Below are 1153433 nucleotides of genomic sequence, written 5' to 3' on the forward strand. Positions count from 1 at the left end.
CTAAAACAAAACAAATATAAGGCCTCAAATATAAACCTCTACTTTACACTAGTGCTCATGGATTCAACTATCTTGTCTATGTTGAGGATTCTTATACACTTATCCAGCCTTAAGCTTTATCTTGAGCTCCAGTCTGCCATCATCAGATTTCTAGGACATCTTGAATTGGATATCCTATACTCATGTCAAACTCAATATAACAAAAACAGAACTCATTATCTTTTCCTCTAAATAATCCATCATGTCTTAACTTCCCTAAAGCTGCTGAGAGCATCATCTTCCTAACTACTTAGGCTTGCAACCTTGGTGTTATCTTTAGGTTTTCTCTTGCAACTTCATCCCATTTGATCCAATTTGTTGCCAAATCTTGATGTTTATACTTTTGTAACATCTCTTATCTATAATCCTTTTTCTCTACTCACACAGCTGCTACCCTAGTGCAGGATGTGATTACTTCATCTCTGGGCTATTGAAATATCTTTTTGTTTGATCTTTTTGCCTTCATTTTTTTTTCATTCCAATTCATTCCTTATCAGCCGCTAAAATGATCTTTCTAAAGTGGAGGTTTGACCAAATCACCTCAAAAAACTCCACTGGCTTCTGGAAAACTTCAAGCTCTAATATATAAAACCCTCTGTTTGATTTGTAAAGCCTCTTCCTCTCTCTCCCTCACCCCCAACCTGGCTTCTTTCTACCTTTCTAGTCTTCTTACATTTTACTTCTGTCCATATACTTTATGATTTAGTGACAATGGGCTTCTTGCTGTTCTTAGAAATCCTCCACTTCTTTGCACAGTACCTTTTCACTTTCTGTAGGTGGCCCTTCTTATTCCTCTCTCCTGCTCATTATACCTTCCCTCTGTTGAAATTTGTTCTTTATATATCTTGTTTGTATGTAGTTATTTTTATATTATCTCTCCATTAAACTGTGAATTCCTTCCTTGAGGTCAGGAACTTAGTTTCCTTTCTTTGTATTCCCACTATTTACATTTAAGAAAAACTTGTTGACTGAATGATTTCAACCAGAAATGTATTTACCAAATTTCAGAGCTTCAACATTAAACTTTAAAAATCTTGCATGCAGTCAGTCAAGATGGGACCCATATATCAAGTGAAAGCAGTCTGAATCAAGTGAAGCAATATAAAACTATATGTCAACTAGAAGAAGTGTAATAAAAAATTGGAATTTAACATATTGAAAAGTAAAAGAAATTACTTTTCACCCCAAAAATAACACAAGGGGCAAAGTTTATGTCTGCATCAATTGAAAATAATGTTTAGGCAGAAAGAAGGAATTGAAATCTTTTCTACTAAAGAAATCAAGAAAAAGCAAGCCTTTTGATATGTAAATCATCAAAGGAAACTTAAGAAGGAAAAGCAAGTCTATATAGGATGAAAAGATCAAGAAGATAAAGTAATGTTTACATGCTAGAAGCAGGACATTAGGCTAGATACTTTTACTTTATTTTTTACCACTTACATTTTAAAAACTAGTTTTCTTGATATCCTTTGTTTTTATGACTGTCACCTATCACTCTCCTCTCCTAACTCCCAATTTGATTCCCCAGTAGTAGTCTTCCTTGGGAACAAAGAGAAAGTTTATTTTAATGATGGCAGTAATGGCACCTGTAATTGATGGGCCTGACAACATTTCACAACCATGGACTCTTCCGCTGCAGTGAAAGGAAAATAATATACATGGCTTCATCTCTTCTCTGGAGCCAGGCTGGTATAGTATAGTTTAGTATGTATATATATACTAGTTTAGTTTATGACTAACATAGTATAGTTTATGAATCTAGTATTGTCTGATGGGCCCTGATGGGATAAAAACTATCCACTTATGGCAAATGCCATAGGGAATAAAGCTTATCATTTCAATGCTATCACATGAGCAAAATCTTTTCACTGATTTAGTTCAACAGCTTCTCCACAATTTATAAATCTTGCCAAGGAGAATACTAAAAGATTGGATAATTTGCCCAGAACCATATAATTCACTGTGTCTCAGAGCTCTCAATCTAGCTCCTCTTTATGCATAAATTCTACAAAGGTCATCAAATAAAAATACAATAGAAGAGTGAAAGAGTTGACAGAAATTTATGTTAAAAGAAATCTTGTTACCACTAGACACAAATATGTGTGTGTATATACATATATATACATACATATATACATATTTTGTAATGCACATACATACAGGCAAGTGAAAACAGTCTGAATAGTAGAAAACTAAATGTCACCTAAAAGAAATGTAATAAAAAGTTGCAATCTAATATACTGAAAAGTAAAGGAAATTACTTTGTACCCTCAAAATAACACATGCTGCATTGATTTAGCAAAGAATGACCTGGAAAGGTTATTCTAAAAGTTGGTAAAAAGGTCATTACCTGCTTCACTTGTATATATATATATATATATATATATATATATATGCAATCAATTCTTTCTTGGGGGAGAGAAGAAAAAAATGTGCATGATAATTTTATTATATATTTAAAATTAATAATAAGTTGTATATGATAGATTTGCAGTTTCATGTGCAATCATCTTTTTTTATTATACTATGTAATAGACATCCATAAATTTAAAAGATAATAAAGAAAAAGGGGAAAAAGAAATCTTGTTTAAGGTCTCATCCTGGTCAGTGTAGCAAACTCAGGAAAGGAAAGATAAAAGTATTTCATTAGGACACTAAGGCAGTAAGCAGTTGGGTTAGACTAGTGTGGATTTCAAACCATACTGTCTTTAATAGACTGTAGTAGATAACATCTATATAAGGGTAAAAAGTATGTTTATTGGTTCATATGACATGGGGGAGAGGGATTTTATGTCACTTTAACTCTCCCCCAGTGATGATGCACAAGGATATTTTGAGACTGTTGTATAAAGCAGACCAGTTGCTCATGTATCCAAAGTTTAAAGGAAGGATTTAAACATGGAGATCATTCAGACTGACTGCATAAGCATCTGATTTTTGGTGCTAACTATGCTCACAATACGATGGATTTATATTATTCCTCTGTCTTCAACTGCATCATCTTCATCTCTGCTGCTTATAATTTGAGAGTTGGTTTGGGAAACAGTTCTTTATAGGAAGAGAGGAACTGAATTCAAGGATTGAAGGTCAATCATAGCAGGCTTTTTATGGGAGTGTTATATCCAGGTTGTCTGTTTGGCAACTTTGATGGCACAGGACCTGGAAAGGTCATTACAAGAATTAGTAGAGAGGTCATTACCTTCTTCAACGGCCTAATTGCTTCCTTCAAGGCTTCTGAGAATATAAGGAACTCTGTAGCCATATAACTAGCTAGTTCATTGGTGAATTCTTCCAGTGATGGACTCCTACTGTCCCCAACAAAGCACATACCAGGTTTCTTTGTTTTTATATTGATATTTGGAGAATACCCTGAATCCTATCTTTTATCAAGGTCCTAGTGACAGTGCTAAGCTCATATCCCAATTAGTGGTGTGGGTAGGGCAAACTATATCTTTAAAGGGGAGGCTTGATGCCTCTTTTCATAAAGATAGAGTAGGAGGAAAATAGTATCTTCCTCACAGCCTCTCTGGGAAGAGGAGGCAAGCAGTAAGTCCTCAATATATTGAATTAATGCATGAATAGTCAGAGATTCACAGTAACCTAAGTCCAAGTGTATGACTGGCCCTTCCAAATAAGGCAGAGGTATACTCTGAGTCCAGGTCTATCAGGATACAAAAAAAAGGAGTAGTTCACAAGTAAATAACAGGATGTCCTTTCATATTGTGAGGAATGTTGGTGATAATAAGAACCGGATTTGGGTTCTCAGGGAGACAAAATTATTGATAGCCTTTTGATTCTGGATAAAATAGTATATGAGTAAACCTTCATCATCACCTTATTTTTCTTTTCTGGAAGTACAGGAGCATTGAAAGGTGATTAGCTTGGCACTATTACCCCAAGATGGGCTTAAGCTTGAATGAGTTTTTGAGTAGGTTCAAGTCTCTAAATTGATGTTATATTGTTGTACACAAGGGGGCAGTTTGTCTTTAGTCTGTATTCACACTTGTTTGGCTGACTTCATGAACCTCATATCTGTGGTCTTCCATCCCTACAAATTGGTGACTAATTTTATAACATGGGAGGTAAATCAGATGCTTAAGGGTCCTATCAATATATTAGGTTTCTTTAAAATCACCTGATAAGCCAAATCTTTGTATTCTAACTTAATCCCTCCCAGATCACAGTAAATAAGGGATTCAAATTCTTTTGAGTTAGGAGTTAGGAATTAACAAAAAAGGAATAAAAGCATATTAAATGTCCAATAGGTACTTTATATGAGAGTTGGTAAAGCATCTATCTAACTTTCTCCATAGACACCTATTACTCTTTCAGTTTTTAGCACTGAGTAACCTTGAGAAGGGACCTAAATGATAAGAGAGTTGCCTGTGGTCCACCAAAAACAAAAGGTGTCCTATTAATAGTACTCTTAAGTAAGGCTCCTTAATCATACCTGCATCTTCTTCAGTCTTCCCAAGAAATACCTAATACCCAACTATTCCCCATTCTTCAGTCATTGTGAATATTCACTGCCAGTATCCAAAATGAAATATATTCTGTTTGATGTCTGTGGTGATTGTTGGCATCAGGTCAGGGTGGTGGTCCATGTAGTATTTGGTTATTCATGCCTCACTTTGGATAACCTAGAGGATGTTACCCTCTGATGAAGGCTTTGTCCAGTTCAGCTTCCTGCAATTCCCCTTAAAATGCCCTTCTGTTTTACAGTAAAAATATTCCCTGCCCCACCTTTCTAAATCTCCCATTCTGGTCTTTTGTCCCTCTATCTTTGTCTTTCCACATTGTCTCTTTAATGATAGCTGCTAAAATCCTCATTTCCTTAACCTTACTTTCCTTCTTTTTCTTATGTTGATGCTCCTTTACTGACTTATTCCACAAGAATTCTCCCCAGTATCCTTTTTTGTTATTAATTTAATGACTTTAATATGATACAATTCCTCTAAGTTTACTAATGTTTTCTTACTCTTGCCAGTTTATGAAAGTGATCATGAATGTCTGCTGCCAATAGATTATCATAAATTGAAACAATTGTTTTTGAATCATGCTCATTTTCTCGATCTAGCTTAGCAAATTTCTGGACAACAATGCATAAACAAATATAGAAAACATCAGGATGTTCAACTACATTTTGCGGAATGTCATGCAATTTCTCAATTTATTGGTTATTGTGCTGCTTGCTTTAGAGCAGCATAAGTGTTGATATGCTACCATCTCCTTTTCATTCTTGCATCTTGGATGCCATGTCTTTGTACACAAATGAGAGAACCAATTTGTTACTTAAGACCTATTTCTCTTATTTCTTACTGAATTTGGGGAGTTTAAATCTATGAGTACTTCATGGCTAACTGAGTCTTGAAAGAGTCTACTCTCAGATAAAGGTCCAAGTGCCAACTGGGGAGAAGAGTACACTACCCAGTTACCCAAGTGAGCAAAGGGTTTTGCCATGGTTGCCAAACTGCTAAAAGAAATTTTGGTTTGGGCCTCATCCTAGTTAATGAGGCAAACTTAGAAAAAGAAAAGTAAAAGCTTTTTGTTATTCATACAAGGCAGTAAGCGGTTGTATATGACTGACTGGGATTCTAAACTGTGCCTACCTTTTATAGACAGCAATAAACAACTTCTATATAAAGACAAAAGCATTCTGAGTAGAGGGCGGAACCAAGATGGCAGAGAGCAGACACCACTCTCTGTGACCTCCTCTGACCTCTCAAACCAACAGCAGATTTAGCCTCTAAACTGGTTTTGGAGTCAAACAACCTACAAATATTTGGAGTACAACACATTTCTAGGAGAAGTTACCTTGGAAGAACTTCAAAACAGGTCTGTTTTAAATGGGCAGGGGGATGATCTACTGAGCCCAGACCATAGCACAGGGAGACCAGAGCAAGAAGCTGGGGCCGGAAGTCAGAGTGCTTGCCTTCATGCACCTGGGAATCTTCTGTGAGGCTCTTAGACCACTCTGATCTGATTACAAGCAGGTGGTTTGGCAGATTTGCCTTATGTAAAAGGCAAATTGTAAACCATTGAGCCCTGGAAGAATGCTGGATCTAGGTGCCATTACCCAGCACTGGAAATCAATCAGCAGAACTGCCCCAGGGCAAATTAAAGCAGCTGTCACTTGTTTGGAGTGAACAGACCTCAAGCCTTAAAAAAATGAATACAAAACATAACAAAACCAAAAAAGAACTCTCACTATGGACAGCTTTTATGGAGAGAGAGAACAGACTGAGGTTCCTAAAGGCAAAGCAACTCCAGATGAAGCCCCAAAGAGAAACATGAGCTGGTCCCCATTTTACAAGGCTTACTTTGAAGATTGCATAAAAGAATCTTAAAAGACAGTTAGGAGAAAAATGAAGAAATGAAATCATTGCAATAAGCAATGGAAAAAGCATATAATGTCCTACAAAAAAGCATATAATGGCCTTGAAAAAGACACCAATTCAGTGAAAAACAATATTTGTGAAATGGAAAAAGAATGCAAAGAACAAAAAAATGCAATTGGCCAATTGCAAATGGAACTATAAAAGGTAACTGAAGAAGATAATACACTAAAAATTAGAATTGAACAAATGGAAGTGAATGACTCAATAAGACTTCAAGAATCAGTCAAACAAAAACCAAAAAAAAAAAAAAAATGAAAAAATAGAAGAAAATGTGAAATATCTCCTAGGAAAAACAACTGACCTGAAAATAGATCTAGGAGAGACAATCTAAAGATTATTGGACTTCCTGAAAGCCATGATGAAAAAAAATAACCTAGACATTATCTTACAGGAAATCATAAAATAAAACTGCCCTGATATTTTAGAATCAGAAGGTAAAAAATAGCCATTGAAAGAATTCACCAATCATCTCCTGAAAGAGACCCCAAAATTAAATCCCCAAGGAATATCATGGCTAAGTTTCAGAATTGCACCAAGGAAAAAATATTGCAAACAGCCAGAAAAAAAAAAACAATTTAAATATTGAAGAGCCACAATTAGAATTACCCAGGATTATCCACTTTAAAGGATGGAAGGGCCTGGAATCTGATATTCCAAAAGGCAAAGGAACTTAGGTTACAGCCAAGAATAACCTATCCAGCTAAAATGAGCATTATCTTTCAAGGAAGAAGATGGACATTCAATGATATAGGTGAATTTCACCTATTTCTAATGAAAAGAACAGAACTGGACAAAAATTTTGATTTCCAAACACAGAATAGTTTCTTGGGAGTTTGATTGGTATAGCACTAAATAAATAGATTAGTGTAGGTAGTATTGTCATCTCTATTATATTCACTCAACCTATCTAAGAGCACTTGATATTTTTCCAATTGTTTAGACGTGACTTTGTTTGTGTGGAAAGTGTTTTGTAGTTTTGCTCATATAGTTCCTGACTTTCCCTTGGCAGATAGATTCCCAAATATTTTATACAATTGAGAGTTATTTTAAATTGAATTTCTCTTTGTATCTCTTGCTGTTGGATTTTGTTAGTGATGTATAAAAATGCTGAGAATTTATGTGGATTTATTTTGTATATTGCAACTTTGCTAAATTTGTGGATTATTTCTAATAGTTTTTAGTTGATTCTCTAAGTATACCATAATATCATCTGCAAAGAGTGTTAGTTGCCTCATTATCTACTCTAATTCCTTTCATTTCTTTTTCTTCTCTTATTGCCAAAGCAAGAATTTCTAATACAATGCTGAATGGTAATGGTGATAGTGGGCAACCTTGTTTCACCCCTGATCTAACTGGGAATGGTTCTAGTTTATCCCCATTACATATGATGCTTGGTGATGGTTTTAAATATATGCTACTGACTATTTTAAGGAAAAGTGCATTTATTCCTGTACTCTGTAGTATTTTTAATAGGAATGGACGTGCTATACCAATCAAACTCCCAAGAAACTATTTTACTGACCTAGAAAAAATAACAACAAAATTCATCTGGAACAACAAAAGGTCAAGAATTTCATGGAAATTAATGAAAAATAAAAGCAAATGAATGTAGCCTAGCTGTACCAGATCTAAAACTATATTATAAAACAGCAGTCATCAAAACCATTTGGTACTGGCTGAAAAATAGAGTAATTGATGAGTTAGGTTTCCAGGACAAAATAGTCAATGACTATAGTAATCTAGTGTTTAACAAACACAAAGACCCCAGATTTTGGGATAAGAATTCACTATTTGACAAAAACTGCTGGGAAAATTGGAAACTAGTATGGCAGAAACTAGGCATTTACCCACATCTAACACCATATTCTAAGAAAAGGTCAAAATGGATTCATGATCTAGACAAAAAGAATGATATTTAACCAAAATCAGAAAAACATAAGATAGTTTACCTCTTAGCTCTGTGGAGGTGGAGAGAATTTGTGACCAAAGAAGAATTAGAAATAATTATTGATCACAAATTAGATCATTTGATTATATTAAGTTAAAAAGCTTTTGTACAAACAAAACTAATGCAGACAAGATTAGAGAGGAAACAATTAAACTGGGGAAACATTTTCACAAAGATTCCGATAAAGGCCTCATTTCAAAAATATATAGAGAATTGACTCAAATTTATAAGAATTTAAGTCATTCTCCAATTGATAAATGATCAAAGGATATGAACAGACAATTTTTAGATGAAGAAATTGAAAATATTTCTAGTCATATGAAAAGGTGCTCCAAATCACTATTGATCAGGTAAATGCAAATTAAGACAACTCTGAGATACCACTATATACCTTTCAGATTGGCTAAGATGACAGGAAAAAATAATGACAAATGTTGGAGGGGATGTGGGAAAACTGGGACACTGATACATCGTTGGTGGAATTGTGAATGGATCCAACCATTCTGGAGAACAATTTGGAACTATGCTCAAAGAGTTATCAGTTATCTGGGTTTATATCTCAGAGATCTTAAAGGGAAAAAAGAGACCCACATGTGCAAAAATATTTGTGGCAGCCTTTTTTGTAGTGGCTAGAAACTGGAAACTGAATGGATGCCCATCAATTGGAGAATGGATGAATAAATTATGGTATATGAATGCTATGGAATATTATTGTTCTGCAAGAAATGACCAGTAGAATGATTCTAGAGAGGCCTGGAGAGACTTACATGAACTGATGCTAAGTGAAATGAGCAGAACCAGGGGATCATTGTATACGGCAACAACAAGACTATATGATGATTAATTCTGATGAACATGGTTCTCTTCAACAATGAGATGATTCAAACCAGTTCCAATTGTTCAGTGATGAAGAGAGCCATTTTACACCCAGAGAAAGAACTGAGGGAACTGAGTATGGACCACAATATAACATTTTCACTCTTTCTGTTGTCTGCTTGCATTGTTTTCTTTCTCAGTTTTTTTTTTCCTTTTTTGTGAAGACCAAGTCAGCACCCTGAATACTTAGAATCAGCTGGAGTCAGGATAAGCAAAAGTCCTTGGTCTTTATTCTTGGTCAAAGTGAGAGGAATGGACATAGGAATCTCCATATTTCTCCTCTTTGTCTCCCGGCCAGAAGTCACTCTGGCTTGTCTTATTCCACCTTCTACTCCCTCCTCCAATTCTCTGTATACATCAATTATTGAGCCAGCACAGAACAGTGGGAAGAGCCATTTTCCAAGCATATGCTAATAGAGTATTGTCCAATCAGTAGTTAGCCTTGTGTTCTGTTGTCCGACCTCAGTGTATGAACTCAAGAGTTTCAGCCCTTTACATTTTTGACCTGATTTTTCTTGTGCAGCAAGACAACTGTATAAATATGTATGTGTATATATATATATGTATTGTATTTAACATATTTAATATGTATTGGACTATCTGCCATCTAGGGGACGTGGTGGTGGAAAGGAGGGAAAATTTGTAACAGAAAGTTTTGCAAGTGTCGATGTAGAATAATTACCCATGCATATGTTTTGTAAATAAAAAGCTTTAATAAAATTAAAAAAATTAAAAAATACAATAAAAAAATTAAAAAATATAGTACCCATATCATGAGAAGAGGTTTTTTTTTTTCCAGTTTAGTTTCTCTTCCCTGCCATGCTCCCTACTCCCTATATTTAATTGCAGATGTACAAAGATATTTCCAGACATACACAGAGTTTAAGCAAGATTTTAAATATGGGAATCACTCAGACTAAGTCTCCACAATTGGTTGATTGTATAGTATAAAAATTAAATCAGTGTTCTATAGAGCATCTAAGATTAAACCCATTAAATTAACAACAACAACAAAAGAATATTGGGGAGGATTATAGTAGAGTTAGTAAATTTCAAACTCTCCAGATTTCCCCCACAAACAGAACAAATTTGTACTTCAGGGTGAAAAGAAGGATATGATTCAGAACTGGGGTGCTCTTAAATAAAAGCTCCAGGCCAGAGATTAACTCACATGAAGGGCAAACACCTCCAGATTAACTCCCACAGAGGCACCAAGTGTGGACCCCAGGGGCTAGCTGGGTTTGGCTGGAGTCTTAGCAGGAACCATAGAAACGTTCACCTCCTGGACTGTGTTGGGGGGTGGTGATGTTGTCTGCAGTCTGAGTCCTGGAAGACTGAAGAAACCTCAGCTGATTAGGAACTGCCAGGCCTACTTCAGAAACACAGACATGGTTGAGAAAGAACCTGGTGAATACAAAGGCAGTATGGCAGGGATGCTGTTGGCTTCAGGTGCTTGTAAGAGGATGGAGCTCTTGGTTTGGGATCCCAGGTCAGAAAGGAGAGCTGAAATGAAGGCAGAAACTTCATTCCTTCCACCCCACAATTAGAGGTGCTTATGGAACTATCTTCTCCTATTTAAAAAAATGAATTGACAAAGACTCCAATCATAGTAACTTACTATGGAAACAGGGGAGTTCATCTTCAGAGGCAGATATTGAAGTAAAAAGAGCTTCTACCCCAAAGAGTAAGGTGAAATGGCTCCTTGCTCAGAGAGAATTTATAGAAAAACTCAAAAAAAATTAAAAATCAAATGAGAGACATTGAATAGACTATCAAATATTGCAAGACCATCTAGAAAAAATTAAAAAATAGTAATAATGTTATGCAAATGAAGTGCAGAAAAAGAATAGACACAAAGGCATTAGAGGGAGGAGGAAGAGTCATAGTTCTGAAAATCTGCTCACCTTGGGAATGGGTTAAATAGGCAACACTACATAACAACAAATACACATCATCTAGGTTATAGCACTTTCTAAAACCTATAAGGAAATAGGGGATGAGGAAAGGTGGAGAGGCAAGAAAAGGTTGGAGGAAAAAGATAACGGTGGATCCATGGGCAAGGGGAGTTAAGTAAATAGCAAGGCAAATTAAGGAGTTATATAACAGAAGAGTTAGCAGGCAGAGGAAAAATAGAGATAACTCAAATTTAAAGATTCATTTAAGAGAGAAGTATACATTATATGTCAATCATACTAATGTTATTTGGGATGCATGCTTGCAAATGGGTGGATGCATGTGTGCATATATGTCTGAATATATGTAGATATATATGAATGTTGCTCTATGTATATGTGCATATAGATGTTTTGCATGTGTGAGGAGGCCTGTGGGTGCGAATGTGTATGTATATGTATATATGTGTGTTTATCTATCTATCTAACATATATCTGTGCTTAACTATAGTCTGCTTGGGAGAGTTGTTGGGGAGAGTATCAGATGAAAGGGAAAAAAATAAAGTTAAAAATGTAAGCAGAGACAAAAGAATAATCTACAAGGAAACAAAAAAAAAGATAGACACTCATGAATATAATTTTTTCTCTTGAACTAGTAATTTATTGTTATATATTTTGAATAATCCTCCCTGGTGTTCTGTAGGGCCTTTGACAATGTTATCTTCTATTCTGTATTGTTTTCCTTTTATGTTTTTCTTTTGTTTTATTATTCTGGTTTTTAATAAAATAAATTAAAACAACAGAAAAAAGAAAACAAATGTAATCTAAAATCAAAAAAAAGGAAAAAAAGAAAACATCAAAATCAATTCATTGATTATTTGTGAGTATGGACATTGTTACTTTGATTTATAAATTTAGTCTTTGTTTTAATATAAACAAATTTTGGGGCAAGAGATATTCCTCCTCCCTCTTCGCCCCACCACTATCCAACAGATCAGACAAAAAAAGAAAAGAAAATTATTCTGCTCAAATATGACTGTAAACCTAAAAAGAAGAAATTTTTTTGCCAATTTTCTCATGGAAACTCTCCCCCTTTACTTCCAGTTTTATTGGGAGCTATTTTCTCTCTCAGATCTTATAGCTTTTTCTTTAAAAAATTAGAGATGGAGAGTTGTAGGAAGGTAGATCTTGTATTTCTGAATATACCTTTTGCATTTCTCTTTGAATTTTCAAGTTGTTAGCATTAAATTGAAGATTATTTGGGCTTCTCTATCACTGAAATAATTGTGTCCTTCACTCATTTAAAAAAATAATATAAATAAAGATCATTAGGTCATTTGTTCTTTTTTTCCTCTCTGCAGTTTCTCAACTCTCTGTGTTTCTGTCTCTGTTTCTCTCTCTGTATGTGTGTATGTATGTGTCTTTAAAACTCTTTAAAGTGCTTTTAATTCCTCAGGAGAAGAGCAGGAATTCCTATAGTTCCATAATGGAACTGGGAAATAATTTGGATATATGAAAGAATACTAAATTATAGAGTTTCATAGCATCCCATCCAGGCTGCACTCCTGACTCTCTAGACTTTCTCTACCATACAAATTATAGAAATCTCTTCATCCAGGAAATTCACATCACCCTTGGATTTCTCATACTGCCTCTCAGGATCTCCATTTTAAGGAAGATGTTTAGGCCAGTCATTCTTTATTTCTCTCCAGTCTCACTTATGACTCTCAACATTTTCTATACCATGCCCCATAATGGGCATAGCCTTTTTACTCCTTCCCTTCCTTTATTCCCTTTTCTCTACTCTCCCATCTTCTTTCCATCTCTCCCCATCTTCAACTAAACAAAGTTGAGGGTAACTGATCCCAAGCATATAAAGACTTCCCCCTAGCAGAACGGGCAATGAGAACAAAATGATCTTGAAGGTAACTGAAGCAGGCACTATGTAGTGCTTAAAAATTGGTCAGATATCAAAGATACCAGGGTCATCCACTGTATCCTGGGGTATTACCATCATCTTGACTTTTGTTTTACTATTGGACTTTAATGACTGAGGAAGAGAGAGTGAAACAGATGATTTTATGCAACTCTTACTTAATTTGAATTCATGTGCAAGTCAAAATATTACCTGTGATATTATAGATTCTCTTCAAAAATAAAGAATAAACAACAATAACAAGGTGTTGTCTTCCTCCATTGAGATTTATTACTCTGTAATGTTACTTGGTAAGATGTGTGAGTGTCACGGAAATGTTTATAAGGTTTACCTATAAATGTAATTTTCGGGTCATTGGGAATAGAAAATTATGGAATCTTGTCTATCTCTCTATAGCAGAGATTTTGATTTTGATTCCTGCCTAGAGGGACCCAAAGAAAGGGCCATGATGCTATCTTCTCTGTTCTCTTTCGAGAAGGTTTTGGATTAGCATTATATCATTTGTTCTCTTAAATTTTTCTGGGGCACAATTTTTAAGTCACTTTTTTTGTCTCTACTTTTTAAAAGGTATTTAACTTATACTCTCAAACTTGACACTTTCCTACAAGTTGCTAGTTACACGAAAGCATCACAAATAGTGAAAAGTAAAGGAACCCATTTATCCAAGGAGTTAAAAAATAGCAAGAGAAATATATAATCAATTAATAAATATTCATTAAGCTCTCAGCCCACCATTGATGAAGGGATTGGATAGATTGATTAGAAAGACATTATAGAGGTCCCTTTACTGGTACTGGGTGAAGGATTCTATAGCATTGCCCATATATGGATCTTAGTCATAGTCGTGGGTCATAGTTCCAGGATAAGGAAAAGCATTAGTGTACTATATATGTAGAGAAATGGGACCCTGCTCACAATGCTAGAGTAGAAAAGAAAAAAAAAATTCTGGTCACTCACAGACCAGAATACAGAGTAGAAGAGTAGTAAAGACACCTCCTTAGATCATACCACTTTAGAAGAATTAAAAACTAACAGACTCTCCAGAACTGCTCTGAAGCTATGCCCCAAATTGTGAAGTTTGGAACAGAGTTCCTTTCAGCAGGACCCAATTTTAATATTAACTTCAAAGTCAAGAAATGGATTGAGGAAATGAGCAAGTAACAAATAAATAACTGATTGTAGAAAGATACTGTGTTGACAAGGGGAAATTAAAACATAAACTCAAAAGAAGACAACAAAGTCAGAACTCCTATATTCAAAACTTCAAAGAAAAATATAAATTGGTTCCAGAGTTTGGAAGAGCTCAAAAAGAATTTTAAAAATCAAATAAGAGAGGTATAGGAAAAATTGGGAAGAGAGATGACTGATGTAAAAAAATCATGAAAATATTTTTACCATATTTAACATATATTGGATTACATGCCATCTAGAGAAGGGGGTGGGAGGAAGGGCAGGAAAAACTGGAATACAAGGTTTTTCAAGGGTCAATGTTAGAAAATTATCTTTGCATATGTTTTTAAAATAAAAACTTCAATAAAAAAGAAAAAAAATATTTAAAAATTATGTAAACAAAGAAACAAAAAAATCCTCGGAAATGAAAAGGACCTACATGTATATTTTAGTAAATAAAATAGAAAAAGAAAAAAGAAGCAAACATAGGACTCCTTGGGTTTTTCTATAGATTAAGAGGGTGGTACAAATATACTGCTCAATATGGGGTGAGGGGAGGAAAGAAAATAATACCTCATGGCCATATACATACACACACACATATATATATGTACGTATTTATATGTATATGTCCACACATACAAACACATTATATACCACATATATATACAAATGGACACATGCACATACACATATATCACAGATATGTAGGTAGATGGGTGGATTATTTATAAAAATTAGGATAATGTATTGAAGGGAGATGGAAAAAGAAACTTTAACCAAATTTAAATTACATATGCATACACACACACACACACACACACACACACACCACACACACATAAGTGGCATAGATAGGCAGATGAGCAGAACAATTTTTACAAAAATTAGAATAATGTATGTCTATGTTTTTACTTGCTAACAACTACTAAAGCTACTAAGCTAACAACTTGCTAGAGAGAGAGAGAGAGAGAGAGAGAGAGAGAGAGAGAGAACAAAGCAGAAACCAGGAACAGCCTTAAGTCTTTTCATGCAATTTAATTAAGAGATTGGCCAGTGAGGAATATTTAGCGTATTCTAGAACCAAGAGTGTGGGAGAATCTTCTATCTCAAAGACAGACCTTCCATCTTTCTTTTTTCTTTTTTTTGGGGGGTGTGTGTGGCTTCTTTTTATTTTTTATTTATTTTTATTTATTAAGGCTTTTTATTTACAAAACATATGCATGGGTAATTTTTCAACAGTGACCCTTGCAAAGCTCCAAATTATCCCTTCCTTCCCCCCATCTCCTCCCCTAGATGGCAGATAGTCCAAAACATGTTAAATATGTTAAAATATGTTAAATCCAATATATGTATACATATTTATACAGTTATCTTGCTGCACAAGAAAAATCGGGTCAAAAAGGAAAAAAAAAGAGAAAGAAAACAAAATACAAGCAAACAACAGAGAGTGAAAATGCTATGTTGTGGTCCCCACTCAGTTCCCACAGTCCTCTCTCTGAGTGTATTTGGTTCTTTTCATCACTGAACAATTGGAACTGGTTTGAATCATCTCATTATTGAAGAGAGCCACATCCATCAGAATTGATCATCATATAGTCTTGTTGCCATATATGATGATCCCCTGGTTCTGCTCATTTCATTTTGTATCAGTTCATGTAAGTCTCTCCAGGCCTCTCTCTGCTGATCATTTCTTACAGAACAATAATATTCCATAGCATTCATATACCATAATTTATTCAGCAATTCTCCAATAAATGGGCATCCATTCACTTTCCAGTTTCCAGCCATTACAAAAAGGTTTGCCACAAACATTTTTGCACATGTGGGTCCCTTTCCTTCCTTTAAGATCTCTTTGGGATATAAACCCAGTAGAAATACTGCTGGGTCAAAGGTTTGATAATTTCATGAGCATAGTTCCAAATTGCTCTCCAGAATGGTTGGATCTGTTCCAATTCCACCAACAATGTATCAGTGTCCCAGTTTTCCCCACATCCCCTCCAACATTTGTCTTTATCTTTTCCTATCATCTTAACCAATCTGGGAGGTGTGTAATGGTATCTCAGAGTTGTCTTAATTTGCATTTCTCTGATCAATAGTGATTTGGATCACTTTTTCATATGACTAGAAATAGTTTCAATTTCTTTATCTAAACATTGTCTGTTCATATCCTTTGACCATTTATCAATTGGAGAATGCTTGAATTCTCATAAATTTGAGTTAATTCTCTATTTATTTTAGGATCTTTAACAGAACTTTTGTAAAAATGTTTTCCTAGTTTATTGCTTCCTTTCTAATTTTGTCTGCATTAGTTTTGTTCATACAAAACCTTTTTAACTTATAATCAAAAATGATCTATTTTGTGATCAATAATTATCTCTAATTCTTCTTTGGTCACAAACTTCTTCCTCTTCCACAGATCTGAGAGGTAAACTATCCTATATTCTTCTAATTTGTTTATATATGTCTAGATCATGAACCCATTTTGACCTTATCTTGGTATATGGTGTTAGGTGTGGGTCAATGTCTAGTTTCTGCCATACTAGTTTCTAATTTTCCCAGCAGTTTTTGTCAAAAAGTGAATTCTTATCCCAAAAGCTGGGGTCTTTGGGTTTATCAAACACTAGATTACTATTGTCATTGACTATTTTGTGTGAACCTGATCTATTCCATGATCAATTGCTCTATTTCTTAGCCAGTACCAAATGGTTTTGATGACTGGTGTTTTATAAAATAGTTTTAGATGTAGTACAGCTAGGCCACCTTCATTTGCTTTTATTTTTCATTGATTCCCATGAAATTCTTGACCTTTTGTTGTTCCAGATGAATTTTGTTGTTATTTTTTCTAAGTCACTAAAATAGTTTCTTGGTTGTTTGATTGATATAGCACTAAATAAATAGATTAGTATAAGTAGTATTGTCATCTTTATTATATTCACTCAACCTGTCCAAGAACACTTAATATTTTTCCAATTGTTTAGGTGTGAATTTATTTGTGTGGAAAGTGTTTTGTAGTTTTGCTCATGTAGTTCCTGACTTTCCCTTGGAAGATATATTCCCAAATATTTTATACTATCAACAGTTATTAAATGGAATTTTTCTTTGTATCTCTTGATGTTGGATTTTGTTAGTGATGTATAAAAATGCTGAGGATTTATGTGGATTTATTTTCTGTCCTACAACTTTGCTAAAGTTGTGGATTATTTCTAATAGTTTTTAGTTGATTCTCTGGGATTCTTTAAGTATACCATTATATTATCTTCAGAGAGTGATAATTTGGTTTCCTCATTACCTACTTTAATTCCTTCAAACTCTTTTTCAACTCATTGCCAAAGCTAGCATTTCTAACACAATATTGAATAGTAATGATGATAATGGGCAACTTTGTTTCACTCCTGATTTTAGTGGGAATGGTTCCAGTTTATTCCCATTACATATGATGCTTGCTGATGGTTTTAAATAGATACTACTGACTATTTTAAGGAAAAGACCATTTATTCCTATACTTTTTAGTGTTTTTAATAGGAATGGATGTTGGATATTATCAAATGCTTTTTCTGCATCTATTAAGATAATAATATAGTTTTTGTTAATTTGGTTATTGATATAGTCAATTATGCTAATAATTTTCCTAATATTGAACCAACCCTGAATTCCTGGTATAAATCCTACTTGGTCATGGTGTATTATCCTAGGATGATTTTCTGTAATCTCTTTGCTAATATTTTATTTAAAATTCATTAGGAAGATTGATCTATAATTTTCTTTCTCTGTTTTCATCCTATCTGGTTTAGGTATCAGTACCATGTCTGTGTCATAAATGGAATTTGGTAGGATTCCTTCATTCCCTATTTTTTCAAATAGTTCATATAGTATTGGAGTTAATGTTCTTTAAATGTTTATTAGAATTCACATGTAAATCCATCTGGTCCTGGGGATTTTTTTCTTAGGGAGTGGATTAATAGCTTGTTCTATTTCTTTTTCTAAAATGGGACTATTTAAGTAATTTATTTCTTCTTCTGTTAATCTGGGAAATCTATATTTTTGTAAGTATTTCTCCATATCAGTTAGGTTATTAAATTTATTGGCATAAAGTTGGGCAAAATAACTCTTAGTCATTGCTCTAACTTCCTCTTCATTCCTTTTCATTTTTGAGACTAACAATTTGATTTTCCTTTTTCATTTTTCTACAAATTAACTCAAGGTTTATTTATTTTGTTTTTTTTTTCAAAAAAACAACTTTTAGTTTTATTATTAATTAAATATATTTTTTTTACTTTCAATTTTATTGATCTCTCCTTTTACTTTTAGAATTTCAGGTTTGATATTTGATTGGGGATCTTAAGTTGTTCTTTTTTCTAGCTTTTTTAGTTGCATTCCCAATTCATTGATCCTCTCTTTCTCTATTTTATGCAAGTTAATATCTAGAGATATAAAATTTCCCTTTATTACCACTTTGACTGCGTCCCACAAATTTTGGTATGTGGTTTCATAATTGTCATTCTCTACGATGAAAATATTGATTGTGTCTATGATTTGTTGTTTCACCCATTCATCCTTTGGGTTGAGATTATTTAATTTTCAATTACTTTTTGGCCTATTTTCCTCTGGCCTTTTATTGACTGTAATTTTTATTGCATTGTGATCTGAAAAATATGCATTAACTATTTCTGCCTTTCTGCATTTGTTTTTGAGGTCTTTATGTCCTAATATAAGGCCAATTTTTTGTGTAGGTTCCATGAACTGCCAAGAAGAAAATGTACTCCTTTTTTGTCTACATTCAATTTTCTACAAAGATCTATCATACCTAACTTTTCTAATATTTTATTTACCTCTTTAACTTCTTTCTTATTTATTTTGTGGTTTGATTTATCTAGTTCTGAGAGAGCAAGATTGAGATCTCCTACTATTATAATTTTGCTATCTATTTCTTCTTGCAGCTCTCTTAACTTCTCCTTTAGGAATTTCTATGCTATACCACTTGGTGCATATGTTTAGTATTGATATTGCTTTATTATCAGTGGTATCAAGATATAGTTTCCTTCCTTATCTCTTTTAATTAGATCAATTTTTACTTTTGCTTGATTTGAAATCACGATGACTACACCTGCTTTTTTTCCCCTTCACTTGAAACAAAATAGATTTTGCTCCAGCCTTTTACCTTCACTCTGTATGTATCACCCTGCTTCAAATGTGTTTCCTGTAAATAGCATATTGTAGGATTCTGGCTTTTAATCCAGCCTGCTATCCACATACATTATGGGAGAGTTCACCCCATTCACATTTACAGTTAAAATTACTAATTCTATATTTCCTGTCATCTTATTAACCCCAAATTATACTTTTCTCTTTCCTTTTTCCCTTTCCTTCTTCCTCAGCATTTTACTTATGAGCACTTCTTGCCTCAAGCAGCCCTTCCCTTTTAGAGTCCCTCCCCCTTACTTATACCTTTCCCCTACTATTTCTTTTTTCCCTTCTATTTAAGCTTACTCCTTCCCTTTTCCCCTCTCCCCTCCCACTTTTCTATATGGTGAAACCAAATATATCCAATTTTCTCTCTGAGCCAAATCTGATGAGAACAAGATTCACACAATGTTCATCCCCTTCCCTTATTTCCCTCAGTTATAATATATTTTCTTTGCCTCTTCCTGGGATATAATATCCCTCATTTTACCTCTACTTTTCCCTTTTTCTGGTACAATACCCTTTCCGTCTCTAGCTTCTTTTTTATAACAGTAAAATCAAATTAAACATACACTCTTTATGTATACCCATAACAGAAATACAGTTCTCAAAAGTTCTTTTCTTTTTTACTTTTTTATGCTTCTCTTGGGTTCTATATTTGGAAGTCAAATTTTTTGTTTTGCTCTCGTCTTTTCATCAGAAATAAATGGAATTCACTTGTTTCATTGAATGTCCATCTTCTTTCTTAAAAGAAAATGCTCATTTCAGTGGGGTAATTTATTCTTCGCTGCATTCCAAGTTCCTTTCCCTTTCGAGATATCAGGTTCTAGGGCCTTTATTCCTTTAAAATGGATGCTGCTAGGTTCGGGGTAATCCTAATTGTGGCTCCTTGGTATCTGGCTGCTTGTAATATTTTTTCCCTGATCTGATAATTCTGAAATTTAGCCACAATATTCCTTGGGGTTTTAATTTTGGGGTCTCTTTCAGGAGGTGATTGGTGAATTCTTTCAATGGCTATTTTACCTTCTGATTCTATGACATCCAGGCAGTTCTCTTTGATGATTTCCTGAAAATTAGTGTCTAGGCTCTTTTTTTCATCATGGTTTTCAGGAAGTTCAATAATCCTTAGATTGTCTCTTCTAGATCTATTTTCCATTGCTTCCTCACAATTCTAGCATGCTAGTTCTAATGTCATTTGTCTATTCAGGTGTATCTGTACTACATGGAATCACTTTTCTTTTAACTTTTTGCTGGTTTTTTCACTATTTAGCCATCTCTTCCATTCTCAAACCAGAAAAACCAGTTTTTCCCAATTAGGTATTTTACATTTTTTCTGTAGTTTTTCTTTCTTTTTCTTTTCTTTTTTTTGTTTTGCTCTACTGATTCTTGATGTCTCAAGTTATTCATTTCCATTTATTTAGTTCTGAATTTTAGTGAATTATTTTCTTGATTTACTTTTTTAAAACTTCTTTTTGTGTTTGTCCAATTGAATTTTTAAATGAGTTGTTTTGTTCTATGGAATTTTTTCCATTTCATTAATTCTGTTTTTAAGGAGTTATTTTTTTTTTCTATTTCACAAATTCTGATTTCTGGCAGTTTTTTTCTTTTTTCTATTTTTGTCAAATCTATCTTTTAATAAGTTATATGCTTTTTCCATTTCACTAAGTCTATTTTGTGTTGTCTTTTCCAAACCTTCTTGCAAAGTTTTTATTTCCTTTTCCCATTTTTCTTCTAGTTCTCTTTTAAGATCCTTTTTAATTTCTTCTAGGAGAGCCTTGTTTAATGAGGATCAATGTATACCACCTTTTGGGGCTTCATCTAGAGACTATCTGCTTTTTGTCTCCTTAGGGTTTGAAATCTGTTCTTCTCTCTCACCATAAAAACTGTCTATGGTCAGAGTTCTTTTTGCTTTTTTATTCATTTTTTTAAAAAGTTGAGATCTGCTTTTAGGGCAAGGGAGGTTGTCCAAACTCCCTCTACAAGTGGCTGTGGCTGTTTACCGATTTCCCATGCTGGGTGGGTGTGGCCAGATCTCATGAGATTCTGGCGTTTTGGGGTTCACTATTTACCTTTTTTGTTTGTGTTGGATGTTTTATAACTTCTCTGATTATTTACTGGCTTGCAGTCAGGGCAGAGTGGCCAACACTGTAGATTCCTCCCTGAAGATTCTCCACTATGTAAAGTCTGGACAATCCCAGGTATACAATACCTGTGTTGGACTCTGTGCTTGACCTGCTTGTGCTTATCCTGTCTCCATCCCTACCTGATTGAAACAGACATTTTCTGCCAATCTTCACAATTATCTTCTGCTGGTAATTTGTTAAACTCCCAACGTTCATGGATTCTGCTAGTCCAGAGATAATTCAGAGGCTGGATTTGCTAATTACCCTGAGAGTTGTGGGAGAAGGTCAGAAAGAAACATGTGTCCTTTCTACCATCTTGGCTCCGCCCCCAGCTTCTTGGCTTCTTGAAAAGAACTTCATTTTTCAATCATTCCAATAATCAGTAAGCTTTTCTTTAAGTTCAACTTTAATTTGCTGTTTGTATTCTCCACAATTTCTCAAATCATTGCTTCCTTTGGATAATAAGAATAAGTCTTATAATTCTTTCACATGAATGCTATCAAAATCCTAGAAAACAGCATATATTCTTTCTTCTTCAGGCTAAAATTTCCTTGATTATTCTATTGATTCCATATATGATGAACTTGAAACTCTTCTTCATCCTAGTTACAATTCACTGTATACATTCCAGCTGATTAATCTTTTTAAAATGCAGCCCTCACAATATAATACTGAAGAATGGGTCTGACAAGAGCAAATTATTGCAATTTTATAGTTCTTGTCCCATGATTTCCCCTAATTCATCTCAGAATACAGAGATCACATTAGAATTTTTTCTGTCATATAAAATTATTAACTCATATTTAGTTTACAAGATTTACTTCAGATAAAATGTTCTCCAGCTATGTCTCCTTTATCTCATATTTGAGAAGTGGGTTCACTCCATTAAGAGAATTCTTCCTTTTTTCCATCCCTTGGTCCTTGATAGAGGACAAAAATAGGGCTGAGTTCTATTGGTTATTATACTGACAGCAATGTGAAACAGCTTTATCAGCTTCATATTATAGTAAGAAAAGGGGTATGATAGATCTGCCACCCATTGTAAGATTATAAGTATATATATATATATATATATATATATATAATTATTCTGATAATGTGATTATCGCATATAATATAAATAATTCCTGACTTGGGGCTCACAACTCTTATTTGGTCATGTGGACCCCTACTCACTCTCTGAACTGGCTCACTCACTCTTACCTTCTCTCATACTGATGGGCCTGATTTCTTAGAGATAGATCTTCATCATGTGAATACATTTAAATTATCTTAGAGTTCTAGAGACACCCATTTTGAAGGGAAATACACTCCCTCTAATCACCTTTTAGCTCCTGAACTCCTAGTCATTCATAATAATATCACTTTTAGATTTTAATTATGATTTACTCACTAAAAGGTAAAAGAAATGATAACATCACAAGTACTCAAAAACAAGCATTTCGAATAATAAAGTACATCACAACTCACATGTAAATCTGAGTCATATTTTCTCACCCATGTACTTAGAATTTGTTGGGGAAAATAGGAACATACTTTAAGAAATTGGCAGGGAAATTTATGGAAGAAAACCCTGGTGCTCAGGATAATTTTGCTTCCTCACAATTCTAGCATGCTAGTTCTAATGTCATTTGTCTATTCAGGTGTATCTGTACTACATGGAATCACTTTTCTTTTAACTCTTTGCTGGTTTTTTCACTATTTAGCCATCTCTTCCATTCTCAAACCAGTATAGTATTTACAAATTATAATCATTTTATGATCTTTTAATTCACAATCAACATTAAATGACATTTAGAAAGTGTTAGCTTTTAATTTAGTTCTATTTAAGTCAGAGAATTACAAATCTTATCAAACTCGGCAGTACAGACCAGCTTTTCATTCACTTTGATGCTGCAGTGTTCAATTAGATCAGAGCTAACAGCAAAGAATCTCATGTTGACATCCTGCCAAGGCTATTTCTTATAGAAAAATATATTTCTTATAGGAAATATAGAGTTTCCTAGGTAGTTTCTTATACAGAAAAGCAGTAGTGACCATTGATTTTCCTCTTCTGCTTTTCTTAAAACAGAGAGAAAGCATAGGACTAACAGGTAATTTTGAGAGGCTTTACTGTTCTTAAACTCTAGAGGGCATTGAAGAGCAATATTTGGAAATACAATCCTTGTTTGCTATTGAGCTTTTCTCCTAACAATCTGGAATTATGTTGCTAAAGCCTTCTGCTTGTTGACTGCTCCCTCTACACCATTTTTCCTGTTTCTTGCTATTACTTCAATCATAATTTGCTTCAGCCAAAGTCTCTTATTTTCTGTATCTTTCAGGGCTTAAATCTGAGCTATTTAGTAATTGATGACTCATCATTCACTTAAAAGGAAACAACATACCAAATTTCCCCTATAAAATCACAGTCTTTTTAAACAGCATACATCAGCCTCTAAATAGTTACAATTTCTATGTCTCTCTTTGCCTTTCTCTGTCTGTCTCTCTCTCTGTTTCTCTCTCTCTCTCTCTCTCTCTCTCTTTCTCTCTCTCTCTCTCTCTCTCTCTCTCTCTCTCTGTCTCTCTGTTTCAATCTTTGTCACTGTTCTTTAACCCTCTTATATCTTGAAATAGTTATAAATAAATTGAAGCAACATAATCCCCAGCAGCTGTAAATACTCAATAGTGTTCCCTCTGATTTTGTGTTCTTAAAAACTCTTTCTTCATACTTACATTGCTTAGTTTTTAATAGATTAAAAGTTCTTCTATCCCCTTTAAACCATCAAACCGCTTATACATAGACAATGCAAGAGGGGAGATAGATGATAGATACAAATTTTAAAAGTATATATTTTTCTAGTTTACCATTAAATATTTAAGGCTTAATACACTTTTTCCTTTTTTTTTTTCAATTAACAAGCATTTGTTTTTTCTTCTTACCATTTCCTTTCCTCCAACAGAAAAACAAACTGTACATATCCAAGCAAAATAAATTCTTTGCTTTGGTTGTATAGTATTATATAGTACGGTATTTCTCTTGTCTTAGAGCTATCAGTTTTCCTTTTGGAGATTTTTTTTTTCTTCTCCTTTTTCACGGTTTTACCAAAAGGGAAATGGTTTAATTATATTAAGATCAATTACAGGTTCAAAATCTTTACATCAAAATTGTATGATGTTACTCTTATTTAATTCATGTTACTTGATAAAAAACAATTGTAGTTAAAATAATTTTAGCATTTATAGCTGCAAATGCAATATTCAAGAAAACAATTCAATGTTAAATTTTAGCATCCTCTGAGCAACTATATTATTTTCAAAATAATCACTACTTAACTTATAGCTGTGCTCCATATTCTTATTCTTCTAATTCTTATTGATGACATTTAACTCAGTATCTTGTAGTACTCCCTTGGGGTTAGAATGTCATTTTCATAACTTGCTCACAATCCTCTTAGAAGCAGCAAAAAATCTTGACTTCTTTGATTGTGCTTTGAAAACGTTATTACTAAGGTTAGTTCTTTGACTTCTGATGTTAAGCCCCTCTGATTGTCATGATCCAATTACCTTCAGCAAGATCTGTTTGAGTTGAAGGGGCATTTTTTTTGTCTTTGGTAACCCCCTAACTATGTGGTATTTAGCCACTTCTGACCTTTCCCCTGGTGTTGGTATAGCTCTATTTTCCTGACCAGAATTATTCCAGTTTCTTGATCAGTGATATGTGTAACCATACTGATATCTTGCACAATATTGGATCTTTCAGTTGTTGTTTCAGAAACTTTTCAGCCATGTCCTACTTTTCATGACCCTATTTGGTATTTTCTTGGCAAAGATGCTGGAGTGGTTTGCCATTTCCTTCCACAACTCACTATACAGATGAGGAAACTGAGGCTAAGTTAAGTGACTTTCCCAGGATCATACTATTAGTATGTATCTGGGGCCTGATTTGAACTCAGGAACATAAGTCTTCCTGACTGCAGGCCCAGAGTTTTATCCAATCTAAATAATTGTACTCTATGGGATATGGGGATGTGGCTTTCAGGGATTCAGACACTTTCTCTGGCCAGTCTAAAGGAAAAAGTAACAGTCCTTTCTGCAAAAATTGGTTACACAAAAGACAATTATAGATAACTAGTCACCATCTTTATCAAAGAAAACAGAATTCAGAGAAGTAATCTGATTAGAGTAGTTAAATGACTATACATGAGTAATTGAGCTCTTTAGGAGTAAGAACAATCTTCTAGAAAGAGTATACCTGTAGCAGCTCTAGACTGGCAGGTACTGAAAATCAAGGGACATCTTGAGAGCCAACTTCTCAACATAACTGTGGCTTTGGGGAAATTTCCTATTTGTTATTCAAAAGTTTATACTTGCCTCATACCTCTGTCTCAGACTCTGTCTCCAATCCCAGCAGGCTTTCTCAAACCCAAGAAGTCTTTTTTCCCACTTACCCAGATATACAGTGTTGCCAGCTCATAAGTCTGTCACCTTCTCAGAATTCATGTCTCCCATATATACACAACATTTAGTTGGCATAAGACTCCCTCATAACATTACTGCAGTCTTGGGTGGAAATGTGGTTTCATGTCTCTCTGTAAAAGCTCATTTATCTTAATTGGTTAATTAACATTTAGGAAAACTCAAATAATTAAATAGATAGTAGAATGCGTTCCTTGGTTATCAATGATATTGAAGAGATTTGAACTGGCATTGGTGATTAAAATAGGGGAAATATATTGGAATCAGGGCTTGAGGTAAAAACAGCAGAAAAATATCCCAATCTTCTCAAAAGCCCCTAAACTTGTAGAGAGGAGAGAGAAAGAAGTTCTCTAGATAACAAACTTAACAGAGTGAGTTTGACTTGGGATAACAACTGCTCATTGGCAAACCCCCCTTTTAGTAATGAATCATTGTTATATTTTGGTTTCAATTCAACCTATTCATATTAAATAACCTTTAAGTATCTTTCTTTAGTCTTTTTGTTAATTTTCAATCAATATTTTGGCATCAATGTTGATACTGCAATTATCTCTTACTTTTATCTATCTGGATGGGGTTTTTCAAATCTGGATGGGAACAACAAGAAATCTAGATGAGACCTAAAATAAGTCAGAGATTATAGTCAATTCAATATGTTCATAGTGAATAACTTTTAAATACGTTGCTTTAGCCTCTTTGTTAATTTTTCAATCAATATTTTAGCATCAATATTCATACTGCAATTATTTCTTTCTTTTATCTTTCTGGATTGGGTCTTTTCAAATCTGGATGGGAAAAACAAGAAGCCTGGATGGGATCTACAAGTCAGAGATTATGGTCTCTAGATTCTGCCAAATTACACATTCTCTAGTTTAAGTGGAGTTCATTCCTGTACCATCCCATAATCATGGATGGGAATACTCTACAATTCTGAATGGAGGAGAGTCCCATTTAGACAGCTGCAGATGAAAATTGAAGGATAACAAAGTGAAACAAATATTTATATCCATGATATTTTCTCATTAATAATGATAGTAGAACCACCACATTTAGGTTTTCAACTCAGCACCCAAAGAACTATAAATACAAATGGTGATCACATTTATATTGCAATGGAGAAGAATGACAGGACATGGTGAAGTAGAGGTGACACAATTTCAAAGGATGTTGAGAACTGATTTTCAAGATATTTAAAAAGTGTTTTCAAAGGGATGGAAATGATTATTCGATAAATTGGTTGGTGGTTGTTTTTTATTTTTGAAGAAGACCAACATGACATCACTATGTTAGAGTTGAGTTACAGTGTGACTGTGATTGATCAAACCAATATGAGTTTGGAACACTTTGCCACAGATTGGACACAAATAGTGAACATTTGGGATAGCTTCTAATTTTGTGCATTTCATGTTTTCTTTGAGCAAATTCAATTCTATTTTGCACTGAAAAGGGCATCATGCTGGGTTGTCCTGTGCTGGTGTCTTCCATGTCATATAGTCAATTCTAAAGTTATTAAGAGATACCTTGAGAGTGTCCTTATACTGCTTTTATTCTTATTATATTTGTGAGCACTTGCCCTGTGTGAGTTCTCCATAAAATAGTTTTTTGGCAAGTATACATTTGGCATTCAAACAATGTGGCCAGCCGTTGTGCTTTCTTCAGTAGAGTTGGAATGCTTGACAGTTTAGTTCAAGAAAGAACTCATTGTCTAGTACCTGATCCTGCCAGGTGATCTTCAGAATCTTCCTAAGATAATTCAAATGGAAGTAATTCAGTATCCTAGCATGGCACTTGGTAGACTGTCCAAGTTTCGTATGGAATCAAAGTCACATAATATAAATTAGGTGACAGAAAATTCTTCAACTTGAAAATGGTACAAGCCAAAACTAAAGTAGAGGGAGAATTGGTGCTTGATTTTTTTGTTTGCAGATAATTGCAGCCTTCAAAGCAGAGATGCAACAAAGTGTGGATCAGTTCTCTGCTGTTTGTGCTAATTTTGGCCTGACATCCTTCATCAGCCTGACATCCTTCATCAGCCAGTACCACATCATCAATATGTAGAATCAGCAGTCACAGTAAATGGTGACGTTTTGAATGCTTACCTTGGCGGTATACTATCCAGGGATGTTTACATTTGTGATGAGATTGACTTACATATTGCCAAAACTATCTCAGTGTTTGGAAGGCTCCAAAGGAAAGAAGAGGAGAGGAAAGGTATTAAACTGTCTACCAACCTGAAGGTGTACAGAGCTGTTGTTCTGATCTAATTGTTGTTGCATTGGATAGATGGATAAATGACTGAGAAGTGTAGAGAATATAAGATCTTGCTAGGTCTAAAACTTTAAAAAATCATTTGGATTAAACAAAATTCAACCTGTTCTTAGCACCCTCCCATAATGGGCTGAAATTAAATGAGTTTTTTGTTGTTTTTTTTTCTTCAGATGAGGCTATTGTCATAATGTTCAATGATCTACTGAGTATAATAATAAGTAGGGGGATAAAACATGAGTCCATTTGCTTATCTGATCGACTTATCAATGCCTTGGGAAATGTTCTGTGCAGAGTTCTAACAATAAAAAAAAGGATTCAATATCAATGGTGAGCTTCTCAAAATTCTTTTATTCAAGCATAATATTATACTAATTGCATAGATTTTGAAATGCTTGAAAACATACTGTCAAATGAAAAACAGAATCTATAGTATTTATTTTCTTTCCCCCTAGTTATTAAAATTTTATTTCCATTTTCATATATAAGAAGGGAAATAACTGCAAAGAAGGAGTAAGTTCCCCAAAAAGAGCTCAGGTTCAGTTCATAGTAAATAGCACCTCACATCTTTTCTTCCTCCTTCTCTTACTGCCCTGTTCTTTTTATTTGACTTTCCTCTTGAGTTCCATTCCTAAACTCAGGACTATATATTGACTATAATCCCCAGGATACATCATCCAAAATGATCAGCTGATCCTGAAGTCAGGAATTTGGGAAAGATAAATAAGTGTAGGCAGCCAGCAAGGAGGAAAAAAAGGGGTCATGGATCTTCATTCTTCCCTCAAAAGAGAGAATGTGTATACATATATGTATCCACATATATGCATATGTACATACACATATATACACATCTTCCTTTCTCCTCCTGCTGGTTTCCTCCCCTGAAGAATTACTGATTTGACTTTCCCTGCCCTTTCTCTTCTGCTCTTGCCCCTCAGTATACATCTCTACCAAAGAAGAGAGAATCACATACAATGGGCTTTGGAGCTCAGGGTATAAATGAATAAATATTAAAGCATTTATTGAGCAATTATGTGCCAGGTATTGTCTTAAGGGTGAGGAATGCAAATACAAGCAAGATAGTCTCTGCCTCCAGTGCTTACAATTCAACAAAAGAAGGCAACACACAGAGGGGAGTAATGGAAGGATGGGGGGTGAGGTGGCTTGGTGTGAACTGAAGGAAGTGGACAAGATAAAAACAAAAGTTCATTTATCAAAGTCCAGGGACCTTGGGGAAGAGTCCAAGTGATTCCAGTAGAAGGTCATTGAGGAGGATGTCTGATGTGAAGGCAAAATGGTCTGAAAATGATTGGGAAATTACATGAAGGCTTGGTCCTTGGCAAGAGAAATTGAAAGTTCACTCATCAGAACCCAGGAACTCAGGGCAGAGTCTAGTCTGAAGTTAATCTCAATAGATACTTATTATAGATACATAGATGGATAGACAGATAATAAATAAATAGAGAGAAAACATCTAGCAGACTATAGGGGAATATAGATGGATAGATAGATAATAAATAAATAGAGAGAAAACATCTAGCAGACTATAGGGGAATAAGGAACTTGACTTATAGCTGAATAGGATTGGTGGATATTTTTGATGATCCCCAGATCCTGCTGCCACACAACTCATCTCTTCAATGCCAAAATTATTCAAGTGATGTATGTCTGCAAATCATAGAACAAATAATCTCAAAAGCAAAATTATAATGACCAAAGATCAATGAAAAGATGTCTGAAGAATGTAAGTAGACTATAGTATATTGCCACCAAAGGCTTTTATATTACAAATGTAATATAAAACATCATCAAAGATATATATATATATATATATATATATATATATATATAAATGTATATATACATATAAAAGTTGGTTAGCTGCTCATGTAGTAAGAGTGAGAAGTACCAAATGTAACACCTGAGTATTATATCAATAGCCCCAGAATAGTCAAAGAACAAGATAAATGTTTAAGTTATTTGGGTGATTTCTATAGTGGACTTATAGAACAAATAAGTAGCTCCAGACAGGTACTATTAGCCATTGTTATCTACTGATAAGATCATGCAACCTCTAACTTTTTTAAGTGATAAAATTGATCATTTAAACCATGAATTTTGCAAAGGAGAGAGTATAAAGAAGTATAAAGAGTATAAAGAGAACAAATAAACTATGGGAGAAAAAGGAATAATCAAAGGAGATATAAAAAAGGAGATATAAATTTATGTTAACGTCTCCATGGAAATTAGACATTACCTCTATTATCTATCAACTAGTATCACTGAGGAACTGAGTCTTTCAAGATTGTTTTTGTGATATTACAGGGTTAAACAGAAGTAAAAGGAATATTAAGAGTAAGGACATTATATACAAAAGACAATTGTCAAAATTCGTGCATGTTAGTTTAGAAAGGGTAGTGGATAACCAAGCCTGATCTTATCTTCAATATCATTAATTCATCAAATGGAAGAGTACCAAAGTTCTGGTACTATGGAGATGGAATGTATGATAAGTAAATTTCAGTGATGGAGGAAAAGAAAAGAATGATATAGCATCATGGTAAAACTGAACCACAGGTGTGTGTTGGTAAATGATTTTTAACAAAAGGCTTTCTAGAAAAAATATATGAAAGACACACTTTTAAGTCTAATCTGCATTATTATATTTTTTCTCTATCACTTTCTTAAGCCTAGATAAATAACAAATCAATAAATCAAACCCTGATCTGTAGTACTGGCCAATTTCTGAGGTATAAATGCTTACACTGAAAATTTATTAACTAGATTTTTTTGAGCTGACTACAACACACCCCTACTTTGAACTAGTGAGGTTGAGAACCAGGGAAAATCAAATTTGGGCAGAGCACATCAAGAAAGAGACATTGCCAAGTGGCAGCAAGTAAGGCCGAGAGGAAAAGTGGCTATGGCTGATTTTATGGATGAAATGTGACTCTTCACATGTATGCTAGAACCAATTGAATTTACTGAGTTTTAGCATCTGTTTTCAATCTGAATTGTTTCAGGGATGGCCTTGGTGATTTGATTATAGGGGTCCCACAGGCTCTTAATAAATTAGTGATTTTTCTTGTTTTACTGCTAATTCTCAATTTGTAGAGTCTGTGTTTGTACTAATGGTGTCACCCATTTTTTGAGGAGTAAGAATGGGGTATTACCTTAAAAGATGCCTTAAAAGCACTTACAACAGAGGGAATACATAGGAAGAAGAAAAGGTAAAATTCAAATCAGTCAACTGTGCTCTTTATTAAGTGCTTGGTAAAAGGTTTAGTTGGAGAAAAGATTTAAACTACTACATTAACTGAAATGAGGTTTGCGGGCAATTTGTGGATACCATTTATCTATGCCATCCATCTTCTTCATCATTGAAGATAATTGAGCATCACCATTATTTTCGTCACTAGTCTTGCCAGTTTCTGAAGAGTAAAATCACACAAAACTCAATCAGGTGAAAAATAAAGTAGAAGTATGAGAAAATTGGTATTCTTATAAAGTACCTACTTTGACAGCAAAGTTACTGGCAAAAAATCAAGCTCACCCCCAGGTTTTTCCCTCCTGAAAATACAAAGCTACAAAACCTATAAAACTATGATGAAATAATAGAATGCCATATAAAGCATAATGTATTATACCTTAGTGCTACTTACCTTTTCTGTAATTCTGTAAACATATACAATTCCCTATAAAAATATAATGTGCCCAAATGAACAGCATTTCTTGCTCTCTAGAATTTATAGATCTAAGGGACAAATGTCTTTGGGCCAATCTTAGTGGCCTAAGCCATAATAAATTAAAATGTAGGGCATGTATTTGGCAAGGAAATAAAAAAGGAGGAAGCTTTAAAGAATAGTTGAGTTTCATTAGATATTTTTTCTGTTAGAATAGGCCTAGCTAATATTTATTGGCAAGCAGTTAATAGCCATGAAAGACAAAATAAAAGAAGCACAGAAAAGGATGAGGGCAAAAGAAAAGAAGGGCATGTTGCAATAAAACTTTCAGCTGAGAGAAACAAACATGAAGGACACAGAGAATGATGTCTTCACACTTTCCTTGATATGTGGTGATCCACAAAGTTCAACTCTGATACTTTATCATGGTGCAGAGGTAACCCTGACTTTTTGAAAGCTACGCCAGTAGGATACAAGTTTGGACAGATTCCACCATGCTGGAAAGATGCTGAGAACAATCCTTATAAGACCATGTTCTGATTTCTGAAGACCAAGTCAACTAATGATGGAGAGACTCCTTACGAGAAGGCTGACCTTTGATGACAATACGTTTGGTTATTCATAACGAGGAATACAAAGACAAAGCGATGTTCCTTTATCCTTTGTGACCTTCTTAGGCTCCCAAAATGACAGTTATAGAAAAATGATAGCGGGTAGTAATTACATTTTTAAAAACATTTATAAAACATGAATTTAGCTATTTATATTTAAATGTGAAATTCTTGTCCATGACTAAGTGTATATAACATTGAAGGAACATAAAAAACTCCACATTCTCACTATAACTGAAACTAGAAGATAAAACTAAGTGGAAGGAATGCTCACGGCTTCTCTTTGAAGGTGCAAAGGTACATTTTATTTTACCATAACTGTAGCTAATGATATTTATTTTAGAGAAATAAGGAAGTAGAGAAATTCTACAAAGAACTTGGCAAATATCCCCAAATTAAACCAGCATAGTTTTATACTCAATGGCTTCTATGCAAATGTGGGAATAATGACTATATAATCTCTATCAGTTTATTCCCCAAAGTATATATCTTTCATTTGTCTTTCCATTGAGTTTAGTCCTGCATCACTAACTGCCTACAAACTGGACATTTAAAACTGGATGTCCCTGAGCCATCTCAAATTTTGCATGTTCAAAACATTTTTTACCAAACTCATCCCTTTTTCAAATTTTCTCATTTTTTGTAAAGTCACCACCATTCATCCAGTGTCTTAGATTTGCAACCTTGATATTATTCTGGACTCACTCTCATCCCAAATAACAAATTAATTATTAAATCTTCCTATTTTTATCTTTATGGCATCTCTTAATTTGATCTCTTTTTTACATTCACACAGTTACCACTTTGGCTCAGGCTCTCATCTCTTTTTGGCCTAAATTATAATAGCTTCCTAATTGGTCTCCTTACCTCAAATTCCTCTCTACTCCAGACTATCCTGTTTATTGCTGCTAATGTGATTTTCCTTAAGTGTAGATCTAAACCTAAGACTCTTTTCCAACATCAGTGACTTCCTATTGTCTTTAAAATAAAAAATAAACCTCTATATTTAACTTTAGGGCCTTTTACAACTTGTTCTAATATATACTTCCAGGATTTTTATACTTTTCTCTTCCTTCCATAGTCTGTGATCCAATCAAACCATCCTTCTCTCTGTTCCTCAGACATATCATTTCCTTACTTACAGTTGTCCCTCTTCATTGTCTGTAATTTACTCCCTATACACTACTTCTTTAAATAATCCCTTTTTTATTTCAAGATAAAGTATAAGCACAACTTTCTTTATGAAGTCTTTGTTCAACTCTACAAATACTAATGCCTTCCTTACCTATCTCATACTTATTTGTGTTTGTCCTCTTTGTGTTTTTATTTTCTTTATATGTTCCTGTATTTGTATTATCCAGAACCTAGCATGGTGTTTGGCTGTAGTAAGCTTTTTAATAAATGTTTACTAGGTAATAGAGTAATATGACAAAGTGCTTTGGGAAAAATGGAGCAAGAATAGCAATGAGAAAGACCAAAATAGATGATATATATATATATATATATATATATATATCTCACATATATATATGTGAGACATATATATATATATATATATATATGTCTCACATATTTGCAAATAGGGAATACTGTCTTTGAGAAATGAATTGGGAGACACTTGACATGACAAACACATAACTAACACATACAGTAAAATAACACATAAAAATGAAATTGTTTTGGACAGGGAATGATACCTTCTCAATGTGTGAATCCCACTTAGTTGCTCTTATAGGACATAAATATTTTGTACACAATTAGATAAGTATGTTGGTAGACAAAGATAAAAACTATGCAAAACTAGAACAAAGAATTAAAATGAGAAAAATACTACAATTAAAACTTCTCCAACATGATATTTTTAAAGAGTTATTGATCAAGAAGAATAGGAAATGCATGGAGGATCATTTATTAATACTGAATTTAACATTTTCATTCAGAAGTTTGATTAGTTAAATTAATTTACATTGCAAGGAAACTAAAAAAGCCTGGAAATTGCCTTCTATACACACTTGATCTCCTTGCCAAATCTGGAAATATGCCCCAAAGGGAAACACTAGTTTAAATATAACTCATTTATAAAACATTACAGAGAATGATAATGGAAGATCATGTATAATAACACCTAAAAATTGAAAGAAGTGTAGAGAGGAAAAACAAATTTAAGAAAGCTTGAAAAGAAACTCAACTGAAACACAAATCAAAACAACTCTGAGATACCATATCACACCCATCAGATTAGCTAACATGTCAGAATGGAAAATAACAAAAGCTCAAAGGAATCTAAGAATTGTGGAGAATAATTTGGAACCATGCCCAAAAGGTTATAAAACTGTGGATACGGTTTGACCTAGCAATACAATTACTATGTCTATATACCAAAGAAATAAAAGAAAAGCAAAAAGGATCTATTTCTACAAAAATATTTATAGCAGCTCTTTTGGTGGTGGCCAAATATTGGAAGTTGAGGGGATGTTCATAAATCAGGGAATGACTGAACAAATTGTGATATATAGTTATGATGGAATATTATTTATTGTATGGATGGTGAACTATAAGAAATGATAAAAGAAATTACTTCAAAAAAGCTTGGGAAGTGTTATATGAACTCATGTAAAATGAAGTGATCAGAACCAGTAGAACCAGAAGAACCTTGTAGACAGGAAGAACAATATTGTATGGATGATCAGCTGTAAAAAACTTAGCTATTCTAATAAATGTAATAATCCAATGATGAAAAAATCCTTCTATCTCTAGAGAAAGAATTAATAAATTCTGAGTGCAGATTGATATCTACTTTTTAAAATTTTATTTTTCTTGTTTGTATGAGTGTGTTTTCTTTTGTAACATGGCTAATGTGAAATGATATTTTTCATGACTTCACATACATTATCATTATCATATTTCTTGCCTTCTAAAGAGATAGGTATAGGAGGTAGGCAGAGAATTTTGAACTTAAATTTTAAAACAATGAATGACATAATCTTAAAAATATAAGTGGGGAAATTAATGGAATAAATAAAACTAAATTAAATGTAAAGAAACTCAACAAAACAAAGTTATCCCAAGGGCATATAAGGATAAAACTGGAAAGAGGATCTATCAAATAGAAAAAAAAATATAAAAAATATTTTCAGAATTTATATAAAATTCTTTTTAAAAAGATCAATTATAGGTAAAGTTATCACATTTGAAAATTAACAGTTCTAGATAAGCTGTCTGAGTCTGAGAAAAAAGAAATGACACGGAAGAAAACAAAAGCTGGAAAAGCAGCTGCACTAGACCAAAAAGGAGATCTATGCTGGCAAAAACAACATTTTTAGAGAGTGATCTTTGAGCTATATGAAATAAGTGAAAATATCAAAGACCTGCAAAAGAATCCCAAACTTTATTATTCCCCAAACTAAGACCATCAGTAACTACTGACTTATTGCGTACTTTCTCATTTCTGAAATTTTCATGCAAATATTGTACACAAATAAGGAAGACATTTTTGATTAGCATATTAGAATGGAACAGTCAGTTTTTACCTATGATAATAAAAAGTGAAATGCATCTCTATAATCATGCAATTGGATTGAAAGCTCTAGAGAATACAAAATTCTATTTGCTTACTTTTTGTTGAATATGCGAAAAAACCCATATTTAATTCAATAGAACAAAACATCAACACAGGGCACTGATCTATGACGGTTAAAAATCCTACAAGATTCCTTAAAAGATGTAGTAACAAAAAATATTTTGTTTTATGATCATCTGATTATGAATATCAAGGAAAAGTTAAAAAAGGAATATACTTCTTTAAGTTATTTTCAAACTTCCTAGAAGATGTCTAATACAGAGTCTGAATGAAAAAAACATTCTCTTACTATGAAATTTTTCAGATGCTCTGATTTGTAGATATTATGCCAGTTGCATCAGGCCACGGAGTGTTGTAAGTGATCTATAATTATGCAAAAGCACTTAGTTTGATTGTCCATATGGGAAAATCCAAATGTATGAAGAATGTCTACAGTCCAGATTGATATACGGTTGAATGTACAGCCTATTATTCATGTTTATACTCCTTGTGTAAAGGAGAGTAAACAGGGAAAATTCACATTTTCTTTCCCTTGACCTAAATCTTCTTCCTGAAAAAAGAAACATCAATATTTTATCTGTAAAAGTATTTAGCTTCAAGTTGTGGAATAACATGCTTTCTGAAGTATATAAAATAAAATTCAGCCAGAGAGCAATGGAGAAGTTCATGGGAGCAAAATCAGTCTATGGAACATTACAAAAAAGGAATTATATAGTGGTTGTAGTAAAGAGTATCCAAAATGCATTGGATAAACGTATGTTATTGTTGTTATTTCAGTCATGTCCAACTTAGTGACCCCATTTTAGAATTTTCTTAGCAAATATATAGCAAAAATTATGAAGTGGTTTGCCATTTCTTTCCCTAGCTCATTTTCCAGAAGAAGAACTAAGGCAAACAGAGTTAAGTGACATAGCAAGGGACACATAGCTAGTAAGTATAAGCTAATAAGGCTGGATTTGAACTCATGAAAATGAATCTTTCTGATTCTAATTCCAGTGCTCTATGCACAGAGCCACTTAGTTGCCTGGATAAATGTATAGTTGGAAATAACATCAGATGATTCATAATAGTGAAAAAGTGATAGACAGCCCATGTTTTTCATGCAATGTGAAGAGAAATTGGGAAGTGCCCTTTCACATTTAATCAACTTCCTATTGTGGACTTCTGTGATGATATTTGCATATAATGGGAATAAAAGAATTATAACTTGCAGTATAAGAAAAAATACCTGTAATAATGACATCCTGTACAAGTTCCTTAGTATTTTTGAAGGATTAGAAGTGATTATGCTTTCACTTTTTGAGTTAGGCATTCATAGCCTTGCACGTTAACAATTCCTGCTGCTTGTTGGTGGAGTTGTGAACGAATCCAACCATTTTGGAGAGTAGTTTGGAACTATGCTCAAAAAGTTATCAAACTGTGCATACCCTTTGATCCAGCAGTGTTACTTCTGGGCTTATATCCCAAAGAGATTATAAAGAAGGGAAAGGGACCTGTATGTGCAAGAATGTTTGTGGCAGCCCTTTTTGTAGTGGCTAGAAACTGGAAACTGAATGGATGTCCATCAGTTGGAGAATGGCTGAATAAATTGTGGTATATGAATATTATGGAATATTACTGTTCTGTAAGAAATGACCAACAGGATGATTTCAGAAAGGCCTGGAGAGACTTACACGAACTGATGCTGAGTGAAACGAACAGGACCAGGAGATCATTATATACTTCAACAACAATATTATATGATGACCAGTTCTGATGGATCTGGCCATCTTCAGCAACGAGATCAACCAAATCATTTCCAATGGAGCAGTAATGAACTGAACCAGCTACGCCCAGAGAAAGAACTCTGGGAGATGACTAAAAACCACTACATTGAATTCCCAATCCCTATATTTATGCCCACCTGATATTTCAAAGTCTGTCACAAGCTAATTGTACAATATTTCAAAGTCTGATTCTTTTTGTACAGCAAAATAACGTTTTGGTCATGTATACTTATTGTATATCTAATTTATATTTTAATGTATTTAACATCTACTAGTCATCCTGCCATCTAGGGGAGGGAGTGGGGGGGGTAAGAGGTGAAAAATTGGAACAAGAAGTTTGGCAATTGTTAATGCTGTAAAGTTACCCATGCATATAACCTGTAAATAAAAGGCTATTAAATAAAAAAAAAATAGAAAAAAAAATAAATTCGCTCTCCCAGAGTCATCAAAGTCCAGTGCAAGATAAAAGTCAAGATGAGTGGCGATGTTCCAGGATGCAGTGGATAACCTTGGTATCTTCAATGTCTGATATACATAATAAAATGTGGCATATAGCATTTTTCTTTTTAGAATACAATCAATGAGTAAATAGTACTTAATGACAAGTAGACAATGTATAACAATAAGCAATAAACACCTGCCATTTTTCTAGGAAAAAAAAAAACAATTCCTGCTGCTTTTTTCCCATTCAATACCCTCAAAATATGATTGATCTTTCCATGTGTGTACATTTGTGGGCTCAAGAAGAACTGAAAACAGGAATATTTTACCTGGGGCAAAACAGTCACCAGAAGCAACAGTACAAAGGATATGTACAAAGGATAGAAGTAAAGGGAGAGCCAGTAGGTTAGATGATTTTCTAATTGCAAGGGGCCTCCATGTTGTCTCCCAGAAGCTCTCTTTCTCTCTTTTGCATTTTTTCTGTATAATTCCTCTTTTGTAATGCTTTATAATTTGTTTAAGCCCACCATGACCTTCATTCTTCTCTGAAAGTCATACTAAATTCTTCAGAAATGTTACTAGTATTCTTTAGTTTATTAGTCAGATTTCATCCCCTTATTATGTGTATTCCTCAGATTTCCATCCTAAACCTTCTCTGTTTTACTAATCTCCTTAGTTCATGAGCTTAAATACCTTTTTATGCAGATGACTCATAGACAATACTCATATGCAGTTGCTTTTTTTCTCCTTTGAGCCTCAGGTCTGTGTCACAAATTGCTTATTGTATATCCCTGAGATCTTAAACTCCATATCAGATGCTAAAAAAAGAAATCCACTATTTTCCCCTCCAAACCTACCTATATTCCAAACTTCCTTATTTCTGTCAAAAGTACTACCATCCTTTCAATTTCCTAGGTTGTATTCTAGACATTATTCTGGACTTTATACTCTCCTTCATCCCACTTGCATCCCATTTGCAAAATATTTACATTTCTACTTCGACAAATTATATCAGTCCCCTTTTCTCAAGTTAAGTCCTTATCACCTTTTGTCTAGGATTATTGCAATAGCCTTTTAATTGATTTCCTTTTCTCAAGTTGCTTACCACTCCATATTACCATCAAAGTCAATTCCCTTCTTCAACCATCTTCTATGACTTACTAGTGTTTATAAGATAAAATATATTACTCTGTTTAGCTTTTAAGACTTAAGGAAACTTGGCCCCAACCTACTTTCTCTTCATATTGGATATTACTCCTCCTTTCTTACTCTATAGACAAACCAGCCATATTGGTTATATTGGTTCCTTGTACACAGTACTCTCCTTCCTATCTTTATATCTTTTCAATGTCTATCCACATACTTGGAATTCATTCCCTATGAAAATCTGCTTCATAAATTCCCTCTTTTACTTTAAGATAGAATTTAAGAGCTATTTTCTATTTCAAGTCTTCTTAAACTTTTCTCCACTCACGATCACTTTTTAAGCAAGAAATTTTTATGCCATCCTGGGTATATAGGTATATAAAGTAGTCATACAAATCAAACATTTAATAAATTACAATTTTGCAATTCCCATATTCAATTATGCAACCACATATGGGGTCATGGCTCACAATTTAAGAACTTTTGTTCCATATGAAGCATTTCCTCATCCCCTTCTCAGATTATGCTATATTTAACTACTTTGTATATATATATATTCATTCTGTATATGTTTCCATATATATATATATATATATATGGAATATATATACATAAATATATATAATATATAACTAATATATACACATATATATGTATACATTATGTTATATAATATAATATATACATAAATACATATGTATACATATACACACATATTTGTGTATTCATATATATATATATATATATATATATATATATATACACACACACACACACACACACACATGGATATAGACATAAATCTCTGTGTGTATGTGCGTGTCTATCTCTGTCTGTCTCTGTCTTTGTCTCTTTGTTCTGATCTCTCCATTAAAATGTAAGCTCCTACCTAGTGAGTAAGCACTTGTATCTTGGTATCTGTATTTTCACTTTCTGTTCCTCCTTTTGTCTGCTTCATTTCCATACCCACTATCTTGTCTCTTTAAGGATGACTCTGTTCTGAGGTCTAATTAAATAACCATAATAATAATAATAATAGATAAATGTGATTTATTAATTGCAAGGCAATTCATGGAAATAACAATTGGAAAAATTATCCTGGACACCTATACCCTTAGTCAACAATAATTCATTAAATACTTATTATGTGCCAAGTTCTGGGAATACAAATATGTGTAGAAAGAAAGACAATTTCTGCTCTCACAGAGCTTATTTTTTAAGGGGTAGGGAGACTTTACATAGAAAGGAAATGTAAAACAGGAGAAGAAAAAAATTGGCTTGGGAACATGACACACCAGAGTAAAGGGAGGGATGAAATCTCTTCTTTTCTTACTTTGTGCTTGTGTCATTCAGGTAAGGTTTACAGTGCATGGGGAGGATAGGAAAGTAGTATAGTGGGGAGAACAGAGTCTCAATCCTAGATTATAGGGATAGGGATAGGGATCCCTAGGATAGGGAAGAGCGATCGCAGGTAATCCTAGCTCTTGGGGAATTAGTGGTACTTTGTTTTTAATGATATGTGTACATATATGATATAGTTATGAGGATTAACCTGGATGCAGTACCAGAGGAAACCATCAACATTGACACTATGTAAAACTGATGATGAAAAGAGAAAAATTATAAAAATGTAGATTTTGTTGCACTAAAGCAATGCTAATTACAGTCATTTATATGAACTATTTACCCTTAAAAGATTGTCATAAACCACAGTGGTTATAATGCTTCACTGTCAGATTATCTTTCCTATAAATTTTATTTTAATATAATACTGAAATTTGCTCATTTTGCTGCTAATATAACCAGATCATTTTCTAGCAACTTGCAATTATTATAACACTGGCCTAGATGACTATGATAGTCTCTATTAAAGAAAAGATTAACCTCTGTATTATATCCTAGTGAAGACTAATAGCTGTCTCCCTTAAAGCTCATGTTTTATGTCCTTATAATTCAAAGTGTCAGCATCATCCCCTCAGAGTTTCTGAAGGTGTCCTACCAAATTCTGTTGTTTGGTCTAGACTGCAATTCATGCATTTGGCTCTTATTCATATCCCTCATTCAGCCAGGCTGGAAGAGTTGAATAGTAATACCAGCTGGCAGTAGGCTGGAGTCTATATCAGCATATTGATGTTACTACATCAGCATATTGATTTTAGTTACACCCAAATAATGTTCTGTTTCACTCAACTGCCTCATATAGACATTAAGCAAGGGTGGTGACAAAAGAGAGCCGACAGTTATTGTCCTTTACATAGCCCATTGGGCAAAAATGCTACGTAATGAATCAATGTATTATCAATCAATGTCTTTAAGTCCATAAGACCTCACTACCAATAATAAATACAAAGGAATACATGAATGATCATTGAGACCAGAATAGCTTTGATTAGAAACTCACTCAAAACCTATATTTATGTTGATTAAGGCATTTAGAGAAAGTTGGAATTGTTTGTCAGTGACTTTTTTTTTCCTAAAATGGAAATTTCAAGAATGATAACTGAGCCAATCAAGCCTAATTTAAATATCCACTAGCATGTTTCACCATTCTAGCATTCTTCAAAGTTTTAGTTTCTAAACTATAGAGGCAAGAAAGGCATTTAATATCTTTTAGGACCAAGAAGAAATTCCTAGAGTGTATTCATTTGGCCAGGTTATCTAATCTTTCACTTTTCTTAGTAGCTAATAGTGGGAGAAGAGTGATGGCTACTGGGATGTCAGCATGTAATAGGACTTGGAGAAATAGTGTAGGTTTAAAGCATTGGATCTAAAAGATTAGGTATTAGGTTTAGATAGGAGACCAGCAACAGTCAGTTAGCAAACATTTCTTTTTATTTATTTCTTTTTAATTATTATTTATTATGGCTTTTTATTTACAAGTAATATGCATGGGTAATTTTACAGCATTGACAATTGCAAAACCTTTTGTTCCAGTTTTTCCCCTCCTTCTCCCCATCCCCTCCCCCAGATGGCAGGTTGACCAATACATGTTAAATATGTTAAAGTATAAATTAAATACAATATTAGTATACATGTCCAAACAGTTATTTTGCTGTTCAAAAAGAATTGGACTTTGAAATAGTGTACCATTAGCCTGTGAAGGAAATCAAAAGTGCAGGTGGACAAAGGTAGAGGGATTGAAAATTCTATCTAGTGGTTCATAGTCATCTCCCAGAGTTCTTTCACTGGGTGTAGCTGGTTCAATTCATTACTGCTCTATTGGAGCTGATTTGGTTCATCTCATTGCTGAAGAGGGCCACATCCATCAGAACTGATCATCATATAGTATTGTTGTTGAGGTATATAATGATCTCCTGGTCCTGCTTGTTTCACTCAGCATCAGTTCATGTAAGTCTCTCCAGGCCTTTCTGAATCATCCTGTTGGTCATTTCTTACCGAACAATAATATTCCATAATATTCATACACCACAATTTATTCAGCCATTCTCCAATTGATGGGCATCCACTCAGTTTCCAGTTTCTGGCCACTATAAAGAGGGCTGCCACAAACATTCTTGCACATACAGGTCCCTTTCCCTTCTTTAAAATCTCTTTGGGATAGAATCCCAGTAGTAACACTGCTGGATCAAAGGGTATGCACAGTTTGATGACTTTTTGAGTATAGTTCCAAATTTAGCAAACATTTCTTAAGGATCTACTAGACATTTATGGAGCACCTGTTATCTATGAGGAACCATGCTATATCATGGGATACAAAAAGAGGCAAAAAATATTTCTTGCCCTCAAAGAGTTCAAAATCTAATGAAGAGACAAGTAAATACACATGTGCAAGCAAGCTACATACAGGAAATAACAGGAGGAAGGCATTTGAATTAACATGAGCTGGGAAAGGCTTCTTATAGAAGATAGGATTTCAGTTGGGATTTAAAGGAAGACAGAAAAGGCAGTAGGTGGAAATGAAGAAGAAAAGAATTGCAGGGAATGGCCAAAGAAAATGCTTGGAACTGAGAAATAGAATGTCTTTTTTCATGAAACACTAAGACCAATATCACTGTATAAAATAATATGTGATATGGATTAAAATGTAAGAAGATTGGAAAAGTAGAAAGGAGTTAGGTTATTAAGGCCTTTGAACATCAGAGGATTTTGTATTCGACATCAGAGGTAAAAGGTAGTCATTGGAGTTTATTGAGTAGGAAAGTGACATGGTTGGACCTGTACTTTAGGGAAATCTTTTTAGTAGCTGAATGGAAAATGGATTAGAGTGAAAAGAGAGGTTACAGACGAACCCAGCAGAAGTCTACGGAAATAGTCTAGGTCATGAGTATTAAGGGTTTGGTACAGAGTACCATACAAAGAGAAAAGGGTGAATATGAGAGATGTACACAGATAAAATTGATAGTCCTTGGTAAAATATTGGATAGGGGTTAGAGGAAAAAAGCCAAATTTAAATAAAGAAGGAATCTCAGTGGATGTTATTGCAATGATGGGGTGATGAAGATAGGAATCTTGAGAATAGCATTCAATAAAAAAAATACTGGACCACAGTACTCAATGGACTAATAGCCAAAATTATCATGGCAAGAGAAATCTACTTGTCCTTTCCATTACTTACTCCTTTGAGGCAACTTGGTGAAATACTGGATAGAATATTCTATTTAGAGTTAGAAGGACTTGAGTTTAAATCCTACCTGACACACTTACTAGCTGTATAACTCTGAAAAAATCATTTAACCTCTGTATATTTCATTTTCTTGATCTGCAAAGTTAGAGGAAATTGGAATAAATGACCTCTGAGATGCATATGTATATGTATGTTTTGTATATATGTATATGTCTGTTACCTTGGAAAAATTACATACCTTTATGGGCCCCAATTTCCTTATCTTTAATCTGAGGATATTGGAGTAAATGAGTTCTAAGATCTTCTTCACTTCTAAAATTAAGAAAATCTACATTTCTAGAAATTTGTTCTCAATTACAAATCCAATCTATAAACCTTATACTCGTGCTAAAAATGCAAATAATGGATAGTGATTTTGCACCATGATTAAAATATGGTCTAGATTTTCCAAAACTTGTATAGGATTTTAGTTCTTCATTTCTTTGAGGCACTTTAATATCAAGAAAAAAAAGGTTTCTAACAATTAGAGCCATTCAATAATATAATTATCTGGATTGTAGGTAATGAGTTCCCTCTGACTGGGAGGAGAGATAGGTCTTCAAGAAAAGTCTTGATTACAATTCATTAGGGATTTCTCTTTTGGAATAAATTGGACTAGATTACCACTGAGGTATAGTCCAACTCTGGGCTTCTAGGAACTGGACTTTTGATTTTTACTTCAATAGATAGATGGATAGCTACTTAGATTATTGATTAAACATGTTCCCTAATATGTTCTAAATATGTTCTAGGCACTCTGCTAAGCTATTGGTGATATGTATCAAAGCAAATAAGAAAATCTCTAGCCTCAAGGAGCTTCCATTTTCATGGGAGAAGATAACAGGCAGGCAGGCAGGCAGCAAATAAGCATTTACTAAGTCCTTACAACATGCCAGACATAATGGGTAAAGGAAAGTGGGAAGGCTGGATAAGAGCAGCAGTTATTAATTCTTGGATTTTGCTTGGATTTCTTGTTCTTTTGTTTCCTGAGCCCATTTTGGTAAGACCATTTCTGCTGTACAACTCTAGTTTTGCTCCAGTTAAATGTTTTAAACATTAAGCCATCTTAATCCAGTGAAGATTTCCAGGGAGTGGGAGAGAAGTGATGACCACAGGAATAAGCCTTGGGTCAAATGTTGCCACAAAAATCACAAAAGGTTTAGGTTTACTTGGGAGATTTTTCATTCTTCTGTATCATAGACACTACCCCAAACAGCTGGAAGAATCACTGCCTGATGCTACCACTTGTAATTGTGTACTCCATAACGTTGACTTCTGGCTTTTGATAATTGCATATTTGTATTACAAAAAAACTATATATATTGTATAATTGATGGACTTTCCCAGTCCTGGCAAAAGCTTGATAACCAGTTCCCCTGCTATATCATTATTTCAAGTATTTCTTTTTTTTTCTCAAAATTATTTTGTTTTTTTTTCCAAATACATGGAAAATAGTTTTTAGCATTACTTTTTCTAAGACTTTGTCTTCCAAATTTCTTCTCTCTCCCTCCTCCCTTATTTGACCGCCCCCCCCCCCAAGACAGCAGGCAATCTGATGTTATGGATATACAATGCTTTTAAACATATTTCCATATTTGTCATGTTGTGCAAGAAAAATCATGCTAAAAGGGAAAAAGCAAACAAACCAAAAACATTCAGTCTCTATAATTCTCTCTCTGGATGCAGATGGCATTTTCCTTCACAGATCTATTGGAATTGTCTCGGATCACTGCACTGCTGAGAAGAGCTAAGTCTATCATTGTTGATCATCACATAATCTTGCTGTTACTGTGTACAGTGTTCTGGTTTGGCTTATTTTACTCAGCACTTCATGTAAATCTTTCCAGGCTTTTATGAAATCAGCCTGTTCATCATTTCATATAGAACAATAATTATACTATAACTTATTCAGCCATTCCTCAATTGACAGGTATCCACTCAATTTCTAATTCCTTATCACTACAAAAAAGGGCTGCTACCAATACTTTTGCACATGTGGGTCCTTTTCCCTTTTTTATGATCTCTTTGGGATACAGACCCAATAGTGGCTCTGCTAAATCAAAAGGTATGCAGCATTTTATAGCCCTTTAGGCATAGTTCCAAGTTGCTCTCCAGAAAGGTTGGATCATTTCACAATTCCATCAACAATGCATTAGGGTCCTAGTTTTCCCATATCCTTTCCAACATATATCATCTTTTCCTGTCATCTTAGCCAATCTGATAGATAGATACGAAGTGGTACCTCAGAGTTGTCTTAATTTGCATTTTTCTAACCAATAGTGATTTATAGCATTTTTTTTGACATGACTAGAAATGGTTTTAATTTCTTCATCTGAAAATTGTCTGCTCATATCCTTTGATGACTTATCAATTGGGGGGATGACTTGTATTCTTATAAATTTGATTCAATTCTGTATATATTTTAGAAATGAGGCTTTTATCAGAAACACTGGCTGCAAAAATTGTTCCTCAGCTTTCTGCTTTGGAAGCATTTCTTGAAGGATTGGTAGATAGTGGACAAAGAGTAATAAAGAAAAAAATGTGCAAATTAAATTGATTGTACTATCATTGTAAGTATAAATCTAGATTCTTATGAAAAATAGCCCCATGGTCTTCACATCTATAGTCCCATGCAGTCATTGTATGCTATTACAGTGTTTAGCAGTGTGTTCTGGATTGTTGTCCACTAAAGATTGTTGTTGAGCCTAAGGATATATATGATTAGATGGAACAAAACACAGTAATGGCTGGAAGCGATAGTATTTTCTACAGAAAATTTTTTTTCTGTAGATCTGGAGTTATTCCATGGTTCCTCCAGAAGCTTTTCTGATGGTTTCTTTGCTACCCATTCTAGCAGAAAGGATTCTAGTAGTTCCTATTTTTATTTAACTAAATGTATTGTGTTCTATGTCTCTTCTGTGGGCTTCAGTTTACACATATGTAAAAAAAGAGGGTAGAGAACCTCAAAGATCCCTTTGAGATCTAAAAATTGTATCTGTGAAGCCCCCTGCTGATCCTATGAAGGAGGATGTCTCATTATAAAGGCATTTCATCCATGCCTGCTATTAAAAGGTTTGTAAAGTATTTATATTTACATATATAGATCAGTGAGTCCACATACTTTGTTTTACCAATGAGGAAATGGAGTCTCAGAAAATTAAAATGATTTCAGTCAATCAATCAATCAATCATTTATTGAATACTTACTATGGTCTAGGCACTGTATTACTTCCTAAGGATATAAAAAGAGGCAATACATAGTTCTGCCCTCAGGGACTTGTAAAGTAATAGAAATAACAAGAGTTATTGGAACAGAGTTGAAATTTGAACCTAAGTCTTCTAATTCCAAACACAGCCCTTTTTCCCCTCCTATCAGACTCCTCCTTGTGATCCAAGATATTATTTATTTATCTATTCATTATGTATTTATTTGTTTGTTTATTATTATTATGCTATTTGTATCATTCTTATTTCAATAAGATGGTTCTATTCCTAGCTCTCTGTAGATGGCTCTCTCATGCCACATATAGATAGAAGTTAACTACTCAAATATATACTTTCACCAAATAATAATACTACTTTCAGTTCACTGATAACCATATGAAATTTCAGTTCCTGGATGAAAAATTGCCATAGAATTAAGGGAAGATGATGGGCTCCTTTAGTTATGATAATTAGTTTAAACAAAAAATCAGATCAAGATATAATTCTATTATGATCAGGAACCTGTGAATATAAAATATGGTAAAACAAAAAACTTTACTACTAATAAAAAACAAAACAATATTAATTGATATTTTATTTATCTTTGTAAAGTATGATAAATTAGATTTTTAATAATAAAATGTTAAAGTGATCAATGAAAGAATCCTTTATGAATTAAATAATTCCTTTTATTTATATGTTGGAGGTATATTGCAGCATATTATTCTCATGATTTTAAATAGAATTTTAAAGTTACCTTCATTTATCCACTCGAAAGCCACACAATTATTTATATCAAATTTAACTACTATGAATGTATAATAATTACTTTTCAGTAATGAAAATTAGCATTTTATGCTTTTTACCATTTATCTGAATATGTAAAATTTTCAACTATGGTGATTTACATGGGGTCATAATTATAATCCATTGAGGAGGCTGCTTTAAAATCAATGGAAAAAATAAAAGGCATCCATGAATGAGTGTGAATCAAAAGCTGCAGCCACAAGCTATTACACAAATAATTAAAATGGATTTATTGCTTCTTGTTTTGATTTTCCCCTTCCTGTTATTAAATCATTAGAAGGGTCCCTTGAGTTCAGTTATAATTATATACATACACATTATGATATTTCACACACACATAAGTACACACATTTAAGATTTATAAAACTAGGCCAAAACAATATTATGGATACAAAAGTAAATGTTCTAAATTCTGGAAATTAAAATTATAGTTTCCAGAGAAACATGAACACAAAGATTTTTATATATTATCATATCTGCTCTTATCACAATTTACCTCTCCAGAAGAGTAGAATTGTGATAATTATGTGATCTGTACTTTTATATTTCATGGTTCACATGCTCAAGTGATCAAATATTTAATTTAAGAAAAATATCCTTATCTTATTTGTTTATAATCTATTGTTAGATAAGCTTAACAATGTTTTTATGAATTATTTGGTTCTGGAATCATGAGTTTTACAACAAAGGGTAGCATGACAGTTCAGAAAACAACAGAGAGGTGAATGTTAAACTGTGTAATAAAGCTATGCCTGCTTTCCATTAAGAGAGGCTGCTCTAAGAGGTTGATGGATCAGGTGAGTACTTTTGAGAAGACTCTAGAAATATATATAATCTGGTTCAGCATCTTCCCCTACAGTTTTTCAAGGAAACAGGTAGTCTTCACACTTCATTGAAAGTGCTAATACATTACATCATTTATATGGAGTCCTTGGCTGAAATCTAACCCAAATAATATAGGTACCCAAATTTATCTGCAAAGTGATTCTGCTTTCTTATTAAGATTCAGAAGGTTCCCCTTGTCCCAAGCTAGTTCATATACCCAAATTTTGCCTAGTATTCCTGAACCATCGAGTAGATTCTAGTAGGGAGATAATATGAAAGGGGTATATTCAAGAGAATATTACTTCATAAGTCACAAAAAGGAACAATAGATAGAAGTTGTAGAGTGGAAGATTTTAGTCCAAAGAAAATGACTCATTCTATAGTTCTCTTAATCCTCCTCCTTTCTCTTTTCTACAGAAGATTATCTCTATTATCATCCCTTTTCTCTTTCTAATCTTCAAACTTTATTTACTGGTTGTTTCCAATCTGCCTATAAATACTCCTATCACCCCCATTCTTAAAAAACAAACAAACAATAAAACACTTACTACTAGTTTAGATCCTACAATTCTCACAAGCTATCATCCTGTATCTTTCCCATTCATCTTACACGTGAAAAATTTATCTGTACTCATTGTCTTCCCTTTCTTTCCTCTTACTCCTTTCTCAGAGTTTTTCTAATTTGGCTTCTATTTCATCACATAAGTGTAACTACTTTCTCCAAAGTTACTAATTAACTCTTAATTACCCTAATTGTCTCCTCATCTTAAATCCCTCCCTTTTACAATTTATTTTCCCCACAGCCCCCAAAGTTATTTTCCTAAAGCAGAAGTCTGATTTCACTTTCTTAGTTATTATACTCCAGTGGCTTCTTATTACCTCTAGTGAATTACTCTGAGCAAACAAATTTTGGCATAATTTTCCATAAGCCACTGACAGTATCAAAGATCTTGGTCAGATCTACAAATGTTGTATACAGACCTGGCATTTCTCCTGGAGTTGTTCAACAGCAAATACCCTTCTGGAGTCACCTTGGCTCTCTGGTAGATGACTTTGTTCTAGGTGTGGGATCAGTCTATGATGGAGGACTCTGACAAGAATTTTGCCAACAATAACTCCCATCCCGCACCAGCGATGATTGTCACAGGAAACTCTATTCCTTTGACTTTAATAGAAAATGGATTTAATCTGGAAATTTCAATCAGCTTTTGAATAAACAATGGATTTCTCATCTTGTAAAATCTCAGCTGGAATGGAATCAGTACCACATGCTTTGCCACATGAAAATAGCCCAATGGCATTCAAAACCTCTTCTTTAGTTGGAACTTCACCTAGGAAGTGACTGATTTCAATCTTAGGTAAATAGTCAAAGACTTCAGCATTAATTGATGATAGTCTTTTGAGAATACTATGGATTCCTTAAAATAATCAGTAGCATCTATTTAAAACCATCAGTAAGCATCATATGTAATGGGGACAAACTGCAACCATTCCCAGTAAGATCAGGAGTGAAACAAGGTTGCCCACTATCACCGTTACTACTTAATATTGTATTAGAAATGCTAGCTTTGGCAATAAGAGTTGAGAAAGAGATTAAAGGAATAAGGATAGGCAATGAGGAAACCAAATTATCACTCTTTGCTGATGATATGATGGTATACTTAGAAGACCCCAGAGATTCTACTAAAAAGTTATTAGAGAATACTATGGAAATATAGTACATCAATTTCATGATGGCATGCTTGCCTGGGTTCTGGATAATGAACAATGATCTCAAACTTTCTCAGTCACCAATTGAGTAAAACAAAACTGTGTGCTTGCTCCCATGCTTTTCAGCATGTTTTCAGTCACATTGTCAAATGCCTTCAATGAGAACAAACATGGCATCAAAGTCAGCTCTGCACTAATGATAAATTCTTCAATCTGCAAAGGCTACAAGCCAAAACTAAAGTGAAAGGAATGTTGGGGCATGACTTTTTTTTTGCAGATGATTATGCATTCAATGCAGCTCCCAAAGCTGAGATGCAACAAAGTATGCTAATTTTGGCCTAATATCAAGAAAACAGGTCCTCCACCAGCCAGCACTACACCATCCAAGTGTGGAACTATCAATTACAGCAAATATGGAAGTTTTGAATTCTGTGGATAAGTTCATTTACCTTGGCAATATAATCTTCAGGGACATACATATTGATAATGAGGTTGACACACATATTACCAGAGCTAATCTTGGGAGGCTCTGAAGAAAAGGCAATAGACTGAATATAGAACTGAATGTCTCCAGAGCTGTTGTGATCACTTCATTGTTGTATGCCTGTGAAACCTGGACAGTATACAAGCTTCCATGTCAGAAAACTGAATTGCTTCCATTTGAATTGTCTTAGACAGAAGATTGATCATTTGGCAGGATGAGAAACCAATCACTGAGGTTCTTTCTTGAGAACTGCCAAGCATGCAAATTCTACTGCATTGGGCTGGCCACAATGTTAGAATGCTATTTTATGGAAAAAGAAACTCATACAAGGCAAATGCTCACAAAATAGTCAGAAAAAATAAGGAGGACACTCTCAAGGTCTCTCTTAAGAACTTTAGAATTGATTGTATGACATAGGAAATACTAGCACATGATTGCCCAGCATAGTATGCCCTTATCAGAGAAGATGCTGTGCTCTATGAACAAAATAGAATTAAATTAGCTCAGAAGAAATGCAAGATGCTCAAAATTAGACCACTCCAAACGTTCATAGGGACTATTTGTGTCTTATGTGTGGCAGAATATTCTGAGTTCATATTGGTCTGATCAGCCCCAGTTGGACATACTAATTTGACTCTAACATAGTGAGTTTAGACCAACTGAACCCTGAGGTTCTCTAGACTCTGAGAATCTATGATTTTCTAATCTCAAAAGGTAGCGACATAATAGAAAATAGACAGAGGAATATACCTCTGGAGCTAGAAGACGCTTCAAAGGCCAACTGATTCAACACTCTCTTTTTACAGTTGAGGAAATTGAGGTCCAAGGAGGTAAATGCTTGTTCAAGTTCTCATTAGTAGTAAGGTGCAGAAGTGAGTTTCAAATATATGTTTTTGACTCTCTAGCCAATAGTGTGATCTTTCCTGTATAAGGATACAAAGTGAGCATATTTTTTTTTTTTCTGGAAAGACTAGAGCAAACGCTATTGAATTCTTTGACTATTGCTTAGTATCTCTCTGATCATTTTTAAAGCACCTGGAGGAATGTGACCATCAACTGCATTTCCAAGTAAGAGAATACTTACACTTTGAGCCATGCCTCAAAATACTAACATCCCCATAATAGGTCCTATTCTTATCACTAGTCACAAGAATGAATACCCAAAGTTAAATAGTTTTAAAAAGAATTTTTATGAGAAGCAGAAAGAGGAATAATTTCTTGTACAATTTCTGCAAGATTTATATTGTATAGAATTCAGACAAGGGTATAAGGATAATTTCCTGATTGGCCTTATTTATGGAATAAGTAGTCTTCAGAGAAAGGCAGTTTGAGATGTGTAACCAAATTTGGGCAACCTAAAACACAAGCTTTGAGAGGAACCCAAAATACAAACTTTGGGCCTAAAACAAGAACAGAATGGGATCTAATTATTGGCTTCCTTGGAACTTCTCTAAAGTCAGCCCAACTTTTACCATAAGCTTTTGTGCAAGATAATTTTCTAGCCACATAAAACTGGGTTCAAATTCTACTAACAAATGATAAATATTAAAGTATTTTTTATAACTCTCTAATGTTCTACTGTTTGCTCTCTCACAGGTAAAATGCTATTATGCAAAGTTTTCCAATTTTTTTCATAAGTAGTGTCTTACAAGTATGAGTAAGATAAAGAATATGTTTGCCAATAATAGGTGTTTTTTAATTTTAATTTTTCATCATAACAATTGAAAAAAAGATAAGAGTAGCTAAATGATTTTCTGCTAAAAAATTTAAAAAAGCTTCTTGACACAAGGCTTCCAAAGCCCCAGATGGTACAGTAATACATATGGTCACCAATAATTTTTCTCCCTCAGAAGAAATCTTTATTATGAATAAAACATTTTATGTATAGTAGAATAAAAAACACCACAGGGAGATGCCATTTTCAAATTTAGGAAGAATTTTAATATTATAGTAAATGTAATATTGGAACTAATATTGTATTAAAGGATCTGATGTAACAATTGGCACTAAAATAATTTCAGGAATTTCTTATTCAGGTGCAATTGAGAATTTTTTCACTTAAAACTCATTTTTTAAAGTTAGCAGATTTCTTTTGATGGAATTACAGGAACCTAATATTATAATCTTTTATGGTCTGCCAAAATGGACTAGTGTCTGAAAAGGAGTCCATAGATTATAATACTTTGAATGTATTCACAATATATACTTAAATACATGAAAGACCTATTATTTTATTTGCATACATACCTCTTCACTCATTCAGTTTGTAACTCAAAAATAATTTAGTATATCATCTTGGGTAGTCATAATGGCTAAAAATAAGTCAACTTGGTTATACACATTTTAAATCACAGATATAACAATGTTACCCTTCCTGCTACTTCCTTTACTTCCATAAGGTCTGTATAGTATTTTCCCTCTTTATCTTCCCAATCTTACTAAACAATACCCTTCCATATTCTTTACAATCCATCTATATTGGTGTACTTATTGTTTCTTGGTCCTGGCACTGATGCTCTCTTTTGCATTGATTGTTCCTCTAGTTTAGTGTTCTTTCTCATAATATCCTACTTTTGGCTTTCCTAGATTCCTTCAGGACTCAACTCAGATCTTACTTTCTTCAGGAAGCCTTTTCAAATCCTTCCTCCCCTAGATATCTATCCCTTCCCCATTGATTATCTTCCATTTGTAGGGTATACACTTTGTATATATTAATAGTTATTTGCATGTTGTCTCTTCCATTAAAATGTGAGCTCTTTGAGAAGAGAGACTATATATTTGCTTTTCTTTGCATTCCTTGCAGTTATCACACTTTCAGTTACATATTATGATCAAAATCAATTCTTATTGACTGACCAACCAGTCAAGATACTATCAAAATTGTCAAGAGATTTGTGTGTCCTATTCTAACTTAATGGTAAAAAAAAAAATAAGTTGCTATAACAACCATTGTCTAGGGCTGCTGAAAACTTCAACAAATGCAAAAATGTCTCTTACCTATAGGCTATGATAGACTTGGTGAGCCAGGAACAGTCTTTGCTCCTTCCTTCTTTGGAACTTCCTTCTTGGGAAACTTAAGTGCTATCATCTCACCTCTCTTTACTTGTGCCATAGGTCTGAATGACAAAGCCCCAGAAGAAAAGAATGTGATTAAATGAAAAATGCACTAAAGGAGCAGAGAAACGCCTACATTAACTGGAGTGGCTTACAGTCATGTGATTTATAGATATGTCTGTTTTACACGTATTTAATTTTATGCAAATTAAACTGTAGTAACCTACATGTTGCCTGCTTAAATTCTTTCACATTACAGAATAAGAGAAAAAAAGAGAGAGAGAATTATTCCTCTAAGATGGGTGCTGACACAAGGTAATTGAAGAAGTCACTACTTTAATATTTAAGTATCCATCCATTAAATACAAACAAGGGAAATCACAACTTGTAGGAGAGGAAAAGCTATTTTCAGCCATAGGAGGAAGAAGACAAGAATTTGTTAAATAACCTACAAAATGCTAGGCATTATCTTAAGTACTTTACAATTATTGTCTCCTTTGCTCTTCACTATAGTCTTGTGAAGTAGTCACTACTATTACTAATTAAGGAAATATGCCCTTGGTCACACAGTTAGGAAGTGACAGAGACTACATTTGAATTCAGATTTTTTTCTGATTCCAGATCCAATATTCTATCCACTGTACCACCTAGCTACCACTAGAGCAGGTAAGAGGCAAGGCAATTAGCTGCCATCAAAAAGAATAGCTTAGTTTCTAGTTTTCGCTGTGCCCAGAAGGAGTATTCAATTTGGAACTATTCCTAAAAGGCTCCAAGACTATACCTTTTGATCCAGCAATAGCACTACTAAGTCTGTGTCCCAAAGAGATTTCACTGCCCCAGAAAAGGGAAAAAACCTATATATAAAATATTTATAATTTTATTGTGGTGGCAAAGAATTGGAAATTGAGAAGATGTCTGTCATTTGGGGAATGATTGAACAAGTTGGGGTATATGATACTGCTAGAATACTTTTATTATAAAAGAAATGATGATCAGGATTGTTTCATAAACACTTGGGAGATCTGTATGAACTAATGCACAGTGAAATGAGCAGAGCTGGGAGATCATTATACACAGTAAGCAATATTATAACAATGACTTTGAAAGATTTAGCTATTCTAGTAAGTTTAACAAACCAAGATAGTTCCAAAGAACCCATGACAAAAAATGCTACCCACCTTGAAAGAGAACTGATGAAGTTCTGAGTGCCAAATAAGTTATAATTTTTTGGCTTTGTTTTTCTTGTTTTTTTTTTTTTTCAACATTGCTCACGTGAAAGTGTTTTGAATGATTTGGCATGTGTAATTGATATATGGGTTGCCTTCTCAATGATTGGGGGAAATAATAGATGAGAATTTGGACCTCAAAAAATCTTTAATTGTTAAAAATAAGGAAATAATTATTTTAAAAATATACCAACTAGAGATCATGATATTTAAATAAAATATGAGGTTTGTTTTTAAAGCAATGTTTTTGGTGCATTGCCAATTTATTTCCTCTAGAGAACACTCAAAATAAAAAATGAATACTACCAGTTTTAAAATTTTCAGGCTGTGCCATAGGTTTTTTAAAAAAGCATCATAGGTTTAGAGTTGGAAGGAAAACCAATTTCACTAATTTAACTCCTTTATTGTACAGATGAGCAAATTTTAGCCCAGGGTGTAACCAGCAATAAGTTACCCAAGGTCAAACAGCTAATAAGTATAAGGAGCAGAATTTGAACCCATATTTTGGGACTCCTACACTACACTGCTTTCCAAAATTCAGAAGACCAAAGTGGCTGATGAGAGTCTGTGTATCTAAATGAGGTATTAAAGTAACTGTATCAGTTAGGGATAGTAATATCTATGATATTATGCATAAAGATACTATAAAGTATATACTATACTATACTATAAAGTATACTATATATAATATTTACATAGTATATTATATACTTTATGTTTGTACTACAAAGTATAAAGATATTATAAAGATACTATGATCTATGTTAGTCTAATGGGACTGATTTGGGGTTAGGTTTGTGACCATTTTCATCCTAATTTTAACTGAAGCTATATAGTGGTATAGAACATGTATACCTTGCTTATAGTTAGGACTGACCTATAAATAACCAAACACATTAGGGTGTGCTTAGTCATATCACCTGCTTCTAGGAGAACTAGATATCTTCCATAAGTGGTGGAATATTTCGTTGGATAGCTAGCAGGTAGAATTTTAAGAGTTTGGAGTATACCACTATTAGGGTAGACTGGCTCTCATCCAAGTGAAAAATCTGCTTTTTAAGGTGGGGTAAGTCAGAAGATGAGTGTGAGTTCAAATCTGGTCTTAGATACTTCTGAGCTGTGTCATTCTGCAAAAATCACCTTATCTTGTTTACTTACTTTCTTCATCTGTAAAATGAGCTGGAGAAGAAAATGGTAAACCAAGAAAACCCTAATGATGTCATGGAGAGTTGAACATGACTAAAATGACTAATCAGCAACATAGTGGTCTAGCTGAACATGTTAGGTTTTTATTCAGTCTCCAGAAGTGTGAATCAGTAAAAGCTGTAGTCTTGAACCAAATAGTCTTTTACATTAAAAAAAAAGCATCACAGTATTCACATCTTTTAAAAAACTGGTTCACATCTGTTGTTTTATCAAGGTAGCTTGGTTTGGGGGAGTAAATAACCTCTACCATGGCAACTGTTGTCTAAAAATGTTGCCTGGGACCTTGAGAGGTTAAGTTTCTTGATTAGATTTACACACCATGATGTCTTTTGTGTTTGAGTCATAGGAAAAAGGGGAAGGAATAAGCATTTATAGAGAGCCTATTTCATGCCCAATATTGTTCTAAGCAGTTTATTTTATTTTACAAATGTTATTTTATTTGAGTTAAGCATTCTTTAATGGAGTCTCTCAAATGAAGTTATAATTGAAATTATATGACAAATTATATATTTTAAAATTTTATTTATTTTTAATACACATTACTTTACAAATCATGTTGGAGGGAAAAATCAGGGAAGGGAAAAATCAATATTACAAATTATATTACAGCTAGTGTGTAACATTATATCAGCTATATCAAGAGCTTTTATGCTCAAGGCAGGGTTGACATCAGGCGTGGCTCTGGGCCCCAGATCATTACCTTTTACCTTTATCCATCTAGACATCCATCAAGGGCACCCTTCTATCTCTCTGCTGCCATTCTCTCCACCTGGACCAATCTATTATGCATTGGGCCTCTATGATGGATTTCCAGAATCTATGCTCTCAATTCTTCAGGATAATAATATACTCATTTTTAAAATCTTTCTTTGGTGCATTTCCCTTTTCCTCAGCCCTCCCCCCATACCCTACTACTCTACCTGCCCAGGTTCAATTATCTTTATTAGTGATAAAGTATAAACTAGTCCACTTAATCTAAACTCCACTATCTTTACTTTCACTTTCCATCCAAATGTCCATCCAGGTCATTTTGTCATCTCTCTGTTATCATGCCATGCCATCTAACTTTTCATATTTTGCTTTGGTTACAGTAATCAAATCAATAACAAATTTGCTTTGTAAAAAGTGCAGTCCTTCCTTGTAGATCAATTTACTATTTGTATGGTTTCCTGGACCAAAATCTCTCCTCTGCCACTATGATCCTATCTGTATTGTCTCTTCCTTTTAGAATATAGCTCTCTGGCTTCACAGATGATTTTTCTTTGAATTTGCATCTCTAGAGCTTAGCACCATATCTGGAATGTAGTAAATACTTTATAAATGCCTTTTCCTTTATTCTCAGGTCATGAATTGCTTTGGAAATGGCTTTTTATTTGCACCAGAAGCTCGGGCCCATGAGTATGAGTATGTTAAGTCATGAAACAGTGACTTTCTGTTGAAAGAACATTTCACAGGTAACAAAGGACTGGAACAGCCAGGATCACTGGACTACTACATAGTTTATGACCATCTTCTAAATTTCTACCCATCTCAAAAGATACTTAAAGACCTAGTTCAAATACCACTTCATGAAGACATTTTTGATTGTATTCCTCTTCTCAAACCTAATAAACAAATGTTTCCTACCTTGAGTCATGAGATTTTGTACAATTCCTATGCATTTACAAAGTTTGGTTTTATACACGCCTATAATGGAAGCTCTCAGAAAAGAGATTATTTATTTATGTACCTTTGTGTTTACTTAGTATACTTATCTAACAGTAAATATTTAATTAGTATTTGTTTAGCTTAAAATTGAAGAAAATGATGAAAGTGTTCTGTTTTTTTTTTTTTTTTTGGTAACTATAATTTGAATTCTAGGGTTTATTAGCAGGTACATAGTACTTCCCCAAGTCCTATATATAACTATTCACCAAAACCTTATAGAGTGAGAAGAGTATTTAGTAAACTAAAAAAAAATGTGAGCTATGGTTATAGATGCTTTTTGGGCAGTTTTTCATTCTGCTCCAAAGGGAGGCTGAAGAAAGACATTTTGGAGATTCTACAAGTGTGTTTATCATCACTTATAACTGACACTTATAAAACATAGTGATTTAACATAGTTGTGGCTAATGGTTATAATTCTAAGAAGATACTTGTTCTGAAAGAAAGTATGTTTTGCCTTAGTTGAATTTCATCCAACAGTTTGATTACAGATCCTCTTTACTTCTGGTTTTGAGATAGCTATGAATATAACTGTAGTGGCAAGAAAACGTAGAAGTGGATATCATAATTTGTTTAATGATAATTTCCTTTCTTTCTTCAATAGTATTTAATGTTACAAATACATAAAATGATAGTTTTTAACATTCAATTTTGTAAAGCTTTGTACTCCAAAATTTTCTCTATTCTTCCCTTATCTCCCTCCTCCCCAAGACATCAAACAACCTGATATAGATTAAATACGTATTATCCTTTTAAATATACTTTTATCTTTGTCATGTGGTGCAAGAAAAATCAGACCACAAGGAAAAAACCCAATAGAAACAAGCAAAAAGGTGAAATACTGTAATGAGCTGAGGCTTGAGTTGATGCACTGAGGTCCCAAGTACGGGAGGCTAAATAGTAATTGGACTATATTCTATTAATATACATGCTTGGATAAAGAATGGCCCCTCCCACTCTCTGTGCAAGTCCTGATGTGGTGTATAGGAAATGACGATTTTGGTGGGTGGAGGCAGAGAGACAGGAAGAGAGGCTGGGAGAGATTGGGCCTTGGTTCTATGCTCGTAGCAGCTGGTCGTGTGGCTGCTGGTCTAGCTAGCTTCTTGACTCAGCTGCACACATTGCTATTGCCCATTCTCTTCCACCTCTGATCTTTCTTCACTGAGAATAAAGATTGACGATTTTCCCTAACCTGAATTCCTGACTCCGGCTGATTTTAAAATACTCTGTCTTCACAAAATACTATGCTTCCATCCATGTTCAGTTTCTATAGTTCTCTTCCTGGATGTGACAGGCATTTTCCATCCAAATCTATTGGAATTGCCTTCTTGAATCGCCACATTGTTGAGAAGAACCAAATCCATCACAGTTGATCTTTACATAATCTTCTTATAATTGTGTACAATGTTCTTCTGGTTCTGCTCACTTCACTCAACATCAGTCCATGTAAGTCTTTCCAGGCTATTCTGAAATTAGTTTGCTCATTAGTTTTCCATTACCTTAATATAGCATAACTTATTTAGCCATTCCCCAACTGATGGGTATCCACTCATTTTCCACTTTCTTAAATGGTTTCCTTTTGCATATACAAGTAACACCTTTAATCTTCTTAATATGCTTGTCTCACCCCCTTCCAATGAATATTATGCTTTATATAGTGGATTCTTTTATGATAATTTTGATGATGTTCAATCATAATAAAGCTTGCACTAAGATTGTATTAACTCTAATGTCATACAAACAACCTTTTTAAGACTCACAAGGACAATGCAATCCAAAGGTCACAATAACCATTTAAATTTAAAGTGTCTTTAAATCATTTTAAAAAATAGATGTAAGAATTATTTTATTAAGCCAATAAACAAAAAAAAAAACAACTTTTATTTAACCAACCAATTCACCTAAAAGTTTGCTTTTGCATTCCACCATTTTCTTCAACTTTTTGTCCTTGTTATCCTAAAACTATATTCATTCTTGGCTTGGAGGAAATGATGCTAACAAAATGTACTGTAATTGTTTAGAAGTGATTTTCTCCAGAGAGCTGGGAAGCTTGAGTAGTTTAGTTTCCTATTACTTTCTGCCCCCTGGGTTTTACATTAGTTCTGCACTTACTTTCTTGTCTTATGTATTTGTGGGAGTAAAAGATTAGGAAGGAGAGGCTCCAGGGGATTGTTTTTGGCAGTAGCAGGGTGTCCTTAACTACCTTCTTCTTGTGTGCACCTGATGCTGTTGTTATTAACAGACTGTGGGAATCGATGACTATAATATCTCTTTGCTTAATAGATGTGTCCAGGAAGATGCAATAACATTTATCTGCAGGTGTACCTTATAATCTTAATCTAAGAAAAATAATTTTCCAGAGTTGTTGACAGCTGTTGGACTTGGGTTATATTTTTATTGCTTTTAGTCATGAATATTCAAAACAGTTCTTCTTGACTATGCTACCCATGGGAGGAATCAACAAGAAGCCATGTATGTGGTAAAAAGTAATGAACTGCAAAGACCATTGTAAGTAGAGTGGTAGGAATGAAGGAGTATTCACCTGAGAACATAAAGAAAAGGAATGATGACAATAGAGGTTTTTTTGTTCAGAGAGGTAAAAATGATACCTATGTTGTAACTGGAATATAAATGGAAAATGAATTGATAAGTAGAAATTCTTAGTGTCTTCCAGATCAGCTACAGAATTCTATGTTGTTTTGATGATTAAGAAATAACTAGGGATGGAGTAATATTTTATGAAATATAATAGGATAATGGGACTTGGAACTGAGAAAAAGGAACTTAGAGATAATTTAGGCTAATTATTTTAGACAACAAATAATTAGATTAAAGAGAGATTAAAGTCATTGATTAAAATCATAAAATCAGGAAGTAGTGGTTATAGTATTTGAACGCAGGTTTTTTGAGAACTACTCCAGAGCTCTTTGTATCACAAGAAAGGAAAATATGAAGGGAGAAAAATTTAGGATCATTTAATATATTGTAAATATTCCCCCAAACTAAAGTCTGAAATGCTACATTTACTCTGCCTTGTACTTTTCTACTTTTTTAACTCTGCATTTGTGCCAGTTTGTTGACTTAGAATTCTGCTCCTACATATCAATCTATTGAAATCTGTTGTATCCTTCAAAGTCAAGTTCAGATGCCACATCTCCTAATAAGACTTCTCTGAGCTCCCCAAACAGAAATGATCTCTTTCCTCCTCTCAATTTTGTATCTCTTATGGTACTTATCATAGTTGGAATTGTAATGAGGTATATTTTGCGGATGACAGATTGAAATGGCTGAGGGTATCTTCTATACCCTTAACGATAGAGGAATATGTTCTTTCTATCTCATATGTGAATTTGGTGTGGCTCCCTGAACTTTCTTACTTTGGGATTTAACTACATAGGAATGGATAGACTCCTTTTTTGGATGTATTGTCAGTGGAAACTCTGAAGACCTCCTATTTCAAACTGATAGTAATACAGACCAATATTTTCAGTAATGATAAGTAATCAGGGCTCATAGAGCATACTTTCTTATTTGCTAATTTGTTAGGAATGACTCTTCAAAAATTTATAGTATAAAGTTTTTGTAAAATTTAAAGCTTTTGGAGTGAGTCAATTGAGGTTCCCATATGGTTTTACTACTTACTATTTCTTTGACTTTTTGGAATTTAACCTTTTGGGGCATTTGTTTTCTTTTTTCTTTTTTTACTTTAAATACATGCATTGAATTAGATATTATCCAAGGTCTTTTCATACTCTATATTTTTTACAATGATCATATACATCAGCATAAGAATTATATTTGTTATCAGTGAATATTTGTGTGCAGGGTAGCTCTGCCAGCAGTTTGGGGGGCAGGTGCTGGTAATTATATCCCTAGGGGGGCTAATTACAGGTAGGTGTTTTTTTAAAAAGGCTGTGTCAGAAGTTTGTTGCTGCTGTTAAACCAGCTGCTTTGTTTCTGAACATGCCAGAGAATTTGTAGCATCATTGAGGTATATTTTTCTGAATAGCAGGTTGAAATGATGAGGACTGATCTATTTTTTGTACCTTCAGTGGTAATGGGCCCTATCTATTTTTCTAACTCCTATGTAATTTTTGCATGGTTGCTTGAGGTTTCTTACTTTAAGAATCAACTATATGGGGACCAGAGGAAGAATTTTTTGGTATCTATTGTTCCAGAGGAAAATGTTCATGTGTCTGTGTGTCACTGGGGTTGTGGGAATAAGCTACCAATTTGAATAAAGACTATTAAATCATTGTGAAAATTTACCTTTAAGGAAATTTTATCTTTGTTGCTATTAATTAGTTTGTACCTAACTACATCATCTAGTGTCCTGGGATTAAAAATTAGACGAGACCTTAGAGATTGTTTAGTAATTCCACTCACTTATTTTATATATGTGTAGCTGAGGTCCTGAAAACTAAGTGACTTTCCTGAGATACACAATTTAGGAATTGCAGAGTAGTAGCCAGGAAAAGAACAAAAGCTTTGGTTGTAGTCTTCTATAAAACCTACTGGTTGCTAATAATCGCTCATATTAATTCCAGTCAGTATGCTAGGGATTTCTTCACAGTGGTTAGAAGGGTGGTAACTGAGAACTCTTTGTAGTACTATTTTAAAAATAAGGCCTAGATTTATTAAGAATTTGGCCTTTTACTATTTGGTAGTCGGCTTTTAATTGTCAAGTGATAGCTAAGATCTGGAAAAATTAAGTGATTTTCCTGGAATTACACATTTTAGAAGTTGCAGAGCAGTGACAAGGAAGAGAACAAACAGTTTAGTAGTAAGGTTATTTTTAAAATTAGGGCCTAGATTTTTGAAGAATCTGTTCTTTCCTTGTCCAATTTTGAGCCTCTGTGATTATTTAAATGTTTGGAATTGAGTATGTCCTACTCCTTGTCAGGATTGTTGACACTGGACAACGGTGGATATGCACTGCCTTTATATACCTAGGATTCCTTCATGGGGCCTTTCTGGTTTATGTATAGGATTTTAGGGGGAAAAAAGACAGACTAATAGAAACAATTACAAAGAAGAGGTAAGTTTTATAGAAGGTTTAACCAAAGCCTTTATTCTCTTCCTGGCAACTGCTGTGTAACTTCTAAATTATATAATTCTTGGTTCTTTGTAGGCTAAGCCTTACTAGGTGAAGGTCAATCTAGGGTCTAGGGAATCAATCCTTTGGCTCCTGAGTTATACATTCTTCAATTGTGCCAAAAAGCAAAAAAAAACCTAATATCTAATATGTATATGCATGTATGTGTGTATAATATTATGTGTTATTATTATATAACAATCCTTTTTATATAGCTATCCTTTTTCTGGTGGCAAAGAACTGAAAACTAAGTCACTATCCATCAGTTAAGGAATCAATTATGGTACACATATGTAATGGAATATTACTATTTCATAAGGAAGGATAAAAGTTATCATTTCAGAGAAACCTGGGAAGACTTGTATGAGCTGATTGATACAGAGGGAAATGAACAGAAAGACAATATTATAAAAACAAATATCTATGAAAGACTTAAGAACTTTGATTAATAACTAATCACAATTGCAGAGGATGGATTATAAAGATTATACCTATCTTCTGGTAGAATAATAATGGAACTTAAGATGCAAATTGAGACATATTTTTGAACAAAGCCAAAGTGGGAATTTCTATTGTTTGACTATGAAAATTTATTATGGGAGTTTTGTTTTCCTTTTTCATTGTTTTCCAATGGGGAGAGGAGAAAAATTAGGAAAATACATTTTTATTAATTAAAAAAATAAATTTAATACAAAACAAACAATTCTCAAAATCCTGAGATTTTACCTTCACTGTTCAGTAGAGGAAAGGAAACAAGGAAGAACAATTAGCTGTTATAGAGATGGTGAAAAGATACACTTTGATATCTTAAATATCATAAATAGAAACATAAACAAGAATAAATAATAAATGTCATAAAATAATTAGGGTAGAGAATAAATAAATATTTTCTTTTCACAAACCTCTTATAATTTTTTAGACTTAAGAATTTCTGAATATTTCCAGAAATTCTGCATCCATCTCCAATATGTTACTTTTTCTCTGATTTCCATGATTATAGTGGGCTAGGAAGAGAGAGTTAGTATATTTGATCTACATAGACACTTCTAAATGCTTCTTTTGAAGCACATATATGTATATAAACATACTCACATAGAAACACATATAGAAATTTGTCTGGTTTTGGAATCAGAGATTTGGTTCAAATTCCACTTCCGAGTGTGATAATAAGAAAGTTAATTAACCTCTTAGTATCTTATTTTCTGTATCTATAGAGTATGGATGGTAATATTTGCATACTTACATCATAGAGTTATTTTGAGGATACCGCCCTACAAACTTTAAGTTGTTAATACTATTAATGCTGTTTGTTTACTTGTGTTATGGAGGGAAGAATTTACAATTATAAATTATTCAGTAATGAGTAAATGTATGACTCTCAGGGTTATTATTCAAGTTAGTTTGCATATTTCTCTTGAAAAATTATGGCATACCCAAGCTAATTCCTGGGATTTGATTTGCATCTGTGCCTTTTTTTTTTTTTTTTCTCTAAGGGGCAGAGGGCTTACAAAGAAGGATTTGGGGTTATTGAAAAATCCTTTAGATGCTTGAATTTGAGCATTGTTGGAAGAATGTTGACCCTTTCAAATGATATTGCAGCTTGGTAAAATGTCCAAATTCTATATTGTTCCTCCTTCGAAAACCCCAGTGCATTAAAATTTTCTATCTCAGGAAGGTAGGGAATCATGATTTAAGAAAAGGGGAAGAATTAGGGTTGGAAATAACAGAGTGTAAGATAGTTTTTAAAGTTTACAATTTTGGGTAAATAACATTCTTTGATAATAAAATTTCATGGATCAGTAAAATTTCTCTTTTGACTGGTATTTGGAAAGTATTTCTCTACACTACCATATCCTAAAAGGGCTCTTTTATCATTATGAAAGCTGACCTTCAAAGAATATGAACAGACAATTTTCAGATGAAGAAATAAAAACTATTTCTAATCATATGAGAAGGTGCTCTAACTATTGATCAGAGAAATGCAAATTAAGACAGCTCTGAAATACCACTATACACCTCCCAGATTGGCTAAGATGACAGGAAAAGATAATGGTGAATCTTGGAGCGGATGTGGGAAAACTGGGGCACTGATACATTGTTGGTGGAATTGTGAATAGATCCAACCATTTTGGAGAGTTATTTGGAACTATGCTCAAAAAGCTATTAAACCTTTGACCTAGCAGTATTTCTACTGGATTTATATCCCAAAAAGATCTTTAAGGAAGGAAAGGGACCCACATGTGCAAAAATGTTTGTGGCAGCCCTTTTTGTAGTGGCTAGAAACTGGAAACTGAGTGGATTCCTATCAGTTGGAGAATGGCTGAATAAGTTATGGTATATGAATGCTATAAAAACAAACAGCTATGAAAGTCTTAAGAACTTTGATCAATTGCAGGGATTATAAAGATTATAACCAGCTTCTGATAGAATAATAATGGAACTTAGGATGCAAATTGAGACATATATATTTTTGAACAAAGCCATATTATTGTTCTATAAGAAATGATCAGGAGGCTGATTTCTGAGAGACCTGGAGAGATTTACATGAACTGATGGTAAGTGAAATGAGTAGGAGCAGCAGATCATTGTAAACAGCAACATTAACATTATGACGATCAATTCTAATGAATGTGAATCCAACAATGAGATGATTGATGCCAGTTCCAATGACCTTGTGATGAAGAGAGCCATCTACACCCAGAGAGAGGATAGTGGGAACTGAGGGTAGATCACAACATAGCATTTTCACTCTTTTTGTTTTCACTTGCATTTTGCTTTCTTACTCATTTATTTTCTTTTTTTGATCTGATTTCTCTTGTGCAGCAAGAGAATTGTATAAATATGTTTATACATCTTGCATTTAACATATATTTAAACATGTTTAACATATCTCGAATTGCTTGCCATATAGGGGAGGAGGGTTGGGGGTACGAACAGAGAATTTGAAACACAAGGCTATTCAAGGGCCAACGTTGTCAAATTATCTGTGCATATGTTTTGAAAATAAAAATAAAACTTTATTTAAAAAAAGAAAGAGAGCTGACCTGAAGCAAAGGATATTTGTGGACTTGTGTTTGACCTTAGTGTTCAACATACTGAATATATAATGTCATATGAACAATAAGCAAAGGAGAAAATTCAGGACAGACATTGAAAGTGGCATCAATATCTTCATGAAAAAGAAAACAAAGTGAGATCAGATACCAAGATGAAGTATGATAACAGCAGAGAAGACAGAATATGAGCTTGATTCTATATGAAGTCAAATAGATTGCTGATATATACAAAAATAATATGGATAGTCAGGAGAAGGAATCATAGAGGAGAGACCAAATGATAAGAAGTGCTTATACAAAATACATGACCTTGTAGATCTTCCTCTTAATGGAGAGGTTCTAATTCATTTTGAAGAGAACTGGACTTGAGAGTTATGGGAAGAAATTTCATATTCCATCTAGTCCAGGTGGCTTAACTTAGGATCCCTAAAGTTCTTTTAAAAACTATAATTATTTCAATAAATTTACCTTCTTTTGTATCCCATGTATTTTATGCATTTTAAAATATTCTGAGAAAGTATGCATGGACTCCATCCAATTACCAAAATCCATGACACAAAAAGTTAAGAATTTTTCTGACTGATTCAGTGAAATGCCTTCATTTTATAGATGAGGAATGGTTAAATGACTTGTTTGAGGTCAGAGGTTGTAAGGGGCAGAGATGGAATTTGAACTATAAAATTTTATAATGTTGCAGCACAGGCTAGATAGGAGTGCACACTTTTTTGGTTCTTATATCCATTTCTTTAGTATAGCTAGAGAATAGAAATATGGTATTATGAATGGAAAACTAGTCTTGGAATCAAAAACATTTAGTTTCAAGTCATCCTTCTGATATATCACCTGAATGACCTTGACCAATGAATTTAATTCTCTTAGTGCCACAAGTAATTCTCTAAGACTCTAAATTGCAGAGAAGATGCTGATTTTTCATTGGCAGATGGAGTTTCCTTACCTAGAAGCTGGAGCTGCAATGAAATCACAGATCTGGTTTAAAAAAATCCATTTTCACAGTTCAGCTCTTGAGGACTTTGATCTAGTTCTTTAAAAAACAAACAAAAAACCAACCCTTTTTCATCAAAGAGCTATGCAACCACCCAAAAGGTTCAGCAAAGATTTGATTTTATGTTGCCCTCTAGAGGTTCCAAGAGAGAGTGGCTCAGAGTTTTCTAAGCATTTTAGGAAATAAAAAAGTTGCAATAATAAACAATCAGATCTAGAAGGACCCATCTACAGACTAATACAGAGATAGAAGTTACCTTAAGGATAGGTCATTTAGTCCAACCCTTTCATTTTACAAATGTGGAAACTGAGGCCTATGATGTAAGTTTGAGTTACTTGCCAAAGATGACTTGGGCAGTAAATAATAAAAACATATTTTAAACCAAGATTCTCTGACTAAATCCATCACTTTCCCTCATCCATCATGCTTTTCTTCCAGTCTTTCTAGATTATGTAAAAGAATGCTGATGGATGGATAAAGGTCTCCCAGTAATTTTCCAACAGGTGACCTGATGGAATTGAATTGAGATGAAAGAATGGATGAAAATTTTGGGAGAAGGTTATATTTCAGGTCATTATTTCCCTGTGGAAGGTGTGGCAAGGAAATGAGATTTATAGGCAAAAATATATGCCAAACTTTAACTGCTTTTGTATTTATACACTAGTATAAATTTGGTACTTCATTTGGTAAAACTGGTAAAATTGAAGACACTGGAGTTGTTGATTTTGTAGTTATTACCATACTTTAAGACTTACACTTCAGATGTGACTAAGGGCTGTGACATGACAGGTATATTTTTGCTGAAAATAAAAAGATTGTCCTTCATGTCTGACTCTTCCTGACCCCGTTTGGATTTTCTTGGCAAAAATATTGGAGTGAGATGTCATTTCCTTCTCTGGCTTGTTTTATAGATGAAGAAAACTGAGGCAAGATTTAGGTCACACAGCTAGTAAATGTCAGGTCAGATTTGAAATCAGGAAGATCAGTTTTCCTGACTTCAAGTCAGATACTCACTATGTCACCTAACTTCCCCAGGAGAGGTACTAGAAGTAGCTAATATAATACAAAGTTAGTCTTTCTCTTTGGTCTTAGTGTCCTTCTCAGCACTTTTGAACTTCATTGCCACCAAGATATAGTTGCGTTCCAATGTCTTCTTCAAGCAGTGACTCCAACAACTATAGATCTCTTTCTCTATTCAGATTTTCAAAACTTCAATATTTTCACATCATTCCATGAGATGCTTGCTTTTAGATTGGAAGAGATTGAATAAACCTACATGAAGTTATTAATTATTAATACAGTTTCATATATTCTTTTAAGCAGTATTCACATGTTAATAGGATATGATTATTTCAGAACCCAAAGGAATTAATATCTAATGGTGGAATTTCAAACATTAATGACAGGCAGTTGGTGAAATAATTTGTAAAAAAGACTGTTTTGCATTCCTCAAGTTATAATTTAAATTATGTCTATTTTATGGAAATAGAAACTTTTTTTTTCTTTTGGGAAAATCCTTTTGTATAGATAAAAAGAGAGGAAAAGATTTACCTTTTTTTTAAGATGAAAGAGAAAAACTAGTGATCGCTTTCTCCTTAATGAAAAAAATCTAGCAAAATCTCTTTCTCTATAAATGCAGCACGTGTCACTGCGTAAAGCAAAGTTGGATAGCTAGTATCCTTTCTCTCTCTAGGGAAAAGAGTGAAATTCTCCCACATCACGCTTATTTTCACAAGCTGCAGCTAACTCAATGTGATGACTTTTCTATTGGTCCCTGCCTCTCCTGTTACTTCATCGTTCTGTTCCTCTTTGCCTCTCTCTCTCTCTCTCTCTCTCTGTTTCTGTCTCGTTTGGTCTGTCTCTAGAGATAAAAGGAAGAATTTTTAGCTTCTAGGTATATCCAAACAATCAAACTGATCTACTTAATCTACTAATTTAATCAAAGACTTATTTAGGCCAGGAATTGGAAGAAAACCCTAGATTCTGTTATTTTATAATTACACTTTTGGAAGTTTTATAGAATTATTCATAAAATGTAATGATAGCTCATCTATTATCCACTTGCTTTTTAGTTGGAAACTAAGCATTTCAGTTAGTTCTGATTATACATATAGTTATTCTGTGTAACACCCAAAGCAGATCTATTACTGTTTGTACTTTCTGAAGACAAAGATGTGTGGGCAGAAAAATTGAGAGTGATCTTATCTTTTGTTTAAAGAAAGTCATATAATATAATGTTGTTTTGGGGGAAAGAAGTTTATAAAAGAAAATAGAGAATTTTGTATTTAAATCTCCATCCTTTCAGATGGAAATAATAGGAAAGAGAAAATGAAATATTAAATGAAATTTACACCTACCTGGATTTTTGTCTCCCAGGGAAAGAGTCCGTAAGCACTTTAACCTCTGTCCTGTCTGCTTCTGGTGGAAGAAGATACTTGTTGTGTCTTGCTAGAGCCTGGGAATGTTTTAACCCCATTCTTCACCTATTCTTCCCACCTGTCTTTGTATTTCTCTCTCAGACTCCAGTTCAAAACCTTCTCAGGGTAGAATAATCTTGTTCTCTTATCCAAGACTATTTATAATTCTCTCTCTCTCATATATTGGGAAGATGAAACTACCTGTTTTTGACACTAGCCTATATCCTACAGGTTTCTTAGCTCTTCGATCGTCGTTCCCTGAATAGGCTTTCAACAATACTTAAGAAAGTCTGGGTAGGACTGGGGGGGTCAAATACCTCAGTGCACCTAAATCCTCCATTCCACTAACTCTTTTGTAAGGGATAGCTATTTTGTATTTTATTTTGTTAATTATTAAAGACATATTTCCTTTTTCTCCAACCTCCCTCCCATAGACTCCACAGATAAGAAAGAAATCAAAGCAAAATTCTTTTATTTTCACTTAACAGCATTTTATTTTTTCCAGTTATACATAAAGATATTTAGTTTTGCAAGATTTTGAGTTCCAATTTTTTCTCTCTCCCTCTCTTACCCTCTCCCTCCACAAGACAGCAAATAATCTGATTCAGGCAAAATCTCTTAAAATATACAAAGTCAAGAAAAATGAATTTTTGCATTGACCATGTCTAAATCTATCTGCCTGTCTGTCTATCTATCATCTACAACCAATATGTATCATCTGTCAGGAGGTATGTAGCAAGTTTCATTATGTATCCTCTGGAATTATGGTTGGTCAATGTAAAGATCACAGTTAAGTCTTTGAAACTTATTTTTCTTTAAAATATTGTTCTCTTGGATCTGATTGCTTACCTTTATAAATTCTTTGAATGGATGGGGAAAATATCTTTACTGCTTTGGCTGTACTTCCTTCCTTGGTTTGAATCTTAAAAACTTGAGGGAGAGGAAGGTGAGAAATTATATTGTCACTCTCTCAGATAAAACCTTTAAATCAACTGGACACTTCAGTTCAATTTGACAAACATTTATTAGCTATTTACTGTATATCAGAATACTATGCTAAACATTGCAAACCAGAGAATTTGGATTAGATGTAGTCTCTGTTCTCATGGAACCTACAGTCTGAAAGAACAAAAATAAATAACACGTGAAAGAGATATGTTACATGGTCTTAGGGTTGTAACTTAAACTTTCCTATTACTGTAATTCTACTATTGCCCCAGATTCTAGCTACATCTTGTCTTGGGCCCTATCCAGTGAAACTTTTCTCCTTTTTAAATCCAAGTATTAACAAATCCCTTTAATCTCATATCACAATAAATGTAAAATAGTTTAATTAGGATACAAGGGAGTAAGTACAAAGAAAATTAGTGTAACATAACCATCGGTGGATCCAGACAAACAGCAACAATAATGGAGGAGATAAAATCAGGAAAGGGAAATGGCTTGACTATCTTCTTACAATCCCGTCTGTTCCCTCACTTTTAAATTAATTAACAATTATATTCATTTACCTTTTTTGGGAGTGACTTTTTCCATCTTCTACTATAAACCAATATAAGCTATATCAGTATTAGAAATCTATGAGTAAAGGTACTCAGGACAATATCACTCAGAGAGTCTGAGGTTCCTTCTTATACACACATAGATAAATCATGCAAAATAACGTCACACTTTATTACTTCCACAGTTACTAAATATCTATAGTTTATAGAATAAGGCAGTCTAGAAGAAATACAAAGCTCAGATAAGATACTTTTCTTCCTCTCATGGAACTCATGTTCTAGTAGTGGCATAAAATGCAAACACAATATTTTATATATATGTACATACATAGACATAATATTATATATATATATATATATATATTTACCTTAGTATTTGAGGCTTAAGCAAGAGAAAGGTCACTACTGACTGGTAGATTGTGGAAAGTGGTATTTTGTGGAGCTTTAAAGGATAAATAAAAATTCAATAGCTTGTGTTTCATCATAGGGCTCTCCTGGTACTGCTGACTCCAGGATGAACTACTCTAGATGGCAAGATTGATTTTGACCATGCCTTAACTGACATGTCATTGCACGGTGAGGAAAGAGCAAATTCATACTCTTTCCCTCTTTCCTCTGGAATGGAATTGCTTTCTATCCCAACCTTGGCAATTACCCTCATTACCAACTCATGTCAAGTACTTCAGTTACATATATAAAGATAGTTGAGGAGAGTTGTCTGAGATGACTAGAAAAGTAAAATGTGGAATTCCTTATTATAAACAATAAGTTTAATTACTAGGGAACAGTATACTGAGATGGAATTTACCAGTTAGCAAATATTGTTTATTGCTTTTAGTTTTGGCATCTGCCAAGGAAAAAATATTTAATCCATATTCCTAATGACAATTTATTTTCTCTTCAGATTAAACATCACAGATTTTTTCTATTGATCTTTAAAAGATCACAGATCTATAGATACAGGAGACTTCAGAGGTCATTTTATAGATGAGGAAACTGAAGCCCAGAAATATGAAATGATTTGCTTGGGATCACATGAGTAGTAAGTGGCAGAAGGGATATTTGAATCTATTTACTTTGGCTCCAGAGGACACTTCACAGGAGTACCTCATAGTTTCCTCTTTGTAAGTAATAGTTTTGAATCCCCTCCCTACCATCATCCTCTAGACCTCAGTTTCTTAAACTGTAGTTTATGACCCCATATGGGGTCTTGTAATGGAATGTGGGAGTCATGAAATTATGATCTATTATTGATAAATGTTTGATTTGTTTGCCTATTTTATATATTTATACATATATCTGGGGTCACATAAAAATTTCTTGAATAAAAAGGGGAAAAGGTTAAAAAGCCCTGCTCTAGATATATTTTAGCATGCTGTAATATGTGATGTTCAGAACAAAACACAATTGTCAAGATGCCATCTGATCAAGATAGAGTAAAATTAATATCTCTTTTATCCAGGATAGTAAGCTTCTGTGAATGCAGCTGAAGATGATATTGGCATTTTTTGGCTGCCACATTGCAGCCATAGCAATATTATAGTCATTAAAATATTTTTGGTCTCTTTTTTATAAATACATTTTATTGATATTTATAGTTTTTATATTTTAAAATTACATTGTTCCAAATCTGTCTAATGATGTTATCCTACAACCCATATTTCTTTATCTTTTGTTGAAATATATTACAAAAGATTTTTGTGAAATTCTTGTAGAAATCCAGGTTTACTTTGTCCATGGCAGGTCCCTAAGCTTAATCTAGCAAGATTTGTTTTAAGTGAACCTGTGCTGGGATTTAGTGATAACTGCTTTTCTAAGCACTCATAAGCCATCCATTTCATATGTACTAGAATAAATTAGGGCACCTGGGTGGCACAGTGGATAGTGTGTAAGGCTTAGAATCAGGACGATTCATCTTTCTGAGTTCAAATTTGGCCTCAGACACTTAATAACTGTGTGATCTTAAGCAATTGTTCGCCTCAGTTCTTCATTTGTAAAATAAACTGGAGAAGGAAATGGCAAACCACTCTAATGTTTTTTTTTTTTGTTTGTTTCTTTGTCTTTGTCAAGAAAATTCCAATGGGGCCTGAAGAGTTGGACATGATTGAAAAGACTGAACAATAAGAACAAGTCAAAGTTAACTTCAAGGGCTTATAGTTTGAAGAATTCACATTTTTCCTTTTCTGAAAAATCTGTAGGATATTTGCAATTCTTAGGTAACTGCCAATGCCCAAGGCAGCCGTTTCATCACTTCCTACCAGTTTGTACTGCTGGACATTATTAATATTTCAGCATCCTGAAACTCTCACCTGCTTAAAATCCTTCTCCCTTTGATTGGAGAAAGTGGCGGATAGACAGTGAAGGACTTCTCCTAGATCATCCATTTAAGGAGGGGGCTCTGGGAAACTATCTCTTCATTTCCCACTAGTTGAACTCTACTGGGCTTCCATATGCCCACCTTGTACCAGGTAGCATCCACTGCTTTTTAGCTTCTTTTAAGTGGTCTTCCCCCATTAAACTTTTGAGCTTTGTAAGGGCAGCAGCTATCTTTTGTCTTTTTTTATCCTCAGTGCTTAGCACAATACCCAGTGAACAATAGGCATGCAATAAATGTTTATTATAAATAGTTTATCTGTTTCTCTGCTGTAGGTGAGCAGGACTTTTAAAGAAGGGCATTTAAAACTTTTTCTGCTTGCAATTCTTGCCCAAGAAATTTCTATGTAACCCTGGGCATTTGGTAGATAAAATAGGTATACAAATCAAACATTTACTGATAATAAATCATGATTTTGCAACCACCACATTATAAGACCCCAAATGAGATCACAAATCACAGTAGAAGAAGCTGGGTTCTAAAGAAATTCAGTTTCTACACATTTTCCACCTCCTACTTTCTTATTTTCTTCTTACCTTTCAGTTTTGTTTCACGATAAGAACCATTCCAAATATTTGTTACCTTCATCCAACAACTTAAGGGAAATAGAAGTAAGAAGTATGATAAGATGAAGCAACTCCTATCATCTGGCCTCAATCTTGTCAGTAAAAGAGGAGACTAAGTCATTTTCAGTCTCTGTCTCTGTCTCTCTGAATCTGTGTGTGTGTGTGTGTATCTCCCTCTCTCCGTTTGTCTGTCTGTCTTTCTTCCTCCCCTCTTTCTCTCTCAACTAGCGATATAAGAAGAGAGGAAAAGCTTTAAAATAGTTGTTGTGATGGATGAGATGTGATTTAATAAGAGAAAAGTAGATATATTATAAATGTATAGTACATTAAATCATTTCAATCTAACAATGCTCAGGGGGCCAGCAGTAATATTGGAGAAAATAGAAGTTGAAGTTACAGAAGTTGAAAATTAGCAGGTTTGTGAGGTGTCAGGCCAGTTCCAATAGTCTTATGATGGAGAGAGCCTCTGCATCCAGAGAGAGAACTGTGGGGACTGAGTGTGAATCACAACATAGTATTTTCACTTTTCATTTTATTTTCTTTCTAATTTTTTCCTTTTTTGATTTGATTATTCTTGTGTAGCATAATTGTGGAAATAGGTATAAAAGAACTGCATATGTTTAACATATATTGGGTTACTTGCCATCTAGGGGAAGGGTTGGGGGGAAGGGAGGGAGAAAAAAAATTTGGAACACAAGATTTTCCAAGGGTGAATATTGGAAACTCTACATATGTTTTGAAAAAAAAAAACTTTAAAAATTTAGCATGTTTGTTTAAAAACTTTAGCATGTTCTAAGCATGCTTAGAAATTTTGGATAGGTGGGCTTGAAGACTCTTAGATACTATCTAGTGAATCATTAAAATTTCAGACCATAAAATCAAGGCTAGGTATGGAGAAAAGGGAGGTTAGACTAGACTAGACTGATAAGCTAAAATAACAGGAAGGGTTTGAAGATCTGGAGGTCAGAATAAGGTTGAATAAAAGATTTAACATAAAGTCGAAAATGTGGGTAGATGGAATATTTTGGCTGAAGAAGATTTAATTTGGATTTTGGATTTTGGAAATGGCATAGATTCATGTGGTTGTAAATTGTAGTTTTAGCAATACCAATGTGTATCTGGCAAAAGTTGAAGAAGGAAGTCACCTAAGATGAGAAGGTTGAGGAATTGTGTGATCAGGGTATTAAATGTATTTTCTATGTTAATATTGAGATATTTAATGATGTGACAGAGAACAAAATTGTCAGGAAGACTGTGAGTCATGTATTAATGTCATTAAAAACATTAAGAGAATCACCTTAGTATTGTGGGATGATGATCCATTGAGGATGTGGAGAATGATAGATCTTGGGCAATTTATATATTGGGCATATTCGCTCTATATAATAAAATCTATTGTGGATAGAGCAAATTGTTGAAATATGCCTTAATGTGGAATTAAATATAAAAATAAAAATGAATAACCTCTCTATAACAATAGTTGTTGAAAATAATGTGATAGAACTTAGTACAATTTCAGAGCCAGAAGGGATCTTAAAATTTATACATAATTCATTCACTTAAGAGATAAGGAAACTGAGATCCAAATGGAGAATTGACTTGTCCACAGTCACATAGCTAATTATTGACTGAATTGGGAGTAAGACTCAAATAGTTTAAGGCATAATAATTATCCATGATTCAATCAGTGTGGTCCATTGACTTACTAGAAGGTACAAGTTCCTTCATTGGGAATGATGTTTATATAATTCAATACCTAGTGGTGCAGAAGCTAAAAAATGTGGGAGAAATTCCAGTGAAAGAAGAGATGAGATAACAAAGGAAAATTTTCCAACTGTGTGACTTTGTTAAGGTCGATTAATTTCTCTGGGTCTTAATTTCTTCATGTGTAAAAATGAGGTTGGCCTAGATAACTTGTAAAGTCTCTTTTAAGCTTTAAATTCTGAGCTTCTAAAAATGTGATATTCTATGAAAAAATGAAAGCAGAAACATAGAAAGGGAAAAACACAGAGGTGGCAGACAGCAAAAGTGGCATACAATAGAAACAAGATAGAAAGAATGTTGGAAATTAGATGTGGCAGTGAGCAGAGTAACAATGATTTTTTTTTAAATTATAGCTTTTTATTTACAAGTTATATGCATGAGTAATTTTACAGCATTGACAATTGTCAAACCTTTTGTTCCAATTTTTCCCCTCCTTCTCCCATCCCCTCCCCCTGATGGCAGGTTGACCAATACATGTTAAATATGTTAAAGTATAAATTAAATACAATATAAGTATACATGTCCTAACAGTTATTTTGCTGTACAAAAAGAATCGGACTTTGAAATAGTGTACAATTAGCCTGTGAAGGATATCAAAGATGCAGGTGGACAAAAATAGAGGGATTGGGAATTCTATATAATGGTTCTTAGTAATCTCCCAGAGTTCTTTCCCTGGGTGTAGCTGGTTTAATTCATTACTGCTCTATTGGAACTGATTTGGTTCATCTCATTGCTGGAGACCATTAGAACTGATCATCATATAGTATTTAACAATGATTTTAAATAGTAATTAAATATAAATATATATTTTATATAATACATATAATGCATATAAATATAAATAAAGTCATTAAAAAGAGACTATTAAAAAGGATGAGTCAAAATAAGGAGAGAATAGTTCTATAATGTAGGCACAAATAATTTTACACATTCTAGTACTTAAAGACAGTAACATCAGGCTATGCTAAAGGCACATGAGCATCTGTGCAACTGATGTTTTGCAAAATGGCAAGTTAATTTCTCTTGATTTCAGTAATCTCAGAAGGCATCTTTGTATTAAATACATTCATAATTATGGCATTTAGTCATTAAAACATTCTCTTCTCACTTTTACCTTGCAAAATCTAAGCTTCCTTTATGATTCAGTTCAAATGTCCCCCATACAGAAAGTCTTTTCTGATCACCTTACTTGCTAATGCTCTTTCTCAGAAATTATTTTGTATATTTTTCCTGTGGATATGAAAATTTTCCCCAAATAGAATGTAAGTTCTTTGAGATGAGAGTTTTGTCAAATAGACAGATAGTTTTATTTTTGTCTTTGTATCCATGGCATAGTTATTGTCATATAGTATGTGCATAGTAAGTGTTGAACAAATTGATGAATTCATACATGGAGAAATGTTAACTTATATTTCTTATATTGTATTAATTGAGGTGGAGGAATTTATCTGGCGTTTTAAAAGATAATCAATTAAAATGTTAATATTTAATCATTAATTTGAAAAATTCCCTAATATGGAAATGTGAGTTGCTTTAAAAAATGTATGTGTGTGTGTGTGTGTTTACAAGTGTATTTGTGGAGGGATGGAGGTACAGGTAAGAGGCGTGATTTAGTATGTTTAAGTAATTCCCAAATTAAAAAGTGAAAATCTGGGTTACAAAAAGTTTTTTTTTTAAATGACTTGTCCAGGGTCACCTATGTATCAGAAATAGGATGTATTCCTGATTCCAAGGTCAACTATCTGTCATTTATGTCACACTTTCTTTCAAGTGAAAAATTACTATATTCAAAAGCAGAAAATATGAGGAAGAGAGAATAGCAGTTAAATTGTTGTCGTTTCATTTAAACCATAAACAAATAAACCTTGAAAGCTGGCTCCTCAGTGGGTGATGTGCTTATTTTGGATTAGTAACCATCATGAGGCACATGATTCAGGTTTTTTTCTCACTCTACCATTTTGTGCTTTTAGCACATAGAATGACTCACAACAAAGTCATAGCAAGACAGATGTTTCAATTTTCTTTTTTCAGGGAAATGAGATGTTTTTGCATTTGCTACAGTGGGACAGCACCTTAGAGTTACACGCTTAAATGATGTAACATTGCCTTATAAAATCACAAGTGCTACACTTTAAGTAACAATAGTTGGAAAGAATTAGCGATTAAATGTTTAAGAGCAATTCACTGGAGAAGGAGTTCTATAGTCAGCTATGTTTGTTAGATGGGGAAGAATGACAAAACAACTGTTCCAAAAACACTTTTTGTGTAAAAAAATATTGAATTTGGGCATCTTGACTATAATCAGAATTAACTGGATAAACAAGGTTGAAGTTCACAACATAATGCCTTACAAATGGTTCTATGCTTCATTAGCTCTATGATCTTATTGCTTTGGGTTCTACTTCCAAAAGTATGGGTTACAATTATACCATTGTCCTCCATTCCATTTCATTCTGTGCAACTCTTCTCCATGTCCTCCTGTAAGTCCCTCCCAGGAGGTCCACCTATTGGACCGTGATTGGGGTCTTTCTTTGGTTTTCTTGATATTATATGTTATAAATGGACTGCTGACTATTTTTTGCTTCTACCACACATTACAAGTAACTATTTCAAGAGAATGAATAAAATATATAAACTATACTTTAGCTGGAATGCCAGGGTTTGAACACAGTTTGATTAGACAGGTGTTATCAGAAATAATTTCTTAGAATATGCTATCAAGAGAAAAGTAGTATAACTAGTGAAGCATCTCATAGGGGTCACAATATGTAGTAAACTCTTCTGTGATAAAGAAGTGTTTACTGGCTCAGAATGTTATATCTGAAAGGAAATACTTGTATTCATGTATATATGTGTGAGTATATATATAATATATATATACACACACACACACATATAGAGCTTTGAATATATTGTATATATGTGTCTACATGTGTATGTATGGGGACATATGTGTGTGTATATATATATGCATGTGTATATATATAAACATATATACACATATATGTAATGACCTTGAAGAGAAATTGATTCCAAGAAATAACTAGTTATTATGGTTTTATAAAGAAAAAAATCTATTCAAAATCATCTAATATCATTCTTTGTCAAGAAGTGAAGACTAGATATATAATAGCTTAAATTTATCAAGACATTTATTTCAGACTTACATTATACACTCATCAATAAAGTGAGAAAATGTTCCTTATTCAGCTTCATATATAGGGGAAAGGTTATGATAAAAAAGTTTAGCAATGGTTCACAATTAATACTAAAGCATAAAATATAAATTAAATATAAATTTCCAGAATGATGAAAAATTGTTAGATGTGATGATATGCAACTTTATGTAGAAACAATTCTGAATATTTTAAAGGCTATTAAACTATCTATGTCTTCAAAGTGCTAGTAAAGTTTTACCCTAATGAAGGAAAATAATGTATGGTCTATGGGGGTGGAGAACATTGGATTTGGAGATAGAGGACTCTGATTAAAAATCTTTGTTCTACCTCACTATTAATATGACCTTGGATAAGTCATTTAAATTCCATGAGTCTCAGCATCCTTAAAATTAGAGGTTTTAAATAGATGACCTGTGAGGTCCTTCTCTTCTAAATCTGTGACTTTCAAGTATATGAAAATATCACTTAGGATCATGTTTTGGTTCAAGAGTTTATGATTATAAATAAGAAAATAACTTTCAAAAACCTGTTATCACTTATGTAGTTAATGTCTGAAGTGAGAGAAGAACAATTAATTGATTAATATATTATACTTAAATTTTACCATCTATTTCTAAGGCCAATATTCTGTCTAATTAATGTCTTTTGACTTAACAGAGCTATTAGAAAATGAAAATATATTTGCTGAACTTGCTTCTCTGATATTAGACATAAGGACTATTTGAACCCACTTATAAAATGAAATATATTTTCATTTACTATTTAATTAAATCCAATTGAATTTAATTAAATCCATTTGAAAAAGATTTGTAATCAAAAGACCAAGATCTAAGTTAACTTGATATTTACTACCTAAATGAGCTTAGAAAAGTTACTCAATAAACCTAAGTTTCTTCATCTGAAAAATGAAGATAATAATATTTGTGCTATCTAGCTCATAGGTGAAACTTAAATGAAATGTCTATGAAATACTGTTATTAAGTATAAAGTACCATATAAATATAAATTATATTTTATTATTTGTTTGTTTAGTACATGTAAAATTAAATTTCTGCACCATTTCATTGTTTATGTACATTATTTGTTCAGAAATCTGTCCATCAAGAGATGGAGTAACTTTATTGTTTATTCATTTAAATGCATATTATTCTGGACAATAACTATTCTTTATCTACTTGGTTTTTGGGAGTGCACAACTTTTTTGAGTTGTTGATCTCATTATGCTATGCAATGATGTAGGGTTTGATACAATTATCATAATATTAGGCACAAAGGGGAATATCTCTACAAGACTATCTTCTATAGGAAATCCTTGTTTGATTTGGACTCTATATTGGTCAGCCAAATGTAGACTTTTGGCAAGCATATACTTGCCTATTTTATGTTTCATTTGAAGTCAGAAAACTGCCAAACAAGGCTATCTGTGTTACAATATTTTTCAAGGAATATATAAAATAAATTAATATATATTAAATGAATATATAAATAAAATAATTAATTACATATGCATGAGACATTTTTGCTGAGAAATGAATCCTTCAAGGAGATATTCTATTAAAATAAAAGGTATCACTATTAAGTCAAAAGCTTTATTGTAGTCAGTATACAATAAGGAAAATAGATTCTCAAGTTGGTTTACTTTTAGTGATTTTTTGATCCTAATATTCTCCCATTAACAAAAATCCATCATTTTTAATATTGGTTTTCATCTAGAAATATCATAGAGTAACAAATTATGGAATATGACAGTCTCTGCTTAAATAAATTTGAAAATGGCCCAAAGATCAATGGAAAGTTAACATGGTGGGCATGAGAACTCTGCAATATATCACTAATAAACAACTATGAGAAAGAATTGGTATAAAATATAGGATCAAGGAGATGAATGACTGGAAAATGAGGAAGGTCACTCATGTAGAGTGAAGATACCAGAAGGATACCTACACATTTCACTGGTATCCATTCAATAAAAATACAGAAAAAGAGGTTTCTAGTATGATCTGTAGATTTCTTCCCAAACCCCATGATTTATTGAGGACATGTTGGGAAGGATGAGAAGGCATGGATGGGTTATGATCTTCACAATAGAGATAATGGTCATAGTAACTATATGCTTACGCATAAAAAAAAAAAAAACTACTGCAATAAACAGAAGCCCTGAGATTTGACTTCCTAATCCTCTGTTTAATAAAAGGGTGCAGTACCTATTATCTATTACCCCCCAGATACCCTGCATTTGGATCATCATTTATTTTTTCCCCCAGGAAACTCATCATTGGGGAATCTCATACTGCAAGATAGAATCTGTCTGGTATTCACATCCCATCGGTATTCTCTATGTCTATGAATATACCCTCTGCCCGGAGGGCAGGACCATGAGTTCCAGGGCTATTAATTAGGAAAGGGGCTCAGAACAATTTTCTGTCATCAGCTACCCTGGTTTAGGGCTCTTTAGATTTCTCCAACATATCTTCATCCACACAGGGCATTTAAGTCCCTTCACCTCCTCCCACTTTTCAATTTCCTTTTCTGCGAGGTCTTCCCTCATTAGATTGTGAGTTGCTAGAGGACAGGGCCAGTCTTTTTTTTTTTTTTTTTTCTTTAACTTGTATCTACAGCTCTTAGCACAGTGCTTGGAATATAATAAATGTTTATTAACCGACTAGAAGTAATGAAGGATATGTAAAGCTTTATGGTAGGTGATGAGAGAAGATTCAAAAACAATTAATTATATGTGATTCTGGACCATCATCATAAGCTGCTATATCAGTTCTGGTAGATATACTCCTAAAACAATTTAAATAATTATTAAAATGTACTATTTACCTAGGTGGAGAAGTACAGATAGTAGGCTGTAGAGTCGCATCTATTAGAAAGTGTAGGATGTCAACATCCACTCAGTTCTTGCATACTGTTCTTTCTGTATATTGCCTTTTGAGTATTCATAATCATTTTTGGCAGTCCACCTTCTTTACCCTGCCCCCTCCCCCCATTACGTAGAGTGTGGATGGTTTTTGGCAGGGTTGCTTAGACTGGGGGCTGATTTTTTTTATAAATAGAAAATAAACTCTGCAGTGGAGTTAGAGTAGTAGGAGGTTTTCTATTTTCAACGTTGTTAGTGCTGTTAATGACTTGACAGATTTAACTTTCACTTTCAGTTAAAGGTACATTTCTGTTTTTCATCTCTATATTTGTGTCCATGCAATTGTAGAGTGACCAAGACCTTTCCCTTTAATTTGATCAGTTTGTTTATATATCTATCTTTCTGGACATTTACTTTATAGCACAAAAGCTGTTTATCCTACAAGAGAAGTTGAAATGAAGATTCCCATTTCAATTTGATTAAATAGAGACTGTTCTAGCTAAAAGTTTGAATCTTGGTGGACAACAATTTGCCTGACAGAGTTAGAACTAAGTGGAAGAAATAAAGATCAAGCAATGAAATAGAAGATACAACAGAAAGGAATAAGGGAAGATGAAGCAGGAAAAGGAATAATTGTAGTACATTTTATTAAAGCTTAAAAATAAAATGAACAAATTGTTTCACAAATAGTGTTAGGCTTATTGCTAGACTGGCAAAGGAAGTAGAGGAAAACATTGAAAATATTATTTTTATTATTTTAATAATTTATGTAGGACTCACAGTAGCAGGAGCTGCAATCTGTTAGTCAGAAGCATTTGCCAGCTGGTGTCATCGTGGAGCAACCATTGTAGGATACAGACACACATGGTTTTCCTTTCTACCTGGACAAGATTCAATTTTAGAAGGTTTATATTGCTTACCTTGGAATTTGGTCTTGCAAATGAGGGAATTTGTTTATTACAATGACATTAGAACTCTGATCAGAGTTCAGAAGTCATTATACAGCTGTGAGAGTAAGACCACAACTATGAATGATTGTTTTATAGATATAAATAGAGAGGAAAAAATAACAAATCACTTGTGCAATTGCTTGAACTAAACATGGAATTTCTTTAATTTTATCCTTTATTTTGAGTGTCCAGATTTGCTCTAGCCTGGTATAATCCCACTGGATATTTATACTGATGAAAGCCATGCAAAATGCAGACAAAGCATTATTTTAATTTGCCAATGCTTTAATATTTTCATAAGCAATATTGCTGTTATATCTGACCTAATGAAGTTTTGTTCCCAAACACCTATTCCACAATTCTTATCTAATACTAAGTATAGATTACATTTGCCTTTTGAAATATGAATTAATATTAGTTAGCTAGTATTGCTATTAATAATAATACTAATATTAGTACTAATATTATTAGTAAGTAGTTATAGTATTAATAGATTATTATTAGTGTTACTATTAGTATTAACTAGTATTAATCCCAAGGAATTTGTGTCTTGGGTTAATGGTAACTTTATTTACAATTGCCTCCTTATATTTGTTAGTCTGTTGGCTGAGCCATCAAGGCAAAAGGGTATTCTTTTAAAGTTTGACTGCTGCTTCCCTGTCCCTTCTTTCTTTTGATTCAAATAGCAGCAGGAGTTGAAAGATCAGTAAGTAACGGGCTCTGCTCCTCTTTGCTAAGTGAATAATTGAATTTTTTAGAACAAGAGGTCAAATTTGTTTTAAGTTATTAACAGTGGAGGAAGACCACACACAAAAGTTAACAGTACAGTGGTGTGGGACAGTAATATTTGCATTATAGGCTTAGCTCTACACCTACCTCAATATGTGTCTCATACAAAGCATCAGATTTCTTTGTATTTGTTTCCTTAGCTCTGCAATGTGACTTTTAAGGAGGGAGCTAGTGTGATAGTGTGAAAAACACCAGTTTAGGAATCAAAATACTTGAGTTGGATATGCCATCAATCACCTTATGAACTATGGAAAGTCTGTTACATTAAGAGGACTCTTTCAATTCTTAGATTTTGTGATTCTCCCAATACTAGGCCTTTCTACATATCAAGTCAATTGTGAGAAGACAATCAATGGATCTAGAAAAGCTTTGTGCTCTGTATAGTATTACTAAAATCAAAGACAACATTAGAAACACAATTTCCCCATTCTGAAATTTGCATTTTTCTATGCTAAATGGGTTTCTAAGGCCTTAATTATCTTTTTTTTTTTTTTTTTTTTTTACCTTCTCTGGTACAAAATGATAAATTTTTTCAATCAAATGATAGAGAGATTTGTTACATTTTTATCTGAGGGAAGCAAAGACATGGTTAACAATTAGGAAATGCTAATGTGTTTCATTGAGTTTTTGTTACATCAGTTTCTTGCTGTGGAGAATATTGCAATGTGATTAACAGGATTTTATAGATAAATGAGAAAAAATATGGAAGAAAATGAGCTATTTGGAGCTAATTCATCTCTCCATACCTTTGCTACTAATATTGGCTCTGACTCTTGGGTAGTTTTATCATTGTCCATATAGTTGAAGATACAGGAAAGACAATGGAGCAATAATAGAGCTTTTAAGTAACAGGTCACACCCAACAAGGAAAAAAATAAGCTTAATTTTAATCAAAGCTTACTTTAGGCTTACTCTGAAAGAGGAAGCAGCCATAGCACTTACTAATTGATCTTGAGTCTTGAACCTTCCCCTCTGGTTCCTGGAAACCAGTGCTTTGATCCACATTCAGGGGCTTCAAGAGTAAGCCCAGGTACTGGTAACAGGAGGAAGAGCTTCAGTTCCTGGTCCCTCACAATGTCCCACCGGCCCTACCCTCTACTGTATCCAGCACCACCATTATTATTTTTAAAAATAGGGGAAAGACTAAGGGTATGGGGGATATACACCAATCCAGGGACATGAGAGTATTATAAATCCAGTTTCTGCTGTGGGAGTTCCTGGATCTTAAAGAAGTCAAGCTAGCTTCTTGTGATGATGAGAGGTTGCATTTGAATACTAGGATGAATGAAAGGGAGTATATGAAAAAGGAGATGATAGAGCCATAACTCTCATTGCTCACTGCTGTAAAAACTATTCTCTATTTAGACTTCAAGGTCAGGATAATGTATAAATGTAGAAGACTAGGGACTCTAATGATAGTGTATTTTGTCCAATTTTGATGATATGTAAGACAGTAAATGCTTAATTCCACAAGCATTAGTTAATTGTGTGCTTTGAACAATAAATCTCTTGTGCCAAGCTCAGGAGAGAAACAAGACATGGTTCCCAGACACATCCTATAATACAAATGAGGATATTTGTAAGAATATGTTAAAAAAAAACCCAAACCTTGAATATTAGCTCCTGAAATTACCTCATTCTTCAAATGAGTAAACTAAGAATGTAAGTCAATTGACTTGTCCAAAGTGACTAAGTCTAGTAAATGGTAGCGCTCCGAGGGGAACCAGGTCTCCCTGATTCTAAATGCAGTACTTTTCCCATTGCATCCTGTCTCTCTGAACAGCGATTTGATTAAAAAAAATTAATGAAGTCAGAGCTTAATTGAAAATAAATTAAATATTTACTCAACTCTTTTCTAAAATTAAAAAAAAACAGTACTTCAACAATATCTTAGTAAAACAGTTTTAATGCTAAAATATTTTTAAAACTAGAATATAAGTTTCTTGAAGACAAGAATGATGTTTTGTATGATAATTAACCCTCAAAGCACAGTACATTTGCATATATATAGTACATAGGAAAAAAGGTGCTTGAATAAATATTAAGGCCAAGTGAATTAAATGACCAAGGATACCCCTTTCTTTTCCAAAGCTTCTAAGATACTGGGTTGTAGTTTGTGGAAAACATTAAAATTTTAACATCAAAGTCAGATTTTCTTTGTGGGCAGATAGCCAAACTCCGGAGATGAAAAGAAAAAAAAAAATAATGTCTTGTAAGTTTCCATTGCGGAGAAGAAGCCAGCCACCACCTGGCCTGAAAGTGAGTGCACTATCTCCTCCACTGGGAGTCTATTGCAAACAAGTCTTGGCTAGTGGGCAGGTGTCCGATTCTACAAATAAAACTGGTCAGGTTTGTGTCTGTGCTCACACCAGAGAAGCTGCGTATTTAAGACATCTTAAATGAATGTTTCTAACACTTGCATAAGGTTCCCACCTAGTTCATCTCCTTAATCTCCAAACCCCCTTTTTTGGAGTCCAGTGGACAGAATTCTCTTTTCCGCTTACTTCCTACCCTCCCGAAACGACTAAAATCCAGCAGACTTGGACTCCTCCCCTGGAAACTCCTCCAGGGCTGAGGAATGGCTTGGCGCATGCTCTGTACCTTGGGCAGGTTTTTGCTGCGGGTAGGTCTCCTTGTCACACCGGCTGGTGGGTAGCAGTGGTGCCAGCCTTTCGCGAGCGCGCGCGCGCGCTTGTGCGTCTGGCTGACAGACCTGAAGCAGCAGTGGGACTTCTCCGAAGAGGCGGTACACTGACTCGCCTGAGGCTCCTTTCTCTCTCGCTCTCTCTCTCTCTCTCCAGCAAGGGCTCATCTGCAAACTTGCAGCGGGGGCTGGCAGCTGAAAGCCAGTCAGCACGCAGTTCGGGGCTCTCCTTGCCCCAAGGCTCCCCAGAGTGGGAGGGTGCCTGGATAGAGCAGGGGCTAGGGCGGGTGGGGCATTGTGAGGGGCCAGGGGCCGAAGCTCCTCCTCCTGTTCTTGGTACCCGAGCTTGCTCTTGAAGAAGATGAAGCCCCTGGGTGTGGGTCGAAGCACTGATTTCCAGCAACCAGAGGGGAAGGTTCAAGACCCAAGATCAGCTAGTAAGTGCTTAAGAGCCCGAGGCAGGCTGAGTCCCTGAGGCGCATTTCTGGTTTGAGAGACGCTGGATAGCTCTTTCCTTCTTTGGCTAGGGGCAGGACTAACGGTCTTGGGGGTCCAAGGGGAGAGTAGAGAGACAGTCCCTTTTGAGCTCTGGAACAGTCTTCGCGTAGCCGCCGCCCCTCAGTGCCGGGAACAGGCACCTCATCTTCATCGTTCTCCTCCTCTTCCTCCTCTTTCTCCTCCGCAGAAGCGGTGGGCTAGGGGACCCAGGTTAGCTTCTCCACTTCCCTTTAGTCCCGCGGGAGCCAGCAGCAGCGAGTCACCAGAGCGCCCGAGTGCAGCCAGCCAGCCAGCCGCCTTTGCGGGGGGTCCCGCCTGCCTGGCCACAGGGGGATGGAGGTGCGGCGGGCTCCGAGCTGCAGCCCGGAGTCCAAACTTCAGCGCGGGCTTTCAGTGGAGCAGCTGCCGCCGCCCCCCCTACCGCCGCTGCTTCGCCTTCTGGCCTGAGAGCAGGACCATGGATGAAAGATTCAACAAGTGGCTGCTCACGCCGGTGCTCACGCTCCTATTCCTGATCATCATGTACCAGTACGTGTCCCCCACCTGCACCAACTCCTGTACCAACTTCGGGGACAAGTTCCGCTCTGGGGAGTCCGGACAGGTTGCAGCTGCCCCAGCAGGTCCCCGAGAGGACCAGCAGCAGCCACCACCCCCGGACCAGCAAGCCGAGATTTCCGGGGCACCAGCGGCACAGCTCTCCGGGCCAGTTCAGGAGGCGGAGGAGGAATTCGAAGAGTTGGAAGAGGAGGAAGAAGAGCAAGATCGAGAGTCCCCGGACAATGGCTCTCTCCCCAAATTTGTGCCCCGCTTCAACTTCTCGGTGAAGGACCTGACCCGTTTCGTGGATTTCAACATCAAAGGCCGGGACGTGATCGTCTTCTTGCACATCCAGAAGACTGGGGGCACGACCTTCGGGCGGCATCTGGTGAAGAATATCCGGCTGGAGCAGCCCTGTAGCTGCAAGCCTGGCCAGAAAAAATGCACCTGCCACCGACCCGGCAAAAAAGAGACGTGGCTTTTCTCGCGCTTCTCCACAGGCTGGAGCTGTGGGCTGCACGCAGACTGGACAGAGCTCACCAACTGTGTGCCGGCCATCATGGAGAAGAAGGACTGCCCTCGAAACCACAGCCGCACCAGGTACGGTCACTCTTTTTCGGACACTTTCCTCTTCTCCACGCAATGATTTTTCACCTTTCCACCCTTGTCTGAGTTCTTGGACATAGGGCAGTTTTACTCCAGCACGTGTGTTGGACCAAAGTATTTCCTTACTCTTGGGATTGGGGGTAGTTGAAGGAGGGGAAAAGGAACCTCTTGGTGATTCCCTGGTCTTAAGCTCATCCTCCCCCTCCCCTTTCTCATATTCAAAGACGTTTAGAAAAACTGGGGTATATATGTATTATGTTTTGCTTGTGGACTTCGTGGTTCAAAGGTGAAGGGTTAGCTCTAGGAGACTTGTGCATAATCTTCCAAGTCTGTCAAGAAAGCAAATAAGAAGTAAAAAAGATTGTATATGTGGAAAATGTAGAGTGGTCCAACTGCTGCTCAGATATGTTAATAGCCTGTATGCTGGATGTCCCAGGTGGAAAAAAAAAGACAGAAAACACTTCTACTATAAGTGGCTCTCAGCCATTGTGGCACAAGATGGTATTCTTTCAGAAGAGGAATTCAAGCTCTTGCTTTTCCCTGACAGACTGAGGGTTGAGCTAGTCCAAGCTATTTGGCATCTAGTGTTTTGGACTCATGATGCTGCTCTTAGCAAGAATCTTTGCATTTGTTTATGCATGTCTTTTGAACAAATATTTATTGAGTACCTACTCTGTGCCTGACACTGGGCTAGGGTGATTACTGGGACATGGATGAGTGACACTGTCCTTTTCTTCTTGTGTATAAGTGATTAATTTTCTTTTAAACATACTGTTGGGAATTAGGAAACTTTTACATTTGAATAGCCAATGAAAATGCTTATTCTATTGCCATTCTTTGAGAAGGGCATGGGCAAAGATTTTTGGGTGGATACTTTTCCTGCATACTACAATTTTGATACTGTTCTCAATCCTATTCCTTCTCTTAAAAAAAATGAAGTATTATTTCAAACTGTTTTAACAGTACTATTTCTGAAAATTTTGTGGTCAAGAACAACAAATTAAAAGGCTCAATCTTAATTTGTTTAAACCTGATGGTTTTCCCCTCCCCTCCACCCCATTTGACACTTGCAGAAAACCTTCAGTAGCTGGCTGGAAGCTACCCAGATTTAGGAATTCAGCACCACTGGAGCATCTAATTCTACCTCATTCCTCTGAGAATGAACATAATTTCATTATGGGAATTTTACCGTGGCAGTTTTTCAAGGACCTTTGTTTCTCCCATTTAAAAATAGTCCTTTGTCAGAATAAGAAATGGCTTGAAATTTAAAATGAAGGTCACAGGATACTGGCTACTTCTTGCTTAGTGCATTTGTTAAATCTTTTCCACAAAGATTTGTGGTTGTGTATGGCATTAGACTATCACGTTCATACTTTCAAACTTTGATTCTCAATAAATTACTACTTCAGAACATGATAAATATTAATACTCTATTTTTCAAGTCAGTGTTACACTTTTTTGAGGAGTTCCTTGCCACTTATCTTCCTTTGGCCTTTACCCTTTTAATATAGCATTCTGATCTTTTCAGAATTAATTTTGTGTTAAACCAAAAATTTTATTTATCTCCCTCTTTTAAACAGTGCATTATAGCATAGTACTCAAGCACCTTCATAGGGACATAGTTTTGTATCTGGAAAAGGCCTTTGACATCATCCATTTTAACTGCCTCATTTTGAAGAGCAAAAAACAGCTGTGTTTATATTAGTGACATAACTAAGGGCACATCAATAATATGTAGAACAGCAGGCATTCAAATACAGGTCCTATTCTCTTTCTATTGCACAATGCTAGGACAAGAAGAAATTTCCAACAGACATGGGAATTTTTACTAAAGTGTGAAATGATGCCCAGTGCTAGAAGTAGTAAATGCCATATAGATAACTGCATTCTCTACAAATAGCACAGTCTTCTTTCTACACAAACCCTCCATTTCTTTCTGTATTTTGGCTGAGATTTTCACATATGTAACAAAATTTTCCCAGCACATGCTTTCTATTGAGCATTCAGAGTATTTTTTGTACCAATTATTCACAATGAATATATATATATATATATATATATATATATATATATATATATATATATTCTTGAATTACAGGTCATTAGGCACTGATCACTTTATTCTATCTTTCCCTTTGTTTTTTGATCTTTATAGTGTTATTTTCTGTCCCACTTTTTATGGTGCCTTGGGATATTCCCATTTCTCTCTTACTTAGGTACCAAGGGAAAGAATTGTTCTGTTTTATTTGGGAAGCACTGAATTAAGGGACTAGGGGAGAATGGGTGATGAGGTGATAGCAGTAGTTGAAAATTGTGACTAGCCGTGGTAGTATAATTATAATTATTTACCAGCCTTTAAAGTATCTATATGTAGTTTTCTATGATCTACTGGATTACCCTCAATAATGGAGGATGCCTAATCATCTACAATAGAAAATGATAGATAATCTGTTTTTGTATGGGGAACAAGATAATTGCTTTTACTTGAGGAACTCTTAGGGCTAGCCAAAGTCAAATTATAAATTGGATGAAGTTAATTTTCAGATCTGTCCTTTCTGTATCTCCTTCTTTTCCCCATCTAAGAATATCCCATCTTTATCTGATTATTCCCCCATTTTACCTCTTTATTTGAAAGGATCTGGTGACTAAGCTTTCACACTAAGCTTTAAGTGACTGATAGTTCCTTGTTATTCCTCCTAAGCATACATGGCCTTTTTGCAGACTTTAAAATGTTAAATGTGGAATTTAAGATATGATTCAGGGAGTTCTTTGATAAGGTGGGGGAGGGCAAGAGTCCTTTCCCAATGCCTCTGGAAGTCTACTATATAGAAGATTGTCTATTGTGGTAAAGCCAGTCTTAATGAACAGTCAGGATAGTAGTGAGAATAGCTGAGAAGAATAGTAATTACTTCTGTAAAATGAAGATAATAATATTTGCCCTTACTTTAAGTTCAGGAAAGCCTGTCCTATACCTTAAACTCCACATATATGTGAGCTAAAAATATCTGGAGGGGCAGATAATAGGGAGTATAGTTGGGATTAATAAAGATAATCCTGCAAAGTATCCTGGGAAATTCTGTATTACTGGGTCCCTAGTAATAGCTACTGATAATACTGAATATCAATACCTGGAGTGGGGGAAAAATGTCATCTTGGTGTTCATAAATGGGACTAATGTTCCAGTTTTTTTTCTGATCTACTATGCTGATAATCAACTGGATAGAAGTGATGGGGAAAATCAGCTGTTGAATGGGATAGAGGGGGTGAATGAAGCTCAAGTACTGCTTGGTCTCAGCTGCATATAGTCTTTATGTAGATTAATTAGTGTGGAGGTAGCTACAAGTAGTTCTATACTACTTTTCTTAATCAAATTACTGTTGTTTTTCTACTTGCAATATTTTTAGTCTTTTATCAGATTACTGTTGATTTCTGCCCATCATCTTTTTTTTTTCTACTTTTACTTCTGGTATCCTTTGTTAAATAGTAAACTTCTTGAGGTCAAGGACTGTTTCTGACTTTCTTCAGATTAGGGTTTGGCATATATTCCATGCCTAATAGATAATTGCTGACTTGACTTGGTTGGAGTATCTCTCACTTTGAATATTTTCAATGTGTTACTACATTGCATTTTTGATCTTTGTCTGTATAAGGGTACTTTAGTTAGTTCTTTTCTTTTACTTCTCACATTTGGCATTTTGGGGACTTTCTTTGATTTATGTGTGAAACCATCTATATTATGCTGCCCTTTGTCGATTCATTTTTTTACTTGTTTCCCCTTATTTCTTTTCTAAATATATGGGTCCTCGGTTCTCTTTTTAAAAAATTGCATGTTTGTATTCATTTATTAGTAATGCTACAAAGACTTTTTTCTTCCTTTCCTCTTTTGTTGATTATTCTTTGCTATATTTTCTCCACTTCTGTTTTTCTTTTTACACATGGTTTTAAATTAAGTTTGCAACTCAGTTTTGCTCTATAGATGGGACTTAAGTGAAGGGATGGTTATCATTTATCCCTTGGGCTATTTTTCTACAATGTCTCACTGTTAACCTTTTATTTTGAAAATATGCATGGTGATCTCTTTTGTAGAACAGAGACGATAATAAACTGAAATAGAAAGTTTCTTTCTTTTGAAGATATAATAACATTTATTTGTTCATTTTAATTCCTTACTTTTGTCTTGTTTCAATGATTGTAGAATTTTTGAAACAGATCTTATAGATCATCTTATCCAAAAAGTTCCTTTTAGAAATAAAGAAACTGAGGTCTAGGAGGTTGTCACTTACTCAGGGTTTTACAGCTGGTATATAGCAGAGTTGAACCTTTTTAAAAATAGTAATAGATATAGACAACTTTAAAGATTTACCTATGTCATCTAATTCAAACCATGTAGTAAGTTATTGAAGCTGGTATTTTCAGTAATACCTAATCTATATCTATATTTACATGCAGATAATAACTGTATTATATATTGCTATATGATATATAGTACATACTGATAAATATCAATATATAATACTAATACCTGTCTTTATATATATATAATTTATCTATAAATATGTGTATCTAATAAAATTTACAGTGCCTGCCTCAGTGAGTTCCTATATGATTCTGTAAATATAAATCTGTATTTATATATTTTACAAACTTTAGTGTACTCTGTGTCAGTAATAAAGATAAGAACTTGCAATCATTCGAGCCAAATAGCTAATCATAGAGGCAGATTTTATTATATGCTGAAATAAATATATATGCATATGTATACACACTTATGTGTTTGTGTGTATCTCTAGCTCTATATCTATGTATCTATCCCGCCTTAGTAAGTTGCTTTATGTCTCTTGGAGTCTTTTGATTTTTTGATTTTTATGTCTTATGGAATCTTTTGATTTTAAAGCAAGGTGTTCATTCCTTTATTTGTTATAATACTTCCTATTTCAGCTTTAATTTCTTTTTCCCTACTATGGAAAATACAGTAGATGGCTGGAAGAATCATTCAGGTTTGCCAGGACATAAAATTGTTAGGTCATTTTGTCTCTAGAGGCAGAATCAATAGAGGGAAAATTAAGCCATGATTTCATAGGATCAGGATTCCATCATAGTTATTATGAGTTTTGCATATGAGGTACTTAATAAATGTTTGTTGAATTGAATAACTTCAATTCAATTACAGTCTTGAGAACTAATTAGTTCCTGGGGAAAAATCAGTCAATCAATATATTTCGCATAAACAGCATTTTCCAAGGTGTTTTTTGGATTCCTTCAATGTGAGTAAGGATTCTCTGTTCATATTTCAAAATTAGCAATTTTTAGTATGAATTTGAAAAGGAGTAGAAAAAGCATGGTAGATATTTCAATGAGTCTTGGGATGATCTTTTAGGGAAAGTAGTATCATCACTCTATGGCTGATGTTTCCTGTTGCTGACCCTTGTATTATCTTACTTTATGGACTTGTTTGTTACTCTTTCAACAATTTTATGAGTATGCTGGACAAGGTATTGTTATTACCATCTTATAGTTAAGGCAAATGAGGCTCCAAAAGGTTAAATGACTTCGCTAAGGTTGCAAAGTCAGTAAATGACTGTGCCATATTTTCAGATTTCTTGGCCAAGGTTCTATCCATTGTAGTCTCCTGACATGGGGTCATAGTAATGATGGGCTTGAAAAAAATCTTCAGAACTTTAATTTATCTTTCTGCCTTTAGATCTGCCTAACTTTTCTAGATAGATGAGTATCTTTTCCCACTTTGAAAACATTGTAAGAGTGGAAAATTTATGTGTTTGCTTTCTAAGGATTGGGATAATGCTTTCTGTTGTGATCCACTGATACAGTGTTAGGGGCTTTTGTGATTATATAGTAAATGTTAATGAATGAGTATTCTTCTGAAAGGTAATTTTTCACTTTGAGGAGTTCTGATTTAGAAAATTATTTATTCAAAGCACAATTCCAGATCAAATTCTAACTGGTCCTTAGGGTAGAGTTTCTCTTAACTCTGGGTCAGCTCTTTAGGAAAGGTAGCCTTCCTGAGAATGCTTGGATAAAGAAGGATTCAGGTTACTACTCCTCAGAAAGACTTCTTTCCCTTTGTTAAAGAGATTGCTTTTCTACAGGGAAAAGCAATTTTCAAGCTGTTACGACATTCTTATCCAAGCTTCTGGGTTTCATAAATCTTTGAATTTAGGAACAAGAAGCTAAGAACAAATCATGACAGACTAATCCCCTTTCCTTGCCTGGTTTTATAGGCTGATAGATCAGGGAATGTTGTCATGTGTTCTAATTGTTATACCTTTTAGACATAGATTTGATAAGCATGCATTCAATTTTTATCCAAGTTATTCATAAAATTAACACTTTTTGCATTGTTCTTTAGCTCTAGATTTGTCTAGCTTTTATTATCCAACAAGGTATTTTACAAAGTCTTCCAAGAAATCCTTATAGATAAGATAAAGACATATAGCCTGAGTAATACTTAGATGAAGTCATACTTTCTTAAACAACAGTTTCAAACTAATATTAATTAATAGGTTAAATAACATAAATGAATGTCTCTAGTAATATCCAGGGCTTTTTACTTAGCAATGATTTTATTAATGACGGGTGAAGACACTTGTTCAGTCATTCCACAAGGCTTTTTTAAAAGAACTATTCATGCTAAGGACTGTGCTAGGTTCCAGGTATAAAAAGACAAAATGAAGCTTTCAGGTACCTTATGTTCCTGAGAGGAAGGCAGGGGAGAAAGGAACATGTATACAAAGATTGTATGTAAAATAAAAACAAAATAGAAAATCTATAAGGAAGCAAAGAAAAGCTGGGTAGCTTTGAAAACAATATGAAGTATTTATTATATAAGTTTTCTTGAAATGGAAGTTTAGTGATTTATATTGAATCTTCTCTTTATGAAATACAGGATTACTATGGTCATTTCCTACTGTGTATTGGGTATCTAATCTATTTCATTGATCCACCATTCTATTTTTTAGCCAGTACCAGATTATTTTGATAATAATATAGTTTGAAATCTGGTACTTCTAGACTACCTTCTTTCACATTTGTTTTCATTGTTTCACTGGATATCCTTGACCTTTTTTTCTTCTAGTAGAATTTTGTCATTATTTTACTAGTTCAACAAAATAATTTTTGGTAATTCGATTGGTATGGCACTAAATACATTAACTTAGGGATAATTATAATGTTTATTATGTTGACTCAGCCTTTTCTTGAGCAATTAATATTTCTCCAGTTGTTTATCTGTGTCTTAATTTGTATAAAAAGTATGTTGTAATTGTGTTCATATTTCTGAGTTTGTCTTGGCAAGCAAGTATTTTATATTGACGAGTTATTTTAAATAGAATTTCTCTTTCTAATTCTTCCTGGTTGAACTTTATTGTTTCATATATATATGTGTGTGTGTGTGTGTGTGTGTGTGTGTGTGTGTGTGTATGTGTGTGTGTGTTAATGATTTATGTTGGTTTATTTATATCATATAATTTGTTAAAGTCATTTCAATAATAAGTTTTTTAGTTGATTCTCTAGGATTCTCTAAGTATGCCATCATATCACCTGCAAAGAATGGTAATTTTGTTTCCTCTTTGCCTATTCTAATTCTTTCAGTTTCTTTTTCTCATATTATTGTTATAGCTAGTATTTCTAATATAATGTTGCAAAGCTTCTTCAAATGTGGATTGTGAACTCAAATGGGGTTGAATATGGGAGAATGGAATTGTGGTTTATTATCAGCAAATCATTGATTTACACATCTATTTTATTTACTTATACATCCAGGTTTACATAATAATTTCTTGGGCAAAAAGGGGTTGTGAGTGGAAAATATTTAAGAGGCCCTGAAATCTTGAATAGTAGTGGTAATAATGGTTGTCAGTCCTTCATCCCTGATTTTATTTTGAAGATTTCTGGCTTATTTCCATTCCAGAAAATATTTGCTGATTTAAAAAAATTAAAAAACACTAATCATTTTAAGGAAATTATTTCTATGCTTTCTAGAATTTTAAATAGAAATGGGTATTTTATTTTTTCATAATATTTTTCTGTATCTTTTGAGATAATTATATTATTTTTATTCTTTTTGTTACCAATATGGTGTTATACTAATAGTTTTTCTAATATTGTACTAGTGTTATATTTTTGGTTACAAATCACACCTAGCCATAATATATGATTTATGTAATATACTGCTGTAATCTTCTTCCTGGTATTTTATTTAATTTTTTGTATCAATATTTATTAGAGAAATTGGTCTATAATTTTCTTTATTTTGCTCTTCTTGGTTTAGGTATCAACATCCCATTTATGTTCTAAAAGGAATTTGGTAGAACTCTTCCAAATCCTAGTGGATTTTTGTTTCTCTTTTTACTATTTGGTCTATTCTTTTTTTAAAAAATATATTATTTTCTTCAATATTTGAAGAGTGCCTCAATTACCAAGCTTTTGGCTTTCTTTTCACAATTTTCTTCTATCATTTTCACCTCCCCCAATTTTACTTTATATCTCTTATTTGATTTTCAAGCTCATTTTTGAGCTTTTTTAGGAATGGATGTTGGACTTTTGTTCAATTCATATTTTTCTTTGAGACTTTGCTTGCAGATGTTTTCACTTTGATGTTTTCTTCTGTTTGTATTTTGATCTTCCCTGTTACCACAGTAGCTTTTAATATCAAGTTTCCTTTTTTGCTGTTTGCTTATTTGTTCAATTTATTTATTTATTTATTTATTTATTTATTTTTTGCTTTGAACTTTATCTTAAAGTTGGGCTCTGTTAGCTTCAGGTTTTTCATGCTACTGTTTTCAGAACTACTTCTGAGGGTCTATACATTTTCACTGCTTTCAAAGTAGTATGATCCAAGAAGAAATATGGTCACTACTCTTCTGGTTTGTATTCTCATCTTTACTTAGAAAAGGATCTTGCTCTTCTTCAGCTACAAGTGCTATTGTTCTTCTTGGACCTGGAACCATTATGACCACATTTTTTGCAACTTTGTGAGTGACCACAATCACTGTTCTCCAATATAGAGCCATGATAAGAACCTTTACTCCTCTGTATCATTTTTTTTTGTTCCTAAATCTGTGACCAGGACCTCTATGCCCCTGTTTTCCTGTAGCTGCAAATGCTACTACTTCTTTTCAAGCTGGACTTATAACCCAGAACTAGATATAGGCAATACAATGTCAACAAAAAAATCTCCTCAATTTTTTTCTGACTAATTTTCCAACCCTCTTACTGTCATTGGGCTGAGAGCTCTGAAAACTTCCTCCACCACCTATTGATCTTGCTACCGCATGTCTCATTTTGGGCTAGACCCAACCCTAATGTCACAGAGCTCTTCCTCCTGTCTCTTAAATTATTTTGGATTACAAAAATGTCTCATCTTCACCTTTTGTTGGTATGCTATTTAAGGTATTAATTTTAAATTGTTTGGAGGGGAATGCTGGGAGAGTTCAGCTGAGTTGCATCTTGGCTCCCCTTTATTTGATTTTAGACTCTGACTCTGCAATATCTGTGGCTATAGCCATGTGATTATTTGTGCCTTGTGTTTGGCTATAAATGCCCAAATTTTCAAGTTTCCTAGCATGGGCATTTAATGTCAACAATAATACATTATTTAGCTTCTTATACTTTTCCACTAAATGAAACTTAATTGAAATATCAGGAGAAATGATTTAAATGTTAATTATTAATTAAAAATCTGAAGAAAGGCAGAATACTAAGCAAGATTTTTCTAGCACTGAATGCTCTGTTGCTAACAGAAGGATTATCATACAGAAGCGTTATGTAACATTGCTTATCTAAACCTTAAGTCTATGTTACCTTCACTTTCAATGTACAATGCTTCTGGTTGTTAAAATGATCCAGATCATTAACTTCTGGAAATTTTCTTATGAAAATTAATTGATTGCATTTGTCTTCCTTCTGGCTTTGAACTGTGCATTGCCAACTTTCTTTTGTCAGTCAGTCAATCAGCTAATATTAATTGAGCATTTTCCATTTGCCCAAACATGATGCTAAGTACTGAGAATACAAAGAAAAAGCCAAAGACTATTCCTACTCTCAATAAGGAAGACAACTGGAAAAAAACTATATACAAACAAGTTATATGTAAGAGAAATTGGAGATAATCAACAGAGGGAACACATTAGTATTAAGACTGTTAAGATGAACAAGAATGAGGAAGAAATCAAACAACAGACTATTCAAATCATCTAGTCTTGAGGTAATGAAGATCTTATCCTGCACCAACGAGGTAGCACATTGTATATGGTGCCTGCCCTGATATCAAAAAAAAATCTGAGTTTAAATTTTGTGCTTACTAGCTATGAGATCATGAGCAATTAATATAAACTCCTTGAACAGAGAAGGCATTTTATTTTATATTGCATATAGTGTGTGCTTAGTGCATACTTATTGAATGATTGAATGAATTAATGAATGAGACCAGTTAATAAGATATCACTGGAAGCTAGTTTTCAAAGACAGTGAGATACCATGCTAATTTGCTCCTATAATTTGTTATGAATAAACTAGGTTTTTTGATTCATTTTTTCAAAGTGAGGAACAGAAAATATGCTAAAAAGTTCATCATATATTTTTTTTTTCTTCAGCTTTAAAAGTGGGTTGGAGAATAAATTTTTAAAGTTTTAAATACCAAGTTCAGAAGTTTGTATTTTTTCATAAAAATATAGGAAGTTACAAAAGATTTTTAGAGGATAGTGATGTGATCAGAGATGAGCTTTAGGAAGATTATGTTGTCAACTATTCAGAGGATGAATTAGAGAGAAGAGAAGTAAGCATGTTAAGCTCTTTTTGGATTTCAATTTTATTATCTAACATATTAGATATTCCTCCTAGCTTCATGTCATCTATAAGCTTCATAAGCATTCTGTTTATAACTTTATGTGAGTCATTGATTAAAATTGTCAAACAGAATCGGGCCAAGCTCAGTGCATTCCATTAGAGATCTTCCTCTAGGTTAGGAATTCCTACACTAGAATCCATTGGTTTCATGAATAGGGGGTCTGTAAAATTGGATGGGAAAATAATTATATTTTTACTTTTAGTCACTTTTAACTGAAATTTAGAATTTTTTGTAAGTATGTATTTAAAGATTATTCTGTAAAACAATACATGGGCCCTATTCTGTGATAAAAGAGCTCCATGACATAAAACCATTTATGAACCCTTGCTTTAGATTAATACAATCTATTGATCACCTGCATTTGGGTTCATTTGTTTAATCAGCACTAAATTGGTGTCCTTTTTATTTTATCAACAGAAAAATTGTGAGAGACTTTGTCAAATGGTTTACTAAAAACCAGATACACTATGTCTATGACATTCCCTAATCTAATTTAATAGTGACACTGTTACAAAAGAAATGATATTAGCTTGACATGACTTGTTCTTATTGCACCTATGCTGGTTTTTAGTGAATTCTGCTTCGTTTTCTACATTTCTACATTCTATCTCTTTATTACTACCATCTATATTTATCTCCAGAAGTCTAAGTTAAGCTTACAGTTCAAATAATCCATTTCATTCTAAACAAAGTTTTTTTATTACAAAGAAGATGAGAAAGTTTCTATAGAAAAGTAAGTCAATCAATAAGACTAAACCTCCTATTTTGAAATAAAATTACAAATGCTCAGGTTGATAGAAGTCTGGTTTGATAAAGGTTTTCTACATAAAAACTATCATATTAACAAAGACTACTTTAAATACATGATTCCTTCTAGTGATTTCTCATAATAGTAGATTTCCTTTTCCTTTATGTATCCATGCTATTACCCCATATTGCTTTTTAATAACTTAAATATTTTATATTAATAAAATTGCACAAGACGTTTTTCTTTCCTTCTCTCAAAAAACAGTTGGAGAAATAATGTGACAGTTTAGGACAATTTAGGAACAGGCATCAGTGTAAGTGGGTGGTAGTTGAAGTAAAACTTTGGCTAGTTATTAGGTTAATTGATATGGGTGAGAACATGGATTTCAGGTACTGAAACTTAAAAATGGAGGACAAAGCTCAAGACAGGCAGGAGTCACAGAGTTGACAAAGAGAGTTCAGAACCCTGGATAGCTCCTTGTGAGAAAAATTGTTCATTATTAGAGAAACAGGTTTAAGCAGTTCTGCCCTTACACTGGAAATCCCTCTTTGTTATATTAATGCTGGAATTAGATCCTATGAGACTAGAAGTATAGATTCATGTTATTAAGATTTTGATCCCTGTACTCACATACTTTAAATGTCTCAAAACTGAAATCCCTTAACTAACCACCAATTGGCCTAACTCTACTCCAGTCTTTAGTTCTAACCCCATCTCTATGAAGGGGAAATAATCTGCTTTGGTACTGATTCCATTTTGATCTTGAAACTTGGTTCTAAGTATTTGGGCTTGTACGTCATTCTTTATGACTAAGTCCTCCCTTTACTACTTTGCTCTGTATCTTATTCTATATATTTCTGCCTGACTCAGCTCCTCTCAAATTATAGTCCAACCTTGCTTATAATAATTTATTCACTGAATGGATCTTGCCCTTCACCCCAGGTTTTTTTGTTAGGTCTATTGCTGTTGCCTGATCTCCCAAGGCTGACTACTGACAGATCCATCTCTATTTATCCTCACCATGACTCTACTTACCTGCTAGAATTTCTCCTGCTATCAATTAATCTGTACCTTTCTAACTTCAATTATGAGCCTGTTTAGACACACTCAGATTCTCCTGATATTTGACAAATTTGTTCACACTTATCCATGGCTAGGACATTCCTGTCTTATTCTTATTAAAATATCTATGTAGTTTGTAGGTTCTGGGCATTCTCATCTGGTCCTATCACATTGTCACCTAACATTCAACAATGAAATAGTCTTGCCAAGGTATAAATTTGTTGGATATCCATATTTTCATGGATTTCAGTAGATTGTTAATTTGAAATGATTCTTTTCTTCCTTTGAATGTTTTTTCCTCTAGAAAAACTCCCTCTTTCAGTGAAAGGAACTTAGACTTTCCCTTACTATGTTTTTCACTTAAGATATCCTATGTTATTTGTCTTCTCCACAAATAGAGAAGACAAATACTTTGAGTGTATATTTCTTAATATGTTCTTCTCTTCATAGGTCCTTTAGTTTTGGGAAGATGTAAATGAAATCAGTTTATATTATCCATTTTGAAGTTTACCATGTATTCCCATGAAGTTTTTATATTATCCCGTGTAGAGTAAATAATAATGAAATTAATATTAAGTCAGAAGGAATCACTAAATAATCATTATTTTATATTCAAATATGCTTAAAATATCCATAGAAAAATTTGGGCCCTTTTAGAAAAGATGATAAAAATTGCAGAACTGCAGGGTTTAGCAAAGTAATAGTTCAATACTAGTTTCATATTGATAAAAGAGGATGAGGGGATTGATTAATTACTAAGATAAAACTTTATTTAGATGGGGAGGGGGTGAGACAGAAACGAAATATTTTTCTACATATTTCATGTATTTGACATATAAAAGAATGTTTTAATAGATATAATGTGCTCATAAATTAAAATAGGCTTTTTCCTAAGGTTAGCAAACTATCTGCCTTTCATGAGAAAAGCTATTTTTTAGGATAAATTGAGCCCAAGAAAAAAGAAGTCATGCTATCTTTCTGTAGTTCCAATTTATGGAGATAGCAAGCTATAAGTAAATTTACAGGAGGGTCTAAATAATCTCATGTTTCTTACACTTATTAAATTTTCTGGTATAAGTTGCTACTTACTTTGCACTTTACAATGGCTGTTTAATGACTTAAGTCATATTGATAAAGGTAATGAAATAAATTATTTATTTTTTGAAGGGACAACCTTTCAGAAGTGGGCACCAAGTTGTTTTCCATCATTTTTTCTTCTGGGACATATATGTCAGGTTGTGGAGTATCTAAGATGATCTGTGTGAATATTACTACTATTATAGTTTCCACCACTCTATAAAACCAGAAGTTGGCTTAAAATTTTAAGATTTGCAGAGTACTCTACATATATGATATGATTTTGTTTTCATATAAATTTTATGAAGTAGGTACTGTAGATATCATTACCTATATTCCATATATAAGAAAACTAATGCTTAAATAATTAAGTACATTACTTGTGGTCAAAGTGAGAAAGGCAAGAAATAGGATTCTAAGGAATTTCATGATTATAATTACATTTTAGCATTATTGCAGCTTAATCCTTTTCATAGATGGTTAAAAATTTCAAGTCTCCCCTTTCAAAAATATCCCAATTAGAAACTCATTGGAATGAACAACTTTCTATTTTAAAATGAACATAACTACATCTCAATTAAGCCTAAGCATTATTCATTCCTTGTTGAAAATGACTTCAGGTACTTAGCTTTCCTCTTAAATTGTTGCTAAAATAAACCAAAACTGAGGAATAGAAAATTTATTAGGAATTGGGAGAGATGGTGTAGTGAGTTGTGGGTATTCTGGGAAATGTATATGAAATTTTCTGAAAAAATTGTATCTTTGACACATTTAAAAGTTTATTATCCATTGATATTTTCTAACACTTTTAAAACTCTGGACAATCAACAAAATAAATTAAACCAATTTGTAGCTTTACTGATTTCTGAGGTATTAATGCCCCAAATGAAAATTTCACAATTGGCCATTGTGAACTGGCATCAACTAGTTCCAGCACACCACTACTTGGCAAATTGGATGGGTGGATAGAAGGATAATTTAGAGGTTTTACTCAACTTCTGGGGAAGGAATTTCTAGTCAAAATATTATTGTGGTATATGTGTGTGTGTGTGTGTGTGTGTGTGTGTAGAAAATCAGTGCACATAATGAGGAACAGGATAAGACTATAGAAGGGGATTAATAAAAAACTGAAGAGAATACAATTTTGGTTTTAACTTGAACCAAAACACAAATGTTTTGCCTTTGGACCATGTGCACTAGGTTGTTAGTACCTGATTTAGTGGTATAATAGAATATACCTGCATCTATATCATAAGTAGTTGTTGTCTAGAGTTTTAAAATTATTTCTCTCATAGAATTTATCTGACATTCTGCATTACTTTGTATGAAAGAAAAATGATAAATATGTTTGGAAAAAGAAAATCTATGAATTTAGCCATCCACTTTTCATTCCACTTCTGAAGATTTTCAAATTAGGATTATGCAGACATAAATTCAAGGTTATGTTTCACAAGAATTGTCTTAATGAAAAAGCAGCTCTTAATAATTTATATCATAAAATTAGTGCTTGATAAATGCTGATTGAATAAGTATTTTTGATTCTTCCTTTCATCCATTATTTTACAATTTTAAAATTGAAATTAATTGTTACAAAGTTGAGAATGTAACAACACAGTTAAAATTTAGAAATTGAATATCTAACAATGAAGCTAAGTGTAAGCATATGCATAGTTGTAGTTTTCTATTTTAAGCCTGTAAGCAGTCTGAGTATATGAAAAAATAGTCTAGCATGAAAAAAGTAGACTCAACTTGGAGTTAGAAGATTTTAGTTAAAATCTTGTCTGATACTAGCTTCATGACATGAAAGTCATTTGCTTTCTTTGAGTTTTAGGTGATCCTCTAAGACTTTAACTAGAGAGTGGCCTTAGTATAAAAAAAAATTATCACAGGTTCTTGGCATTTTGTCCTTATTCTAAACATGTCTTGTTATGCTTTTTAAAGAAACCATATGTAGTGTATTACTTTCAAAACTGCATGTTGGGCCTTATACATTGAATTTTATTTTAGTAGCATAGTTTTTTAAATTTGAAGACACAATTGTGGCAAAACCTCTCTACTGTGAAAGCTAAGGCTGGTACACCACTTGAACTCAGGTGTTTTGAGTTGCAATAGAACTAAAGCTGATTAGTCATTCCACTAAGTCCAGGATCAATATGGTGAGACTCCAATATGGTGAGTATGGGGCCCCAGGCAACCTAAGTGGCTGTCACCTGGCCCCAGTTAGAAGTAGAACATGTAACTATAGTAGTATTAGCACCTTGAATGACTGCTATATTTCTAGCTAGAGAAATTTGGGAAAACTCAGTCTCATGTATATGTGAGTGTGTATAATATAGGTATATCTATATATTTAACTTCTAAATATATACATTCAACAACATATGTTCTTGGAAGTGATCTATATGCAAATAAGAAAACTGATTTTCATTTGTCAGGCATGGGTAGACCAATATCCTACTCCTTCCCTCCATATGAGTTAGCCTGGTTTTTCCTTAAAAAGTATTGAAACATTCTTTCAGAATTGGTTGGCTCAGGGCACTAAGAGCTCAAATTGTTCACATGCTTTTTCATTGCATCAATACAAGGCAAATACAAGGAGTTCAAGAGGGTTTTTGAGTTTTGACTGGTGAATCCATAGTAGGAGCTTCACTCAACTGAATCAACGCAAGGTAGACTTAGTACCTTTCCTTGTTTAATATCCTTTTCTTGCTGTGACTAAGGAAATTCCTTTTGTTAACTGTTGAATGCCTTAGGAGTATCTTGTTTTGTTCCAGAATCAAAACTAAACTACTCAGAGACTGTTCTGAGTTGGTCCCAATCCAGAACAAAAGTATTAATCAAAGGAGAAGACGTTTCTTGGTATAAGAAGTTAGTCTGTAAATGGTAATGGGGAGTAAGAAGTATTCTGATCCCTCTGCTAGCAGAAGAGATTAAGGAGCTGGAATGGAGTTTTAAGGAGTATTGGCAAATACAATGCTATGTATTCATAGACATAACACATTTTGCAAACTTTTAAGTGCCATATAAAAATCAGGTATCATTATTATTAACTATATGATACTATAATTTTACCTCCATTCAGGCACATTGTTATGCTATTTCTGGTGGTAAAGAAACTTCATTCACTGTTCTTTTCAGTTCAAACATTTTAAGTGAAATAGAATGGAACCAATGACAACTCTACAGTGTACAAAATTAAGTTGTTAAATGTCCCATACATATATATATATATATACACATACACATAAATGGAGAGATGTGTGTGTATAGTTTATATGTGTGTGTACACACACATACACATACCAAAAGCCACCATAGTAAAGTATACCTGGAAGCAGCCTCAGAACTTGGAACATGTCTATGTTCCTGAGTTCATAGTTAGGAGTTCATAAACTCCTAAATTACTTTATTTGATCACAATGTTATATCATTTCATATTTTTATTTTTTATTCCATATTTTTCTATGCCTTAGAACCCCAGACTCTGTTCTTTGTCTGTACTGTGACTTTTATTTTTTTCACTCTCTAAATTTTTTCTAGGTGCTCTTACGTTGACTGTATAATTTGTTCATTTCCATATTTCAACCCCTTGGCTAATCAACCCAATACCACTCTTTTGAATTTTTTAACCTCTTATCTTATTGCCAATTATGCCTTGCTAAATACCATCATCTGTGATATCCACGCCTCTTGCTTAAAGGAGCTTGAGGAAATCATAATAACATTCTAATTGAATGCACTACAAATATATATATTTAATAATCTCAATTAGACCCACCTCTGCCTCAAGGTAATCACTTTCCTATTTTACTCTTTACAATGACCATTCTGTACCTTCTCGTCTTTCTTCAATTCCCTCATAGAACCTTCTCATACTCTCTCATCTGAGTAATGTCTTTCATACATTACAGAAAAATTGAGGCCATTCTTCAAAAGTTTCCATTTCTTTCTACTCCCTTGAATCATATAGTTTAGGCATCTTCCTTTATGTCCTGTTTTACTCCAGCATCATATGAAGAGGTACCACTTCTCTTTGCCATGGCCAGCCATGTGATATGTATACTTGATCCCTTCCCATCCTCTTCAGCAGATTTCTCTCACTACAAATCTATTCTTTCTTCATCTTCAATCTTTTCCTATTTAATGATTCATTTTCTTCTGCCTATATTTTGATGTCTATGACTTCCCTATACTTAAAAAAATCTCACTTAATATCCTTACTAGGTAATAACGCTATATCTTTCTCCCCTTCTCTGTTAAACATCTTGAGAAAACTCTCTTACATAGGTATCTCCACTTCTTTCACTTTCTTGTAAACTCTTCTTTGATGCATGATTGAATTAAAACTGCTCTCTCAAAAGTTACCAATGATCCCTTAACTGTCAAATCATTTTCCTTTTTGACAATGATTCAAAATTTGTCAGTAGTGATTATCTTTTTCTCTTCTATACTTTCTCCTTTCTGTATATTTTCTATACTTTCTCCTTTTTGTATTTTTATGATACTCTTCTCTCTTCCTTTATGTCTGATCACTTTTTCCTCCATCTTCTTTTTTAATTATTTAATTTTTAAATTCATGACATAAAATTAACTCTGTCTTCCAATACTCTCTCTTGGGCCCTTTTTTCATTGCTATTTAAGTTATTTCACTCAGTTACCTTATCAGTTCCTATGGCTTCAATTTCCATTTCCCTGCTCAAGATTTTTATGTCCATATATCCAGGCCTAGTTGCCCTCTTGATTTACAATTCCATATTACTAAAATATTTTTGGACAATCTGAATATACCATAAGTATGTCAACAAATTCCTTATCTTTCCCTCATAAACCCTCTCCTCTTCTAAATTTCCCTATTACTAACTAAAAAACCACCATTTCTTCTCCTCTCCTCCCTTCCCCCTCAAAGTTTACAATCTCACTGTCATCTTCATCTCCTTATTCCCAGTCACTCCATATATCTAATCCCTCAACAAATCGGTTGCTTCTACTATTGCAACATTTCTTGCATATGATCCTTTCTTTCCATCCTATTTTAGGTAATATCTCTTTCTTGTGATGTAGCAATAGCTTTGTAATTGTCTCCCCTACCTCAAGTCCCTCTCAGTGCTAATCTTACCTCTACTCAACTATCAAAGTGATTTTTAAAAAACCAGTCATCCCTCTATTCAACAAACTACAATGCCTCCTATTATTTCAAGAGTCAAATACAGAGTATTCTTTTTTGGCATTTAAACCTAATCCCTCCTCCCTTACCAGAATTCTTATATTTTACTCTTTTCTACCTACTTTATAATCCAGACTGGCATTTGCTGTTCTTTGCAGATGATGATCCATTTCTGGACTTTGTGTCTGTATTGGCTGCCCTTGATGCTTGGAATGCTCTCCCCCCAGAACTCTACCTTTTTATATCCTAGGCTTCCTTCAAGTGTCAGTCCAAATATTACCTTTTACAGGAAGCCTTTTTTGTCATTTTTTCCACCCAACTATAATTACCTTCCCCTTTGAGATTACTTTCCATCCATCCTTTCTATATTTTGTATGTGCCTACTCATTTAAATATTATCTCCTCTTTTATAATGTAAAAAGACAGAGATTATTTTGCTTTCCTTTTATATTCCATGAACTTAGTCTGGCAATTGGTTAGAACTTAACAAATTCTTGTTGATTGACTTACTGGTCAGATATAAGGTTGTGAGTACAAGTAATTAAGATTTGATTTGATCATTTATGATGTTCCTGCTTCAGCAGTTACTTGTGTTACTGTGAAGGTAGTCTAGTAAATTTGACTGGCTGACTGTGACATGTATTGGCTCTAGGAGAATTACTTTCTTATTTTAGCTTATAAGATAGGTATCAGGTAAAAGTTTTCTTTTCACTACATTATTTTGTCATTTTACTTGAAAAGGTAAATTTCATTAAATTTCATCTCAGAATGAAGAAGCTAATATAAATGAGATGAACTAAATGTATTATCTCATACATGTTTATTATTAATTTTACTGTGAGCTGTTATGCATCATTCACTCTTTTCACCCTCAGAAGCAAACCTGAAACACAACCACAGATAAATTTCTGTGTTTTGAAAGCTTGCTTGCCAAGTTCCTTATATGTGCTATAAAGAATAATTAATGTAATGAAAAATCAATACAGTGTATAAATTATTTAGGCTTTACTATCATTGTAATTTTCTCTTCTACACCTATCGATTGACAACAATTCATTTGTTAATTTCTTTCTAATAAGATATTCATTGTATTAGGTCTGGTAGTAGTGCTGGTCCTGCACTTTCACAAGCAAGTCATGAATTACTAATGACATATAGAACAAGTTAACTTACTTGTGAGTGTTGTGAAATTGGAAAACAGACTGTGAAGCTATTTGAAAGTCTGTCTTACAAATGTATTTAGACTATACATCTAAATAACTGCAAATAGTCAAACTAGTATAATCTTATGGTATGTTAATGTGTTCTTATTTATATTTTTGATACATATTTTCACATATTATTTTCTGAGTCTTTTTTCTTCCTAACTGAATTCTGTGTTTCCTCAATTTTGTATGTACCAAGAAAACTGTTATTTATATAGTAGACACTCAATAAATGTTCGTAATTATTGATAACTGTGAATCCTTGGGGAAGTCCTAGTGGAGAAAAGAAGAAAGCTGAGAGCATTTTGGAAACTCCAGATATGAAGAGAGTATAAATACAAATGGAGTGGAGAGAAATTCAAAGGACAACACTGAGAATCATCTTGGTATGAAATAGGCAATGGAAGAAATTCAGATTTTGGAGTTACAGTTAATTTACAATTCAGCATGTATAGGGATATGAGTTTCCAAAATTGAGGTAACCATAGAATGAGCTGAAGAATAGCCTATATTCACTCTTAGAATAGTAAATGGTTCTTTTTGTCATCTCTTATAATATTTCAGGAAAGGTTTATTCAAATGCATTGCTCTCTCTCTTAGACGATGAGCCCTTTGCTGGCTGGAGATCTGGCAGCAGATCATTCTTCTGAAGGTCTCTTAATTGCTTCACCCTTTGAGGGAGTTTTCCCCAAATCAATATCTTCCATTTTGTATTCATGACTTTGTCTTTATCACTGTAAAAGATATCAATTCTAACTACAGGATAATAATTCCTATAATTGAATTGAACATGTAGGCACTCTTTATTTGGGCTGATTTAAGGGCTGATTTAAGATGGGATAATATATAGAGTCAATCATAAAGTACTTGGTTTTACTTTTAACTACAAATCTAGCAAAAAGTTACTTCTGCCCAAAAAGTTAAAAAGCTTCTAGGGTCGTGTTTGCATTTCAGTGAAAGATTCTGATGCAGAATAATTTGAAGACTATGAGCTAACCATTTTTATAAGCATTTAAACAAAGATTGAAAGAAAATAATTTCTTGTGTTTACAAAGTATTTTTGAGCTTGCGAAACTAAGAGATTTGGAAGCTGTTAAACACAACAATATAGCTCAAAAACCAATATTGACCTACATGAATCCTAACTAAATGATTTTTGTTGGGGGACTTAAACAGGTTGACAGTGAAATGATATTTTCTCTCCATTTAAAAAATTTCCTATTTATAGTGAGGTTTTCCCCCCACTGACCAGCATAGTTAGATAGGAAACTACTTCAAAGTCAGAAAGTCATATTTTGTACATATTATTTTGTTTACAGTGTGCAAGATGAATTAATGTAAGGGGAAAAGTTCTGGAGAGTGAAACCTAGTACTATGTGCTTCTTGTAAACTCCTTGAGGGCAGGGACTATCTTTTGCCTCTAATTGTATCACCATTGCTTAGCACAGTACCTAGAACTTTTGTTGTTGTTGAGTCTTTTCAGTCATGGCCCACTCTTTGTGACTACGGTTGGGATTTTCTTGGCAAACATACTGGAATGGTTTGCTATTTCCTTCTTCAGCATGAGGAAATTGAAGCAGACTGCAAGTGACTTGTCTAGAATCAGGCAGCTAGTAGGTGAGTAAAGTTAGATTTAAACTCAGAAAGATGAGTCTTTCTGACTCCAGTTCTGATATCCACTGTGGAAGTTGGCAGATAATGGGCACTTTATTGATTGATTGCTGTGGCAGTAAATGAGGTGTAGGACCATGCCTGTGAAAGTAGAGCAAGGAATGAAATTAAAAGGTGTCATGATGGAAGTCTCAAGAGTACTTCATTACTTTTTGAATATAGTTTTGAAAGACCTTTGATACATATACATCAGAAAGAATAGGAACAGGCTCAGAAGATTTAAAGGATTCTACAATTGTTGACTTTGGGGAGCTCATATTAGATGCTTTACAACTTGCAAACACTATTTAATTAGATACAATCCTTTGAAATGAGTGCCATTATTATCATCCCCATTTTACAGATGAGGAGACTGAGGCTCAGTTTCAATTCATCACCAGTGACACAAACATACAATAAAGAGTAACAGACAGAGGGAAAACTATCTATGAATGACAAGATGGTGTTCTGCTTATTACAATCTCAAGTCTTTCTTCCTCTGTCAAGGGTGATTATCTGACTAATTGCTAATCTAGGCTGGAGGTTTGATCTCTTTTTATCTGTTACCTATAGGCAGCCTCAGAATGGGATAGAGAATGTTACACTGTTAGAGCTATGCACAATTGCTACTCCTTTCTTGTCTCTGTATTTCACTGTTTTGTCTCCTTGATTATAATGAGAGACTAAACAAAATAATTAAGTATGGGAAATCTGGGAAATGTTTTCATTGATATTATTGAGCAAATTAGAGTAGTAAAATTCATTTAGAGATAGGTAGGTAGAAAAATGTCTGAAATTTAACATATCAAAAACTGAACTTGTGGACATATTTAAAATAAAATTAGAAATTTAAGCCAATGGCATAGATTTGAAAGTCATTTGAATTGCAAGGACTAGTTTGGAAGAATATTATAGTTTAGTTGAGAATTTTCTTTTACTTTTAAAATATGCTACATTGATTCCTTAGTCCATTTCTATTCCTATTCCCACAACACCACTACTATGGCTATTAAAACAATGATTTACAGAGTTCTTTAGGTTTGAAAATCCCTTTTCAAATATTATCTCATTTTATACTTTTGACTTCTGCTAGGTAGGTGATGTTACTCTTATGAGTAATATTTTTGCATATGAAGGAACTTAGGCAAATAGAGGTAAAATAGCTTGCCTGGGGTCTGGGCAAATGTCTGAGGCCATGTATCGTTGAATAAGATACTTATGTCCCAGGTTTAGAATATGAGTTTTATAGGGACAATGGTTTTTGATAGGATAAAAATTCTTTAACAAGTATTGTATAGGATTTCTGATCTTGCTGGCTGAATTATATCCTAGTGTCAGAAGAATAATTGGAGTTGTCTTTCTAATTTTTAAGGTGTAAGACTTTTCTTCCATCACCTTGTCCATGAAATGCTGAACTATAAATCCATTTGGACTGGTTATACTAGAACATTAAAAGTCTCTACAGAAAAGTCACAGCAAAATTTCCAGACAAGGTGAATTAGATTTAAATTGGTTCAACCTCTTTGTGGACAGCATTATTTTTTCATTATCTGTAATTAGCATTCTTTTAACACTAGGGGTTTGTGAAAGTTTTGGTGTTAATTGCAAAGCACAGTGTACCTTCACCTTTTCTAATTCTGAGTATATCTCCCTTGCCATATTTCACATTTCCCTTGCTGTCAACTCTCATAGGCATCCAATTACCTAGTCCTTTCCTTGGTCCACAAAGATGTCCTGGATTACTCTTTCCATCATAATTTTCCTTATAGCTTTCTCTCCCTTGCAGATGTCCTATACTTTTTATTTTAATCCCATGCTTTTTTCTACTACAAATCACTTTGTTTCTCATTCTCCTTACTATATCGATTCTTCCAAATTTTAAACTTCACTTTCCTCTTATGTTTTTTCTATTTCTTAAGGAATAGTGCATGATGGAAACAGAACCACAGTATGGTGAAAAGAGCTAGGAGTCAAAATTACAGAGTTATAGTTTTAGCTCTGTTTCTAAGAAAGTCTGGGATCCTGATCAATTAAATAAATTCTCTGGGTCTTAATTTCCTTATGTGTTGAAGAAATTCACAAGGGGTAGTCTAGGGCACTTATAAGGGTCCTTATAACTTTAAAATTCTGATACCAAGGAAGACATCTCTGCCATTTGCTCTGGTTCAAAAAATCATTCCTTTCCTTTTTCATGAGAATGGCTAACCCTCTCTCCTGCTAGCAAGCATTGCCAAAATTTTGTTATCTTTGATTTTCTTTGAAACTCTCTTCTACCTTTAGCTCTCTCTCTCCTAAATCTCTAACAAAAGGGAAAAGGAAATATAATTCTAAAAACTCCTGAGTGTTAAAGTCAAGGTTAATCAGTCCATATAAGTAGGTTCTCACCTACTTATTTTACTTTTGGTTAGTAAGGAAACCATATTAAAGTAACTAATAACTTTTCTTCATGCCTCTGTGTCTTGAAAGGATGGCCTAGAAATCAACAAATTTCCCTTAGGCAGTAGAGAGTCATGACTTAGGCCTGGCTCCCAGAATCTTTTAATTATTGCTGTGGACAATTGTGGACAACCAGACTTCTGATTTAACTAGGATTTCTTCCTGAACTCTTGTTTGAGCAAGGTACACTGAGATTATAATTTTTTTTGTCTGTAGGTGTGTCTATGTGATAACTATATGAACCAGTTAACTTACTTGCTAATAAGGCCTGGGTTGCAGATTCACTTTTAGAAGAGACAAGTTATCTTTACTTCTCTAGAAAAAAAAATCTCTTTTCTAACACCTCAGAATGTGCCTGCCATGTGGCCAACTTCCTTAAAAATGAGGGTCATTGATGACCAGAACCTAAGTGATAAGAGTGAGTGATAATTGGTCAAGGCAATCTGACACCTACTACCAGAGAAATAATTTTAGGGTCTAAAGTAGCATCTTATTTAAAGGACAACACTTGATAATGGTGATTTAGTGACTGTAGGGTAGACCAAAAGGACCTTAGAGTATCTCATGAGAAGTGGCCTGGACAAGATTGACCAGATTTACCTTGCTGTGTCTAGCATTTTATGGTTCCAGAAATAAGTCTTATTGTGAAATTTAAGGTCTGGCTAGCCCAGCATAGGTCATAATATCTTACTTAGAGGTAATTCATTAATTAAAAATATTTGTTGGGTTTGGAAAAAGTTAGTTTTTCAGTGACCTCACTTATAGACTTATATAATTTAAAGCTTGAAGTATTCTTAAAGATCAATTAGTTTTCCTTTCAATTTACAAATGAAGGAACTGATGTCCAGAGAAGAGCAGATAGCAAGTGAAAGATATGGAACTTGAGTTTGCTTTTTTTAAATGATCAATCCAGTGCTACAAATATAGACAGCACCACATCTCCCAGGAAGAAGCAAGAAAAAGCCTTTGATCAGAAAGCAAAAATACAAATATTTTTGACATGATATTTTGTAATCAGTTATTCTGCCTATTAAAATGCTTGATGTGTTTATTTATGTCTTTTTTATTATTATTATTTTTATAAAGCTTTTTATTTTCAAAACACATTCATAGTTTTCAACATTCACTCTTGCAAAATCTTTTGTTCCAATGTTTTTCTCCCTCCTTTCCTTCTACTTTCTCTCCTAAATATCAAGTAATCTATGTTAAACATGTATAGTTCTTTTATATTTTCGTGCAGTTATCATGCTACACAAGAAAAATCAGATCAAAAAGAAAAAAAAAACAAGAAAAAAGCAAAATGCAAGCAAACAACAATTAAAAAATGAAAACATTATGTTGTGGTCCACACTCAGTCCCCACAGTCCTCGCTCTGAGTGCAGATGGCTCTCTTCATCAAAAGACTATTGGAACTGGCCTGAATCATGCCATTGTTGAAAAGACCCTCTTCCATCAGAATTGATCATCGTATAATGCACGATGTGTTCTTATTGGCGGGAGTTTATCAAAACAAAGTTTCGCTAGTGTGAAAACTGGAAAATGTAAAAATAGAAGGGTAATTTTCCTGCTGTTCAGTGTTGCTTTGAGAATCTAGTGAGATCATGAATATAAAGATTTATATAAAGTGCTACATAAATATTAGATAATATAATTATTATTCTTAGAAAAGATAGAAGAACAAGAAAAATGTATGTGTCAAGTACAGAATGTGGCAAATAGGTACAGGGATGAGTGATAGTCTAATAGTGGCAATAAGTAACAACAGAGAAAGTAGTTGGTCACAAAATGTAGAGAAAATAAAATAATAATAATAGCTTTGCAGTTTAAGGGTAGTTCATCTCTTTGTAACTGACTAATCATCTCTGATGGCCAAATTTTGCTACACTCAAGGTTTACCACTCTAGTAAAATGATATTTTTCTGATAAAAAGGTACTTCAATGAAAAGTAAATTCTATCACTATATTATAGTCATCAATAAAATGTGAAACTTTGTCCAATGAACTTTCTTTAAAGAAGGTAGAAGCATGGAAATACATTTAAAAATTCTATAAGAAATGGTTTAAAATTTCAACATTTAAGGGATTGCTATTTAACTAAATGAAAAATTCATTTGTGGAATAATCTATTTCCTTATATCACTGGATAAATAAAATATTGCTATGGTTGAATGTCTGGACAAATCTGGGTGATAGATGAAAAGCAACCTCTCTAGCTGAATGAAGCCAGGTAATGTGAACAAATGGAAAACTCAGAAAATGGAGAGGTAAGAATGGATTACTATGCAAAAAGGTCAGAGTACATGAGAAAAAACAATTTATATTTGTGAATATTGTCTTTAAATGATCATTGATTCAGGTGATAAAACAGATAAGTTTATCCTAGATATGAAAAGGCTGAGTAATAAATTAATCTTCAAATTGTATATTTGGTTCATTTCATTCATTTGTAAATAGGCAACCTGAGCTATTTGATTTTTTTCAATGATGTCCAAAATTGGAGAATGTTGGAATCTGACATCCTAATTTATATTTTGGTAGACAAAACCTAGAGATATTACATTGCCAATAGTTATTTGGCTCTAGAATTGCTATTGTGTTGAGGTGGCTAAAAATAGATAGTTACTATAATTAAGTCAAATTATAGTCTATTTTGTGATGAGTGGTTCTATCAAGGTATATAACTTCCAAAGGGTAACTGATACCAAAGATTCTTGTGTGTGTGTGTGTGTGTGTGTGTGTGTGTGTGTGTGTGTGTGTGTGTTTTACAGGGCACAGCCAGATAAAATTATTAAATTTTAGAGTTTAAAGGAACTTTAGAAATTATCTATTCCAAGCCCTACCTTTTACAGGTGAAGAAACTAATGCCTGGAGAAGTTGCTGAACTCTGCATACTAATAAGTAATCTAGATACTGTGGGATTATTATGTGATATGACAAAACTTGTTATCAGTTAGGGAAGGTAAGCTAAGTAAAGTAAGTGATAATGTCAAATTCATGTTTGATGTATTACTCTATAAAATGTAGTCTCAAGTATAAAAGAAAGAAAAAAAAAGAAAAGGAGGAAGGTAAGCAGGAAGGGAGGCATGGAGGAAGAGATGGAAGAAGAAAAGGAAAAAACAAAGAATAAGACTTGGATAGTGTGACAATGAAGAGATTGGGCTTTGGAGTCAGAAGATCTGAGTTCCTTTCTGCTGCTTATCTTAGGTAAAATGTTTCTGTGCTTCCTTCCTTCCTTCCTTCTTTTCTTCCTTCTTTCATCCCTCCTTCCCTTCCCTTTTCTTCCTTTTGTTCCTCTCTCCTTCCTTCCTTCCTTCCTTCCTTCCTTCCTTCGTTCCTTCCTTCCTTCCTTCCTTCCTTCCTTCCTTCCTTCCTTCCTTCCTTCCATCCATCCATCCTAAATGATTTGCTCAAGGCCACACAAGTGATAAGAGTCTAATAAGTTTAACCCAGGTTCTCCTGACTTCAGGACTGGTGCTCTATCTACTTAGCTGCCCATCATGTTTTCTTTCATGGCCTCAGTCTTTCATGGCCTCAGTTTCTTTATCTGCAAAATTAGCGGAGTTGGGCTAGGTGACTTTTGAAGTTCTTTTTCAGTTCTAGTTCTGTGGTCCCATAAATTATCTGAGAACAATTATATGAAACTAGGGTTAGGACTTAATCAGTAGAGAAGGCAGAAAGAGTAAAAATGTGATTGTGTATTCTGCATATTTTTCTATTATTCTATCTTATATTTATTTTTAATAGAAATCTTTCCAAAGTATACTACACAGTTTCCTACCCTTTTAATTATATTATTTTCTCAATGATTCTGCACCTAATGTTTTAAGGGCCTGTGATTTTATTAGTATCAACATGATAGCATCATTGGTTTAGTGTTGGAAGGGACTAGACTACAATCTATTTAATCTTGGTGCTCCCTCTAGTGGTGCACATCGCAGCTCTTGTATGACTTAATTTTGAAGAGTTGTTCTCAATGAAAAATTATATCTAATTTTCCTGGAACCAATCTGATTGTAAACCTTTCCAAACAGGGCTAAGACATAAATTCCTTTACTAGGATTTTGCATCATCGTTACATCCTCTGGTGCATATAGCTTCTTAATATAAGCTCTCTGGACCAAAGATCATCTTCATGATACAATGAGATATTGGAATAATATATGAATAAAATGACATCATGATAAGCATCTGCTATTGGCATATGTTGAATATGTAGCAATAGATACATATGAAGATAGTATATAACACAGGAAAAATGTACTATACTACCAGGAATCCATTATCTTGAGTCTCTGACTGACAAAGCTTTTCTTTTAGTTACTTGCTTTTTTATGAGGATAGAGCAAAGAATGAAAAATGATGGGTTGTTGCTTTTCCCTCTAAGGGTCCATTGTATGTTTCTTGTGTATACTCATTTATGTACATTTTTTCATAATAGGGTATAAGCTTCTTGAAGGCTGGGGTGTTTTTGCCCTGTTACAAAAAGAACTTAACAAATGCTTGTTGATTATACAACTAAGCAGAGTGATGTAATTTCCTTTTAGGAAAAATAATTAATGAATCAAAGGATTAAATAGCTTTGTTGTTAGCAATTTTCTTATATTCAACAAATATATCTTAGTCTCATTTGATTTTAACTTTTCATCACTATTTAATACATTATGTGTAATTTCTACTTGATAGGTGATGGACCACCAGCATCTTTTTGTCAATCTGCTTTCTACTCTTTGTCTTGTCTGAATTATTGTTAATGTAATATGAAGTATAGGTCAATCAATCAATAAAGACTGATTAAGCATTTGTTATGTGCTAGACATTGTGCTGAGTGCTGGAGATATAAAAACAAAGTCAAATAATCCTTATTTTCAACATTTTAAGGGAGTTACTTAAAAGTCTTGTATGCAGTTTAGTGCAGGGAAAGAACAGTGACTCTGGAATCAGAAAATTTGGGGTAAAATCCCACTTCTGACACTTATTACCTCTATGACTTTAAGTATGCCACTTAACCCTTCCTGGATCCATTTCCTTATATATAAAATAAGAAAGCTGGAGCAGATAAAAAAAAAAAAGCTGAGGTCTCGTTCAGCTTTATACTTATGCTTCTTACAATTATTGTCAGATAAAGGTGACACTTCAGCTGAAAATATTCGAGATCACAAGTTTCTCTAAACTCTTTAATATTTTTCCTTGAACAGAATCCCAGGTATTGGCAGCATTAAAATTGAATCTTTTATCTTAAAAAAGATTGAAAGTCTTATATATTGCTTCTCCCGGCAAATCAGGTTTCTCATTAAATTTTTTTGTAATAATAATTCCTGTTATGAATAACCTTGCACCAAAGGTAACATCAGTTAGGTAACATTGGGGGTGGAAGATGGTAAAAATATTCTCAGATATGAACTATGCTTGCACAGGGTAAAATTCACATTTGTCTAGCAATAGAGTAGTTTAGAAATCTTCAGGTAAACCATTGGTTCTGAAGTAATCTTTCACTGAAAATGAGAGAATTAAATCAGGCAGCTTCTATTTTGTGTTGCTTACAGAAAATAGGCAGTAACTTGTGCATTGTAAACAACAGGTGTGACACCTTTGGAAACTTTGGAATGATGAAATTCCACATTTACCAGAGGTTTTGATTTTTATGGAGCCTGCAGCATTAGCACATGCAAGAGTAGGTAACTTATCCTTATTATGCGAAAAAGAAAATCCTTGAGATTTGATTTACTGGCATTTATTGGAGTTGGTAAAGATTGCCAAAACAGACCAACTTCATCAACATTCTGAAGTTGTTAATGGTATGGATTGTATTCATAAATAAGTGTTGTAGAAAAAAAAAACAAGACATTGATTTTGAAACATCAAAGGCTTCTTCTCAAGGTCCACATGGATCAGTCAACTGTTGAAAATTATTATCAGAGGGCACCCAAAACAACTCCATAAGACATTCATTTCGGAGATCTGGGAAAATATTTAGGCTGAAAACTTAAGGAAAGATATATGTGATTGCTGCCCTAAAGGATTTGAAGGATTATCATATGAAAGAAGAGTTGAATTTTACTTTTTTGGCCTCAAAGAACATAAATAATAAGTGGTTTATAGGATCTTGTTTCAGAGCTACCCCTATCCCCCATTTTATAGATTAGGAAACTGAAGCTTAGTGAGATTTAATGTTGTCCATGGTACCAAAGGTTGTAATTAGCAGATCTAGTATTTGAAATCATGTTTTCTAACTCTAAATCTGGTTTCTTTCTGCTGTACCACATTGAGTTAAAATAAGAGAGACAACAGATGCATGTGTTTCTGGGTTCACGCATACCTAAGAGACTTACTTTGGAGAGAGGATATTCTTCATTGCTCTACCAAGTGGGTAGGAATAGCTTATTTTCATTAATTGCATAGCTGAAACAGGTTGCATCTTTAAAACTACCAGACTGGGAAAGTGTTACTCTCTTTCAAGTTACATCGCAGGGAGTGAAGATCCTGCTTCTCTACACCATAGATATCATGGATTGAGTTGGGAGATTATGTTACCCTCCTTATTTTGCCCTCTGTTTTGTGCCTAGCATTTTATTCTCTTTTTATCAATTTCAGGAGCAATTGATGGGAGTATCTACCACACTTGGACTCAATACTCCCTTCTGTACTCTGCAAAAAAGTAATCTTTATGAACTGCAAATCTGACTGTATCATTCTCCCACTTATTCAATGAACTTCACTGACTCCCTATTACACCAAGAGCAAATATTAAATCCTCTTTTTTTATTCAAAGCCTTTCATAGGTTGACCCTTCTCAACTTTTTCAGTTTTTCCCCCTTTATGACCCCTTACATGCTCTACTGTGCACTAACATTGATTTGCTTACTGTTCTTGGCACAAAAATGACATTTCTGTAGAGTGCATTTTGATTAGGTAGGAATTCCTCATTCCTCTTCATGTATACTTTCTGCTTTTCTTCAAATCTCAGCTATATTTCTGCTTTCTGTAAGTACACTTTCTTTATCATTCTTAATTCTAATGTCTTCTCTCTGAGATACCTTCCAATTTACCTTGTATTTATCTGCTATGTTTATAATTGTTTCCATGTTGTCTTCACATTAAAATGTACTATCCTTGAAAGCAGGAACTATTTTTTCCCTTTCATTGAGTTCTAGTACAGTGCACAGTATTTGATATATAGTAAGCACTTAATAAATGCTTGCTATTTTTATGGAGGTGGTGGTGACTTTGACAGAAATGAGGGAGCTTAGGAGAGAGAGGTTTTAGGGAAAAATATAATGAGTTCAGTTTTAGACATGTAGAGTTTAATAAGCCTAGATTTCTATTATCCCAGCTTTCTAAATACTGCTGCCAAAATGCTGGTGCAATTAACTTATTCTTTCCCTTCACTTTTCTTGCAATTTTAGTAAAGATACATTTCTAACATTTTATGAAGTGTAGCATTTTGAGACTTCTCATGTCTTTTAGTCTCATAGTGTCTCAATAAATAGTACTTTTTCCCCATAGAAATATAGTTGTGAAATAATTGATCTTCTAGTATGTCACAGCCCTCCTGAACTTGTCAGTAAGTCAGGTAGCATTTATTAAGTATCTATTATGTGCCAGGCATGATGCTAAGCAATGGAGATTAAAAACAAAAGTCAACTTCCTCCCCCAAAAAACTCCAAACAAAAAAAACTAGTTCTTCTAATGGGAGAGACAATGTGCGAGCAACTATGTACAAAAAAGCCATATATGTGATAAATTGGAGTTAATATCAAAGGGAAGGTGCTAAGATTAAGAAGGTTCATTTTGCTTCCTACTGCCTCTATTTCATAATCTGTAGAATATGACAGCTAGTCTTAATGATTTTATAGATTATATTTAAATCCTAATTTATGTGATTCAGTTCTCCCTATTAACTTGCTTTTCACCACTGAACTTTTTGCTTTGCTTGAAGGTGGTTCCTTTTTAATTTCTAGGTGGTATTTTCTCTCTCTTCTTACATTTCATTCTTTCAACATTTGGCTTAGCCTATGGGAGAAGACAGTGCTGTCTCTCTTCTGCCTTGCCATCTCTTTTCTGAAAACAGCATGTAGACTTTCTTTTATGTGATTTTATGAATTTTCTACTCAATCCTATAGGAGTGAATAGAAGGCTTAAAATTACAAAGTTTCCAAAGTCCTTTATAAATTTACCAAAGATTCCCTACAATTCTGAATCTTAAATTCTTGTCACTTAGTGGACCTATGATCTTGCTTTTATATTACTGTTTGGGAACAAGATATTTCTTGTTTCCTTGTTTTGACCTCTGGCCCTCAAGTATGTATCCTTGCAGTCTATCAGATTAATCTTGTGTGTGTAGAGAGTAGGAATACAATTATTTTGCAGCATCTTGATGGACCAATCCCACAATCATGTGGCTTAACAATATGAAGTTCTCAAAACTTGGTGACCTTGGATAAGAGCCCCAACAGTTATGTCTAAAAGAACTTCTTTCATAATTATAAAATTATTTGGTCTCTTCACCATTGCCTCCTTCCTTTGAACAGAGAATGTTTTCTTATTCTGATAATAAGTTCTGCCAATTGTGCACCAAACATTCCCTTTTCTACCTTGATTCACCCCTTCCTCTTTTCTACTTTCTTTTCTGTGAAATATTTTACTTATCTATTTGTAAGGTGTCATGAAATGCTGCTGATTGGCTCTCTTCTCTTATTAGGCCTGAAAGGTTGTTAAAAAAAATCTTTACCCCAGGAACCGAGGTATGCTAACAAATCTCTTTGCTTTCAGTTTGGTCTGTTATCTTTGACTCACAGTCAACGGACCTCTGCTGGTTGGTATACTTTTCCTAAAATATTGTGAGACTTCTCTGACTCATGTCTATGTAAGGTTTTTGATTATATCTGTATTCATAAAAAGTAGATTCATTTTGCAAAGTGATAGAGGCTTCAGCCCTTCTAAAATTTGTTTCTGTAAATCTAAGTTTTCAGTCAGTCATCAAGTATTTATTAAGCACTTCTTACATGCCAAGCCTGTGCTGTGCAATGTTGATGCAAAGAAAGGCAAAAGATAATCCCCATACCTGAGGAACTCACAATCTAATGTAGAAGACAACATAAAAACACTTATGTATAAAAAAACATAGAACACATTTGAAGATAATCAACAGAGGGGGAGAAACTAGGATTAAGGGGCAGCTAGGTGGTACAGTGTATAGACTGCTGACCTTGGAATCAGAAGGACCTGAATTCAAATACAGCTTCAGACACTTCAGACTAGTTATGTGACCGTGGGCAAGTCACTTAACCCTAATTGCCTTGCAAAAATAATGAGAAGGAATGGGGATTAGAAAAGGCTTTTTGTCAAATTTTTTAGGATGGGAGATCTTGATGTTAACAAGCATACTCCTTTATATGCATTTCTAAGACTTTCTGAGTCTCTGGCTAGTGAGAAAGTAATAATTATTTCTTTTAACTTTGAACCTCTGTTTATGGACTTGGCAGGGAGCTTTTTCATTGATTTCTGATAATATAATTGGATGAGTACAGATATTTAGTTAGGCAGGTCCTATTATTATCCACATTTTACAACTGAAAAAACTGAGGGCTAGAGTAGTTAAATTACTTTACCAGAGTTCCTCCCAGAACTCTTCTTTTAAGAAGGGCCCTTCCAGGCCAGTCATCTCTTTAGTTCCTACCCTGCTGCATTCCTTTGTACATCTCATCATTTCTCCATCCCAAGTACCTTTCCTCCTTGTTAGATTGTAAACTTCTTGAGAACAGAAGCTGTTTCTCTTTTTCATATTTCTATATCTAGTGTTTAGCATGCTTCCTGGTAAATAATAGGTGTTTAATAAATGTTTGGTGACTGACTGATGGTTATTCTTTTTTCCTGGATATTTCTTAGATTTTTAATAGCTTTTTATTTTTCCATATAAGTGCAAAAATAGTTTTCAACATTCACCTTTGCAAAATCTTGTATTCCAAATTTTCCTTCTTTCCTTTCCATCTCCCCCTTCTTTTAGACGCAGGCAATTTGATATAGATTAAACATGTGCAATTCTTCTAAACATATTGCCATCATGCTGTGGAAGAAAAATAAGATCAAAAAGGGAAAATCATGAGAAAGAAAAAAAATAAGCAAACAATACAACAACAAAAAATGCAGCTACTATGCCTTGATCCACATTCAGTCCCCATAGTTCTCTCTCTGGATGTGATATCTCTTTCCATCACAAGTCTATTGAAATTGTCTTGTATTACTTCACTGTTGAAAAGAGCCAAGTGCAACTGATAACTATTCTTGACTTTATTGGTGAAATATCCTTTTTTTATACATAAAAGATATCTCTGTCCCTTACTTACTGAAGTTACTATGTCCCCAAGATGATTTAGTCTAGGCCTCCATGATAATATTCCTTTGAACCTGACCATATGTTAAAAGTTCCTTCAGATCTTTTGTTCTTAGACCTAAGCAACTTTCCATTTAAAACTATGTGCTTTGCTTCAAACCCATTCCCCAATTCCACTCTAATTACTATTTCTGGGTTCATTTGTCACCTGATTTCTAGGTGACAGTCTTAAAGATGGCAAAAACAAATTTGGTGTATATAAGTAATAGTGAACTTCCATAGAGAAAATATCAGGCACTATACAGGATGGAACTTTTTTCATTATGTTTTTCCTTTGCCACCTGAAATTATATCTTTAGTGAGTTTAATTGTAATTAAAATATATAATCAAAATATATAATATATGCTAATTTTTTTAAAAAAGTGATCAAACTATTCCAAAACTATTTGAGACTCTAAGTTCTATCTGTCTGCTTACTTATGTAACTTCTATCTTAATAACTTTGGTGATTCTTACATTCCTACATAATTTTGGTTGCTTATCCTGTTGCAACTTAACTCAAGATTATCAATAATGAAAGTCACAAATCAAAAGAAAGAATACATAAAAATGGATTACAATAAAAAAGACCTAACATCATAACTCTATATTTCTGATAAAATGCATTCCATAATTTGACAGATGTAAGAGGCTAAAAAATGTTATTGAATAAATTAAGAATGAGTTACTCTTTCCTATTGTAAAAAATGAATAAAGAACTTTTCCCCCTGTAGTACTGGATATATGGTACAGTGAATATGAAGTTTGTCTTAGCATCAGGAAAATCTAGGTTCAAATTCTATTGGTGATATACAATGGTTCTGAGATTCTGGGCTAATTAGTTACCTTTGCAATGCTTTAGGCAACTTAAGTTACATCTGAGTTGTCACTCTGTTGGTAGAAAATTTCCTCATTAGTAGTTTTTTTTACCAGTGAAATAAGAGGTACAGATGAAACAAAAACTCATTAAATAACCAAAATCCAAATTGTTTTTAAAATAAATTTTATTTGGCTTATTTTAAGAAGTCGAGGGTTTTTTTTTGGACAGAATCTAAAATTTTATTTATTATTATTTATTTTATTTTATACTCTCAGTTTGGTACTTATTCTGTAACCTAGAGTCTTCTAGATTTGTCCAGAGCATCAAGAAATGAAATGACTTTCTTCATAGTCAGTATGTATCCTATGTGGAATTTAAACCTGTCCAAATTCCAAGGACCATAATGCCTCTAATTTAACAAGTAAAGGATAAAAAGTACAACAGTTCAAATAAGACCTTTTCATAGCACATATTTCTTGTGGATTTTATGTTGTATTATCCAATTTTCATTTTTGATAGTTTATTCCATAGAACAATGAATAATGATATGGATAATATTCCATCAAACAGTGAATAACAATAGCTAGCATATCTTTGGGCTCTAATGTTTGAAAGCACTTTATATAGATTATCTTATTTGGTCCTCACAATTCTGAGAAGAAACTCCATTTTGCATTTGATGAAACTAAGGCCTAGAGAGTGTCTTGCCCAAGGTCATACAGCTATTCAGTATCTGAGGCAGCATTTGAACTCTTTTTTTCTTACACTAAGACCAACACTGTCACTATATCATCTAGCTTCCTATATATCTTATAGAGGAAGTTATAGTGGATAAAGCCTGGATGAAATTCCTGATATAGTGAAAATAAATAAATTCAGTTAAGTAATTCTGGAACCAGACCTGTAACTCCCTAAAAATGGAAGTGTGTGGACTTAGGGCAAACAACTCCCAATTTGGAATGGACATTATTCCAAATAGTAAGATTAAAAAAAAAAAAAAAAAAAACTAATGACAATTTGCAACTCCTGGAAAGTTGGCAGGCATTGTATCCTTAGCACCTAGGACAGCGGCAGGGAATGTAGTTCTCAATACATTTATATTCAGTTGGATTGAATTCCCAGAACCATTTCTGTCTCTGCTAGTTCTATGTATTACATGACTGGACTCATCCATCAAGATTCTCTCATTTTGCCCTAGAGCCACAACTAGTAAGGCTTCTTAATGCAACTGGAAAGGGAATTCACCTGTCTGAGGAGGAGAGAAGTATAGAGGAAGGAAGAAGGGAAGAAACATATGACATCTGGTATTTTCTGATTCTAATTATTTCTGCTAAGTAGATGCTTTGCTTAGTTGTTTCTATGCTACTGAAGAAATGTTATCTATATCATTCCCCATCCCTGGGACAAATTCAGATTCCTTTGAACTTGCTTTTATCAATGTACCTGGGATAGCTCATATGCCCTTGCTAGAGCTTATTGTTACATTTTCGTTGTACTTATTTACACCTCTGAAATCAGAAAATGCTGAAAATCAGAGCTTAATTTATAATTTTGGGTTATTTAGACTTTAAAAAGTTATGAAGAGAATATTAACATGCAAAATAAATTTAAATATGTTACATATTTTATCTTCTAGAGAGCCATTTATTAAATGCATACCATTATACCACTGCCTTTATCTGTTTTTGATTAATATTGTAAGCTGACCATTATGAACTTATTGAAAGAAAATTTTATTGGACATCATCGAATAGACTACTAAAAATTTAAAATCTTTCATTGGATCTACTTTTATTCTTTTATGGGAAGTTGTATAATTTTGGAAAAAGACAGTGGACTAGACCTAAAAATTTCAGGTAGATGATACAGACATAGTAAAGCAAAATGATGACATTAAGTATTTGAGTCGCATTTCTGTTTAAGAGTTATTTTGTTCTTTTTAATAAGTTTTACTATTTTCCCCAGAAAAAGTGTGCACCTGCATTTACCCCTACATTTAAAAATCAAGAGCAACAACTACTGGGCTTATACCCCAAAGAGATACTAAAGAAGGGAAAGGGACCTGTATATGCCAAAATGTTTGTGGCAGCCCTGTTTGTAGTGGCTAGAAACTGGAAAATGAATGGATGCCCATCAGTTGGAGAATAGTTGGGTAAATTGTGGTATGTGAATGTTATGGAATATTATTGTTCTGTAAGAAATGACCAGCAGGATGAATACAGAGAGGCATGGAGACACTTACATGAACTGATGCTAAGTGAAATGAGCAGAACCAGGAGATCATTATATACGTCAGCAACAATACTGTATGAGGATGTATTCTGATGGAAGTGGATTTCTTCGACAAAGAGAAGATCTAACTCAGTTTCAATTGATCAATGATGGACAGAAGCAGCTACACCCAAAGAAAGAACACTAGGAAATGAATGTAAATTGCTTGCATTTTTGTTTTTCTTCCTGGGTTATTTTTACCTTCTGAATCCAATTCTTCCTGTTCAACAAGAGAACTGTTCTGTTCTGCACACATATAGTGTATCTAGGATATACTGTGACATATTTAACATGTATAAGACTTCTTGCCATCTAAGGGAGGGGGTGGAGGGAGAGAGGGGAAAAGTCGGAACAGAAGTGAGTGCAAGGGATAATGTTGTAAAAAATTACCCAGACATGGGTTCTGTCAATAAAAAGTTATAATTATGAAAAAAAAATCAAGAGCAACAATATCCTTTTTTAGTGATTTTTTTATTATAGATTTTTTATTTACAAGTTATATGCATGGGTAATTTTACAGCATTGACAATTGCCAAACCTTTTGTTCCAATTTTTTCTCTCCTCCCCTTCACCCCCTCCCCCAGATGGCAGGTTGACCAATACATGTTAAATTTGTTAAAGTAATTAAAAAAAAGAATATAAATCAAATTATTTCAGAGGACTTTATAGTGGTTTTTAAAAATTATTTAGTTTCTGCTTACACCCCTCACTTCTTCCAGATTTTCTCTGATACAAATATTATTTTATGTAAAACTCTTCAAGCTTAACTTGACATCTTTTAAAATAATCCATTACCATAAGATGATGTAGCCTGCAAACTCTTTCCACTTTTTAAAATATGACTATGTGGCTGAACATTGATCCTATTGATGGAAAGAAATGCATGAACATCTCACCTTTACATAATAATTAAATTAATAATCAGCATTAAATAAAATAATGAATTCTCAAATTCACTGGGCTTCCATAAGCTTTTTACTGATCAAAACAAAAAGTTAAAGTAAAAATAGTGATACTCACGTGTTTCTTAACCACTTTATATTTATGCAAATGATCCCATGGTTGTTTCTAAATACAAAAGATTCATGTCTAACTGTAAAATACTTGTCTACTGAGTCTAATGTAAGTAATTAGAGGGATGAATCTCTAAGTCATTTAAGCTGACGTGATTTCTTAAAATAATACTTAATGTGATTTAGGTGCTTGAGATGATTTCTTCATCCTTAAAATGATAACTTAGTGAAAATGAATACAGATTGGATCTCTTTTCCCTCCATCTTTCCTTCCCACTCTCCTCCTCCTCCTCTTTCTCTTTCTTCTTTTCTCTCTCTCTGTCTCTCTCTGTATCTGTTTCTCTGTCTCAGTCTCTCTCTCTCTCTGTCTCAGTCTCTCCCTCTCTCTTTCTCTTTCTCAGTCTCTCCCTCTCTCTTTCTCTCTCTCAGTCTCTCCCTCCCTCTCTCTCTCTCTCTCTCTCTCTCTCTCTCTCTCTCTCTCTGTCTTTTTTGCTGTCTCTCTGTTTCTCTCTCTCTCTTCCTTACCCCCTCACTCCAAAGAAACTAATTTATCTAAATTTATAGCAAACAAATCAGGGAAAATATACTTAGGAAAACATTTGTGTGTGTGTGTGTGTGTGTGTGTGTGTGTGTGTGTGTGTGTGTAAGAGAGACAGAGACAGAGAGAGCACATACAAGAATGTTCCATATCTCATAGCAGGTGAAATCCCTCAAATCTAGTGCAGCAATCTGGATATCAGAACATGGTGAAGATTGCTAGCTTCCCTGATGTCAGCTTCTTCCTGAACTGGGGTTGTCATCATCCATTTTCTCTCTCAAAGCTGAAGGAAAATCCATGTGAGGCAGACTTGCAGATTCAATAGCATTAAGAAGAAATTTGAAGAAAGTTCCCTCCTATCCATAATTGCTATTCAATAGAATACATGGCTTCTAGTCCAAGTGTAGAAATAAGCAAGTTTTTAATAATCCTGGTAGTTACCCCATGCTAACTACTAACTCTGGTATAAGAGTGGAGGAAACAGAGAAATAGACCTATTAACACCAATCATTAGAATGAATTATGATATGCAGGTAAATCTGAAGATATATTTACATATTTCTAGGTGACAATACTTTAGATCACCTATGGGAAATGTCCCTGGAATAAAATTACACATGCTTACTGCTATACATATGAAATACTATATGTTTGAGTATGCTTATTTGTTTTGCTATTATGTTTATTTTATGATGTTTTAAGTGTTATATTCATGTTACAGAAATGTCTGTTTGTTCTTTATTTTATGAATAAACAATTGTTGGTAGCTAAGTTGGATTTTACATATAGACCTATTGAGAGTGTTGTTCTAGCCATATAATTTTGCTATGCTAGTCATGCTTACTGCTTTTGTTTGATTGCTATATAATATGGATATGCATGTACTTTTGAAATATTCATGTTTTATGTCCTGCATGTAGTTAGGCATGTTGTCACTGCAGCATTTTCCTAGGTAATGCTCTGTAGAGTATCATGTCTATTGCATGTACTATTATGCGGATTGATTTTCTTTGTTGAGGACATACTGCTTTTCTTTATCATGATAGAGAGAAACCCTTTATTAGTTGGATGCTAAAAACAGTTTATTCAATTATTTAAGAAATGACTGTTGAGTTTGTAGGTTATCCAGGTTCTTTGCTTTTCTTCTTGGAAAAATCATTTGTTCCTAGTAGCTCAGCTTCCTCATTACCTTTTAAGGAAGATCCTAGTCATTTTTTCCCTCCCTCTCTCTCATTCACTCTTTTTTCCCCATTTCTTTTGACATATTTCCACTTTCAACTAACCTTCACTCTTAGACTCTCCTTTCTGGATTGATGACTCCTGTCTTCGGGCCACCACTTTAGGAAGGACCTACTGCTTCACCTCAGTGAAGAAACAACTCCATCTACCAATGTAGGTCAACAATTATTCTGCAACTGAACAGTTTTAACATCTCAAAAACTAAGAATAACTGATTTACTCAGAGTCACATAGTAAGAATGTGTTAGATTTGAACTCAAGTCTTTCTGACTTTAACATCTACTCATTATCTACCATGTTAATTTGCTTCCCATGATTCCATTGTAAATGTTAAGCATATCAGGACATGTAGCTAGCTTCTATTTGTTTTGTGGATTATTTGGTGACTAGGAAATTTGCCTCTGCCTATTGTCAAAATAACTAGTGAATGAATGCAAGCATGCATGAATTGCTCAACATTTATTAAATACCTACAATATTTCAGATAACTTACTAGGCACAGGGGATAGGAATAAAAACATTATATTGAAGATAACTAAAACAGGAAGGAATCAGGGACAAACTTGAGAGGAAGAGTTTTTATTTCTGTATTCTAAAACAAAGATGGATGACTTTTTTTTCCTTATTTTTTTACCAATAGTATTTCATTGTTTTCCAAATACATGTGAACATAGTTTTCAGAATTCAGTTTTAGAAACCTTTGTGTTTCAAAGTTTTTTCTCCCCCTCCCTTACCTCCCCTTCCCCAAGGCAGCAAGCAATCCAATATAGGTCAAATATATTTTTAATATATTTTATATATATTTCCATATTTGTCATGTTGTCCAAGAAAAATCAGACCAAAGAGGGGAAAAAAACTTATGAGAAAGAAAAAACCAAATAAACAAACAAAAAAGGTGAAAATTGGTACTACTTCAATCCACACTGAGTCTCCATAGTGGTCTCTCACAATATGAATGTTATTTTCCATCCAACGTCTACTGGAACTTCCTTGAATGAGTGACTTACTTCTTTATGAAGTATTGATATGAAGTATTATTAGCATAATGCTTGGCACATAATAAACCCTTGATAAATGCTTGTTGACTGATTGATTGCTTTGCAGTTTTACAATTATTTTCCTATAAGATAAAGAGATAAGGATGTTACAAATAAAATATTTTGTAGGAAAATAATGAACAAAATATCTTTTCTGATAAATTAACCATGGGTTTTACTACTTGTTATTTATTATTTAGATGAAAAATCCCAAAATTAGGTTTAAAGTAATAAATAAGCAAAACAGATTTTTTTTTAACCTAAAACAAGGAAAATCTTTTTGAGATCTTGTGAGTTTAATTCAACAAGTATTAGTTGTGTGTTATCTATATGGAAAGATCTTTGCTAGATAGTACAAAACTATATTTTAGGCTTCTGTTTTTACCTTGATCTAGACCCATGTGTGTTGGAATCCTTATAAAGTGTTGTCATTAGAGTTGATAGAGATAATAATTATCTAATTTAGCATGGTTCAGTATGATTGATCTGATCCTATGAGGAGATATTAGGGGCCAGAACTTGAAACAAGGTACTTAGTAGAATTGATAGAAACAATGCTTGTGTTCACACCTTTAGAGAGCTCATATAAGCAAGAAGTACTCTGGGAGGAAACCCATAATCCCACTCTCGGATCCCACAATCCCACTCTCAGAGAAGGAGCACAAATAGAGCTTCAGTGAGCCAGTCAAGTTAGTTCAGAGAGAAACCCTCTCTCGGAGGTGCAGCCAGATTCATTCACTTCATCTCACACCACCGTGGTGGCTGGGCTCCTGCACTTCCCCCACTGAGACCAAGACTGGTCTGAAAGGCTCTCCAGAAAGCTGCCCAGCCCCAGGCAAGGAGACAAGAGATTCATTCCATCTTCCACCTTTGTGCTGGCTGGAGGCTGAAGGAAACAGAGGCAGAAGCAAAGGACAAAGCTGCAAAAGCTCTTAGAACCAAGTTGAGAGAGAGAGGCCTCTAAGAAAGCTACCGGCGCTCAAGGAAGGAGAAAATAAATGTTTGCATTTTTATCATTTGGCTGCATTTGAGGCGATTATTACTTTTAACTGAAACTAAGGCTGCCTCCAGAAAACCTCCCCAAGAAACCTGCTCTCCCAGAGAGAACCATCATATATAAAGAAAAGAAGAGAACACCACACACGTGACTATATTTTTATGTAGTGCCTACTAACATAAAGTGGGTGCTCAAATGTTTGATGATTGATTGTTGGGTATATAGTTATATAAATATGGAGAAGGATCTTTTATTGAAAATTCAGTACACCCAAATTTAATGGAATACCTAATTATCTGCCTTTTATCTTATTCTTAAATGCAAAAAAACCCTTTGGAGGGATGGGGGAAATAATGACTTCTGCTTTTATTTGTGTGGGGTATTCCTTACTAGAAAAATCACTTTACCAATACAGTTTGGCAACTGTTATGCAACTTCTAATTTGAGAATTTTGGGGGAGGGAATACTAAGAAGCTGAGTAATTTGCTCAGGGTCATACAGTCAGAAGTGGGACTGAGACTAGGTCTTTCTGTATCTGAGGATCCCTTTCTTTCCCTTATGTCACATTGACTGCTAGAAAAACAACTGAGTCAGAAAAGTAGGCAGGACAGTGTAGTCCCATAAAGTCCTAGTTTTAGAACTGGAAGCATGTTAAGAAGTAATCTCTTTCAACTCTCATACTTTATTTTACAAGTAAGGAAACTTTCCAGAGAGGTTTTTACACAATTAGTGAACAGTGGTGGTTTTTGAACCCAGGTACTGTGAACTCAAAGGAAGTGTCTTTTTCCTTTGTACATAAAAAATACAATTTGCATTCTTTATGACTATCCCTCTCCCTATTTATTGACTTTAAATGCTATTTGTAAAATCCCATTCCTCTTTCAAGACCTAGCTCAAATGACTTGCATAAACTGATATTAAGTGAAATGAGCAGAACCAGGAGATCATTATATACTTCAACAATGATACTGTATGAAGATGTATTCTGATGGAAGTGGATTTCTTTGACAAAGAGACCTAACTCAGTTTCCATTAATTAATGATGGACAGAAGCAGCTACACCCAAAGAAAGAACACTGGAAATGAATGTAAACTATTTGCATTTTTGTTTTTCTTCCTGGGTTATTTTTACCTTCTGAATCCAATTCACGCTGTGCAACAAGAGAACTGTTTGGTTCTGCACACATATATTGTATCTAGGATATACTGCGACATATTTAACATATATAGGACTGCTTGCCATCTAGGGGAGAGGGTGGAGGGAGAGAGGGGAAAAATCAGAACAGAAGTGAGTGCAAGGGATAATGTTATAAAAAAATTACCCTGGCATGGGTTCTGTCAATAAAAAGTTATTATAATAAAAAAGACCTAGCTCAAATGCCATTTTGCCCATGAAGACATCTCTATTTCTAAAATATGGAAAAAATTTGCATTCTATTTAAAGTGAACTTCTTACTATGTCATATGGAAAATTCTGGATAGAGTAAAGTGATCCAGGCTTATGAGAAGTAATTTTGAATCACACAAATATATATAGCTTCATAAAGTTTATTAGTAAGAAACTATGCCCTTTTATTGCTTAAAAAGTGAAAATTTAAAAAAGATTAAAATAGACAATATCCCATAAAGTGTGATTAATTTAAATTAATAATAATTTCCAGAATTGATATTTCTGCTTTAGTCATTATAGTAACTATGGTTCATTAGAAATCCTGGCTTTTCAGTAATGACCAACTGATCATTATGGCGGTAGCTTGAAGGTGAGTGCAAAGAATTCTTGAGATACAGCTAGTACAAAAAACAAATACTACTTTACTAGTGACCTAACTCCCCACCCTCCCAATACACATAGGAATCATAAAATATTAGAACTAGAAAGTAGCAAAGATCATCTGATATAATACAAGTCTAAAATATGATTACTTAGTCAGGTAAAGTAATGTCATTCACCTAACATTCTTAAGCTGTACTTTAGCAAACTTATTATGGAAATTAGCAACATATATGTTCATTAGTGAATATTAAATATTTGGGTACCCCTTCACTCTTGTTTAGTCTAGAAACTCCACTAATATAATAAGAAATCATAAAGGGATTGAACTATCAGCAATCATCAGCTTAAGTGACTATACATACACATTATTACAGAAAAGCTGATGAATTTAGATGACAAAAGAGTTGAATAAAAAAGTGAAGGTGACCAAGTAGAAATGCCAATTGGATATGAAATGGTATGTTCATGTTTGGAGGAAGGGTAGAGTTGACACTTTCTTTTGTAATTCAGCTATTTTTCTGGCTTTTGCACTACAAATGGTAGTCATTTATCTTTAATGAGCATCTAAGTTAATTAAGAAAGCTTATTGAAAGAATAGAATGCTTTGGTCAAACATCAAAAAAAGTCAAAAGAGCCAATTGAAGAAAATGAATTGTAGAAAAGTCAACTTCAATAAAGCTTAAGGAAATAAGAGAGAAAAGAGTAAGTGCAAAAGAATCAAAATGAACTAGATGATGCTTCTAAGTAACAACATTGCTAAAGTAGAACAAAGAGTGAAATAATAGGGTCAAACCAAGCAGCTGAAGCAGTCTGCAAAAAAAGATTTGAAATGCCCCAAAATAGGTATAAAAATATAAATCAGGAATAAGGCATACAATGACATGTGTGGAAGAAGAAAAATGAAAAGAATCAGAGTGAAAAGGAAAAAAGTAGCTTGAAGTTGAGAGTAAAGGATTCTTTAGATATAGCAAGTACAAAAGACAAAATAGTTTCCTTGATTAAATGAAAAAACAAGAAAAAAATGTTGTTTGCAGATAAACTCTTAAGCTTTAATGCTGCTAGGTGGTGTAATAAAGAGAGTATAGTACTTGGAATCAGAAAGACTAGATAATTATTATCTGTAATCCTGGACTAATCCCTGGCCCTCAATTTTCTCATCTGTGAAATGGGGATTAATAATAGTATCTGCTTCTCAAGATTGTGACATAATACACATAAAATGCTTGGCAAATTTTAAAATCCTATGTAAATGTTATTATTGTTGGGTTTTTTTTTTTTTTTTTTTGCTATTACTGTATTTTTAACCATTTTTTATTTCATCAGAACGAGAACTCCAACCATGAAGGTTTTAAACTCTATGCTTATTCACACTGAGTCTTGTCTACATTTCCCCATAAATCTTTTGTAAAAACAAACCTGAGCCCTTCACAATCTATTTCCCAGATTCCTTTATAGTATGCTACAATCTACATCCCTTTGCATCTCTCCAGTCGAAAGAAGCAAGCCTTCTTGTTATTGCATCTCACAGATATCCATGATTTCCTCCTTGCCTCTGCCTCTTAGAATCCCTGTTTTACTTCAAAGCTCAGCTCAAATTTGACCTTCAGGAGACCTTTTCTGATTCTTCCAATTACTAGGATCTTCCCCTAAATAATTGTGAATATACTTATATAACATGGAGCATTGTGGTTGTTGCTTTGGAGGGCACAGTTGGCAGACTAGTACTTCTCACAGCCATCTCTCCTATCCCCCTTTTATCCCAAGAGATCTCATTAGGCACTTTTTGTTACAACATTTATTTGGCTTTGGTTCCCCTAGGGAAAAATAATAACCCCTCAGGTTCTTGCGAACCCCTCTTTTGTCATTTTATGTAGGTTTTATAAGATAAAAAAAGTGGGAGTACAATCACAATAGCTGAAAAGCCCCAGTTAAAAAAATTCCTAATATTAGAGAGAGGTTTGACTAGCTGACCTAAATTAAAATTATCTTTATTTCTCACTAACCTTTGACTTCTTTGTGTTTAAAACAAAATTCAGAATATAAGAAATGTTTCAGTAAAAGAAGGCAGAGTCTATTACTGGACAAGCCTAGGGAGAGAAGTAAAGGAAAAGCAGACTTTAAAAACCATAAAGCAAAACTTCTTTCAGTCCTTAAAGAAGTGGATACAACTGGCAATCTCAGTTCAAGTCTGCTCCAAGATGTTTGTAGGAGGTCAATGTCCTTCTAGGGGCTCTTCCTTTTTTGTTATAGCAAACTCTCCTCCATTTGATTTCTCCCTTTGCCTATTGCTCCTTTGCCACTGATTTTTTTCTGGATTATTAAATCCCATGCAGAAATAAAGATACTATCCCTCAGTGCTGCTACTCTTGAGGTTCTTACTCTTTCCTCTACATCTCTGCTTTTCAGACTATGTCCCTTTAAGAACTCCTGGGCATAATTTCAGATTGCCTTTTGAATAAAAAAGCATGATAGTACATTTTGTTTAGCCATTCCCAAATAGGAATGTACTCCCTTGGTTTTCCATTTTTTAGTTACTATGCAGTTTATACACACATATATGTGCATTTAAACATACATACATATGTTTGTATGCGTGTGTGTATATATCTATATCTATATATATCTATATCTATATCTATATATATCTATAAAATCAGCTATATCTCCTTTTCTCCTTTTTTTCCCCCAGGGGTATAAGCCCTAATCAAAGGTTATGCATTTTGGTATCTTTCTGGGATTAGTTCCAAATTGTCTTGCTTTCTGAAATGTCTGTATCAATTCATAGTTCCATTGCCAGTGCACGAGTGTGTTCTGGTTTTCCCACAGCTCCTCTGGCATTTTTCATTTTCTTCTTTTCTGATGTATTTGTCAGTCTGATTGGTGTAAAGATAGAACTTCAAATTTGCTTTAATTTTCACTTATCTAATTAGAGATTTCATTTTAAAATTTGGTTATTGATACCTGGGATTTCTTCCTTTGAAAAATACCTATTAATATTTCTTGACTATCTCCTGGAGAATGGTTTTTAGTTTTGTAAATCTGAATTAGTTGTTTATACATATTTTGGTTATGAGGCTTTTTTTAATCGGAGAAACTAACTGCAAAATCCGTTCCCTATTTATCTGTTTCCCTTACAGTTTTAACTACATTAGATTTATTTGTGCATAGAATCTTGGATTCTTTCTTGCTCTTTTCATTTGCTTATGATGTGAATTTTTACATATAGATCACACATCCATCTGGAGTTTGTTTTGATAGATGATATGAGGTAGTATTGTATATTGAATTACTCCCAGAGTGCTGTTCATTTTTTTCTAGAAATTTTGCTAAATAGTAAATCCTTCTCTCCAGTAACTGAGTTATTTAAGTTTATTGAGCATTAAGCTGCTATGTTTGCTTCTGTAGGTTATATTCCTAATCTATTCCACTGAATATCCTTTCTAATTTTTAACTAATATTAAATAATTTTTATGATACTGTTTTATAATTTAGTTTTGAGATCTAGTAGTGGTAGTCCCCTTTTTGCCTCTTTTTTCATTATTATCTTATTATTATTCTTGATCTTCCTTCATATGAATTTTGTTATTCTTTTCTCAGCTCACAATATATTCCTTTGGTAGTATCATTAGTATAGTTCTCAAAATTAAATTAATTTCAGTAGGATTGTAATTTTTATTAGTTTGACTTGATTGCCCCATGAGTAATTATTGTTTCTTTAAGTATTTAGATCTATTTTTATTTCTGCAAAGAGTGTTTTATCATTGGATTCAAATAAGTATTTCCTATATACATCTTGGTATATACTCCTGGATTTTTATATTTGTGGTTGTTGAAATTATTTTGAAATTTCTCTTTCTACCTCTTGTTTTATGGGAACATATAAAAATCCTAATGATTGAGGTGGATTTATTTTTATCATACAACTTTGCTGAATTTATTATGTTTAAATTAACTTTAGTTGACTCTTTGGGCCTTTATAATTTAATCATCTATCATTTGTCCAGAGTAAATTTTTTATTTATTCTTTGCCTATCCTTGTTGCCTCAATTCCCTCTTTCTTTACTGATTTAGAGATTGCTATATAGAAGCCCAGATGTTCTCTCTTTTTGAAAGACTTTCATATGTCTCTGCCATCCCTTCAAACTGTTCCCCTATATTCTTATCATTTTACTGTCAGATTGCAAGAAAAAGCTGTCAAGCCTCCTTGATCCTTCTTCACTTCTCATTAATCCCTTTTCTGTCTGGCATAAAAATTATTTTTTTATTATAAAGTCAACAAACATTAACACACAAGAGCATTTCAATATATAAAGAAAAAAGAAAAAGGGATATGTTTGTAAATGTGTACAATTTATTTCGATAAATTCATCTTTAATTTAACTTAGTACTAAAAAAGTGTGATTTGTTAACTTGTTTCCTTTTCTGGATTCCCTTCTATTTTTCTCTGAGAAGTTTTTCTTTTATTAATGCTCTTTTCTTCTTCTCTCCCCACACTTATCATTATGACTGCCTTACCTACTTCTCCCCTTTCTAAATGAGTCCTTACATTGGTGCAAATAAGTATAGGAAAACAAAACAAATCAATCCATTCCCTGTGAGATTATCATGATTATAAATTTCTGTTTTTTTAGTTGAATTGTTTCTTTTTCACAAAACTCTTCACTACTGTGGAAGGAAACTCCAAATGTGTCAATTCCACTATTGCTACAAAGGAGAGTAGTTTAATACATGAATATTCACAAACCTATTTCTTTTGTTGTCCCTCCATTTCAAACTATGAAAGCTCATGGAATAATATGGCTCAGTTGAATTTTGCATCAGACTATATGGAACTTTTCTTAACTGATTATTGTAAGCTGATGCTGTTTATAATTATTTGTGTACCTGCCTTATTGCCTTATTGTGAGAAAAAGCCAATATTTTATTTTATCTTTGTATTTTCTAACAGTGGCTAGGTGATTAATATGCCATCATCCTCCCCCATAAAATATAAAAAATGAAAAAAATACCTTCTTTCTGAAAAATTGTTGGCCCTACGTTGCCATGGCTTTGTGCTTAGCAAGAATATTTAGTGTTTTCTGGCCAAGGTCATTTCTAAACCTAGCTATTTCAGACACTTATTTGTGGTGACTATTTTAGATCAGTCAAACTTTTCTAGGAAGGGTTAACAATAAGAATAAAAATATTCAGTTTTTTCTATTTTCCTTTTTTCAGCATTGTCAATATATTTAAAGGAGTTAGGTTAGAGTTATTGTAATTAGTTACATTTTCTTATCTTTTCAATAATTTGGGGTTTACATAGAATTTTATTCCAACCAGCTGATGATCAGACTGAAGGGAAAAAATTGATGGAGAAGTTCAGAATTTAGTCAATTTCATGAGATTTCTCAGGGGTTATAGGAAAATATCAGAGAAGCAAAAAATGAGTTATCTATAGCACTAGTTGTTTTATATATATATGCATATATTACATATATGTTATGTGCACACATATATCTCTCTTTCTCTCTCTATGTATGTGTGTGTGTGTGTGTGTGTGTGTATGTGTGTGTGGGGGGGTTGTGGTACTTAGTACCTTCTGACTCTGGGAAATTCCTGGTTTTTGAATTGGAAAGGGTCACAAAAGTAAAAAAAAATTCATTAAGACATTATTATTATTAGCTAATTTTTATATATGACTATTTTCTGAGTCACACAGCTAGCATGTTTCTGAGGTGGTATTTGTAGCTATTTCTTTTTTTTTATAATAATAGATTTTTATTTTTCAAAAGACATGTAAAGATAATTTTTAACATTCACCCCTGAAAAATCCTATGGTCCAAATTTTTCTCCTTCCTCCCCTACCCGCCTCATCTGGACAGCAAGTAATCCAATATAGGTTAAACATATGCTATTCTTCTAAACATATTTCCACATTTATCATTCTGCACATAAAATCAGACCAAAAGAGAAAAAATGAGAAAAAAACAAGCAAGCAAACAACAACAGTAATAGAAATGGTGAATATACTATGTGGGACCCACATTCAGTCCCCATAGACCTTTCTCTGGATGCAGATGGTTCTCTCCATCACAAGTTTATTGGAATTAGCCTAAATCACCTCATTGTTGAAAAGAGCCAAGTCCATCACAGGTTATGATCACATAATTTTGTTGTTACTATGTATAATATTCTCTTGGTTTTATAATATTCTCCTGGTTTTACTCACTTCACTTAGCAATCAGTTCATGTAAATTTCTCCAGGCCTCTCTGAAATCAGTCTGCTGATCATTTCTTATAGAACAATAATATTCCATAACATTCATATATCATAACTTATTCAGCCATTCTCCAAGTGATGGGTATCCACTGAGTTTCCAGTTTCTTGGCACTACAAAAAGGGCTGCCACAAACATTTTTGCACATGTGGGTCCTTTTCCTTTTTTTATGATTTTTTTGGGATATAGACCCAGTTGAGAAACTGCTGGATCAAAGGGTATGCACAATTTGATAGTCTTTTAGGCATAGTTCCAAATTGCTTTCCAGAATGGTTGTATCAGTTCAGAACTCCACCAAGAATGTATTAATATCCCAGTTTTCTCACATTTATAGCTATTTCAATATCAGTTTTCTTTGCACAGAGGAAAAAAACAACAACTGTGTAAACAAAATATATACAAGTAGTTAAAATCTTCCTGCTATTACTTATAAGTTGTGTGATTCTGGGCATATCAGTTCACCTAATTAACCTGTAAGTCATAGATATGTTAGAGTGCATAAGTAGAGAAAGTTCCCATATTAGAAAATCAAGAGTTCCTTATGCTGATGAAATTACCAATCCTTCACATATTCACTCACATATTTTTATATGTGAGAATAAGCATTGTGACATAGTAGATATAGTCCTGGATTTGGAGTTAGGAAGACTTGGATCTAAAAACTGCTTCTGATGATTATTAGTTGTGTAACCCTGAGGAAGTCATATAATTTTTTCCAGCTTCAATTTCTTAATGTGTAAAATGGGGTTAATAATATCTTCTTCATAGGTTTGTTATGAGGATCAAATGAGGTGAGTTATATAAAGAAGTTTGTAATAATTAAGGAGTTATTTAAATATCAATGATGATGATAATGGTAAAAATAATAATGTGTGAGATATATGTCATGTTTAACTAATCTTATAAAAATATTTTAATTGTTAGAGTATTAAATCTGTTAACTTAGGTAGTATTCTGTTGGCATGATATTACCATCAACAGTGATTGCCTCTTCAGTTGTCTGTGTTCTGTAATTGCTATAAAACATGTTTTAAAGTTATATTTTTGTAAGTTATGATTTTATTTTGGTTCTTTAATATTTTAATGTGGTTGGTACTTTGGTATTTTAATTAAAATATTTAATAAAAATATTTAAAATTTTTCATGGCTATTTTGAATGGACTTTTTTTTTCAAGTAATATGCAGTCTTAAAATTTTGGTTAGCTTATTTTATATTTTGCTACTTTACTGAAACTATTGTCTTTGATTAATTTTTTCATTATATTGAATGGTTGAACTTATGTAAAGAAACCTTGTTTTCTCTTTATCTGGGCTTATGACCTCAATTTCTTTTTTTTGTCAAGTACATATCCTTTTCGTTATCCCTGTTTTTGTTGGGGAAAATTCTGCTGTTTTTTTCAATTACGTTAGTTCTTGGTTGTAGACATATACTTTTTTTTTTTTTTTTTCAAATTTCAATCATATTCTTTCTTTCTTTTTATTTAATAGCCTTTTATTTACAGGTTATATGCATGGGTAACTTTACAGCGTTCACAATTGCCAAACCTCTTGTTCCAATTTTTCACCTCTTACCACCCACCCCCTCCCCTAGATGGCAGGATGACCAGTAGATGTTAAATACATTAAAATATAAATTAGATACACAATAAGTATACATGACCAAAACATTTTGCTGTATAAAAAGAATCAGACTCTGAAATATTGTACAATTAGCTTGTGAAGGAAATCAAAAATGCAGGTGGGCATAAATATAGGGATTGGGAATTCAATGTAATGATTTTTATAGACATATACTTTCAGAAAGGGCTTTTTATTGCTATGTATGTTAGTTATGTTTTTTAACATCAGTACTGTATTTTTTGATGGGTGAAACACTTTCCTCTAGCCCAAATGTCAGTTAACTTCCATTGGTAATATATATTTGCTTAACTTAGAATATTAATGAAGGCAATTAAAACTTAATAATAAATAACTTAATAAGTAATAAAAAACTTAATAATAAATAAATAATGAACGACTTTATAAATAATAAAAAACTGAATAAATAAAACTGAATGATCTATTCATAGGATTGGATTCTTAATTAGTACTGGGATAAACTATTTGTGTACTTTGGACACATTTTAGAAATTATTCATTTTGTTGATTACTATGTAGCAAGGACTTTGAGCCCTCATTGATAATGTTTATGATATAACTTAGAATAAAATAAATTACTCAATTTTCTGATATTAAAATAAGCGTTTTGGGAAAAAGTAATATATTTACAAAAATTGTTTAAATTTTCTAACCACTAAAGGAGATAATCTAGCAATATGGCAAAAATGAGATAAAATTGAAATACCTGAGGGCTACATTGCTATTACTGAGATAGTGAAAGAACCAAAGGAACATTTCTAATAGTCTTAGTGCATATCCTGTGAAAAATTTAAGGAAAGATATAGGTAAAAACAGCAAAAGATGAGATTTGACGAATTTGCAATTTGCAGTGGTGAATAAGCATAAGCTATACCAACAAAATCATTATCCATTCAGGTAACATTAAGAAGTGTCATTCTTTACATCCCTTTATGTATTGGAACTCAGAAAGATGTCTATATTGCCTTTCTTTGACCAATTTTATTATCTAGTGAAATTTGCTACAAGGATTACCCTATTAATTTTTGTAGGAATAAAAAAAAATAAATAGTGGTGCAGTGAATAGAATGCATTTTTGGAGTCAGGAAGAGTCACTTTCTGTGATCCTAGGCAAGTCACTTCAATCTATTTATCTTAGTTTCATTCTCTGTCAAATGAACTGGAGAAGAAAATGGCAAACCACTCTAGTACTTTGCCAAGAAAATCCCATATGAGGTCAGGAAGCGCTAGATATGATTGAAAACTGACTAAACAACAAAATTCTTTAGGAGTTATAGCAGAGATTATATCTAATTCATCTAGGGATAGGAGACACTAGTTGGTCATTAATTTTCTTGAGTAGAATGCTTCATTTAACAACTGAGTCAAAGTTACAGCTTTCTCCCTCTTTCTCCTTACTATGGTGAGAATGATATTACCTTTAAATGAGCTAAATGGTTTGGTTAACTCCCAAAGTGCATTTATTATCCATAATATGGAATCATCCATTTGCATAAATTAGAGCATATTATATTTTATTTAATACTCTAGGATATATTTAAATTTCTTTTTTGCAAAAATACAGAAACTATATTTATGACTTGTTAGATGCTTTAAATATATTCAGATGTTATTTCTTTACTTTGAATTTTGGAAATTTTCTTTCAAAATTTACTTTTAATCAAGACTGAATCTATTTTACATTTTAAATAGTTCTTGAAAGGTTTGCTACCAATATTCAGGACTTGGAACATCCAGAATTAGATAATACAACACTGATAACTTGGGACTAAATGCAATTGTAAAAAAATATTTAAAGCTTATAATGACAAAATAACTAGTTTTATTTATATTTCATTAAATTGCTATGCAAGACATTAGAAATAAAGCATTTCAATATATGAAATTATGTCAATTGTATTAAAAAGGAGAATATACTAATAACATCACTCTTGAATGCCTGAACTTTGAGTTCAACTATGACCTATGGCCCTTATTAGCCATATGACCCTGGGGAAGTTATCTTACTTTTCTCATCTGTAAAATGAGCTGGAAAAGGAAATGGCAAAACACTCCACTGTCTTTGCTAAGAAAATGCCAAATGAGGTCATGAAGATTTGAACACTATTCAATAATAATTTAAATCATAATTGATAAATATAGTTATTAAAAAATCTCTTAAAGCCCTGAGACTGCCTCTTGAATTGCACCAAAAATCAATGGTTAAGCAGCAATGATTATTTTATTCATAGGATAACCTAATTGAAGGTTGGCCAAAAATGTTAATTTGGAAAACAGTATACTGTGAAGTAACTTCCCATGACTTATCATGCAAAAATAATTATAAAATTTTTCATAGGTATTATCATAGTTACAGGGGTTTTTAATTTTGAAAAAATAATTGATGAGAGGACATTGTTTCACAAATATTAATGAGAAGACAAAAAACAATTCAGGAAGAAACATTGAGTAGATTCAAACATATTTCAAAATGTATGAGAAAATTATCTCTTTTCTAAAAGATAGATTGGTGTCTATTTTATATCTATGTTCATCCCTCATTCAGAATTTTTCCCTAACATCCAATTGTAACTTATTGAACTGGAAGGAGCTATTATAGCCTACACTTAACAAAATGTCTGACACATAGGTGCTTAATAAATGTTTATTGATTGATACTGATTGACCTTTCAGCTTACTGTTCACTGACTCCAAAAATGACACTTGAAATAAAGTCACTCAAAAATCTTTAGAGTTTCAGGGGGGTAAATATGTTATAAGTTGTATTTTGTTCTTCTGCCCCACCACTTTACTTTAAAAGTGAAGGTTTGCTTTTGTTAGTAGGCAACTGATGAATTTTGGCAAGTCAGTCCATTCCCAGAAGGAAGAGGAGGGACATGTAGAAATAAATAGCTAGAATTATGGATAAGTTCATAAAGATAATTTCTGAATACCAAAGGAAATTTATCAATTTCTACATTTGTCCTTGTTTATCTTAGTATTATTGCAATAATTAAAGTTTCCTGGAGGATGTTTTTCATATATGGTTCTTTTGTGTAGCTCATATTCCCAGTACACCACTTGTAAAGCAGTCTATGATTACAATACCCTCCCCTCCTTTTTTGATACAATATTACATTGCTGACTAATAAATTCAAAGTTCCTTCTTTTCTGTTATCACTATAAATACTCAAATTTCCATATCTCAAAGTTCTCCAGAAAAGATGTCCCAGATGCTCCAGAGGAAGACAATGGTTTTTCTATCATTTTTTTTCCCACAGCACTTTATGCCTCTCTTTTGTCTTGATCACAATTCTCTTATGTTATAGTAATTAAGAAACGTGTTTTTCTATGCCCCCCTTTCCTGTTAGATTGTAAACTTCTTGAGAGGATAATCTTGGATTTTGTAGGTATTTAATAAATACTTATTGAAATGAAGAGTGTTTAGAATAACATCACTTCCCCCCCAAAAAAAACAGTTTGAAATGCAGTAAAGTTGATACAGGCTACTTCTGTTGACATAAATGTTTGGCACAATTAGTTAGGAAAATTCTAAATCTATGATTCTGTTTGTATCTCAGAGAGTCAAATAGTGCATTTTTCATGGGGACTGTAGCATTGCTTAGTATTTTGCATTGAATATCAATGGCCTACTTTCCCTGAAAACTCTGCCCACAGTGTTTGGCACATTGTAAGCACTTAATAAATGTTTGTTGATTGATTGATCATAGAAATGACCTTGACCTACTTTGTTTGGTATAGTTTGGATAAGAATTAATATAGAGGTTTGAGGATTTTAAAAGTTACAATTAATTTTTAAATATTAAATATTTGACACTACTATATATAAATTATATAAAAATTTTAGTACAAAATTATATATAAAAATATAGAGTGGAAAGAGATATCAATGCATCACTTATTCTGGATTCATGATTGTAGCCAGAATGATGCCCAAACCCTTTCAGACAAATGATTCTTTGTCTTACTCTAAAATTTTTTCTTAGTCATCATTGCTAAGTACAGAATTTATTCATTTTAATTTTTCCTATTTTGTTGGGATGTTTTCTTCTCTCCCCCAAAGGGCAAGATAAGTGTGAATATAATATAGATTTTGATTATCAATAATTCCTATTCATAGTGCAAATACATATTGATATTTTTTTGGTCTGATTCTTAGTCCATTGGCAAGAAGCATTGTCATTCATTCTATATTCTTGATTTTGAGGAAAGTATATAAAACCTTAGTCACTCTCAGGTATTTATCTTTTCACTCTAAAAAAAAATTTAGAATTTACTTGAGGGATTTTTATTTATAACTTACTTATTAGCTTTGCTATATTTGATTCCATTTCTACAAATTTTAGGAAAAGGTACAATGCAAAATATAAAAATAGAAATGTAGCAAAGGGAAATTGAAAGCTATATATGATCATACTGGATCTTATTCAAATATGATAACAACATAAGAAAGAAACTAGGGCTGTTGGTAGGGGGGTTGAAGGAAATCTTATGATCGTAAGTTATAGTTTTGATATTTTTATGATATTTATATCTATTTATTATATTATATAATATATGACATATAATTCATATATTATATGTTAATATATAATAGACATTTATATCTATTAAATAGATGCATTATATGTACAATAATAGCTATAATACACACTATATATACTATATATATATATATACACACAAATACATACGATAGCTGTTTTGCTAAGAGTGTGATTACAAAAAAACTGTAAAAAGTATGAGTTTGAGAAATCGTGAAGACAATGTGGAGTGGGACAGAATACAGAATTAATTAAAATCATGTACTGCTTGTGGTTTTTCAATTCCTTTAAAAACAGGACATTTCAACAAGAACTCCCCTTGTTAGCCTAGACATTTTGATGCTGTGATTAATAATCAGTACTGTGAAACACTTTGTTTACATATTTGTTTCATTATGGAATCTATTTTTAATTATATGTATTGAATTAAAAAGGAATCCTGCAGACTATTTAAAGGTCAATTTTGTTCTCTCTGTTGTGGAAAGGTTTTTCTTTTCAATTTGATGTCAAAAGAGAGTTCAAGTAGCTGCTGCCCTCCTGATAAGGAATATCCTCCTGCAGACTTCATATTGTGAAGGAAAATCTGCAGAGTTGTAACTGGTATACAAGTTTTGTTTTTTCATAGCATCCTAATGGAAAGAACACTATATTGGAAGTAAAAATACAATTTTTTTTGTTATCAAACTGTGCATACCCTTTGATCCAGCAGTGTTTCTACTGGTTTTATACCCCAAAGAGATACTAAAGAAGGGAAAGGGACCTGTATGTGTCAAAATGTTTGTGGCAGCCCTCTTTGTAGTGGCTGGAAACTGGAAAATGAATGGATGCCCATCAGTTAGAGAATGGTTGGGTAAATTGCGGTATATGAATGTTATGGAATATTATTGTTCTGTAAGAAATGACCAGCAGGATGATTACAGAGAGGATTGGCGAGACTTACATGAACTGATGCTGAGTGAAATGAGCAGAACCAGGAGATCATTATATATCTCAACAACGATAATGTATGAGGATGTATTCTGATGGAAGTGGATTTCTTTGACAAAGAGAAGATCTAATTCAGTTTCAATTGATCAAGGATGGACAGAAGCAGCTACACCCAAAGAAAGAACACTAGGAAATGAATATAAATTGCTTGCATTTTTGTTTTTTCTTCCCGGGTTATTTATACCTTCTAAATCCAATTCTCCCTGAGCAACAAAAGAACTGTTTGGTTCTGCACACATATATTGTATCTAAGATCTACTGTAACCTATTTAACATGTATAGGATTGCTTGCCATCTGGGAGAGGGGGTGGAGGGAGGGAGGGGAAAAGTTGGAACAGAAGTGAGTGCAAGGGATAATGTTGTAAAAAATTACCCTGGCATGGGTTCTGTCAATAAAAAATTATTAATAAAAAAAATAGAATTTTTTTTCCTATGGCTGTCATTGATTTGCAGTGTGACTTTTGTTATTGTTCATTTGTTTTCCACTTGTGTCTGTCTATTCTTCACCATGTTTAGGGTTTTTGTGGCAAAGATACTGGAGTTCTTTGCTATTTCCTTCTCCAAATTCATTTTACAGATGAGGCAAACAGAGTTAAGGGACTTGCCCATAGTCACATAGCTAGTAAATGTCTGAGGCCAAATTTGAATTCAGGAAGTTGAGTCTTCCTGACACTATGCCTGTCACTCTATCCATTGTGCCACCCTTGTTTTCTGTATATACAAAAGAACAAAAAAAGAGAGAGAGACTTTTACCTGAAATCAGAAATTTCTATCTCATTAATTCTTATTTGTTAGGAAAAAACATAATAAAATGCACATGTGATATTCAAAATGCCCCTGATTGTACTTCCTTTTAAACTTTTTTCTATTCTCTCCCGTGTATTAAAAAAATGTTTCAATGGACTTCTTTTTTGGCATCACTTTGCCAAACCTCAACTCTTCTTAGCCCTCCCTCCAATTAAACACGAGAGAAAGGGGAAAACAGCAAGAAAAACAAAACCTTGTAATAAATAACCATGGTGAAAAAACCCAATCCACACAGTGACCAAGTAAGAAAATGTACATCTCTTTCTGTACTTTGAGTGCTTGATCTCTCTATCAGGAGGCTGGATAAGATGTTTTGTCTCTTTTGAAGACAAGATTGGTCATTGCATTGATCAAAGGTCTCAAGTCTTTTAAATTTCACAACCCTTATATAAATTGTACTATTGATTCTGCTCATTTTTCTCTATATCATTTCATACTACCAAATTTACTGAAATTGACTTCCGATATTAGCTCCAATTTATCCTATATTTTTCTCATATGTATATAGTTGTTTGTTTGTTTGTTTTTGCTTTGCTTCCTTTATTAAAATATGAGCTTCTTGAACATAGGGGCTCTTTTTGTCTTTCTGTGTGTTCTTGGCAGATAATAAACATTTAATAAATGCTTGTTGACTGACTGAAGACATTAATGTTCTGAAGAAACACTTCTTTTTTTCCTTATTGAATGTTATCATTATATAATTATATCATCATCATCATCATCATCATCATCATCATCATCATAATCCTCATCATCCAATTCCTTCCAGTTGTTTAAATTATCTTCTTTCTGGGATTTATTTACTTTTTTCATTGTTTGTATTTCAATGTTCTAATTCGTTTGTGATCTTTTTATCAGAAATATTTGAAAGTCCTATAGTAGAAAGGTCCACTTTCCCACCTCCACCCCAATGTGATTATAGTTAACTTTTCAGGGCAAATTATTCTTGGTTGTAAGCCTTTATCTTTTGGTTTTGGAATATCTGATTCCAAAATCTCTTCCTATTTAAGGTAGAAGCTACTGGGTTTGTGGTTTCCTTAGTATGGTTCCCTGATAATTGAATCACTTACTTTGGCATTCTTGAAGTACTTTTTCTTTTATGTGGGAACTGTGGATTTTTCCTGTGACATTCCTAGAATTTTTCCTTTGGTGTTTCATTAAGGAGAAGATAGTGGATTATTTCTATCATAATTTCTTCTTCTGATTCGAATGGACATAGATAGCATCAACTTATGATTTTTAGAATATAATATCAAGACTTTGTTTTTGTTATAGTACTTAGGTTATTAATGATTATTAGTATCTCCTTGATTTCTTTTCTCCCAGATTATTTGTTTTTAATTACCTTACAATTTCTTTTATTTTTTCAATCTTTTGCTTTTTTTTTCTGATATTTCTTGTTATTTCAAGAAATTTGTCTTCTGATTGGTCTAGTTTAGAAATCTGTTAACTGAGTAATGTTTACCACTTTCATTTTTGAATTACTTATTTGTCTTCAACTTTTCCCTCTCTTTCCCCCCACTTTTAAGATCTTTTGCTTTGTTTCCCCTGCTATTCATATGTTAATTGTGAAAAAATCCATCTTCCTTTTTTTTTTGGGGGGGGTGTCTCTAGATCGTCAGTAGTTTTTAGGCTAGTAGGTTGCTTTGCTTCTTTCGCTAGCTTTATTTCTTTTTTTTTTTTTTATTTTATTTATTTTTTTTTTATTTAATAGCCTTTAATTTACAGGATATATACATGGGTAACTTTACAGCATTAACAATTGCCAAACCTCTTGTTCCAATTTTTCACCTCTTACCCCCCCCTCCCCTAAATGGCAGGATGACCAGTAGATGTTAAATATATTAAAATATAACTTAGATACACAATAAGTATACATGACCAAAACATTATTTTGCTGTACAAAAAGAATCAGACTCTGAATTATTGTACAATTAGCTTGTGAAGGAAATCAAAGATGCAGGTGTGCATAAATATAGGGACTGGGAATTCAATGTAATGGTTTTTAGTCATCTCCCAGAGTTCTTTTTCTGGGTATAGCTAGTTCAGTTCATTACTGCTCCATTAGAAATGATTTGGTTGATCTCGTTGCTGAGGATGGCCTGATCCATCAGAACTGGTCATCATCTAGTATTGTTGTTGAAGTATATAATGATCTCCTGGTCCTGCTCATTTCACTCAGCATCAGTTCGTGTAAGTCTCTCCAGGCCTTTCTGAAATCATCCTGTTGGTCATTTCTTACAGAACAGTAATATTCCATAATTTTCATATACCACAATTTATTCAGCCATTCTCCAACTGATGGACATCCATTCAGTTTCCAGTTTCTAGCCACTACAAAAAGGGCTGCCACAAACATTCGTGCACATACAGGTCCCTTTCCCTTCTTTATAATCTCTTTGGGATATAATCCCAGTAGTAACACTGCTGGATCAAAGGGTATGCACAGTTTGATAACTTTTTGAGCATAGTTCCAAACTACTCTCCAAAATGGTTGGATTCGTTCACAACTCCACCAACAATGCATCAATGTCCCAGTTTTCCCGCATCCCCTCCAACAATCATCATTATTTTTTCCTGTCATCTTAGCCAATCTGACAGGTGTGTAGTGGTATCTTAGAGTTGTCTTAATTTGCATTTCTCTGATTAATAATGACTTGGAGCATCTTTTCATATGACTAGAAATAGTTTCAATTTCTTCATCTGAGAATTGTCTGTTCATATCCTTTGACCATTTTTCAATTGGAGAATGGCTTGATTTTTTATAAATTAGAGTTAATTCTCTATATATTTTGGAAATGAGGCCTTTATCAGAACCTTTGACTGTAAAAATATTTTCCCAGTTTATTGCTTCCCTTCTAATCTTGTCTGCATTAGTTTTGTTTGTACAAAAACTTTTCAGTTTGGTATAATCGAAATTTTCTATTTTGTGATCAGTAATGATCTCTAGTTCTGCTTTGGTCATAAAGACCTTCCCCTTCCACAGGTCTGAGAGGTAAACTATCCTATGTTCCTCTAATTTATTAATAATTTCATTCTTTATGCCTAGGTCATGAACCCATTTTGACCTTATCTTGGTGTACGGCGTTAAGTATGGATCAATGCCTAGTTTCTGCCATATTAGTTTCCAATTTTCCCAGCAATTTTTATCAAACAGTAAGTTCTTATCCCAAAAGCTGGGATCTTTGGGTTTGTCAAAGACTAGGTTGCTATATTTGTTGACTGTTTTATCCCTTGAACCTAATCTATTCCACTGATCAACTAATCTATTCCTTAGCCAATACCAAATAGTTTTGGTAACTGCTGCTCTATAATATAATTTTAGATCTGGTACAGCTAAGCCACCATCATTTGATTTTTTTTTCATTAATTCCCTTGAAATTCTTGACCTTTTGTTTTTCCATATGAACTTTGTTGTTATTTTTTCTAGGTCATTAAAATAGTTTTTTGGGAGTCTGATTGGTATAGCGCTAAATAAATAGATTAGTTGGTAATATTGTCATCTTTATTATATTTGCTCGCCCTATCCAAGAGCATTTAATATTTTTCCAATTGGTTAGATCAGACTTAATTTGTGTGAAAAGTGGTCTGTAATTTTGGCTAGCTTTATTTCTTTACGTGGGCTTTGTGTCAAGTTTAGACTCTCAATTTTTCCTCCTCCTCTGCCTTCCTCCCACCCTCTTGCTTTTGTTGAGGATAATCATCTCTGCTTGTTGCGTTCTTAGGTCGCCTTAGTTACAGTACTGATGTCCAGCACTAAAGGACTTAGGCTTTTGAGGTTCTGAGTGCTAGATCTTAAGGATCTTTTATAGAATTCCTATATTGAATTGGAAAGAACTTAGAACTACTTAATGTGTCCTGGGCTGGGCTCTATGATGCTGCTCTAATTGTTGACGTTCCCTGGAGCTTCCAAACTCCTCAATCTGGACTTTCTAGGGATGGACTTGACTCTTACTGCCTATGGAAACAGATCTTGTTTACCGCTTGTTTACCTGTTTTGCTTTCCTTTTCAAAATTTTTGATGCCTCGATTCCCTAGGGTGTAAAAATCAGTTTACATAATTTTCATTGGCTTTCTGGCTCCTTATTCACTTATTTTAAGATTTTCCTGGAGTATGTATGTGGGATCTAAGAGATCTGCCTTCCTTAATGGTTCAGGAAACCATTAAGGCTGAGAGCTGAGGATAATACTGTATTTCCCTGCACAGGGAAATTCTGGGAACAAATGAGTTAATAGATACTAAAATCTTCCAATGCTTTGGAGATTCTACGTAACTATTTTTTATTATTAACTAACACATGTTGTTAGCATATATTGTTTGTTACTCTTTATGAACTTTCTCTTTGAATTGCCTCTGACAACACAGAGATCTTAGTGACCAAATATGAATTAAAGATTAGTATAACAGGGATTATATTGTTGGATCTTTTTATTTTATAGAGGAGGAAAAAAGTCCAAGGAAGTGAGATGCTTAATGTCACATGTAATAATAATAAAAATTGTTATTTCCACCTAGCATCTAAAGTTTGAAAAGAACGTTATGCTTGTGAGATAGATTGTCTAGTTATCATTCATTCCATTTTATTGATTAGGAGATAGAAATTTAGAGAGGTTAAAAGACACAGCCACTGCATTTTCAAGATAGGTTTCAGAGCTTTTGGAATGAAGTCTAGCACTATTTCTAGCATGTCATATTTCCTCATGTCCCTCAGGTAATAAGTAGTAGAGTCTCAAAGATTGTGATCTTTTACTTAAAATACAATTGAAGATTAACTAAAAGGTTTCATATAACTCTTCAAACAGAAATTTTCCTTAATTATATAAACATACCTTATACCTCCTTCCTTTTTTCCTTTTTTTTTTTTTTTTTTTTTTTTTTACAGGGGATGGATATCTAGATAATGCAGAAAAGGGAATATATTTGGAAAGGAAGGTTTTATAAAAGCAAAAGCTATTGATAATGTTTTTTTTAAATTGGGGAATGATTTTCAAAACTAAACATAAGTATGATGTCAATATTTAAAAAGCTATTTTTTAAAAAAAAAACTAATAATTGTTGTATTAAATGTTTTAGCTGTGTTTAACCTACCTTGACTGAGGTCGAAAATATCCTGTCCAGATTAAAAAGTAAGACTGCTGAATCATCTATCCACCAAGAACTGCTAATTAGAATCAGCTGTGGCAAGTCTTATTTGGTGCCAGACTTCCACTATAGAGGGCTTGCTGCAGAGGGAGAACTAGTAGAGAAGGTTGCTTCAGGCACTTCCAGAGGACAGTTGTTCCAGAAAAAAAACCGAGTGGATTTTGTCTATCCTGGGAACCAGGCCATTGTGGCTCTAAGTAACACAGGCAGTGACAAAGTAGTATGAAGATAATAATTGAAAAAGGGACAGAGACAGAGAGCCCAAAGCATAGTTATCACAACTAGTAATAAAGTGTGAATTTGGGGTACTTAGAAGGTTCTGAACTATCCCTCCTCATTTAATTTCCATTGTTTGCTTTATCCATGCTGAATAAATTAACTACTTACTGTTGTTATTTTAAAAGAAAATACAGCTTTATCCAACTATATACTTAAATAAAAACATACCTTTTCCAAAAAATATTTACTACTTTTCAGTCCTAAAATTGGGCATGGTTAAATTGCTAGATTGAGTCAAACAATAGCATCAACAATTACCTGGTGACAGACAAAAAATAGATGTGCAAACCTAACCTTAAGAACAAAATATAAGGCCCATATAAGGGCATTAGGATCTCAAATAAGGATAGAAATATCATGTTCACAATTCTAGAAAATATGAAAATTTACAGGGTTGTTTGATTGAAGTTATTGTGAGATGGTGAAGATATGGAAGTACAGTGTTTTTATTTTCCTTCCTTTTTTTGGTTTTATAACTCATTATTATGTATGCATTGATACCAGGTGTGATATGTACAATATTATTGATTCTTCTTTCTTTCTTTTCCGCTTTCCTCCCTTCCTTCTTCCTTCCCCCCCTCCCTCCTCTCTCCCTTCCCCCTTTTCCCTTCTTTTCTCCTTTTCCCCTTCATTTCCTCCCTCTTTTCTTTCCTCCCTCCTTTCTTTCCTCCCTTCCTCTCTTTCTCCCTCCCTCCCTCCCTTCCTTCCTACCTTCCTTCCTTCCTTCCTTCCTTCCTTCCTTCCTTCCTTCCTTCATTGGTTCTTTTAAATTTTCTATTCTTTTTGACTTTTATTTTTTAAATTCTTTTTGAATCTATAGTGATTTCCTAAGTGTGGTTTTGTTCAGGTTAGTTCTACAGCCATAAATAGATTGTCAAGTGAAGGCCTGCTCATATCTTGCCAATTCCCTGATTTCAAGCACATTTCACTTTTTGAGAAAGAAGTTAAGGACTTATAAGGGACAATGGAAAGTAATGTAGTTCCTCTCTCTGATCCTTTAAGAAAATGTCCTAATATGGCCTTTACCTTGCAACCTGGGAGGATCTTGTTCTCAAATAGCTATTGAATTGTAAGATTTAATGATATAAAGAACAACTTTACTTCTATACCAAACCAATCATGGTATAATAAGACCTTTATAGCTCTGCTTTACCTACTAGTAAGATATTTAATCACTTTATCAAATTACTTAAAATATGCTTCTCAGTAGCATCATTACTCATTGTTTAGTCATTTATATTTACTAACCAGTTCTACAAAAGTTCAGTGAGTTTGCCCTCAAATTTCTGAAGGTTAGCAGGTTGGATTGCATTGAAGAAATTACTCTTTTCCCCTGTAGAAACAAAGACTGGTCATTTTAATAGTAATGCTACACAAGGGATGGTATATGATTGTAAGTCATGGAATTCCACAATGATTTAATATTAAAACATGAATATCACTGAAAAGGCAGTTTTCATAATGCATAAGTAGCCTGCAATACATAATAACGAAAGAACTACTATATAATAAAAGATATCATCAAAGAACTATATAATAAAAATGAAGAAACATTAATTATATGACAAAAGTGAGGGGATAACTGATGGACAATTCATCTCCTATACTGGCATGATGTCAACAGATGGAGAGGACCCTAAACATCCTGTTTAACTTAATGGAGGTCATTGCCATGAATTATATATTTTCCATCTACGTTGCTAGAATATTCATATCAATGATATCACAGATTCACTAGATTACTTGATGAACAATCTGATGATGGAATTAATTTTATATTGCATATCTGTACCATCTGTTTCAATGCTGAATTTGTAGGATTTCTTAAATAATATTCTATAAGGTCAGCATACTTTTATAATTCATAATGAAGCTCTCTTGATTGAAGCAAATTTGACATAAATAATTGTCCCAGATGAGTTCCCAACCAGTGAAATTATGTTGCTATGTGTCACATGGTAAATTCTTCTAAGCAGAAGTTTTGAATCTGCCAACACAGGTAATTTCTTATTCAACAGTACAGCTGCAAGGAAAGGTTCATTTGATATGAGAGTTTAAAAATATTACCTGTGAGTTCTTAAATATGTATAAAAATGGAAAAACATTTTATGGCTTGGTGGCACTCTAAGAAATATGACTCAAGTTGTGGAAAATATGGTTCTAAATATTCAGTGAAGCCATGGTGCTTTGCTGGAGTTTCTTCTGATATTCTAGCGTTGCTATTGTGGAGTGATTTTTTTCCCCATGATATTTGGGAGAGTTCCCTTCAAAAAACTTTAGGATTTCTTTTTAGTCATATTTTATGAATCCATAAAATACATATTAATACAGAGCCTTTCTTTATATCTCTAATAGACATAACAAAATTAGTTCAAACATAGTGGTAAATAATTTCCATAAAGCAACAGATAGGATTTTCCAGAGGATTAAGTATAACTTTGCTACAATACAAATGTATCTAATTCCATGAAATACTTGTTTTTTGTATGAATCTGGTGATGTATCTCCTCTCCTTAATAGTCTTCATTATTTTACCTGACTACTAAATAAATTTCAATTCCTTGCCTAATATTTGAAGTTCTATATAATCTGAATCTCTCCATCCCTATTTTATATTTCATCTTCCATCAAAATCTACATTATCAAACATACCTTCTACTTTCCCACCTCTGTATCTTTACTAATGCTATTCCCCTTTCTTGAATGCCCTCTTCTCTCTTTATTCACTTGATAAGTTCCCACCCATTTTTAAAAACTGAATGCAAATGTCATCCCAAGTCAGTGACATCCTTTCCCCCAGACTTCTATAACAATTTGATTAGCACTTCTAGTAAATTTGTTCTTTATATTGTGCGTTATTGTTATTTTTTGTTTATGTTGGGAAGGCAGCTAGTGACTGAATGGCTGGAGAGTTTATTAGAGCATGCCTGGATATAGTAGACAATTGAGAAGAACACCAAACAAGGAATACACATTCATTAAGTTTGTACCATGTGCCAGGCAACGTCCTTTGGGTGTACAAAGAAAGACAAAAACGAACCAATCAAACAAAATAACAACCCCTACTTTCAAGGACCCCACAGCCTGATGGGGAAGACAACATATAAGCCACTAAGTAGAAACAAAATATATACAGGATAAAATGGCGATAATTTTAGGGAATGGACTAAGATTAAGGGGATTAGTAAAGGCTTCATTTGGCTGAAAGGTATTATTTTGCTGAGATTTGTAAGAAGTCAGGGAAAGTAGAGAAGGGGAGACAGAGATGGCAGGAGGGAAAGTTCCAGTCATGAGTTATAGTTAGTGAATATTCCCAGAATAAAGAAATAGTGTCTTACTAGAGGAATAGGAATTACAGTGTCACTGGCTAAAAGAATATGTTGGAGAGGAAGCGAGAAATTGGAGTGAGATGTAAACAGATGGGACAGATAAGAAGGATTCAAATTTTTGAAGGGCTTTTGAATGTTAAATGGGGGTTTATTATTAGTACTGTAATTAATAGACAGCCACTGAAGTTTATAGAATGGGTTTAATGGGAGTGGGGATAATATTATCAGGCCATGTTTTAGGAAGATCATTTGACAGGTGAGTAGAGGGTAGATTGAAGTCATGGAGAGACTTGAGGCAGGAAAAATAAATAGAAGTCTAATAGTTTAGGCATGAAATGATAGAGCCTGCCTCAGTATGGTGACAGTGTCAGAGGAGAGAAGGGAATATGGACAAACAATATTATAAGGATGGAAACTGCAGGACTTGGTGATTAATTGGATATGGGGAGAAGAGAGAGAGCTAATATATCAATTTTTCCTCTTTTAGACTTTGTTAGATGCTATAACAGGCAATTTTTGTATACAGCGAACTATATGAGTTCTAATTGAAGTGAAAACTTATTAATGCAGTGTTAAATGAAGCACATTATATAAAGGATTTTAAGTGTGACTAGTTTTAACTAATTTTTCAGGAATGTTATTGAACTCATGATGTCTAAAGCATTATTATACTTTCAACTGAAACTCTGAGTATATACATTTAATAGCATTACCACTCCCCATCAGTTTTGTATTAATTTTGTAATCCTAGCCATGAATCCTAAGCTTTTAAAATATTTCTATATTTTTACTTTTATAAAGTAATTTTTATAAAGTAAAGTGAGGGATAAATTTTTGAAATACATACAATTTAGTTTTATTATATATGCCTTTCCTGAGATATTTCTTTCTTGAATCTTTCCAACTTACTGTTTGACCTCTCCTTTGTAATGAATCTGTCAACAACCATGTGGGCCCTGTTTGTTTTTGCCAGCTGCTCCCCTTTCAGTTTTTGAACCATAATCAAATCAATTTTGTCATTGCTCCAGGAAAGGGTATGGCAATCTATTCCCCTAGGACTTTGCTCACTATCCCTGTAACTTTCCAAAATAAGTAATGAAGATTCACATGCTTCTTGATTGGTCAATCAGTGTCAAGAAGGGAGAATCTCAGGAAAATAATCATGGTGGAAGCAATGCCTGGGACTTGAAAAAAGTAAAGTAACTTCATTTAGGGGGAAACCATTTCAGGCATTGAATATAAAGGCAGCAAAATGCAGGATGAGATCTGAGAACAACAAATTGTTTAGTTGAGTGAAATGTCTAGTGTTTTGAAGGGAAGGGGGAAATAAAGGTGGGAAGGTAAATTGGAATTGATTGTAAAAGGCTGAGGCATTTGTTCTTGATTCAGTAAGTACTTAATATCAATGAATTAGATTCTCCAGACCAGTCATTTTATCTTTTACCTGCCAGGACTCTTTCTTTCTTAATATTCCACTTTCCTTTAAATTAGAGACAAGGTAGAGCAGCAGAAAAAGGACTGGATCAGCAATCAGATTTTGTTCAAATCCCTATTCTCCTCCCTAATGCTTTTATACTTAGGCAATTCTTCATGCCATTGTTTTTTATGTGTGGAATGAACAAATTGAACCAGATGGTATCAATGACCTCTTCTAGCTTTAAACTTATGGTCCTATGATTTTTTTTCTCCATTTAGCCTTGTTTTTCTCTCACTCAAAGAAAGTGATATAATCAGAACACTGGACCCCCACAAGATGAATTAAGACTATTCTTCTCAGTATAGAATAGTTTCTTTAATTTATATTTGAAGGAAAATCAGACTTATAGAATCTCAGTTTGGGGAAGGATTTGGGGGCCATTTAGATCTCTGTATCTGAAAACACTCCCAACCAATAATCATCCCATTTTTGCCTGAAGAGGCAATGAGGGAGAAGCCATTACTTTTGGAGGAAGCTCAGTCCACATTGGGATAAAAATAGTTATGATTGTTAAGAATTTTTTTTACATGGAGATTAAATTTGTCTCTTTTCAACTTCTATCTGTTGTTTCTTTAAAGTAGAAAGAAATTCATTGACTCTAGAAATAGATAACCTGCGTTCAAAGCCCACCTCTACTACTTACAGCCCTTTGACCTTGAGTTAGTCACTTAATCCCCCTACCTTTAATTGACTCAGTCTCAAAATGAGGGGGTTGGACTAGATGGCCATTCTAGTTTTCGATTAGTGGACCTATGATGTTACGTATGGGAAGCCAGATATCTTGCCCCTACTGAATCTTTTCTTTTCCAAGACAAACATTTCCATTATTCTGATAAGCAAGTTTTTATTGCCCATAAAAACTTTCAGATTTGATAAATTCTGTAATATTTTAAATATTACAAATAAAGCTAACAAATACATTTACATATATTCTGTATAAATGTAAAAAGGAAGGTTTTGATGATATTTGAATTATTATAAGCAGTGACTTGTCTTCAGATTAAGTCCCTATTAGCCCCTCATAATTCTTGTATCTTTTCATGGGACATTTTTTTGCTCAGCTATGTCCTTCTTAAGCTATGATTCTTAGAAATGAGTAGTATTCTAGATGTAGTCTGAGCAGAGAAGAGTATAGAGGGATTCTTTTCCTCTAAGCCATGAAAGCTTTGTTACTCTTCTTGTATCTTTACCTCTGAACATCGGATACTTTTCTTCCAGCCAGCAGAGTTTTTATCTTCTATCTACCTCCTTCATTACAATCCTGAGTTCTGTACTTATTGAGAAGGACACTGGTCTATTTTTAAATTAGCTTTCTGAGGCTTTTAAGTGCAGTGTGTGTGCCATCTTCCCTCACAGCCTGAGGATCTCCCCTGTGATATGTCTGGCCTAAATCAAATAGAGCAGGAAGAGAGCAGACCTCTTCCAGAACAGATTGAAGCATTATCTGCCAGGCCATTGGGTCATTTACTGAGCTGCAATATTTTCCATATACACAATGTTTTGAGAAAGGCTTTATTGGACAATTTTTATTTTGTCCATAGTTTTACTAATGCTACATTAATCATCCTGAATCTTTTAAGTACCCAAGTGTTTCATGAATAGGTAATTAATTAAAATGTCACTTTAAGTGTCAGGGAATACATATAAGAAATCGTTAAAATTTCATAAAAACTTCTTAGGTTCTATTTATAAATCTATGCATATATAAATTCACTTGATATGTACATAAAATATTTAATATATTATTTTAATATATTTAATATTAATTTATGCATCAATATGTTTTATGATTAACTTTTTTATAGATATGGGCTTAATTTGATAAGTACAAGTCAGTGTTTATAATTATTCTATCATTAAAACCTTACCTTTTTCCATTTCAAGATTGTCTTACTAAATTTCACAAGTCAAAAGTTTTTATTGGCAATTAAATTTTATGTGCTATAGATTCTTGTTTGGAATGAAGAAAAATTTTGGCCCACAAGTATTGCAAAGAATTCCCATTTTGAAATTTTTTGGGGGGCACAAAAAAGTCCATGATGGATTTAAGTGTTCTCTTTAGCATAAAGGAAAGAACATCAACCATAAAGGGGGTAACGGTGGAACAATGGACATTGCATACAGTTCTTTGACTCTTTCAAATCATCTTTGCTCTGAACATGTAGAAGCACTTCCATAGCCTCCACTTCTTCCTCACAGATATATGTTTTTGAGCTATCATCCCTATTCTAAAATGTTTTCTTGTTAAAAAGAAAATACAATTGGTTAGAGCACTGGAATTGAAGCCAAGAGACTTGGATTTGAGTCCTTCTCTAAGACTTATTCTGTGACATGAACATCTCTTTGAATTTCAGCTACTTAATATTTAAAATATGGATAATACTATTTGTATTACTTATTTCCTAGAACTTTTGTGTGGAGCATACATGGTGATTTTTAACTTACAATAGGAATGAGTGTTTTAAAAAATTTACTTCACTAGTTTTTAGTATATTTCTCTTCACATAGATAATAATGGTAACTCCTTCCCCACCCATAATTTAACCTCTCTCAGAACAACTAGAGGAAAGAAAAGGGAAGCAAATATTTATTACATGCTTTTTAAGTGCCCATCATAATGCTAAGTATTTTACAAATCTTATCTTACGTGATCTTCACAACAGTCTTGGGGATAGGTACTATTGTCATACTTACTTAATTGAAAAAAAAAGTGAAGGGTTCAAATACATAGTGAGATATGAAGCTAGATTTGAACTTAGATCTTCTTGATTCTAAGACAGCTTTTCTTTTTTTTATCTTTAACCTTATTGGGATGTATAACTAGTAATGAATGGGAGGTCTAGGTGGAAGAGTATGGCATACTTTACTTACTTTATTTCTCTTCACGTTCATTCAAGTTACTTTCAGATTGACTGGACTATATAGTAGCTATCAGGAATATATTAGCATGTGCACACATGCACAAGGTACTGTCTCTATTCACTGCTCTATTCACTGGGCCATTGAGCTGCCTCTAAACTGGCAAGAAAACTCCCTCCATTAATGCAAATCAACAACTCATCTGCAGATTATAGTTTTAGAGAATTATTTAGGCATTGAGTGACTAACTCATGGATCAGAAATAAGGTTGACTTAAACCAAGGTCTATTGACTCCATGACCTGTTTTCAATCCATTATGTAACACTGTCTCTCACAATAGCCCAGCAGGTCTGAAAACTAATTATTCAACAAAAACTCAGGGAGTGTATACTAAACATTAATTAAGAATTAAATTAAAAATAAAAAACATTTTTATATATGTGCAGGGATCTTTCAATTTAAAGTATTACTGGAGAAAAGTTGTTTGGGTTAGGATTTTAGGAGTTGTTTGGGTAAAATCACAGGGTGGAAAAGAACCTTAAGAAAGTTTATAATACATCACTCTGTCTCCATGTTCTAATATGAGTGCTTTTGAGGCTATGGGAACAATTGATTTGATTTGGTCCCACTAATGCTAAGCATTTAGGACTCCTGACAATACAGTATTGAAGAGAGGGGTAAATAGAGTAAGGAAGATGCTTATCTTCTGCTCTGATCAACTTTATTTTATGAACATTTTAAAAAGACAACTTTTATACTGGTCATGTTACTGAGTTTATTTATTTAGCTTTATGTCTTATTTATGTGCATTTTGCCTTAGGTTTAGCTTAAGGCTTTAATTGTTTAGTTATATATTCCTGTTGCTAGTGGAAGAATTAGCTTCACATACTGTTGCTTCAAATAATGTTCATTTCTGATGTTAAAATATACACTGACATAGTGCTTTGCAATTTTAAAAATGTAGTCACATCTCTTTTGTGAATATAGTCAATATTACTAAATGGTCGGTAATTAAAGGAATTAAAGGGAAAACAAAGGGACAGATTTTTAAGCTAGTCAACATCTTGATATCATTAAAAACTATCAATATTTGTTTATATGTTTAGAATATCAGTTCAATAGACATTAAATTTATTAAACATTAACTTATTTATTCATTTGCAGTTTATAGGTGTCATCTACATTTCCCAGAATATTACATTCCCTGCCCAAGTAACCCATATATCAACCAAGTACAATAATATATACAATGTTCCATATCAATAGTGTCTTCTTTTCTGAAAAGGAGGGAGGGTAGCACATTCTTATAACTCTGCTTTAGAGATGAAGCTTACTCATTATAAGTATGTAACATTCAGTTTCTATTTTTGTTGTTTCCATTTATATTATTGTAGGTTGCATACATATTATTTTTCTAATTTTTCTTTTTTGCATCAATTCATATGTGTCTTCCCCTAGTTCTCTTCATTTTTCATATTTATTTCTTGGAGCATAGTAGTAATTCATATCATTAATATATTACAGTTTGGTCATTCTCCAATTGAAGTGTATCTACTTTGGTTTCAGTTCTTTATATTGCATTTGCATTACAATAAATACTTTGGTGCATAAGACAGCTTTTCTTTTTTTTATCTTTAACCTTATTGGGATGTATAACTAGTAATGGTTGGGAGGTCTAGGTGGAAGAGTATGGCATACTTTAGTTACTTTATTTCTCTTCACATTCGTTCAAGTTACTTTCAGATTGACTGGACTATATGGTAGCCATCAAGAATATATTAGCATGTGCACACTTGCACAAAGTACTGTCTTCAAAACTGGGAAAGGTACAAAATTTAACAAGACACAGTTCTTGTCTTTATGGACTTTCCAGTATAGTAAAAGTTTGCCATTATAGAGTAAGGGTTGTGTATAATATTAGGTTTTGTAGGCATCAGAAATGGATTAAACAAAGTATTATGTTTGAAGGGGACCAGGAAATGCTTCCAAGAGGAGCCCTTGAGTTGGAATTAATCAGATCAAGAAGATGAGAATTTCATACACAAGAAATAAGACGAGTGAAGAAACAAAAGTAAGAGGCAACACTAGATTTTTAAAGAATATAAAATAATTCACTTTATCTTGACCATAGTATGCTAAGAAATGATGCTGAAAAGTAATGTGTTTATCTAATATTCTGCTTCCATTATGGATTACTGGAATCAGATTTAGCATAAAGGAAACATATTTATCTAATACATAGTATTAGATAATTAGACCATAGTAATTATGAGTAATGAATTTGTGGTGCACTAAAAGCTCAAGTCCTGATTTCCTTTGGGAAATAGGATCTTTTTTTTTTTCAAGATTTCATATGTCTCTTTCTTATTATATCCATTATACCTGTGATTTTTATTTTATTCTCCTTAAATGTTAAGCATTGGTAACTTTTATTTCTGTTGTTGCTTTCTATCATAATATCACTGGCATAAAATGGTAGCCTTGGATGATAAGGTCTTTCCTTAATGTTGCTTTTGTGTATCGTGATTCAGGTCATTCTCTGGTTATACTGACTTGGTCTTTTCTGATTTAACATTCCTATAGTTTTCTTAGAGACTCACATTGTTGTTTGATAAATCGTATTGTACTGGCATACTCTTTCCTGTAGCCCCTATATCATTGAGATGATAATGCTTATAATGAAAAAAATTCTAAAAATATAACTAGTGAGATTGTTGCAAGAACTATGTATTTAACATCCTAGGAGTCTGAGCCAGCTCTGAATAATGAAAAAAGACCCCAGAATTGAATGCGAATATTAACTCCTTGGCTACCATATTCATACAGATTGTGTAGAATTTCAAATACTAGGCATAGGAATTTGAACATTAATTGGTAGGCTGTTGGAAGCCCCTTAGATGATCGTTCAATTTTTTAAGGTATTTTATTCTTTGAGAGCAATGATCCAATCAGTGTATTAAATTCAAGTTGTAAGGAGAAAGAACTCTTTGAAAATGTATTTAAAAGTGTCAGAATACTTAAAAATGGTGAGATAACCAATGAAAAACAACAATAATAATTCACATTTATGTAGTACTTTAAAGTTTACAAGGCACTTTTTTCATAAGCACCCTTTGAGGCAGGTAATGCAAGTATAACTTTTTCTATTTTATTGAATCATAAGTTGAGGTTGAATAACTTGCTTATGGTCCCAAAGCTAGCAAGTGTTGGAGATAGGATTTCTATTTAGAATTTCTGACTCCAATGCTCTTTCAGAGCGACAAAGGCCTTATTTAGATTGTTAGGAAATTTCAGTGTTTTTTTAAATATAGTGGAAATAACAATAATATTTAGACACAGATATATAGGAAAACTATTAGGAAAGCAAAATTGGAATGGAGAAATGCTCTCATTTTCAATAACTCTAGAGAATTAAATGGTTAATTGGAATGGTTGGCAGTGAGGGAGGACCTTGAAACATTTGGCACTCAAGAAACTTGATGGAAGAGTACTATTATGAATATGTATGGATAGAGTAGGACTAAAATTACAAAAATAGGTTACATATAAATTATTTGTCTATGTTAATGTCACTAAAGGGGAAATCTTAAAAAATGTTTGGAAGTTATAAGCTGGGGCTAGATAAAAGTAATGAAAGCTGTCATTTGATCGCTTGAATTGGGAAGAGATGTAAAAGATTTTTTAAATAGATAAGACAAATGAATTTAGATTAAACCATTTTAGAATTCAGAAAAAAAAAGAAACATTTTAGTTCTAAAGTCAAGGACAGGAACTGATATGAATACAAGAATGCATATGTTAAGTAGACAGCCATGAAATAGTGAATACTGTAGCAGTTCATTCTTATTGCTGAAGAGAGGTGTCTTTCTCATTCCCTAAACCACTCCATAATCCATCACTGCTATTCAATTTTAGAAAAGGGAGCTATTATCAAATAGCAATATTAGGGTAGAAAAATGAAAGTTAAAATATCTTAGATTTTTTAGAGACTTGTGTTTTAAAAATTTTCCCTTCCTCCACAGCTTCCCCCCTCTCCCCTAGACAAGTAATCTAGTATCAAACATGTGTAATTCTTATAAACATTTCCACATTTATCATATTGCACAAGAAAAATCAGATCAAAAGAGAAAAAAATGGGAAAGAAAAAATAAGCAAATAAATACCAACAGCAAAACAGATGAAACTACTATATTGTGATCCACCTTCAGTCCCCATCCACACTCCTCTTTCTGTATGCAGATAGCTCTCTACATCACAAGTCTATTGGAATTGGCCTGAATCACCTAATTATTGTAAAGAGCCAAGTCCAACACAGTCGATCATCACATAATCTTGTGACTGTATACAATGTTCTCTTGGTTCTGCTCACTTCACTTAGCATCAGTTCATGTAAGCCTCTGCAAGCTTTTCTAAAATTAGGCTTCATTTTCTAGGTAGTGGAAAGCCATAGCAGATTCTTGAGAAAGAGAATGAAATGATCACATAATTCATTAGAAATATTTTTAGAGTTTAGTAATAGTGTAAAAATGTATTTCAGAGAGAATAAGTCTGAAAATAAGAAAACTGATTAGGAGGATATTACCATTGTTTAGGTAAGAAGATGGTGACATGAACTAGTGAATGAATTCCATATAGTAGGAATGAAAAGGAGAAAGGTAGCACCCCCAATAATCTAACATGTTCCTATTATATTCTGCAGAAGCCCTGTAGGGACTTGGAACCCCCCAGAATGTCAGTTCATTTGGGGACTTCTATGTAAGCATTTCTGTTCCCATCATATTTGCACTATTCAAACAATGCAAAGAAAGAGAGAATGAGCAAAATTCAGGATTTTTTATACTTCCATTTTGTAGCTTTTATTCCTTGATACCAACAGTGAGAACCTCATGGGCAATCCTCCTCTCTTTAAGAGTCAGATTGTTCAGGAACTATCCTCTTCTTTGTCTAGAAATATAGATTTCATATCTCTTAAATTTTATGTTTCTAAAGAGACAACTCTCAGAACTACCCAGAAAGCTAGAGTTTGGTCACTTACATTGTACGGGATACAGAGGCAAGAGGCAATCTCTCCTGTCCCTCCACCCCCCAAAAGTATGCTTCTTAAGAAATGTTTTTTTTTTCTGGGTAGAAAACCAGATCCCCACTTGAATTTTGAGTTATTCATAAAGTGACTCCTGGTACTATTGCTGCCCCTAAAAGATTCCTTTTTCTGATTAGATGGCTAAATTTTAGGACTCTTGATTTTGTGATTTCTTGCAAAATAGGCATCGTCCAGTAAGGCATAATTCCTTAGTCAGTTTGATAAGTTTACCATTGTGCTTCTGTAGAAACTCTTAACATTCCACCATTGCCACATACAGCTGTTTCTCCATCTGGGAAAGCCCATTTAAAAAATTTCTTGTGAAAAATAATGGTACAAGTATCCAGGAACTCCTCTTGAGCCACATGGATGAGCATATGTCTATTCTGATGCAGGCAAACATAAATGACTCTTGGGTGGGTGGCTATTCATGGATCTTTCAGGATTGAACTCTCAGTATCTCTCAGGTAGAAGAGTGTAAAGGAAAAGACAGAAAGGATTCTGAGTCCACAATAAGACTACTTTTATAATCCAGTGCAATGGGTTTTATCCCTAAAAACTATGTTGATTAATTGTTCTTGAGAATATCTTCAATCATTGAAGTTAATCCTCTTGCTAATATATACATATATAGAGGGGAGAGAGAGAGAGAGAGAGAGAGAGAGAGAGAGAGAGAGAGAGAGAGAGAGAGACTTATAAGCAGCACATCAAGTTGATGAGGAAATTTCCTATACAAAAGCTCACCTTTGGACAAGATCTTTAATTTTTTACCATAGTACTCCTTTAAGCAATGCCCTACAGTGATAATAATCACTTATACAAAATTCAAACTACTCAACCTGACAATCAAGGATCTCCATAAATGAGAGTGAAGATAACTTCTGTCTTATTTTACACAATACTCTTTTAGTTACTTTATCCTCTATCTGCACTAGAGTACTCAGTGTTCCAAGTGTTCTATGTAATTTCCCATTTCTTATCTTTGCTTAAGCTGGTTATACCCCCATGAGCTCCGAGCTCTGTGATTAAAAATCACAACTCCTCTCTCAAAGCTAAGTCTTGGATCCTAGAAATCTGTTCTCAAATGTCAACAGTGCAAGTCTATTCTTTAATGCCATCTGCATTAACTTCTCCCTTTTTGCTTCCCCATAAAACTATCAGTTGAGAATTATTATGTTCAGTCAGTCTCAAGTCCCTCTTAGAATAGAATCTTTACTAAGTTGGTACAATAAGAAATTGGAACAAAATGTTCTCCTGAAAGTCTATGGCACTCTCCTACCAGTTGAATACAAAGAAGAGAAAGGAGACTCAAGCTTAGAAAACACATGTAGCAAAGGGATTCTCCTTGTTGGAAGAAGTTTCTCTTAGGTATATTGAAGGTTTTTTGCTAGGCTCCTTTTATGGAACCATGAATCTATTTGTACATTTGTACATTCTATTTGTTTAATTCAGGAATGCAATTATGACATCATTGGGAAAATGAGAATCTTCTGAAATTTCAAAGTTCCTTCTTTGGTCAAAGATAGGAGGGGGTAAGGAAGGAGAAATATGTTAATGTTGGAGCCTGGCCTTCTCTTTTCTCTCACAAGTAATTTCTTAGGTTTATTTGATCTCTGCTCCAACCTTTCAAATGAATCTACTTCTAACTAGCTTTTAAATTTATAGAAAACAGCATGGGCATAGCAAAGTTTCTTCAGTATATCCAAATGTATTTCTTGTGCATTCTGCGTCTAATTTTGAGTTTTAGCACTATATGTAAAGCATATTATTTTATGTAGTTAAGGTATCAAGGCTAAAATGGGATGTGGTGATTTTAGCCCCATTGGTACATTTTATAAAAAGTCCCCTTCTTACATATAACCATCCTAACCTTACTGGCTCAGCTCAAATAACGATTTTATCATGAAGTCTACTCTCAATTTACTACATCTAGTAGTGATATCTCCTTTGTCTGATTTTTTTTAACACATTGTATTTCTAGATTATATTCTTATTTTTATTATATTTATTCATATATACTTTGTCTCCATAATAGGGCTGTAAGCTTTTTGAAGCCAGGACTGTATTTTATTTGTTTTCATGTCTGCCCATTTAGAAACAGCAGATTCTTAAAAATTGGAAAAGCATTTGTGCGCTTCAGGCAAGATTTAAAAACCAAGTCCCCTAGCATTTAAAGTTGTATGTCCTATGTGTTACTATTTACTATATTCTTTCTTCTAATCTTTAGTCTTAGACAAATGACTTCACAAAATAAATACCTTTAGACTTTGGCAAGCATAATTGTATTGCATTGAACTATGTGATTTAAAAAAATGATATTAAAAATGTTCTCCATTGTGTGCTTACCTGGTTGTGGCAAGCCAGGCAGTCACAGCTCTGATGCAACTTTTACTATTTGTTCCTGGCCTTTCATTTGAAAAATGCAAATTTAGGCTTGATGTCAAGAAAAGCTTTCTAAGAAGTGGAGTTTTAAATTCATCAAGTAGATTTTGCTGATTTAGGATCCAAGGAAGGATGCTTCTTCCTTGGGATCACTAGTGCTTCAGGGAATTTCTTTTCAAATATCAATTGGACTAGTCGGCCATTGAGTTTCATTCTGAGTCTAAAATTTTGTGATCTTGTGAATGAATACGTTTGTGACTCTATTAGTATGGTTTTATGGATGAGTTAATTTACCATGAAATTTTGATTTAAAAAAAATCCAACTTCTTGGTTTTAATGTCCTATTACTATGTATACTTGGTTTTTGGTGAACAGTAATTAATTGTATTTAAGTAACTAAATTTTACTTTACAATAGTGGAACTTTTTATAGTTTGTCCCTTATTTTTCAGTTTAAGTTACCAATTGTGGTTAAGTTTAGACAATTTATCTTCAACTATATGTAATACTAAGCTTAAAAAAATTAGACTGATTTTTAAGTCCAGTATACATTTATGGTACACTGCAAAATTGTTGTGATTTTAATTGTGATAAATTTTGAAGATGTATTTCCAGAAAAACTTTCAGTTGGTTTTTGACTTTGTGCTCATTTGCAATTTTTACTATGAGTCACTTAGATTTAGAGATTTCTACAATAGATCTGTGTTCTTAAGATGTCAGCTATTATTATTATACTTAGTGATAAGTAGAAATCTTTGCATGTACACACACACACACACACACACACACACACAGAGTTCTTTGGAAAATGAGTGTTTCTTCTGCTCTCCTGCTTTGAATTTCATTCTAATCTCTTCTTTCTTGGATTTCACATTATTTCACATTGTGCAGTAATCATACTGTTTGTGAACATGTCCTAACATCTACTGGTAGATTAGAAAGTTATTGATGCCAAGGTCTGCATTTTATTTACTTTTTGCATTTCCTTCAGGACTTAACATTTAGTAATGGAAGTGCCTTACAGTTAATATTCTCAAATGTTTGAATGAAGGGATATTTCAAGCTCACAACACAAAAACATTTTGAAATATCATTTTCATTCACTTTCCTTTTATATCCAGCCCAATGGCATCATAGATTGATCATTTCATACACCTCTTACTGGATGTTATAACATTCCATTTATTGTTTTATAATGGCAATAGGTGATACAAACTAAATAGCTGCAGAAATCAATAACAGCTTTCTACATTGTAGTTATCCTCTGACAAGTTTTGAAAACATAAAAAAACCCCCACCAAAATAGCTCTACATAAGGTTGTATGGAAAAAAATTGATACATGAAAACCATAAATCTAGATGTAGCTCCATTTAATTATCCCTCATATTTGTGTGGGAGATTGTTGCAAATTGTTCAATTCAATAAATATGTATTAAACATTTGCTATGTATGTGGTGGATGCTGGAGCTAAAAATGTAATAATTATTCCTGCCCTCAAGAAGGTTATATTTAATTATAATGGATATTCAATATACAATTGAATTTGCAGACCATTAATAGAATCCATATTTTTATCAGTGTAGTTAGTATCCCCACTATTATTATTATTATAATTCAACCGTGTTTTCTTATTCTGTTTGATTCTTGAATCTTAAATCTTCTAAAAATGTCATAAGAGCTTATATTTAGAAATGGAAGGGATATTGGAGATTATTACATTTAACTCATTTTACAGATGAAGGGAGTAAAACCTGGAAAGATATGAGGAATTTCCCAAAAACACAATAGAGTTAGGTTAATTCACTGTATACTTCCTCCTGATTCTTTTAATATTTTATTGATACCAACTTATCATTTGGCTATTTATTATATAGCATGATTGACTTATCTTCTTTTTCCACTACACCTGTCATTGATATTGTCTCTATGTAAATAATTGGTAATAAACAACAGCCTACCTCCACCCATCATTGACCATTCTTCTATTGACCTTTATGTCTCTTGAAATTTTGATTCTTCTGAGATCATGATGTAATAGATTCACAGCCATATAACATTTTGGGGAGAATGTTAGCAATAAAAAAACATGACTTTATGATCGTGAGTATACTGTTTGAAATTAAAATGGTATGGTATTTACTAAATGTAATCATGACTGATTTTCTTCATATGTATATGTGTGTATGTGTATGCTTATAAAAATCAGTATAAAATGATTACAAGACAACAGTAGAAAAAAAAGGTAAAGTTACATAATTGACATCTTAACTATATGGTTAGAATGGCAGGAATTCAAGAGAGCTTCTGAGAAAAGCAAAATTTTATAATTTTTTTAAGAACAGGGACCAGATCTCTTAGTACTTCTTTTGTCTTTAATAGGACTAGAGTATTAGAAGTAAGGCTGTTGACAGATTAAAAATTAATTTACCCATAGAATCTGTCTTTCAAAGAAAGGAGAGATCAAATACATTTGTGCTTGGCACTTACATAGTTACAGACATTCAGATGTACTCATATTGGGGGTATTTTGTCAAACTGGAAATTGCTTCCGTGTTTTTTTATTCTGGTGTTACATCAAAAATCTTACAGAATAATATATTCTTTTAAACTTTTGCTTCACTCTCCTTTCCCAGGAGAATGGTCTGATTTTTGACCTTTACAAAGGACTTCCTGGAAAGATCAGATAGTTGAAAATTTTATATCTTATAAGTGGGTGGAGCAGGAAAGGAGAGATTTAATTCAACACAGAACTTCATGTCTACCCTTGCTGTCCCTTGGAGCAATCTTACACTTAGAAGCCAATTCTATTGATTATAAATATTACTTGAAGCTAGATCAGGTCTTTGCTCAACTGAGAGTGGTTTTTGTTTCTCTCCCAGTTCAGAAGAAACCCATCTTTGGTTTGGATCTCTGAATATTCTTTGTTTGGAAGCATTTATCTCATGAAACCTGCTTATTCATTACAGGAGACATATCATTATTTCTATTTGGTAACATTATCTTAATTACTTCTCTTTGTATATAGCTTAAGAGTTTTCAGTCCCTTTCATGAATATTGTGTCATTTGATTTTCACAATGTCCTTGTAGGGTAGAGAGGAGAAGCCAGTTATCTCTCTTTTACAGAAGAAACAAATGAGACTTGGAAAGATTAAGTGACTCCCTTAAGACCATATACCATTACTTTACCTTCATTTGTTGGTTGTTGAACCACTAAGATACCACTAAGGTTTTCTGAATCCTACTCTAGTGATTTTTTCAATTAACACATACATATACAACTATATAAAATTATATAATATTTGTTGTTCTTTACTTAAGCAACAAGTATTTATTTGACAGAGGCAATTAAATAGCTCAGTGCATAGAGTTCTGGGCTTAGAGTCAGGAATTCAAATCTAGCCTTACATACTTAGTAAGCTGTGTGATCCTGTGAAAGTTAATAAACTTCTGTTTGCCTTAATCCCCTGGAGAAGGCAATGGTAAGCCATTCCAGTATCTTTGCTAAGAAAATCCCATGGATGATATTAGTGTGCGATGGTTCACAGGGGCACAAAGAACTGAACACAACTGTACAACAATAAAAATATTTATTTAACAGTAGTTATTTTCCAGGCACTGTTCTAGTCATTGGGGAGGCAAAGACAAAGGCAAAACAGTTTTTCCCCTTCAGGAACTTATAACTAATGAAGAAAACAATATATACATCTGTAGATACAGACTAAACCCATATAGAACAGATCAAAGGTAGGTATTATTGGTGTGGAAGATAATACAATTTTGAGGAAAATGTATAGGGAGAGTGGCCCAGTGTAACTGAGCTGAACCTTGAAGGAAATCAGAGATTCTAAGAAGCAGAAGGGAAGAAAAAGAGAATTCCTGTCATGGAGAATAAATATTCTGAGTTAGTATGGTTTTATTGTATTTATGACCTGATAAATGCTAAAATTACAATAAACTCAGAAGTTGTCAGTATCTAGTGAGACACAGCAATCAATCCCAGCAGTTGCTAAAAATGTGGTGAGCTGTTACATCTTACTGATATAACAATAATTATTTTATTTCTAAAATAATTTTGCTTCTTTGATCAAGAAACTCTTTTTTATGTTGATCAAGATCTAATACAGAGTTAAATTTTTCAGGGAAAATTTGAATTAAATACTTGCAGGACATATTTTTACATTTGGGAAATAGGATCCTCATGAAGAGTATTGCTTTTTCTTATAGTTGACAATTCCTTTTTAAAACAGTAAGATTACTGTTTAATTTTATATAACCCCATAATTAATTTAAAGGGAGAATTAATGTCCTAGTGTGAACAATAGGATTTACAGCTAGTAGGAACCTTTCAAACAATTTAGTTTAATACTCTGTAGTAGTGGAAGGGAAAACTAAAGCCCAAGTTGGTAAAAATAATTTGCTCGAGATTCTATAGATATTAAGTGGTAAAGTTCTTATCTGAACCCAGGTTCTCTGATTACAAATTCAGTACCCATGCCATTCTATCATCACCCCATCTTTTGGAAGGTGAAAAAATTTTCCTTTTCCCACCATCACTTCCAGTATATTTAAGAAATAAGTCTAAATTTTCATATTCATATTCTTATAGTATCAATAGTACTTAGACACTATTGAAAGCAGAAAAAAAAGAACAACTCTAAAAAATAAAAAGGAGCTGCATCAATTTTTCTAGGGATTTATATAACATTACTACAAACTTATTTTTATTTTTATTACTAAGAAAAAAACCTATTTCCTCCTTAAGTATTTGTGTAGTTTATCTTTGTATATATTTGCACACGTATGCATCTGTGTCTATGTTGATATACATATACATGTACATGTCTCTATGCATACATATACATAATCTTTTGAAAAAAAAGTTACAAAACTTCAAGATTAGAATATAAATTCCTTAAGTAGAAGTCCAGTCTTACAGTCATGGCTATCTAATTTTTGTCTTCATATCCTAGTACTTTTTCTGGTACCTTGAACATAGTAGAAAATTAATGCTATTTGAATTAAATTATGTTGCTTATTGAATTTGGATATAGATGATTTAAAATTTATGAAGACCACATAACACTCCTTGGCAATTAACTTCACCCACTTTTTCCTATTGTTTTTACTAAACATATTCTCTATGATAGCCTTCTAGTTTATGCATTAAGATATTAGTCATTACTAATAATAGATTTTGTCATGTGGTTTTAATTAGTCAAAGAAAATTGTTGGCAATTTTTATTTTTATTTTTTTTGGTGAGGCAATTGGGGTTAAGTGACTTGCCCAGGTTCACACAGCTAGGAAGTGTTAAGTGTCTGAGCCAGAATTTGAACTCAGGTCCTCCTGACTTCAGGACTGGTGCTCTATCCCTGTGCCACCTAGCTGCCTCCTGGGCAATTCTTGAATATTTATCTGAGTGTGTTTTGTTTAGGTACTAACTATTCTCTATGGACAGATCTCTGAAGCATACCAGTCAGTAGAGACATCCAATTATATTGCCATTTGTCTTGATGAAAGTTTTATTCTAGGCAGGGATATTGAGGAGGCTTAGTTTGGTGATTGTGTCCTACCAATAAAGTTTGATCCTCTTTGAGGCAGATGTGGATAATGTATAATACCTAATATATTTACCATGTAATAGTTTAAAAACAAACCATAAAAAAGTCCAAGTTAAAAGACTCTAAGAAATAAAGAAGAAACTTTAACAAGGCTAAAAGAAAGGAGAACAACTTTTTTCCTCATGAATATTTTAAAAATATTTTTGATTCATTTTATTTTATTTATTAATTCTATTTTGATAACTTTTATTTTTACACAATATCAGTAGTCATTCTTCCATAGTCTTTCTCCTCATTCACACCTCCTGTCCTCTCCCAAATTGAATCTTCCTTTGTAATGAAAACAAAAAGTTTGATAAATGAACAATTTAGTGATTATGATTAATAGGCTCAATAACATTCTGCACATCAAGAAGAGGGGAATCTGATGTCAAAGATGAAAACTGATTATTTTTAATTGGGCTTCTTTTGCATATTTTGAGTACATTATTATAGTCTTTCTATGATTTTTCAGCATTCTTTAGATTTGCCATTTTTATTGTGGGATAGATAATAAATTTCAAGCAGTAAGAGACATCAGAGACCATCTAGTGAAACATATTTTATAAATGAGGGAACTGAGGTATAAGGAGATTAAATGTTTTGGCCATGATAATATTGGTAGAAAGTGGCAGAAGTACTCCAGAGAAAGCATTATTTTAGTTATGCTTCGTTGTTCTTTTATGGGTACCTATTTTGTTTCCAATTTTTGCTACGAATTGTGACCAATTCTTTACTATTTTTAAACTGTTTTCTTTTTTGTATTTTTGAATGTTACTTTTAAAAAATTAAGGTGGAAAATTATTTTATGTAGAAAAAAGTTTGTTTAGAATAAAATATTGTTATAGCATCATCTGTTCCATTAAATCGCAAACTCCTTGAGGGCAGGTACTACCTTTTGCCTCTTTTTATATTCCCAGTGCTTCACACAATAACTGTCACATGATAGGTGCTTAATAAATACTTATTCATTGATTAATTTCACATATGTAATGAAGGCCCCATCTCTCTGCTAATAAAATCTTCCTCCATAAATGTCTACAACCTGGAGCCTCAATAAAGAGTAACTAAAAAAGCACTTCTGGCAATGTGGGGACTACTCTGGGTATTTTTGTAAAGGTCTTGTACACTTAGAATGAGTAATAAAAATGGAATTGCTTCAAAAAGTGCTGCTCCTTTGAGAAAAGGAGAGCAGGAAAGATAAAGATGGCTTAAGGAGCAAAGGTTATATGCTCCCATCTTCTTCAGTTCAAAGACTGAGAAGGGTAAAGCTCTAGAGATTTCATTAGAATTTGCCCTTCCGGGCCTCACATCCTGACCCAAATCTTGGAAGAGAGAACATATCTGATTCTAGGCAATGGCTGGACTATTTTTTAACCTTTCTTTTATACCCTTTCTTCTGCTGAATCTTATGTTACACATACACAAGTTAAACTTTGACTTTTTATTATTATTCACTCTGTGATTCTGTGAATGAGTGCTGGAAGTTTGATAATACAATACCGGGAAAAGTCTAGTTACTTTCAGAGGGGATTCTTCTCTCTGTGTGGATATAAAATACCTCAGGACCTTAGAGATAGATCTAGAGTTTTTGAAAATACAAATAAATTGTACATAGCAGGACCACAATTTTCTGCTATTTTAAGGAATTAAAGAATATGGAAATTCTTTATGGGATGTTCTGGTTTTCTAACTAGTATCTCTATTTTCCCTCTTCTGCTCAAAGATTTGAATTACTTATTAAGTTCTCAAACAATTCTCTGAATCAGTTTCTTTCCCTTTTTCCCTCCTCTCCAACCCAAGGCAATTCCTTGCTCCTTGTAACATTCTTTATATTCTTTATTTGCCTTTATTCTATGTTGAGCAATGGACCATTGTCAGTTTATGTGTTTCGTTTTTTGATTTCAAAGTTGACACTGCTGTTCTTGGCATCTTCCAAGAAGATGGGGGGATATATATTAAAAGACCAATATGTGATTAGGAATCCTTTTCATACAGGATATACTATATAGAACTTCCTGTGGCAGGTGCTATAAGTCAGACCAACACAAGCTGGAGTTTAGGTGATTTAGATGATGAAGAGAATATAAGGCCATTGAGTTTACCTTTCCTTCTCCACATCTTCCATTTTCCCAAAGCCCAGAGGGATTAAGTAACTGAAGTTACCCAGGTCAGTTGTCAGAATTAGGATTTAAACCCAGATTACTTGGGCCTGTGTGGACATCGTCATATAAGTGTAGGGATGGGTAGATTAAAGAAGTCCATAATTTACTTAAAAAGTTCTCTATTTATCTCATGTGGTTACTGGATATGGGCCTTTGTTTTAAGGCAACAGATGACATACAGTGAACTTCTAGTAACTGGGAACTAAAAATCAGCCATCCCTTCTCATATTGGTATTAGTGTACAATGGAGTCTATCATATAGTACTTTGATTCCCAAATAACCAAACTTCATGAGGATCTGTTCCTGATGAAGCAGGAGTTGATATTGTTCTGTCACCTACCTATGAGGAGCTCTCAAAATACAACAATGAAGTAAGGGAGAAATACTTCCTCCCCTTCCTTTCCCATCTTCTACTCTTCCCCTTATTCTCCTGGCCCTTTGGAAGAAATTTTAAGAGAAGAGGCAAAAGAAAGAAAGAAAGAAAGGAAGGAAGGAGGATGGAAGGATAGAAAGAAGGAAGGCAGGAAGGAGGGAAAGACGGAAGGAAGGAAGGGTGTAAGAAAGGAAGGAGGGAAGGAAAAAAAAGCACTTATCAAGAACATGAGATTGAAACTGTTTTCAAATGACAAATCCTAATTATCAACAGTATATGGAAAAATGTTTTAAATCCCTAGTAATTATAGAAATAAAAATTAGAGCAATTCTAAGGTTCTATCCTATGACCATCAGATTCTAGAGAAGTAAATTTTGGACTCAGGGGATAATTTGAACAAATATAACTAGATGGAAAATGAAAGACAGTTTGGGTGGGGGGGAACTCCAAACATGAGTAAACTGAACCTTTGTGGACATTTTCAAAGTTCTTTAGCACAAAGATATGGCATGGAATTTCTATCCCTTATGAAGTGTTAAAATCAAGTTTTATACCTTATCATTGCTATAGTAAAGAATTTAGATTTAAGGGCCAGTGCATATTTGAATGAAGGTCTGAATGACTCAGCTGTTCTCACTGAAAATTTGATGTCTTTTCAATCCTTCTTAAAGCTGCTCATTGTGATGTCTAAAAAATCTTAATCTTAGATAATATAATATAGTACATTGGTAAGACCAATTGATTTTAGAGTCAGAGGACCTATGCGTGTGTGTGTGTGTGTTTGTGTGTGTGTGTGTATGTATATATATACATACATATATATATATATATATATATATATATATATATATATATATATATATACAGAGAGAGAGAGAGAGAGAGAGAGAGAGAGAGAGAGAGCACCTAATACTAAACAGCTTTTACAAATATTAATTTATTTGATAATCACAACAACTAGGAGTTATTATTATCCCGATTTTGCAGTTGAGGAAATTTTAACAGAGGTTAAGTGAATTGGTCAGAGTCACACAATATGTGCCTAAGACCAAATTTGAATTTGAGTCTCCCTGACTCTAGATCCAGCACTTTCTCCCTTGTGCCACTTAGCTACCTCTTAACTTCCCTGGGCTTCAAGTCCTTATTTATAAAATGCGAGAGTTGAGATAAATAAATTTTGAGGTCTTTTCCTTATCTAAATCTTTAATCCATTCTGATTTCTAAAGATTCATTAGAGGTTTTGTTTTTTTTTTTTTTTTCCTTTACTTAGCCTTAGAATTCATGTGTTCCCCTTGGAATTCATGCTAATAATGTATTTAGTAGTTATTTGGGAGTGCAACTTTCTAATCTCTGAATAAAACATCTATCTCTTATAAAAATAGAATATTGGAAAGGCCTGGACGTGGACTACTCATAGGTCAGGGTTGCTCTTATAGTGCCTAGATTTTTCCATTTAAAATGCTAAAACTTAAAAAAAAATGAACTTAAAAAAATACATTAGTAGACTCAGTGGTGTCAAACTAGAAGGAACATGTTTCCCGTAAACTTCCCTATTTAGTAACACCCTACCTCTTCCTGAAAATAATAATGAATAATACAAGAAAATCTTTAATGCTGTCTTTGGGCTTTTGCTTGATAAAAGGAACCACTGTTTAGCTTCAAAGCTTTAAAAAAAAATTCTTACAGGGATATTTTATCCTTTCCAATGCATCTTTTCTATTCACTGCCTACCCACAATCCCAATGGCATGCTCAATCCATCTTCATAGTACTACATATTTTCAAGTGTGTGTATAAATTCTGTCAGGGAGGAATATAGCTTCATAGTGGGTAGCTGCCAGCAGAACTGTACAGGGAGTTCTCCTGCTCGATGGAAAAATTGATCAAGGGTGACAATTGTTTATGCACTACATGCACAGAGATTTTAAAGTTCAATTTGTGTTTATTGCATTCTTTTTGCCATAGTCTTCATCAGCAGGTGCTACATTATTGAACATCTTTTTCAGGGCTCTTTTTCAAGGAATGTAGCTTATTCCATCCCTATAAATTGACATACTTCCATAGTCTTCTAGACAGCTGTGTTTTTATACCAGTCCTTGGTCCAGTTTTAATCTAATTATTTTCAAATTTTGAGTCCAAGATCAAGAAGATACATCCTTGGAATGAATTCTAGAGTTTTTAATATAATTAGCCAAATGATGTATTTTTTGTTGTAGATTGAACATTAATGAGCTTTTCTTATCATTGTTCATGGAATCACAGATTTAAATCTCAGTGATCATATTTTTTTTTCCTCTAAATATCCCTTAAGCACAACTCCACCTTTTTATTCTCATTGCTAGTATCCTGCTTTAGGTTTTCATTGATTTTTGTCCAGAATAAATGGTCATTTTCTTTCTGGATTCTCCATTATTCATACCACACTGATTCTAGAGTATTCTTATGAATGTATTCAATTCAATTAAACAAATGCTTTGGGTCTACTATGTATGAAGAGCTGTGCTAAGCCCCAGAAATACAAAGATAGATTTTAAAGGAATTTTTAAATGAATGGGAGAAAAACATGCACAAAATTAAACATGAAATAATGAGTGACATAAATGTAAAAGAGTAGCATGGTTTCAGCAGAGAACCCATAGGGGTTCAGGTAACCTTCATGTAAGAGGTTGCACCTGGGTTGAACAAAATTAAGAATTTCAGTAGAGAGGTTAGGTGATGTTGGAGGGTGAATACCTTCCAGGTTTGGAGGATAAGATGAGCAATGACACAGAGATAGGAAAAGTCAGGGAGGTGAGGTGAGTGAAGGCACAGAGATGAGAAAAGATAGGGTAAAAAGTGAAGGTGGAAAGAGGTGACATGAAAAGAATAATCCAATTTGACTAGAACATAGTAATGGAGAAGAGGATGAGATAAAGAAAGATAACTTTGATTCAGATTATAGCAAGTTGCCCAAAAAGAAACTGGGAAGATGTCTGAGGAAAAGTATCTTCGGAATTCTTGAGGGAGTGAAATGAAGGATACATTGGAATGAGAAGATTAGAGGAAACCCAATTTGGACATTGCTATGGTAGTCTGGGAAACAAAGATGGGCATAAAATTGGGTAGTTTTGTGGAAGTATAAAGGAGATGGATGCAGTAAATGTTATGGAAATATAATTGACAGATCTATTTTACTGTGTCAAATGAGGGAGAAGGAAGATCATTGAGTTTACAGATAAGAATAATTGAGAACTGCAATGATTACAAAAATTAGAGGGAAGGGAGAAAGTTTGGGGGGGAAATGGGTACATCTTTGGAAGTGTTGAGCTTTGAGGTATCAGTAGGGACATCCTGGTAAAAATGTAGAATTTCTTCATCTTATTAATTTCTTTGGTATAAAATGTTCAATTGTTCTTTCTTTCTTACTGAATAAAGTATAAAGTTTAATATTTTAAATACTTCATAATCCAACTCCAGTGTACCTTTGCTATCTTATCTCATCTCCTACTTCTCCCTTTCATGAACCCTTTAGTACAGTTGAATTTGACTACTTATCTTATATTTCATCCCATTTCAGATATTTGTATCTATTCTTTTTTCATTTACTTCAATCTTGGCTGAAGAGGTGATTTTTTTTTTTTTTTTGCCAATGGCACCCTTTATATCTGTCTATCTGTCTTTGATCTCACCTCTTCCTGTTCTCTCTAACAAGATTGCTTCTATTGTCATCTCCACTCTCATCTTTAATCTCTTTCCATCTACTTCTTCCTCTCCTACTGCCCACAAAACAAAACAAAATCCATATCTAAGCCTACAATCACTGCTAACCATCACCCTATGTCCCTCCCCTGCCCCAAATAAATTCCTTGAGAAAGTTTTCTGCACTTGATGCATCTGCTTTCTATCTGCTCACTCTCTGATCCTTTGTAATCTGGCTTCCTTTGTATCTTTTAATTTAAACTGCTCTCTCCAAAGTTGTCATGATTCTTACTTGTCAGATACAATCTCCTTTTCTCAAGTATGTATGCTTCAAACTTGTTCATCACCATTTTGCTCCTGGATACTCTCTCTTCTCTGAACTTTCACAAAATAGTTCTCTTCTAGCTATCCTATCTATACTACTTCTTCTCCATCTTCTTTGCTGATTCTTCAGCTATGTCATGTCTTCTAAAGTGTGTGCCAACCTATGGTTTTTTCTTGAGTGTTGAGATATGTCTTCAACACTATGAATTTAAATCTGTTTAGAATTATTGGTTCTATCATAAGCATAAAGCTTTGATAAGCTTTATATAAGCTTTATATATATAAGAGAAATCATCCAGGATAGCTAATACTTCTCAGCTATTTTTATAGTAGAAGTGAGTAATTTATATTTTTCTTTTCTAAATATCAGAATGGAACCAGCAATAACACTGACCATTTACATTTTTCTTATGTAATATTAAACCAAGAGACAACAGGACATCCTCAATTAGAGAGCTGATCTGTGAAGCAGGAAGATTGAATTCAAGACTTACTTCTTTGTGAGCTTGGAAAAGTCATTTAACTTCTACTATTAGAGACTTTAAGTTGCAGAAAAGATGCTGACCTAATTTGGTAATAGGAATTTTCTCCTCCAGGAGTTTTCTGTATGAATGGATAAAATGATACAAATGAAATCACAAGTTCAGACTTTTTAATGATGAACTATTATTTCTATTACAAATTTATGGTAGTATGATTGTACATACCTATAATCTCTGTTATCAATGTAGTGCTTTAGTTAAAGGAAATGGAACATTTATGAAAGCTTTTATGGTAGTTACGTATTCCTCATTAACTTCTCAAACAGTCATCTTGCTTTTGAACTCTTAAGTGATTATAAACTCATTGGATAAGAACTCACAGTGGGCTACATTTTGTAACGAAGTGACTATTCAACTTAGAATTAATATTAATAACTAAGTATCTGCTACAAAGGAATGAGAACCATTAAACATCTATTGATTTCTTTTGTTCTAATTTCTGCTTTGCTTTGCTTCTATGTACATTATTTCATTTTGATTTTCAAAAGCTAGTCTATAATTTGTTCCAGGGCAACATTGAGGAGCTTACAAATTGTAATATACTTTACTTTTTAATTAGCACTGAAAGCTAGAGGCAGAAAACATCAGGGAACAACTGATTTAAAATCTTATTAGCTTATTGGCTACAAAGCAGCATGGGGACTTCCCCCCCCCCCCTTCCAGCCAATAGTGTGTTCAAAGGCTATGCAGGAAAACTTAGATTCTAGTTTGATGGGCTTACTTTGGAGATATAACTATTAGGACAGAGAGAAGGAAAACAAAGTTTAACTTTATTCAAAAGAATTAAGTTAAACTCAAAACAGTTACTAGCCTCAGGGCAAAGCTTTCCCTTGGCTACTAGGAGGAAGGATAAAAATTCCTTAAACATGACACTGGCAGTCAAATACATTTCCAAATGTCTGCATATGGCTACTTTAATAACTATAGGTCATATTCACTTCCCTTTTGTTTCCCCTATGGGAAGGAGTGTTGAGGCAAAGTTTTTGGATATATTTATCTCAAATTGCTATCCTGTGACCCACTATTTCGGAAAAATCTATGAATATAAAGGGCAGAAATTCTGAAAAAGTATATTTAAGGCTCAGTATGATTGATTTAATCCTATAACAAGATATTAACTCAGTGGAATTAAGATAATGATTCTCTAGTTTACATGTACTTAGCATAGTTCTATAAGTAGACACCTATTCTACAAGATTGACACCTATAATAATGTACTTACAATAAGGTATATAAGAGCCAACAAGGTCTGGAAGAGAGACATTCCATCTCCCCCCATCGAGGTGGCTCTCTTGCCTCCTGCATTCCTCCACCAAGACCAAGGCCCATCTGAAGGGCCTCCAGAAAGCTAGCCCGGCCCCAGGCGAAGGAGACAGACTATGAAGGAGATAATAAAGCTTTGGACTTTATTCTTGACTATTCTTGTGGTGATTATTCTGATAAAACTAAGGCCCATTCGGAGGACCTCCAGAAAGCCAACCAGAATTCCTTAAACATGACATTGGCAACTATAGGTCATATTCACTTGCCTCTTGTTTCTCCCATGGGAAGAAGTACTGAAGCAAGGTTTTTGGATATATCTATCTCAAATTGCTATCCTATGACCCAGCATTTTGGAAACAGCTATGAGAAGAATATTTATTTGTCTTATTCATTATGGAAGCAAAAACTGGGCTTAAGCATAGTCTACATATTTTATTTTAATTTACTGTGCATGTGACATTTACAATAGACATTTGCAGCTTGTGTGTTGTTAACCTTCCACTGATCTTTCCCCACTTCATGGACTTCAAACTTTCATTCTTAGCTCTCTTGAGTCAATTTTTTCATTTTATTTTTTGCTTCACTGTCACTTATACACAATCCCAACATGAAAAGGTCGAGGCTAGAAACTTTATTTGAGCATTTTTACGTATTTTTCAAGTAAATGTAACAATAATTCTTAACTTTTTTATTTTGAGTTCAAAATTTCCAAATTTTCTCCCCCTTTCTGCTTCTACCCCATTCTTAAGAAGGCAAACAATTTGATATAGAGTATACATGTACACTCATGAAAACCATGTTGTGAAAGAAAACACGGACCAAAAAACAAAGGAAAAAAGTATGTTTTAACCTTTATTCAGACTTCATCAGTTCTTTTTTTCTGGAGATGGATAGTATGTATTATCCTAAGTCCTTCAGAATTGTGTTAGATCATTGTATTGCTGAGAATAGCTAAGTCATTCACAGTTGATCATTATACAATATTGCTGTTACTGTATATAGTTTTTTTCTGGTTCTGCTCACTTCACATTGCATTATATAATGTAAATTCACATGAGTTTTCCTAGTTTGCTTATCATTTCTTATAGTCTAATAATATTCTATCATAATCAAATATCACAGCTTGTTGAGCTATTCCCCAGTTGATGAACAAAGCTGGAAACTTCTTATTGATATATATATTCATTAGTGGCATGTGGTACCTTGCCTAATGATTAAATGCTGAATGATAGGCTGCAAATATTAGTACTCTTATCTTCTAATGTTTTGGACTGGCTATACTTTTACATTACTTTTGAAATTGAAGTATATTTAAGCACACTTGTTTTATTTTGATCAGATTTCAAATGAAAGATCATAATTACATGGAAAAAGTTTGCTGTCATTTATTATGTAAAACTTTAACTATTAGAGACTGTATTTCTAAAATTTCTGATGGAAAGGATAACTTTGACTTATACTGGCTAGAAATGTGGGCAAATGATTTAGCTTTTTAGTGTCTAAGGTAAGTCTTTAAGTTTATAGTCTCAATCCTATTTCTATAATTTCTGAGTATTCCCCTTCATGTTCCCCCGTCTTCCCAAAACAGATACTTCTTTGTTACAAAGAAAAATAGTTAAGCACAAACAACTGATAAAAGTGACCACTTCTGATGCAATGACATTCTGTGCATGTGATTGCCTACTGCTCAACCAGGAAGGGAGAATTATATTTCATATATGTTCCCCTATCATTTTGGTCTTTCGGTGTCATTTTCATTTATAGTATTAAAGTCATTAAGTTTGTTGTTCTGGTTCTGATAACTATTATTTCATACAAATCATCAAAAATTTTACTAAGTTCTTTACACTCATTATTTCTCACTCTGCAATAGAATTTTGTTGCATTTACACATGATAGTGTGCTCAGCTAATCCTCAAATTAATGTACATTCACTTTGTTATTTATTATTTGCTATTATTATTATATTATATTATAATTTTATCAAGTTATTTGCTATTACAAAATGTGTGGCTAAGAATGTTTTTGTATAAATTGGCCTTTTGCATTTCTTTTTAAGCTTTTTGGGACATATATCTAGTAGTAGGGTAGCTGGATAAAAGGGTGTGTCCAATTTATTTATCTTTCTCACATACTTTATAAGAAACTATATATTTTTCACATTAAATGAATTAGATTCTTTGTAATATTTTTGGTTTAGTGTTTCATTTTCTTGTGAACAACCTCATGAAGTCTAGCAAATAACAAATTTTAAAAATTAATAGAGAAAATAAAAAGTCAATCTTTTTTATGGATAGTTATGTTTCTTTGGTAATATTCATGTAATGCTACATTAAATTTTAATTTCCCTGTAGAGCTGAATCCCTTCCAACTCTAAAATTCTGTGAATCTTTGAACCGTATCAAGTGTTTGTCTTACTACTATGTAAAAGGTTATAGGTTTCCAGGTCAAGATGGAAAGTTATTAATAGTCAGGAGCTGTTTGAAAGTACCAAACATAATGTAGTCTGAGTGTCCCTTTAAAAAAAAAGTGTTTGATAAGGTCCTTAGTGTAATCTTGATAAATAGAAAACAATAGTCCTTTAAAATTTTTCTCACAGTTTTCCATATACACTAATTTTTCCATATCTTTAAAGATCTAGATTGGAGCTTTAATCTCATTGGCTGTTTGTTATCTAGCATGAAGTACTAAGAAATTAGGTGACTTTGTCCATATGACATAGCTACTATGTATTAGAGAGAGATAGTCAACCCAAATTCTCCTGAATCCAAGGCCAATCCTTTCTATTGCACTATTTCACTTGGAAAATGAGTAATTTGTGCCAAATAACAGATCAAAGAAATTACAACATTTTTGTTAAGAGCTAGAATATTATAAACTCAAAATGTGTAATAAAAAGGTGATAGTTTTGTACACAGAAACTGACACCAATATAGTTCTGTTTTGAAATAACCTAAGATTAACATCTTTATATTATTGAGAAATATGATATTTTGCAGTGGTTATAAAAATTCTTTCATTTCCACAAATCCTCCTCTTAATATCTTCAGAATATAAATTATCTGTCACCAAAGAAAGCTTTTTGTAATGATTCTCTATTTTAAAAATCTGCTTTTTAATCTCTACATGCAGCATGGAATGGAGTGGGAGAGAAGGTGTAATTAAAGTGTTGTTCTATTATTTGGATGACTCTAACAATAGTTTAAAATTTGGTGTGAAAAGTGTTTAAACTGGGAGGTGGAGCCAAGATGGCAGAGAGGACACATGCTTCATTCTCAGTTCCCTTTCTACCCTCACTACTGACTACCAAATTCAGTCTCTTAAATAGTGCTTGACTGGTAGAATCCACAAATATTGGGAATACAACAAATAACCAGCAGAAGATAATCTGGAAGATCACCAGAAAAGGTCTGTCTTGATCGGAGGGGAGGAGGCCAGAGCAGTCGGGGGGGGGGGGGCAGAACATGGAAGCTAGCACACACTCAGCTGACCAGGAGTGGGGGTGGTCTCCATGGGTGGAGAATTTGCAGGGAGGACTTTACCACAGGTTGGCTGCTCTGCTTTGGTGGCAAAGCAGTAGATCAGCGGAGAAGTTATACAGATGCAACGGGTAGAGTATACCCCAAGACGCCAGAGTTTCACAGGACCTGCCCACACCCACCCAGCACTGGAAGTGACTCAGCGCAATCACAACACAGTCACAGGATCACAGCACAGCTGCACCCCATAGGGTGGCCACTCATCCCAGGCAGCTGCTCTTCCTCAACCTTCGTAGTCTGTTCCAAGGGCAGCCACTGTCTGTCTGTTCCTGTTCTGTAGAGGAAGCTGGGAACCTCCTTGCCCTGAAGGCAGACCCCAAGGGTTTTTAAAAAAATGAGTAAAAAAGCAAAGTGAGCTCTAACTATAGATAGCTTCTGTACTGAAAGAGAACAGATTTCCCACCCTGAGGAGATTAATAGCAGACAGTCTCCAGACAAAAACCCCCAAAGGAGGATGTAACCTGGTCCCCATCATACAAGGCTCTCCTAGAAGAATTTTTTTTTTTTAAATCTTAAAGGAGAGCTAGAAGAAAAATAGGGAAAGGAAAGAGAAGTTCTGCAAGAGAGTATGGAAAAGGAATATAACTCATTAAAAGAAAGATTTGAAAAAGAAAAAAAAAACTCCCTGAAATGTGAAATAGAAAAAATAAAGAACTCCCAGGAAAACAGAATTTGTGAATTGGAAAAGATAAAGAACTCCCAGGAAAGTAGGATTTGTGAATTGGAAAAAGAAAATAACTTATTAAAAAAAATTGTGAAATGGAAAAAAATTCCATAGAGCAAAACAACTCATTTAAAAACTCAATTGGACATATACAAAAAGAAGTAAAAAAAGTAAATGAAGAAAATAACTCATTAAAAATCAGAACTGAACAAATGGAAATGAACAAATTCGTTGAGACATCAAGAATCAGTCAAGCAAAACCAAAGAAATGAAAAAATAGGAAAAAATGTTAAATATCTACTTGGAAAAACAATAGACGTGGAAAATAGATCTAGGAGAGATAATCTAAGGATTATTGTGATCCCTGAAAACCATGATAAAAAAAAAAGCCTAGACACTATTTTTCAGGAAATCATCAAAGAGAACTGCCCAGATGTAATAGAATAAGAAGGTTAAATAGGCATTGAAAGAATTCATAAAACATCTTCTGAAAGAGACCCCAAAATAAAAACTACAAGGAATATTGTGGCTAAATTTCAGAACTATCAGACTAAGTAAAAATATTACAGGCAGCCAGAAAAAAAAAATTCAAATACCAGGGAACCACAATAATGATCACCCAGGATCTAGCAGATACCACATTAAAAGATGGAAGGGCCTGGAATTTGATATTTCAAAAGGCAAAAGAACTTGGAATGCAGCCAAGAATAAACTACCCAGTTAAGCTGAGCATTTTCTTCCAGGAAAGAAGATGGAGATTCAATGAAATAGGTGAATTTCATTTATTTCTAATGAAAAAAACCAGAACTAAACAAAAAATTTGATCTCCAAATATAGGACTCAAGAGAAGCATAAAAAAGCATAAAAAAGAACTCTTGAGAACTGTATTTCTGTTACAGGCATACATAAAGAGCATATGTGTAATTTAATTTTATTGCTATAATATAAAAAAGGGGGAAATTAGAAGTGGAAAGGGGATTGTATCGCAAAAATGGAAAAGTGGAGGTAAAAAGAGGGAAATTACATCTCACGAAGAGGTAAAGGAAACCTGTCATATCTGAGGAAATTAAGGGAGGGGGAGGAATATTGTGTGAATCTTACTCTCATCAGATTTGGCTTAAAGACAAAATATTAGAGATATTTGGTTTACAGAGAAACTTCTCTCACCTCATTTAAAAGTGGGAGAGGAAAAGGGAAAAGAAAAAGAGTAGGCTAAATAGAAGGAAATACAGAAATAATAAGGGAAAGGTATCAGAAAGGGGGAGGGACTTAAAGGGGGTAGGAGGGATTCTAAAGAGGGAGAGCTGTGAGAGTCAAGTGGCACCCATAAGTTTAATACTGGGGAGGGGGTTAAGGGAAAAAAGAAAGAGAAAAGTATAATCTGGGGATAATAAGATGGGAGGAAATATAGAATTAATAGTTTTAACTATAAATGTGAATGGGATGAACTCTCTCCTATAGCGGAGGTGGATAGCAGACTGGATCAAAAGCCAGAATCCTATATTATGTTACTTATAGGAAACACATTTAAAGCAGGGTGATACATACAGAGTAAAGGTAAAAGGCTGGAGCAGAATCTATTATGCTTCAGGTGAAGTTAAAAAAAAGCAGGGGTAGCCATCCTTATCTCAGATCAATGGAAATTGAATGGATGCCCATCAATTGGAGAATGGCTGAATAAGTTGTTGTATATGAATGTTATGGAATATTATTGTTCTGTAAGAAATGACCAACAGGATGATTTGAGAAAGGTCTGGAGAGACTTACATGAATTGATGCTGAGTGAAATGAGCAGAACCAGGAGATCATTATACATTTCAATAATACTATATGATGATCAATTCTGATGGACATGGCTCTCTTCAACAATGAGATGAACCAAATCAGTTCCAATTGTTCAGTAATGAAGAGAACCAGCTACACCCAGCGAAGAACTAAGGGAAATGAGTGTGGACCACAACATAGCATTTCCAATCCTTCTCTTTTTGTCCGCTTGCATTTTTGTTTTCCTTCTCAGGTTATTTTTACTTTATTTCTAAATCCAATTTTTCTTGTGCAGCAAAATAACTGTATGGATATGTATACATATATTGTGTTTAACATATACTTTAACATATTTAACATGTGTTGGCTTGCCATATAGGGGAGGGTGGGAAGGAGGGGAAAAGTTGGAACAGAAGGTTTTGTAAGGGTCAATGCTGAAAAATTACCCATGTATATATCTGGTAAATAAAAAGCTATAATAATAAAAAAAAAAAGAAAAAAGCTTTTAGAACTTCTAACTACCAACCCCTTTGCATTTTTCCTTCCTTTTATCTAGGTACTTTCACTCCAAAGTTAGCCAAAGATGAACTTAGCATAAAATATTCTCATTAGTTATATATAATATCTATTTCTGAGATTGTCTATATTCCTATATAGGAATTCCTATATAGGAGCTATATTCCTATATAGGATGTAATAGGATTTTACTAGCTCACTCAGTGTCATTAGTATTAAGCAAGATTTAACCACCTTGTCTTTCTATATACATAAATACACCTTTTCTCCTTTAAGGAGACCAGTCTGGTGGCCCTTCCCTGTACATAGATGGCCCTCTCCTGCTTTCAAAATACCATATGTGTTTCTACTTCTCATACTGAAATCTTTGTGGGAGACTGTTCAATAATCTTTTTATTCCTCATTAGGGGCCAGACACCTTGCTGAAATGATTAAATTTCCCTGCAGTTGGCTTTTCACATGGATACATGAGGGCTTTTCAGAGATCCTTAGACTCTTCTGAGAATTTGAGTTGGGACAGAGGCGTACAACAAACCAGTAACTGCTGTTAGTCTGTGATGCTTTTAGAAATGGAAAAATACATCTATTCTAGCTTCCTCTATACTCCTATTCAGATCTAAGTTGACATTGAAAGGAACCAGGACAATTCTTTTTTCAGTAAGTCCCTCTTGGGACTTCCAGAATAGCTAGGATCTCAGAACTGATTCAACTGTCTCAAAAACTATCAGCACAGATCACTATTATCAGGACAGATAAGAATAACCACACATTAATTTCCTCTATAGCAATAGGCTTCCAAATCCTGTCATTTTCCTGTCTCCAGGAAAGTGTTTCTTGATGCTAGCCTTTATTATGGATAGGAAAGTACCCAGTTCCAATTGTGCTGTTTTAAGAACTTTTATTTTAAAATTTTTCTTCTTTAAGACTAATGTCACCGAGTGAGCCAGGAAAATCCTATTACTTTCTATATGGGAATATAACTCTGCCTCCCTTTGCATAGATGCCACATTTATAGACCTTCTTAAAAATAAATACTGTATCTAATGACCCTGAAGGAGTTGATTGAATTCTTCTAAGATTTTTTTCCAGCTTTAAATCTATGATCCTAGAATTATTTTCATGTACTAAATGTGAAAGATGGTGAAATCTTAATCTATTTCTCTGAATTTGGTAAAGTGGAAGAATGTCTAAAAAGTCATTTTGGTCAGGTGTCTTGTAGAAAAGTTGGAGAATATCATGTATAGTGAATTTAATTTTGCAAATTTTTTAAAAGAAAATAATCTCTGTTTATGTCTGTATCTATATCTAGCTATAACAAAAATTTTCCTTAACACTAATTAAAAAAATTTAAATTTCCAAATTTTCTTCTTTCCTTCCCCCACTTATTGAAGACAAATGATATATCCTATATTTGAAATCATGTAAAATGTATTTCCATATTGGCCATGTTACAAAAATATTTTAAAAGTATTCTTAAATCTCCACCTAGAGTTTTTCTGTGGGTGTCTCTGTCTCTTTGACTCTCTGTCTCTCTGTCTCTCTCTGTGTGTTTCTGTCTGTTTGAATGTCTGTCTGTCTGTCTGTCTCTCTCTTTCTCTCTCTGTCTGTCTCTTGTCTCTCTCTCTCTCTCTCTCCCTGTCTGTCTGTCTCTCTATTAATAGCATTTTTCATCATGAATGATTTGGAATTTTTTGAATCATTGTCTTGATCAGTATAGCTAAGTCTTTTACTGTTGATCATTGTGACTTTTTTCTATTTCTACATACAGTGTTCTCCTGGTTCTACCTTTATTTTGCATCAGTTCACATAAGTCTTTCCAGTTTTTTTCTGAAAAGATTCTGCTCATCAGTCCTTTAGCATAATAATATTCCATTACATTATACAACAAAACTTGTTTAGCCATTCCCCAACTGATGGGCATCCCCTCAATTTATAATTCTCTGTCAATACTAAAGAAGATAATCTTAAATTTTTACAAGTTCAGGTATTTCCCTCTGTAGCATATTTTTTACTGATGCGTGTGGAAAAGCAAATGATGTATAGTAGGCCCTCAATAAAATTTTTTTTGAAAGAAATGAGGCTCAAAGTACCTGATGATTATTTACAAGAATATTTACATCTAGAATATGCCCTAGAAGCAAGTGTACAGGGACCTATGTCTGTGGATACATCAGATGTAATAGTTTAGAAGAAGAATCAATCAATGAGCACAAAATTATTAAATGCTTAATCTATGTTCAGAAATTGGTAAAAAAAAAAAAGTAGTTGATAACAAAAGTTAACCTACTTAAATGAAAATTGTCTTTTTATTTCATTATTCTTCAACAGCATATTATGATAGTTGCATTAAAACCAAAGAACAGAATTATATGCTGCCTAAATTTCTTTAATAGTATTGAGAGTGTTAAAGATGCTTAAATTTACTTATTTAATACAAAACTTTATTTTGATCACTTTGTTAGCAGTTTCCTTCTTCCTAAATTTGTTTTTTCTTGTAGCAAAACAAAACAAAAAAGTTCTTTTAACATGAAATGAGAATACTCTGACAAGCATATAGAACTGGCTAGAGAGCAGACTTTAGAAATAAGAAAGACCTGGGTTCAAGTCCTGCTTTTAATATATGCTAGCTAGTGATTATGTATAAGTCGCTTAACCTCTCAATGACCAGGTCAAGTTCTAAATCATAAATCAGAGAGGAGTTAGTTGATAAACTGCACTGGTGGATGGAGTTAAACTTAGCGTTCCTTACATTGATGAAATAACAAATCTAGATTATAAGAGAAAAGAAATGGTTGATATATGTATTTTTTCCCCTAAAAATTTATCAATAACTTTTATTTTTATAATGTTAATTTCTGGATATATTCCTCTCTTCTACCTCCTTGATAGCTGTCATTTATCATAAAAGACTCACTCAATTATCAGAGATAGGGGAAAAGGCTATTTAGTAACACCTCAGATTGTATCTGCAAATTTTGCAACCAGTCTCCTATCTGTATAAAAAATGGAGAGAGTTTCTCATTTCTTATTTGAGAGTAAGCTTAATCTTTATAACACTTCCATTTATGTAACGTTCTATTTGTGTATCTTGTTCCATTTATGTATCATCCTATAGACTGTTTTCCTGATTCTGTTCACTTTGTAGCATTCATTTCTACAAGTATTCCTTGTTTCTCTAAATTCCATCTTTCTCATTAGGATCATATGATCCACAGGGTGGGAGATTTAGAGTTAGAAAGTCCTTTGATTTAACTTCTTATTTAATAGATGAGGAAATTAATGCTCAGTGAAATTAGGTGATATCTAAAATCAATCAGATAGTAAATGGGGAAGCATGTTTCAAATCCATGTCCTATAATTCCTAAAATATCACCTTGTCCATTGTAACAAATTTCATCAGATTTTTTCTTTTCTTTTCAGCCTGAAACACAGAGGTATTTTTCAGGTTGTATTTTTAAGATGACCATAAATTTTATATCTAATGGCACAAAATTTACTTTTAAAATTCGTAGTGAAGTAATATACTGAGCCTTTAGTATCATATTTTCAGACATGCTTAAAGTCTTGTAGATGTGAATTCTCATATACAATAACAATATTTAATAGCTAGCATTTACATGGCACTTTAAAGCAAAGTACTTTAGATATATTATCTATTTTGATCTTCTCAACTTCCTCATGAGGTTGGTGCTTTTATTATCCCCATTTTAGATGAAGAAACTGAGGCTGAGAGAGGTTAAATGACTCCTCCAAGGTAATAGTAAATATTTGGGGCAAGATTTGAACTTAGGTCTTCCAAATCCAGAATTCTGTACCACTGTGCCGCCTATGAAGGAGGTAAATGACAAGTAGAAAGGTGAGATACACAAAGTTAGGTAGTTTTTATAAAGTTTTAAAATTACTAAGACCATATAACTTGGATTTCTAGCCTTACATATAAATCATATGATTTCCTGAATAATAAGAGTTCTGGTGGTTATTGAAGCATAATTTTATTTTATGTGAATTTTTGTTTGTCTGATACAGTTTTGCCAAAAAGATGAACATGACAATTTCTCTGGGATCACATTTTTAAAATGAAATTTGTTGTATACAGTTTGACATTATATGACTATGTCATTTAATTGGATTAATCTCTTCAAGTAAATGTGTGTTTCTTATTGGAAAGCACCACGTACTCACATGTTGTCACTCTTTTCATTGTTGGGCATATATTTGGTGTTTAAGAAAGACATGATTGTGTGAAATCCTGTGGATTTCAAATATCTAATTTCTGCCGGGTTGGTTTGTAAAATACTTTGTAAATTGTGAAGTGTTTACAGATATAAAGTATTATCAAGCCTGTTCTTCCATCTTCTCCCTTCAACCTTGCTTGGTTGTCAAATTTTTAAGGGAAAAAATTGGATACTTAGAAAATTTTTAGCCAGATAAAACTCATCAATGATGAAGAATTCTATTCCTTGCAAGGTGAACATATGTGTTCAAATAGTAGTGTTTTCATTTTTCCATTCCTCTGAATAGTAAGTGGCTAAGATTAACTATTGGAAAGCTATTTTCTTCCTTTAGAAACTAAAGAGAAAAGAAAATCCAGTAGCTAAATTTATGAACTTGCACCACTATGCTATGATGCTATGATAGGAAAATATTGATTTTCTGTGCTGACAGAGTAGTTGATAACTTATTTTTGGTTTGACTTAATGTATAAATTGTGAGGTAGGTCAAAGGATTTTTATATCATTTTGTGCCAACTTATTTTGAAGCTTACAAATTTAACTATTGAGATTTTCAGAAAAAATGACTAATTTTACCCCAATGGAGTTTCATTAAGGAAGCTACATATGTAGTCTCTCCTGTTTGTGTGTGTGTGTGTGTGTGTGTGTGTGTGTGTAATTTATATATAAATTTATATATATATTATTTACATATATATATATATATATATATATTTATATACACACACATATGCACACGCATATATTCCTCATTATACAACCCAGGAGATGAGGGTATGAAATAGGGGCCATGTCTTGTGTGTACATTCTCCTCAGCACCTTGCATATGTTTAGGGACTTTTGGTGAGGCAGGGCAGCAAATTATTAATGCAAATTAGGACCTACACTGTAATTTATGGTTTTAGAGGATTGTCTGGATTAATTAGGAGGCTAAGTGACTTTCTCAGGGTCTCACTAGCAATTGAGTTTGTTGAATGCATCAGGCTTAGGATGACACAGTATTATCGATGGAAGTAATGCTTTGTTATGCTCAGGCCAAATGATAGTATTTTTGATCTGTGTCATCTCTTCTTTATTTCCAAAAAGGCCAAGGTCTCCCCACTGCATCCATGGCCTTTCAAGTTATGCTGGTTTATATCTGTCCACTGGACTCAGATGATGCCAGAGGGGAAAGTGAGGCAGGTGACCTTGCACAGTCCTTCCTCACTTAAATTCAATTCACTTGTATGTCATGGCATCACCTCCCTGATGTCAGGGTCCCCTGCTAGAATGAAGCATAAATAACAGCAATTTTTTCATTACCTGCACCATATTTACAAAAATTAAACATCAATTCATATATTGCCTCCCATTCCTGATACTTTACCATTTCATATACCTTTAACAGCCCTTTCTCTTTCAATCAGAATTTTCTGCTAGCTTATTCTGTCTAATATTGAGGTAAGGGCAAATGTATAAATATATTTTTCTATCTTTATGACAACTGAATAGTCATGCTCCGGAAAAAAATGTGCTTTTGTTTGTCTTGTAGGTATTCAATTATCTTGTAGTTGTCATATATAAGCTATTTCTGTGTGAAAACAGGAACTATATTTTTTTAAATATGGCACTCAACACACTGAATGAGAAGTAATTATCTTGGCTGTTAATGGTTCATTTGGTTCTTAAAATAAATAACATGTAGAAACAATTGATTATTCCATTACATTAACTTCTGAATGTGCGCTTGAACCAATATCAAGAGCGTACCCAACCAATCAAATAAGAAATGTTAAAGAGGTTGTTCTCTTCATTATTTGTTCTTTGCCAGTAATAACCTTCTTTTCCTTTTGTAATGTTTTAATATTTTCTTCTCTTCTATATACTTCTATATACTTAAGCAGTATTTAAAAGCTTTATCTGAATATTGAAATTTTGCTTACAAACCTTTAAAAAGATTTTTAGGTACTGTGGGACTCAGTAATTACAAAAAATCATGGCTTCAGAACTAGAGATCTATTAGAAAGCACCATATACTGATACATCACTGTTCATTGCTGGGCATATATTTGGTATTTAAGACAGACATGATTGTATGAAAAATTCCCTGGGAGGAATTTTGATATAGCAATATTTATGATTAGGTTAAAATAGCCCTTGGGTCCAGTTCCTTCATTTTGCAATTAAGAAAGTGAGACCCTCTAAGTGTAGGTGGCTTGTTCATGATCATACAGATATATTTAAGTGTTTAAAAGCAGGGATTTAAGCCCAAGCATTCTACCTCCAAATTTAGCACTTTTTCCATGTTTCTTCCCCATCTTCATTAGCTAGGTTCATTTCAGTTTCTTTTTGCTTTTGTAAACTTGGTCTTCTCTGTGATCATGAACTGTTGTGACTAAAATTATCATCATCTGGTAGCCATCCCACTAGTGATGAGCCTCTTCAGACTTAAGTACTGTAGTCTTATGCTGACAAATACCTTGTTGTAATGTTTGGGCTAGCTTTCTGGAGGATCTCGGGACCAGTCTTGATCTTAGTGGAGGAGTGCAAGAGGTAGGAGAGCCATCAGGAGGGTGGTCAAAAATGGAATGTCTCATTTCCAGTCCTTCTCAACCCTTAAATACCTTGGTATCTTTACATCATTACAGCATACTGAATATGTGTGAACTAGAGAACCATTACATCACCATGCGAAGTACTAACTATGTGTATACTAAAGAACGATTATCTCATCAATTCCACTAAGTTAACACCATGTTGTAAGTATCTTTGTTTCAAGTATACTTCTCCAGAGTTTCGGCCCTCTACACCTTGTCACTTAAATCCCTGTCAGATTCTATTGAATGTTAGAATCAGTTCTGCTAGTGAAGCTTCCAAGAATTAAGGAGTACTTATATTATGGGCTGAATCTTTGGAGTAGGATGCATCTCAATAAGACATGAACAATTAAATTCAAAGTTAGTAGTTGAGCAAAAAAAAAAAATTCGCTTTTGAAACCTTATGTTAAGGGGAAAAATTGAGGAGCTAACATCAAGTGTTATTCTGTCATCTATATTATATACGTGGATAGTCAGATAATTTAATTACCAAGTCAGTCAAGAAGAATTTATTAACTACTTAACCATGTGCTTGGCATTGTACACATACAAACAGAAAGAAGAGTCCCTATTCTTTTTTTAATAGTATTTTATTTTTACAATATTTATTTATTGAAAAATATTCATTTGTATAAGACTTTGCATTCCAATTTTTTTCTCCCTCTGTCCTTTATATCTCCCTCACCCCAAGATAGCAAGCAATCTGATATGGGTTAAACATATGCAATCCTTTACAAAATATTTCCATATTTGTCATGTTGCACAAGAAAAATCAGACCAAAAGGGGGGAAAACACTAGAAAGAAAAAGCAAGCAAGCAAACAAGCAAGCAAAAAAGTGGAAACAGTATTCTTTGATCCACATTCAGTCTCCATAGTTCTTTCTCTGAATGTCAATGGCATTTTCCATTCTAAGTCATTGGAACTGTTTTGGATCAATGCATTGCTGAGAGGAGCCAAGTCCATCACAGTTGATTATCAGATAATCTTGCATAATTGTGTACCTGATTCTCCTGGATCTGGAGAGTCCTTATTTTAAAAGAACTTATATTCTAATGGGGGAACATAACAAACAAACAAAAAACTTAAAAAACATCTCTGGGCAGGAGATGGGATGATGAGAGTAGGATGAAAGTTCCTGTCAGGGGAACAAGGTTGACAAAATATTGTGGAGACTCAGAAGACTTCTTCTGGAGAGGAATGAATTTATGATTATCTTAGACCTCTTCCTTAAAATGAAGAGGAACTGGCCAGAGGGAAAGACTACAGGGGTAAACAATACTTCTAATGTTAAAGTATAGATGGGGTGGAGTGAGCTTCCAAGGTGAAGAGGTTTCTATGGCACAACAGAGGAAGTTTTTTGGAGGTGAGATAGGAAGACCTTAGCGTCCACAAAGTCTTACACATCATGCATGTAAGTAGACCCAGGCTCTGTCAGGGGGCACAGAAAGAGCACTGCAAATTCGAATAGAAAGATACGAGTTGCAATATATTTTTGTATATTCTTTTTTAAGATATTTTAAATATGAAAGTACCTAATTATTGACAATTAATTGCTGTGGGAATAAAAGTTTGATTTTCTTGAGCTGAACAGACTTCATGGTATTTTTTTTTCCTTATGCCCAATTATTTAAGACCATTTAGCAATAATGTAGACAGCCAAGAATTTCCTAGTGAAATTTCTGTGCTTTTTATGACTAGCAGTCCTTAAATGAATCCTTTTTTCCTCCTCTGAGACCATTGAATAAATTAGAAACTCCCTAATGATTTTAGTTTTTCTGACTTTGTTACTTTGTAAGAAAATAAAGCTTTTTGGGGGTGAAGGCTGTGAAGCAAGGAGGGGGTACAATCTTAGCTGCCATTTATCTTATATTTAGAATCACCTTTCCCCTCTCCTTCTATATCCTGAATAGCTTTAATTATAAATGGTGGTAATTCTTTTAGCCTTCAGCATAAACATCTAATCTGAGTCAGCCATGCTTTGATCTAGGTTCTCATTGACACAGAACTCTTAAAGGACACTTGTAAGCTCTATTAACCTTTTGATCCTTAAAACTCATATACCCTCTCCACAACATACATTATTCCTATGGAAATTGTTTTAATTAATTTTATCTATAAGAAACTTTATTCCAAGGTAACTCTTACTATTCATAGCTTTATAAGTTTAACTTTTTAAAAAAATTCTGGGCTACTATATATTTCTGTACTATCTAGCCAAACCAGATGCTGTGAATATTCTTGTGGTTACCTCATTAGTTTCCTGAATTTGATTTTGTGGTTATTGGAATTAATGTTGTCTGGAGGTGCCATGGTCTTTTCATGAATTATGCCTAAGGGTAAAAGGAAAAAATTGAGGAATCGTCGTTCAGCCACCAAAACCTTGGCTTCCCACTACAAATATAATGGTAAAGTTAGATTCAAAACAAAACAAAACTTTTTTTTTTTTTTTTAACAAAGCCACATTATAAAATAAGAAGAACACGCAGAAGTGCAATTGTAATACACTTGTAAACAATTGGCTTATTTTACTTGAATTTTGATGATTTCATTAAAGGAAAAATATATTTTGGAGGTTTTGTTTTATCTTTCAGATGGCTAAACCATTTTAGACAAAAAGAAATTGTCAGTCTCTAGTGGTTTTTAGCAGCTGGACTTACTATTTCATTAGTATGGAAAATGCTGTTGTAGATATTACCTCCACCCATTATAGATTCCCAATTCCCTCTATAACTTAGTGTCTTAGAAAATTGTTTGGGGTCACTGAGGATTTACATGACATATTCAAAGCCACACAACTAGTATGTGTCATAAGTAGGACTTGAACCCAGTTTTTGCTTATGTGAAGGATGTTTTTTAACCATTAGACTATTGCCACAGAGAAGTTTTAGTACTATTTTGTTCTTTGCTACTCTGTGATTTTATAAATTAATACACACAATATTTGCATATTAGTCAATTATTTTGATATGAAAATCTTATTTTTTCTATGTGAGATGTAATTTTAAAAAATTTTAAGAAGTGCCAGCATTTATTTGATTATTAAGAAGATGACTATAATAAAGTTCCTTGGTTGACTTCATAAGAATCATTGGTATTGGTAGACTTACAAACACTAGGGGGCACTACCTATGTAGAAAGAAAGGGTTTTTCTCAAGACTGGGGTGTAATTTAGACCAAAAAATGAGGAGCAGCAGAAAAAAAAAATCTTTTTGTGCTTTTAAAATATTTTTTCTCTCTTTGTATCTACCATCTCATAGCTATGTTATGCATAGATATGATGAGTACTCTTTTTCACAGAACTATTATTTGGAGTGAGGGAGGGAAAAAGAAGGATTTTCTCCCCAATATTATGGTAAATTTTCCTAAATTGGTAGTATGTCTTTTTTTCCTATGTTTTAAAATTTTATTTAGGAACTTCTAAACCAGAGTTTTATAAGACACTTGTAAAATAACAATTTCCATTAACTAATCTGTGTTTAGACTGCATATGAGTATGAGATAAATTAGTTTATATACTCAAAATTAAAGGAAAAATTTGATTTTCATCATGAATATAAATTCCTTCCCCCAACTGAGCTTTTATATAGTATTATTTTTAATTTTATAAGTGGTTTTAATGACTGAACTATAAACTGCATCAAATTGAAGCTTATAATGACTCAAACCTATGAATAGCAAATAGTGACAGTATAATTGGGCAAAATCAAAATTATTTTCCTGGGCAGCAAAATTCAAGAAATAATATTCCAAATCAAATTCCTTATTTAATACATCACAAGGCATTTGAAATGTGCAATAAATGTGATTTTCTTCCCAGTTACTTTATAATGTACACAGGAGGAAAATTGATTTCTTTTCCTAACGAGGCATAACCCATGTAACAGAGAGAGCAAATAAAGGCTTTGAAATGGACTTCTAATAATGTCCAAGCCTCATAAGATGCAACAGATGTTGGCAGTTGAAAGGTAACCAGCAGCATCTCTCATGGCATTGCACTATGTCCATTTTCTCTGTGCCAGAGATTAATACTACAGGAAATTAAAGAGCAAAGTCCAGAGAATATCAGAGGCAAAATAAATAGAACTAGGTCAGTACCAAGGCAAGAAGTTAATAAGATCAATAAAGGCTAACATGAGTACCTAGCTTTCCTTGATGAAAACTGTCCACTGAAATTATACTTGCTAATTGGCTTTGTAGAAAACCTATTTGCCTTGCCTAGCTTTTTGAGAATTTCTCTTTCTGGTGTTGCTGCTTAAATAGGAGCACATTATTCAGGCTTAACAGCTAGTAATTGCGCTGATGGCTGTAACTGTTCCTGAATCAGCAGCAGGATAATCAAAATGAATTTATTTACAAAGATTTACTATGTGTGTTAGTGAAGTTTTAGTTGAATAATTATGCGGTTTAAAACTTGGGGCCCCGATGCTATCAATATTTTAGTTTCCCTTCTTTTCCCTCTCAGAGCATTATTTTCTTCATTTATCTAAAACACGCTTCAGCTCACACAATTTAATGATAGAATTCTTCTTGGTTTTTAGCAAAATGACCTTTTTACAGCTAGTGAATAAATATTTTGGTGTTGCTGTAGGGTTTTCTAGGGAGATAGCACAATAAAAGTTGTCTCCTAAGAAGGCTTTTTGATATTGCTGATTATTATAAGTATTTTTTTAAAGAAATTAATATGAATGGATAAATTATGACAAAGGTTTTTGTTTTCTCCAGGACCCATGTCATCTCTAATGATGTAAGTAATCTGCTCTGTTATAACATAGGTGTCTATATGTGAAATGGAATACTATCCATCATGAAAACAGAAACTACCATATTTATTATGTTCTTTATTAAGATAATACAATAGAAGTTTAATAAATAAATACTTGTTGAGGGGTTTCCATTCCACTAAGGGTAGGTGGGAGGTTAATAAATTGTTCTGTGTGACAAGGATTGTAATACATTCTATTAGAATATAAGGCAGAGGCTGTATTATTTTTATCTTATAATTCTAATGTTTCCCATAGAAGCTACTTAATACATGCTTATTTAATTAAAGGGAAAAGTGAAGGAAGTACATATGAGAAGTACTGATATAAATTTGTAGCATTACTTGTGGATTCATTCTGTAGCTTTTGTCCCATCACTGAACTGGTATAAGGACATCCTTTGCATGTATGATAGCTATCTCTATTCATAGCTAACAATACTTTTTCTTCTCTCAGGAAAAGAATGGCTAACAATCATCACAACTTCCTCAGCCTTCCAATAGAACTGCATAGTATAATAAGGTCCTAGGGCTGGTTGGAGTAGGGGAAAGCAAAGGTACACAGCAAGTACCCCAACTTGTCTATAGCACTTAAAACTTCAACTTTGTTAATGTTGTCAATGGAATGGTCTTTTATATATGTAAAACCTTTAAAAATATCACATTTATGCTGTGTCATGATATAATACAATAACATGAGTAAAAATTTAATTCTTTGAAATAGACATGAAAAATTCTGGTTTTTAGTTTATTACATAATATCTATACATAATATTTTGGTTTATATGCTCATATTACTATGATTTTTAAAAATTTATTGTAATAGTTGCTATCATAAAACCCAAATTCCAGGCTTATAACTGACTTTTTATTATAAACCACGTGCCATGAAAATTACTGGAAAATAGAAACCAGTTCAGTACTTGATTTGAACTAGAAATTGAATCAATCTCTTACTTTTCCTCCCTTCTCATTTTGAAAATATAAATCATCTTATTGAATGTGTGCAGTAATGTTTTAAGATCAATGATATCAAATCTGAGCTCAACATTAGAGCCACATATATTTCTTTTTTTTTTTTTTAATTTAATAGCCTTTTATTTACAGGATATATGCATGGGTAACTTTACAGCATTAACAACTGCCAAACCTCTTGTTCCAATTTTTCACCTCTTGCTCCCCCACCCCCTTCCCTAGATGGAGCCACATATATTTCTTTCCTATACATCTTTTGACTATAATTTCTTATTAAAATATTATATTACTTGCAGGCATGAGGCACCTTTTTTCCTTCCAAGGGTCATTTGGATATTTATAGCATCATTTATGGGCCATACTAAATTATCAGCTTGTAGAACCCAAGGAGTGGGAATTAGAAGTAACAAGTTAGTTGTACCTAACTTTCAGCTCATCAGCACTTGAGATGGCCTTAGTCAATGACTTTTTGGACCTTTTACGTTCTTTGGTCTGGATGTTCCTCAACCTTGCTTTTGAATCAGTTGAGCATATCTTCTAGTGCATAGTATTTATAGTGTAGTATTGTAGTCATATTACTGATCAACAGGAGTTTTCAAATCTCATTAAAGATTTCTGAATTCTTACTAGTAAAATTTCTAAGTGGCTTAGCAATTTATGGCAATTAAAAAAAAACTTTAAAAAACACTTTTCAAAGCTTTGTAATTTAGGTACAAGAGAGGTTCACCTATTTTAAAGATAAGGAAACTGAATTAAATGACTAAATGATCTGTCAAAGTTTCACATCTAATGACAGGGTCAGATCTTGTATGCAGTGCTCTTAACTACCTACTAAGGATTCTTTCTGGAGTAAAATTTACTTCCCATAAAATCTAGCACTTTTTAAAAAACTGTACTGTCCTGGACTCTCTTACTGAAAATTTTAGTTTATCCTTTTTAAACATCTCAGATAGGCATTTATTCCTTTTAAAAAATGGAACATACTGGCATTGTCACCAGGAATACATTAAATTTTGTCCAAATTATAATTGAATTATTCTGAAGTTGAATGCATGGTTTATGCACAGCAATATATTACGTTGTAACTAGGCAATTGAAGAAATCATTAACAACAAAATTTATTTTCTGTATGTATTATAAGTATGTTGGGGGTCCCAGATGTGACTTTTGATCATTCATATCCTTTGTAAACAGGAATTTAATTGATAATAAATAAAGGTATCTATAGGGTGAAATTATTTGTGTAGTCAGTGTGTTTCAAACCTTGTCCTATCTAAATACATGATATAGGCTAACTGCTTTGTGCTTAGAATTCCTGTTGCTGTAGCAATTTGAATGTGCCCTGATGAGTCCAGTGTGTTTTTTTTCTATTAAATTATATTCAGTGTGAGGCTTTGCACAAAAAGGTGCTTAATTGTTGTATGCTTCAGAAATGAATGGCATTCTCCTTTGTGTAGAAAAGCACAGAAAGAGTTTATATAAATAACAAAGTTCTTCTGTTTCTCCCTTTTCTTATTCACCCTATTTCTTAGCTATACATTTTAGTTTTATAATTTTTATTACTTGGTTAATATGATCTCATAGCTATCACTAAGAATTAGGGGAATGCAATTTATGACTGAAGCACAACAAAGGGAAGGATACACCTTTATGGAAAGAAACATATTAATTAAAAGAAATAGTGGAGCAGCATGTACATACAGATTAAAATCATATTCAATACATACTAAGAGGGGAGGCAAACTAGAAAGCACTTGAGGGTAAAAGAAGGAAAACATAGAAACAGTGTCATAGTAGAATTATACTGCAGACCACTCAGTCAGTCAGAAGAAGTAGATGATGATGTCAGATCAAAAACAATACCAAGTAAGTGCTAAAATTGGAATATTTTAAATTTAATTGGTAGCTGATAATTTCAGTATTCATGGAGGTAAAAAAACCAAACCAACAAACAAAAAAAAACATTGGTTCTTCTGGAAATGATTTTGAAGATATGTGAACTACTTGGATGAATTCAAATGAAAGCATTGTCTCTTCCTCCTGATGTTCCTCCTTAGAGTTCATAATATTTAAAGATTCAAGTTCTGAGAAAATTTTGAATTGATGTGCCTTTACCAGGGTGTCTCCAGTCCATGGAAGACTCTCTTCATCTTTCTCTAGTACATACCCTAGTTTCTTTCAAAGCTAAGCTCAACCTCCCTATTTTAAAGGAAGCTTAACCTGACTTTTTAAAGCTTTGTGGTCACCCAAGTTAAAAATAGGAAGAAATGTTATTACTACTGTTAGGAAGGAGGGAAGAAAAAATAATGATAAAAGATGCAGGTTGGAATGATAGTCTGAATTTAACAAGATGAAATAACATAGATAGGTAAATAATTCTTGTCAAAAATGTACAAGATTAGCGTAGGAGGGAAATATCTGGATAACAGTTCTATGAAAAAATCCTGAAGATTTCAGTGGACTTTTAGTTCTGTATGAATTAATAGTATGACGTGGAAAGAAAAAGGAGGAGGAGAAACAATGTGACCTAGGAATATTGACTAAAGTGGCAGCTAGAATAATGAAGATAATAATCCCACTATATTGTACCCTGTGCTACTAATTAATCCACTAATAATGGTGATAACAATAAGTAGCAACTCCAACTGTCAAATGATATGAACAGAAAATTTTCAGATGAAAAAATTGAAACTATGTTTAGTCATATGAAAAGGTGCTCTAAATCACTATTGATCAGAGAAAGGCAAATTAAGAAAACTGAGATACTACTACATACTTCTCGAATTGGCCAAGATGACAGGAAAAGATAATGATGAATGCTGAAGGGGATGTGGGAAAACTGGGATGCTGATACATTGTTAGTGGACCTGTGAATGGATCCACCCATTCTGGGGAGCACTTTGAAACTATGCTCAAAAAGTTATCAAACTGTGCATACCCTTTGACCCAGCAGTGTTTTTACTGGGCTTATACCCCAAAGAGATTTTTAAAGGAGGGAAAGGGACTCATATGTGCAAAAATGTTTGTGGTAGCCCTTTTAGTAGTGGCAAGGGGCTGGAAACTGAGCCCATCAATTGGAGAATGCTATGGAATATTATTGTTCTGTAAGAAAAGACCAGCAGGATGATTTCAGAAAGGCCTGGAGAGACTTACATAGATTGTTGCTAAGTGAAGTGGTTGCTACAGAACCAAGAGATCATTGTACACAGCAACATCAATATTTTACAACGATCAGTTCTGAGGGACGTGGCTCTCTTCAACAATGAAATGATTCAAACCAGTTCCAATTGTTCAGTGATGAAGAGAACCATCTACACCAAGAGAGAGGATTGTAGGAATTGAATATTGTTCACAACATACCATTTTCATTCGTTTTGTTGTTCTTTGCTTGCATGTTATTTTGCTTCTTTTTTTTTTTCAGGTTTGATTTGATTTTTCTTGTGCAGCAATAATTGTATAAATATGTATGCATACATTATATTTAACATATTTCTACCATGTTTAACATATATTGGACTACTTGCCATCTAGGGGAGGGCATGGGGTGTTGTGCCACAGTTCTCTTTTAATGTCCTGACCCAGTTTCCCTAATTGTCCTAGTTAGTTACTCTGCTTCAGATTATAATCATTCCCTCTTAATGTTTGATAGGATAACCATTTTAGTCATCATTAGTATATCAGGAGCCTCTCCAGTACCTCCCTCCATTATGTTATCCTAGATGCCTGCCTCCATTATGTCATCCTCATCCTATGTTCCTTCCCCCATTAGGTCATCCCCATCCAGGTACCTCCCCCATTATGTCATTATTCTTGTTACCCTATAAAAGAATTTTGTATCCCACAGTCAGGGCTGGATTCTTTGAGAAGATAGTTTCATTCAGCCCTGGAACCAAACCATGGATCCATTTGGTTCCAGTAAATCTCTCCATTTAATAAACTATTAAATTGTTCTCTCATTTCTGTTTTGCTCAGTTTCTCCGGCATTACAGGATGAAGCGAGGGAAAATTGGAACACAAGGTTTTGCAAGAGCTAATGTTGAAGAATTGTCTACACATATATTTTGAAAAAATAAAAAGCTTTAATTAAAAGAAAAACAAAAACAATAGGTAGCAATTACATACTGAGTACTATTTACTAGGCCTGAGGCTAAGCACTTTGCAAACATCTTGATCTTTACTACAACCTTGTGAGAGAAGGGCTATTATTCTCATTTTACAAATGGAGAATGTGAGGCAAATAGAATTTAAATGACTTGCCCAAAATCACACAGCTAAATAGATGTCTAAAATTGAATTTGAATTCCAATTACCCAGCTATCTGTCCTGATACTCTTTTCAACTAGCTACTTATTAGTAAATATTCTTATTAGCTAACTAAACTTTATCTTAGTTACTGACATTTTGTTGATCTGTTTAGAAGAACAAGTACTGATGCATTACTTTTTTCTATAGATGTACATTATCTTATATATCAGATATGGTGAATAAAAATTAGGTTATTCTTTTATGCTCTTTAAGTATTTATACTTAAGCATTTTATCATGCTTTCCTTTAACCCTAAAGGTATGTTTACTATAATTTCTTTAGATAACTACTTAACTGCATTTTTTTTTCCCTGCTTAAAATAGTTTCTCAATAGCAAGTATGGGGATCCATCAGAACAATAGTAATCAATTTGATCTGGTCCTATAAAACAGATGTCATTTTGATAAATGGTCCTAATTAAGCTGAGATTTCAGGTAGAAAGTCTATTGAGTTAATGTGTTGGCACCTATCTGGCTCATAGTCAGATAAATACAGATTGTAAATAAAGTAAATGCAGAACATTATTAACTTAGTAAAGGCACCCACTTTTGGATTCATCACAATTTGATCAAAGAATCTGAAAAACTGTTGCTTTTAGCTTTTATTTATTCACTGTGGTATTAAAAAAAAAAAAAAAAAAAAAAGCTTTGGACATTTCAATCCCTTCAGGTCATTTTTTTACTAATCCTTATCCTGCAGTGAAAGATGTGCTTAAAGATGATTAATTAGATAAGAGGCCACATAGTTTTTAGCACATGATTCATATTCTCTCTGCACAACATGGCTTTAAATTGTTGTGAACAAAAATCTTTTATGTCGTCTTTCATTAATTTCAGAATAGGTTGTCTAGTTAAGGAAGAGCTGGGGTTGTTTCCCTTATGATTTCTTTCTTTATACAAAGTACATCTGGTATAAATGTTCACTGGATGACCTTGGCTTCACAAAAGACAAAATGAATTAATGACTGGGCTCTTCAGAACTCATTTGGGACCCTCTAAGGACTGGGGGTCTTTAGAAGTGAAACTGACTTTTAGCTCTATCTTTCGTGGGTCAATATTCATTTTTATATCCTGGGAGTCCTTCAAACAGATGTGTAGGAGAAAGATGGATTTTTTCCTTCTTAGCTTCTTCCCAAGAGTCCAAATCTACCTATATAGCAGAGTTCAATTTAAAAAGAAGTTCTTAATGGGGACCAGGGGAAGCTGCTGTGTCTTGAGAAGGTTTAGGAGGTAAGGAGTTGCAGACTCTCTGCAGCATTCACAAAGACCATGATTTAAAAGGAAAGTGACAGATAAATATAGACAAAAACATCCTATGTCATTATCTCTAATAACACATACCTGGCAAGTTTCAAGGAACTAGAGAGACTTCCTGTCTTGCTGAGATTGCTATTTCAATCAAGAAGTGGAATGGGGGAGAGGAAAAGGGTTTAGGGTCATGTTTTCCTGAAGAACCCAGGGAGTCATTTTTGGTTCTTGCTGTCTTAAATGCATTTTGCTGTGTGAGTAACAGTACCAGACATGGCACATGGTGTGACATGAATAGCAGGTATTTTGGAATCATCCTAGAAAAATAATTTCTATGTCTACTAATTTCTATGGGATTTTGGAGGGATATTTATTATACAAAGTTTGAAGTAGAAATGAAAGATGACATCATCTAGTCCTTTCCTTTCTTCCCATTTAAAAACCAGGAAACTCCAGCTTACAGAGGTTGTGATTTTCTAAAGATTATTATATAATAGCAAGCTGGTGGTAAAGCTGTTATTACAACATAGGTTTCTTGGGTCTGAACATGGGTACTTTTTTCACTATGACATCATTTCGAGAATCATGATAAATTTAATTAAGCTGTTCCAGATTTTTATACAATCTCATTAATCAATTGCTAATATTTATTGAGAACCCACTAAGTGTCAGCATGGTATAAAATATGGTGGGAGATACATATGAAAAAGAGGACATTGTTCCTGTCCTGAAGATATTTGGAATCTGATTGGAAAATCAAGTCAGAAATATTTTTAATTTTTAAAGTGTGTCATAAACTATGTGAGAACCTTGATGGTGAAATGAATGAAATGAGTTGAGTGAAATGAGTTCATCAGAACTGTTTTTAGGTACAGGAAGAGAGAGTGAGAATGAATGGCAACATAAATTTGAACCTAGTATTGAATTTTTTTTTTTTTGTTATTTTTTTCCCTGGAACTACAATTTGACCAAAGTTCAATAAAAATAATATATGGAATTTGCCTCTAGGCCATTGGTACCAAAACCAAATAGAAAGGGTTCTAGGTGAACTACACACTGACATAAAAAAACCCCACAAATTAACATTATCAACATTGTGTTGTATTTTGATTATTTTATTAAACGTTTCCTAATTATATTTTAATTTTATTTGGGCAGCACTGAGAGTTTTGCTCATGGGCTTCTGGCTTCAAGTTTGACATATCTGCTCTATTCTATATAGTCTCAAAGTGCCCTATATTCTAATTTTGTTTTGCCTGCATCACTGTTAAATTAATAGGGCACATCACTGTTGGTCAATGCTATAGATTATTCATGACAAATAAGAAAGTCTTTACATTTTCATTACATATCTTTTTATTGCACATAGTAAATGTTGTTTTTATCAAATAAAGTCACATGGTTAATTAGCTGGCTAATAAATCTCTTATAAATTTTGAAAACCACCATTTATTTATTCATTCCATGGCATTTTAATATTTTATTTTTTCTAGTGACATGTAAAGATCATTTTAAACATTTATTTTTGAAAGATTTTTAGTTTCAAATTTTTCTCCCTCCCTCCTTTCTAGCTCCCTTCTTCAAGATAGCAAGCAATTTAATGTAGGGTAGATATGTGCAATCATGGAAGCATTTCTACATTAGTCATGTTGGGGAAGAAGAAATAGAACAAAAGAGAAAAGCCATAAAAAGAGGAGTGAAAATAATATATTTCCATCTGCATTCAGACTCGATAATTCTTTCTCTGGATGTGGACAGCATTTTCCATCAAAGGTCTTTTGAAATTTTATTGGATTATTGTATTGCTGAGACAAGCTAAGTCAATTATAGTTGATTATTACAAAGAGTGGGTGTTACTATATACTATAGGTTCTGCTCACTTCATTCAGCATCAATTCATGTAAGTCTTTTTCAGGTTTTTCTGAAAGCTACCTGCTCATTTCTTATAGCACAATATTTTTCTGTTTCATTAATATGCCATCATTTGTTCAGCCATTCCCCAATTGATGGACATTCATTCAGGTTCCAATATTTTGCTACCACAAAAAGAGCTGCTTAAATAGTTTTGCACAAGCTGGTATTTTCTCTTTTTAATGATCTCTTTATGATATAGACCTAGTAGTAGTATCACTGGATTAAAAGATATGTACAGATTGCCCTTTGGGCATGTTTCAAATTGCTTTCCAGAATGATTGGATCAGTTCACCAACAATACATTAGTCTCCCAATTTTGCTACAACTTCTCCAATATTTGCCATGTTCCTTTTCTGTCATATTAGTTAATCTGATAGGTGTAATATGGTACCTCAGAGTTGTTTTAATTTACATTTCTCTACTCAGTAGTAATTTAGAGCATTTTTATAGGTCTATAGATAGCTTTAATTTCTTCATCTGAAAACTGCCAGTTCATATCCATTGAACATTTATCAATTGGGGAATAAATTTTATCCTCATAAATTTGACTCAGTTCTTTATAAGGTTGAGAACTGAGGCCTTTATCAGAAACAATTGCTATGAATATTGTTTCCCATCTTTTTGTTCTTTCCTTCTTATCCTGTATTGGTTTTATTTGTTCCAAAACTTTTTTAATTTAATGTAATCAAAATTATCTATTTTGCATTCCACAATGTTCACTATCTCGTTTGGTTATAAATTCTTCCCACCTCTATAGATCTGACAGGTAAATTATTCGTCACTCTCTTAATTTGCTTTTGGTATTCACACTTTATGTTGACATCATGTACTTATTTTTACCTTATCTTGGTAGAAAATGTGAGCTGTTGTTCTGTGCCTAGTTGATTCTATACTCCTTCCCAGTTTTCCCAGAATTTTTTGTTAAATAGTGAGTTCTTATTCCAAATGCTCAAGACACATGAAAGTCAACTTACACCAACATCTCTGAATAAGTATAGTTCTTCAAACTGCATTATTAGAAATGCAATTCTTAGAAGTTACAGCTATCACCTTCCCATGTAGGGATATAAACAGTTTAACCTCATTAAATATCATAGTTTGTTTTGTTTTGTTTCTTCTTTTCTATTTACTTTTTTATACTGCTCTTGACCACTTGATGATCAAAATTTTTGGTTAACTCTGGTCTTTTCATTAGGACATTTAAAAAATTCCTATTTTATTGAATGTCCAGCTCTTCCCTTGAAAGATAATGCTCAGTATTGCCGGTTGTAATCCAAACTCCTTTGCCTTTTGGAATATCATATCCTATCTCTGATCCTTTAATTTAGAAATTTCAAGACCAGGTAATCCTGACAATGGCTTCTTGATATTCGAATTGTTTCTTTTTAGCTATTTGTAATATTTTCTCCTTGACCTGAAAATTCTGGAATTTGATTATAATATTCCTTGGAGCTTCCATTTTGGTATCTCTTTTAAATGATGATTGGCAAATTCTTTCAATGATGACTACTTTTTCTTCTGTTTCTAGGATATCAGGGTAGTTTTCTTTGATACTTTCATGAAAGATACTCTCCAGGCCTTTTTAAAAATATCATAGCTTTCAGATAATTTGATAATTATTAAATTAAATTATATCTCCTGGATCTATTCCCTATGTCAGTTGTTTTTCTAATGAAGTATTTTACATTTTCATTCTTTTTTTTTAATTTTGTTTGATTCTTGATGACTTATAGAATCATTTTTGAGTGTCAAATACTAAAGTCAAGAGCAGTATAAAAAGGTAAACAGAAAAGGAGAAACAAAACAAATCAAAAACTCTGGTATTCAATGAAGTTAAACTGTTTATATCCCTACATGGGAAGATGATAGTTGTAACTTCTAAGAATTGTATTTCTAATAATGCAATTTTAAGAACTATACTTAGACAGAGGATGTTGGTATAAGATATACAGTGGATTGAATGCTGGATTTAGCAGCCCTGAGTTTGAATCTTTCCTTTTATTCTATATGTGACCTTGGGCAGGTGACAACTTTTCTTTACTCATTTTTATCATTTGTAAAATAGGGATAATAATATCACCTACCTCACAAATTTGTTGTGAGGATCAAATGAGACAGATACATGTAAAGTGCTTTGCAAATCTTAACACTCTTGATAAATGCTAGCTACGGTTTTTGTTAATGATAAGGATGATGATAATGACGATGATGATAATGACAGTGATAACAATCTTCAGTGCTACCATTCCCACCTTTAGTAACCAGGACCTTTAGTTATTTCAAGAGTCTATTTCCTTCTCAGGAGAAGTATGTGTATCAAAGAGAATAGCAGGATTTCTGTTGGGTTGTAAATACCTTTACCTTTAGACTTACATGACATACAAAAAAATTTTAGTGCATAAATGACAAATTCACCTTCAAAAGAAATCTCAAAATAACGGAGTTGGAAGGGAATAGAAAGGCCATCTAATTCAATCTGTACATGAACAAACATTCTCCTCCTAAAATTCTTGACAAGTGATTGTCCAATCAAGCTCTATTTGAAGACCTTTTGTGAGAGATATCTTACTACTTCTCAAGGGAGTCTTTTCTATTTTAGAGATATCCTAGAGCTACAGGTAATTTTTCCTTACATTGAGACTAAATTTGCTTCTTGGAAATTTCCACATCATTCCAGCCCTTTGGGATGAAATATAAGTTTTCTCTCTCTTTATGGGTATCTATATCTTCTATGTGTCAACCTTTCAAATACTTGAAAATAGCTACCATGCCCCCACAATTTTTTTTCTCCAGGTTAAACATCCTTACTTCTTTCAACTGGTTCTCATATGGCATATGGTTTCTATTCTTGACAGTTGGGTCACCTTTCTCTGAATGGTTTCCAATTTGTCTGTCCTTCCTAAATTGCATCTAACAAAATTTTCTTTTGGATCAACTCCATGTTTTACAGTACAGGTTGGTAATTTCTTTTGGGATAAAGGATAATTCATATATATCCTAAGTATTTGAATATGGCTGTAGTACTCTAATATCTGTTGTTTTTATCATCTCTGTAGGTTCTTTACTATATCAGAGTAGCACCTTAAACTTTTTTTTCTACATGGAATCTTAATCTTCCCATTAGTGAGGTTTGGCAATCTTAGGGCTTAAAAGAGAAATAAAATATGCTTTAATATAGTTATGATTTTAATGTTGACCTTCCTTTCCCCAATGTAGATTATAAATCATTTATTTTTTCTCATCATGTATAATTCTTGCTTGTGTCTTTCTCTAGATCTTCTATAGAGGATCTATCCAACAGGCTAGAGACCTAGTTCATTCAATAATTTGTGTTTATTAGTGTAGCATAGGCTATCTCTTAACTTCATTTTTGCTGTCTGATTAGCCCACCACTTTTTCCAGAAGTACATTTCTTGTATATCACTGTTCATGTTTCCAATGTAGTGCTGCCTTTTTAAACTCATCATTCACCTTTCCATTTCTTGTTATATCCCTTACAATTGTGATTTGTCACTGATGTTTCACAATCTAGAGATTGGAGAGAATGAGCTTTTGAAGCAAAGGGATCATTGGAAGCACTCCAGTTGTAACAATATTGGTCATTCACTCTTTCTCCCCTCCTCCCAGTTAATTTGACAGATTAATTGAAAGCAGGAGTCAAAAATATGATTGTTGGACTTGTAAACCTTGAATTCTTTTGGTATTTTAAAGAGCTTGAAGCACCTGGGTAATAAAATACAGTTTATACAGCGTCAGGTAAATCAATCTGAAATGGAAAGAAATGCAATGATAATGAAGGATAAAAAGAGACTCAACCAATCAAAGCAAAGTCTGTTTTAAGACTTGGGGGAAAATACAGAAGAAAATTGGGAAAATAATGAGGCAGATAATGAAATGAGGAATAAAAAGAGATGAAATAACAATTTATGTTTATATGGTATCTTTCATCAAAATATTAAACTTGACATTGGAAGAAAAAGAGTAACCTCACGATACTATCATAGGGGAAAAAGAAGGGAATCTGGAAGTTTAGGAAGTTCTTATGACTAGAGTGAAGGCTGTAATGGGATGTTGAAATTATGAAAGATACAGAACTTGATACAGAGAACTTTGGGGATTTTGAGTAGAGGTCTAGCATGGTCAAAATGACAAGCATGAAGAAAGTAATTTTCAATTCAGGGTGTTTGGCAAACTGAGGCAAAGAGAAATGGAGAAAAGTATGCAATAGAAAGTATTATCTGCTGCATTAGATCCTGGTGTATAGAGTTCTAGTAGTTAAACATTATGATTAATTAATTAAGACTATATTTGCAAAAGAAGGTATCTTGGACCAGAAAATGTTCATAAGTGTTGGAGTTGCTGGAGAAACCTTTTGGCAGAGCTAGTCATATCCTGAAATAGACCTGAGTTTTTCTGTTTAGGGATTTAGGGGGCTCTAGGGCCAGTATGGTCAATATGAAATAGGAGAATGATTTAAGGAGGAACAGTTGGGTAGCCCATGTGTTTGTATCTATTTAATGATGAGAGACTAGAGGAAGATTCGTCCCCTCCTCCCCACCAGTATTCTGGATGGGAAATCTGAGTAGAATTTATGGAAGGAAAAGAACATGAATTCCACAGGATTAGAAAGTATGGATAATTTGCTACCTGTACCATTGGAGAGCATATATATACCATGAAGGTCAAAGAGGCTTTGAAGAATTGAGTTATGTTAGTGCCTCAGTATTTAATCAGTGAATTTGGTAGTATTATGGAAGAGAAAGTAGATGGAGAAATTAATGAATAAAATAATTCAGATGGCTGGAAATGAGATCCTAGGTGAAAGATAAAGGCAAAAATGGGGGAAAGTTAAAATGATAACAAGGTATAGGGCCTGAAAATGGCAATAATGATGGTGCCTTTGAAATAGAGGCAAAGAGATTTTCCTGGAAAATCTGAGAAGCAATGTGGTGGATTCAGGAAAATATCAACAGGTTACATGGAAGGCAGCTAATTAATGAGACTTGAGCAAAGTGGTACAGTAAATAAGGTCATAGACCTGGAGTTAGTTGAGCTGAAAGGAGTTCAAATCAATTCTCAAATACTAGTTATATGAGTTTGGACAAATCACTTAACCTCTCTCTGCCTCAGCTTCCCCATCTATAAAACAGGAATAATGACATCTACCTCACAGTATTGTTGTGAGGATTGTTGATGTTTGTCCTTCATTCTTAAAAAGGAAGACCAAGACTTCAGGGAGGTGATGCCATGACATGCAAGTGAATTGGATTGAAGTGAGGGAGGACTGGGCAAAGTCACCAGCCTCATTTTCTCTCTTCTAGAGCCATCTGGGTCTAATGGCAAGATATAGATCAGGAATACTGGAGATAGCCTTGAATACAGTGGGAGACTCTGGTCTTTTTAAACTAAGGTTTTAATAGGTCACTTTTTGACTGAGATAATGCTCATTCAGTGATTAAGTTTAGGTAAGGAGGCAGGAAAGGCCCCTTTTACCTACTCAAAAAAGAGGAAAGTCCCCAGGATTTTTGGCCAAAATAGAAACACTGGCGATTTGCATTCATACCCAAACAAATAAAGACCAATTATAGTTTGGCCTGGGGTTTCTAGCCAATATCTGTGAGCCAGAATGATTTGGGTTTAAGGGTTGGTCTTTAAACAAATTTAAGAGCTAAGTCCTAAGATATCTTGGGAGATTTCAGAGATTAAAAAAAAAAGGATAAAATAAGTTAATATTTGTAAAGCACTTTTAGAAATCTTAAAGCATTATATAAAGGCCAATTATTATTAGCTAATAGAGAAGCCCTGTGATTGAATAAAATACTCACCTTATGTCATATATAGAGAAGATGAACCAACTGAGGGTAGACTCCAGGAAGAATAAAGTCAGTAGAACACTTTTCATCCTTCATGGATTAAAAGGCAAGGTGTCGTAGTGTAGTTTTGATTGCAAATGGATATTGTTAGTAGATTCTTTGGGTTATTTTCATATGCCTCAGATTTGGAGTTTGTTTTTTTTTGTGGTGGATTATTTTCATTTATCAACTTACAAAAATGTCAGCAATCATTTGAAGGTAATTGGTTAAACATTTTTCTATAAAAGATGACATAAAAAGAAGCAGTTGTTATTGATGGTTAAATAAAGCTCATTTTGTAAGAAAATATAGCATAATTCTATTCCTAGGAATCAGTTGTTTTTCTGTTTGCACTGTTGTTTGGTTTTTTAAAAGCCAATTATGCATTTTGCTTGTCTGTTACTATGAACATTGAACATGAAGATAAAAATAATGAACACTATTATTATTTGGTTTCCATCAAACAGGGAAAGCAGATGTATATATGAGAACTGCTCAGAAATTAATGACTACTCTTTTATATCTCTAATAAACCATTAATACTTATGTAAAAAATTCCTAGTGAAATTATTGAATTTCTGACCCTTCCCCCCTTGTGATTCTCTGATTTCATCAATGCATGAATCATATTGATGAAAACAGAACATTGTCTACAATATCATATAAACTCTTGAGGTTAGGGACTATTATCATCATGATTACCATCTTTTATTGTTTGATTTTAATATGCCTAGAACATGGCAAAGTAACTTGCATATAGGGACATAATAAATGTCAATTGAATTGAATTGTTGAATTCAGTCAGTTTCTCAGAGGATACCAAAAGTCAAGTATTTTTTTTTTTCATTGTGGGTTTTTTTTTGACACTTTTTTTCTATTTAATTAAAACTCTTCTAAACTGATCATTGATATAGTAATAGTTTTTAATCAGTGCAAGCATAGAGGACTACAACTGTTATCTACATAGTGAAAAAATAATATTATTGTGTAACTTAACTGCACATGGGAAGATTCAATTGTTTGTTGAACTTAATTGCCCACATGTTAATATTTTATTTACAAATAAAACAAAGGGATCAATCTTGATTTTTCATGTTTTTCATCATTTGTTTTTGAAAAGGACCAATGACATCACAAGGATGATATCTTGATTTGAGCATGAATTGGATTTAAGTGAGCCTAATGGCAGGACAAAAGCAAAGACAACTGACTAAGGTTAGTGGATGATCTTGATGTCATCTGTGTCTGACCAAATCCTAAGTACTTCTGTGCCTGCTTCAGTTGCCTTTGTGGCCACTGGAACAAATTACTCTTACCTGCCCCTTCTAGCAGGGGAAGTCTTCACATACCTGGGGTTGACATTTTTCTAACCCACTGATGGGTTTGAGGCTTGTTGGTTAACCTCAATCTGGTTTAGCCAAGATGATTTTCCTGGGTGAGGTCATTGCACATGACACAGCTTCTTGCAGCTTTAGGTGAGAATTGGATGGTGGTGAGCAGGAAAGAAAAAGGAGCAACCCTGAAAAGAGTTCACATCTCTCACAGCAGAGATGCTAGTCTTCTTGAATGCTGCATATATACCAATTTATCAATATTTACTGATCAAACAAAAATTTGGGTACTAAAATGAGATAAAGCCATCTTCTATCTGTGCTGCTTTACCTTCCTAGTCTTAGAGGCAGAGCATGGTAAAGTGAATAGAACTTTGGATTTGAGAGTTTGGAAGATCTGGTTCAAATCCCACTTTAGATAGATACTAAACTATGTGACTCTAGCACATGTAATTTAATTTCTCAGATCCTTAGTTACCTTTTCTGTAAAATGATAATGTTGAAGAGGGAACCCCAAAACTGAAAATCCTTAAAGGAGAAAACCTCCTTCAACTCTGCCTCAGCAAGGGGGTTCCACCCCAAGCACGGTTTCATCTTTGTTATCTGGGTAGGGTCAGCTTAGTCCTGAAACCCACAGAGGAGGCAACCTCCGTCCACGAGTCCCCTTCAGCTTGTAGCCAAAGCCCCCTATTATAAAAGAGCCAAACTAAAACCCTCTCTTTGCAGAGGTTCCAAATATTCCAGTCATACCATGCTGGGCATTCCAAGGAGCTTCTGCCCACTGGAATACTGTTTCCAGTGCCCTCTTCTCTTTACCCTCACTTATTTCCTTAACTAGACTTTAACCTTATTTCCAATCCCCATAATAAATCTCTTTTATCAGTCTAGGTTTTCAGGTCTGTAAATTCCTTTACAGAGAACTGTACCACCAGAAAGGGAATCCTCAGAACTCCCTACTTTGTGCACCACTAGACCCTAACTCCCTGATCACCAGAAACCCTAATTTCATTTGGGTACCCCAAATCTAAACCTCCTCATTATGGTTCCCTGACTGGGAACCTTGAAACCTAGACATAATTTGGCGACCGAACGGAACCCCAAAACACCTCTGCCTCTAAAAACCCTTCCTTGAGCAGAGGCTTGGCTTGGGGAAACTCCCTCTCTACAACCCCTCTAGAAATTAGAGACAAAGGACCTTCTTTTGCATCTCAAGGCATTTCTAATCTTTTTTTTTTTCCTCTCACCAGAAAGCCCTATTCTCAGGCAGACACTCCAAGACATGAGAGGAAGTGTCTCTTTTAATACCGCCTTCTCCCCTTCCTCTCCCCCAGACCAAGTAGACACATGGCTGTTTTGGGGATCCCTCTTGGGGGTCCCAGGCCAGCATTTTCTTTGACCTGTTTTGGGGAAATAACCGGAGAAACTTAAGAGGAGCCAAGTTTGAGCCCTTCTCCCACTCGTTAAATACAATGGAGTCTCTAATGGTCAGGCTGTAGCCACAAGGACAAAGGTCACTGAATTGGGGTGAGCTTGGAGATATGTCTCTACCTATAGCTCCTACTCCCTGGACAGGGGTGAGTGGTCTCTCCTTTTCAGGTCTTGCTCTCCCAGTAAGATTTGGGGACTTAGATGAGCTACGCAGCCCTCAAAACTGAAAACCCTTAAAGGAGAAAACCTCCTTCAGTATTAGAGTTATTATCTTCTCAGGTTCTTTCTAGATCCTACTTTCCCCAATGTATTTCCCCCAATTCTTTCAGAATGTACTCAGTTTGATCTATTTACTGCTGACATGGTTGAATTTATTTCTGTGCCTTCCCACTTCCTGGATATTTCTTCCTTCTCTTTAATTACTCTTATCTTCTCCATTCTGTGAGGCAAAACTAAAATACTTCCCTTTTCATGGATTTTCTTGTCTTTCAATGACTTCTCAGAAATCATATAAAATTTCATCGCAAAATTTAGCATTTGATTATTAATTATTTACCAATTATTCCATGCCTGTTTGAGTATATTTAAGAATGTATACTTTCTGAAATCAAATATTGTAGATTTTGTGATGCGCCTGTATCCTCCATAACTTATAATTGCTCAGAATTCACTTTTTAATGATAATGCAGCATTTAATTTTAAAATTATATTTAATATTTAATTTAATATTATAAATATTATATTATAAACACAACAGAGAAATGAGCCTATAATCTGTAATAATATTAGTAGCTATAAGGAAAAACTTTGGATAAAGGGTAGGTTAGAGTGGGAAATAATTGAAACTCTGAACTAATAAAGAATATTTTTTGTCCATGAGCAATCTTGGACATGTATGTTGGTTCAGCATTATCTATTAAGGTGCTTCCACCAAGAGCATTTGTAGTCAAGAATGTATCAATCAATAAACATTTATTAAACGTACTATGTACAAGGCATTGTGCTAAGTGCTAGGAGTACCAAAAATGACAAAAGATAGTCCCTGCACCAAGGACCTCATCTTTCTTGTTGAGGGGTGTGTACATACTACAATGTTAAGAACTTTATTAAAAAAAAATAGTCTAAATTGTCTAGAGCAAGTTTGTCAACCTGATTAATACTGTAACATTCTTCATTTTCCTATGGCCACAAAATAGTATTGCAAATTTTAATTCTGTGCCTTTTTTAGTCAACATTTTAGAAATCTATTCCTTGCCCTCTGTTTGTTGAAAAACAAATGAATCTTCATTGCTCTCCTTTGGTGACTATCTCCTTTCCCCATCTCAGGAGTTGCTTTGATAGCATTTCCATCTCTGTTTTTGCAGCCTTCATTTCTTATTTAAAATAGTGGCTATTATAAGAATGGAAACTTAGCATCTCAAGGAAGTCATAATTTCATATAGAACCAAGGATGTAAAATGCATCCTTTGCTCCCTGGCCCTAGAGAGTGGTGGTTTTGAAATGGATAGAGCATTTCAAAATGCTTTTGATTATATAGAACCAGGGCTATAACTAGAAATTATTTTTCCTAAAGCAAATTCAGTTGGCCTGGGGTGGGGTGGGGGTGGGTTGTGGTTCAGTAGAGGGATAGTCTGACTGTAGATGTGCAGTTGTGCAGGAAGAAAAGGCAGCCAGTCCCGCATGGAGTCTGATGTTCATCTCCTCAGAAATAAGAAGAAAAGCAGGACTCAGAAGGAATGCTGAAATGGGTAGCTTAGGGATAACTGTGCTATATAGTGGTATGACTGGATACCCTATTCTCTACATTTTTGAACAGTTAGACAACATTCTATAGATTGAGTTTTCCCAAAATGAGTGAGAAGCTATATGAATCCAAGAAGCTTTGGGATGGAACTGAAATTGTGTAAATTCAGAAACTGGAACCCGCAGACAATAGTTGAGAGTAAATAAAAGTTAAAGAGTAGAATAAGAAAGAGTAGAAGTTAAAACAGGAGATAGTTTAAAAAGTACATAAGTTTTGAAGTCAAAAGTAGCAAGTTTGAATCCAAGTTTTGGTTCTTCATAAATCATCTCATTTCTATCTATGTAAATTGAGGAGTCTGGCCTAGATGTCAGGTCCTTTCCAGCTCTAAATCCTATCTGTAATTCTAAGTGAATTAAGGCCTGAGAGTAATGTCTGAAAGCAAAATGAGATAGTCTTTGTCTCCGTTTTATTCTGGATCCTTTTCAGCTTCCTCAGGTTGAAAATTGCTGACATAGTTGTTCTAAAGAGTGCTTTAGAAATTAATCTTTTAGTGGGCTAACCTCCTATTCTCTTTCCCTTCCCTAATCATTATCTCCTTTAGAAGAGTCTTTGTGCTCAGGGTAAGCAGCCTGAATAAGAAAGGACAAACCCTAAAAAAAATCTTTATTTATCCAAATCAAACAGAAGAGAATGAAGCAAAGAACAGAACAAAACAAAAAGCTACCTTGAGTGAGGTCCAGAAAACAGGAAAAAAACAAACAAACAACACAATTATTTATTAGTTAGGCAGAGTTCTGTGTTCTCTTAGGTCATGCTCACCCAATAAGATGTTGATATAATTGAATGAGACCAGATGAAGTTTTCTCCAAATATCTATGAGATAGAGTAGGTCAAACCTTAGGCCTAAGTCACGTGAGGTCCCAGAGGTCTGCAGAGCAGAAAGATCAGATCTGGGACCCAGGTTACAGGAAGTCACGTGATCCCCCATTCTAGAGTTCTACAGAGCAGGAAGATCAGGTCTGGGACCCAGGTTACAGGAAGTCATGTGAATCCCCATTCTAGAGTTCTACAGAGCAGGAAGATCAGGTGTGGGACCCAGGTTATAGGAAGTCACGTGATCCCCATTCTAGAGTTCTACAGAGCAGGAAGATCAGGTCTGGGACCCAGGTTACAGGAAGTCACGTGATCCCTATTCCCAGAGTTCAGGAAGATCAGGTGTGGGACCCAGGTTATAGGAAGTCACGTGATCCCCATTCTAGAGTTCTACAGAGCAGGAAGATCAGGTCTGGGACCAGGTTACAGGAAGTCACGTGATCCCCATTCTAGAGTTCTACAGAGCAGGAAGATCAGGTCTGGGATCCAGGCTACAGGAAGTCACGTGATCCCCATTCTAGAGTTCTACAGAGCAGGAAGATCAGGTCTGGGACCCAGGTTACAAGAAGTCACTTGATCCCTATTCCCAGAGTTCAGGAAGATCAGGTGTGGGACCCAGGTTATAGGAAGTCACGTGATCCCCATTCTAGAGTTCTACAGAGCAGGAAGATCAGGTCTGGGACCCAGGTTACAGGAAGTCATGTGATCCCTATTCCCAGAGTTCAGGAAGATCAGGTCTGGGACCCAGGTTACAGGAAGTCACGTGATCCCCATTCTAGAGTTCTACAGAGCAGGAAGATTAGGTCTGGGACCCAGGTTACAGGAAGTCACGTGATCCCCATTCTAGAGTTCTACGGAGCAGGAAGATCAGGTCTGGGACCCAGGTTACAGGAAGTCATGTGATCCCCATTCTAGAGTTCTACAGAGCAGGAAGATTAGGTCTGGGACCCAGGTTACAGGAAGTCACGTGATCCCCATTCTAGAGTTCTCACGACAGGAAGATCAGGTCTGGGACCCAGGTTACAATTCTAGAGTTCTACGAGCAGGAAGATCAGGTCTGGGACCCAGGTTACAGGAAGTCATGTGATCCCCATTCTAGAGTTCTCAGAGCAGGAAGATCAGGGTCTGGGACCCAGGTTACAGGAAGTCACGTGATCCCCATTCTAGAGTTCTAGAGCAGGAAGATCAGGTCTGGGACCCAGGTTACAGGAAGTCATGTGATCCCCATTCTAGAGTTCTACAGAGCAGGAAGATCAGGTCTGGGACCCAGGTTACAGGAAGTCACGTGATCCCCATTCTAGAGTTCTACAGAGCAGGAAGATCAGGTCTGGGACCCAGGCTACAGGAAGTCACGTGATCCCCATTCTAGAGTTCTACAGAGCAGGAAGATCAGGTCTGGGACCCAGGTTACAGGAAGTCACGTGATCCCCATTCTAGAGTTCTACAGAGCAGGAAGATCAGGTCTGGGACCCAGGTTACAGGAAGTCACGTGATCCCTATTCCCAGAGTTCAGGAAGATCAGGTCTGGGACCCAGGTTACAGGAAGTCATGTGATCCCTATTCCCAGAGTTCAGGAAGATCAGGTGTGGGACCCAGGTTACAGGAAGTCACGTGATCCCCATTCTAGAGTTCTACAGAGCAGGAAGGATAGTAGGATCTGAGAGATCTCCAGGTTCAGGAAGTCACGATCCCCATTCTAGAGTTCTACAGAGCAGGAAGAAGGTCTGGGACCCAGGTTACAGGAAGTCACGTGATCCCCATTCTAGAGTTCTACAGAGCAGGAAGATCAGGTCTGGAACCCAGGTTACAGGAAGTCATGTGATCCCCCATTCTAGAGTTCTACAGAGCAGGAAGATCAGGTCTGGGACCCAGGTTACAGGAAGTCATGTGAATCCCCATTCTAGAGTTCTACAGAGCAGGAAGATCAGGTCTGGGACCCAGGTTACAGGAAGTCACGTGATCCCCCATTCTAGAGTTCTACAGAGCAGGAAGATCAGGTCTGGGACCCAGGTTACAGGAAGTCACGTGATCCCTATTCCCAGAGTTCAGGAAGATCAGGTGTGGGACCCAGGTTATAGGAAGTCACGTGATCCCCATTCTAGAGTTCTACAAAGCAGGAAGATCAGATCTGGGACCAGGTTACAGGAAGTCACGTGATCCCCCATTCTAGAGTTCTACAGAGCAGGAAAGATCAGGTCTGGGACCCAGGCTACAGGAAGTCACGTGATCCCCATTCTAGAGTTCTACATAGCAGGAAGATCAGTTCTGGGACCCAGATTACAGGAAGTCATGTGATCCCTATTCCCAGAGTTCAGGAAGATCGGGTCTGGGACCCAGGTTACAAGAAGTCACTTGATCCCTATTCCCAGAGTTCAGGAAGATCAGGTGTGGGACCCAGGTTATAGGAAGTCACGTGATCCCCATTCTAGAGTTCTCAGAGCAGGAAGATCAGTCTGGGACCAGGTTCAGGAAGTCACTGATCCCCATTCTAGAGTTCTACAGAGCAGGAAGATCAGGTCTGGGGACCCAGGCTACAGGAATCACGTGATCCCCATTCTAGAGTCCCAGAGCAGGAAGATCAGGTCTGGGACCCAGGTTACAAAGAAGTCACTTGATCCCTATTCCAGAGTTCAGGAAGATCAGGTGGGACCCAGGTTATAGGAAGTCACGTGATCCCCATTCTAGAGTCTCAGAGCAGGAAGATCAGGTCTGGGACCCAGGTTCAGGAAGTCACGTGATCCCATTCCCCAGAGTTCAGGAAGATCAGGTGTGGACCCAGGTATAGGAAGTCACGTGATCCCCATTCTAGAGTTCTACAGAGCAGGAAGATCAGGTCTGGGACCAGGTTACAGGAAGTCACGTGATCCCCATTCTAGAGTTCTACAGGAGGAAGACGGTCTGGGACCCAGGTTCAGGAAGTCACGGATCCCTATTCCCAGAGTTCAGGAAGATAGGTGGGGACCCAGGTTACAAAGAAGTCACTTGATCCCTATTCCCAGAGTTCAGGAAGATCAGGTGTGGGACCCAGGTTATAGGAAGTCACGTGATCCCCATTCTAGAGTTCTACAGAGCAGGAAGATCAGGTCTGGGACCCAGGTTACAAGAAGTCACTTGATCCCTATTCCCAGAGTTCAGGAAGATCAGGTGGGGACCCAGGTTAAGGAAGTCACGTGATCCCCATTCTAGAGTTCTACAGAGCAGGAAGATCAGGTCTGGGACCAGGTTACAGGAAGTCACGTGGATCCCTATTCCAGAGTTCAGGAAGATCAGGTGTGGGACCCAGGTTTAAGGAAGTCACGTGATCCCCATTCTAGAGTTCTACAGAGCAGGAAGATCAGGTCTGGGACCAGGTTACGGAAGTCACGTGATCCCCATTCTAGAGTTCACAGAGCAGGAAGATAGGTCTGGGACCAGGTTACAGGAAGTCACGTGGATCCCCATTCCCAGATTTCAGGAAGATCAGGTCTGGGACCCAGGTTACAGAAGTCACTGATCCCCATTCTAGAGTTCTCAAGAGCAGGGAAGATCAGGTCTGGGACCCAGGCTACAGGAAGTCACGTGATCCCCATTCTAGAGTTCTACAGAGCAGGAAGATCAGGTCTGGGACCCAGGTTACAGGAAGTCATGTGATCCCTATTCCCAGAGTTCAGGAAGATCAGGTCTGGGACCCAGGTTATAGGAAGTCACGTGATCCCCATTCTAGAGTTCTATGGAGCAGGAAGATCAGGTCTGGGACCCAGGTTACAGGAAGTCACGTGATCCCCATTCTAGAGTTCTACAGAGCAGGAAGATCAGGTCTGGGACCAGGTTACAGGAAGTCACGTGATCCCCATTCTAGAGTTCTACAGAGCAGGAAGATCAGGTCTGGGACCCAGGTTACAAGAAGTCACTTGATCCCTATTCCCAGAGTTCAGGAAGATCAGGTGTGGGACCCAGGTTATAGGAAGTCACGTGATCCCCATTCTAGAGTTCTACAGAGCAGGAAGATCAGGTCTGGGACCCAGGTTATAGGAAGTCATGTGATCCCTATTCCCAGAGTTCAGGAAGATCAGGTGTGGGACCCAGGTTATAGGAAGTCACGTGATCCCCATTCTAGAGTTCTACAGAGCAGGAAGATCAGGTCTGGGACCCAGGTTATAGGAAGTCATGTGATCCCTATTCCCAGAGTTCAGGAAGATCAGGTCTGGGACCCAGGTTACAGGAAGTCACGTGATCCCCATTCTAGAGTTCTACAGAGCAGGAAGATTAGGTCTGGGACCCAGGTTACAGGAAGTCACGTGATCCCCATTCTAGAGTTCTACAGAGCAGGAAGATCAGGTATGGGACCCAGGTTACAGGAAGTCATGTGAATCCCCATTCTAGAGTTCTACAGAGCAGGAAGATCAGGTCTGGGACCCAGGTTACAGGAAGTCACGTGATCCCCATTCTAGAGTTCTACAGAGCAGGAAGATCAGGTCTGGGACCCAGGTTACAGGAAGTCACGTGATCCCTATTCCCAGAGTTCAGGAAGATCAGGTCTGGGACCCAGGTTACAGGAAGTCACGTGATCCCCATTCTAGAGTTCTACAGAGCAGGAAGATCAGGTCTGGGACCCAGGTTACAGGAAGTCACGTGATCCCTATTCCCAGAGTTCAGGAAGATCAGGTCTGGGACCCAGGTTACAAGAAGTCACTTGATCCCTATTCCCAGAGTTCAGGAAGATCAGGTCTGGGACCCAGGTTATAGGAAGTCACGTGATTCCCATTCCCAGAGTTCTACAGAGCAGGAAGATCAGGTCTGGGACCCAGGTTACAGGAAGTCACGTGGTCTCTAGGCCTAGAGGTCTCTAAAGGTCAGACCCTAAGTCAGCTACAGGAAGTCATGTGACTCACAGGAAGCAGGCAACACTGGTGACCATTGGTCAATGATGATTACTTCCTTTTAGTCTATCCAATGAAAAGACTTGGATCTTTTGCTATTTAACCAGATTTATTGCTTCCTACTTGTTAGGTCAGGCCCATGTTGGGTGTGTTTGGACCTCTTCCTGCAGGGATTAAATCAATGCTTTTTCTTTGTACCTGAAGATGTCTCTGAGTGTTCATTTGGGGAAGGGGGTCTGGCACCCGTCCCACACATAATGAATCCAATAGGCCAAGTAGCTTTGTGAGATTAGGATGCTTTTTTAAGCTATGAAGAGAGGGAGGCCAGCAAGGCAATCACTTTGTTCTAATGATTTGAAAACTAAAAGTAGCCTTATCACCCCAAAGCTAGTTTTTTTTTTTTTAAACAAAGAAACTAATAGAAATATTGTTGACTTCAAATCTCCCCCAAGAAAAGGCTGAGTTTTATCAGTAGAATTGACTTATATGTTTAGAGATCAGAAGAGTCAACCAATTTATTTCCTAGAAATATAATTGAATTGCCAGAAGTTTAAAGGAAATACTGGTAATCAATATGAGGATTAGATATTGCTTATTATGCTTCTTATCTGTTTCTGCGTTATTTAAATAAAATTTAAATTTTTTTGAATAAATTCTATGCAAGTAAAAAAAAAAAAAAAAAAAAGAGGGAAAAACAAGCTAGTCCTATAACTTTGCCAGGACAGATAAAAGCTGGAATTCGAAATCACTGGTATTCTTTGCAAGAGATGAGTTCTGTAACTTGTTGATGTGGCCTCTCTATAATGTGAGCCAAATATGACATTCTGTACTTGTATATTATTGTTCAATTATCAGCTTTTGCTTAAGGAGAATAAATATTTCCCTTTTCCTTTCCCTTTAGTTGTTTGAGGTTGTTGTTTAGTTTTGTCTGACTTTTCCATGATCTCATGCACCATAGTATTCATGGGGTTATCTTGTAAAAGATATTGGAGTGATTTGCTGTTTCTTTCTGTAGTGGATTAATAGAAAGAGTGTTAGGTAATTTGTCCAAGAGTCACACAGCTAGTAAGTGTCTGAGGTCATACATGAACTCAGGACTTCTAAATTGAGGCCTAGAATTCTATTTACTGAGCTATGTAGTTGTCTCTAACTAAATCAAGTTAGAATGTATAATCACCATATGCTGCTTCTGTTAATATGCAATAATATTCAATGGGATTCACTTGCTTGAGCCTTGAAAGTCACAGCATGTTCTGAGCATTAATTTTAATCTTTATCAGCAGCATTGAAATTTCATTTCATAACCCACTTAGTTGAATATGATCAAGAACTGTGGCACTAATTTTGTCTTTTATTGCTAGATCATCCCATATAATCTAAATCATTATTCTATTACTGATTTGGAATTAGGGCATAACAGGCAGAAATCATGAAGTAATTTGGTTATTTTACTTAAAGTTGATTAGGTATTAGTTAGGTCCAGATATGAACTCCTATAACTTTAGCAAGATTGAGAAAACTAAGATTTGTCCCAGACAAAAAAAAGAACAAAACTGATCTAAGTTCTTTGGAAAATACCCCAAACCTAGGGAAACTGATAATATTTGATTCAATAAGAGAAGGCAAAAGGGAAATCTAAGTATTGTTTTTAGAGCCATGAAAATATTTTGTGGTGACTCTTTTCCTTCCTTTGAAGACAAGGGAATCCTAGAATAGAATGATTTAGAATCAAATAAATCTGGGTTGGAGAGGATCTAAGAGTTTCTTGAGTCTGATTCCTACGTAAAGCAGGAATACCTTATATTATGTGTCCAACAAAGGGTCATAAGAGCATAAATAAATCAAGAATTAGAAAGAATCTGAGATTTCCTTATTCAGAATCTGTTTAAAAATCTCCATACCTCGGGAACTAACTTACTACCTAATGAGGCTACCCATTTCATTATGGTAGAGTTTTAATTATTAGAAAGCATTTCTTTATACTGAGACAAAAGTTGCATCTTTTGCACAGTGCTCCTAGTCCCGCCCTTTTCTACCAAGTAGTACAAAGGTAATCTTTTTTTCTATGAGACAGGTCGTAAAAGTTCAGATTTTTATCTGATCTCCTGCATCTTCTCTTTCTTAGGCTTTAAATATTCCTAATTCCTTTCTTCAATTTTCATATGGCTTTATCTGTAGTCCTCAACCATCTGATTACCATGTTCTCTCTTATAGTTTCTATTATTTTGTTTCTACAATACTGAGTAAAAAATTAAGATGTAGTTTGACCAGGAGAGAAGAGAGTGGAAAATTATCTCCTTTGTTTTGAACAATATTCCTTTCAATGAAACATTAGACTACTTTGTATTTTTAAGCTGTTGTGTTATTATACTTGAGTCATATTGAACAGTTCATTAATACACCAGATGTCTTGATATGAAGTAGTTGTGCCTCTGCTATCTTGTACTTTGTATAACTCTCATATAGTTAGTAACTATTAGAATAATAATAATAATATTAAATAATTATAATCAGATAACTATAAATATTTACCCTTATTAAATTACAATATTGATTCCATTAGTCCAGCTTGTCAAAATATTTTTGGATTCTGTCTGTGGAACTCAATTTATAATCTCTCACTTTCGGATCATTTCAAATTTTGATAAGCAAGGCATCTAATTCTTTAATCTAAAGATGATTTCTAAAAATTTGATGTTTATCTATTTCCTTATCTTATTATTTATCTTTGTGTAGGTTGCCCCAACAGTCTCAATGCATTTCTAAGAAACATTTTCTTAAAAATGTACTGAGATAAAGGACTTCTGGGAGCCAAGATGGTAGAGTAAGCAGTAATTCACTATTACTGACTCATATTCACCTCTAAACAAACATGAAATTGCACCCCCAAACATAAACTGGAATAGCAGAAGTAGCAAGAGAAAGGAGGTAAAACAATCTTTTAGCTCCCCAAATTTGGAAGATCAGCAGGAAAGATCTGTCTTAGGTAACAGGGAAGCACAACTCAGGACAGTAAGCTTCCTACCAAGTCAGTAGCAAGCCGTACCTTAGCAAAAACAGAGGGGATCCTGAGCCCCAATGTAGTGCAGCAGGCAAATGTAAACACTGCTACACCCACATGCCTCAATATAGCCAGGAGAACAGGCAGACAGTTCTGAGAATTGCCACATGTTTTAGTACAGCCTTCAGCAAATAGGTAGTCTCCTGTAGTCAGACTGTCATAAGCCTCTGAGAAATGCAGAAATCCCTACTCATCTCAGCATGCACCAGTTTAGTCCCAGCTAAGTTGCCAGACCCCTGTAGCCTCCAGCAGTGATAGCCCCCATCCCAACCCAAGGTCCTCAGTGGATTTCAGGTCATTATTGATGTAGCAGCAGGTAAACAGCCAGGATGTGCAGTCCCTAGCACAAGAAGCCTGTGACAGTGCCCCATCCATGCCAGAAGAAGAGCTCAAATTTAAAAGAAAGGAAAAAGCTCACAAAAGATGAGGAAATGAACCAACAACAATAATAATAATAATAATAAAAAGAATCTGACCATAGAAAACTATTATCATGACAGGGAAAATCAAGACAAATTTAGAAGATGACAGCAATGTCAAAAAACCTAAGGGCAAAGCCCCAAAGAAAAATAAGAAGTGGTCTCAAGCTCAAAAAGAACCCATAAATAGCTCAAAAGGGAGCTTTTCATATAAGAAAGGTAGAAGAAAAATTGGGGAAAAAAATGAGAGTGATACAAGAAAACTATGAAAAAAGAGTCAATAGCTTGGAAAAAAAAGAAAACAGCTTAAAAAGTAGAATTGGCCAAATTGGAAAAGGAAGTAGAAAAGTTAATTAAGGAAAACAACTCCTAAAAGTTAGAACTGAGCAAGTGGAAGCTAATGATTCTATGAAACACTAATAACCAATTATACAAATTCAAAAGAGTGAAAAAAAGGAGAAAATGAAAAATAATCTCATGAGAAAAACAACTTATCCAGGAGAGACTGTCAGAATAATTGGACTATGTGAAAGCCATAATGAAAATGAAGACCTGGATAGTGTCTTTCAAGAAATTATCAAGGAAAACTTCCTTGAAATCTGGAACCAGAAGGCAAAACAGGCATTAAAAGAATCCATGATCATCTCAGGAAAGATATTCTCCTTCCCCCCCCCCCCCAAATAAAAATCTCGTAGAAATGTTATTGCCAAATTTCAGAACTATCAGATCAAAGAAAAACATACTGCAAGTAGCCAGAAAGAAACAATTGAAATAGCCACAGTCAAGACTTAGCTGCTGTAGTAATAAAGGACCAGAGGTCATAGAACATAATATTCTGGAAGGCAAAGAAGCAAGGACTAAAACAAAAATCACCTTCCTGATGAAATTAAGCATAATATTTCAAAGGGAAAAATGACTATTTAATGAAATAACAGAATTTCAAGCTTTATTAATGAGAAGACCAGAATTGAACAAAAAATCTGATCTCCAATATCATTATGCAAGATATGTATAAACAAGTAAAAAGGGAAAAGAGAACATAAGGAATTAAATAGAACTGAATTGTTTATGTCCTTACATAGGAAGATGATGCATGTAATTAAAATTTTTTTTATTTTCATATGCACAGATAATTTTTCAACATTGACCCTTGCAAAGCTTTGTGTTTCAGTTTTCCCTCCCTTCCCCCACATCCTCCTCTAGATGGCAAGCAATACAATATATGTTATACATGTTAAAATATATGTTAAATCCAATATGTGTAAACATATTTATACACTTCTCTTGCTGCACAAGAAAAATCAGATCAAAAAGGAAAGAAAAAGAGTAAGAAAATAAAACGCAAGTGAAGGACATCAAATAAAGTGAGAACGTCATATTGTGATCCACCCTCAGTCCCCACAGTCCTCTTTCTGGGTGTTGATGGCTCTCTTCCTCAAAAGATCACTGGAGGTGGCATCAATCATCTCATTATTGGAAAGAGTCACCTTCATCAGAATTGATCATCATATAATGCTTTGTACAATGATTTCCTGCTCATTTCACTTCAGATCAGTTCATATAAGTCTCTCCAGGTCTTTCTAAAATCATCCTCCTGATCATTTCTTATAGAACAGTAATATTCCATGACATTCATCTGCCATTCTTCAACCAATGGGCATCTACTTAATTTTCAGTTTCTTGCCACTACAAAGAGGGCTGCCACAAATATTTTGTCACATACAGGTCCCTTTCCCTCCTTAAAGATCTCTTTGGGATATAAGCCCAGTAGTAACACTGCTGGACCAAAGGGTATGCACAGTTTGATAACTTTTTGAGCATAGTTCCAAACTGCTCTCCAGAATGGTTGGATCCGTTCACAATTTCACCAGCAATGTGTCCGTTTCCCAGTTTTCCCACATCCCCTCCAACATTCGTCATTATCTTTTCCTGTCATCCTAGTCAATTAAGACAGCTCTGAGATACTACTACACACCTCTCAGATTTTCTAAGATACATGTAATTCTTAAAAATTGTATCATCGTAAGTCCTGCTTTGAACGAATATGCATAGACCAAAGGTATATAGATATATGGTGAATTTGAGGGAATCACATGAAAAATAAGGTATGAGAAAGAAGAGTTAACTGGGTGCAGAAGGAATGAAATAAATTGTTTCATAGGAAGAGGCATGAAAATGGAGGGAAAGAGGGGAGTGTGGACAATGAGTATCTCTTGAACCTTAATTTCATCAGTATTGGCTTAAACAGGGAATAATATTCACAAACAGTTGAATATAGAAATAGATCTTACCCACTAGGAAAGTCAGAGAGAAGGAGATTAAGTAAAGCAAAGGTGCTAACAGAAAAGAGGGCAGAATGAGGGAAGCAAAACCCTGTTAAGGAGGGAAAGGTTGAAAGGAGAGAGAAGACAAAGAGGACAGAAAAAAAGATGGAGGGAAATACACAGTTAGTAATCATAACCATGAATGTGAATGGAATGAACTCTGCCATATAATGGAAGCACATAGCAGAATGGATCAAAAATCAGAATCCTCATTTCTCAAATATATTGAGAACCGAGTCAAATTCATAAGAATACAAGGCACTCTTCATTGATAAATTGTCAAAAGATATGAATAGGCAGTTTTCAGATGAAGAAATTAAAGCTATCTAAAGGCAGATGAAGTAGTCCTAATCATCTTTGATTAGCAGAATGCAAATTAAAACAACTCTGAGGTACCACATTCCACCTATCAGATTAATTAATATTATAAAAAAATAAAATTGATAAATTTTGGATAGGATTGGGAAAATTGGGACATTAATGCATTGTTGTGGAGTTGTGAACTGGTACAACCATTCTGTAGAGCAATTTGGAACTGTGTCCAAAAGACAGTTAAACTATTGTATCCCTTTTGATTCAGCAACATTATTACTCAGTCTGGATCCCAAAGAGATCATAAAAAAAGGAAATTATTTATAGCAAAATATTTGTAGCAGCTCTTTTTGTAGTAGAAAAATATTGGAAATTGAGGGAATGTCCATCTTTTGTGGAATAGCTGAACAAGCTGTGGTGTATGTAATGAAATACTATTGTGCAATAAAAATGGTGAGCAGGCAGGTTTTAGGGGAACAAAACAACATGGAAAGACTTGTACGAGTTGCTGCAAAGTGAAATGAGCAAAGCCGGAAAACATTTTACATAGTATCAGCAACATTGTGTGACGATCAACTATGAATGGATTAGTCTTCTTGGCAACACAATGCTCCAAGACAAGTACAAAGGACTCTGGAAGGAAAATGCTATTCATATTCAGATAAAGAACTGATGGACTCTGAATGCAGATTGAAGCATAATGTTTTCACTTGTTTTTAAATTTGTTTCCTTTTGATCTGTTTCTTCTTTCACAAGTGTGACTAATGTGGAAATATGTTTTACATAATAGAACATGTATAACCCATATTAAATTGCCTTTCATTTTTGGAAGATGGGAGGTGAGAGAGGGAGGGAAAATTTTTGGAACTCAAAACTCGTAAACAAACAATGAATGCTAAAATATCTTGATATCTAATTGAGAAAAAATAATATTAAAAACAAGAAAAAAATGTACTGAGACCCTTGGAATACAAATACATATGTGTAGGTATCTATAGATATAGAAATATGTTTCATAAGCTATCGAGGGTTCTTCAAGAGCAAGGAATTTTAGCTTAAACTTAATTACCCTCCTTAGCATCTGATGTGTTACCTTTTAATAATAGATACTTAATAATTATCTTTTGATTAATTGATATTTTCCTAGCCAAAAGTCTTTCGAATAATTAGTGGCAGAGTTATAGTTCAGATATACAGAAAAAATGCAGCAGTAGCATCAGAGATCATTAACAAAGCAATAGGCTATCATTTGTGCAGTCATTTCATTTCCAGATGTCTTTATATAAGATTGTCAGCCCCAAATTATTTGTGGTTGGAACTAATCAATTTTGGATATAATTCAGGAGGAAGGTGGAATATTTCAGAAATGGATTCTCTTGTCCTTCAGTTGAATTTAGATTATAGTTCCATTCCTTATAGACTACATTCCTTGTGGTCACTAGGGGTGTGGAGTTTTGCCAAATGGAACTGGGATGTTTCTGGCTGTCACTGTTCCATTTTTAACAGGTGCCCTAGGGAATGGAACTAAAGCCCTGAACCAAATCTTCAGCTGTAGCAGCAACAGAATTCCTGGGAATCTCTTCTTCTTTAATATCTTCTGTCTCATTTCCCAGTTCTAAAAGAAACCTCACACCTCATACTTCTTGTGTGACTCTACTTAAACAGCAAGGATTACGGTCATATTCCTTGTTGTAGAGCAGCTAGTCTTTAAGGACCTAAAAATCACTGATGATTTATTTGCAGTATTCTATTATCTGTCTTAATACTCTTATCTAGTGTTGACTATTCCCTTTTTAATTTTTTATCTGAAAGTTGCTGGGCTTAATTAGATAATTTCACATAGAAGATGGATTATTTTAATTGGCTCTGAAATGAGCAACTGGGACTAAGAGATGGAAGTTACAGGGAGCTAATTTCATGACTGTTGATTAGAGCTATTAGAGGCATTTAGGTGGCATAGTGGATAGAACATTTGGCCTGGAGTAAAGATAGATCCGAGTTCAGATCTGGCCTCAAGCACTTACTAGTTATGTCTGTCTGCCTCATATTCCTCAACTATAATATGGGGATAATAATAGCACCTCTTTCCTAAGGTTGTTGTGAGGATCAAATGAGATAATATTTGTAAACTGCTTAGCACAAGTATCCAGTACATATATAAATGCTTACTAAATATTTCTTCCGTCCCTTTTTCTTTCCTTCCCTCCTTTCTTCTCTTTCTCTCCCTCTCTCCCTCCCTTCCTTCCTTCATTCCTTCAGACAGAATGACTTTTTAATCATTGGAACAGAGCCTATATGGCTACTTATTGGAAATATTATAGAAGTATATAATTTTGTAGGGGGATTTGGATTAAATAATTTATGAGACTCCTAACTAAGAGGATATGATTTTAGCCTTAAACTTGCAATATTTACTATTTTAAAGAGAAACCAATGATGAAACATTACAATAATGGTGGATACAATTATAGCAATGGGATAATGAAAACTGTTATCAGTTATCAATCTGGCTCTTACAAGTGTCAGAAATAAGAGCCTAGAGAATGAATGAATGAATGATGATGATTTGACAAAATTACACATGAGAACTCAAATCCAGGTATCACAGTGGGGGACACAGAATCAGGCAGATTCAAGCTTTCTAGTAGCAAGAGAATTTTTTTTATTTTATATCTTTTATTTATTTTTTATTTTATTGTATTTTATAGTACTATTGAGTACTGGTGCTACCTCTAAATTGTTGAGGGGTGATTTTTAAATTTATAATGTATTCAGCCTTCTTTCTTCTTTTCTTTTTGTTATCTTCCAGAGGAAGTTATCTAGGACATGGTGTGACTCATCTATGGGGAATTTATAGAAAGACATGAACAAAAATAACATAATTATAATAAGGTATGAATTGGTATATCACTTAGCATAGTGCCTGGCAATTAGTAAGCACTTAGTAAGTGCTCTGTCTCAGTTTTTGTCTGTCTCCGTTTTTCTTTCCCTCTCTATTATAATCTGGTCCAGTGGAATGAGCAACTACACTAATGAAATAGAGTCCATTGACGTATTTGAAAACAATACCACCTCCCCGCCAGTTCATCAATGGCTTTTAATTGCATCTAATTTGAAAATCAGTCTAGACTAAAGAGAATAAATATATCTCATCAGCCTATTTTGCTTCCTGTTTGACAGTTTTAATATTAGGTATGTGTGCAAAGTTTAAAGTTCAGGATCTTCTTTTTAATTGCCTTAAAAAAATCAGTGGATCTAATTTCTTTGGGTTATTTTAGGCTTATCATGTATATACTTAAGTCTGTTTTTGGTAAAATATTATTTTCCTATTAGAATTATCCTTAGGCCAATAAAATCCTGTCCCAGATATATCAATATTCTAGGACAGCTTTTGGAGAAATTTCACCAATCCCATATTGAGTTCTACAAATATATAAAAATCTTTACAATCTGGGAATCTTATTACACTTAAAAAAGCAAATGGGATTTTTACTACTACATCTACATTTTCTTTGACATCCTTGACTGAATCGTTTAAGCATCTTCTTGTTAAAGTTCCCGCTTGAATGGTCTTATCTTTTAAAGATGTTTTTCACAGTTTAAATTATCTTCTTCCATTTTAGGTTGTTGTCCTCTCATTTTAATTCTGGTTACAAGAGATGAGTTTTTAGGATTCATATTAAAAGCTAAGCAGGATTTGTAGACAGAGAAAATCTTATTTTAAGATGTATTATGATTTGATGAGAGATTATTCAGTTTAACAAATCCATTGATTTCAAACAGCTTGTGAATTATAACGTGACTCCTCTTCAGGTTTAATGGGAAATCTTCAATAACTCCTAATTATTTTTATTATTTTTATTTTTTTACATTAAAAAATTAGTTCACCCTTTTCCCCCCTCGAAAAGGCTAGCATTTTAATATAGATTATACATATGCAGTCAGAGCTAAACAACCAGAGAAATATTAATTGCTTATGAATAGAGTATCAGCTTGAAATTAAAGACTCATCTTCCTGAATTCAAATCTGGCCTCAGATGCTTACTAGTGTGACCCCGGACAAGTTACTAAACACTGTTTACCTCAGTTTTCTCATTTGTAAAATAAGTTGAAGAAGGGAATGGCAAATCATTTTAATGTCTTTGACAAGAAAATCTAATATGAGTCATGAAGATTCAGATACAACTGAAAACTGACTGGAAAACAACAGCAACATATGAGCGATTGATATTTCTCCAATTGTTTAGATTTGACTTTATTTGTGTGAGGTGCCAATTAATTTTAATGAAACAATAAGAAATTAATAAAAGCATTTTTCTAGCCTGGACACTCTTCTTTGGAATACCTAGATTACTCTGTAGGCAAGTCTTTACAACACAAATTTCTTTCAGTATAATCTGCTATTTATGACATGGTGTTTCTTGTATTTTGTTGGCAAAATTTGGATAAAACTATTGATGTTTCACTATTTTATTTTCATACAACTTATTGTTCAACTTTTAATTGGTCTTAATGTGATGGAAAATTATGTGACTAAGATGGGACAGCTTCCAAAGAGTCTAAGAGGAAGACTGACCATGGACAGAATGGTTAGCTCAAAGTTCATTCTGTTATTCATGCTTCATCAGCAGCAACACCTAACAGAAAGTCTAACCAGTTAAGCTGGTTATTGAGTTTTTACTTTTTGATCTTGAGAGTATTAAATGGTTAGTGCTCTGTTCATTTTCCACTTGAGGTGCTTTCACAGAGAACAGAACAAATTTGGAGGGAAATGAATCTAATAAAAATTCAAGTCTGCAACTTAATATTTGAAGATTTTTTTTGTTCTTTTCATTATTAAATAAACATTTATTTGTAGCAGTCCTCTATTCTGCAAGTCGTCAGAACATTCACACATAATAGAAGATGGTTACTCTAAAAATCTAAATTAACTTAGTAGGAAATATATAAGGCATCTAATATTTAATGTAAGGTCATTATAATGAAATTAGTGGAGGGAGACAGAATGGTTTGGGGAAATGGGGTTGGAGGACTTGAACATGAACATTAGACTTTCTATTTACCAGTTGTGGCTTTGGGCAAATCACTTTCCATTTTTAGGCCTGTTTCCTCATTTTTATAATGAGAGAGTTGAATTATATAATTACTGAAATTTGACCCAGCTCTCAATCCCATAAGTCTATGCCAGATACTTCATAGAAAATTTTTGTATTACTAAAAAAATATTAGTACATTTGGACATATCTATCAAAATTCTCACCCAAGATGTAAAAGCATACAGGTTCTGGTAACATACATGATATATTTAGATATTTCCCCTTTGCATCTGAATTACATATATTTGTTCTTGGAGCAATCTCTAGGATCCTTTCCCCTTTTTTATAGAGAGCTGATGGAAGCAGACTGTATTTATTTACATCATCTAAACTAAATGTCTAGGAAGAAGATAATAAATAGAAGGATACATAGAAAGTAAAAACTTCCCAAACTTTACAAACTTCAAATAATTCAGTGGAAGGGGTTAATAAGGAAGAGGTACCCTGCTCAAACACTGAGGGAGGGAAGAGGTAAATAAGATGACTTAAAAATGAATTGAATCAGAGTAGAAATCAAAGCGAGACAAATTTATGCATGCACACACACACACACACACACACAGACACGCACACACACGATACCCTTTGGATTGAAGTTGAAATGTATAGGACCCATGTTTTTCCTCACCCCCCATAAAGTTTAAAGAGGTATGTAAGGAAAGGATCTGTAGAATTATCATTTGAAATAACAGCATATTTTCTCCATGGACCAGCTGCTCAAGAGCCTGTTGGAGGAAAGTTAAGAAGTAGAAAAAGAAAGAGAAAACTAAAAGAATATGATAGCAATAATAAGAAGGACTCAAAATACCTTCTGGGAACAGAAAAGAATGATATTAAAGTGGTAGAAACTAACCAAAGTAGAGCTGCCAGCAAAAGAACACTGGCAGACAGCACTTACATGGAGGAGTAAATACTACCCTTTTCCCACTTTTGTGGACCTCTACCTAGGGCAGAACTGTAAACCAGACAGTTCAAATAACTCTCTGGGAGGGGGAATGGGTGAAGAAACTCTTGCAATTTATTGGGCTTGGTTGCAAGTGCTTTGTGCTTTTTACTGTATAAATAATGCTGCTCTATGTTTTAAGAGCTTTAGAGACTGAATGCATGTAAGGGGATCTATTGGCTACTCTTGGGAGTGCCAGATACTGTTACCTCCAGGTTTCTCATTAATGGGGCTGATGAGAGAAAGTATGATAAATTTCCAAAATATTTTTTACATCAAAAAGGAGTTTTGATACATTATATAACATTTAGAAAAATATTTAAAAATTGCCACCTTTATAGTTGCCTGAAAGGAGAAGGAGGAATTTTTACTTGTTAAAGAAACAGGAAGGTTGAGTACACAAAGTAAACTAGTTGACAGAGCTCGAACCATTATAACCTCTATTCAGTTCCTATTTCCTTTTTAAAAAAATTCATAGAAACTGTGAAGATGAACTCTGGAAGGGGTGGCAGATTTTTCAGTCTTGTAAAGTAACTAAAATCTCGGAGGGTTATTTTTTAAACCTGCAAGTACAAAACTTGATTTTCAAGGCTTTTTAATTACTTCTAAGGGTGAAATGTTGACATTGCAAAATAATGAAGTTTGAAAATATTTTTAAAACATGTTCTAATTAAACAGTAATGAATTGGGATTGACATTTCCTACCACTTACTGGGTGGCACAATAAATGTTTTGGGCTTAAAGTTATTGATGGGGGAACCCTGAAACTGTCCTGACTTTGGGGTAAACACTTGAGAAACTCTCCTTGAACTCTGAGAGATTCCTGTCTCAGGGAATCGAGATAAAGTGGTTTTATTCTGTTATCTTGGTGGGACTAGTTTCATCCTCTATTGAGTTGAGTCCAGGACCCATTCTTACTTAGCTCAAACTTACATGGTCTCATTTAGCTGGAGATCTAGATTTCTATCCTATTGAGCTGAAAAATGGTTCATAAGACCACTCCCAGGAAATGCTCTCATTCAACGGGAAATCTAGGTCTGGGGTTAGTAATCTCATTCAATTGAAACTTCAGTCTCAAATCTCTTTTAAAATAGCAACTTTGGGGCTCATTTCTTTGTAGAGGCTCAAAGAAGGAACATGTCAGGCCAAGGGACCTCTCTTTGGCATAGTTGCCTGTAAGGACCTTCTGACTGCTGAGAAGACATTCTCTTCTCAGCGTTAACCCCTTTTTATTTTTCTGCCAGGATTTCTCTGCTTCCCTTGTTTATCTCTCTGCCAGAATTCTTCAGCTAGACCTTTATTTCTCTGTTGGGACCTTGCTACTGAGGAAATCAGTGCAAAAGGAAGTCAGTGCAAAAGGTGCCTTCTCAGGACCAATAAACTTCTTTTTCCCAGTCTAACCGTTCAGGTTCATAAATTCTTTTACAAAGGACCTGCACCAACCAGAAGGGGTTCCCACAACTCTCTTCCCTGTGCCAAACTTCATCATTTGGTTCCCTGACCAGGAACCCTGAAATTCTAGATGAGGTAAAAAACATTTTTTTGTTGTCTATTCTATAGCTAGAAACTCAAACACCTGGGAAGGTTTGAATTGTTGGAGCCCCAGGCTAGAGCAGAATTCTCTCAGGGACGCTTAAAATGGGACTTCCTGCACTGTCTGACAATTCTCCCTTACTTGGGGAGCATTTTGTCATCTCTGTATCTAGAGATGTCTAGAGATGGATGAGGAGCTATAGAATCGGGGAATCTAAGGGTTTTTTCCTGGCAAAAATGAGACAAAACACCCTTGCTTCTAAAAGTCCTTCCTTAAGCAGAGACAACTTAAGATGCTGAAATTTCCTGATCAGGAATCAAACTCTCTCCATCCAACCCCTCTAGTGACAAAAGAGCCTTCCTTTGCATCTCCATGCACTCCTAAATCCCTTTCAGAACAGAACTTTATCTTTTTAACTATCTCTCTCACCTGAACTCTGGGACTCTCAGCTCTTTTTCATCTCATCAGGGCAACTTCTGCCTCCTGGGAATAACACTCAGAGTAGAGATGCCTCTTTCAATGCAAATCCCTTCCATACTGAGGCTGGGAACCCCAGAGGTTCTTGCTGAAGGTGTCATGGAAACTGTCTGAGGAGACTCCCCAATCCCTGTCCTGAGTTCAAGCAGGAGGAGCACTGGAGGGATTGCCTTTCCATCACGATAGCCCACCACCTGGTAGCTGCTTGGTATAGGGGTTGCCCTCCTCCCAATGCCCTGCCCTCCTCCCAATGCCCTGCCCTCCTCCAGGAGTTTGGGGTTTGGTCAAATTCCCCCTCACTCCACCAGGACAGCCCAACACTTGGTGGCTGATAAGATGGGAGGGGCTTCTCCTTCACTTTCACTCTGACCCTCTGGTCTCTCCTACTCCTCCCCCCATAGAGTGAGATAGCAGAGGAGGCTCAGGACCTGTCTTGAGACTTCTCCTCTGCCTTGACAGCTTGGTGATTTTATAGTGAGATTGACGACCCAAGTCTCTCTTCTCAGACATCCAGAGATATTTTTTAAACATGAACTTTTAATTACACATTTAGGAAACCTTGAGAAGTTTATGGGCAGTTTTATCTTGATTTGCAGCCCTGACAGGCAGGGCCACGACCATCCTCCAGACCCTGCCTCACAGTAGATGTGCATTTTGCTAGGTTAGCCATCCTGCTTTAGAGCAGTGGTTGCTTTTATTTGAATAAGCTTCAAAATTAACCTTGGGACAGCCATTAAACCCTTCCCTCCCAGTTCAGAGCATTTTATTTTTATTTTATTTAATAGCCTTTTATTTACAGGTTATATGTATGGGTAACTTTACAGCATTAACAATTGCCAAACCTCCTGTTCCAATTTTTCACCTCTTACCTCCCACCCCCTCCCCCAGATGGCAGGATGACCAGTAGATGTTCAATATATTAAAATATAAATTAGATACACAATAAGTATACATGACCAAACCGTTATTTTGCTGTACAAAAAGAATCAGACTCTGAAATATTGTACAATTAGCTTGTGAAGGAAATCAAAAATGCAGGTGGGCATAAATATAGGGATTGGGAATTCAATGTAATGGTTGTTAGTCATCTCCCAGAGTTCTTTATCTGGGCGTAGCTGGTTCAGTTCATTACTGCTCCATTGGAAATGATTTGGTTGATCTCGTTGCTGAGGATGGCCAGGTCCATCAGAACTGGTCATCATATAGTATTGTTGTTGAAGTATATAATGATCTCCTGGTCCTGCTCATTTCACTCAGCATCAGTTCGTGTAAGTCTCTCCAGGCCTTTCTGAAATCATCCTGTTGGTCATTTCTTACAGAACAGTAATATTCCATAATATTCATATACCACAATTTATTCAGCCATTCTCCAACTGATGGGCATCCACTCAGTTTCCAGTTTCTAGCCACTACAAAGAGGGCTGCCACAAACATTCGTGCACATACAGGTCCCTTTCCCTTCTTTTATGATCTCTTTGGGATATAAGCCCAGTAGTAACACTGCTGGATCAAAGGGTATGCACAGTTTGATAACTTTTTGAGCATAGTTCCAAATTGCTCTCCAGAATGGTTGGATTCGTTCACAACTCTGCCAACAATGCATCAATGTCCCAGTTTTCCCACATCTCCTCCAACAATCATCATTATTTTTTCCTGTCATCTTAGCCAATCTGGCTAAGTATCTTAGAGTTGTCTTAATTTGCATTTCAGTTCAGAGCATTTTAAAAGCCAAAGGACATCAGTGGCTTGGTGGGAGGCCTACTAGGTATCAGGGTCTCCTACCTGAGCTGACTCTCTGGGACCATCACACCGTTAATCCCACAACCCTGACTCTACCTAACCAGGAGAAATTAGCTTTCCTGAAAATAGGAAAGGCTGATTATTCTCAATTATACCCTCGTCTCCAGGCTACTTGAAACTTTTACTAAGGATAAGAACTTTTTTTTTGCTCCTTGCATTTCTCTCCTACCTTCCTTGATTGGCATTCTATGCCCCTGCCAGCAATTAACTCCCTAATTACTTTCAGCTAGGGAGCTCTGTGGGCAGTGAGGGCTTATTCAGCATTATTGGGTGGGCTATCAGCATTCTTAAAGGCAGTCCACAGAAGGGACCTGATGCATTTTTTTTTTGTAAAAGGCTCCATTCCCAAACATCGTTGTCTCAACCCTGGATGACACCCCACTTTTAATCTGCTCCCGAGATCTGTTTTTCTCTAGGTGTCAAGCTTTGAATTTTCAACTGCCTTTCAGCCTGGAGAACATGGGATGACTGACTGGGACACACAACACCCCTTAGATGTCTTGCTACTGTTTTCAAATCTCACACCTCCCTTCCTGGCATGACTCCCCAATGAATTTAGGGACAGCTCTATGACCCTTGCCAACTTGAAGCAGTTAAAGAAATCTAGGATCTTTGCCCCTTTACCCCAAATGAATTTGGGTGGTGACTGTTTGAGGGGGGGAAATGATGGGAGGAAACCTGAAACTGTCCTGACTTTGGGGTAAACACATGAGAAACTCTTCTTGAAGAGGAGAAACTCTTCCTTGAACTCTCCTGGGAGAGGTCTGCCTCAGTGAATCATGTAAAGTGGTTTCATTCTGTTATTTTTGTGGGAATACTTGAGTCCAGGACCACTCCTACTTAGCTCAAACTAAAGTAGCCTCATTTAGCTAGATTTCTATGGACTCCTACTGAGCTGAAGATTGGCTCAGGTCCACTCCCAGTAAATGGCCCCATTCTATTGGAAATCTAGGTCTGGGGGCAGTAACCCCATTCAATTGAAACTTCAGTCTCAAATCTCTTTTAAAAGAGCAACTTTGGCAATCCTTTCTTTGTAGAGGACCTAAAAGCAGGAACATGCTAGGCCAAGGGACCTCTCCTTGGCATAATTGTCTATAAGGACCCTCTGCCCACTGAGTAGACACTTTCTTCTTAGCATTAACTCATTTTTGTATCTCTGTCAGGATTCCTCTGCTAGACCTTTACTTCTCTGTTGGGACCTTGCCATTAAGGAAGTCAGCCTCCTAGCAAAAGCTGACTTCTCAGTGCCAATAAACTTCTTTTTGCCAGTCTAAAATTTTGGGTTCGTAGATTCTTTTATGAAGGACCTGCACCGATCAGGAGTTCCCACAATTCTTTGCCCTGCGCCAGACCTCATCATTTGGTTCCCTTACCAGAAATTGAGGGGATCCAAACCTCATCATTATAAGACTCCTTTCCCTGAGTTTGAACCTCACCTCACACACTTACAAACTGTTTGCCCTTGGCCACATCACTTAACTGTTTGCCTTAGTTTCCTTAAGTATAAAATGGAAATAATAACAGCACCTTCTTCAAAGGGTTGTTTTGAGGATCAAGTGAGATAATATTTGTAAAGCACTTAGCACAGTACCTGACACATAGTAGGCACTTGACAAATGCTTATTTTCCTTTTTGTCCCTTTCTTTTGCAAATGAGTCTGAAGATATAAATTTGCTTTACTCATATTTCCGCTTTGGCAGATTTTTTAAAGTGTGTGTTTACTCTCCCCAACAGATAATGAGCACAGTGAGAGCAGGATCCAAGTTACATGTGGATTGTTAAGTGTTTTATTACTCATTATTCATGCAGTTCCTTTAATACATCACTGTCTGTGATATTGTTTCTTTGGCTTTCTTGTTAGGTAAATGGTTGTGTTTAAAAATCTAAACGTATTCTTAATGTGAATAATTGGTTCTATAAATAAAAATGCATCAGTGAAAGGCTCAAAAATAATGAGATAGAGATTGTAATCACCCTCACAAAATTATCCTTAATATAATAAGAGAATTTCAGTTTGATCATGTAGTATGGTTCTTCTCTGAAAGCCCAATGATGTAAGGGTGGGGTGATCAAATCAGACCAAAAGTGAATAGTGAAATCCATACACCCAGGTGAGAAACAAGAGTGGATGCTCCTACATTGAGAGAGTAGAGTATCCCATATCCCCAATATAATTTGAATGTATTTAAATCTCATCCTATATGGTATACAATCACCCAATAAATCTCAGAGACCTCTCAAGGTGTAAAGAGAAAGTTTATTCATTTCTCATGAGAAGTGGCCAGTCACTCTCATCATTTGAGGGGTGAAAGTAAGACACGAAGCACAGACAGCAGAGGCAACATTAACTCTATCCTCCACTTCCATTGCTGACTCATCCTCATTGACTTAGAATGTGACCTTACATTCTTGGAGAGAAAACTACAATGAATTGGGAAATAACACATAAATTCAAATTTAAACAAAGACATGTCTTTTATTGACCCTGAGATATGCTTTCAATGCATGGGCTAGGTAGATTAGAGGTGAGACAGTCTGCTCTACACCCTCTCAGAATTGCTTCATTCACCCATATCCTGGGAATTATTTGCCAATGAGGAAAGGCGGGGGAAAATAGGAACCTGATCCCATAGGTTGGTTAATTTATAGTTTCCTTTTGAAATAATATCAAATTTTCCATTCAATCCTTTTGTCTTGGAATCTTTAAAGGCTTATTTCAAATTGGGTAATGCCTTCTTAGAACATTTTTTCCCCAGTTGATAGTGTTCTTTCCTCGTTTCCAAATTAATTATATTTATATCTGTGTATATTTTGTGTTACTCCCCCTTAGCCCCAGTACCATCCCCTGGTAAAATTCAGGCTCCTGTAAGAAACTATCATGATTTTTGTCTTTGAATTTTGAAGACCTTTCACATTATAGGTATTTAAGATTAGCTGAGTTAGTGGAAAGCAGCAAGGATCCCAATTTTTCAGGCACATCCTGAATGAATCAGGGAGGGACTTAATGAAGGGAACAGAGATGGTTAGCAAATTCTGGCCCTAAAAAGCACATTCCCTGGACAATTCATTAACCAAATGTTGATGTTCATTATTTTTGTTCAGTTGTTTTCAGTTGTGTCCCATTTGGTGTTTTCTTGGCAAAGATACTAAGTGGTTTGCCATTTCCTTCTCCAGCTCATTTTATGAAACAGGAGTGAATGACTTGCTCAAGTCACACCACTACTATGTGTCTTGACACCACATTTAAACTCAAGAAGATGAGTCTTTCTGATTCCAAGTCTGGCCCTTTATCCATTGTGCCATCTAGAGGCTCTCTGACATCTTTTACTAATTACTGATTTTGGTGGCTACTACTCTGAATTCTATTCCTATCTTTGCCTGACTTTGGATTTGGCTCAAAGGTGATACAATCCATGTCATTGAATAATGAAAAAGATTGTCATACAGAAATGGGATCAGATTATTTCTATGTGGTCATTGGTCTCAGATAAGAGAATATGGATTAATGAGTAGAAGGCTTGATGTAAGGAAAACCTTCCTGAGAATTAAAACTATGGAAGAGAAGAATAAAAATCTGCTTCAGAAAATAGTATGTTCTATTTCACTGGAAACCTTCAAGCAAAGGGACTATCATTTGTCATGTGCATTATGATTGGGATTCTTTTTTCAAGCAATGACTGGAATTGATGTAGTTTTTTCTACCTCTGAAACTATGCTTCTGTTTTCCCTGTGAATTCTGACTTGATCTCATTATTCCTTCCAAAAAGTTCCCCCTCTCAGATCCTATTGATTGTCCTTAACTAAAATCAAGCATGGACTCCCTTTTATCCCTACCAATACAAGCAACATTTATCAAGGCTGCTAGGTACCCCCTGTATGCTCAATGAACATGTCATGGAGGTTTCATAAGACTCAGTCCCAAATCTGGAACTTCTGAATTCCCCACAAAGGGTATAAGTTTGTAAATCTGTTTTATGATCAGTCTGTGTATCCATATCTACTCTCTTTGAAATTCATGAGGAAAGATTTACATTTGCAAGTTATAAATGTGGTTCCAGTGTTTGAAAGAGATTGTTATGTTAATAACAAAATGGAGAGTATTGTTGCTTTCTAATTAAATTAGGTTGGCAAATTGTTAAACTACTTTAGATTTGTTCCAACAAAGTAATTTTCTATTCAAAATGTTTTCAGAGACAACTTAGTGGAGATTCAGTCAGGGAAACTAAGGAATAATTTTTTTCTTTGAATAGTAAAAAGTGGTGTTGGTTTAGGAGGCAAGAAAAAATAGTCATGGAGGAAACAGTTTTTATAATTTAGGCTACCAGAAATTTCATAGGATTGTTGACTTACAGCAGAAAGGAACCTGAGATATCATCTAGTATGACCCACTCTTTAAAATAAGGAAACGGAAACTTAGAGAGGTTGTCACTTGCCCAAAGTCACACAATAAATGGTAGAGATAGGATCTGAATTCAGGTTCTCTAACTCCATATCCAATACTGTCTTTTCATACAAAGTAGGTACTAAGTAGGTAAATTTCCAGCAAGTAGTTCACTTATTTTTCAGTCCTTTTTGACTCTGTGACCCCATTTGAGGTTTTTTTGGCAAAGTGGTTTGCCATATCCTTCTCCAATGAGGAAACTGAGGCAAACAGGATTTAATGACTTGCCCAGGGTCACACAGCTAGAAAGTGTCAGAAAAGAAGTCTTTCTGATTTCAAGCTGAGCATTCTATCTCCACTGTGTTATCTTTGTTTTGTTTCTATTTTTATTCATTCATTAGTTTGTTTATTCATTAGTTCATTTATTTATTTTTGCCATCCATTGTACCACCTGAACAGCCATAACTTTCCACTCTACTTTCTGTCCCATGAATACCATGCATGTAGTTTCTCTGTTGAGTTGATGCTTACATTGCTAAGTTAAACTGTTTCATGTGTTTCCTCAAGTTAGTTAATTCATTGAAAGACTTTTGTTACAGAAGTTGCTGGTTATTAGTGGTATGACCCTGGATATATCATTTACCTGTTTACCTTAGTTTCCTGTACTCTAAAATGGGAATAATAATGGCACCATTGTAGGATTGTTGTGAGGATCAAATGAAATAATAACATTTGTAAAAACTCTTTGCACAAAATGTGTGGTACATAGCAAGAGCTTAATAAATGTTTATTCCTTTCTCTACTTCTAAACTATTATTCTACTTATCTAATTGATCAATAGCACCTGTACTTTTTATATATCCTTTCCAGTTATAGACTTAGCTGATGTAATTCTGAAATGTTTAGTTTTTGCTCTCTAGGCTCTTTCTGAATTAATTCTAGATAATCTGAATCTCTTCTATAAATGGTTAGTAATCAGATTCTCCTCTTCTATCTGTAATCTTTATCAACAATCAAATATATTATAGTCCCAGAGTTATGGTACCCATTGTTCCAGTTTACTACAGCTTATCAAATTCAAAATTCAGTAGTAATTTTTTTTTTCTCAGAACTCTTGGCTAAATTTAGGATGCTGAGCAGAATTACTTCATTAACAAAACAATGTGCTATTGTTTGTCCTTCTTTTATAGAAGATTAGTGACATCATGGGGCATAAATTCAAGTGAGGCAGAATTGTGCAAATTATCATTTTCACTTTCTGTTCCAGAATCATTAAGGTTCATTGGCAAGACAAAAATTAAGCACAACATAGATTAATTCAGCTTAGCAATGTAAGCAGATGGTGCAATAGATGGCCCAGGATATAGTGGATAATCTTGGCATCTTTAGTGTCTGACCACGCTCTAAGATCTCCATAGTGCCTGCTTCCACCACCTTCATGGTTATCAGAATAAATTGTTCTTATCCATCCCTTCAACTAGGGTAAAGTCTTCACATGTTTGGAGTAGACAGTAACCCACTGAATGGTTTGAGACCTTTCAGTTATCCTCAACCTGGTTTATCCTGTCAGTTGAGATGATTTTCAGAGTATGCTTGCTGATTCTTGGAGCTATTAGTGTAAATTGTGTGAAGCATGAGATGCAAAAAGTGGAAGAGCAACTCTGAAAAGCACTGAGGGATCAGCAAATTCATGGAGATGGTAGATAATGATTAGTAAGTTACTTTGGTTGGAGTGTGGAATTTATGAATGGTTCTAATTTGAATAAAATTGGAATAGCAGATTGGAGCCAGATTATGGAGGCCCTTAAATATTAGGCTTCATACTACAGTCAAGACAAAGCTTTTCAGTAAAGGAGTAATAGTCAGCTGTATGTCTTAGGAAAACTTTGGTTAGTAACTATTGGCTTTTGGCTAGATGGAGAACAATCATTTTCCATCTAGACCATTATAGGATTATTTGAGTACTAATTCAAGTACTAATTCAAATTTTCAAGTAGTTCTTTTGAGGACTCAACCAACAGATAGTAGAAATTGGCAACTCTGACATAAAGGTTTGCATACCTATTGCATCTTATCCAGATGGAAGACTAATATATGTAATATAAGAATGAGTGAGATCTTAATGCTGACATAGGAAAGAATAACCATCTACTTTTTTTCATTTGACTTCTTGTTTTTAAACAGTAGATATGATGAAATAGCATATGTAAAGTAAATGTTTCTTAAATTTTCCTCTGCCTATGATTCCAGGTTTTTTATATTTTCTGAATAATCTTTTTTTGGCTATGACCTTTAGTTGGTAGCCACAAGGTATCTTATAAAAAGCACTTGACTAGGGGGCCAAGTATTCTAGTTATTCAACTAATCACTTAAGTGACAAGAGAATTTCTGGATCTTTTTTGCCCTTTCATATGCCAAAGAAAAGAATTAAACTACATAATGTTTTATATATATATATATATATATATATATATATATATATACATAAGCAATTATAATTAAGCTATATAATAATGTTATGTGTAACATGATAAAATAATTTAAAACTATAATATTAATAACTAATATTATGTAGCACTTTAAAATTTGAAGAGAGTTTTACATATGTTTTCTCCTTTGAGCTTCAAAATCACTCCGAGGCAGGTGCTTTTATCATCTTTATTTTATAAGGAAACTTCAACTTAGAGAGACTTAATGTCTTGCTCAGGGTCACAGAGTTATTAAATGTCTTGAGTAGTATTTGTATTCAAGCTTTCTAGACCCCTATCTAACTAGTTGCCTTCCCATATTCTAGTATCTCATCTTTTTAGTTAGAGGTGGAATGTTATGATTCTTGCAGAGAATTTTTTTTTTAAATAGCAAGTTATTTTTGAAGAGAAAAGACTGTAGATGTTATGCAGAAAAAAACATGTTTTGCATATAAAATCAAACTTCTATCTGACTGCATTTTATAAAACTGTATTTTAAATGTCAGACTATATTATGTTAGCATAAGTTTGGGGAACAAGTCAGAGGGCATACAATAAGCCAGGATATAAGGTTTTCCTTAGGGCTTTGTCATTTGATACTAACAAATTTTGGGTTCTAGACATAATTATTCTTGACAAATGAGTTTCTTTTTGATTTTTAAAGATCTTCTGGGAAGTAAATTTTAGAAATCTCTTTAGATAGACAGGCTCAGTATAACAATTAAAACGGAGTCCCTCAGGTTTTAATTTAAGACTTTTTTCTTTTAAGTCTCTTCTCAGTGGAAATGGAGAAAACCTGGTGAGCATACTTGAATAACTTGTTATTCAAGCCTTTATTCTATCAGCTCATGTTCAAAAAGCAGTCATTGTCTTCCTTTAAGTTTTTGAATGTGACATTTAAAACATATCAGTGCAAGATTATGAAAAATTGAATCTTTATTTTTTAAACAGCGAAATTTAGGGGTCAAATGTCGATTTGAAGCCCAAATTTGATAAAGTTGGTATCCAGCCAAGGAGAATAGGAAGCAGGAGTAGTTAAGCAAGTCAGCTATTTGAAACAAATAATAAGTGCTCTTCCTTAGCCATAGATGGAGTTAATATGCCATCTTAGCATAAAAGATAGCTCTGCTAGAACAGTAGTAAGCAGGTCACATTTTTGTCCTGGTATTAATGTTTGTCAATATCCAGTTTGTTCCCATGTCCTAACACTGAGTCGATTTGGTTGCCTCTTTGACTATTATCTTACTTGGTCATCTTCTTTTACTTCTTTGTTTCTGTTAAATCCGTGTGTTTTCTCCTATTTTTTCTGTCTTCTCCTACTCTAGATGACCAGTCTAAGGGGAGTCAGTTGCTGTCTCCTGTCAGTACTGTAATTTACTTTGGTTTAATTCTCTCCAGAGAAGGCCTTCCAGGGGTCCTGGGATAAGTAAAGCTCTGTGTATTGTAAATTTGTGAATTTTGTACCAAGAAAGAAAGCAAAGGGGAGTAAGTTATTTTCCATTGAGTCACTTTGGGGAAGGAACTCTGATCTTTCTTTCATATTTCCCACACCCATAAGTTGTCCATCTGCTGTATTTGCATGTGAGGGTGAGGGTCTGACATTCAGGATTTATCACAAAATGATAAAGCTTTGAATATGTTTCTGATTGGCCTAGAACAGTGGTTCTCAAACTTTTGTTCTCAGTATCTTCATGTTATTAAAAAATTATCGAGGATCTGTTCAAAGAGTTTTTGTTCACATGGCTTATATTTATAGCTATTTACTATATTAGAAATAAAAAAATAATTTTGAATTTGTAGACCCTCTGAAAGGGTTTCAGAGACCCCAACAATTCTTTGGACTACACTTTGAGGACCACTGGCTTAGAACATCCCATTTGGAATGACCTAGCAGCATAAATGGTATCTTAATTAAAATACCAAATAACATTTTATATCATTCTCTCAGGCTTTTAAAACACTTTGCATATATTATTTCATTTGATCCTCATAATCACATTCTAAGAAGCTATTATTTTTACAGATGTGCAGACTGAGGTATAGAGAGATTAAGCACAGTGTTTGAGGCAAAATTTGAATTCAGGTCTTCCTGATTTCAAGCCTAGTGCTCTATGCACTGTGTCACCTAGTGACTGCTATCATCTGTGTCAACTATGTTACTTTTCCAGGTTCTCATTTCTGTTCCTGTTCTGTCCAGTTCATCTTTTTTATATTGTGGTTTGTTCTTTCTCAGAGTTCTCTTTTGTATTATGTATAAATAAGCCCTTCTTCCTAACCCAAGTAGACACAACATATCAAGAAATCATCTTGGCCAGGAGATGTTATTTTATGGAGGGACATGTGGAACTTATGCTGCTGAGAGAATGGGGGGAGGGTGAATTGAGCTGGCAGACCAAGGTTCAGTGTTTAATAAATCAGGCACATCAAGAGGGGCAAGCAGGGTATAGGTTCCAGATGGGTACCCAAGGTACCTTTCCTCAGCACAAATCCTGAACAGCAGGTCCCCATGATCATTATAGTCACATTATAATCACAATACTGCACTGGTTTGGATGTCAGTAGACCAGTATATTTGCCAAAAAAAAAAAAAAAAAAAAAAAAAAATAAATTCATGAGTAGTTTAACATGACTGAAAAATGATTGAAGAACAAGACAAGGTCTACAGTGATGTCCTGAGAGTCAGAGAGACACACTAAGTGATTTTTTAAGACTAATTTAAAAAAAAAACATGAAGTTTTATGGTTTACAAAGTGTTTTATTTACAACCTGGAAGTAAAGTAAGGAATACTCATATCATTTTATTCAATTGGCAAATGAAAAAAGTGAGATTCAGAGAGGTTGTGATTCATTGAGAGTCACACAGCTAGTAGGTACAAGAGTTGAAACTTAAACCCAGACCTACTTATTCCAAAATTATTATGAGTTGTAGATTGTATCAAAGGGAGTAAAATTACCAAAAAGAAAAATTCTAACTTTGTTTGAGCCACTGATAATTATTTAAATTTATCATAGAACCATAAGGTTGCAAGAGATATCCGTTTATCTTGCCTTTGTCTCTCTGATGACTTGCATAACCCCAAAAGAAAAATTTGAGACAAAGGAATATCCCTATTATAAAATATCTCTAGGAAGGATAAAATGACTAGGTAAAGGGATAACATTTTATAAATGAGAATGGAGACTGGATCTCTGGTTTCAATGATATAAGAAACTCTTTACTAATGTAGATTGGGTATTCATTTTAGTCTTCTAGAACATTAAGAAATGAAGTGGCTTGCCCAGGATCAAATAGTCACTACATAAGAGACAGAATATGAATATGAATCCTTACTGGATTCTATTATGTCTACCTAAATCTTTATAAACAGAATTTGGTCATTTACACTTCAACCTTGAATCAACTTTGAAGTGGGTTAATATTATTTTCCAATTTCATATGATTGAAATGGTAAGGGATAAGATTTTTGTAAATTTCTTTTCAATCAGAAAAGAACTGTTAACATTAAAGCACATGGAAGACAGTATGGTATAGTAAAAAATATCTTTAGATTTAGAGTCAAAAGATTTTAAATTAGGATTTAGAATTTAAATGAGTTTAGGATTAAAATGAATTTAGGATCAAACTGAGCTTGAATTTGGACTGTCGTTTTCTACTTGTATATCTTGGACAAGTAACTTCTTTGGATCTCCATTTCTTCATCTGAAACCTCATCTCTGAGGTTCTTTTTAGCCCTAAATTCTATTATCTATAGAATATGATGACTATTATTTTTTCAGTCTTCTCATAGTATACTGATGTTTTCCTCTTCTATAATGTATCCTAAAGTGACCATCATCCCTGAATTTTGATACAAATGCCTTTATATTTTCAAACCAAATATCTGATAGATTGAACTTTGTTGGTGCATTAAACCGCATCATCTCCTACTGGTGAATATACTTAGGCTACTATTCCAATTTACATTTCTTTAGCTTCTACCTTCTGAATGACTATGCATTAAATTCTTACTGCACCTTCTGTCCCAAACACATTATTTTTGTTTCATGTAATGGAATTTGGGTTATGAATTTTCTATGAGGTTTCATAGGTTTGCAGAATATATGTCCATCAAGTACAGCCTATGAAGAAAAGGAAGTAGGTGATGTGGTCAAGATAAATATTAATAGATTTCAAAGCAAAATATTTACTTTAGAGATATTATTAAATGAACCTTGACTTCTACTGCAAATATAGTTTAAGTTCTGTTACAACTTATGAAAAGGCTAGATTCCAAAGGGTCATTTGTAAGTCAGTTGTTTGGAACTCATAAGGCACTTTCAATTTTCCTATAAAAATGTTATAAATTTAACATTCAGCAACTATTTATTATTCTTGAATAAATAGTAGTTACTGTCTTATGAAAGCTCAAAAAAGCTAATTTAACCCATAGCATAGCTGAGTCTTACTAGTACTACTAAAAATGATTGCCATTGATTATGTTATAACTCCTGGAGGTCAGAGACTATTTTGATTTCTTTTTTTTTTCTATCTCCAAACATCTAATGATGTACAGACATGTAGTAGAAACTTAATAAATGTTTGTTGAGGATTGAATGGAATTTTGGAAATGACTCCTAATTCTCCTGAATAGCACACTTTTTTATATAAAATAAAAAATTTTAAATAAATGCACTTCCTTCCTTCCTTCCTTCCTTCCTTCCTTCCTTCCTTCCTTCCTTCCTTCCTTCCTTCCTTCCTTCCTTCCTTCCTTCCTTCCTTCCTTCCTTCCTTCCTTCCTTCCCTCCTTCCCTCCTTCCCCCTTAATTTCAGTTTTCTGCAGGAAAAAAGTCTCCTATAATTGTTTTTTAGCCAATCATTTGGTTTTGTGCTGGACTGTTTATATTTTCACTTTTCTCATGTTGTCTCCTTATGACTGCAAAACATATTTTTGAAACAAATTTATAATTGAAATTAAGGGTCAAGTCAGCAGACATGAAACAGAACAAAACTCAACTGACCAGTATTGAAACAAGAGTCTTGACCTATCCAATATCTTTGTCTAATGAGCAAAGATGACATCCCATCCAAAATGACCTTAAACTTCCATTATCTGAAATTAGCAGGATTTGTTCTTGGTGTTTGTGTGTTGCATGCGAGTAATTTCATTTCACGAGCAACATGAAAATTGCACTAGTTTTTTTTTTTTGTTTTGTTTTGTTTTTTTGAGGTGTTAAGATGCAGTCTATGGTGATTATTATAGACTCTAGAATCCAAGGAAGTCCATTTTGTTCTGATAAATAAAACACAATACTTCAATAGTCTATTAATATAAACTTGAAAGTATACTAGATAGAGAACTATTAGGAAACTCAAAACCTACAAAATCTACTAAAACTCTGGAGGTACCAGTGATTAAAGACTGTGCTATCCTTAAAGCAAGTACTTTAATTAGCCATTGAACAGACTTCAGGGTCAACATGACAACAGGTTTCTTTCTTTCTGTGTTTGATTTAGTAGAAGCAGTTAATGATTTTGTTTTTATTATCTTTACCCCCTGCTTCAGAATTATTTACTTAGCACATGGAAGGCAACAGAAATTTGTTATTATAAAATCAATTTCATGCCTGACTGGACTATCTCTTCCACCTTTGTCATTATTCTTTGAGCTTTGGGTGTTATCTAGGGCTCATTTATGTTTAGAAAACTAGATGGCAATGGACCTTTCCCATAATTATTTGGGGAATTTGGGCCATATAGGAACAAACACTGAATTTTCAGAATTACTTTTTCAAAAACTTTCCATGTATTATCTTTTTTCTTCTACTGAAATTTTTGTTCATTATAATTCTATGAGTAAATCCACCCATGCATGATTCTCTGTTTAATATATAAGAATGAAGTATAAATCAAAAATCTTTATTAAAATGAGTAAAAACTTTAATGTTTATAAGTTAAGCATTCTGTCTTGAAACCTTTGTTTACTCAAATTAAGTTTTATTCTATTTTTAACCTTTATGTACGACTGTGATAGGTGACAATCAATAACTTTAATAAAATATCAATAGCTTCAAAATGAACTATTCTAAATGCCAGAGTGATATTTTTATGCAATTCTGAATTGTTATCTAAAACAGAGGACAACTGTCTTCCCCTTTTCTGTTACTTCTAAATATGACCGCAACAAAGAAATATTTCGGTTTATCAGAACTTCTTACTTTCTTCTCTCTTCCCCCTTCTTTAGCTCCCTCTCCTCCTAGTCTTTTTCCTCCTTTCCCTCCTTCTCCTCTTCCTCCTCCTCCTCCTCCTCTTCTTCCTTTTCCTCTTCCTTCTCCTTTCTCATTCTTCTCCTCCTCTCATTTTTCTTCTTCAGGGAGTAATTCCCACTCATAATCTAAATTCTCATTATTTAAATGTATATGGTGACCCAAGCTAAAAGGATGGTGAAAAGTCATAATTCATGAGCCTATCAAAGAAAGTAATTTTAGAACCAGGGCAATGTTATATTTCTGGCAATTATGGTCGCTATAGCATTCATTTGGTGGATTGTGGTTTCGTTTAAGATAGTAGAAGCCATAAATGGGTTGACTTTCTCCAAGCATAGATAATTGATGCCTAAGAAAGAAAATACACACTTTGAGTTGGATATATTTGTTATAGAAATACTTAATTAAAATAATGTAATTCAATGATTTATACTACATTGGAGGTGAGTAAATAGCAACACAATTTGTAGCAAGATTGAAAATAAAAAGAAATATTCAGGCTTGGTTTGTTGCCCTCTTACTCCAAATGTGTTTGTAATTTGTAACTACTTAACTTAATGCAGGTTTAGTATGTTTCTAACTTAATTCTAATTCACTGCTTTCACTTGGAATCCAGAACCTAGGTGCTTTAGCCTAATTATACCCATTAGAACCCTGGTTGTCCTGAGTATTTTGTTTTGGTAATCAGAGCATAAGGGATCCCTTTCTTTTCTTTCCTTCCTATGGCTTCAGCTAAAGCTACAAAGTTACAAAGATTTACATTGTTAGAAAATAAACTAACATAACTGCCCTCTGTTTATAGCAAACACATTTGATTTAGGCGGACAATCTGGTGGTATGTGATCAAGGTTGAGTCTTTGCAGACATAATTGGCTGCTGCTGCTGCTGCTGCAGCTGCTGTGGTGGTAGTGGTGGTGTGAATGTCTGTATGTATCATTTTACTTCTAGAGATCCTACAGAATATACATGCATGAGAAAGGAGGAACAGGAGGAAAATTCATAAACATCAATTCCAGGAATAAAGAGAAGTTGTCAACAGGAGGATCACTCTCAAGAAGAACCAAGAGAAGAGGCAGCATGGTTTAATAGACATCTAGCTGATCTGGATTCTAGTCTTACATTTAACACATGCTGGCTGTGCAACCTAAGGTGAGGTATTTAACCTCATACCCAAGACAACTCTCTAAGATATAACTTTAAGATGAATTGCAAATCTCCATTGGTGAAGAGAGTTTCCTTTTTGGGAGTTCCTTACACTGATGAAACACAGGTCTAGTTCCCTTATCCCTTACAACAACATAGTAATGGAAATACAAGTGAAAGCAATTAAGAAACACCAACTTTTTTTTTTTTTTTAAGGTTTCATTTATTTATTTATTTTTACAAAATAGTATTCCAATTAATTTAGATATCAAAGATAACAAAGTTCTTAGTTAATTTGTTTACTCCTTATTTGAAAAAAATAACAACAACAACAACTGCTTTCCTATTTCATGTAGTTTTTAATCAGATAACTTGAAAAATTTTCCAAGACACATTTGCTTATGGAAAGAAGGGGACAATAGAGACTGTGAAATTATATCTTGTTCTATTTTGGGGCAGGTGAAGCATGGCAGCAGGAAAATAAAGAAGACAAGGTAAGCATATGAAGGAAAAGAAAGGGGTGAAAAACAAACCAGGTCAGGAGTGGCAGCATGCCCATTTTCCCATATCCATTAAGCAAAATCTCTTTGCCCATTGAATATCAAGTGACTTGTGCTACCATAGCAACTATCATCTTTCTCTTCCTCATTACCCTTTCCTTTCTAATGAGCTCATAGAATGTGATTACTCTGTATCTACTATGTGAAAACACAGGTCATTTGTCAAGACCGTTGTCAGTTCCTTCCTTTTTTTTTTTTTTTCTGAAAACTTTTGTCTTTGGCTATCATTTGCTTCTCTCCTGCTATCCCAGAGGAAGAGGTGATTCCCTCTGTTGTCTTGCTCTTACCTTCTCTAATTGCACTCCTCTTCCTTTCTATCATTTCTAATTCTTTATTCCAACTCCTACCTTTCTTACTTAGCTTAGCTCTTCAATCTCTCCTTCCCCATAAAAAATAAGTGGAGATATGTCAAAAAAAATTTTCCTATCATTTTGGTAGGAAAAGGATAACCATTTTAGTTAAAGAGTTAGACCAGATGATTTTAAGGTACATTGTGATTCTTTGATTTGATTCCTACCAGAGCCATGGTAATCAACATAACCAGCTACTTGTGGTTCAACATGCATTGAGAGACTTTTTGAAATTACTTCTTATAAGTATACCTAAATACCCAAATTTTACTCTTTGTGGTTAGCATTCATTTTTTTGAAAAAGGAGTTCCAAATTTATCCCTCTCTCCTACCCTTCCCCCCCCTTGAAAGAGCAAGCAATTTAATATCAATTATACATGTGAAGCCATGCAAAACATTTTCACATTAGCCATGTTGCAAAATAAATCACAGACAAAACAAAACAAGAAATTGAAGGTTTTTTTTTTTCAAAAAGTAAGCTTCAGTCTGAATTCAGAATTCATTAGTTCTTTCTCTGGAGGTTGATATCATTTTTAAAATCATGTATTCTTTGGAATTATCTTAGTTTATTGTCTTGATCAGAGTAGCCAAGTCTTTCAAAGTTGACCATTGCTATAATATTGTTATTACTGTGCACAATATTCTCTTGTTTCTATTAATTTCACTTAGCATGAGTTCATACATGTCTTCCCAGGTTTTTCTGAAATCATTCTGGTTGTCACTTCTTATATAGCACAATAGTATTTCATCACAATCATATCCCACAACTAGTTCTAATCATTCTCCAATTGATGGTTATGCCCATGAATTCTAATTCTTTGACACCACAAAAAGAACTGCTAGAAATATTTTTCTACAAATAGGTTCTTACCCCTTTTCTTTGGGATGCCAGACCTAGTAGTATATTTGTTGAGTAAAAAGTTATGCATAGTTTTATAGCTCTGGGGCATATTTCCAAATTGTTCTCAAGTAGATGGACAAATTCCCACTTTTCCCTCATCTCCTCCAATATTTCTTATTTCCCTTTTCTATCTTGTTAGCCAATCTGATAAGTATGAAGCAGAATCTCAAAGTTGTTTCCTTAATCAGTAATGATTTAGAGCATTTTTAATGTGATTATTGATAGCTTTGATTTTTGCTTCTGAAAATAGCCTTTGAATGTTTATTAGTTGGGGAATGGCTCTCTCTCCTTTTTTCATTTTTATAAATTTAGCTTAATTCCCCATATTTTTGAAAAAATAAGCCTTTGCCAGAGAAATCTGATTTAATTCCCATTCCAGTTTACTACTTTCCTTCTAACATTGTATTAGTTATTTATGCAAAAAAATTCATTTCATGTAACCAAAATTATTAATTTTGCTTCCTATGATTCTCTCTATTTATTTTTTGGTCATAAGCTATTTCCTTATCTATGATTCTGGGAGATACATTTTCCCATGTTCCCTTAATTTACTTATGAAATCACTCTTTATGACTAAATCATTTATCTATTTTAATAATATATAATATTGATTTTCAGAAATTTTTGCCAAATGATTAAGTTCTTATCTCAAATCTTTGGGTTTATCAAACACTAAATTACTATGGTCAATTACTAATACATATTGTATACCTAATCTTTTCCACTGATCCATCACTCTTTTTGTTAGCCAGTACTACATTGTTTTTTTTTTTTAATTAATTAATTTATTTATTTTGCTTTTTTTTTTTTTATTTAATAGCCTTTTATTTACAGGTTATATGCATGGATAACTTTACAGCGCTAACAATTGCCAAACCTCTTGTTCCGATTTTTCACCTCTTACCCCCCACCCCCTCCCCTAGATGGCAGGATGACCAGTAGATGTTAAATACATTAAAATATAAATTAGATACACAATAAGTATACATGACCAAAACATTATTTTGCTGTATAAAAAGAAACAGACTCTGAAATATTGTACAATTAGCTTGTGAAGGAAATCAAAAATGCAGGTGGGCATAAATATAGGGATTGGGAATTCAATGTAATGGTTTTTAGTTATCTCCCAAAGTTCTTTCTCTGGGCATAGTTGGTTCAGTTCATTACTGCTCCATTGGAAATGATTTGGTTGATCTCGTTGCTGAGGATGGCCAGGTCCATCAGAACTGGTCATCATGTAGTATTGTTGTTGAAGTATATAATGATCTCCTGGTCCTGCTCATTTCACTCAGCATCAGTTCGGGTAAGTCTCTCCAGGCCTTTCTGAAATCATCCTGTTGGTCATTTCTTACAGAACAGTAATATTCCATAATATTCATATACCACAATTTATTCAGCCATTCTCCAATTGATGGACATCCATTCAGTTTCACTACATTGTTTTGATAATTATTGTTTTGTAACATAATTGGAAATCTAGAATTGCTGTCTTCTTCCTTCACATTTTTTTTAAAAAATTCTCTTAATATTCCAAATGAATATTATAATTTTTTCCTAGATCTATAAAATAGTTCTTTGGTAGTTTAATTGGTATGGAACTGAATAAATAGTTAACTTGGGTAGAATTGTCATTATTATATCTTCTAGGACTACCCATGAGCAATTAACACATTTCCAGTTATCTATATATGTTTTTATTTGTAGGAAAATTGTTTTGAATTTTGTTCCTATAGTATCTGAGTTTATTTTGGCAAGTAGATTTCCAAGTATTATATATTGTCTGCTGTTATTTAAAATGAAATTTCTCTTTTTATATCTTCATACTGGAGTTTGTTGGTAATCTATAATAGCATTGATGATGTATGTGGCTTTATTTTATATACAAATGCATATACATATATATTTGAATTTCTAATAAAATAGGAACTGAGCAGAAACCATTTTGCTATCATTGTATCCTAAATATTGTTAATTGGAGATAAATGGTTTTTTCCCCTTTTCGGATCCAGTCTCTGAGATTTGTAAATGTGATGAGCCATATGGAGACTTCAAGAACCCTAAAAGGATGAACTAATTGTGATAGACATGTACTACTCATTTATATAGGAAATGTTTTAAAAACATTTTTATTATTCTTTGGAAAGCCATCCTAAAAATTTTGTACCTGGTGTTTTTCTAGGGTCTGAGATGTTCAGTTTTCCTGTGAAAAGTAATACTGTTTGCAGTATATCAGAAATGTAAGATGAACCAAATCACCAACACCCTTAATTTCCTCTTGATAAGAATCTAATGTTGAACCCCTCATGGCATTTTATTGTGTTTTGTTTATGTAGTCAAAAAAGAAAAACAAAAGCAAAAACCTAACAACTGCAAATCTCAACTTGTTTCTTTTTTTTGAATCTTCTTATCCTTTCCTCACATAACTGTATCCTGTAGGTTTTTCAAGAGGGAACAAAAGGAAGGTGATCATAATGAGAGTTTTGTCATGGTAATTTTCTCACCTAAGTCTTCTCAGTGCTGAGGACCAGGATCTCTTAAAGGACTGAGCAAAATGATAGGCACAGTGAGAGTGATTGATGTTGAATGCCAAAAGACAAGTGCTAATTTAAAGTTTTTATAGTATTCTTTTAAAAAAAATATATCAAGAGGAAACAGATCTCAAATTAGAAGACTAACAACTAGAGCAGTCTTGAGCCTTACAATTTTAATTGGCTCTTGCAAGAAAGAAGAATCAATTGTTTCTTTTAAAGTCTCACATCAACTCTTTAATTTTGATCCAGTGTTGTAATTAATCAGCTGTGAATAAAAATGAGTCAGAAGTCATTTTAACTTTTATTTTTGGAAACTGCTTAGAGGATATAAGTAGCAGGTTAGCTGAGCATTGGACTAAGATTCTCAGGTCCTTTCTATATCCAAAGTTCTGATTCTATGTTCTGTATGTTGGGAGAGTAAAGGAAAAGAGAATATATAGTATCTTGCTTCCTTTCTGTCAATATGTTCATGGAGGCAATAGATGTTTCCCAAGGAATCCTACCTGCACTTAGAGGAAGCCTACTTCTAGGGGAGGATCAGTCTGTATGGCATTAGTTATTTTTCTTTGTTTTCCTTTTTCTCTCATTGACTGATGGCAATTCTCTTTTCGAACATATTCTTCATGGCCATAAAGATTCCCATGCAAGGTGTAGTAACTTAGGGACTACAAATTTAACAAAATTCTACTGATATATATATTATGCACCTGTTAGGTATAAAACACTGAAATAGGAAACTATTGTTTATTGCTGCTGTTTCAGTTCATTCCATGCTCATTGTTTCCTAAGAAGGAAATGAAGTATGAGTAAACTTGTTTTCTTCACATGTCCCCATCCCAAAATGAAATATTTACAATCATTCTGTTCATTGTAATATTTTGCGAACTCCTGGGTTTCAACCACAGATTCACTACATAAAATCTGTTTGTGTTTTGAACAAGTCATTTAATGGAACTAGGTTTCAGTTTCCTTATTTGTAAAGTGAAGGGTTGGAAGAGATTTCTAAGGTCCATTCTAGATCCAAATATATATAAGTACATAATAGGTAGATTATAGTCAATCATTAATTTCAGCATATTGTTAATGAGGTTTTCATAGCTTTTTATTTATAAATTATATGTATGGGTAATTTTACAGCATTGACAATTGCCAAACCTTTTGTTCCAATTTTTCCCCTCCTTCCCCCCACCCCCTCCTCTCGATGGGCAGGATGGCTAGTAGATGTTAAATATATTAAAGTATAAATTAGATACACAATAGGTATACATGACCAAACCATGTTAATGAGGTTTTGCTAATTGCTAAGATCATAAGCAATGATGCTATTATGCGTGAATTCATACTGTATATTTTGCAAATTTTCAATATATTAACTGATTTTCTAAGAAAAAATGTGGAAAAATACATAAAAACCAGTAGCTATAGAGATAAGCAGGAGGATAAGTCATGGGGATTCTTATGGTCATTGGCCTTTAGCACAATTTCTATTACTATTCTTTAACCATCTAATATCCATTGGTCTTACATTGACTTTAAAATATATTCATGTCATAACTTTAGATTAAAATCTTCACAATACTGTAACATATTGTGCTCATATTATTTATACTATGCCACATTTATCCTCTAACATATTCTAACACTATGATTCTATGATCTTATATAATGTCTTAGATGATTCTGGCAGTAGTGAAAGCATTTGTAAACCTTATCAATTTTCTTGTGAGTTTCAGTAAATCTCCCTTTCAGTATTTTTTGAAAAATCATTTATTGAAGTATTATTTCAGAGAGACATACCTTTATATGACTCATTCAGTAAGTATTTAATGAGCTCTAATATGTCTATAGTGTTGTGCTAAGGAACTTTGGGGAATACAAAGATTATGCATGAATATTGCCTTCAAGGAACTTGTGATATCGTTTTTAAGAAGATTAGGGGAAGAGAAGAAGGGACATCTCAGACTGAGAGGACAGTTTGAACAAAGACACAAAGCACAGGAATTGAGAATGACTATGATCTGCAACCATACAGTATTCCAGGTGGTCTTAAATACAGAATACTGTTGACTTAAACTGGTGGAAGAAATATTCATACCACTGGAATCATAGTGCTATCAAAATACCGAAATATATAGTTTCAAGAATTAGGTAGCATCCTATCCACTTACTGTTTTGAGAATTTGTGGTAATTCTCAACTAGCAGTTTAAAATCCTGTATAAGAAAATTTATCCTAGCATTTACATTTTGCTACCTATTGCAATAATTTGACTAGAAAAAGGCATTTTATTTGGTAGTGATGATGGTAGTCTGGAAAGCTTGGAAATATATAACCTAAATTTAAATACAGCATGCACAAAGATTCTGGATTATTATACTATGTAAACAAAAGTTATGGTCTTTATAATTAGATATAGTATGCTTATTATTATAATGTGCAAGAATTTAAATGACAATTCTCAGGTGCTTCAATAATAATTAGGCCAAATTTGCAACAGGAAAAAATATTTCTATTAGACTAGACATATCTTCTAAATATAATTTCAGTCTTGTTATTTTCTGATTTAAATATTTGTTGTCATTAAAGACAGGATGTTTAACATTACTTATTCTTGCTATCCATTTCATTTCAGATACAGGTTTTCATTAATCTTGTCCAGTTTGGAGGTGGTCTTCCATTGACCACTTAAATGACGTAAAAGTTTCAAATGACTTAGCCAGCTCATAGACAGTCAGTTTTCCTGACCAATATTAGTTAATCTAACAGAACTAAAACCAACACATAGTCACTGGGGTTTTCTGTAGGTGGGAAATTTCTAAGGTTCACAAATTCAACATATACATTACTTTAGCAGAGTAGAAGGAATGAACTGTGAGCTCCAAAACTGGCCCAACGGTGAGGAAGAGGAGATTAGATTTCTCGGAGTTCATAAGAAGATTGACTTTAGTTTGCTCAGCTTCTCACTCTTTTCCATCCATTCCATTAAGAAATCTCTAACTGATTCATGCTCTCCCCCTTTGAGCATTTCTCTATTATGTCTTTATTTGTGGGGAAACCATTCTCTCTTCCATCTTTGGTCTACAGGAAATAACACTCCTCTAGTCCTTGACTCTCAGTTCTCTTTTTGTTAGACTTGATGATATTTCTCTGATTGAATAGAAATAATGTTTCTTCCCATAACCCATGAGGTTGACTTTTTGAATTCTAAAGTCTCTCCCAACTTTAGGATTTTATCCCTAAACTTTTATAGCATATATGTGTGCTATATTCACACATGTGAGAATTATTTGGGATAATCAGTCATTTTGATATAATTTCATCTTGTGACATGCAAGGCCATGCATGTGTTCTTTTACTAACACTAAACTAACTCAGAACATTTGACCTTGACCTGATTAAAGCAGATTGAGCTGGTATGACAACTCTTTAATTACTTTTCTATTACTTGACTATTGCATTTTGTGACACATACACAATTCATTGCTCTCTTTGGTTGTCAATTCTGTGTTTTTTAAGAGTGGGTATGACTCCAAAATCAATCTTCTTATGGACTCTGAGAAATCTAATCTCCTCTTCCTCACTGTTGGGCCAGTTTTGGAGCTCACAGTTCATTCCTTCTACTCTGCTAAAGTAATGTATATGTTGAATTTGTGAACCTTAGAAATGTACAAAATTTTTAACTCTTAAAGAGCATAATTCAGTGATTATTAAAGATATTAAAGATATGATGCAAGAGGTTGTGTGGCAAGCGTCAAACATTTCAGCAATCATTCAGGTTCACAATGCTAAAGGATTAGTAACACTGAAGCACAAAGCAAAATTTGTAGAAAGTGAAAAATACAAAGAATTGTCAAACTTTTGCTGGAGACCAATTAAAATAATACTCATAAAACCTATAAAGATTTTCAAAAGAATCAGACATTTATAAGACTTGTTATTGATTAATTTCTTGTGTGACATGAAATAGAATAGCAAGATATCAGTGAAAATAAAGAATAATAACCATTTCAATGAAGAAAAGATCCTAGTTATGGACAAAGCAATAGGAAGATTAGAATGCTGCAGATTAAACAAAAACATGTTTACCAGTGAAATTCCATTTTCAATCATGATGATGTCAAAACCATTTTCCACAAAAGTCCTCTAAGATTGAGTCTTCTTCAGATTGTAAACATATCCACCAAGTATAGCATTTGTTTATTTCCCCCACAAATAGTAGGCTTTGAGGCTTTGTCCCCAAAGAAAGAATGATTAATTCTAATGCATATATTGACATACTGAATGAAATTCCCATATGAAGACATAATACTGCAATAGGACCTTGGATGTCACAAAAGGTTAAGAAATTTATCTATGAGATAGAGCTATTACATGTCTTAATAGGCTTAATTTAAATATAATTAAAATCTTATAGCCTATAAAAAAAAGAATAGACTTGGAAAAAATTAGTCATTAATCAAAGGTATGCTTAACATTCAGTGTTATTAAAAATGTCTTTTCAAAATGAAAAATATAGAGTATGTATCAGAATCTTTTGAACTCACACCATTAGATTTTGTGAAACAAGTGATTGCAACAAAATTTTGCATATGCAGTTTTTTAAAAAAAAAAGATGTAAAATGATGTAAAATTCATTCTATGCTAATAAAGGTAATTATTTTACTTTGTTCCAGTTAATTTATATAGCACTGTAAATAATTCCACTTTCCACTCAGCTGAATTTGTCTGAATTACTTTGATATTGCTTTTATATTATGAATTACAAAGTTGATTTTAGAGTAATTTTGTGCTCAATGAACCAGATGCCAAAATCTTCAGTTATATTTCTGTTTTGTTACCTCATTGGTTCATCTAATCCATTGCTATTCTTTCTTCATTAAACTCTGTTGACTATTACTGCATTTTTCTCTTTACCTTAGATAACTTGTCTTTTAGGATAATTATATCTCAGATCTAGAGTTAAAAGGGACCATAAAGGTCATCTAGTTTAATCTTTTTATTTTGGTGTTTGAGGAAAATGAGGCTCAGAAAACTAAAATGTTCAAAGTCCTATAAAATAACAGATTTTAAGTTAGAATGGTCATTCAGTGGCTCAATGTTCAACCTTCTTCATATGTGTCATGCTGAATTAGTTTGCTTAAATAAAAATTTTACTATCTGATACTTATTTTTCTTAGGGATAGCTTCTCTCTATTTCTTATAGCCTACAAAATACCTACCACTTTAGACTGAAAAATGCTACAGATTTTTAATTACACATTTTATGTTTAGCTTCAGAATAAAGGCCAGAGAAATGTAACCTAGTTAATAAATACCCTAGATAATAATGATTTAATCTTTTACATATAAGTACTTTTTATTTTAACTTTTTTGATGAAAATCTTTCTAAAATAAAATAAAGATATTGCTTCCATCAGCAGAGAGATCCTTTCAGTGTATAATCTTGATTAGTTGCTACAGCCAAAGATAAATTAATCATTTTGTGATTTATTCTTAATCATTTTCTGCTGTTAGCTTGGATGTTCCTTAGAAGGAAGACTTATACTATATTGGCTGATGCATGTTCAAAACCTTGAAAGATTGGTATAAAATCCTACAGAACTTGTTATCCATTTTTATGGCTTTTGAGAACCCAGATTTAAGTCCATGGCATCATTTAGCATTGAAGGGGTTGCTTGTTTTAGTGTGTTTGGATCATTCTTTGGAGTAGAGATATCAAGCATGTGACCTATGGCTACATGTGGTCTGAAATCTTCTTTAAGTGCTGTCAAATCAAATTAAAATGTAATTGTGAAATATTTAACAGAATAAATAAAAATCCAATAAAGCACAATAATATTACATTTTAAATCTAAGTCAATATGTAGCTCATAGGGATCCTTATTATAAATTATTGGCCCCCATTTCTGTTTGACTTGGATGTTGCTGCTTAAGAGTATCAGTATATTGTGCAGCTGTAGCTGTAGATATGGGTATAGATTTAGACCTTGTGGAAAAAAAGCATTGAATAGGCACTGATCCCAGTGGTAGTCCTGGAGATTGTTTGCTCTTTCTTGTAAGGGTAATATAAAGCATGACCTCCTGGTCAGGTTAACATAGCTGTATTTCCACAAAATGAATTCATGAATCAAAGGAGGAATCAAACTTTCTCCAAAGCGATTGTTTTTCTTACTCTGGAAATCTTTTCCATAACTGCTTTTGTTGTTCTTTGGCTTGTCAGCATCATTCAAAACATGATAAATGACTTCTGAAAGAGGAAGACAGTGGATCACAGGCTGATACTTGTCAGCCTGAACCTGATCTATCTTACTTGCACTGTTTGTTCACAAGGTGTGAAGGAGGAATATCCCTCATCATTTCAAGAATTTGTGCTAGAGGGTTTGGGGGAGGGCTTACTGCAAAGTCTATACATTCTTTATTATCAGAACAAGGTGATGACACTTTTACTGACATGACAGCAGGTCACAATTTTCTCAAACATCTTTTTCATGCTTGAATTTTTTGAATAGAACTCTCAGCCCAGGTAGAATTAACAATTTTATCTTTAATAGCATGGTGAAATTGAAAATATTATAATTGTCCCTGAGTGATGGATCAACTTTCTCATGACATCTTTTCTGGGGAAAATAATTCATATTCATTGTAACACTATGGTCCACACATTAAATATAGATAATATTTAAGGGTTAGAAAATGAAGGGGGAATTTCTGGGCAAATTAGACACTTGTCTAGCAACCAAATATATAACTAAATATACTGTATTTCAGTGAAGGTGAAAAAGATAATAGAAGAAATCAGGAAAAAAATTGTTATCCAAGTTAACTTGTGTTTTAGAAGCAAAAGATAAATGTGTGATATCTTTGGATGATGTGGGATGATGAAACTTTCCAATCTCCAAAGATTTTATTTAATTAAATCTTGTAGCATTAGCACATACAAGAACAGGCAACTTGTCTTTCTGATGTTTGTTCCTGAGGGAAACTTGACTCACTGGTAAGTTTCTCCAAACTAAACTAATAGATTGTACTGAAGAGTGAGTTCACTGAAAAAAAACACACACACACACACAATTTTTCTGCAAATGGGATTAAACTGTGTTAGAAGATTTATCTAGTATTTTAATGTTGTGACAGAAATTGTCCAAGTATCTGTTGATGGGTACTGCTGCCAATCATAACCACCAATGATCCAGAGATATGATAAAAACTGGTTTATTATGTCTAGAACATAGACTTATTGTATCCAAAAATCAATAGTGCTGAGCAACAGTTTCAGCAACCTTATGTAGGTTTTAGTTATATAGGGAGGATGGGCTCAAGAGAATTTCACAGAAAGAAGAAGTGGTTAGGTAATAATTTAAACATGAAAGAACATGGCTAAAGAGAAAAAATTGTTTAAGTTAAAGCAGGACATTGGTCAGTAAACCTGGTGATATAAATGGAATTTGCAGTATCAGGATTTGAATGCAAATCTTTCTTTAAGCCCAGAATTCTACCTACTATGCTATGTTGCTATGATGGTTAGTAGGTCAAAGCAGAAACTTTGAGTGACAGTCATTTTAACTATTATAAATACCCAAATTAATTACAAAAAACATATCAAATAAGATGCTATCTGCATTCAGAGAAATAATATATAGATGTGCACAATGATTTTATATATATATGTGTGTGTGTATTTATGTACATACGTACAACATATAGATATTTATATATTTGTATCTAATGTTAGCTATCTCTAGAACAGTGGGAAGGGAAGAAAACGTAAATTCATTTTATTTTTAAAAATTTTAATATTATTTTCCCCCAAATACATGCAAAGTTAATTTTCAGCATTCACCCTTGCAAAACCTTGTATTCCAAAATTTTTTCCTTCCTTTCCCCCTCTCCCCTCCTTAGATGTCAAGAAATCCAATATATGTTAAACATGTATAATTCTTCTATATATATTTCCACAATTATAATGTTGCACAAGGAAAATCAGATCAAAAAGGGAAAAAATGAGAAAGAAAACAAAATGCAAGTTAACGACAAAAAGGTGAAAATATAATGCTGTGATCCACATTCAATCATAAGGCCACTAGGACTGGCTTGAATTTGTGCAATTCTTCTAAAGCATATTTCCATATTCATCATGCTGTGCAAGAAAAATCTTATCAAAAGAGAAAAAAGAGGAAGAAAAGGAAAAAAATGCAAAAAACAACAACAAAAAGATGAAAAAATTATGATTTGATGTTAAGGACCATGTCTAAGTGAAGGGTCAGGTCAATTCTTCGAGAGCCTCCACAGCTGTGGATCATAACATCTGAAGGAGTTGCAAAGCATCCTTTACTGACACAGGTATTGCTTGTGGACTGGGAATGAAATAAATTGGAGACAGAGGGAAAAGGAGAGAAGTCAGAGGTCAGACAACACAACTGTCTCTCAATCTCCTTGTATCATCCTCCTCCTCCTCTCACATGAAGAGATCCATTCTACAGGTCTGAATTAGACCTCCAGCAGCTGCTGGCAGGTGGCTTCCATATCACAACACTTTGATCCATATTCAGTTTCCATAGTTCTCTCTCTGGATAGGGTATTACAACTTTATAAGACTGGAAATGATTGATCTTACAAGCAACATTACAACTTTTTATTTCTCCCTTCATTTCTTCCCTCCCCACTTTCAAAAGAATGGGAACACATTGGCAATTCTACCCATTCATTGACCAACATTGTACTCTGACAACATCTGAAGGCCTGCCAGAACAAGTTTATCTTTAACTCAAGAATAGTTTTGCAAAGATGATATTTTGCCAGGAGAGGAGGAGGACTAATTTCTCCCATCTGATGGTGACAATGGTGGAGAAGTGAGAGCAGCTAGGTGGTGGAGTGGATAGAGCACCAGCCCTGAAGTCAGGAGGACCTGAGTTCAAATCTGTCCTCAGATATTTAACACTTCCTAACTGTGTGACCCTGGGCAAGTCACCTAACCCCAATTGCCTCAGAAAATATAAACAACAGCAACAACACAAACAACTGGAAGAAATGTTTTTCCCAAGAAAGAAATGATTATTTTTCAACCATACCTTAGTCTTTGATACTTGCATTTAAAAAGCATGTTCTACAGAGTTTTCCTATTCTGTGTTGTCTTAGTTTCTGTCTATTTTTTTTTCATTCCATGTCTATTAACTCCTAACATGTTTAACCTCAATGCAATTATCAGGCATTACAATGTAGATTGAGTTATTATTTCAACACAAATAATTATAGGGCAGAGAAAAGAAATGCAGGAAATCTAGGATGTGCTCTGTGTGGCATGTAAACTTGAGAGCTACATTTCTTATTTAGATTGCTTTAAAATACAAAGATGTATGTACAAAAAGTGATTACAAAAGATTACTTAATGGTAATAGAATTTAGTGTATTCTGAGTGAAGATTAAGGAAACTTTTAATTATTTCTTTTGGAAGGAACAAAATCAGTTGAAGTGATCAGCCAATAATCAATATGCATTTATTAAATAGATACTATAATATTTTACATCTATCAGATTGACTAAAATGATTGAAAGGGAAGGAGACAAATATTGGAGGGGATGTGGAAAAATTGGGATACTAATACACTGTTGATGGAACTGTGAACTAACTGATCCAACCATTTTGGAGCTCAATCTGAAATAACACCCAAAGAATTATTAAACTGCCTATACACAACCTTTGACTCAGAAATACCACTACTAGGTCTATTTTTCTACTTAAGGAAAAAGAAAAAGAACCTAAATGTTCTAAAATATTTGTAAGAGATTTCTTTGTAGTGGCAAAGAACTGGAAATTGCAGGGGTACCTGTAAATTGGGGAATGGCTGAACAAGTTGTATATGATTGTGATAGAATATTATTGCACAATAAGAAATGAGCTTTATGATCTTAGGAAAACATGGATTGACTTGCATGAAATAATAAAAAGCAAAATGAGCAGAACAAAGTATAGTAAGTATGTATTATTTAAATACTAAATAAATAAATAAATATAGTAAAAGTAATATTATTTTAAGAACAACTTAGAGTAACTATCATTTTTACTATTAAAAACATCTAAATTAACTACATAGGGCCTATGAAGGAAGATGTTATCTCTCTTTAGAAAAAGTACTGATAAATAGAAGTTAAGTATAGAATGATTTTACGTGTACTCAACATATATATGTTTAAATACACACACATATATATATATATATATGGGTATATATACATGTATGTACACACACACACACACACACATATATATATATATATTTGTATGTAATGGTAGCCATCTCTAGGGTTAGGGAGACATAAAGAAAAAAGTTACATAATAACCTTGTATATTAACAAGGAATAGAAAGTTGAAAATAATTGATTTACAGTTTCATGTGCAATCATCTTCTTTTCCTATCCTTCTATGTTATGGAAATGATTATTTTATTTCTTAAGTTCAAAATAAAGAAATAATAATAAAGCATATACTATGTTCTCAATGCTAGGAATTTGAAGAAAGATAAAGAAAAGTCTCTGCTCTTGAAGAACTCAAAAGTCCAGTAAGGGAAACAACATGATGATCATGATAACAACTAACACATAGAATTGTAAAGTTGCAAAGTTCTTTTGTTTTTGTTTTGTTTTGTTTTGTTTTTTTTTGCTGAGGCAATTAGGGTTAAGTGGCTTGCCCAGGGTCCCACAGCTCGGAAGTGTTAAGTGTTTGAGATCACATTTGAATTCAGGTCCTCCTGACTTCAGGGCTGGTGCTGTATCCACTGTACCACCTAGCTGCCCTTGCAAAGTCTTTTTTTTTTAAAGAAGTTTTTATTGATTTTTTTTTTTTACATCACCATACCTTACCGTGGTGTTGCTCCCCTTTCTCCTCTCAGAAACCATCCAAAGGGAAAAGATAGTACTTTTAAAGAAACTAAAAACAAAGAGGAAAAAAATCAGGATGACTGAGTACTGCAGCAAAAAAGTTTGGAAATGTGTTGTACTATATATATATATATATATTTATATATATACCATGCATCTCTTAACACTGTAAAAGTGGGATAGGTGCGTCTTCTCTCTCTTCTATTGAATTATGATTATTCTTTTTGCAATTTGTAATTTTTTGCAAATTTTTGCAATTTGCAATTCTAATTGCAAGATTATCCATTAATATTGGTGGTTCTTTCTGTTTACATTGTTGTAGTTTCTATGTATTCTGTTCAGTTTTCTTGACTGTTTATTCAATTCTACATTATTTCATATAACTCTTACCTTGCTTCTCTGTATTGCTGCACTTTGATGTTATGCTAATGATATTGTGATGAATGCAAAAGCCTATTCATGTTATCTTATTTGAGATTATATATCTATATCTGTCTACTTATAGATATACATATATTTAAATGCAAACAATTATGTTCAAGCAAGATATATAAAAAGTTAAATCAGAGATTATCAGCAAATAGAAGATATTAATATTAAGGGGTAATTGGGGAAAATCTTAGTGGGGAATATGAAGCTGAATATGAAGGAAGCCCAGAGAGGCCAGGAGATTGAGGTGAGGAGTAGGGAAAGACATTCATTCACGGAGGACAGTATAAGAAAATATCCAGATTTGGGAGAGAGTTGTGAAAAACAGCAAGAAGACCTGTGTTACTGGATTGCAGAGTCATTTTACTGGTGGGATGGAGTAAGAGATAAGTAGACCAGAAATATAGAGGTTATGAAGAGCTTTTGAATGCCATACTGAGGTTTTCTATTTGATCCCAGAGGTGATAGAGAAATAATCTGGAAAGTTATATAAAATGAGGGAGAGTAAACTAGATTCAATTCAATTCAATGAACATTTATTAAGTATCTACCCATATGTCAGGCACTGTGCCAAGTGCTGAGGATACAAATAAGAAAAGATAGATAGTCTTTGTCCTTGAGGAACCTACAGTCTAATGGAGAAAGACCAAATATAAAAGGAAGTTGAGAAGCAAGAGGAAGGAAGGACACCAGTGAGTACTCATTATGAGGCATCTTGGTTGAAATCTAGTAGAACTGGAAAGTGGGTTGAGTTGGAAGTCCCAATTCCTATCTTCTATAAAGAAAAGGGATATGGTTGGGAGGAGTTAAATGCTCCATCCTTCCCGCCCTCTAATCCGAGAGAAAAAGCTGGGGAAAGTGGGAAGTAGCCAACTGAGTTGGCTGAATGGTGTTGAGATCAGACATTGTCAGATCATTCTGGGAGGAGAATCTTCTAGGCACTTGAAATCTAACAGAGCTACAGCTGGAAAATGAATAATGGCAGAGTTGATTTGATTATGATTGATGATTTCAGAGCTGAAGGGGAGGGAAATACTAGAAAGTGCTTACAAACTTACATGGGCCATGAGACAGTGATAGTGAAGGAGTTAGTTGCAAGAGAAAGTGATATCCAGACAAATATGTCATAATATTTATATTTTATTTAGATATCTTTTAAAATGAACGAATGAAGTTTAATGATTGGTTCTCAGTCATATAAAAACAATCCAGTAATAAGGCTTATCTTGACTTAAAATAGAATAAGGTAAATCCTCAAAGGTTCCCTTGTTTGGAGGTCTTTAAAAATATGATAGGTTCTTTTTGGTCAGTAGTGAAGAAGGTATTATTACCTTACCCAAAGTGAGACATATATAGGCAGCTAAGTTTCATAGTATATAGAATGTTGAAGTAGAAGTCTGTCTTCAGACATTTACTAGTTGTGTGGCCCTGGGCAAATCACTTAACTACTCTGAAGTTCGGTTTCCTTATTTTTTAAATGGAGATCATAACCTTCATAGATTTATTATGAGAATCAAATGAGAGAGATAAGATTCTTTGCAAACTTTAAAGCATGTAAATGCTAGCTCTATAAGCTAGCACTCTTAAGATTTAAAATAATACAAATATTAAATTAAAAAGCAAAACAAAAATAAAAGCAGTACTGAGTGGGGGACCAAAGACCTTGGTTACAAGATCCTAGTTTTAAAATTCTAATTGCCAATAATTAGTTGTTTGAACTAGAATAATTCATTTACTCTATCTGCACTTATATTTCCTACATATATATAAAATATGGGGATGACTTAGATGTTTAAGGGTACAATTTTACTTCTAAAATTATATTTTTTTCTAGATGTATGATATTAGATTTAGGGAATGAATTTACTTTTCAAATTACCTCAGTCCTTTTGATAAACTTATTCTTCGAGTCTGTCCTAATTACCTTAAACACTTTACCAGCCAAACATGGGAATTATATTAGTTCTCATTTGCAGTCTTACTGTATCCAGTACATGCTGGAGAACTATACATTTCTTATTAATATTTTAGCTAAATCTGAGTTGTTATGTATGAGGAAAAAAGAAATGATTCAGAAAATAGACTGTCACAGGTTTGCAACCACATATTTTTATGAGAGCATTATTTGTGTCACATTTTCCAAACAACTTAGCCATTATACTTTTTAGGATAGTTATTGTACAAATACAGGATTCTATGTTTGCTGAAATGTACTATTTTCTTTGAAACTCAAATAGTAGACTTTGGTATCTATTTATAAAGTTGCTTTGAGGTTGGACTTCAGAGCATGGAATGGTATAATCTAAATTTTTATATAAGGAACACATATGTATTTGGAATATTAAAATGAACTGTCTGAACAGGTAATGAATTCTCCTTTCATTGAGGTCTTTGAACAAATATTAGATCATCACTTGCTGGTATGTTGTAGGGGGGATTCTCAGTAAGATATGGCTTGGTCTAGTTGGTTCTTTATGTCCCTTCCAAGTCTGACATTTTGTGAATCTGTGATACCTTGTTGTTGAGTTTCAGCTTATATTTACCCAGGTGACATTGACTCCAAATGTTTCTGCCAATGGAAACTAAATCATAAAATAACAGCCCTACATTTCTTTGCATATCTCTTCCTTGTTCTATTCCAAGCACATGCTGCCCTACATTTGCCAGTTCAATGATCACTAGAAGTTCTGGATAATCTATCCTTATGGAATAAAGCAAAGAATATCCAACCAATTCAACCAACACATTTATTAATTTATTTATACTTCATTTTTCTCAGGTAATAAAAGATTCTTTACTACTGATTCAAATGATTCTTCTTGCTCAGCAAATCTCTCAAAGGCAGCTACATAAGTTTCATTTTTTCTATATTATGATATTAAGATGCATGTAGTATTGCATATTTGCTAACCCTTCTAGTTTTCTTCCTAATTGAACCGGTTTGAGACTCTTCTCCCTCCTCTCATCACATTTTCATTGAAATATTTCAGAATTGTGATAGGAGATTAAAATATTCAGGTCAACTTGTCTGCCTGGCTTCATAAGTGGCAGCTGCCACAGTGCCTAGAAGTCTGATTGTTACCCACTTCAGATTGCTGCAAAGAAGGGCCTGGAGCTTGGCTGGTTGAAGTTATTTTGAACTCCAGTGCTTGGGTCTTTATGACCATATTTTCTGATGTATGACAGCATGAGAGGAGACATACTGTGTCAGGAGCATTTTAAAAATCCATTACCAAAATACGTTTTTATTCAACAAGGAGAGAAAATGCTCATTTCTCGGAAAAGCCACAGTGGGTAGTTTTTAATCCCTGGGCAGGTGGACACAAGGAAAACAGTAGAAAATAATAGGAAATTTTGTGATGAGAAAAAACAGTTCTCTATTTAACTGTTTCTAATTGAATTGTAGAGCTTCTTATCTTATGTCAGGGTATGATAAGTGTTACTTGTTTTTTCCCCCAGCTTTCTCTCTATCCTCGTGCCTTCAGCCTCCCTTCATTACTACTCCCTTTTTTACTACTCTCAAATTGTGGGCTCTTTTTCTGTCCATGGGACTAGATAATCTATGTCATTTTATGGAGTTGGCAAGGTTGAAAAGGATAATGAAATTGAGGCTTTTCATATTTGCTTTCCTGGAGAGAATACAAATTGTTGCCAATTAATAGATGGTACATCATGCTAATACAAATAGCTTGTTAATTGAGTTTGGTCATAGTTACCTACAAGTATTAATTGATATTAAAATCTTTTTTTATTCAGGTTGTCTTTAAATCTCAAATTTATGAGAGAATTCCGGAGGAGTGGTGGGAACTGTGATTCCTTTTAAAAATTAATAATGAATGGTTCAGTTTCCTATTGTAAAAAGAAAGCTTGTTACAAAGGAATGAGCCTTTTCTTTGGAGTCATGGGACCTGGGTTTAAAATCTGCATCTGCCTTTTGCCACCTGTGTGATTCTATGCAAGTTACTTAATATCCTGGACTCTTAGTTTTACCATCTACAAAATATAAGCCCCCAAGAGCCTTCTTCCTCTAGATATTTGATTCTGTGAATTATTTGGACTGAATTCAATCTAGCCTCCTTGAGAACATTGTATAGATCTGCATTCTTTCTTTGCTGTAGAGTTTATGGCAAAGCTTACAGGGAGAAGGGGAGCCAAAAAGGGGCTGCTTAAAAATAACAAAAAAGTGGGGAAAGGGATGCTTCTGTTACCAATCAGATTCCTGTAGAAAGAGCATATCAATCATTTTCTCCAAGGAAACTATGATTTTTAAGGAAAATCTAATTTCTCATCTTTATTGTTAGGTTAGAATATACCCTTTTGTAAGTTTCCAACTTCATGAAATATTGGCTCATGTAAGACCCTGATAGTACTGTGCCAACATTGAAAAAAACAAACAAATTTTGTGTACTTCTTCAGTCGAAAGATCGAGGACTCTGATATGTAGATGATTTATCCCTCTGCTTTGAAGCAAATAGATATGAAGGAGAAAGCTGACATCTCATCAAAAACTCTTAAAGATATACTCTTTAGGAATAATTGTGTATCTAAAGAGTCTAAGGGATGCTTGTCAGTTAGTGCAGTTTATTCCACATCTAAATTCATAAACCTTTAAAAGTGACATTAGATTCTCTTTTCAGTTTTATAGTAGCTGGTATGTCCAACCTCTGAAGAAATGGAAAGTATAACAGTATATTAATGTGTTAAATAATGTAGTCATATAGTAGAAAATGGTCCAGCTGGTTGAGGGAATTGGATTCCTCTCTTCTCTTTCCTGCCCTATCTAAGGGGCTAATGCTAGTTTTCAGAGAAAGAAAGCTGGAAACTTTTGAGAAATTCTTCTAGGCAAAAACTGCAACTAAGCCATTATGAATGTTCTTGTACTCTTCAAAATTTATAATAATATATGTAAAATACTTTTCAAATCTTAAAAGTTCAAAGTTACATATAACTTCAAGCTTATTATTAACTATTATTAATATAGATTCTCTTAGCAAATTATTCCAAATTTTATAATACTTGTAATATCAAAAATTCTTTCTAATGTTTAACAAAAATTCAACATAATATAACTTTATAGAACCTGCCCCTTATCACTATTCTATAATTCAAAAGATGAAATATCAAGGAAAATTTTGCTCTAAGAATTATAAATCATAACATTAGAATGGCTGGATAAGAATGTATTCATAACTGGTAAGAATAGTGAAGAGATATTGACAAAGCAAAAATAACAAAATCATCATCACAGACATACCATTAACTTAAGCAAAATATAGCACATCAAAAACAAACAAAAAACAAAAAAAAAACACTTCCAATATTTATAGATTTTGGGAACAAGGTAGAACAAATTAAGGTTAATTCATTTTCAGAGTTCCCCTTGTGTTATGTTAATGTTAATGCTATTTAAGAAGAGTGGCTCAGAGTTAATGTCCTAAAAAGCAACTTCATGAAGATGGAGATGGTGAAGAAATGATACTTTAGATCCTCTAGGTCACCCAGGTGGATTGTGATTCATGACAGAAGGGTCAGTTTTAAAATTTTTTATTTTTTAATAAACTGGGGACTTTACAAGGTTAAGAAGCACCTTTTAAAATATCAAAAGTCTCTTCTTGATACTCTTTGGTTAAAATCTCCTGATAGTCATCAGGACCGTCATTTGTGGTATCATCTGAAAGAATTCAGGAGTCAGACCATCTTCAAATCAAGTAAAGGCATTTAGTGAGATTTTCACATTCAGTGGGTGGGTTCCCTGAACGAGTTAGCAGTCTAGCTATATATCCCATAGATGTCACAAGATATGTAAGTTTTGAGGTTACAGGAGGAGTTTGTTAACATGGGAAGGTCTAAAGCTTTGATGGAACTGTGCTTTCAGTTACCCAGAATGAGTACAGAAAAGCCCATGGGGTGAGGTGGAGTGGGGGACTATTAAAGTATGGTAAGGATATTAAAACTAGTATAAGTTCACTAAAAGACAGCAAAGCAAAGAAAACATAAAGGCATTACAGTGGGGAAAGTCTCTTTTGTGGTTTTCAGTCCAATATCTTGCTCTTTATCATGTTGGTGCTACTTTCTTATTGATTGGCTTTTGTATGTAATTCAATTTGTATGATTAGAGAGCATGTTGACCTACTAATTTTGCTTACAGAAGTTCCAGTTAGGGGCAACAGTTAGAATTCCATTAATATGAGCAGTAATTTTTATTAAATAGAAATCTAGCTTAGGAGTCAGGAAAATTTGAATTTAAGGCTTCCTTCTGATAAATAATGTCCTTGGAATCCTGGGCAATTCTCTTGGATTTTAAGTTGCAGATAAAAGGGGTTGGTAGAAGAAGTTTCCTCAATTGGATATTCCCTATTTTATTGAAATTATAGGTCTTATGTCTGTCTCTGTTCTAACAACAATTACAGCAATGATTATAATAACAATGAAAATAATAATAGTAATGTATTTATATAACTTCATAGTTCATAAAGTACATGAGTTTATGTAGAAAATCATTTTTGAATTTGCAAAGCTTTGCAAAATTTTAAGCAGCACACAATTGCAGCCATTATTTTTAATTAGCTAATTATTTTAATGGTTGTTTATTATTTAATAATTTATTGTTAGATAATTATTTTAATGAATATTAACAAGTGAAAATTTATTAAGTATTTACTAGTACCGGACATTGTGCTAAGCAGAGGGAATTTAAAGAATCAAAAACTTTATACCTACCCTCTAAGGAGTTTATGGTCTAAAAGGTGAGATAACCTGTTATAACTTTTTACACTTAAGATATATACAATGTTATTGGAAGGTAATTTCAGATGGAAGTCATTAGCAGTGTATGTAGTGGGGCAGAGAAAGGCCTTCTGCAGAAGGTAAAATTTAAGTTGAGTCTTAAAGGAAGCTGGAAACCCAGAGAGCTGGGTAAGGATGGAGAGTGTTGCAGGTGTGGGAGAATAGTTAGTGAAAAGCCACAGGTCAATGTAACTGTTTTGTGGATTATGTGAAGGGACAAATTATATTAAAACTGGAAAATTAGGAAAGAACCAGATTTTGTGGTTCACTTACTCATTTCCACAATCTGAACAAAGGAGCAACCTTTGTTGCTCCAGTAAATTGCAGATTTCATCCATTACAGCATTAAATAACAGGGGATTTTATATTTTATCCTGAAGGTAGTAGGAGTCTCTGAAATTTACCACTACATGGTTGGACTCAGACTTTTAGGCAAATCATTTCAACAGGTGAATGGAAGGTGAATTTGAAGGGGTCAAAATTTGAAACAGACCAAGTAGGAGGCTATGAAAGTAATCAGAATATGACATATTAGACGAAATATTAGGGTCTTGGCTATGTAATTGGAAGGAAAGGAGTATATATGAGAGATGATATAAAGAAAGAAATTATAAGATATAAAAATAGACTAGGTAGGGGGGTTGATTGGAAGGGGAAAGTTGAAGCTTTTATTAAGGTTGCAGGCCTTTTTGATTGGGAGGATAGTGGTACCAGGAACATTAAAAGAAAAGGAGGGAAGAAGAAAGGATTTGGAAGGAAGGATAATGAGTTATATGATTTAGCCAAAATGACCTTCTTTCCTTTCTTTGCATGACACTATCTTTGTGTCTTTGCAGTGGCCATCAGTCTTGCTTAGAATATATTCTTTATTTCTATCTCAAAAAGTCACTCTCTTGTAACAGCTACATTGTGTGGTGATCAATTATGAATAACTTAGCTCTTCTCAGCAATACAATGATCCAAGACAATTATAATGGACTCATGATGGAAAATGCTATCTGCATCCAGATAAAGAACTGATGAATTTTAAATTTAGATGGAAGTATACTCTTTTCACTTTATTGCTTCTTTTCCTGTGCTTTTTTCTTTTGGTTTGCTTCTTTTTTTCACAACTGAAACTAATATGGAAATATGTTTTGCATGATTGCATATATATAACCTATATCAAATTGCTTACCATTTTAGGAAGAGGGGAAGGGAAGGAGTGAGTAAAATTTGGAATTCAAAATTCTGTAAAAATGAATGCTAAAATTGTCTTTATATATAATTGGAAAAAAATAAAATACTATTTTTAAAAAACCTTCTCTTTTTAAAAGATAATGCTCAGACATCATCTTCTGTGGGAAGCTTTTCATGATCCCCCAGTTGCTACTGCTATTCCCCTCAGACTACTTTGAATTTAACTTCTGTGATTCTGTCTCTGTCTCTTTCTTTCTATTTCTCTCTCTCTTTTTTTCTTTGTGGGTATGAGCAAACTTTATATTTATATTATGTATATAATATATTATAAACCTTATATTTATGTTGCATACATTTTATATATGTTTTGTCTTCTCATTAGAATATAAGCTGTAAGGAGATAGTTTCATTCTTTGTAGTTTTATCATTAGCATCTACAATAGTGCTAGGCACAGAATACATGGCTAAATAAAGATTTGTTGGATTTATTTCTCATCATTCTCACCACTTTAGCTCAAACATGGCTGGTAATTTCATAGGATCATAATAGTAGATCTGGAAGGGTCCTTAGAAACTTTCTTGTCCAATTCTCTCATTTTATAGATTTGGAAATAGCCTGAAGAAAGTTAGGTGCCTCAGCCTCCTTTTTCTTTATATCTCTCAAGAACCTTTTAAATTTATTTACTTTGATAAAATGTCCAGAACATGTACGAAAAATGTTTGTAGCAGCTCTTTTTGTAATGGAGAGGAATTGAAAATTGAATGGATGTTCCTCAGTTGGGGAATGTTTGAATAAATTATGGTATATGGATGTAATGTAATATTTCCAGAAGAGCCTGGAAAGACTTACATGTGCTAATGCAAAGTAAAGTAATCAGGACTAAGAGAATATTGTACATAGTAATTATAAAATTATATGATAAACAACTGTGATGTACTTGGCTCTTTTCAATAATGAGGTGATTCAAAGCATTTTCAATAGATTTGTGATAAAAAATGTTGTCCACATCCAGAGAGAGAACTATAGAGACTGAAAGTGGATCAAAGGACAGAATTTTAACCTTTCTTTTTTTTGCCTTTTTTCTTTCTCCTGTTTTTTTCCCTTTTGACCTGATTTTTCTTGTGCAGCATGATGAATATGGAAATATGTTTAGAAGAATTTTACATGGTTAGCCTATATCAGATTGCTTGCTGTCTTGGGGAGAAGAGGGAGGAAGAGAGAGATATTCCAAATTTTTGCCAAGGTGAATGTTGAAAACTGTATTTGCATGTAATTGGAAAAAATAAAATAATATTACAATTTTTTTAAAGAAAAAAAAATAATGAGCCTGGAACAGCATGGACAAATTGGGCTTTGCTCCTTGACATGAAGAGGCACTTTCTTCCCAGGGTGCATGTTTCCTCTCAAACAAACCAAACTACCATGTGGAATAATCATTTCCGGGAATCCTTACCTACCACCATAAGAAATCATTGTTTGGTGCCCCTATTTGGGATTTAGCTTCCCCATCATCCCCAACGGGGATGCAGGGATCATCCCTCTACTTTCCTGATACAAATTGTCTTCTGTTCCCATCCTTCACCTTTCCCCCTTTCCCCCCCCTAAAAAAAATTCTGGATTGCTGTCTAATATTCAATTGTATTTGCCTTAGAAACTATAATTATTTTTATAACTCTTTCCTAAAATGTTAATAAATCTTATTTGATTTTTTTTGTGCCTAAAGATCCATCATCAGTCTGCCTGTTAAAGCTTTGTCTTTACCACTGATTTAAGGTTTAGAAGGTTAAGATTTAAGGTTAAAAAAAAGAGAGGAAATGAGAAATGCATTTCTGATTACTATTTTACCTTTTGATTAATTAAATTACTTAGTTAATTACTTAAATATTTCTTATGTTTCAAACAGATAGAATGTCTGTGTTTGAAATCATCCTTGTCCTTAAGAAACTCCCTTATTTCCTCTTTACTCCATTCTCTCTCACTCTGAATCTCTGTCTCTCCCTCTTTTTCTCTTCACATCTTGTGGATTTAACAATCATCTCTAGGCAAATCAATTATTCAATAAATAAGCATTTGTTATCTCAATACTAATTGTTACTTTAATAATAACTTAATCATAGATTAAGGAAGTGTGACAATACTGAAGATACTCCTGCAGATAAAAATCAAAATTTATTGAATCATAGTTTAAGAATTATTGTGGTGAAAACAGTAAAAACTTGTGGACAACCAGAGGAGCATCTCTCAACTTTTCTAGACTGGTTCTTTGATGAATACATACAGGTCATTATCATCCTAATGTATGAAATGATTTTTGCTGGCATGTGTGTATATGTGTTTGAGGGAATAGTAAACTCAAAGCCTGGAGACCTATGTTTGAAACTTGTCTCAGACGTTTATTGGCCATGTGACTTTGAAAAGGTCACTTCTCCTGTCTAGACTTTACTTACCTCATTTTATAAAAGGTTCCTTCTACCTTTCAGTCCAGTGATTCTGCTAGGACAAATCATTTACAATCTACTGGCAAAAGCTTCGAGAATATAGGGTGGTCCCAATGCCATGATAAGATCTCATTGTAAGACTTTATTGGAAATTTCCTTTTATTAATTCTTTAAAACCTTTCAAAGAACTATTTGTTTGCTTTAGAGACAGGAGAATAAGGGGTAAGAAAATAGAGAAGCAACAAATGGTGTCAGTGAAACAAGTAAGTCAGCTCCTTCTGGAAAGTCTTCCCTAAAAAAGCTGATGCCAGGGCAAATATTTATCTCTAGTTTCTGTTTCCAAAGGATCACTGGAAGAAGGGGGGATATTTGATGACACTTCACCTGAGGTGAGATGTGTTTGTGGTATCTTAGGTTAGAATTTAGAAAAAAAATTCCTTAAGAAATATTGTTGGACATTGGAATTTGGTTTTATATTAATATTAACAAAGTTTTATTTTAGGTAAAATTTACATAGGACTTTGAGGACTGATTTTGTTATTTAATATTTATTCCATTATTTCCATGCAAATATATATTCTGTCTTCCAATAGCTTACTTAAAAATGGAATTTTAGAAGACATTTTCACTTCTTGGAATTACTTGCATAAAGAGAAAAACTCACAAAACAGATTCATCATTCCCAAATGATTACAAAAGGATGAAGTCCCATACAAAAGGTTCCCTTTATATATTCAGTTCCACAGATGCATAAAAAGCATTTGTTTGTGAATCATTAATTGGGATAAAATCTTATTAATTTATTCCACAGTAAATCAGAACTTGTAATTATCTACCTGAGTTGGACCAAAGTTCAACTTTGTTCTGTTTGTCTATATAAAGAGTCAGCTAGCCCAGTTAACAATACATAATACTGTGTATAAAATTGTCAGAAGACTTTAATTTTTTTGAAAGACCAAGCAGCTTTGAAGTTGTAAAAACTTTATAATATAAATTAATATTTCAAATAAGAATAAGTTTCATCCATTTCTTAAATCAATATAATATCTATTTGGAGACATTTTATGTAGTTAAGTTTATACACACACATAAGAATGTATATATACATACCTATATTTAAAAACTATATTTATTTTCAAATGTATTATAATTTAAAATGAATTCTTATTTTCCTTTCCTTCCTTCCTTCCTTCCTTCCTTCCTTCCTTCCTTCCTTCCTTCCTTCCTTCCTTCCTTCCTTCCTTCCTTCCTTCCTTCCTTCCTTCCTTCTTTCCTTCCTTCCTTCCTTCCAAGTTTTTTTGCACAAAATAAATACATGGAAATGTTTTACATGCTTCTAAATGTATAATCTATATTAGACTGCTTGCTACCTCAAGATGTGGGGACAGGAAGGAGGGAGGCTTAGAATTTAGAATTCAAAGCTTAAAAAGTATCCCAATAAATGTGTATAATTTTTTAAATATAATTGGGGAAAATATAATATTATTCTAAAAGATTTTATTGTTTACCTATAAAACTAGGATATCAAAACTGCAGAATAAAATTTTGTATCTCCTTACTTTTAAACTTGTAATCTAAAATAAAGTTCTTAACTTAATATATGCTCTTAAGTGTTCAACCTCTGAAAAGCTAATGAAATTTATACTTTTTTTCATATTCCCTATTGTAGAAATGTTACTTTAATGTCAATTATGATATTTAATTTTAATCAAACTCTTTATTTTTAATATTTTACACACCACTAGGAAAGTAGGACATAGCCTTGAAACTATTGAACAAGAAGGCAATGTTAATTGCATTTTAGAAGAAAGTGATCTGAGGAGAACAAAATCTTTTCCAATACAATGCCTGGAATTACCATATTACTCAAGAGTTTTAACCATTAGTGATAACTGGGTCATTGGTAGTAGTTGCTGCCTATACTTCGTGGGAGCAAAATTGTACCTTGCAACTTGCCTACCTCCCAGAAATTTAATTATCCTACCCTTTCCTGTTCTTAGAGGGCCCTCTCAACAAGTTTTTGTTGAATAGGGCAAATCAGCAGGGTTAGGGTAGATATAGCTTTTTGTGCTTTGAGGAAAATTAATTTTTCCCTAAACAAATCTTCTATTATTTCCTTAAGCAAGACTCTTAAGTTTGTTTTGCAACAAAAGGGGGCTTTTAAAAACTATTTTAAGTTAGTCTCAAAAAAAAAAAAAAACTTTAACCCAAGAAGCAGGAATTTTACAGAAACCAATGTGAAGGAATAAGAGTTTCTCATGTCTCATGGAAGATTTGCCATTTATACTTTTGCTTGGTGTCCTAGCTGAAAGCTGGTGTTAGCACTATTCTCATCAAAGGAAAGATCACCAGGGAGCTGCTCAAAGCTCTAATCCAAATAACCCTCTTTCCCAAACTCCCCTCTGAATGCCAAGTTCTTGTACTGGAAAAAAGCACAGCTGTGTTTCTCTTTTCCAATCAGTAGCAAACTCATGGCTGCTACTTTATGGTCTATGGAAAATGGCTTAATCAGGTGGACATGAAGTTGGCACCTAACTAAAGTGGAGGGCTACCTCAAGGATTCACACCAAATGGGAGGTTAGATTGGAGAGTAGAACTTCTAATATCCCAAATCCGAGGGACTATTCTAGCTTCCAAGAATTAAGTACTTTTGAATCAAGTAAAATCTATTAAGGTCTCCAACAGGTAGAATGGAGGTCAGTTTCACTGATGGAGTGGATCTAGCTACCATTAGCCTTCCATATTATTTCCCATCAAGATCTGAGTGCCAGTTTTTTCCTTTTTTCATCTATTAATTAAAACATATAATGGAATCAAAAGAGTACAGAAACAGGAAAAACTCCCATAAAAATATTAAATTTGTTATCAGCCACAATGTTCTTATTCTTAAATTTTCACGGAAAGGTAAAAATTTCTATACATTTCTAAAAGTAGACCCATCCACTCACTCTGGATGACTGCTGACAATGACTCTTTTGCAATAGAAGCTAGGGAATTCTTCATCTTAATTATTGTGGGAATGAGGTACACATTTGGTCATATAGTATTCTAGCTTCCTCTTTATTTGTTGCTCCTTGTTCCTACTAACCATCAAATTTTTGGCTTTTTCATTACAGTGCATTGTGCATTGAAGCAGGTGGTCCTGGAATTTTATCAGTTTACTACTTCCAAGGGCCTATACCTGGGCCAAGGCTATATGGCAGTACCCAGTGTTAATGAACCTGCTTCATGGCAGTTTGGGTACCCTAAACAGCATTATATTGAAAATTTTTCTTTGTTTCTTTTTTATAGCCATGAATCTTTTTTAGATTAGCTTTGAAAAATGTTCTTGAAATTTTTTTGCTTTCAGTATTTTGTTGACGCAGGGCATATCACCAATATAATGGTAATTGGATCTTTAAAATTATTTTATATGTGTTTTAATAAATATTAAGTTTGGCTGTTATGTGCCATCAATTTTTGAGTATGTTGGTAAGACGATCTGCTTTGTGGTCTATTAGAGGTAAACCACAATTTCTTGTTTTGCTTCCTTAAAAATTTTATCAGCATTATTACTCTCTCTGTTTACTCTGAAGTCAACCTATAGTCTAACCAAAATTTTGAGCAAAAATTTTTTAAAACAAAAGTGTAATTATTTCCTGTTGCCTGAACAAACTGAAAATTATAAATAAATAATAAACAATAAATCTTTAAAAAGAAGTGCAGATGAGGAAAACTGATTCCAAAGGTTGACCAGAATTATGATTATTATTCCAAAGATAAGGGACAAGGTCAGGACCCCCCTCCCCTTCCTCCCCGGCTCTGGGTGTGAGCAGACTAAAAGTGGCAGATATTTGGGGAGTTAGAGGAAAAACAGTAAAGACTCAAGTCCTTATGTGTTTGTTGATGTCAGTTGTGGCAGAGAAATGAGGCTTTGTTATTAGTCTAAGAAGTAATGGTGTCCATTTCCAGCATGGATTGGGTTCTGAGATTAATTTCTGTATAATGGAGAGATGGAAAATACCCGTGCATAAAGAATATTTTTCTAAAAAGAAATGATTTATTTGGATTTATATTGATCATGATGTTTTTGATAAAAGTGTTAATAAATCTGTCAGGTAATTCTTTAAAAAAACTTTTTGATGCAGTAATATGAAAAAATGACAGGCTCCTTTCTTGGTGAAACATTTTTAAAAATAACTCAGAAATTATTACTAGGTGAGCTATAGAGTACATTTTAAAGCAATGATTTATTTTGATGCTTTTGCAAATTGATTTTTCAAATACACCTGACAGCAATGATAATTTGCTTAATTACTATAATTAATTGAAGCAAGTGACCTTCTTCTAATTTAAAAATTAATTGTAAATATTAGGTATTATTTTTTGCCACTGTAGTGGAAGAAAAATAGCTGCCACACAATAGACATTTAAACTCCAACTATTTTATTTAGTTATAACAAAAAAATCCTCATCTTTTTAGATATTTTTATTCTTTAACAATTATACATAATTACTTCAAGACAAATACATGTTTTGAATTCTCAGCTATTTTAAAATTTATTTTATTTTTTATTTTAACATTTTATTTTCAGTTCTGAATTCTCTCCTATATTACTGAGGAGGCAAGAGAAACAAAACTTCTAACAAATTTGTTGTCAAGTATAATAAATTCCTTCATTAGACATGCTACAAATAAGATTTTGAAAAAAGAAATCAAACTAGACTTTTTCCTTTATGTCACTATGAAAGATTTAAAATATTAATTATTTAGCTTAAGACTGAATTATTTTAAGCTCAAGACACTGTTGTCTTTTCTTCTTCCCTATATTGCTGTAAAATAAATGTTATAGAAATAATTATGAAAATGGAAACAGTATCCAATTATTTCACTAAGTTTCCTATCTCTCTGAAATCTCCTTAGTGTTTTTGGTAGATGTTCATTTATGTCACATATATTAACTATGGGTATACCCAATTCTGTCTTGAGCCATCTTTTTCTTCAGTCTGTACCCTCTCACTCCCTGTCATTTTATGACCTCATCAATTCCCATGGCTTCAGTTATCAAGTCAATCCAGGTGATTCCCATATTTACATATTTAGCTCTTAGTTTAAAAAAGCTAAGATATTCCACCGCATTTGTGGTCATCTCCAATCATCCTGACTTATGTCTTGGCACTGGACTCAGATGGCTCTAGAGAAGAGAATGGCAATTTTGCTTAGCCTTGCCTGATCTAAATCCAATTCACTTGCAAGTCAAGACATCACCTATTGAGAATGAAGGCTAAAAACTGGAAACTGAATGGATGTCCATCAGTTGGAGAATGGCTGAATAAATTGTGGTATATGAATATTATGGAATATTACTGTTCTGTAAGAAATGACCAACAGGATAATTTCAGAAAGGCCTAGAGAGACTTACACGAACTGATGCTGAGTGAAATGAGCAGGACCAGGAGATCATTATATACTTCAACAACAATACTATATGATGACCAGTTCTGATGGACCAGGCCATCCTCAGCAATGAGATCAACCAAATCATTTCCAATGGAGCAGTAATGAACTGAACCAGCTACGCCCAGAGAAAGAACTCTGGGAGATGACTAAAAACCATTACATTGAATTCCCAATCCCTATATTTATGCCCACCTCCATTTTTGATTTCCTTCACAAGCTAATTGTACAATATTTCAGAATCTGATTCTTTTTGTACAGCAAAATAACGTTTTGGTCATGTATACTTATTGTGTATCTAATTTATATTTTAATATATTTAACATCTACTGGTCATCCTGCTGCCATCTAGGGGAGGGGGTGGGGGGGTAAGAGGTAAAAAATTGGAACAAGAGGTTTGGCAATTGTTAATGCTGTAAAGTTACTCATGCATATATCCTGTAAATAAAAGGCTATTAAATAAAAAAAAAAGAGAATGAAGGCTGAACAACAAACTATGAGTAATAGTAGCTGGTCCATTGGGGGACCCAACTTGTCAATTTAGTTAGGCAATACTGCTGCTTTCTTCTTTCCTTCCTTCTTCCTTTCCTTCCTTCCTCCCTTCTTTCCTCCCTCCCTTCCTCCCTCCTTCCCTCCCTCCCTTCCTTCCTTCCTTCCTTCCTTCCTTCCTCCCTTCCTTCCTTCCTTTCTCCTTTCCTTCCTTCCTTCCTTCCTTCCCTTTCCTTCCACCCACATGGGGAATATACACTTACATGTGTGTTCTCTGTCCAAAGGATTATAAATTTTGATTTCTTAAACCTCACAAGATATCTTGGAGTTTGGGGGCTAGCTTTTTTTCCTTTCTTCCCTACTTATATACTCTATCATTAAAAAAATAATCTAGGACAATTAACACTTTTGTCCTATGTGGTGTCATTTATGTTTTCTTGAAACAGATCTCTGAAAAGACAGATTCAAATGGACTTACTTGATTATGCCTTTAACTCAGATCAGTCTGACTCTCACTGAATTGACCAATAACAGATCCCAGCCCAACTCTCAGCTGGTCATTGTTTGGGTCTTGTTGGCTCAGAATGAGTGTAAATAGCAATTGTTTCTGTTCTGACCAGAAATCCAGATAGTCTTCCCAGATGGATTTTTTTTTTTGAGTAGGCAAATTAGGCCATCATTTGCCTATATTTTGCCTACCCTAAATTATTGAATGAATGTTGTTTCAGACAAACTGAAACCTGGAAAAGATCTTAAAATGCTTTAAGGTCTTCCATTGCATTTGGGATCATCTCCAGTCATCCTGACCTATAACTTTCTATTGGACTTAGATGACTTTGGAGGAGATACTGAGGCTGATAACTTTGCAGAACACTGCCTTATTTAAATATGATTCACTCGCAATATAAGACATCACCCTCTTGATGTCATGGACAACAACAATAAACAAGAACAATAATATCTAGTCCTAATAGGGGTCTTTAATTATCCAGGTCTCTGATGGAATATTATTTCTGATAAAAACACAGTAGCTTAAAATTTTTTCATTTTGTGTAATGATGATATGGGAGAAGGGACAAAAGGACTTTCCTTTCTTACCTGATTTTGACCAACAAGGAGGAACTGATTTACTGAAATAGAAATCATGTCAACTTCAAAAGGAAAGGACTAATTGACAATATTTATGTTAGAGAAGAAGACAGCCTGATAGGTACACTAGATTTTAGGAGAGTAGATTGCAAACCATTCAGCAAAAGATAGATGATGAAAATTGTACAATGATAGTTAATCCAAGAAGGAGTAGAAAGCTCTTACAATACAAGTTTTGAAGACCAAAGAGAAACTATCACAATGAGGAAGGAAAGAGGCACTGCCTGAAAATATATAGATATGGAAGTTCAGAGAATTCAACAAATAAATTAGATTTTAAAAGAACATGTACAGAACATGGAGGTCAGGGAAAGTAGTGGAAATTGTATACAAAAGAATTAACATATGTGCTAAGCTCAAAATGGATTTAAGTTTTTAAGGAATGGTAAGGACAAAATAAAAATATTTTTCAAATAGTAATGGGTAAAAGAGGATATAAAAAGATATGACTGTTCTTTCTTGTAAGTTATCGAACAAATGTACTAAAAGATATGGAAAAATTAGAACTCCTGAACTTTTAATTTTCTTTTGTTTTCAGTAGCATAAATAATGACCTTTGGACTGATTAAGATGAAAATAGTTAATAGGAAATCAAAGTCTTAGATTAATATGAAAGAAATTGAACACTTAGCTGCTTTCAATGCTTTCAAATCACCAAACCTATATAAACAATATCACAAGATACTCAGGACAATGGTCAATGCTATTTTTGAGTCACTGTCAATCTTTGAAAGTTCATGGGGAAAGGGAGAGGTGCTGCAAAACTGGAAAAGGGCAAGTAGCCCAATTAAAAAATAGTTAAAAGGTTTAAAAAATGTGAAAAATAGACCATAGAACTTGAGTTTAATTTTTTTGGGAAAAGCATATTTGGATTATTGAAAGTATCATTTATAAGAATTTAGAATGGCTGCTGACGGTTAGAATTTATCTGGGCTCATCAAGGAAAGATATGCAAGACTAACTTAATTTCATTTTTTGAAAAATGTTAATATTAGAATGATAGAACAGGGAAATGCTCTATACAGCACATCGCGGATTCTCCATAACATTTGAGTTATTCAAATTCTATCATTTGGACAACATGAAAAACATGATCTCTATTATAATTATATATTAAAAATTGGTTGAATGATCTGACATAGAGTAAGAATTAAAAGTCAATGTCAATATAAGGTGTCTAATAGACTGATTTGGGACTTTTTTCCTGGTGGCTATTGTAGTGGTATGGAGAGAGAAGTTTTTTAGATTTAGTGACAATTTGGAGATTGGGCAAGGTTTCAAAATCTCTTAATAGATCTTAATTTGCTTTTGGGACGCTTTAATAATTTGTGTGATATTTAGGTTAGTGTAATTAATTTATTTGTGATTTCATTTTCAAAAATGGCTAAAACCATGAGAGGTTAACTAGCTTATTTCTTCATTTCTGGGCAGTACTTTGATTATTTCATAGTTATTTATCTTAATGGTAAATATCATTTGAGAAAAGTGATTTCATAGCCACTTCTTTTTAACTTATTCTAGTATTATCAGCTCATTGTCATCATATTTCCTGTTGAAATACAAGGCTATTTATGTTTTTTTATATTTAAGAGATTAATTCAAAAGAATGATATAGTGTAGTAGGACACTACCATCTTCTGCGTTACCTATGCTTAAAACATTGATAGGAAGAGAAGTGAGGTAAGGAGATTAATTAGAAATTATATTATTGATTATTGAAATGAAAATTAAAACAATTTTGAGGTGTCATTTTATGCCTAGAAGATTGTCTAAAATGATTGAAAGGGAAAGTGACAAATGTTGGAGGGTGTGTGGAAAAACCTGGAAACTAATTCATTGTTGGTAGGGTGAACTGATCCAGCAGTTTTGAGAGCAATCTGGAATTATGCCCAAAGAGTGATTAAATGCTTATACCCTTTGACCTAACAATACAACTACTAAATCTATTTCCAAAGTTGATTAGGGAATGAGGAAATAAACCTACGTGTTCTAAAATATTTATAGCAGCTCTGTTTGTGGTGACAAAGAACAAGAAATTACAAGACTGCCCATTAATTGGGCAATATTATGGTATATAATTCAAAGGGGATACTACTGTCTCATAAGAAATGATGAGCTCAATGATTTTAGAAATACATGAAATGACTTGAAATAATGAATGCAAAATGAGCAGAACCAAGAGAACATTGTGTATGAAGTATAATAGTAATATTGTTTTCAGAACAACTTTGAGTGAATAAGTCATTTTGACTATTATAGATATACAAATTAACTGTAAAGAATCCACAAAGGAAGATGGTATCTGCATCCAAAAAAAAAAAGGAATTGATAAGAAGTATGTATAGAATGATTGTGTATATCTACATATGTGTGTGTGTGTGTGTGTGTATGTGTGTATTTGTGTATAATGGTAGCCATCTATGAGGTGGGATTGGAGTAGGAAGGAAGAAAAAAGGATGGGGAGGAAATTTACATGATAGCTTTCTGTATTTAAAAGAAATAACAAGGGGCAATTAGTTGGTCTAGTGGATAGAGCAGCAGCCCTGAAGTCAGGAGGACCTGAGTTCAAATGTGACTTCATATTGTTCTGGCTGTGTAACCCTGGGCAAGTCACTTAATCCCAATTGCCTCAACAACTAAAAAAAAATGAATAAATAAAATAAATAGCAAGTTGTATATCTCAAATTTATGATTTTATATGTAATGATCCTTTTTATTGTATTGTGTTATGGAGATGTTTATTTAATTACATAAACTTTAAAAGTTAAAAATAAATAAAATGGGTGAGAAATAATGAGAGTTTGACCTATAAAGTGGTACCTATATGAGTAGAGAAAAGACAACATATGCAAGTGATATTGTAAAGGCAGAAATTATAAGATTTGAAATATATGTAGGTGACTTTTGAAGATGGCACTGTCCTACCCATACTGTATTATAATTTTTAATTGGTTACAGTTATGCTCCAGTAGAATCTGATGGAATAGTAAAAGAAAGAATACAAATTATATTTATAGCAAAAAGGTGTGGAAAACATAAGTTGTTATTTGGGAGTAGTGTTATATATATGTATGTTCACATATACACATTTGTGGATTTTAAAATTAAATACCTAAAATTTATAGTTCATAATACCATGGCATTAGAAAAAACTCAACAACCCCAAGATGAAACAAAGAAAAGCACCCCTAATCTTTTAATGCAATACTTGTTGTTAAGATAAAGATTCAAAATGCTTTTGTTTTATTTTTATAATATTCTGATTTTGTGAGCTGTAAATTTTAGTTAATAAAAATTCAAAGAATTTTTATTTTTTTGTGACTCTGGAACAAGTTTGTTTTTTAAACTGTCCCATAGAAATGAGGCACGTAATTGAAACACTGACAGATTCTTAATGGCATTGCTATAAAAGTATAATTTAGATATTTCTTTTGTTTCAATGGTATGCCTGGAATATCAATTATTTTTAAACTTCCCAGCATGAAACAAAAAAAGATTTTTAATAATCAGCTATTTTGCTACAAAGAATGCAGTTAGAATCTAGTCTTTATTAACAGTCACAAAATGGTTATCAATAAATAGTCTTTACTCTCCATCTGTTTAACCAGATGTTCATAACTAGTTATGTGTACATTTCGTTAGATCACACACAAGGTACAAGCCCTTGTATTTAAATCTTACTAATTTGAAAAATGTGAATATCTTAAGGTTTTGTATTTTCTTCTTGATAAGCTTTTCATCAAAATAAAGAGAATATTAATATTTATTCTACTTTATATTGTTTTTAAAGGAAAATTATACTTACTTCATTAAATACTGACATTACTTAATGCTTCAATTCTCCAAATTTATACTAGAGAATGATTTTTTTCTCTTTTTAAAGTGACGTGATTTAGAAATGATTGCTGAAGAAAAGCTATCTAGTGTTAAACAATAGACTGAGCTGCACATCTTTAGGTTTTAAGGCTAGCGGTTGTCTCCATGGAATAATCCTTGCCTTCTTGCAGATGTTGTGTTCTTCTTAAAAAAATAGTGCTGATGCTGATACAGATGTTCCGGCTTTGACTGAGCCTTTGATTAACCTTTATGAAGTAGCTGCCTACAGAAATCTCTATTAGTCTGTTCCCGTGTGGCTTATTAAAAGCCTGTCAGGTTTTATTGAACATTTTGTTTATACTTTTTTTTTTGCTCTGTAGAGAGTTTTGTGAAAAACAGACAACATGAGCATTCACTAACTATATTGTCTAGTTGGGTATGTGATTCCAGCTGCTGATATTAGTTTGAAATAGTAAATGCTTTGTGGTTTGGTTAGTTGATTAATAATACAGAATGAATCTAGTTATAAAAACAAGTGCTATTTTATGTAAACAAATTGTCAATACAATAGATTGAATTCATTCATTTGAGACTTGTTAATAGAATTCTTAACTTCTGGCCTCAGGATTGGTTTTCTTCTGTAAACTAACTGTTCTTCTGCAGGTTTTAAATACCTGGCTTTCTAGTGGATCTAATCTCCATGAACTGTGATACCATTTATATTACATTGTATTTTAGGACATTTCACTATTGGTTATGTAGCCTTTTTGTCATTTTCAGTTTAAATTGAGAAAGCCTGCTTTTTCCATGAGTAATGAACATTTACCTTTCTGTGTATCTCATTTAACGTCATAATTATTGGATTTTTTATTTCATTTTGTGACTAATAAACATTCTTTTACAAGTGATCATTGAAATCTTGCTAAATAAAGTAGAGTTTGAGATTAGCTATTCCATTTTTTATATAAATCTGATTTTTAGGAAAAATTCTTCATGTTGAGCTTTTTGGCAATTTCCATGTGATTCTATTCTGTAGTTTATTATAATGCTTGAAAGTGAAAGAGGAAGGAATTTCCATAGTGCAGAATAGCCTTGAGAATGAGAACAGTGGGAAGGTAGAAGTGAAGCAGGAGACTTCCTGACTGATAATTGTGGAAGTCTGTGTACCAATTCTAGGAAGGGTGGATGGCCCAGTGGTGGGAGTCAGGAACACTCATTTTCCTGAGTTCCAGTCTGGCTTCAACACTTACTTGCTGTGTGAATGGGCAAGTCATTTCATTCTGTTTGCTTCAGTTTGCTCATGTGAAGTGAGCTGGAGAAGGAAATGGCAAACCATTCTAGTATCTTTGCCAAGAAAAACCCAAATGGGGTCACAAAGTGTTGGAAGTGACTGGGAAAATAACAATACACTTACCTACTAATTGAAATGACATTTGCACCTTAAAAAACATCTTTAAATGTAGCTTTAGGCTGATGATTGAAACAAATAGGGTCATACACACACATACTCACACACATAGTCTCCTAATTTCTTTCTAAGTACTATCTTTTTCTTGTGATGAGCTGCTGATGACTACTAGTAGCTTACACCTGTAACAATCAGCTAGCTTCATCTACCAGAGCTCTCATTACTTTTCAAATTTTGTTATCTGCAATATGGGTTAAAGACCCATATTCTCAGTGTTCAAAATAGTGATGGAGCTGTCTAACCTCAGCTAATTCTAGTACTCCCTTTTTCCCTTTTTCTGAACTCCAGCCACAATCCCTAGGACCTGTACAGGCTCCCAAACCATTAGATTGCATATTGATCACACTCATTTTCTTCTTTTAGTAAAGTAACTACTATTTCCATTACAACTCATATAGGGAGGCTTTGTTCTGCCACCTTGGAAATGTTTTCTATTTGTGCTATTACTGGATGCTTCATAGTTAGATAAATAAAACATTATTTTACATTTCTTTGTCTAATTAATCGACCAAATCTCTTTGCAAGATCAAATGCTTGGTTACTATCATCTATTTGAAGAAAATCTATAAGAAAATTCCAATTTGGGTACCTTATCCAACACTTATGACTAAATGCCTGGAAATGATTATTTTATTGTTTTGTACAGCTAAAGGTAAATAGTAAAACTCAACAGATACCTGATTGAATTAAAATTTTGGTAAAATAATACAGAGGGAGGGAATAGGGAGAGAACTAGATAGAGATTAACTTTCATTAATTCTTTTAAATATTTTATTGATGATTTTTGCATCAATCCTATTACTACTTCACTAAACCCCCTATCTTCCCCCCGTCTATTATTTTACCCAGTTTGTTATATCTTTTTTTAAAAAAATTAAAAAGGAAAGAAAAAGCAGTTCATCAAAACCAATCAACATATTGACCATATCTAACAGAATGTGCAACAATCGACACTCATTGATCTTCACTTCTGCAGGGAAGAGAGAAAAACACATTTTTCTCAATTTTTTCTCTGGTATCATGGCAGATAGTTATAATTATACAGTATTCATTCACTTTCATTTCACTGTCCATATTGTTGTAGTTATTTGTGTACATTGTTCTCCTATTTCTGCTTACTTTGTTGTAGCAGTTCATTTATGTTTTCTGAATTTGTCATTTTCCCCTGCAGCACAATAATATCCCATCATATTCATATACTATGATTTGTTTAACCTTTTCCCAATCAATAGGTACCTGCTTTGTTTCCAATTCTTTGCTTCCACAGAAAATGCTTCTGAGAATAGTTTGGTGGGACTTTCTTTAACTTCCTTGAAGATAGTTATTCTTTCAATTATAAAGAAATGCAGTCACAAAGAAATTAGGTAGGATAGATATATAAACTGAATCACTAAACCTTGTATCTGTTGTAAGGGATAAGGAATAGGAACAGCAGCAGAAAAAGAGAAGATGATAAAAAAATAAGAAATAAAACAAGCATTTATTGAGCACATACTGTATACCTCATATTGTGTTAATGCTGTGCTTTACAAATATTATCCCAGTTGATCCTCAACCCTGGGGTTGCTATTAGTTAACAATATGTGGGATAATATTAATATCTTCATTTTACAATTGAGGAAGCTGAGATAAAATAATAAGTGACCTGCCCATTGTCACACAGCTGGTAAGTGTCTGAAGCTGGATTTTAATTCAGGTCTTCCTAATTCATGGCACAATGTTCTAACTATTATATCGCCTAGTTCCCTTTAATTGCCTTTATAATTAAGAATAAATGGTGACCTTCTCTAATGTAGAACATGGGAAGGAGATTTAAATTTAAAAAAAATTAATTTTAAAAAATGTGTCTAGGGCATTTCTCCCAAAAACATTATGTAGTAAGTTTTCCCTCTGGATTTAATGGAAAAGAGTACTAGTGCAAATATCAAGAATACCAGCTTTGTCCATTTTATAGAGGGTTCTCTTAGGCTTACCACTACAAACCTTTTCTGTGTATGTTCTCTGATTCCTGAGACATCCCTAATAGCTTGCTTCCTAAATCAAGATAAAGCAGTGTCCGAGTAGTTCTCTAGAAATTGCAAAAAAACATTATAACTGAACTCCATTTCAGCTTTATAGATATTAGTAGACCTGTCACAAAATAAAAGGTTACCTCGTTTGACCCTGATGTCTTCTGCCTGTTTTAAGGGTGAGAAGTGAAAGCTCAGCAGAAGAGAAGCTGAGGATCTGATTTTTTTTGTCCCTTGTTGCTCCCTGCACTGAAAATACCTGAGGTTACACGAAAGAGATTTTATATTACAATAAAGAAAATATGGATTGCTTGAACCTTTTGGAAATAAAGGAGGGATAGAAAATTTTTCCCAAAATCTGAGAACAGCGGAAAAGAATATCTATTGAAACTTAAATTCTCCAAATGGACACAGAGTTTTAGATGTGCCTTGTATTTTTACCAGTGTTTTAGGAATGATTTAAGGTTTTACCTTGGGAAAGCTAGAAGGTCAGGGATTAGAGTTAGTCTAATAGTATTTGATATTTTGAGAAGAATTTCTCACAGTGGTGGTGATGGTGGTGATGATAGGGTGTGTATGTGTATTTGTGTGTGTATGTATGTACGTATGTATATACTGATGCATGCATGTATGTGCAAAAGGCATATTCCAGGATAATGAAACTTCCTCTACAAATAAAGTTGACTCTGTGCATGTGTTTAATGTGCATTCTCAGTGTATATCTATATACAAATATTCATAGAGATAAACATTATAGATGCATACATATACATAAACATTTGTAAATCTCTACATTTAGAGTTTGTGCAGTCCAGAGTTAAATAATTCTAAACAGTTATTAAGTGATAGTCATAGGTAAAGAAATAAAATTTCCAGAAATTTTAAATCATGGAAAAGGAAAACCAAAGGCATGCACATGCATATGTATATGAAAAAGGATGATTCCAAGATAAAAAAGTACATATTGGCTCTCTGTGTGTGTGTTTGTGTATAAGGAGACATACTGGGGTGAAATTCAGTGTTTGTCACACTGTCTTGCATGTAGTATATACTTTGATGTTTACCTAATTGAAGTGGAATTTAACCCACTAAATCATTATTTTATAATGCTTTTTGTTAGCATAGGCTGAGTAGATATGAATGGTTGTGATTATACTGATGAAGGGTGAGTGAGATTATGGATTTATTGTCATTTATAGAATAAAAATAATTTTGTTTAGGAAAACACATTTAATTACAAATTACTCTTATATATTTGCTTAATTTGTCAGAGAGGAGCTATAAATTTCTCAACTTTGATGACTCCAATTTTTTGCAAGCTTATACCATTAAGTACATCTCTACCTTCAGGGAGCTTATATTCTAATGGGGAAAACAACATGAAAATAACAAAACATATAAAATATCTACAATGCAAATGGAAGATGCTTTTAAAGGAGAGGCATGCTCTTTGTATTTCCTTATTCATTTATCCAAAGCATCTGCAATTCTATGTATTTCTTTTATATGCTACTTAATTGAAAATTTGTGGCGATGATATGCAAATATTGTATGAGTCTATTATCTTATTTGAATAGCAATAAAATTTAGTTTAGGAAATATCTACTAGTGCATTTAAACTAAGAGTTTGCTGATGATACTAATGTACAATTAAATAAATAATATCACAAATGTAGCCTCTACTAGATTGTAGCCTCCACTACAATATTAAGTAAATAATATTAAGTAAAATGACCAAGGCATCGAGATAATAACTGATCATTGATTGCTTTCTACATTTGACTATTACATAGTGTATATCATGTTACATATATATATATATATATATACATACATACACACACATATGCATATGCATACATCCACACACATTTCTACCAATTTATCTGTAAGCTATTTAAAATATTTGGCATAATGGATAGAATGCAGGGCCCGGAGTCAAGAAGACTCATCTTCCTGAGTTTTAATCTAGGTTCAGACACTTATTAGTTGTCTGGTCCTGGACTAGACATTTAATCCCTTTGCTCAGTTTCTCATCTGAGAATAAGACTCCAAAATGAGTTAGAGCAGGAATAGCAAACCACGCCAGAGTCTTTGCCAAGAAAACCCCAAATGAGGTAATGAAAAGTCAGAAATGATTGAACAACTATAAAATTCAAAATACAATGAAACCATTAATTATATACTATCAGAGGAAATTTAATATTTTCAAGATATCACCTTATTTCCATAAGATGCTATCTTGTTTTCCCCCAGTTCCATTTTCCCTCTTTTCATTTAACTTCCAGATGTCCCACTAAGTGATTATTTGGGGGCATGATTAGCTTGCAACTTTTCATTTTCTGTTTCAAAGCATCATAAATATATATGCTATTATATAATGATAAAGTAAAAAAAAAAAACAACCAAATAAATAAATGAAATTCTGTTCATAAAAGTAAATAGTTTCTAATGGTGGGAAAATGCCAAACCCATGTTAAAAAAAAAAGTTTTAATGAAACAGAACATAAGCCTAGCACTTTTGTGGGTGATTGGAAAGATTAGCCTTTGTATTCAGTCCATCAGTCAGTAAGCATTCATTCAGCATATATCACTGTGCTAAAGGTGAAAGATCCACTTATCCTATCCTTGGTGTAAATACATTTATACCTAAATTCTCATGTGGAAATGATTTTAAAAGTTTTCCAGGTGAATATTCTAAGGAGACATTTTTAAAAACTTTTTATTGACAGAACATATGCCTGGATAATTTTTTTTAACAACATTATCCCTTGCACTCACTTCTGTTCTGACTTTCCCCTTCCCTCCCTCCATCTCCTCCCCTAGATGGCAAGCAGTCTTATACATGTTAAATATGTTACAGTATATGCTAGATACAATATATGTGTACAGAACCGAATAGTTCTCTTGTTCCATAGGAATAATTGGATTCAGAAGGTAAAAATAACCTGGGAAGAAAAACAAAAATGCAAACAGTTTACACTCATTTTCCAGTGTTCCTTCTCTGGGTGTAGCTGATTCTGTCCATCATTGATCAATTGGAGCTGAGTTAGATCTTCTCTTTGTCAAAGATATCCACTTCCATCAGAATACATCCTGGAGACATTTATTTACTGTTAAATAAATTGACCTTAATTTTCAGAGACATATTTACTTGCAAATATATTTTACTACTGTTTTGCACACATGAGGTTGAAAGTTATTGATAATATGCAAAAATTACTAAGAGTCATTTATCAAGAATTGATTTTGCATCTAGTATATGCCAGACACTGTGCTAAATTACAGTGATTCAAAGTCAAAAATGAAACAGTATTTACCCTCAAGGAGTTATATTCTTTCAAGAGAAACATGATGGTACGTATAATACCATTGATAAAGGTCACTGGGCAGGAAGGTTCAGTTGGCTTGCCAGTACTCCCAGGCTTTTTTAATCGCTAGAGATTTAACAGCTATTAGAATAATTAGCACCTTCCTTCCCTTACCCTCACCCCCCATTAGCGTATAAATAATCTAAAAGCTCCTTAAATCCACATGGTCAATTCCTGTTTTTCTTTAAGGTGGTTTTTGTTGTTTTTTTTTTAATCATGTAGAAAGTTGAGAGTGCAATTAAAGGCTTGTGGTGTTTAAAAAAAATTGGAGAAACATAATTTCTGGATAATTAGTCATTTTATTAATAATGCTAGCAATGTTATTAATAAAAGAGGTCAGTAACACTTTTGAATGCCAAAGACCTTCATGGTGGGTTCATCACTTTTGTGCCCTTGGAAAAGGGGTGTTCCAGATGATGGCAGTCAATAGTAATTGGTTTACAATTAATGAGCAAATGAATATTACAGTGAGGGGATGTACCTATTCTAATGAATTTTTAATGTCATTTACTTCAAAATTACCCCCAACCTTAGGCAATTAAAAAAAAATTATCCTCACCCAAACCTTAATAGAATACAATGGATTTTAGTTCCTTGTAAGGTTGTGTGTAGTTTTACCAAGACTGAAGAGTTAATTCAGTGTCCTTTAAGAGAATGACTTTGAAATAAGGACTATTGAAAAAGGGTAAACTCTGGATCTCCCCAAATCATTTGTTAATCATTTCTTTCATTTTCACAAGCTCAAAGGAGTATAATTATGGCTCAAAGTCTCTTCCCTCCTCCAATTAAAATGCTTCTGAGATTTGTCTTTCTTTCCTAATTTAAATTTATCTTTTTCTCTTGTTAATCCTGTGGCATCTTTATGTTTGAGAAAAAAATCAGAATAGAGGAAATGTTCAGGTAAGAGAAGCAAACAGAGTGTGTTATTACATTACTGGACAGGCATGGGGAGGGTCAGTTAGGGAAAGAGTAGATTTTTTTTTTCTTTACAGTAGGTATGTATAAGTGGCAACTTCAGCTTGAGTCTTTTGTTCTGAAATGCCTGTGGGAAGCAGTGACCCTCCTTGATCTCTTTTTTCTCTGCGATAGTTCTGCTCTTCTTTCAATTTCTCCTTTAGATTATCTTTTTTATGTTGTCCCTGTGCCACCAATTCCTTCAAGTTCAAATCATTTAGTCTTAGGCAGACTTAGGGAGGCTGATTCTCAATGCTACTATTGCTCCTTGGTTTTTGAGGATCTCATTCTTTCTTGTAAGTCTTTCTGTCATAGACTATGTATACTTCTTCAACAATGTCTGGACATGACTCAAGACAGATATTTGAGATAATTACAAATCATTTTCAGAGCTGAGAAAGAGAACATGTTCCCCAGAAACACAAATCTCAGAATTCTTAAATGCTTATAATTCCCAAATAGAAAAATATAGAATAGATTTGATATAAGAACAAGGTAGGTTATTTTATTTTGTTTATCAACCTTCTTAACCATTTATCAATCTACTTAATTTTTAATTTATTGGTTTATGTATACATTTTCATATGTGCATATATATAATGTATGTGTACATATGTATGTATTTGCACTAATTATTAATGAGATAATAAAAGGCTTCCTTTAGATCATGTATGAGCTGAGCCTTGAAGGAAGCCAAGGATTCTCAGAGACAATGTATATTTCAACCATGGACGGCAACTTGTTTAAGCCACAAAGATAGGAAGGGAATTCATGTGTGAGGAGCAAAAAGTAGTCCAGGTTGGCCAGATTGAAAAAAAAAAGTATATTGAAAGAAAGTAAAGCTGGAAAGCTAAGCTGGAGCCAGGTTGTAAAGTTTCAAATGCCAAACAGAGGAGTTTGAATTTGATAAGAACAGGGAGCTCCTATATTTTTAAGGAAGAGTGATAATTCTTTTAAAAAAATAGGCTTCCTAAGATGTAGAAGCAACATGGTTCAATCCCACCTATGATGGGTATTAAATGTGGGCAAATCATTTAACTTCCAAGTACTTTAGGCAAATCTTTAAGACTGTATGTTAAAATTGTATCTTCTTGTGATCCCCCAACTATATCCCTCCCCTGCTTTCTAATCAGTATTATAAGTTTTTAAATTGGCAGTATAAAGTGACAACAGGAAGATGGCAAAGAAGAACCCAAAAATCATGTATACATCATCTCAAAGATCAAAGGAATATAATTTACCAGTTATATCGTAAGTTAATCAAGAATCATATCCTGCCAATATGTTGAACTAGTGTGGATCAGCACTTTGAAAATCAACAGACACACAAGTAAACTGCTGTCTGCCTCAGTTTCCTCAACTATTCAGCAATGTCATTAAGAATGACAATTGAGAAAAGATCATCAGATTTGAGCCAAAATCATTAAGAACTCTGGAGAAAGCAGTCAGTTTAATAAAGAGGTCAGAAGCCAGATTAAAAAAAATATTAAAAATTGATTTAGAAGAGGCAGCTTTTTTCTAGAAACTTGACTGAAAAAGAGACATAAGATCAGAACTTGAGGGGAGAGTAGGATCTAGTGAAAAATCTTTTTTGAAAGGAAGAGACATAAAGGAAGTCTTCAAACTAAAAGTTAGTTTACTTGACTTTGTTTTCTAGCAAAGCTCTAAGTTTATTATAAGAGGGATGATATGCAAGAATTCAGAAAGAAAAGTAGTGATCATTCATATTAAGAATCAGCTCTTTTCAATAATATGGCAAACCTGATAAATAATCAGACACAATGCCATCTTTTGGAACACTTATAGTGTAGTACAACTGGTTTCCAAAATCTACTCTTCAAGAATATTATTGAAGAGAAGGATGGGATAGCAGTTTGTATCATAAAGGCTTTTTTGCATGTATTTTAGTGAAATCCAGATTCAACATAAATCAAATGTGTAACTTACTCTCTCTTTGCTTTAAACTAATGTGAATTTAGGTAACATTTAGAGATATATAGTTTTCAGAATGAAGGATGTAATAGTCTTTTATACTTTGTCCTGATCTGTCCACATTTAGAATATTATGTTCAATTCAAGTCACTTTAGAGGACATTCATAAGCTAGATAGAGTACATTCAAAGGAGGAGAGGAGGGATGAGAGAACTATAAGTTATGACATTTTAGGATCAATTGGAGGAACTGGGAGTGCTTAATCTGACAAAAAGACTAGAAGGAAATTATTAGATGGAAATAATTGCTTATTAAAATATTTGGAAGTCACTTTTGTGTAATAAGGATCAGACATTCAAAATAGCCTCAGGGGAAAAAATAAAAACCAAACAAATCTCCCTCCCCCAAAACAACAACAACAACTGCTCAACCAAACAAAACATCCTTGCAGTGGTTTGTAGACCTTTCAGTTTCAAATTTAGATTCAATATAAGGAAAACTTTTCAACAATCTAAACTATCCAAAAGTGGAATGGGCTTACTCAAGTGGTATTGAATAACAATGTGTGATTTCTTAACTAGAAATCCCCCCAAAAAAATTTGACCAGGAGAACTCTAATCTCTCCTCTGACCTTCAGTCTACCTTTTCCAACAACTTCTTAAACATCTCAAACTCGATGTCTTGAAAATATATCAAACTCAACACATCCAAGATTGAGCTTATGATTCTCCTTCCTCCAAAATGCTTTTCTTTTTGTAACCACCTTATTACTGTTCAGAGTACCTCTATCCTCACAGTGATCTAGGCTCACAATTTAGGTGTCATCTTTGACTCCTCAACTCTAATCCATTGCCACAGTCTTTGGAAAATGCCCCTGATACTACCATCACTCTGGTGTAGACTCCCATCATCTCCCCCTTGGTTCTGCAAAAGTCTGCTGTTTAATCTGTCTCTTCATTCCAATCCACCTTCTTCATATTCCACTTAGCCCCTAAAGTCATTGCCCTAAAGCTCAGGACTCCCTCCCCATCTCCCCTTTTGGCAAACTTCAGTAGTTCTTTTATTACCTCCAGGATCAAATACAAATTCTGCTGTTTGACATTCAACACTTTCCTTATCCTACTCCTCTCTTCAATGTTTCCATTGCACTTTATAGCATCTCCCATATTATTCAGACTAGTGATTTTAGTCTCCTTGCTCTTTTTCAAACAAGATAATCCATCTCCTCTCTCTGGGCATTTTCAGTGGGTATCCCTCATTCCTAGAATGTTCTCCTTTATTGACTGTTTATTCTTGGTTTTCTTTGAGTCCTAGCTAAAATCCCCTTCTTCAACAAGCCTTACTTCTAATGCCTTCCTTTTGTTGATTATTTCCAGTTTATCTTATCCATAATTATTTGTATGTTTTCTCCCCTTTGGACTGTCACTTAAAAGCAAGGCCTGTTTTGAATCTTTTTTTTTTTTTTTTTTTTTTTGGCTCTCTGGCACTGAGCACAGTGCCTGGAAAATATTTGTTTTTTAATAAATATTTAGTGATTAATTGAAAAAATATGAATTCAGATCTGGTCTCAGATATGGACTAGATCTTTGTCTCTGAGCAAATGACTTAACCTTTGTCTCTACTTCAGTTTCCCCATCTATAAAATGGGAATAATAATAACACTTACCTTCTAGGACATTTGTGAGGATCAAACTAGAGGATATTTAAATTGCTTTGAAAACCTTAGAGTACTATTAAATATAATTATTGTTGTTGTTACTCAAGCTCCCCCCTGAATGGAGTTCATCAGATGAAATCTAGATGGAATATTTGTCAAGAATATAATAGCGGTGATTCCTATTCAGATGTAAATTAGACTAGATGACTTTTGGGGTCCCCCTCCACTCTGAAATTCTGTGGTTCAGGGACAGTTAGAAAAATTCAATCAAAGGAATGAAACTTAAAATGGGCCTTGAAGAAAAATTTTTTTGGATTAAAAAAAAAAAGGCAGTCCTCCTTTGGTTTTGTACATTACAAGATATCTAATAGTAGATTAGCCACTAGGGGAATAATTTTACTCAGGTAAGGAGTGGGTTAGGAAACTAATTTCTCAGCCCACTTAACATGTACCCTTATGTGACATACTCAGCATACACCAAAGTCAGCACACAGCCTTGTATATCTCCTACCACCCTTCTCCAGGGCTGTAAATCAATTTCTTATCTTTGAATGTAGAAGAAAAGCAAAATGGATCTCAGAAAACTAATTTTCAATTCATAATATGGGCATCAGGCCTACCTGTAGTCAAATACTGAAATGTGCTTGACCTTGCAAAGGTGTGGAGGAGTATAATTGCTATTAAGCAAGAAGTCTTTCCTCCTGCTGAATACATCAACTGTAGAGGAGAAAATCACTGACTCATATCATACTACACCCAGCGTCTGCAGAAAGGATTTAGATTAATTATTCTAGGGTGGTTCAACTATATCTCTAAGATCTTGACAAGTGGTATTGTTGGCTATGACCTAAGCCATTGCAGAGTGAAAAAGACAAACCATCATTTCCAGGGAAAGAAAAAAGTACATGTATACTTAATAGTTATTAAATATAAATGTTTTGCTACTGCAATATATGAAATACATGAAAATAATCAGAGAAGTTTGTATCTATTATTTTAACTAAACAAATTTTTTTTTGGATTTAGAAGTTGAGGAAATTTTCTACTATAGACATGCTTTTTCTATATGATATTAATTCTAGGTACTGTTTCAGTGATTTAAAAATGAAATATATAAATGACAGACAATAGAAATCATAGCTATTTAGGATATGTGTTTAGAAAGTCATAAAAATAGAAAATCTTTCTGTGGAATATAATTTTATTATAGTTCTCATGCATTTAGTTCCCTTGCCACTTTTAAACAGAATCTCACTGTTCCTTATTCTCTATGAAAACATTACACTTATTTCCTCTAGTTTATAAGATAATTTCCTCTAGTTTATAAAAGACAGTTTGTTGATCATATGTTTGTATAATTTATCTTTCCTGAGATGTCCAATATCTCTCCTCATAATGAGTAACAAGCTTGCCAAGCTTACAAGTTTAGACTAGTCAGATAAAGACCCAAGAAAGATGTGACCTTCTCAAAGTCACATTAAATGTCAGTGGTAAAAGGAAAAATAGAAGTCAAGGATTTTATTATGCTTGCCTTCTGATCTGTTAGGAGACCAAAATCTGACTTTCCCTTGTTAGTAAATCAGGTGTGGACATTGTTTTGGCAGGGAACCACACTGCGGACTGGCACATTGCCCGAGCTGTGATGTGCATTCTTTGGATTGTGTTTGTTTATCTTTATTATTATTATTAATAGCTTGTTAAGCACATTTTTGTGAATGCTACTCTGCAACATAAAGTTTATTCTTGGATGAAGATATCCCTTCTGTAGATACTACATGAGATAATTGAAATGGTATGGCATCTGACCTTAAGAAGATTATAGTATGATGTGCATTCTTCTCATTGGGTTTGTTTATCCTTATTATTATTATTATTATTAATAGCTTGTTAAGCACATTTTTGTGAATATTATTCTGCAACATAAAGTTTATTCTTAGATGAAGCTTTCCCTTCTGCAGATATATGAAATAATGGAAATGGTATGCCATCTGCCCTTAAGAAGATTATAGCATACTGTGTTCAATAGAGCTACAGAACCACCATGAACTAAAAAAATGTATAATGTAGTTCTCTTTTTTTGGCAAATGGGGGGAGATTTTAAATGTAATTAGTTACTGTTTGATCCTAAATATTTTATCCATTTAAAATGTTATTTTTGAAGGGTTCTATGATACAATAAAGCTTAAGAGATCCAGTATTGTAAGATAAAAATGTTTATATTAGGAATACAAGAAAAAGGGCAGGCAAGGTTGCATAGTAGATTGAGTGCTGGGACTGGAGTCAGGAATATGTCAGTTCAAATCTGGCTTCAGACATTTGCTAGTTGTGTGACTCCGAGTAAGTCACTTAATGCTGTTTGCCTCAGTTTCCTCATCTGTAAAATGAACAGAAGAAGGAAATGGCAAACTGCTCCAGTATAAAGTATCCAGGATCCAGTTGCTAAGAGAATTCCAAATGGGGTCACAGAGTCAGACATGATTGAAATAATTTAATAATAAAAAAATACAAAAAAAAAAAGACTCAGGAAACTTCAAGTTTAAATGCTTCAGGTTTTTTCATGAGCTCTACTTTAGCTGCAATTTAACTAATCATAGACTAGGGAAATGCCACAGTTATGAGGAGAGGGAAGAGGAAGGATGATGCTTGGCTACACTGAACCACATGGATAGCCTTCAATGGAGTATGCTGGCAGTTTCCAAGTTGCCAGTTGGTCCCTTCCACCCTAAATGATGAGTAAATTGCAAGTCACATCCAGTTTGTTAGTTGTATTTCAATTATGATGATTTTAGTTGAAAGCTAAATTAGGGCATAATTTTACTCAAAAGGCAGCAGGAACAGATGCTGCTTTTCTGGCTTTTGGATGTTTATTTTACTGCTTCAAACAAACCTCCTAGGCCCTGACTTTCCAGTATGTTTGCAGCACAGTATGGAAAGATAGACATGGGTACTTTACTAAAGTACATAGAATAAGATATTGGTCATTGTTGAGTTTCACATTCTAGCAATGATATTGAAGGATAAAACTTGAAACATCTGTAGACATACATGAAATAAAAATAATAGGTTTATTTGTGAACCTCTTCTTAGTCCCTTTGTTTTTTGATTGTTGTTCTACATTAGTTCAGAAGTCTACATACAGCAATAACATTAAATTGCCAATAGCAGAAAATATTATTAGATAAGCTTATTGAGACATTTTTTGGTATATGTTCAGATCAGGTTGTTAAGAATCTGATAAACAGCTTTTCAATCAGATTCAGATGATGTCAGAGCATCTTCAAGACATCAGAAAAATTGTTAATACTGAAACTCTCTTAATCACTGAAAAAACCTGGCCTTTACTCAGAAATTGTCTTCTTTTGCTTTTTTAAAGATAACTGATATGATTTTCTGGTTTTGGCTTCTGATGAGGTTTTCTGATAAAGACCTTATTGGTGGTAGGATTTTCAGAAACTATTAACTCAGCTGCTTTCTCTTTGAGCTCTAGTTGCAAGGAGAGTGTGGTTAAAAAAAAAAAAAAAGAATTGTACAGACAAAATACTGACTGGCTTGGACTCTGGTAACTTCATTAGGAATCAGTTTATTTTTGTCCTGAAAAATGTTCCCTGAGTGTATCTTCAGTACTCTGATCTTCCACATACTACCTTTTCCACAATCTCCTGTCTCAGATTTTCCCCTCCCTCACATTTTGGTACCTACAATTGTTGATTTCCCATTCATTACCTAAAATGTATTAAATGTTTTTCTTGACCTTAAACTGAACTTTCAGAGGAAAAAAAATAAGACTGTAGCACTCTGTATCATCTTTTACCCCAAGTTTTCATTGAAATTGTTATGAATTAAAACTTGTTGCAAACATAAAAAAAAATAAACAATAGCAGGAGAATGTATTTCTTCTTTCTAACACACCTCCTATTTAAATGATTTAAATAGGCTAATAGAAGTGTGAAATGTGTTTTTTTTTCCTAACAAAAATGCTTTTGGAAGACCTGAATTTGAATCCTGAGTTTGTAATATAGTAATTAGGTGACCTTGATCACTTCATTTTCCCCTTGAGTCATATTGTCAAGTGGGAATAAATACACTATGTTAATATAGATAATATTTGCCTATCTGCATCTTTATCAATCTCACTGAATTATGCTTTATTGCTAGCCAACACTCTTTTTGTGAAGAAAAGAGAGTAATGAGAGATATTCACAAGAACTTAAACCCTGAAGATAATTAAACACATAGATTATGAGAAGAGGTTAGAAAAGTTTCTTCCCTAGAGTTCCTAAAGAAAATAGTCTCAGTAATTATATTTTTGGGCAGTCATGCTTTCTGACATCTTAAATGAGTTCACAATCATGATCAAACATATCTTTCCCATTTGCACCTTAATTTTGGTGAATTGTAATGAGATTCTCAATATTGGAGAAGATCATAGAGATCATTTGTATCACCTGAAACATGAAAACTGCATAGAGAATCTTTGACAAACGGTCAGTCTTTCACTGAAAGCATCTAATGATAGTGGTTTCACTTCTTCAGTTTACTCATTTAAATCATGATTGATTCTTCATAACACCATTTGGAGTTTTATTGGGAAAGATATTGGAATAAGTTGCCATTTCCTTTTTCTGCTCACATTACAGATGAGCAAACTGACATAAAAGGGACAAATAACTTGTCTACTGTGGTCACATAGCTAATGTTTAAGTCCAGATTTGAGTTTAGGAATATGAATCTTGCTAACTCCAGGTCCTGCAGTCTCGCTATTGTGCAATCTAGCTGCCCTGCATCCTTAATAGATTAGACTTTTTTTTGGTGAACATCATTTTAGGAAGTTTTTTCTCATGTTGAACTGAAATCTGCAAACTTGTAAATTCCCTCTATTGTCCTTATTGTGGAACAAATATAATTTTAAGAATCAAGGTATTCTGAATGTGTGAGATACTGTGTTTTTCTATGCTACTGAATTTTTACCATACTTTGTTGACAACTCTTTTTAATTTCTTTATAAGTGAACATAGTTTCTGCTTCTAATTCATCTATGAGTTTCTATTTTATTTTTTGACCAGGAAGCATTTCCCTTTAATTGCTTGTTTGTTCACTGCTAAAATTATAGCCTATATTGACACACTCTTGATGGAGACAAATGATTGCTATCTTCCATTTTGCATATCTTTTTCTAGAGTATTAACTTTAGGATTGGAGTCAGATTGTGAATATAATTGTTTTAGGCCATACTTTTGTTTTGCATATGAGTATCACAAAAATGTCACACTATACATAAATAATAATCGCACAGATTTTTCTTTAGAAATAAAACATAATGTGTGTCAATTACAAAATAGTAACTCTGGGAAGTTTGGCCATTGGGGAACTTTATCTGGAAACTTACAGATATTTTTAGAGGGCATAAATGATGATTTAACTCAATCATGAACATTGATTTTTAAAACTTTTAATGGTATTCTGGATCCTTTTAAACATGTAAGCTTAATTGCTAGGAAAAATGTGGTTTTAAAAGTTAAAATATATTTCTACTTTTGTATTCAATATACATATAAAGTAATTAAGGAAGATATGTAAGTGTAAATAACTTGCCAAATTTTGGAAATATTTAATCAAATTTGAAAGTGATTGTCAGAAAAATGAGATCTTGGTTGAGGTAATTATATAGAATTTCAAATATGATTAACCTTTATATTACTGGGTTAAAATGTAGACTTCCAATTGGACAGCATACAGCATACAAAATATATCAAAGGAATAATATAATAATACTAAACTTCTAATTACAAGATTGGATGGTTTTGAGTATATTGGATTATAATTATATATGATAAAATATTTATTTTTTTCCTATTGTATTTCAGCTACTTCTTCAAAAGTACTGGAGGAATAAAATAAAATGAAGAAATATAATAGATTTGAGATGAAAGGGTAATTTTTTCATCAAATAAAGGAGAGGTTCTTGTATTAATTTAAATTTAAGTTAGTATTTGTTTCTCTGGAGAAAAAATGGTTTTCATTCCAAGGTAACAGATGGAAGTCAGGGTCTCAGAGCATCCCACAAATGTTATCTTTACTTAGTAATATGCATATGTTTTGAGGGATATCCATGGAAATTTCCTTTGTGCTGCAATGCTATCATTGTGAAAGGCTATATAGACCTTCCATTGTGAACTAAAGGGATGACATGGACAAGCATATAGAGTGTGATCTCTTTTCATTAGAGGGCATATTCATATCAATGAGTTGTAGATTCTTGGGAATATTTGTGTATTGAGTACTCAAGGCTTTGCATATGTTAAGAAGCAATGTCTGAGATGGAGAGTCTGAAATTTCATAATCAAGAAACTGTAGGTTTGAATCATTCCTCACACTTTCTGGTTGGGTGATCATGGGAAAATCATTTAACCCCTCAGAGACTTTATTCCATGTATGTAAAATGAGGAAAATGATACATGCACTACCTATTGCACAGTGTTATTGTAAAGAAAAGCACTTCAAAAACCTTAAGGCATTATGCAAATGTGAATCATTATTATGATTTGTGATAATACCGCACTGAAATTACTATGGACTTTTAACCACTGTATTTCCATGGGAAAATGTGTTCATAGTTCAAATTGAGGTCTCAGACACAAATAATAACATATCTTATATTTTAAGTTTTACAAAGGTTTTCCAAAGTAATAAGGTTGTGAGATAGTTAATGGAATTGCTATTATTCCAATTTTATAAGAAACAGAGTTCAGAGAGGTTAAATTATTTTCCTGTAGTCACCCAGTTATAAAATATTGGTCACAGCTTGAAAATAAATCTGATACTCCTGAATTTAAGTCCAGTGCTCACATTTCTTCCTAATGGGATTGGGAACTCTCCCATTACTTCACCTACCTGTCAAGCTGTATGAGCAACACATGCCTTTTTCTTCAACCACTAGTAATGATTTCTATAATTCAGAGACAAGGGTTCTAGAAAATTTAAGCAAAAGTTTTCTGTCAGAATAATATTCCCATACCCATTTCCACTCCCATGAACCCTGGGCATATCCTTATCCTGACAAGTTTATAAAAATAATTCTGTTCTTCTTTTGATGGCTCTTGAGTTTCTTGTCCACTATTAACCACCTACTGATTCTGACCAGTATTTGTCTCATTTTTGGCATACCAAGGAAAAGATCAGTCTCTTGAAGAACAGTCAAGAAGTTCTTCTTGGTGTTCCTGAAGCAGGCATACAAATCCTATTTTAAATATTGGATAAGAACTATTATTTCTAGATAACTGTATGCATCCTTTGCAGTTCTTATTCAGTCTTTTTAGTCATGTATGACTTTTCATGACTCCATTGGGGGTTTTCTTGGCAAAGATAGTGGAGTGGTTTGCCATGTTATTCTCCAAATCATTTTATAGATGAAGAACTATGACAAGCAAGGTCAAGTGACTTGTACAACATCACCCCACTAGTGAGAATGTAAAGCCAGATGAGGGGTCCTGACTCCAGACCCAATGCTCTATCCACTGTACCACACAACTGCCCTCTTATTCATGTGCAAGATACCAACCATGGGCAACGAATGTGATTCCCAAAGCTAATGTGTTACCCACAGCCTTTACAAATAGTGGACAAATTAATTGTCTAATTATTCATGATTCTTCAAAGATTTTGAAAATTTATGGCTCTATATTTTTATTGTGCTAATTGCTGGCAAGTATTTTGCTATGATTCTTTCAAGGTTCACATTGTGTATGATCCTGCTTAAAAGTCCTTATTCTCCAACATTTGAGAATGTTTCTTGCCCACCTTATATGCAGTACAGGTCTCCCCCTTTGCCCCTCCAGTCCTTCCCCACCCTTACCACTCAAGGACTGTTCCATTCAATTTTATCATTTGGGATATGCTTGGGGAAGGCTCTTAAAACCAAATAAATGACTGCTGCTCCAATTTGAGATGTAAAAGCACCATTTGTCTTGTATATAGATCATTTAATGTTTTTCAAAAGTATAGATCTTACCATGTTACTTTCCCCATTCCTCCCTCCTCCCTTCAGCTCAGCAATCTCCAGTGGCTCTCTGTAACCTGCAGGATCAATTATAAACTCCTGTATCTGGCATTTAAAGCTCTTCACATCCTGGCTCCTTTCTACTTTTACAATCTTCTTACACATTAATACTCTTTACACATTTTATGGTCAAGTCATACTGGCTTATTTGCTTCTCTACACTGAATTCAATATCTTCCATATTTAAGTCTTTTTTTCAATCAAGATTTATTAAGTGTCTAGTATGTGTCAGTAACTATGTTCATACTCTCAAGGAGTCCACCAAATGATAGCTAATATTTACATAGTATCTACTGTGTATCAGGCTCTGTGTTAAGCATTTTACAAATATCCCATTTGATCCTGGGAACAACTCTGGGAACAGATGCTTTTATTTTTCTATTTTAGTGAGGAAACTGAGGCAAATAGTTTGTGACTTGCTAAATATCTTGTATTTAAATAATATCAAATGTCAAATATATTTAAATATCAAAGGATGGTTTAGAACTCATATCTTCCTGTCTCCAGGCCCTGTGTCTTATTTGTGCCACCTAGGTACCCTAGCATGCTAGAGAGGAATCAGAAATGACTGGCCTGGATACAGTCCTTAAATGGAGTTCTGGGAACTATCTGTAGAAAACTAATTGAGTATGAATGGTGAGAGAGTGGAAAAAGTCAATATGATCATGATTTTAGGAATTTGGATAATTGTGAGAACAATCCTTTTACAAAATAGAAATAAAGGAAATTAAAAGTGATGAGGGGCAAGTTTTGGGGAAAATATGAATTCTGCCTGGGAAATGTTGAATGTGAGGTGACAAAAGAACATATAAATAGAGAAGTCTAGAAATCTATTAAAGTTTTAGGATCAAAATTTAGAAGAGAGATTAGGACTAGTAATCGAAACTTGAGAGTTATTTGTATAAATATGATAATTAGATCTATAGAAGTGGGTGAAAACACCAAAAATATAGAACAAGGAGAAAAAAGGGGTCAGGATAGAGCCATGGAAAATACCCATGCTTATGGAATGGGAGAAGGATATTGATATAGCAAAAGAAACTCTGAAAAAGTTCAGATAAGAAGAGGACAATGAAAAAAGAGTATTTTAGAAGTCATTGAAGACAAATATATAGAAGGAAGGGGTGGTCAATAAAGTCAAAAGTTATAGAAAGGTAAAGGAGGACGAGGGTTGAAATAAAGGCTATTGGACTTGAAAGAATTGGAAATCATTTTAAAATAGATTGAGAAAAGAGTGGGTGATAAATTTAGGCCATGACTAAGAAAACTCTTTTTAGGAGTTTGACACAGAAGGGAAACTAGATAAAGGACAAAAACTTAAGGAGAAAGAAGGGTAAAGTAAAGGGGTTTTTTTAGGATATGGGAAATCTGAGCCTGTTTTTAGGTAGTCAGGATAGGTAGACATTGAAGAACAGAGAGATAGAATGATCTGTAGGGCAAAATCCTGGAGTAGATGAGAGGGAATGAATTTGAGAGTATAATAAATATGTTAGCTTTGGTGAGAGAAAGTGTCTCTTCCTTTGAGCCTAGAACAAAAGAAGAATGTATGGATAAAAATGAATACATGTTTTGAGTTGTCAAAAAAGAGCAAAAGATTGACCACATGCATAGCTTCCCTTTTTCTAAATAAAAGTGAAAACGAGCATTTATAGAGAGAAAAAGAGGTGGGGATGAACCTGAAACAAAAGAATGGAAATAGATGCTTTTGAAAAAAAGATGTTGAAATATATAAATTTCTGTTACTGAATTAGGAACATGTAAATCTTAGAAATAGCTTGGGAATGTGTGAAGCAGGTAGTAACCATGATTCATAGTTAAGAATTGGCAAGGTATGAGTGATAGAAAGGGCAGGAGGATAATAAAGTGAAGGATTGGGGACAATGCCTTGTTAAATAAGTTAACTATTGGTCAAAATTGTAAATGAAGGAGTAAGGAACTAGAGCATATGTGATTGACTAATGGGGGCTCCACTGTGTTCTGCAACAGTTTTTTGAATTGATGGAAAGCTGAGAAAGTGCTGATTTCAGGGGTGATAAGGAGCACAAGGAGAATGCCCTTGCCCTGTTGGGTCTTAGGCTGTAGAGTAACAGTGGTTATGTCAGTACTGGGTTAGTGAAACTGAGAGAGAGAGAAGAGTTAATTATGTCTGTAAAACCAAAATTTAAAAGTCCTACTGATGACTTTCCAAAATAACAGATGAAAAGGAATTCATCTGCATATTAGTGGGAAACCAAATGATTCACTTGTTTACTTGTTAATGTCATTCCATTAATAGTATTTTTGGTTGGATGTTTCAAAGAATAGCTTTTACTTAACAAGGCAGAATCCAGACAAAGCAATAATCTGTCTTTACTCAACCCAGACATAATATGTTAATTTTGATTTAATTTAATTTTCTTCTGCTCATGGCACTGAAAATTTCAAATGGTTCATTTGGTGCTTAATTATCAGCTAAGAATGTCACCCTATCTAGAGAGAAGTCCTGCTGTGTCAAGTGTTAACTCATCTATCTGGGTATATTTCTGCTTTTTTCACTTTTGTTGGACTTGAGACATAGAAGAGAGAACGTTTCCATTTTTGTCTATTACTTAAGAATAACTAGCACCTTTCAAAAAGGGCTTCAGGCTGAAGAAACTTTTTCAAAAACCTTTTATCTTGTGTAAGATTTAAAAACCTAAAGCCTTAATTTTTTTTTTTTTACTTTTAACTTAAAAGTTCTTGCTTGTGATTTTATAGAGCTAAGGTAGAGTATTGGCCTACAGTGGGGAAATGGAAGACACAACAGATGTCATCAGATATGCACTTTGAACTGATTGAAGGCAATTTCTCATACTTGTTTTTTCTTTTTTGTGTGCTACCTTGGTTTTATAACCATTTTCCTTTGCCTCAGAGATCAATCTACCTTATTATTTCTCACTCCTCACTTGCTAACCTATTTTCCTTTGTACTCTTATTTATTTCATTTGTTGATTGATTGGTTTATTTCTCCTCCTCTTACCTTTTTTTTCTCTATGCCATCTTTTCCCTTTTCCCTCCTTAGGAAACCATACACCTGAATTTTCAAAGACAATTATGATCATATACACACAATATCCTATGTACACACAATAATACATGTACACACATTTATAATATACCCATGAAGTATATATGTATTCACATACACATATGCATACATATATATGTGTGTGAATATACACATCTTTTATTCAAGTTTTATAAAAGCCCTATTCTTTATTATCCCACTTCTTAAATTATGGTACATGACCCCATGTGTGGAGTCTAGTAACTGAATGTGGGGTCACAAAATTATGACTTTTTTTTTTTTTTAGTAAATGTTTGATTTGTATACCTATTTTATATGCCTATATAGCCTTGTAAAAATTTATTGGATGAAAAGAGGCCATGAGAGGAAAAAGTTTAAGAAGCCCTGCTAGATAGTTTAGTTGGATTTTTGGTTCAGAAAATATAGTTTTTCCCATGTCTTTCTTCCTCTTTTTGTTAGTCTCCTTTTTTTCCTTTGTATTTATATATTTATATAAATAAATAATTACTTATTTATTTATATAAATATATATCTTTATATAAACAAACATTTATTTATATGCTTATATAAATAAATATATTTTAATATATAATATAACAAAATAAATATAAATAAAATAAAACTTATATCCTTACTTAAACAGAAAAAATTATGTTATTAGCCCTGTAAAGACTTATATATGCCACTACTATCTTTTAATTTCTCCATTAATTGCCATAAAAAATAAAAACAATACTAAATACAAGCACATTGAAACTGGATTCTGTAATATGGTTGTGAATAAACAGCATGAATCCTAGAGAATACCGTTAGCAGAACTATAAGCTCATATATAATTTCCTGTTATGTTATTTCCTTAGGTTCAATTTTGTGTTTTAGAAAAGTAATCACTCTTAAACAGATTTACTCTTATTATGGATCATAATTAAATATATCAATATGAAGAATCCAGCCCCTATTAGGTGACAACTTAATAGTTTATCTTTTTCTTCAATTGCATTGATAGTATGGTAGTTTCTATGTAAACAGTTGCTGATTATGGAATGTTTTTCAATTATCTGAAATAGCAGGAGACATTCACATTTTTCAAAGAAATTACTTTGAAGATTTATTTTGATGAAAAAATAAATAAAGGACAATCTCATCCCACTTTGGTGATGTTATAACAGGGAAATTTATATTAAGATAATATGGCATAGTGGATAGAGAATTAGTTTTGTCAATCTGAAAGCTCTGGGTTCTGATTTTGCCTCTGACACATCTTGGTTGTATAATCATGAGCAAATCATTTAACCTCTAAATACCAGAAGAGAATTCTCTTAAGATAATAAGTTATAGATGAATTATTACTGTGTCCTGGTGTAGGAAATTTCCTTGCCTGTACCCTTGAAATTAAACCCTTGAAATACCCTCCTTTACTCCCAAATAAATCAAAGATGAGATATTTGGAATGCACATAGAAGGGTTAGGAGAATGAACGAAGTATTTTTTTTTAAGATAAAATGTTTGGAAGGAGATAGCATATCCTGAGGAGAATTCTTGAAAAGATAGTGGTATTGTTATAGATTTTATAGGATATCATTTTCTTTTTTTTTCAGTTTTAGGCTTTTATTTTTTTTAATAGCAGTTTTTGGTTGTTATTGTTGAGGCAATTGGGGTTAAGTGACTTGCCCAGGGTCACACAGCTAGGAAGTGTTAAGTGTCTGAAACCAGATTTGAACTCAGGTCCCCCTGACTTCAGAGATTGTGCTCTATCCACTATAGCGCCTATCTGCCCCTCAATAGCATTTTATTTTTCCAAATACATGTGAAGATAGTTTTCAATATTCACCTTGTATTCCAAATTTTTCTCCCTCTCTTCCCATCTCTCCTCTCTCCAAGGCAGCAAGTAATCTGATATAGGTTAAACAGGTGCAAATGTTCTAAACACATTTCATCATACTGTGCGAAAGAAAAATCAGACCAAAAGGGAAAAAATGAGAAAGGGAAAAAACCCCAAGCAAACAAAAACATTTGCAACAAAAAAGGTGAAAATGTTATGTTTTGATACATATTCAGTCTTCATAGTTGGATGTGAATGATACTTTCCATCACAAATCTACTGGAATTGCCTTGAATCATCTCATTGTTGAAAAGATCCAAGGCCATCACAGTTGATCATCATAAAATCTTGTTACCGTATATAGTATTCTCTTGGTTCTGCTCTCTTCACTTAATGAGAAACACAATTACTTAGGATTTAAAATTCTGCTTCTAGCAACTTACTTTATGGGAGAGATTCCGTTTTATATCATTGTTTTATTTTTCTACCAAGTCAAATAACTTTTTCTAATGTACTGTTTGTTGATAGATTCATATAAAAACGATTGTGTAAAGCAAAGGGGCAAATTTGGAGTCATGGGTTCTAGTAATCACTTTTGTTTGCAAAGTGTCTTAACATAATTTTCTTTATATATAATATTAATGAATAAATTAAGCTTACAAATGCCTCAACAACAGACATATAAGCCTGTGATCTGATTGAACAGATTTGAAATTTTAAAATTAGTTTTGCCCTTGTGAGTGCTGTTATGAAACATATAATGGCATATGATTATGACTGTTGTCATACAGAGGAAACTCTTCAACAGTGAACTAGAGAATTAGCATCCCAGCCCTGTCCTAGGAAAGGTCAAAAATTACTTTCTTCTCTTTTGGCTTTCAATGCTATCTTGTGCCTCTATGCCCTGAACAGAAAGACAAAAGAACAGGCTTAACCACAAGTGGGTTTTTTTTCCTATTCAATAATATTATATTTTTCAATTTTGTGTGAAGATGGTTTTAAACATTCCTTTTTGTAAGATTTTAAGTTCCAGGTTTTTTTCTATTTCCCTCTTTTCCCTCCCTCATTCCCAATACAGCAATGTGATATGGGTTATACTTATACATATTTCCATATCAGTCATATTGAACTGTTTTAATAAAATAAAGACACTTGTAATGAGTACTGATAGTATCCAACTGAGGAACCACAGGAAGGAACACTAGATCCTTCTTGGCTGTTTACACACACTCACACACATACGTACACTCAGAAATATGTATATGTATATATACATACATATCCTTTTGCTTGTGTTGTTACTCTTACTTTAGGAACAAATTATACTATATTTATTTACTTCAGTAGATGAGTAAAAAAAACTAAAAATTCTTTTTTTTAATAGCCTTTTATTTACAGGTTATATGCATGGGTAACTTTACAGCATTAACAATTGGCAAACCTCTTGTTCCAATTTTTCACCTCTTACCCCCCACCCCCTCCCCCAGATGGCAGGATGACCAGTAGATAAAACTAAAAATTCTTGAAGTCCATGTAGACAAGAGCCATTCTTACTCTGTAGAAGACATGTTAGCATTCAAAATGAGGATAATACATACTGTCTAACTCATAGGGGTGAAAGAAAAATACTTTTCAAGTGGTCAGGTATTATATAAATGAGTTATTATCTCTTATGTTCATTTCATATAAATTTTATATATCATTTTATCATTATAGCATTTATCTCTTTTATTCATTTAAGTGTATGCACATATATCTAATACCCAATAATGTTCACATTATTACATAGCATTTTATGTAGTATATAGTTAATGATATTATATGACCAATGATATATTTTATAGATGACTTTCCCCCAAAGCCTTGAGGCTATTTCTTGAGGCATTTTTATTTGGCCAGTGAAATCTGCATTTTTTCCTGAAAGTATTGACTTTTACAGCTCTAACTGAACCCAAACCAGTAATGATGGGTAAGGTATAGACATCTATCCAGTGTTTGGCACTTAATAAGCATTTAATATATACTTGTTGACTTGCTTATATCAAATTTAATTAGAGTTATTTATTTATTCATTTATTTGTTTTTGCTGAGGCAAATGGGGTTAAGTGACTTGCCCAGGGTCACACAGCTAGGAAGTGTTAAGTGTCTGAGACCAGATTTGAATTCAGGTCCTCCTGACTTCAGGGTTGGTGCTCTATCCACTGTACCACTTAGCTATTCTTTAATTAGAGTTAATTTATATAGATTATATTTTTATATACAATTCCCCATTTTGATGGTATGCTCTTTTCTTTTTACTTTATAATAATTTTCAGATAGAAGGATCTGTAGCATAGTAGAAAGATGATTGGGCTTGGAGTCATGAAACTTGGCTTTAAATTCTAGTTCTTCTTTGCTTATCATTTATGTGATACTAAGCACATCATTTCAGTCATTTCTTTGAGCTTCAGTTTTCTTGTTTGTAAAATGGGTATAATAATGCATGTACAACCACTTTTGCAGAATGGCTGTAAACAAAAGGTTTTGAAAGCTTAAACTATGATATTTTAGTGAACTATAATTTTTATTATATCTTTTGGATTATGCAACCTTCATTCTGTTCAGTTCAATTTCAAAAACAGAGGGGGAAAAATTCAACAAAATAAATACAGCTGCAAAAGTGTTCCTAGAGTCTAAAATCTCTCTTATGTAGTACAGTTATTAATGTCAAGGCCTTGTTATATTAAGCAAAGCCTAGCAAGAAAATGTTCAGTAAAAAGCAAATATTTTAGTGTCCTAAAATGTTTACTGGAGTCCTCATAGCTAGTGCTATAAATCAATAATATATTTATTACAAAGAAAACTATATAACATCACTCAAGAGAATATCTGAAACAAAGATAAAACCCTCTCTTCTACAGCAGAACTAAAATAAGGTTTTTATCATCTAAGCCTCTTCAAAACAATTTCCCAAAATACTCTCTATTGAGTTCCGGATGTGAAGCCTCCAAATGCGAAGCCAATCAGATGTAATTTAAGATTCCTTGATAAAGTTAGCAACCTTGATTGTGTCTTCCACAATGAACAGCAAACTCTGTAACAACCTTCAATTGCATATTTGAATTAGTATTGGAGTATACCCATTATCTCAAGTCAATTTTTCTTCTTTCTTTTTTTACTTCCTATCTTTATAATCCTTGTAATTGTCTAAGATACTAAGAGGTTTTGTTTTATCAATGGTCACGTATTCTAGGGAAGTATTTGAATGAACTGAATTTTTCCTAATTCCAAGGTTAACCCTGCTATATCATCCATACTACTTCTGATGACAAATGCTAGAACTTGAAAATAGACTGGTCTGAACATAGTAATTTTCAAGAAGAAATACAACTCCACTTCACATAGTGCATCTCCTGGACACAGTGATCTCAGGTTCAAGCTAGATACTCTGTAGGGGCAGGGGTTCTCAAACTATGGCCTGTGGCCAAATGCAGCAGCTGAGGACATTTATCCCCCTCACCCAGGACTATGAAGTTTTTTTTATTTAAAGGCCCACAAAACAAAGTTTTTGTTTTTACTATAGTCCGGCCCTCTAACAGTCTGAGAGACAGTGAACTGGCCCCCTTTTTTTCTCACATGCTGACTTTTTATTCAACTCCATTTCTATTATAGATTTAAAAATTGAGACAAGAGGTGGTAAAATACAGCTAGAGAAACTATAACAAAAGAGTTATATTTTGTTTCATTTCACAATACAATTCTCTGTGTATGTGTCTGTCTGTTTCTCTGTCTTTCTGTCTCTCTCCCTTTCTGTTTCTCTTTTTCTCTGTCTCTGTGTATGTCTTATTTAAAAAGTTTGAGGACCCCTGCGTAGGCAATATCCACTGGAAACCATAGCTTATATGTTTGTACTATATGACATGTCTCTACTTTTGCTAATCAGATCAAGGATGTAATTAGCTCAAAGTAGATAATAAAGTAGAATAGAAGTAAAAAGTAGACTTAAATATTTCCTCAATAACTTAGGGAGTATTCTCCTACACCAAGAGCACACATGTAAGGAATAGATCTGGTGAGAGCACACATTTAGGGAATATATATTCTCAGTGGACATGTGTGGAAAGGTGGAAAGGTCCCACATTGTAGGGCAGCAAATGTCTTCTGGTGATGGTCACGTACTGAGACCACCAAGTCTCTTCCATGATTATTTTATATGGTGTGTAGTATACACTGGACAAATAATTTCTGCTTGATATGTAGATGTGATGTACCATCTTTTCCAGATTTTATACTAATAATCTCACATGGCCACTATCTGATAATATTTTACTTATTCTCTTGTTGCTTCTGGGCAGTTCCAAGCACAGCTTCGCTCTGCATTTTGGGTTGTGAAGTTTCTCCCTAATTTCATCTGCTCTCTGTAACTGAAGTCCTGGATCTCTTTGTTTAAATCTGTTTTTCCCCTAAAATTGTGTGTCTGTGTGTATGTGTGTGTGTGTATGTGGAAGAAAGAGACAAAGACAGAGACAGAGAAAGATAGAGATAGAGAGAGAAAGAGGGAGAGAGACAGAGAGACACACATACAGAAAGAGACAGAAAAACAGAGAGAGAAAGAGACAAAGACAGAGACAGAGAAAGATAGAGATAGAGAGAGAAAGAGGGAGAGAGACAGAGAGACACACATACAGAAAGAGACAGAAAAACAGAGAGAGAAAGAGACAGAGATAGAGATAGACAAAGAGAGAGAAACAGAGACAGGCAGAGAGAGAGAAACAGAGAAAGAGGGAGAGAGATGGAGAAAGAGAGACACACAGTGACACACAGAGAGAAAAAGAAAGGGAAAAAACAAAAGAAGGAGACAGAGAAAGAGAAAAACAGATTTAGAGAGAAAGACAGAGATACAGACAGACAGACACAGAGAGAGAAAAAGAGAGACAGAAAGACAGAGAAACAGACAGAGACACATACACAGAGAATTGTATTGTGAAATGAAACAAAATATAACTCTTTTGTTATAGTTTCTCTAGCTATATTTTACCACCTCTTGTCTCCATTTTTAAATCTGTAATAGAAATGGAGTTGAATAAAAAGTCAGCATGTGAGAAAAAAAGCATTTGAATTTGGAGAAAGATATAATTTTGTAAAATCTGACCTTCACTTTCCATATTATATTAAATATTTTAACAACAAACAATAGCATTCAAATAGTAAGGAATGTTTGGTCGTGGTTTTACTTAAGGTATCATTATTTAAATGCCAAGGAATCTTCAGATCATATTGAAAGGGCTCAAATTTCCATTTCACTCGGGAAAGAAACAAACATACAAAACTCTCAGCAGCTTTGAATCTTGGCTCTGCCATTGAGTACCTGTATAACCTATGGCAAGTCACTTTGTCTCTGTTTCCTGATTTTTAAAAATAAAATATTTCACTTCCTGTCTCACAGTGTTGTGACAAACTATGTTGTAAACTGCTAAAATGTTATATAAATATGAGTTAATATTATAAAATGTCAGCTATTTCCATAACCTGAATTTTTATAAATTCAGTAATGTTTGCTTTGAAAACTACCCTGTTTATGTTTGTCAAAGCTTTGTTTAATAATCTGTCACTGTGATGTGTCACATTGGCAAATTCTGACATCATTTTGCAGTAAAGAACAGAAGGAAATCTGTTCAAGTAGATTTATCATTTAGTTGTGAGATATGTTGTAAGAACTATAAGATGATGTGGTCACTTATTCTGAGCACATATGTTTGTCTTGTGTCCTATAGAAAATAACAAACATTCTTGTTAATCACAATGAAGGGAGAAATTGACACTTGGAGACAGTAGGTAATAATGAAGCATTTTTCTTTACATAGGTGCCATTTTGGCTTTTCTAATGAAATTGAAAATCCTCTGAGGTTCTTTAATACCACCTAGTGTATTCCAATTGTACAAATTGGACCACCATTATAATCTAACATTATTAAGAATCAGTTTATCAGTTATGATATCTCTTTCATTTTGTTGGGTCTCAGAAATACTCCCAGTTGCCTCTTCACAATCCTATTCCATTTGAAGGTTATTTTTAGACACAAGGTTTTCAGAATTTGCACAAAAAATTTCTTAAAAGCTTATATGGGATTACTATCAAAAGTATAGATTTGATTTTCCATTATTTGAAATCTAGTCCCCTACCCATCATGAAAGATTCTTCCATCTTAAAATCTCTCTCTCTCTCTCTCTCTCTCTCTCTCTCTCTCTCTCTCTCTCTCTCTCTCTCTCTTTCTCTCTCTGTCTCTCAGATTTAAATGATTAAATTTAAGTGATTACATTTTAAATTAATCTGTAATATGGGTAAAATGAATAAGAAAAAATGAAAAATAATAGTATTAATAAGGAAATCACTATATATTAGAGCAACCTCTTAAGATTTTCTTGATTTGATCTTCCTGAGCCTAATGAGCTAACTTCAGTGGAAAAAAAGAAATGAGTAGACAGAACCGGTTATTTTCACTTTAAAAACAAGTTTACTATATCAGCCAAAGATTCTGAACAAATAAAAAAATTTATATATGGGATAAGAAGGGAAAAAGTTCAATTGGAAAAGAATAAACTTGGAATCATGCTTCTCATATAAGGATTTAATTTTCAAGATACATGGACTGTTAATAGAAATATATCATAAAAAGCCATTCTTCAGTAAATAGTCAAAGGTTATGATGAATATTTCTCAAAAGAATTACAAACTATTATCATCCAAATGAGAGAATATTATGAATCACTAATAATCAGAACTATATAAATCAAAATAACTCCAAGATTTCACTCTACTCCTGACAAATTGGCAAGATGGCAAAAACTGAGAATTCTCAGTGTTAGAAGGATTAGGGAAAGATGAATATTCTGGGGTAGAAATGTGACTTAGTACAACTAATTAGGAATGCAATTCAGAATTAAGCAAATGAAATGTTCACATATTATATCCTTAAATACTAACATATTATATCCTTTGACTCAAAGATTCATATGCCTCAAGGAGGTCATTTGTTTTAAACATATCTATAGCAGCACTTTTTTGTAGTAATAAATAGTTGGAAACAATATAGATGTCCCATCAGTTTTGGAATGGCTAAACAAATTGTGGTATGTAGATTTAATGGAGTGTTTTTTGCTTTAAGAATAAATGAATATGTTGAATATAGAAAACAAGAAAAAGGGATAATAATAATATTAATAACAGTAATGATATCTGCTGATAATTATATGTATGCTCTCCCACATACCTGAAATAGACTTTGCCCTACCTCCTTTTCCAACTGTTGAAGTTGAATTCTAAACCAGATTCCTCCTACTCCTTAGTCTTTCCTGAACTCCTGAATGAAAGTAATCTCTTTGTCTTTAAACTTTTCATGACATTTTCTCTAGATTTCTTCCTTGTTCTTATCACATCTCTCTTTATATCCAAAATAGCTATGTCATTTTCTTTTCCTTCAGCCTCCCCATGTGATTATAAACTTTTTTTTACCAAAGGAAATATCATGTGTGTACACACACACACACACACACACATATATATATATATATATATATATATATATATATATATATCTTTATAGTAGATTTTAATGAACCTTAATTAGTTTTTAGTTGAATTGCTTTGCAAAGTTTCCAAAGAGCTATGTCGTAGTATATGACAAAATATGTGAGGTAATATACCTCATTTGATTGTCACAACAACCTTTTGAATTAAATAGGAGTGAAAACACCAACTGCCTTAAAATGAAGGAAGAGAATGAAAAATCATTTAAAAAATAATCACAAAACTCACAAAAAGTATCTCAAATACTTAAAAGTATCACAAAAACAATCTTGGGTTATTCATCTGGGGCAAATAGTATTTATGTACCTCAGTAATCCCTCAGTAGCCACTCTTTTAGAGGATAGTTTATATCCACAATGATGACCTGGGATCAAGCATTATTAAACATATTCTAAGATTGTATGAACTTGTGGAATGCTTTAAGAAGATTTATATCATAATTGGTCAAGATTTTAAAGGTTTCAGAACTTAATGGTAAAGTTAAATAAATGAAGTTTTACTAATACCTTTGTAACAGTTTCTTTTCTTCTTTAAGTCTCTGAAATATTATTTAAGAAATCTTTTTTTTTTAAATATTGGGCAAAGATAAGAAATCTCTTTGTTTTTGTGCCATCATTTAATTATTATTCCTTCCTGGTGACATTCTGTCACAATAGATAAGACAAAAGCATAAAAATATATTTTTAAATTATGTTAAGTTTTAAAAATAATATCTTAGAAAAAGACCCCTAATTTTAAGGTACTCTGTTTAGGAAAGTGTGTGTCTAAATAAACATTACGTGCTTCAACAGGCTTTGTTTTCTTTCTTTTTTTTTTTTTTTTACTGGGTGTCCCCAACAATTAAAAAGAGATATTGCATATAATTTTGGACCTCTATTTTAACACTTTGATAACTCAAAAGACCCATGAGTTCATTGCAGATTTTCAGGGAAGGTTCCTAAAATACTTTAAAAGAAATATTTAATAAAGGATAGAAGAGATACTTAAATCCTTAAGTCAATAACTGCTTGCTCTTATCTCAGAGATAAGAATAACTTTAATGGTCTGCAAGGGGAGTTAAGCTAGATAATCTCTAGTCTTTTTGAGCTACAAAATCATATGATTATTCATGAATAATATTAATTTTAATCTATTTATGTTATTTTAAAAAATGTAGTATATTTGATGTAGAATGAATGCCCATTATCTGGCAAAAAATATTTTTTGGATCCTTTTAAATACTTATTTTTACATAGGTCATGTTTCTTATTGATTATCTCAAGGGAATATTCCATTTCCCCTTTCCTGGCTATGCTTGAGGTATTGGACAGGGCATTATCCTTTTTTTCAATTCAGATCTATTCCAAAGTTTGAAGGAGAATTATGATAGATGAACTGGCAAAAGTTTTGGGGAAGAAATAGCTATCAAAAATAAAATTTTGAATTCTTTTGGGTTTGAGGAGCAGGAATTAATGCTTTTGCTTGAGGCACATTCCTACTATGCCTGACCTTGATACATATACCATGTTAGACTTAGCAGTCTCCATATCATACAGGACCTAGAGCACCTTGTAGATTCTGGGAGTGACATCACCTAAAATGACAAATTTTGGGCACAAAAGTCAAAGAATTTTGGACTTTGCAGACTAGGAAGGATCTTGAGGATCATCTAATCTAGCTGCCCATTTGACAAAGAATATTACAATTCAAAAACAATAATAAATGTCTTGTTCAAGGTCACATAAGTAGTAAAAGGGTAAATCTTAGACTAGAACATAGGTCTTTCAGTGTTCTTTTTTCTGTATCATTTCTAATTCTCATGTGTAGGCTTGGCATGTGACTTTGGGAAGAACAGCAGATCATTGTAAGCTGATGATAGCCTACTCTACCTTAGAACTTTTAAATGGCTCTGCTCTCTATAGATTTTTGCTACTGAACTTGAATTGATATCAAAGCTAAACAACCCCAGTATTCTAAAAGGTTGAGAGTTTATTTTGCACTTAACAAATGTTACAAGATAAAGCATTTTCATAAGATTCCTGAGCTTAAACTTGTTCACTGGTTGCCATTTAAGACATATAGTATATATTACTTTATTTACAGCTGGTAAAATTGTATAGATGTTCAAAAAAGATGTATAGATGTATAGATGAATCTTATGATTTTCATTATGGCTATGTGAATGCAAAATTTCATTTCATGAAGTAAAAAAAAATTTAAATCAGGTTTTGAATTTTTGTAAGGTTCATTTTCCATTTAGAGTTGAAAGACATTTGTTTATATGACATACATAATTTAGACAAAGCCTATTTTCTAGAACTCATTGCAATATAGATTGAATGAAAATCAAGAATTATAATATTTTGTATGATTTTACCTGTATCCATCATGTAAAATAGACAAATATGGGAATACCTGAACAATAAAATTTCATATAACCCTTTACAGTGCAGCAGTGATTATAAAAAAGCATCAGTATGAAATGAAATCCAAATGAATGGACAAATAGATGCCTTCTCTTGCACAGCAAACACATTTTTTCATAATTTTATACAATGCATTTTTTGTTCCTTATCTTACTACTGTAATATGTGAAGAATTCTTCTCTCTGTTTTTTTCTAATGGTTTGAATTGAAAGTTCATATACACTATTCCTTGTGTCTCCTTTCTTAAAAACAAGCAAGATTAAATTCATTTCTGCTTCGCACTTCAGTTTTTTTTACTCTACCTCCCTCTTTCCCCCCAATTCTCTTGATTGTGTATTCCTTTTAAATATACTAGTGGATAGTAAATTTAATGAGGGACTAAAGAGATATGAATTCAAATATGACTTCAGATACTTAACAGTGTGTCACCTAAATTCTGTATTCCTCATTTTAAAATTTTTGTATTGATGTGTTTTGTTTTTATATTATATGCATTAATAAATCATCCCACTCTGGGAGAGGTCTTATAACAAAGACAATATAAGCAACACTAACAATAGTGACCTTATCTGAAATTTCATGAGACTTTCCCCATCTGAAACAACTCTCAACCTCTTTATTTTAAAATTTTTAGTTAACAGAAATCTACTTTCTCTGTTACCCTTTATCCCATTGGGAAAAAAAAATCCTTGTAACAAATAGACATAGTTAATCAAGATCTCATTTTACTTATGATATATAGAAATATATCTCATTATACTTCTCATATATATCATAATGGGGTATGTCTCATGTATGTTTATATATATATATATGTATATATATATATATATATGATATATGCACATAATATCTGTCTATAAAATCTATGCCTAAATCTGTTTGAAGGTGAATAAATAGTTTATTTCATTATATGTCCTTTAGAATCATAGCTGGCGATTTTATTAGTCATTATTTTGATGGCTTTCAAAATTATTTGTTTTTGCATTGTTATTATTTTATTTTTTTAATACTTTTCTCATTTCATTTATCATCACTTTACAAAACTCTTCAAAATTGTGGGTTTTTATAATATTAGTGCCACTATAAATTTCTCTGGTTCTGCTTTCCCTATATCAGTACATATAATTCAGTATCATTATCTCTAAAATATAGATATAATAACACTTTAAAGTTCTTTGCAAGACTTAAAGGTTTATATAAGTGGTATTATTATGGGTGCAGTTTTGGAATAATAAAATATTTTTCTTAGTTCATGAAACATTTTCCTACCATCTACAGATCCCTGAGCTAGGTTCTGGGAGAAACACAAAGCATAGCTCAAATATGGTGCCTTTCCTCATGAAAATGACATTTATTGTGAAAATAAGAAATATATCCAGATATTATAAAACATTATCAGTGGATTAGATCCCTGCAATGCTGCATATTTACATAGAAGCCCCCAAATTAACCTTATTTGTGTTGCATTTTTATTATTTCATCAAATATTTCTCAAATGCATTTTAATCTGGGCCCAAACACATTTTTGTGTTTTTGACATCCCTGAATTAAAGGGAAAGCTCAATTGTGGTCAAAGGAGAAGAATGGGAAATGGTACTGGTGAATGTGACACTTGAATCTAGTTTTGCTGTGATGGAATACCACTGTTCTTTCGAAATGGTAAGTTCAGTGATTTTAGAAAAAACATAGAAAGTCTTGCATAAAATAATTAAGAGCAATATGAGCAGAACTGAGAGAACACTGAATACAGTAACAATAATATTGTTTTTAAAATGACATTAAGTGTCATTTTAATTTTAAATATCTAAATTAACTATAAAGGACATATAAAGAAGGTTGCTATCTGAATCCAGAAAAAAACCTGATTAATAGAAATTCATATAGAATAATTATATATATATACATACATACTTTTACATATACACATACATACAAACACACATAGATATCTCTTTGTGTCTAATCATAGCCATTTACAGGCTGAGGGAAGGAAGAAAAAAAGAAACTTACATGATAACGTTATCATATATTTAAAAGGAATAGCAAGTTCTACATAATAGATTTGCAGTTTCATGTGCAGTAATATTTTATTATACTATTTTATGGAAATGCCAGTTTTATTTTATAAAGTAAAAATAAAATAAAAAAGAATCTAGTTTTATAGAATGGGAAGAAGTTTGAGTCAAAGAAGCCAAATTTTAGGGACAGAGAGGACATTGTGAAAAAAAGAAATATAAACAGAAGAGAACCAGATGTGTCCAAAGACATTTAACAAATTGTACATTTTAATTGGGGAGTACTGCATAAGAAGAAGAATAAGGGAAGAAATCATGGTGGTGTCAGATTGGGAGATGCCTTAATTACATGAAAAGGGTTATAATTTTCCTTGGTAGATAGATGGGAGCCATTGAAGAGATATATATATATTTTTTACAATGTATATGCATAAAAATAGGAATATGACAGATATATAGAGGTTGGATTATAGGGGAAAACAGATCAAATCAGAAAAGCTTGGTTAGAGTTTATTGCAGTTGTCCAGGTTAGAATAAGAGACACTATACTAAGAGCATTGCAATGGGATAAATTAAGAGGGGCTAGATTTCAGTATCGTTTTGTAGTTGGACTTGGGACTGATTGAATATGTACGGTAAGAGGGGTATAAGAGTGAAATATAGCATAGAGGTTACAAATATTAGAGGTAAGTTTATGGAGAAATCAGATATAAATAATAGGTCAATAGATGGAGCAGTTTTCATCAAAAAAGTTGTAAACACAATTTTGACTATATTGAGCTTGAGATGCTAGTGAAGGTATCCTGTAGGGAACTAGAGATGAAAATCTGGAGCTCATAAGATAGTTCAGGGCTAGAAATACAAAATTGTCCACAGACTTCATAAAGGGAGTAAATGAAGATATGAGAGTGATAGTGCCAAGAGAAAAAGCACAAAGAAAAAGAGGACAAAGACAGAACATGGAGAAACAAAAAGTGAATTTGGATGAGGCATACATAAGGGTGCTCTCTGTGAATTTTGAAATTTTAAATTGAGAACATTTGATCACTTTTTCCTATTTCATTTCCTTGATTTGGCATCCATGCCCCCTATAGGTAAGTGAGTTATTGATATCACAGTTTGCAGTAGGGAAGAGAAAAGGAGAAAATGCACATATAAGATGTATCTCGGAGTGAAATTTATTAAAGGATATTCTGCTCAGCAGACCATAGCCTCAGAAAGCCTGGGGAAGGGAAAGATGCTGGGTAGTATGATGCATAAATTCTCAAATTAGATTTCTAGCTTTCCCTTCTTTTTTTTTGCAGAAAAATCCCATTTTTGATAAATATTAGGGATTCTCCCTTGGTTTTCAAGGGTTCTGTGAAAGGGATTAGCATTGAAGCAAAGTTAATTTAAGTGACCTCTGAGGTCTCTTCTAGATCCAAATTTGTAATCCAATGACCTCCACTTCTAGTTCAATAGTTTGGCATTTCTGAGCATTGTAATTGTTTGAAAAGAAGAAAGGAGGGACAAAGGGAAGTTGGAAGAGCATTTGTCACATCCCAGGGTTGACATTGCTTGTACTTACAGAAGCAGTAATTTCTTCCTAGCACTGGCTGAACTCAGCCCACAGACTTAAGGTATATTTGATATTACTTTTGTTTTTATAATAGCTTTTTATTTTTCAAAACACATGCAAAGATAGTTTCAACATTCAATTTTCCCTCCTTCCCCCTACTAAACAGTAAGTACTCCAATATAGATTAAACATGTGCAATTCTTCTAAATATGACTCCACATTTGTCATACTGAGCAAGAAAAATCTGATCAAAAGGGGAAAAAAACATGAGAAAGAAAAAGGCCCAACCAAACAAAATAACAACAATAAAAAGGTGAAAGTACTTTTCTGTGATCCACATTCAATTTCCATAGTGTTCTCTTTGGATGTGGATTGCACCTTCCATCATAAGTCTATTGGACTTGCTTTGAATCACCTTATATTTAAAAAGAGCCAAGTCTTCCATCACAGTTGATCATCACATAATCTTGTTGTTATATATAATGTTGTTTTGGTTCTACTCACTTCACTTATCAGTTTGTGTAAATCTTTCTAGTCTTTTCTGAAAGTAGTCTGCTCATTTCTTATAGAATAAACTAAGAATTTTGTTTCATCACTTAGATTTACTAACAAAATATGAGAGAATGTATAAGGTAGATATTTGGCAACTAATACAACTCATACAACTCATTAGTTCTATAGAATTATATAAACTGTGAATACAAAGATATAAATCAGATTTTCAATAATTTTAATAACAAAAGTTAAATTTCAATTTTGCTTTTTTAAGTTTTAACCAGCGGAACATGAACTCTATGCCTAAATGTAGCTTGTCAGAGTTATACAATACTGATAAAAATCTGTTATTCAAGAGAATCTCTTAAAGTGATTATCAGACAACCATGTAACCTGAGTAGCAAATATAAAGATGCAGGAAATTTTATTAAAATAAAAAAAAACTTATAACAAAATTTATTTGACACATTTAATGCTAAAAACAATTATTGTGCTACATGATAATTAGGCATAAATTTTAGTAAGTTTACATAAATTTGTGTGGTCAATGTTGCTTTTATATAGCCAACTGTTTTTAAAATCTTTTTTTTTGTAAAGTAAATCCAATCAAAATCACTGTGAACACTTTTTCCTGATTCAATGTACTATCATTGTCATTATAGATATACAAATTCTGATATTCTTATTAAAAGTCAGAGTTTTGGATTTTATTTTACTCATTTTTTATTTCATTGTATAATATGGTATAAACTATTGACCTTTTGCATTTCTACTACAATCCTACTACAATCTCTACTGAAAATCAGTTGGTAGCAATAAACTAATAAACATTTATAAATCCCTGCTATGGTGGCAGGTTGTTTACTCCTTAGAACTAATAGTAAAAAAGTGGACATAGGGGACATTTTGTTCAAAGCACTTAATGAAAAAAGCTGGCTTCTAAATTAAAAGATAGTGCTCATCCACACCAGTTTTCTGCATGGTGAAGGAGAAAGCAGACTCCTTCAAATACTTGATAGCTTTTGCTTTTGTTAATAGCTCTCGGGTAGATACCATGTGAGCTCAATCTAGTGTTTCACTCTATTTCCATGTTATGAAATGTCCATTCAGTCTATCTGTGGAAGACCTAAAATAAAAGAAGATTCAGAAAAGTATATTTTTAAAAATCTATGCTTCTCCTAGTCATACCTGTCCATTGCTTAGCAGTTCAGTATTGATGAGTGAAGAGATGAGGCTGTCAGACACATCTCCAGGTTGATTTTATAGTACCTCATTGCACTTTTAAAAGGATGCAAAAATGGTAAAGACCATTTTGTTTCTTCCCACTCAGAGAGAAGTTAGATATAAAATTCAGTTTTATATAATATCTGCCCTATTGATGATAGGAACAGTTTTGAAGGAACATTGAAAACCTTCCACATTCTAGATTTTATCAGTGCTTTCAGTCTTATTTTGCATTGGATTCAACCAACCCTTTCTGCCTTATTTTGCATTTTAATTAGAGTGGCCTTCTAGTTGTTCTTTGTATATGATAATCCATCTGTTGTGGATCTGAAATAAACTTTTTCCTCAACTTTGCCTTGTAGAATTTTTAGCTTCCTCCAAAGAACACATAGTTGGCCAACTCTCAAATCAGGATTTTTGAGATCCATCTAATTGCTATAATTCTCCTCAAAATTTTGTATTGTGTACATCTTTATGTACACAGACACACAGACACACCCACCCACACATACCACATAAAGTGTGTTTCAAAAAATAAATAAGGACAAAGACTTGTAGATTACCCCAAAGTCTTATCCCTTTATATTATAATCATTAAAATATAACATAACAATTAAAAATAATTGATAGATGAAGGATGTAAATAAAGAACAAAATACATTTTATTTCACAAATAGGAAATTTATGCTATGCTCAGTCAGATAGTTGACTCATCTGAATTAAGACCAGAGTATGGTTTAAGAAAGAATAAGATATGGAAATATGTTTAAAATTATTATACACGTATAACCTATATCATATTGCTTGTTGTCTTGAGGAAGGAGGAGATAACAGAGGGAGAGAAAAAATAATTGACACTCAAAATTTTACAAAAATGAAAATTGAAAATTATCTTTACATATAATCGGAAAAATAAAATACTATTGAAATTTTTAAAAACAAAGAATTAGAAATAAAAAATAGACTACAATTAGAACAATTGGAAACTGAATTATTTAAACAAATAAAGACAAAAATTACAAATGAATTAGAAATGGACAATAGAATTACATCAACACCAATTATAACAATTTCATATAGAAGCTTAACCAATGTATGTTAATTGCCATAACAAAGAAATCAGAAGAGTTGAGACAGTGCCCTAGCAAATATCAGAATCACTTGCCAAACAGAGAATGTCTGCCAAATGCAGCACTAATTTAGAATATAAACTCATTTCTAAAATCTTAAGAAGAAGAATGATAGACAGTTATGAACAGTAGCATCTCATATAGCCGTAAGAAACAGTGGGGGGCAAAATAATTTAAAGTCAGCATGACAAGATATCCAACTAAGCAAAGTCATGCTAAAGATGAAAATGTAAGAAATACAAATAGAAGAACAATAGGAAAAAATTATGAAAACCATTTAGACGAACTATTTCCCATATCATGGAGATTGGAACCACCTTATTAGACTCTAACATCAGAGTCACCAAGTTCTTACAGAGAAGGCAGAGATAACATTACAGAGAACAAACATAGGAGAAGCATCCAGGTTGAGATAAATATAGAAAGAACAGATACATACTGAGGAAAATATAATTGTGAGAGAACTGAGGGAATGAGATACAAATATCTGTAACAAAGAAAGACACACAAAAATCTCAGATGGTGTCAATACAAAAAAAGAAAGATAACCAAGAAAGTATCAGAAATTAATGACTCATGGGCATGTAATTCCATCGAAACAATATCTTTTTGATAATTGTCTATCGGCAAATCAAAGAGATTGTCAATAAAAGTAATAATAGGGAATAAACAGGATTTTAGAAATAATCATCAGTAATGGGCTTAATCTCTACCATCTCTCAAACAACTGAAACTTGTAGGTGATATAATATTTCATAATTTGTAATATTTATTGATTATGGAAGGAACATTTTTAATGAGTGGATTAAAATGCCACTTTACTAGGACTTTTATAACATGATACCTTCCATCTAAACATTAAGATCATTCAGGATTCATTGGAAGATGTAATAATAGAAATATTTTATTTTATTATCTTTTGATGATAAACATCATTTGTTATATAAAACAAGTATGCTCACCAACGGTAGTCATCACTTGTGATGGAGTAGATCCAGAACAGAGATCAGACTGAAAAGAATTCTCTACTGATGCTGTGATTATCCAGATACTCTTTTTGTGCATGATATTATATTGGTTATATCCATCAGTGATCCTCTGGGAAGACATCATTAATCATTCAAGGATCTGGACAGTAGACATTTAAATGAAGAATGTCTGATACCTATTTTGACATGAATTTGGATGGATACACAAAGGAGCTTGTCCATGAGTATGTCTACCTGGGGTAGAATGTAAATGGATGGGGAACTAGGAGCAGTTTTTAAAAAAGGAGAAAGAGAGTAAAATGGATTGTTTTAGGGACATCTCAGGGCTCTTTTGTTGACCCTGAGTTTCTGATGAAAACCAAGTACTATCTTTTTGACACCAATACCAATTTTTTTGTTGTTCAACAAAAATACCGATTTTTGTTGAATACCACAACCTACAAAGAATTAAAGATGAATATCACATAAGAGGGCAATGGGCTGATGCATGATGTGTGGATGTGTGTGTGTGTGTGTGTGTGTGTGAGAGAGAGAGAGAGAGAGAGAGAATAAGAAAGTGAGAATGAGAAAGAGAGAGAGAGAATAAGAAAGAATGAGAAAGAGAGAGAGAGACAGAGAGAGACAGAGAGAGAGAGAGAGAAGGAAGGAAGGAGGGAAGGAGGGAAGGGGACACACAGAGACATTCACAGAGAGACACAGAGATAGAAACAGTGAGAGTGTGGACACTCCAATATATCACCAAAAAAGAATTTTAAAGAACAAGAGTAAAGTATGTCATCAAAGAATTATTTGGCAAGATGAGTACATCAGTTGTTCCCTTGTCAATAGCAAGTAGAGTGCTTTAACTCTATCTTTAACACTATGGCTAGACACTTAATGGTGATTTTTTGGAATTCATGGACAACAAACATTCAAAATAAACAAGTATGAAGGATTTGGAATGTGCGGTATTTTAGAGATTTTAAAACAGATAAGATCAAAGGTCTATTTGAATATTTTAGCAACATATAAATCAATAAAATTCTATTTATTTAGTTCTATATATATGCACATATATATTCAATTTTATGGTGTTATAATTTTATGACTTGTCAATTCATCTGTTTACCACATTGTTTTCCAATCTCATGTATTATGAACTTAACAATAAATACAAACATCACAATATATGTAGAGAAAACTCTCACCAAAAGTATTGGGATATGAGATTTTAAACTTCTGCTATGGACATTTTCTTTTCTTTTCTTTTTTAAGTGTATATTAAATGTATCAAGTCAGTAACAAAATTGTTTGCATATGTTTTTGAACTTTTGGTTTCTTCTGTATTTACATTTTTCTTTTATTTCTTTTCTTATGCCCTTCTTATTGCCCTTTCCTGCCTTCCTTTTTCTTTCTTTTTCTCTCCTCTCTGTCTGTTATTCTTTCTCTTTCTCCTTCTCCTGACAACCTTCCTTGATATTGTATTTTCCTATTTCTGTACCCCATGCCCTAACCATTCACACATTTGGATTCCAAACTAAGCTTAATCCAAATAATCTTCAAATGTCTACATATGATTTGGCCCTTGGTCTATATGTGGAGGGCATATTGAATCTATCCCCCTCTGCTTAAGTTTGAAGCTTATGTTTTTGACATTCAGGAGAATAATCCTCAATCATGCAGATATTTTGAAAACTTATCTATAGAAGACACTGTTTGCATAGAAATATATAAGGCTAAAAATGAAGAAAGTTTTGGAATGAAGTATATTTATTAAAATTATAATTTTATTAGGCAATTAAATAATTGCTATCTTAATATGCCCTATGAATAATGACCAACCAAAGCTTCTTATAATTCCATATCAGTATAATATTGTTAAAACACTTCATTATGAGGTTGAACTTCTTTTTCTGACATCTTCCCTATTCACCTCTCCCTGAGTCCAATATATTAAAGGACAAGCCCTTTTAGACTTCTGTTGTATTATTTTCACATATTTATTATTCAATAATATATTCAATAGTTAGAAAAGCAATTTTGGGGAGGTAAATCTGTGTACATAAAACAAATTCTTAACAGAGCAAGCTTTTGCTTCTTTTTACCAAGTTGGTTTCTATAAGCTTGATTGAAATGTTACTGATTTTCCCCAATATAATCCTTGGGATATTCAAATCTCGATTTACCTGATATGTTGTTATTGACATTTAAAAGGAGTGCTATGTCTGACTATCATAACTTTTAAATTGAAGCTATCTTATTTTTCATGATGTTCATTTAAATCTTTTCTTCCATCTAGTTCAGGTTTTTAGCCCTTTTAATCATGTTTCGTGCTCAGAGATTTTAGGATTATATGGAAGAAAATGGAAGTAGTGACAGTCCAGCTCCTTGCCTCCAGGCAGTTAAAAAAAACAATTTAATATCCAGGAATAGATATTCCATCATGTCCCCTGGTAACCTGTTTTACTGCTTAATCAGTAGTAGAATCAAAAAGATTCTTATATTTATATGGAGAGAAGGAAGATACTTCCTAAACTTTTTCATTATTTTTAATTCTAGTTAATAATTTGCTCTATTAATTATTTCCCTTTTATCTTTTATGTGGCTTATTCATACATATTTGTTTGCTTGTGGTCTCCTGTTAGATTGTCAGCAATTTGAATACAGAAACTGACTTTTTCTTTTTCTTTTTTTCTTTTTTTGTATCTCCAGTGATTACCTTATACTTAGATGTTTAATAAGTGTTCATTGAATATAATTTACCATTTTGCTATAACACTCTACATGATTTTTCTCTTTGGTGTGGAAGATATGTTTATTTTGCAATTATTTATGTTTTCTACATACTACCTAAACTCTTTGACTATTGTTATTGTTCAGTTGTATCAGTTATGTCTGTCTCTTTCCCCATTTGGTGTCTTCTTAGCACAAATACTTGAAGTGTTTTGCTATTTCCTTCTCCAGTTCATTTTATAGATGAAGAAACAGAGGCAAACAGGATTAAGTGATTTATATGACATCACACAGCTAGTGTCTGAGGCTGGATTTGAATCCAGGCTATCCAATGCTCCCCCTAACTTCCTTTTCTTTCTTTTACTACAGTTTAAGCCTATTTTTTCTTTATATTCCTTCCTCCCCTTTTGTAGAAATAGAGGACATTTTGGTATGGCTCTGCAATAGTAGCGAATAGGATAGGATTAAAAATATATTCATGTACATACTATGCCTAAAAGAAAAAGAACCTAAGTGTTCAGGTGAGATGTCATCATTTTGTCACATTTAAGTATCATTAAAGTATCTACTGTATCCAATGTAACAGGTAACTGGTAACAGTAACAGGTTCTGCTGGAAAAAAAATGTGATAATACAGATTAGAGTTAAGTACTGGAGTGGAGGTCAGGAATATAGTGATGAAGACAAAATCAGAACTAGGAAGTTAAGTCTGTGCTCTTTGGTGCCACGTGCAATAACAATTATAGTACAGGTTAGAATGTGATAAATGTCTCCCCTCCCCAAAAAAGAGAAATAAGCAAAATACTATTATGCATTTAGAGAAGGGAGAGTTCATTTTCAACTGGGAGGGTAGGGTGAAATCAATTGTATATAATTATATAGTCATCCTGATCCATATGTAGCCATTGATCCCAGGTAGCTCTGGAGCAGAGTGAGATAGGTGACTTTACAGAACTCTAGTTCATTTAAATCCAATTCATTGCAAGTCAAAATATCACCTTCCTTATGTCATTGGTGAAAACAAATGGACACATTACAGCAACAGGGATGGAGTCAAGGAAAACTTCATGGAAAAGGAAGCAACTGAGTCAAGTTTTAGTGGAATGGACAAACTTCAATAGAAGGAAATGGAAATTCATACACTCTACTCATGGCTCAATGGCAAAAGAGACAGGGAAGGGCAGATTTTTATTTCCCTTCAGACTAAGCCTTTCAGGTGCAAAATGAAAATCTTTCTCCTCTTTTCAGGTCAAATTCTATCTTCTATTTTTGAGATCTATTTTTTAGATCTATGATGGAGTGTTTTACTAATTATCCCCTTCTTAGGAGACAGGAACTAAGGAGGATCAAAATGCAGTAAATGTGAAAAATGTTCTTATGACTTTATCCAAACACATGCTATAACCTAAAAAGCATTGCCCTAAAATGGGGCTAGTGGTGGTGGTAGTGTCAGAATATCTGCCTCTGCTATTCACTAGCTCTAAGAACTTTTTTTTTTTAAATCACTCTGTCTCTTTACCTCAGTCTTCTTATTCATGAAATGATTGACTAAGTGATCTCTAGATTTCCATTCAGGGCACAGATTCTATGTTCTATTCTTCCTGGCATCTTAAGATCTATTTAATTTGGTGTATAATAGAACAAATAAATACAAGATTAGCTTCCCTCCCATCAAATTAGCATACTGGGGGGCAGCTAGGTGGAGTAATGGATAGAGCACCAGCCCTGAAATCAGAAGGACCTGAGATCAAATCTGGCCTCAGAAACTTAACACTTCCTAGCTGTGTGACCCTGGGCAAGTCACTTAACCCCAGTTGCCTCAGCAAAAAAAAAAATAGTATATTGCATGTAGGTAATTGATTTTATATTTTAGCATCATAATGTACATCTTATATGTACCATATAGATATTTTCATTTGATCTACCACCCAAATTATATTGAACATTTCTGTTGGATTTTGCTCCTACACTTATGTGTTCATCAAATTGATTTTTTTATGATGTCCATTCAACAAATGTTTTTGGGTATTTTAAGATTTTATTGTGTTTAGCTTAGAAATTTGAGCCAATGTGGGTGGCAGGTGTTCTATTCTACTTCCCAATTATATATCTGTAGCTTTATAACATATTTCAGCATTAGAGCAGAAGTCTAGACATATATATATATATATATATATATATATATATATATATATATGGCATACCTCATGCCTTTCAGCTTAATAGAAAATTTAGCTCAGGCATTTATTTTTATATTGCAGATCCAATAAATTGGGTACATAAAATGTTCTGTATACTTCAACATGCCATATAAATGTCTACTCTGATTATTTTCATACATATAAGGGATATGGACTATAGTTGCAATTTCACTTGTAAAGAAAATTCTTGGATAAGGATACTCATTCTACTGATGCATGTAGGTATCTACTTTTCCTTTCCAGGTAATTAAATGGCATAGTAGATAAAAGCTCTTGGTCTGTAATCAGGAATTCAAATTCTGGTTTAGACACTTACTAGCTGTGTGACCCTAGGTGAAACAATCTCAATCTGCCTCAATTTTCTAAAATGTAAATGATAATAAGAGCATCTGCTTTCAGTGTTGTTATGAGGATCAAATGGGATAGTCTTTGGAAAGTACTTAGTACAGTACCAGGCACTAATAAATACTTATTTCCCTTTTCTTTGATTTAGGATCTTTTTTTTCCTTTCTTTTCTTTCTTTCTTTCTTTCTTTCTTTCTTTCTTTCTTTCTTTCTTTCTTTCTTTCTTTCTTTCTTTCTTTCTTTCTCTCTTTCTTTCTCTCTCTCTCTTTCTTTCTTTTTTGTTTTGCAAGGAATTCGGGTTAATTGACTTGCATAGGGTCACACAACTAGTAAGTGTCAAGTATCTATTCCACCATCTAGCTACCCCAACTTAGAGTATTAAAAGGGTGTTCAGAGGCCTTGAGACTTAAGTGATTTAGTTGAAGTAACACAGTCACAGATGTGTCAGAGATGGAATAGGAACTTAGGTCTTGACTCTCAGCCTAGCTCTCTATCTAGCAGGTTTGCTGCTTTTCATTATTTTTGTAATAAAAATATACCATGGAGATGAGGTTATGTGGTAAATGTTTAATACTCAGTTCTCAGAAAGAGTAATGGGAATACAACCAATTTACACATAGCACAGTTTTAAATTTAACCCACATTATAACCATTTCCCCTCTCATTTTTAAAAGTCTAAAAATTAACAAATAATAAATAAACCCCTGATTTAATGTGTTTATCAATTTCTGAATTTAAAAAAAACCCTCAAATTGAAAATCTCTCAGTTGGCTTTTGGAAGTTAGTTTGACCTGGATCCAGCACATCCCTGGAATTAGGAGAAATTATATTTAATAAGAGAGATGGCCTGGCCTAGTGCATGGAGAACGAGCCTTGGAATGAGAAATACTTAGCTTTCTCTGACACATGATAACTATGTGGTCCTGGGCACATCCTTTGACTTCTTAGTGCCCCAGGAAATTCTGAGAGACTTTAAAATGCAGAAGAGTTTCTAATGTACAATGGCAGAGAGATTTTCCTCCTGAGAGTTCCCATCCCCAATAGGTATACATATTCTTCTGTACTGATTTTTAAAATATTACTCATTTTGAAACTTACATTCAACTACCTTTGGAAGATGAGTAATCATCTTTAAAAGAAAAAAAATAGTATTGCAATGATAATTTAAGATATTTTCTCTGGTTTTATTTACATATTTAGTTTCTCATGTGTTTCTTTTTCATAATAATCTGTTCTCCTTTCATAACAAGCTGGGCAATGTGATAACAATGGTCACAGAACCATATGGAACACAGACGGATCATCACAACCTAGATTCCCACGAAGTAGTTGTTGGGACTCAAATGGTAAAAGCAGATGGAATTACAAACTGTGTATGATAATTTTCTAGGGAATAAAAAAAAAGGCCAGGAGACTATAAAGAAACATGTCTCCAAATGACCAAACTAATCTACTTTATTTCTGCCATAGAAGGATGTGTAAATTCATGACAGCAGTTTTTACATTTTATGGTGTGGAATCTTAAAATTACCTCTGGATTATTAACTACCTAGTGATAATTTATTGCGTGGAAGCTGATATTCTCTAAAAACTGTTTCTCTGGTAAACAGATGAAGGAATGAAACCCACTGTATTATCTTCTGTGTCAAGTAGTCATAAATAACAAAGTAATTCAGTCTTGAGATAACTCTGTCTCTTCAGTGACATTTTCACTGAAGTCAGTTTGTAGGTTTCGTAAATCTGAGTACAATATTATCTTTGTAAAATTTGTCTTGCTTGAAAATAGTTCCACTCTTGAAGGTGAAAATATTTCTCCTTCCAAGGGGAGTTTTGCTTGCTTTGTATCATAAAATTCTTTCTCTAGATTTGGTGGTGGTGATTGCTTTGGTTTTTCTTTTATGTATTTATATTTAAATTGATTTTTTACATGTTGAATTATTTCCCTTTTAAAATGAGCACCAAAAAAAAATAGGGGAACCCAATGGTAAGGGAAAAAAATACATGTATTTTCTTGGCTTCCAGGATAGGAGTAGACCTGGTTATGTCATTTCCCTGCCCAAAATTCCCAATTATCTCTATTGTCACTCTATTGTCTATTGCAAAATTCCTATTTTTTGCTTAGCTTTCCTAGTTCTTCACTATTCTGATGCTACCTTTTCTTTATAGTCTTATATCATTATTTTTCTCCATGTACTTTGTACTCAAAACAAACTAGGCTACTCTCTGACTCCCATATAAACTCTATATACTTCCTTATTTCCATGTCTATCATCATCTGTATTCTTTTTATCACCTAATGAATTCCTATTTATCCTTTAAATACTAACTCAAATGTTACCTCTTCTATGAAGCCTTTACAAATAAGACTTAATAGTAACAAAGGCTCCCTTCATATAACCTTTATTATACTTATGTATTTATTGTATTAATGTTTTTATTATAAGCCTTTATTATAAGCCTTGAGAAGGCCCAAACTATATCGCTTGTCTAAATCTTTAATTTTCTCTAGCATCAAAAACAGTGTTCTTCCTTAAATACTTAGACACTTGTTGAATTGAGGTTAAATTGAAAGAGATCAAGTGAGATGTTAGTATTACCATACAAATATTGAGTCTTGTATTATTATCATATTCTATGAACCTTCATTAGAAAATATCTGCAGCATGATTCTTAACAAGAGAAATGAAAGTAGGTGACAAGGATAGTGGATCAATCTTTCTAGCAATCCTGAGAAATATATTAAAAACAAATATGAAGATGCCTATTCATAGAAAGGTAAGTACCTGACTTAGTAGGGATGGACTAACTTACTCTCATAGATATATGGTTTCAGAGATAAGAAAAGGCAGTAGAAGATAAAATGAAAGACTTTCTTTTATTTTCTTCTTTTTTGTTAAAGATTTCCAAGAGTTCTGAGAAAAGGAAATCTCAGGAGGAAGCCTATTTGACTGCAATTTGTAATCCATTTACTTTATTCCATTTATGAGAATATGTTGTCTTTTACAGAGCTCTTGTTCAATTTCTTTAGCAGTATTGGGAATATTTAGAAACTTTGGGGAAAAAAGGCAGAAAGTCATCCAACATGTCTTCACTAAGTGGAAAACATTATTGAAAAATCCTTGCTTCATTGTTTTGATTTTCCACAATGCTGAAGTCAGATGAATTGTGGTGAATTTCATTCTTAATTTTCCATGTGCTTTTTTACCTTACATTTCTGTATCTTAGTGAGTCTGTGATTTCCTTAAGATAGCTACTCTTTCCAGTAGTACAGATAACAACTTTTTAATTCTTTTCAGTTCTTGTCCACGTATTATAATTCATCCTTTATAGGGAATTCACAAATATGATGAAGAAATTTGTTCATTTATTTTATATTTACGTGAATACTGATATAATATGTAGGCTTGTCATTTCATTGTTTCAGTTTTGTCTATATTTATGTGACCACATTTAGGATTTCTTTGGTATTGATACTTGAAGTGATTTGCCATTTCTTTCTCTGGCTCATGAGGAAACTGAACTAAATAGTGTTAAGTGATTTGCCCAGAGTTACCCAGCTACTAAATGTCTGCGGCAAAAAGAACTCAGCTTTTCCTGACTCCAGACCCAGCACTCTATACACTGCACCACCTATCTGCCTTTCTCTATAGGCTATTCTTCTCTAATATTTCATCTGTGATACATCCTTAGCCCTTCTTTCTAGTGTCAACAACACTAATCATGCATTTCTTGGGTAATATCTTTTTATGTCACTTCTTGCTCACAAATTGTTATTGGTAAGTTGGTAATATAGCAGGATTGAAGCCTGCTACATGGCTCTCTATTTTTCTTTGGAGGTTCTGTGATTCTGAATTTTTGACGCTTGGGAGAATCATTGAAAAACCTGTGCAGTTTTTTCAAGTATAAGCATGTTTTGCTTTTATTAAACATCATATCATAAAAAATAGATCACATATTATGCTAGGCAATGAATCTTCAAGAAACAAGGGATAGAGGACATTACAAAAGATAAAGAAGATAACTTTGTATGAAACCGAAACAATTATGTACAAAAAATTAATATATCTAGGATAAGAAGGGAGGCAGGTAAATAGGGAAAAAAAATCTTTCTATCAAGTGATCAGATAAAAATTATCCAAGATTTTTATGCCACTAAGAAAAAAATATATAGCTAAAAGGCTTTCCTAAATACATAAGATAGGTTACATAAATCAATAGATAAGTGTCCAAAGGATATGAACAAAGAATTCTCAAAGGGATTTCAGATTATTGACAACTACATGACAGAATATCCTACATCACTAGTAATAAGAAAAATGCAATTCAAAACAATCCTGAGATTTGAACTTTCACCTAGCAATTTGGCAAAGATGTTTGAGTGTTGGAAGTGATTGGAAGTGTTGGAAGGATTGTGATAAAATAGGAATATTAATAAATTTTTGGTGAAGCTATGAATCAGTACAGCCATTTTGAAAATCAGTTTGGAATTATGAAAATAAAGTGACTAAAATGTTCAAAGCCTTTGACGAGAGATTCTATGTGGCTTATTTCCCAAGGACTCTTTAAGCAAAATCTACATATACCAAAAATATTTAAAAGTAGAACTTTTTTGTGTTAGCAAAGAATTGGGGAAAATGGAAGATACAAATTCATTGGGAATAAATAAATAAGTCATGGTAAATGAGTGTGAAGGGATATTACTGTGCTGCAAGAAAAATGAATGTATCAAATACAGAAAAAAATGCAAAAATATAATCTGAAGCTGAATGAAGTGAGCAAAGTAAGAAAGTAATAAACAAAATCATTATAATAATAACTGCAAAACAAAACAAAATCATTATAATAATAACTGCAAAACAATCAAAAGTGAATGCTGCAGTATTAAAAACAACATTTCTACCCCACCCGTTTTCAGAGGTAAGATGCTTATGTATATAGGTTATACTTTCTAGTTTCCAGATTTTTTGTTGTATTTTTTTTTGGCGATTTTTCCTTTTTTCCTTTTTTATTTCTTTACAAATGTTGTTATGTGGAATGGGTCTATGAGATGGGGTTGGAAAAGTTATTGGGAGAAATTCTGGTAATGTAAAAAAAAATCTCTAGATTTATATCAGTATAAAATATTCTTTTCTAAATAGGGTTATCGTATTGCAAAATAGGATCTAACCGATTATGATGATAATAAATGGAACTAAATACCTATATAAAGGAACTGTATAATGAAATTTTATTGTTGAATCACTATCAGTGATTTTTAAGAAGTTTTGTGAAATGGGAGAAATTGCATAGGATTTAAGAAAAAGTCTCCATCACCTCCAAAAGGTAAAAGAGAAGTTGGAAAACTATAGGATAGTGGCTTTCATTTTCAACCTTGTAAAAGTTCTATGACATTATATTTTTCATTTTGATACTTGTAGAATAGGAAGAGCTCACCCAATCAACATTATTTCATCAATAAAAGGTCAGGTGAGATTAGCATATCTCCTTCCTTCCTTTTTCTCTCCCTGCCTTTATCCTTTTATCCCCTTTTCCCTTTTTTTCCTTTCTTTTTTTCCCTTCTTTTTTTTCCTTTCCTTCCTTTACCTTCCTTCTCTCCTTTCTTTTCTTCTTTCCTCTCTCTCTTCCTCCCTTTCTTTCTCCCTTCTTTCTTTATTTCAAAGAGTTACTAGATTAACATAATATTACATAAGTGTTCTTTACCTAGATATTAGAATATATGGTATATTCATTAAATTTAAAGATGTTGTAAAGATGAAAAGCATATGTAATAATCTATTTTACAATCAGGATTCAAAAATATCTTGATTATCTTGTATTTTGGTCTAGTTAAAATAAGAACGTATTTAATAAGAATAAATATAAAGTCCTACTTGGGTTCTAAAAAAATCAAACCCATATCTACAAAATGAATAACATCTGCCTAAAAGAAGTTTAGTTAAAAATGACGTAGGAGTTTTAATACATTTATGAGTTCCATATGCGTGAATATAATAATATGGCATCCCAGAAAGCTAATTTGGCCCTATTCTAAATTGAGAGTGACATAATTCCCAGTACTAGCCTGATAATAGTCCCATTGTACTTTGCTCTGGTCAGGCCCCACCTGGATAACTATGCTTAGAGTAGGACAGCACACTTTAGAAGCATTTTTATATTTTCTGAAAGTCTGAATATATTCCAAACTACTATGTTATTTTTATCCTATTTTTGATTTTTTGTTTTTCTTCTGTAATTTTTCTTTTTATTCTTCTTTCACAATATGAATAATATGTAAATATGTTTAACATGATTGTACATGTATAACTTATATCAGACTGCTTCCTGTCTTTCCTCCTAAGAAAGGAAAAAGAGAGGGAAAAAATCGGAACTTAAAATCTTATAAAAATTGACAACAATTTTTACATGTAATTGGAAAAAATAAAATAATATTAAGTGGGGAAAAATATATTTCCTGAGAGTCTTCAAGAGTGGCAACCAGATGGTGAAGAGCCTCAGGTTCCTTCTTTCAAAAGTTGAAAAAAACAAGAATGTTTGGAATGGAAAAGTGAAGATTTTGCATGTATATTAAAGCTTTCCTTGTGTATGTGATATGCCATGACATGGAAGAAGTAATTAATTTGACCTAATTATACACAGAGGATAGAATGAAGAGTAATATATCAAAGTTACAAAGAGGCAAATTTGGGCTTAATTTCAGGAAAATCTTACAAATAATTAGAATTACTCCCAAATTGAATTAATTCCAGAGATAATAGGATCCTCCTCAGTGCAGTTTTTCCAGTGCACTTTCCAGGTATGTTGGAGAAATTATCCTTTTTAAAAAAATACTATTTTATTTCCCCCAATTACATGTTAAAACAAAATGTTAGTCATTTTGTATAAGAAGATTCAAAAAAGGAAAGAAGGAAGAAAGATAGATTACATTCTTCAATCTATATTCAGACAGATTGAGTTCTTTCTCTGGAAGTGAATAGCATGCTTCATCATGAATCCTTTGGGATTGTCTCAGATTATTGTATGCTGAGAATAGTAGTCATTCACAATTATTCACGACACAATATTCCTTTTACTGTGTACAACATTGTCTTGCTTCTGCTTACTTAATTTTGCCTCAATTCATATAAATCTTTCCAGGTTATTCTGAATCTTCCTGGAGAATGTATTCTTATTCAGTTATAAGTTTAAAAAGATTATATATGAAGTCCTTTCCAGATTTATAATTTTGTAATTTTGTGAAATGACCAAATCAAAGAACTAGATCTGTTAAATACAGCTGTGAAAATATGTTTCTTGCCTGAGAGGAGTTAGAAATTGAGTAAAACAAGGACAAAAAGGGAAGCAATTAGGTACCTAAAAATATAGTATTAGGATTAAATAAATTAGAAAAAAATATAGAGCTGGCCTGAAAAAAATACTCTGGAAGTTTTCATATAGTGATATGTATTAGTCAATTGCCTGTAGGGACAAAGAAACAAGATTAGTTTGTGTGAATGTACATTGATTTGACAAGGAGTCAGATACATTAATTTTATGGGATGATATGACTGTAGTCTTTTAAACAAAACAGTGCAAAAAGTATCTAAAAAAGAAATCATTTGTTTTATCTAGATTTGTTATTGTTCATTTTTCAGTTGTGTCTGACTCTTTGTGATCCCATTTGTTTTTTTTTTTAATAAGGGGGTTTGCATTTTCTTCTCCAGATCATTTTAAAAATGAAGAAATTGAGGGGCAAGGCAACACAGTGTGTGAGGTCATATTTGAACCCAGTGCTCTATCCATTATGCCACAAAGCTGCCATCTATTTGGGTGCCTTGTTCATACATCATACAACATGCCTAAAGTCCCATTCTTTTCAAAGCTAGATTTTCTAGCTGATGATACTTTGGAATTTTTGAAATACTTTGAATATTTTGGAACAGCTTTTCTGATCCAATTTCTCCTCATTTTTGACAGTATCATCATTTATCACAAAATTCCAAATTTAATTTTTAGAGTCCCATTGATTCATTTCTTTTTGCCCTGGTCCTACATAGTCCTATTAATTCTTTCTTTTGGATACCACCCTCCCTTTCCCTGCTGTTAACCACCAAGTTTCAGACTGTCAGAAGCTGGCAAGAGATTTCTTTGCTTTTTTGGCTGGGGATGGAGTCATTTGGGAGTCATTTAACCTGCAGTGCTAGTTAAAGCTGTGGGATTGAATAAGATTGCCAAGAAGGATAAGGGAAGGAAGGAAAGGAGAAAAGAACAGAAGGGAGAAGGGGAAGGAAGCACTCTCACTTGCCTTTAGGCAAAAAAAGGAGCCAAGGAAACAGAAAAAAAAAGCATTGGGAAGGAAAGGAACTAGTACTGAATAAAACCCCTAAAACCAAAGGGTGAAAGAGCATCCAGAAGGAGGAAAGAAAGTTAACATCATCCAATGATTCAGGGGGAGTTGAGGAGAATGAGGGCTGAAAGGGGGTCATTGGATTGATAATTTCAGGGGATTTAGGGTTAGAGGGAGATGCAAGATAGGGTGGGAGGAGTTGATGAGAGTGGACAAAGCAACTGAGGCAATAGGTATAGCTGACATATTAAAAGAGATTTCTCAAGAAGAGAGAAGATGGAACAATAACTACAATACAATAGATTGAATCAAGAGAAAGTTATTTTTTTGAGGAGAGACCTGAACATTCAGATCTATAACTAAAATCCCATTATCTTTGAGAGACCTTTCCAAATTTTCCTTTATGCTAATGCTTTTCCAATATTAATTATCTCCTGCTTATCCTGTGTATAGCTTGTTTTTATTGGGTTCCAAACTAGATTGAGCTCCTTGACTTCAGAGACTATTCTTTTTTTTTGTCTTTCTTTGTATCCCTAGAATTTAGCATTCCTTGGTACATAGTAGGAACACAACAAATATTTATTGACAGATGATAAGGAGCCAAAAGAAAGAGAGCAGCTGATGATATATGAAATATGTGATAATTGATGGAGCAAAGACTTGGAAGAGACCTGGAGCACTGCAATCAAGAATACAGGGGGATTTAGCAAGAAGTAGATTTATCTACTACTTTGTGATCCCAAGAACAGAGGAGAGATAGGTTAAAAATGCTTTAAGATGTGACCAGTACAGTTTGTGGTTGAAAATATAATAAGGTCATGTGATCATAGTCTTACAGGATTCATTAATATGAGTCATTATATCTCTGAAGATAATGGCAGATTATAGAATAGAAAAGAAGGATATGATATGGGTGCAATAATCATTGAGAAATTTGGGATTATGATTTGGCAGTGAGTAAAATGACAGCAACACAGAACAAGAACAAAGACAAGAGAGTATCATGGACTGTATAAACATCTTAGCGAGACTCAAGATCTTTCACCAGCATGAAAATTCTTTTAAAGTATCATGACTTTGGCTCATACTAATTTTTTTTCTTCTCAGGTCTCATATACATTTCAGTTTGTATCATAAATCTACTATTTTGTAGTATTTTCATTTATTATTTTCAGTAATTTTATTTATGACATCCTGTCTCCCTAATGAAAAAATCAAATAATGTATTTTTTCTCTGTGAGGTATAGTGGCTAATTGCTTAACATCACTGAATTTTAATTTTCTTAACTGTTAAAAAAAAAAGGTTGGATTAGATAGCTTCTGAGATCTCTTCCAATTTTCAATCTATTACTCTATGACCTAACATAATACTGAGCAAATAGTACTTTAAATGGTTGTATATTATTATTGTTATTATAGATATAAGTGACAATTGTATAAAATATTGATGTCTTTTGCCTTTGTATGGGTACGATATAATCAGAATTTCAGTGATGTATAGATTCTCATAAATATCAACATATCAAAGTGTATATTTTCATTTTATAATGTGAATATACTTAGAATTTTACAATATTGAATCAATACTTATAATGACATAGGTCAATTTAACTACATTTTTTTCTAAGACCCCCAAGTTGAGCTGATGTTTCTTCCTAAAGTCAACCATTCTACTGTTATTAATAAAGCACTACCTAATTATTCAGTTTACTTACCTATTTTTACATCTTATTTAATTAACTAATAGAGAATTCTGATGTATTTTTTAAAATTAAGTACAACTTTGTAGAGTTCTCTTTTAAATGTCTTCTCAAATGCTTTAAATTACTATTGATTAGAGAAATGCAAATACATTGCACTATACATCTCTCAGATTGACTAAGATGGCATGAAAAGATAATGACTAATGTTGGAGGGGATGCGGGAAAACTGGGACACTGATACATTGTTGGTGGAATTGTGAATACATCCAGACATTCTGGAGAGCAATTTGGAATTATGCCCAAAAAGTTATCAAACTCTGCATACCCTTTGATGCAGCAGTTTTTCTACTGGGCTTATATCCCAAAGAGATCATTAAAAAGGGCAAAGGATCAAGATGTGCAAAAATGTTTGTAGAAGCCTTTTTGCAGTTCCAGAGGAACTACAAACTGAGTGGATGCCCATCATTTGGGGAGTGACTGAATAAATTATGATATATGAATGTTATGGAATATTAAAAAATACTTTAAGATTCTTATTATTGTTCTATAAGAAATGATCAGCAGAATAATTTCAGAGAGGCCTGGAGAGACTTACATGAACTGATGCTGAGTGAAATAAGCAGAATTAAGAGATCATGGTACATGGCCACAGCAAGATTATACAATGATTAATTTTGATGGACATGGCTCTCTTCAACAGTGTGGAGATTCAGGCCTTTTCCAATGGTCTTGTGATGGAGAGAGCCATCTGCACCCAGAGAGAGGTCTGTGGGAACTGAGGTGGGTTACAACATAGTTTTTTCACTTTTTTTGTTATTTTTGTTTTCTTTCTCATTTTTTTCTCTTTTTGATCTGATTTTTCTTGTGCAGCATGGTATTTGTGGAAATATGTATAGTAAAATTGCACATGTTTAACATATATTAGGTTGTTTGATGTCTAGGGGAGGGAGAAAAAATTTTGGAATACAAGGTTTTGTAAGGGTAAATGTTGAAAGCTATGCATATATTGAAAAGAAAAAGCTTAAAAATAAATTTCTCTCTCTCTTTCTCTCTCTTTGTCTCTATGTCTCTTTCTGTCTGTTTCTCTCTGTCTTTTTCTGTCTCTCTCCTCTGTCCTCTGTCTTTGTCTCTGTCTCTCTCTGTGTGTGTCTTTCTCTGGTTAAAACAGCCTCCTTTTCATGTCTGTTCAGTGATGCACATTTGATGTAACTTCAGTCTGAGGGTTTTAGGGAAAGATACCTTAGTAGGAGAATTATATGAACTTGTCAGTGATAAAACAGGCACTTACATTTGGAAGTTTTCAAATTCTCCCTCATCGTTTCTGACAATAAAAAAAATCTATGTGGGTATTTCATATGTCAAACACAAATCCTAACAAGAAAGTGATGTAGAATTACGGGAAGTTTATTTTGAAATTGCAGCAATATCATCTTTTTGTCAATCTTTTCTAAAAGGGCATTTATATTTAGTAAATACATTCTTTAGGAACAATGTCTTATAAGGAAGTACTAATTGACTGTTTATGTTTATGAGGCAATTAACTAATATACTTCAACTGAATTGTCCATGTATCACATTACATATTTTATATGATTCAAACTAGACTGTATCTAAAGACCCAGTACTCACGGTAAAAAGGATGAAACTACCCCAAAATTTAAAAGACAGGAAAGAAAAAAAGTCAATACATTAAAAATGTAATCAAATCACTCGTAACAAAAATTCATATACTCCTTGTACCAGCTATAAGATTGCTATGACATTGCTGAAAAGGTCTTATAAAACTTAGTTGGGCTAGTTAAATTGTTAAATTTTTAATGGACAAGTCAGGTGGATATAAATTATATATTCCTAGTTTATGTAAATGGCTACTAATATCATCTCCAAAAATGTTTAAGTAAGTGTTTTTTTTTTTTTTTTTTCTTGAAGGACAGGATATTATAGTGGATGGGAACTGGCTTTGAAGCCAGGAAGGCCTAGGAAGACTTTCTATTGGCCTGTTACCTGGGGAAATCACTTAATCTCTTAGTGCTTGAGGCCCCTCTCTAAGATTATATAGAGTGTTTCAAAAGTTTTAGTATTTCCAGCTTTAGTAGTTTAAAGGTATTGGACTATATTAGTAGAGGAATAATTTTCTATGGGAATGAAATCAGAGATCCAAACTAGCTTTCCTTTAAAAAAAAAAAAAAAAAAAAAAAAAAGAAAACAATATGCATTGGAGTACAGCCAATTTCTTTTGACTCCTCTCTTCCCTTGGTGAGCATATTAAACCCTTCATATACATTTTTTTCCTCCCAGAAAAAATAGCTCTTAGTATAGTAGTGTAAGCATGTTTTATGAACATAAAATAACAGCAATTAGGGATCTCTCATGTGAAAATAATGGTTGTAACTCTTTTTCGGACATAGTAATTGTTGGTTTATTTTTATGCTTAGTTCAATTATGATATTTTAAAGCAACAAATTTACTTCATAATTACAATTCACTTATATTAAAAAAGATTCACATTCTGCGGTAGCCATTTCTATACTTCTGGCTTTTTCCCATCTCTTTGTGGAACATTTGTTGACACTTTTCTCTTAAAGGTAGATCATCATTCATTTATTCCTTAGTCCTTATACTTATCATATAAAGTATGGGTGTTAGTGCCTTTCTAGAGTTCCTGAAGGTGTTTGATGTGTGATCTACTATCTTCATTTTTTTTTCTTGGCTAAAATATTTAAAAATTAAAATACATGCACATACATACACAAACACAACTTAATTAGCATATTGATTAAAAGTAGTATATAGTAATCTAAAAAGTGACATGGTCAAATACTTTAAAGATAAATTATAAGGCTATGAGTATCAATATAGACTCAAATGTTTCAAGGAAATGATAGTTATTTATAAAGGGATCTTCTGTTTCATAAAGTAAATTACTTGATATTATTTAAACATGCATAGTACAATGTCTGGCATATAATGGCCACTATATCAATCAATGCTTATTCTATTCCTTTCCTTTTTCCTTCCCTACTTCCTTGAGGATGTTGCTCTAATGACCTTTCCATCACTCTCATGATTAGGGTCTTTCTCTTTCCAATTATACCTTTCTACCTGTCTACCAAAATGCCTGGATTTTTTATAACCTAAAAAAGGTCCTTTTCTCGAACTTTACACTATTTATTTGTCTTTAATTATTTAATTAGATGACATATTTTGTCATATCATTTTCTTTTCCTTACGTGTTTTCAAAATATTTATTTGCTTGAATTACATTATATTTTTATTTTCATTCTCAACTAACAAACACAAAATACAGATAAATATTTGAATATACATAGTCTTATAGAGAAATAAAGAAGTTTCTACTTGAAACAGCAAGTCTCTATTATATACCCATTGTTTTCTTTTTAAGTATATAATAAAATCAACATATAATTTTTCAAAGATATATTGCTTGTCTAGCCTTTCTGGCCTTCCTTCTATCTTTTTCTCTTCATTCAAAAAGGATGCTTTTTCTCTGCTTTCCTCTCTCCCTCCTTCCCTCTCCCTTCTTTAGGCTCTCATTTTCTCCTTCCCTCTTTTCCCCTCCTTCCCTTCTTTCTTCTCTCCCTCTTCCTCCCTCCTTCCTTTCTTCTTTCATTTGTTCTTTCTTTCCTTGGGTTTCAAGGATTATTACAAGTGTTTTGTTTTTCTTTTTAAATTCAATGATAAGAAATTAATGCATATTAGCTGAAAAATGAAAGAAAATGAGTAACAACAGCAACAAAAACCAAAACTCTCTCTCTTTATGTTTTTTGATCATTTACTTATTTGGGAATGCCTCTTGTTCTTGTAATGTGAATCAATTCTTTATCTATCTTGCATGTGAGACTTTTAACTATCAATTTGATATACATACTTTCTCAGTTATCTGTTTTCCTTCTAATTTTAACTGTATTTGTTTTGCTTGTACAAAACTCCTTAATTTCATATGACTGTATAGATCCAAAAGATAATTTCTTCCTTTCTCTGTTAATTTGTTTATGATGTTATAATATATGATTGTCAGCTATCATTTTGTGGCTTATAATGGTATACTGTGTAAGATGTTAGATTTACTTTATTTCTGCCAGATGACTTTCTAGTTTTTACCCTGTAGTTTTTGTTGAATAGTGAGTACTTATTCCAGTACCTGTGATCTTGGAGTTTATCAAACACAAGTCACTGAGTTCATTTGTTTCTCTTTTTTCTAACTAATGTGTTCCACTGTTTGAAATCTATTTTTAAACCATTAATAAATTGTTTTGATGATTACTGTTTTGTAGTGATTTGAGACATGGAATGAAATATGTTTTGTTATGGTTTTTTATTATTTTTGCCAATTTGCTGGATATGAAAACTTTGAGAAAATGCCCTAAGGTACAGCTTCCTATTGTAACTTAGTTGTATTGATTTTGCTTGTACAAAAGCTTTCAAATTTCATATAATCAAAATTATTGATTTTAACTTGTATGATCACTTCTATCCTTTGGTTAAGATTCCCTTCTACTTCTCTGCCTTCTTCATAGTTATAAAAAGCACCATTGATCCAACTGGTTGAAAAAGTTTTCTATCTCATTGGTTCCATTTCCTCAACACCAGCACTTTTCTTAGCTGATCTAATCTAAAAGGAATAATTGCTTTTTTCAAAGGTCTTTAATTACTTTTTGATCAGAAAAACCAATGTATTCCTTTTCCCCTATCCCCCTGACACCCATCCTAATATTTATAGAACTCTCAGCAATATTTTATACTGCTAAACCCCTTCCTCCTATTTTCTGGATAGTCTTTCCTCCATTGGCTTTAAATATACAACAAAACTGAATTCAGATGCCATATCTTATGTAGACTGTCCCAGTTTAAGGAAAGGTGAATTTGAAGTGGAAGTTGTAGAGCAGTGGTTTTCAAAGTATGGTCTGCAGGGGTCCTCAAATTAAGGCCCGCCGGCTAGATGCGGCAGCTGAGGACGATTATCCCCCTCACCCAGGGCTATGAAGTTTATTTAAAGGCTCACAAAACAAAGTTTTTGTTTTTACTACAGTCTGGCCCTCCAACAGTCTGAGGGACAGTGAACTGGCCCCCATTTAAAAAGTTTGAGGATCCCTGGCAGAGAATCCTGGGGATCTCTGAAGCCCTTTTAGAGGGTCTACAAATTCAAAAATAGTTTTTATTTCCAATATGGTAAATGTCTATAAATATAACCCAGATAAACAAAAATGCTTTGGAGAGATGCTCAATAATTTTTAGTAGGATAAAAATACTGAAAACAAAAGTTTGAGAACCACTGTAGAGGAATAAATTTGTGGATGTTATTCCCAACACCATAATTGCTGATTCCCCATTAGTGAGTATCCCATTAACAATCAAGCAACTAGCTCTTAGTGAAGGCATTTATTCAAATGGCACAGTAAGAATAGTTATAAATATTTCTTTAACCTGGGTCATTCATATAGATGTCTATGTGAAGAATGAGATCAAACTTAGAGTCTAGGACTAGCAAGGCACATGAAAATGATGCTTTTGTGGCAAAGAAAACTTACAACTTCTACAGTGGGACATGGAACTCCTTTCTTTCTTTATAGAGTTCTCATGCATGAATCCTGGGATGCAGCATCTCTGCTGAATGGATTGATCACTTGTGTTCTTAGGGTCTGTTTATCCTTGATGATCTCTTCTCTGATGGTCTCAAAACTGATTTTTCCCTTAGAAGTTCTGTCTCTGTCTCTATCTAGAAAGTTTGCATATGCTCCCTCAATAGTTCCTCCAATGCTCTTGAATTGAAAATCTCAAACTGTTGGAAACATTGTCTTCCATTATCCTGATAGACTTCATGGCTATTGTTAAAAGAAAGTGTAAGAAATCATATCCTTACCCACACCCCTTCTCAGAGGTTTCTTCTATAAAGCTTCCCTGAACTCTGCTATTCTTGAATTGCTTAAAAATATTCAGTGTTTAGTGATTTAAATCACTAGGAGTGTGATTAATTTGCTTGTTCACCCAGTTATGTTGTTTACTTCTTGACTCAGAAAAGCATTTACACTTCATAGAAGTATCTCATTATTAACTCATTAAAGCTTCAAAATTTGCTACTATATTCCATGACTAGGTCAACTGAACCGAACTAGGTGACCCATATACTCCTTTCCTTATATGTGTAATTTTGTATTATAATTTATAATAAGTGCTTCTTAGCTTCCCAGTTTCCACTTAATTGTAAGGTCCATGAAAGTAAAAGTATTTTCTTTCCTAAAATTTGTATTTCTGGAAATATTTCATATAATTCTTTAAATTATAATTGCATTGAATTGAATTAATAACTTTTCTTTAATAATAAGAAATATGAGAGTGTGGTACAAAAGATTTGAGTTCAAATTCTGTCTTTTATGTGACAATCTTAAGCAACTTAAGTCACTTAATCTCCTTGGTATTCTCACCTGTGAAATAAAGGGTTGGACTAAATGGCTTCCAAGTTCCTTTCCAGATTCATCTCCCTTTTGATGCTATGCCAAAATTATTTATGTAGCACTTGAAGATTAATATCTACAAGATATTATTTTAAGCCATTTCCAATTAATGGGAAGAAATTGAAAAGTTTCACTTTGAAGAAAAAAACTAACAAGAGGAGTCCAAGACAATGGAAGGAAAATTCATTTGTTTAACGGTATAAATTTGGGATATCTTTTTTAAAAGAAGAGAAATGTTTGCTAGACTGTCTAGCTTAACTGAGGCTCATTACGCATGATGCTCTTCATTCTTGCATTTCCCATAATATTTTTAAAAAGACCTTTCTAATATTTTAGTCACAAAATATTATGTGTTACACTGAAATTTAATTTTTTGATAAGATTGTTGACAAGAAGAAAATATCTCTTTGGATATTATAATAACAATTATTTTTTTTCTCTTAATGAAATAAAGAGAAGGAAAGAAATAAATCATTATTTGAACTTTGGCAAGCTATCAGCACTTCTCCAAATGGTATAGTCAGTAGTTTGATTTGTGGCATCTTTTTACTTCATTGAGCAATGCAATTATATCTAATGAAGTCGTGAGGAAAGTAGGAAAAAGAGAAAAAGAAAGGGTGAAAGGAAGGGAGGGAAGAAGAAAGAAATGTAGGAAGGAGAAAAGAGAAAGAAAGAGAAGAAGGAGAGGAAGAATGAGGGAAATAAGTAGAAAATAAGGAACAAGAGATGAAAAGAGAGAAAGAAGACAGAATCTAAGCAATGAAGGAAGGCAGGAAGAAAGGAAGCAAAGAAGGAAGTGAGGGAAGAACAAAGAAAAGAAGAAATTAAGATGAAGAAGGAAATATTTATTAAGCATCTACCATGTGCTAGGCATTGTGCTAAGCATTTAAAAATAATATCCCATTTGATTCTCATTACAATATGGGAAGAAGATCCTATTATTATTATTACCATTTTGCAGTTGAGAAAACCGAGGCAAACAGAAGTGACTTGCCAAAGGTAGCAGTTAGGAAGTGCCTGAAGCCAGATTTGCACTAAGATCTTCTGACTCTAAGCCCCAATGCTCTATTCATTTTTCCATCAGCTATCTAAAAGTAGATTGATTAATTCTATAAAATTTTGGAGATGCCTTTGTAACTTGCAACAACAAATTATTATTGGAGTATCAAATAATGAACATTTAGGGACAATAATAAGAATCTGAAATATTATGTACAATGTGTACAAATACAGGCCTTGAGGGTCAAAAAGATTTGATTTCAAATCTTCCCCCAGGCACGAAAAATCATTTAGTTTCTCTCTGTCATTCAGTTTCCTCTCTTTCAAATGAGTATTATAATGGCACTTTTCTCATGGGGTAGTTGTGAGCATCAAATAAGAGCCTTAAATTAATAAATTAAAACGAATGCTAGTTATTACTATTGTATCAATGAATTTTTTCCCCTATTTAAACCTAGGCCTTCCGACTTTAGAGCCAGGGCTTGATCCAATGATACCAAGCTGTTTCCCATGCTATGGTCCACTATTTATATTAGAGTTTGTTTCACTTTGAAGAAAGAGGAAGGGAGTATGTACTTTATGGTTTTATTCTTGGTTCTGATCAGGCACCAGCTTCTTCTTCCAACCAGAACTGTTCTTCTATCTTCCTTCTCACTTTTCTAAACTGATAGGTTCCATTTTCACTTTTCAGTTTTAAGCCAACACAGTTTCACTGAATGCCCCCAAAGCTTGCTAAATTGTCTATAGGTGATAAGGTGCATATCGGCTGAAAATACGGTTTTCTTTTTTTATGTAAAAGTGAATCATAATCCTCATTGTGCAGCAAAGGAATAAAGGCATGAATATAGCTTTAGCCAATAATCTTTGAAATAAAGAGCTTAAAGTATGATCCTATTACAAGGATTTGCACTGCCTTATGGTACACTGTCTAGTGCTTTTATAATGGAATATCAAAAGAATGCTGCAAATTCAAACTCATTTTCTACACAAAGATAAGACTTTTTAAAAAGTCCCAATGAGAGAACTCAGGATTGCAATAACAAGTGCTTTAATTGTCTAGACTTATGTTCAGTATCATCTAAACTATAGTTATTTTTTTCCAAGTCAAAAGAAAAATTTTAGGATGCTTCAGGTGAATAAAGCATTATGGTAAATAACCTTAAGTACTCCCATAATTGCTGCCTCTCCTTATTTGCAGCATAGTATCTATTCTGTTGGGTATTCATTTACCATTCTTCATCTATTCATGATATGTATTCTTTTCAAAAGTAAATTTTTTTGGGTAAAGCATTTTTCCTCTTTGAAAGATTTCTGTTTACTCCTGAGGGTAATTTTTAGGTTTTGTTCCTTTTCTCCAATTAAGAGAAAATGAATGATGAATTATTATTTGGAGAGAACATTTGTTTTGAAACTTTAAAAAATACAAAAAATAAAGTTGTTTCTCAGTGTTTTATATCATCCTTATGTAAGGAGTTCCTTGTCCAGATTCCTATTTTATAGATCAAAGGAGACATGAAGAAATAAGTTAAGCAACTACTTTTAGAATACATGGCAGCTCAATAATAGAGTTAAATTCTCTTGTTAGTTTTGGTTTTCTCTGATTTGGAGCCCTTAAATCAGTTCCTAAAATGTCTGTTTTAAACTCATAAAAATGGTATATACTTTTTTTCCCCAAGTTTTCATACACTCAACTTCCTTTCTTTTTCTCCCTATTTAATCTATAAGTTTCAACAATTAAAACTACCACCACAGCAAATATAGAAACCATCCTATTAGTGATATTTGCCAAAATACACATACACACACACACACACACACACACACACACACACACACACACACCTCTATCTACCTACTTAGTGCTAGTGATTTGGGTCCTCAACCTTTACAATACATCTGTATAGTATGTCAAAGGTAGGGTGCTTTAGTGTAAAAAGCACAGGATTTAGAGACAGAAAAATCTCAGTTCAGATCCTGACTCTCTTCTATGTAATATTGGTAAAGTGAGTAACCTCTGTGTTGTTCAGTAGTAAAATGAACAGATCATGCTAAATGTCTCCTAAAATGCCTTTCAACTCCAAACTCCATTCTTATCTATTTTTTTATTATTTTAACTTATATTTACTCTCTCTCATTTAGGTTTAGATCCATAAAAGCAAGAATTATGATTTTATGATTCATTGGCGTCTGTTCACAGTCCTTACATGAACGTTCAATAACTTGTGAATATCTGACTGGTATTCCCTGGAGACTGAAGGTAGTTATTTTAATCAATGAATTGCTTATGAAAATTCAAAACCAGTGAGATTTTTAAGTTGAAGAGAAATAAAACCACTAAAGAGAAGACTTGATAAATATATTCCTTCCCTGAGAAATGACTGGAGTTTTGAATTAATTATTTAGCAGAGTATGACTATTTGAATAGAAAGTACATCATTACTCTTCTCTCCTCCCTTCCTCCTATTATTATTATTATTATTATTATTATATCAGACCTGTAATTTGGACTGGTATAGGGAATTCCTGATGAGAAAATTCCTTCTTTCACTTCAGACTGGCACTTGATCTACAATTTTTTTATTTTTAGAGAGCTGCCTTTGGCATTGAAAATTTGTGACATTTTAGGGGCATATAGTATGTATCAGAGGCAGGACATGAACCTGGGTTTTCCTGACTCAGAGATTGTTCTATTAATTATGCAAGGCTATCTCTTGATTTCATTGCAGTTTTGACTAAATATTTCTGAGATCTTATTTCTCTTTTGATTCAATAATTCGTTTGGATTTTCCTTTGCTGATCTTATTAATCTTTTATATTATATCTGAAGGTTTTATCCTAGTTTAAACATTTACTAAATCCAAGATCAGCCCATTTGTCTTACCTGTCATCTAAAGAATAGGGATCATAGGACCCTAACAGAAAAGCACCTGAAAGATTAGCCTCCTCATTTAGCAGAATAGGAAAGTGTATGTATGTATGTATGTTGTGACTTATGTAAGTTGTGACTTAAGGTCACACAGGAAATAAAAGACAAAATTGTATTTGATCATTTAAACTTTTTCCTCAACCAGGCTATGCATATTAGCTGCCCCTAACCCAATTAAAGATTTTGTGGCCATAGAAGAATTTGACTCTTTCCTCCAAAAACCATACAAGGAAGAATTTTTCCTGATTTTGAAGTTTTGAGAGGCAGAACAATAGAGTTACATCATCATAATTCTCACTGAATTTTTACATTAAAAGGACCCCTGAAGCAGTCTCAGATAACAACCTGAAGGATGAATACTCTTTTTGATTTTGAGTTTTCTATAAAAGATCCTATACTCTTCTATGTATAATCATTTGAAATAATTCACATCTACAAGGGTAGGTAGGAAGTTCTTTCTTATTGAGATCTTTAATATTTCGATATTGATTATCCATAGATAGTATTATGGGAACATTAAAAGGAACTGATTAATTTTTCAACCTAATTTTATACATTATTAAAGAAATATCAGAGTTAAATTTTAGGTTTGATTTGTGATTTTTAAATAACAAGTATGGTCTCTGAAATAGGCTTTTTCCTGTTAATTTTAACTTAAATGAAATGTAACATGTGGAAGAAATTTCAGTGATGGAATGTATTATGGGAAATTAGGACTCTATATTTTCTTTGATTGTGAGATCTATAGTTAACTACTATTTATATTGTTTAGGCTTAGATTTTAAGAGAATCATGACTCTCACATGCCCATGTGCTGAGTCTCTCTAAGGATTCTAACAATTGACCTCAACAAAGTCCTTACCATTGGACTAGACTGCTATTAATTCTGGAGGTGTTTTGTGTCTGAGAGTATATTGATTAGCTATACTGGCCCTTCCAGGCTTCTATGACTATAAATAACGAGGTTACTTTCTTGGTCATTGACAATAGAATGGCAAAAGTTACTTTGGTAACTATGTATTGGAGGGAAGTGGTAATTAAGCCCAAGCTCTGCTCTTTGATTCAATTGTGTATTACAGTCAAAGTAATCTTATTGAAATTCTCCTTTTATCATGGCATTATCCTTAATTTTTTTATTGACTATTACCTATAATATATAAATTCAGTCTGTCATTTGAGGACTCCCACAATCAACACTCCCAAGCTATTCAATCCTCAACTCCAACCTCCCCATTACAAACACAAGTTAATGTCTTCAATGCAAATTTCTGCTTTGGAGTCTGTTTACACTATGCTCTCTCTCAAAAGATCTTTCAACCCCTTTTTCTCAAAGCTCTAATTCAAATCCACTGTCCGTGAATTCTTAAGGTGGACCATTCTAGCCCTATATTGCTGGTGTCAGTATTTAGTACCTATTAAGGGTTATGTTAAAATTTTTATCCTGTTTATAGACATCTAAATAAATGAGTGGATAGACAGCTGATACCAGAATCAGGATAGATCTGAATTCAAATTCAACATCAGGCACTTAAAATCTGTATGTCCATAGGCAAACTTTGTCTCAGTTTCCTCATATCTAAAATGGAAATAATAATGGATTGTTGTAAGTGGAAGATCAGATATTTCTAAAATATTTTGTAAACTTTAAAGAATTATATAAATGCTATTTATTATTATTTCTTATTAGAGACTTAAAAACTAAGGGCTTGTCACATTCCAGTTTTCATTGACCATAACATTTAGCACAAAGCACAAAGATTAATAGGTGGCTATAGGAGCATTAATTGTGAAGCCTTTAATACTAATGACATAATAATTCACATTTATATAGCAAGTAATTTATAAAGAATTTTCCTTATATTAAGCCTCATTTGCATAGAAGGAAAATGATTTTTGGAGAGGCTAAGTGATTTGACTTAGCTAAAATGAGCAGTGGGCAGTTAGGTGGTACAGTAGATAGAATACCAGGCCTGGAGTCAGGAAAACTCATCTTCTGGAGTTTTGATTTCATCTCAGATACTTCCTAACTGTGTGATTTTGGGCATGTCACTTAACCCTGTTTACCTCAGTACTCTCATCTATAAAATGAGTTATAGAAATGGCAAACCACTTCAGTGACCTTGCCAAGAAAACTCCAAATGAGGTCACAAGGAGTCAGACACAAAATGACTAAATAATTATATATATATATATATATATATATATATATATATGTGTGTGTGTGTGTATTTATATATTTATAAATATTATATTATAAATATTATAAATAAATATAAATTTATATATTTATAAATATATATTTACAAGAAATATATATATATATATATATATATATATATATATATATATATATGTATATCAAATGCTAAGGAACACCTGAATCCAGATCTAATTGTCTGTCTATTATACCACGCTGTCTCTCTAAGAGTTAACAATAGAGGCAAAAAGGGAAAGGAATAAAAATAGGAAGAGAAGCCACAGAGAAGAGTTATTACAAAGTAAGATCTTGCAGAGTGCCACATGAAGGGAGAAAGGTTGTAGTTGTACAATATTAGAGGCATCTAGGTGATTCAATGGATAGAGGGTGGGATCCAGAGTAAGGAAATATGCCTTCAGATACAGACTGGCTTTGTGATCCTCAATACTTTCTATCTTACCTTCTATCTGACTCAGGTTCCTCGATTGTAAAAATGGGAAAGAAAAGGTATTGATTGAATTAAATGGATCTGATCAGTTTTTGGTCCTAGTGTTAAGGAGGGAAACCAGTTCTAATTCCTTCATGAAAGTCTCCTCAGTGCTAACAGTTGTTGGATTGGTGTTCTAATTGCTAAGACAGATGAGATGGGACAAATGGGGACAATGAATATACTATGTCCTATACTGTTCTCCTTCCAACCCTATTTTAGGCCAGAATAGGTCATTCCCAGTTTCCTTGGAGGAGATTATTGAGCTGTGCTTAGAGTCAGTGAGATTGAAGACTGAGTTTATTTGGAAAAATTAGAGAATTTTTGCTCATTTAACTGTTCATGAAGAGTTATAAGAAAGAATATGTGTGTCTTGGCCATGTTTCTGAAACTATGTAATTGAAAACATAACTTGGGCTCTTGTTCTAAAACCAGACTAAGTCATTTCTTCTTCCCCTCCAGAGGAGATTGATAAGGTTGTCTTTAAGGGCTCTGATAGCTCTATGAATCTATTACCTCATTTGATTACACTTCAAGTCAAGTTCAGTGAATTCAATTGAATCTTCTTTTGGGATCCTGAGCAAGATATTTTCCTCTCAGGGTAATCAATTTCTTCTTTTAAAAAGTAAAGTTAAAGGAGCAGTTAGGAGTTATAGTAGATAGGACACCTTCCAGAGTTAGGAGGACCTGAATTCAAATGTGACTTCATACACTTACTAGTTATGTGACCCTGGGCAAATCACAGCCCCCCCTCCCCCAAACCAGAATAAAACAAAACAAAAGAAGCTAGATAAAAAGTTAAGTTAAATTAAAAAACAAGTTTATAGATAATCCCTAAAGATTTTTCCTGTTCTAATATTCTGTCATGAAATGTTGAGACTTTTTGATAAGGATGGCTTCAATTCCTTATTAGCCTCCTCTCCCAAAACATTTACTTACTGCATCAATTTGGTTTTCTTCTTGGGGAGGATTAATCACTCCAGGATCAACCAACCTTGTGGTATCCTGAATTCTTTACCATAGGGTTATTGTCTCAACCTTTCTCTCTCCCCACCAGGACATGTCCAGCTCTTCCTTGTAGTTTACTCCATACATGATTTATGGCATTTATCCCTTGTCCAAAAATCTAATTTTGATTCTGCCAAGATGTTTAAAGTATTAGAACTTACCAAAAGCTATAAAAAGGCAAAGCAAGAATAACTCTAGTTGGACTGAAAGTGGAATGATTTAATTATGAAACTGGGTAGTATAAAGAGTTAAAAACAATTTAATTATTTTATTATTAAATATGGATTTTGGACAAAATCTAGCATAATTAAAATGTCAGTCAAATGAAAGGGAGTATGGGGTGAGAAGGAGGACATAGTCTCTTTTTGTCAAAAGTGTGGTACTTCAAAACATATTCCCCATTTTGTGAATGTTTGTCTTGTTATACTTTCTGAAATGAACAGACTTACATTTTCCCTATTGAACTTGATTCTATTTTTGGCCAGTCTTTCGATTTATAGAGGTCACTTTGAATCCTTATCTTGTCCTCTAAGTAATTCTGGTTTTGTGTCATAGCAGACTTAATAAGGATACTCTCCATTTCATCATCCAAGTCATTGACCAAAATGTCAAATTCTACTGGGATCTGAAACATCCTGTTTTAAATACCACTTGCTAGACAGAGATCTTTCACAAGGCTATTCTTGATGTCCTTCTAAACTAGGAATCAACAAAGTTTGTATGATATAATCATCTATAATAACATCCTCCAAACTAGGAATTCTTGAGTTCCATGAACTTAATTTTTTGACAGCATTCATGTATGTGTGTGTGTGTGTGTGTGTGTGTGTTTGTGTGTGCCCATTAGGCATTTAAAATCTTCATTTTTAAGAGGGGTCCATAGTATTCAGTAGACTTGAAAAGGGATTCAGGACACACAAAAAAGTAAATAAACTTTGCCCTTGTCTATTTCTGTCCACTATGCCTCTTTCCATTATTTTTTGTGCTGCTTATAATTTTTCTGATATTTCTGAAGTTTTGGTACTCTGTAATTCATAACCATATGGTATCACATAAAGAATATTGGAGTAACAAAGTGGGCTACTATGTCAGCAAGCAATTTGGAATCTCTGAAAGATTTGAATAGTTACCCAAATCAGAACTAGCTAAATCTTCTTTTGCTTGAAATTCTGTAATTTTTTTCTTTAACATAGTTCTGACTAACTTTAATGATTGTGTAAGACATAGGTGGATGGAAAAAATGTTAGGACTTATACATAATAGATGAACAATATATTCTTTTTTATTATTACAAAAGATCCTTTGTATCTTCTTTATGTCATTTGGGCTTTGTAGCAACCTTCTGTAATAGTGAATGTAACTTTTATTTTACTCATTGGATTATTGGAGAAATTTAGGCTCAAAATATTATTTGCTTTGCTTCTGATCACATATCTAAAAAGTAGAAAAGTCAAGACTTTAACCCAGGTGTACTCTCTCTAGATCTGTTCCTCTTTCTATTTATTAAAAACAAAGTGAAACAAAAAAATTAGTAAAAACATACAAACAAACTTCCCTTCCCAAATAACTTTTACTCATGGACATTTTCCCCCATGACTGTCACACTGTCTATTACTCAAGAGTTGCCTTAAATAGATCACACACTTGCTTCTGTAAAAGGCATAGAGTGTTCCTAGTTTTTTTTTTCCCCCTCTGGAGACAACTAGAACAAATTTAATCTCTCACAGGACAGACATTTAAAACATTAAATAAAATTATAAACCTCCTCCCCCCCATCTTTTTTGTGCTAAACACCTACATGAAAAACATAGTATAATGAGTGGAGTAGTCCAAATATATCATCAAATTTGTTTAATTTTGTTTATTGGTTTGCTGACTTTATCTATAAATGCCTTTGGGGTGGTTTTGTTTAATGAGAATGTGTGGCTTGATGCCTATAGGCTCCTTCTTCTCAAGTGACATGTTATTTTAGTAATTAATTTTTCTCTTAGTCTTCAAATTAGTATTTTCTTTGTTTCCCACGTTTTTCTAAGGAAACTATCTCTAGATACTTTCAGGGGTCTTTTGGCCTCTTTGTTGCAGCAACTGCATTGTACTTGTGAGAGTACTTGTGTACTTCCCAGAAGCCTTCTTCTGGGAAAAGATAAGAGAAAAGAAACATTTTGATTCTCCTCCAGTTTTATTTGAATAGTTTTATTTGGAGCCATTATAATTGTCATCTTATCATAATTCCTTATACTGATTTTTATAAAGTATTTAATTTGATCTTTGCTCCAACCTATCAATAATAATACTGCTTCCAGATTCACAAACAGTTTTTAGCTGGTTCTGAAATATTTTTAAAGTTTGTAATCATTGTCCCTTGCCAGTTAAAATATAGCCTATTTCATTTATAAAATTTTTTTCTTTCTTTTTTAAAAATGTATTTATTTTTAATACACATTACTTTATGAATCAGGTTGGGAGAGAAAAATCAGAGCAAAAGATAAAAACCATGGAAGAAGGGGAAAAAACACCATAAAAAAGGAGTGAACATAGTATGTATTGATTTACATTCAATCTCCATAGTTCTTTTTCTGGATGTAGATGGCATTTTCTATCCAAAGTCTATTGGGATGGCATTGTATCAATGAACCACTGAGAAGAACCAAGTCTTTCATAAGACTTTTCACACATTCTTGTTGTTATTGTATACAATGTATTCCTGGTTCTGCTTGTTTTGCTCAACATCAGTTCATATAAATCTTTCCAGGCTTTCCTAAATCAGCTTATTTGTCATTTTTTATAAAACAATAATATATTCCCCAATTGATGGACATCTACTCATTTTCCAATTCTTTGCTACCACAAAAATAACTTGTAAAAATATTTTTGCACATGTGAGTCCTTTTCTCGCCTTTGTGGTTTCCTTGGAATATAGACCTAGTAATGGCACTGCTGAGTCAAAGGGTATAAGCATACTTTGAAAGCCCTTTGGGCATAGTTCCAAATAGCTCTCCAAAATGGTTGGATAATTCCACAACTCCACCAACAATGCATTAGTTTCCCAGTTTTCCTACATTCCCTCCAACATTTATCATTATCTTTTCCTGTCATCTTAAGCAATGTGAGAGGTATGAGGTGGTACCTTGGAATTGTTTTTATTTGCATATCTCTAATCAGTAGTGATTTAGAACATTTTTTTTTTCAAATGACTTAGGTGGCTTTAATTTCATCATCTGAAAAATGTCTGTTCATATCCTTTGACCATCTATCAGGGAATGACTTGTATTCTTATAAATTTGACACAGTTCTTTCTATATTTTGGAAATAAGGAATGTGCCCAGCTTCTCTATATTGTAAATAATGTTTGTTGTTGGTTTTAGATAGATACTGCTTATTATTTTAAGGAAAGCTCCTTTTATCCCTTTGCTCTCTAGTATTTTTTAATGGGTATAGGTGCTGTATTTTGTCGAAAGCTGTTTTCAGCATCTATTGAGATTAATATATGATTTCTGTTGGTTTTATTATTGCTATGGTCAATTATGTAGCAGTTTTCCTGACACTGAACCAGCCCTGCATTCTTATATAAATTCCACTTGGTCATAGTGTATTATCCTACTGATAAATTGCTGTAATTTATTTGCTAATATTTTATTTAAAATTTTTGCATCAATATTTATTAGGGAGATTGATCTGTAATTTTCTTTTTATGCTCTGCTCTTTCTGATTTAGATATCAGTACCATATTTTTATCATAGAAGAAATTTGGTAGGACTCTTTCTTTACCTATTTTTCCAAATAGTTTACATAGTTTTGAAATTAATCGTTCTTTAAATATTGGGAATAATCCATTTGTAAATCCATCTGCCCTAAAGTTTTTTTTTATAGAGTTCATTAATGACTTGTTCAATTTCTTTTTCTAAAATGGGACTATTTTTCCTTCTGTTAATCTGGGCAGTTTATATTTTTGTAAATATTCATCCATTTTTATTAGATTATCAGATCTGCTGCCATACAGTTGGGCAAAATAGCTCCTAATTATTACTTTAATTTCTTCTTCATTGGTGGTAAATTAACCCTTTTCATTTTTGATGCTGATGACTTTTTTCCTTTTTCTAATCAAATTTACCAAAGATTCATCTATTTTGTTAACTTTTTCATAAAACCAATTCTTAATTTTATTAATTAGTTCAATAGTTTCCCTAGTTTCAATTTAATTAATCTCTTCTTTTGAGTTTCAGAATTTCTAATTTGACATTTAATTGGGGTTTTTTATTTGTTCTTTTTCTAGCTTTTTTTAGTTGCATGTATAATTCCTTGATCTCCTCATTCTCTATTTTATTTCATGTAGCTATTTAGAGAAAGAAAATTTCTCAAGAACTGCTTAGCTGCATTTTCCCTTTTTTCTTTTTTTCATTTCATTTCATTTCTTTCTTTCTTTCTTTTTTTACAGTTTAGATATTCATCATGTCCAACACATTCAAACATTAAAAATAAAAAATCTTGAATAAAATTACTTGAGAGATAGAGCCAAGATGGCAGAGTAAAGGAAGAGACTCCCCCAAGTTCTCTTCCAGATCTCTTCAATTACTTTTAAATAATGATTCCTAAACACTTTTTTGAGCATCAGAACTCACAAAAATGTAGAGTGAAAAAATTTTCCAGGCAAAGGTTGATTGGAGGGTTGGCAGGAGGGATTTGTTGCATTGGATTGGCTCTATAGTGCGATTTCAGTGCAGACAACACCAGCACAGCCTGGATCCCACAAAACCAGGAACAGGGGATGGGGCCTCTAAATAGGTGGCAGTGGCAGTGGGAATGGCAGTGACCGTGAACTTTAGACCTCTCAGCCTACAGAAGTGAAGAACAACACAGCTGAAAAGGGTTACTGTACTAGTATGTGAGGGGATCCCCAGCTCAGGATCTGGTTTTGGGAGCCACTGAATCAATAGCAGCAGCAGTAGTGCTGTGGTAGCAGCAGTGACAGTGGTAGTGACAGCAATTCAGTGGTAGTGATTCAGGTAGAATAGCAGCAGAGCTCCAGGCATCTCAGCCCACAGGTGGGGGTCGGTAGACAGGACAGCTGTTCAGGGGAATGATTACAGGGACCTCTTTGCTGGCACTGTGACAGGACTCTGCTGCTTTGGCTATACTTACATCTGGCTCACAATACAGGTCCTTACAAGGATCTCCGAAAGTAGCAGCATAAAACCCCTGAAACTTGGACATTGCATCCTCTACCCTGGAAACAGAGCCCTACTTTTAAAAAAAAGAGTTTAAAGGCTAAATAATAGGCTAGGAAAATGAGTAAACAACAGAAAAAGATTTTGACCATAGAAAGTTATTACAGTGACAAGGAAAATCAAAATACACATTCAGAAGATGATAACAAAGTTAAAGCTCCTATATCTAAAACTTCCAAAACAATAAAAATTGGTCTCATACCATGGAAAAACTCAAAAAGGATTTTGAAAATCAAGAAAGAGAGGTATAAGAAAAATTGGGAAGAGAAATGAGAGTTGTGCAAAAGGAAATACAAAAAATTAATGAGAAGAATGCCTTAAAAATTGGTCAAATGGTAAAGGAGGTATAAAGGTTCACTGAATTTCTAAAAATTAGAATTGAACAGATAGAAGCTAATTATTTTATAAGAAATGAAAAATTAAGATACAATGAATCAAATCCAAAAGTATGAAAAAATGGGGAAAAAAAGGAAACATCTCATTGGAAAAATAATTCCAAGAGAGATAATGTTAAAATTGTTAATCTATCTGAAAGCCATGATAAAAAAAAAAAAGACCTGATAATCATTTTTTTCCAAAAAATTATGAAGGAAAACTAGATATTTTAGTTCCAGATATTCTGGAACCAGAGGGTAAATTAGAAATTAAAAAAAAAGTTAATCTAACTTGCTGATATGATCTGAGAAGTTTCCTGAATCATATTTTCCACCATTGTCCACAAAACAAGATTCTGTCTTTTGCCTGTTTTTGTTTTGAAATAAAAGAGAATCAGAATATTTATTGGTTTGGTTTGGTGCTTTTTTAAAAGTTTTTTACATAATTTCTCTACTTTTCCATTTTCTGCAATGAATATTGTTAAGCTGCAAGTCTCTTCATGGCTATTTGTTGATTTATACTCAGGATTAAAAAGGTAATATAATCAAGAGTTCCCTGAGATCACATTTTGCTTATTTTTGCATACACAATGAAATTAGATCCAGCAGTTATTTTCTTGATCTCATGTCAGGGATAAGAACTGGCTGAAGTAGAATAGGGAGAACCTTAAAGTTACCCTTTCATTTAAATACAACTTTTTTATTAATTGTTATTCCATATACAGTGAGAATGTCAGAGTGGAAATAATTAATTTCCTGAGAAAAGTGCCAGGACATTATTAATCTTTAGACAAATATCATGAAACCATTAAATTTCCATATCCTTTCTCACACCTTTGTACAGTCTCCTGTACTTAAAATGTATTATTTCATCTCCATTTCTTTGAATCTCCAGTTTCCTTTAAAGTTTTCTTACTTGTCCCTTTGTGTGTCAAGCTGTACATGATCTTTCCAGGGCTTTTGCCTTACTTTATGCCATTTTCTTTATTTTGTAAGATTATGTACATATATATTTCATATATATTTTCTTTATGCATATACATACACACACACACATTGTGTTTTGGCTCCTTTGAAGATATAAATTCCTTAAGGCTGGAGACTGTTTCAATTTTATCTTTGTTTATCTATAGTCTATACAGTGCCTGGCATATATTAATGTATTTAATTAATACTTATTGATTGGTTGAATTAATGTTTGTGAGTGGTCCATGAATTGAGTAATTTTAAATCACATATGCCTTTCTTGTCTCTCCTGTGTCATGGTTACTGTGGAAGGTCTGTGGGTCATTTTTTATTCAATTAAAAATTATTCACCTAATGGTTATCTTTCTGGGCATTTGACTTTGTTTTTACATATCCTAGTCTCTATATAGTCTTAATAGTTTCTAAGAAATTGCCAGAGTTTATGGTCCCCTGACATATTCTTTGAGATTTTAGAATCATTTGCGCCCCCCCCAAGACACAAACATGTATCATTACATAAAATATGTCTTATTTTGTGTAATTTATCATTGCCAGAGTAGTTTATTTATGTTAATAGACAATAAAGTAATAATGTCTTTGATCTATAGATTCACACACCAATGTCATAGCCAAAACAGGTGCTACTACCATCTGAGCATAATAATCATTTACAGACGCTACAGATGGCACTTCTAGGAACTAGTTCTTCATTATGTAGTTCAGCCTCTTTTTATACTTTTGTAACTTAATCATTTCCTTCCTACATTTACTTTAATCTATTTCTTCAAGGAGAAAAACAAGAGCCTCATAAGAATAATTAGTTTTTATCAGTTGGATGTTAGCAGCAACATTCAAGTTGCCTTGTTTGTTTTCAACTTCCCTTTCCAAAGAAGACAATGGAGATGTAAAGGTCTGATGCTTCCATTAATTTGCATTCAGGGTCATTTCAGTGGTGTCAGTTAAGAAATGTTAATACGTACTTAGAATGTGTTTGTTAATGGGACTCAGGCAAAGACAGTGACACAGCTGCCCTTAATTCCATAAACATAAGGCATATTAATCCCTTTAGTTGACGGGTGCTTAAATGGGAAGATTGGATGAGTAATTGGGCTGTTCTTCTAATCCTTAGCCTGGAATATAAATGAGAAATGTCTTGATATTTTGATTTGTCTTCTGTAATCTCTTCTAATTGATCCATTTAAAAAAAGAACTGTTTCCTTTGAATAATGATTTTTTGTAAAGGTGCTATATCTATTATTCATACCAGTGAGTTTCACTAATTTTGTATTTTAATTTCCATATCTAGACCCCATTTCCAAATTATACGATTCATATATATATTACATATATATGTATATACATTATATATGTTTATATATCATACTTATATGTACATGTAATACACTCATAAATAATTAGTGTCTTGATTAATGCCTATTGAAGCATATTCTTTTGGATGTTGATGATAGAAAGGATTGAGTCCAATGAGTCTGAAATCTTTGTTGACTAAATTATTCTTACTAAAACCTAAGATATCATCACATATTCTACTGTAATAACCCTAAAATATTAATGCAGATCTCTAAGGTCCATAGTACATTCCAAGTTATATTTTATATTCTTAAAAAACTTGTTCTTTAAGTGAATACAATAAAAAGCTTTGTTCAAGATTATATGTCTTGAATGACTTGTTTTTGTACCATTTCTCTCAAAACTTTAGAACTCAGAAAAGAATTAAGATTGTGTAAGAATGGGAGGGACATGAGAGAACTGGAAGACATTTCTTCAGTTAGTGAGATTGGTGGGAAAAGTTGTGGATGTTTGATTATCTTAGAGGTCAACTAGTCAGTAAAGTAGTCCTTTTAGATCTAAAAAATAGGAAATACAAACACTCTCCACATAATCTTGTAATACATCAGAATGTAAGCTTGAAGAGATGAAATGAAATAGGGTAATAAAAAATAGTTCTGGCCATCCAAAAACGCTTGAGGGCAGTAGGTCATCTGAACGATCAAATACAATGCATGCCTTATTTTCTTTTTCCAACCAAGGGGATATATATGTTATAATTCTATTTCTCTCATGGGTATATCCAATAGCTATATACACGTATATAGGGAAAAGAACTACAAATAACTCTACCAATGTTTATTGTGTACATGTTAGAATTTACTCCAAAATAGTAATAACAAAATTTAAGATAGCTTTTGTGCAAATAAAAATGTAGATGGGGAAAATGGTGTTTTTCTTATCGTAATATGATATTAGATTCAGGAATCAACTACCATTTTAACTCTTCTCTTAAGAGCATTAATGATGGTCAGAAAAAACTTTTACTTAAAATGGCTATCAAATGTCACTAATACTGTCCCTTTTATATTCTTTGTCAGTTAAAAAATAGCCAACAATCAGATTCTCACTACAAATGGGTATCAAATGTTACTAATATTGTCCCTTTTATCTTCCTTGTCAATTAAAAAAAAATAATAGATTCTCACTACTCATTATATAGAAAGAATCAATAAAATAACCATTAAAAAATCAAAGTATTTCTCTTCTGATTGGTTATTTATATTCTTTTCTGATTGGTTATTTACATTAGTGTTTAAAATGGCCAAACTCAAAACAAAGACAAAAAAAATGGCCAAACACCAGGAAAAAACAACTTTTTTTTTAATTTAAAATATTGCACACAAAACCTATCAACTTTACTTTTTCAGTTTTTTTTTTTTACCTAAAAATGTACATGAACATATTTTTTGAGAATTCAGATCTTGCCTCTGTCGTGACATCTTTTTTAAGTGATTATCCAGCCTTTCTTGAAAACCTCCAGAGAAGGGAACTGTTGTTAAAGAGAGACATCAGTTCCCTTTTTTGGACATTTCTACTTTTTCAGAAGGGTTTTCCTTGTATTGAACTCAAAATCTGCTTCTTTAACTTTCAGCCACTGATACTATTCTATCCTCTAGAACCAAGAAAAAAGAAATTTAAAATATGCTTCATAATTATTTGAAGAACAATGTGAAGTAGAGAATAAAATTAGTCTAAGATTCTCAAAGTCAGGAAAACCTGGGTTATAGTTTCACTGCTGACACATGCTGTTGTTGTTGTTCTTTATCCTTCGTTCTTGAAGAGGACCATGTGTTATCAGGGAGGGGATGCAATAGAAGTGAATTGGATTGAAGTGAGGGAGAGCTGGGTAAAATCACCTGCCTCATTTTCCCCTCCAGAGCCATAGAGGCAAGACATAGATTAGGATGACTGGAGAGCTCTCTGAAAGAAATGGAGACTTCTAAGTTAAGATCTTTAACAGGCTCAGTTTGACTGAGGCTACACTCATTCAGTGATTGAGGTTAGGTAGCAATTGAAGCAAAGAACCTCCTTTCATCTAGTCAAAAAAATGTAAAAAAATAAATCTGAGACCTTCAAGGTTTCTGGCCAAAGCAGAAATGATTGCTATTTACATTCAAGCTGAGTCAATCAAGACCTAACAATGACCAAATGGGGCTTGGTCTGGGAGATATTGTGACCAATTAGAAGTAAACTGGTTTTGGTTTAAGGTCTGGTCTTTAGGAAAGAAATCTAGCCAGCACACCCCAACATATCTTGGGGAGGGAAATGAGAAAAAGCAAAGATTTTAAGAGCATCTGTAGGTATGGGCTCCCTATGTGAACAGAGGGAGGAGAAGAGGGTAGAAGGAAGAAAGGAAGGAGGGAACAGGAGGAAGGAAAGAGGGAAAAGAAAGAAGGAGGGAAAAGAAGGAAGAAAAGACAGAAAAAAGGAAGGAAGGAGAGAAGGAAAAGAAGTCTTCCATCTGACCAATTCAGCTTTGCTCACAGAGGTTGTTTATTCTTTGTTCTCGAAGAGAATTATGACATCAGGGAGATGATGCCATGAAATGCAAGTGAATTGGATATAAGTGGGGAGACCTAGGGCAAGATCACTTGCCTCACTTTCTGAGCCATCTCGGTCCAGTGACAAGATATAGATCAGGATGACTGGAGATGGCCCTGGATGCAATAGGAGACAGACATTGGTCTTTTTAAGCTAATGTCTTCAACAGGCTCCAGTTTGACTAAGGCTGTACTCTGCTGTAACCTGGATTATAATATCACTTCTGACACATGCAGATTGTAAGACCATGAACACATCATACTACTTCTCAGCATCCCAAAGAACTCCCTAAGATTACACATTGTATGATCCAAGACAATTCTAAGACTTGTGATGGATATCTACTTCAAGAGAGGGAATTATGGAATCTGAATGCAGATTGAAGCATAGTGTTTTTACTTTTTTGTGTTTTGTTTTTCTTTCTCACAGTTTTTCCCTTTTGTTTTGATTCTTCTATCATAACATGTCTAATGTGAAAATATGTTTAACACAATTGTACATATATAACCTATGCCAGATTGCTTGTTGTCTTATAAAAGGAAGGGAGGGAGGGGAAAAAAATTGGAAATCAAAGTCTTACAAAAATGAATGTTAATATATCTTTACATGTAATTGGAAAAAATTAAAAATAAGCAAGTGCAAAAAAATCCCAAAACAACAAAAAAACAAATAAATTAAGGGGGAAGATAGATTATACATTTATAGAATTGCTGATCTGCATTGGCAAGGAATTTTTTCCCAGCATATAGGTACTCAATAGCAATTAACTTGGACATCTTGACCAGAAGAAAGTCTATATTGCCAAGTCTTTTCTTTTCTAAACTAAAAATTCTTAGTTGTAGTGGGCTGGAACTTGGGAGAAGTATACTTGAAAGAAGTTTACTTGAAACAAGGTGTTAACTCAGTGGAATTGATGAGATAAATGATTCTCTAGTTTACATATATACTTAGTACTTAGCATGGTGATGTAATGTTTTTTTTTTAAGTTCACACATGTTTTGTGTGTTGTAATGATGTAATACAATCTATAAGGGACAACAAAGACTGGAAGAGAGACATTCCATCTCCCACCATCCTAGTGGCTCTCCTGCCTTCTGCATTCCCACACTAAGACCAAGGCCCACCCAAAGGTCCCCCAGAAAGCCCAAGGGGAAGGAGACAGACAGTGAAGGAGATAATAAAGGCTTTGGACTTTATTTCTGACTAGTCACGTGGTGATTATTCTGTTGAAATCCAGGCCCATTAGGAGGATTTCCAGAAAGTTAGCCTGAATGTTACATTTAGTTCCTTCAACTTATCCTTAAATAACATAGTTTGTCTCTTTATTTTGATTGTTCTCCTTTAGAGTAATTCCAGTTTATCAATGCTCTTGATTGACCATGTGACACCCAGAATTGAATACAGTTAAGCCAAATGTCATTTGACTAAGGCACAGTATAGTAGTAGGAAGATTATCATTCTCCTTTTGGATATAGTGTCTCTATTAATAGAGGTTGACTTCCTTGTCACATTGTTGACTCATATTGAACTTTTAATCTATTAAGACTTTTAGATATTTTTAATGTGTGAACTATTATCTAGCTACATGTTCCCATCTTACACCAGTGTAATTATTATTTTTTCCTTTAACATGAAGGCAGGAATTTACATTTATTCCATAACACTTAATGTGATCAGTCACCTATTTTTCTACATAGGAATATTCAGATTCTATTATTTAATTTACCTTTCCCTCCAAACTTCATGTCTACACATTTGATGGGCATGCCATCAATATTTTCATGTAAGTAATTGATGAAATTCTTTAAAAAGAACAGATTTAAATAGTATTACAACAGACTTACTTCTAGGATCCTTTGGACCTAGACAGTAAACCATCCCCAGCACCACTACATAGCCCACTTCTTTTCATTTTGTTCACAAGGTTTTCATGAGCAATTTTGCTAAACCTGTTGAAATCCAGATAGAATAAGTTGGCAACAGTACCCAAATCTAAGAAATAGTTTATAAAAGGAGGCAAGATTAGTCTGGCATTATATGTTCTTGCAAAGTACATCATGGCTCAAAATACCTCCCTCCCTTTACATTCTGAAACATTGCTTCTTTAGCATTTGAAGAATTTGCCTTTCTTCCCTTTTTTCAAGTTGAATGCACATTGCTGGTGCTAATGGCATTGTTGTACAATCCTGCAATCCCTAGAACCCCAGAGACTGAGGTTGATAGATGTCTGAATGTGGGAGTTCTAAGCTATAGTGGGTTAAGCAGATCAGGGGTTCCTAAGTCTGAATTTGATATGGTGAGCTTCCAGTAGTGGAACAGAAATTGCATACTAAGCTGCTTAAGGAGGGAAAAACCAAAATAGATTGAGAAACTCATATGCCAATCATCATGATCAGGCAGTGAATAGTCTTTGCACTTCCATCCTCAGAGAGAGAGAGATGGGGATTCAATCTCTTAAAATAACCTCCCTAAAAAATATCATTTCATGTACCCATTTCTAGTTGTACACAATGATCCTGTTCTCAATATATTTTCCCAAATATTATAAGCAATATTTAGTGTCCTGAAACATCCAACTCTGCAGATAAAATGGAAACTACAATTTTGAAACTGAGCTCAATAAAATTTTGACATATTTTTCTGTACTTGTTTTGGTTCTGTTTCTTTAAATGTACTTCTCACTTATGTGATGAAGTGTTTTTTCTCTGAACCGATAAACCTTTTATACCAGATAGTATGATGGTTTAAGAAGTGTGGACTCTTAATTACTTTAAACTTCTGTATTTACTTGAGATTAGGTTCATTTAATTAGTCTCACAATCCTACTAATTAGTTCATTATTTGCATTCAGGAATTAATCAAAAATCATACAGAAATGCTTATGATGGTTCTTTAGATTAAAAAAATAGAAAAAATATTCAAGTATATGTTTTGAATTTTTAAAATTGCATCATGCTTGTCTGATTCAATGATAATTTGTTCTAAAAGATTGAAACTTAAAAGTGGAGGTAATCATTCCATACTTCTTTTTTCCCTTTTTTATTGTAAGTTTATTTTTTTTAATACAGATTGCTTTATGAATCATGTTGGGAGAAAAATTAGAGCAAAAGGGAAAAATCATGGGAGAGAGAAAAAAATATATAAAAAGTGAATACAGCATGTTTTGATTTACCTTCAGTCTTCTTAAATATTTTTCTGGGTGCAAATAGGATTTTCTGTCCTATTGGGATTACTTTGGATCACTGAACTGCTGAGAATAACCAAGTCTTTTATAGTTGATCATCGCAAATTTTTGCAGTAATTGTGTACAGAGTATTTATTCCTGGTTCTGCTTGTTTCACTCAGCATCAGTTCATGTAAATCTTTCCAGGCCTTTCCATAATTAGCTTGTTCAGCATTTTTTATAAAACAACAATATTCCATTATTTTCTTGTACCATAGCTTATTCAGCTATTCCCCAGTTGATGGGCATCCACTCCTTTTCCAACTCTTTGCTACCACTAAAAGGGATATTACAAACATTTTTGCACATGTGGGTCCCTTCCTCTTCTTTATAATTTCCTTGGGATACAGGCCCAGTAATAGAACTGCTGAATAATCATTCCATATTTCAATCCATGTTGCATATCTTTATTTAAGCTAGATTGTTTCATCTATCATATCTATTATACTAACTTTGGTATATATTAACTGTAAAGAATAATAGCAGAGTATTTTGTGTATAATATTTGTGAATTTTTGTAGCAAAATTGAACATGGCAAACCCAGTCAACAAATTGCTTTAGATCTCATCAGCATTTAATGTCTAGACAGGGGTCCTCAAACTTTTTAAATAGGGGGCCAGTTCACTGTCCCTCAGACTGTTGGAGGGCCGGACTATAATAAAAACAAAAACTTTGTTTTGTGGGCCTTTAAATAAAGAAACTTCATAGCCCTGGGTGAGGGGGATAAACGTCCTCGGCTGCTGCATCTGGCCAGCAGGCCATAGTTTGAGGATCCCTGGAGAGTGTTATTTATCTCAGATATTTCCTGTCATGACATTAGAGCATCATGAAAACTTTTTTAAAATTTAAAATCAAAGGGAAGAAAGTTGACTGTGTCCTATCTAATAAGTAAATAAAATTTTCAGGAATAAATAATTAAATAAAAATGACAGATATTCTAATATATATTAAAATGCTTTGCTGTGCACCATGGAACATGCTGCAAAGTAGTAAGTATGATACATACATAGGGTTTTCTTGGCCAAGATACTGGAGTGGTACTTCTTGAGCTCATTTTATAGCTGAGGAAACTGAGGTAAACAAGGTTACATCATTTTCTCAGAGTCACAAAACTACTAAGTGTCTGAGGTCAGATTTGATCTCAGGAAATTGTGTTCCTGACTCTCTCTCTCCCTCTCTCTCTACCCCCAACCTCTGATCCCAATACTAATAGATAGAAAAAGTTTTTATCCTGCTCTGGATTTTTGCCTTGGATTAGTTCACCCCTGCTGCCATGGAATACACTATATTTGTGTCAGATTTAGTTCAGACATCCAAATGATTTCAGCCACACTGAAGCTCAGAACCCTCAAACTCAATTAATTTGTTAGCCTAATTTCCTCAAGTTAGAAGGATTTAAAGAAGTCCATCCTACCTAGCTCTGTGCTTTTCTTCAAAGGAGAATTGTGAAACTCTGGGCATGATGAATAGTGAATATGATTACAAAAAAAATAATTATAACAGTTAAAATTGGTTACTTACAAAAGAGTCATTTGTAAGTGAACAGCATAGAGTCTGGTCATTGACTTGTTAGAATAATGATAAAAATCAAAATATAGGCTGTACAATTCAGGCAGTGCAGTTTTACTTACAGAAAATACTGATGCTAAAAATATGAAATGGATAAAGGAATACTTAGTATTTCCTAAGGAACTTTTTTCAGTTTAAATCCCTTGCCATAATAAGGAGATTTGTACCATTGGAGGGAACACCCATATCAGTGAAATAACAGATGCATTGAGGTAACCAGTCAATCAATTTCCAGCCTAGGTTTCCAGATTTATTTTACACTAAACACAATATAAAATATATATATAAGTCAGAAGAAATTTAATTAAATCCATGATAGTGACTTTAGAATAGGCCTTAGAATGGAAAAAATAAAGTATAATCATGGGACATGAAGGATGAGTTTCAATCTTATTGATGATTTTCCTCCACTAAAGGATATTATCCATACAATACTTTCTCATTCTGTGTATTTCTTGTTTTTATTGGTTCATACAATGAAAATAACATTGGGTTGAGAGTCTAAAGATATAGGTTGGAATTTTTTGTATTCAATTTACTATCTCTGTGACCTTGGGAAAATAACTTTTCTCTTTGCTTTAGATTTCCTATCTATAAAATAATTAGTCCTTTCTAGGTTGAAATTTATCGTATTATCAATCTAATAAGCTGTTGACATTCTATGTTTTTCAGTATTTTGTGGATGCCAGTATAACTCTAGTTATCCATATATCGAACCTCATATTCATTCTATAAGCTACCCACTTTTTTCTGATCATATATTTCTTTTATTTTTAAAAATTTATTTCATTTTTTAAATGATATGTTTCATTTAAAACCTTGTTAGTAATATGTTACAGCCTACTTATACATCTACCATTGCTCTTTGGATCTCCTTCAATCTTTTTTTTTATCATTGTAACCAAAATATCCAACAACTCTAGCTTATTTAGTGTAATAGTAGATCATAAATTAAATATGACCCAATAACAATTCTTTTAAAAATGTTTTCAATATGTATTTTAATAACCATTTCCTTGTTCCATCCCTTAATTCTTCTCTTACAGTAAAACTCATTGACGCAGTAACCTTGTCCAACAAACTCTGCCATCATAGTCTACTACCTTTTTACTAAGAGGAGAGTAGTATGTTTCATTATCAAACCTCTGTGAAAAGAACTTAACTTTTTCTTTTGTCCTTTTATTATCCTTTCCCTCTTCCCGTTCCAGTTGCCTTTCTAATTTGTCCTATTCCTGATTTCATAAAGATAGAGATTTGCTCGTTAAGAAATTCTCTCTATAATTGTAGATTGGACACTACACTATAGCTTATGCTCTTAAAGAGTTGCTTGGGTAAACAAGAAAATAGGTTACAAGGTTCATACATCCAATATTTGCCATGATTTTCCTGACATCTTTTCTGTGATTATTACAGGGATTGTTTGGTATAGCCAATGTGGCATTAAACGTGGAAGTTAAAGGACCTAGGTTCAAAAGGATTTATAATGAAAAATACTGTCCACCATCTGAATGCAGACTGAAGCATACTTTTTTATTTAGTGTAATAGTAGATCATAAATTAAATATGACCTTATAACAATTCTTTTAAAAATGTTTTCAATATGTATTTTAATAACCATTTCCTTGTTCCATCCCTTAATTCTTCTCTTATAACAAAGTAAAACCTATTGATGCAGTAACCTTGTCCAACAAACTCTGCCATCATAGTTTTACACAACTGTCTATGTTTTATACAACTGTCTATGTAATCTATATAAATTTTCCTGCTTTCTCAGTGAAGAAGAGAAAATAGAGGAATGAAGAACATTTGGAACTCAAAATGTAAAAAAAAATGTAAAAATAGTTTTTACATGTAAGACATAAATAATCAATAAACAAATAAGACTTGGATTCAAATCCTGCCTCAGCCATTTTCCTAGTGTGTAACTTTGGGCAAATCATTCAACTTTTCTGTATTTCAGTTTTTCATCTATAAACTATCTCTGAGGATACTTAATGATTCTGAAATAATAGTTTATCTTAAACAGAAACAATACTCTGATGTTTACTAGTTATGTGATCTTAGGGAAATCACTTTTCTCAAATTCAATTTCCTTGTTTCAAAAATGAGGGTAAAAATACTTATAATACCTACTTTACAGGATTTTGTAAAAAAAAAAAAAAGTTGTGTATACTTTAAAGAGCTATCTAAACATTATTATTCATTTCTCCTCTCCTCAGACAGTTTCATCTCAATGGGATTCAGGTAGTGTTTATGTAGATTATTTGTTTTCTGACTTATAATCATGCTTTGGTTGGTATTTGGGGAGAAATGAAGAATGAAAATAGCAACAAAATATTATTTTTTTTAAAAAGTGTTTATGATTTTGCATATTACATAAATAAAATTTGACATTTTCTGAGAGGCTCCAATCAATCAGTTAATATAAGCAGACTTCACTGTTTTCACCTAACCAATGAAACATTTAAACCTTAATGTAAAAAAAAAAAAATTGTTTTAGATGTTTCCATTGTAGCTTGCTATTTTATGAATGTTTTGGATCGCTACTTTTTTCTTTTGTCCTTGATTGATCAAAATTTTAAAAATGTATTTTATTTCTTCTTTGAGGCTTCTTTTCTGGTGAGAATGAAATTAGGCTATTTTTTATCTCTTTGCTACAATTATCAGTGCATATCATGTTTGCAATTACATTAAATATGAACAACAAAATATTAGATCAATTAAACTGAACAATAGCCATATTCCTTACAAAACTAAGCAAAGCAAAAAATGAGAAATATTCTTTTCAGAACCAGATGGTAGCTTTTCTTGATTTTTTTTTACAGTTCTGAAATGCTATATTGGGGTCTTGTTTATTCATCTTAAAAATAGCTGATGTTAATTTTATTTTAATAATGCAGATTATGGGGAAATAAGTATAACTTTTAAAATATTCATATTTATGGAAAACTATCTTCAAAAAAGAATATTTGAATTTTATTTTTAATTTAGATTTCTGTAAGTCTTAATGGAGGAGGTTAATTTTGTAAATAATTCAGAAAATCATTTTGCTAATTAGCTGGCAGTTTACATTGCTTTCTGAATGCACATAGATATTTTGGTTTGGCTTTGTTTTTTTGGAAAATGTTGCTTCTTTGTTTTTCATGAATATTACATCTTTCAAAGTAGAAAAATGACATTTCCAGGGTCAATGAGATCGAATCTAAATGCAACTGGAAACTCAAATACCTATCTATAGTAATGAAATTCTATATACTTAAGTGGACAAAGCATGCTAATTGTCTACTGTCCTATTGATAATCTTACAGTCTCTTTTGTAATGTGTTCTATTTGATAGATATTAAATCTTCCAATATGGTAGAATAATTCTAAATTTAAAACTGTAACTATATTTTTGTTTTGTTAATATAAAAAAATAGCTAGCTATGTGAATGCACTTTATTGAAAAATTGCAAAGCATTTAACTTATGTTATCTCATCCCATGTCCTTATCCCACAGGAAATAAATTTTAAGCTCTTATTTATAGCCAAGGTACTGAGATTGATATAAATGAATATAGAATAAAATTTCTTTTGTCAGTGACTCTCATCATGTATATATAAGGCTTTGTTTTCTACAAAATACTTTATGTATTTTATCATATTTGAATTCCTAAAAATCAACTCACAAGCATTTTCAAGAATCTACTCTATCTTGGACATCTTAATAAATACTAGGGATTAAATAAGCTATAATATAAATAGTACAAATATAACTATTCCATAGTAATGTCCTATTCTACAGTCATGCTCAGACTTCAAAGAAATTCAATGATTTGACTGATACTAAATAGCTATAAAATAATTTAAATTGGGATTAAATTAAATTGGGATTAACTCTTATCAGTGACTTTATGCTGGGAGTTTCCAAAACTTTTTTCTTTTTTTAATCTTTGGCTCATCAATTACAGATCTGACAGTAGATTCTTCCTGCCCATATCTTTCTGGGGTAAAATATGGGCTAAAGTCAAAAGGAAGAATTCTTCAGCCAAAATAATAGGGTTTATGTTCCTTTTTCATTATGGTAAGATTCTCTTTCAAAAATATAACAGCATCAGTTTCTATTGCTATAGGACATCTAAGCTTATAAAGTGATTTCCTCCACAGTTTTGTAGTTTAGACCAAATCATATCAGTTGTATTTTCTCCATTTCACAAAGAAATAAAATTTGAAGACAGTAAGTGACTTATCCACATTCACCAATGTGGTATGGTACTCTGATGAAAACTATGCTTGAACTCTCCCCAGTGGTCAAATTGCTTTCATAAACCGATTCTTACATTTAAAAATTTTAAATATTGATCTGTTTTGTTGTAATTATTAGTGATTTTTTAAAATTTAATAGCCTTTTATTTACAGGATATATACATGGGTAACTTTACAGCATTAACAATTGCCAAACCTCTTGTTTTTATTAGTGATTTTTATTACACTTTCAAATAATTGTATGCATTTTTGCTTTTGAAAATTGTATTTTTGGGTAACTTATTTCTAGGAAGAATGGAAGATTAGGAAACCAGAGCCTGGCAAACTAAAATAATTTTTTGTTCATAAAAGTAGTAAACAGCAAAGCTAACAATTAAGCTAAGACCCTCTGTTTCTTTTCACTACACTCTTCTGCTTCCCTCCCATACTGAGCTCATAACTAACTTTGTATACCTCATGAATTTACTATTATACTATATTATCTTGGGTTTTGCAAACAATATCCTGAATAGACATCCTGAATTTCAGAACATAGTGAAAGGAATACTTCAAACAGTTGTTTTTTATTTAATAACAGAAATAATTATGCACAAAAATCTCTCATGAACCCAGCAAAAAGAAGCTCTCTAAATACTAAAAACCTTTAAATATGAATTTTCATTAAGGCTATTTTCCTCTAGATTTATTATCTTCTTGGTAGCTGTTTTTTAATTTTTAATAGAGAAATCGAATGCTTCTAACATTCCTGTAATCAGAATGATAAAATTTATCAGTCTCATTGGTCACAGATTCTGTCCTAAATACTAACTCTGGTGAAGGTAAGATGACAGAATGGGCATTTATTAAGCTGACTCATCTGTTTATGAAAACAGACCACAGCCAAGATTCCTCTTAGACTCTTTAGAGGTTGTCCTATTTTGACCATATAAATTTCCATCTCATTAAGGCTGTTAGGAGATGAATGATTTGTTGTGCAGAGGAGGAATAGCCATCTGGGTTTTGTTCATAGTTTTATTGATTCTACATCCCTCTCCCTTATATGATACATACTTCTCTCAAATACATTATGCCATGGAAGGCAGAAGGTATGTTTAGGGTCTTTATGAATTATACAGTTGCCTAGAGACTGATCATCCACAGGGATCAGATAAAAGGGGAAAATCCTATAGTTATATTATTTAAAACAAAGGTCACAATTCCTTTTTCCTCCTTGTACCCTATTCTTATGTGTATTTGTCACCAGTAATTAATCTTTTTTTGTTTTTTTTTTCTTCATGCCAGGAATCAATCAATCAATCAAGAAGGATTTTTTTAAAGTGCTTAATTATGCACCATGAACTATGGTAGTCCCTGGGGATATAAGTGCAAAGAATGAAACACAAGAAAAGAACCTTACAATATGGGAGAAAACAAGTACATATATAAAGAGAGTTTTTATATTATATATATATATATATATATATATATATATATATATATATATATAGAGAGAGAGAGAGAGAGAGAGAGAAAGAGAGAGAGAGTGTGTTATATATGTAAAACATATATAAAGTGAACAAATATAAAGTTATGCATCATTTGGGAGGAAAGAAACTAACAGTTGGGGAAGGAGTGCAATTAATAAAGGCTTTATGCAGAAACTAATGCTTGAGTAACTTCGGCAGCTGTTATAGTCACATCTATTGAAGACCCCCAAAAGAAATTTTTTACCACCATATGGGGAGATATAGTAGAGAGAAAGAGAGAGACAGACAGACTGACAAGCAGCTCGACAGATAGTGGCAGAGACAGACAGACAGAGGCTTTGTCCACAAAGCCAGGGATATCCATATTTAAATATTGTTTGTAAGATATATTGGCTCTGTGACTATGGGTACACAACAATCTCTCGATGCTTTAGGTGAGTGTTGAAGATTCTAAGAGATTGTGTCAACTTGTATTGGTGAAAGGATTTTTCTCACGTGGGTGTTCATTCTCTATGCTAATGAAATCACACATCTAGTCCCAACATTTACAAACTGGCCTTTTATTTAATACAATCATATCTTATTTATCTTTTGTAATTATCTCTACTTCTTTTTAGTTAAGAATACACTTCTTACTTATAGATGTGAGAGGTATATAATCTGCTTCTCTTCAAATTATTAAAATGTATTTCTTACCCATAGCTGTCAGATGTATATGATTGGCTTCTATTTTAAAATAGTAGAATCTTTAACATTTAAGTTATAGCTCCATTTAGAATATAGAACATGATATGATGTATTGACTTTAAACCTAAATTTTGTCTCATTACTTTCTAGTTTTCCCAGAGGTTTTTGTTGTTGTTTTAATCAAATAAGGAGTTTTCCCCTAGGAAATTTATGTTTTCCAATTTTTAAATCCTGGATTATTAAGTTTCATTGTTTCTGATTCTCTCCTTTTCTATTTGGTCCATTAATATATAGCTTATTACTTAAACCAGTATACCATAGTTTGTTTCAATGACTGTTGCTTTTTTATTATAATATATATATTTGAGGTCTAGAACTTTTTATCCTTCATCACTACTTTTCATCATCCCTCTAGATGTTTTAGATCTTTTATTAGTATTTTATACAATTCTATCTAGTTTTTCTTTGGGAATTTGATTAGCAACATATTAAATTTATAAAGTAACTTTTGCAGTATTACCATTTTTGTTACTTTGGATTGGCCTAGTCATGAACACTTAATATTCCTCCAGCTTTTAAAGTTATTTGTTCCTTAAATAAGCACTTTGTAATTGAATATACAGTTATCTTTTCTCTACATCATGACTTTCCTATTGCAATTTCAATATATTGCAGGTAAGCATAAGAAATTAAATGGGAATTTTTGAAAAGTTGTGTAAAACTATAGATGACATGAAAAGGCTACCAGATGACACAGAAAAAGTTTAGAAATGCAGTAATTAATAAAATATATGTATAGTATTTTATAACACCAATCCAAATTTTACAATAAGATGCCCCATTAAAGAAAAAAGAAAAATTCAGACTTTTACTCTAATAAGAAGAGAGGGACATTTATGCAACTTTTCCAGATTGAGGGGGTGCCACATCCTCAGGCCCTGTGTTATGGAACAGATAACTGTATATGTCTTTTTTTGGTGTGTTTTGATACATTGATCCCAAGATATTCATTTTGTAGTTATTTGCATTGAAATTTTTCTTCTATTATTGCTTTTTTGTTTTTTAATCATTATATATAAATACTGTTCATTTACTTATTTTTTTCTTTTGTGAAGCAATGGCCCAGGGTCACACAGTTAGAAAGTGTTGTGTCTGAGGTCAAATTTGAACTCAGGTCCCCCTGACTCCAGGGTTGGTGCTTTATCCACTGAGCATCTAACTGCCCCAATACTGTCCATTTTTGAGAGTTTATTTTGTAGCCTTCAACTTTGATGAATCTATTGTTTCAACTAGTATTTATGCTTATTCTTTAGGATTTTTCCAAAATTCCATCATACCATCAACAAATAGGAGTAGTTTTATCTCTTGTTATGTATCTTTATGCTTTTAATTTACTTTTTAAATTTTATTGCTGTTAGCATATCTGAAATCATAATAATTTTTAATGGGGAGAGTAAGCATTCTTTACTCCTGTATTTTTTGAAATTTTTTTTAATATATCTTCATTGCAGTGATTGCTTTTAGCTTTAAATATTTTTTATGACATTAAAAAAGGATCTCTACATCTGTACTTTGTAGGGTTTCTTTGTTTTTTTTTAGGATAAAAGAATACTTTATTTTGTAAAAGGGCTTTTTGTGCCTTTAATGAGATGATTATGTGATTTTTTATTTTTAATATGATGATGTTGATTTTTTCCCTAATTTTGAGCATCTTTGCTTCCCTTTTATAAATTCCAATTGGATATAATAAATGATTTCTTGCATAAATTTCTGTAGTTTGCTTGAAAAGATTTTGGTTTGAGTTTTTGAGCCAATATTTATCAATGACATTAGCCTATATTTTCCTTCTCTGTCTTAATTTCCCCTAGGTTAAGTGTTAAAACTATATTTTTTCTCATAAAAATCTGATAAAGTGCTTTTTTAGTTTTTAGCAAAAAATTATATTTTTAATTAGTCTTTAAAAGTTTGATATAATCCTCTTTTCTATAAATCCATTAGGATCAAGAGAGTTTGTGTGTGTGTGTGTGATTGTGTATTTCTTTATAGCAGCTCTATTGCCTTTCATGAGATTATTTAAGGTTTTGATCTCTTTTTCTGATAGTTTCACATTTTGTATTTTCACAGATAGTGCTCTTTTGTGTTTTCAGTTTTATTAACAATTATATTGTTCATTTTATTTATTCTGTCTTTTATTTCAAATTGCTCAATTGCTGTTTTTACTTACTCACTTTTCTACCCTCTTCTTTAATCAAATTAGCTCAAGGTTATCTATTTTATTAGTCTTTTCAAAGAGTCAACTTTCAGTTTTAGTTATCATTATTTTGTTTCTTTCAAAATTATCTTTTCTAATTTTTAATATTTTTATTTGGGGTTCATATTTTCATTGGCTTCCTAATTTTTGAAACTGCCAAAAATTATTTATCATTATTTTTCATATATGATTTTCCGTATCATTAATTTTTCACAACAATTACTAGTTGTTTCTATGATTTATTCTTTGATTCATTCATTATAAAGGATTTCATTATTAAGTCTCCCTTTGGGTCTATATCTTTTGTTTGAGGCTCCTGAACCAATGTCTATTTATATTGCATCATGGCCTATAAAGAATATATTATTAGCTATATGACCATGGGCAAGTCACTTAACCCCAGTTGCTTCAGCCAAAACACACACACACGCACACACACACACACACGCACACACACAATTTTTCTGCCTTTGTACATTTGTCCTAATATGTTGTTTATATTTGCTAATGTGATGCTAAGAACAAAATGCACAAAATGTGTATGTATATACACATTTAGTTCCTTTTCAAAACTTCCATATGTCTTTTAGCTTTAATTTCTTCAGCAATTGGATTAATTCTATATTTTCCCCTTAATTTATCTCTTTGTTAGCCTTTACCTAAAACTTAGAAAGCAACTGTCATTATTGTGTTACTATTTATGTTTTTTGGTAGTTTAAGTAATATTTCCTTTATGAATTGATTGATGAATTTATGAATGATGAATTTTTGGAGTGTATGTTTTTTTTAAATGTCTATTAGTTTGTTATCTATGGTTTCAGCATAATGTAATTTTCTTGTTTTTCTCTTTTTAAATTTTTGCTTTATCAGATGGTATGATTGTAATTCCTGCATTTTTTGGTTCACTTGAAATGTAATAGTTTTTTTTTTTTTCATTCCTTCAATGTTATTTTGTGTATATCTTTTCAAAATCAAAAATGACTCTATAACATTATGGGATTTGGGATTCTTATACAGCCTACTCCTTTTTTCATTTTAGAAGATAATTTAGTCCATTCATGTTTAAAGTTATGTGATTTAACTCTGTGTTTTCCTCTATTTAACACTAATACTGTTTTTTCAAGTTTTCCCCCCTTTGTTGGTGTAAATACAGAATTATATCTCTTCTATTCCTTTAGCTTATTTTTTTGACTGGCTCTATTCCCACTCTTTCTCTTCTCCTCACCTTTTATCATTCCCTATTTTTACCTCTTCACATTAGAATTTTGTTAATTAATTCCTTTAAATTTTTTTTTATTATGTGTGATGGTTTAATACTTCCCTGCTTTTGTCCCTTTAGTTTAAAATTTTTCATGTTTTGTGCCCTTTTCCAGAGAGGATTTTTCTCACTCTTTTAATTAAACACTCTCTCTTTTTGTTTACTTTAGATGCTCATTCTCTCATGCAATTATCTAGTTCTCTCTTTTCTACATTTCTAATGAAATCAAAACTTCTGTTTTACCCTGTAAGAACTTTCTGCTCCTGCCTTGTACAACTTGCTCCAGAGATTTCTAAGTCCCCTTTTCCATTATCTCTCACTCCCAGAATGGTGCCATTCTTGCCTCTGCCAGAAAGGACACTACTCTAAAAAAGGACTCTCCTCTTGAACATGTCCCTTATTATATAGCTCCCATTGACCTATATCCTCCCCATTGGTTACCTTCTTTTTCCACTGACCTCAAAGTCTTTACCCTGGTTTCATATCCTCCCATTCCTTCCAGTTGTTAGTTGTTCCTTAGGAGTTCCAATTCTCCCTCCCCACTCATCAAGGTAGAATGAATAGTTTTTTCAAGTTCTAAATCTCCCAATGTTCAGCACAAGGTTTCCATTTTCTTTCCCAAAAAGAAAGCAGGGTGAAAACAAGGAATGCTTGTGTCTGGAATTAATTACTCACTGACAATTGAGAGTAGCCTATCTTTATTGACTCTGCTGAATGAAACAGTATTAGCAACATATGACTAGAATAGCAGAAGTTGCGAAAAAATAAGACTAGCATGCAAAGACTAACAATGTAAAAACATATATTGGTATTGAGGACCTTTATTTGGTCTTGGAAAGTGCTAATTTGTGTTCTGTGTGTATCTTGTATGTGAATCTTACTTTAAAAAATGTTTCATTTATTTCACTTCCTTCTGTCACTGGCAACCAGGAAAATAATTTGTAACAGGTGGGTCTCACATGTGTGGTAAGATACCAGTGGGCAATATTTGGGCTTTATAGCTAATCATATTCCAGTTATCTTCTTTGGATGATGATACCTAAAGGGATCATTACATTATTACTCAGTGTTGTGTTAAAAATCTGATAAAACTCTAATAAAATAAAAAGTAAAATTTATCTTGTAAAAATTGTTTAATATTTAAATACAGGCATAGTGGTGTATATGTGTGTGTGTGTGTGTGTGTGTGTGTGTGTGTGAGAGAGAGAGAGAGAGAGAGAGAGAGAGAGAGAGAGAGAGAGAGAGAGAGAGAGAGATTTTGCAGAACAGCTTTACCTTGGGTGGAATTCCCTATTGAAGATTGGAGATGCTATGATAAACAAAGACTATTGAGACCAGATGTACTGTTTCTGCTATTTTGGATGACTAGATTTGCACACAAATGAAATCATGACAGATTCATTTATGTGAAATGGCCATTGCTGATTTTCTTGCCAGAAATGAGATTGGTTTTTTATTTAGGAGATTTTAGAGCAGTCCTTCGCTATTTTGGTTAGTGGCAAGATGGCAACTGGCTCCTGTAATTTTGTCTAGGCCAAACTGTCTCTTTTTATCTGGTTGGTATTGCCAATTTCTTGGAAAACAGCCTCTAAAATATCTGTAGGGTGTTTTAAAAACTCTTCCTCAAGTTTCTTAATTACTGGAAAGGGCTGGCCAAGGAACACCTGCTTTTAGGGTAATAAAATAACTTGTATTAGCAATAATCTGTACTCAGAATTGTATGCATGACAAAAAGACATGATTTCATCATTGATTTCATTATTCTAATAGGTCATCTGTTAAGGGTATTTCATATTTCAATTTCTGTTCATAAATATTTCATTGCATTTTAGTGAAGCAACTGCATAAGGAAAATAAAAATAATAAAGTTAATACATCTGGGTGTTTCTTCATAATAAATTAGCAGAAAATAGTAGCTCAGTCAGGCTCCCTTAATAAGAGTACAGAATTATTCTTAGGCTTTGAGATTCAGAGCCAATGTTTACTTCTCCTATCTTCTAGCAATATACCTGTAGAAAAGAGGATACAGGAGCTAACAATAATAAAACTATAAGAAACTTTATCTTATTTAATAATCATTTTTGCATTTTGTTGATCATTAGACAGACTTTGGACAAGTAACTTCATTTTTTAGTGTCATGATTCCCTCAAATGAGAGAAAATAGATTCTATTTTCTCCCAAGTTAGTTATTTCCACAGTTTCCATGATTTCCTAAAGCTCTAATCCTGAGACTACCCTTAATCTGAGCCAGGTAAGGGGCAGCTTGGTATGACAGAGCTTGCTCTACATCCTCAATCACAACCTAATATATTTATTTCAAGATTAATTTCTGTGCTATACATTTGATGTTTGCAAGTTCAGAAAAACACAGAAGAAGGTCCATCTCATTTCCCAAATGGCAAATGAATCCTTTAGGAGATATTAGAGTATCAAAGGACCTTGCATTGCCAGCCAAATATTCAGTAAGGGACTTTCCGTGTGACTTTTCGTCTCATATATCAGTATCTACACCTTCAATCAATCAGTTAACCAGTAAACATATTGGACTTATTCACTATGTCCAAAACAAAACGTATTATCCTCCTTTCTCCTCTCATAGTACCAGTTTTTTTAAATAACTATTTCCTTTTCTTTTGAGGGCATCATTATGCTTTTTGCTACCCAACCTTGTAAATTTGTTGCACCTTGACTTTTCATATTTTCTTACCCTACTTGTCCTATCAATTCTCAAATCTTGTTTCTACTTCTGTAATATCTTTCACATTTGTTTCCTTTGTTTCACATTTGTTTCAGATTCTTTATCTCTTCTCCCTGAACCATGTCTACTAATTGACTTACCAGCTAAAGTACCTTTCTACTCCAATTCAGCCCCTGCATAGTTGCCTAAGTGATTTTCCAAAAGGGAGGCTCTTGATAAGCATTCTAATTCCAGGGGATCCCTATTATATAGAGAATAAAATACAAAATTTTCTGTTTGGCATTTCAAGCACAAGGTTTTTCTCTTCTTGAACCTCAATAGAAAACTTGCAGTCTTGTCTCTGGAAATAGCATTTCCTGCATATAGCCTAGGACTTACAATTAATTTGGGGTATAGTGGACTCTTTTTATTATTATGATGTTGGTTGCAATAGGATCTGAACTATTAACTTCAAGGAGCACTTGCTCTATTTGTTGCAGATTCATACCATAAAAGGTCTTGTAAACCTCCCCTTTTTCACATCCAATGGATTTATGGACAGAAATTCACTCAAGATAATAGTACAGAAAAAAAGAATTTAAATGATTCTCTGTTGCTAGGAGAGTAAAATGTTGACTTCTGAGACTGTCATTAAATGGCTACTATAATTTGTTTCCTACTTACCACATTTTCCTACTTATTTCATAATACTTTCCTCATTATGACAATTACTTTTCATTGGCTAAACTTCCCTGGGAATTGTTTATAATATGTATTGATGCATCTTCACGCATTTTCCATTTTTCATTGTCAGGAGATTACTTAAATATGTGAGGTTATAGTTGCCTCAATTGTCTCAATATTCTCTTCTCATAATTATTAATTTTTTCTAATTCTGCATTGATTTTTTTCTTTGCTCTAACAAGTCAATTATCTGATTGTATTAAATTATGTGATTTAGAAAATTATGCTTGCATCAGTAACCAGTTAGTCATTTAGATAATAATCAATTTCATTTTTTGTGCTATTGTATACCACATGAGTCTCTTGAATAGAATTTTTGTTATACATAAAAGCTGCCTTTTGTATAGTTTAGTAATTGTTGTTTTCTTGTGTCATACTCCTGAATCATGTGCTCTGGAGTCCTTAGCTACTGTGTTCAAGATTAATATAAATTTATTAAGTGCAAAACCAATATGGTGAATCCCTCAAGATGGACCACTAGTCTCCTGAAAAAGATGTGAATTATCCTAGGTAAATCAAAGCCTCTTTGCCAATTGTCTCTGAGAGCTGACTCAAGAGCAGTTGATGCACTTCTATTGTAGGTGAAATAGAATGATCCAATCTCAAAAAAGAAAAAAAAAGTATTCTGATTTAATATAGCCGTTATCCATTTCAACATACAATCTCTCTACCTCCTTAGCTTCTGCAATTGATGCTAGAGCACAAGGTACAATTATTGTCATGGTGACTTTTTTGTAGATATTGTCATACAACTTGCAGCTATTGTGATGGAAACTTTTTTTTGCTGAAGTTGGCATATAACCTAAAATTATCATTATGGTGGTCTTTTTGCAGATGTTTATTACTAATAGTAAAAGATGACCAAATATCCCATAAAGTGATTTACAAACTGCTTTATTTACTTCTCTAAGAGAATCTACACTATGATCCATCCTTCCATGTATCTATAATTTCCTATTAATATTTTTCGTTTAGAGCAAGAATGTTAAGAATGGTATGACATTCTTCTAACAGTATGTCTACTTGTTGATAACTGGATGAGAATTTCACCTTTACAGTAATAACATCTAGTGTATGTGAGAGAAAGGAAGATTTGATAACCTTTTTGATAAACCTTTTTTTATACAATGAGTTTCTTCTTACTGAAGTTGGTCTGTCCTTGAAAAGCAGACATAATGTATTCCTGTGACTATATTGTCAACATAGAAAGTAAAACTTTCTAAAGATTTGGTCTGCTAGTGTAATCTTCAAGAAACTGGGAGCCACATCTATACCAGCAGGAAATATAATTTTATAAAGGACTATCACCTTTATAAAGAACCATTTGCATTGCAATTTTTAAGCATTTTATCTCCCTTAATGCCTCACAGGGGTTTACACTTATATGTGCTTAGTTAATGAATATTTATTGAATGAATGAATAAATCAATTAAAACTAATACTTAGGATTGAAACTGCATTACTGCTTATATACAAGAGTGGAAACAACATGCCCTCCAAGAGTAATAGTTACATAAACTCAGCCAACAATATGTTGACAAAGAAGCATTGAACAAATGGTAGTTCGAGGGAAAAGAGAAGCAATTTAGGACTAGGTCATTGTTATGAAAAATTATAGAAGGTATTTCTTTAAGGAATTTGGACTTAATGTACATCGTAGATCACATATTAATAGCAACTGGGTATTACAATAGACAGAATAATGGGCCTAAAGTTAGAAAAACCTGAATTTAAATCTAGCTTCCAGACCACCTCTGGAAAAGTCATTTAATGTATGTCTGCCTCAGTTTTGTCAGCTCTAAAATGGGAATTGTAATGACACCTACTTCCCAGGATGGTTGTAAGGATCAAGTGAGATAATATTGTAAAGCAGTTAACATAGATTCTGACACATAGTGGACCCTTAATAAATAGTCCCTCCTTTCTTTCCTCCCTCCCTCCCTCCCTCCCTTTCTCCCTTTCTCCTTTCTTTTTCCTTCCCTTCCTTTCTCCTTCCTTTCTTTCCTTTCTACCTCATGTACAACTAAAATTATATGACATGAGATTACTATCTTTCATGACCTGACAGATATGTTCCCATACCATGAATAGAAGACTCTATACTGGAGAACTCAACTAATAGTATTAAAACTTCATCATTTTTATAGACTTATGTATTTGCCACAATCACTAAGAATATTGGTGTATAAAAACCTCAAGAACAACCCTTTTATTAATAAATTTTATCATCTCAAATAGCCATAATCATTAAGTAATATGGAACAAAAAGGCTTTCAAAATATAGATATGAAGCTAAGGAGATAAAATTGATGTGGGAATCTAATGAGATATATTCATCTCTTTCCTTTTGCCCTATCTAGTAATTTTGTACCAAGGTCACTTTCAGTGAAAGTACTGAGAATAAATAAGCATATACGGGATTTAAGTTTTGTCTCTTGACAGCTATTGTCTACTTGAGCCTTGGCCATTAGTGACTCAGTGCTTTGGTTAACTCTGTTAGATCACAAGTTGTGGAGAAGATGCCTGTCTTTAGTTGTAGAAGTTCTTTCAGAATCAGTTCAGGCTCTCCTTAATTTCCAATGTACCTTTTGTTTAGATAATTTTAAAAAGTATGTAATACCAATGTACTGATGTGAAAAGGCTAAGGATTTATTGATGGATATTTTCCTAGTTTTATAAATAATAATGATAATTGTGTTATCTAAAATACTATACAAAATAGTATCATATTCAGGGTTTATATCTCTTAAAGTTTTGTGATTTCATTATCAAATAGAATAACATTAAGTCAAATAATAATTGAATACACTTACCAATCACAGTTTTTATCTGTGCAGTCCTCATGATCAAACAATTTATTTCTAATATAATGGAATAGAGCTGAGAGTGATTACAACTCAATTTATATCTACTTTTACTTTTATAGAACTCAAATTTAACCTAGTTCTATTTAATGGAATTATACCTATAAACAATTCAATTAAATCCATAAACGTCAACTATGAAGCTTAAACATATTATAAAGCACAAATAGGACTTGATAATCTTCCATTTAGAAGTATAAGTATAGTATTACATTGCCATATGACTATATTTTCTGCAAAGACATAAAGTAAAGGGAAGGACCAGGGAATGAGGACAACCATAAGTTCATGCTACATTCTATCTCCCAACTCATGTTAACACTGAACTGCATGACATTTCTATGCTCTAAAAGCCCCATACCAGATATGTAACTAAAGTAGAGTGATCTAGTTTTCTCCTGGGTGGTTAATTTGGAAAATGCTAACAGGGTTTGCAGAGTTTCATCAGGGAGAAAGAAATTAGCCCTTAACAAGAATTAAACATTAATTAATTAATTAATTAAATTTAACAAGTAAAAATAGAAAGAGTTCTTAACATTTTTGTATGAATGATCCTTTTGACAATCTGGTAAAGCTTAAATTCATAAGATTCAACCTATATTGATATATGGTTATTAATTTTTTTAAAAGTTCATGGACCCCAAGTAAATAATCTAACTTTTTTCTTTCACCAAGACATCAAGAATTATTAATTTAGAACCAAAAGGGCTTCTAGATTCTCTTCTAAAATCCTAATTTTAAAGATAAGGAAACTGAGACTCCTAGAAGTTAAATAAAGTCATAGATAATAGATGAGAAGTGTGATTTGAACTTATATTCTGATCGCATATTTCATGCCTTTCTACCAGATAACTGACTGGGGTAAACTCTTTCCTCTTCCCACATCCTTTTCTTTATTCCCCCTCTCCCCTCAAGCAAAGGTCCCATGGAAGTGGTCACATTTTACTTTTCAAAGTTAATATTGCAGTGGCATATACAGGTAGAAGTTCAAGTCTTGCCTCAGACACTTACTAGGTGTGTAATATTGGGCATGTCATTTAATCCTATTTGCCTCAGTTCCTCATCTGGAAAATGAGTTGGAGAAGGAAATGGAAAACCACTTGAGGACCTTTGCCAAGAAAACCCCAAATGGGGTCACAAAGAGTCAGCACTGAAAATAACAACAGCAATCCAATCATTGTGCTGGTCTTCAAATGTGCAACACTAATTACTTTTTTTATGATCCTTGGATTTTGTAAAAATCTCCTTTCCTAAAAAAAAGATTCTTACCCCATTCTCCAAAAAAAATCCCCCCAAAATACCGTACACTGAAGCAACCATAAATAATAATCCTCTAACAACAGGCTGAAGTTTTGGTAAAGTGCTAAAAATTTAATTACTATTTTGGGGCAACTAGATGACATAATGGATAAAGTATCAGATTTGGAGTCAAAATATCTATTTACATTCCTTCTCAAACACTAGCTCTGTGACCTTGAACAAGTTATACAAAGTAAAAAAAATAGCTATAAAATCATAGCACCCCACAGAATTGTTGTGAGGATTAACTGAGATAATATATACTAAATGCTTTACTAACATTAAAGTGCAATACAAATATAAACTATAATAAGGGGATTTATTTCATTCATTTCATAAATTGTCAGCAAGCTCTGTTCACAACAATGTTTTAGAAGCAAAGAAAACTATGAACACTAAAGATTATTTCTTTAAATGGGAAGATGTGAGAAATAGATTAATAAACTTTTAAATATTAAAAATCTCCAAACCCAAATCTTAAATGCAACATGCTAACCCAAGAACCAACAGGAAAGATATAAGCAGGGGGTCTTTTTCCTATTCCTGTTTCTTATTAAATGACAGTGTGCCCCTCCTTTGCCAATATGAGGAAGCTAATAAACTCCCTAACCTCATTCCAGCATCACCATCATTCTTTTTGCCTATATTTGTGGTTTTTAAAGATACAGTTCATAATCCTTATAATTAGAAAAAAGTATTACAGTGATGACTTACACACTCTATACCACTTTTCTAAGGTTGCTATTGTTTGAAAATGCCTCTGAGGCTGCCAATTTGCTATACAGCCTTATTTCCACACTGAGCTGTTGCTGCCTTTATCTTTGTCTTTCCATCTTTCAGATCTATTTCATGCCTCACCTTGAAGCAACTCAATTTCTTCCAACTTTAATCCCTTTCAAAAGCAGGAAGCCATTTGTTTATTTTTAATTAGATACATGGTATTCTAATCTTTTCACTTTCCTTTTTTTTTTTTTAAATAAGGAGCAGGCTTGCCAAATCAAAGTTAGCAAGTCATTTAGTTTGCAACATTCAAAGAAAGGATCATTCATTCCCTATGTGGGCTTTGAGAAGATGTAAGAACTTATACCTAAAATTAGTAGGTTCTGGAATACTGGCCCACTTTGACAATAGCTTGTTTTTTTGTTTCCTTAAACATGACATATACATACTTTGTGCAGCTTCATAAAGATTAAAACATTTCAAATTAATTTAATCTTTTTTTTTCATTGATGCACAGTTCCTGTAGATTGAGAGCAAACAATAAGTATAAATTAAATCAAGTTTAACATGACCTCTGACTTTGATCCTCATGGAGCCATCATTATCAACAAGTATATTTAAAGGGGCTAAAGAATCATTTATTCACTTAAAATGACTTAAATTCACATACAATTATTACTGATTTAGAGTTCTAAATAAGTTGGCTCTAGGACCCAATTAAATATCAGAAAGGAGTAAATGGAAAAAAAAAAAGAGAAGATGCTCATCAAGATGGTAGGGATCACAAAATGAAAGTCAGGGGTGATCAATAACTTTGAGGATAATATCTGAAGGGTTTGTTGTTTCAGTTGTGCCCAAGTCTTTATGACCTCATTTGGGGTTTTCTTGGCAAAGATGTTGGATTGTTTTGCAATTTCTTTTTCTAGTTCATTTTATAAATGAGGAAATTTGTTAATTTAAGTTCAATGCTTATGATCATACACAGCTAATTACTATCTGAAATTGGATTTGATCCTGACTCCAGGTCCAAGACTCTAACCACAGTTTTCAATCTTTCGTTGCCAAATAATTACACCAAATAAGTTCCCAAATCCTGGAGATTCTGATGCTTTCATCCGCTTGTAACTTAAATTGTTAATTCCAACGATTTTCCCTATTCCAAACTATACCCATATTGCTAGTCTTAATACACTGGTTCAGTCACAATTCTCCCTTAAGAACAAAAACAAAAATAAAAGACACTTTAGGAGGTGGTCTGTTGTTTCCATAACAGATAATAATTCCTTAGCTTGACTTTTAAGACCTTCTACTTTTTGCTTTAAGACCTTCTATTAAAACTTTTTGTCCAGCTTTATTTCAGAATGCTTCACTTCTTATAATCTCCATTCCAGGGGGGAAAAGTGCTACCAGATTGATCCACAATTTCATTCTGTCAGCTTCCTGGCCTACATGAAGTTTCTCCAACACAATACTCATCTCTTGTATCCATGACTTTTCATGGACTGTCCTGTATATGTTCTGCTTTTTCACCTCTGTCTTAGTTTTGTTGGTATCCTTAAAAGCTTAAAAGCCTGCTTCTTTAGGAAGCTCTTCTTATCTCCCCAGTTACTAATTCCTTTTCTTTTTTTTATTACCTTTGTCAATACTTTATATATCTTGTATGTATCCAGTTAAATTGTATTTTTGTCTGCTCTGGAATATATGCTCCTTGAGGGCAAGGAATGTCTTCCCCTCCCCTTTCTTTATATCTCCATAGAATTTAACATTATTCCTGGCAAATGATAAATTAATGAAAAAATGCATGTTGGCTGACTGTCATGATCCTCACAATTGTCAGTAACCTTCCTATAATTATAGTACAAAAGTCAAAACCAGAACCAATGGACAGAATTAGAAGTGGAGAGATTTCAGTTCATTAAGAAGAATTTTCTAATAATCAGAGCTGTCCAAAAAAGAGGGGAAAAAATCTATTTGGGGAGGTTACTTAGTTAGTTAGTTCCCTTCATTCAGAGTATTCAAGCAGAAGCTGAATAGTTAAAATGTTGAAGATAATAGTTTTACTTAAGTTGAAAGTTTTTAATATTATTTTAAGATGATGTTCAATTCTGTGGTACTTTCATAAAAATCCAGAAGTCCTAAAACAAAATAACTAATATTATATATTTGAAAGCCAGCACAATAATAAGATTTGTTTTTATTCATGTCTGACTCTTTTTGAACCCATTTGGGGTTTTCTTGGCAAAGATACTAGAGTTTTGTAATTTTCTTCTTGAATTCATTTTACAGATGAGGAACTGAGGCAAATAGGAATAAATAATTTGCCCAGGGTCACACAGTACATAAATGTTTGAGGTCAGACTTGAACTCTGGGGAGATGAGTCTTCCTGACTCAGCACTGTATTCACTCTGCCATGTAGTTCGCCCAATCATTAGATATACCAATACAGTTAAAGATTGCATAGGAATGAAGAAGAAAGTTTAAAGGAAATACAATTTTTTCAAATTATACAAGAAGAAATAACCAAAACACAATTTCCTAATGGTTTCATGTAGAGAAAAATGTATTAATTGTGGTAATGAATTGTTCTCAATCTTCACTGAGAATAGAACTCATGTAAAAGTTTAAATGATAATATGTGGGATTTACATTTGTGAAAAATTCCTTATCATTCATTACTGTTAAATATTACATTTGTTACTATGGCAGATTTAAGAATTTCCTTCTACATCATAGAATCATAGATTTAGAACTGAAATAGAACCGAGAATGGTGTAAAATTTAAATGGATCTATAGGATCATAGATTTAGAGCTGAAATGGAAGTGAGAATGGTGTCAAACTTAAATGGATCTCTGGGGACTATATATTTACTTTAAAAACCACAAATTTTCATTATCTATATTTTAATGCATTTTTATGTATTTTGTTAAACATTTCTCGATTATATAGTGATTTTGCTAGATCTGTGTCCAAAAGCTTTGCTGGCTACATTTGTCTTTAGACCAAATCTCTGATCTAATTCAATCTCTATATTTTGCAAGTGAGGAAATGGAAGGTTAGACAGGTGGAGTCATTTACTCAAGAACATGCATATAGTAAGCAGGAGAGCTGGGATTGATCTAGTTTCAATACTTGTACTTCTTTCACTGAACCAAGAGATAAATAATGCCATAAACTCATGCCATCCTGAGGTGATTTGTGAATGTATTGTTACCTGAAATTGAGACATTGAACTATGTCAATCCCGTTTGGCTCCATGTTTAAAAAAATGTTTTTAATAATATCAGAAATTGTGTTTTTGATGTTAATTTGCTCACCTCATCAGAATTCAGGCGAGAAGACATATGTTAGTTCTGTCCAGTAGAAAACTAAAATTGCAGGGAATAGGTAAAATATTATATGTGTGAGAATAATGACAGTACTTCTATTCCAAAAGAAGGCACAAATTGTTGAACAAATCATAGTTTAGAAAATTCAACTGTGGCTAACCCTTGGGAGTTTCTGAATTTCTCAGAAATATTGTTCCATTTAGTTTAAAACCTTTAATAAATAATATGATACAGTGGAATGGCCTATTGATAAATTAGAACTGGATGGATTTAAATCATTGTGATTTGATAATTTGATTTAGAACGACTAGATCCTGGGAGAATGGCAGAGTCTAGTGTTTGGAGCATAAAGGTAGAGCTAGAAGCTCGGCATTGCAATTTGTGCTGCTATTTCCTGAATAACATGATCATATAAGAGCTCAGTTTCTTTGTAAAGTGGGAATTTCCCATTTGTGAATAGGAATTTGTTAATGGGAATGAAAATACTTTGCTTTATAAAATTTTTCTGAGGACTGACATATTAATAAAATACTTCTAAATATATGGCCAAAATATCTGTATAAATATGTGAAAACCTGGTGATATTTAAAGAGTTTGAGGGACATAATTTTGGGTTAATTAATCATTTTATTAGTAATGCTAGCATTTTACTAATAAAAGGAATGGCCATTTGATCATCTCTCTTAGACAAAAGATGCTTCATGGTAGTGAGAACTCAGTTTATACTTCCCTGTAAGAATGGGTATTCCTGAGGGTGGCAATCAATTTTGATTAACAATTAATGAGAATTGGATTTTACAAAGAGAAGTGAACTCACTCCAATGAGGGGCTAGAAGAGACACCATGTCATTCTTAGACAAAAAGACTAACTCTTAACCCTCACCATCTTGGATAATCTCCATAAAGTTCTACCTCCAGCCATACATACTTATTTGTGGAATAGAGTAGTCAGGAATTCAACAAGACAAAATGATCTAGATAGGATATATTTTTGGCAGAGATCAGTAATGTCTTTCAAAGGCTGGACTTTGAATAAAAATAAGGACTTAATATTTTTTTTTGATTTTTAAAACTTTTTATTTTTAAAACATATGCACCGATAATTTGTCAACATTGACCCTTGCATATATGGCTTTGTGTTACAAATTTTCTCCTCCTTCCCCACACCCCCTCCCCCAGAAGGCAAGCAATCCAATATATGTTAAACATGTTAAAATATATGTTAAATCCAATATGTGTAAACCTATTTATACAGTTCTCTTGCTGCACAAGAAAAATTGGATCAAAAAGGAAAGAAAATGAGTAAGAAAACAAAATGCAAGAGAACAATAATACAAAGAATGAGAATGCTATGTTTTGATCCACATTTAGTTCCCACAGTATTCTTTCTGGGTGTAGGTGGTTCTCTTCATCACAAGATCATTAGAATTGGCATCAATCATCTCATTGTTGGAAAGAGTCACATTCATCAGAATTGATCATTGTATAATCTTGTTTCTGTGTGCAGTGATCTCCTGGTTCTACTCATTTCACTTAGCATCAGTTCATGTAAGTCTCTTCAGGCCTCTCTAAAATCATCCTACTGATCATTTCTTATAGAACAATAATATTCTACAACATTCATACATCATAATTTATTTAGCCACTCTCCATCTGATGAGCATCCATTCAGTTTCCAGTTTCTAGCCACTACAAAAAGGGCTGCCACAAACATTTTTGCACATGTGGGTCCCTTTCCCTCCTTTAAGATCTCTTGGGAATATAAACCCAGTAAAAACACTGCTGGGTAAAGGGGTATGCAGTTTGATAACTTTTTGAGTTCCAAATTGTTCTACAGAATGTCTGGATCTGTTCACAATTCCACCACCAATGTGTTAGTATCTCATTTTCCCACTTCCCCTCCTACATTCGTCATTATCTTTTCCTGTCATTTTAGCCAATCTGAGAGAGTATGTAGTGGTATCTCAGAGTTGTCTTAATTTGCAGAAAATGAGGACCTTAATAAAAGGAAAACTCTGGATCTCCCCAAATCATTGATTATTAATAGTCATTTCTTTCAACCCTTCATGGCATGCAAAGACCTTTATTTCAGAGCTTCATTTTGATTTTTTTCTCCCCCCCAATAGTATTTTATTTTTCTAATTACATGTAAAGATAGTTTTTCAGTATTCATTTTTGTAAGATTTTGTGTTTCATTTTTTTCTTTCTCCCTCCCTTACCTCTCCCCTCCCCAAAATAGCTAGCAATCTGATATAGATATTATGTACAAACATTAAAATATATATTTCCATATTAGTCATATTATGAAAGAAAAATCAGACCAAAAGGGGAAATACATGAAAAAGACAAAGCCAACAAAGTGTTTTAAAAAGGTGAAAATAGTATACTTTGATCCACATTTAGTCTCCATAGTGCTCTCTCTGGATAAAAAATGGCATTTTCCATCCCAAGCCTATTGAAATTTTCTTGAATTGTTGTATGACTGAGAAGAGTATATCACAATTGATCATCACATAATCTTGCTGTTACTGTAAACAATGTTCTCCTGGTTCTGTTTACTTTACTCAACATCAGATCTTTCCAGGTTTTTCTGAAATCAGCCTGCTAATCATTTCTTATAGAACTATGATATTCCATTACATTTATATACTGTAACTTATTCAGCTGTTTCCCAATTGAAAGGCCTCTACTCATTTTCCAGTTCGTTACCACCACAAAAAGAGATGCTATAAACAGTTTTGCACATGTGGGTCCTTTCCCTACTTTTATAATTTCTTTTGGATACAGATCTAGTAATGACACTGTTGGATCAAAGGGCATACAGAATCTTATAGCTCTTTGGGCATAGTTCTAAATTTTACAGTTTCATTTTTGAAGCTCAAATGAGAAGTCAAATGGGAAACGAGGCTCAGTTAAGAAAGAGTTGTATTTAAAATGTGATTTGAAATGGAGAACAAATATAAAGAAACTTACATTGTGTTACTTTTCTTAGTTCAGGTTAGCAAGGATCCTCTAAATAATAAGAGATTTTTAATTCTTCTCATCTCTTTATTCTTTTCCTTAAAACCATCTTTGACTAAATTACTTTCTTAATAAGTGGATAAAGCTGTTGATCTGAATTATGGTTGTGCTCTGCTACCTAATTGAGTCTCCTTATCAACTGAATTATTTGTTCTTCATCCCTATCTCTAACATTCCTTTTGAGTTGAGGTTTCTTACAGAGTAGTGTTGTTATAATGAGCATGTCTATGAAGGAATTAATGGAGCTAGAAAATGAAAGTTTCAGAGCCCTGAATCAAGATGGAATAATCAACTACCATTCACTAAATATTCCTTAGGAAAAGGTCAGTAAACTCATCATGGTCATAGAACACTTAGGAATGTGAAGAAAGTAAAAGGACAAAATGAGGGAAGAGCTAAAATTGCTTATAATTGCATTTCTGATGCTAGTAATAATAATTTTATTTCTGTGGTTCCTGTGTAGCCTGATTTTCTAGGTGGGCTATAAGAAATTAAAACCAATAAAAATTTAAAAGACCTTTCATGATTCTGTGTAAAATGTGAGACATAAAAGACCTTGAAACTCATTTTATAAGACATGAAATCATAAAATGATTAACATGATAATGTATCCTCCCCATTTTTATAATTTAACTTGAAACATATCTATTAAAATATCAAAAAGCCAGAAGATTAAAATTGAATATTTGTCAGCTCTTCAATCTCACTTAATAGATGAACAAACTATCTTTCAACGTTATTTATGTTTGACATACAGACAATGATTAAAGGTTAAAGTCTTGTTACTTAGAGAAAACAATCTATTAAATTGTGTTAACTTCAGTTTCCTGGGAGGGACAGAGGGGAAGTGGGAGGGGAAAAATATAGCTTCTTCTTGATAGTATAGATGAGGAAAGCTGTTTAAGTTTTGACTTCCTTCTGCATGGGGTATTGACAATAAAATCACGAGAGGAACTTGAATCTTGAGCCTAAGCAGTTAGGTGACACTGTGCACTATGTGGTATCTGGTCTCAGACACTTACTGACTAGCTAGAAAAGTCATTTAATTTCTTTTTAACCTCAGTTTCTTCATCTGTTAATATAGGTTAAAATAGTACCTACTTTCCAGGGCTGCTATGAGAATAAAATGAAAGAATATTTGTAAAAAGCTTTGTGAACCTTAAGTCTCTATATAAGGAATAGCAATTATTGTTTTTGTTTTGATTGAGGGATTGTTGGTTTTTTGAAGGAATCAATACCAACTTGTCCCTCCACCCCTTAAAAATTATTCAAGAAAAGTGCTTCCAGCTTCTGTGTTTCCTGGCCTGCATATTATCTGACCATTAGCCACTTAGGTGTCAAAAATGGTCTGGATCTCTGCCCCTTGGACAGTTTCCATTCCAAGTCAGGTGGGGATGTTATAGCTAGCTGTGAACTCAGGCTTTTCTACACTTTGTCTAGTAGTGGAGCTGTGAACTCAGGCTTTTCTACACTTTGTCTAGTAGTGGATATGAAATATCAGAATAGCTTTTGCATTAACAATTCAGAATCCACCTCATTCTTTGCCTGTTCCTTAGACAGTTGTTCAAATCCTAATTTCTTTCTTGCTGCCTCAGTGTAAAGGCAGTGTGGTATGACAGATTTCTCAACTCAGAGACAGGAAAGCCTGGTATCAGATTCAGATTCTTATTCTTACTTTTACACAGTGAGGACAATTAACTAACAAATAACTAAACTTCTCTGGACCTCAGAACAACAGTATTTGTAGAGAATGGTTTTCCTGCAGGTAAAATTTTTCTTATCTGTAAAGTGACAATGTCAGGCTTTCACACCATTTTCCTGACATTTCTACATAATGTACCTACAGTCTGATCCCTTCCTCTCTTACTCCTCCTTTATTATCATTCTCCATTACAAAATAGATCCCTTTAGAGATATACTGTCTTGCTTTCTTGAATATGTAAGTTCAAAAATTAAAGCTAGGCCTGGTATCTAGTAGGCACTCAATAATTTTTCTGTTATCTATCTATCTATCTATCTATCTGTCTGTCTATCCTGTCTATCCTGTCTTAAGTATAAGATTTAAGATAAAATGTATAATGTTATTAGTATTTCACTATGTTTAATATCTTATCTTAAATCTTTTATCTTCAAAACTTTGAACTGAGTTTCTGACCTTTTTTTTGTCCTGAGTCTATATTTTAGATTCATAAAAATTAATGTCTTTTTAGTGCAAAAACTACAGAAAGAACATGAAGAAGAAAGTCTACTAGAGATGTTAAATCAAAAAAGAAATCACAAATCTATGAATAAAGGGTTGTTGTTGTTTTTATAAATATCAAATCAAGAATTCAGATAGGGAAATTACAGGATTATTTTATGATGACAGTATCATTCTGTTGATATAGCGTTACATATAGGAATACTATAAAGTATCTTTTATTCTCTAGTTTTCTAACCTGAATTCCTGATTTTTTGCCCCACTTCCCTTATTCTTCTAGCCTGAATACCTAATCCTTGCTTTATAACTCTTGGGTTATATTCCAGGTATACCTGGACCGAAAATCCTGGGGCTGATCTTCTTAGCATTAACTTCTAGCTGACCCATCTTAGGATGCTGACTATCCTTTCTAGGGATATTTTCAGCTTTGTTCTTCTTAAGCTTCTCTCTGCTGTCTGCCCTCTCCTATCTCTGCCTAATCCCAAGTAATCCTATATAAACAGAATGATATTGTCATCATAAAATAATCCTGTGATTTCTCTAACTGGATTCTTGACTTGATATTTATAAAAGCAACCACAACCCTTTATTCATAGATTTGTGATTCTTTTTTGATTTAACATGTTTGGTAGACTTTCTTCTTCATGTTCTTTCTGTAGTTTTTGCATTAAAAATACATTAATTTTGATGGATGTAAAAATCCATTGTTGGGGGTACATTTTTTGTTGATGCAGGTCATAGCTTGTTTTTTTTTTTTTTTAATTTCCTGGCCATACCTCTCTTTGATGATAAACTTTACACTTTTCTCCTATATGATACTTCCTTTCCACCCTTCCCAAAACACTCTTCTTTATTTTGCCAACAAATTATAATAAGCCTTGTAATTCCTAGTTTTCTCTAGACCATGCTGCCTGTATTTTCTCCATTGTTTTATTTTTTAGAACTTTGGACTATAGAACGCTGCTATACTTTTGCCATATATTTCTCAATGTCAGGCTTTCATACCATTTTCCTGACATTTCTACATAATGTACCTACAGCCTGATCCCTCCCTCTCTTACTCTTCCTTTCCATCCCTCCTTTATTGTCATCCTCCATCAGAATATAGATCCCTTTAGAGCTAGATTGTCTTGCTTTCTTGAATGTGTAAGTTCAAAATTTAAAGCTAGGCCTGGTACCTAGTAGGCACTCAATAAATTTTCTATCATCTATCTATCTATCTGTCTGTCTGTCTGTCTATCCTGTCTATTCTATCATGTATTTATTTTATTGATTTTATCATATATCTATTTTTTCTGTTTATTTTCTTATCTATATATCTTGTCTATCTATTCTATTATCTGTCTATTCTTTCTATAATCTATGTATTCTGTCTTATTATCCATGTATATATCTATTATTTACATATCTATGTATGTAGATTATCTATGTGTATGTATATATAAACATATCCATGCATGCACATCTGTCTACATGAATATATGAATCCATCTAGTGTGTGTGTACATATATATATATATATGTATATATGATTTATGTTTTTTGAGTACATAGGAGCAAAGATTGCTAAGTCATTTTAATGATAAGGAAATTAGGGCTCAACAAGGTTATGTGATTTGCCCAAGTCACACAGGTAGTACATACACAGACATAGTGGAGTCAGTATTTGTATGCAGATCTTATTATTCCAAATTCATTGCTTATTATATTGTATTGGGCCAATTCTTATAAGCCTCAACTAGAATTCAACACTCTTGTAAACAAGACTTCCCCTAATCACTTGAGATAGCATTAACATCTAAAATTCTTATATATCTTTGTCTGATGAAATAAATCATCAATACATGTGAGTTAATCAATAATCAAGGCCTTATTATTACTCCCTGGACCAATTTTGTTATATCTCAGTGCTTTTAGAAAGTTGTTTAGCTGTACTTGTATTGTTATATATTCGTGTGTTCTTTTATATTTTCTTATTAAATTTAATTTCTATGTGCATGCATTAAAAAAAAACAACCTTATTTGTATCCTAAGATAATATCTTTTTCTTCTTTGGTACTTCTAAAGTGCTTGGAATGAGGCTTATCTATTAACTGCTCACCAAATATTGAATCCTTGTGGGTAGAAATTTTATGCTTTTCTTTCATCTGCAGTAGGACATAAAATAACAGTAATAATAAAAGGTTAGTAAGAACTATAGGTATACTGTTTATTTTTAATTTTGGCTTCAGAAAGAAAGGATTTATTTCTTTTGATACAAAAATAGAATTGTCATATATCATCATAACATTTCTTGCATCATATCATATCAATCATTGTTTTCTTTCAGATAACATCTGGTTTCTTTGTGAAGTTATTACCTGATTGTTTGGAATAAGCTGTAATTGATGGGTCAATGTGTTTGACGAATTGGTTTAGAAATTATTTTAGGGAACTTTTGCTTTCTTAGCAGCCTTATTGGGCATCTAACACTTGTTCAAAAGCATGAGGATGTGTCTGTCTTGTAATTTTTCACTCTTGTTTGTGTAAATAAACAATAAATTCCGTTGACACATAGAAGCAGAAAGATGTCATTGAACATCTCCAACCTGACTTTGATAGTAGTAGCACTTTACAGTTTATTCACTTAGGGACTCTTTGTTACGATATCATGACTTTTTACTCTTTACAAATGTCAGTAGCATTCATCTTTTAAGAGTTTCATTGCTCTAAAGGTATATTTCTCAACATTTGTACATTCATTCAACATGCACCCTGACGAAACAAAGGATTGATGTTTATTTTCGATTTTACTTTGGTCTCTTTTGCTGTGAAACATGGGAGAATTTTATTCCTTGCATTCCTACCATCTGCCACTGCTTCCAGTTGGTTGTCAAAATGAAAGCAAATTATTAAAATTTATTATATAATCTGCATTTTAGCAGATTAAAAATTAGTTTCTGATTTTGTGTTCCCATTTTTCTATAGATTTTTATGTAGAAAACACATTTTCAGCATCTTTAACACTACCAGGAAAGACACAGTAGGTGTGACATTTGATGACATGTAGCTTTCCTAGCATACTTGACTATTGCCTCAGGAAATTCTCATTTTCATTTTCTCTCCATCTTTCTCTCTCTCCTTCTCCTCATAAGTCTCTCTGTGTGTGTGTGTGTGTGTGTGTGTGTGTATACACACACATATGTATGTGTGTGTGTGCCCACTTATATAAGCTTGATCATCATATATACAGAATAAACATTCAAATCAATTTGGTCCAGATAAAAGTGATGGAGATATAGAGCTGCCCTAAAATCATGCAATTGGGAGATGGAACACATATATACATATATACTTAAGCTGTGTATTTATGGAGCCATTTAACATATTTGGACCCCATTTTCTGATACCTTTTAGTATTGAAATTTTATAAATCTGTGAAATATATTAAAGTCTCTCCATAAACTGGCACTCTTTCCTTTTAACTATCTTTCATTTCTCGGCTTTTCCCAGCTAAATTTTTCATTCTTGCATCTGTCCTCAACTTGCCACTGGCAATACTTTTTTTTAATTTACCATTGACTTCCTTCTAGATTATGCCAAAGGTCTTTTTTCACTTTTTATCCTTCTTGAAATAAGCTGCATTTGAAGCTGATCCCCATATTCTCCTTTGAAATATTCATATACTTGGTTCTCATTTCACCAGTCATAGAATCAGAGGATCTTAGAATCAAGCGACCTCTGAACACATCTAATCCCAAATAAGTTTCCCTTATATAAAACATATCTGAAAAGTGAGCATCCAACCTTTCCTTAAGGACCTCTTGGGAAAAGAAACCCACTACTTTGCCCTATACTACTTTGGATGAGTCATTTATATGGAGAGCAGAAAGACAGAAGGGGAGGCTGGTAGGCTTATATTTATATAGCCAAATAAAGAAAGAAGGTAGTTACTGTCTTCTACCCTTCCACCCAAATATATGCTTCTTGGGATATCTGGGACTTTCTGGGACTACTTTTAAACAGATTTCACTTATAGAAAAAAATGGGAGTCAGGAGGGGCTAGACAAGAGAAGAGAGGGTAATTTATCTTGAAACTCACTACTTTTTGGGAGTAGTTCTGAATATATAGTAAACGAAACATTGAGAAGGAACTAGCATGTTTTCTTGGCGTAATGGCTGTAACTAACATTTAGTTACATAATTAAATAGCTGAACAACTGTATAAGTTTTGTATAATTGTATATATTTAAAGCACAGGGTTATAGAATATAGGGTCAGAAGGGATCTTAGATATCATTTAGTTCAAGTCCTTCATTTTATAGTTGAAGAAATTGATGTCTAGAGAAATGGTAACTTAGCCAAAGGGATACTCCTAATATGTGCCAGTTAGATCTGAATGCAAATCAATAAATATTTTTAAGCACCTACTATATATAAGGTATTGTGCTAAAGACAAATACAAAATATCTCTACCGTAAGGGTTTACATTCTCTTGAGGATATAAAACTGAGGCAAACATAAATTATATACAAAATAATATTCTATAAATATTAAACTCCCCTCATTCGAATTCCAATATCCATATTGAACATAAGTTCAATATACACTGTTGTAACATTTGCATTTGCAAAGCACCTTTCATAATATTATAAATGGTTTTATTTGAAACTCACAATGATACTTTGAGGTTGATAGTTCAAAGTATTATTATCCTAATGCAAGAAATAAAAAGACATATTATAAAGATAAACTGACTTAAAGTCAAAGATCATACAATGAAGCCATGCTAGAATTCAGTTCTTCTAAATCCAAATCCAATATATTTTCCACTATATTGTGTTCACTAAATGTTTATGAAATGTCATATACATGTTAATCATTATTAATTCCTATATACTGATATTCATTCTGGGAATTAACATTAATTCTGATCAGCAAAATAGTCAAAGCTTGACAAAAGTTTCTCTATAATAAAGACAGACATTAACAAAGGCATTTATAGCCATATAAACATATACATTTTTAAAATTTTATTAATGACCTGTGTATATTTTGATTATATGAAACACTTCAATAATTTGGTCTTAAAAGTAGCATTTTGCCTTGTTGAAATTTTGTAATGTTTTAGGTTTTAGGAAATTAAAAGCAGAGTAAGCTTGTTCCTTAGCATTACTCTTTTGTGCTTTTGGGGTTAGAATGAAACTTAAATGATAGATGTTTACTTGGGAGTATACATAGATAGTACCCATAAGAGTATATAAGGAGTAAGAAAATTTGAGCATGACTATTTACAAAATTGTATGATGCACAGAACTGATATTGTTCCTATACTATTTATATAAATATAGGCTTTAAGGAGGATGATGCAAGACAAAAAGTTTTGTCTGGTGGTTTTTATAAATAGCTTGATTGAACATCTTTCCTTTAAACAGCACTTTTATATTGTGTTTCTGTTTTTCTCATTTTCAAGCTATATTTGAAACTCATAGATTCATAGAGAGTTAAAGTACAGTAAAAATAAGTCTAAATAATACTGTAATTCAACAGAAAGGAGCAGTTACTTACAAAAGGGCGGGTGACTACTAAAGATTCTGAATGACCTCAATGAGTGAAGGGGCCAGTTCATCGAATGAGTCAGAAATGAATTACCCTGCATTAATAATGTTTGATGGTATAATAGGCTGTGGAAATTGGAAAGAAATAGGTAAAAATAATAGGTCACAACTATTACACTGGCCTTTCTTTGCTGTAATTTTGTACTGTGAAGCACTGAACCAGAGATCACCTAGTATTTACAGAACAAAACACAGTGGCAAGTATATTATTTTTATGAAAGAAAAAAAATCATTTGGGTCAAAAAAGTATGTCAGTTGGATACTTCACAATCATTTTGTGTAAGCAGAATTCATATTTTATAACACTCTGGATAGCTACATTAGTTGCTTGTTTAGCACTTTTGTATTATTTTGAGCGCTGAACTTGAAGCCCTTCCAATGTCTCCTGTTGTATACCCTCAGGTCCATGGCACATAAGAAGTTAGCTGTCTGTCTCAGTCTACAATTCACAAATTCTCAGTAACATGGAATCTCCTTGACCAAGACAAATTATAACATGTGATATCATAGCAAAGAATTTACTTAAACAGATTTTTAAATGTTTTTTGGAAGGAATTAAACCAGTAAATAAGCACATTTACCACTCTTTGTTTAACGCTATTGGATCATTTGCCCATGTGTTATTGAAGCTATTAGTCTACTCTGTATTATCTTCCCCCATATCATCAACATGAAAGAAAGACAGAGACAGTTTCACCCATTAATGAATATGGAATCATGTAGGTGGAATAATGGAAAGGAATATTAGACGTAGAATCAAGAAGACCTGAGTTCAAATCTATTCTCAAACACTTACTAGTTATGTGAGCCTAGACAAAACACTTCACCTCTGTTTGCCCCATTTTCTTCAGCTACAAAATAGGGATAATAATTGCACTGCTTTCAGGGTTATTGTCAGGAATAAATGAAATAAAATTTGTAAAGTACTAGTTATTAAAATAAATCAATAAGTGCTAATTATTAAAATAATATCAATTAGTAATTGGCTATAATGGTGGTGATAATGATGATGATGAAATTAGTATCCACAAGGACATTGAACAAACCCTTGCAACTTCTTTTTTTCATTCTGGATTCTTAGCAGAGCATTAGTTCTAGGGAACAGAAAGGTTGTTCAGGACTTGCTAATTGAATTAATTGAAAAGCCTCGGTGTTTGGAAGTTATGGCTTCTCAGCATAGGAACTCTGAAATATCAGTGATTCAGAACTCTGATATGGGTACCATAGATTATTTTGGAAAATGCCATTGCTTCCTTTTAGAAACTGAAGAGGGACTTCTTTCCAGGAATATTTAGCATTGCTGTCATCAGGATGTAGCTCTCATTTTCTTCTCTTCTTTCTACCATCCCAATATGTTCATCTTTTGACTTTCAAAGTATTTATCAGTATTTCCTAACCAGGTATACTAAAAGCTCATCTATACAATTAAAGGTCATTTGAAGATGCTATCTAGACCTGCTAGACTCATACAGAGATTTAGGGGAATATGGTTCACAAAAAGAACATGCACTTACTCCTTCTGTCCCACATAATAAAATATCTCCTCATGCTTTTTGTGAATTAGTTTGAAATTTTTATAAATATTATGTAGACTTTTAAATGTCTCAATATATTAGTACATGAAAGTTGTTAAATAAATAATTTTAATTGGATTTCTGAGTACTGGTTTTTCTCATATCATTTTTACAGAAATGTAAACACTTTATTACCTACAGTCATCTTCTAGAAAACAGTGCAATGTGGTTTTCAATGGAACATATAGGCTGGTCACTGGTCTAAATATTTAAGTCTTTCATTAAAAACAATCCCAAGGAAGTCAATTATTTATTTGTTCATGCATTTGCATATTAATTACCTTATTTATTTATTTTGGGGATTGGGGTGCTGGGTACTGATCAGCACCATTTTGCTGTGCTTTCTGACTTATTCTTAAATAACTCTTTCAAATCTGTATGCATTTCTGAAGCTTTTGCTGTTTAATAAAGGAAGCACTCTTCTTTTGTTTTGAGAGGTCTGCTGCAGCAATGTAAGTAGCAGTATTTCTTTCCTTTCACAAGAATAAGAATAAATAAATGTGGAGTTCAGTAAGCATATGGCCTCCTGCTTAGAAGATGATGTTTGATAGAACTGACAACCTTGAACTCAAGTTCAATTATTCTTTAGGTGGTTCTATTCAGGGCATAAGTATTCAACAGTGAAAAAATAAAACATATTGACAGACATCAAAAATATCTATGCTTTGGAGATCCTTTAGTCAAAAGGGAAAAGTTTTCAGCCTAATGTGATAGGAAAAGTACTGTACTTGGCATTTGAAGCTCTTTATTTGAATTTTGAGTCTGCTAGTTCTTCGCAGTGGCAGTTTGGGCAAATTTATTCATTAGAACCTTGTATATAAAATGACCAAAATTGAATCTACAGTCTGTTGGAAAAGAGAAATATTAGCATAGTTATTGACAATGTGACTGACTTTAATTATATATTTGTATGGAAAAAGACAATTAGATTTATTCTTTCTTCTGAAGTATAAAAGTAGTACCCAATGGGTAAAAAATCATTGAGTAGCATTTTTTGATTCAATATAGACAAAAACTTGCAAATTAGAGCGTACCATAAGATAGAATGGATTACTTTACCAGGTAATAATTTTCAAGTCCCAATATCTTCAAGTAGAAGATATATAACTACATGGAGAGATATTTTGTTGTTGTTTTTTTTAATTTTCAATAGTATTTTATTTTCCAAATATATACAAAGATAGTTTTCAACTTTCATTTTTATAAGACTTTGTGTTTCATATTTTACTTCCTTCCTCTTTTATCTCTCCCCCTCCCCAATATTTCAGGCAATCTGATATAGGTTAAATATATGCAATTCTTTTAAATATATTTTTACACTGGTCATGTTGTGCAAGAAAAATCAGACCAAAAGGGGAAAAAATACAAGAACCAACCAAACAAACAAAAGGTGAAAAATACTATGCTGCTATCCTCATTCAGTCTCCATAGTTTTCTCTCTGTATGCGGATGACATTTTTCATCCTGAGTCTATTGGAATTGCCTTGAATCACTGCATTGTTGAGAAGAGTCAAGTGCATCATCACATAATTTTTTTTTTACATAATTTTGTTATTACTGTGTACAATGTTTTGCTCACTTCACTTTCTGCTTACTTTACTAAGCAATGTGAGTCATTCCAGGCTTTTCTGAAATCAGTTGTTCATCATTTCTTATAGAATGATAATATTCAATTGCATTCATACACAATAACTTATTCAGCCATTCCCCAGCTTATGAGCATCCAACTTAATTTCCATTTCCTTGGCATTACAAAAAGGGTTCCTACAAACAGTTTTGCACATGTGGGTCTTTTTTCCTCTTTTATCATATCTTTGGAATATAGACCCAGTAGAGACATTATTGAATCAAAGGGTATGCACAATTTAACAGCTTTTTGGGCATAGTTCCAAATTGTTTTCCAGAATGTTTGGATCAGTTCACAACTCTATCACAATGCATTAATGTCCCAGTTTTCCCACATCCCCTCCAACATTTATCATTGTCTTTTCCTGTTATCTTTGCCAGTCTGAGAGGTGTGAAATGGTACCTTAGAGTTGCCTTACTTTTCATTCTCTAATAAATAGTGATTTAGATCATTTTTTCATATGATGAGAAATAACTATAATTTCTTTGTCTGAAAATTGTCTGTTTTTATAGTTTGACCATTTATCCATTGGGGAATGAATGACTTGTATTCTTAAAAATTTGAATCAGTTCTTTACATTTTAGAAATGAGACTTTTATAAAAAACACTGGTTATAAATTTTTCCCCAGCTTTCTGCTTCCCTTATAATCTTGGCTGCATTGGTTTTGTTTGTGCAAAACCCTTTAACTTAATGTAATCAAAATTATACAATTCAGTATTTTATAATGTTCTCTAATTCTTCTTTGGCCATAATTCTTCCTTTCTCCAAAGATCCAACAGGTAAACTATCTCTTGCTTTCCTAATTTACTTATGGTATCACCCTTTTTATCCAAATCATGAACCCATTTCAACCTTATCTTGGTATAGGGTGTTAGATGTTGGTCAATGCCTAATTTCTATTATAATATTTATGGAGTGATATTTTAGAGGTAATTAAATTGTTTAGCAAGCACTTATCAGATAAGTGTTTATTGTGTGTCACACATCAAGTTGAGTGATTGAGTTGAGTACTAGTGAATCAAAGTAAGACAAAACGGTCTTTGTTCAAAAGGAACATATGTTGTAACAAAGGAAGTAATATGTAAATGAGACATATAAGTTATATAACAAGTAGAAGAAGATTATCTGAAAGGTAAAGGCATTAGTAGCTGTGGGGAAGAGAAAGGTCTTTAGCCAATAATGAGATCTGAGCTAAACCAAGAGGCAGAGGGGAGAAGGCATGGGATATAGGTAGTACAAAGACAAAAGAGATAGAAGATGAAATATCAAATTCACGGAACAGAAAACAGGCCATTGTAGCTGGATTTCAGCTTTGCATTTAGGTTCTTTTAGATCATCTTTGGTATATCTTCCAATTCTAAAATTCCATGATTCAATGAAGACAAAAGACTTCTATATAATTTCTACTCTTTTCCCATTTAAAATCCAATTATGCCTTTGATAGCACTTTGTAAAGTTAAAAATATCCTATAATAAGAAAATGTGATACAAAATATTTTCATGACCATGATTTAAATGGGAAAGAATGGAAGTTGTGCAAAAGAACATTATGTCTTGGGGCAGCTAGGTGGCACAGTAGATAGAGCCTTCTCAAACATATAGCTTGCTCAGCAGTTTTCAGGGGAAAATATGTCTGTATATCTATTTTCCGTATAAAAAGTCTTTTATCTTGAACAGAATTATTTTTGGCATGCTAATATTTTTTAAAATTAGCTTTATTGTCTTATTCATGGATTATTACTCTCATATTTTCCACTGGTATTTGCCATAGTAAATTTGTTTCATGGCCCATGACTTATTTTAAAACTTAAAAAAAACCCTATCTATTGATCTTATGAATATTTTTCAGCAATTTCCCTTGTCTTCTTCATAGGATTATGTTAAAACAATGTGTGACATATGGGTTGTTCAAGGAAGACCAGCACCTCTGGTGAAAAATACTTGTTGAGCCCTTTTCCAGACTTCTTACCCACCTTTGGTGTCTGTTACTCTACTCTCACCTGTGACCCCTTTAAAACCATTTTGGTAGATGGGCTAAAGGATAGTCAGCAGATCTACTCCAAGCTTGTGAAAATTTCTCCCAGTAGATGAATGGATGATTGCAACTAGTTTCAATGGTATGAATCCAGCTGAACAGTAGACACTGTGGAGCTATTAGAACTTGGTCAGACATCAAAAACTCCAAGACCATCCTGAGCCATTGCCAGTCATATTGACTTTTTTTTTAATCTTGCCACTAAATCTGCTGGCTTTGAAAGAGAATGTGAGATTGACAACCCTGAAGTATTTTGTCTCACTTGAATCCAACTCACTCAAGAGTCAAGATATTACCTATCATTCCATTGGTCTCTTTGAAAACAGGAATGAACAAAATTTTAGCTCTAGTCTTTTAAAATAGCTAATAAAAGTGAGTAGGGAGGAGTTCTTAGAAAAGTTTTGTTGAACAAAGAGACCCTTGTTAGTGCATATCTTTGTCATGTCAAGCTGGAATTTGAAGCACTATTGAATTTTTTCTCTAAGCTCTAAGGACCATCCTTCTAGTCCTTAGCCCAAATATTTACACATCCCCAAAAGAATCTGAGATGATTGTCTTGAACATATACAATGCCCAAGAGGTTTCTGGTTAAGTCCTCAACTGAATTGCTGCTTATGTTTAATAAGTTATTTTGCTTTCAGAGCTGTGTTCCCTGCTGGGGAAAAGACTGAGGAGCCTTGTTCATTATGAAATTGAGTTGGCCTGATTTTTAGTCCTGTTCTTCAGAGTACAGCCTTTCCCAGAATATTTGGCTCTTCAGTTAAAGAGGTGGAATTATGATGCTGGCAAAACAATCTGGGATGGATATGGAATGCACCCGTGTTAGACAAACAGGCTGGCTAAGCCCTTTGTGGTCAGAATGAGAGCTGCTCATGCCCTTGGCGAGAGATTCCCTGTAGAAAAGCACAGATGATTTTTGCCATGTCAGGAGGAAAGCCAATTTTATGAACTCAGATTCAGTCTCTTTTGGCAACTGCCCTATCTCTCTTCTTCTTGGCTCTTGCTCATGATTTTTAGAGCGTGTGCTTCTCTAACATAGTAAAAATTACCTTAAGCCCGATGGGATTCCTGGTGGATGCTGATAATCCCCCCTATATTTTTCTACCAGTGTGAAGGAAGCTGTCCTTGTTATCCTTATTTAATTAAAAAAAATCATCTATTTTTATTTTGAACCTTTGAGATCTCCAAGGCTGGCTTTAATTTCTCTGGGGCTTGCTTTGCTTGAAAGAATACCTTTGTGTGGCTCTACTATCTAAGCATGAGGAGTCAGTCACTCTGAGTACAGAGCATCCTGTCTAAGTAGTAGCATTAGATTACATCAGATGCTGTTCTTCCTGATTTGATCTGAGGTTGTTGCTTGGATTCTTTGCTCAAGCCGCATTAGTAAGGTGAGCAGGTACAAATAAAACTTTGCTTTCTTTGTTTGATGAGAACTCAGCATCCTGCCTGCAAGATGGTAGTTTCCTCGTCAACTGTTTTGTCCTTCTTGGCTATCTTCCTCAGATCCTGTCTGTAATTCAGAGGGATTATAGGGCCTTTTGTGATACATCCCAGATAAACTTTTTGGAGTAAAATACATATATGTGTGTGTGTGTGTGTGTGTGTGTATATATATATATATATATATATATATATATATATATATATGGATAGATAGATAGAAAGATAGATGGATAGATAGATAGACAGATAGATAGATAGATGCTATATACATAGTCCTGGGAATTGAATACACAGGCAGTACACATACTCTGTGTGTGTGTGTGTGTGTGTGTGTGTGTGTGTTATAGAGTGGGATAAAATTTATTGAAAAGAAATTGGTGCCAGGAATTGGATGTTCTTTTAGGGGGGACATACTGTAAATTTCTAAGTCACTTTTTGACATGCTAAAATGTTTTGACAGTTCATCATTTGTATAGAGCTTTTTGTATAGCAGCTTCATTGACTTGTTTTTGTTTGGTCTGGTTTTTATGTGATCATTTCTACCTCTATTGAATTGGTGAAAAATAATTTAACATTTTTAGAGGCTCTGGCTGGCAGAAGCAAAGTGAATCCAGCCAGGGATTTTTCTATGGCCTAATTTTGAGAATAGCAATGAGCATAAAATTTGCATTTGGTTTTATTCATTTATTTGCTCTCTTTTTTTCTGGTATTTATGCAATGCAAAATTGAATGTTGCAGAGTGTTAATTAACTAGGAAGAACCATAACCATTGGCACAAACTACATTGTAAACCTGCAAAATTTATGGAAACTTGATTCTGATGGTAAATTGCTACTTTTTGGTGAATAGTGATGGCTGATCTTGTAGCAGGCAGAATGCTCTGTTGAAGAAGTTCTAACCAAAATTGAAAGGAAACATCCTCCCTTTATATACCTGTATTCATATATATATATATATACACAAATAAACACACATATATATATATATATATATATATATATATATATATATATATATATATATATATATGAGAGAGAGAGAAACATTGCTAAAAGAGACATGCCCTTAGGTTGGACAGAAATATGTCCAGTCTTCCAGCCTTTGGAAGTTTAACCTCATTGTAGGACCAGCAGGGATGGTCATTTACTTGACAAATTATCCCATCCTAATGGATTGTTTTTGTATGTGATGTAGCTGGTTGTAGGATAGTTATGAAATGTTTTGAGGAGTCACAAGAAAGACATAGAGAAGTTTGCCTCCAAAAGTGTGGCCAGTAACGGTGCTTGGTGCCTTCACTGTTTTGCTGCTAAAACACCTCTCTCTCTCCCTCCCCATATATATATATATATATATATATATATATATATATATATATATATATATAGTATAGATATAGATTTACATATATGCTACATAGATAGATATATATCTATATATCCATATCTATCCATCTATCTATCTTATCTATCTATAGAGACAGAGAGTTAGAGAGAGATACTTTAAAGGCTCCCAACTTGGTGATTTTTTTTTATTTCTCATTTGCTCTTAGGTTTTTTTGTAACCCTGCTTTGGAAAGAGTGGGAGTTTGATGTCTTCCTTAGGTGAGGTCATGGGAACTTTATCTCTTTTTCTTAGAAATTCATTTTGTTTTCTATTTATTGTTTCTCTTAAGCTGGAAATTATGACAAATCACTAAAAAAAAACTCCAGCCATTGCTAATCTGAGTATATTTACTGGAAATTCAGTACAGGAGAATGATTAAAAACTACTTCTGGGGAGAGTGAGGGGAAAATAGATTTTTAATCTGTAATGTTTTTTGCCAGGAATTTATTAGTCAAGGATTCAGAGCTAAAAAGAAGTTTAGCTTCCCAGGGGGTGGAAGGAGAGAAGGAAAGATGAAGCAAGGGGAGAGAGAGAGAGGGAAGGAGGGAGAGAGAAAGAATATTATTGAAATGATATCCCTATAATTCAGGGGCTCTTAATGTGAGTTTTGTGACTTATTTAAAATTGTTAAATTGTATTTCATTATAATTGGCTTTCTTTGTCATCCTATGTATATTATTTTATACATTTAAAAACATTCTGAGAAGTGTCCATACCTTTCTACAGACAAAGGGATCTATCATATACAAAATATGAATATCCTGGCTCTAGGCAGTGAATGAGTCAGCAGTGCCTGGGAAAGGCTGTGCTAGCTGAGCTTATATTGAGATATGGCCTCTGCCAGTCTTCCCTGGGCTTGGTTCAAGAGTAATTAAGGGAAGGTGATAATTACACTGTGCTTTTCTTGGTCAAACAATGTCTAAAAGTCTAATTTTGAAAGCAATTTTAAAAGGACACACATTGTCCATATTTGGATTTTATCCAGTATCTCCTATCAGTATGATTAGCATATTCAAAACCTTGTAAAAATGAAGTTCTCTTGAAAGAACTGCATGTTGTATCTTGCCCAGGAGAAAATGGTAGTTGCAGATGTCTTTGGCAATAGCTGGCAGAAGGGAGGAATGGGGGAAGGGAGGCAATAGGGTTCATAGTAGTATCTGAGGCAAGCAAGATTCAGATTTTATTCCAGTTCATATATAGTTAGTTGCCTTTGGACTGTCCACATCCAAGCTATTGAAATGGAAATGAGAAACCATTGTAGGAATAAAGATTGAATCCTACAAATTAATAGAGGATCAGAAAGCAAGGTCTAGTGTCTGGGGGCTGACTATTAGTCTCACCTAACTTGTTTTCTTAATGCTTTAGAACATTGATAGTGAGTGTTTTTATTCTCTATCCTTTACTTACATTCCAGGTTTTTCACACTTCCTTCAGAAATTCCTACCCCAATAAGACTATGTAGGCTCTGGAGATTTTTTATGAGGAATATAAAGATTTAGGGAAGATCAGATCACTGCCTTCAAATATGTGAAATATTATCATGTGAAAAAGAAAGATTACTTCTTTACTTAGTCTAGAGAGAGTAGAACTACATTTAGTGAACAGAATTAAGAACATTTGGAGGTGAATTTTTGTTCAATATCAAACAAAAATCATTTATTAAATATTAAATAAACATTTATTCAGGGTCTTTACTGGCTCAAAAATCTAATGTGGTAAACTAGCAAAAGTTGTCACTATAATCCTGAATATCATACTGACCATAGCCCTCTCTTTGGTTTCCTGAAGACAATAAATAGTTAAAGGCTAGGTGAACAATACTTCTGGGCTGGAGTTTGTTACTCTGGGCCAAATGATCACTGAACATCTCTTTGTTTTTGAAGCAGAGAATGACAGTAAACCATATGCCCTTTCTCTATGGAAGAACAGGGCACATCTGTGTCTGGGGTTGGAGGGGTGCATGGTGTCTACTTTTCTTCAGTTATTCTTCTGGTGTTTTTATGTTCTCTTGTGCTGTACAGATCTCCCTAGGGACATTGTATGTTTAGGACCATACTATTAATTCATCAAAGTCATGGATACTGAAGGATTTGGATGCTGATGATCCTGCAACATTAGACCTTCTAAAAGCTGTATCTTTGGCAATGACTTTTGAACCCTTTCCTGATTTCTTAGGCCTTTGTCAGATGTAATGGAACTTTGGCCCTCTGTCTTTTGAGGACATTAACTATAACAATTATAGTTGTCTCACAATGAAATGGTCTACTTTGATGGTAGTGATATTTCTGTCCTTGAAAGTGTTCAAGCAGAGCTGGATGATTTTGGGGAGATGCTATAGCAGGGTTTCATGCTTTAGTTAGGTCTTGACTTAGACAATAATTCTCATGTCCATTATAATTTAGTCAATAAATATTTATTAAGCATCAAATATCCATGTATCTTTAAACTTTTCTGGACAACACGATCCTTTGAAAGATCTTGATATATTTGCTATTTGACAGTTGGTTTCATCTTTCAGGTTTAGGACTGACCCTTTCATATCTGTGAATATCTTGAATTTTCTGGGCTAAATCTTTCTTTTAAGTCACACTGCTGAAAGAAACTTGGATCCCTTCCATTATTATTCTTGATATAGCCTTTCTTCCCCTTTTATAAGTAATCAATACAACTGTATAAGGACACTGACTATAACAGTTATAATTGTCTAACAATGGAATGGTCTACTTTGATGGTAGTGATATTTTTGCCCTTGAAAGTGTTCAAGCAGAGGCTGGATGATTTTTCAGAGTGCTATAGCAGGGTTTTATAGATTAATTAGGTCTTAACTGAGACAGAAATTCTCATGTCCCTTATAATTCAATCAATGAATATTTATTAAGCACCAAATATCCATGTATCCTTAAACTTTTCGGGACAATATGACCATTTCAAAGATCTTGATATCTGCTTTGCTATTTGACACAGGTTTCATCTTTCAGGCTAGGACTGACCCTTTTATACCAATGACATAGTCCTGAATTTTCTTCTTCTAGACTAGGTCTTTCTTTTAAGCCACACTGCTAAAATAAACTTGGATTCTTTCCAATATTCTTGTGATAGCCTTCCTTTCCCTTTTATAATTAATCAATACAATCTCATTTTTGTTCTGATTTTCCTATTCAATCATTTATACATATTTTGTACATTGTATCTTATATTATTTTGAATAAAAACTCTTTCCTAATTGTGAACTGCAAGGAGAATATCCCTTGTTTTTAAAGCATATCTTTCTCTCTCTCTCTCTCTCTCTCTCTCTCTCTCTCTCTCTCTCTCTCTCTCTCTCACACACACACACACACACACACACACACACACACACATGTTATAAGCAATTTCTTAACTGCCCTGCTGAAGTGCCTGAACCATGAGGTTTCTCATGGCTCATTATTTCCCCCATAGTAGCTGAAATATCCAGTGCAAGCTTCTCTATCTTCATGACCAGCACCACCTCTGCTTGTCATTTAGACCTTGTTTTTCTTTCATTCTGACACAAAGATTGGCTAGGGGTGGCAGGTGTTTTATGTTTTAGAAACATACTTCTTAGGAATCTTTTGGGGACAAAAGAGCATAAAGGACCTGAAGTTCACCTTGTTAATAGATGGATTGATTCATCTATTCCACTCCCTTTTTTCTCTTCTTTGTCATCCTTTCTTCTCTGACTAATTTTCTCTTTTGTGCTCAATCCTGTCTAAACACATTTTCTAAACTCTTCCCTTCCATTATCTCAATACTTTCATATATCAAAAAGCTCATTCTCACTATGTATTCTTTCTTTCTCATCAGAGGTTTTCTCTAATAGTGAAATTATACTGACCTAGACCCCAACCCTTTCAAACTAATACATTATATTATCTATTCTTCTATCTTGGTCTTGCCTCTTCTGTTATTGCCTGATTGGATAATTGAAGACTTAGTTCAGCATTTTAATATCTGCTTTTTTTGGAGGCAGAATCCTTAAAAGATTAAGGGAGTCATATTTCCAGTTAGGTGATTATCCAAGAAACACCTTCCTATTCAGAGTAAGTCCTAAAATTGGGGATTTTTTGTATACTCCTAGGTTTTTGGCTTAGTCTGTGCGATCATCATCCAGGACCATCAACCAGACCTATGGAAAAGGGGTCAGCAAGAGAGTCTGTCTAGAGAAGCAAAACCTTTTAAGGACAAAACAGAAAGCAGCATGTGCTAGGCAAGATAAACCATCACCATCTCAACCACCAATTCTTCTTAGACCCTAATGGAGATAGCCCAAGACGCTGAACCTGAAAGCCCCAGGAATAACAGTATACTCTAGACTATGGAATAAGTATTCAACATATCCTCTTCTCCTTCAGTCCCTATACATATACTTCAGCAGTCATTCAGGGAATCAATTTTTGTGCAGATAAAACTAGGAAATTTTCTCAGAAATGGATATGGTAGCATTTTTGATTTGCTTTGCAACTAGACCCTAAAGACCATGGAGCCTTTCCATTGACTTGCAGATATAAGTTCCTTAAGAGAAATGAACCTTACAATACAATTCTACACACACATCTCACTTTTTAATTTAAAACATGCTTTGTATTTCTTATAAGATCTCAGTAAGATGACTAGTACAAGTATTATTCTTATTTTACAGCTAAGAAAAGTGAGGAAATTTAGAGAAACTAAGTGCTGGCTATTCCATGTTTACTAAAACTTGCTTTTCTAACACAGTTGAGTTTTTAATCCAGTAAGACAAAGTGCCTCTATAGAAGATGCTTTATTGTAGAAGATGCTTTATTAAGGATATTACTTTGATAAATGCAAAAAGCTTATGTCATTCTTAACTTCTTATCTTTTCTCCTTTCAGAGGAGCTCATTTGCCCATAAACCTTGATTTTCTAGGAGATTCTCCATTTAAGTAGCAAAAGGTTGCTTTTTTAAAGTATGATTATTTAGTAGCAACAGAATTTCTAGTCCATTTTATCTGTTGACAATATATACATGCTAATTTTAGGATGGACCACTCTGTAAAGTGCTGATGGGCACAAACTCCATCACTAGGACCTTTTACTTATAATCTTGGGTGGAGAGAAAGGGAATGAGGTATCTAAGAATAAATTGATAGAAGGGAACTGAAAAAATTGACTTGAATAATTATGTACTTCTGGTTCACTTTTTGAATCAAATTTTAGCTATAGACCATTTTAGAACATTTTCTTTATTGTAAACAGGCACCAACTGTATTAAATGTTTACCTATTTTCAGGCTGACTCAGATTTTTAGGTCAGTTTTAAAAACTCTTTACTGTGGAGTTTTGTAATGGAAACAGTTGAAAAGCCTGTTCATTTAAAGAACAGAAAGAGCTAAGTCAATGGGATTACCTCAGTGAAATGACTGAATTCATTTTTAAAGCCTATCTTTGAAGCAAAGTCTCTTCAGTTGAGTCCTCAACATCTTACAATTGTTCCTTTGAGGATGAGTAAGCAGCGTTATCCTCTGCAGAATGGTCACCTTTCTTGATTATCTTTGCATGGTATGCATAGCTGAGTTTTGCAGATATAAGTGAATTATTAAAAACAGTTTATTATAGATAAACTTAAAAAGTAAAACTTATTTTTGGTTCTTTGTATCAAAGAGTGGATAAATACTCAATAGAAAAATGGATTTTTATTCAAAGTGTATTTTTTAAACTATTCCCGGGTACAACTTATTATTTTCTACTATTCTCTCTTTCTTTTAAAAACAGATCAATATCATTCCAATTTTCAAGTGAGGAAAAGAAAATAAATGGCCTAAGTTGTCCAATATCTTCAAATTTGATCATTAGCAACCTTTCCACTCCAGCTCTGGCCCCATGAATGAACTTTCCTCTATTATATACAATATAAATGTTATCTATTTCACCTATTCATTTAGGGCTTTTATTAATTTAGTTATCTCTCTCTACACAATGTCTACCTGCCATTTATCTTTGTCTTGACTTGCAAAATAACTCACTTTGTAGCTCTTAGAGTTGTGCTTCATCTCACTGAATGCTGTTAAAAAGCTTGCTAAGATGATGATGGTGATGAATGTGACAGTTTGTAAGCTGAAGATTCTGGGAAAGCCTTTACAACCTCTATGTGTTTTTTACATATTTATATTATATGTTTTATTTAAATTAAAGATAAATCCTTAAGAAATGATCTTTTCATTAGTCCTTAGTGAGTTGCAAATGATAATTAGGCTCTTGAAAATTTGAAGTAACTGCTTTTTATGAGAATATAAAACAGTAAGTAAATAATGTCCACATAAAATCTCAAGTGCTCTTGGTTATGTAAAGCACTACAAAGATGATGAAATTATACTGGTTAGGCTTTTCAAAAAATTATTATTCTGCCATTATCCTGAAAATTATTTCAATAATAAAATCCTGATTTATCTCTTAACCAGTATATATTTATTTGAATTAGCATGTAAACTCCTTTAGGTTGGGAAATTTTTTCCCCTCCTTTTTATTAGTGACCTCCAACACTTTTAACATTGTTTCTGGTACATAGTAGACAGTGTTTCTTGATAGATAGAATAGATTGAATTAAAATTCAAAAAGATTTCCTTAGGCTATAACAATGGGCTAAAATCAATAACAATCAAGGGTTGGGGATCCAAGAATAAAAATAAAATAATTCTTATCCTCAAGAAGCTTATTTTCAAATATTAGTTACCACAGGTACATGAATAACTAGATAAAGTAATATACAACTTATGCATGAATCAAATATCTCCATTACATGGAGCTTTCACTCACTGATGAATGCAGGAAAACTTTATTTTAGAGTTTCATAAGAATGGATACCTAGATTAGTAGACATACCTTTGGAATTGCAAAGGCAGTATTTTATTTCCTATCCTGAAGCGCAGGCCTCTCCCTTGATTCCTCATTAATGGGATGTAACCAAAGTTACACAATGTGAATCTCCACTCATTACATAGCCAGTCCCTGTCCTCAAGGAGCTTCCATTCTTAGAGAGGCAAAGTTCAGAGAGCTCCTATTCAATATAAAACCACCATCTTTGATTATTCTTTGATGTCCTTGTGGGTCCTAATTGTGGGTTTCTATTTTCTAATTTAAGTTTCATTTCTCCAATTTAATTTTCATAACTGTGAAAACCAAAATGCCCATGTATTTCTCACATTTATATAAAGAAGTTAATAGGAAAGAAGGTACTACCAGCTGAGTCTTCTCAGGAAAGAACTTATGTACAAGAAAGGAACAAGGAATTCCAAGAGGTAGTGAAGGGAGGAGAGAAGGATCACAAAGGCAAGAGGATAGAAGATGTTTTGTCCCAAAAGGAGAAATTTAATAATGATTAATGTCTTTTATTTCAGTTTTTTAAAGACCAGCTGAACAAACACAGGAGCATTTGGTTAGATTGTAATTGATGTGAAAGTTGGAGGGTTTAGTGAGCCCTAAAATCAATATGAATCAAAAGCTTGACGTGGTAATGTTCTAGAACTGTCTTTCTAATTAGTAACAAATATCTTTTTCTTGTATCTTGTTGCATTCAGTATAAGCTAATTCCCCTGAGAAAACAATGGCTAAGTCTTACAAAAGATCTTTTCCTGATACTTCCTCAGTTGTTAGTGATCATTTCCTCCTACTAGAAATTAGCATTTTAAAAATATACACTTTATATTTTTGTATTAATTTACCTATTTTTTTTTCTTTAATAGCCTTTTATTTACAGGTTATATGCATGGGTAACTTTACAGCATTAACAATTGCCAAACCTCTTGTTCCAATTTTTCACGTCTTACCCCCCACCCCCTCCCCCAGATGGCAGGATGACCAGTAGATGTTAAGTATATTAAAATATAAATTAGATACACAATAAGTTACATGACCAAACCGTTATTTTGCTGTACAAAAAGAATCAGACTCTGAAATATTGTACAATTAACTTGTGAAGGAAATCAAAAATGCAGGTGGGCATAAATATAGGGATTGGGAATTCAATGTAATGGTTTTTAGTCATCACCCAGAGTTCTTTCTCTGGGCGTAGCTGTTTCAGTTCATTACTGGTCCATTGGAAATGATTTGGTTGATCTCATTGCTGAGGATGGCCAGGTCCATCAGAACTGGCCATCATATAGTATTGTTGTTGAAGTATGTAATGATCTCCTGGTCCTGCTCATTTCACTCAGCATCAGTTCGTGTAAGTCTCTCCAGGCCTTTCTGAAATCATCCTGTTGGTCATTTCTTACAGAACAATAATATTCCATAATATTCATATACCACAATTTATTCAGCCATTCTCCAACTGATGGGCATACATTCAGTTTCCAGTTTCTAGCCACTATAAAAAGGGCTGCCACAAATATTCATGCACATACAGGTCCCTCTCCCTTCTTTATAATCTCTTTGGGATATAAGCCCAATAGTAACACTGCTCGATCAAAGGGTATGCACAGTTTGATAACTTTTTGAGCATAGTTCCAAATTGTTCTCCAGAATGGTTGGATTCGTTCCCAACTCCACCAACAATGCATCAATGTCCCAGTTTTCCCGCATTCCCTCCAACAATCATCATTATTTTTTCCTGTCATCTTAGCCAATCTGACAAGTTGTAGTGGTATCTTAGAGTTGTCTTAATTTGCATTTCTCTGATTAATAATGACTTGGAGCATCTTTTCATATGACTAGAAATAGTTTCAATTTCTTCATCTGAGAATTGTCTGTTCATATCCTTTGACCATTTTTCAATTGGAGAATGGCTTGATTTTTTATAAATTAGAGTTAATTCTCTATATATTTTGGAAATGAGGCCTTTATCAGAACCTTTGACTGTAAAAATATTTTCCCAGCTTATTGCTTCCCTTCTAATCTTGTCTGCATTAGTTTGTTTGTACAAAAACTTTTCAGTTTGGTATAGTCCAAATTTTCTATTTTGTGATCAGTAATGATCTCTAGTTCTTCTTTGGTCATAAAGTCCTTCCCCTTTCACAGGTCTGAGAGGTAAACCATCCTGTGTTCCTCTAATTTATTAATAATTTCATTCTTTATGCCTAGGTCATGAACCCATTTTGACCTTATCTTGTGTTAAGTGTGGATCAATGCCTAGTTTCTGCCATATTAGTTTCCAATTTTCCCAGCAATTTTTATCAAACAGTAAGTTCTTAACCCCAAAGCTGGGGTCTTTGGTTTTGTCAAAGAGTAGGTTGCTATATTTGTTGACTGTTTTATCCCTTGAACCTAACCTATTCCACTGATCAACTAATCTATTCCTTAGCCAATACCAAATAGTTTTGGTAACTGCTGCTCTATAATATAATTTTAGATCTGGTACAGCTAAGCCACCTTCATTTGATTAACCTAATTTGTTTTAATTTGACTCATTTTTTTCTATTTAAATTTATTATATCTTTCATAATGTATAGGATTCTTGAGGACAAGATCTGTTTTTATTTTATGTTTGTATCCCTTGTGTTTATTTAGCACATAGCCTAATGCATAGTAAATAGGCACTTAGGTGTTTCTCAGATTGATTTGGAAAAAAAAAATAAACAAAATCGAAGCACATACCTAAAAGGCTAGTGTGATTCTTTAAGAAAAGAATAATGTCTAGTACTCTATCATGCTGTGACCAAATCTGGAGTATTATTTTCAATTTTTAGCATCACAAAGGATAATTATATTTGGAACTATCCAGAAGACCCCAGATGAAGACAATGGTGATCATTCAAAAGAATTTGGGACGTTTAATCTAGAAAACATATTAAGATAGACAAGTTTTTTTAAAAAAAAAGTTTGAAGGACTGTCATATGGAAATCTTGTTTGTTTTTTTTTTCCAGAAGACAGAACTAGGACCATAAGGAGGAAGGAAAATTTTGCTTTGATTAATAAAAACTTGTATGGTAAGCAGATTCATCCAGAAATAGAATGGGAAATCCTAAATGGTCTGGAATTTCTGTGCCCTGAAATTCCCATCCCTGGAGTTCTTTAAGCAGAGTATAAAGAACAATTTGGAAGGAATGTTTTTAGATGGTTCCTATGGTCTATTCCAATCCAACTCTTAGATTCTATGAATATAATTCAAACTAATATTTATAAAATATGCAAAATACTGTGATAGACATTTTAAATAATTTTTAAAAACTACTCTTTCCAGGCATCATAGCATATTCTGTAATCTCTGCTACAGAGGAGGCTGAGACTGGTAAACACTTGAACCACAATACATCTAAATCCAATTGATTATCTGCACTAAGCCCAGCACCATTTTGTGTGTGTGTGTGTGTGTGTGTGTGTGTGTGTGTGTGTGTGTAAGGCAAAGTATAGCCTGTTCACCTAAGGATAGGCAAACTGAGGGGATACAACATTTATTTAGATTTTTATGTAAAAACATGAGCTGCTCTTGGCCTTATCAATGGTGGGGTCTTTGTTATTCCTTTTGTTTTCTCTATATTCCACATTTGGTTATATATGCTCTAGACCCACAATCATGGGCTGGGTTCAGTCCAGGGTAGACCTTCCTTCTGTTCAGAAGGATCAGACTTTTAAAATTCCATTTTCTAGCTCATTGTGCTTTCCTTCCCAACCCCGAGTCTCATGGAAAATTATTTGGTTTAGTTTGGGCTGATGTCTACCCAGTGATTTTGATGAGGGGAGCCCCAAAACAACATTCCCCCCTCTCTTTCTCTGACTTTGGGGAGAAAGCTTGGGAACTCCTTCAGAGAAGTTCTCTCCTGAGAGACCTGTCCCAAAGAATCAAGATAAAGTCCTTCTGTTATTTAAGTGGGGCTAGAATCCGGAGCTGGAGATTCCAATCCTATTGAACTGGAAAATTGGAGATTAGCCCAGAGACACTCATTCAATTCCAAGATTTTCTCTGATTAAAGCCCAGACTGCACCCAGCCCCCATCAATTTCTTTTGTGCAAAAAGAATTATTTTTAAAAGGCACCAATAATTTATTATTACTGTGACAATCTCCCAAGAGGCTGATACTTAAAATATCTAAATATGAAGTATTTTTCAGGACCATAGGATATTAAGTTCATATTTTGCTTCTTTCTTCTATTTTTCAAGGTCCATCCATATCTTCTGGAAAATTGGGCCATGGATTAGGTTTTTCTTATATTTTCTCCTTTAAGAAGTGATATATTTATTCTATAAGGAATTTCCTGATGTTCCCTAGCACAGCTAGAGAGATCCAAGAAAATCTTACATCTTTAACTCACAGGATGCCAAAAGGACTGGAAATACCTATTTCAATATTGTCATTGGATCAGCTATGCTCAGTAAGGAAATACAAATGTAATGCAGTTACTAGAGCTTGGCGATATTTTCTCAAGCTTACCTAGGCTAGCATGTATGATGACTACCATGTGTGAAGCATTTACATTTTTGATGAAGTGGAAGAGAATAATTTTTTGCTATCTCTCATGGAAAATCCAGAAGCAGACTTGAAGAGTATTAAATAGTTGAAAAAAGGGATTATGTACTTTCTCAAATTAAATTGCCACACACTCAAACTCTACTTTTGAGAGGTGAAATGATGTGATCCATAGTTCGAAAGCCAAATAGGATTACCAAAAAGACTATTTTATGTAGAACTTGCATAAGGACAAATGCTCACATGGTGGTTAGAAGAAGCCATGCAAGGACATTCTCAAGGTGTCTATGAGGAACTTTGGTATCAATTATGAGACATGAAAGATGCTGACCCAGAATGACGTGACTGCCTCAATGAAAGTGTGTGGTATACACAAAGCAGAATCTCAGTGATACAAAAGAAGGGTGAGCTTCACAAATCCAGACATCTCCACTCTAGATGTTCCAACACATTATTGTGTTAGTAAGTACCTGAAGGCGAATTTGAACTCAGTTCTTTCTAACTACAAGTCCATTATTCCTTCCACTGAACTATTTATCTGCCTCCAACAATTTGAAGCCTGGTAATTGTTTGGATCTGAATATCTCTGGATTTCTGAGAGACAGAGAGAGAGAAAGATAAAGACACACACAGAGAGACAGACAGACAGACACACAGAGAGAAACATTAAAGATTAATATTAAAGAAGACCATGAGGTTATGCATGTGATCAACTAGGATGTTGTTAATACAAAAATAAGAAAGTTTGGAAAAAAGGAAGGTGGGGAAGAAAGAGGGAGAAATAGGGAAGAGAAGTTGGGGTGGAAATAATATTTCATTTTAAAAATACATGCATATAGGACATCCAGATGTCCAAATTTACAATAGATTTATATTCGATACTGTCAGTATTTTACTTTTAAATTTTTTTTAGCTTGTAGCTTGTCTTCTACTCCTTTTGAACTTAAGAAATTTCTCATTCTCAAGTTGGGACCCTTTTGGAGTGTTCCAAACTTCATTTAATGAATTACTGTCATATTTTACAGTAGAATGAGGCAATGCTTATTTTCTTGGTGTCAATATATGATTATAGGAACATGATGCACAGAACAAACATAACCAATATTTCTGAAATGGACAACTGAGTCTCTCTTGATTATATTGTAATTGCTAGACATTTTAATGGAATTGCTTCTTAATTACAGACCTTGTCTTTGATAGCTATAAGAAAAAATTGGATTGGACAGTACTGATTCCCAGCACTTCTGTTCCTCTTTAGGGAGAGTCTGAGCTGACAAAACACACACCGATGGGAAGACAAGATTGCTTAGTTTGCCCTCTGCTAAATTTGATCAATAGGGACCTATTTCCATATCCAGAAGAAGTGACTGTTTTAATTTAGGCCAGGAAGTCTCATCATTAGGTACTATTGAGTTAGAAGATACAAAATATTTTGCTAAAGATATTAGTGGAATGTCAACATTTTTACAAACTTAAACTTTTCTTTTTCTTTTTTTCTTTCTAGATTCCAAGTATTTCTTTTAGAAGTAGTTGTTATAATCCAGATAGCATAATAAATTTTTTCAGCATCTGGCACATAAAAGCCTGTATGTCCATTCTATTCCTTTTTGGTAGTAATGCCAATTTATTTGTACTCTTAAATTTTCAGGGTGTAAGGTAAGAAGCTTTTGATTATCCTGAAGTCAGGAGGCATAAGAAAAGAACATGAGTCATTTTAGCAAGTAGTGTGTTTATGTATTGAATCTTTGAAGAAAAAGTATTGCTGCTGAGATCTTGGTTTGAGAGTTGTTGATTCTCTTACACACAAAAATATGGTATGCCTATATTCAGCTATTATTCCTTATTAAATGGACAACTGAAATTACTCAAAATTGATCTTAGAAGTTTGTCTAGCTTTTGTACTTCCAATCTAGCTCTACTCAAATGTTGATTTGAATTTCTTTTTAACTTCCAACTCTCTATCTGGCTCATTAAGTTTAGGTGTTAATGTTATCTTTCCATTGATAAAAGCATCATAATTGATTATGTATTTATTGACTAATTCCTTGAATCAAATGCCTCCACTATATTGTCTTTCTTGAATTAGTTTAGAAACGACTCCCCCCACATCCCATCAACTCACTTTATAATTTATAAACTTATAAATTGACCTTTCCAGTCAGCATCAATATCAGCTTATATTGAATATTGACTATTTAGCTAAGATTTGGCTATTATCTTCTGGCTTCTGTAGCAAATTCAGCCCAGGCGAGGTCATTATATACTGACACTTTCAAGCTAGACTATGATAAATGTCACTTTTCAGAAGTAAAGAGGTGAAAAAAATGAAACAAAATATTGATGCATATTATGATCGATAACTTGAGTGTAAATGATGTCACCATCTTTCTAAGAAATACAATTCTGAAGAATCTGTTATACAGCTTCTTTTATCTGAGCAGCATTTCTTGACACAAAGATAAACCACAGGGGATGAGTTAATCAAGAAGGAACAAAGCCTTGAACAGTGAGTGTATCTAATGTTCAAGCTGGAGTGGCTCTGATTTTCCCTTTTTCTTTAAATTTGGAATAGTTACCAAGAGAATCACTTCCCTAACCTGTTAGCATCATCATGTTCTCAAGACAAAAATTGGTCTTTGAATTACAGTTGGAGACTTGAAGTTCCCTCATCATATTTCTATTTTTGATTATACATCTTCTAAGGGAGCAAGGTCATTATCATATAAACAGATAATTGGAGAGTGTGGTAGATACTGATAAAAATGAAGAGGTTTTTAAGAAATAGATGATGTGAACTAGGAGAATGTTCACAACTCATGATTTGTCTTGATAACACATAAATGAGAATCTGAAATATCTCCTAAGATTAAGATGCCAGGCTTATTTGACTTTTACTCATTCTGTTATAAAGAAAGGGGAAAACAATTAAATATCCCTTGGGAGAGAAAAATAAATGAGGAAGTATTAAGGTTTGATTTGTTTTATTTTTCTAAAGCTCAGGAAGTCATGACCTCAACAATGGAATGCCTGAGTCATCATAGAGTTGCTTCTGCGGAAGCTAATATTGATCACTGCATTAGAAACAACAATGAAAGTCATCCTGACAGAGTCATATTGAGAAAGATTGTGTATATTGCTGACTCCACAGAAAGTGGATCTAAAAAGGGCAGCATAGTTCTCCTGCATTAGTTTTATAGGTGTGAACTTTTAAATGTGGCTGCTAATTCTCTATTGCTTACTATGTTATTTTGTTAGAATGTCATCTTCTGAGGAAGAATAAACACATATACTATAAAATATATGTATGTGTATATACACATGTTCATAAAATGTATATATACACATATGCCGTTACATACACACACACACATACACACACAATGTGCATCCATTTCAAATACAAAGGAGATTTGTGCTTCATTCTAACCTGTTCATATCCAAATAAGGATCATATAAGCTTATTTCTGATGTAAGGAAGACTTTATATTTTATTCATATATTTCCATAGTTCTCAAGCAAAACACTTTTCTTCTCTCTTTTTTTAAAGAAATTGATAACCATAGGCAAAGTATAAGTCTTATATTCTTTTAAAAAACTTAAATACCTTCTCTAATACAATCTAAACTGTTGACTCAGTGTACATATTTTGTTTTGCTACGCTTAGGACAATTTAAGAAATGATAAATGGAATAATTATTTTCTTATGTTAGGCATCAGTAGCAGGAAAGACACAAGTCAACCTTAAGCGTGACTAAACTTTAATTTCCAAAACAGCAACAAAACTATTGTACTAACTGCATTGCAAACATATCCTTTGGGATATAAAAGATACAAACTCAACAGAACTCAAAGGGAATAAAATATCAGTGTTGTAACATAGCACTCATTAGCATATGTATATGATGCCTTTTCCCTCCTCAGCTAACATTAGCTTTTAATCAGTTAGAATATTTGCTTTGGTGAGATTGTCTATGTATTCTGCTTGTATGTATACACATACACACATATCACTCTGTCTCAAGTGGTTGTGGTGGACAGAGAAGAATTATTGCTTTAAAAAATGTAGCTCTGGTAAGTGAAGACTCAAGATGGGTACAGCTGAAAGATGGATCAATGTCAGATAACTCTAGAGGCAATACTTCTAATGGATCTACTGTTGTCAAGGTGCTCTGAGAGGAATTCTTTCAGATTTGATCAGCATTATAGGGCCACAAAAGCTCAAACTTAAAAGCTTTTCGAACAGAAGAATCAGAATTTTACTTCTAGTAATAGATCCACCTTGGTTCAGTATCAAAGTTCCAAGTAAAGAGTGACTTGTGATAAAAAGAATAAGTACATGCTAAATGCCAGTTTGAGAAGTTTCAATACAATTATATGGGCATGGGAAACAAAAGGGTACACAATTAAAAGGGAAGATGTATTATAGGGTTTTGGGGGATAGCTAGTAGCCAAATTTAACTGAAACGTAGAATTAATAGAAGGTAGTAAATATAAATTGAGTCTAGAAGGCAGGTTGGACTTTTGTGGTTAAACCTTGGAACCCACTAAGATGTCTTTTCAGGGGAATGATATGGTCAGAGCTTTAATTCAGGAAAATTAGTACAAGATAGATTGGAAACTGGAGAGATTAGGAAAAGCAGTTAGGATGCTATTGAAACAGTACAGACAAGAAGGCCTAAAATACCTTGTTGGCAACAATAATAGAAAGAAGAAAACATATTAGACATGTGGTGGAATTAAAATGTACAGGACTTGGAGATCATATGTGAATGATGACATCATTAGAAAAAGTCACAGATGTCTTACAAGTTCTGAACGCTAATAGCAGAAGATGCTCTCAACCAAAATTGTGAAGTAATAGAAAAAACTAGAGTTTGAAGAATATTAATACACTTGACCAGGCTACTCTTTTATGAATGTTCCCCCAATTCAAGGATGCCTTTGATGTTGTGGGGGATAAAGAGAAAAAATAAAGAAAAGAAAATAAAGAAAACCAATAGATTTGAAAGATTTCTGATCTCTGAACCTATATCATTCAAGTTAGAATCAAATACTTTTAGAGAACAAGCATGCTTGGACACCAAGCTTTTCATCTGACTAACAAGAAAACTGAGACCCAGAGAGATTGTTTAACTTGTCTGAAGTCACACAAGTAGTGAATGGAAAAGTCAAATTTATAATTCAGATCTCTGAACTTTCAGGTCAATATACTTCCCAATACAGTACGCTGTCCTAAAGGGCCATTCAAATCATTCTTCAAAAACCCCTAGAGATAGTACATCATGGACTTACAATTGCTTTTTTAAAGCAACCTTTTTGGGGTTCATAACCTGTTGTGGGGTCTTATAATTGAATGTGGGGATTGTGAAATTATGATTTATTATCAATAAATGTATGATTTGTCTACCTAGTTTATATACCTATATATCCAGGGTTGCATAAAATTTATCAAGAGAAAAGGGGTTGCAGATAGAAAGAATTTAAGAACTTCTAATCTACCCCACCTCTTGAAATGATCAATATCAATTCTGTATCATTATTTTATTGATCCTGTTTACAAATGGTTGATTTTGACTTTGCTTAAGTCGTGATTCTTTGTCTCTGAACTTAATTCAAATTTCAGCTGATCTGTAATGGATCAAGTCTAAAAATCCATTTCTCTTGTTAATCACTGATCTATTCTTGACTCAAAGAATTTAACTAACTTTGGGTGATTCTTGTAACCCAAGAAAGGTAAGTATAATATCTCTACACTACCAAATTTATCCTTCAGGGATGGATGTCTGCTTTGTTATTTTTACTGGAATCTCAGCAAGGAAGGAGAGGGATATTGCTAGCCTCATCTAACTTCCAACCAATCACATTGCTTCCTATGCCTCAGCTCTATAATTAATCATGTTGTCCCCAATATCATGATGTTACCATTTCTATAATCAGTGATATGATTTTTGTTATCTTCTTTGTTCTATGTTCATAAAAATATATTGAATACCTAATTTGGAGTCTTTTGACTGTTTAAGGGATCAAGACCTGCTTTATTGGTGACTAGCATCCCTACTAATACAATTTGTTTCAAAAAATAAAATAAAATAAAATTTGTTCAGAGAAGCCTGCCTTTATTTACCCTTTTGTTAAATTTCAAACATGAAATTCCTAAATTTTGGGGGGGTGTTTGTTTTTACTTCAGATCTATGATATATTTTATTTATGTAGGAAACTTCCTGATTCTTTAACCCTTCAAACTCTTCCCCCTTCTTCCAATGCAGATTGACAATAGCTCTGCAATTTATATGTCTTAAAGAGTTACCTTTGGCCGTGAAATGTTAAGGGACTTCCCTATGGCTACATAGCCAATATTAAAGGTAAAATCAGAAGCCAGATCATCTCGACTCTGAAACCAGATTTCTATTTACATCATGTTGGTTCTACAACAATCCCTTATTTTACAAATGAGGCACCTGAAGTCAAGATGTTTATTGTCTTCTCCAGATCATACAAATCATAGTAGTTAGTATCAAAAGTAGGTTACTTTTAACCTATATCCATAATTTGTAGATCCAGTATTCTTAGGGTAGTAATTAAAGCTAATTTTAATCAATATAATTGCTTTTTATGAATTTCAGATAGTTTACATCAACATGAAAAAGACAACTAGAAACAAGAGTCACTAACTTCATATATAAGGATTTCTGCAGTGGCACATTAACTCAGTTTTAAAATGTAATGTTATGTGCCTTTTATTGTATTTTTATTTATTTTGTAAAATATTTCCCAATTAAATTTTAATCTTCTTAGGTCCTCACTCAGGAGGGTTGGGCATTTGATACCTGTTTTAACTTGATAATGTAGTTAAAATATAAGCTCTTTATGAGGAGAAATTGTCTCATCTTTTGTATTTGTCCCCAGTACCTAGCATATAGCAGGTAGTTAATGAATGTTTGTTGGTTGATAGATACACTTGAGGTTTTATGTATGCCTTAAATAAGTACTGTAACAACTTGTAGAATCAATGTATTAAATACAATTATTCTCATTTTATATACACCTGCATTAAAATCTTACTTTGTTGCTTCATTATAGCACATGGTGAACCTGAGTCCTTGCATTAGAAAGCAAAAGTGGGCATGGATACAATCAATTAATAGCCCGCTGATGTATGTTATTATCCTGGGAACAATAATATATGTTTAGAAGAACTCATCATCAGATTGGCCACAAAGTGATGATTTTTTTCTAGTTATGGCAATGTTTGGAGACTATCTACTAAAGTGGATAAGGTTTACAATCTACTTCAGTGGAAAGAAGAGCCATACCAATGAAATTGCAGGTTTTTGAAGTAATAAAAGTTAGTACAACATTTAGCTTAATAATTGTGCATATAGTAACTACTTAATAACTGACTGATTGGCTAGAGGCAGGTAAGGATTGATAACTATTGCATGTGTATTATATATAGAAGTCTGACTGACTGGCTGGAAGCATGGTAAGAATTGATAATTATTGAATGTATATTATATATAGAAGTCTGGCAAGTCTTGGTAGCTAAACTCCCAGAGGTCTTTGCTCTAGAAGAGACTCTTAATCTTTTTATGAGTCATGAAAACTTTTGGCAGCCTGTTATTATTGTGATTTATTTCTTCCATTCATAATGAAAGGAAATGATAAATTCTGGTTAGTGGTTAGTGAAAATAAAGATATATAATATATATATATATTATAGATACAAATACATGTACACATATATACATAATCTGTATGTGTGTGTACACGCATGTTTATCCACATTCATGTACTCCTTTGATTTCCCTTCCTCAGGTTATGGCTCTCTGCTCTAGAACCTACTTATTGCACTCCATCTCTCAGCGTCTCTCAGGCTGATGATGTGCTTGTGGGTGATGAAACACAATGTGATAGCTCAGATAAAGTGCATTCAATTTCTGAAAATTGAGTGAGGCAAATAAAGACTGTTAACAATGATCATTTAAACAAGTCCATGATCTGTTGCATTAAGGGTTTAGAATGGAAATAATTTGGGGAGTCTGTCACAATTAAGTAATTATTTTTTGGCATGGTCTTGCAGAATTCAATTCAACTCAGTTCAGTTCAGTTCAATTGATTCAATTCAAGACCCAGTTAGTACTTGCCTGCTATGTGCAGAGCCCTGTGGTAAATCCTAGAGATAAATAGAAAGATGAAACAGTCTTTTTTCAAGTGACCTTATCTTTTACTGTTAGGGAACAACATATAGAGAAATGAGTAAGTGCAAAATATATACAAAAACATGCAGAGTATTTCTTTTTTGGAATAGTAATAACATTTGGGGAAAATCAAGAAAAGCCAATTGCATTTTTTAATAAGGTCTCTTAGTCACCGTATGCTGAAAAATATGTTCCTTCGGCAATCTAGCTTATATAATAAATGGTTTGCTCCCTTATGCTCTTTTCAGAATGGACCTTAGGTCACCTTAAAGAGTCACTATGTTCATATGAAGGTCTTCATGTGCTACTGCTATTGTGACCAAGATAATATGGCAAAAAAATTCTAGAACACCATGATTTTCTCATTAAAAAGGTTATCTGTTGTAGGCAGATGCCTCATCTAGATGTCTTCATAATGGTTTGAATTCATGAGGCAGTTTTTCTTCCTGGACACCCAGGATACATTCATCTAAAGGCCTTGGGACATATAACAAGTTGCATTCTTTTAGGCTAATATTTCCCCCTTCTTTACCCCAGTTTCTTTATCTATATCAATCAATCAATCCATCAGCTAACATTTTAGGGCTGTTATCTTTCACTGACTACTTCAATTCTCATCCTGGGGCCTCTCAAAATTCAGATATACCTAAAAGTATTCTGACCATCTTTAAAGCATTCCTAGGGGTGACACCTTTTTGTCTTGGGTCATTATAAATATTAAGTTTAGTTTGTTGAAGATGGGGCCACAGGAGCGGTTCATTGTGAGCTATAATTTATATTATGAGTAGAGTAATTCCATACATGACATAGCAGTTCCAGAGCTTTCAGTGTTAAAATGGATGTCATAGCTCAAAAGTATGGATGGTCTCACCAGGATGTTGATCTGGCAAGATCTGCTATATAAACATTAGTAAAGCTGATTTTTAAAAATGGCCTCAAGTTATAAAATATCATATTAATCAGGTATACAGGCTGGGACCCTACCAGGGAAGGCTTTCTATTTTGCTTTCAACAATCTTGTCTCAAATTGGTGTCTCAGTGGATAAAGTGTTATGTTTATGAAGACCCAAGTTCAAATCTAGCCTCAGACACTCACTATCTTTGTGATCATGGGCATGTCATTTAACCTGTGTTAAGTATTCCTTCTCTTGGAGAAGGAAATGGCAAAACACTCCAGTCCCCTTGCCAAAAAGACTGCATAGAGGATCACAATGTTGGAGAGACTGAACAAAATCCACGCAGATTTTAGGAGAGAGGCTGATTGATATCTGACTTCACAATTTCTTAGAGCCAATGTTTTAAGCTTCAGGTCTTCATAAGATCCAGGCTGGAAGTATCAAAGACTCCCTAGAGCATTTAAAAGTGGAATTTTACCACTTGTGGCTGTCCTGATAGAACAGATCCTATCTTCATAGTAATAAGACCATCAGCTGAGGAGGCAGGTTATATTCCAGCTCTCTCAATTGCAACCTGTGTGAGTGATGTTAGTCAAGTCTCTTTTGAGGTCAGGTAAGAATAATAATTCTTGAACTATTTACTTACCTGATATAGTTGTTTGTAGCAAAGTTTTGTAGTACTCAAACCTCAATATGAATATGTTATAATTATTATTGTTAGAATCAGTGTTTTGTCAGAAATACATAACAGAATTGTAGTATTACCTGGGAGTACAGAGCAGTTTTCATTTGCTCTTGCTCACAAAACTAGTATGTGTCACAGTAGGATTTCAACTAAGGTCTTCCTGACTCCAACATTCACCCCATTATGATGCATTAGCCCATGCTGCCTCTCACTTTTGAAATATGACTCAGGAGTTATTACAAGGCCTCAAAATGTACAAATATCAAAAAGCCCAAAGAGAATAAAATTGCTTCTTTGTACTCAAACATTGGTAGCTTGCCCCATCAGCCAGTCAAAACATCCATAAAGCACACTGGCACTGTGCTAATCACTATGGATACAAATAAAGGCAAAAAACATTCCCTATTCTGATAGGGTGCTCACAGTTTAATGGCAGAGACAATACGAAAACAAGTATAAACAAGATACATTATAGATAAATTGGGAAAGCCTTCTTGTAGAATGTGGGATTTGAAGGAAGCCAAGAGGTAAAGATAGGGAGGGAGAGAAATGTGCAAAAGATATTTAAGTAAGAGATAAGTTAATTTATTTATTAATAAACATATATAGTTTAAACAGATATAGTATACTTAAACATATATTTCAATGCTTTTTAATGTATGATTTTTTAAATGATCTATATACTATTTGAATAAGTGAGAAAATTGTTTAACAAAAAGGTCTTGATTTCCTCATTTGTAAAATGGGAGTGATAATAGCACCTACCTCAAAGGACGGATATGAGTTTTAAAATAGATAACATGTAAATTGCTTTGAATCCTAAATGTGATATAAAAATTCCATCACTGTTATTTTAATTTTAACATTTAATCTAATACTTTAAAAACAATAATAATTCACAATTCACTACATTATCACAGTTACTAAAACAAAATGTTTATCTTGGACTCTTTTATTTACAGCCCAATGTGGAGCCAAGAATTTTCACATTATAGAACAAAAGAAATGGAATCACTTTGGTGTAAAGGTATTATTTTCTCTTCCATTTAACCATTTATTTGCAGTTTGTGCAATGCAACCACTGTACCAATCTTTGGGAAATAGAAAGCAAAGCTGGCTATGAACAGATTAGTTGGGCTTCACTTTCCAAGACAGGAGGAATTTATAAGATAAAAAGAGCTTATATAGTGGAAAGCAATTCACATTGTTTGGGATTTCTTCTGCTTTATAGCCAGCTAAGTAGTTGATAAAGAATTTTTTTTCTTTTTTTTTTTTCTAACAAAGAGAATCCAGTGACCAATTCTTCACCTGGCAGTGCCTCTTTTATAATACTTGTATGTTTTCATAAGATGCATCTAGTTTTCTCTAGTGTTATCGGTAAACCTCCATTAAGCTCCAGTCATCAGACAGCTTCTTGCTATCTCCAGGCTTCACAGGCAGCTGGATCAACACAAGAATTGGCCTGCCCATGTAGCCCTGTTTTTCACCAGGTGCAGTCCTTTATTGCAATGCAATTTATTACCATAGGGAAATATATTTCCATCTATTTTGATTTTGCTGTCTATCTTTTTCCTTAGCAGTCTCCTACATCTGTACCTTTATTTACCACAACAGTATTAATGTTTTTTTAAAAGTATAATCATAAAAAATCTATTTATATGCAATATTCAATCAAAAAATAGGCTTAGCAGATTGTCTACTCTGCATGGTTTGGTTTGTGCATGAAATCGTTCCTAAAACTTTCTATTTAAATGGTTCATTCTTGTTAATGCTATCAAAAACTCTAACCTATTCCCAGATAATGTTCACAGTAGCAGGATATCCTTGTTACAGAAGGGATACCTAGAGGATAGTATAAAAAAAGGCATCATCAATGTTTTTGGAAAATTGCTGTAGGCTTTTATTTATCTGAAGTGTTTCTCAACAAAATGGGAGATGGGCTAATTAAAGACAGTAAATTAATTCCTGTGCAATATTTAACAATTTTTTCCTAGTTTCCTTGGACAGATACTAAGCACTGTTTTGATAGGACATTAAATAGCTTTTTTGTTAACTCTAAGTACACATCCACACAAATAAATATGAGCACATATGTATGTACACATGTCAACATGTACACATGTATGGATGGTTATATGTATGTGTACATTTGTGTATATTTCAACATGGACTAGATAATGATAAAGGACTTAGCCACAGCAGCTATTTTCACAAAACACCATATGTGGGGATGCTGTGTTCATGTTGAGAAAAGCCTCAGAGCCATGTTTTTTTGAGGGACCAACCACAGACACCCCTTATGTCTGTTACTGCAGCACAGAATTTCACAGGGAATACTATCTCTCATTCTCTTGAGGGAAGAGCTCTGGTTGATCCCTAGCAATGGGAGCCCTGGTACTACTATTCAGTGCTGATGTGAATATTTGAGTTTCTATTGCAGCAAACCAAAATTCTGTCCTATCTCTAAACTATCAGGGGTCTCATTGAAAATTATCTGTTGAGAAGTCGGTGTTCTCTGATTCAACTCAGCACTTTAGTACAGAAGGTTTTTTTTTTTTTAATTTTTAACCATTTCTCATTCTCAAATGCAGTTGTACAAGAATCAGCATGACATAGTGAATAGAGAGCTGGCCTTGTAGCCAGGGAGACCCAGGTTGAAAATTCACCTCTGGCAGTCACTGGTTGTATCAGCAACTCTATTCATCTCTCAGAATTCCATAAACCTTTCTACAACTATAAGTTATAAAAAGGGGCTGATCAAGATGGTGGAGAAAAGGCAAGAAGTTGTCTGACCCCAATTCCCAATTTCCCTCAAAACAACTTTAAATCAAGTTTCTCCAGTGACAGGAAAAAAAAAAAAAGGATGAGGTGAAACAATTTCCCTGCGCAAGATAACGTAATAGGACTAAGGAAAGATCTTTCTCAAATTCCAGAACTCTCAGGTCAAGGAGAAAATATTGCAGGTGTCCAAACAGAAAAGGGGTTGAACTGTATTTATAGAAGGCACTTTTTAATTGGGTAATTCCCTATAACAATACAAATACAGGTGTAGAGTCTTATCTCCTTCAATGGAAATTAAAGGTCTTCAACAAGTCTTAGTTTGACCTTGGATTAAAAATGCAAGGTCTCCCATTGCATCTCCATTCATCCTGATCTATATTTGAACACTGGACCCAGATGTCTCTGGAGGGGAAAGTGAGGTAGGTGACTTTGCCCAGTCTCTCTCACTTAAATACAATTCATTTTCATGTCATAGCATCCCCTCCCTGATGTCATGGTCCCCTTGAGAAAGAAGCACAAAGAACAAACCCTTCAGTGGAAAGACTGTTAAACTTAAGGATAAATATAGGTTCAAATTCTCTCTGTAACTCTTATGATATATGTAATATTGGACAAGTAATGTAATCTTTTAAAACCTCAGTTTCCTTGTTTGTGAAATGGGACAAAAATATGTGCTTCCTAATAGAGTTATTATAAGCATCAAACGAGATTATATATATATATATAATAATATTTTATTAATAAAATATATAATAATATATTATTGATATGATACAATAATAATATTTTTAAAACTAGGTATATTATCTGTACATACCTACAGTTTTTTGAAACATTTAATGCTCTTTATAAATATTAGTTATTATTATTTGGAATATATAAGAACAGAGCAATACTTTGTATAATCCCTAAGTTAAATGGTGCATCTTTGGTCTTTAGTGACTTTTCCTATATTTTAGGCTCTTTGTATTCTTATTGATGTATTTTTAAAAATTGCCAGCATGCAAAGGCATCTCTATAATGTACTAAGTACATGGTACTTTATAAGGTTCTTCACAGAATCATACCTATACCAATGTCCCCTACTGTTCTGAGTTGCCATTTTGAATGAAAACTGTAATAATCAATGCTTTTTATTTTATTTTCTCTGTCTGACTTAATCTTCTGCTTCTCTTGTATCTGTTCCTTCTCAGCAGTTTCCCCAGTGATAATAATGATAATAACTATCAATGCCATAATAGTAAGTTACATGATATTTATATGGATAATTGTTCTCTATTTAAAAGACCTATTTATTATATCAGGGCAGCTAAGATGCAGTGAATAGACTGCCAGGTCTGAAGTAGGAAGACTCATCTTTCTGAATTCAAATTTGGCTTCACACACTTACCACCTGTGTGACCCTGGAAAAGTCATTCAACTCTATTTGCCTCATTGTAAAATGAGAAGGAAATGTCAAACTACTCTAATGTCTTTGCCAAAAAACACCCATGTGGAGCCACACAGAATTGGAAATGACTGAATGATCAAAATTATATTAGATCCCAATTTTTTTATTCAGTTTCAAAAAGCAGTTACTGTATTTTGTCCATGTGTGCAATAGTATTAAAAAACAGCCAAGTGGTGCAATGAATAGAGTGATGGCCTCGAGTTTGGAAGAAATGAGTTTAAATCCATCCATAGACATTCATTAGCTTTTTGAACCCTATGCAAATCACTTAATCCCTTTGCCTCAGTTTTTTCAACTGCAAAATGGAGGTAATAAGAACATTTACTTCACAAAGTTATTGTGAGAATCAAATTAGATAATATTTGAAAAACACTAAGCATAATGTCTGGCATACTGTAGGTATTATATAAACATGTATTTTCTTCCCCTTCTCTAGTCCATAGAATGCTGTATATTAAGAAATAATTGCAGTGTCATAATTTATCCCAGGACTGATTCTGATTATGAATCTCTTTGAAAAAGTTGTGAACGAGATCAAAATAGTAGGCAAATATGATAATAATAATTAATATTCCACCTTTAATGGCTCATTCATGAACAAAAATATACTAAAAAAATATAACTAAGACTCATGAGAAAACTAGAGTATTTGATATGCTTTACATTAAATATGTTTTTACTCATGAATAGAACTGAATATGTTCAAGAGGGAGACACATAAAATATAGTAATTACAAGTTTACATGAATGATATCAAGTTATTTAACTTCACTGAAAAACAAACAGCTTTTTAAATTTCTTCAGTGATATGACAATATTATTTGGGCTCAATAGGCATAGAACTCAATGTTCGCCAAGGAAAAACAATGATTAAAAGCTTTGAACTTGAAGCAGGTGGTCAATTTGAAAATGGACAAAGGGGATACTTAAAAATATCCCAGTCATCTTCAGGAAAGAGATGTCATACATGAGACAATAGTAGCTGTGAATACTAAGAGACTCATTGGCATTTGAAGATTGGTGAATAATGAAGAACAAGTTCAGAACAATTAACATTTTGTATACCAGTCTTAATACATACATTTAGATTAGTACAATCAATAACAATTTATATATAATAAAACAAAATAAAATGCAAAGCCAATCACTCCAAGGTGGATATAGAAAGACTATTATGGCTTTATTAAAGAGGAGGAAAGGGACAGATGTTCTTAAATTTCATGACAAATAGATTTAAAGTTTTCAGAAATATTTCCTAAATATACTAACACATACCTAGACAGCACTTCATGAGCATTAAGAAAAAACTAATAATAGATGTACATCACTAGATTCATTGAATGAAATGATACTCTTTTAGCACCTGATATAACCAATGAAATGTCTAAGATTCAAGAACGGAACAATATGATCCTAAACATTGTTTGTGTCTCTATTGCTAAAGAACTTCTCAAAACTCATTTTTAAGGAGCTCAGACTTATTAATTTATTCCTGTCCTTCATTCTTGAAGAAGACCAAAATGACATTACTATGTAAGAGTCAAGTTTAGAGTGTAAATAACTGTCCAAGTTTGAAATGCTCTGCTACAGATTGGACAATAGTCCTTAGAAACATTTTTGGGGGGCTTTTCTAACTGCTCATCTTGTGCTTATTCAGAGCTAATTCAATTTTGCTTTGCTCCTACAGTACAGCATCTTCTCTGAAGAAGGTACACCATGCTTAGTAATCCTACACCAGTATCTCTCATGTGATCCAATCAATTCTAAAGTTCTTAAAGAGAGACCTTGAGAGTGTTCCTTTATTGCTTTTATTTGAGCATCTCATGAGCACTTGCCCTGTGTAATGCTCCATAAAATAATCTTATTACTTGGTTGTTAATGCAATTAACTGCAAGAAAACAGTAGAAACTATGAGACATGTGAGTTAAAAAAATTATTGCCAATCAAATACTGAGATAGACGTGATCTAATGTTCAGAATTATTTATCAGTGTTGAGGTTAGGAAGGGACCCCAAAAGTTTGGGGTTTGCAGAGAGGTATGAGGTATCTCAAAAGAATTTGCAGACTTGAATTCATTTCCAAGTCAAGGGGCAAAGTTTATTGTAATTGCAACACCAATTGAAGCAGTATAAATCCCAAGAGAATTTAGTAAAGAATCTGGAGCAAGAACACAAATTTATCCAGTTCTTCATGTCATTGACATGCTAATTTTATGGGTTAGAGGTAGAACTGGGGAGTGCTCTCAGGAATTTGGTTATCTCTGACCAGCAGATGTAGGACTATCCTAAAGCTAGAAGACTTTAGAATCATTGACAGATAAGATTGTTAGAACAATAGCATCCTAAGGTTAGAGAATCTCAGGATCACTATTATATTCCTAGGCTGAATATTATATTCCTAGGCTGAAGACTTTTACAATCCTTGATAGAACAGTTTTTAGATCAGAGGGTCTCAGGATCACAGATTCCAAAGTCAGAAGATTTAGAATCACTGACAAATTGTTAGAACAGGAGTCAAGGGACTTTAAAATTATTGCTGTCTCCCCTAGAAGCTATATTACATCATCAGTGGTTCACTATTCTTCATAAACTAGCCCATAAGAAATTTCCCATGCGTTAACATAAACCTCCAATTACCCTCAGAGAATTTGATAAATTAGGCTGAAAGTAAGGCATTATCATAGGTGTAAACTATTGTACCTAACTTTCTAAGCACCATAAGGACCCACCAAAATTTTAAGTACGTTTTTAATAGATGTTGACATATTCAACTTGTTATTTGCTAACTATATTAAATGAAAACTTCACAGAAAATATTGAGGACTAGCAGAAGAAATCAAAAGTATTCCTCATCCCTGCCCCATTATTGTCCAATTTGCTCCTGGGCTTGTATTGAATCTGCTTTTGAGGAAATTACAGATTAGCACATTTCCCCATGTTTTCAGCCATTTAAAATATTCAAATTTTATTCACCTGCAAAATAGTTCATTGAATATTAAACATAAAGGAATAATAGCAAGACATAGACTTGTCTTGGAACCATTTCTGCCTGTTTCATTGAATATGACAATGAGGGTGTCATAACAATGAACCTTTATATATGGTACCTTTAGGATTGCAGAGGGCTTTACATGTATAATTTAATTTAAATTAAATATATAATAGTGTTATAAGGTAGATATAAATAAGAATTTAAGGATCAAAAAATACAGTGATCAACCAGGATTCATATGCAAGTCTTTTTGACTCAGTTCATAATTCCATCTATTATATTGTTCTGGTTTTCACAATTTTTTTACATCTTTTTCTTATTTTTAATACTCGATATTTTCTTGTCTGTTTCTCAATTCAAACCATTGGGGAACTAAATAATTATTAATAACAGTAATTTCAATACTGTTGAATAATAAATGCTATTTTTTCATTATTATTAAAGTGCTTTACACATCTAATTCAATGCTTAAAACCTTTTAAAATAGATGCTATTATCTTCATTTTATTGTTGAAGAAATTGAGGCTGAGAGATTAAGTGAGTTGCCCAAAGACACACAGCTATTACATACCTGAGAGAGGATTTAAATTCAGGTTTTTCTAATTATGTACAACATTATCCACAGCATAATCAATCACCTCTTAACTTTTTAGTAAATTTAAAAAATAGCAAAAGTTATCATTCCACATGCATTTTTTCATTACATATTTTATTTTACCATTTGGCTAACTTTCTTATCTATACATTTTTCTATATTGATGGTATCTATCTCCTAGAAGATAGAAATTGTCATTTTTAAATGTATGTCTTCAAGTTCATAATAAATGACCTTTGATTCTAAGGTTGAATCTCTATAATGTATGGAAAATATATCATCCTGGTCACATTGAAATAGAAGATAAACATCTTTTGTCTGAGACAAAAAATATTGAAAGAATTGAAAGGAAAAAATATCGTACAGGAGACCATTTGAAGCCATTTTACTTTTTTCAATTATTTTCTTTTTCTCTTTCTCAGCTGTATCCCTTAAATGTCTGAATTTAATGGGAGATAGGACTACAAACACTTTGGATAGGATTTAGATTACTTTTTCTTTCAATTTAGCAATGTATTCTGCCTACTATTTGAGTCTTGGTTAGGCAGAAAATGTTGAAGTTTGCAGAGATGCTTTGTAACTTGAAAAGTGTCTTAGAAGCTTTTCTACTGTAAATGTGTCTCTAGTACTAGATTTGAGTTAAGCTCAGTACATGTCCAGATTCTGTCCCTTTTAGTTGATTTTTAAGATCTCTTAGACTTCCCTTTATTTTTCCAATAAATATGCATTATCACACATACATTTCACATTGTCCATAACAATAACAAGAGCACCTATGATCAGAACTGCAGTAATGTATCACCTGATTTGTCCAGCTGTGTGATCCTGGGCAGGGCAAATCACTTAACCATGTCTGCCTCAGTTACCTCATTTGTAAAATGAGCAAAGGAAGTACTCTTTGCCAATAACAACAACAACAACAACAACAATAACAAAACACAAAAGGAACACAAAGTGTGAGATCTACTAAAAATGACTAAAAAACAGTAACAAAATTATTGAATATGAGGTCCATAATGCGGTCAGAGTCATGCTCTAGGAAAATCATTTTGGCAGCAGTGTGGAGGATGTATTCAACTTGACAGAGAATAATGTTGCTGCTGCCAACCATAATTCCTATATTGTTCTAATAACTCAAGGAATAAATTACACTGAAATCAGAGTAGAATCATAGGCCAAACTCAAACTGTTCCTTACAATCATGTGGATATAATTTTAAATAACATTATAAAAATCCCCTAAAACATTGTTATATTTAATCCAATAATTATATGGAATTTACATATGGGATAAAACATGAAACATAAATAGTACATAAGTCAAAAATAGTATATTAGAGTAATTGATATGGAGCCCAACTTTTTAAACTGTAATTTGCAATCCCATATGTGGTCTCATGATTAAATGTGGGGGTCATGAAATTATGATTTATTATCAGTAAATGTTAGATTTGTATACCTATTTTATATAACTATATATCAGAGTCATGTAAAAATTTTTCAAGTGAAAAGGGGTCTTAAGTGGAAAAAGTTTAAGAAGCCTTGATAAAGGAATAATGAGTAGATAAAGAATTTTCTTGGGAATGTTTTTATCTGAATATTATAAAATAAATATGAATGATGATAATATAATAATTATACTCCATACTTTTCATTTTATCACTTAAAATAAATAAAATAGATTAAAGCAAAGGGGGAATTTAGGAGTAATTGATTTCCTTGTTCTCTTTTTAATATCCACAACACACAAATATCAAAAATAATTGGTATAAAAAGTTTTATCTTTCAAAAAAAATAGTTTAAACCCATTATGGTTATGTTTATCTTTAAAAACCATCATCTTTACTTTTAGATAAAACTACACATAGCTTTCACTTTCAAGAGTGAGTTGTACCAGAATATCATCTTGATGTACATGGATAACATCAAATTATATGGCTCCACTAAAAAGGACATTAAATAGCTACTTCATATCATGAAACTTTCTTCACTGCTAGCAAAATGTCATATAGACCTGTTTAGCATAATATTTTTAGGAGTGAAGATTGAATACTGAAGGCTTTGTGTATGAATTCAGAACACAAATTGAACTTCTTAATGAAAGCATTACCTTGAAATTGGTGCTTTCTCTAGTCAAGAGAAGGCTAACAAGGAGAAAATTATAAAGCTGGGTATGTATCTTGAGAAATTGACTGGTGTCCTTCAGTCAAAAATTAATTGGAGAAATGATTGAGTCAAATAATACTTCCCCTATATAAGTTTTATTTTATACTTTTGTGGTGGTAAAATGGATAACTAAAGATTGAGAAAGTTTCCAAACAAAAATTTTTAAAAATTGATTCATGTTCCTAAGGTTATTGTAAAACTATTAATACTTCCTTATCAAAAAGGGGGGGAATAATGTCTGAAAATATGATAAATTTATTTTTAAATGTATGACTGTACTTTTGTATGAAACAAATCACTTTGTAAAGCATTAAAAACAAAGCTGATGATGGATATATGCCACTGAATTTGTTGAGTAGAACTAAAACCCATTTATCTGTATATGAAGACTGTGAAATTATTAAGATCCCAACTCCATGGTCAACATATGCATGAACTCAACGAATAATAAGTTTATAAGGATTTGTCAAAAGAAAAATTACTATAGCATACAGATATACTTACTAAAAAGATGGATTTATGATAGCAATATAGAATAAGATTATTATAAGCAGGTATCATCAGAAAGTTATTCTGAAGAAGTCAGGATTTATTGATCAATGTAGATTGTGTAACAGGATTGTAGTGTACATTATATAAGATGCCTTTCACCCTTTCTGCTGTTATGGTTGCTCTGAATTTGCTTTTAGTAAATCCATAGAATATGTTTACATTGCAATAATTGCAAAAAATTTGAGATAAAAGTGATAATTTATTCACTTGTTCAATAGTCCAAAGAATACAAAGCTTAAAAGAATGATAAAAAGTGTCTTGTTCTTGGATCCTTTTTTTTTTTTCAGAACTCCATTTAAAAGATGAGAAGGAAAATAAAAATACTGTAGATTATAATACTAATAATGATAATGGAAGAGAAAGTTTATTCATTTGAGAGTTCCCTATATCAATAAAATAACAGCTTTATATTTCAATAAAAATGTAAAAATGTCAGCAACAATAACATTTTAATTATAATAATAATGATGATGATAGCCAAAATAAAATTAATCTCAAAATTGTCTAAGCAAAAATTCATACAATATTAGCAATATACCCCATAGAAAAGGAAGATTGATTACTGTTTTCAGAGAATATGATAAAACAGATTAATAATATACAGAAATAAGAAGACCCAATTTACAAAAAATGGAAAAGACTGATAATAGCTATTTCAATATAGAAATCTATATACATGAGCACATACACACATGCTCATCTTTGATAGAAGTCAGATAAAAATAGTCCTATACATACAGAAATGAGCTGCTAAATGTTTAACAACCAGAAGTATAGAAAAATGTTAACTAACATTAATTTGCATCATTAGGATTTCTTAATCAAAAAGCAATAATTCAAACTCTGATTTGTTTACTAATTTCCAGAGTATAAACACTCATTGCAAATTTAACAAATCATCCCTGGGGAGCTGGTTTAAACTGGTTTCAGCACATTTCTGAGCATATCACAATATTTGTCAACTGAAATTTAAAGTAGTTTAATCTCCCCATTCTTCTAAGAAATGGCTCACCTAAGAATCAAGTTTCTCTCTCCACTCCATTAAAGAGGAGTGAGAATAATAGTGTTAATATCCAAATGGCCAGACATATCCTAGATCTCATTACTTTTTCATAAATTAACAGATGAAGAATCCCCATATACATGTGCAAAATTCTAAATAACCTTAAAAATTTAACAACTGAGTGCTACTGAAAAGAAGCATCATCACACACAAAACTGTTGCCTGCCCCCTCCAGGATATTGCATTGATACCTCAAAAAAAATTAAAAACCATGTTTTAACAATGCCATATTGACAATCACAAGATTATATGATGATCAATTCTGATGGACGTGACTCTTTGCAACAATGAGATGATTCAGGCCAGTTCCAATGATCTTGTGCTGAAGAGAGCTGTCTACATCCAGAGAGAAGACTGTAGGAATTGAGTTTGGATCACAACATAGCATTTTCACTCTTTTTCTTGTTTGTTTGCTTGCATTTTATTTTCTTTCTCATTTTTTCCTTTTTGATTTGATTTTTCTTGTGCAGCAAGATAATTATATAAAATGGTATGCATATATTGGATTTAACATATTTTTACCATGTTTAACATATATTGGACTACTTTCCATCTTGGGGAGGAGGTGGGGGAAAGGGGGAAAATTGGAACACAATGTTTTGCAAGAGTTAATGTGGAAAAATTATCCATGCATATGTTTTGAAAATAAAAAGCTTTAATTTTAAAAATGCTATATTGAACACTCATGGCTCTCAACTCAAGCAATGAAAAGATCTAATGAAGAAAAAAATTCAACTTAGGATCAAAGGGATCTCTGTCATTCTATCTTCACCTGGAATTGTCCTAAATATTCTTATGTTCTATTATCATTATTATTCAATTAAGAAAGAGAAGAAAAATGTTTTCTTCTACCAATTTAATGACATCAGAACAAAACAATCCTAAAATGAGGAGATTAAGATGAGAATGGTAATACTGATGCTGACAACTGACATTTATATAGTACTTTAATGATAAGCTAGAAGCAGGGCATGTGCTTTAAGTTACTCCCTCCAAATCAGTGAACCATTCTCCATTCTTCAACTTTGCTTGGTCCCATGGATAACTAGCATGTACTTAGAAGGGAGCTCAGTTAGAGGTGCATGATGTAGCACATTTCAGATTAAAATATGGATTTTGAAAGCTAATTTTTACAAAGAACTTTGTAAATGAAAACATATCATTTTCTTTAGAAGTATGCAATATTGAACTCTACCATTGTAGGTGTCTATGAGAATTACAGCATTATGCACAGTGAATATCAAGGTGACTATAAAATTTATAAAATTTAAGTGTGTGCTGAGGACAAAAATTTGGGTCTTCTAATATTTAAATAAAGGTGACTAAGAACACAAAATTCAATTAGTAGAACATTAATTTAGTCATTTGGACCTGTAGAGGGGAAACAGTCAGTGGGGAAACTCTGGGTGAGGTATAAGACTCTTCAGCCCAGATGGAACCTGCTGACAATGTCTGGTTCAGCTCCCCATCTCCCCAAAGGGTTCTCAGCCTTCCTGAGAAGTCAGGGGGAAGTGACAACCTGTGTTGTGATTAAAGCAGGGTGATATCAGGTGGCAAAGAGTCATCTACACACAATAGCAAGTTGTTTATGTGGTTCCACGTGGGTAGTATATACTGGGTGCATGCCCAGTGATTTTGTTACATAAAAGTATGAGGGTATAAAAAGGGGAAAGCTCTTGGAATAAACAGACTCCATTTTTCCACCATAGGTAGGAGTCCTGTCTTGAAAGGGCTGAAACTCTGAGTTAATGCACTAAGGATGGACAACCAAGCACTTAAGCTAATTACCGATTGGACAATACTCTATTAGCATATGCTTGGAAAATGGCCCTTCCCACTATTCTGTGCTGGCTCGATCTTGGGTGGATAAGACTAGCCAGAGTCCCTTTGGTAGTAGAGGAAGATAAGGAAGATTGTGGAGATCCTGCATCCATCCTGCTCACTTCTACCCTTAAAGACCAAGAATAAAGAGCAAGGACTTTTGGGGCTCTAGAAAACAGGACATTTTAATCACCCCAGCATGGGGGCTCTAGAAAGCCAGACACAACAGAACCAATTTAATTTTTAATACCCATTTAATGATATTGGTCAATTTAGTAATAATAAATGAAATGATCTGAATATTATATTGAAATATTTTTGTTTTCATGCTATTAATTACAACCCCTCTTACTTGAATGCAAAAAAACCAAGTTAACTTAAGGATATATCTGACTTATAGGCTCTTCTGGGAAATGCTTAGCTGGCTCACTCAAACATATTGAAACAGAGAAGTTATCCTCATATATGATGATATACTATACTTGCTATCTGCAAAAAGGCCAAGTTATGGTTGCTTTGGAAACAATAATTTGGAATATGCAGAATTTTATATATGTAAATCACTGATCTTGATAATATTTTTGTATCAAGCATAAAATATTACAGCTTCACTAGTTATGTATCTTTAGTAATCTCTTCTGTTTTGCCCAGTCTTAAAAAAAAAAAGGCCATTTTCAATTACTTCTCTATATTGATCTCCTTCAAGGAAGCTACTAAATAATTTCAGCACCACTGTTTTTTCCTGTTTATTCATGTCTTTTACTAGACAGGAGAAATATTTGCTAATGGAAGAAACAAAACAAAATATTTACAACATGCTGTGTCTTTTTTTTTTTTTTTTTTTGACAAGGCCAGGATGCAGGAGAGAAGGCTTCTTTTCCTCCATAAAATTGTTTACATGAAACAGTAGGAGAATGCTAAAGAATAACAGTTTTCCTTTAGCAGCTGGAAATTGTCTGAATAGAGTCTTCAATTCCCATGCATGTTTTGTAATGCAGATTTCTTAGAAAATAGTCTTGCCAGTACACCTTAAATACATTTTAGAATTATTTTACCATGAAATTAGTTTTCTCCGTCATTGGCTTAGTTGAATCCTTCTTTTTGATCAATGTTGGGACATTAAAAATAAAACCCTGACTGCACTTGCTATTTTTGTAAGCTCCTATCAAAAATCCATTCTGTAGCAGCCCAGTGCCCATTGAGAGTTGAGGTTATTACTGTACCATGGCTACTCTGCGGCCTGCTTCTTCGCGTCTCACTGTAAGCCTTAATTCCTTACTTTCTACTCCTGCCACTTGGACATATTTACTTACTTATTAACCAGAAGTAGGACCCAAGAGGATTTTCAGTTTCCGAAAGTCAAACTAACCCAGAATTATGTTAGAATTATATTAGCTCTGCCTTTAATCAATGAGTTAAATGAAACCCCAGTTTTGGGAATCAAATATTTTCTTTATCAAAGCCAAGGTTTTTACTTTGAGTCTTAATATTATGTTCCTTTTATATATTTTTCCCTCTGTTTTTCTTTGTTCTAGTTTTTTTCTATATCCATAGATAAAAACTATATGCAACAACAGCAACACAACATTGGTTTTGAGGCAAAAAAGAAACTTGGGTCCAGATCTCAATGCTTGACACTTATTAGCCTTGTGATCATGTATAAATCATTAAACTTTTCTACTCCTTAATTTTCTTATTTGTAAAAGAAAAGATTAGCCTCAATTTTGTCCAAGGCCCATTACAGTTCTAAATCAATGATTTTTTGATTTATAAAATTAGAGAGATTGCATTTTGATCTAAATCAGATATTCTTAAATTTTTTCATTTTGTGGATAACCCTGTGGCAGTTTGGCAAAGCCGATAAACTCTTCAGATTAATAATAATTTAATACTTTTAAATGCATAAAATAAAATTCATAATATTATAAAAGCAATCAATTCTATTGAAATGGTTATCAAAACATTTTTTATAAATTAATAGAACATAGGTTAAAACCTCACAAAGATGATCTCTAAAGCTCTTTTAAACTTTAATTGCTAAATCCTTTGCTTGAGTATTTTTTAATCATGGAATTAGATATATGTGTTAAAAAATTAATCTATTTTGAATAAGGGATAAGCACTCAAATTATGACATATATGGAAGAGTCTTTAGAACAAGATCTAAATTCACTTTTGCAATATGGAAGAGTCTTTAGAACAAGATCTAAATTCACTTTTGCAGTTGATGATCTTATACATATATAGCCCCTTTGGATATCAGAAGTTGATAAAGAAGTCTATCACAGAAATGGGTAGGAGTTTTAGTTTAAAAAGCCTTCTCTCTAGCCCTTCTTAATTTTTGCTTTGCTCTTTATATATATTAAGTTTTTGTAATATCTACATTGAACATTTATTTTCCATTCTACATATTGTAATATGGGGTTGTTTTAGAAAGATAACACTGAGGCTGAAAAATGTCATTAAAAAAATTTATGTCAAGCACTTGGCTATTTAGTTTTACTAAATATACAACTTGAATGTATAGCCTTTATTTTTTGACACAGTTTTATCCTCCTTTCCATTGCCCACTCCTTTTTTTACCCAAAGTTGACTACTTTAGAATCCTGATAAGTCTCTTGTCTTTCGTGTTGTACTTTACCACCAACTTAGTCCATATAGAAGAAGAATCTCACCCCTGAAGCAACTGAAATCAATGCGGTCTTCAACACAATATGTGGTAATCATACATTCTTCAGAGTCATTTATTTGGTCCATAGTCTTTCTACCCAGGGTTTGAACCAGTTTAATAGCTTCTTGATATAAATTCAGGTTTGAACAGAATTCTCTTTTCAAATGTTTTGGCCAAGGAAGTAAAGGACTTCCCTTTACTTTCCCTTCCTTGTGTAGTTTCTTATTTATGTAGTATTCTTATTTATTGGGTTCTTTAGTACCCAAGTGAGCTTGAATATGTGGCAAAAAAGCAGAAAGCTAATTATGAGATTCTGACTCTTGAACTTCACAACATAGATTTATTTTCATTTGTAGCTCATTTGTGTATATTTCTGGTCCATGCCAGCCAAAAATATAGTACATGGCTCTTTGAACATTTCTTCAATTTCATATCAAAACTGAGTCCCATCAAAAACCAAGGTTGTTCTCTCCTTATAGTTAGGTGTGAATATGTCATGACTGTTCCTTTGCCAAACATTTCCTGGTAACAGCTTGTACATGGAGGGTTTTAATTACATTTGGAGCTCTCTTGTTCTGTCATTGACTGATGTATAGTTAAATGCTCAGCATGATGTACCCTTGCTGGAACTCTAATAAGGAAAATGGAGACTTAATTTGCATTAGTTGTTATTAGGTCATTTTCTTATTGGGAAAACAAATGGTGATTAATGTAATAAGTGCCAAACGACTCAATATTCTAGTCATGAATCCAATAGACATGTTTAACTTTATCATGGGCCAGCCAGAGTCACCACTGGCTCTCTCTGGGGTCTAAATAACTGCCATGACATATCATGGTAAATAACTTTTTAAAATGTATAGGCTGACATTTTTAGAATGCATATGCTGCTTAAAAACAACCAGGAAGGTTGACAAACACCTGATTGCCTCTAGAGATGAAATCTGAAGTGCCTGACATTGTTGTCTCTGCTTGGGAGCAAGATTTTAGTCACCTCCCCTCTTGACTTCTGCCGCAACAGAATAGATAGATTTGGGTTTGTAGAAGTGATATCAATTACTCAGAATTTCTGTTTCTATTCCTTGGCATTAGCTTAAAATTTCAACACTTTTTCGAATCTATGAGTTCATTGCTGTGATAATTCCTTCCAGTGGTTTAAGGTTGCAACCCCTGCAAGTCTTCTCATTCTGTTGATTTATTCTTAGACTATTGTCCATGTTTTTTAAAAATCCTTCACAGGTTTTCACACAAAGTATAAGTCGTTTTACTAGATGTCTTGACACATGTGAGTACCAGTGCAAAATATGGACTATCTATCTGCTACCCTCATTCTTTCTATTGTACTGGCTTACTTCCTTTTTGATTATAGAAGTATAGCCTAATAAATGAATTATTTGACATTTATAACTGATGCTGTAGACACTTAGAGTACTTTCCTCATTTTCACTCACCACATGGAGAGGGAAATTTTTGATGATATCTTTTATGATGCTTTTTGTATGTAATCCATCATTGGTAATATGCTGCAGTCTATTTACACTTGCCATGCATCTCTCCATTGCCCTTCAGGTGACCTGCAATTTCAATTCCTCAGAGACTGTGACATTCTATGATTTGTAGCTATATAACATCCCTGGAAGAATCTTCACATTAAAAAGACTGTTTTTTGTTTCAGGCATGAGCTTAAACTTTTTGCGTATCATAGACAATGAATAGCATTTGTGAAATACAGTCTGCCTAGAAAAAGGGAAGTCCGTCCTGCAGTAGTACTGCCTGAATCACTTCAGATGAAAGAGTTAGAATAAATGTTTTCAAAGGTTCCTTATAGCCTTAACATTGTATAATCCATGATTTCTATAGGAAAAAAAAGAAGTTTGAATATGATCACTTAAGGCTCTAGAAAGTATATGATAAGAAATCATTTAGTCCAGTTGTCAGGTGAGGATACTGAGGGTCAGAGAGAATACATGACATATAACTAGCAAATTGTCCTCCTCAGTCCAATGTTCTTTTACAATGCTTATCAGGGAGTGTAGCTATCACTCTTGTTTTTGTTTTTGTTTTATTTTTTTAAAGTTTTATTTAACATTTTAATTTTATTTGATATTTTTCAATGAATTCTATTTTCTCTCTCTCTCGTAACTCCCTTGTAACAAAAAGGATTGGTTTCAGCAAGCCAAATTCCCTCATTTACATTATCCAAAAATGTCTCTCAATCTGTGCCATAAATCTGTCACATCTCTATCAGAATGTGTATGATGTTTCATTATTTGTTTGAAATTATGTTTGGTCATTACACTGATCAGAGTTCTCAAATCTCTTAAACTACTTTGTCTTTTTAATACTGTTATTATTGTATAAATTGGCCCACTGGATCTACTCATTTCACTTTTCATCAGTTCATACAAGCCTTCCAAGATTTCTCTGAAACTATTCACAGTTCCATCAATGGCAAATTGTTGTACCTTTTCTCCCATTAGACCCCTCTGACATTTGTAATTTTTCTCCTCCCCCAACATTGTCAATATAATGGCTGTAAAGCAGTGAAGTTCTACTCTGAAGTTAAGTAACTTTAATTTGCATTTCTGCTATTATTAGTTATTTGTGGTATTTTTCCTCTGGTATTGTTAAGTTGGATTTTTTCCTCTGAAAGCTATTATATTAATGTTTTTAAAATCCATAAGACCAAAATGTCCTCATTTACTTTCAGAAATTTTCCTCCCTTCCTCTTTCCTTCTTTCCTTTCCTCCCTCCCTCCTTTCTCCTTTCCCTTCTTCTTCCCTCTTTTCTTCCTTCTCTCCTTCCTCCTCTACTTCCTTTCTTCCCTTCCTGCTTCCTTTCTTTTTCATTTAAAATTTTTTTTATCTATTTTAATACACATTACTTTATGAATCCTGTTGGGATAAAAAAAATCAGAACAAAAAGAAAAAAAAAACCATGGGAGAGGAAAAAAAAAAAACCAGAAAAAAGTAAACATAGCATGTGTTGATTTACATTCAATCTTCATAGTTCCTTTTCTGGATGCAGATGGCATTTTCTATCCAAAACCTATTGGGATTTCCTTGGATCATTAAATAGCTGAGAAGAACCAAGTCATATTTGATCATGGAAAATCTTTCTGTTCATGTAATACTTTCCAGTCCTTTCTAAAATCAGTTTGTTCATCATTTTTATAAAGCAATAATATTCCATTATTTTTATATACTATACTTATTCAGTCATTCCCCAATTGATAGGCATCTATTCATTTTCCAATTCTTTGCATTTGCAAAGCTCTTTACAAAAAGAGCTGCTATAAATATTTTTGCTTATGTAGGTCCTTTTACCTCCTTTATGATTTCCTTGAGATACAGACCCAGTTGTGATACTGCTAGGTCAAAGGATAAGCACAGTTTTATAACTCTTTGGTCATAATTCCAAATTGCTCTCCAGAATGGTCACATCATTCCACAACTCCACCAACAATGCATTAGTGTTCCAGTTTTCCCACATCCTCTCCAACATTTATCATTAAGTTTTCCTCTCATTGTAGCCAATCTGAGAGGTGAGAAGTGAAAAATTTTAGATATGACTTTGTGTGAGAACTATTTTGTAATTGTGTTTATATAGTTCCTGGGTTTGTCTTGGTAGGTAGACACCCAATTATTTTATTTTATCTACAGTTATTTTAAATGAAATTTCTCTTTCTGTCTCTTGCTGCTGGAATTTGTCAGTAATGTGTGGGATAACAACCCCTAATTCAAAATGACTACTCAGAGATATCTCAAAATGAAGGACAGAAGTTTTATTAGAATCTTGGGAGAAGGGGACAGTCTGTTAGAAAAGATTAAATAGTCATAGGAACCCATGATCCCCCTCCCTTGCTCTCCTCTGGTTAATTTTCACTGCCTGCTTAGATGGAAATAGCACAGGTTTGCTAGATCCTTTTCAAGCCCATGTAGTAGTGCTGTATTTTATCAAAATATTTGATTTTTTCTGCATCAGTTGAAAGTATCATATGATTTCTGTTGGTTTTATTATTGACATGGTTGAATATGGTAATAGTTTTCCTGATATTGACCTATCCCTGCATTCCGGGTATAAAACCCACTTGGTCACAGTATATTTATCTTGCTGATAAATTCATATAATCTCTTTGCTAATATTTTATTTATTTATTTCATTGATATTCATTAGGGAGTAAGGTCTGTAATTTTTTCCCCTCTGTTTTGGCTTTTCTTGGTTTATGACCTACATTTGTGTCATAGAAGGAATTTGGTAGAACTCCTTCTTTACTTATTTTTCCAAACAGTTTACATAGTATTGGAATTAATTGTTCTTTAAATGTTCGATACAATTCACTTATGATTCCATCTGCTTCTGGCAACTTTTTCTTAGGGAGTTCATTGATGGCTTGTTCAATTTCTTTTTCTAAAATGTGACTATTTAAGTAATTAATTTCCTTTTCTGTTAATCTGGCCATTTATATTTTTGTAAACATTCATCCATTTCTGTTAGATTGTCAGATTTGCTGCCATACAGTTAGGCAAAATAGCTCCTAATTATTATTTTAATTTTTTTCATATGGTAAGTTCACTCTTTTCATTTTTGATGCTGGTGTTTTTTTTTTTTCCTTTCCTTTGCTCTAATCAAATTAACCAAAAGTTTATTTATTTTGTTGATTTTTGCATAAAACCAACTCTTAATTATTTTAATTAATTCATTAGTTTTCTTAGTTTCCATTTTATTAATCTCTCCTTTGACTTTTAAAATTTCTAAATTGTATCTAATTGGGTGTTTTTAAGTTGTTCTTTTTCTAGCTTTTTTTAGTTGCATGCCCAATTCATTGATCTCCTCTTTCTCTATTTTATTCATGTAGCTATTTAGAGATATGAAATTTCTCCCCAAAACTTCTTTGGATGTTTCCTATAGATTTTGATATGTTGTCTCATTATTGTCATTCTCTTGGATGAGATTATGGATTGTTTTTGTGATTTGTTGTTGGACTACTCATTCTTTAGAATTAGATTAAATTTCCAAGTGGTTTTTAATCTATCTTTCTCTGGACCTTAATTGAATATAATTTTTATTTCATGATGGTCTGAAAATGCAGCATTTACTATTTATGCCTTTCTGCATTTGATTCAGAGGTTATTATTCCCTAATATATGATCAATTTTTGTGTGGGTACCATGTACTTCTGAAAAAACATAAAATCCTTTCTGACTATTCAATTTTCTCCAGAGGTCTATCATATCTATGTTTTCTAGGATCCTATTAAGCCTCCTAGTTTCTTTTTTGTTTATTTTGTGTTTAGATTTGTCTCATTTTGAGAGGAGAAGGTTGAGGTCCCTCACTAATGTAATTTTCCTGTCTATTTCTTCCTGTAACTGGCTTAATATCTTCTCTAGGAATTTGTATGCTTTACCACATGGTGCATATACATTCAGGATGGATAGTAATTCATTGTTTACAGTACCGCTTATCAAGATGTACTTTCCTTCATCACTTTTAATTAGATCTATTTTTATTGTTACTTTATCTAACATCAGAATTGCTATTCCTGTTGTTTTTTATTTCAGCTGAGACATAATAATTTCTGTTCCAGTCTTTTACATTTACTCTGTATGTCTCTCTGTGTCAAATATGTTTCTTGTGAACAACATATTGTAGGATTCTGTTTTTTAATCCTCTTTGCTCTTAACTTCTTTTCATCCTATTTACATTCACAGTTATTATTACCAGCTCCATATTTCCATCCATCATATTTTCTCTCCTATATATACTTTTGTTCTCTCTTTCCATTCTATCCTTAGTTGTGTTTTTGTCTTTTTGGCCCATTCCACCTTTACCTTTTCTTCTATCATCCCTCTCTCCTTCTCTTATCTTTTTTCCCCTTCTATCTAGTCTCTTCCTTTTCTTTCCTCTTTCTTGTCCCCCTTCTTTATAGGGTTAGATCAATTTCTATACTCACCTGATTGATTTATTCCCTCTTTGAACCAAAATTGATGAGATCAAGCTTCAGATATTGCTCATCCCTCTCCCTTCTTTCCCTAGATTGTAATAGATCTTTTGTGCCTCTTCATGTGATCTAATTGTTTCTATGGTCCAGGTTCTTTTCTGTTTCTTGTTCATCTTCTTTCCTTTTCTTTTGGCATTTCCCCCTTTCTTACTTTTATGGTAGAGCAGAGCTCCTTCTTTCCTCCCTCCATCCTTCCTTCCTTCTGTCCCTCCTTTCTTTCTTTCCTTCCTCCCTCCCTTCCTTCCTTCTTTCCCCTCTCTCCTGAACTCCTTTTCCATACGTTAATACAAACTCTGCAGGTAAGTGAGGGCTAAATAGATTTTGCAGCAATTCCTATTTGGTTGTTTTGAACTTTTCTAGGAACTAAACATGGGCTAAAAAGGAGAAGAAGCTACCTTTAAAGAGCAGTCAAAATCAATGAGGAAAAAATGACCTGTTTTCACTTTATTGATTTTTTCTGTTCAATGAATCTTGTTCATTTTGTCTTTTCCCTTTAAAATATCTTTGAATCTTTTTAATGTCACTGCTTGCTTTGCATTCAGTGCAGCCAAACACACCTGACTCACATGCTTCCTTTTTTTCGTGTGTTAGGTATCAATGATGCAGTGTCAGGTTGGAAGGGCATGTCTTATAATCAAAACAATACTTTGGCAAGATACTTCTAGCTTTTGGATGTTTGAATGTTGTATAGGAGGCTAGAGGGAGATCAGCAGAGGGACTATGATGTCAGTTTAAGCTTTTGATGTTTAAAACCTTGACTAACAATTGTTTTATTTTATACTTGTGTAAAAATTAAATACAACAAACACAAGCATCCACCCACACCCACATACCAGACCTTAAAATAGAAAATATACAGTAGAAAGATTTGTAGATTGAGAACTCAGTATTATGGGTGTGTCCATGGCTAAGACATTTAATTGAATTTAAGCACTGGTTTTTTTTATTTAAAAAAAAAGTATTACATATAATAAGATATATTAATAAGACATATTATTTTCCAGTTTTCCCAGCAATTTTCGTCAAATAGTGAGTTCTTATTCCAGAAGCTGGTATTTGGGAGTTTATCAAATACTAGGTTGCTATAGGCCTTGATTATTGTGTCACATGTATTTAATCTATTCCACTGATTCAGTATTTTATTTCTTAGCCAGTACCAAATGGTTTTGATGACTGAGGCTTTATAATATAGTTTTTGGTTTGGTACTGCTAAGCCACCATCTTTTGTATTTTTTCCCATTAATTCCCTTGATGTTCTTGATCTTGTGTTCTTATAGATGAATTTTGTTATTTTTTCTAGTTCTATAAAATAATATTTTGGTGGTTTGATTTTTATGGCACTGAAAAAGTAGACAATTTAGGTAATTATAATATTTATTATATTAGCTCATCCTAGCAATGAACTATTCATATTTTTCCATTTGATTAGTTCTGATTTTATTCGTATAAGTAGTGTTTTGTAGTCATGTTCATATAGTTCTTGAGTTTCTTTTGGCAGATAGATCCCCAAGTATATTATTTTGTCTACAGTAATTTAAACTTACAATAAGAGTTTCTTTCTGTCTCTTGCTGATGAACTTTGTCAATAATATATAGAAATGCTAATCCATTTGTATGGTTTTATTTTGTATACTGTAACTTTGCTAAAACTGTGAGTTTTTTCCAGTAGGTATTTGGATGATTTTCTAGGATTCTCTAAGTATATCATACTATCTCCAAAGAGTGATAGTTTTATTTTCTCATTGCCTATTCTAATTCCTTTTCTAATTTCTTTTTCTTTTTATATTGCTAAAGCCAACATGACTAGTACATTGTTGAATAACAATGGGCATAATGGACATCATTGTTTCACTCCTGATCTTATTGGGAATGCATCCAGCTCCTTTCTATTATAAATAATACTTGCTATTGGTTTTGGAGAAATAGTACTTATTATTTTAAGGAAAGATCCTTTTATCCCTATCCTTTATAGTGTTTAGTAGGAATGGGTGCCATATTTTGTGAAAGCTTTTCCTGCATCAATTGAGAGTATCATATGATTTGTGTTGGTTTTGTTATTGATATGGTTGAATATGGTAATGGTTTTTCTGATATTGAACCATCCCTGTATGCCTGTTATAAATCCCACTTCATTATCATATATTATCCTGCTAATAAGTTGCTGTAATCTCTTTGCTAATGTTTTATTTAAAATTTTTGCATCAATATTAATTAGGGAAATTGGTCTGTAATTTTCTTTCTCTGTTTTAGCTCTTCTTGGTTTAGGTATTAATGCCATATTTATATCATAGAAAGAATTTGGCAGTGCCTATTTTTCCAAATAGTTTACATAGTATTAGAATTAATTGTCTTTAAATGTTTGATAGAATTCACTTGTGAATCCATCTGGCCCTGGAAATTTTTTCTCAGGAAGTTCATTAACGATGTGTTCAATTTCTTTTTCTAAAATGATACTATTTAAGTAATTTATTTCCTCTTCTTGGTATTTATTTCCTCCTTCTAATCTGGGTAATTCATATTTTTGTAAATATTCATTCATTTTGGTTACATTGCCAGACTTGCTGCCATAAATTTGGGCAAGATAGCTCCTAATTATTGCTTTAATTTCTTTTTTCATTGGTGGTAGGTTCACCTTTTTCATTTTTGTTGTTGGTAATGTGGTTTTTCCCTTTACTTTTTCTGATCAAATTAGCCAAAGGTTTATTTATTTTGTTTTGTTTTGTTTTATTTAGTTGTTCAATAATTTTCTTAATTTCTATTTTATTAATCTCTTCTTTGAGTTTTAGAATTTCTAATTTGGTATTTAACTGGGGGCATTTTAATTTGTTCTTTTTCTAGCTTTTTTAGTTGCATGCCTAATTCATTGATCTTGTTTTTATTTAATTTATATAACTATTTAGAGATAGAAAATTTCCCCTACTAACTGCGCTGACTGCATTCCATAGGTTTTGGGATGTTGTCTCATTATTATCATTTTCTTGATTGAAATTATGAATTGTTTTTGTGATTTGTTGTTTTGACCCACTCGTTCTTTAGAATCTGATTATTTAATTTCTTATTAGTTTTCAGTCTATCTTTCATTGCCTCTCTGTTGAATATAATTTTTATTGTATTGTGGTCTAAAAATTAAGCATTTACTATTTCTGCCTTTCTGCATTCAAGTTTTTATGCCACAATACATGGTTAATTTTTGTGTAGGTGCCATGTAGTGGTAGGGAAAAAGTATATTCCTTTCTGTCTCTATTCTGTTTTCTGCAGGGTTCTATTATATCTAAATTTTCTGGGATCCTATTAAGCTCTCTATTTTTTTTCTTGTTTATTTTGTAGTTAATTTGTCTCATTCTGAGAGAGAAAAGTTGAGGTTCCCCACTAGAATAGTTTTGCTGCCTATTTCTTCTTGTAACTTACTGAAAATTTTCTGTAGGAATTTGTCTGCTCTACACATTTGGTTCATACACATTTAGTAGCATTACCACTTCATAATTTATGGTATCTTTTAAAAAAATGTACTTTCCCTCCTTATCTCTTTGAATAAATAGCTATTTTTAGATTTGCTTTATCTGAGATCAGAATTACTACCCATGCTTTTTTTACTTCAACTGAAGCATAATAAATTCTGTTCCAGCTTTTTACCTTTACCCTTATGTCTCTCTGTGTCAAATGTGTTTCTTATGAACAATACATTGCAAGATTCTGTTTTTCAATCCACTTTGCTATACACTTCTGTTTTATGGAAGAGTTGATGCCATTCAAATTGACAGTTATGATTAGCAGACCTGTATTTCCCTCCATCCTATTTTCTCTTAGATACATATTTTGTTCTCTCTTTCTACTTGATCTTTAATTGTGTATATGTGTATGTATGTGTTTTCCTCACCCCACTCTTTACCTTATGTCCTATCACCCCTTCCTCTTCTCTTAGTAGTATTTTAATTTACCCTACTACTTTATCTTTTATTTCCCTTACTCCATTCTCTTATTCTTTTCCCTAGTGTTTCTGTCCTCCCTTCTATCCTGTACCTCCCTTTTCTTTTCCACTTTCTTCTACTTTTTTATATGTTAGATAAGTTTCTCTACATAACTGAATGTTTAAGTTATTTCCTCTTAGAAACAAAACTGATGAGATCAACTTTCAGATGATGCTCATCCCCCTCCCTTCTTTCCCTCAATTGTAATAAGTCTTTTGCACCTCTTCATGTCACTAATTGTCTCATTATACCTTCCCCTCTCTCTTTTTCCAGTATAGACCTTTTCACACACTTAATGTTTTTTCTTTGATATCATCACATCAGAGTCCATTTACAACCATACTCTCAGTCCATGTGATGCCTCATTTTATCTGCCCCAGTAACATATAGTTCTCCAGAGTTACAGGTATTGTTTTCCCATCTAGGGATATAAACAGTTCAATCTTTAAAAAAATATATTTCCCCCTATTTATCTTTCTATGGTTTTATTGAGTTTTGTGTTTGTAGATTAAATTTTCTATTTAGTTCTGGGGTTTTTTTTTCAATAGAATTGATTGAAAGTTTCTTACTTCATTTAAAATCCATCATCTCCCTTGAAAGATGATGCTGAGTCTGCTGGGTAGTAAATTCTTGGTTGTAACCCTATGTCCTTTTCCCTCTTGAATATGGTTTTCCAGGCTCTATGATCCTTTATTATAGAAGGTACCAGATCCTGAGTAATCCTGAATGTTATGCCTTAATATTTGAAATTTTTTGTCTGGCAGCTAGCAGTATTTATTCCTTGAGGTTGTAGTTTTATGGTTTTTCAACAATGTTCCTTGGGGTTTTCTTGTGGGATCTTTTTCCAGAGGTGATTGATAGATTCTTTCAATGACAACTTCCCTCTCTGTTTCTAGAATATTGTGACATTTTTCTTTGGTGATCTATTGTAGAATGCTATCCAGTTTTTTGTTGTTTGTTTGTTTGTTTGTTTTTTATCATGACCTTCAGGTAGGCCAATTATTTTTAAATTGTTTGTTTTGGATCTATTTTCCATATTGCCTGTTTTCCCAATGATTTAGCTCATATTTTTTCCATTTTTTCATTCTTTTTAGTTTGTTTAATTGTTTCTTGCTGTTTCACAAAGTTATTAACTTCCATTTGCCCTATTCTAGTTTTTAATGTGTAATTTTCTTCAGTTAATTTTTGTATCTCTTTTTTTTTCCATTTGGCTAATTCTAATCTTTAAGGAGTTGTTTTCTTCAGACATTTTCCCCCCTTCCTTTTCCAAGTTGTTGACTCTTTCATGCACACCTCTCATTTCCTTTATCATTTTTTCTTCTACCTCTCTTATTTACCTTTTCAAGTCTTTCATGAGCATTTTCAAGAAGGCTCTTTGAGCTTGAGACCAATTCATATTGCTCTTTGAGAGTTCTTCTATGGATATTCTGTCCTTATCTGAGTTTGTGTTTTTGCCTGTTCTGTCACCATTTTAGCTTTTTGTGGTCAAGTTTCTTTTCTGGTTTTTTCTCATTTTTATTTCCTTTTCTTTTGGTATTTCCTTTCTTTTTAAATTATTATGATTGTTCTCTGCTCCTAGGATAAAGGGGTTGCTGTCCCAAGCTTCCTGTGCAGTTCTTATCCTTGGCTCGAAGTACAGGGAACCCTTGTGTTTGCAGGCAATAGCTTTGTCTGCTCTTTTCAGGAAACAGCTAGGTTTTCCAGAGTTTGCCTTCTGAGCTGAGACTGAAAACTGTCCCATTGGTCTGCTCCTCTACTGAGCCAAGACTGAGGATCTCAGTTGCTGATTTGCTGTGATTAAGACCTTCTCACTGGCTTTTTCAGAGTCTATCTGGGCTGTGCTAAACATCGTTTTCACTTCAGTGAGACTGACCTTTCTCGAAGTTTTACCAGAATATTTGGTAGTTTCATTCTGTCAGACTCTGTTGAGAGGCTTGGCTTCCTGCAGTTTTTGAGGAAACTGGGAGAGGCAGAACAGCTTCCTGACTTTTACTCTGCCATCTTAGTTCCACCTCAAAAGTGTGTGAAACATCTTATAAGAAAAACAACAAATTTCAAGAGCAGATCAAGAAGAGAAAATAAAAGAATAATTGGACTGCTTGAAAATTTTGATTTAAAAAAAGGACTTTGACACAGTAATGCAAGAGATAATCCAAGAAAATTGTCCTGGAGTGATAGAACATGAGGGGAAAGTAGAAATAGAAAAAAAAAAATCCATCAATTACCACTTCAATGAGATCCTTTGTGCAAAACACATAGGAACATTATGAAACCTGCAAATCAAAGAGAACATTTTGCAAGAAAAAAAAATTCAAATATGCTGGCGTTATACTTAGAATTGTATAGTACTTATCAGAAGCCACAATAAAAGACCACAGGTCCTGGAATCATATCTACCTATGGCCAAAAATATTATATCCAGCAAAATTATCTATAATATTGAATGAGAAAAAATGGACATAATGAACTTGCAAATTTTCAGGAATTTCTAACCACCATACCTGAAGTTAATAGAAAAATTAACATATAAGAACCAAAATCAAAGATAAATTTCAAGGAATTCAACATGGACAAATTGTTTATGTTTTTTGTTTTTGTTTTTTAATAAGGGATATTCATAGTCTATGTTTAAGATTGAAATAAAAAAAATACAACAGCTCAAAAGAAAGGTTGGGGTAGAGTTAAGGTAAAAAGAATAAATTTGTCATACAAATGTCATATATATTATGAAGGGCACAGCATTCTCCAAAATGTATAAAAAAATAAAGTGGGAGGATGGTTGGACAGAGGGTAAAGGGTAAGGGAAGATGACAAGGGAGGGATCCAAGTGTGGAGGAACATTAAATAATAACAAGGCAAGTTAGGAGCAGAATTAAAGCAAAGGGTCAGCAGGGATAGGAAACATCTGTGTGTGTCTATGTGTGGGCATATGTGCGAATATGTATATATATATATGTATATATAACTATATCCTTTCTTAACTATAGCCTGATTAGGGGTAGTGGGGGAATGAAAGGAGAAAAAAAAAGCATAAAAGGTGCACAGCAGAAAACAAAAGAACAATTTACAAGGAAATAAAGAAAAGATGGATACTCATGAATATAATTTTTCTACTAATATATATATGCTTTCTTGATCTGGTTTTGTTGTTATATATTTTGAATATTTCTATGTTCTGCTAGGCACATGACAATGTTATCTTTTGTTTCATTTTGTTTTATATTCCTTTTCTTTTTTTCTTTTTTCTTGTTCTGTTTCTTTAAATAAATTTTTATTTTATTTTTTTATTATAGCTTTTTATATACAAAGCATATTCATGGGTAATTTTTCAACATTAACCCTTGCAAAAACTTCTGTTTCAACTTTTCCCCTCTTTCCCTCCACCCTTTCCCCTAGATGGCAGGTTGTCCCATTCATATTAAATATGAGTAACATAAATTTTAAAACAAAAAAGCAAAACCAGAAAAAAATAAAAATAGCATGCTTAAAAAATAAAAAAAAAATAATTAAAATGGGAAAAAAAGATAAATCTTGGAAGATTTATTTGAATTGATTCAGATAGATGTGAGAATCGGAATAATTTGTATTAGCAACATCAACCACATTGTGGAACAAGTTTAAAATTCTTAAGAACTCTGAATAACTCAATAACTAAATTTATTATAAAACAAAATAACGAAAAAATCCCAATTGGCTCCAGTAAGGATAAAGAGATGGGGGCTATATAAACACATCTGACAAAGTTAAATTTTGAAATGAAGATTAGAAAATATGGAAGGGATGTCAAACAATTGATAACAAATGCAGAAGAGTTTCAAGGTCCTGAGGTAAAATCCCATTATAAATCAAGGCTTGCCATAAACACTAAAGTTAGTAAAGAGGCAAAATTGGAGGCAAAAGGGAGATTAAAGAAAGAATACAAATACTATTTATAATGGATGATGAGATAGTAAAACAAAAAAGTAGAACAACTTGCCTCATATTTGTTTCTTTTGATCCAGAGAAACAGAACAAAAATAATTGGTGCACATTGTTACTCAATATAAGTAAAGTGCAGGTAAGAAAATTCCTAGTTCTTATTTTCTTTTTGACAGCATTGCTTGACCTTATCAAGGAATTTAATGGGAACTTTCATTTTGTTTGCCCTCAATAACCATGAGGGCAGCAATACAAATAGTATTATTGCCATTTTTACAGAATGGGCTATTGAAAATGAGAGAGATTAAATGATTTGACTATAGTTAAACAGTAAAAACAATTATAACTGATTTCTTTATTTAACTTGATAAGTTTAGGAAATTGCCAGAGCAAGGGAAATTTTTTTTAAAGTCTGGTTTAGGCTTTCTGGTGAGAGAATAAGATGGAGGAATTCAAATATATTAAAGAATTTCCATGAGTGAGGAAAGGTTTTGTAATTGCTTTAACCTCCTGCCACTTCTCAGCTTTATGGTGGTTGAACCATCATAAATTCAGATTCTAATCTTGGGAAGGACTTTGAGATTATCTGGCACAATCACCTTATTTTACAGATGAGAAAACTGAGTGCCAAGAGATTGACTTGGCTAAAGTCATGATGTAAATGGTAAAGCCAAAATGTGAACCCAAGCCTTCTGCTTATATATCAAATGCTTTTCCCACTGTCTTATGCTATCTCTCTAGGAGAAACAAAAGCATCCTTAAATTGAAAGCATCATTCGGCTTTCTCATCCCTTCTGTTCAGTCTGTTTAAAGAGGAACAAAATGTCCTGCTGAGATGCAGATTCCACATATCAAAGTGCTGGAAACCTTGGCAAATGGTAGATTTCCATTTAGAAAATAACAAGCACCATGCACAACACAACAAAACAAAACAAAAAAGCTTTCTTGTTAGAAATTTACACAATACACCTTTTAACTGCTGCCATCTCTTCGTTTCGGGGAACCAATTTGAGATGGACACAGTAAAATCAGGTATATCTTCTTCTCCCCCAGGAGATTCTCAACTTTCCATGCACAAAAATAATTAGGTTAATTTCCCTAGACAGTGACAGTGTATCCCTGGAGTAATTGGAGAGAGGGGGGTGTTAAACAGGATACAATCTAAAGCTCTAATCCATCCTTCAGACAATTTACTTCCTTATGGTAACAGTGGAGCTTGTGAATTTGCTAAGTGTTGCTCACTTGGATGTGATGTATCTGAGATTTAGCATCTTGAATCACAAAACCGGGACTGGGAAACATCTTAGTGGTATTAATGGGGAGGAAATAGATCCCCTGGGGGAATGCTGATATCAAAGGCAAGTGCAGTGCAGCTCATAATAATAACACCTTGAATTGATAGTGTCCTTGAGTTTCTCTAAATAATTCAAAGTGTTTCACACGTTTGAAGGATGTAAAGTTAGTTGTAAGGAAACATTTCCTGACAGTCAGAACTGTTAAATACCAGATTAGGTCACTGAAAGAGGCTAGAGTCTTCTCTCCTGGAGGCTTTAAAATGAGGTTAAGTTCTCATGAATTAACCTCATAGAATCATAGATTTTGAGTTGGAACAGATTCAAGGGATTGCTTTATTCAACTTATTCAACAGGGTTTGACAGATAGTAAGACTTCACTTAATAAATGCTTTTTGACTTCTTGACTCCCTCATTACACAGATGAGGAAATGGATACATGGAAAAAAAAGATGGGTGACTTGGTCCAAAATGCTTGACAAAGTGTCAAAAGGCAGAAAAGACACTAGCAGATGTTTTCTAATTCTAAATCCAGACATCTTTTCACTCTCTCATACTATTTGTAAATGTTCAAATGACAAATCAGGATGGCATACTAAAAAACAGAGGTGTCACCTTCCTCACAAAGGTTTGTTTAGTCAAATCTATAGTTTTTATAGTAGGGTGTATAGTTATGAGAGTTGGACCATAAGGAAGATGAGCACTACAGAGTCAATGTTTTCTAAATGAAGTGCTGGAGAGGACTTTTCAGAGCTCTTGCATAGCAAGATGCAATTCATTCAATATAAAGATATTAATTCAATACTGAAGTTGGACCTTAAATACTTTGGGTTTGGCCATATAATGAAAAGACAGGACTCACTGGAAAAGATCCTGATATTGAGAAAGATTAAAGGCAAAAGGAGAAGGAGATGTCAGAGAAGAGATAGTTAAGTTGTGTCATGGAAGTAATAAACATGGAGTTGGCAGACTTTGGGACATAGGGGAAGCTAGAATGGTCTAGCATGCTGTGGTTCCTGGGATCATGAAGAGTTGGACATAACTGAATGAATAAAGTACTCCTCTTGATTTTAGACAGCTGCTATTTATCATTTTAAGAAAAGTTCTTTTGAATCCTATGATTTCTAGTGTTTTGAATAGAAATAAGTGTTGCATTTTGTTAAAAATTCTATATTTGAGATAATTATATGTTTTTATTGATATGATCAATTATAGTTTTCCTAATACTGAATCAGTGGTGAATTACTGATATGAATCCCATCTGTCCTCTGTCATATATTTTTGTTATCTCCGTGCTAGTACTTTATTTGAAATTTTCACATCAATATTGTTTAAGAAATTGGCCTCTGTCATTTTTGTTTTCCTGGGCTGGATAGCAAAACTATATTTGTGTCAGGAAGAATTTAATAGGACTTACTTTTTAAACTTATTCTTTTCAAATAGTTTTTATAATATGAGAATTAATTTACTTTAAATGCTTGGTAGAATTTATTTGTAAATCCATCTGGTCCTAGAAATAGTTTTCTTAGGTGCTTCATATATGCCCTTTTCAATTTTTTTTCTAAGATAAGGCTATTTAAATATTCATTTCCTCTTCTGTTAGTCTAGGCATTTTATATTTTTATAATATTCATCCATTTCATTTAGATTGTCAGTTTTACTGCCATAAAATTGGGCAAAGTAACTTAATAATTTCTTTAATTTCATCTTCATTGGAACTGGATTTATTTTTTTCATTTTTGAGATTGAAAATTTGGTCTACTGGATTTATCCTTTTCACTTTTGAGATTGTCAAATTGGTCATCTTTCTTTTTTAAATCAAATAGATCAGTGGTTTACTTTATGTAAATTTTTTTCATAAAACCAGCTCCTAATTTTATTTATTAGTTGTTTTTTTTATTTTCACTTTTGTGAATCTCTCATTTGATTTTCAGAATTTCCATTTTGGTGTTTAATTGTGGATTTTTAATTTATTCTTTTTCTATTTTTTTAGTTGTATGCCCCCCTTTTCATTGGCTAGCCCCTCCTTTTTATTTATTTATGCATAAATGCAGAGTTATAAAATTTCCCTATTACTGCTTTGACTACACTCCACAAATTTTAGTATATTGTCTCATTATTTTTCGCTTTAATGAAATTAATTATTTTTTAATGTTTTGTTCTTTGACCCATTCATTTTTTAAAATTATGTTATATAGCTTCCAATTAATTTTAACCTATGCTTCCATTGCCCTTTTTAAAATATAATTTTTAACACATTCTGGCTTGAAAAATGATACGTTTAATATTTTTGTTTTTCTACATTTGTTTGTAAGATTTTTCTGCCCTGATACATGGTCAACCCTTTTGAAGGTCACTAATCTGGACCCTATCCCTAAAGTAAATGTTGTAATGAAGTTAAAATAAATTATCTGAATTCAAAGAAGAGTTGAACTAAATTATCCCTAAAACATTAAAAGGACAAATATGTAGAGTATGGTGACTTTTTTTAACATCCAAATTTTGTTGATTAAAAATAAGTATGTATTGATCAATTTACTTTTTGCTTAAGTAGAAGCTGAGCAATAGGCACTGCAGAGACAAAGATATATGTGGACCCTAACCAGATTTGAAAATTCTATCTTTGCCCATGAGAAAAATTATACTCCCTGTATAGTGATGTAATTTTTGAACCTTCCCTGGAATGAATGCAATCTGATTGATATTCCAAAAAAAATCCTTGTACCATTGCATAATATATATAGACATGTACATATATGACACACGTGTGTCATATATACACAGACACATATAATGCACATATGTATGTTAATATAGCTGTACCTGTATGTGTACATGTGCATATTTACATATATTTGTTTATATATATGTGTACACTGTGTGGGATAGGTTGGGTGCAAGACCCCCTTGCCAATTAACTAATCAGAGACATCATCAGATGTTAGGTTTCTTACAAGGTACTGAGACAGTAGACTTAATAGGAACAATAATTATTTAATTTAGCATGGTTCAGTATGATTGATCTGATCCTACAAGGAGATGTTATGGGCCAGAAGTTGAAACAAGGTACTAAGTGGAATTGAGGAGACAGTGGTTAAATCTAATTTAGCATTGATTTAATCCTACAACAAATAATAGTTTCCTAGTGATATAATGATTGATGTATATTCAGTATACAGCATATAAGCAAGAAGCTGTCAGGGCCAGGAGAACAAGCCCACTCTCAGAGGCAGAGACAGATTCATTCCATTTTCCACCTTTGTCCTGGCTAGAAGCTGAAGTACAAACCTTTGGATTTGGAGACATTTGGAGTGAGCTAGATACACAAGCTGGCAGAGGCAAAAGACTAGAAACTAAGATCCAGAAGGCCTCCAGAAAACTAGCTGAGCCCCAAAGAGAAAGCATTTATTTAATTCCCTGCAGGGAGAGACCCAGACACACCTGGGAGCCATCCCAACTCTGCCATGTGCTCCTGGAACCTGACCAGCTTCTGGCTTGTCCAGGGTTTAAAAGCAAAAGACTTGAGTTTTCTCATTGGATAGACTAAAAGGACATAACCATCCTTGATCAATGGTCATCATTTCCTCCCCTCACTTCCTGCAACTTTCTGGATCTCAGGATTCAAAGTACATCCTTTCAGAGATCAAATGACTTCTCCAGGGTCCCAATTCTGGGAACAGGGATCATGTGACTCAATATTGAGAAATACTTCATCCAATCAGTCCCATTCAACACACACACACACACACACACACACACACACACACACCATGTATTTCATGAATGTATTTCAAATTAAACCTTAGTGTACTTGACTTTGGCCCTAAAAGTAGTTTAGCTTTCTGTCTCTAATCCTATTTTTGGAGATCAGCAGGAAAGTGAGAGAAATAACACTTAAAACACTATTGCCCCCCATCCTAAATCAATATTACATTTGCTGACAAAGACTAAAGGGGCAATAAGAGTCATCTGGATTCTTGCCAAATATTGGTCATTATTATTAACTGTTAGGTAAAATGCTTTAACTGATCTTTTATTTTAATCAGCTTTGTTTTATTTTTCTTTATTTTCTTCTAAAATATTTTTCTTCCTTCTTATTTACCTAGTTTAATTAAAAGAAAACTGGATTTTCTGGATCCTGACTCTTTTTGAAGCTCAGATTCTTAATCTCAATGATGAAGATAATGATATTTGTTCTTTCTGACTCAGAAGATTGTTTTGCAGATCAAATAAGATAAGATACATGAAACATTTTAAAACATCATATAAATATAAGGTAGAATAAATGATACAGGGAAAAGATACTGAATCTTTTATAAAACTGGGTTTTGATACTTACTTGATCTCTCTAAATCCCAATTTCTTCCACTAAGAAATGTTAGAATTAGACTAGATAATATCTAAAGTGTCTTATACAGTAATCTTATTTTCCCTTTTCTCCTCTTTCTACTTCCTTTCTTTTACACCACTTACTCGTTGGATACAGAGTGATTAGCTAAAGAGAAGTAGTGATTCTCTTTTAGATCTCCACCTCAAATAAGTAGTTCCTTGCTCTGCAATTTGGGTCCTGAATTTCTCAACTGTCAACACCATTGACCCTGACCCTCAGGAAAATGAGCTTCATTATTTTAAATCTATGGGATGGAATAATGAAAAGTGAAAAAATGCATGAGTAACCAACTTGCATACTAAAAACATTTTCTTCCAAACCAATTGGTTTATTTTGTATCCAAGTTTTAATTGTTCCCTCCCTCTGATTGAAGGAGTTATTGACATATATATCAATGAAATCTCTGGCCCCACTGAAACACTCACTTTTCTAAAAACAAAAACAAAAACGAAACACGTTATCTTTTGTTAATTAATATCCCTTTCCAAGAACTCATCTCTCTCTAAGTAGAAGTGTTCACCTGTAATAAAGAAATATTATTTTAAAATTGCTATTCCTGACAATGCATGTATAATGCTCTATGACCTTAATTTCCACCTTTGCAGGTAATATGGTTTTTATTACTATTACATTGAAGTAATGATTGGTCATTACACTGATCATTTTTGAAATCATCATCATCGACATCATCATAGCATTTATATAATGCTTTAAGACTTGCAAAACAGTTTTGCATATATTATCTTCTTTGATACTTACAACAGTGTTTTAGGGTAAATGCTATTATTGTCTCTATTTGACTTTTCGAGGATCACATAGATAATAAATGTCTGAGGGAGCATCTAAATTCAATTGTTCCAGACTCCAACTCCATCATTCAGTCCATTGAGTGACTTAGCAGCCAATATTGTTTTCCTTTATATTGCTGTACTCATCACATAAATTGTGTCCTGGTTCTATTTACTTCACATGCATTAATTCATATAAATCTTCTTGAGTTTCTCACAATTTTTCACATTCTTCATGTCTTCTTATTCCGTTTGATCCCTATACCAAAATTTATTTAGCTATTCATAAGTCAAATATGATCTACTTTCCTTTCAATTATTTGCTTCTTCAGAGTGTGTGTAGATATATATATCTTTACCTCTTTGTCTCTGTCTCTGTCTCTGCTTCTGTTTCTGTCTCTATCTCTTGCTCTCCTTATATATCTATATCTATATATACCTATATATCAATATCTATTTATACACATGCCTATATATACATATATACACACACATATATAGTGAAGAGATAGAGATGAAATATAGATATAAAGGAGCTTTACTTCTATCTTTGATTTCCTTAATGTTTAAAACAAACACTGGTATTACAGGGTTAAAAGGTAAATACAATTTATTAAATTTTCTGGTTTAAGAAATTGTTTTGGAATATAGTTAGAACACTGTAATGATGATTGAATGTGAAAGACTTAATTACTCTGATCAAGAAAATGATTCAAGTCAGTCCTGACTGATGATGAAAAATACTATCCACCTCCAGAGAGAGAACTAATGAACTTCGAGTACAAATTGAACATTTTTTGCTTTCTTTATATTTCTTGCTTCTTTTTTTTGCTTTTTTCCCCAACATGGCTAATGTGGAAATGTTTTGCATGATTTTGAGTGTGTAATTGATATCATATTGCTTTCCTTCTCAATGAGTGGGGAAAGTACAGAAAGGAGAAGATTTAAAAAAGAAAACAATAAAAACAAAAATGAACTTTACCAGTCACATATCAACATTAAACATATACATGTGTAGTAAAGGAATAGAAGAAGAGGAAGAGGAAGATGTGGGGAGGGGGGGGAGAGAGATAGAGAGAATGAGAATAAATATAATTCATCCTAATCATTAAAGAAGATGAATTATGTGTTTTATCTTAGTACCTTAATGACCACTGGGCCTTTCCATGAGACAAAATTAAAGACTATTATATGTATTATCTCCCCCTATAAGCACATGGATTCTTTGAGAGCAGAGATTGTCTTATTTCTCTATTTGTATTCTCAGTGCTTAAGTACAATGCTTTGCAAATTGTTAAGACCTTACTTAATAAATGCTTTTTCATTCATTTTACTTAATCAAAATTATTCATTGCAATTAATCTTAGTTCAGTTGCTTTTCAGTATGGTTTTCTTTTAAGCCATTGTAGCCATTCCTTTTATATGTTCTGTATCACTCTGGCAAGATCCACGGTTTTCTGAATTCCTCATTGTCACTATTTCTTATGGTGTATAATTTCCTATTACATTCATATACCATATTTTGCTTAGCTGTTTCTCCTTGGATACAACACCACTTTGTTTCTTGTGGTTCAGTGAATATTTCATTATATACAGGACTTTTATTTCAGTTATTGACTACTTTGGGATAGTCAAATAGTAGCATCTCTAGGTCATGAGGTAAGAATAAGAAATGTATTAGCAAATGATAGCATCTTTTAGATCAACAGTTTTTTTTTATTTTTCATTTATAATTCTGTATTGTTTTCTGAATATGTGAACCTTTTCAAAGTTCCATTAGCAATATATTGGGGCATTATCCTCTGTCTTTAAGACTAAGTTGAAAATGGACTTAACTCCAGATTATGACTTTTTGTACTATCTTTGCTCAATCTTCTCTCTTTGATATTTTCTCCAGCCTTTTCATTTCTTCCTTTTCCCTTTTACATATCAGTCAATACTAATTTTTCCTATTCCCTATTCTTTTATGTTCTTTCTTATATATGTATTTACAGTAATATCTCTTTGGATACTAATTACTCGATGTGTTACCACTCACAAGTAAAATATTTCAATTTTAACAGAAATCTGCTACAAATGCTTTCATAGGAATTTCAATTTCTATGGAAAGATTTTGGGAATGGATGGATTGGCAGATATTTAGAGATTCTTCAAATTAGACCCCATGGGTAATTTCTTATTCTACTTATAGATCTGCTTCTCTACCTGCTAAATGAGTGTCCCACCTATTTAGAATGTTAGACCTTGAGGAGGCAAAGATGCTGTTATATTTATATGCTATGTATCAACTTCTACATTTCAATGTTATGTGTTATGAATATTTATGCACAAAATGCACAAATGCAATTGGTTCAGTGTTCACATTCAGTCTAGTTAGGATCAGGTTCACTCCCTTCTTTCAAAATAATTTTCACTGTGGTGGTCAATTTCCTATTTTAGAAATTTCTTGAACTTATTCATTTTGATAATATACTATGGATTCTCTTTTCCTTTTTCCACTTGATGTTGAATTTTATTCAAGACATCATGCTAGATATATATCACTTTACTACCAAGGGGAAAAATGTAGCAATGACTCCCTGCCACCTTGAAGTATCTGTTATGAGTGATGAACCACAGTACAAGCAAATTAACTCAAACCTATGGGCAGAAGTCAGAATTTAATTGAATGAATAAAGTTGTAAGAAATGGAATGTTCTCTAAAACCTGAAGCTTTCTGTAAAAAGGGGAAATGCATTTAAGGAATGACTTTCTTTGGTAAATGATTCATTTAAAGCTTTGCCTGTTCTTTACCTTTCATTTTAAAAAATGATTTTGTTCCTTTTTGTCTCCTTTATTCTGCTGCTTCCTGCCACTGGCTGTGTGTGTGTGTTCCTCTGAACAATGACTTTTCACATATGACAGGTAAGAAGGAAGATTTTTGCTGACTCTTATTTTCTTCATTGCTCTGGTTATGTGGGTCTCTGAGCTTGGCACTGTAAATCACTTTAGAGATTTTCTAGAAGTTTGCTTCATGCACTAAGAAGAATATATGGTTTTTAAAACATGGAAATTGATACTCTTTGAATGGGCGCCATTATAAACTCTTTAAATGATTGCCAAAGTACATTGTTATTTAGATCATAAGCTTTATTTGTATATACAACCTTTTCAGGAAAATAGTTTTGTCTTATATTATACATTGAATGAGTTTCTGAAAAGTTCACTGCAAATCCAATCACTTTCTGTAAAGATTTAAATTATAATTTCAGGGGATGTTTTCTCTTCACTTCTGATTGATTTTCCTCTGGCAGTATGTTGTACATTTTGGAAAAGCAAAGTTCCTGTTTCCTTATCTCTTCATCTAAATATTGTTGATCGAATGGAAAAAGAGGGACTGGGAGCCCTGCTCTAGTGTATGTGTGTGTGTGTGTGTGTGTGTGTGTGTGTGTGTGTGTGTGTGAAATAAGATTACTATGAGAATAGAAATATTCTCTCCCTAGCCTATTTTATATGTGGATTATGAATTGTTTTGTTTTCATGGGGTGAAGGGCAGGGTAGGTCAGATGTAATCAACAAACCTGGTCTTTCATTTAGTTTGCATCCTTATATCCAGATCTTATATATACTTATGTTCCAAATTACCCATCTACATTTTTTTCATTCATTAAGAGAAAAAAGAAAAATATATTTCTGGGGAAAATTACAACAGTTAAGGAAAATGGGGAGAGAGCATGGCAAGCCACATTTGAGAATATAGAACATAAGGCAATGTTGTCCAGAAGATAAAAGATTGGAGAAATAATTGAATGAAAACACTGCTTGTAAATGTTTCACCTAATTTTTTCAGCTTCTAACAATTTAGTGGAACTTAGCTCACAAAGTATACCTCTTGTATAACCGTCATAGGATAACTTCTTCCATAACCAGAGTTCCCTATTCTCATGACTATTATTGTTATCATTGTCATCATGATTATTGCTGCTGATGTTGTTGTTATGTAAGAAACAAAATAAGGAATCAAAGCAATACCACCTTTTTATTTTGTTCATCAGGAGAATACAAAGTAGAAAATTTGATGTTCTAAAATGTCAATAGCCAACAATGACTGTCACATTTATAATGTATTGAAGGTTTTCAAAGCTTTATAGATACATTCATTTGATCTTCTAAATAACCATGTAAAATAAACATGTTAAAAAAAACAAGTATCATTACCCCCAATTTTTTAACAGTTTAAGAAACTAAACCTCATGAAGGTTGGGATCCATGGTTACATAATTAGTGTCTGGACAACATTTCACTCTAACTCTGTCATGACCCTAAGCATATATTATATGCAATGTGATATATACTAGGCAGTAGAGAATAGATATAAAAATCACATAGCTTTCCCTCAAGAAACATATGTATTTATTTATATATGCATGTATTTATGTGGTGTATATACAGATATCCATGTACCTTAAAAATTAATGGAACAATTAATAGCTAAAATGAACTCATAATATTTTTTGAGATACACTGTTTGAATAGATCTCAACATGTTTGTATATTTTAGCCCTTTTAGAAAGAATTGGTTGATTAAACCAAAATGAGCATTAAACTTAAAACTATATAACCTATGTTCTTCTTGGGCCATAGTGTTCCCCAAAAATGAATGTGAATTAAATACATAATTAATGGATATATTTGTATATCTGATAGCCACAAACTGATTTTAGCCCAGTTAAAACAACAACAAAACAAGGCATTGTCTTTTTTTTGCCTGCAGTGCCACAAAAGAGTTATATTTCATAGAGACCTCATATGAAGCTTGCACAGTAACATCACTCTATGAAATAGAACTTCTCTCCAGAGTACATGTGTCACACAGAATGCTCAGCCATTAACTATAGTTCTTTTTACTGCCTTTACAGAAGAGGAGATAGTTCTATTAATGACTTAAAATCAGGCATCTCTGTCACCATAGCTATCTGTGGGACTCTAAACCATTAGTATGGTTTGCTACTGGCTATCATATGACTAGTTTGATTTTATGACATCTGGAAAGCTTGAGTGGACAGGCTATGATAACTTATGCTGAAGGCTACTCTCATGCTTTATATCATTTCTTTTGAACATATAAACATGGTTGGGTGATAGTTTTTGACTTATATTTGAAATTATATTTGAGTTATATTTGCCTTCATGGGTGACCATTTTTATAGGTAAAACAATTTCATTATGGGGTTCTCATGTCTTTAAAAAAAACTTTTTGGGATATGGTCTAAGACACAGTGTAAAATGAAACTAGATTATTAGGTTATTCATTTGAATTTAAGGATTTTCCAAATTGTCTTTCACTAAGTAAATTTTTGAAGGGAAAAAAAAACACCACTAGACATTGTTTCTGAGCCATATGAATTCCATCTGCTATCTTTTGTACATATGCTACGGATAATGTCCTAGAATTAGTGAAGCATAGTTTAAAGAGATCAAGGACAAAGTACCATATTTCAGCTAAAAGAAAGTTGATGAGAAAGGAGAAAGAATCCTTGCCATTCTATAAGGAAGGGTATTTTTATGATAACAGCTTGATTTTTTTTAAAAAAATGTAATATAAATGTTATCCTTAGTTTTTATATTTTATAGATTTAGAGCTAGAGGAGACCTCAGAGGTCATTTAGTTCAACACTTTTCTTTTACATAAAAGGTAACTGTGGCCACAAAAATTATGTAAAATCACTTGCCTTCAGGCAGGTTGCAAGCAGCAGATAAAGGAACTGAACCGTCTCTCTATACTGATGGTTTGGGATCCACATTGCAGTTAAGATAGTGTGGAACACATGGTATCTGTTTCATCAACTTCAAAAAATATTCATTAAACATACCAGTGTAGAGTGAGAGAGGGAAGGAGGGAGGAAGAAAGAAAGGGAGGGAGGAGGGAAAGCCTTATAATTTTTATTTTTAAAAAATTGTGAAAACTGTTGCCCACCTTTGTTCTCTCCTCATTTTCTCTCCCTTTTCTCCTACCATTTGGTACCAGACCTATTTAACTTGGATTTATCTCTCCACCTCTTTGCCAGTTTGGCTTGGCCCCCTCCATCTGTTCTTTATGTAACCTTTCAGAATCAACTTATTTATTAATAAGGACTTTTGTTTTAAAAAAAATTGTCATTTGTAATTCTTTATGCTTTATTTAAATCTGGCAAGTCAAAATAATCAGCCTTCTGAAACCATTGGTCTTCTTTGAGGACAAAGGACAAACACAAACAAAAATCTACCCTCGAGGAATGAAGAAGTCTCAATTATTTATAAGTTTAAATACTTTTTCATTAAGAAAAATGATTTAATTTCCCTTAAAGAAAATATCTAGCATATATTTTTAAAACTCTTAACTGGAAGGAGATAAAAGAAATCACAGGAGAATGACAAGAGAAAGTTGTTGTTTTGATGACTCTTTCCTCTGCTGAATTCTTTAATCTCAAGTAAGCAGTGGCAAAAGGTCAGCTAAAATTACTGACAGCATGATGCCATCATAGTGGGTTTTTTTTTTTTTGGCTTATACAGTCGCTTAATGAAAATCTCAATCTCATTCCAACAAGGGAGAGGTGAGGGGTAATGGGAATAGAGCAGTGTAATTGATGTGGTTTCATAAAACTCTGCATCTATGGGGTCATGAGATGATTGCATTTTTGTTATTTCTGAAACCTCATTTTCTGTCCCTCCTTCCCTGATTTGTGATTAGGGCAGGGGCTTTGGGAAGTTGAATGTTGTGATTCCAGGAATACTAAACCATTGCCCTCAGAGAGTCAAAGGTAAATTTATATCTCATATAGGAATGTGATAAATTTTTCACAGCATGAACCAACATGTTGTTTTTGTATTTAAGGGAAATAAATAGTCAAAGACTACTGAAGAGGTATGCTGTTTGTGAACGTTAGAATGTATACTTCTTGAGGACAAGAACTCTTTTTGCCTTTCTTTATATCCCTAGCACTTAATTTTGTTCCTGGCTCATAGTAAGTGTTTAATGAATGCTTACTGACTGATTGTGCAGACAGTATTCATAGAAATAGTCATGCTGCTCAGCTCAGAGACATTCATATATTTACAAATTTTGGTTTTCCTTTAGTTATATTGAATACTTGCTGAGTGTGTGTGTTTGCATTGTGGTGGGGAAAGGCTGGGTGAATAATGTAGAGGAAGGTCTGGTGTACAGGGAAAAACTAAATTTCTTTGTATATGCATACTTATTCATTGAATACAAACACACACTTATGAACAGTTAATGACTACCCAGCATCAGTCACTAAACACAGATATACACATGACCAATTAATGATTATCAAGGATCAGTAGGTCAATAGATTATGCCAAAGTTGACAATTCTGTTTTTAATTTATTGTATTTAATTTAATTATTAATTAGTTTAATTTATTTGCTTAGTTGAAGGTTATTATCTTCATTAAAGTCCTCAAGATGGCAAAATAATTATGTGTCCTTTAAAAGTACAATGTACTTAAATTCTAGTGTATAGGATATCTATTCCATTAGTTTAGCATTGGGAGCAAGAACCAACATTTATGTTGGAAGGAGTCAAAACAGGCAATTTCTGATATCCTATAGACTGGTGTTACCTGGTACAGGCCTCCTTAACTCCTTCTGTCCTTCATTTCTGTATCCCTCCCTCCTACCTCCTTTCTTCCTTTATCTTCCCTCCCTCCCTCCTCCTCTCCATCCCTCCATCCCTCCATCCCTCCATCTCTCCCTCTCTTCCTCTCTTCCTTCCTTCCTTCCTTCCTTCCTTCCTTCCTTCCTTCCTTCCTTCCTTCCTTCCTTCCTTTTTTCCTTCCTTCCTTTCCTTCTTCCTTTCCTTCCTTTCTTCCTTCTTTCCTTCCTTCCTTATTATCATTAGAAATGTTTTAAAATCAGAAATCAGTTTCCAAAGATATATACATATATATATATATATGTATATATATGTAGCTGATAAAATACATAGAAAGTATTCAAGGATGAAAACATAGGAGAAAAACCACTATAGTTTTTCAAAGTGAAAAAGATTGCTATCAAACATTACAAGTTAAGTTCAACCAAGTACCCAAGGAATAGGTCTCCTGGTTGACAATTATTGTTTAGGAAATTGTTTTCCATTAACCTCTCCCCCTTGGACAAAATCCCATAAAACAACCCTCTGATTCACTGTCCCAAATCTAAATACTAATATTTGCTATACTTTTCTTTGAAGGTGTAAATCACAGCCTATCCTAACATGATGGAAAGCATTCCAAAACTTTCTAAATGCTCTCCCAAGTGACTGAAAATATCTTTAATGTGTAACACATTTATCTTTTATAACTGCCATGTTACATCCTATGTAATTACATGGAGCAATTCCCAGAAGTTTAGCAATCTGCAATTTAAATCCATCAAAAGCATGTGAAAAATGTGAATAAGAAAGCTCCTGGAAAAGAGCATTATTAAGGAGCACAAATGCATTTTATAAGTGAAACTTCAAAAGAATTATTAGACACACATGTATACACATATGTGCAAACACATATACACAGTACTATTTGTAATGCTTTTTAAAATAATGTTTCTTAGTTTGATTAATAGTATCTGAGAATTCCCAATAGTCTATCCCAGATATTAACTAGCATTGAATTTAGTGAAGAAGGCGATTTGCGGTTGAATTGTATATATTATGATGTCTGTATAATAATGTTTCTGTTGTTAAGGTTAATCGCATGACCTTTAAGATCAGGATGCCAGTTTCAGAACTTTTCTACACTTCCCCAGTCTTACATCCTGTCCTAAAACCTAAGATAGTGCTAAGCACGCAGTGTTTTTAAAGCTTAGGACATGTTTATATAAACACTTGTTTAATTAAATTTAATTAATCTGTATTTTTCTTCCTCCTTTAGGAAGTGATTTCTTTTGGTATTGATTATACTTAAGTCATATTAAAAGTAAAAGCATATTAATAAAAATATTTTATTAATCTAGTTTAGACATTTCTAAAACAATATTTTGATGCCCTTATTTGGGCAATGTCCTTATAATTCCATGTAAATACTTAAATATATCAATAGATTGTGATGTCATTGAAGTGATTACTCAATTCAATTATTCTCATGTTTTCTTATTCTGTGTAATTTTTCTGAATGTCTTCCCATAACTCTTCCATTCTTCCCATTGTAAGGAGGTTTGTTTCCATGTCATTTAATGTTCCACAGGTACCAGTGCTGAACTTGAACAGTACCCAAGTTCAGTACCATTGCTCTAGGTACATTATTAGCCCACCTCTTAATTTTCTTTACTTGCTGTGCTACTTTTGGCTGAATTTCTTATTTTCTTTGAGTCTCCCATTTACCTCCCCATAATAAAGAGCTAAGTTATGTAGTAATTTTAGAAGCTGCACCTAATTGACACAGTGGAGAGTGTGTGTTGGTCCTGATGTCAAGAAGATCTGTTCATTTCCTTTCTTCCTTTTATGACATTGGAATAACAGATGTTTGAAAATGCTTCAAGATTTGTAATTTCAAACTATTTTTTAGTTGATAATAACAATGATCATAGAAATTTACATTTGTAATGGAATTTTCTTCCTCAAAGTAAGAAACACTTTAATATTTATTCTTTCTTTTTACCTCACAAAACCTTGATTAGGTAAAAAGATGAAAACCTCAGTATCCTTATTTTTCAGTGACTGGGCACTATCCCTTTTCCAGATGGTGGAAAGGATAAGGAGGAATCTCGGAAGTCAAAAATGGGACTACTGAGACTAGTTTGGGGTTGGTTCTCAACAATAATCTATAAAGAATCATACAAACTCATTAAAAAATCTCAGTTTTGAGCAGGACATGATTTACATCAAGATGATAGGACAATGGATACATTGACCTCCATACTATAGGAAAATAATCCATATTCTACATTAACTAGAAAGAAGTAATTGAAATATTTGGGGTGATGTGTTAGAGAAAGATCAGATCACAAGCATTAATAAATTCTCTAACATTAGTTAAGAATAGCTTTATGTTAACTACAGACAGAGACACAAAATGATATTCTGCTGCTCTACACCAGTTTTACTGAGAGTAACTGAATAGTTATCTTAGTTTAAGCTGAACATATGCTCTCTATATTCCACTGTGGGCCTTTGCTGTAGAATCTTGCGGGGCTTACCTGTTGTCAGCTCCGAAGAATTATAGCTACTTAGTAGCAGAAAGAAAAAACGAAATACAAAGAAGAAGACATCTTGATTTTAGAAATATTTTTATGATTTTAAAATTATGTTAAAAAGTCTTAGTGATTAATAAATGTTATAAAACTCACACTCATCCTTGCCCCATTCTGAAGATCATCCTACTCTCATACTTCTAAAGGACATTTTCTTCCAAAATCTGGGTCTCATAATTCAGTAAACACTTTGTTTCAGATGAGTGGTACGCAGCTTGCTCTGAAAATAGCTTCTCATCACTATTCTTCCATGATATGTTTAGGCTATATAAGGAAAGATTTAGATTCCAGATTTTTTTGTACAGTCCTTTTGAATCAGGAGCTGGAGCATAGACTGATTTATCACTTATTCTGTCTTATACCCCTTAATAAATCTTTCCCATTGATACTCTTACTAAAGTTACTAATTTTTGTCTCCCTCTCTCTTCTCTCTCTTTGTCAGTCTCTTTCTCTAATAATAACCATCTCAAGAACTGCCAAACACCCAACAGAAATACTCTCAGTGACCCAAACTTTTGAAGTTTACTCTTATCTCACAGACCTTATTCCTTTCACCAAATCAAGGTCAGTTTTCAACCACACAACAATAAACTGAAAATATCCCTCAAATGGATCCTTAAATGGATCCAAAGGAAAACTGGAATCTGTGTCATGTAATCTTGGTCCCAGAGCTTTCCATCTTATACCCATTGGCTCCATGAGAGCTTCCATCTTTCTAGAATCTTAGTGGAGAGACAGCTTGGAAAAGTTGTATATAGAAATTGTGTCTATCATCATTTCCTTTTAGGAATCTGGAATGAGACTTCCTTTTTGGTTTGTTATTTATTCCACCACTGAGATTAGTTCTTTCTTTTAGATGATGATCCTTGCTTTGAATGAAATCAATGAACACAGATGTCCATGTAGTTTTTATTCCTCTGTATCACTCATTGATTAAACTGTCATAGTCACCCAGGTTTGTAACAGTTGGGAGGTAGATACAGATGTCCTTATGCTAATCTACCACTTATCCATATGCTAGTTTTATGCCTTTCAGATGACTCCCACCTGTGGCACTGTGTAACTGAAAACCAATCACTTGTCTCCCGAGAGTGTAACACCTTGTGCTGCTGAAATGTAAATTGACAGGTGGTGTTAACTGTAGCTGTACCTGATTGTCTAAATTATTTTGTGTTATTGTTAAAACCTCACTAACACCTAATGGAATGAACATATTATTCCCTATACCGATGGGTCTAGGAAGTCAGAATAAATATTGTGTGCCAGGATTTAAAGATGTTTAAAGCTGTCAGTTCTTTGACAATGGGAAAAATTAATTTGAATTGCTGATAAGGGAAAAATATACAGTCCAAATTAAATTTAATAGATGGAAGACTACATAGAGATATATATTTGTACTTAACATTTCCATGGGGGAATATGTCAGACCTCATTTAACTCAAATAACTAAAGATATCAAGAACTACTGGATTGTGGCTTTTGCCTGAGAATAGTTGAATGTGTCAAGTTGGTGCATAAGTCATGTGCAATATTTGGGCTAACCTTACACTTTAATGTAAAAGATAATGATGTGTGTCACCAGCAGAATATAGAGTGGATGTCAATGATATATGGCACGTTTTCTATTTACTATTCCTTACAAATCTGCCACTATTCTCATGGTTGATAAAATAGTGACTGACCTTAACAAGGTCTTTTTGTCTTTCAGTGGGACCAAATATTTTTATTTAATGGCTAGGAAAAACAAAAGACAAGAGTATTCCAGTAAAACTTTGTTCTTTTGGATACTAGTCAAAGTAACATTTCAAACTTATCTTAATTTATATAACAATGCTGAGAAACAAGACTTCTAGATATATTTTCAAAATACTTTCCATATATGTGCTATGAAATTTTAATATACAAATGTTCAAAATTGATCATATATTTAGATGTAACATATTTCCACATTTATATAATTCACAAATATAGAAAATATATATTTATATAAATTATATGAATATTTTTCTATTTTTCTCAGTTGTACAGGATGAATAATACTTATATTCATATTGGTTTAAGAAGGTTTTGAGAGATTAAAATGTCTAGCTGAATCTAATTAGAGAGAATCTAACTGAGCTAATTTAAAACTTTTATTATCTTGGTTAAAAAAAAGGAACTTTACAAATTTAGGATCTGAGCTATGAGGATAGACAGCAGTTTGCCTAAGAAAATCTATGGTTTTAGTAAAGGTGAAGATTGATGTGAGTCAGCACTGTAGTATGACAGTTTGAAAATTAATAGATGCTTGTACTACATTGCAAGAGGCGTGATGTCCAGAACAAGATAGGTTATAGTCTTGTATTATTTTTCTATATTAAGGTCATATCTAGAGTGTTGCAACATTTTAGGAAATACATGGACAAAACTTAAAAGAATCCACAGAGAGATCAAACTTGTGAACCATTCTGGAGTCCCAAATCAGATTGTCTGGACCAGATTAAAATAAAATTGGGGAATGTTTAATAAAATAAATAATATTCAGTATAACGTAGATATTGTTAATTTATTATTTTCTAAGTCATTATTTGGCAGTTGAGTTTCATTTCTATTTTAGTTTGATACCACTGATCTAGAGGATAGCTCCCAAGATGGTAAAAGGTATTGAGATTTTTACATCTGAGGATTCTCTGGATATTTAACCTGGAGAAGAAAGTATATTGGGTGGAGAGCATATATCTAATTTAGGAAATATTTCACAGCCTTATCTATAGTTTTGAAATCCTTTCCTTCCCCTTTACCTTATTGGGGAAACTTACTTCATCCATCAGCTTTACTTCCTCATGTACTTTTAGCCTCTTCAATTTTATGAAAATATCTCCTCCATTAAATATATGTTCATGCCTCCATTAGCCTGCAAAATGTCTTCCCTGAAGTTTGTCTTTCCCTTTCCTCCACAAATGATGATCAGGTTTCTTTCCTTTCCTTGCTGCCAAACTTATGGGAAAAGTAGTCTACAACCCTTATCTCCAATTCTTAATCACTTATATCTTTACATTTTTTTAATCTGACTCTTCCCCTAACCATTCTAACAAAATTGTTCTCTTCATGCTAGCTTTATCACCACCAAATTCTTTATTACTTTCAAAACATTTGATATAATTAATCATATTTTTTTAACATTTTTTGGTGGCTTATGTGACAACAGACCCTATAAGTTAGCCTCCTACCTTTCCAACTGCCAATCCCCTTTTTCATTTGCAAGTTCATTATTCTCTTTTTTAACCTTATATTTGTGTTTGCCCATGGTTTTATCCATGATTCTTTCTTATGTAGATGGTTCCCAAAGCTAATAATTTCTCCCACATCCTCCCTCCCTACTCACATATCCAGCTATCTCCTGCATATCTCTAATTTAACATATTGAGTTGTAAATTGTGAATCTTACTAGAATAGTACAGAGGAGGGAAAAGCACTAAATTTTGAATTAGGAGACAAGACATGGAAATTCAACTCTGACACAGAAAATATGACATTATTTATTTAAATTTCTGAGCCTTAGATTTATAATTCATAACGATAATGATTATACTACTTACTTTATAATTTGTGTGGAAAGTTCTTTATATATCTTAAGTATTTATAGGGACCTGGGAAGTCATCTGTTTGGGTATTCCCTCCAATAAGTTGTCTCCCCATTCTGTGTGATTCTTTTCTGTGATCTGCTATAAATTTGCCACAGAAAATTCATTCATTGAACCAAAGGAAGCTTCCTTGCTTTCTCTTGATATCACAAAGCTACCTGTGGAATTCTGGCTGTTTACTTGTCATTTCTTATTTAGTGCCAATTGATTAATATAACTCATTTACAACATCTTTTATTTTTGTTCCATGGTATTTCCTGTTGTTCATAAGTCACAACCTGCTCACACCTACTGTGTGCCTTTATATTGTCTTATGTATGAAAATCATTTTCAGAAGTTATAGCATTCTATATCTTGTACCAACATAATTGTGCTGGGAAATATATTACTATTTTAAAAATGGGTCTTTCCTTTCATGGAAAGCTTAAGGTCAATAAAAGTGTTTTGCAATTACCCCAAAGCAATTCGTCATGCTCTCTTCCGATTTAACTCAAGGCCCAATTAATTGCTTTTAAATGCAAAAAGTAAAATAGAAAGAATTACCAAAATATCCAACTTTTGATATACAGTTTTATATACACATATATGTACACATATACAAGTTCACAGACTCCAAGTAAAGAACCTATACTTTATGGAGTTTTTATCCAAAAGTATGTTAAAATCCAATGTCTAGTCTTATATCATCCACTTAGTTTCTCTTGCATAGATGAACAACACAAAATATTTTAGTGACTCACAGTTCATCCAGGAAGCCAGGTAATATTCTCGGTGATGACACTATTAGTAAAATATCATCTGCAAATAAGTACAGTTGGAGAACTTTATAAGAAAATCCATATTTGACTTGGATTTTGCTCTGAATTCCTCTTTTATGGTGTCAAATGTCTTTGGCAAGACTAAATCTTGTTTTCCATCTTGCCTGAGACATATTAAGTTTTCTTGTCACTGAGATAAGCATCTCTACTTTCTTCAAATAATCTATATATGGCATGAATTCCAGGCCCTTCAATATCCTGGTTATCTTTTCTGGGAAGTCTCCAGTTTTTTTTATTCTTTACAAACTGTGGTGTTCATAAATTAAATCTACAGATGTTGTCTGAGAAAAGCAGAGCAGGACTGTCACCTCTTTATTCTTAGCACTGACTTTCTTAGCTACATTATCATATTATTACTGAGTTTGAATTCCATTAAAACTTCTAAATCTTTTTTTTTTTTTTTTTTTTTTTAGAAAAACTCATATCTAGCCAAGCCTTCTTCCTCATCTTGGACCTGTGAAAGTATTTTTTTTTAAACCTGAGATTTTAAAACTTCAAATTTATCCATATTATGTAAATTCTGTAGTAGATTTGTCCCATATTCTAATCCTATCAAGACCTTTTGTGATCTTGAATGTAATCAGTTGTAAGCTTTCCTTATAGCTATATGGGATTTTTTTTTTTTTTGCAATTTGAGCATTCTACCTATATCTTTTTACTAAGTCATTGACCAAAAACAAAAACAAAAACAAAAACAAAAACAAACAAACAAACAAAAAACCCGTTAACAATATAAGCCTAAAGATAGATCCTTAGACACTCTCCTGGGGAGTGCCTCCTTCCAAGCTGACATTTCAATATTAATAACTGCTCTTTGGTTCTACCCCTTTAGCTAGTTGAAAAATCTACTTAAGTATGCTGTTATTTAGTGAATATATTCCTTTCTTTTCCACAAGTATAACCCAAAATTTTAGCAAAACCTTTGCTAAAATCTCAATATCAGCAGTTACTCCCCTCCTCTAAAATCTTGCTTTCAACAGCTATTCTACTTTCCTGCTCTTCCAGTTCAGATTAATCCTATCAAAGTAAAAAAGTAGATTAGTCTAGATTACCTATGGCAAATGTTAGCTTTTTGATTATTGCATCCTTTTCTATATACTTACTAATCTTCCATTTAATAATACATTTTAGAATATTCTAAGAATAAAAGTTAAGTTCAGAAACCATTCTATTCCCCTTCCTTCCCCTCCAAACAAAACAAAACAAAACAAAACTTGGGACACTGTGCCTCTACCATCATATGCTATCTTTCTTATTCTCTGTGGTTGTTTTAATATTGTTGATAATAGCACAAGAATCACACTTGCCATTTTTTCCATATCTTCGGATTTAGTTCACCAGGCCAGACATCCTCAATTCATCTCCAACAAATGATTGGTCTTTTACATTTACTTGCATATTTTCTGTGTCAATTCCCAATTTCCATTTTTCTTCTGTCCTTTCAATTACAAATATTGTCCTCCTTGGCAGAGAAAACAGAGGCAAAATAAAAGGTCGCAACCCTGAAGACTTTAGGTCATCAGCATCATTCCATGTGCCCTGTGAACCATTCTTATCAGTAAATAAATACATATTAAGTGCCTACACATTGTGTCCCAGGCATTTTGATAAGTACTTACAATAAAGAGACAAAAGTGAGACATTACTGTTCTCAAGATGCTTAAGTTGTATTGAGGAAATGTCTTTGCAGAGATGTAAATGTGGGATATGTACAAAATAATCTCTTCTATGATCCTTTTCCTTTTCTAATTTAAACAAGCTTCTTTGAAAAAATGCGCTCTCTTTCTCTGTATATATTATATATAATATAATTCTAATTTCTAATTTTCATAGTTCCCTGAAATCTTCAAGTCCTCATCACTTGTCCTTGAGATCTTCTCCAAGGCTAAGTGGTCTTTGAGAATCCAATCTATTCCCCTTCTAATTTGTTCTTCTTTTAATGATTTATTATCTGCAAAATATTTCCTCATCTCTTTTATTCTTACTGTATCTCTCTAAGTAAACCTTAATTATATTATATTTTTCATTATTTTATGATAGTGAAACTGAGATTCATCAAATGTAAATGACTTTTCCATTGCTAGTAAATGGCACTATTGCTATACTGTCTTTTATTTGAATAGAATCCCATCTCACAATTGGAAAGAGTTGAATTCAAGTCTTTTCTGTGAAATATGCTGACTTTGTTATTCTTTGCAAGTTATTTGGCAAATTCCTTAACCTTGAAGTACCCCCAAACCTCTTCAAGACTATACTTGGCAGAGCAGGTAACAATACAATACTTTTAAAGAATTTCTTTACTAAGGGTTCTTATGCTGATGACTTCATGGTATCATAGGCCCAGAATAATAAAATTAACTACAGCAACAGAAGCAGCAATAGCAATCAACAAAAATCTGTAATTGGAGTAGGATAATTGTCTATTAGTAAATATGGATTTTTCTCTATAATTTCTTATATCAGCTGCCATTACTCCAGACTTACAGAGTGTGAGAAATGGAGAGTGATTTGGCTTTTTAGACCCTAAGTTTCCTGGACACAAGGCTATTGTGTCACTGAAGAAGCTAGTATTTCCTGATGGCTTACTGTAATGATTACTATGGGACTGGCCTTTTGACCCTTCCAGAGCAAAAAAGATGCGTCTAACTACATTAATACCAATAAATCATAGCTTACCCCCTGCCCTTTGAACAGGATCAAGGACAGCAATAATTGCATGGGACTGTTCAAGACTTAATTTAGGTATAGTGAACTAAAAATCACTTCAACAAGCATCCAGCTAAAACCGAGACATTCCTATTACACTCCCATCTTAACCTCTGGGGTGTATAATGACATTATAATAACTACTTGAGAAATTATCACGGTTAGTACAGTGTATTTTTAAGGCAATGCAGGAGCCACTGGACAGGATGTCTTTAAACTAAAGAGAAGGAAGGGCATAATCTTTTTGTTTCTCATTGCCATGCCACAGTTGGACATTAGTTCAAGGCTGTCTCTGTGTGCTCTGATGTAAAATAGTATAAGTGCTTTATGTCTCAGTTTTCTACCCTGTGGGATGGAGAAAAATTACATGATTAAATTATGTATATTTAGAGAGGCCAAATAAATGTCAGAGTAAAGCATTTTTGAGAAGCAATTAACTCTTAATTAGTCATTGAGTGGAGATGACTTTTCCCCTAATGGAGGAAGAATGAAGTTTGAGTGAGGGAAAACCTGGAATAGTGTGCAACTATGGGGCTTTGTTCAGAAGCCCTGTGTTTGAATCCTACCCAAGCTCCTTGCTATGTGGTCTTTGTCAAATTGCTTAGTCTCTCTTATGCTCTTTGTAATGAGATTATTGGATTGGGAGACATCTAGATATGCATTTCTAACTCTATATACTATGCTCCTGTGACAGAACACAGCGGCTAGTTAAAAAATCTTTTGCTACTTCTGGAAATATCAGTCATGTAAATACTCATTCTCTCTGATTTTCTCTCTGTATGTTTCTCTCTTTGTCTGTCTGTTTCTATTTGCTCTTTCTGTCTCTGTGTTTCTGTCTCTCTTAATCGTCTCCTGTGTGTTTCTGTCTGTCTCTCTGTCTCTTTCTGTGTCTCTCTGTCTCTCTGTTCCCCCCCCCTTCTTTTACCTTCTCCCCCTCTCATTTCCTTGGATATGCATTTATGTGAAAAGGGCACTAGATTAGATATTGAGTCCTGGGTCGGAGTTCTTATTCTATCTTTAAATAACTATATGACCTTGAGAAATCACATAACCTCTCTGGGCCTTTTTTTTTTTTAATGAGGGTTTTAGATGAAGTTCATTCAATATGCAATGACTGAACAGTTAGTATGCATATTTTTAGTAGAGAATTAAATATGACAAGGGCACTGCCCATGAGTTTAAAATCTATTAGAAAGAGAAAAAAAAAGATAAAAATTAAATGAATACAAAATAAAATAATAAAAAGAAACAAAAATGCAATAATGTAATAAAAGTAATAAAATAATATAACATGTTGAAAGCCTAAAAGAAATATAAATAACAAAGTGATCAAATAATGGAAAAAATCACTTTTAGCAGGAGGAGGGATCAAAGGAGATTTCATGAAGAATGTGATTTTTGAGGTAGATTAGAGCAAGAGTGAGATATTTAAATGGAAATGGGAAAATGAATATTCCAGTTCTCTTAGGGTTGTTGTAAGCATCCAATGAGATAATTATAACTGGTGGAGCACAGTATCTAGCACATAGTAGGTGCTATACAAAAGTTATTATTGTTGTTAATAGAGAATAGTATGAACAAAGGTTCAGAATTATTAAAACTTATGTGCTCATAAAGCTATAATAGGGTGTGGAATGTGTGTGTGTGTGTGTGTGTGTGTGTGTGTGTGTGTGTGTGTGTATGTGTTGTGTGTAAAGGAGGGCAAGAAGGAGAAGTATGACATATGTCTGAAAAAATACATTGAGCCAAACTATGGAGGATCTGCCTTGAATAGAGCAAGCAGTTTAATTTGTATTTGAAAGGCAATGAGAAAATATTGAAAGGTTTTGAGCAGTAAATATGGTCAGTCCTCTTCATCAGACAAACTATTGTATAGAATTTATTGTATAGACAACATTGTGTAGAATTTATCCCCTCTGTATCTTGATTATACATAATTTTGACATATTGTCTCCCACTTTAGTTTGTGAGGTCTTCAAGGGCAGTACTAGTTTTGCCTTTCTTTGTATCCCTGTGGTTAGTTAGCACAGTGCCTGATATATAATAGATATTTATAAATATTTATTGACTTGATTTGTCTTGACTTGAGGAAGGTCTGAAGCTAGGAGCCCTATTATAAAGCTATTAACTCTCTCTCAGATGCTCAAATGTAACTATGATCTTATTGATTCAAGAATGCCCTCTAATGATGAATCAGGTCATGGTGCATTCATATCTACCCATTCTTTTTAACTCTTGACTGTGTCTTTCTGTAAAGTTGGTATTTCTCTCATTAAAATGCTATGAGCAGAGAATTATGATAGTAGTGCCAAATACCCATGTAAATACCCTATTCTTTCTATCATACATTTCCTTAATTATGTCTTTTATTATTGTTCTTCAGAGTTCCTTTTTGATCAATTGTTGTCACCTGTTTATGCCTACCATGTGCCTCTTCGTTGCCCTTTTGGTGAGCCTAATTTTTTATCCTTTAGAAGCAATTGCCTTCCATTTCTTACATTCATATAACAACATCAGTTGAATGACACTATAAAGAAAATGGGCTTTTTCTTCTGCAGGAAGCTTGGCAAAAGAACTTTGTAATTCTCCAAATATAATCCAGTCCATTCCCTTATTCCTCAATTCTGAGTTCAACTGATTGTCTATCCCTGCTGTGTATTACAGATATGTTTTATATGGTATCCATTTAAATACATGTTGAAATCTGGTCTATTTTTCATCAACTTGAATGGAATTCTAAATAGTTAGAACAAAGGTTCTCTAAGGATTTTCAAGTTTAAAAATTTCATGATCTGTTTTTGTCCTACTGAGTTCTGGACATTTATTTCTTATGATTTTACATGCACCCTGTTCCTGACTGTTGCTATTTTTGGTAGCTTGCTTAGGGAATGATATGCAGACAATCTAAAGATTAATTAATTCCTAATGGATAATTGCAAGTGAATTTTATTATTGTTGAATAGTCGAGAATGATAACTTCAGTAAAAATATTAATAATTTCTATTAGTCCAACTATTATATTTTCTGGGAGTATGTGTGAAGTACAAAAGAACAACATAGTGAAATGGGAGCCAAGGTAATGTTCTGAGAAGTCCTGACAAGAACCCGGAACACCAGCAAGTTAACCTCTAATGAAATCAGTGCCCTACTCAGTGAGATATATGCTATTGAATCAGAGAAAGAGTTTGGATGGCATAGAGTTGTAGGTTGGTCTTAACCCAAAGCTGTGTGATGATCTATTTGGCAGAGTAAGTGGTACCTCTTTGAACTCTGGAACAAGAAGAAAAAATGTGTTAGAACAAAACATAAAATACCATTATCCCACCTTTTGGATATGCTTTAGATCAGATGATAATAATTATTAAAGTAGGTATTCCAAGTGTGTGATTGGACAGAGTGACATTAATATAGACTGAAGAGGCTAATAATTTTATTTATTACAGTCCTTTCTCAGAACAAAACTGGAAACAGATCTTTTCAATTATAGGATATCCTTTTTTTCAACAATTCCTTTAGCTCCATTGCAGGGCAATTAAAAAAAAAAAAAGGAAGGAAAAGAAAAAGTGGTATCTTTTAATCTAGATAAGGTGAAATCAGAAATGACATTGGGGAGCCACTAAATTCTTAAGAAAGAAAAGTTGAAGCTCAGGTCACCGAAACTTTTCACTTAATGAAAACTTTAGAAATTCTACCTAATAATGCAACAAATGACAAAATAGCACCTAAGTCAAGAATGACTTTTAAAATTTAGATAGCCTAATGCTCCATTTCCTTCATCTTCATTCTCATGACCTCAGCTATATAAAGAAATGGTTACAACCTTGAACTTGCAATTATTTGCAAGTGTTCCACGTCTGTGTTCATGAACTCCAAAAATTCTTAACCATAACCTTCTATCATTCCACTTTCCTCTAAGCCTTTTGATCTCTAACCTTGTTCTTCATTATTCATCATGGCCTTCCCTTGCACTCCTCCCTTCTTTCCCACATAATCACCCCTAGGCTGATGATATTTTTTCCCCTTTTTTATTTCAACTCCTTACTGAATCAACTCAATTTTAAATGATCCTCCACTTTTGATTGCCTTGATTAAGCTATAGTGCCTATCATGTCTTATCAAATGCCAACTCTGGTTACTCTCACTATCTATTTTCTTTACTCTTCTCTTTCACTTTGTTTTTAAATAAAAGGAAATAGTAATGGTCTGGGAAATGAAAGTCAAAAAGTCATATTAAATGAATAGGTTTATCATTAGAATCTTTCATTCTATCAAAGTAATACTATAAAAGATGGGTCCAGCAACACTAATTTACATTTTATGGTCCTCAATTTACAAAATGATTCCATATGTTTTATTATATTATGTTGTGCTGTGCTGGGATATGTTGTGTTATATTCTTATATTATCCTCTAATCAATTTGATGAGCTCAATCAACCTGATGAGATTACAGATTATAGAAAAAAGGGTTCTTCACCTGGGGTCATTAACTTTAAAAAAAATACTTTGATAATGACTATTTCAATGTAATGGGCTTCCTTTGTGGTTATAAATATTCTATTTCATGCATTATTTTATTTTGAGAAGTTGTCCACAGATTTTCCCATTGACAAAGGAATCTTACACACATACATACACACACACATACACACACACACACACACACACACACACACATTTATGTGTGTGAATATAAATATGAAACTCAAATAGAAATGAGTGCCACTTATCCATGCATAATGACCTCTGTAGGCCATGTATCGATTTAGTTTTTAAAATGTAATGTTGTTTATGTTTTGTTGTATTTTTATTTTTATTAACTATTTCCCAATTACATTTTAATCTGGTTCAGGACTTCCTTGGGAGTTTTGTGGGCTCCATGCAGCTCCTGGGAAGCATGTTTGATACTGACCTAGATCTCTTTAGATATATATATATATCTACTTAGAGATAAAGATAGGGATAGTGTATATTTATGAAGCATGATGACATAATGCAATAACCTCAGAGCTAGGAAAATTGGGATTGAAGTTCTGCCTTTTACATATACTAGCTGTAACTTTGGACAACCAAAGATGATAATTTAAGGAGAAGGTGAAGATCTCAATAGCAAAGGGAGTCTCATTATTTAATCTGTGATTTCATTGGTTTGGGGAGTATCTGATACCATAACCACATCTAGAAACTTTCATTATGTGGAGGTGGAAACATTACATGCTTAGAAGCAAAAATGTATGTATCTGTGCATGAAATATATTAACCAGACCATTAAAATAGATGTTATTTTCTTATTGAAACATCCAGATGGAAACAGGTCCTTAGAATAAATTTGCATTTGAAGGATGTCCGTGACTCCCAACTATTAGGTTAAATATATAAAAACTTGATTTGCTCATAATTGCCCAAAAGTAAAAATTGTGAGCAATAGTGGGAGTTTGATTTTGGCAAGGGTAGATGTAGTTAGTTGTTTAGTGAATAGTAAAGTGATCTATTACAGCCAAACTTCTCTGAAAATCACCCTGCCTCTTTTTCACGGTGCATGGAAATTTCAAAGCTCCCTGGCAATGGTGTACTTCCATAGAGAACATATCTTTCTACATCCCTTTCCTGCAGTAGAAAGTGCAAAGAAGACAGTAAGTAAAGCATCCGGTAACAAAATGATGTCCTAGGATAGAGTACAAGTTCTAAGCCCTGGGTTTGAATACTAGAAAATACTTTTTCCTTGTTCCAAGTTCCAGCTATACAAAGTTATTGCCCAGGGATCCTAGGAAGGATCACATTAATTATGTGATGACAAAAAAAAAAAAAAAATGAAGCTCTAAGTAATGTTGGACATTTTACACAACTTGCTATAAGAAATCAAAATGATACTTCAATATTTGGCTCATAAACCCCTTATGTATTCAGAAAGGCACTTTTCAGCCCAAATGAGAAAATAAGTGTGTCCTAAAATCCTGGACATTTGGATGAAGGAAAATAATGTTCCAGAACATGCAACTTTGTCCTCTTTAGAATAGAGCAAACTGATTTAATCATGCATGTTACTTTGTGCAACAACCTAAGAATGATGAGATGACTTTGAATGAAGGATAGGTGCTATAAAAGTATACTACCATAGCAAATAAAAATTCAGATATGCTCTTAGACATTTCTATCACACATGATTGTTTCTTTCAATAAGAATACAATATCAATGAATTCTCAATCTATGAGTGGCTCAACTCAACCAGTCTTAGTTTTAAAAGTAAAATAGCCAGTTGTCCACTTATTGAGGTTGAATAGTAACTTATACTATTCAAGTATAATGCTGTAAGAATGCTGATGTAATGTATTGTATTGTTCTACTAAGTGTCTTGAAACAGCAAGAAAAGATGTGGGTTGTGGAGGAGGGATGCTAACAGCTGTGGTTAATAACCTTGAGAAGTACACTGACCTCTCTTATTTTAGGGCTGCCAGTAGCCAGCACATAAAAGCAGGCATGAACAGTCCTCTCACTGTTTGGTATCTGAGAATAGCCCTTGTAAAGCTGAAGCACAGAACTATAGCGTTGGAGGGGTCAGAAAAGAGATGAATTATTTAATACACTTGCACTCATAGGATTTGGTGGTTTCTATCTCTATCTCGATCTTTCTGTCTCTCTCTATCTCTGTCTCTCTTTCTGTCTGACTCTATTTCTCTCTCTGATTGTCCATGGTATTGTCCCTATTCTGTTGTGTGATCTCTAGAGGTATGCTGCTGGGTAAGACCCAATCAACAGAATTAATGAATATTTGTCAAAAAACAACTATCCTCTTGTTAGTATCTTTTGTTCCATTTAATCTCCTCTGGCCATATCACCTTAAGAAAGGTCAGGTGAGTCTGATAGCAGTCAGAAATTAAAGGGCTCTAATATAACAGAGGGAGATAAGATGATTAAAATATCTTATTAATTTTTAGCATTTAAATGTATTACTTTCAAAGCTGATATTTTGCCCATATGATGTATTATGGAGATTAAACTTTTGACTTTGGATTCATTAGTACAGCATATGTTTCAAACCAAGGGGAGACTTCAAGGGAGAGAAAATACTCAATATCATACTATAATCAATTAGGATTCCCTGAAGACACTAGAGCCCGCATATAGGCACTAGCTCACATGCCATTACTTAATTAAATTTATATTGAAATAAAAGCAGCTTTGATCTTCAAATTCAATAGATATTTGCTAAATATTAACTAAATATTTCCCAAATTCTATATTTATATATGTATGTGTACATACATATATATTTACTATATAGAAGGAATTGTGTTCAAAAATTAGATACAAAAATGAAGAAATATCAACCTCTTTTCGAGGAACTTAATAGTCTTCATACAACATGAGAACAGGTAGAGTTTGATAAAAGTAAAGAACAGATAGAGACAGTAGTCTAGGAAAATTTGAGGTAGGAGAAAATAAATTCAGTTGTGAGGGGATTAAGGAGTACTTCATAGAAGAGGTTTCACTTTAGCTTAGTAAAAAATAAGTATCTTGATAAGCAGAAAGGAGGCAGAGTATATGGGAGACATGAAAGATAGTAGCCTATATAAATGCATATAAGTAAATAATTGTATATGGATATAATCTATGGTTTGGAACTCCTAGTCTGGTTCCAGTCTTGAGACGGACCTTGAAAAAATCACTCTCAGACTTGTATAAGATAATGATTTAAACCTTTTAAAAATGATTATTGGAAGGTGCAGAAAAAAGAAGACATTTGGTTGAAAATCATTGAGAAAATCAGTTTCTGAGAGAAAAGTGCTTGTCCAGAAACAGTCACTTCAATGAAGGCAAAGATGGAGTGTTTTGTTTCCCAGTAGCTAATTTCCATAGGACACTTTTAAAAACTTTGGAGTTGACTGGATAACCATGAATCAAAAAACTGTTTGGTGATTGTGGAACAATTGTTTATTTCTCATCTTTGATGTTGCTGATTAAAAAAAAAGTTAATCTGGGGTTTTTTATCATAAGTTAAAAATGAGTCATGATGCATGAATAATAAGCCCCGCTGTTAAGCAGGAGAGGAACAGCAACAGAAGCAGATGACAGAAATGGAGAAAAATACAATTGTATGAAGCATCCAGAGAAGCAGAGGAGAATCAATTTTGAAATTGACCCTTATTGCTTAAAAGGACCTAAGCCCAGATAAATCCAGCTAGCTGGAAATTTCCATATACATAGATTCACAGCTAGATTTCTCTAAGTTTGTACTCACTCTCCCCAGGAGAGACTGAATTCACTGATATGAAAGTGTTATCCCAATTTTTTGATGAACTATTATGGTTATTCTTTCTTTTGCCTTCTGATTTAGAAGATGTTCTATGATTACAAGTTAATGATGCCATCTTAATTGATTTGCTTAAATGGGAAGCAGACTGATTAAGATTGATAATTATCAATTGTACAGATATAGTTTCTCTGTATCAAAGTTATCCCTAGCATCCTGACATACAGTTGTGATAATATGACTCTCTGTCCAGGGACTCACACTAATCTACCAGTACATGAGCAAAATATACATTAAAATATTTTTGAGATTCCTCTCTCAAGTCTAGCCAACCACTAGAATTAAGTTCATTAACCACATAGTTAATCACTTTCTAGACTTCAATTCTGAAAATAATTAATCATTTGTTGTTACTAAAATATCAGGTGTTTAAAGGAGAATAATATGGGGGGAAAGGCTGGAAAGGTAAGTTGGAGTCTTATTAGAGAGAGTCTTACCAGCCAAATAAAGAGGTTAATAGTTTATATTTGAGTTAGTAAGGAACCAATGAAGATTTTTGAGTAAAAGTTTAAGTAGGACATTGAGTAGAAGACCTGTGCCTTAGAAATAATATTTTGACATCTGTATGAATATGTATGGATTATAACAGAGAAAGTAGCGATTATCAGTTAGGTTATTATTGCAGCAGTCTAAAAGAGAAGTGATAACAGCCTGAATGAAAATAATAAAAGAATAATATGAGTCAAGGAGATGTGGAATTTGGATAGATAGAACTGGGAATCTGATTGGATGTGGGGATTGAAAGGAAGGAGTAAAAGATAAATCCTAGGACCAAGAAATCCAATCTTTCCTGGAAGGATTGTGGTACCATCAGTATTAGAAAAGCAATATGAAACTTCCAATATGGTTTTATTTGTTTTGTTTCTATATGAAATTTGCATTTGGTAAAATAGAAAAAAAGAATAAATGCTATAGGTATATATACTCTCAGTTTAATAGAATCAAAGAATCTCAGTTATGATTGTTATTTTAAATAGCTTATAAAGTGAGTGAGTGTGTGTGTGTGTGTGTGTGTGTGTGTACTGATCAAGGAAGTATCAGTACCATAGGACCCAGACATTGGTTCGAGAGAAAAATAAGGAAAGGAAGCATGGAAGAACCCAGAAATGTTTAGTTTTTACTTGAGAAATCAGATACAGTAGATCTAATGGATAGTACAATATTCAGGTTTTAACATGGAGCTGGACAGCATGTATTAAAATTAAAGATATCTGAGAATAGAAAGCAGAATAAAGGGCAAAGTGGGGTGGGATTGTATAGGAATATTGAAGAAAAAATTGTGCTGGGGTTAAAGAAGCAGAACATTTTCAAAGAATTTTCCAGAAGAAGTCCAGATCATCAACAAAAAATAATACTAAAGGAAATAAAGGTATAACAGGGAATCCCCTCCTTCCAAGTTCAGCTTCCTGGATATTATGACTGTCTTATCCTTCCTAAGCACAAGATGCCTTTTTTTTTATGAGGTAGGAGAAACACAGTATGTCTAGGTGGATGTTTAAAAGCTTGAACATCAGATGTACTCTTAATGTGATTTTCTGCTTCATTTTCCTTTAAAGATAATCCAGGGAGCCAAAGTGTCAGTGTTTTGTAGCTCTAGTCTCTGTTGTAATTGGATGATGATGTTTGTATTTGAAATGTGTGTCAAGTGAACTGAAACTAAAAACATCTTAAACAATGCTTTTTATTGTTCAAGGGTGTAGGGGTATACAGACTGATGAGTTATTTGGACATTAGTGAGAAAAGCCTGAGACAGAGCCAAGCTTTCCATGTTTATTTACTTAAAAACAATATTCCCATTTTTCAGAGTTTCAAAAATGATCTCCTGAGTTATTGACAAATAATAATTTAATGGACAGCTTGATTAGATAGGTACAATGAATTAGTTATTGGTCTGACAGCCATGTAAGCATTATGCTCTGTATCTGTTTACTCAGCACTAGGTGAAATGCAGAAGTCTATTGAAAATCAGATTTCCATGCTGCTTTGTCAAAGCAAATTTAATCACAGCCAGAACATGTGGCATCCATCATTTCCACTTCAAAAGGCATCAACGGGTGCAGATCAGCAACACGGAGCACGGCTGCCATGGCTGTCCTCCACTCCCACGAAAATTAAATTTAACTCTAGATCCTTGATAAATGAAGCCGGCTAGACCATCAAGCATGATGACTAAGTACTCAATATTAAAGCAATCCCCAGCGGCTTCCTAGCTAGAAGCACAGCCTCATTCAGTCTGGCCTTGAGGTCTTTTATGCACACACCTGAACTGTAGATGGACAAGTATCTGTTCAAGACCTTTGCTCTGGTAATTCAGAATTTCTTTTCCCTCTTCTGTGAATTTTTACTTAGTTCTTTCACTCCTAACTTTTGCCCCTCCAGAAGTTCAGTTAACAATTATCTAGCTAGATAGCAACCCCAAATAATCTCATTTTCATGTATTTATATATACATACATATGTAAGTGTATGTATAACATTGCTCTTTAAATCAAGAAAAGATGGGGCTCAAAAACTAGTTGTTACTCTCTGCAATTCTCAGAACCAGCGCCACATTGCCAACGTACATTGACTAAATGAGTTTTCTCATCTGAGAGTTCCCTTCAACAATGAAATCATGTGAATAATCCATCTCCTATAAATAGTATTGATAATAATGGTGACAGTAGTAATGTAATCATCCTCCTCCTCCTGTCCTTTCACCTCTTTCTCCTCCTGTTCCATCTTCTCTTTCTTTTCCTCCTCTTCCTCCTCTCCTATCTCAGGATTCAATATTAAAAATAACTATTGGATTTAGTTTGTATATTAAAAGAGTATGCTAGAGTAGTGTTGGACCTGGAACAAGGAAGACCTGAGTTCAAATTCCACTTCTGAAACTTACTCTCATTATATGACTGTGAGCTAGAGACTTAATATTTTTAAGCCTTAGATTTTTCATCAGTAAAATGGTAATAGTGATATCTGAAGCATCTTCCTCATACAAGGCTCTTGTGAGATTCAAATGGGGTAGCATATGTAAAGGGCTTTGCAAAATTTAACATGCTAAATAAATAAATAAATGTCAGCTATCTTTCTTCCTAATTTTCCATGCCTTAATCTTACACTATTTTTAGGCAATGGGGAGGGAGAAGTAATTTTAATATTTCATATAATCTTAGTTTTATTTGATTATTTTGGAAAGCAGGGCCCCATAGTCTGATCCATGTACTTGTAATCCAGACTCTCACAGGGAGTAACCTCATTAAAGAATTCTTTATGACATCATTAATTGAGATACTAAAATAAAGACTCGATTAGCACTTACTGGTTATATTGTAGAGGAATTCATGCTTTATATCAGACTTGGATTACAAGGCCATATTATAGTAGAAAAAAAAGTATTAAATTTAAAATCAAGTGACCTGGGGTCCAGCCAAAGCTTTGCTACTGTGAATTTAATAACAATAATGACATAAATAATTTTTTTCTTTTTAATAGTATTTTATTTTCCTGAATACATGGGAAGATAGTTTTCAGCATTTGCCTTTGCAAAACCTTGTGTTCTAATTTTTTTTTTTTCCTTCCTACCTCCTTCCCAAGACAGCTAGGAATCTGATATACATTAAACATGTGCAATTCTTCTAAATATTTACATACTTGCCAGGCTGTGCAAGAAAAATCAGATCAAAAAGAAAAAAAAATGAGAAAGAAAAAAAAAAACCGAGCAAACAAAACAACAATCCTCAAAACAGTGAAAATACTATGCTTGATCCAAATTCAGTCTCCTTAGTTCTCTTTCTCTGGATAGGAATGGCATTTTCCATCCAAAACCTATTGGAATTTCCTTGAATTGCCTCATTGTTGAAAAGAGCCACATCATAATCTTCTTATTGTTTTGTACAATGTTCTCTAGGTTCTGAAGCTCACTTCACTCAACATCAGTTCATGTAAGTCTTTCAAAGCTTTTTTAAAATCAGCCTGCTCATCATTTCTTATAGAACAATAATATTTCATTCATAGAGTATAACTTGATCAGTCATTCCCCAATTGATGGACATCCACTCAATTTTCAGTTCCTTGTCACTACAAAAATAGCTTCTACAAACATTTTCACACATGTAGTTCCTTTCCCCCCCTTTTTATGATATTTTTGGGATACAGACAGACCCAGTAGAGATACTGCTGGATTAAAGGGAATGCATAGTTTTATAATAGCTAGCATTTATAGAGTGCTTTATGATTTGCAAATAACTTTGCAAACATCATCTGCTTTTATTCTCACAACAACCCTGGGAAGTAATTGGTTATTATTATTTCTGTTTTGCAGATGAGGAAACTGAGGTTTAGAAATGTTCATACATGTAGTAAATATCTAATATACTTACTGAGATTTTAATTCAGGCCTTCTTCACTGATACTCCAGTGCTCTGTGCCACCATTTAACTTTCCTAGGTCTCAGTTCCCTCATCTGTTAAATGAACAGGTTGGATCTGCTACTCTCTAATAGAAATCAATTCATAAGTCAATCAATAAGCATTTACTTAGAACTGTGTGTGAGATATAAGGCTAGCTCTACAGATACAAAAAGAAAAAAAAAAGGAATTGCTGCTCTCAAGAAGCTTACATGATTTCAAGGGAGACAAAAATATCTATGTAAGGTAACATAGTAAAGATACAAAGAATAAATAAAAATACTTGATAGTTAAATGGAAGGTAGTTAGGTTAGGAGGACAATCACAATTAGGCCTTCCTTTCTGGTTCTAAAATCTCGAATCATTTGACTTTTAAATTCCCTTTCAACTCATATTCTATGACTTGCTTGTGGGGCAAGGCCATAAATTTCAGAAATAATTATATTTATTTAAGTCACTGAGATTTTCTCTTGGTTAATGAGACCTTCAATGACTTTTTAACAACTGAGATATTTTTCAGAGTTTATTATTTTTAAATATATTAATGAGCCGCTTTTTTAAAAAATGCAATAGATTTACAAGAGCTATTTTGTTAAAATAAAATAAAACAAAAGCAATAAAATAACCCAGAAGCAGATAATTAATCCTGTTCTTCATGAATGCATAAAATGACAAAGGAATACACCTTCTAGCCATTCTTGATCCCTGAAACTGAGAGCTCTTCCTAAAAGGCAGCTAGGGCAAGGGGAAGAGTAGGTGAGAAAATAATAAAAATAACAATACACCATTTATACAGTATTTTAGAATTTGTAAAGTGCTTTATTTATATTATCTTATTTGAATTTCACAATAATTTGGGAAGACAGATATTTCAAGTCTTTTTACTTAAAGTAGATCTGTGATTTCTATCTTTGTGAGAAGGACTCCCTCTGTCCTTCCAGTGAAGAACTTCCTCTTATTCCATTGGTTAATTTAAGGTGTTCCATCAAAATTAGTTATCAAGAAATTTTTCCCCTGTTTCCAAAAGTCACCTTTTTGGGGCAATGCAGAGCAATTTAAATTTTTAGAAAGTGGTCATTAGCTAGTTAAGTAATTTTCTATGGGTTACACAGTTGCTATGTGTCAGAAATAATTCTTGAACCCAAATCTTCATTCTGAATACAGTTTTCTATCTACTTTGTCTCTAGCTATGAATATCATTACCTCCATTTTGCAGATGAGGAAACTTGAAGTTTAGAGAAGTGTAGTAAGTTAGCCCATGTTTACATAACAAAAAGTAAATGCTGAATGTTGAATCTTAACCTAAGACTTCCCAACTTTATATCCAGCACTCTTTTTTTTTTTTTAAACCATTACTGCCTCTGAAAGAAAGAGTATATACACGTGTAGGCTTAATGAACCAGTGTAGATCTATCATCTGAGGACTGGTCTACCCAAATTAGAATTAGTTGCCATGTCAAAATTTTTTTTTTCTGCCATAACATAACAATTCTTAAAACTTATCTATTAAGTGATAGAAAGATAGCAATCTGTTTTGGTGAGAAGTACCCACACATACTACTGGGCTTATATCCCAAAGAGATCATAAAGAAGGGAAAGGGATCTGTATGTGCACAAATGTTTGTGGCAGCCCTCTTTGTAGTGGCTAGAAACTGGAAACTGAGCGGATGCCCATCAGTTGGAGAATGGCTGAATAAATTGTGGTATATGAATATTATGGAATATTATTGTTCTGTAAGAAATGACCAACAGGATGATTTCTAAAAGGCCTGGAGAGACTTACACGAACTGATGCTGAGTGAAAACGAGCAGGGCCAAGAGATCATTATATACTTCAACAATAATACTATATGATGGCCAGTTCTGATGGACCTGGCCATCCTCAGCAATGAGATCAACCAAATCATTTCCAATGGAGCAGTAATGAACTGAACCAGCTACGCCCAGAGAAAGAACTCTGGGTGATGACTAAAAAACATTACATTGAATTCCCAATCCCTATATTTATGCCCACCTGCATTTTTGATTTCCTTCACAAGCTAATTGTACAATATTTCAGAGTCTGATTCTTTTTGTACAGCACATGACGGTTTGGTCATGTATACTTATTGTGTATCTAATTTATATTTTAATATACTTAACATCTACTGGTCATCCTGCCATCTGGGGGAGGGGGTGGGGAGTAAGACGTGAAAAATTGGAACAAGAGGTTTGGCAATTGTTAATGCTGTAAAGTTACCCATACATATAACCTGTAAATAAAAGGCTATTAAATAAAAAAAAGAGAGAGAGAGAGAAGTACCCACACTAATGAAAACACAGACTCTTGAAGTACTGAAGATTCAATGATATTAGGCAAAGTTTTGTCTGTGAATATAGCTAAAGAATATTTTTGTAGTTGGGATAGCCTGATAAAACAAAGTGTGTCTACAGGACCTAGAATGTATGTTTGTGTGGGGAGGGTGAATTATTTTGATTATACAATTAGTACGTTCTAGTATTAGCATTCCTTTGGTTAATTTAATGTGGTCCATCAAAGTTAATCATCAAGGTTTTTTTTTTTTTTTTTCCTCTCTTTCCATTGACTTTTACCATTTGGCAAATAAGTATTTCTTCAGTACTTATTATGTACCCTAAGCATTCTTGAAAATGGAAAGAGAAGTGATTTAGTGATTTACTCAAGACAGTATAAATTAAGTACTAAATTATGTGATATTTATGCTAAATATATTCTGGATTGAGTGAAAGGTGATTGTGATATGGACTTGGGAGGACTTGATGGGAGGCTGAATCTTACCTTTCCTTTAAATAAGGATGCAAAGTAAAATGAGAAATATCCTTACTACAGTAAAGAAATGTGTCTCAAATCTCTGAAAGGTATATTAAAGGAGGGTAGAATTAGAAGAGAAAGTTACTGTTTAGCTCACCTTTCACCCAAATGACTGACTGCGTTGAATAATTGTAGTCTTTAGTAATTGAGAATATATCCACAGTATGTGTTCACATCTCACACTGAGTTATATTTATAGCTCTCTTTTCTTAACTTCATCAAATGCCAATTTTTAATCTCACAGTCAATAATCATGCACATTTTAACTCCTCTGAAGAATGATTATACACACTTGTGCTGTGCCTGAGCTTATATTTTTCAACATGATGCCTTCAAAGGGAGTTCAGCCTTAGTGATATACCGAATATCATATCAGCAGATTTGTGTTTTTTTTTTGAGTTGTGAATAAGTTATTAAGACATTTTCTTGGTATCTCCAGGAAACACTTGAAAGGTCTGGCAGGAAGAGTCATTTTGGTCTAATCACATATTACCAAAGGCAGTTTGCAAACATGTTATTTTGTTATTTACTAATTATATTTATTTGATGCACCAATCACTTAATAGCCTCTGGCTGCATTTACAAATAGCATTGAAAAAGCTCCTGCTGTTACACTTATAATTTATAATAGCATAAAAAGATGCTGTCTCTTTATACACATAACATACACAGAGATGATGATGTATAAAGATCAATTCAATACACTAGACTGTGAGAATTATTAAGTATGAAGGGCATCCATAGCTAATGCCATCAATGTCTTTACCACCTGCTTCTTGGTCTAGGGCTGAAAGAAAGTGATGACTCTCTAGGGAGCTACCTTCAGTTGCTTTGGGATTCAGACTAAGTAGATGTTATATGAAAAAGCTTGATAACTCTGAAAAAGCAGGAGAGAAGGCTAGCAGAGTAGATGTCCTAATTGCACTCAGTTGAAGATCTGAAGATTAGTCCTGTATTCTAAATTGATTTTTCTCAATTTTTTGATAGAGATTTGCACCTTGTGGTTACCGTATATATTACTGTGTGCAAATATTGTATATTTGTGACTATATAGAGGGCATTTAGAAAAGGAACACACTGCATGAGTGAGGGAAATCTGAGAACTTTAGTGAAGAAGCTGTGGCAACAACCTGAAGCCAGGTAAAAATATATTATTCAGGCAAAAATAAGGGAAGCATTGGAGGCCAGAACTTCACAAAAGGGTGTGATGACCACTTATTTTAAAATCAGCCAGAGTCAGGAATTCAGGTTAGGGGAAAATCGTCAATCTTTATTCTTAGCAGAGATAAAGAAAGATTGGAGGTAGAAGGGAATCGGCAATAACAATGTCAGCAGCTGGGTCAAGAAGCTAGCCAGACCAGAAGCCGGGAGACCAGCAGTCACCAGAACCGAAACCAGCCAGCAATCTCTCCCAGCCTCTCTTCCTGTCTCTCTGCCTCCACTCACCAAAATCGTCATTTCCTATACAACACATCAGGACTTGCACAGAGAGTGGGTGGGGGCCATTCTTTATCCGAGCATGTATATTAATAGAGTATAGTCCAATTACTATTTAGCCTCATGTGCTTGGAACCTCAGTGCATCAGCTCAAGCCTCAGCCCATCACAGAAGGGTATCAACATCAAAGCTGGAAAGGAAAGTTAAGTGTTCAGTATTTTTTTTCTTAACTGTAAGTATATATTACCAAGAAGGGGTCTGTTAGAGGATAGTTTCATTTGGAAGAGAATACATGATAAAAAAATACCACTAAAACATTAATAAAAGAAAAAATTTAATTCATTGAGTTTATTACTACATGTATTGCCTTGAATTATCACCTAATATTTGGGACTTTGATCATCTTGTTTATACACATTGAGGGAGTTGGGCTAAATGATCTCTATAGTTCTTTCAAATCAAAATCTAAATGTTATAGAACAGGAATGTGAATCTCCCTCAACTCAGCTAAATTATTTAAAGTATAGTTAGAGTTCATATTGTTTTACATATGCAAAAACGATGGATCAAACCATGTAGAGTGCTTATTAGGTATGAACCTGCTTAATTTAGTCAAGAAGTAAGCAATTGATTGGCTAACCATTTCCTTGGAGGTCTTAATTAGCTGGTGATTCACTACAAGGAATCATCTTAATGGCTCTCTCTCTGTTTCTTTGCCTCTTTTTCTCTTTATCTCTGTGTTTATTTATCTCTGTCTCTTTGTTTTGCTGTCTCTTTTTCTCTCCCCCTCTTTCCCTCCTTCCCTCTGCATCTTTTCTCTTTACCCTCTGTATTTCCCCTTTTCTCTCCTTCTCTTCCCATTCTTCTCTTCCTCTCTTTCCTTCTTTCCCCCTTCTTTTTCAATTTCCCTCAAATCAAGTCTGAACTGCAATGGCCTGAAGCAACTGAATGAGCCATAAGAGATACTTGATTAGTAATTGTTAAATTAAGCAGAGTTTAATGGATAAAACTTTGAAGAAGCTATACTCAATTTATCTAGAGTATTGTTTCTCACAAGATACCCATAAATAACCACCTCCATGCACACACATTATGAAATGGAAGAAACTGTTACATAAACCAGTTACTTTGAATGGATATAAATAAAAATCCATCCTTTATTCAAATGTCCCATCCTATTCCATCCTATCCCATCCTACCTTACCCTACCATACCCTATCCTATCTTATCATACCCTATCCTTTCCTTTCCTATCTCATCCCCTCCTATTCTATCCTACTCTATCCTACCCTATCCTATTCTATTCCTTCCCATCCCATCCCATCCCGTCCTGTCCCGTCCCATCCCATCCCGTCCTGTCCCGTCCCATCCCATCCCATCCCATCCCATCTTATCCTATCCTATCCTATCCTATCCTATCCTATCCTATCCTATCCTATCCATTCCTATCCTAATTATTTCTATCCTACATTTATACTTCCTTTCACTAAAAGTAATGTTTTTGAGATAAACTTTGGGAGTTCCTTTACAAATAAAATTTTCTTCCTTGAGAGGATATACACTGAATTTTTAACTATCTATTGCCATTTTTGTATTTTCCTTCAAGGACTAGCTCAGTGTCCATCTCTCCCAAGAAGTCTTTCTGTATTCCCTTGGAGAAGCCATCCTTTTCTACATCAAATCTTAGAGTATTTTGCCTGGATCCTTCCTTTGTATATGTCTTATCAGCTTGATAGTCCAGTTGATAGGATATCCAATTTGGAATCAGGAAGACCTGAGTTCAAATGTGATCTGAAATACTTACTAGCTATTCAATCTTGGGCAACTTAATAAGTACTGCCTGTCTCAGTTTCCTAAAGTGCAAAATGAGAATAAAAACACCTACCAGTCATAAGAGTGGTAAGGATCAGATAAGATAATATTTATAAAATGAATAGAATGGTGCCTGACACATAGTAGGTGCTAAATAAATGCTTGCTCCTTCCCTTTCTTCTTAGTTAGAAAGTAATTTCCTTGATAGGATTGCATTTTTATAATCTGGTGTAATGTTTTGATTAATTAATTAAATAATTGTTGAATTTACTTGACTTGAACATTCAAGATGACACAATAAATAGAGTATCAGGCCTGGAGTCAGTAGAATCTGAGTTCAAATGCAGCCTTAGATCTTATTAGCTATATGACTTTGAGCAAGTTGGTTAATTGTGTTTACTTCAGTTTTATTATATGTATAATGAGTCAATGAAGAAAAAGGCAAACAGGTAGCTTTGCCAAGAAAATCCCAATTCAGTCACAGCTGAAATGATTGAACAACAACAACAACAACAACAACCACAAAAATTAAAAAAAACATAGGAAAAAACTGAAGAAGTGGGAGATGAGATAAGTAAATATGGATTGAGAATTAAAGTCAAGAAGTGTGGAGTATAGGAAATTAACCTAAGGAATATAGGAATCTAGAAGATAATATGAAAACAGCACATATGTGTGTATATATGCACGTGTGTCTATGTCTGTCTGTCTTTCTGATGGGAATATTTGTAGAGAGAAGGATCTTAACATTTAGCTATTCCTGGGGTATCCTGGAAACACCTCTCACCAGCTTAGACAGAGTAATTTTATTTTCAATAGGAGCTCTTACACCTTAGTAATCTACTACAAATCTAGGGTTAATTTATTATTTTGTTAAAAGTCTGGACTTAAGAAAGTTGAGAGAGAAATAATGAAATAATGGAAATAAAAATAAATAAATGATATATTTATATATGTTTCATAATAATATATTATTTCTTATATAAATGCATGTAATATATCTATATATAATATAATATAATATATAAATATATAAATTACATAAATAACAATATTAATAAATGGAATAAACTTTAAAATATGTCATGAATAATTTGTTTTTATCAGAGGGTAAGTTACTATACATTGTCAGCACACTTCTGAATATTCTCATTTATAGAAAAGGAAACTTAAAACCAAAGACGTTCTCTTTGTTTTTGTAGCATCTTATTCTATCTTTCTTAGAGAGTCTAATGGGGATACAGCAATTGAGAAAGTTTCAACTCCAATAAAAAAGAGGAAATATCATGATATATTTAATGTAGTCTGCCAATTATAGTCGGAAGAAAATCATGAATCAAGAAATTTCAGATATTTAAAAAATATTGCACCTGATTTCTGTCTCAAGTTATTTCTACCTAATATTTCTAAATGTAGTAGTAATAAAAAGAAATATGACAAAGAAATTTATCAAAAAATGTAAAAAGTCAGAGTGATTCAGACAAGCATCTTCCACTTTACAGTTTTGCTTAGGGCATGCTCTGCCTAAAAAACTCTGCTAGACATGTAATAGGCTGCAAATAAAGTAGATAAGGTTGCAGGTTGGAAGTTTCTTCACCTAGAAAGAAGATGAACCCTAATACATCTTACTATAATTTGTCCCATGGTATCAGAAATTATAAAAGAACTTCTCATTAAGCAATTCTATGAATACAACTTTAAGTAATTTGATTTATATAGAAGGAGACACTCTGTTTTATTATTTGAGGAGACTATGTGAATAATTCATACAGTCATTCTAATGATGCTTTGAAAAAATAGAATATAGCCATTCTTCTTTTGCTTTATGTATTAATTATGGTGATCTTTTGCTTTATAAATATATTAATGCTGAGAATGGAAAGAATAGTTTATTTTTTAATGTTATGAGATTTCTCAGGTGAGTTATTTGAGTAAGTTAATTGAGCAGAAATTGATTTAAGTAATATCTAGGTGATATAGAAAATTTAGGATTTACATTGAAATAACTTTTAATTTCTTCTTTGTGACTATATTTGTTTATTTATTTAACCTCTAGTTCTACTTTGAGATAGACAGAAGAAAGGATTATCATGAATAAACTAATGTTTCCCCAACTTGATTATAAACTTTGTATGAGTAGGGATTGTACTGTACTTATTTTTATTGCTAGTATCCTATCCAAAATGATACATGGGGAGAAGTTACTTAAAAATGGCAACTGGTATGATTTAAGAAAAGAAATCAATGGATAATTAATGGGTCATTCTCTAATTGGTAAATGGTCAAAGAATAACAACAGACAATTTTCAGATGAAGAAATTAAAACTACTTCTAGTTGTATGAAAAAATGCTCTAAATCACTATTGATTAGAGAAATGCACATTGAAACAATTTTAAGGTACCACTTTATACCTCTCAGATTGGCTAAAATGACAAGAAAACATAATGATAAATGTTGGAGGTGACGTGGGAAGATTTGGGATATGAAGACATTATTGGTGGAGTTGTGAGCTGATTCAATTCTACTGGAGAGCAATTTGGAACTATGTCCAAACTGCTATCAAACTTTGCATATCCTTTGATCCAGCAATTTTTCTACTGGGTCTGCATCCCAAAGAGATCATAAAGGAGGGAAAGGGACCCACTTCTGCAAAAGTGTTTGTAGCAACCCTTTTTGTAATGGTGAGAAACTGGAAAATGAGTGGATGCCCATCAGTTGGAGAATCAGCTGACTAAATTATGGTATATGAATATTATGGAATATTATTGTTCTATAAGAAATGATCAGGGGGATGATTTCAGAGAAGTTTGGAGAGACTTAAATGAACTGATGCTAAGTGAAGTGAGTAGAATCAAGAGACCATTATACAAGAGAAGATTTATATGATGATCAACTGTGATGAACTTGGCTTTTTTCAAGAATGAAGTGATTCAGGCAATTCCAATAGACTTGTGTTGGAAAGTGCTACCTGCATCCAGAGGGATTATGGAGACTAAATGTGGATCGCAACATAGTATTTTCATTTTTGATATTGTTGTTGCTTGCTTGATTTTTTCTTTCTCATTTTTTTTCTTTGTGATCTGATTTTTCTGTGTAGTATGATAAATGTGGAAATATGTTGAGAATAATTGTACATGTTTAATCTATATTGCATTGCTTGCTGTCTAGGGGAGGAAGGAAGGAGAAAATTTTGGAACACAAAGTTTTGCAGGAGTGAATGTTGAAAACTATCTTTGCATGGAATTTGAAATATAAAAAGCCATTATTATAAAAAAAAAGTTCATGGTTCCTAAATTCAAAGTTTTTTTCTAATCTATTAAGTAGTTTATTGTTTCTCTCTATAGTTTTTCAGCTTCCAGAGGACTATTGTTGACAAAGTTCTTGACTTTTATTTATTTATTTTTGGTAACACCACAAGGAGTTATTTTCTCTAATTAACATTGAAGATGCCATCAAGCTCTCTGGGGCGCTCATAAAGCTGGCAACCTCTCTCTGCTCTACCACTTTTGGTAGAATATAAAAATGTAAGAAATAGAAACTTGTACTTCTTATACATGACTCATGTAGAGTCATGCTGTCAAAATCTGCTATATGCATGTTTCTTATGAATATGTCTTTTAATTTGATTTTCTGTCCAATTCTTTCTTTCTACTCTCCCCACTTATATCCCTTAATCTTACCAAGTCTGCCTACTCTCCTCTCAGATCTCTTCCCTCTTGCTCTCGCATTTGCTCTGCCCTGCCCATAATCCTGTCTTCATTACTAAGTTCTTTGCTAGTTACCTACTTCTCAGTATGGATGATTCCCAGTACTTGATCTGGGCATAGTTAAATTTGATAGCAATTTTTTTTTAAATTTCCAAACATACCATTTCTGTCCTCTATTAAAACCTGTGAGCTCTTAGCTCCTCAAGACCACTACGTCTCAATTGTGTTATACTTTGGCTTCACTTAGAGATACAAAGCAAAGTATAAATTCTCCTTCTCTCTCTCTTTTTGTATATGAATGTGTGTATATGTATCTATACAGAACTGCTTACCTCACTAAGACTGACAGAAAACAAAATCAACATAATTCATTAGAAATAGTATTATTTGTCCTGCCTTTCAAAAAAAAAACCTCAAATAAATTTTATTAAATATAAGCCAATAAGGAATTCATTCCCAGAAGAAAGTGTAGAAATTGACAGCCTATTTGTTCATGGGTGTATATTTGTTTAAAGAGTTGTAGGTGAGGAACTTTCTTTAACAATGTAAATAATCCCCTTTTCAATTTAAAAGTTGCCTGGGGTGCTGATATATTAAATCATGTATCAAGAATGAAGTAGAGATGGAACTTGAATTCATATTTTCCTGAATCTGAAGAATAATCCTCTATCCATTATTCCAGGCTACCAAATTAAAAGTTTTAATAATAAATTTAGTAACATTCTGAACCAACCTAGAGACTACTTTCAGGATTCTTGTAGATCTTCTAGACTAGTGATGCCAAATTTAAATAGAAATGAACCCATGCAGATGACATAGGAAATCACAAATGAACATTATGTTTTATTGTATTTTTGCTATTTTTTTCAACATTTTTCATTTATGTTTTAATAGGGTTTGACACCTATGCTGTAGAATAGAGGATGCTAAATTTAAAGAAAGGTGAGAGTCTACCTGTATAAATAATCAGAATGTCTTTGTATAGGAAAACACCCATGGTGTGAGAGCTTTTAAATATTGAAAACAGTAATCTTATCCTCCTTAATCTTCTCTTCTCTAGGCTACACATCCCAAGTTTCTTCAGCCTTCAACTCAGAATATCATGGGGTCTAAATTACTATTTGTCATTATTTTTGATTTGATGAAACCACATAACCACAACTTGGTATCCTCTCTCCATTTTTATTCTCTTCCTATTCAAAACGTGTTTTTTGGAGTTCTTCTGCTAGGTTCTTGTCTAGGGGTCTCTACATTTAATTCACTGATATGTCTATAATGATATAGGTGTACATTGTTCTCAGTCAACAATAGGTAGTTTTCTTTCACTCCACAGACTTGTTTAAACTTCAGATCCTGTGTCATGTCATGCATGTTTCTCATTTGGAATGTCTTTCTAGATTACATTTTTACAAAGATCAAATCAAAGTTAAAAAAGGTATTTAAACTTAAAGTAGATAATGTTAAACATAATCCTTTCCATACTGAAAATCTGTCAAACTGAATCTAGGAATTTGTGTCATTAGAAATATTTTCTAGGGGCAGCTAGGTGGATTACCAGCCCTGGAATCAGGAGGACTTGAGTTCAAATGTGACCTCAGATATGTACTAGCTCTATGAACCTAGGCAAGTCACTTAACCCTGATTTCCCCCAGGAAAGAAGAAAAGAAAGAAGGAAAAAAGAATGAAAGAAAGAGGAAGGATTGAGGGAATGAAGGGAGAAAGGAAGGAAATAGAGAAGAGAAAAAAGAAGGGAGAGGAGGGGAGGAGAGAAGGAGGTAAGGAGGGAGAGAAGAAAGAAAATAGAAAGGTTCTCTCTTGTTTTCATTTGAAGTTTAACTTTTTAAATAGTGGTTTTTTAGTTGAAAAACCAAAAGAGGAAAACTATCTACATAGGTATGCTTTCCTTTTAGCGAAATAGCAATATTTACTTTGATAACTGCCCACCAAAGAAAACATATTTTCTGCATCTCCTCTAATCCTGGAATAATAAGTCTTCCCTCTTGGGTAAAGTACTATGAGTTTTCTCTGCATACAGTGACACTAACACAGTTTTGGAAATATTTAGCCGAATTCTAAGAATTATATTCAAGCAGAGATTCTGATGAAACATTGTACAGGCTACAATCGTTGCTTTCATATTTATTAGCTGACTCTTATGGCCTATATGTAGCAACAATTTCCTAGCCAACATTTTTATTGCTGTCATAGAGACATGACCTTCAAGTTAATGCTTTGACTTTCCCTTGCTTTTTCCCTCCCTGAACAATAAGTATATTGAACCCAAAATGTAGGTACCAAAAATTATACTTTAATGTTTTATATCTGCAATCTCTGGGCTTTGGACAATATATGCATTAGGTTATAGAGCCTTGATTGGTAAGGTGGATTATTGTTATAGTGAAGTGAGTAGTTCTGTATGGGTGAGTGTTATTTCCCAAAGGTCTAGGTTTTTATGATGGAATAGTTTGCTTACTGGGAACAGAATAGTTTATTATCAGAGATCCAACATGTCAAAGAAGGGTTATCTCACTGTGGGATAAGGAAGGTTGGCAAAGGGCAACAAGGGACTCCATACTAAAATAGAAATGATTTCTGCAGGAAGGAAGCATATTTAGCCTCTTGAAGTACTATTCAGCAGTGGTTAGAATAATAGATCTGCAGTCAATAAGGACTTAGGTAAAACCTGGTATCAGAAACTTTTAGTTGTATAATCCTAGACAAGTCATTTAATGTCTATTTACCTGTTTCTTCAACTGTAAAATGGGGATTATAATAGTACTTATTGCATAGGGTTTGGGGATGATCAAATGAAATATTTGTATAATATTTAAAATATGACTTGGAACATAGTAGATGTTTAATAAATGCTTATTCCTTCCTTCCTTCCTGGGACAAAAGTCCCAGTCAGTCCTTGCTAATTATAGTTATATTATTTTTATTTTATACATTGTTGGGAATTTGCTAATATATCATCATTATAAGAACACTACTTTCAGTGGCAACTTAGAATGCTAGGAAAATCATTTAAAGAAATTATATTTGTATTCTGAAGTTAAAAGAGTAATTCTATGTAGTTTAGATTTTATTAATTTAATTAATGAATGAATATGTATTCTAAATCTGTTATGGATTTGAGTTGTGAGAAAATATCCATATAATACTATTCCACTAACATTACTGGTCATTCATTGTGAATGAATAATAAATAGTAGATATAATATAGCTTAAATTATTTGGTTTTATTTCAAATCTGCATTTGATCATATTTTGCCACTTGGCTCTGGCCTCTTCCCCAACAGGGGGAGTAGAATAACAGTATTCATCTAAAATAAAATAAAATCACTATAAACAATTAAATGAATAGAATATTATTTTTCAAAACCAAAATATTATTTCAAAAATGACCCTGAATAATTTTCTCCCTTAAACTACTATTCTTGAAAAATTTTTAATTGTTTACAATTCGATTAAAGTGGATTTAAACTTCTCCATAATAGAATAAATATAACAATTATATATTATTAAGGAAGTTTCTGAATTTTTAATAAAATTGCCAAATATAGAGACATGGAGATGATAAGAGTAGTTTTGAATTTGCTGAAACTTTCATTATTCTTTTTTTTCACCTTATTAATGTCACATTAGGAGTTTGGCTCTCTAGTATGAGAAAATATTTATTTACTTTTCAGTAAATGAATTTTGTGGTTCTGGAAATGATAATTATTCTCAAAAATCTATTAAATACCATGTTCTTATATTCTTAACAACTGTAAAAATGTATCCATTAGTCTCCATATTTTAAAGATATATTAGAAAGATATTTCTCTTTCAATTGAAAGCCTTTTAAAAGTATTATTATATTCATAATTTATATCCATAATATGTGTGACTTCATTCATAGTATAAAGATAAGCTTAAATACATAAAAACTGAAGCCCTGAGTAGGTTAGGAAGAGAAATATATATAGTATAATATAGCATTATATATAATAATTCCTCATGCTTAAGTTATGTTGAATATTAATAACACTAGAGATATGTCAATATTAGATATAACAGCTAGCATTTCTATATTGCCAAAGTTATTTCACTTGATGCTAGTGATACTCTTATAAGGTAAGTGTTATTCACCCTCATTTTACATATGAGAACTTGGAGGCTTAGAAAGATAAGATAACTTGTCAAGGGTCCCATGACTAGTAAGCTTTTAAGGCACTAATATGAACTTAGATTATTTTGACTCTAGAAGTAGGACTCCATCTACATTGTCACCTATATACAAAAATTTATGATTTCATCCTTAAAACAAACTCCTATTATCAACCTCTTTTCTCCCAACATCAATATGATCTCTCCATAACTTAGGTAATAACATGACTCCACAGAAATGAAATAAATTGTCCAGAGTCCCCAAGATGTCAAAACCCAGATTCTTCCTGATTTTAGAGTAAATATGTGATTCCTTAAGCCACACTGTCCTCTTGTAATAATTCTAGACTGCTCAGTCTAGACTTGGATTTCACCAGAGTGGAAACTCTTGATGTGGAAATTTGGATCTACACCTTCACATTGACCATTCTTCTGTACCTTATAGCCTGGGGCTATTGATATGTTTAATGCCTTGTGCATCCTTAAAACAGCTAGTATTTTACAGAAACAGCATTTAAACTTTGCCATTCCTGTTTTCAAGGTCATGTAGCCTTCCTTTACACTATTTTGCAGCTACTCAACAGGGCTCTGTTCTAATGAATATGGAACCTCATCCTTGCCTCTCCATTCCATTTGACTCTTCTCCAGGTACCCCCTATAAGTTCATCACAAAGTATCATACATTTCTGGGAGCTTATTCACTTTCTGTTACCATTAAATTTTATTAGTGCACGGCAATAATTATCCTTATCTCATCAAGGAAGCCCATATTCAATTTTGATAATGTGTTTTTTTGATGACATTCTTTACTCCAATTCCTCATAGCCCCTTATTTATTACATGTTATATATAACCATACCCATCATGTACTTATCCATTGATTTCTGAGAGACACTCATTACTAGATATGGTAAAGAAAGTTAATGGCAGGAAGGTTTAGTGCAGACATCATTATTAGTAAGGCAAGTCAGGAAGGGGGGGAACAACTTTAAAGCTTGGGATCCAAGTTTGCTTCCCACATTGTTTAAGAACCTAAATCTCAGCTTCACTGGAATTTCATTCTATTCAAATAAGTCAATTTTTTTTATAAGTAGAAATCTACCCTCATATTATAGGGGTTAAATGCAGATCCCTTTTCTTCTTGTGAACAGAAAGAACAAAATATTTGATAAGATTGAGTAAATATCAGAAGGTAGGTGGAAAAATCAGCTCATACTACAAATCATTTTGCAATTAATTATGCTCTGACCTGTTTTTATGTGCACTCTTCTTTATAAATGAGATGGAATAGCTTTACAATGTACATAACATCATTTTTAAATGCCACATAAATTCAGTCATGTTTTTATATGCAGTTGAAGATTTTGAGCAGGGAAAGAATTTGGCTAGTTGGAAAAATTTGCATAAAAACATCATTTGGGTGAGGTAAAAATTACTCTTCTTTCATTTAATCTAAGTGTGCAAGACAGGACGGAGAATGGATTTCATTCTTATAATGCCCCCAGGTGATTCTCACATATGCATTTTATTAATTTAATTTAAATGAATACCTAAGTTAAAATATATTTTTTACTTATGAATACACAAAATATGAATCAGGAATCATGTAAGGGTAAACCCAGGCCTAGTTTTATTGAGAGTGCTAGGGTTATTGAGATAGAGGCCCATTGGTCAGAGAGTTGAAAGAGTGTTCATTGTTCGTTGATCATGCATTGAAGATGGAAGCTAGTTAATATCAATGTCTATAGTTGCCCCTATACTTAATGTTTTGGGGGGCTATGGATCATGGACTCCTGGCAGTCTAAACTCCTTCTCAGAATAACATTTATGAATGCCTAAAATGAAATTCAGAGGATTATAATAGGAAATTAATCATGTTGGAATGAGAACAATAATGGTAATAGTAATATATAAATATTTATATATTATATAAGTATATACATATATATATGTATACACATATTCATTTAGAATCTAGATTTTCCTCTCTTTTATGATTTTCTTTAGACAGGTAATTAATAATCAGGATACAAACTGCTCAGGCAACTTACTCATTTTCTACTTAAGAATGTAGAATAAGCAGCAGAAAGGACAATGTCAAGGATATCTTTTCTTAGATATCTGTACTTTTATTTCTCTGAATTTCTTGTACTAAAATTTGAAATCTTAGGAATGACAATTCTACTCACCAGCAGCTGGAAACCACAAAGTAGACTTATAAATACATCATTTGCTATGGGAAGAAGACAAAGTATATCAAATTCCATACTTCTGATGGGTAGCCCATTTATGTCTAAGTTTTGGTCATTGCTGCTGCTCTTATTGATGGCATGAGATGTGGAAAAGAGGATTTCAGAAAAAAAGTCTAAAAATGGGGATTCTTTAAGATTTGACCTGTAAATACCCTTAAAGCTAAATGAGTAGAGAACTAGACATGAAGTCATGAAGGCATGGATTTGAATGCCTTCTATAATATTTACCTACTATGTGAAACTGGCCATTGGCTTTAGAACCTCAGTCTTCTCATCCTTAAATTACAGATAATCTCTGTTATGGTACCTCGAAGGGTAGATGTGATGTAAAGCTTATATATGTGAAATAAATGTATGCAAATTTACATGTAATATATGTAAATTTAATGTGTATATGTAAATGTATAATCTATATAATGATAATATATGTAAAGATGATGTATTAAAACATTTTTCAAAGTCCTACTACTACTGCTCTAAAAAAATCAAATCTAAAATGCAATGTTCTCTTTTGGGTTTTCTTAGGATCTCAGGGAACAGCCTTTGTTTCAGTTCAGAGTAATAACCACAGGAACAGCCAGGTGTTAAAGTCTAAATCCTTTATTGTCTCCTTACCTGGAGCCCAGGTCAGCTTTCTTGAGGTCCTCCTGAATGTGTCTTGATTTCTGTGGGGGAGGCAGGAGGACCACCACCATGGTCTCTGGCTTCCCTAGTTTTGATTCTGGCTGAGTTTGTCCAAGTTTATATGCTCTTTTATCACATAGGTGTGAATCTTGTAGAACTATAGTTAAGTACTAAGTACAGGTACTGAATTACTATTGTCTTTATCAATTCCACTGAGTTAGCACCTTGTAAGAATCCTGTTTCAAGTTCAGAATTCTGGCCCATAACACTAAACCTTTGCTCTCAAATTTCACTTATTCAAGTTCTATCTGTTTTTCCAAATGAATAAATTATTTTTATATCCTATTCATCTTCTAATACATTCTTGCTACCAAATGAATCTTTTAATATAATGAAGGGGGAAAATGAGTAGAAACCAATTTAAAATGGCAATGCACCTGGCAAAATAAGTAACAATCAATACATGTAATCACCCATTTAATTACTGAGAGGAGATAGGTGGATGTTATACACACACACACACACACACACGCACATGCAAATGTTCAGTATATTTTGGTTTTGGTTTATTTATATTATTATAGTCACTTTATTCTCTTAGTTCATTTTTGCATCTTAAATTTTTATAAATATTTTATTGTTCTGTATTTCTTATAATCATGATTTCTTTTGGAACAATAATATTACATTAACTTGTATCCATAAATTATGCCAAATGCACTATAAAATTATGCATACCCTTTGATCCATGACTCAGTCTGTATCCCAAAGAGATCATAAAAATGTGAAAAGGACCCACATGTGCAAAAATGCTTGTAGTAGCTCTTTTTGTGGTAGCAAGGAATTGGAAACTGAGTGTATGACCATCATTTGAGGAATGTCTGAATAAGTTGTGCTATGTGAATGTCATGCAATTAATATAGTTCTATAAGAAATGAGGAGCAGGCTGATTTCAGAAAAACTTGGAAATACTTACATGAACTTATGCTAAGTAAAGGGAGTAGAACCAAGAGAATTTTGTACACAATAACAGCAAGATTATATTATGATCAATTATGATAGACAATTCTTCTAAGCAATACAATGATCCAAGACAATTCCACTAAGCTTGGGACAGAAAATGTCATCTGCATCCAGAGAAAGAATTATGTGGAATCAAAACATATTAATTTCACTTTTTGTTTTTTCTTATGGTTTCCTCCTTTCTTTCACAACATGACTAATATGGAAATATGTTTAAAATGATTGTGCATGCATAACCTATATCAAATTGCTTGCTTTCTTGGGAAGGCTAGGTAAGAGAGGGAGCAGGAAAAAATTGGAACTCAAAATCTTACAAAGATGAATGTTAAAAACTATATGTGTAATTGGGGAAAATTCAAAGAGCCAATTAAATAAAAAAGTCATAGAGCCAAATTTGTTGTCATTTTCTAATCAATGGGTTTCTTCTAATATTTTGCTAACATAGAATGCTACTACAAAAACTTTGTTATATCTGGTACCTTTTTTTTTTGCCATTTACTTCATTAGACTATGTCTAGTAGGGCATTCACTATATTAAATGGTATAAAATTTGATAATTTTTCTCAAGTAGTTCTCTATTCTTTTTCACAATGAGTGGAACAGTTCAGGGATATACTAAAAATGTTGTATTATGTCTAATTCCTCATAGCTGCTTCAATATTTTATTTCATCATCTTAGTTAATTTTATGTGTGAAGTGATTTATCAGATTTGTTTTAATTGAACTTTTCTTATTAATGGTAATATGGACCAACAATTTTACCTATCACTATTAAAACTTCACATTTCTTCCTTTGAAAATTTAATGTTCTTACACAATAGAGAATAGTTATTGGATATATAGACATCATTTTTAATGGCAAATGTTTACTTGAGATACTTGATAAGTTTTCAACTCCTTAAAATGTGTTTCTCCTCATGATATATATATATATATATATATATATATATATAGATTTTGTTAATATAAAAGTTTCAAAACTTTATGCATAGAATAATAAGTTGATAGAGAATTTTAAAGTCTTGCTATTAAATATTTAACATTGTACTGAGTATGTACCAAATCTTATGAAATTTTAATAGAATTAGTAGTTTTAATTTACATGAATAGTAATATTTTATGGACTTGTGTCTTTCAGCATAATTGAAACTAATAATTATTTTCAAAATTTTTTCCTCTATTTTCTATGATGGGCTCTGACTATACCTATTTACTTTCAATAAAGATTCTATTGAGTCCTTTTTAAATGCTCATTCTACTAATTTGTTTTTTTGTATCTTATTGCTAAGAATTATGCCAACAATCAGTGATGATAGTGGTTATCTTTGTTTTTCTCCTGATCTTCTGAAGAAAGCTCTAGTGTTTTCTCACTACAAACTTGATTTTAGGTCCTTTGATTGAATTACTAAAATGTCTTTTTATTCTCATACTTTTAAAGCATTTTAATACAAATGAATGACACATTGTTGTAATTTTTCTTCTATTGACATAATAGTGTATATAAATCCAAATGGTTACACAAAATTGTCATAAGATGAAATCATTATTGCATTCCTGATATAAATCCAACTGGATAAAAAGTTTCTATATTTTTTGGCTAACATTTTCTTTAATATTTCAAATCCATATTTTATAGCATTTGTAGTTCTCATCCTCTGCTTTTATCCTTCCTTCCTTTGTGCTTTTTACATACTTAACAAAACTAAATTGTAAATATATCTAGCCCTAGAGTCCTCTCTTTCCTTATTCAGTTTATTTGCTTTACTGTTTTATTGGTTTTGTAGTTAATATGTTTAAAGAAGTATCTCTAATTCATTTAAATTTTCTATTTTGCACCACATATTTTACTGTAGTTTTTTTTCTGAAAAAAATTCTTTATTTCTTCCCCCTTTGGGGGTAGGGATTACCTTTTAAAGAAATCTTGGCAATTTAATTGATCTCTCCTGTTTGGTTATCTAATTAGTTTTAGTAATTTATTTTTAAAAACATTCAATTTTATTATCTTGCTTTATATCTTCAAAATCTCCTCTTTGGTGCTTTTTATTGATTTTTTTAATACTGCAGGATTAAGTCAGTTATTAGTTGTATGTTATTTTGTTAATGTGCATTTAGGAAAAAATATTTTCTTATAAGAATTTCTTTAGGTTCATCTCATAAATCATGATAGTGTCTCTCTTTTTATACATATGTTAATTTTAAAATGATATTTAATATTTTATTTTTTCCAATTACATGTAAAATAATTTTAAATTTGTTTTTAAAACTTTGAGTTTTAGATTCTCTCCCTTCTTCCTTATACCCCCTCCATTAAGAAAGCACAAAACATTTCCATAAAATAAAAGTCATACTGTGAAGGAAAACATAGATCTCTCCCCTCCAAAAAAAAAAAAAAATACAACTCAAGAAAAATACTTTAAAAAAAAAAAGAATACACTTCAATTTGTATTCAACCACAATTAGTTCTTTCTCTGAGTATGGATAGCATTTTTCATCATAAATCCTTCACAGTAGTTGTGTATCATTGTATTGCCAAGAATAGTAAAGTCATTAACAGTTTATCATCCAACAGTTCTGTTATTTTGTATATAGTATATTTTATTTTGCTTGAGTTCATAGAGTTCATAGTAAGTCCTCAAAGAGGACTTCCCAGATTTTTCTGTCAGCATCCTGCTCATTATTTCCTATAAAACAATATTTCATCATGTATGTTAAATTTTACAATTTATTCTTTAAAACCTTCACTGATTAGTTTTTTAAATCCCATTTACATATACATGTTTCTAATTGTGAATGTTTTTATAGTTAAAATTCATTAAGAATGTTTTAAGATTGAGTTTTTTTTCTTTGTTTATTTTTACCATAGTACACGATCAATCATTCTTCCTAATCTAATCTCAGAAAGAAAAATAGAGTAAATTAAAAAATGAGCCATTTGCAGACAGGGGACCAAAATTCCAGGAAAGATTGACTTACAAATAGACAATATCGAAACTATAGCTAATCCCTAATCGACATTGTCATAAATTTATTATGCTTTTGCTGATTGTTTGATTTGTATGTCAAAGCCATTATCCAACTCCAAATTTTGGAGGAATACTTTTGGAGGAAAAGGAATTACTTGGGAACATAATTTGATTTCCCTTTCTTTTTCTTATAATCTCTTCCAACTTTCCTTTCTAATTTCTTTTGGCAACATCTTATACTATGTGAACTCCTGCTCTCTGCTATGTGAATTCTTTTTTTCAAACTACTTAAAAGATTTTTATTTGTATTTGAATCCCTGGAACTTTGTGACTACATTTCTGTGTTAGTTAAATGTAGAGTTCTTCTCTTTTAAAATCTTTCAGCACTTATAGATTTGAAACCTTCCAAATGTTTCAAATACAGATAATTTCTTTTATGAGTTACTGGAATAGAATGTTTAGACTCTTTATTTCTTTCAGTTTTCTTGGTAGACTGGTAATTATCACACTCTTTAAGACAAGTTTTACGCTCTCTATTGTTCTGATTTGTAGAGATCTGAGACCTTCTTTCACCTTTACCATGAAAAAAACTCTTATTATTTCTAATTCCAATAGTACATTCTCTATTCTGCCTCACATATACAATAGAGATAGCACTACTTTATTAAAAATTTTCAGTAACCTTTCTCAGTTGTTGTTTCTCATATTCATTTTCTTGCATTCTTTGAACCATCTCATGATTGCAACCTAATTTTCTGTTTATATTGTTACTGATGATTTCTATCATTTTTTTTTTCTTTTTTGCTGAGGCATTTGGGGTTAAGTGATTTACCCAAGGTCACATAGCTAGGAAGTATTAAGTGCCTGAGGTCAGATTTGAACTCAAGTCCTCTTGACTTCAGGGCTGGTGCTCTATCCACTGTACCATCTAGCTGCCCCATTTCTCTCAATTTTTATTTAAATGAAATGAATTAATGAAAAACTATTTATTAAATGTTTACTGTAAGCCAGGTACTAGGCAAGCTTTGTGAATAAAAATGCAAGGAAGCTATATGGTGTCTGCCTTCAAGAATCTTATATTTTGATAAAGTACAGCAGTTGACATAGAAAAATGGTAACCATGGAGAAAAATTTTGGACAAAGAAGTCAGATGTTATTGAAGTTCTAGGGCAGTTGATTGCTATTTCCTTTTCAAGAATGATAGTGATGATTTCTCAGAGAAAGAGTTGTAAAATTGAGGTTGAATACCCATGTAGTAGTGACAAGGCATGGGTGCAGCAATAAGTACATGATAGAAAATTTTTCAGGGATTAATGGGCTTTTTAAAAACCTACTCATTTTTTACTTCCATGTTGTTTTATTTTTTTACTTAATTTCAACATTCATTATTATAAGATTTTTGAGTTACAAATTTTTCTCCTTCTTTTCTTTCTTTCTCTCCTCTCCCAGACATCAAGCAATCTGATTTAGATTATACATGTACAATCATGTTAAACACATTTCCAAGTCATGTTGTGAAAGAAAAATCAGAAGAAAGGGGTAAACCAGTAGAAAAAACATTTTTTTTAAGTTACGGTAATATGCTTTAATATCTGCAGTTCTTTCTCTGGGTATGGAAGGCATTTTCCATCAGGAGTCTTTTGAAATTGTTTTGGATTCATGTTGAATTTTTATTTTTACAAGGTTCTCCTTCCTCCATTAATATATCTTATTTCTTCTTTTGAAAATATTTTGATTTCACCTTATTTGCTATTTTCAGATGACATTGAAAAACTCTTTTATTAAGAATGACTTATTCAGACTTCTTATTGGACCATCCCTTTGTCCTCCTTTTATTTTGTTAGTTTTTTTTTTTTAAACCACATTCTTTATGTACAGGATGAGCAGATCATCTGTAATGTTCTTTATTTATATCCACAATATAAATTAAGATATCAGCACACAATAAACCCCCCCCAAAGGAACATTTTTATATGTACATGTTTATGAATCGGATTGAGGAAATTTGTTCAAGTATGGGAGAAAATGCTGATATAACATTTTAGAGCTTTTCAAAAGCAGATGGTTGTTGGATCAGAGTTCAGGAGATTAGAATATTAAATGCTGATTATATCAAAGAACAGCTGTGGTTCTGACTGTCATTCTAAGTTTATGTATGAATTGGATTTATTCTGGGAGCAATCAAAAATACTAATATTTGATAAGAAAATTATTAGTTAAGACTCTTAAAGTGCACAGTGAGAGGTCCGGTGACCTTTATTTAATATAATTTTTAAGAGACCCAAAATTAAACTACCTAATGATGATTCTGACTAAGATTATTCTCAGGAAACTCACTATTGCCTGCATAGATATTCATAATACTGTAGAGACACTCTAGTGAGCCTGGAGAATAGGTGTTTTCAAATTTTCCTCCTTGATATTCTGAATTGTAAACTCTTTGAGGACAGGGGCTATGTTTTTCTTATATTTCACTATAATTAGTTGTTAATACTTTCTTACAATGTTCATTGTAGTGGCTCTTATTCTTTATGTATAGCAACCAATAATGAAAAAAAAAGAAATCAGTATTAGGCAAGATAATGAAATTACATCATAGAGTCAGTAACACAATTGAAATACAATATTGTGTTTGAGTATCCTGAGAATTCATAATATTTCAAAATTTAAGGCTTTTTTTGGACCATAAACTGTTAAGGCCAGTTTTGTGTTCACTTTTTATGTAGTGAATTCATAAGAACCTACATGTTGGAATTTGCTTAGTGAATTATATAATATAGTATATTATTGATATACCTAGTATTCATATACCTCATTATAAAGAGTTTCATAGAGTCTTGGGAAGTAAGTTGGCATGACTAATCTCATGATTATCAATAAAGGGCCAGTTCTATTCACAATATTACACTTATACTTTGGAAAAGAAAACTAATATTGGATGTGTCTGTGTTTCTGATGTCTGCTAGATTCAAGGAGAACTGAAAAAAGACTAGAAAGCATTTATTATTGTTCAGTTCTATATCTTTGAGTTTTCATAAATGCAAAAAAATACACAATTACTTTTCTTCCAAGTTGGCTTCTTTTTTTCCTTTTCTATTTGAGGACTGTAGTCCTGCCAGTTTTGAAGTTTCTTGACCTAGTTATTTTCAAGTTATAGGAATGAGTTGTAGTACTTTTCAAACTGAGAAAGGCTATAATTTACAACCTAATGGAAACTCTATGTGAATGTACCATAAAAATAAGCATTTAAAGGGTCATTCAAAATATAATGTGGATATACCACATAGGCTATATAGAATGACAGAATACTCTGGTAAGGAATCAACACATCTAAGTCCTTATATTCACTAAATAACTTTAAGTAAATAATTTCATCTTTTTGGACCTCATTTTTCTCATTTGTAAATTTATGATGTTTATTTAGTTTACAGGTTGATTACTAACCTATGATATATGAATCTCAAAAAATTATATAATTGGTTCCTTTGAAAATTTTTTTTATTTTATATTTTTAAAACTTTATTCTAGAATGTTCCATAGGTTTTGCCAGATTGCTTAACACAGACTCAGACACACAAACACAAACACACACACACAAAAATAAAAAAAAATAAAAAAACTAAACCATCTTCCCTTATACTGTGATTCTGCAACCTGTCAAAGTATCCTTTGCCTTGATTTCTGTGATACATGTAGTATTAGGTTAGCTTTGACTTAGCTAATTTTTAATAAATTTTGTTTAAATAATATTTGGGGCTATTGTTCCAACTACCACTTACACTAGCAGACTATGTATCCAGAGCAAGGCTGCTGTTCCTAATCAAAATATAGGGATAGGCTTGAGGTGTGGGGAGGTGGTCTAATGCTTTAATGACAAAAAAATTAATGAGTCTTTACTGATGCTCTCACCCCAAGCTATATTTTTTAGTTAATATTAAATTAGTCAGCCAGAATTAATAAGCTTTTAGAAATATCTAGGTACTAAATTAGTATAAGTGAACCTAATTACTAAATTGGTACAATTGGCAAAAAAAAAATTACAAATTTGTGACAAATTTATACTAGCACTTGTACAATCTGGGAAAAAAATGGGCTTAAGCTTATTACACATGTGTCAGAGGGGGTCATTTATAACTCTAGAAATCCTTTTTGTTCTAACCCTTAGATTATGATATAGCTTTTCTTCTGGGTCTTTGTAGAGTTTTGAATTTGCTTTTTCTCATCCTGCCCATTCTATGTTTGTTTGGGTTTTTTTTGCAGACATTGTCATAAATTATTCTAGGAGCACTGCTAGGATATTGGTGGGTGATCCCAAATTCTTTAGACCCTTAGAACATTAGAAGTCTTCTATTCAATGCAGAGGGAAGAATATAAAGATTAAGGCCAAGGCTGACTCATGATCTTTTCTCCTCTACCTGAGTTATTCTTCCTTTAGGGCTTAGTAGGCTAACCTTTACTTAGCTTCCTAACCACTTACATTTTGGGGTTCTGAACTTCTTTGCAATTTTATACAAGATTTGCAGGATATGAATGAGCCTCCCTAGACAAAACCAACATATCTCCTATGTTATATCATACCAATGCATGCAATAAACTTTATTCCAGCTCACCTTTCAAATTTTATTGATTAGCTCCCTACTATTGTCAAGGTTTTATGATACTCTTCCTTCAAGGTCCATCTTAAAAGCTTCTGGCTCCATGAATTCTTACTTGATTATTCCATTTATTATTTATTTTTGTTTCCATAAGTCCCACAAAATTCTTTGTACCTATGTTATGGTATAATTTCATTTATTGTAGTCATAGGACCAATATTGTATATTGTGCTATGTTTGTGTTGTCATATAACCCTTCAAGATTTAAGTTTCCATGAAATGAGGACCTTTAATTGTCTCCTAATTAATGAATGGTGGAAGGAAGGAAGGAAGGAAGGAAGGAAGGAAGGAAGGAAGGAAGGAAGGAAGGAACAAATTGCCTACTCTCTTTCCTCAAGGAGTTTACAATCAAGAAAGGGGAACGAGATGCACAGAAATTTTATTAATATGAAACAGTGGAAAGGATTCTAGATCCTAATCAAAATCAACTATGAATCTTGTTCAACTCATTCATGTGACAAGTATACTGGGTTTCAAAAATATGGCTCCTAAGTTTCTTTCCAATTAAAATTCCTAGTTTGTGCATCTGACCTCAGTAGTCTTTCCACTTTATAATTCTAGAGACATATTATGGGCAGCATCTTTGGTAGTTCCCATAGTTAAGATGGGGGCTTAATTTAAAAAGTAATGAACTTGATTAAGGACATCTGGAGCTAAGATGGCAGAGTAAGCAGTAAATTGCTACAACTTTCCCATAGTTACCTACAAAAACCATAAAATAGCCTAAAACAAATTCAGGAACAGCAAAAAGAGAGTACAAAAGAAGCTTTTAGTCCAAAAAACTTGGAAGTTTGGCAGGAAACGTTTTTCTCTGGTAAAAGGGAACCACAATCCAGGATGGGAAGAGTCCCAGCAAGTCAGCAGCAAGCCCCATCTCAGCAAACCATCTCAGTAGATCCTGAGCCCTACGATGTACCAAAATCAGGACCCTGCATATGCCTCAGCATAGATAGGTGAAATGGAAGACTCAAGCTCTGAAAGCTATCATATGTTTCAGGATGCATATGGGGAAAATAGAAAACCTTTAGAGACCAGACCTCCAACCTGCTTCAATATATTCCTGGGGAAATGCAGAAATACTACAATGGCCTCAGCCTACATCATACATCACCACTAGGACATCAACTTAACTACATAAAATGCCACACCCCTAAGACCTCCAGCAGCACATGTGCATAGACATGAAAGTTTTACATGGGCTTCAAGGGCAACATCAGTACAGCACTAGGGAAACAGCCATGTCCTGAAGTCTCTGGCAAAAAACCTGAGACTACCTAGTCCACCTTGGAAACAGAATTCAAATTTTCCCTTTATTTTAAATTTGAAGAAAGAAATTGAAGAAATTTGAAGAAATTTTGAAGAAATTTCAAGAAAAGATGAGCACAAAACAAAACAAAACCAACAGCAAAAAGGAACCTAACCATAAAAAGTTATTGTGGCAACAGAGAATATCAAGACACAAATTCAGAAGACAACAATGTCAAAACACCTATGGGAAAAACCTTAAAGAAAAAGATGGAAGTATTCTTCAACCCAGAAAGAATTCATAGAAGAGCCCCCCAAACAGCTTTAAAAATCATGTAAGAAAGATAGAAGGAAAATTGGGGAAAGACATGAGAGTGATACAAGAAAACTATGAAAAAAGTGTCAACAGCTTGGGAAAAAATAATTGCTTAAAAAGTAGGATTGGTCAAAAGTAAAAGGAGATATAAAAATCCACTGAAGCAAAGAACTCCTTAAAAACACAGTTGGGCAAATGGAAAAAAACACAAACACTAATTGAGGAAAATGACTCCTTAAAATTTAGAATTTTGGAAATAGAGGCTAATGATTCTAGGAGACATCAAGAATTAATCAAGAAAATTCAAAAGAAGGAAAAAAAAAATAGGAGAAATTGTAAAATACCTCATGGGGAAAAAACAACTGACCTGGAAGATAGATCCAGCAGTGAAAATGCCAGAATAATTAGACTACTTGAAAGCCATAATCAAAATGAGGACCTGGACAGCATCTTTCAAGACATTATCAACAAAAGGTGTTTTGATATCCTGGAACTAGAGAGGAAATAGGTATTACAAGAATTCACTGCTCACCTCAGGAAAAAGATTAAAACCCCCAAATTCCAAGGAGCATTACAGCCAAATTTGAGAATTATTAAGTCAAGGAAAAATTCTGCAAAAATGTAGAAAGAAAAAAAAATAAATATCTGGGAGCCATAATCAGTATTATATAGGACTTAGAAGCTGTAACATTAAAAGATCAGAGATCATGAAACATGATATTCTGGAAGGCAAAGGAGATAGTACTACAATGAAGGTGAAATTACACAAAGTGCACAAAACAGGGGGGAGAAATGATCATTCAATAAAATAAAAGGATTTCAAAGTTTTCTAGGAGATGATCAGAATTATTGTGAAATTTTGATCTCCATTATCAAGATAAATGCATAAAAATGAAAAAGAAAACGTAAGGGATTCGATAGACTTAACCTATTTGTATTGCTATATGGGAAGATGATACTTAGAATTCTAAAAAATCACACCACTAATAATACAGCTAGAAGGAATATACATAGGCAGAGGATGTGAATATAAGGGAATTAGGAGAAATGGCATAAAATAATGAGATGAAAAAGAAGAGAACATTGGGTATAGAAGGAAGGGATAGATAGAATAGTATAAGTTATTTCACATGAAGAAATATAAAAAGGGATGATGGGAACGTGGGTGATGAACCTTACTCAAACCTTACTCTTATCAGTATTGGCTCAAAGAGGGAATAATATACCCAATTAATTGAATATAAAAATCTATTTTAACCAATAGGAAAATAGGAAGGAAAGAAATTAAATAAAACAGAGTAGGGTGAACTTGAATAGAGGAAGGGCAAATCAGGGGAGGTGATAGACAGAAGCAAAACGCTGATGAGGAGGGAAAGGGTGAAATGAGAAAGAACAAACAGGAAGAAGAATAGGATGGAGGGAAATATGCAAGTGATAATCATGACTGTGAATGTGAATGGGCTGAACTATCCCCTAAAGCAGAAATGGATAGCAGAGTGGATAAAAAACCAGAATCCTACAATATGTTGTTTACATGAAACACACTTAAAGCAGTGAGACACAGATAAGGAGCTGGAGTAGAATCTATTATGTATCTATCTTTATAGATACATAATAGATTCTATTATGTTTTAGCTGAAATTTAAATAAAAGCAGGTATAGTAATTTTGGTCTCAGACAAAGGAAAAGCAAAAATAGACCTAATTAAATGAAATAAGGAAGGAAAATACAACTTGTTAAAAGATATCATAGATAATGAAAAAATGTCAATACTAACCACATAATGCACCAAGTGATATAGAATCCAAATTTTTAAAGAAGTTAAATGAATTGCAGGAAGAAATAGACAACAAAACTGTACTAGTAGGGAACCTCAACTGTCACCTCTCAGAATTCAATATATGGCGCTCAAAAAATAAACGAGAAATAAATTAAGGACCTAAATAAAATATTAACAAAGTTAGATCATATAGAACTTTGAAGAAAACTTAACAGGAACAGAAAGAAATATACATTTTTCTCAGTAGCACATGGAAGCTACACAAAAATTGACCAAGTACTGGGGAATAAAAATTTTAAAACTAAATGTAGAAAGGCAAAAATTATTATTTTTAGATCATAATACAATAAAAATCACATTCAAACAAAGGGAGTGGAGATATAGATTAAAATTAATTATAAATTAAATAATTTAATACTAAATGTTTCAGAGAGCAAATCATAGAAACAGTAATTTCATTAAACAAAATGCCAACAATGAAACTACATCCCAGAATTTATGGGATGCAGCCAAAGTAGGATTTAGGTGAAAACTTATTTCTTTAAATTCTTGCATCAACAAAATGAAAAAAAAAAAAGAAGAACAGATCAGTGAATTGGGTGTGCAACTAAAAAAAAAAAAAAACTTGAAAAAGAATAAATTAAAAACTCTCAAATGACCACCAAATTGGAAATCCAGAAAATCAAAGATGAGATTAATAAGATTGAATGTAAAAGAAACAAAGACTATTGAACTAAAAAATAAATCTAGGAAATGGTTTTATGAAAAAAATATTGATATTGATAAGCCATTGGTTAACTTGATTAAAAAAAGAAAGAAAAAACCAAATATCCAATATCAATAGTGAAAAGTTTAGAATCACCACCAACAAAGAAGAAATTAAAGCAATTATATGAAATATTTTACCCAATTATATTCCAATAAATCTGACAATCTGATCAAATAAGTGCATATTTATGAAAATATAAATTACCTAGACTAAAATATCAGGAAATAGAATGCCTAAATAACCCTATCTTAGAAAAAGAAATGAAATACTCCATTATCAACTCTCTAAGGAAAAAAAAATTCCTCAGGGCTAGATTAGTTTGCAAGTGAATTCTACCAAAGAAAAATTAATTTTAATACTATATATATTTAGAAAAATAGGTTAAAAGTTCTAGCAAATTTCTTTTATGACACAAATATGATCCCATTACCTAAACCAGGAATAACTAAAACAGAGAAAATCATGGACCAATTTTCCTAACAAATATTGAAATCTGAACAAAATACTAGCAAGGTAATTACAGCAAAATATCACAAGGATTTTACACTATGACCAGGTAGGATGGATACTGTGTATGCAGGGATGTTTTAATATTAGTGAAATTATCAGCATAATAGAACATATCAATTAAAAAATAAACAAATTAAGTAATCATCTCAAAAGATGCTGGAAAAAGGTTTTTTTTTTAAAAAAATAGAGTACCCAATTCTATCAAAAACAATAGAGAACATGGGAATAAAAAATGTTAAGCAATCTCTACATAAAACCACTAGCAAGCATTATTTGTAATGAGGTAAAGCCATAACTTTCCCCCCAAAACAGGGGTAAAATAAGGATACCTATTATTAGTACTATTATTCAATACTATGAGAAATGTTAGCTTTAGAAATAAAAAAATAAAAGATAAATCAAAGGAATTAGCATAAGCAATGAGAAAACAAAACCACATTACAGATGATATGATGGTATACTCAGAGAACCTAGAGAAGAATCAACTAAACAAACTACTTGAAATAATGAAAAACTTTTGCAAAGTTGTAGGATATAAGATAAACCCACATAAATCATAAACATTACTTTATATGACCAACAAAACCCAGCAGCATGAGAGAGAGAGAGAGAAATTCCATTTATAATAACTGTATACAAAATAAAATACTGGGAATGGGTGGGTCTACCTGCCAAAAACAAACACAGGAGCTATATAAACACAATTACAAAATACTTTATACAAATAATGTTGTATTCAAACAAATGAAAAAGAAAAATTTCTCATTTGTGGGGCAAGCTAATATGTTAAAAACAATAATTCTGCCTAAACTAATTTATCTGTTACATGCCATATCAATCAAACTACCAAAAGTTCTTTGACAGAGCTAGAAAAAAATAACAAAATTCATCTGGAAGAAAAGTAAAGGTCAATATTATCAAGGGAATTAATGAAAAAAAAATACAAAGGAAGGTGATTAAGCAATACCATATCTCAAACTATATTATAAAGCAGTAATTATCAAAACTATCCGTTACTAGCTGAGCAATAAGTGTATCAATCAAATAGATCATATATAAAAGACACAATAGTCCATGACCATAATGACTTAGTGTTTGATAAACCAAAAGACCCCAGCCTTTGGAATAAGAACTCTCTATTTGACAAAAACTTCTGGGAAAACTTGAAAACAATATGACAGAAACTAGGTATATATAGATCAACATCTCATACCATATACCAAAATAATGTCAAAATGGGCACATGATTTAGACATCAAGCATGATATCATAAGCTTGATATGTCAGACATATGGGGAAGAGAAAAATTCATGACAAAACAAGAGATCTATAGCAGGATGATTTCAAAGTCACCTAGAGAGATTTACATCAACTGATGCTAAGTGAAGTGAGCAGAATCAGGAGAACATTGTACATGGCAACAACAGGATTATACAATGATCAATTCTGATATTTTCTCAACAATGAAATGATTCAGGCCAGTTCCAATGGTCTAAGGATGAAGAGAGCCATCTGTACCCAGAGAGAGGACCATGAGAACTGAGTGTGGATCAAAGCATAGCACTTTCACTCTTTTTGTTTATTGCTGTAAGCTTGCATTTTCTTCCTTGTTTTTTTTTCCTTTTTTGATCTGATTTTTCATGTGCAGCATGAGATGACTTCAAACAAGGCATAGGGGAAAAAAAGATAATTTAAAATATATATAGGAGAGAAATACATTTTGATATTGAATTAATTTCAATATTTCATATATATATATATATATATATATATATATACTGAAAGTAAAAAATAAAAAGCTTTAACTTCCTAGCTGTGTGACCAAGTCACTTAAACTCAATTGCCTCAGCAATAAATAAATAATAAAAAAGTTTTAATTAAAAAAAAAGAGCATTGTGAAATATAAAATAAATAATTTTGGATACTGGAAAGATTTGTATGAACTGATAAAAAGTGAAATGAGCAGAACCAGGAAAACACTGTGATGACCAACTGTGAATAAATCAGTTCTTTTCAGCTACACAAAGATCAAAGAAAAAGTACAAAGGATTGTACTTTTTAAGGAAAATGCTATCCATAACCACATAAATAACTGATAAACTATAAATACAAATTGAAGCATGTTTTTCACTTACTTTATTCTTTTTTTCATGTTTTTTCCCTTTTGATGTTTCTTCTTTCACAACTGTGACTAATATGGAAATATCTTTTATACAATAGCACACATATAACTTATATCAAGTTGCCTACCATTTTCAGAAGAGGGGAGGAGATAGAGGGAAAAACTGAAAATCAAAACTGTCTTGACATGTAATTGGGAAAATATTGTAAAAAAGCATAACAAAAAATAATGAACTATACAGAGAACTATACTAGAAAGATAACAAATATAATCTATAAACTATACTAGAAAGATAACAAATACAATTATACAATTGTATACAATACAATGTATACAATACAATTGTATTAATAATACGAGTCTTATTCCAAAGACTCATTGGAGTCAAGAAGAGGCAAATGAAATTTTTTTAAAAAAGTGTAAGAATATAAGAACTGAAAAAAAAAAAAAAAAAAACATTGGATATCACTTGTGATCTTGAGCAAATTGTCACTGGACCATTTTTATAATAGAAGCCTGATTATAGAGACTTAAGTAATATGTGAACAGTAAGAAAAGGAATAAACTACTCTTTCTTGAAATTTGCTACTAACAGGAAGGAAACAAGGTAATAAAAGTGTAGCAAGATCAAAAGAAGTTACATCTTTTAAAGTCAAATAGTTCTGAGAACCCTTTTACGCAGAGGGGAAATGGAAGAGAAAGTACAAAGCTAATTGATAAAATAAAATCCAAGAGTTGGTGAAAGAATAAGGGATCAAGAGTACAGAGCATCTTGGGAAGGAAAGGACTTCTTATTGTCTGAAACAGTAGATAAGAAAGAGATGGAAGAACAATCAAATTTGAAAGTAGAGAAATAAAGTAGAAGGAGGTTAGATCAGATGATTTCAGTATTCTTAATTAAATATTGATATATTATTTCCTGAAGGTTAGAGTGAGAATGGGGGGAGGGTATTTTATTTTAATTGGTTTTTTTTCCCTGCAATTAACAAACATTAAATAAAACAGGCATTTCCACATATGTAGTTGAACATAAAAAGGACATTGTATATGAAGCTACTGATCTCTTTTTTAAAAATCTAAGAAATTCAACATGTAAATTTCATTTTGTCTATTGATACTTGTCTATTATTCTTTCTAATCTTCATTCTGTTCTCTTTGCATTAAAAGTTTCCAAAACACTTTTTTCATTCTCCTTGTTTTCTCCCTCCCTCTTTCCTACTTTCTCATTTGTCTCCCCTTTTCTTCTTTCATTCCTTTCTTTTTGCTCCCTCCTACATGTCCCCATTTTAAAAGAAAAGAGTAATCATTTTTAAGCAGATATAAAGAGATCAAAACATGGTTAACATACGTCATAATCAATCTTCTGTAATGACGGTTGGTCATTGCCTTGAGTAAACATGTCTAAAAACATCTTTAAAAATTAGTTTTATAAAAATTGGTTTCTTGGCTCTGCGTGTATGTGTGTGTGTATGTGTGCATACTAGGTAATACAAATCTAATTTTTGGGAATGTATTTCTCTCATTGTTTCTTATAATATAATAATAATTGATTAGTTAAGTGGTGCCAGCCCCAAAGTCAGAAAGACCTGAGTTCAAATCTAGCCCTATAAAATGAGTTAGAGAAGGAGGTCCCAGAGAGATGGACACAATTGAAAGAATTCTACAACAATAAAATATTATAATTCATTTTGTCATTTCCCACTTCCTGGACATAACCTTGTTTTTCATTTTTTTGTTATTACAACATAACAAATTTATATTGACTTCTAAACCTACATATTTTGATAAGGTGATAAGACATCTTACCATTTCTGTGAAATTTTAGGACTGTAATAAGGAAGAGAAATTGAACTTTTCCAGTTTGTCCCGTTACTAGCAGAACTAGGAGCAAAAAGTATAAGTTAGAGACTAAAAAAGAGGCTTGAAAAGAGGTTTAAAAAAACAAAAACAAAACTCCCTAACTTCCTAACAATTAGAGCTATGTAGAAATGAAATAGTATGCTAATGAAAACTAGTGGATTCTTCTTCACTATAGATCTTTATCCAAAGGCCAGATGACTAGTTTTGGGGCCTATTGTAGAGAGAATGTTCATTAAAATACAGGCAGAACTAGATTGCCACTGATGTCCCTCTCATGACAAAGTCTATGAATCAGAGGATTTTTAAGCTGTCTTCTAGACTTGCCATTGTATAATGATCAAATATTTGCTGTAAAGAGTTATTCACTTGATAATAACTATTCCAGGGGGGAAAAAATCAATCTTTAACTGTTTAACTATTGGGAGCTTAATATTTAGAAAAATTTAAGTGTATTTATAATGAAAATATGATTGTTATCTTCACTATGGTGCTTACCAGGCCTTAATCATGAAAACCTGCCACTGGATTGTAGTAATTAGGAAATGTATAGCTTTATTGCACTCCCTACATTTTAATAGCCTAAGTTTGTCAATAATATGCTGTATTATTTCAAAACAAAACTATAATATAAAAGAATTAACTTTCTACTAAGACATATGTGTGTGATATGGATATAATAATAGTTTTCTAATTTTGTTTGCTAAGTTCCTCCTAGACACATATGAATTATTTCTTATTAGAAAATTTAGTATTTATAATTTGTTCACATGTCAAACATATACCAAAACATGTTATTAAAATAATTTTAAACAGATGGTTCTTAAATAGAATATAGTATCCTAAACTGGAGAAATAAAAAGTAGACACATTCTTTTCTGAAATTTTTCACAGATGCCTGGGACAATAAATGTTCAGCAATGACAATAATTTTAGATTTTAGCGGGAAATTTGTTTCAAATAATTTATTCCTGTATAATCTCAGTTGGCTTCATCTAGCATAATATATCAACAAATCAATGCATACTTTGCATATGAATTAAGGGAAACTGAAGTTAATGGAAAGAATCTAAAGAAACAGATGGCTCACAGTTTTTTTCTCCTTACCTGGACCATTCTTGTCTCCATGGAAATAGCTATTGGATCAATCCACTTTTGTCCTTTCCAAGGCTACTCTTGGATTTGGGGAAGATATACAGCTAGAGAGCTGGATTTTTATTTTTGCACAAAATTGTAAAATGAACTCAGATCTTTTTTTTTCTGAAAAATAATTAACTTGAAAGAAAACAAAATTGAAGATACCTGGGTTCTATTCTGGCTTCAATACTCTCTAACTGGATAGCTTTAGTCAAAACACTTACTTTAGTTTCAACATCAACAAAATAAGAGGGTCTGACTAGATGATGGTTGACTTCTTGAATATATGATCTCTTAACAACTTCATAGTTATACATTTCCCAATAACTAAAATTCTGAGCTTCTTTGGGCAGGCCATTTTGCATTTTGCAAATTTTTTTTAAAGTTATTTATATTCCAGAAATAACTTATCATCCATCCCCATGCCATTCTAACTGACTGTCTTAGATCTTGATGCCCTGAATAGATATTAATCAGTTTCCTGTGGTAATTTTCCAAATGGACTAAAATGCCTTCTTCCTAGATTCTCTCTTTCCCTGATTGTTTTTTGAAATTCCAGTTTATATAACCTCTGGAGAATGAGGCCAGCACTTTGAGAAGAGTATTTCTGTGAAACATATGAAATATAATACTTTTAAATTGTATAATCTCTCTTTTTTAATATTTCTTTTTTTCTCAAAATACATACAAAATAGTTTCCAACATCCACCCTTGCAAAATCTTGTGTTCCTAAATTTTCTCCTTCTCTTATCCCCTTTCCCTAGACAGCAAGTAATCCAATATATGTTAAATATGTGCAGTTCTATGTTGCACAAGAAAAGCCAGATCATAAAGGGGGAAAATGAGAAAGAAAAAAAAAAACAAGCAAATAACAAAAGAGGTGAAAATACTATGTTGTGATCCACATTTAGTCCCCACAGTCTTCTGTCTGGATGCAGATGAATCTTTCCATCACAAGACCATTGAAACTGGCCTATATCACCTCACTGTTGAAAAGAGCCAAGTCCATCAGAGTTGATCATAATATACTGTTATTGCTATGTACAATGTTCTCTTGGCCTTTCTGAAATCTTCTTGCTGATCATTTCTTATAGATCAATAATATTCCATAACTTCTAATTATAATTCTTATTTTTATTTGTTAGTAAAGTCAGTAAAATGATTATTAAAGGATTGATGATCTGCCTTTAATCCTAGAAGAAAGCCCTGTTTATTTTTTCAACAAGTATTCCATGTTGTATATAAAATTTTATCTATATTTGACATATATAAGAATTGACATGTGAGGGGTGGAATGGAGGTGGTGGGGGGGGCGGGGTTAGAAGGCTTAGGAGATCATTTATAAGCCTGACTATACCATCTTGTTAGGACACCAAAAGCTAGCATAATACTAATGGACTGGACAGAATGTTCAGATGGTACAATTAAATGGAAAAAACACTAGATTTGGAGTGAAAGAAGTTAAAGTTCCAGCTCTGCCATTAATTCTCCATGTAATTTAGGATCAGTCACTAAGATTTTCTGGGATTGATTTTTTATATCTTTAAAATAAAAGTGAGGGCACTTCTCAGATTGGCTAAGAAGACAGCAAAAGATAGTGATGAATGTTGGAGGGGATGTAGGAAAAGTGGACACTAATTCATTGTTGGGGGAACTGTGAATGGATTCAACCATTCTGGAGAGCAATTTGGAACTATGCTCAAAAAGTTATCAAACTGTGCATATCCTTTGATCCAGCAGGTCTCTACTGGGCTTATATCCCAAAGAGATCTTAAAGCAGAGAAAGGGACCCTACATGTACGAAAATGTTTGTGGCAGTTCTTTTGGTAGTGGCTAGAAACTGGAAACTGAATGGCTGCCCATTGGAAAATGGCTGAATAAATTATGGTATATGAATGTTATGGAATATTTTTGTTCTGTAAGAAATGACCACCAGGATGATTTCAGAGAGGCCTGGAGAGACTTACATGAACTGATGCTAAGTTAAATGAACAGAACCCTAAGATCATTATATAAGGCAACAACAAAATTATACAATGGACATGGCTCTCTTTAACAATGAGATATTTTAAACCAGTTCCAATTGTTCAATGATGAAGAGAGTCATCTACACCCAAAGAGAGGACCATGGGAGCTGAGTGTGGTTCATAACATAGCATTTTCACTCTTTTTGTTGTTATTTGCTTGCATTTTATTTTGCTTCTCTTTTTTTCTTGTGCAGCATGATAACTGTATAAATACGTATACATATTGGATTTAACATATTTCTACCATGTTTAACATATATTGGACTATGTGCCATTTAAGCGGGGTCATGGGAGAAGAGAGAAAATTGGAACACAGGGTTTTCCAAGGGTTGAAGAATTGCCCATGCATATGTTTTGAAAAATAAAAAGCTTTAAGAAAAAAAAAAAGAAAAATCAGATACTCTGTAAAAAGTTAGAGGACAATGAAAGCCTACATCTTTCTCAATTGTGCATATAGAAAGATTTTGCACCTTTAATGGGAGATAATGGGAGAAAATAATAAAAAATAGACAACTTCAATTATTAAAATAAGTATTTTCGCACAAAGACAATGCAACCAATGTCTCTAATAAAATATAACTTTCAAAAATATCACTAAGAAAAAAATTTAATAGATGAGTAAGACAACACATATGGATAATTATTCAATGTATAATCACAAAAAAAATAAAGTGTTGGAATAGATGACATCGTATGTCTTCACAACTGTAGATTTTATGATTGTTCTTATGCAAGAGCAAAGATCTTTAACCATCAGAAAAACATCTTGTCATTCATGTGCTTTGATGAGGGGTTGGAGCATACATTCTCTTCCTGTAGAACCAAAATATATCAAAATATTCATGAGTAGCTCATGAGAAGTGCTCCAACAGATTCCATCCCCACTATATGCTAAAATAAGCAGGTTGAATTTCATGGCATCTAACATTCATTTCTATTCTAATGCTATCATCCTGGGGATGAAGAAATACATGAATGATCTGTGCTTGGGAAATGGAAGCATCAAGCTTAAAATCTTAGTAGTATAATTATGCTTGGGACCATAAACATTTCTAGGATCATGTTATTATAAAGTGCTACAATTAAAAAAAAAACCTTAATAAGATATTCCTACAGAGAAATGCTTTCTCTTTTCTGCTCTGCCAAAAATTTTAAAATGTTATAAGAGAAATCATTTCTCTTTAGGCCTTAGTTTTCCCACAAGTAAAGTAAAATATTGCTAGATAATTTTTAATGTCCCTCATACATCTAAAAGCCTAAGTTGTATTTGGTAAATAAAAATGGATGGCTCTGAGAAAAGTTATCATTAATTTAAAAAAATATGGAGTCACCTATTTCTGATTCTTACAAGTAGTAAAACTTTAGACTGACATATGGTATTTACTTGTACAGGCCTTGGGAAGATTCAGCATTGATCTTTTTAAACATAAAAATTCAATGAGCCCAAACAAAATAATTTGGGAACTCTGGAAAAGTATACAGAAAAAAAAAATACAAAGAGAAATGGAAGCAAAAATATTGTTTTGTTAATATCTTGCAAAATGAATATATGTAATTATTAGATATAATATAAATTATGAAAGCTTATATCTTTATTCATGATTTTTATTCTTTTCATATTTGTATATTAGTTTTTATGTTCAAAAAATGTGAGTAATAGATAAGCATAACTTTTATTCACATATAACTACATAGTATAACTAAATATATGCCTATATACATTTGCATATTCATAAACATTTATTTATACATATATGTGATTGCATTATTATCATATATTTATTTTTGCATACATAAAACATTCATATACTATATACACATTATACTTCTCCTGGGGCAGAATGCCCCCCACCCCAATAAAAAAGCCTTGATTTCCTCTCCAACTTTCCCAGTTCTGTCAATTGTATCACAATTCTTCTTGTTTCCTAGGTTCAGATAATAAAACAAAAAACTCAACTGAGATGTGAATAAACATAATATGGAACATAATGCATATACATTGTAGCTTCATTGTTAAAAGAATACTACTTATATTAAATCTGCTATTATACAAGACTTTCTCCTAATTGAGATAAACACTAATCATCTTTGTCTTCACTAAAGGTCATCTACTCAAATATAATGTCTTTTTACCTTCTTAGCTGCTTTTCATACCATTGATCTCTGAAATTTCCTTTGAATTACTATTTCAATCACCACTGAAACTCTCCTGCTTCCTATGTCCTTGATCTCTTTTTGTTCACTTACCTCTTTGACTGCTGCCCTTTTTCTTTCCCATGAATGACTCCTATTTCTCTTCTTATTTGCTTACTCTGACAGTTTTCCAAATTCTAGACCCTTTGTTCTTCTCCATCTGTAGTTATTGTCTCTCGGAATTTTATCTATTCCAATGATTTAAATTCTTATCTGTATGTTGATAGTTTCTTCCTTCCATTTCATGCACCAAATTGACTGATTTAGCATTATCACTGGAATTTCTGTTCTGTAGACATTTACATGTATTGCTGACACTCAATTCAGTGTGTCACAAGCAAAACTTCTTACCTTTAATTCCAGATCCACTTCTCAAAATAAGAAAAAAATCAAGAACAAAAACAAAAACAAAACTAAAACCATAAAAAAACCTCACAATCCCCTATCAAAACAAAAAAAGAAGAAAAAAAGAAAAAAACAGAATGTAAGAAACTTTTCCTTAATTAGATTTTCCTTAATTAGTAAGAAACTTTTCCTTAATTGGCATTTTCTTCTGATTCATGCATCCACTATTGACCACTCAATAAAATCCAGACTCCAAGCTTGGCTTTCAAGAATCGCTACATTTTAGGTCCAACCTTTATAGCCCTATGTCATAACTTTTGTACTTTAGAGCAGTCTTTCACTCTTATATCCTATTTTAATTTTTTATTTATATGTATACAAGTCTTTTTTTCAGCCTACTCTTTGAAACTCTTTGAAAGTGAGGATTATGAAGATCCTACTGTTCTGTCTTTTTCAGTAATGAACACAGCACATGTACTGATCACTCAGTAAATATTAGGTTAAGTCAAAATGAATACATGTCCCATTTTTACCTTTACTCATATTTTTATCTCAAATGAAATATGTTTCCTCCCTTATGCCAACATAAATATTATATATCTTTCAAAACATAAATGAAGATTAACTTCCCCAAACCTTTCCTAGCTTTATTCCATATTACTACTTTTCTCTTTTTGCTATTTTATATCTTCAGACTTTTGCTAATGCTCCATGATTAGCATTCTTTCTTTCTCCCTCTTCACTTTTGAATATCTACCCATCATTTAAAATAGCAGTTCTCAAACTTTTTAGTCTTAGGATTCCTTTATACTTTTCACAATTGTTGAAGACTCAAAATAGCTTTTATCTATTGTTGTTATATCCATCAATATTTGCCATGTTAGAAATTAAAACTAATGCATTTAAGCATATAAATTATCCATTTAAAATGACAATAAATCCAGTGCATATTAGCATGAAATATTTTATGGAAAAATAAAACTATTTTCCAAAACAAAGGAAAATTAGTGAGATCAATGACATTGTTTTTGTACATCATAGCAAATCTACTTTAATGTTTGACTACTTCAGTTTCCTCACTTGTAAAATGATGATTGTAAGACTGCTTATCAACCTAGGATTACAGTGATAAAATGAGATCATATTTTAAAAACTTTTTACACATTTTAAAGTATTACATGAATGCCTATATAATTATTATTATTACTACAATATGATATTGGGTATTGACTATCTCAAGATGTGTTTCATCTTGATAATTAACTCAAATATTCCTTGAGAACAGAGACTATATTTAATCTAATTTTATATCCACCCCCATCCCCAACCAGGGCCTGAAACAGTGCTCTGCATTCAGCTGTTTATTAATAAAAGTTTGGTAAATGTTTTTAAATTAAGTCATTTCAGAGTACACTATTTAATTTACAATTATGATAGAGGATAAATCCTGAAGTCTAGAGGAACAAATATGAAAATTATTATGTAAATCTGTGGATACAAATAGATCGCTACTAATCTTATTTAAGAACCAAGAAATTGTGAATACTTCCTCTTCTACCATTCTTCCAAAAAGCTATATACTCTTTAGGGTTTGAAGGAAAAGAAACAATTTTTGAAAGAGAGTTTTATTTGTCTGTACTTCATTACTTTTTCTCAACTGATGCTTCTTAGCCCTGCATTTTTTTTATCTTCTCATTTAACTTTGGAATGAACTAAAAAAGGTATTCTTTGTTTTTACTAACCTCCTTTATTCTATTCACTGCAAATGCATTGTGGTGTATAATTCCAGTGCCTGCACAAAATCAGCCAAAACTGTAGAAACAAAGACTTAAGTCAGCCAAATTACCTTCTGAGATCTCAAAGTTCCCATTTTCACAAAGCATTTGCAGATGCATTTATGAAGAATATTAACAGTGTTCTGAAGGACTGTGAAGATAAGAAATATATGATGAAAAGCGAGTAGAAAAGTAGAGAAGAATTTATCTCCTTGGAGATGGATCATCTCTGTTTTAAACTATAGTTCAGATGAGTGAATTCATTTAAAGGAAAGCTTGTGCCCTGGTTGAATTAATACAACTTGGCTACTGTTAAGTAGACTCATTCCAAATATTTAGTTCCCTTTGAACCAAGCCTAGAAAGTAGAGAATAGTGGGACCTGGTTTTTGTTTTGATGGTGGTTGGTTTTTTTTTTAATTCCTCCTTCTTAATTCTCTGACATCAGATAGAAGACTTTAGGTATTAATTAGGTTTGTGGCTCAGTTAGGATATTTCAGTGTTGTGAGACAGACAGAGACAGAGAGAGACAGGGACAGGGACAGAGACAAAGAAAGTCAGATGGGAGAAGGAGAGAGTTGACATTTGAAAAGAATATCCATTTTGTTTCTGGCTTGTTCCTAACTGGGTAAGACTAGAAGAAATGATTGGAAGTAGAGGAAGGTATAATTAAACTTTTCAACTTATATAGAGACAAACTTCCTATGAATTGTAAGTATTCAAAAATGGTCTAGACTTAGGTTCCTCCTCACTAAACATCATCAAATGGATTTTTTTCTTACATTTATTCCAATTTAGTATAATTTATTACAGCAAATATTCATTATGTAGAAAGACGCCATTTTAAAGATACAAAAATGAAAGATGACATAGCCCTTGTCTTTAAAGACTGACAATCAACTTGGTGGGGTAGGATACAAAGATAAGGTGGAATGTCATAGGGATCTAAAAACTAATATAGCTAGGTATAGATTTGTATGAATGAGCAAACCAGTGAAGTGATCATATATGCTCTTTTAAAAATTTATTTTCAATTTATGGAATAAAACAACCATTTTCATATTAGTGCAATAAAAAAGAAGATTGCACATTAAACTGTAAATCCATCGTGTAAAACTTGCTATTCCCTCCAAATATACAGCAGTTACCAAGGAAATTTCTTTCTTTTCTTTTTTCCATTCCCTCCTTTTCCCCCTTTCATCTTAGAAATGGCTACTATTAGACATAAATATATATATTTGTAAAATTATTCTCCATATATGTATCTGTTCTTTCTCAGAATATAGTGTCTTTATATATTTTTTAATTTTTGTATTTGTAGTAATCAAAATTATTTAATAGCTCAAAGTCATTCTGAAAGCAATATTACTATTACTGTATACAATGTTCTGGTTCTGCCCACTTCACTTTTTATCATTTCATGCAAGTCTTTCTGTGCCCTTCCAAGACCATTGAGTTCATCATCTGTTGCAGTACAATAGAATTCTATCACAACTAAATACCATACCTTGTTCAAACATTCCCCAATTGATGTGGATCACTGTGATTTTCAGTTCTTTGCTACCACAAAAAGGGCTGTTTTAAACATCCCATTCATTTTCAAATTTATAATTACTATTTGTGAATTTCCCTCCATCTTATTTTTACTATTTTTTCCAACCTCTTTCTACTTTGTCCCTGTTACCTTCCCCCATTCTCCCTTACCTCATTTTCCCCATCTTTCTAATAGTCCCCCCCAATATTCTCCCCTCACACTCCCAAATCCCAATTAACATGTCCCTTTAAAAGTTCTTCCCCACTCTGCCTCATGGTTTTCTTACTTGTCTACATATTCAGAAGACTAGATACTCTTTCAGATGTTCACCTTCTTTCCTCTTTAATCCAAATGAGAGTAAGTTTCCAACTTTACCAGCTCTCCCTCCCAACCTGCTTCTTCTGTATTAGTTCTGTCTTTTACACTCTATTTTTATAATATAATTGTTCCTTTTTACTTTTTCCTACCCAATTTTCTTTCTTAGAATCATCCCCATCATATACAACTTAGACTCAAACTTTCTTTCAAGCTATCTTAATAATGACAGTTTTAAGAATATTGATAACATTTTCATATATATGTGTATATGTATATACATATACATATCTTATATAATGTGTATTTATGTATGTATATATATATAACATTTATATCTATCTATATATACATATGTATACACACATACATATCTATATATAGATATATAAAAGTTTGATCATAAATATTTTATGTGACTATTTATTAAGTGTTGTAGAAGCAATTCCTACTGATAGATTGAATTAGATAGCTGACGTCAATTCTGAGATACTTTGATGCTGTGATATATATGAATATACAAAGGTAATATTGTGGGAAAAGGTAACGCAAAGATTCCAGATTTTGTGGAATGAAGAAAATAAACGGTTTGTTGATGTGATACCTAATGTATTTTGGAGGCTCCTCCGTTAGTATGATTTACAGTAGAAGGAATTATATGGATGTAGCATCTCTCTTCCCTCCATTTAAACTGGCTAGGAGAACATTCATTGTTGACTCTTTGATCAGCAGGTACTGATTATCTTAATGACAACACTATTTTAGAAAACATTTTAAACACATTACACAGCAGATTATTCTATTTTTCTAATGAAGCTGTCCTTGAAGAGCCATTATGCCATTCCTTTCAAATGTTTAATAAAGAACAGGATTATAATGATCATATTTGAGAATAGGTTTTTTTTTTTGGCTGGTAATTGCTATGTTGTAATCTTCCATTAAACCATGAGAATCTTAAAAAATATATTTTTAAGGAAGAGATGAGGACTTCATTACATTAGTCTAATCAGTATTTCCTTTGAGACTATGTAGAAATACATTTTTTAAAGAAGTGACCTTCCTCCTCATCATCATTAAAAAGTTCACATTATTCACCTCAGCTTGGCATTGTAGCAAGCATATTGAATATTGCTCAGTCACTAGTGTTTATGAGCTTCCATTCTTAAACAGACAACATGGATACAAATGTTCTCCTGTGAAGTTATAATGGAACCCAGGGAGTAGTGGGAACAAATTTAATAAAGTGCTGACATCTATACTAAGGTGAACAACAGCAGAAAAGATTCAGTTAGCAAATTTGAACTCAGAATTTTGTACATATATATAGACAAATTTCTCAGTATGTAGACAAGAAATCTGAAATCACAGAAGAACTTAAAGCCAGGGTCTAGAGATCTATGTAGTAGATTTGAAGCCTGGAGGAATTAGATTCAGATCCTCACTGAGACACTTCTTAACTATGTGATGCTAGCTAAGTCACTTCAACTATATGTGTATGTATATGTGTGAATATATTGTGGGGATGCCCATCAGCTGGGGAATGGCTGACCAAGTTTTGGGATATGAATGTGATGAAATAGTATTTTGCTATAAGAAATAATGACAAGTATATTTCAGAAAAACCTGGAAAGTCTTACATTATTGGATGCTGAGGGAAATGAACAGAACCAGAAGAATATTGAACACAGTAACAACAAAATGATCAACTATGATCATATTTTTCCTTCCCAGCAATATAGTGATCAGAGACAATAGCAAAAGAATCATGAGGAAAAATTCTAGCTGCATTTGGAAAAAAAAAAAAAAAAAAAACAATCCGTGGAGTCTGAATGCAAATCAAAGCATATTATTTTCACTTTTTGACATTAGTTTTTTCTTTCTTGTGGTTTTCTCTTTTTGTCCTTATTCTTCTTTCACAACATGACTAATGTAGAAATATGTTTAACGTGATAGTTCATATATAATCTCACTCAAATTGCTTGCTGATTGGGTAGGCAGGAGGAATAGGATGAAAGGAAAGAACTCTGAAACAAAATTTCTCGAAATAAATGATAAAACTATCTTTACATGAAATTGCAAAAAATAAACTGAATGTAATAGAAATTCACAGTTTCTTAAACAACAGTCTTTCTTATTATTATTTGTACAATAAAGTAAAGAATCTACCAGATCTAGGTGTGAAGGGAGTGCAATGAATACTATGGGGATAGCCATCAGAAGGAAAATAGACGATCATGTGAAGACCATACTGAGCAGACCTTAGAGTGGATAAAAGAAAGTACTATGCAATGAAGTTGTATAAGTAATTTGGGGTAAGAGTGTGAATGGCTTTGAATTTCAACTGAGAAGTTTTTATTCACTTTTAGAGTCAATAGAGCCATTACTGAGTTTAGAAGTGGCACATGCAGACCTTTTTGTTATGCATATCAGTACAGAATAAGTTAGAATGAAGAGAAACTTGCGGCAGGAAAGCCAATTAAGACATTGTTACAGTAGTTTAGGCAAGAAATTATGGAAACCTGACTGTGAGAGAGGAGATGGATGTAAAAAATGTGAAGATGACAAATTTGGCAATTGACTATGTGGGATGAGAGAGAGTGTGCAGTAGAGGATGATACAAATTGCAATCCAATTTGGGAAATAGGTTTGAGGGGGATACAGATTATGAATTCTATTTTGAACATGTTGAGTTTCAAATGCCTATGGGATATCTGAGTAAAAATATCCAGTAGGTTGTTGGTGATATTAGAAGCTCAGGAGAGAGACAAAGATTAGATTTATATATCTGAGCATCAATCTCAGAGATGTTAATTAAATCCATAAGAACTGATATAAACTAGAAGTAGTTTTCCAGTCTTCTGGCATAGAATTGAGATTCACAAACAACAATTTGGTCAAGAAGGCACATCTTCCTAACTTCGAATCTGACCTCAAATACTTACTGCTTGTGTGACCCTGGGCAAGACACTTAATCCAGTTTACCTCATTTGATTTATAACAATTCTCTGAGGGAGGTGCTTATTCATGGTATTATTATCCCCATTTTACAGATGAAGATGCTAAAATATAGGTTAAAATAGCTCAGGGCACAACTTTTAAGTGTCAAAAGGAGTATTCAAATTCAGATTTTTCTGATTGTATGGACCATTCTATCTACTATGATGCCACATAATTCCCTGGTGATAATGATGATGTCAGTAAGTTAATGCTTTAAGTTTGCAAAATTATTTCATGCAAGCACATTGCAGACTTGGTTGTACTGATGCATGCTATGTCTCGGTAGTATTACTACAAGCAGGAGCATTTAGTAAAAAGACAGAAATTTCTAACATACAGTAAATAACCAGTTCTATCCTGTAAAGGATATGTAGTATTTGCACATCAATTGGGGAATGACTAAACAAGTTGTGGTATATGAAGGTAAGGAAATATTATTCCCAATAAATTGACTTTAAAAAGGCCTAGAAAGATTTACCCTAACTAATGCTCAGTGAAACAAGCAGAACTAGGAATAAAATTGTATATAATAATATCAAGAATATGTGATGATCAACTATGAAACTCAGTTCTTCTCAGTACTTCAGTGATCTAAAGCAATCATAATAGACTTTGGACAGAAAATGCCATCTGTATCCAGAAAAAGAACTAGAGACTGAATGTAAATCAACACATGCTATATTCACTTCTTTTTTCTGTTTTTTTTTTTCGTATCTCTCCCTTTTCCATTTTGATCTGATTTTTCTCTGTCAACATGATTCATAAAGCAATGTGTTAAAAAATAATTTTTAAAAAGGATGTATTATTGAATATCCCCATCTTTGATTTTATCATAAGTATGTGACATATACTCTAAGAGAAGCATTATAAAAGAAATCCTATGTTTGTTTTGAAAATGTGTTGATGGATTTTTTTCAAGAGAAGAGATAAAAAGCAGAGTGTTCATAAGTGAGCAATGATTTTGTAAAAAATGGAGATGAAGAGATCAGTCAAAGGAGCATGAAATCTTTATTTTAGATCATCACAAGATTGGACTAATCTTTAAGTTCTTTAGAATGCCTGAAGGTTTGGGGGTAACTGTGGACTTTATGAAAAAACTGACTGAGTCATACATATTTTACTCCATGAGTGATCTCTTTTGTGAAAGTAGAAAGAGCATAGCACTATATAATGAAAAAATACTTGTTTTTGTTGCTAACTTTGATTTGGGACAAATTATAGAAACCAAGGCAGCTACAAAGTTTCCTTCTTAGTCTTCTCTCTTCTATCTAGTCTATACATTACCAATTTCTTCGCCAGTTCTTATGTATCTTGGGTTTTAGTCTAGTCTAGACTTTTTTATTTATGTCTATTAGAGTCCTTAGTTTCAAAGATGAGTCAAGCATTAGCTTTTCCATGAAATCTTTAATTATTCCTCTAGCTAATGTCTTCTTTCCAAAATCACCTTTTATCTATGTTGATTATAACATATATATGCATATATACACAAGTGTAGATATATGCACATATATATATATATACTTATACATACACACATACATGTAGATGCCATACATGTGTATATGTATGTATATATAAGTGTGGGATGGGGGGGTGAGATCTATTCTGGATATGTCTACATAAATATATTATCTCCCCTGGCTAGATTATATTATAAAATCTATTAGGGTATGGCTTATTTTTGCTATTATCTTTGTATCGTAAGTATCTAGCAAAATGTGTAGCGTATAGAAGTTATTTAATAAACACCTTAACAATTGATTGGTAAATTCCAGATTGTTTTTGATAAAATGTGGCATCTGGAATTGAGCTCAGGTGTGGTTTGACTAGAACCAATATCATCTTCTATGATCTAGAAACTTTGTTTCATTAAATGGAATTAGATTGCATAATTCGTTTAGATATCACATCATACTGCCAAATTATATCAAGCTTGTAGTTCACCAGCTCATCAGGTCTTTTTTCCATATAAGCTGTTTTCCAGACAGTGGTCCCCTTCATTCTAAACTTATGAAATTGATTTTTTAAACCCAAATTTAGTATTTTATATTTGTTCTTATTAAATTTAATTTTTTAAAGCCTCAACTCATATTCTATCCAGGATCTGTTTTAGAATTCACAAAACATTTTAATTTCTTCATCTAACAAACTAAGGGACAGGAGTAAGTGACTTCTAAAATTTGTTCCTTTTCTCACCTTTTGTGTTCCAATGGTATTGATTAAATAAAGGATCTTTAATTCACTCATTCAACAATTATTAAATATATGTAAGGTGTCTAGCCTATGATTAGTTTGTCAGTATTATTTTTCCCTCTCCGCTAACCCACTTTCTTTGCCTTAGAATTTTCAGAAGGCTGCAGCTCTGGGAACCTGGGCTTTTTTAGGAGTACAGGGATGTGCATTCCTCTTGCCTGTTCTTCTGCCTTTATCAAGTCTCACAGCTAACACAGGAAATAATATTATTGGCCATGGCCTCTTCAAATAGGAACAATAATGATACATATCTGGTTCATGACCTTATTCGTTTTTCATCTCAGAGAAAAAAGAAACTACCTTGTTGTTCATTGTGATTGAAAACGAGCTAACAAGTTCAGCCAGTTGTGTATGTGTGCTGCATTCTAAAAGTTTCTGTCTAGCCTGAGTAATTGGACAATTTAGCCCAACACTTTTGGCTGATGCATTTTTTTGTGGAGTGTTTTTCTCTACCTAACTTGGGAGCTCCTTGCTTATAAAAAACCCATATTGCACAACATTTTTGTTTTTAAGGGAAGATAGTACAGACTTCTTGTTACTATGACTTACAAAATTTCTCAAGTATTATCTTTCACTTAGGAGCCCTGTCATTTGTCTTCAAAAGTCCTTTTGAAATCCCAGAGATGAAGCTCAATTTCCTTCACAGATCAGTGGTTACTTTGTCTTAGCACCTTGCATAATGAAGATCTCATACAGCTTAAAAGTTACTTAGTTACCCTGATGGCAGAAACAGCTTTTCTGAGGGGCAGAGAGGCTTCATATAACTGTAGACATTAACCTGCAAAGAAGAAAAAGAGGAAGAAAAGGAGGTCATATTGAAAGATGGCATCCCCCTATCAAATAGGTGAGCAAATTCTACTCAAGTAGAGTTTCCAGGGTGGCAAACTGCCATGTTATCCTGGACAAGCATGTTATCCCAACAAGACAAAACAGACTACTGTGTTTTAGTATTAGAGGACCTACATTTGAATTCCAGTTTGATCACTGATTACTTTTTTAACCTTCAGTAAGTCAACCCAATTTTTAGTATAGTTCCTGGCACATAGTAAATGTGGTAAATGTTTATTGAATTGAGTTGAACCTTATTGGATCTCATTTCCTTTATCTGTAAAATAAAAGAATTGGAATCTGGGGTCTCTTTCACTGTTCATTCTATGATATAATGAACTTATTGCTTAATTATCCATTGTGTTGCACAAAATTTTAAAGAATCCTTTATAATCTCTTGGGAAATATCACCTTTGAGTCATTCATTATTAAGCACCTGCTATATTATAGCTTCTCTGCCAGATATTGGACATACAAAGACAAAAATGAATTGGTCTTGGTCTATAAGAATTTCTTTTGGGAGAAGTGATAATGGTGATGGTTGGGGCTGGAGGTAAATGGCACAGTATGTACACAGATTAATACCAATATATAGTCATTATAAAGGAAAAAATATTGGAGGGGGGAGAATACTAATAACCAGAAGCATCAAAAAATGCTTCTTTTAAGGGGAGGCGCTTGAACTGAGCCTTGAAGGCTAAGAAGACTAAATTCTAGGTATAGGGGGTAGTGAGTATCTTAGCAGAGAAGTAGAAGGTCAGTTTGCTTTGGACAAAAGGAGCATGAAGGAAAGTTCTTTCTCACTTTTCAGAAATGAAATTGATAGTAGGCAATACAAAGTCAGAAGCTCTGATCACCAAAGGATAATCAGATATATAAGACCATAGACTAGATAGTAAAAGAAATCTTACATTTCAGTTCTATCATTTGACACAAAAAAATTGAGACCCAAAAAAGTTGATTTGTGATTAGTGTCAAAGCTAGAATTCAAAACCATCCCAGGTGTAGTGGTGGCAAGGGTAAACATACCAAAGATGATACATTCATGGTTCAGGAGAAGGGCATACTTCAGTAAACAGTTGGTACTCATACTTTCTCTACATGCACAGCCCTCACCTTACTTCAAACCTGCATTGCCTTTCACCTGAACTATGTTAAATTAATATCCTCCACATCAGTCATCCTCCATTGATGCATTCTTCCCCCTCTCATCTCTGCTTCACATATTTGCCAAAATAATCATTCTAATCTTGAACTATATCATTTTTATACTTCAAAACTCTTCAATGGATCCCTTTTGCCTCTAGAATAAAATACAAGCTCTTTAAGCACAGTGGGAGTGGGAAGCACAGTGATAATATTTTTAACTCTTGAATTTTTTCAGCATAGGTTGGATTGACCAAGGGTTAATGAAAGATAGGGAACTGACTTAGGATTTCTTATATTTCTTCAAGTCCGGATTTCCCTGTGAACTTAAATTTACTTGTGACATAAACTGTAGTTATAGTAGGAACTACATTTGGAAGTGAGGGAGATCTTACCAATCATCTACCCCAACTCTTTCATCTTATGCATAAGGAAATGGCTTCAAAAAAGTGAAATCTCATGGTTTTACAGTTTGTTGAAGAAACAAGATTAAGACCCAAATGATGTCATTCCAAATCAACTGCTCATTCCATTATTTCTTCCTTAGCTCCTTTTTCTTGTTGTTCAATCCTGTCCAACTCTTCGTTGACCCCTTAGACAATAGCATGTCAATACTATCCATAGGGTTTTCTTGGCAAAGATACTGGAGTGGTTTACCATTTCCCTCTCCAGTGCATGGAGGCAGAGATTAAATGACTTGTCCTGGATCACACAGCTAATATGTTTCTGAGGTTATATTTGAACTAAGGTTTTCTTGAGTCCAGGCCCAGTGCTCTATCCTCTAAGCCATTTAATTGCCTCCTTCTATCTCCCATTCCTCACTCTGGATAGTGAAAGAAGTACAATCCTGACCTGTGCTGTGTTTGGAACTCTTGAAATTTTTCTGTTGATGGTTATCTTTAATGTGCATTTGAAGACTGGTTCAAGTTACAGAAACTCCAAGCATTTAAAAGGAAGCAATAAGTTTAGATCAACTTTGCAAATAAGTACAGCAAATTTACCAGTCAAATAACAATATTTAACCACCTATCCTTTCCCCTAGGAGGTACATAGGCTTTAAAATAAATGAAATCAGCATTTTTTATGACTTGTCTAGCATAAATCATTATACTTTCTGTGCAAGTAACTATTTGCAAGTGGCATTTATAGCACATTAAATCAAAATCAACAGGGAAAAGAGGAATAAAATCTATTGCATCTCATACTCCAAAAAGCATAGAAAATTTTCTAAATTTAACTAGGTTAATTTTAGTCTAGAAAAACAAATCTCAAGCCAGAAAGTTATTTTTGCTTGGGCAAGAGAACATTTTTTTTATATCTGCTGTGGGATATCTGGGCAAAATTGGAAACTGAGGGCCCACAGTAGAGTTCCAGATTCCAAACTGAGACACATCTAGGTAGCAGGTACCAAGTCTATTACTTGTCTGATATTAGGGATATGTAGCTTTGATAGGGTAAGAGGCTTTAGGTATTAGGACTATCCAATATGAAGTCTGGGGTATCTTAAAGACATTGGGTTTTGAGCATTGGAGGAAAACATTTTGAGAATAAGCTTACTTTTATCTTTATCATATGATCATAGCAATTTGCATTTCTATTTGAATTTTCCCCCACTCTTGCCTATGTACCAAGGTTTCTGCACATTGTTATTGCCTATTATTGTATCTGAAATTAATATTTTAAAAATATTTTATTTGGAAGATAATATAATATATAAAGTGGAAAGAATACTGGATGTAGACGCAGTAGACCTGTGTTCAAATTCTACCTGTCACTTATTAACTGTATGATTACAAGGCAAGCTACTTCTCAAAAAACCTTCATTTCTTCACCTGCCATTGTAAAGAAAATATTTTTGCTTATACATGTCAGTATTTCTTATAAGTGTGATGGGTTATAACTGATGAAGAGAAGGAGGCTTTTAGGAGACAGATGACATGATGGGTAGTAGTGCTGAGAGTTAGGAAAACCTGAATTCAAATCCTACCTCACATGCTACCTGTGTGATTCTTGGCAAGTCACATAACCTTGCTCAGCCTCAGTTTCCTCATTTTAAAAATTGCATTTTAAAGATTCTATTCCATCATTTTATTTTTCCTTCTTGTACTGAAACTTTTAATTCCCATAATAAGAAACAATTGATTATATCGGAAGCCAGCATATTTGAAGTCAACAATAAAATGTCCACATGGAAAAAATGACTAAAATGTCAAAATCCTTTTTGACATACTCAAAGAGATCAGTGAGAGAAAAGAAGATTTTTATATATGTTTTTGTGTCTGTGTTTTGTGTCCAGATTGTTTTATACACACATATATCTGTATGGATATACATATATGTATAACAAAATATTTATACTAGAACATTTTAGAGTAACAAAATAGCTACAGTCTAGAAAAAAATAGTTTCCCACAGATTGGGAAATGACTAAACAAGTTATCTCACATTAATATAATAAGATATTATCCTTTTGTAATAAACACTATGTTGAATACATGAGAAGACTAATGTAAACTGATGCAAACTGAAATAAGTGAAGAATCAGGAAAACAATATACATAATTGCTGGAGTAATGTAAATGAAAACCAAATACTATGAACTTAAAGTGACCAAACTTTGCTACAAAGAAGAGATATAAGGAAGTATTTCCCATTAGATTTTTGCAATGATGGCAGACTCTGGGTATGTAGAACTGGAGATTTTTAAAATGTCAATTAAGTTTTTTCAAACTCTCTTCCTCCAATTCCTTTTAAAGTTCTTCTTTTTTTTTAATAGCTTTTTATTTACAAGTTATATGCATGGGTAATTTTATAGCATTGACAATTGCCAAAACTTTTGTTCCAATTTTTCCCCTCCTTCCCCTAAATGGCAGGATGATCAATACATGTTAAATATGTTAAAGTATAAGTTAAATACAAAATAAGTATACATGTCCAAACCATTGTTTTGCTGTACAAAAAGAATCAGACTCTGAGATAGTGTACAATTAGTCTATGAAGGAAATCTAGAGTTCTTTGCTATAAGGAATTGCTCTCTGGGATGGGAATGGAAAATGGATAGGTTGGGAAATTTAAGTCACATGAAAATCCAACTTACTAGCTTAAATTTATGATTTCCTTTCAATATAATGTCAGAGTGTTGTCATAGAAAAATAGATTCAGAACTAGGAAATGATTCAGTGGTTATCCAATCCTGATTGTGGATTCTCTTTGATGATGGGACTAGATGACTATTTTTGTGGATAATACAGTTGTTCAGTTTTAAGTTTTGTCTGTTTCTTTGTGACCCTACTTGAGTTTTCTTGGCAAAGGTATTTTTCCACTTCATTTTTATCATCATCATCATCATCATCATCATCCAAAGCTACTTTTCATTTCCTTCTCCAGCTCATTTTACAGATGAAGTATTAAGATAAACTGGCTTAAGTACTTGCTCAGGGTCATACAACTACTAAATGTCTGAGGCCATATTTGAACTCAGAAGGATGTTTTAGAGGGAACTTCTAATTACATCTGACTAGATGACTTTTGAGAATTCTTCCATTTCTGAAAATTGAATATACCTAAATGCTAGAAGGAAACCTTCCCTCCTCTCCACCAAAAATTGCTAATAACTGTTTTGGGACAGATTGGCTCTTGATGGGGAGGGTAAAAAGATAAATTTTTCCTTAATATCAAAACTATTTTTAGCTTTATTATGTTTTCATAACCTTTCACACAATAAAAGAAAGTGAAAAAAGCCAATCTGCAATGATGGTGTCTCAATTTTTTCCTCCCTCAATGTCTGTTCCAATCAATGAATCTTGGGGGTAATTCAATGCATTGAAAATAAATCAGAGGATATCCTATCCTTTCTTCAAGTCATTAATGAGTATGTCTACAATTTTCATAGTGAGATACTCTCATAAATCCCCCCAAAAAAAACTCAGTTTCCTAAAGGCTTAACAAGTTGATTAAGAAATTATTATCCATTTTTTGGTTCTATCCTATACATATGTAGCCTCTGTATATGACAATATCATTTTTGTTTCTTTCCATTGATTCTCACCAAAATTCTCACTGCCATGTTTCTCCTCTGGCTCAGATTTATTTATAGGAATTTATCTTCTTGATATACAATTCAATTCTATTTTATTTAATCTATTCTTTTTGAATTTTCTTTTAGTTGTTATATCCTATTTGTGAGTTTTGAATTCTTTCTTTTAGTTGTTATATCCTATTTATGAGTTTTGAATTCTTTCTTTTAGTTGTTATATCCTAATTGTGAGTTATCTTCTACCAAATATTGTCATCACTATGAAGTCAAATTTAACTTGCATCATGTTCTCTAGACCACTGACTTTAACTATGTTTTAAGCATTTATGAATTCTGAAGCCTTAAGTCTTACTCCATCTACATCATGGTAAAGCCCCACTTTACCTCCTTTTTTTAAACATACTTGCCCATGGATCCATCTAATAAATTCAAGAAGCTCTAAGTGTGAAATAATGTACAAAAACTCTGAATTAACATTAACTTGTTTGCTATGTCTACATGACATGCATTGTTTTGAGCTAGTTAAAGACAGTTAACAATTATGTCATGAATTTAGATAGTAGACACACTTATTGATACTTCTTATCTGTTTTCCTACCTTTCCTATTTGTGAACTATGAGATTCAAGTGGAAGAAAGTAGACCTTATTTTGGGTATATATGAGTTTTTAGCTTTTATTTGCTATTACTTTCATATAGTACAATGCCAGACAATAGGAACATTTTTTTTTTTGAATGAGCACTTACCACATGTCAGGCCTTGGAGATACCAAAACAATCAAAAAAAAAAACAGTTCAATTTTGAAATTATAACTGTGCAAATATTAGCAAATATGATATTTACATATTTATTAATAATATATGAAACAAAATTTTTTGCTAATATGTACAAATAATACACATGAATACAAAATATGTGGCATAGCAAGAGTAAGAGAAGAGTTAAGGGCTACTCTAAAGATGTGAATCTAAGTGAATGAAAGTAGGAAATAAGCTGAATTCTGTATTGGACATTTTGAATTTGAGTCTCTTTTGGGACTTGTTCTCAAGAGAAGAGTTGTAGTGGGGATAGAATCAAGAGCATATTAATAATTTTCCTATTATGGTTATCCTTTGGTCTTCCACAAAATGGTAAACAAGTTCAAAAGCCTCACCCTAGTGAGGGAGTGGGTGGGGCATAAGAGGATTAGTTAATACTTGCTAACTTGGCTTGAATATTTTTTTGAGAAATCCATTACATGATATAAATTTGGAGATGAAATAGAATTCTTCTGTGAGTGGATAGAGTGTGTGTGTACATTTGTGTGTGTGTGTGTGTGTGTGTGTGTGTGTGTGTGTTCCTTTCCACTTTCCTATTTTCTCCAAATCTACCTGGGAAAAGGAAGTCTGATAGAGAAACAAAATAGGAAAATGGCATCTTCCTCATCTTTTCATCATTAATGAATAAATTGCTACAGCCAGGTCTTAGCTGTCCCCATTCATAAGTGAAAAGCATATGTGTAACATAAGCGATCATGACAGCAAGGAAATACTGTACAGGGATTGAATCAGAAAGGTAATAGAGATAAGCATTTGAAGGCTTAGAAAAATTCAGGAAAGAAATATGGTGTCTTCTTCCCTTCTTATTATCTTTTTTTTTTCCCTGACAAAAAAGAAGAGGAAAAAAATTTCCTAAATGTTTCATCTTTTCCTTTCCATTTCTAAAGATGACATATATAACAAAATAAATTGTACAAATTATATTTTAATGTTTCTCAACTAAAAATAGATTGGTTACCTAGATCTGTTAAAAAGATATTAAAACTAGAATATCTATATTTCTTAAGTGTATTATTACTGGAAGATGAAGGGACTTTAGGAGTGATAACTTTTCTCTCCTCTACCATCCCAAATTTTTCTAATTACAATCTTTAATATTTCCAAAATTGTATTTTTCCAAATCTCTGATGGCATTTTTCAGAAAAATAAATTTTGTAGTCTCTTCAAAATCTGTCAGAAGGAACTTTAGAGACCATCCAATTCAGCTCATTTCTGAATAGAAATATGCTCCATAGTAAATCAGACACCACTTGTTAGCATTTACTAAGGTGTTAGACACTGTGCTAAACCCTGGGAATGTAAAGAAAGGCAAAATCATGATCCCTGCTTTCAAGGAACTTTTTTTCTAATAAGAAAGACAATATGCAAATTGTTGTTATTATTACAGTTATTTTATTGCTATTGTTTGCCATTTGTTCTCCAAGAGGACCATGACCTCAGGGAGATGATATGCAAGTGAATTGGATTGAAGTGAGGGAGAGCTGGGCAAGGTCCCCTCCTCATTTTCCCTTTCAGAGCCATATGGATCCAGTGACCAGAGATCAAGAGATTGGAGAAGATGGTTCAATGAATAGAGCATTAGCACTGGAGTCAGGAGGACCTGAGTTCAAATCCAACCCCAGATGCAAATAACATATATATAGTATAGTATATATGTAAAGTATAGCATAGTATAAATACAAGGTACACTCAGATAGAAGTAATCTGCAGAAGATGGAGATAGGAACACAGAAGAGTCCAGGAAAGACCTCTTGTAGAAAGTAAGATTTGTGTTGATTCTTGAAGAAGTCAAAGAAGGCCAAGAATTGGAAGGAGAGTATTCTAGCCATAGCACATCTGGGTAAAATAAAAAATAGAAGTGAGGGTTAGATTAGATAGAAGCGGGCAATAGAACTAGAATCTAGACTATATGGGAATAAATTATAAGAGTTCTAAAAAGATAGGAAAGGGCTAAGTTAAGAAGGGCTTTACATAGTATGAAAAGCTTTTGAAAGCCATAGCATCTTAAATGAGTTAATCATCTAGCCTATATTCAAAGAATTTCACTGAGAGTGATCCCATTACTTCCTAAAGCATCCCAGTCCACTTTGGGACATTTCAAACTTGCCTCCCTTTGATTTCCACCATAGCTTTCCACCCCTTTAGGGACAAACAGAACAGATGTAATCTTTTTTTCCATTTGCCAGCTTTTTATATACTTGAACAAAGCTATTTCATATCCTATAAGTTATACTTATTATCACTCAGGCAACACAATCACCTTGAGTCTTTCATCTGATACTGGAAAGGGATATTTTAACACAATGAGCCACACTATCCATCTCCATCCCGGCTTGTTTCAAGTTGCTTCCAGTATTCAGAATGACTCTGGTTAGCAGCAGCTGAGTCATAACACCAAACTGGGGTACAAGGTATCCTTATTGGGTCCTTGGTCTGATCGATTACTTTAAAAGAGAGATGTCACTTTGCCAGGAATGAAAGTATACTCCACTTTCATTTACCACTTCCCTCTTCTGACCTCCTCAGTTCTATAGAAGTGTTACATACTTTAGAAAAGGACCTGCAAATAATTTGTGATAATGGAAACTTTTCTATCGCAGGAGGTACTTGGCAGCCATCAGTAATAACTCTTCCTTTCAGCAATTTTTGCTGCTCATTTGCAGACTCTAGGATTTCTTGCTAAAATGGATTTAACCTAAATGAAGAAGAGTCTTATAAAACTAACAAAACATATCCTTTTCTGGGTTTTACAGAAGGTTAGGGAACACAACATCCTGAAATGAATAAATGAGTGACATAAGTCAGAAAAAGAAATATTTGAAGGATATAAGAGAACTCAAATTCTACTTCAACTATCTATCACTTCCCCATACACCCAAACCCAAAGGGCAGGAATCCTTGGGGAAAATGTATTCTAACCATCTTCTTATTGTTTCTTTGGCTTTCTTTAAACAAATCCAGAATCAAAACCTGACCTCTTGGACTTTGCCTCCTGTTACTCCATTATCCTGGAATGGTTTTGGGAGGGGATTAGTGTTTAGTGGAAAAGGAGCCATAATATGTATACATATATACATATATTATACACACACACACATATATATATATATATATACACACACACACACACACACACACACACACACACACACACAAATGCAAACATATTTTATACTTGAGAGAAATGATTATCAATAACCAATGATTTGGGGATATACAGAGTTCCCTACTGTTTCTAAAGTCCAGATTTCAAAAGTTCAGTCTCTTGAAGGACATTACTGGTAACAAAATTAGATTAGTTCTCTTTCTTGTTCGTACCCCAGTCCTTAGGAAAGCCATTATACTCTACTCAGGTTTGGGTAGGGATAAATTCTTTGAATAGATTTCCCATAATTGGCAGTAACTTAGAAGTAAATGACATAGTCAAAGTTCATTTGAATAGATTCAGTCCCTCATTGTAATATTCATTCTTTCATTAATTGTTAACCAGTCAGAGTTTACCCACCCTTCTTCCAAAAGGGCACATTGGAACCTGTCGCTATGATTATCTTTGATCTAAGTGAGAGACGGCCAAATGGCAATCCTTTTATTAAAATACTGGCATCATTCATAAAATTAAATTGCCCAGAAATCATCTCTCAAACTTTTTAAATGCCACAGTACCCAAGACAATGGAAACATGTTTGTATATATACATACATATATAATGTGTACTGTATATGTGTATATAATATATGCCCTTGTGAATGGGCTTTGATGCTTTCTGATTGATGCATGCCTAAAAATATTGGCACATTTTCATTCTGATTGAATTGAAAAAATATATTAGGCTTAACATTTATCATATCAACATTTTGTAATCTGTGCCTTTTTTACTTGCTTCTGAAGCCTTCATATGATTTAAAGCCTCCTTCCTTTTGAAAGCTGAATCTTTTTCCACAGATAGTTTTCTCCATTACTAATATTGCAGACTTTTGTTGGGTGTACTGTTAGAATTAAAACCCCAGATTAAAGGAAAGCTGAAATTGAATCCCATGTTACTATAAAAGAGATGTAAATAACAATGCATGGAGCCCTCTGGTTTGCCGATGTAGCTTCCAGAGAAGTGGCTGCAACTTCAGCTCAGTGTTAAAGAGGTGGATCAGAAAACCCCAGAAAGTTTACCTTTAAGATGGCTTATAGAGCTACCTGGCAAGGCACATCAATCTTCCTTGTAGTTGGTTTGCCCATTGGCTAATTTCACCTTTCTTTGGGTTTAAGAGCAGCAATTTAAAGGAGGTATCATAAAAATAACTCATCACTACCTATGGTACAATACCTCTTTCCCTATCATCAGTGTGTGTCTCTCCCTTCCCTACATACAATAACCACCACCTTTTAAAATTTGATCCTTTCTTAAAGTACAGAATCAACTGTTATAGATTCCATTAAGTCTTTCTTGATCCCCACTGAACACTGAAATGTCCAAATAATATATACTACTGTTTGGAGTCTTTTTTTATGTACTTATAAATAAATAGATGGATGTATGGATGGAAATACATATATAGATATAAACACACACCTATCAGAAATATATAAGGATTATTTTCTCTTTGTTTTATCTATAAAGCAGCATGAGACAGTGGAAAGATCACTGGCTTTAAAGTCAGAGGACCTGTTATTACCACTTACTACCTGTATGAAGTAAATTAGTTAATCTGTCTCAATTGCCTCTTCTATGAAATTAGAGTGTTTGACCAATGGCTTCCAAAGTCCTTTCTAACTCCAAATTTATGATGATCTCTATTACCCCAATTAGACTAGAAATTCCATAAAAGCAAGTACCTGTCTCATTTCATTAGCTGTAGGACTTAGCACAGTGCCTTGCACCTAGTAAGAATTTAATCAATGTGTTTTGAATTGAATTGTATTGAGTTGCTAAGAACTACTATATGCTTGTCCAGTGCTAGCCATTACTATAATAATCTGAAGTATGGATCTTATCCCATTTCATTCAATATTGTCATGTTACTGTTTATTGATGAAAACTGACTTTGACCTAGTATGCATTGGTCTTTCAATCTTATCAACTAATATCTGCTTGAAAAAAAAAAAAAAAGAGGGAGAGAAATAGAGATTTGTGAAATATAGGAAAGTCTAGTGAATGTTAAAGTGATTTCATGAAATACAATAGCTGTTCATCATGCATCATCTCTATTTTTTGCTTTGAAGTTATAATTCATAAGAGACGAGAAAATCAGATGTGAAATTAGAGGAATTGAGTTCAAATTTTTGGTTTATTCACTTACTATCTATATAACCTTAGACAAGGCATTTAACATTTTGAGGCATGTTTCCTCATCTGTAGAATTAATCGATTAGGCTGGATGATTAGTTCTTTCAGCCCTAAATCTATGATTCTAACAAATTTCAGTGTTTTAATTCAAAAAGGAGACATCAAGAATCCTGGGTTCTCTAATAATAATTAATTTCTGTATGATTTTTAAGGAAATCACTTAATATCTATGAGTTTCAGTTGACCTATTCAGCAAGAGAATACCTAATTTGCCTACTTTTCAGATGATTTTGGTAAGATAATTAATATGAGATAATATATTGAAATAAACTTCTCATCTCCACTTTCTGGCTTCCTTCAAGCTCTATCTAAGATCCTATTTTCTATTGTAGCAAGCTTTTCTTCCCATATATATATGTATATATATGTATACAAACACATATATGTTTCTTTGCTTTTCTTTTCCATTAAATTGTGAGACCCTTATGTGGGTATGTATATTTTTGCTTTTCTTCTGCATCAGCTTGTGAGCTCCCTAAGGAAGCTTGACTGTCTTTTGTCTTTATATCTTCATTGCATATAGCATAGTCCCTGGTACATGGTGAACACTTAAAAATGTTTCTCGACTGTTTATAAAGTGATTTAAGTGCAAAATGTTATTTCATAATTTCTAATAAGTTAAATTATCTTATCTTTGAATTATTTGTGAAGAAAGGTTTTGGCAAGCCAACCAAAAGTTTAAATAAACTTAAAAGGGTAGTGTTTAAAGGTTAGGACAAAAAAATATGTTCATGTACCGAAGCAGAATCTATGTTCATATAGATAATTAATGTGTGATTACAAATGAGTCATCTAACCTTTCAAAGAGAACCAACAGGATTTTTATTGGCAGTGTTTTATTAGTAGCTATTTCTTCTTACTGTATGTATTTGAAATCATAAATTTGTATTTATTTTTAAACATTTTGAATTTTAGATTTTTCATATGCAGCTGTTCTTCTCCCACATCTACCATCAAGCTAATCTGAATTAGTGAAGTTTTAATGTATTATTTCTGCTCTTGGTTAAGGTAGTTACCAGCACAGCAATCAGTGACCTCGTAAATTTGCTTATTATGTCACAGCTGGATATTTGCATATGATGATTTTGTGTATTAAAACACATAAGCAACATGCTGATGTAATGCTCTCTGCCAGTTCTAGAGTCTTGTGCTGGAAAAGCAGTTATAATCAACTCTCCATTATCCATAATAATAGAGGAAAAGAAAGATATGGAAAATCCCCAAATGACTTACATTAGCCCTGGTGTTGACATTTGAGGATAAACAAATCTGATAATATGGAAATTCATTTCAAACAAAATGAGGAAGCCACAAATTGATGACTTTTGGCTTGTACAGCAAAGAAGGTAGGACAGTTCAGCTAAGGGGGTGACAGGGCAGCAGCTGCAAACAATATCCTTCCAAATGGAGCAGCTCCTCACTCAAGCTAAGAGTTTATAAATGCAAGGAGCCAGAGAGGTTTATTGCTGGTGTTTGAAACTAGGTCTTATGATACTACTGGAGCAGAATCTTAAAATGTTGGAGATGGGAGAGCAGAAACAATGCATCATAGGACTATTTCTGGGTATTCATGTGTTGCTGGGTGCTTTTCTCTGCATGTCTGTGGGTGTCCTATCCCTATTCTTTGTATTCTATGGGGGAGTCATGGTCTGGTTTATGCAACCAGATTTGAAATTCAAAGGATATCGAAGGGATAAGAGTACCTAACTCCTAGGGTTGTTGTGAGGATTAAATGGCATATTTGTATATTAGCATAGATCCTAGCACATAGCAGGTGCTATATAAATGCTAGGTATTGCCCTTATTATTATTTTGACGATGATGTTAATGATGATGAATCAAAGTCATAGGATTAGCAATAATTGTGTGCTAGAGCCCTTCCTTCTTCCATAAGGAATATCAGTATGAGGATCCAGGTCATCTGATAAATAGAGCTTGTTTCAGAAAAAGTAATGATCAGTTTATATTGTGAGTCAATGCTGGGTTTACAAGACAAACTCAAATCCCACTACTGTTTCTTATTAGCTATATGACCCTTAGGTAAATCCCCTAATGTCTTTTAACTCATCTGTAAAATGGGGATACTAATACCTCTAAGAATGCCCTGTCTCCTAAGTAGGCAATGAGGAAAGAAAGCACTTGGTTAGCCTTAAAGTGCCAGATAAATGTGATTTGTTGTTGTTGTTGTTGTTTTGTTATTGTTCTACATCAGGATCTAGCTAAGGTTGCCTCAAGTTGAGAGAGAAGACCTTTGTACTTTGCAGCCTGATGCAAAACATCACCTTTGGACAGTTGTTCTCTGACAAACTTTCTCTGTAGTAAAGTAAGTGTTTGCATTTCCAAGTTGTGATGTGACATGCATGAAAAAGAGATATCAAAACAACAAAAGATCAAGCAGGGACAATATTTGCTCTCCATAAACTTGGTTATAAGATTTCACAGCTGTGCTATTGTCTTGTATGACTTTGAGCAGGTCACCTAACCTGACTGGCTTTCTTATTTTCATGTTTATAAGGATACAGGAGTTATTAAAATAGATAATATCTAAAGTTCCTTTTAGCTCTGTCATTTTAAAGCTAGGGAAACAATGTAGTCCACTGAACTCCTGTTGGATTTGGAGTCAGAAAGACCTAAATTCAAATCCTCTCTCAGAGGCTTGAATATATGACACTCAATATTTAATCTTTGTTTCAGTTTCCTTATCTGTGAAGTAAGAATAAGAGTTGTATCTACTCAAGGTATGTGTGTGTGTGTGTGTGTGTGTGTGTGTGTGTGTGTGTATCAGATAAAATAATGTGTTTACTAAATAGGTGTTTATGTGTTTATGGAAATTGAAATCATATAAAAATATTGGCTATTAATTTTTTCACTTTCACAAAAGTACAATTTGAGTTAAAGAAAACATAATGTATATGATCCATCTGTGAATAGCCAAGGATTGACTATTTAATGTGATGTGTTAACTTAATTTCATTATTATTCACAATTTATTTTGTATTTCACATCTTTCTGACTCCCTTTGAGTTCTCACAAATCACAAACAAGTTCCTACACATGTTTTTAACATTCTTATTGCCAGAAACCAGAAATTCATAGTGATAATAGCCTTTCCTTTTTTACTGTATTTTAAAATAACTTTAAAATCATGATCTTTCAAGCTTTCTGAATACAACTGCAACCAATTACATGTAATAATACTATCTATATGACTGCCTCCAATTTCATTTAGCTCATTAACATACATTTTCTTTGGTATTATCATTGTTTTCACCTTCACTAAGAGTCTGTTCTAGAAGTAGTTAAATCATGCATGTCTGCTTCCCAGTTCACCATTTTGAAAAGGTCCAAACTGAAATGGTTGTGCCTCATGGATGAATTCTCTGCGGCAAGCCCATTTTAGATTCTTTATGCCTCGTGAACTTGACAACACATCAAGAGAACTGATTTTGGAAAACACAGATTGTTTTCGAACCCCTGCTGAGAATCGCTTTTGACTAATTATTTTTTGACATTGAGCATTTTGCAGGATTTATGCCTTACACAGAACTTTGTCTTGATTGGAGAGAGAATGTTTTTCTAGCCTGACTTTTTTAGTATGTTCTTCTTTGAGATATTTGGGCAAAGCGTCTGGTTGCAGTTTTGCTATTTTGCATAATACTTAGTTTAGTTTGAAACTGGGTAACTGCTTATATGGGCTGCATACATTCTTCCTATCATACATCCCAATTCAGACCTTTTATATAGTTCTTTATGTTTAAATAGACTTACATAAACCTTCTCAGGATGTTATACTTCACTTGTGCAATTCTTATGACATTTACATAAGCTTGCAGAAACCTTTCTAAAGTGATGGGAAAATTTGATCCATAATTTTTAATATTCATAAAATTGGCAAGAACGAGGTAAGTGAAATTTGAATTTCTTACATGTCCCAGGACCAAGTTTACCATGTAGAATAAAATATAAAATGAGTTACCATGGCCTATAGAAGGATTTTTATTAAATTACATTAAACAGAAATTTTTTTTCCCTAGGAAAACATTGCTTATTTTTCATTCCATTTTATGCATTTGCACATCATATTTCTTAAACATTGGATGAGAAACTATTTCTCATTTCAACTATGTTTCTCAGTATAACTTTAGTAAAAGAAGAAAATAGCATTTTGCTATTGGAATACTGATTATATTTATGTTTTATACAACCAACATTTATTGAGTGCCTTTTGTGTGCCCAACATATCAGAGTCCCTAGAAACAATGCTGTTTACCTGAAGAAAGAAGATAAGCCTACATGGAGCAGAGAATATGAAAATTGACAGGTAATATGTCAGGGAGTATTTTATTTTAAATATTCAGAATCACTGAATCTTTGGTACCGCCATATGCATAAGTATGAGAGGCTCACAAAATAATCTAGACCAACTCTTTGTGTGATAGGCCCTGCAAGTTTACTTGCTCCAGGATAGCAGAAAGCCTAGACAGAAGCATCCAGAAGGAGTCCCCTTATGGAAATGAACCCCTAAATTTTACAGAGGATCTTTTCTTTTGCAATTGCTGTGTTCTATTTATATATTTTAAATTAAAATAAAGTAGAATACAAAAACCAGTTAGTTACTAATAAAGATGTAGAGGAAGAGAAACACCGAAAATAAATCTTTTTCTACTAAGCAAATGTAGAACTCATGCATTTATATTACTAAATATCTAATCCCACTTGCCAGGTGCAGAAGTTAGCACACAGAATTCCAAGAAAATAATACTGTCTCTTTCCTGTTTCACTGAGATCAATACCATCCATGGAGAACAACTTCATATACCCATCTCCAATCTTCATTAATACTAGTTTGCATTTATAGCGTCAACATTTTCATAGAGCTTTAGATATGAAATAGATAATATAAGTAATTATTGTTCCTGTTTTTATATGGAGAACCTAGACCTCATCATTAATCCTGCCTCTCTGATTAGAGGGTGGGGCCATAAAATTCAAACCTCCAATGAGAACAGTTGAGAACATCTCATTTCTCCCTTGACTGCATTTTTCTGTCTCTTCTTGCCATTCATCGTTTTAAAAATTATGCATACATTTACTTTCTGAGTTTTTTTTTTAAAAATGTTCATTTATTTTATAATTTATAATAAAATAAAATTATTTATTTTAACAATCCTTTAAAAAAATTGAATTCCAAATTCTTTCCCTTCAACCAACTCCCTCTCTGAGAAGGCAAGTAATATGATATCATTCAAACATGTGAAATCACGTAAAACATATTTCTGTATTAGATGTATTTTTTAAAAAAAGAAAACAAGAAAAATAAAGTGAGAAAATTATACCTCAATTTGTGCTTGAAGTTCAACAGTTCTCTCTCTGGAGATAGATAACATTTTTTCATCTTGAGTCCTTTGGAACTACAGTGCAGTTCCATACTCATTGTTAATTGGTTCCAGAAGGCATGATGAGTGGTGAAAATGATGAGTACTGAATGAATTTTTCCCATCTCAGTCTGCAGTCTAAACATCCCTCCTCACTTAATTCCCCAAAGGAGTAAATAGGACCTGAGAGAAATAAGCTAGGTCAGCCTTGCCCAGGCTCCTCCCTTCTTGACCCAACTCAGTTTCTGAGAGGAGAAACAGCCTCTATACTCTTTCCTCCCCCCAACCCAACCCTACACTGTTCAAGCTTCTTTGTGGTGGGGCTGGATGTAGAGGTGGAAGCTATGGTCCCATGCTTTCCATCTCCTACTAGAGCCTGGGGCTCAGGACTTCCAGGAGTCCTGAGGTCATTGCCATCTGGACTCCTGGCCCTGCTGCTCATGCTACCCACCTGTGTTTCTACTCCTACTAGCTCTCCTCCTGCTGAGCATGCCAGCCACTCAGTGCCTCTTTCAATACTATAGTTTTGAGATCTGGGAGACTATATCCTGCAATCACATTGTCCTGCAAAAACTGCCTGCTGATGCACAAACCTCAGCTTCAGGGCTCCAGTCTGATAATCCTGTGCCCTACCACCTTCACTAGGGAGGAGCTGCTCATGGCCAAGGACACTAGAGTGGCAGTCTGGGCTAGGCAATACACCTGCCCAACTTCACATTCCTACTGCTTAACCAAAACAACCAAGTGTGAGGAATGCCAAGCAAGTGTCAAGTTGTGAACCAATTTTTTTTTTCTCAATGAAATACATTAAATAATGAATTTGATGACTTTCAGAGGAGACAAGATCATATTGATCATAGCAGTCAAGTCTTTTATAGTTGATTATCATTACAACATTTCTTTTACTTTGCACAATGATTTCCCTCTTCTTCTTCCTTCACTTTATATTAGTTTATATAGGTCTTGCAGTTTTTTTTTCTGAAACCACAGCATTTCATTTAGTACATCACAGACATCCCCCAATCGATGAATAAGTCCTGAATTTTTCAAAATTTACTAGCACAAAAAGAGGTGCTATAAATATTTTGTACATATAGGTCATTTTTCTTTTTCTTTGATCTTTTTTGGGATACAGACCTTTAAGTGGTATAACTGAATCAATAGATTTGTACATTTTTATAGTACTTGGGACTCTCTAGAATGGTGGACCACTTCACAATCCCACCAATTCATTAATATGTCTATTTTTTCCTCCAGTATTGGTCATTTCTGATAGGTACAAAATGGTACCTCAGAATTGTTTTACTTTGTCTTTCTCCAATTAATTGTGATTTAGAACATTTTTCATGTAACTATAGATAGTTTTGATTTCTTCTTCTGAAACCTTCCTATTCATTTCTTTTAACCATTTATATAGCTATGAATGGTTCCTATTTTTACAAATTTGACCCATTTCTATACCCAATATATATTTGAGAAATGAGGAATTTATCAAAGAAACTTGCTGTAATTTAAAAATATACATATTGCTTCATTGTCTGAAGTGATTCAAGGCTATTTCAATAGATCTGGAATAGAAAATGCCTTCTGCATCCAGAGAAAGAACCATGAAGACTGAATGTAGATGGAAGCATGGTATTTTCACCTTTTTGCTGTTGTTTGTTTTTCTTTTCCTTTTTTGGTCTCATTTTTTCTTGCATAACATGAATTTATGAAAATTTAATATAATTTATGAATATGAAATATGAAAATGTAAAAGAATTTAAAAGAATTGCACATATTTGACCTGTATCAGATTGCTTTCTGTCTTGGAGAGAAGAGAAATAAGAGAGGGAGGGAAAAAATCTTGGAACACAAAGTCATAAATAAATGAATGTTGAAAACTATTTTTATATGTATTTGGGGAAAAAAATACTATTGAGAAAAAACATTATTTCTTGTCTATGGCGCCCTTAAGCAAAATATATTCCTTTGACTACCTCATTTAACTAAATCTATTTTTGATTTGTCTTGTATGATATCATGATTGCTAGCTCTACCTTTTTTTTTTAACTTCAACTGAAGTATAGTATGATTCCTCTCTAGCCTTCTATTTTTAACTGTGTGTGTGTCTTTATCTTTCAAGTATATTTCTTGTAAACAGCACATTGTTAATTCTGGTTTATAATCTATCCTGTGGTCTATTTCTGTATTCTACATCAGTTTGGGCTTAAAGAGGGAATAACTTAATCAAATGGATATAGAAATTTATCTAACCCTATAAAGTATAAGAGCAAAAAAGAGGAAAGAAAAGGGATGGGCTTAGTAGACAGGAGGGCAGAAACACTAAGGAGAAAAAAGAAAGAGAAGGGGGCGATAAAAGATCCTACAGGTAAGTGGGCTTGGTAGGGTTAAAGTAACAAAACACTACTAAGGAGGGAGAGGGTGGAAAGGGAGAACAAATATATATATATAGGGGAGAAAATAGGATGGAGGGAAATAGAGAGCTAGTAATCATAACTGTGAATGTGAATGGGATGAACTCTCCCATAAAACAGAAACAAATAGCAAAGTGTATTAAACAACAAAATCATATAATATGTTGTTTAAAAGAAACACATTTGACACAGAGAAACATATTCAGAGGAAAGGTAAAAAGACTGGAGCAGAATTTATTATGCTTCTGCAGTTTAAAAAAAAAAGCAGGGATAGCCATTCTAATCTCAACTAAAGCAAGAATAAAAATAGATTAATTAGATAATTTAAATTAAATAGATAATTAAAAGAGATAAGGAAAGAAAGTACATCTTGATAAAGGGTACCATAAACAATGAAGTAGCATATAAATCCTCAAGATATTAAACCAGTTATAGCAAGAAATAGCAAAACTATATTACTAGGGGACTTCATCCTTCTTCTCTCTGAATCAGACAAATCTATTCACAAATTTAACAAGAAAGAAACTAGGAAGTTAATAGAATTCCTATAAAATCTAGATATGATAGACCTCTGGAGAAAATTGAATAGTTACAGAAAGGAATACACCCTTTTCTCAGCAGTACATGGCATCTACACAAAAATTGACCATGTATTAGGGCATTAAAAACCTCATAATCAAATGCAGAAATGCAGAAATAGAAAATGTTTCCTTTTGAAACCACAGTGCAATAAAAAATATATTCAATAAAGAGCTAGAGAAAGATAGACTAAATCCAAACAGAAATTAAATAATCTAATTCTAAAGAATTAGTGGGTCAAACAACAAATCACAGAAACAATCCATAATTTCATCCAAGAGAATGACAATAATGAGACAACATACCAAAACTTATGGGATGTAGCCAAAGCAGTTCTTAGGGGAAAATTTTTATCTCTAAATAGCTACATGAATAAAATAGAGAAAGAAGAAATAAATGAATTAAGCATGCAATAAAAAAGCTAGAAACAGAACAAATTAACCCCCCCCAACTAAATACCAGATTGAAAATACTGAAACTCAAAGGAGATATTAATAAAATTGAAACTGAGAAAACTATTAAACTGTTTTAAAAACTTAGAATAACTTTTATGAAAAAACAAACAACAAAATAGATAAATCTTTGGTTAATTTGATTAGAAAAATGAAAGAAAAAAAAGCAAATTACCAGTATCAAAAATAAAAAGGGTGAACTTACCACCAATGAAAAATAAATTAAAGCAATAATTAGGAGCTATTTTGCCCAATTTATGGTATCAAAACTAATAATCTAACCAAAATAGACAAATATTTACAAAAATATAAATTGCCCAGATTTACTGAAGAGCAAATAAATTACTCCAATAATCCAATTTTGGAAAAAGAAATTGTGTAAAGGGCTGAAACTCTTGAGTTATTGCACTGAGGTCAGTTCAAGCACTTAGGGCTAATTACTGATTGGACTATTGTCCAATGGTATATGCTTGCAAAATAGTCCTTCCCACTATCCTGTGCTGGCTCAATGATTGGTGTATACAGAGGATTGTAGGAGGGACTAGGGGGTGGAGTAAGAGGAGCCAGAGTCACACTTTGGCAGTAGACGAGGGAGAAGGCAGTCACAGAGATTCTGCTTCCATCCTGTTCAATCCTGCATCTAAAGACCAAGAATAAAGACTAAGGACTTTTGCTTATCCTGACTCTGGCTGATTCTGGGGTGTCCTGGGTGCGAACACGGTTGTCACAAATTTGAACAATCCATTAATGAATTTCCTAAATAAAAATCTCCAGGGCCAGATGGATTTACAAATATATTCTACCAAACATTTAAAGAACAATTAATTCCAATACTATGTAAACTATTTGGAAAAATAGGCAAAGAAGAATCCCACCAAATTCCTTCCATGACACAAATACCTAATGCTAGGTCACTGTCCTTTGTTTTTGTTTTTTTTCCCCCTATTAATACCTTTGATATTCTTTACTTTTTGTTTTTCCAGATGATTTTTTTTTAATTTTAGTTTTTTTAGTTTTTTAATTTAAAAAATTTTTTTAATTTTAATGATTAGTATTCATATTTATCTATATTTTTCTCTTGAGTTGTGTTTAAATGTCAAATTTATTTAAACATTTATTTAATTTTATTAAAACATTTATTTAATTTAATTTTTTTTATTTTTTATTTTTATTTTAATAAAATCTTATTTTATTAAAACATTTATTTAATTTTATTAAACACAACATTGACAAATTTATTTTAAATGTCAAATCTATTTGATTCTGAATTTTTTATTAGGAATGCTTGAAAATCCTCTATTTCATTAAATATCCATTTTCTTCCTGAAGAATTACACTCATTTCTGTAAGGTGGGTTATTCTTCATTTGTAATCCTAGCTCCTTTGCTTTCCAGAATATCATTTAACATGTAAGCTTCCAAGTCCTATGTGATCCTAATTAATTATGACTCCAGAATATTTGATTTTTTCTGTTTGGCTGATATATATATACATATATATATATATATATATATATATACACATATACATATGTATATATACACTTAGGAGCTATAGAATTTAGTTATAATTTTCTTGGGAGTTTTCATAGGGATCTCTTAAAGGAAGTGAATAGTGGATTCTTTTGATTTCTGTTTTACCCTCACTTTCAACCTAAGATATCCAACTACCTTTTCTTTATATTTTTCTGAAATATGATGTTGATCTTTTTGTTTAATTGTAGTCTTCAATAATTCTTAAATTATCTTTCTTCAATCTATTTTTCATGTCCATTGTTTCTCTAAAAAGATATTTTTCCATTTTTTTACTTTTATTTTTTTTCTTGATGTCACATGGAATGATTTTCACTTGCCCTATCCTAATTTTTAAGGAATTATATTCTTTAGTGAACCTTTGTATTTCTTTTTCCCCATTTGGCAAATTATGCTTTTATTTAATGAATTTTTATAACTCTTTTAGTATTGGGTCAGCTCTATTTTTTGAGGTTTTATTTCCTTAAATAGTTTTGTACCTCTTTTAAGGAATTATTTTCTTTAGTGAACACTTTGTATTTCTTTTTTTCCCCATTTGGCAAATTATGCTTTTCTTTAATGAATTTTTATAACTCTTTTAGTATTAGGTCAGCTCTATTTTTTAAGATTTTATTTCCTTAAGTATTTTTGTGCCTCTTTTTCCTGTATCACTCTAATTTCTTGAATTCTTTTGACTACTTATTGAGCTTGAGTCCAATTATCATTTTTGTTTGAGCCCTTGCTTGTAGTTATTTTCTTCTTCTGAGTTTGGTCTGCCACTGTGGTAGATTTTTAAGATTATTGTTGTTACTCACTTTTACAATCTATTTCTTGACTTTGAAGTTTATCTTTTTAAATTGGGCTCTAGTCACCTGGTATAGTCAGATGCTGCACCAAATTTTAAGCTTTTTCTTGCTGCCATTATCAGAGCTAGTTCTGGGGGTCTGTAAGCTTTTAGTGCTTTCAAGATAGTGTGAAATAGATGTTTTTTACTGGTCTGCTTTCTGATCTTTGCTGAGGAAGTGAATCTGCTCCCCTACAGCTGTAAGTGTAGATGCTTTTGTTGTACTTGGAACTGTGACTAGGTCCCCTTTTCCCCATTCCCTCTCCCCCACCCACCCCCCAAACCCTCCTCATAACTGTCTACAAGTGTCCCTCTATATTCTGGAACTATGACCCAGAACCACTTAAAGGCAGTGCAGTTATAAGTCAGTGCCAGGTCCACTCAATAGCAGAAAAAACTCCCTTATAATGTCTTTCAGACCAGTCATATGGCCCTCTTCCCATCTCTGCATTGAGAGATCCAGGGCTACTGTCCATTGCCATTGGTGCTATAATTGTATGCAAGTGCACTGGACAAGCTTCCACAAAACTCTCTTGCTGATCTCCTTAGGTTTTTTAGGCCAGAAAAATGTCTCATTCTGATTTCTTATTGGCTTTGTCACTCCAAAGGTGTTAAAGTTGTTTGGAAGGGAATGTTGAAAGAGTTCAGCTGGATTCCTGCCTCTGCTTTGACATATTGACTCTACCTCCCAGATACTCTTTCAAAAGGAAGTCAACAGGGAGAGGGCATATGGCAGACCATGAGAAAGATTCATCCAGTCTGTTGGGTTTCTGTTCCTGGCAAACTTCACAGCACTCCTATCTGTTCTCGTCTATACTCTGCAACCCACAGAATATTATCATTAACTTCTAAGCACATACATTATCAGATTCCTTTTAGATTGCAATCCCAAGCAGTTATATAACTTTATGGCAGCTGATCTGAATAGCCATGGCATAGTGGGATCTTGTTGAGTACTATCTCTTCTACTCTGCATGTAACCCCTTGTGCTCTTTATCTTAATATATATTTTATTATATTTTCATGTGTCTATATATTTATAAGTATTTTGTAATTTATTATATATATTTATCATATATGTGATAAATATAAAGCAAAGTCTTTGTATTTATATTTATTATTTTAATATACCTTAATATAATATATACATATAAACACTATGTACAGTGGAATGCTAAATATGAAAAGACAGAATGTCAGGAAGAGATTTGCAAGGAAATATTAGTTAGAAAAGGTGAATCTTTAGTGTTGAAAGAAGCAATATACATCTATTCATGCTGAAGAGGTGTATGTTGGGCATTTCAAGAATGCTGGGCAGTAAAGAAGGAAAGAATGAAAAAAAAAAAGTGGAAAATCAGAAAAGAAGGATTTGAGAGGCCCAATAAGGTAAGGTTGGTTAGAATTCAGGATTTTTGTAATGGGAGATCACTCTGTGAGATATTGTAGACAAAGATGGGGAAACTGGAACAGCTGATTGAAGGCCTTTAATATTATATTGATACATTGAGTGATAGGGAGGCACTGTAGATTTTCTATTAGTTGGATGATATGATGAATGTTGTGTATGAGAAAGAGCATCTTTTAGTCTCTGCATTAAATGGACTGCAGTGGGAAGGACTGGAAGAAAATAGAAAAGCCAAGTACAATTGCAATAATCTAAATGTGGAATAGTGAAGCCCTGGATAAGAATTGCCTTGGAAAAGGTGAGAAAGCATCAAAGGCAGGAGATGTTGTAGAAACCTAATAAGAGGAACCATTGATTAGTTACAAAAGACAATTACTAGGGATCTATCAAAGGCCAAATGGTGCTATTAATACTGGTTAGAATCAAAGGATTTCAGAATTTGAAGAACCTCAGTTTAATGCATGATTATGGTTATTTTCTACCACAAGGTCCAAATACAGAGGTAAGAAATTGTGACCTGTATCTTGTGAATGTAGGTTTGGTGTTCTGCATCATATACCATTCTACCTCTTTGATAAAGATTGAAGACCTCCAGTAATGGTGGAGATCACTATCTTTCATTCCAAGTTTAAGGAGTTCTGGTTATTTGGGAGGTTTTTCCTTTCAGGCCCTAATATATCTATAAGATATATTACAGGCCCCCTCTTACCCCCCACCCCAATCCAACTATTGCTGTCCCTAGTTCTGCTTTTTGGGACCAAATGGAATAAATTTCATACCTTTTCCACATGACAACCTTTCAAAATACCTAAAAACAACTCTCATGGGGAAATGAATAAGAAAGTTGATCTGTTGTTTGGGAAGAGAAAGGAAAAACAATTTTTAAAATATTTGCTCCAGTTATCACTGGGACAACCTAAGAAAAATACCCTATATGAGAAGAGGACATAATGCTATGGAGATAGAGATTAGGATCAGCTATGTATAAGATCAACTGCATGGTTAAACATTATAAATTTGAGACCTGCCCTTCCTTAAAGTAATATTTATGAATTTTTCATTCTCAGTTTAGTATTGTGTTTAGGATTCCATTTAATTTCATGCTTCTGTTGCACTATCATCATTCTTTTTCCAGTTAAACTTTCATATATGAAGAGAACTAACTCCCTGTGTGGAAATTCCTTTCACTGGTACAGATTATTAAATTGCTGGCTATAATTTATAGTCTTAAAGAATAAAGAAATTTATTATTTTCCAGTATCACACATACACTATGTATCAGAGGTTTACCTTTGAAACTAGGACTTCCTGGCATTAAGGCCAAATACTATATTATGCTACTATTTATATTATATTATAATAATTGCATATATATGTATGTATATATTTAGATTTGGAATTCAGATTAATTCACTCAACTCATTTTCTTAAATGCCTCCTAGGTCTAAGGCATTGTTCTAATTTTTACAAGAGTGAATTCAGGACATATTTCATGTCCTCAATGAGTTTATAATCTAATTGGGGTGAAAATAGAAATGACATATATATAATAATTACAATACAAGATAGTACATGACAAGTTCTAAAAGGGTGCTACAACTTTCTTATACTCTGTGTTAAAACACTATCTTAATCTGAGGGTTAAGGTTTCATGAACAAAGTCATTTCAATTAGGTCTTGTTGGATAGATAAGATTCTTATTTACTATCTAAAAGGAAACTCATTATTTTTTTTTTTCTCATTTTACAGATGAAGGACCTGAAGTCCAAAGGGATTGTCACTTTTAAAAAGTGATACAGCAAGTAAACTACATAGCTATAATTTGAACCCTATCCCTCTGACTCTAAACAGCCCCCCACAAACATAGCACTTTCCCTTTCTATTTCCTCACCACCTTTACAGGGTTCTCATACTCTACACACCTACACCTTCCTAAATAATTTTCAATTCAAAAAAAACAGTCTCTTTGTTTTTCCTTGAATAACTTATCACATTTCCTGGCTCTAGGCATTTTCTCTAGTTGCTCCCTAAGCCTGAAATGCTTTCTCTCCACATCTCTTCCTTTTGGCTTTTCCTAGTTTCCTTCTCTGGAACTGGTGGGTTGGATCACCAGTGGGGCATTCAAAGGGAACTATTTGATTATGCCTTTAAACCCTAATAATTCCAAGCTTTCATAGATCAGCCAAAGCCTTGTTCATTGTTTAAGTTTTGATTGGCTCTGAAGGACTGTAAATAGTAATTGTTTCTGTTCTGGTCATAAACTCTAAATCCTTATCTTTTGCCTCAATTCTTATCTAGCCTTTATTCACTGTATGGGTGTTTTCTCAAAAAAAAAAAACAAAAACAAAAACAAAATAAAAAACTGAGGAAGGACCTTAGCTTCAAGAGGCCCAAATCTCCTGATGCATCTGGGGCTATCATGCATTGTCCAGACCTTTGTATGACTACTGAACCCCATGACTCTGGAAGAGAGTGAGACTGCTCCAATTTACTTACAAGTCAAAACATTGTGCTCCAAATGATTTTGATACTCTTTAAGAATAAGAGACAAACAAAATAGCTTTCTTCAAGTTCCAAATGAAAAGCCACTTTCTAAAGGAAGCCTTACCTGATCTCCCCTAATTCTCTGTGCTTCCCTTCTCTTAGTTATTTCCTATTTATCCTTTAAATACCTAGTGTACATATTTATTTGCTTGTTTTCTCCTCTATTAGATTGTACTCCTAGAAAGCAGGAACTGTCTTTTACCTTTCTTTTTATCCCCAATACTGAGCCCAATTCATAGACACTTAATAAATTCTTATTGACTGACTATTGCCCAATACTTTGTCTCACATAGGTTGAGTGCTGATCAGGGAGGGTCTTAAATATCAGGCCAAAGAGGTTGAGGTTTTATGTGGTGGGCAAGGGGGAACAATTTGAAAGTATAAGCAGAAGAATTACTGGGCACAATTGCTCCAGATTAAGTACTACCCCCCAACTACATTTTGTGAGAAATATGTTGAAATGTGGTCCCTGGGTGGTTATAATCTATCAACATTTTTGTGCTATATAAACCATCCATAGGCTATTTGGAAGTATATTTCTTTGGTTGATTAAGGCATTTTAAAGGTGAAAACAACAACCACTCTGTCCACCCTGAATGGGGGAAAAGATGTCCTTCTTAAGTGTTTTTCTCCCTTTTACCTACATAAGCCCTCAGAAAATATTTTCAGATATTTGTAATGTAGCTGACTACTGGATTTTGTGTTGTTTTATCCTACAACTTCTTGGAGTCTGTTTAGTCTAGAAAATGACAGCACCTGTTAGATTCAAGATCTACTGAGAGTAGATATTTCATCGCACCCTCAAAACATCAGGGGTCTGGGAATAGCCATCTTTTTAAGTGCATAGCTCTCTGTTAGTAGAATCATAAAAAATCATTGCTGTGTAATATGAAAAGTTTATGAGGTCACAGGGATGCTTGCTTACTGTGCATATGGTTAGAACTGTGCATTTCAAGTTAAATATAGGAACAGTTCTGGCTGTAAAGAAGTAGTTTAAGAAATCAAGAGAACTATAAATGGCCATCTGCTCTAGTCTCCATTTTTATTTGCTGAATTCACCCAGTGCAATATTTTAATGAAAAATGGGTTGGTATTCCATCTGTTCATTAACTTTTTTTTTTTCACACTACACAATAATCCATCATTTTTACTGAGTGGAAACGATTTTCTACTTTGTGAAAATATTTTTTTAAAAATAGAGACAGAGGGTATAATTCCACTTTCCATTAATTTCAAGTATATTTAAGAAAGTCCTTCAGTAGCCTCTAGGCTCTCTTGGAATGAGTATGATAGGAATACTGAAACTGAGCTTCTTTTTTTGTCCATGATGTTAAGAAAATATTGCCCAACCCTTTGTCTTCCATCCACATTGAATCCTTCTTAGTTTCCTAAAGCTATGGGGAAACACATTACAAAGGATTAAATGCTCAACAGAAGCAAATGGTAACACTGGGAATTGGACATCAAAGCAAGAGATAGGCTCACACCAGGTCCTGTAAAATTAAGCAGAAAATGGTTACTTGTGTTGGTTATTAAAACAGGGTTTGTGACAACTCAAATATAGCCAAATTATTATTCCTCTATTTGTATAGTAACTAAATACCTATGATTTATTACTTTTCAGTTTATTTTGATTAACTGTTCATTTTAACCTTTCTGATGTTGACTTGATGCATGTAGCCAGTAAGCTTAAGGGACATATGAGGATCATGCCTCCTGTAGCAGATGTCAGTTTTAACAGCATATTTAATGCCTGCTGTGTCACTCTGGCAAGTAGATTTCTTGAATCCAGATTTGGCTAAAGGGTATAAATGTGGTGTTTGGTGGGATATATTGACATTATGGAGGAACAGTGGATGTTTAATTATTAAATTCCATTTGTTGACAAACTGTTCAAATTTTCCCAGTTCATTGCCCATTAGTCTTTCTCATATTTTTTTGTCAGTCACTCTTTTTTATAATAACTTTTTAATTTTCCAAATATATGCAAAGATAGCTTTCACCATTCACCTCTGTAAAACCTTGTGTTACAAATTTTTCTCCCTCCCCTTACCCCTTCTCCTATTTCCTAGGCAGCAAGGAATCCAATATATATTAAATATATGCAATTCTTCTAAACATATGTCCATATTTGTTGTATTGCACAAGAAAAATCTGATCAAAAAGGGAAAAAAAACATGAGAAAAAAACAAGTAAACAAACAACAATAACAAGTAGGGTGAAAATATTGTTTTAATCTACATTCAGTCTTCTTAGTTCTCTCCCTGGATTACAGATGACTCTTTCCATCACAAGTCTGTTGAAATCACCTTGAATCACCTTGTTGAAAAGGGCATCGCATAATCTTATAACTTTATACAATGTTCTCTTGGTTCTACTTATTTCATTTAGCAGCAGTTCAAGTAAGTCTTTCCAGGCTTTTCCAAAGTCAGCCTGCTCATCATTTCTTATAGAACGATAATATTCCATTACATCCACATCATAACTTATTCAGCCATTCCCCAACCAATGGGCATTCACTCAATTTCTAGTTCTTTGTTATTACAAAAAGGACTGCTACAAATATTTTTGCACATGTAGGTCTTTTCCCCTTTTTATTATCTCCTTGGGATATAGATCCACTAGAAACACACAGTTTTATAGCCCTTTGGGCATAGTTCCAAATTGCTCTCCAGAGTGGTTGAATCAATTCACAACTCCACCAACAAAGTATTAGTGATCCAGTTTCCCATAACCCCTCCAACATTTATCATTATTGTTTCTTGTCATCTTAGCCAATCTGAGAGGTTTGAAGTAATATTTGCATTTCTCTAATCAATAGTGATTTGGATCATTTTTTTCATATAACTAGAAGTGGTTTTAATTTCTTCATCTGAAAAATTTTCTGTTCATAGTCTTTAATGTGCCAGCTACCCTTAAATCACTTATGAGCAGAGTCCTAAAAGCAAAATCTCTACTCTTTGCAGACTATGGGGAGCTGAGGATGTATTTACAGTCTGATTATGCTTAACCTTATACTAACTTAAGTGGTATAGCAGAAAGGATTGAGAATCTGAAGGCTTAAGTTTAAGACTTATCTACAATAGTGTATATTGTGTGACTTCGGACAAGTCATTTAACCTCTCAGTTTTCTCATTTGTAAAATGAGGAGTTTGGATTAGATATTCTCTAGCATCCTTTCCAGCTCTATAGATTTGTGGTCCCAGGATTTCTAACTCATAATTTCCTACTCTGTGAATCAGTATAATTATATGAACCCTGCCAACTTCACAGGGCTGTTGTGAGGAAAATGCTTTGTAAATTTTAAAACAGAGGTATATAATTAATTTGAATGAGTTAATGTAAGCAAGGCATCCTTAAACAACAAAATTCTATTTAGCTGGAAGCTATCATTATTAATTTAAAAGAACTAGAATTTCTTTCTGTGTGGGCACTCTTTTCATTGACATAGATAACCCCTTCCCCTATTTGCATTTCATGAATGGTACTGACTGAAAAATATATTATTTAGTGGCTACCCTTCTTGTGATGAGTCTCTTTATAGTTAGATCTGTTAATTGATGAATTGAATTAAAACCTTTTCAGGTTGGAGGGACCTGCAAGAAATTGTCCTTCATTGATAAAACTTCTGAGTGGCTAAGATTGCCTTCATCCAATGAGCAGTATGAAGAACATTGGTTCTCAGTCCATGCAGCAGCACCCCACAATAATTTCTGTCAGATAGAAACAGAACTAATATTATTACCTTCATTTCACATTAGCAAATTGGGCATGCAGAGACTGTATAACTTGTGCCATTTCATTGTGTTTGTCAATACCAAGGCTAGAATTTGGAATGAGGTGATCAGGAAAGGCTTCTTATAGGAGATGGCATATGAATTTAGTCTACAAAAAGATAGAGATTCTAAAAGGGGGAAATGAAGGGGAAGCACATGAGGGACAGAAAACATAGAGATGGAATAAAATGTCATAAGGAACAGCAAGGAAGCCATTTAACTTGACCATCAAATGGGTGAAGGTGAATTATATATAATAATATTAGAAAGGTTGTTTGCAATCAGGCTGTACTTAAACTTTTTAGCATTAGAAACCCTCTACCATTACTACTTCCTGCTAAAATTCTTAATAGTTTCTGGTATGCTTTATGCATACCTACTTAAAATTCCTTGGTATATGCTGAAAGTTTAGTTTTTAACCTAAGTTACCTACACTATCATTTGTTGACATTACAACTGGGGCTGCAGTGTTCACTTTAGTCAACCTAACTCATGTACCATCTAAAGCATTAGATTTATTTACTTTTTCCTTTAAGGCATAGAGTCACAAACTTCTCTGAAATTTGTCACAGGTAAGGGAAGTGATGTGGTAGAAGAAGGGAATCAATCATTAAAGACTAGACCAGAGTATTGAGATGCCATGTTCTTTCACTTGGAGTTGATGGTGGAAAGAATAGGGAATAGCTTATTGACTGAGCTAGAGAAGGAACTAGCAAGGCTCTCCAATATTTCTACTAAGAAGTGGGGTGATGAAGATTGGACATTACTGAAATAACTAAACAACAAATGTACTATTATTATAAGTTTTCTTTCTTTGGGGGATTAGGAGTGGGAAGTGGGTTGGATGCAAGGAAAAAAAAAAAAAAACAGAACCTAACTCTGACCCAGAATCTGTGCTCTAGATATTGATATGTCAAAGAAAGCACCACAGGCACACCCACTAAGTAGAGCCTTGTTCTGTATATTGTTTTCATTTTATTGGGATAGTTAAACATAGACTAAAATAAGCATCAAATTTCCTAGTTGTGAGTCAGATTAGTTAGGTGGTTCAAAGATGAAACTATATGTCATAGAAATCTAGTATACAAAATGTGTCTCCCTTTGCTAATAGATAAATAAAAATATTAGATAATGCTATTATTGGAACCATAGAAAAGTAATCATTTGGAGTTAGTGCTGTTTTTTTGCCTCTTCTTCACCTTAAATGGACATCTTTTGCTCTAAATGGAATGATTATATAAGTAGTTTAGAATGCATAGGTGAGTATGAAGTGTTTCTTTGAAGCTAGAGAGGATGTCAATCTCAAAGAAAAGGCATTTGCTAATTATATTAATTACAATAGTTTCTATTTAACTGAAGTTATTCTATGCAATCAATTCCTTACTTTTCAGTTTAAAAGAAATAATTTGTACTTTCCTGAAATGGAAGAAACAAGATAGCATTGAATCTTTGTTTTAGAGCTGACCTCCCAAGAGAAGCTTATAGTTTAAATTTTTTTGGAAAAAAAAAAAGAAAAAAAATGGAATCTTGCCATCAGCTATACGCTGAGCTATTATCTCAGTATTAAAAAAAAACATATCATGAAAAGCTCAAGGCTATTATCCATATTCTCTGCCACAGTAACCAGGGTCAGGCTTGAAAAATAAGAGATGTAGCTGTTCTCTCTCACTGACTCACTTTTTCCCCCTTTAACCTTCTGCTACAATTCTCAAACTTTTTTTTCAGAGAAAAATAGAGAAGATACTAATTCAGTGAAATGAAACACACTGCAATGCTTTAAATTTAATTTGTTGAAAATAAAATATTTGAAAGAATGAGTAGTTTTAATTTTAAAAAGAAGCTTCTTTTAAAGAAAAAGATGTTGCCTATAGAAAAGTTGTTTCCACTTATTCACCAACACATGTATGGGAGTACAGTTGTCTAGAGCTTGAAAGAAGGGAGATCTTGGTCTTCTGACTTCCAGCTTCTAGAAAGAAAAAAATAAGTTTCCAAATATTCTTCAGGGAGTAGTCCCTGAAAGGATAGAAAGATTTTAAGAAGAAGGGAACATGGAAAGGAATCAACATCTATGGCCCTCTGTCCAATTTACAACATTAGAAAATTCTAGCAATTGGTTCTGAAATGAGAGATTTCATTTTCTGTAGGAGAACTCATTCATTTTGTGTATTGTCTGGCATATTCTCATTTGTGTACTCTCCCTGATTTCTATTTGCTATCAGCTTGGATCAATGGTTTTATGTTATTTGGTGTGTATGGTCTTTGTTGAACTAACATTTGGACAAGGAGATTTACCACTGGATGTGTAGTTTGGGATACTATTTTCCCTGTTAAGGGATAGAAATCAGGACCTAAGCTTTAACAAAAAAATATTTATTTAGCCAAAAATAATATTTATAGAGGTGGATAGATATAATTTTAGCCTGATACTCTTTCTCTGACAACAGAGTGACTAGACTCTGGCATCAATATCCTATTTCCCCTGACTCAGAAAGATCTGAATTCAAAACTGACTTCAGAAATTAGCTGTGTGACCCAAGGCAAGTCACTTAACTGTTTATTTCAGTTTCTTCACCTGTAAAATGAGTTGGAGAAGGAAATACCAAACCATTCAAGCATCTTTGCCAAGAAAACCCCAAATGGGATTACAAAGAGTTTGACTGGACTGAAAAAAATTGAACAATATTATACAATACACACATTTATATATTTTACATGATTCTGTTTTCCATTGAAATAAAATATGGTAAACTTACAATATAGTCTAAATGTCACAACTTATTTGAAAACAGAAGGGCTTACCCTCCCCCCCTTCTTGATCTCTACTCTTTTTCTCATGGTCTCTGAAAGTCTCCATGCTCTTATCCCCAAACCATGATATATTTCCTTGACTAAAGAGATTAGGGAAAATTCAAAATGGATGCAGGACTTTCCCTGACCTAAAGTGAAGACAGATTCTGCCCTTATCTTCAAGAGAGTTGGAAAATAAGTATTTGATATTTGACTACCTTTTGGGTAGTCAAATTCTAAATCAATTAAATTCAAATGAATTGAAAAGAAATTGTTCCAGGATTGGTATCATTAGTATACTGTGCTTCTTACAGGGAATATAAGAACAAAAATCACAACAATTTTTGCTGTCAAAGAGCTTACGTACATTCTAAAGGATGATATAATATTTGTGCAGTTAACTAAATACAAAGTATTTTATTGATTAAAAACTCTAAAAACTTGAGAAATCTGAAATATCTTCAAGGAAGTGACACCTGAGCTAAGTCTTGAAGAGAGACAATGATTCTTAGAGGCAAAGATGAAGAGGCAGGGCTTACTGGCTTGCTGGCTTGATTTAGCACAGAGAACATATTGGATGAAAGCACAAGACTCAGGGAATAGAGTATTAAGTTCAGGGAACAATTAATCTAGTTTGGCTTTATGAGGGTAGGGATAATGAGAAATAAGGCAGATTATATAGTCCCCTGAATGTCAGGATGAAGAATTTGATTTTATCTCATAAGCAAGACCAGTTTTCTAAAAGTTTTTGAGCTTAAAAGCTAAGTGATATATAGTTATATAGATAGGTCCTTGCCTTAGAAAAAAATTTTTTTGGTAGGAGAGAATGAATTTAAAAAAGGAAGAGACAGGAAAACCAATTGAGAGGTTGGTAAACTAGTTTTGGGGTGAAGACTGAATTGGGATGGTAGCCACATGAGGAGAGAGAAGGGACAATATATAAATAAACAAATGATCAATATTACTACTACTACTACTACAACTTTTATTACTACTACCACTACTATTACTACCACCACTACCACTATTACTATTACTAGCTATCATTTTTATAATATTTGAAGGTTTGAAAACATATTTATTACCTCAGTTTATCCTTATAATAATCTTGGAAGATAGGTGCTATTATTATTCCTATTTTGTAAATGAGGAATTTGAGGTGATTTCTAAAGACCCAGTAAATATCTTAAGGAGGTCCTGTAACAAATTATACAAAACTAGCACTAGAACTACTATCTTCCTGATTCCATGTTTAGAATTCTATCCATTATACTATATAGTTACCTTAAAATAATATTTCTTCATTTTTGATCACTTTGTTTCCTTCCCGTTCTAATTGCACAATGAGAAATGGTAACCAAATCTCGCATAAAAAATGTTTGTAAAAGCATTCCTTATTTGGGAGACATTCATTGAAGCTTGTCTTTAGGGAAGGCTGATTATATTGATTTAAGAACAGTTTACTTGTTACCTCAACAAAGGCTCAGAGCTCCTTAAAAATATAAATCATTGACAAAATGTGAAATAATTGGTTTTTTTATAGATATTTAAATGTTTTCTATTCCTTCTCAAATATGAAAATAGGAAATTTTGTTATTTTATTTAATCTCTCCATCTGAAATTTGCATATTTCTATATCTACATACCTATGCATCTATTTGTATATGTATATACACACTTATATATGTATATGTACACTATACACAAATCTATCTATCCCAGTATATACACATATCTATTTAAGTAGATATTTAAATGTAGATATCCCTACAAAAGAGGTAGAGAAATATAGCTTAAATTCAGCTTTGTTTTTTTTACACAAATTTTTGTAAGAAACCAGTTTCCCCTTATTTTATCCCTTTTTGGCCTTGAGTGAAAATGTCTGCTGCCATTTGCTAACTGGGGAGGGTTATGTGAATAGATTTTCCTCCACAAAGAGTGTAAAAAGATATTGGAGACATTGTAGTACCTTTTTACCCATGTGTTCTCTTGTTTACATTGGTGAAGCAATGTTTCCTCATAAATGGTCTATTTGTAACAGAAAATTTTGGTTTCTTGCAATAATGTAAATATATTAGACTTTCCTATTGTTTCCGCAACAATTTTAAGTCTGGAGTAAAAGGATGAGTTTTCCTTTTCTTAGATAAGTGTGAGCACAGTATTGGAGAGCAAAAGTTGCAATAGAAGACTTGTTAAAAAGGAACATTAGGTTATAGATTTAAAATTGGAAGGGATTTGGAAGGCTAACTCTTACAACTCCCATATTTTGTAGATCAAAAAACTAGGAGCCATATAAATGAATTTGGCCTGCCTTCCGGAGGCAGTGCTCAAGAATGAAATTCTGAAATCCCAAAGGAGAACAACACCAATGAAGAAAATAAAATGGGGTTTTTCTGAAGCAGCTTGATGTATATGCAGGGGAAATTTATCAACTAATTTGGACTTTTAAACCAAATGTACAAAAAAAATAGAGGGCCAGTTAAACATCAGATGAGTATTAAAGACTGTCATGATCCTGTAAAAAACTTCAGAATGAATGAAGGCTTTTGAGAGAAGTTAAAGACAACAACATTTTGTTTGATTTTTTAGTTATATTGATGGGGAAAAGAGGATTGGGGAAGGGATAGATCTTTTTTCTAAAAATAGGATTTTTTATTTAATTCTTTTTATTCTTTAAAAAATGAGAATTATCTTTACCCTGGGAATGACAAAACAAAAGAAATTGGCTAAGAGAATTGATCATAAAAACAAGTCAAGAGATAGTAAAGAAGTCCTGAACTGTCCCTGATGAATTCAAATTAGCTGGCCAGAATGAACTATATCCTCAGTTCCTAAACATATTGGTAGATGTGATTGTAGATAACTGTCAGTGATGTTTGAAAAATCATGGAAAATGAGAGATACCACGAATTTGGAAAATTCAGAATTGGAAACCCAGAAATTGAAAAAAAAAAAAAAAAACCCCACAAGAGAAGAGAGTCTACAACCTGTAGGTCAGTGAAGTTGACTTTGATGCTTGGGACAAATCTGGAACAGGTCACAAAAGATAGGGTTGGTAAATATCTAGAAGGATAATTGATTACAATGATGATGTCAGTTTTACCTCATTTTGATAGGATCATGCTACCACTGAGGTAGATGCTTAAATTTTAATAAAGAATCTCATACTTGTGAAGTGAAACAAATTAGACAATATAATTTCTTTTGAAGCTAAATGAATCAGATGATTATATATTCAGATGGATTCAGAACTGGTGGTTAGATTTCAAGAGTCAGGTACAATTTTAACGTGGCAAAATACTCTCAAGTTATACAAGGATGTTGTTTGGCCCTATGATGTTAAAATTTTTTATAAATGCCTTAGATAAAGGTAGAGATATGAATATTTCCATCAGATTAGCAGATGATTCAAAGACAAGAAAGATAGTTTATATAGTATAGTAATAATTAAGTCTGGATCTTGGTAAAGGATTAGGTGACAATATCTGAATCTGAATAAATGCAAACTCTTGCACTTTGATACAAATATAATAATTCACAAATATAAGACAGGAAAGGCATAGAATGACAAGTGCTAAGAATCTACAGAGATTTAGTGAACTTCAAGTTTATACAAGAAAGCAATGTGATGGTGGCAGCCAAAAAAAGATACTGCAATCTTGTACTTCATTGAAGTTTATCCAGGAATATGGAAATGATAGTCCCATTTTACTGTGTTTTCATTTCAACTGGAATTTTGGGTTCAGTTCTTGAGGATATGGACTTAAGCTAGAGTGTCCAGAAAAGGTTAACCAGGGTGATGATAGACCTTTTATACATGTCATTCATTATATACAAGGATCACTTGAAGGTGCTAGGCTAAAGAAAAGTTAAGGGAGGAGACTATAACGACATGGTAGCAGTTTTCAAGCATTTTAAGGGATTTCAAGTAAAGCAGGGTCTAATCTTGTTATATTTGGTCCTGTGCAGTAAAACCAAGAGCAATAAGTTCAAGTTCAAAGAGGTAAATTTAGACTCAATTTCAGGAAAAAGCTTTCTAACAATTAGAGCTGTCCAAAAGTAGAATGGGGCTGTCTAAAGAACTAATTCATTGTCTGTTCTTTCAATCAAACGTTCATAGGGATTCCTTTTGTTGTATGGATTGGATTATCTGACAACTGAGATCTCTTCTTTCAAATTCTGTTATTCTCTGAAGAGGGTATTAATGGCTGAGTTCTTTTCTTAGAGCTCTCTGTCTTTTCAACTGCCAAATCAACTGCTTTTTTTCTTTCTTTTTTCTTCTTTCCTTCCCTCCCTTCCTTCCTTCCTTCCTTCCTTCCTTCCTTCCTTCCTTCCTTCCTTCCTTCCTTCCTTCCTCTTTCTAACACTTTACTTATTTATTTTGCCGGTTTAAGAAAGCTTTATTATTTTTATCCATTTATTTATTTAAATTTCAATAATATTTTACTTTTTCAGTTGCATGTAAAATAGTTTTCAACATTCATTTTTGCAAGATTTTGAGTTCTAAATCTTTTTCTCTCTTCCACCTTACCTGCCCCCTCCTCCAAAAGGGGACAAATCTGATATAGGTTGTACATGTACAATAATTTTAAACATGTTACCATATTGTGTTGTGAAAGAACAATCAGAACAAAAAGGAAAAAACACATGGAAAAAAAGCAAACAAAAAATAAGGTGAAAATAGTTTGCTTTGATCTTCATTCAATCTACATAGTTCTTTCTCTGGATATAGATGGCATTTTTCATCTCAAGTCAATTGGAATTATCTTGGATCATTGTATTACTGAGAAGAGCTAAGTCTATGATAGTTGATCATAGCATAATCTTGCTGTTACTGTTCTGCTCACTTCACTCAGCATCAATTTATTTCTTTCCAGGATTTTCTGAAATCAGTTTGCTCATCATTCTTTACATAACAATAAGATTCCATTATATTCATATACCATAACTTATTCATCCATTCCCCAATTGATGAGCATAGATGCAATTTCCAGTTCCTTGACACCACAAAAAGAGCTGTTACAAACATTTTTGCACATGTGGGTCTTTTCCCCTCTTTTATGATCTCTTTGTGACAGAAACCCAATAGCAACACTCCTGGACCAAAGGGATATACAATATTATACCCTTCTGGAAATAGTTCCACATTGCTCTCCAGAATAGTTGGATCATTTCACAACTCCACTAAAAATGCAATAATAGAGAAATTATCTTGATAGCTATAGGAAGTTGACTTAGAGAGGGGACAGCCTTGACACCAAAAAAAAAAAAAAAAAAAAAAAAAAGGGATTGAAATTATCTAGGTAATATGTGATAAAGTCCTGAATTAGGGTTGTGGTAGAGTCAAGAAAAGGAAATATAGCCAAGAAATGTTGTGAAGTTAGAAAGGACAAAATATGTCAGCTGATTGGATATATGTGGTTGAAGAAGAAATATCTAAGGAAGCTAAGTTGCAAATGTGGAAGAAGTAAACAATGGTGGTCTCTTGAAATAAATATGAAAATTCAAGAGAAGGGTAGATTTCAAGAAGAAAGAGAAGTGTTTTTAGCTAGATTAAGTTTCCAGTGCCTATGGGAAATTCAGTTTAAAATGTCTATTATTTCATGGGACTATTTGTCATACAAGATTGAAGGTCAGGGGATTTGGGCTGGATACACACCCACACACACACCTACACATACACGGTTCATTTGTATAAAAATGCCATTTTTGTCTATGAAAGCTGATGAGGTCACCAAGTGAATGTAGAGAAGCAAGAAGATCTAAAATAAAGCCTTAGAAGTCATAAAGACAGGTAAGAGGAATGATATGGATAATGATCTAGCAAAAAGAGACCTAGAAGGACCATCAGATGGATAGTAAAAGATCCAAGAGAAAGCAATGTCACAAAACTTGAGAAACGAGAATATTTTACAGAGGATTATCCATAGTGTCAAATGCTATAGAAAAGTCAAGAAGAGAAAGGAAAATAGGCATATATATTGATAGATATTTATGCTCTTAGTTTTTTTTTGTGTGTGTATGTTATTAATAAGGTTCAAGTATATTTTTATCCTTACAATACTCTGTGGATCAAACTTTCATTGCCTTTATAATTGTATCTTCAGTCATGATGTCTTTTGAATTATCTAAATCTAAAGTCATTCTCTTTTTTCCATCATTGTTCTCTTTGGATCCATTTCTACTCCCCTTTTAAGTATTTTTAGGACCAATTGTGATGGCTTTTCACTTTGATGGTGGAACAGTTTATTTTAAAAATCTTTTCTAGCTTTCTTCTATTTGTTGTTCTTTTTTTATATTTGTATCCTTAAATGCTTTCTAAATTATTTTGTTTAGTTATTTCATTCACTAACCTTTCCTTAAAATGTTTTTAATCCCCTCCCCAGTGCCTCTCTCCAATTTATGATGCAATGATGTTTGTAATTTTCTATTATCTTTCTCTTTAAGATTTTACAAATGCATTTGTTTTCAAAACTTTTATTATCACTCTGCTTCACAGGTTAAGTCAAACATTTCCTGATAACTTACCTTTTAGGTTCTTTTAGTTTTTGTGTTATGGTAAATGGTTAAATTTGTATGTGAAATTACTTTAATTCATGCCTTAATTTATGCTTATGTACTTTTTTCTATCTACAATCTAATTTCATCATCAGTACTTATTTTATAGTTATTTTAATTGCATGGTATATTTTCCTTATTATTTTATTCTTCTAGCTTTGTGTGAATTTTGTTCTTCATTCTAAGGATTTGGTAGTGTGGCTATGCACAGATAGCCAGTTTAAGATTGATTTCAAGTCAGTAACAATTTATTATCTATTAAAAAATAAAACAAATGTTTCTTCTAAAATGTTTTCAGTGTTTACCATGCTCTTAGCATTCTCTGATCTTTTTCTTAAAGAAAATATTATCCATAGAAATGAGATTTCTGTGAAGTCTATAGTAAGTCTTTGCCCTTCCTCATTCTTTATTATTGATCCAGTTTCTTCCCCCAAATATCTACGTCAAATTTTCACCTATTTCTACCTTTCCATCAAGGTCACTTAGTACTAAAAAGTATATTTGAAGACCCTTATCAAGTACCTTATAGAATTTCCTTACCCCTTAATCTTCTTCAAAAGATATTAGTCCATAAGCTGCAGTTATTTTCATAATAGTCTTTTTTGCAAATCCTTAACCTAAGCACTGTGCTATGAGATGACCAAATGTTCCATGAAATCATGATTTTTTGTTGCCTTTGGACTTAGATAAAAACCAACTCTGCCAACTCCTTTATTTGCCTCCTCTAAGAGAATCTTTAAGCCATTTACTTGCAACTTTCTTTTTTTCATTTTCTTTTATAGCAAGAATGTTAAAACTGATTTTTTTTTTTTCATTTCCCTAGTTAGTGTGTGTATTTATAGGTTACTGGACAAAAATATATTTATAGAACCAACTACTAAGTGGTAGCTTATAGACAGTCCAAAAAATATGTGATATTTAGAAATGTATCCCTCTTTTTTTGGAGGTACTATTCCTTTTGTCAGTACAAAAGCCAAAATGTGTCCACAGATCAATGAGGGGAATTTTATATTGCTATATATTGTTATTTCATGGATTGTAATGTTAAAGAATCCATAATCCAATGGATAGCTATTGATTGGATTAGCTTTCCCCAATTAGTGAAACTAGTCCTTGGAAATGGACTTAATTTGTTGAGTTATACTATAACTGAAGTCTTTCCATCATGGTCAAACTTGCTAGAGTTTGTGCATCCCTACTAAAGGATTTGCCAACCCATGTTCACCTCTTCCTTGTATTGAGCCATCTGAGCGAGCTTTGTGAAAAATTCATGTCTTTAGTCATTTTGTGCTGAAATAAAGCTGAAATGTATTCACTTTTGAGTTCCAGCACTGCTTATTTTTAATTGTTACTTCTTTACTGTGCTGTAGAATGTATTAGTTCATATCATTTTAATGGGATGACCATGCTGCAATACTCTTCCATCACTACTTTATTGGACAAGACTTAAGTAGGCAACTTAGATTTTCCATCTTTTGAGCTATCTAGATTCCATGCTATAAAATACTTTAACAATAACTTGATAAATCTCACAAGATCATTTTTAAAAGGAATTTAATATATCAGTATGTGTTCTGGTCTCTGTCTCTTCTAAATTTTTCTGCATGATTACTCCCCTTCATTGACTTCTAATCATTACATTAATTCTATGATAATTTAAATACACTTTAAGCAACAGTTTATCTTCTACAAAAGATTCCCTATTTTCAGTTGGCCCTTTGTATCATTTTTATTTCAAATGGGATAATTCTTTTCTTATATTTCTTAGCTATTCCCTAGTTTATTTACTCCTGAATTAGACTCAATATATACAAACCAATAAGTTTTTATCTTTTGGGTTCAGACTAGGTCTAGAGTAGCAACTAAAACCCATTAGGATCATAGAGAAATACTAGAATGGTTGAAAAGATTTAGGATTTCAAATGTTGAAGATCTCAGTGGGATGCTAACTAGAGCTATATCTTCGTCATGGAATTTTTTATTCTCAGAATGCCAAATTTCAAAGACAATGAATGCTTCTACTCCCTCACCAGCAAGAGAGTTTAGCAAGAAGAATTAGTTATATAAAATAGGATGCAATCAGTTGGTGCATTTTTTCCACAATGCACCACTCTAGGTAACCTACTCTAGGTAAGATCTTCCATAGCTATAACCTGTATAGTACCTCTCACTTCTTTGGAAGTAGCCTTCCTAGTGAAGGCTGGAAGTCTTGCTTTTTGTGCCTGTGAGGGTTAGTATCCCAAAATTTGGTTTGTGTGTCATTTTCTATGCCATTGTTCCTAGTCTTAGCTTGTGTTGCCCCATTACAAAGATTTCAGTTTTACCTCCACTGTTGCTAGTATTTTCAAAGCCATCAGTCAGGTGAGCAAAGTCTGTGGAGAAAGGGACAGTAATGTTCTTCATCATTGTTGCCACTGTCACTAACTGAACAGTCAAGTAAGTTTAGCTGAAGTTATACGGTAGAATGAGTGTAAGAGAAATGATTATTCATAATTATTCATTAATTATAATGATTATTCATTTGGAGAGATGCAGATTTCTGCGTTTTTCTCTTATCCTCATTTCAAGACCTCATATCTGAAGGTTGAGCTAATTTTTTCCTCTATCCAGACCCAGCCATTGTACTCTACTTAGATTTGGGCAAATTCTTTGAATAGATTATTCAAAGTTGGAGCTAACTTAGAAGTAAATGATATAACCCTTTGATCCAGCAGTGTTAGGGCTTATATCCAAAAGAGATTTTAAAGACGGGAAAGAGACCTGTATGTGCAAGAATGTTTGTGGCAGCCCTCTTTGTAGTGGCCAGAAACTGGAAAGTAAGTGGATGCCCATCAATTGGAGAATGGCTGAATAAATTGTGGTATATGAATGTTATGGAATATTATTGTTCTGTAAGAAATGACCAGCAGGATGATTTCAGAAAAGCCTGGAGAGACTTACACGAACTGATGCTGAGTGAAATGAGCAGGACCAGAAGATCATTATATACTTCAACAACAATTCTATATGATGATCAATTCTGATGGACACGGCCCTCTTCAACAATGAGATGAACCAAATCAATTCCAATAGAGCAGTAATGAATTGAACCAGCTACATCCAGTGAAAGAACTCTGGGAGATGACTATGAACCATTACATAGAATTCCCAATCCCTATATTTTTGCCCACCTGCAGTTTTGATTTCCTTCACAGGCTAATTGTACAATATTTCAAAGTCCGATTCTTTTTGTACAGCAAAATAACTTTTTGGACCTTATACATATATTGTATTTAACTTATACCTCAACATATTTAACATGTATTGGTCAACCTGCCATCTGGGGGAAGAAGTGGGGGGAAGGAGGGAAAAAGTTGGAAGAAAAAGTCTTGCATTTGTCAATGCTGAAAAATTACCCATGTATATATCTTGTAAATAAAAAGCTATAATAAAATAAATAAATAAATAGAAGTAAATGATATAATGAAAGTTCAAATCCATTTCCTCATTGTGATATTCATTCTCTGGTGAATTGTTAGTCTCTAGAACACTTCTTTTCCAATGGCATACAAGCCATGAGCCTGGGCACTATGATTGTCTTTGTTCTAAGAGAGAGAAGGCGAGCCAAATTATCATCTTTTTATTAAAATCCTGGAATTATTAATAAAATTATTAAATTACCCAGAATTATGTCAGTTGAACCTTTTTAAATACCACAAGTAAAAGGGAAAAGTGAGAGAGAGAAAGGAAGAGAAAAATGGAGAAAGAGGAAGAGAGACAGAAACAGAGACAAACACAGCAGACACAAGAACCATGGGAATTAAAATATCTTTCAGAGATCACTAGTCATGCTCCTAGCCAAAATCACAAATTCCATTAAAGAGAGTAGTTCTAGTGGAGAAAGGGTAATCCCCATAACCACAAGTTATATAGTTGATTTTGACATACGAATCTGCCCAAGAGCCTCAGGAATAGCAGTGCCCATCCTAGACCACTAATCCTACCTATACCCCCACATATATCAACCAAGAAAGCAACTCTGGTAGATAGATTGACCTGTCAATCTATTCTCCAGGTGCTGTAACACCCAACATTTTCAACAACTAGAGCTCCTGAAAGTACAGAAAAATAATTTCTCATTACTATTCTTTGGCATTTTCAAGTACTTCAACATAAAAAGGAGGTTTGGTTTTATCAATGGGAATGACATAACAAAAAATTCATTACTATTTGTTTTGTGACTGTCTCCTGGGAAACTGTGGGCCCTTCCATGAGACTTGAAGTCATGTTTTCTTTCTTTATTAGAATCTGATCTCCAGAGTATGAACTGCTATTCTTTTTTTGTGTGTATCCCTGGCATTTAGAACCTTGCTTTGCTCATAGTAATTGCTTAATAAATGTTGTTTCCTTCCTTCATTCCGAGTCCAAGTATTTCAGTCACATCCATAGTTAAATGTCTCTTAGAATTCGGCAAAAAGCATTGTTAGGTCTTATGCATGCATACTATTCACTAGAAAGCCTTATTGTTGCGTTCAATACCAAGCCTGAAATGTGCTCTGAAGTAACTCATCAGTACAATCCTAAGTTCAAAGCCCTGCATACCATGGGAACTCAATATGGGTTTGTTGATGACAATGATGGTGAGACATATTCAGAAAATAAATCCCAAGTGCTGAGAAGTAAAATCTCTTACAAAGCAAGAGCCTGCTTTCCTGTCACAGATAAGGAAAATCCTTTCAATTTAAATTTACCTAATGCCTGGCAAGCATAGTGTGCAGAATTTTTTTTTTTTTTTTTAAGGAGAAAACCTTTGCAAATCAATGTGAACTTGCTTATGCTCAAATGACAGTACTTTTCTGAAAGTCAGATTGTATTCTCTGCCCTTTCTTGGAAAATGATTATAGTAATTGAACTGAATATAGCCTTCTACATTGAAGTGGATGAATGTAGACACTTAAGGTTAGACTTTCAAGACGGCATATATGGACTTTGCCACGTGTACTCCATTAGTACTGGTGGGTGTTGAATAGCCACATGCTTTTGTTCATTGATTTATACATTTACCCCACAGAGCAATCTGCTGTGAATATCCTCCAGTTCCACACTTTGTCATATTTTCTATGACTGCTCCTCAATTAATTTCAAAGATGGTCTGAAGAGTGGGGATTTTTTTTTTAAATGATGAGAGGAGAACCTGGGTTTTCAGTATTTTTTCAAGTGCTGATTGGATCCTTATGGTAAGAAAGTTGGTTAGGGAAATGACTGTTGAGCTCATTCACCACCATAGTAACCAAATTTTAATACCTTCTGGGCATACAGACATTTATATAATCTAACTCTATGGCACTGAGGTACAGTGTATGTAGTGTATTTATGATTGAACAGAAAGTTTCAAATAGCAGCCTGTGAAATTGGATTTTAGATGTAATGTACCATAAATAAGTGCTATAAAGATTGCCTTTAATGCCATAAATCAGATTTTATTGGTTTCAGCTATCTCATTCTGGTTATTGTATTACCCACAAAATCAGAGGAAATCAAAGAGCTGGAATATTTTTTATTTTAATGTCCCATCTTCTATAGTAATGGCACACAAGCCCTCACAGCTGCCTTTTCGTGGAGGTTGGGCAAGGTTGACAGGTGGCAGGCACCGGCAACATGTGAGGGGCAGAATCAAAGTATATAGCCAGACTTTTAGACTTTAAGCCATTTTTAGTACCTCAGGTTTTGGAAATGATACAAAGCAGATGTACTGGCAGATTCTCTCAACTTCCTGGGAAGAGAGATGACTGGTCAGTTGTTTTAAGCCTATGAACATTTGTTGGACTAGAAGAAACCAGAATCCTTAGCAATGTGCCCAGTATACAAGGAAAGTACTGGGGGTCCCTCCAGTGTTTTGTTTTATTTTTATTTTTAGCAGGAATATACTCTCATAAAGAGAAGTTTCTTTTCTAATCCTAGAGTATCTGACACTCTGTTCTTTAACTTCCCTATCTTTCAGTTTTCTTCTAGAATTAATCAAGAGTGTTTGTATATTGTCATTCCTTGAATAACCTTTTAAAAAGCCAGGATTCACACAAACTGGAGGGTGTAATCTAGGAGCCTGGAATAATATAACGATGAACTATTTTCTAACTGAGCAGTTATTCAAGCTGTTTAAAATGCAGATTACTCTTGTTTTATATATACTTTTCCTTCCCTATGTGCTTACGGAGGAATTCTCCTTTGGGTAGAGTCTGAGAAATTCAAATCTTTGATAATGACCTGTAATTAAGGGTCCAACCCTTATAACTTTGGGGGTAGGGGGTAGGAATGGGGAGGGCAGCTACAGAGGCTTTTAACTTGTACTTTAGAAAGATAAATCAATCAGAAATCCTGATTGGTGCACATTTTGTTTTCTGTGGTGTGATATCAAATACATTTTGATGAGGTCTTGAATGATAAGTATGTTGGGCAAAGAAAAACTGAAGAATTGATAAAAAATCAATCTCTGGGGCAGGCAGGGAGAAGGGAATGATGGACACACAGTTTAGCTCTTTGGTCCCAGTCTCTGGGGAGGTTATCGAGTCAGAAATCCAAGTTATATCAAACTCCATGAGGTCCATTCTCTGTAGAGGTCTTGAGTAGCCTCACCTTGCCATGTCCTGTCAGAAATTTCAGCCATGCCCCTGAGGCTAAATTTTTCCTATAAAACAGCTTATGGACCATGGCTTTGCTACTACCTCCTTTGAGTCAGTTCACCAAGGCACTGTGACTCAGTGTCTTTCCCCTTCTCCTTCCCCCATGGTATCTTCCCTAACCCCACAATGCTCCTGAACCTGCCTCTGCTCCTTATAATTAACTCTTTTAGGATGCTAAGTCTCTTTCAAGATTTAGTCTGCCATGAATGTTGGAGGGGATGTGGGAAAACTGGGACACTGATACATTGTTGGTGGAACTGTGAATGAATCCAACCATTCTGGAGAGTGATTTGGAACTATGCTCAAAAAGTTATCAAACTGTGCAAACCCTTTGATCCAGCAGTGTTACTACTGGGCTTATACTCCAAAGAGATACTAAAGGAAGGAAAGGGACCTGTATGTGCACAAATGTTTGTGGCAGCCCTGTTTATAGTGGCTAGAAACTGGAAAATGAATGGATGCCCATTAATTGGAGAATGGCTGAATAAATTGTGGTATATGAATGTTATGGAATATTATTGTTCTGTAAGAAATGACCACCACAATGACTACAGAGAGGCCTGGAGAGATTTACATGAACTGATGCTAAGCGAAATGAACAGAACCAGGAGATCATTATTCACGGCAACAAGATTATACAATGATCAGTTCTGATGGATTTGGCTCTTCAAGAATGAGATGATTCAGACCAGTTCCAATGATCTTGTGATGAAGAGAGCCATCTGCACCCAGAGAGAGGACTGTGGGAACTAAGCATGGATCAAAACATAGTATTTTACCTCTTTTTATTGTTGTTTATTTGTATTTTGTTTTATCATTTTTTTCCCTTTCTGATTTGATTTTTCTTGTGTAGCAAGATAATTGTGGAATTATGTATAGAAGAATTGCACATGTTTAACGTACATTGGATTACTCCTGTCTAGAGAAGGGAGTGAGGAGAATAAGGGAGGGAGAAAAATTTGGAACACAGGGTTTTGCAAGTGTGAATGCTGAAAATTATCTATGCATTTGTTTTGAAAATAAAAAAGCTTTAATAATTAAAAAAGAACCAAAAAAAGTTTTAAAAAGTTAAATAAAAAAAAAAGTTTAATCTGCCAACTAAGGTCATTCCCCAACCTCATGGGGTATTTCCTTTCTCTTTATAAATGGTAAGTTCCAATAGAGAACTTGGCCTTTCCTAAAACCCCTTTCTATGCTCTTCCCACCCAATTTCATATTTACCATTCTTGGTGTCTATTGTACCTCTTCTTTTGTCTATAATCTCTTCCCCTAAATAAACCTACCTTTTGCCAAAGAGAATGGCCATTGTTATTTCTTCTCATGACTATTTGGTATCTGTTATCATCTGGTATCTACATCAGTCACGTCATTTTTTGGAATTATGTCATGTAAAAAGTAGCAATACTTCACAATCACATTTGAAATTTTTTTATCTTGATTATCAAGATATGTAACTAATTTGGTTATCATTGACCAACAGATTGTTTATCTGCCAGTTAGCAGTGTTTGTAGCACTACATTATAGTAATCTAAGGCCAGGAGACTTTAGAATTATTGACAGACAGAATTTTTCCTCTAAGAATTTCTGCATATCTCTGCTGCTACTGTTTTATTTTTTGTTTGTTTGTTTTTGTTTTTGTAATTTAGAACTGTTCCCTATGGTATCCAGCTTGGTGGATACACATAATTAGTTTTTCTCTTCTTTTTTTTTTTCTTTTAATTTTAAAGTCTTGTCCAAAACTATACTGATATTCAGTGAACAGGGCTTTAATTCAAATTATGAATTATTTTGAAAACTTCTGACTTCAAAACTGATGCTCTTTCCATAGTACCATGCCATCTCTTGACACATTAATTCTTGACTTCCCAGTGTAGCTTTATTTTTTTTATATTCTGATCCTGGATTCCAGCATGAAAAGTAGAAGTGGCTACTATTTTGGGAAAAGTGAATATAGAGAAGTAAGTGATTAGCAACCCAGGTTTTAATGTCCACCACTGTTTATATACTATCTGAGGAAGGCTTTCTGGTGGAAATACTAAGGTCACAAAGAAAAAAAAAAAAAAAAAAGAAACAAGCATTTATTAAGTTGTATTATGTGCCAGGCACTGGGTTTTTTTTTTTATGGATAGATATCTTATTTGATTTTCACAACAACCCTAGGAAGTATCTGATATTATCCCCATGATTGAATAAACTGAAGCAGACTTGCCTAGCATCACACAGCTTATAAGTCTCGGAGGCAAGATTTGAATTCAAGTCTTGAAATAGTCTCAATCTCCAGGTTCAGTATTCTATCTATTGTACTATTGATAAAATTATAATATTAAGGGGAACTTAAAAATAAAGAACTAGAGAAGGGAGACAATTATACTTTCTTCCAGGGAATTATAAAGGTTTGTAGATAATAATATTATTATTATTTATATACCACTTACTATGTGTCAGGCACTTAGTTAAATGCTTTACAATTAAAATATTATTTGACCTTCACAGTAACCCTAGCAGATAGATGCTATTATTATTCCCATTTTTACAACTGAGGAAATTAAAACAGCGATATTGTGATTTTCTGGGGTCAAAGAGTTAGTAAGTTAGAAAGTGTCTGAGGTTACATTTGAACTCAAATCTTCTGACTCCAGGCCCAGTGTACTATCTTATGCACTTTTCTTAGATGCTTTTTTTAAGTCAAATGACAACTAGCATCTCATTCACTGCAGGGCTGCTTCAGGACTCTCTTCCACCACAAAAAGTCTGTCTCCTTTGAACCTCTCAATGCTCAAAGGCACTGGCTTAATTATTATTTCTTGATCAGACCTCAAGCTCTCTGACAAAATTCCTTTCCTGAAGAAACATTCTATATAACATTGAATACAGGTAAATATTGGGCTAATTGGTTTCAAAGTTTCTCTACAAACTTTAGACTTATAGATTTAGAGATAGCAATGACTGGAGACATCATCTCCAGTCTTCTCATCCAACATTCTCATTTTCCACTTGAACAATCAGTAGGCCAAAAAGATTAGAGTCATCAGTAAAATGAGAACTTCAACCCTTTTGTTTTAACATCACAAATCCAGAGTCCAAATCCGAGGTTCCTTTCCCACTATGATGTAATGAATTCCAAAGGTTTCCCAAGAAACTATCTCAGAAATCTATCATAAACATTTAAGCAAAAAAGATAATCAGGTTTGACAATATTTTAAGATAAGACCTCAGAAAAATGTTCTTCAATTGAACAAAGGCAAAAGTTTATTCCTGGTTGGTTGGTTGGAGGTTTGCTGTTGTTGTTTGGTTATGTTTTATTGGTTCCTTTTTTTTTATATCACAATTATTTTCCTGTAGACCCCTTTCTTCTTCTTCCATCTTTCTTTGTAATTCAAAATAAAAGCCATATAATCAAAGCTAACCTAACTCAGAGATTACATTAAGTAAATATTTCACATTACTGTCTAATGAAAGGAGGAGGGAACATTTTCTCATTTCTTCTCTAGCAACTAGACTGGCATTATAATTACACAAAATTCGAGTTTGTTTTCCAATTAATCCATTTATATTGCTGTAGTTCTGTGTATGTTGTTTTCCTGGTTCTGCTTACTTCTCTCTGTGCCTGTGTTTTTTAGAATTCTTCATATTCATCGTTTATTATGGGAAGAAGTTGGCTTATAGTATTCAATATGATCATTGCTATCTACTCAGAAAACTGCAGTCTTCAGCTGAAGGCATAAGTCAGGTCTTTAAACTTCATTTCTTGCCCCTCCTAGTTTTTGCTCAACAAATAGCGGACAAGCCAAGTAACTTGATTTACTTCCAGCTCTTAGTTTTTGCCAGCACCAATTGAGAATATGATGTTGTGTTTGCTTTTTTTCCAATTAGTTCTATTTCCAGAAACTCAGAATACTAGATAGAAAAGAAAAAAAAATCTCTTTGTGGATACCAGATTGCTGGGGCATTTGGAAAATCTTCTAAATAAACTATTCAGGATAGTTATTCAATGAGATTTAGCCATTGAACAGTTTCAAGAAGTGTTATGTTCAGCATAAATCTCTATGCATCCATCTATGCAGCCTTCCTTTCTTTCTTCCTATCTCTTGCTTCCTTTCTTTCTTCCTATTCCTTTCTTCTTTCTTTCCTTTCTTCTTTCTTTCCTTCCTTCTTTCCTTCCTTCCTTGCTTGCTTCCTTCCTGCCTTCCTTTCTTCCTTCTTTTCTTCTTTTCTTCCTTCCTTCCTTCCTTCCTTTTTTCCTATCTTTTTCTTCCTTGCTTTCTTCCTATCTCTTCCTTCCTCCCTTTTCCTATCTTTTTCTTCCTTTCTTCCTATCTCTTCCTTCCTTCCTATCCCTTCCTTCCTTCCTTGCTTTCTTTTTCTTTCTTTTTTGTTCTTTCTTTCTTTGTGTCTATATATCTTTCTGTTTATGAAGATCTATACATAGGAATACACATACATATATAGACACATACATGTTATATATTGACTATATATCATGACACCAAAATCCCAGCTACATACATATATGTATAAATATGTATATATACACACATTCATTGCTATATTACACACATTGGACACAGTGTACATATACAGAGATTTTATATATATATATATATATATATATACATATATATATGCATAGAAAGTTGTATACATGTGCATTACACTGTTTACATGAGTATATATGTGTGTGTATGCACATCAGCATGTGTAACAGGGATTTTTGCCATTATATACAATGTAAATTATTACATATAAATATATGTGTGTGTGTGTGTGTGTGTGTGTGTGTGTGTATGTAAACCTATAAATGTCTGTTTCTATTTATCTATGGAGATTTCTGTCTATGTAAAAATTAGAAAATCACTAGTGACAAATGGTAAATGCTATGGTTTTATATTCTCAGATATTGATGGGACTCAGTAAGTCCTTTGATCTTGTTACTATTATTATAATGCCAATAAATACTTGTTGAATTGAACTGGATTGAAAGCCTTATTAGTTTCAACTCTAATGCTTTAGGATGCATCATATTTTATACAAGGACTTAACGAAAGTTTTATGTTGCTCGTGGAAAGAGTTTTCTTAGTGAATTAATATTGTAAACAAGATTTTAGAGAATGTTTAGTGTGTACTCAATTAAATTCAATATTGTTATCAAGTATTTATTGATAACCAACTTCTTGTGGTCAATACAAGTATCCAGTGTACTGTAGGAGACATGAAAGACATATTGGGGGAAATATAGTCCATTTACATGAAGGAAGCAGAAAATAAAAGGCAGATATGTATTGTGTAGTAGAGAATCTCACATGTAAATTCAGAGGAACTTTTGAAGCAGAGGAAAAATTTACTTCTAAGCCTTGCTCAGAGTATCCTCCTCATCATCATCTTTGGAATTATCATCAGATATCATTCCATTGCACTAAATTGAGAATTTGAATAAATGTTACTTTTCCCAGGCATCTGGATAGCACTGGGCCTGGCTTTAGCAAGATCTGAGTTCAAATCTCTACTCAACCTCTGCCTCAATTTTCTCAATTGTAAAATGGATACAATTATACCAAGTATCTCACAGAGTTCTTGTGAATAAAGTGCTTTGCTCAGTGCCTGTTATATAGTAAATATTTAATAAAAACTCCTTTTCACCTTCCAAGGGACATTTACATTTTGAATCATCTTTAATAGAAGAATTATATTTATTATTCTATTCACAGATGATGATATACTAGAGAGAGCAGTAGACTAGGAGTTAGAAGACCATGCAAATATAATTTGTTCCCTTTATTTTTATCTCACTTGAATGGATTCAACCTGGGACCTGCCAAAGCCATAATAACCTCTTCCCCTCATTGAGAAACATGGCTGGTTCTTGGCAAAAATATGGAATAAGCCAAATTTGTTTGGGGTTACCCTAGGCTACCTCTTCTTAACCCATTCAGTTTTTCTCTACTTTTAGATGGTCCTGGTCTCTTTTCCATCCCAGAATCTATTTTCAAAAAAATCTCTGATATGTGTCAGTATACATCAATCAGTTACTCTAACCTTACAATGAATTTCAGTCAATAAGCTACTTCTCTCAAGGCTATTTGCATTTTAAGTAACCTCTAATTGAGTGATTAAATGCTTTGCTGGCTGTTAACTAAGATGCAAGCATCAGAGAGCAAAAAGAAGTACTTCGGGGACAAGGTCCCTGAAGTCACATTACATAGGAGACTGCCCTTTCTGAGTCCTTTTTCTAATTGACCAACTCTTATAGATTTCTTCTCTATAGAGAACTAGCATGGCTTTAGAGTTCTAGGTGGAAATACAAACTTTTAAGACCTTTTCAGCACCTATCCCTGACCCAACCCAGAGGGTTATGGAATAGGAGCTGAAGATGTTACCTACTTAGTTGTGCTGATTGTTATTCATGGAGATATGTGAGAAGGAGGCTTGGCTTCCTAATGGGCAGTCTGCTGGAATTAGAATAGGAGATAAAAATCAATGTAACTAACTCAGACAACAAGAAACAGTGCAGGTGGCCCTTAGGACCTGAAATAAATTTGCCTTACACTTGGTATAGTCAGTTATAAAAATCACTTAATCAATGATCCCAATTTCTTCTCTGTGCAAATAAAACGACATTTGAAATAGGAAAAGCTCTGATGGTCATTGATTCCCACACAATCTTGGCACATGGTGGGGAAGATTTCCAGAGAAAGCTGTCTGTAGTCCTCATTTGAGTAACAAAAAGCAGTATAATTGTTGGGGTGGGATTGGACTCCAAAAATATATTGGAGTTTGGGGCCAGTGTCAGGAAGTATCTCCAAAGAATTTATAGACTTAGATTATTTATTATCCTGCTGGCAGCTCCAAAAAGAAGTTTTATCCATTAATGAGGGGAAAGACATCAAAATAAGGGGGAAGATATAACTAGGGTGCCATTAAGCCATTAAGACAGGCTAAGTTCCTAATGAACTAGCCATTGTGACACTTAGTAAGTGGGCTAGTTCCTAAAAGGAGTTAATGAATATGTAAGATACCAATAGGTTCTTTCATAGGAGAAAATAACCTGAGAGTTGACATCTGTAACTTGGCTTTAGGATTGGATTACAGTAACTTTGGGGTCATGATAATTTTGTTGATATATGGAATTCAACAGGGGATCTGCAACTAAGGCCAACTGAAGTATAACAAAAGGCCCACCTAAGAACAAAATACCTCCTTAAAGAGAGATAATTCTGTCAGATCCTCCCAGTTTGTTGTTTACAATAATTCAGGCCCTCTCCTGTTAATGTCCCTTCTTATGATCTATGCAGCTACCAAGGTCTTTTTGTTGGGGGTTTTATTCACCCCATCATAAGCATAAGATATATAAGGCAGGAGCCTTATAACAATAGCACTGTTGCCAAAATGTTCTTATCATAAGATACTGATGATCAAGACCAAAAGTGCTCTTTTCTGTAACTAGAGATAAACGAGCTATTGGATTAATGGCAGATTAGGAGATTAATCAAAGGATTTATAGGAAATAATTTTCTTCAATAAAGTTTTTGGACTCTGAGTACCCAAAGTACTGTACTACTTAAGACTGCTTTTGCATGAATCCAGAACTCTTAAAGAAGCAAGTTCCTCTAAATGGTCCTAATTCCACACTGAAATTATTTAATTTATTTAACTTTTCAGCTTTTCTGGAGAAAGGACAGATAAGAGAATGACAAATTCTGAAAAACCTTCACACACACGTGTGTGTGTGTGTCTATTTGTGTGTACTTCTGAGGCTGTTTAATCCTCCTGTGCTTCATGATCTTTCTCCCACATATTAAGCATGGACTCATCAGCCTTCACAGATTCACTCAATATTTTTTTATGAGGATAGCTCCTAAATCCACTATCTTCAGTCTTAATTTCTTTCTTGAACTTCAATCTTAATTTAACAATTATCCATTGGCCATTTTAGTTTATATGTACTGTAAAAAACTCCAATGCAGTAAAACAATCCATTAGTTCTTATTTCCCTCTGAGAAACCCTTTCCTCCTCCAAACTTCCCTAATTATATTGAGGAAATCACTATCCTTCTAGTTATGAAGATTACAACCTTGCAGGCAAAGTCAAGGCTTCTTTTTATCATTTCCCCCCCATTTTGAACAAGTTAACATGTTCGTACAGATACTATTTCTACAACTTCTCTCATGTCATTTCACTCCATTTACATAGTCTTTACCATAGTTATGATCTTATTCATCTCTTACCAGTAATACTGTAATAATTGCTTTATCAGTCTGCTTTCATTCTGTCTTTTCTAACTCATTCATATAACTAGTAAAAATAATCGTTCTGAAGACAGTCTCATTATTTCACTCTTCAGCTCAAAAAAAATCTTAAGTGACACCTTTTTGACTCTTATCATATAAAATTTCATAATCTGGCATTTTTCCTCCACCTCTATTTCTAGTCTTAGTTCATATTGTTCCCTCTCCTTCTAGTTACATTACAATCAACTTAATCTGCAGACTGTAATTGTTGACATTTCTGTATTGGAAGACTCCCTTCTCTACTCCTTTGTACCAGTGGTCGTGTACTCCCCCCTCCCCCCAGTCAGGACATCACTTCCTCATTTCTATCTCTTAAATTTCCTACTTTTCTTAAAAACATGGCTTATGTGTATTATTGTACAGAAAGTCTTTGCTGATCTCCATCTCCCAAGTCATTAGCTTTTCCTTACTTCGGAAATGACTATATGTTCTTTGGATTTGTTTATCCAGGTACATACTGTATGCCCTCCTCCCTTTAGTAAAATGTAAATGTCTGAAATCATCTAGCCTAATGTTGTCATTCAAAAATGAAGCAAAAAGAGGTTAGTTTATTGAGTGAGGTCATGTAAGTAGTAAGTGGAAGAACTAGCATTTGAATCTAAATCATCTCACTTCATATTTAGTATTTCTCCCATTATACTATGTTGTTGCAAGTCGATAAACATTCATTCAGTTATATTCCATGTATATATTCATTAAACTCACACTATATACAAAGCATTGTGCTAAGCTTTCCAGGATTTAAAATGAGAAACGTCATGTTATGCACTGTGATTATGAACTGCCGAATTGACACTTACTGTGAAAAGAGCTTCCAGTTTATAAGATACATGTCATTGGAATCTGACCTTTCTTTCTTTCCTCTTTAAAAGTCTACCTTTCCAAGCCTAGAGCTTTTACCCTTTTCCCCAGTTTGCTGAATATTGGTAAAGTTACCAATTGTAGCTACTGCAATTTCTGCCTGAAGGTTATCTGAGGGGAAAAGAGTCATCTAGCTCCTCTAAAGGTTAGTGTTTACCTTTAGAAGAAAATACAAAAAAATTAAATGGGTAAGGAGGGAAGGAAATTGAGATATAGGAAATGACATTAAGATATAAAAAGAAACATCTAAATGGCATCTTTTTCCCCAAAAAATATAATATTTAAAATAAAAGGTGACAAATAGAATTTAAACAACCAAGATCATGTGGTCTAATCTCAGATTAATTAAATTAAGAGAGAGCTGATGGTTCTAAGTGAGTGCTAGATGGGAGTTGTAAAAGCACTGAGCTGTGAATAATTTGTGACTTTTATATCCCTTTATGTGGATAAAAGCAGAGCAATGATGTGAACATAAAGGTTCCATATTGTTCTCATTTCATGTGTGCCCTCTGTGGAAGATAGCATATGGACCCCAGAGAGTAAGCACAATGTGTGTGTGTGTGTGTGTTTATCCATGATTTTCATTTCATAAGAGTCACTGCTTCACATTTGACTTTCAGTCAGGAACGAATGCAAACGGGGATCATTTTGTGTCCTATGTCAACCCTTTCCCCTATCTTCTCCCTTCCACCCCTTCATTATTTATATTCAATAAAAACACAGAGTCCTTTAAATCCAGAGGCAAACATTTGATTTACATTTTGTAAATTATAGAAACACAGGCCTGGCTATGCCATCTTAATAATGCTGACATAATCAATGTGTGGATTAGGCATTTTGCAGGTGGTCTACAATGAATTCTTAATCTTGAGAGGATTTTCTTGCTGCAACCCAACACACTTGCAGAGTGAACTCAATGGAAATGTAAGCTAATTTTAAATGAACTTAAACAAAGTAGAATTAGGAAGAAAAATCTGCATCAAAACTGACAGTTGAAACTAGGAGAAAGGGGAAGACCCATGCAAAACATGCCCTGACAAAAATGATTTTTAATTATGCCCTTCATGGTTTGTATTACCCATCCCCATTACTCTCTTCCAAACAATTGAGTATAAATAACATTGGCTTTCCCCACCCCCATTCATAATAAGACTTCAATAAAAAAGTCAAATTCCACAAGGAAAATCCATTTCTTCAACTTATGCTTCTTTTGATTATGCAATTTATTAAAAATTTAATATTGAGCCTCAGTACAACCAACCTTGCTTAGTAAGTGTTTACCTTTCATTAATTTCAATACATGAAATACTTTTAAGAGCATCCTTGAATCTCTGAACCTTCCAAGATATCTTGGAGTTTACTGGTTAGATATTTTTCTTGATGACCTTGGGGTAAAAAAAAAAATTGATTCTCATTAGCCATCAAGAGGTCCTACACCAAGCTCCATTTAGTCATTATTAGGGTCCAAATTGACTCAGATTGAATGTAAATCGCAACATTTCTACTGTGACCAGAAACCCTGAGAGTCTTTGCTTCCCAGATTTATTTATTTAGTTTTTAGGTGAAAGAGGAGATTCTTTGCCTGAAATGCTACTTATACTTAATCAATGAATGAGGGCAGCCTTAGTCAGACTAAGACCTGTTGAAGACCTTAGCCAGACCAAGATCTCCCATTGCATCCAGGGCCATCTCCAGTCATCCTGATCCATATCTGGTCACTGGACACAGGTGGCTCTGAAGGGGAAACTGAGGCAGGTGACCTTGCACAGCCCTCCTTCACTTAAATCCAATTCACTTGCATGTCATGGCATCCCTTCCCTAATGTCATGGTCCTCTTTCAGAATGAAGAACAAACAACAATAATAACATGAAATACTATAATTACCTGCTAGCCACTCTCCCTATATCCAACCTAGATTCTTTAATCTGTTTAAGTTGAGTCCATTTCTATAGCTCTTGTGCCATTACATAGAAGGGGATAATGGACTTCCCTCCCTCTCATTCTCTATCCCTCTAGGACAGTTCTCAGGAACCATAAGGGCACCACAGAAAACCAGAGATTGACATTGCCTACAGAAGAATTGCCAAGAGTGTCTTTGAACCAAGCAATTGTCTAATAGCACCTCTGTTACTAGACTCATTTTTGGTCTCCTATTTCCACAAGTATTTAGACTTGGTCCACTTCACCTTCAGGCAGCTTCATGCAACTCCTTCTTAACATCCCTATGATCTATCACCAGTGATTCCATTGTGCTGATCTCTAATCTAGATGTTCATTAGAAGTTAGCTCTTCTCTACTCATTATTGGAACTCCCCAGTGAGCTCTGGAGCTTTTCAACTACTCCAGTTCCAAGCTCTTAACAATTGCAATACTTTGTTGGAAGCTACCTTCTATTACTGTAAATCCATGCCATCTTATCCTTGCAGCTCTTAGTCCTGCCCTACCATATACTCCATGGAGAGAATCAACCCACTTTGCTAGAGATTTCTTCTACGTCAGAGGTTCTCGACTGTTTTTATTTGTCATGGACCCCTTTGACAATCTAGGGAAGCCTATGGTTCCCTTCACAGATATATAATAAAGAGATAATATAAACATGCACATATATATATATATGAATATGTATATGTATGTGTATATATATGTATGTGTAAATATGTCTCTGTGTGTATATATGTGTGTGTGTGTGTGTGTGTGTGTGTATACATACACACAATTATATTATAGTTATTAAAGCCCCAGATTAAGAACCTTTGGTCTTTTGACATTTCATGGATACAAGTGCAGTACATGGGCTAAATTGTTTCTCTGACTACCATCTCCTGACAATAGGCTGTGTGTACTGTTTGAGGACCAGGGTAGCTAAATATGTAGATTATAATTTATTAGAATTTGGTCAAATGGTGATGAAATTTTAGGTTCTTATAAGATCTTTGGAAAATGCAAATAGTATATGCTTTGGAACATGAAATTTCCATGAAGATATTAAGAAATAATTATTTTTTTCCAAATACCAAGAATAATAGCTAGAAAATATGGTGTACATAATAAAAATACAATAAAAGCTCTTGGAGAAATAATTAGAATCAAAATTAATAGCTTAGAATGGTAAGCCAATAGATAAGTAACAGACTGCCTAAAATTAAACTAGATCAAATAACAATCAATGACTTCATGATATAGCAAGAAATATTAGAATAAAGGTCTGGTAGACTAGAAGTGACTTGAAAATAGAAATGTCTGTCCTAGGAAAATGTCAAGGAGAGAGAACTTAAAGAGAAATTGGATTCCATGGAAATCATGATGCAGGAGTATTGACCCTATATTTCAATAACTATAGGGTACAGATATAAAAAACAATCCACTGATCACTTCCTGAAAGGAACCCCAACATGAAAAGCCCTAAGAATGTCAAAACCAAAATCATGTCAAGTTATATCAAAGAAAGAATTCATTCAGAAACAGTGTAATTGAAATACATTTTTAAATGAACTGATAGAGGTTTTGAAGGAAAAACAGACAAGCAGAGAGTTTTGAAAATAATGAGTAGAATTTCTTATATATTTTTAAAAATAGCATGAATGTAGATTCACAACTTCATACATAATCTTTGTACCTATGTATAAATATATATATATATATATGTGTGTGTGTGTGTGTGTGTGTGTGTGTGTTGTGTGTATATGTGTGTGCATAATAAAGGGAGAATAATTTGAGTAGACACCTCAGAGGGATATGCTGAAGAGCAGAGAGCTATGGTTAGGTCCCTGGAGAAAAGAAAGCTGTTTTCTTTCCCCAGGAGTCATTTTCCCATATTCTCCCCACCTTTCTGCCTATCCTCTCTGAGAAAACATGTATTGTTGTCCTTCTCTCCTCTCAATTGCTTCTAAATTTTATATAATCTGGCTTTTAACCTCATCATTCAATTAAAACTATCTTTTTCAAAGGGACCAACGTTCTCTTGATTTTCACATCTGATAATCTTTTATTAACACTGATATTTCTTGACTTCATTGTGATATTTGACAGTATCATTTGTCAGGTCCTTTCTTCTCTCCAGGTTTTTGTTACACTGTTTTTTCCTTATTTTCATCCTGTATGTCACCCTGTTCCTTCTCCTATTCTGCCCTGATTCTTCATTCATCTTTTGTCCTTTAAATATCTTAGCTGGTCCTCTTGTCTTTCACACTATATATGCATATATATACTCTTACTTAATGATTTTTGTCATTATCTATGATTCAATTATCATTTCTGTACAGATGATTCCTAGGTTTATATATACAATCCAAATTTCTCTGCTGAGCTATATCCACACATCTATAATTGACATCTCGTATTGGATGTCTTATAAGTGTTTCAAATGCGTGTACAAACTGAAAATATTTTATTTCCTCCCTATATAATACCCCTATATCAATTACTCTATTACTATCAAAGACCCCACCTTCTTTCGTCATCCAGGCTTACAACTTTACAATCATTCTCAATCTCATTTTCATTTGCCCTACATAAACAATAAACTGAATTTGGGATCTTCTTTCTTTACTATATCTCCTGTATATATTGCCTCTTCTCCTTTCACACAGTCATCACTGTAGTTCTGAGCTTTGTTATCTTTCATCTGGACAACTACAATTGCTTTCAAACTGGTCTCTCTCCAATCTATCTTCCATTCAGCTATCTATTGTTATTGTTCTAAATTGTTTTTCAGATCATGTCACTCCCTTGCTGAATGAGCTACATTGGTTCCCTCTCCTTGCATCAAATGAAAAGTTCTCTGACATATAAAGTCCTCCACAACCTGGTTTCTTCTCACTTTTCTTTCTAAACTCAGTATATCTAATTTCCCTCATTGAACTCTGTGATTCAGCTATTCTTGATTTCTTTTTGTTCCTTGAGGACAATACTCCATCATCTATCCTTCTGTCTTCTAAACTCCCTATCTTGTTTTCCCTTGTCTACTTAAAGGCTCAATTCAAATTTCATATCCTACAAGAGATCTTCCTTGGCCTCCCCAGCTGCCTCCATTTCAAATGACTTTCATTTACTCTGCATGAATCTTCGCTTACATATTGGTTGTTGCCTTCCCTTTTGGAATGAATGTTCAATGAGGGAAGATAATGATTTTAAAATTAATTTTGTTTTGTTTTTGAGTTTTTTAAATATTCCCAAAGCTTCATAATATATCTGATACTTGTAAGCACTCAATAAATCCTTTTTTTCTCACTGACAAGCTTGCTCAGTGAATAGTATATTTCTCTTAGTGAAAAAATTATTTTACTCTCTTCCAAATGTATTTGATTTTCTTCCTTCTAATCATTGCATGTAGAGCTACAGACCCAACCTAGAGGCTAGCCTCTAGGCCAGGAATATATTTTCTTAAAATAATTTGATTTTACTTTGGGTGATCTTGATAAAAAAAAATGCCAGTGATTAAAAATAACCATAAATTTCATTTTCTGTTGACGTGCTAACCAGAAGTATTACAGGCTTCTTACCAATTTTTTTTCTTGTTTCTATGATGCAGTGGTAGAAATTGTTTGTATATTTCTTTGAAAGAAAGATTGAATTCAGTAGAATAGGGTATGTAGGAATCTGGGGTATAAATTATCCATCCAGCCCTTGAGGATATTCTGACAAAAACCTTGAAAATATTGCTTTAGTCAGCAAGATACCTCATAATTGCTATAGAAGCTGTAAATTCTGAAAGATGATGTGGGGTTATCTCCCGATTCATATTTAGGAACTTCTTTAACATGCAGCAAACACCCGTACTTAGCGAGGATAAAAAAGAACATCAAGACTGTCTTCAGAGATAGTGGGGATTTTTTTTTTTTTTTTATTGTGCCTCAGAATACAAATCACATCAAAAGATGCACTGATGAGGAGATGATTTTAACCCAGAGCAGTTGATTATTGCTCAAGAGGAAAATAGAAATGCAGCTGTAAAGGCAATGGTATTGTCAAGCTTCTTTGAATATTTGTACTTTGCCAAAACTTCTCATCGGTGTGAGGAAAAGTGGGAAAGGAAATTGACTTGACTTCCTCAGCATAGTCTTTAAATAAAAGACATTTCCTGAGGATCGTATAATCTCAGTTGTCTGAACATGTTTAGTGCTTATCTTCCTCCTCCTTCCTACCAACTCAACAGAGACTGAATCTTTAGTAGTTTTGTTTTGAAAACACCAAACTGCACAAACGAATATGGTTCTGCTGGGAGGCAGGAAGGGAAAATAAGTGTTAAACAGGCGCTTTACATATGGCATGTTATGATTCATTTCTAATCATCTATTTAAGGACTCTTCTCCTCCTTTTTTCCCCCACTCATGCTGGGCATGGCCTTTCTTACAGTCATCATTATTACTAAAGAACTTGGAGTTAACACGTCTAAAGGGAAAGTTTAATTTGACAAGGTGGGTAATAGGTTTTCCCCCTTGAGTTTCCATTACAAGATGTGGAAGAAGGCAAATGCTTTTGCCGCAGACAGAACACTGACAATTTTCTTCATCTTTAAAGTGTTTATAAGTGGGGGGAAAGATCACCTGAGCCTTAGGGACATTTTTAAGTTTTTATTTTCTCTCTGCCAATATCTGTCAGGGGAGAGCTAAATGAGCCTGCTTCCTTTTTATTTTGTGCTTTTCAGTTCAACTAACATTCGAATCCACCATTCTCATCATGATAAAGACCAAAGACATAGTAAACCTTTGACTGTCAGTCTGTAGTTTTGTTTTAGATTTCTTTTAAGGAATATTTCCACCATTATTCTTCAATGCAAAAATGGAATACAGTGGGGGTAAAAATAAGAATTCTGCTTATGTTAATAGGAGAATGAAGAATGCCATTATACCATCATCTTCATCCTCACTGCCTTGTTTATCATAACAAGGTCTTTTTTAAAAAGAAATATTTTATTCTAAATATAACAAAGAGCAAAAAATGAGCATGACAATATACTAGCAGAAAAACAAAACTAAACAAAGGATTATGAAAATGTGAATCTTGATTATGTAAATCCATTTTAAAAATCATGTTAAATTTATTGTGGTCATATCAACATCACACTGATTGTATGAATCTCCTTTTCTCTGTGTATTTTTATACTTTTTTATTGGTACTCCGTTCTTTCTTTCATTCTTTTTTTTTCCTCTTTGGTAGCATTATTCCTGGTCCTCAAGAAACTTAACCTCTACTAGTCTCAGAGTATAATAATAACATCAGCATCTCATAGTTGTTGTAAAAATAAAGTGAGGTAATATCTGTAAAGTGCTTTGCAAATATTAAAATGCTATAAATTATTGTTATTATTAAGTGTAGAGTATGGGCTAACTCCCTGGAGGGCTTCAGAGTCAGCCAGAGTTAGGATAAATCAAAGTCCTTGGTTTTTAGGGGGAGAAGTGAAGGAGGCAGGCAAGCTGCCATGAGGCTTGTCAAATATCTCTCCTGGATTCTGGAGTCCAGAATCTCCAGCCTTTCTCCTCCTCATCCTGCCACCAAGTGCTTCTGACTCTCTCCCTCTGCCCTCCAATCCTTGCCTATGATTATCTCACTACCAAACATTCAGCAAGCACCAATGGTGAGGAGAGCCATTATCCAAATATATGCTAATAGAGCCATTGTCTCACATCAAATAGGTAGCCTTAAATGCTCTCCTGTCTGATTCAGAATTTCAGTCCTCTACATCTCCCACTTTCTTTTGTTTTAGAACACAGGTGGTCATGCCCTCCCTGACTTCTCAGGGAGTGAGAACCCCCAAAAGAAGATGATCACAATTAAGCATATTCAGTGAAAACAAATCTACACATTTCAGTTGCTGAAAAATGTATGTCCCATTTTGTGCCTCTAGATCATCACCCCTCTATGGAGAGATAAGAAGCCCAGTTAAATTGTTCAAAGTTATTATACTTTTCAGAGAATGGTACTACATCCCTATATTCCCTGCAGGGAAAGCTGAAATTGCTGGATAGGTTGATTTCAATAATTCTGAGCCATAATAGGTAGGGTTAAAGTCAATAGAATTTGGCAGTAATATGGTAAGCTCCTATGGAGCAGAAAGCAAGTAGACTGCCTAAAGAGTAGCAAAGTGACTTAGAACAATGGAGCTGTTTAAAGCTTCCAACACTATAAGTGAGTAGCCAATATACTTTTAGCATACATGATATAGGCTGGCCCAGTTTTAGATACAAAGTAAATAACCAACAAACAGTTGCTTTCCTTTATAATATTGTAGATATTATATAAATTGTTTTCTTGGGTCTGTTTGCTTCACCCTATATCAGTTCATAGAAATCTCAGGTTTCTCTGAACCTACCTTTCATGATTTTTTACAACACAGTAATATTCCACTATATTTATGGCTCATATTCAGCCACTTCCCAGTTAATGGATCCTTACTTTGTTTTAAGTTTTTTGTTTTATTCCCCCCAACTAAAAGGGCTGCTTTAAATATTTTTGTACTTATAGGTCGTTTCTTTTGGCTTTTATCTATTTGGGATACATGTTTATTAGTATATTCTCAAAGGCTTTCTTTAAAGGTTTTTGAGTTAATTACAAATTTATACTGATGAATGGTTCTAATGATAAAGAATTAGGATGCCTATTCTTACAATTCCTCTTCAACAACTGTCATTTCCTTTTTATGTTAACTTTGCCAATCTAATAACTATGAGGTGAATCTTCAGAATAATTTTAATGTGCATTTATCTTATTATTAGTGAGTTGGTACATTTCACAGTCATTTATAAACTGAATTTTTTTCCTTTTTAAAACTGCTCGTTCATATACTTTGACCATCTTAGACACCCTTGTAATGGGATGTCCAAATAGGATATTGCATCTGAAAATTCACAGAACATACCATCTTGGAGTTGAAAGGGTCCCCAGAGACCCTTCTAGTTCAAATTTTAATGTACAAGAATTCTGTTTGCTAAACTCTCACCAAGCAGTCAGATAGTCATTGCTTGAATACTTCTAGTCTACTACCCCAAGAGAACTTATCCCATTCATGAACATTCCAAATTCTTAGCAAGATTTTCTTCATATCAAAAACAAACTTGCCTCTCTGAAATTTGTACTGATTGCTCTTAATTACTATTTGAACTGAGCAGCATGCCAATAATATAAATACAAATCAATATTATTATTTTATTATATTGAACATAATGCTATTATTATATAAAGATTCTATTATGTAATCAACATACAATAGTATTATTACAGAAGAAAGTCAGTGGCCTCATTGGTTAATAAAACAAAAATAAATCCGAGCCTCCATATCTATATACTCCCTTAATAAATATTGATATATTGACTACTAGAAATGAATGAAAAAGATGGTAGGTAGTAAGGTAGCAATAAGCAATGATAGGATCAGAGATTGACAGATGGAAGAGGATATAAGAGCCCCCTTAGCTCAAAGGCCACTTAGTTCAATCCCCTCATTTTGGAGATAAGGGATTTGAGACCCTGGGAGATCATGATTTACTTGAGATCAAACAGGTAGCAAATATGAGATGGAATTTGAATCTGCTTTCTTCTAATGCCAGAGCCAGCAAACTTTTTAGCTTCCCTTGCTTTATTTAGCCACTTTCCCCAAAAATGTCTAACTTTTCTTAATTATATTCCCTGAAAGAAGTTTTTGTATCTAAAAAATCCTTGATTTTCTATAAATGAACCTATTGAGGGCAAAGATACCGAGTATGTTACTTTTTACCATCGTTTCTTTTTAATTAATATTACTATGTACATAATTATAATTTAAAATGCATGAGTACCAAGAGAACATTAACATTAACATCAGTTAATGCATGAAATGTACCAAGACATAACCCCATCTTGTAAGACTTACCATTTACAGGAATATTATAGTGCCAATTGTCACCTGGGAATATTACATAAATTAATTTTGATCTAACTTTTCAGACACATTATTAAGGTTAACTAATGTGATGATAACAATATCCATTGAATAATAAAACTCCAAATAATATAATTATATGTCAGATTATAATTCCTTGTAAAATTAAAGAAAAATGTCAATTATTGAAAACAATTTGCTTATTTCCTGCATTATAAAAACATTAGTAAGTAACGTTCTGATATCAGAAAATTCATGTTATTCACACACACACACACACACACACACACACACACACACACACCTTCACACACATTTATTTTTCCAAATCACAGATTGGAGGTTCAGAAGTTATTAGATAGGTTATAACTCTTGTATCTTCATCTGTAAAATGAAAGTTTTTGATGAAATGACAAGTAAGATTGTAACTCCATCTTCTGAATGAAAAATTAGAGAAGATAGCATGAAAAAAAGATATTTTTTGCAAATTAACTTTATAAGTAGGCTTTCCTACTGAAATCAGGATTGGCAAAGAAAGCCTGATACATATATGATTATTATTTTTCTTAGTTTCTAGTTTTGTCATTTTCTGGTTCTGAGCTTTATTATGAAAGGGCAGAGTAGATATCTCTTACTAGGACTTTAGAAGGAAACAAAATACAGACAGACTAGGACACAAATGCCTAGAAATATATTATACTAAAGTGAAAAATTAAGATAATTGTGTCAAAAAAAAAAAAAAAAAACAACTACAAGAAACCAGATATATTGGGTCAGTGCATGGTAACCAAAGGAAAAGACAAAAAGTTTATTTTGGCAGTGGAGGATGACTTTATGACTTTATGACAAATATCTCAGATATTTGCTACCTGTTTGATCTCAGGTAAAGCATGATTTCCTAGGGTCTCAAATCCCTTATCTCTATACAACTACAATAAAAAGTCTATTTTCCCATGTCTGTACCTCCTCCACACTCCCATATCTCCCTACCCTCCCCACCTCCACCACTGAATCTTCTCTAATGGAAGAGAATGAATTTTAGATAGACTATGTAGAATGCAGGGAATTTCTTAAATCTTGAATAATCTCCGACATTTCAACCACATTATTCCCAGAGCTAATGCCCAGAATGTGAGTTATCAATAATTGCTAAACACAAATTATATAGTAAATTAGTCATTTATCAAGTTCTTCACAAAACCATCATTAGCATTTAATAGTTTATCTCTAGCTACAAACAAGTTCCCTATGAATTAATTATTTGTTGCTGACATCTGTGAATGTTATGGCCAAATAGAATATGTGGCTTCGTAACTCCAATTCCATTTTCTGTGATGAGCTTGTTATGTCAGAGGGCAGGTCAAACAAGAAGTAGCACCACCGAGTACATAGTATTCCATTAGGGGAAAAATGCATATATAAAGACTGTTTATTTAATCTGGTAACAGTTTGGTGAATTCCCAGTACTTGTGATAAAAAAAAAAAAAAAAAATCATTGACTTTTACAAAAATATCTTTGTTAAAAGTTCTTAGAATTTTCATGAGATTGTAAATAGCAGTGAGTCATAGAAATGGAATGGAAATAAGGAACAGAAGATTGAAACCAAGAAACAGGTAATTGCTTAGGAACCAATACAGGACACACTGTCCTCCATCTTCCATGGCCTTTGCACTAAATTTCTCTGATGTGTGGAATGAATCCCCTTCTCTTTGGACCTCTTAAAAGTCCTTCCTTCCTTTAAAACTCATTCAGCTAATATCTATCATCTAAATGCAAGTTAGATGTCATTTTTCTAGCTACTAAAATTATATTTATTTTATGCTCATTATATTATGTATGTGTATATGTACATGTTGACTCCCCTTAATCATCAGAATATTCACTGTGGTCTACAAGATGTAGAATGAAAGCTCTATTTTGTTTTAGTTTTTTTGTCTTTTTATTCCCCAGTCCCTAAGATGGTGGCAGTAGATGTTTAAAATTTCCTTGTTCGTTGCTAATTCATAATGCCATCATTACAGATGGTAAGATTTAGTAGAAAGCATAAGACATTTGGGCTCATGGTTCTTGGATTCAAATTTAGGGCTGCAAATTAATTACTTATGTCACCTTAAGAAGTCAATTACAATCATCTTTTCTGTTTTTTTTTTAAATTATTTCCTTTGATATCCTTGACTTTTTGTTTTTCCAAATGAATCTTGTAATTATTTTTTTTCTTATTCAGTAAAAATATATTTTTGGCAATTTAATTGGGATGACATTGAATATATAAATTAGTTTGGGTAAAAGGTCATTTTAATTATATTGGCCCTTTCTACCCATGACAATGAATATTTCTCCAATTATTTAAATCTGAGTTTGTTTACATAAAAAGGTGTTTTTTAAAAAAATAATGTTTATATAGTTCCTGTGTTTGTTTTGGCAGGTGTACTCCTAGGTATTTTATACTGTCAAATTATTTTAAATGGGGTATTTTTATTACCTCTTCTTGCAGAGTTTTGTTTGTGACATATAGGAATGCAAGGGTGACTTGAACTTTCCTAAAATTATTGTTTCAACTAACTTTTTGGTTGAGCCTTTGAAATTATTCAAATATATCAAAATATTGTCTTCAAAAAGAGAAAATTTTATTAGCTCATTACCTATTTTGATTTGTTGTATTTTTCCTTCTCTTACTGCCATTGCTAGCATCTCCAATACAATAATGAATAATATTGGTGACCATGGGCTTCTTTGTTTCACACTTGTTCTTACTGGGAAAACTTTTAGCTTATCCCCATTACAAGTAAAGCTTCTTGATGATTTTGCATAAATGCTTTTTATCAATTTAGGAGAAAATACACTTATACCAATATTTTCAAATTAAAAAAAAATTAGTGTTGACCTTTAGCAAAAGCTTTTCCTACATCTATTTATATAATCATCTGATTAAAAAAAAAACTTTTATTGGTTTTTCTTATTTTAAACCATCCTTGAATTTTTGGTAAAAAAATATTCTAGTTAATCATAATGTATATTTTTTGTAATATATTGTTACAGATAGTTTTGATGGTTAACACTTTATGTATAGTTTAAGATCTGGTACAGTTAGGCTACCTTTCTTTTATTTTTTTATTAATTTTCTTGATATTCTTAACAGTTCTCTCAGATGAATTTTCTCATTTTTTTCTAACTCTATAAAATATTTTTGGTAGTTTTGTTACTATAGCACTTTATAAGTAAAAGCAGTTTAGGCAGAATTACCTAATATGTAATATATAATTATATAATAATGACTCAGCTTACCCATGAACAAATTGTTTTCTCCATTGTTTAGATCTAGCTTTATTTGTGTGAAAAGTGTTTTATAATTGTGTTCATTTAGTTCCTGGATTTGTCTTGGCAGAAAGTCTCCCAAGTATTTTCCGTTGTCTACAGTTAGTTTAAATGAATTTAAAATCAATTTCTTTTTCTGTCTGCTGTGCTTTTATTACACAGAAATGATGATGATTTATGTCAGTTTGTTTTATATCTTGCAACTTTGCTGAAGTTGTTAAATAATTCAAGTAGTTTTTTAGTTGATTTTTTTCATGATATGCTGTTTATTATCAAGTTCCAATTTCAATACATTTTCAAAGTATTTACAAGTTAAAATTGGGATGAAAACCCCTCTGCCATATTCAAGCTTATTATAAAAAATATTAAGAAAAAACATTTTCTTCTTTCCTTTGTAACTCCATTAGAATTAAAAATGAACCTCTGTTTGCTTTCTCTGTTGGCTTAGTTTTCAAATATTAACTATCAATTTCCTATGATTAGTGCAGTTAATAGCTATTATATCTTATACATACAAGCATATAGTTAATGAAAAGTATAGATTTAAGAATTAACTTTTGTTTCAGGATGTGACATTTATAGATTCATTTTTCATTTTTACTTAAGAATAATTTTATGAACAAAAATATTAGAAATTTATGTTAGGAAACATTTAATTTATCTTCAAACCTCATATGAATATGTTTCCAATGTGTCATGCCATCAGTGACAGACTACACTAATAAATTTGTCCAAATTTTTATTATGTTGGATGTCATTTAATAGTAGAAGCAAAAATGTCTTTCACATGCTAAAATAATATTTCAAGCCAAGCTAAACACCAACTGTCCCAATTATGTCTGTTTTATGATGCCAGTAAAATAGTTTGAGCACAGAATGTGTGTGCAATGATTTCTACTTCACTAATGCCAAAATCTTAAAATGGCACTACCTGTGAAATATAATTGTATTTATGAAGGGATATTCAAGCAAAGAAATGGATCACAGAAATTTGCAGGTATAGTCTCTTTCTGCTTAATATCGAAATTTGCAGAAAAATCTTCTGGAAGGGTCAGTATTTAATTAAACTTTTGTACTAAATGTTGCACACAGAAGCCGCTGCTTTTCCTCATAAATATGCCTTCTGGAAACTTCTGTAATGCATGTAAGGTTTGAAGGATAGAAAAGCACATTTGTTATCCTAATTCAGAGATAATTGCTTGCCATTAGGTTCATAGGCACATAAATTTTTCTCATTTCTGTCAGCTGACTTGTCAACTTACTAAACTCTATCTCCATCTGCCCCTTTAGTGACAAGTTGAAAATCAATTTTTTTTTCCCTTCACCAAAATGATAATGACTGGTAAATGCAAATTTCTTTCTTTTTTTTTATTTAATCGCTTTTTATTTACAGGTTATATGTATGGGTAACTTTACAGCATTAACAATTGCCAAACCTCTTGTTCCAATTTTTCACCTCTTATCCCCCACCCCCTCCCCCAGATGGCAGGATGGCAGGTAGATGTTAAATATATTAATATATATATTAGATACACAATAAGTATACATGACCAAACTGTTATTTTGCTGTACAAAAAGAATCAGACTGAAATATTGTACAATTAGCTTGTGAAGGAAATCAAAAATGCAAGTGGGCATGAATATAGGGATTGGGAATTCAATGTAATGGTTTTTAGTCATCTCCCAGAGTTCTTTCTCTGGGCGTAATTGGTTCAGTTCACTACTGCTCTATTGGAAATGATTTGGTTGATCTCCTTGCTGAGGATGGCCAGGTCCATCAAAACTGGTCATCATATAGTATTGTTGTTGAAGTATATAATGATCTCCTGGTCCTGCTCGTTTTACTCAGCATCAGTTCGTGTAAGTCTCTCCAGGCCTTTCTGAAATCATCCTGTTGGTCAATTCTTACAGAACAATAATATTCCATAATATTCATATACCACAATTTATTCAGCCATTCTCCAACTGATGGGCATCCACTCAGTTTCCAGTTTCTAGCCACTACAAAGAGGGCTGCCATAAACATTCGTGTACATACAGGTCCCTTTCCCTTCTTTATGATCTCTTTGGGATATAAGCCCAGTAGTAACACTGCTGGATCAAAGGGTATGACAGTTTGATAACTTTTTGAGCATAGTTCCAAACTACTGTCCAGAATGATTGGATTCATTCACAACTCCACCAACAATGCATCAATGTCTCAGTTTTCCCACATCCCCTCCAACAATCATCATTATTTGGTAAATGCAAATTTCAATGAAACCACAAGTGTGAATGGAAAAATATTTTTCCTCTGCCTACCTACCTGTCTTGTCTATCTGTTTCTCTGATAACAATCAGTTAAATTGGTCTTTGTTTCTTCCCCACTACCCCTGCCCATCATTTAAATTTAAATTCATGTGCTTATGGTAATGGTGTAAGAAAATCATTGAATTTTTCAGTAATTATTTACATCATGAACTTGACTGAAAAAAAGGATATCGCCCATGTTCTCTCATATAGGTACAAAGTAAATTGACTTTCTTGAATAAACTCCCATGTCAATATGTTGCCCCCCATAAAGCTTTGTGTAGACCTGTCAAAATACTTATAATACTACTTGTAATCAGGGGAAAGTTTTGCATATTTGAAGGAACAGAGACTTTCTACTTCAGCAGAACAATCTATAGGAATATTGCTAAATGAGAAATATGTCAAAGTTCCCCTATAGTCATATTGTATTATCACATCCATACTCCTGCCCATGCCTCAGGGAATAACTTGTTTTCAGCATTATTTGGTCCTCCAACTATGGTATATTTCCACAAGTGAAAATAGACAAATGTTTTAATGCATAATTATAGGCCTCCATGCCTAGAATGCACTTCTTTATCTCCACTTCTTAGAATTTCTAGCTTCCTTCAAAGCACAGCCCAGGTGCTACCTATAACATTAGGTCTTTCTTTGTCATTTAAGTACCATTGCTTTCTTCTTGAAGTCACTTGTATTTACTTTACATATGTTTTTCATATACCTAAATGGGTCCATGTTATTGCTCCAGACAGAATATAAGCTACTTCAAGGTAGAGACTATTTTATTTTTACCTTGATATTCTCAATTCCAAAGTCCTTATTAATTAATTAATATAATATTGATAATTAACATTCCAACAGTAGTTAAAGGTTTGCAAAGCACTCAACATACAGAAATAATACTCACAAGCATAAACTGATGTTATATTATTTTTCCCTTCTCCTCTAATAATTACCCCCTTTATTTAAAGAAAATTTACTCATTTATATCCCCATAATAGCCTCTTATATCTATCCTTGAATGTGAAAATGCACCATTTTAAATTCCATAGACCTTTTTCCCACTTATGGCACTTGTATATTGATTAGTACTTCCTTTATGTTGTACCCTTTGCTTCAGTTGGAATTCATCTAGATTAATTTCTGTCTTTATGAGTCTTTGAGTTCAAGCATTCTTGCATGCATAGTACTCAGCTGATCAATGTATATTGAAACCATATTATGTGCTTTTCTTTGAAAATTCTTTTTATGTTTGGTGGGCTCCCTGAATTCCTACTTCAAATGTCTTTCTACTGTCCTGCCTCGATTGACTATATATGCAGTGAAATGGCAGAGGCTTCAAGTGAATATTTCCCTCTTAAGAATATATAAGTTCCACAAAATTTCAGATGAAGAAATTAAAGCCATTTTTAGTCATATGAAAAAATGCTCTAAAACACTATGATCAGAGAAATGCAAATTAAGACAATTCTGAGGTACCACTACACACCTCTCAGATTGGCTAAGATGATAGGAAAAGATAATGATGAATGTGGGAAAACTGGGACACTAATACATTGTTGGTGGAGTTGTGAACTGATCCAACCATTCTGGAGAACAATTTGGAACTATGCCCAAAAGGCTGTAAAAGTATACATATCATTTGATTCCACAGTATTTCTACTGGGTTTCTATCCCAAAGAGACTATAAAAATGGGAAAAGGACTCATGTGTGCAAAAATGTTTGTAGCAGCCCTTTTTATGGCAAGGAAGTGAAAACTGATGGATGTCCATAAATTGGGGAATGGATGAATAAGTTATGTATATGAATGTAATGGAATATTACTGTTCTGTAAGAAACAATAATCAACATGATTTCAGAAAGGCCTGGAGAAACTTATATGAACTGATGCTAAATGAAGTATGTGGAAGCAAAAGAACATTGTACACAGCAATAACAAGATTATGTGAGCATCAACTAAGATGGATTTGGCTCTTTTCAATAATAAAGTGATTCAGTTCAATTCCAATAGACTTGTGATGGAGAGAACCATCTGCCTCCAGAGAAAAGACTATGGGGACTGAATATGGATCACACAATTGTATTGTCACATTTTTTGTTGTTGTTTGCTTTTGAATTTTTTTTCCTTTTTGATCCTATTTTTCTTATGCAACATGGCAAATGTGGAAATATATTTAGAATTTAACAACTTATATTGGATTGCTTGCTGTCTAGGAAGGTGGGAAGGGAGGGAGAAAAAAATATGGAACACAAAATTTTGCAAGGGTGACTGTTGAAAACTATCTTTACATGTATTTTGAATAAAAAATTATAAAAGGAATATATGAGTTCTATCCCATTAACATATTATTATTATTAATTCAAATAGAGCAAGGCTCTCTGAACTTAATGATGTTCCTTCTAGTTACTAACTATTGCAGTCATAAGAGGGTCCAAATATTATGTCTGACATTATTCAGACTAATATTGTTCTTTTTCCCAAGAGCAAAGCAACTGGCTTTGGAGAACAGGGATCTATCTAGATGAAGCTAGAAAATGGAACTGATCTCTTCTTATGAGTAAACATAAAAGTACAAATATCTACAGGACTCAAAATAATATCAGTTTACTCAGACTGAGAATTTCTTTACTTCAAATGTCTTCACATTATATATTACCTTAGTCTTTGCTAGATTTTCCTTCTTTATTTGTATTCATTTAAAAATATTTTTTAAACTTAATAATCATCTATAAAATCAGTTAGGTGGCTCAGTAGATAGATTACCAGTTTTGGAATTAGAAGGACTTGGGTTCAATCTGACCTCACACATTTACTGTGTGACCCCTAGGAAAGTCACTTCACTATGTTTTATGTTTACCTCAGTTTTATCCTCTTTAAAATGAGCTGGAGAAAAAATTGCAAACCCTTCCAGTATCTTTGCCAAGAAACCTGCAAATATAGGTCAAAGGGAGTCAAACAGAAATGACTGCAATAAAAACAACAAATCACCAATAAACATAAACATTTCAATTGACATAGAACAGAAAAGATTGTATATGAAACTGTGAATTTCTATTTTTATAAGTTATGTAAAATTTAACATGATGTTAATTAGATTGCTATCTACTGTCTGAGAGGGGAAAAAACAAACACCTAGGAACCCAGTTAAGAAATTTACTCTAGAAAAGTCTACATTTTGGTTCTCTGTTTTTGCTACAAGGTTGCAGCATTATTTTGATATCCCAGAAGAATATCCCTGGCCAGAAAAAGAGTGAAAAGTCCCAAACAAGAAAAGCCCACATTGAAGCATCCTTACTTATCAGTGAATTTCTGTGCAAACTTGTCCTTGAAGAAAACAGAAGACACAAAGTCTTACAGTCTGGACTTCTTAAATGTCCTGGTCTGAGTCCCATACACATGTGAACAAAGTTCTATAATTTTGTGTCCACTATCTCTCATGGAGAGATAGTTCATCAATACGTCCCCAGTTTATAGGTAAAATATCAGTATTATTAATATTCTTGCCTTATCTCATTAAATGTTCTTATTGGTAATTGATGGAATATATCTTGATTGATTTGTTAAAGGAGAAGCATACTACTGGGCATTCTATATCTAAATTATATTACCCTTACCCTTTAGAACCTTGACAATGAGTTAAAGTAGTAGCCACCCCTCTGGGAAATTCCCAGTTTAGCAATGTTGATGCACTTTAGATGAGTGAGACAAATTGGAGAGAAGAGGGAAAGGAAGGTCAGCCTATGTCCATGTTATACTTCAAAAAACCACTTCTAGTTATACTGAGTTGGAGAGTCCAAGCCAGGACTATTCAAGGCAGTATTTCATTTAAAAAAAAAAAAAGTTGCCACCCCAAAAGCTATTCAAAAGACCAAATTAGAAAGAGGAGGAAACTCTAAATAAGGCAGGCACAGGGCATAGTTTTGACTTCCTTTTCTAACTGTAATCATTTCTTTGTTCAGCCACATTATTATTTTCTATCAGCTCTTCAGGGGGGACAAAGATATATCCTTCCTTTAGTATTAGGATTTTTTTTTTTTGTTACAATGATGACAAAAAAGGTCCAAATGAAAGGTCTGAAAATGAATAAAAGTCTACCTCTCTGAAAAATTATGCTTTAAGAAGAAAGGTTTGGCTGTATTATGTTGGGAGTAAAAAGGTTAAGAAATTATTAGATCATTGACTTCAAATACTTTACCAGCTATTTGTCACTTTGTCTGAAGATTAAATGTAGAGAAATGGTTCCAAGACATTGTTGAAACTGAAAATGAACACGCCTTCTTAATATTAGGTTTTAACAATCCTTGGGATGGGTTCCCAAGGTGACCATAGTATGTCTTTCCTCAGAGAACTTTCAAGAAGGTAGAGAGGAATGTGTCCCCAGTGGTTTCTGGACAACCACTCTGATCTGGTGACAAGCTGATGGGCTCACTTACGCCCCACGGTCCCATCCGTATCAGTGATTGACTCCATGAGATTATATTGACTATCACACAGCTCCATAGCTGTGAATTAAAAAGGGAACATGAAATCAATCACCACAAGAAACCTTTCTATATGTACATAAATCTCAAAAGATTATGAGAAAAATGATGTTTGGAAAGAATTATCATTTTCTTGGTTTTTCCTCCCTCCCTCTCCTCCTTCCTTCCTTCCTTCCTTCTTTCCTTCTTTCCTTCCGTCCTTCCTTCCTTCCTTCCTTCCTTCCCTCCTTGCCTCCTTCCTTCCCTCCTTGCCTCCTTCCTTCCCTCCTTGCCTCCTTTCTTTCTTTCTTTCTTTCTTTCTTTCTTTCTTTCTTTCTTTCTTTCTTTCTTTCTTTCTTTCTTTCTTTCTTTCTTTTTCTTTCTTTTCTTTCTTTCCTATCTCCCTTCTCCCTTTCTCCCTTTTCCCTCTCTCCCTCCCCACCCCCTTTCTTTCTTTCTTCACATCTCTTTAGCACAGGCTTTTTTTTTTTCTCTATAATGGCCTTATATCTATCACGAAAAACAGGTTTTAGCACATCAGGTGATATTTTGCTTCCTGGAGCATTTAAATTAATTTTCTATTACCAATGCAAATGTGTACTTTCCAATTTACCCACTACACAATAAAATCTAATTTAAGGCAATTAATGTTCATTAATGGCCCCATCTGTATGTTTATCACTTTATCCTTAAATACTAGAGACATGGTATCCATATTTTATAGCTCACTTCTTACCAGCATGAAATCTTATCCTTCAGGGAAAATGCGAGACTTACACATACTTGTATCTGATATTTTAGAGGGAATTATACTCCTTAATTTTTCCTAAGTTGAATCTTTTAGAGCTATATTTTTCTTCATATCCAGAAGAAATGAACTGTTATTAGTATATTAGCATAGTTTTCTCGTCTTTATGTGACTTGATATTGATGGGATACACATTTTTATCAAGGATTAATATATCTTCTGATCCCCAGATCCCTATTATTTCCTATCTCTTGGTTCTGATTTGTAGTACCACTTGTTATTTATGTTATATTTATAATTATATACATATGTATGTATGTTGTATTTACATCAATACACTTGTTATTTACTTCTCTGTTTGTATACTCAATTCACAAATAGAATGTAAGCTTCTTAGGGCAGGGAATATTTTATTTATTTTCTATTATTCCATCCTCAGGGCCTAGAACAGTGTCTTGCACATAAATAATCACTTATATATTTTTTTTTTCCCAATGAATGAATGAATAAATAACAAAATGATTCCAGGCTGTGATATGATCATCACTGGAGAGGTATAATCAATAGTATCTCAGAGCATTGGCTGAATAACCTCAGCTCAGTCTCCAATACAGGTTAGATTAGGCAGCAGTATTTTACAGAGAAAATTGTACTGAATCTAAAGACAGTAGATATAAGTTTAAAGCCATCCAGCAACATGGACAATGTGATATAATCTCCTTGGGTCTCAGTTTCTTCATCTACACAATGAGTGGTTGAGTTAAATAGCCTTTCAAGTCTTTTTTCTCTCTCTAGATTAATTATTTTAGGTGACTTCTGACGTTTCTTCCAAAGCTGAGATTTTCTTCTCTCTGTGCCTTGCAAACATCTTAGTTGTATCCTTGGCTCAGAATGTTCCATCTTATTTTCATGTGTACTCTCCTAGTAAAGAGAGAGGGAGAGGAAATGGAGAGACCATGAATAGAGAGGGCCAGAGAATGAGGTCAAGCTCCTTGCTGAGTTCTGATGAAAAGAAAAATAGATAGAAATAGATAGACCCATAAATAGATTAAAAAAAAATTTTTAATGGTTACTATAAGTAAGACATTGTCTAAGCAATAGGGATTTAAATAGAGAGGATTCTTCCCTATAAGCCACTTACATTTTAATGGGAAAAGACATCAAAAAGAGATCTGGGAAAGGGTGGTACATATGGAGATTAAGGTCAAAGATGTGGGTGTGGAAAGTGAGGATAATGGTGATGGTGGTTTTTATGTGAATTTCTTTAATCAATCATGATTTAGAACATTTTTTTCATGCGACTATAGATAGCTTTGATTTTTGCTTTTGAAAATTGTGTGTGTGTATTTCTTGGCCATTTATCAATTGCATAATGACTCTTATTTTTATAAATTTAACTCAGTTCTTTACATATTGGAGAAATGAGGCCTTGATCAGAAAAATTAGCTATAAAACTTTTTGATATTGCTTCATTGTGAGACCTTTTTTAGCAAAATGTAGTCTCCCTGATTATCTCTTTTAATTAGGTCTGGTTTTGCTTTTTCTTTGTCTGAGATTGTTACCACTGTCTTTTTTTTTTTTTTAAACTTCAGCCTGAAGTATATTAGAGTCTACCCAAACTTTTATTTTAATTGTGTGTTCCTGTTTCAAGTGTCTCTCTTGTAAAAAAAAAAAAAAAAAAAAATTGCAGTTTTAGACTCTGGTTTCTAATCCATTCTGCTAGATGCTTCCATAGGTGAGCTCATCCCACTTGCATTCACAATTTTGACTACTATTTCCCTCCATCCTATTTTCTTCTGTTTATTCTCTTTCTCTCTCTCTCTCTCTCTCTCTCTCTCTCTCTCTCTCTCTGTCTGTCTCTCTCTCTCTCTCTCTCTCTCTCTCTCTCTCTCTCTCTCTCTCTCTCTCTCTCTCTCTCTCTCTCTCTCTCTCTCTCTCTCCCTCTCCCTTGCTCAGAAGTGTGTTTTGCTTCTGGACATTGCCTCCTTTAATCCTCCCTCTCTTTTATCATTCTCTAAATCCATATATCTTAACTTCCTCCCCTTCTATTTGTAAGATGAATTTTAATGCCCAACTGAGTGTGGGCATGTGTGTTGAACCAATTTGAATGAGATTTGAACCAAGTCCAATGAGAATGAAGTTTAAGTATTTCATTCCACACTCCATGTTTCTCTTTACTATAAAAACTCTTCCTTGTACATTTCTTATGTGAAGAAAAATTTCCTATTTTGCCTCTTCATTTCTCCTTTTTGTCCTGTTTATTTCTCTTCTCACCCCGTAATTTATTTTAAGTAATACCAAAATAATCAATTTACATTCATGACTTTTGTTTATGTAGACTCCTTTTAACTGTCCTAATAATCATAAAATTCTTAGGAGTTAAATGTATCATTGTTCCATATAAGAATGAAAACAGTTTAACTTTATTGAGTCCCTTATAATTGTTCTTTCATGATGAACTTTTTATGCTTCTCTTAAATCTTGTCCTTGAATGTCATATTTTCTATCCAGATCATTAGGAACATTTGAAAGTTCTTTATTTCATTAAATGTCCATTTCCCCCCGAAGGATTGTACTCAGTTTTACTATGTAGGTTAATGGTAGTAATCCTAGCTCCTTTGCCTTCTAAGATGTTATAGTCTAAGCCTTCTGCTTCTTTAACACAAAATCTGCTAAATCTTGGGTATTTCTTATTGTGATTTCATTACATTTGAATTGTTTCTTTCTAGTTGTTTGCAATATTTTCTCCTTGATCTGAGAACCCTGTATACATTTGCATATAACATTACTGAGAGCTTCATTTTGTTGTCTCTTTCAGGTGATAGTTGATTAGGGTTCATTCTTTCCATTTCTATTTTACCTTATGTATCATTTTATGATCAAGTTCTTCTTTGTTGTGGTTGTTTGCTCATTTTTCCTGCTTATTTCTTGACTTTGAAGTTTAGGTTAAAGTTAGGTTCTGCTTATCTGGGGAGACATTGTCCCAAACTTCAAGCTTTTTTTTTTTTTTTAAATTGTAATAAGTTTATTTATTTTTAACACATATTTCTTTAGGAATCATGTTAAGAGAGAAAAATCAGAGAGATTAAAAAAAAAACACAGAAAAAAGTGAACATAGAATATGTTGATTTACATTCAGTCTCTTTAGATCTTCTTTCTAGGTGCAGATGTCATTTTCTGTCCCAAGTCTATTGGGATTGCTTCAGCTCCCTGAACCACTGAGAAGAACCAAACCTTTCATAGTTGATCTTTGCATATTCTTGCTGTATTATACAAAATATTTCTAATTCTGCTTGTTTCACCCAGCATCAGTTCATTTAAATCTTTCCAGGCCATTCTAAAATTAGCTTGTTCATCATTTTTTATAGAACATTAATATTTCCATTATCTTCAAATACCATAGCTTGTTCAGCCATTTTCCAGTTGATTAGCATCTAATAATTTTCTAATTCTTTGCTACCACAAAAAGAACTGCTACAAACGATTTGTACATGTGGGTCCTTTCCCCTCCTTTATGATTTCCTTAGGTTACAGACCCAATAAAGGCTCTGCTGGGTCAAAGCGTATTCCCAATTTGATAGCCCTTTGGGTATAGTTCCAGATTGCTCTCCATAATGGTTGGATCTTTCCACAACTTCACCAACAATGCATTAGTCAATGCATTGACTTTATGTGAATTCTGAGAATTTTAGTACTTCCAAGGTGTGGTTTCCTGGGAGAGGTCTGTCCAGGTTGGGGCTGTAGTTTTTATTGAAGAAGAGCCCCTGTTGCTTTTTAGCTAGTAAATGTTCCTCTTACTCTTGGAACTGTGATCAGAGACCTGCTACCTTGTGACCAATGAAAAGAATTCCTCTCCACCTTAGAACTGTGCCCCAGAATTGTGACTATGGGCACTAGAGTTACCAATGAGCACTAAGCCCTGTACCCAGTGCCACAAATATTCCTTTGTAATCTCTTTCTGACTAGTGATTTGACCCATCCCCCTTTACTAACTGGTCTGAGAGCTCTTGAAGCTGCTGCTGCTGTTGCAGCCTTCTCCAAGACCTGCCTCTGGTGCTCTTGCCCCGACAAGGGCCATTGCCACCCTTGTGCCAAAGACTTCTCCTCTTGACCTCCTAAGTTTTTAGTCTGGAAAAATATCTCATTCTGGCCTCTTGTTGGTTTTTATGCTTACAAATCTGATTTGAGGAGTTATTTTAAAGTTGTTTGGAATGCATTGTTGGGAAAGTTGAGTTGAGCTGCTACCTGTATTCTACCATTTTTGAATTCAGTTTCAGATAATAACTATGAGAGCCCTAAGGAAAATGGAACAAAGAGGACATTTTATTTCAGTGCTCTATTTTTCTGCTTCTTAAATTCTTAAACTTAAACTGTGAGGTCTCATAATTAAATGTAGTGGTTACAAATTTATGATTTATTATTAGTTTGATTTGTATACTTATTTTATATGCTAATATATGATATATATCATTGGGGACTCATAAAAAAATTTTTTGGCAAAAAGGGGTTGTGAATGGGATAAGTTTAAGAAGCCTGTTCTAATTGGTAAATTGAACATCACCATCTGCCTGCCTACTATATTACCTATAATGGGAAGAGAAAGGGGCATCAACTTTCCTTCTCTATATGCTTCTCAACTTTGAAGACTTAAAATAAATCTCCTCTCCCAACTACTGTCACTTGATTTCAGCTACTTTTTTACTTTATGCTCTGATTTCTTCTCCCCTACTATAAACTATTTCCCTTGACTTCATGATTTACCAGCTTATTGGTCACCAATATCAATATTAAATAGAATTAGCTAGGACAAAGCAATAAGTGTAACATACCTTTTCCATCCCCTAAAGATAAAGATAATTATTATTATTTTTTAAATGAACTCTTATAGTAATCCTTCACAGAGTCATTGAGGACTAACCCATAAGTTCTTAAAATATTCATGAGTCATGTGCTGCTTTTACTATTTATTAGGCCTCTTCTATTTTTTAAAGTGTAGTTTTCCTCAGTATTTTTATGCCTGCTTTAAACAAAGCTATTGACTCTTTTTTCATGATTTTCTTGTATTACTCTCATTTCTTTTCCCAATTTTTCTTCTACCTTTCTTATTTGATTTTTTAAATCTTTTTTGAAGTTTTCCCAGAATTATTTTGGGGTCTGAGATCAATTCCCAAATTTCTTTAAGACTTTGGATGTACTATTTTTGACTTTTTGGTCTCCTTCTGAATTTGTGTTTTGATCTTCCCTGTCACGACAGTAATTATATGGGCAGGATCTTTCAGAATAGCACATGACTTAACATCATTCTGAAGCTTACAAGGTCATAATTTGGTCTGTTCTATCTCCTGATATCCATTCATCCAATATCAAAAGAAAAAAAAAAACTTAGACAAAAATAATTGCCCAGTGTTAATGGCCCATGGCAGTCAAGGTTGTGTGATAATGTAACTGTAACAGGATCTGTCATTACAGCTGCTTTTCTTCTCACATAGAGCCTCATAGGATTTCTTCTTCCTCTTCATTTAAAAATCGCATTTCATTATCATTTAGTAAATTGACAAAAAGTATTTTTGTAAAATATTTTGTAAAAAAGTATTCTGAAGGGGAATTGGAACCTCTCCAACACTGATAACTCAAAGTAGGCTCACCAAATACCCACATGGCAGATACCAAGTAGAGTAGATAATATATGCTCTTAGGACTTTAGCCTTAATGGTCAATCCTGCCGTTATACTTATATACTTACCCCAGCACTTAGCAGATGTTAGACATATAGTCAGCATTTAATAATACTTTGTCTTTGAGAGAAACAGATGACACAATGGATGGGAAACTGTACCTGCAGTTAGGAAGTACCAAGTTCAAACCCTGCCTTAGACAGTTATTAGCTCTGTGGCTATGGGCAGGTCACTTAACATCTTGTATGTAGCTTAATTGAACATTTTTATTTTCATGTTGTCTCCCTTATTAGAATTTGAGCAGAATTGTGTTTTACCTTTTTTTTTTATAACCCTATCATTTGGCACAGTCCCTGGCACATAGTAGGTACTTATTTACTCACAAAATATTTCATCTCCGGTTTCCTCATCTGTAAAATTGGGATAATAATACCCACACATACACACATTTTTTACATAGTTGGGATAGCTAAATGGATAAAGTGGATAAAGCTAAGTAGATAATGCACTGGTTCTATCTTCAGGGAGACCTGAGTTCAAATCTGGCCTCTGACACTTACTAACTGTGTGGCTTTTTGACAAGTCACTTAATCCTATTTGCCTCGTTTTCCAAATCTGTAAAAATAAGCTGAAGAAGGAAACCAATCCATAATCTTTGCCAAGAAAACCTTTTGGCTAGTTTGGTTGACAAAAAGTTGGACATGATTGAATGACTGAACAATAATAACTTTACAAAGTGATTGTGAGGATCAAGCGAGATGGGGTATGTAAAGTTCTTTGCATATTTTAGAGTGATATATGTGTGTGTATATATATATATATGTGTGTGTGTGTGTGTGTGTGTGTTTGTATGTGTGTGTACATATATTAGCTATTATTATTATTAATTACTATCTCTCTGTCTTTATCTCTCTGTTTCTGTCTCTTTGTCTATCATTCTCTCTCCCTTTAAGTCTTTTTTTCTACACATACACACATATGTATATGTGCCTGGAATATAATAATCACTTAATAAATATTTACTGGTTGTTTGATGGCTCTTCTATATATTATATATATATATATATATATATATATATATATATATATATATATATATATATATATATTTCTCTCTCTGTCTCTCTGTCTCTCTCATCTATATCTCCACTAACCATTGACAGACTGGGTATTGCTGTCCTAGATGCTGTCTCACTGGACACATTACCTCTGTCAGTCCTTGCTCTGTTGGACACAATTGCTTTCAGAAACTGCTCCACTAAACATGTGGTCTCTCCAGGGGAGTGCTGGGCACAGAGCCACTGAGCACATGGCTGTGAGGTTTTTCTCCCTTTATTCCAAGTTTCTAGTTTTAGTTGAAGTCTTTGGCTATGATGCTATTTCTTCCTTATGAGAACTATGGGTTCTCCCATCCCCTCTTAGTTAAATATAAAGAACTTTTCTTTTTTAGGAAAGTAGTCTATCTTTTCCTGAGTCATAATCCTCTGAAGATAAACCCCAACACATAAACAAATAAATGTGTGTGTGGTGTGTTTGTATAACCGAATAACCTACCTGTTTCTTTCCAAATCAGGGCACCCCCAGTTAAGACTTCATATTAATCTTTACTTTAAATTAAATTAAAATTACTTTAAATTCTTATCTTTGGGTTTGGGTCTCTACGAGTAACTTCATTAATTTATTTTTGAGCATTCTGTATATTTACCTAATTCAGTCTCTGAAAGAGAAACTGCAACTGTTTGACATAACTCCAAATAGCTCTGGGCTTTGGTATTCCTTTAGTTTAAAAACAAAAACAAAAACAAAAACAAAAAAACTGTGAATTTCTATTTCCCAATCCATCTTAATTCTAGGTACTTATAATTCCATCTTTTAATTATTTTGTATATTGCTTCTTTGTATTTATTTGTTTGAATGTTATCTTCCCCATCATATTGTGAACTTCTTGAGGACAGGGACTTCTTTTTTTTTTTTTTTTTTTTTACCTCTTTTTGTATTTCCTTTTACCGTTTACTTGCTTCACCTTTTACCTCTTTTTGTACTTCCAGCACCTTAGCAGTTTCTGGTACATAATAGGAATTTAATAAATATTTACTGATTGTTTGATGACTCTACTATGTAGAGGAATGGATGGATGAATGACAGGTTGGTGAAAGGCCACTGTCTATTCTAATTTGCCTATCATTTTCCTTTCCTTAGTCAATGTATAAACTAATGAATTTGTACTTAAATATTTGCTCATGGGAACAGCAAAAGAGGGGAAAGAAGTATGTGACCCATAAACCTTATTTTAAAATTTTAATTAATGTTTTACTGACCCACAGACTGATTTCTTACAAGTAATTATTTTTAGGTACTAGGCCTACAGCCAATGCTGATTTGTCATGCATGTAATGTACATTTTAGCTAATGTGTGAAACGAGTCAAGGTCAGTGTTAGCCTTCTAACCTGAAGATTAAAGGAGCAAATCCAAGCAGGAGTTCCTCGTTAAAAGTTAAACCAGGTTGTATATTACTTGGCTTAATCAACTATAAAGGAAATCTATTGTTTTCTTTTTAAGAATGAAAAATGATTTTTCTTTTTATAATATTGAGATAGAGTTTTTATTGTTTCTGTGTGATGGAAATATGGCAATAATACTTTTCCTGGTAGTGTATAACAAGAGACTCAGCTTACTAGGTAAAAATTAAAAAGAGGAGATTTTCTTGGCATTCTATCCACAATCTTTTTTTTTTCTTTGATGTCCTGTTCCTCTCCCCTCTCATGGCAATAGCCGCATTTGGTTGGTAAGTTTATCTGCTGAACAGGAGGTGAGTAGGCTGGTGCCTCCTTACTGGCCATGAATATCTATTTTTTGGCCTCTTGATTTCCTGTTACAAGTATCTTTTGGGGGTGGGGGGAGTGTTTTACAATATTTTCTTCTTTGTGACTGGAAAATAAAGTGAAAATACCAAAATAGTGACTTTAGAAATTTGTTCTTCTCTTCTGAGAGTTCTTTCTTCTAGGGGAAAGCTTTTAAAAGATTTTGCACAGCTCCAACTATACTTAAGGTTCTGCCTCCAGGCATGTCATGTTAACATTTGTTGATAGTTATTTATGTGTATCTATATATACTTACAGACCAAAATATGGAAGAAAAGATTCTGTAATGTCTACACTTAGAAAGATGATTCCTCTTTTATCAGGGAATAACAGTAGAAGAAATAATGTAATATATCTAAAACTACCACTTAAAATTTTAATTAATGCTATCCTTACCCACATATCGATTTCTCTCAAGCAATTATTTTTAGGTGTTGGGGCTAAGACCTGTGCTAATTTTCATGCATGTAATACATATTGATCATGTCAGACTTGTCATTCTCACAGCAAATGAAACTAGAATATAAAAAAGGAAGTTGCAATTAAATGAAAGAATGGTTCAAAGGTTCTTGGTGAGGTAAATGAAGGAGCGGCTTTTATCCTGCATCTAATGGCAACAAAAAAAAAACGTTATCTCATGGGCTATGTGGCTATTCTATCTTGCAGAATCCATTACGATTCTACTCTCTTCAATTCAAAATCATTATGCATCTTTTAAGTGCAAATTACCAATAAATGCCAGGAATATAAAGATTGAAACAAGTTATTTCTTAAGTTGCAAGAATGTATTCTATAAAGTTATATTAATTGTGCACAACATACAAAATAAATACAAAGTGATTTTGTAGAATCAAAATCCAGGGCTGGGGAAATAAAGGCTTTGTTTAGGAAGTGATATTTGAGTTAAGACCTGAAGGGCACTAGGGATTTCAAGGAAGGGAATTAAGGAGGGAATGCGTTTTGGGCTAGAGGGACAAAGAATCAAAGTGGAATCCTGACAAAGAGTCAGAGGCAAAAAATGGAATGCTTCACATGACGAACAACAGGAAGACAATTTTGGCTAAAGTATATTAGGGAGAAATGTAAAGTAAATCTGGAAAGGTTTGCTAAACCTAGGTTGTGAAAGATTTCAAGTTCCAGACTGAAGAGTTTATATTTTTACTCACAGGCAATGGGGAGCCATTGAAGCTCTTGGAGGAGCAAAGGAGAGTGCTTGTGAAGATTTTTTTTTTTTATAACATTGTAGAGCAAAGGTGTCAAACTTTCTGGGGATAAACAGCCAACATCTGGAAAGAGACCAGAACCAGATTAAAATGGCCCTGGGATATGTTTAACAAAATATATAAAAATGCAAAACATTAGAGATAATGTTAATTTATGATTTTCTAAGCCAATATGCAGGCTTCAGGAATCCATTTCTATTTGAGTTTAACACCATTAGTGTAGAGGTTTGATTAGAAAGGGAAGAAACTTGAAATAGGAAGACCCAATAAGAAGAGTATTTCTGTAATATACAAAGGTAAAATAAGGATAACTTCACCAAGTGATTAAATATGGATAGTGAAAAAGAGTAAAGAATCAAGAATGACTCCAAGGTTTCAGATCTGAGAAACTGAAATGATAGGGGATCAGTAACTGAAATACGGAAGTATGGAAGAGAGGTAGTTTTAGGAGGAAAAATAATGTTTCATTTTGGACATGTGTTTGAGATGCCAATGGTATGTATAACCAGACAGATACTTAGAACAGGCAATTGATGATATAGGATTAGAGTTTAGGAAAAACATAAAAGACTGACTATGTAGAATCTGGGCTTATCTTCATAGTGAGGATAATTGCATCTCATGCAACTAATGTTGTTATGTAGACAAAGGCTAGAGGGGAAAAAAGGAAGAAAAAGAAGAAATATTTGAAGGTACACTTATATTTAAGGGTGAACAATAAATGATTATTCTGCAAGGAAACAGAAAGAATAGTCAAAAAGGCAGAAAAAGTCCTAGGAGAGAAAAAGCTGATAGAGAACAGAGCAATGTTGAAAGTATCATGATATAAAAAAGGATGAATCGTAAGGGAAAAAAAATCACTATATTTGTCATTGAAGAAACCATTGGTAATCTTGGAGAATACAATTTCAGTCAAGAGATGAGGCCAAAAGCCAGGCTGCAAAAGATGGAGAAGTGAGTGGAAAATGATTTTTTTTTCAAGAATGGAAGAAACCTAGAAATTTTTATAAGTAGTGGAAAAGTCAATAGATAAAAAATATAACATATTTGGAGGTAAAAGTGAAGATAATTGATAGAGCAAGATATTAGAAAAGTGGAGAAAGGTTAGGATCAAGGACATATAGATAAAGGTTGTCCTTGCAATGAAGACACCACAATTGCCTCTATGCAAGTATCCATGTACATACACACACACGGGCCTCCCCCAGCCCCCCACTCACACAACCACAAAAAACACCTTGAGATAACTACAGCATTGTATGACTCTTGTATAAGAGGGTATGTGTCAATATATATATATATATTAATATTAGCTGACTTCAGCATACAGGTAGGTATGAATAAAGATAATCTGAAAATACAGATCATCTATATATCCATAAAGAGAATAATTTGGAGGTACTGGATAGTGCAAGAACCAAATATTTCCCCAAATAATAAAATTAATTATATTTTCACAGACCAAAAGCAACTGGTTATTGATTTGGGATTAATTTCTGAATCAGTTCTCTGTGGTTAATCATATCCACTGAGATAATAGGGCAAAGATCAATAATAATATCAAAATCAAAGTATTAAAAAAATAGATGACATAGTATGAGCATTTCCTATTTCACTTTTTTAAACATGCTAAAAATGGATAAAAGAACAGATATAACATTTCTTAAGGCAATGAGGCAATCAAAAAAGTGAAGAAACTGCTTCACCAGCAAAGTTTTGGTCTTCTTGTTTAGTAGGGAGATATAATCATAAAATGCAACATTAGTTTAGAATATAAACTCATTTATAAAACCCTATAGTGGAAGAGCATTGAAGATTATGATTATGAAGACTATTGTCACATAAAATAGTAAGAAGTAGTGAAGAGCATATGATGTTTATAGAAAATATGACTAGAGACCCCACAGCCCCCTAAGAGGTAAAGAATCGATGAACAATTGAAAAACTCTATAAGATTTTTATAGTAAACTAATTTTTTTCATCAGTGACAATGCAATCAATAGAATTCAAGTCTATATCACATACAGCAAGAAAAAATAGGAAACAGCACTTAAAGAACAACAACTTGAACATGGAACATGCACCTCCACTATATAAGGTTATATTGAAGTGAGATTTTGTAAGCAAATCTCTATGATGTTACTACTGATTGCAAAGGGTTAATACCTATTGAATAACTAGGAAAAATGTGCTGACATACTCAGAATTATGTAGTAGGAGCTGTTTCTCTACATACTTTTTCTCTCTATATATATATATTCTATATTCTTTATAAACAACTAAAATTTTAAAATTATACATACAAACCCCTTACCCGTGAGAATTCAACAAAATAAACTGTATTGTTATCAGAACTTTATTAAAGATGAATCTACCATCCATGAAGGCCCATGTATTACATTGACCTATCAAAATCAGTAATAATGTTTTTAATAGATATTTTATCAAATACTCATAAATTCTAGACAATGTGAAACAAATAGGTTGCATAAGATTGAAACCTAGTAGAAAAAAATATGTGTGTATGTATACATATACATAGATATGAATTTTGGAAAGTTTTTTATGTATGTATAATTTAATATGGGAATAGAAAAATGTATATATAGTTGTTATCATCCTGTCTTCTACTGGAGTTTTCCCTAAGGGGCTTTCAGTGAGACTGAAGATGAGTTTGCATTTCAACACTTTTATTCAATTATAAAAAACAAACAAAACAGAAAAAAACCTACATTATTTTTATTCATCTGCACAATTGCTCAGTGAACAGTGTACTTAATAGGACAGTGATTTGTTTGAGGATAATTCCTATTTGAACTTCTTAAGAATAGAGACTGTACCTATGATTTTATTGGTTAAAGGGAAATTCCAGGTGAGGAAATTGTTTCCTTTAATGTAAATTGGCTACTTTTCTTCAATGTATAGTCTTGATAAAAGAAAGAAAATAAGGAGGAGGAGGAAGAAGAAGAAAGAGAAGAAGAAAGAAGAAGAAAGAGAAGAAGAGAGAGAGAAAGAAAAAAGAAGAGGAAGGAGAAGGAAAAAAAGAGGAGAGGAAAAAGAAGAGAAGAAAGAGGAGGAGATTAAGGAAGAAAAAAGGAGAGAAAGAAGGAAGAAGAAAAATGAGAAAGGAAAAGAAGAAAGAAGAAAAAGGAGAAGGAGCAAGGAAGAAACACGTAGTAATGTCTTAACATTTATCAATTATTTTATATGTTATTTTATTTATTCTTCATAACAATTCTGAGCTAGCTGTTGCTATTATCCTTGTTTTGCATATGAGGAAACAGACTAAGAGGTTAAATTGTTTTTTACCCACGGTCCCTTAGCTATGAAGTATTGAAGGCAGGATCTGAAGCCTAATCTAAAACTTCACATTTTATAGTTCTTAATTTTCCCCTTTTTAAAATTGATTTTTTCCTGTTATATAAGTAAGTGAATTTTTCCAAAATATATATTTCTTTATGAATCATGTTGAGAGAGAAAAATCAGAACAAAAGAGGAAAATCACGAGAGGAAATAAAACAAGAAAAAGAAAAAAAAAGTGAACATAGTATATGTTGATTTATATTGTCTCCATCTTTAAATTTTTCAAGTGTTTCACATACATTATCTCATTTGATCTTCATAGAAGCCCCTGCATGATAACTGCTATTATTATTTCCATTTTGCAGTTGAGTAAACTGGGAATTTGGGAGTAGATCAGAAATGTGAACCCAGAACTATCTAGCTCCTAATTCACTGCTGTTTTTTCTATATAGTGCTATTTCAGAGAAATTCTTTGAAGTCAGAGGTGGATTCAGTTTTGTTTTTTGTTTTCCCAGTCACATAAATACTAAGAGCTTAATAAATGTTTTTGGGTTTCTAAATCTATAACAGCTTCTCATTTTTTTTTTTTTAAACATGAGGTTACTAAGAACCACAGGTAAAAAAAAATTCCCCAAGATCTAATACCAAGCTAGTAATTAGACTGGCCAATACTAAAACCTAAGTATTGACTTAGCCTGACTTGAGCTATGCATGCACTCTCGCCCACACTACACTCTTCTGCCCCAAATTTGGCTTTGGTAACTGAACAAAGGAAATAAGAAAAGACAGGTAATAGACCATGGTGAAGAAAGGAAAGAATTTAGGTTAAAGACTCAAACAATTTTCTTTTCTTTTCCTTTTCTCCATTCTATCTTCTCATTGTATGATCTTTTTGCTTGAAGCAAACTGAGTAAAGTGTTTAGCCTGATGTTTTTAATCAGTTATTAACCTTTCTGATTAAGAGCACTCAGCTATTTAACTGAACTGAATTCCTCCCTGATGGATCTCTGTTTCACCTAGGATTCATCTGAGTTAGTGGGTAGTAAAAAAAGATCGAGTTAGAGTCTGTGCAAGAAATAATTTTCTAACAATCAAGCCTGCCAAAAATGTAGTGGGTTGCTTTATGAGATGGTGGGCTCACTGTCATAGGAAATGTTTAGGCAGAATCTGGATAACCAGCTGTGAGGCATCATAGAAAAGGGATTCTTGAATGTGCTCATGGGTAGATAGAAGACAGGGAATTTAGATTATTTGTATTCTTAATTTTTGTTGTGTCATAAACCCATTTGGAAGTCTGGGGAAGTCTGGGGACCCCTTGTCAGAATAGGTAATTTTTATTTTAAAATTCATAATTAAAGGAAATTCTAAATTTCATTGAAAATTAAGTGAAAATAAAGATGTAAAATTCTCTCTCACTCCCTTTCATAAACTATAGATTAAGAACATTTGGGTTAGAAAATCTCTAAATTCCATTCTGACTTGAAAATTTAATGTCTCTATAATTCTGTGTTATAACTTTCTCCCATTCTAGGAATCCATTGGATCCTCCTGGGGTAAAAGCTAACCTCTGACCCATGAACCTTCTAGCTACTCTTGCTAGTATTTGATCAAAATTTTTGGTTTCCTTTCTCACTTTAAAAATAACTTTTGGTAGTTAATTTATTGTCCCTTTCAGTCTTTTAATACTTTACTTATGGCAGCCTACAGCTACCCTAACCCTCCAATCTTTAGTCAATAATGAATCTTTGCTTTGGTCCATGAGTACAACTGGCCAGACAGCCTACTCCAATCCTTTGAATTTGTTGCATTTATTTTATTTAATTTTTATGAATCAGTCATACAATCAACAAACAGGTATTAAATATATGTTATTGTTGGGAGCTGGAATACAAATGTAAAAAATATATAATTCCTACTCTTAAGAAAGGCTTTATATTCTAAAAGATTAGGAACTCTTTAGAATTCCTGCTTTTCTTTATTCTGTCCCTCTCCCCCCACTGCTTTCTGATGCTAGTTTTATAATACTCATGTTTCTTTTCCCTTTTTAAAAATCCTATTAAATAGTCATTAGTGTTACCCTTTCGCGAATTTTGAAGTTATACCTTAGCTAGTATTTGTACATATGTACACTATTAGACCAAGATAAAACTGTGATGTAAGCAAAGTTGCTTTTGGACAAACTCACACTGCTTCTTTTGGGGATTTCCCATTCCCTCTTGCAGAGGGCATATTCTATATCCAATTCCTGCTAGAATTTGCTATTAGCATCTGTTCAACTAATCACTTAACAGACAACAATCCACATTCAGCAACATTCACTAATTATTTATTAAACATCTGCTATGTGCAAAGTACTATTCTTAGTGCCAGAGCTGATACAAGATAAATAAGACCTAAGTCTACTATTTAGTCATAGAAACAAAGCTAATAAAAACTATAGATACAAAATAGTTATGTTATTTATATAGTAGCATTAAAACACCATTGATTTGTTGGCTCAAAACCTGTGAATGGCTTCCTACTTAATAAAATTCACACTTCTTAAATTGCCATTCATGGCTTTCTAACACCTAAAGTTTCTCTACTTTTCCAGCCATATCTCATATTACTTTTTTTTCTCATGTGCTATGCTCTAGCCAAAGAAGACCTTTTGCCTTCCTTTACATATATATATATATATATATATATATATATATATATATATATACTTTTGACTTCATATATATATATTCATTTTTTCCTATCTTTCCTATTTCATCCCTGGGCTCATAAAAATACCATATTTTGGAAGGTCCTTTTTCCTATCACCATTAAAATTGCCTCTCTCAATATCCAGCTTTAGTACCACTTTCTCCATGATACCTCTAGTAATATCCAAAGAGATGGAAATTATTTTTCCTTCTTTGAATATAACTAATCTCTCATGCTAATGAACTTGTAAGCCCAAAGTCCTAGGAAAAATTAGTATTCCCTCCTACCCCCCCCCCCATCAGAGCACCTACTCTCATTTCAACCCAGTATTGCCCCTTGCCATCTACCATCAAGCAAAACAATCATTATTGAGATGCAACCTGGCAAATTACTTTAAAGGTGCCATAGTTTCAGCTTCCACAGCTACAAAAGACCTAGAAAAGAAAGATCTCTCCATCATAGTTTTTGGTGTGCCAAGGATTGCCATACTTCAGAAACAAATATAAAATTTCATTAAAGAAGATGTTTTTCTATACACAAGAGCACAGTGCTGAATGTGCTATGTGTGGAGGGACAGATATTCACATTTTTATGTCCTACATCTTTGAATTTTACTTCAACATATACTAATGCTAAATAGAAGCATGAACATGTATGCAATTGTTTTTCTCTTCTTTCTTATTTATGTATATATAAAAAAATGTGAATTTGGGTCAGGGAAATTGGATTTGAATTCTGGTTCTGCTCCCTATGTACCATAAAAACAAGTAGCTGAATTGTTTTGGTCTCAGTTTCTTTAAAACAATGATCAGCTTATATTGTTCTGATCAGCCACAATCAGACACACAATAACTTGCCTCTAATATAGTCATAGCATTTTGGTCCTCTTCCAGAATGAAGAACAACAACCAATCAACCAACCAACCAATCAGGCTATTCTACCAGGAAAGACTCTGAAGTTCTTTCCAGCTTCCAATTCTATGATCCTATGAGGTGGTGGTGTATACAAATGAAGATGTCATCACTATTTGTTTTTTTTAAATCAACATTTGTGCCTTTTTCCTAATTTCCTATTCTGTTTTTGACAAAACACATTCCAATCTGGTTCTTTCTAACAGAATCAAGGCAGTTTTTAGAAAGAAAGAAAAATAGCTTTTTGCCTTTATATCTTTCCCTTCTATTGTTTCTATGAAGCTATATTTAAAGACTTGCTGAATCCCTGTGAGTCTTGGATATATACCAAAGTAACGTAGTGTTTCTGGGTTTCAGGCTGAGAAAAGCCTTTGGTGAGAGAGGCTATCAGAGTATTTCATTCAGATAAACAACACTAATTAAGCACTTACTGAATGTCAAATGCTGGAACTATAACCACAAAAGAAAAATATTCCTTAGCATCAAGAAACTTATATTCTATTTGGGGAGACTATATGTATACATATAGATAAATGCAAGCTATATGCAGATACTAGGTCTTTGGGAAGGAGGCAGGAAGGCATGAAATCTCAATCCCCAAACTCCCACAGATCTTATATGTTTTTAGATATTGTCACTGATATAGAAAGCACTTCATAATAGTAGGTTTTTGTTCATTAAACTAAGGTTCTTCAGATGTATTTGTGGTGAAAAGCTCATTAAAGATTAATAAAGCAAAGAGATTTTTATGTCAGTATTTATTCATTTTATCTTGATCATGGTACCAGCTCACTTGCATGAGCTGATGTATTCTTTATTCCTTCCCATACCTTTTATTACAATGAGAAAAAAAGGAAGAAAAAACATATAGATAAAAATTTTTATTAATAGAAGAAAAAATACCTTGAGGTATATTTATAAATAACTTTATTTCTTCCCTTTCTATATAAACAGGACATTTTAATTAATCCATTAGAGTATATATAGGTTTTTTTTCCCCAGGTTCTCCATTCAATTCTCAATAAAAATGAAATGATTCCAGTCTCACTAAAAATAGTGAAGAGAAGGCAGTTTGTGAAGTTTTGTTTGATAAGATGTCATTATCAGACTTTTTTGCATTACTTGTGTTACCCTATATGCTTCATATATTTACAGGATTCTGCACTTATCCTTCTTAATACTGACAGTATGTCAGTAAGAGGGCATCTTAATTCCGCATCTACAACATCTAAATGTCAAACATTGGTTCTTGCAGCTAGAGTCCAACTATATATAACTTCTCCCATTAAATCTGTCTTATCTGTGCCACAGTTGGAAATGTCAATTAAAGAAGGAATCTAAACTCTTTTTTTTTAAAAAAGCTCAGTGACAATGCCATGATATTCGCCAGTCTATCTGTCAAACTGTCTCCTATCCTCCCCCATTTTCTATTTTGATATCTTAATTAAGCCTTGATAATGTGTTGGCAGAATTTTTTTTTCTAATGGACAAAAATCTTCCAAAGTACCACTCTTTTTATTGTGTATTCATCATGACACTGCACAATCAAAAGTATTACCATTTCTTATTTTGTTCATTGTTTTCGACACCTCCCAATTTAATAAATTCATTGTCACTGAGTCCACAACAAGTTACAATAAGTATAGCCCTTTGTATGCAGTCTTAGAAGTCAGCCCTAATTCTGATAGGAGCTTATGTTTCATAAAGACAGAATACTCAATTATCATACTGTGGTGAAATCATATTAATGAAAAATAAAGCCTTCTAATATGTATTATTTCTATTATTATGTTTCTTGTTATTTAATAGCTATTATTTCATATTTGAATAGCTTTCAGTTTATAAACTTTTTCAGTTATACTATCTCATCTGTCCTTGGAATGATTTTTTTTAGGTAGGTAGGGCTATTGATCAGTTATTAGCATCTATTATATGTCACATACTATGCTAGATCCTAGAGAGAAAAATCTGAAATAAATAAGTTCCTGCCCTCAAGTCTCTTCTATGGGGATAGGGGTGACAGAATGTGTGCATGTATCTGTATTTCTATTTACATAATATTTTATATTATATAATACATAATTATATATTTATGTATATATCATATAACTATGATATATAATTATATAATAATTTATACATATTTATATATGTACATACAAAATGAAATTTTTTGTTGATTAGATCTGTGATTTCTGTTATTCAACAAGCATTTTTATAAGTTCTTGCTATGTGTTAAGCACTGTGCCTAAGGCTAATGATATACAGAAAGGCAAAAACATAGTCTTTTGCTTCAGTGGGTTTATAATCCAAATGGGGAAACAACATACACACATCTATGTACATTTGTAGGGAGCCCTCTGTGAGAAAACACTACCATGCAGATTTGCACCTGTTCTGCTATTTACAATTTCAGAGAGGCTTAGGGCACTCAAATATTAAACAACTGACCAAAGGTCAGTATAAACTTTTGATCACATATGTATTTGTATCAATTCCTTACTTTTCTTGGATTTAAATCTTTTATTAGATTCATTTGGTGCAAAAATACAAGATCTCTATTACACTAGTATGATTCTAATACAAAAAATATTTGCAAAACTAATAGAAGGTAACACAAGCTATAAGTGCAGAAGGGACATTAACAGCTATACGATTAGGAAAGGCTTCATGTAGAAGCTGAACTATTACCCTGTTTTAAAGGAAAAGAACTGAGATTCAGCATTTAAGTTACTTGCTTATAGGTACACTAGTAGCATCAAAACTAGAAATACAGGCCCTTAGGTTCCAAGATCATCAAAATGTTCTTTTCCAATGTAAAAAAGAAATATTAGAGAAAAAACTTAAAAGCACAGAGGAGAAATTAGACATTAATTTCCAGGAAAAACAAAAAACAACCTCAAACAAATTAATTCTTCAATAATTAGAAAATAACTCTTTCTTGATCTCTTTCCTTCTTTCTATTTCTTTCCTGCTCTCCTCCAAAAACCTTTTCTTTTAATCCTTTACATGAAGTATATTTTTAAAGATGTTTTCATGGTTTGGTAGCAAAATTCCAAATGTCTTAAGAAATGTCATTTTTTTTTCGGGGGGGGGGTGAAAACATTGTGCACAACTCTGCAGTAATAAAATCATAGAATAATAGTCATGTCATCAGGAATCATGGAATATGTGGGCTGAAGGGTGTTGGTAGGTTTTTTTTTTCCAGTTTTTAATGGCAGGAGGCATTTCTATGTCTAGCATTTGTGACTGCCTCCTTCTGTGAAATGAACTGCATGACCCAGACAGCCTGGGAGATGATGCTGAGAGCTAACCTCACTTTCTTTGCCATTTTAATTTCACAATGCTGAGAAAATCCACTTTTAATATAGTACAGAGTTTGATTTGGCAAAACATATTGGACATTGAGCTTTCCCTATTTTGGAATCAGAATAACCCGAAATGAATGATCTTTCTCCAAAGGAACCACTCTATTTAGTTGTTAGTGATCAAAATAATGTTTTTTCTTTCTGTTTCTTCCTTCTTTCCCATCATTAAATATATATTACTGTACCCTTATTTAAATTTGGTGCCCATATATATGTTGATTCTTGGTCTACCCTCTGAGGATTTCCATGAACTTAGATTCAAGAGATTTTTAATATAAATTTTACTTTCTTTGTTCAATTTCCTCCTTTCCAGTGTTAAAAAAAAATGTCAAAAACTTCTGAAGCTAACTAAGGTCTAAGATTTAGTTGCTTATCATGGTAACAGACCTAGACGTAATAAAATACTCTGTGAATGTGGTATAATGGAAAATATATAGAATTTGGAGTCAGACAACCTGGGTTAAGAGCCCCAATGGGCCATTTATTAACTTTGTAATGCTGGGTATGTCTTTTGAATTTTTCTGGAAATTAGTTCTTTTATAAAATGAGAGTTGGATTCTATGATTTTTGTAATCCCTTCTAGGACAAAGTCTATGCTCTTAAATTCTCATCCTTTAATCAGGATAAAAGTAAATATTAAAGTAATAAGAGAAAAAAAGTATGAACCACATTCCTGAAGGAAGATCCATCTTGAGGGAGTAAAACTTCTTTCCCAGGGTTCCTTCAGATTCATGGTTCAGAAAATAAAGCCATGGGATTGAGCTCTCTGAAGTTGAAGAGTACTTTAAGATAATCTACAGATCAGTAAACCTAGTTTTCTTTTTGTTTCTCCTATATAACATTCTACGTCCCTTCTCTGACCATCACCATCATCACTGACCATCATCCACTCTTCACAAACAATTCATCCTTCCTTCTTCCTCTTAAGAGTCCCTTCCTTAAAAAATCAGATAAGGTGTCACCTTTTACAATACCAGTGCTCTCCTTTCCCAAATTATACTTTATTTTGTGTATATTCTTTATTTTTACAAATATATACATACTGTCTTTTCTATAAAATGTAAATTCCTAAAAGACAATAACTATTTCATTTTTGTCATTGTATTCATGGGATCCTAGCTTTACACATATTCCCAAGTAGTTTTTTTTCCTAATAAATTTATTTATTTTTAATACATATTACTTTCTGAATCATGTTGGGAGAGAAAAATCTGAGCAAAAGGGAAAAACTATGGGAGAGAGGAAAAAAAACCAGGAAAAATAAGTGAACATGGAATGTGTTGATTTATATTCAGTCTCCTTAGTTCTTTTTTTTTTTTTTTTTTTGGATCCAGATGGTATTTTCTGTCCAAAGTCTATTGTGATTGCTTTGTATCACTGAAGCACAGAGAAGAACCAAACCTTTCATAGTTGATCATCACAAATTCTTGCTGTTATTGTGTACAATGTATTCCTGGTTCTACTTGTTTCACTCAGCATCAGTTTGTGTAAATCTTTCCAGGTCTTTCCAATAGTATTTCCTTACTTCATTTACCACTACTTATTCAGCCATTCCCCAGTTGATGGGCATTTACTCATTTTCCAATTCTTTGCTACCACAAAAAGAGATGCTACAAACATTTTTGCACATGTTGGTCCTTTCTCTTCCTTTAAGATTTCCTTAGGATACAGACCCAGTTCTGGTCTGCTGGGTCAACCCAAATATTTTTCTAATCTCATTAATTTAAAAGTTATATTCAGTCTTGGATTCATGAATCCAAAGTAATCCACACCTTTTAATTCTGTGCTGCTAAAACTATAGGTTCATTGAATGGGAATATATGTGTCCAAGATCTGCTACATTAACCTTTAACATAATGTTTATTATCAAGAGAAGTTTCAATTTGGTAAAAACATGTAGAATCATGGTGAGGAACTTAGGGAGTAAGAATTTAAAAAGTCTTTAAAAGCCATGGCTAAAAGTGAACTATATTAAATATTCATGTTGGCAGAGTGGGATTGGAAGTGGTGTTAAGAACCAACTGGCCCTTGAAGTCTATTTCTTGCTAAAATAGCATGTCACTGGATAGATAACTTACTTTGAAGGACTCCTCACTCTGAACTCTTTTCATTGTTGTTGTCACCTAAGTGCTTAACATCCTTGTACACTTTGACACTTGAACTGACAGTCCCAACCTGCTATCATTTGGTAGTGTAGCTCATGACATGATATGTTCTGCTAATTGCAGTACATCTGGCTGAGAAAACCGACAGCTGGGAAGCTAACTGAAAGTAAGAAGTCACCAAGTTTATTTAAAAATTCCTTGTGTAGATGGGAATGTTAGGAGAAATGTTGCCATTCTGTATGCAAAGCACAGATGATTTAGCCTGGTGTGGACTCTGGTTCAGAGATAAAGGCAGGCAGTTAAATGAAATGATTGGTGCTTCAAATGAAAGTATACAAAGCCCATAAGTGACTTCTCAGAAAATTTAGACTCCTCTGGTAATACATTCTTTTTATTGTATTTGATGAGTATCATTTGACTAAGAGATGATCCCTAGAAGGGGCCAAAACACCAATTGAAATGTGAAAAAGTTAGAACGGTTATTCAGAATCATACGGAGCCAAACAAATCTTTATATTCAAATTATAGAACTGAACATGTATTTTTGCTGAATTTAGAAAAAAAAAGATTTTTCACATATAGTCTTTCCCTTATTATTGCCAACTTTGTATTTTTCTGAGCCAAGAATTTGTGCATTAACGTTCTGATATTGGAAATAACATCCAGAAAAATGCTATTCTGATATCTTGTAATAGTGTAGAGGTTATCCTATGTAACATCTGAGCCTTTAGTATATAAGATCTTGGGGATCCCAAAAAGATGGAAAGATTTTGAGTATGAACTGGTAACAGACTATATCTTGCATTAGACTATCTGCCCAGTTCTCAAAAAAATCATATTTAGCCACAAGATAATGAATTCTTTCATCCAAAACAGCAACTGATCCTCCCCAAATTTCTTTATGTTAAAATGATGCACACAGAAATTTGGGGATGGTCAGTTAAGAAACCAAGGAAATCATAGGTCTTTTAATATTTAAGCACATAGAAGAAAACTAAGGTAATATTCTAATTTTTAAATGTCAGAATTAAAAAAAATTCCTATTTACTTTGATACTTTTTTAATTTCCAAAAGGTCCATCTACTATTTTCCTTGCTTGACTCCAATTTAGATAGCATAATCCTATGGAGATTACGCTGGCTCTTTATTTGATTCTTTATCATCTTTATTTGATTCTTTATCACCTCATTTAGGGCTTTCTTGACAAAGATACTTGTTTCCATTAGTTTTTCCAGCTCATTTTACAGATGAGAAAACCGAGACAAACAGGGTTAAGTGACTTGCCCAGGATCACACAGTAAGTATCTGAGGTTGGATCTGAACTCTGGTCTTCTTGACTCCAGATCTAACACTCAATACTCTGTGCTGGGTTCAAATCATTGGTCCATCAATTTCTAATTATGTGATGTCTATCAACATTTATCAGGTTCCTGCTATGTTCTAGGCATTGTGCTAAGCATTAGGGATGCAAAAAGAGGCAAAAGATAGTCCTTTTCCTTCAAAGAGTTTCCACTCTAATGAGGAAGGCAACATGCAAACAAATATATACATAGCAAGTTTTATTTAGAATCAATAGTAAATAACAGGGTACACTGGGATTAGGAAGTATTGGAAAGGTTTCTTATAGAAGATGGAATTTTAGTTAGGTTTTAAAGAAACTAGGTAGACTGAAAATGAGAGAGCATTCTAGCCATGGGGGGAACAAGCAGAGAAAATATCTAGTCGAGACATGATGTGCTTAATTCCTAGAGAAGCCAGGACTCGTGAGACACTGGATCAAAAATTGTGTGTTAGTATGGTATAAGGAAACTGAAAATATAGGAAGGGACTAGGTTATAAAGAGCTTTTAATGCTAAACAGAAAATTTTTTATTTGCTTCTAAATGTAACAGAAAGCCACTGGAGTTTATTGAGTATGGAGATGATATGACTGGACTTGTAGGAAAATCACTTCAGCGGTTCAGTGGGAAAGGAATGGGGAGAGATTTGTGAGAGCTAGATGCAACAGGAGGCTACTGTAATAGCCCAGACATGGAGTGATGAGAAAAGCAGCAATGTCAAGAGAGAAGAGGGTCTTTTCAAGAGATGATGCAAAGGTGTAAAATAAAGGAGTTAACATTAGATGACCTAATGTCCTTTACAGCTCTATGATTTTCTAACATCAGTATATATTATAATTATAATGATTTAATTTTCCCATAGTAGGTTCTACTAAATATACAGAAGAAACAGGCTCCATCTTCTGAAAACTTACCTTATAAAAATGTCAGGACACATGTATAGCTTTTTTAGCTAGCATGTTTATAGGAGTTTAAGATCTGCAAAGCACCTTACATATATTATCTCATAATCTCAGAGGCATTATTCCCATTTTAGAGAAGGGGATATTGAAGTGTCTGAGGCCAAAGTTGAATTCAGGACTTACTGACTCTTGTTCCAGTGATCCATCTATTGTACCACCTACCTGCAGAACACATATATCTATCTTAAATAGACCAGGGGGTATAACTTTAGTTATTAAAATTGAAATGAGTTGTATCCCTGCTTCAAAGAAATTAAAATTATATTAAAAAATAACACCCACAGTGTGGAAACTTGACAACTCTAATATTTCATTTCTATCTTCCTTTTTTTTTTTAACTTAGAATAACTTCCTAAGACTTCAGTAGAATTAAGTAATGTGTTCCACATTCATGTCATGCAATTTAGAATTCCCCTTTAAAACTTAAGTGCCATAGAGTACTTCAAGAACCTAGATTTCCAGAATACATATTTTTGCTTAATTAATGGCAGTGAGACAAAATTGCAAGTCGTCTGTAGCAGTGGAACTCAAAATGGAAAATAATTTCATTTCTGGAGTATGCAACTTTACTCACCTAAGTTATTACTTCCCTATGGGGAGAGGAACCTGCCATTAGGTTTTCACAGGAGGAGGAAGGTGTGTGCCTGCAGTTACACAGTACTCATCATCACCCTCTCTCATTATCATACTTGTCTCCTCCAATTTGCAATATCATTTGCCTTGCATACTCAGCTTGAAAAGTCTCTTCTTTCTATTTGTTCAAACAGTTGATGACCTTTCAAGGCAGCAAAAATGCCTGAATCAAGTGAAAACATTTTTATTGATGTGAAAATCAGATTATGGTTTAATCCACAATATTTTTTCTAAATTCTTTTTTTGCAATTCTAATTTTTTATCACTTTTTAACAGAGCATTGTACCTATAAAGAGATAGTCTGAAACAACTTATAAAATACCTAGTTCTTAGCACTCATCACAGTGTATTCTTCAAAAATGGTTCCAAACCCAAGCAATAATGGTAAAGCTCTTTGTGCTTTAGCTGGTAGAAGCAAAAAGGTTTAAAGATGCCTTGAGATAGTAAAATGGAGTAACGTGGTAGATAAACAACTAAATAAAGCAGCTAGGTGGGGTAGTGACTGGATTAATGGACTTAAAGTGAGGGAGAACATAGTTCAAACAAAATACTTAGTAAGTATCTGCCTGGAACATTTTTGTCCATATGACCTTGGGAAAAATCACTTAAGCTGTCTTATCCTAAATTTCCTGATTTGTAAAAGAGAGATAATAGTAATACCTAACTCAGGGTTATTGTGAAGAAAAATGAGACATTATATGTAAAACTCTTTGTAAACCTCAAAATGCTTTAACAACATTTGTTATTAGACTAACTGATGAGAAAACAACACTGAAGAGTAGCTTCTGGTAAGAATTTGTTGTTTTGGGGTCATTTCAGTAATATCTGACTTTTCCAATTCTATTTGGGGTTTTCTTGGCAAAGACACTGGAGTAGTTTGCCATTCCCTTCTCCAGCTTGTTTTACAGATGGGGAAACTGAGGCAAATGGAGTTAAGTGACTTGTTCAGGGTCGCACAGCTACTGAGTGTCTAAGACCATATTTGAACTTAGGAAGATGAGGTTTTCTTTGACTCCAGACCTGGCACTCTAGTCACTGTGCCACGTGGTTGACCCTAGAATAATGGAACAGTATAATAGTTATTGTACTATTAGTTGAAATCTAATTTTAGATTTTAGAAGTAGCTTTATTAGATAAGAATTACAAGGAACTAAGGAGACCCTTAGTTTAAATACTACCATAAAAAAAAACTCATGGGCAAATAATTTGATTTTTAGATTCTTTAGTTCCTCAGTTTTAAAATGAGTTTTAGACTTGGATCCATTCCAAATCTAATACTCAACTCTAGTATTTTATCCTATAACCAACCAATTCTAATATCCTATCCTATCTATTCTTGGGATTGGAAAAATTGTCCAAAGTGATGGAATATATTTACCATTTTTTGATATCATATTTGATATGTTTCCTATATTTCCAGTGATGCTATTTGGCTATGAATCATGGAGTATAACAATCACAGAAGTATTATAGGTGTCATATCCCAAAGGGCAAAGAAACTGCCCAGTAGTGACTAGTTTTCTATCAATAATGATGAGTAAATAAATGCAGAAGAGATATTGTCGGGAACCTGTATAATTAAAGAGGAATTAAGGATGCCAGATGGTCAGCATGAGTATTGCACAGAGTTCACAAAAAATGATGTTCTGTAGATTGCCCAGCCATGCTTCACATCCACCCTGGCAATAAACTCTACAACTGCACCCCCTCCTCTGCTTCTCTCTCTTCCTCTGGAAATTATAAGCAAATCAATACTGTCATTGCTCCCAGAGGAGGAATGTAAATGTGTACTACTATAGTCCACTTATCTTCCCTGTGACTTTCCAAACCAAAATACCCTATCTTGTCTACCATTTTCGCCTCGGAGTTATCTTTCTCTTCTGGTTTATGGGGTTAATTGTAAGGGTCAGAGAGGTAATCAAGCTCTCTCTCCTTTTTCCAACATTTAGTAATGAATATTCTTTAAATGAGTAGTTAATTCATAGCGGTAAACATTCTCCTCTCCTTCCAAGACCACTAAAAAGTAAAAGACCCAAGGCAAAACTCATGTATATTTATTGAAATTTCTTGAAGAATTTTAGTTATATAATAAGTAATATGACTGGATAGCCATATTTTGGTTAAATTTAAAATGTATGAAGTACAGATGCTTCTTTTGGCTCCCTTGGGTATTTCCAGATGAAGGACACACTCTTCTGGAGCTTTAAAGATTTTTCTATTCCCACGCTAGCACTCTTCAGGCTGACTTAAATACTCATATGCAGGTGAGGGTAACAGGATGTCTTTGTAAGCAATGCAATTTGAGGCTAGATTGCTTCTGACATCAGTCCTTAGCAGTGAGACCTCTTGCTCTTCTAGTGTTCTTGAAGATTTACAAGCACTAATTGACCAGGTGGCATGTGCCTGAGCTCATGGACTGTCCTTTCTAAGTGCTAATTAGCTGGAGCACAGGTGTCAAACTCATGGACAATTTTTTCAGTACTCGTGATTGATCTTTGACCTCTCAAAAGCTTCAAATATAGGAACCTAGTGTCCAGGGGGGGAAAAAAATCTATGATGGGCAGGCTCCCATAATTAACCCAAGGGTAATATAATGTATGCTCAGTGACATTGCAAGATGGCAGTAATTTTAGGATGAACAATCTGCTTAGCCTAGATAGTAATAAATGTCCCGAGAATAACTTTGACAGAACCAATGTTATCTTAGTGTGGGGATAGGTGGCAAAATCTTTTGCAAAAGATAGAAGAAAAGGACAAAAGTCTATTGCACAAGCAATAGACTCTTGTAACAAGCAAATGTATGAGACTACAAGCAACTGCTGCAAAAAAAAAAAAAAAAACTATCAAATCAACATTTATACAAAAAATAATATAACAAACTAAAAATATCTTTTGCTTAAGAAAAGAAATATCCTCCCAATAGGTTGCATTTTGAATTATACTAGACAAATACTAATAAAGATAATAGCATTAATAATAACAATAATGAAAGTTTGATCCATGATTTAGTGGAAATCCTTTTGTAAGTAGAAATGCATAGATCAGTAGGTCTTCTTACCAGAAGATAGGTTACAGCCACCAAAATGAGGCACCGGCTAATGAAAAGAAAGATCACCCAAAATATTCTGCCTGTGAGAATATAATGGTCTTCAGTTCCAATGGTCTTGTGATCAAAAGAGCCATCTACATCCAGAGAGAAGACTATGGGAATTGAATGTGATTCACAACATAGCATTCTCACTCTCTTTGTTGTTGTTTGCTTGCATTTTCTTCATCATTTTCTTTTCAGGTTTAATTTGATTTTTCTTGTACAGCAAGATAATTGCATAAATATGTATGCATATATTGAATTTAACATATATTTCTACCATGTTTAACATATATTGAACTACTTGCCATTTAGGGGAGAGGAGTAGGAGAAGGGGGGGAACTGGAACATAAGGTTTTGCAAGGGATAATGTTGCAGAATTATCTATGAATATGTTTTGAAAAATAAAAAACTTGGAGCAGTTAGGTGGCCCAGTGGATAGAATAGCCCTGAAGTCAAGAGGACCTGAGTTCAAATGTGACCTAAGACACTTAACACTTTTTAGCTGGATGACCCTGGGCAAATTGCTTAATACCAATTGCTTCGGAAAGAAAGAAAGAAAGAAAGAAAGAAAGAAAGAAAGAAAGAAAGAAAGAAAGAAAGAAAGAAAGAAAGAAAGAAAGAAAGAGAAAGAGGGAGGGAAGGAGGAAGGAAGAAAGGAAGGAAGGAAGGAAGGAAGGAAGGAAGGAAGGAAGGAAGGAAGGAAGGAAGGAAGGAAGGAAGGAAGGAAGGAAGGAAAAGAAGGAAGGAAGGAAGGGAAGGAGGGAGGGAGGGAGGAGGAAAGGAAGGAAGGAAAGGAAGGGAGGAAGGAAAGGAAGGAAGGAAGGAAAGGAAGGGAGGAAGGAAGGAAGGAAAGAAAAGGAAAGGAAGGAAGGAAAGAAGGGAGGGAGGGAGGGAGGGAAGGGAGGAGGAAAGGAAGGAAGGAAAGGAAGGGAGGAAGGAAAGGAAGGAAGGAAGGAAAGGAAGGGAGGAAGGAAGGAAGGAAAGGAAAGGAAGGAAGGAAGGAAGGAAGGAAGGAATGAAGGAAGGAAGGAAGGAAGGAAGGAAGGAAGGAAGGAAGGAAGGAAGGAAGGAAGAAAAAAGTAAGAAGCTTTAATTTAAAAAAAGAGAAAGAATATAAGGGTCTTAAGAACAGGGACTATCTTGATTTTATATTTGCATCTTCAGTGCTTAGAGGAGCACATCATATATCACAAGTGCTTAATAAATGCTTTTTTTAAAATGTACTCCATTTATTCATGTGCCACATGATATGACTGAAATTGAAAAATATATTTGAAATGAATTGTTTTCATGCTTCAGGCAAATTAAATCCAAAGAAGATGTACAGGTCCTACCAAATTGTACAGGTTTTGAGTCTAGTTGTCTGTATCTGTCATCCAGGGTTCAGTTTACACAAATAGCAAAGAATTTATGCCCAGAGGGAGGCCTCTAGGTGATTTTTTTCTAACCATAACAACTCAAGATGATGGACTAAACAAATCATTGGGGGGAGGAGAGTGGGTACAATCCTCCTCAGTGGAGGGAGTTCTTATATAGTTGAAATTATGGAACCTTGAAGTAAGTTATGTTTCCAAGAACATCTGCATGCCTGCAAACTGGCCTACACTATGTGTCTACTGCATTTGGTATTTATCTGAAATGACAGTGCAATTAAACATAAACAGGACCGTCATCTCTCTCCTTTTGTGTCCTCCCTTCTTCCCATGCTGTTCTCTATCTTGAGATTAAACAATGCATTGGATTTGAGCATTGCAATGCTTGCACAGCTGGCTGACTTTTTTAAAATGTGCCGGTAAATGTTTCATGTCTGCCAAGGTTTTGAGTGCAACAGAGACCCATGGCATCAGGTTTATGCTGAACTCGTTTTATTAGTGAAAGACTATTCTTCAACACTATGTCATAATGGGCCCAAAGTCATTCAGATGAGCCTATTAAAATCCAGAGGATCAAAATTTGAGTCCTGTTTGGTGTTCCTGCTGAAGCACGTGATTTTTTCCCCACTTTTTTTTGAAATATGGTCACAGTTGGCTGAAAGTCAATTACTTTGAATTTAGCTAACTTATATTTGTTACACAGCTAGACAGGATGGATTTAAAGAATGGCTACAATGTGGGGAAAATGTCCCCAAACATGCTCGCAGCTGAACACACTTTGGTATTTTAGATTTGTAGGAAGTGAAGGGCAAAAAAAGAATTATATTATTTTCGATTCACTTATCATCTAATCTCTGAAGAATTTGAAGCATTTCCTAAACTTGCAAATTATCTGATAGTATGCTTGTCTAGCCAAGGCAGGAAGTTCTCTCTATGTAGAGAAGAAAGCAACCTATTAAATGGTACATTATCATTCAAAGTGGGGTAATGGCAGAAATGGAAAATAACATTAGCAATTGTTATCATGTATAGGGAACCAGCCATCAACTCAGAAAGACTTGAATTCAAATCTTGCCTCTGACACAAATTGGTTCAATTGTTCTCTAAAATCATTTAATTTGGCATTTCTCTGAAATTATATAAATTTGAAAGAAAGTTGCTTGCTGGAAACTCCCTATACTGATAGACTCAGGAGAACCTCATCCCAACAACATCAACACTACAACTACTAAACTGCATCACTACTAAAGATAGTCTTTTGTGGTTTACAAAGTAATTTCATCATTAACAGTTTTTTAGGGTAAATAATATGGATAGTATTCTTCCATCCTACTATTGAGTGAACTGAGGGTCAGAAACAGAACTTCAGAATCAGGAGACAGGAAACCTTTTTACAACAACCAAGACACATTGTAAGTGTTTAATAAATGCTTGTTTTGATTTCAGGGGTGATCACAAACTTTGTGAAAAAAATTACAAAATCTCCTAGGAAGCCCAGTACCATTTTTGGGTAGCTCTAATTGTTCAGAGATTTCTCCTTTTATAAAGTCAGAATCTGTCAGCCTACAATTTCTGTCCATTTCTCCTAGTTTTATTTTCCAAGGATGAGCGTAAGAAGTCTAAGCTATTTTCAGGAGTTATTAAATCAGGATGTGGGGATACAATTGATTTATTTTATAATTTTAATTTGTACATATAAAAACATTTAGTGTTTCAGGATCCATAAACTTTACCAGACTGCCAAAAAAAAGTTAAGAAATTTTGCTTTAGATACTTGAAGAAAGATTTATCACATCCAGTCTAATACTTTCTTCAATAGATTCTCATACATTTAAGAATTGCATGTTGATTGATTGATTGGTATAGTATTCTTCCAAAGCCCTTCACCATATTAAATCCTCTCCTTTGATTGCTTACCTGCATCTCATTATTCCCTATAATATAGTGTTGAAGAAAACATTCCTGATGTAATCTAAGAGCAGATCATAGCCCTAATCATTTCTTATGTTCTGAACATTATGTCTCCTTCCTGCAATTGAAGATTTCATTAGACATTTTGGCTGCCATGTTGCACAATTGATTCATATGAAGTTCACTGATGTTCCTAGCTATTTTTAGCACTCATCTCTACTGTCTTGTATATAACTATGCAGTTAAGTTTTAAAAACAAATGTAGGATTTTGCACGTATTTTTATTGTTATATCTCAAATCTGATGACTCGATTCATTGTCCTAACCTGTCTAGATAGATCATTTTCGATCACAAATCAAAAAAGTCTAGATTGGTTAAGTCATTAAGATCAAACAGTTAATATTTATGCACACCTGCATTTTTGATTTCCTTCACAAGCTAATTGTACAATATTTCAGAGTCTGATTGTTTTTGTACAGCAAAATAACGTTTTGGTCATGTATACTTATTGTGTATCTAATTTATATTTTAATATATTTAACATCTACTGGTCATCCTGCCATCTAGGGGAGAGGGTGGGAGGGTAAGAGGTGAAAAATTGGAACAAGAGGTTTGGCAATTGTTAATGCTGTAAAGTTACCCATGTATATATCCTGTAAATAAAAGGCTATTAAATAAAAAATAAAAAAAAGATCAAACAGTTAGTAAATGTCTGAGCTGACACTCAAACTGAAGACAATGTTCTTTCCACTAAACTCTGAAGAGAAGAAGGAAGAAGACTTTAAAATGCAGGTACCTTTTGTAAACAGAGGAGAGAAATAGAAAATGGAATGTTAGCATGGAAGATATTTATTATCCAGTATATCAGACAAAGACAATTATCACTTTTTGCCTGGACTGTTTTAGTAGCCTCATAGTTACTTTCTTTATTTCTCATTTCTATGCTCTTCTTCACATAGATGCCAAAATAATTATTATATGGCATAAATCTAGCCATGATATTCCCTTCTACAAACCTTTAGAGTTTCCTATTGACTTGATAGGAAAAAAAAAAGAAATTCTTAAACCTGATATTTGATATTCTCTATAGTCCCATTTCAGTTAAACTATTTGTATTACTCCCCCAGAAAAACTTTATAGTTTAGAAAAATTAGACACTCCCCAAGTAGGACATTCTTTCTCACTGTTCAAGCCATCCTCTATACTTATTAATAATTTCCCCATCTCTTCATCTTAGAATGGCAAATTTTTTGATATCCACAGTTGTTGATGCTCTCTGCCCTCCCAAATTAACTTGAAATTCATGATAGGTATTCACAATCTGACTTCTTCTAGCCTCAATGAATTATAAGTTCCTTGAAGATAGAGGCTATTTTGTTTTTAATGTTAGCATAGTGCTTTGCACATAATAATTCAGTATAATTCTAATTTTTATATTTAACAATATTTCTTATAGTCTGTTTTATATTTAATATTTCATACAATTTATCATAATTCTAATTTTGTATTTAATAATTTTATTTGTATTATTTAATTAAAATTCTGTTACAAATTAAATTTCAAAATAATTGGATGTACATTTGAATCACATATATATAATTTGACCAAAATATATGAATGGATTTAGTGACTTTTAAATTAGGTGGTACAGTAGATAAAACACTTGGTCCTCAAACTACAGCCCGTGGGCCAGATGTTGCAGCTGAGGATGTTTATCCCCCTCACCCAGGGCTATGAAGTTTCTTTATTTAAAGACCCACAAAACAAAATTTTTGTTTTAGTATAGTCCAGCCCTCCAACAGTCTGAGGGACAGTGAACTGCCCCCCTGTATAAAAAGTTTGAGGACCCCTGAGCCCAGAGTCTCCCTGAACTGAATTCAATTCCATTCTTGTATACTTACTAACGATGTGAACGTGGGCAAATGGTTTAACTTTTTTATATTTCCATTTCCTCAACTGTAAAATATAGATAATACGACCTGCCTCTCAGGATTGTAGTGTGATTAAATCATATTTGTAAAATACTTAACACAGTACCTGGCACATAGTAGGTAGTTTCTAAATGCTTATTCCTTATATTCTTTTTTTTTTCCCAGGTTGTTATCAAAAGCACTTATTGTATGAATATAGACTAAAGTATGATATTTATTTTTGTTCCTTCTTTCTCACCTCCCTTCCTTCCTTTCCTTTTCTTTCTCCCTTCTTTCTTCCCTCCCTCCCTCCTTTCTTTTCTTCCTTCCTTCCTTCCTTCTTTCCTTCCTTTCTGTCTTCATGGAAATGTTTTATATGATTGCACATGTATAATCTATATCAAATTGCTTACTGTCTCAAGGAGGTAGGAGAGAGGGAGAGAGAGGAAGGGATAGATTTTGAAACTCAAAAGTTTTTTTTAAAAAATTTAAAAATATTTTAACATATAATTGGGGATAAAAGAGAGAGAGAAGCAATTCTGTACCACAGTTCTGACCTTGGAAGTGGGAACAGTAATAGCCACTAGGAGTTTTTGTTTTGTATTTTTACTATTGGATTTTATTAATGGTGACTCATTCTGATGATGATGAGAAGGAACAGGTGCTTAATCAAAGCAGCATGTTGAAGGGCAAGTGTTTTCTTTTTTCTTTCTTTTTTTTTTTTTTTTTTTTTTGGCTAAGGCAATTGGAGTTAAGTGACTTGCCCAGGGTCACACAACTAAGAAGTGTTAGGTGTCTGAGGTCAGATTTGAACTCAGGTCCTCCTGATGTCAAGTCTGGTGCTCTATCCACTGTACCACCCAGCTGCCCCGCAAGTATTTTCTTAATAGTTATTAGGATCACAGGATTTGGTGCCTTAACAGATCTTATTTTTTCTAGCCCAAGTATTGTTTTTTTTGTTAAAAGAAAATTGGAAGTCAGAAAGGTTTAACAACTTGCCCAAAATCATATAGAGTTTTGATCAGTTGTTTTCATTTCAAGTCAGTTCATATTCCTTTAAATATTAGATTTCAGTAAAAAGACCAGAGGTGATGTGGGGAGGGGAATTTAAAAACTTCTACTACATATTACCTACATGGCCAACAAGTAAGTTTAAGCCCACCTTACCTTCAACCAGGCTCAATTTGAACACCTGAAGTAGGACTAAGTAATTCTAAATACCTTCCAATTCCAAAATCTTGACAGACTATATATAGTTTTGCTGCTGCTCCTGATTGGTGCCATTATTTTTTATCAGGTCTTATAAAGGTCATTGGTAGTTTTCTAATTATTTCATTAGAGAATCTTATCATGAATACATTATAGCAATTTGTATGTGAGTCCAATATTCAACTACAATTCTCTTAGAATGATGAAAATATGCCTGCAACTAGGTCCTGATTAGTGCTAAAAATGAACCCCCTAAAGGGGTCACATTATTTGAATTCACATGACACATACCCATAAAATAGGAACTAATTACCTTATTTTACATAAAATATGTTAATAAATTTTAAAATTTGCATAATAAATCTCAACTTTATGTAAATAAATAATATAAATTTTCAATACATGTGAAGGCATGCAAGTTTTTAGTAGATTAAGCTAGATTGATGTATATATTGTTCTTTGAACTTACCATAACTTAATTTTCAGCGTAACCATGTATAAAGTATGCAGTCTTTATTCCTCTCTGTTCATTTCCAAGCCAAAATTGTATCCCAGACGCTCTATGACTGGTCGAGTCACATAGTAGAAAGAGCTTAGGCCTGAAGTCAGGAAGACTAAGTTCAAATGTCAGACATTTACAGGCTGTGCTTGTAAAAAATCACTTTACCTAATTTACTTTGATTTCTTCAATTTTAAAATAACAATAATAACAGCATCTACTCCCAGGGTTGTTGTGAGGATAAAACAAGATAATGTTTATAAAGTGCTCAGTACAGTGTCTAAGACATAATAGTTGCTTAATTCTCATTTCCCCTTTCCTTCTGGGAAGCCTCACCTTCTCTAATGATCCCTACCAAAAGTGATTTCTATTTCCTCAATAGTACCTATTATTGGTGCTGCTTCATTTGGTATCTATAATATATTAACTTTTATGTTAATTATATTTATACATGTCCTAATATTTTTAAATATTGACGTTTGATGTAGGGTAAGGGCCATGCCATTTATTAAAGTGTAATGGTTCATCAAAGTATCTAGTATGGAGCCTTACACGTAGTAATCCTTCAATAAATGCTAGGTTACTAAGATTTGTGTGAGATATGGTGGAAAACATTTTAGAGTTAGAATTAGAAGATATGGGCTTGAATTATATTCTTGCTACTTTCTAGTTCTGTAATTTTAGACATCATTTAATTTCTCTGAGAATCAGTCTAGTCATCTGGAAAACAAGAATAATAGTTGAATAGAAGCATCTTAGGACTAAAAGGTGTTTCAGAGATAGCTAATCCAAAATGTTTTAAACAAAAATTTCCAGGACAGCATCAGCAACAAGTGATCATCGGCTTCTACTTGAATTCCATTGATGTAGAAACCATTCTTGTCTGATTCAATCCAATCCATTTTGGGATAACTTTGATAGTAAGGAAGATTTTGGTGTTTTTCCCCCCTTATATTGACTCCAAATTTGCATCTTTCTGGTCTCTACCCATTTCTTCTACACCTTTTCTTTAGGGCTAAGGAGAGCCAATGTAATTTTTCATCCATTCCCATGTTAGCCCTTTAAGTGTATGAAGAAAGATTTCAAACCTGTCCTCAGTCTTTTCTTGTAGTTATACTATCAACCGCACAAGGTTGCTGTGAGGAAAAAATGAAAGCATGAAAATGCTTTGGAAATGCAAAATCCTATATAATTGTGTCATTTTTAGCAAAAAAAAAAAAAAACAAAAAAAAAAACAAAAAGTCAAATTGACGTTTACCTGCAGATTCAATACATATGAAATACAGATTTTGACAATGTGTTTATCAAGTACTGTTAACTTTTCTAGCAATAGTTATAATGTCCTGCACTGAAATGTCTTCCCCATTACAAGGATTTAGCACATTGTTCAGAAAATAACAGGCAATTAATACATATTTGCTGACTATTTTTCAGTAATGTTGGTGAATGACCAGTTTCTCTCTCTCTTTTTTTAATATAGCAATAAAACTCCATCTTTGGCTTTGTGTCCTTATACTTTAATGCACCTTTTTTTAAGCTCATGGCAGGCTGGTGTGTTGTGGTGACCTGGATGGCTAATATACAGCCTGCTATTTTGAAGATTTGTAGACAGTATTCATGGGGGGCCAAGGAAATTGGACTATTTTGAGAAGTGCTCCTGATACCCTTTATGTTCTCATGTTTAAAATTATAGTGAAGGAAAAGTTGTAAATCTTTCCCATTCCTCCTGGAAAATGGTGATATATGTTATGGATAGCAATTGTATTGTATGGATTTAACATTACAATGTGATAGGCACATTTCTTTAGATCTCAGGTATTGTCTGTAAAATGGGTTTCAGGGATTGTAAAATAAACTTAGGGAAATTAATGAGAAATATTTATTTTAAATACAACTATAAAGAAGAAAGATCTACTCTCTTTATTCAGTAGATATGACTGACAGTGCGTTTAGCAAACATATATGAACAGATATACTTCAACATATGGCATTTATTGGTGAAATAATATCAAAGGGGGCAGTTAGTTCCAAAGAAGTAATACTATAAATGAGAAATACATTGCTGAATAGCTATCTAATGGATTTAAGATGCTTAAAAGAGTTACTTCTGAAGAGCTGAAATGAACAGATGATCAGGAGGTGTTATGTTGGATTGGGCAGGATCTTTGGATAAAGAGATTTGATACTCAATGTGAATAATCTCTGAGCTGGACTTAGCAAAGCCTTTTGTGGATGCTAATTTAGATAGTTAACATATATAATATATGCTTTAAAAAAAAGATTGAAAGAGGAATGGATTCCTTTTTTCTAAGGAATCCTTTAATCTTCCAGGTTCAGCTAAATATGGTATGTCTGCAAAAGACCTGTATCTTTTCCAAAACTAAATGGTGTGTGTGTGTGTGTGTGTGTGTGTGTGTGTGTATCCCTGGTTCCTAGTTGCCCTCAACAACTTGCTATTATTATAATACACAAAGTTCTACTTGATAGATTACTCAAAATTGAGATTCTGGCACCTACAGAAGCACCATAAACTGAAATAGTCCCCTAATCCAAACCAATATTTAAGACCACTTAAACAAGTAATCACAGGAAAACAGAAAAGCACTTGCTTCAACAGTGTTATACAGATTTCCTAATCTATGTCCAACTTAATAACTTTGGAGGACGTTATTCAATTGAGGAAATTTTTATCTGGATGCATAACATAGCCCACATCAGATTAGTGTATAACACATTGGTGGAATGCTCACTTGTAAAAACAAAAACTCCCCTCCACTTTACCCTACCACACCCTGCCCTCAAACAGCAAACATAAAATGTAGGAGAGATGTGATTCTCTTATTACCAATCTTGGATCCTGGTTTTGTTCTAGTTCAAGGAAATAAATCTCCACTTGTAATTACAGGAAAGCAGCTCTATACAGATTATAGATCAATTCACAGTATATATATATATATACACAGACACATACACACATACATACATACCTGCATGTGTGTGTATGTGTGTGTGTGTGTGTGTGTGTGTGTGTGTATTTTGGGGGTTTTGTCTAGTTTTTATACTGAAATCTTGGAGTCTTTTTTTTTTTTTTTAAAGATGAGTAAAATTGTGAATTCACCTATCACAGTGGGAGGGGGTGATGACTAGTAGCTCAGCAATCATTCTAGCTGTTGTTATCTATCTCCTTTATTACCCTCTGAGAGATCTAGTCTAATCAGTCTTCATCAATACACATATACAAATCTATAAAAAATAACATCTATAAACTGAATCTATAATTGTTTAAAATAACCCCAAAGTTGGGACAACTAGTTGGCTCACTGGATAGAGCATTGGTTAGTACTGGATGAGAAGACCTGAGTTTAAATTTAGCTTCAGATATTTGACATTTACTAATTATGTGATTCTGGGCAAGTCATTTAACTCCCTTCCATCCCCATCCCCCAAATAAATAAGCAAATAAAATAAAATAACCCAAAGGTCTGATATACAAGCATTGGAGAAAGATCACTCCTAAGTTTGGTTTAGGTAGATTGGATTCAAGTCTACTTCTAACACTTATTAAATATATAACTTTGAGTAAGACACTTTACCTTCTTAAACCTCAGTTGCCTCTTGAGAAGATTGGACAAGATGGCCTGAGATCTCTTTCAGATCTAGCTTAATGAGCCTATATTAATTTATGAAGCAGGTTGTGGGAATCGAGGAGGTTGAAGTAGTGGGAAATTAGGGGATTTAAAGGAAAACCAGTGATTGTGGTACATCTGGTTGGTTGGTTGTCCTTTGTTCTTGAAGAGGACCAAAATGACATCACAGTTAATATGTCTGATTATAGTTAATCAGATCAATATAAGCTTGGAATGCTCTGCCACATATCAGACCCAAATAGTCCTTGTGAACATTTGGAGTGGATTCTCTAATTTTGTGCATCTCACATTTCCTTCGGGCTAATTCAATTCTGCTTTGCTCATAGAGTACAGCACCTTCTCTGATGAGGGTACACCATGTTGGGTGGTCCTGTGACAGTGTCTCCCATGTCATTTAATCAATTCTAAAGTTCTCAAAAGAGAACTGTCCTTATATCTCTTTTTCTGACCAACTTGTGAGTGTTTGCCCTGTGTGAGTTCTTCAAAAAATAATCTTATTGGCAAGTGTACATTTGGCATTCAAGCAATGTGTCCAGCCTAACGGAGTTTTGTCCATCTCTATAAAGGTAAAGGAAATAGATTGTCCTGTGACAATCACAAGGGAGTCTCTCTCTTAGTTGTTTCTGGCAAAATTCTTGCCAGAGTTCTTCTAAAAAAGGTTGTGGTCCACAATACTAACAATAACTACCATTTATATAGCCCTTTAGAGTTTGCATAGTACTTTACAAATATATCTCATTTTATTCCTCAATAGTGAAAGATAGTTTTTATTAACTCTAATTTATAGATAAGGAAATGTAGGCAAGCAGAGATTAACTTATTTGCCTAGAGTCAGACAGCTAGTAAATGTCTGAATATAAATTTGAACTTGGGTCTTCTGGATTTACTCCATCCCTCTATTATTGTCACCTAACTGGAGAAAAAAATCTATTTAATAGGAACTGAATTGAGGAGAAGGAAAAGTTATTTGGATATTCGTAGATGTTAGCAACAAGGATCTGGAAAGACTGGTGGATACTCTAAAAGAGAGGAGGCCATTGAAGGTCTGAAGCTGGCAAGGAAAGCAAGAAGAGTGCCCAATCTTCCTTTTGCTCCTATGTTTCAGGGAAGCAAACAAAGCCTCAGCTAGCCTTAGAGAGTGCTACTTCTAAGACACATTGTGATATCTTAGAGAGACACTTATGTTTCAATGAGTCCAAGAAAGTTGAAGCAATCTCAGAAGTAGAGAGCCAGGATCACTAAAGTATAGATTCAGAGCTGCTGTGGACTTTTTGGTCAGATAATCCATTCTCCTCACTTACAGATCAGGAAATTGAAGCCTCGGGGAGAAATTACTTGTCCAGGGTTGCATAGGTAGTAAATGTTCCAGTCAATATTCTAACTCAGGTTCAATTTGTTTATTTCCTTAGAGGACACAGTGGAATGGGAATATGGAATAAGATGATGGTGGGGAAGATTTAGAGCTGAATTGATGTTGGTGATGGAGGTACCTATAATCTTCCTAGGACATAATTGAATCATGAAGACCCATTTATGATTGATGGTGGGAAAAGAATATTGTATAAGATAGAAAGTCCTACTGGGAGCAGAACATGACAAAATAAGGATCTTGGATGTTTTAGGTTAAAAACTGGGTAGGGATAAAAACAAAATCCATTCTTATAATGTGTGTCACTTTGGGATGGTGGCTTTGTCTCTCCCACAGCATACTAGTTTTGTCTCTGACTATTTGAACAGGATAGTCCTTCCCTACTTCATATATAGGAAGCTAAAAAGAGTTTGAATGAATATGGCTCTATAGGATCAATTTAGAAGCATTCAGTAATTGCACAAAGGTCCAATATGTGTAGAAGCTAAGTGGAAGACAGCCTGATTGTGGTGAGTGCTAGAGGGTAGAAAGAAAGAAATTGTATTGATGAGAGGTTAAAGCTTTGTTTTAAATTGGAAGGCAAAAAAACTGTGCGCTGGGAAATGTGGACCCTGGAGCCTAAAGCTGTGAAGTTGGGAAATTATTGTAAAACCAGAGAGAGAATATAATGGAAGGTATAGGAGCTGAGAATACTTAGTTCAGTGGAATTTCTGGTAGATCTCCTCTCCTTCAGTCAGTCCATAAATTTAGTACCTACTATATGCCCGACACTGGCTTTCTTCCCCCCTCCAAAAGCAAAAGACAATCCCTGCAATGATGAGAATGCTGATTAATAAAAATAATATTGATATAAACTTACATTTATATAATGCTTAAAATCTATTAGGCAATATGTTAAATTCTGGGAATACAAAAAAAAGAAAAGAAAGATAATCTATAATGATGATGATAATGATAATAACTCACATTTATATAGTACATCAAATGTGTTAGGCACTGTGCTAAATGCTGAGGCTAAAATAAATAAATAAATAAATAAATAAAGGCAAAAGAAAATCCCTGCAATGATGATGATGATGAGTATTAATAATAATGATAAATTTATATAGCAGTCAAAATATGTCAGGAACTGTGTATAATTTTTATCTCATTAGATCCTCACAACAATTCTGGGAGGTAGATGCTGCTATTATCCCCATTTGAAAGATAAGGAAAGTGAGACCTTGAAAAGTAATTTTCCTTAAATTGCTAGGATTGAAACCATGTCTTCTGACTCCAAATCTAGTCACTTGGCTTCTGGAGAAAGATGAATCCTTCATGTATCTTCCTTTTCAATTTCTCAGGAACTTCCAGTCTTTATGCTGTTCTTCAGTCATTCATTGATGTCCAACTCCTCATGTCCCCATGGACCATAGCATGCCAGGTCCCTCTATCCTTCATTATTTCCTCAAGTTTATCCAAGTTCATGTTCATTATTTCCATGGCACTATCTATCCATTCTATCCTCTGCTATTCCTTCTTCCTTTTGCCTTCAATATTTCTCAATATCCAAGTCTTTTTCAATGAATCCTGTCTTCTCATTATGTGGCCAAAGTATTTAATCTTCAGCTTCAATATTTGACCTTTCAGTGAATAGCCTAAATTAATATAAATATTGATTTGAACTCTTTGACATCTAAAGGATTTTCAAAAGTCTTTTACAGCATCACAGTTTAAAAGTGTTGATTCTGCAGTGTTTAGTTTTTCTTATAGTCCAAGTCTCACAGTCATATATTGTGACTAGAAAAATCATAGTTTTGACTATAAAGACCATTGTTGGCAAAGTGATGTCTCTACTTTTTAGTAGATTGTCCAGATTTGCCATAGCTTTCCTTCCAAGGAGAAAACATCTTTTAATTTCATGGCTGCAGTCTTCTTCTGTAATTTTCTTTGAGTCCAAGAATATGAAATCTGATACTGCTTCCATTTCTTCTCTATTTTCTAGGAAATGGTGGGACCAGTTGCTGAAATCTTAGCGTTTTTTTATGTTAAGTTTTGACACTGTCCTCTTTCATCCCCATCAAGAGACTTTTTAATTCCTCTTCACTTTCTACTATCATGATGATATCATCTAAAATTGTTGATAATTCTCATGGCAGCCTTAATTTTGCCTTTATATTCATTCAGCCTGGAATTTCATATGCTGTACTCTTCATATAAGTTAAATAATGTGACAGGCTAGAGATCTTTCAAAAATATCAAACTATGGTAGATAGGTGGATATCCTGATTCTTTCTCCCTATATGATGTTTGAAATTTTATTTAACGTCTTAGGATCTCAGTTTCCTTATCTGTAAAATGAGGAAGTAGAATCCTCTAAAGATCCTTACTAGCTCTAAATCTATTTATCTAAAATCTAAATCTAAACCCAGTATTTCCCCATCTAGTCATACCTCTTTTTATGCTTTTATTTTTAAAAGTTGCAGTTAAAAGTGAGAGTTGAAATCCCAGGATAATTTTTATATTTTTCTGTCAACAATTTTGTTTCATTAATTAGCTGAATGGATTTCTTCGGCAATGATTTGGTTTTGAACTAGATCCAGCCCCACACAACCCAGTATTCTGATTGCTTGCAGTGTGACCATTACCCCTGGTTTACAAAGAAAGAACCTACAAGCTCTTTATGGGGCTAAATAATGATGAACATTATTTAAACTGGCACTAGGGCTGAGATGGTTTACTCTCAGGAGATTTTCCAAATTGTCACAATGGGTTTTCTTGACATAGGATGAGATTTAGTTATGATGCAATAATGACGCTGGTCAGGGCCATATTACAAGGCATATGCCTGCACATAAGAGCATTTTATTCTATCATTCAGGTATCGCTTTGTATGCAGACATAGTGTACTGTTTATGACTTGTCATCAAAACACAATCAAATCGTCTTTGTTTGATCAATTGATATCTTTATTTTTTATAAATTCTAAACTGAAGCAAATTTTGAGACCTCTTTGCACAATCCTTATCAGAGTTAGTGTTTTAAAACCATTTTTTTTCTTACAAATACAACACAGACATCTATATTATGGGTTCTTCTTAGATCATGTTGAATGAGAAAAATGTGAAAGATGTAATAAAGACTCTGGTATTTTTCAATATACACTCCTATTTGATATAGACAGACATTATAAATAAATACTTTCACAGTGTTCTAAACTTACTAAAATGGAACTTTTGATAATTTTCCAGAAACTCCCTAATGAAGGAGATCATTAACTAGCAAAGAACCTAAAGGGAAAGAAATTGTCATTGGTGAAATGGATACATGGATTATTAGAAATTCAAGCAAAATACTGAGTCTGCTTTTTTGTCTCTTTTTCATCATCTATTGTGTCAGAATTCTCTTGTTGCATGGCCTTCACTGTAGACTTTTGTCGCACTACTTAATTTAAGCTTAAAGGAAAGACTGTTGAACTCAGAGTAAGGAGACCAGGGTCTCATTCCTGATCCACTACTTGCTAGCTATATAACCCATAGCAAGTCATTTATCTTTTTATTCTTCAATTTTCTCATCTTTGGATAGCTGTAATAAAATTTGTGCTATTCACCATACGTGATTACTCTATTTAATTCAGCCTCAACAATTAATCATCTCTTATGTGTCAGTAACAGTGATAAACACTGGGGATACAAAGACAAAATGAAATATTTCCTGCCCTCAGTAAACTTCCAGTTCTTCATAACAATTAAAGCACCATATGCAAGTTTGTTGTTGTTGTTGTTGTTGTTGTTATTAGTGTATTTTTGTGACTTTTGAGGAAGGAATACACCACAACAGATGGGTGGTAGTTTTAATGGTTATGCCTGATTACACTTTTCAGCAAAACATTTAGTTCAAATCAGCATGCCCTGCCATAAGGAAAGGAAATTTGCAGCCAAAATATTTAATTGGTACTTTCAGAACTGACAAGCTGCCAGAAGGTCATATATAAAGTATTGTTGTGATGACAGACTATATAGATGAGTGTTTTAAGATACTCTGGCAAAGATAGGATGATGTGAACCTTTCTGATTACAGTCTTACAGTAATCTCTCTACAAATGGTTCATGAACAAATGCTTGCTCTCTTTATGTGATCCCGTCTCTCTATGAAATAGGTGCATTATAGAGAAGGAGGGAAAGCTCTAAGACAAAGAAATATATTCAAGAATTGGAATTTGCCTTCAATTAAATCTAAAACATTTACAAACACCTACTATGACAGAGCATTATGTTAGGTATTAGAGATCCCAAAATAAAACCTCTTTTATCCTCAGGAAAATTATATTATGCTAGGCGATTAAAATTTTATATAGATAAGTAAATAACAACTCATCAATCAATGAATAAGCATGTATTAATTTCCTGCTATCTGTGAACCACTGTGCTTTGCACTGATAATGCAAAAATAAATGTGAGATTATTCAAAGAGCTTACATGCTAACAGATGAGACCAACTTGTTGTAGGGATATAGGAGCCAATGGAGATTTCTGAGCAGAGGGATGACATGATGAGAGCAATATTTTAGGAATATCCATTTGACAACTTTGTGGAGAATAAATTATAAAGGGAGAAAGGCTAGAAAAAAAAAAAAGGGACACCAATTAGCAATGTCTATTGCTGAGACAAGAAATGATGAAAACCTACATTAGGGTGCTTATTGTGTGAGTAGAGAAAATAATATTGATAAGAGAAGATGTTGTAGAGATAGAATCATGAAGATTTGATATTTCAATGGATATGGCACATAATGGAGAGGGAAGAATCAAGATTTTGCGGTTACAAATTTGGTGGACCAAAAGGATATAATTGTAGTAAGTAGCCTAAATCAAAACAGTGAATATTTAAGGAGGAATGAATTTTGGAGAAAATATAGTGAAATCTATTTTGTATATAATTACAGATGTCAATATGTAATATGCAGCATTTTAATAAATATAGTTGCCTATAGGAATTCTTAAGATGCACACTCACCTATGACCTTCTTAACCCATATGTAGTATTCTCATGAACAAGATCTAACTAATAGTGTCTTTTCTGTGAAAGAGATCTGATTCTGAATTATATACCTCTCTGGTATTCTTGAGGACAAATATAGCAAATCCATAACTCCTTAATCTTCCATTAATTCATCACCTTATAAATGATATTTCTTTGTTTAGATGAATTGCATATATTTAATCTATAGCAGATTGCTTGTGGTCTTAAGGAGGGAGGAGGATTGGAGAGAGGGAGAAAAAATTGGAATACAAGGTTTTGCAAAGGAGAATACTGAAAATTATCTTTGCATGTATTTGGAAAAGGGAAATACTATTAAAAATAAATTATGTTTCTTAAGGGGTTCAAAAATAATGTAGAAGAAATGATATAAAATCATATAAGAAATAACATTAAAGCATAATATCTCTCAATAATTAATAATTCATTAGCTTCTGGAATCCACCTACATCTATCAGTAGTATAGAAACTTTTGTCCATGGTCTATAGTTTCTTGTCTATATCTCAAACCCAGAGATGAATCCTTAGGCAAACACCAATCTTATTGGTGATATTATTTATTAATAGCAACAAAACACTATCAAAAAGAGTAACAAAGTTAGTTGAATTCATCTCAGAATGGCAGTTCAAATATCTCCATTTCTCTCAGGAATTCTCAGACTGTCTTCTCCACATCAAAGTTAATTTAGGTGAGTTCTCATCAGGAATGAAAGACAGTGAATAAACTTATTTCTCCATCTGGAACAACAGTTCAGCTTCTCTCAAACCCTCTCTTCAAACTTTCTAAAAGGTGACAGTTAACTCTAAATCCCTCACAAATGCACAGTATTCTTAAAATGGCAATTAACTGTCACCCTCACAGAGGCTTTCTACCATGAAAGTTAACTATCTCAGTCTCACCAGGATTGGAGTTCTGTTAGATCTCTTTCTGTGTTTCACAGACTCCTGCCATGACAGTTAACTCATTAGTCCCAAGGCACAGACTGCTGAAGGACCATTTAACCCATATAACCCCATTTAATCTGGAGTTATATTTATATAAAAATTATAGTTTTCCTTAGCTTCTCATGTTACATGACCCAAATGATATAGCAATATTTATGGTGATTTAATCATCTGCTTATAAACTCAGAAACTTTTCCCAGTGTTTGGTGCTACAGTCAATCTCTCATTTAAAATTTCTTGACTTTTCCAAACCCCTTTATGTATTCCATCAATCCCCTTCTTTCTCTCTCCTTAGTAGATTGCCCAGGAAATCCCAGTTCCTTTTTTATGATTCTGTTTATTTCTTTTCTCTCTTGAGAAGAATGGTCCCCCTTATTTCTTGTTGCAGTCTCAGAAGAGGATAATAAAGACAAAGATGATGGATGATGGCAACATGCTGCTATCGAAGATAATGATAATAGTTAGCATTTATATAGACATTAAAATTTGTGAAATGCTTTCCAATATCAACTCATTTAATGCTCAAAACTACCCTTTATGGTTGGTGCTATTTTTATCTTCATATTAAAAATGAAGAAACTGAGACTGGAAAGTTAATAAATTGGGCAATTACACAGTTTAATAAGGGCATGAAGCAGGATTTGAATTGAGATTTTTCTGACTACAAGTTCGGCATTCTATTCCTCATATCACCTTATTGCCTAGCTGGTTTGGCAAGACACATAATTCTTTACCAAGTCCCTGAAGTCCCTATCTCTAGTTCTCAATTTGACTAATGGTAGGTATAGGTTGGAATCTGGGGTGATATTTATTTATTAAGGATTAAAAAACGAATACTAATGTTGTGATGAAGAATTGTCCTCTATGTAACAATGATTTTTGTCATGAGTCCTTGTTGGTAAGAGCAAAAAACATTAAGAAAAACCATATTGTTAGTTATATGGAACAAAGAATAGGGGTCCTAGGTTACAGAAAACCAGAAGTGAAGGGTCTTGTGCTACCCATCTAATGATGGGTATCAAAAGAATTCAAAGAACATGGGTCATTATTTGGGGCCTTTGGAGGAAAAAGTAAGCAGGTTATCAGAAAACTGGGCTGGGACAGAAGAGGACCCAGTAGAGAAACAATGGTGGAAGGCCAAAAATTCTCCCTGATGATAACATGAAGGATGATGGAAAAAGAAGCTGATTCAAAATCCCAGAGTCAATCTTCTACCATTTATCGATTATTTTTTTATTTTGACCCCTCCTCCTTACCCCAAAATTTTAGAATCCTCCTTTAGCCCATTCTGTTGGATTTTCTGTCCCAGAAGTTGCTAAAATCACAAGGTCAATGAATCTTAGAGCTGGATGATACCTTTGATATACTCCTCAATTTTCATAAATAACTAGAGAGTAAGTGCTTACAAAGATATGGAGGATAATAAATATTAGAACTAGGATTTGAACACAGATACAATGTGCTTTGTCCTACAGACTACCATGACTTAGGCCTGAGTGAAGCTCTGTTCTCACGCTAAAGGAAAGTTTATGTTTCCTCGCCTTCCCCCCTCCTTCTCTTGTTCCATATTAGAATTCTGAGTGATTTTTTCCATGGAAATATTATTCTAAATGGTGATTAGGCCCTATACTTTACATACATTATGGATTAAATGGTCTTCTTTGAACTGACCTGGGAAAGTAACCACCATCAAAGCAATTTCCATGAGAAATTGTATTTTGAGATCCAAGCAACTGCTTACAAATTGACTTTTAAATATGACTCATTCATAATTTATAGACTGCCCTTTCCTCCTCTGAATTTCTGTACCAGATAATTTTTGATAATGTTGGGTTGTTCAGTAGATAGAATGCTAGAAAGGCCTGAGGAGGCAGGAAGCAAGTCCCTTAATCTCTGTCTTCCCGAGTTACTTTTTCTTTAAAATGCGAATAATAATAGTACCTACTTCTCAGGATTATTGTGAGGATAAAATCCTATACTATGGTAATTGCTTTGCAAATCTTCAAGTGTTATATATCATCATCATCATCCTTCTATGATTTTGTGTAACAATATTGGTGATAAATCATTTATTTTGGAAGTCAAACAGGATTAATTGACTTGCCTAGAGTCATACAGCTCATAAATATATGAGGCCAGATTTGAATTCAAATCCTGATTCCAGAGCCAGTGTTCTATATACTGTGGTATCTAGCTAAATTTCTTTTTAAAAAGTAAATATAAGAAAAATGCCTAGGCATTAGCACCAAATGGTGCTAAACACATCTAATTAAATACTTGTATGTTTCCTAAGTATTTTTAAATAATTTGCAATCAATTTTACATATGAATTTTGTTATTTTGCTTAGCTCTGTAAAATATCCTTTTAGTAGTTTGATTGGTAATTTGCTACTGCTAACTAACATTTCTAGAACTATAACAGATAATAAAGAGAAAAAACACCATCTTTGCTTTACTCTTGTATTTACTTGAAAAGATTATTGTATTGAAATAATTCTTCAATATTTATTCTTCAAGTATTTCAAATATATTGAAATAATGTTTCTTTTTAAAAAATACATAATATTTAACATAAAAAATATCCCCCCTTATATTTGTAAGGCATTTCACATAAATGGATTTTATATTTGTGGAAGGATTTTTTCCTGCACCCATTTAGATAATAATATGATCTTGCATTTTTATACTTCATTTATTAGTTTGTTTTTCTTTCTTTTATATAATTATCTAATCCTCCCTTCCTCTCCCCCCTCTTTTCCTTTTGTCATTTAAATGACTAGATCAAAATTGCACCTACTCACCTACTCTTCAATTTCTTTCATTTGTTAGTTTTTTTTTCTGAACTATTCAGATAGACATTATTTCTTTACCTCCTTTTCTTCACTAATTCTTTTTACTTTGTATTTTCCAGAACTTTCCCCACTTTTATTCATGGTTAATATATTCCACCAACTTTTTAAAAAATTATTTGTTTCCTCATGGAATTAACATTTCTAAGGTATTAAATTTGAGCTCCTTCATCTAATAAAATTTTATATTATTAGCTTTATATATCTTGTTCTATCATTTCCCCCTTTTTGGGGTTCTATTGTGCTTTCTATTGTGCACTATTCAAAAATATTAATTCATGACGGAAGTAATGAGTTTAAAAACATCACCTCATGGTCATACAGTTCAGTTCTATCCACTCATCTTTCCACCAACATTCTCCATCCCCTTTGTTATCCATTTTCATCTCTGGGCATATATCTTCTCACCTTTCTACATGACAGTTATCCCCTAGTGTTCTGATTTTTCCTTCTCTTGAGGCAGAATGTTAGCCACTGAGGAATAACATTTTCTCAGAGGAAGGTTTTCCCTCAATTTAGACTCAGTCTTATGATCCCAATCTTCAATTATAGACTTACACTTCTTCTCCCATGGAATCACCCCTAAGTCATTAGAGAGTACCTCTTCTTCTGTGCAGTTGAGACCTCTCCTTTCCTTCTTTCTATTTTAGCATCTCCCTATTGCCACCTCTCCCATTCTTCTTTAGCCTTTTTTATTTCTGAGAAACTTGAGTGTATCTTTTCATTTTTTTCATCCATGAATTTAATTAAAGGAAATCACACATTTTCCTCTATAATGCATTGCCACTCTCCTCATTTGTGCACAATTCTACAACTTTTTATTACAAAATGCATTTATTCAAGTAGGATCTTTGTAGCAGGTCCATGTTGTGTAAGTTGTGATTCCTTACTTTTCCCATTTCTGTAAATTTTGCTTTCATCTCTATCACTATATATATATATATATATATATATACATATTTGAATCTCTTAATGGTCTCCCTTTAATAATTTGTTTTATTTTGCTCTTTAATGACCTTAGCTATTATATATCTTTCTTTAAGAAAAAAATAACCCTTTCTGATCAGGCAACTTTTTTCATATTTTACCCTTTATTTGGAAAGAATTTCCTTATTTCCTGCACCAGTGATATGAAGGTTTTTTTTTTTTTTTTCTGGACCTAATTAGGAATGAGGATTCCAAGGGAAAGGATTCAAAAATATTAACTCTGTGCCACATCAGCAAGCTGTGTGTGTATGTGTGGGTACCTAATAAACAAGTCTTCCTATAAAACCTACACATACCCTTGGGGTGGGAAGTGTACCAGTCAAATCAATTTTCATCAGCTTACATTGATGTTTATTTATGATTCCTCATCCTATATTTATATAGTTCATTTTTAAAAACTCAAATATGGGACTTTACATTTATCGCTATTCAATTCTATTTTATTAAATTTAAGTCTCTTGTCATTTTAATCCATGAGGTATTTTGGGATACTGGGTTTGCCACTCAAGATACTAGTTATTCCTCCCAGAATTTTGTTCCCCAGGTATAAGCAGAAAGAATTTTCCATTGGTAGGTAAGAAGGATAAGGGCAGTCCTTTGATAGTACTGCTGAAGGAATCTTCTTATAACTACCAAGACAACTAATTATAAAAATATGAGCTAATATTTCTAATAATCATTATTTCTACTGACTCTTTGGATGAAGCCATTTCTTCTTAGAGGGAAAATATAAGAGCAAGGGCTGAGTGTTTGGAGTATCTATACCATAACTATTTAAATCATACTTGGTGGAGTTGAAGAATAGAATGATTCTTATGGAATAGTGAAGATAGATATTTAGCTAATTAGAATAACTAAGATTTGAATGTTAAGGTTTTCTCCATAAATAAATATCTCTAGGGAAAGGGACTTTCCTCCTCCATCTGTAAAACCACTTAGCATTAGAACACTCCCATTATGAAGTATCTTCAAAGACTCCTTATTAGATTAGTTACTATAAGGACTAACTGCTTATTTCTAAATTTGATGGGAACATTAATCACAGAATGCATTCAGTGTGCTAGTGTAGATCCTAAAGAATGAATACAATTAAACTACATTAAAATTCCATACTGAATGATTCAGAGGAACCCATTTCTATATTAATATTAATATCTTTAAGAACTAACAGATGTTCCTTCTTTTCTTTTTCTTTCTTGCATGTGTTGAGAGTGGGGGAGTAGGACTGACAGACTTTTTCTGGCCTAAATACCATTGGTCATATTAGTAAACACCCAAAAGGTGTATTTTGTAATTATAATGTTTGCTTATTTTGTTGCTTGATGGATTTGTTTCCGTCATTTGTCACATTTAGAATATGCATTTGGAACTAATATTTTGGGAAAATGACTGTGTGGGAGAAAGTAAGATATTGTTAGTCTGCTCTATCCTAAAATGCTCTATTTTAAAGGAAGTGGTGCAGTCTGTTCTTTACAAAGCCCACACTGTTATATTTGCTTGAAAAGGCCATCCATGGCCTAAAGGATATTGATGATGCCCATTTGAAAAGTTCAGTTGCCAGCTTAAGCAAGATGATAACCAGAGATTGGTGACCATCTGTAATCTGGATTTAGGAGATTCACTTTAGTTCTTCTTCTTCAGTGGCTTGTTTTTTTTGTTTTGTTTTGTTTTGTTTTAAGTATGAAAGGCTGCTTTCTGTGCCATGGGGGTAGCAAGCAAATGATCTGGAAAGCTGAATCTTTCCTTTTGATCCGCCAATTTTCAAAATAGGTAAATGACAATGGAGCCTAAGCTTGTTATTTTGAAAAAAAAAAAAAAAAAGAAAAATGTTTTCCTCCAATGACAATTGTTAAGTTGTCTTGCTTTTGGCCTTTTTTTTTTTTTTTTAATATTTTACAGGATTCTTTACAGTCTCCCTGGAGTTACGATGTAATCCAAATTGTTTCAGCTATTTATTCCCACAGTAAAATACCAATTGGCTAGAAGCAGGACCTAGAGGGAAATTAGGCAGAGCTAGTCTAAGAACATTCCTCACAAAGGATAAAGCCTGAATTGAAACACTTTTAGACTCACATCCTTAAACTCTGAGCATCTTTCATTTGGGAATTGGCTGTAGTCCTGTCACGGAGGCTCCTCTTTAAATTAAAGTTACAGTGGCCTGGCTTTGACCCTTAATGCACATTCACTATGACTAACGGTGCCCATTAATAACCAATAGAACTGAAACTCTTAAAGCAAGTGAACTTGAGCAACCATATCATCCTTTCTTCATCCCTTTCTTTTAATCCCTTCCCTAAATATTAAATTATTTGAAAAAGAAGCTGAAACTATTTTAGAACAATATGTAGATATTGCAAATATTGATTTACTTCATGCAGAAGCATATTCAATTTGAATAGAGACCAAGGGTTAAAAAATTACCCACTTTTATCCTTGATTTTATGAGGCTTTATGTCAGATTCTAGCTGTGAAACAAGGTTAACTGGTTCATTTTGAAACAGTGCCTTTACCGTTCCTGGCCCCATAGGACTATTTGATATACAAGTTACAAAATGTTTGTTTGTTTGTTTTATTTTTCCTTATGGTCAGTTATTTAATCAACAGATCATGGTGATACAAAAAGAAATAAAACATCATCCCTATCCTCGGGAAGTTCACAATCTCATGGGGATACAAACAGAAAAAAAAAAGTATTACTAAGCTATATGCAAGATAAATAGGAGATAATTTAGAGAAGGGAGGTACTACCATTAAGAGGAGCAGAAGGTAGATTATTGTTTTTTGTCCTTCGTTCTTGAAGAGGACCATAGCACCAGGAAGGTAACGCCATGACATGCAAGTGAATGGGATTTAAGTGAGGGAGGGCAGTACAAAGTCACCTGCCTCATTTTCCCTTCCAGAGCCACTTGGGTTCAGCCACCAGATATAGATCAGGATAACAGGAGATAGCCCTGGATGCAATGGTAGACCTTGGTCTTTTTAAGGTAAGGTCTTTAAAAGGTCTCAGTTTGCCTCAGGATTTACCCATTCAGTGATTAAGACTAGTTAAGAAATAAGACAGTGAATGGCTTTTTTTTTGCCTAGTCAAAAAATTAATTAAAAATTAATGGTCAATCCCTGTTTAAAAAAAAAAAAAAAAAAAAAAAAAACCTTAGCTAGAGATGAGAAGACAAGAGTAGTCTAAGAATAGGAGAAAAAAACCTGGAGCTTGGAGATGGAGTATTTTGTTTCTACCCCCAAATAGACAATATATCTGCTTAAAGTAGATGTTTTACTTCTGTCCTATTGTATTTGATCCTCAAACTAGAAAATAACTTATCAATATATAAAACAAATGCCCCAGGCCCATTTGTTGCACTAAAAATATTTTGGTGTATCAGTAGACTCACATTCCTCAGGAGATTGTGCTCCCTCTCTGGGTGACCAGTCTGAGCACTAGTTTAAGTAGATTGAAATGTAGTGGAATAAAATGACTTTGGACTTTCATTATATATTTAAAAGGAACAGCAAGTTCTAAATAATAGATTTGCAGTTCATGTGCAATCATCTTTTTTATTATACTGTGTTATGGAAATTCTTATTTTATTCTAAAAAATCCAAAAAACTTGAACACCGAAATAACAAAAACAGACACACACAACCAGTTCAAATAAAAGCTTTACCACTTTCTATTTGGGTGACTACAGCAAGATACATTAATCTTTTTGATTCTTAGTTTTATTCAGTCATTTTTCAGGCATATCCAATTCTTCATAATCTCATTTAAGGTTTTCTTCGCAAAAATGCTGGAGTGGTTTGCCATTTCCTTTTCCAGTTTATTTTACAGTTGAAGGAATTGAGACCAAGTTAAGTGACTTGTTCAGGATCCTATAACTAGTGAGTGTCTAAGCCCAGATTTGAATGTAGAAAGATTCATGTTCTTAACCTTGGGCTTGGTACGCTATGTACTTTGTCACCTAGGAGTCTGATCCTCAGTTTATTTCCTATTAAATTAGGAAAATAATGTTTGTTTCCTGCCTTATATTTACTGTGAGGAAAGCATTTTGTGAAGGATATATTTCTAAAATTTTGAGGTTTTGTTATTGTTTATGGAGCTATGGTTTTGATCATCACAACAGGTAAAAACATTATTCTTGTGGGGTCTGGAAACAGCAAACATTTCTGTTCAGTGTTTTGTCATTTTAAATGGTTTGATCTCCTACCAGCTGTCATAGAACCAAAGAGGCAATGTATTACCAATATCATGACACTTCTGTCATGACAGGATATCATTAAAACCACAATTTCATTCTGTTTTCATTTTGTTTAAGCCACTGTGTTTTAGAGAAGACAGGTGAAGTGCTAATTACTGGCATGGTAGAGAGAATGATTAATTGAATAATGTATTAGCTCATTGAGGTTTTAAATTATGAATAGACAGGGCCCAATTATGGCTTTTAAGAATAAAATGGAAAGAATCTAAAATTTAAGTAACTCTTGGAAAGAGGTTGAGTGTACATATACAACATACTTTTGAATGGAGGGCTGGGTATAGATTTAAAATTCCACACAATAAAATGCATAGAATTGGGGGGGAAAAAGTCAGAACATATTTGTTAAAAGTTGACTTTGTTCAGAAAAAAGTCCTTGACTATGAATTATATATATCATAATGAACAATTTAAAACAGATACTATATAATCTAATAGTCTAATGGATCAATGAGCATACTCTTTGGGACATTATCTTTGAAAAAATAATTATAACCATCCATTGTTTCCTATTTCATTTTGACTTTTGTCCATGATTTCTAAAAAATTCACTATATTGGGTCTACTTAACATACTGGGTGACCTTTCTGGCACTGTTTGGATACTACTTCAGCATATGGGCTACCCATCAGTTATTTCTTCATTCAATGTGTGACCAGCAAATTTCCCCCTATCCTTATTCCTATACATTTCTCTTCATAGAACCTTTACACTACTTATCCCATATGATTCCCCATTTGTAATGTGTTTCAGACACTTGATGCCAATGTGCTTTTCTATTGCTCTTTGAGTAATTCTTAACTTTGATAATTCTTTATTGTTTGTATACATTATGTGTGTGTATTTGTTGTTTTAAATCGCAATTATTTCACATTGATTCTTTACACCCCTAGGAAATGCCTCTATGTAAACTTCGAGAACAGAGATTGTTTCATTTTTTTTCTTACTGGCATGTACTAGGTACTATATGAATGCTTGTGAATTGAAAAGAATTTGTCTAAACTACTGGATTTGAAGTCAGAAAATGAGTACAAGTGCTACCTCTGATACTAACTGTGACCCTAGACTCTTGATTTAATATCCTTATGTCTCAGTTTTCTCATTTCTAAAATAAGGGGGTTAGATTTGTTGGACTTGATGGCCTCTAAGGTCCTTTCCAGCTTTAAACATATGATCCCAATTATAGTCAAGCAGAGCAGATCAACATATTTATCATTTATAACAATGTATGCTTCATTCTGTGTGTATGTGTTTCTAGTCTACCACCTCTCTGCTAAAAGACATGTGAAAAGTTTGAACACTCATGAGTGATCACTGCATTTATCAGACTTCTAAAGTCTTTCTATATCATTTTCTTTTACATTGTTGTTAATATATATTCTTTTTTTTTGAGAGGCAATTGAGGTTAAGTGACTTGCCCAGGATCATCATAGTAAGTGTTAAGTATCTGAGACCAGATTTGAACTCAGGTCCTTCTGACTCCAGATTGGGGCTCTATTCACTGTGCCATTTAGCTGCCTCTGGTTAATATATATAAAATTCTTTGCAAATGTAAAATTATCATAGCTATTATTTTTATTATCATCATTGTTATCATATAACTTGAGAATTACTCCATCAACTCCCTCAGAATTTTTTTTATCATTATAATGAATCTATTGTGCATACACTTGATCTACTTTAGCTGTATTTCTTGTCTTTGCTTTTGTCAATTATATTTCCACTTTCTCATGTTGCATTGTGACTTGGTACATGTGGTGACTCCAACATTTTTTATTCTTAAAAGAGATTATTTTATTATTATTTCTCCTCATCTTTTTTAAGGGGTTAAGATAAAAATGGGATAAGTTCCTATTCTGATAATATTCTTCTGTATTCCCATATAGTCAAATTAAAAAAAAAAACTTCTTTGTAGTTGAAGAAAATGTTAAGATGAAAGATCATCATTTGTAATTTCATTAAAAGCATCCTTGGTATAATTCTAGTATCTAATGAAACAATTGAGATTATATGCAACTTTTCAAAGTTTGATCACCTTTGCTAAATTTCCTGTTTTCAAAATGCTTTTATTCAGTGTATTTTGGTGAATATGAGTATTTGGTATGATGACACATAGTAAAAATATTGTTCTTTAGTTTTCTATGGATTGATATTATGTCCAGAGATTGTGATTAGTGGTTTTTCTCTATGATATTTTCCAGTTCTAGTACAGTTTATTAGTTGACTTGTCCAGGATATTTTAAGGACTAAATGTGTAGTATGAAGATTTGATATCCGACAGTACATGAAATAAAGAAAGCTTCAAATGTATAATTTTTGACATTACTTTAATGATATCTGGCTTCACTGTGTCTAGGTTATTCCTTTGGTTTATCTGTTTGGATTTATGCATTTTATTTTATTTTTTGTGCTTAATTTAATATTTTTATTTTCCTCCATTATATGTAAAACATTTTTTATGTTTGTTTTCAAAACTTTGAGTTCCAGATTCTCTCACTTCCTCCCCAGCATACCCCCCCCCCCGATTAAGAAGGCACATATGAAGTTATATGAAACATTTCCATAAAAGCTATGTTGTGAAAGAAAACATAGATTCCTGTTAACCCCCCAAAAAAAATCTCTCAAGAAAAAAAAAACAGTTTAAAAAAGTATACTTCAATCTATATGCATATATAATCAATTCTTTCTGTGGGTATGGGTAGCATTTTTCATCATAAGTCCTTCACAGTAGTTTTGGATCATTGCATTGCTGAGAATAGCAAATTCATTCACAGCTGATCATCTCACAACATTGTTATTACTTTGTACACAGTACATTTCACTTGAATTGCTAGAGGATTTTCCAGGTTTTTCTGAGAGTATCCTCCTCAATATTTCCTATAGAACAATAATGTTTCATCATAATCATATACTACAATTTATTTCACTCATTCCCCATATTTGATTGAAGCAGCTCCTCAGTTTCTAATTCTTTACCCTGAGAAAAGAGATGTTATAAATATCTTTGCAAATATAAGTTCTTTTCCTTTTTTAAAAAAATATCTCTTTGGGGATTCATACTTAGTAATGATATTGTTAGGCCAAAGTTTATATATGATTTTTATAACCTTTTGGGCATAGTTCATATCTTTTGATCATTTATCAATTGGGGAATGATTCTTATTTTTTATAATGTTGACTCAGTTCCCTATACATTTGAGAAAAAGGCCTTCATCAGAGAAACTTACTTCAAAATTCTTTTCTCAATTGCTATATTCCCCCCTTGTTTATTCTATTTTCTCTGTCCTTTTACCCTGTCCCTCCTAAAAAGAGTTTTGCTTCTAACCACCTCTCCCCCCAATATGCTCTCTCTACTATCACCCTCTCCCCTATTCATATCCCCTTCCACTTCTAATTTCCTGAAAGGTAAGATAGATTTTTATACCTAGGTTGAGTGTGTTTGCTATTTCCTCTTTGAGGCAATTCTGATAAGAGTAAATAAACTTTACCTCTTTTGTGGCAGACAATTTATGCCATTCCACCTCTCCATTTCCCTTTGTTCTAGTACATTTCTCTCTCACCTCTTAATTTTATTTTTTAAGATATTCTTACTTCCTTCTGTTTACATAAATACTTCTTCTAACTGTCCTAATAACGAGAAAGTTATTATAAATATCATCCTCTCACGTAAGAATTAATACATAAACTTTATTAAGTCCCTTATGATTTCCCTTTCCTGATTACGCCTTATGCTTCTCCTGACCCCTGAGTCAAATTTTAAAAGTCAAATTTTCTATTTATTATGAATGCTTAAAAGCCCTCACTAATTTCTACCTTTTTCCCCTGAAGGAATATACTCATTTTTGCTTTGTGGATAATTTTTGGTTGTAATCCTAGCCTCACTGCTCACCAGAATATCAAATTCTAAGCCCTCCAATCCTTTAATGTAGAAGCTGCTAAATCTTATGTTAACCTCCACTATATTTGAATTATTTCTTTCTAGATGCTTGCAATATTTTCTTCTTGACCTGGGACTTGAACTTGGCATCTCTTTCAGGAAGTGATTGGTGGATTCTTTCCATTTCTCTTTTACCCTCTGGTTCAAGAGTATCAGGACAGTTTTCCTTGATAAGTTCTTGAAAGGCGATATCTAGGCTCTTTCATGACTTTAAGGTAGACCAATAATTTTTAAATGACCTCTCTTGGATTTATTTTTCAGTCAATTATTTTTCCAGGGGGATATTTCACAGTGCTATTTTTTTCATTCTTTTGGTTTTGTTTTATTGTTGCTCATAAAGTCATTAGCTTCCTTTTGCTCAGTTTCTTTTGCATCATTCTCATTTATCTTCCCAATTTTTCCTTTCCATCTCTTAGTTGATTTTCAAAATTCTCTTTATGTATTTTCATGGCCTAAGACCATTTTGTATTTTTCTTGGAGGCTTTGTATGAAGGTGCTTTGATTTTTGATCTGTATCTATTTTAAAGAATAAAATGAAACCATCTTAGTGAACTCATGCTATTTCTTTTTATCACAGATTTCCTCTTTTGATATTCACAAAGCCCTTGTTTAATAACCTATCCTAGAATTTTGCCAGGATTTGAACAAAATAGATGAAAATATAAATGATTTTATTTTGCTTGGCATAAAAAAAGCAGACTGATATAATGGGAAGAATACTGAATTCTCTTGAGAGAGAGACCTTGGATCCTGATTTCAGCTCTGCCTTTAGATTTTTTGTGACCTGAAAGAAATCAATTGATCTCTTCAGGTCTACATCTGTGAAAATAAGGTATACTATCTAGTACACCTAGCTTAGATTCCTCAGAGTTCTAAAAGTCTGGTATTCTAATATAATGGGATCATGTGTCCTTTTAATTGACCATAAAGTTCTACTATAGTATTGTATAGAGGCTTCTAATCAAGAAGGTATGATAATTTTTTGTTTTCAAATGGCAGCAAAAAGAATTTATAATATTTCATCTGCCATGTAATAGCTTGTATAGTTACATATAGAAGGTATGCTGGGTATACTGACATCTATCACTTGAGGGGAAGAACATAATGATAAGGTGCCCAAAGGGTGACCAATCACATCCTATCCTGGTGATTATGATTGATTGTTTAAAATGGGTTAATAAGGCTTTGCTCCTATTGCCTTTGACCAACAACAACAACAACAAAAAGAATGGGGCAGGAACAAAATAAAACTTAAAGGATTCTGACATTCACATAAAAGGACAGAAAAGGATACCTTCTTCATTCAGAAAACCTGAGAAGGGTGAAGACTGAGTAAAAAAGATTTGGAGATTAGGACATGAGTGATGATCACTTGAAGAAGTGAAATTTTAGCAATGTCAGATCAAAAGGGGTTAAGGAATAGGTGAGAGTAGAGGAAGTAGAGGCTGCTACTGGATAATGCAAAGGAGAAAATAGGTTAACTGCTAACTTGAGATTAACAGTTCAGATAAGGTACTATTTTAGGCTAGGGAAGGTTTGTCAGCTAAGGGCATAGAGTGAGTGGAGAAGAGCTTAACTATGGAGGAAGAGACAGAAGCTATGAAAGGAAATGGGTCTTAGACAAGGTGTTATAGTGCAAGTTGGGTTAATTTTGGAAAGGAGGACATGACTATTTCTCTTCTTTTTCTGCAATTAAAGAAACAAAGAGCAGATGAATAAAAATACAAAATTTAAGGAATTTACATAAGATGTGGCTTGCTAAATGGTAAGGATGGATCTATGCTCCCTATCACACAAAGAGACAATAACTGTGAAATTTTGTACCAGAGGCAGGAAGTTGCTCTCCTTTTGATCATCATCCACATCACATGTTTGGCATAGTATGTATGTTAAGTCAGAAGGTATTTTAAAAGAGAAAAAGAGTAAACCTGGAAAGAAAGAGTATCACCTACTATAGCCATGGCCAGTCTCACTTATGAATGCATAAATATAGTAAGAGATAGAGAGGAAAGGGAGATAGAGGGAGGAAGGAAAAAAGAGAGAGACAAAAAAAAAAAAGAGACAGAGGACAGAGAGATGAGCAGAGACAGAGAGACAGAGAAAGAAGGACACACATAGAGACAAAGATAGAGTGAGAAACAGAGAGAGACACACATACAAAGACAGGAACAGTGAGAGACGAAAGAGAGATAGAGAGACAGACAGAGACAGGGACAGGGACAGAGAGAGAGAAAGAGAAGCACAGAGAAAGAGACAGAGACAGACAAAAAGAACAGAGACTAATGGAGTGGGGTGGGGGAATATACTGTTCCCCTTCACAAACACACTCTCTCTATCTCTTTCTCCTTCTCTCTCTCCCTGCCTTTCTCTTTCTGTCTTTCTCATTTCTCCTCCTTCCCTCTTTTCCCCTCTTCCCCCCTTTTTCCTCCCTCCTCCCCCTCTGTCTCTCTCTGTCTGTCTCTCTCACGCTATCTCTGTCTCTCTCTCTCTCTCTCTCTCTCTCTCTCTCTCTCTCTCTCTTCTCCACACCCCTTTTGCTCTGGAAGATGTTCTAACTACACTAAGGTACATTTATGCAAAGGAACAATGAATTATTCCCTTGAACAACTAGGATCTGCACCTTATTTCCCTTATTCTCACTCAAAGAGACCTATATAATGAATAAAATGAAAAACAAAGGAAGGCTCCAAATGTGAGTCCTCAGAATAAAGGTAAGCTAATAGTGATCAGTCTTAGGCCTTGTATTGATCAGTAATGATTTGAAGGCAAAGCTGGAGTCTGTGAGGTCTGAGGACAGCATAATCAGCATCAGTCACTAGAAGTCACAAAAGAAGGAAGACCTACCAGCTCATAGAGTCCCTGGGCTTTAAAGTAAAGAAGGATAATCAAATATGTCAAGGGTATATCGAATTTGCAAAGCTTTAAACTACTCTGAAGAAAGGCATTAAATGCCAGAGATCTTTGTTTAAAGAGAATGGGGCCAGAATGTATTCAGTTATTGTGCTGTGTGTGCATTTACAATGATCATTGTTTTACAAATTCTCAGGGTGGGTGTTGGTGCCAAAAGAATAAACATTGCACTGGTGAGCCTCTTGACTTTTCAGTAATTATTAGAGAGCAATTAATGAGTTTGGAGTCAGTGACCTAAGAAAACAAGTAGACACAGATCTGAATCTGAGGGTGCCTATTGTCTACTTGTTTAAACCACTGTGAATTTTTTTTTCAAAATAAATAAGAATCTTGAAAATAACAACAACAATGAAGACATAAATAGGATTTTTTCTCTCTACAACATGCCTTTTTTCCATAGTCCTTGGCTCTCAGAGGACCAATTAACATAATCACCTCTTGGAGCAAAGGACAGAGAAATATTGATGTATGAAATTAACCTTGTTTAAAAGTCTTGTTTGTTCATTATTCGCTTCTTTGCTCATCCTCACCAGTTTTTTTCCCCTTTGTATTACCCTCCTTGTGTAATATCAGCTCACTCTCTACCTGTCCCTTTTCATTTTCTATTGTAACCTCAGAATCATTGTGGAGTGGGGATAGAAAGCTAGTTTCAGAATTAGGAAAACCTGAGTTCATGAACTGATTGATATATACTCATTGTGTGTCTCTGGAAACATCTTTAAGAGAGAGAGAGCGCGCCAGAAACAGAGAGACAAAAAAGAGACACAGAGAGACAGCAAGACAGAGATAGAGACACACATTTCCATATTTTTTATTAATATGTCAACATGTTAAAACTACATAGAAACTATGTGGGTTGCATATATTCTACAGGCCACGTGCATGATATGACTGTTCTAATCAGCTGTTCTTAAACTTTGTTCTTAGTGTTTTTAAACTATTAAAAATTATTGAGGATCAATTCAAAGAGTTTATATTTTGTGGTTTATAGTAATAAGTTTTTACCGTATTAGAAATAAAAACTTATTTTGAATTTCTAGTGCCTCTAAAAGGGTTTAGAGACCCTCAGGATTCTCTGGACCACACTTTAAGAACTACTATTCTAGTCACATAGAATAAAGCTAGATAACCTGGCTTTGTAAAAAGAGTGTCCTCACCTAGAAGTTTCCTATGCTAAAAAAAAAAAAATCACAGGGACAGTTCCTATCCCTACCTTCATCTCTAATCTCTGATATAATTGATGATTGAGAATGAAAATACACAGGATTCTGGTGATAATTCTTGTGCAAAAATAAATAGAAATACTAGGAATTTATTTTTGTTCAATTGTTTTCAGTCATGTTCAACTCTTTGTGACTCTATGTGGACTTTTCTTGGCAAAGACACTTGAGTGGTTTGCCATTTCCTTCTCCCGTTTATTTTACAACTGAGGAAACTGAGACAAACAGGTTCAAATGACATGTTCAGGACCACATAGCTAGGAAGTGTCTGAAGCCAGATTTGAAATAAGGAAGATGAATCTTCTTGAATTCAGGCTTGGCACTTTATCCACTGAGCCGTCAAGCTGCTAGCAGTTTGTTATCTGTATTAAGCATTTCCTTAAATTTTAAAATGTGTATAGCTGTAAAAGCGAAAATAAAACCAAACAAAAATAAAAACAAGTAACTACAAAGTGATACTAGTCAAACTGGTTATCCCTTTTTTGGTTAGGAGCACTAGGAAATATGACTATTAATTGCTCATTAACTGGGTTCTCTTTATTAGATCAAACAAATTTCTGATTTCGGTTAAAAAGTTTATGAGAATGTGTGGAACTTCCTTGGTTTGGTCTTTCTCTGCAATCCAAGCACTGAAACAGGATGCAGCTCAAGTGTTGATGTCCACATGGCATCTGATGATTATCACAAATCTCATGCTGGACAGAGGCCTGAGGAGAAATGTGACCCTAACTCTATTGTATTTTACAAAGTTCCTCTGCCTCCCCAGCTTCTTAACCTCATATGGGGTCTTATAACTGAATGTGGGGTCACAAAATTATGACTTGTCAGTAAATATTTAATTTGCATACCTATTTTATATATTATATATTTGGGGTCACATGAACATTTCTCAGGCCAAAAGTAATCGTGAGTGAAAAAAATTTAAGCCTCCCTCCACTTAATCTTCAAAGATCTGTGACTATGAGTTCAACATTTCTGTATCACGAATTTCTTACAAATCTGAACAGGGATCTAACTTTATCCCCCAAAAGCTAGACTAATTTTCTGGTCCCTTGGTGATTTTCTCCAACTGAGAAGCATAGTCATACCCTTGCAAATATTTGTTGAAATGTTGTTTTAACCAAATTCATTTGGATTATATCTATTCTAGATACTGAGTGACAGTTCACTGTCATTATTATGTGTATCAAATAAAATTTCCCCACTGTAAAATGGGAAAGATCTTGATACCTACCCACAGGATTTTTGCAAGAAGACTACTAAATGAATGAGTTGTCATCATTTCCATTATTAGGTACCAATTTCCCAAAACAATTTGTTTTAAGCCCCATTAGTCAAACAAAGCATTCTAAGAAACAGAACCCAGGGGAGAATAAGGCTCTATTATATGATTTCCCCATGTACATATCCTGTGCATTTAAAGGGCTCAGTAGGTCTGATTTTCTTTTTTCCATGCAAACAAAGGGAAAAAAAAAGAAATGTAAGTGATTTTAAAATAAGGAAAGAACAGAAATGGAAACCAGGGTCTGGGCAAATCGAATCAAATGGGATTAAAAAAAAAACAGTGAAACTCAAAAGCTTATTTTCAGAAGAAATTGTCTTCAAACTGGTTTCTACTAAGTAACATCAAATGGAAATCCATTTGCAGCTATAAAAAGAATCTCTTAGCTTTTCTTGTTTGGTGCAACCACTTTAATGTTACTAAACATCTTTTTTTTTTCTGTCTCTTTTCTGTGTGAAATTTTCTTTGTGTGGATTTTTTTTTTTGGGGGGGGGGGTTGTCAGAAATTCTTGATTCCAAATTTTAAAAGAAGCAGGGATAAGTATAAACATGTTGACATATTAGATAAATAAGTTATAAAATATTGACTTTAAATATTTTACAACTTTCAAAATCATTGATTACCATTGATCAAATAGACCTTAACTGGTTTTGAGACTAAAGATTCCTTGCATAAATACATACTGAGGGGCTGTTTCAAGTGTGTATTAGATCTTAATGTTTCTCTTTGGAACCATTGCCATTTATCATGAAATTGTAAGTATAGATTCAGGGATGTTTAAAACACACATTATTTACCTGGCAAGGCATAATGGCTCCAAGAGATGCATTATGGCCTATTTTAAACTCCTCCTAGAAAATGGTTCCTGAACACCTACCGGATGTGAATGTTATTTTGTACCAAAGAGTATAGAGATTATGTTGCTGAGTTATTTACTACATGTTTTAAATAAAAGATATTTTCTAAGGTGGGTGAGTTGAACCACTTTTCTTTACTATTTGTAAAAGTGATTTATTGTGTGTGGTGATTTGTCAGAAGGCAATCAGCCAAGGTTTAGCTGAAAGTTCATTTTCAAAAAGCCCTAAATGAGAAGCATGATATGTTCAATTTGGGTATTCTGAATTGAAAGCTAAGAAACTCTATTTTTAAAATGTTATTCATGTGTGTATAGAATGTATCTATTCATTCTTTATTTGTTTTCTTTGTGCTGGGATCATTCCTCTACAAATAGAGTCAGAAAAATGCCCAAGGTAGTACTGAGAGACTCTAATAAGGTGAAATTGAATAAAGATAAATGTAAATCTAAACTTGGGTTCTAAAATATCAGCCTCACAAGTACAAGATGTGGGCTATATGACCAGATAGCCGTCATCTGCAACAGAGCTAGCATTATAGTAGAAAAAGTTTGATATGAGATACAAAGTCATAGGAAAATTATGAAATTATGTGACACTGGCTACATTAAGGTAGGAAGAGTGCCTCTGGTCCCTCTGTATTCTGCCCTGTTCAGATCATATCTACAGCATTTTATTAATTTCTAAATACCACATTTTAGAAAAGGCATTGATAAGTTCATTTAATGTGACTATGTTATCCCACTACTCTAGAAATTTCAATAATTCCCCATTCTTCCAAGATAAAATAAAATTTCTTTAGGTTTGCATTGGTACTCTCCATCACAACTCTGCATTCCCTTCAAGATTGGGCTGCCTATTTTATATTGCCAACACCACTTTACCTCTTGCTTCCATGTGTTTGCATGTGTTCTCCTTTGTGTTTGGAACATCCTCTTCATATCCATCCCAACTTCTTCCAAAATCCAACTGTTGGCTGGGTGGTACATATGACCCTTCTATGAGAGCTCTTTCCCAATGTCCTAAAGCTGTTATTTCTCTCTTACAATGCCCCGATATCTCTTAACAACTTACTTTATATATAATCTTTATTTATTTCTCTAAAATGTTGTTTTCCCTCAAGAAACTGTTAATAAAAGTTTCCCTTGTTTATTCCTTTCTCAATTCCATTAATCATCATACTTTCCAGAATGATTTTCCTAAATGACTGGTTTGATGCCCCCCTTCTTAATAAATCCAATGGCTCCTTATTAATCCCTCTATAATTAAATCCTATTTGTCATTTCAAGCCTTTGACAACTTTGACTCAGCCTATCTTTTGGACCACATTGTTCCTTTTGAACATCCCATGGTAGTCAAATTCACTTTTTCATGGTTTTTCATAAACAGTACTTCATTACCCATCTCAGTGTCTTTGCATTTGTTGTTCTCATATTCTTGCACTCTCCTTCTTGGAATTCCAAATCTTCCAGATCAGAGCTAATATCACATTCTAAAAGGGGGAGGTCTTTCCTAATCCCCTCACCTCTCTTTGTATCTTTCCTCTATGATCACCTTGTATCTAATTTATATACCTATATGAATGTCTGTTATTTCCCCTTGTAGAATATAAGCCTCTTGAGAGCAAGAGCTTTTTCACTTTTTGGTAATTATATTCTTAGCACTTTTTACAGTACCTGGCATGTAGTAAGTACTTAACATATGCTTAGAGATAGTCTGAAGATGTTTCATAACCCTGAGAATCTGATTTAGGTGTTTATCAAGATTTCTCTCTTGAATGAATTATTATTTTTAAAAAAGCTGCTTTAAATAGCATGGCATAATACAAAGTATCCCAGAAGCTGTTTGTACAGTGTGTAGTTGGCTGAGAGGTACATATGTGAATGATGTAGAATGAAGTTAAGATTATTGGCAGGTAATTGAAACTGCCTACTCAAAATCTGGAAAAAAGAACAGATTTAAAAATTTAGCAGATCATTGCAAATGGTATGAAATTCCTCAGTATTAATTGAAAATGGGTTTGAAATTATATTTAGCTAAGTAGTCATTGTAAAGAACAAAGGCTACCTGGTCCAAGGACTTTGCACATGGAACTGAAGGTGGTACCATCCAGCCATCTATCCACCTGAATATTACTATCTGATCTGCAGCTCTCTTCCTTCTCCCTTTCTGGAACTTCCCCTTTCTCAGTGCACCCCTAAACCCCACAACCCACTCTTTGTGGGGATATTAATTCACTTCTATCCCTTCAGAACAACTCCATATCTCAACCACCACTCTTCAGCCAGGTAAGAGATAACAAGCAAGTAGACAGCCAATTATGAAACTTAGAAGAACTTTTGGGAAGAAGATAGAATTATCATGACATATTTTTAGTTTCTGTCCTTAAAGAGGTCAGGCCTTAAAAGTGAACCAAAACTACTGTTCACACTTTTCTATGAAATCTGTCTTGATAGCACAATGAAAAAATTCCAAGAAACTGGTAAATATTAGATATATAACATATATGATATCATATTACATATATGTGTGTGTCTATACACACACACACACACACATACATATATATATATGCACTCACACACATTATTTCCTTTTTATAGCAATAGGCTGTACCATATGAGCCTTTTTATTTTATGTTTTTGTAATGTTTATATGTTGTGACTTTGGAAATCATTAAGATTTTCATAAATTTTTTATCTCTGTAGAAATACCATCAAAGTTCTATTTGTAGGTTCATAAATCAATTATATGTTTGCAAGTTTATTGCATAAAAGAGAGTTTTCATGACATGTAGTTTATTGAAGCCAGCTTGCTTTAGTTCAAAATGAGTAATTACAATTGTAATTATTGTTTTCCATTATTTATTCTAGGGCAGCTAGGTAACACAGTGAATAGACTACCTGTTTTGGAGTCAGGAAGACTCCAAACCTTTATGTGGTCTCCAGATATTTGCTAGCTATGTGACCCTGGACAAGTCATAACTTTGCCTTGTTTCCTCATCTGTAAAATGAGCTGGAGAAGAAAACCACTTCAGTATCTCTGCCAAGAAAATCTCAAATTGGGTCGTGAAGAGTTGGACATGACTGAAAATGACTGAGCGGAAACAAATTTATTTATTCTACATTGGGCTTTCTTTGTGCTTTACAGAAGCCTTATGGCACTTTGTTAGCATATTTGCCTAAAGTCTTGAATAAGGTGAATATATTGATTAGAGGTGTCTTAGGATTTTAGGTATCATTTGAGAATGTATTATAGTTTATAGTCCAGTGTCCTAATCTGATGCTTCATTGTAGCATAGAAGTGACCCTGGATTGCCAGAAGAGTGTAAATTCTGATAAGTCCTACCTGACTTAAAAAACTTCAAGAATGGGTCCAGTAAAATCAACTCTTTATCATCTGAAGATCTACCTAGCTAAGATTTGTGAAAAGAGTGGCTACTGGGTGACCAATATTTTTGGTTCATTAACAATTCATCAAAATAAATGAAGATGCAGAAGTATTATATTATTCATGACTGAAGGGTGCACCCCCATCAGTGCAATAATACTTACAGTTTTGAAATCAATATAGGATAATACTTGACTTCCAAGAGCATTTCTTCAGCCTCTTGGTCTTTCAATGTTTTTTTTTTCACCTCTTTTGAGACTCAATATTGAGTGAAACAGATAGAGGTGCATTCTAAATCAATCACTAGAGTAAGATGGACTTTTTGTAGCCTCAAACACATGTATGTTGCATCAGATTCCTTCCAGATAGTATGGGATTGGAGTAACAATGATGATTCAGAAAGAAGAGATAAATTGGGTCAAAGAAATTGAGAACTGATCTCTCTCCTTTGAATGAAGCTATATAGCACTTGTTCTCTTACATAAATGGTTTTTCATGATTTATTGCTTTTAATATTTAGTAATTTCATTTTTAAAGGTAAGGACCATGTCAATTAAATCTTGTAAAGTTACAACCTTAGCAATCACCTAATCCAACACTTTCACATTATAGATGAGGGTATTGAGATGAAGCGAGGGGAAGTGACTTTTCCAAACTTACACATCGAGTGAGTACTAATGATAGAACTAGAATTAAGGAGTTTAGACTTCCAGGTCATATATATAGTTATTTTTTACTCTTTCTTTCAAAGTTGAAAGCACTCAGTGAAAAAACTATTATTGGCTGAATTATCCTAGATAGCTCTATAGAACTTTTTCCCTCCTTTAAGAGCCAGTTTGTTCTAGTGGTAAGACCACGTGTCTTAACAGTCAGGACGCTTGAATTCTAGCTTTTATACTTAGTACTCATGTGAACTCAGACAATTCATTTGAACCTTAATGAGCTTCAGTTTCAATGTCTCTAAAAGGGAGACAACAATAATATTCTTAGTACCAACTTTGCAGGACCATTGTTGCAAAACAACAGTATACTTGCAAAGCAAGTAAAAACATGGGTCATTTTTATTTAAAAAAGATTTTCAAAGCCTTAGATGCCTCTTTGTTCAAGGACCTTCACACTTAGCACTTTCCCCCCAAAATATCTTTTGGGATATTGTCTATTAACAAAAAAAGGAATTTTAATGGAGACATATTGGAGTTCTGTGTTTTCATGTCTATAGACATAATCTCTCTGTGTTACAGAAAGCCAACTAAAGTATTTATCATGCTGCATGCCAAGCATTATTCCAGGTACTAGAGATACAAAAAAAAAAAAAAGAAAAGAAGAAAGAAATGAGGAAGGAAGCAAGGAAAGAAGAGAAGGAAGGAAGGAAGGAAAGAAGGAAGGAAGGAAGGAAGGAAAGAAGGAAGGAAGGAAGGAAGGAAGGAAGGAAGGAAGGAAGGAAGGAAGGAAGGAAGGAAAGAAAGAAAGAAAGAAAGAAAGAAAGAAAGAAAGAAAGAAAGAAAGAAAGAAAGAAAGAAGTGAGGAAGGAAGGAAGGAAGGAAGGAAAGAAAGAAAGAAAGAAAGAAAGAAAGAAAGAAAGAAAGAAAGAAAGAAAGAAAGAAAGAAAGAAAGAAAGAAAGAAAGAAAGAAGTGAGGAAGGAAGGAAGGAAGGAAGGAAGGAAGGAAGGAAGGAAGGAAGGAAGGAAGGAAGGAAAGAAAGAAAGAAAGAAAGAAAGAAAGAAAGAAAGAAAGAAAGGGAAAGAGGGAGGGGAAGAAAGGAGGAGAGAGAAGAAAGAGAAGAAAAGATGGAAAGAAAGAAAAATAAAGGTAAAAAAATAAAAGAAGGAAGGAAGGGAAGAAGGAAGGAAGAAAGAAAGAAACTTTTCCTGTCCATAAGGAATTTACCTTATATAAAAGGAATCAATATGTACGTATTGAGGTATATACAAAATAAATAGAAGGCAATTTGAGAAAGAGGCACCATCAGCTATACATATTAGAAAATGGAGATCAGAAAATCTATCAGAAATATCCAATGACTGATTAGATTTCTACTAACTATTTTAGCCAATATTTTTCTAAATTCATCTTCTTTGCTTAGCAAAGGATAATTCTAGGTAAGTCTTTTACAAAACATGACTCTACTGATGTTAAAACACAAAATGAAAATTATCTTCTTTTCCCCATCCCCTTCACTTTCAGTTCTTAAATCTCTAGATTAGGTAGATCTGTGGATTCTAAAATTCTAACCTAGCTGTGTATTATAATCATTTGTAGCATAGAGCACACTCAAGAAATACTACTGTTGTCTTTCATATAATATATTTATAATGTCATTAAAGAACAATTCAAATTAACTAATCTTCATTTTCCATGTTGGTCTAATGTACTCATGTGAGAGTTTTATGAAAAAGAAAGAAAATCCCATAAATTGAATCATCATATAGTACAAATGATACTGAGAATTTATTTCTTCATCAGAATTAAAGTGTAAATGCCTCAAAGCCTCCCTTACTAATTGTCTCTTGTCTGAAGTCAACAATAAATATCTTAGGATGCCTGAAGAGCAACATTTAACTATTTATGGTTTATTATCACCTTAATGCTAAGACACTTGGATATTATTTTAGAAGAAGATGCAGCATTTTAAAAAATATCTTAATCTGCTTAATGACCTTACATTTGCCTCTATACTGGTAAATTAATGATTTGTGTTTCAGTCAGGATTCTACAGGGATTTGCCAAGCATAAAATAATGTCTCTGAGCAAGATTTTTCTACAGTAAAAATTGGCCCTCTAATTACAATGTGTACTCTAATTATTGTTTTTTATAATAATAACAACTTCAAAATACTTCTGCTTAGTTAAATTTAAAAATACATTCTAATTTTGATAAAGCACAGTACAAATAATTGCAAACTGAGCTAAGGGAAATGCCATCTGATGGCTGTATAATAATGTACCTCTTGCTTTTTAAATAAAGCCATTCAAAATATTTTTAAATTTTTTCCATTTGATCATTGTTTTATTATAAAAAAGTTTTTACATGTCATAAATATTTATTAGATCATCCATAACCCCCTACCAAAACCAAAATTGTTTTCACAAAGAATAAATATTAATTTTTTTCTGAACCAAATGAAATGCTCTGAATTGTTCATTGTTTCTTCTTCACTTTTCTTCTATACAGTATTTTTTCCTTCTGCCCAATTTTCCTCATTCTTACACATTTATATACTTCCATATTTCTTCTCTCCCAGACAGTCTTTATCCCTAGGAATGTGATTCTTTTTTGTTCTTTTTTTTGCCTTGTCCTTTTCATTATACCCCATAAACTGTCTCGAGCTGTAACTGTCCCACTCTTTGAACTATGATCTTGGTTAATTGAATTCAAAAAGCTTCCATGAAAACTCATTCACAGCTTGGTTGTTAGTAAGTCCTCTCTCTAACTTATTTTCAGTTCCTGTTCTCCTGCACCAAAACACAGTCACTTTGTTATGACCAGACATCCTTGTGACATCACTGCTGTGTCCTAGTTCTATGGGCTGCAGTCAACTAAAATGTTTTTCTTTTAAAGAACTAATTCTCTTAAGACAATCAATTTCTATTTTTGTTAGTTTCAACTCTTTTTTTCTGTGATGATCAACTATGATAGATTTTTCTCAACAATAGTGATACAAGATAATTTCAATAGTCTTGGAATGCAATCTTTATGGATTAAGAGCTAGAAGTCATCTTTATATAATCCAATCTCACTTTACAGATGAGGAAATTGAGGGCCTGAGAATTAAAATTAAATGGGGATTGCCCAAAAATCACCTGGGGAAAAAAGTGGTAGAACTTGGATTTGAATTTAGGTCCTTTAAATGTAAATCTATCTTTTTTTTTTCTCTACATTACATTGACATACTCTGTCCCCTTCTATATGATATTATAGTTATAAGTTACAGTTTTTTGTTATTGAAAATCTCAATCAATGGATTCTATAAAACAATTCTGAAATGTCTGCTTTCATTTTCAAAATCTTTCAAAATTTTAGTGAAGTTGTTTTACAATCTTTCTTAAAATTTTACTCATTTTATTTTTAATTTATGTAATAAAACAATTATCTCCATTAGATAATATAATACAAAAAGATGATTGTACATAAAACTAAAAATTAATTATGTACAACTTGCCTTTTCTTTTAAATAAATGACAAAATTATTACAAAAATTTCTTTTTCCTCCTTTTTTCTTTCCTCCCCATCCTCACCTTAGATACCATTAGACTATCATTAGACATAAATGAGTATGTATATGTGTATGTGTACATACATAAATGTAAAATCTTTATATGTGTGTATATATATCTATATCTATATATATTCTTTATCTTGATGCAGATATTGCATTCCTCTGAATGTCTTTTATAGATAATTTGTTATTTATATTAGTGTACATAATATAATATATTCTTTTAAAATACATCCATCACTTTCATACAATCATAGAGTAGAATTGGAAGCATTTTAAAATCCATTTTGTTCCTCCTTTCATTGTCGTATAATTTGCAAATAGAGACAAAGATATTAAGTGGTTTTCACAAGGTCACATAAGCAGTTAGTGAGAGAGACAGAATTTGAAATAAGATCTTCTGAGTCCAAAGCCAATACTCTCTCATGTAATCATAATCTGCTATTTTGAAAAGAAATCAGACTTACATTTTGTTGGTCATTGCTGTTGCTACATTTAAAAACTCTTTCCTCTTATGACAGGAATTTGACAATGCTCCAAAAATAAATTTCCCGGCTTGATAAAAATAAGTTTGATTATTCATTTCCATAACATTATAAAGAAAAGAGTTGTACCTTTCATAATCTTTACTCTTTCTTTTACACAGATAGGATTGGCTCACTTTCCTTTCTTGTCAGTATTTCCAAACTGGTAATATATACATTTAAATGTCTCCTTCAATCTGGTGTTACCACTACTTTATTCTAAATATTTGGTTTGGAAGGGATAAGGGAACTGTTCACTTCCCCAGGTCCACACCTGGGTGGTACTGCATACCAGATGGGGATCCTCAGAAACACATTTTACTTACTGCGTCTGTATCATAGACTGAGAGCTCATGTAGTCCAAACTAAGATTCCCTCCCTGCATAAACCCATAGCAACATGATAAAATCTGATTTGTCCCTGACTTCTTCCCTCTTTCCGCTAGACCTATGCAAAATATTAACTCTTCTACCAAAGGAACCATTCTCAAAAGTTATATTCACTTAAATTAGATGATGATCTTGAGCTGGCTAAATGGGCATAACAGTCCAGGGAAATATACAGTTCTTACAAGTAGAAAAGAGGTAGGGAATCCCCAGGGAAGCTGTGGATAGAGGAAAGCATTCTTTTTATAATGGAGCAAACATACAGCATCCACACTCACTACTGGATTGAGGAGAACTTCAGTCTACAATCAGTTACAACTAGAGAACTTCTGTTCTGGCATTTTTGCTCTTGTTGAATTGAATTGGAAAGAATCAATAAATTAAAATAGTGCCAAACAGATCTATTCTATTTATATATTTAGTATCTCTCTTCCCAAGTAATTACAACTTTCCATATTGCTCAGATATGTGGAGGGCAAAATGATGCTTATATCTTCTTACTGCAAGTCACTTTGAGGAAATTCTTCCTCAAAAAAGGTCAGTTTGGGGTTATTTCAAGTCATTTTATGATTTTCCATGACACAGTTAATGCTGTTTCCCAAAACCATCCTTGTATTGAGAAAAGGCATTGTGGATTAGAGATTCCGTCAAACTTAAATCATATGACTTGAATTTTATTTAATTTTTTAAAATCTATAATTCTTTACTTTTAAAACATTAGTTCTCATTTCTGGGAATGGGTGGTAAGCTGTTAAACATAAACTTATAAACTAGGACTTTCTTTCCTTTCTTTCTTCCTATCTTCCTTTCTTTTTTTCTTTTAAATTAAATATTCTTTTTAAATGAAAATCCACCTTCTCTCCCTCCCAACTTCTCTCCTCATTGGCAAAACAAGTAAAACCAAGACCCCTGTTATAAAAACTGATCATTTTTTAAAATTCTGTAATTTAAATTATTTGGTCTTTAATTATTTCTTTCTCTTCTCATTTTGAGGAAGTAGTGTACATATACTCATAAACTCGTTAAAAAATCTACCATTACCATCTCCCACCTCTTTCTCCTCTCATCCACCCCCACCAGTCAGAAGACAAGAAAAGCAAAACCAAATTTTTCCTACAACTATGTATAATCCATGAACTGATGCTGAGTTAAGTGAGAAGAATCAGAACACTGTACACACAGTGACAGCAACATTATGTGTTAATCAACTATGAGAGCAATATAGTGATCCTAGATGATTCTAATAAACTTGGGATGTAAAATACCAATTGCATCCAAAGAGAGAACTATGGAGACTGAATGTGGATTGAAGTATACTATTTTTACTTCTCCCCCCACCCCACATTCACTTTTTCTTCTGAGTTTTCCCTTCTGTTCTGATGTTTTTCACAATATAATTAATATGGAAATATGTGTAAATGATTATACATGTATAATCCATGTCAGATTTCTTGCTGTCATGGGGAGGGGAGGGGAGAAAAAGGAGGGAAGGGAAATTTGGAACTGATAATCTTACCAAAATGGATGTTGAAGAGTATCTTTACATGTAATCAGAAAAATTAAATACCATTGAAAAGCTAAAAACAAAAAACAATAAAACCTGCCACCAACAATAGTGAAGCAAAACAAATTCCCATGCTAACTGAATAAAAGAAAATAGTCTCAATCTATATCACTTCTTTATCAGGAGACAGCATCATGTTTCATTGTGAATCATTTGGTATTATGGTTTATCAGTGTTTCTAAGTCTTTCAAAGTTGTTTTTCTTTACAATAGTGTTGGATCTTGGATCTAGTCTGATTGAAGTAGCAAGGTACCCTGAGGGAAAGACTGAAGGCAACTTGGACCAGTGAAATCAAATAACTGGACATCCCAGGATTTGAACCCAAGACTCTTGGGTTGGAAATATAACTCACTATGTTCCACACCTGCCCTACCCTTGGATTACCTGATAGAATTTGATATGATATGTTTTAGAAACTTATATATATATGTTTGTGTGACTCAAAAGGAAGGTGAATCAAAGGTACTGCCATAGTGGAAATATCCTAAGCATCACTGAGTCAGATTATGGCATTGGGTGATGACTTCTTCAAGGCAAAGGTGGTATGGAAGCAGGTTAGATTTGTGATGGGAAACTTTAATAAATCAGATATCTACTGAAAAACTCTGCTAAACATTGGTAAATTCTTGATCTACCTACCTGATGCTTTCATCTTCTGAAAGATAGAGGAAGCAACAAGGAAAGAGCGTGATTACTCTGGCCATAAGATTTTTTTTTTTCTTTTTAAGTTTTTTTTCCCAATTAAAAAGATTTTTTTTCCTCTCTCCCTTGTTTCCTTTGTCTCTGTACTAGGAGAAAAATAAAATGTATGTAGTCAAGCAAAATAAATTTCCTTTAATAAAGGACCTTGTTGTAACTGATAAAGGAGAAATGGTGAAGTAGGAAGGAAGAAAATCTTAGAGACAGGCTATGTGATTTTAGGTTGGGATGATAAATGAGAAGGGGTATCCTTAGCATTGCTGGTTGTATAGATAGGATCTTAGGAAAACAGCTTTGGAGGAGTGCTATAAGAGGATAGAGGGGTCAGATCAGACCAAGATCAGAAAACTTCTAAAAGAGAGGTCAAAAAGAATGATAGGTTCTGAGGAACAGAATATTAGTTGTGTAGTCATCATTGTTTTTTTTTTTTAAAAAAAGAGATGTTTAAAAAGAATTATATAGATGAATAGAGAGATGACCAATGAATTTACATTTAAAAACTACAAATATAAGAAATGGAAGCACAAACAAGTAACTAAAACATATACAAAAGAATGATAAGTCCTTGTAAGAATAGTATTAGGAAGACTAAAACCCTGTATGTGCTAAAAAGCTGTTGGTAAATTCTAAAGATAACAAAGTAGGGCATTCTTAGCCCTGAGAAACCAAGAGAAAGATCAAGGAAGGAACAAGAACCTTTCTTGGTATGGATAGGAAGAAGATAGATAATAGAAAGAAAGCACAATTACTTGACTCCCTATTTGGCTTCTATTTTCTCTACTAAGACTTATTTTCAGAGTATGATGAAGAGAACAAAACTGTTCATCAGGACATTAGAAACCAAGATGATGTTTAGTCAGGTTCAATTCTGTGGCCCCAAGGAGGAGATATGTTGAGTCCCTTACCTGCTCTTGACCAGTTCAGTTAATTGGCTTGAATGTCCTGCATCCTAGACTACTGTAGAAACTTATCAGTATGATTGTTGAACAATTATTAGTAAATCTACTGACTTTCAAAAAATGGAAAATGTTGAATACTTCAAACCCTGATGTCATAGAATTTAGAGATAGAAAAGACCTCAACAATCATCTACTACAATTCCTTTATATTGTACATGAGACAACTGGGCCCAGAGAAATGACTGTCAGAGATATTTTGAATAAAATCCTGAAACTTCTAGATCAGTACTCTTTCCTCCATCCCAAGCTAATAAAAGCTGATTGAGCATTGAAAATAAAACAAAACATCAATAACAAAGCACTGAGAGCCCGTAGTTCTCAATTTTGTCACTATTGAGCCCCATCAGTATACTTCCCATTAACATTAAGCAGCAAGATTTTAATTAGCTTTTTGAAAAGTTATTTGTGCAGAAATTCTACTAAGAAGAGTTTGTGCAATAACCCACTCCCCAACTGTCTAAGAACACATTCTCCCTTAAATAGGAATAGAGTCCAGGCTTAAACTTAGGTTATAATGGCAAGGAAGAGATGTAGAACATGAGCAAAGAGCACATATGACCAAAGAGCAAATTAACAACTCTGGGTTTCTTGATTGAATAACAGACATTCATCTCTAGTGCAAGGGTTTATGCCTTTTTCTGTCAATGTATCTTCATGTTTGTCTTCAGTGCATCATCTGTTCAGCCTCTCTGATAACATGGACAGTGAAAGAGGGTGGTAGGAAATAAAGAAGGAGAGGAAGATCTAGAAGGAGAAGGAAAAGGAGGGAGGCAGATAAAGGGAGAGAGACAAATACACACACACATACAGGGAGAGAGAGAAACAGAGACAGAGAGAGAGGCAGAGAAATATTTTTTCTCTCCTCATCCCTCTACTCAATGATTCCCTCTAAAAAGGCTGAATGAAGGACTTCATTCCTGGGATGAAATTTTTCCTGAAATACAATGTTCCAAGGATCATGGCTAATTTGTTGGATGAGCCAATCACAATGTTCTCTTCATAATTAAATCAAAAAATGAATTTATAATTGATATAGAAATGAGTAAGGATATATTTTATATTTATTTTTTTAAACTTAATCATCTCTGATGCTTGATTTGTTGATTGAAGTAGAAACAAAGAATCATCACTCTTATGCTACTAATATCATATAGAAATAAAAAGCAATGTCTTTCCAGTGAAGGCAAATGCTTTGCCTTCATGCTTTCTCTGATAATTACAGTCTTTTAAGAGTTTTTACATGTAAGGTTGAAAAATGAACTATTTTTTCTGTTTATGGAGCCATCAGCATGGTAATGTTAACTTCCGACACTCATGTCTCCAGAATTAGAAAATAGATTCTTGGGTCAGAAGGGTCCAGGGACATAACATTCTCTTCTCTTTCTCAACCCTGATCTGTTAGATGGGGATCTTTGGGGTCCTCATTTGCTTCATTTCCTAGGGTTGAAGACTTTGAGTTGAGCATAAGGTTAAGGGCCCACATATATCAATATTGTATCTCCAGTAAAAAAAATTGAATGTAAAGATAGTTGTCTCTTTTCCCCACTCCCTTTTCCACTTAAATTAAATAAATGTTCTGGCCCAGGAGATATGCTTTGTGATAAATAGGAATAGTAACTGGAGAAAAGTCTAAAGCAACTATGAAATCTGGGGAGGGAGGAAAGATTTAAGAGCACTTTTACTCCTTTTCTTTTTCACTAAGAAGATATCATTGAATAAGTTTAAGCAACAATGAGCCTTTCTTACCTTAGAAACTGATGGACTGTTTGTTAATGTAACATGCCAGAAGATTGGCAGAAAGTGAACAGGGAGAAATGCCACTACTGTCACCTCTTTCTTTTCAAACATCAGGAAAGAGAAAGCTTAGACAGGACTTGGGGATGTCCAAGAGAGAAGTCCATGTGGCAGAAATTGTAAATCACTCTAGAGATCCTAGGACTTAATAGTTGCTTATTCAGCCAATCAATCAATCAAGCAAGCATTTATCAAATGCTTACTATGTGCCAGATACAATGCTAAGTACTGGAGATGAAAAGACAAAAGTGAAAAAAAAGCCTCAAAACTTGTACTCACGTATATACAAATATATCTGCACACACACATTTACACAGGATTTGTTTGGTCTCTCTGGTTAATTGCTACATACATTCACACAGGCATGTATGTATTCCATTTGTGTATTGTATGATATAGCTTATGTGTATGCATAAATGTGTATTTTGAATATATTAGATTTGGGAGAGGTACATTAGTAAATACAAAGACCAGTAAATAATTCATGTAGAAGCTGATGCCTGAGCTGGAAAACCACAGATTCCAAGAGGCAGAGACAGTGGGAATAATAAGTAGAGACATTAATATGGGAGAGGGAGGGACAGAGACAGAAAGACAGAGACAGAGACAGAAGAAAGAAGAAGAAGAAGAAGAAAAAGAAGAAGAAGAAGAAGAAGAAGAAGAAGAAGAAGAAGAAGAAGAAGAAGAAGAAGAAGAAGAAGAAGAGAAAGAAGAAGAAGAAGGAGAAGAAGGGGAAGAGGAAAAAGGGAAAGAAGAGGAAGGAAAAGAAGAAGGGAAAGAAAGAAGAGGAAGAAGAAGAAAAAAGAAAGAAGGGAAATAAAAGGAAAGAAGAAGGGAAAGAAGAAAAAGGAGAAGAAGAAGGGAAAGAAGAGGAAAAAGAAGAAGAAGAAAAGAAGGGGAAGAAAAGAAGAAGAAGAAGGGAAAGAAGAGGAAGAAGAAGAAAAGAAGAAGAGGAGGAGGAGGAAGAAAGGGAAGAAGAGGAGGAAGAAGGGGGTAGGAGAAGAAGAAGAAGAAAAACACAAAGAAGGGAAAGAAGTAAAAGAGGGAGGAGAAGTACAAGAGGAGGAGAAGTGGAAGAGGATGAGGAGGAAGGGAAGAAGGAGAAGAAGAAGAGGAAGAGAGGAGGAGGGGAAGAAGAAGGGAAAGAAGAAAAATAAGGGGAAGAAGAAGAGAAACAAGAGGAGGAGGAGGAGGAAGAAAAGAAAGAAGAGGAAAAAGAAGAAGAAAAGGGGAAGAAGAAAAGAAGAAGGGAAAGAAGAGGAAGAAGGGAAAGAAAAGGAAGAAGAAAAAGGAAAAGAAGAAAGAAAAGAAGAAAAAGAAGGAGAAAAAAGAGGAAAAGAAGAAGAAGAGGAAGAAGAAAAGAAGAAAAGAAGAGGAAGGGAAAGAAGAGGAAGAAGAAGAGGACGAAGAAGGGGAAGAAGTGGAAGAAGAAGGGGAAGAAGAAGAAGAAGAAAAAGAGGAAGAAGAAGAAAAATAAAAAGAAGGGAAAGAAGAAAAAGAGGAAGAAGGAGGAGGAGGAGAAGTACAAAAGGAGAAGTGGAAGAGGATGAGGAGGAAGGGAAGATGGAGGAGAAGAAGAAGAGGAGGAGGGGGAGAATAAGGGAAAGAAGAAAAAGAGGAAGGAGGAGGAGGAGGAGACTGGGACAGGAGGAGGAGGGAAAGGAAGAGGAGAAAAGAAAAAAGAGGAGAATAAGAAGAAGGGAAAAGGAGGAGAGGATGAGGAAGCAGCTAGATGACTCAATAAATAAGGGTACTGGGCCTAGAGTCAGGAAGACCTGAATTTAAATCTGGCCTCAGACTCCAGGTACATGATTCTGTGTGTCATGCACACTCCCTTTGAATTAATCTATTGGAGAAGAAGAGGGCAAACATCTCCAGCATCTTTGTCAAGGAAACTCTGTGGACATTTTGGTTCACAGGATCATGAAGAGTTGGACATGACTGAAAGACTGAATAGCAATTTGAAACCAGGCATTCCATCTCCTCTTGTCTAGAATTAGGATTCCAGCTTTGCAGACTGAATTCCTAGACCCACTAGGCAATGCTGAGCATCCTTCTTCCGTTTACTTCAAGGCTAATGCTATACATAGATCATTTCAGTGTCCATGTCAGTGTTGAAGAATTCCTAGCTTCAAATTGAGGGAAGGAATCCTGCAAACAAAACCTTGTGGCATAAGGATATATAGGAGAAAACAGTGACAAGGAATAGAAATAGAGAGAGTATGAAAAAATACTCAACGTATAACTAACTCTTTTCTCATTGTGATCTCTGAATTTTCACATTACCTCTTCTATAGTCTTATATAGAGAAATTTTTTTTTCCCTCTAAGGCTGTCTCGTTAATGGTAAACCATTATTAAGAAAATAGAGTTTCATCCCTATTCATATTTATTTTGGATTTTTCCATAAAGTCAATGTAGTATAGTGAAAAGAGGACTGGGCTTGAAACAAGAACTAGAAGTTTTATTCTCAGCTCTATACTTACTAGATATATTATCACAGATAAGTTACTTAGCCCTTGGGTCAAGATTCCTCATCTGGAAAATAAGGATAATATTTATTCTACCTGACAAATGGCATAATGTATGTAGCCCTTAGCAAACTATTATGAAAAAAATATTTTGCAAACAGCATGCATTTTTGTTTTGTTTTGTTGTTATTGTTTTGAGAGGCATTTGGGGTTAAGTAACTGCTCAGAGTCACACAGCTAGTAAGTGTTAAGGCAAAATGCTTTTTAAAAGCACTTACTTTGTTTTAGACACTGTGCTAAATTTCAGTTGATATGGGTGTTTATCAGGCATCTACCCTGAGTCCTTCTTCATTTCTTTCTCTGTGCTATTTAATTTGATAATCTCATCAGCTCCTATTTATTCAATTATCATTCCTTTCCTAATGATCTTATTTTGTCTAGCCCTAATCTCCAGATACATAATACCAATTGCCTATTAGATCTCTTGAACTGGAAGTCCATAGTTAACTTAGGCTCAAGAGGTTTTCCCCAAATCTTCCCCTCTTCCTCATTTCTCATTGTTCTTGTATTGTTCCACTATTGTCCCAATCTTTCAAGCTTGCAACCTAACTGTTACTCTTTACTCCATCTTAGCAAACCATAAAGGGGTAGATGGATGCTATTACCTCACATGTTATAAAAAAAATATTTTGCAAGCAACAAGCTTTTTTTTTTTTTGTATTCTTTTTTTTTTAATTTAATAGCCTTTTATTTACAGGTTATATGCATGGGTAACTTTACAGCATTAACAATTGCCAAACCTCTTGTTCCAATTTTTCACCTCTTACCCTCCCACCCCCTCCTCTAGATGGCAGGATGACCAGTAGATGTTAAATACATTAAAATATAAATTAGATACACAATAAGTATACATGACCAAAAGTTATTTTGCTGTACAAAAAGAATCAGACTTTGAAATATTGTACAATTAGCTTGTGAAGGAAATCAAAAATGCAGGTGGGCATAAATATAGGGATTGGGAATTCAATGTAATGGTTTTTAGTCATCTCCCAGAGTTCTTTCTCTGGGCATAGCTGGTTCAGTTCATTACTGCTCCATTGGAAATGATTTGGTTGATCTCGTTGCTGAGGATGGCCAGGTCCATCAGAACTGGTCATCATATAATATTGTTGTTGAAGTATATAATGATCTCCTGGTCCTGCTCATTTCACTCAGCATCAGTTCGTGTAAGTCTCTCCAGGCCTTTCTGAAATCATCCTGTTGGTCATTTCTTACAGAACAATAATATTCCATAATATTCATATACCACAATTTATTCAGCCATTCTCCAAGTGATGGACATCCATTCAGTTTCCAGTTTCTAGCCACTACAAAAAGGGCTGCCACAAACATTCGTGCACATACAGGTCCCTTTCCCTTCTTTATAATCTCTTTGGGATATAAGCCCAATAGAAACAGTGCTGGATCAAAGGGTATGCACAGTTTGATAACTTTTTGAGCATAGTTCCAAACTACTCTCCAAAATGGTTGGATTCGTTCACAACTCTGCCAACAATGCATCAATGTCCCAGTTTTCCCACATCCCCTCCAACAATCATCATTATTTTTTCCTGTCATCTTAGCCAATCTGACGGGTGTGTAGTGGTATCTTAGAGTTGTCTTAATTAAGCAACAAGCTTTTTAAAAACACTTTATTTGCTTATTTGGGATTTTACTTAATGTTCCTTCTTTTCCCTCTGTTGATTATCTCCCTCTGTTGATATGTTTTGTGTGTATTCATATGCACAATCCCTACATAAACATGTATATGTGTATCTGTGTGTCTATCTTGTTTGTAGATAGTTGTTTGCATGTTGTTTCCCTCATTATAACCGAGTTCTTTGTCTTTTTGCTTTTCTTTGTATTTCCAGAACTTTACACAGTGAATGTCACATAATAGGTGCTTCAAAAGACCTTATTGAATGACCAACAAAAGCACTTCTTTCTCTTAAAGAGGTTAGATTTTAATGAATCATGCAGTGTAAACAGAAATTAGTAAACACAAAATAAATATGAAGTATCTAGAAGATAATTTTAGAAAGGAAGGCTCTCCTTATGAACCTTTGAAGAGCTCTACAAATGAGAATTGTTCAATTCAATTAGTATTCATTTGGGATCATTTTCTCTTGTGCTTCCTTTGGATGTTGCTTCCCTTCTCTCATCCTCCTTCAACCTACTCAGTCTCATGATTATAAGTTCTTTGTATGTCTAACCTTTATTTCTTGCCATTAATAACCTTGATACCAAACATTAGGTCTTCATTTTCACTGGTGTGGATGACAATTTCCTATTTAATATTGTCTGAAAATTTCATTTATGTGCTACTTACCTCTTCTTCCAGATCACTAATGAAGCTGTTAAACCAGACAAGGACTGACATTCATTCCCATGGCATCCGGCTGGTCACCTTCTTGCAACTTGACACATTGCCATTTATCATTACATTTCCTTACAGGTTTGTCAGTTCATTTTCAGTTCTCATGACAATGCTCATATCCAGCCAATTTATGTTAATTTTCAAAGTGATCTTTCTTAGACTAGTAAGTCAGGCTTTTCCTTCATCAACGATATAACATCACAACTCTGCTGTCCCTCCTCCATCCCCCAATGCAAAATAATAACCTATATATTATTGAGTTTGTTTATTTTAATTTTGAAAACACAAGTGCAAAATCAACTAAAGCATTAAGATTCTATTGTTAACGCATTTCAAGTATTTGGGAACTGCATTCTCCATTTCAATTTATAGATAACATTTTCCTAGGAATATATATGTACAATGGACATTCTGAATTGAACATGAGAACTCCCTCTGTCAATAGTAAAAGCAAATATAATTTTCAGTTGTTATATGTTTTATATAGATGCATGTAAACATATATGAATATATACCTGTACATAAAAAATATATGTTTCAATATTGCAGAGCCTGTGTTATGAATCATATGTGGTTTTAAATAATGTAGTGACATCTCTGACAGATATTGAGGGAGACAATATTTTGATCTGGGAAAACCAAGTATTTTAGCCCCTGAATGATTTACCTTTTTTTTTAAACCCATAAATAGAAATATGAAGGCTCTTAGATCTGTGTGAAACATCATGTGCTAGCATGAAATCATTGATAATCAGTGCTCTTGCATGTTTATTCACTATTAGAGTAATACAGGAGGGTAAGGAAATGGGTATGATTTGGGGGGAGATAAGGAAAGAAATACCTGTGTACAATTATTCCTTTGATATCATGACAGTTAGGAGCATAGGGCACCCACAAATTAGAAAATCCATGTAAATTTTTTTTTGGTTTTCCCTTTATACCAGAGAAGAAATCTGATTTTGTTGTTTTTTTTTTTTCTTTCATGGGATATTTACAATACATTATTATAAGATTTGGATTAAATATTTGGTCATAGGTTATGTTATATAAAACTATACATATATTTCATGCATTTCTGAGTCTCTAAACTTTTTCTGTCATCTGCTGGCCTTTGCAGGCTGTCTATGACTTCTGCAAAACTCTCTCCCCTCAATATTCATTTAATTCTTATGTTAACTTGCAAATATATTGAAACTTCAATGTGGAAGACAAAACTATGCATTTTTTGTTATGCCCAAGAAAGAGATTCCATATTGCTAATCCTAGAGAAGTCACTTGTTTGCCTCAGTTTCCTCATTCTCATCTAATTCTGTAATGAATTGGAGAAGGAAATGGCAAACGATTCAGGATCTTTGCCAAAAGAAAATCCAAATGGGATCACAAAGAGTTAGACATAACTGAAAAACAAGTGAACAGCAACAATATATGGAAGAAAAAAAAATAAAACCCCAGACATACTTTGCTTCTGACTGTTTTAGTCATAGCAATTTTTGCTTGAATCATTATCCTAAAACAGAGGGTATCTCAGTGAGAAAAGATAAAGCCAGCTCCTTACCTGGAGTGAATGGTCTCCACCTTCATTTTTCACCAATAGTTAAATGTCCATAACCACCTGAGGCTTGTTATGGCTTAAAGTAAGTATGTATTTAACCAAGGATACAAAAGTAAAACATCAGATCTCTCAGTGAGTGACACATTCAAAATCATTTTCCTTAAGAATACTACAATTTTCCTACAGAAATTTTTTGGTCACTATTGATTTGACTAGCTCAGAAACATAGCAAATACTTAAAGTCTTGAAAAATGAGATTTGCATTAGGAAAACACAGATTTTTATAAATGAGAACATTCCCAGCCAGACATAGTTTTCGTCTGTCAATCAGTATTATCACGGCCATCACATCCCTAATGTGATTATTTGCTAATGAGAGGCTCAAATGAACAATGCCTGCAGCATTAGCAGCTGAGTCATAAAGTGATAATATTCAGTTCCTTTACAACTCCTGATGTCTGTAGGAATTTTCTTCTCTTTATTCACAAACACCCTGATGCTCTTCCTAATGAGTATTCCACTTAAAAAAAAAAAAAAAAAAGACAAGGAGTCTCTTGTGCCCTGAATTCTGAAATGCTAAAACATTAATAGTTAAGAAGATTTTTAGAGACCAGATGTTTGCAGCATACTTGAAATTTCAGGGCCTTCAATATGGTCCTTAAGAGCTATTTTAATGAGTTGCTTTGGTCAAAAATATTTATCATCTGTTGGCCAATCTCTGGGGAGTAATGAGCATTGGTCAAACATCAAGAGTTCTCAGATGAGAGACATACTGGGCACACTCATCATTGGACCTAATATCTAAACCTTTGTTGAACCTACCACAATTTATAATCCAGTGGAAAAACCTGGTGAGGAAAGGTTGTATCTATACAAGGTGGCATTAGATTAGAATTTTTGTATAGGTATGTATAGGTAGGAAGAATTGTAAAAATCATATTCATTCATGTATCTTTGTGTGTGTGTGTGTGTTTTGTATAGGTATGTATAGGTAGGAAGAATTATAAAAATCGTATTCATTCATGTATCTTTGTGTGTGTGTGTTTTACAGTTGAAAAAATTTTATAAATAAAATTATTTTTCTTCATAACCTTCATAATCCAATAAGGGAGGTTGGGCTGCTATTGCCATTTTATTAATGAGAAAATATAGGCTCAGAGAAGTATGTTGATTTATCCAAGGTTATACAGCTTATATAGTGGAAATAAGAGAGAATAATGCATAGAGAAATGGGATTGGAGTAAGTGAGGGCTGGGTTCAAGTTGTGCTTCTGACACTTACTAGCTATATGAGATTGAACAAGTCATATTATATTTCAGTGCTCTGGGAAACTCTCTGAGATTGTGAGTTATGGCAAAATTACTGACCTACTTTGATAGATGGAATTTCTACACCTGAAAGGTGTCTGACACAACAAAGCCATAGGTTTGGTTTCTTTATCCCTCTTCAGTTAATAAAGGGAAAACAGATCCACAGATCCCCAAACTCAGGGCTTTAAAATCCACTAAACTTGCTATATTTTTTCCAACTAATTTGGAGTTGAAATTAAGAACAAGAAGACAAACAAGACAATTAAGTACAAACAAGAACAAATTGAAAACAAGAACAAAGATATCATTACTTAGATTAAATTTTTAAAAATTCACTCTTTTTTCTGTCAAAAAAAAGACTTCTAGAATGGAAACCTCAACCAGAAAATTCCCAAGTATTAGCTGTGAATATCTGTTTTGTCATATACCAAGTTGATTCAAGTTATCTCAAGGATTTCCTCTTTAAAAATTCCAGATAAAAATACATTTTCATTTAGTCTAACAAGTAGCACTTCAGCTCTAACTTAATTTCCCCCTAATTTCTTATTGCTCTCTTCCATGCCTTTTACATTCTAGTCAAACTCTGTTATTAGCCGGTTCCCCAAGAAATGTTCTTGTCAAACTCTGTTATTAGCTGTTTCCTGAAAAATGTTCTCCCACCTTAGTATATTGTTGTTGTTATTGTTATTGTTATCATTATTTTCTCATCTCTTTTCTGGAACCAAGCTTATCATTATAATTACATGACCTTGTTTCATTTTATTATTTTTTGCATTTCCATCATTGTAGTCATTGTTTATATTATTTCCTGATTCTTATTGCTTGGCTGTATCAATTCAGTATAAGCATTCCCACATTTCTTTGTATTTCTTCCACAGAGAATGGCTAAACAAATTGTGGTATATGAACATTCCATTATATTCATGTACACAATTTTTTAAGCCATTCTCTGGCCATAGACACTAGTTTTGTTTCCAGGTTGTTTTTTTTTTAATCTTAAAAATAGAATTATTATGAATATCATGTTATACATGGGGCTTTTCCTTCTAAATCCTTAAAACTATGGATTTCTAGATAAATGAATATAGGAATGTGAGTCCTTTTTTGTGTGTAAATAATAACAAAACGTTTTCCAAGATGATTATCCTACCTAAAGTTCCACAGTAGTTCTGTTCAAGGTACAATTCATTGAACTGTATGACAGGAGATCTAAGGGGAATTCAAAGGTTGTAAGCCTGAGCTCTTCATTTAACAAATAAGCAATTTGACCTGTTTCAGAATCACAAAAATAGTGATAATAGTTCACATTTATTTTGGTCTTTGTGATTTATGAAATAATTTAGTGCTATTATTATCATTTTACAGGGGAGGAAACTGAGCATAATAGAGATAAAGTGATTTGCCCAGAACCAGCCATTTAACAAGTATCCATGGTAGAGTCTAAATATTCAAATCTAAATGATTCTAAGAGCTATCCCCACCATTACACTATATTGCCTATCTTAGTAGTAAATGATAGAGTAATCATTTGAATACAAATCTGTAATATATGGTGCACATGTAAAATCAATTTGCCATTACTTATACTTATTAGAGCTAATGGTACAATAATAAAACTTATTAATGCATGAATTAAATCTATTTACTATTCAGTAATGTAAACATCAAAGTCTCTAGGAAGTCTTGTTCCTGAAGGTCTCAGTAAGTATGTCTCATACCAGTGCTTATGACAAGATCCCCTGTGTCTAGTCAGAGATCATATGTCTCCCATTGGGGTCAAATTATGGCAAGTCTCCATCCATATCAAGTTATTATGGAATGCTCACAATTCTAAATGTAGGGAGCACAGGGGGCCATCCTAGTAGAGACCCCAAAATAGGGTGATCTCTGGGATCTCTAGTATGTCTCTAAGGTTCTTGCTAAGGGAATTTATAAGTCACATCTAAATTCTCATTAGTGATAATATCTAGCCTTAAGTGTTTATTACTTTATCAGACTGGAGATGAGATATACATTCATACCTACACACCTAAATACTTTAGAAGGTTGTTTGGGAAATCTTGGGAACACATATTCATTATTAGTAGTTGATTGCCAAATCTAGGGACAACTGTTATTAGTATCTGTTGACCAAATTTGAATCAGCTAGAGACACAGTGCATAAAGACCTAAAATCAGAAAGATCTGAGTTCAAATTTGGCCTTAGACACTTGTTAATTGTTAGCTGTGTTTGCCTCAGTTTCCTCATCTGTAAAATGAGCTTGGAAAGGAAATGACAAAACATTTTAGTATCTTTGTCAAGAAAACTCCAAATGGAGTCACAAAGAGTTGACCACAATTGAACAAATGCCTAAATTTGAAACAAATACACATCATTATTACCTGTTTAAAAATTGGGGGGTATATACAACATTGTCAAACTATACCATTCAACTCTTATTTAAAAAAAAAGAAAAATCACTATTTAGTCACAGGTTGGATGCCTACTTAATTATAAAATGGCATTGCGTATCTTATTATCATCCTATATTTTCACTACAAGGTCTCTTGACTTCAAATTCAGACTGCTTTTCAGTACATTATGCTTCCTGAATTTGAAATAGATTTTGAAGGATATGGTAGAACTATTGATAAAAATAAGAATTGAAAAGTTAGTGCAGTTGATAATTGACATGGCTGTCCACTTATCTTCCTGTATTCATGAAAATTTGTTATCTGTTGGTCACATGCAGGGAAATTGTGTCGATTTTCCTTCCAAAGTTCATTGTTTCTTATTTGTTGCTCCACTTTTTCAGAGAAGGGAAAAAGAAATGGCCCTCACTCAGACTAACTGAGTGCCCAGGATGAATGTCGAAGCAGTATTTGAGTAGTATCAACAAGATTTTATCTCCTCCTTTAAGGAAGGAAGGAAGGGGAAGATTGAGGCCAGCAGATGGATAGCTATGCTCTAAGTGGATTAGCTCAGTGTATCTGGCAGCAAGACCAAGGTATAAATGATACTTGAACAATCAAGTGCCAGATACCCGCTAGCAGGCAATTGTGGGAGGGGAAAAGTAAATGGGTTATGATGTTGCTAAACAAAAGCATTTTGTTAAAATGATCCATTGTTTTTCTTCAAATGAAACATAAATCCAGAAAAGAAAACAATCAGTTCTTTATTCTGTTTTAAGAAGCAATTTCCCCGGTGGAAAACAATTTACTGACACCAGAAATATGTTTTATGGAGAAAAGTCTACATAATTGGCAGCCTTTCAACATTATGTGATATTATAAAATCCTCTATATTCACTAACTTTGCATCTTTTGACACAACACCCAATGTCCTTATAATCCCAGTAACTTCCTTCATACTCTCTTCTGTGGTCTAATCTATTTTGTATCGTTAATTAATTAAAAATTATTTGGAAATATGGTTAGGTTCTAATTATCAAGATTTACAAGAGTGAGGCAGACTAATATGGGATTAAAAAAAAAGTAATAATGGTTAGTGTTTTTTACTCAGTTACACTGACCTTAGCCAGGCCCTCATTGCCTTATTGTTTAGGTATAACCTTCTACCTGCTTATTCTGGCTTCCCTTTTCTAGTTCAGCAAATTCTGTAGCAAAGGGAAAAGAAATACTAAAAAAATGAAGCTGCAAGACAAATATATAAAAGAGAAAGAACATAGGGTAAGACAATGAAAAGTACCAGCATGTGACCAAAATTAAAAATACAAACATGATATATGAGACTGCCATTCACTACACTTTGATCTATATCTCTCTTGGGGTAATGATAAAACTGCCCTTGGTCCAACCATCAACTAGAATAGCATCTTCTAAAGGAGATGATGACCAGAAGTCATCAAGTATAAATTAAAAGCATAAAGTACCAGAAGTAAAAATAAGTTGGTGGTACAACCCTGAACCAGGAGCAGCCTATAGCTGATTTTTAACTCATCTAATTCTATTAAGAAGTTAGTTCATTTGATTCAAAGAAAGTCAGTCAAAATAACCCAACCAAGTATGGATTAAATGCTATCTGAGAAAAGTAGGATATAAGTAAGATTCCTTTTTAGCTCTCATGAGACAAAAAAGCAAGCAACAAAAAGTAAGAAAAAAGAAGACATGGTCCCATGCATGTTTCTAATACAAGGACCAACCTTCTCTGAAATAATATAACCACATACATACCCCCTCGGCTACTGGTATAAAAGTGCCTTGAGGACAGTAGCCATGTATTTTTTTTCCTTTTACATTCTTTTTTTGCCCATGCTCTATGCCTAAAATGAGTAATCACTTTACAAAGAGAATGCTCAATTAATGTTCAAGAGCAGCTATTGGCAAAGTGGATAGATTACTGAACCTGTATCTGAATTCAAACGCAGCCCTAAATACTTATTAGTTTTATGAACACAGGTAAGTCACTTAACCTCTGTTTACCTCAGTTTTCTCAATTGAAAAAAAAAAACCCAGCATTTATCTTACAAATATGTTGAAAGTATTAAATTAATATTTGTAAAACACTTAACACAGTGCTTGGTACATAGTAGGTACTTTATAGGTATAGGATTTTAGTGAAAATAAAAATGACTTACATAGAAGAGAATTACAAAATGGCTAGGTCAAAACTAAGTAAAGTTACTCAATTCTTATCTAAATATAAAACTGTATACTTAAAACTATCTTGAGAAAGTATTGCCTTGTATGTTTTTGGAACTTGCAAAGTTCTCTATAGTTCTCTGACTCTTTCTTTTCAGTATTTTAACTGTTTTTCCCCAGATACCAACATATTGATTCCTAATCCTTTTGAAATTAGTGAAATCCTGTGTCTTTTAGTTGTTCCAGTAGACAATAGTATACCCTTGCCAAAGCTGGAAAGTTGCCACTTTTGCTTATTGTCCACCAAAATATTTAAACTTTCATTCTACTTGAATAATGTGGTTGTTGCTGTTCTTTGTAGTTTTCATTATTTTTATTTTTATCTTATGTATGTTTTTTGGGGAACAGAGAAGCTTCCAGATTTATTATTGAAGGCAATTCCAAACTCTACGAAGTAGATCCATAATTTGTCTGAAATGAACCATCTTAAAGAGCTGTCTACAATGCTAAATGACTGAGTTATTTGTGAGCATATAGCTAGGATATTGTGTTCCAAGACTTACATGTTTTTGATACTCAAAGATTGGTCTATGAAATGATACTGCCTCTCAAGGACTTGACAAATTTCAAAAGAAAGTATCTTTGCACCAGGAAAAGTAGAACTTCCTGACAATAACAATATGGAAATTTATAAAAAGTAACAACAAAATGTCTAATTTTATATGTCCCACTGTGGGCTGTACCCTAGGCAGCTGCCCACTTTACCTACTCCTAGTCTCAGGGTCTGAACATTTTTGACAATATAATTTGTTTTTATAATAGACTGAAGAAGAAAATAGCAGATATTTCTAATGTTAGTGAAATAAAGTTGATTCTTATTCAGTTTTTCATTTTTAATGGTATCTATGAAGTCTTAGATTTCAAGACCAAAATAATGTTGGGTTTTTGCCTTTGATAATTTGCTCTTTAACATTATGCCTTCAGTTTGGAAATAATCATTCATCTTTCCTCCCTAATCCTTTCCCTACCTTTTGATGTTGCTAGGGGACATTTGCTTAGACTGACAATCATGTTAGTAATTTTCCTTTCATATTTGTAGTTATGTGCCCTTTGAAAACTATATTTCCTTTGAATGACAATTTATGAAAAAAATCTTTATGGCAATATATTTTTGGTAGATGTGCTAGCTTAATGATTATTTTACTTAGACATTGTTTTGTACTCAGTATATGTCCATTCAACTGCTAAAAGTTTTGACAAAATTATAACTAGAAATTAATGTTACAATAATGTTATTCCTAAAATGTCAAAGATACCTTTGAAGTCAGGGAATTAATTTTACTAATTCCTTAAGTGGTCTAAGAAGACATTTTTCTCTTTCAGGGATTCTTTCCTATTCTTCCTTCTGCACTTCAACCCCCTACACATAAATATATGAATGTGCCTAAGAAAATGCCTGTAGCCTAAGAAATAAAATAATTTGGAGTAATGTAATAATTAATGGATATTGTTTGAACTTATACAAATTAATTTTTAGAATATTTTAGCAGTCATTCTTTAGCAAATAAAAGATTACTCAGAAAAAATATCTTTTTAAACAGAGAATTTTCTCCTTTAAATGATCACTCAAGATCATATCAAGCATATGATACACTCAAGAGTATACACTATACTCTATATAACAGTGTATAGAGAGTTGGCTTTGAATAATTGAAGGTCTGTATTCAAATCTTATCCATGACACATAGTGGTTATATGATTCTCTTTATGTGAACTCTTTTTGCTCTAAAGCCTAGAGTCCAGACAATTTTTCTAAAACTATAACTTGCAGTAAAAGTATTGACATGAATTGGTAGGGGGAATTTCCTTACTTGGGCTTACTAGGGTACTATGGAAAGACCACTGCCCCTGGAACTGGTTATTGAAAGCCTACCTTTTCCACATAAAATTTGATATTGGGCAAATCACTTCACCTTTTTCAATTTTTATTTCCTCTAATTATAAAATGAAGAAGGTAGAGGATATGAAAAAGGAGATTCATTCTTGACCCAAATCCTATCTGACCTGGATTAATCTGAGCACGACTCTGATATAGCATTCAAAATCCTGACCAGAAAAATTAGCCCTTAATTTGTGTTCCATATGTAGATGATATTTTCTCTTCAGTTAGACTAAAATTTAGCCAAATATCTGTGAGGTGCTGGGATAAGCAGTAAATATCTGTAATATGATACATAGTAGAATGTAGAAAGATTATACAGGAATCAATTTATAATAAATTTGTGAAATTATTAAATTGAGTCAGTAATGCCCAGTTCTCTTGATAGTTAATAGGAATAAGAACTCTGGGAGATGACTAAAAACCATTACATTGAATTCCCAGTCCCTATATTTATGCACACCTGCATCTTTGATTTCCTTCACAAGCTAATTGTACAATAATTCAGAGTCTGATTCTTTTTGTACAGCAAAATAATGTTTTGGTCATGTATACTTATTGTGTATCTAAGTTATATTTTAATATATTTAACATCTACTGGTCATCCTGCCATTTAGGGGGGGGGGGGGGGGGTAAGAGGGGAAAAATTGGAACAAGAGGTTTGGCAATTGTTAATGCTGTAAAGTTACCCATGTATATATCCTGTAAATTAAAGGCTATTAAATAAAAAAAAATAAAAATAAAAGATAGTTAATAGGAATGACCTTGATAGTAGCAGAAAATAGGGCTGTCACACTATTATAAGTACAAAAGGGTCAAACAGCTTCTTAGCTATAAGAGACAAGCAGTGAAAGGGTACAGAGGCAGATGGCATTGTGATGGGAGATAAGATACTAAAGAAAGGAAGACAGTGTGAGGAAAAGAATGGGAGGGGGAGAAGCAATGAGTATAGTATGTAACCATGGATTAAAATTGGGAGTACTAGGCAACATGATTCCAATGAAGATAGAAGAGTGTTCTGGGAGCAGGAATTTGAGGTCTCATCTTTACAGGGTTTAAGGGGAAAACAGAAATTCTTATCTTTGGGGTTAGTTTATTAACATATCCAAATCAATTCAAAGTTGGTAAAATTAACATGTCCATATCTTCTCAAAATTATTGACATAATTTTGTCATCTCTTGGTACTGTGGAATTTGTCTGAGATTTACATATCTAGGACGAAAAGTTTTTCACAGCAAGCTTGAGTCCTTTCCTTGATTCAGCACATATTACCAGGATATGATTTTTGGTTAATATATGATACACTTTGTAAATTATGCTCCTTTGATCTATGTAATGTTTTGTTTTGACTTTCAAGTTCTTATTTGCAAACTTACTTCATGTTATTTCCCCTTAATATTGGTTACTTATAAACTTACTAATTATACTAACTAGGACTTGAGGGGAAAGGTGGTTGGGGAACCAGAACAAATTACATTTTTAACAAAAGAAGATTAAAAAAAGTAATATGAATAAAAAAAACCCACTTCTACTTGGGAGAATCAAAGAAGGCATATGAACTCCATAATATATAGGAGCTCAATAAACATTTGGTATATGATTAGTTGATTTACTATAGTATTTGCAGCATTTCAACAGATAGAGATAAACAGCCAGAAGCTTTTCCTGATTTGAAAATGGAGTGGGACAAAAGGCATGGATCCAGAAAAGTAGGAAATATGTTTCTGAAATGTTTTTTTCTTAGCTTTAATCTACTAAATATGCTAGAACCAAAGTAGATTGTTCTAGAGTGTAGAGTTAATAAAAGGAAAATAGTCTATAATATCTGAAAGATAGATTAAATAGATGGGTCTATTTGGAGGGTTTTGAATGTCAAGGCTAAGATGTTTAAAATTTAAGCATTAGGGAAATTTTGAAATTTTCAAAGAACAAAATAAAATGGATGGAAGTGTATATTAGGAAGGTTAGTCTTCTTATATGGTAAAATGTGAACTGGCAATAAGAGAAATTAGAAGCAAGGAGATCAAGTAAAAGGATATTTTCATAGTCTAGAAATAACAGTAAATAAAAGCCATTAACAGAAATAGCAAAGTCATCAGGAGAAATAAGGGCTTTTTTGTTCTTTTTTATAAGGAGAGAGTATGTAGGAAAATGATGATTAGTTCAATTTGGGACATAAGATCATGGCAATTGTCGTGAGTATGGAATAAAATCAAAGATGAATCAAAGCTTTGGGTCTGGGTAATTAGGTAAATGATGATGATATCACCATGAGGAGGGAATTTGGATAGAGTGATTTGGGGGATAAGATAATGAATTCAGTTCTGAATATGTTTAATATCATGTGTTAGTAGTATCAAAATCAAAATGTTCACTAGACAGTTATTAATTTGAAATAAGAACTCAGAGGTCAAGACTGAATAGGTAGCTTTTGGAGTGGTATCTAAGAGGTTCCACTAGAAGGAATGATAGTAGGTGATTTTGCAAGAGGAAGAGAATATTGAACAAAGAAAGAATGAACAAGAATAGAACGAAAAATACCATCAGGAGTTCTAAAAGAAGATAGCAAAGAGATCAAGAAAGATCTACAAGAGAAGTGGAAAACTGATAGAAAGTAGGGCCATGTAGTAAGGGATGGACTGATTATCAAGAAGAAGGAACTGGTCAATCATGTCAAATATTATAGAGAAAGATGTGAAAACTGCTAAAAGAGAATCCTATGCAAGTCCAGAACTTGGGAGAAAATCTATATGAGAAATGTAATATTAGGAGTTTCTTCAAAAAGATGATAAATGATCTTTTAGAAGTATATCAGAGTATAAAGGAATCTCAAGAGAAAGAAATCATAAGTGTGAGTGAAGTTTTTTTAACTCAATAGTAGTATATTTTTTCAATTATACATATAGTTTTCAATATTCGTTTTTGTAAAATTTTGAGTTCCAAATTTTTTCTCCCTCTCGTCTTTACCTCTCTTCTCCCCAAGATAACAATTTGATATAAGTTACACATGTACAACATCTCCCTATTTTATATCCATGTTATGCATGAAAAATAAGACCAAACACGAGAAAGAAAAAGGGAATACAACAAAACAAAAACCAAAAAGGTGAAAATATTATGTTTCTTTTTTTTTTAATAGCCTTTTATTTACAGGATATATGCATGGGTAACTTTACAGCATTAACAATTGCCAAACCTCTTGTTCCAATTTTTCACCTCTTACCCTCCCACCCCCTCCCGTAGATGGTAGGATGACCAGTAGATGTTAAATATATTAAAATATAAATTAGATACACAATAAGTATACATGACCAAAACGTTATTTTGCTGTACAAAAAGAATCAGACTCTGAAATGAAAATATTATGCTTCAATCCACATTCAATTTCCATAGTTCTTTCTCAGGATGAAGATGGCATTTTCCACTCCGAGTTTATTAAAATTACCTTGGATCACCACATTGGTGAGAAAAACTAAGACTTTCATAGTTAATCATCACATAATCTTGCTGTTATGTACAGTATTCTCCTGGTTCTGCTCACTTCACTCAGCATCAGTCCATGTAAGTCTTTCCAGGTTTTTCTGAAATCAGCCTGCTCATCATTTTTCTATAGAACAATAATATTTCATTACATTCATATACCATAACTTATTGATGGGTATCCACTCAATTTCTAATACCTTTGGTCAAGGTTCTTGAGGAAAGAGAGAGAAAGAAACTATGTCTATACATCTTATACATCTTGTATCCCTCGTAGCACTAAATACAGTACTGAGTTTATAAAAGATCCTGAAATACTTGTTGATCACTGGATTTATATTAAATGTGGACTCACTGTGTGATTTCTTTGGAAAGTATGCTTTTGTAGTGCATTTAAAATAAGACTTAACTAAAAGAAAATCAATTTATAAGCTATATTTGGGGAAAAATTATTATCTAAAATAAATTCTATCTCTAAAAAAATTACATTTGCTGCAAAAAGCCTTCTAAAGTCCCTAAGGCATGGATTCCACTGGTCTGGAGGAAAAAAAATTGGTTCCATGATTATTTCTCAATAAGGGATATCTGAAAGGACATCATCAATTTTGGAATTCCCTTCTTCTGGGTCCCGGGAACATTGGTTTTCTCACTCTTAATTACTTCCCAACAATTATTTCATTCAGGGGTTCATATATGAAGTGATTTTTGAAGGCAAGAATGAGCCAACAGCTGGCTCTTTCAGCATCCAAACCTGGCCATTATTCAAGATTAGATCATAAGATAAGGGGAAAAGTCAGGCAGGTGTGAATACTGTCACTAGACTGAGACTTATACAAATATTGCCTAAATGTGACATATATTCTTGTCCCATTGTTTCTCAAAATACTGTTTCTGTTATCTAACCTTCACTTACAGGCTCATGGACATCTTGATAATGATATTTTCAAGTATTGTACTTTGCTGTCATTTTTAGCTGCATCTATTTACTAATATATATGCCCATTTATTCTAATATTGAAAATGCAAGACTTTCATGAGGGAAATTTCTATTCAAATCTATAACTGCCTTCAGAGCTACTTACTTATCCTATTCACTTTGTAGTTAAATTACTATTTGCAATGGCATGGATTCTAATTTTATATTAACTTTTATTTTAAGGTTGGAGTTGTTGGAAAACAGGATTAGACATGCAATTTCATTGATGTGCAGACATTCTAGTGCAATTCTGGTATCATTTTACTGCTCTTGGTGGGCAACTATTCTGCATCTTAGACTTAAATGACTGCCTTAGGGAACTTTGATAGATTCTAGATAATATAAGGAGTACATGTCAGAGATATGACTTGAATGTAGGTTTTTCTGATGCTGAGGCTGACTATTTATTATAGCCTATTAAAGGTTATTTTGCCTTTTACAAACTTAGTTTCTTCATAATATAAGAATATCCTAGATATAGACATAGAAGGGATCAGAAATTTATAAAGGTTTTAAACAACCAGAAATGGAAATAGTGTCCTGGTATTTAAAAGGAACTGTGAAAATCTATAAAACGATGACAATGAACTAAAGAACTTCTCTGTGTTCTTCTGTTGCTAAATCTTTCTTTTTATCACCACATGGATGCAGACATTTCCTCCAAGGATGCAGATTACAACCCACTGATGTCTGCTCTTTCTGAATGATACTAGATTATGTCCTCCCAAGAGCTTCCTACAATGTGCAAGGAGTCTTCTGTGCTTTCTCTTCTTTCATGTCTCACCTAAAAATCCATTTTCTTCAAGGAGTCTACCAATCTTCCTTAATGTTAGTGCCTTTCATCTGTTGACCATTTCCAATTAATCCCGTTCCTATTTTGTTGGTACACACTTGTCTGTATGTCATCTCTCCCTTAGATTATAAAATCTTCAAAATCAGAAGCTGTCTTGTACTTTTCTTTGTATCTTCAGTGCTTAATATAAGTGAATAGAATGTAGTGGGCACTTTTATTTTTTATTTATAAAAATATATAAAATAAATTTTATTTATTTTATTTAGAACTTAATAAATAAAATCAGCATTTCCATTACATGGCAGACTAGAAAAAAAGATGATTGTATATGAAACTGAAAATCTATTATATAAAACTTTTTTTTCTTTTAAAACATATAACAAAGTTATCACTTAACATTTTTCCCCATTTTCCTCTCCACCAATTTTAGAGATTGCTACCATTAGATACAAATGTATGTGTATACAAGTATACATATATGTATGTGCATAACACACATGTGTGTGTGTATTTTGGGGTTTAACCAGGCCTTAAACCAAAATATATCTGATTCTAATTGGTCACCTATTGGTTCATTCATCTATTTATTTAATTTTTGGACTAGGTCAAAGAGGGGATACAATTAGTAGATTTCATAATCATTTGTGTCATGTTGGAGTCTGTTCATTCCCATCTAAATGATTAGAATTAAATTATGCCTCAAATCCCAATCAATGAATCACATGAAATGGTCATTTGTGTTTGAACCTGACCTATTCAAAATTATAATTATGTAAGTTTTGGTCTTTGGTTCTATCCCAATGGAAATAGTAGTATAAATTCAAATAATGCAACTACTTAAAGAAATTAATTATTTACACTAATCAGAAGCTACCTTTATTAAGATATAAAGTTATTAAGCAATACTAAAAATCACTTACAGTCACTATTTTTTTTTAATTCTTTTGAGGGAAAGGTTGTGGTAATGTTTTTAAGTGCTAAATATCTTCTCTGTCTCTATCCAAGATGACATAGGTGTTAAAATCCATTATTTCAGCTTCAATCCTTTGTATTAAAATGGCTTTCCTTTTGCAATCATTTTTCACATCAGTGTCGTTTTATATGAAAAGTTTCATTTAGTATAGTGAAGTTTGAATTTCTGTGACTAATGAGAAATGTTAATTCCATTCTCTTATTAAAACTCTATAAAGGAAGACACTTTAAATGAAACACATTCTTACAGGAAATTGCATCATAATGGTGGGTTTTTTTAGCCTACAAGTCACAAATTTTGTAGTAGTAATATGAATCCCATAAAAATAGCTTGTTATCTAGCACACTGGGGAAATTAAGAGTGTCAAATTAGTCAACAATTATGGCTAAATTAATTTCATAAACGCATAGAATCTTACAATTGGAAAGGACTGGGAGGTCCTTTTGTCAAATTCCACACATTTCTTTCAAGTAGTTTTCTATTACCAATAAAAAGATTTATGAGTGATTAAAAGGGCCAAAATGTGTGTGTGTGTGTGTGTGTGTGTGTGTGTGTGTGTGTGTGTAATTGTTTGCAAAAACCACAAGGCAAAGATTTATATTTACCCCTTGAGAAATAATAGAAATAGCAACTATGGCAACCCTAGCCCTAATCTCAGATAATTTGAGCATCTTTTCTTTATTAATTTTAAAATCATTGTCCATTAGGAGGGAGTATGGTCTACTGGTGAGCACATGTGAATTTTGGTTATATTTGAATATTCTCTTCTAACCTTATTATTTCTTTGTCTATGAGTACTTAGCCTTAGTTACCTTATCTATAAAAATAGGAATAATAATATCCTACCTAACAACTTTGACACAAGGAACAAATGAGAGAATAATGTAATTAAACTGTAAAATTTGGAAAATTTGAAGCTCTGTGTCAATATTAGCTATTAATATTTGATCAAATATTTGAATAGACATGAAATTATAAGAAATTTCTGATTTCTCCAGTTTTTCCAGTTAGTAAAGATTACACAGCTTTCCCCATATAACTACTCATTACACCCTACCCACTGTCCCCAGTTGTCCTCTTGTAGATGTTCTCCATGCTGTGAGTAAAATCCTGTAATTATAGTGGAAATCCTATTTAGTGAATTGCCGATCTTTCTATTTATTTTGAAGTGGAATAATGGGGCCATGATTCATTATACAGTTTTTGTGCAGGCCTAAATTTATAAGCTATTTAAAGTAAAACCAAAAATGCAGCATGGACATCTTTTCTTAGCAAGGGTGACGGAGAGTCTGTAATAAATCAGAAAGAATTTGGAACAATTCACTCTTGTGATATAAATTTAGGGTAGGGCCTAATTTTTGAAGATTTATCAATCTGGTGTTTGAAGGGCCACATCAGAAAAAGGGCTCTGTACCTTACAACATTTTTGCCAAGCTGTGATTTATGAGACCCTAATACCAATAAATCATACTCTTTGGTTCCTCTTTTTTTTTCTGTCAGAACTAAGAAAATTATTTTGAAGGACTAGATTTAGGTTTTTTTTCTCTGATAAAGAGGTTGTCCCCCTCTTTTCTACCACAACATATGAATATTTTAAGATTTTTCTGTTAAATTGTCTTATTATGTGGTATTGGAGCTGAAGGGTATCCTGTGAGCACTTGTCAATTAGATTAGAGAATATGGAAGTAAAAATGGTTGTTCAACCTCCTTGGAAATGCCTGGATTTTCTATCGCCTTGATGAGGAGCAGTATACGATGGAAATCACATCTCATTTTGTGTATTTCCTCTTTTCCTTTAAAGAGAACAGTTTTAAGAGGATTGAGAAAATGGAAATTAAAAGTCATATTGTAAGCAATATTTATTTTTTAAAAGGCAGACTTCTGGAAAGTAGTAAAGAAAATAATAATCCTTTTACAACCCTTCAGGTAAATAACTAACACTGCTCAAAACTAGGAGCCTTAAAGCAAACAGCAGGAGTAAATCAATAACTCCCACCCTGAGGGAAGAAATGATTTTCTATTCAGGATATCAAACAAAACTCTCTAACGTGATATTAATGGCTGAATGAGCAGGCTTCTTATTTGCACTTGTATGAGGGGGAGTCTCAGAATTGGCACTTGCTCATCTACATCAAGTCTAGTAAGAACCTCATGAATAATGGTTTGACATTTTCAGTAGAAAAGGAGCAGCTTGTCTTCAAGTCTGAAAAGCTTTCTCCTTTTGATAGTCATCTTTTTCCTTCTTCTGATGAGCAGCATTTTTTAATGTCAACTTTCAGTAAGCAAATGTTCTACAAGTCAGGGAGGAGAACTCAGAAAGGTAATGAGATAGTCCAGAAGGGGGAAAATGGAAACTATTTTGCCAAATCAAGGGGAAAAGTGTTGCTTGCATGTGCTCATATTCTTTCCAGGGCAGCTTTGTTCAATTCAGCTCCATTCACTATGTTTCACAACAATCATATCCAGATGAACAGGAAGGAGGGTGATAATAAGAATGTGAAGGCAAAAGGTGAAGATAAAAATTGTGGCCCGTGGGAGCTGTCAGTGGGTCTACCTGAAACTGAACTTTCTGTTAGAAGAGGATCTAATATCTTACTGAACACAATTTGATCTCTAGTTTGCCTTTCTAACACTACTACCCATCACATGCTCCAAATTACAGAACACTGGAGTTATTATTCCCAATGTACGTTCCCATCTCCTCAACTTTGAATGAGCCATTCCCTAAACTTCAAATGACATGTATTTCTACTCTTTGTCCCTATAGATCTACCATTTCTACCTGTTTAAATCATATTCTTTCATCCCCATCATGAAGGTTTTTTTTTCTGATTCCCAATCTCTAAGATGCTAGTGGTCTCATTTGAATTTTCTGTACATTGTTCATACTTCTCTCAAAGTTACCTTAGTTTTTCAGAAATAAGGATTGCATCTGTGTGGGTTCTTCCTCTAATAGTGATCATATACATGAATACATACACAAATACACACAAAAAGAAAATGATGATAATGACAACATCAATAACAACATTACCAGCTTTTAACCTTCTTTTGATTAACCTATACATACGTATGTATGTATGTATATATATATATATATATATAATATATATATATATATATATATTATACACACACACACAGAGTCTGTGATTTGTCCATGATCACTCTGATTTTAAGTGGTTGAGACAGACAATGCAAATCCAGGTTTCCTTATTCCAAACTATCCACCATGCTATCTCCTTTACATACAGGCAATATCTCTTTGCCATAGTGCATGGTTTAATGAATTCCTATACCCAAAAAGAAAATGATGATAATGATAACATCAATAACAACATTACCAGCTTTTCACCTTCTTTTGATTAATCTGTTCAAACACCAAGCTCTTCCAACTTAAGTTAAATGGTCCTCAGGTGACTGATACATAATCCATCACCAAGATAATACTAGAAGCAAGGATATTCTCAAGGTCTCTTTTAAGAATTTTAGAACTGATTGCATGATGTAGGAGACACTGACACTGAATCGGTCAGCATGGTGTGCCCTCATCAGAGAAGGTTCTGTGCTCTAGGAGCAAGGGAGAATTCAAGGAACTCAAAAGAAATGCAAAATGTGCAAAGTTAGAGAATCCACCCCAAAAGTTCATAGGGACTATTTTTATCGGATCTGTGGTAGAACTTTTCAAGATTGTATTGGTCTGATCAGCCACAATCAGTCACTCTGTGACTTGACTCTGACATAGTAATGTCCTTTTGTTCCTCTTCAGAAGGACAATTGGCCAATTAGAAGCCTCTATAGAGGTTGATAGGATTTGACAATATACTTTACACATTCAAATTATATGTAAATATAGTTTTTAACATTAATTTTTGTAAGATTTTTATTTTTTTCTCCCTTTCTCCCTTTCCTTCTTTCTCCTTAAGCAATCTGATATAGGTTTTACATGTACAATCAATTTAAACATATATCCATATTAGTCATATTGTGAAAGAAAAATAAGAATAAAATGGAAAAAACAAGAGAAAGAAAAAGTAAACAAATACACACAAAAAAGTAAAAAATAATATTCCTCAATCTGCACTCAGTCTTCATAATTCTTTCTCTAGATGTGTATGGCATTTGCATCCCAAGTCTATTGGAATTATCTTGGATCACTGTATTGCTAAGAAGAGCTAAGTCTAATTTAGTTGATCATCATATAATCTTGCTGTTATTGTGTACAATTCTCTCCTGATTCTGCTCACTTGCAAGTACTTTAAAGATCAGGTAGTACAACTACCTAATTTTACAACTCAGGAAACTGAGAAGCAAAGAGGTGATTTACCTAAGATCATGACATTCAGGATTTGAACCTATGTCCTGTGAGATCAAAGCCAACAAGCCTTCTCTTCTACCCTGTTGCCTCCAGATTTACTATTTATATTATTATGCATATCTTGTCACCTCAATATTTTATAAACTTCTTGAAGGAAGAAACTGTACCTTATTTATCATTTTAATTGGTGATGTGTATTTTCTTGTATGCCCAATGTAATCATCAATTGCTTTAAAGGAATGTGCCTTAAATCTCTCTGGATGCTATGAAATGATAGACTGCAGGGAAGCAGGAGGTATTTATGAATCCGCATTGCACCATGTGAGCCACAAGTGGTTTTTAAAGTTTTATTGTCCCTTTAATGAACCTGCTTTATACTCTGGGTAATAATTGGGGGTGAGAGTGGGGAGGAATTTAATGCTTTATAACTCTTAGAGTACATTTTTTTTCTCCAGACTTATATTATTAGGATCAATAAGGTCCAAATTGCAGGTAAACTATAAACAATGCCCCATTTGATTTATGCAAATTCACTTTACAATATTAAATCCATGAGCTCTAAGCCTCTAACTCCACAAAATGTGATGTACTATGCACACCTGAAGCATTTCCTAATAGTCCCTGAAGTGATCTAGTTGCCATGTGGTGGAAAAGTAAATATATTCTTGCTTTGGTTATATTGCTGATTTCATGTTTTCCTCATGTATAGTAGTGCTGCATTTTTCCTTGCTTTGCTTGAATTTTCAAACTTTTGTCCTGCAGCAACCAAGCAAACCCCTCTTGGAGTGGGTTCCAACCTTAGAGAAAAGGAACCTGCCTTCTTGACAGGCTTAACTTGTCGATTCTGTGAAAGCAGAGCTAAAAGGAGTCAATCTTGTAGTAGTGACAGAAGAGACATAAGACATACTCATTAGACTTGCAGACACTGAAGAAGTCCCTAACTACAGTCAATTGTATCCCCTGTACACTTTTCCTGTCAGTGTAAATTCACTGAATTATATTTTTAGCTATGACTTCAGTATCAGTTCTGAAGATATTAAGTTGAGGTTTAGAATAAGTGCTAAAATCCAGTCAAAAAGTTGAGTATAAAAGTTTATTGGCCGATTTTTCTTTTGCAACAAGAAAACTGTATAAATATGTACACATATATTGTATTTAAGATATACTTTAACATGTTTAACATGTATGAGACTGCCTGCCATCTAGGGGAGGGGATGGAGGGAAGGAAGGGAAAAGTTGGAACAGAAGTGATTGCAAGGGTCAGTGATGAAAAATTATCCATGCATATGTTCTATCAATAAAAAGCTATAATTTAAAAAAAGTTAATTGAGACACACCCATTCAAAATATTGTTCTTGTCATTCCTCTTGTATTGTAATATGCTTGGGCACAAGGATCCTTACTGGCACAGACTATTTTTTTAATTAAAGCTTTTTATTTTCAAATATATATATATGGATAATTTTCATCATTCACCCCTACAAAACCTTGTGTTCCAATATTTTCCTTCCCCTTCCCCACTCCTTTCCCAGTTCGCAAGTGATCCAATATATGTTAAATATGTGCAGTTTCTCTGTACATATTTCCACAAATATCAAACTGGCACAAATTTTTAATCTTTTCTTCATGCTGGAACTTCCAGGAGTACCACTTCTAGCTTCCACTTCTTGCTCTGGAAATAATCTGATCAGCACTAACCTTCTTGGAAACGTTGTCCAATTGCCATATATATGTATGTATATGTGTGTATATATGTATATCTATCAATATACACATATAATAGCTTCCCCTTCTGAAATTTAAGTTCCTTCCTTTATATTTTTTATCAGCTCTGTTTAATGCAATGTCTGTCATATAATAAGAATTTAACAAATGCGTTTCTATTCAATCATTCATTCCTAAGGAAGGGGGGGTCCACCTCACCCAATTAATCATAGAAAACTCAGGTTGAATCAAACAATCAAAAATAAATTAGGTGTGAATAAGTCCTTAATCAATTTGAAAGGATCGTAGAGGCTTTGATTCATAGAATGAAGATAAATGATGCTGCAAGTGACTATCTTTTGATTGATGGAAGAAGATTAAGTCACATTTCTTGGACTACACATAAAAATGACAATCTAATCTGGAGCCACAAGTCAAGTGGTATTTAGGATTTAGGATTTAGGAGTTGAGAACTTCAGGTCCCAGGAAAGGAATCACCTAGGGGAGGGAGGATATTAGGGGAAGACAAGTGCTACCTTCTTTCTAGTTCTATTCAATTGACCAGGAGACTTACATCCGTACAGAAAGTGGAAAGAATATATGCTAGGGATAAATGGAAGGCCGGGGGTGAGAGTAGAAGGAGAAGGAAGGAAAGAAAGTTGTTTCTGTGTTTTACAGAAAGGGAAATGATCATCCAGAAAACCTAGGATACCCATCCCTAGTCTTATATACTACGTACCCCTTGAGGGTAGTAACTATAGGTTGCTTTTCTTTGTATTCTTAGTACTTAGCATAATATCTGGCACTGAATATTTGTTCACTAACTTGAAACAATTGAGAAAAGACAGCTTCAGGACTCTCCAAGTACATGGGCTTTCAAGACTTGCCAATGAGTCTTACCTAGTGAGGAGCTATGAGTTAGCCTTGGACATAGGAGTTTCCTCTACATGTGTCTTACTTCAATTTTAATCTGAATTTTAATACAATCCTTCTCCCCAAAGACTTTGGATGAGAAAAAGGAGAGTGAGTCCCTGCTTTAGGGGCATTGTTTCTATAACAATTGTCCTTGCTAAATCTACTTAGTAAATAACCTTTATGAAAGCTAATTGAGTCTGGCTGATAATCAATAAGAAACACACCAACTACTGAGGAATTAGAAATAACAAACAATCAGGGTTATCCCTGTAACCTTGAAGGGGATAATAGTTCAGCAGCACCTTCTGGGTAGCTGAGAATGTCAGTTTGAGTGGAGGGTTTGAGCCCAGAGGGAATTCAGTAAATTCATTCCTATAAATCAGAAGTTCTTTCAAAGACTCTGCAAACTTGGAGAGGAGAAAAATTTCATCTTTATTTTCATGAATTTCTAACTGAAATTTAGGGTTTCCTTCAGTACTCTAACTGATTATTCTGAGAAGAGTTCTATATGCTTCACCAGATTGCCAAAGGGTTCCATGACATTGAACAAAGTTAAAAACACTGTGTTATGGAATTGCTTGTTTTATTCCATAAATTAAAAATAAAATGTAAAAATGTAAAAAAAACAAAAACCTCTTGCATACCCAATAAGTACTCAATACATGTTTGCTGTAGTTGTGAATGTAATTATTTTACTCATTTTTATATCAGTTTTAAGTTTTTTGAAGTATTTTCTTTGAAACCATCCTGAACTTGCTATAATGGGAAGTTTTATCTGAATATTGGAGATTTGGGCAGGTGAGAGTGCTAGTGTGATTACTACTGTTTAGAGTATAGAGTGTTTAAGAGTGTAGGAACTTAAAGAGGAAATAAGTCTATTGTAAGAAACTCTTTTGAGTACTCCATCAAAGAGGCAGATATCTCCAAATCACCTTCTACTTCTATGTTAGGCTTCCAGATAAGCTGATGGGTACAACTCTGCTAATTCCTGCTTTGAATTACCAAGGAGGAGCTAGAACAAACCATATTTTGCTTCTTTACTAAAGCATCTGGCTTTACAATGAGATAAATGTCTAAAGTGCTCAGCATAGTACCTGCCATATAGTTAGTACTTAATAAATACTTTTCTGTTCCCTTCCATTCCTATCCCCCCTTTTTTTAAAGAGTCAGATTCCTTGTTTACAATCTTCCTTTCCATCCCAACTTCCTTTCCTTATTTAGGGGGATTAAAAATCCACGTATCTGTTCCCTCAAATACCTAACTTCCCAGTGCTTCAGTTTCCTGAAATCCCATAACATGACCTATTGTCATTCAATATTATCTGCAAACAGGAATGGTCATACTTTTCATTTTACCATAACTCACAAGTGTTCCATTTCCATTTTAAAGAATTCGGAAATTTTTTATGTGTTCGTTATCTTTTTTTAATCTTTTCATCTCTTCCCATGTCTCACTCCTCCTATGTCAACCCTCTATTTTTAGAGTGACTTTTTAAAAATCACATTGAATTTGTTTTATATCTTATTTGATATTTTATTTTCCCCAATTACATGTTAAAACAATTTAAATATACTTTTTTCTAATTTTGAATTCAGAAAACAAACAATTTGACATAGGTTATACATATGTAATCATGCAAAACACATTTCCATGTAAGTGATTCTGAAGGAGGGAAAAACAATGCAGACTGAAAAAAAAAAACTCAAGAAAAATAAAGAAAATTAAGAAAAAAATACCCTTGTTCTATATTCAGGATGAACCAATTCTTTCCTTGGAGATGAATAGAACCTTTCATCATAAGTCTAACAGAATTGTTTTGTATCATTGTGTTGCTGAGAATATTAAGTTATTCATAGCAGGTCATCATGCAATATTGCTGCTACTGTGTACAATGTTCTTCTGGTTTTGCTCATTTCATTTTTCATCAGTTCATATAAGTCTTTCCATGTTTTTTCTGAGAGCAATCCGCTCATCATTTCTTTTTATTTTGCACTAAATATCTTCCTTCTTTTTTTCTTCAATAACATGTAAATACTATTTTCAACACTCATTTTTGTAAGATTTTGAGCTCCAAATTTTTTTCTCTCCCTCCCTTCTTTCCCCCTTTTCTAAGAGAGCAAGCAATCTGATATATTATACATATACAATCATGTCAAACATATTTCCACATTAGTTATTTTGTAAAATAAACAAAAAACAAAAAAGGAAAACCATGAAAAAGAAAAAAAAAAAAGAAAGGTAAAAATAATATTATTTGACCTGCTTTCAGACTCCATAGTTCTTTTTCCTGATGTGGATGATATTTAACATCATGAGTCTTTTGGAATTGGCTTGAATGATTGTTTTGCTAAGAAGGGCTAAGTCTATCAAAGTTGATCATTGAACAATCGTGTTGTTATTGTGTACAATGTTCTCTTGGTTCTGCTCATTTCACTCAGCATCAGTTCATGTAAGTCTTTTCAGTTTTTTTTTGAAATCCATTTACTCATCATTTCTTATAGAACAGCACAATTATATCCCAACAAGTCACCTCCAATTAATGGACATCCCCTTGATTTCCAGTTCTTTGCCATCTCAAAAAGAACTGCAATAAATATTTTTGTACATATGCCCTTTTTCCTTTTAAATAATGTCTTTGGGATACAGACTTAGTAATATCATTACTGGATCAAAGGGTATACACAATTTTATAGCTCTTTGGGCATAATTCCAAACTGCTCTCAAGAATGGCTGAATCAGCTCATAATTCCACCAACAATGCATTAATTTTACTGTTTTACTGTATCTTCTCTAACATTTATCATTTTTCTTTTCCGTCATATTAGTCAGTCTGAGATGGCAGGCACCTCATCATTGTTTTAAACTGCACTTCTTTAATCAGTAGTGATTTAACTGTTCATTATTTCTTAAAGCACAATAGTATGCCATCACAATATATAAAAATAAATATATGTAATATAAACTATATATTAAAGGATCAGAAGCCTTTGAAGATGAGATTCTAAAAAGCAAAAAAGCTAGGATTACAACCAAGAATTACCTATCCACCAAAATTAAGTTTTTTTGGGGGGAAAGTGAATGTTCAATGAAATATATCAGGCATTCCTGATAAAAAAAGACCAGAGTTGAATAGTAAGTTAAAGAGCTAAAAGAGCTGGCATAAATATTTTTGCCACACATAGATCCTTTTTCTTTTTTAAAAAAAAATCTCGTTGGAAAAATAACCCTAACAGTGGAATGGCTTGGTCAAAGGGTATGCATGGTTTTATATCCCTTTGGGCATAGTTTCAAATTGTTCTACAAAATCATTTAATTACTTTGCAACTTAATAAACAGGACATTAGTGGTTTAATTTTCCCATATCTTCTCCAATATTGGACATTTTCCCTTTTTGTCATATAAACTAATCTGACAGGTGTGAGACAGTAGCTCAGAGTTGTTTTAATTTGCATTTCTGTCATCAATAAGTATTTATACAGAACTTTTTAAACTTTTTCCACTCGTGATCGCTTTTTGCCTAAGAAACTTTTATGTGACCTTAGATATATAAGGATATAAAAGAGCTATACAAATCAAAAATATACTGATAATAAGTGATAATTTCATTACCACCACATTCAGTTACAAGACCCCACAAACCACATTTTAAGAAACTGGTATTTTTAGAGAATTTTTATATGAGCATTGATAGCTTTGATTACTTTGTCTGAAAACTGTCCATTTATATCCACTGACCATTTATCAATTGAAGAATAGCTCTTATTTCTATAAATTTGACTTATTTTTCCAAATGTTTAAGAAATGAAGTCTTTCTCAGAAAACTTAGTGAAAATTTTTTTGCTTCTGACTTTTATGTCATCTAAATTATCCTCCTTCTTCTGTTATCCCTTCCCTTCCTACTTTCCTATATGGTGATTTCTACTTAGTTGGATATATTTGGGTATATTATTCCTTCTTTGAGCTAATTCTAATGAAAGTAAGGTTTATGTGCTCCTCTCCCCACTTTCCCTGTTTTCTTCTTTACTTTAAAATCTTTTTCAGACCTCTTTTATATGAGATAATTTATCCCATTCTACTTCCCCCTTCCCCTTTATCCCAGGGGATTCTTCTTTCTTATGTCTTAATTTTAATTTTTTGGATGATCATCCTATAATAGTCAACTCACAACTTTGCTTTATGTCTATATATACTCCTAATTGTCCTAATAATGAGAAAGTTTTTAGAAGTTATAATATAATTTTCCTTTGTAGAAGTATAGAAAAGTTTAACCTTACAGCATCCCTTATGATTTCTCTTTCCTGTTTAATGTTTTTATGCTTCTTTTTCAACTTGTATTTGAAAGTCAAACTTACTACTCAACTTTGTTTTTTGTTTTTTTTTTAAATCAGGAATGTCAGATCTGTTTCACTAACATTCAGTTTCCCCCTAAAGAACTTAGTTTTGGTGGATAGGTGATTCTTGGTTATAATATTAGCTCTTTAGCTTTTTAGAATATCATCTTCCAATGCTTCCAATTCTTATTTAAGAACCTATTAAATCTTGTGTTATCTTGAGTATGGCTCCATATTTGAATTGTTTCTTTGTTTTAACTAGTTGTAGTATTTTTATCCTTGACCTGGGAGGTCTGAAATTTGGCTGTCATATTCCTTATTCCTCTTTCAGGAAAAGGTTGGTGGATTCTTTCCATTTCTATTTTAATGTATAGTAAATATCTAGAATATCTGGACAGTTTGATAATTTCTTGAAAGATGATGTTTAAATTCTTTCTTTTGATCATGACTTTCAGGTAGTGCAATGATTCTTAAATTATCCTGAATCTATTTTCTAAATCAATTGGGTTTTTAATGAGATCTTTAACATTTTCTTGAATTTTTTTCATTGCTTTGATTTTTTCTTTGATTATTTCTTGATGTCTCATAAAGTCATCAGCTTTCACTTGCCCGATTCTAAATTTTAAAGAATTATTTGTTTTTTTTAAAACAGTATTCCCTTCATTTAATTTGTGTGCTGTTTTACTATTTGACTTCTATTTTTTGAGATGTTATTGTCGACAGTATGTTTTATGTCTCCTTTACCAACCTATTGATTCTTTCCCCATGATTTTCTTACGTCACTCATTTCTCTTCCCATTTTCCCCCCTCTGTCTCTCTTACTTGGTTTTAAAAATCCTTTTTGAGCTCTTCCAAGGCCTGAGACCATTTCATATTTTTTGGAGGCTTGAGATGCTGGATTTTTGACTTTTTAATTTTCTTCTGAGTGTGTATTTTTAATCTTTCTTGTCACCATACTAACGTTTTATGGTCAAATTTTTGTTGTTGTTGTTTGCTCATTTTATAATTTATTCTTGACTTTCAACTCTATGCTAAAGTGGGCTCTGCTTCCAAGTTTTGGTTTTATTTTTTCTTGTGTAGCTGTTTTTAGAGGTACTTCTGGAAATTTGTAAGTTTTTTGGCTCTTCCAAAGTGATATGTTCTAGGCAGAGGTTTGCCTAGTACTCTCCTGTACTGTGCACTGGTTTGTAAGTGATCACAAGTACCTTTTCAACCTTGAACCTGTGATCAGGTTCCCTGTTCCCCTGAATCCACAAGCTCTAAGTCCTAATGTTCCTCCTCATACTGGGATGAAGATCCAAGAATCTGATCCATATCCAAGTATAGGAAATGCAACACAGCCCTGCTCCTGATGGCAAACAAGGGATCACTTCAAGTCTCCTTCTCTTACCTTAGGTTTGAAACTGCCCCTGTTATCACTGACTCAGTCTTCCTGAGACCTGCTTCTGGTTTGCTAGTGCTCTGATCTTTCCTGCCAATCTTCTAAGTTGTCTTGAGCTGAAAAAAGTTTTACTCTATCTTTTTGTGGGTACTGTCGGCTCTAGAATTTGTTTAGAATCATTATTTGAAGATATTTGGAAGAGTTTGGAGGAGAGCTCAGGTGAGTCCCTTGCTTTACCATCTTGACACTCAAAATGATTTTCAGTCCTTTCATCTGTCATTACTACCCTAAAGTATATTGCTATTCTTCTCCATTCTACCTCTTAATGAGCCAGTTCAAATATCCACCTTCCTCTGCTCTTGAATCCTTTGTCCCCTTGTCCTGTCATCAATTATGCTTTACTAAACTTCAACTTCAAAATACTAACAACACTCATTTTCTTTCTAATTCATTTGCTGCTTAACAGAACTGAAGGAAATTATAAAATCATTCTCACTGGGGTGACTACAAATTTGATGGCTAATTTTAATTAGCTTCTTTTTAGACTAAGTTTCAGGAATGCACAAACTAAAATAACTGAAAGCCACCTGCATTCTCATTGGTCTGACTGTCTATCGATACAAGTAACATCATATAAGTATTGTGGAAGTCATTATATTATTGATTTTAATATGCTAGTAATAGATGCCTTTGGTTTAATATGAGTTATATGCTAAGGAATTATATGTAAATACATAAATGCACTCAGAGATATGTATATGTGTGTGTGTGTGTGTGTATCTGTCTATATTATCTTGTTACGCTTTGAGATTGTTCCCCTCTTTCTTCAATCTTTCAGCCGTCTGTCTTCATTCTATGTTGGAATATCTTCCTGATTTTCTATCCAAGAAGGCTAAGTGAAATCAATATGGCAACAGCAGGCTGCTTATGCTTTCCAGTTTTGCCAGGGAATGTTATGATTAACGGTTGGTGTCTGGCTCAATACCACTCTATTAGCACAATGCCCTGTCCATTCATTCCAACTGCTCATCAGATTGAATTAATTTTATGTATTTCTTGGGAAATATAGCATGAGATTGGAAGAATTTTTTTTATAAAATCCTCAATCAATTATATTCAGTTTAGAGCAGTGTAAGAGCGATAGTGTTTTTTCTATTTTGCCCATGTTTGTTAAAGAGCAATCAATATACAAGAATATTATGGACTTTTAAAATGTTGATGATAAAAGCTCATTGCCATGATACCTCCTATTGAATACCATGTATTTTCCTAGCAGCTACATAGAAAACAAAGACTTTGTTGTCTATCAAGAGAAAAAGGGGGAATCTTTTTTTCAACTTTTTAATGTTTTGATATAGTATTTAGCAAATTAATTCCCATTGATTTCTCATAGGTAGAATCAATCAGATCTTCATTTCTATGATTAAAAATTTAATATATATTTTAATTATTTCATATTTAAACTATTGATAAAGTTTTTTGGGCATGCGATCTACTTTTGCCTTTTTCATGGTACATTGTAATAATAATTTAATAAAGTGATCAATATAGATTATGCAAGTGCATAGTTTCTCCTATGCACTTGCATAATCTATATTGATTACCTTATTTTATTTATTTGCAGAGTTTCTATTCTGCAAAACATCACTGTAAGTTGCAAAAGCACATATTGAAAATTTAGCATGACATAGTCTGATGGCAAAAATTTTACATTAGAACTTCTTAGAAAATCCAACTATTATTACAGACCAAATTATTGTCTAATGTTTTCCAGACATAAAAATTTTAAATGATTTTTCTCCAGGTATTGCCATAAAAAATGATCATAATCACCAAGCTACATGGAATTAAAATCTTGCAAAATCTAGACATTTAATCGAGGAGCTTAAAATTATGTGGAGGTATATGACATCCATATAGTCCTGGCTTAGTGAAGGTGAATCTACATACAGGAATGCTAACATCCTTATACTTTAGTTCAGTTAGCCAAAGCATTTATGTAGAAGGATCATAGAATATAAAAGAACAGAATAACATGAAGAATAACAAGCTTTCCTAGGACTGTTTCTATTTGAATCCATCAAAAATGATGAAAATGGTAAGAAAAACAGCAATTTATATTTATTGTCACATATGTATAGTATTTTAAGATTTGAAAAAAGCTTTAAGTTAAACAGCAGTGATTATTACCACCATGTTCAAATTCAATTCAACTTGGTGAACATTTTATTAAGCACCTACCACGGGCAAAATAATATGCTAAGATTCTGAAGATACACAGAGTTAACAAGCCTTTGGGAAATTTACCATTTAGTAGGGCAGGAAAAAAATGTTCTAACTCTGATACATTTTGCAATGTGATAAGCCCATAGGAGAACAGAGTAGCATGAAAGATTTAAGGAAGGGGAAATCAATTAAAGTTGAGAAGATCAGAGAAGGAATTATGTAAGAAGCTAGAATTGAAACCTTAAAAGTAGGGCAGTGTTTCAAAAGGGAGGGGGGATAGAGAGACCAATTCAGGTGGGTGGTCAGCCAGAATGATAGATTGCAAAGACAGTAATCCTGGTAGGAAAAGACAAGATTGGGAAACTTTGAGATTTCCAGTTTGAATAGAACAGAATGTATAAAGGCAAATAGATAAGAATCGGGGTAAGGGTTAGATTTCATATGGATAAAGAAATTTCAAATTAGGAAATTACTGATGCAGATTGATACCTTCTCTGCAACTTAGAGCTGGAGAAATTAGTTTAAAACTCTGAGAAGAGGTTTGCCCAGGATTCCACAGACAATGTGAGTAAGAGGAATGACTTGAATTCAGGTTTCTACAGTGCTTCTCCATCCAGTAAAATGATGTGCAGAATAGGATGTGTGAAGGTAAATATTACCATTCATATAAAGTGAAACACTAGGATGTCAGGCAAATCAAAACCACAAATTACTCCAAATAGCTAGCACCTATATATTCCATTTTAAGGTCTACGAAGGATTGTCCATATGTTATTTAATCCTCACAGCTCTGTGGGGCAGGTGCTATTATTGTTGTCATTTTATGGTTGAGGATATTGAGCAGAGAGTGGTTAAGTGGCTAGAGGAAGGATGATGGAAAGAAGGATGGTGTATGTTGTTTAACATCATATTCTCTATGAATTTTCATGCATAAGAAAGGCATTTTCAAAGCCAGGCCAGATGGTCATATAGTGAGAGGAAGAAATGGCAAATAATCAAGTCCAAGTACTACATTGGTAGTCCTTGAGATAATAAGAGAACAAGGAAACTGCTATAGGTCTAGCAGATTATTTATGGAGAATTTATGGGAAAATATAGAAATGAATCATTTAAGAAAGGAAGATATGGAGGAGTTAAGGTCTGTATTAATGGAGATACTGGGCAACTTTTGTATGAAAAAGATAAAAGTCCCCTTTATATTTCACAGTTAGCTTGCAGTTTGGGACCAATTGGCTTTTTGACCCTTAATGTGATTTCATTATATCCAGCTCAAATTCAAAGGTCGGCTAAAATGTCCCAGTATTCCTGACTTGATCCCACCTCCCCTTAATTACACAATTCACTTCTGATTCCTTTGTCAGCTTATATGTAGTTCCTTAGAATTGTGTATGACTTTTTTCATTTATTTTCTATGGTCCGTCAATATTATAAAGCATTTTTATTGTGTGGATATTCTTTCATTAGTCATTCTACAAGTGTCTTCTAAAGGAATGGAATGACTTTTCCTTTTATCTATCTTCCAAGAGGTTTAATTCAACAAAGTTTTTTTAAGCTTTTGTGATCAAAGGACTTGGGGGTACAGAGACATAAAAAGAAAATAGACCCTGATCTCAAGGAGCTTACATTTTAGATTATCATATAAATATTATAAACCTTATTGTCCATGCAAGGATAGTTGACTATTACCATAGAATATGCCTTTTCCTACCTAATTTCAAAATACCTCTTCATTTCTTTACATCTCAGGTATTATATTCCAAGGGATTATGAATTATTTTAATACTGTTTTTACCTGAAGAAAGCATCATTTGGAAGACAAGTATGTTAGAAAAACATATTATGAATTTTTCAAAAGTCTGATTTAAATAAATCAACCTATTAATTATTAATCAATCCAATAATTAATTAAATGTAATTAAAGGTAATTCTTTTGGAATTGTTGTTTATAATGATCTCTTTCTTCTCCATTAGCATTGATAAGTTAAGCCTACTTCTGAATCACCCAGCTATTTGAGATAAGATTTGAAGCCAGTTTTTCCTTGTTCCCAGTTCAGCCCTGAATATATCATTCCAGTCTTCCTTCAATTTGGAGTGGAGCTTGAGGCTAAGTAGCAATAGTCAGGAGCTTATGTGTTATATCTGTAGCAGAAGTTATATTTGGGTGGATGCACATCAGGAATTCTTCATATGAGCCCTCTTAGGATGTTTACAAATTCCACTAGGGAACTTGCCCTTTCCATCATTAATTGTTAAAAGCTCTTTCCTTGCTATGTGTTCTCCTGCTCTATTTTATATTTACCATTCCAGGTATCTTATATCCCTTCCTTTTGTCTGCAACCTCTTCTCCTAAATAAACCTACTTTTTTCATTTTGAATTCTTCGATCAACCCTCAATATTTGGTGCTTCTCCTAAAGCATATGACCTGGTGCTACTTCAGCCATATCATTGGATAGATTTGCTTTAATCCAAGACAGAACATGGATGACAATCATACAAGAGATATTATGAAAGAAAAAAAAATAGCAGACAATTGTTCTCCTGCCTTTCTGCTTTTTGATGTATTCATATACACATTTACACACACACACACACACACATATATATATATATATATATATATATATATATATATACACAAAGAAACCTGTAGAAAAGACATCTTTGAATGAAAAATAAGTCATGAAAGAAATGACCAATTTTGTCATTTCAGAGAGAATTTTTAAAAATAGAAGCAATCGTGGCACAATAGTCTTGCCCAGCTGAATAGAAAATTGAAAATTAAAAAAAAAAATAGAAAAAAACTGGGTAGAAAAACAAAGAAGAAAATACAAGAAAGAAGAAAAAATCAAGAGATTTGTGGGAATGAAGGATAAAACAGCTTCTCTCAAAGGATTATAGGATTATTGGTTCAAAAACTTAGGGCTATATATGATCTTAAAGGTCATGTAATTGAAAGTTGATCTTGCCAATGTTCATTGCTTTGGGATGAATAACTGCATTTCTTCATGTTCTCATGTTCATGTTCATATTGCAAACATATTCAGCATTCACTAAATATTAAATAACTAAGATTTTGCCCCTCATTTTGTTGTTCAGTCATTCCAATCATCTCAGACTCTGTCACTTATGGACCATTAGATACCAGATCCTTCTAATTTCCACTATTCCATCTATTCCATCCAAATTCATGTTCATTGTTTCCATGACACTTTCTATCCATCTCAGTCTCTTCTATCCCCTTTTTCTCCTTGCCTTCAGTGCTTCTTAACATCAGGGCCTTTTCCATATTTCAATCCTTTTCCAATGATTTAGATACAGGTTGGGGCATGGTGTCCACCATGTGGGGAGACAAGACTTGGGAAAAGTCAGAATCTCAAAGAAAAAGCTGAAAAGGGAATGATTTTGGAGAGTCATGACCTTCAAGATAAAGGGCTGCCATCTCAAAACTTTGGTCTTTACCCACAAAAGCAAAATTAAAGAAAAAATGACTTTTAGACTCCTGAGCGCTTTATTCTGGAGAAATATCTCATAGAACAAGAAATTGTTCTTTTTTTATAACATTCTACTCTGTCTCATCATAAGCTCTCGCAGGTGCTTATTGTATTTAGTCCCAGACCACTATGAGAGTCATAGCCACTCAACAGGAATGACCAGACCATTTTAACAGGGAAAACCATAACTACTCAAACTGAGGGGGTTTGGGGGTCTATTGAGTACATATAGTTAGGACAGATGCTGTTTGGAAAATTGAACCAAGTTTTCAGTGATTCCATTCTACTCCAGACCCCAAAACACAACCTTTGCATGGCTTTGGATTTGGGAATATTACAATCTCTACAGAAAGAATATTTTAAAGATTTATTTCATTTTTTGGTTACTTTTTGAGTTCTGAGTGTCTCCCTCCCTTCCTCTCCATTCTGCATTAGAAGATGGGGCTTCTGAAATCCCTTTTATCTCTCAAACTAAGATCCTGTGGTATTTCAGAAATTACTGACATTTCAAAGCGTCCTGTTTTCTAATAATGTGGAGAAAGTATTTAAGCTTCAGCTTTAGTATTTAACCTTCCAGTGAATAGTCTGAATTAATTTCTTTAAGTATTGACTGATTTGACTTCCTTGCTTTTCAAGCCATTCTCAAAAGTCTTTTCCAGCACCATAATTCAAAAGCACCAGTTTTGCAGCACTCACTTTATCTTATATGCCAACTCTCACAGTCATACATTGTTACAGGAAAAACTATCACTTTGACTATGTAGATCTTTGTCAGCAAGGTAATGTCTCTGTTTTTAGTATGCTGTCCAGATTTGCCATAGCTTTTCTTCCAAGGAGCAAGTATCTTTTAATTTCATGGATGCTGTCACTATCTGCAGTGATCTTTGAGCTCAAGAATATAAAATCAGACACTACTTCCATTTTTTTTTCTCCCTCTATTTGCAAGGAAAGGATGAGACAGGTTGCCAAGATCTTAATTTGTTTAGTTTTGATGTTAAGCTTCAAGTCAGCTTTTACACTCTGCTCCTTCACCCTTATGAAGAACCTTCTTAATTTCTCTTTACTTTCTGTCATCACAATGGTATTATTTGCTTATCTGAAATTGTTGATAGTTTTCTGGGCGATCCTAATTCTATCTTTTGTTTTATTCAGCCTGGCATTTTGCATGATATTATCTGAATACCAATTAAATAAATAAGATGACAATATATGGTCTTGGCACATGGCTTACCTCTCCATTTTTCAGTATTTGGGACATTTTGATGATTCTCTTTCTTTTTTTCCATTCAATTTTTTCCAACTTGTGATTTACTTTTGCTTACCTTTAATGAGATGCTTAGATTGTTGGCAAGTATGTTTCTTTTTAAATAGAAGTTTCCTTTTTATGTTGTTTCTTTTCCCCTTAATAATATTTTATTTTTTTCTAATTATATGTAAATCTTTTAATTAAATGTATTTTTCTAATTACATGTAAAATGGTTTTCAATATTCATTTTTATAAGATTTTGAGTTCTGAATTTTCCCCTTCCTCCCTATCCTCCCCCTTCCCCAAGGCAGCAAGCAAACTGATAAAGAATATACATGTATAATCATGTTAAATATATTTCCACATTAGTTATGTTATAAAATCTGATTAAAGGGAGAAAACCATGAGAAAGAAAAAAAAATAGTGTGCTTTGATTTGCATTCAGACTTTCTCTTAATGTGGATGACATTTACCATCATAATTCTTTTGGAATTGTGTTGGAATATTGTAATCTGAGAAAAGCTAAATCTAACAAAGTTGATAATCCCATAATCTAACTATTACTGTGTCCAATGTTCTCCTGGTTCTGCTCACCTCATTCAGTATCAGTTCATGTAAGTCTTTTCAGATTTTTCTGAAATCTACCTACTCATCATTTCTTATAGGACATTCCATCACAATCAAAATCCATTCAGCCATTCTCAACAATGGGCATCCCCTCAATTTCTAATTCTTTGCCACCACAAAAAAGAGAAGCTGTTTGAGGCAGCTAGGTGGCACAGTGGATAGAATTCTACCCCTGGAGTCAGGACTTAAGTTCAAATCCAGCCACAGACACTTACTAGCTGTGTGACCCTGGATAAGTCACTTAACCCTAATTGCCTCAAAAGAAAGATGTTTATACCTATCGGTCCTTTTTCCTTTTTTAATAAATTTTGGGGGGCATAGCTGGATAAAGGCTTATATATAGTTTAATTGCCCTTTGGGCGTAGTGCCAAATTGTTCTCCAGAATTATTGCATCAGTTCACAATTCCACCCAACAATGCATTAGTGTTCCAATTTTCCCATATCTTCTCCAAAATTTATCATTTTCCTTTTTTTGTCATATTACCCAATCTGTGAGGTAGCATCTCAGCATTGCTTTAATTTGTATTTTTTCTCATCAGTATTTATTTAGAGCATTTTTTTCATGTGACAGATTTTATTTCTTCAGAAGAAGATTGTTGTTTATATCTTTTGACCATTTATCAATTGGAAAATGACTTGTATTTTATAAATTTGATTCAATTTTCTATTTTTTTTTTTTTAGAAATAATGTTTCTTTCAGAAATACTGCCTGTGAAAATTGTTTCCCAGCTTTTTAATTTCCTTCTAACTTGGTGTCCAGGGGGCACTGTCTCAAGCTTCTTGTGCTCATGGCCAGCGCCTGGTCACTGACTTTCTGCACAGGTGTCTCAGGTACTAGTGGCTTGCCCACTGCCCTGGGGAGGTGGCTCAATCATGCCTGTTGTACAAAGAAGAGGGCAGTCCTGGGACTACCAGTTTGCCCTCTGCACTGAGGCTGTGCCACTAGCTTACTGAACTAGAATAGCCTCCATTGCTGATTTGTGGCTAAGTGCTGCCACTGACTTGCTCAGATACTATTTATGTTACGTTATGCTTTCTTTTTGCCTGCATGAGACAGACCTTTACTGAGGTTCTTTTAAATTATCGTAAGCTTAGAAAATTGTTTCACTCCATCTTTTTGTAGCTTTTTTTATTCCAGAATGTATTTAGAGATTTGATTTAACATTATTTCTGAGGGAACTTGGAGAGAGCTGATGTAATTTCTTGGCTTTTTTCTTCCATCTTTGAACAAAAGTTTGAAGAAGAATATTGTAATTAAATCAGGAATATAAATTTGTATTAATTATAAATTATTATAATTATAAATATATAATATAAATAATTATAATTATAAATAAATAAATATTATTTAATTATTAACGGTATGGCCAAATATCTTGTTTTGAAAAAAATCTACAAATTTGTGGGTCCTCTCATATGAGTATAAATATACTAGATATAAAGCATTGAAAATTTAATTATCTGTCCTTTAGTTTGAATTGGATTCTTTAGAAAAAGCATTGTTTATCATTATATAACAACTATAATGCTTCCTCACATCTTTTGCAGAACAACAGAAAAAAGGAATTTGGAGTAAAAGTGAATCAGAGATGTAAATAAAGGAGAAGCTCAAGAATTTGCAGAACAACAGAAAAAAGGAATTTGGAGTAAAAGTGAATCAGAGATGTAAATAAAGGAGGAGCTCAAGAATACTTTTAATTCTCCTTTTTTGCTTAAGGATCACAAATATCCTAATACAAAGACAGGAATTAAGCCAATTGTCCTTTTAATTTATAATTACATAAATAACCATATATATTGATAGCTTTTTTCCCAGAAAGAAAGACCTTTAAAACTGATATCTAATTAATCCCTTGCTATAATATTTTGAAGTAGTAGCTGTCATAACTTCCATATTACATAAAGGGAAACTGAAGGAATAACTTATAGTAATGAAATATTGTTTAGTTGTATCCAAATTATGAACCAATGATCCATAGCGTCCATGTTGTTTTCTTGGCAAAGATACTGGAGTGGTTTGCCATTTCCTTCTCCAGTGAATTAAGGCAAATAGGAGTTAAATGACTTGACCAATGTCACACTGCCAATAGATATCTGAAGCTAGATTTGAGCTCAGGTCTTCCTGACTCCCAAATCTATCACTCTATCCACTGAACCACTTAGTTTCCTCAAATAGAAGCAGCAGAGCATGGTAAACCAAGAACTGAACTTTATTTTGAGTTTGTTTACTAACATTTATTACCTGTGTGAACACTAACAAATCACTTCTCTATAAATCATAGTCTATTTGTCTCTAAACTGGGGATAAAAACACATATATTAACTATGGGAATAATACTTTGTAAATCATAACCCTGTGAATATGTGAATTATCATCATTAATTCTTAGATTCCCCTTCATAGATTCATTTCTTTTATTGTTACTCAATTGAGCAAAAAATTTTAAGTACCTGATATTCACTAGGCACTGTGTTAGGAGTCACCACAAAATATAAACAAGTAATAATTTTAATAAATACTAATTCTTCATCCAAGCACAATTGAAATTCTGTCAGAAATTATTTACCTCATACAGCCAATAGATACCTTAGCACCCTTCCTGTTCCTTGTCTCAGTCCTAAGATGATTTAAAAAAAAAAAATAGATTTGGAGGAAATTTAGAAGCTGTCTAATTTGACCACTAGCCTTCTACTAATGCAAATAGCATTGGATTTTGGAATTCAAATTTTGACTCTCCTATGAAGTACCTGTGAGATCTTATGAAAGTCAATTCCTTTCCCAATTTATTTTTTTTAATCATTAAAAATAAGTTGGACTAGATCCACAAATTTTTGTTTTATTTTAGATCCACAGTTCTTGATATATACTTGGTACATACTTAATAAGTGCATTATGTCTCTCTCTCTCATCTATCTATCTATCTGTCTATCTATTTCAGGATCTCTTATTTCAGTGCCTTTGAAGTTCATAGATAAATTTCAGGAGAATAAACCTTGGGAAAAAGTTAGCATAAACTAGGAAAAATATTTTTGATTTTCACTAACGTCTAGCTTAAATTTAGCATTTCCTTCCATTATAAATGGGGGATAACAAAAATTAATCTAAAAAGGAATTCATAGACTTCACCAAACGGCCAAAGAAATCCATGACAAGAGAAAACAAAAAAGAAATCCCCTTGCCTTGATCTTTGAAATTTGATACATGAAACCTATAGAAAGAAGTAACACAAAATCTAAAGAGATAGAATTCAAAGTTTCTGTCTCTTGGTACAACACAAAATTAAACTAGAAAGAGTCTTGCTTTTCATGTAAATCCCTTATTAGGAAGAAAAAGCTCTTCAGAGTTTCACCTGTGAAACACACCTTCCGAGATGGCAGTTGGGACAGGTGTGTATGCTGTGCTATAAGTTACTGCTTTAAATAGCCTCATCTACTTTGTTAATTACCACAGCAACCTTGAAGATCCCCAGTACCATGCATCACCCATTGCTCCTTGAGATGTTTTCTCAAGACTGGTACTTCATGAGAAAGCTACAGGGATTGCAGGTGCTACATGTTAAAAAAAAAAGAAATGAAAAAAAAAAAAAAGCAACCTCAACTTGCTGGATGTTATACAGTTTATTCTGCTGAAAAATTGTACAAACCATAAATGAAAACTCAATATTCCTAGAAATGCCCTGTCTTATTTTGGTATGATGAATTGGCTAACTTTCCCATTCTTTTCTCTTTATCCCATGGGACCCAGGGAGAGAAGCTTATGTTTGCTTCTGCTACCACTATCCAACTTTCTACATGAATTCCTGTGTAACTAGATCCTGTGCAGAAAGGGATATAGATTCCCACACTTTCCTAAACTGGAATATTTGAAAGAAATAACACACTGCCATGGATGCACAGCTGCCATCTCCCAATATTGTTGAGAGAACATTTTACAGGTGGGATTCATGATCATAACTGGTCTTAACTAAAGCCTTAGACAAGATATACATCAGAGTCAGTTATCAAGATAGTAAAATAGTGGAAGAATAAATATATAGATTAGGAGTTCTTTACTTTTTTGGTGTCATAGATCATTTGGGGAATCAATGGACTCCTGCTTTAAATATTATTATCAAATATATAAAATAAGATACAGGAAATCAGAGTTTAATGAAATTGAGTATATATTTTTTTCTCTAAAATTTCATAGATCCCCTGAAACTAAATTCTGTTGATCCCTAATTAAAGAACTCTGTTTTAGGTATTAACTGGAAAAAGAGAAGTATTTGTAGTCATGGAGCTAGCTAAGATCAATTATTCATCAGCTTTTGTTTTCCTTTTATGAGATATAAATGAGCTAATAAAGCACAATAGCATACAGTGCTGTTGATCTGGTCTATCTGTGCTTCAGTAGGACAGATTATCATTGAATTTAACATAGCATGTTGGTGTAGTATTATTTGGTGTAGTAGGAACTGGGAAATCTCTCTTTTTCCCCCCTTGCTCTCCATATCTCATGCACACAATTAATTTTCTTTCATTTAATAGCATTTATTGTCTTTCTCTTGAGCCACCATTTCATGGTCTATTCTTCAAATGAGAAGAAAACAAATAAATAAATATGCATAATTAAGTAAAACAAATCTCCATACTGACCATATCCAAAATACATCTCATTCTGTTTTCTGCTCATTGAGTCAAATAGCTCAAAAATTTTAGTGTCATTCTTCATCATCTATCCTGTGGGATTATTTTTTATGATTGTATTGATCAAAATGCATATATCTTTCAAAGTTATTCAGGTTTACAATGTTTTTATTATATAAATTATCTTTCTAATTCCGCTCACTTCCTTCTGCATCAGTTCATACAAATCTTCTCAAATGTCTCTGAAATCATCCCCTCCTCTGTTTCTTATGGCAGAAAAATAACTTATGGTATATAAATGGGAGATCTTTCTTTATAGTGTTGGGACATTACCTCATAGAGCTCATTTGTTTAAATCAATGTGAATCCTTCATCGTCTGCCCCCTAATATTTGGGTCCAGTAAGCTATGTTTGTGTTTTAAGAAACAGCTTTAAATGGCTTTATCTATCTTGTTAGTCACCATAGCAACACTGAAAAGCCCTAGTAGTTTCCATTGCTTATTGCAAGCTAAGGTATTTTTTTCAAGGTTGGTGTTTCATAAGACATTTACAGGAACCCCAGGTGCTGATGTAATGAGAGAAAAACAATGGTAAATTGTAGGAGATTATACCACTCTATTCTGCTGGTTTGTAGCAGCCATAGATAAAGATAGGGATCCTTTGGAAGGAGATCCAGTGATCTGACTCTCTTTGTAGACGGTAGAAAGGAACTGAAGAGCTATTTTTAACTGGACAGATTATGAAGCAAAGTCATCAGAGTTAAAACCTGACTCCAGGTGAATCCCATTTTGTTCTTAAATTCTGTCACAAATTAGTTTATCTCCTATAGCCAATAGACATACCTTAGCATCCTTTCTATTCCTTTTCCCAATCTTAGGATGATCAAAAAAAAAAAAAAAAATAGAGTTGGAGGTACCTAAGAAGCTTGTCAAGCCCAACCACTAGGTTTTATATTTGTGTAATAGACCAAACAACTTAAGATTTTAGTCAGTAATATTGCCAACCCAGTTCTAGACTTAGAATTTTATGTCAATTTTAGAATCTGCTTCTGAGTCTTATGCATAACTTTCAACCCCTATGTTGACCCCTGCAATTTTGAGCTGTGATACATTTCTATTTAGTAGCCAACTTGTCCCTTCTCAATTCCCATAGGTCTCTAACTTCTCTATTTAGGAAGATGTTTACTCCCTCTTTTGGACCCAACTTGTGTCATTCATGAATTTTAGTTCATTCTGTATTGTCATTGTAATAACTTCCTTTATTCTTCCTGAAGGTCTCCATAGCTTCAAACTTTTTGAAATTGCCCAAAACCTTGAGTTCATATTTAGATGTCCTTTTTGTCTTTCTAATTGTATATTCACTTACAGTGTTTAAAATGTGATTCTGTTCACTGCTATTCAAACTAGTTTCTTGTACTAGTCTTCATAGTCACAATGTGGTCTCAAAAGTCTGTGTTAATGCATCAATTAATTCCTTAAAATAGCTTTAAATTTGTTTTTACATATTCTAAAATATGTCTTTACTATTGGACTATCTACAAAGTTTGTTTCTAATTTGGGGGATACTTCCAAATTTCAGTTTTTTCATGGATTCTAACCTCACATTTGATAATTCATTCAGATTTTCTTCTTCCATTGTCTCTCCATTGTACCCAGAAAGTTACATTACAAAATCCTGGAAGAAAAGCATCTAGTATGTGTCAGGCATTGTGCTAAGTACTTTTTAAAGTTTATAATTTGGTAATTTTCACATGCTTTCAACCAATGGTAAGAGGAGGGCTAGTATCTCATTTTTCATTTTTATCTTGTTTTCATTGTTGATTTCATTGTTGAATCTTGTCACTTCTACCTTCTTACTATCTCATAAAAGTCCCCTTCTCTCCATTCACCTAGCTTCCATCCTACTTTAGCTTTTCATCACCTTTTACCTACACAAATAATAGTCTGATAGTCTAGCTAATAGTCTCCTAACTGGGGTCCCTGCTTCATCCTTCCCTGCTCCATTCCATTATTCATTCAAATGCCAAGGTATGATCATGTCAGACCCCTATTCAAGTGGCTCTAGTGGATCATTATTAACTCTGTCATTGATTATAATTATGTCTTGTATTTTTAGAACTTCTCATAACCTGACCTCTTCCTAATTTTCCAATATATTAAACTTTTACTTCCCTTCACATAATCTGAAATTCAGCTATTTTGTCTTTGTTGCTGTTCCTCATACATGGTGGTACTGCATCTCCCATCTCACTGATTTTGAATTGGCTACCCCCCCATGACTGGAATTCTCTCTTTCTGACCTCTTTATTTCCCAAAATTGCTTCAAGATTCAACTCAAATCTGACCATCTGCAGGAGGATTTTACCTGTTCCCTTAACTCTTGCACCTTTCATTCAGATTACTTTCTATCAATTTTACACAGTTCTTTTATGTACCTAGTTATTTAAACACACCCATTAAAATATAAGCTCTTTATGAGCAGATATTATTTTTGCCTTTCTTTGTAACCCAGTTGTAAATACTTAAGAAACATTTGTTGACTGGCTTACTTGAAAATTAATGTTTTCTACTTTTTTGGATGATAACAAGAGGAGAAGCAGCCTTGACTATTAGATTTAATTCTCAGGCAACCATTTGAAACATTTTGTGACTTTGAGTAGCTCAAATTACCTCTTCATATTTCAGAGGGTTTTTTCCCCTGTAAAATAAAAATACTGCTACTTGGCACCTATATGCCTCTTAGGGGAGAATTGCTGATAAATGAGATTTGTAATGAGATAATTGTCTTTGACATAAAGGTAGTTTTAAAAAAAATTAAGTATTTCTATAAAAATGCTCATGCAAATCTTGCAATAAAAATCTAACTTTGATCCTTATTTACTCCTTCTTTTAGAAGAACAGAGAGAGGTCTTGTGAGCAGTGAAGAAAGTCTCTAAGTCTTTGAAATTCCTGTCAAAATAAATTTATGATTAAATGACAAATTATAATTTAAGAATGAAACATCTAGGACAATATTTTCTCAAAAATTAATAAAAAATAACAAAGTTATTTCTTTTACATTACAATTTTGCTTCACTAAAATTCTTCCTCTCAACAAGATATAAAATATTCAAGTATGTGTAGTATTTGGGGTATTTGTTTAAAATTAAAATTAAATTTAAAATTAAAAAAGGAAAACTCTTTGAATTTGTTACAGCATGGCAAGCTAAAGAAAAATAACCACAATGTACTTTTGAATTCTTCTCAGTAAGTATACAAAACCTTGTCTAGAAATGTGTTTAATATGCTTAAAATAGTATTGAGACTTTTTGTATACCCATTTGTGTGTAAGCATCTGTATTTATATGAGCACATATATTTATATATTAAACTTTCAGTGGCATGAATATACACATACACAGATATTAAGGCACTAGAAAATGTTGTATCTAAAAGGTAAGACACAGTACACAGTTTTTGCATATGGATGCAGAGAGACAGTCAAAGAAGTGATAATTAATTTCAAGGAGCATTACCGATTACAATTGAGAAGCTGTAGAAAGAAACAGGCCCTAAGAACTAGCACAAGTATTCTTCAAAGAGAGAAAAGTCTTCCCTATTCTATAGGACAGGGAGTTGTAAGTTGCCTTAGTTTTACATACATTTATCATGTGTACCTCATTACCACTGGACACTAAATTTGAACCTATTCTCCCTATGGATGCTATATAGCTATGTAGATATACACGTGTATATACTCCAAGTTTATGGGGATTTTTTTGGAATTTTTTAAACTGTTCTTGCTATAGTATTTGAGTATAATTGTCTTTATAAAATATAATAAGTCTTATAAACATTTGTTGACATGAGTATTGATGAAAAACATGCTGATGGCGGCTCATGAGCTATATTAAGAGTATTAAGAGTAAGTTCAAGGTGATGTCTAGAATCCAAAGTTAGCAACTGTTATCTGGGGATCCAACCACAAAATGTCAGTATAGGTTACACTGGATTATATATACATATACATATAATAGCTAGATGTATTTGTATATATATGTATATATATATATACATATATATACACCATACATAGAAAATAGTAGTACAATGTGTTTTTTCTATAGTTTTCCATTTCTCACATATAGATTATATATTTGTATGTATACATGATGCATATAGCATATTTTTGTTGTTTAGATGAGTTCTATAACTTCTATGTATTGAGGCAATTAATTTTAGTAGTGAATGGTATTCAAAATCATATATCTTCCTGTCTTCTTGACCAGTTCCCCTCCAAATATGGTCATTTTCTTACTTTGTTCTTCAAGTGCTTGTTTCCTGTGATATGTACAAAACTAACTAGAGTGCTTATTCATGGAGAAACCCACTGGCTACATGCCCTTAATCAAGGCTATTCCTATCCAGGAGAATAAAATGAATTTCTCTGATGCACCAACCTGTTCTTTATCCCCATAAGGGGCTAAATAATTAGTACTTGCTAAATCTGGCTTTTCTAAGGGAGAACTGAAAACCTTACTGACAACTTGATTGTATGGTTGACAAAGATGGTATCTTTTCACAACTTTATTTCCTTTCCCCTTTCTTTTCTTCTCCACTATTCCAAGGACCAAAGTCTTTAGTCTTTTGAAATTTATAGTCACAAAAGATTAAGAAAGCACAGACATTAATATCTATGCTCTGGCATGGCCCTGTTCCAAATGGTGATGTGTGCTAAAGGAGGAAGTATAGGCAACTTTGGCTTTTATTGGGGAATAAATGAAAACTGTAGGATACTAAGTTTGGGGGGTTCGTGAAATTTGTAAAACTATTTGCTAACATAACCTCTTTTTTGGAAGAACATAGCCTCTTTTTTGTTTTCTGTTTTGGAATCTTGGACAATTATATATATATATATATATGAAAATCCCTTAGAATAGAACTAGAGAACTCTGTTCAATTATATATATATGAAAATCCCTTAGAATAGAACTAGAGAACTGTGTTCAATTCTTTGCTCTATCATTTAATTTGATATTATTACAGGCACAACACTTAATCACTCTGACTCATCTATAAAATAATGAGGTTGAGATGGATGATCTCTATGGTCCTTTCAAGTCAGTCATTCAATTAACAAACATAAAACAACCATACTCATAGGGCACATAGTTTAATGAGAGGAGCATATATGGGCATAAAAAGACAATACAAAATAAATGTAAAGCAATGTTTTAAAGCGATAATGAACTAGCAGCTGGGGGTTGTGGAGGATCCACATTTTTGTGTGTGGAGGATTAACAAAGACCTCATAAAGGCAATGTTTGAGCTGAATCTAGAAGGATGCTACTGATTATAAAGAGAGAGTAACATGGGGCCATGAGGGACAGCCAATTCAGTGGAATACAGATAAGATATGGGGTGTCAAGTACAAGAAACAGTAAAGAAGTCGATGTGGTTGGACCATAGAGTACATGAAAGAAAATATAACTAGTCTGGAAAGTTAAGTTGGGACAATGTTCTGAAGAACTATGAATACCAGAGGACATCATATTTGATTCTAGAGATGCTAAGAAGTTACTAGTTTGTTTTTTTAGAAGGACAGTAACATGGTTAGTACTTTGGAAAATCACTTCGACAACTCTGAAGATTAATTAATGTGTGGTAGAGGCTCTCTGAGGCAGATAACCCAATTAGGAGACTATGGCAATTTATAGAGGGAAATATTACAATAGTCTAGACAAAAAAGGAGACGAGAACCAATTGGCTGTAATCTAAAAGGAAAAAAATGACCATTTGTAAGAGGTGTTGTGGGTGAGAAATCGAGAAGCAAAGGATAATTACTTGAGTAAGCCTGGATGATTAGAAAGTTAGTAGAGCTCTTGAGAGTAAAGAAGCAAGTTTATCAGAGGAGTAAGTGGGGAGGGGGCAAAGATAATGAATTATGTTATATAAACACGTTTAGTTTTACATTTACATGTTATATTCATTTTGAAATATCCAGCAACTGATGATGTAGAACTTGAACTCAGGAGAGAAACTAAGACTAGATTTATGTGTGGAAGTTATCTGCATTGAGATGAAAATTAAACTTTTAAAAATCAAGAAGGTCACTACTTGAGCCAGTAAAGAAAGAAAAGAGAAGAGAACCCAAGGCAGAATCTTGGAGTATAGTTAGAGTTAGGGACTGTGATCTGGATGATGAACAATAAAGACACTGAAAACGAATAATGAAATATTGAAAAATTGAAATAATGAAAAAAGAAAACTCAAGCAGGAGGGTTAAAGAAGAGCAGTATTAAGTATTCCCAAAGAGTAGAAAATGTTCAAGAGGAGAAGGTAGGCAATAGCCTCAAATACCGTAGAGGAGTCATTAAGACATTATTAGATTTGACAGTTAGGATGTCATTTATAAATTCAGAGAGGATGGTTTCAGCTGCAAGTCCAGAAACCAGACCACAAAGGAATTAGAAATAAGAAGAGAGGAAGTGAACAGATTGAGAAATAGGGGAGATACATGATAATAGCTTGAGGAGATGTTAGGGTTTAGTGGCTTTGGAGTTCATTTATTTATTTTTTATGATGGTGGAAACTTGGATATATTTGTAGGTGGTAGGAAAGGAAACTGTAAATAGGTAGAGCTTAAAGATTAGTAAGAGAGATGATGATTATTCAAGGAAGAATCTGATAGTAACTCCAAGAAGGGATCAAGAGAACATACTAAAACTTTTATCATTTTTTTGGAAGAATTCTTTCTTCCATCTTATCCATAGACACTAAAGTAGAAGAAAATGGGGGATATTGTCAAAAGAATTGAGAGAGATAGCTCTAAATATGGGAAACTATGTGAAATCTAGCACAGTTCAGCACCTTCAACTAATAGGCACTTCACAAATGCCTACTAAATGGGAGGGAAATGTGCAGATATTTAAGAGAGAAGAACTTGACTATAAAAGAAAGGAGAATTTATCATATTTACTCTTTCCAAATATCTAACTTTAGTTAAATTTAGTGGTTTGTAAATTTTTGGTCTAATGATTTCCCCAACAAGAAATGTTCTTTGAGAGAGTTGATAAAATGAATAGTAATAGTAACAAAATAAAAATGAATAGCAAACAATAGTAGAAAAACAGTAGAAATGATTAAATTGGTTAGAGTCATTCTCCAATTACACTCACACCCACAAACCATGCACCATCTGTAACCTAATTAAGAATATTGTAAAGGCAAATTCTTTCCCAACATTTACCCATAATAATCCACTTCCCTAAATAATGATTTCAACACACACAAGCAATGTTCTTCATCTAAATATTTTAGCGATTTTAAGTGCTGATTTTAGCTACTATTGTGTGTTGGTTTTTTCTCCCAAAGAAATAAAAAAAGAAAAAGAAAAAGGGGAGGAAAAAACAGTACCAAGCCTGAGTGTTTCTAAAACAGGGAGTGAGAACAGTATGTTTGAAGCTGCTTGGTCTCGCTAACCAAAGACAAAAATTATCCTTCACTGGAAGTTAGTGGGGGTATATGATGCTAACATCCTGTACTTTCATTCTCTGGTTCTAAACTTGAAACCAAGTCTTACTAATCAGTTATATTATCTATATGAGGAAGCTAAGATGAAAAAGTTAAATGATTTTCTCAAGTTCACTTGTAATTTAATAATAACAATAAAAAACCAACACTCCTGGCAACAAGTCTTCTTTCTATTTGGAACCCTCCCATCTGCCCAAGGTTAATGTTACATGATGCAGCAGAAACATGGATTTATTGATCTGAGAGGTCTTTCCAACCTCTGCCATCTCTCTGGTTCTGTCACTCCCTCTTTATTATTCTTTGATTGTATCAGAGCAAGCTTCCTTATACAAGCTTTCTGTTTTCTCTCCATTTGCTGACTTTAGAATACTTTCCAGCTGAAAGTTCAGAATAATAAACCTGTTCACTGCTTCTTTTTTTGTCTCAGTTTAAAAAAGAAAGTCTGGAGAAATGTTAGTTCCTTTCAATCCTTTCACACTTTTCAGCAGTTGAAGTCTTTTATATGTAAGTTAGTGGTGGTGGTTGTTGCTGTTGTTTTTATTGGGGGATATATATAAATTTTGTTTTATTGATCACTTTTCCTAGCATTCATGAGAAAGTATTATTTGATTTCTGAAGGCTTTAGGAATGTCATTTCTTGTGGTTTTTGTCTTTCTTTTTACATTATTTTTTTATTCTGTTCCTTAAGCTTGTGTCTAATGCACTTTTCTTTTGCCCCATGTAGTACTCACTAGGTTTTAGAAAGTTGTGGGAACAAAGAATCATAATTTCAGACATATTTACCCAAACTTTTTTCTCACTTTTTTCTCATTCTTGTCTCTTACTCTTTCTAAAATGTCAAATTTGGGTCAGTCCCCAAAACTCCCATTGCCTTTTAAAGAAAAACACAGTCCCCAACCAGGTTCACTTGGATGAGCACATGCTGTAATTGCCATAGTTGAGCAAAGTCATTGTTTTTGTCCTTCCCTCACCCCTCACTGTCAGTCCCAGAGCAAATGTGACCTGCCACATATTCAGACACTTCCTGTATTTTGGGCAAACAGAGGGAACTGATATGCCAGAAGGCAGTCTTGGTTCAGTGTCCAATTCTTTCTGAAGTATTTCTTTTACCACTTTAGGGACTTGAAGGGATTGAACCATCACCTCAAAGCCCCAAGTTTTTTATCACTGAACTATCATAGATGCACATTGGAGCAGATCTGGGGGAAATGTGATGATAAAATGGACTGAACTCCTAGGATAGCACATATATCTCTGGAAAATATTCAGCTCCAGACATACTCTATGGGATATATTTTAGTTAATGAAAGGAAGAGTTCCCTTGCTTACATTACATTTCCTATTACATATGTAAAGAAATGAAGCTCCTGCTTTTGAGTGTTACTGGTGATTGATTCATCTATGCATATAGTTATTGTTTTGGTAGAAAGCTTTTTTGACCTTAGTTCTGAGACCTGGAGATTCTCTGCCAAAAAGATATAGTCAGTCAACAATTTTGAATTTAACAATTAAGTATTTGTTGAATATATATTATGTGACACACATATAATGTGTCACAAATAATGGAACAATCTCTACCATCAATAAAATTATAAGTCATATATTTGTATAACATCTGCAAGTACAATTGAAAAGGGGAAAACAAGAATATAGAGAACTATCTAATATAAATTTAATTCAATCCATTAACTGTTTCTTAAATAATTATTATACACACCAACTATATAAAGAAGAAAAGCAATATAATTTCTGCTGTTGATGATCTTATATAAACAAGCATTTAAAAAGCACTTACTATGTGCCAGGCATTGTGCTAAGCATTGGTGATACAAAGAAATTTGAAAACACAATTAAAAAAACAAATCTGTCCCCAATCTCAAGGAACTCATAATCTAATGGATGAGGTAAAGGATGTATGTAATTAATATAATAAAATATTGAATGTCAGAGTGGGAAATAATTGATTCAGAAATGTGTTCAAAAATGTGAGGGAAAAGAGAATCAGGAAAGGTTTCATGGATGAAACCAAAGTTGAACTTTAAAAGAAGAGAGATTTTAAAAACTAAAGCAAAGGACAGGGTGAATTTTGTGTGATTAGCCTGTTCAAATTCATAGAGATGGAAGAGTACCCAAAGAGATGAGGAAATCCCTAGTTATTCAGTTTGTCTGGATTGTTGAATGCAAGAAGAAATGAGAACTTGGGGAAGCTCAAGGTGGTCCACTGATTAGAGCACTGGTCCTGGAGTCGAGGACCTGAGTTCAAATTTGACTTCAGCTGCTTACTAGTTGTGACCCCAGCCTCAAAGCATAACATAAAATAGAGAAAGAAGAGGAATAAAATAAAATGAGAATCTGAACTACAGGGGTGCTTTGCCAATAGGGAGATGTCAAAGATAGTTTAAAGATAGTTAAGGTAGAATTGTAAGATAATACATTTTGAACTTGAAAGGACTTTATAGTTATCTAGTTCAGCTCTGTCATTTTATGGATGAGGATAGTGAAACCCAGTGAGTTGAGTAGTTTGTCCAGAGAGCACACATGTAATAAATAATAAACAGGAGATTTGAGCCATAGTTCTCTGACTCTTAATTCTAAGCTCTTTCCATGTCACCACATTATTCCTCTGGCTTGGCACATTTCTTATAAAATATTTTAGCACAAATAAGACCCTCTATTTTAGGTATGGCTTTCTTACTTTTACTTTATATCTCTGCAAAACCTATGAAAATATATTAAACAAAAGCATTATGTATCAAATTAGCCCCAGAGTTTTAGGAACAGGTGATTTTTCATAAGTATATTGTTGTGTGCTTTTTCCTGAAACATGTCTCAAAAAACTTTAAAAAAGAAAAGAAAAAAGGGAAAGAGAAGGCAAGAAAACATTCAGTTTAAAGATAAAAGACTATCTGAACCAAAGAAATGCCACTATATTAAGTGCAATTATAGTTCATGAAATTAGTTTAACATTTGATATATGTGTGATTGTAAGAACAAATTAAGATCCTAAAACCACAGATTTAGAATTAAAAGGAATTTCTACTCCAACTTTATCATTTTCAGTGAGGAAACCAAGGCCCAGAGAGGCTGAGTAATTTGCCAAAGCTCACACAGATACCAAACTGCCTGTGACATATACTATGTTATCCTGGGCAAGTCACCTTAACTTCTCAGAGCCCCTAAACAGTTGTCTAAGGTTAAAATTACAGAACCAGAGAAAATTTGTCCATTGTAATCTATCTATGCCAATAGCATTGCAGCAATCTAAGAAAGGAATGAGGAAGGAAGGAAGGAAGGAAGGAAGGAAGGAAGGAAGGAAGGAAGGAAAGGAAGGAAGGAAAGGAAGGAAGGAAGGAAGGAAGGAAGGAAGGAAGGAGGGAAGGAAGGAGGGAAGGAGGAAGGAGGGAAGGAAGGAAGAATGGAGAGAAGGAAGAAGGGTAGGAAGGAAGAAGGGAAGAAGGAAAGAAGGGAGGGAAGGAAGGGAGGGAGAAAGACAGGAAAGCAGGGGAGGAAGGAGGGAAAAAGGGAGAGAGGGAAAAATGGAAGAAGGAAGAGAGAGAGGGAAGAAAGAAAGAGAGAAGGAAGGGAAGAAGGAAGGAGGGAAAGAAAGAAGAAAAAAGGGAAGGAAAAAAGAAGGAAAAAGAGAAAAACAAGAACACAACTTCCATTTGCTTACTATATTCCTCAATAACATAGAACCATATTTGCTCACAAAAAAATGGGATTTCATAGTTGGAAGGAAATTTAATAGTGACCTAGTCCAACTCTCTCATTTTGTAGATGAGGAAATGAGGTTTCAAAAGAATGACTTGCTTGAGTTCACACAGCTAGTAAATGTCAGAGGCCTTCTGACTACAAGTTCAACATTTTCCCCCACTATGACACTCTTTAAGTTCATTTTTTGTTGTGGTTAGCAAATAAAAAAATGAATCTCACTTCCATAACTTATGTACATTATGATTAATAATATTACTTGACCCTACAAAAGTTGTGAAAAGTATTTATCTGGAGATAAGAATGTGATAGGATGAAATTGAAAGGAAAATAAATTGTTCTACCCAAATGATTTATGTTTTTCTACTATGTCTGATAGCTTCTAAAACTCATATCTATAAAATGCAGATAAGTGGCCTTAATAGGATCCTGCTAAGTGCAGACCCATCCTTGATAGTATTTAAGCTATACTGTTTCATGCTTAATATTTTATAACTAAATTCTATATAAAGTGGCCCAATCCTAATCCAACATCTTTCTCTAATCATTCAAGATACAAATCAGTGGTCAGTAAAGTTCCAAGGCAAGATTAGCTTCCTTGAATTCCTTATGTTGTTTCAACTAATGTTTTCAGTTCAGTCACCAAGAATTTAAGTATTTAATAAATTCAAGTAATTCAGTACTGTGAAGGATAATATTGTATTAAAGCTATCCTCTGTCAGGAATGAATTAATGAAAAAGCATCTATTAAATGCTTAATATATGCAAAGCATGAGCACAATTGGATCTTATATTTTCTGTATAACAAATTGTTGCACAATAAAGATATTTTTGAAATCTCGCTTTTTTCCCCTCTCATTTTTTAGAAGCTAAATTAAAATTTATTTTTTGGAGGGAGACATCTTTTTTATTAATTTTTTTATTTTCAAAACATGTGCGTAGATAATTTTCAACATTCACCTTTGCAAAACCTTGTGTTCCAAATTTTTTTCTCCCTCCTTTCCTCCACCTCCTCCCCTAGACAGCAAGTAATCCAATATATGTTAAATATGTACAATTTTTCTATACATATTTATATAATTATTTGCTGCACAAGAAAAATCAGATCAAAAAGGAAAAAAAGATAAAGAAAACAAAATGCAAGCAAACAACAACAAAAAAGGTAAAAATACTATGTTGTGATCCCCATTCAATCCCTATAGTATTGTTTCTGGATGCAGATGGCACTTCCCATCACAAAACCATTGGAATTGGCCTGAATCATCTCATTATTGAAAAAAGCCACATCCATTGGAATTGATCATCATATGAGCTTGTTGTTGAAGTATATAATGACCTCCTGGTTTTACTCATTTAACTCAACATCAGTCTGTGTAAGTCTCTTCAGGCCTTTCTGAAATCATCCTGCTGGTCATTTCTTATAGAACAATAATATTTCATAACATTCATATGCCAGAATTTTTTCAGCCATTCTCTAACTGATGGGCATCCATTCAGTTTCCAGTTCCTTACCTCCGCAAAAAGGGCTGCTACAAACATTTTGGCACATACAGGTCCCTTTCCTTTCTTTAAGATCTCTTTGGGATATAAGCCCAGTTAAAGGGTATGTACAGTTTGTTAGCCCTTTGGGCATAATTCCATATTGCTCTCCAAAACAGTTGGATCAGTTCACAATTCCACCAATAATGTATTTAGTGTCTCAGTTTTTCTCCAACACTCATCATTGTCTTTTCCTGTTATCCTAGCCAATCTGATAAGTATGAGGTTTGCCCTCTCATTTTTAAAAATTAACAATACCTTTAATAAATATGCATCTTATTTTCATAATTTTTTCTGGAGGTGAAAAAAGTGGTCATATAGGTTGCTTTTATTAATATCTTCTCAATATTTTTCAGTAACAAAACTATTCACGATTTTGGTTTTGTAAAATTATTCTTCGTCTTCCTCTTTCAGTTATCTTGAGAATTAGTTTCTGATACATTGTTGGTGGAACTGTGAACGGATCCAGCTATTCTGGAGAGCAATTTGGAACTATGCTCAAAAAGTTATCAAACTGTGCATACCCTTTGATCCAGCAGTGTTACTACTGGGCTTATACCCCAAAGAGATCTTAAAGGGACCCACATGTGCAAAAATGTTTGTGGCAGCCCTCGTTGTAGTGGAAAGAAAATGGAAAATGAATGGATGCCCATCAGTTGGAGAATGGCTGAGTAAATTGTGGTATATGAATGTTATAGAATATTATTGTTCTGTAAAAAATGACCAGCAGGATGATTTCAGAAGGGCCTGGGGAGACTTATGTGAACTGATGCTGAGTGAAATGAGCAAGACCAGGAGATCATTATACACTTCAACAACAATACTAGATCAGGATATATTCTGATGGATGTGGCTCTCTTCAACAATGAGATGATTCAAACCAATTCCAGTTCAGTAAAGAAGAGAATCAGCTATACCCAGAGAAAGAACTATGGGAAATGAGTGTGGACCACAACATAGCATTTCCACTTTTTCTGTTATTGTTTGCTCGCATTTTTGTTTTCCTTCTCAGGTTTTTTTCTTTTTTTCTAGACCTAATTTTTCTTGTACAGCAAGAGATAACTGTATAAAAATGTATACATATATTGGATTTAACATATACTTTAATGTATATATTGGACTTAACATATACTTTAACATGTATTGGACTACTCGCATCTAAGGGAGGAAGGTAGGGAAAGGGGGGGAAAAGTTGGAACAGAAGGTTTTGCAAGGGTCAATGTTGGAAAATTACCCATGCATATTTTTGTAAATAAAAAAGCTATAATAACAAAAAAGATAATTAATTTCTTCATGAATTCATACTCAAATAACATTTAACAAAGATCCTCTTACATATAATCAATCTATATAGCTATATAGCAATATAGCTATTCAGTTTCATTTCCATTTTTGCCATGAAAGACAAAAAGTGTTATAGAGTCTAAGTCATGACTCTACATTCATTGACGAGGAAAATAACTTTTAATATAAATATTGTTGCAATCATTTTCACTTCTCATTGTTTTTTTATCCTGCTTCCAGTTTTATTTTTATGTGCCCTGAAAATAATCTGCCTTATTTGGGCTCATGATAAAAATTCTGTTAAACTCATTTTCTCTTCATCATTTTTGTTGTTTTGTAAAGAAATGATCATTTTAGTTTTCTACCATATTTCATTCAAATGTTTCCGAAAAGACATTATATTGAAAACCAATGTTAACTTTGCCACAACTCGACAATTAGATCCAATATTTGTTAGCTGAGATAATTTCTAGGCTTTTTTGGTTCCTTTATTTTGTTGGTTGTTTTGTATAATTACAACTTCCATTACAGAAAATGATCGTGGTTCATTTCATGTCAATGTCCTTCCTTTATTTATTCTCCATTCTTTAATGTGAATAGCTTGTTTGAATAGATTGGATTAGAATTATTTCAACTGGATAATCTAACAGCTTTTTTTATCTTTGTCCTCTTTTTTCCAATTTTGCATTGATTTTCTTATTTGCTCTAACAAATTGATAGATTTATTGGACACCACTGTTTTGGAAGAGATTCCTTCTTCTACTAACTCTTCTATCAATTGGTAATCCCTTCTCTGTAAAGGCATATTTTTTTTCTTTTGTGGAAAGAAATAAGCATTTATTAAGTACCTATTTTGTGCCAGGTACTGCACTAAGCATTTCACAAATATTATTTCATTTAATTTTCAAAACAATCTAGGAAAGGTAGGTACAAAAATAATTTCTATTTTATAGTTGAAAAAATTGAGGCAAAGAGGTTAAGCAAATTGCTCTTGATCACATAGCTAATAAGGGTAGATAAAGCAAGATTTGAATTTAGGTCTTCCTGATTCCAGATCCATTTTACAACTAAACTGCCTTGAAAAGTTATTCATAACTTATAATATCTAGCACTTTCTAAATCTCTTTCTGACAAATATTCACAGATTTAGGCATGACACTACTATGTAATACACAAGACTTAAATCTCTTTCTTTACATGATTCTAAGACATATCTTACATTTTTTAGCATTGTTTTATAGGCTCATTTTTGCAAATAAGTTACTTATTTGCTTATGATTATTTTGGAGGATAACCTCAGTTTCTTCATAGAATCTCTCTACACCCTCATTCTCTGCAATAATTACTAGATTGCCCACAGGATGCTATTTTCTTCATGATGCTATTTGCTTATATTTGTCATTAGAATTGCAAAATAACATGGCCGATTACCCCATGAAATTATGTTTCTTATTGCTTTAATCCACAATAAAAGCAACCCCACAAATGTTCTTATTTGCCTTCTCCAAGGAGAACCTCTGAATGTTGCCTTCCTTTAGCTGCATCTTTTTTTATTAGGTAGAATTTCCCCATGTCACCAGTTCTTAATTTTGTATGGGTCCTATAATCTTGTGGCAATATAGTGAAGCCTATGTTTATATAATGTTTTATATTTATATTTTATTTATTTATATAGGTATATTTATATTATAAATAGTGTTTATAAATGTATAAAATACACATTACATAGGAAACTATATTGAAAACAGTTTATATATATACATATATACACATTTATATACATGTTTGAATATGGAGAGATGTAAAAATTTCTATTTGTCTATTTTTAAGTTCATAGGTTAAGAACCTTTATTCTAAAATATGTCAATTTACTGCTTGTTAGGCAAAGGTCTCACATTTAATGAACTAACAACTAAGTTAAAGTCTGTAGACATTTTAAAAACTGTGTGCAGAAGCAAAGGGAGATACGCCAGATAGAAGGGCATTATATATTAAACATATTATTTTATATGAATATTAGTATATATTATATATTATGTATATTGTTATACGTGAGTTTTAATTCAATTTAAGGGATGACAATGAGAAATAGCTCTTTACTTAGTGGCCGATCTGCTGCGTCTGAATCCCTCAGTACTGAATCTGATTGTACTCTAGAGGAGAAAATCTATCATTGATATTGTACTCAAAGCTTTTTCAGTATAATAGAACCTACTCAGTTCTGTGTTCTGCTGTTCTAACCTATATAAACCCAGCATTAGTTACCTCCTGGCCACAACAGGATTTTTTGGGAAGTGGAACAATTGAAATATACATATATACACATATATATATATAAATATATATATATATACACATATATATATATATACACATATACATATCCCACACACATACATACATACACACATGCATATGTATAGATAGATAGATAACATAATCTAGAATTTCTATTTATTCAAAAAGAATAAGTAAAAATGGCATTAACACTTTAATCATCCTGCTAAGATAAATGTAAAAGCTCCAAACTTGGCAGATTCCCACAGCATGAATCTATTTGCTAATTGCCTTTTGCTTATTAGTTCGACCCTGCTTCCTTAACCTGGGAAATTCTCAACATATGTCTGTGATTTTTATTTTCCCTTTTATTTTCTTCAAACAGGAATTCCCTTAAGAGCATTCAATGGCAAAGTCATTAGATAAAAGTTTTATAAGATTGAATTGGATAACATTTGGCGATGATTGAGTACATGATTACTACAAATTATTTGTGAAGTCTATGAAAACATCTTTGATGGAAATTCTTTCATACCTAGTTACTCTAGGTCATTTGATCAGGTCACCCTTTGGAGCTCAAAGAGTTCCTGACAAGAAGCATTTGCAATGGGTATGTACCATGGACTGAGTTACATTAGGTTGTCATTCTTTGTATACCACAGGGTATTTTTTTCTTTTCTTTTTTGATGAAAGTACTATATGCTTTTTTTTCTGTTATAGAGTAAAATAAAAATAACCTAGTCATCCTACATAGCCCTAATCATTAAGATGCCTACTCTGATCATTCTTAGCAAGATTATTGACACCATCTCCTGATTATATGTTAAGAAATTATATATTAGCTGCTCATCTCATTTGAAAGAATCATTTCACTTAACAAGGATGACTGATTTGTTCTCCAAGGGTAGCTTTGGAGTTTGACTATTCTTAATCAATATAAAATGCTTTAACCATTGGATAAAAGCAATTTATAATAATTTGCATATGTAGAAGCAGCTGGGACAGTACAGGTACAGTGAATAGACCTGTGGACTTAGAGTCAAGGAAGACCAGAATTTAAATTTGGCTCAGCAATTTAATAGCTAAGTGATCCTGGTGGATTCTATCTCAACTTCCACTTCTTCATGTGTAATGGGAATCATAATAGAACTTACCTCCCAAGGATTGTGAGGATCAAATGAGATAACATTTTTAAAATGTTTAACTGAGTGATTCATTAGGAATAAGCACCTAACAATAAACATTCAAGAAATTTAAGAAGATTCTATGAATATTATTATTTTTCCTTGTAATTTTATATAAGCAGCAAGAGGGGGTGTCTCCAGGTCATTAGACATAGGAACCAGACCTGTGGTTTCATTGGTATAGGGAAAAATTGGACTAGGAAATTCCCTTTATCAATGCTAACTGTCACCTTCTCTGAAACTTCCAGTCTTAGGTTTTTGACTAGAGTTATTAGAGGTATCAAGTTTGTGATTTTAATCTAGATTTCCTGACTTCAAGTCTAATTCTTTCTGTAATCTTAATATGTGTTTACAAATATTATTATACATAAATAAAATATTTACAAATGTTATATTGTATATATATATATATATATATATATATATAATTACATTTTTAACTTGCTAACAATATCATTGGTCCCAAGTTTCCAAACTCAACTTTTCTCCTTTTTGACAATTGAGGCATTTTGCTATCTCTACTCTTATGTTACTACTTGCATTTTCAAGGATTCCTAAAGAATTACTGAAAATAATTCTATGAATGACTGACAGTGATTACTATCTTTAAAATATTACATCCAGAACTGGAGAATTGAAATAACTTAAATCATCTCTGTGTTCTCTCGGTATCTCTTTTCTTATCTTACACTCTGCCTCCTTTTAACCATGTTTTTTGTATGCTTTACCACTTGAAGGTCATTCTCTTTGATAGAGAAAACAAAGCAAATGCAGCAATCCAGTAGTGCTTTATTTCAAGAATTTAATCCAAATTTCAGTGTATGAGATATTGTGTTAAATAACTGGGATATTTTTTATCATCTGTTAATATTATTCCATATGCCAAAGCATCAGACTCATCCCTCCCTTTATTCTCTTGCTACAAACATATCTTTTAAAATGTCCTTTTTGTTTTCCTTGATATTTAACAAAAAACACTTCATTCTTAGCTTTAGATTTCCTGAAACTCTTCATTAACAGATTCGTGCCATTCTTTTTGTATTTATTCCTTTTATGTGTCCCCCCTTTGATCTTTTGGTAGCTGAGCTCATTAGAAAGTTCCCTGTGTAGTCTCGCTGGTTTCTTTCAAATATTTACCCTTTCTTCCTATCTTTTCCAGGAACATCTATCTCTGAGAGTACTGACAATACCCAATACCCAATACTTAATTCTTAAGAGTTTTCTGTCCTTCTTGAGTTACATTCCCTTTATAAGTCTCTAGGTTTGGCATATTATATATTTCCACTCTAGATTTTCTGAAATCTGCTTTTTCAGTGTCTAAATTATATGTTGGAATATGTTTTTTACCAACCTTTTTTTGTACAAAGAGAAGAAAACAAGTGGCTATATATTATAGAAAAATAAACAGATTCACTCCTCTCAGTCAGTTGACTCTGAAGAAAAGAAATGGCAATGATGAGCTCCATATCACTTTTTCAGATAGTACATATTGGGTCATACCTGAAATTTTTTCATAGAAGATGATCACAAACTTCTGCCATTCCCCTTTCTATTCTTATCTAGTCTTTTCTTCAATTCTCCTTTTATACAGCTGTTAGAAAATAAAATGTTAGCTCAAATGTTTAGATTTTCTGTGCCTCAGCTGAAACTTGATTAAACTGGAAATAAAGTGAGTTTTCTACAAACTAAGCCAAAGGGGACATGGGGCAATTACATAGCAGAGAATTAGCCTCAAATGTTTTCCCCCCCTATTTCCTGTCTATAGATAGGTATTTACATAATTACATAGTTAGATCTGTGATATCATTGGTGTGTATACTCTCTGTATGACTGAAAATTGCAATTCATTCATTATTTTTCATCTTTAATGATGAAACATTTATCAAGCGATTTCTGTGTGCAAAGCACTATACTAACCACAGGGGATATATAAATAGAAAAGTAAGACAATCCTCTGTATTCTTGTCCATTTTTTTCTATAAATGCTCCAAAGAAGATGTATTCATTATGCTAAAGATTTATTATTAGTCTTTTGATATTTAATGCAAACTCATGTTATCTGTGCATCTGATTACAACATTGTCCTACCTTCTTTTTCAGTGCTCTGTGTTAATATTGACACCATCCACACAACGTTTTTTTTTTTTTGGCTTATTTGAGCATTACCAAAAAAGGAGTTAATGACCTTAAATCTCCAAATCGTTCAATAAATATATGAACCATGTCACTGATTATGTGAAATATATGTGCTTATGTTATTGTTGTTTGTCCTTCATTTTTAAAGGAGGTCCATGACATCAGGGAGGTGATATAATAACATGCAAGTGAATTGGATTTATACAGAGTCACCAACTATACTTTCTCCTCTGCAGCCATTAGGGTCCAGTGGTAAGATATGGATTAGGGTGACTAGAATGGTCTTGGATGCAGTGGGAGACCTTGAACTTTTTAAGCTAAGGTCTTTAATAAGTCAAACTGAAGCAATGTCCAATAAGTGATTAAGGCTAGATAAGAAATGAGGCAGAAAATGACATATTTTATCTAGTTAAAAAAAATCAATCTCTATGTATATATATGTATATGTGTGTACACACACATTCCTATACACATAAATACACGCACATATATTGACAAATCTCAGGCTTAGAATCATAGCATATGAGATCTGAAAGGAAGTTCAGAAGTAATCTACTCCAAACTCCTCATTTTATATATCAGGAAACTGAGTCTCAGACATAGAAGAACTTGTTCGAGAACACACAGTGAGCATATTATCATTCAGAATTTGAACTATAGGTTTTCTCATTTGATTCTACATTTAAGGCTACATTAAAAACATTATTTTTATTGTACTGTTTTATAAAAATGCTTATTTTGTTCCATGAATTTGCCATAAAGTAATTTATTTAAAAAAACAAGAAATGCATTTTTTAGAGTAAGGGAAGGTATGATCCAGCTGCATCATGTTCTCAGAAGACTACATCTAGAGTACTGTGTACACTGTGTAGAGTATTGTGTGATATATTTTAGGAAGGACATTGACAAGCTCAAAGGTGTTGAGATGAGAGTACCTAAGATGATTAAAGGACTAGTTAGTATGCCAAATGAAAGTCTATTGGAGGGACTGGGGAAGTTTAACCTGGGAGGGAAAAACAGCAGAATCACACTATTATCTTCTTCAAACACTTGAAAGATTATTCTGGAGAAGATGAATTAGATATCTTCTTCTTAGTCTTAAAAAGCTGAACTAAGATCAGTAAGGGAAAGCTACAGGAGGCAGATCTTAGCTTACAATAAAGAAAACCTTCCTATTAATACACTCATCTTAAAATGAAACTGGATACTCTGAGGGATAAGTGTTCCTGAAGGTTTTCAGGAATATGTTAGTACCTTTTTGTAGGGGCTGTTTTGGATGGAATTCAATTCTAGTCAACAAACATTTATTAAACGGCTAGCCCAGTGTCTTATACATGTAGAATAAATTCTTCTTAATTGTATAAAAGATTCATAATTTAGATGTGTTAGACTAATTGACCTCTGAAGAACCTTCTAAGATTTGAGAGTATAGAATATAGATTTGGGGTAGGGGGAGGAGATGAGAAGGGAGATTGTCTTTCCATACCCAGGACAGTGCTTTATATACAGTAGATGTCTAATAAATGCTAATCAGATTGTACTCTTATGATTGGGAAAACTCTAAACCGCTTATACAAGTGCCAACTGCTTTAAGGATTAGCATTCAGTAGGTACCTTTTAGGAAAGAGTTGGAACCACTTATTTTCTTTATAAGACATTTCAGAAGCCTATAAGGAAATAGTGCAGAGTGAGGGGCTCGTTAGAATATACCACTGAGAACATCACAGACTTTAAAACCTAAAACCAAACCAAACAAAACAAGTTAATGCAGACATCAATTCTCTGTTTAATAGGAAAAGAGAATTGCTGATACATTGGTTTAGAAGGGACACTTAAAACTTCTAGTCATTGTATAATTATTAATATTTATTATTCTCTAGGGGAAATGACCTTGTATATATTTACTTTCCAAAGATTGGCAGTAAAAGCAGATTATACTGATAAACAAGCAATTAGTTTTCTGTGGGGGGTTTTCTGTTTAATTTGTTCCTTCCTCCTAATTCTGTTATTTTTCTTAGCATGTAATTTTTTTTTCTAGTTTTGCTGGCTGAGTCATATAGAAGGGTAAAATTACTCTCCCCACCTCCTTCCTTTTTATGGAGCTACACAATTACATCATTAAGGTTAATTATGCTAGCAATTAAAAAGCATCTAGTTATTTGGAAACAGTCAGTGAGGATGAATTGTTCCTTCATGCCTCGACACATGAATTGGTTTGATGGGAAAGTAGAAAGTCTGTAGGTCAGGGATATATTTCTTGCCACATTTTGCTGTCAGAAGGTTTTTCCTCCTGCCCTTGGAAGGCCCAGAAGTGCTGGATAAACCACATTATACCACTCCTTATCTTTCTTATGGGTATTAGGGACAGATATTCTCATTAACTCTCAGCTTGTGAATTATGGGTCAGCCATTTACTGTACAGAATTATAAATTGTCCAAAACTATTTGTGCTCATAGACTATTGGCTTTGAATTTTGGCTCCCTTGTGCAGTGTCATTAGTTTTAGGGCCTGTCTGGAGTGCCAGCAGATGAATTTCTTAATTGCAAATGGATCCTGCCTATGTTTTGTGACATTTATTAACCCCAAAACTATTTCCCTTGTATGTAATTTTTTCCCCTATGAAGCTGTGCTAATTGATAAATGAGTAGAAACTCAGACAAACATGCATCTACACTAAGACTTCTGACTTTCACTTGCATGCCTGTCTGCCTATATCAGAGGATTTCTAATTGGCTTTTATATTTACTTGACATGGATAGTGGTTTTTATAACACACAATTCTGCCTCTAGCTGTGTGCTGGAAAACTGTAATTCCAAAGAAGATATACTATTTGATTCCTTGGTGTGGATTAAACTGAAATGAATCCCTTTACTTCTAGAAAGAAGTGAATTATTAGACTCATTTTCAGTGGGGAAGCTACAAAGACTTGTTGATTGAGGGATCAATTGACTGATTGGGAGGGGTTAAGTCAAGGAAAATAGCACCAGAAATCAAAGCAAAAATATAAATTCACTTTCCTCTGATTTCTCTGTGACAAATTATTCCTGAGGTCAATGTCTAACGATGCTTTCCCTAGAAGCGAACAAGATTCCTGATGCAAATATTTCCCTTTCAAACATACTAGCATATGTAGCCTCTATATTTATGCTCTATTGTTTGCTCAATCATAGTCACCAAAAAAGATGGAATACTACATCTAGTAGTTATCCTGTGGTAGAGACGCTTTTTGGATGGGTGCTTTAGATGAGCTGTTGAAAGCAAGAAAAATCTAGTGTCATTATCAGAAATGCACAAGAAAGGAAGTTAAGCTTTCCAGTAATATAAAATACTCCTGGCTACCATGAAAAGGAAAAAAAAAAAAAATCAAGAGAAAAGAAAGCATACATACCATTGTGTAAGTTTTAAAGATGTAACTACAAACAAATGTTCTTTTCTTCTCATTCTACTTCTTTTGAGGTGCCAAACTATCAGAGATTTTTGGCAGCTCATTGCTCTTACACAGCAGGTGGTCAATTTTCTCCTAGGCAGTCAGGGAAGTTTCCTAATATAAAGACTTTTTGATGCTCCCAATAACCTGTTTAAGAAAAGTCTTGAACATTTAAGTCTATGACATCTATGTGGGAGTACCCAGAGATTCCATCATCATTAATTGTAATATGTAAAATTATTCAGTAAGACTCAATCATCCTTCCACCATTCTTGTCATACTGGTAGCGGCTCTTTCAGCAGACTTTTAAAAATACAAGGGGCTATTCTCTGGGTCTTAATTAATTTGGCTTCCTTGTCACTGGGGTCATGAAAATTGCAGCTTATTGGAAATTGGTTTTGGAAGAATTCCCATTTCCCTTTTATACCATCTATCTGACCCATCTATGTGACTGGAGTGAATTATGGAACCTTTTTATCTCTTGTTATTAATAAAATATGTTTTAATTGCATTTTGTGGTCTACAACTACCTTATTGCATTCTGACCATGAATCAGTGGATGTGACCTAAAGTAAGCCTGATCCAGAATAACCTTGCTGTGGTGATTGTCAGAGTATCATTGTACTTCATAGTCCTGCATATATATATATATATATATATATATATATATATATATATATATATATATATATATATGTATATGCTCAGTGGCCTAAGGGGTATGGAAAGACCTGGGGACTTTCAATTCATTTTCTCTAAATACACATAAAGGTAAAAAATCATTGTCATACCATGTGGTTGGAGGTCTAGACTTAAGCAAGAGACAGAACCAAGGGAACTATCCTGATTTTTTTTAAATAGCTTTTTATTTACAAGTTATGTGCATGAGTAATTTTACAGCATTGACAATTGCCAAACCTTTTGTTCCAATTTTTCCCCTCCTTCCCCCTTACCCCTCCCTTAGATGGCAGGATGATCAATACATGTTAAATATGTTAAAGTATAAATTAAATACAAAATAAGTATACATGTCCAAACAGATATTTTGCTGTACAAAAAGAATCGGACTCTGAAATAGTGTACAATTAGCCTGTGAAGGAAATCAAAAATGCAGGCAGACAAAAATAGAGGGATTGGGAATTCAATGTATTGGTTCTTAGTCATCTCCCAGAGTTCTTTCTCTAGACGTAGCTGGTTCAGTTTACTACTGCTCCATTGGAACTAATTTAGGAATTATCATGATTTAAAGCAAAAAGATAAGAAATCATGTGATTGCTAGAATCATGAAAAGATAGAAATCTGGAAAATGAGTAATTGCAACAGAGCCAGGGATTGTGCCTGTTTGGGGCATCAGTAATAAGGCTAGGATCAGCATTGGGAGAACCAAATTTGTGGTCAGGAATAGGATAGGGGCTGCTCTCAGGAGAGTCAGCCAAGATTTGAAGAAGCCAATCAATATTAGAGGTACTATATAAATAGGAAGGTTGACTCAAGTGTATCATTGATCAGGACACAACAAGGAACCTAATTGTGACCCTAAAATTTTTGACTGAGAAAATCCCATCTATGGGCAGCTAGGTGGTACAATAAATAGAGCACTGGATCTAGAGTAAGTTTTCTAAGTTCAAATCTGGCCTCAGACACTTCCGAGGTATGTGATTCTAGGCAAGTCCCTTAACCACTTATGCCTCAGTTTGCAAAAAGACCACTCCAATATCTCTGCCAAGAAAACCCCATCTGGGATCATAAAATCAGAAATGATTGAAAAAAACTGAACAATATTGTTTATATTTCTTATCAGATTAGGAGGTGATGTTAGATAAGTACCTCCTAGTAAAAAGAATACTTTGCTAGCTCTGTGGAATAAAACCAAGCTTATATAAAATATATAAAATAAAACCTGCCCTCATGCAGCTTCTAATCTAATAGGATAGTGAACTTGGCTGACAAGTTCACTTAAGAAATTTTTACCACACTCTGGGGAAAAGATAAAAATTCAGGAGGGCTAAAACCTTGTTTGTGACACTAAGCTATATGACTTATCCGAAAGCTGGCTCTTTTTTCCAAGTTCCTATCAGATGTAACTCTTGAAGTCTTTAATGCATATTAAAGCAGTAAATATCTGCCCAGTTCCTGCTCAAGCCTTCTCCCCCAAAGAAGTTTTTCCCAGCCTCGTTTTCATAGATAATACAAATATAACATAGAGATGCTGAATGGCATTATCTACCTAAACAAACAAACAAAAAAGACAAAAGGACAAATCTCTCAAATTCAATAAAGCAATTTGTGATGCTCCTTTGTTGACCTCTTTTAAACTGAAGGTGTCTGCTGGAATCTTCTGCTTAGAAATGATAGATTAGAATTTGGACACAGCAGGTTCTCCTTGTTTCCTGGTTTTTTGTGGTACTGGGTGAGATTCTTAATGGAGGAAATTTACTGGTCAAGAAATCCTATTTGAAATAAGATTTTAAATTGATTGCAATGGTTTACTAAGGGGTCTTACCCATTATGGTCACATTGTATGTGGCAGAGGTTGGGAGGTGGGGTGGGGGAGAGAAGGTTAAGAGGTAGATGTAACCTAAGAATCAATGGTCAGCATCCTTCCCTCTATGTCTATGTGCATATACTACAAAAATGTGTCAGGGTTGACTTGTTACCATTAAGGGTCAAGGGAGGAAGCAGAGATTAGGTTTAAGATTACGTCTGTGAAAGAGGCAAACAACAATTTCCCATGCTAATTCCCCCCTGCAAGCAAACTCCCAGACCCTTCCCCATTCTTTCCCCTTCCAAGCCTCCAACCTTAATAATCCTCAGAGGTTTTCCTTAGTTTCCAGGTTAGCTGGTCAGTCCTATTTTTCTCTCAGAGAGATACAGAGGTGAAAAGCTGTAAGAGAAGCTTTGTTCTCTGTAATAACCCTGGCGTATTCATGACAACACCTCGGTGATCTTGATATTCAGTACCAGTATGTTCTTAAACAAATTGCTCGGGAAGTTTACTCTTTTGAAGAGGCATGTACCATAAAAATGGGAAAGATAAAGCTCTCACCAGGAAACCGGAGCAGATCATAACTCGGCTGCAGTTCAGGAAATGAAAATATATCAATAATGAGATGAAACACAATTCAAAACAACTTATGTTGTCTTCGGTCCTCAAAAAATAATCTCTTTTTCTATTATTGGGGAAAACGTGCCTCTCTTTTTCACTTCTTGCAAATCCAAATTTCATTCTCAAGCGATGATCGTGGTTAGCTAAAATTGCTTCCACTTAGCTATTATGAAGAAATGACAAATATATTATTGTTAGTCTTTATTGGCATTATTATTAGTCAGTTGTCAAACCTTGAAGGAAAAAGCACCAAGTGAAACATTCAAAGAGTAATCGTGTTTTCATAAATATGTTCCCAAATAATTATCTTGAATACGCTATCTACTTAGCCTTAATATAAGCTTCTCATGTGAAACAGCCACAGTTTTTGATGACTTGGGAATTCATTTGGAAAATAAATAGAAATGATAAGCCCTCTGGTGTGATATATTAACAGCTACATTGACCGTGGGCATTCAGGCTCAACTTAAAGACAAGCTTCAAATCCTGGTGTTTGTTTGGTTCCCTCTCCCCCACCCCCCTTGTCTGTCTGTCTCTCTCTCTCTCTCTCTCTCTCTCTCCTCCCTGTCTCTCTTCCTTTTTCTCTCTCTCCTTTTTCCCTCCTTCCCTCTCTCTCCCACTTTCTCACTTCCCTTTCTCCCTCCCTCTCTCCTTCCTTCTTTTCTCTCTCCCTCTGTCTCTTTCTGTCTCTGTCTTTCTCTCTGTTTCTCTATCTCTGTCTCTCCCATTCTCCCCTTCCTTCCCTTCCTACACACACACACACACACACACACACACACACACACACACACACACACACACACACACACACACACACCCCTAAGGACTTGATATGTCTTTTCAGAGATAGAGTAATCAAATTAAGTTAATCTAGCCTTGTTGGCTGTGTCCCATCCCCCCACATAGCCCTGTTGGTGTAATGTGCAAAGAGAGAATTCCCAGTTAAGAAAGATGCTGGAATGTTTAACAAACTGTGGAAATCGAAATCTTTACAGAAACAAGAGCTACAGACTTTTTTTTTTTCTCATCCTCCAAAGTGATCCTCATCCTTGCCAGTGAAGAGCAATTTCATTTTTGACCATTTTCCAGGAAAGAAAAGGCTATACTTGAATAAGAATAGAAAGTGATAAAATGCTGAGTGGCTGCTGGGTACCAGTAAAAGAAATGTGGGAAGAAAGTTTAAACTTTCATCATCCTTATTATGGCATAAAGACCTTACACCCATGAAGAAAGACTGATTACTCAGAGAAGTGACACCTACACCTAGAAAAATTAAAAACTAAGTCAAGTTTGTCACTTATGTTGCCAGTTTTGTTTCTGTCCCCTCCCCTTTCCCCTCAGAAATCTAGTTTTCTCATGTGTTCTCTATTTCCTGAATCCCAAATCAACTAAACTCAAATCTACCAAAGCTTATTATCAGGAAAGTACCTGATAAATCCTTTTATCAGGTGCTTTTTTCCCCTTTTCTACAAAGGTATAAATAAGTGAGGAAGGTTTAATGGGTTACTTCCCTAAGAGACAATGCTTTAAGTCTGATGAATGATCTCCTGAATGCTTTAAGTCTGATGAATTAACTCTATAAATGGGAAAGTAAAGGTATTTTCTAACTGGATGGTGAAAGATGTTCTGAAGTATAGGGATCCCACCCTAACCCTACTCCAGTGAGATTATTCAGACCCTACTCTGACTATATATATATAGGGAATATAGTCCAGAAAGGTAGTAAAATTTATTTACAGTCTATCTGGAGCCTTGAAATGACTCATGAAAAAGGAGACATAAACTCCATCAATTCCTGGCTTAGAAAGGGGAGAAAGAACAATCAGAACCCATTAATGAGAGGGAACAGATTAGCTGAGAGAGATATCTGTGGTCTCTCCTTAGGAAGAAAGGTCAAGGAAGAGGAGAAAACCAGATCTCCAAAGGTTGATTATTCCTCTCAAATTTCAGGACATGTGTCAGAAAAACAAAAACAAAAACAGGATCAGTAAAGGGATGGTGCTAAAAGGGTTTACAATGCTATTACAACTATGAGAAACAGATGAGCAACAGAATCTGACGGTAATAGCATTTTTTTTCTTGACTTCTTGGCTAAAGGAATGACCACTGGACCCAGATGGCTCTGGAGGGAAAATTGAGGCAGGTGGCCTTGCCCAGCCTCCTTCACTTACATCCAATATACTTGCATATCATGACATCACCTCCCATGACCCCAGTTATGGTCCTCTTGAAGAAAAAGGCCAAACAATAACAACAGTTACAAAAGTGGTGTATCTTATCAGATTAGTTTATCTATTAATGGTGAGCAGAATGAATGAATGAAAAAGTACTTAATATGTGCTGGACACTGTGCTGAGTTCTAAGGATAAATTTCAACAAGAGATAATTCCTCATTTCAAAGAACTCATATTCTAGTAGAGAAGAGGTACCTAGGGAGAGAAATTTTGTTTTGTGGAGATGAGAACATTGGGATGGACAGAAAGATGGTTCAAGGGAATAACTGGTTGGAATGCAACTGAAGGATGATCTGGGGGTCTTGGGTCAATCAGTAGATGGAGTAAACTAAATGGACAAGGTTCTGTATAATTACTCACTGATCAACAGGAGCTCCAAAGGCATATGAATAAGGTTTGGAACATAGACTTAGAAAGACCCAGGTAATTAGATCCAAATGTTAGATCTCTTGTTAGTACTGATCTGGAGGTGAGCAGCTCAGCATCAGAAAAGTATGACAGAAAAAAGGAAAGAGACAGAGACAGATACAGTGAGATGGAGACAGAGGCAGAGACAAACAGTATTAGTGCTATTGTATAAATTATTTTCTGGTTCTCACTTCAGGCTGAATCAATTTGTGCAAATCTTTTCATGTCTCTTTGAAACTGTCCCTTCATTTCTTTTAGCAGAATAGTATTCCATTATATACATATACTATAATTTGATCTACTGTTTCCTAATTGATCACATTCTTTTAATTTCCAGGATATATGTGTAAATATATAATTATTTCTATTTATTTATAGTATATCATTTATAGTATTGTAATCATATAATATGATTCTGTTCCTATCTTTGTGTGTGTGTGTGTGTGTGTGTGTATAGGACCTTGTCCTCATTTTTGTTTCTTAGAATGTAAGTTTAACACGGGGTCAATAGCCATGTCTTTATTTAATCATTGTTATACATAATCCTACTTTTTGGGATGTTTAATCATTGGTGGGCTATTGCTTAAATGGATAAAATAATTTGGTGATTTTTAGGAAGAATGAAAGAAAGTGTTAGGATCTAAAACTATCTTCTGTAGACTCACTGAAAATGTCTTTGGGGCTATTCCAGTAGGTGACAGACAATTATTTCTTCCTGTTTCCACATAATTTTGATTTCTTCTGCAGGGCACAAAACTTTAGTATCTATGAAATAATTAAAAACACATGATAAAGTGACCAGAATGATATATGAGAGAGATGCTATCCTGTATGAATTGATGAATAGCAAATTGCAGTATTAAAATTTTTCATTCCAAAAATAAATAAATAATTTTTTTTTCCATTCCATGTGATTAAGAGGTTATATATGTAGTATGCGACATCTATTAAAAACATTATTCTTAAGATTTTATGAGTTAATATTATATTTGAGCAAATTGGGGCAACAGTTTTGTCTGCACCAACATTATGTTCCCAGTAATTTATTTGGTGGTTTCTCAAAGATATTTGGACTTTGTATTTGTCATCTGTTACTTGAAGGAGAACAAATTTGTTACACATAATTTTTGACTCTTTTCAAAGGGTCAAAATGCCTTATTAGGTATTTTGAAGATACTAACCATTTGTTGTGTAATTTCTACCATTTTCTTGCCAAATCTTAAGTCTATGTGCTCCAATGATGACTGTCTTGTAATTTCTAGTTGCAATGACCTAGTCTTGTGTCATTACCATGAAATCTTCAGTTTCTGTGAAGAAATTCAGTTATCTCAGTTATTTTTTCTGATTGACTTTGGATTTGCCCATGGAAGAACTTTTGGTTTCATTCTTAGTAATCTCATAGGTTCCTTACAGAGACAATCCAACTAGCAGTTAAATTCAATTCAGTAGCATGCACTGATTGCCAACTTTTGAGTATATTTTGCAATTGGGTTAATTTGTTTCATAATTACCTCTGGTAGTTTTTAACCTGCATATTATGCGACTTGATTATCTGTTAATCTTCTTTCTTTTTGATAAGTAAGCATTAATTTTTCAAAATTGCCTTGGGTTGATGATTTTATGTTTAATTAAGGTGTATGGAGTTTTGTTTGGTACTTTTAAAGCTATTATTATTTGAAATAGTACTTCACAAGCTAACACTGACTAGTCATGTGATCTTTGACAAGTTACTAAATTTGTGAATTTCTCTGAGTTCCAGTTTCTTCATATGCAAAATGTTGATAACATTTCCTGTTTTGATGATTTTTGAGGATGAAATCAAGTATAAATTGATTTGTAATGAGAAAATGCAACATATGTATTTTTGAGGGACAGATAGGAAGATGTACATATACTCCCACACATACTTTAAAGCTTAAAAAAGATCTATTGGTGCTTTCATTTCCTTGCATTTCTAATTTTTGTTGAATTTTCCTTTTATGAAAAAAGGAAAAGTGAATCTAGCCCAAAAAGCAGGCATGTTTGATAGGGTATATAAATTTTGCAACTGTAATTCTCTACCACTCTACCAAAATGAGAGAATTATGTTTCATTACCTATCCCATGGGACTCATATTGTTCACTGCAATTAATGTGATTTGATAGCATTTTTACATCATTTATTATTTTTGATAAAACACTTGTTTTATAATTATATATTACCACATTATACATTAGATATTATATCTAATTATGTGTATTGTATACACATGCACACATGGTATATATATATATATATATATAAGCATCATGTATAATTGTATCATAATTTAAAATAATTACAATGTAATTATATGTAATTACATTGTAATTATATATATTATATATAACTAAATGCATAATACATACATATATGCATATGTATTTATAAATTATATATAATTACATTATTAAATTACATGTTTTATAATTTTGAGAACTCAGTTTATTTTTTTAATGTGTTAATTTACTAAATTACAAGTCTGTTTTATCCTCCCAGCTATCAAATCTAAACATTTGATGTCATGGAATACATTAGAAATTGTCCTAGTTATGGACTCAGAGATTTTGAGTTTAAATATAATCTTTGTGACTTTGGACAAATCATTTAATCTCCTTGGGTTTCAGTTTCTTTATTTGTAAACAGGTAGGATTATATTAGATGACTTCTAAGGTCCCTTCTAGTTCTAGATCTATCATTCTTTATAAACTGTTTCTTTTTTTTTTTTCTTTTTTTCCTTTTTTCTTTTTTTGATTGTTATCATGAAGCAGTTAGAATTATGTGACTTGGCCAGGGTCACAAAACTGGTGTCAAGTATCTGAGACTGGATATGTTTCTATATAAGGATTGAATTTTTGACACTAGATCTATATGTCTTAGTGCTGAAAAAGCATTTATATGGTTAATTTCCTGATCTTGCCTCCTTTCCCCCTTTCCCCTCAGTTTCCATATTATTGTTTGTCTAAGATTTAGATTTTGAACAGTGCAGATTTTTTTTTTAAGGAACTATGAATCCCACAACTGATTACTACTATTTCCCATAACTATATGACATTAGAAAAAGAATGACATTTTCTTCTGTCAAGTGATAGGAGGAAGAAAACCATCTTCCAGTAGCTAATTCCATTTGTATGAGCATATTGAACAGACTGAGGAAACACTGCTTTGTCTAGCTCTTTAAGAAACAAAATAAACCAATACCTTCTATTGGAGAAAATGGTGATGTGCACAATTGCTAGCAGCAACAAACTCTTGTGAATGGAGAACAACCAGGGATCAGAGAGACTGGAGGCTACAGACATAAGAAGACCAAGCTTTAAGATCATATTAAAGCTGTTATTGATTAATGAAAGATGAATATGCCTTAAAACCATAATCTTTGGTACAGCATTGATCTTCAGAAAGCCCTACCCTGTTATACCCTTCTATGTACTGAAAAGCTTATTTATAGTACCCTATAGATAGAGATGTTCAGTGGAAGGATCATAGCCTGCTGAGTGGTTGATCTCTCTCTTTGTTTTAATATCTCCTGGCACCTTGCATCTAAAGCCTTTTGATTAGCCACCATTTATAAATCCTGGGCTTGGGCTAAAATACTCATCTTCTGCCCAGAAGAAGTAAATTGTGAAAGAAGTAAATAAGGCGAATGTTTATTTATACTGATGGCTTCTGATCTCTCCCCATGGGGAAGCTATACAAGATTAATGATGATAAGAAGCCCTTCAGAAGTAAATATACTTTCTCTCACTGACCCCTCTGGCAGAAAGCCCAAGCTGCAAAAAAATGGGGTTAGCAGGATGCAGCTAGGGCAGAGGAGGAAGGGAAACTAGGATAAATGTGTCTGGAAATTTTCTCTCTTGGAGATTTGTGACTTTGAGGGCAGAGGAGGGAGAGGTTGGTAAAAATACTGAGTATGTAATGAAGAAAGGTTTATGTATGTGTATTCTTATATATGTGTATGTATATGTATATATGCATGTAAAGTATATGTATATATACATATAAAGTATATATGCTTACACATATGACAAATACCAATCCAATATAAAAATAACTGCCAGCTGGAACATGCAGCCTACATCACTCTTGCTTGTGGATAGGCAAAATGATTTGGCTTTACATAGTTATCAGCAGAGAATGGATCACATCTATTTATGCAACTAACAAGTCAGCCAAAAAATATTGTATAAAATGCTTTTTAGAGACATTATTGCTAACTCAAATTTCTACAGCCTTAAGAGCTGACAATGCATTCTCCTAACAACAATCCAGTAAGGTGGGTAGTGCAAATCTTATTAACCCCATTTTTAAAAGGAAGAAATAAAATACCAAACATTTTATTTTTTTTTTTATTTAATAGCCTTTTATTTACAGGATATATACATGGGTAATTTTACAGCATTAACAATTGCCAAGCCTCTTGTTCCAATTTTTCACCTCTTACCCCCCCCCCCCCTCCCCTAGATGGCAGGATGACCAGTAGATGTTAAATATATTAAAATATAAATTAGATACACAATAAGTATACATGACCAAAACGTTATTTTGCTGTACAAAAAGAATCAGACTCTGAAATATTGTACAATTAGCTTGTGAAGGAAATCAAAAATGCAGGTGTGCATAAATATAGGGATTGGGAATTCAATGTAATGGTTTTTAGTCATCTCCCAGAGTTCTTTTTCTGGGCGTAGCTAGTTCAGTTCATTACTGCTCCATTAGAAATGATTTGGTTGATCTCGTTGCTGAGGATGGCCTGATCCATCAGAACTGGTCATCATATAGTATTGTTGTTGAAGTATATAATGATCTCCTGGTCCTGCTCATTTCACTCAGCATCAGTTCGTGTAAGTCTCTCCAGGCCTTTCTGAAATCATCCTGTTGGTCATTTCTTACAGAACAGTAATATTCCATAATATTCATATACCACAATTTATTCAGCCATTCTCCAACTGATGGACATCCATTCAGTTTCCAGTTTCTAGCCACTACAAAAAGGGCTGCCACAAACATTCGTGCACATACAGGTCCCTTTCCCTTCTTTATAATCTCTTTGGGATATAATCCCAGTAGTAACACTGCTGGATCAAAGGGTATGCACAGTTTGATAACTTTTTGAGCATAGTTCCAAACTAATCTCCAAAATGGTTAATACCGAACATTTTAAATCCAAATTTAGCACAGCTAAGACTTGAACCTCAACTTTTCCAAATCAAACATCAAGCGCTCTTTTCCCACCATCATCCTGCCTTCTCCATTCACTTAAGTGGTAGATATGAGGGCTTTAATATGAATTAGGAAACATAACTAGTGTAGAGTTGGGGTAGAGGGAGGAATGGAAGATATGTCATGATGTCTGGCTCTCCTATTGACTCACTAGGTAATATTGGAATTGCTTTTTCCCTTCTCTGTGTCCTAGTTTTCTGACATGCAAGTTGAAGAGACTAGATAAAATCTAACCCCTCTTTTAGTTCTAAATTTCCATGAGTATGTGAAAGTAAATCTAAGAAAAAAATATCATACTCAACTCAAAGCCATCTTCTTCAGTACTAGTTCTTAATACTTTCCTCTTTCAGAAATACTTTGTTTTCTCACATGTATCTAGTTATCCAAAACTCATTCAAATTAATATTTCTTTATAGAGTAAGGACTGTTTGGGTTTTGGTTTGTTTTTGTCTTCCTTTATATTCTTATGTTTTAGCACATCAGTAATCAGAACATAGTAAATCATATCTTTGTTACATTTATATCACTTTTTTCATATCAGTAAAAGTAAAAATAATAATAATAATAGCACAAAGAGTTGTGAGGATCGCATGTTAAAATATTCATAGTCCTTTGTAAACTTTAGAGTACAATATGTTAGATATTGAAAGAGAGAGAGAGAGAGAGAGAGAGAGAGAGCCTATATCAGATTGCTTGCTATCTTGAGGGAGAGGAGAAAAAATCTGGAATTCAAAATCTTACTAAAATGAATGTTGAAAACCACCTTTACATGTAATTAGAAAAATAAAATACTATTGAAAAAAATTTTAGAAGAGTATTGCCTAAGGTTGCATAGTAATAACAATTGGTACAAAAAATCCCTCCCTTCCCTCTCCAAAAAAAGACTAGGATAAACATTTCCTTTGTACACACAGAAAATCCCTGGGTATAGTGGGTTCAAGCTTAAAAGCACAAATGTAATGAGGAATATATACAGGAAATGTGTGTATCCAAAGGGAACAGTCACAAATCTTGACACTGTGGAGTCCTCATGAAAGTTCCCTTAATGTAGCTAGCTCTCTGCTGGACTCCATACCTTTAGAAAGTCCCTAAGCTTAGAAACAGAAAAAATAGGCTTCATATTCCCTGAATTTGCTTCCTAGGATCTTGTCTTCTTATGGTTTAGTATGAAGCTTCTAAAACTTTTTCTATTCACAATCTCTTTTCTGACTTTTTTTTTTCCCTGAGGCAATGGGGTTAAGTGACTTGCCCAGCGTCACAGATCTAGGAAGTGTTAAATGAATGAGTTCATATTTGAATTCAGGTCCTCCTGACTTCAGGGCTGGTGCTCTATCCACTGCACCAACTAGCTGCCCCTTCACAGTCTCTTTTCACCCAAGAAATTTTTACATGACATCAGGTATAAAAGTTTATAAAATAGGTATACAAATCAAACATTTACTAATAATAAATCACAATTTCATGACTCCCACATTTAGATATGAGAACCCATATGAGATCATGACCCACAGTTTAAGATGCTGGGCTTTAGTAAATAGAGTGGATTTAAAACTGGGAAGACTAAAGTTCAAATCCAGCCTTAGTTGCTTACTGCCTATGTGACCCTGGACAACCTCACTGTGACTCAGTTTCTTCATCTTTAAAATGACAATGATAATAGTGTTATGGGCCAGAACTCTGAAACAAGGATTCTTATAAGGTGCTAACTCAGTGGAATTGATAAATACAATGGTTATCTAGTTTAGCATGGTGCTTAATAGTTCTCTAATTAAGTATATGTACTTTGTACTTAATATAATTCTATAACATTCACACCTATGATAATGTAATTATAAGAGAGCATATAAGCTGGGAGCCTCAGCCAGAGTCAGAGCCAGAGAAGACAAGTGGACTGGAGGCAGGAGTTCAAACTGTAGGAGCCAAGGAGAGAGTGATTTATTTCCATCTTCATCAGCCTTGTGGTGGCTGGCCTGGCCTGCATTTTCTCCACTGAAACCAAGTCCCCTCTGAAGGCCAAGAGAAAGCTAGCTAAGCACCAGGCGAAGGAGACAAAAAAGACTTTTGGACTTCAACACTTGGCTATTATTGTGGTGATTAATCTCCTGAAAAGAAGGCTGCCCCAAAGACCTCCAGAAAACCAAAAAAGAACACTACATAATAGCATCTATCTCTTAAGGTTATTGTGAGATTAAAAATGAAATGTTTGTAAAGTCATTTACAAATCTTAAAGCATTACATAATTCTAGCTATTATATATTTTTTCTTTTTCTCTTACTTTGTTGCAGTCTGCTCTAAGTTAGAAGTGTTGTTTCTTATTAGTCCCTTCTCATGGATACCTGATAATGTGCATTCTCTAAGATCATTAAAGGACACTAAATCACAATAACTGAATAACTAAAAGTATCTCTCCTTATTTTTTCCCCTTTTCCCACCTCCATTAAATTAGAAACTCAAAGAAGTCAGGACAATATTTCAGTTCACCTTTCATTTCTGTATCCCCAGAGTCTAGCATGTAATTGGCATTTCATAAATGTCTTTATAACCACACATAGCATACTGGATAGAATATTGGACTTCTCATCAAAGAGACTTGACTTTCCTGACACTTACTAGCCATGTGATGCTGAGCAAGTCACTTATCCTTTATAATCTTCAATTTCCCCATTTGTAAAGTGAAGCTGTTGAAAAAGATGGCCATCAAGATCCATTTTGTTCCTCTAGGAGCCTATGTATTCACCCTAAAACTCTACCTCTTATTATTATTTCTTTCCCTGTGGCTACTTAAATCAACCTTTTTCATTGTAGTTCAAAGCCTCCTGACCAAATGATAAAATTTGTTCCAGCCTCCTCAGACTCTGACAGAAACTTGTCTATTTCTAGTACCTTCCTGGCTTGACTTATTCCCTTCCTGAACCTTTTTTCTCTTGGCTCCCCTTTCTCCTCCCATTATGTTCCTTTTATGTATTGAATCACTTTTTAGTGCATTCCAAATAAAGACAATTGGAACTAAAAGCACATAGTTGAGTCTGGGCCAGTATACCACACACTTTTAATTGACTGTGGTTGCACATATATCCCAGACCTACAGGCAAACTCTCTCCTGGGACTAGCATTTCAGATATACTTTATTTGTATATTGATGCTTGATTTAGAACACTCTCTTGGATTGACAGGAAATAAGCTATTCAAGAAGTTGAGAGTTGATAAAGAAAAAAGAGACATAAAGAAAGACTATCTGTTATAAGGGACAGGGAGGCCATCAAGTTCACACATCCCAGAATCTGAGCTGTAGAATATATAACCTTGATGGTTTTCCAGAGAATTTGTATCTGGTAACTTATTTCTTTTGAACAGATTTTATATTATGTTTTAAAGTAGATTTTAATATTTAGGGCTAAAGAGAGCTAAGAAGTTATCTAATATAACAGCTTCTTTTTTACAGATAAGGAAACTGAGCCAGCCCAGAGAGGAGAAATATTTTGCCCAAAATTACATAGATAATGAGAAACAGAAAAGAATTTAAATCAGGTCCTCTACCTACTAGCCCACTGTTCTCTATAATACACAGTTCTTCTTAATCCTTCCTTGGTATTCATGCCTTCTCATCCCCCACCCCAGAAGACTTAGAGGAGATAAAGCAAAATAAGTATTTTGTTTTGGGGGCTTTTTTGTTTCCCTTAAAAGAGCTATTGACCCACTTGCAAATACATGCAAGCAAAAATACTCACTGGATAAGGGGGAATAATTCATCTTTGAGAGAAAGGAAATATATTCTACTTATCTGCTTTCAAAATTGAGAATGGCATAAAATTCCATTTACCATATATAAAACCAATTATATTCATATGTGCCTCCATATAACTTGTGCTCAATTAAGTGAGGGAGATAAAAATGCAGAGAAAGAAATAAAGTAAGATAGAAGAGTAATAGACAAAAAGAGATAGAAATATTTATAAGAAGCTAGACATGTATACAGACTTCCCTCTCCCCAACACTATACTATGCATGCAAACACCCACACTCACACACACATACTACACACTACACACTTAGAGGGAATCAAATATATTTTGTGGTCTTTAGCATGTTGCCAGTAAGGACTTTTAAATCCATATTTATTCATTCAACAATCAACCCTGATTAATATATAAAACCTAGGAGGTTTGGTGTAAAGATAAATGAGAGATACTACCTTTATAGAGTTCCAATCTAGTGTCAATTAAAGACATACCTTTATATTATTACATTTTAATATTCAAACTTACTATCCAGATAAAAACTAAGAAGTCATATTTATAGATAATCATATGAAAGCAACTTCTTTCTTAATTAGAATAATTTTTGTTTGATCAGATAAACTTTAGTATCTGATTTTATTTCCAAGTAATAAGAAAGTCTCCGAATTAACTACTCTTGGAACCAACCTGGCAAATCTGAATTGAAGAATTTTTAGGTTTACTGAATTCATTGTAATCAAAGTACTATTACAATGAGCCATGAGAACTGCCTTCTCATATAACTCCTGATATTAAAATAGTATTTATTGCAGAATCATAGAATTTTGCATTAACAAGTAGGTGGCATAGGACATGAGTAATAGGCCTGGAGTTAGCAAATTCTGATTTCAAATTTGAAATTAGTCACTTAATAACTGTTTGATCCAGGACAAATCATTTAACTTTGTTCTACCTCAATTTACTCATTTGTAAAGTAGAGATAATAATAGCATGTATCTCCCAGGGTTATAGTGAGGTAAATATGAAATATATTTGTAAAATGCTCTGGCCACATTAAAGCACTATATTTTGTTGCTGTTCAGTAGTTTCATTCATGACCCTACTTTGAGTTTTCTCAGCAAAGATACTGGATTTTTTCCTCTCTGAGTATATTATAAATGAGGAAACTGAGGCAAACAGAGTGAAGTGATTTGCTCAGAGTCACATAACCAGTAAATGTCTGAAGTCAAATTTGAACTAAGGAGGAAAAGTCTTCTTGATTTCAGGCCTGGAACTCTACCCAAAGTGCCACATAACTTCCCCAGAGCACTATATAAATGCTAGTTATTACTATTTATTGAATAGTTAGAAAAATATTAATGGTCATCCTCTCCAATGCACACAAAAAAAGGAATTCTCATTTTAACATACCAACTTTGCTATATTCAATATATTCAACTGTTTAACACCCCCCAAAAAAGATAAACCCACTATCTCAATAATACCTATAATAATACCTATTATTGAAGAACACATCAAAATAATTTACAATTCTTATAAGCAAGAGCGAAAATAAGACAACCTCAAGAAAAAAAGTTCTTGGACAACCTTGCCCCACTGTGGAAATTCTAGCATCATAAATAGAATATTGAATGGCCCTCGGGGGACTCTGGAATGTCAAATTTTAAATAAGCTTGGCTTTGTAAAACACAAGCATAGTGGAAAGAATACCAGTTTTGGATCAAATCACATTCCTTATGTTTGTTACCTTGTGCTTGTTATGTGTGACCTTGAGCTAATCCAAGGTCATTCTGTCTGAAAAAAAAGGCAATAAAAGAAAATAAGTTTAGAGCAAGTTTTGGAAACATCTAAGAAGGACTTAGCAACTTTATGCTTTGCTTGTTGCATCTTTTTTTTGTAATAGTTCATTATATAGTTCATCATTGAATAAGAGGGCTTGACATTTAATGAATATCAGGCATTTATTGAGCACCTTCTGTTACAAGGGACCATACTAAGGACTGGATAAGTGGGTGATAAGTAACCTAGAATAAACAAGAAGTGAGATTCCTTTTGGTATTATAAACAATTGTTATCTTGATAGCTGTGTCTGCTTTTGCAACTCAACATTCATCCTCCCTTTTCCTTTGTCTTGAATTTATCTTGGTATGTAATTGGAAAATTCTTATTCTCTACTATAGTCTAAATGTCTGGTAATTTATACATTTGATATTGTGGCAGTGGTAAATGATTTTAACATCTTGTGGGTCTTTGTGGGTATCTATATTAAAGGTTAGGCTACTTTTTACCAACAATGTGTATTTTTGTGTATGTATGTGTGTGTGTATGTGTGTCAGAAACAGAGACAGAGAGACAGACACAAAGAGAGGGGGAGAGGGAGCTACAGAAAAAGACAAAGAGGCAATGAGAAAGAGAGATGAGAGAGAGAGAGAGAGAGAGAGAGAGAGAGAGAGAGAGAGAGAGAGAGATCTTATTCCTTGCATCTCAATTCATGAATGCAGGTCATCACATCATAGATTGAGAGCTTGAATGGAACTTACAGGTCAAAAGGTTCAAACATTCCATTTTAGAGAAAAGGAAAACTGAGACTCTGACCCATTATGTTTTACTCAAGATTATACAGGTAAAGCAGTATTCAAAACCAGGTCTCCAAATGCAGTGTCTTTCCAATAGACTGTGTTAGTGGATGTAGATGTGTAATTTTTGCATAATTTAGATTAAATATGAAATAAATTATTGTTTTTCTTCAAGTTCAAGTCAATGGCAAACTATTAAAATTTTCTTTTGTGACCTAGAGATGATTAGGCAATCTCTTTTCAGAAAAATAGCCTACATTGGTAGTAAAGTTGAAATGGATAACTTCACTGCAAGATGTCAATCCTGGATGATGGAAACTCAACTATTTATGCTGGAGGATGACAATCTGTTTTGCCTTGTATTTGGAATCCAAATGGCCATTCTCTGGTGTTCTTCCAGTTGTTTATTGCTTGCCAGGGTTCTTTGACTTCCTAAGAGAACTCAAGTTTGTTACAAATCATCTGTAGTCTTCCTCTGCTGCCAGATTCCAACTGAAGAGCCAGGAGAAGGTAGCAGCCCACCTCTCAAGTTGAAACCTGGCAATGAACTAAGAGGGCCATTTAGTACTTGTAGGTGGCCAAGGAGCTGGAGAGAGAGAGAGAGACACTGAGTCCTAAACCAGCATCCAGAATAGGGAAGTTAATTACTAACATTGCCAATTGAGAGAGAGAGAGAGATACTTTACTATACTGGATTTTGGCCTGATTGGAGGAGCCTAAGGGACATGTTCATTTTTAAAAGAAGGAAGCAGGAACATTTTTCTTGTATCTTCAGTGCAGTGAGGGGGAGGCATTCCATTCTGAGCTGGCAGTGCTTGTATTTATCTGGAACTGTGGCAGGCTGGCAATTTGAATAGGAGATTGTGCTTCTCCATTATAATGTCTTTCATAATGAGAAACTTCTGGTGACATATGTTTATTAATCTTAGTTAAGAGACACCTGCCCAGATGGTCTATACCTGGGAAACATTTGGAGTCATCAATCCTTCTCTAATCAGCACACTTCCCTTCACTCTGGGTATGACATCAATTTGGTGGGATGACCAAGAGTGGCTGTCGCTCCACACTGCTTTGCCTGTGCTGAACTGAGCCAGGGTGAAATGTCAAAGGGAAATGAAACAAATTGCTTAGTCTTGCAATATGATCAAAGGAGAGTCGTGAGCTTGTCCTGTATCCGACATACCTTGGTAGTCACTGACCTTTAGTTGAAAGGATTTATTTCACATTATTCTTTGCATTACTGACTAAAAGACGTAGTAATGAGGTGCTCTCACCACATCTTCCTACTTAGAGAGACTATATAGAAAAGTACAGCTGCACCCAGCAGGGTGTTAATCACCACTTACTGACAGTAAGGACTGACACAGGCAATAGGAGAGCCTTGTAATTTCCTACTGGATGGGCTCTCCTCACCATTCCAACTTCCATTAATAGCACCACACTGGAAACTCTAGGGTATTTGTTTCTTACCACTGAGGTTGGATTTATGTAAACAAAAACATTATTCTGGCACAAAATTAGCAAAGGTATTAAACTGATGAATGTGATGGTGACAAGGGCTGATGGTTGGAAGGCAGAGGATAAGCAGCAATCGTCTGTGAAATATGGAACACCCCCCACTGTTATTAGAGGCACAAAGTCAGTGAATTGTGGGCTGCTAATGGTAACATGATATTTCCTTTCATTCCATTAAATTAAAAGGGGATTTACTGTCTTTTCTCCTCGTGCTTCCTTCTGGCCTTGGAGCCAACAAGTTGCAAGCCCCAGGTCTTTTTTGTTTTTTATTTTTTTATTTATTGTTTGCTTTCCATAACTCTCATTACAACAGCACATATCTGGCATATAATTAAATCCCCTATACCATAAGATCACAATATACTCTGTCATCAGAGAGCTCTTTACAATCTGCTCTACACCTCAGCAAGCAGAATTGTTGGGACAATAGCAAGAACTACATAAATCTGAATTCATGCAATTCATTCTAAGAAGGCTAGCATCTTCAGAATTTATTTCTATTGGGGTGTTCAGGGACTGGTGTAGTTGTTTCAAGTAATCCCTTGTGAGGCTTGTCTCTGAGAATTATCTCTCTCATAAAACATTGTTAAAAGATGATAACACAATTCATTTCTATTTTGTCTTTGTAATCCAAATATTTTTTTTTCTGTTGTACGATAGCCAATGACAGATGAACAGAAAGGGGAATGGCTACTGTGCTCCTAATTTTCTTTTGGTTATAGAGATTTAAAGTTTTTTTAAATCATCCAATTGATAGTCAACAAACATTTATTAAGTGCCCACAATATACCCAGCACTATGTTGGGGAAATAAATACAAAGAATGAAATCATCCCTACATCTTGACTTCTATTTATTCAGCAGATGGCAACATGTCACATGATCTTCCTATTATGATTATGGAAGGGTAACAGTGTCACAAGGCTCCAGGCTACAATTAGCCTATAGAACATTCAGAAAAAGAAGTTCACTCAGGACAATTGTTGGTCCTTTTTTTGCTAAGCACTGTTCCCAAATGAAAAAGCAAAACTTCGGATATAACTTGAATATGAAATTAGAACAGCAGTGAATCATTAGGTCACTTTTGCACTTTTAATGAATTCACCTATGCATGTTACTATGTGAAATAAATGTATAATTTAAAAGATAGTTTCTGTTTTCAAGACAGTAACAGTGTAACACATCACAAGCATGATACATAATATACATTTCTTTACAGCAGTCATTTCAGGGATAGTTTATATTTTGGAGAAAGTTGATAATTTTTAGACACCAACAGAAATCTCTAAGTATCACCAAATGTTCTATAAGTAAAAGTTCACTTTTTATTGAATCATAAAAATTATTTTTTCCCTTTCTCCAGTCTCAGATACTGTCTAAATGAGTCTTTATTGCCCCTAGCCTAGACTATTGTGATAGACCCCTAATTTATCTCTCTGGCTCCAGTCTATTCACTCGTCAATCCATATTCCATACAATTTCCAATACACAAATCTGACCATGACACTACTATGCCTGGCCAAAACTTTTATTGACTCCTTTAGACAAAACCATAAAATTTTAGTGGTCTTTAGGATCAAATATATTCCAGACCATAGATAACCTGGCTCCTGTTTTCCTTTCCAGTTTGATTCCAAATTATTTCCCTTCACAGACTCTGTATCACCACCAAACTGGACTATAAGGTGAAAGTGAAAAAACATCTCATTCCTTCTTATATTTTCATAGGCCAAATCTACTCCCCTACCACTACCCTCTGCATAGATAACATTCCCCCTCCCATATCTCTGCCTTTAAGAAGTGTCTTCCTTTAAGGTTCAGCTCAGGTGCCAACTCATCTGTGAAGCTTAGCTGACACCTTCAGTTGTTAGTATTTCCTCCCTCCTCAAATTACTATGCAAATATAGTATCCCAGTCTATACTCCAGTAGAACATAAGCTATTTGAGAAAAAGCAAGCTCTCTTTTTCTTTTTGTCTTGGACATAAGCATTTTAGTAAATGTTTTTTTAAATTCAATTAATTTTAAGGTTGTCTAGTTCTTGCCCTTCACCCAGAGCATGAATTGTATCTGCAGTATCCTTGAAAAACAGCAATCCAAATTTAACCAAATCCATTGATTATAGTGACTTATATGAAGTATATGGATTAATGATTATAATGCCATATAAATAAGTCATTATTGATATAATCACTTAGTTGCATATGCCTTTCCCCCATTCTTTTCAGAGTTGCCAAATTAAACTCTGTTCTTAATTTTTAATACTGGAAATGGAAAAGTTCTGAAAAAATTAAACATCAGTATAGAAATATATAGTCACTATGTTCACTGCTTTAAAAAAAAAAAGAAAGAAAAAATGATAAAATGTATTGTGTTGTCTTCACAGTTTTTGATTTGATGTACAAGGTCATCAGATGTAACATGAAGTGAAGATGGGCTTTCAAACCAGCTGTGTATTTGGGTTCCAGTTAACTGACAATACAGAGAAAATCAGTCATGAATATTAAGTTTCTTTCAAGAATTTTCCCTACAGGAGGAAGTATAATATGTATTGTAGCTATGTCTATTCCAACTGATCAGTTTGTTATTTAGACTTTTGGAAAAACCTATAGATATATTTTCTCCTAAATATCACATAAAAATCCCATTTTGTGTTATCAAGGCCATATTTATCTTGCTTCAGACATTATTTTTCTCCTGAAAGATCTTTCTATATCAACATGCTCCAGTAATTGTCTCAATACCACTACCCTTTATCAGTTCTCAAATGCTCCCTATTTTATATTCTCACATCTCAACTTCCACTTTTTAATTGGTTAATAACATAACTATAGGATTTGACTAATCTGGAAAAAGTATATTGAAATTGGCCTTGTTATCTGACTGGGAGTATTTGTGTGATGTCATTTGCTGATATCACATCTTCTTCAAGTTACTAATACTTAAATAGTAAAGTTTATGTTCTCAAATTATTTCTAGCTCTTCCCTGACATGTTAGTCTTTTGCTTTAGTACTATTGTTTTCCTTGTGATACTATTGGGTTACAAATCACAGGTAATTTTAATTCCAGAATAAGTAGAATTGTTGATCCCTTAACCTAAGGGAAAATGAAAATATCCACTATCAAATTGTAGTAGTCTCTGGTCTATTACCATCTGATTTGTATATGAGATGTGGCATAAGGGACATTAAAATCATACAGGATCAGGAAAAAAAGTGTTGCTGGTCACATAATAGAAATAAGGTCTATCAGATTGTATCCTGAATGTTAGATAATTATTCATAATATAATAAAAGACCTAAAGGAAAACCTAGAGAACTTTGAATTGGTAACAGTAATAACTGTTATCCCTATTTTATAAGTGAGGAAACTGAGGGAAACAAAGGCAAAATTACTTGCCTAAGACAATGCAGCTAGTAATTTTCTGGATTTAGATTGGAACCCATCTTTTCCTAATACTAGGCCCAGAATTCCATCCTCTGTACAGCTTCTATGTTGAATCTTTGAAAAGACAATATATAGGATAAGAATTGTATAAGATGAGAAGGTATGGAAAGATTGTGATCTGCACTCCAATGACATCCTTTGAAGTATCTAAATATTTCTGGATGAGTTCCCAGGAAACCTGAAATGAGTTTCAAATAGAAAGAAAGCCATTTGATTTTAGATCAATTCCCATTAAGAAGAAAATATGTTTAACTTACACCTGTGTCAATGGCAGTAAGAATGTTGCTTATTGACCTTCAACAAAGAGCAAGAATAATTACTCCATAATGCTATAGTATAACTTAGAAAAACCAAGATCCACTAAAATAGGCAAAAGATCCATCCACATCTCTATTCTTTTTCTAGGAAAGATATTGAATTCCTTAGAAGGAAAGAAGATAATGAAAGTTAAATATTGTTATGTTTAAAATCACTACTTTTCTTATTATTGTTAATAAATCACAGGAGCAATCTCTTTGGGATGTTTAAGAATAATTAGCATACACATCTTTCAAGCAGTGTTCCCCATTACTCCCGTATAGCTACCATTTCTTGAGCTTTTAGTTTGAGCAAAATGGTCATTCATCAATGAAATCTTTCTATTTGATTTGTTGCAGGTATTTATTTGAATGAGAAAAGAGAAACTTTGCATCTAAACATTTCAAGCTTCATCATATTTTCTTTTTCCACTTGACAGCAACAAACAGGTCTTGGCAAAATTTCCAACACAAATGAAATTTTAAAAGTGAAGCATATTGTTATTTCTTTTGACTTATATGGCAATAAAGCAATAACTCAATGGGTCACTACACACCTAGTTTTCTAGAACAGAGGAGCAGAGGAGAATGGTGGTTTAAGGGAAGCATCCCTTAGCCTTATGGATTTAAAAGAAGTTAATAATTTTGAATCCAAATGAAGACTATGTTTTCTCTCTTTTTCAATGATCACAAAACATATCACTAAAGCTCTCTAGCTGTAGCTAATTCATAAAAAGTCAAAACTAAGACTATTTGGAACTAAAAATTATGCTATGACTGATACATAGTCGTATGAATACTTGATCTTTTATCTCATTTCGTGGATCTTTTCTCAGGATTGAACCTTTTAACTTGACTTTCAGGCACATGACATTGCCTTGCTCATGTTATTTAATTTGATTCTCCTAGCAACTCTTGCTTATGACTGAGAAAAGACCCTCTCTTTCTGCTAGCTATGTTTCCTTTTCCTTATATCTATTGTCTCATCTCATTTTCTATATATTTATTGCAACCCCAGCTTTGTACAACTCCTTTCTTTCTGACCCTACTCTGCCGGGGAAATTTTCAGCCTTAGCCTTTCTTTTAAATTGAATCATAGAAAGTCCTCCATCCCAAGCTGCGGTGGTTACCACTGTTACTTCTATCCTGATGTGTGTAAGAGGAACAATATAAATCGCTCTCCTTACTGGAAAGTCCCTTCCTCCTATTGAGCCCCAAATTGCCTCCTTGCACACCTAATCATTTGTCTTGATTCTGCTTCCTACAGTTACACAGGCTGAGGAATTGTTCAGTTATATGACAGATATCAGAAAAGAATGATCATTCCATCTGTAAGTCTTTCCTTTTTCAAGCTAACCATTGTTTGTAAAGTGGTTCTTTACCACTTTACAATGGTAAAAGTCTTTCTATCTATTGTTCCATGATCATATCATCAACAAAAAATAGTAGTAATTACAAATATGATATTTTATTATAATTAAGAGGCTTAAAATTTTACAAGACACTATCTTCACAACTCTGTGACAAAGATAATGTTAGCCTCTTTTTCTAGGAGAAAAAAAAAAGATGTCTAATAGTTTAAGAGGTTTGTTTATAATCATATGACTAGTACATAAGGGATTATGATCCAGATTTCCTGACTCCAATACTACTTTTTTCTGTACATTCTAGGATAGAATTGGACAGTGGTCAGTGTATTTTTAATTCCTGACTCTTTCTCCATCACTCCTCAGATAGATACTGAAAGAGGACAGGACCCCATTCAGTTACCTATGACAAGTCTCTATTTCTATACCTATATAATCTGCATTAGGAAGCAAATAACCAAAACTTTGCATTTCTGCATTAGGGTTTGGTAACAGACTTGCTTTTAACTATAAGCATTTGTTATCATTGTTATTACCTCTTCAATTCTAGATTTATAATATATAGTAAAAATTGATGTTTCTTATCTTTATTTTTCTTCAATGGACAGAATGGCATAGTAGACAGCATTCTTGACTTGAAGTCAGAAAGATTTTAGTTCAATCTGCCTCTGAAACTTACTAACTATGTAACCTTAGGCAAGTCACAACTTTTTTGACAAACAGGAAACTCTATAAGACAGTGTGTAATAGTCATGTCAGTAAAGAGGGTTACCACATCAATGAAATTACAAGTTCTTGATTTATTTTCCTTTCTGCTCACTAGTTCCTTAACCCAACACCCACCTTTCTTCTTCTCTTCAGATTTTTGTTTCTTAGGTTGTGTCATCTATCTGTCTAAGATACACCATCTAAAAAGCTAAAGCACATAGGACATTTCCTTAAACCTCTTTCCTTCTGGATTAAGAAATTCAGATTATATTTAATTTATTTTTCAAGTAGAAAAACAATCTACTAAATCTTACAAGTTACTTTCTTGGAAAAGCTGTTTAGTTGGCCTACTCTCTTGAATAACAAGAAACACTATAATCTTTCATGGCTGACCCCAAAATTCATCTTCTTCAAAACCATTGGAGAAACTCTGAATTTGGTATGCCTGTTGATTAAATTTAAACTACCCTTTTCCTCTTATTTTTCCCTCCTGATAGTCAGCTAAGAGCATAGTGGTCAGCAGTCATCATTAACTTGTATAAGATATATGTGTGAATCTATTCAACAGAAATTATTTTTCTTTCATTGGAGTCTCCATAAATCTTAAAGGAAGTTCCCCTTCTGAAACGTAATATTGATTCAGTAGTCCAATTTCTGTCCTAAAATATCTCAAATGTTCCTTGTGATATAATTTATAAGTAGAACATATGCTTTGTCTATTTTAGTCTTAAAGACTTTTTCTATAATATAGAAATAATTTGATAGTGGATACCTGAAGCCTTTTCTTTGTTACTGCAAAAAAAAACTGCTACAAACATTTTTGCACATAGGGGTCTTTCTCTCTCTCTCTCTCTTTTTCATAATACCTGGGATACAGGCCCAATAGAGCCACTGCTGTATCAAAGTATAGTTCCAAATTGCTCTCCAGAATGGTTGGATCAGTTCATAACCCCACCAACAATATATTAGTGTCCCTGTTTTCCCACATCTCCTCCAACATTTATCATTATCTTTTCCTGTCATTTTAGCCAACCAGAGAGATGTGATGTAGTACTCAGATTTGTCTTAATTTGCATTTTTCTAATCAATACTAATTTAGAATATTAAAAAAAGAAATTTTAAAAAATATATTAAAAATGCAAACCTTAATAGGTAAACAAGGAGGATTATGCTAATGTAATTCAATTAAAGTTAGAACAAGACTAGAAGCTATGTCTTATGATTCTAAATTTATTGCCTTTTTCTGGTTTCTGTTTAATGAGTAGATTTTGAAGGAAGAAAGGCTGGATTGTTGCTTATATTTAGGAAGTAGAAATTCTGGTAAATTCCCAATAATAAAACAAGCAATGATATATTATGAAATATCCTGGGGCCTTATTGTAGCACCTCTTGGGCTAGACCCTTATTAGGGATTCATTTTTAAAATTTCATTAATTAAACTTCTCTTCTAGACATGCTGTAGTTTGCAAATGTTCGTATTAGTGTATGTATGTGCCATTGAATAAAACATAGTATTTTAGATGTAATCTGGTTAGTTCAGAATATAATAGGATTGTAATCTTTCTACTAACAAAGGTAATGACTTTGTTGTCTCCCAAAAGTCTTATTTTTCTTTTCATTTTGTATGCTGCATAATTGTTTTACTCTGCTTTATATGCATTTGCATGTATATGTATATATATATATATATATATATATATATGTACCTATTTATGTGAGTGTGTGTATATGCATATCTACACATTTGTTGAGTGTTTGTATGTGTATGTGAATACTTTCATTTAAATAGCTAGTTGATTTGCCTTTAAGAGATAAATGGACTCTTCATTGTTTTTGGAGTAAATAGGTTTGAGGCTAAGTTGTGACCCTTTTCCCCAAGCAAACATTCATAATCAATAGGACTTAAAAGAAGGCATTCAATTATTTTGCTGACATATGGCTAATGAAAAACACCTTTTACTTTTAACCAAAATTTCACTTTTAGAGGAAGAACTTCAGGGCTTTGGCTAGTCACACTTCCAGTATTCTCATTAGCTTCTGTGTTGGTGAGATCCTTAAATAAAACATGCTCTCTGCTCTACCACAAATGCTTAATTATCTACTGTTTGGTCTTTCCCTGCTCTGTAGGATTTCCAATTCTGGAAAAAATACACTGATGTGCCCAGATAATGCATACTTTCTGAACCCAACCTTGGTCTCATGAAATTTTAAAACTTTACCCTTAAAAATAAGTTGCTTGAGCCACAAACTATACACCTTTCAACAACTTGCCCTTATTACAACTTGCCCAAATCCTCCTGGATATTCCTGTCTTCTCTTCTTACATCTCTTTCCCTTTATAGAAATGCTCTCATATTTCTTCACAAAGCTTTAAAATTAATAATTTCTCAGAAAACCTCAATAAAATTATATTATCATGTATCTCACTATACGGCAAATCAGTGATAATGTGTCTTAAATCATATTCCCATGCATGTAGTAATATATAGCTCCTCTCTATGGCTTGTAGGCATAAAAATATAGTTCTTTTTCCTCCTCTGAATCTGACATTATAATTGCCTTTGATCTTGCTCAATTCTCAGACTTCTCCCAAATTCTCAAAATTTTCCAGAGATTTTCTCTTGAGTCACTCTAAAACAGTCAATACTTCCAAAATATGTTGATTCATTAATATTGCACCCTTTCCACTGCTGGAGATCACTCATATGCCTTCTGTCTCTTAATAAAATTAGTTCTTAAATTTCTCTAGCTAGAAAAGTTCATTACCTGGTCGCTGAGTCTCTGTTTTATTTATTTATTTGCCTTGATGACAGTATTTATTTTTCTATTTGTTACTTATTTTTGGTAGAATCTTTTTCTCCTGTACCTTACTTTATCAATTCATGAAGGAAACAAGAAAGTGTGGTGTCACTTTGTATTTTAGGTCATGAGATATGTTCCTACCTCTTACCTTTCATAGAGCTGATGATATTTATAGCCTGTCTATAAATCTATTTGTCTTTCTTCCCTTCCCTCATTTCCCGGTCCCACCCCTGCTAACTAGTCTAGTTGCAGATTATCTCTGAATGGGGTAGAAGGAAGTCTTGAGTAAGACATCTTCTGCTTACTGAATATGACATCCTAAGTTTCCTATTTCCCCAAATAAAATCCACTCCAAGGTTTTTGTCTCTTACATTTATGCCTAATTTCTCATGGTAAGAACATTTCTCCTTTTTGACAAAAGGGGCCATCCATTCTACCTCCCCAAACACAATCCTAACCTTCCACTGATTTTCTCTAGTTTTTTAATAGACTCTCAAGTTTGGCAAGAAATTTAAGAAATTGCTAGCTTTATTCTGCTCACTATTAGGTAGTTTGGGAATACATCTCTAGCTCAACTCCCCCAACTCCAAAGGTTTCCCACTGTGTTGTCTCCTAAAAAAAAAAAAAAAAATTTAATTAATTCCCTTTTAGAGGGTCAAGAGACTTATCCCATATGATATTAATATAATTCCTTCCCTTTATTTTTTCTTTCCTCTTTTTAAGAGTGCCTAAAACCTTGAAAACCCAATATCCTTTCTATGTCTTAATGATCTTTTCTTGTGATTTCTTTTACACCTGAGTCCAACTTCTGTATAATGAAAAAAGCCTAAAAATATGTAAGAACTGATTTCATTGCTTAATCTTTCCTGGATTAGTGTATACATTCATATTTCTTCCCTCTTGTTCACAATATTTGTGAGTCAAATGTTCTTCTGATCTTCCCCATCCATCCCATCCCCTTTTTAGAAGGGGATAATATATTCAGTACTTATCTTTTGTTTTAGATAGGTCTACCTTTTTCATTGAAACCTAAGGACCTGACTTTGGAAGTCCCATTTGGTGGGTGTAGGGAAAGGCATTCCAAGAGAAGACTCTTTCGGCTCTTGGGGGAATCCTTCCCCTTTTTGGATTATTTCAATCTAATGGTTTTTTTTTAATTGTTTTATTTGTGAAAAATAATCTTAATCCATTTGAATGAATGTATTTGCATTTGAAATCCGTTTTTTCTGGCTGCTTTCACAATTCATTATTTAGAGCTGAAATCTAACCACTTCCATGTTGGTATTTCAAAGCAGGTTTTTGCTGATGGTAATCAATGGAAGTGAAAATCTTTTTTCTCAGTTATTTTTAAAAGTTCTAGGAAATTTCTTGTATTTTTCTTTCACTTCTTTCATTTCTGCATCTATGTTTTTCTGGGACACAGATTTTTATATAGTCTATCTCTGAGTTCAGTGGCTATAGGTTGAAAAATTCACATATTCTTTCAAATGTGTTGTGTTTTGATTTATTTCTACTGAGTATTCTTCTACTTCTGAAATTTTGAATTCTAATTAAATTATCCTTTTTTTAAGATTCTTATTACTATTCTCTGAACAATCTGCATAATTCCTTTTTTTAATTGAGGATTTTTTTGTTATCTTTCATAATTTTAAATAATATTATTCAATATATCATGGACTTTAAAAGATCTTTACTCATTTTCTCTTCTGTCTTCCTGAGTATCCCAGCTGGATTATCTGATAATGAACAAGGATTAGAGACATTCACTATTAGAATTTTTTGTCTTTCCTTGTATTCTCAGTGATGTATCTCTATTTTGCTTCTTCATTGCTATGATGTATACATTTATTCTTCCACAGAAATCAAAGAATAAACATCCTCAGAATTCTGGAATTGGGGCTAGATAAGCCCAGTTTTGTCTTTAGCAGAGTAAACTTCACTGAGGAGAGGCTTGTTCTCAATTAAGCTTATAATTTCTTCCACTTGGACAAAGAAGACCCTTCAGTTCTAGTGAGCTCACCCCCTCTCCTCATACTTGCACTCATTTTTTTTTTTTTTTTTTTTTATGGATGAGACAAATCAGTCTTTCCTACCTCTTCCAAGATTTATATTTAGAGTAAGTCACAGTTGTGGAAAAAGTGATCATTAAAGCTATTCTCAGAAACACAAGCTTGTGAGGTTACTTAAAATTTCTTCACCTGGCAGGCTAGGTAGTTCTGTCTCTTGTTTAAGCTTTATTAACTGTAAATCTGATATTTCCTTCTTTAGAGATTATTATGCTAAAGAGATTGTGCTGAGAACAACTAGTGTACCATTTTGATGATTTTAATCCAGTCAACTCTCTGATAATGAGTCTCTCAATTTAATTAGGTTCCTTCTTTGATAATATACACACAGTATGTCACCAGAATGGTGCTTAAAACCTTTCAAAATTGGTAGAAACTACAAGAGTCTCATGTTCTGCTAACTCCCACTAAGTAACTATATACCCTGAGAGATAATAGCAAGATTTTAATTGAGAAAAATGTGCATGATTGAGACAGACTGACAAACATGTAGAGACATAGAGAAATGGTAAATGCTGTTTGATTGGAAACAGAATAAATTTCAACTAATTTGAATACATCTATTTATTGAAATGCTTTCAAATCTGAAGGACTTTTAAATGGCTAATTCCAACCAGCTTCCCAACTGTTTTTATTATTCCAAAGAATTCAGGATAAAATGAATGACGACTAAACTTCTGGCAGGTTTCATTTCCTCACTTCCCCAGAAGAGCTTGGTCAATGGTTTGTTGATAGAGGTACTGCTGTGTTTCATTCTTAACAGGCTTTTCAAATCCATTTAGTCCCTATCCCTATGCTTTTGTTAATCCTTGGGATTTTAACAAAGTACATAATAATAATGCTTTTCATCTTTGAACATTTGACAATTATCTCATCAGTAGCATGAGGGGATTGAACTAGAAGATCTCTAAGGTCCCTCACAGCCCTAACATTTTCTGATTCTAACTGATTAGTTCATTAGCTCATTGAACCAGATTCTCCCCCAGTAAGTTAGGGGCTTTCGGGAAAAGCATTAATTCTTTTAGGCCACTGGAGCACCATTTGCAGCTAATGGCCTGAGTCCCTAACTTACTGCTAGGGAGGGACTTGGGCACCATTATAGACAAGTCCATTAATCCTGACATTACTCTGTGGGGCAGGTGAGATTAACTTTTCACAAATTAAAGAGACCCCCCCCTCCCAAAGTCTAAAGAGAGTTTCTGTATTAAATTCAAGGTTTAAAACTCTGGCTTTCCTGGTTTATTGAATGGTTGAATGAATCCAGTCTTATATTCAAGACTGATTTCATCAGAATTCTTGCTTGCTTGGTTTTTAGAAACAATGAGAGTCATTGAGCTTCCAGGTACCTTAGAGCTCATTTAGTCCATTTCATTCATTTCACTAGTAATGAAATGTAAACCAAGAGAGATTGTGATGTTGAGATAAAATATTTATTTGGAGTGACCATGATATTTTGTGGAGGAGTGAGCTATCAGCAGAGTGAAAAGTAATTTATAAAGTATTTTCCTTTCTGCTACTATTCACTACTAATCTTGCCCACTGAAAATAGGATTTATTCATCAAGTACATAACAAGGTAATAGATGCTATAGGTACATATAAGAAAAAAGGAAAATATAAATCCTATAATGAGTTGCATTTCTCTATGTATTCTGGTTCCCCCTTCTCTTTCTCCAAATCCTCCCAAGTATCTTGAGCCATTCTTATATCATTCCCAACTACATAAACTGTTAGCTCTGCGATTTTCTAAAAATGTCACTCTTAAAACATAGGTTCCTTAATATTGAAATTATGCATAATGTGAATAGGACAAATTGCTTGAAAACTCCTTTTCATTGGCCAGTTCTTATATGAATTTTAACTTTAAATAACATTTTCAGTGTCCAATAGCTTTATTTACAATTTGAGAGGGGTAGCATATCTTCAATCATGCACAGTATAGGAAGAGCAGGAGTGTGACTATTGAGTTACTGCTTCAAATCTGCTGTAATGATGAAAATATATAAATTGATGTTTGGGAAATTTTTTGTTTGATCGCTAAACAAGTGTCTCACTGAAAAACAAAACATTACACACACACACACACACACACATACACATATATACATATACATATATATGCTGGGAAATAAAAGACTATTTATGTGTGTGTGTGTCTCTGTGTGTATGTGTATAGGATAGGTCCTCAAAATAAACACAATACTTCATTGTGATCTGTCAGTAATTGTGTCCATAATCATTTAGCATTGTACTATGTGTATGTTGTGTTCAGCATTGGGAATACAAGAAAAGTCAAAAAAGTACTCAGTCTACTGCAGGGAACAATGTACAAACAAATATATGTAGACAACATATAGGTAGCAGGTCAATTTTGAGATAAGCAAAAGAAAGCAGAGAGTAGCATTAAAAAGAAATGGCAAAGACTTTGTGTAGAAAGCATAATTTGAGTCTGAAGGACTCAATCTGAAGGAAGCTAGATAAGCCAGGGTATGCTTATGAGGAAGGAAAGAATTCCAGGACAATGAATGAAAATGCTCAGACTCTTGAGATGAAGTGTTTTGTGGGAGGAGTAGCAGAGTCCAGCGTGATTGGATCATAGAACATATATGGTGGAAAATAAAATGTAAGGAGACTAGAAAGACAGGAGGCGGCCAGACAGGAAAGGCCAGAGAGTTTAATATTTGATTCTAAAGGTGTAAGGAGGCATAAGAGCTTATTGAGTAGAAAGGTGACATGGCCAGACCTGTATTTTTGGAAAATGAATTTGACAGACCGAGCAGCAGACTGCTGCAATAATCCATGCATGAGGTGATGAAGGTCTATGCTAGGGTGGTGGGAGTGTCTGTCAAAAGAGAGAAGGGGTTATATAGTAAAGATGCTATGAAGGTAAAATTGATAGGACTTGACAGTCAGTTGAATAAAGGAGAGATGAGAGAGAATGAGAAGTATAATACTTATAATGAGAATCTGGTGAACTGAGAGCATAGTGGAATTTTGATAAAATAAGAAAATTAAAAAGAGAGGGATTTCAGGAAAATATAAAGAGTTCTTTTTGGACATGTTAAGTTAAAGCTATCTATGGGATATCCAATTCAAGATGTCCAATAGTTAGCTAGAAATATAAAGATTGTTGGCTAGGATATAATTTAAGGTTGATGTACTTACATCTGAGAATCATCAGAAATAACAGAGAAGGAAAAAAATAAGGAAATAGGATAAACCCTTTAGAGGACCCATATTTAGTGATCATGAACTAAATGAAGATCCAGCAAAGGAAGCTAAAAAGGAGAAGTTTGACAGGTTAGTAGTAAACCATTTGAGATTTTGTGAGAAGAGATTCTTCAAGAAGAAGAGGGTGATAAAATTATCAAAGACTGAATAAAGGTCAAAAGGATAAGGATTGAGAAAAGGCCAGTAGGTTTCATGAGGGAGAGATCATCTACAACTTTGGAGAGAACAGTTTCAGTTGAATTCTGAATTTAGAGGGCATATTGTAAAAAGTTTTAAAAAGAGGAAAGGAAATGATCAATATAGACAACCTTTTTAGGAGTTTAGCCATAAAAGAGAAAAGAAGTATAGGATGATAGGTCTGATATTTTGTAATTTTATTTAATATTATCAAATATAAAAACAGATCCAGCTTAATTTCATATTTATCATCCTTAATTGAAAATAGTTAATTGTCACTATTATAGCTAATTGTTACTATTATGACAACCATATTATGTCACCAATATTACATCGCCACATGCATATATTATATATGTATAGCATGTACATAATATTTATCCAGTATATATTAATTTTTGTGAACAGTTTTGATGTTTCTTCAACATTTCCTACCAGTTTTCCCACCATGTATATTTTCTTTCAGTTATGACTAACGAATCATTTGATTTATTACTTGCCAAATCATTAGTATTTCTGGACCATAGGGTTACCATATGGTAGTTGGAACTTTCTATGATCTGGCCATTGAATTTCTATCAATGCAGTCTGAAATTATATTAGTTGTTTCAGCAGCCATATACCTAGACCAGATTAAGTTTGTTGTCAACCCAAATCCCTAGATCTTCTTCACGTCAAATGTTTCCAAATCAGATACTTACTACTTCTTGCCCTATGCTAGTGCAATGGATTTTTGGATACTAAGTGCATACATGTCCTATATTTTCTTCAATATGACCTTTTTTGCCTATTGAAATAACTTTAAATCTTAGTTCTTTACCCACTTTTTTTTACCCAGTTCTTTATCCAGTTTTCTCACCTACATATAATTTCTATGTTTGTTAAATATGCCTTCTATAATACTTCAAGGTATTAATAAAAACTTTTGACTAGGGTAGAGTCTAAGACAGAGCCATACCACATTCCAAGTTTAGAATAAACCATTAATCTTTGAGTACAATTGTTCAACCTACTATGAGTCTATCTATCTTTTATAAAGCCCATATCTTACAATCTTATAATATGATTCTATGATAAAATTTCCTAATGTTTTATTTAATTGAAAATGTACTTAATTTATGTCATCCTGTATTGTTAATACAGTACTATCAAAAGGCAACAAAATGAACATCATAAATTTGGATTTGAAGAGACAAGCAAATTTTTTATTTTAAATAGCCACACATCATCTATATGATATTAGGTCTAGAACTGTATAAAGAATCACCACCAAGTTTATTGATTTGTAGTTTCCACTCTTTTCAAGAATTGAATTGACTTTTTTTTCCCTTTGGTTATCTGGTCCTTTTAATATTTGGCATGAGTTTTCAAAAACTATATATAGTGACTTTGATATCATATCTTTATTTTTCCTTAGCATGTGGTAGATGAATATTGTCCTACTATATCCTCAGCTATACTGAGTTATAATTTGTTTTACCTTTTCCTATTTAATGAACTTTCTCCTTGCTAAAGAATATGATATCTGAATAGGAGTTGAGTAGTTCGGCTTTCTCTTTTTTTTTTTTTTTTTTGTCTGTTTCCTTATTCTTACTTGAAACAGATAGATAATGATAACACTAAAAAAATGATGAATTCCAATATTAGAAAGTAATCATTTAAATATAAATTTATTATAAATATCAAATAAGCCATTTTACCTTACTAGAAATTATCTGACGCTATCATCATTGATCCTGACAAATTCTTATATATGAATTATAGGATAACAATTTATATTTCTCAGTAAAATAGAGCAATTTTCATTAGAAAACAGATATTGTTTAAGAAATTCTTAATACTTTTGTCTTTTTGTAGACACATATTCTTCAAATGAAAGGAATTTTGTCTTAGAGATGTCAAGTTAAACTATTTTCTTTCATGAACAATAGAGTTTAAAAATACTTCAATCTATCAATAAATATTTTTGAAAGTCTATTAAGATCTCAGTGCTATGTAAGTCACAGTAGAAGATATATAGAAGTATAAAACATAGTTAATTCATTCTTGATATTTATAGTCTAGTTGGAGAGATTATATTTCATATATATATATATTTATATGTGTGTGTATTTATACACACATGATAAAATACCTTAACTATAGAAAATATGTGTGATATTTGATCCAGAAAATGTATACTAGTGGAGTTCAGGGGATGAAGTGATAATTTCCAGATGAAATATTATGGCTAGTCATCACAGAATATATGGGAATTGAGGTAATCCTTGAAAAATGTGCAGGATTTTTTAAAAATGGAGGAAAATCCAGGTGGAAGAAAAGTATAAATTAAAGAATAGAGGAAAGTACAAAGTATATACAACTAGTTCCCAATGAGCACAAATGATCAATTCCCTGAAGAGGTTGCATATTTTGAAATCCAGACCATTTGAATTTATAATTATATACAATATGGTAGTTGAGTCCAGCCCAATGTAATTCAACCCAGTGTGAAATTCAAATAATGTGACCACTCTGGTGATTCATTGTTCTCATTAATAAAGACCTAGCTAAATTAGGGAAAAAAAAAAAAAAAAAAAACAATTGTAGAGATTACAATGGAAGTTTCTTGTTAATACTAGATAAAAAGAATTTTGTCTTAGAGATGTCTAGTGAAACTTAGTAGTAGATAAGAATTTTGTCTTAGAAATGTCAATTTAAACCATTTCCTTTCATGAACAATAGAGTTTCAAAATACTTTCATTAAATTTTAATAATTTAATAAATATTTTTGAATATCTATTAAGAACTCGATGATTTGTAAGTCACAGTAGGAAATATATAGAAGTATGAAGCACAGTTAATTCGTTTTTGATATTTATAGTCTAGTTGGGGAGATTCTAACTTTGGTAGACTCTCTGACACCTTGACTACCAGATCTTGAAATTCCATTCTGTAGGAAATTGAGAGTCAATAAACTGTTGAGCCATTTAGTGATAATATGAAAATCATTATTTAGAAAGATTACTGGAATATAAGAAAAAGAGATGATCTTTGAAGCAGGAAGACTTATGTTCAGGCTCTGTTTCTGATATATACAGGTTGCCATCCTGGGCAAGTCCTTTACCCTTTCAACCTCTCTAAGACTAAGTTATAGAATATGCAAAGCTCTGAATTGGTAGAGAGTATTTTCTCAATGGGAGTTCTCTATTATACTTGATGAATGTAGCAGCAAAATAGAAATTGATTAGTTGGTCCACATTTTCTTCTTAAATCTACTTGCTATAATAGGGTTCTTTAGAAAGGGAATTAGGTAGGAAATTATTGCAGTGATTTGAAAAGGGACTGAGAAAAAGTAGCAGTTCTGTTTTTTTTTTTTTAATAACATGATGATAAAGAAGAACCATTTATGAATTTCTAATAGCAATCATGCTATTGGATTATTATTTTAGAAATCAGGAAAGTTTCCTGAATTCTTTATTTCATGCTCATCATATTTGAATTGTGGTTCTTGTTAGCACTGTGATAATGTCCTCATTGCTTTTAAGTGAAGTTTTGTAATAAAATATTTATTAAGATACAATGCTAACATGCTGCTTTCTAACTAAAAATTATGTTTCAGTTGCTTTAAGCTACTCCAGAGAATATCCAAGCTAAGAATTTGAGATGCACTTGGAGAACAGAAAGTCATACTTATTAATGTTTAAGTCATTTCCATAAGTCTATGAGGGTTTTTTTTGTTTTGTTTTTGTTTTCTTTAGATCTTTATTTTTGTTCTGTCATCTTCTAAGTTAAGCTCATGCTAAACAACAGAGATGAATATTTTTCATTTTCAAACTTCAGTTTTACCCAGAAAAGACATCCAGATTTTCCCCAGGCCCAAACCACTTACTATAGTATAAGTCAAGAATCAACTCATTTCATTAATTTAGAAATGAAGATAATGTTTAGTTTATAATTATAGTAAACAATACTCAACAAGAGGTGTGATTCTTTGAAATCTCAGTAAAGTAACAATAATTTCCTGTGGCTTTCACAATGACAGAACCTTTAATCTCCTTAATAGTCTTAATAAGTATGAGGTTGATACAGCAAATATTATATTGTCCATTTTGCAAGTGAAGAAACTAAAAATAGTTAGGTCGATTTTCTGAATGTCATAGTTTGTAAATGGCATACTTGGGACATCTACATCTAGATCTTCATCCTATGTCTTTTTTTTTTCAGAATTCTGGAAAAGAAAAATAGCCTGTGAGCAATGATGTTTTATAAAGTCTATATAATGTTATTTAGTAGAAAAATTTTTCTCGCATTTAGATGATTTTCAACAAAATGAGAATTATAGCCCCCAGAATACATTGATAGAAGTGACAACAATGGAAAGAAACATAAGACCAAAAAACATATGAGTGTTTCTATTTTCTATTCCTTTAGCAGAGTCAGATAGGGTCAGTCACTATTAGAGCAAATATTCGTACTCAGTAGCTCCTAAGTTCATTATTATAACACAGTTCAATGTGAATGTTAATAATAATTAGCCCCTGTTATAAATAAAATGTTCACATATATTGTCTATCCTATTTAGGATCACAGAAACATAGATATAGCACTGGAAGGGAATTCAGAAGGCATTTAATACAAATTACATTTTAAAAATGAAGAATCTGGGCTAAGAAAAATTAATTGGCATACCCAAGGTTTATCAATACCTTAAAAGATATATATAATATGCTTGAGACAGTTTCATCAAAAAGAGTCAAAATAAAAATGAGATTTTTTTGTCTATAAATGTTACTTATTTGGAAAAAATAAAAGAGGAACTGTGGTAAAACAATAACAAAAACAAAAACTCTCAGAAAAATCTGCTTAAGCAATAGGGTAAGGGAAATTTGAACAAGTTAATGTACCTTATTGATCCTCAGGGCAGTTAAGAGACATAGAAGATAGAGACCAGCCTCACCTGTAGACCCAGAGACTTATCTTCCTGAATTCAAATCTGGCTTCAGGAATATTAGTAGCTATATGACTCTGGGGAAATCAATTAACCCTGTTTACCTCAGTTTCCTCATCTGTAAAATGAAGTAGAAAAGGAAATAGCAAACCACTCCAGTCTCTGCCAAGAAAATCTCAAACCTCAAAGACTCATTCCCTATTGAAAAATGACTAAATAACAACTGGGTCTCGGTTTCCTCATGTGTAAAATGATAAGAGTTGATTAAATTATTTCAAAAGTTATTCACAATTAAGTCATTCTGTAAGATTATGCCTTTCATGAATGATACTGGATAAATGAAGAGCCATTTTACATTCTTATTTGGATATTTCAGCTTAATGAGTATTTATCAGGAAAATGATAACAATAGATTTCCAGTTTGAGATTAAGTATAACAGAATATCAGGAAAATGTTAATAAAAGATTTCTAGTTTGAGATTAAGTGTAACAGAAAGGATTAGAATAAAGACATTTTATTGTTTGTTTTTCTTTTCATTTATATCACAAAGACATGTGTATGTATATTAAGCATATATGAATATGTTTGAACAATGGGGAATATTTCCTTTTCTTTAAGGAAATTGCAAATAGAAATCATATTATCAGAAGCATTTTCTTTAATTTGCCAACAACTTCTGTTACTGAAAAATAAGAAATTACAATACAATTTTTTCTTGTAGCGTCAATTATAGGCTTCTCTACTGTGAACAATATACTTAGAAATAACAATAGGGGACCTTCCTACATAAATTCCATAAAGACCTTGCAACTCTACTGAGTGTGTTTAGTTTAAGTGATAAGGAAACAAGATGTTCTGTATGAAAGATCAGCAGGCCCCTAGACAGTGAACTTCGCTTTCTCTTTAATGAGGCAAAATGATGGTTTTTATTGTATAAAAATAACAGCAAACAATGAAAATGTGTGTTAGTTACCTCCAGGCTGTAAGGAAAATGAACCTTCAGTGTGTTGTTGACTCAGAGTACTATGGTATTTTCAGCCACACAAAGCTTTAACAGTTAGACCTATAAACATATATTATTAATTTTACCATTCACTATATAGTTTGAGGCCTGTGTCTAAATTTTCTATAAATTAGAGAAGGGCCAACAACTCCCATCTGCTGCTTAAGTAGTGTGTTATGTGAGTTTGGCTATTTATTTAGAGATTGCAGGTCATGAAAATCCACCAAAGAAAAATAATTGTCATCAAAGAATATGTCAGTTTATTTACTTTGTGGTTTGGAAACCTCATAAGCAGCTTAAAATAATATTAAACAACAACTAATATTCTCATAGCACCTCAAGTTTTACAAAGTGTTTTCCTCCAAAAGAGCTCTTTAGGGTAAACTATATAAGTATTATTTTGAATAACTAAAAAATTTTGGCCAGAAAACAATGGCAAAAGGTCACTTTCAAAAATAGGTATGCCCTATGTAATTTTTTTTGCTATAATTTCAGGAGCTATGACTTTGTGTCTATAGGTTGTCTATCATCTACCATTTTCATGGGAATCATAATTTTATATTTTTAAGTAAATAAATTGTATTCCTAAGGATTGGCAAAAGATTTTTGTTACCTTAAAAATTATTTTTAAGGCAACTCTTTCAACTTCCTTCATTTATTCTTCAAAATATTCCCCTTTGGGAAGTTTCTTTTTTTTTAAGGATCCACAAATATCTCCTTTGATTTTTGACATTTTTTCAGATAAAGAAAATCTGCACCTTTTTGATCAATATCCTTGTCAGAATTTCTAACTGTATATAGCTATAGGGAAAAACAAACATACTTTCACAGTGCTAACTTATGGTTTACTTGCCACATATACCCTGAAAGCATGTCCTAATTGCAACAAACCCAGGAAAAGAGCATTTATTTCAAATTCTCACAAACATACCATGAATACTTTTTATTCTTATTTCTTCTTAAAAGTCATTTAATATTCGGAAGAAAAAATTGGTCTCTTTCAGGAGACTTGACCTTTTTTATTATTAAAACTTTTTATTTACAAAGTATATGCATAAGTAATTTTTCAACATTGATCCTTGCAAAGCCTTCTGTTCCAAATGATCCCCTTCTTCCCCAACTCCCCTCCCCTAGATGGCAGGTGAGACTTGACCTTTTAACTTAGAAGTTAAAGTTTAGTTTGATTTGGGGATAAATTTAGATAATGAACAAGGTTATCTTTTTCTGCTTGGGGTTTGTTCAGTGAAGGTCTGAGAACAGAACTATTACTTTACATGGGGCACCATTACCTTGCTGGCCTTCTACATCTTATCAGTTTCATTTTCTCAAGCCAACTTTCAAGTTTTTGGTACCTTTTTTGTAGGTAATTCATTACTATGTAAATAAAATATTTTTCATGACTGATAGATGTAATATTATATATATTAGATAATATATATCAAACTATATAGGAACAAAAAAGACAGAACCACAGCAATCATAAAGAACCTCAGAGGCGAGGTGATCCCACCCATAAAAATCCAAGAATCTCATCTACAACCTAGCTTTTTAAACTGCAGGTCCCAACTCCATATGGGGTCTTGTAATTGAATGTGGGGGTCATGAAATTATGATTTATTTTCAGTAGATGTTTGATTTGTGTACCTATTTTATATACTTATATATCCTGAGTCAAGCAAAAATTTCTTGGGTGAAAAGGAGTTGTGAGTAGAACAAATTTAAGTAGCCCTGATCTATAAAATTTCCAACTATACAAACTAAAAATCAGATGTAGATAAAGATACCTGAATTTGTTCCTCAAATATTAACTGAAAAATGCTCCAAATGATACACACTAAAATTATGGAAAGTGCTCTGGGAGCATGAAGAGAGTAAGCATAGAAAAAAATAAAAAAGAAAATGTAACTTTGGACAAATCTATTGCCCCAATATGTGGTACAATTTGAATATAAATTACTGCTGTACAAGCGGAGATTAATTCATATATTATAAATTAAAATGGACTTACTAAGGAGAAATAATTTATTAAGCACCCACATCAAACTGAGTGCTAGAAATAAAGAGATAAAACTCGAATAGTTCTTTGCTCTCAAGGAATTTCTACTGCACATCATAAGTTTCTATTTCAGAATTTCTTGCCCCAAATCTACACCTCCTTGCACTAAGCACTTTGCACTATGGCTCACTCACTCACTTATTCATTCATTCATTCAACATGTTTTAGTAAGTATCAATTATCAAAAATCAAGCACTCTACTAGGTTCTGGGGACGCCTAACCAATATTTACACTGAAATTTTCCAACTTCCACTCTGAAAGATGAATTGATCCTTATCTCAGAAGTATCCATAAGGGGTCAGGGAGATATTCTAATGTCATTGACTTGGTCCCTCCATGATTTATTCCCCTGCCAAGATTATTAGCTGAGAATATTTTGCTCATTTAGTCTTAAGTAGCTTTTTTAAAAGGTTATTTACTAAGGTAGTACAATAAGAACAGTTTATTTTAACATTCCTCTAAAAGTGTGTGCCATAGTCTCTTAATAGTAAGCGTGGAGAGTACATGTGGCAAAAGAGATAATGATGGTGATTTCTCCTATTTTGAGGATGTTCAAGAAATTATAATTCCAAGCTATCCTTACCTCTCAGTAATAAAGACACTGTTGCCAGATGATCTGAGGATACTATTTAGAATGAGAGCCACAGTTGTCCTGGAAATCTGATGGTAGGGCAACAACTGGAAGATTCACAATCCAATATTATTTGGCCTTTTGAAGGTTGAAGGTTGAGTCAGAGCTGAGGTATAATGGAGAGGAGTGGAAGGGAGACCTTACCTAGACTGAAGCTGAAGCTTCTTTTCTTCTTCCCTCTCCCAAGCAGTTCTTTATCAGATTTAATTCCAGTTTCTGGAATTTCTTCTTCTTTTTCACCTGCTTAATAACTTATAGATGATCCTTGGGCTATGGTCAAGTTCAAATTTATCTGGATTCAAATTTTATGCAAATCATTCTAGTTTTAAGACTTATTTTGTACCTAATCTAAGATCTTTTGATTGGTTGATTGATTAGGATTTATTTTCACTGGTCAAGATATTAGAGCTAAAATGGAGTGGGCTGATTTACTTTACTTACAGGAAAAAAATCTCTGTCCTCAAGGAACTTATATTGTGAAGAAAAATACTGTGAACAAAAATAAATAAAAATTATATATATATATATGTATACACACACACATATAAAACATGTATACATATGTGTATATGTATAAATATATATACAAATAATATAATAATACAAATATATAAATATACATACAAATAATTTCCCAGGATAAAGAACTGTAGTATTTATGGAGGATCAAGATAGTCTTTAAGTAGGAAGTAGCTCATGAGGGAAATTTAGAGGAAATTAAATATTTTAATAAGCAGAAAAGTGGAGGGAAATGTGTCAGATATGGAAAAGACAAAAAGGTGGGAAAAGGGCATGTTTTATATTAGAAACAGCAAATAAACCAGTTTAATATATGAAGATCAGTAAGATACAAGAAACCTGAAAAAGCAAAGTTAGTAACTATTTGCTATAGTTTGGAAGATGGCTAAAATATTGTGATTGACCATGGGAGTGAGGGAGGGAAGAAGGCAAGAGATATTGTGATGGTCTTTGACCCTTGGCATTGCTCAGTATCTACTATAGAATTTAAAGCTACTTCAATCAGTGAGTGGCCTTAGCTGGAATGACCTCCCTACATTTCTAAAAAATGGTGATCTTGCACAGCCCTCCCTTCCTCAAATTCAGTCCACTTACATGTCATGATATCACCTCCTTGATCTCACAGTAGTCTTCTAGAACAAAGGACAAACAACTACCACAAGAAATAAGCTTTTAGGATGCTTGCAATAGAAAAATCCATTATCTACTTTTGTTATTCTTTGAGATCTGCCAAAGTAGACTGTGAAGCTGCCTTTAAGTCAAGAAAGAGAAGGTTTCTGATTCTAATGCTATTTCAAAGAAATATAAATAATTGTGCCACCTTAAGCAAGGTTCTTAGACTCCCTCCTTAATTTCCCAGGGATAGATAAAAAAGATGATGATCCCCTTTCTTTGGTGGCTTTACAAAAGACGTTGTTTCCAACCCTGACTCTTACTTGCTGAAGCTCCCCTTTTTGTGTTGGTATTAAGCTGGATTTTGTCTGGGTCTCTGAACTTTAATATGAAATTAAAATAAGCACTCAACTTTCAAATGCATGGCATGGTACAGATGGTTAACATCATCAACACGGGTGAGTCCTCAGCATGAGCTGAATACTTACAGGATAATGGCCCTAATGCATTCCACTTTGCTTTGGGAAAAGGAGTCACCTTGTTTCCTTACTCTGTCCTCTTGGCTCCATAACTCTTAGGGGTGGCAGGGGAAAGGGAGGCGTATCTAATTCTAAAAAAAGGTCACGGTATTCAATTATATGCAACATCATGTTTCAAATTCTATTTATACTTCTGATAAGACTGGTAGCCTTGAGAATGAATTCTTATAAGGTTCCAGAAGTCATGAGACACCAGAAATGCAGTCTATTCTAATCTTGACCTAAGTAACTAAATGGTAAGAACTTTGAATGTGAACTGAAGTTGGCAAAAGTCTGTAGCCTGTCACTGTTATTTTCATTACTAGGTAATATTGATTCGTGGAAATCAATTCCCAGAAAGGCATCTGCTTCTTGATCCAATGTTTGGAAAGAATTGAGGGCCCCCTTGTGGCTATAATCTATCTCACTAAATGTGGATGAAATGCTATAAGCCAGAAGTCATTTTACTTTATGATTCTGAATCATATAGACCATATGGAACAATCAACTTTATTCACAGGATTTTAAAGAGGACTCGGGGATAGTAACAAGTATCTGTTTAAACAGCAACGGCTAGTTATCTCTCAAAATTATTTGAATTATATCCTTATCACTTTGATTAATGATGAGGGTATAGAGAATAGGAAACGCTGTACAGAACAGCCTAGTTAGAGAGGTTTTTTTCAGAGGGAAAAAGCATGAAGAATGCATTATCCTGCTTTTTAAGCCCTACCCCCATGTTTTAATCCATTTATCGATTAGCTAGACAGAGAAGCAAACTTCTGCCCTTGGCAATTTTTTTTTCCTAAAAATTCACTTGCATTTCTCAATGATGATTTTCTAAGATATACAGATAGCAAAGAAGGCTACACGAAAAATGTCCCCAGTTTAGAGAATTTTTTAAATTTCTAAAGAAAGGACATAGTAACCCTGTTAGCTGCCTGATGCTTCCATTAGGCCATGCCTGAAGAATTTTTGCTATTTACGGTCACTGTGCTCCACATTTGAATTAATAAAGGGGAACCCAAGGCAAAGTTTAGACAGAACAAATTGATTCTTTTCTAGGGGATTTAAATTACCATGCATATTTTATTTCAAATTACTGTAAATTGCTTTATTAATTAGGTAGCCTTATAACAGTGCTTCAGAATCCACTGTGGCAAAGGATTCCCTTTGAGCTCTCATTTGGGAAGCCTTGGGTTTTGGAAGTTGTTCATGCTATTATGTTGAATTAGTTGGTTTTAAAGTGAATCTGATTAGGACTCCATGCTACTTGTAGTAAAACTTGGTATTCCACTGACAAGTTTGTGAGGAATGATGCTGGCATTTCTTTTGAAACAAATCACCAATTCTCCCCAATCTCCCCCCACCATCACCATCATTCCTAGGAAAGAAAAAAACCAAGAATGATAGTTGCCCATGGAAGGGAGAAGCATTTGGAAAGAGGGAGAAATATCAGTCCCTCTCTTGCTGGGGCTTCAGAGACAATGTGAGGTGTAAAGATTATATCTGGTTGATTTCTTCCTTGATACTAATGAGTACTTAACATTAAGAAAAGTTATATTCTTTGCAGGGTATGAGGAAAATAGACTGCTATTTAAAGGTAACGCTAACAAAGACACTGATAAATCATTCTAGAATTTTCATCTCCTATGGAAAAGTCTGCTCACCAGTACCACAACCCTGGAATTTTTTTCCTATTGCATATCCACAACATGAAAACATATGAAATTGCATATCACAACATGTGAGAAAGAAGCAAAAAGGACCTTAGCTATTTTTGAGTTTAATATGTTTGTTGATAGAAGATTTCAAAAGGTACAACTATAATATGGTAAAAATAAACTCTCTTTCTTCCATATAGTTTAGCTATTTTTGTCTTAAAAGATTATTAGCCTTCTTAGGAAATGATTGACTTAGGGATCTAAAAACATGTCCTCACTGGCAGAATATAAATAACCACAAAGGGCTCTAGGAATATTGCTCTTATCATTGGCTGGTAGATTATAATTGATTACTCAGGCAAAAAGCTTCATTAAGCTAAATCAACTCAAAGTATCCTCAGTATCCTATAGTCTTCTCCTGCTGTTGCCTAAATAAATCTTTTTTTTTTTAAACTGACAAATAAATTAAGAGAGTCTTATTTTGTTCTAGTATTCTACCTAAACTACTAGGAGATTGATACCTGATTCAGGTGCAGCCCCAAATTCATGCCATTCTGCTACTTAAAGGATGGTAGAATAAATAAGAATTTAGAAACAATCTGGTGAGTTCAACTCTGATTATTTTACAAAGGAGAAATTGAAATCTAAAAAGGCTAAGTGATTTACTGACGTTAACATAGCTAGCAAAGCTAAGCAAACACAAATTATGGAATCATAGAATTAAAAACATTAAAGGATTTTTAAAGGCATCCAGTCTTTATTTTACAGATGAGAAAACTGAGGGACACAGTTATTAAAATGATTTCCCCAAAGTCACCCAGGAAATAAATGACAAAGACTTGAATCTAGTTCTTTCCCTTGGGCTACATTGTTTCTCTGACTATAAAGTCATGGCTTGTTCTACTACAATATGCAGGTCATCCTTCCATCTTGTGAATTCCCATAACATTTTAGCTGATCCTGTCATGAAGCTTCTCCTTCTACCTAGTAGTATAGTTATATGTGGATGTATTTTGTTCCCTAGTCCCACTAAAATATAAGTGTAAGACTGCACACTAGAAAGAATTCCTGGAGACAGGAAGATCTACATTCAAATCCAGCCTCAGATTCTAGCTATCTGACACTGGGCAAATAAGATAACCTTGTTTGCCTCAGTTCCTCATATATAAAATGAGCTAAAAAAGGAAATGGCAAACCATTCTTATCTTTGCAAAGAAAACCTCAAATGTAGTCGTGGGTAGTCAAACCTGATTGAAACACTTCAGCAACAACAGAAGTGCAAGAGGTAGTTAGGTGACACAATAGGTTGGTGTCCTTCATTCTTTTTTAAAAAATTAAATTATTTATTTTACTATACATTACTTTATGAATCATATGGGAATTGAAGAATCAGAGTAAAATCATGGGAGAGGGGAAAAAACAGGAAAAAAAAGAAGTGAACATAGCATGTGTTGATTTATATTCAGTCTCCATAGTTCTTTTTCAGAATTGTAGATGGCATTTTCTGTCCAAAATTTATTGGGATTGCTTTGGATCACCAAAACACTGAGAAGAACAAAGTCTTTTATAGTTGATCTTCACACATTCTTGATGTTGTATATAATGTATTCCTGGTTCTGCTTGTTTCACCCAGCATCAATTCATGTAAATCTTTCCAGGCCTTTCTAAAATCAGCTTGTTCTTCATTTTATAGAACAATAATATTCCATTACCTTCCTCATAGTGTGTGTGTTCAGCCATTCTCCAATTGATGGGTATCATCTATTCATTTTCCAATTTTTTGTTACCACAAAAAGAGCTTCTACAAAAATTTTTGCACATGGGGGTCCTTTTCCCTCCTTTACTATTTCCTTGGGCTACAGATGCAGTAATGGCACTGTTGGATCAAAGAGGTATGCACAATTTATTTCCAATATGGTAAACGTCTATAAATATAATCCAGATAAACAAAACCGCTTTGGAGAGATAATTAATTTTTAATAGGCTAAAGATACTGAAAACAAAAGTTTGAGAACCACTGCTCTAAACAATAGTGATTTAGAAAATTTTTTCATAACACTATAGATAACTTTGATTTTGTCATCTGAAAATTGTTTGTTCATATCCTTTGAGCTGTTCTTCATTTGTGAAGAGAACCAATATGATATCACTATGTTACAGTCGAGTTACAATGTGTCCAACTATGGGTGATCAGACTAGCATGAGCTCAGAATGCTCTTGCCACAGGTTGTGCACAAACAGTCGCTATCAACATCTAGAGTGGCTTCTCTAACTCTGGACATCTGTTTCTTCTGAGCTAATTCAATTCTGCTTTGCTCATAGAGCATAGCACCTTCTCTGATGAGGGCACACCATGCTGGGTGGCCCTATGCCGGTGTTTCCCATGTCATAAATCAATATTCTTAAAAGAGAACTTAAGAGTGTGCTTAAATCACTTTTTTCTGACTGTCTTGTGAGCGCTTGGGCTGTGTGAGTTCTCCATAAAATAGTTTTTTTGGCAAGCAGGCATTTGCCAATGTGGCTACTCCAAAGGAGTTGTGCTCTCTGCAGTTGAGTTGGGATGCTTGGTATTTAATTCAAGAAAAGAGCTCAGTGTTACCAGGTGATCTTCAGAATCTTCCAAAGATAATTCAAATGGAAGCAATTCAATTTCCTGCCATGGCACTTGTAGACTGCCCAGGGAATAGAGGAAAACTCATCTTACTGAGTTCAAATCTGGCTTCAGGCACTTGATACATATGTGACCCCAGGCTAATCACTTAATAATATTTGCCTCAAGTAAAATTACCTGTAAAATTAACTGGAGAAGGAATCGGCAACTACTCCAGTATCTGTACCAAAGCAAACAAAAAACAAACAAAATGGGATCATGAAGAGTAAGACACTACTGAAAAATGACTGAACAAATGCAAGCACTGTGTCAACCTATGTGTCCTCCCTCACTGGGGAAGATGTTTCATAAAAATTTGTGAGATCGAATTTCTTGAATTAGTCTTGGTATAAGGTGTTACATTTTTCTGTTTTCTGTTTGTATTTTAAGCTAGATTCATAAAGTAACCATGCTTTGGATCATGCTGAGCCCAGATTACTTAATATATTTCTTTTTGGTAACATTAACATCAAAAAAACATCACCTGAAAATGAGAAATCCTTCTTGTGACTATTTGTTGGACTAAGAATTAATGCATGAAAAATGCTCACTGAAGGGAAGAAGGTTATCTGGAGTTAATGGTTGTCCTGGGTATAAAGGAAACATGAAAGAAATTATGGACTTTGGAGTATAAAAAGGGTGTAAAGGGAATGAAAGTAAGTTTACTTTCTTAGCTAGAGCAAATAAAATGAGCGGAGGAGCAAGTGAGGAAATGAGAAGGTCATTATAGAGATTGAGTAGATATTCTGAGGGGACTAAATCTCAGGGTAAGGAAACATTTGCAACAGCATGTTAGGCAGCCAATCAAAAGGAAACTTTATATTCACCAGAATCCAGAAGCAAAAAATTCCTTGCATAGAGGAATCAATTAGTAAACATTCATTGTAACTGTACATTTTTGGAATGTCAAAAAAAGACTGTATTATATTTCACATCCCACATGAGAATTTTCTCTAATTGTCTGCCCCTCCCCAACTTTACAGAGATTTAAGTGGGGAAGGATAATACGAAGGGAGATGACAACAAAGTGCTGAAGTCAAGGTCAGAAGAAGCTGAGTGTATGTATAATAACCATAGTAGATTTTCTTCTGGCTGGGATCAGTTTCTGACTTCTTTCATCCAAATCAGTGATAGGCTAACTACCTAAAGTTCTCTGTCAGTGACAAGACAGCCAGAATTGAATTGTATGTAAACCAAACCCTGGTCTAGATCAATTCATTTTCTGGGAGACTGCCAGAGTTTAGGAGTATGATGGACTTGCAGCTGCTTGATAGATGTTTTATTGCTTTATTATGCATTGTTTTCTGCTTATTATATACTGTGTAAGGTCAATTCAATTCTATGCTGAATGAATACTGTCTCTAGTGTCCAAACTTTCATACCATCTTTTGAGAAGGCCAAATCCTTTATGCCAAGGTCAAAAGATTAACATTCACTGAAATATACAGCAAGTTGAATATCAATCAGTAAATGATGTATTTTAAATTCCTCTTATGTGCCAGGCACTATGTCAGTTCTGGGATACAAAGACAAAAATAAAGCCATCCTTGCCTTACATTTTTAATCATGAAGACAACATATTTATAAATAAACATACCCAAAAATCTATGCAAAATAAATATAAGGCAAAATCAGATGGTATTTGGCACTAGCAACTAGGAGAGTCAGGAAAGTTTTTATATGGAAAGTAATGGATGAACCGAGCTTTGAAAGAAATAAGGCATTCTAAATGCTAGAAGTGAGGACAGAGTTCATTAAAAGCACCCCATTGAAGGAGACAAGAAGTTCAAAAGGACAGAAATCAGAGATGGAATGGAATGTGTAAAAAACAGCAAGAAGAGTGAACTTCTGAATAGGGAGAAGAAAGAGAAAAGCAATACACAAGATTATAAATATAGTTTGAGAAATTGAAGTGTTTTATTCCAAGGGATGGGGGCTCAGACCTAATTTTAGTCAGGATAAAACCACAAAGACATATATTCCTTCACAAGCTGTTGACACTGCCCTACAATAGTTGAGATGAGAATAAAAGATCTTTGATTCTCTAGTAACCATAGAGAACATAACAGTAATTTAATCCCACTAGACATTCAATCCCACTAAAGCAGATATAAATTGCCAAGCTGAACCTAGGACTTGAGTGGCTGTCTACAGCTATTTAAATATATAGGCTAATTCTCTCTATGTGAATCTCTTTTCTGTCTCTGTCTCTGTCTCTGTCTTTGTCTCTGTCTCTGTCTGTCTCTGCCTATCTCTTTTAGGGTGACTAGCATTTAAGATACTATTTTGACATATATCCTCATCCCTCTTTCAGCTCACTTGATATAGTCATGTGATGTAATAAAAGTTGGTAAGGCATTATTAATGCAATAATAAGATGTTAATCTCAGATCTTCCCTTCATAAAACATGAACATTTCTCCCTTATTTAATCTGTTCATTAGATTGAGTGTGTGAGAGAGAGCCAGCAAAGAGAAAAACCCAGACCTTCATCTTTTGGAGGGGAAAAAAGGACTTTTTTTCTCCCTCCCTAGCCATTAGTCATGTCATATAGCAGCAAACTTACTTGCTCAGAAAGGAACATTCCCATTCAGCAATCAGAGAGTTCCTCAGTTGAGGAACTTTTATGCAATACCCAGAACTTAAACAGATATACATACACCAAACAGACATGCATACAGAAAGGCAATCACTTGAAAAAAGAAAACAGAGAGACAAAGACAGAGACAGAGAGTTGGAGACAAAGAAAGACAGAGAGAGACACAAAGGCAGAGACATACACAGAGACAGAAACAGAGACACACACAGAAAGAAAATTGGCAATAAAAATAATAAAATGTAGGGCTAATGAGAGAAAAGAACTTTGAGGTCTGAATATATTATAATTGGGGTACTACAATAATAAAACTAAAACCAAAGGTGGAGTTAACCTCATTGAAAAAGGCAAAATGTTGATTTTTATGCAACACCTAATTCTTCAATAATTGTAAAAAAAAATTTAATTCTATTCAAATTTCATGCTCTACCTCTAGGTTTTCTCTACCCAAGCCTCCATATTAATGTTAGAAAGAGCCATTCTGTCTAAATCAGAAAATCCTAGATAGTAAAGGAAGGAGGGGGGAAAACCTTTGAAGAAATGAGGTAAAATTTTATGTTTGAGTTGCCTGAACTATGTTTAAAAAAATAAGTTAAGATTCTATAAGGCAGAGGTGAAGAAGGAAGGAATTACCAGCACAAAGGAATGGAAATGGGAAATGGATTGTCATGTGTGAGGAACAGAGGGGTCAGTTTGGCTATAACAGAACAAAAGAAGCAGGGTAATATATAATGTATAATTATGATGAAGTTACTGTCTTTGCCTGCCAAGATTCATAAAGATTGTTGCAGCTCACTGGTTTGAACCAAAACTTAAAATCTGGAGTATAGAGCTAGTCTGATAAAGAGGTGAAAGGAAAAAAGGGAAAAGAGAATGTGTGTTTTATGCATGAAGAGTGGTATTGAAGAGATAAAGGATGAAATTACTTGTAAATTAGCCAATCAACAAATATTCACTAAATCTTTACTATGTGCCAGGCACTATGCTAAGCACTGTGAATACAAATATAAGCAGTATATAAGAGTATTTCTGCCCTCAAATAATATATTCCCTAATATCCCTAATGGGATAGATATGCAAGGAAGCTGAGAAGGGGACAGGGTAGTAGAGACAAAGGTAACTGGGGGGATACAGAGAAAGTCCAAAATATAATCTGGAGAGGAATGAGACATAACTGGCTTGGTCACCCTCCTTAAATGGAAATGGTTCTGGGAGAAGTCATTCAATGAGAAGGAGAAGCTGCATGGGGGATGTTATTTCCAATGTGTGAATTCTAAGGTTGAAGTAAACTTTCAGAATGATAAGGTTTCTGGGTAATGGTAGAGAAAATCCAATTGTAGCCTGAAGAGGAATTTCTCATTTATATATAAAGAAATTTCAGCAAGGAAATTATTGCTCCCCCTATTTCATATGTCTTCCATCATTTCCTCTATATTACTCATCGATGATAGAAACACGCAAAACAATAACTTCCATTGAATTGGAGGAATAAAGGATAAACCAGTGTGATGTACTGTAAAGAATATTGAGTGATATTTCAGTCATGAGAAGTTCAAATTCTCTCTGATGCTTATTAGCTCTGTGAACATAGTTAAGTGATTGAACTTTTCGGTGTTTCTGTTTCCCCAACTGTAAAAGGGATTTAATAATAGAAGATAGCATAGTAAAAAGAAAAAAGAACACTGTCCTTGGAGTAATTGTATTTGATTTCATATCCCATGACTTTCTATCTCTTTTGTATTGCTTACTGTTTGTAAAAGATCTGAGTTCAAACTGTAAGAACTGCCTCTGGGTTGGAATAAAGAGTTACGCGAAAGTTGCTTATTAAATGAAGTATTAAAACATCTCATAGATGTTTTATCTATCATAGAATATATCTAAATAGATAGATAGACTTCTCTTCTTTACTGTTATTATTTCTTAACCTTGTGGTATTCTCTCAAGCATCAGTTTTTGTAGAACTTCTGTAGAAGTATCAATTTCTGTAGAAAATTGTGGATAGTCCAAAGGGCAGAAAAAAAGGTAGAGTGTGGAAGATATGAGGAAGCTGCAGCATATAAGTGACAAAGAAAGAATTGTACAAAAGCTATTAATATAAGCAAAGATATGTATGTATAGGAAATAACTGGCAGTTAGGTGGGGTAGTGCATAGACTGTTGGACATGGGGACAATGGAAAGGCTGCCAGCCTGGGATTTCAGATAATTGATTCCTAACTCTGACTCTGATGCTAACTAGCTATACAACCTTAGGCAAGGTATTTAATCAACCTGAGCTTAAAGTTTTCTCATTGATATAATAAGAAAGGTTAGATTAGATGCCTTCTATGATTTCTTCCATTGCTGAAATTTTATGAACATAAAATAACGATAGACCTGCGATATAATACCATCAGAAGGAATTCCCTAACAACTAAACCACACAGCCTCTATATGACATATTATAATAAAATCCTTATGGTCTAGTCCTTTAATAATCAGAATGATCTAGAAACCAACATTTCTCAAGTCCTAAAATATAAACTTTCTGTCTGATTTTCAGCATTGACAAAACTGGTGGAAATAGAACAGTCAGACTCAGAGTTGCTAGATAGTTTTTTATTCTCTTACCATTTGGGGGGGTGAGGTAGAGATAGATCTCTGCTTCTGAAGATTTTTTGGAAATAATAATTTTCATGGATAAGTCATTGTCATATCACTTTCAATAACTTAAAAATCAAAGAAAAGAAAGTATAGAAAGATAACCTAGGAAATAGGAATTAACTGAACCCAGTGTTTTTTTTTTTTTTTTAATGTTTATAAAAGGACACTTCTATTTCCCCAGAAATCCATATAGCAAGCACTCAGTATATATGATGCCATAATGGTCATGTTGTTTTACTTCAAATGGTATTATCAAGTTGGGTCAGCAAATATTGTTCATGAAGTGGCGAATTAGTAAAACTCTTTTGAAAAGTCATTTTTATTTATAAAAAAAATCATTTTATTTATAAAAAGACTAAAACATCCAGAGATTCTAGTATCCAAGGAGGTCGTTGATATAAAGCATTAAACATACCAAAATATTTTTTGCAGTAACAACTGGAAACAAAGTAGGTGTCCACCATTGCTAAACAAGTTATAGCATATGAATATAATGGGAATATTATTATATTATAACAAATATAAATATGAATATAAAGAGGAATGGAAAGACAAATGAAATGATGCAAAGTGAAGTAATAAGAACCAAGAAAACAGCATATACAATTACTAAAACAATATAAAGGGAAAGAACCATCACAAAACAAACAAAACTTAATCTTACAAAATTATAGAGACTTAGTATAGCTGGCCACAAATGCACGTACTCTTCCTAACACAAGTGAAAAGATGCCTATGTTGGGGGAAGAGAGATGGTCGTGAAACATTGTATTGGCAGACTTTTTTCCCCCCAATATATCAATTTTTTTTTCCCTTTTCTTCCTCTTTCCTAAACAAACAAAAACCCACTTTGTCTTTTGGGATGCTTCTCTCTGAGGTAGAGAGGAAGAGAAGATGTCAATAAGATTTTATTTTTTAAAATGAAACAAAAGAAGAAATTTACAGGGAGCATACTTCTGTGGCTACTGATGTATGAATTTTCTGGCTTCTGCACTTTCATATGTCACTTCTTGTCATGAGTCTGTTATTACTACTTTTTTCTAGACTTGTTCAAGATGTTAAAAATCTCCTCCCAGTCCTCCCCCAACTCCATCATACACACTTTTTCTAAACTGGAATCAGAAACTTTATTCTGATATTTTTTTTTACTTTTACTTTTATATTTTTATACTTTTTTTTTTACTCCTTTAAATTTTAAATACTCCTGTTTTTGTAATTTAGGAAATTCTAATTTTGTAAATTCTTTATTATTTGTAAATAGCTAAAGGACATCTTTTTGTGAGATTAAAATGAAGTGAAAGTACTTCCTCCTTTCCATTACTAGGAAGCTCCAACACCTTCCTGTATACTGCACAACACAGTAAAGAACTAAATATAATGTGGTAGGGGGAAAGTCTTAGTTTTCTTCCATGTGATACTTCTTAGTTGTGTGGCTACTAGTAAATCACACAAATGCCTGTGTGATCTTGGAAAAGTCATTTTACCTTTTCATATTGATCCTCTTTCTGACTTCCTTTTGTTGTGTCTGACTCTTCATGACCCCATTTGGAGTTTTCTTGGCAAATTGAAGTAAACGAGGGCAGCTAAGTGGCACAGTGGATAGAGCATCAGCATTGAAATCAGGAGGACCTGAGTTCAAATTTGGCCTCAGACACTAATCCCCCCAAAAAGGAAGGAAGGAAGGAAGGAAGGAAGGAAAAGAAAGAAAGAAATTAAAGTAAACAGGGTTAAGTGACTTGCCCAGTCACTCAGTTAGTAAATGTGTGAGGTCATATTCGAATTCAGATCTTCCTTACTCCAGGTGGGGTGCCCTATCCATTCTGTCACCTACCTGCCTAACTTCCTTTAGGACCCAGCTAAAATCCCACCTTGTACAAGAAGCCTTTCCCAGGCTCTTGTAACACAAGTTTCTTTCCTATAGAATTAATTCCAATTTATTCTGTATGTGATCTGAATCCAGAAATTGCTTATTCTCTTCCTTTTCCAGGAAATGCTAAAATGAGCATCTTGGGAACTTAGTTTTCCTTATGGTCTTATTACCATAGTTAAGGCAAAGCTCAGACTGCTTTGAATAGCATCTTTAAGATACCTGTTATGGCAACCCATATTTTCCCAGACTGCCTTTGTTAGTATCTTCAAGGCAGTCTCAACATCTCAGTATACATCCTTGTTTCAATCTTTATTTCCCTCTTTCCCCTGAAAATCCCCCAAAGTTATGTTTCTTCTATAAATGATGTGCTTATGATAAAGATCTTTGCTAAGTCCTTTTCCCGACTAAGCTGGCTATAAGGTATTCTCCTTCTCTTCATAGAATCTTCCCTTTAATGTCATCTTTCTCCTTACAATAGCAAACTCTGGTTAGTCTGCTAAACTCCTCTATGGATTTAGCCTGCCAATCAATGTTGTACTCACATCTCATATTCCTTTAATGACTTCTTCCAACCCCTTTCCTTGGTAACCCTATTGCTCTCCCAAATCCATTTCATATTTATTACTCCTGGTGCCTATTTTACCTCTCCATTTTGTCTGTAAGCTCTTCTCCTAAATAAATACACCTTTTGGCTGAGAGAAAACCTTGTGAATTTATCACATGAACTAGAAATTGCTACTCTGACCTCATCATATGTATAACTTATTTATACATAGATATCTACATGATATCCCCCCCATTAGACTGGGTGCTCTTTGAGAGCGGAGGATATTTTTGGTTTTAGTCTCCCCCCTTTTTTTGTCCCTGTATTTAGCAGAGTGCTTGGCATATGATAGGTGATTAATAAATACTTATTGACTTGATTCAGTTCCCTCATCCATTAAAGGATGGCATCCCTTCCAGCTCTAGATATGTGATCTTGTCCCATGATCATTCTATTATTATCTATCAGAACCGCAAAATGACAGCTCTGAAATTTTACAGTCCCCTAAAGGTGCTAATTGTATTATTTTATCCTGGGTTTGCATTATTTTTGTATTCTGAAAACAATCTAGTCATTCCATCCAGCTAGTAGATTTGAAGAAGAAAATAATAGAGGAATTCAATCCTCTATTGCTTAAACAAATAATAAAATCTCCCTTCAAATGCTTTTTTTTTTTTTGGTCCTATCCAGAAATTGTTCAGCAGGTGATCTATCAAAGCAATCATATATAGATGTCAGCAGCAATATATTTGTTTTGGTATCAAATGTCAGGGTTTACTTCATTCCATTTCCAAGCTGACCATTCTAAAACTTGCTTTGTGGTAATTCCCCTGCTTTCCTCCATAATTCCCATTTTTGTCATTTCATGTACCTTTTATGCAGAACCCACAAAATCAGCTCCAAAGCAAAAACCTTGAGAAATGGAGGACTTGGTAATACTGCTTCCTTAGTATATTTAGCATACTACCATTAGTTTTTCTATTCCAGGCTGAGATTAGGGTTGTGCTTGAGACTAGGTTTCAGGTTTATCTCAGGAGCCCTGTATTCCTGGCTGAATCTGTTAAAGCTTTGTAGAGTACAGTGGGATTGCCCTCTTGCCTAAATCCCAGGGATCCTGTGTGGTGCTCAATGCCTCTGAAACAAATAATCACTGAAGATTCTGAATAATGCATAAGAAAGGCCCCTTCCAAACACCTCTGAGACTATAGTGGGATGAATTGTACTCAGCAAGAGAGCAAAAACAAGCTTGTAGATCCTTATTCCCTTACATTTATTTTTGTAGCACTGTTTTGGAAAAGTAAAGGCAACTGAGTCAAATCCAGTGAAAATCATGGTATGTTAATGAGTCTTATCTTCAAATATTTAATGCTATTATAATTGAACACCATGATTTTATTGACAAATACATTTTTTCTCTGCAAAGAAATATGAGTATTGAAATTACTATCACCTGAGAAATGACTAATGTCATCCAGAAATCTTAATGTTTGACTCAGTATATACACGATACATTATATATAGGGCTGTCTCCAATCATCCTGATCTATATGTTCCCCACTGGACCTGGAGGCTAAGGAGGAGAAAATGAAGATGGTGACTATAGCCCTGCCGTACTAAATTCCAATTTGCTTGCATTTCATGGTATCAGCTCACTGATGCCATGTCCTCTTTGAAAGTGAAGGACAAACAACAACTCTACATATTGCCTCTCAAAGGACTGTTTCTCTGACAATTGATATCAAGTGCAGAACCTCTGGTTCTCTGATCAGATAATATATATTTTTAAATTTAGCTATAACATTGACAAGCAGAAACTCACTTCATTTTATCTTTTTACCTTTTATTTTATTTTATCTTTAATGAGTTGAACAAATAGGAAAAAAATCCATCTAAAAGAGGGGAATTCCACAAAGGATTTGTAAAGATTAACCAGCTTAATTTGGGGATATCAGTGAATGCCATGAGCCAATCTTGACTGAGTAATGGTTATATAGCTCTAAGTACCACAATTCTTCTCCTTGCTTTAGTTACTATGGTAAGGACACAGTGCTATACCCCTTGATTGCAGGCTGCCATCCTTTTCCCATATAGTACTTTTAGAACTTAAGGAAAATAAATGGATCATCTTGGCCAAATTATTTTTCCTTCAGGTAAGTCAGATCCTTGACTGATGGACAAGAATAATGGAATCACTGGACTCCATATAATCTTCAGTAGCCCTTAGGATCTTTCAACCCTCACCCATTTGAAAAGAATATGAATCACTCTATACTTAAGCTCACAATCTGTAAACAAAAGGACCAGAATCCCTAGTGTGAGATGAGAAAAGGTAATAAGTGGCAGTTTGGCCAGAATTTTTTCTTTTTGTGTTAGGTGAGATAACAGCCCATGTTTGTCTCCACTTGCACATCACAATATAGGACATACTGAGAAACAATTACTTTGCCCTTCAGGCACCATAGTACTCTGAAAGTTCTCTATTCTGAGGCTTAGTAATCATGGCTTCCAATTTTCCATTGTCTTGGAACAGCTTTCTTAAAACCTTTACTCTGTTTTCAAGGCTTGAATAAAATTTCTTTTCATCTCTATGTCTAAGCACAGTCTAATTATTGCACTTCTAAGTGCAGGAATTCTATCAGATACAGTGCAGTATGGAAGCTAAAATACAAAGACAAGAATAGCCAAGCTGCACTGTATAGAAAGAAGGAAATTAGTTTTATTCTGAACACTGGCCAAGTGATAATACAGTAGCTCTACAGCGCAAAAGTGGGGATCAGGCTGAAAATGTAGAAGGGCAGCCTTGTGTTCTAGAATTCCCAAATGCCTCTCCAAGATTTTGAATGCAAACATGCTCTTGGCCACTTGCAGGCAAAATTCTTTGGTCTCTTGGCAGGATTATAACTCTAGGTCTGTAACAATATGAATAACTCTGTGAAATTTCAAATCATCCAATTACAGGAATAAGGAAAAACCTATTTAATGTAAAAAAAAAAGTATTTTTGTGTGTATCTATATCTTTCTATCTATGTATATATTTATCTGTATTATATCTATATCTATTCTATCCATATGTACCTTCAACCAGATCTAGCTTAATCCTAGACCTGAGTCATTTCTGCATTATTCAAGATAAAAAGGGAGACAACATGGTACAGAGCAGGGCTTCTTAAACTTTTTCTTCTAGTGACTCCTTTTCACTTGAGAACTTTTTATGCCACCCTGAGTATGTAAGTATCAAGAATAGGTCACAAATCAAACATTTAGTGATAATAATTCGTTAAAAATTTATTTTAAAACTTGGTGTACATATAATTTTGCAGTTGATTAAAGACAAAAGCAAAGGTGCAAACTAATGAAATGGATGTGCACAAAAAAAAAAAAAAAAGGATTAAATCTTGGCAGAATATTTGATACCTTTTACTGTTGCCAAATTTTTCACGACCTCCACATTCAATTGCCTGAGCCCATGTTGGGTTGTAATCCACAGTTTAAGAAGCTTTAGTATTGAGGAAATAGAATTGTATTGGAAGTCAGAAGAGATCTGTTGTTTGAATCCATAAATATCTTTGTGCTTTTAGCTGTATAATCATTTACAAGTAACGTCTATGAATCTCAGTTTCCTCACTCTGTATCACCTTTCTATTTTCTTATTTCACAAAAATTTTGTAAGAAGAAATGAGAAGTTTATTAAGCTGAGTCTGTAGAAATATCATAGTCATAAATGAAATTATACAAGCATTGTACATTGTACACAACAAAATTATGTGATTATCAAATGTGATATGCTGAGATTTTCTTGATTTTTACTAGATGAATAGGGTGATCTGAAGATTGAGGACTTTTAAAATGGGGAAATAGTTCCTGGTTGGTTTTTACTTTGTTCTCAAGGCAGCAGGATCTTATATGGAAAGGAAATCTTCAGGAAAGAGTGAGCCTTTTGCCAAAACTAATGTCAAGGTGATAGCACCCCTATAACAGCTAGTGCTGAGAGACTTAGCTAGGCAAGGGACTCTTTGACTGCCCTTTTGACTTGCATTTCCTTCCCTTGAGCCGGTGGCCTTGTGAGCTTGAAAGTCTGGAGATGTGCCTACCCATTGCAATAGCAGTTGAAGTGGGATCGTAGTCTAGCTGGCTATGTCTTCAGGCACTAAGCCACAAGGCACTAGTAGTCTTGAAAGCTGTAACCAAGAGGAAGCCAGTCAGAAACTGTACCCTCTTTTCAAAGGTCTCCAGAGCCCTCGGTTCTCATGGCTTAGCCAGACTCTTAGGGATGAATCTTATATGACTGGAAACTGGCTCCAAAAGTTTCCCTGTAATGGTCCCAGGGATCATCCCAGAGCAGGAAGAGAATATCTGTTGCATGCTACAAAGAATGACAAATAGAAGCGCCCCTTTCCATTCACCTCTCAGAGCTTTAGTTTAATAATCTTTAAAATGGGGATACTCCTCAGAATTGTGATATGAATTTAGATTTTGCCTTTTCTCCTATCCTAAAAACAGCTTGCCCTAAGCAGCCCTGAAGAGGGAAAATTCTATAAAGATGGCTTTCACTTCATTCCTGTTTCCTCCCAATTTTCTATATGCAAATGATAAATAACTGACTCACCCTCCTCCCAGACAAAAAGAGGTGTTTACCTTAAGACTATACATAAATGCTGATTGCTAGGGGATTCCTTTGACTGCCAGATAGTGAAATGATTAAACTTAATATATTTTTAATTGACAAGGTTACTAAATAGATTGATTAGAAAAATGCAGTAGATATAGCTTTTTATAAATTTAGCAAAATATTTCATAGTCATAATATTCTTATGGAAGAGATGGAAAGACAAGAGATAGATCATATAATCTTATGGAGTTGGAAACACTTAAATGATAGACCCAGAGTAGTCATTAATGGTTTCTTGAAGACCTTGAAATAGGTTTCAAGTGAAGTATACCAAGTATCTGGAGGCAGTCAGGATACAGTGTAATGTCCAACTTAGATTCAGAGAATCTACATTCAATACTGATTCTTCTCCTCAGTATAATGTGTATCACTTAATCTCCCTGAATCTCTGTTGTTTCCTCCATAAAATGAATGGCTGGTCTATTTCAGCTATAATTTGATGTTCCTATGATCTCTGCTTCTAAGTATTTTAAAGCATAAATAGTGTCTTGACAAAATATACACATTGCAAAAATCTGAAAGGAAGAGTAGACATACTGAAGGACAGAATCAGCTTGACTGCTGGAATATTGCACTGAATTTCTTCTAAGAACATGGGAAGCTATAGATATGTTTAAAAAAACCCAGATTCACAGGTACAAGAAAAGTGAGGGGTGGCTAGAGAGCAGTTTGTCTGAAAGAAATCTGGGGGTTTAAGTGGATTTCAGCAGCCAAGAAAACTATGATGATCTTGGAGTACATTGAGTAAAGCATTGTTTCAAGGAATAAGAGGGTCTTTATTTTTTATTTTTAGTCTTTACTCTGCCCTGTTGAAACTACATTTGGTGTATTTGCATTTAATTCTGGGATTTATAATTCAGTTATTCTGTCTGACTCTTCATGATCACATGTACCATAGCATGCCAGTCTCTTCTATTACCTACTCTATCTTAAAGTCTGTCCAATTTTATGTTTGTTGCTTCCATGACAACATCTATGCATCTCATCCTCTACCACCCCCATTTTCTTTTGCCTTCAATATTTCCAAACATCAGGTCTTTTCCTATGAGTCCCATCTACTCATTATGCAGCTAAAATATTTAAATTAAAATATTTAAAGCTTCAGTATTTGATATTCCAGTGAATGGCCTGATTTAATTTCTTTAAGTATAGACTGACTTGATGTCCTTGCTCTTCATGGGATTCTTATATTTCAAAATTTTTCTTTTCCCCAATTATATGTAAAACAATTTTTTATATTTATTTTTTAAAACGTTGAATTGCAAATTCTCTATCTTCCTCTCCCTCCCCCCCACACTGAGAAGGTACATGTGAAGTTATGTGAAGCATTTCCATACAAGTCATGTTGCAAAAGAAAACAGATTTCCCCTGCCCCCCCCCCAAAAAAAAACCCAAAAACCCTCAAGAAAAAAAATATGAGTCTGTATTCAGGCACAATCGGTTCTTTTTCTGGATCTAGATAGCAGTCACCAAGGAATTCTCAAAAGTTTTCTCCAGTACCACAATTTTAAAGTCAGTTTTATGGTACTCAGCTTTCCTTATAATCCAGCTCTCACAGCCATCCATTGCTACTGGAAAAACCATACCTTTGACTAAATGGACCTTTGTTGGCAAGATAATGTCTCTGCTTTTTAGTATGTTGCCCAGATTTGCCATAGCTTTTCTCCAAAGAAACAAATGTCTCTTAATTTCATGAAGCAGTCACCATCTGCAGTGATCTTTTGAACCCAATAATATCAAATCTGACACTGATTCCATTTTCTTTCCCTCTATCTGCCAGGAATTGATAGGACTAGTTGGTTGTTTTTTGTTTTTTATGTTAAGCTTCAAGCCAGCTTTTACAATCTCTTCTTTCATCCTCACCAAGAAAGAGACTTCTTAATTGCTCGTCACTTTCTGCCATCCCAGTGATATCAGGTGCATATCTGAGACTGATGATATCTCTCAGGGAACCTTAAGACCAGCTTTTGATTCACCCAGCCTGGCATTTCAGATGATGTTACTCAGTATATAAATTAAATAAACAAGATGACAATAAATAATCTTTTTATATCCTTTTTCCAATCTTAAACCAACCAATTGTTCCTGTTTGGTTCTAAGTGTTGTTTCTTGGCCCACAATAGATTTCCCAGGAAACAAGTAAATGAGAGGGATTACCACATTTTTTTTTCTTTGTTATTCTGGGCACCAGTTTTAAAAAGACATCAATTACCTGGAGAATGCCCAAAGAAGATAACCATAATGATAAATATTTTTACATTCACAATGTATGAGTACTATTTGAAGATATTCAAGTTCCTTCTTTAGAGGGAAAAAAACCAGGAGTAATGGTTAGAAATTGAAAAAATGACAAATTTAGGTAAGGAAAGACCTGAAGCAATGAAAAATTAGTTAATAATTAGAGCTATTCAAGAGAAGAACAGACTATCTTTGGTGAAGTCTGTTCCCTCTACATGGAGGATCTTAAGTAAGATGAAAGTAAGAGTAAATATTAGATTCTTTCTGGGTTTCTAGTTAACAAATTCAGTCTGACCTTTTTGTAGGTTTGTCTTAGTTCTTGAAACACAATAGTATAAACATGTTGATTCAATCCTACCATGTGTGGAGTGATATACTAGACCCTTGGGAAGCTAACAAAGTTTAGGTGTGCTATCTTATCTGCCCTCATGGAATTTTCAGTCTAACTAGAGGATGGCAAAAAAAAAACTGTTTCCCCAGAACTTTATAAACTCTGTGTCATGGAATTAACTTTTTTACCTGATCATCTTAGACTGGCTTCTAGTTGCCTTCCCTTTGGAGGCCATATGGCCCTTCACTTATATACACATATCATGATTTCCTTTTAGTGCAGTCTCTGTTTAAGGTTATTTTTCTTTTCTGTTCCAAACAAATGGCATCTGATGGTTCTCCCACATAATTTATCTTTCTAGTATTTTCTTACTACCATATTTGCTTGTAAGACAATAATAACTAATATTTCTTGCCTTTAATAACCATGTGGCTACTTCTCTTTCTCTCTTCCTCCCTGAGTCTCAGGTCTGAGTCATAGGTCACATCTTTCTATTGGGGCTGTTGACTCCTAGACACAAGTTTTTATAGTAAGAAAAATATACTTAGTAATATAGTATATAAGAGCAAACAGAAATCCTTCCTCCACTTCTATTCCCTTCCATTAAGGGACAGGTCTGGCACCCCAGAGTCTCCAATAAAAATGTACTTTTCATAAGCAATGAATTCACAGAATACTTTCTACTGCATAACAGTAGAAATGCAAATCTAATACATATATTATAAAAGTGACCTATTTTCACTAATTTCACCTTACTAATTGGAAAGAATAATCTTCCTACCTGCTATATAATTATACTTCATTGACTTCATCTGCATGCATATTAACCCAATAATAATTAAAATATTAGAATATTACATGTTTTTACTCTTTGATTCCTTTAAAACTTCCTCCCCCCCCCCCCCCCATGATGTAAAAACAGGTAAAAAACCATTCAGATTCTTTTAGTTGAAGATTAACTCTGCTTGTCAACATCCTATACCAGTGAACCATAAAAGTACATTATATAATTTAATGAGGGTAGGGGTTTTCTTTTTTCTCTTTTTATTTTTGCATATCTAGCACCCACCTCACTATTTGTCACACAGTCACATATTTTATCACTAGATCATATATTTAGGGTTTTATGGAACATGATGCAGAGTGCTAAAGACTCAGGTGAGGCAAACACAGATTTGTATATAATTGGGAAATACTTAACAAAATAAATGAAAATATGATACTGTACAACAGAGATAATGTTAATTTGTGGCTTTTCTAAGTCAGCATGCAGTCAGCAAGAATCTGTTTCTTTTTGAGTTTATCATCATTGTTTTAAGGGATTCAAACCAACAGCTTCAGTTTATAGATAAGGAACCTGAAAGCCCAGTGATTTTAGTTGACTTGTCCAGGGTCACAGAGCTAGTGAATGTCTAAGAAAGGATTTGGACTTGACTCTAGGTATAATGTTTTATTAACTACACTTTCAATATTATCAATAAATGTAAAATATATTTTAGATTTATTTTTACATATTTATATTTAAATATATTTAAATAAATATAAAATAATGATGCTTGTTGATTTGACTTGAATATTTTAGCATTTATTTTTTTTTAATAATTTTAAGTTATAATTTTATATATTCCTACATGAGGAGAGAGGAGCACGGTGCATATGAAATACTGATGCTTTATAGATCAAAATATTTTTTATTTCATTGGTATAGGTTCTGTGCCAAGGTAGCAATAAAGAATTGACCCTAAAGTCAGGAAGATAAGTCCTGACTCTGATACATACTGTTCTTGTTTGTCTTTTGTTCTTGAAAAACAACAACATAAGAACTGTGATAATATTGATATATACAAACTATTTTCCTTACAGCACACATGAGGTAGATATCATACTACTTTCATTTCAGCTACAAGGGAACTAAGGTCCAAAGTGTTTAAATGCCTTTCTACATTCTTTGGTAATGTGTCAGAAGTGGGATTTGAATACTGATCCTTTAATTCCAGCACTAGTCCACTTTATACTATCTACTGCTTCATGAAAAAGTTACAATTCAAACACAATTTCTCTGACTTCAAATTTATATATATATATATATATATATATATATATATATATATGCATATCTACATAAACATGTAAATATCTATATTTATATACACATGAATTCATATATATTTGAATAAATATACATATATAAAAAATAAAATAAACCAAATTAAAAATTCAAAAAATTGACTAATTCTTTTTCCAATCATAATGCAAACATGCCCTGCTAATGCAGTTAGGCTACTTGTATAGAAGAACTAAGGGAAAGAACATAGGGAGAACAAATTCCCCTAGGAAAACTGCCATAAATTGATATTCTTTTGAATATTGTTACAATGTTTAAAACTTTACATTTGGTTTTGATAAAAATCTATTAACAATATGACTGAAAAGACATTGATTGGGGATAATATTATAGAGATAGTATATTACAGAATGGGTTGAAAGGCACAAATAAAAGGCATACCTTTATTTTACACCTCAACCTTCTGAAGAGTCTTTACAAGATGATAATGTTTATCTTCTTTACTGATTGCTCTAGGATAAAGACTTGTTTTTACCACTAATATACAGGCATCAGTGGACACTGTCTATCTCTCTTAGGGTCATTCTCTACAAAAATCACATACCAACTGTTTCTCCTATTGTCTCAAAGTTTCTATGTTTTATGTACCTCCCACTCAATTCCTTCTTCTATTCTGTGGGATAGTCTCATTCATTTTATTAAGGGAGCTGAGATAATGGACATGTCTTGAAAAGACCTCTAAGAATTCATTGACTATCTACTTCCATAAATTTGGTTTTTTTTTTCTTTTCTGATGATTCCATCCTCAGATACTTCACCATTCTCTCTTCTTCATATATATAACATAAGAACAATTTTTAACCAACACTAAAATAAACCATTAATTATTTCAATTTTTCTTGAGCCCATTTGGTATTCTTTGTTTATAAATGAAAAAAATGATTAGAAGAAGGAGAAGGAAATTTTAACTCTATTCTCACTGTTTTTATAAGAGTTGGGTGTTCAGAAAACCTATTGGTTTATTTTAGTATGTGTCCAAATTCTTGTCTTTTTTTTGGCTGCTATGCAGGATCAATTTTTTAAAAAATGAGATAAAAGCTTGCTAAAGAAATTTTTAAATGTTATCTGTCATCCAGTGCCAAAACCATTATACCATTAAATATAAGAACATTGTATACTGCTATGTGAATGGCCCAGCTGTCCACTTTTATACCCCCATGTCATTGTTCATTTGAGTTATAAATTGATCCACTGCCTACCTGGCTGACAGAACCCTTAGGCATTTTAGACTTCTTCACAGATAATCACCTTTTGATTAGATTAGTTGTTATTGAATAAAATTTTCAGCAGCAAAATTTTTGAGCAAAATAAGAGTTTAGCCTTGATCAATTTCAGTCAGATGTGGAGATTAAGTAGATTTCCAAGATTGTACCATGGCTATTAGAAAGGAAAAGCAGGAAGGATGAATTCTGCAGTCCATTCTAACAAGTAGACAAAAGTATTTTCTTCATATTCTAGTCAGGTCCAAACTAAACCTTTGCTTTATCGAACCTTTGCAATCCTCATCCTTAAATCCTTTGAACTGCCATGAGTATTTAATCTGGCTCCTAAAATTAAGATGCTCTAATAAGGCTGACCTGTCATTTCACAGTCAAACGATTATTTGCCCACTTGTGTATTTTGTGTTTTGTTCAATTAACAAGGAAAATAGTTTTCCTTTATGATATCATTTGCCTGGCTTAAGGATATAGTAGGCTTTGGATACTTAAGAGAAAAGACTTCAGGCATCCTTCAATGTGTTTTATTGTTACTGCTATAATCATTATTGTGTTGTTATTCAATAAATTCTTAACTTAGAACTAACAATATGTACAGGATAACGAAATACAATCAGCCCCCATTGTCTACCTGAGAGACTCATAAACTGAACAAGTCACTATTTAGTATCAAAGTGAGGCTGACATGATCCCATATATGCTCTCCAAACACATTTTGCTGCAGAAACAAAACAAAACAAACAAATTTCTCATTTGTGGATACCATCAGCTTATCACAGTATTTCTTAGCTGTCTCTATCAGATCTACAACAGGGATATTGATGGAGAATTTTCTGAAGATTTAGTCTTGGAGAATGAAAAGGTAAAGGTTGAGGAATGGGGAGACAGTGTTTAAGAGAGGGTACTTCAATAACAGGATGTGGTATGTTAACCTCAGTCCAGTTTCACCATGACAAGTCAGGCTATTAGGGATTTAAAACAAAGATGCAGAGTTCCCTCAGATTCCACATTCTTAAATATTGGCCTCGGGATTCAAAGTCGCATTACTTAAAGCTCTAATCTCCATTGAACTTTTGGGAAATTCCCTTTTACTGATGGAATTGTTATTCTAGCATACTGGATCACTGTAATGTGATGTCTAAACAGAAGCTAGCAAATGTAGCCTCTAGAATCTCTTAAAAGTAAATAGATTTTCTTTTCTGATTTAAAATAAAGTGAATGTGTTTCTTTGGGTCTCTATTTTATGACTCTAAGAAGTTCCTTTTCTCCTTTAATTTGTACATGTTTTACATGATATAGGATTTAATATTTTAAGGTGATATAGAATAAAAAGTAATAGATATAAAAAAGAGAAATAAACTTTTCATCTTACAAAATAAACATCTTATCACGAAACATTGAATTTTTTCCCATTACTTTTTCTGTATGTTCATATGTTTTTGTATCAGGGTTAAGTTTGGCCCCAGAGTACCAGAATATTTTTGTCCATATTTTTGTCCATTTGCTCTTTCCTCTCATGTTTCTCTTTTAGGCTTGAGTCATGGTACAATGGGATAGCATCTTATACATCTGCAGTATAAATTTTCCATCCAAATGAAATTTCCACCCAACAACAACAACAAAAAAAAAGTCATTGGAATTAAACCATTAAACTAGATTAACTTAGCCTTTGGGGAAAAACATATTATTTGTCCATCACCCAGGCAAAAATCAGTTATCAATGAAGAATTTGTAAAGTTTTATGATCAAATCAAAGTTAAACTGTTGTTATAGAGAGGTAGAGCACCAGTGCTTTGCTTCTAATATTTCTGTTGTTATGCCTCTTCCTCTATTGTCTCAGTATAAAAGAAATAATTAACATTTTCCTATATTCTTAACTTTCTCAACTACTAACAAAAATTTTTAAGGAAAATCAATAAATTATCACTGAAATTACTGATTCTAGAGAAGGAGAGAGATCAACTGCTCAAGTTAGGCACAAATTCAGACGTGCTTTTCCCTTTATGCCCTTTAAGACATAAAGAGCAAAGGACATTTAGGGAAGAAATGAAATAGAATATGGAAGCTAGGTATCTTTCTGACATCTTCTCTTCCACTTTATTTCTTCATGTTAAGAATATGACTTCACTCTTGAGTGAAATATTATGAATTTGCAGAATATAATATCATGAGGGTTTTATTTTATGTATCCCAAAGGATTTGGAGAGCTGTGTTGTTTCTCTTCTCTACTAGCATAATCAAGATAGTTATCTGTACCATGATGTAGAATATCCCTGATGACCTAAGTTGGATAAACCATAGCAATAGTTCTTCAATTATATATCTGAAAGTACTTGCAGTGGGTCCATGAGATCAAAATTAATTACATAACAGTGCTATCATACTTAAATGTCTAATACAACAAATATCAGTAGCCATAAAAAATTTTTAACAAAAGCTTTTGGAGAAAGGTTCTTGATAATGTTTAAGATTATAAGGGAGTCTACATATTACAGAAAGTAAAGTATACCCAAAAGCATAATGAAAGTAAAGTATATCTTATTCTCCTTTACATACTGAAATATATATATAAAGGAGTTGATAATAAGACATCTTCTAGGGTGGTTGGGAAGATAAAATGAGTTACTTGTGAGGCCTTTAGTGGAGTGTCTGTCACATAGGAGGTGCTTAATAAAGGTCTGTTTCCTTTCTTATTCTTCTATTTAAAAAATAGTAATATATTGACAACAATAATATGTGATCATATAATGTATATTATAATAAATATGATTACATATAATAATAAAAAAAAGATTATAAGGGAGTCTGGGCCCAAAAGTTAAAAATTTGTTGTGCTATAAGATTGCAGCATGTTTTTAGTTTTTGTGGTAAGTTTTCTTGTGTTCATTCAGAAGACTGCTCATTTCTTGCAGATGTCTTTGACATTTCACAGGTTTTAAGATTGAATGATTTTAATAAATACATTAATTAAGCACTTACTATATATCCAGTGTTGTGCCTTAAGTCCTGGAGACACAAATAAGAAAAGGAAGACAATCTCTGCCCTAAAGAAATTCAAACTAATTTTGAGAGATATTACACAAAAGAAAGTTTGATTGTAGGATATTTGGCAAGGCTCAGGAAACCTTGTTTTGGTAGTAACCATAGGTAAGATAACAATGACATAAAAGAAGAACAGATGGAAAGAACTAGAAACCTTGGGATTAGCATTGTTAGAGTATATTTTAAGGTCTGTTCTCACCAGAAAAAAAAATAAGAGTTGGTGACATTCACTTGTCTAAGTGTTCTGAATAGTAATGCTGCCTGTGGAGCCTAGCTGGGTCAAGGAAAGGAAGGAAAAGGAGGATACTCCCAGAAGTGGCTGATTTTCTATGACCCTTGAAATAATGACATAAATTACCTAAAAGAGACACTTTCAATCTCTAACCATCATAAAGATGATCAGTAAAAGACTTTTTCTCTGTATGGTCCATTTCCTTTTTTTTTTTTTTTTTCCTAAACTTGAGCAGAGGTTCCTAATAGTTTATGTATGTGACATAAGGACCTTTAACAGACTAGTGAAATCCATAGACTTTTCTTAGAATACTATATAAATGCAGACAATGAAATACATAGAATTGAAAAGGAAACAAATTAGTCGAAATAGTTATCAAAAAAATTTGATATTGATCACAGTTTGAAAATCTCTTATTTGTATGATCTCTAGTGTTCTCTTGTAACTATAACATTTTATGATCAATAATTCTGTGATTCAATCTAGAAAGTGGCAGAAGTACCAAAACCTTTTCTAGCTAGGTGGAGTAGACTCTAGAAAGACTAGAGTTTGAATCCTTCTTTACATATTTCCTAGCTATATCGTCCTAAGCAGGTCACTTAACCTGATTTTCTCATCTGTGTAGTGAAAACAGTAATAACACCTAACTTACAGAATATAGAAACTAAATGAAATAACAGGTAAAGCACGTTACAAACTTTAAAATGCTTTGTAAATTCTAGCTATTGTTGATAACTAGCCTAGTTATAATAATAGTCTAGTTATTGATTTATTTTTACAATTCTTAACTTTCTTTTGTAATTTATTCTAGGAATTTCTACTATATCACAATGCTGAGGGATCCAGTGTCCCGTTACCTGAGTGAATGGAAACACGTCCAGAGAGGGGCCACTTGGAAGACATCTCTTCACATGTGTGATGGGAGAAGCCCGACTCCAGATGAGCTGCCTACCTGCTACCCAGGGGATGATTGGTCTGGTGTCAGCCTGAGGGAGTTTATGGATTGTGGCTATAATCTAGCCAACAATCGCCAGGTTCGTATGCTGGCAGACCTTAGCTTGGTGGGATGCTACAACTTGACTTTTATGAATGAGAGTGAGCGGAATACGATCCTGTTGCAGAGTGCCAAGAATAACCTGAAGAACATGGCCTTCTTTGGGCTTACAGAATTTCAGCGGAAAACTCAGTTCCTTTTTGAGAGGACATTCAATCTCAAGTTCATCTCCCCCTTCACACAGTTCAACATCACAAGGGCCTCTAATGTGGACATCAATGAAGGGGCCCGCCAGCACATCGAGGAGCTGAATTTCCTGGACATGCAACTTTATGAGTATGCAAAAGACCTTTTCCTACAACGCTACCATTACACCAAACAGCAGGAACACCAGAGGGACAGGCAGAAGAGGCGGGAGGAGCGGAAGCTGCTAAAGGAGCATCGGGCTCATCAGTGGCAGAAGGAGGATGAGACGACTGTCACAGAGGACTATAACAGTCAAGTAGTCCGATGGTGACATATTCTGTTTCTCCTCCCATGGAGGTAGGAGGACCATGGACAATGTTGGTGTTTTGCTGAATCATCTAAGGGAGTGATCAAAATGAGCCATGATTTCTGAGTGTATGAGACCTGATTTGAACATCTGCCCTTCCTCTATCTTTTTCCTCCCTTAAATTTTAACCAGCTGAAGGAGTAGTTCCTCTTGTTTTTTTCTTGACATTTTTCAATGATATTAAATATGGTAGAATGACATCCCAAACAAACAACTCTAAAAGACTTACACCAAGATGGGGAACCAAGAAGTCTGTTTTTAATCTTCTTCTTTTCATCTGCACAATAGAAGAATGATATAAGAAGTCAAAGCCAGCAGTGACATAAATGTAATATCCAAGCTGGGGCTTGGGAGTTCTGTAGAAATCGGTCTGTTTTAACAATATCTTTGTAACAGTATTGTAGGACTATTTATAGGGATCAAAAAAGGAAGAGAGAGAGGAAAAAAGAAAAACAATTGTAGATTCTGAATCAAAAAAAGAAGAGAATGTCATCTACTGCTGTGTTGAATCCATGCTAGAGGATGAAATATGTGGGCCCTTCTTCACCTTTTGACTATGAATGGCCCAACTCTGGATGTGTCTTAGAACACAAACAAAAGGCAACCACTGCTGCCCTAGTCTTACTGTGAACATCATCCTAGGCAGAGGCCAAAAAACTTCCCCATCATCCTTTTCTAAAAATAAGGTCCTGTTAAGTGACTGAGTATAGCCATTTAAAAAAAGATCATAATTAGTGATCTCTCACCTATAAGTGGATGCCATTTTTTTTCCTAAAAATTGAAAATGGAACTGGAAATAAGATATAAGGAAAGTGGTGTCCATCAAATGAAGCATATTTATTAAATGAATATGTGTATTTTTCCAAGGAAAATGGAAGCATCTATCTTTCTTGTTATAACACTGCCCATAGGACTTAAATTCTGCTATGATAATGGAACTGTAAAGTTTTAGCGTGAAATTTGATAAGGCAGCTAGCATGTGTACAAGGTTATTGTCCTCAAGTTGTTCTATGAATAACATTATACACTGGCTACCATGAATGAGTGTTTGATATGGGATAATAATTCCAGATTTTCAGTGAGACAGGACTTAATGATGTCTCAATATCTTCACTCTAATACATTTTTCTTCATTCTTAAACCTTTGATTGTTGTAGGAATAAATCTGTGATAATACTTAATACATGAAACCATGATATATCAAATTGGAAGCTGATGCTCCTCAGATATTTCCCATTCTTCTTGACCTTGTACAAATGACATGAACAAAATAAACAGGAAAATAAATGAAAACCTATGAAATTGTGGGAGAAGGAATGTCTGTAATGTATTCTGTCATGTCATCAATTACATAGAAGGATGTGGATGCCTTGAAAGATGAAGCTGGAAAGTTCCTACCAGAAGCATGACATGAACACAAGTAGGATCTGCAAAGTGAATTGGAAAAAATATTTATTTTTGGTGATCCAAGTTAAAAGTTTGGAAGGCAACTGACTTTCTTGAACTATCCATCTCACCCTCAACATAAGTCCCTTGGGTTGGAGAGTCCATAAATCATTCAATTAATGAAACTTCATTGAGTGACTAGTGAAAGCAAGGGTATGTGTCATGTACTGAAGGAAGAGAGGAATTCTTTAGACAAATATTTGATGGTGATGAAAGGGTAGATGAGTTCTTTCTTCCATGATCCTCAATTGAGTCAGTAATCCCATTATCCATAAACAAAAGCTAGAGTTAGATCTAGATGAGTGGGTGATGGAGTCAAACACTGACAGCAGCATCCCTTCAGTATCTGGGATGAGCCAGCTGATGTTACTCAGATGGGTTTGTTTGTTATCCATGAGGATGGTGTAAGGTTAATAGTTTCAATTTCACTGTGGCCTAAAGCCTAAAGCATGTGGGAAGTCACTCCCTCTCCACCCCACACATGTATATCCCTCCACCCCATCAAAAATGTCATTATCATGAATGAGTTGGCAACTCTACTTTTGGAGCCATGAAAAGAAAATATAAAGGGGCCACATAAATATGTCTCATTAGATGATAGAGATTAATTTGACAATAGATTTGTCTGACAAGACATCAGTGTTTTCCATCCTGATGATTTGTCTGTAAGGTGGGGAGGGGAAATAAGGAGAAGGGAGAAAAAAGAGAGTTACAGCTGGAATTAATGAGCAGATTTTTACAGCTTTATTTTTTTTGCTGTGAATATGGTATGGTTCTGCTGAGACTGGCAGTGCTGCAAATTTTCCCTTCTGCCTGCTGCTGGGGGAACATACACAAGTAGGCATGCACATGGGCAGGTGAACACACCGTGTGTGACACACACACACACACTTTGCAGTAATGATCCAGCTTTATGTCATGTGGAATTCAAAATAAGTTAGGGAGCCTTTGAATTTTTTTTGTTGTTAATCTCACTTTTAAAATATTGGCAAGGAATTAATGCATCTCTAAGCTGTCAACTACTAACATCATGCTGTTCCTGAGGCAGAGGGAATTTATATCCCAAGGCTTTCCCCAGCATCATTGCTGCTTGCTTGATATGTGGAGCTCCACTGGAGATGGGATATCAGGCTATTCAGAAGGGCAGCCATCTATTTGGCTTGGCCCAAGGCCAAGATTTAGCATATTTAACAGGCAGCCCTAGTCTTGATCTGTTATATTCTTTTAATAGAAAGCAGCCTCTGCAATGGTCTCAAATCTGCAAGGTACTAAGAGGATAATATGGTAATGTAAGCGGAAAGGTGAAGAGGTACTATCTTCACTGCAAACCAAATTCATACCTGCTAGCTGAGTGGAAGATTATTATCTAACTATTACCCGGGCCTGGGCAGTCTTACAAGTTAAGTCAGCAACTTTAAGATGAAAACACAAATCAATTCTAGTTATTGCAGTATCCAAAGCTCCAGAACAGCAAGAAAAAAAAAGCAAACAAACAAAAAACCCTAGGGAGTTCCATATTGGATGAAATCCAATCAAACTCAGCTCTACATCCACTAGCCTTTCACTTTCTCTCTGCAGTGGTTCTCTCCATAGCCTGACCATACTGTGGGTTTACAAATGGTTTTATTAAGGACAATAAATATTTATGAAGTGCCTCCTACATGCAAGGCACTAAGATATATGAGTCCCACTCTGCTTTCTTTAGACAAATGTTTGGCTAACCAAAGAGATCCAATGTGTTCCCTTTTCTTGATGAGTATATAAAACTGGGGTATACTTGTTAATCTTTGATAAAGTCAGTGATATCCCCAGATAATAGTATAATGCACACTATCCATAAGAAATTCAGAAGCCAGAGTCCTTGCCCTTAAATGTAATCTTGTACAGTTTTATCTGCTTTCACTAAAGTACTGAGATTTGGAGACTCAACTGATAGGATTAAAGTAAACTTCTTTCAAATGTCTGAAAAGAAGAAGTATTGTCTTTGGGGATTGATTCTACTAGGTAGGCTATTAAAAGTAACTGTTAGTACAGGGTTTTAAGAAATAGATCTTAGGTGTGGGGGAATAATCTGATTTTGAGGGGGATGCCATTTGTTTCATGACATACCTGTATTTCATCTGCTTTAACTAAAATATTGCAATTTGGAGATTTAATTGATGTTACTAAAGTAAATATCTTTCAAAGGACTAAAATAAGGAAATATTGTCTTTGGGGATTGATTCTAATAGGTAGATTATTAAAGGTAACTATTGGTACAGGTTTTTAAGAAATACATCTAAGGTATAGGGGAATAATGTGCTATAAATCAGGAGTTTTGAGGGGTTGCCATTTATTTCATGATATACCCATATCTTATAAGATAAAAGTGAGATCAAGAATAATGTCTAAATTTTGTTTAGAACTTTCTATTTTGCAATATTTGATCAATTGCAATATTGAGCGATCAAAAATTGATCAATAAACATTTCAAGTATCTCCAAAGTGGCAGGCACCATGCCAGGTGCTAGGTAAACAAAGATAAAAATTAAATAGTCCCTCAAATTAAATAGTCCCTTAAATAGATTAAATATAATCTTCCACTTAAGAAGATTACATTCTATCAGGGGAGAATGTGTGTGTGTGTGTCTGTACGCAGACAGACACACACACACACACACACATATGTATAAAGAGAGAGAGAGAGACAGAGAGAAAACGTGCAAAATAAATATAAAATTAATACAGCTTGACTTATGGAGAGAGGACTCTTAACAATTAAAGGTTGAGGAAAAACTGTATGTAAAAGTTTGTTCATGAGCTGAATCTTGAAGGGATTTCTAGGAGGAAGAGATACATTTCTAGGAGAAAGAATACATTGTAGAAATGAGAAATGACCACTGTGTAAATATAGACATAGGAGATCCCTCCAGTACGTTTCTTTGGTTTTTGTTTTAGAAAATAGAGCCACTATTATTTTCCCCAATCAACAGCTAAAGAAACAGAGGCTCAGAGAAGCTAAGTGAGGTCACATCTCTAAATGTGTGTGGAAGCTAGAATAGATCACTTGATCATATGGACTCCAATGGGTATTTTTTGTTTGTTTGTTTTCTATTCATCATGCTGTGATGATGGATAATTCCTAGAGTTAGAAGAAAGAAGAAAATGGAAAACCTCAATTTTGACATTCTCTACAATAATCTTCTCATGGAACTAACTACCAGTACATTGTAGGTTAGCCCTACAATGAAATTCAACTTGCCGTGGCTTCCTGATGGGTGTGATAAAAATCAGTGAATACTAAATAGTATTTGATATAAAGTAAGAGAGGAGAGGGGAAAAAAAGCTATGTGATCTTTATTCTAATATAATTGCAATTTCCAGAATAAAGAATAAATAAGCAGAATAAATGTTTATTGAATCATTTTTTTTAAAAGTAGATATAATCTCTGTTTATTTGTTTAATAACTGGCCTAAGAGTAAATAGAAGACAACCACCTATTAGGGATGTGGATTAGCCCTGACCCCTCAAAAACTTCAACCCTTAACTCTGTGGTAATGCTTGAAATTTTAGATTTCTTTGGATCTTAAATGATTTTTGTCTCCAAAAATTCCAGATTAAAAAATAGATGCTCTTTTTGGGAGGGGGATTTGGGCTTAGTAATCAGAAATAATACCATAAAGAAAGTAGTTCTCAATTACCACCTCAATATCAAAAGGTTACTAATGCCTTTCCACTTTTCACAGCCAATTGAGAACAATGACTCATAGAAATAGGACAAAAGAAAGATGCCTGATTTTAAGGCAAAATTCTAGGATTAGAGACTTAGATACTCAAAGGTGAGACAAGAAGGTTCCAAAATAAACTTTTTCTACCACCCAGTTTTGCCAGGGCTGGCCCTTTGGCAGATTATAATTTTCTGGGCACTGGCAGCAAAAGTAGAAAATAAAAGATTATGAGGAAATAGACAGGAACACTGGGGCAAATACAACAAAAATTAAAATAGTCCACTATAAAATCCATTATTGGATTTTTTTGGATTATTTTATGGAATGAAGATAAGATGGGAAGGATCAGAACTAACCAGAGCAGTGGGCAAGGAATCATCACACTTCAGTCATCTGTACTTCTATCTTCTGATAATCATATTTTCACTGACAGACAAATTGTACCCCTCTAATATCCTCCAAGATATCCAAACTTCCTGCCTACTTATTTGCCTACAGCTTTGTAGACAATAGCTCCATACATATATTAGAGTTACCTGGGGACTCATCCATACTCCTTTCCCCAATACTTCCTGACTTCCCTTCCTATTCTTCTTAGGCCTTTTATTTATCTATTCTTTCCCAATTCAGTTAGTACTTATCATCAAATATTCTGCCTCTCTCTAGCATATCTGGTCACTTCAAATTTAACATTGAAATTGTTTAGTAAACTTGCCCTTGGAAGTGTCCCAGATATGAGACCTAGGCAGATTTACTGCTTCATTAATGTCTTCAAATCCTATTGACAAAAGGTAAATTGATAGACTCAACCCATTGGGAAGAGGAGCTGCATTTGTCAGAGAAATGCATGGCTTTATAAATAGGAAATGTCTGTGAGACTTTACTGCCCTTAATACCTAGAACATTGCCTGGAGCCTCTGATTAGTCTAGATTCTAAGATCCCAAAGCACAAGTGGCTGATGAGCTCATGTTCTAAGCTATTTGAAGAAAAGATAAGAATTTTAAACTTGGTGGCCCACCAGATCACTATGCTAGCATTCTTGTTCTGCTTCTGGGCAGTGACAAATCCAAGCACAAGTGTCAGTAGTGGAAAGGTTGAATCTTCTTTGGTGACAGCAGTGACATGTTCTGATGAAATAAATCTCTTGAATGTTTCGATTGTTATCAGGTTTTTCTACCATCATTTCCCTTAATACATTCCCCCAGTGATTGCAACAATATTTTCTATATTTTACTTGTATTCCTTTTCATTACAAAAAAAAAAATCAATTATACATTAGAAGGAAAACCTGAATTTTCCATCTGGTGCCACATTTTAGGTGAAAAGGTAGTTATTCAGTAGATGGTAATTATTTTGTCCTGAGGGACTTTCCCTTTGTTTCTGTGCAATAATGTGTATGAACTTGGCTACTCCAAGACTGTATTGTGCATTATCAACTTTTCTTGCTATTTAAAAATGGATAGTTTGTAGAACTGAGGATTTTCATTGATGTAAAGCACAATTTAATGAATAAGTTAACATATTAAACCATTGTGATGTCAAGAACAATTGTTTCCTCCTGTGTGTTTGTCAGTATTTTCCTATAGAAGGAGGGAAGTGTTGCTTAAACACTTGAAGGAATTGGTAAAAAATGCATACACAGAGTAGGCTTTGCCACACACTAATGATCCATGATTTGTTAGGGGAATTTTAAATAGCCAAGGCAGAGAAATAATAGATGGGGACAACCAGTAACCTGAGCCCAGAGAGAATTCCATAGGGATTTCGAATGCACGCACGTACTTCTTAGAATCAGAAAAGGTAAAGGAGAGAAAAGAAAAGGAAAGGGAGGAAGTGATGGAGAGTGAAGTGAGAGAAGCAGAAAAATGATTTACATAACAATACTGTTAGAACAAACAACTATGAAGACTTCAGATCCCTGAACAATACAATAGCCAACCAGAAATCCAGAGGATTGAAGATGAAGCATACTTCCTGTCTCCTCATAGAAAGGGGATGGATTCAAGATGAATGAGATGTGTATTTATGGACATGGCTATCTTTTTTCTTTTAAATTTTGGTTGTGGTAAAGAAAATAAATGATTATTAATTTAAAAATAAAATTATATTAAACTATTTAAAAGAGAAATGGGGTATGATGATATAGAAAGAGAATTGAATTTAAAGTCTTAAGGCTCAGTTTTGAACCTCAGTTGAGCCCAACACCAGCATTTAACCACTATACTCCTCAATTTCCATATCTGTAAAATGTGTGTAATGATTCTTGAACTACCTATCTCACAGGGTTTTTTTTGAGGACAGAATAAAATAATGTATAAAAGTATAAGGTTCTAATTAATCATAAATTATTAGCATTTGAGACCAGATAGAAATAATTTCACTTTTAATTTATTATTTTATTTTAATATAATTATGTTTTATTCCCTCCCCTCCAATTACATGACCAGAAATGTTGTAGCATTCATTTTTATAAAGTTTTGAGTTCCAAAGTTTTTTTTTACCCAATCCTCTCTTTCTTCCCTCTTCTCTTCCAAAGAAACTAGGCAGTTTGATCTTGTTTATACATGTACTATCATATAAAACATATTTCCATTTCCATCCATAAAACATATTTAGTCACAGTTTTTAAAAAGGGAGTCAGATCAAAAGAAAAAAAAAACAAGAAAGAATGAAATGGGGAAAAAAAATACATTAATGTGCATTCAGAGTCCATCAGTTCTTAATTACAGAGAGCATTTTCCTTTATGAGAACTTTGTACTTGTATTGGATCGTTGTACTACTGAGAAGAACTTAGTCATTCATAGCTGATCCTCACATGATTCTGATAATATGTACAATGTTTTCCTGGTTCTACTCATTTCACTTTGCATCAGTTCATTGCACAATACTATTCCATTACAATTCCCCAATTGATGGGCCTCCCCTCTATTTCAGATATTTTGCCACCATGAAAAGGGCAGCTATAATTTATTTTTTGCACATATAGGTCTTTTCCCCTTTTGTATGTACTCTTTGGGATACAGACTGAGTAGTGGTATTGCTTTATTGTTTTAAATCAAGACTTTTCTCAGAGTTTCAATATATCATTTAAAAAAAAGGCTATAGTTATAGTTCCTAGTAAGATAGGGCAGGGAGGAGAAAAAGTCAGAAAGGTAATTAAGTACCAGTTGAATACTTCATTCAGTCAAAAATCTGAGTTCTGACCTCCAAGACCATTTCTATATTAACCATTTAAGTAAGATTTTTAACCTTGTAAAATTTATTTTCTTTGGCTTAGTGAACTGTGAAGACTGGAAATATGAAGTAGATCCAACAAATGGAACTGTACATAATGAAATAGCTTGAAGAGACTTTAGAAGTCATTTAATAAAATAAGGAAATGAAAATAGGATAGAGAATGGTGAGGTGGCTTATTTAAGATCATACACTTTTAAAAAAAATAATTATAGCTTTTTATTGACAGAACCCATACCTGGGTAACTTTTTACAGCATTATCCCTTGCACTCACTTCTGTTCCGACTTTTATCCTGCCTCCCTCCATCTCCTCCCCCAGATGGCAAGCAGTCCTATACATGTTAAATATGTCACAGTAAGTCCAATATATGTGTGCAGAACTGAACAGTTCTCTTGTTGCACAAGAAGAATTGGATTCAGAAGGTAAAAATAATCCGGGAAGAAAGACAAAAATCCATACAGTTTACATTCATTTCCCAGTGTTCCTTCTCTGGGTGTAGCTGCTTCTCTCCATCATTGATCAATTGAAACTGAGTTAGATCTTTTCTTTGTCAAAGAAATCCACTTCCATCAGAATACATCCTCATACAGTATCATTGCTGAAGTATATAATGATCTCCTGATTCTGCTCATTTCACTCAGCATCAGTTCATGTGAGTCTCTCCAAGCCTCTCTGTATTCATCCTGCTGGTCATTTCTTACAGAACAATAACATTCCATTACATTCATATACCACAATTTACCCAATCATTCTCCAATTGATGGGCATCCATTCATTTTCCAGTTTCTAGTCACTACAAACAGGGATGCCACAAACATTTTGGTACATACAGGTCCCTTTCCTTTCTTTAGTATCTCTTTGGGGAATAAACCCAATAGTAACACTACTGGATCAAAGGGTATGCACAGTTTGATAACTTTTTGGGCATAATTCCAGATTGTTCTCCAGAATGATTGGATTCATTCACTCCACCAACAATGCATCAAAGTCCCAGTTTTTCTACATCCCCTCCAACATTCATCATTATTTTTTCCTGTCATCTTAGCCAATCTGACAGGTGTGTAATGGTATCTCAGAGTTGTCTTAATTTGCATTTCTCTGATCAATAGTGATTTGGAACACTCTTTCATATAAGTGAAAATAGTTTCAATTTCATCATCTGAAAATTGTCTGTTCATATCCTTTGACCATTTATCAATTGGAGAATGGCTTGATTTCTTATAGAGTCAATTATATATTTTGGAAACGAGGACTTTATCAGAACCTTTAACTATGAAAATGTTTTCCCAGTTTGTTGCTTCCCTTCTAATCTTAATTGCATTAGTTTTGTTTGTACAAAGACTTTTTAATTTGATATAATCAAAATTTTCTATTTTGTGATCAATAATGATCTCTAGTTCGTAAGTTCACACACTTAAAGCTATGTAGGAGGCTGAATGTTAAATCTAGAATCAGGAAGACTTGATCAAATTATCCTTAGCTACTTACTAATAGTGTGACTTTGGGGCAATGCTTTCATCTCTTTCAGACTTTGTTTCACTATAAGATGAAGATCCTTATCTGTAAAATGAGCTGTAGAATGAATTGCAAATCATTCTAGTATCTTTATCAAAAAAAAAAAAAAAAAAAAACCCACAGCTGAAATGACTGAACAACAAATAAATGAGAATAATAGCTCCCAGGTCATAGGATTATTACAGTAGTCAAATGTGATAATATGAGCAAAGTGCTTTTCAATCCTTATTCTTTATATGTCTTTTTATATATTGCATATAATTATATGATAATTATTCTTGTTATTATTAACTATTATAGGATGAAATTCTAAGTCTCTTGACATATATATATATATATATATATATATATATATGCTTTCCTCTTCACTTATATTTACACAAGAGTCTAGATGAAAAAGATGAAGCCCAAAGGCCTAATATCATGGGAATAATGAGAAGCAAAGGAATTCCTAAAGGAAGTGTTGAGTTGAAATAAAAAAAAACTGAGATACTTGGCAAAGCAAGGGATGCCTAATGGAGAATGACAGCAACAGAGATTCATTAGTTACTTCCTACTTTTCTCCAATTATAGGTTAAGGATGAATGGATAGTAAGAATATCAAGGAAGGCATGCTCAGGATTGGAAAAGTGACATCCAATCCTTTTACCAAAGTCACGTACAATTGAAATGTTAATTAGAGATAATGAAAAAAAAATAATGTTGCTCATAAAAAAGTTGATTCAGGTTAATGCTAATTCATCTTGCCTAAAAAATTCCTCTGAAAACAACTTGAGTGCTCAATCACAAATAACTAACATTAACCCAAGGTCTGCCAGAATTTTTCTAAGTCTTATTACCCCATTTTATAGATGAAGAAATTGAGGCCCTGGAAGATTAAGAGATTTGACCATAATCACATAACCAGGAATTCCACCTAGGTAATGTGATTGAATATAAGGTTTTCTGGCTTAAAAGTCAGTGTTCTAGCCTCTCTCATGTAATTTTTAAATGATAACTATAGCTCAGATTATAGATTATGCTATCAGCTATTATGCTATAGATAGCTAGTCTTTCCTTAAAGCACTTGATAAAAAATGTTTGCCAAGTTTTTGCTAAAAGGCACCTACTGAATGCTCTTTTTTAAAATTAAAGCTTACTAAAAATGTTGTGGCAAGTTTTTGTTAAAAGGCACCTACTGAATGTTCATTTTTTTAATTAAAGCTATTTTATTTTCAAAACATATGCATAGATAATTTTCAGCTTCAGAGATCAACTAGCCTAATAAACCTAAATTGCTATTTATTCTTTGTTTTGTAGAGGTCCAAAAACATCTTGGATGAAATTTTGATTTGCTTGTCCATTGGATTTAAGTGAATCAGAGTAATTAGCCCCACTTTCTCAAAGTCCAGGGGCAGGACAAAAGTCAAGACAACTGACAATGGCCTGTGACACTGTGGATGACCTTGACATTTTCAATTTCTGACCAACTCTAAGCACTGCACTGTATCTGCTTCAGCTACCTCTATTACTGTTGGAACCAATTATTCCCATCTGCCCATTCTGCTGGAGAAAATCTTCACATGCTTGGGGTAGACATCCTCCTAAATCACCAACAGTTTTGGGGTTTGTTGATTACCCTCAACCTTCCATCTGCCAAGAGTGTGGCCACTCTAAGTTTAATCAGCTTCTTGGAGCCGCAGAAGAGAGTTGAGTGAAAGTGAACATCAAAGGTGGATGAGCACCAGAGCTGCTTATCCTTCCTGAACACTATGCATTACCACCAAAGGACTGAGACTTCATGCTAAGTGCTTTTTTTGTTGGCACACAATGCTGGGAAACCCCACGATGTGTCATATTTTAAAAAAAAATTAAATATTGAACTAAATTCACCTTATTCATTATTTCTGCACCTATATTTATATGCCTTCTAAATCTACATCTTTGTTGTTTATGGCAATTGTTGAATTTCAGTAATTCATTAGAGTATTTTCTTTTCTCAATGCAAAGTGAATCTGACTTCCACAATATTGGCAATAGAAGCACCATGTGAGTAGGATTTATGTTTTTTTTTTAGGTTATGTCATCCTCCAAGTGTCTCTGAATGAGATAGCACAGATTGGTTTGTGATTTGAACTGTTATAGAGTGGGCAACAAGAGTTATTTTCCAATTCAAAGTCCCTGTACTAGTGAGGAATGTTGGCATTTATATGATCATTTAAATTATTCAAACATTTGTTGCATATGAAATTTGAAACATCATTTCATGAAGATAAATAGGAAATGATACCTTCAAAAGCTGATGTTCTGAAACTGCTTGCAAGGTACATTTAGATTTTGAGATGGCATTGTTCATTATGAATGAATTTTCCTCATCTCTAAAATTAGAGGACTGGATTAAATGAACTCCATGTTCATCTAAAGAAGTCTTTTAGTTCTAATGGCCATGTAATAGTTCAATGAGATTTTTTATAGGAATTCTGTGCCTATTGTACAAATAGTTTTTCAGAGTTTAATATAATAAAATCATAGTATCTGACATTTAGAGGACATTAAAATATGCAAAGTGTATTTCATGCATTATCTGATTTAAGCCTCACAACAACTCTCTGAAAAATGTATTACCAGTATCACTACACCCATTTTGTGGATGAGAAAAATGAGGTTCAGAAAAACTAAACCATGTGCCTATGGCCACACAACTATTTAGCTGTAGAGGTAAAATGTGAACCAGGTTTCTCTTTACTCCAAATCCAACTGTTTTCCCATTATGCCAAAACAATGTCTTCCCTCAGAAGAATCAAGCTCTTTGAGGGCAGGAACTTTCTTTCTTTCTCTTTATATTTGTATTCTCAGGACTTAGCACAGTGTCTGACAAATAGTACATACTATTTTTGTTGACTTGACATGGATTCAAATCGTGGAAAGAAACAGGGAGAGAGAAAATACTTGAGCAGAGCATTCTGTACTATAGATAAAGAGATTTAATAACAGCTATTTTTTTAAAAAACAGATAATTTTAAAGTATGGAAAGTATCTCAAATATTTTACTTCATTTGATCTTCTTAACAACACTTTAAGATAGCTATTAAAAGTATTTTTATCCCTGTTTTGGAGTTGGGGAAACTGAGTTACCAGTCACAGTTAACAAGTGGTAAAGGTAGGATTTATGGCTCAACACATTTTAGGTAAATGGATTAAATAATAGCTGCTGGCAATATTTTTTAAAATCCAATGCTTTTCGTTGTTGTGCACATGTTCATTGGCAATCTCAGCTCTAGAATGAGATTTATAGAATTAAAAGTGAAAGAGAACAGTATGCAGGAAAGGTAAATGAGTTAATATGCAAAACCACCCTGATCATTTTTTCTAGAGCTAGGCAGGTGCTGCTGCACTCTGCTGTTCCTCCTCATAAAGACAGGTGTTAGGCTGCAGGAAGTCATTAAATCCTTGCAACTCAGCCCATGGGTCCCAGGATGGACTTCAGGGATACTGCCAGTAAAATGTGATTAAAAAACATGTTGCTGTCTTCCAAAGATGCTAATACTAGTATTTCCTGTTTGTATGTCCAGCTAAAAGAACTCTTTCACAGACACCTGAAATACTCCATCATAGTTACTATAGAGCATCCATTGTCCACACTGAACTCACATATTACAATTGCTACCCAGGAAAGATGACTGAGAGGAAGAGAGAAACTTGAGAAAGTAGAAAACCCATTTGAAATGGGAGCCAGACACTTTAGTTTAAATCTGAATTTGATTTCCTATCTTCTTGGTTGAGCATTAGTTTTGGCACCTAGGTAAAGTCCATCATTGAAAATATAGAGGAATTCAAGCTGGTTTGAAAGCAGAAATGTTTTATTAGGAAGAAAATCAGACATTAGTACTGAGGCACTCAATTCAAAGAATTAGGGAACTTATAGTCCAGAGGAGAATTATGTTTGAATATCACAAAGGGGAGGTTTGAGTAAGGTTGGAGAAAAGAGTAGATAGTCTTCTCCAAGAATAAGTGAGACAGAAAATCAGGGTGTTTTACAGGAACAGTTGACTTCAAGGCTGGTTTGAGCTGGTTTGGGGGATGCACAATTCAGCAAGTTCAGCCTGTGAATACCAGCAAAGTCATCTGGGAGTGAGCAAGACTATAACTCATTGCAGACTCCTGATTCACTCATTTGTGCAAATGAGCTTACTCTATATGCAGAGCACCTGTGACAAATATCCAGCAGAAGATATTTTGGAAGAACTTCAGAAAAAGGTCTGTTTCAATTGAGCAGCAGGGAGGGGAAGGAGAGCTCTGAGCCACAGGTACACCACAGGGACCCAAAGCAGTGTGGTGCCTGTGCACTGGTGGAATCTACCAGGAGACTCTTAGTCAAAATACAGCAGCTTTGGCTACTCTGTCCTGGTTCAGAAGCCAGTGGATCAGCAGACTAACTGTGAGACATACAAAGCAACTGCAAAAGGTAAATAGAACCTGATCCCCAGAATAATGTCAGACTTGGCCATGCCCTCCCTGCACAGAAAGGAAGTCAGCAGGACTGACTTCAGAGCAGCATGAATCTACTGTTGTCTGTAGAAGATGCTTGGGACAATCTCTCCTTTGCCCTAAGAGCAGACCACAACTTTTTAAAATGAGCAAAAAAGCAAAGAAAACGCTGACCATTTTATGGAGACAGAGAAGAATAAACTTCAAACCCTTCAGACATTAAAGGCAAACCTTCTCCAGATGAAGCACCAAAGGATGATGTGAGTTGGTCTCCATCTCACAAGGCTCTCTTGGAAGAATTCAAAAAGGATCTTAAAAGAGAGTTAGAAGGAAAAAGGGGGAAAGAAATGAGAACTTTGCAGTAGAATTGGGAAAAGGAAAGAGAAATTATCTCAAGAAAAAGTCCTTTAAAATAGATTTGGAGAAATGGGAAAAGCATATAACTCTTACAAAATAAATTTGACAAAATGGAAAAGGAAACCAACTTGCTAAAAATATAATTTGTGAAATGGAAAGGAAAAAAAAACAATGAACAAAACAACTCATTTAAAAATTCAATAAGCAAATGCAAAGAAAACTTTTAAAAAGTTAAAGAAAATAATTCACTAAAAATTAGAAATGAACAAATAGAAATGAATGACGCAATGAGACATCAAGAATCAGTCAAGCAAAAGAAAAAAGAAAAAAGAAACAAAAATTTAAAATACCTCATTGGAAAAATGATTGGCCTGGAATGTAGATCTAGAAGACACAGTCTAAGAATTATTGGACTACCCTGAAAAGGATGATGAAAAAAAGAGCTTAGACAACATCTTTCAGGAAATCATCAAGGAAAACTGCCCTGATATCCTAGAACCAGAGGGTAAAATAACCATTGAAAGAATTCACTGATTACCTCTTGAAAGAAACTCCAAAATGAAAACTTCAAGGAATATCATAGTTAAATTTCAGAATTATCAGATCAGAGGGAAAATATTTCAAACAATCAGAAAAAAACAATTCAAATATTCAGGAGCCACAATCAGGATTACCAAGGACCTAGAATGTTCTACTTTAACGGATCAAAGGGCTGGAATATGATATTCCAAATGGCAAAGGAACTTGGATTGCAGCCAAGAATCAACTATCCAGCAAATGAAGCATTATCTTTCATGGAAAAAAGAAGACATTCAATGAAACAGGTGAATTTCATTTATTTCTGATGAAAAGGCCAGAGCTGAATTCAAGAGAACTCAAGCATAAAAGGGTAAAGAGGAAAGAAAAAATAACTTTCTTTTAAAAGCTAAAAAGTTCACATCCCTGTATGAGAAGATGATATGTTTAACTTTTGAGAATCTCTGATATGGGTATATTTAGAGGGTGTAGATATAATTTGACTTTATTGTGATGATATAAAAAAGAAGCTAGAGGTGGAAAGAAGATTGTACTGGAAGAGGAGGAAAGAGTAGGTAAAATATGGGTAAAAGACCTGTTATAATTGAGGGCATGAGTATTGGGTAAACCTTACTCTTATCAGTTGTGGCTCAAGGAGAGAACAATGGACATATTTAGATTGCAGAGAGAAAAGGAAAGGAATGGGGAAGGCTAATAATAGAAGGGAGAATAGAAGTAGAAGGGGAAAGGGAAAAGAAAGCAATAGGGGCTGTAAGAGGAGAATGCTGTTAGAAAGAGGTGGTAGTAAGAAGCAAAACATTGGGGAGAAAGGAAAAGGGGAAAGGAAAGAAAAAAAAAGTATAACTTGGGGAAAATAAGAGGGCAGAAAATACAGAGTTAGTAATTTTAACTGTGAATGTGAATGAAATGAATTCCCATAAAAGGAAAGCAGATAGATTGGATTAGGACAGAATCCTACAATGTGTTGTTTACAAGAAACACATTTAAAAGAAAAGTGATACATACAGAGTAAAGATAAAAGGCTAGAGCAGAATCTATTATGCTTCAGCTGAAATAAAAAAAAAAAAAGGAGGGGTAGCAATCCTGATCTCAAACCAAGCAAAAGCAAAAATCAATCTAATTAAAAGAGATAAGGAAGGAAACTACATTTTACTAAAGATTACCATAGATAATGAAGTAACATCAATAGTTAACATATATGCACCAAGTGATATAGTATCAAATTCCTACAGGAGAAGTTTAGAGAACTGCAAGCAAAATTAGACAGCAAAACTATACTAGTTGGGGAGTACAACCTTGCTCTCTCAGACCTAGATAAATCAAACTACACAATGAATAAGAAAGAAGTTAAGGAGGTAAATAGAATTTTAGAAAAGTTAGATATAATAGACCTTTGGAGAAAATTGAAAGGAGTCAGAAAGGAATATACTTTTTTTTCTCGGTGGTATATAGAACCTACACAAAAATTGACCATATACTAGGACATAAAAAATTAAAAATCAAATACAGAAAGTCAGAAATAGTAAATGAATCTTTTTCAGATCATGATGCAATAAAAATTACATGTAATAAAGGGCCAGTGAAAAGTTGGCTAAAAATTAATTGGAAACTAAATAATCTAATAAAAATTGAGTAAGTAACAGAACAAATCATAGACACAATTGACAACTGAAAAGTTTAGAAAAAGAACAAACTTTAAAACCCCAATTAAATATGAAATTTGAAATTCTGAAAATAAAAGCTGATAATAAAATTTACAGTAAGAAAACTATAGAACTAATAAACAATATTAAGAGTTGGTTTTATGAAAAAAAGAACAAAATAGATAAAACTTTAGTTAGTTTGATTAGAAAAAGGAAAAAAGAAAATCAAATAGTATCAAAAATGAAAAGGATGAACTTTCCACCAATGAAGAGGTACTATTTTGCTCAACTGTATGCCAATAAATCTGATAATTTGAGTGAAATAGATGAATACTTACAAAAATATAGATTTCTCAGATTAACATAGGAGGAAATAAATTATTTAAATGGACCATTTTAGATAAAGATATTGAAGAAGTTATTAATTAAATCCTTAAGAAAACATCTCCAGGGCCAAATGGACTTACAAATGAATTCTACCAAACATTTAAAGAACAATTAATTCCAAAACTATGAAAAGTATTTGGAAAAATAGGGAATGAAGGAGTCCTACCAAATTCCTTTTATGACACAGATATGATGCTGATACCTAAATCAGGTAAGGTCAGAACAGAGAAAGAAAATTATAGACCAATTTCCCTAATGAATATTGATGCAAAAATCTTAAATAAAATATTAGCAAAGAAGTTACAGCAAGTTATATCCAGGATAATACACCATGATCAAGTAGAATCTGGTTGGTTCAATATTATGAAAACTATTAGGATAACTGAGTAAGTATATCAATACTTTAACTAACAGAAATCATAAGATTATGTCAACAAATACAGAAAAAACATTTGACAAAATTCAACAGCCCTATTAAAAACACTAAAGAGTATAGGAATTGATGGAATTTTCCTTAAAATGATCAGTAGCATCTATTTAAAACCATCAGCAAGTATCATATGTAATGGAGATAAATGAGGACCATTCCCAGTAAGATCAGATGTGAAGCAAGGTTGCCCACTATCACCATTATTATTCAGATTTGTATTAAAAATTCCAGTTTTAGCAATAAGAAAAAGGAATTAAAAGAATTAGAGTAGATAATGAGGAAACAAATTATCACTCTGCAGATGATATGATGGTATACTTAGAGAATCCTAGAGAATCAACTAAAAAAATTACTAGAAACAATTGTAGCAAATTTGAAAGATACAAAATAAATCCACATAAATCATCAGAACTTTTACCAACAAAGTCTAATAGCAAGAGATATGAATGGGTAATTTTTCAACATTGACCCTTGAAAATTTTCCCCTCCAATTGTGGTATATAAATGTTATGGGATATTATTGTTCTGTAAGAAACGACCAGCAGGATGAATACAGAGAGGATTGGCAAGACTTACATGAACTGATGCTGAGTGAAATGAGCAGAACCAGAAGATCATTATATACCTCAACAATGATACTGTATGAGAATGTATTCTTATGGAAGTGGATTTCTTTGACAAAGAGATCTAACTTAGTTTCAATTGATCAAGAATAGAAGAAGCAGCTACACCCAAAGAAAGAACACTAGGAAATGAATGTAAACTGCTTGCATCCTTGTTCTTCTTCCTAGGTTATTTATACCTTCTAAATCCAATTCTCCCTGAGCAACAAGAGAACTGTTTGGTTCTACACACATATATTGTATCCAAGATCTACTGTAACCTATTTAACATGTATAGGACTGCTTGCCATCTAGGGAAGGGGGTGGAGGGAGGGAGGGGAAAAATCGGAACAGAAGTGAGTGCAAGGGATAATGTTGTAAAAAATTACCCTGGTATGGGTTCTGTCAATAAAAAGTTATTTAAAAAAAAAAAAAGAAAATTTTCCCCTCCTCCCTCCACCTTCTCCCCTAGATGGCAGATTTAACAATACATATTAAATATGTTAAAATATATGTTAAATCCAATATATGTATACATAGTTATACAGTTATCTTGCTGCACAAGAAAAATTGGATCAAGAAGAAAAAAAAACTGAGAAAGAAAACAAAATGCAAGCAAACAACAACAGAAAGAGTGAAAATGCTATGTTGTAGTCCACACTCAGTTCCCACAGTACTCTCTGTGGGTGTAGATGACTCTCTTCCATCACTGAACAATTGGACCTGGCTTGTATCATCTTATTGTTGAAAAGAGCCATGTCCATTAGAATTGATCATCAATTGTTGAAAATTATCAAGTGCTCATAGGTAGGCCAAGCTAATATAGTAAAGATGACAACTTATTCAGTGCCTTGCCAAATAAATTCCCAAGGAATTATTTTATAGAGTTAGAAAAAATGATAACAAAGTTCTTCTGGAAAAACAAAAGATCAAGAATTTCGAGGGAATTAATGAAAAAAATGCAAATGAAGGTGGCCTGGCTGTACCAGATCTAAAACTATTATAAAGGAGCCTTCATCAAAATCATTTGTTATTGGCTAAGAAATAGAGTAGTCAATCAATGGAATTGGTTAGGTTCATAAGTCATTGACAACTGTTAATGACTATAACAATCTGGAACTTTGATAAACCCCAAATTCCCCAGCTTCTGGGATAAGAATTCACTATTTGATAAAAATTGCTGGGGAAATTTGGAAATTAATATGGCAGAAACTAAGCATCGGCTCATACCTAACACACTACACCAAGATAAGGTTGAAATAGCTTCATTATTTAAACATAAAGAGTGATACTATACGTAAATTAGAAAACAAAGGATAGTCTCCCTCTCAGATCTGTGGAAAAGGAAGGAATTTGGACCAAAGAGAACTAGAGTATATCATGGAATGCAAAATGGATAATTTTGATTATATTAAGTTTAAAAAGTTTTGTACAAACAAAACCAGCATAGACAAGATTAAATTTCAGAGAGGCCTGGAGAGACTTACATGAACTGATGCTAAGTGAAGTGAGTAGAAAGAACCAAGAGAACATCGTACATAGTGATAACAAGATTATATGATAATTAAATCTGATGGATGTGGCTCTTTCTAACAATGAGGTGATTCAGGTCAGTTCTCATGGTCTTGTGATAAAGAGAGCCATCTACACCCAGAGATAGCACTGTGGATACTTAATATGGCTCACAACATAGTATTTTCACTTTTGTTGTTGTTGTTTGCTTGCATTTTGTTTTTGTTTTTGTTTTTTTTTCATTTTTTCTTTGTGATCTGATTTTTCTTATGCAGCCAAATAATTGTGGAAATATGTATCAAATAATTGCACATGTTCAACATATTACTTGCCATCTAGTATAGGGCACTGGGGGAAGAAAGGGAAAAAATTGGAACAAGTTTTTGTAAAGGTGAATGTTCAAGGGTGAATGTTGAAAATTATCTATGCATATGTTTTGAAAATAAAATTTAAGAGAGAGAGAGGAAGAAGAGAAAAGGAGAGAGAAAGGGAGAGAGAGGGGGAAGGAAGAAGAAAGAGAGAGAGAGAGAGAGAGAGAGAGAGAGAGAGAGAGAGAATAGACATTCATCCCTGGTGTACTTTTATAATTTTGTTGTAAGCAAGATGAACAAACCAGAACATAAACCAGAAGTTACGGAATTTTATGGAATTCTATAGATAGATCCAGTATAGAGTCAACAAATCTGCATAAGAATGAGCACAAATGCAAAGACTGGATTAAACTAGGATCAGTGCTCAGGTATCAAGATTGGGGAAATTCAAACTTGGTACATTTTGGCAAAGCAGCATAGCTTGAGTAACATAAAACCGTTTAATTTCATGAATGACAAATGGACCTTCACCTGGATGGCTTTGAAAAGTCCATCAAAGTAAATTTCTATTTATTTGACATATTATTCATGAGAAATTTCAGATAATCCTGATTTTATTCTTTATTTTATTTTTTAAAGAAAAAAGATACATAACAAGTAGAGTTGAAAACAGAAATTTATTCAAAAGATCAAACTCCAGGATATATTAATTAATTAGTTTAGAGTGACAACTAATGATCATATTTATGATCTTAAGATATCACAAAACCTTGGAACACTTTCAGAATCAAGTTAAGATTATATTTAAAACATCACACTCATAGGTTCAGAATAACTGAATCTCAGTTGGAAGGTGTGTCAGAGAATCTCATCTAATTCTATGGCATTATTTTTGGTCCTCACAGCACTTTGGTCATTTTCCTTCTGATGACTTCTAATTTATCAATATCCTTCCTAAAACATGGCACCCAAGAACATATAGGAGTGTTCTTGGAAGACTAGCATCTCTGGTATGAGGGCTTTTTGAGCTCTTTTCAGGTTTGTTCACTCACCTTTGGTGTCCACCTTCACCCAGTTCTCACCTGTGGCTCTAAGAAGTTTTAGCATTCATAGTGGCTATAGCTTGGTAAAACTGACTTGGTGGATGAGTTAACCAGCTTTAGGGTAACCAACAGAATAACTTGTTCCAATAACCACGAAGACAGCTGAAACAGATTCTTTGGAGTGCTTAAATAAACTTTAAGCTTAGTTTAGTTTAAGTTTAAGTTTAGTCAGACACTGAAGATTACCAAGGTTATCCACTGCAATCAAGGTCATTGCCAATAGTCTTGATTTTTGTTTTGCCACTGTACTTTGATGATTTAAGAAGACAAAATGAGGCTAATGACTCTGACTCACTTAAATCCAATTCATGTGCAAGTCAAAACACTACCCATCATCCGTTATTTCACCCCAACATCATAATGTCCTCTTTGAAAACAATGGACAATCTTTCTAAAATATGGCACCAATTAGTGAGTAGAAATGTCCTGATGACTGTGCTCTGAATCATTCCAAGTATGACATTGACATATTCTTTATTCTAGACAATATATGTCTTTTAAGACAGCCAACAATCACAGTGTCTTTTTTGGATATTTGGATCCTTTTCTTTTCTTCTCTCTTGTGTGTAGTTTTTTGTGTTAAATCCTTCTTATTGCCTTTTTACAAATAAGTAATGTGTCTATTAGATATATGCTAACTCTGAATCAGCCAGAATATTCATTAATCAGAACCATAATTCTCTGGACTTCTCTAATTAAATAAACAGGAGTTTATTCTGTGCCTGATACTCTCACTCACACAATATTTGCTTGGCACAATTTAACTTTTTAGTTTGTTGCTCTTATCTAGAAGCCACTATCTTGTTAGCATGTGGCTGCTGGACTGTCTCCTACCTACCTTGATGAGAGCCTCAAGGTAAATTGGTTTTCTTTTCTTCCTGAGATAGTAATTTAGATAGAAATGAAGAATCAGACTTTTGAACACCCTTCCTGTTCTTTCATGATCAAATCTCCCTTTAAACAACCCAGAAGTTTATAACAGTTACGGATTAACTGTTTGGTGTAAAAATAAAATTAATACACATACACAGCTTCAAATAAACTATCAGTGAGAGTCATAAAGAAGACATGGATGAAAGCTTTAGTGTCTTAAATGCAGGCTGAAAGAAATTCTACATATAACACTTATTAGATCTATAACTCTGCATTTACCACTTATCATTTCAATGCCTCATCTATAAAATATAGATTTATGTATATACATATAATATATATGTGTATATATGTACATACATACATATAAAGTATAGATATTTAAGAGTTGTTGTTAGGAGGAAAGTACTTTATAATCTTCAGTTCTTTATAAATGTGGATTACTGTTATTGCACTTGGAAGTATTGCCTCATTTAGTTATGTCCAGGCTCAATCTTCAAATATTCTGTCTTGTCCTTATATCTTTTGTACCTTCTTTAAAAAGACACCATTAATATCTTTATACAATAATACATTAGTGCCATTACATGATTTCAGCATACAGGTATATCTTTCCTTCCTCCCTCCCTCTCTTCCTCTCTTCCTCTCTTCCTCCCTCCCTTCCTTCTTCCTTCCTTCCTTCCCTCCCTCCCTCCTTCCCTCCTTTCCTTCCTTCCTTCCTTCTTTCCTTCTTTCCTCCCTCTTTCCCTTCCTCTCTCCCTTTTATCCCCTTCCTTTCTTTTTTGGCTATACTGTTCACTTTCATTTAACTTGATATTCAAATTCATGGGAAAACACTGACAATATGGCAACCTTCAAAGAAATTATTTGTACTTCACACATCAACTATATTGGAATTTTCATAAACATAGAATCTTGAAACAAATGCTTAATACCTTTTATATTTACAGTTGCCATATTTGTAAATACTTGAAATCATGTTAAAGAAAATGAAGACGTCCCTATAAGTAGCAACCTTTTCTTTACACTTTTTAATATAAGGACAAATATATTCAAAATAATACCTTTTCAGCAACCAAAAACATTAACTCAATATTCAGAATCATAGTGTCATAAACTAATAAAATAGTCCAAAGTAAAAGTGTTAACTTTATTAGATCTGTGGGGAAATAACCATGGTAAGTTTATAAACAAGACAGAAAAAATAAGTACAACTTTCCCACATGTATACATTACCTTTAGTTAGTTTTCATGTTTCATCAAACCTGAAGAGAAACAATGAGTGAAAATAACTCCAAATCACTGTAGATCATAAGCACAGCTGTAAAGAGCCTTTATGTGGACTGTGAAGATTCATTATTTATAGTACAAATAAAAGTCTAACTTAAGGTATAAAAAGAAATATCAAAAAGTGACTCCCACCACTAAGACACAAATATCCCTTTAAAAAAAGTTCCACATGCTAGGCTACATTATTTGACATCACATGCCTAAAATCTTAAGGTCTGTCATCCTCCATGCCTTATGGGAGTACTCATGCTATCTTCAACATTGTTTTCTTAAATATTGAATTTTGCTTCCACACAATGACAAATATATAATTGGACAGTTGCTTTTAAAATGTCCCTCTTTATTGTGTTGTTAAATCCTGCTATTAAGCAATATGACTAATAATGACCTTGCTCCGGTTAATCTCTCCTCTTAAAAAAGATACTGAAATGAAAAACTGAGGACCTCAAGTGTTTCTGGCTCAGACTTTTACAGACCCATAACTTGTACAATAGGCAATTTCAATCCAATTACCACTAACACTTGTTATAGGTGTGAAGTTGACACTCATAGCAATAACATCATCATTTGAAAGATTATCATAAAGTTTAGTTACATTGTCTTTATTCTCAAAAGAAATTTCTGCATATCTATATAATATATAGATCTATTGTTACAGCCCAATAGCAAGGATGATCCAACAGTATCATAGCTAGTAACAATAGGAACAAAATCCTGAACCTGTCAGTCTTGAGTTACAGCATTCCATACAATTTCCCCAAACATTTACACTTCACCAAAATCCTGTTACAAAGTTTCTCTAAGAGAAACATCTTGTATCAATCGGTGCTGATAGTAATCATGTACCGACATGAACAGTAACTTGATCCTAATGTGTGATTTCCACACAACCACGTTTTACTCCATTAGCATCATTCAAGATATTGTCTTTGGATGTAACAGACAGTTGTGATAGTTTCTCTTCTGGAAATCATATAGGATCTTTTGAAGAAAGAGGTTATCAATAAGTATTTATCCAAAAAGTTGTTCCTATCACAAACAAAATCTCAGTAAGACCGTCATCTATTGGAAAAAGAATATGTGAGATCCAAGCTGTTGGTTGTACCATAATTTGATCATTTACTGTAAGAGAGTGTGAAAGATACAGTAGGATGGGCTCAAGGCCATGATATTATGTATTCATCTGGGGATGTTAATGGCATCATTCAAATGTGGAATTTAAGTACTACATGGATATAGTTTAAAAAATAAAGATAAAGTTGTAGAAAGGGTCCAGCCAAAGAGATACTACTTAAATTGGATCAATGTGATTTGAGCATGTGTCTATGTGTTCCTATCAGGTCCCTCTTATATCAGCTGGACAACTTCTGTAATTCAGCATAGCAGCCTGTGTGAATTAAATTGTAGCTTTCAATACCAGAAAACTATCGAGGAAGCAGTTACTTATGACTCAGTGAGGCTTCGGAGGGAAAATCCTTTGTTAGCAAGGGCAAACAAGACTGAGACCTCTCACAGACTTCCAAACTTTTAATTTGAATAGAAATTCAGTGGAAAAAGCTGTTCCTGAAAATAATCTGTCTCTGGGGAAAAAAAGTTTCCTGAAACAGAAGCAAAATGTTTAAGAGAATTAGATGGTAAAATTGAAGATCAGAAAATAGATAAAGCTTGGTCAGAATCCAAAAGAGGGGAGAGAAAGAGAAAGAAAGAGAGAAAGAGAGAGAGAGAGAGAGAGAGAGAGAGAGAGAGAGTTTAAAAATAAAACCAAAAGCAAAGTATAGATGAAAAAGAAAAGCTGACTTGAAAAGGGAGGGATCCTTGGAAGAAAGTAAGTTCCTCACTAGCATCTTCCCCTGTAAAGGCCTGAAACTCTGAATAGGTATACTTGAATCAGACAATGGAGCACTTAAGGCTTATTACCTATTGGGCAATAACTCTATTAGCATGTTTGGAATTTCTCTTTTCACAGTTGATGCTAGCTCAATGCTTGGGGTTAAGAGAAGGATTAGGAGGTGGAGTGAGAGAGGTGAGAGAACTTCACTTGGCCTCAGGAGGAGGAGGAGAAAAATGTGGAGATTTGTGGAGATTCTGAACTGTAGAATCAAGGAAGAATCCTTGACAAAACTCCTGGCAGTTTTGTCCATTTCCTTCAATTCTCCCCCTAAAGACCAACGACTTTTGCTTATCCTGACTCCGGCTGATTCTGAGGCCTCCAGGGAGCTAGCCCATACTTCACATTCCCCAAATACTTCAGATGGAGAAGCTGAATAATGTGGTACAGTATCACTATCACTTATACAGACCACCCCATCTCCACAGCTTAATAAAAGCAATTCTTCCGGTCAGAATTACAATTTATGAGAAAATACTGTGCACATACCTTTGATCCAGCAGTGTTACTACTGGGATTATATCCCAAAGAGATTATAAAGAAGGGAAAGGGACCTGTATGTGCACGAATGTTTGTGGCAGCCCTTTTTGTAGTGGCTAGAAACTGGAAACTGAATGGATGTCCATCACTTGGAGAATGGCTGAATAAATTGTGGTATATGAATATTATGGAATATTACTGTTCTGTAAGAAATGACCAACAGGATGATTTCAGAAAGGCCTGGAGAGACTTACACGAACTGATGCTGAGTGAAATGAGCAGGACCAGGAGATCATTATATACTTCAACAACAATACTAGATGATGACCAGTTCTGATGGATCAGGCCATCCTCAGCAACGAGATCAACCAAATCATTTCTAATGGAGCAGTAATGAACTGAACTAGCTATACCCAGAAAAAGAACTCTGGGAGATGACTAAAAACCATTACATTGAATTCCCAATCCCTATATTTATGCATACCTGCATCTTTGATTTCCTTCACAAGCTAATTGTACAATAATTCAGAGTCTGATTCTTTTTGTACAGCAAAATAATGTTTTGGTCATGTATACTTATTGTGTATCTAAGTTTTATTTTAATATATTTAACATCTACTGGTCATCCTGCCATTTAGGGGAGGGGGTGGGGGAGTAAGAGGTGAAAAATTGGAACAAGAGGTTTGGCAATTGTTAATGCTGTAAAGTTACCCATGTATATATCCTGTAAATAAAAGGCTATTAAATTAAAAAAAAAAAAAAAAAAGAGAGAAGACAAAAAAAAAAAAGAGAGAGAAAATACTAGCCAATATAGACAATTATGTCATTGAATATTGCTGATAGTCAATTAAATTGGATTTCAATGCTCTTAATTTTTACACTAAAACTTTACAACTTAAAAATGTTTTCAAGAGTATGGTTTATCTTGCAACTTAGAATGCCTGGTGGTGGCAAGTAGTTGTGAAAAAGGACAATGCCATGTGACAAATGCTCCAGCTCTTCACCTAAGAAAAGTCTTCATATTAATGGAGTAATTTCACAAAATTCAGCTTCATGTCTGAAAAACATTAATATTCACTCCCTGGAAGTTTAATTCAAGAAAGTTTAAAATGGGTACAACTACTGCTGAATCTCTATTAATAAATAAATATAGCATCAGTTTCATAAAGGGTGAAATTCTCCCACTCAGCAAAGTTGGGGAGGGGAGGATGAACTGGAATCCACATAAGTGTTTGTGTAGAGGTACTGAATGTGGTACCCATGACATTGAGCTGGAAGATCATATGGCTGGGGCTGCCTGCACTGCTGACACAGAAGCCAAGCTGCTGCTGTTGTCTCCTGCCATCTCTGGCAGCTCCAGCTGGGAGCTGTGTCCGCCTCAGGCCACTCCTCCAGCCATAGCCATTGGGTCCAGAGTAGAAGTAGGAAATGGAGCTGTCTGGAGGGCCAGTGGGTGGCACTGGAGCCCCATACCTTGGTTTCTAATGACACTTTTCCTAGATATCTCTTCAACTTTTATAGGTTTATCATCTTTAAGCAGAAAACTCCAGGATCTAGCCTCAGTCTCTCCACTGAGCTTCAGTACCAAATCATTCATTGGATATTTCAAACAGGATAATCTAGGTATATATTAAACTCAAAAAGCCCCCAAACCTGAACTCATTATCTTCTGCCCATCTTTGAAACATCCCAAATTATGTTAGACACCACCACCCTCCTTCTACGTGTCTCAGGTTCATCATCTCCATATCATCTCCATATCCTCCATATACTTACTCTTCCCCATATATCAGATTAGTTACTATTCTTCCTACTCCTACCTTCATAGCATTTTTCATCTTGTCTCTACTCATATATGTATCAACTTAGCACAACTCCTCAACTTCTCTTGCTACATTATTGTTGCAACAGAAACTTAGTTGGTCTCCCTCCATCACCCCTCCATCTAGTCCAATTTTCACACTGCTGCCAAAGGAATTTTCCTTAAGCATAGATCTGACCATATCACTCTTCCCACAGCTCTTAATCTCCATTCTGTAATCAATGGCCCCCAGTGGCCTGTAGGATAAAATATAAACTCTGTTCTTTTAAAAACTTCCCTTGTTTTTAAAACCCTTCACAACCTGATCCCATTCTGTCTTTCTAGCCTTGTTGCATTTTGTAGCCCTTCTATATGCTCAAGCCAAATGGCCTTTTCCTTACCCCTTACCTACATCACTTAATCTTCATCTCTTTTTTAAACTATTTTCCAGACTCCACTCCTATTTCAACTTCTTCCTTCATCATTTCCTGGCAGTTTTCCCATGCTAGAGGATGCATTTTTCACCATGTTATTTCTGGTGACATTTCTGTACCTTCCTATAAACAGCATAAATTTGGCATCATCTAGTAAATGAACAATATCATTAAGCTATAAAACTTAATCTTTTGAAATGGGAAAGGGGGAGCCTAGTATTCTTTTCTTTATTCCCTTCCACATCCAATCATTTTTCCCACTGCTAGTTAAAGTTAGTGTTGTTACTCAGATTGTTTTTTTTTTTTTTCCCTTTTACCTATATTAAGCTCCTTCTCCAGTGAAATCTATGCCCTCATTAGCCTCATATCACTAAAGTCAGAATTTTCCAGCAATAACTCTTGGGATATTTATATAATAGAAAGTCTTTTGGAAGGCCTTCAAGAACTTACCACCCAACATAGGGAATATGGTAGGAAAAGCACCTACTAATATTTACATCACACACAATCTAGATTAGGTTTTCCCAGCTGATTATATCCCCTTACACTACCATTAAACATAGTTTGCATTTGTCTTGCATATTTTGTATTTATATTTACTTTCTATTTCCTTTAATTAAATGTAAGAGAGAAAGTACCATTTCATGTCTCTTTATACCTCCAGCACACTCTCTGTCTCTGTCTCTCTCTTTCCCCCCTCTTTTCCTGTTTCTGTCTATCTGTCTCAATCTGTCTCTCTTTGTCTGTCTGTCTGTCTCTCTCTCTCTTTCTCTTTCCCCCCTCTTTTCATGTTTCTGTCTCTATCTGTCTCAATCTGTCTCTCTCTGTCTCTATATATCTCTTTTTCTCTTTCCTCCCTATCTCTTTCTTTCTCCCTTTCCCTTCTCCCCTCTTTTTTTTCTTTTCCTTTATCCCTCTCTCCCTTCCCTTCTTTCTTCCTCCCTCTCTCTCCTTTTTTTCTCCCTCACTGTTTCTTTTTTTCCTTCTTCCCTCCACCCCTTTTTTCCTCCCTCCCTCCTTTCTATTCTCTCTCTATATATGTATGTCTCTCTGTCTCTCTCTCTGGCACATACACACACACACACACACACACACAATTAATGAAGGGAAAAATGACAGTCTGCCATTTTTAGGTGGGGATCCTAGAATTTAAATTCATAACATATGTAGGAATATCAAAGTTTACAGAGAAAATTCTAAGGTGATACAACCCTCAAAAAATACTAAAAACCTTTGTCTTAGATAAATTCAAATAATCATTAGTAGTATTCTATCTCTGTCATTAGCTCATTACCTAAATAGAATTTACCATCATGCTTCTTTGTCAGAATAAATCAAGGCTGATCGTGATGTGCCCAAGACCAAGTTTGAAAACTGTACTTCCCTGTATCTAGAAATTTTACCTCCCATGTATCACTGACCAGTGGATTTTGAAAATCTTTTCTGTACTCATATGATGTGACATCATCAAATAAATAATCATAATATCACAGAAAATAGGAATTTCTAGTATTAACTGTCCATATAATTATTTGTCCAATATTTCAAAAGATCTTTGAATTTCTAGGTATGGAAAATCTCAGGATTGATACAGATTTCAGTCCTATAAATAATAAATTTGATCATGAATTGCTGTTGCTCCCAACACTTTTTCAGTTTGTGTTTGAGCTACATTTAGTGAGACCAGCCTTTGTTACACTGACATAGCTTAAAGAACTCAGGTAAACTACTGTTGGGATCCTAAGTGCAACTGATCCTAAGTTAAGTCAAAAAGCTCAAGAACACAAAATCAGCTTGATGAGTGAATGGGACCTTTCTCCCAACTTATAAGAATGAACACCTTCTAGTGTCCTCTTTTTGTTGTTGTTGTTCTTCAGAATTTTTCATTTGACATATATTCAGCCAAGAATCTCAAATAATCCTCTTGTATGACTAGGTCAGACAGCTATCCCTTTTAGTTAATTGTAATTTTCTAATACATGTAGCTAAGATTAGTTGAATGGCACTAATAGCAGTTTAGTTAAGTGACGAGCCTTGAACCCAACTTTGTGGTAGGGGAGACAGATCCTACGGCTACCATGGAGCCATTGGAATATATCTGGAGGAAGCAAGCTATTGGATAGCTTTAATTATTCTCACTAACTATATACTAAACTCAGTTGTTTTTACCCTGCCAAGAGAAATCAAGTTCTATGATCAGTACCTTCTAAATTTAAACAATATGGATAAAAGTCTCTGCCACTATGCCCAAACTAGACCTCTTGCATTCTGTCCATTGTGTCCTGACCATTGAGTTTAGGTTTCTCAGGTGTAGGGAGGATAGGAATCCCTTACTCTTAATGAATTGTCTATCAGTATAGCAAAATACAACTCATACTCATAAAAAGAAGAAAACTTTTAGGAGAAAGCACATGTGTGCAAATATAGATATATGACATGAACAACTGTAGTGGTGAAACCAAAGGAGAGGTCAGAATTAGAAAGGAATTGATTTGCTAATTGAAATAGACTTTTAGATATAGGACTAGTGCAGATACAGGACTAGTACCTAGCCTATCCTTTGACTGAGTCAAGAACAGAGAGTTACAATACTCATGAGCCTTAAAAATATTAATGCTATTTTCTGTATTAGAATGAACAGCCTTAGTCAAGAGTAACTATACTTTTTTTTATTATTTAAAAACTGGTTATAACACTGTGTATTTGTAAGAGGCAATCAGCCTCTGTGATAAAATGCCATCCAGGAGAGTAAAAGGCCAGTCGGTTGGCAACCCAGCCCTAATCTCAAACTAGGTTAACATTTTTTCTACGCACATAGTTCTTTGGCAGCACAACTACCTGCAGGGCTTAATTGAGCAGGAATCTCCAGGGCTTTCAGTTCTGCTATCTTTCCTGATGAGCAAAGGGAAAAGGGAATGGAAAATGTGCCCACACTTAATATAGAAGGGAACCTGTTAAAAAAAAAAAAAATCTTGTTCCTAGTATTATTTTCATTGGTGATGTTAAGCATGGTTCTATTCTCCTAATAGTCTTCTACCCTTTCAATACAATTTAGGTTAAATTTTTGGAGTGTGTATCTCCCTCTATACCAGCAACATGGTGAGAAGTAATTCTAATATGAGATGCTTTAATAGATTTTGTATAGGGCCCCACAGTTAGGTAGGACATATTTATTAGCCGTATGAGGATTTTTATAAGTGTGGCTCTTATTACAAAAGCCCAAACAATACCTCCAAAATGCTTAGGAATTGACACTAGATTTATTTCGAGTTTTGTTTTACCCAACTAACTCACATGGCAATTGCCTATTCTAGTGACAGGTTGTGATAACATTTATTTTACTGTGAGGAGGTTAATTTTTCAGTTTAACTATAGGAATCAAAGCAAGAAAGTAGGGGATCTGATTCTGATTTAACAATGATATGCTGAATTGAAAAAGATAGTATTGAAACAGATCAGTTAAAAAAAAAAAAGCAGTACTGTAAATTGAGATGGTGGAAGTGAAAGCCTATTTTGATTCTGAGTCCCAAACAAAGACTGTGGTGCTAAGATGTCATTTGAATGTGGGCTCTGTTGGGGGGAGATATGACTGGGGCAAAGCAACAGGCTCTGAAAGCCCTATAAAATGGGTTGCTGTAGAAACTGCTTTCAAAACCACATTCAGGTCTAGGGCTGAAAATATTTCATGGCAGGGAGCAGGGAAAGTAAGCAAGTCAGAATTGGGTCAGCAACAGCTGCAGCTTTATGGTTCCTAGATTCTAATATATAAGATGGTCCCAGAGCTTTAACTTTAAGCAACAAACTTGGAAGAAATGCTGGTATTCTTTGTTGTCTCCTCTTCTGCTTACCTTTGTTTTCAACTATCAATTTCTTTTACCTTCACCCAGTTATCCCATCTCTTTTTCTTGATTCATTAAAGATATGAATTTGATAGATTGAGGTTCAGAAGATACTTCAAAGTCATCCCATTTAACCTGTCTCCCAATTTTACAGGTTAGGAAACTGAGGCCTAGAAAGGTAATTATGAGACCCTTTTCCTCATGGTGGTACCTCCTTAAATGTTCAAATGTAGAGATAGAAGGAATCAACAGAAATAACATGATAATCTCAATAATTGTAGAAAAAAACTTTTGACAAAATACAGCACCCATTCCTCTTAAAACACTACAGAGTATAAGGATAAAAACATGTTTCCTTAAAATAAAAAGTAGCATCTATCTACAACCATCAGTAAGCAATGTTTGTACTAGAGAGAAGCTGGATGCACTCCCAATAAGATCGGAAACAAGGATGTCCATTATCACCGTTATTATTCAGTATTGGAATTATAAATGTTGTCTTTAGCATTAAGAAAAGAAAGAGAAATTAAAGGAATTAGAACAGGCAATGAGGAAATAAAACTATCACTCTTTGCAGATCATATGATGATATACTTAGAGAATCCTATAAAATCATCCAAAAATCTACTTGAAACAATTAACTGCTTTAGCAAAGATGTAGGATATAAAATAAACCCACACAAATCATTAGCATTTCTATATATTACTGACAAAGCCCATCAGCAAGAGATAGGAAAAGAAATTCAATTTAAAATAATTGTAGACAAAATAAAATATTTGAGCATCTACCTGCCAAGACAAACCCAGGAATTATATGACCACAATTATAAAATACTTCTCATCCAAATAAAGTCAGATCTAAACAACTAGAAAAATATCAATTGCTTTTTGGGTAAGCTGAGTTAATATAATAAAAATGACAATTGTATCTAAATTGGTCTACTTGTTCAATGCCATGCCAATCAAACTGCCAAAAATTTTTATAGAGCTAGAAAAAATAATAACAAAACTTGTCTGGAGGAATAAAAGGGCAAGAATATCAAGGGAATTAGTGAAAAATATACATAGGATGGTAACCTAGCAATACCAGACCTAAAACATTATTGTAAAGTTGCAGTAAACAGAACCATTTAGTACTGGCTAAGAAAGAGTAGTTAATCAGTGGAATAGGTTAGATACACATAACACAATAATCAACAACTATAGTAATCTAGTATTTGATAAATCCCCAAACTCTAGCTTTTGGGATAAGAACTCACTGTTTCCCCAAAATTGCTGGGAAAATTGGAAAGTAATATGCCAGAAACTCAGCATACTCATACCCCATACCAAAATAAGGTCATAATGGGTACTTGATTTGTGTGTAGAGAGTGATACCATAAATAAATTAGGAGAGCAAGGAATAGTTTACTTATCATATTTTTGGAGAAGGGAAAAATTTGTGACCAAAGAAGAACTAGAGAACATTATGAAATACAAAATGGACAACTTTGATTACATTAAGTTAAAAAGGTTTTGCACAAACAAACCAACACAAACAAGATTAAAAGGAAAGAACAAAGCAGGGGAAATTTTTTTACATGCAGTGTTTCTGATAAAGGTGTCAGTTCTAAAATATATAAAGAACTATGTCAAATTTATAAGAATACAAATCATTCCCCAATTGATAAATGATAAAAGGATATGAAGTCAATTTTCAGATGATGACATAAAAAACATCTATAGTCATATGAAAAAAAATGCTCCAAATCACTTATTAGAGAAATGCAAATTAAAACAATTCTGTGGTACTACCTCACACCTCTCAGATTGGCTAAGATGACAGGAAAAGGTAATGATAAACGCTGGAGAGGATGTGGGAAAATTGGGAAACTAATGCATTGTTGGTGGAGTTGTGGAATGATTCAACCATTCTGGAGAGCAATTTGCATCAATATGGCTATAAAAACTATGCATATTCTTTGACCCAGCAATGCTTCTACTGCATCTGTATCCCAAGGAAATAATAAAGGTGAGAAAAGGACCCACATGTGCAAAAATATTTGTAATGGCTCTTTTTGTGATGGTAAAGATCTAGAAAATGAGTAGATGCCCATCAATTGGGAAATGATGGAATAAGTTATAGTATATGGAGGTAATGGAATTACCATTCTATAAAATATGGTGAACAAGCTGATTTTAGAAAGGCCTGGAAAGATTTATATGAACTGATGCTGAGCAAAACAAGCAGAACCAAATATATATTGTACATAGTAACAACAAGATTGTACCATGATCAACTATGAAAAGACTTAGCTCTTTTCAGGGGTTCATGATCCAAGGCAATCCCAATAAAATTTAAATGAAAATGCCATCTGCATCCAGAAAAAGAACTATGAAGATTGAATGTAGACCAACACAGGCTATGTTCACTTTTTTTCTGTTGTTTTTTTTTTTTCCTCCATCCATTTTCCCTTTTATTCTAATTTTTTTCTCCCAACATGATTCTTTTTTTTTTTTGTTGTTGTTGTTGCCTAACAGTTTCTTGTAAGTGTATTAAGATTTTTTTAAATATAATTTTCAGGGAGTCAAACTGATGAGGGGAGCACTGAAACTCTTTCTCTTTCTCTCTCTTTGACTTTGGGGTTGGGGCGGGAGGACTCTAAGCTCTCCTCTGAGAGACCCTTCCCAGAGAAGCAAGATAAAGTGGTTTTCATTCTGTTATCTGGGTAGGACTGGTTGAGTCTAGAACTACTCCTAATTCTATTGAATTGGAAATTAGCCCAGAGACACTCATTCAATTACAAGATTTTCTTTTCTGATTCCAGCTCAAACTGCTCCCAGCCCCCATCAAGAGCTGCCCCCAGCTTCTACCCAAGGTTTCAATTATAAAAAGAGGCAACTTGGGACTCACTCCTTTCGAGGATCTAACATACCATGCCAAGGAACCTCTCTCTCCCCTTGGCATAAGGTACAACCCTCTGCCTGCTGAAATGATACTCTATTTCAGCATTACTCCCTCTTTATCTTTATCTCTCTATTTCCCTAAAAAGACCTTATTCACTTTCTCTGCTAAGATAGGATTTTTCTGCTAAAAACTTTATTTCTCTGTTGGGACCTTGCCACCAAGGAATTCAGCCTTTCTATTCATGTATAGCAAAGATTGATTTCCCAATGCCAATAATAAACTTCTTTTTGCCAGTCTAGCTTTTTGGGTTCGTAAATTCCTATAAGAAGGACCTCTGTGCCATCCAAAGAGGTTACCACAACTCCCTACTCTGTGCCAAACTTCATCATTTGGGGACACAACCTCTTGTATTATTTCTTCTCTGTTCTCCAGCTCAGTTTTTTTTTTTTTTTAAATAAGAAATGCTTTCATATTTTTTTCATTCTTTAGATTTTATTTTATCATTTCTTAATGTCTTAGAATATCATTAGCTTCCCTTTTTTCCCCCAATTCTAAGTTTTCAGGGAATTATTTTATTCCTTAAGATTTTTTGTACTCTTTCAAGTTGGTTAACTTTCTTTTCATAATTTCTTGGTTTTCTTGTATTGTTCATTTTCTCCCTAATTTTTCCTCGTTCTTTTTTATTTGATTTTTAAAGTCCTTTTTAAGTTCTTCTAAAAAGGCTTTTTGTGCTTGGAACCACTTGATGTTTCTCAATGAAAAAGGAGAAGCTTTTTCTTTTTTTTTTTTTTTTTTTTTTTAAGTATTGCATCTTCCTCTGAATGTGAACCCTAATCTTCCTGTCCCCATAGAAACTATCTATAGTTTGGTTCATTCTCCTTTTCTTGTTCATTAAAAAAAATTGTTATTTGTTATTATTTATTTTATTATTATTTTTAGAAATTATTAGAGAAATCAAATTATAGTCCTGAGGCATGGGTAATTATGTCCCAAGCTTCAGGTCATTCTTACTGCTATTTTCTAAGGTCTGTTTTGAGGTTCAATCTTGCACTCTCCTCTCTTAAGACCCTCCCTCCACCCTAAGTATGATCTCATTCTAGGCAGCAAACTACTTTTGTCCTCTCTTCCTTGGGACTAAAACTTTGCCTTCTTGCAAGTGCTCACAGCCAGCAGGGTCCCCACCCCTCTGTTACTGTTTTAACTAGCTGTATTATAATTCCTTCTCTACTAAAGTAGCAGTATAGGTGTTTGGCATCCCCTGGCAATGCAAAATCCTTCAATGTTCTCTGCCATCAGATCCCATACACTTTGTGAGATGAAAGTTTCTAAGGCTGAGGATACCTCCCAGATTTAGCTGCCCCCAGGGCTTCTTATTTGTTAATTCTAAGAGTTAGCCTACAGGTGTTTGCACTTCACTCAGACTCAACCTCTGTCCCTGGAGGTTAGGTCGTTCCAAAAGTCTTACTAGGTAGGCTGCCTTAGATGAACTGCTTTGCTCTGACTTGTTTATTTCTGCTGCTCTACATTCCTTTTGAGACAATGTTCTTTTTTTCTGAGGAGAAAATCTGGAGAGCCAAAAGTTTTCTGCCATATTCCCAGAATCCCCTTTTAAACTAAATGTGAACTCTTCTGTTTTGCCTTTAAAATTCCACACATCCCAACTTCAATTTACCTTATTTTTATCTCTCACTCCATGATCCCAATAACAGTCTTTTCTATTCCTCAAATACAACACTCCATCTCACATTTATCTTTTATCAATGACCATTCCCTATACCTAGAACATACTTCTTCCTTTTAAGAATCCCTCTCTTCTTGTAAGATGCAATTCAGACACAATCTTCTGTACGAAGTCTTTCCTGTCCTCTTCCCCTCCCCCCCCCAGTCTCCCACTGTTGATGTTCCTCTTGTATTTGCTTATAGTATGTGTGGGTACATGTAGGTATTTAGCAATTTTATGTAAATGATATATATACATATTTGTATTTGTAATTCTTTCTCATTAAAATGTAAACTCATTGTATAGAGGTCCTTTCTTTTTTTACTAGTATTGCTGAATCTAAGACAGTATCTGGTAAATAGTAGATACCAAATAAATACTTGTTGATTGAATTATTGATTAAATCTTTGGAACAGTATTTACAGCCTGTCACAAGCACAATGAGTATTACTTGATTCCTTTATTCATTGATTGATTAAATAATTGACTTTTACCAGCTCAAATCCTTAAATATGGATCTTGATATTTTATTTCTCAATTTTTTATACATATATTAAATATATGTATCTAAAGGAATGATCTATGTAGGAGCCAGCAATGGCTTTGGATGCTGGATTTTTATAATTCTTGGACTAAACTTGTTCTTTATTCATTCTATCTCACTACTGTAAAGTGCCCATTGGAGTAGAAACATGAAGAATTTAGGAGCTTAAAAATTTTCCTTCAGGCTTTGCCACAGATTCATGAGATAACTCAGACACTTGTCCTCTGTTGGCCTCAGTTCATCCATCTGTAAAATGAATATAGCACTACCTATCTGACAAGAGTATTGGGAGGTTTAATTATATTTTGAAATTCTTTCACCTGTCAGGGAGAAGAAGTGCAAGTTATAATTAAGAGTGGGGAGTGAGTATTCCTGGTTTTGTCATTCATTCTTATTATATCATGACTATATATTTTAAAAAGTCGTGTAAAGCTCCTATGGCTACCCATCATACTCTGCCATAATGCTGCCTCCTCTTAGAGTAATCACATAATGTTGTCCTTTTTTATCATCATGTCTCAACAACTTTGTGAAAGAGAAAAACTTGTGAAAACTTATTTGATATCTCATTTGCTTTTTTTTTAAACTACTAAGCAAGTAGCACCTCTGCAGTTGTCTTTCTCAATCTTCCTTCCCTGCATGCTTCTACCTCAGTTTCCTCATTTATAAATGAGAACTTAATGACTTCTGCAATTCTTTTCAGCTTTAGATCTGATCTGTAGGACATTCTGGTGGTTCCCATTCCAGAACCTAACCCAGTACCTGATACATTGAATGGTCTTAATAAATGCTTTTTGATTAGTTGTAGAGGCTGGTTGTAATCATTTTTGTTGTTCAGTAGTTTCAGTGATATCTGAATTTATCAATGTGAATTAATTAATATGAATGAGTCAACAAATATTTAATAAATACCTATTATGAGCCAAGTGTGAGCATTATGTTAGATTTTGGCAATACAAATATAAAATTGTCCTCAAGGAACTTACATTTTTCAATCATGTCCCACTATTCATGATCTGGTTTTTCTTAACAAAAATAATGTAGTAGCTTGCCATTCATTTTTCAAATTAGAAAACTGAGGCAATTGACTTGCCTAGAGTCACACAGCTAATAAGTTTTAAGGCCAGATTTGGATTCATATACATAAATCTTCCTGATTCTAGGTCCAGAACTCTATCCACTATGCTACCTAGCAGCCCAGAGACTGGTCAATGAGTAATTTGATTTTATTCACTTCAAAAATTCGAGAAATTATTCAGAATATAACAACTCTGTTATCTGAACTGGTAGAAGTGTTATGCATGCCAGTGAAATAATAGATTCTTAAAATACTGAAATAAATTGTTTTGTTATTGTTGTTGTTCCTATTGTCATTCATCTTCTCGGTATGAGGAATATGCAGTATAAAATACCTGTCCACCAATGGAGACTGTCAAGTTGTTTATAATTTATAGTTTCAGAGAAGTGCCTTCAGCTCATGTCCATGGTCACTGTCATTAAGTGTCAGAGACAGGACTGAACTAAAGCTGCTGTTAAATATAATAGCACTAAGCAAAGGCATCCCAGGAGAGAGCCATGCTGACATACCTGCTTACACATTACATGGAAGCCTCTGCATAAGTCATAGGACATTGTTCTAGAATTGAAAAGGGCATTAAGTCCTTCTAATACAGGCCATTTTACAGATCAGAAAAGAAAAGCCCAGAGAGATGAAGATACTTGTCTTCACTGAGATAATAAGATGCAAAGGCATACTATGAAACCCTTCCTTCACCTTTATATCCATTGCATTTTTCATTGTTACCACTTTGTCTCAATGATTTAGGTATCCAAAAAGTCTTAATAGCTTAAAAATGTATTAAGATTTTTTGAAATATCTCATATGTTATCATGGCATACAATAGAAAGCTTCTTAGTTACTACAATGAGTCTATGATCCTCTCAGTTATCAGTCCTCCCTCCATAATTATAGATTGCAACCTATCTAAATATTTCTAGCCTATGTGATCCTTGTTTGTGACATCTTAGAAATCTTCCAGAGTCTAGATAATGTAATAGAATGCTGAGACGAGAATAATAAAGATCTGAACTTAAATTTAATTTTAAAGATATTTACTAACTACATGAACCCTGGACAAATCACTTAACATCTGTTTGCCTCAGTTTTCCTCAACTGTAAAATGTGGAGCACAATAGTACTTGTCCTTTCAAGGTTGTTATAATTATCAAATAAAATAAGATTTGTAAAGCATCCAAGGCCTAGAATATAGTAGGCAATTAATAAATGCTTGATGCCCTCCCAAAGTACAAGGATATTTTACAAGAGTGACATTTCATAGATATCATTAGAATAGACAAGCTGTCCGTTTCTTTATTCCTTATTCTTTGACCATGATCAGTTATATCTTTTTTAGTCCTATATCCCTCTGACAAAAGACTTGTTGACTTTTCTTATTCAATTCTTCATTATTAATATACAGAGAATCTCAAAAGTCTCAGGACAAATAAAGAGTACCAAATAGAAAAAAAAAAGTAATAAGTACAGAAAAGGCTATTAAAGCTGTAGTAAGCTTGAATAATGCTGGAGACAAAGAAGACTATGTTGTTCACTCATTTCAGTCATGTCCAACTCTTTGTGACCTCATTTCAGATATTCTTGTCAGAGATAGTAGAGTGGTTTGATATTTCCTTCTGCAGCCCATTTTTCAGATGAAGAAACTAAGGCAAACAGGGTTAAGTGACTTGTTCAGGATAACACAGAGAGTAAGTATCTTGAGACCAGGTTTGAAGTCAGTAAGATAAGTCTTCCTGACTCCAGACCCAGTGCTCTATTCATTGTACCACTTAGCTATCCTTACTATTGTTCTGTATAGTATAACCAAATCCCTCTCTAACATCATATACTATCTACTATATTATATAGAATATTCTCTAATGTAAGAGAGTTTGGCATGGTATAAGATGTAATATAGAACATAATATTTGTTTAGAATATGTTTGGATGTCATATTGTTCTTTAATTTAAAAATAAACTTTTAATCTAAGCCAGATTAATTTAAACTCTGTTCCTCCCCATCTTTCAAATCCTATTAATTTTCTATGGAAATGGTTTTATTATGAGGGAAAGAGAAAATATGACTACTTGTTATTAGAAACTTACTAAATTATTTTTTTAATGTGGAAGCAAAGAAAAGTTGAGACACTAATGAAAAGTATACAAATTTCAGCAGCTATCCAGTAGAATAAGTCTCCTATTAAGTGTACCATCCTCAGCCCAGAGAGTTCTTCTGTTCATCTCTGGACAATTCACTAGAGATTCATAGATTAGAAGTAATCATTTTCAACTCTCTGGTGCATGTTTTGTCAACTTATATGTCCTCTCCTGCTCAATAAAGCTTCTATGGAACAGTTTACATGATCAAGAAGTAGTGAATTCAGTTATAAAATAAATGACAATACTATCAATTCCATTTTACAGACAAGTTTGTGAAATACATGGAGAAAACACATTCAATAACCCTAGGAATAGTGTCAAAAATCTGAAATTTCCTTATTGAGTGCAATATATTGGTTTAGGTCCTAACTTCTTAAACTGTGGGTCAAGATGTCATAAGGGGTCCCAGAAATAAATGTAGGGATTGTGAAATTATGATTATGATTTACTTTCAGTAAATATTTGATTTGTATATACATTTTACATATTTATATATCCAGGACCACATGAAAATTGTTCAGGTAGGGGGCAAAGCTAAGATGGCAGTGAGTAGACAGATCTTTGACTAAGCTCTTCTTGGATTCCCTCAAGTCTCAGAGTTAGTTTTGAAGAATCTACAAATCTTTAGAGTATGACACATTTTCAGCAGAAGATATTTTGGAAGAACTTCAGGAAAGGTTTTTTTCAAGTGGGGGAGAGAAAGGGAGGTTGTAGCCAAGGGCTACTCCTGATAGAGTCTCCATATGCAGAGTTTTGGCTACTGTGTCCTTGTTCAGAAACCAAGGGAATCAGCAGACCAGTTGTGAGATATCTAACCAACTGCAAAAAGTAAAGAGTGAGTTCCAGAATCCCAGAATACCACAGCCAACCAACATGGGCAGGAAGCCAGCACCACCACCAGGGCAGCATGAATCCACTGTTACCTGTAGAGGAAGCTTGGTACAATCTCTGTCATAAGAACAAGCCTCAACCTCTTAAAAAGAGCAAAATAAGCAAAAAAGAGCTTTGACCAAAGATAGCTTTTATGGAGATAGGGAGGAATAGATCATAAACCCTGAGGACACTAAAGTTAAAATGCCTCCAGATGAAACCCTAAAGAGTGATATGAGTTAGCCTCTATCTCACAAGGCTCTCTTGGAAGAATCCAAAAGGGATCTTAAAGGAGTGTTAGAAGAAAAATGGGGAAAGGAATGAGAATCTTGCAAGAGAGAGAGAGTTTGGAAAAGGAAAAACAGAAATTATGCGAAGAAAACTCCATAAAAATATAGTCAGTGGAATAGAAAAAGCATATAGCTTCTTATAAAATAGATTTGATGAAATGGAATGAGAAAACAACTCCTTGAAAAACAGAACTTGTTAAATGAAAAAAAAATTTTTTTTCATTTAAACAAAGCCAAAAGAAAAGAAAATATAAAATTAAAAAAAACAATTGGAAAAACAACTGACCAGGAAAATAGATCTAGGAGAGACAGTCTAGGAATTATTGAACTACCTGAAAACTATGATGATAAAAGAGCCTTGATAATGTCTTTCAAGAAATCATCAAGGAAAACTTCTCTGATGTCCTAGAACCAGAGGGTAAAATAGACATTGAAAGAATTCACTGGTCATCTCAAAAAAGACCCCAAAATGGAGGTGAAGCCAAGATGGTCGAGAGGCCATGCATTATTCTAAGCTCCTCTTCTACCCTCACTACTAATAACCAAATTCAGCCTCAGAATTAGTGCTTGACTGGTAAAATCTACAAAAATTGGGAATACAACAAATTACCAGCCAAAGATAATCTGGAAGATCGCCAGAAAAGGTTTGTCCTGATTGGTGGGAGCAGGCCAGCACAGACAGGGAGGCAGAACACAGAGGGTAGCACACTGAGAGGATCAGGGCAGGGGCAGTCTCTACGGATGGAAAGTTTGCAGGAAGGACTCTACCACAGGTTGGCTGCTCTGCTTTAGTTGAAAAGCAGTAGATCAGCAGAGAAGTTACACAAACACCAAAGGTAGAGTGTACTCCAAAAAAAGGCAGAATTTAATAGGATCTGGCTACACCCATCCAGCACTGGAAGTGACTCAGCACAGACCACAGCACAATTGTGAAGCCCCATTCTGCAGTATGGGGCTTTTGCTTGGGGCAGTCACAAATCTACACAGCAGGGGGGCTCTCCCTGGGGCAATAGAACTTCTACAGCACAGCTGCACTTCTCAGGGCAGAGACATTTCTAATGCAGGACTCTTCCCAGGGCACTTTTGCAGCTTAGCTGCTCTTTGTAGCCTGTTTGCAGGACAGCTACTGTCCATATATCTGTCCCTGTTCTGCAGACAAAGCTGGTAACCTCCTTGCCTTGAAGGCAGACTCTAAGGGCTTTTTAAAAATGAGTAAAAAAGTCAAACATACTCTAACCATTAAAAGCTTCTGTACAGAAAGAGAGCATGTTTTCAACCCTGAGGAGACTAATAGCAGACAGTTTCCAGACAAAACCCCAAAGGAAGAGGGTGTAACCTAGTCCTCATCACACAAGGCTCTCCTAGAAGAAATTATAAAAGATCTTAAAAGAGAGCTAGAAGAAAAATGGAGAAAGAAAAGAGAAGCTATGCAAGAGAGTATAGAAAAGGCATATGATTCACTAAAAGAAAAAAATTTGATAAAGTGGAAAAAGAAAACAACTTCCTGAAAAGTGAATTGGAAAAGGTAAAGAACTCCCAGGGAAACAGAATTTGTGAATTGGAAAAGATAAAGATTAATTAATAATTATATATATAATCACAGACACAATCAATAATTTCATCCAGGAGAATGACAATAATGGGACAACATACAAAAATTTATGGGATGCCACTCAAGCAGTTCTTAGGAAAAGTTTTCTATCTCTAAATGTTTATTTACATAAAATAGAGAAAGAGAAGATCAATGAATTGAGAATGCAACTAAAAACTTAGAAAAAGAAGAAATTAAAACCCCAATACCAAATTTAAATTTCTGAAAATAAAAGGGGAGATTATTAAAATTAAAAATAAAAAACTATTGAACTAAAAATCAAAACTAAGAGCTGGTTTTATGAAAAAACCAACAAATAGAGAAAACTTTTGTTAATTTGATTAGGAAAAGGAAAGACGAAAATCAAATTTTAGTATCAAAAATTAAAAGGGTGAACTTTCCGGCAAATGAAGAGGAAATTAGAGCAATGATTAGGAGCTATTTTGCCCAACTGTATGCCAATATATCTGATAAACTAAGTGAAATAGATGAATAATTATACAAAATATAGATTGCCCAGATTAACACAGGAAGAAATAAACTACTTAAATAGTCCATTTTAGAAAAAGAAATTGAAGAAGCTATTAACCAGCTCCCTAAGAAAAAATCTCCAAGGCCACAGGGATTTATATGTGAATTCTGCCAAACATTTAAAAAAAATTTCATTAAAGCTTTTAATTTACAAAACATATGCATGAGTAATTTTTCAACATTGACCCTTTCAAAGCCTTCTGTTCCAAACTTTCCCCTCCTTCCTCTCACTCTCTCCCCTAGATGGCAGGTAGTACAATACATGTTAAATATGTTAAAATATATTTTAAATCCAATATATATACATATATATGTGTATATATATATATATATATATATATATATACATATTTATAAAGTTATCTTGCTGCACAAGAAAAAATCATATCAAGAAGAAAAAAAACTGAGAAAGAAAACAAAATGTGAGCAAACAACAACAGAAAGAGTAAAAATGCTATGGTGTGGTACACACTCAGTTCCCACAATACTCTTTGTGGGTGAAGATGGCTCTCTTCATGACTGAACAATTGGATCTGGTTTGAATCATCTTATTTTTGAAAAGAGCCACATCCATCAGAATTGATCATGGTATAGTCTTGTTGTTGCCATGTTTAATGATCTCCTGGTTCTGCTCATTTCACTTAGCATTGGTTCATGTAAGTTTCTCCAGGCCTCTCTGAAGTCATCTTGCTGATTGTTTCTTACACAATAATAACATTCCATAACACTCATATACCATAACTTACTCAGCCATTCTCCAATTGATGGGCATCCATTCAGTTTCCAGTTTCTAGCCACTACAATAAGGCTGTCACAAGCATTTTGGCACATATGGGTCCCTTTCCTTCTTTAAGATCTCTTTGGGGTATAAGCCCAGTAGAAACACTGCTGGACCAAAGGGTATGCACTGTTTGATAACTTTTTGAGCATAGTTTCAAATTGCTCTCCAGAATGGTTGGATGCGTTCACAGTTCCACCAACAATGTATCAGTGTCCCAGTGTCCCATCAACTCCAACATTCATCATTATCTTTTCCATATCTTATTGTTATCTTATTATACCTTTTCTTAACCAATCTGAGAGGTGTGTAGTAGTATCTCAGAGTTGTCTTAATTTGTATTTCTCTGATCAATAGTGATTTGGAGCACCTTTTTATATGATTAGATTTAGTTTCAATTTCTTCATCTGAAAATTTTCTGTTCATATCCTTTGACCATTTATCAATTGGCGAATCTGCCAAATATTTAAAGAACAATTAATTCCAAAACTATGCAAATTATTTGAAAAAAATAGGGAAACAAGGAGTCCTATCACACTCTTTTTTTAAACAAAGATATGGAGCTTAAACTAAGCCAGATACGATCAAAACAGAGAAAGAAAACTATAGACCAATTTTCCTAATGAATATTGATACAAAAATCTTAAATAAAATATTAGCAAAGAAGTTACAGCAAATTATCACCAAAATAATACACCATGACCAAGCAGGATTTATAACAGGAATGCAGGATTGGTTCAATATTATGAAAACTGTTAGGATAATTGAGTAAGTACATCAATAACTAAATTAACCAAAATTATATGATTATGTCAATAGATGCAGAAAAGGCATTTGACAAAATTCAACACCTATTCCTATTAAAAAAAAACACTAGAAGGTATAGGAATTGATGGAATTTTCCTTAAAAGAATCAATAGCATCTATTTAAAATCATCAGCAAGCGTCATATGTAATGGGGATAAATGAGAACCATTCCCAATAAGATCAGAGGTGAAACAAGGTTGCCCACTAGCACCATTACTATTCAGGTTTGTATTAAAAATTCTAGCTTTAGCAAAAAGAGAAGAAAAAGAAATTAAAGGCATTAGAGCAGATAATGAGGAAGCATATTATTACTCTTTGCAGGATATGATGGTATACTTAGATAATCCTAGAGAATCAACTAAAAAACTGCTAGAAACAATTCACAACTTTAGCAAATTTGCAAGACACAAAATAAATCCATATAAATCATCAGAACTTTTATATGTTGCCAACAAAGTTCAACAGCAAGTGATACATAGAGAAATTCCATTTAAATAATGGTAAATAATATAAAATATTTGGGAGTCTACCTGCCAAGGCAAAGTCAGAACTATATGAACACAATTACAAAACACTTTCTACGCAAATAAAATCAGATCTAATCAACTGGAAAAATATCAAGTTGTCATGGGTAGGCTGAGCTAATATAGTAAAAATGACAATTCTACATAAATTAATCTGCTTGTTCAATGCCACATCAATCAAATTCCCAAGAAATTATTTTACAGAGTTAGAAAAAAATGATAACAAAGTTCATCTGGATGAACAAAAGGTCAAGAATTTCAAGGGAATTAATGAAAAAATGCAAATGAAAGTGGCCTTGCTTTGCCAGACCTAAAACTAAAGGGGCCTTCATCAAAACCATTTGGTACTAGCTAAGAAATAGAATCAATCAGTCGTATAGGTTAAGTTCACAAGACATAATAGTCAATGACTATAATAATCTAGTATTTGATAAACCCCAAAACCCCAGCTTCTGGGATAAGAACTCATTTTTTGACCAAAATTGCTGGGAAAATTGGAAATCAGTATGGCAAAAACTAGGCAATGATCCATATCTAACAGCCTACATCAAGATAAGGTCAAAATGGGTTCATGATTTAGACATAAAGAATGATATTATAAGCAATTAAAAGAACAAAGGATAGTCAACCTCTCAGATCTTTGGAGAAGGAAGGAATTTGTGGCCAAAGAAGAATTAAAGTACATTAAGGAATGCAAAATGGATAATTTTGATTATATTAAGTTTAAATTTTTTTGTACAAACAAAATCAATGAGACAAGATTAGAATGGAAGCAATAAAATCTAGAAATCCAAGGATTCTGACAAAGACTTCATTTCTAAAATACATAGAGAATTAACATAAATTTATAAGAATACAAGCCATTTTCCAATGCTCTAAACATTATTGCTCTAAATATATAAAATGCTCTAAAACATTATTGATAGAAATACAAATTAAGACAACTCTTAGGTATCACTACATATCTCTCAGATTGGCTGTGGTGACAGGAAATTATAATGATGAATATTGGAGGAAAAGTGGAAAAAACTGGGACACTAATACATTGTTGATGGAGTTATGAACTGATCCAATCATTCTGGAGAGCAATTTAGAACTATGCCTAAAGGGCTATTAAACTGTGCATACCCTTTGATCCAGCAGTGTCTCTATTAGACCTGTATTCCAAAGAGATCATAAATAACAGAAAAGAACCCACATGTTCAATAATATTTGTAATAGTCCTTTTTGTACTGGCAAGGAACTGGAAATTGAGTGGATACCCTTCAGTTGGAGAGTAGCTGAATAAGTTATGGTATATGAATGTAATGGAATATTATTGTTCTATAAGAAACAATCAGCAAGGTGATTTCAGAAAGGCCTGGAGAGATTTACATGAAATTATACTATGTAAAATGAGTGGAAATAAGAGAACATTGTATACTGCAACAAGATTACATGATGATCAATTCTGATGGGCGTGGCTCTTTTCAACAGCTAGACACTTCACTCCAGATTTCCTGCATTCACACAGTTAGTAAATGTAAGAGGAAGTATTCAAAGCCAGACCTTCTTTTCTCCAAGTCCAGTCTTCTATCCACTGACAATCATTTGCTGAATAATTGTAATATTATATTCAAAAACTTTTAGTAAGCTAATAGGTGGCACAATGGATGGAGTGTTGGACTGAATACAATATACTTTCTGTATGACCCCCACATGAACAAGTCCCACAGTCCTTAGTTGCCTTAGCTTCCTTATCTATAAAATGGAGATGAGGATAACAATTACACTTATTTCCCCAAGTTGTTATGAAGTTAAAATGAGATAGTATTTACAAATATTTACAAACCTTAAATCTCTATATAAGTGCTAGAAGATGAATTTAGGCATTTTGCTAAGTTCAGAAAGACAGAACTAATTTATCTTATATAACTTGAAATCTCAACATCAAAGAATTTTCTAACAGGAGAATATCATTTATGCTTTCTCTTACTTTCCTTTGGGTCTCAGTTTCCTCATTTGTAAAATGAGCATCTTGATCTAGATAACCATGAAGGTCCATTTCAGTATTAAGTTCTATGAGTTTTATGGTCAGATACACACAATCATAGACACAAGTGTGCAATACATGAACATACAAACATACACACACATACATGACAAAGGAAAAGCATAGTTATGTTTTAGAAGTTGTGACCAAGAAGCTAAGAAATCTTCTAGCATGGTGAATTTAAATCAAAGGCAAGGGTTCTTAACTTCCCTCCCCACCAAGATGTTCATAGATCGATTTCAGGGGTTGCATGAGCTTGGACAGTAACCTGTAACTGAAAATTAGCACTTCCTTCAATTATTTAAAAACATTATTTTGGGAAGGGATCCATAGGCTACACACACACACACACACACACACACACACACACACACTCACAAATACTTAAGAACTTCTTGTCTATGGGACATGTACCCAAACATCCTGGTAGGACTAGAAGGTCCAAAAAGAATAATTTCTTCTGGGTTTCATGATTATGGCTGCTGGAATTGTATCATCAATTATTGTTGATCTATCTTTCTCTCTAATTCTTTGCCATGCATGCTAAAGAATCATTGGTTGAGGACATGTAAAACTAGATCTGTTACAATATTTATATATCCTGGACAGTAATACCCAGGCTGGCTGGCCCACAAACAATATTTAAATTAACTTTCTTGTAATTCATCATGTACAAATGATGTGCACACAAACACAGTTAAATCTGAAGAGATAAAAATCAAAATGTTAAGATGCAAAGGAGATAAATTGGGCCTTTAGGATATTAATTTCCAAGCTTATAAAGCTCAGATGACTCCTAAGAAAAGTAAAACTTGGTTTATTATAAAGAACAGAGAATATATTATTGATGTCCCATGAATATTACATCATTTCTGTGGATGATAATAATACTGTAATAATGTTGAAATACATATTGCTTCTGCTTTATCAGATATGGCAAGAAAGAAAATATAAACGGGTTCTTAGAAAGTAACTTCTCTTCCTACAAACTGGACATAATCTGATCTTATCGAATACAAATATTGTACAACTAATATTTGTCCTTGGTGACTTTTCATATGTTGTTTAAGGTATTTTCTTTTCTAGCTGCTCAGTACATATATAGGAACTTTTGCATAGTGCTACTCTGCAGTATAAACAAGTTTTATAGCATAACACTCCTTTGGGATATTGGTACTTACCTTTGCTATACTGTACTTTTAAATTCTTAGAGTGTTTTTATATGTATTATTTCATTGTATCCTCATGCCAGCCCTAGCATATAGAGCCCATACTCAGAAAGGCTGGGCTACTGTGTTTATAAAAAGAGCCAAGTTGGCCAAGGCAGAAACAAGTGAAGAATGAGGAGGAACAGATGGGGAGCAGGGTTCAGAGACAAAAGGGATCCAAATAAATCCTGGATTTCATGAACAAATGAGTTTTATTATTTATTATTCCATTAGAGACTATAAGCTTCTGTCTGTTTACAAAAAAACTTTCTAAACAAATAGACAAATTTCCCAGTTGTGAGACAAGATCAATGCTGTTCCCTTTTTTTGCCTAAATTTCAGCAAATTTCCTTTTAGTACAGCTACACTGTGCTCTGGAGACACTTTACCTTTAATTGTGAAGAGGATCTTTCTATCCTATTTTGCAGTAAACTTGGCATGCCAAAAAATGAGATATTTAGGTTCCATATTTTTTCCTCCCTCCCTCCTTCTCTCTCTCTCTCTCTCTCTCTCTCTCTCTCTCTCTCTCTCTCTTCCTTCTTCCCTATTTCAGCAATTTTAGTGAGAGCTTCAGGCACTATTTTAGTCTCAACTTTCCTTGTTACTGTGGCTTGGAGCCAGCCTTTTAAAAATCAATTTCACTTGCCCTTGACTCTAGTGGTTGAATTTCCATTTGATTTTTTTTCTTTTTCCACAATGGCTTCCATCCAAAATGGGAGGAGAAATTCATGTCAACCCTGAATATTGATACAACCAGCCAATCTTTCTGGTTATTATATCTCATCATGTTGACTTAGGAAATGTGTAAAGTACACCCAGTATATCTGGTGGGCTCTAGCATTTCTGTGGCAGCTGCTGAGACATATCTGAATTATTCCACAGTCAGAGAGGTCACACACAAAACATTCCAATAAGTGAAAAGGTCCAGAAGGAATATGGGACTTGGGACTCTAAGAACAAATGTATGGTGAGATGAAATCAACTCATACATCTAGCGAATAAAGTGCATTTTATTCCTCACAAGCAGTGGATTAATCGTCAATTATGTGAAAACAGTGTAAATGTTGTTTTATGCAGTTATATTAGTAGCACACAGTTTTAATTATGCTCCTAATCCAGGAGTCCATATGCCTAAATTGTTTATAAATACAATCTTAGGTACAGAAAAATAGAGAAGTAAAATGTATGTGTCGTGAATGAATTAATTTGATATAATTAAAAGTCAGATGAAGTAAAGCCAGGAGATTTGCTTCTACCTAGGTACCCAGGGACCAGACTGTTAATGGTATTTTCAGGAATAAAAAATTTAAAATGCCAATCAAGTCATCCTTATATAGGCACATACCACACAAGCTTGCTCTGATCAACAATAACAGTATTCATGCATTATAACTAAACCCCATCTTAGCTTGCAAAACCTGGTATAATATTCTTTAGACAGTCACTCATTTATAATATATGTAACATTGTTCTTATAAAACTAACTCTCTGCTCTAATGTCATTCCCCCTGCCATCATGTTTTTATAAAATCAATTAACAATGTTAGAAGGAAATCAAGGATAGTGTGACCTAGAGAAGAGAGATCTGTGCTGGGAATCAGAAAGGCCCGTGTTCAAGTTCAGCACCTGCTGCATACCAGCTGCATACCAGAAGATCACTTAATTTTAAAGTGCCCTAGAGTACTCTCAAAAGCTATAAGTTACAAACAAAATGGTGATTTATTTTGAAGGTATGAGTTTCTACACCTAGAATTCTCCACATTGATGAAAGGCCTGGATAATAAAACAAGCTAATCTTTCATGGTTATTATAGCATATCATATTGACTTGGAAAATACATAAAGTATCTCTAGTATATCTGATGGGCTCAAGCATTTCTGTAGCAGCTGTTGAGATATACCTGAATACCACAATGGGGGGAAGTCACAGACATGGAACATTCTGAAAAAAACAGACTTAACTAAATGACAGGAAGGTATGGGAAATATCTGCATTTCCAGAAAAGAAAAAAAAAAAAGACCATTATAGAGAATTCTGTTATTCCAAAATATTAAGCTTCTTCAATCCAACTTCCAGTGAATAGTCAAGAATGCAAAGGACTTTACAGGACCCCACAGTATGCTCAAGCTTTCAGGGGATCCATGGATCCAGAGGCAAGACACTTGAGTTCTCATTTAGTCAGATCTTCTGAGTATTCAGGAAGATCCTAAAGAGATATTGGTTAAGGCTGAGTAGGAAGGTATAGAATTCATAGTGTCTGGTCCTAGGTCTCTCATTTTGATGGTGGAGGAATTCCTTAGCATCAGTATTGCTTGGTCTATGAATTATGCTGCTCCAAGGCCCACACGCTGTGTACACCATAAATTTCTGAGTCATAATTACAACCATCATGGGAATGTTTATCTGAAGTATAACAGCTGAGCTTACTTCCAATTTCCCTTCCACAGAAAAGGGTAATTAGCCTTCTTGGGCACATGTGGCAAAAATGTCACTGTATTCTTTTTATTTTTTGAGAGAGAGAGAGAGAGAGAGAGAGAGAGAGAGAGAGAGAGAGAGAGAGAGAAAGAGAGAGAGAGACACTAAGCAGCAGCTGTTAGAGAATACAAACTCTAGAATCCAGCAAGCTGAGAACAACTCTGTAGCAGCTCAGCTGAACCCCTTTAGCTAATATGATATTATATAGGGTATGGATGTATGGATGTTTGGTTTTTCTTTATTAAGGGATCAAAAGGATCAAAAGAGTCTAGAGAATTTTAATTTAGGGAGTAGTACCTTATTTGGCCACCAGAATGCACTCCATGCAAGCTTAGGGGAAAGTTTCAAGAAGGCATCTATAAAAAATGGGAACATGAAAGTAAATCTCTTTTCTTAAGATTCTCAAAGGGTAAAAAAAATAAAACTTGTGCATAAACTTGTAATTCAAGACAAATAGTTCCTCATACATTTCAATAAAAGTTAAGGGAAACAAGAATTTCCATGTTTATTTGAAAGGTAGTAGAAAGAGAAATTGGCTATTGGATGCCAGTCAACAAGCATTTGATGTGAAGAAAGAATTCTAGATGATGTTTAGAAGAAGGCTCAGAAGTAAGCTAAGATGGTAAGATAAAGAAGGAAGCAAGCAGAGTAGTCCAGGAAGCACAGAGGAGGGGATGAAGGAGTAGAAAGAGACAAAATGAGGTTTGCTAGCTAGGGGTTTCTTGAATTTATATATATAAACAAAGCATATATATGAAAGACAACGAAAGAAAATGAAGAACTTGACCTTGCTCACAATATGAGAAATTGCAGAGGGGAAATTGAATCAACATAACGGGTTAGAGAAGATAATTTTGGTAATGACCTTGAAGATCCATAAGGCAAGTGTAATGCTAGATATTGGATGTAGAATAGTACATTTAGAGAAAAGACTTTATTTGGCTAGGCAAAATTGAATCAGGTAGGAACCAAGGTGATAATCCTAAGGCTATTGAGGGATAGGGATAATTTAGCATCTGTTGTGATGATTAAAAAAAAAAAAAAGAGATAGCAATTGACAATATCATGGTAAATCAAGCTATTCTGCTTGAGAAAAGAATTTGTTTTTCTCATAAATACAATAAAGTCATGACTTTAAGGAATTGGTGGAGGACCCCCTCAACAATACCAACAAAAGTGAATATTTAAAAAACTCTCTTAACAAAAATATTTAACTCATTACACATTAAAGATAACTGAAATTATATCACTAAGGCTCATTCATTTTGCCTAAGGCACTATCTTCTGTTAAAATATAAATATTCCTGGTGATGCGGGTGGGATACAGATATTTTGTTCATTAGCATCTGAGTATGAATTAGTTTCTCAGATATCTTTCAATATTAGCTTATTAAAGACAGATTTTAATTGAAAAAAAAGAAATACCAGACTTTCAACTCTGTTCTGCTTTGGTCCATGAATTTGGGTGATCAATAAAAATGTTGTAAAGGTACCAAAGACTTGAGTTTAGAGCCATTGTCCAGACAAGGAGAGGCAGGCAAGATTATCTCATTAATGTTTCATGTGGATTGTTACAAAAATCTAATGGAGGATTTGATTAAGTGAGAAGGTTTTAGAGAGCCATTTCCATCTAGATGCTTAATTTGAGGAAATTGTAGCTGCTATGTCATCAAATCAACTTGGACTTAGGTGGGGCAGTGATAAGAATGGGATAAAGTGAATCAATGCTTTGGTGAATTTTTCTTCATGGTATTTAATAATAAAAGCCTAGTAAACCATTTCAGCAGACAGATTAAACCAGGTTGAAGGTAACTAACAAACCTCAACTCTATTGGTGAGTTAGGGGGATCCTACTCGGAGCACGTGAAGACTTATCTTGAAGGAATGGGTGGATGCAAACAATTTGTTCCAACAACCATGAAAGCTACTGGAGCAGGTACTATGGAGTTCTTAGAACTTGGTCAAACATTGCAGATGCCTAGGTTATCCATTATATTCCTGGTCATTGCCAATCATTTTGACTTTTGTCCTGCTACTGGACTTCGACAACTTGAAAAGAAAGAATGAGGCTTATAATTTTATGTAGCTCTACCTCATTTAAATCAAATTCATGTGTGAGTCAAGACATCATCCATGATATAGTTGTTCCTTTTTTAAAAAAGGACACACAACAATAACAATTATTTGTAGAACTTTATGTTTACAAAGCATCTTTGTCATTTTATATACATAAAGCTAGATACCATAATAGATATTTTGAGTCAGTAGGACCCGAGTTTAATTCTACCTCAATCTTTCACTAGCTATATGATTCTCTCTCTGGATGCAAATAGCTCCTTTCATCATAAGTTTATTGGAATTGGTTTGAATCACCTCATTGTTGAAAAGATCCAAGTTTATCACAACTGATGATCACATAATCTTGTTACTATTATTAACAATGTTCTCGTAGTTCTACTCACTTCACTTAGTGAACGAATCAGTTCGTTTAAGTCTTTCTAGGCTTTTCTAAAATCAGCATGCTTATTTTTTCTTATAGAACAATAATATTCCATTACATTCATCTACTGTAATTTATTTAGGCATTCCCCGGCTGAAGGGCATCCACTTAAAATCATGTATTTACTAAGAACCTTAGTGCAAAGTGCTGTACCTGGCTCTATAAGAGGTACACAGATGAAATAAGATACATTCCAAACTCTTGGAATGATTAGAGTCTAATGAGAATAAAGACCCAAAGATGATTATGCTATTTTGATATTCCATGAAAAAAATGCACTGGAGAACACAAAGCTCAATGCTATGGGAGGGTAGAAGGGTAATGTGTTGTTAGCAGTAATATGAATGCATGAAAGCTTCAAATAGCAGGGAACATTTAGAGACCAATAGGCAGAAAAGAAAGGGAGAGAAAGCATTTTTAGCGTGGGGGAGAGCCCAAGAAGTCTTGGGGGGAGAATACAGGGAGTTTTTGAAAGTTCAGAGAGTCATCCAGTTTAGCTGGTGTATGGAAGAGATAGAGGAGAATAGGGTGAGATAAAGCTACAGTGGCAGGGTAATTCCAGATTATGAAGGGCCTTGAATGCCAGGCATTCTTTAATGTTATTCTGATAACACTTGGGAAGCTACCACCCATTTATCATTACTGGTTCATTATCAGAAACCTTCTGTACTTCAATTGTTGCTTGCGTGATAGGATGTAAGTTATTCATCATTTGCTTTTGCTGCATAGAAATAATGTCAGGAAAAGAAATACTAGGAAAGCACAACAAAAAAGACACGCTTTCCCTAGTGTCCACACTTTGGCTTCATTTATATAGATGAATTGCCCAGAAACTGAAATGCTGTATTTCTTGGACTTTTACCTGGAATCTATGGAAAACATGAACATACCAGCTGATCTCTCTAGAGCTTTGACTGAATTTAGTCAAAATTACATAAGAAAATATGCCAGAAAACACCACCATGTCATTATTTTCCAATTGAGAAATCTGACTTTAGAATACCTTCTTTGTGACACACACATACACACACACAGAGTATTGTTATATATCAATTGATGGGTAAATTTCCAATTCTTTGACACCACAAAAAAGAGCTGCCAAAATATTTTTGGATTTTTGGGACCCATGATTGTGAAGATACTTTTTCATAATATCAAGCCTAAAATTGCCTTGGCAATTTTCATTCATTGGCTTGAGTTCTTGCCTGTAGGTCCAAATGGATCAATCTAACCCTTCTTGCTTACCTTCTCATAACAGCCCTTTAAATACTCAAAGACAGCTTTCTTTCATGTGACCCCTAAGTCTTTTCTACATCAAACTAAATCTATGAAGAATGCCTCATTAACATGTTGGGGAAATGTGATGTACAGGGGATGAAATTACAGAGATTTTGAAGAGTAAAGGGGAAAGCCTTCAAAAATAAACATTTCCCATCCCCTAATGCTAAACTTGAATGCTTTATTTGAATATGAAGAGGTAAAAAAATTTATGAATTTTTCCAAGAAAAAGAGTATATTCAAACCTATGTTACTAACCTATATAAAATACACATATTATTCACATAAGAATCTAAAATAATATCTAGATATGATGAGAATAAGATATGAATCTACTTAAGATTCCCAAAAGAGAAGTAAGTTTTCTTCCATCTTCTGTCTGGAAGTGACAACAACCTTACTTGCTTTGAGGGACTCAAAGGGACAAATATTCTAATCATCCTACAATTAGGGTTATTCTCCTAGCTGAAGAATTTTACAGCATTCTAGCAGAACAAAGCATAGTAACTCTCCAGCTAACGATAGTGCTTTGATATCTAACCAAGATAATGCCACAAAGTGGAAAACAGATAGAAGAGTAGGTTCATCTTGCCTGGATAATAGTTGCCCAGTGAAGGAGTAATCTTCCTGGCCATGGCTGGCAGCCAACTGCCAGTGATGGCAGGCCTTGGTAAGGAGAAAAGATAGACATCAAGTGACCTGTATGACACAGCTCGAGCAACTGATTGGTCTGAGCAGTTGAGACACTACCTCTGGAGAAGCTGAACTGATCTGTCACTTCAGCAAAAGACCTCATAACTTGTCAAGGACCAGAAGAATTGGACAGCAGAGCAACTTGTGGGAAATTTTATGAGGAATTTCTTGGAGAGCAAAGATTTTCAAGAACTTGATGTTCCAGAGTTGTTGGCTGTTTGTGTTCCCTACACATAGAGGGTGTGTTGGAGACCACTGAATCTGCTAAAATAGATCGCTAAACTTGCATCTTAAGCATTTATACTTCAGAAATTGGCAAAGGCTACATATTAGGGGTTGATGTATTGTTTTGTTGATTATCTACACTTTAGCAATTGTTGATAATATGTAATAAGCTTTTAAGTGTATCCTATGAACATTTGGGGGAGGAAAGTGGAAAGTCAGTTGTTAAACATTACCAACATATTTATGATTAGATAATTAATGTTATTCTGATAACATTGCATTTTAAGTTTGTTTACTTGTATACATCTCAGAATGTGCAACTGATAATGAGGAAAATGCTTTTAATTTCTGTTTGTGATTACTTTAATTTTCTGTTTTTGATATTACATATGAATGAATGTCTTTGCTAAAGAACTGAGTCTATTAATTCTTTTTTTTTTCTTTTGGCAGTAAAATGCCCACTATATTCATCCCCCTCCATTCTTTCTCTCAGATATAATAGGTTTCCTTTGCCTTTTTGTGAGATATAGTACCCCCACTCTATCCTTTTTCTGATACAATGTCCTTTCCACCTCTAATTTCTAGAACAAAGTATGTATGTATTTTTATACATCTTTACAGCAGAAATATAGTTCCCAAGATTTCTTTTTACCTTTTTAGGTTTCTCTTGAGTTCTATATTTGCAGATCAAACTTCTTGTTAAGTTCTGTTCTTTTCACCAAAAATAGGTGAAATTCACTTATTTCATTGAATGACTATCTTCTTCCCTGGAAAAAAAATGCTCATTCTGGCTGGGTAAGTTATTTTTGGATGCATACTGAGTTCCTTAGCCTTTCAGAATATCATATTCCAGGCCCTTCGATCTTTTAATGTGGATGCTGCTAGATCTTGGGTGATCCTTATTGTGGCTCCTCTATATTTGAATTGGGTTTTTCTAGCCGCTTGGAGTATTTTTTCCTTCGTTTGAGGGTTCTGGCATTTGCCCACTATATTTCTTGGTGTTTTGATTTTAGGATTCCTTTCAGTGGGTGATTGATGAATCCTTTCAATGTCTATTTTACCCTCTGTTTCTATGACTTCTGGGCAGTTCTCTTCGATAATTGCCTGGAAAATAGTGTCCAGTCTCTTTTTTTTTCATCGTATTTTTCTGGGAGTCCAATAATTTTCAGATTGTCTCTCCTAGACCTATTTTCCAGGTCTGTTGTTTTCTCAAGAAGGAATTTCACATTTTTCTCCATTGTTTGATTTTTTTGGTTTTGCTTGACTGATTCTTCTTATCTCCTCGAGTCATTCAATTCCATTTGTTCTATTCTGATTTTCAATGAAGTGTTTTCTTCATTCACTTTTTTTATATCTTTTTCTAATTGTCCAATTTGTTCTATGGAATCTTTTTCCATTTCACCAATTTTATTGTTTAGAGAGCTATTTTCTGTTTCCAGTTCACTAATCCTATTTTTCAAGGATTTGATTTCTTTATTCACTCTGTCTTTAAATGAGTGGAATGACTTCTCCAGTCTCTCTTGCCAAGCCTCCCTCTCCTTTTCCCATTTTTCTTCTGGCTCTCTTGTGAGAGCCTTTTTAATTTCTTCTATGAGATTCATCTGTGCTGAGGAACAGATGATCTCCTCCTATGGGGATTCACCTGGAGATAATCTATTTTTAGTCTCCTCAGGGTTTAGAGTCTGCGCTCTGTCCCTATAAAAGCTGTCAGTCGTTAAGGTCCTTTTCAATTTTTTGCTCATTTTGTCAGAGAAGAATCAGAGACAAACTAGCAAAGAAAAAAAAAGGAAAAAAAACCCCAAATGGAATCTGCTTTTTGGAGGGGGAGGGGCTGGGTGGTGTTACTGAGCTTCCTCTACAGACTGTGGGGGCAGCAGCGAGGCACTAGCAGGACTGTGCTGCACCTGCACTCTGAGACTCTGAGAGCGTGCTGAGACACTGTGGGGGAGGGGTGGCCGGTCCCAAGGAACTCCAGCTGTTTAGGGTTGTATTCTTCACCCCTGGTGTTTTTAGCTTCTCTGCTGGGCTACTGACTTGCTGCCAGGACAAAGTATCTAAGCCTGTAGCAAAGCTCTCCCTGCAGAGACGGCTGAGATCACACCCCAACCCCCTCCAGTCTGCTCAGCTGTGAGCTGCCTGTCCTCAGCCTGTGTCCGATCTAAAACCGCCCCGCCCTCGAGCAAAAACAGACCTTTCCTGGAGAATCTCAAGGATGTCTTCTCTTGGTAACTATTTGTGGGTTTTTTTGTTTTTTTTTTTCAGTCAGGCATTAATTCAGAGGCTTGTAATGAGATGGATTCTAAGAGAAAATGCAGAGCTTATACAGCTATGTGCCTCCTCGCCGCCATCTTGGCCAGAAGTCCCAAGTCTATTAATTCTTAAGGAGAAACAAACTGAAGGGAACTCATGAGTTAGCATTTGGGATAATAGCTGCCCACAAGTTTGCCCCAGAAGTCCTAGAGTAATAATAGCCATCCTTTTGGTTCCCACTTGCCAATGGTAGTTTGAGTTGATCAAGTGAGTCCGAAGGAGTATTACATAAACACCCCCAGTTTTTTCATCTGATCATCATATGACATGAACTCAAACTCTTTGCATTCTGATTGCTTTTCTTGGGACATTCTCCCACATATAAACACCCACCTTCAAGTATTATGCACAGAACAGAACACACTATATTTTAAGAAATCTAACTGGAGCAGTGTATACTAGAATTATCTCCTATTTCCTGGGAGCTAGTAACATAATCTAAGACAACTTTAACATTATAATATCATTAACACTGCTGACACATTGAGATTGCAATCTGCTAAGATTAATGGATTATTTTTAGCAGTGCAGCAATCTAAGCATTTTCTCTTCTACAATTGTTGAGGTTGTTGTTGGTGGTGGTGGTGGTGGTACACAAATGTAAGACTTTATTTATCCCTATTAAACTTGGTCTTATTAGATTTATTCCAGTGCTATAGCCCAGAGGTTTCAAACACAAGGGCCATGCCTCTGAATGTGATCTCAACCATATTAAAATGTGTGTGAAAAATATATAACAAAATTAATTAATACACAATAGAATAGAGATAATGTTAACATGAGATTTTCTAAGCTAATGTGCTACTTCAGGGATCCTTATGCATCTATTTCTATTTGAATTTGGCACAACGACTCTAGCGTATCAAATGCTTTTGGATCTTGATTCTAACATGCATTGTTTTAGTTATCTCTCTTAACTTTGTCTTAGACTATAGACCACATGGGCAGAAGGAGGAAATAGATAAGGGATTTGGAAAATGCAGCATAAGTATGTCAACAGAAGAAATATAATATTAACAGAGAATTTTAATTATCCAAATATCTGCTAGAGTACTCTCTCTGCAAAAAGCAGAGTACCTAATAACTTATTATTTTGACTTAGTCATCATTTTATCTTTCAAAATATGATGTAACCAATATATATGATTATACTTTAGATATAATTGTCAGCAATTCACTAAGAATACTAGGGTGGACATAATGGGAATCCTGGGAGATACTGACTGCTTTCTCCCAGAATTTGTGACATAAATCTAGGTATATTCTGACAAATACTTTAACTTTTGAAAAAGCAGATTTCAAAGGGCTGAAAGCAAAATCAGAGAGTATTCTATGAGCTGAAATGCTACAGAAGAAGCTATGAAAGAAAGGATGAAAAATGCTCAAGAATGATATTCTAAAGCAGAAAGAAAAATACTTTTAGTGAAGAGGAATTAGATCCTTTCTAACTGGTATTAGGTACCAATCCGATCTATTGATCGTTGAATAAGACAATGATAAGTGATAATAGGAAAAAGGAAGAACCATTCAATTTTTATTTTGCTTCTCTTTTCTCTGCTATGGGAAAAAAACATTTATGACTAACAATGAATCAATACCCAATAAATATAGTAAGAAAATACCTAGTTACTTTTGCTGAGTTCAAGTCACCTGACCCAGAATTACTTCTATATTAAAAGAACTGGGAAATAATGGATAGTTGAACCACAGTAAGTGGTATTTAAGTGATCATGGAACATAGCACCAGAAGTTAGAAAAAAAATTAGTTCTAATTTTCTAAAGGATTCCTAAGAAAATTCTAGACCAAATCATTAAAAAAGATGTTTGGTCAACAGCTATAAAAAGGAAGTGATGATTCCAAAGAGCCAGCGTGGCTGCTTCCAGGAAATATAACAGACTAATCTTTTTGTTAGAATATCTAAACTAGTGAATGAGGGGAAAACCATGCATATAATTTACTGAGATTTGAGCAAAACTTGTGATAAAGTATCTCAAACTATTCTAATTAGAGAAGATGAGATGTGGATTAGACAGCACAATTCAATGGAATCAGACCTGTTTAGATGACCAGATTCAGAATAATTGTTAATGATTCAATGGATTATGTGTTCTTCAGTGGATTTAGGTTTGTCTCTATGTTTTTTAACATGTTCCTCAAAGATAAAGGTATAGATGGCATGCACATAAATTTTCAGAGTCCGAAGACAGGATTTGAATCTTCTCCCAGTTATTTATTATCTACTTGACCTTGGACAGCCACTTCACTAGTAAGGTCTCAATTTTGTCATCTATGAATTGAAGTCCTTAGACTAGATGGCCTCTGAGTTTCCTTGTTATTCTTAATCTTTCATCCAGTAAACCAGAATAAGAATCTACCTAGTAGTCTAAAAAGGCATTGATAACCCACCTTATTCTCTATGAAAATACTTCAACTTAACTGACAAAGGTGAAATTCCCAGAATTTGTCACTACGTTAAAATATTCTATTATCTCAGAAGGGTGCTATATTAGCATGGATTAATTTAGCCCATTAATCATTATGCCTCCAATGCTCCTTTAGATATAAGACATGTGATTTATAGTTCAGGGAACTCTTAATATTATGCATTTTTAAAATTTCTTGAAATTGTTTGAGTTATAACCTTAAACTCCCTTAATTAACTATAACTAATCAACAGATCTTAAAGGATTAAATAACAAATTCACCTTCCCACTTAGTACCACAAGTGAAGGAGATTTGCAAATTTCCCTTTTGAATTTCTTTTGGGATACCACCATTACTCTAATCAGTGATGGATTCTCTAGACTCCAGCTTCTTAAACTGTGGGTTATAGGGTTTCATAAATGAATGTGGGGGTGGCAGGATTATTTGGTTTTTATTCCTATTTTATATACCTATATATCTGGGATCACATAAAAATTTCTCAGGCAAAAAGGGATCATGAATAGAAAAATGTTTTAGAATTCCTATTCTAGATAACTTTTTAAAAATACTGAACAACTTTTAAAAATTTTATTAAAAAACTTATAATTTTATAATTAAAATGACCAAAAAAGAAGAATTTATCAGTGTGTATGTCTGTGTTCTTTTGTATTTCAGTTTTAAAATCACATCCACTCTAATTCAATTGATTCTACTTCCTAAACTACTCTTGATGGGAGGACAGTGTGCCTTTATTTTATGAAAATTTTATTTTACCCTATGAATGATATTGTCATCTTGCTTTATCTTATTCATTTTGTTTCCTGTGAGTGACATTTTGTCCAAGTTTTCTGACTGATTATTTACCTGTTGAAATATTTACATTGGTTCTTTGAGGACGATGGTTGCTTCTGGCAGAATTACCTCTTGGCCCCAATGGGCCCCAGTGGGCCCAGTGGGCCAAGTTCTAAACTTTTCCAATTGAAAAGGTCAGGCAGTTATGGGAACTAACAATTTTTAATTTTGTAACCTCTGTAGGGAGCAGAGTGCTACTGTTCAAGAATGACTTGAACAAATAAATTAGCATGGAGCTGACGGCCTTCACCAACTGAAAACTGCCATATGAAGAAGAAGCAATTTACCTTCAATAAAAGAAAAGAGATGCTGTTTGCTCCTATGAAAGCATCAAGCTGAGTCACCATGAGAACTAAGAAGTCTGAGTTATTGCTCTCCTAAATCTCCTTTAGGCTTTTTTTTTTCTTTGCTTCCTTTTTTGGCCTTCCAGTTAAATGATTTTAGTTGAGTTTCACTTAGTTTATTCTCATCCAAAGGAGATTACCTATTGATTTGTATTATATACATAGCCAGTGAAATTTGGCTTTCCCAAGAGATATGACTCCTTGTGAGTGAGATATTGAGGAGTGAGGGGGCAAGAGTGACTATCACATTCTGAATCTTGTAGAAACCCAAAATGATTTTAATAATGAATTGATTATCCTCATAACCCCTATTTCTCTTCAATGGAGATCAGATATCCATTTCAAAGGTTCATCAAGACAGCCAGGTGGCTCAGTGAATAGTATGGAGGACTTGATATCAGGCAGACCTAAGACTGAATTCTATTTGAGACATTTACTACTTGTGAGACCCTAGGAAACTCAATTAACCTTCTCAGTTCCTGCATCTATAAAATATGAATAATAATAACACCTCCCTCAGTGGATTGTTGTGAGGATAAAATAATTTAATATGTAAAGTGCCTTGCAAATCTTAACCCACTCTCTAAATAAATATCAGGGATTTTTATCATAACATGGGCTAAGCCTGTTGATACAGCCGTTTCCTTTTCAGATGCTCAGATCTTTGTCTAGGAGTGATGGAAGAGAGAGAGAAGTTCAAGATGGCAGAGAGTACACAGGATTTTGTCCGAGTTCTTCCTGACTTCCCTCAGAATCAACACCAGGTCAAATTCTGAATGGATTTTGAAGTGACAGAATCTACAAATATTTGAAGGGTTACAAATTTCTAGCAGGTTATTTAGGAAGAACTTCAGGAAAGATCTGTCTCAATTGGGCAGGGCGGGACATGGCCCCAGCACACGGAGGTCCAAGGTGGAGAGGCCTTTTTGCCAAAATGCAGCAGTTTTGACTACTCTGTCCTTGATCAGAAACCACTAGATCAGCAGACTAGTTATGAGACCTCCAACACAACTACAGAAGGCAAATAGTGAATCTTTGAACTCCAATATAACAAATAGGACATGGCCACACCTATCCAGCATGGGAAGGAAGCCAGCAGCACCAGCCCCACCACAATATAATATCCCATAATCTATAGAGGACGCTTGGGACAATCTCTCCTTTGACCTAGGAGCAGACTTCAACCTTTAAAAATGATGGGGAAAAAAGAGTTCTGACCATAGACAGCTATTATGGAGACAGGAAAGAACAGACTTCAAACCCTCTGGACATTATAGGCAAAACACCTCCAGATGAAGCCTAAAAGGGTGATATGAGTTGGTCTCCAACTCAAAACACTCTTTTGGGAGAAGTCAAAAATTATCTTAAAGAGAGTTAGAAGAAAAATAGGTAAAGGAAATGAGATCTTTGGAAAAGGAAACAGAAATTGAAGAAAACCACTCCTTAAAAATACAATTGGTGAAATGTATAAAAAATATACTAAAGAAAACCACTCCTTAAAAATAGATTTGGTGAAATGGAAAAAGAAAACAACTCCCTAAAAATAGAATTAGTGAAAAGTAGTGATGGAAGAATTCTTAGATTTAAAATCCTATGAGCAGTGCTAATTGAGGCTCTATTAACAGAGAACAATTATATTCTATATTGTTCTATAGCCTTATGAAACAAGTTTTTAAAAAGTCATTATTCCCTCTTTACAAAGAAAGAAATTTGATTCAGAGAGAGATGAATTGCATACTGTCACAAAACTTGTGGCATAGCTATAATTAAAACTATATATTCAGTACTACCTACATGACTCTCAAATCTATATATCTAAACTTTCTCCTCTTTCCTGAGTGGCAATCCAACATCATCAAATAACTTTTCAACACCTCCTCCTAGATGTTTCATGGATATTTAAAACTCAACATGTCTAAAATAGAACTCATAAGAAAAATAGCTAGCATTTATATATCACTTTAAGATTTACAAAATACTATAAACACCATGTCATTTTATCCTCACATTAACCCTGTCACAGAAGTATTGTTATTATCTCACTTTACAGAAGAAGAAACTGAGGCAGACAGCAAGATAAAGAATTCTGCCCAGAGTCATTCAACTATATATGTGGATTAAAATAATAGATTTGAACTCAGGTCTTCTAACTTTCAGTCCCTGATGCTCTATCCACTGTTTTAATCAGTTGCTTCATTATATTTTCTCTGTATCCCACCCTTCTACCTATTTCTCCAAGTATCAAGGACACCAAATATCCATGCCATCTATCCCTTCATCGAAATCCTTGATGAACAAGTATAGAACCAACATAGATCTGCTGCAGAAGACACTATTCCTTGAATAATAAGCAACTACTCTTTGAGTCTGGCCATCTAACCAGATCTGAATTGCATTTTTGCCTAATCCACATCTCTTCATCTAGTCTCTCTCTTACTCCCCATATCTAACACATTGCCAAATTTTGATGTTTCTTTTCCACAATATCTCTCCCATTTATCTCTCTGGCTACTCTCATGGCCAGAGTCTTAGTTCAGACCCTCACCATCTCTCACCTGAACTACTACAATAATAGCCTCCCTTTATTTGCCCCCAATTTTTCCCTTCTCAAATCCATCATCTGAACATCTGCCAAAGTATGCAAAGATCAGACCATATTTTTTACTTGTTCAAATAGATTAGTCATTACAGCAACAATGCTTACTAGCACCAACTAGATCTTCTATTTAAGTGAATCAATTAAAATAAGAGCATTCAATCTAATGGGTGAAACCAAGATCAGAATAGATGCAAGCAAATAGTAAGGATTTTTCTATTACCACGATGATAAAATTATTCTTCTTTTTGTGACACTTTAGTTGTCTGCCTCTATACTCTTTCCCAGAATTTTATATTACTCCCCTCCACATACTCTGTATTTTCAGTTTTCCTACTTATTATCCCTGCCTACAGCGTTATGTTCCCCACTTCTATTCCTTTGTCTCCATGTTTAAAATGCTTTCTGTAGTTAGAACTAAATCCTAATGGCTTCTTCCATGCAAGAAAGGCAAATTTTTCAGGATCTTAAAGAGATAGGTAGTTGACATTACTTTCTGCTTACCTGATTCCAAAACAGTTTGAAAGAGCTTGAGGTACTCTTCAGTGCTTAGCTGGTAGAAAACAATGGGAAAGTTGGAGAAGGAATCTTTATGTAGCTGAATTAATTGGAAGTGTTCTCAGTTTATTTCCTTACTGAACATGCTTTCCTTGTTCTCCCAAGAGCAAGTTCCAGAGATAGGTAGAACTGATGCATGGTGGTACTAGTACTGAAAGTGGTGCTTATGGTAGAAGCAATTACTATATAAATAGGAAGTAGAATGGGCTTGTGACCCCTCTTATGGTTCATAAGATTACCTGTCATCCTCCATTTATCTGGGGCAAAATAGCCCATTAGAGTGTTAATAATATGGTCAGTTAACCTTGGTTTAGTTCCCTGGGCCTGAAGCAAGAGTGAACTTGAACTTGAGTTCAGGAGAAATGTGAAAACTTCTAAAAGCTACCTGCCCAACTGGTTATGAAAAACAAAAGTTGTACACCAAAGATTATGGGCATGGACTTTATTCCCATACCATGATACTCCCAGAGCAGAACTTTGTTCAGAGTTTCTATATTTAATTCAGCCTGGTTTTGCAGACATTTCTGTCATCTCTGCATGCACATTATACAATTGCACTATATTATTATATTACACTATATCATTATATTATATTACATATTATATATTATATTATATTACTTACAACTTTCCCATTGTTTTCTACCATTATATTATATTATATTATATTACACTATATCATTATATTACGGTTGGGAATCTTTATGAAGGAACTAAATAAATAACTTACTATGAAATGGGGATAAAGGGACATATTCTTATTGATATTAATTTTGTTCCAATACAACTGACTTTGCATAATCCTGCTGAATCCTGTTTATTTTAGTTCTGTTCAGATCCTAGGTTATGTTTGTTGAGTCATACAATACAATTTCACACTATATAAAAAATATAATATTTAGGTCAATAGTTAACCAGATGAGAACTAGTCACTTCAAGGTTATAGAGATATTATCATGATAATGATACCTTACCCTAGATAAAAAGAGTAGTAACATTTGAAGTAAAGAATGCCCCATTAATATTGTGAGCCATAAGAGAGGTCACCAATTTATTCTTCTTATTTATGTGTTTAAAAAAAAAAAAAAAAAAACTAGAATGTTTAGAAAAGTCCTGCCACTACTTTCTTGAGATCACTTCCACAATCATTTCCACTATTCCTTTCTCTCTCTCTCTTTCTCTCTTTCTCTCTCTCTCTCTCTCTCTCTCTCTCTCTCTCTCTCTCTCTCAGATTTAATATTCAAATGAACCACTCAAAATCACCACTGTATTTGTGAGCATTCCAATGAGCATCCTGCTAACATTATCCCCTTACTTGAGGACTGCTGATTCATCAGATTACTCACTATAGTGACAATGCTTTCTAGCAACAACTGAGTCTTCTAATTGAGTGAATCTATTAAAATAAGAGTATTCAACCTAAAGGATGAAACCAAGATCAAAATAGACACAAGAAAATAGTAAAAGGCAACTATTGCAGCCATAGGTTTCACACTACATGGTAAATAAAAGGTATTGAAAAATATATCAAATTATCTGTGGGAACATTATGCAGCTGGTTTAGCTTTTTTCCTTCTCCACATGCATATTAACAAGTATCTAAATGGCTCTTTTCCTAATATCTTTTCCCCAAAATCTCTCCAAATCTTCTTATTTCCCCTTCTATTCTTTCTTAAACATATTTCCTGATCATCATAATAAAATTAAAAATCAAGCTAGTGATTATTGTGGGACAAATTAATAATAGCAACAAGTAAAATAATATCATTATAAAGTATACTTGTAGATAGTGGATAAAAAAAGGAGTTCTATCTTTGAGCCTTCTCTTTTTCTATTTGGTATTTCTAAGAATTTTAACTGATAGAGAAAAAAATTGCTATCTTGTATTACCAGTTTCTGTATCTTTACTCACCTTGAGTCATTTCTGTTTTTTAATTGATCATAATCTTTCTTCTAGCATGATCCCTTGAGATACAGTCAAAGTTGCTCATCTTGATAGAAATGTTTACTTAATAAAGCATGAATATATCTCAGGAATACATAAATCCACAAATGGGTCTGTGATTTTGTCATTTTAGGACTTCCCTCCAAATGTAGAGTTCAATCCCATCCATGCTTATCCATACTGTGTGACTCTTGTGGTTAATCTCCCAAAAGTTCATCTCATAGGATAGACCTAATATGTAGAAGACCTTCCTATTTCTTATTTCTTTCTCATTTCTTATAGTAAGAGTAATAGTAAAGTATTCTGGCTATCATGCCTTGCCTTATTGTGTGATCAATGTTTTCCTTCTGTTATAAAATTACCTGATAATGTTTTTTACCTCATTTTTCTTCTGATTTCTCTAATGGGGATATGTTGTAGGCTGCTCAGATCTATCATATACTGTAATGCCAGAGAAACTGAGGCAAGATAGAGATTAGAGAGTTTTTTATATTTCATTTGGATTTCTGAGAGAGAGAGAGAGATTTTTTGGGACCAAAGGATACATTTTAGTCCCAGGGCTGATGTCTCAAAGCATTTAACATCAGCCTCGAATGTGAAATTCCAATGAATTATATATGTCTCCAGAGATCAGGGTAGACAAAGGCAAGGGGTGGAGTCTGAACACTGAGAGTGGGAATTTCCAAGAAGAGACCATCAATCCAGTTCTGACAGGTTGGGGGTAGGAACATAAATTCTGATAAACTTGGAGTGAAGGGGATAGTTAGAGACAGAAAGTCTGGAACTTAGAGATAGAGGATGCCAATTAGGTATCTGAGATAGGACATCTGGAGCCTAATCTTTTGGGATGCCAGAGTAGCCAGATCTCTACAGCCCTAATTATCTCAACCCTAATAAACGGAAAAAGGGGTTGCAACCAGGGGGATTGAGGCAGAACAATTCAAGGAACTGAGGCAGAACAATTTAGGGAAACTGAGGCAGGACAATAAAAAGAAACTGTGGCACAAAAATGCGTCCCCATTTTCCTCTGTATGGTACTCATCTTTAGCTAGAGGAAGAGGTCTTCCATGTCTTATGACTATAAAAACAATACTAGTAAAATGTTGATAGTGAAAAGATCGGTTTTTATTTGCATGTGAAGCTTAGAATCAGTAAAAGAGCTTTGTAGTTTCCCAAAAACAATAGAACCACCTCTCCTCTTCCTTTTCAACTATAAGTCCAGCTCATTGTTTTTCTTCTTTGTCATCCTTCATGTCTTCTCTATTCCTAGAAGAATCTGAACTTCTGTCTTCTGTCTTCAATTAACTAAAACAATTTGTTATTGATTACATAATTAGCCTCTCCAATCACAGAGAAGGAATCATTTAGATCACTGAAGACTTGCTTTTTTCATACATAACAAAATCATAAGATTTTCTAGTTACATGGTGGAGTAGAACATTATACAAGTATATTTATCAAGATCCTGATAAAGGAGGAGAATAGGAATGGTTTTATACAAAGGATTCTCTTATAATTATAGCTGAGCTGTATGGATGAAGATATACCATTATTAGTGTAGAAAATCTTATAAAACAGTGTTTTGTTTTACCAAATAGCATCTTAAAAATATAACCAAAAAATAATTAGCATAATGAATCTGTATCTTTCAGTTAACTATAAGTTGGTAAAGATGCCTGTTATTAAATATCACTTGTAAAAGTCTGATCGTTTCTTACGAATACTTTCATCAAGGTTACTTCTAATTTGTATAGACCTTCTATGGCTTATATCTGATTAAACAGTCATTGTTGAAGTCTCCATCAATATCCCTCAAACAGGCACTTAATGAATATCATAGATTTATAAAGGTAGAAGGACCCCTGGAGGACATCTAGTCCACTTAATTCCCTCATTTTATAGATGAGAAAATTGAGGCCCAAAAAGAATAAGTGGGTTGCCTGAGGTCAAACAGGTAGTATCAAAGATTGGATTTGAATCCAAATCCTTTAACTCTCAAACCAGTGCTCTTTCCCATGGTTTCCTATCACTTCCAGGCTCAAATATTACACCTTCTCTTTGGCATTTAAAGAGCTTCATCACTTAATCCCCTTTATTTCTGTAGTCCGCTATTTCTTCTCCCCGCATCCCACTACACATTCTTCAATCCAATGACACTGACCTCCTTCTTATTCCTTTCTCTACACTTCATTTTTCTTCCCTAGATATTTTATTTGGCTGTCCCCCAGCTGGGATATGTTTTCTCTCCTTATCTCCTCCTTGTGGCTTCCCTGACTTCCTTACATTTTTAGCTAAAATGTCATCATTTAAAATGGTGGTTCTCAAAATATGTTCTGGGGTGCCCCTGTGGGTTCTGCAACAAAATGAAAACTGCTTTCAATGTTAAGCCATTTAAATTTCTAGTATGGTAAATATTAATAGATATAAATATTAATATATATATACATGTATAACACAAAAAAACCACTCTTTGGGGGGGGGTTCTCAATAATTCAAATAAGCTTAAAGGTTCCTGAAATTTAAAAAATGAGAACCAGTGATCTACAGGAAGTTTTTCCCAGTCCCTCTTAATTCTAATGCCTTTGTTGATTATTTTCTGTTTATCCTTTATATAGCTCATTTGTACACAATTGTTTACATGTTGCCTCCCCCATTAAAATTGCAAGTAAAATTGCCTTTTGTCCTTCTTTGAATTCCCAGTGGTTGTCACAGAGCCTTGCACATAATAGGAACTTAATATATGTTTATTTATTCACTTATTGGCTTACAGACTCTTTCTACTGTATTCTTCTAAAATTCAATAGATTTGAACTTTCATTACAAATGGAAGATATACATAACAACAACTATTAATTTAGGATAAAAGGCAAATTTTTGTCAAGATCTTTAATGGAAAATGTTCTACTTGTCCACATCCATATTCTATAAATGAATATAGATTTATAGTCATAAGTATTTCAGGTTAATCTGAGAATATATAGAGCAATAGATGATTTTTTAAATAAAGCAAGACAACAATAATTTATTAGGCCATTGTTAAGAACAAAAAAGGCACTGTGCTAGGAGGTGGGGGACTGAATAGAAGGAAAAAATATGGATAATTCCTGCTCTCAAGGAGCTTATATTGTAATGCAAATTAATTTCTAATGAAAAGGAGATGAAAATACAAAAAGTGGGAGATGAGGGGGTAAGAAGATATTTTCACAAGTTATGTATCAAAGTTGAAAAGCTCAAAAGTAGATATGAGAGAAATAAAGTTTGGCTTACCTAAATGGAGACCCCTGGGAAGAGGTCACACATGGAAGAAGGGGGCTGACATGATAAAAGAAGCTTCCAGGGTGAGGAGGACCCAAGCATTGAAGGAAGTTCAAGGTTATGCTGTAGCTGAGGCTACATATTGTAGTCTGGAAACTCAAAAGCAGGACCATAAAGGAAATGAAGGTTGAATGACCTTGGTCTAATATGAAGAGCATCTCTTATTAAGTTCAGAATCTTTTCTTGGAGCTGAAAGCAAACAGGCAGTGAATATTAGTCCAAATCCCTGCCTGAGTGGCTCTCAATATGAATATTCTTAACTAGCAAGTTACTCCCCTAAGGGTCCCATTTTTTGTGGGTGATCAGCAAGGGGAATTCTGCAGTCCTCTAGCAGTAAAATTATATAAGTGTGGACCATTGCAGTGAGATGTCTCTCTGGATACCAGATGTCATGGCACCCTGGAGCAGACACAGGTTTGATCTTACCTGCAGGCAGGCTTAGTGGAAAAGATAAATATGGCTTCCTAACTGAGGGAGCCTGAAACTCCTGTGCCCCTAACTTGAGAACTGCTCTACATCCCTGCTAGCATCTTAAACCTGCTCATCCCTGGTAGAACAGGGAGGTGAGCACTAATTAAATAAATCCAGGAGCTCTAGAGATTACATTGGCACAAGATGGAATGGGAATTCATTAAAACAAGCTCTGGGCAAAAGCAAGAAGTGTGAAAGCAAAGCATCCCTGTTGTTTGATGTCCACTGATAGAAGTTCAAGGGCTCCTACTTATGTGACCTGTAAATCAGACCTGTGCCCATTTGCCAGCATGTACTCAGTGCTTCTATAGAAAAGAGCCCAGTCACTTGTTCTGTTCAGCATGATGGCCTTCTCTTAGTCAATCCATTAACTGCAAGGAATTGTTGATCAACTGTAATTGAAATCATTGTCAGTGCTTCTAGCTGGACACTTGTCATGGCTGCCTGTAGAGTCAGCTAACAATCTTGAACTCTGCCTAGGTACTGAGAGTCACATAAATGGCAAAACTTGACCTTTTGAAAAGTCTACCTTGTTTTTATTGAGAAATTCTGACTTCTTGTAGCAGATTCACAAGGCTTATTCCCCAAAAACCATTAAGCAAAATAACACTTAAAAATAATTACAATTGTTGATAAAGAAAAAAAGAATACTCCTTAACCTTAACAAGATTGTACCATTGTGTTTAACTTGAGTTTTGTTCCTATTTGATGCTATTTTTATTAAAGTCTCATTTTTAATTAATATTAATTTTAATTAACTTTGATTTTTCTTTCTACTCCATGAGAACATTTTTAAAAATCCCTTTAACAAATATGCATAATCAGGCAAAATTAAAGCACTTCTGAGGTTCTACTTCATACCCATCATATTGAAAAGGATAATAAAAGAGGAAAATGGCAAATTTTAGAGCTGCTTGAAAACAGGCACAGTGATAGGTCAATGCACCTAAGAATGAGTACAAGCATTCTGAAAAGTTGCATTTATTTACTTCCAAATAGAGAATGCCTGATCTCACTACCCCCCACTTTCCTATTTATAGCTGTTGTCAATCACTTTATCAACAAACAGTCCCTCACACTATGAGGTGTGTATCATGTTGCCAGGTTGTCCCTTCCTTGGATTCTATTCTTCAGGAGGGGCTTTTTTCCTATGGAACTCTTAACTTTTCTCCATTAAATCCCAGCTTCAAGGATTTAAATAGAGAAGTTTCCCAAGGACTTTAAAAGCACAAAATTTAGCAACTCAATACTATAGTGTCTCTCTTTATCTATGTTATTGGTCTCTTCACAGCCAGAATTAGCACAAATTATATTCTCAAGAATCTTCACTTTCTCAGTTTGATCATTCCTAAACCTTTAATTCAATTTCACTGAGCAAGCATTTATTATGTTCCTATTCTGTGCCAAGTACTGTCCTAGGTATTCAGAAATGCAAAGACAAAATCAACAGTCATGGATAATAGTATTATAGATTTAAAGTGGAAAGGGAACTTAAAGTCACTGAGTCCAACTTACTTATTATAAATATAGGGAAACCGAAGTTAACCATCAAGGTTAAGAATCTTGAATAATCACATACAGTGAGTCTCGAGACCTGGTTCAAAATTGATGCCAAATGTAGTGCTCTATCTACTAAACCATGATTTTTTTTTTCAAGGAGATTGCATTCTACTGTCTTTAATGGGACAGGAAATGGTACCATCTAGATAAGGATAGGTTTGAGTTCAAATCTAATCTTAGAAATTTTCTAGCTGTGGGACTTAAAGTAAATCTTTTAACTTTTATTTACCACTGGAGAAGAAAATAGAAAACTCTATAACCAGAGGTCCGTGAAGTCATAGAGTTGGACAACAATCACAACCTTTTTATCTATCACCATTTTTATCTTTTAGCTACAGCTAAATGTTCTCATATTCAGATTTAAATAGGTCCTTATGATCTCATTCCACTGTACTAAGCATTCCTTCACTGCAGTAACAGTGAAGTGTTGGAAGTAGGAATAGTAAATCAGGGATTCAGGGATTTCAGCATAAGTACAAGTGCCCCAGCTCAACTAGATCATATCCTGTTACTGAGACACTAACGGTGAGAGCAGAGGAAATAAATGTGATAACTGGGATTCAGTGACATTAGAAGAACATTCAGGACACTGTAGAGAGTCAAGCTAGAAAGCATTTGAAGAACCATCTTTCTCAAATTTTCTCAATAAAAGCAATATGAGATATAACCCAGATGAAAGCATTTGCCTCCTCAATTTTTTATTCTGGATTTTTTTAACCTTTGTTATTATTCTGAACTTGACAAACATCAACAAATACAAAGAATTCCACAAAAAAAGAACAAAAAAAGAATTGTGTATGAAACTGTGAATTTTTATTATATTTTGCATGTTTTTTTTAAAATATAAAACAATTCTACACATTGGTTCCAAAGATTACCTATTTGTCTCTCAGTGTCCTTTTTTTTAGCAGTAAAAATGTTTAACATCCTTTTCTTTTTTCTTTAATCTCATTTGCCTTTTCTACTTAATGCAAGTTTCTCCCTACTCAAGAGAAGTCTTACTTTGCAACACATTTCATAGTCAAGCAAAACAAGTCCTCACAGATTTAGCAGCTTCCACATTAAATGTTTTGAGGGCTTAGAATATGATATTTGAAAAGCAAAGAAACAAAGATTACAATCAAGATTAATCTACTCAGCAAAACTGAGTGCAATCATTGGAGTAGGGGAAGAGAGAAATAGATATTTAATGATAAACATATTTGATAAAAAGAGAGGACCTGAATAGAAAATCTGAAATTCAAACAGAAAGCTCAAGAGAAACATAAAAAGATAAACATAAAAGTGTAATGCTGGAGAAACTGAGGCAAGATAGAGCTTAGAAAGTTTTTTAATGTTTTATTTGGATTTCTGAGAGGGAGAGATTTTCTGGGACCAAAGGATGCATTTTGGTACCAGAGCTGATGTCTCAAAGATTCAGCAGCCAATGTGAGATTCCAATGAAATGTATATACACGTGGCTCTAAGTGTCCAGGGTAGACAAAGGCTAGAGGGTGAAGTCCGAGTACTGAGAGCAGGAACAGACCATCAATCTGTTCTGACAGGGTGGGGGGTGAGGTCCATAAATTCTTGATAACTTAGGAGGACTTAGGAGCCAGAAAATGAAATAGAGGATGCCAGTTAGGACATCTGGAGTTTTATCTTTTGGAATATCAGAGTGGGCAGCTACAGCTCTAATTATCTCAGTCCTAATGTCAGGAATGGGGTGGGGGGATTGAGGTAGAACAATTCAAGGAACTGAGGCAGAAAAATTCAGGAAAACTGAGGCAGGACAATTTAGGGAAACTGAGTCAGGACAATTAGTGAAACTGAGGCAGGACAATAAAAGGGAACTGTGGCACAACAAAACAATAAGCATAAGAGACTCACTAAAATCCAAAATTTCTATTCCTATGTGAGAAGGTTATACACGATACTCTTTTATCATTATTAGTATTGAGGAGTGAGGATATCCTAACAATGATGGCATTCTACAAGTTTTGTGAAAGAATTCACAGTCCCAATCTCCAGGCTAGGTCTTTGACAGAAATGGGTTTATTTCACTAAGGTGAAAAAAAATGCCTCAGGAAAAATGCTGAATCTCAACCCATCTTGGCTTTGGGAGCATTCCCACCCTCCTACTTGATTCCCAGGAGAAACTCCCAAAATAATCCCCACCTACAATTCATTTGAAGATCTTGGCCTGGGCCATAATTACTACCCATTATTGATGTGGAAATTAGTCCCTCAATTCATCTGCCCTAGCCCCGGGCCATAGAAGGCTAAATAAAAAGTAAGGTTCTGTATGCCAACCTTTGCAAATACATGGCATGACTTTTATGAACTGATAAAAAGTGAGTAATAAGAACTGGAGGAGCATTGTAAACATTAATAACAATGTTGTAATGATGATCATCTGTGAAAGGCTTGATTCCTCTAATCAATATAATGATTGGAGACAATTCCAAATTTCATATTGAAAAACTGCTATCTACCTCCAGAGATGGAACTGATGAATTTTGAGTGCAAATTAAAATATAATTTTCTCATTTTTTGGACAATACGGCTAATATATAAACATGTTTCCATGATTCCACATGTGTAATTTCACATGCTATCATTTTGCTTCACTTCTTAGTGGGTAGATGCAGGGTGATAGGGAAGGAGAGAATTTGGAAATCAAAACTTAAAAATAAAATAATGTTTATAAATAATAAATTTTTTTATTTAAAAAAATTGCCTTGTACTTGATAAGAAATGACTGTACTTGATTGCTTTTGATGTGTACATATTTTTCATTGTGAAAAGTTGCTCTTAAAGAGAAAAACCTATGGAATGATTTGAGGTGCAGAATGATAAAGACATAGGAAGGACAAATATTTTCTGACTGTTGAGGCAGAAGGAATTATTTTCTCTTTCCCCCCCCACATATGTGTACACATGTCTGTGTGCACATACACACATGTATATTCACATTGAGATTAAAATAATTGAGGGAGAATATTATTATTTTTATTAATTAATTTATTTTTTTATTTTAATGAGAAAAATTAAACTACATTAGAAGTCAGGGAGGGTCAGAGTTATACCCACAAAGAAAAATGAGCCAGAATGCTATTTGCTTTCTGGGATAATCCTGAGCAGTTGGGTCACATTTTTTCATGATGTTTCCCACCTAGCTCTACTCCACAAATGCACATAGAAAAATTTTCTTCAATAGGGGAGTTGAGAATTGTAATTAGGGGATAGGAATCACCTAACAAGAGAACACACATGTTCCAAAGGTGGGAACCAGAGAATTAATTGATTTTATTTTCCACCTTCAATCTTTAAACCGTTCCAGACAATTCTACTACCTAACCATACACCCATAAATGCCCATATGTATATAATAATGTTTTATGGGATATCTACATATTAAATAATTTATGCATAAAAAGTATAAACTATAATAACCAATGGCATACCATTCATGTTTTCCTTCATATTTCAAAATTTTGTGATCAACCTTCCCAAAGCCCTAATTTTCAACTAGTGTATAAAGGAATGGGTTTTTTGGTTGTGATTTACTTATATTACACGCAGATTTATTTAACAAACTGCTTCCCTCCCCCATACCATACAATCATCTAACCTAAGATACTTAAAGGCAGCTTGGTGACACAGTGAATAGAGTGCAGATCCTGGAGTCAGGAAGATTTTTCTTCCTGAGTTCAAATCTGGTCTCAAAAGTTAGTAACTCTGTAACCCTATGCAAAATACTTAACCCTGTTTGCCTGATTTTCCTAATTTATAAAATGAACTGGAGAAGGAAATGACAAACTATCTAGTATCTTTGCTAAGAAAACAGTAAAAAAGTGTCAGACACCACTCAAAACAATTGAACAACAAGGTACTTAAATTACAATATTCCCAATTTAAATATTTATTGTTTAAATAAATATTTAAATATTTATTGTTTCACAACTGCTAATATTCTGGTCCCCAGTTGTACTTTTAGGAGCTGAAATTCCTCCCCAAAGCACCTATCATCAACCCTTCAAGAGATGCTGTAAGAATTCTATTCTTTCCTCCAATGAATCTGAATCAGGTCTCAGGATAGTCCAAGTGGTAGCAGTAAAAGTTTTCCCAAAACCAAAACAAAACAAAATTGGAGTATATAAAAGCTCAGTCTACCCGAGGTAAAATCACTATTTGTATAAACTATAGTGACTAAGTAGAAAAATTTTAGGGCAATTGCATGATTTTCTATTGCCTGGTAGACCAGGCTTATTTTCAATTCCATTACCTGAACAACAAGCAGAGTCTCAAGCTTTCCAAAATGGGGATGAATTTCCAAAAAACATTAGGGAGAATGAAGGCAAAAACTGAATCCTCTAGCCACTATGACTGCTGGGCAACATTCCTATAAGTGATAAGATAGATACTTAGGGAAATGAGGTATGAAAGGAAATGGCACAGAGGCTGGGATACCTTCAGAAGAAAAATAAACAGGAGAAGTTAACTGTCTGAAAATTACAAGATAAGGAAAGGTCTTACTGGTTGGTTCTCCATGCCCCTGGAGGTGAAATTTCTGCCAACAGTGATATTATTATTAAATGTCCTTGCCTCACTTCACCACATTCTGTCAGTAGGATCTGGCTGAAAAAGACTCCAATAGCTCATTAGTGGAGAAGACATTCAATTAGAAGAAACTTAGTAATACATGTGGTATCTAACTCTCTTCTTAGTAGAAATACGAAACTGAGCATGTGGCAGAATTTCTACACAGCGCCCGTGCCTTCATGATAGCAATAGTTGTTCTTCAACAGAAGAGAGGAGAGACTATTGAGACATTTAATTTCTTTTCCATAGCAGTTATTTTATCTATAGAGTATTCATGACCTTTGGGTAACTTCCTTTATAGTTCCCAATTTCAGCATCTCCTATTGGCTTGTTTTCTTTAGATATTATCCTTTCCATAAACTGCATCCTTCCCAACATTCTTGCACATACAGGTCTTTTTCCCTTCTTTAAAATCTCTTTGGGATATAAGCCCAGTAGAAACACTGCTGGATCAAAGGGTATGCACAGTTTGATAACTTTTTGAGCATAGTTCCAAATTGCTCTCCAGAATGGCTGGATGTATTCACAATTCTACCAACAATGTATCAGTGTCCCTGTTTTCTCACATCCCCTCCAACATTGCACGTTATCTTTCCCTGTCATTTCAGCCAATCTGATAGGTGTGTAGTGGTATCTCAAAGTTATCTTTGCATTTCTCCGATTAATAATGACTTGGAGTATCTATTCATATGGCTAGAAATAGTTTCAATTTCTTTGTCTGAGAATTGTCTGTTCATATCCTTTGGTCATTTATCAAGGAGAATGGCTTGATTTCTTATAAATTAGACTCAATTCTCTATATATTTTGGAAATGAGGCCTTTATCAGAACCTTTGACTGTAAAAATATTTTCCCAGTTTATTGCTTCCCTTCTAATCTTGTCTGCATTAGTTTTGTTTGTACAAAAACTTTTCAATTAGATATAATCAAAATTTTCTATTTTGTGATAAATAATGATCTCTAGTTCTTCTTTGGTCATAAATTCCTTTCTCTTCCACAGGTCTGAGAGGTAAACTATCCTATGTTCCTCTAATTTATTTATAATCTCATTCTTTATGCCTAGGTCATGAACCCATTTTGAACTTATCTTGGTGTACGGTGCTATGTGGGTCAATGCCTAGTTTCTGCCATACTAATTTCCAATTTTCCCAGCAATTTTTGTCAAACAATGAGTCCTTATCCCCAAAACTGTGGTCTTTGGATTTGTCAAACACTACATTATTGACATTATTGACAGTTTTGTCCTTTGAATCTAACCTATTCCACTGGTCAACTAGTCTATATCTTAGCCAATACCAAATGGTTTTGGTGACTGCTGCATTGATCCTTGCAAAACCTTCTGTTCCAACTTTTCCCCTCCTTCCTCCTACTCTCTCCCCTAGATGGCAGGTAAACCATGTGAAAATATATGTTAAATAAAATACATGTATACATATTTATACAGTTATTTTGCTGCACAAGAAAAATCGGATTTAGAAATAAGGTAAAAATAACCTGAGAAGGAAAACAAAAATGCAAGCAGACAAAAACAGAGGGAGTGGAAATGTTATATTGTGGTTCGCACTCATTTCCCAGAGTTCTTTCACTGGGTGTAGATGGCTCTCTTTATTACTGAACAATTGGAACTGATTTGGTTCATCTCATTGTTGAAGAGAGCCTTGTCCATCAGAATTGATCCTCATATAGTATTGTTGTTGAAGTATATAATGATCTCCTGGTTCTGCTCCTTTCACTTTGCATCAGTTCATGTAAGTCTCTCCAGGCCTTTCTGAAATCATCCTGCTGGTCATTTCTTATATAACAATAATATTCCATAACATTCATATACCACAATTTATTCAACCATTCTCCAATTTCATTTTACAATTTTAACAAGGGACAATGCTTTAACCCAAATGAATGAAATAGTGAAATTTGGGGTACAGAGCAGTATGACAAAGGAATTATTGAAACAGGGAACCCTTTCCTGTATTCCTTAGTTCACATCATGTTTGCATGGGGTTAACCTAGTTCCTTGCCCTCAAAATCTAATTAAAAGTTTAATTAAGTAATTAATTAATACCTTAATTAATTAGGAGATTAGGAGTGAGGGACATGCCCATAGTCACAGACAACTCATAACTTACAGATCTGTTTAAACTCTTAATCTTATATTTCTCATCAGTAAAATAGGAGTGATAAGACTTGTGCTAGATAAACAGATAGTTGGTATGGTGGATAGATTGAAAGACTTAGCTTTAGGAAAATGTGGGTCTAAATACTTACTCTTTAATTCCTTGACTCTTCAGTTCTTTCCAAGCTATCGTCTGTGCACTAGTCACTCTTTTCCCTTTTATCCATCTTGAATCCTTGATAAACCAATTCAATTGTACTCTTAACCTTGAGTCCTTAGCCCTTTGATCTTATCACTGATTATCTTGTGCCAAGCAGGGGAAAATCATTCAACCATTCTAACTGGGCACATTACTAATTTATATTACACAATCTCAAGAGGGCCCTCTATGCTTTTAGGCAATCAACTCAAGATCTCACACTCCATAGAGATCTCCACTGCTCCCAAACCTTTTTTATCCTTTCTAAAACTTCCCATAATTCTCCTTTTCCCTCTCCTCTCTTAATTGAAAACTTTGCCTCACATTTTACAGAAAAAAAATTTGAGGTCATTTGCCATGAGCTCCTTATTACCCCCTATCCTTCATTTCATATCATTTAGATGCCTTTCCTTCACCTCTGTCTCAAATAAAAAAAGTAGCTTGATTTTTATCAATGCCCATTCTTCTGCCTTCACAAGTGAATGCCCTCTATCTCATTTCCTTCAATAGATTGCCTCTTCTGCCATCCCTACTCTATTACTTATTTTTATTGTATCTTTCCCTCTGCCTACAAACATGCTCATGATATTCCTTCAAGAAAAAAACAAAATCCTCCCTTGATCTTCTCATCCTCACCAACTAACCCCAAATTTTTCCTGTGCTTTGTGGCCAATCTCCATAAAAAGGCCATTTACAATAGGAGCCTTCACTTTCTTTCTTATTCCCTACTTTGTCATTCCTCATAATCTGGATCCCAATATCATCATTACACTGAATCCCACAGCTCTCTCCAAAATTACCAACGATCTCTTAATTGCCAAATCCAATGGCCTTTTCTTAATCCTAATTTTTCTTGATCTCTCTGTAGCTGTTGACACTGTTGATCAATAGTGATCACCCTTCTTAATATTTTCTACTTTCTAGATTTTAGATCACTACTCTCCCCTCATTCTCTTCATCTCTTTAGATCATTCTTTCTCAGTCTCCTTTAGGGGATCTCACTTTAGTTATACCATCTAATTCAGGTCAAATTACAGCCCGAGGGCCAGATATAGCAGCTGAGGACGATTATCCCCCTCAATCAGGGCTATGAAATTTATTTAAAGGCCCACAAAACAGAGTTTTTGTTTTTACTATAGTCCGGCCCTCCAACAGTCTGAGGGACAGTGAACTGGCCCCCTATTTAAAAAGTTTGAGGACCCCTGGTCTAATTACAAGTACATAAAGTTCCATTTTGAGCCCTCTTTTATACTACTTCATTTGGGGATCTCTGAATGACCTTTTTTCCTTAACCTCTCTGCTGACCTCCAGTCTCACAACTCCAACTGACTTTCAGATATCTCAAACTAGATGTGCCATAAACATCTTTAATTTAACATGTTCAAAGCTGAACTCAGTTTTTAATCTGATCCCTCCCCTCTATCTAATTTCCCAATTATTATTGAGGACAATCCCATCTTAGATTGGCAACCTGAATATCATCCTCAACTTTTCCCTCTCACCCCCCATATTCAATCTATTGCAAAGGTTTGTTGATTTTACCTTCTTTTTTTTTTTTTTTTTTTTTTTTGGATGATGCTACTATTTTGATAAAAGACCCCATCTCTTTAGGCTTGAACGATTAAAATAGTCCAATTCAATAGTCTGCCTGACTCAAGGTCCTGTTCACACTACTCTCCCATTTAGCTGCCAAAGTAATTTACCTAAAGTGCAAGTCCAACCATGCTACTCCCTACTTACTAAGTGGCTACAGTGACTATCTCCTCCAAGATCAAATACAAAATCCTCTGTTAAGGTTTCAAAGCTCTTCACAAATTTCTTCCTACCTGAAATTTTTTATTCTCTATATACCTTATACTCTTCAGGTCTTCAGTAATCCAGTAAGATTGGCCTCTTTGCTATTCCTCAAACAAGACACCCAATATTTAACCTTTGGGCATTTTCTCTGCCTGTCCCCCATGCCTAGAATGTTCTTTCTCCCTAGCCCCACTAGTTTCCCTAGATTCCTCTAAGGAATCTAACTAAATTCTAAGTATCTAAAATCCTGTCTTCTACAAGCAGCAGTTCCCAACCATTCTTAATTCTAGTTTACCCAAACCTTCTTATTTACAATTGAAAATTCTTTATTCCTAATTTCCCAACCCTTTCCACTTTTAATAATATCCTATTTTCTATTTTCCTATTAATCTGGTTTGTGTATAGTTACTTGAATGTTGTCTCTGCCAATATTTTTTTTTTATATTCCCAGACTTTAGCTCAGCATCTGTACTAATAGGCATTTATTGATTGTATGGTACTGGACAAGTCATTGAAGCTCTCAACCTCAGTTTCCTTGGTTATAATTTGGTGACAGGAATGACAGCACTTATTTAACAGGTTGTTGTAGGAATCTAAGAAGATAACACATGTAAAGTATTTTTCAAACCCTCAAATGGTGTATTCTATTTCCCAGAGTAGTTTTAAAGAAAGTCCTTTGTAAATCTTGAAGATATGTAGAAATATGAATTGTATAAATGAGTCACAAGCAGAAGGATCTGACAATGACAAATGTAGGGGAACTGGGTGCAAATTCTACATTCTGAATATGTTGACAGATTAAGTCTGTTCCATTCTCATATCATTTGGTACTTGGACTTTGCCTCTAAAATGCCTTCTCCTCTACTTAATGGCAGAGAAGACTTCTCTCTCCTCCCATGCTTCTTACACCTGGCAAAAGAGGATCAGTCTTTCTCTTGTGCTCTTAGTGAAATGAAAGGCAATTCCAACTTCAAGGTTGCACGTTAAGGACTGCTGCAGCTTCCTCTTACTATCCTGACATCCTGAGGCATAGGAGCAGAGACTCCAGTGGCCAGACCTTATGAACTCCAGTCCACAAGAGGCTATCCAACCTGAGCATACAGAAAATGCTGTCAATTTGACTGACTAACAAGTGAGTGCATTGATTTATTTTGTAGGAAATATTGCTTTAGGGAGACTTCTGGCCAGATTCTGCTTCTGAATATCTTTGTTCTGCAGAGACATTTTCACCTCCATGGGCATAAGTGCCTGCCAAAGTTTTCATGTAAGCATTTTATTGACAGAGCAAGAAAACCTTGACCTCTGTTGCTCTCTTTCCCAGAAATTTCTGTTCTCCTGCAGACTTTGAGGCATGAGGATACCATTCATTTTTTCTGATTTGGAACATCAAGCAGTTGACTTGAAAGCTTTTCCATCAAGTGTAAAGGAGATGCTCTGGCATTGCAGTTTCTTGTCTCCTGAGAATGACAAGAGCAGAACTCAGCTGTGTTAACATAGAGTTGGAAGGAAAGAGGAAGCAGGAAAGGCAGGGCCTTTTTTCTCTGCTCTACATCACTCACAGCCAAACATTACTACCTGGCCCAGCCTGTCAAGGTTATCCAGCCAGGACTTGTGTTGGCAGCCTCTCCCTGATCAAATCTACAGCTTCCTCTTCCCAGGCCTTGGGGCATAAAAAGCTTTGGGGATGTATAATATCCTCCTGGATGCAGAGCTCATTTCCCTCCTCCTAAGGATCTGAATATTTTTCTGCTTGTGTGAAGTCATGAGCAACAACAACCATTAAAATGACTTTTTTTCTTTACCTTTGCTCTTTTATGATATAATGGAAAAGTTTAATGTTGAAATGTTTTTTTCATCAGGTACTTATATCTGTATAGGATCAAGAAAGGGATAAATAGAAGGAAAACTGATGAAAATGAGAGGTGGTGTATTGTGCTCAAAAGAACATGGTATTCAAGAAGCCTAGGCTCAAGTCTTCAATCTGCCATTTGGTTTTGTGAGGATGTAGGAAAGTCACTTGGTCTCTTTTAGCCTCAGTTTCCTCACTTTCAAAATGAGAATCATAATATTTACATCAACAAAGCAGCAACATGGCAGAACAGAAAAAGGATTGGTTTTGATTCTTGGTTCTAATCCTGTCTTTATCACATATTAGCTATATAATGACTCTTGGTGATTAATTTAAATTCATTGCCACAGTCAGTACTCCAAGACTATGGGTTACAGGAGTATTGATTTGCATTCAAGGAAGGAATTTCCACATTGAGAGATCACCACATCAATAAAATCACAGGTGCAAAATTCTAAAAATAAAATTATGTCACCCACCTCATAAGGTTCTTATGAGAGAAGCACTTAAAATTGGTACATGCTATATTAATGTGAGTAATAATTAACCTGTTAAATAAGTGCTTTCATGAGAAAAGAGAAACATTATACAGTTCTGCACCTGGCATACTGTTAACTCTACATTCCTGGATAGTTCTTCTATCTCTGAAAAACACCTGGTTCTGTCCTGGCCACACTAATCAGGGATGCTGACTTGAGATGTTTTCATCTTGATTTTCTGGGCTAAATAAAAGAGAAAGAAAAAGTGAGAAAAAGAGAAAGAGAGAGAGAGGGAAAAGGAAGATGGGAAAGGAACAGGAGGAGAAAGGAAGAAAAGAAGGAAGCTAAGAAGGAAGGAAGGAAAAAGGGAATTAGGAAGGAAAGAAAGAAAAAGGAAAGGGAAAAAATCAGGAAGCAAAAAGGAAGGAAGGAAAGAAAGGAAAGAAGGAAGCTAAGAAGGAAGGGAGGAAGGAAGGAAGAAGAAGAAAGGAAGGAAAAGAAAGGAAAAGAAAAAAGTCATTTTAATGGTTGTTGTTGACTTCACACGCAAAAAAACAGAAAAGAAGAAAAAAGAAATAAAGAAGAAGAAGGAAGGGGAAAAGGAAGAGAGAAAGATTCAAAGGAGAGAAAAACAAAGTGAGGAAGAAAAAGACAGGAAGAAAAAAAGTGAGAGAAAAATTACAAACAGAATTAAAACGATGTAAGCTTGAAAGTTAAAGCATGATAAAATTTTATTAATTTTTGAAATTCTCACATGAATTATGATTTTACGATCCCTCCTATATTTTTATCTTGTCATAGAAGAGGGGCTTGCATATAAGTCTATGCCTTCTATGTTACCCAAGACAGACAGGTCATAGTGGAGAATTCTAACAAAAGATGATCAGTCCACGGGAGAAAGAAAGACAGACCACTCCAGAATATTTGCCAAGAAAACTCCAGGGGCAGCATAGAGAATAGAAGTAGCTGACAAGCTTTGGTCCATGGGATCAGGAAAAAAAATCAGCAAAAGACCAGATCCTTAGTAGCCGGGTGGGCCAGAGGGATAGACTTTGACAGGATTACTTTGGCCCCACAGTTACTGTATAAATATCAAAGACCAAGCTATAGATGTCAACCCAGAAGTTAACTTTACTATGTTCCTTTACTAAAGAAGGGTCTATCCTCCCTCTGATTAAGCACTAGTTCAGTAGGAACTTAGATTGCTACGAACAGCACAATAAAATTTTTGCTCTTCATTTGGTGATGGTAGAAGCCTATAAATTCATTTTAGATATCTTGTTGCAGTGGCTAGAAACCCCACTATATTTTGGGGATTTAGCCCCTGAACACCATCAGTCTGAGTGAATGACTGAACAAAAGTAAAGCTAAATTTCAAACTTTGTGGTAAAGAAAAGAGTTTTTTTTTTTTTTTATTGTTTTCTTTTTTTAATATTGTGGGTATGATTAATATCATGCATGATATTTACCTAGTTCTTTGCAATTTGCAAAACACTTAGCATTCATTCATTCATTTTTCATGTTTCTGTTGGTTTTCATAACAACTCTATGAGGGGTATGTTAAGAAAATTAGTGGAGTAACTAAATGGTGCAGTGGATAGAGTACCAGTTCTGGAATAAGAATTGACTTCAAAACTAGCCTCATACATTTAACACTTACTAGCAGTGTGAACCTGGGCAAGTCACTTAACCCCAATTGCCTCACAAAAAAAAAAAAAAATGAGTAATATATTATAACTGGCAGGAAGGATATTAGCCTGATTGAGAAAACACAATTGTCTTCCAAGCTTTTAAAGTAACTTAAGTGGCATTTATTTACATATACTCATTTTCAAACGATTTCTTCTCTCTACATTAAAACAGGTCCTATAAGGCCTCAACTTGTTAGTGCTTTGTTAATTTGAGGTATTGTTATTGTTTATAATTAAATGAAATAAAACAAGATATTTTAAAAATATTTCACAGTTCTTTTAACTTGTCAGATCAGTCTTCTCACAAATCATTCCCAATTACTGAGACTTTAGTATATTATTATCTTGAGAATGTCAAGGTCTCATTTTATCCCCAGGCACAATTGCTTTCATTTTTGTTTTTCTTTTTGTTGTTGTTGAACTCTACCAATAATTTTTCTGTAAAAGGCAGCCTGACATGATGATGAGAGGGTCAATTTACAGTTGAGTCAAAAAGCTTACATGTGGATTGTGTGGCATGTGCAACATGTCACATGGATGGAGGGAGTTCCATTATAGGAGATCCCAAACAGCTCCAGTGTCCATCCCTACATCTTTACTCCTCTTTCTCCAAGTTATTAAAGGGAAATCATATATTTGAAACCAACAAAAAAAAAGGTCCTCGATCATTCTCATGTAACATCAACATGAAATGATGAATCCATATAAACACATACATATGCAGAAATTTCTTAAAGTAATTGTAAAAGTGAAACCATTGAAACCAAAAATGTCAAAATAATATGATTAGAATAACTTCCTGAGTCCATCTATTGTCTTTTATTTATTCTATTTTTATTTTTTTAATTTATAGAATAAAACAAGCTTTCCCATAACATTGTATAATAAAAAGATGATTACATGTAAAATTATAAATCTAGTATGCACAACTTGTTATTCCTTTCAAATGTACAATAAAATTATCATGTACATTTCTTTTTTTTTCTCTTCCTATCCTACCCTTGAGATAGTTATCATTATATATAACTAAGCCTACTGTATATATGTAAACTTATTCTATACATACTTCTATTTATCAATTCTTTCTCTAGATGCAGATAGCATCTTTCTTCATATGTCCTTTATAGTTAATATAACCATAGTTATAAATAGTACACAAAATAACGTATTTTCTCAAAATCCTTCTTAAAACAGTATCGTTCTCATTGTATATGATGGCCTCTTGGCTCTGTTCATTTTACTCTTTCTTTTTTCATGCAAGTTTATCCATGTTTTTTTTCCCCAAAATCATTGAGCAATCATTTATTATAGCATAGTGATCCTCCATCTCAATCATATACCACAATTTCTTCATCCATTCCAGGGAATTGATGAGCATCTCAGCAATTTCCAGTTCATTGCCACAACAAAGAGACTACTATAAGTATTTTAGAACATATGGATTCTTTTCCTTTTTCTCTTCTCATCTTTAAAAATAAACCAAGTGAGTGGTATTGCTGGGTCCTTTGACCCAGGTAGTTTTATAACTCTGCGTAATGGCAGATTCATCTCCAAAATGATTGGACTGTTTTATTATTCCACAATCACCAAGAGAAATGACATTTCAATAATGAAAATAGGACATAGAGAAGGTCCAACAACAGGGACAGAATGCTTGTAATTTAGCAAAGAGGAGGGAGCAGAGGAAAAGTGGGGGAGGGAAATTAGAAAAGAGGGGGTTTGAAAAACCACTCTGACAAAATATAAATTCATTTTTCTAAACTGAGTTCTCAACTCTCCAGTGACTAATGAAACTCCAGCATGGCTTTGAGCGCCTGTAATCTTTGGGAGACTAGTGCACACCTGCAGGGCTGACTCTGCAGAATAATATCATTTGGAGAGGTCTTTTCTTATTCTGGATTTACTCTCATGCTGAATGAATAAGAATAAATATCTTGCTTTCTATTATTCAGTGCCCCTGGGAGTGAGAAAAGCATAATTATCCCAATAAATAACATGCCATTATAAATAAATAATAGGATGGCACCTCCTTGTAGGTAGCCTGTACTGGTGAGAATTCAGACCTTGGCTTGACTAAGGTGCTAGTTACTGTCAGAGGGGATACCAGGTGCTTATTATACACCATTGGTACTGAACATGGCAGTGCTTGCCACCAAGTTCATTAGGGAAACAGCTGGGGTAATTGATAGTGTGAATACCATTTCATTTCCCACATCTCTAAAAGGATTAGCTCTAAGTGATAGAAAACAACCACTTCTCATGCTTGAGAAATTCTGGTCAGTCCTGTTCCAATCTTCCCTCTCCCCTACCAAATTCCCCCAGCATGGTGTTCCAAGTTTGCCAGTGAACTTCTTTGTATTACATTTGATCTTTTCAAAAAATAGCGCATCTTAAGGAATGTATTAAAATGTGTCTAATAGGCTAGAACTCTTTAGCATAGGTTTCATTTCTAGATCATAAAATACTAGGAAGAGTTCATCATACTTCTCTGAACACCTCTGAAAAAAATTCTGATAATTTGAAAATGAAAATTATTATAATAGGTAGGAAGTGGGGGAGAAGTCCTGAGAGTCCCAGACAAAAATAATATATTCAAAGAAAATAGTGAAAAAAGGAAAAGGTAGGAAGTGGGGGAGAAGTCCTGAGAGTCCCAGACAAAAATAATGTATTCAAAGAAAATGGTGAAAAAAAATTTAATGATTATGACCTAACTCTTCCATCTGCTGAATTCTAATTCAGTGGAATTTGGGAAGGAAAGATAAGCATATATTTTTAAAGGTATAAACCAAAAGCCAACTCCTTAACTACAATACTAAAACTCTAGAAGCACTAGAAGGACTATAAGATTCAAGTAAACTAGACAAGATATATCTTTTTTTTTTTTTTTTTTTTAGCTTTCATGGATTTCTAGCATCATTATCCTTCAGCTTTTGCTTCTGTGTTCCCCAATAGGACATAGAGAAGATCCAACAACAGGGACAGAATGCTTGTAATTTAGCATAAATTACATAATAAAAAATAATAAATAAAACAATATAAGAGAATAAAAAAACAAAATCTATTGCAATAAAAATGCAATGAATTATCATTTCATCACTTTCTTATGGAGCTAAATCGCCATTATAATGACCTATTTTTGAGGCTTCTTTAAAAGAAGAATACTTAAAAGATGAGCAGGGTGGTATATTGATAGGTAAGAGGTGATGGAGAAGCCAAGATGGTGTATTAGAGACAGCAACTTAGAAGAACTCTCCCAATATTCCCTTCCAAACAATTTTAAAATAACATATCAAAAAGAATTCTGAAGTGACATAGTCAATAAAAGATTGAGCTGAGACATTTTTCCATTCCAAGTCAATTTAGTAGATTAGCAGGAGAGATTTGTAACTCTAGGCAAGGGGTTAACAGTGATAGAGCCAGCCTTGGGAGTACCTTTGAAGTGGCTGATGCTGGCACTGCAAGCAGGACCAGAAATTCATTGGAAACTTAATTGCTCACATACAATTCTGGCTCATGGTGCCAGTGAGCAATATGTATAGTTCCTGAAAAGGGACCATATTCATAGTTTCAGGGCAGCAAAGAGCACTAGAACTTGCAGCTGCAAGAGAAATAGGACCTAGTCACAGTTCCAGGTCAAGAGGAATGCTAGCACTTGCAGCCACAGGGAATAATGATCTTTTCTAGGTATTGAGCAGAGCACAGATAAGGGATGTGGTGATTACACCTCTCTACAAATTACACCATTTTGGCAGTGATGAAAACTTGTAAGACTTCAGAATCAGATCTGAAAGCAGCAACCAAAAAAACTTGAGGCTTGGACAGTGAGTCCCATCTCTTGGTCAGCAAAACTGAACTTGAACATAAATTTTAAAGTCAAGAAATAGATTTTTAAAAATGAGCTAACAAACAAGAAAAACAAATTCTAATCATAAAAGCTAGTATGGTGATGGAAAAGATCAAGACACAAAGTTAGAAGCCAATAATGGAAAGGCAGCTAAAAGAAAAGTCTTAAAAAAAATGCAAATTGGAAGCAAGCTAAACAATAATTCCTGGAAGAGTTGTAGAAAGAGATAAGAGTAGTAGAGGAAAAACTGGGAAAAGAAATGAGAGTGATACAAGGAAATCATGAAGAAAGAATTAACCAGTTTTTAAAGAGGCACAAAAAAAAATCAAGAAAATAACATCTTAAAAAATAGTAAATATTTGACCAAATAGTAAAGAGACACAAAAATTCATTAAGGAATTAAAAAAAAAAAAAAAAAAAGAATAGGGCAAGTGGAAGCTAATGAGTCCACAATATATGAAGAAACAATGGAACAAAGTCAAAATTATGAAAAATAGAAGAAAAAGTGAAAAATCACAGGGGGAAAAACTGCCAGGGAAAACAGATTGATGTTGTGATCTTTGGGGGAAAGGCTGTCCTGGGTTAGAAACATCAAATCCTCCTGACCTCTGGGAGAGACCCCACTCTCTGTTCATGGGGAAAAGTCCCAGATGGTAATTTCCTCCTATAATTCAATTGGAGGTCTTGGCCTGGGCATAATCACCATCCTTTATTGAGTTGAAAATCAATATCTCAAATTCATATGGAGATTAGTCCCTAGCTCCAAGCCACAAAAGCCCCAAACTTTTACAAAAAATTCTAACAGGATTTGGTCTGCTGAAAAGTTATTTTCTCAGTGTAATAAACCCATTTTTTTTTGCCACAAACTTTGCCTACATTCAGGATTGCAAATTCTTTTACAAAGAACCTGTGGCACCTACCAGGGGATCTCAACCCTCATTTCTCATACCTCAACAAGATCATGGAGAGTTAATTTAAGAATTCTTCAACTATCTAAACAAAAAACAAATGTAGATATCATATTTCAAGAAATTGTTAAGGAAAACTGGGTTTGATATAGTAGAACCAGAGAGTAAAATAGAAATTTAAAGGATCCTTAGATCACTTCCTGAATGAGATTCTAAAATTAAAACTTCCAGGAATATTAGATCATTTAGAAAATATTGTAAGCATTTAGAAGGAAATTATTCAAGTAATGGAGCCACAGTCAGGATCACACAAGATTTAGCAGTTTCCATATCAATGTAGAGGAGTGCTTGGAATATAGCATTTCAAAAGACATAGGAACCAGGATTACAACAAAAAATAATCTACCCAGCAAAATTTAATACAATCCTTTAGGGGAGAATAAATATTTTCCTGAGGAAAAGACCAGAGCTAAATAGAAAATGTAGCATTCAAATAGAATAGTAAAGAGAAGCATAAAAAGGTAAACAGGAAAAGTCTTAAAGAAAAAATGCATCCCTTTTGGGGAAAATAAATACTTATTGAATTAAAGGAATTTTAAGAATTCCTAAGGAAAAGGCCAGAGCTAAATAGAAAATGCAGCTTTCAAATAGAATAGTAAAGAGAAACATAAGAAGATAAACAGGGAAGAGAAATCATAAGGGACTTAATTAGGCTAAACTGTTTACATTGCTATATGAAAAAATATGATATGTGTAACTCCTTAAAAATCTTTATTATTATTAGATCCAATAGAAGGAATCTACATACACATAGGGAATGAATATAAATTAACTATGTTGGAATTATTTTTAAATTACTTTTAAAAATGAAGGGAAGATAAAGATGAATGCATTGGGAAGTAGAGGAAGGGGAAGGAAGAAAGTCATTTACATGAACTAAGAGGTACTCAAGGAGGAACTTTATAAGTAGGGAAAATGAAGGAAATCTGAGTAACACTTGAATCTCCCTCTTATTGGAATCGGATTGAAGAGGGAAGAATATGCATGTGAGGTATGTGTACATATATATATATACTCAGTTGAATATAATAATCTTACTCAACAGGGAAATAGGAAGGGAAGGGGATCAGAGAAAAGGGATAGGATGATAAAAAAAAAAAAAAAAGAGGGTGGATTAAAGGATGAAGTGGTTGACAGGCATTTAAGGTTAACTCTAGTCAGATTTTTAAAGAGGTAGAGAATAAAAAGAAAGAGATAAGGATAAGCAGAAGAAAATAGGATTGAGAGAAATGCACAATTAATAATCATAATTGTGTATACCAAGATAAGGTCAAAATGGATTCATGATCTAGACATAAAGAATGATACTATAAACAAATTAGAAGAACATAGAATAGTTTATCGCTCAGATTTGTGGAGGAGGAAGGAATTTGTGACCAAAGAACTAGAGATCATTATTGATCATAAAATAGATAATTTTGATTTTATTAAGTTAAAAAGTCTTTGTACAAACAAAACTAATGCAGACAAAATTAGAAATGAAGCAATAAACGAGGGAAATATTTTTACATTCAAAGATTCTGATAAAGGCCTCATTTCCAAAATATATAGAGAATTGACTCAGATTTATAATAGTTCAAGCCATTCTCCAATTGATAAATGGTCAAAAGATATGAAAAGACAATTTTCAAACAAAGAAATTGAAGCTATTTTTAGTCATATAAAAAGGTGCTCCAAATTACTACTGATCAGAGAAATGCAAATTAAGACAACTCTGAGATACCAACAATGTAACTCGGATACTGATACATTGTTGGTGGAAATGTGAACGGATCCAACCATTCTGGAGAACAGTTTGAAACTATGCTCAAAAATGTTATCAAACTGCATATCTTTTGACCCAGCAGTGTTTCTACTGGGCTTATATCCCAAAGAGATCTAAAGGAGGGAAAGGAACCCACATTTACAAAAATGTTTGTGGCAGCCCTGTTTATAGTGGCAAGAAATTGGCAATTGAATGGCTGCCCATCAGTTGGAGAATGGCTGAATAAATTATGGTATATGAATGCTATAGAATACTATTGTTCTGTAAGAAACGACCAGCAAGATGATTTCAGAGAGGCTTGGAGAGACCTATATGAACTGATGCTAAGTGAAATGAGCAGAACCAGGAGATCATTAAATATGGCAACAAGTTTATACAACGATCAATTCTGATAGAGATGGCTGTCTTCAACACTGAGATGATTCAAACCAGTTCCACTTATGCAGTGATGAAGAGAGCCCTTTACACCCAGAGAGAGAACCATGGTTCAACCATGGCTGGTAAACCCCAAGTATTTTATTTTTGTCTACAGTAATTTTAAATGGAATTTCTCTATCTCTTGCTGATTGGCACAATTATGTTTATTTTATTCATTTATTTAAAGCTTTTTATTTACAAAGCATATGCATGGGTAATTTTTCCAACGTTGACTCTTGCATAACCTTTTGCTCCAAATTTTCCCCTTCTTCCCCCTACCCCTACCCCCTATGTAGTCCAATACATGTTAAATATGTTGAAATATATGTTAGATCCTATATATATATATATATGTATATATATACATATATATACATATATATATATATATATATATAGTTATCTTGTTGCACAAGAAAAATCAGATCAAGAAGGAAGAAAAAGAAAAACTGAGAAAGAAAACAAAATGCAGGCAAATAACAACAGTTACAACAGTAATACAATAGTAACAATAGTACAATAGTACTACTACCTCTGCATCCTAAAGAAGTCAAAGGAAAAGGAAAAGATCCTATATCTTTAAAATTTTTGTAGAACTCTTATGTGGAAATTAAGAGAATGTCATAAATTGAGGAATGCTAAAAAAGTGGTAGATGGTTGTGATAGAATCCTATTGTACTAGAAGAAGTGATAAAAGGGATGATTTCATAAAAATCTATATGAATTGATGCAGAATGAAGAGAGCAGAACCAAGAAATCATTGTACACAGTAATAGTAATATTGTGATAATGATCAATTGTAAAAAACTTAATTACTCTTATCAATACAATGATCTAAGACCACTCTGAAGGATCCATGATGAAACCTGCTATCCATCTCCCAAGGGGGGGAAAAAACAACTTATGAACTCTGAGTACAATTTGAAGTATAATTTTTCACTTTCTTTACTTTTCTTGCTTTCTATACAACATGACTAAGATGAATTTTTTGACATGATTTCACTTGTATAATTGATATATTGCTTGCTTTCTCATTAGATGGGGAAGAGATAAAGGAAGAAGATAAAATTGTAGTTCAAAATTAAACAAAAACAAAGAATGTTAACAATAAATAATATTCTTTAAGCTGTCGAGGATCATACCTTTAAGTACAACTCTGTCCTGTTCTCTCAAATCTTCTGACTGAGCTTTTGTTAAGCCCAGGAGCCCTTCAAAAAGAATACTCCAATCAGGCTGTGTGCTTTCATATTCTCTTGCTTCTGTTCTTGTTCTTCAGTCATTTTTCAATTATGTCTTACTCTCCCTGACCCCATTTGGGGTTTTCTTGGCAAAGACACTGGAGTGATTTACCATTACCATCTTTTATCTCACTTTACAGATGAGGAAAGAGAGACACACAGATTAAGTGACTTGTCCAGGGTCACATAGATGATAAGTGTCTGAGGATAGATTTGAACTCAGAAATTTGAATCTTCCTTACTTTTGGTCCAGAATTTCCAGGCCACTTACTTTATTTCTATAAAAATGGATTTTTCTACATAAAGAAGAGCTCAAAATCTCCCTCAAAAACTGAGGTGATGTAAAATACCCATAGTAGAACTTTTAATGTTCAGGAGCTACCCACTTAGTGACAAGGCATTACTCAACATGTCTCAAATTAATGATTTCTATAATTAACAAGGGAAAAGTGAGAGACAAAGGGAAGCATAACTTATCAGCTAGAGTCAGAGTGCAAGAGGAATGAGGCAGAAAACAGCTGCTTCAGACAGGATTTGAACCCAAATCACCCTGAATCTGATTTGCCACTCTAGCTAGAATTCCCCATTTCCTATTATAGATAAAGATCAGAAAGTCTTAGCATCTCTGAATTTAAAGTGGGCACATTGTGGGAAATACTGATGGCCAAAGATCATTTTTCCATTTACAACGAAATCTTTCTGTAATGCTGGAAAATGGATTACAGTTCCAGAGCAACAGAGCTAGCACCAGCATACCATATTGCTTCTAATATTCTATACTATACCTATCTACTTCACTTTTCCTAAAAGCCAAGAATCTAGACCAAATAGATCCTTTTATGTGGGCAATTAATGAAGTGCTGGTCCCGTCTCCTATTTGTCACCCTGATTTTTCCCTGACTGGCTGCTCATGAGTGATGATTTGTGGGGCCTATGAACAAGTGAAAAATCAGGTACAAAAGACTGTATTAATAATGGAGATGAGCTATCAGAATAATAAGCATGTGCAAGTAGCACTTATATATTTAATGTTTATTTTATTCTCTGGCAATTTTTAAATTAAACGTTCAGAAATTATGTCCTCTTTATTCATGTGGAAGTCTTTTGTCATTCGTGTTATTACTACATAGAAAAAAAGAAAACTATGCTATTTCTGTGACTCCTGATGACAGGTAAACGATGACATTAAACTTTGAATCTGACAGTGAACTTTGGTTTTGACATTTTGAAAGATCAGTGTGGGCAATCCTTTTACTGGTGCGAATTGAAACCTCTCTCTGTATACTTTCTCATTCAGTATGAGTCTGTCTCCATAAAACTTGCATGATTTTATATAGATCATCTATACTGTTTGGGGAAATGGAATGTAGGGGGAAAGGGTAAGACATCCCAGAGTGATTTTATTAGTGTGAGAAATACCCTCCACCAAAGCAGATCACAAATTTCCTGCAACATCATGTATTTAAAGAATTTTCTGAGGGCAATGAAAGGTTACATGATGTCACTGAATATTTTTTTTTTCATTTTCTTCAATTTCATCTGACTCTTTGTGACCCCATTTGGGTTTTCTTGGCAAAAGTAATGAAATGGTTTGCCATTTCCTTCATCAGCCCATTTTACACTGAAGTAAACAAGTTAAGTGACTTACCCAGCCTTTTCAGCTAATAAGTGTCTAAGGCCAGATTTGAACTCAAGAATATAAGTCTGTGTCACTCAGCTATACTTGACATATAATGATTAATAAATGCTTCTTGACCAACTGATTTTACCAATCAAATTCCTCATTTATCAGCTATGAATTCTTCTCTGGCATACTTAAATAATATCATAAGGAAGGTTTTTAAATAAAATTGTTCCTATGAATTTGTCCCCAGGTGTATAAAAACTTTTCAAATCTAATTTGTGATTTTGTTCCAACGTCAGGTCTTTCCCTTATGGCTGGTGAAGGGGTGGAAGCTATAGCTCTACCAGAGAGCAAAGAGCACATTCCACGGAGAAGACAGGGAAGAAAAGAGACATTAAAAGCTCAGGAACAAGGGAGGTGCTCAGTGTGAAGCCCATCTCTATGACTTATAGCACCAAAATAGGCTATACTCATCTTCTTTTGTCAAATTGAGAGCAATTCTGCTGAAAATACTGAAAATTGGAAGCATTTTTAGAGATTTTACTAGAATTCTGGGGTTGTGTGTGTGTGTGTGTGTGTGTGTGTGTGTGTGTGTGATGCTATGATAGGAAGGAACTTCTCTACTGCCTTTGCATTAGGAGTAGTGTGATAATGGTTCAGGTTCTGACCTCTGATACATACTAACTATGTGACTTTGGGCAAGTTATTGTTTCAGGGAAATAATGAGATGATAAGTGGCCTGGGAGACCTAGCCCTCATTGGCAGAATAAGCTTCCTCATTTGAGAGATCATATATAAGGAAATTACAGATTCAATGTCTTACAAATTCTATCTATCTTACATGGTTGAGGTGTTATAGAATTAAGGGCTCATCCATACTAGCTCCCTTATTTTATAGTTGAAGACCTTGAAACCTGGATGGAGATGTACTAATGACACAGCTTAATAATAATAATAATAGCTAACATTTAAATAGTACTTACTATGTGTGGGTCAGCATACTAAATACTTTATAATTATCATTTCATTTTCATCTTTGGTCCTCGCAGTCTAGGGAGATGGGTGCTGTTGTTAAAACTATTATAAAATTAAGGGAAATACGGCAGGTAAATGTCTTGTCCATACAGCTAGTATGGGTCTGAAACCAAATTTGAATTCACTCTCAGCTTAGCATTCTATCCACTAGGACACATAAATGTCTTTTTAGATCTTAGTTCAAATTCAGTGTGAGCAATCTCTTTACTGATGTGAATTTAAATCTCTCCCTATATACTTTTTAATTCAGTGTGATTCTGTGTCCATAAAACTTATGTGATTTTATGTAGATCATCTATACTGTTTGGGGGAATTGGGATACAGAGGAAAAGAATAAGACTTGTGATTACTTCCTGAACAGTGTCCAGAGAATGAGAAAGTCCCATTCTTGAGGCAGCTAAGTGACTTAGTAGATAGAATGCTGAGTCTGGAATTAGGGACAGCTGGAGTCAAATCCAACCTTTCATATTTAAGAGCTGGGTGATGCTGGACAAAGCCATTTACCTCTGTTTTCTTCAGTTCCTTCAACTATAAAAGAGAGATATTAACAGCATAAACCTTGTAAGATTGTTGTGAGTATCAAATGACATAATAATTGTAAAGTATTTAGCACAGTGCCTTATTCCCTTTGCTCCTTGCCTCTCTTTTCAAGTTCATTGGCTGATTGATGGACACATAGGCATAATATGCAGATGTGGTTATCATGCTTGGCTATTTCAATCCCTAAAGAATTCAGACCTGAGCTGGGAAACTGAAAAAGCTGAGCTATTCCCCTGTGAGTATCAATATTGTACTGTTCTTTATGTTATTTTTAAAAATATTGTTATTGAATGCTGGTGATCTCTATATTGTGGTCTGATGTTTTTTATTTGGAACTGTACCACTCAGCATGCACCTGTGAAAAAGGTGTTATTTGCAAAAGAAGTAAGTTGGTGTAACCAAGGAAACCAAAATGATCCTTACCCGCCTGAGATGACACTTTCAAGAATGCAATTAATAGCTTTTCCTAGTTTAAAGTCAGGGTTAGGTTTATATCAGGTCTGTTACTAAAGGTCCCCAGAGTCATATGGAGAAAGAAGAAAAGAAGAAGGAGAAGAAAGATATGGTCTCCTTCTCTATTTGTTGTTATTTAATTGTTTTTCAGTTATGTCTGACTTTTTGTTAACCCCATTTGGGGTTTTCTTGGCAAAGATATTGGAGTACTTTGTCATTTTCTTATCTAGCTCCCTTTACATGTGAGAAAACTGAGGTAAAAAGGTAAAGCAACTTGTCCAGGGTCACAAAGATAGGCAATGTTTAAAGCTGAATTTGGACTCCAGGTCTAGTATTCTATTCACTTTCTAGCCACTATGTTACTACTTCATTTCTTCTCATGTCCATCATATATTTATATATGCCAATATAAATATATATACATATATATATTTGTGCATATACATGTGTATTGTTTTGAACTCTATTTCCCTAAGTTTTGCATTTTTTAGAGTCAAAACAGACATTTATAACCTAAAGATAAAATACATTATTGTGAGAGAAACCACTTATGATCCTTGTATCATGTCTCTCTAAATCTCAGTTGCTTTTCCTATCAAATAAGGCTTTTGAACTAGAAACCTCTGAATCAATTCTACCCTGTAGTCCTATAAGCCTTGATGAGTTTAATAATCCCCCATGAAACACCTGTTTAATGTCTTATGGTGTGCAAAAGACATTGTGGCAAATTGGATAGAGAGCTAGCCTTAATATTTGGAAGAGAGGTTCAAGTCTTGCCTTTGACATATATTAGCTACAAAGTCACTTAGCTTCTTAGCGACTCAGGCAACTCTCTAGGACTATGTATTTCAGAGCAAGTATCAGTCTGCATTGATAGAGGAATTTCCCCACTTATAAGTTCTCAATACCATTGAAATCAGAGGTACAGGGAAAAAAAACAAATGCATGAGTGAACAAAAGAATGAATAAACAAACAGATGAATGAATAAATAAGTTAATTTTAAAAATTGGACAAAATTGAGCAAATACTAGAAAACAAAACAGAATATGATAAATGCAAAGAAAGGCAGATAGCACGGTATGAAAAAGCAAAGGAAGTTAAAATAACATTTACTCTGAAAGTTCTTAATCCTCTTGTAACCACCCAGAATCCTTCATTGCCTTCTTTAAATTCTATTTTTCTATCATCCTGTTCCCTAAAAAAAAACCAAAACCCTCCTACAGACAGAACCCAGCAGTACAGAATGTTAGCAATACACACCCACTAGTTTTGGGATTCAGAAATATAACTAGAAAAAGAAAGATCTGTGTGGCCTTAGGCTACTTCTCATCCCACTTAGCCTGTTTATTGAAGTAGCAAGCTGCAGAAAACAGCCTCTTAAGTTTCATAAACACTGTGACTGAATGTGGCTGCAGGGGCTAGATCCCTGCATTTGCTATATCTAAGGAAACATATGTCAACAAATACATTTGCTATCCCTAAGGAAGAGCAGCTAGGTAATGCAGTGCATAAAAACTAGGCCCTGAAACGATTAAGATTCATCTTTCTGAATGCAAATCTGACCTCAGCTATAAGATCGTGGGCAAGTCATTAGCCTTGTTTGCCTTAGTTTCCTCATCTGTAAAATGAGCTGGAAAAAGAGATGGCAAACCACTCCAGTATTTTTGACAAGAAAACCCCAAATGGTGTCACAAAGAGTCAGACATGACTGAAAAATAAACTGGGCATAACTAGGGCATCATCCCTAAGAAAACATTAAAGAAATTAGGCTTACTTAACTTGAAAAAAGAGAAGACTAAGGAGTGTATTAATTTGTTGTCTTAAAATATATGAATAGAATAAGAATGATGGCCAAGAGAGGATTTAAATGCAAACTAAAGGGGTTTCTTTTGGAAGAGATTTTTAACAAAATCCACTGAATCTTGGAAAGAAGTTTCTAAGAAAAAATTATGAGGCTCTCTCTTTCTGGAGATCTTAAAAAAAGATTTTTCTTTCTGGATAACTTAGATGTTCACGTTTATTAAACATCATGGAATTGGGCCAGATATCTCTCCATAGTCCTGTGATCTGTTTGGGCTCAGGGTATTTTTGATAAGATGATAGAATTCGAATGTTTCTCTCCATCCATCTAGCATGTTATATCTGTGCCCTTCTAGTGAAGAATAATGAAGCAATCCTGAGGTGTTATAGATCCACTTATTATTTTCAACTTCTGCTGTATGTGCTCAAAGACTTGTCCCTTTCTGCCTATTTGTTCCAGTGTGATGGCAGCTTTATTTAGGGGATAATAGGAGAGCCATGCTGTTTTATGTGGCAATAATCCAAATCCCCAGTGGATAGCTACTCTTCAGAGCCTTGGGTTTTATTTGGAAGATGAAAAAGGGCAGGGGGACATTGTTGTCCAGAAAAAAAATGGAGCCTCTTCTTATTTTTTACTATTAAATTAAAGTCTTGAATATTTATTTTTCAATAGAGGTCTCAAAGGTGAGCAAAAGAAATGATGGAGTGAGAAAAGAATTCATGTTGAGGAAGGCAGCCTGCCAAGATAGGGCTCCATGGGCAAGTTAGGACTCCACTTGGATGGCTGCTATCTGAATTTTGGCAGCAGATTTATAGAAATCAACTGGATTATTGGGTAGTTTCTTTTCCTTCTTCCAGAAGTTTGAAAAGGCTGATATTTCTAAAGAGGGGAAGAAAAATATTCTAAAAATAATCAGCTGGAGAAAAGTGATTTAAAAGACACAAAGAGACCAGTAATCAGAGATGGTTAAATTGAAATTTCATTTTCAGAATATCCCCTATTGGCTATTGTGGTCTTCCAATTTCCTTTTTATTACCATTAGGTATCATAATGAGTGTATCTGGAATGCAAAGTCAGCCAGTTGAGATTCAATCCTGTTTATTTCCTATTTTTCTTCTGAAAGTCCTCCCAAACAAAGCTATATTTCATTTTCACATCAGCAGCTTGAGAGTCACCCATTTATACTCAATTAAAACAATTAGTATAATTTGGATGTAAAGGGAGTGCAATTGCTGGAAGTTCATCTTTCTTTACTCTTTTATGATGCTTATATTCATTGAAAAGTTATTAATACTGTTACAATAGCTCAGAGCCCCCAGATAGGAAAATTCTTAACATGTGGACAGAGGTTTGGCACTATCTCTTAATTTATATCTTTTGTATTTCCAACTAACCCTTAACTTCTTTCATTTATTCCCTTTTTTGACATGTAGTAACTATATAACATAAGCCTTTATGACTTTACCCAGGTTTCTTTATATATGGCACAAAATCAAGCCATGAGAGATGTAAAGATGAAAGAATCCAAAGGAGTATATAATAGTATCTTTTACTAGAAAGTTATGGGGAGGGGAAACTCAGGGTTATTTTTAAATCCTTAAAAAAATTAGGTTCAGTCTAAATTCTTTATTTTAAGATGCTGGAAGGGACCTGACAACCCACTTTCAGTTTTTCTTTCTTTCATTCTCTGTGCTCATTGTCCCTTGGTCGTCACTTCTCTCAAGTTCAGCTCATTAAGTTCTAGGAAGAGGACTTATTGCCATAACTGGTCAGCTCACACAGTCTCATATCCCTTTTCTTCCAGGCATAACTCAAGTCTCTGATTTCTCCAGCATAAATTACTCTCTGGTGTAAGAAGAAATCATGATACCATTAAATAGCAAATCCCAAATGATAGCATTCAAACCCCTATCACAATTTCAATGATAGTGATAGAACACATATATTTTGATATATGATCAGTCAGATAGTTTTTATTCCTAATAAAATATTTGATCATATAACACAAAGTAATCATGGACATTCATGGATTTTTACAAAAAAATAAAAATCATGAAGAGACAACAATGTAAAGAAATAGAAAGGAAAGGAATATACAATCATCTATTTTAAAAAATAGACACAAGAGAGAAGAACTGGGAGAGTTAGCTCTTGTCATTCTAAAGGGTCAGATATAGCTAACTGTGTTGGGATGTGAATTACAAATGTCTACACAAGCATTTCTCTCCCTTTTTGATCTTCTATCTCTGGTACCATCTCTCCTGCTGCTATTGTTCTTGCTATAGCAACATTCTCCTTTCAAAATCTTTACTCTCACTCCATTAACCTTTCTTTACTCAACTCCCTCTGCCTAGTTCAAAGCACTGTATGACTAATGTGAATCCTCCCAGAACAAGAATTTACCATATTTCCAGCCTCTTTCAGGGTTTTCAGAAAACACTATCCTTCCAGAACAATAGTTCCCAGGATCCTCAGCTATTTTACATATCTTTCCTTAATCAGAATAGAGCTAAGTAGAAATCTGTCTGAGCATGTCTGAATTCCCAGTTATATGTTTCTTTAATAACTTCTACTTCTATTCATCATTCATCTCTCATTTTCCTTTGGCTGTTGATGGAAAATAGGCTGGTCAAATGACAAGAATTGACTCATTGGTGGCAATACATGGCAAGTTGAGCATAGTCTCATCCTATGTGGAAGATAAACATGGAAGGCTTCAGTTAAGTGATTACCCACATACATGAAAAAATTCATTGATATATTAAGAATAAATATATGAGAAGAGTATAATATGCTATAGGATGTAATACAAGAGAAAAATCTTCTCTTTCCCATAATACTTTTTTGAATAGGAAGTCTAGGTAAGGGAGGACCCTAGATATGAATCTAATGTTCAGATAATATAATATTTTTTAATATTGACATTACAACATCAACTGTATGGAATAAAAGTTCAAGAACTGAAGGGTATAAGGCAGTAAGTCTGTATAAAACAAAAACATAATAAAAACCAAAATCACAGAAAAAGCTAAAGGGACCTTGTGAGGTGAAGTTTTAGATTAGGCCTTAATTTATCAGTGAAGACATGAGTAACAAGTTTTTTCTTCAACAAAGATATCCTTCTTTATCTCCATATAGTATGTGTATCTGGAGACCTCGCAGAATTGTACCTTATTTCCATGGCCAAGTCTAAGTAGTGCTGAATAGTGTCTGGAATAGCTATCAATCTAGAAAAGGCAGAGTGGGCCAATTGAGAAATATAGAATTAGACGACTTTGACAGGAGATTCCTGCTGAGAAAATATGGTGGGGACAGATAAGGCTTCATGTCATTATGGTAATTTTTTTCCGCCATCCAATTTCAAGGACATCCTAAAATCTATGTATGTATGACTCACGTCTAAGAATTCCTTCTTTTGAAGAAAGTGACAAGCTATAGGCCAGAAAACTGAGAGGAGAGATTGTTAGCAAAAATTTATAAATAGATCTTTTTTTGCCTAAAAAACCAGGACACTTATCCAGGTTATACTTAATGGACGTGGAATCTACTCCATAGAATCTGGGATCTGCTCCAGGTCCTTGGCTCCTAAAAGAGCTAGAATTAAACTAATATGAAGGGATTTAAACCTGACAGAAGATCCAAAGGGAAGAGGAATTACAGCTAAAAAAAAAAAAAAAAAAAAAAGCAAAATTAAATTCTCTGTAGTTGGTATACAAGATCAAGAATATTGTAGATTTGTAACTTATAAATAGTACTCTTTTCATTTGTTACGTCCTGATACAAAATTTACAAGGAATCTTTCAATAAATTCATTTAAAGTAAAATTCTTTCTGAAATACCTTTTCTTCTGCTTCTGTCTCTCTCATCTTTCATTTTTTGTCTGTTTCTTCCCCTCCCTTTCTCTCTCTCATGTGTGCACGTGTGTGTGTATGTGTGTGTTTGTGTATCTCAACTCTCTTTGTTTCTGTCTCTGTTTCTCTACGTCTATCTGTCTCTCAAGTAGATTATCAAATTTTAAAAGAAAATATTTGGACAGGTCCTTGACAAAGCAACAAAATTTCAAAATGAATTAGATGAATTAGGAAGGTGTGTTCTACTCAAACCCCAATATCCCAAAGTCTATTTATGCTCTTTTTTTTTAAACTGATGAACACAGTAAACCAAAGTTGGTCAAATATTTGTACTCTGTAATTCTGCGTATTTATCCATGGTGTCTTTTGTTATGTTTTATGAGTCTAAGAGTCTCACAAGTTCATTTATTTTAGCTGTACTTTAAGGCATGAAAGAAGAAATAGTGCTGACAGAAGTTAGTAGAATAGAGGGGGTTTTTTTTCATAGTCAGGTAAAGTTAGCATTTAGACTATTTTTGTGTTAAATAAAACTATAATCTGTGGGGAATGTTTAATAAGGGGAATTATTTCATGCATTTTTAAAGATTTAAGACCTATCCTCATGTGGCACATTTTTAATTTTTTTCAAAAGAGGCAGGAAGACTTATTGCCAATATTTAACAAAAGGAAATCATGTTTTATAAATTCTAGAAAATGCTTACATTTAATAAGTGATGGATATTTCCCTAGATAATTTGGGTGGCAACTCAAAGCGACTATCCCATTTCAGATGGGAAATAGCATAACATATCTTCATGTAACTGGACTTTGGTATAGATCACTAAAGATGAAAATAGCAATGTGGAAGATGCAAAGACAACTGATAAAAGACATTTTACCTTCCCTATCATATGGGTGGAAGCAGCTTTTTTCATTAGGTTATACTGGCTACATCTTTAAAACTACCAGACTGGAACAGTTTTGTTTTGTTTTGTTTCCGATGGCATTCACAGATGAAAGTGTCTTTTACCTACAACATGAGCATGTACTAGGCTTGGTGGGGATAAAGGGATAAAGGTCACCTTCCCTTTCCTCTTAGGTTTCTTAGCTCTAAGAAATGGGATTTTGTTTTATTTTGTTTGTTCTCTTCAGGTCTAGGTGCAGGCAGTGATTCCTAGCTCCAGGAGTTCAAGCAATGGGATTTGGGAGCCTTAAAGAACAGATAAAATAAATGAACTTTGGAAACTCTTAGACTCATGAAGCACAAAGACAACACCGATAAAGATGCAGAATTTCAGAGTATAAATGTATGACCAACTTTGGTTTACTGGGTTTATTGACTATTTAAAAAAAAAAGAGCAGGAATAGAGGTATCCACCATTAAGACCTTGGGGTTTGACTAGGCAGCCCAGTAGGGAAGTCTTGAGAAATCAAAGTACCAGAACACAATTCCAGTAGGGATTTAGAATTTTGTCACAGGTTGATCAATAGGGACTAAATTTAACTGAGAACCTAATTTATGCTCCTCTTTCCAGAAATGGTTTACAAAGTATTACTCTCCCATGTTGAGGGGATAGGGAATGTTTGCATGTTTGTTCTTTCTACACTTTTGAAGTTAAACATCCCATTGTAAAAGCTAATTTGACTGTTAAGGTGCTTAAATGAAACAAGTGTGTGGAAAACCCCTAAAAATGAGGAAACACATTTGATGAGAAGCTTAGCTAGCTGAGATGAAGAATCTTCAGCTCTCTTAAAAATACCCGAGAACCCTGAAGGAGAGGTGAAAAGTAACACACCTATCTCTCATATAACAGAGGTGAGAGATTTCACAATTATAAGAATACTTTACCATACTCTTCAACTGAGAAAAGCTGAGAGATTAATGGAATTGTCTAAGGTCACATAATAATTAGTGACAGAACCAGGGCTAGGATTCACTCATAGATTTACAGAGATAGGAGAGACCTTAGAAATCATCTGGTTTTATTGTAGAAATTTATTTCATTCTTAAATTTGCATTTATTAATTTATTTTATATTGTATTATATTAATTTTTATTTTATTTAGAGATTTATTTTAGAAACACAGAAAATGAAATTCAGACAAGTACATAGATTGGATTACTATCACATAATAATTGGATGAGTCAGGCAAGATTCATATGCAAGTCTTCCAAGATCCTAAACCAATGCAGGATCTCAAAGGTAGTATTCTATTTAGAATAATCCCTACTGCATTCTTTAAAAAGATAATTTTCTCAGTTTTTTTTTTTTTAAAGCAGAGTAGGTCAAAAAAGCAAATCTGTAAGAAAGAGAAAGCATGTTTTTAATCTGTAAATGAATAATCTTACTTTAGTAAATCTAGCATTTAACAAAATTTTCCAAGTTTTCAGTGTGCTGGCCTAAAATTCATGGTGACAATGGAAATCTAAAGGTGGGGGACTGTAAATTCTTCTGGGTCATTTGAAGCATCTGCATTATCCCAGGCACTTTAAGGTTAACCTATTATATTCTGCAACCTAGAAAGCTTTTAGATTTGACTAGGAACAGAACACTAACCACCAACCAAGAATAAAATAAGGTGTTAATTACTGTTCAAATCACCTGGATCTGTTCTTTTATTAAATTGTTTCCAAACCCTCAAAAGAAATGACACATTGCAACTATTTCTTCTTAGTCCAATTAGTTCTCAGTCTAATTACATTTTATCTATGTCTCCTCCCACTCCCACTCATTTCTCAGTCGACTTTTAAATTAGGCCAACAAAAATCTATAGGAGTTCCATTGAACATTGATTAATATACATAAATAAATGATGAAGATATTTTAATTTTTTTCAATTTTTTAAAAAAAATTCCAAATCCTATCCCCCTCCTCTAGCTATCAAGAAGGCAAGAAAAACAATACCCACTACAAATATATAGTCATGCTAAACAAATTCTGGTATTAGCAATATCCAAAAATATATTTTAGAATAAAGAAAGAAAATGAAATATTCTATATAGTTCTCATTCTGGAGGTAGAGAACATGGTTCATCATGAATTCTTTGAGTCTGCAGTTGTTCACTCTGTTAATCAGAATTACTAAGTATTTCAACATAGATTATCTCAATAATACAGTTGTTTTACATAAATTGTTCTCTTGGTTCTGCTCACTTCAGTTTGCATCAGTTCTGTAAGTCTTCCCAGTATTTTTTTCCCCTGAAACCATTGTGAAGGTCATCTTTAGAGAATCACAGAATCGAAAGGCAGCCATCTTAGATAATATACCTGAACAAAAATTCCACTATGACATACTTGGTTAGTCGTCGTAGTTGGTTAGTAGTCAACTAATCCTACCATTGCTTAAAGACTCCCAATAAAGGAGAACCCACTTCTTACTGAAGCAACCCTTTCCACTTTGGGAGATTATGTTAGAAAGTTTTTCCTTAAGACATACCTGAACTGATGCTGAGTGATGTGAGCAGAACCAGACACTGTGCACAAGAACTGCAATGTTGTATGGATAATCAACTTTGAAAGACTTTGTTCTTTTCAGCAATACAATAATCTAAAATCCCTAAAAGACTCAGGATGGAAAATACTGTGCACATTCAAAGAAAGAACTATGGAGTCTAATATTGATGGAAGCACATTATTTTCTTATGAAAGAATCATAACAAAAAGTTTTCCTTTTTTGCTATGATTCTTTCATGATATGATTAATCTGGTGATATGTTTAATATAATTCTGTATGTATAATTGATATCAGATTGCTATCTTGGGGAAGGGGAAGAGGAGGGAGGGAAAATATGGAAATCAAAATCTTATGAAAGTAAATGTCAAGAACTAAAATATTTTTTAAAAGAAAGTTTTTTCTTAAAGAAACCTAAATGTATAAAGCACCAACCCTGAAGTCAGGAGGACTTGAGTTAAAATCTGGCCTCAAACACTTAATATTTCTAAGCTTTGTGACCCTGAGCAAGTCACTTAACCCCAATTGCCTCAGGAGAAAAAAAAAAAGAAAGAAAGAAAAAAGAAATCTAAATTTGACTCTAACTTCCATTCCTTGTTCTGTCCTCTGAGGCCAAGCAAACAAGTTTAACTACTCTTTTATAAGACATTTCTTTAAATACTTTGAAATTCCTATCAGTTGCCCCCTAAATAATGCCTTAAATAGTCTAAACTTCCCCAGTTCAGTCAAAAGATATTCATGTGGAGCATTCTCAAGATCCTTCAACAATTCTGGTCAATTCACTCTGAATACTGTAAAAATCATCCCTGTCCTCTCTGAAACATGGCACTCTGAACCTAACTCAGAATTGCAGAAATGATCTGACCAAGCAATAAACATTCAAAAGGATTTATGATATGCCAGTGATGTGCTAGGTACCATACTAGGACCTGGGAATGAAAATTAAAAGATACTCTCTACCTGCCCTCAAGGAACTTACATGACAGCATATAGTATTTCTATCACCTTCCTAGTTTTAGGTAATATACATCTTTAAAGGTAGACTAGGATTTCATTAATTCTTTTGGCTGCCTTATAAATAATATAATAAATAATATATTAAATGTGCAGGACTAAAATTTCATCTTATACTTGGACAATAGATTTTTCTATGTTCCATTTTATCTCAAAAGCACATTTTAATGTATACATTTTAAAACTATTTATTAAACATTTCTTTCATTACTAATTTTCCCTCTGTATTCATTTAATGAGCTAATCCTTGTCTAACTGAACTCTTTTCATGCATAACCAAAATGAAGTCTCAACAAAACTTCAAATGTTGTACAGTGAAACTCCCTTATGAAAACATATACCTCCCACTCCCTCTTTACCAATAAGCCCACTCCACAGGTCCAAAGAGAAGAGTACATGTGCTGCTCATGTGTAATTTGCCTTCTGCTGTTCTTATTTCTTTGAATGAATAGGTGTGAGATGGAGGAGAGGACACAGTTGGAACAATTACAATTTGTTCTGAAAACAGCAGGCATCATATTTCATATACTTGAAAGTCAGGAAGAATATGAAGGTATAACATTTTCAATATCCATCATGTAGTATAACTCCCATTGTTCCTTCTGTGAATGCAAATAGTTTAGGCTAATTTGTTCTTTGTAACCCAACCCAGCCTCCTTCCTACTAAATGCCAATGCTCCATGTCCCACACTGGGAGAAGACCCTCTCCACAACAGAACATTTGGAATAATCAAGGAAAGGAGTCATTTGAGCACCAAATCTCCTTTTATTTCAAGTTGTTGAAAAAATTGTCAAAATACCACTTTCTTTATAATTAAGCCTCTTCAAAAATATCATGAAAATCCATTTTGAATGCTGACTCCCACTCTCTTATCACAACACAGTCTTACACTATAATCATTGTGAGACTTTGTCCTCATACAGCAATATTAGAAAGACATAAGGGGTGGAGAAGAACCAGGAGGAAGGAAAAAAGGTGCTAGTCTGCCAGTCTTTTGGCATGCCATTTCCCTGCTACTAGCTTTCAGACATTCAATGGAAGACACTTCAAATCTGAAGAGACTGCATCGTTGAGGCACTGGGAAATGAAAGCATTTTAAAAGAGGATAAAGTATTATGTAGGAGGAGAATCTGGCCTTAAATCTATTCTCTACTAAACTTTTTTTCCTCCCAGAGATTTTTGGTATCAATTTCTAATATGCTGAAGGGGGAAAATAACTATTCTTTTTTAATTAAAGTTTTTTTATTTTCAAAACATATGCATGGATAATTTTCAACATTCACCCTTGCAAAATCTTGTGTTCCATTTTTTCCCCTCTTTTTCCCCTTCCCCTAGACAAGTAATCCAATATATGAGCAACTGTACTTTTAATTGGAAAGGATGGGACTAACATAGTCACTTAAATTCAATTGTAAATGAAGTTACAGTGATATTGTTTAATAGCAAATCACCAATTCAAATTTCTATTTAACAGAAGGAAATATTTTTATAAGCAATTTACTTAACTTTTGTTAGATTAGCATGGAAATAATCCTGTAATAACCTAAATTGAAAAGGTTAGTTCAAAGAATGGCTAATTTGGCAACCTGACAAATATCATATCTAGCAATGCAAGCAATGACTACCACAATTTCACACTTCTCTCTACCCTAGTCCATTTCATCATTTTGGTGACCTTGACATCCATGCTACCATTGAGTTACTAGGGCTCTGTCCCATGGCTCTGGCATTCAGGACATACCCTTTCTTTCTGCAGAGGGTTACTAGTTTGTAACAGGCCAGCAGAGAATTCAGGATTGCCATGAAATAGAATTTTATCTCTCCAGATATTGGTACATTCAAGGAAGAAAGTGTCTTACCCCTACCTTCGCCAGACTACCAGCCACTGAGGATCTTATTCCCATCAAATATCTTCTAGGGCTCACTTTACCCCATCTCTACATGTCATAATTCTACCTGAAAGAAGTGTACTAAGTCTGATTTGTTTGATATTGTATCTTAAATGCCAATTCATGCGGTTCCAAATAGTCCAGTTTTTGTTTTCTCTGAATCTTGAAGAATCTTACAACCCTAAACAATGAATGATCTGTATCAGTTACATATTTAATACACTTTCAGTCTGAAAGATTCAGAAATATCATTATTGCTCCTACTGCTATTGACACTACTACAATTCTTTTCCTGACCATCCTCACAAGGTTATTGTGAGCATCCAATGAAATAATGCATTTCAAGACCAAGAAGTGCTCTTCAATGTATTACACTCACTCGCCATTATGTGTTCCTAATATGAAGTGTGATATATGTATAATGTTGTTGTTGGGTCTTTGGAAGGTTTTTGGCATGGGGGTACTTTGTTTAGGCAACATTTTTCTTTGTCACAGACATTTAATGGAGCCAGGAGAGAAAGCTCCAAGAGAGAAGCACAGGTGCAGCTGCCTAATGCTTGTCCAATCCAAAGGGACAGTATATCTCCACTCTAATCCACCAATTATTCAGCTGGTCAATTGATCTTTCTAAAACATCGGTGTAACTATGTCACACACATTTAATACACTCCAATGGGTCGCTATTAATTCCGGGATCAAATATGAGATCCTCTCTTTGGTTCTTAAACTTTCTTTCACAACCTTGCCACTTTTTACCTTTTCAGTTGTTTTCTGTTTGTCTTTATATCTTAATTTCATCAATGTGATCTAGTAATGCTTGTTTCTTATACAAGATGCTCCATATTTCAACTCTTAGCAATTTTTATAGCCAGTCCCCTTTCCTGGAACTGTCTCCCTCCTCATCCTCACTTCCTGGCTTCCTTCAAGTCTTAGCTAAACCCTCACCTTCTACCAAAAGCCTTTCCCAGTCTTTTTTTAACCTTAGTGTCTTCCTTTTGAGACTACCTTCAATTTGGCCCTATACTTGACTAGTTTGAGTGCTTGACTTTGAGTTTGAGTGCAAGACTATGTTGTAATAGAGTAGGAGTCTCCACCTTTAGAATGTAAGAGTCTTTAGAGCAGAGATTGCTTATTTTTGGTTTTACTTTGGTTTCTTTCCTTGTGTTCTGCATTTCTTTTTATCTAGCTGTTTACCATGGTGTCTGGCACATAGTGTCTGGCACTTACTCCTATTGGCTCATTAACTGATAGAGAGTGATTTGGAGAATCATAAGATTTGCTTTCAGATTTTTAGTTCCATTCAGAAAAGTAGGAAAAGAAAGAAAATCAGACTCCATTCCAAGGAAATTATTGAAGATCATACAGGAAGATGAGGAGTTTTTTTTTTTTTTTTTAACATCCTACTTTTTTGTATCCTTCAACTACTATGATCTTTACAGAAACTCAAAAATATTTAACATATGAATGGTCCCTATTCAACTTTAAGCAAGGGACAGTTTGGGGACTCAGGATTATGCTAATAAGTGCAGGTTAGGGCTGTGCATCCACAGAATAATCTGAATCAGCCAAGCATCAAGCAGCTGAGGACCATACTTCTGTTCTCATATCTGAAACCAAATATACTGAAAGGTGAGTGACACAAAACACCTTAAAGAGAAGTAGGAGTCGATGTTTGATTACTAGCATATTTATTGATATTGCAAAGAAAGAAATGGAGAAGATCAAGAAGCATGTACTGTCTCAATATCCAGTTCTACATAAGGACTTCAAAGATGCCTCCCTAATGCGCAGCTTCATTCTCCAGCACTGAAACAAGAAAGAAGAGATTTATAGATGAACTAATGAAGTGTGCTGATTGTGCCTGGCTAATGGCAATGACAAAGTCATACATTATTGAAATTTTAAAAAGAAAAACAAAATATGGAGAGAGATCCCAGGCAAGATTAGGAATGAGTAGCATAAAAGAGAGGGGGGAAAGAGTAAGTGAAGTTTCTCTCTCTCTCTCTCTCTCCCTCCCTCCACCCCCTTCTCTCACTCTCACTCCCTTTCACTTTCATTTTGTCTCTGTCTCTATCAGGGAGAATGGTGCAGAGAAAGATAAAACTGAACAAATAGTTAGAAGAAAAATGGAAAATAGATTTATAGAAAAGGAAAAAGAGCTACATGTAAATGTGTGTGTCAATTGACAGCCAGTATGTATTTAAACAGGGATAATGGTTTATTAAGAAGAAAAATGAAGCACCTTGGGATGAGCGAGTAGATGACTTCCTTACTGGCCACCTGAACCTTTTCTTTTCTTGTTCTTTACAAGATTATCTCTCTGCTCCTTTTTCGGTGGGCCAAATGGACGATCTCTTGGCTGTTTACCTTTTTGACCACCATCTTTCTGCCCTTTTAGTGGAAAACGTGGGCCTGGACCACCTGGTGAAGCATTTCCATGGGGACCTGAAGGTTTATGTCTTCCACCAATTCTTTGTTTCCCTGAAGACCTGCTTAAAGATTTTGTGCCTTGGTTATCGCTAGAGTCTTGTTCTTCTAGAAGAGTGTACTGTGGTACTGGTTCCAGATACTCTTCACTTTCTGAGAGGAGACAACACAGGAAAAGTCAAATGAAGGAAGAGGCCTGATATGCAGTGGATGCAAACAGAATGGTTTGTGTCATAGGATAATTGTGCAAAGGACAAAACTCTTCTCATATTCCCAGTAGTATTGAATAAGAGTGAACCAGGCTTACCTGGTGAATGTCTAATAAGGATTTAAGAGATTCATGCTTGTCCCAGGCTCAAGATAAGCCTGGGTGAAATTTATGTGATGGATGATCATATAAGTGGGAACTATCTTAGACTTATATAAAGACAGGAATTGAAGATCTTGGCAGCTTGTTATATCAAAAGCATGAGGGATCCTTCTATGTGTGTCTTGGTCATATGTTTTTTCTTACATGTGCATCCCTCTTTTGTGGATCCCCACATGTTCTCTTATATGAATACTTCCTACACAATTCTCATAAAGTTCCACTCTTATACTTAGTATATATGTAGGAAAATAAATTCAAGCTTCATGAGATTGTTATTTTACATCGCAATTTTTTTTTGCCTTTCTTATGAACTGTGTCTACCAGTCAATATTTATTAAGTAATTAAAATGTTTCAGTTCCTATGACTCATTGGTACAAAGTAAAGCAACTCAGTGGGCCTCTTATAATATTCGGTTTAAAAAAAATTCCATTCCATGAAATTCCTAGAACTTGGGCCAATTAAATGGTGCTCTAGGTATAGAGTAAGAGAGGTCTTATGGGATGTGGTAAGAAAGAATAAAATGAGAACAGAAGAGGAAGAAGAAAAAGAGAAGGAAAGATGGGATTTAAATGTTGGTAGCCTGCATCCTAAAGATTTGTTATAGTCATGAATTGAACTATTAATGACCTCTTACATTCTAGCTTTTTAATAGGATGAAAGCAAACAAAGAAAGGTTCCTAGAATTATTTGAGAACAGGAAAAATGGTTATTTTTCCCCCTGAAAGTGGGACAGAATTTCTTGTGAATTGTCTCATCTCTTCAAGTGGAACACATTCGAAACAGCTGGTGCTCTGAGTTACAGATTCATTAAAAGTGAGAAGATGCTAAAGCACAATTGTCTCCAATTTGTGATAGGGAAGCCCTTATAAGATCCTATTTTGTGATGCACACATGGACAATTTAGTGATAAAGTTAAAGTGAAGTCCAGGGGCATGTTAGAATATTTTCTATATAGCAGTCTTACCAGAATTCGGTGCAGAGCTGTCTTGTATGGGTTCTGTGGGGAAAAGCCCAAAATAACAATGAATGATAAACTTTCATGCATCTTCATTTTAGTCCCTAAGTTTTTGTTTTGTTTTTCCCCATCTTGGATCAAAAATCCTTAAACTTGAATAAGGCTTTCTTGGGTTTTTTATCTCCAGTTCCAAAGGGAAGAAAATAATCTCCTTTCCATACTGTTAGAACTTCAAGAGAACTAAATATTCTCATGTTAAAAAGATATTTTATCTATCAGAAGGTGTCTTTTTCACATAAGTTTAAGATCATAAAATTTACAATTGGAGGATATCTAAAAGATCGTCTAATAGAACTCTCATTTTCTAATGAAAAAACTGAAGGAATTCAGGGAAGATTGTCAAATTAACAAGCTTTATTAAGCACTTAACCATGTATCAGGTACTGTGAATTACCCAAGATCATACTCCAGAAATTAGAATTTTAATCAAGGTCCTTGACTGTAATTGTTCTTCTTTTGACCCAAGGTGTTGCCTTTTCCTAAAATTCTTGAATTAGAGTCAGTGGAATGAAATCCATGTGTCATAGTTCTCAAACTATTAGCCAGTTATGCCAGTGGGAAAACCACTAAATTTCCCTGACCAAGAGTTTCTTCATCTGTAAAATAATAATGATAATAATTTCACTGAGAGGCAGAATGGTATAATACATTGAAAACCAAACAGTCAAAAATTTCTGAATTTTGGGCAACTAGATGGTGCAATGGATAAAGCACTGGTCAATTGTCTTGCAAAACAAAGAAATAAAAAATTCCTGAGTTAAAATTCTGCTTCTGAAACCTATTGGTCATATGAACATAGACAAATTGCTTACCACTCCACGATTCCAAGATACTGTAGGACAAGGCTGATTAAACTTTTCTCACTTACCACCCCTTTTCACCTGAGAAATTTTACGTGACTCCAGCTATATAAAATAGGTATGCAAATCAAACATTTACAATAAATCATAATTTTGAGACACCTTTATTCAGTTTTGAGACCCTATAGAGGGTCACAAACCACACTTTAAGAAGCTAGGTTCTAAGTTGTTGAGCAGGTGCAGATAGATATGTATTGGGAGGAGGAATTTCATATTTGTTCCCACTGAATTGTGGTTCCTGAGATCCCATATATTAAATAATATTATATTTTGCCACTTGGGCTAACTCTGTATGACACCAACACTTTTGATAAAAAATAATAAATTTTCATCCCAACACCCCAATTTTATTCTAATAATGATATTTTATTCTAATAATGCTCCATAATATAATTTCATTCCAACATCTTAATTTTGGGGCAGGATGCCCAATATTAAAATGTTTGGAGATATTTAGATGAGTTTTGAGTATGAGAAAAAAATCATTGTTGTGTCATATCTAGGAAGAATATCAGTTCCATGAAGGCAGAAACTTCATCACTATCACTTTGTTTCACATTTGATTTTGAATTCCCAGTAAAAAAATGACTGCTGATTGATTGATTATTGTTATTATTAAGACACAGATTTCTCTTGACCGAAAATAAAGAGTATGATGTCTGAGAAGGAATTCACAATTCCTTGGAAATAGTTTAGTTTTTGCCTGAGTATTTCCATTGTAAAGAGATTGCACCTTGGAAAAATTAGAAAAACACATTGACAAGAAAAAAGGAGCTCATGTAGTAAAGGGAAGAACTAAACTGAATTGCTATACAATGTCAAAATCTGAATATAATAAGAAAAATTCAGTCATCTGTATGTTTCCAAATGTAGAGTGTATTTTTGTCCCAGGAATATAAACATTTCAATAAAGATAGAAATTTTTTGCATTTCTTATCAACATTTTATGCCCAATAATTCAATTCATTAAGAAGTTATTAAGTTCTTATTATGTGTCAGTCATCTTACTGGGGCTAGATGTACAAGAAATAAGAAATAATCTTTGATGTTAAGAATTTAAATTTTATTTGGGAAAATAGAAAATAAAATGCAAAATATGTAAAAAAGATTTTTTTAGGTGAAAGGAACATCTGAACAGGGAATAGGGCAGGAAATCAAGATAGATTTCATTTAGAAGATGACTTTAACAAAATCTAGAAATTCTAAGAGGTAGAGATGAGTAGCATATGTGTTGCAGAGGGAGAAACAGTTGGACAAAAGTTTGGAAAGATGTAATTATGTGCATGAGGAACAACAAGGAGCATAGGTGATTTGAAGGAAAAAAAGAAAGAGAGCTTAAAGAATAAATTGGATTTGACTTCAAACTCAGGCTGAAAAGAAATTTGAAGAGTCATCAGAATGTGGAAAAAAAGAATACCATATCCTATGTTTTAACTCTAAGAAGACAAAAGTACCTGAACTACTGAGGATAGTTAACTCCAAATGACCTCACTTGAATTGTACCTTTAACCATCACACTGCCAATAACCTCCTAACATGATCATAGATGCTCTTATATCCCCAACTTACCCTCCTCTTGGACATCAGCTGAGCTCAGGCCCAACAGGACCACTGAAAAAAGGAGTAGTAGCAACTTGGTAGCAGCCATGATGTCGATTTTACCTATGCTGAATGAACTTAGAATAACTGCTCTTATAAGGACTTCAAAGAACAATGTGTGCTTTGAAACTTCTCACTTAATCCCTTATCCAAAGACATTGTTTATGTCCAGATCATCCTCATTCCTGGTTGGACTGAGTTTGAGGGCTGGCAAAAACTTGTGTCCAAAAATTCAAAACCAAATATAAATTAGCTAGAGCTTTTGAAGTCACCTTGCCTGGAAATACCACATGCAATGTTGTATTTACAATAGTCAGTAGTCTTCCATCTTATAATTTCCCTATGATATAGAAACCCGGATTCCTTGAGGGTGTTTTGATATACTCTGTTGCACCATATTATTTAAATGCCATTGACTCAGATCCTTTCACTAGCTTTCTTCCAGTGTCCAGAATGAGCCAATGAGGTCAATATACAATGGAAGGATAAAACAACAGAAATAAAATCATTAGGTACAGTAAAGTTAGGTTCATTCAAGGTCCTTCATCAGACCCTCCCATTAGAAGCTAAATAAACATCAGCAACTATACACTTTGGTCACCTGAGAATACTACCCCTTATGAGACCAAGTTATCTTACTTCTTTCCATCACTCCTTCGCCAGTATCTTAAGAGTTATTTCCCAAAGCATAACTAAATTAACTTTTAACTAAATATTTGATGTCTAGAACCCATTCTTCCCCAAATCTAATGTGTCTTTCCTTCTTCTAAATATCTCTACTCACCAAATCCCTGTCATCATGAATTTCTACTCTAGGTGAAGAGGTTTTCCTTGTTATTTCCCTTTGATATCCCACCCCAATTTTACTCAATTCATTCCCTTCCCCTCCCAGATTCACAGGCTCATAGACTTAGAGTTGCAAGGGATTTTAGTGGCCATATAATTTGCTCCTCTGCTCCCCCATTTTCCAGATAAAGAACATGAAGCGAAGGAAGTGAAGAGACTTGTACACATTCAGAATAGGTAACAGAGACAGGATGTTAATCTTTATCTATCCTTTCTCTGCTGAGGGAGAAGTGATTCACCATTTATTATCCATGATTGAGATTGGTCATTATAGTTAATCATAACTGAGATTTTAAAATTTATATTACTATAGTCATTGTGCATATTGGTCTCCTAGTTCAGCTTATTTTACTCTATATCCATTTACAAGTTTTTTCCTCTGTTTCTCTAAATTTATCATATTCTTCATGTGCGATAATTTAATAAATAGTTCATTATTTTTACATGAATACAATTTGTTTAGTCATCCTCTAGTAAATGGGCATCTATTTTATTTCAAGTTTTGTTTACTAGAGTTAAAATAACATTAAAAATAACTTCATATATGGGAATGTTCCTTTTGACTTTGACCTCCTTGACCTATGTGCATATGTAATGAGACTGAGAAAAGGATATAAACAAGATATTAATTAGTCTCACTTAATTCCATATTGTTTTGAAAAATATGTGGCTCTATTCACAGCTTAACCAAAACTGTATAAATACCTATCTTCTCATTGTTGTTGTTGTTTAGTCCTTTCAGCAATGTCTGAATTTTCATGACCCCATTTGGGGTTTTCTTGGCAAAGTCTGTAAAAAGTATTTTTTGTGGTAGCTTTATAAGACCTAATCTTATATCTGTTATTAGATTAACTTCAAAATATTTTGTTTGTTTTGTAGATATATTGAAATGATTTTGCATTTCTATACTTTTCTCCTATTTTTGTTATTTTTCTGTAAAAATGGTTATTTTTATGTACTTATTTTATGTCTTTTTTTCTTTGCTAAAATTACAAAAGTTTTTAGTTTCTCTGCTGATTGTCTGGAATTGTGAAGTAAACCATCATGTGTGTATATGTGTGTACATATGTGTAAATATTATATATATGTATCTATACAAACATATTGTATGGCTATATAAAAAATTCAATATGTAAATTTCAAAGCTGTCCTCCTATTCATTCTCTTGCTAACTTCCTTTTTTCTACTATTGTGCAATTTAAAAATACATTTTATTGAACTCTTTTGCTTTTTACACGACCAAAATTGTTTTTCCTAGTATAAATCTTCCTATCCTGAGAACTCTTCCATATGATAAAAAAAAATTTCAAAAAGAATAAGTGAAAGAAGCAGGAGGAAATAAGCAACTTGACTAATATATTGAAGAAGTCTGAAAATAAACAGAATGTACTTCATTTGTGGACCTGCTACCGCTGCAAAGGAACAGGGTAGGGATATCTTTCATATTTCTTCTGTTGGTCATACTTGTTCTTTTGAAATTTTACAATATGGAGAAGGAGCCCAAGATGGTAGAGAAAAACCAGGTAATTGCCTGAGCTTTCTTCAGTTTTCCTCAGGAATAACATTAAGTCAAACCTCTAAATGAATTCTGTAATGAAAGAACCTACAAAAAGATAAAGTGAGACAATGTTCCATCCCAAGATAGAAGGACTTCAGTAAAAATCTGTCTCACTTGAGTAAAAAGGGAACGCAGCCCAGCACAGGCAGCATCCAGGCAAGCCAGTGGTAGGTTCTTAGCTTCTGCATAGATCAGCAGCCAAGGCCCACATTCTGACTCATTGAGCCAGTGACACAGCAGGACAGCTATGAGACCTCTAGTTCCGGTGCAACAGGCAAGATGCCAGCTCTAATATGCAGGGCACAACAGGCATGATTAAGCCCAATCATTCCATGCAGTAATCTACAACCCCTGCCCCCCAAATTCTAGAACAGAAAGTCAATGACAAGGTCCCTGGCCTCCAACATAAGAAATTTAGGACAACGTCCCCTCAGAAACAGAACTCGACTTTAAATGTCACAAAATAGGATAAAAAATTATTGGAAAAAAAGAGTCTGACTATAGAAAGCTACTATAGGAAAAGGGAAGATCAAAACAGAAACTCAGAAGACAACATTGTCAAAACACCTACATTTAAAGCATCAGAGGGGAATATGAATTGGTCTCAATTCCCAAAATTCATTTTGGAAAAGTTCAAAGAAATTTAAAAATCAAATAAGAGAGATGGAAAAAAATTGGGAAAACAAAGGAGAATTATGTGAGAGAACCATGGGAAAAAAGAGTCAATAGCTTAGGTAAGGAAATATATAAATTGACTAAAGAAAACAATTTCTTAAAAAATAAAATTGACCAAATTGGGGAGAAAGTATACTGAAGAAAAAAATCTTTTAAAAGTATAGTTGGCCAAATGGATAAGGAAGAACAAAAATTAACTGAAGAAAATAATTACTTAAAAAATTAGAATTGGACAAGTGGAAGGTAATGACTCTATGAGACATCAAGAATCAAACAAAATTAAAAGAATAAAAAAGAAAGGAAAATGTAAAATACCTCATTGGAAAAAACCATTTGACCTGGAAAAATAGATTCAGAAGAGGTAATTTAAGAATTATTTAACTACCTGAATATCATGATCAAAAAGCACCAAGACAGCATCTTTGAAGAAGATTCAAAGGGTAAAATAGTCTGATCACTTTCTGAAAAAGATGATAAAATTAAAACTCAAAGGAATATTGTGACCAAATCCCAGAACTATTAGGTTGAGGAAAAAATATTACAAGTAGTAAAAAAGAAACTAATCAAATATCAAGGAACTATAGTCGACATTACATAGGGTTTAGCAGTTTCTACATTAAAAGATCAAAGAGCTTGGAATATGACATTCTAGAAGGCAAGGGAGATTAGATGATAACCAAGAATCAACTTAACCTGGTAAAATTGAACATGATCTTTCAAGGGAAAAAAATGAATGACAATTTCATATTCAATGAAATAGAGGATTTTCAAACTTTCCTGATGAAAAGACCAAATCAAAATAGAAAATTTGATCTTCAAATCCAAGATTCAAGAAAAGCATAAACATAGTAATTGGGAAAGAAAAACAAGCATGTTGTTCAATAAGGTTAAAATGCCTACATGATACTTGCAACTCTTTAAGAACTGTATCCCTATTATGGCAATTAGAAGGAGTACATATAGACAGATCATCTGGGTGTAAATTAATTTTGATGTGATGATTCAAACAAAATTAAGAAGTGAAAAAAAGAATTGGACAGGAAGAAGAAGAAAAGTGGCGGCAAAATCGGTAAATTATATAGTATAAAAAATGAAAATGTATGCAATTCCAAATTAATTTTCAAAATGTTTGTACTGCTTCACAGTTTCACTAATAGTACTTTATCATCTCACAATCCCATAATATTAACTATTCATATGTTCTGTCATCTTTTTAAATTTGCTGAGTGTCATGTGAAACCTCAGGATGGTTATCATTTATTTTTCTATCATTAGTAAGTTGGAACAATTTTTTATATTGTTATTAGTTTGCATTATTTTGAGAACATTCATTTACTGGAATTTGTTCAACCATTCCTCAATTGATAGAGTCTTCCCTTGTTTCTAGATCATGGTCTAAACATAATTTCCATCATATTCTTTCCAATTATCCAAACAGTTTTTGTCAAATATTGAATCTTTAATAAAATTGCTATTTGTCACTGGATTGAATAAACACTTTGCCACCAAGTTTCTTCTTTTAGATGTACATACAATCTTTTAAAACTAATACTAAACAGTCTTGATGATTACTGCTTTGTAGTATTTGTTTGAGATTTGATCATTCTAGATCTCTTTTGTTCTCATTTTAAAAAATTGAGTATCTTAATTAACTACAAATAAATTATATTATGATAATCATAGTATAAGAAATCATTCTCTAATCTATAGCAAGGAAAACTGACTGAGTTATTCTTTAGGAGAATATTTAATAACAACAATATAAATTTACATATATTACATATAGAGCTAATATGGCACAGAGGATAGAGAAGTGAGCTTGGAACATTAAATACATGGATTCAACTCCTGACTTAGAAGCTTAACATTTCTGTCTCTAACCAATGAATCTCTCTCCATGTAAAAGTCGTTCCTTTAAAAAAAATACATGTAGGAAAGCAAAAAACAAAAAAATCAAGATGTTAGTTTTATCTGAGAATACATATCTAGTTGTATACCTCTAGTCTTACCCCAGTTCCGTTTGTGTTTTTGTTTTGTTTTTTAACCATGAAGGACGAAATAAATTGACAGTTGGTGGTGACATTAATGAAAATCTTGAGGTCTTTAAAAATTATTTCCCTTCATATTTCAGTAATTATTCTAAAAACAATTTAGTGATTAAACATAGAGAGAGTAACTAGTAGAATAGATTGCCACTTGGACAATTGTTGAATTATTAAATTGTGGTAGTAATGGCATTACTGGGTCAAAGACTATAGACAGTTTAATAACTTTTTGGACATAATTCCCATATTTTTCTCTAAAATTGTTGGATCCAAAATTGTTCATTATTCTACCAATACACATCATTCCTTGGAACATGGGAAATTGTCATCTGTAGAGAATTTTTACTTCACTAGAATAAAGAACCAAATGTCTCACAATGGATTAAACACTGGTTTTGTAGTAAAGATCCCTAAGTTTAGAGCTCTTCTCAAAGATCACCCTCCTAGCAGGGTACTCATTGACAAGCAAATAATTCAAGGTCTCAATTTTTCTCATTTGTAAAAAGATAATAACTCTTATACTAACTACCTGATGAAACAATTGGAAGAAAAGTACACTGTCAACATGAGAGTGCTATTATAAAAGTATGAATTATTGATAATCAGCAATACCATTATTACATTTTAACAACTATAGTGTTACTGAAGAAATGTAAGTTTCCCTACTTGAAAAGTTGTCAAGTTACCAGTCATTTACTAAGCACCTACTGCATATATCAAGCATCATGTTAAGTACTGGAAAGACCAAAAAGTCAAAATAACTTTACAGAAAGGTCTCACCCTTGATCTGGGGTAGTAGAAAGATCAAGTAGTCCTGAGAAAAGTTAAATGCCAAGATCAATCATTTGTTCTGCATGGCCTTCAATAAAACCCAATTTCCTCTTGAGGAAAATGGGTATAATTATTCCTTATCAGTCTCACATGGTTGTTGTTAAGGGCCAAATTAGATGCTCTGTAAGAACTGTGATAAATGTGGTATGACCTTTAACAATTCTCCCAGTCTCTCTGGGACTGTTTCCTCTTCTACTTAAAACAGTTTACAATAATAATATATCCTGTAATTCTCAGAGTTGGACAAGAAATCAAAGACCATTTATAGCAACCCAAACCAGAACAGAAATCCCCTTTAGGATATCACTAACAAGTAGTGATAGACTGCAAGTGAAAGGGGACTCATTTTATCCTGAGGTAGCCCATTCCACTTTTGTATCAATTTAATTATTAGGATTTTTTTTTTTTTTTGCTTTATATCAAGCTGTTATCTGCTTCTCAACATCCCTAGCCCATTACTCTTAAATTCTATCCACTGTGATAAGCAAAGCAATTCTTCCCCCTTTTTCATCAGACAGAAGTTCATAAATGTTTGAAGACAGTTTACAAATCACCTCAAGTCTTCTCATCTCCCAGCTAAGCATCCTAGGTTGTTTCAATGACCTCTCCTTTGTGATTTTTCTCTGGTCCCCTCATTGGGTTGATTGCATTCCTTTGGATGTATTTCAGTTTGTTAATGTCTTAGCTAAACTGTAAGACCCAGAACTGAAACAAAACACTCCAGAGGGATTTTAGTCAAGAAAAATCAAATCTAGTGGGATTATCATTTCCGATGTTATGAATAATATACTTCTCTTAATGAAATTAGAGATCACAATAGCTTTATTGTCAGCTATAGCATGATGTTGGCTCACGTTAATTTTATTGTCTATTAAAAGTCCCAGTTATTTTCCATACAAACTTTTCTTTGAGTATTCCTCCAGCATCTTGTTCTAATGAAATTGACTTTCTAATCCAAAAATAAGACTTTATACCTTTTTATCCCATGTAGTATATAGAATTACTCCTACCTGGAGAAGTTACCAAAGGAGAGGAATTCCCTTTGTCAAAGAGAGATTTAATAACAACTTAAAAATGTTTTAGATTTCTTTCCTAGTTAATAAGAACAGTCATATTTCCTTCCTCTGAAATCAGAAGACTTTGCCTGTAAAAATCAGGTGGCATGCGTTTGGTTCTGAACAATGATTAGGAGCTCAATATATACTTTTTGAGTGAATTAATACAGAGGCACTTGTGTGAAACAATAAAGATATGGGTAACATGTAACTAGCCTTAGAGAACTTGGTGAAGTCGCTCGGCTGCTCCATTAGGCCTTCATTTCTTAATCTATCAAAAGAAAGAGTTAAATAACCTTACCTCTAAGTTTCTTCCAGCTCTCAATCAGATGATCCATTGTGGTTATGGTGGATTTCAAAATAAGATAAATGATCTCTAGGGTTCCTTTCGAACTCTAAAATTCTCTGATTTTATTATTACAATTCATTTTCAAAGAAGGTCTTTCTTGTTTCATTAATCACAAAGCATGCTTTCTCTTATGCAAATTGTCTAAATGTCAAATGTCTTGAATTATTTCCAAATAGTCTCAATGACAAGAACTAGAATTTAGACTCAGTCAACAATAAAAGATTAAGATAACACTAATTATACCACAAAACAAAATACAAACAGAGAGACAAGGATCTGAAAATGTCAGCATTCTGAGGTGCTGGGTTCATGGTAGAGACAACCTTTCCAAGTCACACTTGCCCAGAAACTGAACTTAATGGATCAGGATTCTCCATCTGGGCTTCAGAGTCATTTCTATAGCATAATTCTCTTTCAAAAGCAGCTAGGTAGTGTAACTGTTGGTCAGGAATAAAGTCAGAGTTTAGGAATCTGGCCTATAGCTATTCCCACTATCATTACAATTTTAAAATAACATTTTAGATGATTAAAATCCATATATTCAATGGTTCTTAGAATACTGATGCTGTCCATTTAAGTCAGTTTAACTTCTAGTATTCTTTCATACACACATACAAACACACACACACATACACAATGATTTTGAGTAAAACATGGATGTTAGAGAAAAAAGCTTGCGTCCTGGGATAGGGACTACCAAAAAGCAGTATTTCTAAGAAATTGTGACCAAACTGAATAAAATGATGCAGAATACAATAAACATAAAATAGAGCTATTCCACAGCATATTCTCTATGTGTGTTTTTCTTTTATTAATACATACCTCATACTAATTTAACTTTTAAAAAAACCCTACACTGTTTTAAGAAAGTAACAGACACAGACACAGAAATTGTATGACTAAGACATTTCACCTCAATTTGCTTCAGTTTCCTCAACTATAAAATTGAGATAATAAAAGAATTCACCTCACAGGTTGTTGGGAGATCAAACTAAGATATTTGTCTAGTACTTAGCAAGCAATATATAAGGGCCTGCTCATAGAAGGCACTATATATGTGTTTATTTCCTTCCCTTCCAGCAGATAGGAACATAATATCATTCATTTAGACTTAGAAGGGCCTTCTGATCTAATCATTTTACAGAGAAGGAAACTAAGGCTCAGAAAGGGTTAGGGGCTTTTCCAAGGCCACAAAGGCAGTAAGTTGGAGAGAAAGGTTTAAAACTCAGGTCTTCTAATGCCAAATATGCTGTTCTTCCCACTGAACTACAGTGTCACCTGAAGAAAGGAAGATAGTGCAATCTTTCCCCATATTCCCTAAATAACAGCAGCTCTAGAACTAACATGTTACAAAAAAAACAAGACTAAGTAAAAGATATTATTTGGCCTAAATATTTTCATTTTACTTAAATTTATTTTATTTCATTTAAATTTGATTTAAAATTTATTTAAAGAGAGCAAAATTTTGGTGAATTATCAATATTGGAAAAGAAATCTAATATTACTTCCCTTTGAATTCATTTCTACACTTGTTTCTGAAAGAAAAAAAAAAGTCTGAAATTGATCTTTGGATATAATGCCAGAGAAACTGAGTCAAGATAGAGATTAGAGAGTTTTAAAAATATTATTTGGGTTTCTGAGAGGGAGAGATTGTCTGGAGGCAAAGCAGAATCCATTCTGCTTCCAGGGCTGAATTGAACTTTGGTCTCAAAGAATTCAGCATGTGAGATTCCAATGAATTATATATGTCTCTAAGATCAGGAGAGACAAAGGCAAGGGGTGGAGTTCGAACATTGATGAGCACAGAAATTTCCAGACAGGGACCATCAATTCCATTCTGACAGGTTGGGAGTAGGACCAAAAATTCTGATAAACTGGGGGTGAAGGAGTTACTAGAGACAGAAAGTCTGGAGCTTAGAGATATGTAAGCATATCTTTAAGTAACGTAGATGTAATTTATGGCTCTATGGAATGCCAATGGTCAGGGCTCACAGCCTAATTATCTCAGTCCTAATGGTTAAGGAGGGGGATTGAAACCAGGAGTATTGAAGCAGAATAATTCAAGGAACTGAGGCAGGACAATTTAGGGAAACTGAGGCAGAATAATAAATGGAAATTGTGGCACAACATGGGTTCTTCCATTCCTCAGTTATAGTGCTATTCTGCAAATTTGGGGAGAGAGAGGAATAGTGGGAAAGAAAGACAAAGGGGAAGAAGTTCTCTGGGCCCTGGAAAATCAGATACAATATTGAAATGGGACAAAGTAGAAACAGAAAAAGGAAAACTGGGTGACATATTGGAAAGAATGTCTCACTTGGAGTCAGGAAGACTCATCTTCCTGAATTCAAACCTAGCCTCAGGCACTTACTAGCTGTGTGACCCTGAGCAAGAGACTTGACTCTGCCTTAATTTCCTCACTTAAAAACGGAGTTAGAGAAGGAAATGGCTTCCTTCTCCAGAAGGAGAATCATTGCCAAGTATCCTTGCCAAGAAAACCCCAAATGGGGTCACAAAGAGTGAGATACAACTGAAGAACAACACAAATAGAAGAGGATCAACATGGAGGGTTACTATGCTAGAAATCAGACTTTGCTAACTGAAATATAAGCCTAGTATTCATGAGTCAAGAAGTCAAGAGAGGTGGAGGCTCCATAAGGAAGAAAATTAAAGGTAACATCTTTTTACGCTCATGTGTAGAGTGGTTGAGGTACAAAGAAAGGGACAGATAGGGCATTCCAATTATGGTTTTCTGCATTTTTTACCCACTTTAAGCAGGGGCTAATAATCACAGTTCCTACAGTAAAAGTACTCTGATCCTCAAGTTGAAGGATCTGGATTCAAACCTGTCCCTGATGATCCAGAGATGACTGTGGATTTGACTGCAGCTTACCTGTTTGCTAACATCGCCTGTGCAATATTAGGCTTTGAGCCTACCTCTGAGGAGTATCATGTTTGTGTGGTTCTCAGTCAGTTAACAAACAATTGTGATAATGTTTAGCACTAAATTTACAAATAAAGGCAAAACCACAGTTCCTGCTTTCAAGAAGCACACAATCTAATGAGAGAGCCAGCATGCTAGCAACTCTGTCCACACAAGATATGAGCAAAATAAGTGGGAGGTAGACTCAGGGAAGACACTAGCCTGGACACCTTTCTTGCATTGAGTTAGAGAAAATTAATTTTCATAGTTCATAAAAAATGCAAAGAAACTTAAATTTTGCATCTTGGAGTATAATTTATGCTTATGTTTGCTTATAACTTGACAGTTCTTTTAGCCTCAATTTTCTCAAGCTTCAGTTTCCTCATCTTTAAAATTAGGAATTTGGACAAAGTAGCTTTCAAGGTCCCTTTTAGCTCTAGAGTTATAAACTCTTAATTTTATGGTCTCTAGAATAGATAGCACAAGCTGTCGAAATGTACACTATGGAAAGCTTGGATGGGCAATTAGAAGATTGATGTGAGTCATCTTTGAAGAAGATGAATGTTGAAATGGAATTTAGCTTTAGTTTTGTTGGAATCATCCAAGAATGGTGAGATATTTTATGCAAGTCTTGATCTTTTTTGAGTCTCCAGAATAAGAAGGGTAGAGTGAGATTTATTGTCTTCATCATCAAAAATATAGGGTTTAATTTCCCTCAGAGTTTCATACACGTAGCATCTTCTTTCTACCTAAGTCATTTTTTCTGCCTCCTCTACATTTCTAGACATTTAGAATGAGGCAGGAAAATGATTTTAACCACTCAGTTGCTCAAGGTTCCTTTTGGCATCCAAAAAAAGATATTTTCCTAACCTAAGTATTCAGGTAATGTGAATTCTACCTGAGCCAGCACACCAATCACAAGAACTAGATAGAAGATCTAATAGGATTTTATATTTGATCCTGGAGGCAGTTGGGACTCTGGATTTGACTGCAGCTTACCTGCATGCTAAATCCTTGTCTACATTTTAATTGCTTTCTAGTTGTTTGGGGAAGTGGGGAGGTCAGAATGGGAATATTGCTATACTCTTTCTTTTCCCAGCTCTATTTTAGGAAAAAAAAAAAAAAAACCTCTAAAATCTCTCCAGTACAGCTAGGTTCAAATATATCTAATAAATATATCATCACTCAAAAAAAAAAATCAAGTGAAAAGATGTCAGTCAATCATTCAACAAGCATTGTGCTTTTTCCCAGGTTCAGAAAGGGTATAATAGTCTCACTCCTTAATGAATGGGGTAATTCTATTAGGATAACCCACAACAATTTGAATGTGGGATATCCTTTTCAGTTCTGTGAATTTAATAGGTGAAGAAAATTCAATCAGTTTCTTCTATTCATTCCTAGGGCTCACCAAATCAATGATTATACATTTAGCATTAGTGCCAGAGAAAGGAGGAGAAAAGATCCATGCATAAGACATACATCTCAATGAAAGTTATCAAAGGATATTCTTCACAATTGGATGAAAATGGGAGGAATACTATAGTCTGCATTGGGGTGATGATATGGCAGCTCTTACAAAAAATGACTTTCTAGGATTTCATTTTTTTTATGGGAAAAGTCCTATCTCTAATGTTTCTAAGAAATGATCTCATTCTCTTAAGGGTAAGTGATCAAAAAACACAGCACTATCTTTTTCTTCCTTTTCCAGATCTTTATTTCTAATTTTTTAAAAGTATTTTAACAGGCAGAGGAGGTAAGGAAGGGGGAGAGGAAAGGAGAAGAGAATCTGACTCATCCAATAATTCATTTGGGGCTTATTCTAATTGAGGTTTTTTATGAACTTAGGTAAAGTCTGGGAAATTCTATCCTGCACTGACTACCTATACCTCATACAAAGAACAAAGGTGCCAAAATTTATTCATGGACTGAATTTCTGACATAACAATTCATAACAGTTAATATCCACTCAGGACCTTTAATTCGATAATTCATTCATTGAAATGTCTTATATTTAAGAGATGATCAGATGATCCTATCCAACCTAAAGCTACAATAGTCCCTTACCCCAGGAACACCTGGACTGAACTATTTCCTAAAATGGAAAAGAGGTGACAGGAATTTACTGGCCATTTCTCAATGAAGACTAATAGATGGACATATCATAGACTTGGGGAGAATGAATATATGAGAGTTCAATTTTAGAAATGTTATTACTTAAAATTCTAAGGAGCAAATTCATCCAAACTCTCGATAAAGAAGTGCTAATAACACAAACTCTTCTGCTAAAAGATGATGGGGGTTGGAGGAAGGGTGGGTAAAGAGGTAGAGGGAAGAGGTGTTATCTAAATAGATTGCTATGTAATTATATAAGATCATAAATTTAGAGCTCAAAAAGAACTCGGGAGATTTTTAATTCAATCTTTTCATGTTATGGATGACAATGAATCTTCTCCCCCCCCCCCCCAAGAAAAAGTGATCTCTCTCTGTTCAATTCGAGTTTATTATCCTCCATTATCTCTCCATTTGCCTTTTTGGGTCCTAATAATAATACAGACAAGAATAGACTGCTAATATTTGTATAATGATTCATGGTTTTCACAGTGATTTGCATAAAGTGGCTCATTTGAGCTTCATAGCTTTCTGGAATTAAAAAAAAATACTAGACTTGATAGAAGACCTCTTAAATGGTAGTAACCAATGCCTTTTGTGTCCATATTTTATGCCTCACTTGATGTTAATATGATATCAGAATCAAATAACCAAATTGTGATTATTAACCAACAATTTTTTTTTCTGGAATTTCATCTAGAAATAAAGGAATAAAGAGCCATTAAATCTGTATTTTGTCTACCAAGAAAAATACATGTCCCATTTAAATCTTCTTGATGTTTTACATTGGTAATTTTCAAACATGCCCCTCTCCTTCTCCTACCAAATGAAACTCCCCAGGTAACAGATTTTTTTTTAAGTTCAACAGTTCAGCAAAGCTAATTAACAGACACACTGATAATATCTGAAAATATATTTAATATTCTAGAATCATGGCTAAACTGTTCAAATAAATGTGAGATCATATTCTCATCTCCCTATAGCATCAAGTTTAGTCATAGTTATTTAAAAGCTTTTGGTTTTACTTTGTTATTATTGCCATTTATACCATTTTAGTAATTATATGTATTGCTTTCCTACTTCTACTTAATTCACTCTGTATCAATTCATACAAATTAGCTAAGGTTTCTCTGAATTCTGTATATGTATCTTTTCTTATGGTAAAATATATTCTATTATATTTATGTAACAAGATTTGTTTGATCATGTTCTAATGATTGAGCACCTACTTTCATTCTAGATCTTTTCTACCACGAAACTTCTGCTATTACAATTTTATGTATGGGGCAATTTTCTTTTTGTTTTTCATCTGCTGGGGGAATATTGAAGAATTTAGATCTCTGGACCAAAAGCTCATATTTTCCCATAATTTCAACTTTTTTTCAAAATTGATTGGACCAATTAGCAACAATTTTTAAAAAAAATAATAAGCAATAAATATAAGGGGTTCAAAGATTCTCTGTATTTTTCACATTATTTAGCTATAATTATGTGGTAGAAACAATTTTTCCAGAAGTTTGAAAGTTTCTTCTTAACTTTTGTCAAAGATGCCCTTGATGCAATTGGATGACCAGTCAGTGAGTTAATTCATCAATGTTTTGCAAATGGATAATCAATTGAGGTCAGAACTAAAAAGATAGAAAAGGAAAGGCTAAATTTCACTGGGAAAATTACACCATACTTTTAAAGTTTCCACACTGCTCCTATCTCTTATAATGTAAGTGTTCTATTAACAATGATCTCTAATTGTGAATTGGGGCAAGTCTGAAGAATCTAAGTTGTAGACAAAACAATATATTTCTAGCCATGACCTACATACAAGAAATGACATAAAGGAAGTGTATGGTTTGAAAAGGAATTACACTATCCATTGTTAAGAATAAGAACTGTCTGATGGACTACCAGAATGCTCCACTCATACTGACAAAATGTAAAATGACCACTGGGAAGTGCAAAAGACATTGGATAGATAGATAGATAGAAAGATATAAGACCTATGAAAGCTTGCCTAATCTAGGATCTTATCTGATGAGTATTGATGATACCTAACAGAGAGATAACAAGTCTAGGAAGTAATAATAGCGATCTGTCTTACCAGTTGAAAAATAGTAATTATTTTAGATTTATTAAGCAATGCTAATGTGTTCAGTTTCAGAATACATAACAAACCTATTATCTGTATGTACAGAGTTTACAATTAAAGAAAAAGGAAAGGTACAGCAGATAGAAAACAAGAAAAGGAACATATGGAGAAAGGTATAGGATTTTCTTTCAAGTCAATAGTGTTTTAGAATTTGATATAGCAAAGTCAAATTTAATTAAATGTTTGTAGACAAAAGAATGACTTTGTCATTGGCATGGAAAAAAATGTCACTAGTTTTGGTCAACCTCTACAGGCTTGCTAACCAAAGCTCCTGAGAGTAGTGATTTGTACAGGCTATGGCCTGTGTTGTGGAGTAGAAAGAATCTGAAAGGAAAAGAATTTGAAAGTGATTGCTCAGATAGAGTTGTTCAAAAATGAAGCTTAAAATGCTTATTTTGTTAGCAGCTAGGCTAACTGGCTAGGTCTGCCCACAAGGAAAAAATAAAAATAAAGATAGTGCTTAGAGTTATAAACTAAAGGTCCAAAAGAGTCCTCTCTTTATAAGGAAAAAGCTGATTCATGACCAGTGGATGGGAATATCTCAGTACAAATACCCAACAGAAACCAAAAGAAAGCAGTTCAAAGAGATGATCATCAAAGAGCAAAGCAGTGGCAATATAAGGAGCATGCATCGTATCAAATTCATGAATTGCCTGGGCCATGCATGATCCCTAATCTGATGAATTCTCTACAAGTTAGCTCTTCCATGAATGTACTATAGTTAAATGTCTTCCCTTCCATTTCCATTCCTTTCCATTATGATTGTTGGATCATAACCATATCCTATAAATGTCCTCTCTGCCACTGGTGATATGATAACCTGTGGGAAAGTGTACTTCCTCATTTATGTACAGCAATATTCTTGCCTGAACATATCCAAGACTACTTCCTGGCTTCCCTGGGTATCCATTCCATCTCATTTCAGGAAACTTTCAATTCCTTTCCAGCTACATACACTTGCCTGGCAGCCTTGGGATAACTCTGAGACTGAAACCCTATGGACAATGATAACTTACCTCAACTAATTCCTTAATGATTACTATACTCCCACCTGGCCATTACTTCCTTCCCCCAATGATTCTGAGCCTTTTGGCTGCCATTGTTCAAACCATTATCTGTCTTCTCTGTTCTTCACTGACTTTGTTTCTCAAACAAGATACTTGATCTCCTAGCTATTGACAATTTTACTAGCTGACTCCATAGCCGGAATGTTCTCCCTTCTCCATCTCCTGGCTTCCCTTGGTTCAAATTCCAGCTAAAATTTCAGCATCTGCAGAAAGCTTTTCCTTTGCCCCTCTTTGTTCTAGTACCTTCCTTCTGTTGATCACTGTCATTTATACAGAATATAGCTTGTTTATTCATAGTATCTGCATGTTTGCTCCCATTAGACTGTGAGAGCTTTAAGAATGAGGACTTTTTTTACTTTTCTTTTTATTCCTTTCTTAGCACAGTTTCAGGTAAATAGTAGGTATATAATATATATTTATTGACTGACTAACCCAACCCAACCCTGCTAACATCCTACTTTAAAGCTATCCACTCCTTCCCCTGTCTCTCTGAAACAACTATGTCATCAGTAATTCACTTTCATCTTAAATGTTTTCTTTCTTGCTCCCTCATCTTCTTGCACTTTGAGATCTGGCTTTTAATAATGACAGTCCTGGTCACCCTCTCCAACAGTGTTTGTACTTTCATTCAACCCTACCCTTTAAATCAATGGTTTTGGTAGGAAGAATTTGATCATTTCTTGTTTCTCAATGTTACTTCTAAGCTTTTCCTCCAACACCACCAATTAATAATGTCTCCTCCTTTGATATTAATTAAATACTTATTTATCAACTAATCCAAATTCAATCTGCTATTTTCTCTAGGACCCTCTTTTTCTTTTCTCAATAAATTCAGTGCCTAATTCACACTTTCTTTTTTCCAACTTCCTCTCTTCTCCTAAGGAACTTTGACATATACATTTTTGCTCACTCAAAGACCCCAACCTTTCAATTCCTTAATTAATTCATTTTTTCATTGCCTCCTCTTCTGCCATAACTCAACTATACATAACGATGCCCATACCCTTGAACCTGTCACCATCATCAATAAGTATCCCACTTCATTGTTCATAAACTCTGTAATACCTTTCCCTGATCACAATCTCACATCTCCCTATGAAACCTCAAACTCTGTTCTTATTCTTTCCCACAATTTTCTACTCTTCAGTTCTTTCCCAGGCCTTCAATACTATCCTAACTTTCCTTTCTTCTCCATCTTTATCTCTTAATGAACCTGTTCAAATTTACATTATACTATATACAACAGTACCTTGCCCATGTAACACCCTCTCCCATTAAATAATTAGGGACTCCTTAACTGTCTCTAAGATGAAGCATAAAATCTGTTGTTTGTCTTGTAAATATATCCATAACCCAGCTCCTTCTTTCCCTTTCATTCTTCTTATACTTTCTCTCCCCCTCCTCTTCCCTCCATATGTTGTGATCTGATGTACTGGCCTTCTTTTTGCTCCTGGTACATGATGTTCCATCTCATGACTTGGACATTTTCAAAGATTATCTCCCCAATCCACCTCTCTACACTGCTGCTGCCTGAAATGATTTCTCTCCTCATATCTGCTTGCTTGTTTCCTAGCATGTTTGGTTTCCTTCAAAACTCAGATTAAATCTCAGGGGTTCTGCAAGAAGACTTTTCTAGAACTTTTAAACCTTAGTTCCTTTCCTCTCAATCTACCTGAAATTTATGCTGTAAATATCTTGTTTTGACATAGTTGTCTGAGTGCTGTTTTCCCCATTATACTGGGAGTTCCTTGAGAGCAACTATTTCCCCTCCTTTTTATCTGTTATATTTAACACAGTACCTGGTATGTAATGGGTGCTTAATAAATTCTGGTTGACTTGATATTGCAGGGAAATCTTTCTTGACACTCATTTTGCTGTGCTTTATAATGAAAGGTATTTTGCTTTGAACTAGGACTAGTGTCCTTTCATTGATTTAGTAAAGGAAATACATGCTCATGAGCTATGGTTTTGAGTAGACAATGGACCATAAACCTAAATTAATTTTCTGGAACCCCTATGGTATGGAGACCTAGGTGCTTATTCTAATTAATAAGATAAATTTCCATTTGTTCTCAGCTTCAATTTATTGGATTCATATTCCACTTTAAGGACTCTCTCTTCTTAAATGAGAAAACTAATTTTCCCCATTAGACTAACCTTTATTTCCAACAAAATAATTATAATGGACTCAGCTATTTTTTCCCCATGAGTCCCCCTGATTTTCTGCTCTTTGCAGTTTCACAATATATCTCATTCTAAATTTCCAGCTCCAGAATCACACCTCTTCATCCCATTTTTATCTTCATAATAATCCCATTTCATTCTAAATCAAATCAACAAGCAATTATTAAGTACTTTCTAGAAGCTGGGTACTGTACTTTTCATTTAGCAATATAAAAGCAAGCAAGAAAAATAAACAATCCCTACCGTCAAAAAATTTACCTTTTGAGGGGAAAGACAAAAAGTAAAAAGAAGCTGAGAAGCAGAGGAAGGTAAGGGAAAAGGAAAAAAGGAGGATGAGGTGAGAATCAAGATAGACCAGGACTTAAAACATCGCCATAACAGGATTGGTTGAAAAAAAATCTGGGCACCTCCAGCTTTGTTTTCACTCTCCCACATTGATGTTATCTGCTCTCCCAGTGAATAATCAACAAGTAACTCCTGCAAGTCTATCCCATTTGCTCTAGTAAGCACTTGAGTGAGATTATCCAAATCATTCAAAACTGTTGACAAATTTTACTAGTTACTAGATCCAATCTAAGAGGTTAAAGTGTGGGGAGGTGAGGAAGAGGGTGTTCTTGACTAAGCTCATAGAAGCATATATAATTTATTTGGAGAGAAGGGAAAGAAGTAAAACCTCCAGTACCCCTAATCTTATTCAATGACTTGCCGGTTCTTATCAATGTTAACTTCTTGACAACTTTTTCATCTTTCTTTTTCTGATCACAGAACACTGCTTTATTTTAGGAGACTGACTCTTTATATCACCTTCCACCTGTTCTGCTGAAATAGTTTACTAATTGATGTCCTTTCTAATCTCTCCACTCTGTGACAAATCATCCTTAGATAGAGCTCTCATTATGTCACTGCCCTGTTCAAAAACTTTCAATGGCTACCTAGTGTTTCCAGGATAATATAATTTCTGTAACATGATTTTTAAAGCCCTCAAAAATCTGCTCCATCCAGCTTTCCCATTGTATTTTATATTACCCCCTTGCATATACTCTATTTCCCAAACAGCTTAGTTTAAGAGTGTAATTTTGCATTCTGTTGTTTCCTGCCTCTATTTATATGGGTTGTCCTCCATGCCTGGAATATACTCTCTTGTCATGTCAGTTTCCTTTCCCTTTAAGGTTCAATTCACATACCACCTTCCTTGGAAAGTCTTCTCTTTTACTCTGATTTTCTCTTTCCTTGAGTTGTATTGACTTATCTATATGTGTCTGTATTTATGCTAAATATGAATGTATGTTTTGAATTGACATCTCTATGTGTGTATGTATATATACAACATATGTATTTGTGCATACATATAAGTGCATATTTATAGATACAATTAATATATGTATGATATACATATGTACCCACTATATATACATACATACATACATACATTTGTTGTTGTGTGTGTTGTATGCCCCTTAGTGCAACATAAGTTCTGAATAGCAGGGAATTTAGATTTTTTTATTCCTACATAGTGCTTTGTACACAGTAGATCTTTAATAAATATAGAACAAGAGAGATCAGGAAAAGCCCTGATTCTATGGTGTAGACATCTACCATGGCTATCAATAGTTCCTTATAAAGGATAATTGCCTGTAACAAAGATTACTGGTGACTGAGAATCTAGGGATAAAGATCCTTGTTGAGGACATTACTCCCCACAATTTACAAAGTATGTGGCAGAAAATACTTCTCCCTTATCACAGCTTTCTGTCCCTTGGAATTCCAAAAGTGGGGGAGGAAGAGGAAGAACTGAGAGGGGAGCTTTCTTCCTCTTTCCCTACCCAAGTGGTAATGGTGGCGTATAGATGAAACCCACGAATGTACAGCTCCCTTCTTCTTGCTTTCTGTTTCTATCCTTTGGCCACAAATCAGAACTTAGCAAATGAAAGAGAACGAGAGAGAGAAAGATAAAGAGAGAGAGAGAGACAGAGAGAGAGAGACAGAGAGAGAGAGAGAGAGAGAGAGAGAGAGAGAGACAGAGAGAGAGAGACAGAGAGAGAGAGAGAGAGAGAGATTCATCAATGCTCTGACATTCAATTCAACAAACATATCTACTTTGTGACCTAAGAAACCCCTTCAAGGGATAGAGCCCTGACTTCACACACAGATTTGGATTCATCTGGGATGGGGAGCTGACTCACAGAGGGAGGAATCAGGTTAGCTTTTTCTGGCTCTCTCATTATACCATAGTAACTCGAGGGAAATTTCTAAAACAAAACTTAGGCACGGTTCACATTTAGAATCTTTTCAAAATGTGGGTTACAGGGACTCCTATATAGAAAATACTTACTTAATGTACAATATGGATACTAGCAAGTATGAGACAAATTGTTTATTTCCTCCACAGAAAGTACATAAGATATAAAAGAACTGAAGAGAATTAATGGAGAAACCAGAAAATATAAAACATCTCCAATAACATATCATACTAATATTTTCAATAAAAAATAAAGAAAATTTTGTAGGACTATTGAACAGATATTTTGCATTGACCTTTGACTTGTGCTATTTGAAAAGGTTCATATTTTCTGTCCAGCAAGAGAATATTTTTGTTTTTGTTTTTATTTTCCCTTCAGCTGTAAGATGATAATTATAGGGATCATATCATAAGAAAAAAAGTGCTGGTTCAGAAATCTACTTCTTTTGGAGAGCTAATGCCCATATTTGGAACTCAGGAACTCTTGACTTATGAGATTACTGTCCATTTCTCGGATTGTTAGTCATTGATCTGTGTTTAGTGAAGGAAGTAGAAGACCACAAGAAACCCAAGAACTAGGAACTCACAGGTTTAGGATCTCTATTACATAGAATTTGTGGAGAAGATTCCTTTATAAAAAGACATAGATATAAATTAATAGCTCTATGGCAATGGTATTAGGAAGTAATAATAATTTGATACATTTGCTACTTTTATTTCACATTAATGTAAAATACAAATATGGCATATTTAAATCTGATATAGAAGTTTTGAGTTTCCCTAACTAGAATAAGAAACCAGATTCAGGGACTGATTTCCTTATAGGCTCCAAATGTTACATAAACCTTAAAAGTCAGGATTTTTATTCCTTAGGATTCTCTTAACAGTTTATTTTTCCTTGGAACCCCAAAGGTTTAAAACACAATTTACTCTGAAACTAGAAATGCAAGGGACTCTTCTAGTTATTGCTACTTGGGCTTCATATCTCCACTTATCTTCAATGGGACAAAAGATAGTGTCTATTCTAATACTGCAATTGTACAGATGCAAATGTATAGACATACATATGTGTATGTGTATATATATATATATACACACATACATATATATCCATCTAGACATTCATATATTATTCAGTGTTTTAATGGATATATTATATTAATTTGGGTATTTTCTCTATCAATGCAAATTGTAACTTATCTATGACCACTTATGATATTCTGATTGAATATACACAGAAACACACATGTGTATATATGTTTTTGTATATATTATATACATATACAGACTCCTATTATTTATATATGTGTGTGTGTATGTGTGTGTGTGTGTGTGTGTGTGTATCCATACACAGTTTGTGTATTTGGGTATGAATAGTCAAAAATACATATGTATGCATATGACATTGAATAATCATTTTAGTTCATTTTTGTCCTATTTTATTCTGAGACCAATTTGTCTTTTAAGTTAAATTTTATTGCTTTTTCTTGACATTTCCTTTCTTGCTTTCCTAGATTTAAATCTTTCAGAAGATGTAAAACTATATTATCTGATGAAATAAACAAAAATTTCTCTTTAAGCATTTCTACTTCTAGCCCACATAATCTTCTCATTCTTTAAGAGGCAAGTGCACATTTAGGAAAGGAGGAAAAAGTTAAGTTGTTTTATGTTTTTGTGTTTATTGTTTTTGTATGTAACTGCTTATAGTAAGTTTGTAGCTGACTGTTTTTGGTGAGATAGGGATATTATGTTCTTCTACAAACACAGAGGGGAAGTTGTTGGCAAGGTAGATTGCAGCATGCAACATTTCTTCCATCCCTAGCAATTTATTTTTGTCAAGAGGTAGATCTGCCAACCTAATTTGCATTCCTGTCAGCCTGAAATAAACAACTAAAGCATCCTACTCCCTACCCCCAGAACACTAAAACCAGACATTAAACAGACAGGTCCACTGATTGATTGATCACGTGGATATTGCTTTCCTTTGCCAAGAGACTAAAAGAATAGTCACTTTTGCGAAATGAGTTCCTATGCTACCTCAAATGAACATTCTTCATATTATAAGTGCCTCCATGATTTCCTGTGGCCCAGAACTTTCTTAGTAATATTTTCTGAGCTTCTGAAAGTTGGAGAAATAAAACTTTAATAAAATCTATATTCAACAATCTCATTTGTTTACTACTGATTATGATGATAATGTTGATTATGATGATGATGATGATGATGATGATGATATACAAAAAAGGAAATCTGAAATATTATCTGGTGATGATAAATCCAATCTATAAAGCAGAGAATGAAGTCAAATCAGTAGGAAAAGAAATAAAAAGCAATTTGCTATATGTAATGATAGCCTAATAGAAAATTTACATTAAAATTCACATTTTACTAAAAATTAATTTGTATAAACAAAGGCTTCCTCTATATTTTTTTTCAGTAGATTTTGGCAAAGGCAGTAGTGTTTCATACCTTTTGTTTCAGATATTTCATTTTTCTAATAAGGTTTAGTGTGCCCTCTTGTGGTGGACGATGGGACCGTGTAGGCTCAACTCTACCTCTAAATAAGAGGAGATTTTTGAGTTAAGGGTCAAAAGAGAATTGACTTTATAAAATGAAGCCCCAAATAGATAATGTCAACTAATAGGCAATATAGCCTGATTTTACTGCCTTGGGCTGGATGGTATGCCTGTCTGTCTTTTTGATCCCTGGAATATGTCCTCAATGGATTTTAATTTGTCATGCAGGATATACCAGAAATGCAAGGAACTTTGGATCTTTATTGATGACAGCAAGTCTAAGAATGAAGTGATGATCATTTCAGTGAAATTTCTTAGGAGAATAAGCTGGGTCACTTTTTGTTCTCTGGCCATTTTTCAACTGTGTCTAATTCGCCACGATCATACTTGAGGTTTTCTTGGCAAAAATACTTGAATGGTTGGTTGACCATTTCCTTCTCCAGCCTATTTTAGATAAGGAAATTGAGGGAAGCAGGTTAAATGACTTGCTCAGGATTCTATAGCTAGTAAATATTTGAAGATTTGAAGCCAGATTTGAACTCAGGAAGATGATTCTTGCTTACTCTCAGCCCTGCAAGCTATTCACTAAGTCACCTAGCTGCCCAAACTAGATAACAATTGTTAACAATTGTTACTTATGGCACATAAATGCCTCTTATCTTGTTGAATCAGCCTTGGTTTTGCTTATATCTTTAACAAAGCCTTGATATAGATTTTAACATAAAAGAGAAAAAATGATAAATTTACTTGTTGGAATTATATTAACTGGGAGTCATTAGTGCTTTAGACTTAGGGTCATTTAGCTTAGAGGCTTCAGAAGCAAAAGAGATTCTCAGAATTGAAAAAGGCCTCATAGACCATCTAATCCAGAACAGAATCCTGCCTTGATTCTCCTTGACAAATGGACCTCCAGTTCTCCTTAGATCATTTCTTTTGGGCAAAGATTCTAAGGAGTGAAAAATGAGTTGGATACATGGAAGGGAATTTTTTCCTTCTTTTTTTTCTCCTTTTTTCTTTCCTTCTAATGAACCATGCCCAAAATATCCAGGCAAATCATCCCGCCAAATTTATTGATCTTTAACTCCATTTACAAGCAACCAGGTCACAATAGTAAAGAATAAAACAGGTTTCACAAATAGAACAAGGAAAGTAAAGAAAATCTTTGGAAAACAAACAATAGTACTCTAAGGAGCAGCTTTATCCAATGGACCATTTAAATCACAGACATCTATATTTAAAACTTTATTTATTTTTACATGCATTTATAATATAATCTGTTCCTTCCACTGACTTTTTCCATTAAATAAACAAAACTCTGAAAAATAAAACCTTTATCAGGAACATTTAAAGCCCAACAAAACAAATTCCCACGTTGGCCATGTCTGAATATTTCTTACTGCATTTAAGATTTATCCCCTTTCTGGCAATTAAGATACTTACTGACTTCTTACTTTCCAGTAATTTATGGTTATGGGTGGCTATAGAGTAGTTTTCACTATTTACTTCGTGTCACCTGTTGGTACACTGTCTCTGGTTGTGTAATAGCCACCACCTTTCTCCATACTCCAAATAGTGTACACCAACATTGCCCCATCTGATGGTTCTCTGAAAGGAGGTTAGGAGTCCAGTTGTGATTTTTTCCCCGTAATCTGTAGTTTTACTTTAGGCAAACTTACATTGAGGCAAAACATTATCTCATATTGGATGCAGCTTTGGACTTCAGGGAGAAAATTTCTTGTTTGACAGAAAAGCAGATCTCTTTATTTCTTGTTTGACAGATTTTCTTATAAAACGTCTAGTTTTGAAGTGCTGTGCTAGAATTGAATTGAGTCTTCTTACTGAGCCTTTTTCCTTTAAGTATTATCATATTTTGTGTAATTCATATAAAGTCTGAAGCATCATTTTTCCAACTCCCATTCTCACAAATAAGTTGGGTTCCCAGAAATTAGCTAGCTACATCTCTGAATACATTCTTTTCCCCTGCCCCATTTAAGCCAACATTTTTTTTACCAGTAGATGTTAAATATATTAAAATATAAATTATATACACAATAAGTATACATGACCAAACCATTATTTTGCTGTACAAAAAGAATCGGACTCTGAAATATTGTACAATTAGCCTGTGAAGGAAATCAAAAATGTAGGTGGACAAAAATATAGGGATTGGGAATTCAATGTAATGGTTCTTAATCATCTCCCAGAGTTCTTTTGCTGGGCGTAGATGGTTCAGTTCATTACTGCTCCATTGGAACTGATTTGGTTCATCTCATTGCTGAAGATGGCCAGGTCCATCAGAATTGGTCATCATATAGTATTGTTGTTAATGTATATAATGAATTCCTGGCCCTTCTCGTTTCACTCAGCATCAGTTCGTGTAAGTCTCTCCAGGCCTTTCTGAAATCATCTTGTTGGTCATTTCTTACAGAACAATAATATTCCATAATATTCATATACCACAATTTATTCAGCCATTCTCCAATTGATGGGCATCCACTCAGTTTCCAGTTTCTGGCCACTACAAAGAGGGCTGCCACAAACATTCGTGCACATACAGGTCCCTTTCCCTTCTTTATGATCTCTTTGGGATATAAGCCCAGTAGTAAGATGGCTGGGTCAAAGGGTATGCACAGCTTGATAACTTTTTGAATGTAGTTCCAAATTGCTCTCCAGAATGGCTGGATGTATTCACAATTTCACCAACAATGTATTAGTGTCCCTGTTTTCCCACATCCCCTCCAACATTCCGCATTTTTTTCTTGTCATTCTAGTCAGTCTGACAGGTGTGTAGTGGTATCTCAGAGTTGTTTTAATTTGTATTTCTCTGATCAATAATGACTTGGAGCATCTTTTCATATGGTTAAGCCAACATTTAAAAAATTACAATGAAAGAGAAAAAAACAGTAAAAGTAATAGACTGGGCATATTTAAAATTATATATAATAACCATACACATAGTACCTTTCTTTTTTTTACTGAAGGTAAATAAGTACATTTTCTCAATTTTTCTCTGGAGCCAAGACCAGTCATTATTATGATACAACTCAGTGTCATTTTATTCTATTTCCACTGTATACATATACATGTATGCACACATATACATACGCACACACAGATGTACTGGTTTGACTTATTTCACACTGTTCATAAATATTCTGTGCTTCTCATGATTCTTTAAATTCATGATTTTTATGGCATAATAATATTCATTATATTTTTTATTGCCCAATTGATATGAACTTAGTTTATTTCTAGTTCTTTGCTTCTACAACTACTGCTAAAATATTTTGAGATATTTCTATTTTATAATTTTGAGATATTATTCTATATTATTTTGAGATATTTTCCCACTTTGGAAATATACATTGAAGTGCAATCTCTAACTCAAAGGACATGGACATTTCAATCACACATTTTAATCACTTTTCAAGTATAATTGCAAATTGCTTTCTAGAATGGTTAGAACAAACCAGTTCATATTTCCATAAACTCATAGTGTATTAGGGTGACTGTCTATTTGTAGACTCTCTATCATTGACTGTTTTAATGTTTTGCCATTGTCTACATGTCCTGAATCCATAGCTTTGTTTTATTTTCATTTCTCTCATTGTGATTAATTTGAACCTATATTTCATGTAGTTGTTACTAGTTTGAACTTATTCTTCTTAGAGCTGTTTTCATCTTTTGATCACTTATCTGCTGGAGAATGAGTCCTTATTGCTTGATTATTTCTCTTGTTCATCTTTGAATGGATAAAACTCCTTTAGGAGCAAAGGCTCTATGATTATCCTGTTCCAGGAGAAACCCCACACCCAATTTTAGGTTCAAATTCAATGACTACAAATCTTGACCTTCTGGGAAGTTATCTTCTACCCAAGTGAATAATCAACAAGTAGATCCTGCAATTTTACCCCAATTTGCTCTAGTAAGCACTTGAGTGAGATTATCCAAATCACTCAAAACAGTTGACAATTTTTACTTGTTACTAGATCCAATCCTAAAAGGTTAAAGAGTGGGGAGGTGAGGAAGAGGGTGTTCTTGACTTTCTCTAAGCCCATAGAAACACATGTAATTTATTTGGAAAGAAGAGAAAGAAGGAATAACTCTAACACCCACTCCCCCTCCAGGGTTGAAAACTCTCATCTGCTGAAGCAATCCATCCTATTTATAGACAGTTTTCTAATTGTTAGGATTTTTTTCTTGTATATCAGTTATTTTGCTTAACTTGGAAAACATTCAACTTTTTGGTTCAATTTTTGTGAGAGGGTGTTAGGACAAGAGGACAAGAAAAAAACAAAAACAAAAAAATAGCAAAGTATTTATTTGCTCTAGAACAGAAAAAAAAGATCAAGTAACAGTAAAAATAACTGGATGGAATCATTATCAATACTCATACACAGTTGAGCACTGTTCAGGGGTAGGAGGAAAAAGTTTAACCACTAGCTCTAGAAGAAAATAAAAGTGTATATACTCACAATTTTAAATGTAATCTACAGGATTAACCCTTACTTAAACTAGAAAATTAATAAAACAATAAATCAAGTCCTGATTTGTAGCCTGCAGATGTCTGAGATGAAATTGATTACACTAACAATTTAACAATGGGCTCTAGCTAGTTGGAATTGGCTCCAGAATATTCCTGCTATTAGCTAGAGCTCATTGTTAAACTGTTAATCAAACATGTGTGGTAAGAAAAAAAAAAAAAAAAAAAAAAAAAAAAACAACTCCTTCCAGTAGTAGGCTATAGCTAACTGATGCTGCTGGATCTGCCTCTCTGCTGCCATCTTTTACTTCACCTCTGAAGTTGCTATGGAACTGACAGCTGGTCTTCTGTCGTTCATATTTACCATCATCTGACTTCCAGGGGTCATCCAATGATGTTCCATCCACATATAGCCCTAACAACCCTTGCTGTCATCATTGTTGTTTTACAGAAATTTCATTATACTAAGAATGAGATCACCAAAATTGCATACCTCAGATCTACTTATCACATTTTCAAGTCTATTTATAATCTAATTCATAGCTTTTCTTTCCAGTGCAAAAAATAAATTTAAATGATTGCTTCATCAACTATGAGACTTATTTTCCTTTCAACTCTTCTGAAAAAACAGTATTTTTTCCAATTACATATAAAGACAATTTTAAGCATTCATTTAAAAAAATTTGAGTTTCAAATTCTCTCTCTCCCACTTGCTAAGATGGTAAGCAATTTGATAGAGGTTACATATGTGCAATCATGTAAAATATATTTCCATATTAGTCATGTTGTGAAAGAAGAGACAGGCCAAAAGGAAAAAAAAAACCACAAAAAAGGGAAATGAAAAATGTATGCTTTAATCTGTATTCAGAATTCATCAGTTCTTTCTAATGTAGATAGTATTTTCCATCATAAGTCCTTTAGAACTGCCTTGGATAGATAATTCATTGTATTTCTGAGAAGAACTACCTTATTCATAGTTGATTATTACCGATTTGCTAATACTGTGAACGTTTTTCCTTTCCACTCTTAATGAAAAGTCCTAAGCCCTTTCCCTAAATGAGTTAAACCAAATTAATTCCTTTCATTTTTCTCAACTCAGGATACAATCCACCCAGAGTGAAGATCTGAGTTTTTGGACAAATACTCACACTTATTTCTATATGCTTTTTTTTAAAAAAAAATTGTCATGGCTACTGCCAACTAGGCAAATCAACAAAACTTTTTTAAACTCAAGAAGAAACTAGCAAATGATGGCAGCCTCTGTTGCAACAAATAGCATATTTTAGAAGTATATTGTACTCAAATTCTGTCTCTCAGCAATTTCCATTCACTTGTTCCAACTTCAGAGTTCTGGGATAAAGCAGAATAAATTGAATCTATCTTTTTTATGATGGTATTTTAACACCTTATGGTAGCTATCATAGCTTTCTAATTTTTCTCTTTTTCAAGTTAAATAGCCTCAAACCCTTTCACTCATTCTCATATGCCATAGTTTCTAGACTACTTGCTATTCTAATTGCCCTTCTCTGGACATTTTTTTGATTGACCAATGTCTTTCCTAAAATCTGAATATGGTTCTCCAAAAATGGTCTTTTCAGCCATAGGATTATACCCTCCATATAATCCAGCCTAAGTTCATATTGATTTTTTTAACTGCCATGTCACATTGTTGAGTCATTTCAAGTCTGTAATACACTAAATGTCTTTTAAAATCGTCATATAATTTGCTTCCTTTATCCTGTAACTATGAAGATCATATATTTATTCCCAACCAGTTTCATTTACTTAGATTTGTTCCAAATTTATGGTCTGTTGAAATCTATTTGGATCCTGCTTTTGTCATTTAGCATGTAAGCAATACATCCCAACTCTACGTAATTCACAAACTTGATAAGTATGACTTCTCTGCTTTCTCTTCAATCTATTAATAAAAATGTTGAAAAGGACAATAGTGGGGCCAGATCCTTGTGAAACACTTCATTGGAGAACTCCATCCACATTGACATGAATCCATTAGTTGCTATTCTTTGGGTCCAGTCATTCAACCCACTCATAATCCACCTAATGATACTATTACTCAGCCCACATATTGTGAGGTACCACACTTTCCCTTACCAAAATCTAGTCATGTCCGTGGTATTCAGTTGATCTACAGTCTAATAATTCTGTCAAAAAAGGAAATTAAGTCAGCCTAGTTTAGTTGTTTTTGATTGAACACATACTGACTCATAGTGATCATTGCTTTCTTTCCTAAATGATCACAAGTCATTTCTACACAATTCTATCATATTAATCTTCCTAAAGTACAAAATAGATTGAGTTATTCCTTTGATTAAAAATAAAAAAACACACTTTCAATAGCTCCCCCTTGCATACCAAATAATAAAATAGAGGAAGAAAGTATCACAGCTGAAACAGACTGTGTTTGATGTTTCATCATTCTTTCAGTTTTGAAAGCAGGGACCTGTCCTTGTTTTTGTACTCAAATCCTAGATATTAAAAGAAAAATTTAAAAATTCTCCTCTCAATGAAATGGAAAATATTCATAAAGTCATGTAAGGCAGAATTACAAGATGTTACGCGTTTATCATTTTTCTAAGGGCCTTCTTCCTAGTTTGAATTATTTGAATTAAATATACTTTGAAAAATACTAAGTCAAATTCTAAAATGAAGCAAGAATGATTTTTAAAGCATGTTGTAGGAAAAAACAGCTTGGGTCATGTGAATAGGTACAAGATTGACAAGTATTTTATTTTGGTAATACCTGGTTGTTGACCTTCATTCTCAAAGAGGATCAAAATGACATCACTATTTTAGAATCAAGTTACAGTTTATCTAATATCTAACTGTGACTTATCAGACCAAAATGAGCTCAGAATGCTCCATCACAAGTTCGGTCCAATAGTCCATGTGAACTTTTGGGGTGAATTCTCCAACTTTGCACTTATTGTGTTTCTTTTGAGCGACTTTAGTTCTACTTTGCTCATAGAGTACATCACCTTCTCTTATTAGGGTAAGTCATGCTGGGCGGTCCTGTCCCAGTGTCTCCCATGTCATGCAATCAGTTGTAAAGTTCTTAAGAGAGACTGTGAGAGCATCCTTGTATTGCTTTTTCTGACCACCATATGAGAACTTGCCCTGTGTGAGTTTTCCATAAAATGGTCATTTTGGCAAGCGTCACTTGGCATTTAACTATGTGGCCAGCCCAATGGAGTTGTGCTTTCTGTAGGTAGTGTTTGAATGCTACCTTCCTACCTACATAAATACATACACAAACACACACACAGATGTGCACATCTGTTTGTTGTACCTTTGTGTTTCTATCGTATTTTGTATCTATATATGTCAATGTACATTTATATACATATGTATGTTACGAACATATGTGCGTATATATAATCAATAGTCCATCCTCTTGCTTCCTGGAGATTTTTTCATGAACTTATTAAAATTATACCTTTTCCACTTAAGTTCTTTTACATAAATAGAATTTTTGTTTAGTCTAGCCCCAGTAGGGCCTTTTCATCAGGATAATGAATTATTCCCTATTTAACCTGCCGTGTTTTAATTTAGTATTTTGTGTTGGTCTATGAGGAGTCGATATTTCTCCCCTGCAGGGATTGGATAGCAGAAAATTCTAAAAGTGAAACAGAATCAACATGGAGAAATAAGTTTTGCTTCCTGGTCATTGCTAAATCATGCCAGAGCCATTCAGGTCTCCTTATTTCCCTCATCTAGAATTTGGACACTCTCTGGTATCAAAGACTCTGTAAGGTGACTTTTCCACACTCCTACTTATAACCAAACCATGCTTGCAAGTAGGAATCCCCTCCCCTTTCTAGTTGTGTCTTCCCCCATTAGAATGTAAACTCCACGAGGGCAGTAAAGATCTTGTTTGCTTGTATCTCCAGTGTTCAGCACAATTCCTGATAAAAGCTTAATAAATGTTCTATTTATCAAGTGTCTATCTTTGTCTCTATCTATGCTTCTTTGTCTCTATCAATGTCTTTATGTCTCTATCAAAATGTCTGTCTATTTATCTATCTATCACATATGTGAAAAATCATACGTAGGTTTTACCAGTGCCGAAATGGGTCTGTGACCAAAAGAAGGTTAAGAACATACTTTGTTATTATTGTTCACTCATGTCCAATTCTTCATGACCCCACTTGGGGTTTTCTTGGCAAATATATTGGAATAACTTGCCATTTCCTTCTTTTATTCATTTTACAATGAGGAAACTGAGGCAAGCAAGTGCTTTGCCTAGCTAGTAAGTTTCTGAGGCCAGATTGAATTCAGGTCTTCCTGACTCTAGATCTCATGCTCCATCCACTGAGCCATCTAGCTGCCTGGAACATAGCAGGAATTTGATAAATACTTGATTGATTGGTTCTTATATACGACATTATCAAAGAATTATCCATTTATATAGAAAGAAAGATATATGTTTGAATAATAAGGTCAGTTTTAACAATCTCTTTTCTCCACCACCATTCTAGCCCTTCCCTAGCACTGTATTATACTCTATCATTGCCTTTCCCTGTATCCCCATCCCTTAAATCTTCAGCACACAATTATCTTTATAATTGCCTGAGCTCAGGAATGTTTTTTTTTTTCTGCTATATTTTTTCAAAATGTCTAGCATTGCTATCAGGACCACTGAGATCAGAAATAAGTGTGGGATGGAGCAAGATGCATGCTATGCCATCTGTCCCTTCATTCCCTATCAGTGAACTTATAAAACTCAGTAGCACAATGTTGTGTTTGGAAACATGCCATTGAACACTCATGCTGTGGAACGAGACATGAGAGATATGTTGTGGCACAGTGATGTGCCCAGTAGGGCAGCAGCACTTTGCTCTCCTTCAAATACACAGACCTTTTGACTTATCATATTCATTTTTATAGTTATTTGAGCATATGCTTTGTGCGCTATGCCCCTCTCCCCACCTCATGCCCCCAACAATTTCTCTCCCACCATTTAGCAAAGTGCCTGATACATAAGAAGCACTTAATAAATATTTATGGAATTGAATTAATTGATGGTAGAACAGTAGAATTAGCCTAAAGCAAAACTGAAATAGATTAAAATTGTCTTTAATTTCTTTAGTGGAAACCAGAAAAATCTGAGTTCAAATTATGCTTCAGACAATGATTCTGGGCAAATCATTTAATCTCAGCTTCCTCATCTATAAAATTGGAATAATGGTTCATCTGTAGGACACTTTTGGGTTAGCAACAGGTCAATTGCACTTGATGCTCACAATTCCAGGAAACAACAGGTATCCTTATTTTTTTCCCATTTTACAATTGAAGAAGCTAAGGCTCAAGGTGATGAAATGATTTATCCAGGATCACCCAGTATCTAAAGCAAGATTTGCATTCAAGTCTTCCTGACCCCAAGATTTATCCAATAAACCACTTAGTTGCCTGAAAGTAATAATAATACTGACCTATCTCATATGTTGTTAGAAGGATCAGTTAAGATAATAAATGTAAAGTACCATGAAAATTTAAAGTGTTTTATAAATCTTAGCCAATATATTCACATTTTCCTGTTTTCACTTTAGATTTTTTTTTAAATTGTTCCTCCTCATTGTAGATTACTCAAGCACCTAACTACCCAGGGTTTTTTAATTCTGGAATCTATTCAGAACTAGATACTGTCCTAGATTTCTGGATCTCTCCTTTATATTAATCATGATGATGATGATGATGGTGATGATGGTGATGATAGTTATGATTATGGTGGTGATGATGATGAAACAAAAACAAAAATAACAAGCTCATCTTTAAATAGCACTTACTATGTGCTAGGCACTCTGCTAAGTACATTATAGTTATTTCATTTGGTTTTCACTACAACCCTGGAAAACAATCTACATTTTACAGATGGGAAAACAGAAGCAAACTCAAAATTAAATTATTTCCCCCAGGTTATTCAAGCTAGTGGTGAATCAAGATTTGAATTCTGATCTTCCCGATTCTTGGGGGCACAAATGCATGCTCCAGTAAATAAGGGATTGTTTTTCTTCAAGGAGTTTGCATTCTAATGACTAAACACAACACATAGAAGAGGAACTAGAAAACAGGGAAGGTAATCACACAGCATGGTATAGAGATGAATGGAATTGGCATGAAAACCTGGTTCCTGGCTCTAGGAAAGATGAGGTGAAAGCTCACTTATCAGAGTCTGACATCCCAGAGACAGAGTCCAAGTTTCCTGGGGCAGGGGGATATGGATGATAGCTGGATGACATACTAAAGTATTTTAAACACACACACACAAAAATGTCAATAAATAAAATAAAATCAAAAAGAGCCCATATTTCTAATCAGTGGATAAACCCAAAGCACAATTGAGCTTTTAACTTTAGTCTCTTCTCCACACTTAGTAGTTTTAATTACTTTTTGGATGATACCATGAATAATCATCTTCAAGAATGGGCGCAGAAGAGTGGTTGTTCGTTAGAATACAAGATTTGGAGACCATTCCAAAAAGTTTTTACAAAATCCAAAGCAAGTGCTGAAGAACTCCTATGACTTTCAATATTTTATATCAGTCTAAAATTCTGCTCCACTTAAAAAAAAAACTATCCCATGCTTATCTACATCTGTTTACTTCCCTCAAGACATATGCTATAAATATTTCATGGCTATAGATGAAGGCCAAGATTCAGTTTTCTCTCTCTTTTTTGCTAATTCAAAAAATTAATTAATCCAACCCTGAGGATCTTTCTACAAACCCCAAAACATTTGTCTGTTGAATAATTATAGATTTATTCATTCTTCCCCCATTATTTTTTCCCAGTACCTCTTCTTCCATTTCTATGAACTTGTACAAGAATTTTTCAGGCTATAAACTATACCCTGGTGGATAAAACATGGTTAGTACATTTTAATCATTCAATCAACAAGAAAAAATTATCAAATGCCTATTGTTGTCCAGGCACTGTGTTTAATGTTGGCAATGCAAATACAAAGATTAAAAAGATAGTCCCTATCCTCAAGAAGCTTACATTCTACAAGGGAGAAAAACACAAGTTCATAGATAAGTAAATATAGGATTGGTTTATGTATGTCTGTATAAAGACACACTGATTAGGAAAGCACTAATAATTGGGAAACTGCAAAAAAAAAAAATCTCCTGAAGGAACTGGCACCTGAATTTCAGATGAAGACGGGAGTTTTTAGTAACACAAGTGAAAATATAGAACATATTAGTCATGGGAGATAGTCTATACAAAGTCTATATAGTCTACAGATATAGTCAATAAGGTGAATAAAATTTTGTATATGGAGAACAGCAAAATTGCCAGTTTTACTAGAGCTTAGAATTTGTGAAAATAAGAAATATATAATGAGTCTGGAAATACAGGATAGACTCAGATTATAAAAATATCTAAATACCAAAAAAATGAGTTTGCTTTGTAAGAAAGGTAATGAATGGGGAGCCATAGAAGCTTTTTGAAAGGGGAATAACATGATGATATCAATTTTGGAAACTATATGGAGTACAAAACTAGTCAAAGAGAGATAAATTAGGAGACTTGCAATAATCCAACTTGAAGTGCTGAGTTCTTTGACTAGAGTATCTGTGGTATACTTAGAGAGAAGAGCATGGATAAGAAATGATATGGGGAAGCATAAATTAGGCTTGAATTGGATGTTGGAGGTGAAAGTAAAAAGTCAAGGATGACTTGATTATAAACATGGGAAGAATGATAATCCCTGAGAGAAATAGAGAAGTTAGAAAGACAGATAAATATTATTTTGTTCTGTTTTGTTTATTTGTAGAATTTTTAGGGGAGGGAATAGGGGGAAATCATGTGATATATTTTAGACATTTGAGATGAAAATGTTTATAGGAAATCAAAGTGGTGATGTCAAGAAGGCATTTAGAGTTATGAAATTAGAGACTGAGGAAGTTAGGTAGATTAAATTTGTAAATTTGAGAGTTATCTGTGAAGAAAAGAATTAAACCCATAGGAACTGATGAATCTTAGATAGAATAGAGATAGCATAGAACAGATTACAGTGGTTTATACCCATGTATAGGGGTAAGACATGGATGATAAACCACAAAAAAGACTAAAAAGGATCAGTCTTATGAAGGAAGGGAGAGAAGAAGGAAATAACCATTTATATAGTGTCTACTGTTTACCAGATCCTACTATGTTCTAAACACTACAAATATTATCGAATCCTTACAACAGCCTTTTTGAGGAATGGGCTTCTCATTTTACTGAAGTGCTCAGAGGTTAAGTGACTTGCTCTGAATCTCACAACTAGAAAATATGTTTATGGGCAAACTTAAATGCAGTTTTTCTTGTCTCTGGGTCCAGCATTCCATCTACCAAGCTACCTTGCTAACAGACAGGAAGTTTACCACAACAGAGCAATTTCACTAAAACCTAGAGAAAAAATATTTTCCTATAAGATACCACCTATTTCCTGATGTATGAATTGGACATTGAAGTGCAATATTTCTTGAGAGGCCATCATAGAACCATAACAGATGTTAGGGGATTTCTTTCACCCTGATAATCTGAAAACTATTTATTTGGCACCATCCAACTAATATATTATGATCAATTCACCTTGAAACCATATAATCTATGAACTCCAGAGAATGAATTTGTTTATTTACCAGTCAGTGGAAAAAAATAGAATTCATGTTAACATTCACAGATATGTACAAGGCCCACCAGTAAATAACCCTTCCTTGCAGACTCATGTCTACTTATAAACATATACTAGACTAGGGCTCACAACAGCCCTTAGTTGACAATAACCTCTTCTGTTTGCATTCTATTAGTTTCTCCTTGTGTAGTTTATCAGGATTTTTGGAGAAATATATGTTGTTCAGTTCTATAGAGAAAGTTTATTTGCTACTTCACTTTTTTTTTTTTTTGAGATTTTTCAAAATATATAGACTAAGCACTTTTCTCAGATATTATAATTAACTGTAATTAAGCACACACCAAATCCACAAATTGGTTTAGTTGTTATAACAGTTAGGGTATTTTCATGATTTTCTAAAAAGAACAAGAGAACTAAATAGCAGACTAATTAATGATGACTAGAATAGCTTCCCACACAAATCAAAACAATTGCACATCTCATTCAAAACATATTAATTCATTGCATTTACAAACACTTTTTTCCTTCTAAATGCCCCCCAAAACCCTGTCGATAATTTTAATCACAACTTGATATCAGACCTAATTTCATAAGCTCCATGACAACAAAAATAAAATTCCCCACTGCTAATTAATTAAGAAGGTTTGGTGGTAACATGTAGTGCCTGACAAAATATTTATTTAACCCGTTTTTAATCCATCATTTCCCCTTGTTTCTTAGCACTGTTAGATTTTTAGTTTTAATAATCTCAAAATAGGGCTTATTTTTTAAGGGAAACAAAGGATTATATATTTTAAATGTCATAGATGGAAAATACTATAGTCCCAATGTCTCATTTAAGAAATAATAGAATACAGACTTATGGAGATAAAGTGCTTTGCCAAGGTCATAGAAAATTAATGGCAGAGCTACAGTGAAATTCCAAATATCCTAACTTGCAAGTGCATGTGTCTTCTGAGGCAATTCATGAATATCTATTGATTGATTTGAGAGTAGAAAAATAAAAGGCAAAGGACTTGAAAGTAGAATTATAATTGATGAGTCACATCTATCCCAGGAGTTAGAAAGCTAGAACCCTCTAAGTCAATCTGCATAAGTAGGAAGAAACATATTTCAAACCCCCAGTATCTCATGATCTGGAAAAGCCAATACTTGCTTTTCTGAACTATGTTAGTGTTTTTGGAGTTTCTGAAGTGTCAAAGGTGAGATTTGAATTTAGGTATTCCTGAAGACAATTTATATGGCTACACTGTTCCGTAGAAGACCTATATTGCAGCCATATCTGGCTTCCTGAATAAATAATTGTTCAACTCTGAGCAAATTTTGAACTTATGTGAATATGCTTTCTCATTTGTAATGAATATTATCATACTGGCAAGACTCACCACAGTGCACCATTGAGAAAATCAAGTGAGTTAGGCATGTGAATATACCTTGTTGTAATGGGCTGAGGTTTGAGTTGATGCACTAAGGTCCCAAGTACATGAGGCTAAATAGTAATTGGGCTATATACTCTATTAATATACATGATTGGATAAAGAATGGTCCCTGCCCACTCTCCGTGCAAGTCCTGATGTGTTGTATAGGAAATGACGATTTTGGTGGGTGGAGGCAGAGAGAGCGACAGGAAGAGAAGCTGGGAGAGATTGGGCCTGGGTTCCATACTCCTAGCTGCTGGTCGTGTCGCTGCTGGTCTAGCTAGCTTCTTGACTCAGCTGCACACATTGCTATCACCAATTCTCTTCCACCTCCGATCCTTCTTCACTGAGAATAAAGACTGACGATTTTCCCCTAACCTGAATTCCTGCCTCCTGCTGATTTAAAAATACATGATCTTCACACCTTGTGACTATAAAACACTTTGCAAAGATAAGGTGTATAGTGCTGATAGTTGGATTTGTTATGGAAACTCATGTTTTAGCTAACTTATCCAGTATAAGATTTTGATAAAATGTCTGTCACTAAGTTATTTCTAATGAAGTACTTAAAAAAAAAAAAAAAAAAAAACTCTCCCAGTGGAGTCAACTGCCTTTGAAGTATGATTGTATGAATACACACTATATATTGTGAGTTCCATTGAGGGAAATATAATTAAACTTTTTAGAAATTTTAAGTCAAACAAAAGCAACCATTTCTTTTAAGATTAGTAAAGAGTGAATGTTGAAAACTATCTTTGCATACATTTTGAAAATAAAAAGCTATTATTAAAAATAAGCAGGGGTGGTAATCATGATCTCAGACAAAGTTAAAGCTAAAATAAATTTAATCAAAAGAGAAAAATAGGGAAATTATACCATGTGTATGCAATTATTCAATATTTTTTTAGATCATTTAAAGTAACTAGACAGTATAAAGTACCTGAGAGTATACCTGATAACACAGCTATCAGGTAATATATGGACATAAACATAAAATACTTTATATACAAATAAAGTTACGTCTAAATACAAAAAGGGATTGGTGATTATCTATGGATAGAGTGTCAGACCTGAAATCAGGAAGACTCAAATTCAAATCCAGCTGCAGAAACTTACTAGCTATGAGATCCTGGGCAATTCATTTCACCTTATTTGCCTCTGTTTCCTCATCTGTAAAATGAGCTGGAGAGGGAAATGGTAAACCACTCCAGTATCTTTCCCAATAAAACTCGAAATGGAGTCTCAAAGAGTAGACATGAGCCAAACAACCCAACGTCAACAGCAAAACTATTTCAAGATCTATTCACAGAACCATTGTTCCCTTTTTCCTGGGGGTCACAATTTGTTTTGCATCCTATAACAGAGCAAATGGCTTGCTGAAAGTTGTCCCCAATCACAGCATAAAGCAACAAGTTGCCAAAGGTGTTTAAGGCTGCTAATGGCCTAGAAACAATGTAAGCAGCATGTATCTGATTCTCCACGTGGCAACTGATTAAAAGGAGGCGGGATTCGATCCGGATGAGTCTCAAGATATGAAAGGGTAAAAAACATGTGTAGAAAACCACAAGGAGGAGTATAGCCAGTCTTCTTGCTTTCTGCTTATGAGAGCTCTGGGTATGAGGTCCCTGAGTGAGGTTGTAGATTATCATCATATAGCAAATAGTCACAACCACTAAGGGTAAACAGAAAGCGACAACTGTTAGAATTACATTATACCACTTGATACTGATGAGATTGTCAGAGCTTGTGAGATCAAGGCAAGCAGATCTATTCCTCTTCTGAGTTGATGTAATCAAGAAGCTCATGGGTATAACAAACACCAAAGCAATGATCCACACTGCAATACAGGCAACAATTGCCCATCTGGTTTTATGAATGGAAAAGGAGCTCATGGGGTGTATGATGACAAAGTAGCGGAAGATGCTAAAACAGGTGAGGAAGAGGATGCTGCTGTACAGGTTGAAATGGAAGCCAAAACGGATGAACTTGCACATGAAGTCTCCAAAGATCCAGTCCTCATCATTGGCATAGTAGTGGATCAAGAAAGGAAGGCTGGTCAAATATAACAAGTCTGTGCAGGCCAAGTTCATCATAATGATGGTACTGCTTTTCCAGGGCCTCATCTTGAAAATGTAAGTAGAGATGGCTATGGCATTCCCAGGGAAACCCACCAGAAAGATTATGCTGTAAATAATAGGGAGGTAGTGTTTCTTGAGTAAGAATTTTTCATCTGTGCAATTTCCAAAAGCAGCTGGATAATTATGTGCATCAGAAGTATTAGCTAAATTGCTCGGTCCTTTATTCATGGTTCTCTTCTTTCATCTTTTAGGAAAACAACATATTTATTTAGTCAAACAATAAAAATACATTGGAAAGCAATTCCCTGGAAAGGGAAAAAATAAGAACCCACGCTGATGAGAAGATAATGAAAACAATAATCTGCTTTTAAACCAAAATTGCTCAGTTGTCTATATATTGGTAGTTATTTCTCCTTAATCTTAAAGGAGATTCTATGGAAGCGGTTTTTTTTTTTTCCTAAGAAAAAGACAAAAGTTACTGAAAATATTTAAAATGTATTTTAGTATAAAAAATATTTGCAGTCATCATCAATTGTAGTTTTAAAATTAAGGTCAAATATTCAAAAGGACTTATATTCATTAATTAATTCAATAAACATTTGTTAAATTCCTACTATGTTCCAGGCATTGTGCCATACAACACTAAGGATACAAAATGAGGAGGTTCCTGCCCTCAAGGATCTCTTCATGTTCTCCTTAATGAGGAATTCTTGCCAATGAAGAAGATTATAATTCAGTTCTGCCTGTCTCATCTGGTACAACTCGTATAATGCTAAATTAGAAAATTATTAATATTAAAATACTAAAATGAGAAATTGGAGAAAGTATGTTTATCCTTGGAGGCCAACCTCTGTTCTTTTCTTTTAAAAACCACTGCTATTTGCAGGGAGCATTCATGTTAATAAATAAAAATATAATTAATGGAAGAAATGTAGGAAAATCATAAGAGTTACTATCAGAGAAGCTGAGTCAAATCCTCCTCATTCTACCAATTGTGACTTCTGGGACTTCTGGCAAATCATTCCAGGTCAAAGTTCCTTTTATAAAATTATGAGTCTAGAAAAGAATATCTCTAAAATTCCTTCCATTTCTGGATCCTGAAAGAATATGTTTAAAGAAATAAAGCTCTAAATAGGTCTCTTTTTCAATTTTAATTAATGTGTTCATTAAAGAGTTATTTGCAATTAGTTTAATTCTTTGCTAAAGTTGTTTGAGTTTGTTCTCTCAAACAGGTTAAACATTCCCCCATAACCTACTTTATTAACTTACAAGGCAAAACCCCTTTTTTCATCCAGAGTAAAAAGATACTTTGACCCATTTCAAATGATCATATATTCCACATGAATAGACTCTTAACTTATGAGATTTTACTCTAACCTATTTTTCCTGATCCTGTTTCTACTTTTTCAGATATGACCTCAAGATATGTAGATATAGATATATCATATATTTATGTGTGTATACACATACTTACACACATTTCTGCTTCTCCCCTCAAACCTCACAAAGGAATATGAGAAAGGCTACAAAACAGCAAAGTCTTAGACTAGTGGAGGTTGAAAGTGGAAAAAGGGAGAATTTTTTTGGTATTTTGATGTATTTTATTCTGAAAATGCATTCTTTAGAATTTCATGCAAGCTCTCCTGAAGTGGTATGGATGATGTCTTCTTCAACAAATAAGAGCTCACAATTATATAAGGTTACAAGGTTAGGAAGTGCTTCCCTCATTATATTCTGAAATGAAGACAGTATAAGTTTGGCATGAGGAAACTGAAACTCATACAGATGAATTGACTTGTCCAAGTTCATAATTCCCAGAGCTGCTATTCAACTACCAAATTCTAATGCCAAAAGCAGGCTATTTCCACTATATCACACTGCTATTATAAAGAAATATTCTGCAGGGCTTAAATCAAAAAAGCTTATTCCTCAGCAAACTTCAATCAGCATCATTATCCAAAATGATTTGATAAATATTTATATCCCTGAGTCCCAGTAAGTTGAATATCACTAGATGAGACCAGTGGAAGTACAGGAGGAGAACTGTCCCTGCAGACCAGTCTCTACTAGTAGAGACCTCAAATAACCTGTTTGCCTCTCCTGTTTCTAAAATATAAGGAATTTGTTAGGAGAGATGAGGATTGTCTCAATCTATCACTTGAAATACATCATTTATTGTCAGCTGCATTGACATGAAGGAACATGGGAAAGGGAATTAAATTCTAAATTATTTATATTAATATCAATATGATTTCCCTCATGTCAATCCAATCAGTAAAGTTGCAACTATGACTTTAAGTACCTGAATTGGTTTCCTGGAGTGAATTCCAAAAATATAAACAAAACAGCAACTTGTCTTTCACAAATGAACCCTTGGTCATGTTGTGGAACAATCTCAAAAGGTGGTAGTATCAAGATAGGACAGGATTTCGTCAGGCTAAACCGCTCTAATGCTTTAACAAAACTTGGCTGGTGTTTAACTTGGTACTTATGATTAACTAATTTATTGCTAAGGAGAAAGTGGAGAAACTTAACCTTTTTCCCTCTAAGTTTCATTTAAGTTGAAATGAAAGCTAAAATATCAGTGGTGGCAGGAACAAAAGATCAGACAAATTTCTCTTAGTAATAGAGGGTAGTATACAATTGGACAGTATTTTTTGCTCTTCTTTCACTACCATTCTAACTCTCAGCAAGATTCATTTATTACTTCAATAGATATTTATCTAGTGCTTACTTTGTATAGACACAGTGTCAGACACTTTGAGGGATACAAAGAATAATCATAGTTCCTGACCTTATAGAGGATGATATAGTATAGGAGATTAAGTATATACAGATGTCTAATAGAGCCAAGGATGAATAAGTCAATTCTTCTTGGATATCTATGAAATAAGGGAGTTGGAATGGATGACTTCTGGGGTCCATTCCACTTATAGACATCTGATACTATGTAAAAGTATGAGAGAAGAAGTTCAATGAGAATTCATAGGAAAGAAAGATAACTTTCATATGAGAGGTATCAAGGAATGATTCAGGAAACTACCTTCCAGTTGATCCTGCAAGGATAGAAAAGAATTGGATAGAAACTGAGAGTAAGGGTAGAGAAGGGGGTGGGGAGTACAAGAGGAAATATGTAAGTAAAAGCACCAAGTCAGAAAAATACATTTTGTATCTAGAGCAAAATGAATTTGACTAGAATATAGGATGAGATGAGTCTGGGAAAGTTAGTTGAAGACAAATCATGTAAGGTTTTGAATATTAGACAAAGGATTCTGTCTTCTTTCTACCATTGAACATTTCTGAGCTGGAGTAAGACGTGATCAGAATTGAGTTATAAGAACATTAAGTGTAGAATGAATTGGAAAAAGGATTCTGGAGCCAGTAAGGGGCTATTTTAATAGTTCTGGCAAGAAGTAATCAATACTCAAACTAGATTATGATAGTGGGAATGTAGAGAATGGGGTGGGGGTTAAGATTTAAATGACAGTTTAAAGATTAAAAAACTCCAACAATTTAACAAAATACTATGTATGATTTATGGTATATGTATATATATATATATATATATATATATATATATATATATGTGTGTGTGTGTGTGTGTGTGTGTGTGTGTGTATGTATATGCGTGTATACACACACACATATAATTGTATATGATAGAGAAGTTTAAAAAAATGACTTCCATGATTTTAAGCTTGGATGTGAGGGAAGATATTGCCACTCAAGAAAACAAATCAAAAAAACCCAGACAAGTCAGGGAGAATGCAGCATCAAGAGTACATCCAGATAGAGTTATCCAGAAGATAAGTGGGTAAGGTATGAATTGAGGAAAGAGTTTAGATCTGGAGAGATACTCATTCACAATGATGCCATAGTGAACCTATGAGAATAGGTGGTATTTTCAAGGTAATATAGGGAAGAGAGCTGATGAGATAAACAGTGAGATAGCAATATTTGGTGAAAAGGATTAATTAAATGAGCTAGTGAGGGAAAGAAGAAAACAATGATCCAAAAAGAGAATCTGAAGAGTAACAAGGAATTCAAGGGAAGAGAAAGCTTCAAGGAAAGAGTGATTGAAATGTGAAAAGTAGCAGAACTTCAATTACAACTGGATTTGCCAATTAGGAATTCATTGGGAACATTGAAAAGAACAGTAGGAACAGAATAATAGGGATAGAAGACAAAATACAAAGCAGTAAGGAGTGGATGGGTAGTGTAGAAATGGAAGCGCCAACAAATTGATCCTTCATGATCATTGCTAGTGAAGGGACAAGCAAGAAAGCTCTCTTGAGAGGATAGCAGAAGTCAAGGGAAAAAAATGTCTCAACAAGAAAAAGGAAGGATTTTGGCCTAGATGGATTGTGGCATCTCTTCTAGCTCAAGATTTATGATTCTTTAATGAATATATGTGTTTGTTACCTTTGAGTCAAAGAAGTTGCTTATTATGTCTGACTATCATAGCTGGGAATAAGGAAAGACATGGGCTTAATACACAAGTAGAGAACATAGCAAAGGTGCTTTTAAGGATTACATTTTTCAAAATCAAATATAGGCATTTTCCATGCCAGAAATTTTACCTTTTCACGGAACATCACTTGTCCCATGAAAGATCAAGTTGTATTGATAGGTAGAGTAAAAGCTCTATTTTCTAACCTTGCCCAAAGCAAACAAATACTACTAGGCTCTAATGATCACTGTGATTCAGATTAGGTCATAAATGGTCTGGCCAACAGGAAGAAAAATATCCCTACTAAAATAATATAGGGAAAGAATTAAGAAAATCCAAATAAAGGAGCTAACAGGGAAACCATTTGAAAACAAAACTGGAGAAGGTAGAGCCAACTAGCTAGACAAATAAAGTGTATACCCCAATTCTAAGTTTAACAAAGCCTGAAACTTGTTGCCCCTAGTCTTCAGGAATGGTTAATATATCCTGAGAAGTTGCTGTTCTCTGTATTATAGGGAAATTAGATACATGTTAGTTATGAATTCTCCAAATATTTCAATCTAATGACTTTTCCTCTTCATCATCAAGGAAAGGCAAAGGAGAAATGATTTAATATTTGCCATATTTCCTAAAACTGTTTTCTGTGAATTTGTCGTCTGTCCTCCTTTCATCTTCACTGCTTCGACCCTTTCTTGATGCAGCATTTGTGTAGAATGCATAGTTGCCCTCCAACTCTCCACATGTCCAGCATTGTTTAAATCTCAGGAATCCTTATATAGAGACCCATTTGGAGTTCCGGAAGAAATTTTGTTAGTACTCATGCTCAAAAAGTTTTACTTAAGTTTCCCATTGCAATTACAGGTTTCAAAATTTGGTTCAAATCAAAACTTTGGCCCTTGGCCAGGAAACTATAAAGGAATTAACCTGAGCAAGGCTAATTTTAGGTAAAGTTGTGAAAGAAGTAAAGTTTGTCATTCATGTCCCTGCCTTCCTCAATGATAACCTTCCTATACGCTCTCCAATATCTCCACCAACATTCTCTCCTGAAAAATCAATTTTATTTTTTCTTTAGAGAAAAATCTGAAATACATAGGAAGAAGTTATCAAGCATTTAAAAGAGTAGGTTATGGATGAAGAATTAAATTTGTTCTATTTCCATTCTCATATCCCCTAAGGACAGAATCAAAAGCAATGGACAGTATTTGCAAATAGTCAAATTAAGTTTCATGTCAGGAGAAAGGGGAAAAAGGAATAAAAAAATAACACTCTGAGTGTTATAAAAATAAAAATAACAATCTGAATGAAAGTGAAAGAGACTGCTTCTAGAAGTGATGAGCTCTCTCTCCCTGCTTTTTGAGATTATCAAGAGAATGAATCAGATGTGCTATAGTGTAGTTGCTTTTCTTGTATAAATTAGAGGATATGGTCCCTGAGATTCTTCTCCATTCTCAGTCCCAGATTCTGTGATGATGCAAATTACTGGTTATCTACAACTCATTATCCCTCCCCCAGGAGGGTTTTATCTTTTTAACTGAGGTCAAGGTCAAAAGTAATAAAGATACTAATTTAGATTTTCAGGCAGTAGTCCCACCTATCCTTACTCTTTCTTACAAAAGTGTGGCCCAAATTTGATGCCTCTAATTTACCTCCAGTAATGATGCTCTGCCTAGGTATAATATAAGTTTAAAACCTGACATTATAAGGTCTCAGAAATAAAAATCATTGTCCATTTAGAATTAGATTAGTTCTTAAAATTTTTTATATTTGTTATTGATGCTCTTAGTAGTCTGTTGAAACCAATGGACCCATAGGTTTTCAGAAGGTTTTTACATTTTTTTATATGCAAATGTTTTAAAGGCAAAAATTACAATGCAATCCAAAGGAAGTCAATTATATTGAAATACAGTTATGAAAATATTTTAAAATAAGTTTATGTACCCTAACTGAAGGAAGGAAGGAAGGAAGGAAGGAGGGAAGAAAGGAAGGAAGGAAGAAAGGAAGGGAGGGAGGGAGGGAAGAAGAGAGGGAGAAAAGAAGGGAGGGAAGGAGAAAGGAAGGAAGGGAGGGAGAAAAAGAGGGAGGCAAGGAGGGAGAGAGGAAGGGAGAAAGGAAGGGAGGGAGGAAGAAGGAAGGAAAGAAGGAAGGAAGAAGGAAAGAAGGAAGGAAGGAAGAGAGGAAGGAAAAGGAAGGAGGGAAGGATAGAGGGAGGGAGGAAGGAAAGCAATTAAAGAAGGGAGGAAAGAAGGGAAAACAAGGAAGAAGAGAAGGTTGAAGGGGAAGAAAGGAAGGTAAAAGGAAGAAAGGGGAAAGCAAGAAAAAAGAGAGAGTGTGAGAAGAAGGGAGAAAGAAAAGGAAGGAGAGAAGAAGAAAAGTTGGGAAGAAGAGAGAAGAGTAAGTAGGGAAGAAGGAAGAAAAGGAGGCAGAGAGGGAGGGACAGAAAGAAAAAAGAAGGAAAGAAGAAGGGAGTGAGGGAGGAAGGGAAAATTGAAGGCTGAGAGGAGGAAGGAAGGAAAGTAAAGAAGGGAGAGGAAAAAAGGAGGGAAAAGGGCAAGGAAGAAGAGAATGAAAGGGGGGAAAGAAGATAAAAGGAATGTAGGGGGAGGAAGAATAGAGAGGGTGAGAAGTAGGGACAGAGGAACGGAGGGAGAGAAGAAGAGAGAGAGTGGGAAGAGAGGAGAAAGAAAAGGAAGAAGAGAAGAAGGGAAGGAGGGAGTGAGGGAAAACAAGGTCAAAGAGGGAAAGTAACACTTAAGGTGTTACAGTTAGTAAATAGCAGAGCTGGGACAGAAACCCACGTTCTCTATACCTAAATCCAGTGCTTTTCTACTATATTCCTCTGTCTTTTTGAGCTGACTAAGAGTTAGCTTTTTTTTACACCTTGATGTTCACTGCTTCGAAGAGCCCACACCAGCCAGGATATCCTCCCAATTTACCCCCACTCTCCACTCACAGCCTTACTTACCTGTAGCTTGGCAGCTTCCTGAACAGATGCATCCTACATAGCTGGTTCCTGTAGATGGTAGTTGGGTCCCTGTGGTAACGCCCCTGCCTGAGGCAGGGAGGTACCAGCAAATTGGGGGCCAAGTGCAGCCAGCCGTGCTGCCTCTGACCTGGGAACTTAAAGCGTTGGCTCTGTCCCTCCTAACAGAGCTGAAACTGGGTTGCAGATTCCTGGGGCAGCTCTGGATAGCTTCTCCCAAGTTTGCAGAGAAAACAAGCAAGATAAGGGAGATGGCCTCCCTTTTGCTTGTTTCTCTTGTTACCCTCCATTGTTCCTTCTTGTCTGCCAGGAATGACCACAAATGATGGAATTAAGGGGAGTAGGGGTGAAGGAGAGGGAAGGGCAAGAAGAAAAAAGACTAAACTTCCTTGTTGGATCACTAAAAGCAAAGACTTCACATACTGCTACTTAAAAAGGAAGAGACCCAGGGGAAGATGCTGTTTGTATTTGCGTATTGTATTACAGAGTTGTCCTATGCAGTCAAACAAGATGATTTTATAACAGTTCCTAAGTGATCTGTGAACAACATTCATCTTTCACTATTAAACTTTGTCTCATAGAATAAAAGGAACTGTGGTTAAATGAAGAATGTAAAAACTGCCAGGCAGGCTCCAGCACTTATCATTTTACAATACTGGCCTCAGATCAGGGTAGTTATTTTAGATCAGCAATATCCAATAGATACAGTAGAATCTATAGTCTACCTCCATTGTCTTGGAAATCTATTCTTGTACATGTAAGTGAGATGTTGGAACAAAATTTTATAGGTAGATTTCTGTGGGCTTTTTAAAATGCCAGTTTCTGTCTATGGGACATTCACAACCTCTAAATTTTATTTTAAAAATCTCCTCATCTTTTGACCCCAGGAAATGGGGTCCAGGTGGTCTCATTTGATTATATTTTCATTTAATATTTGGTTTGCATCCCTATTAAGGTATGAGGGCCTTCATTTCCTGATGCAGAAACGATATTAATGACCTAGAGACTGTTTAATAGCAAAGGCAGAATTAGGACCATTCTAGTGTTCCGTGGTGTAGAAAGAACCTAGTTAATTTGATTCAAGTAGTCTATTTTAACAGATGATAATTGAACCATAATCTAGCCCTATAATTTGGGCTGTACAAATGAACTGATTAGTATGGATTCCTAACAGCCTTCTCTGCTATTTGAATTTACAATCCTACCTAACCTAAGAAAATCTCACCTTTAAATTAATGTTTTTGCAGATATATGTTTTAAAGTCCTAAGGTCTAAGATCTCTCTGTGTGGAATATATATATGAAAATTTATTTTAGAAGATTCCATATTTTTAGGTTATTTTGAATTTCAAGGTCACAGGAAACTTCTGAGGACCCCTAATCATTTTGTCCTTGAGGTAAAAAAATTGAGCAAGGGTAGAAATCAACCTTATATGCAAACTGCTAGGACTCAAAAAATGCTTTTTAACTTTCAAAAAAATTAGCAATTGAGAAAGTAAGGCTTGAACACTGAAGCTGAGATTATTTGGCAGTGCAGGTGCCACCTGTGATGTACAGGAATTGATCCTTTGAAGCATCGGAGCAAGCATATCTTCAGAGTAATTCAGGCACTTAAAGCCTCTTTAATTAGGAGGCACTGGCATAGCAAAGCCAATTGCTCTAGAAGACCCTGTGACACTCCACAGGGAAGACATATTCAGGTTGTCAGCAGTAGTTTCAAAAAAGCCATTAATTATTGAATTTCTTGGGGGGAAGGAAATGTGTTATAAGGAACACCAGTTCTAATTCAGAACTAGATTGAAAAGGAGGTGGGGGGGAGGCTAAGCTGTGCTTTCACCTTTCTGTGGTTTTATGTCATGGTTTTACTTTCTCTTGATCTCTATACTGGGAAAGCTAGGCTAACAAAAGCAAAATGAGTAAGAGGAATTTGAAATCCAGAATAAGTAAGGAGGTGACAAGAAAGGCTCCCCTCTTTTGGGAATTAATGTTCCTTCAGGGAATTTATGGTTTTAACAAAAAGATTCAATAGAGGTTACATGAGAACTTAAAGGATAGGATTTCTGAACCATGGACAGATCACAGAGAATGAAAAGAATATAGTAGAAACGAAAGGGGATGATGTATCTAGATTTTTTTGAAAAGCAGAATATATTTCAAATTATAGGCCAAGAAATTTCACATAAATTACTGATGAAATTGATATTCTTGTGATGAAAGACTCAATGGAAAAATCAATATATCAATCAGTTAGCAATTATTAAATACCTACTATGATCTAAGCAGTAGAGATATAAAAAGAGATGTTAAACGTTCCTGCCTTCGAAGTACTTACATTCTTATTAAATAGAGAGAAAGGGATGGAGATTCATAGCTTCTTTTTTCAAGAGGCAGAAGAATTGATGGTATTTATTTCATGCTATACACTAAGGCACTAGAACTCTCAGTTCAAAGGCTATTTCCTTGATCATCACATTTGAAAGTTTCAAAAGGAATGTAAGCAAATGGAACACCATGAAAATTATTTCACTTTGGGCATCAATTTCCAGTACAGAGAATTAAAATTGTGGAAGAATTTCTGGGGAGGAGAGGAAACCATTTCATCCTCCAAATCAGGGAGTTTTAACTATTTTGGGGGGAGGATATCATATACTCCTTTGTCAGTTTGGTAAAGTCTATGGACTTCCTTCTTAAAATAATGTTTTCAAAAACATAAAATAAAATGGGATTACAATAAGAACTATGTTGAAATACAGTTTTTTCTCTGTGTGTATTTTAAACAAATTCAAGAACTTTTGAACTCAAGAATATAAGCTAAGTCAACACATACTTGGTAACCTGAGTGTGAAAGTAGTGAGGAAAGGGTTTCAGTTGATATGAGAAATGAGAAGAAGATTAAATGCTTACAGAATAAATAGAGTTTAAAAACCATTACATTGAATTCCCAATCCCTATATTTATGCCCACATGCATTTTTTATTTCCTTCACAAGCTAATTGTACAATATTTCAGAGTCTGATTCTTTTTGTATAGCAAAATAACGTTTTGGTCTGGTATACTTATTGAGTATCTAATTTATATTTTAATGTACTTAACATCTACTGGTCATCCTGCCATCTGGGGGAGGGGGCGGGGGGTAAGAGGTGAAAAATTGGAACAAGAGGTTTGGCAATTGTTAATGCTGTAAAGTTACCCATGCATATATCCTGTAAATAAAAGGCTATTAAATAAATAAAAAAAAAAGAATAAATAGAGTTTGATACAGTTATATCATGAATACTTTCTTCCATAAGAGAATTATAGTGATCATAGCCCAGCACTGAAAATCACCAAAAAAGAAGGAAAAGAAAAAAATTAACTATATCTTAACAGAAATAAATAAATAAATGGTTAATGATGTGAGACTCATATCAAACTGCAGTCAGATCATCAACTTCTTAGAACAAAGGTCAAAATCAAAATATTAATGAACCAAAGAAGAGAATACATCGAGTTGTGACAATTTTAACCTAATAGATGTTCGTAAACAGTACATGGAAAAGGGCACAGATATTGACTTTGTTTATGACTAACTCCAGAAAAAAAGTTTAAAGTTAAATGAAGAATGAAGAAGCTAAAAGAACCTCAAAGTTATCTTATTAAGCAAATATTTGAACTTCTTTACAAATAGAGATTGCAGTCAAAGTAACAACATTTTAAAATACAAATTTATTTTTAAAACAGTGTAAAACAGTGGAGAACAATTATGAACAATATCCTCTCATTTTACAATTCCTGTAGGATTTAAAGTCTACACACACCATATAATTTTGTGCTTCATCATGCCATTACTTGAAATTTTTACTTATTGCATATATTCATTTCTTGTCTCTCCAATAAAATTGTCAGCTCCCCCAGGACAAAGACTCTACCTTCATATACTCCATACTTCTTCACAGGATGTTAAGAAGGAAGCTTTTATAACAAAAATTATGAAAAAGTGAGCTCTTTTCTCACTTTTTCTTTGTCTATGTCATAGTATTAAAATGCTGGAAATACAATTGGTGTTTAAGAAATATTGATTGAACTATTAATTAGAGTTAGGCAAATTAAGATAATTCTGAGATATCACTTCACACCTCTCTGATTGACTAAGATGATAGGAAAAGGTAATGATAAATGTTGGAAGGGATGTGGGAAAACTGGGAAATTAATGTATTGTTGGTGAAGTTTTGAACTGATCCAACCATTGTGAAGAGCAATTTGGAATTATGCTCAAAGGACTATCAAACTATGCATGCCCTTTGATCCAATATCCCTATCTACTGGGTATGTATTACAAAGAGATAATTTTAAAAAAGGAAAATTATTCACATGTACAAAAAATATTTGTAGCAGCCATTTTTGTAGTGGCAAGGAACTAGAAACTAAATGGATAGATGCCCATCAGTTGGGGAATGGCTGAATAAGTTATGGTATATGAATATCATGAAATATTATAGTTCTATAAGAAAGGATGAGCAGGATGGTTTCAGAAAAGCCTGGAAAGATTCACATGAACTGATGCTAAGTGAAGTGAGTAGAACCAACGATACATTGTACACAGAAGCAACAAGATTATGTGATGATCAACTGTGATGTATTTAGTTATTTTCAACAATAAGACTATTCAGGTCAATTCCAATAGATTTGTGATGGAAAGAGCTACCTGCATCCAGAGAGAGGACTATGGAGACTGAATGTGAATCACAGAAGAGTATTTTTGCCTTTGTTGTTGTTGTTGTTTGTTTACTTGTTTCTTTTTTCTAATTTTTTTCTCCTTTTGATCTGATCTTTCTGGAACAGCAGAGATAAATGCTGGAATTTTGTTTAGAAAAATGTGGAATAAATATGGAAATTTGTTTAGAAAAAAATGCACATTTAACCTATATTGAATTACTTGCTGTCTGGGGATGGGGATAAGGGAGGGAGAAAAATGTGGAACACAAGGTTTTGCAAGGGTGAATGTTGAAAACTATTTTTGCATGTATTTTGAAAAATAAAAGCTACTATTATCTACAAAAAAGAAATATTGATTGACTTGATTTGGCCTCCAGACTTCAATTCAAATGGCAAATTATATTGAAATCCATTATCTCACTTTTAAATTTGTCTTTGTGCTTTTGTCTAGATGTGAGAGAGGAACAGTTAAATTTTCTATAGTACAATAATTATGTTACAATCTTTGTCTTTTCAAAATTCAATTAACTTTTACCTTATGAATATAAATTCTATCCTAGCTATTTTCCATGAGATTAATACTGATTTTTATTACATATGATTTCTTTTCTTATGATATCCTATGATTAAGTATTGGTGTCTGAAGGGGGAAAAGCACTGGACTTCATTTAGGTTCAAAAGCCCTTGGTTTAAGCTCTTGCTCTTCCATTTATTAAATATATGTAAAATAGAAGTTGTTGTCCGGTCATTTCAGTTGTGTAAAGGGTTTTTTTCCTAGAATTTTCTTGGCAAAAATACTAGATTGGTTTATCATTTCCTTATCTTGTTTAATTTACAGATGAAGAAACTGAGGCAAATAGAATTAGGTGACTTGCATAGATTTGAACTCAAGAAGATAAGCCTTCTTGCCTCTAAGGTGGACACTCTATCTACTGCATCACCTAGTTGTCCCCAAACAGAAACAATAATATATCTACTAACTACCTTATATGATTTTTGTGAGAATCAAATCAGGTAATACATAAAGTTATTTGAAAGTATAAAGTTCCACATCCATATATTTTCATTATTTAGTGTACAGTGCAAAGTGTAACTCAAGTATGTCCCTAGATTATAATCTCTAAAATATGCTATCATTCTAATGAAACTCACTAGTTTAAAATCCTTGTTTTCTGATAAATCTTAAATTTTCCTTCAATTTCATTTTCTTTCCTCTTGATCTAAATAGTTTCCACTATTCCTTGGTCCTAATGATTTCTCTGACCTTCACACCCAATTGCCTAAAATTTCTTTTTAACTTTCTTGGTTCTTTGCTCTTCATTGCCTACTTACTTTCACATTTATTGTCTTTGGTCTGATTTTTTTCTCCTGAGGCAATTGGGGTTAAGGGACTTGCCCAGGATCACACAGCTAGGAGGTGTTAGGTGTCTGAGACCAGATTTAAGCTCAAGTCCCTCTGACTTCAGGGATGTTCCTCTATCCACTGTGCCACCTAGCTGTCCCTATGATCTGATATTTTTTAAATTGTGTTGTTCATGTTTCAATCTTAACCAGCTCTTCATGATCCCATTTGGGGTTTTCTTGGCAAAAATGCTGGAGTGGATTGCCATATCCTTCTAAGAATTTTTTTTACTAAATCTTATAATTTTTTATAAATCTTTATAAATCTTTGCTAAATTTTATACTAAATCCTTCTGTTATAAAGTCTATCTATTGGGATGGTATTAGATACTCTACACTTCTGCATTAGGATAAATTCAAAACTTTAACTCTATTAGACATGAGATCTTTTAATGGGAGTTATAACAAAGCTAAAGCACTAGATAAGTTGTGGAATTGCATGTCTTGGAAAAGCTTAATCTTATTGAATTGAAAGGAAGTCTAAATATATATCATACAGAGACCTTTCCCCATAAATCCACCCCCCTTTCAAACTTCCCTATTTCATCTAAAAGGCAATCTCATGTTTCCATTATTCCTGGTTTACAATTTTAGGACTATCCTCAACTTTCTCCCTATATACTCAATCCATTGCTAAATCTTTCCATTTTTACCCCACAAACTCTTTCATCCTACTCTGTCTCTTCTCACAACTATCACAATTACCATCTTAGTAAAGGCCTTCATTACTTGTCACCTAGATTATTGTATCAGGCTACTGACTGTCTTCCTGCTACCATATTGTTGCCATAAAAATGGTTTTTAATCTGATAGTGTGACTCTCCGACTCAAATACTTTCTTTGCTTTCTCTTACCTTTAAGGTAAAATGTGAACTCCTTTGTTTAGTTTCTAAAGGTCTATATAACCTATATATCTAGCTTCATTTGATATTACTGCATCTTCTACATGCTACTATCTAACCATACTGGGCTCTTCTTGGTTCCTTACAATTTCTAGGCTCCATCCCTTTGCACTTGTTGTTCCATATACATGGAATTTGCTCTCTCTTTATTTCTAAATCACAGAGTCCTACTTTTCCTTCAAAAAATAACTCAAAATCATCTTCTTAATGAGGCATTTCCTGGTTTTCCCACTTTTTTCTGAAACTATTTTGTATTTAACTGTTTTGTGCCATTTGCATTTATTAACTTTTTAATTTAACCTGAATATAGTTTTATAGATATATATGTATATAATTATTGTATAGAAGTAGAGTCAACTCAGAAGGGCCATCTTGGTCACCCATACCCACTTGAAGATTCACTCTTTAATTTTTTGATTCTATACACCAAGAATATGATTTATTTGTTATGTGTTTTAATAAAACTTTTTAAAAAAAATTTCACTTGCTTGATGCACTGTGAATAGAATTGTAAAGTGGCCCAAGTTCTATAGAATTAATTTGTTATTATGAAAAAAGAAGAAACTATTCTTTTGGGAAGTTTATATATGGGGATAATGTATTTCTTTAATCAAGTAATCTCACAACTATATATATCATCTCTATTTCCAAAGTTAAAATACTCAATATATGGGGAAAAAATCTCTATCTCTATCTCTACCTATCTATCTATCTATCTATCTATCTATCTATATATCTATATATCATGACTATTTGGAGTAACAAAGAACTACAAAGTAGGTCTGAATAAATTGAGGAATGATTGAAAAAAGCTACTATGGTATATGAATGTAATGCAATATTATTGTTCATTTGAAAAATATAAATGTGAGAATTTCAGAGAAATTTAGATGAATTATATGAATAGTTACAGATAAGAATAAGCAAAATCATGAATATGCACACACTGACCCCAACAATATAAATGAAAAGATTACATTAGGAGTAAATGAAAAACTAGCAAGATCCAAGAGATAATGCTCCCTCACTGAAAAGAGATGAAGAACTACAACATGTAATTGTACAATGTGGTTTCTGAAGCCTATGTTTTTGTTTAATAATTTTAATTGTCAGAAGGGAGAATTCACCAGGAAGGAAGACAAAAAAATGACTATAACTATAGCTTTGAGAACAAAAAGCATCAACATTTTTTAAAGCGTTCAATTTGATAGAAGAAAATGTAGCTTTGCAAGCTCTTGTCAAACAAGGACTTAGCTTATACATATTATATACAGTTAAAATTATACAAACTCCTACTATAGACTTGTCAATAAGGATAACATTTTCAACAAAATACAGAGAATGAACATTATGCAAAGCGTAAAAAAAGGTACATGTTTCCTTAAAGTATTTGCTAATTTCCTAGAAAACATCCAAAAAAAATGACAAAAAAGAGCTTCTATTGAAGCTGAGTTTCTGCAAAAGTTTCTTCTTACAGATGATATTAAACTAATTCCATCCAGCTCCTGAATACTATGAAATAACATGAAAGAATCTTGTCTAATCATCTAGTAACTCTATATATAATGTTGAGTGTATTTATACATATATGTGTGCACATTAGGGAAATTTGAGAAGCACTGTCATGTCAGATGGTTCCTAATGAGGAGATTGGTGGGTCTGAGAGAGGGGAATGGAGGTCTGGGACACCTCAAAGAGAGATGGGGATAACGGAATCAGCAGCCAGCTGACTGCTGGATCAGGTTAGGATTTTGGAAACCATTCAATAATTTATTGAATGATATCCAGATTAATCTACTGTTACTAAATTTGGACTATCTCCTCCCTACCTCCATATACATACAAATGGACTATTGACTAATTGCTTCGCAGTTACATATCCTAAAATTCTCTCCCTCTCCCTCTGTCTTTGTGTGTGTGTGTCTCTCTTTGTCCATCTCTGTTTGTCTGTGAGTGTCTCTGTCTCTCTTTGTCTCTGAATATCACTCCCTCTCTTTGCCTCTCTGACTTTCTCTGTCTTTATCTCTGTCTCTGACTTTCTCTCCCTCTGTGTGTGTCTTTCTCTCAATGTATTTATACATGTATAGAAAGAGATACATACTGATAACTCTAGGATATGCAGCTAGGAAGGCAGTTGGTCAAAAATCCATTTATGTGCATGTGATTGAGGGTGGAGGTTGACCCAAATTTAGTAGCAATAGCTTAAACCAAATAGCATTCAATAAATTACTGAATGCTTTCCAAAGTCTCAAACTAATCCTTGATGTAAAAGCTCACTATTTGAAACCGATATTCTCTCAGTGATGATTTGCAGCTGTGAATCTTGTCATAGTGTAATCATAAAAGCAGCATTATAGATTACCCTTAAGGCAATGGGAAGACATGAAGGGTTTATGAAGACTACAACATGTTACCAATGACTTACAAAAGAAATATAGTATGAAAGGCATCAAGGATGTATGTAATCAAAAAGAAAGGTGGTTCAGTAAGAATGAGTGAGTACAAATAAGGGATGGACAAAATGCACACTTATTTATATTTCTTGAATGTTAGAATACACACACACACAGAGAGAGAGAGAGAGAGAGAGTGAGAAGACCTATAACACATTAGATATTATAGAAGATTAAATATTAGATAGAGGGCTTATGGGAAAACTTGGATAAAAATCTCAAAGATGAGGGTGTGAGAGCATTAACATGAATGAACAATTATAACTGAATCAAAGTATCTTTTTCCCTCCTCCTTTGGCGTTTCTTTCTGTGCCAGAATGGCTACAGAGTTGGAAGTTGAGTGAGAAAGACCTGAGTTTGAATCCTGCCTAAGATACTTAATATCTATATGACCCTGAGCAAGTCTATCTCAGTTTTATTATTTGCAAAATGGTAGCAATTATAGTACCTACCTCATAGTTGTTCTGAAGACCAAATGAGGGAATATATGTAAAATCCTTTGCAAATCTTAAAGAATTATATAAATAGTAGCTGTTATTATTATTACTATATCTTTATATTGTACTGGCTAAGCCACCAAAATACAAAACTTCATTGCTAAAACTATAACTTCATATTTGTATAAGGCAGCTAAGTGGCACAGTGAATGGAGTGCTGGGTCTGGACTTAGGAAAATTCATCCTATCCAGCTTCAAACACTTTTAACTATATGACCCTGGGTAAGTTGCTTACCCCAGTATATTTCAGTTTCCTCATCTATAAGATGACCTAAAGAAGGAAATGGTAGACTACTCCACTATCTTTGCCAAGAAAACCCCAAATGGGATCATACAGAATCTAGTATGACTGAAACAACAGAACAATGACAAAATTTACACAAGATTTTTAGTCACAAATTATATTGATTTTATTACCTTCAATCAACTTTTAAAATACTTTTTTTTTGCAAAATTTTTCCTTTCTTCTCTATATCAGAATTTCTCTTCTTTCAAAAGACTATTTAATGGGCATAAGACCACCATGAGCTATTTGTAACTGATGGATTTCCTTCATCCTGTTGTGTCCAATGTCACATTTTCTACTTGGCTCCTTTAGTCTATTAATATTTTCTTTTTAATGTCTCATGCTTCCGGATTTGAATGAAAGTGCCTTAGAAATACATACTTCACTCTGTGATTTTATTATGTATGATATGCCCATTTTCTTTCTTTTGACCTTTTGGTATTTTTTTTTCTCATGATAATATTTCCCCCCTAGGAGCTTGTTGACACAACAGAGTACTGTACTAACCCATTAACCTTGTAAAATTAACTGTGAAACATTGATTTAAGAAATAAGCTTTAAAAGCTTTTCTACTAGTTTCAGCTGTATTAACAACAAACTACACAAGGTCATCAGTGTGATGGACAGAGTTCCATACACTGAGATCATCTGAGTTTTAGGTAATAGTATGATAAAGGGCATCTAACAAATGGAACCTGCTCCAGATATACAGCTGTACACTGTTTTCTATCTTATGAAAAGATTCTTTCTCTCCTTAATCCCTCATTTTTATGAAAACTTAAAACATAAAAGTAATTACAGCAACATTTTCTTCCTTTCTTTGGCTTTTGATAGACTTTCCTTAGGAGCCTGTCCTTTCTCCCCATGAGCTGATTTATAATTGTTAGTTCTAATCACTTAAGCTGTCTATTGTTGTTCTCCTGCTGATTACCCTAAACTGATATTCCATTAAATTGTGATAAAAATATCCTACATATGTATAAGTCCTACAGTAAGGTGATTGCAATTTTAATAGAATCCAAAATGTTGTTAAACTTTCACAACTCCCGCTGGTAATTAAAGGGAAAATGACAATCTAGTTGGTTTACCTGAACTTCAAAGCTAGGATAAGTCATATATTTCTGGCATTTAATTATATTGATGTCCTTGCCCCTTGCCATCTTCCCAAACTCTTTCTTTCCTTTAGGTTAGACTTTGTCATTAGTGTCAAGGAAATTTGGGGGAGTCTTTTTCTCTGAGCTTTCTCTTTGAATTAAAAGTAAATTGCTCACAAAAGCCTCCCAAATGACATTCTGTAACAAGACATGCTCCTTTCTGAGCTAAATATCCACATTTTATTTTCTAAGAACATAGTATCCTTTTCTTCCTTTCAACTAATAAATGGAATTGTACTAACTTTTCATTGGATATAATCCCCATAAAACTTCAGCAAAGAGAGCATGTTGCCATGAAGAGCCATTATAAATGTTCAAATATCACTTGTGATGATTATTATTTGTGTGACCTTGTACAAGTTTTTCAACCTTCATGGACCTGAGTTCCCCCATATGTACAGTGAAGTATTTAGACCAGATGGCGCCTTAATTCCTTTCTAGCTATGGTCCTATAGACCTATGATTCTCATAGGAAGAGGTAGGTAGTATTGGGAATGATCCTATTGGAAAGATTTATCCAAAGCAGTAATATTTGTTTTTTATTTTTGTTTTAACTTCTTCTTTATTGGTAGTGATTTCACCCTTTTCATTTTTATTTTTTTTAAAGAAGAATAACAAAAAAACAGAAAGAGAAGACAAAACAAAACAGAACATTGTCATATGTTCAGCAGAACATCAGGGAAAATTCAAAATATGTAATAACAATTTACCAGTTCAAGAAAGAACATATAATAGTAGAAGAAATTTTCATGTGTCCAACTTTACTTCCTCATAGTTTGTTTTTTGTTCTCTGCTGTGCAAATTTTTACTTTATTCTTTTTCCCCTTTTTATTCCCCTCACCTTCCCCAAGTAGGCTATGGTTAAGTAAAGATATATTTATGTATATCTATATATACATATAGATATATAGAGAGAGATACACACACACACAAACACTTATAGACCCACATATGTATCTATCCCTGCTAACACTTAACAAAGCAGTAATATTTAACAAGACATTATAGATAGATTCTAGTACTTGAAGCAGAAAAACCTAGATTTGAATCCTGCCTCAAACAAGGCACAATAAATGATGTGATTTTGGGCACATGATTTATTGTCTCAGTTCCTTAGTTACTTCATCTATAAAATAAGAAGGTAAGTTCAGTGACCTTTAAGTTAACTTTCACTTCTAAAAGGGGAGGAGAATGGAAGCAATGGAAAAGGAGGGAAAGAGAGGGGAGAGAAAAAGTCCACATCTCTCGACGCTGGAAATTACAAGAACTCAGAAAAGAAAAGATTTCTCTCTCTCTCTCTCTCTCTCTCTCTCTCTCTCTCTCTCTCTCTCTCTCTGTCTGTCTCTCTCTCTTTCTGCCTGCCTTAAGAAGTTATTGAGTAATCAAATTATACCAATGAAAAGAGAATTCCATCTAACTGCTATATAATGTCTCAAAATATGATGAAATAACTCAGTGAAAAGATCTTCTTTTTGATGTTTCTTGTTATTCTTCTGAAATATTTCTCACCTACCTTAAGGAACTAAGCCATACTAGAATTCTCCTTTTAAACATTCTCTCCTTTGGATATCTCAAGGTGGAATATCTTAAGAATGATCCATGCTGAGTAATGGCAAAGTGCTCCTACTCAGTGTAAATTACTTAACAAGCAAGGCTTTTTGCAGCATCTGTGATCTCCTTGTTATTAGTAATCCTTCCACAGATCCAGAACGAAAGCAATCTTCACTTTTTTCATTCTTTGAAATTCTTATAAACATCAATGAATGTTTAATATTAGATCTACCCAATGTTCTAGAGGACTACCTCTAATTCTCTGAATATCTGTGTAAGTCAGTCTTACTTACTTTCTGTATACAACTAATTAAGTATCTTCTTTGTCACTGATGGCACATTTTATATCACCTTATTAATAATTTACTATAGTTCATGGTTACCCACTATGTCTCTCTCCACTGCCCTTTGGGTTCCTACAAAATTTATTCTTTTTTAAGTCAACAGTATTTTGGGATTCTCTCTCAGATAAAGTGATTGGAAAAATATTAATATTTTTTTAAAGATAGCACTTTGTGAGATCATAAAGAAGGGAAAGGGACCTGTATGTGCACAAATGTTTGTGGCAGCCCTTTTTGTAGTGGCTAGAAACTGGAAACTGAGTGGATGCCCATCAGTTGGAGAATGCCTGAATAAATTGTGGTATATGAATATTATGGAATATTATTGTTCTGTAAGAAATGACCAACAGGATGATTTCAGAAAGGCCTGGAGAGACTTACACGAACAGATGCTGAGTGAAATGAGCAGGACCAGGAGATCATTATATACTTCAACAACAATACTATATGATGACCAGTTCTGATGGACCTGGCCATCCTCATGAGATCAACCAAATCATTTCCAATGGATCAGTAATGAACTGAACCAGCTACGCCCAGAGAAAGAACTCTGGGTGATGACTAAAAACCATGACACTGAATTCCCAATCCCTATATTTATGCCCACCTGCATTTTTTATTTCCTTCACAAGCTAATTGTACAATATTTCAGAGTCTGATTCTTCTTGTACAGCAAAATAACGGTTTGGTCATGTATACTTATTGTGTATCTAATTTATATTTTAATATATTTAACATCTACTGGTCATCCTGCCATCTGGGGGAGGGGGTGGGGGGTAAGAGGAGAAAAATTGGAACAAGAGGTTTGGCAATTGTTAATGCTATAAAGTTACCCATACATATAACCTATAAATAAAAGGCTATTAAATAAAAATAAAAAAAAATTTAAAAAAAGATAGCACTTTGTGGCACCAAACAATTTGAATGATTGAAAACATTGTACAATTTTTCAAATATTATTCAGTTCCATTTAATTAGACCATAACAAATAATGGATAGTAAGTGAACCTATTTACTCAAAGAAATAACTTAAATTAGAGTTTTGCAGATTTGTGAGTGAAGTAATGAATCAATGAATAAAAAAGCACTTATTAAGCACTTAATATGTGAAAAGCACTGCAGATACAAATGGAAAAGCTACCTAACAGAGAGAGATCAGGTTTTAGCAGCAAGTCAGATGGAAAGACTTAATGTTCTTTAGAGTACAGTGGAAAGGCAGATGATAATGCATTGTCTTTAGTGTTATTTCTATTGATGAGAACTATATCCATTTCTAAAGTTGAGTCATTGAACAGTGGCAAGGACTTTGGTGATTTTTAAAAGAATTTTTATCCTAGGTCTTTAGTAACTGACAAGGTGGGAGCTGTCGTACTTTAAGAGTTGCCAAGTAACTCATACACAAAAGTGGCTTATGTGTATAGTGGCTGGGGCACTGAATGGAGGCTCAAAGCAGATGGTGGTGTTCTTGGAGCTTTTGAGCTGTTATTCCCCATTCTTGGCAATTGTCAATTGTTGGTATTGGTGATCTGCACATGGATCCCCTTCTGTGCAACAGTTATCTCTCATCAGCTTCATCCAAGTCCACTATAAGGGTAAAGTAAATGGCAAAATGTCTTTGGAATGAGAAAATGGGGATTCTATTTAAGCACTCTAAATGCTTAACAAAAAAAAACCCATTTGATTAGGAAATCAGTGGTGACATGAGACACTAATATGAGTTAATGATGGGAACAGAAAGCCAGATACAAAAGTTTGAACAAAGAATAAATATTGAATAAGTGGAAACACTGGGTGTATTGTTGAAATTTTTGGTCATGTCTGATTCTTTAGGCCCCTATTTAGGGCTTTCTTGGCAAAGATACTGAAGTGGTCTGCCATTTCCTTCTCCAACCCATTTTACAGTTGAGAAAACTGAGGTAAATAGGGATAAGTGACTTCCCTAGAGTTGCACATCTAGTTAGTATCTGAGGCAGGCTTTGAACTAATATCGTCCTGATTCTAATCCTAGGGCTCTATCCATCATATTACCTATTGGATAGATAGAAAACTTTTTCAAGAAATTTAACAGTCATAGACCTATGATTCTCATAGGAAGAGATGGTAGTGTTGGGAATGATCCTATTGGAAAGATTTATCCAAAGCAGTAATATTTGGTTTTTTTTTTTATTTTTGTTTTAATTTCTTCTTTATTGGTAGTGATTTCACCCTTTTCATTTTTATTTTTTTAAGAAGAATAATAAAAAACAGAAAGAGAAGACAAGACAAAACAGAACATTGTCATGTGTTCAGCAGAACATCAGAGAGAATTCAAAATATGTAATAATAAATTACCAGTTCAAGAAAGAATATATAATAGTAGAAGAAATTTTCATGTTTTTTTGTTTTCTGCTGTGCATACCTGAGTGGAATAACAGAATAAAAGAAAATCTTTTATGACAGGGAGGAAATTTTAGTATATTTGTAGAATAATGCTTAGGAGCCAGTGATGAGGGGAGATAAAAGGGTATACAAGAGAAGAAATTCCAACTGAAAGAATGCTTTGGAGGAAGCGGGAGGAAGAGGACTAAACTGAAAAGTGTACTGAGTCCAGTTTGGACCAGTTCTCAAAAACTCATTTTTAAATTTTTAGTATGAGCATTTATAGCTTGGAAATTGGCAAATAATACGTATCATGGTTTGACTTACAGTTTGTTTGTTTGTTTTATTATCAAGATCTTTAGAAGTGGCAGAGAAAATGTTAATAATATAAATTAAACTTACATTTTCAAAAAGCTACTGTTAAATATTTCCTGGCAGATCCCTAAATCAATGGTACAAATAGATGGTTGAATGAAAAACATGAGTATCTTGTATTCAGAATGTACTAGGAGAGGGTATAAGAGGATGCTAAGAAGTTATGAGGAATAGCAGGAAAGGTAAGAAATGGCAGAATAGTAGATTTTGGGGTTCATGAATTCTCACCATTAAAACATGCTATATGTTGACAATACCAGATAATCCAGAGAGATTGTGAAATAACATTTAAAATGTTGTCATTTACCCACCACCACTCTTCCCTGAGCTTGCACAAATATTTTTTGCTCATTTCCTGCTTCCAGTGGACCATAAGGAAGTTCTGAGATGCTGGCTTCTGGCCATGTATGACTCATTTCTGAAAATCCCCTAATTTTTTGTTGAATCAAAAGAGCTGGTGTGGGACATAAGATGCCAGAATTAGTGAAAGTGGAAGCAAAACTTCAAGGAGGGCTGGAGAAGGGCAGCACTCCTGATTCCCCAACACAATGATGGCAGAGTACCCTATATGGAGTATGAACTCAAAAAACTCAGCTAGGGTCCTTCACTGCCTTCAGCTCTCTTATATATTTTCCTCTTTTAGTAAACAACCTTAGAGATCATAACAGCAGCAGCAGAAGTTAGTATCTTTTCCTCTCCCCAGGACCCAAGCACGAGATATGGGAGAGTGTCCAAGTAGTGGCAGAAGTAGGTTGGTACACAGGGGGAGGCTGTGAGAAAGAAGATTAAGTTTGGCTGTTTGATTAGACAACATCCAGTGAAAAGTGGGATGTAAAATGGCAAGTTAGCAACCTAGAAAAAAACTGATTATGTTGCAATGAAACTTGAATATTTTAACCTCTCATGTGATTTTACTAGTAAATAATAAGAACAAGTAGAGCAAGTAAATCACTGAATTAAATTCCAATCATTCTAAGATGAGTGTTCTGATTCTATATTTATCTTTGCTTTCTTTGAATATAATACATCACCTATCTTACATCTAATTCTTGTTTGTGCATTGGTTACCTTTTTACTCTCTTCTCCCTTTGGCGGTAAACTCTTAGGCAAACATGCTATTGATATTATTCTAAATAGCAATTTATTTGGGAGTGTAATAAGCCTAAGAAATGAAGAATGGGAATTCCAGTATCCTGAGAGGAGTCCAGGATTTGTCCAACAATAAAGTCAAGAAAACCTTAGTAGCTTAGTACAAATCAGGGAGTGAGTGATACAAGTCACCATTGCTGGTGGGCTCAGTCAAGATTTTTCTCTACATTAGATATGTATCTTCTGCTCTTGAAAAAATAAGTTAGGAGAGAGTTCATTTAAAAATATTTATTTGATATCTACTGGGTATAAAGTAAGCTGGTTGGGGAAATAAAAAGAACAAATCAAAAACTGACTACAAGTATAGAGGTAGCTGAATCCATACTTATTGAAGATTCAAAACATAGGAGGGATGGGAAAGATAAGAAAATCTTTGGAATTCTATGAATAATGGCACAGCACTTTAGGAAGAGAAAAACATACAACTTTTAAACTAAAAGGAACCTCAGAGACAATTTAATCCAACTTTTATTTAATAGTTGTGAAAACTGAAGTACAATACCTTACTTTCCTTGTGAGTGAAATGCAACAAGCTCTGTGTACCATTCAAAACCTTTCATTACCTAGCCCACTCCTACTTTTCCATTATTCTTACACCATATATCCCATGTGTATTTTCCATTCCATTGACATTTACCTCCTGGTTATTCTGTGAACTAGAAATTCCACCTCTCTACTCTGGACTTTTTTTTTTTTTTAACTATCCCTCATTCCTGGAATATTCTCCCTTCTTCACTGCAACTATTGATTATCCCGGCTTCCATTAAGTGCCAATTAAAATCCTCTCTTACAGGAAGCCTTGTCCTTCTTTCTCCTTTTAATTCTAGTGCCTTCTCTCCAATACTTATTTTCTATTTATCTTGTATATAGTTTTTTTTTGTATATATTTGTTTGCGTGTTGTCCCTCCATTTAGACTGGAAGCCCCTAAAAAGCAGAGACTGGCTTTTGCCTTTTTTTGTATCCCCAGAACTTAGCACAATTATCTGGCTCATAGTTGACACTTAATAAATGTTTACTGATTTATTGATTGAATAAAGAATGTATGAGGCTGACCAAGGGATTAAGTCTTAAGTTTATAATGCATAGTATATATTTCTATTTAAGTAAGTTCTACTAAGATTTCAGGACAGTTAAGATATTCCAACTTCCCACTCTTTTTATCCTTTCTCCAGCAGAAGACACTTTGTTTTTATGTATATGTGGTACTTGGGCTCACAAAAATCCTATGAAATGAAATGAAATGAAATTCTCTTATCTGCTACTAGTAAAAGTCATCACAAAAGTATGAAAATTGAATAGATACAGAATAGATGTAACTGGAGGAATTGTTTTCTAGCAATATTGCCATAGAAAATATGTAATTAGGAAATTTTTAGAGATAAAGACTTGATATGCCCTGGGTATTTCTAATATTTCACTGTGCAATGTCCAATCCTATCGATTCCCTTTTCCTATTTCCTTTTCCCGCCGAAGAACTTTCATCTATAGAAATGGCAGTGACCTTTTATTTAATTTCGTTTTTCCTAGTTGTATTGATATTTTTTCTTTCAACATGCCATACCTAATTCCTTTCCAAGAGAGAAAAAAAAGTGTTTCATTATCTATTTTCTAGAATTAAAATTAGTCGTTACAATTAATCTCAGTTCAGCCACTTTTTAGTATTATATTCAACTATACTATTGTATGTATGTATATATTATCATCCTACTAACTCCATTCCTCTCATTTTAGATGTCTTTTGATGTTTCTTTTAGATTTGTTATTTCATCTGAAACAAAATTATTCAATTAAATTTATTTGCATGCCACAATTGGTTCAGAAATTTACCAATTTATGAAAATTCATTATTTCCAAAATTTTGTTTCCACAAGTTTTGCTACAAATATTTTGGTTTGTATTGAACTTTTCTACCTACCCATAATGTTCAAGAAAAGGATTTCTAGCTCAAAATTTAAGAAGAGTTAGTAACCTTTCTCATGTAATCTCAATGTTTACCAAGATGATCAGACAAATTCATAACAAATTCCTTACAACAAAAATATTTTTTGGTTAAAAAATAATAAATTCTCTCATTGACAACATTCCAAAATTTTTGTCTCTCATTCCATGCTCACATATTTGTTGTTCTTTAACATTTCAATCCAGACTCTTTGTAACTCCATTTGGGGTTTTCTTGATAAAGATACTAGAGTGATTTGCCATTTCCTTCTCTAGCTCATTTTACAGATGAGGAAAATGAAGCAAACAAGGTTATGTGACTTGCCCAGGCTCATACTGCTAAATATCTGAAGCTAAATTTGAACTCAGAAAAATGATACCTCTGGGATAGAAAATGCCATGCCCATTCAAAGAACTATGGACTGAATGTAGATAGAAACATAGTATTTTCATGTTTTTAAATTTTTTTTCTTTCTCATTTTTTTCCCTTTTGATCTTATTTTCTTGCACAATATTATAAATTTGAAAATATACTTAAAAGGAGTGCACATATTTATCTTATATAAGATTGCTTGTTGTCTTATGTGGGGGAAATATGGGAAGGAGGAAGAAAAATATGGAACACAAAGTTCTCCAAAAATAAGTATTGAAAACTATCTTTACATGTATTTGGAAAAGTAAAATATTATTGAGAAAAAAAAATTGTCTTTATTAGAGGTGGTAGTATTTCATCAGTGATTTCCTGAAATCATGGGTGATCATTTCATGGAAAATAGACCATACAGCTTTCAAAGTTGTTCTTTTTATACTGTTGTTGTTACATCCCAGAAAGAAGGAACAAAGGTAGAGTTAAACTGGTGGGACAAGGGCAGGAACTCACCCAGGTTCTCCCCTAAACCCCTCCAAGTACCTTTAAATAACAGTAAATAAACAATAATAAAATTTTAGAATGTTAGAACCAACCAAAAAAAATGAAGTGGAACAATTTTCCAACTGAAGACAACTTAGAAACTCAGTAGAAAAGGTTTGTTGCACCTAGGTGGAAGCACAACACAGTCTCAACCCCACCAAACCAGAAGTCTTTGGGAGCCCCTGAATCAGTGGTGCCCACTAATGGCAGATGTAGATGATCAATGGGCAACAGCTTGTAATATTAGGGTATGAGGGGAACCCCAGCAACCAAGAGCAAGCCTTGGGAGCCCCTGAATCTCAGCAGCAGTCATGGCAGTGACATAGGGGTCTCAGTTGGATAGAACGAGATTATATAGAGGTAGGACTCAATTTCTTTCTTGATACTCAAGGTTGCAGTGCTGGCTTACGTCCCAGGGTAAGGAATTCATTAGCACTAAGACTAGAGTGAAATAGGGACCCACTTTACAATTTCATGGCAAAAAAAGAGTGTGATCACTCACAAACCAGAGCATAAGCCAGAAGATATTTCTCCTTGGATCATACCATCTTGGAAGAACTGAAAGCTTAGAGAGTCCTAGAAGGATCTTTGAAATTAGCACAAAATTCTTGAAGCTCAGGGGACATTGCACCCTCCACCCTGGAAACAGAGCTCTACTTTAACAAAGAATTAAAAGTCAAGAAATAGGCTTGGAAAATGAAAAAGCACTTATCCCATCCTCAAGGTTGATACCTGAATTTTATTGTTTATAATATTTACAGTTTCAGAGATTATTGAATCTTCTATAAACTTAGTTCAAGAAACTAAATATACTAAATTAACACATGCTTGTTCTTTATTGAATAATAATAATAATAATTGATAGTAAATAAAATCTTTATCATTTTCAGAGTCAGACTTTCAGCTGCTAATAGGGAAGAATCCCATGTTCCTTTCAGATTCCCATAGCAGAATAATGAAAAATTTTAAAACTCATCCAAAGAGGAAAACAAAAGATGCCTAGAAGCAACTTAGAAAGAATAGAGACTAGACTGATAGTTTTATCCAGGGAACTTTCTGGATGAAGAAAGTTTTTTTTTTTTTTTTTAAACAACTACCTCCTCTGCAATTTATGACCACAGAGAGTTTTCTAGAATTCAGAGGTAACAAACATTGGTCAAGGTCACACAATATTCTCAGGTAATTTCTTTCTTCACTCTGCCATATTATTTCTCTATGAGCCTACAAAAAAAAATTTAAATCACTGAACTTGCCATTTGGAATGAGTCTTCAAAATCATCTTTTCCCAATTCTTCATTTTATAGTAAATTGAGGCACAGTGCTGATGTGGAGATGACTTTATAAAAGAATAGAAACCAGGAATACTCATTTAACTGCTCCTTCCAAGAGATTTCACCAATTGTGTCAAACTCAGGTAGAAATAGGGACCACTAATCCATATATAATAAGGATCCCTGAGGGCTGCATATTGATTTAGTTTTAAATTTTAGTTTATTGCATTTTTATTTATTTTGTTAAATATTTTCCAATTACATTTTAATCTTGTTTTTGGCCACACTCAGGAATGCTGTGGGATGTGTGCCTCTGCATGTTTGATACCTATGGACTATACTATTGTGAGGCAGATTCACATATAAATGAATATTAACATACTGCCCTCCCCAAAAATGACTCCTTGGGTATCCAAAAGAATTATTAAGCAATTTCTCCTCCCCTTACAAGCTTTCCTTAATTTAATACCGGGGGTATCTGTGACATTAAAGAGAATAAAATGGTGTTAAAAGAACACAACTCCAGCCTAGCTTCCAGGCAGAATTTGATTTCTGTTCAAGAAAATAATTTTAAACGCATTTTTATTCCCATTTCTCTAGTCAACTTTGTATTTACAGTTTCTTTTCAGGAACAGAGTAACATTATAGCCAGATAATATTTTGTAACCTGGTGCCACTAGCCATATTTCATGCAATGTTTCTACTCACCAAAGTGGAGAAGAGTAAAGGTAGAATTTGTATTGCCAGATTCTTTGGTAGGGACTAATCTAGATTGTACTAAATCATTCTAGAAATCAGATTTCTGTCCTTCCTGATGTTTTTAAGTTGCATTGACCTTGAAGGGAGAAAAAAATCAAGGGATCTCTTGGGTTGAAAGGAATGTAACAATTAGAACCCCATCATATAGCTCTTCTACTCACCTTTAAGTCATCCTAACATAGATAGAAAAATAAGAGAATTAAGTGAGCAATTAATATTTGTCTCAGCAAGTGAAGAGTTGTCACTGAAAGTGACTTAATTCCTTTACTGTTGAATATTATAGGAATAATAACAGTTTTTATTAAATGGAAGAAACAAGCATAAATGTATTTTATTTGCAAATTTCCTTCCCCATGTTTATATTCATAATACATTTTAGTCCTCCTGATCCAGAAAGAAATAGACATAGTAAAGTAGTGAGTCTCATAGACCTGAAACTGTCTTCTATCTCTGCTTCTTTTTAGTTCATTTTTTCTTTATTCAGAGACAGAAGATTCAGGAGTTAAGTTTTAAATTTATTGAATCCAGTTGAAGTACCTATATTTTAGAGTAGAATTTTGGATGATATTTTAAAATCAGGATAATTCATTTAGCATGGCAGGTCAGGAAATCAAAAAAATTAATATAATCTTAGACAAGACAAAGAGAGAGCAGCCCCCAGAGAGGCATAGTTCCTTTGTGCTCCATTCTGGACAGACCTCATCTACAGTACCATTTTCAGTTTGGGACACCATATTAAAATAGTACTAAAAGAGCATTAACATGCTAAAGATTGCCTAACGTAAGGATAAGAACTAGAACGATTTTTAAAAAAAAACCTGGGGATAATTAGCCTAGAGAAGAAATAACACACTGGGATATGATAGCTGTATTTAAGTATTTGAAAGTTTGCTATGTGGATGAGAGATTAATTAGAGTTATTCTGCGTGTCATTAGAAGGCAAAATTACAGTCAAAGAATAGAAGTCATGGAAAAGAGATTTTTGACTTAACATAAGAAAGAATTTTCTATCAATTAAAGCAGTTCAAAAATGGAATGAGGTTCTTTTGAGATGATGAATTCTTTTTCCTTAGAGTTATTCAGAAAAAAAAATTGATTGACCATTTTGGGATATTGTCCTAAAATTTTTTTCATGGGGAAAGAATTTATGCCTTATACTACTAAAATCCTCCAAATTTTTAAAATTCTTATTTTATTATTCTTTAAGCTAAAATAAGAAAAAAATCTAACATTGTGAAATCCCATTTTGATTAGATCATACTTCAGATCTAGTCTTTAACCATCATCTAGTACAACTCCCTCAATTCACAAAAAGAGGACATTAAGACTTAAAGGGTTTAGAGGTACCTTTTCTAATGTCACACAAAAAAGCAAGTAAGAAGACTGTTTCAAATGCAGATCTTCTCACTCTGGATCCAGTGTTAATTCTGCTATTCTACAATAACTGAGTTTTAGTTAGTTTATGTATTAATATGCTGTATGTATGTAAGAATTAAGAATAGTTGTGTATCAATTTATGCAATTGATGTAGGAGGTAAAATGATACTATTGAGGTTTACAGCCTGATTTGTTGGCAGAACACTTGCAACATAAGATTTCAAATTTGTTCAAACAAAAATTTAAAAAAACTTTTTCGTGTATCTTTTCATTTAAAAAAAATCTCATCATTTGAAGAAATTAAAACCGTTCTAGTCATATGAAAAGGTTCTCTAAATCACTGTTGATCAGAAAAAAACAAATTAAGACAACTCTGGAATACCACTACACACCCACCTCTCAGCTTGGCTAAGATGACAGGAAAAAATAATGATGACTATTGGAGGAGATGTGGGAAAACTGAGACACTGATGCATTGTTGGTGGAGTTGTGAATGGATCCAGCCATTCCGAAGAGTGATTTGGAACTATGTTAGAAAAGCTATCAAACTGTGCATACTCTTTGATCCAGCAGTGTCTCTACTGAGTTTATATCCCAAAGAGATCTTAAAGGAGGCTAAGTGATTCCCATATGTGCAAAAATGTTTGTGGCAGTCTTTTTCATAGTGGCAAGAAACCGGAAACTGAATGGATGCCCATCAATTGGAGAATGTCTGAATAAATTATGGTATATGAATGTTATGGAATTTTATTGTTCTGTAAGAAACAACCAGCAGGATAATTTCAGAGAAGCCTGGAGAGACTTATATGAACCGATGCTGAGTGAAATGAGCAGAACCAGGAGACCACTAAACACAACAACAGCAATATTATAGACGATCAATTCTGATGGACATGGCTTTCCAACTATGAGATGATTGAGGCTAGTCCCAAAGATCTGGTGATGAAGAGAGCAATCTACATGCAGAGAGAGGTCTGTTGGAACTGAGTGTGGATCACAACATAGTATTTTCACTCTTTTTGTTATTCACTTGCATTTTGTTTTCTTACTCATTTTTTTCTCCTTTCTGATTTGATTTTTCTTGTGCAGCAAGATAATTGTATAAATATGTTTACATATATTGGATTTAACATATATTTTAACATGTATAACATATATTGGATTATTTGACATCTGGGGGAGGGATTGGGGGAAGGAAGGGAAAATTTGGAATAGGGTTTTGCAAGGGTCAGTGTTGAAAGATTATCTATGCATATGTTTTGAAAATAAAAAAATAACTTAATTTTTTTCTTTATTTCCTTATTTTTTATATTTATATTATATTTATATTCTTTATTTCACTTCAGGGTCTGAATTGTTAGTGATAATGCTGAATACTACAAGTAGGTGGCTTTTATTTCAATGTATAAGGCATAAAGTATAATTTATAATCCAACCCCAAATCAAGGGGAAATAGAGACAAGATCTTTGATGTGTGAAGGTCAATTGTATTACTTTGCTTATACATCTACAAATGTGGGACTTCTGATAAATTTTAAATTATTGGATTTGTTTCCTTGAATCCTGATCAGTTTTGAATGTACTCCATGGATATCATGATAGCATTATAGAAGCAGTCTTGATATATTTGCTAAATTACTTAGGAGAAGGATAACATAAATGAAGCCAAAATGAATGGTCATTTCTATCAATTAAATTTTAAAATCACATCAGTGAATTCCAGTCAAGTTATTCAAATTCAGTGAAAATATCACATAAGCCATACTTTTGAATGGATTCAGTTGAACAGTCAAAATAAACATTTATTAATTTCTTATTTAGTTCCTGTTGTGACCACATTGCTGCTCTTCACATAAGAGGCTCCATCTCCCATTTTTGCATTTTCACTGACTGTCTCCCTGTCTGGAACTCTTCCTTTCCTCATCTCCATTCCCTGTCTTCTCTTTCTTCAAATTCAGTCAAAATTTCAAGTCTTTCTCCACAATCTCCAACTGGTCTTCTCTCTCTCTCTCTCTCTCTCTCTCTCTCTCTCTCTCTCTCTCTCTCTCTCTCTTTCTCTTTCTCTCCTCTTTCTCTTTCTCTGTCTCTTTGTTTCTCTGTCTCTGTCTCTCTGTCTCTGTCTCTCTCTCCTCTCCCTCTTCTTTCTCCTCCTCTCCCTTCTTTTTTTCTCTCTTTCTCTCTATCTCTGTCTGTGTGTGTGTATGTCTCTCTCTTTTTGCACTTAGTTGTATACAGGGCTTCTTGAACTTTTTCCATTTTCAACACTTTTTTGCTAAATAAAATTTTACTTAATCCCGGGTATATAGGTACGTTAAATATTTTAAACATTTATCGATAATAAATTATAATTTTAAGATCCCCACATTCAGTTACATGACCCCATATCGGGTTTCAACTCACAGTTTAAAAAGCTTTGGAATACATGTTGTCTCTCCAATAAATTACAAGCTCCTTAAGAACAGGAATCTTTCTTTGTCTTCCCAGCACTTAACATGGTGCCTAGTACATAGAAAATACTTAATAAATATTTATTGACTTAACCTTTGCTTCCAAGGAGTTTATAGCCCAATGGGAGAACATAATAGAATGGATTTTACTTACTCTGGATCTCCTGGTTACTCAAGACCAAAACTGGAAGGAAACACAAGCCTTTTAATCTATTTCATTGTTAACAAAAGCAGGGTTACTTAGCCATAGCAGAGGAAAGGTATTCAAGCATCAATTGAACTGAATGTAACTTCATATATAGTTTGTGCTATATGGACTTAAGCCTCATGGAGGGCCTCCAGTCCCTCAGGTCCTGGTTCTTTTAACCCAGGTGGACAAGTCAATAGACCAAGCCTTCATTCTCTAAGACATTCAAATTTCAAGGACAGTTTTAATGCCTTCCAAACAAAACAAAAACTAGCCTTACTTGCATATTAGATGCTTAGAACATTGCTCCCACCACATCCCTTGGCAGCAAGGTTGTTAGGTTCTTCAAGAGGACATTATACCGCTTAGATGACTTTAGGATTACTGACCAACCCTGACTTGAGGATTCAAGAAATCCAGCATAAGAAACACTGACTGGGGAAAAAAACCCAAAGATAAGGATAGCAAAAATAAAACAAACTACATTATAACCTCCAGAGAAAATGACTGGAAAAAAAAGAACAAAAATCCCCTACGTTAAGTTCTGGATAATCTAGTTCATGTGGTAGGTAATATTTTCAGTTGACAGTGGATTTGAAATGACTGAGCTGAAGCAGTATCATCAACATTAGGCTTCCTGTGAAGATGATGCTTTTCTGCAGAATTATGGATCTTCATCACAGGTCAGGGAATATTGTCTTGTGTCACTGCTCTTTTCTTGGTCCCTGGTTTAATTTTGAAGATCTCCATCACTGAGAGTACCATGGGAGAAATACCACCAAATCTTTGCCTGCCCATTGGAGGGATCCTGAGGGACTGTTCCCTTTCTTCTGAATAGATAATGTCATGTTCTCCTCATTAAATAAAGCAAGCTACCTTCCAATAATTCCACCGTTTGGTCTTCTGATCCACCCTGGAGAGGAGGAGGACTGTGGAGGGAGCCATAAGACAAGATTAAAATAAGCAAAGAATTTTAGTTAGTTGGGATTTGTTGGTGTCCCATATTTTGGAGTCACGGTCTTCGACCATTCAGATTCAACTCAAACTAATATCTCTAACAACATTTCTGATGCTTAGATGTCACTACTGCAGGGGATTCACCCTGTGGCCCCTCTCTGCTGCTGTTACTGTTGCCACTGCCCCTGCATCTGGTATTGCTGCTACTACTACTGCTGATATCTGTTTCCTCTGCCACCAAAGCTAGTCCAATGCTCACGATCACTGTCACTGGGTCTTTATCACTACCTGTTAAGAGCCCACTGTTGTCACTTTGCCCACTCTGCCAGGATCGAGGGGTAGGTTACTAGATTCCAAAATGGATAGAGACCTAAACTTGGAGTTAAAAAGACTTAAATTCAAATTCAGCCTCAGGTCCTTATTATCAATGTGACCCTAGGAAGTCATTTTATCTCTGACTTATCTATAAACAAGAGGTTTTTTGAGGAAGCTTTTATGAGGACAAAATGAGATAATATTTGTAAAGTGCTTTGCAAACCTTAAAACATCATATAAATAATAATTGTTATTTTTGGTGTTATTAGCATTTATTATAATTATTACTACCCACTTACAGTACCAGGAACTGAGCATATATTATAAGTATTCCCACTGAGCATCATCCCTCTGTGCTGGAGCCTAGTTCTTCTTCCCTATGCCAGATCAGCGTGCCCATGCCAGAACCCAGAGCTGCTCCATCATGCTGTGTCAAATGCTTGCCTAGGTCTATTCAGAGCATTGCAGACATCTCCCATCACTGACCATCTGTATTGGGATAGCAGTGATGTATGGGAAGTTACTGTTAGTTGTGTCTATTGCTACTCTGCACCCCTTTTCCCAATCCTACAATGCTCCCTTAAGCTGGAGCTTCTGCCATGGTTAGTATATAAGTCCTGCTGTTTTACTCTGGGATGAACATCACCTTCTTATGTTCAGCCCTCATTGTATCCCACTTTGCTAGGGCAGAGAGTTTCCATGAGTCACTGTTACCACTCCGTTCCCTTCCATCCCCCATTCTAGGCAAGAGTCACTCCTCTGTTCCCTATAACCCCCCTTTCCTCAGGCAGGGCCTAATTGCTGTAGGTCAGTGCCCCTTCCCCAATCTGTTCCACTGTAGCCCCCCAGGTTAGTAATCATCACAATGTGAAGTAAATACAAGATTTTCTGGCTAGTCAAGCCATAATCTTCTTCCTGTCAATGGTCCTTATAGGAAATTCCTTTTCTTGCCAGTAAGCACTCACCCACGGGGCGACTCAGAAGCACTTGACATCTAGACCTTTTGAGGTTAGACTAGGAACATCCAGCTCAGTTCTTCAGAGCCTTTCCCCTATGCTCAGTAGAAAAGGCACAGTGCAAAAACAAAAAGACCCAAAGTCAGAGATTTCTATCAATCATTGTATTTGCAAACAAAGGTCATTTCTTTTCAGGATTGTGAAGGGGAGTCTAGGGTCTAAGCTTTGCAGAGTGTCTTCACTTAAAACAGAAAGGAGAATTATGGGAGAGTGTTACAATTCACAAGTTACAGTTTGGGAGTGAGAAGGGAAGCTCTCTTTTTAAAAGTTTTTTTCAACTCTATCTTTCTGTCCTTTCATTTTTCTTTTCTTTTTTATTAAACTAAATACAAAATAAAAAAAGAATAGAAGGAAAACAAAAAACAAAACAAAATACTATCATGTGCCTATGTGCCAGAATATTAGGGAGGATTCAAAATATATAACAATGAATTTCCATTTCAAGAAAGCATATATAGAAAATTCCAGGGGTGGAGCCAAAAGGTCAGAGTAAAGTCAGGAAGCTGCTCAGACTCTCCCAGTTTCCCTTGAAAACCACATGAAACCAAGTCTCTGAACAGAAGAAAGTATATATGTAGTAATAGAAAAAATTATATTTGTCAATGTTCATCTTTTCTTTGCTTTCTTATAGGTTATCCTTTTATCTGATGTGGATTTTTTCTCTTTCATCTTCCCTCCTACCCCAAGCAGGCTACAGTTAAGCATAGATATATTTATATATACATATCATATGTAAATATATATATATATATTCACACCCACTCACACCTAAATACATATCCATATACACACATACATAGACCTACATGCATACATACATACATATACTCACACACATATGTGTAAATATACATATATACATATACATAAAACAATATTAATATGGCTGACATATAATGTAGATTTCTCTCCTGATTGAATCTTTAAAGTTGATTTTGTTTAAGATCAATGATTACTAGTCTTAATTTTTTTTCCCTAATAAATTCTACTTCTGATCCTTGTTGTTGTGTTTGTGTACATCTATTATTTCCTATCCCTTTCTTTTTAAACCTTTAAAAAATGTATACAGCCTTTCCTGTCATTAGCAAGTCAGCAAAAATCCAACTAAGTACCTTTGTTTATATCTTCAGTTCTTGAAAGGTCTCTACCATCTTGGGGAAAATTAAGCATTTTCCTTTCAAGTACCTTGGCCCAAGAATCCCAAAAAATCCCTGTGGCACAATTCTAGTTGACTTATGTAATATTTCAAACAGTTCCTTCATCATAGTTGGGATTTTTTTGAATAATTAAAAAATAACCCTGGAATCTTTCTTGAATTTCATTCCCTCACAGTTTGGGTCCTTTATGCCAAGCAGCTAGGTGGTACAATGGATAGATTGCTCAACCTGGAGATAGGAAAACCTGAGGTCAAATCCAGTTTTAGATACTTACTACTTTTGTGACCCTGGACAAGCACTTAACCTTTGTCTCAGTTTCCTCATCTGTAAAATGAGGATAACAATAGTAATTACCTTGCAGGATTATTATGAAGGTCGTGTGATTCTAATTGTAAAACACTTACCACAGTGATACAATAGGGTTATAACTGTTTTATGGATGACTACCTTAAAGCTAGGAAGAGCCTTCAGTTTTTCCTGAAGCAATTTGATGATGACCATTAGCAATAACCTTATTGTATCTCAGTAGTTTGATAAAAATAGTTTTTGTTCTCTGGATTTTACTGATTCTTGTGTATTTGAGAAAGAACTCTGGTTTTGAATAGCTTTTTGAAAATGACTCTAGACTAAGTCTTTAGTTTTATAATTGTATATTGGGATGGCTAGCCAGTTGAGGGGTGATATAATAATAATAGCTAACTTTTGTATAGAACATAACATGTGTAGACATTGTGCTAATAATCCTGCAAGGTAATTGCTATTGTTATCCTCATTTTACAGATGAGGAAACTGAGACAGAGGTAAGTGCTTGTCCAGGGTCACAAAAGTAGTAAGTATCTAAAATTGGATTTGAACTCAGGTTTTCCTATCTCCAGGCTGAGCAATCTATCCATTGTACCACCTAGCTGCTTGGCATTTGTCCTCATCTACTATGGGAAAGAAATAATTTTCAATTCTCAAAATGGTGGAGCTCCCAATTGATTTGAAGGTAAACTGAGTTCTGAGGAAATTCTGTATTAGAACTTGGAGGAAATTTAAATGACTGGACTGGAAATCCCAGAGATAGCTGAAGAGTCTTAAAAAAAAAAACAACCAACTACAATAATCTTCAAGATAAGTAGATGGATAGATTAGTAAATGGGTTGACATATTATATATATATATATATATATATATATATATATATATATGTGTGTGTATTTATATATAAATATATGTATACTCATTTGTATACATGTACATGTATGTGTCTATATATTGATCTACTTTAGATAGTTTAGATAGAGAGATTTCGATAGAGATTATCTAGTTTAGATAGAGAGTTTAGAGATATTGATTTGTTTAGAGAGATTGATCTACCTAGTAGAGAGAGAAAGCGAGAGAGAGAGAGCATATAATGCACCTATTTTTCATTTTTTTCACCGTCTATCTCTGCCTCTCTGCTGCTATCTATGTCTGACTTTGTCATCTCTGACTGTCTTTTTCTTCTCTATGTCTCTGTCTCTATCTGTTTCTGTCTGTCTGTCTGTATCTCTATCTCTCTGTTTGTGTCTCTCTGTGTCTATCTCTCTGTCTGTCTGTGGTTCTATGTCTCTGTGTCTGTGTCTGTGTCTCTCTGCCTCTGTCTCTGTCTGTCTGTCCCTATGTTTCTCCCTCTCCCCCTCCCTACCTCTCTCTCTGTGTCCCCTGTCTCTCCTCAGAAGTCTAATTTACTTCTGACTGCTACCTTCCTAATCCACACATCCTCCTAAAAATCCCTCCCTTATCCTATCCCCTTGCCCTCTTATTTTTATGTAATTAAGGAGACTTTTATACCCTACTAAATGTATATGCTATTCCCTATTTAAATCAGTTCCCACAAGAATAAGGTCCCCACACTACAGCCCTTCATCCTCTCTTCCCTTCCATTGTTAACAATTCTTCCATTCGTGATTCTTTTCTGAGATAATTAGTTCCATTTACCTCTCCCTGCTTGTTTTTTTTAAGGATCATTCTATCATCTCATCATAGTGGGGCACCTAGGTAGCACAATGGATAGAGTTTCTGGCCTGAATTCAAATATGGCCTTAAACATTTATGAGCTATGTGTCCCTGGACAGGTCACTTAACTCTGTTATCCTCAGTTTCCCTATTTGTAAAATGAGCTGAAAAAAAGAAAATGGCAAATCACTACAGTATCCTTGTTAAGAACACTCCAAATAGGGTCATGAAAAGTTGAACATGACTGAAAAACGTATGAATAAAATTTGGGAGGAGAATATACCAGCAATTAGTGGATCTCATAGGGTGATGATCTGGAAAGGCAACTTATAAAAGATTATTTCTGATTTGAGCCTTGAAGGAAAATAGCTCTATTTTCCAAGACATGGAAATGAGGAACAAATTGTGTTTCTAACCTGCTGTTCCACCATTCTGGATATACCTTAAATTAACAGACATCAATGTAACGTAGCCCAATACCATCAGAGAATAAGACATCTTCCTAAACTCAAAGCAATAGCCTAACTCCAGGGTCGCATACTAATGGAACATGTTATAGTAACATATTCTCAGGACAAAAAATGTCAGCCAATGTGGAATTGGCTGGTTCTTCATTGATCAGCTCAGTATTTTCCTGCACAACTTCCCATGGATACAGTGAATTATATAATGACAGTGTTCAATAAAGTTCCCTTGAACAGCAGATGTCACTGTTGGTCCACATATACTGGCAATGCTGGCCAGCTTCAAGGTAACACTCCCAGACATTTTTTGCCTGTTCTAGAAAATAAGAAGGGAAAAAAAAAGATTCTTGGCTGGAGCCATTTGTAAACAGCAGAATTTTTCCTTTAAAAAAAGTTATGTAATTTTCACATTCTCCTTCCTTCCAAAACTAAAGAAGTGAATTTTCTCCATATAGCTTAAAAAAAAATCCTAACAGCAACAATATTGGGTTGTTTCAATATTTCAATAATCACATTAGGAAACATTAGGAGACATATAGGAAAATTTTGATTCACAAGATGTATTGCAATTTGGTCATATCACTTGTCAGTAAAGAATCATCAGACCATATTTCACAAGGTCAGGTGTATTATATCCAGGTGGTCACTGAGACTCATCTCTTCTCATCTAGAACTCCCAGAGAACATTGCCAGTTAGGATTCATTTAATTGACAAAGAACTGGCCATAATTACTTTGGGAATTAACTCTATCAAGATATACACAATATTTTTTGCAATATATTCTGTTCAAAATATTAGTAAATTTACTACCTGTTATTGTGACAAAGAGGCAACCTTATCTTCTTGAAGCCTAATCCAGTGGAATAAAAACTCTGGAACATCCTACTAAATTAAATGGGTATTGAGTAATAGATTTCTCCATCATTCCCCAGAAGTCTCTTCTACAACTGACAATTTGGAAATATCCTCTGTCCTTGAAGGCCCTTCCAAAAGCTGTATTTAAAAAGGATGCCCAGGCTAACCCTCTCCTCATTTCTCAGTCCTATCCTGCTATCCTGCTATCCTGACTTTTCCATCATGTACCACTCTAGGGATTAATTGACTTGCCTCATTTCTGCATCCCCCCTTTCAGTTCCATTCTATATGTTGTCTTTCTCACTCAACTTTTTGAGAGCAAGGACTGACTTTTTGTTGCATTCATATTCCAAGCACTTAGTAGAGTGTGTAGCATATCAAAAGGACATAATATATATTTGTTGAAAGATTGACTGCTATCTCGGGTTTGACTTAAGTCAGAAGACTGGCTACTGGGTAATGATTTTTTTCCAACCACATTAATTCATGAAGAACATCCACTATGGGATAGAAAAGGTGTGATCTGAATTGGTGAATTAAATATTTGAGTTAGAAAAGATCCTTAAAGGTCATCAAAACCAACTCACTTAAAAAAATAAAGAAAAAGAGACACAGAAAAAGTGCATAATTTACTCAAGACCATAAAAGTAGTAAGTAGCAGAGCTAGGATCCAGCCCAATTCCCTCAGAATCCAAATCCTGTACTCTTTATATGGCAATATCTATACCGAGAAAGGCAAGGATTATTGAAATAAATACTAATTAGTATGCTGTTTTTTCAGTTCTGTTTAATCCTCTCTAACCTCATTTGAGGTTTTCTTGGCAAAGACACTAGAGTGGTTTGCCATTTCCTTCTCCTGCCACTAAGGAAGACAAGGTTAAGTTATTTACCCAGGATCACATAGCTAGTAAGAGTCCGAGGTCATCATTTCTAAAATTTATAGAAATTGATTTAAATTTATAAGAATTCAAGCCATTCTCCAATTGATAAATGATCAAAAGATATGAACAAACAATTTTCAGATGAAGAAATTAAAACCATTTCTAGTCATATGAAAGGGTGCTCTAAATCACTATTGATCAGAGAAATGCAAATTCTGAGGTACCACTACACACCTCTCAGATTGGCTAAGATTACAGGAAAAGATAATGACGAATGTTGGAGGGGATGTGAAAGAACTAGGACACTAAAATACATTGTTGGTTGAATTGTGAACAGATCCAGTCATTCTGGAGAGCGATTTGGAACTATGCTCAAAAAAATTATCAAATTGTGCATACCCTTTGACCCAGCAGTGTTACTACTGGGCTTATATCCCAAAGAGATCTTAAAGGAGACAAAGGGACCTACATGTGCAAAAATATTTGTGGCAGCCATTTTTGTAGTGGTGAGAAATTAGTCAGGTGGAGAATGACTAAATAAGTTATGGTATATAAATGTTATGGAATATTATTGTTCTATAAGAAATGACCAGAAGGATGATTTTAGAGAAGCCTGGAGAGACTTATATGAACTGATGCTGAGTGAAATGAGCAGAACCAAGAGCTCATTGTACACAGCAACAAGATTACAATTCTGAAGGACATGGCTCTTTTCAACAAGGAGATTAATCAGACCAATTCCAATAATCTTGTGATGAAGAGAGCCATCTACACCCAGAGAGAGAACTGTGGGAACTGAGTGTGGACCACAACATAGCATTTTCACTCTTTCTGTTGATATTTGTTTGCATTTTGTTTTCCTTCTCAGCTTTTTTTCCCTTCTTGATCTGATTTTTCTTGTGCAGCAAGATAACTGTATAAATATGTGTGTGTATATATATATGTATATATATATATATAAATTGGATTTAACATCTATTTTAACATATTTGATATGTTTTGGATTATCTGCCATCTAGAAGAGGGGGAGGGGGGAATGAGGGAAAATTTTGGAATGCAAGATTTTGCAAGGGTCAATGTTTAAAAAATTACCCATGCACATTTTGTAAACAAAAAGCTTTAATTAAAAAAAGAAAAGGGGAAAAATATCTGAGGTCAGATTTGAACTCAGGAAGATGAGTTCCTTGGAAGTTCCTCAGGAAGCAAGTTTCTTGCTTCAGGTCTGGCACGCTTTCTCCACTGTGCCATTTATCTGTACCAATAAATATGTACAATAACTCAACATTAGAAGCAGATTTGCTACAAGTGACATTTGTTTTTAATTGACCTCACTGTGTTCTGTTTGAAAAGCAAAGTAAGTTACTCATAGAACCATAACTCAGAATTTTTGCACCTGGGCCAAGTTCTACATGCTTGTGTTCAGAGCAAGAAGCATAACTTACCTTTATTAGGTCTTGCCTGCCATCTAATTGCTGCCAATTTTACCAACTTATTCTAAGTGCTAAGCTAGTTTTCTTTTTCATCACTGCTGAAGAAATCCAAGTGCACATTTAAAGTACCCTTAAACTTTATGTCCTCCAAATATGGTGGGATTCCAGATATCCCACCCTACTTGTGGCTCTGATTTATGAACACTTTGAATTCAGAACTGGACAGGACTTTAGAGATAATCTAGTCTAGTAGTTCTCAAACTTTTTAATTTTTTTATAGTGTTAAAAATGATTGAGGTCTCCAAATAGCTTTTGTTTATGTAGTTTATGGCTCTTGTTAATTACTACAAAGAAAATAAAATATAACAATATTATTATGAAAAAAGTTTTGACCTCATGGACTTCCTGAAATGACTTGGGGGGATCCCTCAAGTTCCCTGGATCACACTTGATAATTATTGGTCTCATTTTATAGATACAGAAAGAAATAGCTCTTGCTTTTTATTAAGTGCCATGATAATGCCATTCGTCACTGGTTACTTGCTCTAAGATCCTTACAGTAATAAAATCTAGTCCAAAGAGGGAAGAGGGAGATTTTTCAAGAATCACTTAATTTGAACAATCACTTATTCCCAAGGTTCTTTACCCCACTTCCCTTGATGCACTATATTTTGAGTTTTTAAATTTAGAGCAAGAAAAAACTTCTTTTTTGAGATAAGTGAACTGAAGCCCAGAAAGGTTAATCAACCTGACCAGAATCCCACAACTAGTAAAGGAACTTCAGTAGCCCCTTATTTTTTGACTCAAAGATTGCTTTATCGTGTTGCTTTTTAATATACTATGTTGCAACTTAACATTCTTCAGATTTGTTGTTTCATCCACCATGAGTTCACAGAAGAAATAATAGCAAAGTGATTTATTTTGACCAATTCCTTAAATGACTCAAGCAATAGATAATCTTTCTGTCTAATTCTCTTTTATCTGCTATCTAGAGGTCATAGCTCGTCTAGTTAGCCAACTAATATAACTCCATGTCTCCATCTCCATGTCTGCATACCCTCTGCCTCTTCCCAAAAGAAGAGGGAACTCTTGGAAAAGATCCAGGGGTCCCTGCCGTAAAAAAGGGGAGGAAGAGGAAGAGGAGAAAGGAATGTGGCCATCCCTAGAGATTCCTGGATGGGATGTAAAATTCCATGTACCACCACCACCCAACTCCCACCCTAGAAGTAGAAGAGAAAAGAGTATTTGGAGGATTCTTCATAGCAGACTTTGGCCCTTCCCTGACCAACACAAGAAACATGATGACCACAGATTTTGCTGGACAATTGTCAGTGAGAGCCCTGTTTCAAAGAGAAGTTCTCTTGGCTTTGCCCAAGTCCAAGAGAATGAGAACAAAGAGAGTTTGCTATTTTCGAACCATCTAGCAGGGTGTATATCTAGAGTGTTCTCTTTGGTTAAAAAAAATAACGGAAAACTTATGCTTCTTTATTTCATTTAAAAATAAATTTCCACTATGATTTTTTATTTGCCTGATGCTCCTATTTTTATGAAATTGAATTGTAGCCAAAGGCAGAAGTACAGAATTTAGAGCACTTTGCCAACATTCATTTGTTATTTAGCATCTGCTATGTCCGGGTTGGTATAAGATAGAGGTTCATGAATTTAGAGCTGGAAGAGACCCCAAAGGTAATCTGGGACAAACTCTTCATTTTACAGGTGGGAGACCGAGATCCAGGGCAATAAATTGAATTTAAGTCTAGTATTCTTTCCACTAGAACCATTATCTGTCTTTGAACTTGCCCTTCAAATGTGTTGAAGGAATAAGATTCATATATATATATATATATATATAAATCAAACAACTTTAACACACAATAATGCAAAACTGTCAAGTTCCTTCTGCTTATAAATCTGTGATCTTATCATTGTTTAAAATTTTGTGATTCAGACCAGAATTATTAATGTATTCTGCAGGGAGATGAACTAGATGACCTTTAACATTTCACTACCTACCCCCTCAAAAATCCTATGATTCCATGAATACTACCTCAAATGTTCTGTTATTGTTGATCCTTAATTTCCTTTTATTTTTAAAACTTTAATTTATTTTAATGTATTAAATAAAACAAGTATTTCTATGATAGGAGAATAAAGAAAAGGTGATTGCACATGAAATCTATTATGTACAACTTGCTGTTCATTTTAAATATATAATAAAATTATCATTTAGCTTTTTTCTTTTTTCCTTTTTATTAATTTCTCTCCTCCCCTTCTCCTAGCCCCCATCATAAGAATGACTATTGTTAGACAAAAATATGTGTGTGTATGTAAAATCACCCTGTGCATATTTCTTATCAGTTCTTTCTCTAGATGCAGATAGCATCTTCTTTCATAGGTCCTTTGCAGTTATTTTGGATAACTGTAATGGTCAAAGTGACTAAGTCGTGTAAATTTGTTCTTAAAACAATATTGCTGTTTCTGACTCTTGGTTCTGCTCATTTCATTCCTTCTTCGTATTAAAGAAGAAACAATGACATCATAAGAGTGATGTCTTGCCCTACATGTAAATTGGATTAAATAGCAATTAAATCACCTAAAGTGAGGCAGAGCGGTATAAAGTTACCAGCCTCACTACTTTTATGACTATGTCACTTATTCAAACAATCAATCAACAAACAACAATATGCTTAGCACTGAGAATAAAAAGACTGAAATTCCATAACCACTACTTACATTCTTATATTCCAACCTCTAAATTCTCCTGAACTTGTCTCTTCATCTGTAAAATGGAGATAATAATAATAATATGATACCTTTTTCAAAGTATTGGAATAAGAGAGAGGAATAAAGACTGGACTAGTGATTTCATTGATATAGGGAACTCTCAGGTAAGCAAACTCCCTCTACGTCCCAATTTTGCAATTTATATTAGACCATTGGTTAAAGAACTTGCTCAGAATCTCACAGCAAGCATGTATCAGAGATGGTACCAGGTTTCAAGACCTGCTCCCTATGATGTCTCACTTTAGAGATGTATTCCCTTCACTTGCTATTCATTAGTGCCACAAGAAGGCACTGTTTCACAATCTTACGTTTGGGCTAGCTTGTTGTCAGGCAGAAAAACAATATGATTTTTAAATAGGGGGAAAAGAACCTTTTGCTTCTAAGATTTAAAAAGGGAGTTTTCCCCCAGGGTTTGAACCCTAGCACATAGAAATCTGGTTTGGGGAAAAAAGTGTCTTAGAACATTTCCCGAGTAAACTCAATGTGATGATCAGAAATTCCTGTTTTCCTTTCTTAAACTTTACTCCTCCAGATCACAAGCAAAGATTTTCCTCAGATCAAGCTCTCAAAATGAGAAATTTATTGCTCTTGTATTATTGTGTTTCAGCTACTTAATTTCATCAGCAAAAAGAACAGTTTACTGTGCTTATTAAAGTGGGTGAATAAAATTATCCACTAGCTCCTTTGCATAGGTTTGAATACAGAAGATAACACAACGCTACAATTCTAATTTTGTGTGTGGCTCTAAGGCCTTAAGACAATGGTGGTCCAAGAGAAAAGCATATGCTATAAACTGGAAATATTATGAGTATACTGAAAAGTACAGGTGTATAATTACAATATCAGACTACTAACTAGCTATGTCTAACTAGCTATTAACTAGCAAAGTCTTGTCTTTAACTACTATTCTCTTCAATTTCTCATCAGGAGAGGGTTGTAGCAGAAATTAGTTTTAGACCAGTATCTTATACCATATACACAGTAAATTCAAAATGTACTCATGAATATTAATATTAAAGCTCACATAGTTTAAAAACAAAGTGAGAAGATAATCAAGTCAGATGTTTCTCACAGCTATTAGCAGAGGGAGAATTCTTAAACATATAAGAGGCAGAGGCAATCCTAAAAGATTGAAAAGCTTTTGAATGAACAAAATCAATGCAAATAAGAATCTATAGATTAGAGGGAAAATATTTTCATCAAATGCCTATTACAAAGAGCATTCAAGATATATAAAAAGCTGACCCAAATTTACAGAACCAAAATTCATACTTCAATGGATAAGTGGTCAATGATTATGAAAAATAAAGTTTGTAGGAAAATTACAAACTGTGAAAAACCATGTGAAAAAATTTTCTGAATCACTGATGATAAAAAGATATGCTCAAAAAAAAATATGCTCACCAAAATAATGTTGAGATTTCACCTCCCATATAGCAAATTAGAAAAAAATGACAAAAAGGAAGTGAATGATCATTTTAATAGTACCTATTATGTACCCAAAACTGTAGTAAACAGTTTGTAAATATTATCTTTTGATGCTCACTACAATCTGATGAGGTAGGTATTGTTATTATCCCCATTTTACAGATGAGAAACCTAAGATAGATAGCACTTAAGTGACTTATCCAATGTTACATTTCTAGTAATTGTTTGAGACCAGATTTGAACTCAGCTATTCCTATTGCAGGCCCAGTATTCTTTTTTTGAACAACTATTAGAAGGAGCTAAAAAGCCTTCCTAATAAGATCAGGAGAGAACCAAAGATGTCCATTGTCATCACTATTATTCAATATTGTACTAAAAATGGCAATTATAAAAATAAAAGAAGAAAAAGAAATTGAAAGAATTAAAATAGAATTATTTCATCCTATTATTCTTTGCAGATGATATGATGGTATAGTTGGAGAATCCTAGAAAATCAATCAAAAAACTAGTTGAAATAATGACAAGATCCAAAATAAACTCACATAAATTATCAGCATTTCTATAAATTACCATCAAAGTCCAAGAGCAAAAAAAAAAAAAAAAAAAGAAAAAAAAAAAAAAAGAAAGAAAGAAAGAAAGAAATTCCATTTAACATAACTATAGACAATATAAAATATTTGGGAGTCTACTTGCAAAGACAGACCAGTCAGATATAAATAATCAGAAAAATATTAATTGCTCATGGGAAGGAGAAAAAATATTATAAAAATAATTCTACCTAAGTTAATTTACTTTTTAAGTGGCATACCCACCAAACTACTTTGTGAAGCTTAGAAAAAGCTTCATAAGGAAGGTAGTCTAGCAATACCAGATATCAAATAGTATTACAAAGTGGTAAGCAACAAAACAATCTGGTACATGCTAAGAAATAGAACGGTAGATCAATGGAATAGATTAGGTACACAATGCATTGTACTAAGTGCCACAATTTTTTTATTATACATGTACATTCATATTTTTATATATTTTCTTATGAATCATGTTGGGAGAGAAAATCATAACAAAAGGGAAATACCACAAGAGGAAAAAAATAGAAGAAAAAGGGGGAGGAATGAAGATAACATTATTCGTAGCATGATTTACATTGAGTCTCTTTTGGTTTTTTTCTGGATATATAGTTTTCCATCCAGAGTTTATTGGAATTGCCTTGGGTCACTGAATCACTGAGAAGAACCAGATCCATTACAGTTAATCATTGCAAAATCTTGCTGTTACTGTGTACAATGTTTTCCTGATTCTGTTTGTTTCACTCAGCATCAGTTCATGTAAATATTTCCAGGCCTTTCTAAAATCAGGCTGTTCATCATTTTTTTCACAGAATAATAATATTCCATTATTTTCATATAGCAGAATTTGTTCATTCTCCAACTGATGAGCTATTCATTTTCCAAATCTTTGCCATCACAAAAAGAGCTGATTCACCCATTTTTGCACATGTGGGTCCTATTCCCTCTTTTATAATTTCTTTGGGATTCAGTGCTACTCAGGAGTAGTACTGCTGGATAAAAGTTTGTGTTCACAATTCCAAATCTGTGAACTAATTCAAACATTCTGGAGACCAATATGTAACTGTGTCTGACAAGCTATAAAACTATAGATAACCTTCAGTCCAGCAATACCACTTAGGCTGATATCCCAAAGAGATTTTTTTTTAAGGGAAAAGGACCTACATGTACAAAATTATTTATAAACATATTTCTAACAGGGTTTTGTTGTAGCAAAGAATTGGAAATTAAGGTTGCCTATCAATTAGGAATGACTGATCAAGATGTAGTATATGATTGTGATTGTTGTGCTATATAATGAAGCAGAATAGTTTCAGAAAAATATGACAAGACTTATAAGAACTGAAGCAAAATGAAGTGATTAGAACTGAGAGATCATTATGCACAGGAACTGCAATGTTGTAGTGATGATCAAGTGCAAATGACAGCTATCCTTAGCAAACTATGATCTAAAATAATTCTGAAAGGTTTAGGATGAAAAATCCTATCCACCTCCAGAGAAAGAACTTATGAAGTCTGAATGCAGATTAAAGAATACTTTTTTAAACTTTCTTTATTTTTCTTATTTTTTTCTCTGTTTTCTTTCACAATATGACTGATATGGGAATATATTTTGCATAACTGCATACTATATCAAACTGCTTACCTTCTCAAGGAGGGAGAGAGGAGTGAGAGGGAAAGAATTTATAATTCAATTTTTAAAAATGAATGTTAAACCCTCCCATAGCTATTTCCTTTTGTTATGATTTTTCCCTCCCAACATGATTTATAAAGCAATGTGTATTAAAATTAAAATAAATAAATGAATTTAAACTTGGAGGGAAAATGAATGTTAAAAATATTTTGTGTGTAATTGGGAAAAATAAAATATTTAAGAATATACATATGTGCATGTATACACACACACACACACACACACATACACACATATACACAAAATATGTAAAGTGTTGGAAGGATTGTGGATAGACAAGAACACCAATATACTGTTGATGGAATTGTGCATTGGTCCAGGGCAGGTAGAAGGGGCAATGGATAATGCAGGATCTGGAGTCAGGAAGATTCATCTTTCTGAGTTTAAATCTAGCCTCAGATACTTACAAATGTGTGACCCTAGGAAAGTCACTTAACCCTGTTTGCCTTGGTTTCCTTATATGTAAAAATGAGCTGAAGAAGAAAATGACCAATCATTTCTTTTTTTTTAATTTAATAGCCTTTTATTTACAAGTTATATGCATGGGTAACTTTACAGCATTAACAATTGCCAAACCTCTTGTTCCAATTTTTCACCTCTTACCCCCCATCCCCTCCCCCAGATGGCAGGATGACCAGTAGATGTTAAATATATTAAAATATAAATTAGATACACAATAAGTATACATGACCAAACTGTTATTTTGCTGTACAAAAAGAATTAAACTCTGAAATACTGTACAATTAGCCTGTGAAGGAAATCAAAAATGCAGGTGGGCAAAAATATAGGGATTGGGAATTCAACATAATGATTTTTAGTCATCTCCCAGAGTTCTTTCTCTGGGCGTAGCTGGTTCAGTTCATTACTGCTCCATTGGAAATGATTTGGTTGATCTCATTGCTGAGGATGGCCAGGTCCATCAGAACTGATGACCAATCATTTCAATATCTTTGCCAAAAAAAACCATTTGGTTTCACAAAGTGTCAATATTGTTTCACAATAGTGACTAAAAATAACTGAATAACAACAAATCAACCATTCCAGAAAGCAGTTTGGAATTGTGTTAAGAAAGTAACCTTTTAATTTTGATTATATCAAGTTAAAAAGCTTTTGTACAAATAAAACTAATGCAGACAAGATTAGAAGGGATGCAATAAACTGGGAAAACATTTTTACAGTTAAAGGTTTTGATAAAGGCCTCATTTCCAAAATATATAGAGAATTGACTCTAATTTATAAGAAACCAAGCCTTTCTCCAGCTGATAAATAGTCAAAGGACATGAACAGACAATTTTCAGATAAAGAAATTGAAAGGTGTTCCAAATCATTATTGATCAGAGAAATGCAAATTAAGACAACTCTGAGATACCACTACACATCCTTCAGATTGGCTAAAAAGATAATGATGAATGTTGGAGGGGATGTGGGAAAACTGGGACATTGATGCATTATTGGTGGAGTTGTGAACAGATCCAACCATTCTGGAGAGCAATTTGGAACTATGCTCAAAAAGTTATCAAACTGTGCATACTCTTTGATTCAGCAGTGTTACTACTGGGCTTATATCCCAAAGAGATTATAAAGAAGGGAAAGGGACCCACATATGCAGAAATGTTTGTAGCAGCTCTTTTAGTAGTGGCTAGAAACTGGAAATTGAATGGATGCTCATAAATTGGAGAATAGCTGAGTAAATTGTGGTATATGAATGTTATGGAATATTATTGTTCTGTAAGAAATAACCAGCAGGATGAATACAGAGAGGTTTGGAGAGATTAACATGAACTGATGTTAAGTGAAATGAGCAGAATTAGGAGATCATTATGTAATTCAACAACAATATTATACAATGATCAATTCTGATGGACGTGGCCCTCTTCAACAATGAGAGGATCCAAATTAGTTCCAATTGATCAGTAATGAACAGAACCAGCTACACCCAGCACCAGAACACTAGGAAATGAGTGTGGACCACCATATAGTATTTCCACTCTTTCTGTTATTGTTTGCTTGCATTTTTGTTTTTCTTCTCAGGTTATTTTTACCTTTTTTCTGAATCCGATTTTTCTTGTGCAGCAAGATAATTGTATAAATATGTATACATATATTGTATTTAACATATTTAACATGTGTGGGACTACCTGCCATCTAAGGGAGGGGGTGGAGGGAAGGAGGGGAAAAGTTGGAGCACAAGTTTTTCCAAGGGTCAGTGTTGAAAAATTACCCATACATATGTTTTGTTAATAAAAAGCTATAATAAAAAAAAGAAAGTAACCTTTTGCATATTCTTGACCCAGTGATCCTAATGTTACACATTTTCTAAAGACACAGACAAAAAGAATAGTCACATTTAGACCAATATATCTATAGTTTCACTTTTCATGATAGCAAAGAACTGAAATAAAATCTGTACCCATCAGTTGGAAAATGACTAAAAAGAATTTAATTGAATATTACCGAGACATAAGAAATCTTTTAAAAAAAAAAGAGAAGAAGAAGAAGCTATAGAAGCTTGAGAAGAAGGTCCTTCAGACAAGGTTCTATTACCTTGGGTTCAAGGTCCTCTGTGGGTCCACATGTAATCAAGAACACATAACTCAAGAATCTTCATAGATGTGGCTACCTTTATTAGTTAGTAGATAGTAAATTAGTTAGATATAGTAGATACAACAGAGAGCTACTAGTTGGTTCAGTGGATAAAATGCTAGAATCTGAAATCAGAAAGACTCATCTTCCTTGTAATGTTGGGGCTAGCTTTCTGGAGGACCTCGGGACCAGCCTTGATCTTAGTGCAGGAATGCAGGAGTCATGCAGGAATCATCTTAATGAATACTGGGATTTGTACATGATACTCCTGTGTCTCTCTCTTGGAAACAGCGCTTACATAATCAGAATAACACTGAGATGAAATACAACCCAATGAACTCTAATACTGTTGGAAGAAGAAATAGATGAAGCCAAGAACCTTATTTTAGGTGTCACGAAGATTTCATTTAGCTGATGCTTCTGACTCATTACTTGCACATCTGTCTGTCACAAGCTTAAGACCAATATTCTTTATGAGTTTTCAGAAAACTGAGAAAATTCCTCTTTCTTCTATGCAGTGAAGATCTTATGGGTGCAGAAGGTAGATTGGAGCATCCTTGAGTTCCATAAGGGGAGAATCGGTCTGAGAAATAAGTAAACAGATTACAGTGGTGACCATGTACTCATAGCATAACTTAGAGGCCATCTAATCTAACTACCTCATTTTAAACATGAGAAAATGAAGGCTCCCACTTAAATGACTTGCCCATAGTTGCACAGATAGGAAGTATCCCAATAGAAGTGGAGTTCCATATCTTTTATTCTTTCCACTATTTTATAGTTAACTAACTGCAGTTAGTTATACTAACTCTGTTTATAGCCCCCTTTTCTTTTTATTTTACATCCTCTAGATTTAATTATCTTCTCTATGCAGATGATTCTGACATATCCATACATATAAATATACACAATAATGTAATGTATATGTATGCATATATTTGTATATAAAATACCTATATGTATATATGTTTATGCATTTGCATGTTTATATGTATTTGTGTGTATATATGTGTGTATAGATAAATAGATATGCATATATATGTACATCTCCATTTTTAACCTGTCTCTTAAACTCTCATTTCACATCGGCAATTGCCTTTGAACTTCTTGAACTGATTGTCTTATAGATATCTTAATCTTAACATGTCTAAAACAGAGGTCATTTTCTTTTCCCTCAAAACCTTTCCTTCTTTCCAGTTTCCCTAATATGCTAATAGCACCATATTCTTCCAATCACTTAGGCTCACAATCAGTACCATCTTCATTTCCTTTCCATACAAACTATTGTCTGAGGCTGGATTTGAACTCCTCACTCAAAGTGATTTTCTTAAAGCATTTGCCTAATTTGTCTTTCTCCCTAACTCTTTAAGCTCCAGTGACTTGCTATTAACTCCAGGATTAAATATAAAATTTTCTTTTTGTCCTTTTCCTATCTTTTCATTTTTAATACCTATTTTATAATCCCATCACCCTGGTTTTCTTGATGTATTTTTCTTTTGTTTTATGTACAATACTCAACCTCCCAACTTTATGCATGGGAAACTAGATATCTCCTATGACTAGAATACTCTCGTTCCCCACCTCCACTTCCTAGTATTTTTATCTTTCTTTAACACTCAGCTCAAATCCCACCTTCTTGCAAAAGACATTTTCTTCCCTCTAACCCTACCTACTAGTACCTTCCTTCTAAAATTATTTAAATTTACACTGTTTATATCTTGTATGTACAATTATTTTGAATGCTATTTTTTCCTACCACTTGCATAGGAACTCTGAGAAACTGTTATATTTTTGAGAAAATTGAATCTCCAATTCTTATGAGGGGCAACTGCAAGTGCAGTAAATAGAAAAGGGCTTCTTAAATTTTTTCTGCTTGAGATCCCTTTTAATCCAATAAATTTTTACATGACCCCAGGTAAAAAGTACATAAAATAGGTATACAAATCAAACATTTATTGATAATAAATCACAATTTCATGATACCCTATATGGGCGATTCACTATAGGGTCACAAACCACTGTTTAAGCTGGGGGATAGGCCTGAAGTCAGGAAGACTTAACTTCAAATATGGCTTCCTCACTTGGGATGGAGGAGAGGGAAGAAATACTGAGAAAAGAGAGTTCAACAAGACAGCTATTAGAATAGATGAAATTTGAGGTAATTAGGCCCTGCCTCAGAGGGACAATCATATGAGTGGAAAGAAACCACCTAATCTAGTGACAGTTTAAAGGTAGAAATGACAGGATGTCTGGATATATAAAGTGAGTGTGAGAAAGGAAATGAAAATGATACTGATTGAGAGCCTAACTGATTGGAAGAATGTTGTTCTTTTTACACAAAGACCTGAGTTCAAATATGGCCTCAAACTAACTGAGTGACTCTGGGCAAGTCACTTAACCCTGTTTGCCTCATAAAAATGAGCTGAAGAACAAAATGACAAATCACTCCAGTATCATGGCCAAGAAAACTCCAAATGGGATCAACAAATTAGTTGGACACAGCCAAAATAATGGAACAATAACAATTCTTATCATACAGCATTTTGATTGGCTATTAACTGTTTTCTGACTATAATGCTGGGTCTACAACTTGTCCCATGATTTGAATTTATGAGTCAAATTGGATGAAACATAAGGTTGTTTTCTCTTCTCAAGATAGTTTTATATTGCCAAAATATGGCCAAGTATTCGAAACTGTCAATGAGATGATGGCTTGTTTTCACAGTAGTAACTGAAAGAAAGGTAAAATTACAAAGTGCTCAGAATGAAAGATAAATACCACTGCAAACCTATTCATCTGTTTAAAATCTTGTTGTTTGTTCATTGAATATTGGCTTAATAAAATTAGTACTTTGATTTACATTCTTTTAAACACTATTGTGACAATATTCCAAAAACAAACTCAGTTTCAGCTCCTCAGCTCAGGTAATATAGTTTTATAATCGGAGTGATGGCCAAAATATGGTCAAGTGGTTCCTTTAAATTCTTTCCCCCTTTAAACCAATTCATTTGATAGTTTATACAATACTAAAACAAGCAAAAAGCCTATATATTTTCTCTAGAAAAAAACTATAATACCTCAAAAAAACCCCAAAACCCAACAACCACAATTCTGTCATAATCTTGTGATGCTGTATAATAAGTTGATATATAGGTTCAAATCATGGAACAGCTTAAAAATCTAACATTATAAATCTAACACGTCATCAGTCAACAATCATCTCTTAAATATCTATTATGTGTCAGGCTAAGCACCAGGAGTACAAAAATGCAAAAATATTGTCCCTTCCTCAAAGAGCTCATATTCTAATAAGAGACACAACATATAAATAACTATTGATATGTGATATAAACAGTATATCTCATATATAATACATAAGATGAAGCATACACACATATATAGAGATAGATACTTTTATTCTTGTATCTCTAAGGTCCTTTTTGGATCTAAATTTATGATTCTATGATCTTTGTGAGAGCCTCACAGAGTGAGGTAGTCAAAAGAAAAATGAAAAAAATCACAGACATAGCAACTACCCAGAGGTAATCAATCCATGCCTGAACAAGCATCCTCTTTACATGCCCACCAACAAGTTGTCATACAACTTCTGGTTTAAAATATCCAATGAGGAAGAAGTCACTATTTCTCATAGCAGTTGGTCTACTTTGACATAGACAGAATAATTAGGAAGTTTTTCCTTACAGTGAGTCAAAATCTTGTCATTTCTATTTATCTCATTTATCTCCTAATTCTATGTTAAGCAGAATGTTTAATCTATGTCCATATAGCACACAATCCTTTAAATATATAGATGGAGAAAGTGACATTGTTCTACATAATATCTTCCTTCTCCATCTCCTTCAATTTATTAATTTATTCTCTCTCTCTCCCAGATATACATATTTTATTAATCAATATTTCTTATGAACATACTGTTATAAAACAGTACGATGCTAAAAGATGGGAATACAAAAAGAAGCAAGAGACAGTATCCTGCCTTCAAGAAGATCCAATCTAATGATGATCAGAGATATGATTAGACAAATAATTACTTTCCCCCAAGAGCTTGGTTTTATTTCTGTTCCTATTAATCTACCTATTCACCTGTCTGAGAAAGTAGAAAGAATTTGATAATGAGAAATGCACATAGGCATGGTGAGGCTGGAGGATGAGAAAGGGTAGATGTTGATTATCTGTAGCTTAATCATCAGAAATGAAATAGGAAGATATAAGATATTTCTATTGTAAGATAGAACAAGGTCTTGGAGAGAAAAGCTAGCTTCTTTAACAAGGAAATTTGGTTCAAAAAATAGTCTGAGGGTATTAAGCCAACTACGTAGAAGTGAAAAATTTCCCCTAAACTAAGACTGAAAAGATTTTAAAAAATAGCAACAAGCCAACAGAGTTTCCACCCCAAAACTGAGAACAGACTTTTGTGGGTCTGGTGGCTGAGAAAGGAAGTTGTTTTTTGAAAATCTATAGGATAAATACAGGGTTTAAAGTTAAAGAGCATGGGAAAATTGGCTCTTTTCTTAAAGAGTCCAGATAAAATCAGAAGCTGAAAACAGAGAAAGAAGCTCCATAACCAGAGCCTGGCAGTCAATCACAACTCAAAAGGAATGACTGAGTACTGTCTAGAAGACACTGAATATTTAATGGGGAATAGATATCTGAAAATGAATACATGCTCATGAAAGGCGACTCTCCCAGAGAAGAGAGTTGTATTTAGACTTGAGGGGAGCAGTAAGGCCACATCACTGCTGCAGAAGGATTTGAGACATAAATTGCCCATCAATGCATGTGCTCTGGGCACACTTTTTCCTTACATGTATGCTGCGCTACCCAGACTCTGTGTGTGCTCAGTCTGCCCACTAATGATGTATGTATTTATGGAAGACAAGTTTTTTTTTTTTATTTAATAGCCTTTTATTTACAGGATATATGCATGGGTAACTTTACAGCATTAACAATTGCCAAACCTCTTGTTCCATTTTTTCACCTCTTACCCCCCACTCCCTCCCCCAAATGGCAGGATGACCAGTAGATGTTAAGTGCATTAAAATATAAATTAGATACACAATAAGTATACATGACCAAAACGTTATTTTGCTGTACAAAAAGAATCAGACTCTGAAATATCGTACAATTAGCTTGTGAAGGAAATCAAAAATGCAGGTGGGCATAAATATAGGGATTGGGAATTCAATGTAATGGTTTTTAGTCATCTCCCAGGGAAGACAAGTTTGTAAGAGAAATGCTTTATGACTACATTTATTATTATGCTATTTCATTTATTTTCCTTCTTTTCAACTAATTGTCTTTGTAATTGATGCTGTTGGATCATTTCAGTCATGACTCCATTTGGGGTTGTCTTGGCAAAAATACTGGAGTGATTTGCCATTTCCTTCTCCAGTTAATTTTTACATATGAGGAAACTGGGGCAAACAGCATTAAGTGACTTACCTAGGATCACACAGCTAGTAGGTGTCTAAATGATTCAGACTAAGGAAGATGAGTCTTTATTTCTGGACAGCATTCTACCCACTGTTCTACCTATGACTCCTAAGTTGTACCTATTAACTAACTAATAAAAGTGAACATATCCATTAACACTCATGAGCTATATGGTCTTGAATAGATATGGACCAACAGAGGACCTTTAATTCAAGGTAAATACAACCCTGTCTGAAGGACCTTATCAAAAAGTCAGGGGTCTCCATGTGCCACAAAGGACATATGGTTTGCTTTAATCTACCTGGGCCAATAGTGGTGAATATAAGAGGAGGATAACCAAGTTCCAATAAGCTTATTCAAATTTCTCATTCCATTGATTTTCAAATAAATTTTAGAAAGCTCAGTTTAAACTGATCCATCATGCTTTTTTTTTTTTTTTTTTTTTTTTTTGCTTCTAGGTCTTCTCAACTGAGATTAATAACAGGTTTAATAAGAGCAGCACCATTCTTTACAAATTTGTGATAATGGCCAACAAATTCCATTAGAAAAACCCTTCCCCCAATATTCTCCCCCAAAATAAGAGTAACCATGGTATAGTGGAAAGAAGACTAGATTTATAGTTAGAAAATCTGAGTTCAAGTTTCTGGTTGTACCGATTACTATTTTTGTTTTACTTTGAGCAAGGTTAATTTTCTAAATTTTCATAATCTTTTCATAATTTCATAAATTTCTAAAGTTCAATTTTATACCAAGTAAAATGAAGAGATTGGGCTGCTTGAGTTCTGGGATCTCTTCTAAATTTAAATATATGATCTTATAATTACAAGCTTAGAAAAATCTCATTAAGACTTTGAGTCTTATGTTTTTCCAAATTTTTTTAGATTTGTCAGGTCAGGAGCATATCTCTCTTCTCTGAATTTGTGCTCATTCTTTGCTGGGATATAAGTCATATACTTGTGAGAAGCTCTGCAAATTTAACATTTACCAATTGACAGGCTCTTCATCAATCAGAGCAGGTTTCTCTACCTGATCTAATCATTTATTTTTCCTTCTATTTTAACAAAGACAATGAGGTCATCCACAGACAATAACATACAGTTCATGTCTCCAAACACTTTCTGCATAGATCACTAAAAAGTGGCAGAGGCTTTTCAGATGCCTTTGGGGAACAGAATAATATGGATTGAATCTTATTGAAACACCATTGAAAACTATCTTCAGCTAGGTGGTTCAGTGAATAGTATGATGGGGCTAAAGTCAGGTAGATCCATTTTGAGGAGTTTAAATCCAGCCTCAGACACTTACTTGCTGTGAATCACTTAACACTGTTTGCTTCAGTTTCCTCATTTATAAAATGAACTAGAGAAGGAAATGGCAAATTATTTCAGTATCTTTGCCAAAAAGAAAAAAAAACCCAAATGGAGCCATGAAGAATTTGAAAAGACTAAATAACAACAATCTTCTCTTTGTCTTCTTCCACAGGAATCTGATCGTATCCACAGCACAAATCCAAAACTGAAAATCACTGGCTACCCAGTCATGATATTCTGGTCTGCATTTTCTTTTTTAGTTCTCTAAATTACAAGGCATTTGATTGCCATAGTTTTTCTTGGAATGATAATGTTGATTTGATTACTGTTCTCAGAGCAAGAGGTAAAAATCAGAGAAGGGAAACTAGAGGGAAGGTGAATAGCCAGAAGCTTTACATGAGGCTGGAGAGGGGGGAAATGGAGAATCTGCAATAGGCAAGAAGTTTCACAAAGCCTGAGGACAGGAAATGTAGTGCCTGGTTGAAGTAGAGGTTAGGGCACAAGCTGGACCATGGCATGAAGGAGTAAATACATTTCTGGAGCAACTGCTCACAATCCATCCATCCTATTCTACCTCAAAATTTATTAGATTTATTTTCAGTTCTTTGTGGCATTCAATACCCTTGTCCATTTGTGCTAAATTAATCTCATCTACTTCCTCAGGTTTTACTGCTCTTTTCTCCACTGGTTTCCATAGCTGACTGTCCTCTTGTATCACAAAATCAAAAATGCTCCTCCATCTACCATTATCAAAAGATAATATGAAAAACTTAACATATGATTATCACACTGCCATTATCACTGAATGGTCAGTTTGACACTACAAGTGTTCCTATCAGCCTTCAGATTCTTCATAAATCCAAAAACTGGCCTTATAAGGTTTTCTGCTACTTAATCCTTTGTAGTCACTCATCATTTCTTTATTACTCCAATTGAATGGCCAAAGACTCCTGTCATCTCCAAGAAGCAACTTTAGTGTAAAGACTTCTGGTTCTCAATTCAAAATTGGCCTCCAACACTTTCTAGTTATATGACCCTGGGCAAGTCATATAAGTTTTATCTGCCTCAGTTTCCCTCATCTATAAAATAAGGATAATAATAACGCCTTCATCCCAGGTTTATTTTGAGAGTCAAATGAGATAATATTTGTAAAATATTCTGAAAACTTTAAAGCATTATATAAGTGCTAGCTATTATTAATTATTATTGCTGTTGTCCTGAGAAGGCTTTTAGCTCAGCTTGTTGATAATTCTGTAATAGGGGAAACCTAGGTCCACAACTCCCTGTGATCACAGTACATTTTCTAAGCATATATTTTTCATTAATAAGTCATGTCAGTTTATCTACAGACAGACCTTCTCATCATATTAAGGCTTTAAACTATCCAAGCAACTATGCCTTCATTTTTAAATAGTAGGACAGCATTGTTCCCAATTCTTATCTGACCAGGATTTTTGAATGATCAGTTTTTCTGAAAATTTTAGAATACTGAATGGGTTTTATTTCCCTTTACCTATTTTTTTTTAGAAATTAAAATAACATTTCCCCAATTAACACACATTGCCCTTCAATACTTTTACTTAGTCCTCATTTTATAAACCAAGTTCACTCTTTTAATGAAGACCTAAATGAAGTCAGAAGACTTCATTATTGAATCCCACAATTCTAAAATTTTGACATTTACTTTGTTCAACTTCTGAATTAAAATCGTGCTCAGCTATGGCTCAATGAAAATGAGCCACAGGGTGCAACAATGATAACTATAAAGCAGACAAATAAGCAATTAGCAAACAATGAGATAGGTGATAACAATGAAATCAATACCACCTGCAATTAGGCAACACTGTAATCAATAGCACATAACTGAGAAATATTGATTAACAGTAAGCAATGTCACTCAAAGCACATTGGCATTCACAATGTGAAATGCATTTGGAATCCTCTGGGAAAAACTGAGTTGTCAGAAGAAAGAGAATCCTAGTGAGGTTATGGTCAGCAAGTCAGGAAAAAAAAATAGGATACTGAGATAGAGACGATATTAATGAGAAAATGGTATGCACTTGAGAAACTAGTACCCACGACAGTATCCCATAATGACAGAAGCATCAACCTCCTGCCCCATCTCTTCCTTGATCTTTCCTGTAGGGACATTGTGCTGATAGAATCCCCAGGCATAAGTGATCTTTCTTAGCTTAGTCCCTAGAACATAATAATTATTCAATAAATGTTAGTTGCTGATTGATAATATTGATTTCTGACTTTAAATAGCAAATGAAGTTTTGCAAAGTAAATCATGTATAATGGTTCATTTGATCCTTTAACAACCATGTGAAGCAGATGTTTTTATTATTTCCATTATGCATACCAGAAAAATGAGGTTCGGAGTGGAAAAGGTTAAGACAATCCAATTTTTTAAATTCACATAGGAAAAAAAATGTGTTTTTATCACTACTTAAGTTTGTCATTATTTTTAATTTATTTTTATTTCTATTTGCTAGTTGATCAAGTCACTTACCCTGTGTTTATTAAACATAATAACATAAATAAATAACAACATAAAAAAATTTCCTCAAAATAGAGATAATTATAACCCCTACCTCTCAGGGCTATTGTGAGGATTAAATGATATTTTTGTAAAATGCAAAGGAAGGGATCTAGCACCTAGTATATGCTTTGTAAAAGCTAATTATTGTTATTATAAAGTGTTATAATTTATAAAGTGATTTTATATTCATTATCTTCTTTGAAATAATAATTTTGCCTACAAAGCAGATAATACAAGAATTATCCTCATTTTGCACAATAAAATGGAGACTTCAAGGGAATAAAGTGATAACTTGTAAACATCAGAGAAAAGTATAACTGACACTAGTGAAGGCTATGGGCCCCTTCTCAGAATAATATTTTAAACACATTTTAGACACATTAAAAGCCATAGAATTTCAAATGAACTCAAATATTTTGAAATGCAATTATCAAAATTTTAAGAAACAAATTTTAGATATAGTAACATGTGCTTTTTTATTAATATATTAAGTAACAGTTTTGTAAAACTTGAACAAACCTTGAAAATTATTCAATTCCTCCAGTGTTCTGAACTATAGACAGAGAATACTAGAAAATAAAATATATATCTGAATCATCTGTGTGAGAATATGTTTGATATTGCAGGCACCTAATTACTATAGTCACAAAGTAATGATGATATTTTGAAATATCTGCAATCATGATAATGTGACAGAAAATACCTCTGATTTCTACCAAAATACAAAAGTCATCGCTAAATACTACTGCTAAATACCACCATGGTTTGTGGGCTACATTCATAATTGAAAGAAAAGCTAGTAAAAGCTAATAAAAATGAAAATATAAATTTTTCTCAGTCAAGTTCATGGACTCCCTAAAATGGAATTGTGGATTTCTTTGGGGTACAGTACTTAATGTTAAGAACTTTTAATATAGATGCTTCTTAAGCTGCTTCCAGCTTTAAACTGTGAAGCTATAACTTTAATTCTCTTTATGCATTAAGTTTCACACTTTGCGTGTCACATTTGTCACTTTTGACAACTGATTTTTGTTTTATTTTATTGGAAATGTCTGAGACTTTTTTATAGGAAAAGTCTTAAATTTTAAGAAGAAAGAAGCCTTGTATTCAAGTCCTAAATGCATGACTTTTTATCCCTGTGACAAGCAAATCATTTAATCTCCCTAAGCTTATTTTCCAAGTAAATTGGGTATAATCATTCTTGTACCATGTCATTCACCAAAAGATTGTTTGAAAAAATCAAATAAAATACTGTATTTAAAGTCACTTTGCAAACTGACAAGTCCTATTTAAGCATTAGCTAATAGTAGTAGTTATGATAATAAATGGTAATGGTAGTAGTAGTAGTAGTAGTAGTAGTAGTAGTAGTAGTAGTAGTAGTAGTAGTAGTAATCAATAGCTTTGTGTGGAGTTTTTGAAATCGGTAAAGTTTAAACCTTATGCTCCAAATATGAAGGTGAATCCTCAAATTGACTAATGCAACTGCATTCTGAATGAAATGTCAACACAGCATTTAATCATGCATGACTGGCACTGATGATCAGGAAAAGAAAAAAGAAAAAAAAGACTACACAGTTGTGCCATTACCTTATTAATTGACACATTATTTACCAGGAGAAGTACTTGCACAGCATGCTTCTACTTTGGGGAAATTTTCACAGCAGTCAGGACACAGCAGGCCCCCAGCACAAAAGTTCAGCAAGAAAATAGCGTAACAGCCCCATAAGCACCTCTTAATGAATTTGTTCTTCACAAAAGATGAGTCAGAGTACAATTTTCCTTTCTATTGAAGATTAGCTCTTTCAAGCTGCTGGGCCTTCAAGTGTTTCTGTATTCTTCTCCATAGTTAACAATTTAATCCTGTAATAACATACCAGAATTCACATCAAGGTGAATACCTTGCATTTATAACAAATTACATCCAGAGAAAGAACTCTTCACCAAAACCAAGCACAAGGAGATAGCAAAATGTGATACCTCAAAATACAACTATAGATTCCTAATTTTTAAAAAATTTTCTAATGATCCTCTTAGTACTCACTTAAGTATTAATATGCACAATGACATCTAAAAGCTATTTCCAGAATTTGCTTCACATCATATATTAAAGGTGTTGAAACCTTCTCAAAAACATTTGTCCTATCCTGTATATCACATCAGCTTTTCATATGCTTTCGTCTCAGATATTGATGGCAACTCTACTTAATAGATAGTTTTACAATTCCTGTGTCTTAATATAACTTGAACCTGTACTATTTTTAGCCAGTTTTAACTTAGCTAAGAGTCACCTTATAACTTCAAAGTGAGATTATAATATAAAGGAAAAAATGTGAATTTAGATACCTAAAACTCACTTTTGTTTCCAGCTTTCCATTTCACTAAAGTGTTCTGACATTTGTCGAGCATCCTGAGGGTGCTCTTCAGTCATGGCATCTGCTACTTAAGAACCTCCCCCATTGCTTACTGAATCAAGTCCAAATGCCTCATAGTGAGCTTTTTTTTTTTTTTAACAATAATTTACTAAAATCTCTCTAATCTTACTTTGAAAGCAAATAACCATAAGCAGAAATTAAAGTTTACTTTGAAATAAAAATGTCTATTTTCTTTCCCTTATGGGGAAAAAAATGAAGTGATTCTCCATGCCATTAGAATCCTGAAATAAATTGAGTTCTCATCAGTATATCTATTAACTTTTTAATCTATCTGATTTAGAAAAGGCTTCCAAAGTCTCTGTGATCTCAGTAAAAGTACAGCATCAGTATCTGAAGTCTTTAGGATCTGTGTGTTGGGAGTTTAGCACCATTATGCTCCCTCTTATTTTACCTTTTTTTTTGTTATACACACATCTTTTACTCAAGTCCTCAAAATATCCTAAATTTATTTCAATCTTCATTTCTTATTCTTCACCTTTTTCTCAATCTGTTCAAATCCCAATCCGCTTTAAATTTTATTTTTTGATGTTATCACTGACAAAACTCATGATACACTGATCTTTTCCATGTCTGACTATAGCACTTTGGTTTATAATCAGCAAATCATAGGGTTATAAAATGTCAAATCTGAAATTTTATTCTACTTAATTTAACAAATATGTATAGTCTCTATTATGTGAAAGACATGATACTATATATGGGGAATAAAGACACAGACTATCTGCCTAAGGAGTTTATTAAATATAATGATAGTTGAGCATGAGCAGATGCAAACTTAACTACAAGTTATGATTAAATATATAAGAAAATTTAAATAAATAGGTATCATAAATTTCAGGAGGGAGAGATTACTTCTAGCTGGGAAAATTAGAGATAGCTTCCTGAAGGTGATACTCACATGTTGGGTTTCAAAGTGTGTGGGAAAAGGTGAAGAATTTACAGATTAAGCACATATTGATTAGAGACTGTTAACTAAAGTAGATCAAGCCTATAGACCTTAGTTTTGGCTTCTTTGTAGTCCTATGATTTTTAGATAAGGCCTGGACTACATTTCATTGTCCAAAGAAGGGATTACGTGGCCAAAGAAGCTGTATATCACCTTATCTTCTACATTCCACTGACCAACTGGGGGAACAGTAGACTTATGTGACCAATCACAACATATAGAGGGTGGGATTTTGGAGGTACCTTGTCTGAAATGTATAAAAACTAAATATTTTCAAGGTTCTGGCCCTCTCCTGCTGTGAAATTTGGCTCACAGACCAGGGTGGAGTCTGCTTCTCAAGATCCTAATAAATAATTCTGCTTTCTTTGAGTGATCTCTGTAGTAATCAAATTGGGTAGGTCTTTTTGTCCCAAACAAAAGCAAGATGGTCATTTTAAATGATTCAGTCAATGAAGAAGAGTTTATAGTCAGGCAAATGGATGACATATACAAATACATAAAAGCCAGAGAGACTATGTAAAATCATGGTATGATGAGAAATCCAGTCTGACTTTCATTTCCATCAGGAATGAGGAAGGAGTATGAAACAATGCTGGGATAATTGGTCAAAATTGGATTATTGCAACTCCTGAAAGGCAGACCAAGGATTTGGTATTTTATTAAGTAAGCAACAAGTAACATTGATATTTGGTTAGAATGAAACTACATGATTAGAGCTATGATGGGGGAGACACTAAATATCGCTTCTTCATAAGTGTCATTTTATAGATAAGTAAATATGTTTTCTTTTGTGTTTTTTTCCCTTTTGACCTGATTATTTTTGCACAGTGCGACAAATATGGAAATATATTTAGAAGGATGGCATGTATTTAGTCTATATTGGATTGCTTGCTGTTTTGGGGAAGTGGGAGGGGGGGGGGACGAAAGAGAGAAAAATTTGAAACATTGTAGAGAACTCCCAGGAAGCTAGAAACTTCAGTAACAAGGATGTTCCCTCCCTCCTAAGATTAATCAAGAGAGCATTTAAGCTTGAAATCATGAGAAAACATAAAGTCCTGGCACAATTACTGGGGCATTGTGAACTTTACATAAGCTTGAATCCCTAGAAATTCACAACATGCTTCAGAGAATTACATCATAGAAAACAGAAACCAGGGTTGGTGACAGAACAATGCCTTTCAAAATAACATATGGGTTTAAGATATATAAGGAGCATGATTTCTCTTAATAAACAGCTCTGTTGAATTACCAGTAACCCCATCTCCTTATTTTCAACCGCTAACAGCACATTTGTGTTGTGTTGGTCACAATAGTAATCAATAAATCAATCAATCAGCATTTATTAAATATATATAAATATATATTTATAAATTATTATTTGTAATATATAATATTTGTAATATATAATATATTATTTATAAATTAAATATATAAATAAAAATATAAATATATATTTACATAAATATATATCAGTAAGTATACTGATATACATGCACATACATACAGATACAGAAACACATACATATGTGCATATACACACATAAATATGTGCAATATATTCATGTGTATATGTACATCTGGATAAAACACACATGTACAATACACAGATATAGCCACATATGTATGTGTGCACATAGACACATATAAACATGTGTGTATATGCACACGTTTATAGACATATATGTGAATATATGCACCTGGATGAATAGAAACATGTGTACACATATGTGTATTTATATGTAAAGATATAGACACATGTCTATATCTTTGTGTTTGTGCATGTATACTTGCAGTATACATGGTGCTAATAGCTAAACATATGATAAATTACATAATGTGTATAAGGGGAGTGGACAGAGATACAGAGTCAGAGAGAGAGAATACACAAATACCAAGAAAACAAAAAGGGTATAAAAATCACAGGATATCAATTCAAATCCTGTCTCTAAAACTTAGCATCTATGGAACCATGGGAAAGCCACTTAACTTCCTAGTCCCTCCATTTCCTCCTCTGTAGAATGAAAAGATTAGGACTGATGAAATTTCTAGTTCTATATGTCTGGCTTAGGTATATATCCGTTGGTCGCCTACTAAATTAACCATTTTATGTAAATTTGGTTTAAAAGACCTCTGCTCAACAAGGTCTGACCCTCTCCATAAGAACTGATAACATTGAGATTCTAAGAGACCGTGGTATAATAAAAAAGGAAGTTGAACTCAGCATCTTGAAATTGTGTAATAATGTAGTCTACCAGTGAAAGTAAGCAATTCCAGTTCCCAGACATACTCCCTGGTGAGATATTAAAATTCTTAAATGTTAATGAGTTTATCAGACCCTTGCACCCTTTATGCATCAGGGTGTGGGATTTATTTTCTACCTACTGAGAAGAAAGGGCTTTGGAGGTTTTATGGTTCATCCCAGAAGGACACTCAGCTTTCTGTTGTGTCTCTTTTTTTGCCGCACAACAACTCAGGCTGGCCTCTATTTGATTACTCTTGAAAGGGAAGCTACAAGCCTTAAAAGGGAACCCCCCCCACCCCCCAGTGAAATATAGCCATTTGTCAATTCCCTACACAATTTAGTAGGTTGGCTTGAAGAAAATAAAATCTGTTCCAGTCTTCATAATTATGCCATTAAATATTGAGCTCTAAATAGAGCTAAGCCCAGCATGAGCCGTTTGCATAGGTGAGCTGCTGCAGTGCCTGAATCATCCTGCATTCATTTCAGCGCGACAGCCCAGAAATGGTTCATTTCCATCTGATGCAGGCTGTTAAGAACAAATACTTGGCAGGGAAATCATTTTCAACTGCATTCCCACACCTTAGAGAAATAAATAAAGTCCTAGTCACCCCTTTTTCTTCAAAAAGAAAAATGAAAAAAAAAGAAACACTCTCTTAGGGACTACTGGAAAGGATTTAATCCATAACAATCATATCATGAACCACAAAAAAATTGCTGACCATCCCTAAGGCATTGTAGATATAATAATTGGTCTTCCCAGATCAGATTAGGACTTTGCTGATTTTATCCATTTCCCTTTGGGTGTGGGTTTAGTCTTCCTCTGTATGATTAGAATAAAAACCCACTTTTCTTTTAGGGAGATAGTAATAGTTTTTTTTTTCTTTATTGATCAATACTTTTTCTTCAAAAATTAACACACACACATACATACACACCATCACTACCACCACTACCACCATCCTGGAATAAAGTTGAATTATTGCTCTAATTCTAAATGTGGACTCCAAATCAATATCCAAAGGGGAACATTTCAGCAAAGTTTGTAAAGTCATTTTCAAAACTGGAAAAGCCAACCATCCTAGCTTAGAAGTCTTAGAAATGGTCATCCATTCTTTGTAGTATCTACTATGGTCATTGAACCTTTTTTTCCTTCTAAATTCTTCTTAATAGTCCCCTGCAGTATTTCTTTGATTTCAAAAGTTTTCAAACTTTCTGAATATAATGGAGATGCCGCAAAGTGTTACACAGTCAATATCTTTTTATTTAGAAAATACCTAAAATAGCTTTGAATGTGAATGGGATGTTTATAGCAGCTCTCTTTGTGATGACAAAGAACTGAAAGTTGCGGGGGGTTCCAATATTATTTTAAGAAACCTTTGAGTAAACCAAGGCATTTTGACTATTATAATTTTACAAATTAAAAATAAAGGACATGTGAAGAAAGATGCTATCCACATCCAGAGAAAGAACTGATAACTAGAATTCATAGAATAATTTTAGACATACAAACCTATTTTTTTCTAATGATAGCCAGTTTTAGGATGGGGAGGAAAAAATGGGGTTGGGAAGAAATTTACATAATAACTTTGTTGTATATTTGGAAGGAATAGCAAGTTGTACATAGTAGATTTACAGGTTTATCTGCAAATAAATCACCTTATTTATTGCATTGTGTTATGCTTGTTTTATTCGGTGAATTGAAAATAAAATAAATTTTAAAAATTAAAAGAAAAAATATCTAAAGACAAAAAAAAATTACTATGAATGCGCTACTCTATATCTCAATAGATCTGTAACCTCAAACTCCAAGGAAAGTATTTATCACCAGCTCATTCCCACATTTTCTTATTCTGGGCTACTCTTGTCCCTCTTATAAATAGTCCCCAAGGGGTCCATTCAACAACCACTAGGTTTCTTGACACTCAAGGAGAGAAATTTCTTAATTTGATATAACATCAAATAAAAAACAATGTTATTTTTTGTTACATGAAACAGTATTATCTAAGGAATTGAATCATCATCCCTTCCCCCCAAGAAAACATTCAGAACTGCTAATGAATCAAGAGTCCACCATTCCATTTTTCCATTTTCTAGTTTCCATTTTTCTATTCTTGATGCTCAATTACATATAATTTCAGGGAAGGGGCTGCTTGACTCACTCAATAACTCTGTATTCCTCCTTTTCAATGAGATGCCAGAGAGGAAAAAAGCATGTGCAATCCCACCCAAGTACAATAAGAATGAACAACTATGCAGTTCTTTGGGGAAAATGAGGAAGGTTTGGGTGTCTCAAATGTCTCAAAATCACAAACTATCAGAATTGGAAAGGTCCCAGAAATCATCTAGCCTGACATGTAACTGAGTAGACTTTCTATCTATAATCTCTGAGTCAAATGGAAAGAACTTCAGTTACATGTAAAAGAGTTTGGAAATATTAAAGCAATATATAAATAAAAAGTTTTGTTACTGTTGTCATAATCATCCTGATCATTTTGCCATTATCATCATCATCACTTTTTTTTTTACCTCCAATAGAGTTTATAATAGATTTTGACCTAAGATAATTCAATATTCTACTATCTATATTTTTATTTATATTTAATTTCAAGTAAACTCCTATGAAGATAGGTAGACCTTGCTTTTGCATAACTGAGCAACTAGGTAGAAGACGCTGATAGAATGGGTAGAATAGAAAACGTTGGATAGATGTTGACCTGAAATCAGGAAGGCTTGAGTTCAAATCCAGCTTCAGATGTTTAATAGCTGTGAGACCCTATCAAGTCAGTTAACTTCTGTCTACCTCAGTTTCTTCTTCTATAAAATGAGGATAATTATAGTACTTTCTTCCCTCCCAGGGTTGTAGTAAGCATCAAATAAGATATATTTGCAAGGCATTTTGCAAACCTTAAAGCACTCTATAAATTCTAGCAATCATTACGAGAATCTATGCTTACCTTAATATAGGCTCAGGGAAAGTATTTTTAGTAAAATTCCAGAAGCAGACCAAATGACAAAATCAGGTGCACTTCAGAACACTTATATTTTGTTTTGATTCCTTCTATTTGATTTCTATAATTTGGGGAATTTTCATTATTACAGGTAGCTTGGAGGCCAAGTATTAGCTATGGCAATAACTATTTAAATTATTATTTTTATGAGTCAGTGCTATGTTGGGATGCTTGTGGACAAAAACTCTTTATGATGATATTCCTGTTTCAACAAAATTTATTTGTTGAATTCTCAAAGATATTCAGTATGTATTTATAGTATAGGTATTTATCATATTAATTTATGAAAGTGTTCTGTATAGAATTCTGATCACTTGGCTGTCTCTTTCTGTGATTTTGATAGGTATTAAATTTTTGCAACCAGCATTCCTTTCTCATTTTGTTATGGACAATTTCTTGCAAAACCTACTATATAAGTCTTAGGTGCTTAAAGGTTACTTTTCTATAATTTTTGGTAGTTGTGACCTTATTTTGTATTGCTATAATAAATTTTTCTGTTTCTATAAATGAGTCCAGTGACAGCCAGTGTTAAAGCTTTTTTATTGACATATTTTTGTTTGAATTCATGTGACTGTAGCTTCTGGAGAGCCTGTTGGTTCCACTTTTTGACCTTATCTTTTTCATAAACTCCATCTAGAAACAAGTCAACATTATATTTGATTTATCTTTGGGAATGTACCACCTGTCAGCTCTTAAGTGGCAACTGTTTGTTCGAGAAGGTATTTTTTTCTCTAAGTTTTTAGCCTATTTTTCTTGCTACATGAATATATTCATCAATCTTCTTCCTCTTTTTGACAAGTGCCCATATGTTTATAGTTGCCATTTTTCATTATAATAATAGCTTGCATTTATATGATGCTTTAAGGTTTGCAAAACAACTTTAAGATATTATCCTTGTAATACCTGTGGGCAGTGGATGCTATTGTTACCCCAATTTTACAATTGAGCAAAGACAGAGAAAGGTTAAGTAGCTTGCCCAAGATTATCCACCTATGTGCATCTAAATTTAAATTCAGGTTATACTGACTCTAGATCCAGTGCTTTAAGCACTGAGCACTAGCTGTCTCTTATATAGGATGCTTTCTAAATTTGTTGTCACTTGTTATATTATGATTATCTTCCAAAGCAGTCTTCTCACTTTTGCATTACTCTAATTGTTAGGAAGCTTCTCCTTAAGTAAGTCAAAATTGGATTACTTGCACTTTCTACCAATGCTCTTGGTCCCGATCTTTGATCTCTGGTGTCTTAACAAAATAATTCTAATGCCCAAAGGGCTATCAAACTATGCATACTCTCTGATCAATCAGTGCTTCTACTGGGTCTGTATCCTAGAGATCATAAAAAAGGGAAAGGGACCCACATGTGCAAAAATGCTTGTAGCAATCGTTTTTGTAGTGTCAAGGAACTGGAAACTGAGTGGATGTTCATTAGTTGGGGAAATAAGGTATATGAATATAATGTAAGGTATAATGAATATAAGTATTGCTTTATAAGAAATGATCAGCAGGATGATTTCAGAAGGTCCTAGAGAGACTTATATGAACTGATGCTAAGTGAAGTGAATAGAACCAAGAAAACATTGTACACAGCAATAACAAGATAGTGCTATGATCAGTTGTGATGAATTTGACTCTTCAACAGTGAGGTGATTCAGGCTGACTCCAACAGACTTGTGATGGAGAAAAACATTTGCATCTAGAAAAACGACTATGGAGACTGAATGTAGATCACAACATAGTATTTTCACTTTTTTTGTCGTGATTTGCTTGCTTTTTTCTCTTTTTCATTTTTTTTTCCTTTTATGCAGCATGATAAATGTGGAAATATGTTTAGAAGATTTGCATATGTTTAACCTATATTGGATTAGTTGCTGTCTAAGGAAGGGATAAGGGAAAGGGAGGGAGAAAAATTTGGGACACAAGGTTTTTCAAGGGTGAATGCTGAAAACTATTTTTACATGTATTTTGAAAATAAAAAGATATTATTAAAAAATAAAAGATTCAAATTTGAGAAGAGAAAAAAATATAATCAAGAAAGACTTGATTATATATTTTATAGCTATCTCATGAGAGATAAGATTCATAGTTGAATTATTTTCAACTTTATAATAACTCATAATTACTTTATTGTAGTGTTTCTTCATAAATATAAAGATATAATACTGTCCAATATATTTAATGAGGCAAATATGATACTGATATTAAAATTAGAAAATAAGAGCACTGAAAAGTTTAGATAATTTCCCTACAAAAATGTGAATGATTAAATAATACTTTAGGGTCTGCAAAGAATTTTTAACACATCACTTAAGCCCCATCACAAGGGAAACTGAAGTTTTGAAAGGTTCAATGAGGTTACACAAACAGTAAATATTGAATATAGGATTTGAATGCAGGTATTTTTCACCTCAAATCTGATACTTTGTCCATTATACTATGAATATAGATTAAGTACTAAATGAAATATTAGATAAAAGATCAACAATGTATTAAAACATTCATTGCAATGAAACAGGATTCATAGCACACATCATTGTTTTTTTTAGGACCAGAAAAACCATTAACATTATATGAAATACAAACAAACAAATGAAATATACTTTTTAAAGGATCATATCAAAAAGTGCAAAGATAGTTTTTGATATGACACAACTTTGACTATAAAAACATTAAAAAGAAAAGCTAAAGTATACTTTTCCTTGACTTAATAAAACTATTTGGGTATTAACCCCAAAGTTAATATAATATGCAATAATGAAACTTTAAAAACATCACCACTAAAAAGATATGCCAAACAAGAATATTTACTTTCACCACTTTTATTTGACTCCATATTGGCAATTTCTAAAACAATGATATTTTTTTAAAAATACAGAAAAAGAAAGATTCAAAATTTTACTTTAGGTAGATGACATGTTACACACATACACATACACATACAGTTTATTTCTCTGAACAACACTACATTTAATGGAGATAATAGAATTAAGGAAATTCACAAGGTCTAAGATTAATTCATAAAATCATTTCTATTTTAAATTACTAGCAAATGACATACAGAAAATTATTTTAAAAAATCATTTGTGGTTACAATAATAAAAGTAAGAATTAACTATTTCAGAATTAGCCAACCTAGAATTATACATGACCTTTGTAAGGATAACTATTCAAACTTTAATGACTGGATTAAAAGAAGAACTAAACAATGGGAGGGACATACAATGTTGATGGATAGGTTGAGTTAATATAATCAAAATAAAAATCTATGCCAATCTAATGAATATATTTAATGTCAGGCCAAACAAAACACCAAAAGGTTTCTTTAGGTAACTGGATAAAATTCAATTCAATTCAATCTGCATTTATTAAAAATTACTCTGTGCCAGATAATGTGGTAAGAGCTAGGAATACAAGGACAAAATGAAATAGTCCTATCTCTCTCAAAAAAAAACAAACCCTTAAATGCTACTTTAGGGAAACAACAGCTACACATATAAGTAAATATAAAGTATATGTAAGAAATTTTCTGGATGAAGGGTATAGTTTTAATATGAAGAACAGTTTGTCAAAGTAGAATTTATTACCATGCTATGCAACTGGTCCAGGTCTTATAAGATGCTCCACAATAATAACTGTTTTGCAGGTTAGCACATGATTGTAATTGCCTGCAATGGCCAGCATCCTATTTGATGACCTTTTTGAAGGGAAGAACATTGACACTGACAAGAAATTCAACAGGGCTTGGCTGCAGTGTAAGAGTATATCTCCAAGATGGAACTCTTCTTAGATGACAACCATATATACTCCATGGAACTTGAGTTTCAGTTGATGATAACCAATACCTTGTTCACTAACAGTAAAAAAAAAAAAAAAAGCCTCTTCTATTCCTAGAATGACATTAAATGGTTATCTATCCAGAAAGAATTTATAGAAGAACTCAAAAAGGTCTTCAAAAGTCAAATAAGAGAGAGGAAAAAAACCTATTAACTAATTAAATAAATAAACAAGAACCATCTCAGAAAAACAAGATTATGGAGAAAAGTTTAACCAACTAGAAGAGAAGAATTTTAAAGAAGAAAATAATTCTTTGAAAATTAGAATAGGGCGAGGGGAAGCCAGTAAAGCTATTTCTTTTATAAGATACAACAAAACAAAATATGAAGAATGAAAAAGAAATAGTATAGAATATGAAGCATAAGAAAAACAACAGATCTGGAGAATAGATCAAGAAAAGAAAATATAAGAATAATCAGACTACTTGAAAACTGTGGTTAAAAAAAAAAAGAAACTTGACACAATAATGTAAGAACTAATTCAAGAAAATTGTTCTAGAGAGATAGAACACTAGGGGAAAGTAAAAATAGAACAAATCAATCAATCATTATCTCAATGAGGCTCCTACATGAAAACACATAAGAATATTATTGCCAAATTATGAAACCCCCAAATCAAAGACAAAATTTTACAAGAAACAAGAAACAAGCAAGATAATCAATTCAAATACGCTAGAGGTACAATTAGAATTGTACAGGATTTATTGGTAGTTACAATAAGACTGTAGGTACTAGAATTACACACACACACACACACACACACACACATACACACACACACACATCTATATATATCAACAATCAAAATAACTAGGCCTGCAGCTAAAAATATCACATCCAAAAAAATTAATCATAATATTGAATGGAAAAAATGGATATTCAGTGAACTTGCAGATTTTCAGGACTTCATCTCAATCAAATCTGAACTCAACAGAAAATGTAACATATAAAAGCTAACATCAAAGATTAATTTAAAGGGACTCAACAAGGACAAATTGTTTATGTTTTAATATTGTCATAAGTAATTGGGTAGCTCAAAAAAAGACTGAGGCAGACCTGAATATGATCTGACTCTAAAAAGCATAACTGTCTAGAAAAAGGTAAAAATAGTAATTATGCTATACAAATGAGGTACAAAGGAAGAACCAAAAGAAAGGCATTAGAACGGGGACAGTTGCTGGTAGTTCTGAAAACCTATTCCATCAGAAATGGGTTAAATTGAAACAACAAATAATACAAAAGTATTTGGAGTAGAATTCATTAGAAACAAAAATAGGGCTAGTAATCATTGATCTTAGATAAAGTCCAACTTAAAGATTAATCAAGAGAGCAATCTACATTATATGTCATATATATTACTATTTTAGATGCATGTACACATATGTGAAATGCATAGTTTATATGTGTGTATGTATGCATGTAGGTATATATGTGATGGATATATGTATATGTGTGTGAATACATGTAGATATAGATACATACATATATGAATATATACTTACTAATTATAGCCTGGTTGGGAGAGGTAGGGAGATGAAAGGAGGGAAAAAGAATAAAGTAAAAAAGTACACACTAACTTCTGGGGGTGGAGCCAAGATGGCAGAATGAAGCCAGGAAAGTGTTCCATCGCTCTCATTTCCCCTTGAAAACCACATGAAACCAAGTGTCTGAAGAGTCTGATGGAAAGAAACCATTCTCCAGCTCAAGATATATTGGAAAAAGTTCACAGCAGAGAACAACATGCTTCCTACATGGAAGCAAAGAAAAGATGTCATTATTGTATATTCTTTCTTGAAATGGAAATTTATTGCTACATATTTTGAATCCTCCTTGATATCTTGCCATATACATGACAATGTTTTGGGGTTTTTTTGTTATTTTTTAAAAATTTTCTGTCTTTTTCTATTTTGTTTTTTCTTATTTTGTATTAGTTTAAAATCATCATAATAATGACACCCAAAATCACAATTAAAAAATATTCATTTATTTTACATGTATTTATAATCTATCCCTTCCACTCTTCTCTCCCCTTGCCCCCATACTGAACAAACTAAAAATATTTTAATTTCAAGTCATCTACATTGAGATGATCATTGAAATCACAGATCAAGAAGTAAAACAGTATAGAAGAAGAAGAGAAAAGATGCCAGGACAGATTCTTATGGGATTTAGATGGTTAGCAGGTATTATTACCTGCATAAAATTCCATCAAAGAAGAATAAGGAAAAATGCTCACTCAGGAAGGAGGAGGACCAGGATAAAGTAGTATTAAGAAAACCAAGACTAAAAAGAATATTAAGGAGAAGAGAGTCATCATCAATGTCAAAAATGTAGAGATATTGAGAAGGATGAGGATGGAGAAAAGGCCATTAGATTTGGCAATTAACAGATCATTGGTAACATTGGAGAAAGTATGTAAACACATGTGTGCACACACATTATATATATTCAATAAATATTTGTTTCATGGGGAAATTTGTTGGAGGAAAGATTGTTGGATAGATGAATAGATTGATGAATCCTTCCTAAATTTTTGTATTTATCTACAATTCAAATTTTTATTTTTTACTTTGTTGGTAACAGCATGGAAAACTAAGTAGTGCACTGGATAGACTTAGAATTAGGAGCTAGGAATAGAATAGAAATATGAGTTTTCAAATCCTGCCTCAGCCTCAGACACTTATTTAATTGTGTGATCCTGAGCATTTTATTTAAGCTCTTTCAGACTCAATTTCTTCATCTGTTAAATAAGGATAATAATAAAGTCTACCTCATAGAATTGTTGTGAGGGTTAACCAGAAAAAAATACAAGTCTATAAGCCATGTGTTAAAAGTAGATTTATTATAAAAGAAATGAATGTGCATATATTTGATCACACATATAGAACTCCTACACCAAGTATGAAGGAGTTCATAATCCAGAAAGAAGCATGAATATTTCGGGTTTACAAAAAAAAAGGAGAAGTCTCATGGGAGAAGTGAGGAGCAATCTCCTCCAAATAGGAATGGTAAGGGGAGAAGAAGAAGAAAGCATATAGGGAGGGGAGCATGAGTAAGATGGCAAAAGCAGCACTCTTTTCCCCTGAGAACTGCTAGACTATGAAGATATGATGGTCTGCTTATTTACAAGAATCCCAGCTGCACAGTTTATCAGTTTGATGCAGTCTGACTGGTGCCTGTCTTGTAGCTGTTTTAACCCTCAAGGATACATTGAGAATCCAGCTAAAAGTGCAAAAAGCAAATTATGTCCACTCAGGAGGAAACGTCATTCCTGACTCATTTAGGGTCTTCTGCATACCCTACGTCCCCCCCCTGGAAAACATGGCAACTAAAGAAGACAGATAAAATTAGCTTCAGGTAACATTTCATCCACCACCACTCCTTTGCAGTCAAGGTGGCCTCTGGGCACACTGATTTCTTACCCAGGAATCTATTATCTTGGAATACTGTTAGAAAAGTTTGACACTGAAATTCAGGTACCAAGGAAAATGTACTAAAAAAGAATCTTAAAGAATCATCTTAGCATTTCTGGCCAAAAGCTGGCTCCTCTCCTTTTCAGAAAGAGGGGGTCCAGAAGCAAGAGAAGTATTATACTTGTTAGCTTGTGCAATTTCCTCCCTTCAGAAAATGGATTGGTATGTTCCCTTGCAAGTTACTATCTTTCTGATATGACCAATGTATATTTCCCCCTAAATATGTATAAGCATGTCCCCCATCCCTTATCATATGTCCCATGTTTTAAAAAATGGCAAAAAAAACCCTCCTCCTACAGAATGTTTTGTTTAATATTCAATTACCCTATTAAAAAGAAAAATAGCAATTCAGTTGAGTATGGTCATTGAACTAGATGGGCTATTATCTCGAGTTTGAGGTTTTCTCAAACAACAAAATTCTGATTGGCTGAGTCCACCTGTGCTTTTCTAACTCCTCAATTCCTTGTTTGCTCAAGATTTTTGAGAGATTGAAACTTAATTGTTCTGTGGAAATTTAACTTTGGTTAGTTTCTCACAACACCCAGGAGAAACACCTGGAGGCAAAGGTGAAAAGGCATTACAAGGAAAAAGGTAAATAGAGAGAAAACTAATGAAAGTATGACATACTACTCAAAAGATGATCCAAGCCAGTCTCTGGGGAGCCAGGATTTCTGAGCTAAAGTCAGAAACAGAGAAATGGGGCTTGAGCAATTTACAATTTATCAGGGTGATATGGAAGACTTCTAATCACAAAGCTGGACCAGAATCATTGAGCAATCACAATACAAGTCATAATAAAACTATCCAAAATCAGGGATTAATTCAGAAAAGAAATTCATATAACCCCAAAATGACTAAGAGAATATCAATCCAAAGAAACAAAAATACAGAACAATACAATAATCAACATCAAGTCTCCTTTCAATTTAATAACCTATTCCCAATGTCCATCCAACAGCTCATTTCATCTTGGATTTTAGACACTCCCACATAGTCTTCAAGTTCCTGCCACTTCTTCTTTCCACAATCTGGAAAATATCCCGTACTCAAGGGCACCATTTCAGTGGATTTCCTTTCTGGTTCCAAATTACTTGTGTGAGAAATACTGAAAAGTTAGGTTCCTACAGAATGCTGAAAGCTTCAAGGTAATGTATGATAAGTATCACTGATCAGTGGGTTTCCAGAACGTGCAAAATTAAGAAAGGTGACTTTTCCACATAACAATTAAGGTTAAATATTTCAGAAGCCTTGAGTAAACAAGGAATTGGGGAGCTAGGAAGGTATAAGTGGGTTCAGCCAATCAAAAAGAGTCTACAAGACTCTTTGTAGTTTTGAAAAAAACACAAGCTTAAGATAATAACTGATCTACCTCAAACTGATTGGGGTCAGTGACCTGACTTGACGAAATCGCACCTGCTTAATAGGCTAATTGAATATTAAACAACATCCCGTAGGAGGAGTTTTCCATAAATTTTGAACATGGGATGTATGACAAGGGAGGGGGGATATGCTTATATATATTTAGGGGGGAACATACAGTGGACATATCAGAAAAATTGTAACTCAAAAGGGAATGGACCAATCGCATCTCTAAAGGGAGGGACTGCAGTGAGCTAACAACTATAAAGCTTCTCTCTCTTCTATGCTCAGTGCTTCCTCTTCCCAAAGAGGAGCAGAGCATGCTTCTGGTCAGAAATTTAAAACAATTTCTGATTCTTTAATAAATTTTCCTTGATATTTGATATTCATTATGAAATGTATTTCTAATAATTTCTTTCTTGTAAAGACTCCTTAAACACTAATAAGATAAACATCTAAAGTACCTGGAAAACTTTAAAACATTCTATTATTATTTAGGGTCAAAAATCTTGGGTTCAAAGTCAAAGCTGCTACCAGCATGAATTTTAGAATGGTGAGCACTGAGTCAGGAAGACTTAGGACAGTTATTGCATGTGTGACCTTGGGCTAGTTATAACCTTTCAGGCCTCAGCTGTACAAAGAGGATGTTGGATTCAACAGCCTCTAAAATTACTTCACAATCTGAGTCTATGATCCTAATGACAAATTTAACTTCTCTGAGCAACTATAAAATCAGGTAGTTCCCTTACAATTCTGATTCTACTATGAACTATTGAGTTAGAAATCCTTCTTTTCAAAAAAAAAAGAAGAAGAAGAAGAAGAAATCCTTCTTTTCTTTGTAATTTCTTCATAGAGAGGAAAATCAGAAGAATTATTTCCCTCTTAGTTCTATGGAATTCCTCTCTTCATGATAAAAGATAATGCAAAAAAGACAAGACAGACTTAGCTTTATCCTCTATTCTCTTATTTTTCCCTTATTCAAACTTCTTTCCCCATTCACTACAAATCTGCCAGGTAGTGTTAATTATCTGACTTTTTTCCACTATTCGTAAAGTCTTTAGCTATTAGAAGATTAGGGAACAGGGCAAGGATCTATAGTGCCAGAGTTCCTTGAGCAAATTTTTTTTTTATTTTCAACAATAATATATTTCTATTCTTAATTTCTCAATGATTCTTTGGAAACATGACTTTGATACCCAACCCTACTGACTTCCTGATACTGCAAAAACCTTGTACATCAAATCTCTGGTTTTAAGTTTCACGTTGTATTTTTTTTTTAGCTTGAACCAAGACAATAACAGCAATTATTCTTTTGCAAATTACTTTGAACCAATAAGTCGTTTTGTCTATTATAAATACCCAAATTATCTATAAAGGACATATGAATAGAGGTGTACTACATGTACACACAGGTGTACTACAAAAATTGATAAATAGAAATATTGTGTAGAATAATTTTACATAATTATACCTATTTATGTCTAATAGTAACCATCTCTGGGGCAGGGCAGGGGGAAGAAAAAAAAGAAATTTCCATGATAATGTGTTGTATATTTGTATTAGTGTTCAAGGGAAACTCCAGAAAGGTGGGGTTCCAGATCAGTTTTGCAAGGTGTTTCAAAAGAATTTACAGGCTAGGACCCATCTCCAAGTCAAGAGGCAAAATTTATTATAATTGTAATGCCAATTAAAGCAGACTAAGTTCCAAGAGAAGAAGATAAATTTATAGGAAAAAGTTAGAGAAAACAGGTGTTTCATGTCGCTGATATGCTAATTTTATGGCTTAGAGGTAGAGTTGAAGAGTACTCTGGTAATGACTTTGTGTACAGGTACAATACCCATAATTCTTTGGGCAGAGTTCAAAGGAGGAACCTTATGAAGGTATGTTTTTAAGCCTGAAACATCAGTACATCAAGTGGCAGACACCCAATTTGTTCTGTGCCTGCTTCAACTTTAAACACCTCATTATTGTTGCTCATTAGTCTCAGAAATCCTGTTGTCACTAACCAACACCAATCTGATAGTCAGAAATACTTGTAGCCATAGCATCCTGGTCATATGGAGTAAACTGGAGCAAGATAACCTATGGGAAAAAATATATAATTTCCAAGTATATCACTCCCAAGGCCAGGGAACCTTAAGGCTTATTGCTACATCTTCCCTAGAAGTTGTACCACATAATTTGAAAGGAATAGCAAATTGAGCTTGGATTTTGCAGTTTTGTGTACAATCATCTCTCTTCCTTGTATTATTTTATGGAAATCTTTGTTTTATTCCATAAATCAAAAATAAACTTTTTTTAAATTAAAAAATTGAAAGTTAAATAGGAAATGCCCTGCCTAACTGTTGACTTTTTGGTAAATCTCTGATTCCTAATTTATAGTTACCCTTGGTAGCTCTAAATCCAAAATAGTTTTGAACCTAACAGACCCACATTTAAATGTGATAATCCCATCTAGCAGTATTTTTTACTTATTACCAGTGAGATTTCCCACTTGACCCTCAATTAACTGAAATGCATCCCCATGACAGAAAAAGTAGGGTAGACATTGAGGGTGTCTAAATAATTGCTGACCTCATCTAGAAGCTCTCCCTTCTTTCCTAAGCATCCCCCTATCCCTGCTCTAAAAACAGTTATAACCTACCATTAAAGGTGACCCTGATTTCCAAAAGTCTCTCCTTGGGATGAGTAGGCAGGGACCAGGAGTATCTATTCCCTGCTCTAAAAATGAGCTCTTGTTGGAGTGGTGCCAGCGGGTCAAGTGGCACTCAAGGCAGAAATGCTCTGGTTCCATTTACAGTGGTCTGTAAAGCGAGCCCTCCTGGCCTCCAGATAATCAGCTTCAAGGAACATTTGGAGAAATGTATAGAGGATGATGGATCTGAGAACACAGAAAATGGTCATTAATTAGCCAAAGGGAAAATAAGGATTAAACTAACTATTTGCATTCTTGATTCTGGATTTCTTCTTTTTCTTTCCATGACAGCAGAAAGCCTTCTGAAGGTTAGCCCCTGCCAAATGACTCCCTTAATTGAACACTTATCTCATGAATAAACAGTTCAGTTGTGAAATCAAATCACTTAAGGAGCAGGTCTCCTAAAGGAGAATACTGTAGGTCCCATGCATTCTCCTACAATCTACTCCACTTAAAATGCTGCTTGCAATTCTTGGCAGATGGTTTTCTCTCTCTCTCTCTTTTTTTCCCCACTTTTTCTTCTTTTTTTAATCTACCATTAAGCCTTATATGGTTTTAGCTTTCAGACTATGTGTTGGTCTCATTTCACCTTCCTCCCTCATTTTGCTACCTAGAATGACCCTTTGTTTCTGGATAGCCAAAATATAAGTTTTCATTATGATTCTTACTCGATTGGCAATATAGAAGACAGTCTCATCTGCCCACTAAGTTTTCCTATGTGGGCTTATTTTGACTAATTCAATCAGTAGCATTTACTGTCATATCAGGACATACTATATATATAAACATATATTTATATATGAATATATACCATAAAGTAAATATAATTTATTTATATTTATTTAGATATATCTATATATTTAGATATTTTTATATATATTTATTTGATAAATAAAATCTAAAGTACATATGTACATATGTGCACATATATATGTGCATGTGTACATATACTTTGCATGTATACACACTTACTTCCCCTAATGGTATTCTCAACCCTTAACCAGAAAAGAAAACTATACATTTCTCACTTTTCAATAACAAGCCTCGCCAGGGAATAAGTGAATTTACTATGTTGTATTCTATCAAAACTTGAGCCAAAAAAGTGATTAAGGGTAAAGTGGTGAATAGAAGCTCTGTTGTGGCCATTAAAGGCCTCCTTTTCTGCTTCTCCATTACCAAAGATGTTTAACTCCCTTCATTATCCCATTTTAGTGATTATCTTGAGTCATGACTTATTTTTCTATTTGCTTATGTTCACCTTTACTGCACAAATAGGATTTGCAGTTCCTCCTTTGTATTTTTAATTACTGTATTTTTAAAATAACTATAAACACCACCAATTGAAAAGATGGGGGAATAGTGTTATCCAGAGAATAGTATATCCTAAAAAGATCTGGGGGATTTAGTTAATGAAAAAATTTGTTGTGAACCAATGTTTTGAAAAGGAAGTAAAAAAATCAAATATATTATTAGGCTGTATTAAGAATGTCTACAAATAAGGAGATGATAATAGCCTCACTATGCTTTCCCTGCTGGGAGCTCCCTACAGAGCTCTTTTTCAGGGTTGCTCATCCATTTTTGGTGTCTTGTGGCTCAAAGTGGCTGTATCATGTGCAGCAGCCAATACCCTGTCTCAAAATTGTCGGTGAGTTTGGGGGATGTCTACCCCAAACATGTGAAGACTTTCCTCAGAGGAATGAGCAGATGAGAACAATTTGTTCCAACAGCCATGTAATATAAAATGAAGGACAAACAGCAATCTCCCCAGTTAGACAACATGTAAAGTACCATATAAAGTCTTGATGGCCACATTTCAGGAAGGAATTGTAAACTACACAAAGAGTATCCAGAAGCTGACCAGGATGGTTGAAGGTCTTTGAAGTAAAACTATGTGAGAAGTTAAAGGAATTAGGGATGTTTACCTTCAAAAAAGGGAAGATTTTGGACAGGGTATGGACAATTATCTTCAAATATTTGAAAGACTGTTATGAGAAAGAGGGACAAGATTGGTTTTGCTTGACTCCAGAGTTCAGCACTGGATACAATGGATGGAAGCTGCAAAGAAGTTGATTTAGACTTATTAGGAAAATATTTTCTAATAGTTTGAGCTTAGCCAAGAGTAAATGAGTTACCCTAGTGGGAAATTGGTTCCCTTTCATAGAAGTATTCAAAAGGTTAGATATCAGAAGTGCAATCTAATACGAGGTCCCGAGTCCAATTGAGGTAGAGCAGGCAAAGGACAACAACCTAGAATTGATAGTCAGAAGACCAGCCCCCCAAACACCCCAATCTTCAGCAGAGTTCCAGGCAAACTAACAATCCTCAATGGCTAAACCACCATATACTTCTATGTAGCCTCTTATAAAATAGGTGGTAAGATCTGTACTCCACAGGTACTCCAAGCAAACAGCAGACTACCAGTGCCTGGGACCACCCCTACCACCCCAAATGCACATATAACCCAGCACCAGGGACTGCCTCATACTTCAATGTACCCCCCAGCAGAGACCATTGCAGGGACCCCACCACCATCTCCGCTCATGGGTAGACTCCAGCTCCTAGACTCACCCCATGCATGAGCCTTTTCCACCTTAATAAGTTTTGCTAGAAGTTCTACTCTGTCAGTCTAGCCCTCTAGGACCCATTGTCACCTCCACACCTAGTATAAACATTAAAAAGAGGAAGATTTTCAAAGAAATTGAAATTAACTCAAAGAGGAGTTACTCAAATAACTTCTAACAATTGAAAATAAGAATTATGAAGAAAGATTTTTAAAAAAGAGACGCAGAGACCCCTGCTTTAGAGAAATTTTGGGTGTCCTTTATAGAAAGGAACACAATTTTTTTCCAAATCTCATTTGAATGGCCTTATACTCAGATAATTATGGGGGGGATTTTTGTGCAAACAATAAATAATTATTTATTAAATGCCTACTATGTACCAGGCACTATGCTATCCACTGGGGATACCAAAAGAGGCAAATGATAATCCATTCCCTCAAGGAGTTTGCACTTTATAGGGGGACAACATGCAAAGAAATGTATACAAAGCTTTCTATACACAGGATACATAAGAAATAATAAACAGAAGGAAGACATTGGAATTAAAAAGCATTAGGGAAAGCTTTCTGTGGAAAGTGGAATTTTAGTTGAAATTTTAAAAAAGTCAGGCAAGTCCATAATCAGAGCTGAGGAAGGAAAACATTACAGCCATGGAGGACAGCCAGAGAAAATGCCCAGAGCCAAGAAATGGAGTGTCTTGTTTCTGGAACAGGAGGCCAGTGTCACTAAATTAAAGACTACATGACAGGAGTAAGGTATAAGAAGACTGGGAAGAGCTATGAATGTCAAACAGACTCTTTTGTATTTGCTTCTGAAGCAAGATAAAACCACTAGAATCCTTTAAATACCAGAGTGACAAGAGCAGACCTGCAAGACAGTTTGGGGGCTAGGGGAGGATTTGACTCTCACTCAACTTCACGGTGCTCAAGATCCCTGGTGAAAGTTCTACTAAATCTGTAAATTTCTGTAGAGAATTTGCTTTCTTAGATAGGAAGCCAATCTTTGTTTTTTTTTTTTTTTGTTTTTTTTCTTTTCATTGTAGCTTTTGGGTTGGGAAAAAAACATTTTGTGCATCAGTCCTTATTGGTTTTTAAGCAAGCAATATTTTTTGGAAAACTTTGATAAAAAAGAAATTTTCTTTGTGGAATTTACATAAAGAAAAAAGAAAAAAAGAAAAAGAAATTTTCTTTGTGGAATTTACATGATTTTACATTTGGGATAATTGTGATTTTTCACCTATCCATATAAGATTGTATGGGATCTTGCCACAATGGGGAAAATATCATCTAATTCACAGAAACAAAGTTAAGGGGCCACTTACTAAACAGATAGAGGAAGAATTATTACTTTCAGTGTCCCCCTCTCTACTCCTCTTTTAATGGACCTGTGATGACATTGATGTAGTAAATTGCCAATAGGGAAAAATCTCTTTACTAATGCTCATAGACAGATGTTCTGCAAGAAATAGTATTAGGAAATTGCTGAAGAAGGATGGGGAAATTGCTGAGACATTAATGTGTTTTACTTAAGACATACCCAATAGTGTCTGAGGTGGGTCTTAAACCCAGGTCTTCTGATTCTTTTTCTTCCTGACTTTTATTACTCAGATTCCCTATCCCTTAAGAGGTATTTATTATTTGTCATTCACATGTTGGACTTGGGGACCTTATTCAGTCTATTTCAGAGCTCATTAAGACCACATTTGAGTTTGTGAAGAGACTGCAGGTGAGAGTGTTGATGTCTGACTGATATCAAAACATCTGGTTAACTCGATTTAAAAATAAAAAGAGAGATGTAGATTTGGAATAGATACATGTACCAATCTCTCTGGCAAACAGCAAATGATTGATTGAAGTTTTGACCAAAATTAACTGAATTTGTCTGGATATTTTGGCAGCATTTAGACTTAGCTATACCATTGAATACTGAGCTGTGTTTAGAAAGGAGTGATCTTAAAATTGGCTTCTGGCCCAGTCCTAATTACTCCCAAGTTTCATCTGTTAACAAAATGGGGCTAGATTTTCTTAGTCACTTCTTGTTAAGATTATAAATTCATAATGATACTGGCAGGGGGTTGAACCAGATGATCTCTTGAGATCCCTTCAAGTCCCATAATGCTATGATGGTAAAGTTCCACAATATTCCAGGTAAATTTTCTGCTTAATACTAGTGTTAAGAGGCATGTATTAAAAATAACCACAAATGATGGTTTGGGATGTGGGCTGTTTTAGAGGTTTTCTGAGAGTAAAATTTATGGAAAATAAGTGCTACTGAATTTAAAGTTATAGTGTTGCCATGGCTGGGGGAGTAAATGGGGGATGGGAGTGGAATGAAATGATGGTTTTTGAAAAGAACACATGATAAAATAACTCCAGAAGGTGCTAAAACCAGAATATCTAAAAGCTTAACTGTGGACTAGACTTACCTAAGACTGCAGGGTTCATGGTTATTTAAATATGAAAAGAGAATGCATCTGAAGAAAAAAATAAACATAACTCAAGACTGCTTTTTCTTTCTCTTTTTAAATCTTTGTTTAAAAAAAAAAGACTCAATGAATAGGGGAGAGCAAGCATATATTCAGAAATGAAGGGGACATAAAAATAAGATATCAACAAAAATTAGATTTAAAGTGTTTCTTTAAAATGAGAAACAATACAAGCATTGCTATTTTTGTTGTTATTATCTTAGCCACCATTTCTATACCATGCTCTGACCTCTGGCCATCATCTTCATCTATCCCATCACCAGGAACTTGAACTCTTCCAATGTGATGAAGATCTGATAGGTGAGTTTGGGCTTTGTCCCACCCAAAACTAGGTCTCCACATGCATCCAGATCCTTTTATGTGTTATTCCCCTCATTAAATTGTAAATTCCTTGAGGGCAGACTGTCTTACTGGCCTATATTTGTATCCCCAACAGTCAGCATAGTACATTTGCACCACTAAATAAGTTTTTAATAAATTAATATGTTATTATTATATTATATTTATATACTTATTCATATAAATATATAATTATATTTATATTTATAATTAATAAAATAGATTATAAATATCAATTAAAATAATAAATTAATAAATATTTAAATGCCTTACTTGTGTGTTTATCTACTTACTTTTTCTATCTTATCTATCATTTATCTATCCTATCTATTTACCTATTTATATAATCTTATTTATGAATCAATGAATGCTTGTCAGACTGAAAAGGGGTATCAGGGAATAGTCAAATGCAGAAAAATCAGGCATCTAAATGTTCACAGATTTTCAAATACAAACATACATCACATCACTTATAAGAGTGGCTTTCATATGTGTCCTTTGTGCCGAAACAGTCTAGAAAAAAAGAGCATGGGATATGGGGCATAATGCAAAGGATATAAAATAGGAAATTGTGGGTAGTGATGAGGAACAGAGTAAATGTGGTTTTATTTTAGCTCTACATAATTTTTGTACCTACCTACTTTTCCATTTTTAGGTTGCCAGTTCTAAGTATACCATGTTTCTTTGAGCGTGTGTGTATAAACTTTTAGAGTTACTTTGTCTGAGAAGGGGAAAAAATGACATAAGGTTAAATATAGAAAATAAGAGCAACACTGGTAAGAAATCCTGGCCTTCAGGGGGTCACAGCAACACTGTCACTTCATAGTTTAAGAATGTGAACTGACACTAGTATGTATGAAATAGTGTCTCCATCCCAAGAAAAAGATTTTCTTGATCACAAGATCAGAATGACCAAGTCTGAGACTGACTCAGATTCACCTACCAAAAAACCTACCTGACCAATTTGATTCATGTTTGGGACTTATATGTGAACACTGTGATTCAGGTGCCTCCTCCCATCTGTTTCTCTGGCTTTGTTAGCAAAATGGAAGAACTGAATAATCCCTGTTGAGCCAAAGCTACTGCTGTCAGTTGGCTCAGAAACACCTGCCCTTCTGGTGCTTGGCATAAGCCAGGTCACTCAGCCTTTAGGAAGAACAGCAGTTCAGGCCTGCCCACCACAGGAGTTTGGGGATATATTTGCAATCTGTGGAATCACATTCATATACATCGAGATGCACCCGAGTAGCTTTGGAGACATAAAGTTGCAGATAGGAGAGATTCGCAAAGTAATAGTCAGGAATCTAAGGAATTAAGTAGTTTTTGATTTCTCGTTGCTGAGAGAAGGGGGGGAGAAAGATATTCCACCTGTAGGGCCCTTAACTAGATCCCTCCTCAAGGCCTCTCCCAGTATATCTATACCATCTGTCATATGGCAACAGCAGGGACAATGCTAGGATACCTCTTCCTATTCCTATAACCTGCAGAGGAATGACAGATGAATGTGGAGGAAGGGGATAAATGTCCCTGAATTAATGCTACTTTTCTGAGTCTGTTAGATTTTTTTTTCTTGAACTAAAAAAGGAGAATAGTGAGATTCTCCTACCTACTTTAATTCCTACATTTGGATATAAATTAATGATTCTGTGGCTTGTAAGATGGCACTATGGATAGAGTGCTGGACCTAAAGTCAAGAAAACTCATCTTCTCCAGTTCAAGTCCAGTCTCAGATATTTACTAACTCTATGACCCTGGGCAAGTCACTTTAACTTTTTGCCTCTGTTTTTTCATCTGTAAAATGAGCTGGAGAAGAAAGTAGAAAATACAGTATTTTTACCAAGAAAAAAATGAGGTCACAAGGAATCAGACATAAATTCCACCATCAATTAACCAAAGAGAATTTTTTCCCCTGAGGCAATTGGGGTTAAGTGACTTGCCCAAAGTCACATAGCTAGGAACTGTGAAGTGTCTGAGGCTGAATTTGAACTCAGATCCTCCTGACTTCAGGGCTGGTGCTTTATCTACTGCACCATCTAGCTGTCCTCCCAAAGTAAAATTTTTTTAAGTGCTTACTTTGTGACTCTACAGGAATATAAAGGAAAATGTATTTCTGCCCTCAGGAAGCTTACATTCTAATGCAAGAGACAACACTCATAAACAGAGAGACATATATATATATATATATATATATATATCTGTTTATGATTGTTTTATATATATATGTGAATATATATATATATGAATATATATATGTGAGTATATATATATATATATATATATATATATATATGAATATATAAGGTATATACAGAGTAGTTAAGAGGAAACTTAGAAGGGAAAGCATTTACTAGCAGCATTCATGGTAGGAAAGAGGAAAAAGTATCCATATGTTACACTTAGGCACCTAAATGGGATTTATTGAAGGTTTTTCTAGTCAGCTAATCATGGCCTTAGTACTGACAAAATGGAATGTAATACCTGTACTTCAGCTCTGCCCAGAATCAGCTATCCTGATACTATCCTGATAGTAGCTACAAAGATGGATATCTATTTCCCCCTTTTATACAAAGTCCCTATTTCAGACATGCATTTAAGGGTGACCCCCAATTTCTCAGTTCCTCAAGATTCTAAGGAAATGATTCCTGGAAAAACAAGAGATTATCTGTTACATTCACTTCAAAATTTATAATTTAGGGTTTTTAAGAATTGTAATTAATTGGTTGAGGGGGCAAAGAAAAGAAAAATGAAAGATTTGGCAGATTTATTGATTTTCTTCCCATAGAGAAAGGGCTTGCTCTCATAGCCTTGACTGGACCTTGAGAAACCTGTTTAGAGCCCACTTCATTCTACAAGTGGTTATGAGCACAAAGACAAAGAACAAAGGTGGCAAATTTTGTCGGTGGAATGACTTTCTGATTTAATTCCTAACTCTCTTGAGCCTGTCTGCCTAATCTAAAGTGCGCTATAGATATAATAAACAGGTTAACATTCACTTAGGGCTTTTTGTTGAGCCTTATATTGAGGTATGCCTCATATCTTTGAGATCAGTCAGCAGGCAATTACTGAGAGCTAGTTCCTAAAACATTGTGTGTGGGGGAAGGGAGAAGGCTCTCTCTCAGGAAATATGTTTAAGTAAGCCAGAGTTCTCACTTAGAGCTTGGTATATCCATTGTAGATAATGCTGTCTGGCTTAGTATCCTTATGCTGCAGGCAAGCTCCTTGAAACACTTTCAATCAACTCTCAGCAATTTTGGAAATGAAAAAAGAGAAAACCTCCCCATAGGAAATTTGTATTCCATATACAAGTAGCATTGTAACTGCCAGCAAGGTAATATAAGGACACATAAACATAAGAAATTGAAAAATGAAAAAATTGCATTATGTTCCAAAAACAAAGTACTTTTAGTAAGATCATGATGATAGAGAGGTGGTCTGGGAGCCAGAAAAACCTAAGTTCTGATATACACTGGCTGATTGACCATGGTCACATAATTTAACTTCTCTTTGCTCCAGGCACTTTTCTAAGACTATAAATTGCAAATAAGATGCTTTAATTTATTGATAGAGCTAGTTTCTTCAATAGGCTCTATCCTTTAATAATTCCCCTTCATTTGGGGTATCCCCTAAAGGTTCTTCTCCCTCCAGGCTCATTTTTTTTCTTAATAATATTTTATTTTTTCAAATATATGTAAAGATAGTTTTCAATATTCACCTTTGTAAAACCTTGTTTTCCAAATTTTCCTTCCTTTCTTTCCCCCACCCTATCCTCTAGAGAGCAAGCAACCCCACATAAGTTATTTCTTCAAAACATATTTACATATCTGTCATGCTCGTGCAAGAAAAATCAAATTAAAAGAAACAAAAACACAAGAAAAGGAAAAAAAAAACAAGCAAATAGTGAAAATACTATGTTTTGATCCACATTTAGTGGAACTCTCTCTCTAAATTTAGATGGCTCTTTCCATCACAAGTATATTGCAATTGCCTAGGCTCATTTCTTAAATTGAACTCATCATCTCCTCTTCTCATGTATCCTCCATATTCATTCCCACCTATTCTTATAGCTTAAACTATTACCTCTAGATAGATGAATTCCAAATCTATATCTCCAGACCTGACTTTCCATATGTTTTCTATATCCTTCTTTGAAGATCTAATAGAACATCAGCATTTTTCTGATGCTAGTTCACAATTAAAAGAACCTCAGTTTAAATTTCTCAGTTGTAAAAGGATACTATTGATCAGATGATTAAATAACCCCTCCCATTCTACAATCCTATTGTTACTTATTATTATTTAAAGTCATAAACCCTTCTAATCCTCTCTGTTCCTAACTTCCAGCAATTCTAAATTGTCTCTACTTTCTATTAGGCACGCTAACATTCTCCAGCCTAAAAGTCTTAGAGTCATCACTGACTATTCTTCCTTCATCCTCATTAGATTATCATTGGGTGGATTCAGATTGGTTGAATGACTGCCAAAATATGGAACACATTATTAATTAATTTGTGTGTTACCTTGTCAAGGTCGTCAACATTTCATTCCTTTTTACTCCAACAGCCTCCTAACTATTGGTCTTCCTACTTTAAATCTCTTTCCTGATATCCTTTCTATAGCTGTTACTAAATAATGAGGTGATAGGACTGGACTGGAAGTCAAGAAGTCTGAAGGTTGGTCCCAGTTCTGCCCTTTATTAGCTTTGTGATCTTAAGCATTTGGCTTAATCTCCTTGATGTTCCATTTCCTTCTCTATAAAATGTGAGAATAATGATACCTAGCTGCCTACCTCAAAGGACAGTTTAAGGATCAAATTGCAGGGGGGAAATATATGGAAATATTTTTTCATCTATAATGTGCTATACAAATAACAACTGACAGTGTTTTAAGTTGTAATGCATAAAAATTTCAACAAATATAGCTTATAGGTAATCATTTATTAATCATGCTAATATATAATTAAGAAAAGAGGTCAGTGACACTCTTGAATGTCAAAGACCACTTCTGGAATCCACTCAATACTTATATGCCTTTGGAATTCTACTGATATGGCAGTAAAAGTGATATGGCAGTAAAAGTATTCATGTTTTACTGCTATATTAATAGAATTCTGTTATTAAAAAGATGGGCCTTTTGTTTCCCTGGGAAGATTGGAGTCATTGAAGGATACAAAGACAGAAATGAAAGAGTTGGTGTTCTCAAGGAATGTACATTCTATTTAGAAAAATCATAATAATTTGTCCAAGGTCTCAAAGCCAGAAAACAGCAAATTCAGAGCCCACACCTAGATTCTGTACACAACGTTCTCATTATTACACCACATATCATTGTTTTAATGTTTAATTCAACAAATATGCAAATCCTTGTGAGTGGTAGTAGGGATTCAAAGCCCAAAATAAAAGATTCACCTTTCTCAAGGAACTTACATACCTTAATAACAATAGCTAACATTTATAAAGTATCTTAAGCTTTGCAAAGTAATGTACAAATTTATTTCATTTTATCATTGATATAATAACTAATTTTATAGATAAGGCAACTGAGGCAGACAGAAATTAAATGACTTGCTCAGGGTAGCAACAGCTAGGGCTTCCTGATTCCAAGTACAGCCTTTTATGAATTTCACTACCTGGCTACATAAAGAAGGCAAAAAAAAAAAAAAATCTACGAAAGATCTTAATTGCTTCCTGAATCAAATAAAAAGACTTTTAAAGGCCTCTGTAAAAATGACTCCATCTTACCCTACTTTCCTTTTTCCATAGATCTGGGATCTCACTGATGTGTATGCTTCCCCTAATGATGCTGATCATAGTGAATTCTTGCTTTCTCATTTGTTATTGCTCCAATCCATGTTCTGCCATAAACCTTTACAGGAGATCTATCCAAGCTATCCATTAATATCCAATAATGGAGTTTCTTCTAGCTACATCACTGGCCCGGCTCATTTTTTGATCCTACACATCTTAGATGATGTTCTTTCTGCTATCTTTCCTGTGAAGTTTTTCAGTGGTGATATAGAAAATAATATTGAGTAGTTAATGGCACTCTAGCCTCAGAATCACAAGATTGTTCTGCTTCTGACACATACTGACCCTGGGAGTATCAGGGTCCCTGGCAATTCTGAAACTATAAATTGTAGACTAGGTGCTAATAAGAATTGAGTTCCTGGGAACTTCATGGGAGTTCCCTATACTGATGAAATTATGGTTGTGGTCCAAATATTGATCTATTAATCTACCTAACTGTATCTAGATATTATTCTATCCTGTTTCATTGCCTTTTAGATGACATAAAACTTAATTCTTCATTTAAGATTGATATCCACCTCATTTTTCATCCCTCGCCAACAAGCTTACTTACTGTTACCTGATCAATATGACCATCTTGCCATCATGCTCTTCTTTTTTTATTTTAATAGTATTTTATTTTTCCAAATAAGTGCAAAAATAGTTTTCAACATTCACCTTTGCTAAACCTTGTGTTCCAATTTTTTCTCCCTTTCCTTCCCCTTCTTCCCCCCAAGACAGAAATACAAACAATCTAATATAGGCTAAATGTATGCAATTCTCCTAAATATATTTCCATATTTGTCTAGCTACACAAGAAAAATCAGATTAAAAAGGGGGAAAACCTAAGAAGGGGAAAAAAGCAAACAAACATCACCATCATCAATGAAAAAAAGTAAAAGTATTATGCTTCAATTCACATTCAGTCTCCATAGTTTTCTCTCCAGCTGTGGATGGCACTTTACATCACAAGTCTATTGGAATTGCCTTGAATCACCACCTCATTGTTGAAAAGAGCCAGGTCCATCACAGTTGATTATCACATAATCTTATTACTGCAAACAATGTTCTCTTGGTTCTGCTCACTTCGCTTAGCATCAGTTCATATAAGTCTCTCTAGGCTTTTCTGAAATCAGCCTGCTCATCATTTGTTATAGAGCAAAAATATTTCATAACTATCATATGCCATAGTTTATTCAGCTGTTCCCCAATTGATGGATGTCCATAAAATTTCCAATTTCTTACCACTACAAAAAAGGATGCTATAAATATGTTTGCATATGTGAGTCCTTTTCCCTCTTTTACAATATGCTCTTCTTAGAGCCTTTTCCTTTTCTTCCTATAGTAACCCTTCACAGGTTAACTTCAAGTCCCATCTTTCACCTTGAAATCCCCACCTTGCCTTCTAGCCCATACTGATATTTCCCTGCTCAGAATTCCCCAATGAAACTCATGATTTAAAATTTCTCTGAATATTAATTTTTTTTCTTCCAAAAGAACATAAGATCTTTTAAGACAGATATTATACCTTGTACTTCTGATGTTACTTGACTTGATCCTGAAATAACAATAGCAACTCGTTGCTAGACTCAGGATTATTTGGGTGCTCTAATTTCTTCAGGGAAAACAAGTACTTTTTCCATTCTGGACTCATTGGTGGGATTAAATAGGATTTAGTCCTTAAGGAAAATGACCACCAGACAGAGGAGTCAGGTTTTTGTCTCCTGTTGTTTATATTTCCATCTAAGAACACTGGAGGCAATGATTTATAGATAAACATAGTGCATATTTAGATCACCTTTCCAGAGAGTAATAGAGATATATTTGGTATAATATAAATTAGCTATGAGGTAGCTAGATGGCACAGTAGATGGAGCCCTGGCCCTGGGAATCCTGAGTTCTAATCCAACCTTAGATACTTAATACTTCCTAGCTGTGTGTGCCTGGAAAAGTCACTTAATTCCAATTTAATCTCATGGGGGAGGGGAGAGATGGAGAAATTGGATAAATACAGTAGGTTAAAAAGATAGGTTCACTATTTATATATATTCTCAAATCTCTATTAATGTAGCTACCCTCTGATATGTTTATAGGATAAGGATACCTCTGTTAAATGACTTTACAAAAGCAATGTTTAATCACTTTGAGAGGGGTGAAATTTTACATATATACATATATACACACAGTCACTAGAATCCAAGGTGTGTTACATTTTATTTCCCCAGGGTTCTTTGTTATCCTGAAGGAGGATTATGAATGTCTAGGTTCTCTGCTATTGTTTCTAGTTTTTACCAACTGGGGGTGAGAGTGGGGAAATATTCCATAATACAGAAAGTATAAATATTTATTTTTAAATAAATGAAAAATTCATAAAAGTAAATAAATGGAAGTTATTTCTGAGGGAACACATATCAGAATAAAAGAAAATCAGCTGTACAATGAGGCTAATTTTCTTGCCAACTTTTTTTAGGATCTTGAAGTCTAGGATATCTAAAATTAAAAGTACTAAATAAAGAATCTCTTCAAAGGTTGGCTCTGAAAATGTGAAGGACCCAGTTTTATCTCTACCCCCAAAATGTAATAGTAATTACAAAGATCATCAATTACTGATAGTTATGGTCATGCATTTCTTTCACTCCCTCACATAGGTCCTCCAATAACTTTAAGAAGGAATAAGGATATCTAGGTTCTTTGCCATTGGCTCTAGCTCCCACCTAAGTCCCTCAACTATAGAGATTCTCTCTGCCTCATAACAATTTAAACATATAGTCAGATAATTTTTTACTATGGAATATTTATGTCAAAGATATAGCAAGAAAACAAGCAAAGAATACAATACTGGGATGAACAATTACTCCCTTGTATCATCTCATACTTTGAGGATGAGGAGGGGATTGGGGGAACGAGAACAAAGCATTTACATAGCGGTCACTATGTAACCAGCATTGTTCCAAGTGTTATTATATTAATATTATTTTTTATAATTTTTCAACAAAAAATGTACAAAGTTACTATTAAGATCACAAATATTATCTCATTTTGATTAGGTTCATAGCTTAGCTCCTATATAGCATATTTCCACTAAGTTCCAAGTCCAAATCCTTTAGGTTCAAATTTTGGATATCTTGGTTTCACAGGACTTCTCTATGGGACTGACTGGGTGCACATCTGGCCTGGACTCCTTGCTCCAAAATCTCCATTGTTCAAATTGTTAAGTCCAGTGGATATTTCACTATCTTAGAACTGAAAAGAATAAAGGAAATAGAGCAAGTCAAAATGAAGCCCCAACTCCATTTTAGGGGCCAAAAGGCCAAAAGAAGAGATACAAAAGAAGTTGATCACTCTCTTGCCCTCACTAGCTTATTCCTTTTTACCCATGCTGTGATGAATTGGGGCCTGGACCCATGAAAAAGTTTGGTCATTTAAAGAAATAGCTATTCTGGTCAAATAGAAAGAGACTCCTGGTTACATGGTAAGAGAAAGTAGTATATCTTTTAGAAGCAGATTGCCTCCATGTTTGGTGATACAATCATATGAATTATATATAAATCCAATATATATAAATTATATATAAATGAATTATATAAATATATAAAAACATACATATATACATTTGTACCTGTACTAATACATATATTATTTATACCATAATCCTGTTATATTTATTATACATGTACAATTGTCCCTCCTACATTGCAGGAATTAAGGATGTAGTAATCTGAAAAATCCAAATAAAAAATTTTGGTCCTCCTTTTATATCAGAGAAATCTGAATTATTAATGTATTAAAATTAAAATTAGTGTATAAAATGTGTTGGTATTATGTAATGCTACATATATATTTTATGCATTTCTGAGTTTCTTCACATTTCTGTGGTGCCTACTGGCCTTTCTATATCATATATGTCTTCCACAAAACTTCCAAAAAAATTCTTATTTAATTTCTCATGCTGATCTGATGGAAAAAGTCACAGTATGAAAGGGTAACTGTGTAGGGCCTTACTCTATCTCTTGAGCTCTTGTTCTACATTACTAACTGCCCTTTAGACATCTCCAACTAGGCATCTCGTAGAGATCTCAAACTCATTATGTCCAAAATACACTTCACTGTATATCCTCCTATGCAATCCTGACTTCCCAAATAACCTTTTAGTTTTGACAGAATTATCATCTTCCAAGTCACTCAGGCTTGGGATCTTGCTGATATCCTTGACTCCCTATTCCCTTTCATCTCATATATCCATTCTGTTTCTACATTTTGTTGCTCCTATTTCATGACATCCTTCATTTTCATCATTCTTTTCTTTAGTCCCAGAGTCTCAGACAAACTGAAACCTGGGAAAGACCTTTGCTTAAAAAGGCCAAAACCTCCCAATGCATCCAAGACCATCCTCAGTGATCCTGATCTATATCCGGCCATTGAACCCAGAAGGCTCCAGAGAGTGGGGCAGATGACCTTGTACAACCCTGCCTCATTTAAATCCAATTCATTTGCAAATCATGACAACATCTTCCCAATGTCATCGTTCTTTTTGAGAATGAAGAACAAGTAACAACCTGTAAATAGCTGCTCCACTGGGGTCCCACCTGGACAGTTCTAGCTGGGCAACACAGCTCCTTCCTTTTTTCCATCTCTAAACTCAAATCATTTTGGCTATCATTAATTGGTCAAAATAGCCAGCCTAAGCCTTATTTGGTCATCATATGGATCTGATGACCCAGAGTGAGAGTAAATTGCAATTGTTTCTGTTTTGGGCAGGAACCCTGAGGGCTTTCCCTTCTTGATTGATGTATATTTTTTACTAGTTTAAAAATTTCTTTCTCTTCCTTATAATTATTATATATATCCTTCCTTCCTTCCTTCCTTCCTTCCACAATTAAGACACATGAAGTTATGTAAAACATTTCCATAAAAGGTAAGGCTGTGAAAGAAAACATAGATCTCCCACCTTAATGAAAATAAAAACCCTCCAGAAAAAATAAGTTAAAAATAAAGAGAGAGATAGAGAAATAGAGAATGCTTTTCTCTGTATTCAGACTTGATCAGTTCTTTCTCTGGGTATGGATAGCATTTTTTATCATGTCTTTCAGAGTAGTTGTGTGAAGGTTTTCCTGGAGGCAGCCTTAGTCTCAGTTGAAATAAATAATTACTCCAAAATCGCAGCCAGCTGGTAAAAATGCAAACGCTTATTTCTCCTTCCAAATTAGCCCGGTTAGTTGAGGCCTAACTCTCTGCTTGAGATCTTGCAGCTTTGTCCTTGGCTTCTACCTCTGCTTTCTTCAGCCTCCAGTCAGCACCAAGTTGGAAGATGCAATGAATCTCTCTGTACCTCCAGTCAGTTCCACCAGAAGAAGTAAGTTCAAGTTTCAAAAGTTCCCTATATTTATGTGATCTCCCAAAGGTTAACTCCGCCTTCTGGAGGGAGAGGGATTCTGGGTTATCTCCCAGAGTGCTCTCTGGCCCTAAGAACTTCAAGGGAAGTGTGAATTCGGACTAAGCCCTACACGTGTGAGTACTTAGATACTTATGAGCGCTCTAAAGGTGTGAACACAAGCATTGTTTCCATCAATTGTACTTAGTACCTAGTTCAAGTTCTGGCCCAAAATATCTCATTCTAAGATCAAATCAACTCCAATGTCTTAACACTTTGTAAAGATTCCAACAGTTGTGGATCATTGTACTACTGAGAATAACAAAGTCATTTATAGCTGATCATTCCAGAACATTGCTATTATTTTGTATACAATATATTTCACTTTGTTCATGGAGGACTAGCAGGTTTTGTTTTGTTTTTCCCTGAACGCATCTTGTTCTTCATTTCCCAGAGAACAATAATATTCCATCAGAGAAATGATTCAATTTTTTTTTACCATTGCTAATGATAATTGTATTTCCTCCCACTTATTCTCTCTCTCTTTTACCTTGTCCCTCCTCAAAAGTGCTTTGCTACTGACCACTCCCTCCCTCAATAAGCCCCTTTTTTATCACCCACCCCACTTCCCATATCCTGTTCCTCTCCTATTTTCCTGCAGGGTAAGATAGATTTCTATATCCCTATTGAGTATGTATGTTATTCCCTATTTGAGCCAATTCTGATGAGAGTAAGGATCACTCACTCCTCTTCTCTTCCCCCTCTTCCCTTCCACAGTAAAAACTTTTTCTTGCCTCTTTTTTTATGGCAGATAATTTATACCATTCCACTTCTCCCTTTACCTTTCTCCCAATACATTCCTCTCTCACCCCCTAATTTCATCATTAAAAAAGGTATTATCCCTTCATATTCATTAGTTGAATATCACAAGCCCTGTGTCTATCCAGACTCCTACTAACTTCCATAATAATGAGAACATTCTAATGAGTTACAGGTATCATCCTGCCATGTAAGAGTGTAAACAGATAACCCTCATTTAGTTCCTTATGATAGCACTTTCCTGATTACCTCCTTATGCTTCTTCAGAATTCTGTATTTGAATATCACATTTTCCATTCAGCTCTGGTCTTTTCATCACAAATACTTGAAATTCCTCTGTATCATTAAATGACCACCTTTTCCTCTGATGGGTTATACTGAGTTTTGCTGAATAGGTGATTCTTGGTTGCAATCCTAGTTTTATTGCTCTCTGGAATATCATATTCCAAGCCCTCCATCCCCTTAATGTAGAAGCTGCTAAATCTTATGTTATCCTCACGGTGACTCCACTATATTTGAATTGTTTCTTTCTGGATGCTTGCAATATTTTTTCCTAGTGAATCAGACCCTCACTAGTTGTGTGACCCTGGACAAGTCACTTGCCTTAATTGACTCAGTTTCCTCATCTGTAAAATGAACTGGAGAAGGAAATGGCAAACCACTCAAGTATCTTTACCAAGAAAATCCTAAATGGGGTCATAGAGAGTCAGACACAACTGATAACTACAGAATAGCAATGGTTCTTCTCCCTGCTTAAGTTTCTCTTCACTCCAATCCATTCTCTACTTATCTGCCAAAATAATTTTCCAAAAGTGTAGGTCGGTCCATGTCACCCAATACATTCTAATGGCTCCTTGTGATCTTTAATCAAATTTTAAGTTATCTGTTTAGTATTTCAAACCCATAACAATCTGAGCTCTGCCTTCACTTCTCCTCTCACTTCAACTCACTCTATAATTCAGCCACAAGGGTTTATTTGCTTTTTCTCACCTCAGACACTCCATCCATGACTAGAACACTGACCCCACTCCTCTGACTCTGGATTCCTTCAATGCATAGATCAGTTCCTGACTTTTCCAGAAGCCTTTTCCCACTTTTGCCATTTTTCTGTTGCTTTCTCTTCTAAGGAGTTAATATCTATTTCCTCTGTATATATCTTTTATCTAGCCAGTTGTATAAATGTTGTCCTCCACTAGAATATGAATTTCTTGAAGGCAGGAAACTATTTTTGTATCCTCAGTGCTTAGCATAGTGCCTGGTAAATAGGAACAAATGTTCACTAGGTGGTGGTGTTTTCAGTTGTGTACAGCACTTTGTGGCCCCATTTGGAGTTTTCTTGACAAAGATACCGGAATAGTTTGCCATTTCCTTCTCCAGCTCATTTTTTAGGTAAGGAAACTGAGGCAAACAGTTAAGTGACTTGCCCAGGATCACACAACAAGTATCTAAGGTTACATTTGAAGTGAGGTCTTTTTGACTCCAGCAACAGCACTCTATTGAGACGCTTCGCTATCTAGTTGCCTGCCGATTTATCATTCATTTAATGTGTTGGTTAGCTTCATTAAAATACTTTTAAATTTTTTTGAATTTTTAAAATTGTGAACTTAAGAATTTAATGATCATTAACAAACATTAATATACGAAAATGAATAAAGAAGTATTATATATACTTTTACATAACAATTTATTTTAAGTGTATATTGAATTTAACAAGATAAAAAATTATTTTTCTTCTCTTTATTTTTACCTCATTAACAATAATTAATGTTTATATAGCACTTTCCATTGCCACACTTTACAAATATTATTTCATTTCATCCTGACGACAACCCTGTGAGGTTGGTGCTATTATTGTCAACATTTTACTATTTAAAAAAAGGCAAAACAAGACAAACAGAAGTTAAGTGATTTGCTGAAGTTCACACAGGTAGTAATTATATTAGGCTAAGATATGATTTTAGATCTTCCTGACTCTTGGCCCAGGTCACGATCCACTGTGCCACCTACCAGCCTTAAGGGATAGTTTGCTGAGTAAAGGATGGAGGGAGGAGAGGAATATTTCAAATGAAGTATGATAACAAAATATGGAAATAAAATTAAAAATTAAAACACATTTCTGTCTATTTAAAAATGACATTTCTTAATTGTTATACCTCTCAATTAAAGGTTTCCTGGGAAAGGTGGCATTCAAAGACTAGAATGATAAAAATTGGTCAGTGAGTTTTTAAACCAGAGGGTATAGCTTTGGAGGGTTTCTTTTTCTAAAGATTCACCTCTCTTATTCTTATATTCATTTTGTTGCTTCCTTTAAAAACTATTAGAATACCCTTAAATTGTATCACTCCTGAGAAAGGCTTCCCTGTCCTATTTCCTAGTGAGACTAAATAAATAAGTCTTGCTGGGGTTCGTTTACTAGCCTGCCTGCCAGTGCCCAGAGTCATATTTCCCTGCCACTGATTTTGCAACCAAACACACTTTGGGAGGTTGCCAGGACTTAGCAGCTACTCTGATTGGGGACCCTCTTTAGTTCTGCTGGACTGAACTCCACCCCTACCTTCCCCAGTCCTGTGCTCCCTTTTCTAAATTATAAATGAGAGCAAAAGGCAAAGAGTTAAATTCCCATGCCCTTTCTCTGTCTTAACATTCCATTGAGCTCTTGAAGGAGTTGGGGGAAAGGGGAGAAGAAGGAGTGGTCAGAAATAAAACCTGGGATCTTTGCTGCCCTACAATGACCATTGCTAGGTTACACTGAGACTGAATGTTTCCTTAATGTGGTTATTTGAGGTCACCTTTTCTGAAGCATCATTAGTTGTCTCCTGCTAATGGGCACTTCTGAAGAAAGAGTAAGACAGAAATCCATCTCTTGCTTTGCTGATAGGAAACAGGGCTTGGAAGCCTTCCTATACCAGCAGTAATTAATACATCCTGGAGCCCCAGTGTAAATAGTCTGAGGGGCTTTGAGGCTATAGAATACCCTCCACTGTACCATGATATTCACTGAAGTTTTGAAATTAAAACATTTAGAGGAGAAAATAACAAGTTCTGAAGCCATCATAGGATATTATGGTAATTCAATTCTTCCCAGAAGACAGCTAAGATTACTTTCAACACTGAAACCTTGTGATTTACCCTGCAGCAACAGGTAATATTGTATGACCTAACTCCATCAAGTAACTTGTAAAACTGCTTAGTAGAAAACCTGGGCAAGGAAGAAAATTAGAGTAAATTGAGGGAAATGTAGGACATTCATGTAAGTGGATCTGATATGGCTATGTCCTGCTCTGACATATGCTCTGGTCTTATTCTAGAACTTAACCTACTTTACCATGTTGGATCATACTGGAACATCCGAACTAGAGTGGAAATGTATCTACTCCAAAGTGGCTACCCTGCTGTTTCCAGAAATAGAGTATGCAAAGCAGGACTATGGGACTGTGCAATATAGGTCCAATTAGTCCCATTCTTTGTTTTTTTCACTTAAAAAAGATTCCTTTTGTAGTTTAAAAAGTGTAGTAACATTCCTTTCTCATTGGCTCTATAGGAGAACATCTTTAATGGCTGAGAAGTACCCAAATGTAATAAAATTACCATGCATATAGTATGTAATGTTTATAGAGTATTTAACATATATTGTCTCACAATCCTGTGAGTTGGGGAATAAAATGAACTATTGTACTCTCTTCTATTAGCAAGAACCTAGAAGACCTTGTCCCAAGATTCTGTTTCTTTAGAATTCCCATTGTGATGAATAAAAATCCAAGAGACACAATTTCTGGGTAATTAATACTCAGTTTATTCATTATTGTTAGCAAATGAAAAATGAGGTCAGTGGCCCTCTTGCAAACTGAACACAAACCTTAGAAGTTCCTGAAACTTAAATATCCTTGGTGAAGAAGTTGTCCCCAACAGAAATTAGTTCTGATTGGCTAACAAATAATGAGAGAATGAATATTAAAATGAGATGTGAGCCCATTCTAATGAGGGGCTCGGGATGTGACTCTGATCAAGTCATTCTTGGACAAAGAGACTGCCTCAAGTAAGACCAATCACCTTGGAAAATTTAGACTAAAGAAATATATCTCCACTCAATGAAAAATGGTGGAGTAAGAATTTCACCTGGATAAGGTGATTGGGATAGGGTTTGGGCAGGGTCAGAAATGCCTTTAAGAGGCTGGACTTGGAATTAGGAAATTAAAAAAGGAAACCTCTGGATTCCTATATTAGTAATTTGTTATTAATAAATCATTTCTCTCATGGGTAAACTAGGTTAGGCTTGAGACTTACTTCAACATCCAACTAAGCAATTTTCATTGTCTTTCTAGGGAGATAAATCTCTTGGATGACCCAAGATTCTTAATAAATTTGGCCATTAACAAAATGTGCTCGTTAACCACAAATCATATCAAATCTACTTCATTTTCTTCTTTAAGGTGTTAGATTTACACAAGATAGCACAGGATAAAAAAACATGGAATTTGGAGTCAAAGGACTCTGCCCTTTATGAACAGCAAAAGAAGTCACTTAATCTCTGTTGGCCTCTTTTCTCATCTGTAAAATGAAAGGATTGGTCTAGAAAATCTCTTGCAATTCTAAAACATATAAACATTTCACCTTATAACTACCAAATCTGGGGTACATTGTGGGAATTGAATTTCTGGATTTCAGCAACACAATAAGGATTTGATAGAATAGGTAAATTTGAAATATGTTATTGAGCACATTCAAATACTATCAGTAAATAGAGACATCAGGAAGGGAGTTCCTCTCAGAATGCCTTGAGTCTCTGTCCTTGGCCCTGTTCTGTTCAATTTTTATCAAAGATTTGGTTGAAGACAGACGGCAAGTTATCAAATGTGTAGATGACACCAAGCTGGGAACAAAAGCTCACATGTTGGATAAAAGAGTCAGGATTAAAACATATTTCAATGAAATAGAACAAATGGCTAAATTTAATAAGATGAATTGAATAATAATCCATTTAATTTTTAAATTAACATGAAATCTTATACTTGGATTAAAAAATTAATTCTACAAAAACAGGATGGAGGAGATGGGGAAAGGAAATTATTTCTGTCTAAAAGTCCTGTGAATTTAGTGGACTGAAAAAAATCAATGAGTCACAGAATATCAAAGTTGGAAAACACCATAGAGATCATTTAACCTAACTCATAGATGAGCAAAGATCCCTTCTGCATCATACCCAATAAATAGTGAATCATTACTTGAAGACTTCAGTGTTGGAAACACATTTTTGGAAACATCCCATTATGCTTTTAAATATATAGCTTTAGTTGTTAAAGATTTTTTTCCCTAAAATCAAATCTAAATTTGTCTCTTTTCAAGCTCCTTTCCTCTTATTATCCAAGGATTGCATTTGGGGGGCCAAAAAGAAAAAACAAAGTCAAATTCTTTGCAGACCTTTAAGAATGTAAAAATAACTATTATGTATCACCATCTCTTTTACTCCAATTCTTCTCTTCCCCAAGCTAAACATCCTCAGTTCTTTCAACCAACATTAATATAATATAATCTTGAATTTCTTCACAGTCCTGGTTGCCACCTTCTATATATTTTTCATTCTATCTTTCCTGAAATGAGTAGCCCAACACCAAACATTATATTTTAGGTGCAGTCTAATCAGAGAGAAGTAAAACAGAAATATAATCTTTCAAGTCCTGATTGTCATACTTTTCTGAGAGCATGCTAAAGCCATGTTAGTTTTCTTGATACTATATCACTGTTGATTCATAATTTCCAGATCTTTTTCAGATAAATTATCTATCTGATCTATAATTTTATCTATGAACTACTATTAACACGCCTTGCCACATTTTGTATTTGTAAAATTGTTTATTTTTAAGATGACTATAAAAATGCACATTTTTCCCTCTTAAATTTTATCTTATTAATTTGGCAAAGTATCCACAATTTCCCTCACTCTTCTTATGATTTTATTGTTAATTATCCTCCCAAATTTACGTAACCTACAAATGTTCCATGTAAATTTTGTGCTTTCATCCAAGTTATTAATTTTGTTTAATGTTATGCAGTTTATCACCAACCCAAATCCCTATGGCATCTACTTGGGGACCTTCTTTTAAGCAGACTTTGATCTATTAATTACTATGTTGGGAATTCAACTATTTAGCTAGTACAGTTTCCCCATTGGAGAATATATATATATATATATATATATACTATCATCCATCCTATTTATTTCTACCTTTTATACAAGAAGAGCATGAAATAATGCATCAAATACTTTGTCAAAATCTACATAAACTATAGTGTTTTTCAGACGTAGCAGTCTAAAAATGAAGTTACTCTGATGTTAAATGCTCTAAATTAAACCTTGCTGATTGTTTGCAATTACACTTTCCGTTTTTAGATGAGCAGTAGCCTCAACAGCAAAGGGATTCTTTTGAAGTAGTAGAGTAAATGGCACTTAAGGTACATTCCAATTCTAAAATTCTTTCATTATGACAAGTTATACTGCTAATAAATTATATAGTTTTTCCAGGAATCATAGTCAAGATTCCTGCCATATAGTTTGTAGTCTTCATTTTTTTCTTTATTTGAAAATTAAAGGCACCCTTACTCTTCCCCTAGTTTTTTGATATTCTACATCATCTCTCAAAGATGAGTCAGCCATCACATAAAATCATAGACTTAAACCTGGAAAGAACTTTAAAGGTCACAAAGTCAAAAATTTCATTTTAAAAATGAGAAGAGTGAGATATACCGTTAAGTTAAAGAGACTTGATTAGGGTCACACTGCTAGTAAGCATCAGAGGCAGAATTTGAATCATTTTAATTTGATGTTGAGTAGATCTTTATCCACTAATCTCTTTTCCTTTCATCTCACTATTCTTTCTAGATGGTTGGGTGAGGCTTGAACTCATAAAAGGAATCTAGGTACTTTCTTATGTTAATCAAGACTCAAAAGTCCTTTTTATAACACTCTGTTCATTAGGAAGGATGTATTACTCAATGTTCCTTTCCTACAAGAGGAGAATTGCCATATTCACTCCTATTGATCTATATTTTGCCATTGAACCCAAATAGCTCCGGAGGGGAAAATGAGGCAGGTGACCTTGAACAATCCTTGCTCACTCAAATTCAATTCACCTACATGTCATAGCATCACCTCCCTGATGCCATGGTCCTTTTTGAGAATGAAAGACAAACTACAACAACTTGAGAGAAAGGTCTTACTGACTGGTCTTTTAGTTTTCAGTTTCCAGAAAAAAGTATGGAATTCCAGATTCTCTTCAGGGTGAGGTCCCTAAAGGGAAAAAAAAAAGACTCAGGGAAGAAATCCATGTGAACAAGTTTCCATATTAGTTCCATCTAAGAATCTTGCATTCTTTTTAGGGACCTCTTCCTGAAGAGAATCTAGAATCTGTTGTCTTCTATCTGGAAGTTGGAAATCAGAAGATCTAGTTCTCATCAACTCTACCCCTCACAGAGGTATGAAGCATAAATCATTCTCCACCAGTGAATACTCTTAGGTAAATGGACTTTGAGCTTCAAGTAACACTCACATTGTCCTTTCCTATTTTAGGAGGACCTCCTTATTAGCTTTCCTTTTCTTTTAAAAGATTGTAAATAGTAGGTAGTATCTCCTCTTATCCTCTCCTATCCTCTATTACCATCACCCTAAGCATTCAGAACAATAGTCTTATCCCTTCTTTTATCTTTGTCCAATATAACATTTTTAAAACCTCTATTTTTGTTACCCTTTCTTTCTTTTATCAGTATCCCTGAATTCTAAATTCTAACATTATTAACAGGATTTTGCCATGGGTATTTTCTTTTTTTAAAATTTATACTCTAATATATGCTCTTGTTTCTATCTTCCATACATGTGTTTTAAAAATCTAAATTGGTCAATGAATTTCTTATTCATCTATAATCATCTCTTTGAACATCTCTCCTTTTTTAAATTACTCTTCATTTTTTCCTTCTTTGTCTTATTCTCGAGAGTTCCCCAAACCTTTTGGACTGGCTAAATACCTAGAGATTTACTGAAAGGTGACCTGTAGGACCTATTACATAGTCCAACTCTATATAGCTTCTCTATCTCTAGCACAAATTCTAAGATGTAATGGTAATATACTGTCATTTACAATCCTACAAATATGGTGGTGATGGGGAGCAAATTTAGTGACTTTCAAATATTTGAAGATGGATAAAAGAGACATCAAATTCATTCTTGGTCTTGAAAAGAAAAAGTAGAATAGTGATTGGGACTAAGGACAGATTTTGACTCAACACAATAATCCAATAACACAGTTATTTGGCTGAGATCTAAATTAGCTATATAAATGGAAGCAAATTTAGAAATGGAGGTCAAATCTTAATAATCCTCCTTTAAAATAATTTTCATTCTCTATGACAATAGAAATGCCATATTGAGATCTCAATACCTCATTCCACAGTGTATCATATAAGGGAATACTAATGTAAAAAAAATCTAGAGGAAAAAATTGCAGAAAGTTGGGTAGATCTTCTGTGGGTAATCAGTGGGGAAAAATGGATAAGAAGTACAAGACATGAGAGTTCATGAATTGTTTTGGTTCTGTACCAATAGAGGAAATATTCATACTGATGAGCTAAAACAATTATTGTGGTTTTCACTTTTATATTAAACTTCAAGATTTAAAAAGTGATTTATTTATTATGATAGGTTGTACAAGGTGTCATCTCAATTTACAGATGGCAAATTTTAGTATTATAGAGGTTAACTGATTTATTCATAACCACATATGTACTAAATGTCAATGTTGGGAGTCTGATTCCAATCCAGTATTATTTTTATATGCAAGTCACCATCTATTAGGAAAAGTTTAGCTAAGAGAACTATACAAAAGCCACATGAGATCAGGATTTCTCTATCACCGAAGTTCCTCAAGTGGACAGTTCTTCATCATTTGTTGGGGATGTTAAGATTCAGGTCTGGGTAAACAATGGATTAAATGACCTTCAATTCCATATCTATTACAAAATTTGAAATTTTGGCTCACAGCATATCACTACAAGCCTTGGCAATGGTCCATGATCAAATTATTCATGCTAGTAATTCTGGCTAAAATAAATTAAGACAAGTCCTAATACCCAAGGTCACTTTCAGTGCGTTAAGATTTCTCAGACCCCTAGAGTTAAGCCAGAATTGGCCCAACCCCACAATGTGAAACTCTGAAGTATGAGACTGTTTAATCAGAGTGACCAAATCCTGGAATGTATTCCTTTATGACATTGAAGAGTCTCCTTTCCAAAAGATTTCTGAAGAAAGAAGAAATAACCAAATGTCCTAGTGAACATTATTTCCTGCCTGAAGGCAAGAAGCTAGACAGAATGACCTCCTAAGATCATAGCATATTTGTGATTCTGAGATCAACTATGTTCAGTTTTCTGTGACACATCTTTCCATTATCTCCAGACTCATCAACTGGCTCATTGAAATCGATTTATTAATTTTTAGGATTACTATCTCCCTTCACTTACTAGTTTCTTTCACATTTTAGTTTAATCCAGAGTATACTCACAGGAGATAGTAAGTTCTGAAGCAGGTAAGGAGCAGACAGGTGTCTTATTCATTGACCTTCAAGCTATGACACAAGTCTGAAATTTTTCTCCTGACCTATCTTTCTAGATAATCTTCTTAAGGGTGAGAAGGTTATTTTATTTATCTAAAATTAGCACATATACCCAAAGGCATGCAGAAAATGAGAACAATGTCTAAAACTAAGAAATTATAAATGAAAGCCCTAAGCACTGTGGTATTGCTGGAAATTCTATTCTCATTTTAGGATTCTACCATGGATAAAAAAGCTAAGTGGGATCCGCCTCCCTGAGACTCCCAGGAAAGAACAAAATGAGGTCTCAGAAGCCAAGTCAGTATGCAGATGAATTAGTTTGGAGTGAGGTAAGTGCTCTCAAATTAAGCATTCCACTAGCTGTAGCTGCTTAGGAACATAAATAGACTTGACCTATTTGGCTAAGGGGAAAAAAAAGTTTCTTGTCCTATTCAGGAGTGCTGAATTTTATAAATACTAAAGTAGCAGGAAAAGATTCAAGAAATTGCTGTAATTGTTCAGGTATTCAATATTCATAATAGATAACCATTCTTGAAGGTATATAGATGCATACCCTTTTCAGATTTGTTTTCTTGGTGCCCCCAACACTTGCTGGATTTTTATTTTGCCTTTCGTACTTAAAATACAAAAATTTTTTTAAAGCAAATGCTTCCTTCATAGGCCTTAGAATGCATACCAAAAAAAAAAAAAAAAAAAAAAAAAAAAAGAATACCTTCATTCAAAAATTTGGAGAAAATTCAGTAACCGTTTCAAAAAGCATCTGTTATCAATGAAGTATATGGGCTAGTATAAATTTACATCCACATATCAACCTTTGAAAAGGATAACTTACAAGTCACTTATTCTCTGGGATAGTAGATATACGGACAAGAATTTATGCCTGCAGAAGATAGAAGCTCAGAGAACTAAAAGTGAGATATCCTTAAAACTTCTAAAAACTCTTGCTAATGCAATGAAGAATAGCTTTTTGATATGACTAGTCATTGATGTATTCAGAATTGAAAGGGCAGTTTGGAGCACTCTCCAAGTTAAATTCTTGGAAAGGAACATAATAATATTGTCTGGGGAAAGCAAGTTTGGACCACTGGATAGGAGCACCTGGACAGCTTGATAGACAACAGAAAAATGTTTGATCTTAGTTGTGATTTAATATTCTCACCTTGAAGTCTTCAGATTTGTCATTTGATTTGCTAAGATGGAAGAGAAATAGTACTAGTTTTGAGATCAAACCTTTCTTGACTGTCATGAAAATAATACTTTCTATATCCCCTGGCTTCTTTTTTTAATGAAGGCTGACATTTATACAGTTTCAAATTTTGTAAAATACTTTACTTATATTAACTCATAACAATCCTTTGATATGTATGCTACTATTATAATCATTTTGTCAGTGAGGAAACTGAAGTAGGGAAAAGTGGGTTGAATTATTTCCTCTGGATCACCTAGCTTTGTTGCTTTTAAGCCATTCAATCATGTCCAACTCTTCATGACCCCATGGATCATGGCACAAGGCCCTTTTATTCTCCATTATCTATCAAAATCTGTCTAAATTTATGTTCATTATTTCTATTATACTATCTATCCATCTCATCCTCTGCCATCCTCTTTTTCTTTTGCCTTCAATCTTTCCCAATACCAGGTCTTTTCCAATGAACTCCATCTTCTCAACATATGGCCAAGGTATTTAGTATTTGACCTTCCAATGAATAAATATCTTGAATTGATTTTTATAAAAATTATTGACTGATTTGATTTCCTTGCTGTCTAAAGTCTTCTCAACAATCTGAAAACTTTGATTCCTAAGTGCTCAGCTTTCCTCATATTTCAACTCTCATAGTTGTACATTATGACTGGGAAAAAAACATAGCTTTGACTATACAGATTTTTGTTGGCAAGGTGATGTCTCTCTTTTTTAATATGCTGACCAGATTTGCCATTGTTATCCTTTCCAAGGAGCAATTATTTTTTAAATTTCATGACCACATTCACTATCTATAATGATCTTTGAGCCAAGCATATAAAATCTGTCCCTGCTTCCATATCTTTGCCCTCTATTTGCCAGGAAGTGATTGTCAACCAGTTGCCAAGATCTTAGTTTTTTGATGTTAAGCATCAAGCCAGCTTTTATACTTTCCTCATTTACCCTCCTCAAGAGACTTCTCAATTCCTCTACACTTTCTACTATCACAGAGGTATTATCTGAATATATGAGATTGTTGCTATTTCTCCTGGAAAGTTTGATTCTGACTTTTGATTCATCTAGTCTGGCATTTCAAATGATGTCTTTTGCATATAAGTTAAATAAATAAGGTTAAGTACATAAATAAGGTTAAATAAGATAAAGCTATAAATAGATAAGTACAATAATATATACTTTGGTTGTATTCCTTTTCCAGTCTTAAACTTATCATTTATTCTGTATTTGGTTCTAACTGTTGCTTGAATTCAGAACTTCTTAACTTTAAATTCAATGCTTTATTCACTAATTACCAGATCGCACAAAAGATGTGTCATAGATATTGAGAAACTCAATATTTCTCAACTGTAATGAGATTTTTAAAAAAAGCAAAAAAAAAAATCTCTGTATCTTTGCTTTGGTTCTTACTACAACAGATTCTCAGAATATGAGCTTCACCTGCTTCTTGATTAGCCTAAGTCATGCCAGGTAAGGTCAGAGATTCTAATGTTGTGTTACCTCTTTCAGAGGCAATGAGAAATTACATCATTCTCCTAACTACATGACCTCACTAGAATGACTCAAATTAGAAGCTTTGGTCATAGTTGAGCATTGGTTGCTTTCCAGAAAGAAGCATGTGAACAGGAGAATTCTCCATGGTTTTGTGGCCAAGGTTTTCTGGGCTGCAACACCAGGATGCATGAAAATCACATCCAGTAAATATGAGACTAAACTGCCAACAACCTTCAGAAAGAGGAAACAATAATGGTACCTCATGACCAAAATGTCAAAATGCCAGGTCATTGTAAGACCAAATCACCTTAAGCTGTCTGATATACCTTCTCACACTCTAACTTACTTATTTAACAATCTAATTAAATTTGCTAACTGGTGACCCTGAGCAAAATTTGGCTTAACCTCTGTCTGCCTGAATTTCTTTAACAATAAACAATGGGTTATAATAGCACTTCTCCCAAGGTTGTTATAAGAATCAAATGAGTTATTTACCTCCAGAGACTAACATGACCAAGTCTGAGTACAATGATGAAGCATATTTTTTCACTTTTTTTTTGCTTGTCTTTTTGCAACATGGATAATTTGGAAATGTTTTGCATGATTTTACATGTATAACACATTTAAGCACATTTAAATATTCACATTGTTTAGCTTCTCAGTAGGTGGGTGGGCTTTAGAAAGGGATAGAATTTAAAGCTCAAAAATGATTGTACAATAAATGTTGTAAATAAATAGTAACTATATTTTAAAAGAATCAAATGAGATATTTGTGAAGAATTCAGAATAGTATGTGGCATATAGTATATACTTAATAAATTCTTCCTTTATTTTTTCTTTCTTTCCTCCCTCCTCAAACAGAAGTCATCTAGGAAGTTCAGAGGGAAAATAGGCAAAGATTGATTACTACAAGAGTTAGTTTAAAACTCTCCCAAATGATAGATTTGACTTAAAAAAAGAACTTGTCATCTATATTTGACTTTTGTATAACTGCATCTTGAATAAGATACAGTTAGTTTTGGTACAAGGTAGAATGTTGCTATGACACAAGAGAAATGCAAACAAAATTCTCATTAGCCTCTTATTTGGTGGAAGAGCAACCTTAAAGAGATGGGATCTCAGAATAAAGCAACAAAGTTCTTATTACGTATAATGAAAATATCACAATAATAAAAGACCCACATGCCTGAATCTTTCTCCTGTCAGCTGCCTCTGAAGAGCTCTTTAATGTAAGAATTCAGAAAAATCAATTTTATATTTATTGTGTTGAAATTATGCTACATGAGAGGCAGCATGATGAAGAGTCTTGTGTTTATAATCAGGAGACTAAAATGGAATCCTAATTCTGACATTAACCAACTAGATGACCTTGCACAAGCAAAATCTCAGTTTCCACATGTATAAAATGGAAAGTCATACTTGCACTACCTACTTCACAGGTGATAAAACACTTAGTAGACATCGGAGTACTGTATAATTTAGTTATACTAATTACCAAATTGTCTTATGTAAGCATGAAGATTTCTAATAATTTGGATAACCAAATAGTAAGCAAGCATTTGGGAAGCTTAGAAACATACTCATTATTCTTGACCAATATGAGATAGGCTTCCAAAAAATAAAACAACAGTATCCCTGTTGGACCCAAATTATAGGACCCTAAGCTGTCCCCTCAGGACCAAGAAAAGGATTATACCTCCACTAATATTGTCAGACTTTGTATTCTAGCGGTGCATCTTTATTGTATAAAAGGAAAGACACCATTTTTGAGGTGGCAGTTACTGAGAAAATCCTTCTACCTATATTCTCACTCCCTCGTGCTTCAGACTCCACTATAATTCATCCTTTTCTCCTTTCTTCCATTTCTGTTAAAGAAGAAAGGTAAAATACTGTCTAAACAACCTGAGAATGATTTTTTAAATTGTGTGTCAGGAAATATGTAAAATTTTAGAGAGGTCAAAATGCTCTGAGTAATCTTTTCAGATTTATTCACAACTAGCTGTGTATTAAGGATAAGATACAAAAGATAGTTTCTATAAATTCCATGGCTTTCTCCAGAATAAGAAGATAGCAATTTTGGACTTGTAGTAGGAAAAACTTGTATTATAGTATAATTACAAAAAAGTCTGGATGCTTTGTCTGCTAAAAGACCTGTCTCTTGACGTCACCTAGCAGACTGTCAGTATCCCATCATTGGTTATCATAATGCAGGTTTAATTATGCTTGGCATTTACTCTAGGTCTAGAAAATTTGCCAGATCTGGTCTTGGACTTCAGCTTTACTGTTTCTTTCAAAGGGATGTTTTTAAAATATATTTCCCAGAAGGATGTTTTGATTAGTTCTGATAGACATCATTGTGATTCTCTTGGATAATGCAAAGCAAATGTGTCACTCTTGAGTATCATAGACAGAACAGTTTTTCAGAAAGCATATCCAGTCAATTTAACATGGGAAAATAAGATGATGTCCAATTCCGGGGACACTGCCCATCCCTGCCTCTTTTGTCTGATCATAACTGGAGTAAGGCTTAATTCTAGCCTAGAGGAGGATTTCTTGTGTGGGCTAACCCTTCAGTTTCTCCTTGCATGAATTTGTATTGTTGTTTGAAAGACAGTCTTCAATGACTAGACAAAGACACATAGCACACCTGATTTCATAGCTTCTAGGACAATGTCATTAGCTAGTATATTTCCAAGAGTACACATCTAGAAAATAAGAAAGTTGGGCTAGATAAGGTGCAAGGATTGAGCTGCAAGCTCCAGTAAATTCTGTTCTAAGTGATTGGAGACTCAAACATGCTCTTTAAAAATCAAACATTACAAGCATATTTCATTGTGTATTTTTAAAAAACCCACACATTTCTACACTCAGAATATGTAAGACTGAATCTAACACCTCCTTTATAACATAAGGAAGCAATTAATTATCAAGTATCCATTAAGCACCTATGTGTGTCATATATAGGCACTAGGGATAGAAGGGTAGAAGTGAATTCCCCCTGCCCTAAGCAGCTTACTAGATGATAATTTAATTCTTTAATCATAGTATATTACTATACATTAATAATTCACATTTGTCTAAAATTTTATAAGCTTTCTTTCAAACAATCCTGAGGTGAGTATTTTTACCCCCATTTTACAAGAGAGAAATTGGAGGCTCACAGCCATAAGGTAACTTGCCCATGATCACAAATCTACTGAGTATTAGAGCTAGGACTTGACCTCTTAACTCTTTAATTCCAAATATAGAGATCTTTCCATTGGTCTTGTCTGCTAAATTTTCCCATGCATTTTTCTTTTTTTGTTTTTTTTCATGCATTTTTTTCTTGAGAGCACTCTCTGTGAACTCCATGGATAGATGGAGGTACGGTAGTTGGTTTGGTAAATTATAACAGCTCTGTGCCTGGTCTAGAACATGATGGACCAGTCACAAATATGTTAATTTTATTTGTGCTCTTGTATCTAAAGCATACACTGAGTAATCTGAAAGCAGGAATGGAATAAGAAATGTCCATTCAGTATTGCTTGCTGTTCGATTTGAAGAGCTAAATCTTCAAGGCTAGATTAGAGAGCATAAAAAGCGTCCGTTTAAGCAAAATTGGGGGATGATGGAAGCTATGTAGCCCACATATATTATGGCTGCCAGATGGGCAACTGAAAGAAAATGAAGCTATGGTATGATACAGCCACAATGTCCTAGTTGCCTACCAGATGGAATGCAGGAGGCAGCAGAATTGGGTGGGATTGCAGTGAAAGTGTCTGCTTCCCTTGGAAATGCTGCACAGTAGCTTAGCATCAAGGGAGTTTTTAAGCCTACCTTGGGGCAAGGAACACTTGCCATGTAAATAGTGCTGTGACCCATCATCCACTTTAACCATGGAATATTAAATTCAGATTTTCTCTTTTTCAAATTCCATTTTTTATCATAACATGACACTATATAATAAGCTACAATGCAGTACCATATAATCATACCCTGCCCTGCCAAATCATAATATATTAAATTGTTACTGAGATTTTATGATGCAACTCTCCCCAAAAATGGACATTTTGGATCAGGTGCAAGGTTCCATCCAGCAGAGGGCATCAGAGAACATAAACTCTAGACTATTTTCTTAGCTAACTTTTACAAGGGATGTCATGGTTATTCCCTTTTTGGATCAAGGGGCTCTTCAAAAGAGTTCTATCTGTAAAAAGCTTATTGCTGTTCTAAATTTGGTTGTTGCTCAGTGATTTGCATACTTATGCTTGTATAAATTCTTAAAGGTTTTTGGTTGTTGTTTTGTTTTTGGAGGTGTATAGGATGCTGTTATTATTGGGAAGAAGAATAGAATTATAAGAGGGATAAATGATCAAAGTTTAATTATACAGTGCTTTATAGTTTATAGTCTTTGAGATAAGGGTAATGAAATATTTCCTCCATTTTACCAAATGGTTAACTGGAGCTCAGGCAGAAATTTCTGGCATATAATTTCCTAATCAATAAAAAGAAGACATACTAAATTGATAATTTTTATTTTCTTTTAGAAGTTCAAATCCTAAACTTACCTAGATCCATGCAGTTATTATGTGTCAGAGTTGAAAAAATCCAAATTTTCTGATTCTAGGACCAGGATTTTTATTATTTAGCCATATAATCTCTTACTTTATAATTCAACATGAAATTTACATTTATATCTACTAAATGCAGAATAAAATGGTGATTACTCAAAATTAACTTTTTTTTTCTTGCTGAGGCAATTGGGGTTAAGTGACTTGCTTAGGGTCACACAGCTACGAAGTATTAAGTGTCTTAGGTCAGATTTGAACTCAGGTCCTCCTGGCTTGAGGGCTGGTGCTCTATCCACTGTGCCACTAGCTGCCCCTCAAGATTGACTTTTTAGAAAATGCAATCTTTTTTTCTTCTTTAAGAAAATGGGAATGTGATAATCTAGAAAGGAGAAGTCTAAAAGAGAAAAATGATAGTTTGTAATATTTGAAGGGTTATAATATATTTTAAAAAATATATTCTCTATTCCTCCAGAGGACAAAATGAGGACCAATTGATAAGAAGTTACAGAGAAACATTACAGAGAAGCATGTTAATTTAGGAATGAACTTCCTAACAACTAAAGCTATTCTATAATAGAATGGAATGGTGTTCAATAAGAAACTGGAGGACCTGTCAGGGTCCTTTAATTAGAGGACTCCTGTGCTGCTTAGGAAATTGACCCCTCCAATGTTTAAAAATCTTTGATTCTCAATCTTAAAATTTCAATAGCAAATCAGTATATGATATGATGATTTGAAAAAAAATAGTTTAATTGGATCATTAAGAAATGTTAATTAGATAATTGTTCTTAGTTCATGGTACTCTACCAGAGACTTTAAAGAGAAAAGGGAAATGAAAGAGAAACTGATATAAATAAAAGTCACTGAGATGTGCTTGCAAGTTGTTTACAAATAAGAGTATAAATAATGCAATTAAAATATCTTTTCATCTGCTTCAAAATCTTAGCTTTTCAGAACTTCTTCCAACTTTTATTAGGATTTCCATATAATTAAAGTAAAGTTGGTAATTGAATTAATAGTTAACAGTTTACATATCAGTGTGAATGAAAACAATAAGAAGCAATAAGAAAACAATAAGAGAAAAAACATTCCCGTTGGAATAAAGAGAATCAAAAGCTGCACCTGTCATATCTGCACTGTGTTGTTATACTTGATTACTTTTTAAAAAAAAAATACTTGATTTATCAGATTTGGCATTTTCTCCCTCTATAAAAAGTAGCTAAAAAGTTAGCATGATGAATAGAGTAGCCGACTTGAAATCAAGAAGACTTGAGTGTGAAAAATCCTTCCTCAGGTACAATTTGATTCTAATCACATAAAACTCTGAATTCCTGGAAAAGTTACTTTAACTCTTCCAGACCAGTTTCCTTATTTGTAAAAATGGGCATAATAATCATATTTGTCTCACAGTATAGTTATAAGAATCAAATAAGATAAGTATGTGTATGTACATACACAATTAGATATGTTTGAAATTTTCATAGACTTAACAGGCTTTAGAAAACTTTATAGGCTTCAGGCTTTGTAGGCTGTATGGTTTGCACATGGAAGAGTAGAAAGAGAGCTGGTCAGGATGATTTCAGAAAGGCCTGGAAAGACTTACACGAACTGATGCTGAGTGAAATGAGCAGGACCAGGAGATCATTATATACTTCAACAACAATACTATATGATGATAAATTCTGATGGACGTGGCCATCTTCAGCAATGAGATGAACCAAATCAGTTCCAATAAAGCAGTAATGAATTGAACCAGCTACATCTAGTGAAAGAACTCTGGGAGATGACTGTGAACAATTACATAGAATTCCCAGTCCCTCTACCCTTGTCCATCTGCATTTTTTATTTCCTTTACAGGCTAACTGTATACTATTTCAAAGTCCGATTCTTTTTGTACAGAAAAATAACTGTTTGGACATGTATACATATATTTTATTTAACTTACACTTTAACATATTTAACATGTATTGGTCAACCTGCCATTTGAGGGAAGGGTGAGGGAAAAGAAGGGAAAAATTGGAACAAAAGATTTGGCAATTGTCAATGCTGTAAAATTATCCATGCATATATCTTGTAAATAAAAAGCTATAATAAATTTAAAAAAAAGAAAGAGAGCTTGTTTTGAAATCAGAAGACTTTATTGGAGTCCCAATTTTGTCTCTTCCTGACTATCTACATCTGGACTAGTTTGTTTACTTTTCTAAACCTCAGTATTTCCTATGAAGTGAAGATGCTAATGACACTTGGAAATCCTACTTCACATGATAGTTGTGAGATAACGATTTATTGACTGCCAGGTGTTACATAAATGGAAGCATATGATCATTATGATTATAAAACATTTAAAATTTAGAGAGCTAAAAGATTAGGAACAGTCATCTATCCTGATGCTTATTCTTTACCCAAGATTATACCATTCCACCACTTTCCCCAGCCTCCAGGTTCTTCCCTTAAGACAAAGAAAATAAATTGAGAACTTCTTCAATCAATTCTAAGAACTTGTCTTAGGGGAATTTACTGAAATTGAATAGAGGAATAGGGGGATATTGGGATATCCCAGGATATAGAATTATAGGAATAGAGGAATACCTAGAGACATTATAGGTTTCTCTAAGTAAATTCAGATTCCATTTTTACTTTTTAAACTTATCAGAACTTCCAATCATAATTAACAGGTTTTGATGGCCCCAAACACAAAGTTACAAGATTCATTGCTTTTGAATAACTTGTCTAATAGAATAAGGGGTTAAATTGGGAAACAGGAATGGAGTATTGAAATATGAGATTTTTATAAGGTTTGGCTGAAACATTTTCTTTCTTGTATGAATTCATCATTTAATTTTACTTATTACTGTTATTAATTTCTCATTTGAAAAAATTCAGCTTCACTTTTGAAGTCAATTAGAGCCTAGAAAACTTTATTGACCTCAGTGCCATATGATGAAAAAACTGCAAGATTTACAATTGCAATTAAGTTAGAGTTCCAAACCTTCCAATAACAATGACTATCATTTACTTCTTTTTAGCATTATTCTCATATTTACAAAGCACTTCGTATGCATTGGTTTATTTGATATTCTCCAAAATTTGGTTTTAGAGAATATCACTTCATAGTCACTTTAACAATTAAATGCAAAAACATTGTTCTAGATATCAGGAAAAATTAAATTTTACTACTATGTAAAATAGGAAGCTTGAATGAGATAATCTCTAAAGTCCCTCAAAGATTTTTCTGTTCTTTGATTCTGTCATTAATAGCACAAAGTCTAAGTAAGACACTATTCCTCCCCTACAGTAAATTATATTCCAGAAGTTTAGACAAGAAATAATGACATTTTCCTTAATATAATGTTTTCAGAAGCCAAGAGAAAACTTAAGCACTGTTCTTGGGGGAAAAAATAGTCCTGAACATCACTCCTGGTTTCACCATTTTCACTTAACTATTGAGTCTGTTTTCTCATTTGTAAAGTAACAATTTATTATCTATCCCAAAAAAATTGTTGTAAGGGAAATGCTTTGTAAGTCTAAAAGCTTGGTGTAAATATGACTTATTACTAATACAATTGCAGTAATATGCAAACTATTGAGGACAAGCAAGAATTGTGTGATGGTTTCACTTTGTAAGATGAATGAATGGTCATGCTTATTACTTATTTACTAACATAAGTCTAACTTAAATCATCTGAATTTTTCCAGATGAAATCGGATTGAACTAACTTTCCCAATGTTAGTTTTCTGTCAGTTTAATACTTAATTTGCCACACTGCCCCTCCCCATCCACCCTCCCACCCCCCCCCCCCCACACACATATCATTGCTCTATTTATTTGTGCTTTTAAATCTGTGGTTTTAAAAAATAGTGATTACTCCAAGGAAATGTGTAAAACTTATACCTCTTAAAGAACACACTTCAGTGACTGGAAGACATATTGCCATAGCTCTTGGTGTGGAAGAATCAAGTATTTCAAGGTTCATTTAAATCTATTATGAAATAAGATCAGTCAGACTAAAGCACACATACAAAAAAAAAGTCTACTTTAAAAAACGAGAGGAAAAAAGTAGTAACATACTATTTGCAGTATGACAATTTGATCTTTCTTCAAAAATTAAGCAAAGATTTTTAGAGGTAAACAGCAGCTAGAAGGATTATATTAGCACAGGCTTCTTGCAGATGGAAGAACAGTGAGAAGACCAGTTGTTCTTGTTTTTTAGCTGCTCATTATTGTTCAAAGAAAGAATGCTTTTGAGGAGCAAGAAAATCAAAATAGTAGTGTACTAAAGATTGGAAAAAAGAACATTTTTACTGAGAGATTTTACTTTTTCATTCAAAACTATACCAAAAAGAACATTAGAAGTTAAATAATCCTATAAAATCTAGGAATCATCACCATATTATAAAATATTCTCTTTCAAAACAATTTGGAGAATTTTCTACTTTCATTAAACTTGGAAGTCTTATCCCAACTGAGAGAATGATAACCTTTGAAAAAATATTGATATACTGAGATGCAGGATTGTTCTAGAATTACAGAAATTTACAAATGGAAATAGATCTTCAAAACATGACAGGGCATCATGCTACATGTTACAAAGAGCTGAGAAATTTATTCAAAGGATAAAGATAAGCATGCTTCAATGGCTTGGAAAAGACATTTAAATCCTATCAGTTTTTTCAATTTAAATCCTAACGGGTTTAAACACTACCAAAAATTTGTAGCTGTATAGTCAAGGATATAATTTGGAAAAAAAGAATTATGCATTAAAGATATACTTAAAATCTAATGTGATTTAATTACGGCTTCATGATGAAGAATTTTAAAATATGTGATTGTAACAAAAAAAGGAGGGCAGCTGATTGGCACTGATCAGAGTATTGGGCTTGGAATCAGGAAAACTCATCTTCATGAATTTGAAAACAGCTTCAGATACTTACTAGCTGCATGACCCTGGGCAAGTCACTTACTTGTTTGCTCAGTTTCCTCATCTGTAAAATCAATTAGCTAGAAAATGGCAAACCACTTCAGTATCTTTGCTAAGAAAATTCCAAAATGGGTTCATAAAGGGTCGGACATGACTGAAATGACTGAACAACAAAGCAAAAGGAGAACATATTGCAAATTAACATTTTAAAAAGATTTAAAAATTTATAAGGCATATTGCATGTTAATGAATTTAACTATTTTAGCTTGCTCTAAATAATTTGAACACCATTATACTACTATTATATATCATTACTGCCAGAAATATCAGTCATGAAAATCTAAGAGTCCCCTTATTGAGTCATTTAAAGTTGTGTCTCTCTGTGATCCTTCTTGGGGGTTTTCTTGACTAAGCTATTGGAGTGGTTTGCCTTCTCTAGCTCATTTCACAGATAAGGAAATGGGGCAAACAGGGATAAGTGACTTGCTCAGAGTAGCACAGCTAGCAAGTATCTGAGGCCAGATTTGAACTCAGAGTCTTTTAATTTCTAGACTTGGCCAAAGTCTACTCTGTCTACTGCACCACTTAACTACCCTGTCTTCTCTACTATGTCCTGGGAAGGTAACTTCCTGTCAGCAAGGCCTTCCAGACCTCACCTAGTACATTATACCTTTTGTTTATTTAGATAATATTTTGTACCTTCCTTATATAGAAATGTACCAAATCTCCATCTTACCTCTGCCTCCATTAGACTATAAGTTTCATGAAGCCAGGACATATTTAAACTTTGCACCTCAGACCCAAGACAGTACATGTTTATTTAATGCTTGTTAAATTGAAATATACCACCTGTTAGAATGGTTGTCAGGAAGACATGGCACAAGCTGACAGATGAAAGCAAAATTCATATAAACATAATAAAACAAAACAAAAAGTTAAGTAAAAATGATTTTTAAAAAATCCTCCATATATGATTTGATTAAAACAAAGCTCTAAGAGAAACATGCAGGACATGTCAAACAGATAAACATAATGTTTCTACAAACCTTTAATGGAAGGAAAATTTTATAGGAAAAGTGTTAAATATTACCTAGGGTTTGGGGGTTATTTTATATGCAAATTTTAATATATTCTTGTTCTTTCCAATTAAGACATGAATAATCCAAGACATTCCGTTCTGATACAGTAGACTTATATTTATCTTTTCTGTTAAGTCATTTAGAAATTGCATTTCCTCTCTGGCTACTTTCATTATCCTCCATCTTCCTATCCTATATCTTTCTAATTTGGTTTATCTCCTCTTTCATGCTTCTCTGTTTTTCCCTTTTCAAAATTGACATTTAAAAAAAAACATAGCCATTAAAACCAGTTCTTTTCTTACTAAATCTTTGCGTTGCTAAGCAGCATTTCCCCCTCCCATTCCATTTTATGCAGCCTGGTTGCCATAGCATCAGCTGAGCGTGGTAACAAGAACCAAAGAGTAATCATTATTTGCTATAGGGTTGTACAGGCAAACAAACACCCTCCACTACTTCCTTACAACCTCTCCCCACTTCCCCATGGCTAATGGGGTAAGTTGACACATCTTACCTAACTGTGTTCTTCCTTAGACCATAGGTTGCCCTTCTCTAAGTATTTGTGGCTTAGATGTTCCCTGTCCTTCATCTTGGAATGTCTATTGCTCCTAAGGAGTCAAATCTAACCCTAAAACGTGATTGCTAATAAAGATTATTTAAAAAGCTGTTGCTACCACTTTTAACTTTGTAGCTATTTAGGGCCCAAGAAAAACTCAGATCCCTTTAAATAGTTGCTAAACATAGAATATGGAGGGTAGATCAGTATTAGGCAGCTGGATACTATAATCAAAGGTAATGGTGTGTGTCACAAAAAGGCTTTTGGAAGATAGTAAATAAATATAGTCAAAATATGCTGCAGGCAAAATGGAAAGGACCAAGACAGATGTGAAAACACAAGGATTACAGTAGATTGAAAAAATAACCTCATAGATTAAAGAGCATAAAACTTTCAGTCTCCTTTTCTCCACTGAATGCTCTATGAATATTCTTTGTGTCTGAAATAAACTAGAAGAGATGGATGGCATTATTCTTTTCTCACATGGAACGATAATAATTCACATTTCTATCATTTGATAGAGAAAGCATTGGTTTGGGAGTCAGAAAATCTCAGCTCAAATTTTTGTTCTGTCACTTGATTATCTATGTTTTGAGAGGATAATTTTATAATCTCTCTGGGCCTCAGTTTTTCCTTCTATAAAATAAAGAAGTTAGATTAGAGGACTTCTAATCATTTTTTCTAATATAACTCAATGAATAAAGCACAAGTTATAACTCAATTTTTGATGCCCATCAATACTATTGTGCTATAACAAATGGCAAGGAAGATACTTTCAGAAAAACTTACATGAACTGATACAAAATAAAATGAACAGAACCAGTCAAATATTGTACACAATAATAGCAATATTGTAACTGTAAATGATTTTGTTGTGCTCAGCAATATGATGATCTAAGACAATTCTGAAGAAGTGATGATGAGAAATGTGATCTATAAACAAAAATATCATGGAATCTGAATGCAGATTAAAACATACTTTTTTAAACTTTATTTTTTGGGGCTATTTTGGGTGTTGTGTTTTTTTTTGGGGGGGTCTATGTTTTCTTTTACAGCATGACTACTGTGGAAATATGCTTTGCATGACTATACATGTATAACTTATATTGCTTGCCTACTCAATGAGTGAGAAGAAAGAGGGAGAGAATTTGAAATTCAAATTTTTTAAAAATGTAAAATTTTAATTGGGAGAAAATTAAATATTAGATAAAATCTAATATTAAAATTATTATATATTTATAATAAGGGGTGGATAAGTTAAAAAGCTTCCCTAGGATTCTTTCAGTGATGAATCAGTTTAATCAGTTTGTTGATAAGTTGATCACCAGTTAGGGCCAATGAGATGATAATTATAATGTGCTTAGCACAGTCCCTCCAATCCTGCTCCTTTGGAAGCACTAGACAAAAGTTGTTGCTATTGTTATTATACAGAATTTTAAGGTTTTCTAAATCTTTTACAAATATTATCTCATTTGATCCTCACAATTCTATTAGATAAGTACTATTATTATCATCATTTTATAATTGTGGAAATAATGTTAAGCAAATGATAAGTGACTTGCCCAACATCACCCAACTAGTAAATATCAGAGGCTTGATTTAAACTCAAATCTTTAAAAAATTCTTTTCAATAGTATTTTATTTTTCTAAATACATGTAAAGATGAACTGATGCTAAGTGAAATGAGCAGAACCAGGAGATCATTATATAGTTCAACAACAATATTATATGATGATCAATTCTGATGGATGTGGCTCTCTTCAACAATGAGAGGATCCAAATCAGTTATGAACAGTTATGATCAATAATGAACAGAACCAGCTACATCCAGCGAAAGAACACTGGGAAATGAGTGTGGACCACAATATAGCATTTACACTCTCTGTTATTGTTTGCTTACATTTTTGTTTTTCTTCTTAGGTAATTTTTACCATTTTTCTAAATCCGATTTTTCTTGTGCAACAAGATAACTGTAGAAATATGTTTACATATGTTGTATTTAACATATACTTTAACATATTTAACATATATATGATTACTTACCATGTAGAGGAGGGGGTGGAGGGAAGGAGGGGAAAAGTTAGAACAGGAATTTTTGTAAGGATCAATGTTGAAAAATCACCCATGCACATGTTTTGTCAATAAAAAGCTATAATTAAAAAAAGGAAAAATAAAAGGGGAAAAATAACTACATGTAAAGATAATTTTCAACATTCTACATTACAACTTCACATTACATAAAAATCAATTTATGTAGAAATAGATCTATACTATATTAGAAAGTCAGCATTGGAAATGAAATTCTAGAGATCCAAAAATGATAGCCTTACTGGACCACCAAGTCAAAGAACATAGTTTCTAATCTTAGTTCTTGTCACTAATTAGCTGTATAACTTTGTACAAGTCATTTTATCTTTCTGAACCATAGTTTTTAGATAACTAGATAGTCTTTAAAATCCTTTTGAATTCTGAAAACCTATGGTCCTATTTGTCATTTTAAATTTAGAACACAGAACACTTATTAGACAAAGGATATATAGGATTCTTAATGTACATCACAACTTTGTCACAAAAAAATTGGATAATAAATTCCTCACCAGCTTAGCTGATAATTTAATTCTCCCAAACGTAAGGGAACACAAAGAGAACTGAGGCTCTGAACTTAATTCTGTTCAACAAGAAAGAAATGATTAGGAAATGATGAGAAATGTTAACCTTGGGATTTCATGTTACCTTAGGTTTCACAATAGGTAAGAAAAAGAGAGTCTTACAGTTGGCATGATCCTTAAATTTAAAAAAATAGACTTGAAAAAGTTCAGTTGAATGATATGCATGATTTCATTAAAAAAATCCATTTGGAGGGTAATGAGTTTGTTGTCAATCTCAGGCAAAACTATATACAAATTATTAGTTATTATTATTAGGATTTAGAAAAGAAAACATTGGTCAAATATGGCAAACATATTGGTAAATGAAAATTCTGTGCTTAAAATGAGATAATATTTGGAAAGCCCTTAACATAATGTCTGACTCATAGTAAGTATAATGTAAATATTAACTGTTGTTGTTTTGTTATATATCATATCTGAATTTCAGCATTGTAGATACCAAAATCTCTCAGATAGCTTTGTGACTAAGATAGATAAATTAAGGTACAGTCAGATGGAATTATATCTGGTTGAAGACCATGCAGACATACAGAATGTTGATTAATACATTGACATCAATCTAGAGAGAAGTTCTGCATACCACAGTGTTCTATCCTAAGACCTCTTCTGTTCATCATTTTGTCAGTGATTCAGAGGATTTGATGATCAAATTTTCAGATGTTACAAAGCCCAGAAGAACAGCTGGCATTTTGTACAGCATGATTTACCACCACCCTGGTTGAAACCTTTATTATCTCTCACCTATTTCCTCCTAATTGCTTTCTCTGCATTATCTATCTTCTCTCAGTCCATCCTCCACATAGCTACTAAATTGATATTCTTAAAGCACAAGTCTGATCACATCAATCCTCTGCTCCAGAAGCCCTGGTCCCTCCCTCTGGCCTCTAAGATAAAAACATAAACTCCTCTCTAAGATAAAACATAAACCCCTTTCTTTGGCTATGAAAGGCTTTCACAAATGAGTTCCAGTCTATCTTTCAAGGCTCCCTATCTATCATTCTCCTACACAGACACTGTGTTCCAGCCAAACTGGCTTTCTTGTTACTGTCTTTGAGTTGTTTTAGTTGTATCCAACTCTTCATGAGCTCATTTGGGTTTTGTTTTGTTTTGGCAAAACTATTGATGGGTTTGCCATTTCCTTCTCTAAGGATAAGAAAATTGAGGCAAATGGGTGGAGTGATTTGCACAGTCATACTAACTAGTAAGTATCTGAGGATGAAGATGAACTCATGAAAATGAGGTTTCTTGACTTCTAGCACTCTAACCACTGTGCCACGTAACTGTGCTCACCTTTCTTCTTGTTCCCTGTAAATGGCAATCCATATCCCAGCTCCAAGGCTTTGTACAAGCAGTTTCCCGTACTTAGAATAAAGTTCTTCCTTACTCCACTTTGTGGAATCCCTGGATTCCTTCAAAACTCATCAGGTGTCAACTCTTAGAAGTAACCTCTACGTATCCCCAGTTGATGTACATTCCCCATAGAAATTTAATCTGTATCTATTTATCACAGTGCCTAGCTCATAGGATATGCTAGGTATCATCATCATCATTATTATTTTGTATAAATTTCATATTTAATTTTCTGATTATATTTTGTCTTCACCCAATACTGTCCTGGTTTTGTCTTTGTATTCCCAGTGCCTGTCAAATTATCTGGAAAATAGCAAGATGAATGAATGAATGAATATCTAAAATATCAACATCTTGGGATAGTATAGCCAAGAATAAAGAGAAATTTAATAGAGATAAATGAAAAGCCCTATACTCAGGTTAAAAAAACACAAAATAAAAACAAAAAGACAGCTTTCCAAATACAAAGTAATGGAGGCCTTGCTTGCTTGTTGTTCAATGAAAAAGCTGATTAATTGCCACCTCTATAAGAATCACCATATCAAAAAAAAAAAAGAATATCCATATCATTTGGCTTTGTTTGCAATCTACAATAGGTACAACTGAATGAGCATACAAAAATCTTTCTAAGTATATAAATCTGTGTGTATGTGTGCATGTGTTTATTAGAATGGAGAAAGTTTATTAATTCAAAAGCCCTTTTTAGTTTATTATTCTTTGAAAATCTGAATCCCACTGATCTATCCTAATTATTTCCTCCTCTGATGCCAAATATTTAGGAATATTATCATAATTTGAGGTCATTTATTTCTGATTTGACACAGAGCCCCATAAAACATGTTAATTATAACTTCTAAAGTTCCTTGTACTAACTGTAATATTTTCTTCCAGAAGTTGGCTTCTTCCTTCCCATTCTTCCTTCTGGTAGGATAAGGAAAGGCTAGGGAGGGCACATGGAAGGTTAAAGGAAAAACAGAAGGACAGCTATGTGGCACAGTGGATAGGACACCAGCCTTGAAGTCAGGAGGACCTGAGTTCAAATCTGACTTCAGACAATTAACACTTTCTGCCTGTGTGACCCTGGACAAGTCATTTAACCCTAATTGTCTCAGAAAAAAAAAAAGGAGGAGAGAGGGAGCAAGGTTGCTCTGACTCAATTTTCATGAATAAAAGAATGATCAGATTGGCCTAGATCCTTGTTTTTTACTTTACCATGAATGTATACCTGCAGTGATCATCAACTTTCTTTAAAAAAAAACCACATTAATAAACATTAATGAGAAGGCTTTGCAGTAGTAATTGACCCAAGTAACATTTGAAAAAAAAAAAAAAACCTGTGTAACATTTTTGACATATGTGTCCACTGATCTATTTTATTTTGGGAATCTTCTTTTCTCCCCCAATACTTTCTAGAGAAGGTAATTCTAAAACAGGCTAGTAAATTATTTGAAATGTTTAATGATATTCATGGAGAGAGAGAGAGAGAGAGAGAGAGAGAGAGAGAGACTGACTGACTGAGGTTCACTCACTTGGAAAGGACCTAGAGTGATTTTCCTAGTTTGTGCCTCCAGAATGAACTTGACTCATCACATACAGATGGTATCAATCTAGTTTTCATGGAAAGTGATTCTGCTACTCAGTAACACATTCCAGTTCTTTACAACCCTTGCTGGAAGGAAATTATTCCCTATGGCCAATGAGAGAATGTTTGTAGACAGACTCTACACATAGCCTTTCACAAATCACAATCTCTCAACTTTTTAAGACTTTCCTAACTTCTAGAGACCATACAAAAGAAAAAGAACAATATCATTTTGTATATAAGTGATGACTGACTACCTCCAAGTTTGTTGGGACTTTTTGTGAAGACCTTACAAAGTGCTTTGGAAAATGTAGCTGTCAGTGATTTTTTAGCACAGAAATTTTTTTTCAGTTGTTTTTCAGTCATGTTTGACTCTTCACGACCCCATTTTTGATGTTTTCTAGGCAAAGATAATGGAGTGGTTTGCCATTTTATTCTTCAGCTCATTTTCTAGATGAAGAAACAGACAAACAAGGTTAAATGATGTGCTCGGGGTCACACAGCTAGTAATTATCTAAAGTTGGATTTGAACTCATAAAGATGGGTCTTCCAGATGCCAGGGATGCCACTCACTGCGACAACTAGCTAGCAAAGGAATGCCACCATCTTGTAGATAGGGGAGGTCCTGTCATTTTGCTATCTGTATCCTCAGCCCTTAGCACAATGCCTTGTATGTAGTAATTGCTCTTAAAAATGTTTTTTCCTTCATTTATTCATCTATTTTTCCATCAATTCTTGAGACTCCAATTTAATTTAAATTTACAATACAACTTTAAATTTAAAATTTTTAAATTTAAAATATAGCTTAAAATACAAGATTTTCCCTGGAAATACAGAGCATAAAATAAGAACCCAGACATGTGGAAATTTACTCAGTTAACTAGACACTCTGCACTTGTCCATACAGAGGTCTTTTACTCTTCATTCCAAAACAGATAACTACTGTGGTAAAATGAAGACGTCCAGGCTTTCCCAGATTTTATCTGCTGCTTACAGACATTCTCAGAATGGTAGAGAGATAGATACCTCAGTCAGGACTATTGTCTTGAACTTTGACTTCTGACCAACCTGCTGAAACATATGGTTTTCCATTTACATTATAGGAAGAATGTAGAGTATCCTTCCCTTTCTGAAGATGTAAAGGTGGAAATAACCCTTTCTTATCATGTATACTGAGTTGGAACTTTAAAAAATATATTTAGAAGTCTTTGAGGATATCTGCTGCTGTTTCTTTTTGCTAACTTTTCTTATTGTCCTTTTCCCAAGAATCTCATTTGTTTTAATAGCCATTCATGTTCTCCTTATTGTACTGTCAGGAACAAGTTATAACTCTAAGCCACAGTATTTCATTGCTTCATAGGTTTGCATTTTCATCATTGGCTTTGTTGCTGTTGCTGTTGGTTTAAATTCTTCAATCAATAGAAATCATTCTTTTTATTTTATTGCATTTTTTTTCATTTTGTGCAGCTAACCTGAGAAGGTCATTTTGTGTATTCTGCTTTCTTCAATAATATCTCCCTGTGCTTGCTCATATAAGTTAGGTGGTATTGTAGCTATGACTTTCACACAAGGAGTAATAGTGTCATTTTAAACAAACCGACCTTTAAATACAATGCAACAACCCATAGGAATTGGCTTTCTGGGTTGGCTCAAAGAAATATTCTGGAAATTTAAACTATGATGACCTACTTGTTTCTCTACATCTATATCCTGCTACCATATCTTTGCCCGGATTATAATACTTAACCTGGAAGGCATGCCATTCCAACCTTCACCATTTAGAATTCCTAGTTTCTTTCAAGGCTCATGAGAAGTTTCTTTTTCTTTCCTGGTTCCCTGATTGACAGTATTTTCTCCAACCTCAAATACACACATATAACTTTATTACATGTTATAATCTCTTCCCCACGCTATAGTATATACTTTTCAAAGGCAGGAACTGTTTCATTTATTTTATTTTTGCATGCCTAACGCAGAGCCTTACTCATAATGCTTATTAGTCAATAAATTGATTTTTCTATCATATCATAAATCAATATTTTATTTATCAATAAATGTTTATTATATTTAGCTATGATGTGGAAAAAAGGGAATATACCTTAAATGGTACAGAGGAAAATGCCCATAAAAGGATAGAATTCATCCAATAGAACTCAAAGCAAATGGATACAGAAATACTGAATATGCCATTTATGGAAAGGTTCAAATGTTAACACTTAGAAAGACAGCAGAGTAAAATTGAAAGAGTTCTGTACTCAGAGAGAAGATCCCAGGGTTAAAATTCTGGTTCTGACAAAAGCTATGTGCCTCTCTATTTCTTCATTAATAAAATGCAGGTAATAATATTGCTTGAGTATGATATAATGGAGAATTGAACTAGAAAAACCTGGGCTCAAATCTTTTTTCCCTATCCATTAATATTGAAGAGGGGGAGAGCTTGAGGCAAGCAGTCCAATTAGGTGGCTATGGCATTAGTCCAGATGAAAGGTAAAAAAGTCTTGATTAAAAATGATGGTTACATAAATAAACAGAAAAAGAAAGAAGGAAGAGAATCAGTGGTAGAATCAGAAATCTTTTATAACTCATTGGATTTGCTGGTAAATGATAGTGAAGAGCTGAAAATAACACCAAGTTCTGAACTGGGGTCCCTAGAGTGATAATACCTTTGACAAAAATCAAGAAATATCAAAGTGGTGTGGGTTTACAGAAAGATAATGTAATAAGATTTGAAATCCATTATAACCCATCTTTACCTGCTTTTCTAATGTAAAACAAGTAGAGCTCTTACTAAGTGGTCATTCCTATGGGACATAGGCCTCTCCCTCTGAGGGGTATGTACCATAACTATAAAATGATATTTCCTCCTTTTTTTCTTGTTCCTTCTTTCCTTTCTTCTTTTCTTCCTTCCTTCCCTCCTTCTCTCTCTCTCTGTCCACACAGAGTATAAGCTAGAGGTGCTCTTAAAAGCATTACTTTTTTTGTCTTTTGCACCTCTGAACCCTCCCAAGGTATCTTGGGGTTACTGGCTATATTTCTTTCTTAAGGAGCATATCTTAAATCGAAACTCATCTGATTCTCATTGGTCACCAATAGATCCTAAGCCAATCCCCATTTGGTCATTATTTGGGTCCTCATTGGCTTGGATTGAATGTAAATACCAGTCATTTCTGCTTTGACCAGAAACCCTAAGCGTCTTCCCCTCCAAGATTCATTGATTCACTGATTTATTTATTTAGATTTTTTTTTTTTGATTAAGCTAAAGAGGAGATTCTTGCCTCAGATTAAGACTCTAGCTTAAAAGGCCAAGTTCTTCCACTGCATCCAGGGCCATCTCTAGTCCTCCTGATTTATATCTGGCCACTGGACCTAGTACAGCCCTTCTTCACTTAAATCCAATTCTTGCATAGTGTCACCTCCTTGATATCATGGTTCTCTTCAAGAAGAAAGGACAAACAATTTCTGTGAGTAAAGCTGGCCTGAAATTACTCAATTGGAAGATTCCTGATGAATATTAAAACACTAAAAAAGAGATGTTAAGGCTCATGTTTCTCCATCTTACCAAAAGAACTATAGCTGGTGACTCCCTATTTATCCAACTAGTATAATCATCCATGTACAGTTTGTAGTTGGATAGAGTAGCCCAGCCCATGTGCTGGAAAAGAGCATGCAGGCTTGAGTATTGGAGTGAAACAAAAGGTTTTTGGTTCCCTCCCATGAAAGTTAGGATGGAGAACAAGCAGTTAGGTGATTTAGTGTATGAAGCACCAGATCTGGAGTCAGGAAGACCTGAATTCAAATCTAGCTTCAGACACTTACTAGCTGTGTGATCCTGGATAAGTCATTTAACCTGTTTGCCTTGGTTTCCTCATCTGTAAAATAGGAATAATAATAATACCTCTCACCCAATATTGTTAAAAGGATCAAATGAGATACTAATTGGAAAGTGTTTGGTACAGTTCCTGACACATAGTAAGTGTTTTATATAACTGTTAGCTATTATTATTATTATAAGTATATATGCATTACAGTCTATAGTATATATATATATATATATATACATATAATACTGTAGTCCATTTTCTAATATTTTATTTAGTTTTTTTAAAAGTTTTTTTCTCTGTTTTATCTTCCCTTAGTTTGAGTATCATAGAAGCAATTTGATAAGGTAGCTAATTTTGACATTTTTGCAAAATTTTTGTATCCTCAGAGTTCTTTATTCATTAAATGTTTGAAAGAATTCACTGATAAATCCATCTAAATCAGAAGTTTCTTTTAGAATTTATTTATGGCTTTTTCAATTATTAAATCTTAGATACCTGACACATGGTCACCTAGCATCAACTTGATTACTTCTAAGGAGGGAGAAGACCATTACTTCTTAAGACAATGTATTCCACTTCTGAATATCACTAAATGTTAGGGAGTTTGGGTTTTCCCCCCCTGAAATAAAGCTTAAATTGGCCTCTTTGCAACTTCCACCCATTCTTCCAAGTTCTGCCATCTGGTGTCAAACATAAAAAGTCCAATCCCACCTCCACATGACAGCCTTTCAAATACATGAAGATAACTAGTATGTCCTCATGGAAGCTTCTTTTTTTTTTTTACCCCCATGCTAAATTTGCCTAATTTCAACTGATCCTCACATTTCATGGAAGCATCCAGGCTGCCCTTCTGTGGACATTCTCCAGGTTATTGACGTTCTTTCTAAAACATGGTAGCCAAAAGCAAATAAAATGTACTAGATAATATAATAAATAAATATAATGAAATTATAATATAATATATAATGAAATATATAAATATAATGAAATAAATATATAATGAAATATAATGAATATAATGAAATATATAATGAAAATATAATGAAATAAAGGGTACAATAGGACTATCACTTTGTAATGCAGCTTTTTTTGGCAACTTATCTTTTTGAGATTAATTTGTTTCATTTCATTAATCTGGATGTTTTATTTTTTTAAATATCCATTTCATTTTTTGCACCTATTTGTATATTATCATATGAATTAGTTTCTATTCGGTTTCTTTATTTCCTCTCCATTCGTTAAGAATTTCCCTTTCTCATTGTCAAATCTGATAATTCAGATTTATTTTTTCCTTTTTAGTTAGATTACTTAATAGTTTATAAGTTGCATTGGTCCTTTAAAATAATATACTTTCTTATATATAAGTTGAATGGTACTTTGTTTTTTAATATTATCTGTGCATTGATATTCACAAAAATCATATTCTAATTTTTCTAACCCTAAATCTAACCCGACTCTTATTAAGAGTAAGTAGTCTTAGATGAGTCTGATAGAAGATTTTTGATATGCAATTTGTCTTTTCCTGGTTACTTGAAATATTTTCTGTTTGACCTTAAGGTTATGGAACATTTTATCCATAGTATTTGTGAGTTAAATATGAGTTTTCTCTTTGATGGCATCCCAAGAATCTTTTTTTTAATCTATATGTTACCCTCTGGTTCCACAATTCCAGACAATTTTTTAATGATTTCCCCCTTTAGTTCATTTTGTTTTCTGTTAAACCAATGATTCCTTTAATTCTCTATTTGATATTATTCTTAAGATTAACTCATTTTAAAAGAAATTATGTCCTTCCAATTATGTTTTTTGCTTTAGTCTAAAAATTTTTATAGCACCACTGTATTTTAGCTCAGTTTCCTTTATTCTTGTCTGACAAGTGTTCACAACTTAATGACTTTTTCCAGAATGTTCTGCAAATAATTCTCATTTTTCATTAAGAGGTCAAATTTCATTCCTTTTCTAGTCCTTCCATTTTTTTATTGGACTTTCTAGTGTAATCTCAGGATTCTTGTAGAATTTTCTTTTCTGGGATTCTATATTCACTGGAAAAGTATCCTCTTTTTTTGGAGGTTTCTACTTTTACTCATTTATTTTATAGAATTTTTTCATTGTACCTAGGACTTTTCTCAGTTAATTCATTTTTTCAGGCTGCTGAGCTACCAGTGGGGATTTACTTTAAGGATTTTATTCTTATCCATTCATTTATTTTCTGTTCTTGTGTTTTACTCAGGGCTGATTTGAAATGAGGGAGATATAGACTTAAGAAAAACCTTTCCTTCAAACATCTTCTTGAAATTCCCCCCAGTGATAAAAGATTTTTATGAAAAAAGATAATGCCAAGGTCAGAATCCTATGACTCTTCACTAGAAACTTCACTTCAAGCTAACTTTAATCTTTAATCATTATTCTATGGGTACAGTTTTTCAGTCAGCTGAACATCAGTACTACCAACCAGGATACATTTCACTTCCTTGTGCTCAAAGATATCATGAATGACTGAAAAATACCTTCTTAAAAATGATTTGCTATCAAGTCAACAAAAATTTATTAAGTACCTACTATCTACCAAGCACAATGCTAAGTCTAGAGATTCCACAAAAAAATAAAAGTGAAAAAAGAAAAAGAAAAAAAAAAGGCAAAAGATAGCCCTGCTCTCAAGGAACTCATAGCTAATGTTTATGGTATTCCTCTAATCCTATTTTGAAAAAGATAAATGGAATTAGTTTAATGTGACTTGATTTTATTGAACTCATGTTGACATTTAATTAGCACCAATATTTTTTAATTTGCTTACTAAAAAAAGAAATCCATGAAATACTGCATTTGTCAGAATATAAGTGACACTTTCCCCCCCAAATTTGACTTGTATAATAATTTAATATGACCTAGAATATAATTGGAGTTATTTTTCATTATGTATATGTGTATGTGGGTGAATGAAGATAAATTTAGTAGTAATTCTTGCCAAAATTCCAGAACAGATTATTCTATTTCTCTAAATATGTAACTTCTTTCTGGATATGCTCTATGGCCTTAAAATGTCAGTTTATAGAAGGGAAAATATACATATATTTTATGTACATGTTTACACTGAACCTTCATATTTTCCATCATTTCTTAAAGATTATGACTATTATGTAAGTGATTGTGTATATAAATCCCTTCTATAATTTTTCTAGCACCAGAAATTTGAATATGCATCTGCATACACATGATATATATATATATATATATATATATATATATATATATACACACACACACAAGTTCACATTTACATATATATAGGAATACATTAACATATATAAAGACATTACACATAATTATGTAATATTGTGCATACACATGCAAATGAAAGGAGAATAGCTATATACATACATAAAAATATTTTTCTTCTCTCAAAAAAATAGTATTTTAGAGTGATAGATTATTTATAGATACAACCTATACTCAAATCAATTCAACAGTCTATTCTTCAATTTTAGTGAGGATTAACATCAAATTTACTTATTATTTTCACATCCTACCAGTTTCCCCATTTTGAAAATCTAGACAAACAGTTTTACTTATTTCCATTCTTGTGGGTTTTCTCCTTGCTTTCTCTTTCTTACAGATTATGGTTATTGGCTTAGTCATCATATCTGTAAATTCCTTCAATATCTTGGATAAAATTTGCCTGGAAGCAGAAATTTGAACTTATTTCAAATAGTTAATATTTTGACGTCTTCACATCTCTCTTATGATGAAAAAAAGTTTCAGAAAGGTTTGATTGGGAGGGAATTTTAAGTATGTGCTAATTATTTAATTTGCTATGATGGTTTTTAACCTAGATATGGGAACCAAGTCTTTACTTTATATTATTCTTCATTTAATGTTACAGCGCGATGTGACTTTCAGGACCATCTCCCTCATTTTACAAATGAAAAAATTGGGGCCTAGAGAGATAAAATGATTTGCCCCAAGGTCAGGAAGTCAGGTACAGGAAAAAGATTCAAATCCAGGTTTTCTAATTCTGAAGTCTTGCCATAGCATCACATCAATCCTACATATAAAAATCACATAATAACATTTTTTTTCTATTGAAATCATTGCAGTTCTTTTAACTTTTTCTGTTCTTGTTTTGTTTTGTTTTTTTGCTGAGGCAATTGGGGTTAAGTGACTTTTCCAAGGTCACACAGTTAGGAAGTGTTAAGTGTCCGATACCAGATTTGAACTCAGGTCTTCCTGATTTCAGGGCTGGTGCTCTATCCACTACACCACCTAGTTGGCCCCTCTTTTAACTTTTTTCACAATTTTCTCACAACTCTTTTTCTTAGAATTTTCATTGCAAGTTTAATTTTTTTAAAATATGGAACATAGTTTTATGGACCTCGGTTTCCTCAGGGTTAGATTAAATTATTCTATCCCAGTCAGTCAGTCAGGAAATAAGCATTTATTAAAAACCTACTATGTCCCTAGGCACTATACTATGTACTAAAGATACAAATATTTAAAAAGAAAGATAATCCTTGCCCTCAAAGAGCTTACAATCTTTTTTAATTTCACATTTATTTATTTTGGGGGAGTTCTTTTTTTATTAAATTTTTTATTTAAAAATCATATGCATTGGTAATTTTTCAACATTGATCCTTGCAAAACTCGTGTTCCAACTTTTCTCCTTCTTCTCCCCACTTCCTCCCCTAGATGATAGGTAGTTCAATACATGTTAAATATGTTAAAATATATATTAAATACAATATATGCATACATATTTATAGTTACTTGCTGCACACAAAAAAATCAGATCAAGAAGAAAAAAATTGAGAAAGAAAACAAAGTACAAGCAAACAACAATAGGAAGAGTGAAAATGCATTGTTGTGATTCCCACTCAGTTCCCACAGTCCTTTCTCTGGGGGGTAGATGGCTCTCTTCATCACAAGATTATTGGAACTCATCTGAATAATCTCATTGTTGAAGAGAGCCATGTGCATCAGAGTTGATCATTATATAATATTGATACTGCTGTGTACAATGATCTCCTGGTTCTGCTCACTTCACTTACCATCAGTTCATGGAAGTCTCTCCAGGCTAAAATCACCCTGCTGGTAATTTCTTATAGAACAATAATATTCCATAGCATTTATATACCACACTTTACCCAGACATTCTCCAACTGATGGGCATCCACTCATTTTCCAGTTTCTAACCACTAGAAACAGGGCTGCCACAAACATTCTTGTACATACAGGTCTCTTTCCCTCCTTTAAAATCCCTTTGGGGTATAAGCCCAGTAGAAACACTGCTGGGTCAAAGGGGATGCACAGTTTGATAACTTTTTGAGTATAGTTCTAAACTGCTCTCCAGAATTTCTGGATGCATTCACAATTCCACCAACAATGTATTAGTGCCCCAGTTTTCCCACATCCCTTCCATCATTCGTCATTAAAAGAGCTTATAGTCTAATGGAAGGAGTTAACTCTGAACAGGAAGAGAGGAAAAAAGAAGAGGAAAAAGGGAAGGAAAGTCAGGGGAATGAGATGGTGGTGGCGGAGTCAGAGAAGTCCCAAAATAATCTAGTCAGGTAAGAAATGAGATGTTCTGAATTGAACTGAGTCTCTCTCCTCCCTCTCCCCACTTATTGAAGTTCATCCCTGCAAAGAGAGGGACAGATGGTGGTGATAATCTGACCAAAAGCTGAGAGGGCAGCGAGGTGGTTCAATGGATGGTGCTGGACCTGCAGTCAGGAGTCTGGGTTCATATCCAGCCAGAGCCATCATTTAAGCCATGTTTGCCTCTGTTTCCTCATTTGTAAAATGAATTGGAGAAGGAAATGGCAAACTACTCCACTATCTTTGCCAAGAAAACTCCAATGGGATCACGGAGAGTTGGATGTGACTGACAGACAACAACTGAAGCTGATGGAGTCCTACAAGATAATGAGGTTTTCCCCAACATTTATAATTCTTATAGTCAGAACAGAGAACTAACTTGTGGTTTTGTATCAAATCATTTAGATTTGTATGTGATTGTTAGTAATTACTTTTCTTCCTCTGGGTCTCAGCTTTTTCTATCTGCAAAACCATCATAACAACTCTCTTTCAGGGGTAGTAAATGAAGTGAAGATTACATAGCTATGTAATCATTTAATTTTAAGATTTTTACATCAGTCAGAAAGCAGAGGAATGTGAGACCAGATTGCCACCATGTATTCTGCTACATACAATCAGTATATAATAGGATATCATGAAAAGAAAAATCATGACAAACTATTCTCCTACTTTTGCTATTCAGACATTGCAATAATTCATACATGCATATGCATGCATGTACATTTTTTGCAGGAATATACACGAATATTCTTTTGCATCCAAACATATCTCTTTATGCATGCACATGCTTTAGCTTTTCTTCTTTGAAATATTTTAAAAGAGATTACACCCACCTAACACATTGTTATGCAGCATGAGTCATGAACACTGTAATACCACAAAAGAAAGATACTAACACATTTACTCATAGACCTTCTAGCTGCATAGATCTGCATTTCAGGTCTTTTAGGCTTGGATCTTTAACAAAAACGTGATGTACTTTCCATACACACACAGACACACAAATACTGTATATACTTTTCAAGGGCAACTCTGCACAACTAAAGCTGGGTGCTTCTATTCATTCCTAGGTCTCTGATTTCATTCTGTGGCTTCATCCCCTTATTCTCTTTCTTGCCATCAAGTCTGGCCCCAGTTTCAGTTTCCAAAATCCAATTGCCTGCTTCCAACGGGTGTTACCATGACAACTTCCATTTGTGTTGTTGTTGACTTTCTCTAGCTCTATTTCTTTTTTTTTTCTTTGTGATCCTGAGACCTTCTTTATGTATTATACCTAATTGATCCTGGTCCCTACCCCAGCTTCCCTCCTCCTCTACTGCCCCCAGTTCTAATTACAGTCTCTTCATAGTTAAATCTATATATTTATTTTTCTCTGATCTCTGAAAAAAAGCAAAGAGAATTTGAACAAAAATATTCACAAGTTCACTATATTACAAGGCATCACATTAAACCAGAGCTCTGCAGCCTTTCAAAAGAGGGTACCAAATTGCTAGCCCTTATTGTTCTAGCCTGAGGGATGGTGAACCAGTAGGCAAGGGCAAGAAAAAAGTATCCTTCATCAAAAATATATTTCCTGGGCATTACACCAATTAGCTATTCATTTGGGTTTATGTATACATTTTAAGTTTAAAATAAAAATATCCCCTCAGAGCTAGGTCTGGGAATCTCATAAATCAAATAATCAGGTTACTTTCCTCAAAATAGCTGAAAAGCCAACTGAGGAAATGTTTGAAGAGAAAGGGAAGGGGAGGAAAAGGAATTTCAAAATTATCAACAGCTCTAGTTTGTGCCAACAGACAACAACAAAATATCATAAAATATCAAATGAGGACTAAGAGAAAGCTTAAAGTCTTCTTTTTCCGAGACTTGATTTTCTGAGGTTAGGTCCAAAACATTACCATTTTCTAAGAGACTAGCACAAAACAGCAAATAATACTTGAAGGCACCCAACTAGAGATATTACAGTCAATGGAGCTATCCCTTCCAGTAGAGAAGGAGAAAAGACATGTGTACAAAGCATAAGGAAAGTAACTACCTAGATGGCCATGCTATTCTAATGAGCTAACAACCTGTTGGAATTAATAGGGCTGGTGCTAAATTTTTTAACCAAAATTAAGTATTCTTCTAATGCTGGTGATTTGATCAGACACTGTTCTCAGCTTGTCCAGAAAAATTAATATAGTGTAGGAATTCAGTATAATGCTACTGCCATAAATACTCATGTAATATCTTATATAGAGACATCATGTCTTGTTGTCATGGATCCCTTCAGTATCTTGATTCTACCACTTATTATTTTTGTGACTCTGGGTGAAATTACCTGACTTTTCTAGACTGACATTTCTTCATCTGTAAAATGAGCCTTTTGGACTAAATAGCATGAGGCCTCTTCTAGCTTTCCAGTTCTAAATCAATAATAAATATGATCCTTCCTTAATTGACCCTTTGATTCCTCTCCATGAGTTCAAATTTGGTTTTGGACACTTACTAGCAGTGTGTCACTGGACAAATCATTTAATTCTGTTTGTCTCACTTTCCTCATCTGTAAAAGGAATTGGGGAAGGAAATGACAAATCACTCCAGTATCTTTGCTAAGAACATTTCAAATAGGGTCAGGGAGAATCACACACAACTTAAAAGTGAAAACAATACCACAGATATGTATGTGTATGTATAATTATAAATGTGATTGTTATACATATATATGATACAAATATATATATTTACTATACATATATATATATACAGAGAGAAAGAGAGGTATGCAATACACATAAGAATTAAATATATATATATACATATATATATATGCATATATATATATATATATATAAAATGATGGGGTAGGATTAAATGAACTTTAAGCTTACACTTAATCCTAAATCAATGATCTTAGGTTATTTCCTTGTCTACTAGCAAAAATTAGAGCTGTTGATCATTTTGAAAGAGAAAGAAAGAGGAAGAAAGAAGGAAGGAAGGGGGGAAGAAAAAAGAAAGAAAGAAAGGAGGAGAGGAAGGAAGGCGGGAAGAAAAGAAGGAAGGAAGGGAGGAAGGAAGGAAGGAAGGAAGGAAGGAAGGAAGGAAGGAAGGAAGGAAGGAAGGAAGGAAGGAAGGAAGGAAGGAATGTGATCAAATGAGAAGGGGCAACTATTTGTGCCTATGTACAAATAACAGAAAGGAAAAAGGCAGTAAAGGATCTGGTCTAAATTGGTTAGAAGCTAAAAATGACTGTTAATGATGAATAATGACCATAATTTTACATAGTTCTGAGATTCTTCATTGTAGTCTGAATCTTTAATAATACATTATTAAAAGAAGATATTCTTTTCAAAAGGAGTGGTAGGAATGGGCTTGGGTGGGGAGGGGCAACCAGGCCATAGCAAGATGTGAAATAGTGACTTTGAATATCTAGAGGGAATTGTAAAGCATCATGTAAGGTTGGAGGGTAAACAGCATCAATGTTTGCCTTGGTAACAAGTGGCAGTAAAAAAAGAAATCATCTCTGAAAAATCATCTTGTATCCTGTCTTTGACACAATGCTATAAGTTACCAATGTCTGTGTGGGCCGTTAGTCTAGTATCCCCCATTTCAATACTAATGAGCCATTTGTTACATTGGAAAATTTAAAATGTCAAAAACAAAAGAGCACCAGTTCATTCAGGAGCACTAAATCCATTTTTGAAAATTTCCATTGGCTCCTGTTCATGCTTTGAATTTCTCAAATAGGCTTGTTGTTGTTTTTTTTCTTTTAGGTCCCCTTTCTTGTCTTTCTTCTCCAAATACACTTAATGTTACTTTAAGACTCTCTCACTGTTTTATGACAGTGTCATGATCCACCAAAGTTAAATATAAAAATATAAAATGTATTTATAAAGAAATCATAGAGACAAGAATGCAATGAATGCATCTGTAATGTGTAAGACAAAAATGAAACAGACTTCCATTGAGAGAGACAACGAAATATAAAAATATATGCAAAATCTAAATGAAATCATTTTTTAAAGGCTGGAATTAGTGCCTGGGGTATTAGGCAAGTATTTGACAGCATGGAATTTTTCAGGTGAGAGTGGAAGGTTCTGGGAAAGGGAAACAAAGTGCAAAAGTATTTTCTTATTGTTTAATCATTTTTCAGCCCTGTACAAATCTTATGACCCCATTTAAGGTTTGCTTGACATAGATACATAATGGTGTTTATTTTTTCCTTTTCCAGAGGCAAACAGGGTAAATTGACATGCACACAGTCACATAGCTAGTGTCGGAGGCCAGATTTGAACTCAGGAAGATAAATTTTCTTGATTCCCAGGCCCAGCACTCTATCTACTGTACCATCTTACTCCTCTCCATAGCATATAGAGTAGGATTTTCCCCACTCCTTCAAATAATTTAATTATCACCATCATAGTGAAAAATACATATTAAGTACTTGATTACTACAAAGATATTCATCTTCCAAAAACTTGGAATAAATGAACAATACCTCCTGCAAAAAGTCTAACCTATTCTCACATGTAGTTAAAAACTTTATACTACCTTTCCCTGAAATTACTTTGTATTTATTTTGCATATATTTTAAATTTTCCCTAAAAATTGCCTTCATTTATATTTGTTCATTCTTAAATTTATATATATATATATATATATATATATGTATATATATATATATATTATCTCTTTAATGGAATGCAAAGCTGCATTCATATGCCACCTTCTGCATGATAAATTCCCAGATTCTTCCAGCTACAGGTGCCAATCCATCAAAATTTCCCTTACATTTATTTTGCACACATTTTGTATATACTCATGTAGGTATATATTGTTCCCTTACTTTTTGCCCCACAAGTCCCAGAATACGAACACATTGATAACAGGTACTATTTTATTTTTACCTTTGATTATCACTAATGCCTAGCATAAAGCCTCACACATCCTACAAAGTTAAATATTTATTAAGTGGAATTGAACTTTAAGACACAGCAGACAAATAGGCAACTACAGAACTGTCAAAGAAGCAACTAAAATAGGGACTCATATATATTGATTAAAGAAAGTTAGACATTTCCCCATAATTTTGCAGGGTTCCCCCCCCATTCCAATACAAATGAGCCATTTGTTACATTGGAAAATTTAAAATTTCAACAACAAAAGAGCACCAGTTCATTTAGTAGCACCAAATCCATTTTTGAGAATTTCTATTGGCCCCTATTCATGTTTTGAATTTCCCAAGTAAGTCAGATTTGTTTTTCCTTTTAGCCCCTTTCTTGTCTTTCTTCTTCAAATACACTTAATGTTACTTTAAGAGTCCCTCACTGTTCCATGACAGTGTTATGATCAACCAAAGTTAAATATAAAAGTATAAAATATAAAAATAAAAAAGTGCCCCTATTTTGTTATAATCAGAGTAGTGTCTATTCTTGGAAGCTTCTAGGTGACTCAGTGGATAGAATGTTGAGCCTGAGTTCAAATATGGCCTCAGACATGTACTATGTGATCTTGGACAAATCATTTAACCTATGTTTGTGTGAAGTGACAAACCACTCCAGTATCTTTGTCAAGAAAATCCCATATGGGGTCACAAAAAGTCAGTCACGATTTAACAACAAAAAATGTCTATTCTTGGTTGCTGGCTCAACATGTTATTTTATTTTTTTTCTAAGAGAATCTTTCCATGTTGAAATGTCTCATCCTTCAGTCACTGATCAATACAAATGAGCAGCTGGTTGCATTTGAAAAAAAATAAAAATTAACTAGCAATGATACATCTTGTGGCTCATTTCTATTCTTGAGAGCTTCCAATAGGAGCATAGCCTCACTGATAGGATTCAAAGTTTTCTGGCTCTGTTAATCATGAAGGAGATTGAATCTTGGATCAAGAAAAGAAGAGACATGCAGCTTAAATGGGGAAAAATTTTTCTTTGGAAATAGAGTTTCCCTGACAAGAGTCAAATTCAGTACCAATATCATTAACCTTAAATGCACCCTCCTTCTTTTGTACCTATGGATGGTTGAGATCCCCCACAATTTGAATCTTGATGATGATTTGAAATGCTCTCTGCTAAAAAATAACTAACCCTAGAGAACAGACAGGGAAGCATTTCAGGTTTTTCTAGGTCCACTGTGAACTGTCAATCCTCACTAACTATAAATCTAGGATAGACTATTTGTGAGACCCTGGGATGTTCCAATTATAGAAACATTACCAAAAAGAATTTCATGTGTTGACTTGGGGGACCATAATTGTTTGGCTAAGCCAAAGCTTTTATTAGTAGAGAACCTCTGATAACAGTTTATCCCCTTGATATTCCATTTCATGGAGTTATATTGCACCAGACCACTTAAAGCTGGGGATATGATTTTTTACTATGTGGAAGTTGAGGAAATCTCTGCATGGATCTAATGAGAAGATGAGAAATGGGACATGAACAGACAGTCATGTGGAGGCTGCAGAGGTAGCAGCCAATTGTGTTGCCGTGTGATAGTCACAAATTTGGGTCACTCTCTCAATTAGCTTAGCTCCTTGTCTGTGAAAATACAGAAACAAAAGCTTCTTAGAACACTTGCTAGTTGGCAAAGCATCTTAAAATACACTCCCAAAGATGCAATGCTGAAAAATGAAAACATCAGAATCCTAAGTAAATTCTGTAGACCAGCTTTCACTTGATGAGGTTAAAGAGTCAGTTCTCTAGATCTCTGTTTTTAACTTTTTTTACATCATTTTTTTCTGTGTTTTTGCCTTTTAGTACTCTAAGCTCAAAAGTACTCAAAAGCTCCACGGGAAATCACTTAGGGTGGGCGCTTCATTCACCCACACATTTCTCAAGTTCATCACAACTTAGCTAAAGATTGTAGATTATAATGAATTGCCAAGGCAAAAGAAAGAAAGAAAGAAGAGAGACACAGAGAGAGAGACAGAGACAGAGAGACAGAGAAAGAGAGAGAGAGAGAGAGAGAGAGAGAGAGAGAGAGAGAGAGAGAGAGAGAGAGAAAGGGAAGAAGGAAGGTAGGGAAGAATGGAGGAAGGGAGGGAGGGAAGGAAGGAAGAAGGAAGGGAGAGAAAGCAGGAGGGAGGGAAGGAAGGAGGCAGGGAAGGAAGAAGGGAGAGAAGAAGGCAAGGAGGGAAGGAGGGAAGAAGAGAGAAAAGGAGGAAGGAAGAGGAGAAAGGAGACAGAAAAGAAATGTTAAATAAAAAAAAATAGGTTTCCAAATGCCATTTGACGGAGCAGTGGTCTTAGCCCATCTTTATCTACCTTTCTCCCTTTCTGTTTCTGTCCATTTCTCTTTGTTTCTGTCTCTGTGTCTGTCTCTCTCTTTCTGCAACCCTCTCCTTTCCCCGCCCTTTCTTTTTCTCCAACCTCCACCCCCACCTCCTCACCACCCCCTCCTTGGCCAATTCTTCTGAGAATTTCTAGCTTCAATACTCCACTATTAGAATCTGCCTCTACAAGACAGCTTCTCTGGGGAGAAATCAATCTTTCTGAAATACAATGGAGATTTCTGCAATTCCAGAGGCAGGCTTTTTACCAAATGTACACACTGTCTCCTATTAGTCATTATCCATCCTCCCTTTTTCTTTGTGGGAAATTATGTGTATTTTCCATGCTGTGAAAATGAATAGTAATATGAAAGCTGAAAATTTAGCATTTAAAATTATATCAGAACTTTAATCTCTGAAGTCCTCAGAAAAGGGGCCATGGCATGAAGTAGGGTAGAGTAAAAAATGATTCCCTTAGAAGTCAATCTTCATTCCATCCTGTTTATCTCAGCCTCATCTACCCCCAAAGTAGAACTTTTATGTTCTGGAGCATAAGTACTGACCATCTGTTGTACTTTCAAGTGGGTGTTTTGAAAAGAGCTAATTCAGTTGTGCAACACCACTGAGTGGAGCCACTTGTAAAATTATATTTAGGTATGTTTTTCCACTTGTGGCAGAGCTGAATCATCTTCATCTTCATTTAATTATATAACTCAGTGCTCAAAAGAATGGGCTTTGCCACCTTGCTTCAAAGCTGAGAGGATGCTATGTTCTTTCATAGACATGGAGGAAAGAAGAATCTTCTTTTGGTCCCCATCTATCTTATCCTTTATTTTCTGGTGCTCCCATGGAGAGTAAGCCAGAGACAAAGACTAACCTAGCTGTTGCCAGTAACTATAGTACTAATTGCTGGATGCTAGAACTCAGATCTTACGGCATACCCTTGTTTCTCTCTTTTTCAAGGAAAATCAAGATGATGGTATACAATAGGCTCAATGAGTAGGTAATAGTTGCAGGGTCATAGTTTCCATTCACAAAATGGAGATAATTTTTTTCTGTGCCTTTTTTTTAATTTGATTTTTTTAAATCATAGAATAAAACAAGTATTTCTGTGACACAGCACGATAAAAAAGATGATTGCTTATGAAACAATTAACTACGACATATAACTTGCTATTCCTTTGAAATATGCAACAAAATTATCATGTAAATTTTCTTTTTTTTCTCTCCCCATCCTGGAGAAGGTTATCATTAGACCCAACTAGAAACTCTGTGTGTGTGTGTGTGTGTGTGTGTGTGTGTGTGTAAAATTATTCTACAAAAATACTCTAGACTGGAGTAAAGAAGAGTAGAAATGGGAGAATGAGGAGGTGGTGGTGAGTCTCATAAAGGAAACCTATACTGTTTTGATAACATTACTATAACAGATTATCCAACTATACTTTCTTAAATTATAAAATCATATAATTTAAGAGATCTTAGAGATCTCATTATTTAAACCAGTAAACTTGAGCCCAGAGAGGTAATGCATTATTGACAAGATTATACAACAGGAAGTTTTAAAGCCAAAATTCAAACTCGGCTTCTCTGACATCATATCCAGCATTCTTCCCTTTGTACCAACAAGCCATCACTTTATTTTTTATGCTAATTTTATACAGCATTATTTAAAATGGGCGGCTAGATAATGCAGTAGGTGTAGTTGGGAAAAACTAAGTTCAAATCCAGACTCAGACTCTTACTATGTGTGTGAGCCTGGATAAAAATAACTTAATCCTATTTGTTTCAGTTTCCTCATCTGTATGATGAGCTGCCTCAGGTGAGCATCTTAGAACATTTTAGAAATCCAGGTCTTTACTATGCATTCTTCAGTAAACAGTTTAATGGCAAACATTGTTTCCTCTAGAAGAGAACCAATGACATCAACAGAGTCATATCTTGACTTGCAAATGAGTTAGATTTAAGTGTATTCCCCAATGTGATGATGTTTTTAGAAAATCCAGTCAGTATTTGCTTTTTCAACATAGTATGTAAGAAGACCATTGCTTTCCTGGGAAATCACCAAAATCTTAGAGGATTATCTTTGAATATAACTTGGTTTCTGGCTGTGTTCAACAACATCCCAATTCAGATGACAAAAACCAGCTGCTCTGCATCAGATGGTCCAACCCTGTCAGGTCTGATTTGTCACCTCAATGATCTAATGCGATAGAAGAAATTTGATGTTCCCTAAGCAGCTTCCAAAGTGCTTTGTTTCTATGATACATAGCTCTCTACTTCAAACAACTCTAGTAATCTGAAAATTGATTTGTCATCTATTTCAAGAGATATTGTTATTTTAAATTATTATTATTATATCATATCCCTGGAGCTCACAGCTGGGAACCAAATTGTGTCCCTTATAACAATTGACCATGTCACATTTTTAGCTGTATTAAGATTAAATTTTACTTAAAAGAGTTCCTATCATTGCTGAATTATTTGTTTTATTTGTTCTTTTTTTTTTTAATTTGCCCAGAGGTGAAACAAAGCTCAGGTTTATATATAGTAGGCTTAGAACAAAGAGGTATAATCCTTATCCCTCATGAATTTATTTTAAATCCATACACAAATTGTAAACGTTCACCTGGAAAGGGGACTTTTTTTGATTTCTTCAAAAGTAAATAATCCTGACCCTGATAACTTTTCATTGCATAAAATGTCAGAATGAAAATGTCTTTATCCATCCTTTTTTATACAAGAAACTGGTTCTCAGCAGATTTGTGGCCTCTGTTTCTCAAACAGTTATGGGGACTCAACTGCCATTTGTTAGTTTGTAATAGGATATAACTAGGAAAAAGCCTCTATCAATTTGATAAGTATGGCTCTCCTTCTATAGAATATGGTAAGAGCCAAGATGGCAGAGTAAAGGCAGGAACTATCCAAGCTGTCCCTCCAAATCCTACAAAGCCAAGATGGTAGAATAAAGGCAGGAACTAATCCAAGCTGTCCCCCAAAGTCCTATAAAACCAAGATAACAGAGTAAAGGCAGGAACTCATCCAAGTTGTCCCTCCAAATCCTATAAATACCTTTCAATAATGATTCTAAACAAATTCTAGAGCATTAGAATTCACAAAAAGGATCTCCGAAAACAGCAACATAAAAACCCTGAAGCTTGGACATTACACCCTTCACCTTGGAATTAGAGCTCTACTTAACAAAGAGTTAAAAGTCAAATAAGAAGTAGGAAAAATGAGCAAACAACAGAAAAAAGATTCTTACCATAGAAAGTTACTATGGTGAGAAGGAAGATCAAAACATATAATCAGAAGATAACAAAATCAAAACTCTTACATCCAAAGCCTCTAAGAAAAATAAGAATTTATCTCAGGCCATGAACAAGCTCAAAGGGGATTTTGAAAATTAAGTAATAGAGATAGAGGGAAAATTAGGAAGAGAAACAAGAGCGATGCAAAAGAAAGAACAAAAAACTAATGAGGAGAATGCTTTAAAAAGCAAAATTGGCCAAATGGAAAAGGAAATACAAAAGCTTGCTGAGGAAAATAATTCCTTGAAAGTTAGAATTGAGCAAATGAAAGCTAAAGACAATGAGAAATCAAGAAATAATAAAACAAAACCAACAGAATGAAAAAATAGGGGAAAAAAGTTAAACATCTTATTGAAAAAATAGCTGACCTGAAAAGTAGATCTATGAGAGATAATTTTAATTTTTTTTAGTCTACATGAAAGTTTAGCAATCATATTTCAAGAAATTTTAAAGGAAAATTGTCCTGATATTCTAGAGCCAGAGAAGAAAATAGAAATTAAAAGAATTCACCAATCACCCTCTGAAAGAGATCCCCAAAAGAAAACACCCAGGAATCTGAAAAAGGATAACAACTTTGAAAGCCAAATCAAGGAGAAAATATTGCAAGCATCCAGAAAAACAATTCAACTATGGTGGAGCCACAGTCAAGATAATACAAGGTTTCACAACTTCTACATTAAAGAGTAAGAAGACTTAAAATATGATATTCTGGAGAGCAATGGAATTAGCATTACAACCAAGAATCAAGTATCTAGGACCCTGAGTATAATCCTTCAGTGAAAAAAATGCATTTTCAATAAAATAGACAATTTTCAAATATTTGTGATGAAAACAACTGAATAGAAAGGTTGACTTTCAAATATAATACTCAAAAGAAGCATAAAATAATAATCACATAAGATGCTTTAAAAAGTTAATCTCTTTACACTCCTACATTGGAAGATATTTATAACTCCTCAGAACTTTCTCATTAGTAGGGTAGGAAAAAGAGTATATATAGACAGAGGGCACAGGGTGTGAGTTGAATATGATGGGATAATATCTAAAAAGAAATTAAGGGGTGAGAAGTGTATGTACTTGAAGAAAGGGAAAGGGAAAGGTAGAATAACAAATTATCTGCTATAAAAGAGGCAAGAAGAAGCTTTTATGATGGAGAGGAAGAGGGAGGAAGAAGAAAGAGTAAGTGAACCTTAGTCTCCTCAGAATTGGCTTAAAGAAGCAATAACATATACTCAAATGTATAAAAATCCATCTTACCCTGCAGGGGAAGGGAAAATGAGAAATGGGTGAGGAAAGAGGGAAGATAGGAGAAAAAGCATATTGGGGAGGGGATAGTCCAAAGAAAAACACTTTTGAGGAGGGACAGGGTAAAAGGAGAGGGAGAATCAAATAAACAGAGGGAAATACAGTTAGCAGTTATAATTGTGAAAAGAAGTTTGAAGCAAGTTTTTCTAATAAAGGTCTCATTTTCAAATATATAGGGAACTGAGTCAAATTTATAAAAAAAAAATAAGAGCCATTCCCTAATTGATAAATAATCAAAAGATATGAACGGTTTTCAGATGACGTAATCAAAGCTCTTTATAACCATATTTTTTAAAAGTACTCTTACTAATGATTGGAGAAATGTAAATTAAAACAATTTTGAGCTACTACCTCATACCTATTGGATTGGCTAACAGTTCAGAAAAGGAAAATAAACATTGGATGGAGGGAAAAATAGGACACTAATGCATTATTGATGGAATTATGAACTGATTCAACCATTCTATAATTTGGAACTATGCCCAAAGAGCTATAAAACCATCATACCATTAGGTTTGATCTCATACTTATCAGACTGGCAAACAAACAAACAAAAAAAGGAAAATGACAAATGTTGGTAGGACTATGGGAAAATAGGAACATTAATACACTGTTGGTGGAGCTGTGAATCGAGCCACCCACTATGAAAAACAATTTGGAATGTGTCCCAAAAGTTACTAAATTGTACATATCCTTTGACTATTACAATTATATCTTTTTTAAAAAATCAAAGAAAGAGGAAAAGAATTCATATATATATATAAAAGCTCTTTTCTCAGGGAAAATAATTGGAAATCAAAGGGTGCCCATCAATTGGGAATAGTAGAACTTATGGTTTGTGCTTATGATGACATACTATTGTTCTATAAGAAATGATGAGGATGCTCTCAGAAAAACTTAGAAAGACTTCCACAAAGTCATGTAAAGTGAAATATAATATGTACAAAGTAATAGCAAAGAAGATCAGTTGTGAATGATGGTTATTCTCAGCAATACAGTGATCCAAGATAACTCTGAAAGATTTGTGATGAAGAATGCTATCCATTCCCAGAGAAAGAACTAATTGTGTCTGAATGCAGATTGAAGCATCGTTTGTTTTTAAACTTTCTTTTTCTTGAGGTTTTTTTTTTTGGGGGGGTGGGAGTGGGGAGAAATGGAATCTATGTTTCTTTTCACATCATGACTTGTATGGAAATGTTTTGCATAACTTCACATATACCTTCTCAATTGGGGGTATAGTAGAGAGAGTTGAAAGGAGATAATCTAAAGCTCAAAAGTTTTAAAAACAAATGTTAAAAATTATTTTATATGTAACTGGGCAAAACAAAATATTAAACACATTTTAAAAATAATTTTTAAAAAACAGAATATGGTAAGTGTATAAAAACAACTATTCATTTTCTGTGACTAAGGATTGTAGTGTTGTCTGGTTTGGTTTTCTTGGGGTCTTTGGGAGCAGCTTTCCTTTCAGTCAGAGTAATCATCACAAGAACAGCCAGGTGTTAAAGTCTAGATTCTTTATTATCTCCTTCCTGGGGCTGGGCAACTTTCTGGAGGGCCTTTTAGACTGGCCTTGATCTCAGTGGTTGAGTTCAGGAGGCCAGGCCAGCTACCAGGAGCCTGACTGAAGGTGAAATGAATTTCTGTCTCCTTGGCTCCAAGAAGCTACTAGAGCTTCTAGTGCACTTGTTCTCTGTGGCTCTCAGTCCCTGTTTATATGCTCCACACTGAGTATAAACCAATCATTATATTACTAGGAAACCATTATTTGTTGTAAAATTAAATCAATCATACTGAACCATGCTAAACTAGATAACCATTGTCTCATCATTTCCACTTAGTATCTTGTAAGCATCCTTTCAAGTTTAGAATTCTGGCCTATAACATCTCCTGCTTTCTTTTGTTTTAGAACATAGGTGGTCATGCCCTCCCTGACTTTTCAAGGAGGTGAGAATCCCAAAAAAGGAGGTGATCATACCTTCCCTGACTCCTCAAAAAAGGGGTAAAAACGCCAAAAAAAAGAGGTGATCATGCCCTTACTGACATCTCAGGAAAGGAGATGAAAACCAAAGGAAAATAGGAAGTTAAACCATATTAGCGGGTTTCTGACGGGTCTCACTTGAAACAGGTATACACAATATCAAGATGGGAGATAGTACATAAATTACATAAGCACATAGTAACACAGGCTAGTAGTGATGTGACAAATAGCATGAATCAACATGAGGATTTATACATGTCCATAAGTCCTAGTAATAGTCCAAAAAGAATCTATTGTCCATTACTCCATGTATGTAGGGAATCCAACAATTCCTGCAAGTTTTGAAGTCCTGCAATAGTCTCATCATGTATTAGAGAATCCAATGATTCCTGCAGATTTTGAAGTCCTGTATCAGTCTTATCATGTCTCAGAGAATCCAGTGATTCCTGCTGGTTTTGAAATTCTGTAACAGTCTTATCAACAATTTTTCATCTCAGGAAATCCAATGATACCTGCAGATTTTGAAGTTCTGCAATAGTCTTATCAACAATTTTTCATCTTGGGGAATCCAATGATTCCTGCAGGTTTTGAAATTCTGCAACAGTTTTATTATCATCCATGTTCTTTCAGTGTCAGATGTTTCTTAGGTCTTCTCCTTTGTTTTGAGGTTTTTCTCTTTTTCTGTCTCTTTCCAGGTGCCCATTGTCACCCATCTGATTCTTTCTCCATCTGTAGAGATACAAGAAAACCCTTTCTCCCAAGTAGTTAACCTATCTGGTCCCTTCTATTTACCACTTTTTAAATCTCTCCTCATCACCTGGTAATTACATTAGAACTGCTTTC

General features: G+C 33.7%; 3 protein-coding genes and 1 pseudogene across 5 annotated transcripts; 2 read left to right on the top strand and 2 right to left on the bottom strand.

Moving 5' to 3' along the window:
- Positions 1 to 86552: 86552 nt before the first annotated feature.
- HS6ST3 (heparan sulfate 6-O-sulfotransferase 3) lies at positions 86553 to 854381 on the top strand. The gene is made up of 2 exons (XM_003765782.2): positions 86553 to 88194; positions 846946 to 854381. The coding sequence occupies exons 1-2, from the start codon at positions 87515 to 87517 to the stop codon at positions 847643 to 847645; spliced, it is 1380 nt and encodes a 459-aa protein (XP_003765830.1). The 5' UTR covers positions 86553 to 87514; the 3' UTR covers positions 847646 to 854381.
- Positions 854382 to 869746: 15365 nt separating this feature from the next.
- Positions 869747 to 875004, top strand: LOC105749842 (annotated as a pseudogene).
- Positions 875005 to 958340: 83336 nt separating this feature from the next.
- Positions 958341 to 968884, bottom strand: LOC105750238 (salivary acidic proline-rich phosphoprotein 1/2-like). Of its 3 annotated transcripts, none has more exons than XR_004233506.1 (4): positions 968846 to 968884; positions 960432 to 960464; positions 958912 to 959249; positions 958341 to 958475 (listed from the first exon to the last, which is right to left on the bottom strand). XR_004233506.1 is itself a non-coding variant. In XM_012547374.2 (4 exons), the coding sequence occupies exons 1-3, from the start codon at positions 962988 to 962990 to the stop codon at positions 958939 to 958941; spliced, it is 423 nt and encodes a 140-aa protein (XP_012402828.1). In that variant the 5' UTR covers positions 962991 to 963017; the 3' UTR covers positions 958341 to 958475; positions 958912 to 958938. The 3 variants fall into 3 exon arrangements, 2 of the variants coding, with proteins under 2 accessions (XP_012402828.1, XP_031819583.1); XM_012547374.2 differs by lacking the exon at positions 968846 to 968884 and adding an exon at positions 962912 to 963017; XM_031963723.1 differs by lacking the exons at positions 960432 to 960464; positions 968846 to 968884 and adding an exon at positions 962912 to 963019.
- A 32337-nt stretch (positions 968885 to 1001221) lies between these two features.
- OXGR1 (oxoglutarate receptor 1) lies at positions 1001222 to 1002328 on the bottom strand. Its single transcript, XM_003767062.2, has one exon. The coding sequence runs from the start codon at positions 1002326 to 1002328 to the stop codon at positions 1001315 to 1001317; it is 1014 nt and encodes a 337-aa protein (XP_003767110.1). The 3' UTR covers positions 1001222 to 1001314.
- Positions 1002329 to 1153433: the final 151105 nt, after the last annotated feature.

Source organism: Sarcophilus harrisii, chromosome 3 (assembly GCF_902635505.1).
Source record: "Sarcophilus harrisii chromosome 3, mSarHar1.11, whole genome shotgun sequence".
Lineage (NCBI taxonomy): Eukaryota > Metazoa > Chordata > Mammalia > Dasyuromorphia > Dasyuridae > Sarcophilus > Sarcophilus harrisii.

What these genes read in the sequence shown, in the direction of transcription:
- HS6ST3 (XM_003765782.2), top strand. Translation starts at nt 87,515, where the DNA reads ATGGATGAAAGATTCAACAAGTGGCTGCTCACGCCGGTGCTCACGCTC. An exon ending in CGAAACCACAGCCGCACCAG is followed by an intron (nt 88,195 to 846,945) that starts GTACGGTCACTC and finishes AATTTATTCTAG; the next exon opens with GAATTTCTACTATATCACAA.
- LOC105750238 (XM_012547374.2), bottom strand. Translation starts at nt 962,990, where the DNA reads ATGGCTGCTACCAAGTTGCTACTACTCCTTTTTTCAGTGGTCCTGTTG. An exon ending in AGCTGATGTCCAAGAGGAGG is followed by an intron (nt 960,465 to 962,911) that starts GTAAGTTGGGGA and finishes TTTTCCCCACAG; the next exon opens with AACCCATACAAGACAGCTCT. An exon ending in CAGCTCTGCACCGAATTCTG is followed by an intron (nt 959,250 to 960,431) that starts GTAAGACTGCTA and finishes GTCTCCTCTCAG; the next exon opens with AAAGTGAAGAGTATCTGGAA.
- OXGR1 (XM_003767062.2), bottom strand. Translation starts at nt 1,002,328, where the DNA reads ATGAATAAAGGACCGAGCAATTTAGCTAATACTTCTGATGCACATAAT.